At 35.4% G+C, this 949,675-nt stretch overlaps 62 protein-coding genes across 114 annotated transcripts; 32 read left to right on the top strand and 30 right to left on the bottom strand.

Moving 5' to 3' along the window:
- Positions 1-2,612: 2,612 nt before the first annotated feature.
- Positions 2,613-4,133, bottom strand: LOC106163215 (sarcoplasmic calcium-binding protein). Its single transcript, XM_087002402.1, has 2 exons — positions 3,972-4,133; positions 2,613-3,774 (listed from the first exon to the last, which is right to left on the bottom strand). Exon 2 carries the CDS (start codon positions 3,772-3,774, stop codon positions 3,235-3,237), a length of 540 nt encoding a protein of 179 aa, XP_086858528.1. The 5' UTR covers positions 3,972-4,133; the 3' UTR covers positions 2,613-3,234.
- Positions 4,134-13,037: 8,904 nt separating this feature from the next.
- Positions 13,038-23,252, bottom strand: LOC106163209 (protein henna). Its single transcript, XM_013540726.2, has 14 exons — positions 23,080-23,252; positions 22,021-22,140; positions 19,218-19,407; positions 18,039-18,127; positions 17,801-17,868; positions 17,491-17,541; positions 16,865-17,010; positions 16,323-16,458; positions 15,978-16,104; positions 15,614-15,709; positions 15,297-15,430; positions 14,619-14,734; positions 14,220-14,300; positions 13,038-14,176 (listed from the first exon to the last, which is right to left on the bottom strand). The coding sequence occupies exons 1-13, from the start codon at positions 23,134-23,136 to the stop codon at positions 14,257-14,259; spliced, it is 1,374 nt and encodes a 457-aa protein (XP_013396180.1). The 5' UTR covers positions 23,137-23,252; the 3' UTR covers positions 13,038-14,176; positions 14,220-14,256.
- Positions 23,253-24,380: 1,128 nt separating this feature from the next.
- LOC106163235 (F-box only protein 33) lies at positions 24,381-34,593 on the bottom strand. The gene is made up of 4 exons (XM_013540761.2): positions 34,179-34,593; positions 33,241-33,932; positions 32,809-32,981; positions 24,381-29,572 (listed from the first exon to the last, which is right to left on the bottom strand). The coding sequence occupies exons 1-4, from the start codon at positions 34,556-34,558 to the stop codon at positions 29,444-29,446; spliced, it is 1,374 nt and encodes a 457-aa protein (XP_013396215.2). The 5' UTR covers positions 34,559-34,593; the 3' UTR covers positions 24,381-29,443.
- A 234-nt stretch (positions 34,594-34,827) lies between these two features.
- On the top strand, positions 34,828-41,067 carry LOC106163241 (fructose-1,6-bisphosphatase isozyme 2). Of its 4 annotated transcripts, none has more exons than XM_013540776.2 (7): positions 34,828-35,143; positions 36,416-36,578; positions 36,783-36,875; positions 37,139-37,279; positions 37,512-37,649; positions 38,647-38,763; positions 39,880-41,067. In XM_013540776.2, the coding sequence occupies exons 1-7, from the start codon at positions 34,962-34,964 to the stop codon at positions 40,066-40,068; spliced, it is 1,023 nt and encodes a 340-aa protein (XP_013396230.2). In that variant the 5' UTR covers positions 34,828-34,961; the 3' UTR covers positions 40,069-41,067. The 4 variants fall into 4 exon arrangements, with proteins under 4 accessions (XP_013396230.2, XP_013396231.2, XP_013396232.2 ...); XM_013540777.2 differs by lacking the exon at positions 38,647-38,763 and adding an exon at positions 38,114-38,230; XM_013540778.2 differs by lacking the exon at positions 34,828-35,143 and adding an exon at positions 35,826-36,153.
- A 2,163-nt stretch (positions 41,068-43,230) lies between these two features.
- LOC106159787 (adhesion G protein-coupled receptor V1-like) lies at positions 43,231-170,664 on the bottom strand. 6 transcript variants are annotated; one of them, XM_086998849.1, is made up of 108 exons: positions 170,317-170,664; positions 162,193-162,391; positions 158,870-159,133; positions 154,184-154,285; positions 153,748-153,858; positions 152,415-152,543; positions 150,378-151,160; positions 149,868-149,979; positions 149,445-149,591; positions 148,997-149,145; positions 148,289-148,430; positions 147,624-147,838; positions 147,156-147,179; positions 145,633-145,821; positions 145,123-145,273; positions 144,655-144,848; positions 144,153-144,276; positions 143,407-143,442; positions 138,407-138,664; positions 137,826-137,955; positions 137,246-137,469; positions 136,735-136,949; positions 136,298-136,454; positions 135,613-135,818; positions 135,201-135,334; positions 134,956-135,084; positions 134,302-134,516; positions 133,810-134,048; positions 133,395-133,652; positions 132,936-133,073; positions 127,817-127,828; positions 118,898-119,170; positions 116,532-116,735; positions 115,939-116,062; positions 114,131-114,415; positions 113,469-113,641; positions 112,895-113,153; positions 112,028-112,156; positions 108,556-108,674; positions 108,137-108,315; positions 107,612-107,789; positions 107,156-107,305; positions 105,952-106,330; positions 105,011-105,136; positions 104,541-104,726; positions 104,081-104,220; positions 103,732-103,831; positions 102,241-102,420; positions 101,701-101,955; positions 101,290-101,374; positions 100,956-101,100; positions 100,437-100,578; positions 98,029-98,273; positions 97,023-97,207; positions 96,303-96,666; positions 95,848-95,994; positions 95,396-95,566; positions 94,960-95,069; positions 94,415-94,674; positions 93,848-94,082; positions 91,907-92,111; positions 91,311-91,469; positions 90,958-91,105; positions 90,278-90,446; positions 89,733-89,862; positions 89,324-89,503; positions 88,567-88,693; positions 87,257-87,369; positions 70,486-70,608; positions 69,236-69,403; positions 68,724-68,925; positions 68,183-68,367; positions 66,521-66,715; positions 65,896-66,131; positions 64,051-64,199; positions 63,357-63,599; positions 61,940-62,115; positions 61,415-61,690; positions 60,976-61,125; positions 60,462-60,682; positions 60,024-60,183; positions 59,490-59,522; positions 59,044-59,206; positions 57,995-58,108; positions 57,135-57,316; positions 56,811-56,999; positions 56,165-56,326; positions 55,658-55,928; positions 54,899-55,236; positions 54,517-54,669; positions 54,228-54,341; positions 53,833-53,987; positions 53,275-53,476; positions 52,879-52,982; positions 52,502-52,618; positions 52,142-52,255; positions 51,567-51,746; positions 51,245-51,334; positions 50,907-50,985; positions 50,036-50,220; positions 49,579-49,786; positions 49,158-49,262; positions 48,702-48,921; positions 48,352-48,466; positions 46,922-47,079; positions 46,587-46,708; positions 46,248-46,433; positions 43,231-45,422 (listed from the first exon to the last, which is right to left on the bottom strand). In XM_086998849.1, the coding sequence occupies exons 2-108, from the start codon at positions 162,379-162,381 to the stop codon at positions 45,117-45,119; spliced, it is 18,984 nt and encodes a 6,327-aa protein (XP_086854975.1). In that variant the 5' UTR covers positions 162,382-162,391; positions 170,317-170,664; the 3' UTR covers positions 43,231-45,116. The 6 variants fall into 6 exon arrangements, with proteins under 6 accessions (XP_086854975.1, XP_086854977.1, XP_086854979.1 ...); XM_086998851.1 differs by having other exon boundaries at positions 102,241-102,405; XM_086998853.1 differs by lacking the exon at positions 59,490-59,522.
- Positions 121,891-126,489, top strand: LOC106159784 (uncharacterized). Its single transcript, XM_013536186.2, has 2 exons — positions 121,891-123,138; positions 124,984-126,489. Exons 1-2 carry the CDS (start codon positions 122,511-122,513, stop codon positions 125,232-125,234), a joined length of 879 nt encoding a protein of 292 aa, XP_013391640.1. The 5' UTR covers positions 121,891-122,510; the 3' UTR covers positions 125,235-126,489.
- Positions 167,299-174,156, top strand: LOC106171392 (NAD-dependent protein deacylase sirtuin-6). 3 transcript variants are annotated; one of them, XM_013551729.3, is made up of 6 exons: positions 167,299-167,317; positions 171,409-171,634; positions 172,002-172,109; positions 172,261-172,388; positions 172,620-172,708; positions 172,997-174,156. In XM_013551729.3, exons 2-6 carry the CDS (start codon positions 171,430-171,432, stop codon positions 173,706-173,708), a joined length of 1,242 nt encoding a protein of 413 aa, XP_013407183.2. In that variant the 5' UTR covers positions 167,299-167,317; positions 171,409-171,429; the 3' UTR covers positions 173,709-174,156. The 3 variants fall into 3 exon arrangements, with proteins under 3 accessions (XP_013407183.2, XP_013407182.2, XP_013407181.2); XM_013551728.2 differs by lacking the exon at positions 167,299-167,317 and adding an exon at positions 170,680-170,989; XM_013551727.2 differs by lacking the exon at positions 167,299-167,317 and adding an exon at positions 170,681-170,989 and having other exon boundaries at positions 171,377-171,634.
- On the bottom strand, positions 173,812-193,552 carry LOC106171390 (superkiller complex protein 3). Of its 3 annotated transcripts, none has more exons than XM_013551722.2 (43): positions 193,427-193,552; positions 192,972-193,110; positions 192,544-192,687; positions 192,109-192,200; positions 191,767-191,839; positions 191,152-191,280; positions 190,896-190,994; positions 190,507-190,621; positions 190,140-190,283; positions 189,875-189,982; positions 186,791-186,927; positions 186,407-186,496; positions 186,085-186,182; positions 185,648-185,765; positions 185,404-185,480; positions 185,084-185,183; positions 184,622-184,782; positions 184,393-184,477; positions 184,244-184,275; positions 183,956-184,056; positions 183,642-183,744; positions 183,192-183,284; positions 182,513-182,602; positions 182,002-182,216; positions 181,601-181,662; positions 181,190-181,246; positions 180,833-180,901; positions 180,493-180,567; positions 180,216-180,357; positions 179,730-179,823; positions 179,389-179,466; positions 178,968-179,095; positions 178,438-178,561; positions 177,761-177,935; positions 177,117-177,287; positions 176,796-176,907; positions 176,482-176,598; positions 176,067-176,203; positions 175,678-175,797; positions 175,244-175,323; positions 174,766-174,957; positions 174,451-174,574; positions 173,812-174,127 (listed from the first exon to the last, which is right to left on the bottom strand). In XM_013551722.2, exons 2-43 carry the CDS (start codon positions 193,059-193,061, stop codon positions 174,065-174,067), a joined length of 4,614 nt encoding a protein of 1,537 aa, XP_013407176.2. In that variant the 5' UTR covers positions 193,062-193,110; positions 193,427-193,552; the 3' UTR covers positions 173,812-174,064. The 3 variants fall into 3 exon arrangements, with proteins under 3 accessions (XP_013407176.2, XP_013407175.2, XP_086854981.1); XM_013551721.2 differs by having other exon boundaries at positions 192,972-193,115; positions 193,427-193,547; XM_086998855.1 differs by having other exon boundaries at positions 192,972-193,062; positions 193,427-193,534.
- An 884-nt stretch (positions 193,553-194,436) lies between these two features.
- Positions 194,437-200,466, bottom strand: LOC106171368 (uncharacterized). Its single transcript, XM_013551680.2, has 7 exons — positions 199,707-200,466; positions 198,587-198,692; positions 197,728-197,893; positions 197,299-197,565; positions 196,427-196,567; positions 196,037-196,121; positions 194,437-195,815 (listed from the first exon to the last, which is right to left on the bottom strand). The coding sequence occupies exons 1-7, from the start codon at positions 200,135-200,137 to the stop codon at positions 195,074-195,076; spliced, it is 1,938 nt and encodes a 645-aa protein (XP_013407134.1). The 5' UTR covers positions 200,138-200,466; the 3' UTR covers positions 194,437-195,073.
- Positions 200,467-200,590: 124 nt separating this feature from the next.
- On the top strand, positions 200,591-204,552 carry LOC106171376 (uncharacterized). The gene is made up of 7 exons (XM_087002428.1): positions 200,591-201,057; positions 201,532-201,637; positions 201,810-201,975; positions 202,186-202,452; positions 202,698-202,844; positions 203,023-203,107; positions 203,328-204,552. The coding sequence occupies exons 1-7, from the start codon at positions 200,627-200,629 to the stop codon at positions 204,064-204,066; spliced, it is 1,941 nt and encodes a 646-aa protein (XP_086858554.1). The 5' UTR covers positions 200,591-200,626; the 3' UTR covers positions 204,067-204,552.
- Positions 204,553-204,726: 174 nt separating this feature from the next.
- On the top strand, positions 204,727-209,875 carry LOC106171369 (uncharacterized). 2 transcript variants are annotated; one of them, XM_087002425.1, is made up of 8 exons: positions 204,727-205,108; positions 205,407-205,875; positions 206,567-206,672; positions 206,875-207,040; positions 207,594-207,860; positions 208,432-208,581; positions 208,832-208,916; positions 209,054-209,875. In XM_087002425.1, the coding sequence occupies exons 2-8, from the start codon at positions 205,439-205,441 to the stop codon at positions 209,787-209,789; spliced, it is 1,947 nt and encodes a 648-aa protein (XP_086858551.1). In that variant the 5' UTR covers positions 204,727-205,108; positions 205,407-205,438; the 3' UTR covers positions 209,790-209,875. The 2 variants fall into 2 exon arrangements, with proteins under 2 accessions (XP_086858551.1, XP_086858553.1); XM_087002427.1 differs by lacking the exon at positions 204,727-205,108 and having other exon boundaries at positions 205,741-205,875; positions 206,616-206,672.
- A 2,223-nt stretch (positions 209,876-212,098) lies between these two features.
- LOC106171383 (uncharacterized) lies at positions 212,099-216,313 on the top strand. The gene is made up of 7 exons (XM_013551702.2): positions 212,099-212,644; positions 213,132-213,237; positions 213,385-213,550; positions 213,801-214,067; positions 214,197-214,343; positions 214,666-214,750; positions 214,976-216,313. The coding sequence occupies exons 1-7, from the start codon at positions 212,214-212,216 to the stop codon at positions 215,712-215,714; spliced, it is 1,941 nt and encodes a 646-aa protein (XP_013407156.1). The 5' UTR covers positions 212,099-212,213; the 3' UTR covers positions 215,715-216,313.
- LOC106171384 (eukaryotic translation initiation factor 2 subunit 3) lies at positions 216,213-222,511 on the bottom strand. Its single transcript, XM_013551703.2, has 13 exons — positions 222,335-222,511; positions 221,608-221,671; positions 221,194-221,255; positions 220,943-221,008; positions 220,442-220,563; positions 220,086-220,180; positions 219,645-219,803; positions 219,166-219,300; positions 218,787-218,881; positions 218,247-218,391; positions 217,655-217,824; positions 217,111-217,283; positions 216,213-216,806 (listed from the first exon to the last, which is right to left on the bottom strand). Exons 1-13 carry the CDS (start codon positions 222,398-222,400, stop codon positions 216,746-216,748), a joined length of 1,413 nt encoding a protein of 470 aa, XP_013407157.2. The 5' UTR covers positions 222,401-222,511; the 3' UTR covers positions 216,213-216,745.
- Positions 222,109-228,848, top strand: LOC106171385 (membrane-bound transcription factor site-2 protease). Of its 2 annotated transcripts, none has more exons than XM_013551705.2 (10): positions 222,109-222,274; positions 222,711-222,865; positions 223,348-223,617; positions 224,294-224,397; positions 224,812-225,058; positions 225,337-225,520; positions 225,831-225,925; positions 226,202-226,400; positions 226,787-226,862; positions 227,081-228,848. In XM_013551705.2, exons 2-10 carry the CDS (start codon positions 222,794-222,796, stop codon positions 227,301-227,303), a joined length of 1,470 nt encoding a protein of 489 aa, XP_013407159.1. In that variant the 5' UTR covers positions 222,109-222,274; positions 222,711-222,793; the 3' UTR covers positions 227,304-228,848. The 2 variants fall into 2 exon arrangements, with proteins under 2 accessions (XP_013407159.1, XP_086858555.1); XM_087002429.1 differs by lacking the exon at positions 222,109-222,274 and adding an exon at positions 222,457-222,595.
- A 597-nt stretch (positions 228,849-229,445) lies between these two features.
- Positions 229,446-258,430, bottom strand: LOC106171372 (uncharacterized). Its single transcript, XM_013551687.3, has 5 exons — positions 258,033-258,430; positions 239,164-239,435; positions 237,544-238,588; positions 236,040-236,178; positions 229,446-235,753 (listed from the first exon to the last, which is right to left on the bottom strand). Exons 1-5 carry the CDS (start codon positions 258,301-258,303, stop codon positions 230,467-230,469), a joined length of 7,014 nt encoding a protein of 2,337 aa, XP_013407141.3. The 5' UTR covers positions 258,304-258,430; the 3' UTR covers positions 229,446-230,466.
- A 2,636-nt stretch (positions 258,431-261,066) lies between these two features.
- On the bottom strand, positions 261,067-265,203 carry LOC112042393 (protein ANKUB1). The gene has a single exon (XM_024076877.2). It carries the CDS (start codon positions 264,274-264,276, stop codon positions 262,129-262,131), a length of 2,148 nt encoding a protein of 715 aa, XP_023932645.2. The 5' UTR covers positions 264,277-265,203; the 3' UTR covers positions 261,067-262,128.
- Positions 265,204-266,639: 1,436 nt separating this feature from the next.
- Positions 266,640-269,400, bottom strand: LOC106171388 (protein ANKUB1). Its single transcript, XM_013551719.2, has one exon. The coding sequence runs from the start codon at positions 268,909-268,911 to the stop codon at positions 267,079-267,081; it is 1,833 nt and encodes a 610-aa protein (XP_013407173.1). The 5' UTR covers positions 268,912-269,400; the 3' UTR covers positions 266,640-267,078.
- Positions 269,401-271,126: 1,726 nt separating this feature from the next.
- On the bottom strand, positions 271,127-274,240 carry LOC106171371 (protein ANKUB1-like). The gene has a single exon (XM_013551685.3). The coding sequence runs from the start codon at positions 273,369-273,371 to the stop codon at positions 271,545-271,547; it is 1,827 nt and encodes a 608-aa protein (XP_013407139.2). The 5' UTR covers positions 273,372-274,240; the 3' UTR covers positions 271,127-271,544.
- Positions 274,241-275,365: 1,125 nt separating this feature from the next.
- LOC106171387 (uncharacterized) lies at positions 275,366-279,402 on the top strand. The gene is made up of 4 exons (XM_013551718.3): positions 275,366-275,520; positions 276,509-277,712; positions 278,029-278,226; positions 278,504-279,402. Exons 2-4 carry the CDS (start codon positions 276,509-276,511, stop codon positions 278,911-278,913), a joined length of 1,812 nt encoding a protein of 603 aa, XP_013407172.3. The 5' UTR covers positions 275,366-275,520; the 3' UTR covers positions 278,914-279,402.
- A 210-nt stretch (positions 279,403-279,612) lies between these two features.
- On the bottom strand, positions 279,613-517,445 carry LOC106171370 (uncharacterized). Of its 4 annotated transcripts, none has more exons than XM_087002421.1 (21): positions 298,835-298,855; positions 294,278-294,378; positions 293,996-294,040; positions 293,722-293,808; positions 287,033-287,099; positions 286,726-286,865; positions 286,406-286,489; positions 285,744-285,900; positions 285,392-285,469; positions 285,135-285,229; positions 284,735-284,920; positions 284,304-284,372; positions 283,845-283,905; positions 283,503-283,577; positions 283,130-283,222; positions 282,795-282,855; positions 281,431-281,544; positions 281,191-281,248; positions 280,894-280,962; positions 280,389-280,524; positions 279,613-279,952 (listed from the first exon to the last, which is right to left on the bottom strand). In XM_087002421.1, exons 1-21 carry the CDS (start codon positions 298,835-298,837, stop codon positions 279,872-279,874), a joined length of 1,860 nt encoding a protein of 619 aa, XP_086858547.1. In that variant the 5' UTR covers positions 298,838-298,855; the 3' UTR covers positions 279,613-279,871. The 4 variants fall into 4 exon arrangements, with proteins under 4 accessions (XP_086858547.1, XP_086858545.1, XP_086858546.1 ...); XM_087002419.1 differs by lacking the exon at positions 298,835-298,855 and adding an exon at positions 295,612-295,774; XM_087002420.1 differs by lacking the exon at positions 298,835-298,855 and adding an exon at positions 294,641-294,777.
- On the top strand, positions 295,962-333,419 carry LOC106171386 (uncharacterized). 10 transcript variants are annotated; one of them, XM_087002413.1, is made up of 18 exons: positions 295,962-296,119; positions 297,039-297,199; positions 304,249-304,279; positions 305,392-305,471; positions 308,271-308,396; positions 308,688-308,771; positions 311,133-311,327; positions 318,673-318,726; positions 319,054-319,201; positions 319,672-319,868; positions 320,229-320,376; positions 320,798-320,929; positions 321,218-323,063; positions 323,238-323,287; positions 323,988-324,178; positions 324,743-324,848; positions 326,655-326,738; positions 331,310-333,419. In XM_087002413.1, exons 2-18 carry the CDS (start codon positions 297,179-297,181, stop codon positions 331,345-331,347), a joined length of 3,531 nt encoding a protein of 1,176 aa, XP_086858539.1. In that variant the 5' UTR covers positions 295,962-296,119; positions 297,039-297,178; the 3' UTR covers positions 331,348-333,419. The 10 variants fall into 10 exon arrangements, with proteins under 10 accessions (XP_086858539.1, XP_086858540.1, XP_086858543.1 ...); XM_087002414.1 differs by lacking the exon at positions 295,962-296,119 and adding an exon at positions 298,877-298,972; XM_087002417.1 differs by lacking the exons at positions 295,962-296,119; positions 297,039-297,199 and adding an exon at positions 299,599-299,679.
- On the bottom strand, positions 356,771-359,095 carry LOC106166884 (protein ABHD15-like). The gene has a single exon (XM_013545546.2). The coding sequence runs from the start codon at positions 358,618-358,620 to the stop codon at positions 357,430-357,432; it is 1,191 nt and encodes a 396-aa protein (XP_013401000.2). The 5' UTR covers positions 358,621-359,095; the 3' UTR covers positions 356,771-357,429.
- Positions 371,710-382,421, bottom strand: LOC106166880 (uncharacterized). The gene is made up of 2 exons (XM_013545543.2): positions 381,051-382,421; positions 371,710-374,495 (listed from the first exon to the last, which is right to left on the bottom strand). The coding sequence occupies exons 1-2, from the start codon at positions 382,213-382,215 to the stop codon at positions 372,391-372,393; spliced, it is 3,270 nt and encodes a 1,089-aa protein (XP_013400997.2). The 5' UTR covers positions 382,216-382,421; the 3' UTR covers positions 371,710-372,390.
- On the bottom strand, positions 388,976-394,164 carry LOC106166881 (uncharacterized). Its single transcript, XM_013545544.2, has one exon. The coding sequence runs from the start codon at positions 393,662-393,664 to the stop codon at positions 391,769-391,771; it is 1,896 nt and encodes a 631-aa protein (XP_013400998.1). The 5' UTR covers positions 393,665-394,164; the 3' UTR covers positions 388,976-391,768.
- Positions 407,042-415,795, bottom strand: LOC106166891 (uncharacterized). Of its 3 annotated transcripts, none has more exons than XM_087009826.1 (2): positions 415,580-415,795; positions 407,042-410,365 (listed from the first exon to the last, which is right to left on the bottom strand). In XM_087009826.1, exon 2 carries the CDS (start codon positions 409,977-409,979, stop codon positions 408,375-408,377), a length of 1,605 nt encoding a protein of 534 aa, XP_086865952.1. In that variant the 5' UTR covers positions 409,980-410,365; positions 415,580-415,795; the 3' UTR covers positions 407,042-408,374. The 3 variants fall into 3 exon arrangements, with proteins under 3 accessions (XP_086865952.1, XP_086865966.1, XP_086865958.1); XM_087009840.1 differs by lacking the exon at positions 415,580-415,795 and adding an exon at positions 413,206-413,228; XM_087009832.1 differs by lacking the exon at positions 415,580-415,795 and adding an exon at positions 410,612-411,606.
- Positions 424,409-436,833, bottom strand: LOC106166897 (uncharacterized). The gene is made up of 8 exons (XM_013545559.2): positions 436,708-436,833; positions 435,321-435,438; positions 433,863-433,940; positions 432,407-433,390; positions 431,700-432,134; positions 431,071-431,230; positions 429,631-429,723; positions 424,409-426,824 (listed from the first exon to the last, which is right to left on the bottom strand). The coding sequence occupies exons 1-8, from the start codon at positions 436,752-436,754 to the stop codon at positions 426,664-426,666; spliced, it is 2,076 nt and encodes a 691-aa protein (XP_013401013.2). The 5' UTR covers positions 436,755-436,833; the 3' UTR covers positions 424,409-426,663.
- LOC106166869 (SRR1-like protein) lies at positions 436,950-441,889 on the top strand. Its single transcript, XM_087009867.1, has 6 exons — positions 436,950-437,122; positions 437,932-438,130; positions 438,399-438,497; positions 438,931-439,082; positions 441,352-441,397; positions 441,610-441,889. Exons 1-6 carry the CDS (start codon positions 436,950-436,952, stop codon positions 441,808-441,810), a joined length of 870 nt encoding a protein of 289 aa, XP_086865993.1. The 3' UTR covers positions 441,811-441,889.
- LOC106166861 (uncharacterized) lies at positions 442,022-494,704 on the top strand. Of its 3 annotated transcripts, none has more exons than XM_087009860.1 (10): positions 442,022-442,526; positions 443,016-443,081; positions 443,268-443,340; positions 444,304-444,403; positions 444,709-444,868; positions 445,611-445,657; positions 486,426-486,617; positions 486,934-487,102; positions 487,818-487,906; positions 494,465-494,704. In XM_087009860.1, exons 2-10 carry the CDS (start codon positions 443,018-443,020, stop codon positions 494,609-494,611), a joined length of 1,041 nt encoding a protein of 346 aa, XP_086865986.1. In that variant the 5' UTR covers positions 442,022-442,526; positions 443,016-443,017; the 3' UTR covers positions 494,612-494,704. The 3 variants fall into 3 exon arrangements, with proteins under 3 accessions (XP_086865986.1, XP_086865988.1, XP_086865978.1); XM_087009852.1 differs by lacking the exons at positions 442,022-442,526; positions 443,016-443,081; positions 443,268-443,340; ... (1 more) ...; positions 444,709-444,868; positions 445,611-445,657 and adding exons at positions 483,632-483,668; positions 483,898-483,963; positions 484,148-484,220; ... (1 more) ...; positions 485,117-485,315; positions 486,139-486,185; XM_087009862.1 differs by lacking the exons at positions 442,022-442,526; positions 486,426-486,617; positions 486,934-487,102; positions 487,818-487,906; positions 494,465-494,704 and adding exons at positions 445,870-446,061; positions 446,351-446,575 and having other exon boundaries at positions 442,550-443,081.
- LOC106166856 (uncharacterized) lies at positions 449,128-455,425 on the top strand. The gene is made up of 13 exons (XM_087009848.1): positions 449,128-449,218; positions 449,451-449,516; positions 449,694-449,766; positions 450,205-450,304; positions 450,595-450,754; positions 451,471-451,517; positions 451,719-451,910; positions 452,263-452,431; positions 453,601-453,703; positions 453,932-454,031; positions 454,385-454,610; positions 454,891-455,063; positions 455,161-455,425. Exons 2-13 carry the CDS (start codon positions 449,453-449,455, stop codon positions 455,305-455,307), a joined length of 1,554 nt encoding a protein of 517 aa, XP_086865974.1. The 5' UTR covers positions 449,128-449,218; positions 449,451-449,452; the 3' UTR covers positions 455,308-455,425.
- On the top strand, positions 459,050-463,008 carry LOC106166857 (uncharacterized). Of its 2 annotated transcripts, none has more exons than XM_013545523.2 (8): positions 459,050-459,142; positions 459,330-459,436; positions 460,216-460,288; positions 460,764-460,863; positions 461,076-461,235; positions 461,884-461,930; positions 462,176-462,367; positions 462,711-463,008. In XM_013545523.2, exons 2-8 carry the CDS (start codon positions 459,373-459,375, stop codon positions 462,891-462,893), a joined length of 819 nt encoding a protein of 272 aa, XP_013400977.1. In that variant the 5' UTR covers positions 459,050-459,142; positions 459,330-459,372; the 3' UTR covers positions 462,894-463,008. The 2 variants fall into 2 exon arrangements, with proteins under 2 accessions (XP_013400977.1, XP_013400976.1); XM_013545522.2 differs by having other exon boundaries at positions 459,055-459,142; positions 459,371-459,436.
- Positions 476,036-477,614, top strand: LOC147764405 (uncharacterized). The gene is made up of 4 exons (XM_087000671.1): positions 476,036-476,047; positions 476,721-476,925; positions 477,194-477,366; positions 477,464-477,614. Exons 1-4 carry the CDS (start codon positions 476,036-476,038, stop codon positions 477,608-477,610), a joined length of 537 nt encoding a protein of 178 aa, XP_086856797.1. The 3' UTR covers positions 477,611-477,614.
- LOC147764404 (uncharacterized) lies at positions 490,434-494,422 on the bottom strand. The gene is made up of 2 exons (XM_087000862.1): positions 493,024-494,422; positions 490,434-491,362 (listed from the first exon to the last, which is right to left on the bottom strand). The coding sequence occupies exon 1, from the start codon at positions 494,139-494,141 to the stop codon at positions 493,026-493,028; it is 1,116 nt and encodes a 371-aa protein (XP_086856988.1). The 5' UTR covers positions 494,142-494,422; the 3' UTR covers positions 490,434-491,362; positions 493,024-493,025.
- LOC106174647 (uncharacterized) lies at positions 498,674-517,800 on the top strand. 2 transcript variants are annotated; one of them, XM_087002423.1, is made up of 13 exons: positions 498,674-498,775; positions 499,019-499,087; positions 499,454-499,526; positions 499,812-499,911; positions 500,137-500,284; positions 500,691-500,737; positions 510,597-510,788; positions 510,952-511,090; positions 512,360-512,453; positions 513,807-513,906; positions 514,323-514,548; positions 515,095-515,267; positions 517,553-517,800. In XM_087002423.1, the coding sequence occupies exons 2-13, from the start codon at positions 499,024-499,026 to the stop codon at positions 517,679-517,681; spliced, it is 1,485 nt and encodes a 494-aa protein (XP_086858549.1). In that variant the 5' UTR covers positions 498,674-498,775; positions 499,019-499,023; the 3' UTR covers positions 517,682-517,800. The 2 variants fall into 2 exon arrangements, with proteins under 2 accessions (XP_086858549.1, XP_086858550.1); XM_087002424.1 differs by lacking the exons at positions 510,597-510,788; positions 510,952-511,090; positions 512,360-512,453; ... (2 more) ...; positions 515,095-515,267; positions 517,553-517,800 and adding exons at positions 501,118-501,297; positions 501,495-501,639; positions 502,338-502,431; ... (2 more) ...; positions 503,995-504,167; positions 504,469-504,720 and having other exon boundaries at positions 498,685-498,775.
- Positions 507,976-510,200, top strand: LOC147764403 (uncharacterized). The gene is made up of 6 exons (XM_087000668.1): positions 507,976-508,071; positions 508,322-508,390; positions 508,602-508,674; positions 509,269-509,368; positions 509,597-509,744; positions 510,136-510,200. Exons 2-6 carry the CDS (start codon positions 508,327-508,329, stop codon positions 510,198-510,200), a joined length of 450 nt encoding a protein of 149 aa, XP_086856794.1. The 5' UTR covers positions 507,976-508,071; positions 508,322-508,326.
- Positions 517,704-524,281, bottom strand: LOC106159927 (low molecular weight phosphotyrosine protein phosphatase-like). Of its 3 annotated transcripts, XM_013536376.2 has the most exons (7): positions 524,142-524,281; positions 523,828-523,901; positions 520,572-520,685; positions 520,019-520,132; positions 519,629-519,690; positions 519,289-519,388; positions 517,704-518,981 (listed from the first exon to the last, which is right to left on the bottom strand). In XM_013536376.2, the coding sequence occupies exons 1-7, from the start codon at positions 524,179-524,181 to the stop codon at positions 518,898-518,900; spliced, it is 588 nt and encodes a 195-aa protein (XP_013391830.2). In that variant the 5' UTR covers positions 524,182-524,281; the 3' UTR covers positions 517,704-518,897. The 3 variants fall into 3 exon arrangements, with proteins under 3 accessions (XP_013391830.2, XP_013391832.2, XP_013391831.2); XM_013536378.2 differs by lacking the exon at positions 520,019-520,132; XM_013536377.2 differs by lacking the exon at positions 520,572-520,685 and having other exon boundaries at positions 524,142-524,280.
- A 273-nt stretch (positions 524,282-524,554) lies between these two features.
- Positions 524,555-530,764, top strand: LOC106159940 (LIX1-like protein). Its single transcript, XM_024075729.2, has 5 exons — positions 524,555-524,710; positions 526,314-526,510; positions 527,796-527,959; positions 528,226-528,366; positions 529,016-530,764. The coding sequence occupies exons 2-5, from the start codon at positions 526,333-526,335 to the stop codon at positions 529,427-529,429; spliced, it is 897 nt and encodes a 298-aa protein (XP_023931497.1). The 5' UTR covers positions 524,555-524,710; positions 526,314-526,332; the 3' UTR covers positions 529,430-530,764.
- A 574-nt stretch (positions 530,765-531,338) lies between these two features.
- Positions 531,339-541,869, top strand: LOC106159964 (bifunctional arginine demethylase and lysyl-hydroxylase JMJD6-like). The gene is made up of 9 exons (XM_013536449.2): positions 531,339-531,520; positions 532,620-532,834; positions 533,891-534,043; positions 534,269-534,369; positions 534,744-534,839; positions 535,272-535,419; positions 535,700-535,888; positions 536,228-536,406; positions 540,396-541,869. The coding sequence occupies exons 1-9, from the start codon at positions 531,466-531,468 to the stop codon at positions 540,538-540,540; spliced, it is 1,281 nt and encodes a 426-aa protein (XP_013391903.2). The 5' UTR covers positions 531,339-531,465; the 3' UTR covers positions 540,541-541,869.
- Positions 541,870-544,303: 2,434 nt separating this feature from the next.
- Positions 544,304-552,952, top strand: LOC106174655 (cysteine-rich venom protein latisemin). The gene is made up of 10 exons (XM_013556314.2): positions 544,304-544,803; positions 547,290-547,388; positions 547,812-547,909; positions 548,394-548,484; positions 548,682-548,821; positions 549,182-549,270; positions 549,515-549,600; positions 550,480-550,581; positions 550,682-550,807; positions 551,194-552,952. Exons 1-10 carry the CDS (start codon positions 544,758-544,760, stop codon positions 551,319-551,321), a joined length of 1,005 nt encoding a protein of 334 aa, XP_013411768.2. The 5' UTR covers positions 544,304-544,757; the 3' UTR covers positions 551,322-552,952.
- Positions 552,174-557,099, bottom strand: LOC106174662 (uncharacterized). Of its 6 annotated transcripts, none has more exons than XM_087001761.1 (7): positions 556,988-557,099; positions 556,741-556,870; positions 555,002-555,095; positions 554,558-554,705; positions 554,077-554,238; positions 553,670-553,795; positions 552,174-553,375 (listed from the first exon to the last, which is right to left on the bottom strand). In XM_087001761.1, the coding sequence occupies exons 2-7, from the start codon at positions 556,746-556,748 to the stop codon at positions 553,104-553,106; spliced, it is 810 nt and encodes a 269-aa protein (XP_086857887.1). In that variant the 5' UTR covers positions 556,749-556,870; positions 556,988-557,099; the 3' UTR covers positions 552,174-553,103. The 6 variants fall into 6 exon arrangements, with proteins under 6 accessions (XP_086857887.1, XP_086857888.1, XP_013411777.2 ...); XM_087001762.1 differs by having other exon boundaries at positions 554,558-554,691; positions 555,039-555,095; XM_013556323.2 differs by lacking the exon at positions 555,002-555,095.
- Positions 557,090-605,277, top strand: LOC106174661 (organic cation transporter-like protein). Of its 4 annotated transcripts, none has more exons than XM_013556319.2 (11): positions 557,090-557,221; positions 558,582-558,905; positions 559,359-559,589; positions 560,314-560,510; positions 561,464-561,904; positions 562,198-562,332; positions 562,964-563,049; positions 563,362-563,482; positions 563,832-563,904; positions 564,151-564,298; positions 604,366-605,277. In XM_013556319.2, the coding sequence occupies exons 2-11, from the start codon at positions 558,582-558,584 to the stop codon at positions 604,407-604,409; spliced, it is 1,800 nt and encodes a 599-aa protein (XP_013411773.2). In that variant the 5' UTR covers positions 557,090-557,221; the 3' UTR covers positions 604,410-605,277. The 4 variants fall into 4 exon arrangements, with proteins under 4 accessions (XP_013411773.2, XP_013411774.2, XP_013411776.2 ...); XM_013556320.2 differs by lacking the exon at positions 557,090-557,221 and adding an exon at positions 557,879-558,332; XM_013556322.2 differs by lacking the exon at positions 557,090-557,221 and adding an exon at positions 557,879-558,343.
- LOC106169551 (piggyBac transposable element-derived protein 4) lies at positions 585,185-587,685 on the bottom strand. Its single transcript, XM_013549041.3, has one exon. The coding sequence runs from the start codon at positions 587,440-587,442 to the stop codon at positions 585,697-585,699; it is 1,746 nt and encodes a 581-aa protein (XP_013404495.3). The 5' UTR covers positions 587,443-587,685; the 3' UTR covers positions 585,185-585,696.
- Positions 605,278-611,612: 6,335 nt separating the features above from the next.
- On the bottom strand, positions 611,613-629,938 carry LOC112042114 (uncharacterized). Its single transcript, XM_087001765.1, has 5 exons — positions 629,803-629,938; positions 614,672-614,822; positions 613,834-613,992; positions 612,954-613,079; positions 611,613-612,725 (listed from the first exon to the last, which is right to left on the bottom strand). Exons 1-5 carry the CDS (start codon positions 629,887-629,889, stop codon positions 612,436-612,438), a joined length of 813 nt encoding a protein of 270 aa, XP_086857891.1. The 5' UTR covers positions 629,890-629,938; the 3' UTR covers positions 611,613-612,435.
- Positions 615,473-620,697, top strand: LOC106174664 (riboflavin-binding protein-like). Of its 2 annotated transcripts, none has more exons than XR_015332061.1 (2): positions 615,473-616,422; positions 618,549-620,697. XR_015332061.1 is itself a non-coding variant. In XM_013556327.2 (2 exons), the coding sequence occupies exons 1-2, from the start codon at positions 618,404-618,406 to the stop codon at positions 619,113-619,115; spliced, it is 573 nt and encodes a 190-aa protein (XP_013411781.2). In that variant the 5' UTR covers positions 618,016-618,403; the 3' UTR covers positions 619,116-620,697. The 2 variants fall into 2 exon arrangements, 1 of the variants encoding a protein (XP_013411781.2); XM_013556327.2 differs by lacking the exon at positions 615,473-616,422 and adding an exon at positions 618,016-618,409.
- Positions 620,769-623,832, top strand: LOC106174642 (riboflavin-binding protein-like). Its single transcript, XM_013556297.2, has 2 exons — positions 620,769-620,942; positions 622,735-623,832. Exons 1-2 carry the CDS (start codon positions 620,769-620,771, stop codon positions 623,419-623,421), a joined length of 861 nt encoding a protein of 286 aa, XP_013411751.2. The 3' UTR covers positions 623,422-623,832.
- Positions 629,939-630,024: 86 nt separating the features above from the next.
- On the top strand, positions 630,025-733,243 carry LOC106165989 (twitchin). Of its 2 annotated transcripts, XM_087001752.1 has the most exons (108): positions 630,025-630,199; positions 632,496-632,842; positions 634,485-634,500; positions 650,511-650,659; positions 653,723-653,878; positions 657,980-658,291; positions 659,101-659,130; positions 660,379-660,406; positions 668,072-668,276; positions 668,489-668,579; positions 669,997-670,208; positions 670,483-670,574; positions 670,851-671,064; positions 671,398-671,485; positions 671,870-671,905; positions 672,691-672,735; positions 673,064-673,108; positions 673,312-673,359; positions 673,651-673,698; positions 673,904-673,951; positions 674,206-674,253; positions 674,666-674,749; positions 675,954-676,268; positions 676,723-677,604; positions 679,785-679,814; positions 680,725-680,910; positions 681,072-681,095; positions 681,689-681,721; positions 683,102-683,230; positions 686,230-686,505; positions 687,743-687,768; positions 688,145-688,268; positions 688,456-688,744; positions 688,959-689,017; positions 689,210-689,289; positions 689,541-689,735; positions 690,005-690,111; positions 690,477-690,640; positions 690,878-691,017; positions 691,954-691,977; positions 694,089-694,227; positions 694,461-694,733; positions 698,050-698,197; positions 698,562-698,692; positions 698,892-698,984; positions 699,515-699,709; positions 699,887-700,186; positions 700,456-700,604; positions 700,892-701,042; positions 701,404-701,537; positions 703,480-703,503; positions 705,061-705,217; positions 705,564-705,669; positions 706,059-706,255; positions 706,773-706,945; positions 707,612-707,741; positions 708,045-708,199; positions 708,447-708,582; positions 708,960-709,067; positions 709,433-709,627; positions 710,020-710,124; positions 710,465-710,659; positions 710,927-711,229; positions 711,695-711,855; positions 712,112-712,235; positions 712,565-712,876; positions 713,260-713,410; positions 713,744-713,895; positions 714,010-714,131; positions 714,455-714,620; positions 714,907-714,989; positions 715,249-715,468; positions 715,678-715,863; positions 716,127-716,240; positions 716,602-716,706; positions 717,745-717,942; positions 718,187-718,298; positions 718,628-718,803; positions 719,111-719,299; positions 719,580-719,669; positions 719,995-720,167; positions 720,638-720,767; positions 720,970-721,275; positions 721,516-721,627; positions 721,788-721,960; positions 722,449-722,736; positions 722,897-723,062; positions 723,396-723,541; positions 723,734-723,799; positions 724,050-724,143; positions 724,416-724,619; positions 724,914-725,055; positions 725,447-725,646; positions 725,994-726,146; positions 726,390-726,435; positions 726,635-726,712; positions 726,896-726,998; positions 727,468-727,585; positions 727,701-727,873; positions 728,116-728,164; positions 728,380-728,524; positions 728,831-729,011; positions 729,294-729,548; positions 729,858-729,995; positions 730,236-730,430; positions 730,997-731,116; positions 731,455-731,694; positions 732,094-733,243. In XM_087001752.1, the coding sequence occupies exons 2-108, from the start codon at positions 632,539-632,541 to the stop codon at positions 732,099-732,101; spliced, it is 15,942 nt and encodes a 5,313-aa protein (XP_086857878.1). In that variant the 5' UTR covers positions 630,025-630,199; positions 632,496-632,538; the 3' UTR covers positions 732,102-733,243. The 2 variants fall into 2 exon arrangements, with proteins under 2 accessions (XP_086857878.1, XP_086857879.1); XM_087001753.1 differs by lacking the exon at positions 691,954-691,977.
- On the bottom strand, positions 732,953-741,458 carry LOC106174658 (uncharacterized). Its single transcript, XM_013556317.2, has 10 exons — positions 741,152-741,458; positions 738,116-739,596; positions 737,610-737,754; positions 737,149-737,341; positions 736,649-736,742; positions 736,322-736,480; positions 735,941-736,041; positions 735,568-735,750; positions 735,006-735,243; positions 732,953-734,563 (listed from the first exon to the last, which is right to left on the bottom strand). Exons 1-10 carry the CDS (start codon positions 741,419-741,421, stop codon positions 734,332-734,334), a joined length of 3,096 nt encoding a protein of 1,031 aa, XP_013411771.2. The 5' UTR covers positions 741,422-741,458; the 3' UTR covers positions 732,953-734,331.
- A 384-nt stretch (positions 741,459-741,842) lies between these two features.
- On the bottom strand, positions 741,843-747,707 carry LOC106174673 (protein FAM199X-B). The gene is made up of 7 exons (XM_013556333.3): positions 747,480-747,707; positions 745,823-745,930; positions 745,185-745,405; positions 744,749-744,893; positions 744,020-744,171; positions 743,484-743,635; positions 741,843-742,901 (listed from the first exon to the last, which is right to left on the bottom strand). Exons 1-7 carry the CDS (start codon positions 747,509-747,511, stop codon positions 742,731-742,733), a joined length of 981 nt encoding a protein of 326 aa, XP_013411787.1. The 5' UTR covers positions 747,512-747,707; the 3' UTR covers positions 741,843-742,730.
- Positions 747,708-748,736: 1,029 nt separating this feature from the next.
- Positions 748,737-762,997, top strand: LOC106174668 (serine/threonine-protein kinase greatwall). Its single transcript, XM_087001759.1, has 14 exons — positions 748,737-748,941; positions 749,317-749,372; positions 749,732-749,832; positions 750,062-750,153; positions 756,419-756,558; positions 756,854-756,942; positions 757,229-757,344; positions 757,779-759,597; positions 759,931-760,127; positions 760,386-760,530; positions 760,803-760,916; positions 761,128-761,229; positions 761,682-761,792; positions 762,165-762,997. Exons 1-14 carry the CDS (start codon positions 748,858-748,860, stop codon positions 762,209-762,211), a joined length of 3,213 nt encoding a protein of 1,070 aa, XP_086857885.1. The 5' UTR covers positions 748,737-748,857; the 3' UTR covers positions 762,212-762,997.
- Positions 762,190-797,407, bottom strand: LOC106174654 (uncharacterized). Of its 5 annotated transcripts, none has more exons than XM_087001754.1 (24): positions 797,313-797,407; positions 785,367-785,638; positions 780,544-780,672; positions 779,156-779,344; positions 778,310-778,470; positions 777,792-777,907; positions 777,365-777,504; positions 776,736-777,008; positions 776,406-776,457; positions 775,927-776,032; positions 775,210-775,424; positions 774,826-774,925; positions 774,409-774,533; positions 773,874-774,041; positions 773,411-773,562; positions 768,328-773,151; positions 767,897-768,058; positions 767,522-767,647; positions 766,971-767,122; positions 765,910-766,089; positions 765,328-765,522; positions 765,107-765,154; positions 764,805-764,921; positions 762,190-764,492 (listed from the first exon to the last, which is right to left on the bottom strand). In XM_087001754.1, exons 2-24 carry the CDS (start codon positions 785,619-785,621, stop codon positions 764,423-764,425), a joined length of 8,055 nt encoding a protein of 2,684 aa, XP_086857880.1. In that variant the 5' UTR covers positions 785,622-785,638; positions 797,313-797,407; the 3' UTR covers positions 762,190-764,422. The 5 variants fall into 5 exon arrangements, with proteins under 5 accessions (XP_086857880.1, XP_086857881.1, XP_086857884.1 ...); XM_087001755.1 differs by lacking the exon at positions 797,313-797,407 and adding an exon at positions 790,374-790,453; XM_087001758.1 differs by lacking the exons at positions 785,367-785,638; positions 797,313-797,407 and adding exons at positions 781,564-782,770; positions 783,084-783,435.
- A 1,440-nt stretch (positions 797,408-798,847) lies between these two features.
- LOC106158882 (uncharacterized) lies at positions 798,848-815,426 on the top strand. Its single transcript, XM_013535001.2, has 20 exons — positions 798,848-799,076; positions 800,056-800,180; positions 802,411-802,789; positions 802,989-803,314; positions 803,507-803,934; positions 804,203-804,773; positions 805,016-805,188; positions 805,447-805,684; positions 805,939-806,191; positions 806,520-806,660; positions 806,877-807,010; positions 810,416-810,794; positions 811,176-811,501; positions 811,726-812,153; positions 812,412-812,982; positions 813,195-813,367; positions 813,550-813,787; positions 814,027-814,279; positions 814,747-814,887; positions 815,282-815,426. Exons 2-20 carry the CDS (start codon positions 800,102-800,104, stop codon positions 815,421-815,423), a joined length of 5,373 nt encoding a protein of 1,790 aa, XP_013390455.2. The 5' UTR covers positions 798,848-799,076; positions 800,056-800,101; the 3' UTR covers positions 815,424-815,426.
- Positions 815,427-826,567: 11,141 nt separating this feature from the next.
- Positions 826,568-832,214, top strand: LOC147764402 (uncharacterized). The gene is made up of 10 exons (XM_087011938.1): positions 826,568-826,655; positions 826,936-827,314; positions 827,674-827,999; positions 828,256-828,683; positions 828,939-829,509; positions 829,733-829,905; positions 830,098-830,335; positions 830,556-830,808; positions 831,633-831,773; positions 832,148-832,214. Exons 1-10 carry the CDS (start codon positions 826,568-826,570, stop codon positions 832,212-832,214), a joined length of 2,664 nt encoding a protein of 887 aa, XP_086868064.1.
- Positions 832,215-839,470: 7,256 nt separating this feature from the next.
- LOC106179560 (receptor-type tyrosine-protein phosphatase H-like) lies at positions 839,471-843,365 on the top strand. Its single transcript, XM_013563259.3, has 6 exons — positions 839,471-839,706; positions 840,422-840,551; positions 841,367-841,542; positions 841,716-841,870; positions 842,239-842,396; positions 842,626-843,365. The coding sequence occupies exons 1-5, from the start codon at positions 839,625-839,627 to the stop codon at positions 842,374-842,376; spliced, it is 681 nt and encodes a 226-aa protein (XP_013418713.2). The 5' UTR covers positions 839,471-839,624; the 3' UTR covers positions 842,377-842,396; positions 842,626-843,365.
- Positions 843,366-844,150: 785 nt separating this feature from the next.
- Positions 844,151-849,607, bottom strand: LOC106179571 (uncharacterized). 2 transcript variants are annotated; one of them, XM_013563272.2, is made up of 9 exons: positions 849,472-849,607; positions 848,874-848,942; positions 848,516-848,631; positions 848,172-848,326; positions 847,743-847,770; positions 847,147-847,258; positions 846,546-846,809; positions 845,967-846,116; positions 844,151-845,647 (listed from the first exon to the last, which is right to left on the bottom strand). In XM_013563272.2, exons 2-9 carry the CDS (start codon positions 848,914-848,916, stop codon positions 845,472-845,474), a joined length of 1,044 nt encoding a protein of 347 aa, XP_013418726.1. In that variant the 5' UTR covers positions 848,917-848,942; positions 849,472-849,607; the 3' UTR covers positions 844,151-845,471. The 2 variants fall into 2 exon arrangements, with proteins under 2 accessions (XP_013418726.1, XP_013418727.1); XM_013563273.2 differs by having other exon boundaries at positions 849,468-849,572.
- A 12-nt stretch (positions 849,608-849,619) lies between these two features.
- Positions 849,620-859,781, bottom strand: LOC106179572 (transcription elongation factor S-II). The gene is made up of 9 exons (XM_013563274.3): positions 859,586-859,781; positions 858,709-858,777; positions 858,389-858,497; positions 857,923-858,141; positions 857,617-857,670; positions 857,219-857,373; positions 856,575-856,721; positions 855,584-855,655; positions 849,620-851,016 (listed from the first exon to the last, which is right to left on the bottom strand). The coding sequence occupies exons 1-9, from the start codon at positions 859,652-859,654 to the stop codon at positions 851,008-851,010; spliced, it is 903 nt and encodes a 300-aa protein (XP_013418728.1). The 5' UTR covers positions 859,655-859,781; the 3' UTR covers positions 849,620-851,007.
- Positions 859,782-859,916: 135 nt separating this feature from the next.
- LOC106179578 (integrin beta-1-binding protein 1) lies at positions 859,917-867,049 on the top strand. The gene is made up of 5 exons (XM_013563283.2): positions 859,917-860,093; positions 861,416-861,601; positions 862,475-862,564; positions 864,614-864,757; positions 866,032-867,049. The coding sequence occupies exons 1-5, from the start codon at positions 860,016-860,018 to the stop codon at positions 866,095-866,097; spliced, it is 564 nt and encodes a 187-aa protein (XP_013418737.1). The 5' UTR covers positions 859,917-860,015; the 3' UTR covers positions 866,098-867,049.
- Positions 867,050-867,287: 238 nt separating this feature from the next.
- Positions 867,288-885,039, bottom strand: LOC106179566 (cerebral cavernous malformations protein 2 homolog). Of its 2 annotated transcripts, none has more exons than XM_013563266.3 (12): positions 884,866-885,039; positions 881,133-881,303; positions 877,864-877,947; positions 877,150-877,248; positions 874,882-874,969; positions 874,641-874,699; positions 872,311-872,452; positions 872,028-872,079; positions 871,635-871,779; positions 870,799-870,937; positions 870,226-870,331; positions 867,288-869,812 (listed from the first exon to the last, which is right to left on the bottom strand). In XM_013563266.3, the coding sequence occupies exons 1-12, from the start codon at positions 884,890-884,892 to the stop codon at positions 869,641-869,643; spliced, it is 1,284 nt and encodes a 427-aa protein (XP_013418720.1). In that variant the 5' UTR covers positions 884,893-885,039; the 3' UTR covers positions 867,288-869,640. The 2 variants fall into 2 exon arrangements, with proteins under 2 accessions (XP_013418720.1, XP_013418719.1); XM_013563265.3 differs by lacking the exon at positions 884,866-885,039 and adding an exon at positions 884,151-884,434.
- A 156-nt stretch (positions 885,040-885,195) lies between these two features.
- LOC106153226 (DGAT1/2-independent enzyme synthesizing storage lipids) lies at positions 885,196-889,918 on the top strand. Of its 2 annotated transcripts, none has more exons than XM_013527076.2 (9): positions 885,196-885,269; positions 885,777-886,347; positions 886,686-886,853; positions 887,135-887,233; positions 887,523-887,617; positions 887,893-887,956; positions 888,081-888,156; positions 888,457-888,520; positions 888,689-889,918. In XM_013527076.2, the coding sequence occupies exons 2-9, from the start codon at positions 886,041-886,043 to the stop codon at positions 888,800-888,802; spliced, it is 987 nt and encodes a 328-aa protein (XP_013382530.2). In that variant the 5' UTR covers positions 885,196-885,269; positions 885,777-886,040; the 3' UTR covers positions 888,803-889,918. The 2 variants fall into 2 exon arrangements, with proteins under 2 accessions (XP_013382530.2, XP_086850868.1); XM_086994742.1 differs by having other exon boundaries at positions 885,228-885,264.
- Positions 889,919-890,479: 561 nt separating this feature from the next.
- Positions 890,480-896,113, bottom strand: LOC106153242 (XK-related protein 6). The gene is made up of 3 exons (XM_013527093.3): positions 895,662-896,113; positions 894,075-894,280; positions 890,480-893,703 (listed from the first exon to the last, which is right to left on the bottom strand). Exons 1-3 carry the CDS (start codon positions 896,066-896,068, stop codon positions 892,850-892,852), a joined length of 1,467 nt encoding a protein of 488 aa, XP_013382547.2. The 5' UTR covers positions 896,069-896,113; the 3' UTR covers positions 890,480-892,849.
- A 163-nt stretch (positions 896,114-896,276) lies between these two features.
- Positions 896,277-905,861, top strand: LOC106153279 (L-threonine 3-dehydrogenase, mitochondrial). The gene is made up of 9 exons (XM_013527151.3): positions 896,277-896,428; positions 897,242-897,545; positions 898,602-898,644; positions 899,005-899,075; positions 902,591-902,806; positions 903,060-903,166; positions 903,326-903,416; positions 903,829-904,098; positions 904,510-905,861. Exons 2-9 carry the CDS (start codon positions 897,374-897,376, stop codon positions 904,644-904,646), a joined length of 1,107 nt encoding a protein of 368 aa, XP_013382605.1. The 5' UTR covers positions 896,277-896,428; positions 897,242-897,373; the 3' UTR covers positions 904,647-905,861.
- Positions 905,862-906,054: 193 nt separating this feature from the next.
- Positions 906,055-912,238, bottom strand: LOC106153280 (protein phosphatase 1G). 2 transcript variants are annotated; one of them, XM_013527153.2, is made up of 10 exons: positions 912,000-912,238; positions 911,044-911,119; positions 910,349-910,552; positions 909,469-910,046; positions 908,711-908,838; positions 908,419-908,503; positions 907,911-908,145; positions 907,545-907,674; positions 907,244-907,328; positions 906,055-907,019 (listed from the first exon to the last, which is right to left on the bottom strand). In XM_013527153.2, the coding sequence occupies exons 1-10, from the start codon at positions 912,108-912,110 to the stop codon at positions 906,753-906,755; spliced, it is 1,899 nt and encodes a 632-aa protein (XP_013382607.2). In that variant the 5' UTR covers positions 912,111-912,238; the 3' UTR covers positions 906,055-906,752. The 2 variants fall into 2 exon arrangements, with proteins under 2 accessions (XP_013382607.2, XP_086850843.1); XM_086994717.1 differs by lacking the exon at positions 912,000-912,238 and adding an exon at positions 911,382-911,417.
- A 249-nt stretch (positions 912,239-912,487) lies between these two features.
- On the top strand, positions 912,488-914,914 carry LOC147764401 (uncharacterized). The gene is made up of 4 exons (XM_087011860.1): positions 912,488-912,502; positions 913,161-913,363; positions 913,801-913,856; positions 914,353-914,914. The coding sequence occupies exons 1-4, from the start codon at positions 912,488-912,490 to the stop codon at positions 914,430-914,432; spliced, it is 354 nt and encodes a 117-aa protein (XP_086867986.1). The 3' UTR covers positions 914,433-914,914.
- Positions 914,915-921,673: 6,759 nt separating this feature from the next.
- On the top strand, positions 921,674-942,245 carry LOC106153269 (nuclear receptor-binding protein). Its single transcript, XM_013527136.3, has 14 exons — positions 921,674-921,945; positions 927,171-927,293; positions 927,628-927,729; positions 928,474-928,598; positions 928,801-928,895; positions 929,427-929,510; positions 933,936-933,994; positions 934,372-934,470; positions 934,729-934,861; positions 935,183-935,282; positions 936,344-936,400; positions 936,735-936,921; positions 937,302-937,424; positions 938,325-942,245. Exons 1-14 carry the CDS (start codon positions 921,817-921,819, stop codon positions 938,484-938,486), a joined length of 1,578 nt encoding a protein of 525 aa, XP_013382590.1. The 5' UTR covers positions 921,674-921,816; the 3' UTR covers positions 938,487-942,245.
- The last annotated feature ends 7,430 nt before the right edge of the window (positions 942,246-949,675 follow it).

The raw sequence follows: 949,675 nt of genomic DNA, 5'->3' as shown, positions 1-949,675 counted from the left end.
TTATTAATGATGAAGATAATGAACCACGTATGAATAGATCCAAATTGCAAATACCAGGGAGGGTTTGTTGCTGATTTACAATAGGGATCGTTCTTCCTCGATTTCTTAACAAATCCACAGCTGATTCATATTATTTAGAATCATGTAAGGATCTTTTGGGGTGTGGTGAGACGAGGGTTCAGACAAGAGGCTCTTGTAATTTTAATGAACACATATTTATTTGGGGCTCTAATGAGCGACTTCATCGAGTTGAATACAACAGTCTGAACCGTGAAGTGCATCTACATGTATTTGTAGCCTCGTGTGCAATGCAACTGGTTTATTTCGACAACCTATTTTCTGGATTGAGCTACCTAACGGCCCGTATTCAAATAGGCATAAAAATTCAGTGTAAATATGATGGAATAACACATATAGGCCTATGTACTAGTACTGTGTAACTGGGTGGGATTTAGCAGGTAATTTCAACAAGTTTCGTCATTGTGTCGCCTGTTGGCTTTGACAGGTGAATCAGTTTTATCTGCACCGCTGTTAAAATGATTTATCAAACAAACCGAATTTTCTCCTTCCCCATAGGGCCTACTGTTTTTCTGTCTTGCAGGGCGTCCATGAGATTTACTTTTTATTGTCCCGATCAATCATCTGGCTATTTTTGTCCATTATCGTAGAAATCTATTATGAAATGTACAATTAATCTCAGATGCCGTTCTTGCATGTACAATGCACAATATTCCAGGCACAGGCTCTTACGTCATTGTGAACAATCCAAGGCAGACAGTCTGAGACTTAAAATCGAATAGGCCTGCAAACTCATTTACTGTGTTCTGCCACATCGCGTGACGATTAACAGACTGTTGCTGCTACTATAATTTACGTTTTTTATTCTTATCTTTTTCATAGGCTGTAATTACTTAAAAACTAAGTGCACTTTCTAAACTGGTAGATTGTGAGCCAGGATTTACGGTGTTTAAGTGTGGCATATACGAGAAGGGAGGGGCACAGGGGTAGGAGATGAATTGTTTACACCTATCGCATATATATACCAATATAAATACTCCATATCTTAACGCACCATAAAATATCTTGGCACACACAGTTGCAACTTTTCTGTAGCTTCCTCATTTTGACTTTTACTAGTAGGCCTACTGTTCCAACACCGAAATAGGTTTATGCCACCGTTTACTCCAATCTCCACCAATTATCATGACTGGCAGACGTGAGAAACCTGTAAAAAGGTGAACAGTCGGTCTACTTGACTTTGGGAGCTGGGTCGTGGATATGTTCACGCGAACCAGGTACAGCTTGCTATCAAAATACAATTTTCTCCATAACTGCATTTCACTTTCAATCAGTGAAAGGCTTAGTGTGTAGAAGGACCTTCTGACAGAAAAGTGCCAAAGCAGGGGCCACGTAGGATTGGTCAGGAGACCAGACTTCTGCACACCTTTTAGGCTAGCAGTAAACAATCTCAATCAAACAGCTTTTCGCAATCTTCAATAAAGTTTGCATTTAGTTTGGGCTTAGGGTCTGCAGTCTTATTTATCTTTTGATTCTTTGCAAAATTTTAGGTTATAAAAGACACCAACAAGAAGATAAGTATAGCCATACTTCTTGGCAAGAGCAGTTGCGGACATGGATTAAATGACTGTAAAATATACCAGCTAAACAACTTGACCTTGAAGGACATATGATGCCCCTGTTCCCTTGTCTACCATTATAGAGATTTATATCGACATGGATCGATTGGCCTCTGCGCTCTGTGCTCAGACCGAGGTTTGCAACAGAAAAAAAGAAAACCCTATTAGGCCTACATTTGAAATTGGCATCCAACAGTTTGCATTCATGCTTTTATTTATTTATTTATTTATTTATTTATTTATTTATTTATTTGAAAGGATGAGACTCGGTCAAAATTATTAATATTCTCAGCAAGCAAAAAGAGCTGCTCCTGTACCTGAACATCACCTTTGAAATAAATGTTTTGCGGCGTATGTGACACAATCTGCACAGATTTATCAGAAACATGTCCTAATATTTATTTTTTTCTGCTGACAATTGAAGATCTATTTCAAATTTCTTAAGTCATTTAATTCTGTATAATGTTCTGGCTGTGTACCTGCTATTTTCAATTAATTTTAGTCCAGTTATCTTGTAAAGTATAGCGTTTACTTTAGTTATGAGAGAGAGAGACTTCAGTTTTTGAGTTTGAGCAAGGAACAGTCACCCTTATTGTGTCGGTAGCCTGAATTGTAATTCTTACTGCAGAAACATCGACTAATTTTTATCAAACAAAACTGTACGCCAGAAGTACAAAAAATCCAGTTTTTGGATAGATCTTCCCGCCGTTCGCATTGGCCGTCAAATATCTACGTAATTTACTAGGGTAAAATGTTACAATATTACTCCTCTCTCATGGTCAAGGGTAAGTAAAAGCGTGGGGACAGAATTTCCAATTCTAGTAAGTATTTAAAGGAAACAATCGCAGTGGGAGTCGTACATCGAGATTGCTCCTCACTTAATGTCGATACATTGCGATAAAGAAAAAACAGATTCAAAACGCCTTTGTTCTAGAAATAAAACGCTGCTTTATAAATAAATAGAAAACACATAAATTTACTTTGAATATAGTTTTATTCAAAAAGGGTAAAAAAAGTGTGTACATTGTATGTTGGTGGTCCGTATGAACATTACAATAATTGGCAGCTGCTTTTACATGCAATTCATCCTGTAAGCGTTGGATCATTGAAAGGTTGAAGCAAATAAGACTACCGCTGTATCATGCCCACAGTATCTTAATATAAGCCATATTTCCCTTAAAACACGCAAAATAAGAAAACAAACTGACTTGTATCCTTTACTTAAAATTATGTCCAATACTTGATGCTATTTTCGACTTAGATATTCGAAACTAAGACAACAACATTGAATTAATCACATAAAATCAGTTACAGGTTTTCAGTTGATCTTGAATCCTGAATCAAAATATACTGTTACTTAACCATGGTGGAAAGGGAGGTTTTGCCCCCGTTATCTATTCATAACATTCACAACATTCAACCATTCTATAGTTAAGTCATCCTACCAATTGTTCATTCCCATATAAAAAGAGAGATTCAATACATGGCGGAAGGATGGTTCATTCAAGCGTACAAGGTTGTCTTCAAATGGGTTCGATTCGGTTCCATGGTGATTTGAGCTTAGAGGTTAGGGTCATCTCTTGAGCATCGTTTTCATCTATGCCAAGAACGGTCCCCAAAACAATTTTGCAGGCGTGTCGTCGGTGTGCTGGAAAAAGTCTCTGCCGGCATTGACAAATTCCTCTCTACTGATCAGACCGTCGTGATTGGCATCTAGAGCTTCAAATGACGGGCAAACAGAGAGTGGATGGACTCCAAAACATTCGAGGAAAACGGCATATTCATCCATGGTTACCATACCGTCGCTGTTGGCATCCACGCCGTCAAAGCAAGCCGACAGCCACTTCTCGGTTTTTTCGTGGTAGTGGGGGTCTTGGAGATACTTTTGATGTGCTTTCACCATTTCGTTGATGTTTTCCTTTTCTTTCTGGGCACCACCGCAAAACATGTCCCATTCCTTATCCCAGAGATTGCAAAAGACTTCTGCCTTTTCCTTGCTCATGTATTTTTTCGCTCTTTCTTCGACCCAGTCTACAAAATCTGATTTGTTAACAACACAGTCGAGATCGCGATCGAAGATGATAAAAAAGGAACGCATTTTGCGCACCCAAAAGTCTGGAAGAGGTGCACAGCTCATCTGAAATTTTTTGAAAAATAAATTAATATTTAGCAAGAGAGAGAGAGAGTCACTTATTAGAATAAACCAGCAGTAAAAGAGATAATATTAAGTCAACTTTCAATAGAAATGAGTCTCAACGGCAGATCACGATATAGCAATAAGTAGTCAAATTTTATTACGACTCATTGCTTAGATACTACAATTGCAGTACATACCTTGGATCTTTTGAGTTTTGTCAAAGATTATGCCGAATTTTCCTAGTTAAAGGCAATGAGCTACCGATACGTTTGGTGGTTGATCGACAACTAAAGGAGAGAACTGAATATATCTTTGCCTCTCAGAAATGATAATCATGGGCGACCCTTAAAAGATGGAACCAGTTACCACTTCCAGATCGGGAGAAGATGGTGGAAAGAGACAAACATCTTTCTGAAAAATTGATTCAGTTTCCGCTAGCTCATTATTGTGAAATATGGACATCCAAAATGACTATCGAATAGAAACGTGTTGTGCTGGATATCTTGGAAAAATTCTTAATTCTATAAAGAGCTGATTTTAATGATACATTTCCATTATATCTCCCCCATGGACGAAAATGACACGCCAATTTCCTATCTCACCCTCCCATATAGAATTGAAAGGAAAATATCAATTTTTCATACCCTTAAGGAATTTTCTGAGATATTGCCAACAATCGTTTTCGAGAAAATAGAAAAATGTGCACAACTGACAGCGGGATTTCCAGGTCGATTATCTACATTGTATTTCCTCCACGTAATCCTATTTCATTACTCTATTACATAACCAGTGGACATAGATTCTGATTTTTATCTTCGGAGCAGAGATCCGATATGCATCAGGAGTACAGGTGGATAAGCTAAACATCACATTTCTCACAGATCAAGAGAAAGAAAAAAAACACGTACATGTTCCGTGCGCCGATTATATCTAGCAAATCTTTCTTACTACTTGTTGCCAGAAAAAAAAAGAAAAGAAAAAAGGAGGGAGAGAGAGAGAGATACGTTACATTATATCCCCGTTCCGTTTCTTTTTAGCATCAGGGGAATTCATTTTTTCTGTTCATGTACATGTGTTTGTCACGAGAAAATCAGAAAAATGAAAAGATCAGAAAATGAATGAATGTTAAAATGAAATTTCTGACATACATGTGATATTATAATCTAACTCTCCAATAAACTCCTATGTAGACGGTCAACAAAAAAGAACAAAAAAGCAACACGCTGCAACATGTTTGCGATTTCTTACGCATCTAATATACCTAACACGCGACTGCTGCTAGAATGCACTTATTTTTGTCTCAGTTTCCCGGAACACATGTTACCCAGTGTTTAACTACTTAAAAGAGGTATTATACCTAGCCGATTTCTCCCTACAGGTACAATCGATCACAGGTTGTGTCAGATATTACCTCAAATTCTTCTCCCTTGTTGAATTAATTTTCTTTTAATGTTGTAAGCGCCTAACCCGAGGCATCTAAGATAACTGCACCTAAACCTCTGCGGAAGTACTGGTATGGCTTAAGAAATCGTGGATTTGAGATTTGAATTCGTCTTTCAGGCAAAAAATATATAGATATATATAGAAAAAGAAGAAAGTAGTACATAAGGCCAAATTACGCTAGACGATTTAAAACATGATATGAAAATAAAATAAGTTAGGCTAACCAAGAGACAAACTCCTTGGGCAAACTTAGTTAGTTTTGTATAAAACAAAAAAAGTATTTCAATGAGGGACATTATATTATATGGAGTATACACAAAATCAACAACAGAAGAAATACAGGAGTAGAGACTAAATTTGATTTACAAAATTCAATAATGACCGAGCTAAAAGTCTAATTCTCGCCATGGGAAAGAACGTCTTTAAAAAGTTTAAGGAAACAACTAAGATCAGACCACTTTATGGGAGCGATGTGAATGATAACCTCGACAAGGGTTAAGATTTCAACTGATCCCTAAGAACTCTTGAGAATAGAAAAACAGATTAGACAGAAAAATGTAAGACAAAGTATATCGTGGATAATATAGGTGCAAAGAACGGATAAATGATCATGGACTAAATTAAGTTTGTCTACTGAGAATTTTAACACAAATAGACTTTTGAGTTTTCTGTAGAAGACCACTAGAAGTAGTTATCTTAAGTGCCGTACTGAAAGCAGAACTAAATTCTTTTGGGGCACAACTTGATCATCGTCAATGTTCGTTAAGAAAATAGGTGGCAAGCATCAGTTAAAACGTTATGACTTGGTAGAGAGCTGCGATGAATAAATAAGTAAATAAGCTAGCAAACAAACAAACAAACAATTGTCTGTTAAAACGGGACTAAACAGGTACGATGCCCAAGGCGTGTGGATAAATGATATAAGCCGTTTGTCTCACTTCAGGTGGTTTCGTGGCTCTTGGATATGCATGTCAGAAACGTAATTCTTTTTACAATATTTATTGATGCTTGTACAGCACTTAAGTGTTCAGGGTTTAACAGTGACCCTCTCTTTCTTCACTACCCCACCGGTCCAATATCCTTGTGTGTGTGTGTGTGTGTGATATTTCTGACAAGTTTCATTTACTGGTTTGCAAAATCACTTGGTAATGTTTTCCTCATACGCTGAACAATTCATTTATCCAATTTGAGAATTCAATGTTTTCAAATGTTTACTAGATGTGCATTATCTGTGTGATGACAATATTGATATTTGTTGCATTAATTCAACTATTGAGGTATAGATGCTATTGTTGTCTTAAGTGTGTGTAATAATAGTAGTGAGTCAAGAATCAAAGTTGAAAACAAAATAACAGATAACCTGTACATGTAACCAAATAGATGCTCTTTTCGAAAGTTCTATTCAGACGTTAAATTTTATGTCTTTTTTTCCTGATACTTTGGAACTGATCAAACCTATAACTATCAGGCATAGCTTTTTTAATTTTTTAATTTGCACCACAGACATACTCTGGCAAATGATTTTAAATTGGCTGCTGTGGGTGCAGGGCTGAAGGTTAGAATAAGACTTAAGCCGAAATACCAATAATTTCAGGCCTAATTTGTTTCAGGTTAGGTACCAGCAGGCAGTACATCCTCGAAAATTCTGGCAACTACACGCTGGGTAACTCATGGTATTAGGACAGCACTTTGTCTGCTTACATGTGAAAGGGGTTCACGCGAAGTCTTAAGGGACCGCTTCTAGAGGTCGAATATCAATGATTCCTGCTTTTAAGATTGTTTCAAATAAATATGTGGAGGTTCGTGCTGGTTACCCGGAATAGCTTCCATTGACATCTTGACCATATTGAGTGTATCCTGGGTCTATCCATACCAGCTGCCCAATTCCCAATACCCAAGTTGACAATTTGCCTTTCCTCAGTGTGTCCATTATGAAAAAAACCTAAATAATTCACGACGGAGAAGTGTAGCCATTGCACTCTTTAGACAATTACAGATCAATTTGGTTTGAGGTCGACTTGGCACGACATAGCACAACTTGGCCAACCATTGGCTTGGTCAATACTTCCTCACTTTTCTTTTTCGTCTGACAGGCTGGAAGGCCGGACGCGTCACTAAGCAACATCTCAAAATACCCCGACTCATATCCCTGTGACTTGTTTTGGTCCCAGATTAGACAGTTTTGTAATGCTTTCTAGTCCTTGACTGACCAAATATGGAAAACAACAATAGTTGCTGCATTTACATTTCACTCTACAGACCATTGTGGAAAAGCTCTAGTCTTTGAATTCAGTGCATAGTTTCACTGCATTCCCTCAAACTAAACGTTCATTAGGGAAAACGACTTGGGATATGATAAAAATACTGGTTTGAATCGCAACTGATAATATCCAGCAGGTTCAAGTGGTTAGACTTAAAAGTATGTAGTCGTGCTTGAGAAGTGGGGTACCTTTAATTTCTAGGGGGAAAAACGCCACAAATCATATATTTACTAACATGATAATTAGCAGGCAGCGTGGCGTTTTTTGTGGCTACGTGATTATTTAAAAGAATAACGTCAATCAGTCAACTGTGTGTCTGCTTCTTTTGTTGGGATGGCAAGTCTGCCATACAACGTAAATACAACTGGCATATCTAACTTCTTAACATTGGTCCATAGACCCCCAAAATGTTTCAAGATATCGGTGACATTTAACAGAAAATGTACGAAGTACTTTTTGGAATTTCCTGGGTACCTTTCCTGATGAGTTTTGCACTTCCTTCAGTACGTTGACCTTTATGTTAGAGTTGAAGAAACAACTGTTTGTAAATGTACTATAGATTGGTTGGTCAATGGGGAGATATCTATCTTCACCTGTCTAAAATAGACAGACTACGCGCGTAGCTGATTTTAGTTGACATCTTTCAAAGTTTTGTATTTCTTTTTATCGTAATTAACCTTGTGTGGTATAAATGCAATCCAAGAAGAACTCTTGCAGCATAGTCGGGGAAAATATGTACTCATGTTTCACACTGGTAAAATGTAGACTTGACAATTCAGTTTGGAATTGATTGCTTCTCTCCTTGAAGAGCAGATCCGTTGGCAATGAGGAGGGGGGGGGGGCAAAAATTTTGTCTGGCTCCGGTCTCTGTTAATCAAATCTTTGATCTAGATTCTATGAACATAGGTTTTGGGATAAAGAAATCCACTTTTTCAGAAAGAAAGCACACCCTTCCATCTTTTTAAATTGCTGGCTCTGGGATTGAAGATTTTTAGTGGCTATAGATTATGACCAAGATTCTAAGAAATGAGTTGTAATTTATGACAATAATAGTAAATAAAAGACTGGTTATGGCGAAGAAATTAAATAATGCTTGTTTGCAATGACGATCTAGAGATAATTTGCTACACATAAATGCCGAAGGAGCAACAGGCGTGTGATTTTGAAATTTCCGCGATACCTTTTTCAGCTTTACAAAATCTGGCTAAATAGTGTCAGATTTCCAGAAAACGTGGTGCCTTCCATGTAATAAAGTCAGATCGATTGGACAGTTGAGGTGTTATTAATCGACAGGATGTAATTTCTTTAGGACGATTTCCAAGCTCCGCATGAATCTAATGTAATTAGGCATGTATGTATTGAATTCAAATGACTTTTGGTGAAGAAGCCAGAAGATGTGCTTTGATTGTTGCCGTGGAATACCTTTTCTTAAAACACACGGTTTGGCACAACATTTCCTTCCAAATGAAAGCCTTAGCTATCTTGACAGGAATGATTGCCATATAATGACGGCGAATCCTTTCACAGTCTCAATAAAAAGCAGTCAGCCTTTTGCAATTAAATGTAGAAAGGATATTCCTTATGTAGAACAGTTATAATAAGGATTCAGTATTCTGCTCTTTTAAACAAATTATCAATGTGATGTGAAAATGAAAATGTATCGGTGAGCAAATTTTCTTTTAAGTGGTATTTTTCTGAAACTGTTACTGCTTCAACAAAAGTATCGACATCAAGTTGAGCAGTTCGTAGGATTCGCAAAGCAAAAACAACTTTTCATTAAGTTCGTGAGGTCTGCATCAACTTTCTACTATTTACCCTCGATAATCATTTCGGCCTGCTATACTAAGAACACTACCTAGAGATGTTTTAGTTCATTATTTCTTTGCTTACATATGTATCGTAAATTGTTCGCATTTCCCGTATTTCGAAGAAAACTTCTTTTCTAAATAAAAGGTGGACGAATAATTCCTTTATAATAATTTTGTTAGATTTTGGGACATTTGTTTTAGATATTTGAAACAAAAAAGTAAGAAATGGGATAATCACAATCTAATATAAACCTTAGCCTTAAAAAATTCTACCCAAGGCTATGTAGAGATTTCAATCTTTTTTATGTCTATCTCTATGGTTTTGTTTCAGATTTAAATTGTAAATGATCTTTAAAAAATAAAGGTTTAAATTAGATTTAAAAATGTAGATTAAATGTAAAATTTAACCTATTTATACACGTGTCAACACAGAAAACCTTAGACTCGCGCCTTTGATCAGTCACCTTTAAAACAGCGATTTGATTATCGCCTGTTTCTTATCAACATGACCTTAACTGTATCCTTAAAGATCAATGATCACACCGGTTTTTCAATCCAATATTTAAACAGTGCTGATCTTAGTCACGCCTTGCCAACTTAATGATCTTACGCAAACCCAGTAGCCCGTTTACTTTCATGGAGTTAACCAGAGGCAGTGTTGAATTGATACAAATGGCTTCACATTAATGCTCTTAAACATAAACATAGAATAAATCAAGATTCATGAGCAGTATTTATAAATCTTGAACTTGATTTTACTGAATTAACGTACCATAAGAGACGTTCAAACAGCAAGGCCTGTGTCCTTGCTTCCGCAGTAAAAGTAAACGCAACTGGCACCTCATTGAAACCTTTGCCATCGATTCAATTGATTTATGGTGACTATTTGCTGCTTCCTACAGACGCTTCAAAGAACCAGCCCTTCAGGTGACAAAATGTGATTTAGTGCAGTCAGTATGGGGAAATGAAGTCTAGCCATAGGTTTCGTAGGGCAGTACACTTTCTTTGCTTGGTACATGGGTGAACAATTTAAGTTGCGCCTTTCCCGAAAAGTGAATTGATGTAGGTGGGAAATAACCAGTATGCAGAATATGTTTCAATATACTTGACAACTGAAGGAAATAGATTTTGTACCCAAATTTAGCTGTAGAAAAAATTTTGACATTGGCTTGAACAAACATACAATAATAAATAAATAAAATAAAAAAATAACAACGGAGAATTAAAGATTTTTTTTAAAATCTGAACAATAAAAATATCCTGGGAAATCATTCATTGTCGACCTGTAATGCCAACAAAGCGTTCTTTGAATATTGCAGGGGAATATTCGATTATCTCTTGCCCCCTGAAGTCAGGTTCCAAAATCATGTTCTTTATTGCGCGCCAATGCTGCACTTCTGCAAAGATAACAGCAGAAATGTGGTAACAATTTTTTATCGTTTTAAGATTCCAGGTGTACTAGAAAAAATGAGGTGATTGATGTATTTTACCTGGAGCACATATAGGCTTCAAAGTCTATCCAGCTGTTTGCGAACATGAAAGATATGATAGAAAGCAACCTTCTTGCTTTATGACAGTCTGAAAGATGAGTTTCTTTGAAATATTTGTGAATTTCATGCAACGTTAAGTTTGGCTGCTGGTAGGCTTAGGGCAGTTTATATAAGTGGAGGTTAAGGGTTCCATACATCATGTTTATTGGTAAGAACATTTTAGTGAAGGATAGATATACCATTTCCATTGTTATAAACCCTTATTAAAGCATTTATTTTAAGCAATCTTAAGATATATTGAACAATTGAAAAACTGTCCAAAACATGTCCATTTTGAATAAAATCAGTTCCTAAAATTAGGGCCAGGGGTATGCATAATTAACAAGCCATATGAATGTCATTATCCATTTATATCATTTACCATTTTGAAATATTTTTTAAAAATGCAAATTAAAAAAACAATTAAACAAAGCAATCCCACCAAAAAGTCTTACTAGTCAATCAACATCGTGGCACCTGCACAGAAGTGTTTGTCTGTTATTGGTTCAGCATACTGACAAGAACATTCCGTTTTTGTGAGGGCTAGGTATACTCTGTCACTAGTCATTTATTTTTAAAATGTTATTTGTCTGAGGTAACACTCATAGTTACCAATTTTTAGGGAAAAAAAAACTCCTTGAAAAATGAACAATACAACTGAACCTAAGTGAGTGAGAGGGGCTTAGAAATTTAGGAACTCAGTTTTCACTTTTGTCATTTTAGCACTAACCATGTGATTTTGACTTTGTATACCACCTCATGTTATTGAACTTATCCATTTACACTGAAAAAAACTTAAACAAAATGGTATTCCCAACAAACAAGATGCTCCAGATGCTTTTCAGAGTTGTACTTTTTAAGTGCACCAAGAATGCTTAGTGAACTTAGGACTCATATAGACAAACTATTGTGCTTTCTTTATTATCTTTATGCATTATCTTTATGAAGACACATCCTGTTCACAATGTATTTCCAACTTGCAAGACAATCCAATGCTTTTCACTTTTTCAATTGTGTACCTATAAGTATCAGCATTAATTGCTTCATTCTTGATGCTTAATGAAGTAAATAGCTCTCAGGAACATGTTGCAATCTAGGCCATTGCTCCCTATTAGCTCTCCTGAGAACATGCATTCCTATAAATCAGCATTTACCTTTTTTAAAGTACAAATAACACTGGTCAGTCTGCAATCAATTTAAGGCCAATTACAAAGGTCAGACAGTTGATGCCGTTTGTGAAATCTTTATCGTAAATGCTGAATAGTCTGTGCAAAGGTCAAATACTATTAAGAATGGAGCCAAGTAACATATTCTTGATTATGAACAGTCTCATAAATTCTACGAAATCGCTGAATTTGTACCTGTTACATGATGAGTGAACGAAGAGGATAGTCATTTTGTCAAAATCTATTCAAATTAATTGTCATCAAGCTATTTACTTCACCTCTTAAATTATCATTATCTAGTATTTTTAACCTTTTAAGCTGATACCTGAGATGGAGGTAAAGAAGCAGAGAGTTCAGTTTTAAAATGCCATAGGCTCCAGAATAAACAGATTGTGCTTGGTTGTGACAACCAAGCTCTCTCTTTCAGTGGTATTGGTGCCATCTAGTAGCCTACTTACTGAATAAAAACAAACAGTATGCATTTGTTTTAAATATTTTATGATCAAAACCAACACCAAAATATACAGATGTAAATATAACAAAGTATATATATATATATATATATATATATATATATATATATATATAAAACTACTGATTATTGAATAACCTCATGCTTCTGCACATGCAATTGTATAACTTCAAAAAGATATTACTTCAATCTATTAACACTTATTATGCAGTCTGACAAAAGTTCTCAGAAAATAGAGGGTTGATGCTTAGTCTGAACTAATAATTCAGCACATATTGTTAAGGGTTCAAAATATTTAATTACATGTAATAATAATAATAATAATAATAATAATAATAATAATAATCCCAAAAAATATATAAAATGTACAATGATGGTAGACTGCTCCACAACATGTTTATTATTAGAGAACCTTTTAAGTTAAAAGTAGTATATAATGATTAATTGGCGCATATGCAAAATGTTGTTCACAATCAATCAGGAATAATTCTGGAACACCATGTACGCTAGCTGCCTTCAGGACACAATTATAAGATGAAAAAACCAATTAAAAATCTTTCAGTCAATACAATTTCTTACTTTCATTTTGTTTTTTTTTGTATTTTCATTTCTACAAGAAAACAGTAAAAGATCTGGGGCCGGCTTCACGAAGCAGTAGTTAGTTAGAACAACTAACTACTGAACTATCTCGCTAACGAGCAAACTTAGTGATTTTCGAGGGGTGTTTCAGGAAGCAGTAGTTAACTCATTCAGTCGTAAAGAACTAGCGACTGCTTCGTGAAATGGCACTCATAACTAGCGACAGGCTAACTACCGATCGCTAACTAACTACTGCTACGTGAAACGGGCCCCTGTGGCTCACAGAATCCTATATAATTTAATCCCCACATGATAAATGTATGTTTTATAATCACTCATATTTAAATTTATGTTCAAATAACCCAATGTATAGTTTACATTTGCTGTTTAGTTCTTGGATACTGAGACATCAATGTAAATAGGAACACTTAAAACACCCTGCAACACATATGTCATAAAAAACAACAACCCTTTAACCCTATGTATCAAAATATTACATAAAACATTTTGAATCAGTACACACGACCATTCTTTATCATGTACATTTCTCTCTCTCTCTCTGTTTGTGTGTGCTTGTCTCTGTGCATGTGCGTAATATTATATGTTTGTGCATCTAATTCAGGCATTTTGGCCTTTTTGTGTATTTTCTAATTTTTTATATGTATAATAACTACCTTATTTTACAAAATAGCCATTGTGTGTTACTTTTTGTGCAAATTAGAACACTAATGGTGTAAATACTCTATGTCTGACATTAGTTTTTTTTGCAAAATGTTTCATATATATATATATATATATATATATATATATATATATATATATATATATATATATATATATATATATATATATTCATTTTATAAATATCTGTTATTATATAAATCTGAGGATGAATGAGTTTTATGATATATAAAGAATATTAGCAAATCAGAGGGGATAAAATCTGTTTTCTATTAATAATACTGAAACTTGATAAGGTATGGCTACTCTAAAAATGTGATATACATGTAGGTAAGAATGTAATGGTATTATAGACTCAAAAACATATTTCATCGACGCAAGAGATGGTCTTACATTCATTATTTTCCATCAGAAATATCAGTTTTTTTCCTGTAAAATGCAAAACACAACTTTACATGAACTCATATATATATATATATATATATATATATATATATATATATATATATATATATATACTGGTCTTTGTTTGTAGTGGCTTGTTTATTTCAATTTGCTCAGTGCATCTTCTAAGATTCCCAAATCACCTGAAATTGGAAAAAAAGGGTGTCATATTCTTGCAATCCTAATATACAGGGACCATAATAGTAACCTCAATTATTTCTTTTTAATTTTTAGTTAGGCAACCTTAAAAAAATTATAATACTGCCTCAATCGCAAGTGATAATCTTTGTTCCAATCATTACTGTTATTTCTTCTGACAGTTCTCCACAAATCTAAATTTGAAGATTAATTTGAAAATTACAGAAAATAATTACAGGATTACATATTGAACTACGTATACGGATAACATACCACATTCCTATGTTAGAAAAAGGTGTAAAATTATTCAGAACACTCCTTACCTCTGATACTTCTTGTAAGGTTTGCCACCTGATGCTTGTTCTCCAGGACCTCCACACTCTGTGTGTAAGGATTGTAACGGACAGCAAAAGGTCTAGGAATGGAAGAAGCAAATTTCCTGGAAAAAATTCAGAGTAGAAAGTTACATGAATATGAGTGAAGAAGGAATCTTTGATTTTCTTATAACATACAGTATTGAATCCATCATTTCAATGAGAAAATTTTCAATCTTCCAGATACATAAATTATCAATCTTCCAGATCATAAAAAATTAACTTTCATATGGCATTTGTGGTGCTTTTACCATGTAGAACAGAGCTACCACTTAATGGGAATGTTCTAATTTTAAGAATGTATGACTAAAATAAAAAAAGAACTATCTGTAAAATTCACAGTCTTCCCCATTGAAAAGGTCCAGTCATTACCACATTTTCTTATGTTGGAATTACTACTCTATGAATATATAAATATGTCACTCTGTAATGGGAATCATCTGAAAAAGCCCAAAGTCTTATGCCTAAGTGTAAAATCAAGCAATATTTCACAGGTTTTGGCTAAGAGAGGGGTCAGAAATAATGGCAGACTTGTGAGTGTTGTGTGGCAATGAATAAAATGTGACAGAATATTCCAAAAGGAAATCAATGTAAAATACAAATACTAAATAAAAATCCTAAACTTACGCCATTTTCTCCTTAGCACTGATAAAACTATCAGCAACATAATAAACAGGCTGGTAGTTGGTGATGGGGTATTCTTGGATGCCTGTCTTCTCAGGATCAAATGAACGCTTCTCTGGTTTATCAGTCAAGCAGTACTACAGAAAGAAAAACAAATTGAGTGATGAGATAATTTAAAGAAAGTTACATAACAAAAAAAATAACACTTTCAAGAAGACGTACCATTTCATTTTGGCACAATGAGCTTTAATCTGTCAAGGGCAAAGTTCTAGGTATGAAATTCTTCATGAAAACAGATTATTTATCATGAAAGCACAAACCTGCAGTTCACCAAAAGATGACAGCAATCCTGCACCATAAGCCTTCACTTTTCCTTCCTGTCTGCACAAACCAAACTCCACTGTAAACCAGTAACACTGCAAGATATAAGGAAAGAAATAATCAGAAGTAACCATTTCTCCTGATTGTTTTATGACACCTTATTTTTGTATTTTTTCAGCAGTTTTCTACTTTAAGTTTGTTAAAATTGTTTGAAAAAAATTTATTAATAAATGCCAGGTGAATCTTATCATATATGTTGTAAAATTCATCTTGCTTGTAAGAAGTTGGAATGGCTAATGTAAAGATTTATACCATAATCTACTTTTTTCATTCATTTAACATTGCATTAATACTAGTACATACTGTAGCCAGTTTTTTGATGTAGTCGTCTGGAGCTCCCAAGCTGGCCAATCCAATCTCTTGTGAGAACTGGGCAAAGGCTGGGTCGGCAAACAATGGGACATGCCCAAGAATTTCATGGCAGAGATCACTGGAAATATATACATCTTGCATAAATATCTGTACTTAATAAAAAAGCTATTGCTGAAAAAAGTTTTATTTCTTAAAAGGATGCATTGTGCATTTGAAAAATCAGCAGAGTCATATGGTGTTTTATATGAGGCAAATTAGAAACAGCAAAAATACCATGAAATGTCCTTTTGAAGAGACTTCCTTGAGAGAGAGAGAGAGAGAGAGAGAGTGACTTACGGCTCTGGTGTGTACATCGGTCTAGAATGATGACGAATATACTGGGTAGAATGGAACACACGGAATGCTAGGCCTGCCAGAAAATCTCTTGATGACAACAGTCCAGCCACTGGTCTCAGTCTGAACCCAGTGCAGTCTAAAATACAGAAAGCAACAAAAATGTTGGTGGTTTAAAAAATAATACACAACAAAAATTCTGATATATTTTTTTAAATATGATACAACTGGTCTCCACATGAACATTTATGTCAGCTTTTACCTAGTGCAACATACTGGTATGTTGACAACATACATGCACATGAAGTGAAATAGAAAACCATTGTTAACATTTTAATATGTAAAACATATATAAATAATAAATCAATAAATTTTCATTAATTCATCTGATTCATACTTCTAAAATTAATGGTCTAATGCAAGCATGTTTTCATTTATCTATTATTTTTCATACATTGAAAAAGAAATACCTCTTTAAACTTTTTTAAAATGTGCATATAAACAGTAAAACTAAACACACTCCACATCATACATTGTGACCATACCTTTCAGGAAGTTAGAGATATCCTCCAGCTGTGGGATGTTATCCTTGCTGTAGCCACAGTTCTCAGCCAGCAGAGGGAACACATAGTTGAACTCATGACAGGCATGGGTGGGGTACAGCTTGGTCAGCTCACTGAAGATGGTGCCCCTGGAATGAGTTCCAAAGTTATGTCATATTTCAATATCTTTATCCAACCTTTCTAATATTTGTTATCTTCAGTAATCCAGAAAAAAAAACCTTCTGGAATGGAAAGAATTTACCTTTGAAAGATTTTGAATAATATATTTTACATATTATGAACAATATGTTCTTTTGAAAAATAGAACAAATTAATGCTGCTCAAATTTGAAGAGTAATTCTGAAAAACTTTTAGTGAGTTACTGTTTGTACCTGTATTGCTCTGTTCTCATTTGTCCCATGTTGGACGTTGAAAGAAGTAAGATTTTGAAACAATAATATCTACTTGAAACATACTATTAATCATTGTTACAGAAATTTCACTTTCACATGCACCAACATATTAATACACACCATTTGAATAGATATTTGCAAACATATTCGTCTAGTTCACTGAAAGTATCATGTAATAATGGAGTTGCTAGTTACATCATTTTTGTTTTGTCTTACCATGTCTCACGCTCTTGTTTTGTGTACTCCACACGAGGAATGGGCTGTCCACTGGAAAAGAAAAGAATGGTGATGATAATAAAATGGCAAAAAATTACACACCAGATTTTTGGCAGGCAGAATGAGCAGTATGTTGAAATATATCATTATATAAAAGCTAAAGTAACTCAAAGGGGCTTTAAAGCACTGGGTGGCTTTACACTAGGTCTACAGGAAGAAACAATCTTTTTCAAAATTTCTAATAATTTTTTTTGACAAACATTTAATAATGAAATATTCAGCATGTAAGGTTAAGAAATATATTACTTACTGTTTGTAATTAAATGCGATGTCAGCAAACTCCTTCCTTCTTGCCCTGTATACTGGATCTGTGAACCCCTACAAAGCAGTTATCATTTTAAAATTTGAAGCAAGATATTTTAAAAAGGATTTTATACATCATTTTTCAAAAATCAAATCTATGTGATTTTATGATTAACCTTTCTGTGCTCATTACAGTAAAAATATCCTTTTTTCACCTACGACCAGATGTTGGAAATTGTTCTTACAGGATGATCTGAATCCAGCTCAGATCCATAGCTCAGAATCTGGTGGGCAAAGCGATCCAAGTCAGAAATTTTCCTAGGAAACCAGGGCACTGGAAGAATAAGAGTTCATTCATAAGCCACCAGATTATGAACAGCCCACTTGCATGACATGACTCATTCAATATGTTACAAGAAAAAATTTTCAGACAAATTATTTCTGATTGTGTTCAGTTGAGTTAAGGTGCAACTAACACAATATGCTGAATAAAGTTCAGGAGAGAGTAAAATGTGAAAATACAAGTCTCATGCATTTCTGTTTGAAAGCATGCAATTGCACACTTAAAGATATATCACTGTTACATGCTTTAAATAATTTGTACCATCATCACTCCATATATTTGTTAAATTGTAAAAATACCTCAAATTTAGGAGAAGGCTACTGAAGGGAAAAAAAAACTTGCATGGTGCTAAATATTTCCATATGGAAAAGTCATAAAGTAGCTTTCTTTACTATTGACATTTTGACCCTTTAGACCTTTGTTTCAACAAGAATCTGACCTCGAAATCATAAAAAAACTTCATGAATATTAAGGTGTCTTTAAAGATGATAAAACACTAGCAGCCACTGTATACTGCCTCAAGATTCCACATACAGATATCCCTGTTTATGTTAACTGCTCCAGGGTGAGCTATGACATATCACACAATATACCAAAACTCATATTTCTGGACAAGGCATGCATTAACTAAGAGAGATTTCAATTCCATTAACAGCAAGCCACAGCCAATTCAAACTACCATATTTATAATGTCTTTTTATAGGGACAATTCAAGGCAATTGTGTTGACTAAAATCTTCTTACTTTCTATTATATAACCCGCACTTGTATATCAAAGGCATGCACATTAGAAAATTTTGAATGAACAATGAAATTGCTACCCTGAAAAAAGGGCTTTTTTTATATCAAACCAAAAATAACTAAAATGATAGAAATGTATGCTACAATTTCTTTGGTCAGGTCAAGTAAAATGAAAAGATATCCATGTGCTTTTTCCAATTTTAAACTCAACAGAGCACGCTACTTGTTTATAAAAACTGGGAAATGCTGATGCAATGAAAAAAAATTAAAAATAACTATTTTTAATTTTATGAGAAAACCCATGAGCAGTATCTTTAAAATGCAATGTTTTTAAATCTTACTTTCATTCTTCTCATGTTTCAGTCCTCTGGACAAGACCTGGAAGGACTTAGTAGATTTTTCAAGGTCTGAAATAGCTTCCTTTAAGCCTCCCTTCAAGTTGTCTGCTGCCACAAAAAACTCATACTCATGGCAATGAACATCTGATTTCTTCGGCCTTGATTCCAAGTGGATAAGATTAACCCCATGTACCTAAAAATATTTCAAAATTAGGTTAAAAAGAAGGAGGAGCTTCATGGTTTATTGATAATGAAGCTCACCTGGACAAATAACTACTTTCAACAAGCTTGAAATATTATTCACCAGCATCTTTGTATGAGAAAAAAGCATGTTTTGTGTTTTTAAAATTAGCAAGAAATGAATTTTAATATGTCAGGTTTACAAAATCTAAATCATATTTATTATTAAAAGATAGAAGCTCCAATAATTCAAAATAACACATGGGGACTCATATATATAATTGGTCATCTTTTCAAAAATTACAACTCCATAAAAATTAATGCACGGAAGTCTTCTGTAAAGATGTACCCAAAAAAAGGGGCCATGACTTCTACAGGTCAATAAGTAATGTTAGCCTCTAGCCAATGTTAACACGTGCAAATTCGTTATCCTGTATATCAACCATTGTAACATGAGAAATAGCAAGTACTTTTATAATGATATTATCAAGTTACAGGGACCACAAACTCATAATAAAGATGTCTTTCTTTTGGCACTAATGATACCATGGCATGCAAGCAATGTGGTTCACAGTGGTGTGATCCACTACTTGTTTTACCTTTCTAACTTCAACACTAATCAGCCATCAAACAGTACTAATTAGCCTAATACAGGTTCAAAATAATGTTTCTATTGCCTGTCCTTGGATATAAAGGCCATACCTAGGCATTAACCTATGTTGCATCAGAATTCTCAAGGCATATTATATGAGTTAAGTGGTATCATTATATTATCTAAGCAGTCATATAGAGTGAATTTTGCCATGTATGCCAAGCAGATCTGGCATCAAGAATTCATATATTTTCTTTGCAGTTAAAAAGTTGTTGCATCAGAAAAAGGTGACATTCTGAATTTATAGTTACATAGTAATGAAAACTCTAGTTTAATGCCCCCTTTTGCACTCATTTCCTGTCCAGTTATTTCATCATCCTGATTTTAATTTGTTTTTTAATCCAGTGAGGGTTTTCTTGAATGGCAATGTGATGCAAGTTCACACAGCTGAAGAAAGAGTAACAAAGTTTCTTGAGGAATAATCAACAACTTTCCAAAGTTTTCCAGAATTCACCTTACTGATTTGCAAAATAAATAATTAAATGGTTCTTGGGTCAGTTATATTAATTAAACATCTCTGCATTTCATACATATTACCTGTAACAAGGCATATGTTTAACTACTGGTTATTACTATTAATTATAATAAGAATTGGTTATAAAACAATTTATGTCAATGTTGGTCTAGACAGAATGACTTTCATACCTTGCCCTTGTGGACAGGAAAACAACTGACCCATGAATAAATAGTTGAAGAAACCAGGATTGTCTTAGATAAGATGCTGGTTCAGCTGGTGCATCTTTTCCATCATCAGAGTAAACATCTTTTATAGGTGGATCTTTTATTTTACTTTAAGGTAGAAATTTGGTCATTTTTTATTCCTGTAAATTCGTAATATCACATTTTTGCACAAAGTAGAGAAACTTTTAATTCAATAATGCACTTAATCATTATATATACAAAATTTATAGTAAGATGCACACATTTCATAACAAAGTTTCATAACCACAAAAATTCTGTCAAGTACATGTACAAATACAAGAACAAATATATGTATCTCCCTGACTCACATACAAAGTGTGTATACACTTGTATTGGGTCAGTCAACATCAATACCACAACGATTTTTGACTATGAAAAGCATCCTAAATAACCCTGAAAATGAAGTTTATATGTGAATAGATCTATTTACATTTTGTCAACAGATGAGTTGACACTGAAGGCAAAACCCTGAACCATGAGCACCTGCACAAAGTGCAGTGTGGTTATGTGAGCAAACAATCACACAAATAAATAGTTTTCTCTATGACGTAGAGAAGCACAACATACTTTATTGCTCTAAAGAGAATAGGAAGTGAGAATGCACATATATAATAGGCCAAATTCTCTTTACATTTCAACCCTGGATGTCTACCGTATATAAACACCTTTGGATCAATCAGTTAAAGCTATTAATGTGTTGTATTTGTGATCTTTTAGGTCCCACTGCAGAAAACGAAGTTAAAAATTCCCTTTAAAGCTTAAAAAAGAAATTGTATTTTTCCCCTGAAAGTTCCTCAAAAGAGTCTAGAAAAAAGTGTTTATGTACAACAATTGAATATTCTTGACCTAATAGAGTTAGTTCCTCATATAAAAATAGCCATAACGTAATCTTTTAAAGGAATATAATTTTTTAAAAATCAATTAAAAATAAAACAGTTTTTCAACCACCAGCCTTGCCTTAGTACAGTGACCTTACTTTTCAGCAATTGCAGAAGAAACATTGCTTTTTCTGTATCAAAACATTGGCATTTGTCCCTAGACTATATCTCATTGAAGAGGAATATGATTTGGTCTCTTGCCCTTTTACTTGCATAACAATCCCGTGCCAGAGTAAACACCAACACAGACCAAAGTTTTTATCATATTTTATACATAGTCTGTCCAATTTCAGAATAATGCAGAAGCCACATAACTTTTTAATTCATGGCATCAAAAATAAAATAAAATAAATAAATAATTTCATTTCTCATTAAAATATTGGCAAATACCTACTTCAAAGATTTTCAGGGCCTTAGCTAGAGCTCCAACTTCTTCTTTGACAGAGAACACAAGGCTTGTGCTTCCTTCAGTATCATCATAGTCAGGTTTGTAGCCTGGGTGGGTGGGGCTAGTCTGAAACAATAACAGGTCCAGTAATAACATAAAAAAGATAGGAAATTTTAATTACAGACTGTATATATTTTAAATTTGTTTCTGTCATAATTTACATTTTCTTGTTTTTTTTTTTTTTTTTAATTCCAATATTTTTAAACCAACACTGAAACAGCAGTGTAATAAAGTTCAATTTTTAAAGAATCACTGTGATTTAGTCTGGGCTTGTGAGACTTTCTTTTTATTTAGTTGTAGATCCAAGTGAAAACCGTTTGCCCAGTAATTGTCATTATACAGAACTATCAAAAACATCCCCTCTCACATTTTAACTAAAGATAAACCAATTTAATTGTTTAAACACAAAGTACCTCAATGGAACAAATGGGTTAAATTAGATTGCTTGCACTTTCCGTATGCTCGTTTGTGGACAGTTGTGTGTTACTTCTGATTAATTTCTTTTCAATTTTCTATTAGTATTCATATCTGAGCTAAAAACAGGTATATCAAAATTCCATCTTGCGCTTTTCATCCTTGGCAGTAACCTTGATATCACAGCGTAAACATTCATAACCTCATTATAAATGTGCTCATGTCATTGAGAATATAAAGGAGGCATAGTTCTGGAGATCGACATTCACCTCACGGCTCAAAAGAGGTCAATGCTATCGTATCTCTACTGACTGGCCTTTGAAATTGGTCTTCAAAATCAATACAAAATGGTGTAATTTTACTCAATCTCATTTTACTAGTACGCATTGGCAGAATGCTTTACAAGAACGAATAATACCAGTACAACGCATGTAAAAGCTCTAGAAAATCAATCCTCATACCTGACAAACAAAACAGCAGCATGCTAAAGAATTATCCGGGCCTGGGACCTTCTGTCGTGAAACGTTTTTAATTAGACAATTGTCTAGTAATTTTTGATACCTAACAACAGCTTAACAAATATGCACTCACATTTACAGAATCGTATCCATTCCTTTTTCTTTTCTTGGCTTGAATACCTGCGTCCATCGTGCGGTTTGTGTGAATGAAATGACCGACCTCTGTCAACTCTTGCCGTAAGCTTTTTCTGATGCTACACCAGCGTGCGCGATATGTTTATGTTCTGTCAACCAAACCTACTTAACGTTTATTGGCTGAAGGAGACACGCCTACGCGATTGCAGCGCCACCCAGGTTGAAGTGTGGTGATTTGAAACTAAGAGGACTTTGAATGCATCTGAACAGAAAATACATTTAACACAAGCCATACACTGCTTGTTATGTACTGTGACAATATTATGGATAGTTAAAAATGCTGTCCACATGTTGGAAACGTTTTGATAGGATAGACGTCTGTCTGATAAACCATACTGTTGATTTTTTGACTCAAATTGATTAAAATTTTTTAAAATTTATTTTTAATTAATTCTTTGTTACGACATTTCTGCAAGTAGGCACACTGTCTAATACTTTGTGTATTGGTTAACAATGACTTTTTTTCAAAATTGCTTATTACTGTTAAGTGAAAATGCCTGGAATGCACACAACCAGTTACATTGGCTTAGGCACAAATAAATAGTGATCTTAAGAAAGCAGTTTAAATCTGGAACTCAACATGGTCAGCAACAGGGAGTTGCTTAGGACTCTAGGAAAATATTGCTTGCATTCTTTGCCCAAAACCTTTCATAGCCCTTTCACTTTTAAATTTCAATCATGCCTTTAACCTTAAAGGTACATACAAAGCAAGGGTGGATTCTGAGTAATTATACATAACCACTTCCACAAGTTTCTTTTAAGACTGACATAAAATCAACATGCCAAATCATAAACCAAATTACTTCCTCTTTCTGCAAAAAATAGCTTCAAAACTGCATCTTCTTCAAATATTTGGTAGTAAATTGACTTATTTATCCATCCTTCCAGTGCCTAATTTAAGTTGTAGATGTATAAGTGACCTAGTACTGACAGCACATTGCACAACCATCACTCTCACTCCCATTTATAGCTGCACATAAAATTACATACTTATTCAACAGAGACTGCGGGAAGTTAAAACAAGCACAAAAAAAAAAAAAAAAAAAAAAAAAAAAATATCCCATAAAATGTAATTTTTTCAGGAAATATAAAATAATGCCCTTTGACATTTCTCCAAATTATACTGTTTGAAACAATGTGATGGCCTCTAGTCAGGTTTTGTGACAAAAATTTGACTTTAAATACATTTTAAAGTTTATTTAGTAAAAGTGAAACTGAAATATAGAAAGAACGCACCAGTGCTATTTTCATAACTTTATTTTCCATACATGATAAACAGCTTTAATTAATCTCCACTTAAAAATCAACTCCAATATGTAAAACACTACTTGACAGCAAGTCTACAAAGACAATGCTTTGTTACAAATGATGGATGCACTGTATTCATATTCATAAAACAGGGTTTCACCATATGACTTTGTTACTGCAATACAACCTATTACTTGGGCTATTATAAAGTACCTCCAAAAATATAAAGCAATGTGCTTTATGAGAAATGTTCTGCTTAATTTTGGTTTCAAATTTTAATCTGTTCTTGATGTAGATAATTATTTCTTATAGCTTACTACCCCCCCACCCCCGCCTTTCTCAGTATTCTTAACTTTGAAAAAATGATCGAAATTTTTCAATCAGCAAAAAAGTGACCACCACTACCCCCATAACCCCCCAAATTTTTGGTTCAAACTTTCAAAGTATAGACATAATGCAATCCAACAATTTGTCAACACATTATCAATTATCTAATAGGATCAAAAACTGAAAAATCAATTTCCACTTAGAACACAAACAATTACAATGCATTAGAAAGGAAATCCTAATCCTAAAAGAAACTAGAATTGATGAATGATTCTCTATTAAAACAGCTCGTGAAATATAAATTGTAAGTAGACAAACAGAAAGAGAATCGTCTAAATATTGGTTACTGGTGGATCATTCAGTGAAAAAATGAAAATAGAAGACAATTTTAGTACTTTAAGAGTACTTCATTAAGACATTTTGTTCACTTTCTCGCTCAGTTCAGAGGAAATACATATGGAGAATAGACTCTAAATATTTGAAATTGTGTGAAAAAGAACCAAAATTCATAGATACATGTTATTTTGCCATATTAATTTTCATACGGACATTAACTCTAGTATGTTGTTTAGCAGAAAATAACAAGAGTAATAGAAAAAACAAAAGAATTTAAAAAGCTTTCATACAACTGAACGAAAAGTGAAATTTTTCAAAAAGGATATTACATCAGAATTAATTAAAAAGAAAAAAAGTTCTTCCTCTTCCACACATTAACTTATTAGCTATTTCTGTCAAATGATCATATATCGCTATAATTTTCGGTCTATCCTTCAGTTGAACATATCCCTGACACAATGTGGAAACAGTATGTATTTCAAGTCTGCCCCTTTACCACAGATATACACACATAAATATTAGCACCACAACAATCAAGATTCTACCATCACAGTTACAGTCTTCCTTTAAAGCAGTTCCTTGGTGAAATTTCTTTGATAGGCTCTGAGCATGAAATCTTCAGTGATGGAATGGAAGATAGGTCTTTATTGTTTCTGCAAGCTAGCACTGGTCTTAAGGCAAAGGCTGAACGATTTACCATGATCATGTAAATAAAACAAACAACTCATACTAAAACATACTCAGGCACTTTCTTCAAAGTTGACAAAATTTCCATTTTACATTTGTATTAAAGTCGACAAAGATATAACACAGCACAGATCTGAAGTAATCAATTCAAACTAAATCGTCCCACTAAACAATACTGCATAACCATTCTAAAACAGTGAACTCCCAAAAATGTCACACTTAAAACAATTCCCAATCACTTTTTTCATCTTAAAGCCCCACCTCAGTATAGATATAATCACACCACAAAACATCAGACGTTACATAAAAGTAAACCAGCTAGGTGTACAGTGCCAGCTTTACTTTAACCCTGCTGCATTTGTATATGTACTCCAAGAAGTCCATAACACCATGTCATACAAAGCACTAAGCAGCTTTAAATTCAGATGTGTTGGGATTTATGAAGACGATGTACAACATTCTGTTCCATGTGCATATGACTAGACATGAATGGTTTGTAAGACACATGGTCCACCTAAAGCAAGGTCATGGGAGACAAGTTCATTATAACATTCACGTCTCTCATCCATGGCTTCTGTGGCACTGGGATTTTCAAACATTTGGCATCCATGGCAATGATGCTTGTTCTTCAGTTTGTACATGCTTTTGTTTGTTTGTTTGTTTTTACATCTATTTACAAGTCTTTTTTCCTTAGATGTTATCACAGTTGGGTTCTTCCTTGGACTTTGCAGTGGTAACCTCTGAACAATAAAACATATAAAAATAATATCTCCTGCGGTTAGGTGGAAGTTTCTCTATCTTTAACATATATATATATAAATGCCTTGCATGGTGCTTGATTATGAATCACATTTTTGCAGACTAGACTTCAAAGTTCTTAAGTCTAAAGCCAATGTCAATTTTTGTCCTTTTGATGATTGCAACATATTTCCTTTTGCTCTTTCTCTCTTTCTGCAAGGGCATATGTGATGGTAAATAAAGTGTTGGACCTGCCAGGACACTTTTTCTAACCTACAAAGCATAGAACCAGTTGTTATCCCAGTCTTGAAAAAGTGATCACATTTGAATTTCACCAATGCAATCTATTAAAACAACAGTGGCACTTGTAATTGGATGTAATGAATGAATACTTTTGATGGATCATTTTCCTTTGTTAAATGAATCACTCCTGACAGAGAGTTGACGGAAGCATCTCTTTTTGATTTAAATTATTAGATTAAGTCTCTTTGAGATTGTATTTCTAGAGCCATGTCAAATTAACCATTGCACCAGTATTTCTGAATCACTTGGCTTGCTGGATGCTTCTGCAGTAACCAGGTGGGAAGGACGATATAGCATTCAATAAATACTGAGAAACTGTTTCACTTTCTCCTGTAACAATGAGGCAGAAACATGGTACTGGATTTTATAAATAATGTGACTTCATCCTGAGGTTGTTGTAGCCAGTCTTTCAACAGAATACATGTCAACTGTGTTCTTTATATCATCCACAGGTTTACATGCACAATGTAAGTCTTTCTGTATGTATCTCCTGTATTTCAATCTAATTCACTTCCTGAGCATTGTGATCTTGGGAATTTGTGCATATATGTATATATGTATATGGGCATACACGCCATGTCCATCTTTTCACATTTCTCTTCAAGCCATTTGTCCTTTGTGTAAGATGTTTCAGTGTAAATTTTTACATGAGTACATGCTGAAGTACACACTAAGATATATATCTCTGAAACACACATAAACCTATAACAATATCAAATTTGATTGGAGTTAAAAACTACCTACTTAACAAATACCACATACATTTCAAACCTCAACCATCTAATCTAAACAGTGCTAAATGAAACATTTTTTCAAACAAGATTCAACTCCACTGTCATGTGAATTAGTATAACCAGAAACCTAGTTAGCAGTTTGAGCAAATTGTATATAGTGTATCTTTCACTGGTATGACTGGACTCCTAGCACCATAACTCAAAGGTACATAACTGCACTTAAAAAGGGATTTTATAGAGGTCGTTTACGATCTTGATTAACATTTGAGTAAGAAACTGCTGCTTCTACAGTACAGCAGAACTAATCTGTTATCTAATAAACATTATCATACTATATTTATCAAACATGCATATATTATATAACAACTTAGTATTATTACAAATATGACACCTATATCAACAACAACCATAAAAATGATGAAATACATAAAATAAGTAAACACTATAAATAGAATATTTAACCGTTCACCCAATATGGGCACTCTTAAGAACTGTGAAATGTTTTTACACCTGGCCATTTTGAGTTGTTTCCTTCTATCTATGCCTTATAGCTTTCGCACATCTTTGGTATACATGGCATTTTGTTTCTTATCTTGCTTGCCTCAAAAGATAAAAACAAATCAAATTTAAACTGCAGCACATTATCATAACACACTGTGTAATGAACATACTGGCACATTATGGCATTCAAACACACTGTATGGTTCTATCACAAATCACCACGTATCATATCACAAGTTTCTAATGTGCAGAGATAAAATGATAACGAAAACTTGCAGTATCAGTCTACACGTAGCTATTCAATGAGTCAATGAAGTACCTTTTTAAATTAAATTCAACATGACACAAAAATGCTTGGACCCTACATAGATGACTGACTCTGGGAATGTTATACTAATATGGTAACCAAACATTTTGCTAATCACAGATATTGAGCGAGACAAGCAAGATTGTGGATCCACATCATAATTCTTTACATTTTCTTGGCATATGATATATACATGGCTCATCACAGTTGTTGGTATGTTAAAAATCCAATTTAAATCAAGAAAGTTAAACTGGATACACATGCCCTTGTTCTGAAATCCAATATCGTGGAATTAACCATATCTTTCAAATAATAAAGAAATCAACCTAAGTGGCACTTGTTGTTTTGATGGTGACAAAATTTTGCTTACACAAGATTCAACTTCCTTTAAAACCACCTCATAAATTTTCTTAATTTGATGAAGTTCTTAATAACTTAGCTAGGTATAAAATATTCAGCTGCATTTGGTAAGATGCTGTGTGGATGTCATTCAGATTTCACATAAAAACATCATCTCACTTATTATCCTCTTCATTAGTGTACTGCTTGCTTATCTTTTGTGTGAGGCATCCATAAATAACCAAATCTCTTCCACTCAAGTTCAAGCTAGCTTTCATGTTCCAATTTCTCTACTCTCTGTGTTCCAAGATTTACATTTCCACTATATACATATCACACCTGTTTTAAGGGCAGTAAATGACTGTCCTCCTCTTTGGTGTAAGTGGCGATTAAAATGTAATATTACATAAAGTATTGGCACAGATGGAGGTCAGGTATTATCACAACCTTTTGATCTTGACTTCTTTACACCAGTGTCATGGTAATGTGTCTATGGCATGGCTTGGCTGATTAGCTACCACAATAATAATCACTACAATTGGAAATAATAACAGAAATAGGCAATCCTCAAGTTTGAGGTTGGCAGGGATGGCTTTGAGGAAAAAAAGATGGCTTCCAATGTTACTGTAAATATGTAAAAAACTTGAGATTTCCCCAAGTTGAGCTGGTTGGGATGTCATTGGAGGAATCTTTGTCTTCAGTTGGCTGATGGCAATCAAACATCTGCTACAGGGTCATTTCAGTTCTTTTGAAATATGTTCTAGTGGAAGAGGTGGTGGTAATTACCATTGCTGGTCCTGAAGCAAGAGGGGGAGATATGCTTGCTCAGCATCTGCCTCCTCATCAATAACTGCTGCAGGAACGTCACCATCTGACAGTGCTTTCCAGGGACGCTGGAGGTGGTGAGATACCTACAAAAAATAAATAAATAAATAAATAAATAAATAAATAAATCAAAAGAATTAAAGTATCAACTGTTTGATAATTTACGGTAAAGTCTTGAAAATTTCGTCGCTTAAAAATTAATTAATATTTTTAATTGTGTAAATCCGACTAATTTTTCAAAATTACCTCTCCCCGACTCCTGGGTATGACGAAATTTTCAAAAATCCGGCCTTTTGGCTTTTATCCTTAGCGTCTGTTATCTTTGACCCTCCTATATTGTGGGATATTTATTACTACTTCCTAAGTCGTTTTTTGGTGGTAAATAATAATCTATTTATTACTGCATCTCGATTAAGTTTAACTTACTGTACCAGAAAATATCTTCTCGGTAAGAAATATACCTTCTGATAGAGGAGAAGGATCAAGATAAGCCTAATTGCCTCCTTGCATCATAACCTGGACGCGACATATTTTAAAAAAAATACGCACTTGGCAACGTTTGTTGCATGCAGGGCTTTTCCCAGGATTGAGTGTCAGGCCTTCTAAAATTACCATCTGTAACTTCCTAAAAATTTACAGGGAGTTTAAATAATTGCTCCCGCTGACGATCTTCCGCAATTTAAGTTCCTTGAATTATAATGAAAACTGCATTTTATTATTGCTTACATCGCGAACGATCTCCCGATGATGATAAGAAAATTGCCTTTTCGTCTCGCTCGGATTGCGAACGATCTCCCTCTGATGATCTTACGCGAACAAAGTCCTGGCGATATTACGCAAACGATTCTTCGCCGATACATGTATGCCGTGAGCGGGGAAGGTGGGTTAAAAATAAACTTAAAAATATATATTATTTATAATATTCAACGGGGGAGGGTTAGAATTATGATCAGCCGCTGACGATCTTTTGCAAACTAAGTTCCTTGAACTAATATGAAAACTGCATTTTATTATTGCTTACATCACGAACAATCTCCCGACGATGATATGAAAATTGCCTTTACGTCAAGCTAGGATCCGCGAACAAAGTCCTGAGGATATTACGCGAACGATTCTCCGCCCAAGATATACCGTGAGCGAGGGAGGGCGGGCTGATTAAAGATAAAATGAAAATGAATTTTTTAAATCCCAAGTGTGTGTCACTGTGTGTGTGTGTGTGTGTGTGTATGTGTGTGTGTGTGGGGGGGGGGGAGGAGATCAATAATGATTTTCCGCTGACGATCTTCCGCGAACGAAGTTCCCTAAATCCATTGAACTAATATAAAAATTGCATTTCATTCTTGCATACATCGCAAAGGATCTCGCGCTGATGATCTTACGCGAACAATTATCCGCCGAAGATATGCCGTGAGCGGGGAAGGGGGGGTTAAAGATAAAATGAAAAATATATATTATTTATAAAATTCAAAGGGGGAGGGTTAGAATACTGGTCTCACGCTGACGATCTTTTGCAAACTAAGTTCCTTGAACTATTTTGAAAATTGCATTTCATTCTTGCTTATATCGCGAACAATCTCCCGATGATGACATGAAAATTGCCTTTTCGTCTCGCTCGGATCGCGAACGATCTCCCTCTGACGATCTTTCGCGGACGATTCTCTGCTGAAGATATGCCGTGAGCGGGAGCAGGGGGGTTGAAGATAAAATGAAAAATATGTTATTTACAAAATTCAAAGGGGGAGGGGGGTTAAAATAATGATCTCCTGCTGGCGATCTTCCACGAACGAAGTTCCATTGAACCTAAGATCTAATATACCATTAGATCTTAGATTGAACTAATATGAAAAGTGCATTTTATTCTCGCTTACATCGCGGACGATCTCCCAGTGAAGATATGAAGATTGCCTTATCGTCTCTCTCAAATCGCAAACGATCTCCCGCTGATGATCTTACGTGAACAGAGTCCGTTACAAATAAGAAAATTATCTTCTCGTCTCGTTTGGATTGCGAACGATCTCTTGATGATATTACGCGCAAGATTCTCCGCTGAAGATATGAAAATTGCCATCTTGTCCCATTCGCATTGCGAACGATCTCCATGTACGAGGCAGGCAATCGTTAAATGGTCCTAGATTGAACATGGACATGAATAGAAGTGACGGGTACATGTCCCTTCGAGATAATATCTTGATTTTTTCATTGTGTCTTCCTCATTTAGGACAGCCGCCGATAACAATAACGGCGTTACAAATGACAAAGCCGCGGCCTGTGCCTTCTACTGTATTTGCCGGCTTGATAACGCACCTTGAGCCAGGTAATAGTAATAAAACTATTTAGACAAAAGGCCGACGTTCCCGCAATTAAGAACGGGAATTCACATGTTAACCACCTATATTGTGAGCAACCGCTCGCAGGGGCGCACTATTGTTCCTATCTCCCATTGAGAGTGTTATCGGCAATGAGATCCTGATCGTATCATTGTCTTAAATCAACTGACGCATTACCTTCATATTTGAGCTGGACAACGCGGCCATATTTGGTGACGAACTTCTCAAAAATTATTGAGTACCTCATTTTCAAGGTCGACGAAGTTTTCAAAGGGAAAAAAATTACCTCGGCGGAAAATCGTCTGTCGACGAAATTTTCAAGAAGGACGAAATTTTCAAGACTTTACTGTATAATGATCTTACATATTAATAAGAAAAAACAGTGATTTCAAAGAAATCTGTAACTAATAATAACATATGAAACCAGAAAAGCACTCAGAGAGCGCAGACCTCCACCAAGGCAGCAAAGTCTCCATCCAATGCCGTTTCACCCCTAAATTTTCGATATTTTTGATTATTGATTGATTACTGATCTGGATCACCACCAAAAACTAATCATCAGTTCCTTGGCCCACTTCTGAAAGTTCCTGAAAATTTCATCAAAATCGGTCCATAACTTAATTTTTGATTATTGATTGATTATTATTTTATTTTATTATTATTTTGAGTTATGTTGATGACATACAAACAGAAAGACAGACAAGACAAACGGGGTGAAAACAACCTCCTTGGCGGAGGTAAAAAAGAAAAATGCATGTATAATAATAAAATCACAATCACAGGGAGTTTTAAGAAAGACAACCCCATGCATTTCATACAAGAAAAACTTAAATATTGTCTGGGTAAAGTTCATATATGTTGATCTCAAATTCATCTCACTCTATCTGCAAATTTTTGCTCACAATAACTTACACTAAGAACAAGACATCTGCATGACATTCAACAAATACTATAAATTTCACCTCAAATGCCATGCATAAAAATAGCACACTAACATCATGTGTTAATTCCTCCAAAGTGAGCACATCTTCCACCTCGATGTCCTCATCTTCAGCTGGTTCTACACGTGGCACTGTCCCAATGCATGATTCTGGAACCTGAAGGGTTTCCAGGCCTGGACCTCGCAGTCTTGCTATGCATGCCAGATCTTCACTCTCCACCAAGTATCCTGAAAGTAGGATTAAATCAGATTATATATCACTAAAGTGTTTCTTTTTTCAATAGAACGGTTCAACCAATGATAATGAAATGCTTAAAAAATCCAACAGAAGACGAATCAATATGACTGACCCATGCTTTTAAAGTATTAGGCAATATTGGAAAATGAATTCAGTAACAACAGATAAAATTGCATATACTGTCCTATAAATCATATCATCAAAACAAAAATCAAAAGGTGATGACAAAAGGATGATGAAAACACAAACCTATAAAGGTGATATTTTTCAACACTTTACACCTCCAGGCCAACATCACCAATATGTTCCCATCATCAATCTGATCCTCATAGGTATTAGGGTTTCCATCATCCAATCCCTCAACAACATACAAATTCTCAAAGGTCTCACAGTGATGTTTTGAAATGAAATCAATGGCATGGGCATTGATTGTTGTGCAAAAGAAAAGACGCAAAATGGCAAGGGGTATATCTGGTTTGAGAATATTCATGAGCTGCTCCACACCATCAGCTGAGTGGATGAGATTCAGTGTGACTCGTAACTTGGGACTGTGTTGAGTTAAACGCCACCATGTGTGATTTCTGACTTGTTCTTGAGCAGGATGGATCCCATGAACATTGACAATGAGCTTTTCTAGTTTGGCCTTATGATTGTCAATGAAGCCTTCAAGCAAAGAGTTACTGAGGTGATCAAAATCAATGCCCAGGACTTGAAGATTGTGCAACAGATTTAACTTAGTAAGGGGCAGCTCAATTAGACCATAATCATCTGGGTCTTCCTTTACACTCTCTAAATGAAGAGCTCTAAGTTTACTGGCTTCGTGCTGTGACAAAACAGCAATGAAAGTGTCGGCGTAGTCAGTCAGTTCTTGGATACAGCCTAACGAAAGATGTTCTAGCTTCCTAGCATGTTTTGTGACTGCAATCAGGGCATCAACAAAACTGGAAAAAGATAGGAAAAGTTATTTGCCGTAAATAACTGCAAAATACTGTACAAGCAATAATCTTAAAATATACATTTATCAGTTCAGACTTCACTCAACACAACGCTTAATGCTCAAAGACAGATGTACATACTGACATTTGCTTAAAATGTCTCTAGTCACATATATTACAAGCCGACTACAAAAAACGAAGAGAAAAATCTTTTCAACTGAATAAACAGGCAAAAAATCTGCTTCGACGTACTTGTCCTGCGTTTCCGACGTTTCTAACCATTCAACATAATTGCTCTTGGGTTGAATGGCTAATCGTCGGAGTCTCCTGTTTCTAGATAATCTCGAAAGCAGCCTTGTTGCATTGAGCACGTAATCTACAGTGCAAAAGCTAAGTTTGGCTCTAGCATATGTCACAAATGAGCTACATTTCTGCGTCAGAAATTTTGCGCCTTCTGCATTCCCATTTGTGAAGTCAAACGTGATGCTTTCCCATAACTGAGATTCAAAAAGGCAACTCCGCCACCGTCTACACGTTGCTGATGCTTTGAGCCTGTCTGACGGTGTCAAATATGCCAAAATCTGAACAATTATTATGCTAGGAAGGACGGCCCAAGAACTTTCTGCCGCCATCACCGTTTTGCGTAAATCTTTTGTTTTTCGTGATTTCACGAGAATTTACGAGAGTCAGAAATGTCAAAACAAAATATTATTTTTCTAGTCATCATAATTGAATTTACACTTTCAGATTTACTCTATAATTTATAGCGAAAAGTGATATACAGAGAAAGCATTTATGAACATCATGATATGTATGTTCAAAACAGTAAGCTGCAGTGATCTTGGAATTTGGAGGTGTGGCTTGTTATGGTATCACGTGATTAAAGATTATGACCTTGAATATTCTAGGTCATTAGGTCAAGGTTGAAAAATAGCTTATTTGTCGGTGAGGTTAGGTTAACTCTTGCATGTGGCTGTACTAACTTCGGAAATATCTATTTGTACGCAGTATTAGCAACTGAGGGAACCTTTCAAAATGTCTAGCTCAAAGAACGCACACGGGATTGACACAGACTGCCTGACTCTCACTCGCTATGTGCTGGCAGAACAGAGAAAGTTCCCCAAAGCTTCGGGTGACTTGACTCAGCTGCTGAGCGCAATGCTGACTGCCATCAAGGCAGTGTCCTCTGCTGTGAGAAAGGCAGGGATTGCTCAGCTGTAAGTGGTCCCAGTTATAAATAAATAAAAAATGGTCTGAAGGAAACGTACAATAATTGTTTTGTTGAAAATTGATTATTTAACATTATAAGAAAGTTAATTTTATTTTAGTGTTCATTTTGGAAAGTTTGAAAAAAAAAGAAGAAAAAAAAAACATTACTTTATTACCGGTGGCTATTTAGTGACAAATTGTATTAATTTTTTTATAGCATAATAAAAATTCATTTAAAAATTGTATAACCAGAAAAAAGAATTATTATCAAAAGAGAAATGTTATATATTAGATTACATGATGGGCTCTTGAATGAAATACAATAAGAAGTATTTCTGAATGATACATGTAGCAGTTTATTTAGGATATTTTGGAATTATATATAGACCTGCAGCTGGCAAGGGGCATTGGATGAATGTTAAATCTTGCAGTATGTTGCTGAACCAGCTGTTATGTCTGTCATTTGGGTGTTTTTACGGGTTTCGAGCTTATTTTTTTTCAACATGAGATAATTGGAAATATGTAGAGTATTTAGTACATTTACAAAGATTTACATACTGAACATGTGTATTGCATACAGTCATCTGTATAATTTTGGACACACCCCCAGCACAGGTACATGTAAGTGTTAAGGTATCCCTAGTATAGGTAGAGCATACTAGTATGTAGTACAGTATATACCAGTATGCTGAAGGTGCAGTATTCTGTAACCTTGATTTGCCCTTAACATTGCAGAGGCAAATAACTACACTGCACTTGTACTGTGTAGAAGAGTGTGAGTGTTGTTTTACTAATAGTGTTCATTGCCAGACTGGGTAAGGCCTGAACTAAGTCTTAAAATGAGTTCCAAAAATACCCATGGGATTGATACGGACTGTATGACACTGACGAGATTTGTATTACAAGAACAAAAGAAGCATCCTGAAGCTACAGGGGATCTTACACAGTTACTCAATGGACTTCTGACTGCGGTAAAAGCAGTTTCGTCTGCTGTTCGTAGGGCAGGGATGGCATCTTTGTAAGTGAAGTGGGTACATTTAATTATATTTTTCTTAGCTTTTTGTTTCTGAGGATAGCATGCTATCCATTCAGCCTGAGTTTCAGAGGACGTGGTCACTGGAAAAATCACATGGCTCTGCCATTTGTGGTTTACCATTTGTGCATACTGCTGGAGGCAGTGCTATGGAGTTGAAGATATGGTGAACATATTTACTTGACTATTGCTCTGATTCAATGCACAAGTCCTACTTGAACAGTAACTTACATGTGCTGTGTTACAGGTTTGGTATTGCTGGGGCTACCAATGTCCAGGGTGAGGAAGTGAAAAAACTGGATGTGATTGCAAATGAGGTGTTTATTAACATGCTCAAGTCTTCCTTCACCACCTGCTTGTTGGTATCTGAGGAAAACGAAAACGTCATTGAAGTAGAGATAGAGCGGCAGGTTAGTTTTTTCTTTTTTTCTTTTTTTGAAAAGAATATTAATATAATAAAAATGTGCATAATGACTACAAAAATAAGTAAACTTTTTTTCTGATAATTTCATTTTAATTTTTTTTCCATTCCAAGTGAGGGAATTTTATACAAAAATTCTTAACAAGAATTTTGCCTGTATCTTAGATGAAGTTAAATTTTTGTTTTACTGCAGGGCAAGTATATTGTGTGCTTTGACCCACTGGATGGCTCGTCCAATATTGATTGTCTTGTGTCCATTGGAACAATATTTGCCATTCTGAGAAAGGTAAGGCTCTATGCTGTAATTTGCAAAAAAAATCTTTAATAATAAAAAATATTGGACTAAAATGATTTTACTCTGTTAAGTTTGCTGTCAAATCAATATATAAAAAATGAACTGCTCATCAAATTATGGACTTGTACTTTAAAATGTTACCATCTATATAGTGAATTTCTGCGAACAACAATGCTCTTATTGAAACAAATCATTGACATAAATGGAAAAAAAGTATCTTTGAAACCCTTTTGTTACATTTTACACTGTTCTAGGACCATGAGGGACCACCCACCATCAAGGATGCCCTCCAGTCTGGCCGTAACATTGTAGCAGCAGGCTATGCATTGTATGGCAGTGCCACTGCAGTGGTGCTCTCCACAGGGGATGAGGTCAATTCCTTCATGCTGGACCCTGTGAGTGGAACCATTTGTCAGACGTTAAAGTTGACAGACAAGTATTTGCCAAGAATGAAGTTGCTTGCATGAAAAAGAAATGAACATTGTCCAGCAAACCAGGTGGCATATAATGATCCCAAACAAAAATATTATTTTTGCAGGGTAGATAGTTTCTAATTGTAGTTTTTTGATGCAGTTTTACTGATGTGCTTAGGAATGGTAGCATTAAATCTTTTTGTATGGTTTTTAGGCCATTGGAGAATTCATCCTGACCCAGCGTAATATTCAGATCAAGCCTAGAGGAAAAATCTTTTCAGTCAACGAAGGCTATGCCAAGTTTTGGGATCCTGCCATGAAGGAGTATGTAGAAAACAAGAAATATCCAAAGGTACTGTTACCCTTCACAAATTCTTGTGCTGAAACCAAAGAGCTTCAATATCTTGTATTGTTTTTATGTTTTTTAAAATTAATTCTATCTAAATATATTATATTTATATTAAAATATGTTAATTTGTTTATATTTGTCTTTTTGATGATTTGTTTGATTAATTTAAAATGTGGGTTTTTAAAAATGTGATTAAGATTAGTATTGTCATAGGCAACATAAATATGTAGATACAAATTTTTGCAAGGTATGTTTTACTGTGGTTTTACATTTCATGTGGAACTGTATAAAAAAATTGAACTATGTAATATGTTATAACAGCATTTTTAATAGTAGTTTCAGGTAAATGCTGACAGATACAGAAGCAGAATATGGGTGGTCTATTTATTTCAGTGATAGCACACGCAGATTATCAGTGCCCCTCTGTCACATACAGAACTTTATTGAAATATAACAAATTATTTTAGAGTGGGAAACCATACGGAGCAAGATATATTGGCTCCATGGTAGCAGATGTTCACAGGACTCTTATGTATGGGGGGATTTTCATGTATCCTGCCACCTCAGAATCTCCGAAAGGGAAGGTACAGATGAGACAACTGGCTGAATCTGTGGCTGTTTTTTGTATGATTGTTCCTTTTTGTTATAGTGTTGGTTTCGTATGTGCATGCATGATGATTTACCTTTGTCTTGACCAGTGACTTCCATTGATTGTTTGTTATTTCATGTGGGGGGTCTTATCATCATGATGCCCATAATCATTTTGATACAAAAAAGGTAATATACTATAAATTTTCATTATAATTTTTTTCTTTTGGAAAAAAAGCCTCAAATTAATTTTTGAAAACACCGTGAGCACGCAGGAACAAGCAATGAAGGACACCACTGGTCATTTCCACCTTTTTTTAAATTTCATGCATGAGTATGTTGTTTTAACCCTTTCAAAGCATATACAATAACCACTGAGCTAATGCTTATGACTGTATATACCATTCATCAGACTGGGAAACCATATGGTGCCCGCTATATAGGTTCCATGGTGGCTGATGTGCATAGAACACTGTTATATGGAGGGATTTTCATGTACCCAGCTACATCTGAGACACCTAAGGGAAAAGTAAGGTTTACACATGCTTAGCTCTAACAATGTGGTAGCTTTAGCTATGGATTTATAGCAGCCACTTGTTTACTAAATTGTTTTGTTACTTTAGAAATGTAAATGCTTTCGTAGGCTTTAATTAAAAAGAAGGGTTACTACCAGTATAGAGATACATGTATATGCAATACACTTATTAAGTTGACAATAAGAACTTTTCCATGGGGATTGCACATTATGTCTTTACCCTTTTTGCTTCATGACAATAAGGACTTTTCAATGGGGATTGCATGAAATCTTTACTTTCTTTGCTTCATGATCTGGCTATAGTGTTACTTTTGCATTTTCTTGAATGACATTCTGGGTTGACAACAGTTTTACAGTAAATACACTGTGCACTGTGTATGTGCTTCTGTTTGCAGTGATTTGTCTTGTTTGTATCTGAAGTATATACATTGCAGTTTAATAGTCTCTAGCAGGAACATACTGCTTGAATTCCCACTAAGTATTTTATTCAAAGGGTGGCTTGGTATAGGATTAGGATGTAAGATGTAAAGAAGTTTCAGTAGTAACTCTTTATCAGCAAAAGCAGCATTAGTGAGAATACGATTTGAGCTATTGCAGTGCATATATACGTAACTGAGTTAGTATATTTTGAGCATAACCACATCATTGAAGTCCATTTAAATTTAATATCAATGTTATAAAACTAAGGCTGTGTTCAGAATAGAAGCTATTGTACTAGCAGGATTGAGCTATCTCAGCGAGGTATCTTACTAAGGTGCAGTCAATGTAATCAACTTAATTGTCTGGCATGTCCCCTAGTAACTTAAAATAGTTGGGTACAGTCAGGAAAATTTTGTGATCCATGATGTTGTTCATGTTGGTTTGTGAGGGGGCATGCCAGACAAACTGATTACATTGTGCCTTAGCAAGAATCCCTGCTGAGATAAATCAATCCTGCAAGTACTATTCTGAACACGGCCTGTATAAAATATAACATTGCATGTTTAAAGCCACCTGCATACATGTACAGTACACACCAACACCAAGTGCACATATGCTTTTAGTGTGTATGTATATTAAAAAGTTGTTCCTTATCCTTGAACTAACAGCAATTTGTATATTTTTCCTCAGCTACGCCTGCTGTATGAATGCAACCCTATGGCATACATTATAGAGAAAGCAGGCGGACTTGCTTCCACTGGGACCATGCCTATCCTTGACATCGTCCCTGAATCCATCCATCAGCGAGCTCCCATCTTTCTGGGTTCCAAAGAAGATGTGGAGGATGTTATTGCACTCTACAAAAAGCACCAGCAGTAGAGGAAATGTTGGATGTGTGCAGCTCTTGGACCCAAGAGTGAAATATATAAGACAGCATCTGTCTTAAATTGTTTGGATTAATGCTACATTTGAACTGCTGAATGAGTTTTAGTTCCCAAATTTGAATGTGGTACTTATGAAATTGCTGCACAAAATGTTAAATTTTTTTTCATATCAATACATAGGTGGTATTTAACAATGGCTCTAAGAGTACAAAAGTTTTAGATGATCATGATGAACTTGGAACTGGAATATGTTTATATATCTTATTGATACTGGTTTTGTTGGGAAAATTGGTGGCAAAGGATTATGGCAGCATACCTGTTCTAATGTGATAGAAAGTATGAATTTGTCTTTGCAATGATTGCTTAATAAAGTTGCATTGTCATTTATGGCAAATATAATCTGCTACAATTTATGTAAGGAAGAATTGTCTAAAAACAGCATTTTTTTTCTGATCCTTGTCTCAGCTTACCTTTTGCTACCTAATTGTCTTTACAGCAGTTGAGTTTACAATATCAAACTATTTCACATATTTGTGGCCTCTATGCTTTATGTTTTCATCGGAGGTCTTTGTAGAATTCTTAGAACAAAATTTAGTTATTCAGTTTACAGAATAACAATTCTCTTTAAGAGTTTAAACATCAAAGCTTAAAGCAGATATATTTTCTTACCAAATCATTTAATTTACTTTGCAAAGCAATTAAATGAATGCAATAGGTATGGGCTTGTGTTGGGATATGAAACTTATAACCTTGGTCATAAAGGATAATGGCGTCATTGTTGTTTTAAAGTATTTTGTGTCATTGATATGGGTCAGGCTTCAATTGATGAAAAGGTTAAGATATATTGAAATAAAGCACAATGATTTATCATGATTATATTTGTATCAAGTTTATAAACTAATTAAGTTGGGTAAAATTTAATTGGTTTTCCCGTTTACTGGTTATCACTTGTTAGAAACTTGAAGGAAAATAAATATTGTTAAAGGTTCTTTAACATTCCTTGTTCTATGTTGCTGCAAGCCATTTCAGAATGAAATGGAATGAAGTATTTTTTATTTTTATGGTCAGACACAGATGTGTCTGTACATATTGCCATCATCTGCGTCTGTCGTCGCCGTCGTCCCCATCGTCGCCGTCGTCGCCGTCGTCGCCGTGCACTTTTACCGATAACACGATAAGTGGAAAACCATTTTACCTTTTGACTTGAAACTTGCAGAACTGATGAATATTCATAATACGCAGGTCAAGTTCGAAAATCAGCATGATCGGGTCACTTATAGGGAATTTATGCTGTTTTTTCACTTTTTTCAGCATATATGCAGCACCGATAACACGATAAGTGGAAAACCATTTTACCTTTTGCCTTGAAACTTACAGAACTGATGAATATTCATAATACGCAGGTCAAGTTCAAAAATCAGCATGATCGGGTCACTTTTAGGGAATTTATGCTGTTTTTTCACTTTTTTCAGCATATATGCAGCACCGATAACACGATAAGTGGAAAACCATTTTACCTTTTGACTTGAAACTTACAGAACTGATGAATATTCATAATACGCAGGTAAAGTTCGAAAATCAGCATGATTGGGCCAATTTTAGGGAATTTATGCTGTTTTTTCACTATTTTCAATATAAATACAACACTGATAACACAATATAAGAAAAACGGATTGGCCAATTGTAATCATACTCACAGAAGTGGTCAATCTTACTAAAACGCAGGTTGAGTTCGAAAATCAGCATAATCAGGCCATTATTTTAGAAGTTATACTGTTTTTCACATTTCCTCAGATTCAATTATTAGGCATGTTAACAGTCTCATTATTTAACTAATAAGATGCCTAAAAGTGTTTGTTTGATATTTCCTGCATCTTTACAACATTGTTAGTTGATTATGTAAAAAACATGGTAAACTTGTTATCATGTATTGTGTAATAAAGTGTCAAAAATGGAAATAAACTCATATCATTGCAGTTTGTCAGATTCAATCATCCACTATGTTCAGAATCTCAGAATGGAGGAAATTGGACATTTAACACTGTTCTATTGATACTTTTCCCATCTCATCAATTTTCTTAGTTGGTCATATAAAATAGCAGTAAAATGTTTATTTTGTTTTATGTTAAAAAAGTGTTAAAAATGGAAATAAACCCATTTCAGAACAGTGCTGTCTTGTTTACATTTTGGCATTTTCAAGGCGTGACTTTGAAGTTCCATGGGCCTGAAGACCTTTGCTAGTCACATTTTCTGAATATCTGTGAAACAAATATTTTATAATTAAAAATTGATGGTCATTAAGCTGTTAAACATTATGTAATATTGCATCAAAATTTGAAGAAACCCCTATTTTGGGCACTGCTTCCATGATGACCATTTAAGGAAAATCATGTCACTTACTGTTCTCAAACTTACAGGAAAGAAACATGGGACTAAAATACAGCTTCAGTAGGCAATGCAGTCTGTTTGGTATTTTTATTTATTTATTTATTTATTTTGGCAGTTAAACAGTTTTTTGTGAAAATTTAATTTTTCACATATTGGCATTTTCAAGGTGTGACTTTAAAGTTCCATGATCTTGAAGACTTTTGCTTGTCACATTTTCTGAATGTCCATGTTACTAATATTTTATTAATAACAGTTGATTGTCATTATGCTGTTAAACATTATGTAATTTTGCATCAAAATTTGAAGAAACCCCTATTTTGGGCACTGCTCCTATGATGACCATTTAAGGGAAATCATGTCACTTACTGTTCTCAAACTTACAGGAAAGAAACATGGGTCTAACATACAGCTTCAATAGGCAACGCAGTCTGTTTGGTAAATTTTTCTGGCAATTTAACAGTTTTTTGTGAAAATGTAATTTTTCACTTATTTGCATCTTTATTTTCTGTTCTTTGTCTGTACATTTGACAGCTTTGCTGCCTTGTTTTTGTTTATGTTTGCAGTCATCAGCTGTAATTTTTTTTTTGGAAAAGCTAAAACCTGTTGGACATTTTTTGGTGTCTTAATAACTAGCATCAAAATAGATGTGAAAGTTTTGCTGGAAAAGCTTGCAAGTACTGAATGATAACTGAAACTCTGGAGTGTAACTGGTGAAAAAGTTCTGGAGAACATGGTGGAGTGGAAAATGCATTAAACAAGACCATTACAGTTGATATTCCAATAATTTTATTGAGCATTGAAAACAATACCTCCTAAATAATATGTATAAAAATGGACAGAACTTGCAAGATATATGCACAATTGTGATGGGTTGGTAACATATGAAATGTTTCCAAACTGTAAGAATGTGCCAGGACGGAAATGCAGTGCAATAAATTTGTAAATAATATATCTTCACATGAATAATGCAAATAATCTCAATTACTTTCCAAAATTCAGCCAAGTTCTCTAAAATAAAAAAAAATTATCAATAGATCCGATGCCAATACGTATCCTAAAAAAACTGGCTTTAATTTGTCTACATGATATAAACAATCTCATAACAAAAAGAATTCTCAGCATATTGGCCACAACCTTAATTACCCTTTCATTAACATCTCATTTCTCCTTGTATGCAAGGCATTTAAGTGGACGGTAAAATAATACAAAACAATGGGCCCTGTATAAAACAAAACGACAAAAAATGTAACTAAAATGATGCCTCATGGAGCACAGAAAATGGTACAATCATAATGTTACATTTCTGGTGAGTGAATCAAGTAAGCAAGCAAATTTCACCTAAAAGACTGGAGTATAACAATATCATCAGCTATATATAGTGCATACATAACTGCTAATTAAGTGATAAAAAGGCGAATAAGAAATGGTTATAATATACAAGCCATAAACATTTATAATTAGTCGTTATTTTGATATACTGAACTGGAATGTAAATATATAAGTCCTGGATGGAATGTTTTGCATAGCAAAATGAAATTTATACCACAATATGAAAATGCAGCTTAAAATGAACTATTTAAGACAAGGAGGACTTGGTCAAAATATGAGATTAATGCCTCTCACAACACAATAAATGTCTCAGCAGCCAGTAAATGATTAAAAAAGCTAAAATGCAAAACTCCATAATATCATAAATACTAGTGCAGATCTACTGCATATTACTGCTAATATGTCACAAATAACTTCAGCTGCAAGGTTATAGTGCAATCAATAGCAACACAGACATTGGTGAATACCATATAAATACTTGGATTATTGCAAATTTGTTAATAAATATCTAATTTTGATTATTTCTATTAAAATGAGCAATTTCAATTGAAAATGGACCATGATCAACATATTTCTTTATACATAATTATCAGGCTCTGCTACAGTTCTTTTAAAAAGACATGCCTTTGTGATTTCATACTCTCAATTCTGGAAATTTTGTTCAATATATAAGACAGGTCCTGAACATACTACAGCTACTATGCTTCCTACTGGTTATTACTACATTTAACAGTGGAATGATCATGGTTAGATCTTATCAAACTGTAGTACTCTCCTTGCATCCAACCTTTACATTTTATGTCACAACTCCTGAAGGTTACACAGAAAGGTCTTTATAACCAGACCAGTAATCTCTTGGTGAATTTAACAAGCAGAATGTGCTGATAAATGACCATAAGAGCACTCTGTCCTAATATGAAAAGGGAATAAGATCCCGACTTCTACCCTTTTAAAGGATGTCTGATAGAGCTAGCAATATCAAAATTGAAGTTTAAGTTTAAGCACTGAATACAAGTACAGTAGCATGCAAAGCAATACAAAAGAATACACACATTTTGGGTATGTGAAAACTACACACCACATACATACATGGTCATTTAAAATACCAATTAATATAGAAAACTCTGGAATCTTCCAGGTCTTCAGACAAATAAACTGAGCACTTTGAAAACTTCTAACCACCAATTAGTTCAATCTTCATTTATCTGTGCTGAAGGGCCTTTTTGATCACTATTTAGACTTCAGGTAAAAAAAAAATGTGAGACCCTGGTCAATCTAAATGTCACTGATTACTTTCAGAGATTTGTCTCAAACTCCAGTACCCTGTCACAAATGAGTATCTGCTATTGAAATCCTTCTCATTTCATAACCTGGACTTCCTCCTGCTTGAATAGCAGGGAATGCGCCGTCTTGATCATGGCTGCTGGTTTCACTAGGAGCAATACCAGATCCTCCTGTTTTTAATGCAAAAATCAAATCATCAAATTCCTGAGAATCTACATCGTCATCTCCTCCCACATATGGACCTGTCTTTCCTCCTGGAGCGCTTACATAAATATTACCATTGCTTGCTGGTGTGCGTTTTACACGCATTTGGCCATTTGGAACACCAGTGGAATCACGCTCCCAGCTCTGCAATATGAAATAAAAAGATATCATTTTGAAAAGATGCAAAATTAAAAAAAAATTTAAACTAATATTTTAAGAAAAGAAAAAAATCAACATCTCACCTTCATAAAAAAAGGACAGTACATTGCTAATTAAAATCTGTGAACTAGATTTTTCTGCAAAAATGTTACATACTAGTATTTCACAGAACCAAGCAAAACAGTGTTAGCTAGGGTATCAAATTCTTAAAATCAGACAAATTCACAGCAGGGGTATAATTAAATCAATGGTGCTAATCAGGTTGTGTCTCAGCCTTATTTTAACCTAAATAAAGTCAACACATCATTGCAAGGAACTTGTTGCAGTGGTATTTGGAAATAAAATTGTGTAGGTCAAATATGATGATGCTACCCATCAGAGGGTGAAAGTGATTTTTATAGTGATAATAATAACCAATGGAATGTCTCAAATTTGACAAATGATTTTTCCTAAGTGTCAACTAGACTACACTTCACATCATGCTCTCAGTCAGTGCTCAAGTATGTGTACAAAACAAATTCCCTTACCAGCATCCCCTGATACAGACATTCAATGACAGTGACATTAGTTTAATGTGACCACGAATGAATATAAATTAATAAAGAAAAACTACCAAGTTGTAATAATTTACTGAGGAAGATTTCTCTTGACCAAGTAATGTTGGTACTATGTGTCAAATAATCTTTTACCAGTTTAACTACTAAATACCATTACAATCTACCATACATAGAACATGCAAGCAAAAATGATTCAGGTTGTCAATATATTGCATCAAGTCAAGTTGAAAGAGGGCAAATGCCATTCAATTACCTCATTAATAAGTGATGCTCTGGATCCCTTGAGGCTTCCTGTGACAGAAGGGGGTCTGGGGTGGTACTGCATGCCATCTGCAGATGAACCCCCAGTGATGTCCAAAGAATAGCTGGCTTTCTGGGGACGGAAACATGGCAGACAGGGGTTCCGCAGGGCACAGTACACAACTAGGGCAAACAGACCCTGGAATAAAACAGTGAAATATATAAGTCAATAATAGAGGACCATTGGAATGAATTGAATAATATATATCACCAGAACAAACAAAATATCAATTTGAATTTAACTAACAGAACTTCTCAATGTATCACACACGGTATTGCAAGGATTAATTACCAGAATGGTGTTGAAGATGCAGAAAAAAATGAGCATCCACAGTTCCCCATAGGCCATGTGTAGTCCTCCCCACAGCCAGGTAAGAATGATGGTGGCCCAGAAAAACAGGATTGTCCTCACCTCTGAAAAAAACAACACTGCAAATTAGGAAATTGTATCTATGTAACTACATTTTTTTTGCCGAATCAAATTCAATAAAACATTTTGACAAAACAAATAAATAGACATAGAAATAAATAAATTTACATTATATTCTTAGCTTACCTTACATATTGGAATTCTTTTGTGACATTAAAAATGTATTTTTTTCAGACATCATTATATTATTTCCATACCATTTATGTTATATCTCCCCCTGTACACATCATCATATGCCTGCCATTGTGGAGTGACTTGGAAGGCATGGATGAAGGCAATGCCAATAACAAACAGGCACACTAGGATAGGCCCTATCACTCCTCCCAAGGCAGCATATGGGTTCACTATGAAGCACCTGCCAAGATAGAACAGTTGATGAGGAATAAATAAAATATTCAAATATTTTTTTTAAAATAAATACAGATCTTTACGGAGCTTTGTTAGTATCATATTAACTTTTTTCTATTTTCATTTAAGTTTTATTTTATGGAATTTTCACTGCGGTGAAAATAATTTTCACCGCGGTGGAAAATAATTTACACCGTGGTGGAAAATAATTTACACCGTGGTGGAAAATAATTTTCACCGCGGTGGTAATTCCTGGCCATCTCGGCCCCGGTGAGGAATAGGTAATGAGAACCTTACATTTGCCAGATGCCGTCACGGTGCATGCTATTGTTACATACATACAAGTTTGGTGGATCTGTTCGTGGGGCCACTGCCGTTTATTTAAGTTTCCCATCTATATATTCCCATCTATATAATTAAAGTCCCGCTCGCAATTTTATGCAAAGGGAATCCCATTGTTATTACTAAATACTTAACGTTATTTTTGGACAATGTATTTTTAAATATTTGTGTGATGTGTCCATAGATCTTTTCTTAATAGATGTAAGCTCGGTTTCTTCGGAGAGGTTCCTTTCTACCAATATCTCCAATAATACGCAAGATATTATAAAGGGGAAAGCGACGTACAACATTTCGGTGGTTTTAAGCTATTCGAATACTGTCCGCTTCCTCCACATTCCTGGGATGATTGGCACATAGACCGGTTAAACCGCGTGCATGTGCATGTGCTTGTCTTTATCAACTTCCTTCCCTGACATCTGGTAAATTTTGGATTCGTATAACCTACATGTATGCATCACCCGGGCCGAGATGGCCAGGAATTACCACCGCGGTGAAAATTATTTTCCACCGCGGTGAAAATTAATTCCCACCGCGGTGTAAATTATTTTTCACTACAGTGAAAATTATTTTCACCGCGGTAGAAATAATTTTCACCACGGTGAAAATTCCATTAAATAAAACTTAAATGAAAATACAAAAAAGTTAATATGATACTAACAAAGCTCCGTAGATCTTATTAGTTGTTGGAAATAGGTTGGGTTATTTTCTTAACATGTTCAATTAACTTAACTGTTTGCTACACAAAGCATTTGGTCAGGAAAGCAAACAAGGTGTACATGAAGAGAAAAAACAGGGCCTAAATTAATTAACTGTCAATAAAATCTACCACAACATTAAAACATAAATTTATTCAACATCTCAATTTCAGTTCTGCATTATTCTGACAAATAATATAATGTTTTATACACAATAGCATTTTTTTTACACATAAACTTACATTTCTCCATAGAGATTCACGTCTCCATAGATGTAGTTTTCTGGCACATTGTACACAAACTTGTACAAGTTGTAAGTGATGACATAAAAGGCTGCCACAATAATGGCAGGAAGGCCTGAAACACAAAGGAAATGCCACCAACTCATGCAATAGAAAGTACACAGCTTCATTACAGTTATGTACAGAAATTTACAGTACTAGGTTTTTAAAAAAACATTCAGTATTGTTATCAATTCTGTAATGTTTATATATTTCTATCTATATAAAAATCATGTTTTATTTCAATCCTAAAGCTGAAGAAAAATATATGGCACTCTGCAAGCATTTAAATCAATGTCACTGCTTCTCACCCCATCCTGTAAGGAAGTAAAGGACATATTTTCTGTCTGTGTGTTCATCATTCAGCACTAAGATCTTCCAAAAGTTGATTGCCTGAGTGAACATCCATGTGAACTGTGCCAGGAAGAAGTAGTGTGTGAACAGCCCCAGTATAATGCACCTGGAGTTGTCATCTGCTGTGGGAGGTACCAGGATCTCTGGACTGATGTAGGCTGCCACCACATAGCAGATCTGGAGGTGGAAGTTGATATGTATGTTATACCATATTGCAGTGGGAGAGTTTAAACTTGAGTAAAATCCAGAGTTTAGTTTCCAGCCTGGTTGGCTAAAATTAACTTTTTGTTTAGCCAGTTTCTCCTTGAAAGTAATTAAAAGCTTAACTTTTATTATTCAAAAGTTCTACAGAATTCAAATTGAAAATGATAATGAAGAATATAGTTGTAAACAAACTGCATGTGATAGTTTACCTCAGTTGCCATGGTGGCAAAGCACATGTGCATCAGGAGGTTGGCAGCAAACATGGAGTATATGGAGCAGATATGGTGAGACAAGATGGCAAGGGCTAGGCCCGTCTGAAATGGAGGACATAGGATGCTGAGTAAATACTTTTATAAAAGATAGTAAAAGAACAAAATATTTAAATTAGTAGAGAATGGAAAGACACATGCAATCTATTAATAAGAAAGCATATTTTAATATCTTGGTAGGACAAAATGAATCGACACTTTATTCAAACCAAAAAAGTCTCCTTTAAAAATCCATTAAACCATCATATAGAATGCAAAACAAGTTTCTCAGTTCAATTTAAACTTAAGAAAAGAATAGTTTGTTTGCTAAGCCACAATTATATGGGTAAGGTATAAATCAATGATCTGGTAATTAACTCACCATAGCAATAAAGCAAGATATAAAGAACCAGATGGGGTACCAGACCAGGTTGGGGTCTGATGTCTGTGCCTGGACCGCATAGCTGGACAGGTGAGAGCACTCACAGTCCACAAAGCTATCTATGCCCAGGTCCAGGTTCAGGTCATTGGTGGCTCGACAAACACTGCCCGATGTCCAAGCTTGAGTGGACTCCTCAAAGTAGACACACCTGGAAGAGTTGAAATCCTCTGGTCATTGCTGAATTGTTTGATTCTTTTTCAGAAGAGAAATGATTTTTTCACTAGAATGTATTTTTTATCTAGTATATAGTATAAATATCAATGAATTTTTAACCAGATAAAAAGAAAATACAAAGAAATCATAAATGGAAAGTCTAAAATATCAAGTCAATTTACAAAATAAAAATACGAAAAGAAATGATAATAACTAAGATAATCTGTTTGTGTTGATCACTTACTGTGCTCTGCGTGCAGTGATCCTCCTGTTATCAGTGTTTACTCTGAACTTGACAGGACTGCTGATGGTCCCAAAAGTGCGTCCTCTGATGGAAAAAGTGAGGACCTTCTGGGCCAGGAGGAGGTTGTTGGCATTGGGATTGAACCATTGCTCACTGGAGTACTCTATGAAGTGGACATCTTGGCACTAAATAGAATAAGAAGGGGGGAACATTGAAAGGAAAATGCTTAAAGAAATATTGGTTTCAAGGATGTTTTGAAGCATTAAAGAAAGAATCATAATGCATCTTGCACCAAATGATATTAAAAATGGGATGTGATTAATCTCGAATTAAGTGACTTTAAATACAATTTATATTCTTATAATCTGCATTTAAACAAAATTTCTAAAAGAATAAGACCTATTTAATAATAAAGCAGCAGCCTTTGATTCATTTGTCTTCTTTTTAAGATGCATACAAAGTCAATTTTTTGTCACAGTAACCAAACAAATGCCAGCATATAGTTTCAAGTAGTAAAACTAAGAGAATTACCAAAAGGCATTGTTTAATTTTACCCGAAAATGATGTTTGAACAGATTTTTCTGCTGGCATTCTAAGCTGTATGTCAATGGGGCAGGAAAGTAGGTCACGAAAGTAGGTTAAATTTACAACCAAAAATTTAAAGAAAGGAGCAGTCTAAAGGTCTTTTATGGCTAATCGAGTGATCTATTCAGTTTATCCCTTGGCATGTCGAATTAATTTGAGTCATATAAGAATCTAGTAGAAGTGGTTTACATGTGTTACTGGGAATCCACGCTCCACCGATGCTCGGTTCGTATGTGCCTTTAATGTAATATATGCTTTGAAAGACACCCCTAAATATCATACTAACCGTTGGATTAGCAGAGTTTACACCACCCTCAGCAGTGGTATCCAATAACTGGATAGGAACATTGAAGTAGTCTTGTTTTCTGAAATAAAGTTGACCAAAAAAATAAATAGAATGTTTTGAAATCTAATTTGATTGTCTTCATTTATTAAAATATTTAAAAGTAACACAGAGCAAATGACAAAATGTTATAGCAAAGTCTTAGCCAAATAGTACTGTTATTGATAATTATTTTTTTATATTTGCAGATATAAATTGACAAAAATTGTTAACTTTTTTCTATCCGGGAATAAAATTAATGTAAAAATTCAGTAGTGGAACTGTAATCAGTGTATACTCACAGTCCCTTATATTCAAATCCATTGATATAGTCTGGATACCACCTGGCTACACCAAACCTCACATATGTACACTCATTGTCAAACATGAGCCTAGAAGGAAATATATTAACAATGTTTTACATTAGTAATTGCATTAACACCCTTCTACACTGGGTAAATATTTCATCATTATAACATGATGTACAAAAGATATCGCAGTACACAACTTGACTATTGCTTACACACCTTATGAAATCATTCTGAGAACATGGCAAAATCTACTGAATACAAAACATCAGACAATAAATATTGCATACTTGGTAAAAAGGGCTACATTACTCACAATTCTTTATTGTCATCTGTTGCTTCAGGGGTCTGACAGCTCTGATTGGTCAGGCAGATGAAAGTGAAGCGTTCAAACAACTTAATCAGTTCATACTGCCCCCTAGTGCTGTCTGTGCGGGTGGGATCTAGGAGCTCACAAAAGATGGATAATATCCCTTTCTTGGTTGCCAGGGGTAATCTAGAAAATAAAAGATTGTGCTTCATCAACTCCTATAAAAGTTGACTAAAAATACCATGTTTCATTATCTTTTGCTTCATAGGTCATTTTGGAAATCCCTTCTTCATATATGATTGGTGTGTGTGTGTGTGTGTGTGTGTGTGTGTGTGTGTGTGTGTGTGTGTGTGTGTGTGTGTGTGTGTGTGTGTGTGTGTGTGTGTGTGTGTGTGTTGAAACTTGAGAACTTAAATAAAAAGAAAATGATACTAATAAGATCCATTAATAATAAATTAAATGTAGTCATATTATGAGAGACAATGACCCAGGCAAACTATATTTTCATTAATTGACAGCAACATCTTAACACTTATCAACAGCTCCAAATTCTAAGCCATACTTAAATAACCAAAACTTACGGTCTTGTTTCTCCCTCTTGGATCATCAGGTCCAGTATATACTCGGTGACATGCAGTTCATTGTTACTGAGACTCCTATCATTGCCCACTGTGGTCTTCAAGTCATTTATCAGGCTGAACAACAACAACAGAATGTAGGTGAATCAAATGCATGTAACAGTGATGTCAAAGCAGTTACTGAACATATATGTGGCAAAAATATTAAGCAGGCTTCTTAATTCATTCTTGGAAATGACTATTGCTAGACAAAACCATATTCTTAACTTATCCTTTTCTAAGCAAGAATATTTTAATTAAACTATAAAATTAAATATAACTGGGAATATTGTGATCAAAGCCAACACCTAGTTTGACACTCACTTGTTGATGTTGTTATCAGTCATTTCTGGAAGGAGAGCCTCTGCCCTGATGTCCCAGAACTTCTGCTCATCAGTCTCTACTATGGTCACATTGGCCACAGACATCACCTTATTTAAACTAAAAAAGAACATTAGCAAATCAATATAGTTAGAATTTCATTAGACTGAAAAGTCAGTTTACAATGTTGAAGACCAATCGCTATCCCCATTTTTTTTGTTTAATTTCTATAAAAAAATGGCAAAGTGCAATGATATTTCACCATGCACATGTGTATTTTGCCATATTGCATTACTGTTATAATTCCTCTAAGACTCACAGAAATGTACTTCATCACATTGTTATATCTTATAATCCTCCTACTTAAGGTCAAGTCATACCTGGCTCCACTGGTGGGGTTACCTAGCACCACCTGGAACATCTTGGGGTAAGGGTTGTCTGAAGCTGTCACTGGACTCAGTGATATCACAAGATACTGGCTCTCCTGAGAATAAAATAAAAAGAATAAACATTGTACACACTTTCACTGCTACCTGATAATTAAACTCTATGCCACTGGCACGTAAGTGATTCTCATTATTGAAACATTCATTGATCAAAAGTCAAATTCTTTAGCAGAGAGTTTAAACAGTGATAACAAATATGAAAATATATGTAATATCATTTGAATATAATTCAGCTTGGTCAGTGATCTACAGCAAAATCCACATGTACACACTACTGCAGCAATATAATAACTACTTTGTTTTTAAATTTCAATCAAATCTTTTACATACCACATTTGCGTCAAAGAGGAGTTTTCCTGACACAGCACTGTAGTCTGCCTTGTCCAGTGCAGAGTAGACCCTAACACCAGCTATGGACTGAGGTGTGTCCACTGATTTGGTGGCATAGTCCACTTGGACAGTCTGACCTTTGCCCTTGATCCTCTGGACCTCCAGCCGGACACTCCTTTCATTCTTACCAACTGTCTTCAATCTAGATGAAAAATAGATTTGGAATTTATTTCATTTTGGTCATTATTTCCGATGACCCAGTCTGAGATTCAATTTTCAGACAAGTGTAAAATGTAACTTTGAATTATCTATTTTTTGCTATTAATAGTGGAGGATGTCAACTGATACATATATTAGACACAACATTTTGTTTAATAGAGATAAGAACAAGGACCTGAACACTGAAATTACAGAATGAAACCAATGTGACTGAACAAAATAAAATTTGTTGAGATGAAACATCATATTCTATTCTATTAAAATTTATGTTGAGATAAAACATATTCTGTTAATCATTTTATTATTTATCATGTTAACTACATTTAAGTTAACTCTTACAAAGATGTCTGGGCAAACTGCACCAGCCCATCAGGGTAATCACTGGGTAACATGGTAACATTGGCCACTTTGCTGGCATCATTGACTCTGTATCCAGCAGCAGAGTCTTCTGGAGCTGGTAACTGGACAAGGAAGCTTGAAGCATACTCTGGGATCTGTGAAAAGAGAGACAGATATTCCAATACAGCCATTGTAAGCACATACGTACATAGTCAAAGAAACATAGCTATCTGATGTTAAAAATGTCTTTATAACAATTATTCATTTCAAATTCTCAAAATTTCTATTGTAGGCATATGAAAGATAATAATTGTTATGGTGACTGAAAGAAGAAAAACGATGTTTATCAATAAGTAAATGCTTCTGTTTGGCTGGCAAGAGTGTGATTTCCTTACATCATCTTTTCTGAGGAGTACATTGAGAGGACATGTGGTTTGCCCCACAGCACACACAGCCTCTCCCTCCACATCTACCACCTGGTCGTCTGCTCCAACTACTTTCCATTTTATCTGAAAAAATAATTTTAAAAAATCAGAGTACCATTAGTACATATGTGAATAAAATCAAAACAGGCATTAACTACCAATTTTTTGCTTTTAAATTTTGGTAATAATAATAGGATAAATCATGACGATTAACAATTCATAATACCTACTTAGAAATACTAGCTTTGCTTTTTCTTACCCTTGCCTCTCCAAATGAACCATTCACTCTGATAAGAGTGAGTCTTGCCACAGCATCTCCATCTTCATCAGCTGTCACATAAAGAGAATCTCCTCTGAATCCAATGACTCCATTCCAGTTGTCATTCTTCCTTATAATAACCATGGCATAACCCTAAGATGGAAAAATCACCAGACATGCAAAAACTTTCATCAAGGACAAAAACAGGTATTAAAGTAAATTTGAATTACAAAACAATTTTTTAATCAGATTTTAAAGGTTTCCATCCAATCATTCTACTAAATAAAAGCTTTAAAAGTGTACTTTACATCCTACAACATATTTATGGAATTAATAAATAGCAGTTGGGAATGACCTTGCCATATATTTTGCTCAAACTTACCCTTTTTGTACCATCCAATTGTCCTTCAGCTATCCTAGCTCCCCCTGTAGGCTCAGTCAAATAAACAAACAAGGACTCATCAGGCTCTGGTCTAGTATCATCTAATATGTCCAGAGTAACTACTTTCTGGACCTCACCATCCAACATGGTCACTTCTGTGTCCAGCACCTGGTAATCACTATTTAGTGCAGCATGGCTGAATGGGTCTGGATTTCTATTGGCTAGTATTTGACCTATGGTGTCATTCCTATCTGATGGCTGCTGTACTATCAATCTGTCCCATGCTTCTCCACCACCAACTGTGCGAACCTTTACTGACACTGTGCCGAATGTACCTCCTAAAATATGAAAAACAAGAACATGCATGGGTTATTTCTTTGACTAAAAAAGTAATAAAGTTTATAGTTGGAAGTACAACTATTCTCAATAGATATTGGTTCTGACTTGGTCATGCAGCGACCTTTATTGTTGTCTTTGTACATTAGTTGGTAAACTGGTCTCAAAAGGGTTGATCAATTAGCTCATTATCAGCTATAGGTGCATGCTGCCCTGATTACCTAGGTAATTTCCATCTTTCAGAAAATACATATATCATAATATAGTTAAGAGTAATGAGCTTAAGAAGGATCTTAATGTCCCTATGATGGATCAGACCTGGTTTATGAAGCATTTCACCATTTTTGGCATAAAAAAGTCTAGAGTGATATATTTTTGTAAAACTTCTTTTAGTCTCTGATAGAAAACAAGACTCATCCTTACCTGAGCGGAAAACAGTCAACCGAACTGCAGATGGCAGAAGACACACAGGCGTTGTCACAGAGGAATTGCACTCTGGGGCAACAGCAGGACTTGCTGTGACACTGAGTACACCATATGGGTCACTGTTCCTGTTGATGGTTATCTTGGCTGAAGAGGCCATGGTGCTGAGGCGTGGAGATATTCCTTGTCTTGCATTGGTGGGCAGGCTTTCCACCATGGTCAAATTGACAAAAAAATGTTCTTCTGTCTCAGGTAGATTGTCTGGTTTGATCTGAATGTATAATTCAGAAAAAAATACTTTAAGTATCTTTATTCTACTTTTCACTGACTCAGAGGAATTGTCTTTCTTAAGTGTTGAAATGCTGAAATTTTTCCAGAAGAATTAAAAACATATAACTAAAAATGTTGTTCAAATCAAAAATGATAGCACAAATAACTCTCTGATGTTTGGTGACATTATCATGAAACCACCCATAAAATTATACCTTCTCTTATATCCATACTCACCTCTACTAGGACAGTGGCATTTGTCTGCATGCTGGTCATTCTAGTTGACCCATCTCGAAGTTCTGTGAAGTCAGCCCCAGCAGTGGCAGTTGCACCATTGGTAGCATATCTTATCACCACATTGCCATTAGAGCCATACACACGTCTTAGGTGGAGTCTCACCTGTATTACAAACAAATAAAAATGACTGAATAAAATGGTGATCATGAAATATTACAGTTGTGTGTTGGTGACAGGTATGACAGTGGTGCCATTTATCATCAAGATTCTCATTAAACTATCATACCATACTTTAACTAAAGTCAAGAACCTATTTGGCAAATTGATGACTCTCTTCTAAAAAAATAATTATGTTCGTTTTTTAATCTACGTAGCAAATTAATTGCTTGCACTAATCATTGTAATCATAAATGCCAAAAAATACAAAGGTTATAAAAGCAAACTAATGATGCAAAATACATGCAATTAAACATATTAAGTTAATCTTTAACAGTTGAGTTGAGCAACTGCTATGCATTACTGATCCTGCAATTCAACTTTACATAATTTACCAAACATATTCAATTTAAGAAAATTTACACAGGAAAGATGGCCTGAGTTATCTTGAAAAGACAATTCTGTTTGTAATGTGTATATACGATCGTACCTCGCCAGCATTTTCATCCACACTAATATCTCTAGAGTTAGGAGCGAACTCCATGACCCCAGACGGCTCTATCTCTACCAGTGTGAAGCCATTGTTGAGTCTGGCTCCACCAGCAACGGAGTCAGGCGTCCTGGGAGCGGCTGCTATGTGAGCAGCAAAAAGTTCTGGGAAGCCAAATACTGGGAATACCTACAAATGAAATCAAAAGTCAGTATCTATATGCCACACAAAAAGCATCAAAGTCAGTGCTTCAAGTCTTCCACTATTAGCTCGCCTGAGGGTGAACTTGTTTTAACTGCATGTATTATTTAAAACAAGGGTTACCTGCACATTAACAATTTTGAATGGAATTCCATGTTCTAGGATCACTGTGGCAGCATCTGGGGAAATAGTCCCTGAAGCAAAACCCTGGGGTGCCTGACCCTGGGGATACCCTGTTTGCCAATCCACCTCTACACGTCCATATGTCCCCCTGCGGCTCACTACCAGACTGGCTATGCCATTAGCTAGGTAGGTTGAAAAATAAATATGAAGATGTGCTTTGATATATGTACCAATAATTCATAATCTAAATCATCAAACTTTTTAATTATCATGATTCATTAGAAAAAAATTCATCAAACTTTTTAAATATTATGATTCATTTATATCACATGTCATCTCAGACTTGGAAATATGATAATATCAGGTAACCTAAGCCACATAACCAATAAATTAAGCAAACTTTAAGCATGTTAGTCCTATATATTGAAAAAGAAAAACTTTTTTTAGAAATTAAGAGCCTTGACAGTTTGTTATTTTATTAATGGTTTTGGAAAGGATATAATTGGTGATATAAGGAAATTACTTGAAATTTCCAGGAAAATTAAATTGCTAGATGAAGGTGTAACACTCATCAAGTGCCTCTAACAAATTGTGTCTCTCTAATTGCAGTAAAGTGAAATAACTCCAATAAAGTAAAGAGGAGTAATTGCAATAAGAGATAATTATATTTGCCTAATTCCAATGATTAATTAAGAAAATATTATTTCATTTCTGAACCCATAATGTAAATATCATTTCTCAGCAGATAATCAATATTAAATTATCAAAATAAACAGGTAATATCCTGTATGATATACTTATCATTGGCAATTCCAAGAAACATTTTAGGTTATTAATTTCTCTGAATGGATTATACTCACTATCATTGACATTCACAACTGTCTTGTCAAATCCAATGATGCTATTGGCTGCCTCTGGAGGAACGACTACCTTGACAACAGCCTGTCCTGCGGCAAGGCGTGGGGGTGTAGCCACTGAAAGGAACAGATCATCACAAGTCTTTTTTCAGTGCATTGATTAATTTTTCTTAATGCTTGCTTAGCTTTGGTAACAGAGCAATGGTTTCTTTGGTTTGTGTTATGAATCATTACATTTAGTCACTAACTGAAGACTTCAAAGGCTAAATCACAGACATCAAAGATTTCAGGTTTTGCAATATGTCCTACGCTTATCTTCAATTTCACGGCTTCATTTTCTATTTTTTTTTTTTTTTTGCAATGCTTTTGATACCTTTTCATGTTTATCTACTGTGGAAAATGTTTTTTCAACCATTTGATTCATGCATGTCAAATGCTCTAAATATTACATTCATTTCTTTTCAAATTTACATATTTTTCTCATCTCCTAGTTTATAACTGAATAACAAATGCCCTTATTTCCAATTAATTAGAGTAGCACTGATTCTTTTAACCCTTGTTTTTGCAATGCTTTTGATACTCTTTCATGTTTATCTACTGTGCAAGTTGCTTTTTCAACCCTTTGATTCATGCATCATGACAAATGCTCTAAATATTACATTCATTTTTTTTAAGATGCATATTTTTTCATATTCTACTTTACAATTGAATAACAAATGCCCTTATTTCCAATTAATTAGAGTAGCACTGATTCTTTTGACCTTATAGCTAGTTTTTGTATGGAAAACTTCAATATCTCTGATTGAGTCATTCCACAAAAGATATTAAGTTTATTCATGTAATGAGGAAATAAGGTATTTCCATGAACATAATTCTTTAAACAGCAAAAAAAAAAAAAAAAAAAAAATGTAACATATCATCTTATCATCTTATATACCATGAAAACTAATAAATCAAAAGGAAAAAAGCATGAAAAATCATGATCTGTTGCATTAATTTCATAATAAAAAATTGGCTTCTCATACTTCCAATATCTTACTTAGTAAACTCACCTGCAACTCCAATATAGTTGACATCTGTGAGAGTCAGTGTAAAGGTTGACCCTTCCTCTAAGAAAACATCATTAGCCGCCCTGAGTGTCTTGATGGCAAATGTCTGCCCTGGTTGGAAAGTGACCGAGTCTGTGCCAGGAACATATGTTATACCAGACTGGGCCTAAGACGTGTAGAGAACAATGCAGTGAGTGGTCAAATTATCTTTTACATCTGAATTGTATTTTTTATGGATATTTAATTAAATTAAAATATCAAATTATTTAAATCAAAAAGACTTAATCAGATTTGAATGCCAGGTTTTCACATATATATGTATATACCTTCATTGTTGAAACAAAAATACCGGTAGTTAGTACCAGTAGAAAAAATAATAAAAGAGCAAATAAAACTAATCAAGTGCAAATAAATAGTATAAAAAATAATAAAATTGTGAAAGGTCACACCTGTCTTTTTGTTCTGTTAGACTGAAGCTCAGGCTGCAATCAATGATAAAAGAAAATAGATGAAAACTCTAGTGCATAAGTACAGAATGTGAATGAAAATAAAAACTCAGAAAAGCAATAATCAAGATAATTGAAATGCAAGAACAACCAAGCAGCAAAAGCCGTCAAATGCACAGACCTATCCTGGCATTTAGACTAACTTCATCTATCAAAGTAAAAAACCTGACCTTGGGGTCCAACGTAAAAATTTACACACAAGTTTCAGATGGCTACCAATTAACAAAGTACTGCATCAAAAATTAAATGGAACATTTAACTTTGGTGAAAATCAGTAACTGTGCCAAGTCAACAAATGAAAATAAAAAATCAACAGGAAGAATAGAACAGTTAAAGGCATCAATCAAAGATATGTCATTTTCTTATGTGAGGCATCAACCAAAAATGCAATGTCACACACAAAGCATGCAGATCTATCTGAAAAATGACCAATTAACACCCTCCCCTCTCTAAAAGAAGAATTAAAAGAAATGTTACCTGATCATAAACAATGCCGTAGCTAATGCGCACAGTGCCCACACTGCCAGCAAACCTGGTGATGTTGATTCTAACATGGCGGCTGTAGTCTACTGTGTCCACTATGACAGTCTGATACTTGGACTCCACACCAAACACACCATGAGGGTCATCATTGTATCTGTTGGAAGTGATATTAAATGTTTAAATCATATTATTATTATTATTATTATTACTATTATTATTATTATTATTATTATTACAATGCAATTTACTGAAAACAAATATTAAATAGGCTGATGATTTTAAAATATGACAAAAATTTACTTCATCAATGAAATTCATAATATGCTACCCAAATTTTAAATTGTGTTTATTTTGACACATTAATAATTATCATTCTTCTGATACCATAGATCCATATGTAGCACTCATACGTTTTCTTTGTTAATTACTTACTGTATGGTAAAAGTTGAAGTGTTAAACTGGGTGTCAACCTCAGCTCCTCCTTCTACCCTTAGCAATTGTAATGTGAAGGTTTCATCAAGTTCAGGTTCATCGTCAGGCAGAATTCTCAGCAAAATCTCAGAATCCCTTTTTTCAGCAGCAATGGTAGTGTTTCCCTTCATTGGTTCAATGTCAGGCACCGATCCCTGGGGCCCTACAACCTGCCACTGGACCTGTATAGTAAGGGGGGAGAATACATTGTATATCTGTTACTAAATTGTGATCCTTTTTAAAAACAGGTCAAATTACGTATAATCACTATGATTCACTTGAAGTGCTTATACATAATCTAGAAAGTTGCTGTCTGTTATATTGCCTACTGTCCATCCTGTTCACAGTCCTACAAATAAAACATTTATCTATTTGTTCCACAAAAATACTTGAATACCTTTTTCTAATATTTTCCAGCAGCTTCTTATCATCAATTTATAAAGCAGCAAGCTGATCAGAGCTTTCGGTTTCTTACCACAATATTTCCAATAGTTCCTTCCCTTCTATAGAGAGGAAAGCTGAGGAGCCTCCCTCCTTCCACAGCTGAGGGCTCTACAGCAGTGCGGGGAGACTGGGCTACACCAGAGAAATGTACTATACCATTGGGGTCACCATGCTTCAATATCTGTACAATAAAACAACAGCATCATTTGAACTGGTTGAGACTTGATTTGAGTTTCACAACGCCAATCCATTAAATGTTTTAGAGAAACAAATACTGCAGGTTATATTAAAGGTTTTCACATCCATATCTTCTTTTATTCATTGGTTGAACATATTCGTATCAATGTATATTAATTCAAACCACCATAATTCTTTTTTTTTTTTCTCAAGCATATCAGTTGAGCATTAAAATTAACCCAGAATATGTGATGAAAAGTGAGCATACAAAAATGAATGCTTAAGAAACTTACAGTAAGGGTAACATTGCCTGCCAGAGGGTCCACCTCTCCGTTGGTTTCCCCAGGAGGCGAGGCCTGAATGTCCAATATCTCTATCACAAATATCTTCTGGATCTCCCATACAGTGTGAGGTTTGATGGTCAGTGTGAAGGTCTTGGCTCCACCTTCATTGTTCCCCCAGCTCAAGGTACCACTGGTCAACTCCCTGTTGTTCAACTGGTAGGCCACATCATTGGTCTCTTCAAGGACTAACTTGAAGTTGTTTGGCCCCAAGATTCTCCAGCGTAGCTAAAATGAAGATGGAAAAATGGGGAACATATATATATTTCTTTTTGTTTTAGAAAAAAAATCTAGGAAAGGCATTTATTTTAGTCATATAATACCAGAATGACAGTGTAAGTTCTTAAATACCTCACATAACTCAATGGTGCACAGAAGCATACCCAATATTAAACAGTAGTGCCCCATTTCACTCAATCCAATTTACTCAATAATTTAATATCAACAAAAAAGTTCATACTGGAAAGGTTCACTTACTGTTTGGAAGCCAACTTGGCCCTCAGTTCTGGCAATAGTAAAAGTGAGCTGCCTGGGTTGTGCAGGGTTTGGTATGATAATCTCAGTCTGGCCGAGGAAACTGAACTTGCCATTGGGATAGTCTGACTTGGCTATGGTCACCATGGAGGTTGTCTGAGCACCAAGTCTGGCACCTCCTAAATTGGGCAATGAAAAGTGAAAAGAAAAACTGATTACAAAGAATGAGAGATTGGCAGTATGTATGTTAATTTCTATATATTACTTTGTTGGTTGGTTAATTTGTATATATATATATTGCTTAATTTGTTGGTGAAGTATGACTTGGCAATGATCACTGCCTTGCCTTGTTTTCACATTGCCAGTTTATTTTATACTGGCTATTATCACAGAAATTAAGAATAATTCAACAGCTTAAAATTAGATTGGTTTCCTACATCAGTGCTGGCCTTATGATTACTGTATACTGCCCAACATTCACTTTTAATTTATCACACTACTTTCACCGTAAATTGTATTGTATTACTTGACTTAATTGAATTAACTTAGCATTATGATTTACAGCATGTCCCACAGCACTGAGCTAAGTAAATAATGGTTTCTTTACAAAAACAGCTGATATCCTGAGTATTCCTAGGTGTGTGTAGAATAGCAATATATTATATCATATTACACTGCATTAGTTTTTCATTCTTCACAGCATAAGTAGGAAATGTCATATATAGTTCCATTACTTGATATTAAATTATGTCTTATTAACTCAAATGACACAATCTATGCACTGTTATTTGTATGAACTGGGCTCCTGATTAACTGTATGGGCAGAATAACAATTCTATTATTCCATTACATTATCCCTTCCAGTCAAACTGAAAATGACAGTGTTGGTAAGTAAGTCAGACATTGCTTTAACGGGGCAGGTCTAGTCGGCTTCGATCTTCACCAAGTCAATTTAAAAAAATTCAATTATACAAATGTCTCTGAAGTTTCAGACCATCTTCTAAATCAACTTAAAGATCACCTCATTCCACCCTTGTGACCACATAAAATTATAAGACCTACTCATGGAAAATATTTCAAAACATAAGTAATTCTCAAAATGACTTAACAGCAATGTGTCAAGTTCAAACTGAATTTTAAAAAAAATCATGCTTGTTAAACAGTTATGAAAAAAATCCTGCCCTTGGGCATCTTTTAATCTAGTGCTCATCAAAATGAAGAGAAAATAATTCATGTATGCAAAAGAGATCTAGACAGTAAACCTTTGTAATGTACAGACAACATATAACTGCGAAGTGACAAACTGGTAATCAATGAACCATGCCAAAACTAAAACAAACAACAGATTTAAATGCTCAATGCTTTAAATAAATAAATAAATAACATTTCAAAAAGAACTGCCATAACAATATGTACTTACCAGAGACCCCAGTCAGTCTCAGGTCCAAAGTTTCAGCCATCTCCCTGTCGCTGTCATCTCTCACAGTAATATTTATGGTATTATACATCATTCCATCCCCAAACACAATCTCCCCATCCTGGAGAAGATAGTCCAGTCCCGCTGTGGCTGTTATACCACTTGATGAAAATGTGGCAGACACACGTCCATAGGAACCCAATTTGCGTATCACAGGTACCCTGGCTATGCCTCCTTCTTCTCTGGCTGGAATGTTTGTAATGTTTCTTTTAATCTTGATGTTTTTTAGAAAACATGTATAGGTAATATTGATGGCATTAAGGAAAATCATAGATATTTTCTATAATTAGTAAGTCAATCTATTCAGGTAAATAACCCAATGCGTTTATTGCTACCTTTAATTCCTCTGGATAATCAGAAGTGAAAATTAACAGAATGCCAAATAAATATCCTGATAAAATACAAAGAAAGAAATTATTGGTATATCACACACACAAACTCACACGCGCACACACACACACACACACACACACACACACACACACACACAATCAAGCACAAGAGCAAAGTAAGGCTACAATTTATGGTTAAACTCAGCCACAGCTCAGTGACAGATGGATGAGGGAACAGTGCGATCAATACTGATGACCTAACGGATTAAATCATATTTATCAAAGAGACCATAGTTCCTCCTCACCTATAAAGCTGATGGATTCTGGTGCAAACTCAATAACCCCCTCAGCATTGTCATTCTTGTCTATGACAATAATCTTGGTGGACAGGGGCCCTATTCCTGGAGGCATGTCCAGTTGAAGTCCATTGGGCAGTAATGTGTAGTTGTTGATGCTGGAATGGAAAGCGAAACGAGTAATAATTTTGTTGTAAAGTCACTGTTACAAACTGTTTTAAAAGGCAAGACTCTGTAAGGAGTGATATTGAATTTTATTATTTACCAGCATTGCAATTATGGAAAGTTCTTAATGAACTACTCTTAGGGAAAGCTTGCTGTATAATCTCCTAATAGACACTAAACAGATTCCCCGTGGGGATTACACAGTAAACTTTCAAGTAGGTTGGTCATATTTTATCCACAGATCTGTTAGACTGCTGATCATCTTTAGTCGTGCATGCCGCCTTACACTAAAAGCTGTATCAAAAAAATTAGGATTTTGACACAATGAATATCAATATATTTTCATGCACTGAAATTGAAATTAAATTATTTTAATACAGTAATTTAAACTGGGCATAAAGTAAGAATTTTTCAAAACTAACAACTTCCCTTCAAAGTACTTTAAAATTGTCTTCCTTAGAATGTTTTATTCTATCAACAAATTAACAATTTATAAGAAGACTATTTAACAGAATGTGCTGCACAAAAATTTGAAGTTTTCTAGATAATGTATGATGTCATTGAAAGAATACCCTCGTGCTCTTTATGTGCCATAATCTATTACCTCACTTTAATCTGCTATCATTTTATCTAGCATTTACTGCTTCCCTCAGAGTGTTCAAATTGTCTGAAAAAGTAATCTAAAATCTTTCGAAGATGGATTGGTTGACTTTTTTTAGGTAATGATCTAGGCACTTATTAGGAACGTGTATTAGGGACAATTCCTTCCATTAACACATGTTATTTTTAAAATAATAGGATAATTGGCAATGGAAATGGAAAGTTTCAAACCTTCACAACACATTTCCAGATCAGACATCAAAACTGTTGGTAATGACAGACAATTTAAAGAGAAGAATCAGCAAACAGGTAGTTATCTCAATGCATAAAAGAAAGTCCATGTAAAAATAAGGATTTCATCAAATAAAGGACTAACTCCAGCTGGAATTAGGATAAACTGTGACCCTTTATTATTCCCAGATTATATAAGGAACACAATCTTGCTAGAGATTTCTGTATTTAATTTGGTTATCATGGTTGTCTGATGATGTCAAAAATTGGTCGATTTCTTGTCAATGTTAATTCTGTTCATAAAACCATTCTATCAACAAAAAATCAGCTTAAAAAAGAAACTTTCAAATATAGTAGCTCTGCTATAGCATTAGTAATGCACAAAAAGCCAAACTATGTTCACTTTCACACATCAGTGCTGTTTTGTTTTTCAACCTACAAACTAAAAGATCAAATGATAATAATAAGCAGCATCATATAAGATTGAAAGTCATGAACATCATGCCCTTGATCTTTACAAAAGTGATCGCCCGTCATCCAAACACAGTCAGCTTTTTTATCTTCTGGTGTTCATTAGTCTTGGTGTTTAATCATAGCAGACATGATCAATTATCAGACACATTTTCATTGCTCTGGATTAGCAGTTAGGTCATCTGCTATGTTTGTTCTGCATTATTATATTTAGTTTCAGTGAAATAATGGAAACACCTGAATTTTAGATACTCTGCTACTCAGGGTATATTTGTGAGTTAAAACAGTACACACCACAGGGATTTTGGAAAATAAATTGCTTGATCTTGAATATGACATGGTGTGACAAACTTGATATATTAATCACATGCAAAACCCAACTCTCACCTTGGTGTTTGAAGTTCCACTTTTGTGATATTCACATAAAACTGCTCTGGTCCTTCTGGCACATCATCATCTCTGATTCTTATGATGACCGTCTGCCTTGTCTGACCCTCAGCAAAGGTCAGTGTTCCAGACTGGTCCACATAGTCTTGGCCTGCAGTGGCAGTACCAGGAGAAGTGGCAAAGGTGACCCTCACTTGGCCTGCGCTTCCTCCATTTCTGACGATGGAGACTGATACCTGTAGCAGATTGCGTACAAAAATATGCTTTAAAATAGAGTTTTGGGTTTCATCTAAACGCGTATTTGATTGTTCATTCAAACCATTCAATATAAAAAAATTGAGCATGAGGGGATATCGACGTTTATAACTACCAGAGGAAATTTATTTTCTCATGGGTACCACCAGAGGGAATTTCTCTTCACATGGGTATCAACCATGTAAGATACAATAATGAATCAAATCCACTTACAGATTTTGTAATACAATCTGTCAAAATCAGACTAAACCTGGCATATGTTTCAGCATGAAATAAAGAGATATTAGGGCTCATCTTTATCTTCAATGATCAAAAATGGCTTCCAATGATTTTATTGTAAAACCACTTGAACAGGGCAATTATCATTTACCTGTTTGTCAAATTCAATCTCAGTTATTTGAGCTGGTGGACTGAATTCAAATAACCCATGAGGATAGTCACTGGCTACCATAACAACTGTAGCCTCATTTGCCCCCGGCAGAGTGGAGATGGTAGCACCTCCCGTAGCTGAGGTGATTTTCAAGGTGAAGGTCATTCTGGCCTCAGGAATGTCATCATCTTCAGCCTAGAAAATTTACATTGAATAATTCTTTTTCTTTAATGCTTTAAGAGGCCATGTCCTTAACCAAAGGTTAAAAGGACTTTGATGCCTGTATCAGTTAGTAATTAAAACTTCACAGTGGGTTCAAGGCAAGCTGTGATTAATAATTTATATAAAAAAAATGTGGCATATCAAAGCTCTCATGTTTAACTTTTTTCCAGAAAATAAAACTCATTTACTCATTTGCCAGAAATACAAGTGCAGATGACTTATTCATGACCACGGCAAACTAACATATGTGAATTGAAACAGCCTACATAAGTTTAGAATAAAAAAACACAGACATATCTGGCAATTTGAGAGATGCACAAGTCTTAAAATGACTTTTGCATTGCATGTTCCATTTCCAAAGTTATACCACATATCGAAATTCTTAGGTCCAACCATCCAAGTCCAATAAACACTGCTTGGATAATGGCACTGTTAGTTTTATGTGACAGGAAAATCCTACTTTTTATTTCCTTTCAGGAGAAGTATACTTTGCTCTGCATGTATTTGCATTAAATTTTGCTTAGAAATTAAAAAACAATCAATAGGATCTACAGTAGGACTACAGAACTGCTTCTCCTGAGCTTGTAACCTCACTAGGTGAAGGGGGGGGGGGGGGGAGAAGAAAATCTTGAGATGAGCTGAGACACATTTTTCAATTATGGCACCTTCAAAATGTAGAATCAAACTTTTTTTTTCATATCTCAGCTTTAATTGATTTTGATGGAACTCATAACATTTTTATTTTCAAATATACAATTTTTAACAAAAAGATATCATGTATAACAATGTAGAAAGGCCAAAGAGGCCCAGATCATAACAGAGTATAGTCAAGTGGTTATTTGCAGGTGTCTGCAAACTTAAATTTACATCTGGTAATAATATCCATGTATATTTTCTGTCATTTTTCACCAATTATATGTAAATGTATATGAGTAATAATTCTACAACCTTTTTACTTTATAACTGATAACCAATGGACCCTCCCTCTACTCAGGCCTTACTGTCCTCGGTTCAAATTGAATACCTGGTGAGGATACAATATTCTTGCAAAAAATTTACTAATGGCTTTTTCCTGGGCACTGCTTAATAGAAATAAGTTTACAATGAGTCCCATGTGTCAGATTGAAATATGCTTCAATTAGTGGAGTAGGGTGTACTCTAAATTTGTACTAACATCAGCAATAAATTTGTGCACTTAAAACTTATTGGATGTCTAATCAGTTTACCAAATTCATTCTGGTGGTTCAGTTCTTCTCTTGGTATATCTTTGCAAAATAAATATTTTTCTTTTTGTGGCCAGAACAATAGGAAAATTACTTTTAAATATTTTTTCAAATGTTACTAATTCCATATGCAAAGGAATATGTAACATAACAGTAAGAGCAGTAGTTTAGCCTTATAAAGTTGTGACAAGTTGTTAAACAAATATATCATAATAACCTGTAAATTAATTTCTGTAAACTGTTGTCCATCAGCAAAAGTTGCTTCCCCTGTGGCCTGTGTGAATGCATTGACAGCCTGCGTGCTGGGGGTGATCTGCCAGCCGACCTTGACCTCTCCAAAATTACCAATACCTCGGCTGAGTCTGATCACTGCATGACCTGAGAATGAGCTGCTAGGTTCACCTATTGAAATAAAAAATAGGTGAAATTAAAGACATCTTTATGTTATATAAAATAATTGATCATACTTTCAAAAAAAAAAAAAAAAAAAAAAACTGTAAAAATAAAGATAAGATATATATTTTTGAACACAAATTTCAACTTTTGTCTCAAAACCCAGAATAAAATATTTTATAAAAAAATACACTGTTTCTTTTTCAACTGCCATTCATCCAGCATATCACTGAAACAAGCAGTTTCTTTTCTGACTCTGATCATCTGTTTTCTTTAAGTTTCACATCCCAGTGAGTTCATAGAAAGCTAATTGCTTAAAATCATTTTCCCATTTTCAATTTACAGACAAATGTTCTCATATCTACCTATAAAGATATGCTTGTAGTCATCCAATATTGAAATAATCCCTGTAGCACCAGCATCAGGAAGGATGACAATTGTAGCTTCACCACTGATGGGAGAGATTTCTCCAAGGTCTGTAGAGATCAGTGTTAGTCTGAACTGTTCCTCGCCTTCCAATATGGTGTCCCGACGGGTACGCAGAGTGATACTCTTACTTGTCTCACTCTGAAAAAAAAAAAAAAAACAGTAATGATTTGATATATTAACAATTCAAATTCAATTATAAATAACAAAAACATATTATGTCAATTGGCAACACATATACCCAATACTTCACTTAATGATTACAGAATATGTGCACAGAGCATAACCTCTAATATCAAATAGTTTTAATATCAATATACTATCTTTCATGTTCTCTTTTCCTTTTAGCATTAATTTTCAGAGTGCTGTGGCAGCCTGTAACCCATGGGAGTGACATAAAATAATGGCTTTTATTTCTTCACTATTCCCATGTCAGACTAATGGTACTCACAGGACCAAAAGTAACAGTTCCAGCCCACGGCGGCTGGAAATCATTCTGTGCCGCAGCCTCCAGTCTCCATCCCACTGTCACTGTGCCCTCTGATCCCTGAGTACGAACAATGTCAAAGGTCACCTGCCCATTGGCATCAGTTTCTGTCTTGGATTCTTGAACAGTTTTCTGAAAGACAATGTGATGACTAAAATTTTATTGTTTACAAGACTTTCCATGTTATATTCAATAAAGAATTTCAGCTTTGTCAGTGTACCAAATATAAGTAAACTTGCATTTCATTGTTAAAAAATGTCCTTCATAATACCCCTGCTATTAATGGCCAATACAGACTGATGATAATCTATAGCTAAAAACCCTTACACCAATGCATACACAAATAAAATACCATAGCACTCATTGTAAGTTACATCATGTGAGCATTTTCATTTACGTTTACAATGTGCATTCACAATTCAATATTTTATTGCCAAGGATAACAAAGTAAATGCTCCAATCACATTTACTTTATAAACCATAAATGGCAATCGGAAAAGACAGTTTTCTCTTGAGAAAGCTTATTTTGTACAATGGTCTAGTCAAACCTCTATACTTGAGTCAAGGGAAGAGACTAAATTACTGTACAATATCACATCAAATATCAGAGCATTCCTCAGAGAATCGTAAAACCAAATTCAAAAGGACAGAAAAATAAAAATAAATCCAAAATAAATCGACAGCATGAAAAATATCGGTTTTTCAGATGATAGACCACAGAGATAATGCCCCAGATTTGATTCATTTCTCAAAAGTGAGTGCCATTAACTCACCCCCATATGTGTGAACTTTGCACGTAGAGCAGAGAAATGTCTACCAAACAGATGCGATTATGACGAACTATCATGTTGTATCAAATATGGTAAGGGTTAATACACTGACGGGACCAATCAATATTGGCTAAGCGATCAAATAATGTCTGGTTTTTCTCCTTTCAGGATATGCAGTCTAGTAAATGTGCTAAAATCACTGGTATATTGCAGAACAGGATTGCTACATTTTACAAGAACATTTCACATTATAGATTTTGCCAAATCTTACATGAGGAAAACTGCTTTATTCTGATAGCTTTTCATTTTTCTGCAGAGGTACACAGTGGAGGTACCTGTTTAAAAAAAAGCATATCCAATTCAATGAAGACCAAATTTCATTGTACTTGCCTGCCTGATAAGCATTTGAATTTTATTTTTTAAGTCCTACCTGAGTAAACTTACCTGAGTGGTGGCAAACCCAAAGAGTCCATATGGTGAATCATTTTTCATAATGGCCACAGTGACACTGGTCTCTGCCCCCAGGACTGCCCCTCCAGTCACACCCAGCAACTGCACCTCAAATGTCTGGAAAAAATTTAATTCTGTTAATCATCCATCTTTTGTTTCTCTTCTATGCTGAAGAGGTATACTGTAACGTCTAACAGAATCTTGCTAGTCTAAAACAAAGTACAATTGAGATTTTTCAAATTTAAAACACTGGTTGTGTAATAAAATTTTAATTTTCAAAACATAATTTCAGCACAGTTATTCAATGTACTACCATATGCCTTATGATTCTGTTTAAAACTTTCAAATAATTGATAAACAAATTCTGAATCAGTATTAATGAGCAATGTGTGTGCACCAAGTCATGCATTATACATAACATCCTGGCAGATTAAAAATTTATTCTACATATTCAAAAATTAGTAGTTGTTGAGTATATTGGTTTTTCAGTAAGTGTTCAGCATCAAGTGATGTATGCCACAGTTCATCAAGAGACATAGACCACAGCTGACATAAGTGCATATTATATAAATTTTCACACAGTGTTATGTGTAGCTGAAAAGTAAGTTTATTAATAATTAATTATTTTTCCTTCATTATAGTAAATGACAGAGAATAAACAATGAGAAAATATCAAAATGAATGCGTTTAAATCTATCTTGATCTGTTTATAACAAAGTGGCAGTTATATGGGGTGATAAAATTTTGCATGAACTGTCCTTTTAGGATGTAATGAACAAGATTCACAGGAAGTGAGAGTGTCCATATTTTGATTGTAGTCGCCTGCTTATGGTTTGGGACACAAAAATAATGCTTTTAGAGATTTATGGCAATGGTCATTAATTGGTAATGCCGTCTCCTTGTGGTTCATAAAGGCTTCCTTAATTAAGCCAATGACTTTCACACATGACTTTATGCACATTAAACACGCCATCCAAGTGTATATTTTTATATTTCAACAAGTGTCACCCAGGACAACATTTCCCTAATTAAGGATGTGTCACCTAAATTGTTATTGTTATTTCGGACGAGTGTCAGCTTTCGAAGTGATAGCTTCCAATAAATAAGGGTCAGCCTCTACAGCTGATAGCTTTCACATTATGAGATTGTTAAAAATTCATAATATCACATTTAAGCCTATGTCAGCTGCTCAATAATAACCAACAACTAAGACATTTCCTATGATTATTGGGTGTCACCAATAATTGCTTTAAAATTGCACAAATATCACCTTGAACAAGTAGGAGGTTATTATGTTAGCTTTGAGAAGGTCATTACTCTTTGGCTTATATGCTGTGGTATCATTTGAGGCAACTTAAGAAATAAGGATTTCACAAAAACTCACTAGGGGGGAATTTTTTGGTTCCACCTTGACCAAACTCAGGTGTTATGTGCATTAATTACCAGTGGTTAGGAATTTAAATCTTACATGACAGAAATTGTCCTTAAAAGTCCTGGACTTCGGCATGGATTGATACCAAGACTTAATTGTAATCCAAAAGTTAAGATATGAGAAAATGTCTTTTTTACCAGATTTATATAGAATCAAGTTTACTATTGAGAAACTACAGGTGCGAATGTCAGAAAGTAAACATTCTGTAACAATGTAGCTATAAAACATTTAGCTTAAATGACTTTTCAAACTTTAAGGAGAGAGAAAAATAATCATTTCAGAAAAGCCTGAAGCTAGTATTGAAAACATGCAGGTGCTGGATGCATCAGAAAAAGATCAGAAGTACCAGTTAATGAAAGATTCACGGGAAATTAATGAAAGGTTCCGGGCAGTTAATGAAAAGTTCACAGAAAATGGCAAAATCGATTGGTTTTTGACTGTCTTTAAAGAAGATGGAAGACCAGATGTGAAGAACATTGTGTGTTTAAAGATATTACACCTGCAACGGCAGTTGGTTCTTTTATCTGGCTGGTCTACAATGAACATTATTACTTTAACCAGTAATAGAGCAATCTATATTGTCTGGTCCATAGGGTAAATCATGAATCCATCAACACATTAAATTAGATCATCAGTAAACTATACTCTAGTGGATTGAGATAAAGCCTAGACACTTATATGGACAAATTAATGTTTTGATCACCACCCCCTCTTCAATTAATAGACCAGTTTAGGCGTAACAATATTCTAAATTGCAAATTCTGATGTGCCTATAACATTCATTTTTATTACAAGGGAAAAAGGCAATATTCCATTTTTTATAGTTCTTGATATAGGGCACCATTAACTTCAAATTTCACATGCAGTCAATACTTTGACGAGGTTTCAGTATGACAAAGGTTTGCTATGACCAAAGTCCACTATGAAGAGGTTCTCTCCAATGCCAAAACTCCATAATGATGAAGGGGCTTTGAAGAAGATACACTTTATTTTTAATGTAAAATTAAAATAACGTATTAGTTAATTATGAAATAACATAAACATACTTGTTAAATTCATGTACACTTTATTAAATGTAAAATTAAAATGATGATAAAATCATATTAATTTTGTATTATGTAAAAGACAGTTTACATTTGGTGTGCACCTTTCGGTAATGGATGAATGAATGTGAAAACATTTTTTTTTTTTAATATTCATGAGGTGGTCTCATATTTGCATTTTGGCAATCTGCACAGATTTTGGACATGGGTAATTCCTTATGATGACAACTAAGAATTAAATATTATAATGCAATATAATATGTAACTAGCCTTCTTAAAAACTGTCTTAATCATATTCGAAGCCCAATGTGAATATCAACTGAACATTGTTTTGCAAAGAATGCTGTGACTTTTATGACATAAGTACCCACTGGCACTGAACACATTTCTTTTGACATGAAGGTCATGCTGGTCCTGGTTAACTTATGCATGAGCCCAGCTATAGAATAAATACACTTTTTCAGAATACCAAAACTCATAATAGTCAACCCTTGGAAATAATTAATCTTGTGCCTTCAGAATAGCATTCCTTTGTCAAAGCAATAGCCCCAGATTTTAGAAGTGAAAAAAAAAAACTTTGCATTTTTTGCAATTTTCAAATAGCAGACCTTCATCAAAGTGAACCTTCATTACATAGACATGACCCCAATACTTTGTCAAAACACTTTCTAGATCAACTTCAGAACTTCATTTGTCAGGCCAATATTCTTTGACATTTCTCATAATAATGTGTCTGTATGTGTGATCACAGTTTATTTTTTTCACATTCATTATGATTCTTCTAAGTAAACTGCATCAAGTTTGCATTTGCACACAAATAAAATGTCATATCCCATGAGGATTCTGCACTTACTGATCTGACAGCAGTAAAGATTTAATTTTTCATGTTACTACTAAAGAAATTCATTTATTTCTTTCGACCAGGTTAAAACATTACACTGGCTGGCAGTTGATATACACTGTCACTGCTTGATAAGGTTAACATAAGATATACACTATTAGTAAATTATTTAAACTAAGAAAGCAATAAGAATTATAATAAGCATTAATACAGAACAAATACTAGAAAATAACATTTTGTAAGTTAAATTATGGCATACAATATAGATACCTATAATACTGAAAATATATTATAAGATTTCTTGCATCTTGCCTTATCTTCTCCATCAGATCAACAAGATGATCATGCTCTCTAGTTCAACACTACAGATTACACCACATTTTGTGTGAAAGAGAAAATAATTACAATGAAAATCCATCGGGAAACCAATAAAACATGTTTGATCTAGAGGCATTTAGGTAAATAGATGGGAGCAGTGAAGTAGAATTTGAAAAAAATCCTCATTTGTCTAGAATGTAATTCAAGCTACTTCATGTATGAATAGTCATTCCTTTACAGGGAAATATCAGTTCAAACTCAATCTGCATCAGGGCAGAAAATCCACCATTACAAGATGGACACAAGCCCTGAACTAATCTTTCAGCCTGTTTGTATGAGTAACATACCTAGGGGAGAATAATTACATATCCCCAGGTAATGGAAAACACCAACTAATGCATTCCATTAAATTGCTTGCCTAAGTCTACATCAGGTTGTTCTCCCCCCTCCCATTCCAGTTCTTTTTTTTTTTTTTTACACATTGAGCAATCTAAAAGGTGTACCCTTTGAAGCGCTAACTTGAACTTTTGGGATATATCTTTATAGTGGGAAAATAATGAGTGCAAGAACATAAGGTCTTTTAAGTAAAATGTTGTGGCCTTATGATGTATACATGTACTGAAAGTACATATTTAGTTTTTTTTTGGGTGTGTTTGAGTGAGAATCCTAGTGTGAAGATATCTCTTTTCCTAATATATGTTTAACCATTTTAAGGATGGGATAACATTAAGACATAAATTAGGATAAGCTAACTTCTCCCTCTTAGATTCTTTCAAAAAGCATGTAATCCAGGTACGTGTTCATCTCACAAAGGGCTCAAGAGTTTTCAATCCCTACATATTTTAAATAAGTTTTTGTAACAGTGCAAGAAACAAAATGTGGGATATTGTAAAGCAAATGACCATTTATTTGATACCATCAAAAATTTATTACCTAGATAATACACCTTAATACCATTCATAGGTGTCATATTTTATGGAGTCTTAGCGAGAAATGTTTATATCACTAAGTAGTGGCAATAGCAAGTGCAGAACTAATTATCTTTTCTCAATCAACAAAACTGCCATAAAAAAGTTGCCTTAAAATCATACTGCACAAAACGTATGATGAAAATAAGTCACAGAAAATCCAGGTGCTCACCCCTCTGGAATTACAAGTAAAACAAAATGCCTATTAAAGAGTTTACTATAACTTAAATTAACTTGGCATTAGTTTATTTTATTTTATTATTTTTTTTTCTTTACAATGGAAAAAAATTTACTGCATCATCTCCAATATTTGTGAAAATGATAACAATTCAACAAAATACAAACCATTATCTCCACACTTTGTTTTTATTACAGGAAAGAAAAAAGAAAATACTTGACACCCGTGGCATTTTCCAGTAGCATACTTCTACAGGCGAGAAAGCAGTATAGCATACAGCTCATGGAATGATTTGATTAGTCCATAACCTACTCATCAATGGTTTCACAGCACTCCGCACACAAGGAAGGAGTGGTATTGTTTTCAGAGTGCTTTAATATCAATCTAATGTGCAGATCAATTGCACACATTGCCCTGAATCCCGGCACATGGCACAAACTGCGTAGCAAGCAAGCAAGCAAGCAGACAACTTGTCAGAGATGAAGCAGTTCCGATTACACTGAAAAGGATACTGGAAGACGCAACAACAGGATATCCAATCTAAATAACATGGGAGTCTGCAATAAGGACAGTGTATAACTCATATACTTTTAAAATATTAATACCCTCAACAGATGAGAAGAGACTGAAAAAAGAGAATTTACAGAGGAAAAACCACTCCAAGTGACAGAAACTAAGGCAAGGTATTTTTCTGTTTTTCCTGATTATGTAAAACTATAAGAGCATCACGCTATGTAATCTGAACACTTAGGAAAGATGGATGAAGGAAACAAAAGAGTGGATGAAAAGGCCATCTTACTGACATTTAAGGACTTGCTCACCTATACTTGCAAGAATAACCACAACCAGTCGTGAAATGGGGAGCGTTCTTAAAATCACCTACATAGCTTAAAAAAGATTTCCCTTGTCAGATTACATAATTGAGGTAACTGAGGAGTGGCGTGACAGTCTTCAGAGACAGGTAAACAGGGAAAGGCTATTATAGCAAAGAGTGGCTGATTCAGTTTGGAAAAAAATTGCTTTTTTCTTCTAAATCAAACAGTAAAGCAGTAAAAGAGACAGTAAAAAGAGCATATCATGTGTTCAGTATAAAAAAATGAATTTTTAATTTGCAGTTCTTGGTGACATAAGAAACTGTGGTTTGCTCATTTTTGATTATAAGTTTTTAGAATAGCATTATAATAACAAAGAACAGCACAGAGAGAGAAAGCCCTTGGGAAATTACAGAAACTGAGAAGAACAACTATCCTGAATGACAAATGCACGAGGGGAGAGTTTTTCACATCACAAACAAGGTGTTTCAATTTCAACTTAACAGCCTTTGAACAGAAATACTTATGCAGTTTAATAAGTGAGGGTTCTGAAGAACAGTACTACAGAGAAACTGGCTGACTAATTTATTTTGGATTATGGAAAGAGTTCTTAGTGCCAAACATTAAACAAGCAGCTTGAGAAGAAAAATCCCTTGTCAGATTAAAGAAATTGAGGTGAGGTGACATAAAAACAAGGCAATCAATTTTGTAAGTTTGCATGCATTTTGATTTGCCACTTGAGGCTACAGACTAAGCATGATCAACAGTTTATAAATCGACTGTCAGTTAGACTAGAGGACACTTTCTGATCTATCGTGATAACTCCGCAAGCATGATTTACTTTAATCAATCCACTATCTCACCAAGAGACAATAACAGCCTTGGTGGGGGTTATAAAGGACAAAATGCAAGCAGTGAAGAACAATACTTGGAAACACTGTTCACAAACTTTGTCACAGCAGGCACTGTTCTGGCTAGCATTGGAATTGTGGAAAATTTCATATCGCTTTTAGCATTATTAAACATGCCCCCTCCAAGGAGAGCATTTGGAATGTTGCTCATCAACCTAGCCGTGTGTGATCTTACAACCATGATTTTAGCCGCCATTCCAGGATTACGTTATCAATTTGACAAAGACGTATTAACCTACCCATGTCGAACTGTGGAAATAATGGAAATATCCTACGTATTTCTGCTCAATCCAGTTTTTGCAACACTAGGTTTAGTGATATGCCAGTATCTCTCAGTCACTAAACCAGTATATTTTGCGAGCAGGGCTGCTAAACGTCACACAAATATTTTCATTTGCCTTGCATGGATGGTCACTCCTATCATTGGATTTCTTGTCCATCTGATAAGTGACCCTTTGATTTTCATTGGACAGCACTCGCTGTGTTCAATGTATAACAACTCTCAGCAAGGGCATACAAGATACTATTTAGTCAAATCAGTCACATTTTCAACCATCTACGTAACAGTAGCCATTCTAGTTGGTTGGTTATATTACAACCTGTACTGGGCAGCCAAGCCATCTCTGGAATTAACCCTTGCTCACCAACCACACCATGAGAGGCAGCCAGAAAGATGTGTTCTGACCCAACACCAGCAACTTAAAAAGACCATCTCTTTCCTGGTGGGGACAATGTTGTTTTTTTGGTTGCCAGGGACTGCAGATCTCTACATGGTGTTATACATGCAGGACACTAATGAAGGGGAACCGTTGTGTAAAGCTTGTTATCAATTTCATCAAGCAGCAAACCTTCTCTTTTTAGCCAATGCATTGATAGATCCTTGGATATATGGGATTAGGCTACGGGATGTCCGGATGGGATATCAAAAACTTTTTTCCTGTTTCAGAAGAAGGAAATTGCGTACTCCGAATATGTTATTTGTCAATAATCATGAAGGGGAAATCCATTAGGTATCTGTACTATGTTCCTTGACTGGGGTTTCAAATTGATTGTTGTAATAAATAATCAGTATTTTCACATCCTACAAGTATTTAGTTGGATGCTTACAAGTAGTCTATATATATTGTTTTACTGAATTGAATATTGGTATATTATGCTTACTGATGATTATAGATTTTTTTTCAAATATAAACATACTGTGTTTCTGCTTGATGTCACATGAACTAAGTGAGTTAAATTACTATGAATTTCATGTTAAAGCTAGATCTTGACAACCCTTTAAACTATGGCAGTTCACCTGATTTTTATCATTTTCTTTTGTTGTAAAAAAAATTAAGTGTTTTATTGTCATTCTAAGTTTATATTTTCAAGTTGAATTATGGTCCAATAAAAGTCATTGGTTTTGTCACAATTAACAATGATTAGTCTCAATAGTTTTTATCCACAGTTCTAACATTTATATATTTAGTAATTTCCACCTGGCAATGCATGAAATATTCAAAACCATACATAAATCATTTATAAAATGAAATATTCTCTGATCCAAAATAATGTGTGATTAAAATATATGCGACATTAGCGGTCTCCTTAATGAATATCAGTAGTGCTATAAATTATGCCCACACCTGTTTGTTTATCCAACTTATCTTGAAATTACTTTGAAATGATATATTATGACTAAGTGTGGTAAGACCATACCACCCAAACACACACATAGAAATGTGATATATTCATTCATACAAGCACACAATGAAAAAGTTCAAATGGTTTTCTCTACATGTTCAAAAAGTTGTTGTTTACTATACATGTAGGCAGTTTTTGCCACAAAAAATCATGTGACCATATTAAAAAAATAATTTTTTTGGTCTTCATTGGAAAAATTAAAAAATCAGTCGGCTAAGATATGGCATGACACATTCATGACTAGGAAACAACAGAAACAATAGCCATTATGCAATTATAGTCTGAGCCCTCCAACAGAAATTAAGCATTATAGTGCAAACAATCATTTGTCTTATAGCTATGTTCATATATGTGTCATATGATGGAACCAATTAATATCACTGGTATCACTGGAAATAATAGACAACAGACATTATCACTTTATCAGTAGTGCGAAGTAGAGAAAATTGTTAAAATTCTACCTTTGTTTGCATATTTTCTCAAAATTAAAATCACAACTGGTCAAATTACAGACATTGTTTAAAATGATAAAGAACTTTAACTGGCTTTGACTGTGGCTAATTGTCTTGTTAAAATAGTGACTTATAACATTTCAATGGCATGAGGTTGCAATGTTAATTGAAATGAACTAATATACCTGTCTATATCCATTGATATAATAACAATATACCTGTCTTCTGATTGGTGTAATTGTTAATGAGGCTGTTGTTTGTGTCTGTCAGTCATAACCATGGCTCACACTAGGATTGAGTGGTTGACATTAACAGCCTTACACAAACAAGCATGCACACACACACACACACAACTCCCCCTCATGTTTACTCTAGCATAGGAATCTTTTTAATAATAGCATTCTGAAGAAAATACCACGCAATAATACCTCCCCCCTCCAACAAATAACAATTTCCTTCTCGGGTTCAAGACTGTCAAGCTTTAATGATGCAAGTTTTCTAATAAATTCTGGCACCAGGAGATATAATATCATCACTAATCATATTTCAGGGTTTCTAATGTGAGATAACACAGCATGCTATGGCATGCCAAAGGCTCTCTTTTGCAACAGTATTCAATTAGAATCTTATGAAATCTAACAGTTACAACACATACTATATAAGTGCCTCATTATTTGAGTCTATCATGTCCTTTGAATATCTGTCTTCTTTTATTTATTTTTCATCCAAATGAAAAGATAGCTGGGGTATCTAATTACTACAAATATTTCTCAAATTTTTTCTCCCCTTTCTTTTACAGACACCACACATCTTTTCATTATTTCTGTAGTTGTCTGTATTATTTCATTTCAGTTTTTTATCCAACAGGAAAGATTGTAGGGTATCTCATTACCAGATACATTTCTATAATGTTTTTTTCTGCTTTTTTCAACAAATATCACACAGCATGAATCCAGCAACGTATCTATCCTTTTGCCAATTTATCAATCACATCTTAGTTTTTATCAAAACATAAAGATATCACTCAACATCTCCTTTATCCCTCCCTTATTTTCAAGAAAGCTGTGATAAAATGTAAAATGTTTCTGTAATAGTAAGATCTTATAAGTATGGCAGATTAGACAGCAATGAAATAGTAATATATAGTGTTTCCAATGTATGAAGAATTTTACGGAAAGATATTTTTCATATAAAATCATTAAAAGTTAACAATCAGTCCAACTGCCAGTTAACAAAAGCATGAGAAAGCTCTATATTATTTAATTTGCAGTCTGTGTACTCAGGGGACATGGCCCACAAGGAGAGGAAAAAAGCATGCCTTCCTGTCCCCCACTGCCCAAGGAAACATAAAAAGACTCGCTATTTTTGTCACTCCTCTGTGCCGACAATGCAATATTGCAACAGTAATAGGTTTGTCTGTGATTTACTTTGTAATAACACATTCTTTTTTTTTAAGTGAAAGCATTATTTTATACATTAACAATATGTGGTATATTCCAACAATCTCCATAAGAACAATATGCACATTCTTAACAAGAAGTAAACTTCACTCTCAAGAACTTTTTTTTTTGACACTTATACAATCCAATGCCAAATTACTTTGTAAACTTAACAGCCAATCAAGCTTTATGATCCTCTCTTTTAACTGTCTGTCAACATCCTGGAAACTACATGATAGGAATTTCCAATTAAAACCTCTCTGGAAATGCGTGATTGTGTGGACAAGAAAGATGAACCAGAGTTAATCTAACTACCTACCACTAACAAAGAAAGCCAATAAATCATCTTGCAAGCTTTCCCCTGGGTACTGATGGGTCTAGTTTCAAGGACTTCAGGGACCCTGTTATCTTCATCTTTTCTTAAAATAAAGTAGTTATGAAATTTCTTCAATAACGTCCGTAAAAATCACACAAATGAATCAAACAAAATCAATGGATATAAACTTTTCCATTGCCTTTTAATACATTTTAGATTGGTAATAAGAACAGAGCTCTATTCCCCAGTTTCTTGTGTAATACAGACACATATAGCGTGTATCTGATTGTGTGGATGTGTGTACTATGTGTGTACATGCAGAATCATAGTTTTGTACAGAACCAAGAACCAATAACCAAGAGACATTCAACTAAAGCTATCACCTCGCATTCTGTTTATCATCATCTTATCCTGCCTAAGGCATATGCAATCAAATATGGTGGCATCAAACTAGAGCATGGATCATAACAAATTGTGTTGTTATGAATATAACATACTGGTAAGGGTTATATACAAATTCTAAAATGTGATACCTGTTCTAGTCTAGAAATTGGATGGTTTACCCCTGGGTCAACCATAATGAACAGACAACACATTTCTACCATCTACATTCAAAACTGTCTCTTTTTTATTAGAAGTGCACTCTCTTCTTTTTGTAAAAGAACATCTCATATTCACCACAAAACACTTGGACAATATAAAAGGTTTTGCATGAGTCTTTTAACTCTGCTCACTCCCCAGATGCTTTATTTTCAGAAAACATCTAGTTAAATGACCATGAGCCACTCTCATAATGGAGATGGGGACTGGTGAAATATTTTATTGTTTTTCACACAGTGTATTCCTTGGTGATTGAGATCAAGTAGTTGAAATAAGCAGGGAAATTATTTTTTTATTACATTATGGTCTAATGCTCACTGAAGTAATAAAATAGCATTAAAAGGATACCAACGGATGGTCAGTGTGTTTCTTGATATTCCTTTTTTACTCCCATATGCAGAATATATATACAAAGACAGATTAAGTTGTAGGAAAAAATTGAAATGGCACCTCAAACAGTAATACTGTGATAGACCAAAAAACAATGTAAAGCAAGCATGAGAGAAAACATGAGTACAAGAAACAAAGATGTTATGATGAAAAAGTACAACAAGGTGAGGTTTTTATTTTCATGATGTTGAAAATAAATCTTGCTTTTTAAGTCTTTAATGCTGATAACGCTTGCAATAGCACATACAATATGTCTAGTTGCCATTATACTTCACATACATATATTTGGTGTTCTACTAATGGGTAACTTTATTCATGTGCCTGTTTGCAACATCTGATTGCTAATGATATTCCAACAATAAGTTAATATATTGTGAAAAGGTAGCATAAGAGTTCTATGGAATTATGCAATGTACAAAGAAAACTGAAATTGTTAAATTTGAGGGAAAGATTCTGGTTTCATTCTAAGCTAACTGATCTGTCAATTAAATGTAAGCACATTAAACAAAAAGAAAAAAATACATGATGCTGATGGGTAGCTTAACCCCACTGATGTCTTTACAAATGTGTAATTTTACAATTTCCCTGAATCGGTTTAAGGTTTTTCCAAGAAATGATTTACAAGACTCCTTCTATAAATGACAATTCAATAATTCCCCCTCCCCCAATTATTCTTTTTTGTTGGACATAAAGAGGAAAATCAAAAACATTAATCAACAATAATTCTTTGATAAGTCATATCTTAATAAGAAGTATCTTAACCAGTGGGCAGATTCACACATGATCATTAATTAAGGAGAAAGTTTCAGTCCAAGAACACGCCTCTGTACATAATTTAATTATCCGGCTTAGAATTATCCCTACTAATCTTGCTTTTAATTTCTTACAATAATCTGTAACTGTAACATGTCCAGGTTTGACAAAGCATGAACAAGACATTTAGTCTTATCCAAACCTTTGTCAAGCTATTGGTAAACAGTTCCTTTACCAAATTATTTCCAAATTTAGCCCTGTCAAAGTAAATGTCTTTTATCAATTCATGGGGTCTTTTGGGCACATCTCCTCTTACCACCTTCATTGCTTACGACCTTATTGCAACTATCACAGTGGTCTCCACACCTTTGTCACTTGACCAAGTTCATCACCTCCTGACATTAATTCTCCCTCACTCTTCCAACTCCTTTCTGTTTCTTTCCTTGCTGGGGCATTTACCTACAGGGCCCTATGTACATTTCATACTGTATATGCGTGCAAATTTTTTTTTTTTTTTTTTTTTTTTTACCACGTGTTATGCTTGAAATTTTTCTTGCTAAGCCATCTTCCTCTGTCTTTGCAATTTCCCTTTCTCTATTTTCTTATTAACTTATTAGCGCAATTCATGTTGTACTGTACACATGCCTATATCAAAATATCTTATTTAGCTTCTCATAATGAATCTTTTAAACTGCCAGCCTGCCTGCCTATACTTTGCCCTCTTTTTCATCTCCTGTAAGTACTCACTGGCCAGAGAAGTAAAATGAAAATTTCACCGGTACAAAAATCAATAAAAAAATACTGAAACAAGTAACAAGAGCTCAGGTTGCGCCTCCATAACCCACCTTGTGTGATGGTTGTTACACATAACCATCAGCAGGATAGTAATTGTGCTAAGCATCAAAGATACTAATTAAAACAGATACCACCAGAAACGGCCATGAATCTCAATAAAATCCATCTAATATTAGGATTTTCATTTCATGTTGGACATTTCAGAAAATATACCAGCAGACAATAATGTGGGATGTAGCAGCTTGTATATTCAACTACCATGGATCCCATTGATTTTCTCTTGAGGCAAGAAAAATGGTCTTTTTATCCTGGTATTGGGGTTCATTAATTTTGATAGGAAAATAGAAAGTATATAAATTTAATCTCCATTTTTTCTAAAAAGCCTTCTTCAGACCAGGAAAAAATCACTAAGCAAATTGCTATGGTGTCAGTATGTTATCAGATCTGCCTATGAAATACAATATCTTCTCAGTTTAAATCAATCTTGGTCTGAACAGATCTTCTGAGTATTTTAAAAGTTAAAGTTTATCATAACATTAGGATTATTGTATAATTTTTAATCCATTCCTGGTTTTAAAATTGTAGAAAGGTTTTGAAAGTGGAAGAAATTTGACTTCCCATGACATTATTTTAGTAGTATTTTCTTGAAAAAATTTTGAAAAGTATGGAAGAATTTTGTTAATCAAAATGTTAAATTTGACTTAAAGCTAATTTCCTTTGGTTGATGAGATGCTTCCTTGTAGTTTTGAATCTTTGAGATTGATGATATATGAAATAAATCAATCTGAAATCTGGTGGTTGTTTCAATAAATGTCTAAAGTATTTTTTCAAATTTTCTCAATCTTTCATCATAAGAGAGGTGACAAGAGAAAACCATCATAAAAAAGATAAAAAAGCAAAAAGAAAAGGTCCACTGTCATAAATGTTCCTCTGAAACATGCAAAACTAGACACTTAGAGACAAAAAGTTGTCAATTGTAAGAAAATGCAAAAAAAAAAGTCATTTCTTTCACCGTTAATAATAACTGGATAAATGCTTAAACCCCAGAACAGAAGGCTCCATAAAACATGTCTTTCTGATTATGATACATATCCATTACAACAATATACTGCATCTGATACCAATGAATACATTGTTACCAATTCTTCACAAATTCAAATCTAAGCAGATAATTGATTAAATTCTGTCAGCATTCATGCTTAAACTACTCATATTAACAAGCAGGAAATCCAAAAGACAGCCTCAATACATCACAGAACAAATATACCTACAAGGTTTTCTTGTGTGAATAGCACAAAACTCGTTCACATAGAAAATTATGTAATGTGAATGACATCTGGAAATATGTTCGTGTTTTTCAGAATGATGTAGGATCCAAATAGAAAAAGAAAGTTGCTAAATAATAAAAAAGTTCTGTGGAAGCATTTTGGGAAATTAAGTCTTAGTGAAAAAAAAGGACAAAGAAGTAAGTATAGTAAATGTTGGTTCTTGTATACTGCACCCTGCATGCATCTTAGTATAGCTTACATAAGTTGGCAATATGCCTGAAGTTTTTTTGGACCTGATTTAGACTGAATGCAGATGATCCCATCTCCCTGGGGAAACCACAGGCCAGCTGCCTTATGAAGGGCTAAAAGCTAGCAAACCAACTATATTTTTCACTGCCAGAGCAGGAATCTGGGTAACTTGCTTATTGAAAATAACTTTCAAAATTAATGTGGACCTTCAGATGTCTCTTATACCCTATAACAAAGCATGATTCTTCACCCCAGGAAGTGCTCACTTGATTACAATCACCCCTATGTATCCTAGTAATTCCCGAGTTAATCAATCAACACAATCAGAGAGGAATTACTTTTGGTTCAACTCAACTTTGTACTTTATGAAATTAGATTTAAAATATGCTGGTTAAAACCATCCCTAATGAAGCCTTTTCTGCACGATATAAAATGACAAGTAAGGCAGCAAAGATTTGAGCTGAATCAGAAATAATCTTGTCTGAAAGAGAGGATGTTCATTTGTGTATCTCTATTTTAGGTGAAAATCAAAAGATACTGCTCTGGGAGCAAATGAAGCCACAGGAAGAAGAGACAACATTTACAGAAATGAAGCAAACATTCCAATTAAACAGACAAGCTGGGAAGCAGCTTGATGCCCTGGAAAAATTAATAACTTAACACCTTGTTCACAGCGAGATGTACATGAAAATGTCACACTCCTGTAGTGTCTGCCAGTCAAATGAGTTTTTTTGATCTAGTTATTTATGAATTGGCACCTGACTCTCAAAACATTCTTTGACTTCTCATTAGAAACAAACCCTCTAATGAGCTTAACAGTACATTTCTTCTATAGGATGCTATAATTAATACTGGAAAGGGAAAGCTTACGATCTTATATTGGTTGGGCTACATGTAGACTAAACGTCTTGAAAGGTCTTCTTTAGTCTGACAAAAACCTCCAAGTAAATACCACCATTTTTTTAAAATTACCACATAAAAGATATGATGATGTAAGTCACAGACACTCTACATATATACACTTGTGACTGATAATGTATCCATGTAAAACTTGATACTAACTGAATTAAAACACTTTCATAAATAAATGTAATATATAATGTAATAAATAAAGATGGGATGGATTTTAATCTCTGAACAAAAATGGACAGTCAGTATGTCCTTTCCCGAGATTATTTTTTCAGAGTGAACTTTTAAGGAAGTCATCTTACATCAATACAAGTAACGATGGAAAAGACAAAAATCTTGGGGGAAGAACCTAAGTTCCTGGTCACTTACAATAAACTTTTCTGAATTCCTCAGATATATATTTTTTACAGTCTGATAACATAGAAAAATATAAACAATAAAGAAAAAGGTCATAAGGGGGATTAATTAAGGGTTTCCTCGAATGGACAATGCCCATTTATGTGCTCACTTCATACGTTATAATCAATAAAAAACCCCATGAAGTGTGAAACAGTCCCCTTGGTGCTCATTAAAACCAAATATGCTCCATTACTGAAAGGAAACTTAAAACTAATGAGAGAGCATTTACCCTAGATTATCAATTTATTGAACTGAGGCATAAAGGTAAGTATTTAGTGTTTTTTTCTGGCTTTTACATTCTTTTACAGAATGAGCTTTAATTCCAGTAATCTATTCATATTATTAACTGTGTATGATCATTAGACAACACACAACTTTAAGACCAACTTTGTTTGACAAGTGCTTTTTTAACTGACTAGATCAATCTTTATCTGCTTTATCAAAAAGAATTTTTAGGTAAACTTAAAAGTCTGATCATTTTAAAATCTACAGTGAATGTGCAAAATCTAGGCTTTTTGTTTGGGGGGGGGGAATGTTTTTGCTGCTTTGTTTTTTTTTTTTTTTTTTTGAATGTCTTTATAACAAGATATTAGGTACTCTAACATAAAAAAGGTATCTGTAAAAATTTTCTTAAGACTTGGAGGAAATGTCCATTTTATCATCCCTTTTCACCAATACAAATCCACAAAGATATTTTATACCATATACATGTTCCACTTTCAGATACAATAATTCATTTTCCATGTGTTTGATTTGTGTTACACTTATACTTGTTTGTCTGAGCCTCTTTCTATCTCTGTGCCATATCAGTTTCTCTATAATTCACACTTATTGGTGTAGGTTTCTGCTGAACTATAAATGTCTCAATGCTTGCAGCCAAAACATCTAATCAAGCTTTTTATTCAAATTATTGTAAACTTCTCACTATTCATCTGGAAGTACACACTGGCTTAGGGGGTAATAAAAAGAACAAATGACTCATTGATTGGATCAGTGTATTTCCACTAACCTCTACATCTTCTGGTATTTGGTCATCCAGGATGGAGATGTTGAGATACGCAGTCTTCTGACCCTCAACAAAAGTGACTGTACCACTGGACGGAGTGAAATCATCAGTAGTTGCTAAAACAACAGATTTTATCCAATTAAAAATAAAATGTAAATAAAAAATGAATGTTTGATTAATGCCATTCTTAAGACATCATGCTACACTGATAAATGACACATACACTGATAGAGGCATCTTTTATTCAAGCATACAGGGGGCTTTTTAGTGCAATAATCAAACATTAAGATTAACAGCATCATGAAAAAACATGTTATATCTTGGTCAGCATGATAGTAGAAATTATCTTGCACACGCAAACATACATAGGCAAATGCATGCATGCCTGCACACAGAAATACACATGCACAAATATAAAGAAGAAAACCAAAGGATGTTTGCTTGAATGTGGTCTTTGCAGGAGATAATTTGGCTTTTGTAAAAGTCCTATTTTCAAAGCACCATTGCATTTGTCAGGCACTTGACTGATTTGATAAACTTGGAGGTCTCAAATTAGTTGCTAAGGTTTCTAGGGATCCCCAATGGTTCAGAGTTATTCCTGATTTAATTTACCAGAGAACAGGGTTCTGTTCAGTTGATAATAAGGAAATGGATAAATTTCCCGAAGTAATTGTTTAAGCTGGCAAAAATTAGTTTAAAATGTCAACTCTTGTAAGTTCATAGATTTCCCAGTTTTCCATCTCTGGCCGTTATCACCATTTTAAGCTTTCTATCCAAACAACTGATCAAAGTTACATTCATTTTGAACCAATGCAGATTTATCAAAGGAATGAACATTAATCAAAAGGTTCTTAAACTGCAGCATGCCAGGATGCCTGTTCAATGCTCTTTGACTAGTGCAAAGTAATTTTGTACATTGAATCCTCTTTCTTTCGAACCAGTCAAACTACTTATAATCTATCATTCTTACCCAACAAGGCATAACACAGACAGTGAACCATGAGAATTTCTTTCTTTCATTTAGCAATGAAGCAGTCTCTTGAATTGACAACTAACATAATTAGGTCTAGAGAAGAAAATTGATTTGTACGGATTCAGACATGTGTACAAAGTGAGATAAGACGGACTGCATACCTGGTCTTATGCAAGTTTTTTTCCCTCTGAATAGCAATCATTTCATTACAGTCAATTCAAAGAAAATCAATCCAATTTTTAATTTCACTTTCTTGGGTCATTCTAAAAGCTGGCTAGCTAATGGAAAATAAATGAGATATCAGTGAGGGACTGCATGCTTTTCTATCATGTTATCTTACCTGTCCTCGGTACAGCCTGCCATGTGACAGACACAGTGCCAAAGAAACCCACACTTCTACTGAGGGGAAGACTTAGTATATTGCTCTTGCCAGGCTCCTCATATGTATCAAGTCTCCCTTCAATATTCTGTAATAAAAAAAATTATATCAATAGCTGATTTGTTTAGTTATTTATTTTGCACATTACTATCAAATGAAATACTATTTTACTCATTATCCTTAGTATTTGTATGGAATTTGCTACCTTTTAGTATTTGTACTAAAACTGGTTCAAACAACACATTTTAAACAACTGTCAATAACAGTTGTTATTTCATGCACAGTACATTTGATGTACTTAATTTTCAATAATTAATGCCAAATTATCTTCATTCAATCTTTTATATTTTCACAAGGTCCAAATGAAATAAAGTGCCATTACAAGGAGTCATCCACAATCTTACATACTGCACATTTTTCTATTTTTATGACCACTGCATTTACAAATAGCAGACTTTAATCATAAAATGTTTTTGCCTATATCATAACCCAGGATAACAAAAAAACCTACATAACTGACACCTGTAAAATGCATGTTCTTTGTCACCATTTCTCTTCTCCCAAGAATAATTAAAGTCTAATGACTATTCTATGTTGATAACCAATGAATGTGAATGTGTATTGATGAAATAGATAAATTGAGTGCCTTACACTGCCCATCAAGTCTTTACGTAACAATTTTAATCAAAATTAAAACAGTCCTTTCTTTCAGAAGTACCTTGGTCACATTAAACTGGACAAATCCCCGAGCGTTGTCATTTTCTGCAATGGTAACAGTGACAATGTTCCCTGGTCTCTTGATACTGGGCTGGGCACCAATGGGCAGGTTACTCTGTCCTATCAGCTGGACACCTGTGATGTTGACAAGGAAGGTCTCGGCTGGCTCTGGGTCATCATCCTGAGATATGGTAAATAAAGAATAGAAATGTGAATGGTAGGGGCGGATTCAGAAGATCACAAGCAAGATGAAGTTTTCATTTGAATGAAATCTAATTTCTTAAAGTAAATGAGCCAATCAATTCTTTCTCTTGCTCTCTCTTTTCTTTGTCCTTGCTTGATAGGCACATACCACAGGCAGAAAATGCTATAATTTCAAAAACGATTTGAAATAAGACCATATTACTTACAGGCTTAATGGTGATCTGTACTTCAGCACTGGTCTCCCCTGCCTGCATGGTAACAGACCCCTGTTTTGACTGGTAGTCCCTGCCTGACACTGCCTGCTGGCTACTTGGGAGTGAGGTGTCACGCTCAGTGCTAAAACACAATGTGAAAAAATGGTATGTTATACTGAGTTTGTAATATTGTGTTGTTTGTGAAATCACTAAATTGGCTGTTAATCAAAATGTAATTTTGAAGTATTAAAGTTATTGCCCATAAACTTTTCACACCAAACAAGAGGAAAATAATCCATAGGACAAGCTTAGTCACTTTCAGGTCTGGTCTATTATTGTGCTTCTGTCACTTTTGCCTCAAATATAAGAACTGAAAAGTCACATAAAATTAAAAAAAAATTATGTGAGATAATCACAGATGAAAGCTTGTGATGATCAACCTACACACATAGGCACACACACACACACACACACACACACACACACACACACACACACACACACACACACACACAAGGGGAATAATCCCACAAATACATGAAATACATAAAGCTTACATGTAGGCAACTTGTATGGCCTCCTGTGCCCCCTGCTCTCTGATAATAACGAGAGACACAGTTGTATCCACTGTGGGCTCTACACTGGTGATACTAGTGTTCTGCCATGACACCACACCATATGGCGAATCATTTGCTATCACAGTCAGACGGGAGGTTTGTTTTGTTCCTACAATCATATAAAGAGGGATGTTGGATTCAGATATAAAAAGAAGGGTTTTAAATATGCACTCAGAACTTGCATAATCAGAAGGATGTAATTGTACCCTTGTTAATTCAGGTGCTCTTGTAAATTATAATCTCGCTTGGAGCAATCAAGACATTTGGTGATATACATGTACATGTAATCATTTGAAAATTTTTCATGCTGGCCAGCATATTTTATTCAAAAGTTCAGTCAAAAGTTACGTTGGGAAATAATGAAAGGTACATAATTTCATATGCTATCTGTGTGTGAAATGAACACTAAACAAATATTCATTGGATTTTCATGGAACACTATCTGACAATGTTCAATAATTTATTAATTATAATAATTTATTTAGTATTATAATAGAGGTTAAAAACAGTTCACTGTGTTTTCCAATCTGCAATTCAAAAACTCTGCCAACTAGTAAGAACTATAAAAAGCAAGAAGCAAGAATTTATCAAGTGTAATCTTTCAAACTGATAAGACTAACCAATAGTAGCTCCCTCTCCAGGGATTGCAGACCCAGAGTTCACTACTCTGTCCAATGTGATAAAAGTCAGCTCATCATTCTCAGGATCAGTGTCTTGTTTGATGGTCAGTGTGATAGTAGCCACAGACTGGCCTGGGGGGAACTCAACCTGAAACACATAACACAATAAAAATTTACTCAGACTAACCATCTGAACTAGGTCATGAAAATTCAATGATATCAGATATACAGGGACATGAATTTTGTTTCTTTTGGATGGAAAGTTTAGATATACTGATAATAGTCATTATATCCTATTTCAAAGTTCATGTATCATCTGATAGTATGTTAAGTTCATAGCTTAAAGTGCTTACAGTGCCCTCTAGTGGTGAGATGTCACTTTGTCCATTATGGTCACCACTTGCTGTCCAGTGCACAATGACCGATCCTACTGTCCCCCTGGTTCTGACTACATTGAGTTGAACTCTGTTGTCTCGGCCATCTAACTCTTCTACTCTCTTCACCAGAGAGTCCTGTAAAGAAAATGATATTTCCTATTAAAAGTAAATCAGTATATTCAAGTTGCAAATAAAATTTAAATTCTTCACAATCACATGTACAGTGAGGTTTTTATTAGCTATTATTATGGAATGTATGCATGGGTTAGTTTAATGTGACAGGCATTGGCTACTGCCAAAAACATAACTGATTTTTCAAAGTATGAATGTCTGCAGTAATAGATACTGTACCACCCCAAAATTCATTCTTTCTTTTTGAATATGAAACACCATTCTAATTTTATTTTATTGTATTATGGAAACTCTCAGAACTTTTATATTCCAAAAGTTGGAACTTTCTGATCTGTAAAGACTAAAATTATATTTTTATGGTTTAATACTTGATGAGCACATTCATCACTACTGAAAAGAATAAAACTTCATCTAATATCACCACAACCACAAAAACTTACATCAGCAAACTCGATGATCCCATAGGCATTATCATTAGCCAGGATATGAATGGCTGTCTCCCTGTGTGGTCCCAGCTCTGCCCCGCCTTGGGGATTCTGGAGGTAGACATAGAATGTTTCGGTGTCCTCTGGGAGTTCATCCTCCAGAACAGTGATTGCTGTCTCCAGCCTTCTTCTGCCAGGTTCAAATATCAATGTTGTGGTCCTAGTATCATATCAAAAATCAGTTATATCAGATAATCATGAAAGTACAGTAAAGTAAGAAACTGTGAATTGTCTGTAAGTAAAATAAGTTGATGTGTTCTATCTGTAAGAAGGACAGAACAAAAAACAATATAAATTCAGTCATTTAGAATCAAATAACGAGAGCAAAAACTTTTTTTAAGTAGTATGGTTTTTAAGTATGGTTAAGCTGCTTGTATCTTCAGGCCATAGTGTTAAATATAAAAATTAACCTGACGAGTAGTGTCCAAATTTCCCCTTTCTTTCTTTTTGCAGAATGCACTTTGATAAAAGCTGGGCATTTTTTTTCAAAAACTATAACAGTTATATTAAAACCATTGTAACCATTACACTAGTGCATATAAACACTGGATCAAATGCAAAAGTGCTGTTCTTGTAGTGAGGGTTATTCTGTGCAGGACAAGGTTTATATATCATATATAATGAAATGCATATATCAACATTTAAAGCAAACTATATGGCACATTCCAAATTAATTACTAATAATTTCATATTTCTCAAAGAAACATCAATATGCAGTCTTGCTAAAATTTAATCACAGCAAAATATCTGAAAACAAAGTTAGTTAAAATGAGCTAATAGAATGATTTATATTATTCTACTATATATATTCATAAATAAAGTGATATTATCATAATATACGTGTAAAAATGCAGAAAAAACATTATTATCTTGCTTTTCATAAACAAAACTAGCAATACCTAGAAAAGTGTAGTGACCAAAGAGGTCAAAAGCTCCTGCCAAGTGCTTGTAGACCTTAGATACTGCGTGGTTTCTTGTTCACAATGAAGGAGTTATATTTGCCAAATTTAGTGGTCACAGTTTCTCCTCTGGTCAAATTACTGTATATTTAAGGGTGAGGTGACCTTTTTGACCTTTTAAAGTTCAAGGTGACATATTCATACCCTCATCAAAAAGTATCATGAGAGTCTTGTAAATGCTGAGTTTTATGGTCCTTAATAATATAAGTAACCTCTTTTCAAGTTAGTGTCAACTAGAATGTGAAACGCCAATGAAAAGACAGTGTTGGGTCATTTCCATAGTTCATGCACCAAGTAGCAGGAGCTAAACAAATTAAAAATTGCAAACAAAATTGCTTTCTAAGCATATACATAATCATCATAAATATTAACATATCTGGATAAAATGCCACAGGTTAGGATGATTAATAACTATTCTAAAAAAAAAACTATCACAAATGTACAAGCAGTCTAACTACAGGATGACCTGCCTGGATTCTCCAAAGAACACAGGGCTGAATAAGGAAGGATTAAAGGAAGGGGTTGAAGACAAGATCACAACAAAGGCAGAGTATCACAACACTGTTTATATGCATGTGACATTCCTGCTCACAAATTTTCAAAATACTTCAAACGCATTCTTTTAAGCTTTACAATGCCGTTTGCTCTGGTTTGACCATATGTAAAATTAACAAACACAAAATTGTTCCTGAAATGTTTATGTTAACTAAATGTTTTCTAGTACATATGGGCTGGCAATTTATTTAATCAGTTTAAAAGAACAAAAACTTTTCTAATATACAATCAGGACGAGGCCTCACAAAGTACTGTAAACTATGTAATTATCAAAAAAATGACAAATAAATTGATATAGGAGGTACACAGTTATTCTTATTGTGTGATGTTATTATCTTTGAGACCATAAGAATGTATCAAAATTGACAAATAAATTGCATACCTTGGAACATAATCACTATCCCCAAGTAGAGAGGTCAGGTATATATGGGACTCTTTCAATGTAGTGCCTGCTGCTGCTTCTGCAATGAGTGTGTTTGGTCCTGATTCTTGCTCAATTCTGATTGGCTGAAGGTCCACTGCAGGGGGTCCAGTCCAGGTCACATCTAACTGGTTCCTGGCACCATTCCAGATCAGGATTTGTGAATTTCCTTCTGCATTTGCAACAGCTAATTGTCCTGAAATGACGAGAGTTGAAATTATGAAATATATATTATTCTAGAGTCAAATCAAATGTTTCAAAGTAGATAAATGTGTTCCTATTAAACATTTTCTGAATAAATGAGGGCATAAAATCCCAGTTAACAATCTCGACTGTAAATTAAAACAATCACATCTGATATGAGCACAAACAAGGAGTACAAAAATTCACATTATTTTTGCAAAACATACTAGAATTACTTTTCTCAAATCTTTTTGAAGTTTACCAGATGTCAACTAGTAGCTCCAAGCTGATGTGTGATGTGCCCAAAAAGAGTTCAGGAAAGCACTTTCAATATCAGTTACTTACGTATACCATTATTGGCTACATATGACTTAATACTCTGGACCCCATTGGTAGTGATATCTTGCTGCTTTACAAAGGCATTATTTTCCCATTTGTAAAGTGCTGACATCTGTTGGCTGTTTTGAGCATTATTCCTATTGTTTCCAATCATTAAATAGGTGGTGGCACCAACAGTAAAGGCTTCCACTGCAGTTGCACCCTTACTGGGAATTGACTGGTGAAGAGTGAAACGGTTGTCTGTTCCTAACTTGAAAATCACAGAACTGAAAAAAAGTTAAGGGAACTTTCATATTTCATAATATATGCTCATCACATTAGATTGCAAAATATTTATAGAGACTAATCCCAATGTAATCATCATGCACTTAATCATGAGATTTCATACAACCTTTTCTTCCACATCCATAGAACTAACTGATCTCAAAATACCAATACTAAACCACCACTTTCCACCGTTGTTACTTTGTACTTTTTTTCACACTGAAAATCTAACTCAAAGTAAAACTAATTTTTTTCTAAAAGTGTACATTCATAGTACTGTCGCTTACTCTATTTCATAATCTTGCTGCTGGGAATCATAGTGGTTAGCTACAGCCAGGTAGGTGACCCCTGATATTTCAAAGGTGGTCACAGATGAAGCTCCATGTGTGGACAACATCTGTAAATTAAAAAACACAAATAATATTTGTATGTATTTACTACAAATCCCAGATCATGTGTGCAAAAGGTCTTCACTTTCAAACTTTTAAGTTTATATTTTTCACATTTATAAATCTTTTTTGAATATATGAATCCATCAATCAAGTCCGACAGATGCAACAAAAAGTTAATTCTTCAAATTTTCCTGAACCAGCAAAATTGAGAAATCTTACATTCGAATTCTCTATGCTAAGTCCTCAACAAGGAGAAGATTGGAGACTTAAGTGCCAAAATATGTCTTATGTAATATACTGATCAATCACAGGTTTCCTTATCATATAATACCTGTACAGGTGTGTTTATAAACCTCCTGTTGTTCATATCCCACTGGTATACTGCACTGTCTATATTGGTGTTCATGTTATTATCTATATAGTTGGCTATCACCAGGTAATTCTGCCCCCCTGCTGTGAACACTGTAACATCCTTGGCACCTCTGGATGGAATGTCTTGAAGCTAGTGGAGGATATTAATAAAAGTAAAGGTTTTGGGGTACAAATTGACATCTTTGAAACATGGGACATGCACTGAAATTGCCCAAAGTACTTACCTAATATATCATTCAGTGCTCAGAGATATCTTATGTGGAGAGTAACCATGAACAGTTCTACACCACCACCCCCTTTCGAATTCTCTATACAAAGTCCTCAACAAGGAAAAGATTGGAGACTTAAGTGCCAAAATATGTCTTATAAAATATATATGCTTAAATCAACTTATAATAACTGTTTAACTACCACTTGTAAGGTCCCAGAATCCAGTACTGCATACACTCTTGTATAAGTCTCATATCTCCCCAGGCTGCCATGGTTAGCTATGATGATATATTCACGGCTTGTATATGTGAATGTGGTGGCTTTGGTACCACCATCTGTTTCAATAGTCTGAAAACAACAATCAATCAATGCATAAAATGAACAATACAAAATAAATAATTAGTACATCAATAAAAATTTAAAGACAACTTTTAACCATATGCCATATACATTGAAATGCACTAACAAAAACATAAAATCTAGGCTCATAAAAAAATATTGTTATTGTTGTTATTGTCATGAAAAAATATTGTTAAATCCAGTTTCAGACACATTATAATTGAGACAGCAGAAAAACGTAATCAGTTACAATACCAAACCGGCTAGCAAAGAAGCCCAAAGCAATACTGTCAAAGTGCACTCCTTCCATTAATTACCTGTATGGGCACATAGACTCCTTGCCATCTATAGATCACAGATGTACGTATATCATTGGCAGTCAAGAATCCTGCAGAACCATCACTCCCTATGGTTGTATTGAACCCTCTAGCATTATGACTATTCACCAACAAGGCATAACTCATGTCTGCCATCTTGAAACTGTGCCAACTGCTTGCTCCTGTGGATTTTATGGTTTGTGTTGAAGACAGGGTGAGGTTGACACCAAAAACAAGCTGGGATTGCTGAGCACTGTCAGACCTGGTGGCGACATCTACTGTTACACGACCAAGAAGGCCTTGAGATCGAATTATTTCAAAGTAAACTTGACCCACACTTTCTTCAACACTTATGCTGCTATTCCTGAAAAAATGGCATTAGAGGAGACTGATTAATATTGGATGTTCTCAAATAGGTCATCAATCTAGAACTTAATGGACTTGACCCATACTTATGCTACTATTTCTGAAAGAAATGGGACTAGAAGAGGCTGATTTTTACTGGATGTTCTCAAATAGGTTTTCAATCTAAAATTTAAAGGTAAATATCTTCATTATTAATTATTAAAAAAAAAACAATTAGTATATATCAAAAATTAATATCATCTTTTAAGAAACTAAAGAGTATGATTTGCACGTTCATCGACATTTGGCACTAAATCACCATCAACCTAGAAATAAACAGTGTTTTTTTATTTTTCAAAACATATATAAGCATACCTCATTCCCATAGGATATATCTGCATTAAACCATAAGGTGAATCATTTTCAGCAATAAAAATAGTTCTATGTCTGACATTGCCTAATGTGGCTCCCCCTTGAGGTGGTCCCAGAATCACAGTGAATGCCTCAAGTAATTCAGGAATGTTGTCTGCTACAGCTGAGATCTGAAGCACTCTGCTGCCCTACAAAAGTGAAAGAAGTATGTGTTAATAAATTCAGCTATTTAAACATTTTTGCACAGATCACCTAAATCAATTACTTTTCTGCTAAAGCAGTCCCATCTACTACAACAGACAAATGAAGTGAAATCTACGTTCTCCTTTTGACTGACCTTCTTTCCTTGGGTGAAGCTCCCTCATATATCAGCTCACAATAAGTTCTATTTCCAAGTAATAGATAGACCCCGAGTCAGCGAGGGTTATGTGGCATACACGAATGCAAAGCACAAGTAGATGTCACATAACCCTCGTTGATGAGGGATCTATCTTATTTAGAGCACGGGTCCATTAGCGGGTTATAACGCATTCATGCAAGAAGTGTGGTTATGCCAGTTACACCATGTCTGAGTCTTTTGTTCTTTACTTCCACCGTGGTCTAATCTCAGTTGAAATGATGAGGCAAAGATACTATATAGCATACATGTAGAGACAATAGTCCAGTCTTGACTGTCAGACTTCAGTTGTCACCCAGTTCACATATGCCCTAATGACTTCACAAGTTCACCTTTAACAATGACCAGGTGAATAGAAAGTCCTTCAGGGGTCAGTTGCTAAAGATTACAATCAGAAATGAACAAGTGTTCAATCCCTAAGTGGTTTACATACATGTACATTCTGCCAACTCATTCTCCTCATTCATCTAAATGATGAATGATGATGATGATGATGATTCTCCTCAAGGCAGGGTGACTGTAGAAACAGAATTCAAAACAAGTACTATGACTTTGATTTTTATTTAACATCTAAGATTAGTTTTGTATTCTTTTTGAATATCATCCACCCACCTCTCTATCTTGAAAAGTAACAAAGCCATCTACAGGTGTGACATCAGTGACATTTCCACCCTTGGAAGCCAGAACTAAAAATGGCACAACCACCACCCCAAACACCCCAGGGCCCCTAGTTAGCCTGAGTTCTGCCTTGCTTCCCAGGGTGTTGGCACCGGTGGGTTCCACCAGGGTGATGTTGGCATCAGAGTCAAAGTTGACAGTCCCCCCAGCTCCATCATTGGCTGTGATAGTAATGACAGCTGAAAACAACAGGCGAGACATTAAACTGAGTCACACATCAAGGTATAAAACAGTGTTTGCAACTACTTGTGCCACTATCATATTATGAGCCAGAGACAGATAACCCAAGACCTGCATGTATTCAGTTTTTCTTTGAATTATTAAAAAAAATATATGTCTTGTCATATAAACAGTTTTTAGCACACTGGTAGATGCAAACACTGTATGTATTGTAGTGTCTAGTGAGTGTGGTCACATGCATGCATGCACCAAGTATGTGTAGTCTTACAGGCAATTCTATGATTACTATAACATTCATAGTTTTAGATTTAAAATTGTTGTTTGTGCAGGGTAAAACAAGATTTTTTCCAAAAGCAATAACAGAGGCTATGTAATTATTTTTCAAAATCTGTGTCATGAAATAATTAATTGTTGATATATATATATATATATATATCATTGTTGCAATTCCAATTTTCAAAAGAAAAGGGATATGAAACAGTGCCTGTTGCACTTGTTACACTTTCAAAGTTATCAATATAAATAGAATTGTGCACGCTATTATAGCAGGCCTGAAAATGAAATAACATTATCAAAACAGTCATGAATGCATGAATAGAAGTTGCACATATGTGTGACAGAAAAGGGGGGAATGGAAATGTGACTACTACACATATACTAATGTGAAACAGATATTTTAGATAAGATGGACATGATGGTCTGAAACATTCAGGTAGTTTTAAATTGATCATGGGAAGAGGGGTTGAGGAGGCAAGAGAGAGCACAAGAATGACCACTGAATGACAAATAGAAACATCAATTCTAGTCTGAAACATTTAAGGCTGGTACTGCCATCTTTTATTTACACCTTTCTGCCATGGAAGATAAACATGATTACATCAAAAACAGAAAATTAGAAATATATGTTTAAAATATATCAAGCTATAAATTCCTAATTTATATAAATAAAATCATATCTCCTGATTTTTCATGGCAGAGAAGATTTTTCTGTGAGCCTTTCTACATCAGTCATTATTCCATGCATGAAGTAAATGTACATGTAGTGCAAGTGAGTATCATGTTTTCTGTAGTTTCCCTGTGCATGAAGTCTGAAATATTTCTACACCCATGCAAAATTTCCTTGAAAAAGATCAAAGACAAAGGTTCTTAGTGTTACAAAGAATATGAGTTTAGCTGTGGTGTACTGGAACATCCAACACTAACACATGCAAAAATATCTTCATTCTGTAGAAAATATTAAATAAGTATTTTCACTGTTCTCTAATGAAATATATAAGTTAAATTTAATTAATTGCCTTAAAAATATCTAATCTAATCACTTGTTAAATTTATGTTATTCATAGTAAAATTAGTAGAATTTTTGTACTTGTTGTTAAAGATCTGTTAGTAAAAGGAGTGGGGCTGGAACTGCTTGTAGTCTCAAATTGAACTGTAGCAGACGTCAGAGCGGTGGAAGTTGCAGCATCAGTAAAACTATCGAAACCATGCACATCTGACACTGTTGATGTTAGTTGTAAATAGTTAGTAGATGCTGATAACACTATAGTGGTATTTAGTAGTGTGAAATTAGAAGTAGTAGTAGTAGTAGTAGCAATGGCTGTTGTAGTAGTGGCAGTAGTAGTAGTAGTAGTAGTAGCACTAGCAGATAAGCTCACAGGAGTGGTGAGACTAAGACTTCCAAGGATGGTTATGAGAGCTATAGGAAGCAAAGGTAAAGTCAAGATTAGCACAGAGAGTTACAACAATCATGAAATGGCCTTATGATAACAAACACATGAAAAGTAGGAAAATTACACAAATTCAAATATGCACAATTCTGTGACCAAAATCTACCAGTGGTTTTATTTGTAAGACACCATAATTTTCCAACTATCTTTCAAACATAAGATATATTTAAAAGAAACATGTCAGAGAAAATACTTTTGTACATATAAAACAGACCATATCATCTTTAGTTCCATGAATTTGATTTTAAAATCAAAATGATATATTAATCTAGCAATGAAACTAGCACACTGTAATATGTCTCCATATCATACATCTGAAATATAACTAATCATATTTTGTTAAACATCATCAATTTAACTGTATCATACATTATATGATTCTTTCATCAACAAATATGACAGCAGAAAGAGATGAAAGTTAGCTGGTGCACCTACCTCTGTGTGGCTCTCCCAACAGTAAACCTTCCTTGGGGCTAGCTAATACCACTTCAAATTGTTCATCTGCCTCTGCTTCATTATCATCAAACACCTGAACCATAACCTGTTTGGTGGTTTCTCCATCAAGGAATACCACATCCTGTGAAGTATAAGGTGATCTCACTGTTACATGTAGTACTACTTATTTAAACAATTTCTATGTTAACTTTTTAAAATGGACCTATAGGTATCAAAATGACACAAAAGCATAAAAAAACAACTCTACAACATTAATAAATGTAAGGAAAATAAGTGATTCAGAATCAAATACAGGAACTATTTAATCAACAACAACTGAAAATAAAAATCTCAATTTGAGACCTTTCACAAGTTACTGACCAAACCTTGATGAGTACTTGATTCACTTATATTCCTCATTTACTACTACTACTACTACTGGAACTGGATGCATTCACTCATGATTTGTGTAATAATTGACTGTGACAAGATGATAAGTTATCACCTCCAGTTAATTACCTGTGTCTTCACAGAGTAGTCCTGTTCTGTCCTTGCTCCTTCCCCTAAGCTCCTGGCATATACAAACACAGACACATTGCCAAAGGTTCCGCGTCCTCGAACTATGGTCAGGGAGAAGTTTACATTGGTTTCATTGACTGTAATCCTGTAATAAGTCATCATTGGTTATAAAAATCATTGGCCATATCTATCAACCTCTCAATTACACTTCCTATGGCTTGCTGTGAAACTAAATGCAGAAATAGCCATAGAAACATGTTCCTTCATGTTAGATGAAACATGATTTTAAAAGGATTATGTTCCCTGCAAAAATATTCAGGAGGTTGAAGATTACCTGGCAGAATCAGCAGGAAAGTAAACCTCTCCTTTAGTGCCATCATTAGCGCTTATAAGGACTTCAGCAGTAATGTCAGCTGATGCTAAAAATAAATATGTAAACAATTTCAACATCAGATACTTGTAAAACATATCTGAAACCCAATCTAAGTTACAATTATCTTTTTATATGACAGGCTGCTATTGATATTGTATCTTATCTATTTCATCACTAGAAATAAAGCAAAAGCTATTGTTGACTTTGAATTAGATGTGCAGCAGAAAAATGTGTTCTTTATTTTCTAATCCCTTAAATAAGTTGCCTGCCTTTAAATTGATTTCCTAAGGCAATTATAAACTGATCATAATTAGACAAAGCACACTAAGATAGGCTGAACCAACCTGAATGGAAATATGGCTTAACACCTACCAAGTGATGGTTCAAATGTGCTGTTATCAGGGTTCACTTTCTCCACTCTGGTCAGACTAACAATGAACACTTCATCCACCTCTGGGGCCTCATCATCTACAATCTGGACCTCTATATTACCAGAGTTTGCTCCATCATGGATAACTATACTGCCAGTCTTGGGAACAAAATCTTGACCTGGTTCTGCCAATATTTTGTTCACATTCAGATTACTGACTGAACCTTTCTTGATTTCATAGTATACACGAATGTCCCCTGAAAAACAAGACAGGCATTATTTAATTCTGAAAAGTCAAACATATATTCTGATACTTCAATGTTCATTCATCACTGACCATTGCATGATACATTGGGTTACAGTTGCATTTTACCTTGAGCAACACTCGTTTACATTTTCAAATTTCATCTTCTTTATTTTTGCTCAAAAGATGTATTTAACTGTCTTATTATTTGAGAACTGTACCCCTGTAACTGGTCTATATTTTCTTCCATAAAACACTTGCCATATCCAAAAGCCACAATGTTACTATTTCAAGTTACCTATAGCTCCAAACTTTCTGTCCACCATGAGCTGCACTGTGGTATTGGCCTCTGGTGTGTGTACCAGCATGGAGCTGGAGGCAAACTGGAACACGCCATGGGGATCATTACTGCCCTGGATTGTAATACTGGCCACATAGCTCTGGGGATCCAAGATGGCTTCTCCTGTTTGTCGGACACCTGAAGCGATTGATGAATAATTTTGATTTTCTCATTTTTTTCATATTGAAATCTTTGTTAATCATGTCTCAAGTAATTTCTGTCTTTGCAACACAAGCTAAAAATGAGATGTTGTAGGAAATTAGAACATTGTTGAATGTACATTTCCTCCCCCCCTTTTTTTTCATCAAACCCATAACAAGTAGATTGTCTCAAAACACAAATGAGTCATAAGGAATTACTTCTAATTTTGCAAATTGTATATTTACATACATTATGATTAAATACCCTCCTAATAAAAATATAAATTTATATACAATCAACAAAGATATTGTATTTGTGAAAAGTTAGAATTTTCAATGTCTTAATCAGTATGTCCATAAAATACAACTGAAAACAAATCAAAGACTTCATTCCACTGATACAGAAGACTCTATTTCTTTTCTGTAGTCCTATCAATTTATCTTGGTCAAATGCATACACACACACACATCTAAGAAGTTGTGCTGAAACAATAGTAGAAAGTTAACAAAAATGAAAAACTTCCAATGAGAGAAAACATATTTCCCTTCCTGTAAAGCAAAAGAAAAGATATGTAAAACAAAACATAAAATAGCATGGAAAAGTCATGATCAGCCTGATCAAAGAAAAAAAAATCACAGATTGAAAAACAATTTCAAAAATGTTGGCATTAATTTTATGATCCTTTATGTTGTTGCTTGCCAGCTCATGCAATAGATGTCCTTCTCAAGAAACTATATATATATATATAGTGAAATAAGACAGGAGCAGATGAAAGGCCATCCTATTTTATCTAATCTAACCAATAAAATATTTTATTTTCATCCATAAGCAATAAAAATAAATGCCCAAAACAAAAATCTATAAGAAAAATTAACTGCTAATTTCAGCAACTAATCTAAAAGGAATATTGTCTACTAATATTCAGTTCTTGTCCAGATACATACCATAATAAAATCCATTCATTAGATTACAGACACATGGAACAATATAATACAGTTAAAATGATACTTTAAATTACAACTTCAGCTAAAAATAAGGACGGAATAATATGGGTTTTTGCTTTACCATTTGATAGATACTTACTCTTCCCATTTTTTAATGAAAAAAAATGTGACCAAACAAACAAACGTGAAAATCGTGACAAACAGGAGTTGTAAAACTGTGTTAGTCACAACATAAATTTTCCCAAAAAGTAGTATTCTTTGTATTTCATAAGTATAAAAAAAAAACCAAAGGTAAATCCTTGTTTATTTCTTATTTAACAATGAAAGTCATAAAGCATGCAATAATATCTTAGCAACAGCTTACCTGATGTAACAAGATTTTTGAGGAAAATGCGGTATTCTTCATTGACCTCTGGAGTGGCATCTTCCAGAATGTGTAATGATATGGTCTTTTCTAATTCACCCTGATTAACATAATTAGATCAATTAGGAACAAAACAATACATTAATATAAACAATCCATTTGGAATAAATAGGAGGCAACTTACAATAACAACTTACTATAATTACTGTCGTAAACAACAATCATACTTTTTTCAAAGCCTTCAATCACAATTAATTGATTTCTCAAAATAAACTACATAAGTTTGCTGCGCAAAAATATAATATCCCTCATATTATCAATAAAATAATGTAATATCACACAATTTTACCTCCTTAAAGACCAGTGAACCCTGGTACACCCTGAAGCCTAGAGCAGGGTTCAGTCCATTCAAACCCTTGATTTCCCAGTCCATGCTGGCGTTACCACGAGCTGGGCGACTCCTCTGAACAACCATTGTCAGGTTATCCCCTGGGAAGGGTATTATCATTTTAAATCATTTCCCAATTTTCTAACCACCAAGTAATTCTCAAAAACATTATAACAATTTGCAAATAGAGATCTTTTACAAAGAATGGCTGCCCTTGTTAAAATCAATAAAAATGAGATTGAATGAGAACAATATATTGTACTACATGCATATACATGAGAACATTACATCTTTAGTTTATACAAGAATATATAATGTATTCTGCAATTCCCCTTTCCCTAAAATAAACATAAGGAAATTAGTAAAATAGCAGGAAAAGTGCACACTGCAAAGAACTCTATCTAACTCATATTCTCCTTACCCTCCCTAGCCAGTACAGAGCTCTGAGCAAAACCAAGTGTTCCTCCTACGTTGTCATTGGCCATGATGATCACATTGACTGTATTGTTTGGACCTATTACAGCGCCACCTTGTGGGTTGGATAAAAAGATGAGAATGTTCTCATCATCTTCTGCTTCATCATCATCAATGATTCCAATGGTGAGAGCTAGAATGAAACATGAGATGTTATTTAATGTTGTCCCTATAAATTGACAATCAAATCAAAAAGTAAAGGAATTTCTAAAATATAACAGATAAAACCAACTGCAAAAAACTGCTTTTAAACAATTGCAATTCTCACACTAATGCATTGGGATGAAATATTAACAATTGGTATTTCAAACTAAACAATTTTTCCACCTTTCAAAGGTTGGCACACTTAAATGTCATGACTACTACTACATGAACTACTACTACTACTACTATTACAGTATTTCCAAAAACCTGTACCTCGTCTAGTTTCTCCTGGTCCAAATATAAGACTGGCCCCATCAGCAATAAAGTCTATACCCTTTGTAGCATTGCTCCTTGACTGATCAACTGACCACATTACATACACTTCACCAATACTACCACCTAGAATGATTATCATCTGTCTTAAATCACCTATTTACATGGATAAGATACACGTAATAACATAGAAAAGATGAAAAAAAGTTCTGTTCACTTCAGACTACTCTACATCTGTTCTGTATCAACCAAGAAACAGCTTAATTTTATTGCACTTGTCTTGATATAGCAGTTCACCAATACAAAAAAACTGTTAATCCTGAAGTCCCAATAACTTCAATGTATTGAACCAGCTCTAGATCAGCACTGATATAAAGAAGCCTGATGTGAACAGAGAAAAACACAGAAAAGCTGACAAATATAAAGATTAAAGTGTAAAAATGTATATGAGAGGAAGTCAGATCTACTTACGTGGATCAATGTACTCAACTAGATATACAGGATTGAAGAAATATAAGGTTAAAATTTGTAGGAGGATTCAGTTCAGTAAGAATACACACAAAGTGAAAATAGTATTATTACATCTTAACATACAAAAAGAGGAATGCAAAAGGTGAATAGTAATTCATTGTTCATAATGTCCACAGATAATTATCTATAATAAACACTTCTTTTGGAAATACTTCTAAAACCATTCACATTTTTATCAATTCTTGTTAATATTATGTTGTACATATTCTTCTTAAATTTTATCCATCAAAAAACAAAACAGCCCCATCCATAAAGATTTTTCTAATCATCCACAAAATTGATCACTCCCACATCGTAGTTTCATGTGTGTGTATTAATAATTACTCTTTGCCATTACTCAAAAACCTTTTTAAAGGTATATGAAGAAAGATTTACAGTATTCTGTTATGATGTTCGACACTTCAACCCACCTCCTCTTTCTACCACCAGATCTACAAACAGTTTCTCTCTCTCCTCCACTTCCACCACCCTTCCTCCATTCAAGGCACGCGGGTCATTACTGAAGATACTAAATATTCCATTGGCATCATCATTCTTATCAATGACCACAGTGGCCATTTGGATATTGCCCAGTCTGGGGTTGTTTCGTGGATTACTGGGTGGACCACTGACCAATTCTACGTTGGTCAGTCTGACCAAAAATCTTTCGTCCAGCTCGGGAAGACGGTCGGCAAGGATTTGGATTGGGATGGTGCCAGAGCTGGCTCCATCTTGAATGATAACAGAGGCACCTGTCACTGGGGTGTAGTCCTGACCTGATTCTGCCTGGATGTCATACAGGGTCATTGCCTGGTAAAAAAATTAAAACACTGATAAATAAACAGGCAAAACAAATGCCTTAATTTTTGTATGCTGGAGTGTTTATAAAATGGTCACAATTTTTGTTCATTTTTATTTCATGGGTTGAACTATGCTCAATTGAAGTTCATTTAATGTGATGGATTTGTTGCCATATGTTTTTATATTTATTTATTAAAGATTATTTTTTGAGAATAAAAACATATGGTAAATCTAAAATTTATTTTCTGTCTGGCCCTTGTGTATTTTTTTGATACAATGCTCTTAAATCTTAACGTTAAAGGTACATACGAACCGAGCATTGGTGGAGTGTGGATTCCCAGTAACACATCCAAACCACTTCTACTAGTTTCTTATACGACTCAAATAAATTTGACATGCCAAGGGATAAACTGAATAGATCACTTGATCAGCCATAAAAGAGCTTCAGACTGCTCCTTTCCTTAAATTTTTGGTCGGAAATTTAACCTACATTCGTGACCTACTTTTCTGCCCCATTGACATACAGCATAGAATGCTAGCAGAAAAATCCGTTCAAACATCACTTTCGGGAAAAATTAAACGGTGCCTTTTGGTAATTCTCTTAGATATACTACTTGAAACTATATGCTGGCATTTGGTCTGTTTTTGTGGCAAAATATTGGCTTTGTATGCATCTTTAACTACACTGGCAGACTCACTCAATACTTATAATAAAAATTTAACTGAAATATTGCCTGATAACACATATTTAAAACATCTGGTCTCACCATCCCGCACGATCATATCACAATAAATACAATTATAAAGCTTCCTTATCTCACATAATGCTCATACTTTGGTAACATTCTTCATATAATAGCGCACATCAGCAGCAGGCATGAAGCTGTCATTTCTTCCAGAGGTAAACCATGTACAGATTGCTGCAGTGGAGTTGTACTGGAAGACCAGGCAGGCTCTTGTAGACAGACAGGTTCTTGCACACATCTGGAAAAACAACAACACACAGCAATACAGAACAGCATGATGGCCATTCATATTACTTTAAAGAGTGGACGGAAATCAATACAGAAAAATGCGCATCAAAAATAATGGTCTTATCAAATTTTGCCATTCTGAAGTATCAATTGCAATTAAATCGGACCTTTAAAACCTATCAGTAATAAAACCCTGACTATGATGAAAAAGTGTCCAGATAACAAGTAGACAGTGTATCATTCTATCAATTTAGAGACTGCGTATTTCTGTGATTGAATATTGTAAAATGTTTTTCTACAATAAATCTTTTCCTACCTCCACTGGCTCTGGTGCCCCACTCACATCCACACTGAATCCATCCTGTGGTGTATTAGCCCCATAGACAGGCTGTGTGTAGTAGTCAAGTATGTCCTGTCCCTGGTTAGACACTATAGCCAGGATATCCACCTGCTCTGTACTATAGGATACTCTAAGTTGTCCAAAGGAACCACCACTGAATAGAGATTATGTAAGAATTAGCCATAAAAAGATTTGACTCAACATCTAAAATGTAATCAAGATAAAGTAGATTATTCTAACTTTTCAAAATTGAGTTAATTTAAGTAAATAACTTGATTTTATTTATGAAACCTGACGATATGCATTAATTTCATTAAAATATGCAATGAACAACATTTCTTCTATTTAATCAGGGTGCTTGTATTAGTAGGATCAACATGGACATTAACACCACTAATGGCCTCTGATTTCTAAGACAAAATATATATTTCAATAGTAAAAACAGAAAAAAAGACAAGAAAGGAGAGATATAAAAGTGATCTTAAGTTCAGTCTAACTTACCTCCTTGTTAGTTTGATGTGCTGGGTGTCATCAGCAGACAATTCCTTAAGGACAAACCTATCCTGCTCAAACTGGACAATACCATGTGGATCATCATTGGGCAGTATGGTAAGTCTGAACACATTCCTGCTGCCTACCCTACCTCCATTAGTGGCTGCAGTCAATGTTATCAAAATGTCCTGAAAAGAATGAAGTTTTAGATTTAACATTCCGAGGTCTAAATTTATAAATTTTTACAATGAGAGTTCTACTCACTTTTCACACAGGATTTAACATTTGCCAGCCGTCTATGGTTTTAATTTTTGTCTTTCAAAAAACAAATGTAAAAATTAACCTCTAACACAAAGAGTCATCATCCTAAATGATAATCATAAGAAGGATTGTTAAAAGAAATGGAATATTGCTTTATCTATTTGTACCTCCTGGTCCTCAGGTTCATCATCAGGCAGTACAGTAATGACTATCTTTTCACTGGCTTGGTTACTGGTAAAGTAGATGGTGCTCTGAGTTGGGGAGACGTCTGCTGTGGCAGGAACACCTGAAGTTATGAAAAGAGGGAAGAAATATAATAACAGGAAAAGACAAAATTTGGTCCTTAATGTGTGATAATTATTTTCCCCCTTATCCGGTTATACAATGACTAACTTTCTTTCTTTATGAAAATTATTTGATCTTAATGAGAGGGAACAGACTTAGAATTTAACTATTGGTTCTAATTTTGAAGATACATCCCCCCCTTTTTTTTAAATTTTTATTCAAACTTTTTGTCTTTCTTTTGATCAACTGCCTGAAATGATAACTTTGATTTTTGCAAATTTTTTCATTTTTTTGTCACTGATGATCTTCAATAAAAACCAAAACCTTTCAAGCCATGACAAATAACTTACACTAATTTCAACACAAAGTACCTCATCTACACCCTATAAATGTACATAACTCAATTTGTCTTGTCATCACCTACTATAAAATGCAAAATAAGAGGCAAACACATCTTTACCCAGGGTTTTTCATTGTTCTTTCCCAGAACTTCTCCAAATGTTCATTTCACAAATCATCCAAGGGATGTTAATAGCATTTTAGCTCTCCTCCAGGGCAGTGAAATGTTCTGATTCTTATTCCTATCCAGGCCTCATTTATTTCACTCTTTTTTGTAATCTGATCTCAAGTAATAAACATGGCACAAGATTGAACTTAAGGTAAATTTTTTATATAATCATATCAATGTCTAATGTAAAAGCCATGATGCATGGTTAGATGTCTACAAAAAATAAAAAAAGGTCAGACAAATGAAGTGGGATGAATAAAGGAGGAACTGCAGCAAAGTATTTTTCTGTTTGATTGAAAAGCTTTCAGCACATTTGCAAAATCAGCAAATTTCAGATCTAAATAATAAAGGCAAAAAAAAAAAAAAAAAACAATGGCATGAAACAAAAAGTCAAACCTAAAAACTAAGAAAAATAACTACACACAATCTGTTCTTGACAAGATGGTTTTTGACTAAGAAAAGGGATCTTATCCCCAGATGTTATAAGCCTGGAAACACTAAAATCAGGGAAATACTTATATCTTTTCCATGTTCACTTGAAACTAATTCCTCCCAGTAAGAGTGCCTTAAAGTCCATGTGTGAATGTTAAGCTGTTGTAAACTCTGGTTTAAGTTCAATGACCTCCAATTCCCCACCGTCTATTCCATTATCAGTCTATTCCATTGTCGTAGGATGTAGTGGTTAGTGGTTAGATGTAGTGGTTTTTATTACTTATTACTTAATGTCTTTTCAAGACATTTAATTATATTCTATCTACTTCTGACCATAGAGACTATGAAAGAAACAAATTGTTTACTCTTCCCTACACATCTGCAATCTACGAACATTGCTAAGAGAAGTTTCTTGTTCAATAATATAATTATCCTATTATTCTTGGACATGGTTGACAATGATTCATTAGAAATTCCTCCAAGTGTTCAAAGATATAATTCATAGATTCAAAAGATATTATACTCCTTTTTAATTTTCTGAAGGAATTTTTCTTTAACTAAGAGGCTTTCTTCTTTCTGGTTCAATAGGCAATTATCTAAATTTATTTCAGTGTGCACTGATTGACAAAGTTTCATAAATAAAAGCAGAAAACATCTTAAGACTCTAAATTATAGATTCCCAGGGCAATGACTTTTTAATTTTCTGAAAAGATTTAGATCTCATTCACCTGGAATTAAGCCAGCACTTACACAGTGCAGCATACCCTAAAGGGGTAAAGGTCCCTGTGAATGATTACAACATAATCGTAACTTCTTAACAAATTAAAGCAAAATGCCTTGCTACGTCATGATCTCTGTTTAATGTACCTACCATTGTCTTTTGTTAATTTTCAATGAATGGATAACATTGCTAATTTGACGTCAGAGTCATGAAAAATGCTTTTGTGAAATCTTTATTATTGGTTACAAGTGCTCAAAATACTTCATTCTCAGGTCAGTGTTTTTGCATTTTAGGTTGCTGGGTTATGGTTTTAATAGACAATGAATGGACCTATGAAATTGAACAGACAGAAACCAGCCAGAACTAGAGTGCTTAAATTGCCTGTGTTTACAATTACACTAGTAGTGCAGATTTAATAGAGTTATTACATGTGTTTACACTAAAAGTTTCTTTATAAAAAGGATTCAGATTTTCAACACGTGCACAGAAGGTGCCAATTTCTTTGCTACACAAGAATTAATTATATGAGTTCACCTCTCTCAGACAATGTTGCTTTGTCTCCGTAATGTAATAATGGCCAGTAACTTTTATTGAGTATCCAGGGTACCAAGGCTGGTAAAAACCACCTGGGAAATTCCCTCTATTAACTATTTCACACATGGATACTGCCAAATTCTTGAGTGCTTTCTAAATATTTGCCAAAGCACAACTGTTGCTGACTCCCAAAAGTTTTCTAAGAAAATCTAACCGCATTTAAAACAACACCCCTAGGTAAACAATTTATCAAGCTGTCTGTTAAAGTGATGAAACAAGTGTGACTTATTAAGCAAAAAAAGGTGGGGAAAATGCTGAATGTTAAGATCACATAATCTGACAGCCTTAGGTGTGAGAAACTACACTTTCCCATCATATGAACACATATTTACAATTATAAAGGTACAAAATATTATCATGAGTTGGAAACCTAAATGACCTGGTGATTTGACTTCAAATATGAAATATCATCTTAATGTATAAAGTCAACATTGGTAACAAACCAATTTCTTAACTTCTTATTGAATTACTGAGTACATCCTACTGATTAGCAAATTTTCAACTTTTTTTTGTTAGGACTTGCATTTTAGTGGACAGAAGACACACAGAACTTCAAATTTCAATTTCTCACAAACAAGATGATTATTAGATTTTCAATAAAGATTAGGTCATATCCCATATCACAAATTAGATTCATTTTCAGATAATAAGCTGTGTCTGAATTTATAAAGAAGGAAGACTGGATTTCTAACTGTTATCTAATGGACTATTTCATTTGAGCCTCCTCCAAAATATGTATAATGGTTGGAGTGTCACAGGCAAATGATTGAGCCATGCTTCAGAGGTTGGGCAAGATGTACATCTGAGACTGGAAATAGGATACAGAAGACTGATTGGGCTATAATATTTGTACTGAGTGCCACAGAGATGTTAAAAAGCTACTGAGTAAATCTTTTTTCTGCCAGAGGCAATACCATTTCTCGAATTAAATAAAAACTTATTGAATAATCATGGATATTTTATTGGGATGTATAAATCAGCAGAGCAGTGCATATTTCAATACATCCATTACTTGCATTTTTCATTTTATTTGAAACATATATCAGATGACAGGTGGTATCTGAAAAAACAAACTGGAAGTCAACAATGCCATACTAACCATTGAGAGTAGCTTCCCACTGGACAGCTACCACATCAAGAGTGCCGCCCATTCTGCTGACAGTGATTTCCACACTTTGTCCCGACTGTGACTCGGGTTCTTCTACACTACTGCCAGATGTGGAAAATTCTGAAAACAGAAAAAAAACTTGTCTGAAGACACAGACATCCAATTATGTACCTGAGACAATGTGCTATTTCTAGCTAACATTATGTCAACACATGTTCTGCTATAGCTCTTGCCTCAATGGGTGTATACTTTAACCTACAATTACTAAAATGAGCATTTTGACCTGACCCCGATTAATGTAATGAACAAGTTGTGTCGGATTCGACTTTTGACACCATTTTGCTTTGCCTATCTTAAATTTGGATACAATCCATTAAATAGGGTTGGGAAATCCCTTAAGTTACTTTCTTTTCTGCCAAAATGAATGTCAGACAGGCCCAACACAGCAAGAGATTCAAGAAAAGTCTGTATTAAGTGAGTAAGTGTGCCAGAAAAGACAGGATACAAGGGCAGGGTTATGTAACACTTGACTATTGATCTTTTCATGCAATTTTCCACCAAGCAGTTTTTCATTTATTCAATGCCAAAGGAGACATAAAATAGGGTGTCAAATCTTAAAAGTTGAGTCAAGCTACAGAACTTATGAATACATCTCAAGGCCAAAAATATCATAAGACAAAATTCTAAAGATTTATTTCACCAACAGTGAGTAAGACTAGCTCTTTCGACAATGTTGACTCTGAACATAAAAATAAGTAACAAAAACTGGTTCATCTCATAGGCATGTATGAGTATACTGGAAAATGAACCAGGTAATGTTTCCTGAAAAAGTAATAAATAAATAAGAAGAAAAATTACCAAAAGCTCCCTTGGGATCATCAGAGGACAAAATGGTGACCTGCGTGGATATCAGCCTTCCCAGCTGAGCACCTCCTGTAATCTGTGGCAATAGGCGGATAGTGAACGTTTCGTTTAACTCTGCGATCCTGTCATCATTGATCTCCACGGGAACTCTCTTCCTCCTTTCCCTGTCAGCCAGGATGACATCACTGGAGGTGACACTGTAGTCCACGGTGTTGACAGCTGTGCCTGATATCACCTCAAACTTCACACTCACCTATAACAATTATTAAAACAGGGCACTTTTAAAGTAAATCTTTAAAAATTTAAATTTAAGTCAAACATGATATGCGTGATTATGTTCTGAAGTTTTGGCAAAAAATGAAAAGTTAAAAGGTATTACACTAAGGCAGCAGTTCATAAAAGGACTTTTAATCAAATGACTATTACTATTATCACAATAATTTTAGTGCTGCAAGTGCAATTCTTCAAAGAATTCATCCAAATTTTGTACTTAGATATCTTTAAACATTTCAATGTTAAAACACCTGTTAAAGCAAAAGCAACAGAATAAGAGAACAGGAACACAAACCTCTCCAAAAGAGCCTTCTTTGCGTACAACATCAACTATGGAGCCAGTAAAGTTCTCTGACACAGCCACAGAGGCTGTTGACAGCTCCAGGATGCCATTTGCATTGTCATTCTGGTTGATGATAATCTGAGCATAGGTTTGTTGGTTTGGGCCAAGGCGAGGAGAAAAGGACACTAAAAACCAACAATAAAAATATTATAAATACAGAGATGGGAATTCAGACGCTCCATTCTCATAAGGACAGTAACCATGCATAAATGTTTATATGGCTCAGGAAATACAGGTATCACCTGGTGGCAATGCAGCCAAGGTGTTTTTCAGATCTGCTGGACCGGATTCTATTGAAGGCACAAGTGTCAATTAAATTGCATGATTTACACATGCAGTTCCTTTCACTGGCAATGACAATCAGCATGTAGAACTTGCAATGCTCAATAAATAATTATAGATAAATATATAGGAATTAATAATTTATAAGATTACAGGAAAATTTATATTGGCATTCATTTAATACTTATAGATCCTTTCCTTCTTCACATAACAGGAGGTAATCCTTCAATGGCGAAAAAAATTACATCTCTCAAGAAAGGCTGGTAGCTGAACACAGGGCTCATTCATATTATTAGAGGCACCCACGGTAAGCACCATTTTCACCTGCTTACCTGGTCTACTCTGTCCACCAGAGATCAACTCAACTGAAGTGAGACGGACAAACACGGATTCATCTCCTTCTGGAATCTGATCATCTCTGATATGGATGTCAAAGTCTTCTCGATTTTGGTTCAGTCCCAGCTGAACATAGCCGCTCACAGGAACAAAATCACTTTCATTGGCACGTGCAACTGACCCAGGAAGGAAGTTATAATATTCAGTTGCATCTAGTGTTGTGTAGTTGACTCGAACTAAACCCACAAAACCCTGTTGCCGCTGTACTGTTAATGTCACAACTGTTAAAAAATTAAATCAAAGAAGTTATTTTTCATGTTAGGCACAATTGCAAAGACCAGAAAAACAAAGATTTAATATCCTTTGTTGTTATTTAAAGAAGGCAGGGTAATATAAAACAACTCAACAGAAAATATTTAAAGATAGTTTCTGTAACCATTACCAAGGGAATTTAACCTTAAGTTAAATCAATATGAAGTTGTGGCTTACATGGATGGAAGACTATAGTAACTCATTTTTTCCCAGTATTTTCTGCATATTCGATATTTACTTCACTTCATTTATCATGGATTCTATACATGCACCATTGCGTTTTTTCCACCGCAGAACACTTTCCAATTTCAGTTTTAATTTAATTTTCAGCTAAAGTTGAGATAACGGTTATTCTCAGCCACTTCATTTTAATGCTTGTTGATAGATTCAGTGAAACAAGTGCTATCGAATAATTGCAGTAACTATAAATCTATCAAATCCTGCTTACTAGGTGCTTTTTTGACAGGAAATGGCTTGATAACTGTTTCAATGATTATTGAAAACTGGATCAAAATGTCATTGGTACAACTTGTACAGAAAACAAGGTACTTTTCAGTAGTAAAAAAAAGGTCAACTAGTACATTTCTTCGACTTTTTTCTATCACCCAAAGGTGAGCAAAAAAGAATATGAGATAACTAATTAAGATCCATTAAACAAAAAAAAAAAAACATTTTTCAATCCTTAAAAGCCAATTAACAGAAATCCCAAATGCTTTCCCAAATTTTCATTTTTAATCCTTTTTACAAAAAATCCACCAGCTATTCAAAAGTCCTGGTCAGCATATGGCTTTAGAGAAGTTTTAATTTTCAGTAAACAGGAACTGAGGTCAGGCAACCCATGTCTATTTTAAATTATGAGAAAAACCAACACAGCCTCAGTTTTGGGTTTCTTTGTCAAACAAACTGGCGAGACTTTTTGTGTGATCAAAGCGATCAAGGGCAAATCACTTTGTAGGCCCACACCTTAAATCTTACATTTCTGGTAAACAACTTCTATGGTGGTAACAGTTAACTTATTCATGTGCTGGTCCAACATTTTGATTTATTTTTGCCCTAAATGCATTTATCTAACACTGGATTCTCATTAAGGGCAGACAATGTCATCTGATATATATTTATCCCAGACAAAAACAATTTAAGTGCACTAAAATAAACTTTTTTTCCAATAACATATTTTAGGTAAAAACTTGATCTAGCAATTTAGTGAAGTGTATTTATCCTTATAATTGAACTTTACTTTTTTCTCATGATTTTAAGTATTACAAAAGCCATCAAATTGAAATATTTTACTTGACCCTTAATAATGTGCATGTCCAGCAACAGAAAGTCTAATATGCCTAAAATTTAAAATGTGATTATTCTAAATTAAATTTAAAATGTAATAAATTTTGAAAAAGTTTTTGAAGAAGATCACATTATATAAATCTTAACTAAAACATACATTTTATGGAATAAAAAGAGCATGAGACTAACAAATTCTTAATATCATTACCATGGTCTCCTTCCTCTGTTCTGATTGGCCTGTTGTTGTCAGTGATTGTGAATACTCCATATGGATCATCATTTGATAAAACAGTAAGGTTTGCCTGGAGTCTGAAGGAGTTCCCTAATTCTCCCTATTAAATATATGTGAATCATATTTATTTCATTCTTTTTTAAATAACATTGTTTTCAAAGAAGTTGATCATTCTTTGTCCATGGATAATACAATCTTGAATATGATCATTGTTTGAAAGGGATTCTGTCAATGGTTTCCTGCTGTTTCAGACATTTGGATGAGAATGAACTCTAATATTCTTGATTTGGACTAGGTAAACAAGAACATTCCAGCATCAAAAATACAATATGCACACAGAATTTACTATTATGATGAAATAAGTTTTGCAGAAACACCCATGAGTATAGACAGTCTGATAGTATCGCAAGACTTGACATTTCACTTAGTACTTCAAACAAGGTCAATAGCATACATATTTACTTTATGGACTAAAAACATCTCCCCCCTTTTATTTAAATGTTGATCTCAAGAAAATAACACAGAATGGAAGAACCATATTTTCATTTCAATGACAATAAGGTTGTTACCTTGTTGACACCAGTCAATTTTAGTACAAAGAATTCATCCAATTCTGGATAGGGATCACCTCTGACCTTGACCCCTATGACCTTTGTCTCTTCTCCTGACACAAAGGTCACCGAACCACTGTTTTCAACCAGGTCGTTCCCTACATCATTTTCTATCTGCCAGAAAACTGTTACTGAACCAATTTTACCACCAAGCCTCTCCACCTTAAAAAGACGTTACATGTGTGCAATTATATGATATGAGAACAATTTAAATGAGTGATACCTTAAAAAAATTTTATACATATACATTTGAATTAAATGGAAAAGAGCATGGCAGTCAGGAACAGTAAGATAAAAATTCAAAGAAAAGTCAAATTCAAGTTGCATCTCCCTAGAGGAATAAGTGGAAATTTAATCTTTAATATCCTGTTAGCAAAAATCTATTTTTACATTGCTGCAGAGATCGAATCATTTCATAGCAACATGACAATTAATTAATTTCTTATTTTCAAATTGATTGGTTCTATGTACATAACTACTAGGCATACGTGCATATGTTCCTTGGGAGAGGGGGAGGGGGTTAAGGGCACATGGGTTTGGATATAAATAGTATAATAATCATTTTAAGAATCATAAGCATTTTCTGGGGAACCAATCATAATTTTAACACTGAGAAGTACTGTGGCCCTTGTTTCAAATGAAACATTTAGAAACAACATCAATTATTAGACTGCAAGAAATCTGTGCCAGAGCAGAAATTCTGTGCCAATGATCAGAGTTTCTGTCCAAGTGTATATAGGGATTGAAACACAAATTTTCCTGTATTTCCAACTTTTTTACGAATAAACCATGTACTGCCAAATGTTTGTTTGGACAAATGTGAAACACAATTATACTTTTCATTGGTACTCTGCATCCAAATCAGTGCCCTTAACCTGGGCAGAATTCTGTCAAATAGAATTATCTTTATAACTCCACAAAGGCTATACATTTGTACTGTTTCACACCCTCAATCTTTAAAAAAACTTGTACCCATTCAACTCTATACACCTGACCTACAGTGAACATTTTTGAAAAGAAAATTTAGGCAAATCTCTTAACTTGAAACTAATAAACAAACGCCAGCTGACTACAGTATAAGGGCCAAGTACATCCAAATGTTGCTGCTAAATTCTTATCAACCTTTAAGTTAGTGATTGAAAACCTTGGTTTAATCGGCACTGAATTTAAAGCTGCTCCAAGAAAAAGTGAACATGAGATTTAACCTTTCTTGTGCTTTGTCAGAATACATATTCTCTGCTGAACTTGCTGCAGTCTACTTGTTCAACTTGTGCTGTCAAAGTGAAAACTGGTATAGACCTAGACAGCACCAGAACTGCTCCACTTGGTCCCGAGTAATCATGCCATTTGTCATTTCTCCCTCTGCACTTCAAGTTGGTTAAGTTAATTCCAACACTTAGGTTTTCTAAAATCTTACCCTCTAGGCAAAAAAACTACAATTGTAAACATCCTGTAATTCTTTTAAGTAACACAACTTTCCCTCCGGGAGGCCCTTTTTATTAGTCTGACCTTTGTAGAGTGGCGGGAACACTTTAAAAAAAAATAAAAACTTTTAAAACTGAAAAAGCTACAGTCACAATCACTTGGTGTAACAAAAAGTTGATTTATTTATCTAACCATACTAGTTACTCAAACAAAAATCCTGTCCTTGCTTGCTGAGCACTTAATTTAGACAAGACACATGCTTTTCATTCATATCCTTCACACCCATCCTTGATTCTTTACAAACAAAATGACTATGAAGATGTCCCAAGCCAAATTTAGCCTCAATCACAATTTTGAAGTAAAAAGCAAATGTTCTAGATATGTGTGCATGTATTTTTGAGATTTTTTTTTTGTTCTGGGAAATCAATAGAAGAAACATCAAAATGACATGTAAAGTGGAAAAGCAGTGCAAGGATATATAGTTCATAGCTTTACATGCAGCGTGGGCTGGTCTCTGAGCTTTAAATAGAACTACATAGGGGAGGTGGAAGTTACAAACCTGAAACACGTGCATATAGGCAGGGAGTCGCCCCTTGGGAAAATGTACCCCCACCCTCATTAACAATGAGTCATCTTAACACCTGCCATGGTTGTACTGTTTCTGTGAAATATTTTTCCCATCGATGTCCACCATACAACAATTTTTTTCAAGCTTAAATAGAATTAGCCAATCAGAGGACTCTTTACATGTACATGCTACAGTTTTGTTGACTGTTTTTCCAAATGCAATTAATATAGTAAAAATTGGGTACATAATATCTTTTTTATTTTCAATTCATGGAGAACGAAAAGATAAATAATCTTATTTCCAACATTTCTTAATAATACTTAATACTTACCTTAAAATTGACAACAGTGAATCCAGTATCACCAGTCTCATTTACGGTAGCAGTCAGGGAATCAGAAGTAAACTGGAATTTTCCATAGGCATCGTCAGAACTGGCAATAGTAATATTAATGGTAGATCCAAGACCTGTTTCTGCCCCTCCAGTTGGGTTAAGAAGTTTCACCAAAAAATATTTGTCATCTTCTGGGATGGCATTGTCTATGATGCTGATGTTTATATAGTCATATCGCTGACCAGGGCCAAAATTCAACCGGTTTACTCCAGCCTATTAAATTAAGTGACAAGATATAAAATATATAAATAAATAAATGATGTTGTTAACATAGTTCATGTTGACATGTGGATGGCATCAACTAGGGACTGGATGAGTGCCTCCAGCATGGAAGAAACACAAGAACAATTGTGCCAATATTCTTTCCCATTTATTAACAAATTCAATTTCTATAAAAATAGTGTTCACTAGTAATATGTTTTTACAACTGCCATGTGCATAAATTAAGTAGCTTAATTTCAGCATGAAAAATAATGCATTCTGGCAATAATCCAATTACAATTTTGCCAAAAGAAGAGAAAAATTCAGAGTGAAAATACAATACAACAGTAAATAATAATAATAATCATATGGCTCAGTTACCATGGTCAGATACAGTGTGAGATTCAATATTCTTTCTTTAAAGCAATTAGTTCAATAAATTCCATGACTTACTGGCCTGTCTTTTAAATGGTAAAGTTAAATCTTAAATCTTGATAAACACTGCATGATCTTTGATGCATATTACTATTCTTGATAAACCAGATAAACTCGATTTTTGGCAGTGCAACCACTGGCATTGGTTCTATGGATGTACTTGTGTCTTTTGTTGACAATATTGATAAGTTCACAGTTTGTCACATGATTATGCAAATTACTATTAGATTTTTGGGCCAGTGAGATTAAATTTTTCAATGATTTGGTGAGATTTTAAACATGTTAAAGCGTTCCTATGTGAAACTTGCATTTAAGCATATTTTATAAACAGCTGCATCTGGCAAGCTGACAAAACATTCAAACATGAGAAATAAATGCAATACGCAGCATTGTTTTTATGACATAAAATCTCTCATATTGGAACAGGTGTTACTGGAGTTCCACAGAAAGTTGTCTAACAGACAATGTTTTTCCTAATAACCCAAGACCCAAAGACTGCTGCCTAGGCACCAAAATTATCCAGACAAATTAGGCTAGTCCATGAATCATTTTTACAGTGCTTATGTATGCTAACTTCAGATATATGTGTTCAACACAATCTATTATGTGTGACAGTAATCATCATTTACAAATAAACTGTTTTTAGTTCCTAGAAAACATACTTCTGAAAATGATTAAGACACCATTTTTCATCATCTTTTTTCTCCCAACTTAAAATTTATTTCAATCAACAGCATTTGCACAATCCCACACCTCCACACATCCACAGATAAAAGAAAAAAAAGCTAAAAATCAACCCCCTTTAATCAAGAGCCAGAATCAAATGAAAGAGGCAAATAGTTTATTGATGGCGAAAATCAGAGAAAACCCCCTATCAACTGTTACACCCACATAGTGTATACCATCTCCTGTGATCTAGTTCAAAACAGAAGTGCAGCTTACTGAGATAAATAACCTCCCAGTACCCCCTCAAATACTGCTTTGTGGGAAGGTAAACACCAAACAGGGAAGATATTATCTTTAAGGCAATGTCTTGATCAAAACACCATTAAAACATGCACAGCACACCCACATATTATGGTCACCAACTGTGTTCTTTCCATGTGAATCATTTCACAAATTATCAAAAACATGAGAAATTTCATTACAATTCAGGAGTGGGGGTACAGCAGCCAATGGTTGACAGGAATTTTGTCTAGTCTGTGTGCACAAACTATCTTGAATGAAACATTATACAAACATGAAATTCTTACGTCAAAGCTGCGTCATCCATCTTTACATTATTTGCCTCATTTCATACCTAAACAATTGTTGATGAAAATAACTTAAAAGTTAAAAAAAATTTCACTTTCCAATTTTCAAAAGAAGCATATTGTCAAACCAAATAAATTCCTACCTTTCATGGAATGGAAAAAGAACAGAAAAAAATAATAATGTGATGTTAATTTTCCTTTTATCATGAGGTATCAAAATTGACTTCCAACTTTATAATCAAAAGATAAAATCAACTCGTTGACAAAAGACCTTTTGGTGAACAAAAACACTAAATCTATTAAATTGCAAAATTAAGTCTATTTTTATATGATTATATCCATTCCTTAGACCTACACTAAGAAATCTCCTTTCAGTTCCACGAAAACACACACAAAAACATTTACTTATGGAGTTATGATATTTCCTTTAATGTACCATTATATCTAAAAAAAAAAAAAAAATACAAGATCTGTAAGATAGAAGCACCACATGGTTACATGAACAAATATCAGCATCTCTTTGGGCCCATTCCCAACGATACCAGATACTAGATAGTAGAAAGATTGAACTATGTGGGAACTCTAGCTAGATGCAAACTGATACAAAAATTAACACACCTCCTCCTGGCACTGAGTAGAATACAAAAAAAGGGGTGTTTATACAAATTCCATTGGAAAAAAGAGAAAGTGTGTCATTAAGTTAATTAGATTGCATTCAGCAAGAGTGCCTCGAAGTTGGATCGATCTACCCAGAATGTTAGTTCCATTAGGAATGGGTCCTTACAATGTTTTTGCCTGTCCAAAAAATGGCAGCAGGGAACAAGACAATGCATAACTTCTAGTCATACAGCAAACACGTGCACATTTCTGTGGTTGTGCTTAACAGTGATTTGCAATTACTAAATCAAAGTTACACGAACACAAAATAAGGACATGTCTACATACATATTTTGTTTTGTCGGGGGCACACTGCATGAACAAAAAACATGTAATTTTGTGGTTTCTGTGGCTTTTTAGTCTGTTTAGTGAGTCTATATTCTATTTCAGACCTACAGCTTGTCTTATCGTCATAGTTGAACAATAGTGTAAAGTGCAGAGCAACACATGTAGCTTATATGCACCAATGGGATCTGTTTGATTTACCACTAATAAGCCCTCGCCACTTCAAAAAGAAACCTGCAGAGCTTGCCAAGATAAACATGGGAGTTTTTGACAGTTAACGCCTAGTTAAGAGAGAAAGAATGACAGCTCAGTTGAGTATATAAGAGCTGCAATTTGGACTCCCTCCGCAAATCAGTGTTTCAGTCTCCAAGGAGGTGGTTAGACTTTGTGGTAAGCCACAGACTTGTAACAGAATAGATCCAATAACTGTTCATAAACTTAAGTCATACTGAGAGACTTAACCTTTGGATTGGCTACCAGACTCGACATAATCTGTTAAAGATATTGTCATGCAATAGCTGCAACCAAAGGATCCAGTGCAAGATTTCGCAAACTTACAGAGGTTTTAACATTTTGCCACTGTAGACTTTGTGCATCATATTTATTGACTTCAATTGCCTTTTTTCTAACTGGTTTCCATACTTAACCCATATCTTGTGTACTTTTTGCATCAGAGTGCATCAATAACTTTCTCACAACTGCTGTTTGCTGTGTGCTTTCAAATGGCACTATTAACTGGTTTGATACTTCTTACATGCACAATCTTTGCCACTGAGGGCAGTGGAAGAAATGGCAGTGGCAATAGCAATGATGTTTCGACTTGCAGTTATGACTTAGTTTTACGAGGATGCAACCTTGGACAGAACCCTACAGATGCTCCTCAGTCCAACATAGATGACCATAGTGCCAGGCTATCTGTCACAGAGAGGCTTATCAACCAAATGTTACAGAGAACCAATAGCTCTGTTCCAAGGCATCTTCTACAAAAGATTATTCAGTCTCATTTATCTTCGTCTGTAGAGAGAAAATTGACCAAAATGATGGAGAGTTTTCAACACAAAGTAACCCGAATGCTTAGAAAAATGGAGTCACGCACATGCTGTGGAAATGTGCCAGAGAACGCAAGTAACTCCACTGGTGAGAGAAGTATTAAAACCAGTCAAAATACAGGGGTCTGCCCACAAGGTTTTGAAGGTTTCGAAAATTGGGTCTCCTGCTACAAGTTCTCCACGTTTAACACCACTTGGGCTAAAGCCATGGAATATTGTTCTGCTATGGGTGGCTCCTTGGTCAAAATCTGCACCACCAGAGAACACTTCATTCTCAGCTTTCTGCTGAACAATAACCAAGGTAAGGTACTTCATTTTTTACAACTTTTAATGCTATATTTTCAAAAACATGCAACTTAAATACAAATTTGAACCACTCATACAATCATGATTATTTTCAACTAGATGGACGATAATGAAAAAACTTGAAAATTTGTGCTTTTAAAATCAGTCCACTTCATTTCTTAGAAATGGACAGCTTTCATCCTTTATTTATACCAAAACTCCAAAAATTACACTATTCCTATTATTTTAGTCACTTTGTAACAAGTAAAATCCACTGCAATCCCAATAATTTGTCAAAAAGCCATCTACAAAACAACAAAGGTTTTTAAATCCTGCAATTTTTTCACTTGTTTTTTCTTACCAACATCGTTTTATGAAACAGAGCTCTTCAGTCAAAGTAAAACACCAGATCTCCACTATATCAGCCTTGTTTTTGTTAAAACCAATGAAAGAATCCATAGCAGATTAAGTAATACACTGACAATTCAGCAGTATTGTGGTGAAAATGCTTATTTATACCATAATATGCGACATTCAGGTGTTTTTGATTCATGTCTGCTTTGAACAAAAATAGCAAGGAAAATAAAAGGCAGATGACAATAAAAATTTGCTGTCTGTTAATCTATGCCAACATCCTATAAAATTATATTCAAATCCAGATTCTTCAAGTTTTGAGCAAGCTACACGTATGCATTTCTTTGCATGAAACTGCCATAAAATTTCATTAAAATCTCTCGGGGGGGGGGGGGGGGAATGTCATTAAAATCTCTTGGGGGGAGGGGGGAGGTTGTTGTGCATGTGTTGGTTACAATGTTTATGATAAAGAATATTTATGTCTTTCAATAGTACATTGATGCTTCAATGAATTAAAAACTGCATTCAAACACAAAGTGCCATGTGGCAAAAATTTAAACTGAGGCATGAATCAGAAGATTTTAGGTGAAAAAAAAACACTGGAGTAAACACAGGTCCTATTTATATGTCAGAATTACTTGAATGGTTGCCAAGTCTAACAACAGCTTAACTAAGTTAAAAGCATTTTGCAAAATTGGGTTAAATTGTTTCTACATTTTGACCTAGAAATGCAGTCTCAAATGGCCCATTAAAAAGAAAATAACAAAAATAATGATTACTAATAAATGTCAAGTCTTGGACAGATTGGGGATAAGCAGCACATTTATCTTATTTTTTATCTTTCAAAAAGAAAGTAAGAAGGAAATGACATTTCTAGCCAACTTGGTATATTTTCTGGTATAATTGTCATTATCAATAATTTTTAAGTAGGCAGCAAAGCTGTCAAATGTACCAGCCATATCAGCAACAGAACTTTAAATATCAGGAAGAATTAGGTAAAATATTGACAATTACCCTGTGAATTTAGGGAGATTGTATGCTGCATAAAATGAATGCAAAGGAGAATGGTTTTTTAAAGCCATTTTAACTTCCCTAGTATACAAATTTTGGAGTTAAAATTATATTTCAGGTTAAGCATTACTTTGGTGTTATAAATCACATCAATCTGATGAAAATAATTTATGTGACACTTGTATATACATTAAAAGCATTGAGAAAAATCTACAGTTAAAAAAAAGGTATGTATCATCTTGCAAATAATGCTGCAAAAATGAAAAAGGGATATTTTCAGCAAAAATTGGTATAAGAATGCTCCTATTTCAACTTAACAACCTGTATTTTGGTGGTATAATTTGCTCTAGTAATAAAGTGTGAGAATGATAAGTCATTTATTGCATTGACAGTGACATGGCAGTGGCAATGATGGCTGTAAGTACAGGCACAGCTTGTACCTAAAAATATTTCAAATAACTTGAAATTAACATTCTATAACTATTTTTTTTTTCAGAATTTGGTCATATTAACAGCTGGTGGACCAGTGGCCACTACTTTGTTGGCATTAAGGAATGGGCCTGGGCCAAAATGGTCAAGTATGAAACCTTCCGTTTCACAAACTGGCCCAACGGGGCCCCAATGCCCCGGGAAGAAAGCTGTATGTACCTAGATAAGACCAACGACTACCAATGGGGGAGTGCCCACTGCCATGAGCGAAAAAATTTCATCTGTGAGGTGCCATCTAAAATCTGGCTGAACACCTAAAAGAAAAGGTTTCATCCACCCTCTTAAAATGTGAAAGACTTAAACGGGTGACATTGACATTGATATTCAGACAGCTATTTGTTATAGGGCTACTGTTATAATGTTGGATATACTGATTTGAGCACAGTCAATGATATACCTCAGACTTATACTGTTGATGTAAGAGTGTGTTGATATAAGTATACTGGATATAACTATAAGTATCTATCTCATAATTTGTTTAACATTTGCTTAAAAAGTGATAATTTATGCTGCCAATGAGTCAGCGTCCATCATGTTCACTGTCAACATGTCAACTTTTATTTAACCATATGCCAGGCCATTATTAAGCAATCTTTTGATTTTCCATAACTTGCCAAGATTTTTTGGTTATTAATATTTTTTTCAATTTTATCAATATTTACTACCCTTTTGATTGATTGATAGATATCAATATTGTCAGCAATGTCTTGATTTCAGGGAGTATTATATGCATTTAAAATCAAGCACCAACTAGTTTCTTTCAAATCAATAGATCTCTCTAGATGATCAAAGCCATTTATTTAGCCATATACTTTGAATCTTTAAAACAGAGCAATTAAAAACAAATAATTTTGGAACTGCACATATTTCATATAAACTGTCTTGGAAAATGTCATGGATGCATCTTCTCAAATTTTCAAAACAATTCTAGCAATTATGCACTGAAAGCAAAAAGTTATGGTGTATTAAACCATGTGTTTTAAACATGATGCAATAGCAAAAAGAAAAAAATCACAACAGATTGTTCACAATCTTCCAAAATACTTTTAAATGTGGCCAAAGAAGTTGCAAATACAACAAGGATTATAAAAGTCTAGCTTGGCTACAGTATGATAAAACAGACTAATCTCTTTTACTTTTGTGAAAAAGATACATTTTGGAGTATTTAAAATAAAATATGGTGCATCTACACGGAGTCATTTGTTTTCATTTATTTTTCTAAATTTAATTTAACTTGTCACAGTCTTTTAACCAATTCTGTATTAGTAATTCATTTCAAATTTTACTGGACTAACTATATATGTAAACCCAATTCACTTTGTTTAGAAAATATGAAAAGAAAACAGTACTGTATAATAACTTGATATAGGTGTTCATGAATGGAGTCCATTAGAATGGCATTTCTAAATGCCATATCAATACTTCAAAAGTGATTTATCTGACCAAGCTACAACTAATGTCTGTAGCTCATAATTTCTTATTTCTCATGAAAATAAAAGACTCTATTATTTGACTTTGTGTTTTTAAGGAGATGCTCTTGTGCCTTGAGAAGAAAAAGAAAAATACACCTTTACTTTACATAACAATTGAAGGCACCATCCATAACCAGAAACATTTTGTCATAGAATTAATGTGCAAAGAAGTTGTGAATGCTAGAAACATTTTCATACAACCAAGTTTAGTTCAGTGAAATCACAACCACTTTTTACAGCTGATCACACTTTTGGATTACTTTTTTGTTTTGGAGTGTGTTCCAGCAATTGTGCACTAAAAATTAACCATCTGCTAACAATTTCATCTAACCACATTGTATCAGTCGTGTACTGAATGGAAATGATCTGGAACAAATATATCATGCAAATTCTAAGAAAAAAATTCATTATTGCTGAAACCACAAAGTCATGACTCCTTTTGCTTTTTTTTAGACTGTTGGCATTTTGTTACTGCCAGAAATGTCTGGCAAAACACCGTGCCCAACTTGATGTACCCATACTTTAGCAAGCAGGCAAGCGAGAGAGAAAGAGTGGGGGATGGAGGAGAGAAGAAACATCCAATTTACCAAAATCATTAATATCATAGCAACGTACAAAAAAAAATTAAATGTGACTGTAACTCACTCAAATAAATAAATAAATAAATAAATAAATAAATAAATAAATAAATAAAAATTTATTTGCCTCTACCACAGTTTATCTTTTTAAACTCTTCTGTCTGGTAGGGGAGGGGCTTGTACAAAAAATCTGGAAACAATACACACAGTGTACAAAGTGCATTCAGTTTCATCAAACCCACACGTGCACTATATGGCCTAGGAGCAAACCTTTCCACACATGCAAAAAGAACTGAGTGCACAACACATTGGTGCTCCACCTAACTCCTGATTAATTAAATAATTTCAAATTTATCTACTATACATGGCATGGCATAAGTCAAATTTTCCCCTATATAAATCCCAAGTGTGACAAAAGTTATACCAAGTTTCATACCATAGGCAACAAGGCCTCCAATTTTAAATAAAAAAAATGTGGAAAAAAACAATTTTTGAGCATTCTTAAAGTATTGAGAATTTAGAACATGTGACTCATTACCTTTTTTATTTACAAAAAAGTCAAATACACCAGTTTAAACCTACATGTACATATTTGTCTGGTGTTCACTTACTCATTATTCATTTATTTGTGGGGGGAAATAGTTGTGCAACTGCCAATAATACGCAGTTTGGGACACATTTCTCAAAGATTAAAAAAAGAATTAGTAGTATCACAATAATAAACCATTTTTGTATTTAATCCCGTTGCAATCAAATCTTCAAGCTGTGAAAAACCCATTTCAATACTTACATGTAAATCATTCTGTAAAATATGAGAGGAATACACAATTATTAATTAATAACAAAGAAACGGACTGCTATGGCAGTTTCTGAAATATACTAAATGACCCCAAATTTCATTTTGTACCTAAATGTAATTTTTAATTACTTATTTTCATTCACACCAGGACTTTCTAAGGTGAAACTCCATCTCCACTAGTTTAACTGCCAAAATGTAATATTTTGATTTAAATTTCTCACACGTCAACATCTACTGCTTAATTGCCTGACTGCAAGTAATAATGCACTAAAAAGTTTTTGCTGTTGACATATCCAATTACTTAGCATGCTCAGTATGACGTCAGAGAAAGAAAAGTTAAATTTTCAAAAACACATGGGTGGGGGTACAATAATAAACATTCTTTCTTCCACTATCTGTTCTCAACTGACCCAGTTCTGTGTTTTTATACTTAAGGTTACAGAAAACCTGTTTAGAAAGTCAGTTTCTCAGATCAAATTTCAAAACACAAATTTTCAGAAGGGTTTATGTCAATTTGTTTGCTATTTGTGGCAAGAACAGCCATCAATTGTTAAGTTTTCAGTTGTTTGTCAAAACTATTCCCTAAATTGTGTATTCTTTACTTCACACAGTGAAATAAAACAGGGCTGCAACATATTGAGAACAAATTATGTTTTTTTTTTAACCATGAAGCTATAAAAAGCCTGTGAAGTCTGCCACTTTTCTTTTAATAACAATAAATTGAACAAATGAACTAGGGAAAAAAACAAATTCTTTGAAAAAAGTAAAATCCACAGTTATCTTTACATGAATAATCCAAGTTATTTAAAATAAGCTAAATAAGTGTCATTTTAAATTCTGAGGACTATCCTCAAAGTTCTTTTTTTTACATATTCAATTCTATTAATTGCTGCCTGTCTGAACATAGGTATGCTCAATCTTGAAGCTTTTCTCAACTTCCTGGAGATCATATATTCTAAACTAAAAAATTAGATACACAAGTTTAAAAAGAACATTTAAGTCTGTAAATTCCATCACGTGTGTCTGTAAGTTATACAGTGGCCAGCAGAAACTAGACAGTTCAAAGGAAACAATGCTCTATTTTAAGTTGGTTGTCCAGGGTAGAAGTCTGGATCTATTTAACAACAGGGATCCAGAGTGTAAAAATAACACCTAGAGAGGACAGATGTTTTTCATTTTCAACTTAAAAATAGAGAAGTAGGCAAAACTTAATCTTTATTACTATTATATATTAATTTAACTCCACCTTTAATCTTTTTTTTACTATCTTATATAAAATGTATAATTGGTGATTGCAATTTTCATTTACATTTGTTAAAATATGATAACAATCCAACTGTGCTATTCTGATATTTTGCACTTGAAATTGGCATACCAGATACAAAAGACAAGGTTTGAATCACGATTATTTAAATCACAACTAAATTCAATTTAATTTTAGCCTAGACAGAAAATGTAACATATCTTTGGATTGGCTCATCAGCAAGTAACAATTCAATTTAAAGAAAACCTTTGCTGTCAACAATGAGATTGTTATGTAATCTTCAAATGTCTCCCAACACTTGCAGGACCTTGACCCAAATGTTACATACAAAACAAATTAGGATCCTACACGAAATCTGTACTTTTACTTGAAATTGTTACAAGTAATTTTTCACAGCTTGTTCAGTTTAGACAAGCAAAAACTTGTACCGACAAAAGCAAAACAAGATTTCTGCATTTTACTGGTGTGTGTGTGTGTGTGTGTGTGTGTGTGTGTGTGTGTGTGTGTGTGTGTGTGTGAGTGAGTAAGTGACACCATGAACAAAACAACCAAACTTTTGGAATCCTCAAAAAGAATATTGAACTAAACTAGAGGATCAGAGAGGCGATACCGCCTCCGAATATTGTACCACCAGCTGGAGCAAGCGCATTCGTATAGACCCCCACATACACAAAATAAGGGACACAGCCACCAGTTTTGTGCTTGACAAGCTGTAAAAATGCAATCAACAAGAATTTTTAAACTATTGCAAAAAATATATATGGTACAATCAAATTTAAGTTCTTTGTAAGATAGGTCAAGGGTCAATTTCAAGGTCACAGTAAATTGCCAGTATATGACTTCCTATTCAAGTTCAAGAGTAACTATGGACCTATCTCTGTCAAGTTTGAAGTTAAAAGAGAAAGAAATTAGCAGAGTTCACTTCATGATAAAAAGTAGGTCAAAGGTCAATTTCAAGGTCACACTTAGATTGCCAGTATATGACTTCCTATTCAAGTTTAATAGTAACTACGGACCTATCTCTGCCAGTTTTGGAGATAAAAGGGAAGAAAAATTTGCAAAGTTCAGTTCATGGTGAAAAGTAGGTCAAAGGTCAATTTTAAGGTCACATATAGATTGCCAGTATATGACTTCCTATTCAAGTTCAATAGTAACTACGGACCTATCTCTGCCAGTTTTGGAGATAAAAGGAAAGCAAAATTTGCAAAGTTCAGTTTATGGTGAAAAGTAGGTCAAAGGTCAATTTTAAGGTCACATTTAGATTGCCAGTATATGACTTTCTATTCAAGTTCAATAGTAACTACGGACCTATCTCAGCCAGTTTTGGAGATAAAAGGAAAGCAAAATTTGCAAAATTCAGTTCATGGTGTAAAGTAGGTCAAAGGTCAATTTTAAGGTCACATTTAGATTGCCAGTATATGACTTCCTATTCAAGTTCAATAGTAACTACGGACCTATCTCTGCCAGTTTTGGAGATAAAAGGGAAGAAAAATTTGCAAAGTTCAGTTCATGGTGAAAAGTAGGTCAAAGGTCAATTTTAAGGTCACATATAGATTGCCAGTATATGACTTTCTTATCAAGTTCAATAGTAACTACGGACCTATCTCTGCCAGTTTTGGAGATAAAAGGGAAGCAAAATTTGCAAAGTTCAATTCATGGTGAAAAGTAGGTCAAAGGTCAATTTCAAGGTCACATTTAGATTGCCAGTATATGACTTTCTATTCAAGTTCAATACTAACTATGGACCTATCTCAGCCAGTTTTGGTGTTAAAAGGGTAGCAAAATTTGCAAAGTTCAGTTCATGGTGAAAAGTAGGTCAAAGGTCAATTTTAAGGTCACATTTAGATTGCCAGTATATGACTTCCTATTCAAGTTCAATAGAAACTATGGACCTATCTCTGCCAGTTTTGGAGATAAAAGGGAAGCAAAATTTGCAAAGTTCAGTTCATGGTGAAAAGTAGGTCAAAGGTCAATTTCAAGGTCACAGTAAGATTGCCAGTATATGACTTCCTATTCAACTTCAATAGTAACTATGGACCTATCTCTGCCAGTTTTGGAGATATAAGGGACTAAATGTTATAATTTTGGAGTTACCATAATGTGCCTTAAATTTCGTACAGAAAAAATTAATTAAAATAAAGAAAATGTCATTTTGGTCAAAATTCTTGAAATAGGAGGTGCTCTGAAGTTTCAGAAGTTCAAATTTGATGAAATAATGTCATTTTTGAACACAAGTTGTCTGCTTTGCCAAGCCTTATGTTTTATTTTTCCAGAGTTCAAAATTTATTATCCATTACCGTACTGCACATTTTGCTTTTACCACCAATATGTACTTTTTGATACAGCGTAACTCGAAAACCGTATGGAATACAAAAAAACCGAGACCACCTCCAGTGTTGGGCTTTACATGCTCTACAAAATGCAAAAAAGAATGGGTCTCTAGCATTAACGGTTCCCGAATTAGAGACAGTTTTCAGTTTCGGTATCTTATGGCCGCTACTCCCGTGAAAATGCACCGATTGACCCCAAATTCGCGGAGATGAAAGATGACCTGAAGGGTAACACTTTCAAATAATATTATTGGTTAAGTCTGTGTAGTGTCTGAATAACAGGGCAAAAAAAATTTTTTTTGTAAAAAATTTCATTTTTTTGAAAATTTTGACCCATTTGACCTTGAAGTAAAGGTCAAAGGTCAAATCCAAGGGTATATTTGAAATCTACACATATGACTTTTGGAAAGCCGTCTATAGAAATTTTTCCCATAACTCCTTCCGTAGGGTAGATAATTAGCATTTAATTTTGCCATTTTTAGACAAGGGTGCATTGTAATGAGTGCCACACCCAGACCCCAATACCGACAAAGCCCAAATTTTACGTGGAACGAGTTGAGATTATAGGTGACCTAAATCCATGAGATGGGTACGGGGGCCCTTACCGTCTAGGAGGAGAAGCGGTAACGGTAGCCGTCCAGCGGAGCCGGCGGAATGATCCGGACGGGACCGAAACCATGTGTACCGCCAGCGCTAACGCTGGTGGTACAATTATGCCACATTCCCTTTTTTTCTTATTGGAAGTAACACATTGAAACAGTAATGGAATAATAAAAGGAAAAATGTTATAATGTTATCATACCGGTTTGTATAAGAATCAAGTTATTTTGTTTAAATTTACCAGTTTTCTTGAGCAACATTGCCAGTAAGATGTGCCAAAGTAAAATACATTCAAGTCACACAAGAGTTAAATTATTGGGGAATTGGCAAACAGTTGCCATTATTCTGTTTAATGTTTTTCTGTCCTTAAATAAAGTTGTAAGACAGAAGTCAAGCAACTTTTTCAACCAAATATTTTGCTGTGTTTTACAGAATTAATGATAAACAAAGCTCCAACATCTTTTTTGGTAATTTGTCCTGGGATAAATGCTGGCTCAGAAATTCTCATTAGCATTTATTTTTTAATACCATATATCACAGAGAAGTTTTGTTATTCTGGGATTGTTTACAAATATAATTTGTTTTTCTGGAAATCACCATTTCCAATTGAAATAACCATGTGTTTTTTAAATCAGAAATTGAGCACTTTATTTGTATACATGTATACAGCCATTAATTAAACTCAAAACAGAATCTTGTGTAAAATAACTAATTCACAAAACAAAATTCTGTCAATATTTCTATGAAAAAAAAAGAAAAAATTCCAACGAACATGATGATCAAGAGCTGAAGATGACTCTGGGCTTTTCTTCTAAGCAAAAAAAAAAAAAATGAGAAATTGAATATGAAAAAAAGAACATGTATTAAAATATGTAAATGACATTGTTACCTAAAATACAGAAGTTAATGAACATACCTGAAAATCAACTTGAGTCTTTCCTGAACTCTTGGCTGTTCCATCTATTGTTCTCCACTCCACTGCTACATCTCCTCGCAAGCCCTGTGCTCGCACAACCAGTAAATGAACAATGCCAATTTCCTCATTAATTCGTATCTAGATTAAGGGAAAAAAATCAAAAATTAAAAATTATCAAATCCATATAATATGGACAATGGAGAAAGCAGAAGCAAAAAAAGAAATTCTTCTCTGAATAAAAATTATCCAAAATATGTTTATGTAGGGTCAATAACGCAATGTTCGAAGAAATATCTTATATGTCAATAGTCATTTATGGTAAAAAAAGAAGGGACATTTTTTCTTTGGCTTGGAACCCCCTCACCCAAAAGCTGAACATGTAAATCCATACAAAAACACAACCACGCATGCCCACAAACAAACACATGATATCAGTCCACCCTTTATGCTATAACATACATGAGGCATCTGGCTAGCAGGCAGAATCATCTGATCTGACTGTGATGGTGGCGCCCCTGTTGAGAACTGAAGCAGTCCATATGGATAATCACTCTGATTCACAGAAATTCTGTTCATCTGAAGAGCAGGATCTATACTAGCTCCACTGGTGTTAGTGGTGCCAATAATTCCGTCATCTGACATTACTGATGTAAGTAACACATTAAAGTTTTCTATCAGCTCTGGGATATTGTCATTGGTGACAGTGAAGATGAGGTTCTGGAAGAAAAAAAGACCAAAAGAGTCCATTAATACAGTGTTCTTTGTCTGACTTGTTATTTTGAATAATTTTTGTTGGACAGTTTAAACTGTCTATTCACAAATGTTCCATCAAATGTCATCAAATGTCGTAAAAATGAAATAATTCTTTCTTTACCTTAACCCTGTCCCCAGGAATAAATGTCAGTTGTCCATTATAATGGGAGAAATCTGATGGTGCAGGAATGGTGGTGCCATTTCCTAGATCTTGCCTTATTTCCCAGTTGACATTGACAGTTCCAGCATCCCCTCTGTGACGCTCAATACGACAACGGACGCTGACACCTTCTCCAGCCCTTGACGGCATACAGGGACCAGCAAAACTGAACAGGCCATTTGCATTGTCACTCTTTAACACTAGGTGGAAAAAAACAATAAGAGTCAAGGGCCGATTTGTGAACTGTTCACCACTGGTCCAGGCATACTTGAAAAAATCTAGATTTGAGATATTACATATTCTAATATTTAACTCTGCAAAATTTGGAATATGTATTCAGTTTGAGATAACACAAGAACAACTGTCAGGAATCTTAGGGGGAAAACAAAAACAAATGACTATAGATATATAAATTGATATTCTTTTGATGTCCTGCATTTGCTGTCCACAAACCTGTGAGTTTTCCAGCAGCACCCTGATTGGAGATCCTGGCACCACCTTTAACTGAGATGAGTTTCACAGTGAAAACTTCATTGCTTTCCTCCTCAACATCCTGTTTTGAAGACACTTGAATGCTGCCCTCTTTTGTTCCTTGGTTAAAGACCAGATAGCCAGAAATGGGAGTCACATCTTTGTCAGATGGCGAGGTGTAAAGAGTTTGAATTTCACTGGAAAACATAATATACCAGTATATTTGGAATTTAATTTCATATATTTCTTGTAGGTATGAAACCAGTTTTGAAAAACACTTCGATTAAGTATTTTGCTTTGAACGCAAGATCTCACCAATCTTTTTCTTTATTACTTTAGAAAATCAAAAACTGTGGCTTTTCATGCTAATTCACATGCTCTTTTGAAACCTTTCCAGAATTTTTCTGCTTCAAATAACTACACTGATGACAAGTAGAGATCAAACTTTTAGAAGCAGCTCTTACTATATAATATATGAAAACACCTAAATAACATGTTGTAATCAAATTATTTTCACATAATCACCACTTCATTCGTACATTTGCTGATCAGTGAGTTTTTCTTGATCGCTAAAACATCATACTCCCAATATGATTTATATGATTAATACAGATATGTAGATTTTTGAAGATTTACCCAGGCAATAACTTTCTTGTGTAAATCCTGACATCCTGCATCAGCCCACCATACAGTGTGGATCCTGGTGGCAGAGCTCCCACTAATAAATTACCTGGGCCATCTTGGAGGTCATTGGTATTGATTGTTCTGAAATAACAATTTAAATTCATTTACTTAATAATGCATTCATTTGTTCAAACCATTCTTTATAATTTATGTAAATATTACTTATTCTTACATCCTAGGTTTTATCTTAATCTAACCTTGTTCCTTGAAGATTCCCATCTACATAGAACTGGACATTTCCATTGCCCACAGCCACTATCAGTAAATGCCACTGTCCATCCTGAGTGACCACCAAACTGGACACATGAGCCATCATGTTCTGGGCAGTGTTCTAAAAAAGTGATTTGCAAGACAGGTTCAATAATGGATAATAAATTATTGGACAATAAATTGGTTATTAAAGGGGAGCTTGTGTTAACATGAAACTCCAACTGCAAAAGACAAGAGACTACTTTGCAATCAATAAATCTATAATAAGTTTATACATAACATATCAAAGTAGAAATTGATATCATTCTTTGAGATACATCAATGAGCATGTACAGTGGCCATCACAGCAAAAAAAAACAAAAGCAAAATAAAACTTACAAAAGTCTTATTAATACTAACTGAGTAATGAAATTCAACTTGTGTAGCAGTTGCATTGGTGCTGACGGCCATGCCATAGAAACGCCTGTCGTTCAGTGTAGAGGAAGATTTACAGAGAATGAATCCTCTGTCATTGGCTGCAGGCTGGATCCAGGCACTGAGGGTGTATCCATCTTGCATGTCACTTATACTGGGTTGGTTCTCTGAGGGAATAGTGACATAGGCACCTGGAAAGATGATTGGGCATATTTTAATTAAATCATCTGTGTCAGCAATGCTTTGACCAGAAAATGAGATTAATGATAACAATACAGTTGCAGGATCATTGCATACAAGCCATGTTCAGTTTGGGACATAGGTTCTCCTCTTTGAAAAAGAAAATTATCACTCAAAAAACCATTCTTGCACATCCACATTACCATAATTTGCCTGATCCTATATTCCTCTGCACAATTTATATGAATTCAACATTTATTTGCCCCTTATTTCTACTTAATCAATGAATTTTAAGGAATCCAATTCCCTCCAAATTTAAGTTTCCTGCACTGTGAGCCATTGTATACAAATAGAAACTGTACAACAATAATCAACTGACATAGCCACAAAAATGTTGCAATCTGCATATATATACACATACTACAGCCAAATGTATACTGAGCAGATATCTCATAAAAACCATTAGTATCTGGGAGAACTTCATATCTACCAGAGTTCCCAGTGAACTGTAAGACCATGGTCTGGGTGCCAGGACGTCTCCTATCAGGAACCTCTGTGACACCAGGTCCCCGTGTCCCCAAGAACAGCAGGTCCTTCATCTCTGGCAGTGTCCCTGCTAGAGCATCAGAGAATATCTGCCACACAACCTGTTGACAAAAAGTTCAGTCATGTATTTTTGAAATTAATTTTTGGACATACCAGCACATACCAAAATTAAAGTAATATGTACTAGAAGGGTATATTTTAGTTTCTATCATATCTATGAGCATCACAACTAAATTAACTAAGCAGATGTGGTCAAATTGCACTTATAGGTCACTCTTGGTCTTGAACCAAAGATTTTAGGCCATCTGATTTTTTGTAATTTCTGTCACTCAAATGTGCAAAATCCCAACATGGCCATCAATGGCATCTACTGGTATTTACCTCCACAGCTCCAAACAGCCCCTGTGCTCTCTCCACTGTGAAAGTGGCTCTTGTTGTAGCTTCCTGGCCAGGGTAGAAATCTTCAGCAATGTCCTTCTCCCTGGATGCTGCAGAAAATCCCAGCACTCCATAGGGGTCATCATTGGCATCTATTTGAATGGCCACTTGCAGATTTTGACTGGCTAATAGGGGAACCTCGTCATTTGGACCACCACCTTAAAAATAATGGAGAAAAAAAATTAAGATACATTTAGCATGTTTCCTATTGTAATAATCTCAAAACAATCCTAATATAATAAAAAACTTGAATTCTGACCAATCTGTCAGTGCAATTTTTACCTGTACCAGGAGTTATACTAGCAATACAACCCTGTACATATATGTCCCTATGTTCTCAGTCAAACATTCCCCATATTCAAGAGTGTCCTCACAGAAAAAAAGTACATTTCTTGCTCCACACGCTTACAAGCAAAATATTACAACTGGCACACTCTTTTATCAAAGTCCTTACCAGTGACAGCAGTCAACCTCACAGCATATGTCTCCATATGCTCTGGTTCTCCATCAGCCAGAGCAGTGATCATGATATTCTTCCTCTCCTCCTGGTCATTGAAGGTGACCTGTCCATTGGTTGCCTGGAAGTCCTGGTTATCAGGTACTCTCTGCTGGGTAGAGCTGTCTATGATCTCCCACTGGACATTGACTTGGCCAAATAGACCTCTGGATCTTCTCACTCTGGCAATTGAAAAATGACATATTAGACAAATTAATGAAAAATTTAAAAATTAATATATATCTACATAATTAAGATTGGCAATCTTCTAAAACATTTTTAATAATCCTCCATTATTAATATGACTGAAACAGGAAAATTGAAGAAAATACAGTCTATTTAAATAAAATTTTTGGTGGAAAAAATACACAATTTAATAGAATCTAATTAAATTGAATAGAGCTTAATAATTTAATCACAATAAACTTAGGGGATGTTGAAATGTGTGCATACTTAAGTGTGTGCACAAGAGCTTGACTTCTACTTGTCTATTAAAAAACACAAGTCATAAAAATAAATACTGCACTTTACTACTTACTCAAAGGCTGCAGGCTCTCCTTCCTCAATGGTTCTAGTCAACGGTGGGCTGAAACTGAACACTCCATTGGCCTGGTCATTCGCCTTGATAGTGATGGTAGCCACATGATTAGAATACACCACAGCATCTCCTGGGGAGGGAGAACAAATCTTTATCTTGCTGTTCTCTTTAAAGTCTTTCTTTCTTTCTTTGTTAACAGACCAAATCTTTGTTACATTTTGCACCAAATGTACTTAAAAAATTTATTTTGGGTCACAGAATCAAATATAAAAAAACATGAACAATAAACTTCGGCAAAGTTCACTTATCTGAGTATGAGTGATGTATGGGTAAGAGTGAGCTTTCTGAATACAGGTCTTAGTCACACATGAAAATTAAGAATCAGTGGCGGATTTAAGCCGTCTTCTGGGTCTTCTGGAAGACTGTCAGATTTTCAAGTTTACATTGACGGGTATCTAATTTTTTCTGTTGGAAGACGGTCAAAATTGGAGGATGAATCAACAAAGATATTTGGAAGACTGTCAGTAAATAGCTCTGGACCTGCCCCTGAGAATGCTACATATTCTCAAATATAAAATTACCCTGCGGATCAAATAGTTCTACTTGGAAATACTCCTGTGTTTCTGGAACATCATCATCATTAATGAACACAGTGAAAGTAGTCCTATTCTGACCAGGGGCAAAGGTCAAAGTGTTCCCACTAATAGCATCGTAGTCACCCTCCCCCGCCTTAGCACTGCCATCTATAGTGCGGTACTTGACAGTGACTTGAGAGGTTGCAGGTCCATCTCTCACTACAGTAAGGGTTACTTCTCCACCTTGTACAAGTAGTGACGGATCTGGAAATGTGAGAAAAATGGTGCTTTCATCATAATAGACAGCCATTTTTAAATTATCTATCTATATGTCATTGTCACACTTGGGTCTTGTTAATTATTCCATTATTACAGGAAGACTAATGTTTACTTACTAATAGTGTCTTGTAAAATACATATTCAATGTTTTGTGTACTGACCCTTTTTTAAATTTATTATTATTATGTATTATCTTATTAGTTCACAGCAAACTGACAAATAATTGTCAATATTCAATCAAGTCTACTGGTTAACATATGCCCAAAGCAAACTTTATTACTTTGATTCAGCATCTTTTACTGAATTTAATGTAACCTAACATCTAACACTGCAATGATCAATTTTTTCAATCCTGGTTTAAGCTGAAAATTCTAATGCAGCCAAATGCTTGCAGCCTACAAGACATTTTTTTCATTTTGCATTATGTAAAGGTAAGTTAGCATATTTCCTATTCAAGCCCATAATTTAGGAAAAGAAAAAAGATAAAAATATTTTTCCGCCATTCACCTGAAAGAAAAGCACTCCATCAACTCTACCAAAATAAAGTGTGCTACAGTGAATTATGTGCAAAATTTTGTGCAGTTTCATTTTTTACATTTTCAGAATGTCTATTTTAAGATCACCATAAAAAATTAATAGATGTTAGAAATCAAAATACTGAACAACAGCTAAGATGTGCAGGTACTCAGGATTCAGGATTATCATATGATGGCCTGAGACAAGGACATCACAATCAGACAAATTAGATTCACTGTTAAAACAACTCCATCATATTACAATGTAGCCTTTTTACTAGCACCATATCAATTTCATCATTTAAAACATATATATAAACAAAAAAATTTTCATTAAAGATTCAGTGATTAACAAGGCAGCAAAGCTGTCAAATGTACAGACAAAAAACAGAAAGAAAAGGTCATTTTGTCAATTTGATGCAATAATAAATAATGCTTATTATAGAACTGTCAGTCAACACTGAATTTTAATCATGCACAACAGGTAACATGGTCAGTAACAGGAGCGGACCCTGAGATATTTTCTGACATTATTCCAAAGTATCTATGTTGATCCATCCTCCATTTTGATGGTCTTCCAACAGAAAAAAAGATACCAGTCAATATAAACATAATAACCTGACTGCCTTCTGGAAGACCCAGAAGATGGTCTCAATCCACCCCTTCAATAAGATTACAGTTTCAGGACCATGAGAGACCAAAGTCACATGATGAAAGTCTCAATATTTGAAAAATGATGACAGTGCATAAAATAATATTACATAAGTAACATAATGTTTAAAGACATAAAAAACAATACAACTGCTTATGTGGAAATACAGAAAATGTGCAGAGACTCAGGCGGATGAGAGTTAAAAATCACAAATGCAAGTGTTTGAGAAAAAATTATAAAGGAAAACATAACAAAACTAGAAAAGCATTTCGAGAGTGCAGACCTCTGCCAAGGCAGCAATTGTTGATTATTATTGATTATTGATTGATAATTGAGCCAGACCACCACCAAAAAACTAATTATTGGCCCACTTCTGACAGTTCCTGAAAATTTCAGAGAAATCGGTCCATAACTTTTTGAGTTATGTTGATGACAGACAAACAGGGGTGAAAATGTAACCTCCTTGGCAGAGCCTGAGGTAAATATAATTCCAATGATGCTGCTATTCAAACTTTTTATCTTCGTGTTTGATATATATATATATATATATATATATATATATATATATATATATATATATATATATATATATATATATATATATATATATATATAATTACCTGCATAATTTACCTCCATAATAATCACTGCTTCCTTATTATTAATCTAGCAGAGAGCTTAACCTTTGGGAGTTTACAGGGAGTTATCAACAAGTGTGCTTTATGTAATCTCATTTAATGGCCTATTAATAATTAATTAGGCAAATAATTTTATTACTCTAAAATTAGCTTAGTGATACCCAAGGGAAATTTACAGACTGACCCTCTCAAAGGCCTTTCAGGCCCATAAGTCACATCTTAAGAAAAGCACAAAACAATAATGCACAAAATAGGAGACTACTAATTCTGATGCAATAATACATGTTTAACTGCACAGTCAACATCAAATTTTAATTATGCACAACAGGTAACACCAACAAAAGTAAAAACATAAGCCTTCAGGCCCATCAGAGTTCAAGTTTATACTTAAAAAGTGTCAGAATGAGAAAAATGAAAATTTCACACAAAATTGCATAAATTCAATAATAAATGATTACCCAATTGACCTAGCTTTCTAATTTGAACTGCATGCCAATCCTAAAAATCATACTAGTAAGTTAAAAATAATAATAAATAACACAGTTTCCTTTTCATAATGTTTGCAGTAGCAGTGCAAAAAGATTGTCAATTTTGATGTCACATTACATAATAAATTATAGAATAATTATCACCAATTTTTGATTATTGACTATAAATAGCAATGTAGAAAATTTGATTACCATTCGGCTTCATGTCCATGGGAGCTCCGAGTCCCACAATGAATATGCCAAAAAGATAATGAATATTTCACTAAAATGTATAACTTCCAGAAAAAGAAGCCAATAAGACTGCTTTTCCAACTCAGGCTGCATTTTAGTCCAGTGTTTCTTTTTTTAAAGGTTTGACAGTCATAAGTAACACAGTTTTTCCATAATGGTCATCATGGCAGCAGCACCAAAAATTGTGTTTTCTTCTATTTTGATGCAACATTACATAATGACGATCAATTTATAATAATAGAATATTTGTATCATGGTCATTCATAAAACATGACAAGCAAAGGTCTTCAGGATCATGGAACTTCAAAGTCACACCTTGAAAATGCAAATAAGAAAAAAATTAAATTTTCACAAAAAACTGTTTAACTGCCAGTAAAAATTACCAAACAGACTGCATTGCCTACTGAAGCTGAATTTTAGTCCCATGTTTCTTTCCTGTAAGTTTGATAACAGTGAGTGACATGATTTTCTTTAAATGGTCATCATGGGAGCAGTGCCCAAAATAGGGGTTCCTTCAAATTTTGATGCAATATTACATAATGTTTAACAGCATAATGACCATCAATTTTTGATCATAAAATATTAATATCATGGATATTCAGAAAATGTGACTAGCAAAGGTCTGCAGGCTCATGGAACTTCAAAGTCACATCTTAAAAATGCCAAAATGTAAACAAGACAGCACTGTTCTGGAATGGGTTTATTTCCATTTTTAACACTTTTTTAACATAAAATAAACAGTTTACTGCCATTTTTATATGACCAACTAAGAAAATTGATGAGATGGGAAAAATATCAATAGAACAGTGTTAAACGTCCTATTTCCTCCATTCTGAGATTCTGAACATAGTTGATGATTGAATCTTACAAACTGCAATGATATGAGTTTATTTCCATTTTTGACACTTTATTACACAATACACGATAACAAGTTTACCATCATTTTTACATAATCAACTAACTATGTTGTAAAGATGCAGGAAATATCAAACAAACACTTTTACGTATCTTATTAGTTAAATAATGAGACTGTTAACATGCTTAAGAATTGAATCTGAGGAAATGTGAAAAAACAGCATAACTTCTAAAATAATGGCCCGATTATGCTGATTTACAAACTCAAGCTGCGTTTTAGTAAGATTGACCACTCATGTAAGTATAATGACAATTGGTCTATCTGTTTTTCTTATATTGTGTTATCAGTGTTGCATATATGTTGAAAAAAGTGAAAAAAACAGCGTAACTTCCCTAAAAATGACCCGATCAAGCTGATTTTTGAACTTGACCTGCGTATTATGAATATTCATCAGTACTGTAAGTTTCAAGCCAAAAGGTAAAACGGTTTTCCACTTATCGTGTTATCGGTGTTGCATATATGCTGAAAAAAGTGAAAAAACAGTGTAACTTCCCTAAAAATGGCCCGATCATGCTGATTTTCGAACTTGACCTGCGTATTATGAATATTCATCAGTTTTGTAAGTTTCAAGCCAAAAAGTAAAATCGTTTTCCACTCATCGTGTTATCGGTGCTGCATATATTCTGAAAAAAGTGAAAAAACAGCATAACTTCCCTAAAAATGGCCCGATCATGCTGATTTTCGAACTTGACCTGCATATTATGAATATTCATCAGTTCTGTAAGTTTCAAGCCAAAAGCAAAAACGGTTTTCCACTTATCGTGTTATCGGTAAAAGTGCACGACGGCGACGACGGCACCGACGGCGACGACGGCGATGACGACAGACGCAGATGATGGCTATATGTACAGACACATCTGTGTCTGTACATAAAAATAACTACATATATTTGTGCCTCATGGTGACATGCAAAAAGTGCATGAAACTGAAGCAAAGTTTAGTGAATTGATTTTCAACATATTCAATCATCGAATTTTTTTACTTAAAGTTATCTTGTTTATGGCAGCTTAAAATAAAACCAAGCTCAACCTTGTGGAAATTCTAAATTTACTCGCAGAGTATAAAACATCTCCACCATCTGTGTTAGAATTTTTGCAACATATGGTTAAATTAAGATATTAGTGTCTTTTAAAGAGAGTTCAAAAATAAATTGTTGAGCATGGCCCACATTCAAAAATAGACTTGTTACTACATTGAAAACATGCACTAATGGATAAAAACTGGTGCTCTTGTTAAAACTGCTCCCCTGTAAATACTGTAAAGCATGCACTCAAACAACCATGTTACCTGTTACTTCAGCCACTGAGATATTCATACTTTGTTCTGGTGATAAGAGAGGTAGTGTTATGGTACAGGGTATAAAAGGGTATAACTTGTGAGGGGAAGGGATAGATGGCAGATGCAGGATTGACACTTCTTGGAACTACCAAATTTGTTAATTGTGTAATTTGACACATTATGCTAGCTAAAGTTTTTAAAAGAAATCACCAAAATTCCATAAGAAAAAGCAAAATTTTGCTCGAAATACTCCTTCATTTGTTCACATTTCCTAAATCTGCCACTGATTCCTCTATTATGGATAGGCTATACTAAATATATTGCCTACCACATCATCATCAGTAATATAGCTACTGAGTTTCATTTTTGTGTGTCATAGGAAATGCTATGAGGTAGATTCAAGTTAAATTCTATTAAATTATGATAGATAGTTTTTGAGAAATCAATAATTCAGGCAATTTTTTCCCTACACCTGAAATAATACATTCTAGTCTACCATGCATTAAACTACCCCAATGTCAATGATCTAGATTGTGTATTAAAAGTTGCGGAGAAGAAATTTAATGACTTATTCCTCAAATCTCAGAAAAGGGAATATCTGATGACAACAACTTACTGACACAGAGGGAATGTGACAGTACACCATGTGTATCATTTCATTGACTATTTAGATAAAAAGATCTTTTCTTTTATCCAAACAGATAAAGATTTGGCCAACACAATAGATTTTTCAGTTTCATAAAGTCAATACAGACCTGTGAAGTAGATGGCATCATCATTCTTAATAATGTTTAGTGTTGCTGTTTTGTGTGTTCCCAGTCTTGCACCCCCAGTCGTACTCAGTAGCGTGATGGTGAATTGCTCCTGGGATTCTGGGATCTGAAATGAGAAATAACATCTTTAAACTATGTTTAAAAAAGCACAGTCTTTCTCACTCTATCAGAAGTAACTACTTGTACTTAACACTGCTCACTGAGCAATTGCCATTTCCTTTGGGGGATTGTCAGTGCACATTTGTAAATCTGAAATTAATTCTTTTAAAAATCCTCTTTTTCTACATATTTATAACATTCAATTTAATACTTTAACTTTTTAAAATATTTATAGCACCTCAGGTATGAAACATCCATTACCACATGACCATAAAGTTTTATTACAAAAAAAGTTTGATGATTGTACAGAAACATTTTTGTCAAGCAATCCAGATTGGTATTTTTACCATCATGATAGTGCATCAGAACATTGATAGTAACATACATTATCAGGTCTTGACTGGACAGTAATGACAGCATTGCTCTGCCCCTCTACCATCTCCACTGTTCCTGTGAGAGGTGCAACATCAGCATTATTCAATGGTTCCACACGCCACTGGATGCCAATCATTCCAAACAATCCTCGCTGTCTGGACAGTGGAAATTCGGCTGAGTAGATATTTGAGCCCTTGCTTTCATCTAAAATGGACATAGTAGATAGTGAAAATTTTTTCTGGTACATGTAAGTGTAATCTGCTGTCTCTGTAATGCACCTTTAGACTCAAAAGCACCTTCTTCAATTTTCATTTTAAATACTGGTGCTAAATGCAAGTTCTTTACACAAATATAGCACTGTTTTTTGACAAAATCCAATCTAAAATTTTTGTCTCCAAAACATCTAGCATCCTTTTAATCTTTTTTAAAAAGCACACAATTACCAATGTTCTTTTTAATGACCACACTCGTACTTTACCTATAGTTCTCTGTAAATTTGCCTGAGCAAAACTGACTACACCACGTGCATCATCATTTTCCAGCACTGTGATGTTTATCCTACTCCTGGGACCTATCACTGCACTGGAGCCTTTGTAATCTCTGATCCTGAGGGCAAAATTCTCTGACAACTGTAAAGCAAAGTGAAATAGGGTTGTAATTGTCTTTTGTGTAATGATGTTGAGAAGTTTCCAAAAAGACTGAATGTGGTATTTTGTGAGGATATATGAGATTTTTACATTTCCTTGTATGGCCTTCATCATGACTGGCTTGTTGTTCACATAGGTGAACAGCCATTGGAGAGTTTTAAAATATATTCTATTGTGTGCATTTTTGGTATGACTCCTTTCCATCCATATATTAACTTCAAAATCTAACAATCAGTTGCATATGGGCATGAAGAGAATAGATATTAGATAATCTACTTATTTTTAAGAGAAACTGGTGTCAATATAAAGTGATGTCAAAAAGAAAGAAAAAGAAAAAATACCTCTGGCACATTATCTCCTCTTGCAATTATTGTAAAATTTTGGGAATGAACTCCTGGTGGAAATTTCAGCACATTTGTTGCTCCATAGAATTCCTGATCTCCATTTGGCTCAATGTAATACTGCACCTCTCTCACAACCAAGTCACCCCCTGTGCGCACAACAGAGAATTCCACAGCTTGGCCTTCTTCCTATGAGGTTGGAAAGAAAACATTATAAACTGTTTTACAAGCCACAATTCAACTTTTAAAATCTTAAATCTCTCCAGTGCCATGGACTCTCATGTGCAAAATAACTCAGAAACTGTAACAAAGTCAGTGCACCTTATACAAACAATAGTGCTTAACCTGTGATATTATAACAAACTGAACATTGAAAAAAAAAATCTTCATAAATCTAACTTAAAACTGTGCACAAACTAAACATTTATGTGGAAAAACAATGATAAAATATCATAAACATTTCATAGACATAGACTAGCAATTTCAGTTATATAGGAAAAGCCATGAAGATCATCATATGAAAAAGTAATCACCTAGCATGCAGATCTAAGCATGTGTATATGCATGTAACTGCAGTGTTAAAACTGGGTATTCATACTCACTGATACAATCTTTTTTATTCTAAATTATTCACAAATCTTAAAACTGGTATACAATTAGGAGTGTGAAAAAATATATGTATACAATGTATATAATGAGGGCAATCACCATATCATATTTTCTTCATATATCACAATACAACAAGCAGCAACTGAGTTCATTTAACTAATAGTGTTTTTAGTAACATTAAGGTAGAAATGACCATACTCAATCAATATTTTTAGCAAGATGATGCATAGATGTGTGATGGTGAAATGCATGTTTATGTTCATGCACTACTACATATCTACACACATATTAAATAGTGAATGTCCCACCTTTATACTCTGTTCTTACAAAAGTTGCAGTATTGCATTACTAAATGCAGTATCTTGTCAATGTACAAGCAGAAATAAGAAGATGCAAGTTTTTACCCAATACCAACAACATGATAAGGAAAATGACAGAAACTACAGGTGTCACCAGGTATACAATGTTCTGCATTGCTCAGTCATTTGAAGTTGTATATTACGAAGAAAAACCTTCATGGATAGTGCTGACTTTTAAGTTGCAAGTGTAGCAAATATGTCATTAAGTGACTATAAAAAGTAAAATAACCATTACCTAGGACCAATATTAATTTTGAGTCCTACTCACTACTCTGTAGATAAAAAGCTATTAAAGAAATGTAAGAGCTATTTTCAGTAGCAATTCATTGATTACAGAGGAAAAATAAAATTCCATCAGGGAGACACTATATGCAGTAGGATAGGCATTCACTATGTAATACATCATTTAAGTTATAAGTACATGCACATTAAAGAAACAAGCACATGCCTGCCAGTAGTAAGATATTCAGCATTCCATGATAACATGAATGTAGTAAATGTAAATATTAAAGAGAACAGGGATATTACATAAAGATTTATATGATAGCAACCCACCATGAGAACATAGTCAGTGTCTTGCTGTTAGAGGGGAGGAAATATAATTAATGAATCATCATTAAAAACACTTGAAAGCACAGAGGGTTTTAACTGTTAAAACACACAAAGAAAATGACATACTTAAGAAAACATCATTAATTACCAAGACTGAGACATCACTAAGGCAGGTGGACACAAATACTTTTAATGTCTGACATCATAGTTATAAAATATATTGCCTAAAAATGGCATTTTGAAGAGATGTGAGGTAAATTATTCATACAAAAATGGGAAAAAGCCTCATGGAGATTTGTCCAGCTCACCAGTTGCTTCACTTATATTATTTTCAGAACTATACCCAAATTCTCTCATTTTTTTCTGCGTAAGTAGCTCATTTGTATCAAATAAATTATTTGATTACAATCATAAGAAGAAAATGCCAGACTTTTTACAACAACTTCCTACCCTAATCCATAATAATCTCACCTGCACTGCATAATAACTATTCATTGCCTCTGAAAACTCAAACACCCCTCCTGGGTTGTCATTCTCTGTGATAACTATCTTCAGTTCACTAGCCCCAGTGCGTAACTTTTGGGTGTTTGAAGGTTCCACTCGTGTTAAGGTCAAGGTCATTTCTTCGTCAATCTCTGGTATGATGTCTGGGTAAATATAGATGGTGATTGTTGCTTGTGATTGACCTGAAATGGATTATATCATGCATTAAGCTCATGCTTATATCTCTTATGTCAATTTGTAAAATCCTGACAACTGGGAAGAATTACTTCCCAAATAGACTTATTTACAGGCACAACAGAAGAAGCTGCATGACACATCAGAGATAGACATGATGTATGAGTCTTCAATTTTAGTATATATTTTTACTGCTAATTCTTAATTACCATTAGTTCAAAACAGTTAATTACATCAATTATCACAGAGCTAGATAATGAAACACATGTACTGATTGTGAGATCCTGTCATGCTGATAAACATTAACCCTCCATTGAAACTGGGTCCTCAAAAAAAACAAAACAAAAAAACAAGGAATTCAAAACACACAACATACAACCTTATAAAACTGTTTAACACCAAATATTCTGAACTTTTTTCAGCTAATATCTTTTGATCTGTCCATGTTTCTGTCTTACCTGAAGTCATCACCACTGTCCCACTGGTGGGCCCTGCATCCCCAGCTGTGACATATGATGCATTGTCACCAGATCCTGCCAGAGTCCAGTACACAGTGGCTGCTCCATTAGTGCCGTCTCTTATCAATGCTACCTCCAATTTCTATGAAAACAATAATTACAATACTAATACCTTCAAAATTATCAGTTCTTTGTATTATTATTATAATAATATCTTAATAATATCATAAAAAATCACCTTCAAGATAAAAAGACAATTCATCAATGTCCACAATCATTAAAAATCATGATCTTAAAAGAAGTCTTGTTCAAGGAAATTGTGTTAGATTGTGCCTGCATCTCAACAACCACAATCCATCTAATTTACACCAGGGCTCCCTAACTCTAAAGCATTGCGAATTGCGACCGAGCCCAAGCGTCTCTATTCCATAACTTGGGATTTACTCACTTCATATAATAGCTTCCAAATAAAAGGTGATATCACTATTCGCAATTCACGATGCTTTCGAGTTACGGAGACCAGGTTTGCTTGGGTCATTTAGGAAATCATTATCTTGTACCATCTGCATATCAATGACTACATTTTTTCTTTCTTTTATTTTACACTACATTCCTTAATCAAAATATTTTTTAAAAACCTGATAACAATCTGGCGCTGAAACAGAACATGTTAAAAGTATTCAGTGTAACCAAAAACATGGGTCCTACCTGTGAACTAGTAGCATTTGGCTCTGCTATTCTAACCACATCTGTAACAGCAAATCCAATCTCTCCATTGCCATCTGCCCCTGTTACTTGAAATGTGGAATTGTTCTGAGCTCCGATTCTTGGGCTGTTGAAGGGACCTACTGGCAAAGCTGAAATCAATAAATTGAAAGGAAATAATGTAAAATAACTAGGCTACATACTTCTTGTACTGACAATTGTATTGTTATGCCATTTATTTCTTAGATGCAAAGTTAAGCTTCTCCAATACTTTTCAAATAGAGTGGAATAACTACTTTCTTTTTATCATCACAAAATAAATTATTCTGACAGAAGAAAGGCTGAGAGGGGGACTGGAGCTGGCAGAAAAAAATTGCATAAAAACCATAAGTTATCAATCAATGTCCCTGTATAGGTGGAAAAAACAAAGTTCTAAATCAGTCACACTTACCCTTGGCCAAAGTAGCTCTAATCAACTGAATACTTATACTTCCTCCCACCTTCAGGAAGGCATTCTCTTTGATGGGCACCTCCACCGTCACACTCCCTGTGCCTTCTGACACTGTCACAGTTGATGGCATACTGATGTTGAATATGTCTTAAAGGATAAGGCAATTTTAAGTCATAATTCCCATTTCAAATATTTCGAAGGAACAAGATACATCCATGTTTGGCAATTGCTACAGCAGTGGAATTATTGACACAGTTAACAATATCAGAGGTAATGTAGCTGTTACATATGTAACATAATGTAGCTGTTACATATGTAACCTAAAAGGATAATGATCTTTGTTGGTTATAATTTTGTAAATATCTCCATATTGTAAAGTACTTACAGGTGTATATAATATTACAATTTTTTTACATAACTTACTGAGATCTGTTACTCCAACAGCACTATATTCAATGTTGTATGTAATAACCACCTCTCCAAGCTGCCCACCATTTCTCACAATGGTCATTCTCAGGCGTCTTGGGGCTGATGTCTAACAATACAATGTCTTTGATATAAATATCTTTAAGCAGTGTCAAAAAGGTAAAAAATCATCAAAATTATAAAATTGTAAAACTTGTAAGTTTCAACATTTAATTTTGAATTTCAATTTGAATTGTAAAAAAATATTGATACCTTAAGTTAAAGATATGTATAAAAATCAATGTGTAAAAGCACATATGCATGTGCACATTGAGAAGATGTATTAATCTAATGTATAATTGCCAGTTTTCAGTAAATAAAATTTAATATAAACCAATTGCTTTTAAATGCTTCTAAAAACTGGATAATTTAAATTCAGCAATATTTAAAATTATTTTTATGGCAAATGAATTTTCTTCTCCACTTTCTTTCTGTAATTACTAACAAGTAACATTAAGATGGACTTACTGTAACCAAACCCTGTAAGTTATCATCTCCAAGAATAAAGCTGCCATAAGCATCATCACTATCCTCAACAATCAATGACCCTTCCAATATTCCTTCTGCTCTCGCTCCTCCTGTTACAGTCGCTGGCAGAAGCCGCACAAAAAACATCTCCATGGGTTCTGGATTGGAGTCCTGAACAATAGACAGAACTATGGGCACTTCTCTCATGCCCTCACTCAACTGAACAGTTCCAGATACAGGGGTCACATCAGTGGCGGCAGAGTCTGGGTTGCTGTCATTGCGAGAAAGAATCCAGTCTACAGAGACAGTGCCGAATGCTCCACCACTCCTGATAACTGTGAAGAAAGTCAGCTGGGACGTGGTGTCTTCATTGACATAGGTCTGAGGGAAGGACGTAGCACTGGGTGATTTGAGGCTCAACACTCCGTGTGTTTCATCATTGGCTCCAATTATAACGCTAACATTATACGGATCACTTACAACAACATCAGAGCTAGGATTAAACAACACAATGTAGAATTCCTCTGCAATCTCAGCAGCATCATCTGGTAATATCTGTATGGTAAAACTTTTACTGGTCTCACCAGCTTGGAAAACCAAACTAGTATTAGAAGCACAAGAAAAATCCTGTCCTGCAGTGGCTGAGCCTGATATACAAGTTACATACACATACGCATCTTTAGTGATAGGCCCAATAAATGTCTGGCCGTCCTCAGTAAGGCCTCGTGTTATTGTGACAGAAAGATCTATGGACATTGCAGTTTCCTCTACCCTGTACTCACCCTGAAAAGATTATTTTAAATGATAGTTAACTTAGTCGCCATAAAAAAAGACTACAAATGAGAAAAATGAGAAAGATACTATTTATTTTCAAGAAGACATGACCACAACAACTGATGGATTCCAAGATAAAAATACATATTTTGTTTACTTTCTATTTAGGTAATTTTCTTTCTATAATTATTCCTCATTAAAATGTTGATCAAAACTATTTGAAATCTTGTTACTAGGAACTATGCAATATTTTTATTTCTCCAGTCATTTCTAAACCTCAAAGATTTTCTACAGTAACTTCAAAGTATATAACCAAGTAATTCCAATACAAATTCAACAAAAATTTTACAGTTGCTACAATTTGCTGCTGTGTTCAGTGCTAAACAGTACAAACAACTCTTATTACTAACATACCATGATAAATTTGTTTGAAATAAGCTGCACGAGCACTCAAAATAACAAGGCATTGCTTTAATTTCATACCAAAATATTTGAGGTGCAACACTCTCCAAGATTTACTCCCCTTTTTGATAAATAAATCAAACCCTGAAGATAATTAAATTTACGAGGCATTTCCTTTACTGGTCCCAACCAATCTTTCAAAGAGATTTCTAAAAACCATGTTAACTTTTTTACACTCTAGGGTGTTAATGAAGCAAATATGTGAGAAAAAATAGTCGTTTCCACATGTTCATTATCGTTGGGTAACCTTAACAGCTGAGAAGAATCCAACCAATGCATTAGTATTGCATCTTCTCTCTTTCCTGGTTAATAAACAAACCAAATATTTAGTTTTCAGACTCAATAAATGTTCTTGGGAGTCGGGTTGTTTTTGATGTTCACACAGTGATAATTAAACCCACTGCACTGCGTCTGTTTGAAGTCCTCCAGCTCTTTTGCTGCTAAATAACTTCCCCCTCCCTCCTCTCATACCAATATCATAGACAAATTTACTTTCAGTTGAGTCAAAGTCACATCCACATCCTGCTTTTCAGTTTTAAAATACATTTATACATTTTTATCAAAGAGGTTGTCTGTATTATAATTAAATTTGGGAAATTCAAATCATAATCTACAGTGTGTAGATATTATTAGTCCATTCAGATATACTTATCATCCTCATCCAAGTATGACATCACAGGCACTGTGTCAGGAATAAAGGATGAAGGTCTCATGGCTAAATCACCCCTGAATACATACTTTCTATATAATACCAACATTCCATAAGGAAAAATAATCATAAACATAATGACATTCACAAACCTGTGTAAATCGAACTGGTGCATCATTAGCAGGTATTACCAATTGCAGCCTGTCTTGAGTAAGATTTATGCTGGCTCCACCAGTGGCTGATGTGAGGGTGACAACAAAAGTTTCATCATTTTCAGGAATCTGAAAAAATATAGTGGTGGTTTTGAAATTGTTGTTTTGACTGACACAACATTTGCAAGGCAATATTATTGTTTCATTTCAAAATAAGGATTTGCCCTTAAGAAAAACAGTATTCAGCTGTTTTAACAATAATAACAATAACAATTTAAAAATAATTTTACAAATCAGTTCAAGATAATACATGTATTACACTTTGAAAAGACGGGAATTGTCAAAATAATTGCCTCCAATTATTATCTAAAACATAAAGGCAAGTGCATTTTTTAGAAAAGGCCATTACTGGCAACAAATGTTCAGTCTGAAACTCTATGCCTAATATAAAATATGATCACCCAACTAAAACTGACAACAGGGGGTAAACAATAAGTATCCATTAACATTACACTGTCTGAAAGTCACTTTTTCTGGAAATTTATTGCACGCAACAGAAGTTCAGACCTGCAACCGCTGCTTGAACCCATAAGATGAAAAGCACTGACATTTTACCAAGGCCATTACATAAGCCTCCAAGACAGAGAGAACACCATACCTGCATCTGTTAAAATAATTGAAACTGTCAATCAAGGATTGAAAAATGGGAAACAGGAAAAAATATTTGCAAAATCCAGACTGATTGCTAATTAAAATACAAATGTCACTTTCATCTTTATAAAAACCCAAAAAGTCAATATTTGTGTCTCATTTATTTTCCACTTTCTCCATCTCTAAAAGGCATTAATTGACCCCTAGAGCTGAATTGCAACCCAGTGAAAGAAAGGCATAAACATATGACTACCTGTGCCACTATCAGACATAAGAAGAAGTCTCACAGTTTTTTTCCTCTCATATATTTCACCCCCTTCCCCCTCCTATCCCTTGCAACCCAACTTCTGCGGTAGATAAATGGGAATCCTAATGCATGTGATATAGTTTGATTTTTCTCAGTGTGTGTTCCTCCTGTTACACTTAAGCTGAACTTTCTGGTACATGTGCAGACATGCAGAGAGAGAAGTAAAGATTGGGCATTACATCATGCAGATTTATGTTATACATGCTTATTACTTACACTATAAATAATTTCAACTTAAATTATTTCATAAAACTGCCAGAATCAGGTCTTTGCAGGACTAAGGAAGACAAATGTTCTTGGTATAGACATGAGGAAGTAAAGGTGAGGGATTATATCATTATGACATTTCACATAGTATAGATCCTTTTAACTTACATTATCTCCTAAAATTGTCAGTATGAGGTCTTTGCTGGATTCTCCTTCCAAAAAGAGTAGAGTTCCAGATACAGGAGTGATATCTTCAGATACTAAAGCACTGCCACTCAACTGAAAGAAAACGGATCTTAATGCATGATACAAATATAAAACAAATCCCAAAAGATTTGCTTTTCAGCATTGGGAATTGTGTACAAGTTTATGTATAATAAACCAAATTTTGTTTTAAAAAGAAGCAAAGCTAGGTGCAATAAAGAAGTACCACAAAATGTTAAAAATGTGAACTGCATCAAACTAGGCAAATTACATTATTCCATAATCTAATATCATGCTTACATGATTTTCAAGAATATATATTTATATACAGACTTTACAAAGCAAATGACAGAAATTTTGATGGATAGATATGTTTAAAAGACTAAGTCATAAAACTTACATCAAAATTGACAGAAATATTTCCAAATGTGCCTCTGTTTCTCTGTATAGTGAGTGGTACTTGGACACTGGATGGACCCTCACTGACCGTGTATGGGGAGGGCTGAAATATGTAATCGACATAAATCATAATTATATGAAATGTGGAAAACCAGAAGTGCAAAAACAGTTCAATTTCATCTTTTTCCAGCTTAGATATACAACACCGATTCAATTTTAAAAGATGTGAAATTTTGTCCATATTTTTTAAAATGTGCAATTTCAATTCTTTCGCACAGGCAGTCATCAAAAGACTGATATTTATTTCAAGTCAGCTGTTCTCAAATTAGATTACAAAGAAATTGCAATACTAAATCAAACAGCTCCATTTAATTTATTGGCAACAAACATGTAAAGGGTTTCATGGAGTTCATGCAGTACAGTAAGCAAGTTGAAGTTAAGGTTACCAGTGGTCACCTGGCACCATAGCTGCAGTGTTTTAGGAGCTTCTCTGTAAATCCGAACGAACCATACTTTCTAAAAGGTGGCAAATATTTCTTACTTTTGATCCTTTCTTGACCATGATCCATTAAAGAATTTAATAATTCAGTCTTGAGAGCTAAAAACCAGGTTGGTATGCAGCTTTATTTAAAAAAATCCTCTCCTGTCTTCCAAGATGATAATGTACCAGGCTTTGTGCAGACTTTTTGGAAGACAATGATTCTTTTACAGCATCACTATGTAACTTATTTTTCTAAATCATACTTTTTGTTACATTGGCATCTTTATTTAGTGTAAACAGAAAATTTTTTGATTGCTACTCCTGGGGGGGGGGGGGGGTGCTTCAGCTTGTTTAATCTTATAAACAAAGTCAAATGTACTTGTACTCTGGATCTTTATCTACAATATAAACTTTAAGAAATCATTTGCATATTTTTTCACTTCTTCTCCCATATATACTTTTGTTCCACCATCACTACCTTGAACCAAATAATTCAATATAATTGTAAAAGCAGCAGACACTCAATAATACAAAGACAAAGCAGAAACTACCACCCTCTCATTAATCACTGGTTAACCAGGCATAAACCCTGCACTGTACCATATAGAAATGAAAGTATCATATTGAAAACTACCTGTGTTAACCCCAAGGGGGCTTTCTAGCCCATTTTCAAGAAGTAATTCCCAGTAGCTGATTAAGGCATTAATTAATCACATGAGGTAAAGTAATTGATAACTGAAGTACAGGGTGGCACCCAGAGCCTCTTGTACAGAGGTTGGAGTATAATTCTTGATTTGTTTGTTTTGTTTTTTTTATGCAAAATATGAGTAGATTTTGGGAAAGAAAAGGTTCCAAGAGACGGGTACAATTGACACCCAAGGGATATTCAGATTCAGATGGTTCCAATCAAACCAACAAGATACTCTGCAATAATATTTTTCAACTTTCCACTCTGTGGAGCAGTAAAGACCATACAAGCCAGCATATCAAAAGACTATCTTCAGCCCATTCAGCTCATTATGTACAAGTAAAATGCTACCACACATTTACAAGCACCATATCTGGGTTAAACAGCAACATAGGTTGAAGTGAATGGTAAAAGAAACATAAAAAAAAAGAAGAGATTTATGCAGAACAGTGAAAAAACCGTTCAGGAGGGTAGATGGATACAAAACAAAATCAACCTGGCAACAATTGATTATTGATAGCAATTACTATGCCTGATTCTACCAGTAGCCTATTACACATGAATAAATTAAATCATAGTATAATTGTGTGTAATATATGTTTTACAGAATTGGGTATTGCTTAATATTATTATGAAATATAAAAGTTAAAATACGCATAAATATAAGTTTAAATTGAAAATACTAGTAGCTCATTTTCTTTTTTCCCTTTTTTTTTTTTTTAGCTCAATTCATCCCTTTTCTCTGTCGAGATAGATATAATTCCAATATATCATAAAGCTGTGGAGTTCAATGACTTGCTTATGTGGATACACATGATTTCTGAGCAAGGTTCTGTTGTATACAATCAGCTCATGGATAACTGAGAAAGAAAGTTTCACTCCTATTTCTTTTTACTATTTTAGTGTGACATACATGACATTGCTGCTTGTTTTACTCAAACAGCTTTAAACATAAAATTTCAAATTCAAAATGAATTCATTTTACTTGAATGATTTACATGATATCATCTCAATTCAAGTCACCTCCTTATATACTGAACGTTCTGATGTTCCATTTTGGTCAAGCAAAAATCTCATATTAAAGGTCATTTTTTAAACCCTGAGTTCCACAATGTTTTCTGACTTTCACTTCATTAATGGAACTAAACAGCCATCAAAAGGAATATTGCTATCAAATTAAAATTTAAAAATATCTGATGTAAAATAAACCAGTAATAAAGTGGACAACATCTCCTTATCTTATTTTTTCACCAAGAAGATTAACTGAACTCTAAGTCAAAGCAAAATGAGGGAAGCAAGTGAAATATCACTCAAGGTGACACTGGAACTCATTGAAATTGACAAGGTGTAACTCCAAGAACAACTATATTTTTTTCTAGGTGGCTCTCAAATGACCTTGAACACTATAAAAACATTTTAACTGCTAACATATTTAAATCCGATTCTCTGCTATTAAATCACTGATTTCTTAATTGTACAGTTTTTTTCTGAAACCCAGTGAGCACCAAAGTGGTATTTGTAACAGTGTCCACACATTCTTTACTAATATATAGAGTAGTTCACAGGAACATGTAGGAATTGATTATTACCTGTTAATTAGTTTTGTCTGGGTAAATTAGGGCAAATTCAAACCCTGGGTATGTTATTTCCTACAGATATATGCCACAGCACTACAAACAGTATACTTAATTGACATAAACCCAAGCTTTCACCAAAGCTCCAACTGGACATTGACAAAAATGTCCTTAATTTCAATCTAGGGGAGCAAGAACAGCATAATAGATTAATATTGCAGCAGTTTTTAGAAGGCTTTCCAGAAAATATTGCTGCATCAAACAGAGAGTGGCCTCCAGGTTGCTTCCGGGCCATGACATTGAAATCAAATCAATATTACACTTGGTCTGGGATTCAGGGTGCTGGAACACCATGACATTTGCAAGGGCTCCTATCAAAGTATCAGCTGAGCACTGCTGTGTCAATTCAACTGATGCAGCTTTACATGTGCTAGAAATCAGCAACTCCCTGAGATTTCAGTTCAGCTATTTCTATTATCCAGAACACGTTTTTTTAGACTGTTGGAGGAAGAATGAGAAGTATTTCTAAAAATAATGTATGGAGTTTCTTTGATGAGAGAGACACCAGCATACTTGTACAGGTGGTAATTTTAGATATTTTTCCACCCTACTGGTACTGGTTTTCCAAACCATCAAACCATTAGAAGAAACCTGTTTATTTTATATAATATCCAATCATTGGATCTTATATCATGATATATCTTAAAGACAAATATCAAACTGATGTCTTACAACTTTGATGTTTAATTGTCACGGCATTCCTGTATACTGGAACAAGTAAAGCAGATATCTGAGAAAAATGAGAATACTGTTAGACTATTGCAAGCTGAAGAAGTAAATGAAAGCAGCTTCCCTTCACAGCAATTTGCAGGAATAAATTTAAGTTGAGATTGGCTGTTAAATTCAAGATTAATTTACCAAAGTTTTCCGAAAACACTTAACTCACTGCTTAAAATGAACACATTGACATTTCAAGCTTCAGTAAATTCATGTACACCCAAAAACTCTTTCTTTCAAAATTTTGTCAATATTTGGTTATTCCCTCGGAAACTTTGTCTACCCTTTGTTTCCACAAATAGAAAAAATTCGTTGTTACAACCATTTCCTGTAATCATTTGAAAAAAAAAACTGTGATAAAGCCATTAAGTAATTTGAGATCTATATGTTGTAATAAATGTCGCCTACAAGCATTTCTCACTTAAATAAAAAACTGAACTGAAATTACAACAAAAAGAAAAGAAGCCATATCAATCTTGCCATGACGATCAAGGGTCAGATCAAGTCAAAAGAAATTTATGTTTTTGTGTGAAATTAGAGTTAAAACAATGGGCAAGATGGGAAAACACAGTGTTTTCTCTTGAAAGTCACAGTCAATTATCAAACACATACACAGTAGTTTTAAGTACCAAAATACTCATCACTATTACACAACAGCTGTTCGATGAATTATGTGTGGGGATTGCATTATCATATAAAACATAATGAGCATGGCTCACATGGTTGGTGGCACTCAAAACATATTCAGAAGTGTACAATTTTGGTTTGTGCACCCAAGCCTTATATCTAAACTGTGATAGTTCATAAGTGTCCCCCATATGTGATGGGGGTGCAAACCCCCTTATATATGCAAAGAAGAAGATGGAAAACCATTCTTTAGTTTGTAAACTGTAAGAAAATTTTTGTTTGCTCTCTGAATGAATTATCACTGTATAAGTGTACTTATTCCTTTTGTGTGGGTATATAACACTTTAAAACATATTACATATTCCAATAACACATTTTTCACAACTAATCGAATGCTTTCTGGCATCGACAAACTCATTTCAGCACTTGAGGTTTATGATTTTTAGAAAAAATAAAAAAGGTTTTTTGGAATACACAATTTCAGATTACCTTTTATAAATTTAACAGAAAGAAGTAAAATCTGGTCATTTTATTACTCACTTCAGCAAAGGCAAATATTCCAAATGCATCATCATTGGCCCGAACAGTAATGGTGGCCTCTGATGGATCCCCCTTCATAGCTTTTTCTGAAGAATTAGTGGACAGCAACAACTGCAGAGTGAATACCTCATCTCTTTCAGGAATGTCATCATCAAGGACAAAGAAACTGACAGACCGTGTGATGTTGTAACTGTTATTAGGAAAAGTCAGTGCCTGGCTGTTTCCCACAAAGTCATTGCTGCCATTTTGGTCAGAGAGCATCACCTGTAATAATTAAAAATGGTACCACAATTATTAATAATCATTAAATATTAACATGATCTTTGCCACTGCATATTGTTTAACATATATAACTCTTTTTATGAAATTACAATAACCAAGACAAAATGTATAAACAGTCTTCATTTAATCTCCAAAATCTGGGAGTTGCAAAGGTTAAAAACATCATCTGATGTGGACCAAAGAATTGCAAATTCATTTGGATAGGGGTGTATGCCATGTGATTTCTGACTATGTAGTCAAGCAGAGGTGATATAATGCTTTCCTTGGTCAGCCAATATAAAAAACATTTCTAATAGCAAAGACATTATAAAGTTCCAAATGTGTTACTGATCAAATAAGCACAATTCAAAACACCAAATGTGTTTCTGATAAAATAGTGGGGACCCTATTGGTGACCTTCTTCAGCTGGTTTCACTTTTATCTCACAAATGACATACCAGGTCTGGTTCTAATAAAATTGCAATGACCAACAGATCAAAACTCGCTGCAAGCCAAAAGAAATCAAAGACCATGTTCAAAACTTTAAAAATGGAGAAGTTTAAAGAATATCATAATACATTTGGGGTAAAAAAGAAATGCGCCACTCCACCCAGCCGACTCAGTCCTTTTCTGGACAGGTCTAACGAAAGGGTAGGTTTGCCCCCCCCCTCCCTCCTGCCCCCACAGTACCCCTTAAAGCAAAAGAGTAAACTTTCTGAAGCCTGCAAAAACACCAACTTAATTATCAAAATCTGTTTCTGATATACAGTGTAAGAGAGGAGTTGATCTGGCTTCTACTCAGTGGTCATCACTATCACCTGCTACAAAAAATTGTTTTGACTTGGCAAACACCATCTTAAATACCAAAATCTGGTTCTGATCACATTAAAATGACCAAAGAGACCCTTTTGCTGTTTTTCCCTGAGAAAGTGATTTGATGGGTGGTTAAATCTTGCATGGGTCACAAGCTGAAAGGCCCCATAACTGACTAAACTCATTGAATCTTATGTTCAGAAGAGAGCACCAACAGATATTTTTAGTCCAATAATACAACTTTGATCTGTTAAATTGTTGTTTTTCTTTCCAATATTTTTCTAACAAATTTCAACTGAAATTTGTTTTAATCAAATAACATAAATGTGCAAACTTGTTGAATTTATCGAGGTACCTGTTTTGGTCTTTAATGTATGGCTTTAAAATATCAAATGGTAACCACACATGATAGAAGAAACTATCAATCTCTCCATATTTCCTATCAACTCTGCTGACATTCTTTGTCATCAGTTTTATCACATTGTAATCCAACATAAAAGTCAATCAAGATTTTGTTTCTATTCTCTCTAGGTTAGCCTGAGTAGTGCAAATGCTGCCATTTAACTTCCTAGTGTTATGAACTATTTCACGCAGAGAGAGACTGAGAAAAGATTCAGAGTAACATTTTACTAACATTATTGCTATTCACAGCAGCAGATTTTATTTTTACTCAATTCATCATTCATTTTCAAGAAACCTTTCGTATAAAATAACAAATATAACTTTCCTTACCTAATTTGTAAAACTTGTTCTTTCAAATAAACTACATAAAAACCTAGACAAGAAGGCTAAGAACAAAATGCATAGCATATTTTCCAAAAATGAAAACATGACTGGCATTTCAGTTTAATTGTAAAATAATCAAAGCATGGGTTTTCCACATGAGTAGCTTATCTAGGGTGCAGAAACTGCTTGAAATTCTTCATTGGCTGAATGTGAGGTATTCTGATGAAAGAAAACTGGAGATCATGTACTACTATGCACTACTACTATACTGTAACCCTAAGTGAGCTGAAAAAACTGGAAAAGAAAGTTAACTGTATGAAACTAGGAGAAATGTGGGCCATTATAGGAATCAGTTTGTACAAATTACATCCTATGGCTTCTACCTTTTGGCTTTGTGAAACTTTTGCAAATGGATTACACAAATCTGCTTCTTGTAGGGCGTTTAACCAGTAAAAAATGTTCGTATTGGCCCCAATAAATAAATGTTTCATTGAATGTTGAAGTGCACAGCAAAAAATGCAATCAAGATAAAAGGACCTGCCTCCCTTCTTTTAAAATGTTTTAAATTCCGTTTTTATGGTGTGGCATTTGTTGACTGACCCTGGTTTTTGTATCTTAAACATGGAAGAATAATTGCACTTAGAAAAAATAAATGGATTCAACTTCTACTACTCTAAGGTAGTTGATTCTAATAGTTAAGCTCGTTAGATAGCTAATTAAAAATTAAGAACAGTTAATCCTTATCTGTTTAACCCTGCGAAACAACATCAACCATACATTGCATATGAGGAGTAAGAGAGAAATCTACAGAAGAATGGCCAATAAATTTACCATAAATCTCCACCCTTCATTAGTGTCTTTCATGTATACAGCAAAAATGCCAAAAAAATAAACAATTGCTTTTAAATACCTAAAACATTACACCCTTTTCTCATTATTCAGTCCTGATCTGGGGCAAATCTGACAAACATTTCTTATTTGGTTATCAATCAACAAGTAAAGTGCATTAAAAAAAGACTGCTGATAGTAATGTAATTCTGCTGAGCACTTCAGTTGACTTTATGATGGGGACTTCTTAAAATAAAGACTATGACATGAGCAAGATGAATTTTTTTTCAATCTACAATAATAACTTTTGATAAACAAAATAATTTTGTAGGAAATGTTGACACGTCCTGTCTCTTGATTAGTGATGACATTGTGTTTGACAGAAACAAGGAGTTAGTTTTGTTTTCTCAGTCAAAGTTGACAGCAATTTGACAGAAATTGGCTTGAAATTGGCATAGTGTTTTATTCTTGAATTAGGGCTGATAGGCTTTTGATAGACATTAGATGTTGATTGAGTATATCACTCAACAATTACAAAATTTATTAAGTCTGACCCAAATCCCCAAATTCCAAATCAACAATAAAATAGTGACTGGGTTAAGGAAATCTTTGCCTTTCAAACATACTAACAAAAAAGTATTGCACTCATTAAATTTAATTAATTTCAGTAAATCTAATAAATTTCATTCACGTACCACCATGACGACCACATTGAGTGGAGGTGCTGAAAATCCTGTCTTGGAGACTTCAATGGACACCTGTTGTCCCTCATCAACGACATAGGAAGTCTGGACAAACTTGATCACTGCCTTCTGCTGCTGACCCACAGATGGACAGAGCAGTGACAGCAACAAGACTGTCAACAAGCTTGGGTGTACTGTCATTGCTGCATTACTGAAAAATAAATTTAAAAAAAAATTAAAGAGAAGAAACAGTACACTTGTAACAAATATTCTAAGTGGGAAGATGAAAACTTGCACACACTGCTGTTGAACAAATATAGTATCATGACATGTTATGATTTGATAGAACAACATTATAGTGATGAAATGTTAAGTAACAGTAATGTGAAGATTTAGAAATCTGCTGACCCTTTTGCATGGCAGAGGTTAAACTGACAACCTGCCCTTCAGGATAAAGCTATGGAACAGTGAAAATTATACAAGGCTTGGGACCCAAACGTGCTTGTGACCACCTTTTTTTTAAAACTGGATAACATATGAGAGCATTCAGAACAGCAGACTAAGGGGCCATTCAGAATAGATGATCCAAGTACTAACTGATCTGCCGACTAAATATGGCTGGGCATACATCGAAAGCAATGCCGCTAATTCCATGATGGTCTCCCTGCCTCTACACGCACCGTCGCTGCAGGGGCCTAGCAATTAAACCTCGGTGCCGAGATTTAATCCATTTAATTGTGCGTGTGGAGGCGGGGAGACCATTGGGATTCAGCCGCATCACTTTTGAAGTTTGGTTGGCCATATTTAGTTGGCGGATCTGCGGATCAAATATGATCAACCAACTTGAATGATTGTGTAATCACCACAGGGAATCTATTTAGTGTCTAATCGGGAATTAAGTGGCAAGCTTTCTAGTGGGTCGCCATATTTGATGTGCGGATCTATTAGACTGTTGTTCTGAATGCGCTCTATATCAGACTGATGTACTGTAATAAAAAAACTCATCAAGAATCAGCATGCCTGCTGGGCCCTTTCTAGGACAAAAGAGGTCTTGACAAATTGCTTCTCACATAAAAAATGCTTGAAATATCTCTCACATATCTTAAAAACAAAGTGCACTACTGTGGCATAATAAAAATTATTTTGCACTACCCTGTACTAATCAGTCGTTGACATGTGACCATCATGCTTGCCTCATAAATCTTGCAATACAGTGCTTTTTGTATCTGAGTTTATTGCTTTAGTTCAGACAGGTGGACAGTACAGTTTGATACAGCTGACTTGGGCTGGAAACAGATTACCTGACACTAACAGACCATGACCAGTTCACTATTACATCAGATTTTCAATAATATCACTAGTTAGACCCATTTCACATCCAGTAGTATACATAAACACTGCAGTCTGTACCAGTTAACTTAAGAAGTTTGACAACTTAATAGCCTGGCTATTACGTAAGAGAGTCACCTGGCTTGTTAATTAAATCCCTGTGAGGGTCTCACTGACATACTGATTTAAATCTTGCAAACTGAAGCTAAAATTATACTTCTGGAAATTGCAAATACATGTACCAGTATATTTATAACGCATTTGTTACTACCACTGAGAGACCTTCACATATATCCTTAAGGGAATCTGAATTGGTGCAAAAACAAAATTCTATGGCATGAAGTCTATGTAGTGTCTCCGTGAACATGCATAGGTCTCTTCCTTCGAAACTTTAAGGCTACTGCTTTTACAAAGTTTTAATAACTATTTAATAAGAATGAAAAGCGAGTGCAGCCAGAATTACCAAATGAAAATCAACACAACTTTTGCCAGAGTTTCTAAAATAAAAGTGATTCACAAAGAAAGGGAGGCTGGATGTGTTGCAGTGGTGAAACTTGATTGATAGCAGTCTGAGACCAGGGTCAAGTACATTTCAAGCATCCAATGTATGAGAAAACAATTGCTGTTTTTTTAATAGTTGTCCTTACTTGATTCAATTAGGCAAGAAAACACTATTTATTCCAACTGATGGCAGCAGGGTAAAGGGGGCTAGGGGACAGTCAGTGACTGAGGTTGACCACAGGAGGAGTGGCAAAAAATCCCTAGTTTACTATGTTGACAGGTGTTACATTAATGTTTATAACACATATCTCATATGGCATATTTTACTTTCATGGAATGTCGTCTTGTATCCATTTGAGAAATGGAGTGGTTTTGTAAAACTTAAGGCTATTACTTTTAACTTATAAGTAAAACCAGGAATGATGATCTAAAACTTAATTGAAACAAAAATGCCTCACCCAAATACTATTCACTGAGTGTGTAAATAAATAATTCAATTTTTAATGTCATTACCACACTATCTTAACTGTATGTCACATAAACCTAGATTAATGGCCTTTGGTGCTGAATCTATACTTGATCAATGTCTGGCTTTGTTTTTCAACCCACATTCTTAAAACAATGTGGTTACCCAGTAGCTACATTGGAAGGGAATTTCAGTTTCTTGGTGCCAAAAAAGATTTGTTTAAGTTTACAAACACTTTAATTCAGCATGTTTATACTCGAAGCACTTTCCATCAGTACTAAGCTAAAATTTTCAAATTTCATCTTCAATCGCACTTATCACTTTTTGGAGTATTTTCATTCTATTTTCTTATTTCAAATTCTTTCAGGTACTTGGCCCAACTCCTAACATTATGCACAATAAATTAATTAAGTCTGCAGACATTTTCTAACCCATATCAAATTCTGTGTTGCATACTAAAATATCCATTGCAACAACTTCCAAAAATACACATACATGAGATATACATATATATATATATATATATATATAAATACTTACAAATTACATCAGTAGCAAATCACCTAAAATTACTTCTGTGAAGCAAATGCAATAACTCAAAGCCACACCTTGCTCCAAACCATTTGTACTCCAGGAAAGAAATCTGATACTTGGCTTTTACTTGTCACCAAAAGAGGTCTAGACCAATGAAATGCTACTGGTTATTAAAGGTGCTTAATTCCAATCTAAAGCATGCTGGGGAAGGCTGTCTGGCCTGTTAAATCACTTTCTGAAGATCAAACCCTGGTAGAGATGGATGGATAGATAGAATAACTTAATGAGGGATCAATGCTCTTAATTACATGCCCTAAAGAGAAAAATGTATAAAAGGTGCGAGTTGAAAGGGGTGGGGCATGGTGAAATGGTACCACGGAAACTATATAACATTTAGATAATGAGTTAGAGAGGAAATTAACCAAAGGACAGACAAGGAGACAGATGGTTCATCAGGCAGCCCAGACAGACAGACACAGGCAGGCCAGTAGACTGGATTGGATTGCAGGGGTGATCAAACATATTTTATGAAGAGAGATGATTAAAAAAATCTCCTCCTTTGTTCAGTAAATCACCCTTCTATAGCTCAAAAAAACTGCACTCAGCAGTCTATGTGGAAAAGCTCACCACCCAGACAGCAATCAAGCCACATCAATACCATACCTCAGTACACTGACCAGTGGAAGTGTTATTTCTCACAGTCCAGGATGGAAGGCATTTCTTTTCCTTTTTTCTTTCACACTTCCTTATCAATTAAATCTTTTCTTTTTTCTTTAAACTCTTTCTATTCTCATTTACTTTGATATTAGTGCCACATATGAAATCTATCCGGCACATCCATTCCAATCCAATTGCTCAATTTGTTATTTAGCCTGTTGGCTCTGTCCTACTGTAGATCAAAACACCTGACTCTTGTGTTTTAACATAGTGATACACAAAAAAACACTATATACTACTGCCTTTTACACAGGAAACACAAGTGGAAAAAGAACCACTAGTTTATTTCTCATTTCTGAAGCATTCATAACTAAAGTCAAATACTGAGATTAAGATTTTTTTTTTTAATTTTGGTACTTTCACTTTTATGTCCCACTGAATTTTGATGAATATGTGCAATACCGATAAAATCTTTTAAAATGTCATATCTTTTAAGAAAATAAAAATGTAACTCTTGGATTCTTATAATCTAATTGTGCTGATAATTCATTTCAACTGTTCACTTTTCCTTTTTTCTTCTGTTTTTTCTCTTTAATGTTATGCAAGCATACATTCAGCACAGAGAAGGCACTCACTTCCTTGGCTCACATAAACACATTTCTTAAGTAGCAAGTGCATTTTCCTGTGAACTGTGTAAAAGAGACTACCTGTAAGAGCCATTCCAACAAGGGTATGCCCCTTCCCATTCTATCAATGTATCTGTTCTTCCACCTGTTCAGCTCAATTCTATTAGATCTTCTTTTCTCCAAAGTTAATTATCTTCCACTTGTGTTCCCCACTCTGAAGTTCATAATATCTTGCTTGGTTCTTTGAGAAACTTATTCACCACCAATGATTTGTGTTCACTTTCACAGCTTCAGGTTACCTCATTAAGCTAACATAAACAATGCTGGGAAAAATATCCCCTCTTTTCTATTGAGACACAGACTTCAGTACCTTAAATAATGCAGACAAATTTCATCTCCACAAGATGGAGAGAATTCCTGAACTTTTCTACATTTTTCGTTCCTTTCCCTACACACTTACTGACTTTTGGCAATGTGGGAAATCAGACAAAGGTCTCTTAATTTTCTATTACAAAGAGATGGAGAATTTTCAACCCCCTTGGGTCATGTGCTTGAAATTCAAGGGAAATGCTTGCAATGGAATCATCTGAAATGAAATTAGATTCTAGAATTCCAAAACACTAGAAATATCTGATTAACAGGTTTGAAAAGACATGGTGGTATCCATCTGTTGTAACTTCACTGCCTTCAATTTGAATTTAAAAAAAAAAATATATATATATATATATATATATATATATATATATATATATATATATATATATATATATATATATATATATATATATATATTAAAAATATCACTGCTTTAATCTTTTTTGTTTTTTCCAGGCATGTACTTATAAAGGGGCTAAGAACTTTTTAGTAAGCAAAACATACTCCAGACACCTAAACTATTATTGAACATGACACTTTGTGTTATAAACATTTGTTTCAGGGTCACAGCACAGAAATCTGGACAATCATAAAAATGAAGACCCACTGGACACAGTCCACCACACAGGTGCCTTCAGCCATCAGTAAGGTAAACAGTAAAACTACTACTAATACACTCTTGTGGTTAAGTAAAAGGTTAGTTTTATTAATTCTATTGGTTGCCATAAATCCAAATAACAAATAATTAGGAAGGTAGGAACTGTGATTTCTACCTTGACGTAATTGGGAATTATGCTTACGGTACTATATATCTATTCCAAAACAGCGTTGCAATTGCTTTTTAATGTGTCTTTCATGCTCTACCCTACTAGGCTATACTAGCAAGTCTGTGCCAGACACCAAATATGTACTAGTAAGTATGTATTAATACATACAAATTAGTATATTTATAAGTATGATTAATTATACCATTTTATGATTTTGATACAGATGTAGAAAAGCAAGTAGGTGAACTGACTAAATGATTTTTTAATGACTTAAACCTAGTATTAACTAAAGTAACATGATGTAAATTTTTCTAATTAGCTACACTGCAAACATCAACCCACTGAGTATACAAAAAAATAAATAAAACAAATAAGCAACAGAGCAGTGTTAATTACCAGCTTCAAAGAACCACGCAGTTAGATGATACACTCAACAAGCCCTAAGAATTGTGCATTCTGACCTCAATAATATTGGATAATTCTTTAAGAAAACACAAAAGTCAACTGCTGTTTGGGCTGAAAAATTGCTTACAGCTGATTCAATACTAGGAGAAACATTATCATGCCAGTTTGGCTTGTTCTTGTACCTGAGCTTTCTTTTTAACCAACTGAGTAAACCCTCAAAAACCAACTCAACCTTTCTTCACCTAACTGGGTGCTTAGAAGTCCTAGTAATTACATTTTCACTAATTGAAAAACAATAAATTCTAAACAGTATGGTCTGTTTCCTTATATTAACGGTTTAAATGTAATGTGTCCAAAACATGTTTTGGTAACTTTACAGACTGCTGATTTATTACAAAGCTTTAGGCTTCTCAATCCATGAATGTGCAGATATAGACAGAGCCTGGAAATTGTGACTTTCACTAAGATAGTAATAGAGGCCAATTGTTCCACAATTGATTCCCTACCCTTACCTTTAAATGCCAAAACCAAAATAGTGTTTCCTCTTTTAAATGCAGTGAAACTGTCCCAAAACTCAAATGCACTTATCGCTGATTTATGCTGCAGAGACTGTCTACCACATGCTGTCTGTTGACAACTCTATAGAAATTTAGTGATAAGTGATTAGCTAACACTATCCCGAGTGAACTCTATCTGTTGTGGCTGCTAAGCTACAAAGAAGACTTGATATGAAGTTTTGCAGAGGTAACTAAGGTAACTAGAAATGATGGCATAGATCTCTCATTTAGGTTGTTAGTGTCAGAATCATAAAACAAATTTTTTTAAAAGTTGTATATATTTTCACAGAATTAATGGAATTAAGGGATGTCTAAAGTAAAATGTACATGACTTCTTCAGCTAAACTTCTCTACTGCTCAAGATATTAAATCCTTAATCTTAATTTATGTCATTACAGAGAACATTGCCAAAATGTACTATATGTGTACCTGAGGGTGTGTCATCTCCTTAATTACTACATCACACCTGTGTAGGAGAATAATAAGCACTGCCTACGGCTAACCACTTAATTTTCTTAATCAAAACGATGGTAATTAGCAGCTATCTTAATTAGATAATAAGACAAAATATCTGCCTCTAAATTTATGAATGATTACATATAATATGACTGAGAACATCAGATATATTCCACATCAATAGGTGTAAAAATATGACTCAAATTCAAATAACCATAGCATAAAGCTTGATAAATCTAAATTTTCTAAATGTTAATATAAGATTGGTACATTCATTCATTTGATAATAATCACAGCAAATACTGCAATAAAACAGATTAGTCCTTCAAACTGCAAAACTTAGGCCCAATGGGCAGAATTAATCATCAATGCAAATGTTTCATCTAAATATTGATTTCTTTATATGAAATGGGTGTTGTCTTGCTTGGTGTGCTGGTCTGGTAGACCAGTACAATAGAATTCCTACCTGGTCAATATTTGTTTATTATTTAGTTAAGCTGACACACTGACTCGAAGCAGTTCATTTGATACCCACACACTATGTATACAGTAAATATTCCACTAAAATGTAATTTAACATACTTTAAAAACAGAAATTTTATAATGAAATAAGTATATTTTTTTCTAATTTCCCACAGATAACTTATTTGATTTTCTTTTTTTAAATACTGCACAGATAATGATATAAGCTAAAACCAAGTGTTTAGACACTTGCCTTCCATAAACTATCCAAAACCATGTGAAAAAATTACATATTACAATGTTCTCAATAATATTTTACATATTTCTATATTTACAAAACCCTTAAGACGTGTTATAAATTTACATGCATGTTTAATTTTCTCTATTGGTGTTGTACATGCCAGCAGAAAATACTGAAAAGCTGACATTGCCAAGGTTTATATGGTATATGGAAGCTCTCTTTTGCTTTTGAATGAATGACCTGGCATGACCCCTGGAAGAACTTTTCAACCTGACTAGAAAATAAATAAATATATTCTTTTCATAAATGTGGCAATTACTGAATATATTTCAGACCCAAGCGATCAAACTACTTTCCATGATGACTATATAAATGAGGTCTAATTTTGTTGTTGACAAATACTTTAAAGCTATATTTAGCCTGGGACATTATTTTTTAGCCTTTGCTCTGTAAACGAATTCAGAAAGTTCAAGTTCAAAAACGTCAGGCACGATTCATTTTCTAAAAAAATGTATAAACTTTATAACAGTCTTGGTAGTAAACACACTAGCTGAACCAAACAATATGTGCCTCCTGTTGCATATCTAGGTTCTACGTGACTTCTTGCTCGAGATCTTAGCTGTTGCTGCATTAGTCTCACGTTCCATGCGTTTTGAATAACGTTACCTATCATGTAGATTTCAAACGGAAATCTACACCTCCCTACACATTAATTAACAGTACGTTAAAATACATCATGTATATAAAAGACATGTGTTACCTTGATTTCACTTTCAGATCCCTTTCTCCCAAGTCTGTTATAGTGCCACCCTATGCATGACTCTTACAAAGACCAATCAATAAACTAAATGCAGAGGTGTTCAATCACTTTCTAAAATGGCGGAATCTTCCTTGGAGAAACGACGCCGTTAAATGAAATTGGTGATAATTATATCAAATTCATCATGTAAACGTATTAAAAAGTCAAACAAGCCTTGATCTCAATATATGTAGCTGTACGACTGTACCAAACCCCGAGAAGTAGAAGGTACAGAAATAAATACACGAACAGGTTGCTGTTCTCACTCCACTGTGTACCGCGTGGGGGCGCACATTGTCATGTAAACTTTTAGTACCGCTTTTTGGCTTACTGCAAAATCACCTTTTCGGGGCAACTCTTTAACAAATTGTCAATAACATGATTTAGCACGGATGTGTGGACTAAATGAAACTTGATACTAAGATTTATATTCATAACAAGGTAGAAGAATGGGAAGATATATGTATTTTCTTTATACCTGAGCGACAAGGCACAAACCATCTCTGCAGGAACAACTTGGTCGAACTCTCTCGGCGGCTTTATTTTAAATCTAAGCTCTTTGAGCTAATTTTAACGCCGTGCTATAAGCATCGGCAAAATATATAATCCAGATACATTGCACGTTACAGGTTTGGTAAGTTCTTTCATGTTTCATAACTAAAAGCCACTGAGCACTGTTCATATTCAGCCGATACAGTGATCATGCAGACAAATCGGTCAAAAAAACAAGACTGCAGACCATTCTCTTTTTGCATAAAAGGCAAATAAATACATAGGGTGTACAGACAAGATCATGATATGTCAAGGCAATGTACATGTAGTTCAAATGTTTTCTTTATTTTAATTCCTGCAGTATTTGCAGTTACGATCACTTAAGTACAACTTACATGTTATAGTATTATGCACCATCTAAATTTTACACTCCATAACAGATAGATAAATTTGCAAAAAAAAAAAAAAAAAAAAAAATGCATTTAAGTTTTTTATCAATGCCATTTAAAGAAATTCATCACACTTTCAGGAAACTAAAGAAAGGGTGTAACTATATTTTAGTAAGACTTCTACACCTACAAGATGTCAGTCAACTATGCTACGGGCCTGTCAGAGTATGAACACAAGGGGAAATGTGGGCTGCCAGAGACATTTGATTCTCCTTCAGAGGTACATGGGAAAGTAGAGCAGTTGGCAGAGTGGATTCGTAGTAGTCGTCATGTAGTGGTACATACAGGGGCAGGCATCAGCACTGCAGCAGGAATTCCAGATTTTAGGGGACCTAATGGTATGAATGGCATTCTGGACTTGTAAACCAAATATGTGGTCTCAGTGCAAAATGTATTCAGTTGTCTCAGTGTTTAAGTGTATTCATCTCATTCTTGTATAAGAATTAAAGGATAGAAAGTGATGTGATTAGTATGATTATCTATGCATGTTTGCATTATTTGAGATGTGAGGATTTGGATTAAATATGCATTTTGAGCTATAACTGCTCATGAATGTACTGTAAGAATTATATTTTGCTTATTAGTTCTCATTTAGTCATGGATTTGATTCATAGGTTGAAGAAACGTCAGCAAAATGATTTTTGTCTTTCCTAAATTATTGAAGAAAAAAGATAAACTGATAGCCAGGCATTTTCTTTATAAAAGGGGTTTGGACATTGGAACAGAAGGGACAGGCACCAAAACTAAATGTGACATTTGATAGTGCCAGGCCAACCTTCACACACATGGCATTGGTGGCTTTAGAGAGGGCTGGTAAGTCTTACATGTTGGTTTGTTCTGCACTTATGCAGACTTTTTCTTGTTCAAAACAAAAATACTCTATCATATTGTGTCAGATCACATTACATACATTGTGTCAGATCACATTACACACAATCATCTACCTAAGTTCATAATTTTGCAGGGTTGGTGCATTATGTGATTACACAGAATGTTGATGGTCTACACATAAGGTCAGGCTTTCCTAGGAACAGGTTGTCCGAGCTTCATGGCGACATGTTTGTGGAAGAGTGCAACAAGTGTGGAGCACAGGTATGGTATGGTATGGTATGGTATGGTATGGTATGATATGGTATGGTATGGCAGGGCAGGGCAGGGCAGGGCAGAGATTTCTGGTTACATCAAGGCTTTGTTAACTGTCTGTAATGTGGGGAAAAAAGAAGCATTTTATACATAAGTTTTGCTACATTTATTTCTTGGTTCAACATTAAATTTAACACTGTGTAGTTATTGTCTACCATTTTAAAAATGTTTGTTTTGTAGTACATTAGAAGTCATGCTGTTCCAACAATGGCACTGAAACCAACTGGAAATTCATGCACATATACAAAAGCTAAAGGGATCAGGTGCAGGTAAGGCTCCAAGAAAGTTACAATTAACATTTCTATAGGAGCAACTTTAAAGCAATTATTTATTAAATTGAAACATGGTAGAAATAATGAGTAAAATTAAATTATGTGTTATTTAAAAAAGAATTAAATTAAATGCTACAGAAGGCCACATTTTCATCACCATCAAATTTATCTAATACAACACTTCACCAGGTTTGATGTTTCTTTTACCACACTGTTCACATTGGGAAGCAAACAGTACAAAAGTTCACTCATAATAAAATTATATTACATTACTTAACATTTCAGAGGGAAACTTTATGATACCATTCTTGATTGGGAGGATTCTCTCCCCGAGAGAGATTTAGACTTAGCTGATGAACATTCTAAGATGGCTGACTTGAGTCTCACTCTAGGGACCACCCTTCAAATTGTACCAAGTGGAAATCTGCCTCTTGCTGTCAAGAAGAATGGGGGGAAGTTAGCAGTTGTTAATCTTCAACCAACAAAACATGACAAAAAGTGCAATTTAAAAATAAATGCCTTTGTGGATGACGTTATGAAGAAATTGTGTTGCATACTTGGCGTGACTGTAATGGACTTTCAAAGGCCAGTTGTCTCCCTCCAATCTGTTCATACACAAAAGACTAAGAAAAAAGGACCAGTTATTTTAGTCGATTCGGAGCTTCGGGAAGATACAAATACTATGGATACTTCAAACGGATTAAGGCAGATAGGGCCAGTCAAGGAAGAGAATAAGTTGGATGACAATTCCTCAAAGAATGTTGAAAAAGACAGCAAAACTCAGGAAATTCTTTCAGAATCCATTAAACTTAACAACCTCAATACGGAATCTCTAGAATTGACAGAACAAGATGCAGAAAGGGATTTGAATTCAATGAAATCAGCAGGTTTTGTTGAAAGTTCAGAGTCCACCTGTGCACAGGCTGATGGCATTAACAAGGATAATGAACACTTGGAAGGACCAAAACCCAAACTTATAAAATTGGAACATATATAATTTAATAGATATCATTATTAGTTTCTTAAAATATTGTTTTTAGAATAGCAGAGGAATTACAATCTTAGTGCAACTCCTGAAATAGCTGGTGTACAGCAATACATATTTTTTTAATAATTTATTTTCGTTTTCATATTTTAGACAAATTTCAGAGCAGTCATGCTCATTAATCAAGGATCAAAATTACCACCATGATGGATTACATCAGTATTTGTACAATAAATATTTTGTCCAATATTCATACTATTAATAAAATTCTTTCAATTCGTCAGTACATTAAGGATTGCATCCCCACACAAAAAAGTTTGATCACTTTAAATAGGCATCCATATTAAACTGAGTCATGTCATTTTGCATCACTTGTTACATATCTTTAGAAATTCCATATCTTTTTCAAGATTTGCCTGGACCTTGAGTTCCTGCAATAAAAGAAAATCAAAAGAGGTAACATGGTTTCACTCATTATTATACACTTCTCTTTAATGTTCTAAGACCAAAACAACAATTAACATTAAACGGGCATTATTTTTACATTTATTTGTCAATGATTAGTGTGATTAATAATGTCATCCCATTTGACATCCCACATGCTTGACATAGTTTGGTACATTTTTAACCAGAATGAAGTCTGAATACATTCTGTAAAATGTTGAATTTTCAATTTCCTCAAACCTAAGAACAAGTTCCAAGAATAACTTTTTGTTTTCTGTTTTTGTTCTGAATAATAAAAATGAACCATTACCTCTAAATGTTCTGTATCATTCTTGGCTTTGTATATTGGCAGTAGCAGACGCCTGGCTATCCTGGAAGCCAGGTTGGTTACACTTGAAGCCTGCAGCACAGAATGAAAGTATCTCTTGGCTTGTCTGAAAAGAAAAGAAAAGAAATCTTTTCAAAAAAAAATCCATAATGTATTCTCCTTGATGGAAAATATTAACATTTATGAGTTGGTATCATTACAAGTTTACCATTGAGTTGACAAGATGACTAGAAGCAGCAGAATAAAGAATTCTAATATATATATATATATATATACAAGACCAAACCTAAACCTCACCTGGGATTCTTTCCCTTCATCAATAAAATCCCTTGCATAAGATTTGCAGGAATGCATTGTGGGTCCAACTTGAAGGCTTCACCAAGGGCATCTTGGCACAGTGACCCCCACTTGTCACTAGCGCCCTCTTTAAGTAACTGTGTAAACGACAAGTGGGCCAACTGGATGGCACAGTGAAGTTTGTGGCTGGAACTGAAGATTAGAATACTTAAGCAAAGCATCTACAGAAGATACCATTTGTTTGTTTGATCTAAAATGCTGTTCCTGATTGAACAGTTTGTAATACATGACCGTTTGCATAATACCCTCCTACTTCAAGTAGCAAACACGTGACCTGCATTTCTTTATTATTCCTAATTTTTTCAAACAATACAAACAATAACATTCTTTTGTGGTGACTAAAATAATGAATGTCTTACATACTTATATTGCATTGCTGGAAAATTGTATAGAGACAAAATATTTCCACACAACTTACTCTGACACTTCCAGAAACTGTTTGTAGATTATCTCCACATTCTCTATCAAACCTTGTGTTAGGTAGCTGGTGGTCAGTAGCTGGAGAGAAAAATATATACACATCATTCTGTTAAATCATGTTTAAAGCTTTAAAACTGTTCTAAAGGCTGAATCATAGTAAAAATAATGAGGGTTACAATTTTTTGCACCAGCTTTAAGCAAGAGTATTTGCATTTATATTCGACCACAAATGAAACGAGACTCATTTTAAACAATTATAAAATCGGAATCTGAAGTATAGTAAAACATGTATGCGCACACACACACACACACATACACAAACACACACACAAAAAAAACTTTTCCATGAAACAAACACACACAAACACACACACACACAAAAAAAAAAGGCATGTAAATCTTGAATTTGCCTCTAAATTCCCCTACTCATACCTGCCAGCCTAGCCAGTTATTTGGGGCCTGAAGCAAAGACTGTTGTAGTGCTGCCATGTTGTTGTCAGCATACAATGCCAGGGAGCCAAGCAAATCATCGGTTCCATACATTTCCAGGGCCTATGATAAAATGTGAGAGAAAATAAATTTGGTAATTATCAGTTAAGCCTTCACAATGTTACTGTAGCATCAAAATTATATTTCTAAACTGTACAGCATCATGCTGTAAGACTGCAAACAAAAAACCTTGATTCAAAGGTTACATGAAAAGCATACTTAAAACACTGACACATAAATTTTACAAGGCATTTTGTCAATTCCTGTGATGGATATCTTAATTTTTAAGTCTCTTTATGTTTTGCACCTTTTATGTCAACAAAACAACTAACCTTTTTTAGTATATCAATTGTGTCTTCTTTTCGTCCAAATAACAAAAGATTAAGAACATTTTGTTTAAAACACCATCTGTGAAGGACTGACATCTCCATCTCTTCACTGGTATTGTCTTCCTCTAACGCCTTTTCCACTATTATACAAAAGTAATAACATCAATACACAGCATAATATATTACATATTTTAGAGGGATACATGAAAAATAATAGCTAATGCTTTCTTAGATCCAAAACTGAAATTAGTATAATTTTTCTTTATCTTTACACATTCTTTCACAGTATGTTCAGAAAATATTCCTTACAATTATTGCTTTTTAATAAAAATAATTACAAAAACATGCATGAACATGTGCATGCATGCACACACGATAACACACTGCATTACTTTTTACCAGTACAATTATTACTCACCCCAACACAGTACAAACTCCCAGTAAGCTGAATGAAAGGACAGAGACTCTGGGTCTTGCCTGATCATCTTCTCAGCATACATAGCAGACAGCAGGACTATGTGATGCTCTAGTTTATCTGAAGTAAATGGTAAAATTGTGAATTTCTTTCTTTCTTTTTTTTTTTTGCCTTCATATATTTCCAAAATGTCTGAACTTAAAATTTAGTTGTAAAATGGAAATACTGATCTGGATGCTGATCTTGAAGAAAAACCCTGGACGGTCCAGCATATAACATCTGTTTTCATTAAATGACATCACTGCATATCTCATTACCTGGTTGGAGATGCAATGCTTTCTGTGCTACTTTCAAAGCATTCTTGTGACAGTCAACTCTTGAATGCAATCCTTTTGCCAAGCAGCCAAGGGCTCTGTACATTGGCAGCTTCTGAAATAACCAACAAAACACCAAATATAGTAGTACATCATTATGCTACAATAGGTAAAAGTTAGTAACCAGAGATAAATGAGAAATAATAAATTTTATGGTGTAAATTTTGAACAGATACTTTTTATCCACTAAATATAACTAAATTCAAGGTAGAATTTTTGTTCAGCTGAGTAGAACACACTGTTAATATTGGATCCTACACATACATTTTTCCCTGTCAGCTCATCATGGACCTCAGAGGCACAAGCAGTGGCGCCACCACAGGCAGATGGCAAAAACTGCAGAAGGTATTTGCTTGCCAGCTTCCACAACTCCTTTGATGTTGGGTTTTTATGGACAGCCTTCAGGATAAGGTTTCTCCCAGCCTTGGCTTTGCCCTGAAGTACAAAATATGATAATAAAATCAGACAAGGACAAAGAACTGGACAGGGGACAAACTTACCCCAACAGACAACCAGATCACAAAAAGATGTTTTGCAGCTCTTATGTCTTAAACCTCTGCTGCTTATAAACTATAACTCTTTCCTTTTGAACAATCTTTGAATCAATTCATTTACTATAATTCAATGGACTGAATTATGCTCACTCTATTAGGCAGTGACTCCAAAAAAACATATTTAATAAAATTATCTTTTTGGGGGGAATGACCAAAAGAAGAAGACTGGCAGCATATTGGTTATAACTCAATATAAACAAGTTCTTGATTTTAGACAGCAGAGAAACCTGTGTAATAACCCCCTTACACAATAAAGAGATAATTAAACAAGACATAAGAAATATAAAATATATAATCACTGTTTGACCCCACATACATTACCACAAGCTATCTACATTTACTTCTCAGCCTCACCTGTAGCAGAGCTAGAGCTGCTGTCAGCCAGGTGATATCAGTAAACATATCAGCATCCTCCTCCAGCTGTGGTATCTCCTGTAACACAGCAGCACTGAGAGTGACATCTCCCTCGATAAGACCTAGGCTACACAGAGCCTTCAGGCCAAGCTTTGAAGGAGGGCTGCACTGGGACCTGGTAGATTTTATGAATATTATACATCTTTTATTTTGTCAAATGTATGAAAACTAGACTTTGTAAAAGCCTTAAAGGTAAACTAAAAACTCCATTGGAGTCATCGCTGTTGCTTGGCTCCCAGACTAAAGGAAATTATTTAAGCATGGATACTGGCATAGGACATTTCTCAGGAATAACATTTCAGTCAATATCTGCAGCTGATATTAAACTAGGTATTTATAAAACCCTACCAATGTACATGCAGACTTTTTTCATGTGATCATTTCTACATTTTTACATCTTCAAAATCAAGCATATTCAAGCTTTGAAATTAATGAATTGAATTATGTCTCCACATTAATTATTCAATTATCCAATTTTTTGATTTCATAAAAATATACACTATCGGTCAGTTCTTTTGACTTAATTTGGATGCTAAATAAATTTATCACCTGTCATTCCTTGTCCCATTACACCCTGACGTTATCTGAGTACAAAGAATGAGAGAAGCTGTACTTACCCTTGGAATAGAACTGTCTTGGCAGTATCTAAGTCCTTGACCTTATATGCCACCATCCCCATGGCAGCAAACACATGCGACTTCTCTTCAGCATTGGGGGCCAAGTGCAATGCCTGGTCATAGGCTAGCAATAAAAACATGATACATAATGATGTAGACAAAAAACAAGCAAATCATATTTGAAGTGTTGCAGTACAGCTGGGAGCATCAGCTCTTAAAAAAATGTCTCAGTTGTTTTTCATCAATTGTTCTGACTGTTGGAACATCACAGGATGAGGCTTTCTAATACATCTGACATGCTTTTAAAAAATATGATATTCTTGTAGGAATGCAAGTCAGCTTGATGACAAATAACACCGTCTTAACTTGGTTGTATTCTGTTATTTGAATAATAATACTTGTACATTCTTGCCATTGAAGCGCTCTGTTGATAATAATTCTGTTAAAAAGAATTTGTGTTTGTTTTTGAAATCAACCTTTAATGAAATAAAAACAAACACTTTATTGCAATTGCATCACATGGGATCTACCTTGGTAGCTCTCTGTCAGTTGTCCACTTCTGTAGAGTGCCAAAGCCAGGCCACACACATCTTCATATCTATTCAATGGTTGTATTAGCTGATACTGGGCAACGGCTTCTGTAGCTTGATCCACATGACTGGAAACAATAGATTTCTTTGCCTTATCAGCCTTAAAAACGGAAAATATTCAACTCTTGCCCAATGGAGGGCAGACCCTTATATGTGGCATATTTCAATCTTTCTTATTTAACTTATTATTATTATTATATTGATGAAAACACCTACATCCTTTTAAAGTAGTGTTTATAAAGTTGTTTAACATACAACTATAAAATGTCTGATGTTAAACCTTTTTTATTGTCTTAGCATATTTTGTGAAATTTCAAATATGATTGCTGGAAATTATACCATATAATTGTTCACTACAAACCATAAAACCCTAGCATAGTTGCTGTGAATGACATTTCTTTTATCTTGATCCTGTACAAAGTCTATCAGTTTTACAGCACTGCAATAAAAAGGTTCATCATGGTCAAATAAATGCAATAAAAAGTTTGAATGTAGAAAGTTACAATCTAATTTTCAACTGGCTACCACCATATCAAACACATCTGTCAAACAAACTATACATTTTATATCATGTTCTTATATCTGACATTCAGGTTGACTGATAATCATGATTAAAACAAGACTTGTGCAAGCTTTCCTTAATTCAATGTGACACCAGAATAGAACTGTAATCATATTATATACATAGAAAATCACACCTACTTCCCCATTGCCTGAGCTGCCAGCTTATATAGCCCCTGTCTCTCCAACAGCAATCCATACATCATATAAGCTGCTGGATTGGTACGCACCAGATCTGAAAGTTTTAAGATGTAAGCAAGTTCACAAAACAGTCCCATCAGCTGATAAAATAACCAAGGTTTCAATTCTTTTCACACTATATTGGTCATGTAGTAGACTTATAATGCAAAATAGTTATATTGTTTTTTATTATTTAATATATCAGAGCGTAAGAAAATGAATGCCAAACAAATATTTATAAAATTTAATACCATTGACACCCTATAATATAACATATTATCTCAAGTTCAATATATACTGCTTTATCATGCAAACCCATGCACACCATATTATATTTATATTTATATTTTATAGCCACCTACAACAAGATGCAAGATTTAACAAAAACATCTAGCTCATTTGACAGTGTTTACCAACATGACTAATTTCCCAATATAAACTGCTAACCTGTGTATTTTGCCAAAGCATCACATGCTGCTGGAATGGCATCCATTTGCACAATTGAAAACTTGAACACCTCAGAATCTCTGTTACTCTTATCCTCCAGTGTGCGACACACCCAATTAGCATACCCAATACTTCCCTCAAGCTGAAAATACAATTATAAGGCAATACAATTATACATTGACAAAGACGTCGGTATTAGTATATTCAATAAAATATGAATAAAGCAGTCTACAAATTGTTCCACACATGAGAAGTCAACATCCAAACCCTCACTTACATGGTGTCCCAGTTCAGTTGTGTGTCTGTAGAGATCCATGGCATCTTCATGCCCCACTGTCTCTGCTATCATTGCCTGGACAGAAGAAGATTACCACTGCAGTAATGTATGTAGTACTTTTAAAATTCTACATTTTTGTTGTTTCAGTAGTAATATGGGCTTTACTAATTCCAAATGACTGAAACTGTATTTGAAGAATTTTTAATTTATTTATTCACAATTTATTCAAATTATATTTACATTTTCAAGTATGTTGTAAAGAAAATTATAATAATGATTAATTCAATTTTAATAAAAAAAACAATAAAAAATATAAATAACAAAAACAGTGTAAAAATACCTGTCCAATCCAGCATGCCACATAACCAGGGTCTAGAGACTGGGCAGACTTGAAGGCTTCATGGGCAAGCTGAAATATCATTGCATATGTAGGTCTCCTCTTCAGTCAACATCATTAGTGGAGTTTAGAGATGACTGACATATTACAAACCAGAAATATAATTGGAAGTAACATGTTCATCTTATCACCATTAATGGTTAATATTTAGCAATGCAATCAAAATTTTCTTTTTGAAACACCAAAATTCATTTTAACTTCGGTAAAACTTTGACTTTTGTATAGATCAAATTGATTTTTCTGGATATTATGAAATTTTAAGTAGTAACATGAATGAAGTGGTATTCAAGGACTGCCTACCTCTACTTGACCATTGTTGAAATACAATGTTCCAAGGTTTGTCCAAGCAACAACATTCTAGAAAACAAGTAAACATGACACTTGGAAAATTTATACACAGTTTAAAGAAACAGGGAATTAAATTAAATTAAATATGAAAACAAAACCCAATGCCTCTATTTAATACTATTATGTTACTTTCTACAGAAAAGACAAAAACAACAAATTACATATTAAATGAAAATTGCTTTGGGTATATCACTCATCCCATTACAATGATGGATTTCAATTAAACAGATGATCTCATTAAACTAATTCAGATATAAAATCATTCAGTTTACATACATTTCATGACTGGCTGACTTATACAAAAATCTGGTATCACCCAGACCTAACAGGTATTTTACCATCTGACAATATCTGTCAACTCACATTCTGTTCTGCCTTCAGAGACTGGATAAAGCAGTGCTGAGCCAGAGCAGAATCACCTACCACTAAAACAGACAAAATTAGGTAAGCAAAAAGCATTATTTTCTGACCATTCGTCAATATAAAGCAACATGCTGCTGTCAACTAAGGCATTTAGATTTTCTTTTTCAATTAAAAATGTTAACATGCATTTCAATATAACATATTTATTCAGCATAGATACAAGTCTAAATGCATGCAAGTGACTTGATTTCCAATGTAGTGTTTCAAACTAAAGATAATACATATGCCATAAACCCTTACCCTGCATAAAATAATAAATCATTCTACCTATCTATCTCAATCTATCTGTTAAATTAAACGTAAACACATCTCAGAAAGTTTTTGTAAACTTTTATATTTACCCATATCTGCTGCCACCACACCAAGTGATGTCCAGTGTTTGTGGTTTCTAGGGTCTAAACTGACAGCTCTCTTCAGTGCCTGGACTGCTTTGTCCATTGTTGCCTTTTTGACCTGGAGGTCAACTGTGGCCTGATTCTGTCTGTAGTAATTTAGTCCCAAGTCCTGCCACAAGGTGGAGCATTCTGGCAGCAGTTTCAGTGCCCGTCCATAACACCTAGAAATGTACCAATATAAGTAATATATACTGACAAACATGCATGTATATTAGATATGTCATTTAAAATTTGTAAAATACCACAGCAGATAAGAATTTACAGAAAATATAAAACATGATTACAATGAACAAAAACTGATCAGAAAAAAAGGGCACAAAGGGCACAAACAATACAACTGTATTTCTACAATATTATCTCATCCAACTGGCATAAGATGACTCACTGATGTTAATTCGTATCACAAAACAGAACAAATCCATCCATATTCTTCATTAATCCAAAAGTGTTTATTTACCTGGCACCTAGGGTAAGAACTTGTGCTTTACTCAAATGCTCTGATTCTGCACTCTTTCCTTTCTCCAACAACATGCCTGGGACTCTCATGCTTCAAAAGAAGTAATGCCATACCATTAAACAAAAAAACTTTATTTCAGTTAATCAAAAGCTCATTTTTTCAAATATTCACCACCTTTGTTCCAATATCTACAAAGATCAAGCACAGGCGTGATAAAAATCAACTTGAGAGTCACTATCAAGTGTGGTAGTTGTGAGTGGTAATGTGTGCTTATCTCTCTGATTTTTTATCCATTTATTTATAAACAACAAGTAAGAATTTAGGGAAAAGTGACATATTGTTTCATTGAATATAGTTGGCAGTCTACTGGGCAGACTAGGGCCACGTTCACACTGTAGTTCTGAATAAGACAGGTAAAGGTTTGTCTGTGTCATTTGAAAAATGGGTGTATTTCCAATTCATTATAGGTTAAAAACAAAGAGTATTTTTTCATGAGTGTACATATGAAAGCTGTGTGATCAAGTCAATTTTTAATCTCCAATTTTACATGGGATTTCTAATTTCAATTTGTAATATTGTGGATATCAATGACATCTGGTTGTAGTTCACTAGTAATGTACATGCTTTTTGCAATTTTTACATATCAATCCTGCAGTGTGATCACAGTACTTTCCATTACCTGACCCGCTCTGCTGCCACCACATGGATCAGAGTACAGGCATCTCCCATCAGTTTCCACACACATGACAGGTCTGGTCTGAATGAGGCAGCTCTTAAGAATAAAGTAAGACTTATTAAAATTGACCATTTTTAATTGAAATACAAGGACTTACAAAAATCTTCAGCATTTTCAATAAATTTTAATTTTATCAATTAAGTTGGGATCATGGGTAAAATTTAAGTACTTCAAATCATATACTTGGGTACTTTAAAGCATATACTTTTCTCAGTTATTGTACTAAATTAATACAACCTTACATAAATATCTTTTTCACAGATTAAAATGCTCTTGATGCACAGGTAAAATCTGCAGGCCCCACCTTCCACTACTTTTAGATATTCTACTTCCGTTACTCCACATGGGTATGAGTTTCAGCAAGGATTCAGTATCTGCTTACATATTATATACCTGGTCAAGTGGTGAATGGCCTCCTGACACTGGTCAACTGCCCGGCCAGAGAAAACCTGCTTCAGTGAGTCCCTTGCAAGATGGACATAAGCTTCACCTAGACCTTGGGTAAACAAAGAAAAAACATTCATATAAAATTAATTCCATATCTCATTTCTGTCCTTCTACTTTGGGTCAACATTTGAATCCTTTTTTCCACCAATAATGCAACCCAAAAATTTAAATATACCACAACTAGAGCACAGGCCTAATGGAATATTTAAATTTGTAATGGCTGACAGAATAAGTGACAACAGACACTATAGTACAACTACCTTTCAATGCAGGCACATAGTCTGGTGACTTGGTCAGGATAGCCCGGTACTCCAGAACAGCCTCTGCATATAGTCCCAGGGTCTGCTTGATAGAGGCAATCCTGTGAAGGCAACAAAAGAAAACTATTTTGGCATTGTGCTAAACCTAGTAAATAGGAAATATTTTTCACGTTTTTATTAAAATTTAAATATGACACCATGATTTCTATATTCAAATACCTGTGTTAATTTCCAACAATGTAAAAGAGGAACCTTCAAATGTCTTGCACAAGTAATGTGGATACTTACTGGTATAGACCGTACATGTTGTCCTCTGACATCTGAAACAAAATGAACATAATTGCAAGTAGTCAAATGAAAGAATCCAATGTCTTTGGGATCTGTTGAAATAGTTTATCATTTTCAAATATGTGCTAGTAGAATTTGGAATTGCATACCTCAGCAACCTTTGTGAATGCCTTTAGCGCTGCTGTATAGCTCCCTCTGGTGGCATAAGCCTCTGCAAGACACTCCCAACAATGTCTAAAAAGAAAATAAAAATCCATATATCCCAAAAGTTTTTTTCTTTTTTTTACATCACAGACCATACTTTTTATACATACATCTTTTCAAAGAATATACATAAAATTGTCTATATTGTCTGAAATCATGAACATATATCTTTACCTATCATTAGAATCTGCTCTGAGTGCACACTGAAATGAGGCTATGGCAGCTGTGGGTTCCATGTGTTTCAGTTGGTGCAAGCCTAATCTCATCCAGGCCCACTTTACACTGCCAGCACTGGCTGCTGCTGTCACTCTTGATAATACAGCCAGAGCACCATCCTGAAGCATTAAAAACAGAATCCTATTTAAAGAATATGTTAATCTTTCAGCTAAAACTCAATTTCCACACAGGTACAGGTTCAAAGTCACCTGCTTGAAACCCATCCTAGAACTTGATCTCTGCTGGAGTAATCTATCATGTTTTGTTTTAAAAACCTGCAGATAAAACTCTGGACAAGTAAACTATATTAAGTTTACAAAAGAGGTTCAAATAATTAATATTCTCACAATGATATTTTGATAGTTACATTCTATACTGAAAACATCAACTTTAAATCAATACATGTTCAACAGAGCCTACCTCTTCTCCAAGAGAATTCAAAATGTCAACAAAAGCAGCCCCAGCTTCGTCATTGTTGCTGTCAAGGTCAAATGATTTCTGATAGCAACGTCTGGCTTTTCTGCAAAATGAGTATATAATTAAATCTTCTATATAGCCAGTTACAGCCAGTTACAGTAAAGCAAACAAATATTACCAAATATTACTGACAAATTATTCAAAGATATATATACTGACAGCACTGAACTAAAATTTCATGAATATTTCACATGTAAATATTTTTTACTCCAGAAAGATAAGTATGTTGTTTCAAAGACTAGATAATGTAAACAATAACTAACACTTGATCTCCCGCCTGTGCATAGTGATGCCCTAGGTATAAAAATGGCTGACTGTAGTAAGGGTCTACTTTTGCTGCCTGGAAGGAAAATTCTGTAACTTAATCAAAATAGAATTTGTAAGATGGTAACCAGTAAATGGTACAAGACTTACCTTAAATTTAACTAACAAATTTTTAGTGATCTTAAATCAATGTTCAATATTATTATTATCATATTCAAATATGTAAGAAAAGGAGCATCTTGCCTTGAGGAAGTTAGTCAGTGCCTCCTTGTGGCAGGTCCCCTGCTTCCACTGGACTCTAGCCAGCTGGTACAGAATTTTGCCATCCTCCCCAGCTGAAAGTTCCACTGCTTTAGTCAATCTGAAATGTTTGAAGATATTGGTAGTTTTCTTTTTCATAAAAAAAGCTTATTGTTGAAACTCTGTTTCTTATCTCATTTCTATAGGAAACAATATGAAATAATGTGACAATAAATTGCCTTTAATTTCTAGGTTTCCAAAGATCATAAAAATAAAGAGAATATACCTTGGCAATTTGAAAACTGAAATCATTCTGTCTACAGACCACATCACAATATCAAAATTTATATTTCCAAACTAATCATAATTCAACATTTAAACATAACATCTTTCTAATGCTTGCCAATAGAAGACAGTGCACATGGATCTGCAATACTAACTTAGTATTGGCTTCCTCCAGCTGACCAGCAACAAACAGACACCATCCTTCTAGAGCCAACATGCAGGCACTGGAGGAATCAGAAAACCCCATACACAGCTGAAAAACAAAATTGGAAATGTAACAAATACTGCAGTAAAGACATCAGTTGACAACTTCTATCCTGCTAGTTATAATAACCTTGATCTTGATGATTAATTTATACCATTGCTGATGAATTATTAGAATGTAAAACTTTACTAAATTTTCCAAGTTTAAATATTGTTTTTTAATAGGAGAACAGATATGACATTTAAATCATTCATAATAATGATCACTTGTACCTTTTGTGCTTGATCCAAATCTCCCTCTGCCAGTACAATATAACAAAGGAGCTCCTTAGCTGTGGTACAGGTAGAATCTTTGGATATGACCTGGTCATGTAAAATGGTGACAATTTGATCAGCTTTATATATAGTTTTCAGGCAATCATAAAAACTTTAAGGTCCAAAACGCAGGAATTTTGAATAAGGTACTCGTATGTGTATCAGAAAATGCAATACCAAAAGATTATTTGCACAAAATCCCAGGAGTTAATCCAGTTCTGCAACTGGTCTTCTGTTAATTTTTTTAATGTTGTTAATATTACATGTATATAATATGTATGTCATAACAGTAGAATTTTTCAACAAACATCAAACAAGACAAATAAAATCTGATCCAAATACCTCTTGTACCAACTCCTTGGCCTGCACTAAATGAGTATCCTTGCCTAGTTCCAGTAATGCTGCTGCCTGGCAGAGTAAAATTTCTCTAATCAATGCAGCATGTTTATTTGTTGCTTCTTTTTTAAGAATTTTCTTGGCTGAAACAGATACAAGGCATTAACATTTGACAGCATGTTGAATGTTAATGGTGTCATGGGGAGTTGAGAGAAGTAGTATGTTGCAATGAACATAGAAAACATGTCATCCTTGGTACATACAGTAGGAGCAATTTTAGGGTTAGTATATTGACTTTCACTCAAAATCAACTGATAAAATTGTGTTCATTAAGAGAAAAAGATACTGTTTCTATAAAGAATCACAATGCAATAAGTACTGTGTAAAGAGAAAAGAAAACAAGGCAGCAAAGCTGTCAAATGTACAGACAAAAAACAGAAAATAAAGATGCAAAAAAGGTCATTTTGTCAATTTTGATGCAATAATAAATAATGCTTAAAATAGCACTGTCTGTCAACACTGAATTTTAATCATGCACAACAGGTAACATGGTCAATAACAGGAGCGGACCCTGAGATATTTTCTGACAGTATTCCAAAGTATCTATTTTGATCCATCCTCCATTTTGATGGTCTTCCAACAGAAAAAAATAGATACCAGTCAATATAAACTTAATAACCTGTCTTCCAGAAGACCCAGAAGATGGTCTCAATCCACCCCTTCAATAAGATTACAGTTTCAGGACCATGAGAGTTCAAATTCACATGATGAAAGTCTCAATATTTGTAAAATGATGACAGTGCATAAAATAATATTACATAAGTAACATAATGTTTAAAGACATAAAAAACAATACAACTGCTTATGTGGAAATAGACGAAGGTAAAAAGCATAAGGCTTCAGGCCCATCAAAGTTCAAGTTTATACTTAGAAAGTGCCAGAATGAGAAAAATAAAAATTTCACACAAAATTGCATAAAATTCAATAATAAATGATAACCCAATTGACCTGGCTTTCTAATTTGAACTGCCTGCCAATCCTAAAAATCATACTCATAAGTTAATAATAATAAAAAGTTTTCTTTTCATAATGTTTGCAGTAGCAGTGCAAAAAGATATTTGTCAATTTTGATGTAACATTTCATAAAAAATTACAGAATAATTTGCTTTTCCAACTCAGGCTGCATTTTAGTCCTGTGTTTGTTTTTTGAAAGTTTGACAGTAACATGGTTTTCCCATAATGGTCATCATGGCAGCAGCACCAAAAATTGTGTTTTCTTCTATTTTGATGCAATATTACATAATGCTTAACAGCATAATGACCATCAATTTTTTAATAATAAAATATATGTATCATGGATTTTCAGAAAATGTGACTAGCATGGGTCTTCAAGCCCATGGAGGTTCTAAGTCACACCTTGAAAATGCCAATAAGTGAAAAATAAAATTTTCACAAAAAAACAGTTTAATTGCCAGAAAAATTTACCAAACAGACTGCATTGCCTACAGAAGCTGTATTTTAGTTTCTTTCCTGTAAGTTTGAGAACAGTAAGTGACATGATTTTCCTTAAATGGTCATCATGGGAGCAGTGCCCAAAATAGGGGTTTCTTCAAATTTACAGCAATAAATGCAATATTACATAATGTTTAACAGCATAATGTCCATCAAATGTTATTAATATAATATTAGTAACATGGACATTCAGAAAATGTGACAAGCAAAGGTCTTCAGGATCATGGAACTTCAAAGTCACAACTTGAAAATGCCAAATGTGGAAAATTAAATTTTCACAAAAAACTGTTTAACTGCCAGAAAAAATACCAAACAGACTGCATTGCCTACTGAAGCTGTATTTTAGTCCCATGTTTCTTTCCTGTAAGTTTGAGAACAGTTAGTGACATGATTTTCCTTAAATGGTCATCATGGGAGCAGTGCCCAAAATAGGGGTTTCTTCAAATTTTGATGCAATATTACATAATGTTTAACAGCATAATGACCATCAATTTTTAATTATAAAATATTATTATCACAGATATTCAGAAAATGTGACTAGCAAAGGTCTTCAGGCCCATGGAACTTCAAAGTCACATCTTGAAAATGCCAAAATGTAAACAAGACAGCACTGTTCTGAAATGGGTTTATTTCCATTTTTAACACTTTTTTAACATAAAACAAAATAAACATTTTACTGCCATTTTTATATGACCAACTACTGTAAGAAAATTGATGAGATGGAAAAAGTATCAATAGAACAGTGTTAAATGTCCAATTTCCTCCATTCTGAGATTCTGAACATAGTGGATGATTGAATCTGACAAACTGCAATGATATGAGTTTATTTCCATTTTTAACACTTTATTACGCAATACATAATAACAAGTTTACCATCATTTTTACATAATCAACTAACAATGTTGTAAAGATGCAGGAAATATCACACAAACACTTTTACGTATCTTGTTAGTTCAATAATGAGACTGTTAACATGCCTAAGAAATGAATCTGAGGAAAAGTGAAAAAACAGTATAACTTCTAAAATAATGGCACGATTATGCTGATTTTCAAACTAAACCTGTGTTTTAGTAAGATTGACCACTCCTGTGAGTATAATGACAATTGGCCAATCTGTTTTTCTTCTATTGTGTTATCAGTGTTGCATATATGTTGAAAAAAGTGAAAAAACAGCATAACTTCCCTAAAAATGGCCCGATCATGCTGATTTTCGAACTTGACCTGCGTATTATGAATATTCATCAGTTTTGTAAGTTTCAAGCCAAAAGGTAAAATGCTTTTCCACTTATCGTGTTATCGGTGCTGCATATATGCTGAAAAAAGTGAAAAAACAGCATAAATTCCCTAAAAATGACCCAATCATGCTGATTTACGAACTTGACCTGCGTATTATGAACATTCATCACTTCTGTAAGTTTCAAGCCAAAAGGTGAAATGGTTTTCCACTTATCGTGTTATCGGTATAAGTGCACGCCAACGGCAACGGCAACGGCGACGACAGACGCAGGTGACGGCTATATGTACAGACACATCTGTGTCTGTACATAAAAACATGTACACAAATCTGGGTGTTGTTACCTCTCTCACTTGTTTCCACCACACCCATGTTATCATGCAGTTTTAGCTGGGACCTAGCTAACAGTAACCATGCCCCTGATGGGATACTCTGACTGCCCATACCTACACCTGAATAAGAGATTTACCATATCAATAGAACAGCATTATGTAATTTTGCCAGTTGTCATTCAAAACAAGATTATTAAACTCCAATAAATCTACAATTTGAAAACCAATCCTTCTTTTGAAATGACCTGCGCAAACAAACACAAAGAATTATACCTACCCTCCAGTAGAAGAGCCCTTGCTTCTTTAAAATCGCTGCTGTAATAAGAAGTCCATCCTCTTGCAAGGATTGCCATCGGTGTTGAACCTGACAGTTCCTCCAACTTCATGCTGATGTCACAAATGTCCTTCACATCAAATTCAGCTATAAATGTAATTGTGAATACAAGTTGAATCCTCTTACACTATTATGATATCATTAAAAATGAAAATTATAGTATACAGAGAATGACTTCACCTCTTTTTTCCAAGTGTACCTAATAAGTGTTGTTTGTACCATTCAAATTAAATATTTGGTACATGAAGCATATAGTGTCTTTATACAAAAAGATTACAGACACCACGCCTAATAAAAAGTCAACAAACACCTGAAAAGCTATTCATCATAATCTGGCACTGTACTTCTAAAGGAAATGCAGACTTTGGAAATAGTTTTGCCATGGCTTTGCACTTCTCTATCACAATTGCACTCTCTGAAGTTTTCTGAAACCAGATTCATATCAAAATAAATACAGTGCAAACCAAATAAATACAGTGCAAACCTTGCAGAGGAAGTCTAGGTGGATGTACTACATACGTAGTTACTGCGATCTATTTTCACTACATTAACAACAATCAAGTAGTTATTTCAAGTAGTTATTTCAATGTAAATTTTATTGAGAATACAAAATTATCTCAAAGTACATAGTATTACTTCCACAGGCTTATCTATTCATTCTGATTAGGAAATAGTATATATCACAATTCTTGCACATACTTGTATAAGCCCATTAATGTAGATTTTCCATATGGACTCCAAATCTTTCTCACTTCCATCTGGTGGTGAATGGACAATTTTTTCACAAGCAACATGCAGCTAAAATAGATCATGATATATATTACGTATTTGTTGTTTTTTATACATCACACCAATTATTCTTTACCAAAATTAAAAATATTTTCATGCACTATGACATCCATTGACAATTTTTCAAAAGGAAAAATTCCTTTAATTTTTTTTACATAATACTCACCAACTCAAACAAATCATCTGGCAAATTCTTCTTCAATTCTAAAATCTTGACCAGTTTTTTGTAGACATTAAGAGTTTTTCTACCGTCTTCCTGGCACCATTTCAATAGGCTCTGTCCTATTTCAACTGCCTGCAATAAATGTATCACAATCACATTAATTCACACCAAATTATAGATGAGGAGATATATTAATACTGGGCTTTTCTCACCCAGAAACCTGAGTTTCAGAGGTGTGTGGATATTTTTCATGGTCTTTGTATATAAGAAGACCACAGCAAAGGCATACTGATAGTAGAGAGAAGAGTTTCCAGGGAAATCTGAAACTACATACATTGAATGTAATGTTTAGACTTTAGGAATTAGACCAACATCATCACCCTACATGAAGCCTTGGAATGTCAGTAGAACAAAAGCAGTTCATTTTTCTTCTAAAATAAACAAAGATATTCAGTAATTTCCACAATAACACAAAATCATAAAATAAAAAGTGACTAAATGAGATCTAAACTTCTAACAGTACACAGTTAAACAGACAAAATTAGGTGTATCTACAATACCATAACTGTGCTAATATATATATATATATCAACATTATTTTATCTGAAAATCAATTACCTTGAGAAAGTCACCTCTCCCATCATACACATCACACAATTTGTATCCAGTTTCGAACTTCTTTTCAAAATCACTAAGTACAAAGAAAACAAACAGGATAAGTTGCAGTGTTGAATTAAGAATAGTAAAAGTAATGTCTCTTATTTGTGTTGCAGTGTTGAGGTTAGATAAACTGCTACCATATGACCCACTGATATATGATTATGACTTTCATGGCACATATCAATATTTTAATTTATAAATATCAATAATCCTATTTTAACACAAATACACAAAATTTAACTTTATTTGTATCAGAACATTAAGAAAACTTCTTTCATTCACTTTGTAAACAAACCATACCTCTCATATAAAGCCATTAATTTCTCATAAACTTGAAGCATATCATCTTTGTATTCTGCCTTGTCATTTTTTTCATAGAAATTACAAAGTCCCTGAAATATAATACATGTATACTGATTTCTTTCTGCATAGCTTGGCCTTTTTTTTTTTGACAGGATTGGGGACCTATGAAGACTTGAATTTGACTTTCACAATCAACATACATATTTCCAACAGTATTTTAATATTTTTCATCAGTTGAATAGAAGTTATTGTAAAAAATTGATGACTAAAGGGCAAACCATTCAAAGAGTAAAATAACTGTAAAAGACAATATCAGAATATAAGTGAAAAAAGGTGGTATTGCAGAAAGCCATCACAAGTGCATACTTTGCGTGTGGCAAAAACATGGGAGTGGCAAATTTAGATCTTAACAACAAGAACTGTCTTACTCACCTGCCATGCTAGGAGCTGATCCGGAGCACTATCTGTGGCCTTCTTATATGCAGACAGAGCTTGTTCTGGCTGCTCTAGTCCCTCTGCTGCCACCCCCACAAACACTAGGGCATTGTAATTGGTCTTGTCTACTTTCAGGATGGCCTATGTTGTGTACAAAGAGCAGTTTAACTTAATGCAATACAATTACCTACCGTAGATCAAATGAAGGCAGTTCTTCTTAAAAGAGTAGTCTTCCTCAGTAGGTCATGATGCATTTGTAACTTTTCAGTTTTCTTGTTTCTTACTGGTCTATCTCAAATATGTGAATAAAGAAAAGCCAGCTAGCATTTGCCTGCTTAACCAGTATTTTTAACCTTTTCCAATCAGTACATGTATTGGAAATTTTACTAAAAAAAGAAATAATAACTTTTAAAAACCAACTTCACCTTGCAATGTTTGAGGGCTTCTTTGTAGTCCTTGTTGCGGATAGCCTCTCTGGCATTTTTCAATGTTTGCTTGAGCTCCTTTGCATCCATGCTAGTGAGATGAAACTGTAGTTTTCCTAGTTTCCCTTCTGCTCTAGCACTGCACTTAAATATATGAGATCTTACATGTAATACGTACCACATCTTGAATGGCTAAGTTTGTCTTCATTTTTCAAAATGCAATACATGTGGGTTAGTCAATGCAAGCACTGTTATCATTCTACAAATTGAAGTCAATTTTATGCATGTAGATTATAGTACCTTTGTTGACAATCTATTAATTTTTATAAAGAAATATTAAGTAACAATAACGACGGGTCTTTAAAACAACTTTCGCTTTTAATGGTTTTGTGATGGACGGCATGCTTTCCTCTTTACAAGTAAAATCACCGAGTCAACCAAAATTTAGCTTTCACCTAAAGCACGGCCTGCCTGGGCGCTAAAACATCTAGAGGTACATCTGGAAGTAATTCTGGCGAAACACCGAAGTCAGTGCTCCGATACCTCCTTTCTTTACCTGTAAAATGGCAACATACTATGCATCGCTACTAAAGTCTAAGAACATTAACCAGGACAGGCGCTCCTCGCGGCGAACTTCAAAAGACTTTTATTATATACTTGCAAAACGGAAAACGTGAGCTAAAACACGTACTTTACAATGCAATTTTATTTTTTTACTCAATTTTCCAGTCTCTCTTTCCGAGTTCTTAATCATGCATGGAATTTTGAGTGCTCCGTCACACAAGGTCAAACAAATTAATAAAGTTAGTATAGGCTCCTATCATATACCCTGAGTGTCAGAGAAACGTAAAAGCTAGCTTGCTAAATATACCTCGTGGTGGAGTCGCTTTTACGTATTGTTGATATGGGTTATATATGAAATCAAGATCGAGCTGACAATACCGGAATCTAGAACCTAGGGTACTATCATAGCACATAAATGAAATTTATTATTATTATTATTATTATTATTATTATTATTATTATTATTATTATTATTATTATTATTATTATTGCTGTTGCTGCTGCTGCTACTACTACTACAACTACTACTACTAATATTCTTGAAATCAAACTTTCTTATTTTTATATATAATTATATTTTATAGGCCTATATAATTTTATTTTAAGCATTTATTTTATTCTTATTCGTTACTTTATTTTTCATTATCAGTCTTTATTTACTTTACAATTTTGCATTTTACCAGTCAAGAAGGCAATGATATATAGGCCTATACAAATATTGTGCCGACCCGTGTTGGGTTTGATATAGGAGGAATACGGTAATCAACTGCATTCAGTTACCTTATACATGTAAACGGCACGTTCCCAACATCATCAAAATATCCCTATATTATGCAATGCCCCCCCCCCCCCCCCAAAAAAAAAAAAAAAAAAAAAAAAAACGAATATTCGAGACTGTCAATCTGATTCATAAATTTTATTCTGATATTCGTGTCCTACATGCCCACATAAGTATAAGTATAGGAAATGCGACCTACATGTACAATTTCGATCCATATACAAGTTACAAAATCTAGAAGAGTAGGATCCTCACTTAATGAAAAGAGACATACCTCAGGCCAGAATTTAACAAAAACAGTTTACCCCTACACAATGTGTAGGGCTAGAAGATTAACGTATGAGCCAAAACTTGAGTTCCAGTGAATACGTGAAAGTTAGCACGTATTGGACCTGGAGTTAGAGGGAATTTGACAGTGCGTCCATTCCAAATCACATGTTTCTTTCTTACTTGAGACGTGTACTGATTATTGTCACTGCGTAAATTAGTGTTCACGTACAATGAGAGCGAGAGTGTGGCGGACACGCTGTGTGACTCTTTTGACAGTTAATTTCCTTGTGTTGACAATATATCATTGAGAGGAAGAGGGGGCTTTATTTCTCTTCCATTTCTGTCAAAATTTAGCAAAACGACAGTGCAAGTACAGGTAGGGATCAGAGGGATTGCAATAAAGTACATTTATTCAAGTAGTTCTTATTCTATTAACTGGTACCTTTTTGATAGGGAAAATTGAAACATTCAACACACTACAAATATCATTTTAATTTACATGAGGAAAGAGTTCTTCCATATCTTCCATATATGATGGATCACTGTCAACACCTATATAAAAAGCGTGTTTATTTAAGGAAATATGCAGCGGGTTAGTGGATTTAGGAACTACTGTAACGTTTCTATCCATTGCGTATCTTAATAAAACTGTGGCAGGGCTTGTACGGTATTTTCTAGCTGCTGTCTTGACCATTTCGATGTTGAAAAGGGGGCTTTCTCCTGAATACCCATCTTCGGTCAATTTGAAGCCGAGCACACTATGGGCCATAAATCGTATTTCATGTTTGTCGCAAAATTTCCGCAACTTTGTGTTTCTCTTCATTAAATCAAACCTGGCTTGAAGAACGGACAATGGGGCTTTGGCTTTTTTCAGTAGTTCTTTTATTTGAGATATTTTGAAATTACTGACGCCAATAGAACGGACAGTTCCAGTCCGGTTCAGTTCTTCTAATGCTTCCCACGACTCTTGCCACGTACCTCGATTCTCGTCTGCTTCACACTCGAACCCTCTCGTGTCACAAGATGGCGCTTTAATGAGAACCAGATCGATGTAGTCTGTCTTCAGTCTTTTCATTGATCTTTCGATTGACGACTTAGTGGCATATTTACCCAAATCTTTTGGATGAACTTTGACAATCACAAAAATCTCTTCGCGTTTGCGATAGGGATTTTGAGCTAAAATGGAGCCCAGAACCGCCTCGCTCTCACCTTCTGGATCTGTGTCAAATAACCTGTAAAATATAGTAAATAAAAATATAAAACATGATGTGTGATAATTGTTTGCATTATGTGTGTGTATAATGTACCATTAATTTACTTGCTTCAAATCTTTGGAATCGCTCTACAAGAAAAATACTTGGCTATTCCAGCACAGCACAGATCTTTTGTTTATATCTGTAATAAATGGAAACTTTGACATATATATGACGTATATATTTGCTTTTAAGCCTACCTGTACCCGATTTTAAGTGCGTGTCGTATAGCTCTGTCTGCATTCTCTTGCGACGTTCCACCGAGACCAAGGCCTAACATAGGCACTAAAATATTTTACAATAAAAAGTTATTAGTCAAATTAGCAGCGTTGTGTTGTCTGTTACCATTGGGGCGTATGCTCGAGGATTTTTATTTGAAGTCATTTTGTAGGCTAATAACGCCTTCTTTTATCGATAATCTGGCGTAAACAAACTAGTGAAGTGAGATATACAAATAAAATTAACTAAATTCTGCAATGGACTTACTTAATATTTTTACGCATGTATGTAGGCTACAGATTAAATGCAGTATGTTTTTAAGTACATGTACTCATATATAAGAGGATGTGAAATGATATAATAGAACATACTGTTATATCCACTCTTAAGAAGTACAGGTGTGAGCTCCTCTTTCTTGTTCCACTGCACCATACCGGGAGGTACGAGATAACTGTATTTGTCAAGCACCTCTCTCACTGTCAAATCTTCCATCCGAAAATTACACTCCAGTTCTTTCAAAGAAAAATGAATTAAAAAAAGTATTGATTAGTTGACAAGGTTTGTATTCATTTCTTTGGAGAAAAAACTTGGTCTTAAATAATTATTAAAAAAAGAGTTGATGTTACTTCCACCTACACTATGCTCACTAAAGTGTCATACAACAAGCGACTCAATAATGTTGAAGGATTAGAACGGTGCACGTTTCTCGTTAAAAAGCATATAATGCCACACTTGTTAATGAAATAGTACATGCGCCACTAACAGTGATACAGAAAATCTCCCCTTTATCTAAATATGAAAAAAAAAAAAAAACAATTGATACCACATATTGCTCATTTTGATTTCTCGGTGCATGCTGCAATATTTGTGTAAAGGCAGTGTAATATAAGTGTTCTCATAGGACACAACTCATCATACCTTATGACATATGTCATCTGCTAATGAAAAAGCTTGTGGACCTACAGTTGTAAAGTAATTTTGAGCTTGCCGACTTTGAAATTGAGATTGTCGGGATTCAGTAAATCCCCATATAGGATGTACACATTTGCCGTTCCACCTTAATAAAATTGCCAGACTAACTGCATTTGCTTTTATGTTACAATGAATCTCCAATTGTGACACGATCAAAAGTCAATATTAAAAAAAAAAATCCAGCCAAGCACTACTGCACTGTGTAATCGAATTTGACCAATTATAAGGGTCATTTTTAATATAGTATGGTATAATTTCCTTGAAAACAAACCTGTTGGTTTCTGTTCTCTGAGTTTAATGCAGTTTTCAACGTATTCAGCATCGTCTGAGTCTGGACACTCCCACATACACAACAAAAAATTGATAAACACGGCGATGGCAATATTTGGAGCCCCTCCTTTGGTTCTCGCTTGGTGAAACCAGCCCTCGGGTATGTATATAATATCACCAGCCTCCAGTGTGATATTGTAAATAACTATTTTGGAAACGTCGGGGAATTTTATCAGATCAACTGTTTCCTGGTTTACTGGGGAAATGCCTGGAAGATAGAAGTACGTCATTTAAGTTTTCGCTTAAAATTAGAAAGAAAGAGAGAGAGAATTACACGCTACCGCAATACGAGAGAGAGAGAGAGAGAGAGAGAGAGAGAGAGAGAGAGAGGGAGATTTAAAGATAAAAAGGATAGAATGCAAATATTAACCATTATGGGGCGCAAATTCATCTGTATATAGATATTTGCCGTCGCGTGGAGTGGTCAATATCCAATGACGACCACCGGTCACTTGGGCAAATATGGTCTCTGTGACGTCGAGATGAATGTCGGTACTTGACCAGCCCGAGTTGAAGAAAATGGCGACCTGCTTCAGCTGAAAGTATAATAATAATTCATTTAGCATTACAGTTATTACTAAAATGGTATAGTATACAATATTACGTATGGTAGATAGATAAAATCCCTCCTAATATATATTGGGTATTGTGAGGACAAAAATTGACAGCTATTATTTGTTTAGGGCTATGCGTTTTTTAATTACATTTTTTAACAAATTTAACTTCGGCTGTTAAGGAACTGACCTTCGTTTTTGCCAAAACTTTCTGTGGGTTAAAGGAACGTTTATATTTAAATGTATTTCAGGCTGATAAATATCTTTTCCAAATGCAATATATATTCAAAGTTTGTCATTTGCACTTCTGGGCAGCCCCTCTTTTTTTCTTTCTCTAGATCCTGGTAGTTGTGAAGTTCATTACCAGGTTTGTTGCCGTTTGAGCAATGTAGTCCTTAACATTATGCAAGGTTTTAATAAGCCTAAAACCAGTTATTCCCTTGCTGTTCACATACTTATCTAAAAACGTTACTGAGAATAAAAAAAGGTCCAAACGCTCGCCATGTTCATAGTTTTCATATTTTTGTTAGCAGGAAGAATCTGTGTTAACGTTAACCTCATAAGTGAATAAATTTTTATAGAAACTGGTGGGTAAATCATGTTAGCTCTTTATATTGAATTGAAAAAAATATGCAGCATACACCAAGGAGATCCAGCGCTTCATTCGCAACCTACCATTTTCAGCATCCCTTCACAAGCGACAAAACCTGGAAAGGTGAGGTCTTCCGCCATCTCTGGACTTACTGTGGAGTCCATGTAGATTTTTTCTTTCCTGTATGTACTATATAACGAAATCATGTAATATATAAAAAAAATTTATAGTCTCTCTCTCTCTCTCTCTCTCTCTCTCTCTCTCTCTCTCTCTCTGTGATGACATCCATTAAAATTAAGTATCATACTCAGACTTGGTCTTCCATTTGCAACACCAATCAGTGGCTAATTTAAGGGGGTGTCGGGAGAAAATCACACCCATGGCCCCCTCTTGAAATCAGAATTTTGACCAGCTGAATCATTGTTCTAAAAACGTACAAAATGGCACCGTTCGCCCTCTAAAATACCAAAAATTTTCGGGGCCCGATGGAGTGCCCCGAACCCATGACAAGGGGGAGGGGAGGGTCGGCTTCGCATCCGCCGACCCCCCCCCCCCCCCTTCAAATAAGCCTGGATCCGCCTCTGTGTGTGTGTGTGTGTGTGTGTGTGTGTGTGTGTGTGTGTGTGTGTGTGAGCGGACTGAAAGTGTCTTTATTTTTTTGGCACTTTTCTTATTTACATATATAGAATAGAATTAAAGTATAGTTTTATTTTTTTTATATTTCATGCATTTTATGAGTACATATGTCTCTAAGTGAGTAATCTTTTGGGGAATAAAAAAATGAAAACTCTATCCGTCCCCCAGTCAGGCTTTTCGGAGACAGCCTTCCTCTTCATTTCAAGAACTCATAAAAGAACAAGAGAGCCGGCTCACCGTGACTACCAATATTGACAACAGGACATAAAGCTTTATTATATCTACCACAAATCTATTTACAGCGCTGTGAATGGGCCACCTGCAAAACATGCTTTCAACGGGTGATACAAATGTATTAACCCAGGTACGTGTGTTGTTGGTCGTACCTGAATACATTCAGCCATGATCAGTACAGAGTTACTCTTCAATCTCACCAATTTTTGATTCACAAGTTCACTGTAAATGTCATTAAGTTATCAATAAAGGTTTTCAATGAAAGATAATTAACTCATCAACTAACTGCCATTTGATACAACGCTGTGACGAAAAAAGGGGGAGAGCTCTTACTCTAAAAAATCTTCCATGGTCATGTCAATGTAGGCTGGGTGGTGCTCATCCGAGACGTTTCTCCAATGGACATTAAAAAAATCTTCACCAAATTTCTCCCGTAAGTAGTCCTCGTTTTTCCATTTCTGAACAGCAGGCCAGTGTTTTAGGGCACCTTTCACCACCAGTGGCACAGACTTACGCACGTAGTCTCTGTAAAACACTTCTGGGTCGGGGAAATAGTCAAGAGTAATGAGATTTTCATATTTTTGGGCTTGCTCTCCGAACCGTTCCATGTGTCCCTTTAAATTGCTCGTGTCGTTTGGCACCTCATTTGTGAGACCCGTTGACATCGGCGGTAAATATTGACCAACATTTGGTCCCCAGATACTCCATGCTAACGCCAGGAAGACTGGAACGGCTCCTGCGTACAGTTTGGCCTTGTTCTCCATGTTTTCGCGATTGTTTTCGCCGGATACACTGTACAAGATTGCTGAGTGGGAACATGCACCAGTATAGTCTGATGTCCGTCTATGTCATCAAGAGTATCGCACGAATAAACGTAAAAGGATGTTCCGCATGGCGCGTTGAATTGTAAGAGCAAAGGTGCCCGTCGTATTACATCCTCAGTGTCAAGACAGCTGAAATGGATCGCTTTCTACTTTCATCACTTATGAATACTTGTGTTCAGCATGAATATGTTGGTTAGGTCTGAGTTGCTCCTCGTGTGAACAGGCGTTGTATCTAATCTAACGCCCCAATGAAGTTAAATGATATGAACCAATGTCCAGATGGTTCTTATGTTATACACATAATAGCTGTACCGATGCGAGAAACATTATGCAATTCCAAATAAATGAACTTCTCTTTATATATGTAACGCAATTAAAGGCAGCAGCATCTTCTCTGGTATTGTGACCAATAGAGCAACCTGCCACGTAATGGAGACCAAGGCAAAGTTCTACGCGGGTGCTGTGCCACTCATTTTAGCCATAGCGTGGGGTTTCTGGGGAACAAATGTCGGGGAATATTTCCCCGATTTATCAGCAAGTTTTGGTGGCGAAAATAAAGAAACAAATAGTAACCTGAAGGGCCATATGGAAAAGTTCGGTGAACAGGTCTATAAGCCGACAGAAATCCCGACGCTGGATCACTTTCCCGAACCTGAGGTATTTTATAGGGACTACATGCGGAAGTCTGTGCCTTTGGTAGTCAAAGGTGCACTAAAACACTGGCCTGCAGTAGAAAAATGGAAGAACGAAGACTATTTGAGGGAGAGATTCGGCCACAGTAATTTTCTATCTATGTGGAGAAACATCACCGATGCGTATCACCCGGCACATATGATGATGTCTATGGAAGATTTTCTGGAGTAAGGATTTGTATCTTATTTTAACAGCACGACCTAATCTTCTCAATGCTTCTTCACATTCTTCTCCTCATTTATGATGCATTTTTTCTTTGTCAACAACTGTATGAAAAAGATTTTTAAAAAGTTACAGTAACTTGTTTTAGGAGTCTAAATGCAAACTACTTTAGGGCGCAGGCCTGACACCAGTTTTTGCTTTCTCTGTGTTTCACTAAACATAAAGTTTTATATTGGTACCTCATTCAAAACTCTTTCCATTCTATACATACATACATGAAAACTTTAATAAGAATTTTTTTGTTGCATTTCATTGTGTTTGTAAATGCTTTTCTTTGAATCCGATGGAGAGACTGCATGATTACATTTGAAAGGTTATCCAACTGATGTTCAGTGGATAGCTATCCTGTCCAGTATTCTTTATAAGGGTCATTTTTAGAAAATCTGCATTATCACTCATATATTTAAATTTTTTTACAGTAATTACAGAGAGCACAAGATTTATATGGATTCCACTGTGTCTGAAGAAATGGCAGAAGACATCGCTTTCCCGGGTTTCATTGCATGTGATGAATACTTGAAAATTGTAAGTGAATCTAACGTTCTTGAATAGAAAAGTACATAGATATGTCACTCTGACTTCATTCATTTAAAAGTAGAAAACAGACGCAGGGGGCGGGATTTAATTTTGATTTAATTTAAAAATGGAATGCACGATGTCAGAGTCGTATTTTCTTTTTTCACACTAATCATTTCAGCTGAAACAGGTCGCCATTTTCTTCAACTCGGGCTGGTCAAGCACCGATATTCATCTCGACGTCACAGAGACCATCTTTGCCCAAGTGACCGGTGGGCGGCAGTGGATATTGACCACTCCTAGCGACGGAAAATACCTGTACTCGGATGAATTTGAACACCACGATGGCAAGATGCTTCATTATCTATACACTCTTTTCAACAACTTTAAAAACATGTTTTAAAGACAATACAAGATGACAAAATTTTTATGAAATAAGATTCCGTTACATCAAGTGGAAATGTTCAGTAGTGTTCTTTTAATTTCCGAAGAAATAGACCAGTTAATAGACCAGTTTGAAGATTGAAGATATTATTTAGTAAATACATATATTCCAGGCATGTCACCCGTCAATCAAGAAGCGGTTGACTTGCAAAAATACCCGGACGTGTCCAAAATCGCCATCTACAAGGCCATACTAGAACCCGGTGACATTATATACGTCCCCGAGGGTTGGTGGCACCAAGTGAGAACACACGGAGGACCGCCTAATATCGCCATAGCCATCTTCATTGACTTTCTTCTCTGTATGTTTAACACACCACCGTCTAACGACTCGGTTTATATTGACAACTGCATCAAGCTTCGAGAAGAGAAACCTGAAGGTGAGATACAATTTCTTTTGAATTTTTTCCTTAATTTTGTAGTTTGAGGAAGTTTACATCGAAAACCAAAATAAGAAATATACATGCTGTGTCCTGTGGATGGACAGAAACACCATGCAGTGTTTTTGACAACACGGGCGGACGAAACTGCATTCATGCATATTAAAATGTTTCCCATATCTTTTGATGAATATTGTCATACACATTTCTTCAGCTTTTATGCTTCATTACATTTTTCTCACCAGAGATAAAATGCAGTATTCGCATAGACGATATGCCTGTCAGGGAGGTTTTTTCCAAGTACAAATACCTTAAGCCACAGGCAATGGACATTGCGCAGGAAAGCACACCCGACAGAGAAGAAGAAATAATACTGAAGAGTGGATATTCTAGTACGTATATACTGTGTTTTTGGCTGAACTTATTGTGGGGGAGGTCAGCCTTGATTGACTAAATCAAAATGCAGTTTCAATTTTTTTGCTATAATGGATGGTTAAAAACGTTTGATTCTAACAAATTGGTTTGGGAATGGTAGAGCATGATTTATCTGTAAATTCATTTTTTAAATAGTGCCCGTGTTAGGCCTTGGTGTTGGAGGAATGACACCTGAGGAAGCTGAAAAAGGGATTCGACACGCGCTGAAGATTGGGTACAGGTAAATATCTAAATTAAAAGAGCTTTTTTCATCAATAAGCAAGTACTGTCTTCTGTATACCATTGTACAATGTACAAGAAAACGAATACGTCCAATCCGTTTTATGAAGATAAGATTCACAATAGCGAAATGAGATCTAGAAATAAATCATTCATGCGGTTACCCATGAATATACAAATACCTACGTGCCAAAGAACCTTTCCGCGATTTCTCTTGTCAGGCTCTTTGACACAGAACCAGAGGACGAGAGTGAGACTACTTTAGGTTCCATCCTCTCAGAAAACGAGTACTGTAAACGAGAAGATGTCTTCTTGATTGTTAAAGTCCATCCTAGGAATTTGGGCAAAGAAGCTACGAGAATGTCCATTGAGAGATCAATGAAAAGACTGAAGACAGACTATATTGATTTGGTTCTTATCAAAGCGCCATCTTGTGATACTAAGGGGTTCGAATGTGACGCAGACGAAAATCGAGGCACGTGGCAGGAATCGTGGAAGGTGATGGAAGAAATGAACAAAACGGGAAGCATTCGTTCTATTGGTGTCAGTAACTTTAAAATTTCTCAGCTAAAGGAGTTAATGGCAGAGGCCACAGTTCCCGTCTCAGTTCTCCAAGCAAGATTTGATTTAATGAAGAGAAATACGAAGTTGAGGAAATTTTGCAACGATAATGGTATTCGGTTCATGGCTCATAGCTTACTTGGGTTCGGGTGGGTGAAGGATGGTTCCACAACAAATAACCCAATTCTCAGTAGCAGTGCGGTAATGCTGGCAGCTAGAAAGTACCGCACAAGCCCGGCGTCCATTTTGATAAGATATGCTTTGGATCGAGATATCACGGTGGTACCTAGATCCTCAAACCAGCTGCATATCGCACTGAACAAGTTTTCTACCTCTCTAGATATTCAAGACAGCCCCGAAATATTGGAAGATTTGGAAAACATCCCACATGTACCATAAATATATTTTTGCCGAATAGCTTTAGAATCAAGTTGTTTGACAGTAGCCTTTTTTCTTTTTTGGGGTGCGTGGAGTAGGGGCTAGAGGGGCTGTCTAGTTTATCGTGTTGTCATAAAACAGTCAACACTTGCAGTGGTTTTATTCAGGATATGTTTAATTATTGTAAATCAACAGTTACACTGTAACTTCTACATACCTATAGTATACCTATCTTCTATTGCTCTCATATGTCTCGACTGTGTTAGTAATGTTTGAGAACTGCTTGTGAAGAAAACAACCGGTATACATGTAGCATTAAAACGTAATGGTATTGTATTCATTTTTGATATTCAGAATAATTCATATGGAATATGTACATGGATGTTTGTTTACAATTGAGTTCGAACGGTAGAATAATATAGTAAAATATTTCATTGAGTAACTGGACTGTTTCGGTCTCGTTAAAGTTTGAAACAATAAATACAACAACCCTTTTCACAAACTGAATTATTATGCAAAGTGATAGAGCAATGAACCAACACAGTCTACCTCATCTCAGTCCATATAAAGAAGTGGGTAGAAGTGAACTGCCCGACCACCCCAGAGGAATGGCGCGCCATATCAGCCAGATTCTCCCAAATAACAAGATTCTTTCTTTTACTCATAGGAAATAACATAGCATGGTCCGACTATAGAGCTCTTGGAAATGACAACTCGACTACTAGGTGGCTCACCCCCTCAACAGGTTGAATGTCCAACAAGCGTATAATGATAGTTTTAAATAATGGCTAACGAAAATCACAATGAATAGAAAAATCAAAGGCGGACATACTGAGTATACTAGAAATATACTGATCTTGCGGTTCTTCTTTGCCTTCTGTTGTTTGTTTTGGTGGCCATTTTTATTTTTAGTACCAGTTACATGCTAGGATGTAGTCAATTATCCTACTGTGTTCTTTCGACAGAAAATACATTCACTAGAGCCACAGATAAAGTGTATATGTCGACATTAGGCTGTTTTTCTATTTTCCCTCACAAATTGGCGGCTTCGGCTTTATGTCTCGTAAGTAGCAACCAAGCTTATTTTACTTCAATAGCCTTAAAAAGGGCATTTATGTAAAAAAAGCTTACAAGAAAGAGCATTGCAGGGTTCGACTATTGGGCCTATGGGAGTGGCATTACGACTTAGGTACCTCTTTTACACTAGGTGTGACAGCACCTTGGCCATGTATGCGTTACATTAAGCACATATGTGGGTCCAAAAATATACCCTTGGCAAGTGACAACTTAATGATAAACGGACAATGGAGGTCGCCCATTGCAGTGGCCAGGTATGCTAGGTCTATCGTTTGCCATTTCAGCTTGTTAGATATAGCAGGCGGTCAGAGACAATATGGAGACCATGACCCATTTTTATGCCGGAGTCTTTCCAGTTTTCCTAGCTCTAGCGTGTGTTTTCTGGGGCCCAAATATTGGAGAGTTTTTCCCCAGATTTTCCTCGTCTACGAAAGAAGATTCCACCCCTACAACTGCCAACAATATTTTAAAGGGCCATATGGAAAAATTTGGCAATCAAGCCGAGAAGATTTATGATATCATTACTCTTGACTATTTCCCCGACCCAGAAGTGTTTTACAGAGACTATGTGCGTAAGTCTGTGCCGCTGGTGGTGAAAGGTGCCCTAAAACACTGGCCTGCTGTTCAGAAATGGAAAAACGAGGACTACTTACGGGAGAGATTTGGTGATAGTGTATTTATGGTGAATATGAAAAACATCACAGATGCATATCACTCTTACACTATGCCGATGTCTATGACAGATTTTCTGGAGTGAGTATCAAATCTCCTCAATATTTGCGAAATAGTCGTAACGTTTATTCGACGAAACATATATTAGCTATAAACTTCATGGAAAATATATTTTAGAATTGATTGACATATTTGTAAATTTTGATGTTATTGTAAGAGTGTATACAAAACAAAACGCCGAACTTAATTTCTATGAAAATAAAGGGTCGTAATTTTTGTGCAATCAGTATTAAAGCAACAAAACATACACAGTTGTTTGGGTTGTTGCTTTGTTAAATTTTGGCGAAAATACAAGATACAAACATGGATTACTCCGCAATAACATTTGACTGTCGATTCAAAAAAAAAATAATAATAAATAAAATAAAAATAGACAGTCAAACGAGTACCACGGTGATTCCGTCACACTTTCGCTCTCATTGTCTGTGAACTGTAATTTACACAGCGTCATAAATCAGTACACGTCTCAAGTATGAAAGAAATATGTAATTTGGAATACACGGACTGTTAAATTACATTTAACTTTAGGTTCAGTGCGTACCAATTTCTCTTATTCAAATACCCACATCCATAAACAAAATTATGGGGACTACACTGAAATTAAACTGCTTTTTATGTACATCTCTGCTACTCTACACATATTTAGGTAAGTTCTGAATGTGTGAACTATTCTCGTTCAATTCTGTACTAAGGCATGTCTCTTTTCTTTAAGTGATTTTAAGAAAAGAAAGGTTTACATGGATTCTTTAATTTCTGAGAAGATGGCAGAAGACCTCACTCTCCCAGATTTTGTAGCTTGCGGCGAGTATATGGAAATGGTAAGTAGCGTTGTAGATCTATCGTTGTATAACTTTGCCGCATTCATACCTTTTTCTAAAATTCCTAATTCTTTTATCGATTGCTTACCTGGCTTTTTTCTTGAGATCCAAATTATACCTGAACAGTATACTTACAATATACTTAAACAATTGGTGACTTGTAAATCTAATGTTTAATTTTGTTGAATCATTTTATTTACAGTTAAAGATGATAGCCATATTTTTCAATTCTGGTTGGTCAAGAAGTGATATCCACTTTGATGTCTCAGAAACCATCTTTGCCCAAGTGACCGGGGGACGGCAATGGCTGCTGACCACTCCAACTGATGGAAAATACCTGTACTCGGATGAATTTCCAAACCATTCTGGTTATAGTTCTCTTTTTGTATTCTTAGTCCAATAACAAAATATTTTCATTTAAAAGAATGTGAACAACTTTTTACAGTAAGTATTTCATGGAAGTTCAAATTAATTCCGTCCTGGGGTATGGGATCCTTTAAAGCAAATGGACGAATTATTCGTATAAAAAAGTAAGTCGGGTTATTGTGCAGTTATGTATTACATGCTTTGAATATACTTTGCTTTAAAGCATTAAAATTGATGTAAAATCTGAATTTAAGATCCCGCCACGAGGTTCATAATGGCAAAAGATACATGGATTTCATACGAAGCAAATGATACTTTTTATGACTTAAATGCTAAGGCGAAAATTATAAATTTAAACAAGGGACTTTGCGCCAGTGTGGTGTCATAGGCAATCTTGAAATGTGTCAAAATGTAAAACGTAAAGACGGTCTTTTCTGATTACTTTTGTACTTTTTATGTTCATGATAAACCTTCCACACATTTTTTATTCTTAAAAGAACGTCACTAAGAAATGGTGAAACGCCTTTATTTTTCATAAGTACATATTTATTCCAGGAACTTCCCCGGTGAACTGGGAAGCAATAGATTTGGTTAAATACCCGGATGTGTCTAAAATCGCCATCTACAATGCCACACTGGACGTGGGTGATGTTATCTACGTCCCTGAGGGTTGGTGGCACCAAGCAAAGGTGACCGGTGGAATACCGAATATTGCCATTGCCGTTTTCATCGACTTTCTGCACTGTTTGAAAAATGCACCACCTTCTAACGATTCGGTTTTCATTGATAACTGTATCAAGCTTCGAGAAGACAAACCCAGAGGTGAAAGGCAGTTTCTTTAATTTTTTTTTTTTTTTTTTTTGAAAATTAAGTTATCTGAAGTAAACATTTCCAACTGATTTTTTTTTGTATTATAACACGCAGTATTGAATGGCAATAGAGTCGACGAGTAGAAAAATGGGAAGGGATTAACATCATTTTGCTATATCTATTGACAAACGAAAAACTATGATTGCCTTCTTTAGTGTATAGTTAATAAACTTGTTTAACACTTGAACATAATACATGTATAATGGGCCCAAAGTTAACACGAATGGCACTTGTTATTAATTCAGATTCAACATTATTGAAAGATAATACTTTTTAAAGTTTTGATGACGATTTAATATCAGTAAGCAGCACAATATCGTCTAAGCCCCACCACATAGATATTCATTTAAATATAATCAGTTTGTTTCTGTTCCTTACAGAGTAACAAATCATTGCCTTTGCTTACTCTCGACCAGAGGCTCTAGCTGTTCTAGCAGTTACCAAATCCGTCCTTTAACAGATTTTGTAACAGCTAAAAGGACCTCTGGTAGAGAGTAACTTTTGTATATATTCCTTACATCAGAGATGAAGTGTAACATGCCTTTGAATGGAATGACGGTCAAAGAGGTGTATGATAATTATAGTCATCTCAAACCACAAGCTATGAAATTCACAATTCCGGAATTTAGAAAAGACATATTTGAGTATCAACCGCTGAAAAGTGGATATTCAAGTAAGTAGAACCATATTACAAAATTAACGGTGGAACTGATGCATTGATTTTAACCTGAACATTTTGTAGCGAACTTGGCGCGTCATTTCGCCGTGCTCTAAAAGTTGCAAATCTGTCATTTTCAAAGGGAAGAAAATATGACATTTACGTTAATCTTGATATTGCCATTGTTTTAAAGCTGTGCATTGGTCGTTTTGTTCATTGTGTGTTTTCCTTGACATTTGTTATATTTCTTCAAATTCCATTCTAGTGCCTACGCTAGGTCTCGGTCTTGGCGGGATGTCACCAGAAGAGGCCAATAGAAGCATACGCCATGCAATGAGGCACGGCTACAGGTATGGATCATTTATATTCGTATAGAGTTATTTTCTGGGAACTTATGTTTTCCGTGACTAGATAAAAACAATTTTTGAAATCAAATTTCAAGTTTGAATGATATTTCGTGAATCATATTTTGTTAATATTTTGTCAGGTTCTTTGATACGGACTCAGAAGATGAAACCGAAGCAACACTGGGTTACATTATGGGTGACAATCCATACTGCAAGCGAGAGGACGTTTTTGTGATTGCCAAAGTTCATCCAAAGAACTTGGGCAGAAATGCCACGAAGAGTTCAGTGGAAAGGTCCATGAAAAGACTGAATACTGATTATATAGATTTAATTTTGATAAAAGCTCCATCGTGTGATAAGGAGATGATCGACTGCAAAGCAGCCGAGAATCCAGGCACATGGCAGGAATCGTGGCAGGCACTTGAAGATATGAGTAAAGCAGGGAGCATTCGTTCTCTCGGGGTCAGTAACTTTAATATCTTGCAAATGGAAGAACTGTTAACGATAACCACTGTTCCAGTCTCAGCTTTACAAGCAAGATTTGATTTGATGAAACGGAACACCAAGCTGAGGGAATTTTGCAACAAGAACGGTATCCGATTTATAGCTCATAGCTTACTTGGTTTTAAATGGGCGAAATCATCTTCAAAAACTAACCCAATATTACACAGCCAGATGGTTGGATTTGCAGCTAGATTTTATCGTACTGGTCCAGCTTCAGTTTTGATAAGATATGCTTTGGAAAAGAACATCACGGTGGTACCTAAGTCATCAAACCGCCTACACATTGTACTGAACAAAAATTCTCTGATAATGAACCTTCGTGAAAGTAAAGATGCATTTGACGCTTTGGACAATTTCCCACATATTCCATGACTTTTGGAACTTTAAAGTACATGCCGGCATTCTTTCGTGGCGGAAAGCTTTTTCTGTTTAAATAAAGTTATAGATTTGCTTAAATACGCTGTGGTTGAAACTACATTAATTGTAAATAAAACGAAATGAAATTAAAATTTTGAAATTCTGTTATGGCGATTAACAATAGGAAATTGTGATGGGGACAATAAGAATTCGAAAAATAAATTCCAAATATCCGCCATGAGAAGGTGACGTTAATTTGACAATGAGCTTCATAACTGGGAAAATATCGAAACGCAATCACAAAGCGTTGTAGTGTTTCACTCGCCTAAAGTTTGCCTTGCAGTGCGCTTTATTTTGAGTTGACATGTTAACAATATAAGCACAGCATGAAAAAGGACAAGAAACGTACTGTGTTTGTTTCCAGACACATTGCACGCTGCTTCCTAATTCTGGTTCACTTATTTTAAAATTGGATATAGGTCTTTGGAAGGACTATTTAAAATGAACTTTTCACTTCTTTGAAACTCATGCAATGGAATGCATTAATAAAATGAAAACAATCGCTTTTAAATAAAAGAAAGAAGAATAATAATGATAATTAATGATACAGCATACCCATCTTTAATGTCTTATGAAAAAAAATCACAGATCAGAACCGCCCGTGGCAGATTTTCAAGAGTTAGTGTCATAGCTTTTCCCCCACCGCATAGAATGGAGACTAAACAATTAGCTTTTGATGAAAAGCTTGACCTGTATTATTCATAACTAAAGAGTAATGATAATAAATTTAAATAACATTAATGGATGAAGGTAGCGGATGATTCATCACAGCTTAAGAAAATTTGAATATACATCAACGCGACATATATATATAAGAAGCTTAGGTGTATGTTTTTGTTACATGTTGAAATAATGTTGTGCAAGTGGCTTTATCACAGCACTAACAATAGATTAGTTGTAGCAAGGAATTAGACATTATAAGCATTATGTCCTGTTGTCAATGTGCCCGTCACGGTGAGCGGACTCTTTTGTCCTTTTATGATAGCTTTGTGTGAAAAGGAACATCATTTCGGAATAACACACCAAGGGGTCGTGTAGGGTTTTTATTTATTTTTCTCATTCTTCAAAGTATCAATGAGAAAATGTATATTTTGAATACATTAAATATATATACGATAAAACTACAAAAATAATAAAATTGTTAATTGTTTTAGCGAACCCATGAGTTTTTTTTTCTATAGCATTTATTTCTCACATCGTCTGATATCATATGTTGAAAACCAAACCAAAACAAGAGCAAAATGTTCATTAGCTTGCTATTTGAATATCAGTCTTACAGTTATTTTACAGAAGCTGTCATTTACAATAGGGTCCTGGCGCGCTACCACCTAGCTGTCAGCAAAGCCCCTTTTACACTAGACGGTATCCTTTCTTCGTCCGTAGTACGGCCCAGTTGTGTGCCGCCAACTGGCCGATCATTGAGCATTTATTTTGCAACCAAAGCGATGCTTGTGCCTCCTTTCAACGACCACAGCGATTCCAGCATCATGATCGTACTAAGGACGCAGAAAGGACGCCGTCCAGTGTAAAGCCTGTTTTAGTAACAGCATGTATTCAAGTCAGTCTCACGAAGGATTACGACCACAAGCTAACGTACGTTGAGGAATAATTTTCTGGCTTGTGTCAAATAAGTATATAATTTGTAAACTAAAATAATAAATATATAAACACGAATAATAAAAAATTAATTAAATAATAACTTAAAGTATTGCCGTTTATGTACAAATATTTCTGAAGTTCACTAATAAAAATGAACGATAAATATGAGTGGGCTTGTCTCAAAACTTGTAGCTCCCCCTCTCCCTGGTCTAGTGCGACTACTGCCTACCACTCTACAATCATTGACCCGTAAAATACAAGGATCGCTCGACTAAATGATCTCTAAACTAACAAAATCATAAAAAAGGGTTATCATAATACAATGCTTCAATTAAAAGAATGATAAAAATTAACTTATATTATGCCTTTTAGTATAGTATAACTATATCTATTTTTAGTGGACCGTTGACACTTGCCTTGAAAAAAATTGATATTTATGTATCCCCTTCCAAATTACTTGCACAGTTACTGGCAGTATGTAAATAAATATCAAAAAGAGATGGACATCCACAACCAACCACATAGCCCCATTAAAGCTGTTGCACCCACCTATACATCCAAATAAATTTAGTTCCCAAAACGGCCCCTTGAATATGCCCGAATGGTGTTTAGAATGCACTTCACTGCGGGCAAAGAATTTTCTGTCTTCACACATAAAAGCGGTATTGATGCGGAACCTTTTTGGGACCTCGACTGCACCGACTACATGAACTTACATTGCTCTACATATAACACTGCTGAAGACATCCTTTACATCGCATAAAGGCAGCCTTTCACAAAATGGAGACCAAGGCAAAGTTCTACGCGGGTGCTGTGCCACTTATTTTAGCCATAGCGTGGGGTTTCTGGGGAACAAATGTCGGGGAATATTTCCCAGATTTATCTGCAAGTTTTGGTGGCGAAAATAAAGACACAAATAGTAACCTGAAGGGCCATATGGAAAAGTTCGGTGAACAAGTCGATGAGCTGACGGAAATTCCAACACTGGACCACTTTCCCGAACCCGAGGTATTTTATAGGGACTACATGCGGAAGTCTGTGCCTTTGGTGGTCAAAGGTGCACTAAAACACTGGCCTGCAGTGGAAAAATGGAAGAACGAAGACTATTTGAGGGAGAGATTTGGTCACCGTACTTTTCTGTCTATGTGGAGAAACATCACCGATGCGTATCACCCGGCACATATGATGATGTCTATGGCTGATTTTTTGGAGTAAGCATCTGTCTGTTATCTTTCTCTCTCTCTGGATTTGATCACTCTTCTGCTAGAGGTTTAACAATTTGAGAAATTTGTCTTTCTTAAATGTATGAAGCTGTTTTTTGTTTGGTTCTTTTAACACATCAACTATGCATTGTCCAAAAAATGATGATTTACAGATTTATAATGAAACTTATTTCAAGAAGCCTGCTGCACGTGACCTCTGGTCATAGGTCACTGGGCACAGGTAAAACATATTTTTGAATTTATTTTGGTTCACCCAGCACCTAGATTTATATATGCTTTGTGAAATTTGTGGATACATTATTATTTTGTTACATTTCATTGTAATTCCTTGGCAGTTTGTTGGTTTAATCCTGTTAAGCACATTTTGGCAGTGTATCAAGAAAAGGGTTTATTGATTTATCTTTTATGAATATGGTAAGTCAGAATGTCTGTTTTTTTTAACTTATATATTTATTCATTCATATATTTGTTACAGTAATTACAGAGAGCATAAGATATATATGGATTCCACTGTGTGTGAAGAAATGGCAGAAGACCTCACTTTTCCAGGTTACATAGCATGTGATGAATACTTGAAAATTGTAAGTGAATCTTAGGTCAATTTAGTAAAATGTAGATAATGAACACCGGAAGGCAGGATTTAATTAAATAGATGGAATGCAAAATGTGGAAACTTCAGCTTTCTTCGGTGCATCGCGTGTTATTCTTCTTTTACTTTATCATTTTAGCTGAAACAGGTTGCCATTTTCTTCAACTCGGGCTGGTCAAGCACCGACATTCATCTCGACGTCACAGAGACCATCTTTGCCCAAGTGACCGGTGGGCGGCAGTGGATATTGACCACTCCTAGCGACGGAAAATACCTGTACTCGGATGAATTTGAACACCACGATGGTAAGATGCGTTATTATCTGTAAAGTCTTTTCAAAAACTTCAAAAACAAAGAAAGATTGAGAACAGATAAACTGTTATATGTTTAAAAGACATTACAAGGTGACAAAACTTTTTTTGAAAAAAGATACCGTTACTTTGAGGTATTAATGGGAATGTTCATTAGTGTTCTTTTAATTTTCGAAGGTAGTTTAATTTATAGACCATTAATTTTAAGTTTGAAGATATTCTCTAGTAAATACATATATTCCAGGCATGTCACCCGTTAATCAAGAAGCGGTTGACTTGCAAAAATACCCCGACGTGTCCAAAATCGCCATCTACAAGGCCATACTAGAACCCGGTGACATTATATACGTCCCCGAGGGTTGGTGGCACCAAGTGAGAACACACGGAGGACCGCCTAATATCGCCATAGCCATCTTCATTGACTTTCTTCTCTGTATGTTTAACACACCACCGTCTAACGACTCTGTTTATATTGACAACTGCATCAAGCTTCGAGAAGAGAAACCTGAAGGTGAGATACAGTTTCTTTTTAATTATTTTATAGAATACATATTGTGTTTTATCTTTTTTGTTGGTCAAGGGCAGTTAAATGTTAATGTATTCTAAATAAAAGGCGTTGAACAATATTTTTTCTCTCCAGAGATAAAATGTAACATTCGCATAGACGATATGCCCATCAGGGAGGTTTTTTCCAAGTACAAATACCTCAAGCCAGAAGCAATGGACATTGAGCAGGAAAGCAGAACCGACAGAGATGAAGAAATAATATTGAAGAGTGGATATTCTAGTACGTAAATATCATGGGGGTGGTGTGGGGATCACTCTGGGCGGTTAAAATCAGTAGTCAGCTTAAAAACTTTTGTTTTAAACAAATTTGTTTGATAATGACAATAAATAAGATATCTGTAAACCCATTTTAGTGCCCGTGTTAGGCCATGGTGAAGAAGAAGATATAATATTGAAGAGTGGATATTCTAGTACGTAAATATCATGGGGGTGGTGTGGGGATCACTCTGGGCGGTTTAAATCAGTGGGCAGCTTTAAACATTTGTTTTAGACAAATTTGTTTGATAATGAAAATAGATAAGATATCTGTAAACCCATTTTAGTGCCCGTGTTAGGCCTTGGTGTTGGAGGAATGACACCAGATGAAGCTGAAAGAGGTATTCGACACGCACTGAAGATTGGGAACAGGTAAATAGCTGTATAGACATTAAATAATTTTTCACCAGTATAGAAAGTCTCAAAATTCCTATACACAATAACGGAATATGAAATTTGCAATGATTATTTTCTTAACTTTAAGATTAAATACTTAATTCACAAAATCTAAAGTGAAACAATGTACTCGATTTCACTTATATACATACAAGGAAAATCTTAAGTAGGCCTAAGTATTTTCACGGTTTCTCTTGTCAGGCTCTTTGACACAGACCCAGAGGACGAGAGTGAGACTACTTTAGGCTCCATCCTCTCAGAAAACGAATACTGTAAACGAGAAGATGTTTTCGTGATTGTCAAAGTCCATCCTAAGAATTTGGGCAAAGAAGCAACGAGAATGTCCATTGAGAGATCAATGAAAAGACTGAAGACAGACTATATTGATTTGGTTCTTATCAAAGCGCCATCTTGTGATACTAAGGGGTTCGAATGTGACGCAGACGAAAATCGAGGCACGTGGCAGGAATCGTGGAAGGTGATGGAAGAAATGAACAAAACGGGAAGCATTCGTTCTATTGGTGTCAGTAACTTTAAAATTTCTCAGCTGAAGGAGCTAATGGCAGAGGCCACAGTTCCCGTCTCAGTTCTCCAAGCAAGATTTGATTTAATAAAGAGAAATACGAAGTTGAGGAAATTTTGCGACGCTAATGGTATTCGGTTCATGGCTCATAGCTTACTTGGGTTCGGGTGGGTGAAGGATGGTTCAACAACAAATAATCCAATTCTCAATAGCGATATGGTTATGCTGGCAGCTAGAAAGTACCGCACAAGTCCGGCGTCCATTTTGATAAGATATGCTTTGGATCGAGATATCACGGTGGTACCTAGATCTTCAAACCCGCTGCACATCTCACTGAACAAGCATTCTACCTCTCTAGATATTCAAGACAGTCCCGATATAATGGAAGATTTGGAAAACTTTCCACACGTACAGTAAATCTGCATTTTTATGAAAGAGCTAGATATAGATAAAATGTTTGACAAAGGTTATTTGGTATTAAGGTACCTGTTTGGAGCACGTCTGTTATGTTTGAGAACTGCTTTTGAAATTAGAAAATTATGGTTTTTATGTAGGCCTTATGCTATTAAAATTATAGACAATGACTAATACCTTATCCATCTTATGTCTGTTGTTTAAAAACTTTTTGATGACATTTTTCATAAGAATCAAAGTACATATCCTTTTAATGGAAAACTTTTAATGATGTAGGATTATACTTTTAATATTCAGAAGTTTATATAAAATTTATATATTCAGATTTTTGATGCAGTTCAAATAACAAATATTTTATTGAAATATTTAATATTAAGAGGTATTTTGGGTTAGGATTAAATAGTTTTTTTTCTAATTACATTTATTTTCTTCATTCTTTTTTATTACAAAACTCGTCCCTTGTAATTTGCAAATGTGGAAAGGAGCAATGCCATCAGCAGGCATTCTTAGTTATCATTATTCTGTCATAAACCTGATAACAATAAAAGTCAATTTATGTTATCATCACACAAATAAATAAAACCTGCATCTGATACATGTCAGAGGACACAATATTAATCCAAGTAAGGAGGTTGCAATCAAATGCCTAAGTCCTGGAGTAGGAAGTAGTCAAGTTTTTGATGATCTCTATGAACATGTCAGAAAACAATTCATCGTATAAAGTAAAACTTGACAGTTTTTTTCCCCAAAAGTGACAAACAATTATCTGAATCTGGGGTTTAAAGAGAAAACTACTTTGCAGTCAGTTATAAATTTGGATACTGGTAACAGGTGGTATTTGTTTCCACTGAATGGAAACCTGAGCTTCTGTCCTTAATGAAAATCAGCTTGCTGTATGAGGATCAACATAAAACATGGCAAGTGCCCTGTTAAATTGGTGCTGATATATCGATACCCATTATCTTCAGTCATCTTTCTTGTACTGTTTCTTTAACTTGAAGGCTACAAATTAGTCATTTATCTACAAAGTGTCCTCAGTCTTCATTCACTGGTTTGATAGTCACTCCTCTTCTAATCTGACCCCAGCCAATCAACCTAAAATACAAAATTTGTTGAAGAAACCTTCAGTCAAGAACCTGTGGTTTTCCTTTTTCAGAAAAAAAATTTTTTGTTGCCGATTGATTTTAGACAGATAAAAATGTGCAGTAAGGAAAGGTATTCAAACAAAAATATGTCTCTTAAAATATATTGACACGTGGGACATATGATATGCCACTTAGGTAGACTTGTGACAAATACCTTTGGTATTCAAAAGTTTCTTTTAACACATGCTGAAAATTTTGTGTAATATGCATATCACTGTCACAAGAAGTAAAAATCAATAAAGAGTACTACAAACCTCCAATGTTTGTCAACTCTCCTACTCAGAGCAATCTTCTCGCCTATCTCTGTACACACTGGATTAAAGAGACCAATCTTGGCCAAATCGGCCTTCACAGCCAAAACTCTGCCTCCACTGGAGAGTGAACCAATATTCACCATCAATACTTCATTCTTGGACAATTTCTGGACCTGTGGTACAAACAATGGAATTCAAATAAGATAATGGCATATTTTCAATTCTAACAAATACTGAAAAGGACTATGATACAACAGAGATGTAAATAGGTGCATTAAAAATATTTATCACACTACAATACTAAGAAACATTTATTTTGATTTTAATATTAAATAACTATGGCAATTAGATCAATTAGGTTCAGTTTGCTTTATCTTATAAGTCAAAATGCATTTCCATTCAGATCCCTTCAAAAAATCTTCTCAAGGTACATCACTGTGACAAATTTAAACATTTCAAATCAAACATATTCAGAAGTTTTTTTTCTTATATATTCCATTATATTATGTTCATCCATTAAAATCCATGAAAAAAGTTATTGTACCTTGGCAGCTTTTTTATCCCCTTCTGTCCTGACTCCAAGCAATCTTCTCAACAAGAAGAAAGAAATTTCAAGCTCTGTGTAAATTTCTGGCAGAGCTCCAACGGCACCCAGCACCTGACCCACCAGACGGTCAGCACGGCAGAGTGTAGGGTCAATCTTTGTACCAACACCTTGAAAAAGGAAGTGCATTCTTAATAATAAAGCCTTTACATTCATATTCTTGGGACATATGTAAACCTACAGCTTCAGACTTTAATTTTCTGTTTTAAACTCGTAGACAAATATTTCAAAAAGATTTGCAAGCATGAAGAATTATCAGTTATTTACCATGCTGAAAATTTTATATGTCAATGACCACCATAAAATCAAATGATATTTAATAAACAAAAAATTAATTAAAATGATTAACCAAAATAAAATAAATAAATAAATGAGCCGAAGAAACATAATTTGTACATTTTAAATCATTAAGAGCACGGATTGTGGGGATTAAAACTGATGTAATGAAAACAGTGTGCAAAGATTTAAATATACATCAGGAAGATGGCTTGTAGAGATTTAAATTCACACTAGTGGTATAAATAGAAATTACCTATCAGTCCTCCAGGGACAGCATACTGTAGATCATTCTGTTCAGCAAAAAGGGAAACAATTCTTGAGAAGATTGGCTTACACATCAGCTTCCCATCTTTGTCCTTAGAAACAATACCAGGTCGCACCTCAATCTCCTGGCCAACCTGAAAACAAAGCACAAAATTCAGAACCAACTGCTTCATATGTTACAGGCCAAATGGGTATAAAATTCCAAATTGACCCCAGATTCAAATTTTACACCACAATATACAAGAAAAATTACTGCTGGGAAACTGGATCTAAGTGCCTAAAACTCCAACCCCAAGGAGACACTTTACGCTACTGGAGCTGATTACTCCTTACCAACAACTTCAAAAGTAACTCTCCTAAATCAAGAAACAAATTTGTTCCAAAATCACCTTTTTCACTTCCTCTCAAAATCATTCATTTTCTGCCAGACCCTTAGTCTTATACAGTGGCACGAGCTAAGAACATCCTATATTGTTTTCAAATATTATATGCCGCACTACTTCGTGTGTCTTGTGTTTTTTTAACAAACCTTGAGAACTCCCCTTAGAATACTGCCTCCTGCCACACCTCCCTTCAGCTCATCCACCTCAGCCCCAGGTTTGTTTACATCAAAAGATCTGATTACTGAAATCAAGTCAATCAATAGCATCTAAGTTGTTAAATTTTATAAAACTGCAATAACTGTTTTCATATTTCATAGATTTTGAAATTAAAACCTATGGAGTTGTAAATGATCTATGTAGACAAAAATGAGAGAGCTAAAATAGTTATGTACTTTAGTATGCACACATACATTCATACAAGGGCACACTACAATGCAACATTTAAATGAAGAAAAGACTTAGTCTTAAAATTTACACCATTTTAAAAATGATTTAGAAAGTTTTTGAAACCAAATGGTTACATACCTATGAGCCTTGGTTCTGATGTGAAATCCCTTGGAGGGATTGGGATCTTCTTGGTAATATATTCACATACCACTTCAATATTGTACTTGAGCTGAGCAGAAATGGGAACAACAGGAGCACCTTCCGCAACAGTGCCTGAACAGAGAGTATTAGAATGAAGAAAAACGTTTAAACAATGAACAGCACCCAAATGCCAAAACCTATTTACAATAAACACAAACTATCTGAAAACTAATAAATTATAATAAATAAATAAATAATAATGTTTAAAAAGAAAAGAGTAATATATTCCCACTACTTAGCAAATCCATTACAGCGTATGTTCAAACTACTGATGTTCATCACGTACATCATAGTGCAACTAGCAATATTAGATAACCAGACATCTCAAAACCTGTTTACTGCCCAGACCCTCTTCATTTCATAATTGCACCAACTTTATGACACCAGAGAATATCCATATTCCCTGACCTGCCTACCTTGTACAAACTTGAGTATCTGATCATACTGCTCTCTAGCCTGACTTTCCTTCACCAAATCTATTTTGTTTTGCAGAATCAGAATGTGTTTCAGCTTCATGATTTCTATAGCAGCCAAGTGCTCTGATGTCTGGGGCTGAGGGCATGACTCATTTCCAGCTTAAAAAAATGGAACACTTTTATACAGATACACAAGGCCATAATTATTTTGGGGAAAATTAAAACAGAACAAGCAATATTATTTGTCATTTTTTCAAATGGGAATATGAAATAGATTACATTTGTTCAGATTATTATCCAACAACAAGGTGAAGACTCCAGACATTCCCTTATATCAGTAATTATCACAAGAGAACTCATATAAAGGAGACTCCTCTCAATATTTACTGATAAATCTGCACTGATAAACAGCATAGGCCACTTTACTAAATGAAAACATACCTATCAACAATAATGCTGCATCCATGACTGCTGCTCCATTCAACATGGTTGCCATAAGAATATCATGACCAGGACAGTCAACAAAAGATACATGTCTGAAAAATGATGTAAACTTAAAGGGAACATACACCAAAATTGTGCTCTTACTTCATAAGTGGCCATTTTCACAATTATATGATTTTTAGAGTAACATGAAAGGGATAATGATGTATACATGTTAGCAAGTGGATTGCTACATGTGATAAACTTACATTCAGTAAGTGTTAAATGAGATTTGTCCTAGGAAAATCATTCGATAATCAACCTTTTATAACAAGAAACTAGCTGGATGAAAAAAAAATCCGAATAATGGGTACCTTATTAGTCTAAACTTTCCCCCACAGCCAGGCCTGTCACAGGGGAAGACATCTTCTTTATTACTGCTGCAGGACCTGTAGCACGCTGGTCTGGGACAGCTGTTTGAGTCACATTTGTAGATCTGAAAACATCAGCAAGAAGATACCAAGTGTAATATTCATTCCCATTTGGTGTATGTCTTTTCTGTCAGCCAGACCACAAAAGACTTACCATGAAAAATATACCAGCAAGTTTAACACATGTGCACTCCAGTATATTTTGAAATTGACTCAAAACTGTTGGCCACATATCAACAACTTTTGGTAGGATTTCCAAGTTTTTGAAAAAATTCTTCTCAACAGCATGTCATATTTAAGTCCTTTGGCTTAAGCGAAGAAAGGCAGCAGCCCAAAATATTTTACTTTCTAAAGATTAATCTGGTAAGTTCCTTAATGACACGAAATGGATTTTACATTGGAAAACGCAGAGAACATAAAGATCAACATAAAAGATCAACCTACCTTTGTATTTGCATAGCCTAATTTGATAGTAATATTTCTAGCTTTTTCATTTTTAAATCTGACAGTCTGAAATGAACAAAAGAAATAAGAAGTGAAAGCCAGTAGTTTGCTTTAATAAAACAAAGACAAGATGCAAAAATAAAACCCTTGCAACTGATGCTTGATTTTAATAAAACCACTCTTTCAGACAATCATTAATATTAACAGTAGTATCCATTTTTTAAAAAAGGTTTTCTTCTGGTTTCAAATACCTGTACTCCTGAAATAGCTTTAACAACTGTGGACTTTCCATGGGCCACATGGCCAATTGTGCCTGAAATAATAAGGAAATATTGGATTCAGTGACTTCAGATCAACATTTATGTTCTTCAGTATATCAATACATTTACATATATAATAAGGACATGATACTAAGATTGCAAATCAGTTCAACTATATATATTAAGAAATTTAGATAAAAATTACCAATCCACTAAAGTACAGACCATCTGTTAACAAAGTATTGTGCTGGCAACCTGCTATCTCATTCTTTTAGCCGTACAAATGGATTTTTCAGCTTGTATAATGGAAACATACACTGTAAATAGTAACATTTCTTTTTTGTGAATTTTCTAGAGGCTAAAGAAAAACTTCTTGAATTTTTGTCCACCTCAGATTTCACTCACCTATATTGATTGTTGCTTGCCTGCTGATGACATCTGGTGTCAATGGGTCTAACTTTGTAATATCCTAAAATTGAACAAAAATGAAACAAATCAATGACTAGGCTTATAATATTTCAACCTGTCACTGTTGCCTTAAAAGGAAATTTGCTTGGCTAAGAAATAAATACTATGACCAGATACTAACAAAGAGCAAGAAGAGCTGTTTGAGATGAGCGTGGGATAAGCTCAACTGCTGGAATTATTGGGCTAAATAATCGGCTGAGAAGTCCAAAATTGGAGTGGGAGTGGAAAGTGATGACCATTTGTACCTGGTAGTGTTCGTTAGACGCTGATTATTCAACCTACCAGCCTACCAGGGCAGGAGCAAGCCCTCTATCAAACCAAAACTAGAAACAAACATAATCAACAGTCCATATTGATGGATTACTGCAGTCGCTATAAAGCTAGGTTAGGGTTTGGATCCCAATGAATTCCGAAGGACGTAAATATGCAAATTTCCCCAGGGGTTCAAGGGCTAGTTCATGCTTATTTACATAAAAGCTATGGTTAAATCGCAAGGTGTTTTCCCGAGGTCGAAACCAATCAAACCAATGAGTAAAACACACGTGTAACTCACAGCCGGCAAAATAAGGCCATCGACAGGACCTCCAGTAGACCAGTGATTTTGGTAAGTTTTACACTATTATAAAGAAAAATGTCTATAGAAACAAATACACCCAATACTTACTAATGTTTTGAGGTCCTGTTTGGATAAATGAGGTTGAAGATTTTTGATATCTTGGTTCCCAGCCATGGTGTTCTGATGCAAGGTTACCCACAGTCCTTTGAGTTTCCTGTTAACTTGTCCAATAAAAAGCTCAACTTCACGCTTGTCCGTTGCTAGTAATGACCTACTAAATTTGCTCGCTTTCAACATGTGGTTCGTGAAAGAAAAACATTAAGACTACACAGATTTTTGTCAGATTTTAACCACCCTTTTCGCAGTCAGGCAAGTATGAATATAACCACAATGTTATCTTGAAATTCAGAAGCCGCAAAAACCGAAAGAGATCAATCGTGATATGTGTATTTGATTGTATTTGAACGTCAATCCTTTGTTGCAGAAATAAAAACATGATATCTTGAAGTTGGAAGTAAGCAATGACTCACCCGAGAACGGGACAACCACTTTTATTTCAAAGAAATAATGCAACCTGCTGGGATTGCAGTGATCCTGGGGACCTGGTCATCTGTTTATCTTCTTGATGCATTCTTAAAGGTAACTACAAATGAATAGTTAAATTATTGTTAATGTATATTTTGGTGTGAGGCAGAGGTGCAGTGCATGTCTTGATTACAAACTAGAGTACCTACCAGTAAAAGGGACTGTCTAAAATGTAAAAGTAAAAACTTCATTTTTTCCCCAGATTGTGCAACATTCCCTGGTTATGAATTATGAAAAAATACATAGTACTTTGTATTGCATGCAGCCATGCCTATTCTTTTATTAATGATTTTATGCCAGTTCCTTGTGAATGATACCCAAATGCATGTATCACTCAGTTATATCAGGCAGTTTATTATAGGCCTATAACAGGTATACTTTATTTTCATAAAAACATTACATCAATGTATTTTCTTAAATAGATAAAATAGACTTTAGAAGTGATTTATACCACATCATACATTGGTTAATTAGCTTAAACTGTGAACTGTGGTCTTTTTTTGGTTTGTTTTGATAATTTGTATTATTTTTTCTAGTCAAACAAGTCAACAGCTAGACCATACATTGAGTTTTTAGAGAGGACAGGAATCTCATTATCAGTTGGACAAATAAGATGGTATACAAAATGTCTGAACCGAGTGTTTCTAAGGATGGGGCAGTGGAAACCAAGATATCTTCGGACTTGGTTTACTGCAGGAGTTGTCTTTGGAATGGTCGCCATGTTGCTGTCTGTATGCCTGTTGACACTCATGGTATACAATACCCTAACAAGACAACACATAGAGCAACAAGTGTTAACTCCTGTGGTAGGTTGAAGTAAAGAAAACAAAGATAATGCTTTCAGTTGTATTTTATAAGATGAAGCATTTGAAATGTTTTTGAATGTAATGTTTCATACTTGATTATGAAAAGCCAGTTATTATTATTATTAAAATATATTTATGTATATAGGAAAATGGTACAATTGTGCAATAAAGACAAACCATATGCTTAATTTTATTTAACCTTTGTGATAAAATATAATGGAAATGTATTAACTCGTTCAGTGTTGCAGATTTATTTGGTTTTGAATAACTTTGTGTGCATGACATTTGATTTTCAGATGTTAGGAATGAATATCCCATTAAGTCAAATGCTGTATTACTTACTCACTTTACTTCTGTGTGCTCTGTTCCATGAATTGGGGCATGCAGTTGCTGCAGAAAGGTGCAAAACAGAATTTGTAACCTTTTTTGTACAGATGTATGTTTTTGTGTAGTACTTATCAAAGCTTTATCTCTCTTGATGAAAGCAGTTATTGAGTGTATATAAGATCAAAACCCTGATGTAAAGAATCATTATCTAAAAAATAAAAAAAAATCAAAAGCTAACCATCAAGAAAGGAAAAGCTTGGTTTATAGAGCTTATTCATTTTCTCTATTATAAATTGTTTATATTTATTTGAATTTTGCTTCCTAACTAGTTGATATCATGTGTTAATAGATGCCTGGTGTGAATCTTCCTATGAACCAAATCTTCTACTATCTGCTGACTCTTCTTGTATGTGGAATTTTACATGAAGTAGGTCATGCAGTGGCTGCAGTCAGGTAGAGTATTTGTCTCTTGGTGTGCCCGCTGTGTTTATTTATTATTCAGTTTAACCATTTATTTGTAAGATAAATATGTAAGCAATTCTACTTTCTAGAGAATTAAGTGGCATTTTCGTTTTAATTACTATAAATGTTAACAATTTCTGTAAGTTGACATCTTTGTTCCTAATTCATGTTTTTAACATGATGGTCATTTTATTATTGTAGTACTTAATATATATAACCACATATGTAAGCAACAAAATGTAAAGGTATAAAACATTACCTGGAAGCTGCATCCTTATTGTGTTCTAAAACAAATAGCATCGAATTAACAACTGACAAACAATTAGTAAAATAACAATAATAAAGAAAGAAAGAAAGCTAATGCCTTATTATGTCTGTTCTTAACTTGCTGCTGTTCTTTTCAAGGGAGCAAGTGAGAGTAAATGGATTTGGGATATTCATACTGGCTGTATACCCAGGTGCATTTGTAGATCTGTATACAGAACATTTACAAGTGATCTCACCAATCAGACAGCTCAGAATATACTGTGCCGGAGTATGGCACAACTTCATTATTGTTATTGTTGCACTGCTAGTATGGTTCCTTTTACCCTGGATGCTGATGTTGTTTTACTCCTCTGGTACTGGAGTTGCTATAACATATGTATTACAGGTAAGGATTTGACTAAGGACAGATATGAATTGCTGTTAGCTGTGTGTTAATTTAGGTTTTGTTTTTAGTCTTTATAAGTACCTGTGAAATATGTTCTCTGTCATTAGTTTAACCTGTATCAAATGAATATTTTTATGCCACAATAAGCTTTTCATTTGACGCCTCTTCATATGGCACTTTAAATCATTAAATAAATAAATGAATTACTAAACACTTCAGATGACTGTATACCTGGTTTAGATAACATAAATGATTTTTTAAAATCATTTTTATTGAAGGGGTCAGCAGTGTCAGGTCCAAGGGGACTGGTCACTGGAGACCATGTAACCAGTATAAATCACTGTAGAGTGACCAATGTGGAGGACTGGATGCAGTGTATTGGGCAGAGTATGAAGGACCCATCCAGTGGCTACTGTATGCCAGTAGGAGAGATTGGAGTACAGGATGTGTCATATAACCAAAGTTGGTATCTTAATTCCTAAACAGTACTTATGAGTACCAAATATCTATGGGCTCACGACTGATATTTGTTTATTAGGACCACACATTTTATTTCAGAAATCTTTGATCTTTAATGTAAGTTATGCATCATTATTGGAACATTTCCAGTTAATTTATGAACATCAAGTTCAAAGTATGAAACATGTTGCCTTTTTTGGGGGCAAGATCTCTTTGAGCTTATTAATTTAAGAATACACAGTAAAGATTTCATTAAAAAAATACTACATTAGTATGATTTGTACCCAATATTCTATTCTTTTTACTGTTACAGATTATGTGACTGTCATGGGAAATATAGAGTGCTGTAACAGTACAAGCAGCACTCACCTTTGTTTCTTGTATCATACCAAAGCTAGTCCCAATAAGGTAATATTTTATAATATACTGTTTAACATTATCCAGGTGAGAGGTGTAATATCCTGTACAATGATGTCTTTTGTCCTGTGCATTTTGTTCAGTTCTAAAATGTCCTTGGTTAAAAAAAGTCTTTTTTATGCTCAAAGAATTATGAATCAAATGGGTTTCTGATTTTGTATTACCAACCAGCTTCTGTACATGCTAAATATTTTGCATGAATGCCTTTTTTATATTTAAATCATGATATGGTAAAGGCATAAAAATTCATGGTACTTAATATTTCAGTTAAAACATGCCTGCCTGCCTGCACGCAGTACATCTGATCGTCCTCCTTGCAGACTGCAGAGTGACTGCAGAAACCCCAAAGTCGAGACAGCATGTGTCTACCCCTCACTGGATAACAGCACCACATTCCTCAAAGTGTACAGATATGGAAAGGCACCTTTGCTTTTTCTGGGTCATCCACTGGACTTGCATTATTCAGGTTGGTGGATTGGGAATTCTTGTAGAGGGCCTTTCCAAAGTATTTTAAATCAAGTCTTTTCCTATTCGTAATTTTTCCCATCTTCATTTATGAAAATAGAAATCAGTTGTAAACTTCTATAACTTGGAAGTCTTTTAAACTAAAATGGTAGGAACAGAAGTGAAAAAATCCTGGAAGGTAACTTGTGGAAGAGGTAAAAATGTTGTGGAATGGACTGTTTGGATTTATTATTGTTTGCTTTAGTCCAGTTTTCTTAAATACATATTGTATCACCTCAAATGTGATCTAAAGTGATGAAACCTGGAGCATATCTGCATACTCTGTAAATACTTGCTTTATTTACCATATTATAAAAATTACAGTGTTTTTAAACTTATTCATTTCAGTTCATATCAGCAACTATGTTCCTGTGGGGGTCTTCATACCATTGAACATGCCATATGTGATTGAAACCTTTTGTCAGTATCCTTTGCTACAGATATTATCATTATGAAGCTCTTGCGAATATTATATTTCACCAGATCATAAAGCATCATGGTTTCAATCTGTTTTACAATCACAGTAAATGTTTTTGTATTGTTCATTAGTATATTGCTCTACATTTATTCCCCAAATTTGTATTTACTCATGCATTGATGATTTATTATCAACTTATAGTTTTTGCCTTTACTATAACCCAGATATTTAATATCATTATCCGGGGCTCTAGCAATATTGAATGTGGTTCCATGTTATGCGTTAGATGGACAGTGGATATTACTGGCATTTATTGAGTACACACTGAGGTCTACCATACCAGATAGTGACATACGTGGGCTAATCTACTCTGTGATAATTTTGTTTGGGACTCTGTTATTGACAGCTAACATTGTGATTGCAATGTGGACATTGTTTGCAACTTAGTTTTTGTAATCCTGAAATTTTTATAATAAATTTGTAATCATGGAAAAGCCAAAGTGGGAATTGCAATATGTGACACTGTTTTGGCTAAGTTCACATGAAAGAAAAAATAATTCAACAGATTTTCTTGAGTACAAACTCTCTCTGCTACAGTTTGGCTGATGAACCTTGGGTCAACGGCATGAATATATAGATGAAATTATTACAAGTCAATTGTGAGTGTTTTTCTCACAGGAAAAGAAGTTCATGACTAATTATACAAAGTGAGTTGAATAGAAAATTATATGATTGAAAAGTGGTACTTCTCTGCTGACTGACGTGCATTTTGTAAAATAATTTGTAATAAGTAAGCAATGCCATGTGTGTGTTACCACAGTAAGTGTTATAATTTCATTGCTTTTTAATTATTAACTAATCAGTCTGTTGAGCTGTTAATGTGACATTTATAACCTTTGAGTGTGGAAACTGCCTTCTGCCAATCAAATGGCATTTTAAGCATTTTTCAAACATTAACATTTCTCATTTCTTACTCATTTAAAAAGATTCTGTTTACCATGTAACATAAAGCCCGACTGCCTGTCATTATCAGCCTTCTAGTCTAGATTTAGCAGTTGTGGAGCATGAGGCTCCCACTGTGTAAAACTTGAAAACAACAGTACTGACTTGATGGCTGAGTGGAATTTTTTCACCGCAGTGTTGTTTCTAGCATTCTTTTTATGTACAAATGTGGATATGAACAATCATGTCAGCTGTTGGAACATTGTAATAGTTTTAGGAAATTATTGTTATGACCAGAATGCTTAAAATGGTGTATGTACATTTAAAGTAAGTTATGTTAAACTTTGGTGTCATAGAGGTGGCAGAATGAAGACATTAATCTTGAATGTTGTATATATATGGTTCTTAATTGCCTTTTCAAAATGAAGATTATTTTACATATGAAGTTGAAAGAACAAAGCAAGTGTAACATTTCAAATATTTCACAAATGCCAGGTGTATTTAAGTCAGGTTGAAGACATTCCAAATGTTCATAGTAAAAGTAGACCCAACATTATTTCTGGAGTATTTTGAAAGACGATTAATATTAGGCTACTCATCCTGGCAGCATACTGAGCATTATCCAAATAGCAGGCATGTGTGAATTGTTTTTAATTTTAAAAAAATACCAACAAGCTGGAACTTGGACTACCTGGCAGTCTAAATTACTTAAGTATATTAACTGTGTGAAACAGAGTCATGTATCTTACCTTCTCACAGGGATACTTAAAACAATTTTTAAATGGAAGATAGTGGACCAGCATATGTTTGCTCTACCCTCTTCAAAGGTTCTATCTTTAGTAAACTTATCTAAATTGCATGAAAGTATTGGAACTGGATCCCAGTCAGACATTTAAGGTTAATATTGTTTGACCTAATTTGTGCAACCATGTTAATGGGATATTGTGAAAATATGGGGACCATAATGGTGGCAATTATTCCTTGTAATAGAAGCACTTTTAAAGCTACAGTAACTTTTATAATTTGAATAAAAATGAATATGTTTTAGAATTTTTTCTTACGTTGCATAGTTCAAATTCATTTCCAGCAGTTTTCTAAATGACGGAGAGTTGTTTCAATGTACTGTGGAAAGATCAAGGTGAAGTGATCTTTTACTTGACTTGTAGGTTATCAGTTTCATGGTTTAGGAACTTTGCTTGACTAGGAATATGTTCCTAATATGGGAACTGCTCAAAATGCAAATTTTTTTACCATAATTTTAAAGTTCCAAATTCAGAAATATACTACACTTTGCTAGCACTCACTTGAGGGTTGTACTTTCTTTGTCTTTTTACTTTGCATTGTGCTAATGAAACTAATTGTAGCAATTTTATTCTCTATAAATATGTAAGAAAGGTCCCTTCAAGAAAAGCAATTGGCTAGGATTCTGAAGTAAAATGCAAAAGAGACAGTTTTCAAATTATCTAAATTAAAAATGACTACAGTTAGTTAATTTCCCTTGAAAGAAAAAAAATAAAATTTTTGACTTTGACTGGTACTAAATTGATAAGAATTTTTATAAACTTCATGTTGGTGGTAAATGTTTTTACCAACGTTATTACCATTCTAAAGAAAGTCTATGTAAATACTGAACAACATAAGATAATATGTGTGACAGTATTTTTCTTTATTGTTTGTGATCAGTGGTAATGTACAGTATCAGCATTCAGTAACAACTACCTTATTAAGGCTTTGTATATACAGAAAACTATTGTATGAAGTCCAGCAGTTCAAGGCACTAGAGTGGCATGCCTAAATGAACAAACAACCATGGTATATAAACACTACCTGTACATGTATACAAGGTCATTTTTATCTTGAGATAAAAACAGCTAACCACTAAAATCTTGTAAATTGTTATTCACACTGATTTTATAATAATATTAATTTGTCTAATTATAAATGTCTTACAGTTTAACCTTTGGTGACACAAAAGTGAGATCAGTTAAAGAGTGGTAGAGATATGTTTACATATATAGTACAAACATAAAATATTTACAAATAAAAAATGAAAGGTAATTTAATTCCTTATCCATGTGTTGTTATACAGGTAAATAAACAAATGAAAATGCTAAACAAAGCATGATAAAGCAAATATCAACACTTAAAAGTATGATCAGTAGTTAAATTATATATTTCCATTGGAAATATTTTCTCAGATAAAATACAGGTAAAATTAAAATTTTAAGCATGAGTCTGTTGAAAATTTCAACTGGTCTTGTCTAACAAGCACTTTGCAAATCACCATTTGTTTTAAAAAAAACCTAGCTCTATTGCACTCTAACAGCTTGCAACCATTTTATACAAATTTTACCTATAAAATGTATAACACTACTGTAAATGAAATACTGACAATGACTCTGAAATCTCTTAAAATATTAATTCACATAGTAACTACTTTTGGCTAAGAGTAATAAAATAACTTCAAAATAACTTAAAATTGATATGTGAAGTACATGTGTGCTTGGATCAAATTTTCAAGGTTATGAATGAGACAAAATGGTGTCCATCTTAGGCAAAACACTGCATAATTTTTTTTAATATGACACCAGCGACATTTTTTTTCTGTCAAATTGCTGGGGAGACAAATGCCATTAAAAAACTAACTTTTAAACATTATTTAGGAACTTCATACACAAGTGTGTATCACTCCTCTCTCATCTTGTGCAACCTCAATCCCATCTGTTCCAATTTTCAAGTTAATGTCATCAATAAGAGACAATACAGCCAGTTCATTCAGAGAGCCAGACGATTTGCGGAATTCACTGCGGGTTTCCATGGGAAGTCTCTCACTGCTCTTTGCCCAGGTTTGTCTCCTCATCTGCACCAACTGCCCACTCTGTTTGGCCATAAGTTTTGCAGCCCCCCTCAAGGGTACCCCAGCACTGCTGGTTTTCTGGGCCGTGTGTGACTGGATGACATCGGGATAGTGTAGCTTTTCCTTTGGTGACACTTTGGGTTGCTGTTTTTGCAGCTGATTTGATATTATAGTAGGAGGAGAGTTTTGTTCTGTAGGCTGAACATAACTTATCTGATTCCTCCTTGGACTCGGGGGTGCTTGCTTCACATGGTTATGAGCATCACCTTGACCTTGGGTTGGATGTGTCACCTGATTCTGAACATAGCCTTGACCTTGGAAATGAATTTGCATTTGACCATGATCTTTGGAGACATGTGTCAGATGATTTTGTACAGGACGTTGATTGCCAGAAACTTGTGTGGCATGTGTTGGTATGGATGCTGGCAAAGTAGCAGAAGAATAATTTGACTGCGGCCTTACAATTACTTGTGATGAATCCTTTACAAACCCCGCAGATTTTCTGTCCACACTTCCATAATGACTAGGGTGTGCAGGAGCTGCACCTTGCAGTCTGCTATCTTGTTGGCTCACAGATCTATTGAGCATAACATTTTGCTGTGGTCCATTCTGTGATTGATACTGCACAGAAGTAGAGGTAGGACCATTTAGTTGAGCTGGCCTTCCTACATGACTGGTATTTTGCCATGCACCATACTGTGAATTGTGGATAGTGGTAGGGCCATTGACTGAGTCAGGTCTTCCTATATTATTGGCATTCTGCTGTGATGGTTGCTGTGGGGACATTTGAGTTACATGTCCTGGGCCATTAAGTTGAGCTGGCTTCCCTACTGCCTGCCTAATCTCCTTGATGGACACCATGTGCCTTTGTGAAGAATTAGTAGAAACATGACTGCTGACACTGGATTCTCCATCAGACATGTCTTCTTGATGAACATGAAGAGCCTGGGCAGCAGAAATGTGACTACATCTCTGTAGCTGCTGAGACAACAACTGCTTAAAGCTTTCCACAGACTTTGAGTCTTGCTGTTCATACTGGGGAGTACTTGGCACAGAAGATGACCTGGTATTTTGTTGACTCTGATTTGAAGACCCAGATGGGCTAGGGGTTGCCCTCATTGGTGGAGGGGGTCTACTATAATGTTGGGATGGACTAGGGGTTGTTCTCACAGGGAAAGCTGGTTTATTGCTGCCAGATGGACTGGAGACACTTCTCATAGGTGGCGCTGGTTTTGACCGCCCCGGCATAACAAGACTAACTGGTCTCTGTGCTTTATTTTCTTCGCGTGGGAATGTGGAAGACTCTCCATGGAAACTGGCCCTAGCTCTGTTCTGAGATGCACTGGATACTCTCTGGTTTTGTGGCTCCTTTGGAGAAACATGTAAATTCCTAGTGTTATTTGGTAAAATTTGACCAGGTGCATGTGGAAAGTTTTGTCCAAGATTGTCTTTACTGGCTGTTATCTGATTTTGAGGACCATTATGAGAGGAAATCCTCTGTGATTGACCAGGATTGTCTGTCACTTTGGGAGACATCCTTGGCCAACTCTCAGTGCCACTCATATATTCATAATCAGGGTTGCTTCGCCTGACTGCAGTTGTGTTAATGGACTTAACAGGAACAACCCCACTAGCTACAATAGCATGCACACCAACAGGTTGCTGTGCGCGCCTGATGTTTGCATAGATTGGTTCCCTGATCAGTTTAATAGAGGAAGGGGCTGCAGTGCTTGGGGAAGTTCTACTGCTTGATTGTGCACCAGTAAAGTTGGCATATATAGGCTCCCTGATGGCAGTTGAAGAAGTGGGCAGAGTTGCATAGTTGGAGTTTCTTTGCATGTTGCCACTTTCAGCCACCTGTCCTGCATTGTTACTAGGGGCCTGGATCAGGCTTACCCTGGCTTGTTTTCTGTCTAAAGAATTAGTAGGGGTGCTGCCTGTACCAACATACTCATATCCATACCCTTCCCAACTTGATCTAGATCCTGTTCTACTGGATGCTCCATTTCCATCTCCTCTCACTCTTGGCTTCACTACAATTGTAGGCATGTACTTTGGCGGCAGAGGGGGTGGGACTTCTTCCCCAGGGGTGACAGAAGTGGTGGGTGTGTCACCTGGTGATCTCCCTGTAGAAGCAGTCCCATAGGCACTTGTCCGTGAACCTGTAGAATTTGACCTGGTGAGAGACCCAGAGGAACCTCCTGGGGAAACCAGTCTTCCAGCTGACACCCCTGGGCTGACCAGCCGGCCAGTGGAACCCCTTTGCGCAATGATCCTTCGGTCAAGAGAACCAGTTGGAGTGACCTGACCACTCCCCGTGGGTGTAGTAGCTGGGGACATGCTGTAAGAACTCAGTCCACTGGCAGGACGCCCCTCTCTTGTTAGAGTTCCATATGGGGTGCTTGGGTTACTATTACTGGGTGTGCTTAAAGGACTCATGGATCCACTGAACAAGCCACTGGAGTGGGAGCTAGCATTACTGGTATATGAATACCTTGACAATGACCCAGTGGATGAATATGTTGAGCTTCGATTGGATGAAACAACAGTTGGTGACATCACCACATAATTTGCTGATGGACTAGGCACTTGTCTTGCTGAGACTACAGAATCTGGGCTTTCAAAGGAATCCTGATATTGCTGCACTGGTGAAGCTGTGGGTGTTCTATCTGGTGATACTATTGTGGAATAGGAACCATTACTTGTGGTACGAATCTTAACTGGTGAACCTGTAGGGGTCTGATCAGGACTGACAACAACCTGTTTCTCAAAAGAGTTATAAACATGGTGATTCTCAATCACTGTAGCACTTCCTGCTGGTGACTCTTGATATGGAAGCTCTAAAGGCCATGGAAGACAATTTATATTACTGTTTCTGTTTCCCTCTTGAGGTAAGGGAGGCAAGGGCTTCTTGGTCCTGTCTGAATCATCATCAAAGGTGCTCCCTTGTTTCAAAAATGTCTTTGGTGGCCTTGGAGGGGCCTTATTTTTGTTGGGCGTAATTTGAATCTCGGCTTCATAAATGCTGGTTCCAGGAGCAAAGTTGATGACTTTCATAGGCTTTGGAGGCTGTTCAGCATTGCTAGTGCTGGTTGTTGGTGCTGTAGCTGTGGTCTTTGTCTGTTTCAGTATGCCCTGGATGCTGGGTTTCTCTGGTTCTGGAAATCTTCTTTCCCACACTGGTGATGGTGCTGTGGTGACAGAGAGCGGTGCTGTTTTAGCCACAGGTGGTGCTGTTGTGGCAGGTGTAGTCCCACTTGTGGTGTTTGGGAGCACAGTGACATCCAGGCTGTCACAGCTTGTGTCTGGTGTTGCTGGGACACGCTGAAGTACATGGACGCTGCTCTCTGGCTCAGTAACTACACTGTATTTCTCCTTAATACCAGCACTAGCAGAAACACCTCCATTAGCATTAACAGAAACTGAATTGAAAGGTCGAAAATCTGGCTGTGTGTGTGCCATGCTTATGTCAGGACTGTCTCCGTGTCCCATGGACTCATCGTCACTAGGAACTGGGGTGACAGAGCACCAGGATGGGTACAAGGATGAACTAAATGAGGTCTTGTTCACAAGTCTGTTGTAGGTAGAATCATTATCAATGTCTTCATTGAATGAGAAAGAGGACATGCTGGACACCTCACTCCAGTCTTGTTCTGTGACATCAAACTTGACATAAGTGTCCACCTCTCCTAGCTTCATGGATTTGTCGAAGTCCTGGACATCTGCAGGGTCACCCTCACTGGAGTCAGTCTCACTGTCTGCTGTCAATCTCATAGAGTTGATCATCTTGGCAGAAGTTTCCTTCTTATTACCACTGACAAGATCAGCAATTTTATCCTTGACCTCTCTCAGCTTTGCCTCCACACGACTTGTTGTGGTGGCGCCACTGGCATTGCTGGTAGTGCTCTGAAGGCTGGCTCGCCTCTTTTCAGAGTCTGTGTTATCCAAGGAAACTTGGCGCTGGACTGGTAATGCATTTGGATGGAGGTCAGGGTTGAGCATGACAGGTTCTGAGGCACTGTGTGGAATGTGTGACTTGGGTAGATAAGGAGGATCCATTTTATCTGGTTTCTGAGTCTGTAAAGTTGTGGTTCTTGTTGGCGGAGGTGGTGGCGTTTTCTTTTGCTGCTTAGGTTGCTGTTGTACAGGTTCTTTTCTATTTAGATCACCACCATCATCTTCAACAGGAGGGGTTGGAACTGGAGAAGCATGTGCCTTTTGCCACATGGCCACTTTTTCTATGGCTTCTTTTGTGCTAATGCTACCTTTCTTATCTGCTGATTCGATTTGTTTCTCAGCAGGAGGAGGTACATAAATCACACTGTCAATACTTCTAAAACTTGTGATACTCCAGTTGCTGTAAGTAGACAGTCTGTTCAATTCTTTCCTCTGTTTTTCAGAAAGGTCCTCTTCATCTATGAGAGATTCAAACTTTGAGTTGTTTAAGTAGGAACTGAGGCTTCTAGTGAGCCCACAGTCTGTGTGGAAAGACGTGTAAAAACCATCATCATCCATAGAGTGCACTGATCCCAACTCATCGTCGAAGTTTGTACCTAGGTTTTCTAGTACGTTGTCCAATGCATCGTGCATGTTAACATTTTCTCTAGTCAGCTGCGAAATACTGAGTCCCTCTGAGCTTACAGATGAGGAATCAGTGTAGGATAACCTCCTGGGGTCAGAGCTCAGTGAAGACCCAGTGCTGGCCTGAGACAGGCGGCGAAAGTCTGGCTGCATCAATCGACGATAGTCAGGATGTACATAACCCTTTTCATCTGGTTTTAGCTCAGCAGAGTCTGCTGCTGCTACTGTTGGTTTGAATGGAGAGTTTGGTTCACTTTTCATTTTGGATTTCTTTCTCTCCAGACTAGCAAGCCAAGCATCTGTGTCCATATAGGTGAAGTCTGAACCATCGTTTTCGTCCTCTGGTTTAACAATATTTTCCTCATTCTCATTGTTTTCATCAGTGCTTGGTTTAGGTATTTCCTCTGCTGGAGTAACAAGTACTTCAGGTGTATTGTCTGTTGTACACTGATTTGAGTTCTCTTCTTCTTGTTTTCGCTTTTCCTCTTTTTCTTCTTCCTCTGCTGCTTTTTCCTCTCTGTAAAAGAAAGCAAAACATCATTAAACCATTCAGTCCATAGTTTTTAAATACTAAATGCGACATCTTAAGTAGCTTAAAGACTTCTTGAAATTATTCATAAATAAATGAATTAATTAATGGTCATGAATAAATAAAATTAAAAACAAATAATATCCTTCTTATCTGATATTTTCTTCCCATTCAGTTTACCATTAGCTTATGTTAATGTGGTTACGTCTTTCAGGCAGACTTTATATAATCAAATACATGTAACAATGGTTTTTTTTCTGCTCTCACCACTCACCCGTCAGTTTCTTGTGCTGTGGGAAGATGGTCCACAGTCAGTGACACAGCGGAATCTCTCTCAGTACTGTGGTGGAAGGGCCTAGCATAGTCTGAGTCCAGGGAATGGCGGGCACTGTTACTGCTACCACTCCAGTTACCTAGAAATAAAAAAATTTGAAATGAGATATAAACTTACACAAGGTTTGGATGTATTCATGTACAAAAATAGTACTCATTCAATCAAATAATCACAGTACTATTTAGTTCAATAAAATTTGTCAAATCCAAAACTGGTACTGCAACAATTGACCTGTAACCAAGCCAGGGCAAGCACAACACACAAGCTCCCTCATACATTAATAAGCCCCAGTCATGGAACTATATTTCCCCAGAACCTAAAACATACTGAGCAAAACTGAGCAACTGCATCTAGTTAGATTTGTCACTGTCAAAATAAAATCACATAATGTCATTTGGCGAGAAGAGAGAAGACCATAAACTATGTGCACCATCTGTTAAAGGTCTGTTGTCATTCCTACTGCCTAATACAGGCAGTCATTAACTACCGCATGGCACACCTTTAAGTGTACATCTTCCAAACCAAAAGTGAACTTTCCTTATGTCACTCTAACTTAAAGTTGGTATCAGGAAACATTTGATTAGGTATATATATAAAATAGCTATCTTTTTTAAAGGAATTTTAAAATTTAGAAACAAATATTGTGCTTCACAGGATAATGTTGGGTCACAGCACTATTTCAGTGACAAGTAATTAGAAAGAAATCAAGCTTAACAGCCTATAGGTTACAACATGTTACAACTTTATGGCATTTGCACCTGGGTAAGTTACCAGACTGATCAGCCAAAACTACCATTAAAAGTTTGCATAATGCATCATCAATAACCAGTTAACAAACATTACTAGTTGTTAACACTGATCACATTGGACCTGATATTGAGGGCTGCAGGTCTTTGCCTTTAATAACATGTAAACAGCATTCTAAAGCAAAATAATAATTATACTAACATACCCTGTATTTATGGGAGATTTTCACTCAACTGTTTACGCTGACAACATTTTCATTATAGAACCTTAATGTCATTTCTGCCCATTGCAATGAAACATTGAAGTGGTTCAGGTATTGTCTGGTGGTCATAATTATCAGCTTAACTATGAGAGGCATTTTCAGCATTTAAGCTTACCATGTACAAATTTCATATAAAATCTGCTACAGCAGTAGTGACATACATAACAGTAATATGAATAATAAATCGTTCCACCTGCTAAGCAAACAATGTAATGACCAATATCCAATCCACTGAGAAATATTTATCTATGTATGTATGTATTGGGGATGATTGCATGGTAGTTCAACAGTTCTTTTTTGCTCTTCACTTCAACTTTAAGTTCAACTTATTAATGTAAAACTACTACTATGTTCTTAAGGGACTTAGCTGTATAACAGTATAAGTCCATGGTCAAAAACTTCCTGGTGCAGCTGTTACAGCTGACTGATACCCACCTGATGAAGACTGTCGGTCCTCTTTGTTCTTCTTATTTCTGTTCTCCCTAAGCTGCACAGATGCCAGGCTCTCTGCTGGGGGCATGGGGTAACCACGCCTACTGTACACTGCAGCCAAACTCTGCAAGGAGCACTTGAGATCTTCTGTTGATTTTGACCCAGATCCCACACTTGACATTGTCCTCATGTCAAGGTCACTTGGTTCTGGGCTACGAATAGGGTCAAGTTCATCCAGGACTTCTTCTGATTTGGGACGGACTCTTGAGGAAGCAAGCCATGCTTTTCCACGGCCTGCAAATGAGACAGACCTCGTGAGCGAGGAAAAACTGCTGTGTTCAGCTTTTGTCTTTTTAACGTTCAGTCTACTGTCAGACAGTGTTCGCACAAGTGGCATGGCAACCTTATATGGAGGTTTCTCCTCTGGAGCAACTGCCTTTTTCCTTGACATCCGAGGCAGAGAGTTGCAACGTCTTATAGAGGCATATAATGCATTATCATGTCTTCTCAACCTGAAACGCCGATCCACTGCACCAACAAATTCTGCAGTCTCAGCTTCAAGGAATATCCATGGGCTTTGGTGCAGATGACGATGAGTTTCAAAGTCAGTTGTCTTTGGTCTGTCACGAGCATTGTTCCTCAGTTTTTCATGATTCTTTGTTCTGAAGAGACTAAGTTCTTTGGCAATATGTCCTGGAATTCCCGTTAGAGTCTGTCTTCTCTTACGTTTCTGTTCCATAGGTTTGACATCAGGATCAAACTGTTCTACAGTTGCCTCTGTGTCAAGGCTCTCAAAGTCTATATGGTGCAGAGACTGCCTGAAAGCACACATGCGATTGAAGCTTGTCCCTGCAGTGTCAACTTCGACAATGCAGAGTGAAGGCTGTGACTTGCACATTCGCCTCAGCGCCTCTTCTGGAGTAGGGAGAGGGATTTCATCAGTGAGAGGCTGGTAGTCCAAAGCGTCCATAACTTCCATTGACTTGGGACGATTGTTGCGCAGCCGCAGTAACTTTCTGGTGACTTTGTGGAACTTGTGCTTAGGAGGCTAGAAACAGAGCAATACTACACTGGTTAACAAGTAGGGCAAAAAGTACAAGAAAGAATACATATACTGCTGTGCATAGCTAATAAACAAAATACTCTTCTGTTAGTTACTATTTACATTCTGTGTTAAAACTACATTCACTTTTTAACACTATGTACAGTTCTGAATTAAAACTACACTTTTAAGTAAGCACTGTGTGACAATATGTTCTTCAAGTCCTTTCAACTATCAAAACCAGAGTGTTACTTCTCTTGGGTAATACCTAACTAACATCAATTTCAAGAGCAGAAAATATAGAAACCACCCTAGTGAAGAAGTAGTCACTGTGTTGGAAAGTGTGTACCAGCCTTAAACCCTTTACCATTACAATATGACAGTAAATGAAACGTAGAGGTATAACAGGTTTTAAACCTGGTTGTGGTGCCAAAGCATTTGTTTGAGTGAATCAGGTGGAATAATACAATGTACCAGGTGTGATAATTCAAAGTGGGGTGTGTGATGATTCAATGTGGTGGGTGTGATAACAAAGTGTGTTGGGTGTAATAAACTCCATGTGCTGGGTATGATAGCTCTACCTTAAGTTCCTCCAAGTCAATATGAGGATCTCTCTGAGGGTAGTCCTCCTTGGTGAACACAGGAGAGAGGAAGAACAATCCTCGTGCAGTCTTCCCATCTTGACGCACATGGTCCAGCTTACGAATGGTGATCTCGGGGTTGAGGTTAGCACTATCATATAAGTTACGAATGCATGCTGGCCTTGTATCCCGGACAAATAGGTCACAGTCGTAGCCATTGTGGAGATGAAAATGTTCGATTATTCCATTCACCGTTTTCAAATCACTTTCAGCTAGAAATAAAAAAGATTATCTTTTAATACTTCATATTCTGCTCGGAGCTCAATAATTTGGTTATAAAAAAGTCAAGATTTCTCTTTTACTTAATTATGAAATCATGTGAAATTTAAAAAATATAACCAAATAAAAAAATTCATAAATAACATTATATATCAAAATGTACTTCAAAGTGTGTTTGATCTCATGATTGCATTCATGACTTTATTGATCAGCTTCAATGCCTAAAACATTAAATCGAAAAGCTAACCATCATTGCTTGTGCCATAATCCAGTGAAATACTACCTATGAATAGCATTTAGGTAATTAAAACTGAATTACTGGAGGCCATTAGAAGTATGCTAATAATGCCATAATGCACCATTAAAAAACAGAAATCTCAATAAAACGCACATGAGCCAGAGTGGCAAAGGCAATGATTGTCAACACTTGACATTTTGAAAAACATGTGCCTAAGAAACAATATGGGAATCTGAATATCAAGAAGGTTTATTTAATGCACAGTCTAAGGCATCAATTTTAGAATGCTTAAATTTAAACAGATATGTTTAGCCTTTTACTCGCATTGGAATTAACATGTATTTCTCACACCCAGATCTTAATTAAAGTCTCTTGCATGTTAATCGTGACATGCATGACATGAACACTGCACATGCGTCTTCATTTTCCTTTAATGGATGTCAATTACCACATACATTATTCTAAAACAGCCAATATCAGTGATAATGGGTGATATAATAGCTGCTCTTAGTGTCCAGATAATAAGAAATGCCCGCACGCAATATTCTAATACCAAGGCTGTGGATGCTTGACACACACTTAACACAGGGTTTAGAGATAATAAGAGATACACACTATCTTCTTAACAACCTCTGTCTGATACTGCTGCTAAGCAGACTAATGAGACTCATGAAAATAGTAGGTTCTGTTATCACGTATGATTATTTGACACATTAATTTTCTTTTGCTCAGTCAGGATTCATTTTCCTTGTGTAAAAGACACAAGAATATTGAAATTATTCTTAATTTAAGTCAGAAAATTAAATGCAATTTATTTAAATGAAAGAAAACAGTTATCCCCCATAATTAATATCACACATGGCTAAATGTAACCCATTTAAAATGTAGGGAAAAAAGATATATGTGACTCAGCAACCTTCAATTTCTAAATTCCTTCAATGTCAAGCTTCCTCTCTTTACTTGGCTCTGTAACACATTACAATACTTCAGTCTATCTATGAAGTTATTCCAATTCATTCATAAATCCCCAGACCAGACCAGACAGGGAGAGAAATGCTGACATAACCCCCTGGTTCCTATAGTAGAGTGTATGACTCAGGGCCCAGTAATTTAGGGCATCAAGATAACATTGATGGCACAAACTGAGTGGCAAATGTGACATAAAAAGGAATAAAATGTGAAGCTTAGAACATGGTGGAGAGCTTGCATGATGTGATACAATAAAGTGGAATAATAGAGAGATAGCACGGGCATGAGTGTTTGGTACTTGGGAGCACATGAATGAAAAGATCATTTTCTGCTCATATTTCAAAACAAGGAAAGAGATTTTTTTCATTCTCAATTTTCACAGTCAGCAAAAAGAATATTTTATTGCTATCTTTTACAGCATGAATGCAAGACGTGTTCTTCTCACTTTTCAAAGCATGGACTTTTTTTCAATTCTCATTTCTTACATACCGGAAATTACCTTCCTCATTTGTCAAAGCAAGAAAAAAGCTATATTTACCTTCTGGTAAACAAACTATTTTTCTTGTCAGTTTGTACAGCAGTGATAAAGAGATGTGTTTTCAACTAAGTGTTCCATTATTAGAGTACTAGAATGTTACAAATTTTTCTCCTTTTTCAGCACATGAAACTATTTCACTAGCTGGAGGCATCTTTTTAATCACAGCACATGAAAAAAATGTCCCCCCTTACATATTAGTTGCGTTCCAACAACAGCATGATCTCACTTTAAATCTAGGTGGATAAAGTCATCAAAAAGAGAAAACTGTCACTAACTCTCAATGACAGCAGAAAGATGTCACCTTGTTCTTCACAGTATGGTGGGTGACAGCATATGGACATCCCTTTTAAGTACCCTGACAGGACAATGCTGCCCTTGTCAACCTGTATAGGACCTGGCCAGCAACCCTCTAATTTCACGTCAATGTTAACTTCTTAATAATCCACAAATTACAACATGATTCCCCAGGCTTCACATTTTCATTATAGTCTACTGTCTGTGACAAGCTTAAACATCAATCCCTTTGCAGAGTGGATTTAAAGCAATTTGTTCTGAGACATCAGAAGAGTGCCAGCCTGAAATATGGAGACAGACCAGTAAGGCTGGATCCACCCTAAAGGTCTTCTTAAACTGGTCAGAGATCTCTTGAGAGACACTCTAAATAAAGTTAAAAAGGTGATTTCAATTTTTGAATCACTTTTAACTGTCAGCTAGCCCGGATGGAAGGCTGTATCTACCCTTGGCAGGCTAGTACTTGATAAAACTTACCCGTGTTGGTCTTTTATATGCTACAACTGCAGATTTACTAAATCTCTTAAGGCTCTATATTTCAAGGAATCTGATTTTTTGTGTAAGATTTTGAGAAATTTGGCAAATCAAAACCTTGCTGCATATTTTGCCTCCTATGTCTTTTAGTTTTTTCTTCTAATCTCACTGCTCACTGTCTCACATCTTTCTCCTAAATTACTAATTTTACTATTACAGGCCCACTTCTCCCACTGTTTTTTCATTTCATACAAACTCTGTCAAACCCTGCAGGTATCCCATTAATGAGGACATACATAGAGTGAGAACTCTCTCCTTGATGGTGATATATACAGCAGAATTACCAGAGAAGTGGGACCCACCCCCATAATACACAGAACTAGTGTATACAGGAGGCTTGGCACATAAACACTGTAAGATATATTAAACACTCCACACTTAAACTAGCACCATAACCCTTTGAAAATTCTGAGCTGACACTTAATTCGCACCTAGGGCTTTTGAAAAGTTTGAAAAAGTTATGGTCCAACATATACTGTATATAATATCAGAAATAAACAAGCAATCACATCTAAGTTTTAATCCCACCATCAGACAGTTAGGTGTTGGGTTGGCTTTGAGAGTGTTGACGTAACAACTAAAATCGATTAGACCCAAAGTTTACCTCTCACCCTTAGGAGACTATGGAAAAGGGAATGGTGTTGACTCATTTTTCTTTTAACATCTCAACATTTTGTTTACTTTCTTGAGAGATGGCAAACAGAATTCTTCTATTTCTGATCAATATCTCTTCAATGCTGCTAATTAACAGGCATTCTCCTCATATTTACATGGACAATATTCTACAGTGGACTCTGGATAAAAGCGGACTTTTACTGCTTAAACTTAAGGACCATTCTGAAGTGAGATAATAATGCCCAGATAACAAAGGGAAAATCAATGTGGGGAAGACTTTTGTTGTATCACTTTTCCTTGCAAAAAACAGACATCTTTTAGAAAAGCATTATACCAAATTGGCTCAATTTATAAACAAGGCAGCAAAGCTGTCAAATGTACAGACAAAAAACAGAAAATAAAGATGCAAAAAAGGTCATTTTGTCAATTTTGATGCAATAATAAATAATGCTTATAATAGCACTGTCAGTCAACACTGAATTTTAATCTTGCACAACAGGTAACATGGTCAATAACAGGAGCGGACCCAGAGATATTTTCTGACAGTATTACAAAGTATCTATGTTGATCCATCCTCCATTTTGATGGTCTTCCAACAGAAAAAAATAGATACCAGTCAATATAAACTTAATAACCTGACTGTCTTCCGGAAGACCCAGAAGATGGTCTCAATCCACCCCTTCAATAAGATTACAGTTTCAGGACCATGAGAGTTCAAATTCACATTATGAAAGTCTCAATATTTGAAAAATGATGACAGTGCATAAAATAATATTACATAATGTTTAAAGACATAAAAAACAACACAACTGCTTATGTAGAAATACAGAAAATGTGCAGAGCCCCAGGCAGATGAGAGTTAAAAGTCACAAATGCAAGTGTTTGAGAAAAAATTATAAAGGAAAACAACAAAACTAGAAAAGCACTTTGAGAGTGCAGACCTCTGCCAAGGCAGCAATTGTTGATTATTATTGATAATTGTTTGATTATTGATCTGGACCACCACCAAAAATTAATCATTGTCCTCTTTGGCCAACTTCCGACAGTTCCTGAAAATTCCTGCAAAATCGGTCCATAACTTTTTGTGTTATGTGGATGACAGACAAACAGGGGTGAAAATGTAACCTCCTTGGCAGAGCTTGAGGTAAATATTATTCCAATGAAGATGCTATTCAAACTTTTAATCTTCCAGTTTGATATATATATATATATTTATTTAAAACTTATTTGCAATATTAAACAAAATTTACCTGCATAATTATCACTGCTTCCTTATTATTAATCTAGCAGAGAGCTTTGCCTTTGGGAGTTTACAGGGAAATATCAACAAGTGTGCTTTACGTAATCTCATTTAATGGCCTATTAAGGCAAATGACTTTATAACTCTGAAATTAATCTAGTGATACCCAAGGGTAATTTACAGACTGACCCACTCAAAGGTCTTCAGGCCCATAAGTCACACCTTAAGAAAAGCACAAAACCATAATGCCCAAAATAGGAGACTACCAATCCTGATGCAATAATACATTATGTTTAACTGCACAGTCAACATCAACTAACAGGTAACACAGACGAAAGTAAAAGCATAAGGCTTCAGGCCCATCAGAGTTCAAGTTTATACTTAGAAAGTGCCAGAATGAGAAAAATGAAAATTTCACAAGAAATGCATAAATACAATAAAAATGATAATCCAATAGAGCTGGTTTTCTCATATGAGCTGAAGGCCAATCCTAAAAATCGTACTTGTAAGTTTAAATTATAATAATGAGGACAGTTTTCTTTTCATAATGTTTGCAGTAGCAGTTGTTGTCAATTTTGATGTAACATTACATAATAAATTAGAGAATAATTATCACCAATTTTTGTTTATTGACTATAAATAGGATGGACATGTAGAAAATATGATTACCATTTGGCTTCATGTCCATGAGAGCTCCGAGTCCCACATTGAATATGCTAAAAAGAAATGAATATTACACTAAAATGTATAACTTCCAGAAAAAGAAGCCAATTAGACTGCTTTTCTAACTCAGGCTGCATTTTAGTCCTGTGTTTCTTTTTTTAAAGTTTGACGGTCATAAGTAACACGGTTTTCCCATAATGGTCATCAAGGCAGCAGCACCAAAAATTGTGTTTTCTTCTATTTTGATGCAACATTACATAATGCTTAACAGCATAATGACCATCGATTTTAAATAATAAAATATAAGTGTCATGGATTTTCAGAAAATGTGACTAGCTTGGGCCTTCAAGCCCGTGGAGGTTCTAAGTCACACCTTGGAAATGCCAATATGTGAAAAATTAAATTTTCACAAAAAACTGTTTAACTACCAGAAAAATTTACCAAACAGACTGCATTGCCTACTAAAGCTGTATTTTAGTCCCATGTTTCTTTCCTGTAAGTTTGAGAACAGTAAGTGACATGATTTTCCTTAAATGGTCATCATGGGAGTAGTGCCCAAAATAGGGGTTTCTTCAAATTTTGATGCAATATTACATAATGTTTTACAGCATAATGACCATCAATTTTTAATTATAAAATATTCGTATCATGGTTATTCAGAAAATGTGACTAGCAAAAGTCTTCAGGCCCATGGAACTTCAAAGTCACATATTGAAAATGCCAAAATGTAAACAAGACAGCACTGTTCTGAAATGGGTTTATTTCCATTTTTAACACTTTTTAACATAAAACAAAATAAACAGTTTACTGCCATTTTTATATGAACAATGAAGAAAATTGATGAGATGGGAAAAGTATCAATAGAACAGTGTTAAATGTCCAACTTCCTCCATTCTGAGATTCTGAACATAGTGGATGAATGCATCTGACAAACTGCAATGATATGAGTTTATTTCCATTTTTGACACTTTATTACACAATACCAGATAACAAGTTTACCATCATTTTTACAAAATCAACTAACAATGTTGTAAAGATGCAGGAAATGCCAAACAAACACATTTACGTATCTTATTAGTTCAATAATGAGACTGTTAACATGCCTAAGAATTGAATGTGAGGAAATGTGAAAAAACAGTATAACTTCTAAAATAATGGACTGATTATGCTGATTTTCAAACTCAACCTGCGTTTTAGTAAGATTGGCTCCTCCTGTGAGTATAATGACAATTGGCCAATCTGTTTTTCTTATATTGTGTTATCAGTGTTGCATATATACTGAAAAAAGTGAAAAAACAGCATAATTACCCTATGAGTGACCCAATCGTGCTGATTTTCGAACTTGACCTGCGTATTATGAATATTCATCAGTTCTGTAAGTTTCAAGCCAAAGGGTAAAACGGTATTTCACTTATCGTGTTATCAGTGTTGCAAAAATGCTGAAAAAAGTGAAAAAACAGCATAAATTCCCTAAAAATGACCCGATCATGCTGATTTTCGAACTTGACCTGCGTATTATGAATATTCATCAGTTTCATAAGTTTCAAGCCAAAAGGTAAAACGTTTTTCCACTTATCGTGCTATCGGTGTTGCATATATGCTGAAAAAAGGGAAAAAACAGCGTAACTTCCCTAAAAATGACCCGATCATGCTGATTTTCGAACTTGACCTGCATATTATGAATATTCATCAGTTCTGTAAGTTTCAAGCCAAAAGCAAAAACGGTTTTCCACTTATCGTGTTATCGGTAAAAGTGCAGGACGGCGACGACGGCGACGACAGACGCAGATGATGGCTATATGTACAGACACATCTGTGTCTGTACATAAAAAAGCATATTGTCCGTTTTGATAAATTTCTACTCCAAATTGTCATAATTTCTAGAAAATACAACACTCAATCCTTTATGATAGGGTGTTTTAACCTCAAACTATCATATTTTCCTTTCAAACCATCCAATTTATGACTCATTGGCCTACTGATATAAATTAAAGATAATGATAGCATGGTGTTTTCATAAATCTCTACCTGAATAGAGGCAGTGTCAATTTTCATGCTTGACTTTATCAAGAAATCCGGCCTATTCTACTGTTATCTTCCTCATCAAAATTTCATATTTCAGGGATCAAGAAAACAGACAAATTGCATGAACTCTCCAACCCAAAGGGCACATACTTCACCCCTGGTTCATAGTTCAGTTATTATATGCACATTATTTGAACTTGTTGTGCCCTTTATTTTACAGCAGTTTTCACAGCTTACTGATCATGATCAACTATGTGTACCTGCTCAACTATATCTTGCACTTTCTAAACCCTTGAACTAGGTGTTATTTCATTTTAATTCTCAACCTCAGTCTATGTCAACAGTTTCTTGCTAAAGAGTGGTCAACAAATTTTATTTAACAGCTGGTTGTATAGTCTTAAGTAAATAATCAAGTGGAATTCTATAAAATATTTTAACCACTCTTCCAAATTTGCCTATGTTGCTCATATGTCTATCTGTAGCAAATAATTCATCACCAGCAACTTTATTACAAATTTTATGAACCAGATCATTTATTTCACCTGAACTATTCTATACAACAAATACAAAAAAGCACAAAAAATCTCCTTCAGGTGAAGATGGTTTTTATTATCCACACCAAACCTTACCCATTATCTCCTTACTATTGAGAAAGGGTAAAAAAATTGTGCACCTTTGGGCTAAGTCTCCCTGTAATTTAAGGTGCACACCTATAATCACTAAATTATGGTAATATTTACTATCATTCCTTACAAAAAAGAGGTTCTATTACCTAGGCTATATAACCATAGAAAAGTAACTTTGCTACAACTTGATCATATCAATGTCAACCACCCCCACCCCTCTCTCTCTCTTCTGAAGAATTTTCCATACCATAAATATTTAGACTTATCAGCCTAAATAAGCCTTTGCATTGATACTTCTTTAGCCTAAATTACACCATGAATTTTTAGTACAACAAAGTAACATAAAACAAATAGTGACAGACAAAGATAAATTGCATCACAACTTCATTTCTACATATTTAATGTAGCTGGTGGACATGTCTAAAATTATTTTTATTTATCTTTTCTTTCAAAATACTGCCACATGTTCATAATAATAGGTGGGTTATCTAATAAAAATGACACATTTTACAGCACATCAGTGAATGATTTCCATCCATCTATCTTGAAGCAGGTAACAGTTATTAACACCCCAGCTTCCTGGGTGGTTTTAAAGCTTCCCTTCACAATATATGTTTTCAATTTCTTGCAGGTTTTCATATATTAATTTCACAGCAGCACATTTCTTTCATTTGATATGACATTTTAGACATATCTTTAAAACTACCAAGTGCACTGCAACAGTTGCAGACTGCCTCGTAAATAATCTAGTTTTTTCTTCCTTTTCACATAGAATTATTCATATGCACACACCTATGTCTGCTGCCTTCATATTTCCAAGAACCAGCATATACTGTAAGCGGATGTCAACATAGATATAGTATGTATAATATACTATATGGGAATACCCGTAACTATAGATATAAAGATACAGCATGACAAAGTTAGATTTTTCTACTGATAACAATATTTTCATATCTTGTTGAGGAACTTTAAATCTTTTTATATGCATATCTTCCTACACACTTAAGGCAAAGTCTCTTTCAAAGACTTTTGGCATCCCCTTTTTTCACATTGCCAGGACTTAAATAGTCATTGTGTAATTAAGCACATATGTGGCTGTTTAAACAATCTTTCATAGCAGTTAATAAAATTCCACAGAAAAATAAATACATAATAATTCCAGTGCTAGATGGACACAATGTTGTATACACCACACAGTCCTTGTACTGAAGAGGTTACACCTGTCAACTAAAGTAAGCCCATTGGCAGGTCAAGCAGCAGAACCCAATAGGCAGGAAAAAGAAAACCCACCTTTATGTTAACATGTAACAAACACAAAATGCTCTATGAATATTGCAATACTGTACATTGGCTATGGAATATAAAGCAATGGTTGAAATGGATGAAAGCTGAGATGCCTAATCCCTCCCTACTAGCTGGGTTAATCTGGCCATGTCAACAGTGCTTGTGGGGGAACACTTTTGAAACTTTTGAATTAAGTTCCATTTGTGGATATAAATGAAGTCATACAGTCTGGTTGGTATGGTGGGGTCATGTGTGGGTGGGGTTATGTGTGAAAGGGTGGGGACCAGGTTGCTAATTGATTTTATTCTTTAATGTTCTTATTAGTACACTGTAGGTGAGGAATAACTATCAGAGGCAGAAAATATATCAATAAAATTGAAATATTGAACAGCAGCATGACCAAGATCAGCAGAATGGTCTTTATTCTGTTGTTTTTGTTGTTAGCTGCCTTGTCAAAGGGTGTGGGTGGTGAAAGATATAATAAGGGGCCCTTCTTTTTATTTCTAGAATTAATAATTGAAATTGAACAAACCACCGAAGTAACCACAAGTTTGTCTACCTAGTCAACAATTTCTTTCATGATTAGCATTAGCACTTCAGGTAAAAATCAACAGGTCAATACTAAATCAACAGTCACCGCAGACAGGGAAAAGACGAGAAAGGCCCACCTGTACTACTGGGCAAACTGTTAAAGTTGGGGTTTGATTCTTTGTTCCATATATGTCTGTCAAATCAATAACAGGAAGAGGTCCCCTCTCACTTGCTCATAATATGTATACAAAGCTAACATGCGATGTTCATTATCTTTTCTTTCCCTTTCATAGCCATTGTTGGTGTTCAGAACAGCTCCTGCTCATTGCAGAAACCAATGAATTTTACCCTTCCACACACTAGTAGAAATGACACTAAGCCCATTAAAACTGGACTGTTCAAACTGATGAATGTGTACATCAACAGGCAAGATTCAATATTTTTCTTTCTCTGCCCTAGACTTGTTATTGATATTACAAGCAAATAAAAGTAACCACACAAAATCCATCCTTTGAATTAATATGTGGCTAAATTAAAAAAGAGACTATTCATATTATTAAATAGTGGAATAAATATACAAATTATGGTGCAAATTTTACTACATTTACAAATCTTACTAGGTAATGTTTTCCATGAAGTTACTGAAATTTCAACTTTGTACTCCTAACCCTATCTTAATCCAGTTGAATATGGAATCAAGTCCATTCAGAGTATAGTATGCAAAGAAACTCATATAAAAAACAACAACAAAATTTATTGCTAATATTCTATAAAAGTTGTACCAAACAATTATGGGTCAACCACAAAAACCCTTTTATGTTCTTCAAAATAATCATGTTCAGCCAGTATATTAAAAAGTGGTCTGTTCAATTTTAAGATTTATGCGGCATCATGCCTTTCCCCACCTGCCACTGAATTTGTAGCTGCCACAACATTCTTGTCGTATCTGTTTATGCTTCCTGCTTCTACGAGGCAAGAACAGAATTTACTGAATGTAAAGAAGATGAAAAAGGGTCCACTTAATCACCATAAACATTTATACGCAGATGAATGTACCTATAAAAAGATCTAAAGCAGTATCTTTAACACATTATGATAAATATGGCTATAAAAGTCTTTTATCTAAAAAAAAGTTTATAAAACTTGAACCAAGTTTCTCACACAACTTATCCAGCTGAACGTCTTGATGGAATTAAATCCCACTTTTTCTTATCATTTTCGGATTACAATTTCAAACTATCACATCAAAATCTTTCGAATTATGAAACACTTTCACGCTACTTCATAAGTCTTTCCCAATTTAATTCTTTTCATGCTAACATCTTACTAAAACCTTTTTTTTTTAAACTATCCTCAGCACAATATGTCTTTTATACCCCAGCTTAACCTCCATCTTTTCTGACCAGCATTTAAACATGGTAACAAAACAAGATTACTATTTCTCATTGTAACTCAAGAAACTGTCTTCCAGTGTACAGTTATGAACATAAAAGTGGGAATTATCCCCAATATTGTCTCCTTGCTGAGCTCAGTGATCCATTAAGCCCTCGGATAGTATTATAGCTTACCTAGGCCTTTGTTCTTTCTCCCCCGCAGGGCCAGACCAAATTAGACACCTGACATACTGAAGAGGTGAAGCTTTCACCTTTAAGTTAGAGATCTTCAGGTATATAGCAGTTCTGAGGAGGGTGAAATGATAAACCGAAAAACTAAGGCTTGGAGGACATAAAACCTGTTTACCGTATAAATTGTTTAAAATGAGTATCATCTGATCTCAAACAAGCACATGTAATTATGACATGAAAAGTAATTCAACCTCAAATGAATAATTCTTTCTTTTGTCCACTGCCTTAAAAGATTGGGATATTTTACAATATATATCCCAGCATTTTAAAGAGATACCATTGCATGCATACTTCATGTCATCTTGATATCATGTATGACTTAAAATAAATGTTACTCCTACATACAAAACTGTCAGAAAAACATAACAGTATGGTGTGATTCAGACAGTTTTCAGTAATATCAACAGCAGTCTAGAAATACTTTTGTAGCGATGTAAAGGGGAATTCAACTCGAGACTTGATTTGGAAGAGTTTCGGTCTCAACTGTCTAAAAACTGAACACTAATTTTCCTTTAAATCTGACATTGGATTGCCAATTTTAAAGTGATCTTGGGGGGGGGGGGGGGGGGATAAAAAATGGCAGGGGAAGTTAAGTATTGAGTAATGTGCAGTATGTTAACTTAAGTCCACATTGTGCTCACCAAATGAGTACACTCAAATGTCCAAGAAATACAGCTATGCATTTAAACATCAACATAGACCATGTTGCAACAGAAAACATTGAAATGTTTCAGGTGTTTAGTTTCACAACTTTACACAACATGGGCAAGAGTCTAAGATAACATGCAAGTTCTTTTGATCTAGTTTGTTTAACTATTTAGCCATGGTGTATCCTTGTGTGTTAATGTTTTTACAGAATGGTCAGGCTGGTCACTTTTACATATGGCCAAAGGTCAGCGTACCTGTACCACCTGCCCTGGAGGTGATACAATGTCATCAGAGGGATTTGACAGGTGCTTGGGAATCCACAGTCAATAGAAGACTAAAAGAAAAAAATCTCTCTAGGGCTTCACCAGTCTACGGAGTCATTACTGCATGTTCAAGTTGCTTAATCTAGTCATATTCAAATACCCACCTTTTCTTTAAAAGATTACAAGAGGACACATAATATCCAGGAGATAAATTATTAATAAAACCTGTCATGATATCATCCCCTATCTGTCAGTACCAAGAATTCAGTAAAGCTGTAGTTTCAAGATATGTAAAGGTAAAAAACACACACAAATTCATCAGCACAGGTTGCAGTTTTAGTTTTTAAGCAACATCTTTTCCTTTTTTTCTTTTTTCCTTTTTTCCTAGCTAAAGAGGCAAAACAGCTGAAAAATGAAATCATTATGGAAATATGCATCACATTGTGGCCAAACTGCATTCTACAAGAATGTGGCATCCACATGTCTGACATCATGTGTTAGACCAATTAAATGAATTGTTTACTACTTCTTAAACACAGGTGTTGAGACCTACTATAATTAAGTAATTTGGTAGGTAATTATTCATTATTGTGTTGTGGGTCCTGGAGTGTAAAACAGATAGGTGAGATGTTCAGTAATCTATCATATTAAAAGGTGTTAAAATAGAGGTCGCACATGACAACTGAAATGAACTATCTCAAAACTGCAACATACTGCTCAGAATGCACTGGTCAGTTGTTTATTACATGCAATATCCAATACCACATCTCCTAGATCTTTAACGTGAAATTACAAAAACATAACATGCTATGAAAGTAGTGCAAACTTTATGAGTTTTATTTCAAGCAATGTGCAATGCCACATCTTCCAAATCTTTCTCGTAAAAATACAAAAACATAACATGATATAAAAGTAGTGCAAACTTTACGAGGTGATTTTCATTTAGTTTAGAAAACAGAATTCATTGTCTCTGTCCTGCCATGACTGAATGCATGCTGCAGTAAAAATTTTCAAAGCAAACAGTCTTTCTCCTCTAAAACACACATTAGCATAAAACACATCGGTTCTTCAAAAACAGTCACTTTTTGTCCGACTGCTTGCACCTTAATTGGACTCACTGAGGTGTTAAAGCAAAAAGCCTCTGGCTTCTGTTGCATTAAGCACCCATTCAACCTGCCTTTGTCAGTGGCAGAAAAGACCTGACTCAATAAGCAAGTTTTTAACCACTTGAAGAATGGCCCTGTAATTGACACTCTGCTGAAAAAAGGCACATTTCTGGAGCATTTAGTTTTAATATACAAATAGAGGAGTGTTTTTTTTACAATGAGACAAAACAGGAACATATTGCAGTTTAGTTCATTAGAAGTAATGCTCTCATCCCTAATGGAAAATGTCAAGCCAGTTTGGTCTAAGTACATATGTATATAACCCAAGGTCTTTCACAGAGGGTCTTGGGTATTGCTAGAAACTGCGTAACTGGTACTGAAGTAATTTTCTGTTATTATCGTTTCAAAACTCCCATAAGCTTCAAAAGACTGGCACACAGGCATCCATACACATGTCAGGCAAAAGTTGAATTCTCCCACTGGGCCATGGAGCGAAATTTTTCAAATAATTTCTGCAGTTGTCACAATTTTTGAAAGGCTCAGTCCTCCAGCAACATGTACTAGAGTGATGGTTGCTACTTGACATGAACACATTAAACTGGGTCTAAATCTTAATACTAGTATGTAAAATTTTTCTCAGTAAGATTCCAACTAATTCAAATATTTTTATGGACTTTTTTGGCATATATATCTCTGGCACTTATTTGAACTATTAAATCATATGCTTACTGGCAAAATTAAACTGAGACAGTGAAAAAAAGAGAGACATCTGCACTCCATTTACAGTAGATTTTGTGTGTATTCTTTTAAGGAACAGCATATATCAGATTACTTTGTTTTATAAACATGTATTTACATGTTGTTTCTGGTGACAGTAACTAAGAGCGCACTTTGTTCTAGAGCAATTCAAAGATTTCAACAACAGTTTTTGTGTTTCCTTGGTTTCTGAAACTTTCTCACACTATGAGAAATGTAATGAACCTTGTGAGTCAAATGAATCTGTGCATGTATTCATCTAACAAACATAGTAAAAAGTGTAAAACCCACAAGAACACCAACCACTGTCTGACCCACACCCATATGAACATCCATACACTGCCTGCCCCACACCAAAATCAACACCCATTACTGTTTGCCCCATGCCCACAAGAACCACCCAGGGCAAACCTTGGGCTCTCTGGAAAATTTACTTAGAATGACACTAAATCCTGACCCTATACTGATACCCCCACAAAAAGTGCCCCCCCCCCCTTTAACTCCCACAGGATTCCATATATTAATGGCATCTTCGGGCACTGCTTATATTAATAACACAGGTGATTGATTTATTATCCACTATTAGCCATGTCTGCAGGTAATGAAAGCAGCCTAATTACTCCATATCTGCTCACATTGAATCAACACAGCATGATCTGCTAGAACTGGTCGATAGTGTCAAAACAAGCCTGCTTGTTCTCAGTTCAAATGTCATACAATAAGCATGAATGGACATCTCTGTCACCTTGCTGGGGCAGTAGTAGAAAACAACTCATTAGGAGCTTTTAGTGCAAAAAAAGTTCATAATGTTATTCACTTTTAATGAATGAAAACCCCATAAACAAATAAAATGGATGACTGCTTTTATTTCTTATGAATGAACATAACCTTAGTACAGGGGGGGCAAGATATTTCAGTTCAAATGTCACTTCACTACTTATGAATGAACATCTTTATTTATGTGAGATCACCAACTGAAATCTTTATTAAGAACATTTAAGTAAAAATGAAACATGACCTTTATTAACAATTAGCTGTGCAATACGAGACAAATTCACAACTGATAAATAAAGGCTTAATGGTGCTTCCCTGAGTTCAAATCATAACTTTTAAGTAAAAACAACTGGCTTTTTTGTTTTTCAACTGTGGCAAAATAAAGACAATTTCCCCTTAAAGTCTTCAAGTGCTTTCTGAAGCTGAAAAAATGAGCAGATTGCACCTTCTCTAATTAATACTTTTCAGCAATTTTGCACTTAGTCAGGAGACTTCATGTCACATTGAGCTACTCCTCTGTCCAATCAAGCTGAATATAATTATGAAAAAATTCTATATCCCTGAGAAAGCCCTGACACCAACTCTGCCAGCTGGCACCAGATGCTCATTTTAAAGTAATGTCAAAGCATGAAGAGGAAACCTGTATTATAAGTGAAAAAACCTACACATCACAAATCCAAATGGTACAGATCTGATGCTGTGGGAGTATAACTCAAAATAATTAATGGCTTACAGACAAAACTTCAATTAAAAAAAGGGAAATCAGTGCAGCCTTTTTTTCTTTTTTTGTAGCTAGACAGTGCAATGTCCCCTTTAGAGACAGCCTCAATTTGTCAAGTGACAACAAAAGAGAAAAGACATGGTACCCCTTGGGATGTCATCTCTCCTCCCATCACCATATGCCCATATTGTACTGAGCTTATGTTTTGGTAGCCGGGGCCATGCTGGTGATCATCACAGCAGTTAAACCACATTAAGATTAATTGCTTTGGTAATAATCTGCCATTATTCTAATGAGGCAATGTAGATGGATTACATTTGATTTTCAACAGTATGGTCTGGGCAAGCAATAAAATGCAATGACAAAGAAAACAAATTGAATACCTTCATACACGACAGACACTATATTTATAGCAGAAAGAAGAACAAATTTTGTGATTAGGCATTATGTCTATGTGAATACAGAAAGTTAAGAACATTAAATGTAGCTCCTACAGAAACTTTTATGAGCAGGAAATTTTCATAATAAGATAGACAACAGATTACAAATGCTGTTAGATTTTTGGGTAGTAGGAAGTAACATCACAGTCCACATCCTTTATGCTATCTTTTCAACACCACCACTGATAACTACTACTACATCAACTCTATCACCTGTACAGGTACTCTGTGAAACTAAGCATTTACAATGCACGGGGATTTAAGTCTACACCACTATCGTGTGTTCATATCTACCAGAGATAAACAAAGGACAAGGCCCACTTCATAATACAAACTAGTCTTCCTATACAACTCAATGATGTAATCAAGGTATGCATTAGTGATAATCTGGGCTGATACCAGGGGCAAACATCAAAGAAAAATCACTGGGGTAATTAGGCATAATATTATGCATGCCTGATACACCAGTGGTTATTATCAGAGGCATCTTCTTTCATTTTCCACCTTAATAACTCTATTTACGGCCTTATAGCATAACAAGTACAACACAATTACCATCTGATTTTTAATTAATTGAATTTTTTGACATATATTGGATAAAAAATATGACAAAAGTATAAACAACCTAGCCAATCAGTCAAATTTGATTGTTAAAATTGATTTTTTTGTTTTATCTGATTGGTCAAAACAAAGTAAGGATAACGTTAGCTAGTGAATCCAAACTCGGGCAGTTTTACATAATGTCAGGTGCATGCAATAGCAACTTATCTAAGGCATCTTTGTTTTTGTAGGGTGGCTTGTGACAGAGTTATTTATGGCCTCTTAATAACCAGGAATTATAGGAAGTATACAGCTATGATCATAAGGTATTGTATCTTAAGTATGGAGGAGGAAGAAATTAACACCATTTCAGTAGCCCACAGCACAGCTACTGCTTTATTACTTTAGCAATACTTACATGATTTTATCTTAAATTCAGATAGAAAATGATTTAACTTGATGAATGTGAAACGAGTTTTATCAAGAACCTGCATTAATGTCCCAGACACACGTGTTTTAAATAAATCTATTTTTTGTCCTTACAAGTACCTTTGACTTATTTAAAACAACATCACCTTAATATAGAATTTGGCAAGTGGAATCTAATTTGATGTATGCAAACAACTCCTTTTATCAAAATAAATATAGCCTATGGGGAAAATCCTATCTGGTTAAAACTGAGAAGTTCAAAATTACCTGAAACCTCATTTCAAATAAAAGTAAATATAATATTTCATTCTTTGTCCCCACCCAAGTCTTTTTTAACAGCAGCTGGACATGGAAAAGTAAACCTAAAACAGCTGGTGCTGCCTTCAGACAGCTTGCTAAGTACATGCTAAATTCACAGCAATCCATACACATGTGTAATCAACCAATGTAAGCACACAATGTAAAAAAAATATGCGAGCGGAATTCCCTCTAAATTGAGACACATTGACTAAACTTCTCTTCCTTTTAAATAACCAAAATTCAGCTGAACAAACAGTCCCAACAAAATTGTTAATAGTAAAATATGGATCACTTTACCAATTTTGATATCAAATCTCCCAATTCAATAGAACATGTACACTTTATCTTGTAGAAATGATTGAGGAAGAAACCAGTTATATGCTTTTTCAAACCTCACAAGAACCGACAAAGGTACAAATCAATGAAAGACTGACGCTGATACTTTCTTTCTAAATCATTCGTTTTAATTCTCACTTAAATCCATAATTGGGTTATTTCCTTGACCCCCTACCTTTAAACTACACCCATTGCACACTTAGTCTTGCAGTACTTCTTTTGTCATAGGACCTCTACCTCTGTACCACTCCATGCGCAATTTTCCAAAATCAACAAATAATACTCAACAACAATGGGAAACAGCTACTGCAGGCATACCTATATTGTAAATACAAAAGCTGGCTTGGACAGGGTGAAGAAATGATGGCTTTGGTATATAGAAGAAAAGGAGAACAGAGAACCTTTGGGTAGTTAATTGAACAGACCAACTTGTCCATTTAATCTAAAAACAGAGAGGCTTGACATGTTAACTCATTTTCAACAGTGCTTGTTGTGGTCAATGGGAAGTCGGTGAATTAAATCTGCAAGATGTTAGATAAGGTGAAGAAATAAGTAAAATTTACAATAACAACTACATGTATATCCCATGATTTCCCTTCTCAAAAGAAACAACATGAAGACATCACCACATGTCACTGATTTAAAAATTTGCCCAGGTGTCGTCAAATGCTTTGCCATAGAAAAAAATAATGAGCTACATGTTTTAGTGGTCTGCAAAACATTCCTGCTAAAAAGTTGTTTTCAGTCTGGTCACTGTGATAGGTCATTTCAGTTACTAAAGAGGAGATATTTTTCATATTAAACTGCATGTCAGAACACCCCATTGATTGGAGTAGATTTGTTTACAAAACGTTGTTTGCGGGTCAAGTGCACCGATACCCTGATAACAACGTGTATCTGACCGAGTTCTGAATGATAACCTAACTTTGAAATACCACCCTAGAATGCTAAGAAACTACAATGCTCAATATGATCTCAAATTACATTGATACTTTCATAAATCAGGGAAACGACAGAACGGACCATTGCCACAGCCTCAGTTGGTGACATGTAGTAAGAAGTTGTAGTAGAGTTGTACTACGTTCTTTCACTTACGAACAATCGCAGTTTTGTGATCCAGAGCCTCGACCAACTCCTTCAGGTTGGATGTCCTCTGTGACAGCCTCTCGGTCCTCTTCCCTATCGCTTGGAACTCTAGTGCCACATCGGCAAAAATGTCGTTGGCATGTTTAACAAGACTCCCTAACTGTCGCAGAGCTTGCGACAAGGTCCAGTTCGAAACCGACAATAACTCCTCATTTTGATCATTTTCAGGTGATCGCCGGCTAAGATAGACCGGGTCAACGGCCCTTTTGATAAAAGGCATGTCTGCTATGCTGCTTCTACATTATTTCCAGTGGAAACCAATCCGGCTCCAAGGGCAGCTACCTGACAGTTTATACCAGTCGCCATACTGATATTCGTTTTGCCCTCCGCGTGCTAGACTAACAGTATCCGGTCCTCCCCCCTCTGAAGGTGACAATATTAGCGTGATGATTTTGTAAATAACAAGCCTTATTAAATATAATAAAAGCTACAGGCGGAAATACCAGTGAGAAAACCAAGAAGCATACGTAATAATTTGTTTCCTTCAGAACGACGAAAAAACATAAAAGTTATTTTACTGTAAATATCCATACGTTGTGGCGTGAAAGCGTTTGAGAGAACAGCCTGTCGCATTGGGTGGCCCGCAGCACAATCAGGTGTGCGACCGCATTCAGTTCACCTGAACGTCGCGTTTAATTTTTTTGAAAATGTGGGCATTTTGCTTTATTTCATTACGATAAACCTGCATGTGTTGGATTAAATTGTAGAGTTTTTTTTCACTAAAATAAAGTTACAGAATCAGAGCGGGAACGGATCCAAGTAAGCCTACTATGGTACATATGTACATGTACATGTACCCTACTTTTGTTTAATTCCTTGCATGAGGTCTACAGATTTGCTTTTTAATTCGAGACATAGAAAGGCAAGAGAGCACATAACAGGAGCAGATCCAGGATTTTTTAAACAGTGGCGGATTTAGAAGGGGGGGGGGGGTCAGGGGGTCCTGAACCCCTCTTCAGTTTCTGAAAATTATATCACACCAAAATTCCCTAAGGCTTAATTCGATTTTGTTACTATTACACCTCACAAGAGATCCTCTAAATGTCTTTGGAGGGACACAGTAGGAGTGGAGAAGAAGAGCAAATGGATTTATTCACAACAGTTGGCTGACAACGTTTGACTTTGGTCATTTGTAGATTCAATATGAAAATAAACCGCTAAAAGACGTGATGCAGCAACACAATTTGTTAACTTAAATAAAGCGAGCCATGTGAGCGAAGCTCACCACTCCTGTATTACATAGCACAATCAATATTTCTTCTCTAACACAATGACACAAGCCATTCTGTGACATGATAACAACAACAACAACAAATTAATGGAGTTTTAAAACCCCTGAAGATAAAAAAAGGGGTAATTTTTTGTGCAATAATAAATTATTCAGCGGTTGTTCCTTCTTTAAGAAATGTGATCTCACGTTGTTTACAATTTGCTCACATACAGGAACAAAACAGAATCTATAACATTTTCACATTTTAACGTCGAAATACATCATTTCAATGAGAAATGCATGTAGGCCTACACATATGAAAAGAGGGGGGCGGCGTGCAATAACAAATACCGTGCGGATTTCATCATTAAGAAGTTCTAACTTTGATCAATAATCTGTTCAAATTCAGGAACCCAGACTTAGTTATGAAACAAATTAGATGTATAATTTTCCATTGGGTTTTTTTACGGAAGTGTCCAGGTACAAATTCTAAATATGCTATCAATGATAAATGCCACATTACGCTTTTGGATGCGAGCACTCACAAATTCAGCAGGCCTATTATCTTCTAGTAAGGAGATTTCATTTTTATTTAACAATCTACTCCCCTTATTCGATTTTGTTACAATTCCACCTCACATGAGATCCTCTAAATTTCTTTAGGGTGACGCGGTAGGAGTGGAGAGGAGGAGGAAATGGATTTATTCACAACAGTTGGCTGACAACAATGTTCGACTATGGTCTTTTGTAGATCCAATATAGAAATAGACTGCGAAACGACGTGATGCAGCCATAACACAATTTGTTTACCCAAATAAAGCGAACAATGTAAGCGAAGCTCACCACGCCCCTGTTACATAGCACAATCAATATTTCTTCTCTAACACAGTGACACAAGCCATTCAATTTTGAGCTAACGGTGCAGCTGGTCACCCTGAGCTTCAGAGCTAACTTGACACTAACCTTTTCACTGTAGCCTATCTCCATCGTGTCAAGTAACCTCTGACGAAAATAGTTTGACCTAGTTTATATAAGCCAATCAAACCCATGTTTCAAATTTTTTCACCAAAGTTTGGTGAAAACGCTGATTGGTTGACCGTCAATCGGCAATCCTCGGCTGATTCCGCAAGCTCCATACTAACAACATAGTTATTGTCGAGTGCGGAGACATCCGAGTAGTTCCGAGTGTATTACCGTACACAAAGAAAGCAAGGCGAGTGACTACGAAAAAGAATGTGTTAAGTTATATCTTGATTCTTTGCAAAATATGAGTAAATCGGAATTGAAACCATAGGGTCTAGCAGTTTGAGGCCCTGCATCATTATCTATTGAGAGACGATGTTATTTGCGTGCTGCCCACAGGTTACGGCAAGTCCCTGATATTCAGCCTTATCTTTGATTGGTCCGGATTTGAACAAAGCGCGCTTTGACTCGTTCGCGTTCATTGGCTAGATCGTTTAATGAGTCATTGAGTGCGGGCTTTTAAATTTGATTGGCGGGCGGCGGAGGCAATCGAATCTGGTCAGAGGTTACTTGACACGATGGAGATAGGCTACAGTGAAAAGGTTAGTGTCAAGTTAGCTCTGAAGCTCAGGGTGCAGCTGGTACGCCAACTGGCTGTAAAAGATGCGTTGTTCAAACTGAACTTTTATTTAAAATTTATTTGAAATTTCATCAAACTTTTGATTTCTGTAGAATACGATTTTTAAAGAAAATACTGAGACTATTTACAGTGACTTATTGCTAGGCTACCGTAGCTGTATCAGATGGATTGGATGTTCAGAATGCCAGAAATACGATATTGTTCTATAAGATGAAATCATTTAGTCAATAATTTTTCTTACTGCCAAAGTAATCTTCATGCGATGACTAGAACAGTTATTCATTTGTGGAACAAATCATTATTGATGTAATATTTATTATGGCTATACAAACAGAAAAAAGAAAATTTCATTTTGAATATTATATGAACATTCGGACAATTTTGGGAAGAATGATTTAACCCACCCCATCCACATGATTGCTAAAGATTTTGTTTTAAACTAAAAAAAAAAAAGCATTCAAACCCATTAATAGTCAAATCAAATCCTGCAAATGTAGACACTCTCTCCCATGTGTTTACTTTTTAAATATTTAAGTTCCTCTCCCTTGTGTTTAACGGGCTTTGTTATGTGCTAGTAGTACTATTTGATAATATGACAGTTAAATAAAACATCTCTCTTTTTCTCCATGCTTCATTTATCATTTACTCTTTATTATTTGGCAATGTAAAAGTTGACTTAATGACAATTGATGGAATATCATATCAGTAAATAATCTAAACATTCTATTACGTGAGAGCTAGTGATGTGCATCGTTTGGCCTTCTCAGTCCAAGTGCGCTTTGTTCTTAAATTAATATCACAGACACGTTTTAGAGGCATAGAGGAGAATTTTCAAACCCCCTTACTCCATAAAAGATCATTTTATGGGCTTTCAGTGCTTTCCCTTAACCTCTCGTTCAAAACATCTTTCTGGTTCACTGAAAATACTGATTTAAAACGTTTTTTTATTTTAATTTTTGAATCTTCTGCAGTCCGTCGGAGATCTCGAGTTTCGACGTGTTATTTACGACTACCATGTGTCATATCTACCATATAATCTGTCTATTGGTAATCATTTCTAAACCAACTTTACTCTGATACATATCCCCTCTTGCCTTTTAAATACTATTTGATATATAACATCGCAGATATGCTTTGCATGAGCCTCAATTACCATTCAAGATGGGTAAACAATATGACGTATCACAGATGATCAAATAAACTTTTAGGAATAATTTTTTAAGTTGCGTTATTCAGACAGACCTAGATATATTGGACAAGTCTCTTTTACTATAAGCGCGCGGATTCCGTAGGTATCTTTTACTTCCACAGGTGGCAAGATTCATGGCTAACCTAACCTGATACAACCACGGTTTTTCCTTGAAAGTGTTGGCTGCAGCAAGACATTTGATGGCATAATCACGGCTCTTCATTCCTCGATATTTGTCTACCATTTCGAGGGTTGACAGACGAGGGTCAGATTCATTACTTGTGCAGTAGAAAAACGGACGCTGTCCACTCTCCAAACTGACCTCCGGAAGAGGAATCAAAGCGCCCTCGCTTTTGGCTTTAGCAAGTTTGAGGGCGGAGCGTGTGGATCTTTCTTTTCGTTTTGCGCGGGAGACTGGTTTGTCTGGTGAACTAGCGTTTGTGTACGCTGTCAATTTGGTGGCTTGTCTTGGTGGAGGATCCGGTGGCGAATCTGCTTGCGCAACGTTGAGTTCTGGAACTGCGGCTGGACTACTTACAGTCCGCATCCGTTTCTTACGTTTCGGTTTAGTTGCCAGTGGTTTGGCCGGCTGTGATTCGCTTTCTCTCGTTTTATGAATGTCGCTTATGTACATTTCCATGTGTTCTTTTTTACCAGCTTCTTGGTCGTGAATGTCAACATCCTCAGCGTGCTCGCGGACGTTCACGTGACCAGTGGCGATGAAGGCAGACCGGCTGCTGGCACGAGTATCAGGACGCGATTCGTACTCAAACTCCCTCCCCTGGCAAAGTTCGTAATGGGAGCTACTGCGAGTTAGAGGGCGTGTTCTGATAGGTGGCAGACGAAGCACGTCACTCGCTTCGCTGGCAGATTCACTTTTGTGCGCTTTTTCCTCATTTTCGTCAAAATAATGAACCCTTGATTTCACCCCAGCTCGAATACCGTGCCTGTGCTTTCCGTTGGTATGTCCTTTAATGCGCATCTCTCGTTGAACCAAATAACTGGGCTTTGGTATGTGTTTAATCTCGTCTACTTTTGATGTTTTCTGCTTTACTGTTGGTCTAGAGGACATAGGCGAGTCATTAAATCCGTCAACTGTTACTCCCTGGCCTACAAGAACACCTCGGTTGACGTACGCTCCGCGTTTCAACGTTGATTTATCTGCCCCGTGATAAAGAAACGATCGCTCTCTGCCTTTTTCGGCCCAGAATTTGATCTTGGCCCACAGTTTCAAAGAAAGATGTTTTCCAGTGTTTCCTATTTCAACTTTGGTGAATTGTTTCGATAGAAGGTACAAGGCGACAGCTTTGCGTTGGTTGCGTAATGCCAAATTCAGCGGCATCAGCTTATTGAAATCTTCAACGAAAATACAACATATGTTATTCTGTACGAAAATTCTGATGATGTCGACGCTTCCAAATTCGGCAGCCTCGTGAACTGGCGTCTTAAAACTGTCAACATGAGGTTCTATCTCAGAGCACCAGGATCGGCTGGGGTGATCCTCAACTGGCTCGTATGGACGTATTCCCTCTTTAATAAGCCGCATAGCTAGATCAACATGTCCAAAATGGGCAGCAATGTACATGGCGACTTTCATTTGAAACCTCGAGACGTGTTCATCGCTGGAAAGTTTGGACATTGCATGAGATGTAAAACCCATGACGGCAAGATTTAGAAAATCATTCCAACCGTCCCAAGTATCCATGCGAATTTCATCGGCGACTTTGATGTCGTAAGAATCTAAGTCATTTCCATCGAACATTTCCATTCCTTTTTTATTGACCAGCCGAAATACACCAACTGGAAGTCCTGTTTTTCTACTCACAATGGCTTTTAGTTCTGAGACTTTACTGTGCCTGATGCTGATTTTTTCTACTATCGGAATGATCTCTTCACTGTACGCTACATTGATGTAGAGATTGGGTAGGTATTCCTCCTTTATGACAGCTCGAACGGTAGACCCTGGGAAAACCCCAACGTCTGTCAAAACCCATTTATCGTCCAATTCAGAACCATTGTAGATGAGCCTGAGCGTCTTTTTCTCCCGGGTCATACCATCTTCTGCCTCAACATGAAGCTCAGCTTGGACATGGATTGTGCCCCGTAACATGAGTTTCAGTGCCTGAACCGTCGTTCCCTCTTGGACGAACAGGGACGTACGCTGCCCTTCGTATGACACGAAGATTTGCATTTTTTAAATTAAATTTGCCGTGAGGTGTTTATGAAAACTCGCTGACTTCAAAATGAGCCGTGTTCGTCATCTTAGCACTGCAAATAAGCAAAATTTGATTACATCCCGTCAGAAACGTTCCATATAATGTCATGCGCAGTGACGTCAGTTAATAATTGTTTGATTGCTGGAACAGGGCAACAGTTAAAATGCAATAAAACGGCTTCCTCCTTATCGGCGATTAAATGATGTAATGTAGCTCGCAATTTTAATACCTTCTTTAACACCTGGTATGCAATAGTGGTACATTTCTACGTGGGTGTTCAAGTATGGTTATTGTTCTTTTTAAAACGTACTGTATTTCAATGTACGCTCAGACACCTACGATGCAACTAATAATCACTTTAGTATAGGTGATTAAGTTAGGTCGATTCCCGCTAGTAAGTCCAAATTACTTCTCAGTGTCCACTCAATCACTTGACACCTACTATCCGCTTCCAAGCGATGGTTGTCAGGGGACCGCAGCGACTGGTCACAATGAAATGACCATTCAACTAATGTCCACTTCAGAGATGACCACTACTTGATCAAATAGCGCGTGTGCATGCCCACCTTGTCAAACTGCAAGTCCGGTAATTTAACCATGGCACGTCCAGCAAAAGAGTCACTTGAGATCGAATTGAGGAAGCCTCTCTGGCTTGTTCCTAGCCAGTTCCTAGGGGAAGGTGGTTCAGCACGTCTAGCCCCAGCTACATCATCAACGGCAACAAACAAAGAACGGAACCCGTAACAGCGCTTTCTACAATCTTTGACCAAATGTGTCACAAAAACTAGTTGTTGTGTCGAGCCGTTCGCCCTTTGCGTCTTAGAGACCCGCATGTGTTTGTATAGATTCCATTGAATTTTGCTGCACCTCGAATATAATGGCTATCGTGTTTATAATTTAGCATAATAATACTTGTAACAATGGGGAATAATAACAACACTATGTAGTTGTAGTTTCAGTGGAAAGGGTTCGATTGGAAAGCGTTCCCCATAAGAAAGGGAGAGAACCGGGAAATTTTGATAACAAGAGATTCCAGGAATTCACAGCAACTACATTTTCAGAGAGCAAACGCAGTGTGCCAATTTTATATATAATGACATTTTTTTAAATATATCTGTAAATTATTTTGTCAGTTTCCCTTTCGAGGGAAGCTATATGCGACGTAAGACCCAACAACCCCCTAAGGTAAACACGACGCTTCCCTAACATAGGTTACCATAATAATGCTTTAAATTTGATACAATTATTTACTTTCTATATCACATTACTTTCCCATTCACAAAGTTTGATTCTTACCAAAATTTCAATATTGAGTAGCAACAAATTTCGTGTTTTAAATATTTGTCTGTGACACGTGAACTGCAGCAGCATTATACTAGAGAAATGACTATATAGAAACCGGCTAAAACATTGTTAACCCGAGCCTTCGTGTGCAGGAAAATGCGAAACCAGTTGGTTAATAAAATGAAAAGGGCAAACAAAATTTAAGAATCAGGTCTACTTCATTCTGATTAGATGTTAGATACGATATGTTAAGAGTGCCTGCTTTAAAAAGGCAATTGTTAAAAGATAATGTTGAGCTCGATACGTATTGCGGACAAAATTTTGCAACTTGGCCAGCTGCACAATTATTGAATTAGTGACAATACCATTTGATAATGTCAGTTCTTATAATAAAATCATATCGAGTTGGTATCTTAGTATTACTTTTTCTACATATTTTTAATTTCAAGATTAACAATACAAAGAATTAAGAATTCAGCGATTCTCCAAAGAACCTAAGACATATTGACAGCATACATTGTGATTCCCCGACAAACTCCCCTTTACGAATGGTTCTCTGATTTTAAATGTGTTGATTGATTTTGCATTTTTGTAAGCTGAATGCCGTTTCCTTGATCGTGTCGTAGTCAGATACCCACTTCCACTCAGTGTTCCTTCTGAGACAAACGGCCATATGACAATGTCGAACAAAAGCCTGATCAATCTTTTCACTATCTTTAGAAATTCAACGAACTCTTGCGGAAAAATATTATAGATTTTTCTATGTTAATTTCATTATCGGTTTCGAGGTGTAATTACGTAAAAATATTTCCCTTTAATGCTTCATACATATTGAACGTATGTTTGAAAGTTTTAGTACATAATTTTTAGAATAAATGCGATATATAAAAAGAAAAATTATGAAAAAGACTTTTAAGTGATCAGGCACCGTACGCTTTTATACGTAGGCCTAATGCATACGACGGGTTTCCGTTTTCAGCCGATTTTGTATTGAAGGTTTCTGGAGTCAATGAGTCAATATATTAAACAAGTTTAAAAAACAATTTCGTTTTAGTGTATGAAATTCATATTTATTATATAAAACATTGTTGACAAATTCTTATCTTACAATCTAAAATTTCATACGTAAAACTGAACACAATTTTGGTATTATTCATATATTTTTTCCTATGCCTGCGTCAGTAAAATCCCACGATAATAGCACTAGTGTTGGCGTTTGGTTGAATCTAATGACTACAAAAAGTCAATAAGTGATCACAGCGTGACAACACAGTGTGAAAATAATATTGAGTCATGATAATGGCTTTTATGCTCAAATCTCTGAAGGTACAAATAAAACATTTTACATCAATTTAATGTGAATAGAGTGATCCTGTCACGTTACTAAATATGATAGATGTAAATGCACTAAAAGTATAAATCTTAGGTATTTTGATATGATAATTAATTCAATGTTACACTCTTACATCAAATTCAGTGTTACAGTAAGTTTTTCACCGTCCGTGCATTTTCCTTTGTTTTATTGGATCCAAGGCCGCGCGTTTTACGCCATATTCTGCGAACGTCATGGCCATGCGGACCTGTTTTAGCCACGGTTTTTCCTTGAACGTATTTGATATGGCTAAACATTTGATGGCATAGTCCCGGGCTTTCATGCCTCGATATTTTTCGTACAATTTCAAAGTCGTCATAGGATCCTCAGATTTTGATCTTGGGTGGAAATACGGTCTCATTTTGTTCTCTTTGCTTATCTGTGGCAAAGGGATCGGCGCGTCTATGGTTGCAGCTTTCTTTTTTCGTTTTTTAGAAGACGGGCGGCTTAGGGCTGGTTCTGATTTTGAGTCATCAAACACATTGTCTTTCGATCTATTAAAACCAGTCTGTATGAAAGTTGCCTTACTGTCTTTACTTTGAGTTCTGGCTAGATTGTCTGAGAACTCCACTTCTTTTCGCGGCATAGAGGAGTTGTTTTGATGCGTTGTGTTGTATTTTGATGATTCGTGGATGGCAGGAAGACGGACACGGGTTGTGCTGTCCCCGCTCCGTGCACGAGGAGACCTGAGTGACGCCCTGGGCTGCAAACTATCTGTGGATTCGTTTTTTGACAGCCTGCTCGTCCTGTTCATCCTCTGTATCAGCATCTCGCTAGTTATTTTGTGAAAATATGGTTCAGGGTCTGGGCCTTTGGGGACTGCGCTCTTCAGCCAGCCGGGCATTTCCTTTTTGATGAGAGTGTCTCTCTTGGGGAAACCATCAACGTTGACACCCTGCATACCGACTAGGACCCCCATGTCTATGAACGGCTTCTTTTTCAGGGACGACTTTTCAAAGCCCATTTTCCACCATACCATCTCCTTGGCTCGTTCAGCCCAGAATTTCATCTTTGCGCAGAGGGAAATGGGAATTGTTTTGGTATCAAACTCGATTCGACTCCACGATTTTGCTAGGAGATACCCGGCGCATTTCTTTTGCTTGTTGCGTAGGGACAGACTAAGGGGTAACGTGCCGTTACCGTCACGTGCCGTCACGGCGAACACGTTATCGAGAACGAACCTCCGAAGTACGGAAAGTTGCCCGAATTCTGCTGCCTCATGAACTGGCGTTCTTCTACAGTCAATATGCTCTTCATCTTTGCACCACTTTCTGTACGGGTGATCTCCTATCCACTCGTGCGCCTTCACCCCTTGTTGCAACAGGTACTCTGCCAGCTCGTCGTGGCCGAAGTGGGCGGCAATATACATGGCGCATTTCATCTGAAACCTAGCTACGGCCTCGTCCGAGGCTAGTTCATCTATGACACCGGCGTTGTACCCCAGTGTTGCGTACCTCAGAAATTTGTCCCAACCGTCCCAGGATTTCATGTTCACTTGCTCACCGCGCTTCAGACCGTAAACACCTAATTCGCAATTGTCAAAAAGTTCTTTGCCTTTTAATGTTTCTAGAAAAAACGCGCCGACGGGAATACCGGTTCGACGAGCTATTAACGCCCTAGACACAGAAACAGGGGAAGTTACTAAGTTTTCCTCGGTGAATATTTCTACTGTTTTCCCATTGTATGAGCACCACACTTTCAATGCTGGGAAAATTGTCTCCGTGATCACAGCGCGGATTGTGGCGCCAGGGTTGAGGACAATATCTGTGAAGATCCAGTCATCTTCCAACACGCCTCCTGCGTAGGAAAGCACCAGAGACTGTGAGTCGTCCGTGTAGTATGACGAATCCAGGTAAACATTGTCTTCGACGATTTTCTTGACCTCGGATATTGTTTTCCCTTGCGGGATATCTAATACAGTCCGCTCGTCGTTGTATAAAACGAACACCCTCATTTTAGACTATATTTTCCTTGCCTCTCAGTCAGCGGAAATGCGATTCCATTTTGATAAAGTTCGCCTTGAAATACAGTTTAAACCTCGACATACCAGTCATCGTGAATAAAACATGACGATCCATGACGACCAATCACGACTTCATTTAACACAACCGTTGTACTGAATCAGAATCATATCTTACATAACTGGACAGGATCATTTCATGGTAAATGCCAGACCAGACGCGGGCTCATCTCTGCATTGCTCGCAGGACAAGAAGCATCTTCTCACATGGTCAACATACGTGCTGTGTCCTTTTCGGCACGACGAGGACGATTAAATACAAGTGAAAATCGGGTTGCACCGCTGTTCACATGAACGTGACCGAGGCTATAAAATCACTTACTTATTGTTTATATTTTTACACGAGAGCAGGTAAGAGTTGGAAGGGCTTGTTTGGTAAATAGTAAATCCATTGTTGAATTGCAAGCGATATTCATAGATGAGAGCCCTCGAATGTAGAACTTAGCAACTACCGCGCTACGCCGTGTTCTCTGGTGGCCTTGCCTTTTGTATCTTTCTGGCAGTGTGGTTAGGGACCCTTTGTAAATGTAGCGTACAATTCTTGTCGGTTATTATTCTAGGGTATTATTTCTGCCCTCCTCTACTTTAAATAAAATGTTAGCCCTTTGTCTACAATGTTGAAATGTAGCAGGGGGGTGCGATACTCTTATATTGTATTTACCTTTACAGTGTATAGCTCGTGAAATTATTGGGTAATAAGATTTAAATCTTTTACGTTAAATAAACATGAAATATAAAAGATTAATAATAAACTTGGGTTTAATCAAACAAAAAAAATAATAATCTCCCATGCCACGAGATTTGTAAAACAAGGACGGCTGAGATTTTGGCACGCGACTATATTGCAGGAAAGAAATGTAGATGCATTGCGCTCCATCGCGTTCTATTCATGAATTATGTTGTTTTACTAACTGCAGGAGAACTTACAAGAATTGTTCGTGGGTTTTTTTTTTAAATCTTCCTATATTTTAATCAACCTAAACATTTGTCTCAAAATAACTTTAAAGGCAAAAAGAAGAAAAGAGGGTTTAAAGTTTTTGTTTATAGAGTAATATTAAATTTAGAACTGTAGTCGGTTTGTGGTAGGAAGCTTATGATTTCAGTCAGTAGAAATTCTCAGTCTGTTTATTTTTTTTAAAGCTCAATCCCACGAACTCTCTATATCAAGAACTCTAATTATGAAGTTCGTTTATGAAGTTATAGCCAGAAGTATAGTTGTAAATAAGATAAATCCGTATATTTCGACACTCCTTACAATAAATACTTAATGGAAAACACATAGTGCCATGATGCACATATTTCTTACTCAGAATTTTGATGTTTATGGTCAGAAATATCAGAAACAACGCTGGCTACACACTAAAGCCCATTTTATAGTGGCACATGACACGGAAGTATTCATGGCGGAATGTGAAGGTTATCTGCAACAATTTTTTTTGGTTAGAGTCTGTCTTCTCTACTGCAATCACAGCTGGTAATGGAGAGACCTCAGTTGTTTTATCCGTGTGCACATTCTGAGAGAGAGAGAGAGAGAGAGTTTTGCATTTGTCATACTAAATGATATCAATCACGTCGATTAATCCTTATTTTCAACACTTAAAAAATAACAACAAAAACGATGTATCATATCCATTCTCTTGCTGACTTTTACCTCATCTCGGATTTTCCTATCGATGGTCTATGAATTGACCTCTGTATAGCAGTCAGTACAATCCAATTATTTAGATTTATGTGATATACACTATCTAAGTGGTGACCACCCAAGAGTGTATCAATGCATTTAACGTAATCTAAACTAGCCACAAACAACTCCTTAAAGGGATAATAACTCTTCGTTTCGGCCCAAAAAAGAATTTTCCTGGAGTAAACAACAATTTTCCCATACTTACCAATGGTTAATGAATCCATTTTTACATTCAAAGTTAGGCCCTGTTTTTTTTCTAAAAAGTTTGGTTTTTTGTTAAAATCTCTTAAGAGATTTTTACAGAGTATAGCCATCATTGGAGGTCACGTGATCTAAAGACAAGCTCAGATATCAGAAAAAATAGCTATAACTGCCGTTTTTGTTGTAAAACAAAATATATCATATTTCTATGAGTTATTCACAATGTTTTTATAGTGAAATATAGATATCATGCGAAGAGTTATTATCCCTTTAATATTCAAAATTACTATCAATGCTAGATCTCCAAAAGACGAATTAAGCTGAGTGTACTCACATTGGTAATATTTATTTGATTTTAAAAAAATGAATACATACAATACTGAAAAATCATATTGAAAAGTAAAGTACTTCGATAGAGGTTATGCGTTTCATTGAAACTTGTTGATAATCTGCAGCGAATTAATAACCTTCGTAATTAAGTAATCGAATTAGGTGATCACGTTATCAAGGATAGCGTGGGCATGCTCTGCAAGATACCCCGTTGCTATTCAATGCATGTCTAGACATTGCTATCCCGTCAATGCTTAAGCAAAGATCTAGTCTTAATAGAAACTGTACCGTTTATAGTGTTCTTTTCTAGTTTAGAGTTAAAACACCACTTTTTTTAAAGGTGTGACAAATATTACGACTTATTTACCAAGGACGCCCGTTTTACATTGAAGTAGCTGAACTGCATGGCTATGCGCACTTGGGTCAGCCACGGTTTGGTAGTGAACCTGTTTGCTCGGCCAAGACATTTGATGGCGTAGTCGCGAGCAGGGAGACCGCGGTATTTCTCAAACACGTCTAAAGTGGAGTCTGGGTCTTCTGACTTAGAGCGTGCCCTAAAGAAGGGTTTCAGTTGGCTCTCCTTGCTCAGTTTGGGAAGAGACATTGGTGCATCTACAGTTGCAGCTTTCACGCGGCGTCGTCTACGAACCGGTTTTATGGGAGGAAGACGCAGTGGTTCGTTTTTAGCTTTGGAAGTTTCTGGATGCTTTGTTGCAATAATCTCTTCCTTATCACTGTTAGAATTTTTGACCGAGTCACTTTGTGTTTTGGTGTCAGTTATCAGGGAGTGAGATAGTCCGTCAACAAGGTCACGCTTCTGGCTCACTTTTTTGGCAACAAAGTCTAACAGTTGGTTTCGGTACTTGTTCTTAGCCAGGGGTTTTATGTTTGGAAAAGAAGTACTTTTCGGTTTATTTCCTATCGTTTCCTCAACTGACGCCTGCGTGATGAACACAGACTTAGGGGCCTTAGGTAAAACATCAACTAGAGATCGCAGACGCACAGTGGCGTTACGCAACATAACTTTGACGGCAGAATTTCTGAATCTTGCTTTTGGAGAAAGTTCATACATTGTATCAGTTTTTGCAAATCCGTCGACGTTAATCTTCTCCGATCCAACTAAAACACCAGGGTCAAAAAATGGTTTCTTTTTCAGGGAAGATTTCTCTGCACCATGTTTCCACCATACCCGCACACGTGCTTGCTCCGCCCATGCCATCAGACGAGCGCAAACTTGGATGGGCACGGTCTTGCCGTTAATGTCTAAACGGGTCCATGTTCGGGAGAGTAAAAATGCTGCACATTTCTTGTGTTTGTATCTCAGTGCCAAGGAAAACGGCATCACGTTATTGCCATCACGGGCAGTCACAGCATAAATGTCGTCTACGACGAAACGGCGCACGACGGATAAATGGCCGAATTCTGCGGCCTCGTGAATAGGTGAGCGTTTACAGTCAAGATGCATGTGAGATCCACCGGTCCAACGTCTGAACGGGTGCTCTCCGGTCCATTCACATGCACGAACGCCCTGTTCCACCGCGAAATCCGCCAGGGCTTCGTGGCCGTAGTGCGCAGCGATGTACATGGCAACCTTAATCTGGAATCGGGCTTCCTTCTCATCGTTGGATAACTCACCTTGGACCCCGTTTGTGTACCCGACGACAGCGTATCTCAGCAGCGTCTCCCATCCTTCCCACGTCTTCATGTAAACAGTCTGCCCGCGTCCCATGTCGTAAGTCCCTAGCGTGTTCTCATCGAACAACTCTCGGCCTCCGTCGTCAGAAATGAAGAATGCTCCCACGGGAATACCAGTTTTTCGAGCTATCATGGTCCGTATGTGTTTAATCTTCAAATCCCTAATTTTCCCTTCGTGATAGATTTCTACCAATTTACCGTTGTTAAGAAAGAAACATTTCACTTTGAGAGCAGGTATCACCGCCTCTTTCATATACAGCCGAATGGTGGCTCCGGGATAGAGAACGACGTCAGTAAATATCCAGTCATCCTCTAGCTCAGCACCACCGTACACAAGGGCGAGAAACTTGGGACTGCTTTCTCCGAAACATAACACATCCAGGTAGACATTCTTTTCAATGATTTTCTTTATCTCGAACACAGGTCTCCCCTCGGGTACGTCCAGAGTGGTACGCTCGTTCTCGTACACGATGAAAATCCTCATGGTTACGTTAACGTACAGCAGAGGTAATCTTTCAAACTTCCAACGACGTTATCAACGTCAGAGAAAATAATACTAGTAGTTGGTTGACTCTAGGGCACGTTTATGTTCCTGTGCTCGCTTTAGTTAACGCTGGCACTTGTCTTGTGAATTATGATAACGTGATACATAAGCAAAAATTGTAGTACAGAAGTCTCCGACACAATATCACGCGATAACAGTGCCACCGCCACCAAGTCACTAATCATCAGGTCATCGCTGTCCGGCACACTCTGACCATAACGGTGCTGGACATTCCTCCATCACCCAGTACAGGTCCTTGTCCATGTCACTTTATCATGAGGATCAGGACTATGTGGACCTCTTCTCATAACATCACTGATTAGGGGTATCTTTTAATAACATCAACGAACGCTCGCGTTATACGTATCCAAGGACGTTAATTAAGCACAACATCGTGGACAATACCCCCTACAGGCTGTAGTATGCACAAAATGTATTATTTATACCATTCATTGATTAAGCTTTATATCAATCATTCTTAAAGATTAAGCATTTAATTTCCCGATAATCAATGCAGGCCTCAAGACGCACGCACCATGTTAACATTGGCATTTTAAGTGTTATTGATCATTTAAGGTTCGGCTCGCTGGTGATGGGAAAACAAACGGACAGTTTACCTTTCAAAATGATATTTAGAAATGACTAGTATTTAACGCCATCTCAGTGAATGAGAAATTATATCTAAAGAAAAGCTCTGTTATTAATTAGGGATGATTGAAAAGTGTCTATACAAAGTACGGGACACAGGGGAAGACACTTGTTACACTTTGCCAGTAAGGTGCATCGAGGAAGCAAGAATTTGGATGAAAAAATGATCATTTCAATTGCAGTCCTATGTAATACCCTCTGATATCAGAAGATTCTGAAATAATATCCAAAATTTAAGTATCAGAGCGATGCAATAATTTTGTTGCAGACTACTAGCGCACTCTGTAGCTGTGTAATATAAGAAACTAAATGAAACGAAATAGATAAAGTTAAAAAAATTTGCTTCTGTAAAGTGTGAGTGAATCAGTAAGTAGAATGTTATATTGTATGCGGTTTAAAATCACCTAAAACAGAGCACAGACTCATGAATGGATAGTCTTGAAAAAGACGTATACAGATCGATATCACTTACTCTACCACTGTGCACCACACAAATGGTTGAAGTCAACCGGGTTTCAAAATTGACTATCAGATCTTAAATGTCGTGTTCGAAATCGGCATAGGAATATGGGGCCTACACGTGTGATTTGCACAAATCTGAAATATGGGCAATGTAAGCCAACACGTTAAATTGGGTATCACTTTACTAGTGAAAAGAAACTATATAATAATAATAATAATAATAATAATAATAATAATAATAATAATAATAGCTCCCTATTTTTATAGTTCCTGTACCGCACGAAAAAATGATTTACTAACCCCAGTTATTTCATAGTAACATGCTTTTACGCAAAGAGTAGAATTAAATCATTCTAGTGCATGACTCATCATGATGGGCGATTAACAAACTTATCGTCATAAAAACATTAGCATTACAGTAGGTATTGATCTGAAAATCGCAATGTCACTTGTGATACACGAATGATGGAAAAATTGCAAATTATCTGACATGAGAACACAATTGTTTCATCATCATAATACACCCGCGGGGCTGTAAATTAAACATTTTGTCGCAGGAATTTAATTATTAGAAAAAAGAAGGCTTGCACTTTTCAGTTTACATGTACACCTGGACTGAACTGTAATCCCTTATTGGAGTTTCTACTAAATAAATAAATAAATAAATAAATAGCAAGGGAAATTAACTGTACAATCGACGGCAATTCAATATGTGCTCGTCACGTATCACGGAATGAAACCATTCGTCATTTCAAGGTGACTTTGGTGGTGCCCTGAACATGGCTCAGCAAGAAAGTGCCATATATATATATAGTAGACCTAAGAACTGAATTCTCAGATGATCTCAGACTGCCCCGGAGACAATGGAACACAGGTGACCATATTGCCGATTCCCAGCTACGCGGGGCAGTTAAACCCGCCTATGAACATCGAATCAATGAATATCTGAGTCGGTTGATGTCGCCCTTGCTCTACCAAGGTAAGTTCACCAGCATTATATCTATTTTTTTCCAAAAGAAAACTCACCATTTATCAAGTTCATAATCAGTACCTGAATTACTTCATCAAATCGCATGAAATCTTTATAGAATGACAGAATACAAAATCTGTAAACATATGTATATACAGCAAGCTTGCACGCAGACAGACAATATTGCTCCAATACAGCCTACACTATAGTTCCTCGAAAGATTTGTTTTGTCTTGCCCAGAAACCGCGATGCTAATGGTATCAATGCTATTTAGCGTTCGATAATCTTCATGTAAATACGAACAGCAAAAGGAATGGACAGTTATCATAAAAATATTAGGAAGCTACATTCATATAACGTACGACAGCAAGCAATACAGCTGCTTGTCCTCACGTGAATGTCCAAAATATACATACCAGCAGAAAGGCATGAATATTTAATGGTATTGCATACGAATAATTAAACCACCTGAACTAGATCATTAAAGTCTTAATTTTTTTAAATTTTTCTTTATTTTTATTCGAATTAACACATTGTGAAACAAACGGGGATGTAAAAATCAATAATGGCAGGGGATTCCCCTTCTGCAGCTATCCAAACGACATTTAATCGATATGTCTGCGTAGTAATACAAGATCAATAACTCAGCCATTTTGCATAGAAAATATGCCATCATATCAGAGGCCTTGCTTAATACATTGCTTTTCATTGAGTAAATATGGGCCAATCTGTCTAATATTTCATATCTTTCAAAGCGATCTACGCATAAGAACATAGATATGGGCTAGCACGGGCTTTACCATAGTTCGTACAGTTTAAAACCCCGGTAGAGAGCATTCGTTATCTATCATGCCATAAGTCACCCGATAATTAAAAGTAGTTCGTTTTATTAAGTCAGGCAAAACGAAACGTATCTTTTCCATACGTAGATCAATTTGAGTTAACATGCAGTTTTGTATCTCTGTAAATTGGCATACGTAGTGATCTGTGTTTACAGATGGCAGAAGCACAACGCAGCAAAATCAATGACGAGAATGGCTGCGAGATTGCTTCATATTTGTCGGACACAAAAAAGAAAGACGACGACAAAATTAGAAAATACGAGCTGGTCATATACCATGATGAAGACGACAGTGCTCACGCAGACTTCATTGAAAAATCCTTGATGGCAGCCCTTCGAGGTAGTGGTGTAAAATCGTGGAAGTTTCAACCAGGGCTGAAAAAAGAAAAGACTGTTTTTATAGTCGACAGCAGAGGATGCATAGTTGACTCCACTACTTACGATGAACGCCTGTACCACCCTAAAGTCTTCGGTACGTCGAAACCAGTGCATGTCTTTCTGTTCTCAAGCAAGCATATGAGCAACAGAGAAAGTCACTTGTGCCGTTTGATGTTGGAGAAGTATGAGAAACATGCCAACAGGGTGATTGGAATTTTGGTGGATGACACCACTTTTACCACCAAACGTCGCAAATTACCTAGGATCAAATGGGTTGGTTTTCATGATCCGAACTTTTCGCAGACTTTTCGAGAGGCAATAGTTAGTCAGCCTTTCATACCGTTAGATCTATTTACGCCAAGGAACCTTTCGTTTAAAAATGCTCGGCGACATTCTAAAAGTTATCCCGGCGAAACAGTGGGCAAACCCATTGCTACAAACTTGAAGAGGTCAGCGTGTCAGTCTCCAGACATTCTTCAAATGTCCCAGAAACGAATGCTCAACGAAGGTGACCCATTTGGCAATGAGAACGATACACAAGAAAAAATTGTTAGTAAAAGGGTCGAAGATACAGGGGCAAGCGACGGGACGATCTCTTGTGACCACAATACCTCGTTTCGTGAGGCAATGCCAACAGAGACAAAACCTGCCGACACGGAAAATATCGACGCTATTCAAGTACGAAGTCTTCTGGGTTCTATAAGAGAGGTAATCCAAGCAAATGGCGTAAAACTTGATGAAATTCAACGTGCAAGTGATCAGCACGATAAAACTATCCGTCTTGTCAAGCATGAGCAGCGGCAGGTAAAGAATGTTGTAACCACCGTGCAACAACAGCTGACTAGTCTGGAAGCCGCGCAAGAACAGGTACTAAAGGAGGTACAGAACCTGAAGTCACCCGAGTACCAATCTAGTGAACCCGCAGCAGACATTGTGCCATCAGAATTACATGGTCTGTTTATGGAACTGAAAGATAAAATAGGTAAATGTTTTTTTTTAATAAAAAAAAAATCAAGTCAGAAATATGAAGTTGATGTGCTGGTTTAGAATTTTTTTTTGTGCTAATTTCCAAACTGAGTTACTCATGCCCTTTCATTACTTCTCATATTGAATATGCGTATAGATAATATAGATTGGATTCCATTCAACCTCATCAAACTACTTATCACTACGTCTTAAAAGATAATTAGCTTGGGCTCGTATAATATGTCCAAGTCTTAAGTTACAACATTCAGTGATTTCTATGATGAATCCATAGTGACTACAGTTTTATCTTTGATCTGATATTATTCTTTAAGGTGACCTTTGGATCTTAGTTGCCGTGTATCTAAGACTACCAAAGAAGATAATCGATGACATCCGTATTAAATATGAGCAGCATGGGAGAGAAGTACAGATCTACTTCATGCTGGAGACATGGGTGCGGTTGAAGGGGGCCGACTTGAACGCACTGAAAGCTGCTGTATCTGCCGTAGGACTACGGGCCGTTATGGAAGGTATTGAGAATGAAAGATTGCACAGTGATTTCATGATATGTATTAATATGAAGCTTACATACCACACTGATTATAATAAAAATTAAACTTTGTGGGTTTTCTAAAATTTGCGTTTGGTAGCTGTTTGACATGCCCTGACACAGTTGTCATGTTAACTTGTCATAAGCATTGTTTAAGCACTTCATGCCTGCCAGTCAAGCAAACAATTTATTAATAATTATATACATAAATGACTAAATGTAAACAAATTATTAAATACAAACCGACCGTTCTACAGGTCGATCTATGCCTCTTGAAAAGCTGTACATTCTGAGATGCAGCCGCGGCCAGATGGTGGACGATCTTCTTCTTGCACCACTCATCTGCGACTATCTGATGGAAGACGGGATCCTTACCATGACGGAGAGAAACGCGGTGTGTCTGGAGCCTACTAACCACAGGAAAGCTTCTAAACTTCTGGACATATTGGAATGCAAAGATGATGATGCTTTTTATAAGTTCGTCAATGCCTTATGGAGAACAGGACAGCGGCATTTAGCAGAGGCACTCTATGTTGGCGCTGACCGCAAGTCTTTAATACTTCAGGCTGATGCCTTTGGAAATTATGATAGTGAAACGTGTGCTAAACAGATATACTCTGACAACACGGACTTGAAATTGCCAACAATGTGTACGCAATCTTCTTAATGCATTTTAAGGGCACTTTTCAGGGACGTAAATAATATCATTCACTGTATAGTATACCTTTTTTGTGTCCAAGAGCCAACAGGGAAACTTGACTTCAGAGCATCAAAGTTCTGGGTTTAATAATAATATACATCTTCCGGCACACAAATTTCCTCGTTTCCTTAAGCCTTTGACTGTCCCCAAAACCATTGCTAGTCCATTTTAGAGCACTAGTCAACTGATATTCCTCAACAAAGATTTGCTGTATTCATTGTCTTGTTGGAAATTTTACTTAATTTCTTGCCATATAGTCTTTCTTTTAATTTTGTGGTATAAAACAGAAAACATAACTATGCATTTTAAAATTGTGCTCTGATTTTAGTTATATTAAATTTATCTGAATAAGTTGCTCAGTTTTGAGCTTTGGATACACTTAAAACGTTTGTGATAACCTTTTAATCAACAAACAAATGAAACGTAACAAACAAATAAAAATAAATGTGAATATACTTTTTTCATGTTTCTTTTCATTTTCTGTAAGACAAACTTCTTGCTTTACCACATCTTTTTTTTTATTGATTGATTCACTTTGTTATATTTTTATAAAAGTATAAGTGGCATATAATGGAAATGTATTTTTTTTCACTGATTACAATTGCCACTATACATGAATACCAATGTCATTTTTATATATTTCAATTAAATCAACTTAAGATTAGCTTCTCATGTGTGATGTTTTTCAGGATCAATTTAATACACAAAATAAATAAATAAATAAACAAATAAATAGTTTCCATCACTTTACAGACTACATGATTTAACTTCATCTTGTTATAAAAAACGTCAAGGGTATATATATATATATATCCTAATTATTTTAAAACAATGGATACTGTATTGTATGATAATTATAATTTGCACAGTCTGTTTACTATTAAAACACATGGATTATCTTGATACGGCAGTGCTGTCCAATTGGTCATGATAAAGATTCAGCAGGATGAGGTAGGATTTCGCATACAACAAAACCTTCAGTTTGGAATGCAGTTATCATGTCAGTCTAAAACAGATTATGAATAATTAAATAATTGAAGAACAACTAAGTAAACATTCAAAGAAAAAGTAGTTGACATGACTGTAAAGTAAAATTTAGACCCATTTTTGTAGAAATAAATATTTCACAATAAATATAAACTTTAAGACTGCATTCCAACAGATTTTAGATTGACCTATCCCCGTCGGGAGTCTCACTAGATTGCTGTAAGCTTAGCCGGCTTAAATGTCTGCCTGCCTACTAAAAGCTGTAAGGGTAATTAACTTTCGTGCACACTCGGCTGATAGCAATTTAGCATGAACCCCCAGGGAGTTAAGTCGATCCAGATGGATCGATCTAAATCTGTGGGAACCCAGTCTAAGTAACCCAAAGGCTCTTAGAAAATTCTTAAATAATTCTTTAATAATAATCTACTAAGAAATATCGATTTTCACAAACTTACCACTTTGTTTTTATCCAGGCACAGTCCTATGACAGCACCACCACTACCAGGAAATTTAACAGCAGAGCCAAACTGCCGAGCTATCTCCACCATTCTTAAATTAGCCTCACCAAGAGCAGCATCACCAAATATCTGTCTAATTATGAAAATGATTGATTGATAAAAATGGACTTTTTTTAAGGTGTAACATTTCTTTTCATTTTAAGGATTATGCATCATTGTTTATTAAGGTCTGAAATTCTGTCATATAGAACTAAAGGTGTACAAGCAGTCTCAGTGATAATTTCTAGTCTTTATGCTTGACTTTGTAAGTGATTTTTTTGCTCATAACTATACAGTAGATTTTAGGATGACAGGATAAACCATACATAAATAATAGTGAGCCTGCCTAACTGGTAAAAACTTAAAACTTTTTTTATAATGTCTAATTTGTATCTAAGATCTCTGTTTATTAGATCTTAGTTTGTATGTAATTAGTATTTTTTCTTCCTTAATCAAGTTGTACCTTCGAAGGTCGAAGTTCTCATCCATTAGTGCTGCCAGTCTCTCCCAGTCATGTTGCTCAATGCTCTCTCTAGCAGCATAAAATAGAATAATAAATATTAGAACAAAGCAAAAAAGTTCAAATCAAAAAGACTGTATATTAAATCAGTTCCCTCTCTCTCTATCTCTCTCTCTCTTTCTCTCATGATCAAGATCATAAGATCATTTCTTTTGGAAAGGAATGGGTGCCGTTTCTGCCCTTTCTGGGCCCCTTGAATCAGCCAATGCTTGGTGTGGTGTGTTTGTGTATTTGATTTACCTGGCACTGTCTGTAATCTGAGCAAATCTTTGCATAGCACCAATTACTTCAGAATCCCCTAAAAAGAAATGTTAGGCATTTTAACATGATTTAAAATTTCAAATCCAATCCAAAAAAGTAAAACCAATTAATTTACAAATTTTTACTTATTTTTAGATGTCCCAAATAGTGACATGAATTATCTTTACTCAATTGTTACTTAGCTTTATCTAAAATCTTTTTCTGAAAGTTATACACTACCTGCATTCCATCGCTCCTTAATATTACTATGTATTTTTCCAGAATCACTAGGATCTGCTATATAAGCCAGCCAAAATGAAGGAAGGGCATCTATATTCAAAGGAATGTAATTTCCTGAAAGATGATTGAATAACAGTCAATAAAACAACTAAGACATAATGGCAAAAAGATCTATAGCAAAAAAGATCTATCCTGTCCTCCCATTACCAACAAAACCTGTCTTATTTTGGCTTATATACACCAATGGCCTTAAAATCTTTTAATGATTTTTAAAAATACTTCAAAGATTTGACTTATAAAAACTTTATGATGAAAAGCCATTTATGCCATTCAAGCTGATGCAATAAACCACCATCTGTATATAATATTAAAGCATTAGAAGGCTGGTAATCTATACCGACACCTACTCTACATTAAATTGCATTTTATGCAACCATTACATATAAATTATGAGAATTCAAAGGACCCACATGCTAAAATATGCACTTTATAGTACTGTAGGAGTAAGTGGGTGGGAAATGCAACAACAGCTGACATACACATTTGATTTGTTCCACATAAGACTGTCAACTGTTGATTATGAATTACTGTACATTTAAACATTGGCCAAAAAACATCCCTAAGATGGACTGTCAAAGTCAGTGTGCAGAAAACAATGTCTCTCACCAAATTGGAAGTTGTCAACTCAAAGTCTGTTAAGTAGGCTAAGAGCGGATTCTCAACGAATTGAGCCAGGCTTTACAAAGCCGGTGACCTAAAAATGGCGGACGTACATGAAAGAAAAACCGCCTAATCTTTTAATAGTCTCTCCGCCTCCCCACACGTCGTCCCTGCGGGGTACAGTAATTAAATCTCGGCTCCAACCTCCAACTACATCTACTGGGGCTGGGTAGTTCTGTGAATATCTCTGGTGATATTATCTCCATAGATAGTCGATTCGTTGCTGCTCTACGGGCCAATTCATTCTTTTTTCGTCTCCGTTTTGACAGATAATAAAACAGAAGAGCTTTTTTCCTTCGAATGCCTTCAGCCGCCATGCTTTCCTCACCACGAGTTTAACTGATGAGCATGCGCACTTAATATTTCTCAGGTAGCTTCCGCATGGCGAACGGAGCCGAGATTTAATTACTGTATCCCGCAGGGATGACGTGTGGGGAGGCGGAGAGACTATTAAAAGATTAGGCGGTTTTCTTTCATGTACGTCCGCCATTTTTAGGTCACCGGCTTTGTAAAGCCTGGCTCAATTCGTTGAGAATCCGCTCTAAATCAACCAGAGATGGTGTGATTTAGTGAACCATCTGCTGATATTCTATATCACAAAATAAATGTTTCAATTCTTAGCATTTGATCATTTTTTCACTCACCATGTCCTTGGGACTGCATCAGTTCTTGACTGAAGTCCATGTAAACCAACCCTTCATAGGTCTACAAATATCAAATATTGGTTCTGAATTGGGAAATGGTCAGGGACAGTTTGTCTTGAGTATGACAGTTATGGTAGCTTTCAAAATATTGCAGTAACAAATTCAAACATAAATCTGAAATTTTAAAGAAAACTCAGGTGTGCTTTTTGTTTTTTTTCCAAACCAGACAGACAAACATCACATACTTAATGTATGAGTACTAATGCTATATAGATTATATCTATACCATACATTTATCACAACATGGGTATGGTAACAAAGGCAAGATATTCTACCTGGATAACTCTGTCCTGTAATCCTGCTGTAATATACAGTTCTTGAACTTCTACATCTAGAATGAACTGTGGCCGCAGAGGCTTTGGCATGTCCTACAAAGGTACACTAAACACTATCCGATCTAACTTACAAAATGTAAAACAAAACATAGCTGTGCAACTTCTTTCTTAAAAAAATAAGTAAATAAATAACTGAATAAAATAAAATAAGATAAAATAAAATAAAATAAAAATAAATAAATGTGATGTTGCTTTCAAACAAATATTGGAAACCAGTTTTAAGAATCATGCAATTAAATAATTTCACATTCATTGTAAAGGAGCACATCAAAATTTCTGACAAGAAAAGACACTTCAACTTGAAAAGACTTACAGCATCTGTAAGGTCAAAGAAGAACATCAGGCAGTCCAGAGTGGCTGTGACTATTGCACTACTACCAGCAAGCCCCTGCAATGAAGATTAAATACTAAAATAGTAAGAAGAGAAAATTACAGTATGAATATAAATATATTACATAATAAAACAACAGGTCAGATGCCATGGACACTGGGATCAGCTAACGTATTGCTTACAAGCAAAGGTTTACATTTTGAAATGCTGCATTCAACTGACTGAAGATTGAAAAATGGAGGGTTTTACCTGGATCAGTTTAGGTTGCTAGTTACAAGATGTTTTTAAAGAATTTGATTGTTGATATATAATATTACTTCTTACCACTTGCCGTGGAATGTTTGTGTCATACTTCAGAGTGAAGTTTCTCTTTGCCAGTGCAATCCTGAAAAAAAATTACACAATATTGCAAATGCATTCAATGTAATAACCATTTCAGCATGCCAATACATACCCTAAGGGGCTGGCAGGATTACTTATTATTTGATTTTCCAAAGGTTCTAATTCATTTGAAAGAATTTTTTCTGTATTGTTCCTGTTTGACTGGGCCTGACATGTCATTCCCGGGAAGGGGGGAAGGGGGGGGAAGGAGAGAGACCCCCTTTCACAAGCCCCAATGTAGCAACCTCAGCACAAGGACTATGTTGAGGTGACTCTCTTCTGTTACTGACAGTAATAACCAGGGTATTAAGTTGTCAAGCTTTCAAAATGGATTTGTACAAAACAAAAAATGTTCATCTCAATGTGAAAAAGGCCTCACAAAACTACAGAGAGAAATCTCACCCTCTTACTGAGCAATACTGGTAAAACTTCTTACATGTTGCCTGCAGCAGTCTGAGACCACCTAAGTACCTGAAGTTAAAAGAGATGTTTGTCTCGGATTACAAAATATCAAAATATGTTATCTCACAATCTTACATATTACAACATCATGATATGTTTGTGGTTGCTGATATTTTTATTTCTATAATGTTATTTGATCTAGCATTCCTTAGATAAATTGTGATAATGGTTTGATATGTAGCCTCCAGTATTGTTACGACACTGATAATTTTCTGTTACAAATTTTCTTTTACTAGCCATGTGCATTGCACATAAAATGAAATCTTGGAACAACTTCATTAAAATTATCACAAATTTTCTATTCATGTTGGCCAAAATATGCTGTTGACAAACATTTTAAGTCCCTCATGATCATTTAATTTAACACATACCCTTCTTTTCTACTTATCCCATAAAGATCTGCCAAACTACCAAACTCTGTAGGGTCATTCAAGGGGTGAGGTAATAGCACAAGATGGTCACTTTCCGTGATGGTCACCTCTGCCCAGAAGTTCTTAATAGACATTGAAATTGTCTTTCCATAATAGCCATCTGATGGGTTTCCAAACAAACCTACCCTGAGAAAGAAATGGCTTTGATTAAAAAATAAAAGATAAAAGGAAAATAGATTAAGCCACTGAGAAAAAAAAAACTGTGCAATGTCTTTTCACTTAAGAGAAAGAACTCAAAACAATTATTCAATTAACAAATATGATAAATATTTGGACGTTATTTTAATATCTGAATTAAGGTATAACCACACAGCTGACCTGAGAGCACACTTAGTTATACCTGGCATATGCCCGTTTGGTTGCTTCCTTCTTTTTCTTTTCAGCCGACTGCCTGTTTGCAAATACACCAAGCCAATCCTTGTAATCTTTTAATCCCTAGACAGATAAAAAATAACTCTCTGCACCATTATCAGCTCAATGTTTTCTGGCCTATTAAGGTTGAATGTTTTTTCCAGTACACAGGCTAATAAATTATCTCACATACAATTATCATAGTTTGAAATAAAGAAACAAAATGGAAACCTAGTTAACACTTACCACTTGACCAATCAGCTGAAAACCAGTGGGCAATTTCAGGCCATATACTTTTGTCTTCTTGCTGTCTATTATCCATTGCTGAAAAAATGTCACAGAATCAGAAATGAAATGGCAGAATTTACAAGTTGTGCCAAATTATGTTCTCTATAACCTCACACACAAATAATTTAATTTCTTCAGGATAAGATTTTATTTATAATCATTTTCAAAATCATTTTTCTTTTTTTAAATATGCCATGAAGCAGTCATTGCAATGGTTTCATAAAATAATAAAAGAATATTATCTTAGACTAAGAAATTCAAGAATGCCATAAAAAACTACACCATAAAGCCAAAAACACTCAGACTTTACCATGAAATGACCAAAATTTCTTTGCTCTACTTCTGGATATAAAACCAAATATTCCTGCACCAGGGGTAAGGTTTCCTTCCTGAGACAGTAGAAGACCACACTGGCACACCTGGACTCTGTTTCATGGGGCAGTGGCTTCTCAAGGAAACGTGTAATACTAAAGAATTAAAAATTTTGAATTGAGCTCATAAAAAAAATCAGCACCACAAACTGTTCAATCCATCTGAAAATGTAAACACTTTTTTAGTCATGGTTTGTGCTAACAATGATATATCTACCCTTACATACATCTAAAAATATAAGATACAGCACAGAATAACGAGTTCATGTTATATTCATCACCACTTTAAAACTTAACACCCATTAAATTAACAATTCTTAAATGTTCATAATTTCACCCCAACACAAAAATACATCTTTATAATACACAGTCTGTACCTAAAACATTTTAACATACTGGCCCCATGGACCAAAGGGTCCAATTATCTACTGGCCCAATGGAGATTAAGAGTCCAGTACCTGCTGAACAAATTTACTGGTCAGATATAATTTCTACTGGCATTTGGCATTTGCACTGGAGCAGCCACTGGCTGCTTAGTACTTTCTTACATTGTATTATGTTCTAAATCCAAAACAGAATGCACCTATTATAATACGCTCACCTGCTATCAGTTGGAGACACTTCTACAATACCTCTATTCAGTCTTTTTGGCACTTGGTCAACTTCACTATTTGTTACTGTGGATCTAAAAGATATAATTTAACTCTTATCATTTAAGCAAGTACATTGACTAATTTTCTCTTACTTTGTATGCATTCAAAGTATAACAATTTAACAATTACTCAATAAACAAAGAAATAAAAATCTGAGATACAGGGAGGTTATACCTCTTTTAATACAAAAAAGTGGTCAATAATACTGACAATATTTAACCCATAACAAATTAGTGTAACCCTTTCTCTGGAAGATATACAGTAGTACCCATCAGTTCCAGAAGCAGCCTCTTCTCTGCTTTCCATCTCATAATAAATAGCCAGCTCTCCATCCCTCTTCAGTTTGAAATAGTTAAGTACTTGAGCCACATCAAATTTGCTATCTTGAAAAAGCATATCCCCTGCAACCTAGTGAAGATAAAAATAAGTCTCCAACAATAAAAAATTTATGTGAAAATTCTTCCTAGACACCTAATTTTTTGTTTGTTTGTCCCTTTAAATCATTCACATTATTAAAACTAAATAACAATACTATGAATATTTATCATGGAAGAACTAGCAATTGAAAAACTTACCACCATGATGTCATCTTGTATTTTCTTGTTTCTTACTACTAAATCAAAGTTGGCCACAGCACCAAGTCTGCAATAATAATATTTAAACATCTTTGAATAATTATATTGGAACCATATCATGAAAAACCAGTGGGGCAACATCATGCAATAAGAGTGGAATATAATGCAACAACAACATTGACAAAAAAGAGGAAATACGGTTCTATAATACTGGAATAATACCAAGCATTAACAATCAGACAACAATATACAAGAAGAGTGGAACAAAATAACAAGGCAGCAAAGCTGTCAAATGTACAGACAAAAAACAGAAAATAAAGATGCAAAAAAGGTCATTTTGTCAATTTTGATGCAATAATAAATAATGCTTATAATAGCACTGTCAGTCAACACTTAATTTTAATCTTGCACAACAGGTAACATGGTCAATAACAGGAACGGACCCAGAGATATTTTCTGACAGTATTACAAAGTATCTATGTTGATCCATCCTCCATTTTGATGGTCTTCCAACAGAAAAAAATAGATACCAGTCAATATAAACTTAATAACCTGACTGTCTTCAGGAAGACCCAGAAGATGGTCCACCCCTTCAATAAAATTACAGTTTCAGGACCATGAGAGTTCAAATTCACATTATGAAACTCTCAATATTTGAAAAATGATGACAGTGCATAAAATAATATTACATAATGTTTAAAGACATAAAAAACAATACAACTGCTTATGTGGAAATACAGAAAATGTGCAGAGCCCCAGGCAGATGAGAGTTAAAAGTCACAAATGCAAGTGTTTGAGAAAAAATTATAAAGGAAAACATAACAAACCTAGAAAAGCACTTTGAGAGTGCAGACCTCTGCCAAGGCAGCAATTGTTGATTATTATTGATAATTGATTGATTATTGTTCCAGACCACCACCAAAAATTAATCATTGTCCTCTTTGGCCCACTTCCGACAGTTCCTGAAAATTTCTGCAAAATCAGTCCATAACTTTTTGTGTTATGTGGATGACAGACAAACGGGGGTGAAAATATGACCTCCTTGGCAGAGCTTGAGGTAAATATAATTCCAATGAAGATGCTATTCAAACTTTTAATCTTCCAGTTTGATATATATATATATATATATATATATATATATATATATATATATATATATATATATATATATATATATATATATATATATATATATATATAATTTAAAACTTATTTGCAATATTAAACAAAATGTACCTTCATAATTATCACTGCTTCCTTATTATTAATCTAGCAGAGAGCTTTACCTTTGGGAGTTTACAGGGAAATATCAACAAGTGTGCTTTATGTAATCTCATTTAATGGCCTATTAAGGCAAATGACTTTATAACTCTGAAATTAATTTAGTGATACCCAAGGGTAATTTACAGACTGACCCACTCAAAGGTCTTTAGGCCCATAAGTCACACTTTAAGAAAAGCACAAAACCATAATGCCCAAAATAGGAGACTACCAATCCTGATGCAATAATACATTATGTTTAACTGCACAGTCAACATCAACTTATGCACAACAGGTAACACAGACGAAATTAAAAGCATAAGGCTTCAGGCCCATCGGAGTTCAAGTTTATACTTAGAAAGTGCCAGAATGAGAAAAATGAAAATTTCACAAAAAAATGCATAAATTCAATAAAAATGATAATCCAATAGAGCTGGTTTTCTCATATGAGCTGAAGGCCAATCCTAAAAATCGTACTTGTAAGTTAAAAATGATAATAAGTAGCACAGTTTTCTTTTCATAATGTTTGCAGTAGCAGTGCAAAAAGATTGTTGTCAATTTTGATGTAACATTACATAATAAATTAGAGAATAATTATCACCAATTTTTGTTTATTGACTATAAATAGGATGGACATGTAGAAAATATGATTACCATTCGGCTTCATGTTCATGGGAGCTCTGAGTCCCACAATGAATATGCCAAAAAGATAATGAATATTACACTAAAATGTATAGCTTCCAGAAAAAGAAACCAATTAGACTGCTTTTCCAACTCAGGCTGCATTTAAGTCCTGTGTTTCTTTTTTGAAAGTTTGACAGTCATAAGTAACACAGTTTTCCCATAACGGTCATCAAGGCAGCAGCACCCAAAATTGTGTTTTCTTCTATTTTGATGCAACATTACATAATGCTTAACGGCATAATGACCATCGATTTTTAATAATAAAATATAAGTGTCATGAATTTTCAGAAAATGTGACTAGCATGGGTCTTCAAGCCCGTGGAGGTTCTAAGTCACACCTTGGAAATGCCAATATGTGAAAAATTACATTTTCACAAAAAACTGTTTAATTGCCAGAAAAATTTACCAAACAGACTGCATTGCCTACTGAAGCTGTATTTTAGACCCATGTTTCTTTCCTGTAAGTTTGAGAACAGTAATTGACACGATTTTTCTTAAATGGTCATCATGGGAGCAGTGCCCAAAACAGGGGTTTCTTCAAATTTTGATGCAACATTACATAATGTTTAACAGCATAATGACCATCAATTTTTAATTATAAAATATTAGTATAACGCATATTCAGAAAATGTGACAAGCAAAGGTCTTCAGGATCATGGAACTTCAAAGTCATACATTGAAAATGCCAATATGTGAAAAATTAAATTTTCACAAAAAAACTACTTAACTACCAGAAAAATTTACCAAACAGACTGCATTGCCTACTGAAGCTGTATTTTAGTCCCATGTTTCTTTCCTGTAAGTTTGAGAACAGTAAGTGACATGACTTTCCTTAAATGGTCATCATGGGAGCAGTGCCCAAAATAGGGGTTTCTTCAAATTTTGATGCAATATTACATAATGTTTTACAGCATAATGACCATCAATTTTTAATCATAAAATATTAGTATCATGGATATTCAGAAAATGTGACTAGCAAAGATCTGCAGGCTCATGGAACTTCAAAGTCACATCTTAAAAATGCCAAACTGTAAACAAGGCAGCAAAGCTGTCAAATGTACAGACAAAGAACAGAAAATAAAGATGCAAATAAGTGAAAAATTAAATTTTCACAAAAAACTGTTAAATTGCCAGAAAAATTTACCAAACAGACTGCATTGCCTATTGAAGCTGTATGTTAGACCCATGTTTCTTTCCTGTAAGTTTGAGAACAGTAAGTGACATGATTTCCCTTAAATGGTCATCATAGGAGCAGTGCCCAAAATAGGGGTTTCTTCAAATTTTGATGCAACATTACATAATGTTTAACAGCATAATGACAATCAAATGTTATTAATAAAATATTAGTAACATGGACATTCAGAAAATGTGACAAGCAAAAGTCTTCAAGATCATGGAACTTAAACGTCACACCTTGAAAATGCCAATATGTGAAAAATTAAATTTTCACAAAAAACTGCAAAAAAAAAAAAAAAAAAAAAAAAAAAAAAATACCAAACAGACTGCATTGCCTACTGAAGCTGTATTTTAGTCCCATGTTTCTTTCCTGTAAGTTTGAGAACAGTAAGTGACATGATTTTCCTTAAATGGTCATCATGGAAGCAGTGCCCAAAATAGGGGTTTCTTCAAATTTTGATGCAATATAACATAATGTTTAACAGCTTAATGACCATCAATTTTTAATTATAAAATATTTGTTTCACAGATATTCAGAAAATGTGACAAGCAAAGGTTTTCAGGCCCATGGAACTTCAAAGTCATGCCTTGAAAATGCCAAAATGTAAACAAGACAGCACTGTTCTGAAATGGGTTTATTTCCATTTTAAACACTTTTTTAACATAAAACAAAATAAACATTTTACTGCCATTTTATATGACCAACTAAGAAAATTGATGAGATGGGAAAAGTATCAATAGAACAGTGTTAAATGTCCAATTTCCTCCATTCTGAGATTCTGAACATAGTGGATGATTGAATCTGACAAACTGCAATGATATGAGTTTATTTCCATTTTTGACACTTTATTACACAATACATGATAACAAGTTTACCATGTTTTTTACATAATCAACTAACAATGTTGTAAAGATGCAGGAAATATCAAACAAACACTTTTAGGCATCTTATTAGTTAAATAATGAGACTGTTAACATGCCTAATAATTGAATCTGAGGAAATGTGAAAAACGGTATAACTTCTAAAATAATGGCCCGATTATGCTGATTTTCGAACTCAACCTGCGTTTTAGTAAGATTGACCACTCCTGTGAGTATAATTACAATTGGCCAATCCGTTTTTCTTATATTGTGTTATCAATGTTGTATTTATATTGAAAATAGTGAAAAAACAGCATAAATTCCCTAAAAATGGCCCAATCATGCTGATTTTCGAACTTGACCTGCGTATTATGAATATTCATCAGTTCTGTAAGTTTCAAGTCAAAAGGTAAAATGGTTTTCCACTTATCGTGTTATCGGTGCTGCATATATGCTGAAAAAAGTGAAAAAACAGCCTAAATTCCCTAAAAGTGACCCGATCATGCTGATTTTCGAACTTGACCTGCGTATTATGAATATTCATCAGTTCTGTAAGTTTCAAGTCAAAAGGTAAAATGGTTTTCCACTTATCGTGTTATCGGTGCTGCATATATGCTGAAAAAAGTGAAAAAACAGCATAAATTCCCTAAAAGTGACCCGATCATGCTGATTTTCGAACTTGACCTGCGTATTATGAATATTCATAAGTTCTGCAAGTTTCAAGTCAAAAGGTAAAATGGTTTTCCACTTATCGTGTTATCGGTAAAAGTGCACGGCGACGACGACGGCGACGACAGACGCAGATGATGGCTATATGTACAGACACATCTGTGTCTGTACATAAAAAGACAGCACTGTTCTGAAATGGGTTTATCTCCGTTTTAACACTTTTTAAACAAAACAAAATAAACAGTATACTTCCATTTTTATATGACCAACTAAGAAAATTGATGAGATGGGAAAAATATCAATAGAACAGTGTTAAATGTCCAATTTCCTCCATTCTGAGATTCTGAACATAGTTGATGATTGAATCTAACAAACTGCAATATGATATGATATGAGTTTATTTCCATTTTTGACACTTTATTACACAATACACGATATCAAGTTTACCATCATTTTTACATAATCAACTAACAATGTTGTAAAGATGCAGGAAATATCAAACAAACACTTTTACGTATCTTATTAGTTAAATAATGAGACTGTTAACATGCTTAAGAATTGAATCTGAGGAAATGTGAAAAAACAGCATAACTTCTAAAATAATGGCCAGATTATGCTGATTTTCCAACTCAACCTGCATTTTAGTAAGATTGACCACTCCTGTAAGTATAATGACAATTGGCCTATCTGTTTTTCTTATATAGTGTTATCAGTGTTGCATATATGTTGAAAAAAGTGAAAAAATAGCATAACTCCCCTAAAAATGGCTTGATCATGCTGATTTTTGAACTTGATCTGCGGATTATGAATCTTCATCAGTTTTGTAAGTTTGAAGCCAAAAAGTAAAGCTGTTTTCCACTTATCGTGTTATCGGTGCTGCATATATGCTGAAAAAAGTAAAAAAAAAAAAACAGCATAACTTCCCTACAAGTCACCCTATCATGCCGATTTTCGAACTTGACCTGCGTATTATAAATATTTATCAGTTCTCTAAGTTTCAAGCCAAAAGCCAAAATGGTTTTCCAGTTATCGTGTTATTGGTGCTGTATATATATGTTGAAAAAAGTGAAAAAATAGCATAACTCCCCTAAAAATGGCTTGATCATGCTGATTTTTGAACTTGATCTGCGGATTATGAATCTTCATCAGTTTTGTAAGTTTGAAGCCAAAAAGTAAAGCTGTTTTCCACTTATCGTGTTATCGGTGCTGCATATATGCTGAAAAAAGTAAAAAAAAAAACAGCATAACTTCCCTACAAGTCACCCTATCATGCTGATTTTCGAACTTGACCTGCGTATTATAAATATTTATCAGTTCTCTAAGTTTCAAGCCAAAAGCCAAAATGGTTTTCCAGTTATCGTGTTATTGGTGCTGTATATATATGCTGAAAAAAGAGAAAAAATAGCCTAAATTCACTAAAAAATGACCCAATCATGCCGATTTTCGAACTTGACCTGCGTATTATGAATATTTATCAGTTCTGTAAGTTTCAAGCCAAAAAGTAAAATGGTTTTCCACTTATCATGTTATCAGTGCTGCATTTATGCTGAAAAAAGAGAAAAAATAGCCTAAATTCATTAAAAATGACCCAATCACGCTGATTTTCGAACTTGACCTGCGTATTATGAATATTCATCAGTTCTGTAAGTTTCAAGCCAAAAAGTAAAACAGTTTTCCACTTATCGTGTTATCGGTGCTTCATTTATGCTGAAAAAAGTGAAAAAACAGCATAAATTCCCTATAAGTGACCCGATCATGCTGATTTTCGAACTTGACCTGCGTATTATGAATATTCATTAGTTCTGTAAGTTTCAAGCCAAAAGAAAAAACAGTTTTCCACTTATCGTGTTATCGGTAAAAGTGCACGGCGACGGCGACGACGGCGACGACAGACGCAGATGATGGCTATATGTACAGACACATCTGTGTCTGTACATAAAAAAGACTAACATTCCTACCACTAGCTGCTAGAGAAGTCCATTTGCATTAAAATATCGAATCTGAATATATTTCATCCATATCTTTGTAATATTATATACCTATTGGCATAAATTGTTGTTCCATCATTGATAATATTTTCAACTGGAAAATCTGAGGCTGTGGCCCATCTCTCGTAGTGCTTGTACCTAAAAGTAGCATAGATTTAGCACAGTTCTGTCAAGTTAAAGATAGGTAGACTAAGTATATTAATCATACAGCTGTTAGTTGTTACAGGAATTTTTAATATATCTAATAGCTTTTTGCACATTTGAATAAACAATATATCTGAAATATTACAAAAAAAAAAAAAAAAATTAATGCAAGCCTACTTACTTGTCTGCATTTGTTACCAGATAAACTTCACTGAACAGTTGTCTCCTGGAGAAAGCAAAACCAATTTAGTCAAAGCAATTTAACTCCGCACAAACTGTGTGAGAAAAGGTAAGCAAAATTTAAAAAAAGAATCTTTATACACATAACTAGTATGGAATATGAAAAACTAAAACAGAACACTCTACAGATAAATCTTAATACTTATCTAAATTGTAAAAAGATGCCTTTCTCTGATTATGCACTGTAGTATACCATATAACAGAACATACTACTAGTACTTACGCCTTGATGGCCTCCCACCAGTAATCCAGGATCTTCTTTCCCCCCACCCCAGGGAGCAGGGCCTTGGGGACACCTGACAGGTGACTGAAGTCTGGAGACACCTAAATACATAATACATGTGAATGAATTTAGGGTAAAGGGGAAATATGGACAAATCTAATGGGCAGATGTATTTACTATTTATTTTTCAAAAACTTGACAGAATAATCTTTATATTCTGATATATACATTGTAATCTTGAAAACTTTCACTAAACATCACATGTCCATAATGAAAGGTCAAGACTCAAATAATTTCCTTGAAATATTCAATATCATTTTCTATCCTAATCATTCTTTATACTTAACAGGGAAGCAGCCTCACCTCATCCAGTATAATACAGAGCAGCATCTTTAGAGACATAACCTAGATAACTCTGTACGTACACATTGCTGCATTCAACATCATTTCAAGTAAACTGTTTTTAAACTAACTCCAGGAAGTAGATGATCTGACAGCAATTATTATATGCCAAGAATATAAACTGGGAAGCCCATGCCATCTCTCATTTTGCTAGCTCACTCACTATATCCACCGCTTAACTCAGCAATTGCATAACCATTGTACTTCCTTCCCTTATGCTAAAGACAGAGTTGATCAAAACGGTGCTGGGAATAGCCAGAGATATTTAGCCAGGTCAACAGAGGTTTCTTGATAAGACAAGCTATGCAAACTATTCATGTACTGCAGCTTAAGTTTGGAGACTAACTAACATATACATACTAACATCCAGACAGTCAAGCAATATTTCATTTATAATGCAAAAAGATACTGGCATTCCAGTGCACTTCAATATGAACATTACATAAATTTTAAATGAATTATCTACCAGTTCAAAACTGTAATGAAAAAAAAAAAAAAAATAAATAAATAAATAAATAAATAAATAAATAAATAAATAAAGCAGTTGCTATATATTCAGTATTGGTTTGTGTACACTTCACTCTTCCTTTATGACTGCAACATGTAGCACAAGGTGATGATGTATTTTATTATTTTCAAATGACAGTTATTAGACACAGGACTTCTACGGTAGTACATCTCTATTTGAGAATTATTTTTATATTAACATTTGCACCATATCAAAGACAGTCAAAGAGAAAATCAAAATAACACAAAAAAAACACCTTTAGTATGATCAAAATATTATATATCTTTTAAAGGAGAAGAAGCAAAGAACACCCCCCCCCCTCTACCCACACACTGACGTCAACACACTTATTTACTATACCAGCACGTACATGTACAACACAGTCACATATCTTACTCAACACACTAGAGTCATCTTCTTATACCTTTATCTCGGTCCCAAGCAATGTCCCATGGCCTGCGACAAGAATTATGCAAATCATGTCACCTTACGTGCCCCCAGGAAAGCTGATTCAAGCAAGGGATTCTGGCGACCACCTTCGAACTCACTTGTGTTTACAAATGTGCGCGATATGAGTATAGCAAGAGAAAAGTTTATCTTTCATGCATATCAAATTAATATTTCCACCAAAACATCTAATTTTACAAATCTTTAAAACCTGAAAAAATCAAATATTATTAGATATGGAATAAAAAAGTCTACAACAGAGTTTCAAAATTCAAAATACAAAGTGGAATTTTGTTTCTCCTTCAAAAGTACACGCGTGTTCTGAAAAGTGTGAAAATTGTGGTAGTTGAGCTCAAGTTGAATTGCAAACGCAATGAAATTGAACATGGTTTGCTTAGAGACCAACACAGCAGGGAGTAAGCGAAGTGTCGTTTAGTTTAGCACCTGTGTGAAGTGTTGCTGGCGGGTACGGTAATGAAGAACAAGTGAGTTCTACAACTTCTGGCTATCCCAGGCTTGTTGTACAAACTTATAAATGTGCATCTAATCACTGACCTGAGAAGCTAACTGTAAAAAATAAATTATCGCGGTTTGTATATACTGTAGAGCACAAAAAGAGAGGGAAAAAGAAAGGTTTATGTGGGTGGGTGCTTTTTAAATTCTTTTTCAGTCGTTTTGCCTACATACACATGTATTACTGCGCAAATGTATGCAAATATTCCCTACTTTTAGTACTTAAGTTTATAGAGACATTCTGTTAATAATTGATACAATATCATATTTTTTGTTAAATATGTTAGCAGTATGATTTATAAATTTATGCATTCTTGTTCTTGTTCAGTAAATGTTACATGTAGTCTATTGCCTTGCACTTGTTTGTGTCTATAGGATGGATTGAAACTGTAGTGTATTTACACTGAACACTGAAAAAGTGTGACTCAGCAGCAGAATGCTCCAACATTATAATTAATGCTCCACCTACTCCTTTGAACTCTTGTAAATACAGTTAATGTCTATATTTGCTCATACTGATAAGCAGATTTGACACATGACCACTCACGTTAGCAGAGATTTAAAATTATCAAGGCCCATTTTGTGATAATTTGAGAGTTGATAGTAATTATATATTGTTAGGTATTTTATATGTATTTTTTTCTTTGTTAATAAAAATTTGAAAAAAATCACTCTTCTACTTGAGTTTTCCATGTTTTTATAATGAAGGACTGACTTTTGATGTTACACAATAGATCAAAAGACTTAATGTAGATTAATTTATGAATTACACCCTTTAAGAAATAGTAGATGTAGATGGCTGGATGTAATAATGTATTGATGGTATTTTACTATAGTGAGACAAAATAGGTGAAATAGACTTAGATGCATACACATATAATATTGTTTCAGGACAAGAAGTCTAAAAAGTGATGTTAAATCTGGATTGAAGTAAGGGCAGTATTTGACAAAGGAGACTTCACTTATAATCTGAATCCATAAGGAAGAGGCTGAGGCTGCAGGGCATTGAGAGATCCCCAGGAATTCCATAGATGGAGATTACAGGGTCTAAGGTACTAGTAACCCTCTGACTGAATAGTTACACACACACAGACATACACGCACACACGCACGCATGAACACATGCACACGCACGTGCCCATGTGTTCATGCACGTACATGCACACACATACATACTTGTACCATATATGGTAGTAACAGTAGCAAATCTCTTTATAACATGTATGCTGCATTATATCCCACATCTCTCCCAAAGGAATCAATATACCTGTGGTTGTAGATCCCCTCCCCCAAACACATTTACCTGCATGCCCTCTGTTTATCCTGTACAACGTACACTGCAAAAGTTTTATAGAAATAGACTTCTGTGTGAAATTTACACTAACCTGTAAGACATACATTACTAATGAATATCAGATCTGACTTATAAAATGATTTTGTTTAACTTATGTTATTTCAACTTTTTATTGGTAATTCCTATTTCTAATTTCCATCTGAAATGCTCTGACAGATGCATGTAACTTATCATTTGGAATATAAGCAATTACATGGACCTAATCATTTATCATATCATAGGCCCTGCCATGTTAACCTATTCAAATAAGATATCATGACTATAAAAGCTATTTTTTACTAGTGAAACTAATTTGAGCCTAGTAAAATTTAGCAGGACAAATATATATACTAATTTCTCACGAATTAGACAGATATAATATGATTCTTTGGGATCTTACCCCCAGGGAGACTCTCGCTGAATGCAATCAGATTGACAGATAAATATGCTTCTTGTTTCCAATGTAATTGTATAATCACCAGCTTTTTTGTGTTCTAGTCAATATGTCTATATCAAAATTAAGACCCCCCCCCCTCCCCCAAATATGCATAAATCCCCTGCTCTACATTATATCTCTAAACTGTGTGTATACACAGCTGTGGCTAAAGTCCATACCAGAAAACCACAAGTAGAGATCAATGTATTTTAATAACCTCCTCATAGATCAGGAGCTGGTTTTGTACTTAACTGGGGACCACGCCAGGATTTAATAGGAGAATCTGTCAATCATATTGAGTGAAAAGAGCATGTCAGATATAATTAATACAGCGTGAATGTATTTGAGATGGAGATTTGAAAAACTTTGATAGGCAGATGTTATATTCATTATGCCCATTTAATGTTAATTGTTGGATAGCATTTTCCTGAAATTGAAATCTTAGCTGACATGAGCATTTTTAAAATTCAATTAGTTCATTTCATTCATTTTGCCTGAAGTGACTGAAAGCTAAGGTCACATTAGAAAAATGTACCTTCACCTCTGTCTGAAAAAAAGTTTAGAATACTTCAAGTAAAGAAAATTTACAGAAAGTATTGCTTAATTTTTTATTTGTCTGAAAGTTTAATTACATTGGCTGGCATTTAAGTATTTGGTAAATTTAGCAGTTATTTATGACCAAAAGAAGCATGGTTAATTATTGCAAAAGATGTCCATATCAGATTTTTTATCAACAAATTTTCATTGGTTTTTTTTTTTTAATGTCTGATATCAGTGTTTGGATATTGTCCACTTCAATTGATACTGTATCATCTATTCACATGATTAATTATAATATATGTCTCAATACATAGTCCTTATCAGAGGGTCCAATGTCTACCTGTTAATTTTAGTTTCTGGTACCTTTATTGTACCTACCATACACCTATATCTTTAACTTGTTATGTGGGGATCTGCCAGTACAGGTAAAACAACTGAGAGGGAAGTGCACACCTGAACATCCAGAAGTTGATGAGTTATTCAGTTTGTTCATGGACAGCTGCCCTATATTAACAAGTAAGCTTTGCTATTTTTGTGGTGTAAAGGTATATATATTGCAACGCTTTCCATTTGCACATAGGTGTGTATAAGTGTGTGCATGTATTGATTCTCTGAAAAAAAAAACTTGATTAAAAAAATCTGCAAAATTTAGTTCTCAAGTGCAAAAAGTAGTGGCATATCTGTACAGCTAACTGACCAACATGTTGTACTAAACAAGGAAAATTTGGCAGTAGACATTCTTAGACTGTCTATGTGTGATCAGAACATGCACTGCACTAACACTCTTGTATGTCTCATGCTTTATATTACAATAAGAAATGTTGTTTTGTTTGAGAGCGCTTAGATCAATGGCACAACAGCACACATGCTTACCAAGACCCAGGCATTTACATCTACCCGGTCAAGCAATCAGTAATATATTGGCTGTTTGATCAGAGGTATTGTTATTAGAAAGGCTCACTTAGTGTTTGCTTTGTATTACCCTTGCCGCATGCTCAGGCCTCACACCATAAGTGTGGGGTAAACGGAACTGTGCTAGCTGTGTACGGCTGCTTAATTAATACTCCTCCTCCTTCAAGGCAGCAGTGGAGAAAGATTGTACAGGTACTCACTACTGGCACCTGCTCTTGTCTTCATAACTGCTGGTTGGTTTATCAGGTACTGTAGGGTGGAGACTTTGTTTACCTGTCAGTGAACAGTTTTAATAGGCATGGCTTAAAAAGGTATCTGTTATGGATAACTGGACCAGTTAGTATCTAAGATAAGTACAGGTGGTTTGTTTTGTAGAATTTGAAGTATTTGCTACCTTAAATGTTTACCTGACTTAATAATTAGGAACAAAATAGTCAAAGAATTATAGTGTAGGTGTCAGTAAAAGGTACCTATTTCAGGCTTAATAAGGTGTCTTTTAGTCAACCATTTATTGTGTTGGGGTCTGTGGAAAGTGGCCTATTTGTATGTACACAGAACTAAGGTGTGAAATACTATCTGACCTGTTAAGTTTCTTCAAACAAAAAACACTGATATGTATGATCACTTGTTGTATGGATATTAAGGTACCCGGACTAGGACTGTATGTTGGACAGACTGGGGTGTATGGATAGAATATAAGTTAAAGGATATAGCAAGTACATGTTGATTGATTGATTGAGAGAGAGAGAGAGAGAGAGAGAGAGAGAGAGAGAGAGCATGGAGGGGGTGGGGGGGGGGGGGGGAGAAGTGTAACAGTACCAGTAAATCGAAAGCTAAGAATCAATATTCAGTTGGGTGTTTTTTTCAGTTAGTATGTTATATGTACTTTATATCTTACATAGTGATTGTACCTGCAGTGCCACCATTTAGTTTTATCTAAAAAAGGAGGTATAAATACAGTGAAAATATACATGTTATCTATAAGGGGGTAGCAAGTGATATCATCAGCAGCTACTTGACTTGACTGAATGGCCAGCAAAAAGAACCCACAATGAGAAAAGCCGTATTTTTGTAATGATTTCTGTTTCTTTAGGAGAGTCGGTACAAATATACTATTCAGGTATATACTGGCAGTAGTTTAAACGTTATAATATTTGCTTTCTTTCAAAAGACTGTTTGCATTTATTGAAAAGAAAACAGTGGAGGATCTTTACCATTGAAAATATATTTTGTTTTTTTCATAGGCACTTGTATTTTTGTTTTATCTTGGAAAATGATTGTTATATTGGATGAAGCAAGATGATGGTTGACTCTTTGATGTCCTGTTGTTTTCAGTGTTCTTTTAATTTGTTGGTTAACTTTTAATTCTGTTCCCTTTAAGTAAATCAAATTTAGAATTATAATAAGTTATCATAGAAGGGTGGAGTAGATGACTGGTAAGATTTTTCCCAGCTTATACTAATTGTGTTGACCTGCTTCTAATATTGTTTACTTCTATTAGGCAAGATTAAAACAAATTATAAAAACATTATAGCTGCTGTTGATAGCTGAGCTAGTGGAAGTTTATATTGTGCAGGGCATGGAGAACCATTAAAATATTGATAGCAAGGAGAAAGTTTATATTTAGAGCAGCTTAGAAGTGCTTTTTACAAGGTTGAACTAGATCCTAGGCTCCATCTCAGGCTTGTGCATTATAGAAGGTTATGATGGATGTGCCAGAGTGTAGCTAGTATGCAGAGCCAAAGCTCTTGTACATGAGGTAAGTTTGCATATATAACATGTACGTATAAGCAGTTATCAGAGCTACGTATAATGCAATCTTGCAGAAGCACTGCCCAGCAGTTGCTGGGATAAGCTGTCCATAGATTTCATGCCTCTTTTAATCACTTGGTGCAGCAAAAAGTCTGACTGTATATGGAAATGACCAAGCAGGCATCATTGCTCTTTCTGAAACATAAAGGAAAAGCAAGCTCTGGAGAGCTAGATTGTCTGTTCTTCCTGGGAGATTCCATTTACTGCATGTTCATTCTGCAGCAGTGGTTATTTATGTCTATGTTTCCAGGTGGGCCCCCAAATACATGATAACTTGAGAGCTTTGCTGGCTTTGCTACATGTACCGGTATATGGGGGCTGCAATATGATTCAGAATCTAGATCATTGCCTTGAACTTTGAGGCATCTTGCTTGAACAGTGTATACACACATCCAGCAGGTAAAAGAACATGTCAAAATCTTTTTTTAATTGTTGATTTTGTTTGAAGAGTACAGGGTTTATGTTGAAAGAGGGAGCTTTTTATGTTTTTTTGCAGGTATGACTTGAACACTTGCTGGGTATGGCTGTAATAATCACAGTGAAATTTTGATTCATGCCTCTTAGAACCAAAAATTGGCATATTTCTGAAGAATCATATAGTTTTAGGCTTCGTTCACATGGAATGTCTATTTTTTAAAAATCTATTTTCTATTCGCGCTATCTTATGATCACGGTCTGTGCCCTGAATATCCCGCCGCGTAATTACTGGCAGCGCGAGCCAGTTACTTATAGTAACGTTATAGTTACTATAAGACATTGCATGTGAACGAAGCCTTAGTGTGTGTGCACATGTGTGCATATGTGTGCGTATGTGCATGTGCACATTCATGCACATTTGTGTTATCTGAAATGCATGATATTTGTAAACTTGCTGCTAAAAAGAGTCCATTTACCTGCAGATGATTTAATATTGGCATAAGGCAAGATGGATTTTAGATTACTTACTCTGTAGATGATTACCAAGAAAAATTACATATAGTAACCTGAATAAGCTAGGGTTGTGGTTAAATTACTGCTGGAGGAAGGGAGCAAATACTGTATTAATATAATTGAAATATAATTTAGATACAATTAAGAACCTTGACTAACTGAATGATTAAAAAAAAGTTCAAAAGGTGATAGGTTTATTGACAATTTGATCTGTCATCATAAGTAAAATGCATTTAGGTAATATTTTTAAGTTAGGATGTAAAAAAACAAACAAACAAAAACAAAAAAACAAAACAAAACAAAAAAAAAAAAAACAATCAATATAGAAAACCACTACAGAATTCTGACCCCCTTATTTCAAAGTCCTATAAATTTTGCTTGTTTACACTTTAGTAACCAGTTGTTTTACAGTGGGCTTATAGTTTGTGATATGGGCAGGTTTTCAACTTGCATGAAGGTATGCTGAACATTTTACTTTGGCATGAACCAGATCAGCCCTCAAAATATGTGTCAGAAAAGACATGCAAATTAAGAGATAAAATGATTTAATGTAGATCTGACAAGAAAATATATATGTGCAATCCTTCTCAGGCAGTTATTATTATTATTATTTTTTATTATTATTATTTATAAGAATTATTTGCATTCCCAAAAAGAAAGATTACATTTGATATAATTGATTTTATTATAAAAAGGAGACATGTCAAGTTGACTTTTCAGATTGACATGGAAAAAATTCAATCATGTATTATGTTTTAAATATTAGAAGTGATTTAACATCAGATCTTATACAAACATTGGATATTTCTGTCACATAATATTTATTAAAAAGAGTGCACTGTTAGAGCAATGGGAGGACCTGTAAGTCATAAGATAGCTGACCTCAATATGTTAAGCAACACTTTAACTGCACAGAACATAGATCATTTTGGTAAATGGCTTTGTAAATGCAATCAGGGTGATTTGTTGCAAGACAACACAAAGCAAATTGTTTTTATGAGACTCTATGGGATGTGTTGAAATAAATAATTTTGCATTGCTCTATATAAATCTTGAATCTAATGTTCATATGAGGTATACTCATAAACAAAAGTATTTTTAAAGCCTAAGGCATTGTACTCAGTCTTATGAAACAGGTATGGTATGAATTTGGGGATCATAGATATTGGAAAATGTTTTTAAAAGTTGCTTTTAGACTGAGGTTTGGTGTGAGTTTATGTATTTTTCTTGCAGATGTTTGAGCATTTGTATTTCACAAGGCAAAAACAAACAAACAAACAAACAAACAAACAAACAAACAAACAAACAGAATGTTTTGCAAAGCAGTTTTTCTTGTTTGCAAGATATTGTTTGCAAATAATATACAGGTTAAATAAGGCACAATACTAACACTGGGTTTGATACAGTATTGGTAGAAATATTACTTAGTATTTGTGAGGGTGGAAGAATGTGAGCCTGATATACATATGTTGTTGTGCAGGAAAGACATATAGGAGAATATGAAGATAGTTGCTGGGTTGCATGGGTTTTGGGCTGATAACAGATGGGATGTTACATTGACAATGACCACAAGTTAAGATATTTTTCTCATTTTTTGGCCAGGTGCAACATGAAAAAAGTATGTACTCATTGGCAACTTAATGTTCAGTGGCCTTGGATTTTATTGCCATTTTAAGTTATTTATTGGCAGTGAAATTAAGAAAGATGATAATAAGTACAAATAAATTAAGGTTCATAGATGCTTTGAATGGAATTAATATTATGGGAACTTAGGTTGTGGTTTTAATCTATTTTTAAATGGCCACTCTAGGAATGTTTTGAAAGGTATTGAAAATTGGGATTTAAAAGTGGTCAGCTAAATAACTAGTGTTTTAAAAACAAGATTTTGATCAGAAGGATTTGATGGTTGGTTTGAGTAAGAGTTAAAAGTACAAATCTTTTTTTACAATTCTGTTAAAAAGTATGCACTAAAGGTTTTTAAAGAATATGCTGTGCCAAATTAACCATAAAACAGCAAAAAATCCTTGCCTTTTTATTTTCCTCAAAAATCCGTAGCTGTTATAAATAATGATATGGTTAACCTGTATGTAACTGATCTTCAGTACAATAAATTATCATTTCTTTATCTTCTTTTTCAGAAACGTGAAAGGACACCTTCATTTAAATGTGGTAAGTGTTACATCCTTTGCCATTTCTTTAGTTACAAGGTTTTGTTTTTAAATAGTTATTATTTTTATTATTATTATTTTATTATAATTATTTTTATGTCATTTCCTTAGATGATTTGATAAGATGTGATGCGCTCAGTACAATCCAAAAGATAAACTGAAACATATCTAGATCCAAGATATATAATATATTTAAATGACAGGTACAGATTGGTTTTGCACTATGAATGCCCTTCTTAGATCTTCCAAGCCTTTTTAATCACCTAATAAAGATGTTTTATTTGAAAAAGAGGCAGTATGACAAGAATTTCTCTCTGAAAAAAAAATGCACGTATGGTTTTCAGATAGTATTTTGATTGGAACCTGTGAGAATAGTACCAAGTTTCGGAGATGGGGTGGGGGGCACTCAGTTGTTTTAATTATATACTTGAACCAATCCAGATTGAAACCAGTTCAGAACTGTGGCTTTGACTTCATCTTACATGATCTTAGCTGATCAAAGGCAGTGTCAGTTATGTGCTGTTGACACACTAGCTTGATTACAATAAACACTACCTTCATGTAGATAATTTTAACTGCTTTAGGTGTACGTTTGTATTTGAGACTTTCCCAGCCCTTGCTTAAATGTTCACTTTTGGCTCTGATATGACCTCTTTTCTGAAAAAAAAAAACTATAAACCAATTAATGCCAAGAGGCCAAGAGAGAAACTTTTGATGGAACATATGTATGCATGTTGTTGGGAGCAGCTTCAAATGTAGCTAACAAATTAACTGTTGCTGCAGTGATAAAGGGGATAAACATAATAGAAATGTAAATGGGTTTACCACATTTTCTAAAATTTTACCAAAAAGAAATATGTCATAGGGTAGAGTTTTGTTTTCTCAGTGGAATATTGATATTGATATCTTATCAAAAGACTGCCATTAGTTTAAGTTAAACATTCCAGTGAGTATTGATACGTATACATGTATATATATATCTTTCACAGATTTCTGCTGGTACCAGTAGGTTATTGAGTTTTGCTAACTTTGAACATACACAAAGACTTTGAGTTCAGTTTTGTTATTTCTCATTGAAGCATATGAAAAGAAAATGCCATTTTTAAATTGCAGATGTTCATGATCAAGAATCGTTGAAGTCAAGACGCACAGAGCCTGAGGACAATATGGAGGAGGAAGACGACTCCTTGAAGGTAACTATATCATTGTGGTAATTTCCAATTAAAGTAAATGGGAGATTTGTCTTCATGTACATTAAAATTAAACTAGAAAGAACATACACAAATTAGAAGACAAATAATAAAAAATTTATAGCACATGGCTAATGGACTACAAACTCATATTAAAGAAATTGTGTAAATTGACCCAGGCCCGTAGCCAGGGGGGGGGGGATTCGGGGGGGGGGGGGGGGGGGGTTCGAAAGAACCGCCCCTTTTGCTGGGAAAAGGTCCACTCTGGGTAAAATTTGATGTAAGTACATGAAGTTTTTATGGGAAAAGGTCCTTTTTTTCAAAAAAAAGAACCCCACTTTTGAAATTTCTGGCTACGGGCCTGTGACCATTAAAGAGGTAAGGTATAATTACATGTCTCCAACAACTACCGGTAGGTACAGTATGTTTTCTCGTGTAGCCCATACTAAGCCCTTTTTTCTTGAAATACCTTTATTACCCTGATGGCTACATTGGTCAAGGTGATGCCAGCAAGACTTTATAATCACTACAGACAGCCTGGAGCTAGGAGAGGCTAGTGCAGATTTCTATTTCAGTCTTATATTACCTGCCATGGTCTTGAGTACTCACCCTCTGATAAAAAGGTCATGGGTTCAAATGTTTGCTAGTTGGGTTATCCCAGAGTACTCAGTGCCACTCTCTTTATAGTTACTAATGGGGTAGTTTCATTCAAAATTACTGCTATATTGGATTGTAGATAGGATCTAATCAACAGTGCTTTAATCAAGTGTGGCTAGACTGATATCTCTATGATTGCAGCAGGTGAGATTTCCTTGCACAATCTGAAAATGCAAGTGTTCTCTGCAATTAGTAATGCGTTATTTCATATGTTTGTATTATGATTAATGTAAATAATGTTTTCACTCAGTGATGTCTGTTCAGACTGTGACAATGAAACTTAATATATATCATCAGTGAATTTGATTAGTCAATATTAAATATTGGAATCTTTCACTAATTGCTCTTATAAATGTCATTTTATTGGAAAGTTACAACATGGCCTTCAGTATGTTTATCTTTAATGAAATAAATAAAATTGCTTTACAATTAATGTAACAAATATAAAAAAACAATGACAATTTGATACTGAATTGTGGTATCATTTCTTCTTCTTCTTTTTTTTTTGGCTAACAAATGTCAAATTATATCATTCTTGTTCTTTAAGGGGAATTTTGTATAAACACACAGAAAGCTAAACTGAGTCACTTTCAGATATTTTCATGCATACATAAAACCAAAGGTACCCGTATCATAATGCTCTGGTCACCATGACAAAGACAGTGAATAATGAAAGTCAATGTGTCTCATTTGTTAAAGGCATGGAAGTTGCATTTTTGTATCAAGGAATGTTGATACATTTTGATCAGGATTTCATGAATTATTTGTCCAAACAATTCTCCACTATGCCTTTATTTAATGTAGCATGCATTCATCTCAAGGTTAAATATTTCATTATTTGAACATCAAGGCCAAAGGTAAATGATAAATATGAATAGGTATGATGATTAATTATAGCCCAACTGACTCCCAAGTACCCTACAGAGGTATGTACTGACCAGTACATTAATCTTTGAATGGACAGTTCATGATTTCACAGGTGTCTCATGATCCATCTTCAAGACACAGAAGGTCTGCTTGCTCATTTTGTGAAAAAATGGTACCATTTTGAATAGTCTCAGACTGTTGAAAGAATGTCAGGATTGGCTGTGGTAGACTGCTGTTAGATTACATGGTGCAGTTTTCATTTCACATTGCACACTTTGTCTTAAAATTTTCCAATACTTGACAAGTATTTTGGTGGCTTGATCTTGATATTGGATACATCTTTAACAGATGAGCATATCTTATATATAGATTCATGAAGATAATACATTAGATAAATTGATACAGTTTAACACTGCTTGCAGTTTTTTAAAAGACCACTGAGAAGAGAACTGTCTCACATCTGACAGTTTTCAAGTTCAAGTAGAGCCAGTCATATCTATTTTGCCTTTACTTGTTGTTTTTTTTTAACGATTTTCCGAGACAACAGCTTTTCTCATGTCCTACACATCTAAACATAAGAAAACTGACCTTTATTGAGATTCCAAAGTTCACGTGTCGTGCTCATTAATAAGACCATATTTGGAATTTTCTGACATTTCTATAGGCATTGAGCTACTAAAGATCTTAATCATGCAATGTATGAATTAAGGACTTGTACACAAAAATGTTGCATGCTAGAGTAAAAAGCATGTAGCATTTGCAAGAGGTTACAGGAAGACTGCAACTGGAGTTAACTTTATAGATATGAATTATGCTAAATAAGACAAAAATACAGCAGATGTTGCACATGAGCGAGATATAATAATTATTCATTTCATTTTAACTTTTGCTTTTAATATTTAATATATTCAAAGATCTATGCTCAGGAATGTAAAATGCAGTTTTGATTGGTATAACATAAGTTCATTAATTGAATCCAGTCAATTGTAAGAATGTCTTCCACTAATTGTATTTGCTGCAGCCTGCCTAGAAGTCATTTGAACAAGTATGTTTGTTTGTTTGTTTGTTTTTGCAATTCTAACATAATTGTTTCTCTTCACTTTGTTGGCTTAAGCATTCACAGTAATCACTGCATTCCTGCAGTCCTTAACCAATAATGTATTTTTAAATGGTAAACTGATCAGTGTAAATAAAAATTTGACATGATAAAATTCATCATATTTAGCATCATGTTACCTTGGGAAATTACATTTAAGTTGGTATTTATTTGTTTTGAAGAAGGATGGCATCTCTGGTATGGAGGCTGAAGAAGAGGAAGAAGAACATCATGAACAAACTGAACAACAGACAAATGAGCAACCCACTGAAACATCAGATGTAAACCCACTCAAACTCATTGACAAGGTAAAATGTAAAAAGGAAAAAATACCATTTTCTAGATTTACCTCAAATAAGATGATATGGGTTTAATTTAGAATTTCTCAAAAAATGATATTTATGCCCAGATTCTTTGAGTGTTGGCAGCCGGCTGGCTGCAAGTTTATCATTATTGTATTTCTCAGAATGCAAAATGCTATCTACTGCAGAGTAATAGAAATGGTAATATATGTATATTTTTTTAAAAACAGTATTAATTAAAGCGATAAAGTTACTGATGATAGATTCAACATGCTGTTTATTAAATGTTTTTGTCAGGAAGCAGACAAGTCCAGTGAAGATGGGCAGGAAGAACAAATTGAAGCTAAGATGGAGAAAAAGGAAGATTTTGAACAGCAATTGGTAAGGATTGCTACAAAAATGAAGAGAAGATATGTACCAAAAACATAAATAATATGAAATATTTAAAGAAAATGAATAAAATTATTATTTTTTATGACAGCTATTTGACCAATGGATGATCTATGATAGATAATTGAAATGCCAAGGAAAGGTTTGAAAAATCATTGCAAATGGGATGCAGGGCATAATATTGATAAAATAATTATCTGAGGTTAAGATTAATTTTACAAATGATACAAACTGATGTACCACATACAGTAAACACATCTAGACAATTTGGCAGAAAGTCAACATTAAATTTGGTTTTTGCCAAATCATTTTTGTATACCTATAGAGATTCTTACGACACTCAGAAAAGGGAAATTCAATCATAGCAAGGTGTTGCTGGTTCCAGATGGCCATAACTTAGGAGCTTGACAATCTTTTTTTTTTCGTCATCTCTCCACAAATGCATTTTTACAGGCCAAACTGTCACCTGACAGATGTTACAGTTAATTATTTGGTCATAATTCCTCCAAAGACTACCACGGAAAAGAGGTGATTGGACATCTACAGAGCAGACGTCATTTTATGTTTTGAACAGCAGTCTTGTGGCAGCGTGCTTTGTCTTAAGAAAAAGTAGGCTTGAGCAGGATTCCTGAAGCTAATGACAATATAAAGATAACCTGTAGTCAAGATAAGTGCAGATTAGATGTACTCCAGTGAGGATATTGTAGTTGAAAACTATGATTTTCTTGAATTATCCACAGTGGACATGGAGTTTGCTATTGAATGCTGAGTCATCATGTCTTACAATAAGGAAAGTTTTCCAAACCATCAAGGGAGGTATAATTACAGGGATCCCCCAAGACAGACCACAGTGCAGTGTGGCGGCTATCAGGTCCTCATACGTCCTTTTAGGCAGCGGAAAGCTGATGTGACCACTGTGACTGTGTCAGTGAAGTCACTGTGTCATGTTTTTGATCATGAGTCACAGGAACGGCACCATGACCAGCACCATGACCAGCACCACCCAGAAGAGCAAGAACAATGGCCCTCTACTTCCCATTCACAGGACAGCCATAGGGAAGAAAATGTTGGGGAGAGAACTGGGGATCATGAACTGAGCATCAGATTTGAAGAAAGACTTTTTCCACCACAAGGTAGGCACACATTACCAAGATCTCCTTCTCCAGGGAGGAAGGCTTATATTCAGCATGAGAACTTTGGTGTAAAGAAGACAGTTTCATTCAGTAAAGATAACTTGGAGACACATCATGTCTTTGATGGTGAGAAGCCCCTCATGGAAACACTACGGCCTCTATTGGAGAAAGCCAGCATCTTCTGCACCCTTCCTAGAGATAAGTACAAACCAATCAAATTAAAAAAGCCTTCAGGGTCAAGAAATTTAGATAAAGAATGGTTAGCTGGTGGCATTAGAGCCAAGGAAAAAGATCATTCTCTTTGTGAGGACTCCAGCAATAAAACAGCTGAAAATTGTCGCAGCCATTTCCCAAAAGAGAGTGTTATACAAGAAATGCCAGAGCGTGATGTTCCTGACTTTTATGGAAGCAATTCAACTAAAGACAAAAGAAGTTTCACCTGGCATGATAATAATACTGGCAAGTTACTTGATGATGCAATGGCACCAACAAACTTGATGAAAAAAACATCCCTTTTTCAATGTGCAGGACCTCAAAAGACACCTGCAGTAAATGTTGTGCAGAAAAAAACAGAGAAAGAAGATCAAATGGCATCCATGCCCATTAAGGTCCATCAGGTGGAAAGTGGAAGCGAGAACCAGGCAACAAAAAGGGCAGGAAGTCAGAGTTTTTCACTCCCAAATTCAGGTTACACAGGGAAAATGGTGAGGGATCACCCATCCCATTTCAGTTTCCACTGCCCTCGTAAGAACAGTGTCCAGCAGAGTCGGGTGTTTCTGCAGCCCATGGGAAGCAGTAGCACTGACAGACCCAGTAGCCCTGAGAGACCAAGAAGTTTAAGAAGACATCAAGACAAGGTTTGGCTTAACATCATGTTTAGCATTGGTGTCAGTATATCAAGTCTCCTGTTAAATTTAGGCAAAATAGTTTGACAGCATAGTGTCTTTTAGTAACCATTGCATTGGAATAACCCATTCTGTCCATTCATGACACATAAGCCATCAGTATGAGGCAATTGACTAGAAGATTGGATAGTGGGCATGAAAACAAATATTTCATAGTTGCTAGTCAAATTAAACTGTTGGGAATTTTACAGGTTGTTTTATATTAAATAATATTATCTTTAGAATTGATCTTTGGACCTGGTGTTGGGTACTATATATTACCTTGATTTTTTTCCTTGTCTTTCATTGATATGTAGTTGTTGTTTTACCTGTAGTTAGGGATGTCCTTTCGCAAACGCTACAACAGAGTAGTGCAAGAATACAAAGGCACCAGGCTTATAACAGTGAGGGATGACAATGAAGATGACATTGAATTTCTTTATGAACAAGATGAGATTGCTGGGGTCCCAGAAGGATACTGCAGTGGGCAATTTGATAGCTTGGATTTTGATGAGATTTTACATTTTCAGGTACAATTGCATAACTTCATGTTAAAATTTCATGACATAAGACCCTGAAACACCAAAGTCTGTACAGATGCACAGTGATTGTCTACAGGAAAAGGTATTCTGGTCTGTCAGGTTTTATTACCATTGAAATGAAATGAAATGATTTGTAGATAAGTTTGATAAAATCAGTTTAATAATATAAGTAAAAGAGAAATCACAATTCATAAATACAGTAATTGAATGATTTGGATAATTGATAATTGTTAAGGTTAATTCTGTGTCTAGGATCCTGATAAAGGGTGGTATTTCATGTGTTTGGATTGCATGATCTGTATCACTTTTATCCAATTTTAAGCTGTAGGCGTGCTGTCACAGTGTTGTAGCATATTGCAGGCTGGTATCATATGGTTAGGGAGTGGGATTTTTTATGTAATTCATGGGAATGAAGATCAATGATGGAAGGAATTTCATTTTATGACATAACTTTTTATGACATTTTTAATGAAAATGGTGTAAAATTTCTTGTCACAATAGCATATGATCATGGAGGGTTGGGAATTCTTTCTACTCTCAAAATAAGGTTGGTTGTTGTATAAAAGTAGATCAACACCAGAAAAATGTGAGGATCAGTTATGTCAAAAATCTCTAAAAATCTATGCAAATTAAAAGATTTGATATTTTTCACAAGCCACTGCAATCACAGCATTTATTCAGAATACACAAAATGAGCATTGGATTAGTATTTTTATGGGATTACTGTATATCTAATCTTAAATCTTGGTTATGGCCAGTTATCATTTCAATATGCACAGTAAAGTAAGAAACCAGCTAAGAAAAGTGTCAACAGAATTAATAAAATAGGGTTTCAAGAAAAAGACGAATTTTTTTGCAATTTAATGTCAGTGCCTATCAATAACTAACAGCTATAAAAATAATTATCATAATAAAAATGCTATCATAATCATAATAAAAATTCAATTTAAAACTTAGATTTTTATGTGTAAGAGAACAAGATATCTGGTTTAATAAGAAAGGTGACAAACTCTGAATAAAGTAAAAATTGCTTTATTGATGACAATGTCGCCCCTCTCCCCTCCCCATTCTCTTATCCTTTGGAAAGAAGGATTCCTTTTAAGACAATCCTAAGCAACAGATGTATGACATACCATAAGGATAATATTTATTGGTTCAAGCACAGCCTGGTTTATAGACTTCTGTGAAGGAAACGGAAGTGTTTTGTGTAAATGTTAATGTGTCTTATAAAGTATGCAATTCTGTGTGCCCTTGTGGCAGAAGAAGCCTTTGTGATTTTGTAATTTCTTCTGATTATCACACATTCCATGTTGAAAGGTAGCATTCTGTAAGTATTGGTTTGTGAGCTGATTGTGGTCATCCACTTATGCTTTGTACAGAACAGTAGGAGTAAAGAAAGCTTGGTATTGGCGTATGTCTTCAAGAGATTTGGAATTGTACAGGTGTAATTTGGTTTGGAATGAAATTTGATTAGTCTTTCCCTCTGAACTAAATGTCAGTTTAGAAGTAAAGCAATTTTTCTTGTGATTTATTGGTCAAATCCAAGCTGATCCATTATTATCATTTTCTTTTTACTAAAAACGTGTTCAATTTTTCATTTGAACATCTTTTCTTAAACTTGAGCTTATGTCCATTTTAGAAGACTGTTTGTATATCCAGGCACACTTTTTTCAACTGACTTAGAAAAAGAGGAAATTTGATATATTGTAGTGGTCTTAGGCATTCACAAGAAAAGCAAACAATGTACTTATTCAAAAGGACACTGTAAATAATATGAGTATAGCTGGACAAACACCTCAGTTTTGAGATGGTCATTTCCATGGGGTGTCAGATGATATCCCTGTGGTCTGTGCCTGATCACATGACGTATTTGAACCAATCAGTAAGCAATCCATGATCCCAGGGAGGGTGGTAAAAAGATATTATGACTGTCAACAAGAGGAGTATGTTTTGAAGTATTGAATGAATTGAAAGGCATAGAGTTGGATCATTTGATAAAGTATAGAAATATATAGTGGCTACCACTTTTGGCAGTGCATTGGTGTTTGGTGTCACTATCAGCACAAGGTATTTAAACACATAGGTGCAGCACTGAGTCCCAGCATAGAGTGATTAGCCTCCAAGGAGAGGTAGCCAAATTGCAAGCACTGGATTGATAACTGCATATAACCTTTTCCAGGTTAAATTAGCCTGTAGGGGTTTAGAAAAAATGGAAGGGCGAGAAAGGCCAAGTAATTAAGTTTTGCTTTATTAGTCTTAATATATGAACAGAATTTTCCAATATATAAAACAGTGCAGGAAGCAAGACAATGAAGCTGGCATGGCAGTGACTGGTGACAGTCTTCTATGGTGACAGATTAGGAGGATTAGCTTTAGCAAACTATTGATTTTTTCAGAACAGTAAAAAAATGGGAAATAAGAGAGGATATTTAAATGATGAAAATGAATTGCCATACATGCTAGTGTACTTGACAGAGTAGAGAAGACCGAAGGATTCATTTTCAGTTAGAAAACTGGAAGAGAACATGAGCAAACCTCTAAACAGGTGTAATTGACTGAGTGTAGAGGACCTGACCATTCTGGCTGCACTCCACGCTGCATGTTGTCTTTGTGGTTGTCAGAAAAGGATTTGGCCATCTTAACGTCCAGCATTGCATGACTGGTGAAGAGGCTATTGACAGGGCCAGCTCGGAGCCTTTCACTGGCAGGACACCAGTGTACTGGGAGGGATTAGCTTTAATTGGATTTAGGACATGCTGTCCCTGTGTGGTGAAATTTGGCAAGGCAGAGGAAGAATCGCTGAGCATGTTATATGAAGAGTTTGGATGTATGAAGAGTTGAAGATAGTATGACAGTATATTAAATCTACACATACACTGATGAGGAGGTACTCAACACTGGTCTTGAGTAATCTTGAATTATAAAGACAGCAGATCCTTTACACAAAATAGGCAATATAGCAGAGCTTTTTATGGAAATTGAATGAGGAGCTATGGTATATTATCCATCATACATGAAATGCAAAGTCTAGAACTTTGCCAGAATCAGACCCATGTTCACTGCAGTTTGGAGGGCACTTATAAACACAAGACAGCTGATGCAGAATACTGTTTAATATAGCAGAAAGCTTTGTGAAGCAGAAATATTGGAGAATGAGTTAAATTGTTCTACTTGTAATGACATAGTAAGAGAGAAATATCATGCACTTTATGAGACATGACTTATTTTCTAACTCATTGTATGTAGAATTATTGGCAAAAATCTCTCTCTTGTTCTAAATCACTGAAAGTGCAGGTTAACAAGAGAATACAGCATTCTTAGCTGACATAGCTTGCACATGTGCTGTAATACAACATGGCCAACAACTTGGAGCATTCATTGGATACATATTTCAGTGCATATGGCAGAGCTTACAGCAGAAGGAATTTAATCCCAGCATTTTTGAAGCACCAAACAATATATACACCTGAATTAATGAGCAGTGAGTCTATTTTATCACAACAGGTGTCATAAAGGTGACATGTAGGTGACACAAGGTTGTCATACTCATAACAGTCTTCTGATCACCAGCCAAAGATAATATAACTGCTGGTACTTAATTCTTAGAATTTTCTACGTACCAGGACAGTGATTACCTGAACCATCGAGCAGAAAGTCTACAGAAAGTGACTGTCGGTGATAAAATTGACAGCTACCGGGGTAGTTATGTTGACATTTTGGAATGGTCAGCAGAAGAGGTGACATTACATATTGAACATAGAAATATCAGAACTTCAACTTGGATTTGGTCTTCAAATGTCACAGAATGTTGCACTATAAATAGAGAGAGACCTGAAGCTAACATATGGAGATCTTCAGTTGCTGTTTTCTGTTTTAATACACACCCAATACTTAGACTAGTAAAGGAGGAATCAGCCTGTGCTAAATTCATATAAAAATCAATGTTGGTTTTTTTTCTACAGAATATGATCAGGAAATTCACACATATTTTCATGAGGAAATTGCTACTAAGTTCGACTCAATCAGTTTTTTTAGTCTCTAAGGTATAATTGAAATATCTGATTTCTTATTTAAATCAATAACTAAGAGGGCAGTGCCTTACAGGACTGAAATAACACTTGTTAGTAGTTTGTAATTAGCAATGACAATTACTTTCTGATTGACTGACATAACTTCCTTATATTAACAGGTGATGGTAACACTGTTTCATTTGAAGCCGTAAAGGATATTGCTCACTGCAGTTGCCAACATGCAATATTGATCTATAATTATTCTCTGCTCTAGGGGAATTATTCTTCTTTGTCATAAATAACTGATAATCTTCTGTGTTTTGTATTCTTAGTACATGTCATTACAATATACGTGCATTCACTTACAATACCGTGACAGCAAAAGTGATGGAGGCAGACAACAGCTATGTAAATAATCTGAAGAGAAAGTCATATCAGATGTATGGAGTAAGGATGCCAGGGAGATCTCAGAGTTTTAATGAATATGGAGGACAGAGAAGTGGCATTCAGAGAAGTGGTCATCGCAGTGGACACCTGACCACCCTAGGAGACCTACCAAGGCACCTGAGGCAGTCAGGGCCTTATGGGTCTTATCCCTGGGTTAGGAATGACCTTACTAATGTACATGTGGGCAAGGTGTCTGCTGCACATGAAGGGGACCACAGTGACAAGAAGACGGACAATGAAATTAGGTTGGATAATGTTTTTAGCAAAAGCAGATCTTTAGATGAAGCAAATCTAAGTCATTTGAGAAAACTACACAATTATCAAAATGGCAACACTGAACCAAACTGTAGAAGTAAATTTGCTTCAGACGTGCAGTCTTCTGGGCACAGGAATTCTTCAATTGAATGGAAGAGGAGTGGCAGCACCGAAATACCTCAAATATCCCAATCAAAGGAAGTCACACAAGAGAAACACATCACACCCATGGTGTACAGCAGTAAAGTAAACAGCTCGGCCATGTTTGCACAGACAGTGTTGCATGAAAATCATGAGCAGCAAGCAGAAGGAAGGGTGACTTCTGTTGAATGGCACAAGAATGGAGGGTCCTTCCTCAATGAACCCCGGCTTGACAGGGAGGCAAACAAATGTGACTGTATCAATTCTAGTTCATCGCCTCTTCAAGGATCAGGTGATGTGAATGGTGGTCACCTCTCAGTATTGTCCACTCCAAACAAAACAGGTGTCCGTCACTTGACAGATAATATCAAAACACAAATAAGTAAGACTATTGGCTCAGATGCCAAAACAACATATATTTATAAAAAGAGTGATTATTATCAGGCACAGAACGGATCTTCATCAAATGACAAGTATTATACAGCTGAGTTGCCTGTATCTCCTACTAGCATGGAAGGTGGAAAAAACTGGAATAAAATGCCCACTTTTCTTGGCGAATCTCAGGATTTTAATGGGAATACAAGAATCGGCAGACTTGAAAGTTATGACTTTGCATCCACAGGGCATTTTGATAATAAAAACTGTGAACAACTAGAGAAAATGCATATAAATGAGCCTTTTTACAAGGTGGAAGATCAGAGAAGTATTTATGATAATTCCAGATTACAACATATAACACCAGCTGGTGGAGATAAATTATTGGCCTGGGGACAGCCCGATGACACACTATCATACAGATCTGAGTGGTTTCATAAAACACCAAAAATATCTCGCATGCAAGGCACAGTTGGCCGTAGGCTTGAATTTGATGAGAGATTGCGTCAAAGCAAAAACAGAGAGGGGGATTTTCGACTGTCCTCCAAAGGTGACATGATTGATACAGGGTATGACAGACGGTGTCATAGTACTGCTAGCAACAACTCTGATTCTGATCAGTTTAGCTCCTTTAATATTGAAAAATGCACATTTAACAAAGGGAGATCGGAAAGCTGTTTTTACAGTACAGACAACACTAGATTTTACAATGGAAAGACCACACTTGATGATCATTATACAAGGCAGCTGCGAAATAAAGCTGGAATGCTTTTCACGGGGAACTACACAAAGTCTTCAGGGGAAATTTTGCTACAGAAACCCGAGAGGATGGTTTCAGCTTACCACACTTATCCCATGCAGAAAAATAATACCTCTAAGTCCTTGTTGAACAATAATGATAACAAGTTAAAGCATGCTGTTGGTGTAAAAGTAAGTTATATGTAGTTTGTTGAAATTTTTGGAATAGACTCTATGTTTGCTTTTACAATGACCTTAACAAAAAAGTATTATATCATTTATCATCTTTGAATGTTGACATATAATTAGCAGTCAAGCAGGAGATTTTTTTCTGGCTTTTGATTCAGAAATCATACTTTTTCTTTTTGACTAACTGCTTAAACTATAAATAGGTAGGTTTAAACTTGAATGTTTAGTAAATTTTAGTGAAGTGTCAAGATTATAAGGTAAATTGACATAGTTAAATTGACCATGTTGGGAACACACATGAGTAAACCCTAATGCTTCAACATTCCTCCAATCCTCCCGAGCATTTCATTTCTCAGATAAACTATCACAGAATAAAACAAAATGCATCTTTGATTGATTCATTTAATACCCTTCAGAGGTAGTATATCACAACCCCAACTTCTAACTTCAGCTTATGTTTAATTGTCCGTGAATAACTACATGTTCTGCCTAGATGACCCAGAGAGAATGTAAGATTTATGAACAGTGGAAGACTAGCCATTACATTTTTCTGATATGTCTTACCTGTACTTGATACATTTCATTGGTCAGGAGCTAAAGGAACTTAATTAAACATATTTTTGGTATTTTCATATTGCTCTCAAATGTGCCTTTATTACAATTTTATTGCATTTACTGATGTTTTAGTGATAGTAATCACTTACCTTAGAACAAAAAATAGTAGGGAAACAGCTAAGTTTTGCTCTTGTCACAACAGCAGTAGCATCAGTAAATGCAATTCCTTGGATCCAAGAACAATCTTTTTGATGAATTTTTATTGCAATTAGGTTATTAATGTGTTTCAAAAACTTTGGTCTTTTGGAATTCTGTGTTTGTTATACACAATAATTTAAAGGTTAGACATGCTTTAATATCACAGATATGATGTAATTCATTTGTTCATAAAGTTTGGTTCTTTATTAGTTGATGTAATGAGTGATTAATTCCTATCCACATTATAGTAAACAGAGCACTGTTTAAAATAACCTCAGATTATTAAAGATAAAGTTACACATTTTAAAACATTAGATACCTAGTAGGAGTTTATTCTCTTCCACATTGTAATGTGCTACGGGTGTACCCCAGTATACCAAGTCTGGTGTTTCTGTTAATGATGCTTTATCTTTCTCCAATTTCAGTCATCAGAAGATAACAGAATTGACAATGCTGGTCTGGATTTCTCTGTGATTGAGGTAAGATACACATCTCAGGGATATTCAGGAATTACATGCTATTAGAAATTTGTACTGTCTGTTTATGTTTGATACTGATTTACATTTTCTACATATGTTATTCAGCATGTTATTCAACATGTTGATTTTAAAAAATACTTTTGTGATTGAGGATGTTTACAGGATGATTTGTAATATTATACAGAGAGAATGAAAAAAAAGCACTGTTTATAGTTACTGAATTTCAGGTTTTTATTTACTTAATACCATATTACGTTTTTTTGAGTAACTAATGGTGCCGGCTGTGCTTAAACCATGGAGTTAGATAATTTTACTTATTTTCCACAGAGTACCCCCACCCTCGACCTGCATGCCAGTAAGGAGAAAAGTGTGTTACGTCACAAGGGCACCATGGGTAAGAGACGCAAGCCAACCAGAAGCAGCATACGCAGCAGCCTAGCAAGTGACACAGATTCAATGTTTGAAGACTCAACAGGTAAGCTATATGATTTAAGAGTTTTATTAAAAAGATATTTGCAATTCAGTCCCAAACTGTAAATATTATTCATTATTTTACCTATGTCCCACTACTAAATATATATATGTTATCTTACATTCAGAAGGTTGCTTTATGATTTCTGAATCTTAATGAAAGATTAAAACATTAATATTTTGTAGTTTGTTAAAGTGACTTCACAAAGACCTTTTTTCTTTTGAGAGGAACATTACTTTCATTGTGTTAGTTGAACTGATATGGATGTGTTGGTGATTGATAACACTTTACTCTGATATACATGAGAGGGTCTCAACCCAATATTGTGTTAGTTGAGTAGAACATCTAGATGCATTGACTACGGTTTGAATAAATATTTGTTAATTTAACTTTCATCATATAGTTACCACTTTAACTTTACTTCTTTGGCTGATTTTGTTTTATTATTTTTTTTTTCACCTTAAACATTACAGAGCCTAGGAAATCAAGAGCCTCTTCTGAAGAAGAAGAAGTTTTTAATGGAGAAGTGTCATGGTCGCCTTCTGGTGAACAGAGTCGTCATCAGAGTATAGAAGAGGAGGGCAGTAAGCCCCCTCCATTTCAAAGACCTGCATTGCCTGGAATGAAGCTCCCCATGGTCTTACCTAGTCTTCTTGAAGGCAAACCTAAGGTGATTTTTCTTTCAGGTCTTTCATTTTCTTTTATAGAAGATTTCGACAGCTTTGCCAGCTAACTCCTTCTGTTCTTGAATAATGCAAAGTATTGAATCAGATGTTGATGTTTTCCTGATTATGTGTTGCAGATAATTTTACTGATCACATATAAACAATCTCCCTGAGGTGTTTTACAATAATTCCAGTTTTACAACATGAAATCAAATTATATTCCACCTCTCTCTTTTATTTTACTTCCTTTCATATTCATTTTTAATTGATTTCGATTCAGTGATGTGTTTTTTTAAATATTTTCTTTATTGTCTTTTTCCCCCCAAAAAAAATTGACAGTTCAAAAATGTCTGATTATTTTTTAGCTTCGTAAGACAAATGTCTCCAAGCCAGATGGCGCAACAACCCCAGAGGCTGATGGGACTGTTGAGTCCCCGCCTGCCTGGTTGAGAGAAGCCAAGGTGAAAAGGACCAAGACATCACCACTACCTGCTAGGGAGGAGGTGCAAGCAGGTACACTGACTATTTCTCATATGTTAGACATCAGATGTTATACTTTGCTGGTATTAATCAGGGTATTAGTTCCAGGTTTTTGTTAGCATTAGTTGGAGGACATCAAATGAAGGGGAAGGTTGCTGGAAAGAAAGTTTTTTTAAAATATATGATGCAAATGAAGGAGAATTTTCCAACCACTTTTGCCTCCTTCCTCTCGCTTACAAACAGCTTGGACATGCCAGAGGTTTGAGGGGTCGGGTGCATTTTCAGGATATGGAATTTTTTATGTGGGTTAAGCATTATTGAATTATCCAGCAATCAGTAAGATTTTTCTTTTTGTCATATAGGATTTATGCAAAAACAGCCTGAATTTAAATATTTTGGTCCTTTTTTGTTATTTAAATTGTGTGGATTTGCTAAAAGGTCACATTTTTTTCAGCTTTATCCAGAAGGACTGCAGGTGATGAAAGAGAGAAGAGGGATGAAAGTCCTGAAAAGCCATCTTGGATGAAAGATGCCTTGGGAAAGCAAAAGAGAGCAGAAGAAAAAATGCAAGCCAAAGAAGCCAAAGGTAACATGCTCATCCATCTTGGTCAGAGTAATAATGTCAAGTAAAGGTGGGGACAAATTTGAAAGCTTACGTTGTATAATCTGAAAATAAGATGGTTTTCAGACACTTGAACAATAAAAAATAGATAGTTCTCATTATCTTTTCTGTAAAATCCATCTAAGATGAAAAAGTTAAGCACAGCTCAGATGCTCTTCACTGAAAAGATTTTAAAAATTATTAAACAATAAATGTCAACCATTTTAAATTATTTAATGAATAATTGAGACTGATGATACATTGCTATTGCAGAAAATGAAAATAAAGAAGAAAAGGCCTCTATGAATGAGAAAGATAGAGAATCAGCCACTGAAAATGCCCACGTAGCTCCATGGATGAAGGAATTAAGGAGAACAAGCAGAACATCTCCACTAAGAGCCTTGCCTCCAGAACAAACAAGATCAAGTACAGAGGATGATGCACCAGTCATTGGAAACAAGAATGAACTGCAGAACAGATTTGCTGCACTGCAGAGAAAGTCTGTCTCCCCAGACAAAAGTCTTTTACAGGATCGACCCAAATCACTTACTCCTGAGAAAGATGTGAAAAGTGTAAAACAAGATGCATCAAAGTCTTTTGCACCAAAGAGGGATGTAGAAAGTCCTAAAGATGCTGAGCTAAAGGGTTTTTCACCAGAGAAAGAATTGAGAAGTCCTCTGCATACAGGAACAAGGTCTCTGACACCAGAGAAAGAAATTCCCAGTGCAAAATCACTTTTGCCAGAAAGAGAATCAATAAGTTCTCCACTGGATAACTCAAAAGGTTTAACACCAGAAAAAGAACAGGTTGACTCCAAATTAATTTCACCGGTAAACTTTAGAAGTCCAGAACCCAAAGAGGACACTCCTTCATGGCTTAAAAAGGGTCTAGCTAAAGAAATAAGCAAGACACCACATGACACCAGCATGGCAGGACCTGAAAAAAGTCCACCAGTGCCATTGCAGTCTGCAACGAGACCCAATGACTTGGATTTATCTTCTTCTTTGGAGGATAAAAATGCTGGTAAGCCCCATCCTTCAAGGTTCCATCCCTCTCCAAATGCTCCCTATTCTGTGATTCTAAAGGACAAATCTTCTCCAAAAAGTGCCTCATTACTAACTTCACCCCGTCCTTATGCAAGGCCTGCTGGTAGTGATAGTGGTAGGGCAAGCCCAGGGACTGCCTCTCCTCCAAAGCCTGCTCCCAAACCTAGAGACTTTAGTGCACTGACTACCAAAACTGAGGAGAGCAAGCTAACTGAAGTACCATGGGGCAATGCCAAATCTCTGTTGTCTTCACCAAAATATGGCATGAAGTCTAGAGAATTAAAGCCCCTTGATTCAAAGACTAGTGATATGAAACCTACTGCATCTAATGACTTCAAGTCTACTGATTTGAAAACCAGTGAATCAAAACCTAGCATGTTAAAACCTAGTGAATTGAAGCATGATGGATTAAGACATAGTGAATTAAAACCATTAGAACCAAAGTCTAGTCCATTCAAACCTAGAGACTTAAAACCTAGCGAATTAAAATCAAGTGATTTAAAACCAAGTCATCTGAAACCTAGCCAATCAAGACAGGTCACTTCCCCATTGCTGTCTCCAAAAACTGATTCAGCAGAGGTTCCTTCACCAACCTCTCCTACATGGCTTTCCTCTCCAAGAAGAGCAGCTTCACCAAAACGTAGCCAAGTTGCCAAAGACCTCCCTGCTTCTCCGCCCATGATGCAACTTTCTTATGTGGCCCCATCTAGTTCAAAGACAAAGCCTCCCATAAAGGACATTTCCCACTTGGAGGTGGCAGGCAACAAGAAAGATACAATAAGGGATGACAAGGAAATTACAAAAATAGACCACAAGAAAATGGTTGACAAAAATCCTCCACAACCATCTGCTCCCATAATGGGACTGTCATATGGCATTTCCCCAAGGTCAAGGTCAAGAGGTTCTGGAATGATGACAGCAGCTGGTGATGGGAAGGTCACAGATGAAAATGTACCACCAAAAGAGGAAACTCAAAGAAAAGCCACCAGTAAACATGAAGGCTCTGAAAAGACTTCGTCCACAGGTTTTGGGAAACCAGCATATACACCAAAGACAATTCTGCCAAGTCTTGGGTAAGAGAACACTGTATTTTGTATGAGTCTCATACCTCAGTCATGAAACATCATAAAGGCTATTTATGTTAATATTAATAAAAATGCAATAATAATAGTATAAAACTCTTCGAAATTAGTGGTTAGTGATTCAGTTTTTCTTTTGTACATTGATTTACTTTATCCTCTTTATAGGCATCATCTTCCAGGATCATCTCCGCAGACCTCCCCCAGGGAACATCTGGGTAAGTGATCTCATGACCACATCATTAACCCATTTTTAGGTATATCAAGTTTAGATCAAATACAAATCCAATCCTAGAAGAATCAATTGTGCTTATATTTTTTCAAGAAGGAATGTTAATGCACGTGCAGATAAAACTGTTTAAGAGATATCTTTTTGGCTTCTCATGAAGGCCCTTAAATATATTTTTTTATATTGAAAATACTGACAAACATGCTCCCCTCTATTTGTTCCAAATTCTAGTTTATATTTGTAGCTTTTGTTGTTTTTGCAAATATCCTGTTTGTAAGGAGGCATATATGTAAAAAGCAATAAAAATCTTAGCTGAGGTATACTTTTGGGAACATTTTTGAAGGATTTACATGCAGTCTTTTTAAGACTGGCCTCTTCTACTCCCATACCCAGATATTAAAATGTTGGCTGTTTGCAGGAGTCCATGCATGATGTATTATGTTATATTTTTTATGATTTTTAAGCTATGATTTTTTTAGACATGAAAAGTTGATTATTGTTACCTAGTAAAGTAATGTAGATATGCATGCAGTGAATGTTATTTAGCTTGTTTTTTTGTGAAATAATTGGACTAAGTTGAAGGGACATAATTGACAGTTCCCACGTAGTTCACAGTGAGACTCTTAGAATGATTCAATTTGCAGACATTGGATTCCTTCTCACAGTTTCTCTATTTTTTTCTTGCCTAGATACCAAAGATTCATCAGTGCCTTCATGGAAACTGGAGGCTGATCGCAGACGGCAAACTGTGCCAGTGTCTTCACTCCGTAATACTTCCACCCTCAACCCCACCCCCAAGACTGCTGATAGCAATACCCCACCTTGGAAAACAAACCTGGCAGAGAAAAGCAAAACCAGAACCTCTTCTGATTCCAGCCGAGTATGAGGCTTTCATATCTTCTCTTTCTATATTTCTTTTTGTCACTTTCTCCTTCTCTCTTGCTGCTTATAAATGTATGTATCCATTTCTTACTCAGTCTGAACTTCCAGAACTCACTCTCTTATGCATAATTCATATTTGTGTCAAAAAAGGTACATGTAGCATGTTTCTATACCTATCACATTTCCTGCTTTGCAAGATCCTGTCTGAACTGCTTGGCATGCAACTCCAATCTCAATTCAAATAATATAAGCTGCATTTAGACAGTATGGTATCATAATGATTTGTTATCTTGTTGCATAGACTTGTTCTGTGTAATTTGTATTCCTACTGGTCTTGCTTGCATAATTTATCACTGTAGTATAGAAATATTTCCATGTTAAGTGTGAAACCTTTGCATTTCTTTTGATTTACAAGCTGTGCACTGAATAATATTTGGTATGTGTTGCAATAAGAATTAAAATAAGAATTGTTTAAAATTAGGATATTTTGCATTAAAATTGACAGCTTAGCTTCAGAACGTGCATGCCTTTATATAGCTTTATCATCCGCATTTTTCTGCAGACGTCCAACGAAGAGGACTCTCTGCATCGCCCCTCTTCCCCAGTAGATTCAACAATTCCCCCATGGAAACAGGAACTAGCTCTAAGGAAAAAGAGGAGTCCCAGAGGTATAAAGCAAACATAAAATAAGTTCTGAGATAAACTTAAAATGGAAATCCACATACCTATATACCAGTATGTTACTTTGGATATGCAAAATTCATGTATTGAATTCGATGATTGAATTGTGCTGTTTTATAAATTTTATTTTGGCGTCATGCAATTTATTGTCAAGTTTGTCACATCACAAATCTTCACCTCTGTGACAATGGTTTTTATAGTAAAGAAAGACTGCATCAATGTGCATGAAAAGGATTTGGCTACTTGTGCTGTGCTACTATTGCATATTAAATCCCTAACGAAAAAGTCCTATAGGATCCTATAAGATCCTATAGGATTCTATAGGAAATTGGCCCAATTTCCTATAGGATCCTATAGGACTTTTTCGTATGGGATAACCAAAAGGTTAATACACTCAGTTAAATGAAACAGAATTTTTACCTCAGTTATTCAACTGAAGTTAAGAATCATTTTAATAGTGCTGAGAATCACCCTTTTTTGTTAACTACAAATATAAATTTATTTTCAACTTTATCGTATCATTGAAATCTACTTCAGGTTTTGAAACTGCTGACACATTAAGATATCGATTCTCACAGATTAGATTTCACAAATAGAAATAAGAATTCTACACTAGCCTTGCTAATTGGCTCATCAATTATTCATATACAGTAACCTTTTGAGGTTAAAAGAAACATGTACCAATACATTTCCAAATCTTCTTAGTGCTTTTTTGGGCTTTTTTTTTTTTTTTGTTATTAAAATAAGAAATCAGTTGAACAACATAACTTTTGGTACTGACTCAGATGGTTACTTACCACTGCCTAGCCTCTCAAACAACATAGTCATTCTGATGAAAGAGGTGTCATTTCAATAGATTTTACAACCCATGGCTGGAGGGGGAGGGGAGTACTTTGCTTGTGATTTTTATCACATTTGTCACTTTATATCATTAATTTAAGTATTTTCACATGTGACAGTCAAAGATACCATCTCAAACACACATATATAGGATCAACATATACCTCCAGCACTAAAGAATAAATTTAGAATTTACTTTAATGGAAAAAAACACTCAAAATAAGAAGGGGTGAGAAATTATTTTATTTAAGCTCTTTGTCAGTCCAACCCCATGCAGTACATGTGGAAATGTATTCTGGCCACTTGCATACTGTTTGACAACATGATGCTCAACTTTAAAACCGCCATATCAGTTATTTTAGCAATATGAAAATATTATATTCCCTGTACAGTGTAGTTTTATTTGCCCATGCATGTTATTTTAAGTTTTCCTGTATATTGAAATGCATGGCAAAAATAGACTGACTTGATTTTGTAAAAGTCATCAATGGTTAATCCAACACACTGGTAAACAGTTATCACAAGGCACTTTTTGATCCAGACATTCATGCAGGTCTCTGATGCAAGCATTTTGACAGCATCATGACAGTTGTATCCAAGTGGGAAATTGTATATGTCATTCCACAGTTTTTCCCTTCTTTGTAACATCTCTGTATGACCTCTCTTTATCTGTTTTTTTTTATCTGTTAATTCCTCTAAGAAAAGAGAGAGGGGGGGGGGGAGAGACAGAGCGAGATCAATAAAAATTGGCTGAAAAGTGGCAAAAACTTTTACTGCTGATAAAATAAGTTATGATCTGAAAAAAAAAAAAAAAGCTGTGGAAAGTTCCATATTCAAATAAAAATAACATTTTAAAGTCATAAATCTCTATTCTGTGAAACAGTCTCCCAGTGTGTTGGGGGATGTGAGATATCCTGGCTAGGCATGTGATATTCTGTGCATGTTGTTTGCAGTGATAGACCCTCTCCCCAAGAAAGTGGAAGAGTTTGAGCCTGAGTGGAAGAAGCAAGCTGAACTAAAACGACTACGCTTACAACGTGAGTAGAGTATTGGTTTGTTTTGGCTTGTTTAACATGCATGAACATCAGAGAGGAAGGATGCTGCGTGTACTTGTAGAATAATTATGTTATCATATCCACACACGTGAACATTTTTGATAAAAAGAGAAAAACATTTCACTTTGGTAAACCCTTGTTTGCACCTGTCCTTTATTAGATAGAATATATTGTATCTTCAAGAATAAGGACAGGTACTGTCTGCCAAAATGTAAGGCATTTTTTCACTGTTACCAAACACAAATGACTGAAGAAAATTGATAATTAACACATACTAAATTGTTACATTTCTACTACATAAGATAGACACCTAAACGGAGCCTCCATGCTCAACAAAAAATTAACTAAATGGCAGGAAGTGAACTTGTGGAGAACTTCTAAAATGGAATAAAAACCCACATAATATTATTACATGTAAGGGCATCTCAGACTGTCAGGATGGCAGTGTCTAAGCACTGCATGGGTGTTCATTCTGCACTTGTCTTATAACTCTACTCTATTCTAGAAAGGAGTCTGCACAGTTCTTTCAGACAGGTATGCATGAATGGATTAAAGGAAACGATTGCATGCTAACTGCATATGTAATTGCTAGGGTGGGGGATGTTTTTTGCCACTTAAAAATAATAGATAATTGTCATGGGAATGGTAGGAGAAAAATCATCTTTTTTATGACCAATAGTGGTAAATAACAAGTAATCAAAACTGACATTTTTGGAATTAGAGAATCAGTTTGAATCCACATAGGAATATTGTCAAAAAAGCTTAATGTCTTTACGCAGCAGACAAATACATTAACCACTTTTTTTTTTATTCAAGAAGAGAAAATTAATCTATAAAATTTGATTTTATTGATTCTTGTCTTCAAAGTAGCCCAAGAAACAACTACATGAAAAAAGGCAATGGAAATGTGTTTGTCTATGGGGTATATGCTTGATTACAACTTGGTTTGCATTTATATGGGATTATACAGGCTGTTGGAGACTAAATGTCCATTTTAACCTTCTGAAAAATCCTTAAGGGTATTATAAAATCATATTGTGTGAATAAGCATGTCCAATGGAAATGAAGAACAGTCCTTAAGCAAAAAGATAAAGGTACACTGATGTCCAAAAACCAAGAACATATCATTTTGAAAACACTTTCTTCTACAGTTCAAAAACTCTTTTCGAAGCAGACTATTACCGTGTCTGTAAACTTTTTAGCCCTGCCTCTTGCTAAATCTGTGTTTAATTCACATTTTAGATAAATGATATGCAAGCAGACATCAACCGAATGAGCAAAAAATTGTGAAATTATGTATGGACCCTCCGACTCCCTTTCCCAGACAGTCCCTCCACAATATTTCTTTAATTTACACATTTGTATGATCATATACTGTACCAGTATTCCTGTCTTTTGAGAAGAAATATTATTATTTGTTAACTTTTCAAAACTTGAGTACTGAGAATGTCATTTGGTCAAAGCATTACCACAGTTCTGCACTGAGCTAGTTTTAAATGCTAGAAGGAGGGGGGGGAGGAGGCATGAAAAGTCAAAAAAGTTATTTTAAAAGTTATTCACTTTAACCATTATATATAGCACTATTTGATGAACACACACACACAGATTGCCATGCTGTGCTGACATGTGTCTATTTGAAACTTAAAAGATTCAATAATCCCTGTTTACATGCTGTACACATGTTATTCATTCTGTTAAGACTTGGAATCATTAGCCCAGTTTCTTGCTAACTTAGCTGGAAATGTTGTTAGATTGAAGATGGGCCAGCATGAGGTGAAAAAGGTTACATTAGGCCTCATTAATTGTAGTCTTATATCTGTTAGGTTAAAGGGATAACCACTCTTCGTATGGGATCCATATTTCACAATAAATATATTGTAAACAACTCATAAAAATAAAATAAATTCTATTTTACCACCAAAATGACGGTTATCGCAATTATTCTGGAATCTTTGCTTGCCATCAGAACATGTGACCTCCATAGATGGCCACCCTCTGAAAAAATCTCTTCATAGTTACAAAAAACCACACTTGTTAGAAAAAAAACATGGACTAACTTTAAATGTCTGAATGGATTCATTAAAAATCAATGGTAAGTAAGGAAAAATTGCCATTTACCCTAGGGAAATCCATTTTTTGGCCAAAGTGAACAGTTTTTATCCCTTAAAGTCCTGTTTAACCTGCTTAGAACTAGACTTCTGAAGTGAGGTACGGTTGGTGTACATTCCAGTAGTTTTGGTTTTGGGAACTGATTACAATCTGTAGAATATATACCCCCCAAAAATAAATGACAATTTTATCATAGATTTGATGTTAAATATATAAATAAATATAAGAAGTACAGGCTCTTTGGTGTACCATTTGCACACATGGCATTATCTCACATACACACTCACAGTCATGTGCGTGCATGCACACATTCATACACAAACGGATTTGCTGTACAGTGAAAACAGTCCATTCAGTTCATCCCAGATTAAACCCAATTAATACTGTTCCAGACTCTACCAGCCCAGTTTATCTTGATCCAGACTAATGAATGTATTACTCATTGTTTGGCTCCAGTATTTCCAAGAAAACAGCTTTTGGTGCCCCAGGAGTTATTAAAAGCAAGCAGTATATTATACAATTTTATTTGCTTTGCTTATGTTCACTCCATCTCATGCCTTCTTTTAACATTGTCAATGTGGACTCTGGACCAGCACATGTGAACATCCTCAATACCCTCTGAAACATTGCGTAGTAGTTTTGTTTAGTTTGATTGCAATCAATCACAAGTTGATTGCATTATCACATGTGGTGTCAGCTGATCCAAACAATCTTTTGTAAATGCTGTGCATAGAATATGTCTTGTATATAGATGAAGACAAGATTATGACAGATCAAGACCCTTTGCCTCAGCAGCACAAAACTTCTGGGACAATCAATCGTATGGAAAAACGCTACTGCTTTTCATGTAATCAGAGCTTGACAGTCCAGAGTTGTCCAGTCACAATTCTCATTGCCAATCTGAGAACATAATTATGTAAGTGTCTGCTGAATGTGTTGATGCCATGATGTAGTTTTAAATTGGGTTTTATCCAATTGGTAAGAGACAGCAAAATTGTGAGGTGGGTCTTTGATATGTGTGTACCTCCTGATGGCAAAATAAATAAACAAAGAACCAAAGGAAAATATTTTCCCTGACATTGCAAAGTTATGAAACTTGCATAATCCCGGAGTTGTGTTATTTATGACCCACATTTACAGTTAGACTGTCTGTCATCCTCAAGGTCACCTCCTGTGTGAGGTTTAGTGTGGTGACAAGTGCTTTTGATTCATTGTTCCAGAGTCTAATGTAATGGGAAAAAATGTAATTTAATTAAGAATAGCATGTTTGTTAATGCTTCCATTTTCATAATGAAAAGAAAATCTTTGAAATATGACTTCATTGGGAAAGCCATAGGAAATTCAAGGAACCTGAAACAAAATGTAAATAATTTCAATTTTTTATCATCTGCAATGTGGATTTACTAATGAGGATTGAGTTAAAGTGGAAAAGTTAAGGTACACATCCAAGAAAATGGACTTGAACAAGTTTTATCCCCTTGTAATGTAAATTACAACATTTGAACCATTAAAGGAGTTTGATTTTCAGCCAAAAGATAACATAAATTACAATGGTAAAAGAGACACAGAATGTGGTAAAAATGGGTATGGGATTGTTTGCCAGTATTTTCATTTCAAAAATTCACTAGCATCAAGAGCAGACTGAAATGCAGTTCAGAGCTAGCTAGCATGTTCATTTATATAAAATTTTCAATCTTTTTTATTAGTAACATGTTTGCAACATGAGTTCACTTATTTAAAGAAATTTCCTTTAAAGTAAGTGAACCCGATCTTCTCAAGACTACGGCCTCTCTCCCATCCTTATTAGAAGCTTTGTTCATTTTCTCAAGTAGTCCAAGTGTTTCAAGAGCAGTTAAATCCCTTTCCACCTAAAAACCCATTTCTTTATTAGGCACCATTTAGTTTTAAATTAGATTGTGATCCTTATGGTGCACTATCAAGAGATCTCAAAGGAGAAGCACAGCAGCCTGATCAAGTACTTCTGATTAGGTCTCATACATTATATATGTATATGTGATTCAGAACCACAAGGCATCCACAATTTGTACAGAAATATAAATAACTTAACTGGCCTTTTCCAGGCTTTACTGTTGAGACAACATCCAGAAAATTTTCCAATTTTAAAGGAAAATGTTTAGATAGGGTCTCTGGTATCAGCAAATCTGATTATTCCTGGCTTTTGATTATCAGAATTCCAATTGAAAAAGGGAAACCTTATTGTATTCTATACAGTTTGTTATTCTAATGAAGTTTTGTACTACTTAATTGATAGATTGTGTGGAGGTAAGAGTGGTGTTAATGCTGTTGTTTTATAAAGTAGATTATTTGATGATACATAAAATGAAGTGTGTGTGTGTGTGTGTGTGTGTGTGTGTGTGTGTGTGTGCTCTTCATGTGTATGTTGACATATTAGACCAAATTTGTTATGATATTTTTCTTTTCAGAATCGGGAATATTGAATGAAACCCAGCAGCAGACTTGAAGTGTGACAGATATGACCTACAGTTACAGAATTGGGGAAATTAGATCTGCTCATCCTCCTCAGTGCCAGGGTGCCACCTGGTAGCCAAGTCAAATCTAACTGAGATCACTAAATCTTCAGATAATTAAAGCAGGTTGGCCATCTGTGGAAGTCCTAAATTAATAAATGGGACAGTTGTGAAAAAAAAATTATGGAGTGGAAGCCAAGATTATACATTGAAATTAGATAGGAGAGGAATGACAGTGAATTTTAACCAGTGGCAGCCTGCTCAGGAGATGGCACAGATGTCGGAACCCATAACTTGAAGACAGTGTGTGTATAGCTTTGCTTGAATAATCATATATAGGTTTTATATATACCAGTACAATGGCTACAAAGTTACGGCTTCCTGACTTGTTCTTTTCTGTTTTTGTGATTGTAAACCAGTGGCATACAACTTCATATGACTATTGTACTACAGTTATACAAAAATCTTAAATACAAGTGCCACCCAACAAAGCAGAAAATATCTTACATATAGAAACAGACTATTTTGCTTTGTTGCTCGGGTATTGTTTATTTCAATTATTAAGATTGATGCAGGGTTACTAAGAAATTAGTGCCAATACCAGCAGCCAGTTCTGCTCTGGTGGCAGCATACAGTCATTTAGGGTACTGGTATTTCCATGTTTTGTGAGTTAAGCTTTGAAATTACAATAATTTGCTTGTAAGAAATGTTTCTTTTTATTCAAGCTGAAAGTTGTAGATATGGCAGTGTCAGGTCAGCACTGCTATTTCTCGTTTTATGAATTACCAAATTCCCATTGGGAACATCCAAATATTTTTTGTCTCTTGATGTTTCTGTCTATGACAATCTGTCAAATCAGGGATAAACAATGGAGTCCATATGCCAAAAGATCAGTGAGGATTACAGATGATATGTTAAGGGGGGGGGGGGGGAGCACAAGGTATTATGAATGATGCAATTGTCAGATTTTCAGCAAGTGCCTATGCCTATTTAATATCATTCTGCAGTCACACTGCATTGCCTTCAGGGTCAAAAAATCCCATGCTGCATTTTTTACAATTACAAGTTCTAATAACAATGATGTTAAACAGTTTTTTTGTTATAATTTTTGTAGAATAGAACTAAGATGCATGTAGTTTTCTTCAAACTGTTACAGTTAAAAATTTATTGTTTAAGAAAAATGTTTATTGAAGTAAGCTCACCCCTTTAAAACACCAAGGGTTACACAGTGGGTTCCTACATGTGACACCAAAATTATGCCTTTCAATTTTTTATGCAATTATGTGCCTTTTTGTAAAGGTTGTTGGGATGAGAAGACTGTACAGAACGTATGAAACTGATGACAGCGAGAAAGTATTATTTCCATATTGAAATATTTGGTGGTCAACTTTTTTGCTCAGGTCAGACCAACTCAGCGTTTTTAGTTATTCTGTTGAACACATTTGAATGGGTGAAACAGGAAGAAAAATAGACGGAGGGGTTTGAAGGGCCTAGGTGTTAATTTTCATACCTCACACTGTGCTATTTACAGGCAGTATTTAGGGACACCATTGTTGTAATTTTGTCAGGAACTAGCAGTTCAAAAATACTTGCCTGGATTTTCGGGTTTTTGAGACAACGCATCTGGGTTTTTTTTCTTTAGCACATAACTCAAGCATTGCAGGTGCACCTTAATTAGGTATGTGTGAAACTCTAGGAGTCTTAGAACACTAATCAAACTTACACCTTAAGAAAACTTACGCCACTCGATAATACAGGCTTATGGATCATAGGGATTTTATTCAAAAACAAGGACTAAGCGGATCAAGTGTGAAAAATAATACGCTACTCAAAGCCTTCTGAGACATGTCTCTTGTAAATGGCTACATTACATCTTAAGCAAACAAAACCATGGGAGATTTTGTGACTTTCATATAAATAAATTGATATCAACCGATTGGATGGGGAAAGAAAACCACATCACCAACTCGCTTTATAATGATGTGCCCATGAGCATGTCGTGGAGAGCTCTGTCAATGCTTATGGTTATATGATAACAGAATAAATGTGATTTAATTTTAACAAATCCTAGTCAAGCCCAAGACATGTATCGCCATATAAATGAAATGCATACAGGTATGGTGCGTTAGTAGCAGCAAAGCAAGATCGTGTTTTAGAATTATTGATGCTCAGCTATGAAAATCTAAACTGCATATTACATTCATTAAACGAACACCTTTATAAATGAACTAACGTTATTTTAAAATTGACATTAAGTGGACCTTGGGGGGGGGGGGGGCGGTTATGTGGTTTAATTGGTGTTAAAACAACATTTAATTAAATGCCTCCATTATTTTTCTTGTTTTCACAAGTTAAAATTTTGTAGCAAAATACATCATTGCTGTGGTGTTTCCGTACTATACCCACGCACTCATACACATATCAATCATAGCACACCCTACTGATAAAGGTTCTCAACTATATTCCCCATCCTACTGTACCATACTATCGTTCTTAAATATAAGCAAGAGGAGCTGTGTAGCGCTTTACCTATATAAATGGGTAATGGGGCGCTGAAGCAAAGATTTTATTACCTCTGCCAAGGAGGTTATGTTTTCACCCCTGTTTGTCTGTCTGTCTGTCATCAACATAACTCAAAAAGGTATGGACCGATTTTGATGAAATTTTCAGGAACTGTCAGAAGTGGTCCAAGGAACAGATGATTAGTTTGTGGTGGTGATCCGGATCAATAATAAAAAATATCGAAAATTTAGGGGTGAAACGGCACTGGATGGAGACTTTGCTGCCTTGGCGGAGGTCTGCGCTCTCTGAGTGCTTTTCTAGTTGATACATGTAAACCTATATACTTTTTAAAAACGAGAACACCATTTCTGCTTTGAAGGAATATTGGGTGTAAATACTCAGATTAATACTTACAAAGGCAAATTTGGAGTTAAACAGTTGACCATGTCTATCTAGGATCCACAGGCCCATACCCAAGACCCAACCATCAGAGGGGTACAAAGGGCATTTTGACACTTTCATTTGAAACTATAGATGCATGTCATTTGCACTGGTCTCAGGGGGTTTATTTTATACGGAAAATTGCATCAACAAAGAAATATACCAGTGATCATATTTTTTATATGTGACTTGTTGATAATGGTGCAATAGTGTAAATACCAGTAAATGTTTCACCGCCTCAAAGTTTTTATATGACAAAGTGCTTTGCAAAAAAAAAAAAAAAAAGTCACCAACACCGATAGTTCTACGGGGCCTATTACCTGTGAGATGAAGACATTGCAGTGAATATTGTCTCAAAAGGTTTCACAAGGTGTCCGTCATATCAGGAAGCCATATAGATGTCCTACAAATTTCCTGTTAGCGTGACTGATACAGTCACATTTGACGGACCCTAGGTTTCGGAATATTAAAGACGACAAACTGTACTATATTGCTGCTATCATCTGCCACTTACTTCTCAGATTCATCATAAATCCACGGGTGCTTTGCGTGTTGATTCCACGCGAAAAGGCCCGTCGTTCGCCATAACATGAAATAAAATGTGTTTTAGTAGCTTTTAAGTCGTAGGCATCAAGGATTGGACCAAAAGTCTAAAAAAGGTGAAGAAAATCTAATAGGCATGTTATAGTTGTGGATGATATATGCACTACATTTACATGCAGTTTCCTCACGCACTACCAAATTGCTCTGCAGTAAATGTAGAGAGATAATGGTGAAACCGGATTTGAATCAGCTGCACTTTGCGCATTCACAGTAATGTATTCATCATTGGCCTGCATCTTTAATGTTATTTCCACGCGAGCAACATTACACAACTCGTAATAGCTTCGACAAACAATAAAATTACAATGACATGCAGGTGTTTTTAAATTGAATATAATCATCAATGACTACACTTTCGCGTGCTCTTGTTTGAAGGACTGAAATATTCATAGGTTCAGCTTGGCTATGCACGTACGCAAATTACTACCTGGAATTTTCAAAACGATTTTAACTAGACTGCTCCTAGAGGACCGACCTCCTTCATGGAAAAAGGCAATAGAAAAATTGAATAAAATATTTCAGGACCCGGCTTCGGTTAAAACTGTAATCACCTTTTCCTCTCGAAAATAAGTTTCTAAGCTAAAAATTCCATCAAAATTTGGAAAGTACTTCTTGAGATTTGAGGTTATTTGACCAGTAAGAAACAGACACACCGACAAAACAACACCGTTAACGGAGACGACGAGTATATTGTAGGACAAAACCCTTTTCACTTCCGTTGTTTATCTTTTATTAACGAATACGATCATTTTTGCCGCCGACAAAGATGATGAAACGTGTATTCCGTTAAAAAAAAACACAGAGAAATCACTTTAAACATTTCCGCGGGAAAGGGCGTCATATTCATATTCCCAAAAGGTTTTATGACATTTGCGAACATAGCAGTAAAGTGGCAAACATATTGAGATTAATGAATTTATCCTTATAAGCTCCACCTTTCTATCAACTGGGAAAAAGCTGGATAGGTATACCATTTGGAACCTTAAAGGATCCAAATTGCCAAGTCGTCTTTTCCTTTTCCACACGTTTGTATCAAGCAGTATTAAAGTCCTTTTCCTCTGTGAAGACAGAGGGACAAAGAGGAAACGGAAGTGAGTGTCGAGGATTGGGCGGCTTTGCAAAATCCCCTGTACAAAGGACTGCGTCCTTTGTGTGACCATGAAACTGGCACCGCTGTGGTTGTAGAAAGGAGGCACAAACATTGCTTTGGTTGCAGAATGAGTGGTATATGAACAGCTAGTTGTCGGCACGTAAAGTATTACTTTTTTACTCTCAAACGGGGTCGTACTACGGGACGCGCAAAGGACGCCGTCCAGTGTAAAGGGGGCTTAAATGAATAACGTGTATTTATTACTACCCTGACCAATGTGTACTTACTAGAGAGGAAAAGGAAAACTAGAGGCAGATGGCAGTTTAAAATATTATGTAAAGTTGAATAAGATGTTTATTAACAGAACATTAATTACATTGATGGGCAAAATATATGAAATTACAAAGACATAGTGGCAAATATTTATTTAAAAAACAAGTGTAAGTATAACAAATTTAACTTTTGTGAAATAAGTTTGCACTCGTATACAATGTAAAATTGTAGGCAGATTTCCAAGGATATTTGTTTTTTTTTTCTACTCATATCAAATAAAAATTCTTGTCGTCAAACAGGACATAAATCTATTTAGCAGGTTAATCCTAGCGCTGCACAACATCACTACACAAGGCCTATAATCATTTCATACTTCCGACCAGTTGATACTGATGAAATGCGTTTATGCTCTAAATGTCTGAATTGTTTCTAGCTTGGATCGCCAAATTTAAAACTGTTTGATGGGTCTTGTTTCTGCCGAGCGTTTCACATCAGATTCACTTTGTACGTGGGTGAACAATCAAAGCGAATTACGGCACTTTGTAACTGTTTGATTGCCAGTTGTACAGGGAATCGACGGAAACGCTTAACAAGAAGTCAATGCATTGTATCAGAATGCACTTGACTGGTTTGCGAATTACTGAAGCCGAAAAAAAAAACGTTGCTACTGGAATGAATGGAAACATTCCAAGTTGAAGCCATTGTCCAAATGAGGTTTTATCTTTGGCTCTGATCCAGCTAATATTGTGCACCGTCACACGCCATAGAAGTATTTTCTTCAACTTTCATATCTCAAATTCATTTAATGGCATAATCAAATTTCATGAAGGATTTTGCTTCAAAATAAAACGTTATTTTATAGTTAAAATGGAAATGCATACAGTCTGTTTCGGTCGTCGTCTGCTTGGCTGAATGTTACCAAACACTGTTATACATGTACAGTATCTAGCTGTGTAATCCGTGATATAAGGTCATGGTTTGGTTTGTGATCACACCCAGAAAATGTTACTTATTGGCTTTTGATAACCTAATCCAAACTCTTTTAAGGAACCAGAAATGAGTGTATACATTGTAGTCAGTAGATATTGATCGAGCGGAGGAATATTACTTCGGTGCGCTCGCGCTAAAGTTGCGCCCAGCATCCTTTTTTATTTTCTCTGTTTTAAGTCTTTTGTAGTCTAATTTTATCGCCTTTGTTAAGGCACTTTTAATCAGTGTTTGTACTCACCCACCATTGACTTAAGTCACTACTCCTAATTGACCTTGACTGTTATAATCACGGTGGTGCACTCAAACAACGATCTCTTTCATTGCAGGTATGCCGCAGTTATTTCAAGTCCTTTATATTTTTTATTGATATCTTCCTGGAATACGACCCATGATGCATGAAACATTAGACAACAATTAGTTATGCACCTATTTTATGGAACTAATTTCTTGGAAGGGTTAGAGAAACCGTAATTGAGGAAGCAGTGACTAGCATTTCGTCCAACATATCTGTCAGCATTGCAGAGAGATGCGTGCCTCATTCCGCTAAAAAGTGCTTTCAAGATTTTCTGGTTTTTAACTCTTAGTCACGAATCACATGGAAACTGATTTGTTGTTGTTTATTGTAGGACTAAACCCTTTTCACTTTCGTTGTTTATCTTTTATTAACGAATACGATCATTTTTGCCGACGACAAAGATGATGAAACGTGTATTAAAAAAAAAAAGACAGAAATCACTTTAATATCACTTCATATTCCCAAAAGGTTTTATGACATTTGCGAACATAACAGTTAAGTGGCAAACATATTGAGATTAATGAATTTATCCTTATAAGCTCCACCTTTCTATCAACTGGGAAAAAGCTGGATATGTATACCATTTGGAACCTTAAAGGATCCAAATTGCTAAGTCGTCTTTTCCTTTAGATATCATTGACCGAAACAGTAAAGCAACCATGGTGAAATTGTTGAATTTAATCAACGATCATGAACAAAGGCCCGATGAGGATGGATGTAACCGGTACTGTTTGTGAGAACAGGCTGTGGTGAAATGCATACAACGATATTTAGAAATATGCCTTTTACATCTGTTTCCTCAAACACAGGAATAGATACAAGTGCACGTACCCTGCTTAATCTTAACGACTCTAACTGCAGCTCCCCGTAATATGCACACAGGCAAAAAACCCTCTTCCACTGATATTGTTGCACCCAGTATATATATATATATACCCAGTATATATATATATATATATATATATATATATATATATATATATATATATATATATAACATTAAAAGAAGCTAGATGATGCAAAGCCATGTGGATGTCGATGACCGAAAATATTGCTCAATTGCATTATTGCAAGACTTCCTTCTCGTCATTAACCGAAACTCATTTCAAAAGTCAAATCAATTCTCCGATGAAACGCGATTCCCTTGCCGCATGCTCTTCTCCAGAAAGCGAAATACAGCAGGGACAGATTTATAATAATAGCTGCCCTCTCCCAAATTGCGATTGACAGATCATCTTAAGTCTTAATTACATATAATAAACCATTGAATCCAATTCTTCATTATAATCTGCACCCTGTGAGCACACATACACATGCAGGCACATAAATTGTCACCCTACCTCTTTCTATCCCTCACACACAAATACACGCACGCATGCACTTGCGAAAAATAAGAATTTTAGCGTGGTTGTCATCAATTTAGCACGAAAAATAGAAAACAGAATCGAATACGTTCCAGGCATAGTCACTTTGGGGAAATGTTTAAGTTGATTTTTATGCTGCTAATGATTTGACATATGCCAATACCTACAACTCAGAACATGATCTAATTCATAATATAAATCCCTAAAGGTGTTTTGACAAACCATGAAAAGATTAATTTTGTATTACTTTGATTGCTGCCGGGGTACCTGCTTCACGTTATCTCGTTAAAGCTTTGTCAGTATAATGCTGTAAAGGTCCAAAAACAGGAGAACAGAAAAAATGTGATAGTGATAGGCTCACGTAAGATGTATTTGTGAGTAATAGTACATCTGTCTGCACAATAAACTGAGATCATAAACATGCCAGATCATTCGATGTCAATGAGTTTTAAAAATTAGGTATCAAAGAGAATACATTCAGTATGCAAGGATTCAAGTATGGGATTTATAACAACATCATTACCGCTTTTCAAGACAGGTCCATCAGCACGTGACAGTTGCTGGTCAGTGTCAGTTTGGTCACCGGTTAGTTTTGTTTGCATCTTGACCTGGGCGGCAAACTAGATGATTGGTTTACGTGTGAGCACAGACGTAAACTCCGGTTTGAAAAGGTTAATTGGACTTTTTTAAAACCTAAATTCCAGAAGGAAAACACTAAAGTACGACCAATGCAAAAACTTTCCAAGCTTAAATGAACACGGAGGCAATGAAATAAATGAAGGCAAGTTTGTGTGATTAAAAAAAAGTTATGAATCTGATGGGCAGGGCCAAAAATGAAAGACTTAATATCTCGATTTGAAATAGGTAGGAGTTACTGCAGTAGGACTGGACCCCTGAACCCCCTCATTGGATTAGGATAGATATCACCAGGCTATGGAAAACATTAAGAAGGGGCATGGATTGAAGCATATGTGCCGTAGACAGGGAAGCCTTTTCTTTAACCAAAGTTTCACTGAAAGTGAACACGGGAATAACTCAAGCATATCTACACTCCAATCTCTCTTTCTCTCTCTCTCTCTCTCTCTCTCTCTCTCTCTCTCTCTCTCTCAAAAATATAAAAACACTAGGCTTTGGATATTAGATAGAAATAAGATATTTTGTAAAACTTTAAAACCTTGGTATACATATCTGCAAATTTTTTGAGCATTTAAAACCAACTACCGTAACTTTTAAACCCAATTACCGGCTCAAATTTGAGATTTGTGCTGTGAAAATTTACATTCAACGTTTTGATTAATATCCTGTACATATTTAATCCGTGCATGCCAGTTACTTAACACAAAAATGTCATACATTTATTGTATCTTTCTTAAGCATTCCACTTTTCGTGCTTTTTTTCATACTTAATCAAAAAACTCGGTGACGCACATTCCATCAATCTTCATAAACTGTCGTCAAGTGCACTTCGATGATGAATTATAACGAAACCTCAAAGAGCCACCAATAATGCGGTAAAATGTGAACATTTTCAAAAAACTAATTCATACTAAACAGCAACACTTTTCAAAAGGTGAGCTCGAACCCGTAGGACCTATAATTAGTAGGTATATTGTGCATTGTGTATAAGCAAATGTGTTTCAAAGTGTCGTTTCAGTTCCAGTTACCGGTATATATATAACAGCGGCTGCAGACCAAAAAGCTTTTACGTTTTATAACGTCACAGATACTGAGCCCGTATATTGGGTCAGTACTAAGTCAATACATCAAGTCCCCACTTGATGAAAGACTTGGAGATACTGGCGGTGTAATCGCATTGTTAAAGCTTCCCTTGTAACCGTATTGGCAGCACTATTTATGTCGAACAGATTCGTGTACTTCCTCCACAGGGAATGATTGACCGAACTGGCGTGAACGTTGGTTAGCTGAACAGCGATCCACGGAGGCCCCTAAACAATGTGCTGGGAAATAAATCGATGCTAGACTGATGTTTAATGTTGCTTTTGCTTGAAACAAAACAGATGAAAAACAATGCTCTTAACCGAATCAAACCAGACAAGTGAAATGTATGGAGAAGACGGGGGGATTGGCCATTTTCTTGATCAAGTTTTTTTTATAAGAACTCAATTTTGTGCAAATGTTATTTTGAGCAAAATTGTAAATATTGAGCAAAAATTAGATCTATACATAAAGGAATAATATTGTTAAGATAGAAAATGTGAGTGTCATTTCCCTTTGCGGAGTAAAAAATATAACCAATGGTGCCAAAAACCATATACACTATAGTGCATGTGCCAGCGCTATGTTCTTGCAACGTCTCACTGGCTAGACTGGATTCGTGGTATCTATCGGTGCAACTAAAGAGCAAAGCACATTCCAAGCAGTTGATTTGATATCATCTGTAGTTGAAAATCTTACCCATCCGGTTTAACTGTCAATTTCCGTCACTTTGGATTTTGCACTTATTCACGTAAACAGGCGCAGGGCAACGAGTTCAAACTTTCAAGTCTTACACTAATTCAAGAGTTCAAATTCAATAACTCATTGAATTATTTGGGTTAACTTGCAGATAACAGAGCTTCATTTAGAGTGTTGTCTATGAAATCGAAAGATATCTTTTTCCCTTTTGACTGATAATGACAGGAACTTCGTTCAAATGTCTATTGAATTGAATTGAATGCCAACGGTATTGGGCAAACACCGTAAAGCAATCAGTGAATATAATCAGGGTAGCTCTCAATTGTCATTTAAGTTTCATTAAAAGTTTATAAAACAATGGGCCTTGTAAGACGCACTTTTCGATCGGAGTCTTTTTGATGGCAACTAGTCTAATTTAGCCAACTGAATTGGAACCTAACTACGGATAATTTCGTAAACGCATTGTTTGCAGTTTAAAATCAACCAATCAATAAAAACGTACACTTTCAATTCCAAAAATTCCAATTGATTATTGATGTGATTCGCATAGTTTATTGCAAAGCGATCGATTAATTTAATAACACATTTCTCTCCTATTAATCAGAAAAAATGTAAAATACTGCCGGGATCCTTTAAGTGACAATTACATCAAAGAAGAACTGAACAGCTTTGATGATTTGACTGCAAAGAGTCAATCAGTATTCAAATTAATACCCACCGTTATATGTCACCCAATTTTCATATAATCCCCGTGGGCTTGTTGTATTGAATAACCTTGCAGTCATTACGAAATTGAACTCATTCAAATGAGCTACCGGCGTAGATGATATAACTCGAAGAGAAAAACATACAAACCTAGGTACAAAAGACTTTTAAAAGTCAGTGGGCTAATGCACTAGGTTAAAAACAATTTGGGAAAAGATTGCCTAGTTTTTGTCTGACCTTGTTTGCTAAAACGAAAAAGAAAGGAAATGCTTTTATTCATACAAATGTGCTTTCTTACTAAAAGGATAAAACAGGCTTTTAAAAACCAAAACCCTGCTTACAAGGCCTATACCTGTAGGCTACCCTTCTTTACCTTAAGGGATTTATTACAAGGGGAGACTTCTCGGATTCTTTACACAGGCGACTTACTGGATTATTTGCACACGTGGCTTTAGAATTTCCGCTGCGGAATCATTCTAAGAGTTGCAAGGCTATAAAACAACAAAACAATCCAAAACAACCGATCAAGCAACTATGTAAGCCTAGGTGGGCCAAACGATATCGTCGCCTGTTGGAGTATCGAGTATTAATTGACTGCAAAATCTCATATAATTATCTTTATTGCCACCAATGACCTTTGTTCTGTTGTTTACCAGAACGGTCGCACCTTGTTTCAAAGTAGAAGAGCGGCTGCAGGATAGCAGAGAATAATGGGGACCACAATTCATTTACACGTGGATCCAAAATTGCCAACAGCATTTCAAATAACAATAGCAATAGAGACCCAATGAAAATAAAAGTGATAGTTAACTGAATAACAAGTTAGATCCCACATTGACCATTTATTAAACTAACTAGATAATTATGGGATCAGGCGTGATGCCTAATCATTAATTGACTAAGACAATTGCTTAAAGGTATTCTATGGGGGGTTACAGCACCAAATCTAATTTTCCTTGAAAATAAAGCAATTCCACCCTTGACAACTATTATTAATCGATCCGTCCCTGCACTTAGATCAGATGTTTGGTACCATTTCGCATTAAATGACTTAGTTCTAAACGAATTGCGATTCATTTAGACCATTACGTCTTCATGACATTTCAGAAGGAAGTTTCGACATCAGGCTCTTTTATTTGAGAGTTTTATCGTTTAAAGATCTGAATTAGGGAAGATAAATAGCTTTGCAGGATATTTAGACATGAAAATATGACTGGCAAGTAGGGGCATTTTCAATCGTGTATAGTATACATGTACCTTTAAAACTCCACTAAGACCGCAGTAAGGCTTCGGTACAGGGTTATTAAGTGAAATTGAGTGGATCACACGATGAAAAATACTAATTCAATTTCTCGGTTAATATGGTACACATAATTTTGGCCAACTTAGAAGTACATATCGATCATGAGCCCTGTTTGTTCAACCGCGTGATTGACCTTTATCTTACAGGAGGACATTTGTATGTCAGATTATTTCAGCCACGTTGTCGGCTGCGGTAAACAAAAATCGCTACAAGTCATACCGCCCTTGGTGCACTTCCCAATGTTTTTGTTGGTAGACATACACGGTTTTGCATTTAGATTGCCACTGTCACTACCACGATGATTGGGAAGATTTAGAAAGTTGGCTGGAATATCTCTGTATCTTCTCCCTTTGACGACCAGCGCAAATTGTGACAGCAGGTCAGGTTCAGTTCCATAAGACCTTATTTCTTAGATTTAAGTTTAAAAACTTCATTTCAGTCATAACTTATCAAAGAAATACTCAGCATGAAGGTCGTTTAGTGGATTAAATAGTTCATTCAAGCTAAAAATGTGTCCAAAGGCGTTACAGTTGACGTTACAGCAAGACAAACTGCCTGCAATGTGAAATAAAATAATCATATCGCAAATATAATAACGCCACTTTGCCTTTTGATAGTTCATCCAATTCTCTCAGATAAAAAACTTCTAATCTAATTACATCCAAGGATGCATGAAGACGTGATGTAGCCTCAAGTGCTCTAGTTAGAGCATTCCTCACGTCTTGCCTATCAGCATCTATTGGCTTTAATTTTACCCCGGTGAGAGGATACGCGTCAATCTCTGGCGTTCCTCGCTCGCTGGAGCAGGAACCTGTTCACCCCACACATACTTTAAATCAGTTCTAAACTCCGCTAGAGATGATTTATACGTCTGCAGTGAGTGCTCTGTGCTAACCGGAATACATGCGGTTTGAAGTAGGGTCCAGCAATCACCTTACTTTATCTTGGTTGATCAAAAATAAGTGTGTGAATCCTGATTTTTTTGTTGAATTTCGCTTATTTTTAACTGATTTAAGAACACAAGGCTGAAGCCTACACTTTAATCTATAATGTAAATGCATAAAACTGCTATTAGGCCGCTTCAATACAGATCAAAACATTTGTTGTATTTTTACAGAGTAGTGTAAGACCGGAAACTGTCTTTACTTTCGTCATCAGATGATTAGATTACAGATTTTTTTTTGAAATATGATCATCTAATAACGAAAGTTTGGCCGATTTTCGGTTTTAAATCATCTTGCCTGAATTCATCTTCTGGTATAGACGACAAAAGACGCCCTGCACTTTTAGAAAATGTTTCTAGGGCCTGTTTTACAAAAGGCCCTAAAACCTTGATTAGCCTAGTAATACTTAGCTAAGTTACGTTGCACAAATAATTTAAAAGTCCGCCTCCCTCGTTTTTATTTTTAGATCTTAAAACTGTGTCCCTTGAGTAAATTGTGATTGTCTAGAAGACGGCTTAACTCTCTGTGGTGAGAGTAGCCCATTTGTGTATGTCAAATGCATTTATTGTGGGCCAATCTTTCTCAAAAGCTCTTAGATCAATTACGCAAAGGTTGGTTGCGAGGTGAGCTATTTGATTTTATCTCTCTAATCTTAGACAGATAACTTATACGGATTTTTGTGAAACAGTCCCCAGGGTCAGTTTGGTCGTGTCTCTCTCTCTCTCTCTCTCTCTTTTAGCGCAATTTTATAAGCGAGTTATTTTGGCAGAAGCGTGGTTTTGTTGGGGTTGCAAAAATGCCACCTGTATGACCGGTTTAAGAATTCCGTTAACCCTGTCTTCGATCTTCACCTGAAACGTTCTGAGTATAACACAAACATTTTTAAGCAAAAGATTAATGAATTTCCTAGTTTTTCAGAGACGCACTTATAATGCAGCTAGAAAGTATAGGTATCCATGCTATATTTAAACGCAGCTTGTAATGGTGCAATTCATGTTTATCTACAGTTTATCTGTATCAATTCCGATGCTCTTTCATTGATAACTTCTTTGACAGCCCATTTCCTATGGCGGCCAGCCGTTTTAAGTGACTAATCCCTTGTTGTACACTTAATGTGTTAGCTACTTCTTCTGTGAAAATAAATTATTCATCGAAATAAGGGCGACTCACATTATTTCAGTCACGTGTTTTAAAGTATATTAGATGTCATAACACTGTAATGTACATGTACACGTACTGCCAGTTCAGCGCGGCATTTCAATAATTACATGGAATGAACTGCAATTATTGTAAAAGCGATTTTGATCGTGCATGTTTTATGGGCAAAGATGACTGTGAATCTACACATTTACTGTGACAATTTTCAAATAAAGGCGTTCAACAATGTTCATTTTGATAGGGAATACATAACTTACAATCCAGTCAAAGATTTCATAAGGATCGATTATTATATTTGCCATTTAATCACCAAAGTTATCACACATGTCAATGTTATCACAGAGTTTAATCTTTTCGTCATGATGCAAGGAAATCAAATATGAGAATATTCAACTTATGTCTTTCTGTAAAGTATACACAAAGAACCTTTTCCATTATTGGTATAGACCATTTAACGTTTGCATTCTCATGTTTTTTAATAAGCAGTTCAAATATTTTGTATAGATTTTGCACTTCAATAAGCAAGTACATGTATTTTCATAGTCTGAACAACATTCAAGGATATCTACAGATGATATTGAAGCGTGCTCACTTAAGGACCTAGTTTCTGGAAGCACTTAGTGCTTTTTATGCCTTATGTTTGTCTGCAATTATGCAAACGCCTTTGCTATCACAGGATTCGTCTACAGCAGGTAAGAGAAGTTGCAAAAAATTAACACAAATTTCGACATGCCCACTTTGACTTGTTTACAAATACGATTTAGCCCATTAAACGATTAGTGAGCAGGTGGTTTTTGTCTATACTACATAAAGCATCATCGTTATTTTCTGTGATTGAAATAAATTACACCTATTAAAAAATTAATATTCGCATTTTTTAAACACTGTGATTTGAAGAATTGCAAAAAGTAAAGTTAGCATTGATTGACAAAGGAAAAAGAAGGAAAATACAGTAAAAAAGTAAGAGGAGAGTATGTTTGCCTAATTTGCATTTTTTAAATCAGGGTATCTTTTTTATGGCTAAATCCAGTCCACTTTCATTACTTTACATTGGGTAGGTTTATTATCTTAATAAACTTTCATGCTTATGGAGTACCTTGCTCGACAAATAATCTGAATCATCTTTAGACACGTATACATGTATGATTCCAATGGTACCTTTGATAGTATGCATTACAATATTCTTTGCATGTCAAATGAGCAGCACTGTTACATGTGCAATTTCAAATTGCATTCACACAAGATCTAATGCAGGCCTATTTTGGGTTAAAAGCTAGGTTGTACATGTAGGCAAACAAATTGATAAATTATTGCTTTTATTGTCCTGGTCGGCCCTCAAAACACAGCGCCTTTAGAAGAGATTTATCAACAAGACAACTGAAACAACTGATCCATGCTATTGAACTTAAACCTTGTTATTTGTTCTTTTATAAAATTGCTTGTGTACCCAATCTAAAACCCGGAACACGTCCGCGTTAAACTTCCATTTCCCGTAAAAGAAACGACATTTTAGTAAGTATATTTTAGAAGAATTAACCTGCATTTGAAAGATGTAATAAACATAACAGAAAAAAACTTTCAGTTTCTAGGTAGCTATTTCTCATAGTACTTAACGCTGAGAGAAACGCAGAATCAGATCGAAAATCATGCAATACCACTCGCCATCTACACATTAAGAGCTTTTTTCATCATTAAAACACCTGTGAACTCTTAGAAAGTATACCTATCTAAATGTCGGTTATGAAAACTATCATGTAAATACAAGGCAAAAGACAAATATAACAAAAATCGTGACAAGTATATACATGTATATTGGCGTTCAAGATGTATCGAGAAGGGAATGCATCATCTCCTCTGGAAGCGTACTTGCATAGCTCATTTGAAGTGTTTCTCAGCACTGCATTGCTTGATACACGAGAGCATGCTGGACCAAACTTGCAATGATATTGTACTTAGTATCTAATCTATGAATAATCCTGGTAACTACTAACCGTGAAATGACACAGCTTAATAGAGCTGCCATGTACAACCAAACTAATGCAAAAGCAATCATGGAAAGCGCAATTTAGAATCCCGTAACTGGTCATTAGCAGTATTTACAAATGTGAATTCACAAGAAAAGGTTCTGTGCTTCATGCCGAGTATGATTACAAAAAAAAAAAAAAAAAAATGGAATTACAAAGGGGGGAATGTTTTTTTCAGACATATTCCAGAAAGGAGAAAAAGTCGTCCGCCAGTTCCTACCAAGTGATCCATGGTAATTTGAAAGCTTTTCATCGATCCCGTACCTGTAAGGTCACTAACGCCATGTCGCCTGTTTCCAGCAATTTCCTGTGATGTCTAACCCACTCAACCCGTGAAACAAGCCAAAGTCGTGCCGGATGCCTGACTGTCTTCGTAGATTTAAACTTTGTAGATTGGATCTCTCCCTCTCCTGTCTCGTTTTGATTATTTTTGGGAGTCAATGGTCACTGGGTTCCTGGGATTTTTTAATATTTCACCCCATCTTCGTATGATTATTCTTCATTTTACCACAAATATCTTTTATTGGTGGTTAGTGAGATTAGATGTCCCTAAGGTGTCAAACGAAATCGGTGATATTTGATGACATTTGAAGTAAATGGCAATGATCGGGTCGATTGCTGACCAAAATCAGATGAAAATGGATCATCAAAAAAGTGTAGCTCACAAAAATGCCAACGAGAAATCTCATCAGCCATTTAAGGATTATTTCTACAATTTTTCAACAATAGTGGTGGCCATTAGTTTTTTTTTAAAGAAAAACACGGAAACACTATCTTTTCTTCCTCTATACAACGAGAAAGATATATAATAGGACTGTTAAGGAATTTGGCTATTTCAAATTTGCCAATTCGTTTTCAATATAGAGACTAATTGACTTTACTCTCAAAACACCTCGGGTTCTTAGATGGCAATGAAAAGACAGGGAAATCGGTAATAAGTGAACGTGTCCTTTGCATGTCTAGTTGTTTTGAATATGTATATTGAAGTGATAGTCTTCTCATCAGGAAGGTGTTAGTGTTGAATCACATCTAGCTTGGAACCTTATTGAGTAGAAATAGTGTTTGGGTCAAAGGACAATCTTTCGTTGTGGCACCACATGCCATAAACGGCCATAGGAGCATGAGATGAAATGCTGAGAAGCAAAGTGACTGGAAAAGTTTGATTATCCTTTAAAATATATGACTATAAATTGCATGCATCTGCCATCGATTTTAACCGATATGTATAAGAATACGTGCTGCAGTTTTGCGATATTGATTAGTAAGACGTGTAATTATACTAGGCTACAACATTTTATCATGTGAAAACAGAAAAGGCATTTTTGTCTTCATTACACAGTGTAGAACATCCAATTGAACCCATGCAGTCAAACTCTCTTTGCTTTTGGGATGTAATTGTTATGTCATTAGACTGCCATCTGCACATTTTAAAAGCTCATTTTTCATAACAATCAATGGGAACGATAATCCAAAACCACCAACTTTCTAATGCGTTTGGAATATCAGGGAATTTTATGTCTTCAAAATTGGAAAAAAGATCATTTAGACATTCTAGCTAAATTATGCATCACTGAGAAAAAATGCCTACACTTAAGATGTGAAAATTGTGGCTTCCATCTTAAATCAATCGGTTATTCATGCTGGGAAAAGTCAAACACCACAAATCTTCGCAAAGTAACTGGCTAAGCAATCAAGGATGAAAGGTATACATAAAAACATCCCATGCAACTTTTAGATCAAGCTCAAAATAACCTGGCAGTAACAACTATTTTGGAGTTTAATCAGTTTTTCAATTGTGTCTACTTATCCAATATTTACTTCCTGAGCGTGAAAAGGAATATATTATCCTCTATCTAAAAGGCGTTTGGAGGTTTGGCTCCCAAGAAAGTTAAGTTTGTTTACTTGAACTTTGCACATATCAGACTCGAACCAGTTACATGAACATATGATTGCTAAATGCCTTGAACGAAAGCACCGCCAGAGATCGCCCATGGTGTAAACGATGGCAAAGATGAGATTGAGAACGTTGCAACCCAACTAAACAATGTAAAATTCACTGTGATCACGTCTTTGACACCAGTAGGACGTTATTTGACAATCCTTGGACTGTTGAAAGTACTACAGATGTCCCTCCATTTTTTGATATACACTGGTCGACAGTTCACTTGCATTTTTTCACTCTCAACTCATATCCAACAGATCAAATTTATGGCACTAACTTTGCACAATAATGTTTTACAACGTAGTGCTTCATCTCTAAACCGTCTTCTTTTTCTGAATCGTTCAAGCCATTTATTTTCAGATCATCTTCAAAGCGAAGCCCGTGGCATTAATTAATGTTTGCAAGCTCATGTAAGCATGGCGTGAAAGTGAGATACACTGGATACACTATTTGATAAGACATGTATGTACGGTCTAATCTTTTCTCACTTCGTTAATTATCGGGGCATATAAGGACACTGTTATGTTTTATAATAAGATAAGACATTTTGTTTTAGAAAATGAATGAGGTATATAAAATACATTAAAGGATAAAACTAAGTAAGTTAAAATAAGATTTAAATAAAATAAGGTGATACAGGAAATGAGCAAATTTAATCACAAGCAAATTTGTACATTTCGAATATGTACGAGTTCAGCAGCCATGCTGTTCTTACAGGAAATTTTCCTTTACTTGGTATAATTCAATTAACTTGGAGGTGTCAAGTGGCAAGGTCAGATGTTTTACAAGGGGCTTACAAGAGAGGAAAATATATAAAACTCAGCCCAGTGGTGTCCACTGGAATTGAATTTCAAATTAAAAATTGAGACGGGACTTAAGCATAGGCCTCATTGTTATTGTGATCATTCTGTATAAGATATGTACGGGAAACAGGCTGCGACTGCACGTCTACACTTACAGCTATGCAATGTAGGTCTACGGGCAGTGTAGCCTAACAAGTGTTTGCACTAGGCTTTACCAATATTGATGAATTACCAGAGTGCAGTGTACCCAGCTTCACGTGGGCAAGCCTCACGTGGGCAGCACTTGACTATATTGTATTGCTTTTCATTTTGCAAGAACCACAAAATTAGTTCCCAATGGGTAACGAAATTAAACCGGTTGACAATGAATCCCACTTTACGCTGTTCACATATTGAAAATGAGTATTTAATAATACAGCAATGTCGTCTGCAACACTAGTATCTCGCGAAAGCAGGAATAGCAAAATCGAATACCAGTTTGCAATCAAGGCAAAGGTAAAGTCAAGCTTTAAAGTCTGATTACAACAGCAATTAACGACGTGTTTTACATAATTGGTAACAAGTGGGAATAGCCGTTTCTTGATCGCGTGTGGCATTTCACAGGTGTGTGTTACTATAAAATTCGAAACAAAGCTCACTGTTCTTTTAGTATGGTATGGTTAAGTGTACGTGTCCTTTAAAAACGTTTTACGGAATAGTAGCAATTTTAAGCTGTTTAGTGGTTATTTAGATAACCCAATTGTGTTTAATAGGATGCAGTTGATGATCCTCACCATGAGATAATTTTCCAAACAAACGGGAAAGCCGGTAATTACACCAATGTTCAGCCAAGTGCGATTGGCATTTCCTGGTATCATTATAATGAGAAATCGTTTTCCAGCAATGATCTGAATTCGATCTGATATTGTACATGTATAGTTCATAACTCGATTTCAATGGCTGTGGCTCTAATTGTTGGAATCAGTCTCATCCGCACAGCACCATCACCCCTATGTCATGCTGGTTATAGATAAAAGACAGTCCGCCATTGTTGACAATAGTGATTTTACCTGGTTGTTTCTTAGAAGCATCAAGTGATCTTTTGTAGTTGTCAACCTTTATTGTTAAATGCACAACCTGCAAACCCGTGATAAATTAAATTGCAGTGACAAGACACTTCCACGCCGCGCCGTGCTAATGATGGCTCAATTTTAACCGATTGTTTAAATTGTTAAAAGACAAGTGAACAGGTGTTTGAACCTCTTAACCTTGTTATGCTCCACAAACACCTTTGTGAGAAGCATGTTGCTGCCCAATTTTTATCTATCGGCTGACTTTGTGCTTGCATTGTATTGTAAAAAAACCACTTAAACCCGTTACGACTTCTGCTCAAACATCTTAAGGATTGCCGGAGGTTTGTCTGTCGCCTTATCTACCCAAGGGAGGCAGCAGAGATATACTTATGTGTCTAAACACTCAAGGCAAATAATTTTATTGAAATCTATTGAATAGGGAATGTTATGTACTTTGTACTTTGAAAGGTCAAGCTTTCTTGTTTCAACGTCGGTTTTATTGTTTCTCAATGTAATCGGCATCGTTACGAATCACAGTCAGTTTAAAGCAGGGACTTGAGGGAATGGTCAGCGAAAGCCTGTTTTATCTATCTAGCTATTTCTCTTCCGTGTATATGAAGCTGGCGAGAACTTTGTTTTGTTTTACTATGGTAGTTATAAGGCCCGATGTCTCCCAAAATGCAAATGCGCCATTCGACACACTTCGACACATATCTACGCAATTCCACAATTTTTTTTCAAATCCGTGTTTCAAATATTTTGGACAATATTGTTTGACACCAGTTTGAAATTTCGTGCCTTTGGTATAGCTTAGAGTACATATTAGTACATATAAATTAATGATTGTCATTTTAAATTTTACTTTAATCAAATATCTTGAAATTCATGCTTTCAAAAAATTGTATCCTTTAAAATGTCTTATTAAACATCCCACAATTCTGTTGACTCCCAACATTTGAGTTCAAGTGATAATTAAGTAATAAAATTAAGCAAGGTAATTTTTACTTGCATTTTTACGTGTAATTCCCAATAAAGATTGCAAAAATAGGCTAACATACATGTAGGGGAGTCGCTCACATTACTCTACAAGATATTCAAGGAAATTCATATCCGTTTTGAAGTAATTAAATCCCTTGCTCAGTTGCACTTAGTTTAGATGCAGAGTCTGGTGTATTGAAAAAAACATGGACTTGGTACAGGGATAATTGTATTACCAGTTTTGTTTTATCTCTTGGATACTAAAGGCTAATGGTGCATCATATTTCCATCAATAATTCATTTATAATCTACATATCATTTCTTCTAAATCAAACAAGCAAGTGATGCTGACTCACTACGCAACCTTTCATTCATTATTTCCTTGAACGTTAAATTAAATCGTTATCACTTAGATGTTGTGGTAAATTAATATTATTAACCACGGTAAATGATCTTTTCCAGTATCGTGACAAATCTTAAAGCTTACACAACTACTGCCTCTATTCTGCCTTTTTTGTCGTGATGCTGTGGTGGCCCGATCATTCTGGTGGCGATCTTTCTCATCTCATCTCATCTCCGAAGATGTGAGATACATGTGCATTTTCAGGACAAAAAGAGAACTTCTTAAGCATAATTTTTTGTTTTCAATTACATATGAGATAGTGTACTAGTTGCTTATGCCCCTGTGAGACCTTGTTACGCCATAACGAGACCTCTCGTGATGGACACTGGTAGCAAGACTTTTGCTAGTGTTTTGAGGTTACATAATCTAAAACAATAAAACCCCCTTTACACTGGACGGCGTCCTTTCTGCGCCCTTTGTGCGACCATGAAACTGGCATTGCTGTGGTCGTGGAAAGGAGGCCCAATCATCGTTTTGGTCGCAAAATGAATGCTCAATGATTAGCCAGTTGTCGGCATGTTAAGTCATTTTTTTACTTTTACGGGACGCAGAAAGATCTTGATCACTTGGACAACACCTTACAACCAAATGTCGACTAATACCACTGTTACAAAAGTATGTCAACAAACATTCTCCTTGCGGTTTCAAACCTAGTATTTACGGGGTTTTAAATTATAAAGATTTGATGAAAGGTAATGTGAAAGATAATTTGAACGAAAATGTATAATCTTGAAGCGTTAATTCTCCAACTGGATAGCAAGTCATGTCCGAAGACAGTGTTACCCTATGCACCGTAGCCGCATTGATCGATATTACAAAGTGAGGTAAATTTTAATTAACAGAAAAACACAAATGACCTTATAAAATCATTTCCTTGGCTCGACAATAAAGTCTCAAGGGTGATGCCCTGCCTCTCGTACGTAAGGAAATAAGGGTCGCCAGTGCGCGTGCGCTTGTCACATTAGAAGACGCTTGTAAGTAAAATTACCTGCTATACGTATATAATCCTTTAAACCACAATCAATACCACGTTCAGCTGCTTTCGATATTTTGCCATCTTCACAAAGAACCAAAAAGGCAGGATTTTTAGAATGCAATTTGACGATTTCTACATTTCTGGAGGTCAGGACATTTTATGGACCATATTTTGTCTCTTGGCTCAAGCCTAGTGAGCTGTTCTACGTGTTCTTATATACTCTCCGTCATTTTAATTTTTTCCATTTATTTATTTTGCGTTTAATGCAGTTTTGAGCTGATTTTTGAGCTGAAATGTGTCATTGAATATTGGAAAAGGTTTTCTGAAAAGACACTATAAGGAAATGGCGATCTCCTATACAGCCAGCCTTAATTTATCGCGTTAGTCGATAGATTTTTAAACATAAATCGTTATCCGGAAAAAAAGAATTTATTATGGATTTGTGCACTGAATCGCAATGTCATTAAAATATTAAAGAAGTTTTCTGGGCATGCTTATTTCTTTACCATCTAAACGCGCTCTCTGGGCTAGGGATTTTTTTCTCGGCCCGCATGGTAATTTAGCCAACTTTACATAGAAAGGAGATTTGTTACTTGGAAATAGTCCACTAATATGCTTTATTTTAATATACAGACAACCGTTGTAGACAGGGGGTTGAGGTCAAGGATGAGTCCAGGCATATCATATAATCATATCATATAATCCTGGCATATATAATCTCCTTACCTGTATATTCCCAGTTACTCCTTTCAAGAACCCAGCATCTACCAGATCAAGGACAACCAACTCTCCGTGACCACACAGAACTGACCGTTTTGTTTTAAGTCTACAGAAAAAATGTTTCAGGGACAACTATATCTGAATCTTCCTCTTGCAGCGCCATTGCTAGAGCACCCAATCAAATATTTTTACAGTAAATTTTCTCCACAACATCGTGCTTTCACTGCAAGCTTTAATTATTTTCACACACTCAGCTTAGTTTATTTTCTCAAAAAAGCATAACTGAAAGCAATCCAGCACGTGTGATTTCACGAGGTGTTTCGCAATAGTTCTCTTGTAAATTAATGATAAAAGGAACCTCTTATTTATTTCCCAGATTTACGTTTCTCGCAATTCCTATTACTAGTGGCCTTAGTTAGGAAGGGCAATTCATCCATATCAGTTTACATTTTCCTCAAGTAGATGCCATTAAGCTTATCAAGTGTGACACGAGGTGCTTCTATATAAATGCATATATCGTGTGGAGCCTTAAACGACCGACGTCCCAATATGATCTGTAATTATTCAGCAATTTCCCAAGGATTTTTTTCTATCTTTTAGAAATGATTCCCTTATATCATCAGAAACCTATATTTGTAATCATTGGCTGCATTTAAGCAGTATTGTATGGTAACACATATTACATATTGTACATATTGTATACACGTCCTTGAACAACGTCAGCCCGTATTTATCTGACAAAACCTTATTTTTTATTGGACATATTGCAAACGTACCTTTTAACATTTGGGTTAAATGATAAAATAGAATGTTAACATTTAACCTGAAAAGACCCAAGGTTGTTAATGTATGATTTTTGTCCTCATAGCTCAATATTAAATCCCATTTATTAATGCCCTGGCCAGTATGTACTAGAGTTGGAATGGGGGGGGGGGGGGGGGGGGGGGGGTGAACAGTATAATAAGAATTACACAAATAAGTAAAAAAGAAAGACATAAAGGAAGAGATGGATTTACAAAATATGAAGAGCGATACATTTAGTTAACGAGGGCAAACCGAAGAATGAAAACAAGCAGATGTGAGAGACGAGAAGCAAAAAAAGTATATTATACATACCAGTGCCCTCGGAGGTTGCAACAAATAGCCTGAAATTTGAAGATATGTCTTTCTCCATCATTTCTATCATCAGGTTTTCATTTGTTTTATTTCGTTGATATCTTTAAAGCTGTTTTAATTATTTGGTTTTAGGCATCTTTAGTTGCAATATACTGCCGTCCACTCGAGAAAAAAGCCTTTCCCTTCAGCTTTGTGCAAATGATAAGCTGCGTTTTATTTGCACACTTCGAAAAATAATTCCATTATTGCTCAATGTGGTTCAAAAAGGCAAGTCTAAAACCTGATATGTTCCGGTAGTAAAAAAATATCAATAAATACTACCTAAGAAATTAATAATTTGCTGAAGTGATGAAATAGAAAACAGAATCATTTCACGAAAATTAAGACCTTTGAGAGGAAACTTGAATAACGCAATCATTACCTCAACATATTAGGACCACTCAGTTCTTATCGAGCATTCAATATAGGGGATTTAATGAAGATCATTTTACTTTAATTGGATCATTTATTTCATGGATTAGATAGTATTTTGAGCAATAGTAGCATAGAATATTTGAGACCTAAAGAATGCGTTGTCAAATCAACCGTAGGAATACACATTAAAAGTGCTTAAACTTAACTGAGAAAAGCTTAGCCATCCATTCCAGTTCTTAATGCACTCCTTTGGGTCAACAAAAATGACTATAGAATGAGTATCAATGTTTATGTCAATTCGACAAGACCACTGATGATCTTTTTAGTTTTCTTTTTTTTTTTTTTGTATCCTCGATGATTTTGTCTGAAAGTGTTTTGTCTGGACGTGGAATATTGATTACATCCATCTCTATTCATTCTGTACTTTTTCCTTAACAATCCCAGTGCATCTTGTCAAAAAGACCGAAAAGCGAACACACACATCAGTTGCTCCTATGGATATTGATAACGCTTGTCACAAACACTCTTCCGTCACCGATTTTTCTTACATTTAGCCAAAAATTTCCCGCGGATGTGACACGTCGTTATTTATACATGTACGACTCTATCCATTGCTTTTATTTTCTTTATGGATATTGACACATGAAAATCTAAAAGTTTGCTGACCATTTGCTCAATCGACCAGCTAATCTAGAGACAAATTGGTTCAGCTTTGTCTTGCAATAAAGTTCTTAGAAAAATATTTCAGAAAATAATATTGTGTAGCATTCATTTTCTTTATCTCAGACGCTATCACTCGCATTCGTGTGACTTGTTTTCAATATGTAATTGATAGAAAAATCCATTCGCACAAGTGTTCGCTAAATTACCAATGGACCGGCATTATTTCAAGACTAACCGTCAACTGTTATTATGTATATCACTGATTTTATTAGCCGGAAAGTTTGACATTCAAATAATCTTTTCTAAGAATCATTCACGTTAGGTTGTAATGAAAGCAATTTGAGACACAGTCAGGCCAGGATACCCGGTGCTTGTTAACACTATCATGTAGGAAATTTCAGTTATACGCCATGCATAGATTAAGAACTGTGTTACAATACCACTTAACGTTCTGGGATTTCATAACACACAAGGCATTAACAATTATAATACAGCCGGCATATATAATAACACATTTTCTCCATCGCCATTGAGATGAATGGCGTCAATATTTTGAGATTTTTGCGCGAATGAGATTTTGAAGTCTCTGTGAAAATAGTGCATACCTATTTGGTGAATGCAAGCGCAGCGCCAACCTTCCCAGGCCCGTAGCCAGGGGGGGTTCGGGGGGTTCGAAAGAACCCCCCTTCTTGCTGGAAAAAGGTCCACTCTGGGTAAAATTTGAGCTAGGTACATGGGGATTATATAGTAAAAGGTCCACTTTTTCAGAAAAAGAACCCCCCTTTTGAAATTGCTGACTACGGGCCTGCAAGTTCCTCTAGTGAAAGGTCTCATCCTCTTACTGAAATGACACCGTCTTACCCCTCCCCCCCCCTGTCCTATTAAACACAATATTCTGAAGTCATTCATCCTTTTCTCCATTCTTAATAAAATCAAGCACAGCAACAATAAAATCCAAAGCTACCATGTCCGCCCAGCAGTCCGCGCTCGCCCCCTCCAAAAATCCACAGTGGCCGCCATACTGAGTTAGTGCAAGTAGAAAATTTGGGCTGACTTCAAAAAGGTCCAGGGGTATGTGTTCGGGTCCACTTATGGGGTCATCTTTACTGTTTATACACAGCAATGGGATAGAGATATCATCGACGTCACGAATAGGGTTATTCTTATCCCAATATGTCTCTAAATTTTCCTGTCCGTTAAGCTTACAGTACACTAACTGCTCCAGTTCTTCCAGCGAATGCGCCCTGCACGCCGCCTCCAGATCAATAAGTTTAGCTAGAGGAGGAGTGTGTCTGCTTATGATCCGTTTAAGACCATACAGTATGAGTCCATTATAAGGCTCCCTAATACCTTGCCTGTACAATTCTTGTTGATCATACGCAGGTGAAATGCACACACACGTACTGAGGTAGGCCGATGAGCCGTATTCGCCAAGGTACGACATGAGCAAACCACAACCAGCGCTGTATGCGACCCCCGTTAATCTTGCTTGTGGAAAACGCCCCTTTATGTATTTAACCACTTGCCTGAAGTCCAGGGGATCACCGAAGCTCTGGAGCTTGGGCGTGGTTAGGGGACAACCCCCGTGTCCTCGCCTATTAAATACCACGGGCCGATATCCCCTCTTCCCTGCCTCTCTGATGATTGAATTTACACTGTAAGCATCGCCGCAAAATCCGGGAATAATGATCAGAATAGGGCTAGATTTTCGTAGTTTTTTATGCTCCCTAGCGCGACACCAGTCTATCGCAACGATCCCTTTGTCTTTCATTTGCAGGAACTCCCGATCTACTGACATCGTTTCTTTTGGGAGGATCGCTCCGATGAACGTTTGAGCGTGAGGATTGCGAGCCCAGAATGTTGGCATGAACGCTCTCGTGAGTCGAGGACAGCGTTTCAGTACAAATTTCGCCAATGCGGACTCCTTATAGTGCAAAGTCGGTGTCGAACCCTCTGAATCAAACAGCGATTTTAGTAATCCGTACAGCATAACGGCGCCAACACTAACAACGGTCAGTAAAAATAGAATTAAGAAAATCCCAACAGCTAATGTTACCATACCTGCACATACTAGACAGCTCGTCTCTATCATGAACGATCTCCAAGCCTGCAAGTAGAGCAAACGCGTTGTGTTGTGATACGAGTTAAGTTATAATTGCACAGCCTTGTTAATCTGTCGCTTGGAATAACTTCCGTTAAAGGATCCACATTACAGCAACCGTATGTGTTTAACTTTTCTGTCAATGTGCATCATGAATAGCAATAAAGGTGTTAATAAAAACGAAGAATCTTTGAAATATGCACGATCCAATGACACACTAGTAAATGCGCAGATCATCGTCATTTAACTACCCAGCGAATTTACGTCACTCGTTTGTTATGTTAATAATTCAAACTATCCGTGTTGGGTGAAATAGGTAATTGCCAAATTGCGTCCAGTGTGAAAACAGTCCGTGCGTGCCTGAGGTCCTCACACAGCGTATTGATTCCCCTTGCTGCTGGCTGCAGCTTTATTCATAAAGATACATGCACAGTTCAATTACGGAGCCTCTTTGACAGGCGTCGGCTATCGACATGAATGACTAAGTGAATGATACTGCCTTGTGTGTGTGTGTGTGTGTGTGTGTGCATGTGTGTGTGTGGAGGGGGGGGAGGTGGTGTGGTGTGAGAGAGAGTGAAGCAGACTGGTGGCGGAATACTGTAAGCTTACGAACGAAATGGGGTAGTCACGCTAGTGTATCACGCTATAAAGAAATATGTCAATCAAAACACAGAACGAAAGAAATAATTTGTGATACAGGTGATTCGCATGCAACTTTCCTACCACGTCAGTCGGACAACTGAAACAATCTGAAATACTACGGGCAGCAAGGAAGAGCAAGAGCGCACATGCACTGAATTAGGCCTGGGAAAGTGGTACTAAGTAAATTCAAATTTGTTATAGGTTAGTGCTTCCTTTAACTCTGTATATTGTAGGCCTCCTGCAAATACGACTCTAATTTCAATAAAAAAACTTCGTCAATAGTTAAAGGGTCGCACAGTGCTCTATATTGCTGTATGTTACTTTGGTGCCAGTTTACGTATAAAAAGTACTTATTACAGACACCGATGAATAAATAATTAAAGTGAACGCTAACGGTTTGGCTAATGTTCCTGAATATATAGGGGCTTACCTAGAATAAGTGAATAATTGTGTTTTTGATAGAATATCAAGCAAACCAGGAACATATATATATATATATATATATATATATATATATATATATATATATATATATATATATATTACCTAGCACCTTTGTAGGGCCAATTTGATTGTGGCACAGATTCTTATTATGCTGGTAAGGGAGATACCTCCAGGTATCCGCTTTCGATTATACACAGCACTGTAATGACACCAAGGCGATATCATTATTGAAGATAAGTGGTAGGAAAAATTAATATTGGATTTTGCTGTCGCATTTGAAATTGACACTTCAAGTATTTTGCAATTCAAGTCAGAGCTGATGTGAACATATACATGACCATATTGTATATGGCAACTACGCTGGTAGCGTCGATTGAATTTTATCGACATATGCTAGAATATCAAAAAGTCTCATAGTATTTTAATAGGTACGAGTCTAGCATGATCCAGGATCGTATATCGATGAGGCGATTTCTGCTCTGTGTTAACAGGGCCAGTCTAACATCAATAACACGGTGCGCTCTCTTTTAAGTTTCACCTTATACTGGTAGGTTAGAGTATTAAAAAGCCTGCTTATCAACAAGGTTTCATTTATTGTAGCATCCAAGTTAACTTTTTTCTATAATGTGCATTCAGGAAAAAGCAACGTTGCGTATATAGACTTACAATACTTGTTGCTCAAAGTGATCATTCACAATAGCTATGTTTGTCACTGGGGGGAACTATTGACATCTGTTTATCGCAAACATTAAAAAAAAGTAAAAAGACGAATTGGAGTACTACTCTTCCTATTAATGCCTAGAGTGAATCTTACCAACCTGTGCGACGACATTGATCAAGAACCTTAGTTTGATATCAAAGGCATACTACATGTACGGCTCATTCCACAAAAATGTAACTCAGTCACTTTGTGACGCACACATTTTATGTGATATTTGTACATAATTTTTAGATAGCTTTTTAATAACTGTTGATTTCTTTCCACATTGGAGGGCACTATAAAACAAAACAGCAAAAATAATCGGGCAAGTCAAAATTATACAAATAAAACACAAAACGCAAGCGTCACTGACGTGGCTCATTTTTGTCTAAATACACTGTACCTGGCACATTTCTCTACATACACTTGTACATGTATTTCCCAATTAACACCCTATAAAAAATAAACCCCCAAATACCCGTTGGCGATATATCATGTGGCATGTCAAGAAGACATGGAGGTCTGAATGAATTGTAATTCGTTTGGAACTAATTTATTTAATTAGATATGGCACAAAACATCCAAGTGCAGGGACGGTGGAAAGATGTGGTGCGAAAATCCTGTATAAAATACCTCTAATATAGTCGACCAACAGTTGATAAAATATGTAACAAATATTCATTTATTTTATTTCCTTTTGTATGCGTGCGTAACAACATTTGCTCAGTCAAAAGTTTGCTTACTATAAAAGTGACTTCAAGCACCTCATCCTCCCAGTTAAAAGTTGGCGTACTATTAAAGTTACTTTAAGCGCCTCGATCACCCCCCCCCCCCCCATCCCCAACTCGGCATTAATGAATTCTCTGCACGTAAATCAATTGTCGTATACATAACATTTTCCTCTTCAATAAGTATTATTTTTCCGTTTAAAAATTTTATTCATTAAAACACGGTCGCACTCGAGTCCTAAGGTCACAAGTATGCCTTTCCTGAAGCAGAATATATGACCAAGTGTTTCAGTACAGTTGCGCTTAAGTATACTGATGAGTCTTCTATTTCATATTGAATGATGCTGTTTTGGTTCATCTATAAAAGCTGCTATAAGCGCTTAATTAATATAAAAATTTAGTTTTGTCGTCAATCAGTAAGTCTTGAATGCATCATTCTGATGCATTCATCTCTGCTATAAAGTGACCAATGTTGGTTGTGCTAACTGCAAGAAGGTTTTAAATGTCACACATTAACATCTAAATCGCCAACAAGATCGCTATCAATATGAACCTATAGCTTAACCTCGTAGGGATTTTTCGAAACGGTCATAGATTTTATAGATTGTCCTAGAACAAACAGTCAGCATTTTATAGGCAGTCCATTGGGTGGAATGCAATTACGCGAACAAGATAGGGAGCGGGGCCTGTAGGTACCAGTATAATGCATATTAATAAATGAAAATTGTCCAACAAATAATCTTCAAACTGGAACTTTGCTTGTCATTGGGTCAGAAGTTCATATGCAGCAGTCACAGCAAAAAGCTGTGAAATAAGTATCACAAAACTTGCGTGACCACCCTTTGCACCTACAGCCATATGACGTCACCATCGGGGTAGTGACGTAGTCGTCTTGGCGTCTGTTATGCGGCAGCAATGGTACGGTATTCTTCTTTAGACCAACGCCAAGCCCATCGAGGCGATAGCTGCCACATACATGTACATGTAGTTTTAAGCAATAAAGTAGAGGGAATATCCAATGTCGGTAATCATTTACCCTCTTCAGCACAGGGTGAATAGAGTTGACATGTTACTAGGAAAGGAGAGATGGCTTTTGAGTGGAGATATAATTAAAACACTTGTTGCTTCGTCGACCGTTGCATTTACATGGTATTAATCTTACAAACAATTACAAAGTGAAGCGCTCAATGGGTTGGAGTCGGTATTAAGTTTTGTTAAGTTTGTATTTAGGCAAACTTTAAACAGCGAAGTGCTAACAGCAAGCATGATATTGGGGTTACCGTAGCAGTAATGCTGACTGGCGTTCATGAGATGTAATATTGCTTGGTGTCATCATTTGTCTTCATCTGGTTGTCAGTTCAATCGAGAGAACCAACGTGGCTAGACTGTAAATGATACCTATGGAATGACCAAACTGTCCGCCTCATTTATGCTTATATAACATAAGAAGCTGAAAATGTATTCACATGATTGTGTACACATATAAAAAGGTAGTCTACATCTTTTTTATTCATACTTATTAGATTTTATTATCCTGATTAACTTTTTTTTAAAACACCATTTTATTGGATTTTAATGTAAACTACACCAATTACGTCCACTACCCTGCGGATAAATCACAAAATATCTAATCTATATAGCCGTTCAACCATTTAAATCTTAAACGAATATCCTTAAAAAGGTCGTATAAGAAAAAGTAGTTAATTTTTTATCATTCATCAAGTCTGAATGCAGGTGGCCATAAATCTTTTATTATAAATGTAATGTTTGCAACCTTTTTTGCCTGGTTAAAAATGAGCGTCCTCCAAGTGTTGTTGCCATATATTTCAGTGTATCACATCAAATCAAATTATTTAAGCTTGTCTTACAAACATGTACATATGTTTCACGTACGCCAGCTCTGTGATAGAGTGTACCTGCAAGGGGCAAAAGGTTCAGCCTATTGATTTTTACGCAGTATTCCAAACTCTTAGTTGATTAGTTCGGTGTCAACAAGCAGGTCAAACCATTTAAGTCCTACAGGCTAATCATTTTGGAAGAACTGCATGGTTTCCACTTTTGAATAGAACCTGGTTGCCTTCTGTGTACTCTTAAACCAAAAGGGCGTTATCAATGAGTCGTTGGTTATGGTTCAGTAGACAAGTTGCTTTGATAGTTCTATCAATCGTCGCGGCGTTACATTATTAGACTTACATTCGATTTCATTTGGCTTAGTATCGAGTTTCTATCTGCAGGCAGTAGATCTGATTGAGAGGCGTTAAACAGTTCTCGACTTGATCGCTGAGTAATACAAAAAAGATGTCTCCCGCCTACACGTTTTGGTTTGCTTTTTCTAATTACACCATCAATAAGCGCCAGAAATTCACTACACTTTGTGTCATTGACGAGCTCCGCCGGGGGTTGATTAAACAAGTCTAATATGTTTCTCAATACACCCACACTTTATCATGTCACGATAACCAAATGTTGTGTCTAATAACATCGCTTGAATGTTGATATAAAAGATGTGTGGCTGTATCAATGACAGAACATGGGTGATTTATGGACCGGGGCACTAGATCATTGACGTGAAAATAAAGCGGAATTAAGTCCGACCTTGCATCCCGAGGTAAAAGTCCTGGTAAATGTTACGGAGGTCGAACCATTGAGAGAGCAATCGAAGAGAAGTTAAAGTTTTACATAACTGAATTACTTCAGCATTAAGTACCTGTGTGACAGGAATGCTACTCCTAGGAATGGAAGTCCGGTGTCCCCTACGACTAGTACAGGTTAGGGTTAGTTGGAGTATTGGGGTTGGAAAATGGGATGAATGTCACCTGTACAAAGTAATGGAGAACGGACTGCGGTTTCTAGCCTACAATTCCTGTCACACCGAAATGGTAAATTTAGGGAAAAGGTTAACACCAACCTCTAATATCTACTTACACATAGTCACACACAGGAAACTCGTATTTACAGAGATAATCAAATTGTCAACACAAATTCAGCATTTTAAAATATAACCACCCCCCCCCCCCCCGAGAAATGTCTATTATAAAAAGGGAGACAAATCTCTGCCTTTAGTCTCTTTCTCTTTCAAGCCATCTTTCTAGTTTTATCGATACCAGTGTGAGTTCATTTAATTGACTCATAAACTATCAAATCTAATAGCGGATGCTTTCATGTGGCTGGGTTTCCGAGGGTGTCAAATTAACAAACTCCATAAAGATTAATGGTATATAGTGCCCCTGAATTCAATCGCCTTTTAGGGAACGTCACTCAGTAGTCTCATTTGACATCTTAATTGTCGAATTTATCAATTTAACATGATCATTTTAATACCCAAACGTCCTCTTTTGGCAGGCCATCCACCAGATATCTTCAGGTGTAATTGATATTCTTCAGGGATAGATCGTATCGCGTGTCTTTGTTACATTCTAAACTTTTGCCAAGCTGCTTTCGGCAAGCTGGTGAAGATGTTACAAAGATTCTATTGCATTTCAAGATTTTTTTGGGTGATATCCCCAAGTGGCATCTTTCCAAGATATACTCATAATACGTACTAGTTACAACACGAATCGTCCACTGTATACGACATACAAGAGCGTAATTACATAGCACAGCCGAGATATAATTTGCTCAAGAAGTTATATTATAACTTCTTGATTTGCTCAAGTGTGTCGCATACAGTGGACGACGAGTACATGTAGTTGTACATGTAACTGACTTATACCACGACTGGCACTTCGAACAAGAGGATGAACGCACCGAGGCGTATGAAAATACAGCCAAGCCTGTATGCGAAATACAAGTGCAATTATCCTATTGTTCGAAGCGCCAGCCGTGGTATAAATAATACTGCCTGGAACACCCTGGGATAAAATAACCACACAATCTTCATTGATGATTTGATACTTATAAACCCGATAGGTGTCTTCATGGGAAGAAGGGCGTTCAATAAGTTGTTCCGCTACTTCCAAGTTGACAAAAGTATTGCACAAATGAAAAAACAAGTGACGGAAAACGCTGGGTAATATACAGCATGTCATCTAAAATAACTTGCTTTCTTTGTAGCATCCATGTGCTTTCTTTGTAGCATCTATGTTGAACTGCAAGGGTCAGTGTATTTGGATACGTAGTGTACATGTCAAAGTAATCTTCATTTATCATTTAAAGAAAACTGCATAAATGCAATGAAAACGTGCAGGTAGCTAGATCTTTCTTTTAACATAAAAAACGCTTTGCCCATCAGTGGGAATGTATATGATAATGGAATTGTGATTCTGTGTGTGTTTAATCCAGAATCTGCAGCTCACATAAATGTAATCAAATTTAATTGTTATAATTAATTTAATTTAATTGTTGAAATTAATTAATTTTGAATAAAACAGGAGATACCGTGCTGTGCTAGTATAAACTGCTACTTACACCATAGACTTATACCACAGACGCCGGGAATAGCTTAGACCACTCGTTAGGGGTAATGCTAAGCTTTTACCATTTTTCTTTATAAACTCAAAGTTTGACTTCTCTTGTACACACCATGTCAAATTATGTATTCAAACGGGTTATATTTGAGCGAATATGTACATGCAGTGGTTTAAGATCGCTTCCAGTGCGTTTCCAACGTGAAGTAATGCAGGCAAGTTTTGACGTATTGCCATTTGTTCTCACATATAACAAAGAAATATTACTTGTTTCAGGCAGTTTCAAACTGCCCGAATGCTCTCCTTATGTGGACCAGTTCAGATGTATGTTACGGGGTCTTGGTTTGAAGACAGAGCATCGAATTTAATCTTTTTTGCTGATATCTTTATCGATCAAGAGGTTTCTATATCCATTTTATTGAATTCCACAAATTAATGAGCGTATTAAAGTATTTGTGCTTTTTCCCTGCTGCGGGATCTGGTTTTACCTCGGGATGATACACTATGTAAAGATTAAATGGAATGCATCTCTTGGGCCTAGTCTATTAATAAGTATACCTTGGGAGGAGTATAAACAAAGAAACAGTCTAAAACAACTCGCGAAATAATCGAAGTCATATCCCTGTAGACAATCACCTTTGCGAGCCAAGGAGTTCTGTTTCTTTCAACATACTCCTCCCAATGTGTACTTTATTAATAGCCTAGTCCCTAGAGATGCATCCCATTTTATCTTTACATTGCGTATCATCCTGAAGTAAAACCATTTCCCAGAGCAGGCAATAGCACAAATGCTTTAAAGATTTACTAAAAACAAAAACGAGTCAACTGTAATGGTGTGAATGGTATACTTTGGCGTTAAATGGAAAAAATTGAACTTTCATGAAAGAATTCCTATAAAGGGATCTTGACTGATCTCTTTAGGCCACAAATTTAGTGTCAGGCCTTTATATAAAATTTTCCATGAAACTTCAACACTTTTTCCTTTATCATCAAGGTATACCATATCTAAAACCGTTCATATAATAACTGTCAATAAACTAGTTTTTGTTATTAAATTTTAGAAACTTTTTTAATGAAGATATTATACAAAATGGTGAATATCATTCGCGGCGACAGAAATTATAATTTTAGGACTCGAAAATAACTTGAAAGATCGTAATTTTCTCAACGGTTTTGAATAGTGGACTACAGGTTATACTTTGCTGTTAAGGCATCTATCTATCTATCTATCTATCCTTTACCTCGGGGTGATACGCAATGTAAAGATTAAATGGAATGCAGGCCTATCTAGAGGCACTAGTCTCTTAATAAAGTATGCCACGCCACAAGTTTGTTGATTTATTATGTCTAAAAATTTAAGAAAAAAAGACAAAACTTGGTTATTTGAATGATTGTAATTGGTACCCAAGGATTGCATCCCAAGGCCATGAAATCCATTTTGTACCGAATAACCAATCCAATGTGCCGAAATTCAAGACTGAACATTTCGGTACCACTTTTTTCCTGTTTTCTTTAACAAACTTTTAGAGGCCTGGGCCTGTTTTTTTTTTTTTAACTAAGTTAAGAAAAATTGTAGAAGGTCGACTTACTTAAATGTCATTGAAGCCCTTGAAACGATTAAGCTTTGACCCAAAATATACCCAACGTCTTTCAAGTTAAACGAATGAAACTACACTTTAATGATCATCCAAACGACCCTTTGGCGGCATTGGTGTCATAACGGAAATTACTTGGCTCTGTGACGTCATTCCCGTCAACCGAGGGCTTCACAAATACCCCGTAACAGCCAGTGGGATTAAAATCGGAGAGAGAGAGGCGCTATCAAATGTCATTTGTATCACTTGCATGTCTGCTACTGTGAGCAGTTAAAGGGATACCATGTTGCGTGATGATGTGATATATACAAAGACATCTCCTTAATGTGGGGACATTAAGAGATTGGCCCCTGCCATTTGATCCCAATAGTCAAATTACCAGAAGCTAGAGTCCCGCCTAACAAAAGTTGTATAATGGCTTTAAATATAGATTTGCCACTTTGCTAGTTTTGAGATAACTAAGGGGATAAGAATGAAAAATCCTATCCTTTAAGACAACTTTGCTATCTTCATATACTAATATTAACAAACTACATGTATCTGTATATACTTCTCATTGTTTTTGCCAGACTATCTACACGGAGGTGGGTGGGACAACACGTAGCCTAACGTGCATGGACAAGTTTCAGGGGATCAGATCGTCTGTACACTGTAAGCAAATAATTATAATTTCAATTATCAGACATTGCTCCTCTGCTTTGACCGCGCATCCATCCCACTTAAACCCCATATATCAGCGCCGTTAATTTATATTGTGTTCGCCATGCTCAACAACGCTGATATAGGCATTTTTCATTACTCTCCTTCACCTTATCACCAAAACTTCAAAATGCTGCAGTAAATTCAATCATCCTTGGTACCTTTTCAAGGACAATTGGCAATCGGACTTAATACAAAATAGAAATTAATTGTTGCGGATTTTCATTTCCTTCCTTTTTATCTGTCACGACGGGAAAATGCAATACAATGCAAACAAGGCGTCCGTATGCAACGCGGTGATCTGCTTATTGGCCATTTGCTGTGAAAACTAATGTGGATATGATAGCCCAAAAATGACTGATGCGGTTATTATCTGACCTGATATTTCCAATATAGACCTAATTAGAAAAATTAATCACGTCCTATATAACCTAATAGAAGGCAATGAAGGTCTATTCTAACATCATATAACACTCAATAACAGATCATTATCTTGGCACGACATGCTGCTTATGTACTATGACAACTGGAAAATTTGCACTAGATACGGGTTATTTTTTCTTTCCTCCAATTGCTATGACAACTTTTTTCACTTTCATCTGATCACATGAAAATTAAAACAGTATTTTATCTTTTTTAACCATCTCCCCAAATACATATTATTATTATTATTATTATTATTATTATTATTATTATTATTTTTAAGACGTGATTACGAAGAAAAAAACAAACCAAAGCTAAAAAAACAGTTCTCGCACTGGATTTTAACTCGATCATGTACATGTGTAAAGTTGCCTGTTCAAGGAAAGCAGCGTTCATCCAATTGTTCACGTACGTTCTATCAAAACAGACAACAGCTGTTATTAACATCGCAATTATTTATTTGATCATGGAATTCATAGATTATACTTAGATTAGCGCGGTCGCATACGAGAATTTCGTACGAGGTTGCTAGGACCCTAGATTTGAGCGAATTCAGCTGGAGTTGTTTGCAGTTATCTCTGCCTCCTTCCAGTTATTCACTTTACAATATCAAGTCCCGATCTCATTATTCATTAAATGGGACGTATCAGGGCCAGTTGGCCCTTTCCTTAGGCCATGGCGATTGCTTGGTTACATCAATTATTTGCATTTTCACTTGGCAATATTTTTGGCAGGTTATTTATTTCATAATTCTTTAAGTACGTCACATGCCCTTGGGATATGACGGCAATCTATCAAGAAAGATCATAAAAGGATTTATAACAACAAATATTTTAAGTGCTATCTCTTTTATAACTAAGACTGGTAAAAGAAACTTAAAGTGATTTGATATTACCGAAAAGTATGGACCAGCGTATTATTAAAATCCCCCAAACTTTATAGTTTTCCATTTTTTTTGTCCTATTTATACATATCATATACATATCATTTTTTCCGTGGTTTACTGAAATGTATGTAAAAATGCAAACTGAAAAGCATAGTGAATCTCATTCTTGTGTCTGATCCATATCTCTACAGGGTCGCTGTCATTTCAGGGTTCTAACACACAGATGCACAATGTGTTGCCACTTCAGTCCTATGGGACTTCTTCTGACCTTTTCTACGATCGCTGAATGTCAATCAACCCTTTTAAATGCTTTCATTGCGTCCCTCTAATATCCGTAGGAGGTCGAGAGGAAGGATTGAAGAAGACAGGCAAGCGGCATTAAGGTTAAATCAAATTAAGTTTCTGTGCACCATGGAAAATCACTTTGCGTGTTTCGCTCCCTCTTACTTGCAACGTTGTGGTAATTTATTAATTTTCTTTGGAAGCAAATTATAGTTAAATTACAGTTACATTACCTGTACTAAATACGATAAAGACGAATGTGAGTGTTTTTTTTTTCTTTCTTTTTTTGGCATATCTAATCGTTTAACTAACAAGTCATTAGATGCAGAACACACACACACACACGGATAGGATATGTCGCATTAAAATCAACATCCTAAATATTCATAGGGTACTGCCATGTTAAAAAAATGAATTATTAAATAGACCTAAAAATCAGAGAAAATTATTGTAGTTATAACAGTAAATGTATGGTTGTATTTATAAGTGTGTATTTATAAACCTCCTTTATAAAACGACATTACAAACTTCTTCATTGTACCATCCTTAAATTGGCTTTCATGAAATGCCTAAATCATCAGAAAGTACAGCAACTACGATATATCACATTATTCTTAATTTCTGTCCAAGCGTGCTTTGATGAATCATCTTAGATAGCTAAGGTCGCTTTAACCTCTGATATAAACAGTTGCTTTAAAACGGTAATTGTTAGGGATAGATATGTTCCCTAGTTTCACCTGCAGCATCTGAGAAATTTCTTTTGGCATATCGACGTAAATAAATCAAAATGCTTCACGTGCAAAGAGATTTCTAGTGCAAAACGTTTAGTGAACGGAAAAATGAAATGGGCAACCTGACTTTAACAAATGTCTGGCAATAGGGCGTACGATTGTGATAGTTGAAAAACGTATGATTGTGTGAGCTGTGAGGCAATGATAAACAAAACTAGTAAACAAACAAGCAAAAAGTGGAACCTGTGATAAAGAATCAAACGTGTGAAATAAAAACCTTAAAATAAAGCAATTCGTAACAACTTTTCATAAGAATAAAGACACACTAATTGCACTAGGATGATAAAACAGGACCGTAACATGGACCTGGCTTTTTATTCATTATAAGTTAGAGATGAGATCCATGAAATAATCCATAAGTACTAGGTCATTTTTTTAGAACCCCCCTTTAATAAACAGAATAACACTTAAGATGTTAGCTTTCGTATACATATTTTATTTATCACCATTTATTTTAATAATAATAATAAATAAATAAAGGCGTAATAATTTATGAAATATTGTTCTTTTTTCTCTCAAGACTTAACGAAGCCGATGCAAAAGTTCCAGATAAGTTTATACACTCGACAACAAAAAGTTCGGAAACATATAATGTATTTTAACCAAATAATGATGGATAATGCACTCACCATCCGTTACTTTTTTATATACACTTAATATTTCCCACTACATCAAGTTACATAGTTTTTTAATCATGGAAAAAACAATTTTTTGTTTCCGAACTTTTTAAAACTTTTTTGGTCGAGTGATGCAAGCGAATAGATTTAGAAGCGTGCACTTTGGGTCAACTGCGGTAGAGAAGAAGACAGCCACGCAGCTACCACAATGAGGTGCATTTTGCAACTGAACTCCTTTTGCAACCGGTTGCAAAATGCTGCTCTACAGCTTCGGAAATTATTTCGCTTTAACCTCTTATGTCTGACCAACAACATGAGCATTAAGAAAAAGGGAAATTGAATGAAGTCTTGCTTTATATAAGATTACCAATTTTGTTTTTCTGTTTTGTAAGGTTTGGTTGGAGTTGAGGGTGGGATGGTGGTGACGAGAATATTAAATACTTCGCAAGTTAAAATGATCAGCCAAGTTATCTGATTAACCTTGTTACACAAATAGCATGAAAGTTAATCTTTTCTGTGTTATAAGGTCAACAGATGTTACAATAGGCCTATATTTGACCAAAAAGATCTAAAATCGCCATAAACAGCACAGTTTGAGAATGTGACCTTTCGCAGTGGACATTTGTGCAGTCAGATTCTAAATGAGGTCACACGCCAAACCAAGCTTGTATATTCATACGTCAGACTGGGTGGATTGAGTGAGGCAGGAACAACTGCAATGCCGGCAACAGCTGGGCTATAGAGGTGCTGTACAAAATTTTGGAGACTCTATTGTTAGATCTTCTTATCACGTGCTAGTTGCAGTATTTAAAGTTATTTGACTTTTATAATGTGCATCAAATATAATTATCAAAGCAACAACATAAGTGCGGTGTTTTTGTTCTTTACTTTTAATAGAGCGTCACACAGCTTGGTGACTGTCAAACCTCAGTGAAATATACATTTTGATTGCAAAAGTACGGCACCCCGATACTGTGCACTACATCATATTTCCTTGTAAAATGTCTAAGGACACAATGACAGTCACTACAGAAATGGCATGAAAATAGTTTCATCTTTGACAACTTATACCTTATTCTTCAATGGATGCAGTATATGCATAATATTTGTCCTACTTAATGCAATGTAGCAATGATGGTCAAATTTTAAAGCCACATGTATCAATGTCAAGAATGGTTTAATAAGATAAATCTTAGGTTAAATCCCATTGTTAAATTACTGAATCATGTGTTCTTTTCTAAAAATGAAAGAAGCACATGCAAGGATACCCTACCAAAAGTAAATCCGTTTCCATATGCACCATTAATAATAGTGTATGCTTGGATGTAGAGAACAAAGTCGAGATGAAGAGCATGACTTAGAAACTACACCTAGTAGAGTATCTTTGCATGAGACTTTTCAATAAATGTCCTGTAAAAAGATTACAGTGCTGGCACCAAAAGTAAGCATGTCTGACTTTAAAAGCCTCTTTTCCACATTTTTAATTAATTGGATCAGTTCGAGGTTACAGTACTATTAAGATTGCACAGGTTTTTCGTAATAGCTACTTCATGGTAAATAGCCTAAAGAGCGCTCGAAATCTCCACTGGTCGCCATAGGTGTTGCAGGTTCATATTCAAAATGTAAATTTGATAAAGCAGAGGCAATTTCTGCATCTTTCTTTTGACTAAGCAAAAGTTTGTCACTCATGCTTGAATCCTGACTTTCTAAAACATGGCGGTGTGGTGTTTTTTCGTTACTTCCGGTTCCGTTATGTCTGTTATTACTTTGCCCAAATTTCCAGTTGTTTTCATGCATTCCTTTGATGTCACCTGACCTACTGCTCGGTCTACGATCAGACGAAATGAATTTTCCATTGAAAGAAAAACTTTCAGAATTACCGGATTTCTTTAAGTCGTCTATACCCGACGAGGGTTCCGATGGGAGTACCCGAACACCTTGCCGCAAATGGGGCGGTACTTTGGCAACAGGTCGGTCAGGTTTCTTATTTAACAGTTTTTTATTGGAATGCGACCCATCTGACGAGTTACGGTTTTTTGAATGTTCGGGAGAGAGGGGTATCGGGGACGTGGGACGACGGGCTTTGAAATCACGTGGTGACAATGGTCGGTTAATACCCCCTCTTCCTGCGGACGATTGGCCATGATTTGAAGACACCTCGTTCTGAGACCGCCCTGGCGGATGGTCTTGGTAAATTCTCTCAGCCTTTGACTTTCGGGGGAGGACATGGGACTGCTGTTGCTGCGCTGGAGTTGACTGTTCTTTGGAGGTGCTCTGCCCCATTGACGCCGAAACTCCTCTGAAGAAAAATCCAAACTGTCCAACGTTGCTTGTAGATGTATTATTATTATCCTTGTTGGCTTTCGATGGTTCTGACTTGGTTCTTTCGGCACTGGATTTTCTAGGTGGGTGATAATCTGTGGTGTCTGATGATATACGTTCTGAATGTGTCTTTGAACTATTCTTACCTCGGGTATAAGGCTGCTGTTGTTGGCGCTGGTGATGTTGTAGTTGATGTTCTAAGGAATGACTGATCGCTGTCCTAATGTCCTCTTTCCTTGTGTCCAGTCCCGCACCACTGTGACCAGCACTCCGCGTGGGAGCTGTACTTCTTTTATGTTTCTGTAATGTAAAGTCATCTAGGTTAATGTCAGATAGCGAATCCTGCCAGTTGCCGGTATTGTCCAATAATGATGCTGGGTCATTCCTCTGGTGATGATGCGAAAATTTGGTATTAATAGACTGTAATGGGCTTTGCTGTTGTTGACTATTCAGTCTTCTCAGGTGAGACTCTTCAGGCATGCCCTGCTGTTGCTGCTGATGTCCTGACAGCAGATGGTGCTGAGGGCGTGCCGTTGATATTGAATGCCTGACTTCAGGAGCGTAGAGCATCCTTTGGTCGCCAGCTGTGACTGCTGCGTGATGATGAGAGCCGGCAGAATGATGACGATTAACGTTGTGTGTGGGCCCATAGTTCTCTTCATTAGAGACTGGAGGCGGATAATCTGCAAAGCGAGTGTCTCTGACGGACTCGGAGTCGGGTTGAAGATCGAACGCAAGGTTTCGTGCATCATCCTCGTTGCTGCACAGGAAGGCGTGGCACTCCAAGGCCCGGAGACCTTTATTTCTTCGCATAACACACACTACCATAGGCGGATGGTGAAGCTGGGCCAAAAAATTGTGTTTTTTATCCACTGCTGTCATAAGTCTGTCTATGGTAACATACGACGAAGGGGCGACTGGACCGAAACAACCTTCAAGTTTCTTCCCCGTTTTGTCCTTTCTTAGAATGTAGCGTACCGCAGCACTGAAAGGGATGGAAGAAAATGGGTAGCGGATCTCACGCGCCTTGGGTCCGTCATTGAATAAGACGCTAATTCCTTCCGTATTCACCTTCACTGTTCTCTCCTGCGACGATGCTTTACCAGTGGCCATCCTGTACTGTATGTACACCTCCCGAAGGGCCTTCTGAACTGCACCCAGCCCTGTAGAGAAATGGGTCAGCGTAGAGTTTCCTAGGTAAACGACACGATATTCCCTGCCCTCCATACGTCTTCGGCGTAGTGCTGAGCTGGAAACTGATGTCTGTGACGGCGGGGACCCGGCGACGTTGGCGTTGTCGGGACGTTTACGGCGTCGCCGCGAGGTCCAAGCTGGAAAAGAAGAACATACACCCATATAGGCCTATCTATGTGTTCATAAACGACGTTAGGTTAGGTTATATTAACGACAGCTAATGCACCAGCATGCGTATAAGAGTTAACGTAAACTTCAAAATGCCTCAGTGATTCATACAGATCGCAGTTGGTGGTTCACCTCTCATGTATCACTAAAACGCAACCACTTAGCTCAGAGTTGTGGAAGGAGTCGACATCCTCCTTTATACTTATAATAATTTTGTACAGATCGCAAAACTAAAAGATCTCTATCGTTCATATAAGATATTATTTAGCAGCGAGTTGACCTTACTAATTGAAAACGGATCTAAACAATGTCAACAAGTAATTAAGATTTCGTCTCTACCCCAGATATTAGACGGACTGTAATAGGAAATTTATACTTTCCATTAGGGACTCCTTGTACATGTATTAGTAAGCTTTTACATTAGCCAGACTTATGTAGGAAGTTGGTATATCTGACTGAAATTTTAGGAAGGTGTCGCCCACTCTCACACGTTGGTATTTGTGGTAATCATGACGTCATCGGCAGTGCGGTTTGTGTAAACTTTCACTTCATTGCGTTTGTTTGTTTTATAATCTATTACTTAATCCCAAATATGTGCATAGAGTAGGTTACAAACCTGCAATGCTACCAAGAAATTTTGATACACATTCACAGTGTATGACTGAATTACCATGTATTGATTAATCGTTAAGAAACGTAGCATGACAGTGTAAGAACTTCACCACTTAAAAAGTTAATATACATGTGTTAGGATGTTAGTATTACTAGCAGTAATTGCATTCAATGTAAATGCAAAAAAGGGAAGAATCATTTTTCTATTCGCAATCCGTCAAGCAATTAACCGTTTGAGTTTAAAAAACAATTAATAAGAAAGTATTTTGTTGATAGGATTAAATCCAAATTGATGTACAGTATATAGTGCGAATAATGTTAACAAGATTAATTCTTATACCACCTAATGCAAACTGTTAGGCGGAGGATCTTTATCTTTGGTTAGAAATGATACAGTCAAAAATAACCTATGTTCCAAAAGACTGAGATGATGATGAAATGCACCTTTTCTTTGAAAACATAATAAAATGCCACGGAAATAATGATTTTTAAAACACAAACGTCAGTTTTGGACATCTGAAAGCTTACCTTTCAACCGCTCTAACATATTCAGTCCTATAACTCCTGTTTAGCTTTTTTAAATGAATTTCCCACGAGACAAATTCAAGTAACTACTTATCCAAATTCCCAGCGAAAAATAACTTAAACATCCTAAATGCGTATATTTATAGTTTTTCTGTTCCGTATAGTAGCCCTCTCGACTACCGATCCCATATGGGAAACCGGTCACCTTAAGCAAGGTAATGCCAATGAAACTTAAGGTCGCAGCTCAAGGGGGGTTTATCATCAACTGAAGTATTTGTTTACTGCGTCGAAAGATCGTGGTTTATTACCAGAAGCACGCAAATTTAAAGGCTACTTATTTTGCTGATAAATACACTTCTCTTGACGCCCGAGGTATATAATTTGATGGCAATGTTCAGTATCTCCATTGAGATATCCTGACGCATTTGTCGCGTGTTTTAAGCATTTTATTCCATGGAAAATGGAAGTTTTGTTTAAAATCTCGAGCAGCTACAAAGAGATCGTAAAAAACACTGCGGAATGTTAAAGTAGCAAATACACGTGTTTTTTCAGTGAAGATGATTTATCTTGTCACTGCGCATCTGACTCTCACACGCAACTGGTATGTAACAATACATAAAGTACTTTGTGGTTTTCGATGGGAATTTTATAAAAATGTAGACCACCAGTTTGATACTCGAAAAAAATGGCGACTAGCCGTTCTAAACACTAGTTTATGCCCAAATACTCGTAGTTAATCAACCCCTTTTTACAATCCCACGAGTAACGTGCATGTAACTTCACATTAAGTACGACATTTATCGACTTCAACCACCAATTTTATGGTCTTGTCAAAAACTTTATCTTAGTGAGTACATATATATATATATAATAAACTTGAACCGGAATTGGGGACAAGGCGCAATTTTAATGGGTTATGTATTTTCTTTGCATAATGCTGTTTTCTTTGACAATCCATAAAAAGCCGTAAAAAGAGAAAAAAAACTGTGTAAAACTGCTGCCTCTTTCGTACACAAAACTTGAATAACTTTGCCATAAACAACAATAACGACCTTGGCGAAAGTAGTAAATAACAGGGAAGGGATGGAGTGGGAGGAAGGCGGAGGGGGGGGGGAGGGGGGAGGGGGGGAGGGGAGGGGGGAGGAAGGGGGTAGCTGGAGTTAGCCCTTTATACATCTTGCTGTTTATAATTTATAATCAAAAGTATTATTAAAATAATAAAGCTTGAGCTTTTGTTCAAGTGACTTTTGAGTAAAATAATCAAATTAATGTCTGCAGAGTAGCTTACATTTATGTAAAAACTTCTCATTTATCATTTTATATATCTTACTAAGAACTTACTATCTGAAGCAAAATATTTGAAATCAATTACTCATTAAGAATATTTGATAATGATGATGATAACATACTTAACATATTTCGTCTTCATCATTTTAAAGTGAGAGATCAAGGGGAGCTGCCCGAATCGTGTGTGTGTGTGTGTGTGTGTGTGTGTGTGTGTACAATGTATGTGCGCGCGCGTGGGTATGTGCGCGCGCGTGTCGTTTCCTTTCGCTTAAGATCCTCACTTCTGCTAAAGTAATGGAAAGCCTAAAGCTGTAAAGAGTCCCCCTGATCTAGCGTGTCTGTGCGCTACTTATAAACTTGGTAAATATTATATACTTTTTGCATACTAGTAAGGGCAAAGTCTGTCAAGAGTGTCATAGTGTCATGGATATATCAATCACGTCCTTGTTTACCGAGTTTGTCACGTCACTGCAAGGTTTAACAAGTCTCTGCTTTGGGGGCTTGGTGCGGATGACTTTAATGTTTCTCGTGTTTCATCAACATTTGGAGCCTATGAATCTTCCAATAATTCAAAAAGCATGACTGGGATAGAAACAAGTGCGAGATATTTTAAAGGGATAACAATTCTTCATATGAGATTCTAAATTCCACAATAAGTACCTTGTAAACAACACATGGAAATATATTAAATTCCGTTTTACACCAAAACGGCATTTATCGGAATTATTCTGAAACCTGTCGTTGTCATCGGACCCCGTGGACCCTCCGAATTCATAGATTGGTACCCTCCGAAATAATATGTGAAGAGATTAACACAAAAACCACACATTTTTTTAAAAAAGCAATTGAGTAACTTTGAATGTCGGAACGGAGTCATTAACCATTGGAAGGTCTGGGGAAACTGTCGTTTACCCTAGGAAAATCCGTTTAATGGCACTTTTTCCGCCAATATGAAGAGTTGTCATCTCTAAAACGTATACATGTTTATACAGTTTTCGTAAATGATCTTTTGCAACAGGCAGTCCTGGTGTGTCAAAAAAAAAAATAATAATAAATAAATAAAATAAATAAATAATTAAATAAAAAATTCAAAACATGCACGCCTTCACAATTCCACAATTTGGCTGCCATTTTGATTATGATAACACTACATGGAATAAGTGACCAACTAAAAATAGGTCAAATGATCTGCGATGTGTTGCCTTTGCTCTTAATCTGCACAAATTACATTTACATACTCAAATAAGAATTGGTGCTTATAAGCCCACTTAAGGACAGGTTTTATACCGTCTTACTCTGTTATAGTTTTGTCACATATGAAAGCACGAACAACACGTTTTACTCCTGAATATTTAGTGCCCTTCTGGGAAAAAACGCGTGAGTTTTGCGGCCTGAGGTATTTTTAATCTATGCAGAATGAAAGGTTGACTATTTACCTAAGAAAAGGCTCGTTCATCGAGTTTCGAAAGAAAAGACATTTCTGTATTTGTGACAACCAGGTATGAGCAACTGACCCGGACAAACATTTAAACGATAAAACGATGCGGCAAAATTGAGCCCACATTATAACTCGGATTTATATACATCAGTCACGCATTCCAACAACGCTAATGCTGCGGTGCGGTAATTTAAACATACTTTATATTACATTGCAATGGACAGGGTCATTACTCAGGTAGCCGCGATGACAAAGTTAAGATCTATTGACATAGTCACGGTAAGCAAACTAGGCGCAGACATTTTGAGTGGGCGTGGCAACATTTAGGTATCAGACCCACCTTTGCTTGTCTACAGGTGGTTAAAAATAGACGGTGGATTGTATCACACGTTAACTATTATGAAAGATAAGAACACAATACGTAGATAAATACACGATTTGTCTTTTGACAAGTGGAATGATGACGCACTTTCCTAGAATGTGTTCCACTCAATCTCTACTTGATCAGGATTTTGTTCCACTTTTGGTTTTTCTTAAGTAATTGAATGACTTTGAATGCATAGGGTCTCCAGATGGAAGTTAGAAATTTGGTTATTTAGTAATATTTTTTTCCTTTGTGTCATCTGTGAAATTCCGATGACCCTTCTAAAGTTTGGTGTGCTGCACATGTATCTTCACGTTCACGAGATTTAAATAACTTTTGATCATTTTAATACCTGTATTTTCTCATGCAAGTGATTGTCTGTGATATTCCAAAAACACTGGTTTAAAGTGAAAAAACCCTGTGCTTAGAAGTGTCCTTTCACAAACACTGCAGTTCTAAAACCATGTATCCCTATTTTCACCCTCTTCTTTGCTCTCTTTTTTTCAGTAAAGTCAAGTGCCTGTGTTAAATCAGTAATAACATAATGTCATATTGCCATGACTATAAAGACTACAAATATAGCCCACTTTTTGGCAACACCTGTTATTTTCATTGAAGTGAGTGTCCGAAGTGTTTTTATAATACGGTGAATATTTGTGCTATTTTCTTCAGTGCAGCAGCTACTGGAAATTCATGTCTCCCTGACTACCTAGCACGATACCTATGCATGACTGAACATCCTTCCTTTAATCCCATACAATTGCTAATATTTCTGTAATCCACAAACTGCACGACTTCGTGTCTCAATTTCCCTTTTGAAAATTTTCGTTGACTGTGCTCAGTGAGCTTGAGAACACGTTTTCTAATATGATTTTTTCCAATAAGCACCTGTCATATTCATTTCATGTCTTTCCCTGTGTCTTACCTTTACAAGTACATGTAGATATGTCGCCTTGTCATCGTAAATTAAACGGGGTTTCGATCACTGTGTTAAACGTTTAGAAAGTGCGTTTTCCTTATTTGCACCTCTCTCTTCTTGTCCGCCTACCTACAGTTTGTTCATCAAATGAGTGATATTAGTTTGACTTAACTCTCGGTGGTATCAAATAACAGGGTGTCCAGGTGCGACAATCTGTCCATTAGCAACTTCTGTATTGGAATCAGTTAAGTTTCTCTCTATCCACCATCGACCGCTGTTGCTGTAGGATCTGAGTGATTTGTGATATGTATACAACGTAGCTTACGTAGGTACTGTTAATGTTTCGGAATAGTGTTACAGTTGCATTTAACTGAACGGGAAAAGCGAAATGTCATTTCACCAAACATTCCAATGGCCTTCGGAGAGAATATGAAGAGGTTGGAATAATATTAAAAATATGCTAACATGCTATTATATAAAAATATGTGTGAAGTCAAAACATACGTCTGGGTCTGTTTGTTCATCTCTCCGCGACAAAAATCAGCTAACCACTAATCGTAAATTTATGTAACATTAAACTGTTTCAGGGACGGTGATAAAAAACAGGCAAAGCTCAACGTGGTCATAAACATGATTTACTCGTGTGATCTGTCTAGCTCGTAATGTATAGTGTGTGCGTGCGTGCGTGTATGTGTGTGTGGGGAGAAAGATTTATACGACTAAATGTACCACAATAAATACTGGTATGTACAGTAGTATTCAGAAGATAAAAACGATGTTTACTGCCCGCTGAGGGCTAGTTAGGGTTAGACAGGAAATGATAGCAACCCCCCCCCCCCCCCCTTCACTAAGACCTCTCGCGTTTGCACCTGTTGCTCCATACGACATGGCAATCTATATTTTGCCTGATTGGATTTGCATTGCGGCCTAAATTACGATCTGATATATCGTCAATACATTAAGTTCCGATTAATCTACTTGCTGGATATCGATTTATCTTGAATCATTCCTTTGTGCAGGTATTGGGCCCATTATAGGTAATAGCCATTGAATAGGATGCCGTGAAAATACATGTTAATGACTAATTTTGTCAGGTACATTATTTTTCAATTAGTCTTAATTATGTGAACCTTTTAACAGTAGCTGGTCTGCATGGTTTTATCGAACATGTCATCCATTATAGGATAATGACAAATAGGATAAAAGCTACCTTACCCATGTGTCTCCGTTCAACCTTATACGTATGGTATGTCAGATTTACTAAGAAATGTAATAAAACAAATCATGATTTTACATTTTTAAAGGCATATTATATCGAATAGGGTAAGATAAAATGAATCCAGAACCGTATTTCAACATTAGTTTTCCGTTGTTCCTACCTTCTAATTCTTCACGTGAAATTTGCTGTCTTTTGTTTTTCTCTTCTGCTCGCAAATTTTCTCTCGGCTGCTGAATCACGGCGTCAGTTTTTTTCTGGTGTTTCCGGATGAATTCGCTTTTAGAGCTGTCACTGACCCTCTCTCCCCTCCTCAATCGAACATTTCTAGAATTGTCTTCAGAAGACTTCGGCTTAAATTCATTGGATTTCTTTATGTTTTCTGTGTTCTGTGATAACCCAGTAATTTTCTGAGGCCTTGAATGATCCCTGTATTCGATTTTCACAGAGGGTTGGTTAGGCTTGCCTGTATGCTTTGGTGTTATTGTCACCACAGTGACGTGTCCAGCACCGGGGTGGTCATATTTTTGTTGAGAGGAATCTGGAGTATTTTTATTTTCCGTGTGTTTTGGTTGTTCGTTTTTCTCAGGCTCTGTACATATTTTTGACGCTACCTCTCCTGGGGGCGTGTCCTCTTCTCTTTTCTTGTCATCTGCCTTCTCAGTCTCGTGGTAAAGTAACTCCTCGCTGAAGAAAAATGTCTTGTTTTTTTCTAAAGACGACGTAGATCGGTCTGTATCTGAATGCCAAAATGCAGGAGGCTTTCTCCAGAGCCTATTTCCATGGTAACTTTCCGGATCTCTTACGTCGGGAGCAGAACGCGGCCTGTCAAGCTTGAAAAACGCGTCGCGACCTCTATAATACCTACTCCCAGTTCCCAGAGATTTAGTACTTTCTAGGGTCTGATTACCATGGTTACGTCCTACTTTCTCATTTTGCTGGCGTGATCTAAACCGCCGCTGTTTTGACTTGATTGGTTTCTTCTGTTTCAATTCATCTGTGGCTTTGGTTTCCTTATTATTGCTGCTTCTAATGTCAGGAGTTGATCGACTGAGTTTATATGCGGAAGCTTTGGCAAAATGGAATCCTGGTACAGACGCTGGGATAGTGATACCCCCGTCTGCAGCTTTTAATGTACCAACCGTCTGCTTAGGGAGACCCCCAAGATCATCCTCATCCTCATTATCATTATCGTTAATCATGGTTGATAAGTATCTATATACCTTGAATTTTAATGTGTCTGATACACCAGTACTAGCTGTCACCAGGTCTGACGTCGATTGTGATCGCTTGGTCGACATATTGATCCTCCTGGCGTCTAGGTGCATGATGAAGAAAAACCGATCGATCAGAAGGCAGAATTAACTCGTGGTATATGGCTGTTCACAGGTAGCAGGAGATATAGTCGTGAAATTAAAGTGTAAATTTCTATTTTCTTCCTTTCTCTGCGTCGTTTCCCCCACGCGTCACCGACGCTCTTCAGCCAAACACTCATAACTATAGTTCCAGAACAGCTACCTATAGCTGGATTTAAAGATCATCTTATGTTTGTATAGGGCATTGAATTCGGATCAAATTCAAATTTTGTGACAACACAAAAACACATTCATAATAACCGTAACAATATGGTAACGGGGGTGACAATACGGCTTTTTCCATAATACAATAGTCAACGTTTGGCGTTTGTTTGCTTAATTCTGGAAATATGGCGTTTTGTAAATAAGAACGGTATGGCAGGTAGGTCGGGTCAAGCTTAATGATCCATCGGCAAAGTGTGGAATTGTTAGAAAATAGGAGGCACATCATATAGAGTTATGTTTGGCCAATCAAAGAATAAATCTGTTTCATGTCAAAGGTAAAACCAATGGTATAAATCAGAATATGTAAACTGATGACAGAACCTAACTCCTTAAAAATAATTGCATTTCTTTGATTCAGATGGAATGTAAAAACATACTTATGTAAATGTAATCTAAAATCAGAGAAAAAATAGAAAAACTCACTTGTTTGCTGGAAAAGAGTACGGCGTTGTGTGTTAACAACGGCATCCTTTCGATAACGAAAAAACGTTTCAAGGTAAAAATCAAAAGGATGACATATTCTACTTTCACTGGAAAGAAATATTCATTTGCTTTACATGAATAAACAAAAGGTAAAGTACTTTTAAATGCATTTGTGGGAAAACATTTCTGAAAAAGCACTTGACATAACTTGAAAAATGACGCCGAAGTTCTGCTTGTCTGCGTATCTTCGAAACTTAATGGTATTACTTAAACAGTAATAAATGCCTACATTGCGGTTGGTGAGATTCTATCGAGGTGTGTAATGGTACCTTTTATCCAATTAAACACCCATTTCTTGTTGCTAGTGACATTGACAATTACACATAACATCTTCATGTTTTTCGTTTGCATATATGCAAGATTGTGCCATTGAACGAGGAACGAGTCTAAACGCTCAATTAGAAACCCTTAGGAGGACAGAATGCAAATTTCTTGTGGGCTTTGATATCATTAATAAGTTAATTGTCTGCGAAAGGCTGTGTTTATAAGATACATTAAAGCGCTCGGTATGGGTATTATTAGATTATTTACGTGGCAAAAGTATTTCTTCATATTGAGCCAGAAATTACAATACAAAAACATTGGAAATATTTGCATCAATTCAGTGTTTATTGGCGAGGAAGGAGCTCATGCAATATTAAAAGCACCCATTCCTGCACAGGCCTTGACTGCTACCTATTTTTCCCAAAAAAATCGATTAAATTGTAATTTGTTAAATTTCAGTAGCTTGCGGTATGCATTAAGATGTCGTTATATCTGCCCGGAATGGTGCTGTAACTCGGGAGACCGACGTTATGTCTTTAGTCGTCTTATAGCTAATATGTCTATGGGAGGTGTCTGGAGGTGTTTACGTTTCCGCAATTATTTGTTGTATTCATGTAGACTACATAGAAACCAAACAATTTTCTTTTCTTTTCACGACTTTCGTGGCGCATCCGTTTCCGTTTACTGCTAATGTCGCTTTTAATGGCGAGAACTACCTACCATATTTGAAAGTTGTCTTCTCGCACTCATATCTTGGCACCCTTAAAAAACGTCGAAATAAGCGAAAACACGACACCCCATGAACCTCCAAGTAATTGCAAACTGCATTAATGTGTCGTTAATTCGTAAATGGTATATTAGCCATCAATGATTGATAAAGGTTCAGTGGAAAGGTGAAAGTAATTTTCTGCGGAAACGGCACAATCAACTAATGGAAAGCACGGAGAGCCTGAATTAGTTTGCCTTCACAGCCTGATACCAGCATCTTTTTTTTTCAGAAGTCATCAACTGAATTTGGTTGTGACAGCTGTTAGACCAAAATGATCATCACATCCACCATGGAAAGTTTTGAGCGTAATTTTACAAAATGATAATAATTATGATACATGTAACAGATCCATGCAGTCTGAAATATTGAATCACAAAGCGCCTATATACTTATATCATTATTATTCTGATTTTTTAATGCTATCATCATATGATGTATGTAATATGTAACTTATGACAACTAGTCTTCGACATTGTAATCGACTCCGTGACTGTCAGAAATTATCCCTAATTAGTGAGATAAATGTACGATGATATTTATACTTAAAAACGGGGTTTACTTCAAACTATTAGTAATAATAAGGTCCGATCTTATCTTGCTATGGTATTATAGTTATTCCCCATTGTAGATGTATCTGATGTATGGAATATATGGAAGTGTTTCCATCTTGTTAGTGTGAAACAATTAAGAAGAAGGCAAAAACGCTCTACAAAGGCGGAGACTTTACTTTTAACGAGCATTGCCTCGAGCCTATGTAAAAAATACGACGTTCTCTTGTGAAATGAGATATGCAAAAAATGCACATGAAAAACGACTTATAATCTTTATGACGCTTGTATAGGCTACAAGCCTTCAACACAATGAAATACTTGTGGATCGAAAATCAGAAAAAATGCTTTCCAAGAGACGGTCAATAGGGAATTATCCTGTCTGTATGAGTCACAGTACAACTCAATCATTGTGATATTTTTTCCTCTTTGTCTGTGCTGTGCTGCTAAACGCAATATTAAAATTTGATATCATATTGATACAGAATATATGTCACGCTACTTTTCAACCCGCATCCTCTCTTTTCTTCTTTGTTGTGATCTCAAATTGCATCAGTTAATTTAACTTGAGGCAAATGCACATGATACGTATATCAGAATATAACAAAGTTATAGAGATCATGAAAAGGGCAACGAATTCTTTTTAGCTTTACTAGTTTTGCACCTGATCCAAGCTAGTCTATGCAGAAATGTGGCTCCCTGGTTATTTTACTAGCAAGCAGATGATAGCTGAGCAAGCATCATTTAAACAGAAAGGAATGCACATGCACCTACCCCAAAGACGCGGCAAAAAGGCTAGCTGCTTCATCCCGTTGCTGGAGCGGCGTCTAGAGTCCCTCTCGTGCATCTCGGCACCGTTGCTTCCAGTTGGCGGACAGCACTGTGTCAGTTCAATGAGAAACCAAGCACAATTTCAGACGACAGAAATCAAAGTGTTGGAGATGCGCAGTGGCAATCTATCAACGGTGGAAGCCGCTGAAGGTTATGAATTATGCACGCACAACTGTTATCTCTAAGAGGAAGATAGCAAAGAGGCCCAAAGGGGGAGTATTTAAAATTCTGAGACTGGTGTGTTTTTTGACAACAACAACAGAAAAAATAATAAATAAATAAACAAAGAAAAAAATCAAAAGATCTATTTATTGAGGTGACAGTAACCTAGTCCTTGGAGTTTCTAAAATGTTATTGATATTTTTTGGCTATTTTACAATACAGTTCAATAAAGATGAAAAGTTGATGCGTGTGCACATTTATAAGGATTTTCATTCAACATGCGTCAAATAAAAGAAAAGAAAAGAAAAAACTCACGCCTTGTTCTTCACACAGATTAATTAGTATAACAGGTAATTATCAACTGCAGAAAGAAGTGTCTGAGATAATTAAACGCACGAACCAATTAAGCGTACTAGATCACGGAATCTCATGGTCAATTCCAAAAGACACAGATAATCAGCCGCTCACATAATATTGTCATGAAACTATCGACAAACTAAATTATGCAATATAATGCATCTTTTTAAAAACTAGACTTACGATATCATCCTTTATGAGGGGACCTCCGGGAGGCTGACAAGCACAAGAGGCAGGAAGTTTTCTACGAGATTTTTTCCGCGGCACGGATGATATAGCAAGCGTGGCGGATCACGACCGTGTGATTTATGCAAAAGCATCTCATTTCTTGATTTATTTTATTTTCAAAAGCTTTTACGCGTACAAAAATGCTATCTGATTATGTACCGTGAAGCAATATTATGCACATTTAACTTTTTATTGCAGTTCCCTAGGCTTAAGACGATGTCGTGGATTATGTTGGTCACGCCACAATCACCTTGAAGCTTACAGGTGAGGCTGAAATACAACTCGTACCTTGTCTACCTGTCTACAGTAACACCTGTGGTACATGCCAGGCTGGGAAGACGGCAGGAGAAAGAAAACACTGTCTGATTCTAATTCCACAAAAAAGAAAGAGAAAAGAAAAAGAAAGAAAAGAAAGAAAGAAGAAAAGAAAAGGAAGAAAAACTAACGAAACTGTAGTTGATCTCTCTCTCTCTCACTCTCTCTCTGAGCCTGTGCCAGCATGTTTATGCGTAAGGGTGTGTGTCTGTGTGCATGTCATTTGTATGAAAACGTGCGCTTCGCAGCTGCACTTTGTGTCTGCCGATGCCTGTGCAAGTTCAGGTTTGTCTTTTCTAATATATTCTAATGTTTGCATGCTTGCTTGACTGTGGCTGACTGTGTGTGCGGTAGAGAGGCGGAGAATGACTGTGAAATGGTATTTAGTTAAGCACGCTGTTTAAAAGATGGTTAATTAGCGTGACATCATTTCATAATATGCATGCTGTGAAATTCTTTTTCAAGTGATTTTAAAGGGAAAAAGTTTCCAGCGACAGCAAAGATGAGTAAAATATTTGGTAGTTCTTTTGAAGAACAAACTGACAATAATTGGTCATTTCTTGTAAGGATTAATTTTGCATGGTAATTTTTAGTGTGATTAGACAAACAGAATTACCTAAATATTGCATTTAAAGCAACTTGCTGTATATTTTTGAGTTCAAGGTGATTTATAAATGTCTCAAGTTGAAGCTAGTATCTTACTGTCCCTATGAACACTTTGTCAGATATACCAAGCAGGTTAGCCCCAATACGTCAAAACTAACCGCCTTCATTCGTCTACAGGCTTTAAGTTATTGGTCTGTGAACCTCCTCAAGTGTTTTATGCAAAAATTCTTGAGTTTTTGTCTGTGTGTGTTTTTGTGTTCCTTTTTTCCAAAATGAAAGAAAGCTCTTCGGGCCTCTTCGCTCCACTGAACTAAAAGATTCATTTGGCCGGGAGCTTTTTTACTCCACGTCTTCTACTATGTAAAATGATGCCGGGTCTCTCGGTTTCCTTTGACCTTACCAGGTTTTAAAGACATTTAGACAAAGCCTGTCCTGAAAAACTAGGTATTGTCGAAAATACATAACGAAATGCAACTACATGGAAAGCGACAGATATGTCAAAGTTGGGACACCATCATATGTGTTCAAGACTTTTAAAAGCTTAAAAGTACTTATTAGCATGCAAACATATAACACGGTTCCATTTCTATTGTTTTACAATACCTTATCCACTCTCAGTCGGCATAAAAATCAATGCTGATGTTTTTAAACAAATTTTAGTAACTTTATCACTCAGATATTCGTTTATGGACATGTCAACTTAGAGAAGAAGAAAGTGTAAACCGCGGCATCGAAGCACTCTACATGTAGGCTACATGTATAATCAGAAAAGTGATTACTAATTAGAAGTTATGTTTTATATGCGCAATGTGCATGCATGTTTATATGCCATCCCGAATAACCACAATTCATCAATAAGGGTAAGTAAACATTTACATTCAGTTTACAATCATTGTGTGTTTTCGGTATTGCTCTGAAGGAATGTCGCTTTGTTATACTGTGTTTTTATCGTGTACATTTTTGCTTTTGTTGAAACATGTATGTTTTCCTCAGGAAAATAAATAAAAAGACGTTTTATTGCACGGTTAAGTCGATTTCCAGTCCAGTAATATCTTTATACTTCATAAAGAGGTTGCTCGAATGCATGATTTATGTTACTGGTATGTTGGAATTTCACTTTCATTACTGGATTCATGATCTAGTGTTGTATTACTCCTCAATCTCACTATATTTGACTTTGCAGTATATCTGTCGATCAAAGCCGACTGGTCTTTTCATATTCACACACATTCGAAAGACAAAATAAATAATAAAAACGAGGCAGAAAAAAATGTGACGTTATTTTGCATAGACCACCATCCTTTCATGGAGTCAATAGTGAGTACAGTGCGATCAACGCGCCATCTACAATTTTCATATTTTGTGTTACATGTAGCCTTTGTGGAAGATGCGTGGGAAGTGAGAGAACGTCTGACAGCGCCATATCTATAGTTTTACTACCAAAAGGGCCTAACGTGCAATTGCGGACCCATTAAAAAATTTAAAAAATGAAAATATTTTTATGCAGTTGGTGACTAAACATTCTTCTTCGCCGCAACTTATTTTTCTCCGAGTGATAAGTTAACCCCACTCTACCAGCCGCCGGACGACTTAAGTTTGAGAATTAAGTTTAAATCAAGTCACATTCGAGAAATCGTTTTCGAGTACTCTCCAAAGATCATGTTCAGTACACCTTGGCTCATATCCATGCTGACAGTATTGCAGAGTCACGAACATAGGTTATAATCCTACACGTATTTACCCTCACTGTTTACTTACGACCATTGATTCTCTTTCTTTTAAATCCAAGATACATTTATGCAAGTTTCGTCAAATAAAGAGGTATACCTGGGGATTTTCAAATCTTTTAAGTAGTGTTACGAGAACATGCTCAGTTGAGATTTGAATTATTCCCAAACTATTATTTCTCTATTATTATCCTGTTTGATAAAAAAGAAAGACGTGGGATGTTAAATATCATTTATTAAATATCATTATTAATAGCCATTATGTCAAACTCTTTCAACAAACTTAACACCGATTAACAAAACTGTATTCCCCCTTGTTGTTATAGTAACCGTTGATGTTATTGATAATCTTTTAAAAAGAATAAAAGTAATGATTATGTTTCAGCATGTTTATAAAACACGTCAACTGCTAGTTATCAAGTTAACAAATTGCAATGGTAGTTTAAAAGTAAAAAAAATAGCATGTTATGTGTAGCAACAGCATTTGTTAGTTACCACTGAGTCTTAAAATAAACCCCTTACGACATGACAAATGTTCTAAGGGTATCTGCCTAACCTTACAAGTGAGTTGGACACGGATGCCGGCTTTTGTGACACAAGGTGTTTATAGTCTGCAGGTGCGACAGTATACATAGCCTTCCTTTATATCTCCATACCTGTCGTATTCAGCTCACGTACCACAGGCTACCTTGACTTGATTCATTTTTGCCTTAAGAAACTTTGAATAGAACTAGCGGTGTCATGATGGTGACAAAGGCACAAACAGACTGTCAAATGACAAAGAAAAAGAGTATATCTTTCGTTTTACAATGTACGTATAAAAAACGTTGTAATATCATCATGAAAGGGGAAAACATACGTCTTTGTTTAATATATTAGGATACAATGTTTCCTCGACGTGACATATTCAGTATAGACAAAGTGGCGGCATTGTAATAGAAATGATAACGGACAAATAAACCTATGGTATGGCAGACCATACACCATGGTCTTAAGGCTAACATAAATATATTCTCTCACTGATACGCTTCCCTTAAAAATAAAATAATACATTACGATGTTCATAAGATTAATATAATGGATATTCTAAGAGCATTTAATGAATTATAAATATGACCAAAAAAAAATCACCAAGTAACGCCCCTCAAAGTACTGCGAAATTAGTAAGCCAGAAACTCCTTTGTATATGAATAAGACGCTTGTGACTAATGGTCACCAAGTTGAGAAACACCTACTTTTGTGACGTTATCTTTTTAGTGTCTCACTGCCCATAGAGTTTTAGGAAAGCCAACACTTTAATTGTAATTAACCCACGACATTGTATTCGGGGGAGACGCCCATAATTCATCAAGATGTAAACTTAAGCATGAAAAATACGAACAGCATATGTGGAGCTTTTAATATCGAGTTTATCCCCTTCGACTAAACACATTTGCTGTTTCTGCTAAAAGTAACAATATAACAGAAATATAGAAAAATATGGAAAAAAAGTACTTCACCCCAAGTTTGGCAAATACTCAAGTATAACAATACAATACCCTAACCAATATAAATAAAATCACTGATATAATCTTACATATGGCTAGCTGATATTCATATTGGCAATAAGGGTCAGAGTCATATGTCAGTCGCTCTTCCCATCAGGAAATCTATCATTTATGCCTGTTGCACTCACTCTTAACATTACATAATTTCGGTCTAACGTGAGACTGGTTACCATAGCTATACAGCTTAGGTAAGGCAATAATCTGTCGACTCGCATTCCTCAAGTATCGGATTCTTTCTCCGATGCTAATTAACCGACCAGGCACTAGATGTAACATTCAATATAAATCGTGCTCTGTAAGCGATTTACAACAAAAAGGATATTGACCCGATTTTAAAAACAACAGCAAATTTCTCAACCGTGTTTTGCTAGACAGAATATTTCGTCAAATATATGAAAAAAATTGAGTTTGGTAATAATAATATTTGCTGATCTATATCGCACATGTAACAGAACTAAGGCGGGGTCAAGAGAGGGGTTATCTCAGCGATTGAACAAAGGATGTGGTTGCCGGTGCGCTTAACAGGGCAAACCTTCACTAAGGGCGGAGTAGGTTCTTCCAAACACGGTCTATACAATATGATTCATAGCATTTTTACTTTCTCCTCTTTCGTAAATACTTACAGAACACGAAGGGTTACCGCCTATAATATTTTGTGAGTTATATAAAAAACCACCAGTCACCAAACTAACTGAAATAAGGATTAACTCAAGTGATACTGTACAGTTTCAATGTTAAGAATACCCCTCCTCTTTGCACTGTAAACAATACCTGATGACGAACACTGCGGTCTTTTGATGATATGAAATCGGAGAATATCTCAATGCAAGGCGTGTCACATCTAAATGACTAATGATAAGTTGTCTGAGGTTTGGAATTCGGTTATTGTTTTTAGTGAGGCGTTTAAAATTATACAATACTTAAATGTATGCTAGTGCAAAATATTTTACAAGAGAAGAAGATCGGACTTTGTACATATAAGATCAATTACCCAACGATCTTTTACCCATATGAAAGGCCTCTTATCGATTCTTCACATGCTCCAATACTGTAAAATCTTATTGCGTTAATCAAATATATGTACTCTTTTAGTAAAGAGTGCATGTCACTTGGTACACAAACAAAAATTTGTGCCAATTTCAATAAAAGAAAATGAGAGGCAAATAAGCGAATATATGTACATGCTCAGATTAGATTTATAATATATATCTGCACAACCAAGGCCCTTTAAATTAAAAAATATTACCTTTACAATGTGAATTATAAGTTTCCAATTATGCATGTCTGCTGAGCTTTGTAACATTCATGTTCTAATGCTTATTTCAGTAAAATTGTCACGGTTTTTTATAAATTTCCGTTAGTGTTCATATAGCGATTTAGTTTATACTGTATTTACAACAATATGCAGCAGAGATATAGTTACCAGCACTGATCAGAACTTCCTTATAGTTATCAGCAGTATTTTCATGGGAAATATCCCAGAGTCCGTTCAAAATCGTCGAATGGGGGTCTGTTTTCACCGTCAGAACCATACCCTGCACTAAAGTCCGGGCCTGCTTCCCCATATAGGGGGTTGGTCGTTATTTCCCCGGGGTGGTGATCTAACTCATTGCGGTTCTCGAATCCCTGATTCATTTGGTACGCCGAGGGATGGTCGCGGCCGAGTTCCCCAAGCGCCATTTTGCTGATAGACCCACCAAAGGCACGCTCGTTCTGAAACTGTCTCTCTGGCTTCCTCCAGTCCCGGGGGAAGGATCGCAACTCCTCAGGTTCCCTCATGAACATTTCGGAATGCACCCCGTTACTTAGGGGGTCCTGGTCGCTGGAAGAACTTGCGCGGTGCTTGCTACGGCTCTGTTTCGACTTGCTGCGTTTGCCTTTTCTGCTTTTACCTTTCTTTTTGTATCTAGTCTGCGATTCGCTCCGGTGCATGGGTGGGGGGAGTGAGCGCGATCTCTGATTTGGGGGTATTGACGATCTGTACAACCCGCCTCGCTCTAACTGCTTTATATATCGGCGTTCACGAGGGGGGCTTGGGAGCCGTCCGTCACGGTCTGGATAAATGATATAGATGGGACCATCGTGGCCATGGCGATCATGCTTGTCTTTTCGGCTCATTCTCTTGGGGGTCCTAAATTGCACATAGTCATAGTCAGCTGGAGGAGTGTGACTGCGCCTGTGGGGAGACGGAGAGCGTGACGAGTGGCGATGGTGACGACGGTGATGTGAACGTCTGGGACTACCACCTCGGCTGCTGGATGATGACCGTTGCCGACGCTCGGGGGATTGGTGTCGATGTGCCTCACCATCACTGTGAGGTCGGCGACGTGGGGAGTGGGATTTCGCCCGCCTCTCTCTGGAACCAGAGGATGAAGATCCCGATTTGCGGCGGCGTTGCGAGGAGGAGCGACTGGGAATGCGCCTGGAGTATAGTTCGTGAATATCGCTTGCCGCGTACGCCCCACCCGGGCCAGGGATAGGTCTCAAAGGTAATCTGGGGGGCATAGCATATACGGGAATCAAGTGGGCCCCTGGGGGTGGAGGGGGCATGCGCATCCGGGGAGGGCCCATAAAAGGTCGCATCATTGGGGGTGGGGGTCGCATCATGGGATGACCAGGTGGGGGTGGGTAGGGGACCCGGTACATTGGAGGCCGCATAGGGGGTCTCATCATCGGTCTGCCGCCTGGCTCACTTATATGGAAGCCTCGGACGTGCGCTGCGCCCATGGCGTACGGATTGGGGCCATTTTGAGGAGCATGGCCATTTCTTTGCTCTGGGCTGTCTCCTGGAATTCCACGTAAGCTCCCATTACGAATCTCCTCTCCCAGGACAGAGGCAGGAGGTTCGGTGTTAGACCACCCTTCTTTATGCTCGTAGGCGTACGTGCACGATTTTACCAAGGCCAATGCGGCTTGGGTGCCCTTGCAGATAAATCCGTGGCATTCCAGTACTTTCACACCCGTAGATCGACGCATAACAAAAGAGAACAACGGCGGGTGACCATTGCTGGTGCTGGCTGCCGGAGTATCTAAGGACACGAATTTCGGAACCGTCTCGCCTGTTGCTGTGTTGGTCACCATCACACACTTCACCGCGGCACACACATACAGATTCTGCACAGGAAACCAGAAGACGTTACTGGGGTCCCCGACATACTGGAGGTGGACCCCGGTACTTAATACTGTCACCCAGGCATCGATTCCCTGCACAGGCGAGTTAACATCCACCGGGTACCTTTCCTGGAGTGGTTTCTGTATGGCATCTAATCCACGTGCTGTTTCAATGGGCACTGCACTGCCAAGGTACAACACCCGACACCGAGCAAGGGGTTTATGTTCAACTTTCGGCCCGATCACCATTTTCACGGGCTTGCAGCCGCCACTGACGTTAAAAACGTACTTTATATCTTCCTTGTTCGTATGCTATCAACAAGTCCTAGGAGACAAAATGGCTCCCGCGCACCGACTCGATAACTTACTCGATTGTTTTCACCATGGAATAGGGTGTTGGGTCAAAACTTCGAATCTCATGCCTAAATGGCTAGCACAGCATCTGAAGAATATTTCACTCTTGTCCCTGAAGGCGACTGAGTCTGGAATCTCATAAATTATTAATCCGTTTTCATATATCTAGTCCCCACACACCGCGCCAGGCGTCAACTCAGGTAAATGAACACACCCTAGTAATGGAGGAACAGTTTTCAACGCGCAGACTCGATAGTTAGTCAATACACTATAGCTCGGTGCTCATTTGAATAACTAAAGGGAACTCCACTCCCATTCTACTTGCACCTGACCCTCAAATTCCCATCACCCATATTTATATATTTAGACGAGGTCGCTGTATTGCAGTAAAAGGAATGTGCTGAAATATGAAACGTACTATTCTATCCCGTCGGTATATGTAAACCGGTTGACAAAAGAGAGGATAAGCAATTATGTTCTCTTAGCTTTTGTGTCGGTGAGTCTCGAATCAATGGCCCTATAGAAAAGACCTGTACCCAAACCCGCAAGGCCTAAACGCCTTGTTGTGGCTGAAATATGGATAGGCACTGAATGACGATATGTAAGATGCTTTTCAAACTTATTTTATTTCTTATAATGGATTTATTTTGTAAAATGCACTGGATATTGCAGCTGTATGTATATGTTGTTCTATTTGTACTATAATACTATTTATTTTATACAAAGCAAGGGGGCGCTACAAATATTAAATACACTTAGGTAAAAAGTCCAGGTGGGCGGTCACAATTACGTCATTGGTATTGAAATATGGCACAAAGAAAGTCATTAACTTGCTGGTACATGTACCCGGAACCGTATTTTGAATGCGATATATTTTTAACATTCACTAAATACTGTCTGTAATCTGATGAATGTAATCTGATGTATGATAATGGTACACCTTTCGTTATACTAAGTTTACTACAGGGCTCAAAGAGTGGATCTAATTCGGCCAAATATTATGGTCAATTATTTCCATGATTTAGGGTCGTGGAAAATGTGCCCCTCCCCCCTCTCCATCCATCTCTCTATGTCCTTCACTGTTAAATAATCTCATATAAGTTCCTTTTGTAAAAGGAATATTTGATAACAATCTTATCTAGCACCATACGTGCACTAACAAGAAAAGGAAAAAGAATTTAACTGATAAAGCAATTAAAAAGTCCATTATCAACCTCATACTGTCCACACAAGTCGCATTCATTTTCATTATACAATACATTCAATGTCTCTTTGGGCTTCCTGAAGAGCGCGACGTGAAACGAGATTCGTAGCCCCCTGAAGACGCATAGATGGGCGCTGTCTCAACAACACGCTGCTGGGGAGGAGGGGAGGGGTGTCCGTCGACGTAATAAACGACGTTACGTGAACTGGTTGGTGTACGTTGAACGTAGACTCTTTCGGCAGGGCGAGTGATTGTTGACGACGTGTGTCTAGTAACTTTATGCACCCTGTTGCCACTGTGACCGTAGTCGGGCTCGTCACGGTGAAAGTGGTAGCCGTACTCACTGGCGGCCTTCTTTGGCGTAAGCAGTGTAGGATGCGGTGGTGTGACCTCAATTCTCGGCGGTGACATTACGCGCTCACTATAATGACGTTCTGTAGTATGGTAATTGCTTCCTCCATATTGACTACCGCCGCCACCGTCACGTTTTAACGTAGAGCCCCCGTAGACAAGGTGGTTGGCGTACGGATCCCCGTCTGTGTGGATAACGTGGTCACCGTGACCGTTGGCACCTGCATACTGATAGGATGAAGTGCTTTGTACGCTGCGTGCGCTGGTCCCGTCATTTATAAGCCTGCCTTCACTATCAATAGCTGTAGCTCCCGACGCTGACACGACGCGCAAACCGGTTCCACTGCGGTCGGTGGTACCGTACGTGCTGCTGACGTAGCCGCTGCTTCCCGTTGTTCCACCGCCGTACATTGCATGGCTATAAGTCGAGCTTTCAGGGCTGAGTGAAACTGGGTTTCCTTCGCAGTCATAAGTAGGGCCACCAGTGCTGGAGACCAGTTTAAGAGATTTTCCTTTTACAGCGGCCCCTCCACTTCCACTGCTCACAATCTGTCCAGTATTCCCGCCTCCTGACGTTGACGTTTTTATCACCTTTGAGTAGGCTGACTTAGTAACACGCTGACCACCAGCTGCGGTGGCCTCGGCCAATGGCAACGGGGGAGGGGGGCGCGTGTCGTAGTTTCCGAAAGTTTCTATCTGGTTCATCTGACCATGGCGGTCTAAGGTGTGGTGTGTGACCATTAATTTATGATGATCATCAACATTACTTTTAGCCACCTCCATGCTTGACACTTCCTTAGCTTTGACCTGGGTTACTTCATCAGACGAGCTAGCAGACGAGTCCGTAGCAGACGACGTGTCTGATTTTTTATGGCGGCGGTGTTTACGTTTCTTTTCGCCATGGCGTTTAGAGCGGTTTTGATGGGAAGTGGAGGTGGTGGTCTCGATGACCGTCTGCTGGGGCTGGGTATTTCTCTGAAGAGAGGCAAATTTTAATTGTTCGACCTGTTCCTTTAAGTTCTCTACCTCATCGCGTAACTTGGCCTGCTCGGCCAGTGTCATTTTTTCCATTTGTTCCTGTTTACGCCTAGCCTGGTAATCCTCATCCGAGCTATCGTGCTTACTATGATACCGACGCACCTCCAACGTCTTTTCTACCACTTCTCCTCCCGTCTGAACCGGTTTCCGCACCATTTTGGGGCTATCTCGTGATGTAGAACTGGCGCTGCGTTCCACGACACGGTCAAAATGGTCAATTACCTGGCGGGCTTCATCGTCGCTGGAACTCGTCACTCTACCTGTTCTGTGAACGTGCTGTTGCTGGTGCTGTCTTGATTCTCGGTGGTGCTGGCTGTCGTTGTAATGGCGTGTGCTGGTGTGTTTACCCTGACGAGCGCCCATATTTTCACGCGTTCCCTCCACGTGCTCGACGCGGCTGTATATAGGACCTTGCTGTTGATGTTTTATCACCGGCACGGCGAGTCTCTCCCCAGCGTGCTGATTATTTGCATGGTTTTGTGTTACAATGCTCGAGGTTGACCTTTCTTCGCGAAAAATGTGACTTTGCTGGTTTCCTCCTCCTGCCGGGCTGTGCCCATCACCATACCGGTAATACGAGTCCTGGGGCCCGCTTTGTTCAGAATGGTGATGATAGCGTTCCTCGTAGTCAGGTATAACATCGACTGAACGGTTTTCCGGGGCACCGAGACGATGTTCTCTTACCTCCACGCGATAGTCTATATCCCCACCGGTAGTCCCACTTCGATGTCCCTGGTGACTGCTGGGGACCGTGCGAATCCCACTGTCGACAAGATTTCTGTAAACTGTCACCAGATCTTCGCAATCCTTCAGGTTATGACAACGGAATAGCAATATGCGTTGTTTTGTATGTGTCACCCGTGCCACGCAGACGATAATATAGAGGTGCTGGTCGCCAATATAAAAGTCATGAATATCCTCTAATTTCAAAACATCGCTCGAGCGGTTGAAAAAATTGGCTTTACTACCGAATGTTATCCCAGCTTCGGTAATTTTTAGTTTGTTTTTTGTTCCAGCTGTTGTGGAGGAAATTTGGTTCCTCCATACTTGGCAAGCGCTGTCGTCGTGTCCTGTGGAGTACCATTGGCCGAGAAAAGAAACCTTTTTCTCGATTAAAACATTCGACTGTTTCTGCTTTGCAGCTTTGTCCTCTGTCTGTTTTGTCCATTTGTTCATGTTTATCGTATCAGTAAAGTCCCTGGTACCTAAATTCCGTCTTTTTTCACTTGATGTTTAAAGCCTCTCTGTTCAACACCTTTTCTGTCAGTAAAGGCCGCTTTGTATCACCAGGAGATCTTTTTGTCTTATGAAGAATTTGCCGTGTGTATAAAATAAAATCCATTATGCATTTCAATAAGGTGAATAAACCGGTTCTCCACTGAGTGACTAAGGTTTTAAAGATAGTGACGGTGGCATTAATAGATCATGTCTCTTCTTGGATCTCTGTTAAGTTATGTCGGCATGTCAGTTCAGCCCGAACATTAATTGCCATCTTAACGACATCACATGTAGTACCGGTATATGCTTGGCTGAGTCGCAATCAGCCTGAATGGCAAAACACCCTGAGAGTCAGAATGTCATGAATGACAAAGAATGTTCCATTGCAAAATATATGTACCAGATTGCCTTAGCCGCCTCTTTTCAATTCTTTGAATATCTCGGTTGATAAGTGTGAGTCCCTGTATCTTTAGGTCCTACGTCATATATCGTAATAAGCAATGGTGTAATTTTTTTTATCTATTGACTTTATGAAATATCTTTACTGCCGATCGACCCTATCTATATGATCTTTTGAAAACGACTCCGAATTCAAATTCACCGCTTTATCACACTTATGTATTAGACATCGTTTCGAAATATGTAACGGAGAGGTCAGGATGAACATGTAATAGTGCGTTAGTATAATGTCTATTTCTGCTTGTTAAAATATCTTAAGAGATCACGTCCAGAAAAAAAATGCAGAGGCAGATTCTTCTCCAGATTTCTTGGCGACGTTCAGGGTAGCGTTGGACGGATGTGCGTGCTGGGACTAAGTGTAATCGTAGCGGTCATGTTTTTGTGTAAATCGCCTTTGGGTTGGAGCGTAACCTGTCAGAAAAAGGTGTCCAGAATATCTAACAACTTTGCAGTAGCCCTCTTCAGGATATGATGCTATGTTTGGTCTTGACCCAACGCCCAAGGTTAACCAGAGACTTAATTTCCCATCTTGCTGGTAGTATTTGAATATGCACATTTGTTTTGATGTCTTAGAGAGAGAGAGAGAGAGAGAGAGAGAGAGAGAGAGAGAGAGAGAGAGAGAGAGAGAGAGTATTTATCGAAGTGAATACAAAGTACATTTTAACAGATTTCATGGTGCAATTTATATGCACCGCAAGAAAGAGGTTATTTACGTTCCTTATCGCTTGTCCTTCTTTTCAAAAAAGTGTTGATAAATCAAACTATTGCCTGACCTCATCACCTGCAAATGAGCAATAGAAACGCATGTCTCGATTGTTGATGGTGCACAGTTCTGCATGAAAATGAACTTTCCAGTCGACCATGTGGTTTAGGTGTGCCCGCCATTACAACCTTTTAAGGAAAACATAAGAGACCAGACCTCATCTTTCATGCAAACAAGGGAGGAATGTGTTTTGCTCCTTGCACTAAAGGGCTAGGTAGATTCTGACGAAGTCTATGAATGATTCATTTATTTTGATTGGATTAGAATATATGAACTTATCAAAAATAGAATATAGGGTTGGTATAAGAACTATTAATTATTGTCCTAATGTTTCGGACATAAATATATTATCTGCTGACAAAAATATGTGTACAGTCACTTCTAGAATGAATGATTCATACATTAAATTGGGTAAGAATATGTGGTTAAATCAAAAAGAAGAATGTAGGGTTGGAATAAGAATCATTAATTATCATCCCCTATTATTCTGGTCTATTCGAACGTAAAATATGGTACATTTATGCTGACAAAAAAAAAAAAATATATATATATATATATATTTCTTATTATACCTTCTTTTTTGCTGTTTTGCCTAATTAGTGATTAGCGACTCAACAACAAGCGCCATACTGAAAATACGACTGATAGAGGCAATGAATTTTAACTATATTCAACACAAATCACTGGCAGAGCAATTAAATAGGTTTATATGGGGACAACGTTTGGGTCATGTACCAAGCTTTAAAGGACGTGAAATATTTTAACGCGGCTTGAAAATAAACGCAAGAGAAAGTTTGGCGAGTTTATTTGTTAATAAATAATTTTTAAAAACTTAGCTTGATGCCCTGAGTAATTTCACGTATTCATTACTAGATGATGTTGTCTGTCTAATCTGACCCTTACCAAGTGGAAAATAAGAGCACCTGTCATGTACTACATTTCATTTTTTTTATTTTTTTTGGTGATTGTCCTTGGTGATAGCGGTACACTGCCTGAATCAACAAGTGCCCCAGTAAAACCTCTCAACCGCCAAAAGTTAAAAACAAGTTATTTGCCCTGACGGCATTATTTTCAGGCTGTAATTATTATGTGAGAAGAATACCAAAAAGTCATATCATAATTCTATGTCAGTGAAGTAGCAATATTATTTATACAGGCATATTGCAAACATATTAAAGTGCACTGCAACCAAACACTAAAGGAAGATCAAGACATGAAATCAACTATACAGTTTTTAAAGAAATTATCAATATAATTTTTAATAAAAGCGTCGAAATGTTCAAAGAATCACAATGGTAAGCATTGCTTTAAGGCATGTTTTTGAGTAATTAGAAGCAGATTAGAGGAACATACTGTAACATGTATGCTTTCCATATATCCAAAATATCACATATTTACTGAGTGATTTATAATGAACGTAAAGATAAATACAATAAACACCAGTCGACCTCTGCTATAAGTGTAGGCTCTTGTGAAAAAAGAAAACGATTAAATGAAAAAAAAATGAAAGTAGCAAGGGCATCGAGGTCAAGAAAAGGCGGTACCACAGCTTTTGAGACAGTCGTTCATCTCCCCCTCTGACGCACGTGACCTTTGTCACGTCGTGCTCTGATCGAATACACATACTCGATCTGCTAAGGTCTCTGTTTCAAATGGTATTTGTATGATAATTCTACATTTTAAACCCTCGTTTCACGTCACCGCAGTAACTTATCTCTGTATAATGTGTTTGAGAGGAATGTCTTTCATGGATATTTACAGCTCAGCTTTTGTACTCCTCTTTTGAAGGATGACACAAAGGTGGGCCTTGTTCAAAATTGTGGGCCATGATAGTAGACTACATGTGTCTATGTGTATCTCCGGTGTACATTCAATATTGATGAATATTGTTTGAAGTGACAGTAGAATGCGCGAGCGTAAACAAAAGTATTGATTATGTGTCAATTAACCTACATATGTGCTCAGGATTACACGTTGTGTTTTTGTTCGTTTTTTCAAATACAAGTAGCTGTGACAAGAGTTGTGAGAAATTGCTATAAAAAGATATGATGAATTTATAGTATTATAAGTGAGCATGTTGAGATTTGCATAGCTTATGCCGGCCTTGTGTTATGTGCTTTAGGTAGCCTACATGTAACACCGTTCTGACACCGCACAATATCGTCCTATTTTTCATTGCAGACGGGTTAAATCAGTTGCAAAATCAAAAAGTGCTCGTGCCTCACAAACTTCAGAACATATAAAATTTTACTTTGCAATTAAGTTCAATGCAACAGGCATGCGGTAGGAATGCATAGAACTAAATGTACGCACCCAAACACATGCAGACAAGCACCGTGCACGCACACATTAGAAGGTATGCATATACAGTCATATTTCATGAAAAGATTTAGGAAAACCATTTTTAAATGTCAATGTACAACAGGCAAATCGATTTGATTAGGCAAAGGTCTAGCGAAATTAAAAACTAACACAATGAAACAACGCATTGCATGGGATGTTCCAGATACCTATTGCAGTAGATGCGCTTCTAAAAATGAACGGTATCTCTCATTTTGACCTAGAGAAAGATGCCATTGGTTGTGCACAAATAACTAGGTCAGAAGTTCGAATGGCCTCTCATAACACCTGCTGAGAAAGTTTTTCTATTCGCTTAGTTGACAATTAAGTATTCCTAATTAGAATGCTGAAGTTTAAGCTTTTAAAGATAATTAGATTTTTTAAATACGACTTCAAAACAACAACAACAACGAGGGATGCGATACTAGTACTACCCTGAAAAAATCATTGGTTGTTTGAATCCGCAGTTTGCATTATATGGCAAAAGCATCTTTTTAACTGATATATATCTGATTTTGTTCCTCAAGGCGCTCAATTTTGGTGCTGTGTTGTTCTCTTTTCTCGTAACGCACAAAACCACAGCAAGGGACATCAGTTCTGTTCTGTGACTTAAAAACATCTTTGTGATCAATTCGGAGGTTAATTTGTGATTAAAAAAAGTTTCTGTTTTCCTTTGAGTCGTGCACATATACAGTGTACGCCCGAGGTCTGGAAGAAATATGATTGTCAAAATTGAAAAAAGGTATCACCTACTTAGAGGGGTAGATACGAGTATCAACATTACGCTGTTTTCAGGTTTTACAGCTATGATTTAGTTAAGCACTGTCATAATGCAAAACATACTTAACACTGATTGCTCCCAGAATGCTATATGATTTCAAAAGCAAACTTTTCCTTATTGTCTAAGATGGTTGTTTTAATTAACTCTTTTGATTCAACATTTTCATAATCTAGCATTAAAGGCTAATTTAATAAAAAGGATTTGTTGCCCATGACATTTATCATTAAAATCATTAAAATTCACCATAAGCATGAAAAGCAATTCGGACTTTAACTTATTATTTCAGGGCCTAGGTCGCACTACATGCTATACATTCGATTTTTTGGAAGACCATATTTGATTTATTGATGTAGCAAACTGTGTGAGTCATATATTTGGCTGTGGCGTAACGTATAATTTATAAATCAAAAAGGGTATGAAAATTAATTTGCATCATCAAAAACTCAGTCGTAACCGGTCGCTACATGAAAGAGCCCGCAACAGACGGCAAGTCTCCAAAGAACTGATATAACAGTCTAGAAATAAAATATTGTTGAGAAACATTACATAAAATATGTAAAAAAATTGATTTTTCAATAATTGGTCAGTTAGAATTGAATAGCGTGTGAGGTTCACGAAGTGCGAGCGAAATATACTCCAACCGACCGACTTTTGGCAATACTGTTAAATGCATTAAGATTACTGGCAATTATTTGTAATCTGTATTTTCTTTCATAATTTACGTCAAAATGCATAGGTCACTTTAGGTTTGCTTAACAAAACAAGGAAACAAAGCGATAAATTGGGCTTGCAAGTAAGCATTGTTTGGCTCTAGGTTTTGCCAATGTCCAAGGCGGATCAACGTCACCTAGACTTGAACACATTTAACATGTTTCATCGATTTTGATTGAACCTTTTTTAAAAACTGAGTAGAGTATCCAGTATGTCAATAGGCCCAGGCTGGGCAACTCGTGCCTAAAGGTGGGAAGCCTTGGGGGTATAGAGTTTCATGCAGTACAACAAACTTGCCCCTTGAAGGTGCATTTTCTCTTTGACTGCTGATTTGTTACGTACTAATTGCACGTGGGAACGCGCAGGACTTCCAGTCCTCTGCTACTGTTACCGTGTTAAATAAATATTGGAGTAACCCGTCCTTGCGAAACAGGTGTTGGAAAACAATGTGGTGAACTGCAATATAATATTAGTTTTGTGGAAGATTTTTGTCGCCTGTTGCATAGATTGCTTATGGTCAAAACAGTCAAGTATATGTCTTGAAACATTCGTCGTAATGATGTCATCTTTCTGTCGAAATATTCTTTTGCGATAATTTAAAGAACAGTAATCCTGTATTTGGTTTGTTATCCTCATGTTTAGAATGATATTTTGAAATTTACATTTCATTTCAATGCAATGCGGAGATGTCATTCTCTAACATGCCAAAGTCAAATTGGCCTGGTAGAGCTGGTTATGTGAATAATTTGCGCAAGAGACAAATCTATGATATTAGATGACTTATTCACATATCATTTCATAGCCAACATATTATCTGCTTTAGCATGAAACGAGACAAATGGTTATCATGCAAACTCTGTCCATGTGTACACACATCTCAGACTCTGTCTCTGTATCGGAGAAGGGTTACAAGTTAACAAAAAAGAAATAATTTTATATGCCTGTTACACCAGATAATAAACTGGGTTGAGACAAAAACAGCCAAATTATTTGGCACAAGGCCATCTTGTTTTGGTTTGCTGCAAATCAACATGATATTAATTTTCAAGCAGACGACATAGGGCTTAAGATTATGTTACATCAGTGGAATGTTGGTCTATTGTAATAAATGATTCGACCGTCAGGTAATATCCCGCGCTGTACAATGAATAATAGGATTGCAGAAATTGAGCGTGGTCACAAATCCCACAGTGGACGCACACGTATTCTATCCCTGGTCAAGATTTTCGACGACAAGTTCAGGTGCGTTGACACGATGGGATGGGTTCTTGAGCTGAACTCATTTACGGTGTTTTAATTCTAAGAAAATAATGTGCGCTAAATTCGCCATATTCTCACAACGCAATGACATTATAAAACTTGAATCTGTCTCGGTGAGATGAAAAGACCGTATCGAATATTTGCGATTTTCTGGACGTTTTGTGTGTAAGCGCCACTACTTGATTCTCCAAGACGGTCTTTTAGCAAACACGGTCCGAATCCTTGAGTTCGGATGAGTGACCTTCGCTGCTCTCTCGTCTTCTTATACCTGGCAATGTTTTGTGGGTTTTACAAAAGAGAAATCTTGAAGAGGTCTTTAAGAGAGAAGATGTAAATGTAAACTATTACTTTAGACAATGGGGGAAAGAATCTGTCCAATGTTACGGTCTGATGTAGATGAAATGAGCAATGTGTAATACACCCTTGCGCAAACACAAACGTTGAAAGCAAGCCAAGAAAAGTTTGTGTGAACGATTGATTTGAGATCTATAAAACATGATGTGCATTAGTTTATGTTTTTATAGTAAGAATGAAACGTCTCCGTTTAGTTAATTAGTTCATTGATTTAAGGAATAACGATTCCCGGGACTTAAATATTGGATCCAAGCTTACACACATCAAACAGAAAGCTTCAACAAGGAAGCATTATCAACTAATTGAATGTGTCTTTGTATTTGTAAGGGTTTTTTCCATTTGTTGTGTAAGTAATAATAACGTAACCATTATAACAATATATGATAATGCGTCAATAACGTGTGACCTTTTAACCAACCCCCGAAAAGGTATTAATAATATTTGTATTAAGATTCAAAGCACATCCACGTCATAGAGGTTGCAGGAAATGAAAATGATTTAATGGCACATTGCGTCGTCATTTGTCCCATTTAGAGTTATATACTGTTACCATTCCCAACTTAATATGCATAGGCCTGCAAATGTATAAGTACAGGTACAGAAAACCGAGATAGAGTTAACTGGGGTGTCACTGCTCATTTCATGTAAATGGTCGTCTGCTACTTTTTATATATTGCAATATGGTCTGTTCTACTGTCTTTTCACTTCGAGCGCGGTATTCTTATGTCATATGACGATTACGCATATAAGATGTAAGAAGTTGAAGACATTTCACTATAAAAGATTTTGGTCTTTCATTTTTGAGATTTAGATAAAAAGGCAACTAAGAATAAAAAATAGTAGGCCTACTTGTTAATTGCAATAACGGTGCTAACATTTGCACTGGTGAACTCCGATGGATACTTTACTTCTACGCAAAACAGAGTTATAGCTCTGTTAGTTATAGCTCAATAGTGACGATCAAATTAATTGCTTTATATTCATGATATTTATTCACAATTTAACTAAGCTCTTCTATTAAATTTTATAAAGATACTCCTTTCCTGACTTTTGATATTGATGGTGTGATCAAATTGTCCTCGGGCAAAAAGGAGCGTCGTGACATACGGCCTATAATCACTCTATAATAATGGCGGGTGTGATGCCATACGTCTGGGGCACTCCAACATGACACCGCAGGGAGGGGCTATAAAACAAAACTATCATTACCTTCAAAAAAATAAACGTAAATTCCACGATTCCATTGTACAAAATGAAATCCCAACGTGTTCATTCCTAGCACCGTTTGAACTCAAAACCATAATTAGGGTAATCTACGTTCCAGGGCGTCATGGAAAACACGCCATCTTTTACCGTCTTGACAAAAAGAACAACCGGGGTCGACAAAACACTCAGTAGCTCGCATTGTTCCACCCCGGGTTGCCGTGGGCCTCGGTAACAGGGGGAAAGGTGGAGTCGTATTCTTTTGTATAAAATAGTTTTAAGGAAGTCACTTAGGATTAATATAAACGTGTGATTAAGTCAGCGGGTTTTTGAAAAATCGATAATACGTCCCACAATAACTTTAATTTGTGATGATTAGTGCGCGTCCGGTAAAATGCGGGTTTGAGAGAGGTGCTGTCTATTTTGGCTGGTTTTGTCAGGTGGAGTAAGCTTTATATCATAATTAATGATAATCCCCGCTTCTCTAAACTAACAGTAATATGCGTCTTTGAAAGCCTGTGTAAATCCCATTTGCAGACTTCCAATTTCAGCATGCAATTAAATGTGCGAAATGACTTAACAGGTTTTCGGCAATATGTGTTACATTTAAGACTTATCCAAAAGAAAAACAGGTAATGTGATGTAAAGGGCATTTAGAGCCAGCAAAGCTAAAAGTTTGCCCTACACTCATTGAACTCCACCACAAAATTCTTCACCACTCATCACCTTAGGATGTAAATTTGAGTCACAATCATTGATAATTAGTTATTGGTTATTGATGCTCTTTTAACATAATGGTTCTATATTCTTCCAAATATGAGAAATTACAATAGAGGTATATTCCAAAACCTTTATCCATTTCAACACATACGCCTATTTCCTGCATACCGTAAATACTTCCTTTTGTCCACCGCGGCTTGAACTTAACCCACTTTCAATACACGTCCAACAGAATAAGAAAACATGATTAAACTCGGCAAAACCCGTTTTCTATGCAAACTTAGATTACCAGAATATGGTCGCCATTTTGGGGAAGATAACATCAGTTTTCGTAAAACCCTTAAGAACATATCTGAATGAGAACTTTGGTCACGTTAGCACTTGCGTAACCGATCAGAACTTGTTAAGCAACTGCGGTACATTGCCTAACATAAATTTTTTAATTAAAATTGGCATTGCGGACACCCACGTATAAACATGGCCAGGAGAGCATGACTCCCTCTCTGGAATCAGTTTTACATCTCAACTACCACGTTCACACTTCGTATTCAAAATGTATTTAAAAAGACCAGTACTTGCATTTTGAACAAGTGAGTCACCATCTTTTGAAAAATCACAAGATCAAGGGTGTCACATATCCCGAACTTTTTCTACTTTCCTAAAGCGACAGGAATTCCTTTGCAAAGTGAAAGCATTCAGATACCAGTAATTTAACGAGTCCTCGCGCGACTTTGTCACTAGGGAAATTGACAGGGGTTCGAAAACAATAAATACCACTTAAACATGACATCAACCATGTACGAAATGAGTTCTTATCAGCCGCGGGGTGCTGTTAATAAAAATATAAATAACCCACAAATTACCACTGCATTGAGTTAGGAATATAGAATTTATTTTTGTTCGGGTTTAAATAATATAAGACAAAAATCAACAGAAGATAAACAATTTCATTAATATAACTGTCGTTTTGTATGATAAACATCTTGCCAACAAGCTGAGTTAAAGCCTTTTATCCAGTTGTTTCTGTCACATACTTTAAATATCATTTAACAAAAGGGGTCAATGTCAGAAAAAATTGGTCGCGTGTCGGGTTGTTTACAATATAATTTCAGTCGACACTGATAAATTTAAATGTCACCTAAAATGCAAACAAAATATTTAAGCCAATATAAACCCTAAATATCTCGTCAACTTCCCAATAAATACCTGTCGTTTTGTAAGACCACATAAGTTACAGCCTAATTGGTCAATTGTGATCTTGGTTTTTACACTGAAAACAAAGGTCGGGCATGTTGGTTTAAGGTAGACTACTTTTTTAATTGCCTAAAAATATCTGACAAAGTTGGTCGTACAAACTTTAGGGTCAGACATCCTCATTAGTGCCTTTTAAAAGTGGCCTGCGGTTAGAAGCAGTCGATATTCGTTAAGGGATCTGTAATTAATTAATTGTGTAACCTTACAAAATGGTCCCTATGATAAATAATCGTAGTCAGTCACGTCCTACAATAATCAGCCTATTGGAATATTGAAGTATTGATAGCACTCCTGTTTTATCATTCTACATAATTGATTAATTTTTGCATCAGAGACGCACTGTGAACAGAGCGCTGGAAGACAAGTCAAAGTGCTACCACATTCCTCAATATCAAGTTTAAGAAGATGCTAACACACCCCTCCTCTGTAACGATGGATAACAATATTTGAATAACATGTGTATCTTAAACTCAGTGTCTCGATAAAGACAAACAGTCCGTACTCATGAATGTTTACAATACACAATCTTGAAACTCCCTGTACCTTATCGAGTTCATAATCTTACATACATTTCTTTACATACATATGCATCTAATAAGTTAGTTATACAAAATATGGATTTCTTGTGGACAAATTATGCAACGTAGTGTATACCTCCGCACCTTCATACTTCATTGAATACAATACAGTTTGTCATTCAAGGATTAAATTGCACTCTTTCCACGAGTAGTTTTTCAGTAGAAACTGAGGGATGTCCAGTAATAAATAGGAAGGTTAGCTTTCTATGTACAGGTACCCAATGGGTCTCATCTGCTTTATATACAGTCATCGAAGATATGGCATATAAATTGGGAATAAATAAACAGCCTCACAGAATACATAGGTCTGAGTCTTAGGTGTTTCAAAAGACTGAATATTTATAAATTTATCTGAAAAGGATATCCAATTTTTAATTGTAATATCCTCTTGAATTCCTCGTCTCGACCGTTTGTGATCTCCGATGATTTTGAGGTGAGAACTCATGCCGGTAATGTCCTCCGCGGAAGTTTGACTCTGGCATCGTTCTCGCCAAAGGATCTTCAGGACTTGCCGATCGACCACGGGCAAATTTTAAGTCCTCCGATCCCGAATTTCTGAGTCCATGACTTTTTGTTGGTACACGATGGTGGTCATCATAGAAGGGAGCGGTGTCAGAGACGGTGTTGTAACCCTCATCCAAGGACTGACCGCGAACATGTTGAGGGGCCGCATGGACATAGCGAGGGCTTTCACCGCCCGAGTTTCTATCGTTAGGACCCCAAGAGTTCCCAGATGCGCTACGGCTAAGGGGACGGTGGTATCCGCCTATCATGTAGTTTCCAGGTTCCGTGGGAGTGTGGCCTCCAGATCCCGAGCTCCGGGTGGATACGTATGTCCCATACATGTAATCGTGACTCTGGTGGTACGGGCCGGGGGAGAGCGGTCGGCCTCCCTGGTCATATGAATCCCTACTTTCGTACGGGCCAGAATAGTCACTGTTGTAATTCGCCCTCTGGTCGAAGATTCTCTGTAGGCTAGCAGGGGCACCTTCGGAGTTTTGAGAAGCTCTTTTCCAGCTGGGAATAATGGGCCTTAAGACATCGTCGTCAAGACTGGAATCAAGATTGGGAAGAGAGTCCCCTGTGGGAGAATGTAAATCGCTTCCAAGGCCGCTGTCAACGCCGCCATCATTACTGTCCTTCCGCGGGGCGGCATCGCCGACGATATTATCCTGTTTGCTCCTTCTCAAGTCGATATCCAGGAGGTTTCCTCGGCGCCGACATACGGTATCGTAGTCCTTGGGTGGTAAAAGAAGAGGCGCCTCTTCTTTGGCATTCAATTTCTGGTGTAATTCAGCGGCTAAAGAGTCGTATGGGGTGATATCGTTTGCAATATCATTAGGCGGAGGACGTTTTCCTGAGCTACCCCTTTCTCTGGAGATTCCAATATTATCGCCACTCCCACTATACGGGGGGCTCCGGCTCCCCCCGGAACTACCAGAATGATGTGTCGGGGGGTCGTCAGATTCAATAAAACGCGACTGAATTTGTCCTTTTGCTGCCAAATCGGCTTCAATTTTCCTGATGCGATGTTGATGCGTCGGAATTTCTAATAATTGATTTACGTGGGCCACAAAGATGGCGGCTGTGTCTTCAGAGTCACATCGATAAACGTGAGTGTGGACTGCACATTTTGTGTACGGGTTGAACCCTAGGAATATACACGCCACTACATCCTTGTCCGGTGACAGTGCCTGACAGACGTATGTCACATCCTGGGCCGGGATGGGAGGGTACTTGATTTTTTCGATTTTCCCTTTTCGTTTGTCGACCTCCTGTGTGATTTTCAGTTCTTTTCTGCTCACCTGAATCGTAAGCCGAGGTAGGTTTTCCTGCTGCTTCCTTCTGTTGATCAACTCTCGAACGATGGGTTCTGTGTATTCCCTCCCCGCGATCCCTCTCGCCTCCTTCCAGCCGAGGTATTCCACATAGTATTGCTGTTTCTTTATAGAGTCTTTCCTATTAACTTTCGCCATAGCCGTTGCCTATGTACTGTGTTGCGAAAACGATGTGATATTTGTCAGTTGTACAATATATCTAGAAAGTTTGCTCACGGCAAAACTCGGGCAGTCAACTGATATTTTTCTTTCTCGCTGTCTCTCCTCTGCTATATGGTGATGCTGGTTATAAGACAGCCTCTATGCGCATCTCCGGTATATATCCCGCCTAGCCTTCGTTCAAAACTATTGTTCCGTGGCTATGCCTCACATAAGGGTGCGATCAGTGTGCGCCTCAAAATGCTCTGTAATTGTTCACGAAGAATGGCGGTAACTTTACCTGGCCGCATGCATGAACGACTTTGAAAACTCCTTCGCTCTATCTTGTTGTTGGTATTTCTGTGGGCTCACCTAAGCCTGGTCAGCTGCAATGAGAAAAGATGCGACAGTTTAAGGCATATACCTGGTTAAAATATAAACGCGGAAGGATGAACGCACAAACATATTCCTCTTAGCGACACGTTTTCTGCTCAGAGCACGCGCTGTTAATGCGCTGCGTTTCACAGCGACTCTGTCAGTTTTATCGTATTTTACCCCGCGTTTCCAATCCTTTCACAACGGAACAACCCTTAAGTACACATGACGGACAATGCCATATAAGACCATAATACCTTGCATTTCTACAGGGAATTGATCGCTTTTCTTTCCTTGTATTATATGGGCTCCTATTTGCACAAGGTCGGATCGGTAAAGCAACATGCACAAAGCCCTAGTTGAGAGAGTGTGTCTCGCAAAACAAGACGCACCATACCTATTATACAAATGAAACGTACTGGTGAAAGAGTCAAAGGCGCGAAGAATGACGGGGGTTTTGACAATTCATCCCATATTATACCCAATTCACCATTATAGCCGACTTGAAGACTGGGTGGTTTTGAATAAGCGTATTCTTGCGAAATTTGACTTCCTGAGGCGAAAACGAGGCCCTTAATGAATGAATCAAATGAATGATCATTCTTGACCAAAAACGTACAAATGTAAACTAAGGTGCGGGGCAGTGACAATAAACAACACTATGACTCGCCCAAATCGTGAGGTTCAAATACTACTGAAAAGAAAGGGACATTGATAACCACACCATTGTATTGATTCCGCATACCACGACCAAGTTCAGCGGTTTTGTATAAGTACACAAACAAGTTAACCACGGTGAATAATTAGTCTGATTTATTACGTCACCATGAAGGGTATGTATGCATGTTTCACCTGCGGCCACCCAACGTGACGTACGTCCATTGAAAACAACGAAAGGCGATGTCCGTGCTTTTGCTTGACCCCCCAAATAACTACCCTCTGCAAATTAAATAACCACACCTGCCACGACCCTTGGGCACTACTCAGTGGCAAAACTGAGCCAGGCCTTGACCAATAAACGATATCTAGGGTTTGATAACATAACAGTATTTGAAATGGTAGAATGATTATCATATTCTAATTTCTTCGATGGAATTTGTCATTATTCACAGGGCACGGAAAACTGATAACAATGTAATGACATGGGGGTTGATAATATGTAATCAAATATTAGGTGTAGTTAAATTGGAATTCGGGCGCCATGGCAATTGAAACCCTGTGTGTCTGAGTAAGTCAAAGAAACAATGCTGGACACTACCGGTGAACCAACCCGGATTTCACCCCCCTCCCCCCCCCCCCCCAAAAAAAAAAAGAATAATTATAAAATAATAATAATCTGACAATCATGTATTATTTATCGTGTTACACATTAGGTTATGACAATAAACAAGGACTAGAAATCTACAAAAAACAACTCCGATATATGTTTCGTAATTCTTAATGTATTCAGTTTTAACTTTGTTATTATTATTAAAATAGGATTCACACATCCGGGCATGCATACTTTGTATTCTTAAAAAGAATGATGCCGGTACAGGTGTGTTTTTTACGGCTTTTCAATAGGATAAAGGATATACATGGTGTTTTTCCTAAAATCAGAAGGTTTAACCACATATTTCACATTCCTAAAGAATATTGCTTATTGAATTTTTCTGCATCCTATTTTAAAGTTACATTCTTGGGTGTAATAACACCCCGCAGGGTGAAAATAATTTGCGGTTACAGTTAAGGCACGGTGTTTTATTCAGTAAAGGTGTGTTGCTTTTAAGGTGTACATGTTACAGGATATAATGTTTGTCCGGGAATTTACACGTAAAATCAATGGCCTATTATAAATACCATAAATATTTTACATTCCTTAAAAAATACTGATAAGCTATTTGTGTTCAGGCGTACTGTACCCGCATCACTTCAATAATATATATCCATGAACGACAACGTATTGTCTCATGCCTTGTCCATGAAAACGGTGGCATTTCACCACAAAAATACTTGTCTAGCTTGCGTCATCCCAACACCAGTATATCGTACACTAATGTAGCTTTAATTTACCCGTATAGACTGAAGGAGTTAATGATGATTGCCCACCTTACATTTCGGAGCTATGGTTAGAAACTTCCAAGCTAGGATCCAAGATATCTTGTATCGTAGTTCCAAGACGTGGAATGTTTGAATGTTGGTTAATATTGCAATGATATTAATCCACCGTTTAAGATAATAAAGTGAATATCCATCAAGAAGATTAACATCTAATCTACCAACCGGAGTGGTGCTAAGTACCACACGCTTAATCTTCATACTTGTATCATCTTGTATCTTAAATTGTGTGAGCAAACAATTAACGATGCATTAAGAAATTAATCGCTCTAGTTAACGAACATTACTCGCTCGGTAATTTAACTGACAGTGAGATAAGATTGGTCTGCAGGTGGGATGTATAACTGCGTTTCTCTATTGGAAAGGATTCACTTTCAAGGTATGCACTGCCTAGCAACGACGTTGTGGAACGTGAAACGGGGTTTCTTGATAAGGTGTAAAATAGTACTGTACGCATTCCTGAGATCTTCCTCTAATTTTTTTTTTTACGTATTAGTATTACAATTTTGAAAAACTACTTCAAACAAAGATGAGCTTCAAAGGAGTCACGAAGATCAACATAGGAAGAAAAAGCTGGAATACGAATATTTGGTCTTAGAGAACGAATGAAACCCTTAGATAACCAGAAACTACCTATCATAACCGCCATTTAACAGATTGGTCGTGTGCTTGACTCTGACATTTGTAAGCAAGCTGTAAATTCAACATTACATTCAAATACCCATTAATCAGACAAAATAAAGAGGACACCTGCCTGAAAACACGCAGCAAGGAATGATAGCTCAATCAGCTTTGCTTGCATGCCTCTTTCCATTCCAACAGCTACAAAGGCGAGTTTCAGCTAGGACCACGTTTATCCGTTGAATGATCTTATGGGTTAAGAATTTAACTAAGAGAAAGGGTCGACACTGTCCTCTATGTGACCAACACGTTTAATAATAGATTTGATTTGTACATGTGCACATGCACTTGACAGAGCAAATGATGGGCTTTTCGTGGCATAATTAATGGGTGGTCGATGCGGACCGACATTGGGAAACATACTTTCTTAAAATTAATGTTATTTACTCCCTAATCTACTGCTGAAATCTGTCTGAACTAAAGATATTAGCATAATTATGAAAAACATGAATTATAGACAGACATTTTAATTTCAGTATCAAACCGCGAACAGACATTCTCTCATTGTACTAGTGTCATTGACTAGATAAATATCCTTAAAGGCTCGTTCATGGGATTAATAAAGGCGCATAACTACATCTGTTTTTCTATCTGTGAAATAAATACATTTATTAACCATGTTTGAAAACTATTAGTTCAGATAAGCATACTTTCATGTGGGATTTACCTTATCAATACAACGTTCAGCACACGCTGACAAATGCTGGCAGGCATTGTCTGGGTGGACTTTTTTTTTTTTGTCAAACTGGGACTAGAACAGTCGCACCTCTGATAACATGCCACCGATACTAAATATAGCCTCCCCCAATAATGGGGCTCTGTTTCCCCGCCAGGGCAAGACATGGTATGAAATCTGGACGTAGACGTGAACGTGGACATGATCAAATCATCACACTATTCTTTCTTATCCTATTTCAAGTATGGTGTGGTGCCCTTTACCAGGGCCACACATTGATTTTTTTCACTAAATATTCGCAGATCTGTCTCTGGTTAATTCTTTACACTTTTCTCTATTGTGCCCAGAGAGAATTTTGTATGGAATTAATGTCATCACTCAACTTGCCTCTAGTATAGAGTAATGGTGTGGTATGGTGTAATCCTCACACCGGGAAACTGACAAACGGGTGCAGTTGCTGAACTTCTGTTATTTCTATCAATATGGGACTAGTTGTGCTTTAAACTAATGTTACGACTTAAAAATTATAACCCACAGCAGCAAGAAGTTATTTGCCTTAATTATCATCCTTAATCCCAGCATAAATAGACGGTTAGAAGTCTATTTACACGTACCTCATATGTTAAGCCTTTTGGATTAACTTCCTTGCAGGTTTTATGTTGGGTGAGGTTACAACATAGACTTCAGATTACGTATTTGCAAACATTTTTTTTTTCAAAAACAAGTGTCCAATTATTTTCTAAAGTTACCTAGGTCCTTTTGAAATGAAATTTCCATCCACTGTCTTAAATCATTCAACCCCAAAAGACAATACTTTGTGTATTTACAGGTACAGAATAATAACCCGAAAATCCCCATGACTTCAATGTAGTTGAATATATTGCAATTGCTTTCGGCTAAAACAACTGTCTCTATTAAACTAACAGCGACAATATGAAAACGACAGCTGCATATCAATAATTTAGAGAGACCAAACGGTGAATCATGTTCTAGTACCATTTATCTCTTGTATGCTTCAGAACGTACTGCTCTAAATCGACTCGTTTTTTGTCACATTTTTTATGTCTTATTGAAATGGTACTATACCTAAAATCAAGTAAGTCCGTCTACTAAACGGTATTGCATAGATACATCTATCCATTCATATTTCGTAGAATTAGATAACAAAAGCTGAATGACGTACGGCTATAAACTAGGAGACTGAATCGATAGCGAAACTACGCAGTAATGGACGAATAGTGTTCACATTACGAGGATTTAAGTAAAACCATAGCATATCTTACAAGTCACAAGTTTTACGACAGGTACTCAGTTACCGGGGCACATAAACAGTTCACTCTAGCCTCATTATGCGGTAGCAAAGAGTCATACCCCGGCAACTATCATAGAGTATTAGTACTTATATCATGTTGCCTACACTTAATAATAGTTGAAGTAAATAGACTCGTTTAACGTTACTTCATAAAACGAGCCAAGACGAGCCAATTGATATGTAAAGAGTTGTTGTTCTTGCTAGCATGAAAGGGGAATATTGTACTGAAGGTGTGTTTAATCACAAATACCACTTTTCCAATTGCAGTAATAGCATGTTACTGGTACGAATTCGAGTAATACATATGTAACAACAACGGTGAAGTCAACCGAGCTGTCACGGCAGCAATTTTAGTCTAACAGATAATTTTAAAGAACTCAAAAATAATAAAAGCCAATTGTACACGACGCAATTGCAACATTTTCAAATGACACGAAGAGAGAGTATGCGGCAACTCACCTTTTAAACGGGAACTAATGAGACGGTTTAAAAAACTGTCATTTCTTGCTCCTGTGATTGCGAAGCAAGGGAATTCACACAGACTAGATACGCGCAGACGAGAAACGTTCGTGCCCTTCCCCTTTCCTGCATACACTGCACACCCAGCGGAACATTCAACTGTTGTCACAGAGAATGCTCACCTGTGAATGTTAACCAGCTTACGCCACTAGCGCTACCGGAGAATATAAATAGCTTGTCATTCCACTGGCGAATCGAATACGCAGGTAGAGAGCCTCTCGCACGAGGTCAAATCTAAACGGGAGCAAAAATCCCGAGATAAAAACGTGTGTTCGATTCTGTGGTTTTTACTTATAAATGCGTTGATTTCATACTTTCACCTATTAAAATATTGGCTTTTGAGAAGTCGCAACTCACAGTTATGCCACTACTTTCAACGTCCAAAACAGAATAAATATGTGCAGAATACAACTTTGAGCTAACTACTCTGTTTTGTTTCTTCAAAATTCTTAGAAAGATAATAAAAACACTCTGGTCTTCTGCTTGACCTCCTTTCAGTGTACAATTTATCAAATTATTTGACCCAGTGTAAATGCAAAAACAAACAGTTGGTACCTAAAACAGTTGGTACACAAAATATCCTCGCTGTACAGATAGCAGATACACTAGCTTGATTCTTTGCGAACACTGACCCTGAAAAACGCCCCTTACACGAACCCAATCATCAAAATTCTACTATTTGACAAACCGGTCGTAATGGCCGAAAAGAAATGATGCAAATTAATTTTTTCTAAAGAAGAAGAAAAAAACAGGTCGAACACAACCCCCGGTTAATTTCATTGATTTTTTAACAACTTAAATATTGTTTCAACTACTGATCTGGAAGAAACCCCACTGCTTATATGGAATTTTCCAGGCATCACGCCAGAGAGAAATTTTGAGGAAAATAAATAACATGACTTGTTAGAGTCCGTACGGAATGAACCTCGGGATAGAGAGTATTGTTGCATAACGTTTATTTGGCTACTGAAAGGGAAGGAAGTTTGCTTCTACACAACTTCACGAGACAACAACTAACCCGGACTCCTTGAGAGGCTTTCATTGAATACCTGGAGACTAAACCAATGTTAAGAGTGTGGACCCAGTGCATTTATAGATACATAATAATAATTGCATAAAGTCTCTAAACTCTATGAATGGCACTAGGGATTTATTGCAGTTGGATTTGTGTCAATATGAAGGATGCATACAGACTGGGCTGACATCGGCTTGAGTCCGCATGTCGACAACATATAATATGATAGTTGTAGTGGATAGGACACAGTTTTTAAGTAAAACATTGTTTTATGGCCACCATATTTCTGCTTTTCCTATATAGGAGTAAGGGGGGGTACCAGAGCAGGGGAAACGTACCCCCCCCTCTTAGTTTCCTATGTGAACAGTGACCAACGCGGAGGGTTTTCTTTCTAATCCATCCAACTACTTGAATGTGAAGGAGCTGAGTGTGAATTCATTTTCACGTGAAAATACTTTGGTCCATTACCACCTGTAATTACAATTCTTCTCTTACTAGCGACATTGGTAATGGGGCGAGTAAATCCTATTAGCTTTGTTTCTCAGTTTTCCTGAATTACCTCACCGTTATTTGCTTTCAAAAAGTAGACAAAACGCAAATTATTCAGGCAGACGTGTCTCGCACCTTTTTTGGAATGAAGAATTCAGAGGGTGAAAATCACTGCGTTTTCTTTACAATATCACTTATTGAAAGAAAATTGCGTTAACAGTGCATTTCCGAAATGTAAGGACGGTTTTATGGTTGACATCCCAACTTATCAAAATACAAATTAAGTCAAAAATTTCTTTAGTGGCTCGATTGGTACCTAACAGAAGGCAGAAAAACTTAAATATCATAACATTCTTGAAGCAGCAAAACAGCGATAATTGCGCTCTCTATATTTGGTCGAATCACTATGTACTTTGAAATCTAATGAGCTACCTTTAATGCAAAGCAAATATTTAACGTCCAAACATATGCACAATTAAGCAATACAATAAGGATCGGTTTGCGTGGACTCTGACACAATGATGGAACGTTTGATTTTAGCTTATGTCAAGCATCTTAGCGTGGGGATAAACTGTAAGACACGGGTCCGATAACTTACTTGGACTATTTAAGTGACCTTGATTATTTGAGAAATAGGAAAGAGAGAAAGTGAGAGGGGGTAAGAGAAAAGACTTCCAATGTGACCACACTAAGGGAACAGTTCGAGATGCATCCATTCTCTGCAGTGTAAGCAGGTTTTGTGATTTTTTGTTTTTTAACGCTCATTTCAGCAGTATAACATGTCAATTTTATATACGATAGTTCAGAGAATCAATAAATTTTTGTTCAATGATTTTTAACTACAAACTCCCCCATTTCTATGTTATTCACTTCTTATGCGTTTTAGGTTGTTTCCCAAAAATACTAGTAACAGGTGTATTTTCTCATATCCATGAAAGTAGTAATGCGCTAGAATCTTTTTTCCATGAGTTATATGCCGTTTGCCCTAAAATGCACTAAGTATTGGATGTTCAGGTATAACGTGACATTGTGGGTGGGTGGAATTTATCAGGACAGATACGTGATTGCTATCACAATCTGGTAGGCAGATCTAACGGCATACCAATGATAAGGGAGTAAAAAAACTATCACAAATATCTATTTGTCACAAGCTCGATTAAAATAATCAAAACAAATTAATGTTCTATGTTCTATCCTTAAAAAATAAACAAATGAGAACATTATTAATTCTAAGCATTATGGTTGCATTGCTATATATATGACACTGAAAAATACGAGAAAAGTGAAAATCATAAATATATAACGTGTGCTGTGTTACCTTCGTATTTAGATGAAATTATACCTTCTTCATTCTTCGTCTGAAAGCAATGCTACGATGCAAGGTTATGTGAAAAGCTATGAAATGAATAGAAAATTAAAGACGCCGCGTGGCGTTTGAATTAGCGTTATTAATGCGATCTAACTCCCTGCAAAATCCGTCTGTCTCCTGCCTAAAATGTAATTTTGAACATAGGAACACTATTACAGTTTTGGAGGTTTAAATCGCCACGTGAGACATTTAACCCGATTTGATATAAAAAATGTTCAAGACTTAACTTTTTCCGTACAGGGCATCTGATAAAATATTCTCACCACGCAGATAAAAGGAGACTCGTCTGCCCTTATAAATGATAATTTTCCAGTTTTCAAACAATAACTCTTGTATACTTGTGATTTGCTTGTCTGCAAAATGTTCAGAGAGACCTCGGCTTGATAGTTATCCAGTGTATCTGTATAAAAAACCAGTCGTGATTAAGATTAAATAGAACCAATAACTCATTTTTATTGCTATTTTAATCACGTTTGAGGAACCGAGAGACGAAAGCACTGCATATGCAGTCACAAGATGTGCGACGTGTGGTTTTTTTCTAGTCATTAATTAAAATAATCTATCCATCCGAGCACCAGGACACAAGCACGCGCCCACGCACACACGAGCTCATGCCGCCGAAGATGAGACCCGACATGATTCATGACCCCCTCCCCTGTATCTTCGGGCCGCAGTTAAACCATCATATACTAGTATATTATTCTTTGGAAGCAACCTGTATAAAGACATCAGATGATTACATAAAGCGTTGTCATGTACCAGCACACACTTTAATACATTTTAGTTAAGAACGAGACAAACTGGTTATCAGGCAAGTTTAATTTATGGTCTTCTGTTCCGGACTTGATAGAGCTATCGTAGAGACGGTAGCTTATGCTACTTTTGCAACTGGAGGGGCCCGCGCCAGTCCGGAGGATTGTATTAAATCACACTATTTTGACGTCTGCGTTCTTTTAAAAATAAAAAAATATCATAAAAGCGTGTTGTAATGACTGAAAAAGGCACACCAATGGATCGCGACCTTAAGTTGACTGTTGTCTAATGATGTAAGTCCATATAGCGAAAAAATACAAAAGCTGAGCATGAGAAGCATTTTATATTGAACTTCTGCTTTTGTTCAATCGATTTTAGGGAATGTCATATTTTCACTTTCCCATAAAAACTGTGTCATCTGGGGGACTTTAACGGAACAATCGGTTCTATAAGCGTTTTTTAAAGAAAATAGCACCCGAAAAGAATATGCCGAATACACTTACTTGACACACACACACAGCAGAATGCTGAGAGTTCAGAAGTTAGGAAAACAGCAAAATAACTCGGTAAATATATACGTCAGTGAGACGGGGTGGTTATTTGATACAACAAGGTACATGAACAGATGTAGAAGAAACGCGTAGCTAATGCAGAGTATACTATTTGGTTTTGAAGAACCCCTCAAACAGATTTGCTTGACACCATATCGCGTTACCGTCTTTTTATTTGAACTGGGTAAAATGTATGAAGGAGATTTCTTCCTTTTTGAAAAAATTGTTTCCGTCGTGGGAGGCTTACTACCGAGCACATCGTTTACACAGTATACTTTTTCCAGGTCGCAGTTGACAATGTGGGTTAAATAAGAGAACAAACCAAATAGCAAAGGTTACTTACATTAAGTGGACAAATTTAGACTGAGTAAAAATTTGAATGGAGGCAGTAACTTACACACCAGTGTTCTATTAAATCATATTCCCTGCGATAATCATAATTAGATAATTGAAAAGGAAAACAAAATATTTGTTTTAATAAAAATTACGGGGGTGCTTGAAATTGTACACATTCTGGTGGACATTCTAATGTTTCAGTTAATTCACAAAATGTTGCTGCATGAAATAAAGGTTATTCACATCAAGAGGACGTGAATAGGTAAAATCCACCTTTGACCTAATAGGGACAATAGTTCATATAAGACAAATTCTAATCATACATGTAAAATGAAGATGGCATGACATTTTTCTTAACGGGGGCAACCTTTTTTGTGATAATTTATAAATATATTGGTTTTAAAAATTAATATTTGAGACCACCCAGGGCAACTGTGCACTTATTATTCCACTCAAACAAATGCCAAGCCTTGGCTGTTAGGCATGACAGTTACCTTTCCATCTCAATTCTTTCACAATACTCCAAGCATGTAATTGCACTATGGCAGGCAAATGTTTTCTGTATCTCCAATGTATCAATTCATATAACAATGGGTAAAATATGAATAAGGTAAAGTTGGAGAAGAGCATTTGATATATAAGTTCTCTTTCGGTCCATAGCTCAAACATGCAATTAATCTTCTGAGGCAAACCTGCAGGTATAATATTCACATATAAATGCATTTCATATTTTTAGAGGTTATTATTCCATCCATAATAAACAAATCCAGGTAGGTATATATATATATATATATATATATATATATATATATATTCATATATATGTTCATAAATAAATGGTTTTTACCTGCCCAGGTTACGTTTCGACACTCACATAGGGGAAAGGACAAGAGACAAAAAAAAGTCAATGTATCTTTGTATTAATTTTGGTGCCTTCTCTTATTGCAAAATACAATACAACCCTAAATGGTAAAACATAAATTATGTATGTTGAGTGATCATCTTTGCATAAATGAAATGATTAACAGGTAAACTCAGCTGTTTGACTAATGAATATGCAACTCTTTAATTTAAGATCCGTTTTCAACGACAATATACAGGTGTAAAGGGAAAATCATGATCATACATAGCACATCATTTTCCTCTGAGAAAAAAAAGAAAATACAGATATAACTGCTGTTCATTAATTTTCAAGAAAATGACTACAAAAACATTGTAAGTGCCATTTCATATAAAGCAAATTAAGAAGTAAGCTCTGCCATAAGTCTTCCCTTCTCCCTCATCAACATAATAAGTCCCCGTCATTCTCAACAGAACAGGGGATCAGATCACAGGAAGTGATAAGACAGCCGCAGAAAATGCATTGTCCAAAATCAATAAACATGCAAATATCAATTGTAAATGACCTGGACTCTGGGCACTTTATCCCCTCACCACTGGAATTCCGCTTAACTGGACACGCACTATACTCCTGTTTTCGCAGGGGCATGATAGCAGCATGCTTGTGGCTGGGTTTTATTGTGTGCCTCATGGCTTGGGATATATGATTATAACACTTCATTAGGCCATACATCCTGTGTTTGAACTGGCACTCTGTGCGATCCCATGTAATAAACTAGGGCACTGCCAGGTTGAAAGATATAGATGGGATGTATAGTGCTAGCACTATAATAAATATATTTTTGAAAAGATGAATAAGAGTGCACAGGACTGAATATTCAGACTCCTAAGATATATGCTTGTCAAAGCTTGGCTACTGTCAACAAAAAATTGCAATTAGCTCAAATCATTTTGGTTTTGGAAAATATTCTAGGCTTTTAAAAGCAAAACATGGCATCATTTGAACTATTGATTGGAAATATAGATGTGTAAACCTATGCCTTTGCAGACAATATTAGTTTTATGTATAGTACTACATGAAGTACATGCAGGGGCGGATCCAGAGATATTTTCTGATAGTCTTCCAAATTGTCTTTGTTGATCCATCCTCCATTTTTGACCGTCTTCTGACAGAAAAAAATAGATACCCTTCAATGTAAACTTGAAAATCTGACCGTCTTCAGGAAGACCCAGAAGACGGCCTGAATCCGCCCCTGTACATGTAGCTAATGGTATCCACTGGCAAAGATGGCAAGAATTCAAAAACTTGCAAATTAAAAATTTGATAATAAATTGCATAAATACTGGCAAAAGTCAAGACACCATTGTGTGCTTTCGGCCTTTTTATGTCATCTTCTAGTCACCGATGAAGTTAACACAATAGGAGTAAAGTCCACTGTCCTGTACCACTCAATACCTGACCGTGTTCTCTGTAGAGTGTAAAATGTTATTATTTACCTGCTTGGAGCTACTGAATTGGCAAATGTATACAACGGAAATAACACTTTGCATTTCTTCCTATCAGATCGAGCATCAAAGGAAACCCACAGCCAATATTGACTTCACTGGAAGTGACCAAACAGTTTTGTCAACCTAAAAGTTGGATAAGGCCTCAAGCTGTTTTCCTGTTAGCAGAACAAGGATGGGCATTTTATTTTTAATGTATTAGGTCAACTGCTAAAACTGATAGCTTTTGGCTCAATGAGTTTTCACCTTGTCTAACATTTACACTTGACAACAAACTGACCATTGTTGATGTTGGTCTGTCCATATTTCACTCTGTATACAGAGCAATAAAAAGAACCACTTCATGATAAAAACTGGTTATCATTGCACAAATCATTGTATCAGATATAAAGATATTCTAACAGATAAAACAGATTAGATAGGATTGGAAAAATATCAGTCTTCTATTTCAAGCTACATTTTTTAATGGAGAGGGGGATGTCTATAAAAACTGAATGCAGCGTGAGGTGTGCTTCATACACAGCAAATCAAAACTAGGATATTACAGGTGTTGCCAGCAACAAGATGATAATTAACTGGACTTCCCAGCATTGCACAGTGACATTTACATAATAACCCAGTGTCATATGTACAATGTAGCAAAACTTACCATTAGAATGTGCTTCGTAATTCGATAAGTTACTTTCATGGAAAAGGTGGCAATGCAGATACATGTAATAAGAAATTAACCTGGTGTCAAATTATATCTAGGTAGGTCCAAAAACATGACAGATATGACTTTCTGACAAAACAGGCACCAAATGTTACAGCATTAAAAGTCAGTAACTATCAAGCACATTTTTGTAAGAAACTGCTTTGCATAATGCTGACAATTTTTGTAGCAAACAGTCACAATAATTCTTAAATTAATTGGCAAAAAAACTCAAGAAATCAAAATCTCATCAAGCTTATGCACCAACATCTGCTATCCTCAAATCCTAATATCAAAGGCATCTATCCACACCATGCATAATGGGGCCTTTCCAACTGAATATCAATTCTAGGAACATTTTTTCTACACGATTTTAGATAAAAATGTACATAACACAATTAATTCACAAATAATTATTAATTAACTAGGTGTCGTTTTAGCAATGAGAAAGAGACAGAGTGAGACAAAGATGCCTGGTCTACAGATATTTAGGCTGTATTTCACTCTAAGAATCATTCTAATAAGTTTGAGAATAATAAATCATTAAGTAACACCATTTTCCTGTTCTGATGTTGACAATTATGGTACACGAAATGTTTTTGGAAATTTTGTAATAATGTAATATTACATAATGCTTCATAGCATAATCACCACCAATTCTAATTATGCACCTCTCATTTTGTGTACACTTTTAGAAAATGTATCTAGTGCTTCAGGTCAACGGTATTACGTACGGTAGTATTGGTAGCTCAAAGTCACAACTTGAATAGGCCATTGTGTGAAAACATTACTACAAAAAAATACTACATGTAGTTATCTAATCAAGCTTGTTTTTGAACTAGAGATGTATTTCAGTCCTAGGAATTATTCTTATAAGTTTGAAATATAAATTAAGACAGTTCTCCTGTATTGGTGTTAAGAATAAAAGTGCACAGTGATGTCAGATTATGACATACAGGTGTGAAGGTTAAGTGTCCACTGTCTGTCCATAAAAAGTTTCATTCAATTTTTTAAAATTTGACAACAGCTAAATAAAAGAACACATTTGGATTTAATGTGTTTTTCATGGGAACATAGCATTATCATAAAGAACATTACTGCAAATTTGGTGAATCAAAATGTGTAGGTTCAAAAGAAAGTGCTTATTACACCTTCATCTGAGGACGCAAGGAAAAATTTGCAACCTTAATCTAAAATAAAGTCAGCACAATAAAAGACAGAGGTTACATATGAAGTTTATTGAGACTTTCAACCGTATTCATTAAAACACTGACTACAACTGAGAAATCATTTGCAATCATTTTCCATACAAGGTTTCAGTGTTTCTTCACAACTTTAGAAACATAAGCACATTACATATCTAGCAATCATGCACTGGATTTTTAACTACCAATAAAGAGAAGCAACCTTTGATTACACTTTATGATAAATGTATATTTTTTTGACAATATAAACTATTTGCTAAATAACAAAATCAATAAGAAAAATTCTGAATGTTGAACCATGTATATTTTAAAATGATGGATATCCAACATTATTACATACTTATTAAAGAGATGAAACACACATTTGAACATTAACACCCATAAACAACATCAAATGCTATATTTATTTCTTCACGTGGATTTTTTCACCCATTACACAACACCCAACCACAATAACTGGACAAATATTGACGCTAATATTTGTTTTTCCCCAAATTATAAACAGGTGTTCTCTAAGGCATGGCAGGAAACGAGGCCTACTGTGGTAGTTAAAATATCCCTTAGGATATTTTCGTGTACACAATGAATGGTGCAGACTTGTAATACGATAGGAAGCTACATTTTGTACAAACTTTACCTTGTCATTATTCTTTCAAAATCTGACCAAAGTCAGTGACGTAAATACTTTTCGTAGCAGTTCACAAAGTTAGCTTGGAGAAACCCCTAGGCAGGTTTACTACTGGGGACAAAAACATGGTCCATTCCTAGTATGGATAAAGTGTAAACTAAGCAGTAAATACTACCATAGTTTTTTAAATAAAAATTTAATGCAGTGCCTTAAAGCTGATGCCATTATGAACTCTAAAATTGATGCGTCCAAAAGTAAAGGGAAATGGTTAATAGTGTAAGCAAAAGAAACTGCTGTATAATTTATTTGCCTAACTTAAAGACTTTACAATACATTATAAAGATGTTCCTATTTTCAGTACAAACATACAGTTGTACATTGTACATCTTTTAAACCAAATTGTGACTGTATATACATGACTATAAGAAAACAAACTAATTTGGTGCAGGGATGAACTAAGGTCAAACAACAGCCTTGTATAAACTCTCATCCAACTCAACATCATTATCAGCATCATTATCTGATCCCCTCCAGGCCTCCTATGCACACCTCATCTCACTGAGATTTCCAACTTTGACTCAACAGTCTCATCTGTCTTGATCTATCCTGTGATCAAGCACTGTTATCAGACACTTGAAACAGAATACAAGTTTCACAAACTGACTTTGGTTTCTATTCTGTGACACAGTAAGATGCGTGGTGTTCAAATGACACCTATTACACAGGAGGTTGTTGACGATCACTCCCTTACATTAGGGTCAACTGGTCATTCCAGTCATACAGTTAATAACACAAAATTCATGGACATATAACACCTAGACATAATTTTTAATGGACACTTACATAACTACTAGTATGATCAGCTTAATCTAAAAAGCAAACAATGATTTGGAATACCAGAAATTATTTGAGCAAGCAAAGCATACTAAAATTTATAAATAGCTTATTAACATCAATTTTATTATTAAAATATTAGACAATTTAAATTAAATCCTGTAGAGTGTAATCCTGTAATTTTTTTTTCATATCCATTAAACTCAAACTAAATAAATGCGCAATAGCTGGGCATCAAACACTCCCTGCTGACTGGTCATTCTTCGGTCACTTTCTGACACAAAAAGCCAGGTAAATACTTAGCTGGACATAACAAAAGATGTAACTGAGACACACGAAAACAACTTCACCATCAACTACACAATGTTTAACACTGACTTGAAAAGGGATATTTACTCCTCACACACAGAAAAAGTTGAACAATAGCACAGATAACCTAGACTGGGTGCTGTTTTTTTTTTTTTTTTTTTTTTTTTTTACAAAACTTCAAAAAGTTCATGGAAAAAACATCATCATAACTACTGATAGGCATAATCATCATTTAACTGTCAGAATCATTTCTGTAAAATAAAAAAGTAAAGATAACAAGAAATTATCATAAACAAGTAATTTTCATAATGGTGCTTTGATACAGAACAGGGTTGGGTTTTTGTCTTTTTTTTTTTGTTGCTTTTTTTCACTCGTTTTTTCTTTTATATTTTTGCAAAGATTTCTGTATCTCTTAATTGGGATTGAGAAAATTTAACTTTAAATCAAGTTGTTGAAAGAGACAGGCACACCTTATTTGCATCTGTTCACTTTAATGATTCAGTCTGAGTCTGAAGATCCCTCACTGTCAATAATTCCTTTCAGTCTGACAAACTTCTGCTTGGCAGGGGTATGTGGCTTTGTTGCAGGCTTATTTGTGGTACTGAAAGGTGAAGGCTCAGTGGCATAGCGACTATACACATTACGCCTCCGTGATCCACCTAAAAAGAAAATAAAGTTTTTTTTCTGATAAACAGACCTTTTTTTTATGATAGGATTTTTTTGCCATTTAAAAGAGGATGCAACAGATTAAAAAACAGAACAAAACAATCACATAAACACTTAGTCTAGTAATTTTTTAATATTCAGATGCCAATCATATGTTAGGAAAAAAATCAAAGTACTCTAATCAAAGCATCAAAAATCAACACAAACGTTGTGATTTCAACTGGAGGAATTACACAATATTTGCAGTTTCATGTTTAAAGAAATTCCAGTTAGACTGACTCATACACTTTTTTCCCATACAGCAAGTCTGACATTCAAAAAAGGGGGAAATACACCAGAAGAGCAATTCATGACACACAAAAGAGCAAGAAATACAGCCTAACAAGTTTTCTAAGCATCACTGACATGAACTTGAAGCAAATTACTTTTTTGAGTCCCTGCCAGGATTATATATTCAGTGTTGCTTCCTCCTTCTCGAAGCCAAAATAATAATAACAACAACAACGGTCTAATCAATTCAGAAATACCTTAAAAGAATCTTATTTCGTCCTACAATCATGTAGATTTTCGGGTCAGTAAACATACATAATACTCAAAGATAAATTAGTTAATACATTTATTCAAAATATTCTTGGGCTTCAGTCAGGCAGATCAAGCATCCTTTACATGTCATCCTTTCCCTTATCTTCCACAGTAAGTATTACAGAGAACCTTGCATCATTTTCATTGTGCTTTTTTAGCATGTGCTAAAAATGCATGTTGCTGAATTGATTATTTTGGATAAATTTACATTTATCTTCATATTCCTAAACCATTAATCATAGCTAACTCCAAATAAAATTAATGTATTTCTGCTTTTGCAAACCATGCATTCATAGCAATATTCTTGCGCAATGAGCCAAAGAATCACTCAATCTAACAAAGCAGTTTAAAAAACCATTCTACTCAAATATCTATGCCTTTTACAAGAAATACTGAAACCTCATTTTTGGACACAAAGTCTTTAGACAATCTAAAAATGCAGTTAAATTCCAGTTCACCTGGCTACACTCTGGATTGAATTTCTGAAAGAGGCAGCTTTTATCAAAAATCCGAAAATAAATTAAACATTAGGGTCATAAATTGATGTCAGTCTATCGTATAGATACTACTTAAAAGTCAAAGCTAATAAGCAACAACAAGTTAACCTGAAACCAATGATTACACTATCAAATGTCTGAGGTGAAACTTATGTGGCCATTGCAAGCATAAAGGTGGCAAGAAACTGTCTTAAAGCTGTTTTGAAGTTCAAGTGATTTGATGGTATATAGATAATATACATGTAGTCTGCACTGCAAAATCAATTTAGTTATTTTTAATAATTAACTCAACCTTACAGCAAAAACCTGTTAGGGCAAGTTTAAAAGAAACAGAAAATGACACTGAGAGATCACTGTACTCTCATCACTATGAATTATTTAGAATCTTAGTGGTTAAATGATATAAGCATGTTGGCTACAAAATTGGCTGCATCCTACAGAAAATGGCATCTAACAATATACATAGGAGATGACCCCCTCCTTTCCTCAAAAAAATCTATACTGGCATCTCTACGCCATTTCATAATAATGCCATTTCATAATAATTCCACCATGTACATATAGAAGGAAATTCTCCAAAAGGAAAACTCCAATTAATACCTGACATATACACAGTTACTTGTCAAAGGTTCACATAATCTGTGAAGCATAAAATAATGAACATGTGATGTTTCCACTTTTGAAAATGTGGTAAAGATGTTAAATTATGCATCAGTCTGTACTTGTATCATACAAGGACCATACTCAGTGTGACAGTCAAGAATGAGAAATGCATATTTCTGGTGTATCAAATGTCAAAAAAATAATGGGCTGGGTTGTGTCCTACAATAACAGAATATCACATAAAAGAGAGTAGGTCTATCATCAGGACTCACCCAGGCAGAACATGAAGTGTGGTGCAGCAATTTATGAACTATAAAATTTCTCGACTTTTTTTAAACTTTGTCATCAAACACCACATAAAATATACCGTCAACATGCTAAATGCAATCTGATGCTATTTTACCTTAATGCACAAACCACTAAATTCTTCTGCTACAGTGCTTAATTTAAATGTGTATTAACACTATTAATGATATTCCATCAGAAATTTTCTCTGTATCCTGCTGGTAGCACATTATTATTCCGCAGTACACTATATTATTATGATAATAGGGATTGCCAATGAAATTTGCTGACAGAATGCCACCAATATATTGGATTATTTCATTTAAAAAAATTTAATTTGGAGTTCAACCTTGGGCAAATGTGAACAAGCAATCTGCAATACAAATTGTCATCAAGCCCGACTTTTTTATGCCACTGGAAGTCCAGCGTTACACTTTTCCAAAAACATATGTTAATAACAAATCATACAGCACTTATTGCAACACACACACACACACACACACACATAAAATTATCTAAAATTACAAAATAAGTTACCAGACCTTCTAACACTTCACAACTACCATGTAGATTTAACCTTGACCATGTGATGATTCATATGTGTTACATATCTACTGTGAGGTGAATGTTTTACAATGCCCTCAATGGAAAATATATGAAGAATAGGTTACTGGTGACAATGTGTTTACACATGAAGTTATGTCTTACTGCATTACTGTGTGTGTGTGTGTGTGTGTGTGTGTGTGTGTGTGTGTGTGTGGTTGTGTGTGTGCGTGTGTATGTGTGTGAATATGTGAGCAATGTGCAGACAATTTCAAGAAAAAAGAGATACCTGTATCTTTGGTGATATTCTTGCTCTCTTTCTGCAGTTCTGCAATCTCTTTCTTCAGCTTCAATGCTTCTGCCTTTTGAAGACTTGGTGTCCCTAAAATTCAAGTAAACAGCAGGTATAGAAGATGCTTTTGACTCAACATACTAAACTGTTACTAGACTGAGATAGAGTAAAATTCTTCTGTTTGCACATAATAAACACATAAAAAATGACAAACCTCTCAAATCCATTACATGTATGTACATCTATGAAGTTTAATCTATCATTCATATCCTCACTCTTTTATTTCAATTCTCTATCAATTTAAGTTATAAAGTTTCATCCAAACTTTGATGTACAGTTCACAATAACCTTAAAACCACAACAACATTATGACCAAGTTTAAAGAACCGCAGAGAGTCTTTAACCCCTCAACCAGGGAAACTACATGTAGATGACAGGTGCTTGTTAATTCTTCGAAGGAAGTCTAATTAACAGGTCAGGTCCACTGCCCCCTCCAGCCCTGGGTGGACAAGAACAAGGGCCTTCAGGGGTACAGTGGTAAAGAACTGTTAATCTACAGCTAGGCAAGCAGCTACTATCTGGAATACTATTTCTACTCGTTGCTGATGTATTAGAAGTGCAAATTATACACCACAATCATATTCAGCTTTCACAGTGGTGGTGTGACAGAGGCATTGTGGTAGGTGTGACAAAGACATTGTGCCAGGTGTGGTAGCTATTCAGTGTTTTATACAACCAGGCATCTGCAACACAATCAGGCACATGAAAACAAGGCAAGAAAGATGTAGCAGCATGCTCAACATGTAACAACAGGGTTTTTCACAGCAATCCAAAGAAGAGCAACAGTAGCAAGGTCTGCAGTTTACATACACTGTGCCTCTTAACCCTTTATCTGATGAAACAAGGGCCAAAGGGTACAGTGGACAAAGACTGCAGAAAGAAAGGGTTAAAGCGCCTATGCTGGGTCTGAAGTAGTACTAAGAGTCTAAAATGAGCATAAAAAGTAGTTAAAAACAGGGAAACATTTAACATGAAAGACAATTGTGCAAAAGTCATTAACACCAGGAGAAGACCAATTTAATGGAAGGTATTACTAATATGTATAAAAATGTTAACATCTTTTTTTAAATGTAATAATGTTATTTTTCTTACAAAACGACAAGTTAAAATTTCATCTATCAAGAAATGGAAATACATTTGAATGCAGTTAATGATTGAAATCACAGACACTCCATGCAGGAAATGCTGCTAATACAAACTGTTTCATTTATATAATCTATTGCCTGCAGGGTTCCCCAAGGCCAGTAACGGAAGCAGAGGAAAAAGGCAATTAAGCTATGAAGATAAATTTTTGTACTAGTATGGAGTGGCGTGCATTAACTATATGGTGCAGAATATAGATATTAGACATACATATAGATCTACAGCAACACTTACCTTTCATTCCAGCGTCCTCTAATATTTTCTTGATTCTTACTATTCGATGCTTATTATTCTTTAACCCAGCTAGTTCCTGCCATATTTTGGGGGCCCCCAGTCCTGCTGTCCGCAAAATCCTCTTCAAGTTTGTATAGTGCTTTTCTCCAGGTTCAGCTTTCTGAACATCAAAGTAGAGCATTATCTTAATTCAACTAATTACTTAAAATGTCACTTCCAGATATTCAATGTTGAAGTACCATTTAAAATTGGTAAAGCATTTGTATATCTTTCTTTTCAGTGACTTCTCTTAAGTCTGGTCTTATAACTTAATTTCAAAATTATTGTTTACGCCTGTTCAATATTCATATACTACTGTAATTAATAACAAAAAAGTCTATTCTTAAACATTCCTTAAATTATAGACAGTCTATGTTTCAGCAGTAACTTTATCCACTTTAAACTGTATACACGCATGTTAGTTAAGCAGACAGCAAATTTGTTTGGCAGAGCAAGATTGGATAAAATAATAGATTTAATGCCAGAGGGGGTGTAATCAAGTTTGAGTATCTCAGTTAATGGTATTTTGTTCAAACTGTATTCAGCAAGGACCATGATACTGCTCATGTGGTCAGTTATATATAGCAAACCTTTTCCTTAGCAGACTTTGACATCTTTCTTGATCCACTGGACTTCTGGGATTCTTCCTCAGAATTGCCAGAATCAGCATTTTCTTTCGTTGCCCTTTTAGACACTGGCTTAGTATCACTTTCACTATCAGATGAAATAGTGACATCTTTTCTAAGATTTGCAGTCAATGAGTCAGTGTCAATAATTTTTTCCGTCAATTCTTTGACACCATTCTCAAATTCAGATTCATTTCCATTTTCTTTGACCATTAATGTTGATGAATCAGCATGACATTTGCTGTCTGAAGACATGCTGCCATTTTCCTTCTTTTCGTCCACTGACTCAGTGTAAGCTTTGGAAACAGAAGAATTCCTTTTTTCAGTCTTAGTCTTTTTAGCCACTGGTTCCGAGTCACTGTCAGCTGATTCACATTTCGATGGGTTTTTAAAAGGTCGCTGTAACAGAAAATAATCTTACTATTTTGTATACATGTAAGCATACTATTCATAAATATATTTGGAAAATATAAAGTCTCTTGATTCATGTATATGCATAAAATTGCCACTAAAAGAATTTGTTGGACAATTTATATGCTTAACACATTCAAACAATTAATTGTAAATTATATATTAGCATACTTAAGTGTCAAGGGTTTCAAAACGATGGACCTACCACTAAGTGGTGTCAGTAAGTGACTTAATATGTAAGTATTGTGCCTATAATTTACTTTTCTCTTTTTCTTCAGAGACTGCTGATGGGAACTTGCATTTTCTTTTTCATTTTCTGCAGAATCACTGGAGTTGACTGTGGTTTTCCTAGATCTTTTAGCCAATGGTTCAGAGTCAGTGTCTGAGTCATCTTCTTTAGACAAAACGCTCCTTTGCTTTTTACTTGATGGTTTGGAGTTTTTTTCATTTCTACGTTTCTTGTTGGCATGTTTGGGTTTATCAGTTACTCTATTTTTTTCTAAATGTTTCCCTTTTTCGCTTTTTTTCTTTGAAAGTGCTGGTTTTACCCTAACATGCGGTTCACTATCAGAAGAGTTTGAGTCATTACCAGAGAGATGAACTTCTTCTATTTCTGAATCTGATTTTTCAGACTCACTGGAAAGTACTTTGGCAACTTCATCTGCTTTAAGTCTCCTGTGATTGGTGGAATACTTTGCCACCTTTTTGTCATCAGATGGTCTATTTTGATTTGTTTTACTTGACACCTGCATTTTCTCTGGAATCTTTTCATTTTCAGACTCAGAGTCTGAAATGACAACTTTCCCTTCTTCACCATCTGAATCTAATTCTGCAAAGACAGGCTTTTTGTTTCGCTCCTTCTTTTGTGGATTTTCTTCTCCATCAGAGTCAGAATCTGAAGAAATACTTTTCGTCCTCTTCCTGGGTATATTTTTTGGACTTTCATCCATTTCTGAATCTGTTTCTGAAGGATCATCCTTATGGTTTGAACACTTCTTCTGAGGGGTTACTTCACTATCAGAATCTGTACTTGAAAACACTGTTTTAGTTTTGATTTGTTTAAGTTGTTGGCTATTATCAAAATCAGATTTCCTGTTTGCCGAAACTCCTTTCCTTTTCTTCACTTGCATGAACTTTTTAGGGGGAGTTTCTTCCAGATCAGAGTCAGGCTGAATGGTTTCATTACATTTCTTTCTTTGTTGCTTTTTCTCTGGAGTTTTCTCAGCCCCAACAGATTCTTCAACCTAGTAAATGATGAAAATGTTTTTAAAATAAACTTTCTGGACTACATTAATTCAATCTAAAGCTGTGCTTCAAAGAGCATGATTTTTTTTTGCAAATGGCTTTGAAACATTTTAAGTCTAAATAGGACTTATTAATCACTTTCAGTTAACAGGTTGATTGTGACAAATTATGGACTTGACCAAACATTATAAGTTGCTTGGTTGAGCAACAAAGTATGATCTCTTCTGAATTTGAGCTCGCTTACTGATTGAATTAATGATGCTTTAAAAAATTCAAGCAATCATGTACATTTTTATATCAATTAATTATCAATTTATGACTTCTTCACTATTTATTCCTTTTGCCTACACTCCCTTTCCCTGTAACTATTAATTCTTCTGAAAGTAATTTATTACAGATGCATTAAGCTGCACAAGAAAAACTGAAATTTTAACAAATTTAAAGCAATGGGGTAAAAAAGAATGTTATCACCTGTTTCTCTTCATTTTTCTCTTTGATTCCTTCATTCAGATCCTGGTTTTCACGTTCCTTGCAACCATTCCTGGATGCCTAAAAATAAAATAAAACATTTTCAGCATATCTAATTAATCATTTCCATGTCGCATTTTACAAAAACTGAAATTCTCATCCTGAAAAAAATAAGAATATTCTCATAAAGGATCATCCTTTTAAGATCAACTTTGCCATGTAACATACTTCCTGATATTTACTCATTTGTACCAGTTACAAATGTGATTCTTAACACAAATCTATACTGAAACAGTTAAAGTGTTTGGCTACCCTTGAAAGAGACCCATCTCTCTCATTCTCACCCAGGTTCACACCAAATGAACAGCAGGAAATGAGACTGAAGTTTTATGGCTGGAGTATCTGCCGGTACCACTGAGAGGGAGAAGCTCAGGGCCAATCGTGTGCCATTATATGCAAACTATCCCTTTGACATTTCAACTAATATTAAAACATAAAATATATGTCCTTCAGGGGGTAAGCTGGGTGTAATGGCTTATGGGCATAAAGAGAAAACATTTTGTATTGAAGTATTGATCTGACAAACAGAAACTAAGGATTATTTATACCAATTAATTAAACCAGTGGTAGTACATGTAGATAAAAAGGAATATTATGAAACTGAATTTATTCTTAACCATTCTAATAGAAATTCAGTCTGTGATCAGCTATTGATAAAGCTGTTAACTGTAATTCAGTCCTTGTAAAACTTGCTTAACATACACATTTTTTCTCTCCCAGTGTACCAGATTAAGCCTAAGATCAGCTATTGTTCAAACTGTTAATAAACACTAAAACACTTCAAGCCTACAAACAAATTCCATTCTCATCTTTGACATGCCTAAAAGATATTTGTGTGTAACAGTAACGAGAACACAATCTGCTCAACCACTGCAAACTGAACTCCCAAAATTATATTCAGATAATAGAAAATCTACAATGCCAAGAGCCTGAGGACATGTGCTTCAAGTAGGAAATGGCCATCAGGCACAGGATATGATTGTATTGGAATTCCTTGTGAAACAGTTTGCCACTCTAATAAATGTCGCCTCTGACACAGCCTGACCTGCGAAGGATTGTTATAGTTTGGTATACAGGAAGTCAAGAATAGTACTTTAACTTAATGAGCAGCATAAAATATATACAGCATAAGTAGCATTTTTGATCACGGTTTACACGTGAATACAGGTAAATATCTGTATTAAACAAAGCTGACATAAGTATGCAGCATTACTGATAAGTTTCAAAAATTCAGTACATTTTTGCACTTCCTGCTATTCTTCAACTTTTAAAGTAAGTTGTAAATTCCAACTGTAAAAGGTATGGCATGAGTTTATTACATTTTCTGAAAATTTAACTTTTTCCAACTGACAAAAAAAAACCCTCTCTCTCTCTCTCTCTCTGTGATGCACTGTTTCTTACAATTTCTGATAATGCTTTCATTATTGTTGCCTTCAGTTGGTCCTTCTCCTCTACTGACACCAGACCTCTGCCAATGTGAGCCTCATACTTCTCACGGACAATCCTTCTAGTCAATGACCTACAAATAAAGAAAATGATGTTTCTGTTCCTTAAAAATTCATTTAACCTCACTTATTACACATATAACATATAATTCATGTTTAATTGCTGTTTTTTCTTTCAACCTTAGCATAGAGCTTGTTACCGGTACACGTGCTTCTAGACACATGTATCTACTAATACCTGTACTTCCTTGGTTTGAAGCAGCTAAGTACAGCAGATCTTTCTGTAATGAATTCTCTTGAAAAAACAAAGTTTGTCACCAGTTTCTAATGTGTGCACATAAATTCCACATGCTCTCAGGGAAGGGAACTGACCTCCATTGCCATAGAATTCCCTTATAGTACAATGGCAAATCCAGTGACACTTTCTGACAGTCTTTCAAATTATCTAAGTTGATTCATCAATACTGAAAAATTCTGATCATCTTCTAGAAGACCCAGAAGACAGCTTCCATCCATCCCTGTAGTAGTGGATTTATAACCTTACTAATTTACTGTTTGTTTTTTTTTTTAAACACAAAGATGTAAATATTTGTCTCTAGCATATACTGGGGGTACTGAGGATGTACATGTACATGTACATATATGTACTGTGCACTCATATATTATATGATTGCTGAGAGCCAAGTTAAGTGTGTGTATATGTGTTCACTGTTGGCCTAAAAATTCATGAATTTTTGAACATAGGATAGGACTGCAAGAAAGAGAAACTGTGAACTAGAGACTGATGGGACTACAATGCATGGATCAAGCTGGTGGCTTGAAAAACAATGGGACTCAACGTACATTTACAGGGAAGGTACAATTGTAATTTTTTAGCCTAAAACTACAATGTATACAAATAACTATGAAGAGGTTACACATGTGATGATACAGTGTACTACTAACAGGAATGTATACATGGAATTTAGTGCTATATTGGTATACTAGTAAGACTTTGGTCCAAGCATACTAGTACATGTACTGGTACTAGTACATGTGGGTATCAGTATCTAGAGCTTTTCCTGGCGATATACACTTGTGTCAATTGTGACTAGTAACCTGTGACCGACCACTCTTAGGATCCCATCAAAGTTCTAAAAAGTTCAATATCAACGTTAACATTTACCACAAGAAATTTGTAACGTTTTATATCATTATCAGCAGTAAAACTTAAAAGGCGCGAAAAACAAAATTAAAGATAAGAGAAAAGAGGTACATCTATCTTACTGCAAACGTTCTAAACTTTCGTCACAATAAACCATGAAAATTGAAATACGACAATATAAAAAAGACTCCTAACATACCCTAGATTTTCGGTGTGTTGAAAAAGATTCGTGATGAATTTTTCCATTTTACTAAAGTTTGTCTTTGCGAAATTTTAAGAATCGCTATAAAAGAGCTTCGCACCCGTATACAAGACAAGCTACTTTAGTATCTGTTTGGTATTATTTTCCATTTTCATTCTTCAAGGTCAGCACATGTGTCATGTTGTTGTTGTTAGTAAACTATTATCCCAACTGTTCCCTGCTTTTTTGTCCAATTAAAAATGAGCGAAGACGGATTTCAACTTGTCGCTAGGAAGAAGAAGGGAAAGGGTACAGCAAATAAACGACCTTGCAAACGTCAGCAAGATCGGTGCAGTGTTGACAGAGACGATGATGGTGATGGTGGCAGTGATGAGAATTTGGATAGCTTGATAGAACGGATTCAGAACTGCAGGTAGAATGTGTGTTATATAATACGTCTGCCACCATAGATATCTTGGGTGTTTTTAAAAGCAAGAATAAAAAGCAGCAGATTTGAGTTTACATTCAGCAAAAATAAATAATAATTTATTATAATAACACATCGAAATTATATATAAATTAATTTAGAAATAAATGTAATGGGGAACTTTAGTAAAAAAACAAGGGGTGTGGTAAGAATGATTCAAATTTTACAGTACACTTACCAAATATGCACAATGCAGATACTAGTACCACATAGCCGTTTCCACAGTTGAAAATTTTTAACAGTATTCTACCTTTACATTTTCATGTAAATCACATATCACATATCTCTCAATCATATTTGTGTTTTGACTTTCAAAAAATTATATTTTTGTTTTTCCTTTCATAAATTATTTTGAAAAAAGTTTTATTTTATTTGGAAGTTATCAGCAGAAAACAAATTTGAGGCTTCCTGTTTTGGCTCATATTTATGCAGGACACGTGATCAGCAACACATTAATGACTGTTCCCTGTGTGCATTCCTTCTGCTTTATACTTGCATGCAGTGCCACAAATATGTAGCAGAGTAAACTAATGTAACAATCATGAAAAGGCCATTGTAATATATTTGTATGGATTCATTGCATTGAGTCTTGCCTATTTTAACAATTTACCAGCACATACTTGCATGGTACTCATACATGTATACTGTTACGTTATCCATATTATATGTATTTTTCTGCATTATAGTTGTTGTATAATCCTGAATCAAATTGTATGTTTTAATCTGAATCAATGGTCTTGTTTCTCTTATTTCAGTGTAGAACTGCTCTGCAGCCCATTTTACAAGAATTTATCTGATAATTTGAAGAAAACAATAGAATCAGTCAAAGACATCCACGATGCAGATCATCAAAAATGTGTGACAGTGGTTTGCTATGGGATAGGCAATTTTGCATCCTGTTTGATAGCAAGATACCAGCTAGGATTGTTGCTTTGTATAAGACAGGAATTTCAGGCAAGCTGTTCATTTTTTTTGTTCATGTTTACACAAAACTGGGATTTGATATGTTTAAGATTATTTTTTATTTGGTTGACTAAAAATATTTTATTGTTGGTAAAAGCTTAAATTGAATAATGAATCATTTCACAATAACCGTGTGTGTGTGTGTGTGTGTGTGTGTGCGTGTGCGTGCGTGCGTGCGTGCGTGCGTGCGTGTGTAGTGTAGTGTAGTGTAGTGTAGTGTAGTGTAGTGATTTTAAATATGGAATTATCTCTGTTTCAGATTCCCAGTGAAAGAATACACTTGTATGACCCTATGTTTTCCAAAACAGAGATAAGAGCATTAAATTCCTTGGGTTGTTCTCTAATCACAGTTAATGAGGTAAAATAAAGTGCAGCGCTGTCCACACAGCAGTGCTTACCATTGCTGGAATAACATGTCTTTTGTATTCTTAACAAATTCAGATACTGGTATTTGTTTGTTTTTTGTTTGTTTTGTTTATCCAACAATAAAATTGTCATGAAAAATAAATATTTTTATCAAACGAAAGGTAGATTCAAATATATGTCATTCATGAGAGGATGAAATGTTTTCTTCTGTTGTGTTTTTCATTTTCTTCAGGTAATGAAGGGTCTTAAATCTATATTTCACTTCCGCCAAGTTATTTTAGTTGTTCCATATTACAAGCAAGATCACAATTTGTATCAGTTGCTTATGCTGCTCGGTGGATGATTTCTAAACATTTGCTAAACATTTGTTGTTACTTTATCACACATAATACATGTACTACTGATTGACACCTGTTTATTTCTAGGAAGGGAAAAGACGAGCTGAAGGCTTGACCATATTCCTGATGCTCCACTGTGGTAAGCCAATGTACAACAATCTCCTGTGGGCAAACTGGAAAGCCAGGCTACTGCAGAATGTGATCATTGTTGGGAACAGCTTTAAGAATATGGAACTGAAGTGAGTGAAAAAAAAACATTATTTTACATTATTACTTTTTATTTGGAAGACCTCTGTTTTGATTTATGAGACTATTACAGTTACTAAATGCCATACATATTCATCTTGAAATTGACAGTGCGTCATTAATAGAGTGTTTTTTAAAGTCTTCTGCAGTACTGTTTTCTTTTTATGTACAGACACAGATGTGTCTGTACATATAGCCATCATCTGCGTCTGTCGTCGCCGTCGTCGCCGTCGTGCACTTTTACCGATAACACGATAAGTGGAAAACCATTTTACCTTTTGACTTGAAACTTGCAGAACTGATGAATATTCATAATACGCAGGTCAAGTTCGAAAATCAGCATGATCGGGTCACTTTTAGGGAATTTATGCTGTTTTTTCACTTTTTTCAGCATATATGCAGCACCGATAACACGATAAGTGGAAAACCATTTTACCTTTTGACTTGAAACTTACAGAACTGATGAATATTCATAATACGCAGGTCAAGTTCGAAAATCAGCATGATCGGGTCACTTTTAGGGAATTTATGCTGTTTTTTCACTTTTTTCAGCATATATGCAGCACCAATAACATGATAAGTGGAAAACCATTTTATCTTTTGACTTGAAACTTACAGAACTGATGAATATTCATAATACGCAGGTCAAGTTCGAAAATCAGCATGGTTGGGCCATTTTTAGGGAATTTATTCTGTTTTTTCACTATTTTCAATATAAATACAACACTGATAACACAATATAAGAAAAACGGATTGGCCAATTGTAATTATACTCACAGGAGTGGTCAATCTTACTAAAAAGCAGGTTGATTTCGAAAATCAGCATAATCGGGCCATTATTTTAGAAGTTATACTGTTTTTCACATTTCCTCAGATTCAATTATTAGGCATGTTAACAGTCTCATTATTTAACTAATAAGATGCCTAAAAGTGTTTGTTTGATATTTCCTGCATCTTTACAACATTGTTAGTTGATTATGTAAAAAACATGGTAAACTTGTTATCATGTATTGTGTAATAAAGTGTCAAAAATGGAAATAAACTCATATCATTGCAGTTTGTCAGATTCAATCATCCACTATGTTCAGAATCTCAGAATGGAGGAAATTGGACATTTAACACTGTTCTATTGATACTTTTCCCATCTCATCAATTTTCTTAGTTGGTCATATAAAATGGCAGTAAAATGTTTATTTTGTTTTATGTTAAAAAAGTGTTAAAAATGGAAATAAACCCATTTCAGAACAGTGCTGTCTTGTTTACATTTTGGCATTTTCAAGGAGTGACTTTGAAGTTCCATGGGCCTGAAGACCTTTGCTAGTCACATTTTCTGAATATCTGTGAAACAAATATTTTATAATTAAAAATTGATGGTCATTAAGCTGTTAAACATTATGTAATATTGCATCAAAATTTGAAGAAACCCCTATTTTGGGCACTGCTTCCATGATGACCATTTAAGGAAAATCATGTCACTTACTGTTCTCAAACTTACAGGAAAGAAACATGGGACTAAAATACAGCTTCAGTAGGCAATGCAGTCTGTTTGGTATTTTTATTTATTTATTTTTTTTTTTTGGCAGTTAAACAGTTTTTTTGTGAAAATTTGATTTTTCACATATTGGCATTTTCAAGGTGTGACTTTAAAGTTCCATGATCTTGAAGACTTTAGCTTGTCACATTTTCTGAATGTCCATGTTACTAATATTTTATTAATAACATTTGATTGTCATTATGCTGTTAAACATTATGTAATGTTGCATCAAAATTTGAAGAAACCCCTATTTTGGGCACTGCTCCTATGATGACCATTTAAGGGAAATCATGTCACTTACTGTTCTCAAACTTACAGGAAAGAAACATGGGTCTAACATACAGCTTCAATAGGCAAGGCAGTCTGTTTGGTAAATTTTTCTGCCAATTTAACATTTTTTTGTGAAAATTTAATTTTTCACTTATTTGCATCTTTATTTTCTGTTCTTTGTCTGTACATTTGACAGCTTTGCTGCCTTGTTACATATTAGCAATGTGCACTTAATAAACTTGAATAGTAAAGTGTGTTTCATCTGCACTAAACTGAAGCCAAGGGTTGCTTATAACAGGTCTGATTTATTTACTAAAGTACACAGTCCACTTATTTTCTAAGTTAGTCAAGTTGTAAACATGCTTGTTATCATAGTTTAGTGCACCTGCAATACTGCTGTGAAATGGACCGCTTATAATGTTTTTGCAAAAAAATTTTAATTGGAATCCTTGTTTCAGTATACCTCACAGAATAATGGAGGAAGAAGCTAGTTACATAATTAAAGTATCCTTTTTGACAACTGTTGCAAAATCACATTTTTCTCATCTTACATTTTATTTTAGTTAATTGTAGTAAATCATCATCAAACAAAGCCATTTTTATCTTCACAATAACAATTAAGTGTGCTGATCACAAGACTTTATATTCTCATCCTTTGTTAACAAAAATAATTATCAATAAGTTGAACAAAAAAAAAATCCTTGACTGTCACCAAGATTTTACCTTACGTCACAGAAGTTCCATTGAAAAACAACTTTGTTCATGATGACATTTTCAACAACACTTCTATTCACTGTTTCCCAGCATGCAATTTAGGGGAAGTTCAAAGAACTTTTTGGGAGTCAAGTCCTGAACCAATTTATGAGAAAGATGCTGAAATCATATTAAAGAAGGAAGCAACTTTAGAAACAATGTGATTGAAAAAGGATTTTCATACTATCTATTTCATCAATAGAGAAATTTGTTACTGTCAAAAAATAAAATATTTCATTAAAAGTTTGTTGTTTTACTTTACAATTGATAAAAGAGGCTACAGGATATTAACGTTGAAAAACAGAGCATGCATATACATTGCTAACTGCATGTTCATCTTCACTGTTGAATATATGATATCATGGAAGGGGGAGATACAAAAATAAATACCCTTTTTTTGTTTGGCATTCGTGTGTTGGCACATTAATATCCCTTATTTTTTTCTCTAGCGTGAGAATGTATGTTTGTACGTGGCCAAAGCAACCACATGACATTTACCTTTTTTTTTAAATTGAAAAAATATACATGGTTACCATTAAAGATCAGACGCAAAATTTACTGCATCCTTATGAGTGTACCAGGTTTTTTAAATGTTAGATTTAAACACTTACCGATGTTAATTTGTGATTGGGTAAATCTTACCTCTGTTAAATTTAGGGGGTGAATTATGATCATGTTTGACCATTTAACCCTACACGTCCAGTGATAGGTCATCCTCTGGGAGTGTGCGATGTGAACAAGAATCATGATGTCCTCTGCAAATCTTATGTAATTTTTGTGGACTTTACATGGTTTCTTGTGATATAACCACTAGTCCCGTCACTATTTAAGGGCAGGGTTCCACCGATCTTTCACTCTCGTCTAAATCGTACCAAGACAGGTGAGGTTATTGTAGCGAACGTACTCAATTACAATTAAAGGTTTAATTCAATTCTTAACGGTAGTCTTGCTCTTCACGTTTTTACCAGTTCAAAATATAAGTTGTGCGTTGTATCACCTTTAGTGTAAATTGTAGTTGAGCGTAAGTGACGGAAAACTTTGATAATCTAAAATAACGTAATAGGTTAAATGTCACGAAAAATGTACGACTTTGCTGTTGAGATATTCCATTAGATCTACTGTGTCGCTTTGATTTTAAAGGAGTGTTTAAGAGCCTTGCAATTATTATCCGTCAGTCAAACATACACTAGCTGTTTGCCGTTTCTGATTGAAAAAAAAAAAAAAAAAAAAAAAAAACGACGGAAAGTGCGCCGTTATGTCGGTTAGAGGATAGTTGCTGTCGCCACTTTGAATCTCTGGGAACGCACTTTATCTGGATCGACATAGATGTAAAATTTGCAGGTTGTAATTGAACGTTTTTCATTTCCAGACATGAAATTCCTCGCTTTTTTCCTCGTTGCCGCCTTTGTTGGTGCCCAGGCAGACTTCGTCCAGTGTAAGAACTTTCATAATACTGGTAAACGAATGGAATGCAATGTTTTTCGTTACTTCAACCTTCATGATCCAGTTTCCAAAATTGGATTCGTATATTTTAATCATATAAATTTACCTTACTGTTTTTTTAATCTGGGCGTTTTATTTTATTTAAATTTAGTGAAGCCGCATCTTGTTAATTTTCTAGTGAATCTGGACAATGAGATCTCTGCTATGGTCAATGAGATCCACTCTGCCCGCGAGGCGCGTGAGACCAACATGTAAGTAAATATCAAAAAGCGATTTTACGACGAATTAAAGTCACATTTTGTCTGGGAAAAAATAATTAAGGATGAATATATGTTGACTGTCAGTGGCTCACTATGTGACATGTTTTGAAACTGTCTACAACTAAAGCCTATTTCCACACGAAGATTTGTACATAACTACATGTAAACTTTCATTATAAGATCAAATCACAAAAATCTTTTAAAATTGCAAACATTACAGTGGAACTTAGACGTTATAGTCCCAAAATATATGACAAAAAGTTTATTACCATTCTTTCACATTAAACGTAAATCTTTTTTGAACATGACGGAAAGACACCCTAAAACATTTGAGTTATTTCATAATAAAAGCATGGCCCTAAATCCTTTTCACATGAAGTCACAACTAAACCCTCTGCACGCTTTTATTCAAAACTATACTTAGTGATTATATTTAACTCCGGCGGCATTGAACTTAATCCTCTCCAACTGTCCCTACTCTCACACCCCTTCACAAAATTGATCGTGTCATGTAGTATGCTGAGAGTTCAGTATCTGGGCAAGTTGCATTTGTGTGGGACGAACCCATTAGGAGCAAAAACTGGAACGTTACATATTTCGTGACCCGAAGATTATCATGTAAGATTATCTTAATTTCTGGTGTTCTTTGCCGTTGCACACTGATAAGTTCAAATCCAATGCGTCGCTGTTTTGGCATTATGCCACTTCAATCATGAAATACGCCTCAGTTAAGACAAAAATTGCCCCCTTTTTTAATTCATCTTTTTATCATTTGTTTATTTATTTCATTTAAATTTACACTTTAAATGTTACGTTCCATAAAACTTCCTTGATGAAGCTAATTAAATTACATTTGATGCATACTCTTATGCTCCATTTGGTAAATATAGAATAGCAATCTATTGTGTAACCTGGGCCAATAACCACAATACGTCTCGTTTTCTTCTTTTACAGTCTCGAGAGAGCTACCACCACCGCCCTGGGACAAACTCTGGAGGAGAAGTTGAAGAATGTTACCGACAAAATCAACAACCTGTTGTCCACTGGTCACTCTGTGAGAATATCAACGTTTATGAATTATAACTAAGAATTGGAATAATTACCGACAAGATATTTCTACCTTTTTAAATACATAATATTACATACAGAATATACAGAATATATAAACATGGGATAATGTTGTAAAGTATTAGAGGTATCAGATGAAGATTTACACATAAAAAACACTTCATCTTTGTTCATAACAACATTTTATTATTCATTATTATTCTTTGGTAAATCAAGCCACTTATTGTATGTAACGGCGTGCAGTGAGTTAATGTTATCTCATCAAGGCATAAAGATTTTCATTTTTTCTAGGTGGGAAAAGCTCTTCTGGAACAGGCCAAGACCCTGACCGCGCAACTGAAGGAAATGGGCGGCAAATATGTTACCGACGCCAAAGCCATCCTGGGCAGTCTCAAGGACCAATTCTCTGGCTTTTTCCAGGGTATCCTTGACTCTTTTGGCGGTCTGTTTGGTAAGCTGTGATCTTTGTAATGTAGAGTCCACCAACTTTATTGCGGTCACATTACATACAGACACTGTACGTGTCAGTATACATTCTGGTTGTTGTGTCTGTCTGTTGTCGTCCAACACATCCATTGTTCACCTGTTTACCTGAAATTTAGTTCGGTGGTTAGTTCAGTAGAAAGTCAGCTTCCTTTTGAAAATCGGCACGATCGGTTTAATTTCATTACTTTTACAAAATTTATTGTTTAGTTAAATGTGCCAATTAGTTAAAATTTAGTTATGGGATTTTGATGTTAATTTTCGATTTTTTTGCGAGCTTAGCTGTACCACCCTGAGCTTCAGAGATAACTTGACACTAACCTTTTCACTTTAGCCTATCTTCATCATGTCAAGTTAGATAGGCTATAGTGAAGAGGTTAGTGTCAAGTTATGTCTGAAGCTCAGGGTGAGCTGTACTGTCTAGTTAGTGTTCTTTTACATTTTGGCTTCAGTATGCAAATAAATGCTAAATGGGCAAGAAGGCTAGTGCAAACAAAATATCTTCTAGTATGGAGTAATTTTGATTACTCGGTACGGTTACCAGGGGAGGATCTAAGATTATTTGAAGGGGGGATGGGGATCTGCGCATGTAAAGCCTGTTACTGTGCCTGTCGCTTCATCAAGCAGTCAGGGCCCCTCTGACACCCCCCCCCTTAAATCCGCTACTGGGCTACAGTTATTAATGTGTTGTATATTTTATGCACTTTTAGGCAAACGTGATCTGTTCGAGAACTTTGAAGAGGAACTTTTGGATGAAGTAAAATTTTTCTCTTTTTTATTCTCCCTCTTTATGTACACTAACATTTGCATTTTCCATAAACCTTTAAAATATCATAGATAATATTGTCATATTTTCTAGCTTGAATAGTAAAATGCATTTAAGCCAAATAATGTTTGATTTTAAGTATCAAAGTGGCAGGTGTTCGATCGTCGTTTTTCATGTAAACTTCACATACCATTCTTATGCAGACTGTGGCACTGGTTCTGGCTGACCGTGGTGTAGCTGAATGGTGGCAGGGAGTGAAGGACACTTTGTCACAGGCTCTGGGAGGATTCACCTCCAAGTTCGCCGACCTCCAAGTCTTCATCAAGCAATACGCTGGAGATCTGTGGGGCAAAGTTAAGGGACACTTCGACAACGTCAAACTTATTGCCCAAGAGGTAAACTGATTTTTCTAAAATTTCAAAATTATTGTGTGGTATTGTTCAACCTAATGGAACTGGATAGAGATTGCACTGTTCTGTCATTTTCGTTTCGCACGTGTGTTTTGGAGATTGACCTGTAAGCATAATAATTTGACTTGCACTGTTCATGATTTTTTAAAATTTTAGACACATATAACAAACATTTCACAATGCAAGCCAATTGTTCCAATTGACCTGTAAAAACCATTATGTAATTGTTCAATTGTTGAAAGCAGGTTAATCAAATATTTCATTATACTTTTAGTACATCGGACATGCCCAGAACGCCAGCCTTGCCGCCACCAAGCAGCTGTTGGAGTTCTTGGAGCCATACAAACAGGATTTGGGAGATCTTTGGACCCAGGTTGTTCAGGCTGCCTACAACGCTAAACATATCGTCCTCACTGGTTCCACCCCTCCTCCAACCTTCTAAAATGTAATTTTGTTACGAAACTTCATGCAATAAAATTTGTATTGATTGTTTATTTCATTTATTGGTATTTATTTTATTTTTAACATATTAACGTGATTGCAGTCGATATTTGAGCATGATATTAGTATTAATTTTAATGGTAAACGTCTAACGACAAACAAAGCAATCACTTGTTGACAACATTATGCAAATAATTTTGACCTGTTGCAATTATTATGGAATTGTTTACAAACGGGTGGAACCTTGCATCTGTTCAAATTGCCACCTGTAGGATAACAAACGTATTAGTAAAGTATAGAGGGCAAAATAGGTTGTCCCAGCTGTAACAAATTAATGCACACACACACGCTTATGTACATCGACAAAACGAAAAAAATTGCCTCGGACCAGATATATATTTTTAATTAAAATTTTGTTTATCACTCCCTCATTGTAACGGACTTATTCAAATGCGCTTTAAAAAACATTAACTATTAAATGTATATAATTAGATATATCTTAGAATTTGTGGGGGGAGGGGGGAGATATGATGATTTTCATTTTCTCTAAAGTTTCACCTTAATTTTAGAAAAAAAAATTGCCTAACCACATAACCTTACAATTGTGTGGTGGAGTTTAAACGACACATCGCAAAAGTGATTGATGAAGGCGAAATGTACACATGCCATCTCAACAAACGCTACCTTGGATTTTTCCCAACTCTACATTTATATTTTGATAGCTATTATATGCCCAAAACATACATAGCGATATCGTAAGTTCCATTTGTTGCATTGTTAAATTGCGAAATACTTACAGAGAAAGCATTGTTAAAATTGCGAAATACTTACAGAGAAAGCTTGCAATGAAATTTTGCGTCGATAATTTACCCCTCTTTCTCAATATTTTCTTATTATAGTCATAGGATACATTTTCATTTTTGCTTTACTTGTGTATTTAATTCACCTTCCTTTGTGACTTTGCAATTTCACTTTATTTACTGGTGAAATTTGGTTTGCACTGCATATTAAAACATCTTATATGTCTTTCCATAATAAATATTGTAAACCGCCTGCCTGCCTGAGCACACACTAGCCAGGGAAGTAAGAAAAAAAGTTTCATTATGTTTGAATGTTACAGTCATCAGATTATTGTAATTTGTCCCATTGAAATCCTAGCATTTAATGGTTGCAGTGTCAATTCTCTACATGGATTTATCAGTAAGCATATATCAAATTGTATTATTAGGTGTCGAGCTATTTTTCCAAATGATGTAGCTGTAAGCGTATACGTATACAGTGAATACACACATTGTGCCTGTACATTATGAATGCCTATCGCACATTTATGAAATGCGTGTGTCTGCGTGTGTGTTGGTGGTGGTGGTGGTGGGTACGTACATGTAATTGGTAACCGTGTCTAGCCAGGTCATAAGATTAGTCCCATCCCCATGACCTGTGCGGCTTTGGTGATAGCTAACAGTGGTTTGATTTCCCACAAACACGTTTTGTAACGCTATTATGAAATTTTCAAATTTCAAAATATATTGCTATCTAACCTGGTCATTATAATTGTAAAGATATGGTCCATCGTGTGCATAAAACGTACTCTGTCTTGAATAATCTTTAAATGTAAAAAAACGAAATTGTCACAAAGTACTTCCTCAAACGAATTGTCAAAGCGATTTTGGTGCTATTTCTTTAATATACAACTTCAAAATCACCTTATTTATTCATAGCACTATTTAAATGCGATTTATTTATCTATTCATTCATTTCTGTTATTTTTGTCGTTCCTACAATATCCCATTGCCATAATGGGTCACTGATCTCAAATTCTCTATTTCAAGTGTTAGAAGATAACTTTCACGACCGGTTTTATTTTGATACAAAAATATTCAATTACTAGCTGTCCGAAAGTGCTCTGTAGATGCTACAGTATTGGGTTGGTTATTCGCATTAAATTAATTTTTTAGGGAACTATTCCTATGATGGTATCAAATATTTATATCTCGTAATAAATCATATTTGTTAAAAACTGGGGTCACCATTTACGCATTCATTAATAAAAGAGGAATTTGCTTGTAGCACCCAGAAATTCAGCAAGAAGAAAATACTATTTTTGTATTTATTGTTACTAACCAAATTTTTTTTACAAAATTATGAAAAATGGTCTCGCAACGAACTGTCTTAAATGCGTTGACTTTAAACCTCTCAGGGCGCCAAACGCACACAGACAATCTCATTTTTCTTCGTGCAGAGCATGTCCATGTCTATAAAATATCTTTGGCAGCCGAAACTTTACATTATATTTGTGCACTGCTGGCCCCCAACAATCATTTTCATTACAGTTTATGTCTAAAGGAATTTGAAATAATCTATGTGACATGTGACAGGTTGAGCATTAATAGCACCCAAGCAAGAGTCGCATGTCCCATTATATTTGTTAGAAGTTAGATCTCCAAATCAACGCAGAGGCTATCTCATGATGACGCCAGATAATACATGTATTTAAACATTCGTCATGACAACAACCGATTTCACCAATCAGTCATGCTCTTCAAATATGTCCAACGTGTGCCCTGTGCTTGGACCGTTTTCTAAGATCGCCTCACACCTTGTCACGTAAGATAAGAAGCAGACCGCACACTCCCATAAGCTAAGGCTATAAAAACCGACGTTGGATACCGTTCGTCCACATTAGCACCACAACAACTAGGAGGTGAGTTGGAACATAAGTTTTAAAATATCTTGCCATGTATGGTTATATATGAACGTCAATGAAACGTATATAAAAACGTGCAGATTGTTATCAAAGAAAGAACACCACAAATTTACAAGTAAATATAAAGCTATTAGTTGGTTAAGAGTAGTTACTTACAAATTTCTTTATTTTCGTGGCTGTGCGGAAACGTTTTAAGGTTTGGGGTCACGAGAAATTTTCCATATTTCAGACATGAAGTTTTTGGCCTTCGTACTCGTCGCCACCTTCATTGGTGCACAGGCTGATTTCGTCCGCCGTAAGTAAAATAGTTTTACATTATTTGCAAGTGTTTCGGTTAGATTCATTCAGCATTCTCTGACTTTACAACTTTTTCTCTATTTAAAGAAACAATGTTGGGTGTTAAACTCTGATATGTTAGTAACGATATTTGTCACAGTCAAAACAGATAGTTTTCGATTTATATCATTATTAGTGAATCTGGACAATGAGATTTCGGCTCTCGTGAACGAAGTCAATTCTCCACGCCATGTCCGCGAAGCCAACCCGTAAGTACCAGAAATTTAAGACAGATGCAGTTTTTATCAGGGCCATCGATCAATGTTAGTACCTTTGCGACCGGTCAGTACCGAGCCCGAAGCGCATAAAAGTATGCTGTCGCATTGATTTTTCGTGCTGGTACAGCAGGAGTTTGAAGTTCAACCTGCTCTTACGAGTTCTAGTGGTTGCTCAAATTTAAACAATAAATATTACGGACAAAAATTAAAAGAAATTAATGGAAGGTTAAATAATTGGGTATTTTAATTTGAATTTTACAGTATTTTGAATTAATCAATTTTCATAGCGGGGAAGTGCTTTTAGCTGCTAGTTGGTTGGATGTAAGTCTAATATTTTCATCATTTTAAAGCGCATTTAATTAAAAATCATAAAGCAAGGCAAATGCGTTTAATTGAATGTTTAATTTTAAGATTTGATACTTGTTATAGCCTCACAAGAGCCACCCAGACTGCCATTGGCCAGGTACTGGAGGAGAAACTGAAGAATATCACAGACAAAATCAACGGTCTTGTGGCAACCGGTCACGTGGTATGTGATTTTTTTTTTTTTTTTTTTTTTTTTTTTTTTTTTTTTTTTTTTGTACACTGTCAATGTACAGATCGAAGTGCAAGAATAAAGACATCGGATTTCATTTATAGTCCCTGAGCCAGACAATATTCATATTTTTTTAATCTAAATTCGATTAAAAAAATATCCAAAGACACTTTGCAATTGCTGCTCGTGACGTGTTATGAATTACCAAAGTTTGTTTGTACTTTTATGGTAAAGACTCGATAGAAATCAGAAACTTTTCATCTCAAATTGGCTCTTCTCTATAGGTCGGCAAGGGCCTGCTAGAGCAGGCTAAGCAGGTGGCAGACCAACTTAAAGAAATGGGCGGCAAATACTTGACCGACGCCAAGGCTATCCTAAGCACACTGAAGAGTCAATTTTCTGGCTGGTTCCAAGGCTTTTTGGACGCATTCGGTGGTCTTTTCGGTACGAATCAAATACACATTTACTGTATCTTATATGTTTTTCTATTATGAAATATATATTATCTGTAAAGTTTAATGCATCAGTAAATCGGTGTGTTTATGCTGTCTTAGCAAGCCCACATACAGTACGGTACCATATAGTAAGTCAAGCCAATTCTGTTAAGACCATTTGTGGCGGGTAACTTCTTAAAACGAAGGACATTCTGTGTGTGTGTGTGTATGTGTGTATGTGTCTGTGTTTGTATTCTGACTTGGCGTTTCTGAACTCCAATATATATATACATATGGGTGTGGTACAGAGTGCGCAACTGTCCGGAGCATTTACGCACAATTAAAATTAATAAATAAATTTAAAAAAAACACGAGATCTGAAAATAAACACTTCTTGACTATCGGGCATACCTTCTAGAATACCTTCGTAAAACTCAGAGTTGGGGTTGATACTTGGTCCGTGGGTCCGTGTAACAGTAAGTCCGCCCTCCATTTAGGTATAATGAACATCTGATCTATGTGGGTCAAAATCTTAGGCGAAGCTTACCTGTGCAAATGAATGGGAAGCGAACACCCTATCATGCGGAACTCTCTGTCACGTTACACCGGAATCAATAAAAAGTAGTCATATGAAGTGAAATTTCGTTAAATTACAGAGCTTTTTTAAAACTCAGTTGGCAAAGTTCAATGTGAATTTTTTTTTATTTCATCTTTGTTTATTTTCAGGCAAGCGTGATTTGTTTGAAAACTTCGAAGAAGAACTTTTGGATGAGGTAAGAACGTCAATTTGTCGGCAATAAATCAGTTCTATTTTTATTTTTAGGGTACCTCTACTAAGAAGGTTAAGTTTTATATACTTAAGTCTAACGATCAAAACACTCTCTAGATTAGTTGATATATTTTTTTGCCATGAAATATAGTTGGCTGAATTAGTTCCTTAATGCAGAATTGTATCTTTTTTAATATACCATCAGACCGTGGCACTGGTTTTGGCTGACCGTGGTGTAGCTGAATGGTGGCAGGGAGTGAAGGACACTTTGTCCCAGGTTCTGGGAGGATTCACCTCCAAGTTCGCTGATCTCCAAGTCTTCGTCAAACAGTACGCTGGAGATCTGTGGGGCAAAGTTAAGGGACACTTCGACAACGTCAAGCTCATCGCCCAAGAGGTAAAAAAAATATTTGAAAAATTCGAACACACTTTTCATCTGCGTAATGGTTTGAAAAAAAACACAGCTAATTTTTTCAGTGCCAGACATTTGGTGTACGTGTATTTCAGTACACGGTTTGTTTCGTGTTACAAAACTCTAGCTGCACAACTTGCAATGATGCAATGCCTATTTTTAGCCTCATAAACTAAGACTTTACAATTGCTTGTGATTTAGTTAAACCTTCGTTGCTTGTTGCGCTTTCAGAATTTCTTACAAGTACAGAATATTATGTCTTCAGCACATGCGCATGAAATATAGTAACTCTACAGCATAAGTAACCTTCAATCAATACAAAATCTGTCAATTTCAGTACCTTGCCCATGCCAAAGATGCTAGCCTTGCCGTCACCAAGGAACTTCTGGAGTTCTTGGAGCCTTACAAGCAGGATCTTGGAAGTCTGTGGACACAGGTGGTGCAGGCTGCCTACAACGCCAAGCACATTGTCTTGACCGGATCTACTCCACCCCCTGTGCCCCCAAGTACGCGTTTTTAATCTTGTTAATAAACACGGACAGTGCAAGTTTATTCGTGACAAATGAGCGAATTTTGAAAACAAGTTTTATGTAGATGGTGAGCAATTATTAGAAAAAAAAAACGTTTAAAGCGTTTATATTATGCATGAAAAACGCATAATTCGACATCACGGGCGTGAGCAAATGCCTTTGACTTAAATAAATCCAGACGCTAAAAAATAAATAAATAAATAAATAAAATTATCCATTATATAGAAATACGCAATGGCGCAATCTTCTGAAATAAACAGAAAGGGGAGACTAGTACGACCATACGCCAAAAGAAAAGTTTCGACGCAACGCGACGCGACGCGATCAGCATACTTTCTAATACAAAAATTTTGCCACTCATCCGCCCCGAGAGAAACTCTCCGATCCACAAAGAAATCATTGTGGTTTGGTATTTCGAAATAAGTCAAAGAATAATGAAATAACAATATAAATTGTTAAAAAAGATACGTTTTACGTTGTAATAAGAGTGAACCACCTCTGACTGCTTTCTGTTCATTCAATTCTTCACTCTTCACATTAATTTATTTGTGTGCTTAAGATGGAAATTTTTTCTAATCTAATTTATTTTTGATTCATAGAATATGTATTAAAAGTATTTACAGATTTTGATTTGCAAACTTAAACACTTAAACTGTATTGAATTTTGACATTGCGCACGGGGTCTCATGGTGGCGAGGATGACAATGGATTTAGTTCGAACTAGACGAATTAAAACTTGTAGCAAATGGATTTGGATAAAGTAAATGGTATTGACTTGTGCATCTAAAAATAGCTAAAAGTAATAAATACAAAATCAATCTACCTTCATCTTCTTCGTCAAAACACTCACCTCAACATGCTTATGTCACATATCTAACAGTAATCGCTGTTCGTTTTTTTCTCCAATCTTCCATAGATATAGTTTTATCTTTTTATTGATTTATTGTTCGCACCGTTTCAACTGCAGAGGACGATGTCCAGGTTGCCGTATGTGCTTTATATATTACATACAGTGCATATATAATAATCTTTCAGCTGCTGAGGTTGAAATCCGGACTGCAGTTCGTGTTTCAGCTGCTGAGGACGAGATCCAGACTACAGGTCGTGGTTTATATTACATATATATATATATCGTAATGTTTCAGCTGCTGCTGCTGTGGAGGACGAGATCCAGGCTGCCGTTCGTGCTTTCAGGTCTGTTTTTGATGAGGAGATCAGCAAGCGTGATTTGGACGAGGAGAAGAGAGCGTAAGTGACTATACTTATCGATTCCCAAATATGATAATCGTTTTGATCGTTTACACCTTCTACGCATGTTTTAAAGTCGCTGACTAGCGCTGACATGGTAAATATTCAGAAATATTCAAAAAGGCCAAAAAAATGTAGGAATATTATTATCGCTCATCTTAAGGTAAGCTATATTTGGAACGTCACACCGATTTATGCCTATTGCAAGGTGCTATTTTCTATTCCAAGTGTCCTCCGCGCTGTGCAGACCGAGTTCGGACAGGCTTTGGAGACCGCCCTCCAGCAGGCCGTAGAACAAGTTAACTCTGCCGTGGCCCATGGACAGAAGGTATGGGGAATATTGCCGTGAAGTTTTGTTATATTGGACAGAAAGTGACGAAGAGATGACACACGCAGAGTGTTTTTAGTTCTAATATTCTTTTTAGTATAAGTTTTTCTAACTTATCTTTAATTTCTGTGGTTGGACTCGATTGATCTCATTCATGTATCATATGGATAAGAGTTATCAATTTTTAAGTCGATTTGGCAAAGTGCATATCACAATGGATCATTTTCTTGCTTTTTTAAAAAGACATATGGACTCGGAACAATAATTATTGGTAAATAATGAAATGATAATTTGCTAATGATGAAATGGTGATTTTTGAATTTAATTGATTCTTTTTCTTATTTAAAATTTAGGTCACCAGTGAGATGCTGGCGAAGGTTGCCAACTACACCGAGCTGTTAAAGCAGCAGGGAGCCCAAACATACACCGACGCCAAGCAGATTCTAGGTGCCCTCACTGCCCAAGCCAAGCAAGCCATTGAAGACGGCCTTAAGTCCCTAAGTGGCCTGAAGGACAAGTTCACCGCTGCTTTCAAGGATCTTGCCGACAATTTCTTCAAGGGACTCCAGAGTCTTTTTGGTAAGTTTTCCAAGTCATTTGATATTCTAAAATGACGGTTTGTTTAGTTAAGAAAAGAAAAGAAACTGTACCTTTTTCGAACTTGACGTACAGGTACTTATCCTCTCTCCAGTTCGTAAAAATCCGCCAAATAACGTAATGTATGACGCATTACTGATGCACGTGCAATTTGTATAATTTTCTCGTAAAGCGGGAGATTTGATGCTAAAATTAATCCAATATGAATATTATTGTATTTATACGATTATATGCACATTCCATCTGCTATCATTTTTCAAAGGCAAGAGAGGACTTCGAGATTGGTGGGCGAAAGTAAAAGACACCTTAAATGACGTATTGAACAACCTCAAGGTGAAATATGCTGACCTTGTAGCATACGTGCAGGAGAAGCTTGGTGACGCTGTGAACCAGACCAAAGGACATCTTGAAAACATCAAACTTATGACCACAACCGTAAGTAAAGTTCTGTAATTTGGTTATATACTGATATAGAACGTTGTTCAAATTTCAATATATGTATATTTACAGCAAAGTTTATATCATATTTTAGGTCCTACAAAATGCTCAACAGGCCGGTCTTGACAAGCTCGAGGAACTTAAACAGGTTGTGGCTCCTTACAAGTCCGATCTGGGGGATTTGTGGCAACAACTTCTGGATGCCATTGCTCAGGCTAAGGCTGCTTTACCTGGATACTAAACAACTTCAACTTATACGTTTTAAAGGATCCAGTGTAACTTAATTTTGTAATAATGTCAATTTTTGACATTATTGTTATATTGAAACAGTTTCATGAGAAATAAAAAACTGAATTTGATGTTTCACGGTGTTGTTAAACAGGGGTAATTTTTATCCGTTATTTCCGAAAAGTATTCTCCAATGCGACATTGAGCTGATCTAATAGACAATATATGGACATCGGGCTGCTATTTTGTGAGTTCAAACTTAGAAAATTCCTTGTTCTTTGAAATACAATGTATAACTTAATGTATAATTTATTTTAAACATGTTTGATATCCAATTCAAAACAACACTAATATTTGGGAAATTTGATCGCCTTTAAAATTACTTCATGAAAACAATGAAGAATTGAAAAAATGTTTTAGATAAAATAGTTGGTCTTAAATCTTTATATTATTACACAATAATACTGATAAGAGGTGGGGAGTTTGTTGAAAGAAAAAATATGGAATTTGTCAAAATGCAGATCGGTCAATTGCCTTGTAAAATATCGCTTTACAATAAGACATAAGCACAAATGTGTAAAAATAATTTAAAAGGCGACAGAAAAGTTGAAAAGATTGATCAAATTTCCAGAGACCAAGCTGCATGCAAAGATTTCTTCAAGGTAAAATGCTGTTGAAAAATAGCACTGGCCTTTTAGAAGTATTAAAATGCAAACAGGCATTTGGGCAAATTAAAACGAGCAAAATATATACATCCGATACTAAGGTCTTTCTTTCTATTCAAGATTCTTCGATGAGTGTATTACCTTCTGATGCGATAGAAAATTACAACCGTATTTGCCAGGGATCTACCCTTTTTATTGGTTAAAAACTCAAAATGATGAAAAATTAAGTCTTCACACAAATATTCAATTTTAGTGTAATCTCACACTGAGGTATTAGAGGGATTTGGTGGATCTTGCAAACAACCAGTCTGCCTCTTGTTTTCCTTCTTTGTATTACTAGGGGCGAGCCAAATTACCAAATAATGTACACACACTGGACAATAGAAGTGTCACCCCCTAACTCAGAGTGATAAAAGTAGGCAGATCTTGGGTAGTTATAATGCCTGGTCGACTTATAATGTGACTAATGAGTATAAAACCGCTATACCATGGAATTGTATTGTTGGTCTTGTACATGTACAGCAAATGTTATTCCTGTCTTCCTCCAATATGGCAAGATACAGGCAATTATGTAACGGTTATAGCAAATGTTATTCCTGTCTTCCTCCAATATGGCAAGATACAGGCAATTATGTAACGGTTATAGGTGCAAGTTATTAACCTGAAGAGGCGGAATATAAGCAATGTCAGAATATCGATACAATTGAATTGTTCAGTCAGAACCGTGCAGAGGGTCTGGTCTCGGTATAGAAACACTGGATCAAGAGACAAATTGCGTCTGATGGGTCGTCCAAGAAAAACTACTGGCCGTGAAGACCGACGACTGAATTTGATGTCCAGGTTATCAACAAACGACACTGCTTGTCAGTTGACAACACAGTGGAACAATTTCACACATAAGAATGTGTCTGTGAAAATTGCTAGGCGTCGGTTACATGCTCATAGAGTGTACAGCTGGGTAGCAAGACTGAAACCTCTTATATCGTTACAAAACAGGCAACGTAGAGTGAACTAGGGTCAACAGGATCTGGAACTGGACAGTCCATGACAATTAGTCCTATATATTTTTTTCTGATGAGTGTCGCTTTGGTCTGACCTCTGATGACAGACGGGTACGATGCTGGCGAACTGCTGGTAAAGCATTTGAACCACATGCACTGAATTTTCGAACCCGGAGCAGCATATTCATCATGGTGTGGGGCTGCATCATCATCCATGGCGTGGGCGAATTGATAGTGGTTGATGGAAACATGAATCACTAGAAATATATCGATATTTTGGAGTAAGGCTTGTTACCATCTATCACTAACATGTTTGGTGACAGGAATTATCCATTTGTTCACCAGGATGACAATGCTCCTTGTCACAGGCCCAGAGCAGTTGATGATTGGTTTGACCAACAGGACATTGGCAGGGTGATGTGGCCTGCCCAGAGTCCGGATGCAAACATAATAGAAAATGTGTGGAATGATATGTCAAAACTTTTGACAAATACCCGTCTAACCAGCAGAGAAACTCTATTATATTCAGTGTTTCATGCTTGGGCCAGCATAAGCCCTGAACGCATCAGACAATTATATGAATCCTTGCCTCGTAGACTGGCACCTGTTATTAGGTCACGTGGCTATGCCACTAAGTACTAATTTTGGACTTGAAACTGCATATTTTAGTAGAATGTATATTTTGTTCTCATTTTGTGATTTTTTGTGAAATTTGATGTTAATAAAATGATACCAGGAGCATATCATTACACAGTCATTTATCTCCCCCATAGTATTGGTTCAGTAGGGGTGACACTTCTATTGTCCAGTGTGTGTAGCTGTAGTCGTATACATATACAGAATGAAGCTATGAATGACTATCACAAAAATTTTCAATGTGTGTGTTGCTGGTGGTGGTGGTGGGATACGTACATATATTTGATAACAATGTCTAGCCAAGCCATAAAGATACCTGTAAGTCCTAGCCTCATGACGAGGGTGGCTTTGGTGAAAGCTGACATTGGTTTGATTCCGCACAAATATGTCTTGTAATCATGTAATGAAAAGTCCAAATTTCAACAGATATTTCATCCTATCCAACCTGATTATTATGTTAGTAAAGGTATGCTCTATAGCGTGTATAAAATGCCTCTGTCTTCAATAATCTGTAAATGTAAAAAAGGAAATTGTCACAAAATACTTCCTCAAGTGGATTGTCAATGCGGTTTTGGTGCTATTTCCTTAATATGCAACTTCAAAACCACCCTATTAATTCTCAACACTATCTACCGTAAACACGTTTTCCAGATTCATTTATCTATACATTCATTTATTTTTTTGTCGTGGCGGCATTATGTCATTGCAATCTGTTGTCATTGTGGGTCACTGATCTCGATTCCTATTCCCTAGTGTTAGACCTTAAGTTTTGCAATTGGTTTTGTTTTGATACAAACTATTCAATCACTTCGCCTTTCCGAAAACGTTTTGCAAATGCTACATGACTGGGGTTATTATTCGTACAAAAATTAATGAAAAAAATCGGGGAATAAATCTTTTGTTGATTACAAATAGTTATTATTCCTAAAAATTCAGATTTGGTACAAGCTTGAGTTAGCTTTCCATCACACTTACAGAATAGATGAATTCACGAGTAGCAACCGGAATTTCGGTAATAAGGAGATAACATTTTCATTAATTGTTACTAATATTTAACCAAAGTTCTGAACAATGGTCTCACTTAAAACGTGTAAGGGCACATCGCGAGCAAAGGCAATCTTATTTTTCTTGGTCAGAACTTGTTCATGTAGATCCGTCTATATCTTTGGGGGCTGAAACTTCACCTCCGTTTTGTGCGTGCATTTTACTAGTCCTCTATATTTGTACAATAATTCTCCGTTACAAAATCTTTGTAAAGGAATTTACAAATATCCAAGCAGTCGGTAGATGTTGCACAAATGGGCAATAGCAATGTGGTTGACAGATCTCCAAAGAACGCATGTGATACCTAACTGATGAACATCGAGAACATTTAACATTAGTCGTGACAACAACTAATCTCATGCCATGTACTGGGACCGTTTTCTAGGATCGTCTCACACCTTGTCACGTAAGATAAGAAGCAGACTGCACACTCCCAAGCCAAGGCTATAAAAACTGATGTTGGTCACCGTTCGTTTAGATAAGCACCCCCAGCAACTAGGAGGTGAGTTGAAATATAAGTTTTAAAATATCTTGCCATGTATGGTAATATAGAAAGTCAAGGAAACGTATGAAAAACGTACAGAATGATATCAAAGAAAGAACACCACAAATTAACTAAACTTAAAGCTTTCAGTTGGTTAAGAGTTGAAATTTACAAATTAATTCACTTTCGTGGCTGCACGGAAAAGTTTTAAAGGTTTGCGGCCACGAGAAATTTTCCATATTTCAGATATGAAGTTTTTGGCCTTCGTACTCGTCGCCACCTTCGTTGTTGCACAGGCTGATTTTGTCCGCCGTAAGTAGATGAGTTTTACATTACTTGCAAGTATTAAGGTTACAATGTACAGGGTTACTACTTAATAGGGAATGTTTTTTATTTGAGCGCTGATTAATAATTTTTTTGGCTTGATTCATCAAAAAAGTATGTCACTGAGTGATAAAAAATATCCAGTCTTCTGTTGTGAGATATTTTTGTCAATAATATCAAATCTGACATAAGATGTCATTCAAAAGAAAAGAACACCCCCAGAAAACCATATCAACAGTTCGATGTCAGTATTAATTTTAAGCTAAGATATTAAAGAAAATGATAGCCTCCGGACAGTGATACGTTACACAGTCAACGAACTCATTACAGTAAATCATGAAAGTCATCAATAGCGGGTATGACCTCCAGCAGCCGCTCGCAGCGCCCTCATCCTACATGGCATACCCTGTGACAAGTTTTTTTAGAGTTTGGATGGGGATTCCATTCCACGCAGTGATATTTGCCTGTCGCAGTTCATCACTATTTACCGGTCGATGACCATAGCTATTAATTCTGTGAGTTACTTCCGCCCACAGATTTTAATTGGGCTCATATCTGGGGAGTTTGCAGGCCAGGGCAGTTATTCCATATTAAGTAGTAACCCTGTAGATTTGTTCAGCATTAGATGTATCTGATTAAACTACTTTTTCTCATCATTTTATACTTGTTAGCTTTTCCTCATTTTAATAAACAATTCTTTGGCAGTAAAGCACTGATGTGTTAGTAACACAATTGCAATTTAATTGGTTTTTGATTTATGTAATTAGTGAATCTGGACAATGAGATTGCGGCTCTCGTGAACGAAGTCAATTCTCCACGCCATGTCCGCGAAGCCAACCCGTAAGTACCAGAAATTTAAGACAGATGCATTATTATGAGGACCATCAATGTTAGTACCGTTGCGACCGTTCAGTGCCGAGCCCGTAACGCATAAAAACGTGCTGTCGCATTGATTTTTCGTGCTGGTACGGCAGAAGTTTGATATTCAACCTGCTCTTACGCGTTCTAGTGGTTGTAGCTAGATGCCATAAACATTCCATGCTCAAATATAAACGGTAGTCCGGATAAAAATAAAAAGAAATAAATGGAAAGTGAAATTAATGGAAAGTTGTTGGGTTTTAATTGTAGCTATTTTAATTTGGTGTTTACAGAATTTTGAATTAATTTTCATAGCGGGGAAGTGCTTTGAGCAGCTGTTTGGTTGGATATAAGTCTAATCTTTCAATTATTTTAAAGCGTATTTAATTGAAAATCATAAAACAAGGCCTGTGCGTTAAATTAAATGTTTAGTATTAAGAATTGATACTTGTTATAGCCTCACAACAGCCACCCAGACTGTCCTGGGTCAGGTACTGGAGGGGAAACTGAAGAATATCACAGATAAAATCAACAGTCTTGTGGCAACCGGTCACGTGGTATGAGATTTTTTTTACGTTATCAATGTTCAGAAGTACAAAAGTAAGGACATCTGATTTCATTTTAAGTCCATGAGCCAGACAATATTCATATTCTTTAAATCTAAGTTCGATAAAAAATATCTAAAGACACTATGCATTTGCTGCTTGTGACGTATTTTGAATTTTGACTGGATAGAAATGTTTCATCTCAAATTGGCCTTCTTTTCTAGGTCGGCAAGGGCCTGCTAGAGCAGGCTAAGCAGATTGCAGATCAACTTAAAGAAATGGGCGGCAAGTACCTGACCGACGCCAAGGCTATCCTTAGCACACTGAAGAGCCAATTTTCTGGCTGGTTCCAAGGCTTATTGGACATGTTCGGTGGTCTTTTCGGTACGAATCAAATACTTATTTACTGTATCTTAAATGTTTATTTATCGTTTGAAATATGCATTATCTGTAAAGTTGAGATCGAATGCATATAGCAAATCGGTGTGTTTATGCTGTCTTAGCAAGACCGCATACAATACGGCACCATAAGATGAGACAAGCAAATTCTATTAAGACCATTTGTGAAGTGCAAATTCTTAAAACAAAGAACATGCTGTTCGGTGGATCACATTTCATTTTAGTACAAGGCTCTTTATTGGTACTTGGCGTTTCTGAACTTCAATATATATATATATATATATATATATATATATATATATATTCCTATCATATTGCAGCTTTGTGACCATTATCAAAGCCATTGTGTCAAACGCGCCGGATGTAACGAAACTGAGGGTCCGTGTAACAGAAAGTCCGCCCTCCATTTAGTTATAATGGACATCTGACCTATGTGGGTCAAAATCTTAGGCGAGGCTTACCTGTGCAAATGAATGGGAAGCGGACACCCTATCATGGGGAACTTACACGTTACACCGGAATCAAAGCCTTTTAGTCATATGAAGTGAAATTTCGTTGAATTACAGAGCTTTTTGAAAACTCAGTTGGCAAAGTTCAATGTGCATTTTTTACTTCATCTTTGTTTATTTTCAGGCAAGCGTGATTTGTTCGAAAACTTCGAAGAAGAACTTTTGGATGAGGTAAGAACGTCAATTTGTCGGCATCAAATCAGCTCTGTTTTAAATTGTTAAGGTACTTTTACTAAGGGGGTTATAGAAGGTAAGACTTAGGTTTTACATTCTTAAGTCTAACGATCAAAACACTCTCTTGATTAGTTGATATTTACTTCTGCCATGGTATCACGTTGCCGGTTTAGGGTGCGTGCAATTTATTTGGCTGAATTGGTTCTTTACCGAAAACAGTATCGTTTTGTATATACCATCAGACTGTGGCACTGGTTCTGGCTGACCGTGGTGTAGCTGAATGGTGGCAGGGAGTGAAGGACACCTTTTCTCAGGTTCTGGGAGGTTTCAGCTCCAAGTTCGCTGACCTTCAAGTCTTCGTCAAACAGTTCGCTGGAGATCTGTGGGGCAAAGTTAAGGGACACTTCGACAACGTCAAGCTCATCGCCCAAGAGGTAATGAATAATTATTTGAAAAATTCGAACACACTTTTCGTCTGCGTAATAGTTTAAAAAAAAAAAGCTAATTTTTTCAGTGCCAGACATTTGGTGTATGTGTATTTCAGCATGGTTTGTTTCGTGTAACAAAACTCTAGTTGCACAACTTGCAATGATGTGCCTATTTTTAGCCTCTTTTAACTAAGACTTAAAATTGCTTGTAATTTAGTTTAACTTTTGTTGCTACGTTTTCGGAATTTCTTACAAGTGCAGAATATTATGTCTTCAGCACATGCGCATGAAATATAGTAACTCTACAGCATAAGTAACCTTCAATCAATACAAAATCTGTCACTTTCAGTACCTTGCCCACGCCAAGGATGCTAGCCTTGCCGCCACCAAGGAACTTCTGGAGTTCTTGGAGCCTTACAAGCAGGATCTCGGAAGTCTGTGGACCCAGGTGGTGCAGGCTGCCTACAACGTCAAGCACATTGTCTTGACCGGATCTACTCCACCCTCTGTACCCCCAACTACGCCTCTTTAATCTTATTGATAAACACGGACAGTGCAAGTTAATTTGTGACAAATGAGCGAATTTTGAAAACAAGAGTTATGTAGGTGGTGAGCAATTATAAGAAATAAAATGTTTAAAGCATTTATATTATGCATGAAAAACGAACGATTTGACATAACGCGCTAATGTCATTGACTTGAATAAATCCGGAAAAAAACATGAAAATTATCCATTATCTAGAAATACATTTTGGCGCAATCTTCTGAAATAAACAAAGAGGGGAAACTACAGTTGTACGACCGTCCGCCAAAAGAAAAGTTTCGATGCAACGTGACGCGGCGCAATCAGCATACTTTCTAATAGAAAATTTTGCCACTTATCCGCCCCGAAAGAAACACTCCGATCCACAAAGAAATCATTGTGGTTTGGTATTTCGAAATAAGGAAAAGAATAATGAAATAACAAATAAATTGTTAAAAAACATACGTTTTACGTTGTAATAAGAGTGAACCACCTCTGACTGCTTTCTGTCCATTCGATTCTTCACATTAATTTATTTGTGTGCTTAAAGCAAAGATGGCATTTTTTTTCTATAAAAAATAATATAATTTATTTTTGATTCATAGAATATGTATTTACAAATATCGATATGCAATGAATAAACACATAATCTGTATTGAATTTTGACACTGCGCACGAGGTCTCAAGGTGGCGAGGATGACAATGGATTTAGTTCGAACCAGACGAATTAAAAATTGTAGCAAATGGATTTGGATAAAGTAAATGGCATTGACTTGCGCATCTAAAAAAGAGCCAAAAGTAATAAACGCAAAATCAATCTATCTTCATCTTCTTCGTCAAAACACTCACCTCAACATGCTCATGTCACATATCTAACAGTAATCGCTGTTCGTTTTTTCTCCAATCTTCCATAGATATCGTTTTATCTTTTTATTGATTTATTATTCGCACCGTTTCAGCTGCTGAGGACGTGGTTTATATATTACGTATATATTTATATATATCACAATGTTTCAGCTGCTGCTATTGTTGAGGGCGAGATCCAGACTGCAGTTCGTGCTTTCAGGTCTGTTTTTGATGAGGAAATCAAGCGTGATTTGGACGAGGAGAAGAGAGCGTAAGTGACTACTTATCGATTCCCAGATATGATAATCGTTTTGATCGTTTACACGTTCTACGCATGTTTTTAAAGTCGCTGACTAGCGCTGACATGGTAAAAAAAAACTGTAGGAATATTATTATTGCTCATCTTAAGGTAAGCTATATTTGGAACGTCACACCGATTTATGCCTATTGCAAGGTGCTATTTTCTAATCCAAGTGTCCTCCGCGCTGCCCAGACTGAGTTTGGAAAGTCTTTGGAGGCCGTAGAACAGGTTAACTCTGCCGTGGCCCATGAACAGAAGGTATGGGGGATACTGCCGTGAAGTTTTGTTATATTGGACAAAAAGTGACGGGGAGATGACACACAGAGAGCCTTTTTAATTCTAATGTTCTTTTTACTATCAGTTTTTCTATTCAGTTTTTCTTACTTATCTTTGATTTCAGTGGGTGGATTCCATTGGTCTCATTCGTGTATCTTCAAATGGATAACATTTATCAATTTTATAAGTTGATTTGGCCAATTGCGTATCACAATGGATCATTTTCTTGCTTTTTTAAATGGAATATGGATTCGGAACATTAATTATTGGTAAATAATAAAATGATAATCTGCTAATTATGAAATGGTGATCATTGAATTTAATTGATTCTTTTTTTCTTATTTAAAATTTAGGTCACCAAGGTTGCCAACTACACGCGCTATTGCATAATTATTTAAATGGGGCTTGGCGAAAAAGACCGAGGGTTATATTTAGCACAGAAAAAAAAATACACGATCTGTTCAAATTTCAACTCGCTTTAAATGGATTTGTAAACATCTTTTTAAAATTTCAGTATAAGTAGGCCTATCTCAAAAAGCCGGTGATTTGATGGTAAAATGAATCCACTATGAATATCATTGTGGTTATAAAATAAGTTATCTGCTTAAGCGTTATACTATTGTATGTATAAATTTCATGTGCTATCATTTTTCAAAGGCAAGAGAGGACTTCTAGATTGGTGGGCGAAAGTAAAAGACACATTGGGTGATGTAATGAAAAGCTTCAAGGGGAAATATACTAACCTTGTAGCATACGTGAAGGGAAAGCTTGGTGAAGCCGTGAATCAGACCAGATTCTAGGTGCCCTCACTGCCCAAGCCAAGCAAGCCATTGAAGACGGCCTTAAGTCCCTAAGTGGCCTGAAGGACAAGTTCACCGCTGCTTTCAAGGATCTTGCCGACAATTTCTTCAAGGGACTCCAGAGTCTTTTTGGTAAGTTTTCCAAGTCATTTGATATTCTGAAATGACGGTTTGTTTAGTTAAGAAAAGAAAAGAAGCTGTACCTTTTTCGAACTTGACGTACAGGTACTTATCCTCTCTCCAGTTCGTAAAAATCCGCCAAATAACGTAATGTATGACGCATTACTGATACACGTGCAATTTGTATAATTTTCTCATAAAGCGGGAGATTTGATGCTAAAATTAATCCAATATGAATATTATTGTATTTATACGATTATATGCACATTCCATCCGCTATCGTTTTTAAAAGGCAAGAGAGGACTTCGAGATTGGTGGGCGAAAGTAAAAGACACCTTAAATGACGTATTGAACAACCTCAAGGTGAAACATGCTGACCTTGTAGCATACGTGCAGGAGAAGCTTGGTGACGCTGTGAACCAGACCAAAGGACATCTTGAAAACATCAAACTTATGACCACAACCGTAAGTAAAGTTCTGTAATTTGGTTATATACTGATATAGAACGTTGTTAAAATTTCAGTATATGTATATTTACAGCAAAGTTTATATCATATTCTAGGTCCTACAAAATGCTCAACAGGCCGGTCTTGACAAGCTCGAGGAACTTAAACAGGTTGTGGCTCCTTACAAGTCCGATCTGGGGGATTTGTGGCAACAGCTTCTGGATGCCATTGCTCAGACTAAGGCTGCTTTACCTGGATACTAAACAACTTCAACTTATACGTTTAAAAGGATCCAGTGTAACTTAATTTTGTAATAGTGACAATTTTCGACATTATTGTTATATTGAAACAGTTTCATGAGAAATAAAAAAACTGAATTTGATGTTTCACGGTGTTGTTAAACAGGGGTAATTTTTATCCATTATTTCCGAAAAGTATTCTCCAATGCGACATTGAGCTGTTCTAATAGACAATATATGGACTTCGGGCTGCTATTTTGTGAGTTCAAACTTAGAAAATTCCTTGTTCTTTGAAATACAATGTATAACTTAATGCATAATTTATTTTAAACATGTTTGATATTCAATTCAAAACAACACTAATATTTGGGAAATTTGATCGCCTTTAAAATTACTTCATGAAAACAATGAAGAATTGAAAAAATGTTTTAGATAAAATATTTGGTCTTAAATCTTTATATTATTACACAATAATACTGATAAGAGGTGGGGAGTTTGTTAAAAGAAAAAATATGGAATTTGTCAAAATGCAGATCGGTCAATTGCTTTGTAAAATATCGCTTTACAATAAGACATAAGCACAAATGTGTAAAAATAATTTAAAAGGAGACAGAAAAGTTGAAAATATTGATCAAATTTCCAGAGACCACGCTGCATGCAAAGATTTCTTCAAGGTAAAATGCTGTTGAAAAATAGCACTGGCCTTTTAGAAGTATTAAAATGCAAACAGGCATTTGGGGAAATTAAAACGAGCAAAATATATACATCCGATACTAAGGTCTTTCTTTCAATTCAAGATTCTTCGATGAGTCTATTACCTTCTGATGCGATAGAAAATTACAACCGTATTTGCCAGACAGGGATCTACCCTTTTTTATTGGTTAAAAACTCAAAATGATGAAAAATTAAGTCTTCACACAAATATTCAATTTTAGTGTAATCTCACACTGATGTATTAGAGGGATTTGGTGGAAATAGCAAACAACCAGTCCGCCTCTTGTTTTCCTTCTTTGTATTACTAGGGGCGAGCCAAATTTCCAAATAATGTAGCTGTAGTCGTATACATATACAGAATGAAGCTATGAATGACTATCACAAAAAATTTTCAATGTGTGTGTTGCTTGTGAGGCAGTGGTGGTGGTGGTGGGATACGTACATGTATTTGATAACAATGTCTAGCCAAGCCATAAAGATACCTGTAAGTCCTAGCCTCATGACGTGGGTGGCTTTGGTGAAAGCTGACATTGGTTTGATTCCGCACAAACATGTCTTGTAATCATGTAATGAAAAGTCCAAATTTCAAAAGATACACTGTAAAAACAGTGTTTAGCTCTGAGACACATTTCTAAGCGCCTGTTTTGTCTCATTTTTTCCACGCGTTTAGCACCTAAGCACGTTTAACCTATTAACATGTTACACGATTTGACGTGCTTGACGCCTAATAAATGTAGGGTGTATTTGTTTAACTTTAAGGTTGTAACGTTTTCAACTGTTTCAGTCACTCTCTCACACACATAACATTCACACACACACGCGCGCGCGCGCGAAGTCACAGTCACCTTTAACTGCTATAGCTATCTCTATCTATAACAGGCTACCGCGAACTGTCAACATAGTTGATTCACACCATCATCTTTACAGCGAGACTTATTCATCCTTGTGTTAGCTGACCTTGCGAGGAAGTTAATTGGAATATATTTCTGAAAAACAAGTTAGAAAAATTCACTAGTTTACTAAAGACACGAAACAACTACCACTTTTACTTTAAAACATTTTTTTTTTCATATTTTGATAAAATGCGTTAAGGTATTGATGTTCATTTATTTTTCCGGAAGTAATGAACAATAGAACATCAGGATGATTGTGGGGTATTCATTATAATGGTTTATTTAAGCTTTCATCACATGCTGGTTATTTTGGTAACGATAGTCCGAATATTTTTCAAATCGCACCGCTCTAGTCGGCGACTAACCCAAGCCCATTTTGAAATTAACCGCTAACAGTAGTTCATACAGCATAAGACGTGTTTTGGTGATTAATACAAAAAGTTTTCATAACATTAAATAATGTTTTTCCAGAATGTTATAAAACGCTTATAAAACTGCAAGGGCATCATTTTGCATGGAGTTAAAAACACCCATAACGTTACCATGACGTTATTCTATACCAACACCATCATGTAACCAGCTGATAACGTCGTGAAAACGTTATTTGTTATTTGGATTATTACTTAATAGGCCTATTTTAAATAATCACACGTTACTGCAAGGAAGGACACAAGGTGTTCGAGCAGGCTGCTTCTCGCCTCCAACAGCCCCATATGTTTACAAGGGGAAGTGTTAAGCAAAATTGTTGAGTCTTGAAATAAACTTGTTATGGGATCGTATATATGGGATTGTGAAGCATTTTTTTCGGTGACGAGCTTGAAAAGCTAAACATGTTGTTTAGCAGCTCCACGCGTTAAGGAATTCCACACCTATAGCAGCTCCATATGTTTAGCAGCCTCACGCGCTTAGCAGGGGAAGTGCTTAGCCAATGTGCTTAGCTTGTGATAGACTTGTTATAGAATCATATGCCGGTGAAGCTAAACACATAGCTAAACGTGTAACAATGCCAACGTGTCTAGCTTTTTCTTCTGTGAAACGTTTGAAAAGCTATACGCGTTTAGCATTTACACAGATTTCTAAATGCGTAGGCTATAGGTGCCTAACGTGTGTTGTATGTATTTAAATGCTAAACACTGTTTTTACAGTGTAATTCATCTTATCCAACCTGATTATTATGTTAGTAAAGGTATGCTCTATAGCGTGTATAAAATGCCTCTGTCTTCAATAATCTGTAAATGTAAACAAGGCAGCAAAGCTGTCAAATGTACAGACAAAAAACAGAAAATAAAGATGCAAAAAAAGGTCATTTTGTCAATTTTGATGCAATAATAAATAATGCTTATAATAGCACTGTCAGTCAACACTGAATTTTAATCATGCACAACAGGTAACATGGTCAATAACAGGAGCGGACCCTGAGATACTTTCTGACAGTATTCCAAAGTATCTATGTTGATCCATCCTCCATTTTGATGGTCTTCCAACAGAAAAAAATAGATACCAGTCAATATAAACTTAATAACCTGTCTTCAAGAAGACCCAGAAGATGGTCTCAATCCACCCCTTCAATAAGATTACAGTTTCAGGACCATGAGAGACTATAGTCACATGATGAAAGTCTCAATATTTGAAAAATGATGACAGTGCATAAAATAATTTTATATAATGTTTAAAGACATAAAAAACAATACAATTGCTTATGTGGAAATACAGAAAATGTGCAGAGCCTCGAGCGGATGAGAGTTAAAAGTCACAAATGCAAGTGTTTGAGAAAAAATTGTAAAGGAAAACCTAACAAAACTAGAAAACCACCGAGAGTGCAGACCTCTGCCAAGGCAGCAATTGTTGATTATTGTTTATTATTGAGCCAGACCACCACTAAAAACTAATCATTGTCCTCTTTGGCCCAATTCTGACAGTTCCTGAAAATTTCAGCAAAATCGGTCCATAACTTTTTGAGTTATGTTGATGACAGACAAACAGGGGTGAAAATATAACCTCCTAGGCAGAGCCTGAGGTAAATATAATTTCAATGAAGCTGCCATTCAAACTTTTAATCTTTGATTATATATATATATATATATATATATATATATATATATATATATATAATAACCTGCATAATTATCACTGCTTCCTTATTATTAATCTAGCAGAGAGCTTAACTTTTGGGAGTTTACAAGGAAATATCAACAAGTGTGCTTTATGTAATCTCCTTTAATGGCCTATCAATTAGGCAAATGACTTTATAACTCAGAAATTAGCTACGTGATACCCAAGGGATATTAACAGACTGACCCTCTCAAAGGTCTTTCAGGCCCATAAGTCACATCTTAAGAAAAGCACAAAACAATAATGCACAAAATAGGAGACTACAAATTCTGATGCAATAATACATTATGTTTTACTGCACAGTCAACATCAAATTTTAATTATGCACAACAGGTAACAACGCCGAAAGTAAAAGCATAAGGCTTCAGGCCCATCAGAGTTCAAGTTTATACTTAGAAAGTGCCAGAATGAGAAAAATTAAAATTTCACACAAAATTGCATAAAATCAATAATAAATGATAACCCAATTGACCTGGCTTTCTAATTTGAACTGCATGCCAATCCTAAAAATCATACTTGTAAGTTAAAAATAATAATAAGTAACACAGTTTTCTTTTCATAATGTTTGCAGTAGCAATGCAAAAATATTGTCAATTTTGATGTAACATTACATAATAAATTATAGAATAATTATCACCAATCTTTGATTATTGACAATAAATAGCATGGACATGTAGAAAATTTGATTACCATTCGGCTTCATGTCCATGGGAGCTCCAAGTCCCACAATGAATATGCCAAAAAGATAATGAATATTTCACTCAAATGTATAACTTCCAGAAAAAGAAGCCAATTAGACTGCTTTTCCAACTCATTCTGCATTTTAGTCCTGTGTTTCTTTTTTAAAGGTTTGACAGTCATAACACAGTTTTCCCATAATGCTCATCATAGCAGCAGCACCAAAAATTGTTTTTTCTTCTATTTTGATGCAATATTACATAATGCTTAACAGCATAATGACCATCAATTTTTAATAATAGAATATTAGTAACATGGACATTCAGAAAACGTGACAAGCAAAGGTCTTCAGGATCATGGAACTTCAAAGTCACACCTTGAAAATACCAATAAGTGAAAAATTAAATTTTCACAAAAAACTGTTTAACTGCCAGAAAAAATTACCAAACAGACTGCATTGCCAACTGAAGCTGTATTTTAGACCCATGTTTCTTTCCTGTAAGTTTGAGAACGGTAATTGACATGATTTTTGTTAAATGGTCATTATGAGAGCAGTGCCCAAAATAGGGGTTTCTTCAAATTTTGATGCAATATTACATAATGTTTAACAGCATAATGACCATCAATTTTTAATAATGGAATATTAGTCACATGAACATACAGAAAACGTGGCTAGCAAAGGTCTGCAGGCTCATGGAACTTCAAAGTCACACCTTGAAAATGCCAATATGTGAAAAATTAAATTTTCACAAAAAACTGTTTAACTGCCAGAAAAAAATTACCAAACAGACTGCATTGCCTACTGAAACTGTATTTTAGCCCTATGTTTCTTTCCTGTAAGTTTGAAAACAGTAAGTGACATGGTTTTTCTTAAATGGTCATCATGGGAGCAGTGCCCAAAATAGGGGTTTCTTCAAGTTTTGATGCAATATTACATAATGTTTAACAGCATAATGACCATCAATTTTTAATCATAAAATATTAGTATCATGAATATTCAGAAAATGTGATTAGCAAAGGTCTGCAGGCTCATGAAACTTCAAAGTCACATCTTAAAAATGCCAAAATGTAAACAAGACAGCACTGTTCTGAAATGGGTTTATTTCCATTTTTAACATATTTTAACATAAAACAAAATAAACAGTTTGTTGCCATTTTTATATGACCAACTAAGAAAATTGATGAGATGGGAAAAATATCAATAGAACAGTGTTTAATGTCCAATTTCCTCCATTCTGAGATTCTGAACATAGTGGATGATTGAATCTGACAAACTGCAATGATGAGTTTATTTCCATTTTTGACACTTTATTACACAATACACGATAACAAGTTTACCATCATTTTTACACAATCAATTAACAATGTTGTAAAGATGCAGGAAATATCAAACAAACACTTTTACGTATCTTATTAGTTAAATAATGAGACTGTTAACATGCCTAATAATTGAATCTGAGGAAATGTGAAAAAACAGCATAACTTCTAAAATAAAGGCCCGATCATGCTGATTTTCGAACTTGACCTGCGTATTATGAATATTCATCAGTTCTGTTAGTTTCAAGCCAAAAGGTAAAATGTTATTTCACTTATCGTGTTATCGGTGTTGCATATGTGCTGAGAAAAGTGAAAAAACAGCGTAACTTCCCTAAAAATGACCCGATCATGCTGATTTTCGAACTTGACCTGCGTATTATGAATATTCATCAGTTCTGTTAGTTTCAAGCCAAAAGGTAAAATGGTTTTCCACTTATCGTGTTATCGGTGCTGCATATATGCTGAAAAAAGTGAAAAAACAGCATAACTTCCCTAAAAATGGCCCGATCATGCTGATTTTCGAACTTGACCTGCGTATTAGGAATATTCACCAGTTCTGTAAGTTTCAAGCCAAAAGCAAAAACGGTGTTCCACTTATCGTGTTATCGGTAAAAGTGCACGACGGCGACGACGGCGACGACGGCGACGACAGACGCAGATGATGGCTATATGTACAGACACATCTGTGTCTGTACATAAAAAGGAAATTGTCACAAAATACTACCTCAAGTGGATTGTCAATGCGGTTTTGGTGCTTATTCCTTAATATGCAACTTCAAAACCACCCTATGAATTCTCAACACTATCTACTGTTAACGCGTTTTCCAGATTCATTTATCTATACATTCATTTATTTTTTTGTCGTGGCGGCATTATGTCATTGCAATCTGTTGCCATTGTGGGTCACTGATCTCGATTCCTATTCCCTAGTGTTAGACCTTAAGTTTTGCAATTGGTTTTGTTTTGATACAAACTATTCAATCACTTCGCCTTTCCGAAAACGTTTTGCAAATGCTACATGACTGGGGTTATTATTCGTACAAAAATTAATGAAAAAAATCAGGGAATAAATCTTTTGTTGATTACAAATTGTTATTATTCCTAAAAATTCATATTTGGTACAAGCTTGAGTTAGCTTTCCATCACACTTACAGAATAGATGAATTCACGAGTAGCAACCGGAATTTCGGTAATAAGGAGATAACATTTTCATTAATTGTTGCTAATATTTAACCAAAGTTCTGAACAATGGTCTCAAGACAACCTATTCAAACTGATTATAACCTTGATAAAGACACAAGGCAAAGGAGTTATGTAAACTAGCGTGTGAAAACACATTCTTTGTCACTGTTACAAGACAATGGAGGCGACCAAGTGGAGGAATTACAATATACCCTTGTACAGTCAAAGAGAAATTAGTTATGCCAGCTTACTTCGGGTCAGCCCTTAATTTGCTTGTTCGAAAGAAAGAGATAGATGTCGCAACGCGAATCCTTTTATTAACCCTTCATGGGTTTGTGTAAAAGTGTGAAAGACAGGCAACGATCTCGAGTCGCTGTTGATATTGTTCGCAATTAATATTGGAGTATACCGCCTACATGTAAACATCAGACAAGGCGCTGAGATCGATAAAAGTGGAGGTTTATCTGAAAAATTAGATGCCATTTTTGTGAAATGACTTATTAAATGATGCGCATGTACCTAACATGTTTAAATTCTTGATTCTTATTATTTGAAACATCTTCATACACGGCCTCATATTTATATTTCTCTCAGGCCATACTCATTTGCTTGTATAACATGGGACTCTAAAGCACAGGGCATTGTGAAAGTTAATTGGCTACAGAGACTTGTTATCCTTCATGTATTTATAGCGTGGATGAACTAGAAACAGGCTTTACTTAGCTTTACTTAATTTGACTTGATGTTAACCTAACACTGGTTTTAAAAGAAGAAATATAAATATGTTCGATGGATTAAATCACCGACACCGTTCTATTTTAACTTGGTCAAATACACAGTAACACAGATAATATTTATAAGTTGTCTGTCGTTCAGCACGCATTATAGGCGAGTAGCCAAACAGTGACGATGATCAATCCAAGTAAAATTTAGGCATGTATTGTTTACAAAATAGATCATAATGAAAAAAAACCTACGCTTTAATAAACAATCACCACACGGTTCTGTTTTTGTCACTTAAAAGCTTTCGTTTAAAGACGCAAAATGATATCAAAAATGATTCGACGCTGTAAAACTGGACCGGTTCAAGGGGCATTTTTTGTTTCAGCTAGGGGGATTTCAGGAAGAGGATTCAGTGTAGGTGTTTCCTCGGATGATAGCAGCATCACACCCTAGGTCTAAGCCAGTTGACTAGAAGCTTTTTGTCCAACCATCCTATTCCTACTACTAAACTTATAACTCTAAACCACAAAGGTTTATGCGGTAAAAATATTTAAACTAAATGAGGTGCATTGACAGAGGCACAAGTACAATCCAACGCCAACGTGCAACAGGGGAAAGTCTGTCAGTGTATTACATAATATATGAAAGTGCGGTCAATATTAACAGTGTAAGACATCAGTTAAAGAGGAGGGGGTCTTACTATCTTTTGTTAAACGCGACTGTTATTATCTCTCGAACAAGCTTAAACCATGTCTTATACAATTACTGTGTCTCCGGCTGTCGTGCAGAAACGGCATGTCGAACATATTTGCTACAGTTACAAACAGGGCAAACTAGCGACTTGTTCTAGATCGCTCTAGTAAGAAAGCATAAGTGCGGCGCCCGGGCAAAACAATCAACTACCCCGTATAACATTCATATCTTAGCGTTTACATATGACGCGCAAAGAGCTAAGTACATATGACGCGCAATGAGCTAAGCAATTAGCCTTATCAAAGTGGTCCGTTTTTAAAACAACAACGAGAAAAAAGAACGCCTTGTCATAGTTATGAGACAAATCGCTTGTAACGTGCAACAAGGGGGATGGCTGACAGTGTGGTCACACTACATGTTTATGTACGTTGAATTAACAGTCTTAGACATCGCTCAAAGAGGAAGGACTTACTATAGCCCTCAATCTGTTGTTAAACGCGATCATTATCTGTTCTCATGCAACCTTAAACAAAACCTAAACAATAAGATTGTTAAATCAGATAAGTGATGTAAAATCATATTGGAAATTTACGTTAACGACGGAGACTTTCATTCGCAAAGTTAATGAAACAAGACTGGTCCAAGTTAACTGCCCATATTGAATAAATCTTAGGCTGATAAACCTAAAGCCCTGCTTTACTTTGGTAATAGTTAATTAGTAAGCTAGGTTTATTCACATCACTTATGCTGCAAACAACCCATTTTGAACGCAATCGTCATCGCTCGAGAACAACCTGAAATCATGCGTATACAATATTAGGAGATGCACGTCGAGTAAAAGATTCAACACCTGGGTGCCCAGCACTATTATGAAAAGGAAAAATGACTTGATGTTTCATGCACAATCATCATCGAAAGCCTAATATCATTATGCTTCGTGCGCAGTCGTTTTTTATCAGAATAAAAAGTGTGTTTTATACAAGCAAAATCTAACTTTCCTTTATAACTGTTACTGAACAGCGAAGAGTTACATACACCCGGTTATAAATTTACATATGTAAATATGAGGCTAATTTCTCTAATGTGGAATGAAATATTTTGTTGGCTTTCAAATGATAGGACACTCACTTTAATCTTAAAAGAAATCAGTTTATATGCTCGTTCCCCTAACGCGCGTGCAAAAAAGTCCCATCAAATAAACAGATGCATATCTGTCTATACTGGCAACTAGTGAAAATCTATCTGTGGCCCTGATAATGGGTAGACTTCACAGCGATTTATTCATTTAATTATTAAATCAAAATTTATTTATGAAATTATTTAAAATAATTTATCTTTTATTTAATGATTTATACCATCTAATTTCTATCTATCTTTTTTATTTGATTCTTAATGTCATCTTATTATTTACTTTATTCTTTAAATAATTTATTTATTTATCAAGCCCGTAGCCAGCAGTTTCAAAGGGGGGGGTCCTTTTCTGACAAAGTGGACCTTTTACCGGAAAATCCCCATGTAATTATGTCAAATTTTTTTCAGAGTGGACCTTTTTTCAGCAAAAGGGGGGTCTTTCGAACCTCCCGAACTCCCCCTGGCTGCGGGCCTGTTTATTTATTTATTTATTTATTTATTTATTATTAAGACTTTCTATTATTATCCTTTTACGGATTCGCTCCATTATTTTATATAAAATGTAACTTAATGTAGTAATTGAGGCAACACGTCAGCTTGTAATTTGAATAAATTGTTTTAATAATGTTTCTTTCTTTGTTATTTCTAAACAGTACTCTATTTTTACACAGGTAGCGATGATGGAAATTTGTGTACGGAGCATCTTTAAACTTTTTGAGAAGGGGTGATTTGTTGATCGTGCTGATGTACGATGCTGATGCATGTCTATCAAGTTCATTTTTTGACCACAGAACACTTCATATTGAATTAAATAACTGATACTAAATTAAACTAGCAGTTTTCTTGCAACACTTAATTAAAACATGATCTGCTGCGCGTGCCAAGCTAGTGAACAAAAGGATAGGTGGCCACGGGAGTGGCACTCGTTAGCATGGGTTCTAGCATCTTAAAGCTATAATCCTATCGCCGCAACAAACAATAGGCACCTTCTGGCTGATGTATCCTGCTGTTAATTACACCTGGTCACAGCGGATTGTCGCGCTCGCGCTGGACCACAGAAACAGGCGTCATGGGGTTCACTCGCCTAAGGTATTGTGTGTTATTACGTCTAAACTATTGTGTTTTGGCGTTCGAATTTTGAAGGGATTAGACGGCTCTCCATTGTTTGTCCGCCCCCTTCTATTCATAGGATAGGGATTAAAACGTTTCTGACGTTTTTAAAACGTCGTACAACGGAAACTTAATTTTTATTACTACTGTATGGACTCGGAACAATAATTATTGGTTAATAAAGAAATGATAATTTGCTAATGATGAAATGGTGATCACTGAATTTAATTGATTTTTTTCTTATTTAAAATTTAGGTCACCAGTGAGATGCTGGAGAAGGTTGCCAACTACACCGAGTTGTTGAAGCAGCAGGGAGCCCAAACATACACCGACGTCAAGCAGATTCTGAGTGCCCTCACTGCCCAGGCCAAGGACGGCCTCAAGTCTCTTAGTGGCCTGAAGGACAAGTTCACCGCTGCTTTCAAGGATCTTGCCGACAATTTCTTCAAAGGACTCCAGAGTCTTTTTGCTAATTTTTCCAATAGCTTATCTATATGACACAAGCGATAACCTGTAGTATTTCTTCAGAGCAAAGATTTGACATGCCAAGTCGTTCAAATGCATCTTTAAAGATCTTTTTTTTTCTGATTTCGGTGTATGTTTCTCATAAAGCAGAATATTTGACGGTTAACTTACTCCAATGTGAATATCATTGTGGTAATGCAATAAGTTATCTACTTCACATTATATGATTATATGCATATTTCATCTGCTATCATTTTTCAAAGGCAAGAGAGGACTTCGAGATTGGTGGGCGAAAGTAAAAGACACCTTACAAGATGTATTGGACAACCTCAAGGTGAAATATGCTGACCTTGTAGCATACGTGACGGAGAAGGCTGGTGAGGCTCTGAACCAGACCAGAGGACATCTTGAAAACATCAAACTGATGACCACAACAGTGAGTAAATTTCTGTAATTTGGTTATATACTGATATAAAACATTGTTCGAATTGCAATATTAATATATTTACAATAACGTTTATATTATGTTCTAGGCCCTACAAAATGCTCAACAGGCCGGTCTTGACAAGCTCGAGGAACTTAAACAGGTTGTGGCTCCTTACAAGTCCGATCTGGGGGATTTGTGGCAACAGCTTCTGGATGCCATTGCTCAGGCTAAGGCTGCTTTACCTGGATACTAAACAAGTTCAATTCTTACGTTTTAAAGGATCCAACTAATTTTTGTTTAACATAATGGCAAATCTCGACGTTTATTGTAATATCCAAACAGTTTGGTGGGAAATAAAAAACTGAATTTGATGTTTCTCGGTGGTATATTGTTAAACAGGGGTACTTTTTATTCATTATTTCTGAAAAGCATTTTCCCATGCGACATTGAGCTGTTATAAAAGGCAATGTAAGAACTTCCAGGCTGCTATTTTGTGAGTTCAAACTTAGAAAATCCCTAAGTTCTTTGAAATACAATGCATAACAAAATTAATTTTACCCCTGTGAAAACATGTTTGGTAACCAATTCAAAACAACACTTATATTTGGGAAACTTGATGGCCTTTAAAATTACTACATGAAAACATTGAAGAATTGAAAAAGTATTTTAGATAAAATAGTTAGTCTTAACTTAAATCTTTATATTATTACACAATAATACTGATAAGAGGTGGGGAGTTTGTTGGTAGGAAAAAATATGGAATTTGTCAAAATGCAGATCGGTCAATTGCCTTGTAAAATATCGCTTTACAATAAGACATAAGCACAAATGTGTAAAAATATTTTAAAAGACGACAGAAAAGTTGAAAAGAGTGATCAAATTTCCAGAGACCAAGCTGCATCCAAAGATTTCTTCAAGGTAAAATGCTGTTGAAAAATAGCACTGGCCTTTTAGAAGTATTAAAATGCAAACAGGCATTTGGGGAAATTAAAACGAGCAAAATTTATACATCCAAAACGAAGGGTTCTTTTTTCAATTCAAGATTCTTCGATGAGTCTATTACCTTCTGATGCGATAGAATTACCACTTCATAGAATAAGAATTACTACTTCATGATAGAAGGCTACTTCATTGGTTAAAAAATAAGGACCCTTAGGAGACTTCATAGTATATTACCACTTCATGGGACATTGTATCCAAACATGTTTCAGTTCTGGTTGGATGTGGAAATTAGGCGTAAAGGTCGATATGTTGTTTCATTCTAGACCATGATTTCGAGAGTGACGCGTGTATTTGCAATGGGGCGTGTGTGTGTGTGTGGGGGGGGATTAACATTATTCACTCACATGATAGTGCGTATTTTATCTCGTTGGAGTTTAATGAAGCTGTTATTTTCAGATGTTCTTGAAGATACCCGTGAGATAAACGTATATAAATAATGTACTTTATTTCAAGAGCTCCGGTCCTGTGACGGAAAGCATAAAGCTTTTTTTTTTTTTTTTTTTTTACCCATTTTGTTTTGAGATTTTACAGATTTCAAGACGATTAAAAACTGGCAATATTTGGACGTTGAATCATGGCGGGTCTAAGGCAGTACATGTATAAGGCAAACGAAGTCTATAAATAAACACATGGACATAAAGCTGACCATGTGTGATTTGATTGACGGCGCAGGTTTATAGATGTGGCTAGTACACAGTAGCAAGAATGTATATCTTTCCATTGTAGGTAGAGAACTCTACTAGGCAGAGAGGTTTTAATTTTGCTCCACATTAGGTGTATATTATATCTTTAACAAACCGTCTATTCCATTATTCGTGTTTTAGAAGTATTTCTTTTGTAACTATGACAAAAATGTTATGACTTGCAATAACAAGCTGTCAAAATAAGCTTTTCTATTGATATGCAACATAATCTTTCGAAAATATATCGGTCGTTTAAAACTATAGACCCCCTGGCCTATATACTTAATGAAAACGTTTAAGGTCGGAAAGTCTGAAATCGGAATGATTTGAATGATATCTACCCTTAGACCAATAAACTTGGGAACGTAAGGCTTTGGGAATTGAAAAATCTGTCTTTGGGGATGTGTATGGGTCCTTCTGGGTTTTTGTGGCATTGGGTGTGGCAGTCCGTGGGGAGGTTGTTTTTAATTTTACATTGTTATTCGAGCTTCTACCCTTACGCCATTACAGTTAGGAACATGAAACCTTCCGGGCTGATAAGCTTACCATTGAGCATATGCATATATATACTGTATATAGGTTTACGGGAATGTTAGTATGATATTTCAGGTGTGGCTATCCCGGGGGTGGTTGATTCTATTTTTCACATCGTTATATCTGCCATCTATACCCTTAAATTTTAAGTAACATGAAAAGTTGGAGATTGATGAACCAGTCATTTTTAATGAATATGCATGGGTCCTTGAGAAATGTAGAGAACAGCAGAAGTACATACAGAACTAAATGGACTTCCAGCCATATGCATGAATATAGGTCAGGGAATCCAAACTAATTCATGACTCCACACACTCAGGAATCCTAGCGTTCAACTGCTGTAGCGTCTTAACAAAAAACAAAAATGTTTATTACCCAAGAGCAGTAATTAACATGTGTATTTTATGTTAAAGAACAACGGGACTTGAACCCTTGGATTCCTGAAAGTATGGGGTCTTGAATGGGTTTTAATTAACTTGACCTATATTCAAGAATACGACTGTAGGTCTGTTATTAGTACTTTCTGCTGCTTTCTCTGCATTTCCCCTTCCTTCCTAACTGGAAGACCGCCTTCAGATTCACACATCGTACTAGCTGGGTCGGTCCAACTCTGCAAGGAATCTGACTTAAGTGCAATCTATGGAATCAGCTTCATTGTCTGACAAACCACTAATCACCCCAGCCCCAAAGGACGGCCACACCCCAAGTCACACTAAAATTCCCATGTAGCCCACTCATGCACCAAAGACTCATATGTTCCTAATTCGAATGGTCTAGGAGGAGATAAAATAAATTACGGTAATATACTAGTCAACCATCCCAAGGGACAGCCACACCCCAGGTCAAAAATATATATGTGTGTGTGTGTGTGTGTGTGTGTGCGCCTATGCTCACCCCGACATTTTAGTTTCCTCAACTTAAAGACCTATTGGTATATGGCAGAAATACAATTCAAAGATAATAATCAACCACCCCTAGGGACGGCAACACCCATAGTCACCAAAAATCCGAAGGACACGTGCACATCCCTATTGGCAAGTTTAAATATCCCCAACGTCTCATGTTCCTCACTTTAATGGATAGAGGATAACAGTAACAATTAAAGATATAAAAAATATACCCCCCCAAAAGGACTGCAAAGTCACACTACTAAAGATCTACTGGTAGATAGCAAAAATTACGATGTAAAAATTACAATCAACTACCCTGTGATCCAAAACCACGCCCCGTACTTCAAACCGATGCTGGGACTTACAAAAAAATCCTGGTTGCAAAATGCATTTTAGTTGCAAAACTCGTTTTCACGATTTTCTTTGGGTGCAAAATGCGTTGCAGTTGCAAAATGCGTTCAGTTGCAAAATGCGGCTCTACAACTGTCATTATGATTGTGAATGGGTCCTTAAGTAATATGAAAAAGAAAAGGGCAGCACACAGCACTGGACAGCTGAGTGCTTGAATGTAGGTCAAGGAATCCATTAAAAAACTGATTGTTGTGTGCTTGGGGGAGTTGACAGAAATTGTGATATGTATAAAATATAAATCATCCACCCCGGGGGTAGGCACCAGATTCAGCCCATGGTGTCAAGGCAACCCCGTTCCCATCCCGATTCTATCTCTAAATTAATTTAAATAGTTCCAGTTACTTAAAAGAAATTGGTTGCTAAATGCGTTACAGTTGCAGATTGCGTTTTCACGTATTTCTTTGGTTGCAAAATGCGGCTTTACAACTATCTTAAGGAATGACTCCCCAGGCTGTAGTGTGCTGTAGTTATTTACGCTCTTATCTTTCACATTAAAAGCAAGTAACAGGGTATCAATTACAAGTGCTCGGGTAAGGTGTAAGCACAAAAGAAATAAACAATCATAAGCAATATACTTGAGACACAAGGTTACTTAGCAACTTAACTTTTTCAAATCATCAATTTATTCTGAATAAATATCAATCTACAAGCCTGTTGATCTCGCAGATCAACTATGTTAAATAGGCTGCTAAACAACAAGTAGGCCTACCCCCCCCCCCCCCCCTCCGAACGCCTTATTAACAGGTTTCCAAATGCAGACTGTGCCGCAGATAAAACTTTCGGGTCAAATCAAGCCAAGAGCACATTTCAGGAACACGTTTGATCAAACCATGATGGACATTCACAGGTGTAAGACCAGAACAGAGTCTCTCAGATACCAAGGGACAGACGTAAAGCATTACACCTGCTCGTCTTTCCTCATGGAAAAATTAGTCTTTTCAGAGTGGGACGCGACTTGATCAAGACGATTGTAGTGCACAATAATATACATGTACCTTCTCTGCTTCTTCTTTATTTATTTATTTCTAATAATTGATTCCTATTTGTTTATTTATCCATCTTATAATCCAGTAACCTACGCGTAAATTATGTTTTCATAGCCTGGTTTACCTGATCCAGTAGTTTTATGTATCAAGCGGATTTGGGAAGGGAGGGCCCAAGGGGTCTGCACCCCCTTTTCTTCAACGCTGACCATAATCTCCCATAATGTACTGATTTTTAGAAATACTGGATCCTCACCTACATATGCCTGTGTATTTTAAAATTGCTCAAAACATGCATCCAATACCACTAAAGAAACCCTATTCAGTCATTCAAGTAAATTAAAACGTACAGTTTACCTATTTTGGATAATATTTACAGTACAAAAACATAATATTTCAAAAAAGTTCTCTCTCATAACGTTGGACCAACAACAGGTACTTTTTCACCATTATCCCATGAATAGTCACAGGCAATATCTTATGTGGAGATGAAGTCGCATTTTATCCTATGAAGTCGATTTGACAGTAAAATCAGAGCATTTATCCCATGAAGTGGTAATATACCATGAAGTATCTTAACAACATTTGTCAGACAGGGATCTACCCTTTTTCATTGGTTAAAAACTCAAAATGATGCAAAATTATAAGTCTTCACACAAATTATCAATTTTAGTGTAATCTCACACTGAGGTATTAGAGGGATTTGGTGGATATTGCATACCACTAGTCTGTCTCTTGTTTTCCTTTTTTGTATTACTAAGGGCGAGCCAAATTTCCAAATAATGCAGCTGTAGTCGTATACAAATACACAATGAAGCTATGAATGACTATCACAAAAATTTTTAATGTGTCACGGTGTTGCTTGTGTGGCGGTGGTGGTGGTGGTGGTGGTGTTGGTGGGATACCTACATGTATTTGATAACAATGTCTAGCCAAGTTATAAAGATAAGTCCTACCCCCATGCTGTGGATTGCTTTGGTGATAGCTGACATTGGTTTGATTCCGCACAAACATGTTTTATAACCATATAATGAAAAGTCCAAATTTCAAAAGATATTTCATCCTATCGCCTTCCCGAAAACGTTTTGCAAATGCTACATGACCGGGGTTATTATTCGTACAAAAATTAATGAAAAAATCAGGGAATAAATCTTTTGTTGATTACAAATAGTTATTATTCCTAAAATTCATATTTGGTACAAGCTTGAGTTAGCTTTCCATCACACTTACAGAATAGATGAATTCACGAGTAGCGACCAGAATTTCGGTAATAAGGAGATAACATTTTCATTAATTGTTACTAACTTTTAACCAAAGTTATGAACAATGGTCTCACTTTAAACTTGTAAGGGCGCATCGTGAGCAAAGGCAATCTAATTTTTCTTAGTCAGAACTTGTTCATGTAGATATGGCTATATCATTGGGGCTAAACCTTCACCTCTGTCTTGTGCGAGCACTTTCCTAGGCCCTTACAAATATCCAAGTAGTCGGTAGATGTTGCGCAAATGGGCAATGGCCATGTGTCTCTTAATGGTTGATAAAAGTTAGCTCTCCAAAGAACGCATATGACACCTAATTGATGAACACCGAGAACATTTAAACATTAGTCATGACAACAACTAATCTCACCAATCAGTCATGCTCTTTAAATACGTCTAACGAGTGCCATGTGCTGGGACCGTTTTCTAGGATCGTCTCAGACCTTGTCACGTAAGATAAGGCGCAGATTGCACACTCCCATATACCAAGGCTATAAAAAACCGACGTTTAATACCGTTCGTCCACATAAGCACCCCAGCAACTAGGAGGTGAGTTGAAATATAAGTTTTAAAATACCCTGCCACATATAGTTGTATATGCAAGTCAAGAAAACGTATTTCAAACGAACAGAATGCTGACAGAGAGAGTACATCAGTTATGGGAATTTGTACAAGTAAACTTTAAGCTTTCAAGATTTAGAATTGGAATTTACAAATCGATTTATTTTGTGGAAACGTTTTAAAGGTTTGCGTTCATAAGAAATTTAAAATATTTCAGACATGAAATTTTTGGCCTTCGTATTTGTCGGCATCTTCATTGGAGCACAGGCTGATTTTGTCCGCCGTAAGTGGAATACTTTTACATTATTTGCAAGTATTTCGATTGGATTTGTTCAGCTTTATCTGAATACAGTTTGAACTTATCTTTTCTTCATTTTAACAAACAATTCTTTGGGCATAAAACACTGATGTGTTAGTATAAATATTAGTTACATAGAATTTTATTGGTTTTGGATTCATGCCATTAGTGAATCTGGACAATGAGATTGCATCTCTCGTGAACGAAGTCAATTCTCCACGCCATGTCCGCGAAACCAACCCGTAAGTACCAGAGATTTAAGACAGATACAGTTTTTAGAATAAAGTTTGCAGCTGGATGTCATCAACAGGGGCGGGTAACGTTGCACAAACACAATTGGCAGCGGTATTCCTTACAAAAATTTAACAACTGAAAATTATAGTTGTTAATAACGAATTTGAACTTATTGTATCTACAGTAAAAGTTAACTATTTTAACTTCAAAGCAGAGGTGATTTTCAGGAGAGCGTTGTATTTCAGTCTAATATTTTAAAAATAATTCAAGTGTTATTGATTGAAAACTTGAAGTAGGACAATTGTGTTAAATAAGTTGTTTAGTTTAATATTTGACACTTGTAAAAGCCTTACGAGAGCCACCCAGACTGTCCTGTCCCAGGTACTGGAGGAGAAACTGAAGAACGTCACAGACAAAATCAAAAATCTTGTGGCAACCGGCCGCACGGTCAGTGATTTCTTTTACATTATTAATATACTAAAGTACTAAATTAAGGATGGGGATTTCATTTTAAGTCCATGACGCAGATGATATTGATATGCTTTCAATGTGAATCATAGAAGTAGAATACGTAGAATAGAATATGTTTAAATTAAATTGAAATTGTCTTAGGATACTTTGCATTTGCTACTGGTGACGTTTTATGAAGGACTGATGTTTGTCGTACATGATACAGACTCATCAACCGCCCCAAATACAGCGGCAGAAGCAATTTGATATGACATTTTTGGAATGACATTGACGGTTAAATGTGAATTACCTTTCAACACTTTTTTTATCTGATTTAAATACTGTTTTTTTTTTGCAATAATCTTATTTAATAAAACTGGCGATGATAACACATCATAATCGAAATGTCTGAATATAAATCAGAAACTATTCATGTCTAATTCCCTTTCTTTAGGTCAGCAAGGCTCTGCTAGAGCAGTCAAATCAGTTGTTAGAGGCACTGAAACAATTGGGCGGCAAGCACTGGTTGGAAGCCCATCCTGCCCTTCTACGAAATTTGACCACCTTGGACCTACTTGTATCTCTTAAAAATCACCTTAATGAAATCAAAGCACAGTTAAAATACATTTTTGAAAAGAACGTGGGTGTTTTCGGTACGAAACAACTTCATGATTGTTGAATTAGTTTTTCGTCTTAAGCTAAAATGAGTCTAGGAACTTAAAAATACGATAAAAATCACTAGCTTTATCTATTCTCACATAAACAACATAAACATACTCAATTTTAAATCTTCCTTACAGTCACTTGCAGAACCATTTCTCTCCAGTCGATCTAGTTCATTTTTACTATAGAAGAAAATCTTCAACTTGTCAGGAAGCGAGTATGGTGTCTAATTTCATTACTTTCAGTTGCCTTATGTATTTTGTAACATTTAGCCGTTAATAAAATCTTCAATTTAGTTTTATTCATTATAAGTAAGAGAATATGGTGACGTGACGCAGTCACTTTAGATGTAACACGGCAAAGCTGCATTTTCGTAGAAAGTAATTTGCAAAACCTTCGATACAAGGCATTGAGTAAAAATTAACTTAAGGTTGAGGACAAAAAGTAAGTAAATATAAAGTAAATGTGCATCTCGTAATACCCCTATATTTTTGTTACTATTAATAACGTGTAAATATTATCCAAAAGGGTGGTTATTTTAAAACTTTCGTTACCAAAATAGGCTAAACCTTCGTCACTTCGTCCCAATACTACTACGGCATGATTTTTACAGTTATTAAAACATCCTAGATTTATCACTTTCTGTCATCAGAGATTTAGAAAAAGTAAAATATGCACTTTTCTGTTTTCTTCAATGGACCTATACATGTATACTGAGAATGAGTGAAAATGTGCATTTCTTTATGTCATCTTTGTGTAAGTCAGTTTGCAAAGTTCAATGTGCATTTCCTTATATCATCTTTTTTTTTTCAGGCAAGCGTGATTTGTTTGAAAACTTCGAAGAAGAACTTTTAAATGAGGTAAGACCGTCAATCTGTCGGCATCATATCAATTCAGTTTCATGTTATGAGGATACTTCCATTAACAAAAAGTCATAGAAGGCAAGACTTAGTTTTTATACTTAAGTATGACAATCAAAACTCTCCCTATATTAGTTGATATATTTTTTCTGGTACCATGTCGCCGCCTTAGGGTGCATGAAATAGTTGGATGAATTAGATTTTTTAACCTATATTTGTATCGTTTGTATTTATTATCAGACCGTGGCACTGGTTCTGGCTGACCGTGGTGTAGCTGAATGGTGGCAGGGAGTGAAGGACACTTTGTCACAGGCTCTGGGAGGATTCACCTCCAAGTTCGCTGATCTCCAAGTCTTCATCAAGCAGTACGCTGGAGATCTGTGGGGCAAAGTCAAGGGACACTTCGACAACGTCAAACTTATTGCCCAAGAGGTAATGAAAAATTATTTGAAAAAATTGAGCACACATTTCAACTGTGTAATGGTTGGTAAAAACACTGCTAATTTTTTTCAGTGTCAGACATTTGGTGTACGTGTATTTCATTATGGATTGTCTCGTGTAACAAAATTGTAGTTGCACAACTTATGCAATGATGTGTTGGTTATTTTAAGCTTCTTGAATTGCTTGTAAGTTAGCTTAACCTTCGTTGCTTGTTACGTTTTCGGGATTTCTTACAAGTACAAAATATTATGTCTTCAGCACATGTGCATGATACATAAAGTATACTCACAAAATATGTCACTTTCAGTACCTTGCCCACGCCAAGGATGCTAGCCTTGCCGTCACTAAGGAACTTCTGGAGTTCTTGGAGCCTTACAAGCAGGATCTTGGAAGTCTGTGGACCCAGGTGGTGCAGGCTGCCTACAACAGAAAGCACATTGTCTTGCCCAGATTTACCCCACCCCCTGTACTCCCAAGTACGCGCCTTTGAACACGGAGAGTACTAGTTAATTCGAGACAAATGAGAAAGTTTTGTAATCTAGAGTTATGTAGTTGACAAGCAATGACTAAAATGTACAAAGTCGACATTACGCGCAGAGGCTCGTTATGGAGATTAAGAAATCATTGTTGTCTGGCTTTTTCGAGATACGACAAAGAATACGACAAAGAATAACCTAACTATGTGTGCTTAAAGCAAAGATGGTAATTTTTTTCTATAAAAAATAACCTAATTTATTAATTGGGTCTCATGGGGGCGAAGATGACAATGGATTAAGTACAAACCACGTAAATCAAAAGCTGTAGCAAATGCATTTGGATTAAGTAAATGGCATTGACTTGTGCATCTAAAAATAACTAAAAGGTAAAAAAGTATGAAACGCAATATATCTTCATCTTCTTCGTTTACGCTCTTACCTTCACATAATTGTATCATATATCCAACAGCAATTGCTGGTCATTTTGTCTCCAATCTTCCATATATGTTGTTTAAACTTTTTATTGATTCATTGTTTGCACTACTGCTGAGGACAAGATCCAGGCTGCCGTTCGTGCTTTATGTTACATTTCTATATCATAGTGTTTCAGCTGCTGGGGAGATTCGTGCTGCTGTTTGTGCCATATATATATATATATATATATATATATATATATATATATATATATATATATATATATATATATATGTTTCAGCTGTTGACTTTAAAACATACGTGCAGGAGAAGCTTGCTGAGGCCCTGAATCAAGCACATCTTGAAAACATCAAACTTTTGATCACTACCGTAAGTAAATTCTGTAATTTGATTAACTGATATAAAACATTGCCCGAATTGCAGACTTGACATTTAATATGGGATGTTTTTTCCATATCATTTTTCATCAGTTTTTTTCCTGTTTTGCTGACTGAAAAATGAAAATAGGAATTCAATTCGTGTTTTAATAACTTTTAATAATCTCTTTGATGTCATTGTGACATCAGTTCATTAATTGAATTCGCCAATGAAGCAAACAAAAATGCATTGCCTATATTCTAAGTCGTACGACAACCATTAAAAGCGACATTTTGGATTTCCATATTTTCCAAATGGGGTGTAAAATGGTTACACGTCCCACAAATGACCCTCATGTCAATGTCTAGTCACAGCAACAGTAGCCGTTACGCCTGACCTCATCTGGCTGCTGCCAGGGCTCTAAAGCGGCAAGGCATTATTCGGGATAGGTTTTTGGAGTCTAATCTGGAATAACATTCCAGGCATAGGTCAAAATATCCAGTTTGGTTCAGTTTTGTTGTAGTACATGTAGGCCAGTTATTCGGCTAGTAATTACTACCCAAATATTGTCTGTGTGGTTCAAATATGGCGGATTTGATGACCAAGGTAGCTGCTCATTCCCTTGGTTCTGTAAGTTATCTTCTATTAAAAGTGCCCTTTGTGAACTGACATTGTGCAACTTAAAATTGTTTCTAAGGTGCCCCCTATCAAATGATAGTCAAGTGGTTCCGAGATATTCCTTTATTTGATCTGGTTCAGGTTTTCATCCATGACTACCGTTTGTGATTTGGCACCATTGTGGTATCCACTCCAAATACTGACGCTGTCTGTGACCCTAGTCACTTAAGGCGCGGCACACACTTCATCGTAGGCCTCTTCTGGCTGTCTGTAAAATCTGTTTTGACTAGTTGAACGTTACAGGTGAAATCTGACCATAATAGTTGAGCGGTATAGGTGAAATCTGACCTCATAAAGACAGCTACTCGGTTTCAGTGTTCTACCCAGAAACGGTCATGGTCCCCAATCCATTAGAGAAACAGACGATGATGTATTACTGTTTACAGTGGCTTCCGCTGACGTCGTCTGGTATTCTAACCTGCTAAAACCAGTTTGGTGTTCGCTTAGGGCCTTGAAAAAGCGTTCTGGTGGAAATTTGCCCCTCATTCTGAACGGACTGGGTGGTTTTTGTTTAGTTGCATCAGCATATCCGGAAGGACAGTGAGTCCTGTACCCTGGGGGTAAGATTTCGATACGTTGGGTTTGGCCTCCGTGTAGGTACATTAGTCTGGGCATAACTCTATAAAACTGTACGGAGTGTTCCGTTTAGCACAATAATCTGTCTGGCAATGCCTGTCTTTTTTGCGCCATTCTTCCATAGGTTAACAATTTTGTAAAACACTGCTTATCTCAATTTATGCACTGCAAAACCAACCTCTTGCATGCAAAATTTCAAATTCTTCTGTACAGTAGTTGCCGATATATGTATATTTTTTGACAGAACCATGCCTCGCCAAAGCCAAGCTTGCCCAGCCCAAAGGAGCACTACCCAAACAAATCACTGCATATAACACAATGCAGCAGTCAGTTAATTGGTAGCGACACATCTGACTACACATTTCTCCATTCACATTTCTTATATGACATCGGAGTTTTTTTTTTTAAAGAACGCATTTTACCTAGCATACCTTTGAAACTGAAATATTCAATATAAAATTTAAAATTAAACGAGACTTACCTTGGTTAAGTCGATGTTTGATTGTAATTCTGTGAGTGTAAAAATGAGGGAGGGCTTAAATGAGATATGCTTGCGCATGCGTACTCAGCCTTTAAAGCTTGATGTTTTCACATTTTTTTAAAGAACATTTTTATTTATTTATCTATTAGTAGTATTATGAAATATATATATATATATATATATATATATATATATATTTATATCTGTGAGCTGATTACATTGGAATTATATTACTGAGTAAGCTGGGTGGGGAGGGTGGCATTTAAGCCCTCCCTCATTTTTACACTCACAGAATTACAATCAAACATCGACTTAACCAAGGTAAGTCTCGTTTAATTTTAAATTCTATTTCGTATAAAAATATCGGTCAGTCTTAAATGAGACTTTAAAGTAAAATGTGACAAACATCAATAAACCAGTATTCAATGGCCTTTATTTCAGCTTAAAATATCGTTTAGAACAGTTTCAACAAATCATCAACAGATACTCATGTAAACGTATACATGCCAGTATATACTAGTATATGAATATGCTCATTACTTCCTTTTTAAAACTCCATATTCAAATGTGGTAGCTTTATCCTCGATTTGTTTCTCATAGAATTTTGCAAATGTTTTTTCAGTACTCCAACCAGCTTTGTTCAAAATATCTGTCACTGGCACAGAATTCATTTTTGCCTTTGAAACAGCAGCAGCTCTCACACTGTGAGCACCAAATAAAGTAGTGTCTATTCCCGATTTTGTCATTACAACTTTGATCCATCTAGAAATCGTATCTCTTTGAACAGGTTTATAAGGTTTCATATAACTTATAAGCAAATTTTTATCAACATTATGCCTACGCAATGTCTTTGTACGAGCTATATACTCTTTTAAAACAGTATAAACACACAACCTCCTATCTGGAGGGTAAGCTTTAAACACAATATGTGATGAATTACAACCTGGTCTACTTTGCTTCAGTAAACCACATAACTGAAACACAAACTCTGAACTCAACTTTTTCATATCAACAACAGAAATTAAATGCAATGTTTGTACACGTGTGGCATTAATTAATGCCATGAGCATTGTAAGTTTTAAAGTCAGATCCTTCAAAGTCAAGTGCTTTACTGGTGAAAGTTTCCTTAAGAAAACCAGAACTTTATTAACATCCCAAATTTGAGCATAACATTGTCTTGGTGGCCTCAAATTATAAATGCCTTTCATATATCTTATCACCAATGGATGACTCCCTGCTGAAACTCCATCAATTTGAATACCCATTGATGAAATAGCACCTCTTGCTGTATTTAAACTGTCATAAGCTAAGCCATCATTAAACTGTTTTGTAAGAAATTCTATCACCTCTTCCACATGTGGTGAAATTGAATTAATTTTCCTTTCACCACAGTATTTGAACCAGCGTTTAATGAACACGTTGTATTGTTTCTTTGTCCCTGTACGCCAAGATGACATAAGTATGTGGGTTGATTGCTCAGAAAGGCCTCGTTCTCTAAACTGTTCCCTGATACTTTGCATACAATGAGTTTCAACTTGTCCATAAGAGGATGTTCCACTGGGAGCTTGTTCCCTGGTAAAGTTAGCAGACCTTTTTTCTTTTGAATGACTATTGGGTTTTCCACAAGTAATTCCATCAACTTTGCAAACCATATCTGTGTTGGTCATACAGGAGCCACTATAATACCCCTGGCTTTGTCTTTGCGAATCTTCTGGATACAATGACCCAGCAAACTGAAAGGTGGAAACAGATAAACATAATTCAGTGTTCCCCAATCATAAGTAAATGCATTAATACCCCAAGCAAAGGGGTCTGCCTGCCATGAACAGTATCTTTCAAATTGCGCATTTAATCTAGAGGCAAAAAGATCAATAAATGGATTTCCAAATTTTTCACATATCTTTTGAAATACATTCTCATTCAACTTCCATTCTAAACGTTCATTAAACTTCCTAGAAGCATCATCAGCATCTACATTATCTTTCCCTGGCACATGGACACAGGTGAGCCAAACATTTTTCTCGATACACCAATGCCAAATCTTTTTTGCTATGTTATTGCAATCATAAGATTTAATTCCACCCATATTCTGAATATAGTCACATGCTGTAATATTATCACTCATGATCTTTACATGTTTATTTTCAAATCTAAATGTAAAAGACTGCAATGCATATAATATTGCTAGTAACTCTAAAGCATTTATATGAAGGTTAGCTTCTTCTGGAAACCATCTACCACCAATTTTTTGACCCTCCAAATGAGCACCCCAGCCTAATTTGGATGCATCAGTATACAATATAATGTCAACATTTCCTTTGTCAATTTTCCTTCTTTGCAAGTGGACATTTTCCATCCACCATTGTAATTCTTGCTTCATACTAATTGTCATGTGCATCATAGCATCATAATTTCCATTGTTGCTTTTTAAAGCACTTATCTTCTGCTTTTCAAGTTCTCTATAATGGAGTTTACCATATTCAACAGCTGAGAATGTTGAAACTATAATTCCAATCACTTTAGCTACTAGTCTTACTTTTGCTTCTGTTTTAATGATAAGCATTTTACACTGCTGTACAATGTGATCCATTTTATCTTTAGGTAAAGTCACTGTCATACTTTCAGAATCAATTATATTTCCCAAAAACAACAATGATTGTTGGGGAATAAGGACAGACTTTTCTGCATTGATTATAAAACCAAGTGTTTCCATTAGATGTTTTGTGCATCTTATATTTTCAACACACTCAAGGTAATTATCTGAACACAATAAACTGTCATCAATAAATCCTGAACTAGAATGGCCAAGACTTCTCAATTTTGCATATACAGGCTTTAATAATTTCGTAAATATTTTGGGCCCTTCAGAAATGCCATTTGCAAGGCATGTGTATTGATAGATATTTCCTTCCCAAACAAATCGAAAAAGAATTTGCTGTTCTTCTGCTATTTTCACACTTTAATATGCATGCTTTATATCAATTGATGCTAGGAAGCATCCTTTTGTCACTAAGGTCAATGCCTTTTCAAAAGTGTCCATTTTAAAATGTTCATAGGGAATGTGTTGATTCAGCTTCTTAAGATTTAATATCATTCTGTATTCTCCATTCTTTTTAGGGCGTACAAAAATAGGAGATAAAAACTGCCCCGGTACACTTTGAACTTTCTTAATAACACCAAGATCAAGTAGTTTAGAAATTTCTTTCCTGATTATAATTGTTTCTTCTGTGTTAAACCTATATTTCACCATATCATTTAAGTTTTGAAATCCAATGTTGGTATCAACATTTATATGACAATTTTGTACTATATCCAAGATATATGGGTCACTGGTCAATTTTCTCCATTCATCTACAAACAAATGCAATCTACCAGCTTGAAATTTATGTCTCACCTCTAGTATCTGTTCTGATCCCACTGGCTGCTTTGCCATGAGAAGTTTTTTGAATCTGCATGTGCACCCCTCTGGGAAGAACTTCCTCGGCCAGGATTGTACCTTCCTCTCATGCGTCCCCTGAATCGTGGGCCCCTTTGGTATGGGCGGTTTCTATAATCCAAGCCCATTCTACTCTGCATCATTTTATAACTCATTTTCGCAGAATCTTCCACTTCCCTTGCAGATTTGGTAATATCATCTCCAAAGAGAAAAGTTGTGCACGGAATGTTATGATTGCACAAAGGTTTGTACTCTGGCTTGAGGTTTGGTTTTAACAAATCCTTTCTAAAACAGTTAATCTGTGTATTGGCATGACCAAGCAAAGCAATACTGTCATTGAACATATCAATGAGTTTTCCAAGCCCTTCACTCGTATCATTTCCTGTTTCTAACTTAGCCAGTTTGTCTATTCCTTTAGTCATCAACGTAGCTGCTTTTACAACTGACATTTGAACATCCTGTAACTTCTTATCATTTGTTTTGGCATATTGAGGAATAATGTTCCATACCATTTTATTGGTTTTGACTATCACCAAACTTTCACAGTTTTTTGGCCGTGAGTTATTTTCATCTTTGGTAAGTTCTGTATACTTTGAATGATCTACTATCCCATTGGTGAACAAATCATTGACACTACTCGCCAACACACTGTCAACTTCCACGTCTGTATACTCTATTAATTTATATCTCTTCGTCATATCGTCAAATCTGTTTGTGCTACTAGTACCTGCCTCCGGGCATGTTTCATCCTCCAATCTTTCATCATACTGTTCATCAAAGTCATAATTCTCCTCACAATATTCATCGTGATACAGGTACTGTTTCTCTAAAGTATCTATGCGTCCCACGACGCTGTTAATGTTCGTTTCCTGTCTCTGCACAGTTCCTTGTATATTTTTCATTATAGTTAAATATTCATCACTGTTATGACTAGATTTTGCTTTGTCGTCTAGTTTCCCCTTTCCTGTTCTAGTTTTTACTTTCTTTGCTTTAACGTCCTCGCTATTCTTACATGTATCTATTGCGGGTTTTGAAAGGCCCGGTAAAACAGCACTACACGTGCTTTCGGCCGCCATATTGAAATTAAGTTTGGCACACAAATGATTCGTAGCCTACAATGTGTAACTACGTTACAGATCAATATATATGCCGCATAAAAGATTGCAACTCCGTTGCAAAAATGTTTCCAACTTAAGCAAACAAACTACGTTTGTTTTAGATTATAATTCTGATAGAAATAGATCGCATCTATTTTCAGGCTGACTACCCAGCCGCATGTCACAAGCTAACTGAGTACGCATGCGCAAGCATATCTCATTTAAGACTGACCGATATTTTTATACGAAATAGAATGTCAAGTCTGTATGTATATTTACAACAAAGTTAAATTATGTTGTAGGTCCTAGCTCATCCTCAACAGGTCGGTCTTGACAAGCTTATGGAACTTAAACAGGTTGCGGCTCCTTACAAGTCCGATCTGGGCGTTTTGTGGCAACAGCTTCTGGATGCCATTGCTCAGACTAAGGCTGCTTTAGCTGGAAACTAAACAAATGCAACTTTTACGTTTTAAAGGATCCAGAGTAACTAAGTTTTGTAATAATGACAAAATTTGACATTTATTGTTATATCCAAACACTTTCATGGGAAATAAAAATATGAATTTGATGTATCTCGGTGGTACATTGTTAAACATGGGTCATTTTTATGTATCATTTCAGAAAATCATTCCCCCATAGAGCTGTTGTAGAAGATTAAAAAAAAACTTCCAGGCTGCTATTTTGTTTGTTTAAACTTCGAAAATGTTTAAAAAGACATCAGAGGTATTGAAAAGAGTGATCAAATTCCCAGAGACCAAGCTGCATGCAAAGTAAAGTAAGATGCAGTTGATGGACAAAAGGAAATTGTCTTAGTGTCATGGACAAATGTATATTACGTACATTCTTTCTCGATCCAATGCATTTTGATCTGATCAACAAAAAAATGCCCATCATTGGCAAGATTTAATAACATCTAGATTAAGATGTCTTCCTGGGTCTGCTATGGAATCTTCTTTGACCCCACCAGTGGTTAAGGATGGTGACATACGGTAGGTGGGGGGGTGTAGATTGAGAAAAAATCTGTCCAGAGCATAAATTTTAATATTATAAGATATTTGCATTCTATAACAAGCGCCTGCTCATTCTTTTGCACATTTTTTTTCAATTGATGCATTCTGCGTAATCTTTAAAGTACTTGTTTTTATCGGAAGTTTGCAATTATCAGGTCGTTGATAATCTTGACAATCTGGATTTTTTTGTTTTTAAACAAATCAGTTCTCCCTCCTTAAAAATGAGACGCTCGTAAAATAAAAGCCACACTGGTGCTTGTTAACCTACAACAATAAATAAGAGATACCTTGTAATATAAGGGTAAGATGATGCGGCTACCTGTAATCTATTCTCCAGATGGAAACCCTTGTAGCGAACTATCGTTGCAGGTATATCATAGTGTGTGGTAATTGTAAAAATCAATACAAACTGAATCTCTACACAATTTTATTTATATTTTAAGTTACGTCATGTTCTGCAGTTTGAAAAAAAATCGATACTTTGAATTCAGCAGTTTGGTCCTGCGGCTCTCATATCAAAGAAATACACCTGTTCATTCCCGACATTTTAGAAAACAAGCAACGTGTTTGTCAAGATAATGGCCATCATAGTACTCTCATTGCCCCTTTTGCCAGTTTGTTAGTCGATATTATTTCTAAAGAATTATCACTGCGATTTCAATTCAAGGATAGAAGACAACAAAACGAAACTAAGCAGTGGAGCTTCACTGCATAATGGGATCGTTTTCAGCAGTTTTGCATTCTGTAATTTAGAACACAGACAAAACGATGATTGTAAATAGTAAGACTAAATTTAGCATACTGAAGAAAAAAATTATCAAGGACAGCAGTCCATTTTTAAAATCGAAGTGGCAAGTTCAAAAATAAAATTGACTATGTTAAAATGAAAATTAGTTTAGGAAACAAATATCATCTTATGCATTTAGTGAAATAAATTTTACACTTGATAATTTATGAAGCTTACACATGTCAATGAGTCAAAGAATGAAAGAGAAGAGAATCAAAGAGAATCAAAGAGTACAATTTTGTAGTAACAGATAGCAACAAGACAGATAAGTTTTCATTCTATCATAGTTAGTGGAAACTTTGCTTTGATAGAAGTTGGGCTCAAGTATAAAACCATTACCTATGTAATGAGGCAATTACAATATTTTTATTGAAAGTTAATAACGGAGAGTTGTGTAATTATGAATAATACTAATAACAGATATTACGTTAGAGCTTAAAAATCCCCGCCATAATGAAAATAAGGGAAAGCCTATGAACTGACGGCTAGATTAGAATGTTTGAAAGTTGTGAAAATTTGAAGGGTCTGTGCCATACATCCAAGTTAAAAAGGAGTGTTTTATGATTGTAAAAAAAGTATGCACGAAAAAATCTTTTGGGTAACAAAAGAATGTTCTGTATATTTTGCCTACTATATCAGAGTGGTAAAACAACAGAACCATAACTACACAAATATTTTTTTTGGAAATTAAAGATGCATACAAAGTCAATTTTTTGTCACAAAAACCAACCAAATGTCAGCATATAGTTTTAAGTAGTATAACTAAGAGAATTACCAAAAGGCATTGTTTAATTTTACCCGAAAATGATGTTTGAACGGATTTTTCTGCTGGCATTCTTAGCTGTATGTCAATGGGGCAGGAAAGTAGGTCACGAAAGTAGGTTAAATTTACAACCATAAATTTAAAGAAAGGGGCAGTCTAAAGTTCTTTTATGGCTGATCGAGTGATCTATTCAGTTTATCCCTTGGCATGTCGAATTTATTTGAGTCATATAAGAATCTAGTAGAAGTGGTTTACATGTGTTACTGAGAATCCACGCTCCACCGATGCTCGGTTCGTATGTACCTTTAACCAACATATAGTCAAAGCCTCTATAAACTGCCATTGCGTTCATTACGAAGTGATTAAAGTGACTTCAGAACTAAACACGAAATACTAAATATAGTCGCAATATGATTGAAAAATTATATACTATAATTGCCATGATGACAATTGCCATCACATACTTTGATTAATGCTTATAAGCTAAATAACGTACCTTGAGTCCTTTTAAATCTAGTAACTTTAAACAAAATGTCTTAAGTATTAATCACACATACTGTAGGCCTATAGTAAGGAATAACTGCATGTGGACAGTACCTACAACTAGAGCTGTGTGTGGGTATGTAGGAGACATTAAAAGGATTTGCACTTTTTCTCATACTTATTTTAAATAGACCTTAGTTCGAGCACCTAATCTTCTTTGACACTAGTAGATAAGCTCTGTCTGGTGACCCGCGTGGGTTATTGGCCTTGAGAGTCGTCTGGTTTCTCGTCCGGTCCCACATTCTTGTCTGTAGTCTCAAAGTTTAGGAGTAGGCCTACGCATTACTCAATTGAGTTGATACCAGAGAGAAATGCCTGAAAATAAAGATGTTTCAGGCTTAGTATGTGATCTTACTTACACTAACATAATCAAGTTATCCTTTACATTTGTAACACGTCATACATTTCCTTTACTGCAAAATGATATTCATATTTGCTAGATTGTTTTTAACTGGATAAATGGAAACAAACTTTCTTTTTCAAAGCGTGCATCTTTTATTTTTTAGTTTGATGAAACTCTAAATTAATCTTTAAGTGGAATATCTTAATTTCTCCTTTCCAATGATTGGACCGCAAAATGACCACAAAACATGCCGCCCTTGTTTCTTATTACAAAACATGGGCAATTCTATTCCTCATTTTTAATCACTTTGGACACGTTCTGTACACTGTGTATACTTTCTTACAACAGTTAAAAATTTAAATACAATCACAATAAGAACAAATGTATTTCTGAATTTAAGATGCTTAAATTAAGATGCGAAATAAAACAGGCACAATATGTTTGGACTATTTTAATCGTCGACTTTTATCCCATATCCTAATTAAGAAAAGTGCTATGCCCATAAGATTCATAATAGAATCAGCTGCTTACACCTGCTTACATGGCATAACAGTGAAAAAAAGAATAAAAGGAATTTGCTTGAAGATTTTAATACATTATAAGGGTTAAAGGGGGGAACTGAAGGTGAAAACATGTTTACTTTATGAAATATCCTGGATCTTCATCCACCATTACCAGATTGACTTACAATTTAAAAGATATTATGTTCTAACATAATTTTTTCTTGGTTTTCTAATCGCAATAAATATGAAGTACTTTGTCGTTTAAAGAGCATCAACTGGACCTGCTTAGCTGAAAATCAGAAGATAATAGATCACGGACTGTTCCTGACAAGAAACCAAAAAGCAGATGCAATATGTTAGAAGGACAAAGGAATTTGGACCACTGGCCACCTTTCAAAATCAAAGTGGTAATATATTTCTGAGTATGATAAGTACACTACAAGTAGGCGGAATATGTGTCCCAAAACGGTCATCGTAATTCTAAATACACACCTAATCACGCCTTGTGCTAAATGCGTGTTGAAAGGTGACGCGTAATGTCTCGTACTGCTTCCCACCTCGTCACGTAAGATAAGACACATACCACGCACTCTCACACTGTAATACTATAAAAACCGATGAGATTCTGTGGTGATTCACTCCATATATTCATACGGGCAGCAAGGTAAGCTGAGATCATAAAGTTTCCTAGTAAATTAAAATTTCCCGTCGTTTTATTGAGTTACCTGCTGTCAATCTGCAGTTTGGAATAGAATGCCTTGGGTTTCGGAAATCATAAATTATACTTATTGGGAACTTACAGCCTATTTGGGAACCCGTGTGACATGAAATATTTTCTCATGTAATCTGTCAAATATTTTGAATCTGTGAGTATCTCTGAGTCTATATGTTGGTTGTTTTATTTCAGCAATTATGAAGGTCTTGTTTCTTGTACTTGTTGCCGCCTTTGTTGGTGCCCATGCCGATTTCGTTCGCCGTAAGTGTTTATTAAGTTTTTTCTTTTCAGTTACATGTTCATGGTTACATATGTATTGGTATCTTGGACCTATTCTATTTGCAGCAAACAGCAATTCGTGGATGGTTCAAATTTTAAAAAACTATCCGTTTCTGTTTTTATGCATTTGGTACTTACCAAAACATCATTAATTTTAAATCATTAGGGTAAAACTTTTAGAATAAACTTTATTTATCTTACAGAGGACGTTATACTAAATAATAATATAATATAATATAATATAATATAATATAATATAATATAATAGATAGCATTCTCAAAGCCACGATCACGATGTGTCATTAGCTAAATGCCTTCTGACTATTCATTTTTTTTTTTTTTTTGCAGTGAATCTGGACAATGAGATTTCCTCTCTCGTGAGTGAAATCAACTCACCACGTCATATTCGTGATACTAACCCGTAAGTAACAGCTACTATTTCTAGAATCTAAATCACTACTTACCAACTTAATCACGTATCAGCCGTCATATAATTGTGACCAATATGTGTGATCTACATGTATCGCAGTTGCTTTGTAATTAATATTTAAGTTATTTTCTCTTTGGAAATAAGTTTTTGAATAGCTGTCGTTTATGTGGTCCATATCATCTCGGATATACGTAGTCATACTTTTGCTTATACTATTGAGATAATCCATTATTGATAATCTTGAAGAAGTAAGAAATTTGATCGTGTTGATTACAGAATTGCAAGGGCAACTCAGACTGTTCTTGGACAGCAGCTGGAGGAAAAACTGAAGAATGTCACCGATAAGATAAACTCAGCCCTAGAAAAAACGCACCACGTACGTTTGCGAATGTATACGTCCCATTAAAATGATTTTGAGAATTATCATTAAAAATAGATGAACAGAAGGTATTAACGTTGTATGTAGTAAATGATTTACGTTTATGTCTTTTTAAAGGTTGAATTGGTTTCAGAATTTTCAATCACCAAATAATACGCATAGGCTTACTTTACTAAGACGGCGATTTCCTCTAACAAATAATTAACATTACATTTATTCAAGGTCAGCAAGGCTCTCCTTGAACAGGCCCAAGAGCTGACTGAGCAGCTTAAGGCACTTGGTGGCAAGTACCTGGCCGATGCCAAGGCCATTTTGAGCAGTCTGAAAGATAAGCTCTCTGGTTTCACTGGCTGGGTGGCCGGGATTTTTGGTAAGTTTAATATTGTTCTTATCATTGCATTTCTACCTTAATCAAGATCTAATTTAAAGAGATAAAAGTCAATCTGGTGTTGAATGAATCGTTGGGTATTTCTTCAGCGTCCTATTATACTGATAGTGACGTTTTTATGTTTCTTTGCAATTTCAAAGAGGCATTAGGCATTAACTGTGCTCCTCACCACTTTCTTGGCTCATCCGTCTCTGCAATTTGTTTCTAAGAATTAAGCAAATATTTTTTTCTAAAAGAACTTATGAGGAATTGCTCTTCCTCTTTAGATCTAAGGTTAACGCAGCTTTAAGTTTTAAGTACACGTGGAATAAATGGAGTAATTGCATGTACATTTAATTTTCAACAATTGCGTAATCTCTAAATTTTATTCATTTACTTCACTTTACAGGCAAGCGTGATCTCTTTGAAAACTTCGAGCAAGAACTCCTCGATGAGGTAAGGGCAACTATGTGCAGCGCGATAAATACTTGAAACAAACATGTTGATGGCGTTTTGATACTTTTAGTTCAAGATGGTCATTGTCAATATTAGTAATCCATTTTTCAAAAACAGTATATCATTCGTATATACTATATCAATATTAAATCGTTTAATCCGAGTGAATATTTTAGCAGTCTTTCGTCTCTGTTCGTGATCTCAATTTTTATTATCAAGTAATGAATAATTAAATCTTTTCGTCGTTTTAGATGAACCTGCTATCCTTGTATCTCAAGGGCTGTACCCCATAGACATACACCACTAGCATATTCTTGATACATTTTCTCATTCGTATTTAATATTATTTGGCGAGAAACTTAGCCTTATTTATATTCTAGACCGTCGCCCTGGTTCTAGCTGACCGTGGTGTTCTTGACTGGTGGGCAAATTTGAAGGACTCTTTGTCTAAACTCCTAGGACGTTTCAGTGACCTTTCGGCTTTTGTTAAGCAGTACGCAGGAGATCTGTGGGGAAAAGTTCAGGGACACTTCGATAACGTCAAGCTTGTTGCACTAGAGGTATTTTTTAACGTGTTGCCATGGGTGTTAAAATGTACAAGACATATTTCCCACCAAAAAGACGTTCGTGTTTATATAAATTTAACTTGCTATAAATGCTTTATGGAGGTAAAATGTCTGTTTCACTTAAGGGATCATTTAAATTATATACGACCTATTAAAACATCAAACTGTTGAAATCCATCGATCACTTTCAGTACATTGAGCACGCTAAGAATGCTAGCCTGGCCGTCACCGAAGAGGTTGTCGAGTTCTTGAGACCCTACAAGCAGGATCTTGGAACCCTGTGGGGCCAAGTCGTGAATGCCGCCAAAAACGCCAAACAAATTGCTCTGACCGGATGTAAGTACTCCACCCCCTGAACCGGGAACGCGTTTTCTCTCAGAATGAGACAAAATGTTAGTTAAAATGTTAATTAAAGGTTCGCTCTTGAAACTTGGATACAGCATCTTGACGATTGAATTCAAAGTAAGTTTTTCAAAGACGAGTAAATTCTATGCAGTCTTATGCTCGATAGCCCTTTATAGATGCAAGGGAAGTTTGGTTACGTTAATATCATTAATCAACACTATTAATTGTTTATCACTTATCTGCTTCATTTCTTTTATTAGAGGGACCTTCAATAAATGCGGCCGTCATCGGCCATATTTCGAACACCATGCTTGAGTTTATTCCATTCTTTTAATACTCACGTCTTATTATTTAAGTCGGATTAGAGACATAAAGTTATGTTTCAAGTAGAATCTTTGTATATCGCATGTCGACCCTGCTTCTTTTTACCCTGCTTCTTTTTACTTTTATCTTCTTGTGCGTCTGTTTCAAAGGTGCATGCATTCACCTTTATACTCATTTTCGGCAGTTATACTTTTAATAAATGGGTATGTGATACACGCATACACCACTCGTGACTACATTCGATGTAGGCCTACACTACCCTGTATTACATATATCATAATGTTTCAGCTGCTGAGGATCCAGGCTGCCGTTCGTGGTTTATATTACATATATTTCACAAAAATATATATATCGTAATGTTTCAGCTGCTGAGGACGAGATCCAGGCTGCCGTTCGTGCTTTCAGATCCGTTTTTGATGAGGAGATCAGCAAGCGTGATTTGGACGAAGAGAAGAAAGCGTAAGTATTTTTCTTCTTCTTCTTTTATTATTTTATTTATTTATTTTGACATATGGAATTACGTGAATTTTTGGACATTACTCGAATTTGGTGGCGTGCATGACAAGGGCCAGACTTAATCATCTTTTTAATATGACCAGTGACTAGGGGTTGATTGGAGTTTATCGCCTCATAAAGTATTTTTAACTGTTTTTGTACATAATCAAATAGATAAGTTATTGGCGTATGAATATTAAAAGCGGTAAGTATTTTATCAGTTTTAAACATTTTGCTTTGCAGCGTCCTTCGTGCTGTTCAGACCGAGTGGGGAAAGGCTTTGGAGTCTGCTCTCCAGACGACTGTTAACCAAATAAACAACGCCGTTGAACAAGGAAAGAAGGTATCAAAGTGTTTGCCATGACACGCTGTGGGATTTAGTTTTTAAGACAAAATATGAACTAAACACATTCATATGCGACTTTTACATCTTAACACTTTCGACCTATTGACTTTCAGTTATCGAGGTATACTTTTTGTTAACGTTTTACATATTTTGTTGTTTTATGAGCTAAGGTATCTAGTTGTTTTTATAAGCATTTAAATTTATACTTCAACAGAAAAAAGTGAATTAACCGCATTTTACTGCGACTTATAAAACATTATGCTCTCCCTTTTTGACTGTTGATTATAAATCTATAAAATTTTCATATTCCTAAATTTATGTTTTCAGAACAGCTAACTATTAGTCTATAAAGAACAAATAAGGAACAACACATACTTTTAAGAAATGATCGCATCGATCGTCTAACATCGATCTTTCTTCAGGTTACTGACGACATGCTGCAGAATGTCGCTAACTACACCGAACTGTTGAAGGAAGAAGGCAAAGGAGCTTACAACGACGCCAAGAACATCCTTAGCAAACTCACAGCTGACGCCAAGAAAGCCATTGAAAGTACTCTTCAACAATTACAGGGCATCAGAGAGAACTTCTATAAAGCATTTAAATCTATGTTTGACAAGTTTTTCGGGTTTTTCAAGGGAATTTTCGGTATGTTTTGGTTTTTGTTTTGTAGATTTACTCGTGACAATGTATTTACTTGATTGGCATATCTTCAAGTTTTATTTCCATTTTAATAATCCGAAAAATTACAATATATTTCAGATTTTAAAACAATATAAACATGGCCGTTGTTTTAGCAATTGCACAAATAAATAAAAGACAACATTTACAAAAATAAATGTGAAGTTTAATATTTGCTCCATTCACATCTGTAAGGAAACTATCAATAATGCTCCTACCACAGCAGTTTTTTGAAAAAATGCCCAACTCTTGGTTTCTTAAAGCTTAAAAATGTCTCTAAACCTGAAACGCATAACCCTTGAACATCCACCATCCTCATCCCACGTGCACCTCACTAAAAATCCTACGCCCATCAACGGGTCTATCTAAACGCCCCCCCCCCCCCCCCAAAAAAAAAAAAATTTTTCATTACAAAATGGAAAACTGGTAACAAAGCAGCTTGTCTAAAACTGTGATTTTCCCCATTTCCTTTTTTTAATTGCATTTTTTTATATTTTCAGGAAAACGGGCAACTAGAGCCCTTTGGGCTAAATTCGTGGACAGCTTGCAGTCAGTATTTGCAAAGTTCAAGGGTAAATACGATGATCTTGCTAAATTTGTCAAAGACAAACTTGGGGCTAGAGTGGATGAAGCCAGAGGACATTTGGATAACATCAAGCTGATGACTGCGACCGTAAGTAAACTTTGTACTTGTTTGAATCATTCTGAAGACATGCACATGTATGCTTAGGTCTAGGACCCAATATAATGTAAGAATTGTTAGGTCCTAGCTTAGGTCTTTTAAGCATAGACTTTTTTATTTGTTATTATATTTAATTCATCATACTGCAGTCATGCCAGATTATAGTGTCCAAGAGGCATCCCACACCATTCCCCACTTAGCCATGCTAATTCTCGTAATATAACATCTTCTGGATAACTTTCCACGGCTTTTTTCAATATATTACATTTATATTCCCACGGTTTATTACCAGGTTCTTAACCATACTCAAGAAGCTGGTGAAGAGAAGTTGAAGGAGCTGAAGGAGGTGGTTGGCGCCTACCAGTCTGATCTGGGCGAATTGTGGACCCAACTTAATACTGCTATTAAGAACATAGGCTAAGAAGAAAAAACCAACAAGAACATTCCTGAATTTAGATGTTTTTTTTTTATATCTTGATGAGCATTATGCATTTAACATTTACAAAATGCAGTATGATATGAAATAAAACAGGATTTAACTTGATTTTTCTTTTAAAGTTTAGATTTATGTTCAATTCTATTATGGCCGTATGGCACTTATACTTGTCATTAACAATTATTCCTACCGGTACTATTGCAGAGGCTGCATTACTACCATAATAATTAATGAAATGAAAAGCGGTTGGACAAGCCTAAAAAGATGAACAAAACTGCCAACTTGACCACTCATTTGCCACTCAGAAATAATTGAAAAGGATCACACTGCAAAATATTTAAACCAGCTAGCAGGAAGCATTATTCAATATGATCGCTAGAATACTAGTTACACATTGGAGTATCTATATCTTGACTTTAGTTACAATAGTATGTATATATACAAGGTGAATGTGAAGGAGAAAATGTAACATGAAATAAATTAACAGGGCTAAGTCTAAGGGGTTTTGTCCAAATTTGAAAATGATTCAAAATAATTTCTTTATCAAAGCAAAACTTTATATTTCCCATCCAGACCTTAAAGATGACAAAATGTCTTAAATAAAAATTCAACTGAAGTGTGCCTAATATCCCTATTACCTTCTCAGCCAAGGAGGTAGCCATATATGACATCTTGCAATTTCAAGACAATTGTCTGTAGTTTAATTGTACATGTTGCGGATCCCACACCAAACAAACAAACGACGGGAAATGTTCACACTTTATTTCACGCACACTGACATGGATATGGTGAAACTAAAAATAACAAAATAATGAAAGATAAATACCAAACTAATTATACAAAATACACAAATATAACATAAATTGAATACAAATATAAAAAGAAATAATAAATTAATTATAAAAAAAAAAAACGGAAATGTTGTGCAAATGATTAACAATAGAATTGAATACAATACGTACAGAGAAATGTGGCTTTCCCGTCCAGTGTTGATCCACAAATTTTGCCTACTAAAACTTCAGTCTCGACGACCTGAGCCTTCGCTCGTCAGTACAACGTGGCCGCGCCCAGAACTGCTGCATACAGTATATATACAGAGTAAATGATTTGCATAATAATACAAAGCTGACTAGTGATACGATCGATTGTAAACGCAAATTGTTGTCATAAGCGACAACAGTACATGATACAAGGCCACACTACAAATCATAGTGCCATTTTATAGAGGTATGAAGTGGAAATGGCCGAAAGTGAATTGTTGATGTCATTACAGAAAATGTTAAACAAATGACTTAACCGGCCAGCCAATTTTAACTAAATTATTAAATTAAAATGGAATAAAACATCCAATCCAAGTACAGGGAAAGGTTGAGTAATGATATGTGAATAGGAGAAAAAATTCCCCTGAAAAATATTTGTTTTGGCAGACAAAATTTGCATAGATTACCTATAACTTTATCAAACAGTAAAATCAACAAGAAAGAAATGAAAAGGACAATGCACACGAAATATGTGATGTACAAATTTGATTAAACTATGTAAAGAATCGTTTTTCTTTAATATGAAAAATGTATAAAATCTTGTCCTTGATATTGTAATTACAGATACATATTGTACCCCAAAACCAAAGAAAATGTCTTCTTTTTTCTTTAAAGCAGAATTTCTTGGTTTTAGCTATTTCAAAATTGGAAGAAGCCTTTTCTGCGCTGTCAAAAGCCACGCATCACAGATGCTGATTCATGTGTATCATTTTTCTAGGCCACCATGGCCTCTTCCAGAAAAGCTTTACAAAATATAGACACCTGCTGAAATACTCTCTCAAAGCCATCTTACTCTCTTTAAAGAATAAATATAAACTGGTCTTACGTTCTCGACTGTAGCCTTTATTTTAGGAGAAAGCACCCCATAACTCAATTGATTTGATACTGCTTGCAGTAATTCTGGATCCATGTCATCCATAACTGCTAGAAACCTCTTGTTTTTTGCATTGTATAAAGCTTGTCAAGCGCCACACTGGGGGTGGTATCCGTTTTTTCCATACGGTTTGCAAGTTGCGCCATATCAAAATGTACAACGTCGCAATATTCATAAAAATATTAATGTGAAATAACCCCTTAATTAGCAGAGATACACCCATGGTCACTAGGAAGTCATATACTGACAATCTGTGACCTTGAAAATTGCCTTTGACCTACTTTTTACTATGAACTGAACTTTGCAACTTTTCCGTAGCAATGCTGTTAGCGGGTGACCTAACCCCTACTCCCTTTTTGTAACAAAGGAAGGGGGGCTCAGCTTTTCCCATATGCTGAAAACAGCTGGAAGAGTGAACTCTCTGTAACTGCCATACCACCATATCTTGCATCTTACTTGCAGATTAGTACAATAGTTAATTTTAAGTGGTTTTCGATGGAAGAGCAATTTCTTTCCGGTTTATAGTTAATAGCGGCAAGAATAAAACTTGAACAAAAAACATATTGTTATATTTCTGAGTTCAAATGATGTACAGATAGATCCACAAAGCTTGCTGGGGCGTATTATGAGTAAAGCATAAGTGGGTCTGAAAAATAAAGACAAAATTCTCATAAAACATGAAGACAGCGGATATGCGAGTTGGTTATTTGCAACTTTCCTATCACAACACGTGTGAAAGTGAATAATGATCGTGTAAGCATAACCGGGAATGGTTGCCCCCTTAAATTGTGAATGTCATACTGACAACTTTGAAATTGACTTTTGACCTACTTTTCACCATGAACTTTCCGTCCCTTATATCTCCAGAACTGGCGGAGATATGCCTTTAGATACTACTGAACTTGAATTGGAACTCACATATTGACCGTCTCCTAGGACCTTGAATTTGATCTTTGACCTAATTTTCGCTATGAACTGCAATTCACAAATTTGAATTTGACCTTTTACTTTTCCCCATGATTTTGTTATAAATTGTTATTTTCAACAAATTTTTTTTTCTTTGTTTTCCATACGAATGCGCTTACTCCAGCTGGTGGTACAATAGCCGGAGGCGGTATCGCCTTCCTGACCTCAATGAATATGAAGTATATTGTCGATTAAAGATCATGCACTGGGCCTACAAAGCTGAGTATGAGAATGTTCTTGACAAGAAAGCAATGAGCGAATACAATATGTAAGAAAGACAAAGGAATTTTGACTACCGGGCACATTTCTAAATCAAAATTGTAATAGACGTCTAAGTATGATAAGTACTTTATAAGAAGGGAGAATATGTGTCTCTTAACAGTCATCGTAATTCCAAATACACACCCCTAATCACGTCTTGTACTAAATGCGTGTTGAAAGGTGACGCCTCCTGTCCCGTACTGCCTCCCACCTCGTCACGTAAGATAAGACACATACCGTGCACTCTCACACTGTAAAACTATAAAAACCGATGTGGTTCTGTGGCAATTCACTCCATATATTCATTCGGGCAGCAAGGTAAGTTGAGGTCATAAAGTTACCTAGTAAATTAAAAATTATAAATTCTTGTCGTTTTATTGAGTTACCGGATGTCAATCTGCAGTTTGGAATAGAATGCATTGGGTTTTGGATATCATTAATTATTCTTATTGGGAACTTACAGCCTTTTTGGGAACCCGTGTGACATAAAAGATTTTCTGATGTAATCTGTCAAATATTTTGAATATGTGAGTATCTCTGAGTTTATATGTTGGTTGTTTTATTTCAGCAATTATGAAGGTCTTGTTACTTGTACTTGTTGCCGCCTTTGTTGGTGCCCAGGCCGATTTCGTTCGCCGTAAGTGTTTATTAAGTTTTTTTCTTTTCAGTTACATGTTTAAAGTTGCATATGCAATGGAGTCTTAGACCTATTCTGTTCCCAGCAAACAGCAATTCGTGGATTTAAAACTATCCGTTACTGTTTTTAAGCAAAAAATAAATAGCATTTATCACGATCACCATGTGTCGTTAGCTACGTGCCTTCTGACTATTCACAATTTCTTTTGCAGTGAATCTGGACAATGAGATTTCGGCTCTCGTGAGTGAAATCAACTCACCACGTCATATTCGTGATACAAACCCGTAAGTAACAGTTACTACTTCCAGAATCTTTACCAACTTAACCACGTTCTAGCCGCCATATATGTATATGATCGTGACCAATTTGTACAATCTACATGTATCGCGGCTGGTTTGTAATTTAAAGGGATAGCAACTGTTCGTAAGATATCCATAAATCACTATAAATACATTGCAAACAACTCACAGAAATAAATAAAGTCTATTTTACCACCAAAACCACAGTTAATGTATTTATTCTGGAGTTTGTGCTTGCCATCATATCACGTGATCTCCATAGATGGATATATTTTGTAATAATCTCTTAAGAGAATAACTTTTTAGAAAAAAAAAACAGGGACTAACTTTGAATGTGGGAATGGATTCATTAACCATTGGGAAGTATGTAAAATTTGTCCTTTACCCCAAGAAAATTCATATTTTGGCCAAAATGAATAGTTGTTATCCCTTTAAGTCATTTTCTCTTTGAAAAGTCATTGCAAAGTTGTTGCTTATGTCTTCCATATCATCTCGGATAAAAGTAGTCATTCTTTTGCTTTTACTATTGAGATAATCCATTATAAATAATCTTGAGGAAGTAAGAAATTTTGATTACAGAATTGCAAGGGCAACTCAGACTGCCCTTGGACAGACTCTGGAGGAAAAACTGAAGGATGTTACCGATAAGATAAACGAAGCCCTAGCAAAAACACACCACGTATGTTTGCGAATGTATATGTCCATTAAAATGAATTTGAGAATTATCATTAAAAACAATAAATGAACAGAAAATAAACTTGATATTAACGTTGTATGTAGTAAATGATTTGCTTTTATGTCTTCTTAAAGTTTTTATTGGTTTCAAAAATGTTCAATCACCAGATAATAAATATAATTTGCTAAGACCACCATTTCCTCTAACAACTTAACCTTAAATTTATACAAGGTCAGCAAGGCTCTCCTTGAACAGGCCCAAGAGCTGGCCGAGCAACTTAAGGTACTTGGTGGCAAGTACCTGGCCGATGCCAAGGCCATTATGAGTAGTCTGAAAGACCAGCTCTCTGGTTTCACTGACTGGGTGGCCGGGATTTTCGGTAAGCATACTGTTCTTATCGTTGCATTTTTTTCCTTAATCAAGATATAATTTAAAGAGATAAAAACCAATCTGGTGCTGAATTAACCGTTGGTAATTTCGTCAGTGTCCTATTATGCTGAAAGTGACGTTTTTATGTTTTTTGCAATTTCCAACGAGCCATTAACTATGCCTCTAGCTACTTTCTTGGCTCATTGGTCTATGCACTCTGTTTCTAAGAGTTCGGTTTTTTTTCTAAATTAACTTATGACATTTTACTCTTTCTCTTTAGGTCTAAGGCAAATTCAGCTTAAAGTTTATGTACACATGGGATAATTGTAGTGAATGCATGTACATTTAATTTTCAACAGCTCCGTGATCTCTCCATTTTCTTCATTAACTTCATTTTACAGGCAAGCGTGATCTCTTTGAAAACTTCGAGCAAGAACTCCTCAATGAGGTAAAGGCGACTATGTGAAGTAACAATCGCAGGAATTTAAGGCACAACGGCTTAATTTATCATTCGTATATCAGTACATCATTCGTATCAATATTGTAATGCGAGTGAAATTTTTAGCAATCTTTCGTCTCTGTACGTGATCTCATTTTTTTATCAAGTAATGAATAATTAGACTGGGTTCCCACAGATTTAGATCGATCCATTTGGATCGACCTAACTCCCTGGGGGTTCACGCAAAATTGCTGTCAGCCGAGCGCGCACGAAAGTTAATTACCCCCTTACAGCTTTTAGTAGGCGGGACAGACATTTAAGCCGGCTAATCTGACAGCAATCTAGTGAGACTCCCCGCGGAGATAGATAGATCGATCTAAATATCTATGGGAATGGGGTTTTTTATCATTATTTATATTCTAGACCGTCGCCCTGGTTCTAGCTGACCGTGGTGTTCTTGACTGGTGGGCGAATTTGAGGGAATCTTTGTCTAAACTCCTAGGAAGCTTGGGTGCCAAATTCAGTGACCTTTCAGCTTTTGTGAAGCAATACGCAGGAGACCTGTGGGGAAAAGTTCAGGGACGCTTCGATAACGTCAAACTTGTTGCACAAGAGGTATTTTTTCAACGTGTTGCCATAAGACAAATTTCCAAAAAAAAAAGCGTTTGTGTTTATATAAATCCAACTTGCTGAAAATACTTTATGGTGGTCTGAATCATTTGAATTATATACGACCTATTAAAACATTATAATGTTGAAATCCATCGATCCCTTTCAGTACATTGAGCACGCTAAGAATGCTAGCCTGGCCGTCACCGAAGAGGTTGTCGAGTTCTTGAGACCCTACAAGCAGGATCTTGGAAGCCTCTGGGGCCAAGTCGTGAATGCCGCCAAACAAATCACCGGATCTAAACGAGGTATTGATTTCTCTAATGAGACAAACATGTTAGTTAAAATGTTAATTAAAAGTTTACTCTTGAAACTTGGATACGGCACCTTGGCGACTGAATTCAAAGTAAGTTCTTTAAAGACAAGTAAATTCCGCTAGTATGTAGTCTTATAGTGAATACGCTCGACAGCTCCTTATGTATGTAAGTCATTATGGTTGGAGTACAATCTTTCTAATCGCGTGGCCAGCAGCCTCTTTTATCTCCAAATACTTCTTTTTCTAAGGAGGGTGCCTTTACTACTATACTCGTTTTTGGAAGTTATCCTTTTATGAAGGAATAGGCCCTATGTGGTACACGCAAGCACCACTCGTTGTGACTACATACGATGTACACTTTTTAATGCTTTATATTACATATAAACTAGCTGATACCCAGTATTACGAAACTGAGGGTCCACGTAACAGAAAGTCCTCCCTCCATATAGTTATAGTGGTTAGAGTTAACCTGACCTGAGAAGGTCAAAATCTAGGGCGAGTCTTACCTGTACAAATGAATGAGAAGCGGGCTCTCTGTCACGTTACATCGGCACAGCTAAATCTTTCAAACACGATATCGGATTAGTATGCACGATTCATAGAATCTCTTTATATACTACATTTTATGACTTTAACAAAAATGTCTTAAAGCGTTTGACAACAACAAATGCGGTTAACAGTATTTGGTGTGAATTATAAATGATGCAAAATATTTTATCATGGCAATTGTGATCTTTTATTTGTTTGTGGCACGCATCTTCAACCGAAATCTGGTCAAAAACAATAATAAAAAAACAGCTTCCCTACCCTGCCTTCAGGTGCAAAAAGAATTATCAACAATTATTTTATATTAATACAATTTTATATTAATACAATTTTATTATAATAATAATAATAATAATAATAATTTTAAAAAAAAGAAACGAGACTGAGTGTGAGTCGAATACACTTTTCCTTGTTTGGCAGCCGAGACGTTACCAATGGGCCACCGTATCCTGCTGTCTGATAAAGTGTTCTTGACAGTATATGATACATGTCACACATACCGAACCTTTACGGAAATTGCTGAAGTCTAGAAATGCCTTCAAATAGGGAATTTAGCAGTTATAATCAAATTCAAACGACGGCCACTATCTTCCCGATGCCCTAAGGTATTGCTAACAGCTCTCAGTTGTCAACAGCTCGTTGTAGTTTGGGAGAAAACGTGAAAAACTAGACTTCGGCTGATATGCTGTTACTATATAAGTCATTAATGTTTCAGCTGCTGAGGACGAGATCCAGGTTGCAATTCGTGCTTTCAAATCCGTTTTTGATGATGAGATCAGCAAGCGTGATTTGGACGAAGAGAAAAGAGCGTAAGTATTTTTCTGATTTTTTGACATACAGAATTACGAGAATTTAAGCCCGGACACTAAGTCCTGGGAATGCAAGTGCATTGCTAGGAATGGAAGTCCTAGGACATACATTACTAGGATTCAATGTCCGTAGGACTAAGGCTCCCAAGTTATGCAAGTCCTACGTGTAGTAATGCACGTCCTATATAGTTTACACCGAGAAATGACATGAATAAATAGATACAGAGATATACTAGATTTAAAGATATCTTAAACGTTTGCTTTATTTCATTTTATTTTAATATTTTACGATTTTTTTATTTTCCGATAGGCAGTTTAAATGCATATTAATGAAGTAACAAAAAAAACACGGTTCCCATAGCTTCTCTTCATTTGTTTTATTTTGTGTATTTTTCTTGTTGTAAACGCATATTTGTACACGTGTCATTGACCTTCTTAGGCCTTCAAATGAGGGGAAAATCACTTTACACAAAACACGAGATCTCCGTTCTTAGATTAATTTTTCGGTTTACAATCGCAGAAATTGAAAAATAACCCCAAACTCGATGGAATTTGCTCTTGGATAGAGGATTTAAGACAAGAATTTGAAATTATATATAATGTTCTGTAATATACCTTTGGTATTTTTGCGCTTTGAGATTAAAAACAAAACAAAAAACAGTTGCAAGTGTAATAATTTAGAATATTATACATTACAAACACCAACAAACAGTAAGCAACAAGAAATTATCCCAGGAGGGGGTGGGAGGTGAGGTCATGTCAAAAGCAGGTCTCGAACCCAAGCCTGTAATAGGGAATTCCATGAATACTTACCTGAAGGTCTTGCACGGTAACCACTACACAAACGAGCTGAAGTTGCGGACTCCCCATTTTTTGTTTTATATATGGCTCATCAGAAGGATTTTCATATAGTTTATAATTATAATCATTTAACTTTATTATTGCATAAGGATAGGACTTTCAAATGACCGGACTTACATTACTGTAACAGGAATAAAAGTCCGACAGTAATACAAGTCCTACCTACTATAATTATGGCCAGGAACGCAAGTCCCAGTAGGACTACTATTCCCAAGTAATGGTAGTCCTACGGACAACCATTACCAGGAACCGGGGTCCGTAGGACCTCGGTTCCTGGGGGACTTGGATTACTGTTACACCGGAACAAGAACTATAAATCCTTGTCCTCTTTTTAATATTATCTGTGACAGGGGGTGAGGGGTAAATGAGGTTTTGTCGCCTTATAAAATATTTTAACTATTTCTGAACATAATCAAATAGTTGTGAAGTTACTAGCGTATAAATATTAAAGGCTATAAGTGTTTTATCACTTTAAAACATTTTGCTTTGCAGCGTCCTTCGTGCTGTGCAGACCAAGCTTGGAAAGGATTTGGAGTCTGCTCTCCAGACAACTGTTAACCAAATAAACGAAGCCGTTGCACACGGAAAGCAGGTATCATGTGTGCAGTGTTTGCCATGACACGCTGTGGGATTTATGAACTAAACACATTTATATACGACTTTTGCATTTAATACTTTCGACTTATCATCAACATATTCTCTTTTTGACTTTCGGTTATCGAGGAATAGTTTTCGTTAACGTTTTACATATTTTGTTGTTTTAAGAGCTAAGGTATCTTAGTTGTTGTTATAAGCATTTAAAATTATACTTCAACAAAAAAAAGTGCTGCGACTTATGAAACATTATGCTCTTCCTTTTTGACTGTTGATTATAAATCTGTTATTTTTCATATTCCTTCATTTCTGTTTTCAGAACAGCTAACACTTAGTCTATAAAGAACAAATAAGAAACAATACATAGTTTTAAGAAATGATCGCATAGATCGCCTAACATCGATCTTTCTTCAGGTTACTGACGACATGCTGCAGAAGATCGCTAACTACACCGAAATGTTGAAGGAAGAAGGCAGAGGAGCTTACAACGACGCCGAAATCATCCTTAGCAAACTCACAGCTGACGCCAAGACTGCCATCGAAAACACTCTTCAACAATTACAGGGCATTAGAGAGAACTTCTATAAAGCATTTAAATCTATGTTTGACAACTTTTTCGGGTTTTTCAAGGGAATTTTCGGTATGTTTTGGTTTTTGTTGTATAGATTTACTACAATGTGTTTACTTGATTGGCATATCTTCTAGTTTTATTTCCATTTTATAAATCAGACAAAATTACAATATATTTAAGACTTTATAACAATATAAACATAGCCGTTGTTTTAGTAATTGCACAATGGTTTTGAAACTAATTTTAAAGGACAATGTTTGCAAAAATAAATGTAAAGTTTAATATTTGTCCCAATCACATAAGTAAGCAAACTACCAATAATACCCCTTCCACAGCAGAATTTTGTGAAAAGATGCCCAACTCTTGGTTTCTTTAAGCTTAAAAATGTCTCTAAACCTGAAACGCATAACCCTTGAACATCCGCCATCCCCATCCCACGTGCACCTCACTAAAAATCCTACGCCCATCAACGGGTCTATCTAAACGGCAACCAGAAAAAAAATTTTTTTTTTTCATTACAAAATGGAAAACTGGTAACAAAGCAGCTGTAGCATGTCCCTTACTGTGATTTTCCCCATTGTCATTTATTTTTAATTGCATTTTTTATAATTTCAGGAAAACGGGCAACTAGAGCCCTTTGGGCAAAATTCGTGGACAGCTTGCAGTCAGTATTTGCAAAGTTCAAGGGTAAATACGATGACCTTGCTGCCTTCGTCAAAGAAAAACTTGGGGCAGGAGTGGATGAAGCCAGAGGACACTTGGATAACATCAAGCTGATGACTGCGACAGTAAGTATACTTTGTGCTTGTTTGAATCATTTTTAAGACATGTAATCTTAGGTCTAGGACCCAATATAACATAGACTAAGTGTTATGTTTGGGCCTAGCTTAGGTATTAATTTTTGTAACATCTAAATATTCAAAACAGTAAAAAAAATCTGGTATTTGTATTTATCCTGTGATTAACATTTTATTTGGGTAAAATCTTATTTTAAGCATAGACTTTTTTGTTATTATATTTAATTCCATCATGCTGTCATGCCATATTATGTTGTCCCAGAGTCATCCCACACCTTACGGTAATATGCCAAACAATTCGACCAAGATTAATTAATTAATTTCATGGAAATGTCAGTTTTGTCGAATTGATTAAAATACAGCAAATGGAAACCTTTGATATTGTCGGATTGTTAGGGGCATCTGCCAAAACGTCCATCTTTCCGGAAGTATTGCATTTTACCGGAAGTGTTACGCAAGATAAGCCGCAATTTTCGCCTAACACGTGTTTCAGGCTTGTTTTATCCTCCTTTTAAAATCTTATTTTGCTGCGTACAATATGTGCTAACATTACTTAACATTAAAAAAGATGACAATTATAATTTCTAATTATATATTTCCCTCACCTACGATCATTTTCATGATGCGCTTCACGAGTGGGACGAGTATTTCCCCAGAGACAGGTGTTGTAAACAAAGGCCGGTCACTTATATTTGAAACCGGTAGCTTTAGTAGACTTAAACTAGTTATGTGATCTACGTACGCCTTATTTGAATTTTGATATGACAACTGAAATCAACCGAATTGAAATTTTTTACCAGTCTGAGATCAGTTGTTTTCAACCCGCAAGGCTTGCTCAGCGTCGAGGCGTAGACGTACTTCCAAAGAAAATTCAATCACCCGTATCAAAGAATACCAACTGGTACTCAAACGGAATTCAGTGTAACTTCAAATTACTTATAAGTATTTTATTTAAAAAGCATGTCATATTAAAACATATTGAGAAAAGGCAAAATACGGAGCCTACCTGTGCCGATAGACATACAGTAGGCCTATCTTGCTGGCACTCTTCCGATTTTCTTAATTATATACTCTCGCTGTGCACAAACCACGGTGCATATTGAAAACCCCACTGATACAACCCGAACGTAAAATAAGCATTTAATTGCCATAATTTTCACAAAACAAGTGCATTTATAGTTTGACGCGAGAATCATTGAGCACATGCAGAAATGAGACTGGTCTTATCTGGTCTGGTCTAGCATAGCGCAAACCACGTGTTAATGAAGACGGTCCCATTTTGGGGGAGGGGGGTCACAGGAATGGAGTTCTTCGTGGATTACGCTAAATATCATCAACATTTCATGCATCTGGGGAAATAAAAAGTGACTCACAGGTAACGTAAATATCCAGTGGAACTCTCTATGAAGCTCTCATGGAGTTAAGGAAGACGTCATTTTTATTGTTGACAAATCAGTTATCCATGTAGGTGAACAGCTACACGTGTTCGTCAGATTTTGACAGCGCGTGGTATTTGGCGCCAAGAAGTCTGGGCGGTCGATCCCGCTGATCTTTCGGTCGATTGTAGTAAATGTAAGATCTTGCGGTGTTGACTTCAAGAACGTTTCCCCATCTGCATATATATTTCAATCAAACTTGAAAATAAATTGCTTATTCTTCCCAAAGTTTTTATTGCTAGCAAACGCTATATATGGTCTATATGAAGGTGTTTACGACGTATTCTACCCACTGTCGATATTTGGTTTCATCAAGAATGGACCTTTTTTAACCCCCCCTTCCCCAGTTACGGGCGTGATGAATCAGTCAGCGAGAGCAAGTCTGCTTAATTAGCACAAATTGTATGTCTATAACACTATTTTGTCATCGGGGACAAAGAAAATGACAGGTAAGTCATGCTTCCAGATTAGATCTTCAATTAATAGTTTCTTCCTCATTGACGAGAGCTATTGAAGGGACAACAATTGACAAAGGGCCCGGCATGCAGCATCTATATGACTGGCTTGAAAATTTACCGAGTCTTGCCGACGATGTGGTCGAACAATCGGAACAAGAAAAAAATTCTGTCGCATGATTTTGACGTATGGACTAAATGTTTGAGCCCAGAAAAATTAATTTTATAATATAATTTTTTTGGTCGGATTGACTGGGCCGGTCGAAATGCTTGGCACATTACCGTAGCCATTCTAATTCTCAAAATATAACATCTTCTGCATTATCATACAGGGGCTTCTTTTTTCAATATATAGTACATTTATATTCCCATGGTTTATTACCAGGTTCTTAACCATACTCAAGAAGCTGGAGAAGAGAAGTTGAAGGAGCTGAAGGAGGTGGTTGAAGTCTACAAGTCTGATCTGGGGGATTTGTGGACCCAGCTGATTACTGCTATTAAGAACATAGGCTAAGAAGAAAAAACCAACAAGAACATTCCTGAATTTAGATGTTTTTAATATCTTGATGAGCATTATGCATTTAACATTGACAAAATGCAAGATGGCATGAATTAAAACAGAATTCAAATTGATTTTTCTTTTAAAGTTTAGTTTTATGTTCACTACAGTTATGGCCTCATGGCAGGTGCGGATTGAGGCTGTCTTCTGGGTTTCCATGTTTACATTGACGGGTATCTATCTTTTTTTTTTTTTTTTGGTCAAAAATGGAGAATGGATCAACAAAGATAATATGAAAGACTGTCAGGAAATAAATCTAGATCCGCCCCTGTTATGGCACCTATATTTGAACAATTATTCCTACCAGCACTAATGCAGGGGCTGCATTACTACCATAATGTATTGAATGCAGTTGCACAATGCTAAAAAGATTAATGAAACTGCCAACTTTGCCGCTCATTTACCACTTTAAAATAATTGAAAAAGGATCACACTGCAAGATATTTCAACCAGCTAGCAGGAAGCATTATTCAATATGAATGCTAGAATACAGATTGCACTTTAGAGTATCTATGCCTTGACTTTAGTTGCAAAAATATATATATGAACAAGGTTAATGTGAAGGAGAAAATATAAAATGAAATATATTAAAATGGTAAGGGTTTTTGCCCACATAATTTCTTTATCCTGCAAAACTTTTTATATCTTCCATCCAGACCTTAAAGATGAAAAACTCCTTAAATAAAAGTTAATTGAGCCATGATATGCAAGTAGGACAAAAAATTTTCTTTGAAGAATATTTGTTTTGGCGGGCAAAACTTGTAAATTATAACTTTATTAAACAGTAAAAGCAACAAGAAAGAAGCAAAAAGGACAATATGCAATGCACAAATTTGATTCAACTATATAAGAATCGTTCTTCTTTAATGTGAAACGGTACACCATTATTTAATATGCATGATCTTTATAATCTTGTCCTTGAACTTTTGCTCAATTACCTGAAAACCAAAGAAAATTTCTTCTTTTTCCTTTAAAAGCAGGAATTATTGGTTTCAGCTATACAGCATTGGATCAAGCTTTCTCTGAGCTACCACAAGCATCACAGTTGCTGATTCATGTGTATCACTCATCTAGGCTGCCATATGCCTTTTTTTTTAGAACAGCTTTATGACGTCTAGAAACCTGCTGATACAGTGTATACCCTCTTAAAGCCACCATGTGTATCTCTCTTCTAGGCTGCCATGGCCTCTTCTAGAAAAGCTTTACAACATCTCAACACCTGCTGATATACTCTCTCAAAGCCATCTTCCCCTCCCTAGAGAACACCAAAAAATTGACTCATCTAAATGAAAGACTGACACCGAATTCAGAACACACATGCACACAAACAATACACAACTAAAACAACTCTGATGTTCTTACTTTTCAACAAACTAATAAAAACTATAACATGAAACAAAAATATGAAATGTTAGACAGAATCTTTATGTTCAAGGTCTGCACAAATTTCATTTGAATGCACATAACTTTTGAGAATATATCATTGCAGAAAAATTTAATGACACTTTAACTAAAAATTTTAATACTTGTATAACTATATAAATATGAAAACACTGACTCACATAGTATGGGTCCACTATAATCAGCTGTTTTTCTGGGTCATATTCCCCTAAAAGTTTCACTGTTGCTGTGCTGTCCTTGGGCATTTTTTTCTTTATTTCTCTGCAAACATAAATTTCATTTTAAAAAGGAACAGAGGGAGTAACATGCAATTATGTATTTTTAATTTCAAAATATACAACCTTATTTTTTTCAATGAAAAAAGATGTTAATTTCGATTTTAAACTAAGCTGGATGAAAAGTTGCAAGTTTTATCAATAATGCTATAATTCTGAGAATAAAAGAATAAAATTAAATATATATTTAAGAATAAATAAAAGAATTCCCATGGGTGCAACAAACTTTATATTATTTTCGTCCATTCCTAGGATGTATTGGAATTTGCTGAAGTCTGCTTTCTCCAGCTGAAAAAACAAACTCCAATTTTAATAGTAATAGTATGTAATATTAAATAAAAAATTAATGGTTTTTCTTGTGGACAAAAAGCAAAATTATATTTTGCTTTAATTCCATTTAATACTTTTCACTAAATATTTTTCCTCCTCGTCAGTTGGTTATTTACAAGGAACAATTTGACATAAAAGGCCATACTTCTACAACTAAAAGAGTTATATTTGTCCTGTCTTCCAAAATAATGCATGCCAAATAAAAGTTGCATAACATCATGAATTCTGTTTAAAAAAAAAAGATATTTGAATAAACTAAATGACCGCAAGTAATTTTCTTTTATACCTGTCTACCACGATGGTAAGTCTCAAGTTTGTGTTGTTTTAAACACTCTCTTGCTCTCTTGTCTGGTTTCTCACCAATATGCCAATGTCCAATACCACAGCTGTCTATTAGCCACTAGAAGATTTTTAAAATAATTACCTGTGTAACAGTAATTATGTTACTATTTAACAGAACTTAGAATTGTTTTGCAATTATCACTTTACATGTATCATACCATATCTTTTATCACAACTTATATTTGATTTTTTATACATGTGTGCATTTTATGCATTTTTGCTGGCACATTCTGAAATGTTCTATTTCTAGTTTTTTTTCTGTTTAAAAAATGAAGTTAACTTGCATGGTAAAAAAATGAAAAAGACAAACTAGCCTAAGAGCCTTTTTTTTTTTAAATAAATATTTTAAAATATTATAATTAATCTAATAAACTTTGCAGAAGACTAACAAATAGAGGTTTAAGAGGATGGTATGATATAAATTTCATGATAATTGCAATTCAATCCAATACCTCATGCATGTTAGAATAATAAGCCTGTTAGAATAGAAGACTAACCTGCCTGGCTATGTGGTTAGAAGACTTGCCATAACGATGTAAGCAATCTATACCTCTGGAATCAGGGGAACTCCCAATATTCCAGTCAGATGTCCCAGCACTGTCTACCACCCACTGAAGTAAACAATACATGTACTGGTACAAAGCAAGGCAGGCTCAGTCGTTTGCTCACACATCAATAGATAATGTTGCTTGTTGCATTTGAATTGAGAGCATGTATAGCAGTTTTTTTCAAGCACATACACAATACTGAGTCAATAGCAAAAAAAATTAATTAATTAATAATAATAATAAATAAATAAATAAATAAATAAAATTTAAAAATAAAGCATCCATGAGATGATTGTAGTTAAACTCACAGCCTCAAAACCAAAGGAGGAAGTGCAACATTGTGCATTGTGTATGCTAAAAAATCTGAAAAACGCACATTTCTACATAAATGAGCAAAAATTGCTATTGTTGTACAAAGAAGAGAGTTCCTCTATATCATAAATACCAAGGAAGGTAGAAGAAAAATGTCAGACTGGTCTATAACCAACTGTACAAGCTGCCACAACATGAAATACAAGCTAACAGTTAATTTTCAACCAAAAAGACATTTATCTACTGGTAGATAAAACAAATTTGAATGAAAAACAAACATATACTTGTACATGCCCTAAACTGCATGCACTCACAAAGGAATTTACATATACACACTTGTCGCACAAAAAATGCTGGTAAAATACACTTATAGCATAAAACTGACCTCCCTACCCATGCAGTCAACCACCAACTGTTTGCATTCTTTGCCCTCAAATTTTTTATACTTCATAAGTTTGGCAACAGTAAAAAAATATTTTGAAATTTTAAGCATAATGACCGTTTATTGTGGAATCTTCTAGCTGACCTCTTATATTTTTCTCTGAATTTTGTTTAGAACTATGTATAAACAGATGAGCACCCTGTATGCAATCACTTAGGAGTACAGGTATTGTTTGTCTTAAACAATGGGTACTAGTATATTGCAATAAGAATGATGGGTGTCTAAAATTATTGCACAATGATTTAATTCGAGACACAATGACTGACAGTCGGGCTATTAGCAAGGCTCCAGAATCTTCACTAACAAATTGCACATAGGGTTTTTACATTTATTCATGTCCTAAACACACACATATATATAATAGTATATCATATTTTTAAAATAAAGATATGGGGCTATTTATGCCACAGGTCAAAATAGCACTGTTTCAAGATTAGAAAATAATCAGAATGCAAGCAGTTCAAATAAAAATTAACTGCCAAGTGAAGAAAAAGCATTGCTGAATATATTTCTCAGTTTGTAGTTTACTAGATTGGTGGCTGTTAAAACTGAGAATGCCATGAATTTTTAAACAAAATTCCATAAACAGTACAGGGGTATATACATTCCCTCTGAAACCAAAGTTGAAACCAACAGCATTATCCATTTTCAAAAATGCAAAAAAAAAAATAAATAAAATAAATAAATAATAATAATAAAATAATAATAATAATAATAAATAAATAAAATAATAAAAATAATAAACAAAAAGTGTCATCATATCTATGTGGCAAATTTGTTCATAGATTTGCTTCTGTAAAACAAAAGATAAAATCATATTATGTATATTTCTTCAGTGTACAAGCATGTTATCTGCATATCTATGTTTATCAATTTGATTTTGTCTGTACATAGCAATTAAAATAAAATGATGGTTCAAGTTACTGATGTCTAACATTAGGCCACACTTTTTTATTTTTATGGATGACATCCTGCGCGCGCACCGATTTTCGTCCGTTCTCCAAAAAAAAAAATCCCCCCCCCCCCCAAGGAAGTCGGTTGTCACAAACGTCGTTATTAAATTTGCCGGAAAATGCAATCGGCAATACTCGGCTAATTCCGCAAGCTCATAATGTCATTGTCGATTGCGGAGACATCCGAGTAGTTCCCAGTGCGGAAAATGAGCTTTCTGTGCATGAGTATTATCACCACGTGGAAATATGGCCTAGCATTAATTTCAACTCTAGCATTAATTTCAAAATACACGACAATTAAAGTCATAAAGAGAACGGGGGCCGTCGTTTTGGATTGGTTTGCCATTGATATTGGACATGGAGATATCACCGTTTTACAATTATACGAAAGGCTGGCCACGGCCAGCGATCAATGTCTGGAAAATTTCAGTGACATTCTGTCCAAAGCAGCACATACCAGGTTTTTTTGTAGCAAAAAAAGGGTCGACAAGAGCATCGTGGTATTTGGTGGACTGAAGGTCGGACAGGCCACCCGATAGTTGGCTGCTACGTGTGAATCGAAGTAGACAAAATGGCATCGACCGAAATTACCTTTTTTAGATTTGGTAGTAGGAAGCATAGGCCTATCTTTGCTTCATTTTTTAACAATTCTGTGAAGTGTTTACAATGCTTTATTTTAATTTTCTGAGAGTACAAATAAAGACACGCTGTTGATTTGATATTTGTTTTATTGATTGCTATACCAACAGAATGCATGAAATAACCTTAAAAAGATTTGGTAATATGCAGCATATATATTCATGACTTTTTACCTTTCTACGAAGTAGGCCCTATTCACAATGCTTCAATATTTTGAGAGCATGGATAAAGACATGTTGTTAGTTTGATACGTGTTTCTGTGGTAAATTAGTGCTTCCAGCTGTGTACTGAAAACATAACTTATCTTAAGCAGTTTTTTTTTTTTTTTTTGGACTGTTTTTTTTTTTTCACCCGCTCGCACCGATTTTGGGGTCCCCAGAGGATGTCATCCATAAAAATAAAAAAGTGTGGCCTTAGTTATAGGTGATAGCTGAACCAGGCCTTGAAGTGGAAGGGAGGCGGGCAGCTTTCTTTTGATCAGGAACATGTACAAGTATTCAGTGGTTCTACTATGTATAGAAACCTTTTTCAGTCTATATTAATTCTAAAACTTTTTTTTTCAAAAAGGGACCTTTTTTCAAGAAATTTTCTTATTCTTACTACCTTAAAGTGTCTTATTTAAGTTATTACATGTGGAAAGTGTTTTCAATGTTGAAAGTGTTTTCACTGAGTAAATTGTCCTAGCTTACTAATTTGAATATCAGAGATACTGTTCAAAGTCACCACGTAGCTGAATAAGGAAGACATTGAAAACCAAAGACCTTTAAGTTTGAGGGACATACGAGCACAATTTAAGTGTAAACAAATCGTAAGACCTAACCCCCCAAAATGACGCTTGAATCGACTTTGGTTCACTAACCTGGTCTTCCAATCCTTTGAACATTACTTCATCTCGGAAAACAGCTTCAGCTATTGGAGATCTACAGATATTCCCTAAATTACAAAAACAGATAATTACACACCGCTAACCAGTAAATGACGGGTAAACGCTGAACCGTACGGTCAACACAGATTTTCAGTAATGCGTAGGAAAACTAAAACTTTTTGAGCGAGATCTTGAACAAATAGTATTCTGATAGAGGTATCAAGTGTTTGGTATACGGTCGCGATGACTGTCATATCTTTTACATTAAAATAAACGTGTATACGACATTAAAATGCGAAAACACTCACCCAAGCAGACAAACAGCACTGACTTCTGCGGACCTGCCATCTTCTAATTTCTACATAGCACGAAAACAAACGACCAAGACATAGATTAAAAGTATGGTGCACCAGTGCACATATACAGATATAAAATATGTAAATAAATCAATGAGTAAAATTATGTATGGAAACGTAAAAAGTTGGCATGAACGTCAATTTTAATATTACGTTGAATTTTACAGGTATTGTTTTTATACGCGCATTTGCATGGAGTGCCTTGTTACGCTATTCTTCGTCGCTAACTAAATTAATCCCAAATTCCAATATAGTTTCTAGAAAATATTAAGATATAAAATCTCTTTCCAACTACCTAAAGTATTATATTATATATTTTGGACTAACACAGAGAATATAAAGACGCTTGAACCGTACTCTGATTTAATATTATAATGTGATATTATTCCGCGTCTACTTAATGCGACATCTTTGCTGACTGTTGTTGTGTTTAGGATTGTACACTCTCCTCTTTAATCTCTCTACTACAGCCATAAATTGTGCCGATGTAGGGCTACGCTGTTAAGCTGTATGGTCTTTTGGTGAGTTATGTATGGTTTATAAATGCGTTTTGGTTTTGTAGAATTTATGTACTATGAACCAGTTTAAATGATCCACAAGTAACTTTGTCAAGTTCTGGATGCCCACTATTATTACACAGTCCAAACACCAGTTGCTTTTGGGTGTTTTCTGTTATTAGTCAGTGACTGACAGGAATATTCAATAATGTCTTACTACCTCATTAATGTTAAACGTCATTTGTTCTTGGTTTGACGTATGTAAAACACTAAATTTGTGCGTAAGTAATATTTTCTGTATACTGCCAATAATTTGGTGGACCTCTCCCATGGATATTTGATTAGCTGTAAAGTGAGCGTTATCAAATTCAAGATGGTTGAATGGAAGAACCATGAGTGCACTTCTTATCTTTGCATTTAAAAAAAGGCAAGTGCCAGGATTCTCCTACTACCTGGGTGTACCTCTGTTCAACTTCCTTGAAATAAGTTGTGCATTGCAGGCTGCCAGTGAAAAATTTTTTTAATTCATTGTTTTAAAATTTTTTAAATTCAGTTTTCATTGATGTTCAGATTATATATATATATATATATATATATATATATATGATGGTTTAACATTTTCTCAGCAATAACTTCAACCCTTATCATGGACTCTACAGCCAGTAGAGGTTATGTTGTGTTTTTAGCTTTAATATTTTGCCCCTACATACTTTTCTGGGAAGTTATGTCAGCAAGTATACTCTCTGTTTTTGAAGTACATTTACTCGAGGGAAGTGTGTCAGGCACTTTTAACTATATGGCCTACTGACTACTCAGATTAATAGAGCTTGAAAGGTAGTCTTTAGAGGCAATACATACATATAAAAAATGCTGAACTAAGTATTTAGTTTCTGTTAGTCTATGTTTATATGTGGTTTATTATTATGCATTGTATTTTCATATAAAACTTGTCAGTCCAGAGGTCCTGCAATATGAAGCTAGGGCAATTTCCCCATGTTTAGCTAAGATGTTTTTTTCTATCAAGACACAAAATCTATTTGTTATTTGCCTTGGATCATTGTCATACTTTACAGACAGATTATCAGAAAAAGATTTCTAAATTGTTCTCCCACAACAAGGTTTTTTACTAAGCCAGTCTTTGTACAGTCTAAGAAGACTTAGACTGTAGCAAGTTTTAATTTAATTTGGATAAACATAATTTAATTTTTGTCTTTTCAGTGGCCATATTGTAGTGCCTGTTTTTCTATGCGATGGAAGCTTGTGAAATAACATTTCCTAAAATCAAAGGGATTAAGGCTATATTCCCAGAGCTTTTAGATCAATCTATCCCCGCGGGGAGTCTCACTCGATTACTGTCAGATAATCCAGTTTAAATGTTCGTTCCGCCTACTAGAAGCTGTAAGGGGGTAATTAACTTTTGTGTCCGCTCGGCTGACAGCTATTTAGCGTGAACCCCCAGGGAGTTAGGTCGGTCTAAAGTAGATCGATCTAATCTCTGGAAATGGGGTCTAAGTTCAGGCTTGACATGGGTAGTTGTCAGATGTGTTCTTGCCACAGGGCAGTTTAATTCAATGTGATGTTATGCAAAGTGTATATACACATAACACTTACTTTTACACTTTTCCAGACTTGACAAGCTCTTGATCATGTCATCATCACGTAATGTTCACCACTCCCACCTTAAGCCTTCCCAAGGCGGGAAGGCCATACTGGACCTGGATGACTTACAGGCCATGACTGACCATAAGGCTAAGACCGTCCTCAAGGAGGCAGTGGACGCAGTGGTCAACAGCTTCGCTAAGCACACACATGGCTATGGCAGAGGTAAGTTCAGATTAGAATCTTTTTTTCTTGCTATTTTCCCAGTATTTTTGTTCATAATTTAAGTATACATATTTGTCAGCATGTTCACTTAAAGAATGACTGATGCCTTCTTTTTTGAAAGATGTGATATCAAATGGTTGATTGTATCAAATGTTTAACACCTGTATTTGATGAATTTTAGAAAAAAATTATAATGATTTAAGTGCAAATTCTTGGTTAAAAGTGGCTTCTGTGTTATTGACAAGTTTAGGCCAGTGCAGTTTAAGTTGTGAAGCCATGACAGAAAAGGGTGCTTGAAAGAAATCAAATATTTGTTTCTGTTAGTGCTGTTGCTTGCCAGCATGTGGATAAATGTTAAAGGTCACTTTACTTTGCCAGTGTGCTTAATGATTTGAACCAATCATGCTGTTGGCATACCATTTCAACAATATGTTACAAAAAGTGCAGCATTTTAAACAGTACAAAGCTCAAACAATTTTAAAAACAATTTTTTTTGCCTCTTCAGCACTGAGTACGTGTTTGAAGACACATCACTAAAATGCCCTCTTGTTGACTGCAAATTCAGCCACATTTAATTCAAGTGACATGGAACTGACATAAATTTACTCAAGTCCATAGTAACCCTCTCTTCTCTAAAGCTTTATGGGACATTTTGGGAGAATTTATGGGATGTTGATGAAAGTTGGAATTTCAAACAAAAATGCATGTGGTAACTTAATTCCTCTTCCAGTTATAAGAACTATTCTTCACTTAAATGGCAAACAAAGAGTGCAGTTCCTCTGCTTTTGCTATCTTGTTGAAGTAACTTGTTCACCCGAAGAGGCATTTTAGAAGATAATGGTATCTGCTTTTATAGGCAAAGTGTGCAAACATGCTAAAGTGCAAGTGTTCTTGAGTGATAACCATATTTGCCACCCTGGTGTCAATCCGTAACAAAATAGTGTGTTTTAAGGATTTTAGTGTCTTATATTTCTTTCGCAGTTTTAATTAATTAAAATATTGGTTCTATGCAATAAGTTACATATTAAAAAAAAATTCTTAAAACTTTTTAAAAGAGTTTAATTGATTTTTGGTAATAACATTATAAATGAAGACAACTTTATTTAAACAACCCAGTCACCTTTAGGTAAAATTTGCTTTCCTTAATGTGAAAACTGTTCAGGTTTTTAGATCAGAGATTTGTCCAATTTCAAAAATCTTGGTTATCATATTATCAGTTTAAAATGAAAATAAATAAATAAATAAATGGTAGGTTGGATTAATACCTCCTTGTGTATCTTTTCAGTGAATGTAGTAGAAGCTCTGCAGGAGTTCTGGCAGATGAAGCAGGCCAGAGGAGCAGATCTGAAGAATGGGGCACTGGTGGTGTATGAATCTCAACCCTCTGCATCACAACCATACATATGTTTTGTTACATTACCTGGTGGGAGCTGCTTTGGGAGTTTTCAGGTAGGACCAAAATATTTTTTCGAAAACTAAAGGCAAGACAAAAATTATTTAATGCGTACTAGTATTTCTATAAAGAGAGTGTGAAGGATTTCTATAAAGTATTTAGAGGGAGTAGAAAATGAATTTGTACTGAAAACTGTCAAAAATGTGTCACATTGTGTGCCATTGGAACATAGCCTCACTGATACCAGCTTTTGCTAGCTATATAATATTTTAAGAAAGTTTCATTTTTCATTTGAGTCATGACTTTGGTATTTTCATTCTAGAACTGTCCTACTAAAGCTGAGGCTAGAAGGAGTGCAGCAAAGATTGCTTTGATGAATTCAGTATTCAATGAACATCCCTCTAGGAGAATTACAGATGACTTTGTTGAAAAGGCCATTGGGGAAGCCATGGCATCCTTTAAAGTGAGTTAAACCAGATATAATGGTATTGTGATAAAATGGTTGTACAATCCCTTACAGAGCAAAATATCTGAGTTATACCTGTAGAGATGGTCTCAGTTTCAGCTGTGTGCGTCACATAGCTGTAGGTCATCATCTGTGTGGTGGCGCTCTTTGCTCCTAAAGGGATCATACAACCATTTTATTACCTTATAATGGAGCACAGAAATATTTATTGTTTTACATATTGAAATGATGCATAGGCATGCAATATAAGTGCGTGATATGCATATTTATCTTATTTGTTTTGGAGTAGAATAGGGAAACTACTGTAAATGCTTTTCCTTAATCTTTTTGAAATATAAATCCATCAAAACTGGGAGGCTCTGATACAACATAAGTAATTATGTTCAGAACTACTAGGCATTATGTCTCCAGCCCAATTTAGAACACAATTTTCTTCTAGGTTTTTTTGGTGAGTGATTCTCCATGACCCAAGTTGTACCTATTTCTATAAGAAAAGCTTCGGAATTCCATAATTAATGAAAGGAGTGGGTCAGTGCCTGACATACAGTTGTGTTCATATAAATAATACGTGAAAACTTCTCATACTTCTGACTTATCAGTTATTATTATTATTTTTTTTATTGATTATTTATAATTTAATGAGTAGGGCAAGATGGATGAAGCAGACAACCCTGCTACAGGAATAGGTGCCTTTAGATTCATGCTAGAATCCAATAGAGGGCGTACCATGCTGGAGTTTCAAGAACTGATGACTGTATTCCAACTGCTGCACTGGAATGGCAGTCTAAAAGCCATGAGGGACAGAAATTGTTCCCGTCAAGAAGTTCTGGCTCATTACTCCCATAGGGCTCTTGATGATGATATGCGCTCACAGATGGCACTGGATTGGATCTCTCGAGAACAAGAGGAGCCTGGAATCATTTCTCACCAGCTGGAGTTGGCAGAAAGGGAGCTGGAGAGTGCTAGATTAGCTGGAAGGGAACTCAGGTTCCCCAAAGAGAAAAGAGACATCTTGTTGCTGGCTCTGAGTCAGATTGGGCCACAAGAAAGCATTGCTTAAGTCCATATGAGGAAAACGCCATTTACTGTTAAAAGGGATCATGATTCATAGGCTTTGCCTTGAAATACCAGATAAATTTTTAGAGGTGGGGATTTGATATTTATCCTCCAAATTACAAGTGTGAAATTTAAATTATGGCTTTTTCCTTTTATTTGATTTTAAAACAATACATTTCTCCAGGAAATCCCAAAATAAGTTATGGTGCCAAATTTAAATGGTCTTCTTTGTCAAAATACACCTGCTTTAATATTTTTAAGAATACGCAATACTCTTTATCCGATTATTTCCCTGGTTTTCTTTTATTCATTTATCTGTCTTACTAGTCTGCTCTATATTTTACTTTTCATATCTCAGTGGAAGATAAAGGCAATGCTTATGTACAGGGTGACAAGTTTGATTTATCATTTTGTATAATATATTGAACCTGTGTAAGATGGCACAAACCCAACACTTTATTTGCATGTGGTAAGCTTTACTTTCACTGACAATGGATGCGCATTTGAGAGATTATATTTGTATCTTATTATATTTTTAGTCTTTAAATTTGAAGCTTGAAATGTATCACATTCATCATGTGAAGAGGAAAACGGTATCATAGCTTTTATGATGATTGATATTTTCCCTCTCTGTGTATATGCAGTTTTGGCATAAGGATATGCTTTATAAAAAATACTTTACTTTAAATATCCAGATGTGGTTTTAATGAAGAGCTCTCACATAACGGCATTCTACTACAAGTGTTAGATTATACTATATTATGGTAAATTTTCTTTCAAGCTACATCTGAATATGGATATATTTAAATCATTCTTTACATTAGTTTTGTTCACATTACTGAACAGTTCGTTTATAAGTGTGAGTAAAGTGTCAATATCCTTTTTGTATAATAATATTAATATATCCATATATATCTGCTTGAATACATTTAATGCTTGAGGATGCCTTATTGCGAAGAATGATACAATTTTGTTTGGGTAGGTGGAAGATAAAATCACACATTGTAAAATGGAAAATTTTTCCACGTTTAGAATATATTTTAATGTCAAATGATTGTTAATGATCATTTATGCATATGATTAAAGATATTTTAAAGTTGTTCTTCAAAAATAATTTGAGTTTAAGGGCAAATTTTTTTTCTGATGTTGGATGTACATACTAGAAAAATAAAAACATTTATCACAATATATCATATATAAAAGTTGTAGAAAGCCTATAAGAACATTTCAGTTATCATGCTCATTCATATATTTTACGTCTTCATCTTATTTATAGCCTTCTAGATTACAACTCTATTTACTATGAAAGATAAAAGAATAAATATATTATTGAAAAATTGCTCAGTGTTGTGCATTCTTCACATCTAGACTTTTTTTTGGGGGGGGGGGTGTTCAAATAACAATTCAACGTGTCACTTGCCAAAGTATTTTCTCAGGTCGAGAATTGGTAGAAACTAGAACCTGGTATGAAGGCACCCCCCATTATATTTTTTGTAATACCAGAGTTTTTGCTATTATGTAGATAATTCATTACGACTCTGGGCTATCACAATTCTGCGAATTTCATTTATTATGCAAAATGACCCTTACTTTTTGACGACTTACTTTACGACGTAGATCTAATGACTTATTGTCAAAGATGTGAAACTCACTTGAGGCAAGTAAGATCTATCCGTGCTGTTGCAAAGAGCAAAGTGTGTTAGTTGTGTAATGTATACACAGGAAAATGTTACCAGTTGTGATTCTTGTTCCATCTACCATATTATTAAGTTTTATGTATATTCAAACAGTTATCTTTACCTGTCTCGTTCATACAAGCAAATAGCCCCCCATTCCGTAAAGTACTGAATTTTGCCTCCAATCTTTACTGTATCAAGATTTTCGCTTTACCTCAGCCAAGCATTTCAAAGAACCAATCGGAATCATTGCTCTTGAACAGCACGGAATGCATATACTTCCGCTTCACGTTTCCCCTTCTCAGGTTCGGACTGTCATAAAAATAGCTTCTTTTTCTTCTAGCGAAAAGGTGTTTGGTGATTTATGGACCACAGGAGTAAGAAAAGAGTATGTGAAGCCAAAGAAAAAGCTCGACCTGGTAAGATACCGATAATAAAACTGAAAGATGCCTTGTGGGATATACGTGCATTGCGGCACGGTACCTGTATATGAACTACTACTGCTAGTAGTACTTTGTTTATTTCAGTACTTGTTACGTTAGTGTTACTAATACTTACTTTGAGCCTTTCGGTTTTCTTATAACGTTAATATATCGTAACAAGTTCGCAGTGGTGTGTCAGTAAATATGGTTCTCTGCAGTTTTTGTGTATTAATGTTAGAATATACGATACAACATAGAAAATCTTCACTCTGACATGGTCTTGTTCAGGCAGTGAGATTGAAATCTTTTATTATGTAGGAAACATTGACTTAATAACATAATGTCAGAAATAGCAGAAAAGGTCCCAAAATCAAAACTTTTCATAATGACCAACAAGTGATTTGTAACAAGTTTGATTAAAGTTCAGTATTCTAATTCATTGTGAGAGAGATCACGTGCTAGCAACTTTCTTGTAAATAAGTTACTAGCTGTGCTGTATTTTTCCAAATGTTGTTACACAAATCATACTATAACCATGTTAAGTCTTGCTTGATGACTGGCCTGTAATTCATATATTCTCATTTCTATGGCATGTAAATGGCATTAGATAGGCTTCATTTAGAATGTCACATGTGAAAAACTGATGTTATTTATAATTTGTATTGATACACACAACATGAATAATCAAGCTGTCGGATCATTCTGGCAGAGTGACCTCAGTCAGTTTTACTGATGTCTGATCTTTATTATTATTATTATTTTCTTATTATTTTTTTTTATTCTTGCATTTTTCTTTTTTTTTTTTTTTTGGGGGGGGGGGGTATGTGTATAAGTCGATAAGTATACATATATATGTAGAGCATGGAATTTTAGATACCAAAAATCACCTCATCTTCCCATTCATTTTGATAGTTAAATATTCCAGGAATTTTGAACAATCACTATCCTGGAAAATGTACAAGTGCATCCATTGTCATTTTGAAAGATCAGAAAGGCAATAAGATTTCTCTCTCTGCTAAATTTATGGATATGTACTAACAAAATTCTGTTTATTTTGAGTGTTCATTTAGTTAATAAGGTAACTTTACTTTTTCAGAACTTAGTAAACCAGGAGCCTGGGAAGAGCTTAACTATTATCAGACATTTGATTTGGATCCAGACCCTGTGGCATTGAGAGACACTTTTGATAGGATTGATGGGCAGAAAATTTCTTTACAGGAGTTTAGGGAGAAATATGAAATTCCCTACAAACCTGTTGTTATTACTCACTTGACTGATGGCTGGAAAGCAACTGCAAAGTGGACTTATGAGGTAGAGAAAACAATTTTTTATAATATTTAATAGGTGATTAAGGCAGTGATATAAAAATACAGGTTTCGCTGAGGTTTGCATCATTTTTTATTTTTTATAGACAGAAATGTTGTCAAAAATGAAAGGAAAAAGACTGATTTTGTGTACTAGTAGTTGTTCCATTCATTTGTTTATTTATTGAAAAAACTTAACAGTTAAGAAAATGTTTAGGAAAATTTATGTCAGCATATTGAAATAGAAAACAGCTTTTGAAGCATAATGTCTTTTTTTCAGTGACCAATTTCCAGAAAATATTGAATAGATCAATTTTATGAAGATGACGTATGGAATCTGTATAATCTTCTGCTTGACAAAAGAAAAAAATTGACCAACTTTGTTATAATTCCAAAACATATGCTGCTTACATACAAAAGCCACATCATTTGTATTGAATAATTGATGAAAGATAGAGAGTCAATTACTATGGCCATGTTTAATCAATTGATTCATTTATTACATGTAAGGTGTCTTTTGTTATAATTTCAATAAGAGTAGCCTCCAGCTGAGTTCTATTTTTTTTTCTTTCTTTATACTTGAGGCCAAATTTGTTTTAGTTCTCAGGGCAAATATGTTTCTTTAAAACCATAGTTGTGTCAGTTATTTTATTCTCATAATTCTCATTTATTAATTTAGAATCATTTTGGAATCAGCCCATATGTCTTTGCTGCTAATTGATTTTCAGTTTACTTTATATTGTATATGCTATTGGTTATTTTTAGTTCTTTTAGTATAACAATTGAAATCTTTTTTAATTACAAATAATGTATTATGGACAACATAATTTTTTAAAAATTATTTTTTAAAATTAATTGTAGTACAATGTCAGTTTGTGCAATGTCATGACAAAATGTATGCACTGCTCAATTTATAACATGGGTGTAAAAGATGATTCAGTGAAATCTAATTCAAAATGTTTCTCATTGTAATTTTTAAAAGCATTCAAGAGAAACAATCAATCATTATCACAATTTTGTACCTTCAAGGATCACACAAACATGTTTTCATAATGATTTGCAGAGACTTGCAAAGAAGTACAGAAACCAAAAGTTTAAGTGTGGCGAGGATGATGAAGGTTACTCTGTCAAGATGAAGATGAAGTACTTTGTGGCTTATACCAAATGTAACAGAGATGACAGCCCACTCTATATATTTGACAGTAGCTTTGCAGAGGTTAGTAGAGCACAGAGCATTCCATATGCATATGATAATAAATCAAAATTTAGCAATATTAAAAATCACATTCACACTTTTGAAGTAATTATTACCCAGGCATTAAGCTTATTAAATGATCTTAAAATGTACAAATCATTTGACAGATTTAATTCATTCCTACGCCCTTGTCATTCAAAAATAAGGCTGTCATCATTTTTTTTTAATGCATTTTCTGTTTTTTAGCATCCCAAAAGGAAAAAGTTGCTTGAAGATTATGAAGTGCCAAAGTATTTTACTGAAGATTTGTTTAAATATTCAGGGGAATCAAAGAGGCCACCCTATAGGTAAGTTTTTGTTCAGAATCAGATACACATAGTTTAAGCATCTTATTTAATATGATTATTATATATTTTGTTTTTTGGGTAAAAAATGGAATTTTTCACAGGTATAGTTGAATTGTTTGCATATATGTTGACAAATATAAAAATGCATGAATTTTCATTTAGTCTGCATTTTAAAGAAAACAGTGCAGATCAAGACATTCATTTATTATATGATTCCTCTGACATTTTGATATGTCATGTGATAAATAAAATAAAAGTACTTCATTTGAATGGCTGCATTAAAAAGATTGGGAATATAATTTACAAAACAATGTGTAAATCAGAAATTCACTTATGTCCAGAATACAAGTGTTTCATGTTTGTATGTTGTCTAGGTGGTTTGTGATGGGTGGGGCCAGGTCAGGGACAGGGATTCACATAGACCCCCTGGGGACCAGTGCTTGGAACACCTTACTGCAGGGACATAAAAGGTAGTGGATTTGCTGACTGAAAATTAGGAAATGACCAGCAGTCTTACCTTTTAGATAGCTAATGATTTATGATTGTTTCTTCAGTGCTAAGTTGTTTATAGCAGAACTATATCTGATGGACATTAGTTATCTGATGAATTTTTAATAAATGTATTTTTGATAAATGTCCAGTTAAACGTTTTCGGTGATTTGGATTTAAGAAAAGTAACAATGTTACTAGAGAGAAATAACATTTTAATTATGAGTAATGTGATATGTTCCAAAGAGTTAATTGCCATGTAAATTATTGAGACTCAATTAATAGATATTACTTAAAATCATGTTCTTACATCGGAGAATTCTTTTTATTCCTATTTTACTTTATAAATCTCACCTAACACAATGGCTTGTTTATTTATAAATCTCACCTAACACAATGGCTTGTTTATTTAGGTGGTGCCTATTTCCCACCACCACTCCTAAAGAACTAATAAAGTTAAAGAGCGGGGAAGGTGGAAGACAAAAAGAGGAAGCTGTGACTTGGTTTAAATTTGTCTATCCACGCACACAGCAGCCAGATTGGCCCGAAGAATATAAAGCAGTAAATATGAGAAGTTTTATGGCCTTTTAATACTATGATCATTTTTTTAAAGAAATATCAAAATTTCAAAATGTGCTGGAAATGTTAGGCAGAACCATAATATAATTCTGTTAGCAAAAAATAAGTGCAAAATGTCAAATTGTGTGAAATGGTATGCTTCATAAAAAGTTAAGCCTAAGGAATAACACATTGGTAATTCAGTAAGAAACAACAATAATTTTGTAGAAATACTATTGTTATCTGTTTGAATGCTTCTTTAAAAATAACCATTAAATTCCAGTTGGAGATTCTCCAAAAACCAGGGGAGACTGTTTTTATTCCTGGTGGGTGGTGGCACGTGGTGCTAAACCTTGACAACACGATAGCAGTGACACAGAATTACTGCAGCAGTGTCAACTTCCCTGTGGTCTGGCATAAAACTGTGAGAGGAAGGCCAAAGCTCTCCAAAAAGTGGTACAGGGAGTTAAAGGTAATGGAAGTGGTAACTGACCAGTGAAAACAGCACTCAAACAATTTGAATATCAGGAATCTGATTAAATGTATATAATTTCCGTGTCAGAGATATGTATGTGTGGTTTTTACAGCTTAAAATCCTGAAGATAGCAAAATAGAGAGGCTAGTGATATTAAGAATATAAGTTATAACTTCCAATCCCATTTATCAGACCTTGTAGCACTTTTCATTATTGCTCTGAACTCTAGAAAATGCATCAGCCAATTTTGATTTGATAATTGATGATCAGGCATGGTAGATGTGTACAACTGGATATTGCCCTCATAACACATCTTGTCATTTACCTTAAAATCAGATCTACAGACCTGACCTGTCTTCGGTGGCTGACAAAGTGGACCTCAGCAAACCAACAGGTTTTAATTCAGACAGTTCCAGTTCTGATTCCTCCAGTTCAAGTTCCAGCAGTGATAGCAGCTCAGACAGTTCAGACTCTGAGGGAGACAGTGAAAGTGATGGACAGAGGAAAAGTAAAAGGTATTAATTCTTGTTAATGTGATTACAGTTTGCTGCCAGTAATGTGTTGTGTATGCATGTCCAGGCTAAGGCTAACATGACACATTTGTGCCTTAAAGAATTATTTTTACATACCAATTGAAAGCTATATATTTTCTTGCAAATTGAACTCAAGAAAATTAGGATGTGACAAAAACTGTGGCATAAATTTACATTTTACTGTAAAATTTGAGTTTGAAATGCCAGATCAATAAGTGTGAACAAATATTAGATCAAGTCTGGTTGTTGCACACTGTGACACTACTGTTATGTTTTTATATCTATGTGCATGCTTGTGTGTGTGTGTGTGTGTTTGACTGTGTGTGAGTATGTGATTAAACATCCATTTAAGAACATGTTGAGAAGTTGAAGAAATTTATATGCTTGATCAGCTTTATTTCAAAACATTTACAAACCATCACAATTTTGTGTGATTGTGAACATTGTTTCATTGGCCCGTCTAGCCAGTTTTGTTATTTTTACTGTACTGTATCTGTTGTTGCAAGTAACCATGCTGTACTAGTATATGCTCCAAAGTACAATATTTAAGCATTAACTGTGATAATGTGTGTCTTTGATATACATTTAAGAAGTGTAAGTCTGACTCATTTTGCAATGTGCATGTGATATTTCAGTTTACAAGCGTCCACAGCACATTTGTTTTAAATGTAATTACTCACTCAAGAATTAGCGCCAACACAAGGGGATTCCTATGAGATTGTAAAATTGTTTTTACTATTGGTTTTCTGTTAAAGCCATTAATTAAATGAACAATTCTAGGAAGAGCAATCATTATTGATTTTTTCATTATCTTTCAGCGTAGAAAGTGATGGTAAATAGGATTAAACTAGAAGCTTGCCTTTTCTTTCTTTGATTTATTTTATTTTTTCTCATTAAGAGCTGATGGATTTTCACCTCATTTAGGCAGAACCTATTCTTCTCCACTTTCATCTTTTGAAGCAACACGAATGTTTTAGAATGTGACTAGTTTGGTTGATATTGATAGCCTTCATTCCTGGTCAGTACTTTATCTAATGGACTAGAGCAGTCTTGCACTGTAATAACAGTATCAAATACAGGATTGGAACTTTGCCCAGTTAATATTACCTGGCTTTAAGACCAAAGTTTTATAAGAAATAGATATTTCAGGGGCGGATCCAGAGATATTTTCAGACAGTCTTCCAAGTTATCTTTTTGATCCATTCTCTATTTTTTACCTTCTTCCGACATTAAAAATTAGATACTCGTCCATGTTAATTTGAAAATCAGACTGTCTTCTGGAAGACCCCTGTTTTGTCAATTCCTGGCATATCATGTGTAAGATGTTAGTTAGTAAGCTAGGTTGCTATACCTAGATCAATATTTATAACAGCATTAATCCATCTCAGAGGGGTTGCTCGCTAAATTGCTTTCAGCTTAAGCAGCTTAGATGTCTGGCATGCCTACTGAAGCTGCTTAACAATAATTAATAATTACCCCCAAGCAGCTTCAGTAGGCATGACAGCTAAGCTGCTTAAGCTGAAAGCAATTTTGCAAGAAACCCCATGGAGATAGATCAATCCACAGTTAGTATGATAGGTTCTGGGAATGTTTGGTCACCTGAGGTCATGCAGCTACCATTAGATCAGCCTAAGTGACCTTCCACACTGAAAGAGATGATGAGAATTCATGAAAATGTGTTTCAATTTTAAGATTCCTTGAAACTAACATCTTATAAACAAAATTATATACTTATTAAGGACAGAAATTTAAAAGATCTTAGTTTAATTCTTCTTATTGGTACTGTTAAGTATTTTTAAAAGTGGTGTTTCTTAATATTAAGCATTTTGAGCCTCATCATTTTTGTTAGATTTATTTGTTCTTTGAAAGTTTACACACATTTGATTTTCAATGCATGTTTATAATAGACACTGTTGACAGAACATCACTGTTGACAGAACACCAGTGCTTGGAACACCTTACTGCAGGGACATAAAAGGTAGTGGATTTGCTGGATGCTTTGTTGTTTTCTATCTCGTTAGGAAAGTACCTTTCTAAAAGAACTCAGATATATGATATCATGTAAGTGTGATACTATACTGTGCCAATAACAGGAGATTAAAGTATTCACTGGGACAAATGTATTTTAGACTGCGTTACACATGAAAAACTACTAAATACGTAATGCAATTCTGCTTATCATCTGTGAAGGTAATGGTCATTAAGCAAATGGTGCTTCAATCCATTTGCAATATTATCCACTGCTTTGAATGCAGAGCCTTGCATTTTGACAGGGAAAATGGAAATTATTGCCTAGAGATGGTATTCTGATACTAGGACATACCCAGTCTATTCTGTCCTTCAACTGTTTCCATATTTTAGAGTTTATTGCATCACTTGATTAGATGAAAGCAGAAATCCTTGGTACTGGGTCTTTTGATGTACGGTAAAACTGTTGGCCATGGTGGTATTTGTACAACCAGTCATTAAAGCAGCCAAAGCTATTTCCATGGTTTAAAGAAATATATGTAATAGAATGGCGCTCAAATTGTAGCACATAATTTCTCCTTATATGAAAGGGATGTGAATATGCAATGAAATATCTAGTGATAGTCTTTTATTATAAAATTTTTTTTGTTTTTGATTATATGGCCCTTCAGATATTTTCAAGGCCTAAGCGTGTCTGTATTTGTACATCCTTTCTTTTATCCATTTTGATCTAATTATTTGGATATGATTTGTACAATTGGTCATTAAAGCAGCCAAAGCTATTTTCATGGTTTAAAAAAAATCTGTGTGATAATATGGTGCTAAAATTATAGCACGCAATTTATTACATCCTCATACATTTTAGTGCAACCCATGTCACATTGATTGCTTTGCTGCTTACTGTTGGCTTTTTGTGTTACTGCCAGTCCTTTTACTGTGATTTAAACCAGTGCCAATCCAGTTCAGAGTAGGTCTGCATTTTTAGATATTGTGAGGAATATATCTGAAAACAGTTTAACTTACTGTTCAGAAAAATATATCTGAAAACAGTTTAACTTACTGTTCAGAAAAATTGGCTGTTAAATACTATATGCTTCAGTTAATGAAGAAATTATTGAAAAAATAAACTTCTTTATCACTAGCCACAATCTCCTTATATGAAAGTGATATGAATATGCAATGAAATGTCCAGTGATAGTCTTTTATTATAAAATGTTGCTGTTTTTGATTATATGGCCCTTCATTTATTTTCAAGGCCTATCTGTATTTATACATCCTTTCTATTATCCATTTTGATCTCATCATTTGGATATGATTTGTACAATTTGTGAAGTATGTAGTGTGTTAAATGTTTTACTGACTTAACAAATTATTAGTTTTTTAACAACGTGCATGTTTTTGTCCTTCTGTTGTCTTTGTTTGTCTCAAGTTTAAGTTCCTGTTTTGTTGAAGTTGTTGAGATATCTGTTGTTGTTTGTAGATAAAATGTTTGTCACAAGGAAGTACTTGAATACCAGTGTGACTGAAAGTATTGATTTGTGCAATACTTAATCTGTGCTGGCTTTGTTAGAGCGTCTCATTTAGTCTCTATCAAATGCATTGGTCTTGGTATCTGGTGCTAAGATCTAGTATGTATGTTCCTGTTTAGACTGATATTTGCATTAATTTGTCAAAATACATTTGTCTTGGAGTGTTCATATTAATCAAGATGCATTGTTTTGCCAAAAATGATTTACATGAAAATAATGAGCACACTTGTGACTTTTAATAATTTTGAAGTTGATTTTTGTTTAATGAACATTACTGCCTTTAAGCAGACATCCTTTTTTCTTTTTTGTTTAAGTTATTATGATTAACTCTAAAAATTTGCTGAGTTTGCAGTAAATATGAATTAACACAAAGTGATCATTTCAATACAGTTGAAAATCACTGACCTAGGTTTTACAATCACCATATAATCCATGAAAGCATCAGTAACATGATTCTCTATACACTTCTTATAGGAGAAGAACCAGTAGATCCCTGACACCTAATGGCAGCAAATCCCGTCGCACTTCCAAGTCAAGATCAAAATCTAGTACCAGGTCTGACAGCAGTGATCAACATGAACGACGAAGCATCTCTACAACTCCTAAGAACTGTCGGTGACAGACATTTATGTAATGCTAAGATCTGTCATTGACTGGGACACGACTGCATCAACACATCATCATCAACAGCCAAGGCACGAGCCTGAATTAAGTTTATTCACTAGTCAGCGTGCCATGATTTTTTTTCCTGAGCAAGTCAAGAACAAGTTTTAGCCATTCTCACAGCTTACTAAGTTGATTGCTGTTGGTTGAACATGGTCTCTTGGTCATAAAGTTTTCTGTTTCTTTTTAATCTTTTTAATCTTTTCAGGATGAGTTTAGAAAGGGATGAGATAATAAATTGTGGAAATGTTATAAAAACTGTTGATGTCATGTAGCCAGGAAGAATTTTAGTGATGTCAACGTTTCTGACTGGATACTGTAATGAAAAACCATCATTGAATTGAGATGTATAATGGCATATAATCTTTGTTGGATTGAAGTCATGTTCTTGTTTTATTAATTGATATAAGATTTTTTACCTCTTTTTGTAGAAAAATTGCTTGCTGAAATACTACTGCATGGTTGCCCAATTTCATACTAGTAAATAAATATTGGAAAAGTAGTCTCCCATGAGCTGCACTTTTTTTTGTAGTGTACAGATTTTTATTTTGATGACATTTTCTGAATATAGCTTGATTGATTTTTGTGTCACGTATCTTCAGGTTTATGAAAAATCAATTGAAAAATTGCCTACTATTGACCAGTTGGCCAATTGTACTGTTGCATTTGACATATCATCTACTATTCCAAATTTCAGTACATGAATATTTAAGTAGATGGTTGTTTTGCTGCATTTGATTGGTTTAATAGATTTGAAAATGGCTTCTGGTCCCTGTTGTATTCCTTCAATATTACATTGATCTGAAGGCAGTAACAGGTCTATTATTATTATTTTTTTTTTTTTTTTTTTTTTTATTTTTTTTTTTCCAAGATTATATTGAATGAAAGGATGTTGATGATCACTTATACCATTGCATTTACTCTAGGAAGATGTGCGACTTTGCAAATGTTATCATTTGATAAAGACTAGTCATCCATAGATTCTTATACACTAGATGTAGAATGTCCAGTGAAATGTTATATCAACAATATTTCTAATAATTTAAAGTGTATTAAGTGCATATACTTCAAGAGATGGGAATTTGCTTAGAGATTTTGTTAGAAACAGCTTTTTGATTAATTGTCATACTAATCGGACAGAAATAAGAAATATTGGCAATGAAACTGTCACTTGTTATTGATGAGATGACGTGGAGTTCGTTACACAAAAAACGAACCTAGATACTGCTTGCCAAATCTTATAATAATTAAAACCATTGAAAATAAAGCGATTTTAGACAATGTGCATTGATTCCTGTCATTCATTAAGCCTGTGTGAAAACTGATAGCCTATTAGAGATAAGTGATCTTGTATAATCTTGGTACGTCATACCATTGTTTGAATGTACTGTTTTAAAGGACGTCAAGGGACTGAGAGGGGAACAAATTAATACCCCCGTCACACTAGAGGCGGAATGAGCTATAATGCCGTCGGAAAGACGATTCTTTGTGCGTTCCTGGATATTCCAAGAGCATTCTAAAAATTCCGAGTGCATTCCAAATATTTTACCCATTCTTGTGGCCGGCCCGAATGTTTTGCTCATGTTGAAAACTTTCAAAGTGCATTCCAAGTAGAAAATTATCGAATGGCATTTGACTAGTATTCTAACTGCATTATGACTGCATTCTAAATATTCTAACGGTATTCCGACAGCATTCGAAACATTCTAATCACATTCGAGGGAGAACCGAAATGGCAAGACACTTCATATCCTGCTAGAACGAGTCAGAATGCAACTCGATCCTATTTCAGCCAAAAATCGAACTACACTCGTGCGGCATTTGAAGGGTATTCTAAAAATTCTGACTGCATTCTGACAGCATTATTGATATTCCTAGTTTTCCAACTACATTCGAGCTGCATTTGAGAGCTAATACAGCCGAAATGTGCACGAATCATTCCAGGCGGATTCAAGCGCATTCTGAGTGTTCCAACGGCATTCTTGCAAGTATTTAGGTCAATTTGAAATTTCTTCCCGGATATAATACGAATTTTTAAATTTAGTCATTCCGGCTGGTTCTGCTTGATTCCTGCTGATTCCGAATAAGTGTGACGGGGCCTTAAAGGAATGGAGGTGAGGTCTTGGAAAAAATGATGATCGCAAACGTTGAATATGATAAATGCCAAATAAAATGGGGTTTGTTTTCAGATTTGAGGAAATAAGCGCGCGTCCAATCTGGTTTATATCTCCTCTTTCACGCCCAACAACAAATGCAAGGGTGTTTGGGACTAAAAGATGACTAATGATGTAGAGTAACGTTCAATACAGTCAGCTGCTACAGTATAACGTCCTACAACACAGGATGAAGGGCGGTAACGCTCTACAATTACATGTAGGCCTACACGTGTCTGTGTTGAGTAGGTGATCAAATATTTTACCGCTCAAATTAGATTGGAAATTATTTAAATTACCTGGACGATTTTGTTGCCAAAGCGTTGCCTGCTACATGTGTGCTCGAGTCATTGCAATATTACGTCGCAGTCCGTTTTGGCCGTAATACCCCCACCACCCCCAAACAGCGCATGCGTTCATTCTATACGCATGGCAAGTTAGTGCCCTCGCATGTGCGTACTTGTGTGCGCCTGAGTACGAACCGAGTACTTGCGCGCGTATAAGACCGAGTGTGTGTGTGTGTGCACACTTGAACCTATGCCCATGCCAGTTAAAAAAAAAACCCATCTTAGTATGATTAACTTCGGTGGCTTCAGCGTCAATGATTTATTTTTCCTGCCCTGTCTTCCATCCCATACCAATACAAAAATAAATTGAAATAATTCACATGGCAGTAGGTCTAATCTGCTGTATACATCTTCCTTACAGCCCCGATAAAACATTTACAAGAAAGAAAATGGCAATAAGATCGTAAAAAATGTGTTCTTCGCATATTTTCTTATCCTCCCCTTACATACCATTGTGTTTTGTTACATTAAGCTGCGAAGAAAATTGCCAGTTAGCCTGTCATCTGCAATCCGTTCAAAAAATACTGTCAAGTTCCAATTTTGCTTTTGACTCATTCATTTTTTATTTGTTGCAACGCCCTGTGCTACTTCCTCCTCTTCAGTGTACGGTATTTCAGCTTGGTGAACTTTTCAGATCATGTTTGCAGTCTTATCAAGAAAAGGGACATCTTACATAATCCCCTAGTTTTATCAATTACTGGAGTGTTACTAAACATAAGAAAAGAACAGCAAACAAAGGATATCTTGAAAAAGGTCCAAATTGCAGGTGTCAAACATTATATAGACAAAGATAGAGCACAGATATGAAACACGGACATATTACAATACAAAAAGTGTGGGGAAAATAATAATATAATTTGATTTAGTTGCATCGTGAGGAATAAATGACGAAAATAAAAGAATTTCAGGAGAACACGGGCCTCTATGAAATACGAATCTGTTAAATATGATTAATTTAATACCTGAACGTAAAGAAGATTCTTTGATTAAAATGTCAGTTTTATTCTAACGCCAAAGGCACTACCTGCTCTCCCTTTTACCAAAAGTACTTTTGTCTCTCTACTCTCTTTCCAGACATCCAATAAACCGAAAGATTTTGCAGATAAGAACACATCTAGTCCTGTGCCCGCCTACTCTAGCGTGAGGCTGATATGCCCAATTATAATACAACCTCATTTCATAATACACATTTTGCGTCAATTCATATAAGTCACAGGGTTGGGCCTCGGTGCCAGCTAAATCGCGTGAACGTGTCTTTAGTGCGTTTAGCTGCATCATTTGACGACGAGCACCACTTCACCAAATCGGGATTTGTTTTTGTTTTGAATCTTAGTGTCTTGGATATTATCATTTATTGTCGCACATTTGTCGGGTGCCCATTAACTCCAGTTGATGAAACTACGCGATCAACACAATTAGTCAGATTCCAATATTTTGCTAAATCCATTGAAATCGCTACACAATTAGGTAAGGCTAAATTAACAGCAATGTTGACATACCTAAATCGCCGGGCCATTTAATATTCAGTTAGCTATTATAATTGGAGCTCTTCTGTTATTACCTCCCGGGCCAGCTCACTCGAAGAACTCCAGGCAAAAACAAGCCCGGATCCTGTGGAGATTTGAGAGATTCTCCTGCAAAAAAATCAGTTTAGAAGGAAGATATATTTCATCATGGTAAGACCTACGCACCTGGCACTGGGAGCCTTATTTCTATGTGGTATGTAGGTCTTTATTTATTTCACAGAATATAAGAAAAATGTATCGGTTACATATAGGCTTGTTTCATTTGTACGTTACATATATTCCACTGTATCTGATATTAAATTTCATAAAATACTGAGTCAAAGCTTTGAACTGAGGACATAACAAGGATATCCCTATCTGTTCCATCTTAGAATTTTTTCAATGTGCAAAGAAATATACGAAGGCATAGATGTTAATGCATATAGATACGTATACATGCGTTCTTGAAATTTGATGAGGGAAGTACAGCATGCAAGTACGCGAGCGTCAGAACATGCCTGTTAATTTAGTTGTTTCAGGTTATCCGTTGCTATCAATACTACCGACCGCTTCCCCCTCCCCAGCCTCCTCAACGCCCTTTAGGGATTTATGACGAATTATTTTCATGATTTGAAGATAAAAGACTTTTAATGAAGATGTACGCAAGGATTCACAATCGACTTGATATCCCTAACTATCATTCTGTAAATTAATCAGTCGGTCTGCATAACTGCATTGCTATAATTCATCCTGCCCTACTCTGCCGATTAGGGACATTTACCTTTGGACAAAATCCATTATTGTGGGGAAATAAGATACGTTATCATTTTGAGACCCTCCAAAATTAACCTCAACACTTTGGAATCGATATTTCATGAATCGACGTTGCTTAGGTAGATTAAAAATGTTCCTGAAATAAAATAAGCCGTCTAGCAAAGGGAAACGTAATATCATGGTTCGTTTTTACAAGTACAACGCCGCGGGTGGGTATCTTTGGCTGTTATTTGGGGTGTTACCAATACATCATTCTCATATGATTCACCATATACGTTTTTTTTTTTTGTTTTTTTTTTTTGGGGGGGGGTCTAGTCACGGGTTAAAGGTATTATAACGGGTTTTTGTTTTGTACGTACTGTACGTCCACCGAAACTGAGCATGTTATTTGGAATTTGATCATTTTCATAACGTTGATAAATCTCTGTCGAGATGCGGCACATGTTGGTTCTCGTCTCAAAGACTTCCGATTTTGCACGCACTGCACCATTTACTGACTAATAGTTTCTAGGGGCGTTGTTAAGGATTTGACAATTTCATAATGCCAAAGTGTTTCAATTGTGGTATGGTTATTAACCTGATAAACCGAGAGTGATTAATCTTTGTTAATACGTTAGTATGGGGTACACGCGTAAACGATGAATAATTTTATTGCTTCAAAATAGTAACTAGCTAATCCAAATCTAGATAATCAGTTAATCAACGGCCATTCGTGTTCATCAAAAGCCATGGAATATAAACACGTTATCAGTTGTTAACCTATGCACAGGCGGTAATGATTAGCTTATTTTCCTGTAGATATTGAAAAATAGCGATTTATGCAAATAATATTAGTATTGTAAAATCATGGCAAGACTAAGTGTTACAACATAAGAAAGTAACATACCATGCATCATTGTAATTGCTAAACACAATTTAAATAATAAGCTATGGATGAGTGTGGGTACCAAAAGTGCTGTTCTATCATTACGCCCCCTATTGTATTAGTTCTTTTTTTTTTTCGTTTTCGCCTACCTTTTCTACAAAACTGTAATGAAAGGATTATTCCCAATTGTCTACGACATTGTCTACGCCATGGTTACTGTCTCCATTATTTCACGAGTTCCAAGGGATCGTGCACCTTCTTACTGTGATCTCGATAAGAAAGGATTCTAATATCAATATAGGCCTTATTAAGAAAAAAAAACGTGTCTCTTTTAAAGTGCAAATGATAAGGATTTAGATGGGTCGATGAAAGGACTGAGAGAAAAAACTTCCGTTACTTTCAAACAGAAATATACTGCCTTGCAATTATTTCTGATGCATAAATCCTAGACCATCACCAAATCCCGTCTTTCTATTCTATATATATGCGTGTATGTCGGTTCAGTGTGCATATGATAAGAAAACCTTTATTTTGCATGATCTTCCAATACTACTATATTGAATTTTTAAGACTCGAAATCCAATATCTATAATGGTCTACAAAATTTCCCAAATGAATTAGATGAAATTAAATGATCGATTAATAAATCTACTTAACGTAATGTAAGCCCACCTTGAGGTTCAGGGTGTTAACGGTAACTTTCTTCTGCCCATTGCCGTGCAGGAAAGCGGCAGACTTTTATTATCAAATAAGCACCTTTTATTTTAGAATGGTAGTGGCGACGTCATAAGAAACCGATTCGTAATTTCATTAGCTCATTTTTTATTTGAATCATTCAGTGGTCGCAAAAAATGTGCGGGGAAAATGAAATTGTAAAATAAAATCGGATATCCCCCCCCCCCCTAAAGGATTAAAAGGATTAAAAAGGATTAAAAATCAGTGTGTATACTGCGAAGAGCAAATAATGCGTCTCGATAATATTACCAACGATTAGAAAATAAGTCCCTTTCCTCCCATTTTCATCTCTCTGCAATAACAAGCCCGACTTTAATTTTTTTCAGTTTCTACAGCAGCAGCAGCAGAAAAATGTAAAGATAAATTTGCTGTGTGGCCAAGACACTCAGCGTGCCTACCAAAATCTATTAAATGGGAATCTGGGGGTAAGCTTTTGATATTTTAACCACAAGGACAAAAATTAACTTATATCGTGATAGTGTATTTAATCTTAGCCCGTTGGTGATTTGTTATGCATTTTAGATTGTGTTAATCTAGCTGTAAATCCAAGGCTAAGCATGGCAAATTAAATTTTAAGTCTTTCATCAATCACGAGATTTTAATGATGAAAGTTATCAGGAGGTCAGTATATAAATTAGTCAATCTGAATTTATTCTCAATAGTGGACTCAGGACATCTCTGAAATTTGTAGATTGTCGATTGATTTATTAAAGAAAAGATTATTTCTGATTTTTTTTTTCGTAATTGAAATGATTACGGTGTAGCTGGGAATTTTCTGACTGAAAAAAGTTGCATATAAATTATCGAAATTGAACAGTGTCTTATGGTCAGTGCTATGGATGCTTTAGGTGTGACTGAAAACGACATAGCAACCATTGTAAGCAAACACAATGAATTAAGAAAAGCAACGGCTGATGATCATGAAGCATCGAATATGATGAAAATGGTGAGTTCTATCGTGATGTGTAAATGAGCATCCACAGATTTAGAAAGAACACTTGATAAAATGCCTTTTTAAATTAATGACATTTTTCATTTGATAATTGATTTAATTCATATTTTAATGTAAGTTTTGACGCGTCTTTTTAAAATGTTGGCAGTTGATCAGTTAGTCTGAGGGAGTACCATATTAAATATAGATGCCTATTATAAATTATCCTATTGATGACTGCCACTCTTCACAAAGTCGATTTTTTTTCATAGTAACAGATATTTTGAATCAAGATCAGAGCAAAACAACTGAAATTGCCAAAAAAAATTTCAACTTTATTTTGTCAATGTAGTGAATTGAATACTCACTCATTCACTCATCTGTCCCCCCCTCTCTCTCTCTCTCTCTCTCTCTCTCTCTCTTTGTGTGCGTGTGTACGCGCGCGTGCGTGTGTTAGTTGTGATACTGATTTACAGCCATATCCATTTATTCGTCGCAGTATTGGGACGAAGAAATCGCAGAGGTTGCACAAGGCTGGGCCGACAACTGTCATTATGACCACGAGCCTGGTGAATTAAGGCGGGTGCCTGGTAAGAATAACTGACACGTTTTACAATATGTATAGCTAATGCACAAAACATTTGTCTTTTCATTAGAAAAGCGTTATTACTCTTTTAAAATTTACATTTTCAGAAGAAAAATTGATTACTCTCTATTTGCGGTTAAAAATAAAAAATAAAAATCCATAAATGGAATAAAATACCAAGCTTCGGTTGTTGTTACGTAGGAAAATATTCCGTCGGTCAGAACCTGGGAAAGGGCTACAAGTCGTGGGAAGCTGTAATACAGGCTTGGTATGATGAAATCAAGGACTTTATATATGGAGATGAAAATATGGACTTCGGTAAAGTGGGACATTATACTCAGGTAACTATTTCCGGGAGAACTAGCATACAAATGCGGAATGATGCCTTTTTTAATCTTATTTTATCTTATTTTGTTTCTTTCTATAGTTCTCATTTGAATTAATATTTTGACAGGTGCTATTTTAATATCATTTTTGAAGGGAGGTAGCAATAGCAACACGCTATATAGTCGGACCTTCCCCCTTATCAACATTGATTTCTGGTTCCAGCCCTATTCCCTTTTCAAAGGGGGAAAGTCATAAATGTGTTTTTAAGATACTTTCCAAATATCCTGACAATACTAAAACGATTGCGTGAGCATAGGACTGACAATTAACAGATATTATTCAAGGGTATAAATCAAATTGTCATTTACTTTCAGCTAGTGTGGGCCGCTAGCTCACGAATAGGCTGTGGCTTTGCTAATTGTGGTGAGGCAGGCAAAATATACGTGTGTGACTATGGACCTGCGTAAGTGAAAATACCAAACTCTATATTAAAAATCCTTGTCAATTTTTTTGTCTCTATTTCTGGCATATTTTTGATGCGGGATGGGTTATATTTTTTAAATTTATTTGTTAGAAACTTATCCCCAATTGTAGAGTAAAAATATTGATTCACATTTACATCCTTTGGTTCTTGTGGCTGTTGCGTTCAATCTTGCTTGTTTCTGCCAAAAAAATAAAATTTTATTACTGTATTATTTTACATCTAGTGGCAACGTGGGTGGATTCAGTAAGCCTTACAAGCAGGGGAAGGCGTGCTCTGCTTGCAGCAATCATTGTAGCAATTCTCTTTGTGGTAAGCTGTTTTCAAGTAATAGGTTTTATACAGTAAGACTGCCCTAGCTGTTTTATTTACTGTTTTGCGGGCCTACCCGTGTGGTTTTCCAAGAAAAGTTTATAATGACAACGAAATTCCACATAATTCCATTGCCGCCGAATTCGAATTTTCAAATAAATTGGCAAAAGTGTACATGTTTACTAAAAACGGATAACAAGTATCTGTTTCTTCCGTGCTTTCACTAACAGAAGTTGCATGTAACGGATCGCATAGGGCCAGTTTTATTGTATCACCTTTGAGATGGATACGTGGTTCAACCATTTTCGTTACCTCCGCCAAGGAGGTTATGTTTTCGCCGTTCGTCACCAGCGTAACGCAAAATGGATGGATTTTGATGAAACTTTCAGGATTGGTGATGGGCTAAAGTGGTTAGAGTTTGGTGATGCTCCATTAATTAATTAATTAATTAATTAATTAATTATTAGTCAACAATTTGTCTTGGTGGAGGTTTGCGCTCGTTAAGTGCTTTTCTACTTTATTTTAGTTTTTATATTCTCGATGCTCAAATCCGATTATTGCCGCCGGCACCACACGTTACGAAATAGAATGAGCCCATGAAAAAACATATATTGTTTTAATTTGAAATAGATTGTGGAGATGGTTGGCTTGCACAGATAATAGAGATGGTTGCCTTGATTAAGAAAAAAAAATTACAATTAATTTATAATATAACATACATAGGTCATAGGTGTTTGTATTGCAGTACAAGCAAAGTATTTAAATCTTAATAATCTAATATTTGAAGAAAGCGACTCAGAAGACATTTACTGGCAATTTCTTGATTGTTATTTCTTCGCTATTTCATCATTTACTAAAACTATTGTTTTACTTTTACAGACTGCGAAAACAAAGTGTGTCTGAATAGTGCGACAATGCATTACAATAACTGTAGCTGCGACTGCTTAACCAACAGTTATAAACCTTCAGACAACTGTGCATGTAAGTTGACCTTTCTTTTCTCTTTTTCCTTCCTTTCCGGGCTAGCCGAATATGAGAACTAAATTTACAATGTGCATTTCAACGGGCATTTTTATTGCAGTGAACTGCGATGAAGTGAAAGACGAGTACTACTGCGGTAAATCGGCAGGATACCTATCCATGGCAGACTGTAGGAAATATGCCGGTACAACAGTCTCTTGTCCTCACCAGTGCGATGTGTGTCCATGTAAGTGGCTGTGCATGGGTGCTAGATATCAGTCAGTGCAATGTTGTAAACTTCATCAAATATGAACTTTCAACTATTATTTTTTACACAAACGTGACTTTTAGTAGCTACCAAAAATTGTAAAAAACGCTGCTCTGGTGAGTCAGAAAATGTATTAATTAATTGACATCTAGCAATATTTACACTTTTCTATTTTTTCACGTTTTATGTGCAAGTGAACCAAAGGTGTTTATTTTTGATTAATCAGAATTTACGATTTAGCTCTTAAAACCGCGAGTTGAGTTTCTTTTTCTTTTTTATAAGATAAACACACATGCATCTTCATTTAATTTTTTTGTTTGTTTGTTTGTTTTAACAAGACACTTTACGTCCATATTTAATTTCAGGGGCTGGTTCCAATTACACAGAAGGCAGTGTTCCTATACCGGAGAGTTCCGCACAAAATCTAAATGTAACAAGCCATGTGCTGATCTTACTCTCTCTTGCCATAAAAGGAGCGCTTACGGTTTATTAGAGTAATAGGGGATAATAAATGACTGAAGACTAGTCTTACGTGGATTTTGGTTGCTAGTGAAAACAAGCCACCGTTACTTGAGGATCAGTTCTTAATTAGATTTTTTACAAAGCAGCAAGAGGACAAGGAAATGACGCTTATAATCGATTTCAATATCATTACGAGCCGAGTGGGTAAGACGAGGAAAGCATATACATTTGTAGTAAATTCTATTTTTTGCTTTCGTTTTTTGAAATTGCTTGTTCGATCGCACAAGTCATTGGAAAAGTGGAATTATTTGTAAATGATAAACGCATTTTGGTTTAACAATGTATGATTGCACGTGAGAATTTCGAACAATTTTTATATTTCTGCTTTACATGACGCTTTTTAAAGACATTCACAGCTTTGATTCCATACATATTGCAGTTCGAGTGCAGAAAACATTACTTTTTCTTAATGTTAAACATCCTAGGATTCTTAGACGTCATGGTCTTGCCAAAATTTTCTGTGATATAGGATTAGCCATTAACGTTTTAGTCCGTTTTACATAGTATTATTCTTTTTATATACGACGTTCACAAAATTTTTCTGTTATAGACACGATCTATAGACCCTTTTGGTGAGTTTTAAATTGAACGTAAGTTAAAATAGGATGTCTACAAGGCATTCTTTTCCTCCAAACTGCAAATAAATCGGTCTAAAAGTAGCCTACTAGTCCTTGTAGTCCGTATGTCAATAGAAAGGCATTCATAACAATAAATTTAATAGAGGAAAAGTACCTTGAACTGCAAAATACTAAAAAAAAAAAAAGAATGAAAAATTTTTGCATCGCCTAAAACCCAGGAATTAAAAAGTCTCAGGAACAAAATGCTGTTTTGAAGTATATACAAAACACTTTCCTTTATTTTCAAGCAATTTCAGGTTAGGTATAAAAATATTCAGAACACTGAGAAGAAATTTAACACACTGTCATTTATATAATTAAATGAGATTTTAACAAAATTAACAAAAACAAACCAAGAGCTTGGCTGGCCAAATGTAAAAAGAAAAAGTAAAAAGCAGTTGTGATCAATTGCCTCTCGAACCTTCAAAATATAATCACTAAAATGTGATAGAGGTTACTGCTTAAAAGGATGCATATACTATATTTTAAACAAGTATGGTATATAAGTTATATAACTTATCTTTTTAGAGAAATATCTTGTTGCCTAAACAGCAACTACTTGATATTTTGAAATTCTATTCAGAGATTACCAAAATATGTTACTATTTTTTGCAATTCTGATATTTAAACTGTATAAAAGATTCCATGAAAACTGATATTGATTACATTTTAAATGCCTTTTCTTTCAAGACCATGTTAACTTTACCTTAAATGTTTTAGGCACTGCATCTTAACACATTTCCAATATAACTTACATTTAATAATTACTATCTCTTGACATCATGGAGCTCCATGTGTGAGCTTGAATTTCGATGTATTTCAACAATTTAACAAAGTTCAAACAATTGACACATTTAAGTTGTGTAATGCACTATATCATTTTAAACAAAATACCCCCATGCCTTATGATGACCATGGGGAAGATCAATTATAGATATACTGTATTTTTACACTCATAAAATAAAGATTTAATAAATAAATAAATGCCTTTAAGCACCCTCCAGTTGACATTACCATCCTCAAACATGTAGAAATTCCTCACTTGCATTTATACATGTGAGTGATTATAGTGTAACATAAACTAGAATTTAACTGCACTTATATCATATGGCAAGCAAAAAAAATTAAAACTGCTTTCATACTTGAATTCTGTATTCTTTAAGTTCTTCATACAAAGGCATGTTTTCTTGTATGCTTTCCTGCACCTCTACTGGTAAATCATTCAGGTCAGGTGGTTTCTGAGATGATACCTCTTCAAGTTTCTTAAACCCTGTGCTTGTTGTCAGTTCCTCGTACCACCCAGGCCAACGGTGCCAGTGAGTGTCCTTGGTGGAGCCTGCTTCCCACTGTAACATACTGGGGCTGAATTCTATCCCTGTTAATGAGCAGTACCTTTTCACAATGCCAGCTAGAAAAGCAGAAGAAAAGATCTTAAGTAATATCTGAATAAATATTTCGGATTAAAGAGACTCATCTCAATCTGCTATTACAATCCACTATTAATGATGACTTGACTGACCTCATTAAAAAATTAAATAATGAATTAATATTAATTTGGAATTTCATCCAAATGCCAAATCAAATCATTTGGAAATTTAATCCTGTTTCTTTAAAATTCACATGCATTGACTATTCTTAAAAATGTCCTATGAAGCAGACCAAAAATACAACAAAATATCAGTTGTGAAGTTATGAAAATAACCTGGATCATTCAAAAGATCATCTGCATCTATCAACACTGGGGTCTGGCCAGTTTCTTTCTTGATCAAATGGAACAATTGATGTATGGGTTTATAGGTGGCTTCCAGTTTGTCAAAATGATCACACCCTTAAGACAAAATATATATATATATATATATATATATATATATATATATATATATATATATATATATATATATATATATATATATATACATCAGCACATAAGAAAACATTTTTCTACCTATGCAAGAAATAATACTTTGTTAAAATGTATTCTACACAACCTTAAAAATATTTTTAAAAACAAATAAGCAAAACACTTGAAAAATTATATGACATTTCAATTTCAATGAAAATATAACTCTTTAAATAGCAAAAAACAATAAAATACAATAGATTCAATACCATTTCTCTCTTTATCAGTTAGACACTTGTACAGATCTGGGGTTGCCTGTTTTGGGTTTCTTATCAGAAAGGTGTGTTGATAACCAGAAGGTATATAATCCATGGTGTCCAACTTGCCCATCAAATAAACAGCCATTTCTTTACCAAAAATTAAATCAAAACCTGAAAATAAAAATAAAAAAAACAACAACAATATAATTGCTTATCTGAAAATATTTTTCATGTCTGAGTTTAAATTTACATTATGCATCTCAAAACTAACTGCATATCAAATGGTTAAAAAAGTCCCAAACTTTGAATTTTATTTTTCAAAAACTATCCAAAACAATAACAACTTTACATATTTTTACACTACACTACACTACTTCATAATATTGCCTCCACTAGAAAATTTTGATTCAAAACATTAACAAGAACAGCATTTTGTGCGAAATACCAGTGCACAACTTAAAGTTCTAAAAGGCATTTTTGTCTCATTTACCTGGGTAGTCCTCCTCATACTCAGCTTTACTCTTTTTGAAGTTCCCAGTGGTGGATGAAAAATTGGATGTGTCAACTCCATCAGAATATCTGTTGCTAAGTCTTTCTTCTCCAAAGTAAAATGGCTTGAAATTCCTTTCTAGAAGAAGCTTCATATGTATTTTTAAATTAAAGGGTTATCTTACTTAATTACAATTTTGTGGATAACAAATGGTGTATATTATTTAATTGAAAGAAGTCACAGTGGCGATTTCTCATCCCCACTACTGGGTGGTATAAGTGACAATGTGTATTTTAAATAGGGTAAACATCACTCACCAACTATTCAACACGTTTTCATACTATTGCATTTCTACTATGGAGATTGTCTTGATAGACATCATTGTAAATTGTCAAAATATGAGAAGACTACAGAGAGACTTTAATAAGTGTTTGGTTAACTGACATCACTGGATAAAATTGTCCAATGAGTGTATGCCGACTTCTGAAATCTAGGGTTCCCTATTCCAACAGGTTTGCTATTCTGGAGGGTTGCTATTCTGAAAAGACATTATAATTATGTTTTAGAGTAGAATTAGTTGGAAGCCATGTCAAGCTTTTAGTGCTAAAATTCTGTCTGCAATACTGTGTAAATGCCTAGAACAACAACACTGCAATTTGAGAGGGTTATTCTGTTTATAACAATCTTTCACAAGGCTTATTGCCAAGTGATGATAAACATATAGACTTTATTTCATGAATATTTAAATTTTATATTCATCCATCAATCAGAGGTGAGCACCAAATTTAACATTTATAATTAAACATTTTCTTTACATTCAATTCAGATTTTTTGTGCTACTCTTGGGATGCATTACAGAATAGCAGACTTTTGAAATAGTGAATCCTTGGGAATAGCAAACCTTTGGAACATCAGACTGTCAGAATAATAAAACTCAGAACTGCTATCCCTCAGAACAGCAAATTATAGCCACTTTCCCCACAATACAGGAAGATTCTGATTGTACGTGAGGAAGCACTCCGTAACAGACATATGAGAACCGTAGAACACTGGAGCGAACACACTTGCTATTGGAGATCACGTTCGTATTCAGAATCAGACTGGTCCACATCCAAATAAATGGGACAAAACTGGCACTATTAATGAAGTTAAACAGTTTGACCAGTACCTGGTGAAAGTTGATGGATCTGGACGTGTGACACTATTCCATATGTGTCATCTCTACCTCGTCATTCTATCATTGATGACCTAAAGCACAGTTTTTACATACAACAGCCTACAGTAAACAATGACACACCTACATTCAGCAAATTACCAGAACCAGAATCTACCTTATTGAAAAATTGAGATGAATCAGTGGAGTTCGAAAAAACTGTCACCACAACTCTACCCATAGGTCCAAATGAAACTGATGGAAAGTGTAAAGAAACACGAAGCCTACCTTTCATGAAACACAACCATCTCATGAAACTCCTAAAGCACTTCCAAAACCACCACGGATATTAACAAGACTTTTACCACACAACAAACCCGGACTAAAGGAATCAAATGAAGGACTACGCAGATCTGTAAGACTAAATAAAAACTAACTTTAGCCGTCTTTAATGTTTAAAAGACTGGGGGGGGGGGGGGCATAGAGGATAATGAGCATACTGTAGTTTTCATTAAAAGGTAATTGCTTACCAAGAGTACTTAGTCAGATATTAGATGTAGCCAAAGGCTATGTTGCACCAGTACCCGGTACATTATAAAGCATCAGTACTTACCTGGAGAACATGTCATTCTCTCTATGCACACTGTGTATATAGTGAATCACTCAGACACTGGCCTTCACCCTGATAGGAGGTGTGCAGGACTTTTTATACCTGAGGTGACTTTCATTTATCTATATACCCGGTATATCAGTATTTCATAATCTAGTTCTTTGTTGTATATTTCATATTTTTCCATTTATTATATTATTGAGTTTACTAATAGTTTGTTTGTATGCATTTCAGCCTTCATTGTTTCCAGTTAATAAAGATTGGAAATCAAATAGTGTCCATCTTATCTACAGTATGTGTGTGGGCTGTTGAACCATTGCAAATATTTTAAAGAGTATTTCAAAATCCTCATATTATGACAACTGTGCATATATATATGTAGTGTTCGCCTTAAATGATATGAACACCAAGATCGGTTACCTTGACATTATCTTTGTTGTATATACATTTTGCGAGGACAGTGGAACAACTTCTTGGCACTGCCCACAGGATTACCCTCTTCTGTTCAGACGATGAAGTTGCCATATCACTTCCAAAGAGACATTTCATCCTAAAAGTGCATGTTTACTTTCTTCATTTCATTCTACTTATCTGATTATTTTAATTATATATTTAATGAAAAGTAAGACAGGCACCCAGACAGTGGTTTAAAACAAATAACACCCACCACGGCTTTCACAGGCAACTGTGGTCTTCACATTAAGCTTTTCTTTTGTAAAAGGAGACTAAAATTGAGCAAAGTGAAGGTCAAACTAATTGACCTCGTTTTCGAAAAACTCTTTGTTAAAGAGAAGCTGACCATTACGAGACTTATCACGGAGGTCAAGCTCACATGGAACAGTAGTAACCTTGCCTAGACGTTCACTTGTCACAAGCCCAGACTAGAGAAGTAAAGAAAAAGGTTGGTGAATCATTTGTTTGCACAAATTAATACTTCTTTTAAATTGTAAACAGTTGAGGACTTTCTGGAGAGCTCAGCGTATTAATAATATTGCTCGTCGCTGTGCGTAAAGCGTTTGCAAGTTTTTTTAACAGTTGCAAGTTTTATGCGCAAATAGATCTGCTATTTGCGTTTTCTCTAATGTGCTTTTTTCGCTGTGTGCAGAGATTGCAAACTTATGCATACAAGTCTTTTTTCGATGTTTATCTTAAAACGAGTATTTATGTTTATCGTGAAATGAGTATTTTGATGGCTCAAATATCTCTGACGCAATTTTTTATACACTTGCACAAGTGAACGCTGATGGAGGGCTTGAGGTCCAGCTAGAGCTACTGATCTGTGCAGTTGTACCTGTGAATTCAATACTGTTTAGCTGGGCTCTGTATCTAGAAAGCATCACCAATTGGGACCGCATGCATGCATAGTGATCAATTGCTATTTGCGATGGCGATTGCACCCACCTGCATACAGTATCTTGAAGCCTTAGCAAATGCAACACAATATTTTCATGTCTGAAAGTACAGTTATAGCCTTGATCATTACATCAGTTCCATTGCTGCATAAAGTGAAAATGTCAACATTTTTGTGTTTGAGTTTGTAAGTAACAAAGTAAGAGAATAATGTTTTTTTCCTGTTTGTATATTTACACTTGGACTACTTGGATACACATCAAAAAGACTACATCTGATAACACTTTATATTCGGGATGTTGCAGGAATTAGTCATAATTACATTGTGTTGGGAAATTGGGAGTTCTTGACAACTGATCTAAATAACAGCTGGGGGCACTGTGCCAACAGTGATCTTCACACTACATCTGATAACATTTAGAGATTGCAGTAATTAACAACTTGTCCAAACAATAGCTAGTGGACTGTGAGCAGCACTTTACCCATCTGGGATAATAATAGCTAGCACCTTCTCAAATAGAACAGGCAGAAGGTATTGTTACACTGTACTTGCAACAGGGATTCTCCCAGATATAATAGCAGTGAAACAATTGCAAGGAAAAATAGAAGCCTGCATCTGCTGTGTTTTTTCTGTCCTGCTGCTGTACAAATGAAATGTTGAGGTGAATTTAGGGTAAAAACTGTCTTACATCGCTAACAATTTTGAATTTTGAAAAACTTTTTCTAGTGAAGTGAAAGATGACAATGAAGCTAGCTAGTTTAGCAAACCCTTGGATGGCACCTCAATGCACAAGTCACATAAGGTGCATGAAACATTTTTTAGTTTAAAATGTGCGACTTTCTAGATATAAACTTCTCTGGCAAAGTGAATATCCATTCATCATATATGTTTTTTTTCTTTGCAATTTCAGATGAAGTTAGATGATGTATTGACACACATTGGTGGCTATGGCAGATTCCAAATTTTGATCTTTGTCCTGATTGGTCTAATCAACTTGCGAAGCAGTGGCTATCTTCTGGGGATAGTTTTCATTGGCTACAAACCAGGCCACCACTGCACTCTCCCCACAAATGCCACATTGAATGAGTCGGTGCCCTTAGAACTGGATAATGAAGGGAACTGGCAGTTGTCTCAGTGTAAGATGTATGCTGTGTCAGGGAGTAACAAGACCATTACATGTACAGATGGATGGGATTATGCAACAGAGAAAGGAGAAAAGACTATTGTAACAGAGGTATGTAAACTAAGGTGTGCATCGGCATTAAAAAGTTAATGAATGGAATAAAAAACATAGGCATTAAACAATTTTCTTTGGGTATCATTTATTCTTCAACATGTGCAGCATGTGTGTTGAAAACCTGCTTGAGAATACACATTCAAGTGAACAAGATGGTTGTGAATACAGTGTAAATGAATCTGTAGCATGGTACTTATTGCATTATCTTGCTTCATCTGTCCTCTTTTGCAACTCTTCTTGTACATGTTCTTTTTTAAATATGGTGGAGATCATGAAGACAGATTATATAGTTTTTATCTTCCAACGTAGCTTTTTAAATATGTATGTAAAAGATGTCTTTTATGTGTGATAAAATATGCTTTGTATTTCAAAATTACCAAGGTGTTTTTTTATTGATTTATTTTCATGTTGTTAACAGTTATGCCCATGATGATAATGATTTCATTATAGTGGGATTTAGTTTGTGGTCAAGACTGGTTAGTGGACATGTCCACTACAATCCACATGGCAGGCATAATGTGTGGATCTTTGTTCATCACCCCTTTATCAGACAGAGTGGGCAGAAAACATGTCCTCTTAGCCTGCCTGTGGATACAGACAGCTCTGGCCTTTGGACTGGCTTTCACCACCAGCTATCTGCAGTTTGTTATTCTAAGGTTTTTTATAGGGGCACTTAACAGGGTGAGTGGAAAATATATATATTAGCATGATGGGATTTGTTACAGATAATATCTATGTAGAAACTATGCTAAGGACAGTGAAAGTTTCATTGTTTTCCTGGCAGAAAACACCAAAGACAGTTCAGATAGAGAGATTATCTTTAACTATCCGGATAGTATATCTGCTTTTGTTTAATTGTTGAAGGCTAATTTAAAGTATGTTTAAAATACATAATGCATTATATTAGATATCTGAAGTATTATTTAGGATTTTGTTTTATGTATTCTGACTTAGTTAAAGTATTTATTGATTGTCTGTTGCATACATTTATAAATGTACATATAAACATTTAAGTTGCAATAAATAAAAGCATTTCTAATTTGTTATAAACTATACTATTGGTATATGTTTTGTCAGAACTTGTTTGAATGTTGTGACTGTGGCAGTTATAGCTGACAAGAATTAAGTCAGTGGCATTATTTTTTTAATTTATGGCATATGATTACATTTGCAGAAATCTGTCTGCATTTTTATTCAGGCTAACAGATAAATAAATTTTTATCAAATGCTTCAGGGGATTTACCTTACTTAAATGAAATATAAATATTTGCTTATTTTCTGTGAATTTTTTTTATTTAGCAAAATGATCATTTGATTAAAACACAGATGTGCTATCCCAACCCCAGCAATGGCTCAGTGAAAACATGATTTAGCAGAGTATCATAAACATTCCTGTGTCTTCCAGGGTATAGCAGTAATAAGTTATGTAATGATGACTGAAGTGTTCCCACCCTCTCACCGTACTCTGCCTGGGATAGTACAGCAAGTATTCTGGGCTGCTGGCCTCATGGGCCTGGCTTTTATTGCCTGGCTGGTCAAGGACTGGAGGCATCTGTCACTGGTCATCTCACTGCCCACTGTTCTCATGGTCTCATATTACTGGTAAGTTTAGTAGAATAGCCATGAGCTTTTTACAGTGCCACAAAGTACTTCAGGCATAAAGTAATCTAGGTTATTTTTATCCAAACTAATTTATTTTGAATACCTTTTCTGTCCATATTCCCCACAAAGGCTATGTTCATCACAAGTCCAGTATTAACCCTGATTACTCATTAATGACATTAGAGCTTCAAATGTCATTAATGACATTTGAAGCTGTAAAAAAAGGAAACAAGTTTTGTCACAGGCCACCTCCTTTTCATGCACACTGAATGGGTCAAGTAGATATACCTCCAGACAAAAAATAAGGAAACAATTTTTATTTCAAGTCCAAATTCCACATTATGTTCAATATATTGTGCAATATGAATATTAGATGATACAGGTCAAAGAAAAGAAAAACAATTGATAATAACACAAAAATGTTTGAAATAATGTAGAATTATAAGTCTTTTAATCAAGTCCTTAAATAAATGGCTAGAGAAAAACATCAGTTACATCAAACAAGTTACAAGTGACAACAAAAAGCAATAACATCATCTACAAGTGGGCACTTGTACTGCCCTGTACAGGTACTGTATTTACTGTACTCTGTACAGTTTACTCTGGGTTAATTGTCTGGCTGTGGCCATAAATGGATCGAAAAAGGCAAGACTGAAGCTAACTGTACACCAGGATTCAAAGGCGCAATGTGTATGGATGATTTACATAATTTATAGCTTGACATAAAACGCATAGAGAGCTCTAATATTTTTTATCATCCAGGTTTTATTAAGATCAAATTTTAAATTGAACATATGTAAATACACACAACATTGTGCATTGATAACCGAGTCTGATTTACCTACAAAATATAGATTCCAAGATCACAGACTGGAAAAAAAAATACCACTGGTGTGTAATTTTTTGTATCATTGTTTAACAAATTGACAGCAGGTGATGAATTCCTTTTTCAGGCTCCTCCCCGAGTCTATACGCTGGCTTATTGCAAAGGGCAAGATAAAAGAAGCAGAAGCAATTCTTCAAAAGGCTGCTAGAATTAATAAGGCATCTCTACCAGATAACTGTTTATCCTCTGAAGAAATGGACATGATGATGAATCAGAATATAAAACATGCTGACAACCCATCGACTCAAGAAATGCTTCAAGAAGAAGAAACAGTGGAGGAAGCTCAGCATGTGACTCAGTTAACTTATGACAAGGCTGAAAATATAGCTGGTGAAATGAAAGTAGAAAATTCTTCTGTCACTCCAAGCAACAAGTGTTCTGCAGAAAACAATGACCAGAATGATGAACATTGTAAAACAAAACATGGCTTTTTTGAACTACTGGACATGTTCAAGATATGCTGCATACCAAAAATGGCATTCTACACTATCACTGTATGTTACTTATGGTAAGAGATCAAGATACTATTAATTTATTTTGATGAATATAAGTGAAAGTGCTTTGGTTTCTTTTAAAATGCATTCTGTTCGATTGGTTACAATGTAAGTCAGTTAGAACTTATACATATTGAAGAATGCATTATGCTACTATACAAAAAGTAGCGAAAACATTCCCATTTGATATTTTAAAAAGTTGCAGTTTTGATATAAGTGCATACAGGTGCTATTTATGAACATTATATCAGATACGTGCATATATCTAGATAGTAATTAACCACAAGTGGTCTTCCTTTTTTTTAAGGATGGTGAACAGTCTAGCGTACTATGGTCTGACTCTGGGTTCAGGGACACTGCATGGAGATAGATATATCAACTTCTTTCTCAGTGGTGCTGTAGAGTTGCCTGCATATTTCATAGGTTCCTTTCTTCTGCAGAGGTATGGAATGTTGGATTTACATTATTGCCTTCAATGTCAAGTGCATTCAGTCAATGGCAAAAGTAAAAACTGGTTCAGGACTTGATTTTTCACCATACAAGAGACTGATTTGGTTTACGTGAGATTTAATTGCCTCATGGGAAAGGTGGGGCCTCAGACTTGAAATCCCTGATGAGTTTAGACAATTTTATGTCTCTTTACTTATATGAAACACTTGAATGCTGTTTAAGCTGTGTATCAGGCATGAGCTTTTTCTGCGGAAAAGCAGAATTCCATGTTTTGAAACTCATTTCTGATGGTTTCCGAGATTCGTGTTGGATCCCACCATAAAGGTTCAGAGGGTTTTTTTAACCCAAGGGCTCATGTCTGGTGTGTAGTATCAGTGGTATGTTGGTAGGCATGAGTTATATGAGTGATTAAGAATAAGATTGTCACACATTTTATGGCATTTTAAGATAAAACCAGTATAAGCTTTTTAATGATTATTTTCTGATAGTAAACTGTAATGCTCTAACAAAGATGTCAATATTTCAGAGAGGGGAAGGAGATGGAGGAGATATAATCAGCATTGGATTCTGTAGTTTTTATTACAGAAATCAGTTGATTATTATTTTACCATTTTACTCTTCAGATTTGGAAGAAGAAAACCTATTTGTATGTTTCAAATGTTGTGTGGTTTGTCTAATATTATGCTGGTGTTCATACCAAAAGAAACAGGTAAATCTTTTTTATTTTTATTGAGCTTTTATAATTTTATTCTCAAATGCATCCTATGTTACAGGCATTTTATTTCCATATCATTGTCATACTTATTACCTCCCATCTTTTTGTTTCAATAATTTAAAAATATATATATAATTTTTAATTAATTACTTTGTGTGTTTAAGAAGTTCATACCTTTATTTAGACTAGTGTTTTTTCCAGTTTCTAAAACTCAATGAGATTATATAAATTGTTTATTGAACATTTGAAGTAATGTGTAGAGGGTAAATACAGGAAATACATGAGTAAGACATTGCCTTCTTTCAGACAGTGGAGTGAACCTCCTCCCTCTTATCATCACCATCTCATTGCTGGGGAAGTTTGGGATCACTGCATCCTTCAGTAGTATATACCTGTATTCAGCAGAAATATTCCCAACGGTATTTAGGTAAATTTTATATTGTTTGAGCATTTTGTCTTCGTTTATCTACAGTGCATTTCTTTTGATGTTTATTATAAATGAATCTCCATTGCTGAAAATACCCATCTTACCTTGACAGTGGTGAGATTTTTCCAACCATTGGCAGATGTCTGACTTTTTGGAAGCCAAATATCATGTTTGAGATTGATGCAGATATGAAATAAAAACTGTGTGTATAGGTGGGAGGAGGTGGGGTAGGTCTGGACACCACGCCATATTTCCATTTTTTTCCACAAAATGGCAGTCTTGTCCTTGTCTAAATGCTTTTTTAAAAATGTGTAATATTTATTTGACATTATATGTTTTTTGATTTTAGGAACTCTGCATTTGGATTTGCAGCATTTTGGGACACTGTTGGTGGGATGGCAGCACCTTTTGTTCTATATAGTGTAAGTCTTTGCTTTATATGCTTGCAGGTATACTGGTACTTTTTGAGAAGAAACCAGGTGGAAGTAGGAATTGTCTCTTCTGCAAATAGATGAATTGCTGTTTTGAAGTTTACCATTTTATTTGGTTAGAACTTCTCATAGTGTTTAAGCATATGCTCCCTATTGAGGTTTTCTAAAAGCCCTTCTGTTTGAATTGCTTATAAGTGAAACATAACATTGAACTTCTTTTTTTGTCATTTCCTTTAGTCTAAAGCAATGTTGGAGCTGCCAAGAACAGTGTTTGGAGGGTTAACAATAGTTTCTGGACTGTTAACTCTCATCCTACCAGAGACCCACAACCATCCAGTGCCAGAGACAGTAGAAGATCTTGAGAAATGGAACACTCAGCTGATAAGTAAAAAGAAGCCGAGAGTCTGAAATTAGATTTACAATATTATGTTTTGTAGTGAACCTGTTAAAACCAAAGTATTTGATAAATATCCAAAAGAGGTTTCATGTGGTCTCTGGATCAGATAAAAACAAACACCATTCATATGATCAAGACTTATAGGTTGTGAAGACAAGATGAAATGTATGACTGTTTGTTATCTAATCGGGTCTAATCATTTCTACTGTGTTTAATGATTATTGTTAAGTTTAGTAGAAGTTAGAGGAGACTGGGGAAAAAACTGGACATGTTTAGTCTTTATGGAGGATCTGGGTAAAACAGTATAGTATTAAAATGTTCAGTCATTGGTTGTTTTTCTGGAGAATATGCTTCCAAGAGAATATTCATGATGTTGGGGGAAGTATAGTAGGTCAAGAGACAAAACCCCATTAGAAGCAGGGAGCAGAGCCTCTAAAGTTGATAAAAATATATTAAAATTTTTTTCTTTTCCTTCTGTCACCCTCTTGCATGCTTGATGTTTTATGAGGCACATGTACTCCTCTCCATCCCTCTGGGGGTGCATATTGCACTCATCTAGATATTCAAGGCATCCCTTTTGTCTGTATTCCAGATTGATAATAAGCTTCTTACAAACTGTCAAACATTAGATTACTATCTACTTTATGATTCTTTCCATGCAATCAGGTACAGTTTCCATGCATCACAAGCATTAAAAATGTAACTGTATTTGAGTCTGGAATAACCTCGAGTCTTTCTTATGCCTACAGGGTATAATTGGCCAAAGCCAAGACTTTCAAGAATCTATTAGATTATTTTCGTTATGGCCTCTGTGGGGTTTTCCAATCTGAAAGTGTACTTTCTACACACAGATCCTTGCATAGGCTTTGGCTGGCAGTGAAGGCTGCTCCGTCTCCTCCACTTCAGCTTCCTAGGTAGCAGGATGTGCAGCTGCCTGAAGGGAGTCACATATACATTTAAATGCAACCCTGGTTCATGACCCATAATATTCTGAATGTCCCTCCTCAAGCACTGGGCTAGCTTCCTCTAGCACTACATTCACTGAGGAGTCCAATTTGCCTTGTAATTTTCAGAATATTGAAATTACATTATCTGTTTGCTCTTATAATGTTTGTGCCAATTTTCTTGCGAGTTCGTTTCTGAGCTTTGAAAGTTTGTAGGCAATGAAATCTTTCAAATCCTGTTCCTGGGTGTGGCCTTGGTGGCTCATGAAGTGGTTTGATTGGTCAAGTAGTCATCCCCGCTCCCAAACAGACTGCTTTCCATCACCTCAGTCTTGCCACCGGCAGCACTGATTGGGCTAGTGACTAATCCCTGGCCTATCTTCTTGTGTACAGAGTGCCGGTAGCAAGCTACTGGAAGGAAAAAGTAATAATGCTTAATTATTTGTTTGTGGATGCCAGGTAGATGGGTCCGCAGACAAAGGACATATCATCGGTGACACCCCAAATCTTCCCATTTACTTGTCTTGTCAATTTTAATGGCTTACCTGTGTCTTGGGCGCTTGTATCCAGCAAGTTGCGGGGCATTTGCAGAGGGCGATTTCCTAGGATCTTGTCAAGCTCTTCGTAATACTTGCATGTTTTGTGCCCCCTACCACTACGACTGAAAAATATAAAGGAAGAAATACATGAAGATATAATAAACACATGGATATGGGTAATCAACAGTAACAGCGCCTGAGAGACGAATTATAAGGCCTATAGGCGCTATCTAGTAAGGTAAGTTATGAAAAATACGAAGGTGAATGAAGTCAGAAATCTGACAGTAGTTGATAATTGCAAAATTCAAAAGAAACTCACTTCTTGTTGTCTTTCACTTTCATACAGTTCTCTTTCAACTTTCTGATTTTATTGAGGCAAGCCTGGCCTGAACGATCAATACAGCAATCCTGTCTCAGCCGCTCAGCGATCTTTCGGAAAACTTGAACATTTGTGTAACGCACACTTGCAAACTGCGCTTGAATGTCTTCCTTCCCCCAGATATTGATGAGTGCGAGGGTATCTGCCTCTGTCCAGTTTTCCATTCCCTTTGCCTTTCCTCCCAAGTGGTTTGGCACTACTACTAGCCTGTCTTCTCTTATTGTGGCATGTACAGTGATTCATTCGATATGCCTTCTTCACTAGGTATGAGGAAAATAGTTTCAGCAATTTCTTTGTTCATTGCTGCTTCCCCCTCTAACTCTTCAGAAATGAAGAGGAAATCCCCATTGTTAGAGGAGGAAACAGCAATGTGTGTAATTTTTTTTCTTCATCCATGCTTGGTTGCATCTGGAATGAACAGAGAAGACATAACTAATTATAATTTGAAACAGTGAATTTGTTAAACATCATATAAAACATTTATTTGTAGTGAAATTACGGGACCAAGGACAGTGTTGACGTAGGTATAGTATTAGTATTCTTGTTTGTTGGGATGAAATCATGCATGTATGTTTTATATTCGAGTTTTAAGTATGGAAGTTTTAGAAAGGAAAGACGAGGATGAATGAAAACAGTGAGATGTGTTTGATAATTTTTTGCATCATTTTTGTTGGTCCTAACACTGAAAGTTGCTAAATTGCATGAAAATTGCAATTAAAGTTTCATGGAGGGCAATTTTAAGTGTGAAATGAACTGAATTTTGGTGTACTTGTGTACAACATTAATCCCTAGTAATGTGAAGTAGATATTGACATTTTTGCATGGTTTAATATGACATAATAATAATAATTATTAATAGATGGATATACAGTGATATGGAATTGTTTAATTGAAATAACTTCTTTAACATTTAGAGACTGTTTAGTATGGATTACAAAAAAAAAGAAAAAAAACAGTTGTTACCTCCACATCTTTGGAGTTGTTGATGTGGCACACTAACCTTTTTACAAAAGAGTTGAAACTTATTTGTCCCTTAAATTCTGCCGAACTTCCAACCTTGACAGGAGAACTAGAGGCATCTTGCCATAGATTTACAGCTATTGAGTCTGTTTCGTCTTGTACCATGAGGGTTATCTTTGTAGGTTGTCCCTTGACTATAAGGTCCTTGGTTGTTGCAATCTGTAAAGAAGTAAGAAGAGATTTCAACAAAAGAAACTGGCAATGAATAAAATGTTAGCCTGCAATATGATGCATTGGTTTTGAAACGTTATTGCAAAACAGTTAATTGGTTCCTTTTGGAGATCAATTGATAATCCTATGCAGATGAATGTTAAGCGCAAATATCGCAATATCACATCATGCTGGTGAAATAGCATCATTGACAAACTTTAGTTTAACAGTTGTTTTGGTTTTGTCCAAAACATTTGGGGCAGATACTATTATTTCTGAATATACATTCCCAATAAGACTTATTTTGTTTTCCTTTTTGTTTTCTTTCTTTCTTCCTTTCTTTTTTTTTTCTTAATAATGGAACTGTCTAGTTTGCTGGAATATATGAGATGCTTATACTTGTACTTTTGATAATCAGTCTGGGCAGGGGGCATGGCACATCAATAGGTTATCCTCTCCCAGATCTCCTTTCTTTGCTTGGCCCCTTAAAGAGCCATCTTCCTAGCTCCCGATTTGTCCTCCACACCGACTTCGGTCATGCCTTTCACCTGGCCTTTCTTGTCAGTATAGGATGTAGTTTCAGTGGTCGCTACAACTTTGACCCTCAACCTTGAAGCACGTGGATAGGCTGAAGTGTTGGCTGAAATCTGTTGCAAGGAAAGCATGTTGATGATGAGTAAGTCCTAGGACAGAGTAACTGTGTTTTCAGTTGCATCTTCTTTTTATTAGCTGTGGGAGACGACAGCCTTGGGGGGTTGACTGACCAATTGTTAGGAATAAGTTCTCTAATTGTTTGTAATTAATGTTTAAAGACAATCCACCTCTTTATACTGCATCTGCTGACTGTTCTCTCTGTCCGATGTCTCTGCTTACTCCATACCTTCTTGCTGCATATTATTTTTCTCCTCATGCTGCCTCTCATGTAGTGTAGCTAAGAAATCTCTTTGCATTTCATTCGCGATGCCAACAATGACGTAGTGCTCTCCTTTCCCCTCCAGGAAGTATCCAAGTGTAAGAGTAAACATAGTGCTGCTGTACTGCCCATCTGGTGAAACTAGTGTTGTAAAGTCTGGACCATCTGATGCGATGAGAAATTGGACGTTGGACGACAAGGCCATAAGTGTAACGTGGTCACTGTATGTTGTTTTCTTGAGCATATTATTAGTGTAGGTATTAAAATCACCAAAAATGAATTGCTCGTAATGTGCCTCATTGTCTCTAATGTGACAGATGGCTTCTACTCAAAGAGAAGCTGCGGTGCCGTGTATCCTAAAAACAGACAGCTGGTGACCAACCACCGGTTTCTCAGCATTCGTTAAGCACTTTAATGTTTCTTTGATTCAGATTGTTGACCTTGTCTTTATGTGATAGCACTATATAATATATCTTCTCGTGCTGTTGTTTTTTCCATTCTTCTGTTGGGCTTCTCTTGTTGGCTTTCTTTTCTTTGCTGGCTGTTGCCACTGTTAAATCAGTCACTGATACCCATTGGGTGTTGATGGTTCCATTGGGCCACTTAATCGTCACCAAATATTTATGCTTGAACAGATCACTATCAACTACAATTCCTTTACAGGCATACCGACATCTTGGAATTATCTGGCTGCCTCTGCCACTTGGAGGGTACCGAACAAACAACCTCTCACTCTCTCGGTAAATTGCTGTTTTCTTTGTGCCCTTTATGATCATGCGTGTACTGGCCTGCCTTGATTAATTCTTCACTTTTTTTGCGCATACCAACGTTTCTAGATCGGAAAAAACTTCTCTCGCTGTCATGATGCTAAGGACCTCTGTGGGAACGTTGTTAATGGCTTCTTGGATTTCATGGAGGCTCTTTGCCAAATTAAAGCCATTGTGTTGCTGGACTTTGAAGCTTTGTGGCTCAAGTTTAAGAGAAAGCGAAATTTGGATGGTATGTTACGTGCATGAAGTGTTAGAAATCATCAAATTTGATAAAGGCCTAGCTAGTCAAAAATTCGCTTTCCATACGAGTATTGGTTAGTTATGATTTTTTATCATTCATGGTCCCAAGAGAGTGAAACGTTGATACCAACTTATTCATGTCGGATGCTATAATAATCATATATTTTGCAATCTGTACATGAAAAATTTTAAGAGCATACCTGTAACCTTCTTTGCACCTCTACATTGGGTTTGGGTGATCAATGAAGTTAAAGCTTACATATTTTGTACGTATTGACAGATGAAATTAATATTTACCTGAAAATCCTTGAAGCGTTCGTGCACCTTATCACACCATCCCTAACAAAAAAGTGTTGTATTATACACCAAGCAAAATACCACCACAATTCAGTTAAAGCATTCATATTTTGTATTTATTGACAGATGAAATTAATATTTACCTGAAAATCTTTGTAGCATCCCTGCATCTTATCACACCATCCCTAACGAAAAAGTCTCGTATTATATACCGAGCAAATACCACAAGTCTTTGCTTGGCCCCTTAAAGAGTCATCTTCCTAGCTCCCAATTTGTCCGCCAGGCCAACTTCGGTCACGTCTTTCACCTTGCCTTTCTTGTCAGTATAGGATGTAGTTTCAGTGGTTGCTATAACTTTGACCCTCAACCTTGAAGCATATGGATGGGCTGAAGTGGTGGCTGAAATCTGTTGCAAGGAAAGCATGTTGATGATGAGTAGATCTGAATGTAAGTCCTAGGACAGAGTAACTGGGTTTTCAGTTGCATCTTTTTATTGGTTGACTGACCAATAGTTAGGAATAAGTCTCTAATATGTAATTAATGTTTAAAGACAATTTTTGGGAAAAGACAAACAGACTGGAAAGTGATCGCCAAAATAAGTAGGCAAAACTGTAATTTTCAGTTCTTCATGATCAAAGTTTGTACAAGATCTAATGCCGATTCATAAATGGTAGTTGGAGTTGTGACACAATGATTAAACTTAAAGTCAAGGCACATTTTTCTGAGAGCATTTCCATTGTTTTCATGGAGCCAGTTGACATTAAAGTCACATACAATAATGCATTTGTTTGTCTTGTCTATCTGCTGACCCAATCAATCTTTTCATCTGCAATTTTTTTGTCTTAAAAAATATGTTAACATACATAGAGGCTCTTCTGTCATTGTCTTAATTCAGACTTGCAGATGTCACAAAAATTCGTAAAAGCATGCCTCTCAACCCGACGTAACGAGGAGAATAACTAAAACGTAAAAGCATGCCTCTCAACCCGTCGTAGCGAGGAGAATACATAAATCGTAAAAGCATGCTGCTCGACCAAGGGGGGGGGGCAGACCCTGAAAAAGTTAACTTCCAGGTTGAATAGTGTATAGTCACTGAAACGAAAACAAAACTATTTGCTCCGGCAACATAATGAATATGAACGGCCTGCCTCTGAAAGATAATTAACACAGAGTAATTCTTAGCCGAGATGCCTTCCTGATAATAGCGCCTCGCAAGCTGCGGTAAAGTTTGTACTGCCCAACCTCAGACAGATGGACCCCGTCCGTTTTAATGTGTAGCCAGGACGGATTGCCTAGACCGACATTCTTCCAAAAAGAAATAAACAAATGTATCTGGGCGATGTCTGAAAGAAAATTATTAAGCTGATCAACTTGATCATTGAAGTCGGAATAGGGGAGACGGAGCCTGTGATGAACCTGATTCACCAATACATGAGAACTCGTGACAGCTCCGAGCGAGGCCCTCAATGCTCTTACCTAGATAGGTCATTCGACCCAATTACCAATATAACCAAGGCGGGGCGGACCCGGTGAAGGATACCCAAGTCATACCTGACTAGTTTTGGGAACGTACGGCCTCCCACACCGTGCCAGTGTACAACGTTGGGAAATCCAAAATCTTTCTCCGTATGCCCCTCCCGGCCTTGGTCAAGATATGAATGAAGCCTATGAACAAAGGAGTGACCAATGATAAGGACCGCCATGGCCAACTGTGATCAAAGATAACTTAAATGTAAAGAAAAGAAAATCTTACTTGTAAAATGAAAGGTCTGCTTCTCGTATGAGTCTCCTTCTAGGTTGGATCTGTGAGTCCCTCAAACAAAGCCGGATCAAGAGAAATACTGGCAGACACAAAGTGTAATGCAAACAAAGATGGTCAGCTAGGCAAAAATGAATAAATTCCAATGGTGAGTGTTCCTTTTCTCAATAAAGTCTATTCAAGCTTGGTTAGATCCAAGAGTCGCACAAACGGATTAGTAATAAGTAAAAGAAGTAAACAGTCACAGACCAAACGAAAATTTTTTTCCAGCGAGGCTCAACTGGTATAATCAATCTTGAATGCTATGCTTTCCGCAAAGAACTTGTAGCAAATGGAGGCCGAGCACTTGTGTTTACTGAATAATTGCGGCAGCGCGTAATTTAAAGAGAACCCCGGATTAAGTGCTGCAAATTTCAGCAAAAGTGACGCTTTAAAGCTTCCGGTTCTCCCCGATTGGACAGATAATTTTCAAGGAGCTTAATGCAGTGAATTCCAGATACCATTCCCTGTTTACACTCCTAACCTGGTAATACTAGATGCCGTTTCCCCATGCTAATGAAAGTTCGCAACGGCCCATGAAATCAATTAAGTTAACCGTCGCCATAAACATTGTTTGTCTACGCCAAACTTCCCTTTTTATTTCTATTTCGTGCATTGCCAAGAAATATTTCTGGAAAAGCCAGTTCTTCAGTGTTGATCTCTTAATATGCTGAGTGGTTGACCTTCTTGACCAGGTGCAAAAGAGTTAATTTTCTCTCTCTGTGTCTTTCAAGAAGTCTCTGCCTGTTAACATTGTATCTCTTATACCAGGTTTCATTTCTTTGTCATCAATTTCATGCCAATCTTCAGTATCATTTGACTGTGAGTATTTACCTCTATCTGAATTAGCCTGTGTCATCTTCTTTTGCAGCAAGTTCTTGCTTATGTTATTAGCAGGTAATGATAAGTCGCATACATTTTGCACTACATCATAGTGATCAGAATTAGTGTTTTGCAAGTAAATGGCTATTTCATGTGAATGATTGTTCTGATCAAGAAACTTAGCTGAATACTTCAACCATTTCCAAGAGCTGCCAGGCTTGCAGTATACATAGATGTCAGTTTGTAGTAAATGTGCCGCAGCAAGTATTTCTGTTTCAGTACCCCAAACATTTGCATTATTCATGCCTGTTCTTCTTACATAATTTCCTGATGTGATGTCATTATCACCTAACGTACTACTTGGAAAAGCATACTCAAGCTGCTTCATATGACTGATGATTCTGTTTCTAAGTAAACTGTGATCGTCATCATACAACGTGTCACAACCAGTAATGGCAAAAGACAAACTTCGGAAAAAACTATCCATTTCCAATAATTTTTTTTAACTGGCTAGGTTTTGTCAAGAGAAATTGTGTGGATGCTTTAATTGTAAATTTACTTTGTCAGTCATTTTCTCTTGCCTCAGGGCATCTACAGGCATAAAATAAAATAAAGTGATGTCAGTTTGTAGATGTTGTACCTCATTTTCAGATTCACAAAATTGAGGTAATAAATGTCATTGTTGGATGTATGATAACTCTTTCTGCAAGTGTGAAACAGATCTTACTCTGTGTGGAATTTTCTTAACAGTCCTGAAATATCTTGAATTCCATGTTTTACCTTGTTTTTTTCTTTTGAATAAGCCATAATAACTCAGTTTCAAATGCTTGTATTTTCTTAGTACATGGTGGTGCTTGTAAGCAATGAGTTTTTCAATTCCTACTCTACTAGAATCTCTGATTATATTTGGCTTCATGCGATATCTTGATCTGCCTCTGGTTTGTGATTTAGATGCAGGTACTTCCAAAACATGAGAGTGTTGTGAGAAAACATTAATTTTTTTTTTCACTTTGAATAGTAGCCACAAATTCGTCAACATTAACAGGTGGGTCATATCTATATGGCTTGTCTAAAATGACATAGAATTTATCTGCAAAATCACCATCCTGATCCGTAAGGTGTCCTTCTTCAGAAAATTGGATATTTCCACAATCAGAAAGGCACTCAACACAAACAAATTCTTTTAATAAGTTTTGTATTTGTTCCTCATTTAAGTTATTCACAGTTGTATACCCCTTTTCCGTTTGTTCAAATGTGCTAGAGCTGCAGGAATTATCTTCTTATTTCCATGATGAGTCTACAGTTATTCCCTTTTCTTGATACAATTTTCCATAAGTAGTTAACCAATTTGCTACTTCAAGTACTTTGTTAGGCCTTACATTCTGAGCATATGCATTTATCTTAAATTTCACATTTCTTTTTAGTTGAACTTTTATTGTTGAACTGTCAGTGCCAGTTCTTGGTAACTTTGTTACTGTAACAGTGGATGTTACATCTGCTGGTATATTTACAACATTCCCTTCTAATTTGTATTGCTTTCCAAGTGGAGCTTGATGAATCTTCATGAAAACTAATCTTGGGCTACTTAGTCTCCACTCTAAAGGTTTTTAATCCAAAATCTGTTTTTTTTTTTTTTTTTTTTTTTGTTTTTTTTTTGGAAACGACATCTTATTTACAATAGCACATGGAGGTATTTAGTTCTTTTTCAAATGAGAAGCGCATGTTATACACATCCAATTACTGTTAAATAACTCACCAGCTTATTTGCATTGATTAACTGCATTATTTTCTATATTCAAGATAGTCTCTCTATTTATGACAGAATGTCTGTATCCGAGTTGTTGACATATACAGCATGTATAAGTACAACCTTCAAGAGTACAACCTTGAAGAGTAGTATAGATTTTCTGTCTCTTATTAGGCTTAGCAACTGCATCTGAATTCATTTCACGTGTTCAGAAATTTGGATCAGATCTTCTTTTTTGGTTTTTCTCAGTAACTTTGTAATCAGGATCAGACCTTTTCAACTGCTTTTGCTTTAGAATATTGGACTTTACATAAGACTGAGAACACTTTAGTCTCTTGGCTTCTTGTTTGGTTTTTCTTGCACTGAGGATCAGACCTTTTCAGCTGCTTTTGCTTTAGAATATTGGACTTTACATCAGACTGAGAACGCTGAAGTCTCTTGGCTTTTTGTTTGGTTTTCCTGTACTGAAGATCAGACCTTTTCAACTGCTTTTGATTTAGAATATTGGACTTTACATCAGACTGAGAACGCTTTAGTCTCTGGGCTGCTTGTTTGGTTTTTCTTGCACTGAGGATCAGACCTTTTCAGCTGCTTTTGCTTTAGAATATTGGACTTACATCAGACTGAGAACGCTTTGTTCTCCGAGATTCTTGTTCGGTTTTCCTGATCAGATCTAAGAAGTCGCATTCTGATTTTATTCTTCTCTCTTTTCAAAACTTTTCTGTCAGTGCCACTGGTTTCCATTAATGAACTATCCAAGAGATTTTTATTCATTGTGTCAATTTTGCTTTGTTTTTTGTCTTCTGCTCATTTTAACTGCTTCTTCATTTCATCATGTTAAATTTTCATATGGGGTTTGTGCAAATTTGTTTTATCAAAAATGGAAGAGATGGAATCAGAAGTGATGGGATTACCTGTGTATTTTGTCAATGTTGCTTTTCTTTGCTGAAATGAATTGGCAACTTTGTCCTTTAAACCGCTCTTTGAATTTTTTCTAAATCTTTTAGCAAGTTTTCTGACATGAACATTATTTTCCAAAGGTTTCAGAGATGATGTTAAAGACAGTCTCAGTGGGTTAGATTAATGTATAGAAGCAGGTTCTATGTAAAGCTTTGATCAGATTTGTGTTTTGTGAGATTGTTTATTATTATATTAATAAGTCTGGGTCACAAAAGTCCTGTTAAGACAACTAGAATAAAGAATTAGAAAACGAAAACTATTTATCATGATTTCGGAGCACAGCCAGAAGTACTTCCGGCTCAAGGTCACGACCTCGATTTTCCCACGCTTACGACCAATCACAGCAGGCTTCAGTCAGAATGAGATAGACGTCACGACTACACAGCGAAACCTGTCAGACATGTAAGTGCCGCCTGTCCATCTTTTCGGTACATGTACCGATCAAAAATAGACAACGTAAAGCCCAAAACGCTCTTATACACGTAACCAACTTTGTATGAGCACAAATATTGTCATTTATTGTGAACAGGATAATATGATAATCAGACACACTTGAGACCTGTGAAGCGCATACTCGCGTGTCGAGGAGTAGTTTCGCCATTGCCTCGTATGTGAGTCCTAACTCAGCTTTAAGTGTCCTCCACCGCCCCACCTCCCTCCCAACATACACAGTCTGAGTGCTTCTTCGTCTGTCTCTAATTTTCTTTCGTATCTTTCGAACTGGAGTGGCTATTTTCTTTCGTCCCTTTTTGTCGCTCTCCTCTTCAGACTTGACGCGCGTCTGAGCCATGTTTGCTGTTTTGGCGCCAAATAGTAACATCCGGGTCTCAGCCGTAGTACTTCATTCATAGTAAACCGCGAGACTTAGCGAGAAATTGCGCGTTCTGAAGCCGTACTGTGAGGTGGTAGCTGAGTATTTAAGACGAGTCGTCTTTTATTATTTAATGGAACTTAAAAACGGTATTAGGTAGGTTCATTTTCTCAACGGTTTTGGATAGGATATACCTTGGTCATTATGGGGAAATTGGTGAGATTTCCAGGAAAATTCATTTTCGTGCTATTTTAAGGGTTTAACGCGCTGAGACTGTCTTTAATGTTACTATGTTAGGATCAATTTTTGGAAATTCTGAAGAAACTGATTGCTGTGATTTTTGTTTAATTTTTGGGGTACTGTTGAAAGCTTTGGGTTGACTGGCATCTTTGACTTTACAAGTAAGGCTGACATATCTGATGATGTATGATCTGAATATTTCATAGACTTACTTGAAGGATCTGCAGCATCAGTGGCACTCAAACTGACAGGCATTTCAGGAAAAGCTGTCAACTGTAGCATCATTCTCAACTGTAACAGCTGTATCAACTGTAGCATCTTTATGCACTGCATGAACAGTATCATCTGAATCAATTGTAATCTCAGTTGTCTCAGTAATCTCAGTTGTCTCAGTAAAAACACAGTTCCCACCGAGGTGGGCATGGCTACCGAGGTAGACAAGCAACTCAGTTCCCACCAAGGTGGGCGTGGTTACTGAAGTAGACACAAGCAACTCAGTTCCCACCAAGGTGGGCGTGGCTACTGAAGTAGACACAAGCAACACAGTTCCCACCGAGGTGGGCATGGCTACCGAGGTAGACAAGCAACTCAGTTCCCACCAAGGTGGGCGTGGTTACTGAAGTAGACACAAGCAACTCAGTTCCCACCAAGGTGGGCGTGGCTACTGAAGTAGACACAAGCAACACAGTTCCCACCGAGGTGGGCATGGCTACCGAGGTAGACAAGCAACTCGGTTCCCACCGAGGTGGGCATGGCTACCGAGGTAGACAAGCAACTCAGTTCCCACCAAGATGGGTGTGGTTACTGAAGTAGATACAAGCAACTCGGTGCCCGCCGACGTGGGCGTGGCTGCTGAAGCAGACACAGTAGGAGGCCTGTTTGCCCAACCACCCTCTGTCGAGTTTCTTTGTTTTTACTCTTCTGCAGTGCCCTTCTTGTAGCCAAACTATGTTTTTTCAAGCGAGGCATCTAGAAAAGAATAAAAATGTTATATTTATTGCCAAGAATATAACAAGCAGGTTATTATAAGGGATAAAATATAATGGAAAATGAAAGAGTGGTAAACAGTTTCTTTTGAGTGCAACTGTATCAGCCCTTTTCAAGTGTTTGTGTTTTTTGAATTATCCTTTTCACATGGACTGAGAACATGTTATTCTTTGAGCATTTTGTTCAGATTTCCTGTACTGTGGATCAGATTTAAGAAGTTGCATCCTGATTTTATTTTTCTCTCTTTTCAAAATATTTCTGCCAGTGCTACTGGTTCCTGTAAGTGAAGTATCCAAGAGAGTTTTACTCACTGTGTCAATTTTGCTTTGTTGTTTGTCTTCTGTCCAAACGACTGCCTCTTCATTTCATCATGTAGTCTTTTCAAATGGAGTTTGTGCAAATTTGTTTTATCAAAAATGGATGAAATAGAATCAGAGGTAATGGTATTACCAGTGTGTTTTGTTAATGGTACCTTCTTCATTGAACTCGTTTTTGAATATTGAACACTTTTTTCCAAAGGTTTTAAGGATGTTTTTAATATAACCATATTGTTTTTTTTTTTTTTTTTTTTTTTTTTTTTTTTTTTTTTTTTTTTTTTTTAAATCAGAAGGGACTGATTGTTGTGATTTTTTTCTTTAATTTGTGGGGTACAGTTGAGAGCTTTGGGTTGACTGGCATGCTTCATTTTGGTGGACACAGCAGTGTTTTCACTACAGCATGTCGATTCAACAAAGGTGGGCATGAGATCACAATGGCTGCACTCACACCACGCCATATTGTTCAGCCGGCTGACTGTAGAGAGTTCTCCTTCACTATCTTCCTGGTCCATTTTCCACTCTGCATCATCCACATCTTCCACAATATCCTCTGGTTCAAACAAATATCCTTCAATTTGTTCTCTGTTCATTTTGATAAAAATACTTATACAAAGCAAGTGAATGCAAGTAAGCGAATAGCTGAATCAAATTGAAGTAAATGGCTTCCTGAGCCTCTAGGCAAGTGTCATCACTCGCCTCAAAGTGCCACCACACGGGAGTATCGTAAACTACATTCACACCTGCATAAAATCGGCTTAAAAAAATTAATTCAACGTAAGAATTTTTTTTCATTACTCAAAAATTACTTTTGGGCACCTAAAGGATAGTTTTAACCCGTTTTTTCATCACAGTATATCTATAAGCTAATTAAGATAATGTTAGTGATATCACCAACAACAGCCAAGTGTGAAAGAAGTTTTTCATTGATGAAAAATGTAAAAAGCAGGCTTAGAGCAAGTCTGAATCAAGAAACCCTCTAGTGCCTTATGCACATCGCACAGGAAGGTCCAGAACTTGAGGACTTTCACCCAGAACAATCTGTAGAGCACTGGCTAAGTGCAGGTCCTGGAACTAGGCACGTGTTTGGCCACACTGTCCCAAATGCCCCTTAAGAAGGGCAGATACATACACAAGGGATTGTCAGTTTTGTAACTGTGACTGTATTCACAATCTGGACACAATCATGTATTAATAAGATAAAATAATGTTGTGGTAGCATATTCATCCTGAAGTGAGCCTGCGCTTTCAAGGTGAAGAACAAGAGGCATTAGTGACTTCTGTACAGCTTGCAGTGCCTTGAACTTGCTTGCAACCCATCTCACCTAAAAATGGAATATTTAATGTATTTTGTTAAATCTGTAAACAGTGCCATGGTGCACTTTGTAATGATACAAGTTGTTAACAGTGACACACACATTATATGACAGATTATTTGAATAAAAATGCAAAAAAAAAATAAAATAAATAAATGTTCACCTCACAACTACACATATTTAGTCTTCTTTACTTTTAATTTAGTCTTCTTTACTTAGTGGGAATCACAATAATCAGAATACTTCAAAAAATTGCCAGAGTTCACTACAAATTGACTTCATACAATTAACATATTTTGTGTTAACTTACTTGTTTGACTTATTAGCTTTCCGTTTTTTGGAACTCAGTAGACAGCAGTAAATAATGTATGTAGTTTCTACTTGACTTCAGATGGAAGTGATTCTTGTCTCAGTAAAGATTTGACCAGTTAGAAGGGTGTCCCTTCTAACTGGTCCTGGCTAATAGCACCACCCTTCAATGCACTGCAACGCAAGTGGCACGACGGTGCAGCACAAGATATAATAACGCTCAGTCTAAACTTTGAACACCCCACCAAGAAACTGTGGCCCTTTGAAATAAGGGGATAAGAGGTACAATCTCTGCAAATATCCGTAGTTTCCGTAGTTGTAAAGAGCCATGGGTCTTCAATGGTCCACGTGTGCTAAAAAACACGTTTTCCTTTCTTTTTTTATTTTTAGTATCTTTGGTCCTTCGTCAAGTCACTGCTGTGATGCATCAGTAGGTCCAGTTGGTAGCGACAGCAGCATCACGTACAATGGTTTCGACTTTAACAAAAAATCAAAATTTGAATAACGACGTCTGTACTTTCGCCTTCACATGGGGAGCTTTTGCAAAATTGGCAACCTTGCTGTGTTAAAAGTCTGCAATCTCCGCAAACTCTCGGAGAATGTTACCGACCGATACGAAAACGAGACCAAGTGCAACAAAAGTATTGATTGCCTACTTGAATGGGGAAAAAATCCTTTTCGACTAATCATAACAGACGTTACAACTGCTTTAGCAGTTGAAGAACAATGCGGAAGTAAACATCGTCGAAGTGTAGTGTGTGAGAACGATGATGTTTAGTTCGGGCAAGTTAGGGTACAGAACTGCATAATTTTAACATGCCCGTGAATAAATGGATGGCCCACGGGCATTCTGAAGGAAAATTTTACTTGCCACGCAGTGAAATTAGCGTGCCCGTGCCTCGGGCAATGGGATTTGAAAAGCCCTGATGACCTGGAACATCAGTGGCACTCAAACTGACATGATAGGCTGAGTCAACTGTAGCTTCTGTCTCATCTGAAGCATCTGTAACAGCTGTATCAACTGTAGCATCTGTATAAGCTGCATGAACAGTTACATCTCAAGCAATGGAAATCTCAGTAATCTTGTGTGTTCAGGAAATTTAGCGTTTTGAGTGTTTTCAGTAATTGCAGTATTTTCGCTGTTTTCTGTGATTTCAGTAATTTCACTATTTTTTTCAGTAATTTGTGTAATCTCAGTATTTTCAGTAATTTCACAGAGCCCACAAAGGTGGGCGTGCCTGCTGAAGCAGGCACAAAAGTAGACATGGCAGCCTCAGTCACTCTCTGTCGACTTTCCTGGATAATTTTCTTCTGAAGCGACCTTCTTTTGGTCAGACTTTTCAAGCCAGGCATCTAGAAGTATAAAAAAATATAATATTTATTGGCTAAAAGTTATACATATCCATCAAGATGGTTGAAAGGGGCAAACTATAATAGAGACTCCTCAGAAGGTCTTTTGCCATCATGCGACTGATAATCATGTGCATCCATATTCTCATCGGCGCCATGTTGGATGTCACCATTATCATTTTCAGCCTCAACACACTGACCAGAACCACCTTCTTCACCATAATAAAAGTGTTCCATTTTATACAACCTACATTTCAATTCAAGAGTATCTGTCTCGTTTCTTCTGACATTACCAATGTTCGTCAAACTAACACCAACATTTCTACCACTCGTCGCCAGTGACGAAGTAGCCATAGCTTCTGCACAAACTACATTTGCGCTTTTAGTTACATCCTGACACTCGGGCACTGAAATGTCTGACAACAGACTCGAAGTCGTTGACTTCTTCCATTTTCCTTTACCCTTGGTGCTAGACGCCATGCTCTGTATCACAGAGCACCAAAAAAACACATTTGACTGGTACGCATACAAACTCTACACTGACTGCGCGCATGCTCACTACTACTATCTCACATAAGACAGGAAGTGAGTATGATGAAATAGAATTTTCTTCTGAAGTGACCTTCTTTTGGTCACACTTTGTTTTTTCAAGCGAGGCATCTAGAAGTATAAATAAATATTATATTTATTGGCTAAAAGTTATACATATCCATCAAGATGGTTGAAAGGGGCAAACTATAATAGAGACTGATAGAGTTGTAAACAGTTTCTTTTGAGTGCAACTGCTTGATAAGAGGCCCTTAACAAACTACCAAGACTAACAAGTGCACTGAAAATAAAACATTATCAAACAAAAACAATATTTACTGATGTGTTGATTCTGTAATTAAAGGTACATATCAATGGAGTGTGAATCCCCAGTAACTCATGTATACAGTTTGAACACACTGTTACATACATTTTGTAAAATGATGCCATAAAAATAATTGTTAATGAGCAATACTTATCAAAAATTAATTTCGTACAATAATATACAATACAGACAAGAACAGATTTTTTATCTTCATAGCAATTACATTTCAAACATTAAAGGTATATTATCTAAGATTTTTGCAGCAGGTTTTAAGCCCACATAAAGTATGTAAATCACCTATTCGAGTTCCTGTTGAATGCATCTGAAGACAAACTGTGTTTCCCTAGATGTAAACTAAACCACTGAGTCAGACTCATGCAAGCTGGATGTGATATGCCATATTTACTAAAATTTTCAAATTTATGTGAAGTTGATTTTCAGAGAAGGAGGATAAAAGGTTAGTTAGTGGGAGAAAAATACATTTTACAACAAGAAAATCCATTTTCGCTGCATAATCCTAGTAAGCAGTACCTTTAATCATGTTTCTGGACTGCATACAATAAACAAATCAATACCTTTTTTCTCCAATATAAACTTTTGGAGTCGCCATAATCATACACAATTTCATCCCCTATGTTGATCTCTTTAAGAGCAAAAAGCACTTAAATGTGGAGCAGCTGGTCTTTTTTTTTTTTTTTTTTTGACAGTGTAATTTTACATACAACTGGGTGTGGTTTTGGGCTATCGTTAACCAGTCTTCCAGCTCTTGAATAAGTTTCTTTTGCATCAAGACTGAAAAAACAGCAAAAATAGCCTTGTACATAATAGAAAAGTGAGAAGACTGCATGATAATTCTTTCAACATATATATCTTAATCATTTTATTTCAAATATTTGGAAACATTATTGTTTTTTAACTTTGGCACAAACTTTGGAACATAGTGAATATTGCAGAAAAAAAATTTTATCTTTATGTGTCAAAAAAAAAAGATAAGTGTCGACTAGACTGTTGATACTTGAGTGATTCCTCTCTCCATTTAGCTTCCTTCTGAGAAATCAGTTCTCCACAATATTCTAACAGGGAGTCTCCTTGTTTAAATTTTCTTGTAGCAAAAATACCAGAACCTGGAATTAAAACAAGCTGTCATCTTCACCTAAAATGTTTATTTCTCAAAAATTTTTACAAAAACTGGTTTTTACATCTACTTACTGTACACACAAAATATATTATCCTTAAACAAACTCTGTTAGAGTCTAGATCAGTGCTGATTGGAATTCAGAAATATACACATAATAACAAGTGGAAGTATACTAGTATGTTAAAATCTAAATACAGGGGGTATTAATACAAAGGAAATCAAGAAGTAGAAGTTCAGATGGGCAGAAGTACCCGGTAGTTGCTTATTGGCTCTAAACACATTTTGCTCCACTATATCCAGTAGTACTTTTAACTGAATAACCATATAAGATTGGAGTGGCAATTCTTGTCCTACGTGGTGGAATCTTGGGCATCCTCAAAATTTGTTTCAAGATAAAATTATAAATAAAAAATTGTAAATAAATATTGACACACCCTACAAAATTCCATACAACTTTGCCACAAAATAATCTCTCAAATACAGCAAACATTTCTTTTTCAAGAAGAACTGATTAGTATTCTTGCTTGTTGGGATAAAATCATGCATGTATGTTTTATATTTAAGTATGGAGGTTTTAGAAAGGAAAGACAACAATGAATGAAAACAGTGAGATGTATATTTGATAATTTTTTGCATCATTTTTGTTGGTCCTAAAACTGAAAGTTGCTAAATTGCATGAAAATTGCAATTTAAGCTGCATGGAGGGCAATTATAGTGTGAAATGAACTGAATTTTGGTGTACTTGTGTACAACATTAATACCTAGTAATTTGAAGTAGATATTGACATTTTTGCATGGTTTAATATGATATAATAAAAATTATTAATGGATGGATGTGCAGTGATATGGAAGTGATTAATTGAAATAACTTCTTTCACATTTAAAGACGGTTTCGGATGGATTAGGAAAAAAAAAGAAAAAAAAAGCAGTTGTTACCTCGATGTCTTTGGATTTATTGACGTGGCATACCAATCTCTTTTCGAATGTGTTGTAACTGGTCTGGCCTTTAAACTCTGCCACACTGCCGACCTTTACAGGGGAACTGGATGCCTCCCGCCATAAATTCACAGGAATTGTGTCTGTTTCATCCTGAACGGTTACTGTCGTCATTTTCGTTGGTTGTCCTTTCACGTTGAGTTCTTTGGTAGTTTCAATCTGTAAAGAGGTAAGAAGAGATTTCAACAAAAGAAACTGGCAATGAATAAATGTTGCCTGCAATATGCTGCATTGGTTTTAAAACGTTATTGCAAAGTTAATTGGTTCCTTTTGGAGATCCATTGATAATCCTATGCAGATGAATGCTTAACTCAAATAACTCAATATCACATCATGCTGGTGAAATAGGATCATTGACAAATTTAAGTTTAACAATTGTTTTGGTTTTGTCAAAAAACATTTGGAACCCAGGGCATTGTTTCTATGCCTTTGGTCATTTTACTATTTGTGCCCTTGAATCGAAGGAAATATAATTTACGGGTCCTACTACTTACCGGAATCAACTGTACTCAACACCAAAAACAAAACTCACAACACCAACACCAAAAACAAAACTCACAACACCAAACAAAGAGCGCTTTAAACAAACCTGAGTATCATGTATACCATATCATGTCTGCACTAGATGACCACTCAAACTTGACCCACTTCAGTGGTGTTGTGAGTTTTGTTTTTGGTGTTGTGAGTTTTGTTTGGTGTTGTGACCCTTACAGGCTTCTATACCAGGTAAAGAAAAAGATGTTCATATTTTCAGTGACCATTTATCTTCTTCATGTGTTCTTTGGACAGCCATGATAAAATCCTGAAGGTATAAGCCTGGATGGTTTCGTCACCCTGATAATAAGGAGCCTTACAATGCTTGTTAAAATAGTCTTCTTCAAAGGATTTCTGGATGTAATCTCCCCTTAGTTTGCCCTGAGAAAAAAAGTATGTGACACCTTATCTTGCATATCTGCCACCACCTCCACCCCATCAGTTCCTATCACTGGAAATCTCAGAATTCATTTAGGCAAGAAATTAAAATCTCTTTTCACTAGCTTGATAAATTATATACGAAAAAAAGTTTGGCATTCAAAGTGCTATTTGTTTATACATGTGTCCAATTTGTTCCCTCTCTAGTGTCATAGGACACATCCCTGGATAGCACACATTTTTTGTACGTATATTATTTAAAAATAGAAAAGGAAAAAAATTGCTAATGGATCTGGTGACCTTGAAGTGAGAAAAACAATGTATGCTTTAAATGCCATCTCCATCACTCTTTAGATACCCAATTTACTGGACTTGAAGTGATGTGGAAGTTACAAATCTTGGTTACTCTAAATGTAATTGCTTTACACTAGTGTGTACCGTGAATTCTTTGGTGTCCACACATGTCCACACATAGTCATGATCATGTACTTAGCTTTATGTTGAAAAGACAGAATGAGAGAATATGCTTCATGAAAAAAAATCTTATTTGAAAAACAACAAGTGCACAAATTTAAATAGGATAGCTTTAAAGTCATGCACATTCGGATGCAAATAAATAAAACTGAAACTTTAAATAGCATCAAAAAAAAAAAAAAATTACAAGAATAAAAACGAGTATTTTAATCTGTTGTCAATCATTTTATTTCACTGAAGAATTGTGCAAAACTGTGCAGAACTGAAATCATATCTAATTATGCAGCAATTATATTTATAGATATTTTTACTCTATAAAGTAATAAAATGTCAACAACTGCACTTTTGAGAATCCTTACAAGAAAAAAAAAAGAACTCTTGGCTATGGACTGATATTCTCTACAAATATAACATAGCATCAATGCATAATTTCAGTTAGATGTGGAATGCTTTCACAAAATGCATCAAATGTCAGCCTGAATAGGCAAGACAAATATTGCAGCACTTAACCCTTTCGCCCTCATATTACCCAGGGTACACCGGTGCTGTATCCTTGCATTATTTGAGCAAAATTCACCAAAACAGACATAAAATGTTTGAAGCAACACCAAATCTCTATTTCTTGATCAAAGTTTACCAAATTTTCAGCAATTAGTAACAACTATATGAACTTCACAAATGTGATGTTTTTTTTGGCAATACCTTACCTTACAATCTATTAATTAACCATTTACAGGTGAGAACAGGTAAATTTTGCATAAATTGAACTTTATATTGAATTAAATTGTACATGTGAAACTGTTTATTACCTTCAATCAGTCAAATTACCTTCAGTCAGAGATAGTATCCACATATGTATCCTTTCCATAGATGAAAGTCAATCATATGATGAGTAATGAGTTATGACTAACGAGCCAGGTATAGTGTACGCAATATATTCACTTGTTATAAGATTGTGCAGTTTTCAAATAAAGTGCAGTTTTCAAATAAAGTACATAATATGATTAAATGTGTTGTTATTTATGCCTATGTACACAATTCATAATGTTCCTGGTTACATTTTAAGTTAATTGGAGATCCAGGTAAGCTCCACTAATTACAGGTGTGCTAAAGCATGTGTTCATGGTGAAATTCAGTGAAACAACCTGACTTGCAGAGTGCCACGCAACAGATTACACACTGGAAGGTTGTCTCCACCTTACGGCCACTTGGTGTCCTCCTCTGCCTAGCAGAACACTGTACACACACCTTTTTCCTGGTTTCAAGCTTAACGAGCCTGTGCGCACCTATGTTCCCTTCGGCTACAACCACATTTTCCACTGTGTTTTTTCGCTTCCGACCAGCTTTCTGTTTGCTGCTGTAACCAGCAATTAGAGTCCTGGCAACATTCAACCTGAACATGAGGTGGCTTTGTTTGGGTGGGCACTCATCATCATCATCCAATTGGCCAGGTAATGTTTCCTGGTATAGAATAAATGAGTTAATTACACAAAGGTCAACAATGAACCACAAGAGGTACTTCCACCACTTTTTCGATTCACGTCCTACTGGATAATAAGCCCTCATTTGGTCAGATAAGTCAACACCACCCATGAACTGGTTGTATTTCATAATTGCAATTGGCTTGGCTATTCCATGGAGTTGACCATCTCGTGCACGTCGACGTAAAACCTGAATGTCACCTGGATTTTGGCAGGTAGCCAAAAGCGCAACTTTTCTTTTGTCAAACCACACGACTGCAAGCATATTTCCTTTTTGCATTTTGATGCTCTCTCCTTGGATTTTGGGGTTGGCTTTTTTTATTTCTGGTGGGAGGCCTTTCCTGTTTAGCCTTACTGTGGAACAAGAGTAGGTGCCATTTTCCTCCAGGTGTTCTAGGAGCTTGACCGAACTGAAGAAATTGTCAAAATAGACATGGTGGAACTTATTCTGGAAGGGTATTGTGAGGAAATCTACAACCTTGTATCCTAGGTTCTGGCCTGCTCTGTTGTCATGGGCATCCTTGCCTGTATATACCTTCATATTTAGTACATACCCTGTGGCAGAATCTGCTAACTCCCACACCTTGATGCCCCATTTAGTGGGTTTTCCAGGCATATATTGTTTGAAGTTCAGACGTCCTTTGAAACCAATCATTGCTTCATCAACTGACAATTCTCTACTAGGTTCATATGATTTTTGAAAGTTTTCAACTGCCATGTCAAAGAGAGGTCTTATTTTGGCAATAGTATCATGACCATTCTCTCCATGGGGTGGGTTATTGGTGTCATCAGTGACATGAATGTACTGAGTCAGCTTTTCATACCTGGTTTTGGACATAATCTTTGAGATGACATCTACTCTCAGGTATTCATCTTCAGACCAGTAGCACCAGTATGCAGGTAATTGGTGAATGCCCATCAATATTTGAATGCCAAAATATGCCTTGATTTCTTCAACTGTGGCTGGGTACCATCGCGGATCTGGTCCCTTAGCAACTGCATACCTGTTCGTTTCGTTGGTAATGACATCAAAGAACTGGTTTTCAAACAACAGATAAAAGTAATCCAGTGGATTGTGGTCAAATTCTAAATCATGCACAGGCCCTACTGGCTGCCTAAATTCATGTAAATCAACATCACGCAGTCTATTACTCCATCTATTATCGTCATCTGACAGGTCACTGTCATTGCCAGGTGAGCTCCTACCTGTGTCACTTTCACTATCACTCCAACTGAAGTCACTCAGATCCGATGTATGCACCGAGCTTACATCAATGTCAGAATCATTTACACCACTTCTACTGCTTGTACTAGCTTCTGTACGTAACCTAGCAAAATATTCATCAGCCGTTTCCTCATCCGAGTCGCTCATTATCGCTCAATTCCACTCGCCGTGATTAACAGGTAAAAAAAGGTGAGAATCGATCGATAACACGTGGAATGTATGAAGGGAAGGAAGGCATTTTATTTATGAACAAGTCAGAACGAGGCTTCCCCAAAGTTGTGACGTTTTACGCATATTTACACGTTTAACCGCATGGATATGTATGGGGCGGTTTGGGCCGTTGTGAGGATATGCAATTACGGGCGGTTTCGGCTGGTATGAGGGCTAAAGGGTTAAGGTGAGAGGGGGACATCACAAAAAGAAAACTTGACCCCAAAAAAACAATTATATCACCTAATGTCTGTAACTGAAAAATGGTGAAATGTATCACATAGTACATCAGAGGTATATGCAAGATAAGAAGACAAATTGAAGCAAATACAATATTACAGGGTTTGCACTTTATTTGGGGGAAAACATTTACAAAAAAAAAATGCATTCATAAATGATCACCAAGTTATTCACCAATCATCTAAAATGGGAAAAGTATATAACTTACTACATAAGATACTAGCCTAAGATACAAGAATAGACATAAAGAATGGACAAAAATACTGCAGGCTTAGACATGGCACTTTAGTTGAAGAGAGAACATGGATACAGTAAGAAAATATGCTTTTCTATGGGCAGCCATACTCTCTTAATTTAATAGGTAACAGAAAAAATCAGTAAAATGGTTAAATATATCACAGTACATTTAATGTCAGACTGATATGCAAGGCAAGCAAAGACATATTGCAGCAAATACAATTATGAAGGGGAGACCACTTTACCAAAAGAAAAAAAACACATCATATATATATATATATATATATATATATATATATATATATATATATATATATATATAGCTATAGGCAGCCACACATTGAAACAAAACAATATCACTGAATTATGTCAGTAAAATGGAAAATGTTTCACATCATAAGATGTCAGACTGAATTTGCAAGTAAAGAATGGAAATTGCATCAAATAATGTACCAAACATTAAGATAATATCATCAAGTAAATTGGTTGTCATACATGTAAAAAAAAAAATGCTTCTCCTAGTACATCTAACAGAGGCCTGAATAGACAACAACTGAATAGAATACTCATTGCAAAAAAATTTTCAGGGGTTGATATACCTTTAACTAATAGGTAACCTAAACAAATCACTTGGCTAAGGATATTATTACCCACTAAAAATACTATAGTATCATATTGAACTAGAACAGCACTCGGTGAACGCAGACCTCGGCCAGGGCAGCTCAAATGTGAAAAAATATCAAAAATCCCAGTAATCAGAATAGGCCAACAGTGTTTATTTTCAATGTGGTTGTTCTTGTGGCCCGAGATTGCTTCCTTTGACAAGGTTTCTTTCCACGCAATAGAGCCTGGAGGATGAAGAGATTTTCAGAAGCAACCATGGGCTTTAGGATCTTGGGGGTGCTAAAGAATTTCTTGAAGTGCCGCTGTCTTTGTTGAGAAGATTTCCTTTCCCACTCGTTAAATTCCACATGGAAATCTTCATATTCTTCTGAGAGTATAAACTCACCCCTTTGAATGAATGCCCTTTCTAAATCCCCATAACAGTGGGAAACCAGTTTCTCCAGTGAATCAATTAATTTTGGAATTTCCTGCTGTCTCCAACCAGTTCTTAGGCTTCGTTCACATGGAATGTCTATTTTCTAAAAATCTATTTTCTATTCGCGCTATCTTATGATCATGGTCTGTGCCCTGAATATCCCGCCGGGTAATTACTGGCAACGCGAGCCAGTTACTTAAAGTAACTTATAGTAACTGGCCCGCGCTGCCAGTAATTACGCCGCGGGATATTCAGGGCACAGACCGTGATCTTAAGACATACCGTGAATAGAAAATAGAATTTGGAAAATAGACATTGCATGTGAATGAAGCCTTAGTTTCAGAATGTGATTAAGAGACTCACAGTTGTTATTGATTGGTCCATCCGTGTCCCACTCCAGGTCTGCTCATTATGGTGTCATGATTGTCCTTAAGGATGGGTAATATGTGTTCCTCAAAATAAATTCCAAAGCCTGGGACACTGTTTTGTATTAATTCAACCACTTCCTCCTTTCTTTTTTCAAACATTTGCCAGCTTAATGAATCAGTAAGTCCATCCTTACCAAATATTAAAGAAACAAGTTTACTTCTTTCATCCATAGAAACACCAAATTTGTCTCTGAGGTGCATGGTTACATTTTGTTTTAGATGCCATTGACAAGAAATAAGTTTGGATTCCAGAAAACTAAATTTTGCTGCCTTTCTAATAGCTCTTTCTTCGTCAGAACCTATGACTGGTTGTGACAGACCCCGTTTAGTTCCATAGCTATAGTTGAGAAAAAAGACGCAAAAGTTTGCCAATCAGAATTACCACGAATAATGATTGGGCCTAGGAATACTGGGTTGTTGTTAGTGCCATTTCTAATAACACTAAGGTTTTTAAATACCATAGTGGTCACATGGCACTGTCCTAAATTGTATGTCTTGTCGACCCCAAGCACCGTGGATTGTGCCACGGGACTTGTGCAGCAAAAGCGTTTCAAGACCAGAATTTGATTGTCAGTATAACAAATAATTGTTTGGAACTTAACTGTTCTCGTGGGTAATTTTCCTTACAAAATTGCTGTAATGAATCTGAGACTGAAGATAGTTGAAATTAGCTGCCAAGTTTGATCCACCACTGTTCACATCTTCTCTTCTTGTATTTGCCTTATGCAGTTTGTTTTGTACCTGTCATATATCTGAGGGCTTGTCCTGTTCTCTAGGTGCTTCGCGTATGATTTCTTCATAAATTGCCTTAGGGTTGCCAAGGGTGGCAAGTTGTTCAATTTTTTCAAGGACGTGTGGCTTTGTTCTTATGTAGTTTTGTTCTACTCACCAATCATAACTTGAATTGTTCATATATTCAGGTTCGATGTTTTAGCCCTATTTATTTTTATGGTTTAGTCATAAATGACTGACCCTTCTCTTGTAACGCCACGTTGTTATCGGCATCATTTACTTTTCCTGTATCAGAACTTTCTTCTTTTTAAATTTCGTTTTATTGTTATTAAGAATATTAATTTAATTAAATTTGAAATTTTATATTTTGAGGCCTTTTTTAATTTTATAACTCGGAATGTGTGGTCATACATTTGGATTAGTTGCCCAAAATACACAGTTCATCTAAACTGCCATCTACCTATGGCATGTCTGTTGGCCCGATTATGTAACATGTCATGTAGTACCGATTAATATGATCATAGATATAGACCGCCCTTTAAGACATTTCATTTTCTACATTTTTGTGGGGGGTCAACTTTAAGGCAGACTGGCTGCGGTCTGCTTAAAATTCTGGTCTGCGTAATGCTGGTGTCTATGTGCGAATGGTCTACCTATTGCTGAAAGCAGGGTTATATATACATATATATCAAATGTAAAATGTACTGTGTGAGTACATAGATCTAGAGAATATATATTGTTTTAATACATTTTTCCTATAGGGCTGCCAATAAAATTTCCTATAGGATTTTATGGGGATCCTGTAGTATCCTATAGGAAATTTTGGTAAGGGACTATTTCACACTCAGAAAAGGAATCACCTTGCAAAAATATCTAAATAGCCACTGTTAACATCACCCATTTGTCATTTTTCTTAAAATTAAAATTTATTCCCCATTTTCATCTTAAAATGTTTGTAATCAATAATGGAGTTATATTTTTTTAAATTAAAAATAAGTCTATACGGTAATTCTCCAATCTATATATTTTTTTAAATTAAAAATAAGTCTATACGGTAATTCTCCAATCTATACGAACGATTTAAATTAATTATTTTTGGAAGATAATCATTTTGTTCGTAAGGCTTGAAATACAATCATTTTGTTCGTAAGGCTTGAAATTCAGTCTGCTAAAAATTGCCACGCATTCGTATCCATTGAAATACGAATGGAATACGGCTGTACCGGAAGTTATCTCCACTTACCTACATCGCTAAGTGTAAGCATTACTTTCAACTTAAATCACTTTGATCAGCTTTTAGCACAAACAAATTATTCTTGCGATATTGCAATGAATTAAAACAAACTAAACAAAAGTCGGGAATTAAAGTTAAGAAACAATTTCTTCATACTAAAGAGGTACATTTCTCCCAAGACAAGACAACATCGTTTTTCCCTGTTCTGTTTTACCAAGACAGGACAACATCGTTTTTCCCAACTTCTGTCAAAAACAGACAAGAATATTTGGGTATCCAGTTGCATATTTTATTTATTGCGTGTTTACTTTTAATATGATTCCACCTATAGAAAATTTGCAATATGAATAATGTCACCCCCCCCCCCCCCCATTAGGCCTACATAAATTTCTTCCGCCAAAACAAAATACTTGAAACTCCTCACAGTAGATATCACTGACGTTAATAGAGATTATATTGATATAAAAAATAACATCAGCTCAATTCACGTCTAATTATGAAAGTCTTTAACAGCATATTAATTTGCACGCAATCAATGTAAACTTAATTAGAAAAAATACAGAAAACTGCAGGCAAATTTGTATAAAGTCATACGGCACCTTTATTTTTCACAATCACCAATATCAGTAAGGTTTACCTAATAGTTGTTCATGAGACAAGGTCTTTAACAAGGAAAAACAAACAAACAAACAAAAAAAGCATGAACTTTATCACAACTCATATTAGAAAAATAAATACAATACAAGACGGAACTCCTCTAAAAAATTTAATTTCCAAATGACTACCAAAAACAAATGAAAAACTTATCATTGACTTTGGATTTCTCATACTCTTCTGTTGTGCGTGGGTTTCACGTTTGTAGATTTTCCTGGAATCCAGATATCGGTGAAACACCGATGGTGGATGTTGATGATCCAGTCGGCCGGCAGAAGTTAAGAAATGATAATAAACAGTAAGTAATTTATGTGTACTGATGCTTTCAATAATTTCTAAATAACAATAGGGTTTTAAAACTGGTCTGCAGCTTCCGGCGGGCAGGTTGAGTCCTTCTATCGTCTCATTCAAAAACAGAACAAATAGGGCCTACATGATAACAATCTCTCCTGTCAAGTGGCAGTTCCTTTGTTTGGAATGGTGGTCTGAAAACTGGCTTTGACGAATCATGGGGCGAGTTTCACTTGGGCACACTTTCTTGCGTTCGGAAAATTTAAATTGTGCCCAAGGTGGGTTTAGCGATCGCTGTACAGAACGGAGACAAAAAATTCAGATTCAGAGAAAAAACGTTTCGTTCGTAATTATTGCGGCGTTCGTATAGATTGGAGAATTACCGTAACTTCCAGCAGAATTAGGTACCACAAATATAGGAGTTATGCATTCATTGGCTTCATGGCTGCAGACTGAAGTAACACCTAACTTGAGCAGCTTTCCAACTTCAGAATCAATAGCTTTATTTTTCTCTTCACTAAACCTATGAGCGTCTTCAATACTATAAAACACTGGATCATCATTAAAATCCAAATGATAATGTTCTATATACGATTAGTATTATTCGAAAGGTGCGATGTGCGCATGACTGGAATTGTGCACTGCAGGGGCCAAAATAGTACCGGAAGCATTGTTCACAGCGATAAGAACACACTGAACTTTACAAGGGTGAAAACATGCTTTCCCTGTAAGGGAAAATTTGAGTTTCCTCAATTCCTCCACATTCTCAATTCCTCTACATTCTTAACTTTCTTAGAAATATCCTTGCCAAACAGGAAGTTGAAGCCTTCCTCTTTGTGGACCATAAGATTTTGAGATACCTCCCCACTGAACTGCTTTTTAATGTCAACTCTTCTCTCACAAGAAACTTCTTATTAGCCTCCATGCCACTGGCAATCCCATCTAACAAGGTGTTTCTAGCTATCTTTTTAGATTTGGGTAAGGTATCTAAGGCAGGAAGTTGACAATTGATAGATGCTTGAAGTACCGATTGACAACCCTTTCATTGCATGTCAAGCTTCTTATTCAAGGCTGACACTTGCATGACTTTTGGCCCCGATTTTGTCGTGGCAAGTCGTGCCATTTTGGGGCACGAAGTTAGAGGCTCCCGCACTGTTCCCAACTAGTTCACACATAGTTCACGACAAGCTAACGAATCATTGGGGACCAGTGGCAGGAGGCTCCAGCTGTTCTCCAACTCGGTCCCACCGGCTATTCTTGGCTGCCACGTTGAGCCACTCCTGCTTCTTGTCATACAGCTGGGGGTTCTCTTTCAAAAGCTTGGCCAACCTCAACTCGGCCTCTTCTGTCCAGCAGTACTCAGGGATTTCTTTCTTGGACACCCGGACCCGCTTCTTCTGGTAGCCCATCCTCACTCGATGGTTTTCTCTGGCTTTCCAGTGGATCCTGCTGTGTCTCCGGGATAACATCAACACTTGATATGGATGACTGCGGTCTCTGCCTCTGGCCTGTCAGCTTCTGGCCTTCTCTGCTTTGCTCTTCCTCGTGTCTGATATGTTTTAGGCATATTATCTCTGTGATTTAAGTTGTCTCTTCGCTGGCGATCTCTGGAATGGTGAGCAGTGTCCAGGAAGGCCTATATATACACCTGCACTGACGCGAGCACCACTGTCATGCAGTAGTTGTGAACTGTTCATAAACTGCTCGTGGACTCGTGGTGAAATGCTTGTGTCATGCGCAAATTGTTCATGAAGTGGGTAAACTAGTCACGAACTGCTTGTGCCATCAATGCGTGAAGTACGTGTGACTGTGTCAGTGGGAAGGCACAACAATGTGGCAAAGGGCACCAATTTGTGAACATGTCATGAACTACTTGTGAATACGACGCGAGCTGTTCGTGAACTATTCGTGGCAGTTCGTAACAGTAGTGGCATGGGGTGCACTGGCACGCATCCTCCCACATCATCATGCCGAGTTCACAAACAGTTTGCGCATAGTTTAAGACCCGGTCACAAAATTTTGTTGTGACCAAAATTTTGAACATTTCAAAATGCTCTTCCCGACATGACATGCAGTCACAACGGGTTTATGCACACTTCACGCCAGTTTACGACTAGTTTGCGCACTGACAAAATGCAATATGATACTAAATTGCAAGATTGGGGATAGTAACAACATAAAATTAAATGATCACACACACACACTGTTGCCATGACCGTATCGTTGAAAAACTCTGATTTACTGATTTGGACATAAAACTATATGCTCTGGGGAGACCTGTGTTGCTGAACTGGACTGTTAGGGCTGGAGCTCAATTTTATCCTTGTGACACATCATGTGACACATGAACACATCTCCCTATGACCAACTACAGAACACTTATTACTGCACGTGTTGCAGTTACACACACATCTCCCATACAATAGAGCAAAAAGTTGGCAAAAACAATGGCCACAAGATCTGAGAGTAGTTCTGTGACGGCCAGATATGTCCTACAGACCAGATATGACCTACGACCAGAGAAAGCCAGATATGTCCGACAAAAAAGAGCCAGATGTGTCCGACAGGCCAGAAGTGTCCGACAAAAAAGAGCCAGATGTGTCGGACAGGCCAGATATGTCTGACAAAAAAGAGCCAGATGTGTCCGACAGGCCAGATGTGTCCGACAAAAAAGAGCCAGATGTGTCCGACAAAAAAGAGCCAGATGTGTCCGACAGGCCAGATGTGTCAGACAAAAAAGAGCCAGATGTGTCCGACAGGCCAGATGTGTCCGACAAAAAAGAGCCAGATGTGTCCGACAGGCCAGATATGTCTGACAGAAATATAAAGATGGGTAAGTACAGAAAGAGAGCTGTAGACCCCTGGATAAATCTTAACCTGTTTTGTAACAATGTTAGTGTCGAATTGTTACTGATTAACAGATTTAATATCAAGAGACAATGCTTCATTCATAGCAGTGTAACTGAGGCGGGTAGATACTTCCATTAATATTTTTAAAACATATTTATTTATCCTAGAGAGAATATTTAAATGGACATAAAAGGGTGACAATAGCAAGAGGATGAGAGGTAATATCAATGAGGAAGTTCACAGATTATTCAGTAAAACACCCTTTACACTGGGGCGGCGTCCTTTCTGCGTCCTTTGTGGGACCACAAAACTTTCATCACTGTGGTCGTAAAAAGGAGGCACAAGCATCTCTTTGGTTGAAAAAATGAATATTAGGTGATCGGCCAGGTGTCAGAAAGTAAAGTATTATAATTTTGTACTCTCAAACGAATCCGCACTACAGGACGCAGAAAGGACGCCCGTCCAGTGTAAAGGGGCCCTAAGGAAGATTGGCTTTTAACACAACAGATTGCCAATAATTTTTCTTGATTATCAATGTTAAATTAAGTGCTCTGCATGATTCTGTAGTTGAGGAGAATGAAGAACTTGTTAGCTTTGAAGTGGAGAGAGGTCAAATAAGGGAACAAATGAAAAGGAGTTTGAATGCATTTATAGAAACGCTGTGAACTGTATACATTGTACATAAAACTGCGATATTTTGCAACACCAGGGTATTTTGTGTTTGTGGTATTTTTGATTTTTTGAATAGATATTTATCATGTATTGTAATATTATAAGATAGAAATTAAGGTTCACAACTAATGTTTTACAGTTTCGTATATATTGCTTTATTATAGTTTTGTAATTTCTTATAATTTTTCATCCGAAACAACAATAAACCATTTAGAAACATTTATATTTTCTAGAGATTTATTGAAGAACCATGTAAAACGACGGGAACAATCAAACCCAGTGGGTCATACATACTGGCCACTACGCTCAGCATATTGCGTCTAGTAATCTCCTGACCTTTGTCAATTTTGAAAGTATAGTGAAAAACATCCAAATCAACTTCCCACATCATTCCCAACGCCTTTGCATGCACCCCATGAGTTAGCTCTTTCACCTCAACTGCCCGATCTTCATGGGCAATAACATCTAACAGCTCAGAATCATTGACTACAAATTTGGTAAGTTTGAAACCCCCATCACGAAGAGCCCTTTTCACATCGACAATTACCTCAAGGGCATCTTCTTTTGTCTTCACAGACTTCAACATGTCGTCAATGTAAAAATTCCGCTGAACCGTCCCACGCACCAAATCAGTGACGTCATGATCCTGCACAGTGCGCCTAAGCGCAAAACAACTAGCACTACCTGCCCACTTACCTCCAAACAGGTGAACGCGCATACGATAATGCACGAGTGAGTCATTATCCCACCATAAGAAGCGTAAAGCATTTCTGTCCTTTTCTGGGACTATGACTTGGTAGTACATACATTCAATATCCGCCATTATGGCATATCTAAATTGACAGAAACGCAAAAGTATGCCAATCAGCGTATTTGTCAAGTCGGGGCCCTGCAAACACTGGTCATTGAGACTGACTCCTTGACACTTACAGGCACAATCAAACACAATGCGCAGTTTGTCAGGTTTAGATGGGTTCGTGACACAATGGTGAGGGATATACCAAACAGATTCGTTGCGCCAATCAATTTCTTTTTCAGGGACCTTCTCAGCGTAACCCTCGCTGAGCAATTTCCTCATGTTCTCATCATACCTGTTGAACATGTCATCCCTTTTAAGTCTACGCTCCAACCCCTTTAGGCGATGGAGAGCAACCAAGTAATTGTCAGGGAAATTAGGCACACCTTCCGTCCAGGGAATAGGGAGGACGTAATGGTCGTTTTCCTTGGAAACTGTGTTTTCCCACAATGAAAGAACCTTACGGTCATCCTGTGAAATTGAAAAATCATCATTTCCCGCTTCCATTTTCCATAGATTTTCAACCTTTTCTTCAATAGACACAAAGTTGGCTGAAACGTCAGCGGTTTCTGACATAAGGAAGGAGGGACCGTTAAGACTCCATCCTAAAACACAACGCACCGCGTACATGTTTGATTTTCCAGTTTCGTCATGACGCACCTCCAACGGCATTATCAAGTGGGCATTATCCATGCCAATGACCAAATCCGCACTACTCTTATCTGAATAATCGCTAAAAGACAAATCCGCCAAATGAGAATAACGCTCTGTCGCAACAAACCGATTCGCCCGGACGCGTATGCTAGGCACAACTATCGCGTTGTAAATTGGATACACAACAGAATTGTCATCTTGAGATGACACATTGAACGAAACTATGGCTGAGTTGATTCCCTTCACATCGTCAATAGTACTTAATTGACATTTCACGTGCCCTGTGCTTCTCAAAGAAAGTTCTGATACCAGTTTCTCAGAAATGAAAGTGGATGGAGAGCCACTATCGAGCAGTGCTAAAGCCGATTTATCGCCATTTATCTTTACAGCCACAATTGGTAAATTCACGCTTCGCGACTCTGTCTGAGTACAGGTATGTGACGCAATGGGGGGAGTGAGATCTGTTTTCACAGAAACGTGTACAAATTTAGAATGTTTCATTCCACAACCCAGCACGCTGCATACAGACTTTTTTCTACACTGACTGGCAAAATGTCCCGCCCTCAAACAATTATAACACAACTTGTTGCGTCTAACAATATCCAAGCGCATCTGAGGCTCTTTACTCTTGAACATGTCACACTGAAACAACCCATGTGATTGTTTACACACTACACACGGAGGGACATCCATATCATCACTCGCACTCGGCCCAGTCATGCTTGCTAATGATACAGTAGGGTTGACTTTCACTCGCCCATACAATGAACATTCACCATACACAGGGTCACATGCATCAGCAGCATACTTCATCATGAAAACAGTAAATTCTTTAAAAGTTGGATATCTGTTATCATCGTTTTTGATTTGAGCATGCTTTCGCCACCTATCACCTACGTGTCCTTTACACCTCTTAACTATGCGTAATATAGAATTCTGATTGTCAATTTCATTACTCATTTTCAACTTTTCTAATGTTAACTGAGTCATCTGAAGTTCATCAGCTAGACTTTGGAGCTCCGTAGGCGAAGAAATGCTTCCACCACTTGTGAGATTCTCGATCAAATGTCTCGCCACCAAATGGTCATTTCCGAACCTATCTTTCAAAATGGCACGCGCTGCTTGGTATCCAGATTCACCGCCGATGATGATACAGTTTTTGATAGCTTTCTTAGCAGCTCCGCTGGTAAATTGTATCAATCTAGTTAATTTTACCTGACCGCTTTCAATTTTATTCCCAACTAGCTCATCAAAGAGCGTGCAAAAGTTATGATATTCCTTTGGATCACCGTTAAATAGCTCTAAGTCAGCTTTTGGGATAGATAAGTAATTAAACAGTTTTGTTTCAGTGTCAGTTGATAGTTTGTCTTCCTTAGGTACATTAGAAGTATTGTTTAAGAATGATTTCCCAAGTTTCATACCTTCGATATATCGTACCTCTACAGCTCGGAACCATTCTTCACTTTCATCTAACTGGTTATATTCCAATTCAGCATGGTATGCATCATGTGACGCTTCGAATTGTTGAAACGTGTCCTTAAGTCTGTTCAATGCAATTTCTACAGCCCTAGCGTCCTCACACGCGACTGCTCGTTCGATGTGTCCAATAGCCTTTGTGACCGCGCCCTTACGGGCACGACGCACATGTACTAACTCTTCTGATGCCATTGTTATTTCACTGTATACCTTGCTAGGATATCCTCTCCTAGCAACAAAACGGATGAAACTGTTAATAAATGAATCAGTCTCTAAACTGTCCAGAACTTCAATATGCACAGCCCTACCGTACCGTTTTGCCACCGCGCGGCCAACCTTAACTTTAAGGGGGCCAAACAAATCAACACCAACTACGTCAAAGGGGGGACCTCCACTTTGACATCTCACGTCTGGTAAATCTGCCATTTTCTGTATCATAGGTGATGAATACAATCGTTTGCAAACTACACACCTTTTCCCAACCTTTTTAACAATACTCCTGCAACCAACAATCCAGAATTTTCTGCGGATGTTGCTAAGAGTCCACTCGGTGCCCAAATGAGCGTCACCGTGAAATTCACGGACGATAAGATCAGAAACAACATGATCTTTTGGCAAAATCGGAGGTTGCTTGCATTCCATAAAAGAATGCACTAATCGACCGCCTACGACCAAAACGCCGTCACGCATGATTGGAGACAATTTGTAAATCGCGCTCGACTTAGAAACGCAGCCGGTCTTTAGCAAGTCTCTAATTTCACCGGAGTATGCAGTCTTCTGGACCACTTTAATTAGTTTGTTAAATCACACAATAGTTTCCTCACCGACCAATTGAATTCTAGGCCTTCCTGGATGATCAAATTCCCTTCGAGGGCCATTACTATCCGCTTGTCGATGTGGATATCGCCTTCAAGGACTCTTGATGCAACATCAATCCTTGCCACCTTATACTAAGTGGACACACAGCTCTAAGCAGACCAACGAACGGAAGTGTACTTACACAGCACTTCATAATAATAATCAATATTTCATCTGGCAGGCTTGATATATGTAACATACCTGAAGAAGTGGCAAGATTTTCATCAGCATCATTAACATCACCAAAAGCAACATTACTGTTATCACCAACATTACCACCATCAACAACATTACCAGAATCGCCAACAAAACCATCGTTGACGTCTCCAGAATTACCAGCAAAACGTGTGCCACCATCAACAATATCACCAGAATCACCAACATTACCATTATCAACATCTACAGAGTCACCAACATTACCATTATCAACATCTAAAGAATCACCAACATTGCCACCATCAACATCTAAAGAATCACCAACATTGCCATCAACATCTAAAGAATCACCAACATTGCTATCATCAACATCTAATGAATCACCAACATTACCATTATCAACATCTAAAGTATCACCAACATTGCCATCATCAACATCTAAAGAATCACCAACATTACCATCATCAACATCACCAGCATCAACAACATCAGCAATATCGTCATTTTTACCATGTGGAGTAGGGCCATCACCCTGACTTACATGTACATTGCATGCGTCTAACGGAACTAAATGTATGTAATGGAATTCAAACTGGTGTCCTAAATAAATCGTTTGCTGGCTTACAACGGCGGGATTAATATATGTTATCTCTTGTGTTTGGCTCGATATTACACCAATTTGCACGCCGAGTGCATTCGTGATAGCAATGAGAGCCAAATGGTCTCCCCATTCATTCCCTTCTATACCTTGAACATATTCATTCCGGGGAACATCTACAAAGTCCCTTAAATTTACACCATTGAACGTCGGGTTCGACCTCAGCCATTGCGCTGCTATTCGCCTAACTTGGGACATGTTCATGGAAATACTCTGTCCGACAGCATGAAACATACAACTTCCATCCTTGGGAGTAACCCCTTCTGGGATTAGCCCCTTTGCAAGGGAATTCGCAACCAGAGAATCGTACGTTTCAAAGTCACCTTCGTTTTTGGTGGTTGTTTCTAGCATTGCCACAAAATCCACCAAAGCCGCGATATCATTCTGTGGCTTAACAAAGTCATGAAGAGAGAGGGGTATCACTGCTTTCATGTGATTTTGAAAGCTACACTTTTCTCCAGAAATAACACAGCACTTTTTGCTCATATAATTTGAGCATTGAGAGTCAGCTTTTTTGCTACAACTGTCACTGTTGCACTGACACATTAACCGGGTGCGTCGACGGAAGTTGTAAGATTGACGTCTGTTTAAATCTTCTTGTCTTGTTCTCGCAGCAATGTTGCATATAGGATACCAATCAATGCCTTCTGAATGATGGATGAGATATCTATACTTTGCATAGTTTGTTTTTACCACTGTCCCCTGCACGACTTTGGGTTTTGTTTTGCCTTTTGTTATCTTCACTAATACCCTATCTCCCAATAAATAGCGTCCCAATTTTTTGGCCTATTTTTTACCTATTTTGAAAGCACTCTTGTCTGAGACCATCTTCGCCTTGGATTGTACTTTCTGGACAGTATCAAGCCATACACCAACAGGCCCGCTGGTGGTAATGTTCCTATCATCTTGTGCCGGTCTCCTTCCATGATAAACATGAAATGGGCTTGTGCCCAGACTTGAGTGCCATTGCCTATTATATATTTTTGCATATTCCTGCAGTCTGCTTACCCAATCGGTGAACCTGTGATTTGACTTTTTCAGGTAATAAAAAAATCTGCTCTTCCACCCTTTGTGGGAGGATTCAATTTTGCCCTGCGATTGGGGATGGTAAGGCGAACTGACGATCTTTTTTATGCCCCATGATTTGCAAAATTTTTCAACATTCTTCCGGAACTCGGTCCCCCTGTCACTCTGGATAAACTTAGGATGGCCCTCTGACGTATAGATATCCCTCAGGTGCCGTACCACTTCCTTGCTGGACTTCGTCTCCAACGGCCTCAGCCACATATACCTACTGAAACAGTCTAGTATGCTTAGTACATAACGGTACACTCTCTTGCCTTTTTTCACAGGGTACTTATTCATTACCACTAGGTCAATCTGATGGCGGTTTTGTACTTCGTGTGCTTTTATGGGTATTAGAGGCCATTTATTGTCAAACAAGGGTTGTGTCAATTGCTTTAATTTGAGATTTTTGAGGCCATTATTGGTTTTTTTTCTAGATATCCCCCATTTTTTCTCTTTTATTTCTCTTGTAATCTTCCTAGAACTGCCTCCTTTTGTTGAGTCAAATGTATTCTCTATGACCTTAGTAACTTCTCCCGTTTTTAGCAGGAGTTTTCCGTTGAGTAGGATTCTAGTTTCTGTTTTTCCCAAAATTGTGATTTCCTTTATTATGTACAGACACAGATGTGTCTGTACATATAGCCATCATCTGCGTCTGTCGTCGCCGTCGCTGTCGTCGCCGTCGTCGCCGTCGCCGTGCACTTTTACCGATAACACGATAAGTGGAAAACCATTTTACCTTTTGACTTGAAACTTGCAGAACTGATGAATATTCATAATACGCAGGTCAAGTTCGAAAATCAGCATGATCGGGTCACTTTTAGGGAATTTATGCTGATTTTTCACTTTTTTCAGCATATATGCAGCACCGATAACACGATAAGTGGAAAACCATTTTACCTTTTGACTTGAAACTTACAGAACTGATGAATATTCATAATACGCAGGTCAAGTTCGAAAATCCGCGTGATCGGGTTACTTTTAGGGAATTTATGCAGTTTTTTCACTTTTTTCAGCATGTATGCAGCACCGATAACACGATAAGTGGAAAGCCATTTTACTTTTTGACTTGAAACTTACAGAACTGATGAATATTCATAATACGCAGGTCAAGTTCGAAAATCAGCATGATCGGGTCACTTTTAGGGAATTTATGCTGTTTTTTCACTTTTTTCAGCATATATGCAGCACCGATAACACGATAAGTGGAAAACCATTTTACCTTTTGACTTGAAACTTACAAAACTGATGAATATTTATAATACGCAGGTCAAGTTCGAAAATCAGCATGATCGGGTTACTTTAAGGGAATTTATGCTGTTTTTTCACTTTTTTCAGCATGTATGCAGCACCGATAACACGATAAGTGGAAAACCATTTTACCTTTTGACTTGAAACTTACAGAACTGATGAATATTCATAATACGCAGGTCAAGTTCGAAAATCAGCATGATCGGGTCACTTTTAGGGAATTTATGCTGTTTTTTCACTTTTTTCAGCATATATGCAGCACCGATAACACAATATAAGAAAAACGGATTGGCCAATTGTAATTATACTCACAGGAGTGGTCAATCTTACTAAAACGCAGGTTGAGTTCGAAAATAAGCGTAATCGGGCCATTACTTAAGAAGTTATACTGTTTTTTCACATTTCCTCAGATTCAATTATTAGGCATGTTAACAGTCTCATTATTGAACTAATTAGATGCGTAAAAGTGTTTGTTTGATATTTCCTGCATCTTTACAACATTGTTAATTGATTATGTAAAAATGATGGTAAACTTGTTATTGTGTATTGTGTAATAAAGTGTCAAAAATGGAAATAAACTCATATCATTGCAGTTTGTCAGATTCAATCATCCACTATGTTCAGAATCTCAGAATGGAGGAAATTGGACATTTAACACTGTTCTATTCATACTTTTCCCATCTCATCAATTTTCTTAGTTGGACATATAAAAATGGCAGTAAAATGTTTATTTTGTTTTATGTTAAAAAAGTGTTAAAAATGGAAATAAACCCATTTCAGAACAGTGCTGTCTTGTTTACATTTTGGCATTATCAAGGCGTGACTTTGAAGTTCCATGGGCCTGAAGACCTTTGCTAGTCACATTTTCTGAATATCTGTGATACAAATATTTTATAATTAAAAATTGATGGTCATTAAGCTGTTAAACATTATGTAATATTGCATCAAAATTTGAAGAAACCCCCATTTTGGGCACTGCTTCCATGATGACCATTTAATGAAAATCATGTCACTTACTGTTTTCAAACTTACAGGATAGAAACATGGGACTAAAATACAGCTTCAGTAGGCTATGCAGTCTGTTTTTTTTTTTTTTTTTTTTTTTTTTTTTATTTTGCAGTTAAACAGTTTTTTGTGAAAATTTAATTTTTCACATATTGGCATTTTCAAGGTGTGACTTTAAAGTTCCATGATCTTGAAGACTTTTGCTTGTCACATTTTCTGAATGTCCATGTTACTAATATTTTATTAATAACATTTTATTGTCATTATGCTGTTAAACATTATGTAATGTTGCATCAAAATTTGAAGAAACCCCTATTTTGGGCACTGCTCCTATGATGACCATTTAAGGGAAATCATGTCACTTACTGTTCTCAAACTTACAGGAAAGAAACATGGGTCTAACATACAGCTTAAATAGGCAACGCAGTCTGTTTGGTAAATTTTTCTGGCAATTTAACAGTTTTTTGTGAAAATTTAATTTTTCACTTATTTGCATCTTTATTTTCTGTTCTTTGTCTGTACATTTGACAGCTTTGCTGCCTTGTCTTTATTTCATACTGGCAGCGCCATCGTCGGACCAATCGAAATGCAGCTCGATGCGCCTCTGAAGATCTTTCGTTGATGTTTCCTTCTAGAACATCTATTCAAAAGAAAAGAAAATATACATAATAGTATTTGAAATATGTGCATTTTCAGCGTTGACCTCATTATTTCATGCAATGTGCAGGTGAGTACAATTTTGTTGACAAAAAACACTGCTTGTCATGAAAGAAGATGACGTGCGTTAGACTGCTGTATTCTGGTAGGTTTAAAGCAATTGTGAACGATTGCGTTTGTTGCTCTTTTTGTTGTCTATGTCATTGTGCGCATTGCTTTAGTTGCGATTGCTTTCAGTGATAGATTGTTATGGGATACGAATTAAAGGGTTCCAAAGTAGTGTAAGTTTTTAGTTGTTTTACTGGTATTTGTAAACTCTATTTATTTTAAACTTTATTGTAAAGTTAGTTCAACCGTTAAGTTTGCCTTTGAGTAGTTTTGTTTTATTGTTTTCTTGCAGTTTTGACCCCTTCGCTTTGCAAGAATTGCTTCGCTTCAACGTCACATGTACAACCATGCAAGCCACAAGTCTGGCTTTAAAGAGCAAGAAATACAACAGAAGCACACTTACAAAAACTTTGGAACATTATTTGTTTTTATTTCAACAACAGCAATGTCTTGATTATATTTGCGTTGCTAGTCATTGGCTTTGATTTTTATGCTAACGATGGCTTCCAAAGTCTATTAAATTAAAGTTTTCCCACGATCTCAATAAAGCCTAGGCTACATGTAGGCCTACATCTGTATCACGTTTATCAAGAGATAATATAACGTGGAGAATCGAACTAATTAAGGTCGCAAGTAAGTCTCAAATAAATGTTTTTTCAACTAACCACTATTTCGTTAGCTCGCATTTAAAATAAATGCAATTATGGATCACGTTTTGGTCATGATCTATTTGCAAACGGAAGAGTAAGCTGAAAGAAACGACAGACTATTCATTTCGTGCTTAATATTAAAGCACTGGTCACTTTTTTCTCTTATTTTATTATTTCAAACATATTTCTACGCCTAAATAATCAAATGAATAAAATGCCCGTGTTATTTGTCTGATTCTTACACTAGGGCCTATACGTAGGCCTACTTGACCTACATTTGAACCCAGCGTCGGTGAAACATGGACTCCCAGTAACGCATATTAACCACCTTTAGTAGTTTCTTATTCGACTCAAATAAAGTCAATCTGCCACTAGATAAACCGAATAAATCACTCAATCAGCCATAAAAGCGCTTTGAACTGCACCTTCTTCATTTTTTTGGTCGTAAATTTGACCTCAACAGACTTCTCTTGCGTCACCAAATATAACACCCGGTGTAACAATATACATGTAGACCCCCCCCTACCCTCTACCAGGGTCTCAGTTATTATTGTCGACATTTTTTGCTGACTGAGAGACAAAATGACTGTCTATTTATCTATAGACATATCTGAGAAAATCTGTGGAAAATCGATCTATCGCCCTGGTAGATGGTACCCCCCCCCCCCCTCCAAGTAGAAACCGCTTTCCATTCATTTGTACTTGTACAGGAAACCTCGCCCTATGTTTTGACCCACTTAGGTAAGGCTAACCCTATCCATTATAATTTAAGGGAGGGCGGGTTCTCTCTTACACGAGCCCTCACTTTCGTTGCACCGGGTATCAGTTGTAGTGTATCATTTACGACTTGCGGGCTGTGGAAGCCGTGCTCCGGGGAGACGGAAGCTGGTAGGTTTAGATGAAGTCTTCAAAAACTTTTAAAAAGAACTCAAAAATGGATTTATGACTCTATATTTTCCCCATGGTTTTGAATAATGTATACATTGGTGATTATGGGAATTTTTTTTCGGCTACCGAGTCTAACGCACGTTGTTTGTCTTCATATTCAAGCAGCTACATGTGTGTGTGTGTATAATTAAAAATCAAAATGAAATTAGAATATAAACATGGTATTATGGATATTACGTCTTCTCTTGCACCCCTTGGGCATTTAAGAGAGAGATACTGTATAAACAACAAACATATAAAGTGCAATGTGACGTGTTAGAGTCGGTTTCACCTAGTTACTTGTGCATCGCCTTGTTGTTTTTGGCATTTCACTTTTGGCGACATAGAAACAAAGAGGTGACTGAAACAAGTTGAGCAAATGTAGATTTGAAGACATAAATTTTATATCCTTCACTTTTACGGAAGGATAAATATACGCAAAGGAACAGTAAAATAAAATGTCTTTTTAGGTACCTAAAATTAACCTGTGTTTTTCTTCGGAGACTGGTCGAGGACCGTAACTTGTATTTCCTAAGCATTGGCATGATGCACAAAGGTACAACAAAATCACCAGTAAACGTAACATCCTATCTGAAAGTAATATTTTGCAAATTACTTACAGGATCATTCATTGGCATGTTTGTTCTGTCAGTTACAATAGGGAACGTTAACGGGACACACAAGAGGATTTTGGACGCGTCTTAACAGCATGAATCGCTCTTTGTTGAACTTAGCCTACCTGAGGAGAATCAAAACTTTTAAAACATAAATTGTCAGATAGATGGCCTTAATCAATACCGCAAAAACTAATCATATTTAACGCCCCTTATTCAACCTCAGTAGTTAGCAGTCATGACAAACCCACGTTTAAGCACGTGTTTTGATTTTTCCCTTTTTTTCCAAAATTGTTGCAGAGTTATGGCGAGAGTCAGAAAAGGAGGATTAAAGGATAAAAAGTCAGGAGAAAATGCCCCTCATTCCAGGAAAATTTGTTAAAATAGGAGTTTTAGCGCCAAAATCCTATTTAGTGTACCTTTAAATATATCTTGTGTAAATGAATATATGAAATTTTTTAAGGTAGCAATATACAAAGTGAATATCTCCTTAAACAAACAAGTTGTCCCAAAATCCCATATATCTACAAAAAACTTATTTCAACAAACAAATACACTCCTTCCCGCATGATATTTTGACAAATCTGAAACAATATTTAGACCACAAATGGAAAATACTTTATTTAATGCAAATTTTTTGTTCCCTTTTATCTCCAAAACTGGCAGAGATAGGTCAATAGTTACTAATAAAGTTGAATAGGAAGTCATATACTGGCAATCTAAATGTGACCTTGAAATTGACTTTTGACCTACTTTTTACCATGAACTGAACTTTGCAAATTTTTGTTCCCTTTTATCTCCAAAACTGGCAAAGATATGTCCATAGTTGCTATTAAACTTGAATAGGAAGTCATATACTGGCAATCTAAGTGTGACCTTTAAATTGACCTTTGACCTACTTTTCATCATGAATTGAACTTTGTATAATTTGGTTTCCTTTTAACTCCAAAACTGGCAGAGATAGGTCCATAGTTACTATTGAACTTGAATAGGAAGTCATATACTGGCAATCTAAGTGTGACCTTGAAATTGACCTTTGACCTACTTTTCATCCTGATTTGAACTTTGCAAATTTTTGTTTCCTTATATCTCCAAAACTGGCAGAGATAGGTCAATAGTTACTATTAAAGTTGTATAGGAAGTCATATACTGGCAATCTAAGTGTGACCTTGAAGTTGACCTTTGACCTACTTTTTATCATGAACTGAACTAATTTATTTCCCTTCCAAACCTCCAAACCTGGCAAAGATGGGTACATAGTTACTATTGAAGTTGAATAGGAAGTTATATACTGGTAATCTTACTCTGACCTTGAAATTGACCTTTGACCTACTTTACACCTTAAACTGAAATTTGCTACTTTTTTAATGCTTACACTTTCAAAACTGGCAAAGATACACCCATAGTTACTATTGAATTTGAATAGAAAGTCATCAGAGGCAATTTACTGTGACCTTAAAATTGACCTTTGACCTACTTTTCACCATGAACTGAACTTTGCAAAATTTGGTTTCCTTTTATCTCCAAAACTGGCAGAGATAGGTCCATAGTTACGTTTGAACTATAATAGGAAGTCATATACTGGCAATCTAAGTGTGACCTTAAAATTGACCTTTGACCTACTTTTTATGATGAACTGAATTTTGATTATACCATTTTTGGTTATATATATATATATATATATATATATTTTTTTTTTTTTTTTTTTTTGCATATTTTGAGAATTCTTGTTGATTGCATTTTATAGAGCTTGTCAAGCATAAGACTGGTGGTGGTGTCTCTTTTTTTTTTTGGGGGGGGGGGTCCAAATGAATGCGCTTGCTCCAGCTGGTGGTACTATATCCGGAGGCGGTATCGCCTCTCTGATCCTCTAGTTTTCCACTTCTTTCGTGGTTAAAGCTTGGAAATTATATGCTTCTAAATATTTCCCAACCAATACAAAAAGTGCCAAATAAACGTGAGAGAGAGTGCCTTCTTAACTTCAATCACGTGGCTAAATGTTTCCAAGAACAACTTGCCTCGTTTTAGTTTTACTAAATACTTCAAATTATAGAATATGACAGCACTCTGAAAACGAGGCACTGCCAACAGAGATAGTGACTGCCAGTTATTTTTAGAACAGCTTTAGAACAGTTTGCGCATAGTTTAAGACCCGGTCACAAAATTTTGTTGTGACCAAAATTTTGAACATTTCAAAAGGCTCGTCCCGACATGACATGCAGTCACAACAGGTTTATGCACACTTCACGCCAGTTTGCGACTAGTTTGCGCACTGACAAAATGCAATATGATACTAAATAGCAAGATGGGGGAAAGTAACAACATAAAATTAAATGATCACACACACACACTGTTGCCATGACCGTATCGTTGAAAAACTCTTGATTTACTGATTTGGACATAGAACTATATGCTCCGGGGAGACCTTTGTTGCTGAACTGGACTGTTGGGGCTGGAGCTCAATTTTATCCTTGTGACACATCATGTGACACATGAACACATCTCCCTATGACCAACTACAGAACACTTATTACTGCACGTGTTGCAGTTACACACACATCTCCCATACAATAGAGCAAAAAGTTGGCAAAAACAATGGCCATAAGATCTGAGAGTAGTTCCCATCAGTGTAAATATCAGCTCTTGGCATGTTGCTAATCTTTCATAACTGTTCTTTTTGTCCCTCATGTTCTTTGCATTTCTCCTACCTTCTGTATCTTGTTCCGATTAAATTTCATGGAGCCTTTTCTGTGATCTTTTGATGATTTGACATGCAATAATTTTTGCTTTGTTTCTTTATTATTCTTCAAGGTGAATTAACCTTGGGTTTATCAGTTCTTGTTCTGTTTTTCTGTTAGATAGATCAGATTTAAGAAGGCTTCTTCAGTTTTTTTATTTCTTTATAATATAACTTTGTCATTGCATGTGTCTCCTAAGTTGTTTATTGAAGTAAACAGCAGTTTTACTGAATGAATGACTTGTGCTTTGGTGTTTGCCTTCTCTTTTATTTGCCTCCACTTTAATATGTATCCCCCAATTTGAAAATGTTTTGACCAGTCAGTGGCCTGTTCACCTGTATCTTGTGAACTGTGGGAAATGTCATTTGGGCAGGGGGGAAATTTATTATATTCTCTATAATGTCAGTTTTTACCCCCAGTCTCCACTTAATATATGCATTTATATAACTTTTTTTAACATTAGGTATAGTGGCTTAGTACAGTGTTTTATTTTTGCAATCAAGTCAGTTATTGTACTGAAGTGACCAAAAGCTTAATTTACCACCTAGAATAATAAAGATTACAGATCAGAGCACTCAGTGCTTATAATGTCATAGAAATGCTTTATTATATGTTAACTTAAGAAAATATTTATTGTGTTAGATATAATATGGTCTATGACAGGAATTGTATATGCAGCGCTTTAGTGTAGGAAATGTGGTAAGATTGCTTTTTTGGTCCTGTTTTTTTACATTTTATAATTAATTTCCCATGAAGGAACTTCTATATAGATGATGAAAGTTTCACATTACTTGTTGGAATATTTTACTTTAATGTGACTCCTGTCAAGACTTTTATCAAGTAATTTTTATATGTTGAGATAAGGTTTACTTATATTTATATTTGACTGTTGTTTAAATTCAGTAATTGTAGAAATGGAGTTGTTAAAGAATAGTTTGTGGAGAGTCATTCGGGAGTTTATATGGTGAAATGCTCTTTTTGTTGATATCATAAAGCTTATATCCCATGTACCAAAAATATACAACTTAAGTATTTATAATCTGTTTAAATCCTCTTAAAATAAAAATAAACTTTTCTTAGAAGACAGAATCTTGTTCCTGTAACTTAATTTTGGTTGAGCATATCTGGTGGTTTTTTGAGGACTCCTTTGTTTGTAGTGTAGTCATACAGTGTTTTAAGCCAATATTTATATGGTTGATGAGTAATTTCTGTCACATTTATTTTGGTGGTTTGATAACCATGGGATTTATAGATCACTTTTGAGGTGAATTTCTTATCCCATCTATCACATTTGGAAGCACTGTAATTTAGTGAATGTATGGTGTGAAACACAACTAGCATATTACCTGAGGATAAAAGGAATTAAGTATGGAGAAGATAGTTGGATGAAGGGGTGTATTGGTCTGTTTATGCAGACTTGTTTCTTGTAATTTTAAATTCATAAATGGGAACTGGATTTGAAATTAAAAGATTCTATCAGTACTCGAAATCGGATTTGGTGAACTATGACCACGTGTAGAATTCAGCAATTAAGAAAATTTGCCTATGAAAAAGGGGCACTTGATCAGCATGCAGAGAAGTGCCCTCATGTCATCATGGACTGAAGATGTATAACTAACTTTACCTGCATTTTGGGATGGACACATGCTTTTGGCATTTTTCTTGGATATATAAAAAATATAATCATGACATTGTTAACTTTGAGATAATTCAAGTTATGGACATGAACTTTAAAACAATAATCTTGCTTCTGTTTTCACATTTATGTACTTTTCTTTTCACATGCACATGAGTATTCAGTTCAAATTCATTTAATTCTATTATTAGTATTATTTTAAATTAAAAATTTTACTTCTATTAGACATTGAAAACATGACAGATTTCAGTGTGTCTTGTACATGTTTAAAAAAGCAGGGATGTTCACATATGAAATCAAGATTATTTTGTGAGTATATATGCTGGGGTTGAGTTGATTTGTAGCTGTACCAACTTCTTCAGGGCTTTGTCAGAGGTCCTTTGTTCACTTGCACTGGGGTAATTTGATACCATTGTTACTTTTGTTCTTGATGTGAATGCACTATTATTGCCAATTACGTAACAATGACATTAACAATGAGGACTTCTCAATTTCGGCAATCTTTTCTCATGTGTGGATACAGAATCCAAGTGAAAAATTCAAAATATGCACATCAAGTGTTATCATGAATGAAGTATGTAACCTTATACAGAGTATCTTTGTTGTGTCCCCTGTGTCTTTATCACTGCGATCAATGTCCCAAGCAAGATTATATTTTTACAAGCATCTACACTGTACACATGTCACCAATAATATGTAATATAGCCAAAGATTTTTTGTTATATTTTCCTTATTGTTGTGTTTGCAAAGTTACAAAAGTGCAAATAAATATTGAAGATTTTTTAAACTACAAAGTATTGACTATTATACTGTTTTCATGGCAAGTATGAGTCGTCCTGGATGATCTGATTTTAATGTGCAAATTTTAAACCAGTACCTAAGACCCCATTCCCAGAGATTAGGTCGATCCAACTAGATCGACCAAACTCCCTGGGGGTTCAGGCTAAATAGCTGTCAGCCGAGCAGGTACGAAAGTTAATTCCCCCTTACAGCATGTAGTAGGCAGGACAGACATTTAAGCCAGATTATCTGACAGTAATCTAGTGAGACTCCCCATGAGGATAGATCGATCCAAAATCTATGGGAATGCGCCCTAAGTGAACGGGAGTCAAAGCTGTACCATTCTAATATGATCAGCTTCATTCAATATCTAGCTAATGTTACCAATGGATTCACAAGTCCATTTTAATTATTTATGCAGAGAGTTATGCAGACATTTCTTGGCTTTCTCAGTTTCCAATGTGCCCATAAAATATGACCAGTGTTTTCCCAAAACCATTGGAAGGCTCACCACATGGACACTTTTATTCATCCGTATCATCATTCACCTCTGGCATAAGTCGGAATTTAAGTAGATGTTCATAATAAGGCATATTGGTTTCGATACATTTTTGTATGTCCTGTGGCAGTTCCTTTACCATGGTGTGGCCTATTTCTTCTTGTTTCTTAAACCCTGAGCTCTTCAGAAGGGTGTCATACCACCCTGGCCACCGATGCCAATGTGTTTTATCTGGCACAGCACCGGAGTCCCACTCTAGCATCTCTTTGTGAAAGGTTAATCCTGTTCTTCTGCAGTATTGTCGGATGATGGCATCTAAATAAAAAATTTAAGATCCTCCAGTTTTATTTCTTATTTGTTTTCATACAAACCCATTATATACTCTATTATTTCAAATTTCACTATCAAACAAATACCATAAAATACTTTTTGAGTATTGTTAATTTCATGACAATTAAACGGTTTTATAGGTGTTTATAGAAATTGTTAAATACCTTTGGTATCAAAAAATTACAAACTTAAATTTAAAAAAAGGCTACAAACCTGGATTTTGTAACAGATCATCTGCATCAATGAGTACTGGCACTCTGCCACTTTCCTCTCGAATAAGGTGAAAAAGTTGATGCAAAGGTTTATAGCTTGCTTCCAGTGTGTCGAATTCTTTAGTTGCTGTAAAAGATACATAGATAATTAACCCCCATTTACAAAGGCTCATAACTTGTTTCAAGTGTGTCAAACCGCATAACTCACTATTCCAGTCATATACATCAGCCCTCAAGTTTGAAGACAACAGATAAACTTACCTCGAATTGTGTTATCTGTATTGTATATATGCTTTAAGAAAGCTGCATAACTGTTGAAAAAGGTCCTATCAAACTTATTTTTGAACTCGAACTTTTATGGAGATTCACCAGTACTTTACTTTTTTAATGTTAATTTTTGACACATTGGCATTTTCAAGGTGTGACTTTGAACTACCATGGACCTACGATGTTACCTGCAGCGCATAATTAAAGATTGGTGGTGATTATGCTTCTGAGCATTATGTAATATTGCAACTAAGTTGAAGAAAGCCCTATTTTGGTCACTCACACCATAAGGCCAGTAAAGGGAATCCATGTCACTAATTATTCTCAAACTGCCGGGAAAAAATTTTCAAAATAGTTATTTTGTCAATTGTGATGCCTTTTGTCTGTACATTCGACAGCTTTGCTGCCTCATTCCTTATAAAATTTGATAGTCATTAAAGAATTTAGCAAAGAAAAACTGGTTTAAGTATTATCTCTTCATGCACTGATGATTCATCAAAATTAAGCATGCTGACAAATTTAGAACTGACAATACTGAATAACTAAAATTAGCGGTAAAAAACAGAAGATATCAATTATAAGATTCTAAATAAACCCTTGACTGCGTTTCTCACCATTCCGTTCATCCGTGAGACAGTTATATAAAGAAGGCACAGATTTGGCTGGGCTTCGAATGAGAAAGGTGTGCTGATAGCCCCTCGGGATGTAGTCAAGTGATTGGAGTCTGTCCACCAAATACACTGCCATCTCTTTCCCGAACACTAGTTCGGCTCCTGTAATATGAAATATGCATTTGAGGGAGTAGGCCCCACTGGCCAGGAAGCGCAACCTGTATTTTACAGTAATTTTGCCACGTTCCGAGAGAGGCCCGAGAGATTTATTGGTTTATTATAACAAAGTTTTCTGTTAACCATTATCAATACGGACTTTTGTCTGAAACATACTTTTATTACAATTATTATTCTAATAATAGTTTGGGTCTTAGACGTTCCAGTGGACACGACTGATCCGTGTTTCTTACAGTCATATGAAGTGCAAAGTCCAAATATGCTTAATCCTTGTGTTCCACTTTTGTTCGCCATTTTTATTATATTAAAACAAACAAACATGTTTTTCAGTCCAGACTCCGCCGATGTGGAATGCAAACTACAGGATATTGGTCTTTTTTCTCAATTTCAAAGAGACGTTTCACTCACAAACCTTAGTTACACTTTCACATGAGTGTTCCTTCCACATTAGAACTTTTAAAACACTTCGGTCTCAATTAAGTTTTATTTCTATAAACTAACAGTATTTAACGCACGCTCTCTGGTATTTCATGTCTCCTGACACGGCGTGTTTTAACACTTTACTATTAAAATAGTAAGATACGTAGAGGAAATCTGAATAGTCAGATGTAGTGTTGAGTATACGATGTAGAAATGATAGCCAGAATCAAGGCTGGGGCGTTACCTTCATATCTCTGCTCATAACATGATTTTGCTTCTTCATACGTCAGTCCCTGTCTTGTTTGGACGCTGAACTGGCCCCCTTTGCCATCATATCGGTCACTAACACGGTCCTTGCTGAAGTAGAAGCTCTTGAAAAATTTCTCGTTTAGAAACTGCAGTAGTTCGACATGAAAAAATGAAAGTAAAATCAAATAGAGACCTAAGGAATTTAACTAAGCAAAGGGAAACGGATTATAGACTCGTCTAATTAATCTAAACCAAATTTATATATAAATGAACAGATACGTGTTTATACAAGTTCAATGCTTCTTTTTATATAAAAGCTTAAAGTAAACTCTCCTGAGATCATTTACCATTAAATATAAGCTCAAAGCACCTGCTGCATGACTCGAGTAAATACACGTGTTTGCAACAATGTAACTAAATAGCACAGGGAAATGATAACAATTACATGTACATAATAAAGCGCTGACACAAAATCTGAGAAAAGGATAAACCAACAAAATTGGAGGCGATTAAGGGTTCATTTCCAGTGAAGCTATTGATCTACGTAGATCGATCCAACTCCGCAGGGAGGCTCACTGAATACAACCATATTTTAATATATGTTAAAACTGATTAACAAGCCTCCTCTTGTTTCCAACGTAGTCGTATAAACACCAGCTTTTTCTGTATTCTACTCTACGCTAGAAGTAACCGTAACAGGTGCGTTGATCTCTTAATCTGATTGCATTCAGCGAGAGTACCCGCGGAGTCCTTGGTCTACGTAGACCGATAGTTTCATTGGAAATGAGCCCTAACGTCAATTATCAGATTTAATACATATCAAATTTAAAGACAACTTTGACATGTAAACGCATTCTTGAATTGACTTCTTATCTCTCGAGGTGATCATGGTTCGTGTTTTATCACACAGCGTGGTAGTCAACATGTGAAATATGTATGTAAACCTTGGACCCAGCCTATATGGAGTATGATAATACTTTTTTAATGTTCATTTTTGACACATTGGCATTTTCAAGGTGTGACTTCGAACTTCCATGGTCCTAACGATGTTACCTGTAGCGCATAATTAAAGATTGGTGGTGATTATGCATCTAAGCATTATGTAATATTGCAACAAAATTGAAGAAAGCCCTATTTTGGTCACTGACACCATAAGACCAGTAAATCCTTGTCACTAATTATGAGTTAACAACTGTCCCTGTCAAAGGTTTATATCACTGAGGTCCATGAGTACGCAGTGACCGATCCGAAGATGGTCGTTTTTAAGGCTGTACGTGAGACTAGGGCTCTATTCCCATAGATTTTAGAGGATCTATCCCCGCGGGGAGTCTCACTAGATTACTTTCAGATAATCCGACTTAAATGTCCGTCCCGCCTACTACAAGCAGTAAGGGGGTAATTAACTTTCGTGTCCGCCCGGCTGACAGCTATTTAGCGTGAACCCCCAGGGAGTTAGGTCGATCTAAAGTAGGTCGATCTAATCTATGGAAATGGGGTGTAGATGCCGAAATAAGGATTCTGATCTGATGTCGAATATTGATTTTGGAGATAAGTAAATGGTCTTTACAATCCAGGTACAAGTTTTGTATTAGCCTGTATAACGTTTACGCCGCGAAGAACAAATACTGTATATCACCGTACTGAAGACACGTCATTTTACGGATACCCATTCAAGGTGACCGTTGACTACACTACTCAAATTGACAAGCTTTTTAAAACCACCGATATATCTACTACACGAACACTGTAAGTATAATTTAAAACATGCAAATACCTCAACTTTCCCCTTGTTCAAAATAGCCCGTGTAAAAGCTGAAGAGCAGCTTCTTGGCGTACACCACAGAATAACCCTTTTCTGTTGGTCCCGGTCCATAAAAGCTATCATATACAGAGAGTGACACTCCCGGACTTTGTACTCTGTACTACAGGCCAGCTGAGTGTTGATGTAACCAGTGTAACCCAGCGGCCATTTAAATTACGTTCTTTCAACGTTGAAACAGATGTTGGAAGAACGTCAGATAACAGCTTTCTTGCAATTAAATGGGATTAAAACGATAAGAATATTTATTAATTATGACAAAGATTTATTAGACTTCTTGGAAATTCTGGGCCTTCAACCATCTTCAATTGATCATTTGCGACACTTTTTTGCTTTGATATAAAAAACGAGCAAGCAACGAAGCTGGTCAACATTCCTACGTGCACTGAACTCGACTTCTTCCTACATCAATAAAATGACAATCAGTAGTAAACAATACTGCTGACGTACATATTTTCGACATTTGCATTGGTAGATAATTTTGATTTACAAATTTAATTGTTGAAAAGTGTTGCTGCCAATCACATGTACTATCAATAAAATGCAGATTCAGCAAACCGAAAGCTGCCATAATTTCCTTCCTGCCTTAAATATCGAGTTAAATATAACATTTGATCAAGGAAGTAGAATATGCACTTCTTTGGTTAAATCAGCGTCTTGATCTGATTAACGTTGAAATCAGGATAAAGCCTTGTACAACCTACATTTTACGTCCAATAAATCAGCGTCATTGTGCCGACTGGGAAGTGTTGTGCAAAATTCTCGCTGGACTCAGTGCAAGATGTGCATAACTAGTGAAAATCCGGAGAGATATCTGTGAAGATCTAGTTAGGTAAAGTCTCCCCACAATCCTGCTGGAGGGTTCTCTTTATTTGTCTGCTGACATTTGCTGTTGAAACTTATTTCAGTCCAATCAGGTTCTGAACAAACATGAAAAAATCATATTAATGAACCTTAGGACTGCTGAGACGCAGCATTCATGCTTTACCGCTCCCATTTTCGTTTTTGATACAATAATAATGTTTAATTGCATTAAAAAGATTGGGTTGTACAGCAAGTTATATTTATCAATGCAATCCTTAAATCCTTGCATTAAATAACAATAAATGAAATTAAAAGGCATTACTAGGCACTACTTGAGGTATTTTTCTGGGTCGATTGTCAGTTTTCCCACTCACCAAACCAATGTGCAATGCATTTTTACCATTGGATTTAAAAAACAGGAGCGAAAATAATTATTTCCTTTAAACCAAGCGCAGTCACGCTCGTTAACCTGCATCAGTTTTGCCCATTTAATGCATGAATTTCCATACTGGTCACTTCAATCTCAGGCACGGTGATAACTCAGTTTAAAAAAACGGATGGATCTAACCCCAATTCTGAGATCTCTCAACAGTGTAGCTAAATTTCAAGAAAGGTACCTGGAGAAGAAAGCAAGTAGGAAAATAAATGTATAAAAGGTACCATATTTTTTGTCAGACAGTCATAATTAGTAATAATGGGGATGTACATAATTAAATGTATATAATTATATACAAAGATGTATATTGGTTGAAATAACGAAGTCGTCATACACATACACGAAGTTAGGCACTTCGCCTACGTGTATGTCTGGGTCTCCAATAAATTCACGTTGATTGTGGCTGATACAAAAATCGGAGACAGGGCTTAAGGATATGAGGATTTCGGAATGGCAACAGCAATATAATAAGGTGACCTACTTGCTCATTTATGCAAGTTAAAAATGACTGCAAGTTAAGAAATGACAGCTTTATGATGATGATACATGTCATATGCCCCTTGAACCGCAAACCCGTGCAAATGGGTATTAGTTTTAAAGGAGATCTGCCTAGAAAAAACCTATATCAAGTGAAAATTTAGCGGGATATAGAGGAGGCGGGATAAGAAATGATGGTAAATGAAACTTGGGTGTTCACATCTGCTTATTTAAATCGAGGGAACAATATAAACTAAACACAAGGCATGTAACGTACTTACCGTGTATTCACCATGAAATTACATTTATAAAACCAAATAGCCTTTTTCTTTTCAGACAACTACGAACTGGCAGGTTCTCTATATTGCTTTGGTTTCGCTTGTCGTAGCTGACGAAAAATGCTTGGAAGGGCCATATCACAAAGATAAACCATCACCAGAGGGAAATGATTACGTTGAATGTTTGTCTTGGAAACGGTCATCTTGTTGTCTAGCCAACGTTACACAGCAAATTGCCACACACAAAGCCAAAAACCTTCACAACTACGAGTGGGATCGATGCGGCACTCTTTCCCAAGCCTGCGAGTTATTCATCAAGGACGAATTGTGCTTTTACCGATGTGAACCTGCCCTGGTACGTTTTCCGGCTGCAACGAAAGGTAACGTCAAGGGAATTCCCATTTGCGCCAAGTATTGTAACGACTGGTTTGAAGCCTGTAAGGACGACCGTACATGCGTTGCGGATTGGCTCGCTGACTTCGACTTCAGTAGAGGAGAGAATCACTGCCCAACAGGGTCACAATGTCGCACCTTCGCTGATGTGTACAAAAACGGCCAGGGACTTTGTGAAAGAATGTGGGGAGAAGCTTCCACCATGAAACATCCAATAACTGCATGGTTATGAAATTCGATCCGAACAAGCCCAATCCAAACGCTCAAGTTCAGCCCAAATCGAGCAAAGCCTCGTACATGCATTCTGCATGGTCTGCAATTGTTATTATCTCTCTTCTTCGCTGAATAGTGCACCTTCTAAATTTGAAGTGGTTTGGTTTAATACCACATGCATATTTTTCTGAAAAAAAAAATACGAACTTTAATACGGGTTTGATATTGACTCACTAACAACCACATTCTGCCGAGTTTTACCTACAAAGCCCTGGTTACAGGGATCCAGTGGTTTCATGTAAATATCATCTTACGTATTCGCGGTAGGTTTTGTTTTATAATCTTTAGCAAATGTTTATTAGTTGGTTTACAGGACTCAAACATGCATTTACATACTACATTTTCTGTAAAACAAACTTTAGCTTATCGTTTTTCTTAGGTTATGTGGATTTTTTAGTCATGAAGCCAAATACACATTTACGGTGTAGATAAAAGGGATATATGTTTTATGATAAGATCGGTCGTCGAAACGATATCGGCGCATACTGGGACCCTTCTTACTTTTCATTTTTGCTTTTCTTTGTTTTTCCTTTTCTTTTGCATTACTGCTCTATATGATTTTTGTTGTTGCTCACTAGATGTTTGCTGTCTGTACAGAATGACGAAAAACTTTAGGCTTACAATGTACAATACATGCAAGCAGGTAGCACTGCCGAATCCAACTATCTATAATAACAGTCAGTCAACGAAGCAAGTCAGACGAGTCTGTCGTGTTTTTACATTAAAAGCAATTTGCATTGAATTTAAATTGTATTGCTTTAGATGAGTTGCCTAACACGATCACTCTTGAGTTTTACAATACATTACATGCAAGTAATGTTAACTACCAGACACTTATTAGGCAAATAAATATTCGCGTAAATAAATTATTGTATTGCAAGAACGCCAAACATCATCAAATCGATAGTACTAGGAACTTTTTGGACACTTTTTTTGTAAATAGATAAGTTCTATCGTTAATATCTAAAATTTGGAGGGGTGGGATATTTTATTTAATCAAAAAAGTCATGAATTGGCCAGAGTCATATCTGTGATTTTCTAGTGAAAGGGTAACTAGGTATTGCGCAGAAGCGACAGCTGTTTGATGGATCCTAGTAAGGTAAACTTAGTTTTCCAACTCTTCTAATTCGAAATTGGAAAAGAAAGTTAGCCTTAACTAATCGACGTGTTTAGATGGGCCAAAGAGGAATGATGATTAACACTCCGAAGAGAAATCTCAAAACAGTCGATCCCGCTAATTCTCCATATTGCCATAATAGCTTCTGGCGTACACCACAGAATAACCTACATGTACCCTCAGATATCAGGACCCACTAAAATACTCTACAAACTACACACTCTGTGGTTGTCTTTTTACGTCTGCTGATTTGCTGTTGAAACTTTAAACCGATTAGACTCTGAACAAGCATGAAAGAAACTCCACAACAATAACCTTTTACTGTTGAGACGCACTCATGTGAAAACGCTCTACAAATATTCTTTAACCATCGTTTGCCATATAAAATATCAATAACACTCGAACTTGGGACTACTGACACACATATTTATCAAAGATGTAGCATAGAAACCCATGCTCTGGCACTCCTGTTCACATTTTAGGTCTCAGCTGTTTATGCTAACTCATGAAAAATTTAGGTGTAGATATACAGTTTTTAAAAAGATATGTCCAGTTTGTACGTCTGCTCCGATGCAGGGCTGCTCAACTCTTTTTCTTGCCTCTGGCTTTCTCAAGTCGCACTCTACAGAAAAACCAACTGATTTTGCAGTCGACAACGATCTGAATATGGTAAGATTCATCTGTCTACCAGTCATGTGTTTTTGTTTTTCAAACATAAGATGTTAAAAGAGAAAAGCAGCTAAATCCTAATATATATATATATATATATATATATATATATATATATATTTTTTTTTTTTTTTTTTTTTGTCGGATCACTTTAATAATTCTTTTTGTCTAGGGGCAGGGAATGTCATTTCCACAGTCTGGGCAATTTTTTAGCATAATTTCATCAGCGTTTATTTTTTTCTGGTCAATTGTCATTAATTTTTTCCACTCACCATTCCAATGCCTAATGCATATTTTTCATTTGAAAAAAATATGCAAATACTAAAATAGGCGCAAAAATCTGATTTCCCTAAAATTAGGGTCGGTCCCCCTAGTTAACTATAACTTATTTGACCTAACACGTGAATGTTCGTGCTTATCAAGGACAGTCACTGCAGGCTGAGTCACGCCGATTACTCAGTTTCTTGAAAACAACTTGTTTTGAAATTTCACTGAGATCTGTTTACGAAGCAGATATATTCCAACAGAGGTAGAAGGAGAAGATAGCATGTAGGTATAAATGAAAATATAAAAATTCTCATCAGACTGTCAGAATTTGTAATAGTGGGTAATGTACGGGATCATATATACAGTTGCGTTTGTTAAGAAAAAGAAGGAAAAATTTGCATCATATCGGTTATGCACATGTACACCTACGTCTTACTGAATTCTGGGGCACAAATAATATGACTTTCAATGAGACTAAGGACACATTCTGATTCACAGATCGCACTATATGTAGCTGCGTCGGTACAACTCCGTGGGGGATTCTTGCTAAGGTGCAATCAGTGGAATTAGAGTTGAACCGACAGCTAGTACGATGTGTGAATCTGAATGCAGTCTAGTTAAACATCTATAAATCGGAGAAAGGGCTACAGGATATGTTTTCGGGATGGTAACAGTGAAATTGGGTCACCCACTTCCTTATTCTTTCAAGATGAAAAAAAAATGACTGATGTATGTATAGATATATTATGCTGCGTTTACATACGGTATTATGTCTTAAACACAAGGTATTTTAAGGCCTGTACACTGGCGGTATTCATCAAGAAACCATATCGCTATGAACAAGAAGCGAGACCACAATAAAATCGCGTTGAATGTGACTTACATTAAAATCGGAGACGGGCTTCATATTTTCGGAATGGCAACGGCAAAATAAGGTGGCCTCCTTGCTTATGCTTGCAAGTTAAGACATAACTGAATTATGGAAAATATGTTTTGCTCAGTTTATGGGTCAGGTCATTTAGCCTGCCACAAGTAAAATGTAACCTCGCGCAACCTGCCGCATAATCCTGAATCTTGAGCAATCGGTCATCAAGCACTCATCAACCCGCACTGAACCAGCGTGGTTAGTTACAGTTCAACCCCATAACGACAACACGTAAAGCGTGGAGAAACCTGTGGAGGCCACACGCCAACAACTGGTATGACAGGCCGAGATGCTGATGATGATGATTTTACTACGTTTACACCCTGAAACCGTGCAAACGGATGTTAGTTTTAAAGGGAATCAGCCGAGAAAATCATAAATCGCGGGATTTAGAGGAGGCGGGATAAGAAATAATGGCAAATGAACCCTAATGGTTATTGTGCAGTATCCATCAGTCAGAATATAAAATTATATTTAGTTTTTTTTAGCTCTCTTTACCTAATGGAAGCAATAACATAAAACTAAACATCTTTTAACGTTTTCTCCATGTATTCACCATGAAACTATATTTATAAAACCAAATAACCTTTTTCTTTTCAGACAACCATGAACTGGCAGATTCTCTTCGTTGCTATGGTTGCGCTCGTCGTAGCTGACGAAAAATGCTTGGAAGGCCCGCACCACAAAGATAAACCATCACCAGAGGGAGATGGCTACGTTGAATGTTTGTCTTGGAAACAATCATCCTGTTGTCTAGCCAACGTAACGCAGGAGATCGCCACACACAAAGCTAAAAACCTCTACAACTATCACTGGGATCGTTGCGGCACCCTGTCCCAAGCCTGCGAGTTATACATCAAGGACGAAGAGTGTTTTTACCAGTGTGAACCTGCCCTGGTACGCTTTCCGGCTGCAAAGAAGGGCTACGTCAAAGGAATCCCCATTTGCGCCAAGTATTGTAACGACTGGTTTGAGGCCTGTAAGAATGACCTTACTTGCGTTGTGGACTGGCTCGCTGACTTCAACTACACCACAGGTGAGAATCACTGCCCAACAGGATCCCAATGTCGCACCTTCGCTGAGGTGTACAAAAATGGCCAGGGACTTTGTGAAAGAATGTGGGGGGAAGCTTTCACCTATGAAACTTCTAATAACTGCATGGTTATGAAATTCGATTCGACCAAGCCCAATCCAAACGCGCAAGTTCAGCCCAAATCGAGCAAAGCCTCGCGCTTGCATTTTGCATGGGCTGCAAATGTCTTTGTTATTTTCTCTCTTCTTCGTTAGATAGTGCACTTTCTTAATTTCAAGTGGTTTGGTTTAATGCCACATGCATTTTGGAAAAATAAGAGCTTTAATACAGGTTTGACATAGATATTAATATGACTCTCCTAACAATGACGTTGTCCAGTTTTATCGGCGAAGCCCTGGTTACAGGTGATCCAGTGGTTTTGTGTCAATCTCATTTTGTCTTCGTTGCAGGTAGCATTTTATTTGAAATCTCAAATGTTTTATTGTTTACCGGACTGCAAACGTGAATGCACGTTCTACTTTGTTTATTAGATAAATTCTACTATGTATTTAAACTTAACTTTGATTTATCATTTTTAAGGTTATGTGGATTTTATGCGTTTAGCTAACATGGTTTTATTCTTTCATTTTCTTTTGCATAATAAAGGAGAAGATATATGGAATGTGTTTAATATTTTAACATATTGTTCAATCGACATCGGTGTATACTGGTGGAATGTTTGTTTTGTTTTTATGTTGCGGCTTTGTTTGTTTGTTTTACACTAAATAATTTCTATTTTCTTTCGATTCTGCACAGTATAACGATATATACCCGATATATATATATATATATATATATATATATATATATATATATATATATGGTCGAGCGATAAAGGTCGTAGGCTGAAAAAATCCATGGATGAGAGGCATTTGTTAAGTTGAGGGCCAGTCATACCATCCATACATGCGCCCGCTTAAAGTCAACGAATCAAGCCAGACAGTGATAGGATCAGACATATATGTTTGATTTGATTTTTTTACATTAAAAAAAGCCAGTTTGAAACTGAATATGAATTTCCAATCGAAATTTTTAGAATCGGTGACAGTTTTAAAAAATGTGGTATACTACCGGTACATGATGGCCAATCGTGCTATAGTAATGTTGTGTTATTGCACTTTAGAGCATTTAACGAGTTGTCTGGTTCGATCACTTTTGATATATTTATACTACAGTTTATGCATCCCTTCAAAATATGTTGTCAAATTAGGTATGACTGACATCACAGCTGTTTATTTCACTGATAACTGGCAAAATAAAACGAAATGGGACCAAAAATAATTATTTGAAATTCAAAACACAAATTTGAGAGATATGGTAACTTTTCATTAACCAATTACTGTTGTTTGTACATTTTTTTCGAAGTTAATGTCTGCGATTCAGCATCTTTGGTCTGAATACTGGGTGTCAGATTTTTAGTAACATCGAAATTTATGCTTAAATTGAAAGTCAGAAAGCTCCCCAAATGCAGTCTGCTCTGCCTCGTGCACGCGGGGGTGGGGGGTGGGGGTACTGAATTTGGGTACAACTTTTATGAAGAATTTTTTGATTTTCTTCGTTTAAAAGGCACATAACCAATCGGATGAACTATCAATAAAACGCAGATTGATGAGCAAAAACAAACGTTGCTTTTCCTTCTTATCTTATGAACCATGGCAATCACAATACAACATTGTATCAAGGAAGTACAATAGATAATTTTGCTTCCTTTGTTGAATTGCCGTCTTGTTCTTATTTCTTCGCGTATTGGCGTTGCTCGATCGACTTCGATTGGACATTAAAATTAGGTTGTACATGTAAGATTCATCTGTCTACCAGCTGCATGTCTTTGATTTTCAAATATTTGATGTTTAACGGTCATAACAGCTAAGTTCGCTTTTTTTAGAATTTTTCTGTCTTATAATTTAAAATATTTTTGCAGAGTGTAAGGAAATGTCTTATCCACAAATTTTTGAGCAAAAAAAAAAAAAAAAAAAAAAAAAAAAAAAAAAAAAAAAAAAAAGCAGTCAATTTTCCCACTCACTATGCCAAATGCATTTTCTTTTCCCTTCAAAAATATAATGATAACAAAATAGTCACAAAAACTGATTTCCTTAAAATTCAAGTCTGTCGTCCTCATTAATCATCTTGTCAAATTGTTTGGCTTAACGTATCAAAGTTCGTGCTGGCCAAGGACAGTCACTGAAGTTTGGGTCACGCTGATCACTCAGTTACTTGAAAACGATTGGATTTGTTCCCAACCCAGAGACCTCTCTACAGTGCAGATATAGCAGAGGTAGCAGGAGAAGAAAACAAGTAAGTAAATAAATTTACAAAAAATTACACCAGTCTGTAATAACTTTACAATATGAAAAATACTCCGTTTTCACCTGAATGCGACCTCTCCCTTTACCCTCTGATATCAGGAGCTTCTAAAATAGTATGCAAAATTAAGGTATAGGTGATACAATAATTTTGTAACAGACTTCTAGCGGACTCTGTGGTCAGAGACTGAGTGTACCCTCCCCTCAAGGTGTCATTCCATATATAATATATATTTATATTGCAAGCCCCTGTACACGGGTGTTAATTTTAATGGGGAATATCCGAGATAGCCCCAAGTCTTACAACGAAATTTCGTCGGATTTGAAGGAGAGTGCGACAACGAAAAAAGGTTTACATTTATCCAGATATATATTTTTTGTTTGTTTTCTCCTAATTCACCATGTGTTCCATGTCATTTTTGAGTTGCTTTATACAGTTTTTACAGTTTGGTGCAGGTCCTTAGATACAAAATGTACATCTTAATGGCTTTTGTGAAATATCCGACTGCCAAGCACTCTTATCATTTGTTCACAACACCTTATCTAATCAAAGGAATTATAAACATGGCATATGGAGGCGTCTTTTAAATTTTATCGGCATCGGTGGGTAAATATGTAAACATAATTTATTATTGAAGTGAACTGTCTTGCGAAGAAATGCATATTCTCTGGCAGATAAGAAGTGGATGATGTTCTCCATACTACCCCGTGTCCACTCGCGTTGTCTCATCAGAAATTGCATAATGGCGTCTAGTCAGTTCTGGCCCACGGTCCAAACAATGGTTTTTGCATCCCATGTCACTCGTCTTCGTTAAACTGTATATTTACACCAGTACATGATGAAAATCGTTAATATATATATATATATATATATATATATATATATATATATATATATATATATATATATATATATATATATATATATCGTTTAGTATGGTGTCCGACGAATCCGTTAACTACATGAACATATAGGCCTACAATAATTCATCGCCAAGGACCTGAATGTCACGGTAAACTTTCAAAGGTTTAATTTACGATTTTACTTCAAAATAACCTCTTGCCGACATATACCGGTCTACGATCGGCAGTGCCACCAAACATTTCGCATTGCTGCACTGCTGGGTCCAATATACCACTCTCCTACACTCGCCTTCTGCGACGAAAAACAAAAAAATGGAGTAAATATTGCGCTAGGTTTCACGTGACGCACGCAGCAACGAGAAAAGTGTTTTTGGCCTAAACTAAGCTTAGTAAAATGTCTGAAACATAAGCCATACTAAGAGTTGTACATTGGTTGTATTCAACATAAAGCTTTATTGCTGTAACAAAAGAAAACTTTATATTTACAGGCAACTATGACCTGGCAGACTCTCTTTATTGCTATAGTTGTGCTCGTCGCAGCTGACGAAAAGTGCTTGGAGGGGCCCCATCACAAAGATAAACCATCACCAGAGGGAACTGACTACGTTGAATGTTTGTCTTGGAAACAGTCATCTTGTTGCTTTGCCAACTTGACGAAGGAGATCGCCACACACAAAGCCAAAAACCTCTGGAATTTTCACTGGGATCGATGCGGTAATCTGTCCCAAGCCTGCGAATCATATATCAAGGACGAAGAGTGTTTTTACCAGTGTGAACCTGCCCTGGTACGCTTTCCGGCTGCAACGAAAGGCGACGTCAAAGGAATTCCCATTTGCGCCAAGTATTGTAACGACTGGTTTGAGGCCTGTAAGAATGACCTTACTTGTGTTGTGGACTGGCTCGCTGACTTCGACTTCAGTAGAGGCGAAAATCACTGCCCAACATTGTCCCGATGTCGCACCTTCGCTGACATGTACAAAAATGGCCAGGGACTTTGTGAAAGAATGTGGGGTAAAGCTTTCACCTATGAAACTTCTAATAATTGCATGGTTATGAAATTCGATCCGACCAAGCCCAACCCAAACGCTCAAGTCCAGCCCCAGTCGAGCAAAGCCTCACACGTGCATTTTGCATGGGCTGCGATTGCCTTTGGTACTTTTTCTCTTTTTCGCTTAATGTCCTGAACCGCGCAAATTTAGTTATGGCTGAAATAGAAATAGGCTTGAAATGCAGACACCGTTGAAAAGTGTTTGGTAGATAACGCACTCAAAACTTCCCAAGATTAGTGGTAAAGTAATTTTTATGTAAGAATCGCTCTGAAGAAATTTAAGATAGACAACAATAGCCAGTTTCAATAGTGTTAGTGTTAATTCGTTGCCGGGTCGATTATATTATTTTGCTTATAAAAGGAGAAGATACAGTATATGGAATATGTGTTTCTTGTAAATTGTTTATATCGTCCAAGCGATATTGGTTTATTCTAGACCTCTGGCCAAGAAAGGTACGTCCTAGATGAGTTGTCCACTGATGACTCGCAATTAAAATGAAACTTCGTTTTAAATAATGTACAAAATGAGGCACCAAAATAATTAATTGAAATCCAAGTTTCGAAATGTATAATTGTGATGACATTTTATGTGGAGAGTAATCTTAAAATCATTCTCATGGCACCCCTCCTTTTTTTACTACCCCTTCAACTTTATAATTCATTTATAATGTATTACCTTAAAATGCATATGCTTTGGAATAAAACTTTGCCGAACAAATTCAAAATTTGTTACTTTTATTTTTTTTAAATTTGGACACTTTCTTCGAAAATAAATGTCCACCTTAACAAATTACTGGCATTACAATAATGAGAAGTTCCTTTATTTAATCAAGAGCCAGTATACCAAAGACCAAGTCCAGCCCCTATCGAACTAAGTCATGCATTTGCACAGATTGTGGTTGCCTCTGTCGTAAACTTTTCTTCTTCGTTAATTATAAATGATGTTTCTTGGATTTCAAGTTACTCTGAGATCATGATACCCTTTCTCTGTCAAGTTATAACAGAGATGTAACAGAGACAACATACCTGTTTACGAAATGATACAGATTCGTGAAGAACAAAATAACTAATATGTATGATATTGATATTTAAGGAATCTTCACCTCTTTTGAAAAAAAAAAACACAAGAGTTATACCCAACAAAGAGGTATAAACCCCCTTGGTCTGAGCAAGGTGGGCCTATAGACTATCAGGGCTATGCAGGCAGCCAATAAGGCCTGTATTTCATTTTATTAGCCATCTTATATTTTCATATAATCGGATCAACGTTTTATGCCACAGAACTCATTGAGACATCACCAACAGACGCAAAATACATATTTACTTTTTCCTTTGTTTGGCGCCTTTAAAAATAAGCTTAAATTTAGTGCTGTACGTAGGTCAAGTGGTTTCCCAAAGTTTATATATAATACTCTCTCGCCAGATCGTTTTCATGTAGTATTCAGAGGAGATACATAGAGTATATTTAGATGTTTTCACGCGGGATATGTCGGTGAGTATGAAGACTGATAAATGGAGTACATGCGTGCTTTATGCACACACACATACATACTCACACACATACGCGCGCGTGCGATTACTCTGTTGTTTTTTTTACCCATTGTTGTATTTATATATCGATGTTTTGTTTGTTAATTTGTGTTACATATGTTGTATATTATAGCTTTCAAATTCAAATTGAGAAAGAAACTGAACAGTTGGAATATTTTAGTAGAAGTAAACAAGTGTGTCGAAGCCCATTTTTTCCTGAACTTCGTATCATGGCAATCAGCATTTGATCATAGGTCACTTACGCAAAAATTATACTGTTATGAAGGTTATCCACTGGTGAGCTCATGTTCCCAGCCCAGAAGATATTTTTGTCGAAGTCTCTGATAACATTTATGTTCAGCTATCGCAATTAGCTTTTGTTATCTTGCCTCTGCAGGGTTCATCTAACGCACTTAACCAAACCGACACCCTGTTTATTCGAGATCCATATATATGTTTTAGGAGGTATTATTTTGTTGTTAGAAAAATATCGATTTACAGACCGGGCAAGGTTGAATGACAGTTGAAGTATGGTTACTCTAACATTTTTACAGTATTTAAACATAATTCAAAAGGGTTATGTCAGTTATAAAGTTTATAATCTCCAATGAAACTTTTCATTTTTGATACTGAAGTTTTTAGAAGTTTTGAACCTAGCTTCATGGCAAGTTTCAATTCTTAAACAGCCAATCTCGTCTTCCGCTTAAACTAATATACTTTTGCCTATATGGGCCCATTTTTACCATCCATTTAGCTTTTTATTTTCATTATATATTTCAAATTAGGCCCCCTTAAATTTATTAATTAGCCTCCCAGACTATTACGTGAGGCACATTTGGCGTTAGACCTACCAGATATTCCTGGCGTTTGAGGGAGGATGAATGTGACAAGCTAGAGCAACAGCTCTGAGAATCCTTTAGGCGGCAGAATCTAACCATTTCGCATGCTTCCTAGACACTTTCAGCCACTTCATCTGCAAATTCAGTAGGATCTTGGCATATTCGCACATAACTCACTGGAAACATATGAGCAATTTGAATAAATGGATTCTGACCGTAACTTCTGTGCGTTGGGTTTTTTGATTGGGTTTTGCTCGCAGGTGGAGGTGGAAAGTTCAGTTATCTTTAGCGCGTGTAACGGTTGTGTCATCTTCCATCCACTCGCCCTTTTCCAGCGAGACGAGGAGAGCACTGCCGTTGTGGAGACGACGACTGGGTGTCAGCCATTCTATATCATTGATTCGTGCAGGTAGAGAAAACTAGTGTTTATGTATAGTGTTTGGAATTGCTTGTACTTGCATGTATTCTGATGACGTCACTCCAAGGTGACGACTTGGAGTCTGTTTCATGTGGAGTCTTAATAGGCCCTCTCTAAATTTATCACAATTGCGTTTCATTACGACCACTTATTTTGTGTGTTAAATACGAAGTGAACTTAGTGTATAATCACAGACATGTTTCGTTCGGCCAAGCTGTATAAATATCATACTCTTTTCTGGGGCGTAGGGCTTACAGGTAATAGTTAAACAAGGTTGTGTTATTGTAATGAAAATCAGAAATGCTTATAAATGCCTTCTGATCTTTCCATGACTCTTGGATATACCTCTTCAAAAACAGTTTGTATTTCTAAGGAGAAAGTCCAAATATTGAATTGCAACACTGTACACGAAAAGGATCTGCTTTTAATTATAACTTTACATGATACGCCTTTGATTTTAGAGAGGCGCAATAGCTCAGAACGGTAAGAAACCAGCTGTTTCAAGGCGAGTGCCAGGTATACATATATTTCAGCTATAAAGCAGGTATTAAGGAAAAGCTTTCACCGTTGCAATTATTAGTGGGAGCTTACTGGTTCCTACTCACTAAATCACCCACCCGTCATACTACCTGGTCGCTCTTTATATGGTAGCTTTACGACATAGCTGTGTATTTTTAAGCAACCAAGTAGTAAAAAGAGCACCGTTACATATATGGTGAGGCCCCGGCTGATATTAAGTTACGCTTACGCTGTCAGGATTTTTAGCATACCGCCCAGCCAGCAGCGGTTTCCGCGATTTACATGGCCGCCAGTTGGGCTTAATCCTTAGGCTTACACCTGAACTTTTTGTTTGGAACTGGGTTTTGTAGGATCTTGTGTTGCATTAAAGGTAAGGGAGAATTTTAACTTCGCGATGAAAAATCAAGCCCTTGATTTTTTTCATCTGTCATAAAGACTCTTACACTATTATATATTCTTATACATACAAACCTGTATTTAATTAGGGTGTCTATTTGTTTCACTGCTCGACCCGGCACATTATGAGGTGCTGGTTATTGCCTAAGTGCTGCAACCAGGCAAGCGCCGTGGTGAGGCTTTGATGAGAGATGAGCCAGTCCGATGCGACCCGGTGCTAGAGCATGAAAACTTATTATAAGTACAGGACCCGACACCTTATACTGTGTTTATACGTCTCAGCCTGCTTAATGCATTCTAAAACTCGTTTGATTGCCAGAATAGCCCATCTGACATTATCATAAATTGACGCACTTTTGGGCTAAGTGGACTTTTTGGAACCCTCTCAACTTATGTTTTCTGATCTTTTACGACTAGATTGATCACCCTGCCCCATGCGATGTTTTATCTTATCTTTATTCCTCTTCTGGAGTGCATTTTGGTCAGTTCGGGTTGATTTATTTTGATAGTCCCTTAATTACTTTCATAGTCCACTTCAGCTTAAAATATTGAAATATGATATGCATTAAATTCGTGGGTCACCAGCTTCCAGATGTTATTACTGCCCCACACGTGTTTTAGAAAAATAGGTGGTTTCATTATTTAGATTGAAAAATGAATTTCCACATAGAGGGCGCACCTATTTTTTCCTGAATTAATGGCCGCCATGTTTGTAAACAAGCACACGTGACAAACATCGGTCGCTTTTTTATCTGTTATTAGAATATTTCTATATTAAATCAATTTAGTTCAGTTTAACTGTGTATTTTAATTAATCATTTAATTTAATTTTTGAGTGTGATTAACTTTGGTAAGAATGCTAGGACTGCATGTATATAGGTCTATGCAGTATTAGTCCTATGACTGATTTGATAGGCCTACTTTCCTCCCCCGTTTGTGAAATTAAAAATCCTTTCTGTACACCTTTAATCAGTGTATAGATTAAACATTGATGAAGCGTTTGATGAAGACGTACAAAACAGTAAAGCACAATATTTTAGCTTTACTTGAATCATTAATTTACCACATACTGTATCAAAATGTGATAGTTGATGTAAATATTGTCGTAGTTAATTGTCACATATCACCCTTTAATCGCCCGTTAAGGCATCACCGCACAATTTTGATTTTTTAAAAGTAAAATCTTGTTTCAAAGTCGAAATTTATAAAACAAGACAAAATTGTTAAAATCGCTCCAAAAACTGTGGAAACGCCGTTTAAGGGAAAGTTAAAACGCGCCTTACAAATCTCGAAAGTCTGTCCTCCATTAACCAACTCCTGGTACACATCACAAAAATAAATAACTTTTTAACAATGCTTATCTTCTTCGCAGAGGCGATGAACATCTAAGCAACAGCACGCACTAGACAACAACCATGGGAGATTTCGGACCACGGTTTACTCAGAAACCGCAACTTAAACAAGAAGACGGAGGAAAGAAGTTAATTTTTACCTGCGCCGTTGAAGCCAGTCCTCAGCCAGAGATATCATGGTTCCGGGGGACTGATGCCATTGTAGAAAGCAGCCGAATTAAGAGTAGATCGACGGCTGATGGTGAAAATAAATATACTCTATTTCTTGAGATCTTCGGAGTGACACAAGATGACGGAGGGACATACAAGGTCATTGCCAAGAATAAGATGGGGGAAGCCACGGCTTCGATTAATCTGAACTTTTCTGGTAAGTTTATTTACAACGTAAAAGCCTTTGTTGCATATTTATTCATTTATTTATTTATTATTGTTTTACGTGTTTTTCTTAAGATATGTAAACGGTGGTTACGATATCTAAATCACAGCAGGAAAGTGATTAGGAAAATAGTTTGGGTGGGTATTTATGCAGGTGGAGTGCATATTCCAAGTTTCTATCAGATTGGGGCGTAGATCAAAATGCCATCTCGCAAAATTTATCATAAAAAAACAATTTTAGTACCCATATATCTTAAAAGAAAATAGGAAGATAAAAAAAACCTGCGAACTTGTCATATCAAATGTTACTCCTTGACATCAATTCTCCCTCTCCCCCTCCTCAAAAAAAAAAAAAAAAAAAAAAAAAAAATATATATATATATATATATATATATATATATATATATAAGCAAGAAAAAAAGAGAAAAGAAAAGAAAAAAACGACACTTAAAAGCACTTTTCTCCATGTTTTGGTGCTCTATGGGTCTATTCTCGGCAGTTTTTGCATGCACGCCTATGTTGCTATATTCGTATTTGGCGTCTAATATAATGTGCCAGTGCACGGCAGCAGCTTTGCCAGCATTGAAAAAGCGTTGCATACTGGCACCTGATCCTAATCTGCTGATGGCTGAGTTCGTTAAATCTTGTTAAGTGATCCAGCCCAACGTGCAGTAGCCTGCGTCTTCGTGCCACCTACTCAGAAAAGTTGATGCTCTTCCCACGCGCGTGAATAGACTGGCGGGGACGATCAAAAACGCCTTTGCTATATAAGACAAAAACACATATCAGGCGTTGTCTTAACTGAGATGCTAAAGCGGCATTGTGGAGTCGGCATGATGTGTTTAAGAAACACTAGTTAGCGTCTAGACATCCACTCAAATTGTTAACTGCTGTTTGGTGTATCAATATATCAATTCATAGAGACCTGCTCGGTACAGAAACGAGGTTCTCTCACGGCGCGGTGCCCCTTAAAAGGGTGGAACTGAAAGTATATAATTTTCTTTCTCAAATTCAACGATGTCATACTTTAAAGTGCATCTTATAATGTTTGCCTTTAACGAGATGCACAAGCGTGGCATTGATTACCTATGCTCCTGTTACTGGACGCTGGCCGAACTTCCTGCAATTGACCTTTAAACGCCCCCGCGAACAAGTTGTAGATTTCTCCATAATTTGGGTCATCCTGACCTGTGAACAGCTTTCGAAAAACACAAAAATATACCTCAGGATCGCTTTTCGTTTATAAGTTTTTTTACGAAAATGACTTTGACTATTTCTGAGAAAACCTTAATTATTGAGAAATTTGCTGCCCTATAAAATTTGCACATAACAGACACCAACTCGGGTGGGGGGGTGGGGGGGGGGGAGGTAATCCTTGACAGTATTAGCTTTATCGATATTATGTATACACATATAGGCCTATTTATGTTTAAATGCGCATACATGTGTTCAACCACAGCTACTGAGTGGTTAACAATTTGAATTGAATTATTTTGCTTTTTTCATCTGTTTTCTATTCGCATTTCACCAAAATTTAAAGGTATATTTGTACCAATTCACATAGATCTGCAATTTCATTTACGTGAAATTATAAAATAAATCAATTGAATATTCTGTTCTATTTTTTATTTCAGCCGGCCAAGAAAAGAAGTGAGTATTTAAGTGTCAGCTTAATTGTGTCATATAAAGCTGTTAGTGAAGATTGCGAACGAAGGATGAATGGGTTCTGTTTTGGTTCATGTAGAAACACCACAAGAAAACCTTATTATACTATTATACTGCTATTATACTTCTAATCCCTATTATACTGCTATAAAATTGACATTATAAATACTTGTTTTTTATATTAGATTTTTATGTAAATCTAAATTTTTCCAAAAAAATTTAGATTTTTTAACAAAGTCAATTTTACCAGCAAGGTATATTTTTTCTGAAACCATTGAGAAAATTACAATCTATAAAAAGTTTTCAAATTCTAAATTTTTGTTGGAAGTAGCTTTCATAAATCTCTATCACTATAAGAAGATTGATCCATAAACTAAATTTTTAGAACTCAAAAGAAGGTTTAGGGATCGTAATTCTCTGAATGATTTTGGATGTGGAAAACCTTGGTGATATAGGGCAAGTGTTGAAACTACCAAGAATATAAGTTTTTGCTATGTAAAAATCCAATGCCTAATATGTGCAATTAAATTTCAATCCAGTACATGTTAAGCACCAGGCAACTACATATTTTGCTTTTCCCTCCACACTTGCTGACCTATCATGCTATGTCAGTTTACTATGTTCCTGTAAAAGAGATGCTTTCAGGCATTTCTGTTGGTAGGGCTTTCAGTGGAAACTAAGGTCGCATTCACAACAGCATACTAATGGATCGGCGGATCAAACATGGCTGACCCACTTGAACGCTTGTTGTGTAATCCCCGCGTGAATTCGATTCAGTGTATATTAGGGGATTATGTGGCAAGCTTTAAAGTGGGTCAGCCAAATTTGATCTGCTAGTCTGTTAGTCCGTGGACCAACTTGTTTCGAACGTAGCCTAAAACTCTTCAAATGCATTGTTTTTTTTTCAGCCATTTGTTAAAAGTGATTCATTTATTAGAAGGAAAGTATAATAGAAGTTGAATTTCTTTTCATCATGGCATCTTTGCATAGTTTCAAGCTTGATTTTGATGATTAAAAAACAGCAAGCTATTAGCCACTATCTTAACTGTGAAGACAAGATCAGCATATGTGGAGTTTCAACAGCCTGTATCCTGTCTTTCAGTTAGGTTGTTAGCAAAGTCCGATTGGCTAAGGTAAACTGTTTTGTAAGGCAAGGATGGATGAAGATGGGTATTTGGTGTAAAGTGTGTCTGGAACAAAACAAGGCTGATCCTAAGTAGGGTTTAAACTTGGGACAGCTATGAAATGATTTCTGCAAATTGTAGTTATTTTGCCATCCAAGAGAAATAATTTTTTTGGAAAAATTTATCTGTAAGGTGCCAAATAAATAGCTATAAATTAAATGTTTTGGCCACATGTTTGAAAATCTTCCACAGTCAAATTTATATCTTGCAAAGCTTCTAGTAATTCCCAATTCAGATGGTAAAACCCGTAAAATTAAAGTCTTCTGAAGCCTATCCAGTGTCCTTATTATTTTGTCAGCCTTTTAACCCCTTCAAATGTAGCTTGCAGTGTTTGTAATATACACATGTACATGGCACAGGGATATTTTCTTGTGTGAAAACGAGGCCATGCAGGGTGAAGACCATTGATGGTTTCGATTTTCTTGTTGACTGGCCAGTCATTAAAACCTAAATTATTAAATTAAAAATGTAAAATGACATTCAATCCAAGTGCGTAACAGGTCAGGCAACAATTAATGAGTAGGAAATTGCTCTTTACAACAGCAAAATAGGCCTATGTTAATGCTGAAGTTGATTAGTAGTTAAGTGAATTGGTTAATATACCAGTATTGGCAGTTTCCATATAGATATTAGGTAGTACATGTGTGCATTAACTTATTAACCTTTGTGGCATATGTCTAGAGCCACCTTACAAAGATGAAAGTAATTAAGAATATATGTATATATAAGACCCAACCTGACAAAAATCAAAATCAGAATTGACTTTTCAAACTGTTTACTGTATCATAAAAACTATGCTCTGCTCACATTTTCTCTATCAGTCTAAACAGTGCCAAGTGTTTAGTGCCTGGAAGCATTTATTTTGGTGTGTGTTGCAAATAACTGTATAACCTTATAGAAACAAGACCCTTACTGAGCGAGGCTGTTGGGTACTATCTTTCCACACAATGTTCTCCATTACTTTCATCATGATGTTGTCTGCAAATGGAAAAGTTCAACAGTTGCCACTGACTGTGTCATTCAAAGTCTTGATATGCTAGCAGTCCCTTACATCTCGGGCAAGCCCTTCTGGTTCTTCATGCAACTTATGGGGGATGTTTACCTTTCTATTACCATAAATTGTGAGTTGGGGTTTTTACACATCTTGTGTCTATAGTAATTTTTTTAACGTACACACGAAAAAAAAATTAGGGTGGCGTTTTGAAAAAATGATGATTATTAAGTATTTAGAAATATAAAAAATATGAATCACATTTAGTGTCAATAATTGTTGTTAGATGGATACAATTACATAATGAAATTATATTTTCACTGTGAATGACATAGAGGAAGCTAGTGTACACCTGGTAAATAGATATAATAAGAGAATCCTAATTATGCTGAGCCAACAACGTCACTACCTTTCTCATGAATATTAATGAGTGGTGGGAGTAACGGAAAGTCAGGCAGTACATTAATACAACAGTTTACATTGAGACACTGGAAAACACAGAATTTGTTTTGAGATATTTCTTCAAAATGATAGACGGAATTACTCATAGCCTATCTAAATGTGTTAGTTGGTCAGGGCTAGCTTCCTTTCCCAATTGCCAATTAGCACCTGGATAATTTACGTAAATATAGGATGGCTGGTTTACAAAGAGCAGTTAGTCCTATCTTTGTGCCAACTTTGTAGCAGTAATGAAGCAAAATAACATATCAAAATGCCAAGTTAAAATACCACAGGTTAAAAGCAGTGCTGTAAACAAACCAACAGAAAGAATCGAGAGGCCCAATTTCAACTTTAATTAATATATCACTCCTGTGTTAACTTATGAACAGCATCCTGGCCAGGACTAATATATATGATTTGCATTACTTCATCAGCTTTTTGTTATTTACTTATTTTTCAGCATTAGGAGGCATTCATTAACACATTTTTAATTATGTAAGACAAATTCCACAGCTAGTTTTCATTTGGTTCAAAGCCCATTTTGTGAATAAATGACACACAAGATTGGAAAAATATTAGGTATATCTCAATCACAACTGCTGTTTCAATGCAATACAAAGTGAATAAAATAGTTTCACGCCATCCCTACCTCTGAAAGGTGAAGAGCACCTCTGTCATTTGAGAAATCATCCTATTGAGCAAGCTTGATGGAACATACATGAACCTGTAGTTTTCACAAGGGGTGACAAGTGTCCAAAGAGATCTGCCGGTGACATGTCTGAGGTATAAGTTAAACATGATTGTTGATTGAATAACATCACCTTTTCTTGTAATACCAATTAATATATATATATATATATATTTTTATGAAAAATGTACCATATAATGGAGCTTATCATTTTAGGCACTTTGTTTCATGCTCTAAACTGCAATGGACGGCATGGTTGGTAATCATGTAGTTAAGAAATTTGCTTTTAACCATTAATAGTTCTCAATTACACACAAAAGTGAAAGGAAGTTTGCATAAAACACTCATAAAAGAAATTTATGTTTACTGCCTTACTTTGAACATAAAAGTGTACGACAGACTCACTTGCTTGCTGTCTAACTTGCTTTGCTAGGTGACTTAACAAGGATGCACTGTTTCTATGATTAGTTTTATTGCATAATGCTATAGCTATGCAGATAAGTAATGCTGATGAAACCCTTTTTAATTTAGGAAGTGTTCACAGTCAGTTTCAACCATAACTTGTTAGTGGTTTCTGATAAGTACAGTGGTTTGTTATGTAACAAGTTGAGAACAATGCAGCATTTAAGATATTTTATCAGACCTGTAGTTGCATAGTAAGCAGAAAAATGCAGGAGAAAAGCCTAGTTAGTGGTTAACGATGCAGCAGTTTGCTTACACTCAATAACTAGATCATAACACATTTTGCGGTGTGTACTGTGAGGAAAAGTTAACCCAGTGAAGGGAACCTTTATTAATATCTGGCCTTATATTTGGTATGTATAATTCCAGAAGAATATTCACCTGAAACTTGAGAACTGTTGTATGTAAAAAGTCAAGATGCCCTGCCTTAAAATAGAATAGAAATAAGTAAATGAAAAAATATTTCTATTTATCATCTTGTTCTTGGTCATGTTGTGAATTTATTTTGAGAATTTACATGGAAGATAATGATTAGACATGTTGAGCATTTTTTTTTTAATTTAATTTTTTTATTTGTTTCCATTAATCCATAGAAATGAATTTATGGACTTAAAAATATGAAGTGAGCATTTATTCTGGTAAGTTTTTCTCTTTTGCTTATCACAGATTATTAATCCATTTTCTCATTCTTGGAATAAAATTAATGAACTACATATTGGCTTAATGAGGCCAGTCAGCCAGCACCAGGTGTTTGATTACCAGGAAAGTTTTCAAGAAGGCATTCTGGTGTTCTATTCACATAGTAAAATTGCATTCACACTAGACTAGGATAGCCTGCAACTATGAAGACCCTTATGGATCTTGGGAACGGTTACTATAATCTTTGGAAACATAGCACTATGCTTCAGTTTCTTTCTTTTTTTTTCAAATTCACTAGAAATTATAGCTGGTTGTATAGCTGTGCATGTGCATGCACCTGTTATCTTACAACCTGGACTGCTCATGTGTTTAGATCGAAACAGGTTTGAACGTCTTAGCTTAATGTGAACAAATCCAAAACCACTAGATTGATAGAACTGGGAAACCAGTCATCTGCAGACTGATGGGGCTGGTGGAGCCATATATAGAGGTGTTGGTAGGAGCAAGGAGCATCAGCTTACATACTGTGTGTATGATGAGTTGGGTGCTTCCCTAGCTATCTTGTAGAGATTGCAGGGATGATAATGCTATTGCTTTCAAGTTATAACAGCTCTTTTATACAGCATTAAGGTTCTTTTTATGATACTGTAATGCCAAGGAAAGTGGATGAGCATGTATAAAACGACTTCAAGGGTAGTTCTGGGATTACTCACCTAATAATTGTGCCCTGAGAAAGCATAGCTACATGTAGGTGCCTCTCGGAATAAGAAAGAAGCTCATTTGGGCTTCAGGGAAGGAGCTGTATCTGCTAAAATAATACTCTAAATGTTTATTAGTTTATTAAATGAAAAAGAAACCATTTGTAGTCTTTATTAGATGAAACCCTCATCTTGACACCGTGAAAGGCCATTTAGTACATGAGAATGATTAAAGCAAAACACATCAAATAGTTTTATCTAAGCAAACAATATATCATCTAGTGCACATCTACTGATATCTACCCCTTAAGTTTTTACTAGCTTCCTGTAAAATAAGATTTGTGAGATTTAGTGAGCCCCCCTTTTTTTCTGATCATTGTATCTATTGTCTTTAGTACACTATTGAATTTTATTAGTTATAAAATCTGTTAGTTGAGGAAAAAATTATGATGTATCCTATGTTGTGACTAAGGTATCAGGGGGGGATCCAGAGATATTTTCTGACAGTCTTCCAAATTATCTTTGTTGATCCATCTTCCATTTTTGACCATCTTCCGACAGAAAACATTAGATGTCTGACAATGTTAAGTTGAATATCTGACCGTCTTCCAGAAGACCCAGAAGACGGCCTAAATCTGCCCCTGCATATTCAGTTTCTCCTCTGTTATAATTGTAATTGAATTGCAATCTTTCATCTTATTATTCACAGGTGAAATAACTGTCTTGTTTTGTAACCATTTGTTCATGCAGGAGTTATTACTTCAACACAATGTATAAATAAATACATAGGTAATAAAGGTTCTAGGGTTCTAGAAAATGAGGAAAAGAAATATGGGTGAGGGAGAAGTTCAAACTGCTGCACTATATATACAACCACATTAAAAAAAATTTAGTTGGCTCCCCTTCCTTCTGCACATCAAGACACTTTTTGTTAGTACATGTATTTAGAGATGTATGCCCAATCCTTGACTCTACATTATCAGTCAATTCAGTCTTCCCTTTATTATTTCTCCCAGGTTTTGGTGCTATTCTTGCCTTGTTGAGGAACTAAAGGGGGGTTTATTACCATCAGCTAACATACCTAACTCCTCCACTTCTAAGGAAATGCATATAATCTTATCTAAATTCAAGGTACAAGTAAGACTTTGGTTACGTAAATTCATGTATAGTGCCCCAACAGTGTTTATGAGTTTTTATATAGGATGTTTTACTTGATAAGATTTTATATATGAGAAAATTGGATAACTTTGGGTTGGATTTGTTACAGGATATCAGGTTGAATGGAGGTATTTCAAAGTTTGCTGCTGAAAAAGTATGTCCATCAACTATATTAGCAATACATCACATATAGATTATTGAAATGATAACAGATTTTTGCGAAGAAAAATTGCTGTCATGTGCTGCTTGTAAACCTGTCTTTTAACCCACTGCACTAATAGCAAGCTCGCTGGAAAGAAACAGTAAACTTAACTGTAAATTCATGATAGATGGAGAGTGAATACAGTTGCAGATAGTAATTACTGTGAAATGGTTAACTTTATGAGGGTACACGGACAGTAGCACCATTGTAACTGTGATGTATGAGGATGTCTGGAAAGACATGAACGTAGGGAGTGACTGATGAGGAAGGTGTTATACATTTAGATAATCTGGATGTTGAGGAATTAGTCCGTCCGTTTGGAAAATAAATGCCCATGCTTCATGTACTCATGTGTGAAATTATCTGGATAAAAGACTAACTGTACACAGTGTGCAATATGTCTACTGGTACCTTACAGCTTTTATAGTGCAAAATGCTTCTACATTGCATGAGTTTTCTGTGATAGGAAACATTTAATTTGAGAAATGAAATGATGATTTGTGACTTTTTTTTCTAAATTAATGAATAAATGGTTTTATCATGCTAATGTCAGTGTTACAAGAAGATTTCATTGTAAACTGGTATATGAATAAGGACTTAATTATGTATTATACTCGTTTCTATATTTTAAGGTGCTATTTCCCTTGGTTTCTTCCAATTCATCACATTTCATAATAAACTTATCAGATCAATTTGATTTACCTTAAACTAATCATTAGGTATATATTCTGTAATGTAACATGACATAGCAAATTATTTATGGCAGGGTAGTCAATTTGTAGAAATGTCATGGGATGAAAAATATTAGTGCTTACACATGACACATGTTCAGTTCTTCCCTGATGTATGAAAAATATGATGCATGTACATGAGCAATGATTTTTTTTTCAATTATGCACCTTGCATGCTTATGCACAATAACACACAGGAACAAACATGTACACTGAAATATGTACAATATTTGTTGGTTACAAGGGGTGGTTTATTTTGAACATTGTTACTGCATTTAGTAGAGAGGACAGATATATGGTATACCACTTCATCATAGGATGCCTGTCACAAATGTAATCTAGGCTTTAGTTAGCTCATTGGACTAACACCTGCTGATATTTAATGGTAACAGTTGATTTTCCTTCTCTACTCACCTGCTCACTTATAAAAGGCTTTTAAGTTGATGATTTAGTTTGAAGTACTGTTGGTATTCAAGTCCTTGGGCTACTCATTTAAACAGTATTGGATATCAGTGATGGACCAAGGATTTACCATTATTTTTCCAAGGGCTGGGTGGGTGGGTGGGTGGATGAGTGGGGGATTGGGGCAGATTATTTATTATTCATTGGGAATTAATTTAACAATTTTATTTTGTGCCATGTAATTAAGGTACAACATATCTAAAACTTGACAAAGTCATGATCTGTAATCTGGTTTTAAGTTATAACACCCTGTTCACACCAGACCCGTGACCACTTGTGGAATAAATTTAGGTCTACTGCCAGCCCCTCATGCCATCTGTAACAAGGAATTATCCTGGTGTTGCAGCATGTGGCTTATCTCTTAGACCCCATTCCCATACCTAGATTGATCTAGCAGGATCCACCCATCTCCAAGGGGTTTCTCGCTAAATTACATTCAGTTTAAGCTGCTCTGATGTCTGACATGCCTATTGAAGCTGTTAGGGGGTAATCAACTATCATTTAGCAGCTTCAGTAGGTGTGCCAGACATTTAAGCCACTTAAAGTGATAGTTATTTAGCGAGAATTCCCTCGGGGATGGGTCAATCCTGCTAGATCAATCTAGGCATGGGAATGGGATCTTACAGTCTATCAAGTCTTCTATCTTGATCCAAATCTTCAACGATTACCTGATTTGGTTTGCCACTGAATGGAACATTGCCTTTTAGTTTCCCAGTGTATGGAACTTGTCCCCAAAAATCTTTTGATTTTATGGTTTGGTTTATATGCAAACAGGTAACCAAAGTAGAAAATGCCAAAGACTTGGGCTATGATAATTACTGATATTTCTTGGTTGTGGAATGGTTGATACCTGGTGTAAATGTGAGCTTTGATTTTAATTATTGAGTCGCTCTCATGGACTGGTTTGTGAGGACTGGTGAATTTCACTTATAATAATGAAAATGGAATTTCTGTTATCAAAAGTGGATTTCTAATTTTCTTAAAAGTTAAAAAAAAAGTTTAAAATAGGACATATATATTGGAGATTAATAAAAATTGTTTAATATCATGGGAAATCATTATTTTTTTGCAAACCTTTTAATTATTGAACATTCTGCTGCCTTTATATTTCTTCAACAGAAATTTGTCAGCAAAGAGCACTCATATTATGGCTAAACATCATAGCCATTTTTTACTGAACATCCCTTTAAGTATCAGCACTCCTGGTACTTAAGTTTTTTGTTTGAAGATGAAAACCAAGACTAATTGGAAGTCATACTTGCTGGGACCCTGGTATGTGGGCAGCTGGCATGATACAGCATCTACATGGAAATAACTACTTTAGTGTGGAAGGTTGTGGTTGATTGCCTGTAAAACATTTTGTCCTTTTTACTTATGATGCAGTTAGACTCTGGTAGAGATTCCTGAGCTTGAGTGAGAAGAAAATAGTCAACATGAGACTGGCAAGAGCAAACCCCTCAAAAACAATTTTTGGAGGGAGGGATTGCAAATCTTATACAGAAATTAAGAGAAAACAACTGGAAACATGTGGACAGATAAATTCTCTCTCCACAGCAATTGCTAGTCTGAAATTTTCTAACCCTATATTCTGTCAAATCCCAAAAAATCTGACTTGATTTTATGCTAAGTTGTCAATCTCTGCTGATTACCATTAGAATTTGATCTAAGGACTTACCAGTTTTAACTCCCAAAGAATGAATATATGACATCCTTCTATAGTAGGTTCTTTCTGAAACAGCCTAGTTCATATTAGGAGGCTTATGATGTGAAAAAGAGGCTATTCCTGATTCTATGCAGTATGTATATGGCAAATTTCACGAGGGTGAATGTTTTACTAAATGATTGTTGAGTCATTTAAAACTAAATTATTTGATTAACAATTAATAAACGTTGAATCAACGTGCAGTGATTTTTGAGTTGAAGAAAATTGTTCTTTTTTACAACCGAAGGAAACTTTATTTTGGCAGGAAAATTTTGGATAGGATATCTTTAATTTGTGATAAAAATATGTTTAGGTTGGGAGGTGGCCCCTCTACCATTTGCTACTCAGAGCCATCAAAGACTGTCTCTCATTTAGATTACTAGCAGTCTTGACATGAAAACCACCATTGCTTTTTACTTACATTGATAAAAATGAATGAAATAATAATTGAATCAATAGAGATTGATACGGACATGGATACAATGATTTTTATGAAATTGTGAAATAGTTTTGGGATGGAGGGAAAACTATTTTGACTGCATACAAACTAAAATATGATGGTCTTGGTTTTAGATATTTTTAGATGTAGTGCCTTCAGAATAAATAATGAAAAAATAATATTGTTGAGCATTGGATGTGTGCATTTCAGCAGATTTGAGGTTACTTTCTTATGTTTTTTTATGGTAAGAAGCTGGATGTGTACCTTTCCCACAGTTAAAATGCAGAAGTTGTAAACTTTAACCCAGACACTGTTATAACTGCCTCACCTGGGAAGTTTTGCCTATGAAATGGGAAGGGTTGCTGTCTAGCTTACCACTTCAGTAGTTGGTATCACGTAACATAACTTTTGCAGGAAGCCAATCCTTGTTGCAAGGAACAATTTAGGCAAAGGAAAAGTAATGCTCAAAATAAGTTTTTGGTTGGTGTATCATTCAATAAGTTTTGTTTACTTTTATGTAAAAAGGGTTAATTAAAAACAAACTAAACATGAAAAATAGTTTGTACAATGTTACTTTTGATGGAAAAGAATTAGAGAGAACTTGCTTACATTAATGTGCTTAGTGCATCCCATCCCTCAAAAAAGGCCCTTTAAATTGGACTAAGGTAAAAGACATGGTATTTTCAAAACTATTATTTTAATGAGCTAAAATATAAATTAAGAGTGTCACAGAATAAAAATTTCATTTTAAAAATTAATTTTTAAAACATTTACTTTTTCCTGATTAGAACTTTTATATAAAATTATTAGTTCACTGGTGTGACATTACACAGACAAAACTTTCTTTTATGCAATATTCTTATTGTTATTCTTAATATACAGTTAATAAATGCAGGTGTATTCAGGCACTTACTAGTAGGTGTCTTATTTCAGTCCAGCCCACATTTAAGATTCTTTTTTAAACAACATTGTACAGTTATGAAATATTTTATCAAATTGCTGTTAAAATATTTAACTTTTCAAAGGTTCTGCTTCAACTAAAAAAATAATTAATGAACTTGTTAAGAATTATTGAAAATTTCTCAAAATAGTCAAGGAATATCTTCAGAACAGCTGGAGTAACACTAAAAGTAAAGGAAATAACATAGGAGGGGAAACTAAGTATTTTTGCCAGGTGGTCTAAGCAGCATGCATATTGCTTACCTGGTGGTGCGTGCACACGGAGGCAGCCACTGAATAGTATACCCATTGGTAGTGCCTGGTTTGAAATCCAGCCAGCCCGCCAGCCTGCCAACCTGCATTGCCTAATGATGATACCAAACTAATCTTAGAACCAGTGGCCGCTGTTGTACAGAATTGACTGGCTTACACATACACATTGGCTGGCCAGGGAAGGTTATTGGGTAGGCCGTGTTGGTGCAACTGGCAGGAGCTTTGTAATTCTTCCTTTTCGAATTAGGTTTAATACACAACACAGGAACAGTTAAGATTTTTACCAGTTAGTAGTCCATCATGGACTGGAGGTCTATGTTAAAGCCCACAGGGCCAAAAGCACCAAAAGCTGCAGAGGAAAAGTCTGGTTATAAACTTAAGCCTATTCCTCCAAAAGGCCCAAAAGAAGAGGAGGAAAAGACTGGTTATAAACTAAAGCCTATACCACCCAAAGGGCCAAAAGAGGGGGAGGAAAAGTCCGGGATTAATCTCAAGCCTGTACCGAAGTAAGTCAAACATTAAAAAAAGTTAATTAGAGTAAGATCAAGGGATTACATTTGGTACTGCTTTTGGGGTGTGGCATTTAAAAAGAAATTTGAAGTTTAGAGATTGCTACAAATTATCTTTATTTTCTATAGGTTAATTGTCCAGTTATATTAAAAAAATATGTCCCAGGGAAAAAAAATTAAAAGCTTCTTTGTAGAAAGTGAAAAATTGAAGAAAAAGGCTAACATTTTATATGTTCAGCTTTAAGACCAAAAGACAATATTAATCTTATCCCTAGTTCTTAACAAAAAGAGAAAAAAGGGAATTCTTAAAAATTTGTTAAAGAGCATTACCAGAAGTTTACATAGAGATATCATTTAAGTCATTAGGTTTCTACAACTGATATGTTTGGTGGGTCAATGCAGAAAAGGACTTCACAGAAATGTTCAGGGTGCTAAGAAAAACAAACACGTTAAAGTTAACTCGGCAGCGTCTGAAAATGAAAGAACATGTTTGAGAGGATTGAGTACATGAATCTCGGTGTCAGCTAGAATAGTTCAGTACTACACATTTTCTGCATCAAGTTAGACCAAGTCAAAAATGTTTAATAGAAAACGGAAGTAAAATTGAAATAGAAGATTGTTTAGGCATGTATTTAACTGCTGTTCTTAATTCATGCAGTGCAGCAGACAACCTCTCCTTATAATTACTTGATAAAACCACCTTTATGGTGTTCTACACAAGTTGACTCCCTTATTTGTGATATGCTAAAATGCTTTTTGCATAGCTTTTTTAAATGCTACTTCTTAAACTTTGCTCATGAAATAATTCAGTACTTATTTCATGCATTCAAAACAAACATTACGCCAACATAGCTTGAAATTAACCTGGAGGCTCTGCAGCTTGTTGTCCAGGCTCTAATCAGTTCAACATGACCACACTGTATGGATATTAAATCAGTCCTAGATATATCCAGAATTTATCCTCATGAATCCTAATGTGAACATTGGGTGTAGCACCTTGAGAGGTGGTGCTCCTAGTAAGGGCTGGTTGCATTTACAGCTGAGGTTCAGGGTGTTATGTCAACATACACAAGGTGTTTCACAGCCAAAGTCAAGGAGGCAGATGCTTGGAAGTGGGAGGAATGTTATGCTGAATTCAGTGTTTATTTGGTGCTATTATATAAGACTATACTAGAGAACAGTGTTTGATTCGGCATGGATTCACTTTGTGTTAAGACAGCAACAAATAAAGTTGAGTCCATTCTTTCATGCATAAATAATTTGAATAAAATTGTTAAAATGGTTTTATTTTTTATCTGCTAAAAGATGCATTCTGCCAGGTTTTGGTCTGATGCATATATCCAGTATATCGGACTTTCCTTCCAAGCAGCTATTAGCCAAGTTGTTTTGCGTAGCGCTTCTTTACATCAATTTGCCATGTATATCAGTTTGGCAACTGTTTACGAGATATCTGTGTACAGCATACAACCTCTATAACCATAAAAGTGGGAAACACTGGGAATATTAGCAGTTATGCAGCACTACATTTTTTATGGACAAACACTATGTGTCTGGACATTTATTTGGAAATAGAAACCATATTCTGAATTTGTTGGTCAATTTTTTCATCGTTAACCTTATCAGTATTGGGCCATGTTGAAATGTTGAATGGTTTTGCAGGCACTGTGCTGAAGTCTTGTCCTGCTGAGTGGGTAGACAGGTGGACTCGAAAATCTAATCTGGAAATACCTGGTAGTTGGGTAGGGATATCCCACTGAGTACCTTTATGAAAGAGTTACTGTGCTTGGAGTTCATGATGTGTGTAACTTGTGACCAAAATGAATCCAGGCTATTTTTGAAAATGGAATGCATTATGGCAACACTTGCTTGTTTTTGATCAGTAAATGTCTGCATATCAAATTTGATTTTGAAGTTGAAATTTACAGAAGAAATATTTCATCCCAACATATTTATCATTTTTCAATCATGTCAGGAGTATGAAATATTAGATAAAAATTAGAAATATTAGATAAAAATGTAATATTGGTTAGTTAAGAAAGGTGCCATGTGCCTCATCCAACTGCTTTCTGGACAGAAAGTTTCCAAACCTCAAAAATGTTGATGGGTAGTACCATTTATTAAGTCTGATATCATGGAACTGTTTATTTTATGAGTAATTGAAAAACACAGGAGACCATTAAAAGAATAGATATGCCAAATTCCAGCCTCTTTCTGAACATCCAACAGCGCCACAGACTATTTGGATATCCAGCACAGAATAATTTAGTACCTAGTAATACTTGTAATACTCCTTAGAACTGTTCCATGAACTTTTCTTATGTGTTTTACTTTTTGTTGTAGCCTTCACTTCACATATCATTAGAAACTTGGGTCTAACTGCTATTACCTAAAACTCACAAATACAGTTTGGCATATATAAGAAAAAAATGAATACAGTATGTCAGCTGAACTGCACTTTTACCTTACATGTATATTATGTCTGCTAATGGTCTTCTCACTCACTGGCTTGTTTTTAGTAGACTTTATTAGTTCATTGGTATTAGAAAATTTGATGTAATGGGTAGAAAAACCTTCTTTCTGTCTATGTTACGTAAACAAATCTACCTGGAATTTGGATATGTAGCTGTAGTTAAGGGATCCATATGTTTTCCACTTGTGGAACCATGAACTGGTGATCTTGTGCCATTATCATAATGCCAGACAGATTGAAAGCAATGCACATGGTTGCCTTACGAGCATTTCTTAGTGCATTTAGTGTGTGGGTTTGTGAAATATGTGCAAATATACTTGGGGAAAATGATAATATGTCTGGCTGTGATGGAAAATACTTGTATTGATTGATAAAGCAGAAGATGGTAACACCTAAAAAATACCCATAAATGATAATGCAAGGTATTGTTTTACCCTGAATTGTCCTTTGAGGAGCACTCAGGTATTTTGCAGACATTCTCCTCATTTTGATCATGCAATGAAGATCGATATAACAGGTTATATTCAGAAAAAGCTTATATAAAGTTGCAGTCTTTTCACTAAATGTTTTGTAACTGTGACTCCTATATTCATTTTGATGGGTGCATGTGTGAATAGAACACTGGATAGGTTACATGTTAATTATAACAACACATCTTGTTAAATGGAGTATATTGCTAATGGTGTGGACTACATCAATGTGCCATCCACTTAGTCTCGGTTCATTGGTCTAATGTGCATGTTTACTCTACCTGTATACATGTCTATTACATAGATCCTTGTGCCACAAACTTTGCCAAAACCCATTGGTCTTTCTACCTGTGTATCTTAATACCTATAACACATGGTTCCAGAACTCAAACTACCTACCTGTATTTTACCTGGAGTTACCCCAAACACCAAGAGTTACCAAACTAGGACTAGGAGCATATATCTGTATATTTTTAGCACTGGTGGCATACAGGTTGTGTTTATGATAGTGAAAAAAAAAATAAACAAAAATTGAAATAAGTAATTATTTTATAAAAAATAACAGCAAATATAGATGACTAATTGACAGCCTAAAAATACTCTAATTACTAAGCATGATCAATTAAAACTAAATGAAGTGAATGCAATGCAATATATAGCATTATGATACACTTGCCATTTATCTGTTTTTGTTCAAATGTTCTTGTACATTTCTGAAAATAGCAGTTATTCTGGGCCTTCTCAGGTAGGTATGATGTATAAATGAACTTCACTAATTGAACTGACTTGACATTTAGCATAATATGCCACTGATGTTTCAAAAAAAAAAAAATCAAAGGTTTCTTGGAAGCCTCTCAATGCCTCTTTGGTTACCTATATAAATTGGGTGCATGACAATAGTCTGAAGGTTTGTTGGTCCAAATGTTCACCATCGAACCTTCGGACCAACGAACCCTTTTATTAAAAAACTGATGAAAATGTGACAATTTTTTGGACCAATAAACCTCCAGATTATCAAGGTGCACACATGTCAATCTTCAGTTGGTATTCAGTCTTGTCAAAGCTTTTTTTTTTTCAAATCATAATCCAACACAATCCAAATGTTATTCAAGCCATTATCATTAATGAAATATAACAAATGATATGGGGAAAGCAGTTCTGCAGTTTATATGGGTTCGAATTTTGAATTGATGAGTGGAGTTTTATGACCTTGTGTACATTTTGTGTATGGCATCTAATATGTAATATACTGTATCTATTATCACAGATGTTAAATTATTGGTTTATATTGAATTATTTTAAGTAAATCATTTTAATTATATTCATAATTATTTTAATAACACTTACAATTTTAAACATTGGGATATTTTGTGAATATTAGTTGTTAAGTATTGTAATCATGTAGTATTTGCTGTAACATTAATGCCATCTCTCTTCCTGTTAGACTAGCATCATCAATGAACAATTCATTCATGTTTCATTTTGATGCCTGGAAATAGATACTCACATTTTACAATTTCCTTCTTTTTTTTGCCAGACAAGACGGAATAGCCCCACAGTTCACACAAAAACCATCCATCAAGCAGGAAGATGGTGGCAAAAAGCTTGTGTTTGAATGCCAGCTTAAGGCACAGCCAGCCCCCACCATCCGCTGGTTCAGAGACACTGTGGAACTCCATGATGAAGGTAAGGAAAAGTGAGAAAGAAATAGGCACATGACTGTAAGGGATCTTTCCCAGACCCTATTGTACTAACTGTGGATCGATATATCTACGAGGGGATTCTTGCTAAATTGCAATCAAATTAAGTGGCTTAGATGTCTGTCACGCCTACTGAAGCTGTAAGGGGGTAATTAATTATCATTTTGCAGCTTTAGTAGGTGTGCCAGACATCTATGCCACTTAGAGATGGATCGATCCTGTTAGATTGATCTAGTTATGGGAACCAGTCTTACTCATTGCAAAGCACCACTCCCACCATTTTGGACTAAAGAGATGTTTTTTTTATAGCACATGATAATATATACATACATTAGAGAGCATGTACACATAGAAGCAGACCAGACTGTTTCCTATTCCTATTGACTTGTCTCATAAACATTCCACCACTGTAAACTTTTTCTTATTTTCTACACATAAACATATTATGTACCTTTTATTGCCAAAATAAGCAGAAGGTGAATGATTACAGTTAAGCAGAAAATGTTGTGGGACAGAGCCACATAAATTGTTGGCATTGTTGCCAAGAAGGTATTGTAGGAAAGGTTCTTCAACATAGATTTTTGATTCTGGATAGATGCTGTATTCTGTTTAAAATTTTTGACTACCCTTTTGGAGCAAGGGCTGTAAAATACATAAATGATTAGTTTCTGGATATAATGGATCTTTGAAGTGCATAGAGAAAGAACAGTTGGCATATAGAGCACATGAGCACAAGATATTTCTTTATTCATAGTTATAATGAGAGATGTTGTATTCACATTTTCTTTAAAATGATAATAAACCTCAAATTTGAAGACTTCTTATACTGTACTCTTTTATTTCTTGCCTTTTTCCCATTTGAGTTTTGGCAGTTAATGGGGAAGTTTCAAAGATGGCTTTTTCAGCATGATTTGATGAAATTGATGTATATTTTGAACTCGACTGTCAGTACATTTAAACATACGCAGACAGTCTGGACTGCGGATTAAGCACTAGCTGGCTAATAAATCTCAGGAGCTAGATATGCCTGGAGCTAGCAAGGTAGGCATCCTCTCAGATAACCAGGTGGAAATGCTGAAATGTGAATCTTTAAATATAGATTTTAAGGAGCTGCAGCTTGGGTTCTGAATACCAGGGTAATAGCATATAGCTGGTTTAGGGGATAAGAAAGCAATATGATCAGCATGCAGAGAATAATTGCAAAAGGGGGGGGGGGGGTTAGGATTATTACAAAAAAATGAAGAAAATGGTTTCCCTGGGATTTAAGTGTAAATCTCAGTGTTTAAATGAAGGCAATAACATTCCATTTTGGCTAGAATTTTACCTGAGTTTTTTTTATTGGAGAAAGATGGAACTTAGGCTCCCCAAGGTGGGATTAAAGCATACAACACCTGTCTCTGATATACCAGTTATGGCATCGTGTGGTGACTTTACCACATATTAGCTTCTAATTGCTTGTTATAGCATATCACATTTTTCCATTGAAATTATCTCCCCACCTTCACGCTGCCTGCTTGCTTTCCTGACAGGTACTTGTAGAGATTTTAGTTAAAATCATTGAATCACTAGGGGACTGTTTGCATTTTTTTCATATTAATTGCACCAAATGGACCTTTCATTTATGCAAATGAAATTCCATGTAAAAAAGTGTATTGGAATGGATGATTAGTAGATGGGCAGCAGTATATATTTTTCTTTCTGATGGGCAAACACTCAAAGGGATGTCCTTTTTTTGCACATTTTCCAGTAAGCTGCACACATATGCCCTTTATCTGGACTGTAAGTGCTGCAGTATAACTAACGTTGGGACAACATTTGAAGAAAAACATAAAAAAAGTGTATTTTTTTTTAGCTCATCACTGTTCAAATTAAACTCCTAAGTAATAGCTATTATGAACCATGAGTGTATTTCACTGTCCATGTATTGTTAGCTAAACTTTAATTTTTGTCCTGTTATTCATCAGAACATCAGAGCAGAATTAATCAGGAGGAGGTTCTGACCTTTCGATGTGAGTGCTCTTGAGCTATCTTGAAAATTACAGCCATGCTATGAATGGGAGGGTAGCATAAAAAGTGTGGAATTGCAGCCCACCAGGGTGTAGGAATTGATCTTGTATACCTATTGCTTTCAATTGTGTGGTCCACTCATTGGTTAACCAGTCTTATAGGATATGAAGATATACATTTGTGTGCACTAGGCAGTTGCAAATAGAAACCAATGTGTGATAGAGTATATATAAAAAAATATTATAACTATTTTTTTCATTCTAACTGGTTGGATTGGTACTGAAGGCATCTTATAGAAAATATGAGGTTGTGCTGGAATTAAGATTATGAAATGTTATGTAAGTTGACAAGCACTCTTGTATACATGCACATTGGCACACACCCTTTGTATTGATTGAACAATCGAGGGAAGGATTGGTGTATATAGTGATTGAGGCAAGTCAGCGCAGATGTAGACGTCATGTTATATTCTGGAGCACAACATCATTTCGATCTTAATATCATGATTAAAATTCCACTCCTGTGGTAAGATTTATCATGCTAAGAAAAAATTGGGTACGTTTGGAACACCTGCTATCATGAGGTAGATTGACTTAGATGTTTTGACATATTTAGGTGCTAAAAAAGTTCATAGTTTACTGATGATGTATACAGGTGTGTCTAACTGTCAAAAACATACTTGTAGAAAATAAAGTTAATGATTATGACATAGCATATTTGCATTCATCTTCTTATTTTACCTACATTTTCCTTTGTTTGGGATACATAGTGACTAGTTGACATGTGTAACAAAATTGTATTTTTAAACTATACAATTACCACTCGATTGGTTTTAAAAAATGTATAGATTACCAATGTTAAGTATTCCAAGACGTTATGATTAATGCATAAAATATTTACACAGTACATTTGGCATATGAAGCTTGGATAAAAACAAAAGTATCAATAAATAAAATATTTTTAAAGGAATAACAAAGACTCTCAACTCATGCCACTTAGGGGTTAAAAATTGATATCTGAATTGAGATTTTTTCTATTGTAGGTCGTTACCAGATTTATGCTGACCCCAAAGGTGACAACCTGTTCCGTGTTGTACTGGAAATCAAGGGGGTGACTGCTGAGGATGCAGGAAACTATAAAGTTAATGCCAAGAATGAGAGGGGAGAGAGCAATGCCACAATCAGGCTCAACTTTGATAGTAAGTGATGAATCAAAATGATACCTATTAAGTTTTTCAGTGTTGGTGCCAAAAAAAGACAGGAAAAAGCAAATATAATGGTGTAATGGTACCCATCACTGATAGTAAGAAACCTAGATGGTTTGCACCTTCATAGTCCAAGAAATTGGTGCAGAAAAAAGGGTGAATTGTGCGTTTTTTACCTACAAGCATGAAGTTTGCCACAGTTGTAGATAATGGAATTCTAAGCTTTTTTGGATATATGGGCATGTCTGAAAATTCCAGTATGGCCGCCAAATCCAATATGGCTGCCACAAATACTCTTTTAAATTAAAACATCTAATATATAGTCCTAAAATGGTTTAGAATATCATTTTATAGCTGGAAAATATCATGCTATGAATGAATTATCAATATCCGCTTCTACAGGTGTATAGAATTCCAAAATGGCCTCCAAAAGTAAAATAAGCAGTTTACTTGCGCCAAATATGCAGCAGTTTTGTAAAATCATCAAGCACTTACAATTACAAGCATAAAAATTGGCACAGTTATGTAGAACATGATTCTAAGCAACGTTGGATATAGGGGCATGTCTGAAAATTCCAATATGGCAGCCAATTTTAATATTGCCCCCAAAATACCCTTTCAAGGTGAAAGTTATTTGTATAGTCTTTTATAAAAATATCATTTAATGGTTAGAAAATACCACTGTATGTATGAAGTATCAATATCTGCCACTTAAGGTTTTAAAATTCCAAAATGGCCTCCAAAAGTCAGCAGACCACAACTATTGAATTGTAATCACTCGGGAATAAGCATGTGGGCTTTGCAAACTACCTGTATAATCAGCATATTCCTACCTGTGCAGGAGCTATGCTACAGAGTTTTTAAAAAACCATCAAGCATGATACATTTATTATGTACTGAAAAAAGTCATTCTTTTGATAAACCAACATAAGTAGTTTGACTTTTTGCTCTGGATTCTCATTTAGATCAATTCCCAGTTAGCAATCTTCTTATATGGCACTCATGAGTGACTCCCCCTTTCTAAGAAAAAAAAAAGTATCGTGCAGAATCCATAAAATGTGAAAGAAACACCACAATAACTTAGCCTTAAAGAGGCAAATATAAAAAACTAGGGGTGTACCAATTTTGTCTGTTGGTTATGATTCTTCAGCTAGATCAGTGCATGGCGCTTCATCAAATGCTCATAAATATAACAAAAATGACAGCTAATCAAACATACAGGTCTCAACAATTTGGTGTTTTTCATTGGTAAAGTACTAAAAGCGGGGCACATTTGCACTCGATAATGTTATGATGTTATCTTGTGCTTCAAAAGTAAATTAGAAAAGCTTCTTATTTAAAAAATTGGCTTTAGCACATTCGCAGTAATGGCTACCGAGAATTTAGTGAAAATTTATGAGCAAAGAAATACCTGTACCCCAAACAGAGGGCAGGTGTTGATACGTGCTGTATCCAACACTTCGTGCACTAAAAAAGAAGCACTGATCTATAGGCGCCAAACTTTGGTTTTCATTTGATCATTTGGCAACTTGTTTAGTTACAAATTTATGCTTTCAAAAAACTGAACATGAAAATAAAAGAATTAAAATCCTCCAGACAGTTAATACATATAAAACTTCAAAAAACGATGTATTCTGAGGATTAAACCAAGAAATTAGTGCAATATGGACTTTGAAAGGTAAAAATTCATGAGATTTCCGGCATCATTGTCTCTGTGGGACAATCCAGAATGAAGCCATGAGGAGTATTCACTTACCCAGCTTACAAAATCTACCAGGTAGCTCCTACCACATCTGTTTGTAGTTATGTGTGCAGTTGCTAACTGTGGTGAGGGGAGTCAGAAGCATTGGAAGACTGGTGCTATAAGGGTTCACACTAGTAACCTACATCTACTAACATGCCCTTCCACACTTTCATGTTCCTATGGACCGTCATGCATGTAAACTGAGTCAGAAGCATTGGAAGACTGGTCCTATAAAGGTTCACACTAGTAACCTACATCTACTACTATGCCCTACCACACTTTCATATTCCTATTGACCCTCATGCATGTAAACTGATGCTTTCTGGTGTTAAAGACGACCAATGCCTCTTGGTATTTTGTTGGGGAAAGTGGATTACATGTAGAAGCTTTAGCTTTAAGGAAATACTGGGAAAGCTGAGGGAAACACAGCTACTAGTAAAGCTAGGCACACATTAATGAATGAAAATTATTTAACCAAATAAGTAGAAATTTCGGTGTAGCTAGCTGATATCCTCTGTTGAGATATTGTCCATTTACTAAAGTAAAAGGTTGACCGCCCATAAAATGTGCAACACTTACTTGATAAAATAACTTTCGTTAATTTGAAACTTATTTGTGAAAATACCTTGACATTTTCATATCCTTGACATTTATAGAATTGCTGCATGTGGTGTCACAACTAGACCAAAAGGAGTCCTGTTCCATTTTTTATGGTCATTTGGGTCTAAATGTAACTAAAGGAGCGAAAAACCAAAAAAGAGTAAAGACTGTTGTCAGTCAGATTATATAGTAGTCTTTTTTTACTTTAAAAGGGTTTTAGTGGCCATATTAGAATATTCAGACATGTCCCTATATAACAAATAGCTTAGAATCCTGTTCTGTACAATTGAGCCAATTTTCATGCTTGTAGTTTTAAGTGCATGATGAATTCACCATACTGCTGCTGTGAGTGGCCTGTTTTTCTTTTTTTGGAGGCCATTTTGGATTTCTATACACTTAAAGAATCAAATATTGATACTTCATGCATACCATAGTCTTGTCTAACCATAAAATGTTATCTTAAGTTATTATAGGATTATATATACTTGAAGTTTTAATTTGAACGGGCATTTGTGTCGGCTATATTGGATTTGGGGGCCATATGTTGAAATTTTTAGACATGCTCATACATCCAAAAGTGCTTGGAATCCTGTTTTACAACTGTACCAAATGCTATGCTTGTAGTTTTTGATGAATTAACCACTCTGCTGGATATCTTGGATTAGTAGAGTGCTTTTTACTATTGGCGGCCATTTTGGATTTAATACACCTAAAAAAGCAAATATTGATTCTGAATTCATACCGTGGTGTTTTTTAACCTTTGTATGATATTTACGCCCTTAAAAGACTATATACTTGAAGTTTTAATTAGAAGCCGTATTTTTGGAGGCCATCTTGGATTTGAAGGCCATTTTTAAATTTTCGGATATGCCCATACATCCAAACTTGCTCAGAATTTCATTTTCCACAAACCTGCCAAATTTTATGCTTGTAGTTTTAAGTGCTTGATGAATTCCCGATTCAAATGGAAATCTTGAATAAATGGTCTGCTTTTTTACTTTTGGCGGCCATTTTGGATTTAATACACCTGAAGGATTCATACCATGGTGTTTTCTAACCTTTATATGATAGTTTAAGTCATTAGAAGACTATGTACTTGAAGTTTTAATTTGAAAAGGTATTTTGGTGGCCATATTGGATTTGACGGCCATTTTGGAATTTTCAGACATGCCCATATATCCAAATTTGCTTAGAATTTTATTGTCCATAAGTGTGCCAAATTTCATGCTTGTAGGTAAAAAATGCACAATTTTTCACCAATTTCCTGGACTATCAGTTTGTGCCTGTATTCTAGACTGTTCATTATTAATTGTTTTAAGTGTCCGTGAGAGTATTACAAGCATACATGTGTGTAAAATGGCACTGGATAACATTCTCTAGGTGAAGTTAGTGTCTTTTTTAGAGTAATTAGAATTTCTGTGAATAAAAGCATGTATCTAACTTTCTTTTAGAAATCTGTTGTGGAGTTTTCTCTTATAAATTATTATTTGAAAAATTCTTTTTTCTTTTTGTACAATTTTAGCTGTTTTCTCTTTAGATACTAAGCTGGGCTGAGCTGGCATAATTTTCCTTAATTTTCGAAAACCTTTTTTGCCAAATGTGCAAACTTATTGAAGTATAACTACACATATCAAATTTTAATGACTCAAAGGGAATGGAACTGATCCATTGGTCAGCATTTGATATGCTAGCTTAAGCCCAGCTCGATTATTTTAGCTGTGCATGTTAGATTTCCTGCATTGGCGTTTCAGGCGAGGAGGCTCCTGGCAAACGTGGCCAGAGACCTTCTTTCACACAGAAACCTGTCATCAAGCAAGAGGGAGAAAATATTGTCTTTGAATGCAAACTTAGTGCAGATCCCAAGCCTACGATCACTTGGTTTTTTGGAGACAAAGTTGTCAAAGATGGTGGAAGATACAAGATCACAAGTGTCGCAGATGGGAATAACTACACCCTGCGCTATGTAATTTCAAATGTGAGCAAAGAGGATGGTGGAGAATATAAAGTCAGTGCCAAAAATGCCCTTGGGGAGTCAAATGCTACTTTGAGCCTCAACTTTGAAGGTACCTCTTGTGTTTCTTACATTTTTATTTTTACTTTGTGTCTTATGTGTAGGTAGCAAGGCATAATATATGTGGCATGTATTTGTTGGATGTTTTTTTTTATAGATAGACAACTAACCACCTGTCATCCCAGGATAATTGTTTGAGGATGAAAGCTTAATTTAAAAGTCATTGAAGAATAAAATTTCAAGTAGGGAATCAAACTCAAATGTGACATTTACATGTTTGGCATAAATTATAATAACCATAATTAATATAATGTTATTTATTTATTCAAACTTTCATGTTCATGAAATGTTTACAGTTTCATTTCTACTTGTTAGAAAGGCATGTCCTAACTCAGCTTGATTTAAAGAAAACATTCTGTGAAGTCTGCACAGGTGAAAGGTGACAGGTGGTTTGTGCTAGGTTGTTGTATAGGTTCAGTACACAGTCCATAGTTATGAATCTCTTTTTGTTATATATATATTTCAGTTGGTCCTGTAGGAAGCACAATTTAATCACTTATGCTGTTTTTGACACCCCATTTGGGACCCATTAATGGGTGTTTTCTGCATTGTAATTTTTAAGCAACAAAGTAGATTTAAAATTCAGCATAATGTGTTCAAGCTACACAGATGCTTTTGTCTTGTTTCATTATTTCAGTATCCTAGGGGCATTTTACAGCATTTCTCTGTACAACTAAATTGAACTTAGTGAAGCCTGAACACATACATGTACCCAACACAAGCAATTTTGTTTGGTTGTAGTCTTTATTATGTTTTGTGGCTATTTGTGTATGAAATATCTGTATTGAATTTTGTTTATAGTGCTAACTACCATGTTGATGAGGATACAAGGTAAGGGGTGTGAAAAGGTGCTTATGTCATATTACCCACCCATTATGCATGACAGAAAAGATAACTATATCCTTTCAGTACCTGGATTTTTAAACATATGTCAGTACTATTCTTTATCCTTTGTTGTGCAATTCTGTATCCTAAAATGATTCATACATCTATGTATATTTGTATATGTATATGTTGCAAAACCATATTTGTGTAGCTATCTGCTAACAGATGCTGTGATACCTAAAAGAATAATGCAACATTTACTCATGAGCCAAATGAAAGGAGGAAGTAGACAGATGAGCACACCTGTCACAATTGAAACATTGTGTTGTTTTAGTTGTGACAAGTGCTTTTACCAAAGAAAACTTGTAGCAAACAAACATTAAGATGAAAACTGTCATGAATGAAAGTGCATTTATTTAAAAAGTTAAGCATTTCTGATGCCCTTTGTTGAACTTGGTGCCTGACATGTTTACTTACAGTTTATGACTTGGTGTGCAAAAACACCCTTGTTTGATACCAACTGTTTTTGCACATGCTGCTCCATGTGTAGATGCTATTTAGACCTCTTTAGGACCAAGAAAAGGTCTCAAAAGATACTTTTCTGTTTTGAAAAAAACAACTTTGACCCCCTCAAAATTTGATTTACTTAAGGGGATAACCAGATCATGATGTTTACCTGGGTGTGTTGATTATCACCTTATGTTATTGTTCACAATTTCAACCAAGGAATGGTGTTTTCATTCATTCAGACCCAACTTCCTTTATCCCATGAATAAGTTGTCATGTTGTTCTGTATTAAAATAATCTGTGAAACCCTTCATCTTTTTCTTCCCAAAACTTATAAATCAGTTGAAAATCCACAGTTAACATCAATCCAAATGACCATTCCATTTTATAGTTACAGTCAGTTATTGACAATATCTCACTGTTGATTTTATTAATCAAAAATATTTAAATCCCTGTTTGTAATGGCATTTTCATCCCACCATCCCACCATGAGAAAAGTAACTCTTCTTTCACATAGGAATTTATTTATTTATTTATTTATTTATTTATTTATTTATTTATTTTGTAGGTAGTTAACTTTGGTTATTGTATATTGTTTTTATCAACAATGGGAATTTAACCTGATGGTATTGTAAATTTCAGGGTAAGAATGTCACAATAATTTGGAAGAAACTTGTTTCATTTCTGTATTAATACATCCAAAAAAGGAATACTGAAAATGCTGAATTTAGTTGTTGTATATTTCAGGTCAAGCTGAACAGCAGCAACCTAAACAGTGAGTACTATTTGTCTTCTCAACTTTTGTCATAGTTTTATATATACCATTATGACTGATATATCTGGTTTTGGTGTCTGCCCTCAAAGTTCCAGGGGAAAGTATATGCATGCACACACAGGCATGTGCACACACACACACACACACACACACACACACTCTTAATTAAACTGATACTGTGCGTATTCCTGGTGAAGTGAACTGGGTGCGCCAGTATACAATTACACATTAGTCCTAAACTTGGCTAGATATCTGAAGGTTGAGGTTTATCTTTCTCTGGGAAATTTTATATGGTGGCACAAAGGTCATTGAGCCAGCCAGGTAGTTAAATGCAGACATGCAGGGCTCTCATCCTTTCACAAATTAGCAACAAGTGCCCAAAGTATCTGGAAAGCTGCACCCAAGTATTTACCTTACTCAGATAAACAGTCCCTGCTGCTTGACTGAATCTGACTAAAATTGTTACTTAGCCTGACCACAAGGAAAAAATGGATATGAAAATGGTTGATCTGAAGATTTTTTAAAATCAGATATTAGATTGCAATTACCCTAATAACTATAATGTTCTCAAATTTTGCATTTGTTTTTGTACATAAGTGCTCAAAACATGTTATAGCTTCACCGTTTTGTAGAATTCAAATATCATATTTTGGGAATTACGAAATGATGTTTGGTCTTTCTCCAAGTTATACTATTTAAAAACTATATGGTGGCATTTGATTGAGTTTTAAGCAAAATTTTGACTTTAAATGCATCTTTAATGAAGAATGAATGCATAAAGTAGAAGTAATATATTAAATTTCTGATAAGCAATCAAAGTAAATAAATAAGTTCCTCGTTTTTCTTTGATATTGCAAGATAAACACCATCTGAATCGGGCCTACCCAACTACCACACAACACACACCTTGAAAATGGGTAGTGTGGTCTGATCTACCGGTGAAATCAGGATCATTTGGTGCCGAGTCTGGTAGTTGGGTAGGCCTGTGAATAATTGTATATTACGTGATATGTTTCAATGTAGGTAGATTACTGAACCACTCATAAAGTATGCTTTTAATTGTGTTTTAGTTTATTATATCCTCCTATGCAAAATAATTTCATAAGAATTTTTTGTAGAGAAGTAGATTAGTTCTTATACATGTGCTTTTTACCATCTTGTTTCTACTCAGGTCACATGCCATGAATATTCTGCAGGTCTAAGGATAGATCTGACCAAGCTGAATAGGATGAAAAAATATTTCACATATCGCTTTTTTGCCCTGTTTTCAACCCCTGTAAACAGATAAGTTTTTTCTAAACAACAAATTTGACAGTGGTTTATCATATGCTGAATTCTGGCATGTTTTTTTGCCATCTTGTTTTCTTTTCCTTGATAACAGGCCATTAGTTGGAGGCTTCAGAGGAAGAAGGATAGCTGGATAGTTAGATATTTATTTCCAATAAGAATAAGTAAATTTCATTTTGGACTGAAGCAGAGGGCAGATATGATAGTAAAACTGGAAATAGCTCTGTCAGTTGTAGAGTTTACATTTCTCCAAAAGCAATCAATTTAACGGCAGATATAAATCTTTCAGAGGCATTTTTCTCAGACTTTTTTATGTTTATAATGGTCATGGGAAATGAGCATTTTACTTAAGTCTGACATTCTAAGATAGGAAAGCTAGTGGAATATATGTTCAGCTTTATCATCAAATCTTCACCTAAGTGCATATACTTGAAAGGTCAAATTAATTTTCTCATGCCATTTTACTTGAAAAAAAAAGAGATCCAGATGTACACGCGTGCCTGCGTATACACACACATACACTCACACGTACATACATACACTGTTCCATAAGTTATTTGGTGCTTTATATACATCCACAATTCAAGTAAATTCACTGCTATTTTCAAAAAACTTAATGTTTTGTTAAAAATATTTTAAAAGTGTTAACTTCATGATCAGTATATGAAGATATCTTGCTGTGGATGAAGACCAATAATTCAGACTTATGTTATCACTAAGGGCCCATTTACACTGGACGGCGTCCTTTCTGCGTCCAGCAATATGGCCCCGTTTGAGAGTAAAAAAATGATAATACTTTACGTGCCAACAACTGGCCGATCATTGAGCATTCATTCTGATACCAAATCAATGCTCGTGCCTCCTTTTTACGACCACAGCGATGCCAATTTCATGGTCGCAGAAAGGACGCCGTCCAGTGTAAAGGGGGTATAAGCACCATCTCCTGATAACTGTCAGGCATTTTTCTGTAACGCTAGTTTTCATTACCATACTGTTCAAGTAAAGACTTCCTGCCAATAACTATGTTGTTTTTTAAAGAATTTTCACAGAAAAAGTCAGGGTTTTTTTATTCGAAGAATTAGAAAAGTTTCAATAGAAATAAGCCACTTTATTTAATATGGTTAAAGATGTCAGCACAGCTGTAATCTTATTTTACAAATATTTCTGGTTTTAGAGGTTTTTGTTTTATTATAGGTGCATTTTTTCCTATAGTTATGTAATCAATTAATGTAATGTTATCAGTTTTTCATTCACATTGGATGTGACATTGTTTATTTCAAAACTAACTGTTTTGTACATAAAGAACATCCATGTGGGATATAAATTACAACCTAACTTAGGGTGTGGTTTAGATAAGCCAGTCAGATTGATATCTTCCATCTAGGAGACATTCTATCAAATATATTTATATTTTAAATATCCCATTTGGCATTATAGAAGTGTGTTTTTGTAACAAGTGGACTGTCTTCCAGCTTACTTCACATACATAGAAAAGGGTTGTTGAAGGTTATAGCATGGCTAAAAGGGCAACAGGAAGGCTCTGATGTCTATTGAACCCAGCAAGGGGTCTATCAGGGGCAATTTGGATTGAACCCAAGTCATTAACTTTGAAGGTATCTTGTGAAGATGGAAGGCACTACACTATACCCTGCCTTCCTCCTGTCCAATCCTATAAAAATACTGAAAGTATTCAAACTACTTGCAGATAGTAAAGGGGAGATATGAAGATTTTAAAAGGGTTTTAAATTCACACCTCTAAGATGCATTTTTATATTTAAACAGAGATTACTTCAGATCTGATATCAATGGATATGATTTCTATCCAGATCCAATCATTCCTAGGGCTTTATCCAAATTTACTCCATTCCCAGGGTCCAACTACAGCTTCCACATAGATTCTTATTTTAGGTTTTGATCATCTATTGCTGAGAAATCAAGTTTCCACTTCAACTGTCCTGGTCGCAAGGAAACACTAAAGTATATATTATTATTTATTGTTCGAAATAGCTCGGTTATGCCAGGATCAGTTTATGTTAACTGTTACTGAATTGGAAGATAGGAGTCGTGAGCTGACCGTGCCTGAGCGTTTGTTTTTTGGTTTTAACATATTGACTTTTAAAAACTGTCTACCTGTACTTGGGTGCTATATTGCTTCTGATATCATTATTTTTAGTGGTGTATCTGCTCTGTTGTGATTTTTAAATGATGCCATTTCAAAAGGACTCTTGTAAATGCATTTTCTGAATGAGCATGGTTAACCTCTTCTACCAATTAATATTGTGTTGTTACTTAAAGACAGTCTCAGTGGGTTAGATTAATGTATAGAAGCAGGTTCTATGTAAAACTTTGATCAGATTTGTGTTTTGTGAGATTGTTTATTATTATATTAATAAGTCTGGGTCACAAAAGTCCTGTTAAGACAACTAGAATAAAGAATTAGAAAACGAAAACTATTTATCATGATTTCGGAGCACAGCCAGAAGTACTTCCGGCTCAAGGTCACGACCTCGATTTTCCCACGCTTACGACCAATCACAGCAGGCTTCAGTCAGAATGAGATAGACGTCACGACTACACAGCGAAACTTGTCAGACATGTAAGTGCCGCCTGTCCATCTTTTCGGTACATGTACCGATCAAAAACAGAAAACGAAAAGCCCAAAACGCTCTTATACACGTAATCAACTTTGTGTGAGCACAAATATTGTCATTTATTGTGAACAGGATAATATGATAATCAGACACACTTGAGACCTGTGAAGCGCATACTCACGTGTCGAGTAGTAGTTTCGCCATTGCCTCGTATGCGAGTCCTAACTCAGCTTTAAGTGTCCTCCACCGCCCCACCTCCCTCCCAACATACACAGTCTGAGTGCTTCTTCGTCTGTCTCTAATTTTCTTTCGTATCTTTCAAACTGGAGTGGCTATTTTCTTTCGTCCCCTCTGGTCGCTCTCCTCTTCAAACTTGACGCGCGTCTGAGCCATGTTTGCTGTTTTGGCGCCAAATAGTAACATCCGGGTCTCAGCCGTAGTACTTCATTCATAGTAAACCGCGAGACTTAGCGAGAAATTGCGCGTTCTGAAGCCGTACTGTGAGGTGGCAGCTGAGTATTTAAGACGAGTCGTCTTTTATTATTTAATGGAACTTAAAAACGGTATTAGGTAGCTTCATTTTCTGAACGGTTTTGGATAGGATATACCTTGGTCATTATGGGGAAATTGGTGAGATTTCCAGGAAAATTCATTTTCGTGCTATTTTAAGGGTTTAACGCGCTGAGACTGTCTTTAAACTTTTTTGTTGATGTGAACACCAAATTTATTGAGTAGTGGCAGATGAATATCGCTGGATTCCTTGGAACCACCCTCCTTTTTACACATGTAATTGAGGGCATCTTTCTGTCCATACATGACATTGCCACTGATCACGTTATTGCCCATGTGTTTTTTAAAGAAATATTAACACGCTGTACATACAAGTATGTTCAGAATCAATATATATATATATATGTAAATAAATAATGTGTAAATATACAAAGATCTATAGACAGATATTATCAAGTAGATTTTCACCTGGACCTCCTCGATAAAGCTTCAACATGTGTTACCCGTAGTAAATAGTAGTGTTGAATCTATGCTCACCTTTCTCACCATACTTGGTTTTGTTACCTGATATTGAAAGCCTCATCTAGCATGTTATTACACACAGTGGGGAGTAGAGGTGGTCATAATCTGTGTTTTTTTCTTTTTTCAAAGATTTAATTTTTTTATGAAGTTGGATCAATGCACAGTAAGACAGTTCAAGAAGACCTCTTAGTAGGTGGAGTGCATAAGGGTTTACAAGTCTAGATTTCTGCAGAGTTGGTTGTGTTCATTGTCTTATTATTTGATAGAATAGGTATTATTTCTGTCTGTTGGGAGATTCTCTGATGTTTTTGCACATGCATTCCTGTATATCTTGGAGCAGGTGTGGTACATAATAAGTCACAGGAGTTGTGAAGTTTGGGGGTTGTTTTCTTGATAGTAGAGGAATAGGCTGAAGTACTATTATTTTAACTGTTGAGGATATCTTATTTTTAATGATAGACTATGAATTTAAGGATTGGACCTTGATTATCCTTGGAATTTAGCAGGTGTATTGTAACAGAAAACACAGGAAGAGGCATGCTGAGACATTTGTCCAACAGTGGAACACTTAAGGCTATGAATGAATAACTGATATATTTGTTGGCCAGATAGCATGTTATTTTAGTTTTTTGTTGGTCTTTCCATTGTGAAATTCTGCACATCAGATCATTTTCTAGGCTTTCAGCATGTTCATCTCTCTGTCTCCCTTTTATTTATTTCTTTTTGAATAGGTGGGTGCAGAACATTGAACATACATTTGAAAAATGTCTTTCCTATTAGTGATTTCATTAAAAAATGACCAATTTAGAAATAATTTGATTGATATTTAAAAAATGTTTAACAGATTATTGTATGCTTCTAACCACTGGAAAGTCACATATTTGTTTTCCAACTTATTGCTTTTTTATCAGTATTTCACAAGTAAATTACTTTATGCCCTGCCGTGCCCATGGTGCAGCATTGGATATTCCTGCTGTTATTTTTAGAAACTGCAATGCCACTTAGATCAAAATAGAACATTTTCATAGGTACACATATATGCAGCAACCCAAAAGTTAAGGGAAGAGAAAAGTTTTGGTAGGCATGCTGCTATCTGTTCCTAAGAAATCTTGGAATCGATGGAAACAAAGTCAAATATTCCTTTGATTGATCACACCTAATATTTTTGGTGGAGTTGCATACTACCAGGTAAATCAGGCTGCAAATTGTCCGTAAAAACAAACCAGTGTGAGTTTAGTATTCCAACACAAAATCAACCTTTTTACGCAAATTGCTTCCTTAGGACAAAAAAGTGGGTGCATGCCCTGCCCTGACAGGTACACTGTTGCCTTCAGATATACATGGAATGTTCCTTATAACGTTGTTGTGCATAAGATTTGTTTCAGGTGAAGGCACGGGTAGCATACTTAGATATGAGACTCAGTGTAGTTTGAAAGCAAAACAAAACATTCCAAAACAAACTTAAATCTGTTGGTTAAAGTTGTTTTCTAGAATCTTGGGATAAAATAATGAATGCATGCTAAGCATTGACAGTAACATCTGTGCCTTAGGATACTCATGGAATGTTCCTCAGGTACTACTTCTAGGTGAAAATACAGATAAGGTGCTTAGATACCAAGTTAGGTGTTGCCAGTTATTTTTACCACAAGTGTTTGAATATTTGGCAGTCTGCTAACTAGAAGTGAACCACAACTTACACAGGCTGCATCACAAGGAAAAAATAAAATACTTGCTAAAAAATAACTAAAAATTTTATTAAGTGCTCTGAGATGTTAAGATAAGGAGTTTTGATACAATTCTAAACTGAGGTCAAATGTGTTGTTTTGTCGACCCCAAAAAAGGTGATGTCAACTGAGGTGTAGCCTAGATAGAAATCTCCCTTCTGAGGTTTGCAAAATAATGCATTAACTAAAGGCAAACTCTGCAATAGTTTTATTATATAATTCATTGTCTGAATGCCTATGTCCTCTAGGATAACATCACAAGTTGACAAATCGCTATCAATGACACTATTGTCATCTGTTTGATGTGTGGTACCTTTACTTTGATTGGAAAAAATCCACAGTACCATCAGCAGTCAATACTTAATTTGGTAATGGCATTGTCTGTCACCTTCACATTTGTCCAATTCACAAATGCATTAAAGAACATTATCTAAGCAATTATAATGCTTATAAACTAGATTGGAGTTGGAAAACGGAAAGATCCATTATGTACATGTAACTGTGTAAAGCAAAATACATTGATAACCTTTTCATTCTGCATTTGGCTAGGATGCTCTTGCCATAGAAGAGATATGCCTTACCATATACAAGAAACTTTTTTGCACTAATGCATGTTTCAAGACACTGTACTTTTGGCTAAAAATTGCTGAAAATGTTGAATGAGGGATTTTTAAACAAAATGTATCTATGACTATGGTAACAGATGTAGGAACACATTGAGGAAAAACACCATTGTATCAGTCATAATGACATGATGAATACAATACCAATATTGCAGCAGATAACCTTAACAGCTAGAAGACAACACTTTTATCAGATTTAGAATAATATTGGTAATGGCATAATGGTTAAATATGGAAAATACAACTGCTTCATATAGTTTGTGTTTTATTATATCATTATCCTTAATCATGACCATAACTTGATACGAAAGTAAGGCTTAAGAAAGACAGGGCTTCACACTTGCTTGGAAATTATAATTGTTTTTTTGTTTAAATTTATAAAGTGACACTATATTCTTGGTGTTCTAGGGAAGGCAAGGCTCCACAGTTCAAACAGAAACCCTCCATCAAGCAGGAGGGGAAAACGCTGATCATGAGTTGCCTGGTTGAGGCAGCACCAGCACCGGAAGTCCAATGGTTTCGGGGAACAACTGTCGTAACTTCCAGCGGCAGATACTCTGTCAGGATGGTAGAAGCTGAGGCCAATACCTATTGGTTGTATTTAGATATTAAGGTACAGATCTAGAACTCCTGTATTGCATGTGTGTATATTGTTGGAAATTTTGATGCATAAATGGGTAAACTATGATTGAATGAATTGATAAAAAAATTAATGACATTTCTGGCTCTTGTCTAGAAATCTGTTGATACTTTTGTCAGTTATAATAATTAGTGTATGGTATAACCAGTTGCACTCATGTGTATATACCTTGTCCATCTCTTCAGGAACCTAAAGCTGAGGATGGTGGCACTTACAAATGCAATGTAAAGAATGCTCTGGGTGAAAGCAATGCAAACATTACCCTTAATCTACAAGGTAAGCAACAAATAACTCAAAGGGTCCATATTCATTTGTCCATTTTTTGGTAAAATGATTTTTTTTTGTTTTGGTGTTTTGGAGTGATGATCATAGTTCTGTACTTGAATACTGTAGAATATTTTTTATTCAGTAGTGTGATTTTGTTGAATACTTGCTTTGTTTGAAGAGTTGCTAGTCAAGGTACTTAGAATTAATGTAGATTTTTTAAAAATATGTAGCACAGAAATGAATTAATGTATTTTATAGGGTAGCAGTAGATGTATAGGATTTTGATTGTATGTAAATGATGTTTTTTTTTCTTTTCCCTAATCTCTGTTACTCAACTTGTTAGTGTTTTGATCTTTCTTAAATCTTTATTTTCCAATTACGTGTTCTAGTGAAAGGTAGAGTACATTATTCCTTTCCCACCCATCTGTTATAAAAATCCCAGTTACCTGCTTCTCACTTGTTCTCCTTTTTTCCCTACCCTTTACCTTTTCAGTGGCAGTTAACCTCTTTATCTAAACAATACATGCTTTCCTTTTACCTTTTAATCTTATGTCTGAAAATGGAATTTTTAATTTATTGCTGATTGGTAGCTTTTGCTTAACCAAGGTTACATATAAAGAAAAAAATGCTTCAAATTGTGCCATTGAGCTCTGCTGTACACTACAGCTTTCACAACTACTACAATTTTGACTAATATAAATGTCTGCTTCACTGCTAAATCATACATGCCTGAGAAGAGCCAGTTAAGGAAGTTAATCAAGCTATTCAAGCACAGTTTACACACACACTTACACACACACACACACACACACACACACACACACACACACACACAGCATTCAGTGTGTGCTTCTTAAATCGGATCATTTCTTTTGGGTACATAATTTGTTTTTGCAGGCTGCGTAATATTTGCTTTAATCATGCTTTAATCAAAGTAAAAATAATCAAACTCCAGGCTTTTGAATTGTCAATTCTGCTTATTTTATTTTAAGTCATATTATTTGGCATTTGTGGAAAGTTTGCCTAGCTATATGTTTCATCCCAAAAAGAAAAAAAATAAGTGCTCCTGTTGTGTTTATGTCTGGCGAAATAGCTTTCTCCCATGTGTCAAACACATCAGAAGAGAAGTATCTTATGTCAAGTTAAACTGTCAAGCATACACCTTTTTGTCTACTGGCAGATGACCTTCACCCTCACTTCACCATTTCTGAATCTTCACTGGTATATTATAGATAAAGCTAATGCATAAATTTTTCAGGGAAACACTGTTATTGAAACAATATCATTGCTTTAATTATTTCTTAATTATATCTACTTTTAATCACCCTTGTATCATCTAAAGATATAGGTACACTTTTAATGAATACGTGTTTAACTCATTTTCTCTCTTCTATCATTCTAAGAGTATTTTATGATTCCCTTACAGGCCAAGAAAAGAAAGGTGGTGGCCCCTCCTTTAAAGAAAAGCCCAAAGTGAGTCAAGATGGCAAAAACCTAACCATAGAATGCCGCTGTACAGCTGACCCTCAGCCATCTATAACCTGGTATAAAGGCAGCACTATTATCAAAGAAGGAGTCAGACACAAGTTGAAGATTAGACAAGAGGGAGAAATCTGGATTATCACTCTGGATGTGGCTGTAAGATTTTAGACAACCTCATTTAATTGGACTTGTAGTTCTTGAAAATGTTTAAACAAACTAATGTTTGTCTTCAGTCCATTACCAGAAATAAGTAAGCAATAAAATACTTTTAGCTTTTACTAAGATGATTAATTAGACTTTTTTCTCTTTAAAAATCTTGGAAATTAGAAGCCTCTTCACATTATATTCTATCCCATTTGAACATATACTTAAAATTGTTAGTCTTTCAATTTATTTTATAATTTAAAGTCTTTTATTTACTTTATTTCAGAATTTCTCTGACCAAGATGGCGGCCAGTACAAAGTTGTGGCTAAGAATGATCATGGTGAGGGGAGCGCCAACATCAATCTAAACCTAGAGGGGTAAGGATATTGCTTAAACAGACAGATACCTACATGTAAATTCACATCCGCATTTATACTGGATGGTGGATTCTACTACTTAAACTCTGAAAGAGAATTTGTATACAAGTATTAAAAAACTGTTATTGTAATTATTGTCTATGAAATTTCCTGGTTCAGCACAAGATTACATTAACTACTGAGCATGATTTTTATTTGCAAAACACATGCAAACAACTGTGTAAATCTAAGTATTTCTGAACATTTAAATTTAAACAATTGTTTTATTTTTACCAGACCCAAAGAAGTGAAACCAGTAATTCCAGAAAAACCCAGCATTAAACTGGAAGACGGAGGCCGCCGTATGGTCATAGAGTTCAAGATCATGTCCACTAACAAGCCACAAGCTAACTGGTCTTTCAAAGGAAAGCCCATCAAAGATGGTGGCCGTTATTTCCTGGATATTGCTAGAGAAGGAGAGGGCTATGTTATTGTGATGGAAATTGATGATGTAAGAAAATGTGTAATGAACTGAAATAAGCTATGTGTTGGAAAGTAGTGAGGTTTTTGCATTCAAACTATTTGCATAATGTTGAAAGAATTAAAAACAATTTAAATCCAAAATACCTTTTTTGTCATTTCATAGCAATATGCTTTTGAAATTAAGGGATGATATGAGCCAATTTAATTGAAAGAGCTATTTAGTGCTTGCATGTGCTGCTGCTGAAAAAATCAATGTTATAAGTAATATTGCCTTGCACATAGTTGTAAACAAATATTATGTTATATTAGACATGTTGTAATTTGTTTTGAGTAATCATCTATTTTTGTTATCATCCTCTAGGTGTCCAATGCTGATTCAGGTGCCTATGTGTGCAAAGTGAAGAACACAGCTGGAGAAGCCACAGCCAATATCAACATTAACATTTCAGGTAATTTGATTCTTCATGGTTTCTGTTTACACCCCTCTATATAGTTAGGGTTGAGCATAATCAAAGTGCATTAATTATGTTTTAGGATTTGGGTATGAGAACTGTGTATCTATGCCTTTAAGTTTGATGAAAAAATTATAATGAAAGTTAGGTCCTGCATATCCTTCAATCTTTTATTTTAAAACAATGCTAAGTTTAATTGAGTCAACAAATATCCATTTCATTACGTGAAAAAGATTAAAACATTAATTATTTATTATTAGTCATTAAGATGGACATCATTGTTTGTGGTACTCATATTTTATTAGCAACAAATTTAATGAGCAAAATTTAGTATTTCTGTGACCCTGTCATCCTATAAATTCTATTTATTTGCCTTTCCAGAGCTCCTGTCAAAGCTGAAGGTTGGCAAGGATGAAGGTAAGTGCTGTTCTGGGTAAACTGATATATACATATTCCCTTTACTAATACATTTTCATTTGTTCTATATAGGATTTCAGAACCAGTGCTTTGCTTAGGGAGGAAAACCTTGGAAACAGGATATCAAATCAGTCAGAAATGATCCATTACTATGCACATTTCAGCTTTAAAATGTTTTTTTTTTGTAACCATTCTTTCTGTGATTTGTGGATAAGATACATGTTAAGGCCATGAAGGAAAATACAGTGAAGGAACAGATCTTAAACATTACATGAAGCTGAATGGGGCTTACAATCAGTTGAACACCACACCATGATAAATGTCACTATGGCACCTTCAGTACAGCAAATGGAAGATGACTGGAATAAAATGCTTTAGTCAAGGAGTCGAGAGAAATCTGACAACTACTTTGTACTGAAAAAAAGCAACCTCATATTTTATTTTGTATGGATGTGCAGAATTTCATTGTGCAATTATCATATTTGGTATTGCACATAAAAGTGTGTAGATCAAGGGGTCTTACATCTGTCTGATTGTTTGTCTAAATGAGTGCATGTGAATAATATCATTTACAAAAGGCATGTCTATACCTGGTGTTTTGTTTATGTTTTTAGTTATTTGAATATATTCAGTATTGTTTTTTATATTGTTTTAAGTTTATTGCTTTTATTTCTTTTATATTACTGAGTTAGGATTTCATTTTGGTAAATGATTACTTTGGTTTTTATAGTTTTAGTTTTTTAGTGTATTCTGCTACTTTTTCTTTCTTTTGCCACTTTCTGTAGAAGACAGCTCACAAATGAGTCAAATGCAGATACAGATGGGAGCAGGTGAGAGTCTGGGACTTCTTACTACATCAATACATTATGACACTAAAGTAACAACAAAGCTGAACAAATTTATAAAAAATACTTTGTTATTTTAATGAAAAGCAGAACAAAAAACACCAGCCAAAAGCAGTTTCAATGAATATACATGTATTCAACTAAGGAATGTCAACATACAAATGAGGTCATCATTTGAGTTAAATAGCTTATAATTAGTACAATATCTGTAATATCTGTAATAATTTAAAGGTAAATAATAGTGCTCCCTCTTTGGACATTATTTAATATCCCAGTTGAGTATTTAAAATGTAATTTTTGTCTTCTTGTACGGAAGATAGTTCTCAGATAAGTCAGATGCAGATAGGTGTTGGAACAGGTGAGCATCTGGGACAAGTTACTTTCATTTCACTACGCTATTATAAAATATGCAGATTTAGTAGCATAACAACATATGATATAGCATATATATATATATCACTCATTCATGTTGTGACAGTATGTTAAGTCAGACTAACAGGTTTTTCAGCTGAAACTACTGATAAACCATTTTGAATAGTTTCTGGTCAATCTTCTCTTTAGCTGAAGACAGCACTGTCACATCTCAGATGCAGATAGGGGTGGGCACAGGTGAGAAATTTATGATTGATTGGCCAAAAAATAAAATAAAGTTAAATTGGAAATGTGTAACAGATAGTTTGAAGTATTTTATAAACTATAAAAAAATCAAGTTACTTTTAAAAGATGAGTTTTGCAGGGTCATCCATCAAATGATGGGCAGGACCATCACCAAGCCTTAGATTTTGTATTATCATTTGGGTATCTGTTTCCAAAATCTGAAGCAAATGCCAGCATTACATTTTTTTTCCACCTGTAACGATCATAGTGTTTTTCAAAATTTCTGGTTCATCTTCTCTTTAGCTGAAGACAGCACTGTGACATCTCAGATGCAGATAGGGGTGGGCACAGGTGAGAATTTTATTATTAATTGGTTGAAAAGTGAAATAATGGTTCATATGTAGTTCAGAGTATCTTATAAAACTATAAAGAATCAAATTACATTTTAAAAGATGGGTCTTACAGAGATATACTTTGAATCGTGGACAGCAGATACTATCACAAAAGCAAATGCTACCATGGCATTTTTTTTATTTCTGGTTAATCCTCTCTCTAGCTGAAGACAGCTCTGTGACATCTCAGATGCAGATAGGGGTAGGCGCAGGTGAGAATATCATATGTTATGATTATGGTAGAAAAGCAAAGTAGGGTTATTAAAGCTGTTTCACAGGCAGTATTATATAAATAGATATAAAAATGAACAAGCTATATTTTCAAAAGATGCACCTCATGGAGTTAACCAACAAATAATCAGAAGTGCTATATCCCCTTAGACTTTTTATCAATATTTTGCCATGTATTTCCACATGTCATATAATTTTTCCTTAATACTAAAATTTCTGCCAATACTCTCTGTAGCTGAAGACAGTTCTGTGACAACTCAGATGCAGATAGGTGTAGGCAAAGGTGAGAAACAGTTTTCTACTCAATAGGCAGAAAAATACTATGGTTATATTTATTAGCAATCTTTCAAAGATATTACAAATTACTGGTATTCTGTAAACAATTCTAAATGTAAAACTATGGGAAATGTGACTTCAGGCATAATGTATGCAATTTTGTTAGAAAAATGTATTTTATATTAAGTGCATCAGAGACATTGCAAATTAACTGATGTAAATGTAAAACAAGGGGTAATTCAAAGGAATGAGCAAGCCAAAAGTGTTCAGTTTGAAACAAAAGTATTAGTTTTTGGTGCAATAAATGACCAGCAGCACAAACATATAACAATTAGTATTCATGCAATTCAAATAACAAACCAGGGAGCACAGGTACAAAGTCTTCTCAATTATGCACAATCCTTTCATTCCTTTCATAGCTGAGATAAGTACAACTCAGGTTGAGATGGGCAGTGCTGAGATTGGGGTTGCAAAAACTGAGGAACCCAAACCAGCAGAACCAGGTTAGAACCATTTTGTTGGTGGTTCTTTTGATATTGGCCTCCCATAACTGCTTAGGTTTTTCACTGATGTAACACCTTACATGTAGTATTGTAGCTGAGATAAGTACCATTTCAGTTGAGTTTGACAGTGCTGAGATTGGGGTTGCAAAAATCATGGAACCCAAACTGGCAGAACCCAGGTTAGAACCATTTTGTAGATGGTTCTTTTTGCTTCCCATTTGGCTTCCCATAACTGCTTAGGTTTTTGGATCAATGTTGCAATTTCAAATGGTAATTTGTGAAACTTGTTCATTGATGCAGTATTGTCAGTGTTGTAAAGTAAGCTACCAATCAGTAAATCAGACATAAATGGTATTGATAAATTTGTTTTAGCAACAAAGTGCCATATATGATACAATGTCAAATGGTCGTAGCTGTTATGTTTCAAATTGAAATTGCAGCAGTAGTCTTTAAATGGTGTGTTTCTAATAACAAGTGGCCATTATCCCTTCCTTGCTATATTTCAAATAATAAATTAGTTGTATATGATAATCTTAGTCAAAGATGGCTACAGACTTTTTACAAGTGATAACAAAGAAACAATTTCACTGAAAAAAAGAGGTATTTAGATTGATTTGAATTGTTGCTGGCCTTCTGCTGAAACCATGCCCTTTTTCCTAACTCTAAACTCCTTTCACTTGAACACATTAATAAATATAATAGTTCTTTTATTCACTGGCCCAACCCACTTTCTACTCCAACCTTTAAAGCAAACATGTCTGCATGTATATAAAATCTCTCATCCTGCTTAGACAGAGGTACCAGGTTTTGATGTGTTTCCCATCTTTTGAAATAATGATACATTTGGATACAATTCTCATTGAAACTTTCTGTTTTTATGTGTGGCTTGGTTTGTATTATTTTCTGTTTATTATTTGATATATTATTTTATTCTGTTTCCTCTTTTAAGTATGTATTGTGCTCCTAAATTGTTTCTGTTGTATATATATATATATATATATATATATATATATATATATATATATATATATATATATATATATATATATATCAAGACTTTTCAGTAAATATTTAACAGAAGGGATGTAAAGATTAGAATACTAGAGTTATTCAAAACTCAGTAATGATTAGATAATGTGTTAATAAGTTATAAGGACTATGGGATCTGTCTGAGGATTTAGAATTCTTTCCTTAAAAATATCAGCGTCCATGACTACCCAAATGACCTTTGAAAGCAGTACCACTGAAGCAGAAGTTTCAAAACTTCCGGAGCCTGCTCCAACATCACAAACAGCCACAACTCAAATGACATTTGAAACTAGTACTGCTGAAACAGAATTTCAGAAATCAGAGCCTGCTCCTACTGCACAAACAGCCATGGCTCAAATGACATTTGAAACAAGCACTGCTGAAACAGAATTTCAGAAATCGCAGGAAACTGCTGCTGCCAAGTTACAGATGACTGCTCAGATGACAGTTGATACTGCAGAAGCAGACATCCAAAAACTCCCAGCACCAGGTTAGGTAGTCTTCCCCCCCCCTTTTGCTGTGCAGTCTCCCTGACTTGCTACCAACTATTACTTAAGTCCATGTATCACCCATCCTTTTTATTGTCCTGCTGCACCTTCCCCTCTTTTCAAGAAGATTACTCCTTAATTTAATAGATATATACCCACTATTTGATGACTACCTATACCCCTTATATGTTTTTGTTGATTATTTTCAGATAAGTATGATCAAGAATTGAGTTTCTTTCCTTGGATAAATGATTAATGCATTAGTACTTAAACCCTTTACCCTTATCAAATTTTCCTTTCAGTCCAGCTTGTTCCTAGAGGTTCCTCCACCTGATCATCATACCTTTGGGATTATTTTCATTTTTCAAATTTTTTAAAATTATCAATATGTGCTTGGATCTGTTAAGATGCCCTTTATCCTAAAATGATAGTGTAAAAGTATACTCTTTTTCTCAGAACCCGAACCTGAGAAAAAGCCTGAGGAGGAAAAACCTGAAGAAAAGAAACCTGAGGAAAAGAAACCCGAGGAAAAGAAACCTGAAGAAAAGAAACCCGAGGAAAAGAAACCTGACGAAAAGAAACCAGAGGAAAAGAAACCTGAAGAAAAGAAACCTGAGGAAAAGAAACCTGAAGAAAAGAAACCGGAGGAAAAGAAACCTGAAGAAAAGAAACCTGAAGAAAAGAAACCAGAGGAAAAGAAACCAGAAGAGAAAAAGAAGCCAGAGGAAAAGAAACCTGAAGAAAAGAAACCAGAGGAAAAGAAGCCTGAAGAAAAGAAAAAACCTGAGGAAAAGAAACCTGAAGAAAAGAAACCAGAGGAAAAGAAGCCTGAAGAAAAGAAAAAACCTGAGGAAAAGAAACCTGAAGAAAAGAAACCAGAGGAAAAGAAGCCTGAAGAAAAGAAAAAACCTGAGGAAAAGAAACCAGAAGAGAAAAAGAAGCCCGAGGAAAAGAAACCAGAAGAGAAAAAGAAGCCCGAGGAAAAGAAACCTGAAGAGAAAAAGAAGCCCGAGGAAAAGAAACCTGAAGAGAAAAAGAAACCCGAGGAAAAGAAACCAGAAGAGAAAAAGAAACCTGAGGAAAAGAAACCAGAAGAGAAAAAGAAACCAGAAGAAAAGAAGCCAGAAGAGAAAAAGAAACCAGAAGAAAAGAAGCCAGAAGAGAAAAAGAAACCAGAAGAAAAGAAACCTGAAGAGAAAAAGAAACCAGAAGAAAAGAAACCTGAAGAGAAAAAGAAACCTTGGGAAAAGAAAGCTGAGGAAAAGAAACCAGAAGAAAAGAAACCAGAGGAGAAAAAGAAACCTTGGGAGAAGAAAAAACCAGAAGAGAAAAAGCCTGGTAAGGTTAAGACATTTCAAGGCAACAAACAGGATTGGCTTAGGTATTTGCATTGTCAGATTTTTCCTCTGCTTTAATGAAGACTGCACTTTCAGCATTAAATGTCACTGTGGGACAGTGCACATAACAGTTTTAACAGCCTCACTCTCAGTATTGCAAAACTTTTTTTTAACAAGTTGACATAGATAAGCATTGATGTCCGTTTTCAGAATGGTGTTCTGCAGTAGAATCTTTATAGATCAGTTTTCTATCCCCTTTTATCATATCACAAATCTCTTTATACATTACTTGTAAATTAAATTTTGAATTATTAGTAATGTTTGAAGAAATTTGTTACTGATGATTTAAACCTGGGATGTTTTTGTTTCTCTTAACTTTCATTTCTCTCTACACAGATTTGAATGCAGTGATTCTGAACTTTGACATTTACACCTTCCTGGACCCTGTTTCACAAAGTATTTGAGTCGATAAATGCTGCTGAACTCAAATGACCACATAAAGTCAAAGCAGTTTAAGACCATTTGATGAAAAATGTGTTCCAAGAGAAAGCTCTGCTACCATGAACAGGTCTGATTAATACCATGCCAGGTATTAGTCAGAAGATAAGACTATGCCAGTCAAGATTTGTATTGTCTTCAAATGATCTCCTGTAGTAGAGTTTTAAGACCAAAAAAATACTTAAGGTATTTCCATACTTTTAGATTCTCTAATTTAATTGTCTCCAAACTTTGCACCAATGAAGTACAGGTGAAACTGGTAATAAAAATGATTTTTTTTGATATGGTCACCGGTTTAGTTTCCTCACCACAGCCAACTGAAATATGGACTAAAATGCTAGAATTGGATATCGCAGCGCCTCTATATAAATAAGTTTTCAGGCCCAGTATATCACTCCTGAGGGGGATAATTACACCTGTTAAGATTTTAATGAAGAGAAAAGAGAATATTTTTACATTTTTTCATACATTTATTGTTGTTTCTATTTTTAGAACTGACCTCATCATGTTTCTACGCCACCTGGTGGCCAGTTTGGAAACCAACAATTTTACACAAAATTGGTCATTGTACCCAATCCCTGAATTTAATTTTCATGAAAATGAGCAAAAACACTCTCCTATGAGTACTTCATGACATGATGTTAAAAAAATAGTAGGTCATCAGGCTAAATATTGAAATATAGTCAATTGAAATTATCAAAAAAAGGCAAAAAATGCCGAAAAATGTAATGTCACCTCAGTTCAAGCCCCAAATATACATCACTTCAACTCTATAGCCCTCAAAGTAGCATTCATGGTATTTCTCACTATATTTAGTTGCTGAATATTTCATAATTGAGAATATAATGAAAGACAGGGGGGATCCAGGGATTCTTGGGAGGGGGTTCTATTTAGGTTCTGTTTGCCCTGTGAAATGAACTTGCCAGCCTTTCTGGGTGGAATATTACTCATCTTTAGGGATTTATAATTTCAAAACAACACAGCACATGGTAAATAAAAGCTGGTGACTAGAGGAAGTGCATGCTTATATTGTCCTCCAGTGCAGGAGAGCTTGATGCTGCAGTGGCTCCCTCTATACATGCAGTATGGAAATACCTTAAGCGGCCTCCAAAGACTTTTTTAAAAAGAACAAATAAGCTTGTTATCTTGACTTGAAAATTCTTTGTGAAACAGGTCCTGCTTTTTTCACAGCATTTTATTCCTCCCCCAGCCAATAAAAGGGATGTTGATAATCTATCTTGCACTCTTAAGTATGTTTAATATATAAAAATGATTGTTTTCAAAACACTTGATTAAAAAGTGTTCATCTTGAATTCATTTTGTAACTCTCTGTGTGTACTTCCTCAGCTTTTGACAAGCATACCTTTACTATTCCGTGCATGTTTCCTCTTTCATACCTGTTTACATGATAGATTCATTTCAAAATGAATACTCTAATACAAGCATTGATTCCATACATGCAAGGTAAAGCAAGGTAACATGTTTAGAATCAGCAGCAGAAGTCAATTTTGAAAGTCAAACAAACAAACATTTACTTAGCATTTGATGCCGACATAAAAATAAACAGTAATATTGTGTCTGCGATACCAAATTATCTGATAGTGTCAAGGAAGACACCATACTAATATACACATGTATATTTTAGTATACTGTGTTATTTTTTCCATGATGTTTCTATTTCAGCAGACAAGCCAGAGGAAAAGAAAGCACCAGGTACCTCAGCAGTTATTCACATTTCTTTTACTAATATGTAATGAAATATTTGATTTCTGTTGCATGTTTGTTTAATATGTTCATTTTATATTATGATTCAGCATCTCTTTACCCTGTTAATTTCAGTATTTGCCATTGACCACAATAAGAAAGCATGGATTTTGTAATGGAGAAAAATCTCATTCAATTTCATGGATCCCAAGCAATTTGTTGACATGTATTTATAAAAAAGGGTTTACTATTTGGTCTGTACTCTTATTATAACCCTAACTTATGTTTACATACTGTATTTTATATTGCTAATTGCTTACTAACTGTTCAGTGCTAAAACAGAGCAAGGCTTTTTACATATAATTTTGTTGCCAGTTGTCTTGCAGGAAGTGATGATACTAGTAAATGTTATTTTTTTGTCTTTTTTTGTCTATTGCTCACACTTAAGTATGGACATGGCTTCCCTTTTCTGCAAACATATTCATTACCAGGAGATGGAGAAACATTGCAATTATATGTTGTAACATTTTTGCATTGCACAATGTATTCAGATACTTGACCAAATATAAAATGCATATATGCATGAACAAAGAAATGCATTTTGTTTTCATAACATCCGGGCATTAAAGTGGACACTGTGTAACCATGTTTTTCATTCCACAGGATTTTTTTTTTTTTTTTTTTTTTTTTGGTGAATCATATTTGAGCTGTTGGATATTTCAGTTCCTTTTGAGATTGACACAATTTGAGTGAATGAAAAGTAGATCTAATACATGTATATGTCACATTTACATTGCTTAATTAATGAAATGTTAGAAAATAATGTAGGGTAGATAAAATTTAATTTTCATTGGGTTGGATTTAAATATGTGATAAGTTTGCTCTGATTTTTAACATAAATGTGCAATCTATATTAAAGAAAAGAAACCCGAAGAAAAGAAAAAGCCAGAGGAAAAGAAAAAGCCAGAAGAAAAGAAGCCTGAAGAAAAGAAAAAACCAGAAGAAAAGAAACCAGAGGAAAAAAAGAAGCCAGAGGAAAAAAAGAAGCCAGAAGAAAAGAAACCAGAGGATAAGAAGAAACCGGAAGAAAAGAAAAAGCCAGAAGGTGAATAAGTAACATAATGAGCACTTTGTGCAATGTAATACAATGAAGTTAAGAGGTTTAACTAAAGCAATAGCTTTTGATTTTTAGTTATTCAAAGTTTTATTTTGAGTAAAATTGAAAGTAAGCCATTTTCATCAATTTCAGTTTAATTATATTTTCAGAGAAGAAGCCAGAAGAAAAGAAAGGTAGGTTACTGATAATACAAAATGTATCAAATTAAGATAATTAATTCATGTTGTGGTAAAATTAAAACAGTTGAGTTATGTTAGACAGAGTTTGCTTTCATATAAAATAGCTTATAAAAGAGACAAAAAGTTCTGCATAAGACCAATATTTTTGAAAATTGATCAGAAAGTTATTTATTTATTTATTTATTTTTTAAAAAGGGGAAAAGTAGAATTTACTATTTATTAGTAAGGTAGATGTGATCCAAGTTCATTTTGTATAAGGACAGAAAAATATATTTGAAGCGGTTCAAAGAAATGAAACCTCATCTTATAATTGAAACTTACATCTTTGGGCTCTTGCTCCATAGCTGAAGACAATGAGGTGTTTAAGTTTCAAATTACTCATAAAAGATTCTCGAGAGGCTATATGCTTTGAAGAGCTATCGAATGAAATGTAGTCCTGTGTGATGCATTTGTTTATTTTATTTTTAGTTATATAAGTATAATTTGATTATTTTAAGTTTTTTTTATTTCAATTTTTTGCTATTTAATTTACAAAATTAAAGTGTGCATTATAATTTTTGTTTATTGTGGGCTTTTTTATAACACAGGCAAGCCAGGTGTTCCAACCATTGTAGAACCAGGTGGGTGATTATTTTGAGTTGCTTTTTTAAAACTTTCAATTTATTTTTGTTCACAAGTGTGTTGAGTGTGTTTAGTGTACAAAGTAGTTGGTGTGCAGTCAGAAGACAGACAAATATCTTTTGGATGAAGGCCCATACAGTGGACAGAAAGGTAATTAAATGGTATTTTACAGATCACTCCCCTCCACCTCCCTATTCTTCTAGCCTCTTTAGACTTGTTTTCTTGAAATCAGTCTATTTGAGAAATAGCACCTGCAACTCTGTAGCGTATTTGAACTCCCTGCCTTCTTATCCCTTTCCTGGTAATTTTTGGTACCATACCAAACATTATTTTGGCAATTCACAGGCACGGAAGTCTATGTTATTAGTAGCAAATAAAAACTTTAATGAAAATTGCACAGACCGTGCTTTGAGTGCATATGCCTACATAGCTGCCACTGTAACTGCTAAAGCTGTTAAAACTGTAGAAAAATGTTAAGCCCTGAAATGAAATTGAAAACCACACATAGCATTTCTAACATTTAGATGTTTTATCTAAAAGAACTAAATGAATATTTTTCTTTTAATGATTTTATCATCCATCTCCTGATTGACTTGCTGCCTTGTTTCATGTGATTTTGTCATGTTGTATGTTTGCACCAGATTATCATAAAATGGTAAATGATGCATGACCAAACAAATACTGAAATTTCCAGGAGTAATGGGAATGTATTTCAGTTGCACCATAGGCATTATTATAATTTTCTTTCTTCATATGGATAAAGAGTTCTTTGTACAATGATCTAGTGCCTGTACATCCATAGGCAGTTTCCTTTAAACAAAACAGTTGAATTTTAAATAAAATGGATTTCTTGAAAGCAGAACACACTGTGTGTTCCATTGTAGCACTTGTTTCCCTACTTGTTCACTTTGCTTAAGGTATTGCAGTAGTTTGACCCTTATCAGATAATTGTTATTTAGTTCCTTTAATTCCTATCCCTACATACTAAATCTGACTTTATATTTTAAAACAGAAGAACATAGGATGATCGAAACTGAACTCACTGACATTCTGTATTCTTTTGTTTTACCTGACAGTCTTGATACACTAGTGTTGTTACCATAGGCAATAAAACTATAATAAAACAAATAAGAAAAAAAAATCACTGGTTTACTTTTCTTATCAAAACAATTAAGCCAAAATATCCATTTTGGAATTACAGAAATGTTTATTATTTCAAAATTTATTCATTATTTCAAAATTATTCTTTGTTTGAAATTGTGATTTTTGTTCATCAAAAGACATCACAGTGTCTCATTTTTCCCCTTTCGTTCTTGCATGCCTCACCTCACTTCCTTTCACGACCTCTTTCTTTCCCTCACTCTCTTCAAAAATCACAGACGAGAAGAAACCAGGTAAAAAAGGTGAACCCAAGAAGGATGAGAAAAAACCAGAAGAGAAGAAACCAGAGGAGAAAAAAACAGCCCCAGGTAAAAAAGAAGAACCCAAAAAGGATGAGAAGAAACCAGGTAGGGTGAAGTTGTTTTTGTCTTGTTTGGTGATTTGTTTGTCCTGTTGATTTAGTTATTTGTGGTATTTATCAATACCTTTTTCAAGTTCACTAACAATTTTTTTTTACCTCAGTTTCAGGTAATTCAGAGGTTCAAGTCCAAGAAGGTAGCCACTGATATGCTTAAGGCTATATATCTAATTAAGTTTCATATTGCATGGTTTTAAATAATGAAGGTTGATTATTACAGGACATGCAAATCATGTGGAAGATTTGAATAATCACCTGAGAAAACATGTGGCTCATATGCCATTAGAGTCAACCATCATAGAGGAAGGTATAGTATATAAGAAAAGAGGACACAAGGACAAAACCATATTGGTTGTTGATTGCTTGGTGGTGGTGGAACTAGAGGGTGCTGTAGCAACTACAAGTAGAAGTCTGTTTCTTTGAGAAAGAAAGCAAAGCACCATTTGGGATTTTTTTCTTTTAGTGATGTGTCTTAATTTCCCTTGGTTTTAGAATTTTTAAGAGAGCTACCATTGTGAAAAATTGAACTGTCAAGTGTAATTTTAGTTGAGGGAGGGACTGAATATGAGCATAACCTGAAATGAAAGAAAGAAAGAATGCTTTGGCAGGACCAAACAGTTACGTTTAGAAGAAGCAGTTTTTATTCAGGAAGCTTCTTCTGAATAAAGAAAATTATATTGCACAATGTATTGGGTGCTCTAGCTCTTCTAAAAAATCCTCGAATTATTATTATTTTCCTTGCACTGATTCGTACATTATATTTAACTTTGACTGTATCTTATTTTGATGTACATATCCCTTATTATTATATTTGTAACAAATCTCCTCTTTGCTTTTGTCATAAAAATGAAATGAATGTTTTTAGTCATTATTAGCGTAATGTAAAATTAATATTCAATTAATTTAACCAAACCCTTCATATTTTGTGATAGTTCAGATCCCACTTGCAATGGTATTGTGTGATTTAGAATAGAATATCCTGTCACATGTGAGTGGGTAGATTAAACAACATGTTAGCACCACCAATTTACCTAGAAATACCTTAAACAGATATGTAACTAGACTATGAAGCAAAACTAGTAGGTTTAATTGCATGATATGGTATCTTTGTTTTTGTAGTAAGTACATGTATATTAAGCCAGTTTTAGTTGGAGCACAGTAAGTACACCAGAGTTGTTTAAAATAGTCACAATAAGAGAATAGCTGGGCACAAGGTGAGCAAAACAATACTTTTCTTCTTTTTTATCACATCTTCTCACCCTGCTTCCTCACACACACCCACTCATCATAACATTAAAGGGTATGAGCCAATATGAGATAACAGTATGTATTTAAATGGGACTTACCTGTATCTAGGTTTATTCTTGGTATATATATCATACCCGAATATAAACTAAATTAAACTGGACTGTTTTTTTTTTCTGTTTTTAAGACTAATTTTAGAGCACACACTTTTGGCAAATCTTTGTGTCTCTGATCATTTATGTACAATGTGTTGGTGTAAATTTTTGTCAAAAACATACTTAGCTCATGACTTTGGTGTTATGGTGTCGCTGGCATAATCTTATAATCTTGCTTTTTGCCTTTCCCAATGAAATTATATGTATATTGATTTCAAATTTGCTTTAGGCTTACAGTATTGCATTATCTTTTAATTCAAATTTGTCATATTTAATTGCAATGCTTCTAAACAAACAGACTCCATTACTTTGTGTAAGAACATTTACCCTTTTTGAGAAAAAATTCAGTTTCTGTTAGTATAATTTAAAAATATTTTTACAGTGCCATTTGTTGTATAGAAGCATTTCATATTCTCATGACAAATTTGTTGGATAATGATATTTGTGTATTTATTTTCCCTTCACACGCACATAGTGTGCTTGATCCAGTCACTGTTTAGACATGTTAAGATCCACACATTGCACAGCATGATGAGGAAACCCTCTTGTTTTCTGAGTAAAACCAAATTATTTTAATACCAAAACATCCGTTTCTCTTAATCTCTTTCTGAAACAACTGTTTGGTATTTGGTTGTGCATAATTAAAACTTTCTAAGAAACTGAATTTCATGGTATTATTTTTTAAAATGGCAGAAGTTTTCCTCATTGTGCTAATATGTACACATGCAGCATTACTTGTAGTGTGTTTAGATTCATTTCTGGTAGTATGTGTAGATTTCATTTTATAGCAAAACTAATAATAGCTATCCCTTGCTGCATTACACAAGCTGCCATTTACATTTTCAGCACCAGGAAGTGAAGATGAATATTTTACTTGCTCTGACCCATAACCCATTGAGCTATATTTCAGGCACTTTTTACCTCCATATTGCACATAATATAATATTTGAAACATACATTTTTAGCCCAATTGCTTTTAAAGAACCCTGTAAACACATACATTTTTATTTGAACCTGGGACCTATTAATATTTTTTTGTTTGCTGTATTTTTTTACACTATTATTTATTTGTTCTTAACAGGACTTGTAAAAAAATCACAAAAACCATCCTTATTCTCTAATTTATTATATAAATAGAAAGACCATATTTGATTCTCCATGATTCCCAGGTTTAAATAATAGTTTGCTTTAAAATGTAACTAAGTTTATCCTGCATTGCCTTCCTGCTTTTCCCCTGCCCAATAAGATCTACTTTGTGATCAGCTTGTGTGCAGGGAAATGTGTTTACACACAGCAAGTTTGACTTCTCTCTGCTGATCACCTTTATAAGTATATAAAAAAGAATTAACACTTTATGTATATTATATTGTATATGGTTTCTAAATCGTAATAAACTTTGAAAGTTATTGTAATGTAGTTTTCTTTTATAAGTACCAATATGTTACATTGAGAGCTTAATGAAGTGATAAAAAAAGGACACACCCAAATCACAAGTGAGAAGTCAAGCTTGTTTATTTACCTGGATTGTGCTTACTCATACCTTGATATTTATTTCTTGCACCTTTTTCTTTGTCCTCTCCCCATTAAGATGATGAGCACCCAGATATCTTGATTGATGAGCACCCAGATATCTTGATTGATGAGCACCCAGATAACTTGATTGATGCTGAGCACCCAGATAACTTGATTGATGATGAACACCCAGATTTTGATCACCCAGATATTTTGATTGACGATGACGATGATGATATGCCGGACGATTGGGTCCCCATGCCCCTGTCGCATGATGAGCAAAAGGATTATGCTCAAGATCTGGGGATTAGACCCTCAGCCCTTGGGGTAAAACCAGGTTTGAGAAGAAAAGGTACTTGGTGTAGTGGTCGTGGGTTTTTTTTTATTTTTAAATGTACAAATCTGTGCAGTGCTGAATGCATTATTTATTGTATAGTGAAGACTAGTTTTTTCCAAAATCATAGACTAGTTGTATTGTTTTTATCGTCTCAATGTGCCATTTCACATATAATACTTTGATAGAAAGTATTATCCAGTCTTTTTCACTAAGATTAATTAATTTTTATTTATCTTTTTTTTTTTTTGGCAAATATTGTTTTCTGCTTTTATCAACAATGATTTTTAGTTGCATAGATGGTGAAATACATCAGATGGCCATTTTGATAGTTTCTGGGTGTGGTTGAATTTGTTTCAATGGGGTTTCAGTTTGAGTTCACATGTGTTTTAAACAACAGCAATGTGAAAAAAAATAGAATATTTACATTTGCTCAATTGATTGAACAACCAAATTCAAACCATTAATGTTTTATAACATGTGTGAACTTCAAGAGATCACATTTTTATAATCTCACAAAAATGCTTTCTTTCTTTTAATTTTTCATATTTTCTTTTTCATCATAATAACTCTTATGATTATACTTTTCAGAGATCTAACAAACTGTGTGCAGTTATTTTTGTCTTTTGCCATGCCAACATACTCTATGAAAAAAGAATTTCTATTCATTTTATGACTTTGACCACCATATTTTTGTTGAGACAAACATTTCTTAGATAGAACAAATGTTAGATAAAATATTTAATTTGTCAAAATTGATATGGGTATGTTTTTCAAAATTTTTAGGAGATGATGGCATGACAATCTTTCTTCTCTTTTTATTTCTTTTATCTTTCCTTTCTTTATCTTAAGTTGTGTACACTTTTAACTTTTTGTTATCATAATTTGCTTTATTTTTTTCAGAAAAATCTCTTTCTTGGCTGTCACTTTTCAGTTTTACTGTTTTATACTTATGTGCTATCAGTCAGAATTATATTTCCTATATCTCTTCTCATCTGCTCTTTTGATAACTAAAAACAACAATGTGTTATAATAAGTAAACATATCAATAATGTTTGTAAAATGTATCAGTAGTGTTTATCGATCTCAAGAATTAGTTTTTAGTTGTTTGGTTAATTTCATGAGATCAAATCTTGATAATTTTTTATGTTGATTAATCCTTTAGTGAATAATTGCTTTGATTGTTTATATTAATTTTTTTGTTTCACTATTTTTAAATGGGTATGTTGTTCATTTTTCTCTCTAATTATTACAGTTGAACCCAGTTCTGAACAGAAAGCAGTAAGTTTATATTTTAATAGTTACATGAAAATAATGAAGAAATATATATTTACTGGTATTGAACAATTTTCCTTAAAATGTTGAACTATACCAATTTCAATTTTTATCATGCATGGCATTATATTAAACATCTGTATTTATTACTAGTAGGTAAAACAGTAAATTGCCTGACACAATAAATAGTATAAAAATATATAAAGAGGTAGTCTTGTAATTTAATTTTTTGATGCACAAAAATTTAGTATAATCAACTAGGTTATGCCCCAGTCAAAAAGATCTTTAAATTATCCATTGATTTAAATGCTATTTGATATCTTCATGATCACTAGTACATGTGTTGTTATCATCAAGATATGATGTTTTGTCTTTCATCAAGGCTGCTGCAGGAATATATGAGGAGGAGGGTCCAAAACGTAAGCCTAAACAAGAGAAGGCTCCAGAAGGCCCTGTTGAAGGACCTAAGATCAAGAACAAGCCGGCTAATTTGGTGATCCTTGAAGGTAAAGCACTGGGAAAATAGTGCATAACTTCCTACATATTATGTCAGATATTGCTTGCTTTTGAAGTTCAGTGCTTGGTTTTTAAAATTTATTTATTTGGTATATTGCTACTGTCGTGCTTCTGTCCTTTCTAAAAGGTTGGAATGCATTTCAGTGTAATGTGTTTCAAATGCTTCTAAATTTTCAGGTGATCCTATTACCTTGGAAATTGATGTTGATGGCAAGGAAATGCCGTTTGTGCGTTTCTTCAAAGGGAAGAGGCAGCTTAAGAATGATGCTCGCACAGTAATCAATATGGATGCCCCCAACAAACGCTGCACATTGCACATTAAGAAGTCCCGCTTTCCAGATGAGGGAAAATATGCTGTGTTCTTGGAAAATGCTAATGGACAAATGACTGATGAAGCCAAATTCACCATCTTTGTCAAAGATCCCAAGGATTCTAAATTAGACTTTAGGGATCTTCTAAAACAAAGGTGAGAAAGGCGTCATTGATATCACTTGAAACAGTAAGCTCTAAAAGCAATATCTATATCGTGTGAATAACATTAAATAATTTTAAGTATTAAACCTAAAAGTTGTGACTACTCCAATGTCCATTCAAAGAGTAAAAATTGGAAGATGATTTTCAATGTCTGCATGTGGTCTTTCCAATTGTACTAAGATGCATGTTCTTTGTTTATCTTGTAGCAATTACAAAAAGAACAAACAAGAGGATGAAGATCCAGATTGGGGAAAACTCAAGGAAGGTATGCATAATTATCAGAATTTGCAGTAAAATTTTATACTTGCTATCTTTAGATTTGACATGTAAAGGTAAGTAAGTGATGTAATTTATATGTATCTCTGTTTTTTTAATTATATATGTATATATTTCTTTTTTTTTTGTGTATGGTAATTTTTTTCAGTCCCACTATAATTTTTGTATAATAATATTTTAGTGGACAAAGGCAGGCGACCATCACAGATTGAGATGGCAAAGATCAATTTGAAGAAAACTGAAGGTGACAGTGAAACAGAGGTACTACATTTACTGCAAAATTTAAACCAAGTAACTTGAAAATAATATTGAGATAAATACATTTCAGGTATTAAGTTACATTTCTTCAATGTCATTCATGGTTACTTGCCAATAGCATTTTGACTGTCTGACACGTATAGTCATATATCAGTTAGATTTTTTTCATTTTTGTTTTTATTAAGGCACCATTTTTGGTATTGTTTTTGACATTAAGTGTCATGTTTCATTTTGTATTATTCTCCACAATTTAGGGAACCCCAGAGAGGCGCAGGTCCTCCACTGGTCGTCGGGACAGCATTGAGATACCCAAACTGAAGAAAGTTTCTCGCCAAGAAGATTCAGAGAAGTTGGCACCAGAGCGCAGAGGCTCCAAAGATCGCCGTGCCTCTCTGGCTGATGTTGTACCAGATTGGCCAACTCTGAAGCATACGGAGAAAAAGAAAGAGGTGCGTGTGTGTTGAAGGCTAATGGAGGAATGTAGGGCCAATTATGAATATAGCTTTTTGCTGTTAAACTGTAAACAGCATGCAGTCTATTTTTCTTACCTGATTTTAAATCTTTAGTTCTTTGGCTTAAATTAAAAATAGTGAATTTACTGTTACGCTTTGCTGAGGATACAGTGGAGTCTCATGGTACATGCAGCAAGAGAATGTGATGAACTTTAACAAAAATTCCTTTCATTTGAATAATTTTGATTTGTTTTGTTCAATTTCAGGAGCCAGACAAGTTTGTGAAGGAGCTTGAGGATCAGAAGGTGAAGGAGGAAGATGAGGTCAATGCTGTGTTTAGGTGTACATTCTGCAAGCCTAATGCTGTTGTCAGGTTAGTAATATCATAATCATTTACTTCGGAGGTTGTCATCTCCTGCATTGTTGGGACTGAGACCTAGTAGATTCCAGTCAATTTTATATTGTGCAGCATTGATGTGTTATCCTGGCCACTTCTCATTGGCTCAGAACATTGGACTGAAAGATTCACTCTGGTAGAAATGGATTTTTAATGTGTATCCATGTGAAGTTGGATGATTCTGCTTTGGTTGCCAAAATCAACATTTGTGTCTGATATTTTCAAAAGCCCCCCAAAAAATGTGTATTGCTTTTGCCAGCCACATATTATGCCAACATTTCATTCCAAAAAACATATGACTTGATGCATCAATGAATTGGTTTTGTTTGTTTTACCAACAGGTGGTACAAAAACAAGCTGGAGATTTTCCATGGAGAGAAGTATCACTTCCACAGTGATGGTCCTAACCACAAGTTGATTGTCAAAGAAGTCATTCTGGAAGACGGTGGCAAGTTCACCTGCCAGTGTAATGATGCCACAACATCTGCTTGGCTGTATGTAGAGGGTAGGTACAACAGTGGCTATGATCCAGATGAGGTCCAATATAATAAATATTTCAGTCCCTCCCCTATGTGCAAGTGATTAGATGGCTGGTTTTTCATTGAGAATTTTGGAAATTTATTTTAAAGGTGCTTCACATGCTTAATATAACCACCACTTCACACTGTGATGTACAAATACCTGTTATATACAGTAAACAATTCTGAATTTTGAAGGCTGTTACTATATCTCTGAATTTTAGAGAGGCCTAAGTTAGTGTATTTCACTACCCCACTGCCTAAGACCATGACTGTGCACAGGAAAAAGAATGCCATCCTGGAGTGTTTCATCTGTGATCCTCTCGCTGATGTGGAATGGTACAAGATGGGAGAACTCATTCAGGTAGGTCAAATACTTATCTGTGTTAGTTGATCTTGTAATAAAGCAGATCTAGGTTTCTTTCTAAGTGCGAATTTAGAAAAAATGCCTGTATTTAATTTGAAACTATTTTCTGTTTATTATTTAATATTTGAACATTTGGAAAGAATAACTGATTTTAACGGCTGGAAACTTCTTAAAACACAGCACCATTGATTTTGGAGCTATAGAATCTACCACCTATAATAAATAATACTTCGATTTGTCTTTTTTATAATTACATAAGATGTTCAAGAAAAATTTTTGAAATCCATTCTAGAATTTTTTTATGAGAAATGATTTAATCTTCAATTACTTATTCAGTGGCTTGTATCTGATTTTTAAATGTTTTAAAGAAATGTTTTTTGTCTGTTGTACTTATGTCTCATGTGGCATTTATTTTTGTTAGTTTGCAATTAAGTGTGAATATATTTTGATGTTATTCATTTCTTTTCTCTTCTTTGGTGTCTGAAGGCAGTAAGTTTCTTTCAAATTTATTTCCATTTCCCTCTTTAGCTGCTTTCTATATATCTGCTGTAATAAAGTTATGTTAATTTTGGCTTTTGTCCTATTTCTCTTCTTGGTCGCTGAAATTAATGAAAAAAATATTTTTATGTCAACATGCTGTTTTGTCTGGTAGTAGAAAAATAAAAATAAATATTTTTATGAAATTATCAGAAAATATATTGAAAAGATAAATCAGAGCAACTTTGTGTTCCAAGGAGAGAAACAAAGCTAGAACAAAAATTATACCCTCACCTCCTATAGTTAGTAAACAACAAATATAATTTTTGTTCAATATATACTAACTCAGTTTATTTCAGTTTGATTATATTAACTTTTTTTTTTAGATTTTACTTACTGTATTTTTTAAGTTTTTTGTCTATTAATTTAACAAATATTTATTTGATACACGCCCAGGACTGGCGCAAGACTGCAAGTGAGGTAAATAAATAAGGCCTTTGATCTGACCTCTCCCTTCTTTATAATGTGATATAAGGCCCTGGTTTAGTGAAAATTTATCCCTTTCTTAGTACTTGTGAGCAGTGTATTTCCTATTCTTTGTAGAAATCCACCTTTCCTATTTTTTTAGGAGTTAACTTTCTTCTTGTAGTGATTTACCCTCTGTATTTGTTGGTAGCCACAATTACTGTTTGTAGGAACCCAAATCCTCTTTTTGAAACTCATCTTGAAACTGTAGATTTTCTCTCTTTTCAATGATGATATAATCAAGCATGATGCAATACCATCAATAATGAATGTGATTATTAAAGCTTGGTGAAGGGGATTTTGCTCAATCAGAAGTAAAACTATTACCTAAATATATTACTGTTAGAATGCCTTTCCTTGAAAATGACAAAAACTAGCAGTCTTATTCATAGACTTCCAGCTTTCTGTGAAATGTACCAAAATGGCCAAATGTAGCAGACTTTTTAGATCTGTGGCTCTAATCTGTTTTCTTTGTTGCATCTTGTTCTTCTCACTTGAAGGGATGTGATACATTCAAGGCAACTTGATTTGACCCATTCACATCCCTGCATGTGATTAATTAGAGGACCCTAAGGTTTATTCTAAATAAATCTCACCCCTGTTTAGACATGTGATAGAAGCCCATTCCTTATCTGGGTTTTCTGCCTTCATTTGCAGTATTCCATCAGTTCTTCTTGCCTATAATTTCTTCATATTTCCATTCTAAATGTATATGTCTGACATCTTCCCATCACATTTGTCATTTTGTAATAGTCTTCAGTTGCTGCAAACTGAGAGATTTCATAAAAACAGCTATATTTTCACTTTGTATTTTTAAAACCTATTTGCAAATAGAATTCCTGATATGTGTGGAGGCTTTTCTAATTACCCCCCTCCCCCATCTATAACTATTTTACCCATATGAATCTGTACTTACACTGTCCTTAACTGGCTTTCTAAATTGATTTCTTTGATTTTATTGTTTATTTATGTGATTAATAAATCATATTTTTCATTGTTGTAAATTTTGTTTTTTATTATTTTTTTAGATTTAATTAATTGTTGATTAACACAATAGATATTATATATATTATTTTATGTTTTGTTCGTAATTATTTTGTTTTGTTGAATTATTCATCCTTGTTATTTTTGATTTGTTCGTAAATGGGACATGAGCTTCCAAGTGTCTTTGATTTAGTAGTGTGTAATGTTTTGTATCAATGTTGTTGGTTCAGGAAGAGTTGGCAGCAGCTAGGAAGGGAAATGTGGTAAGATTTGTACCATGAAGGATCCCACAAACACTTTATGCATTTCCTCTCTCACCTTGTAGGTCTTAGGCATATTGGGGTGGATATTTCTCCCACTCACCACTTCATTTGTTAGTTAAGTCATAACCTGAATTTATTCTCATCTTTCTCACCTGTAGTTAGTGATATTAGATCCTAATATATTGAATTAGGATTTTCCCATGGCCCTCATTTTAGTTTAAAGTGTAATCCAAATGATCCTTAAACAGTATCCTCCAATTTCAAAGGCATTTATCACATTGAAAAACCACTGCCTCTCTTCCCCTCACATCCGTTCACAAACCAGTCAACTGAACAGCAACCATTACCCCCCTCCCCCTCACAACTATATGAGTTATTTCAATATCATTCAGTATTATAAGAACGCAAATGATAGTGTCCTAGTTACTGATCGAAACAAGACCTGCTTTAAAGAAATCTGCTTTCATCACACTCCCACTAGTGATAGTATTATTTGCAGCAAGAGGCAGACAGATTTTAAAACATTTTTCTCACTGCATCCAACACTGACCCTCACTTATGTTAAGTATCAATTAAGCAGATATCATAGAGAAACTGCTTATATTCATAGCTAAAAAAAAAAAAAAAAAAAAAAAAGTGGCCCACATTGGAATAGGATAGATTGTTTTACAGATTCCAGCAAAGGCATTTTATCCCTGCCCACTCAGTCATTTGGTAATAGACCAAGGAGAAGAAAATTCAAAAGATTTGTTGAATCTTAGTAAATTTATAGATAAAGTATGTTCTGATCTAACTGTTCATTTATGTGTATCATTTTAGCCTGAAAAGGGCAAATATGAGATTGCACGCCGTGAGAACCGCTGTATCCTGCGTATCCTGAAAGTAGAAGACGATGATGAAGCCGAGTATACCTGCAAGTCTGCTGATGACTCAACCTTCTGTGATTTCTATGTGGATGGTAAGACAGTGATCATGCTCAATTTAAGTTTTCTGCCATACTTCTCTATAAATAGACAAATACAGATTTTTGACAGAATATTTTAATTAACATCTTCACCATAGTTGTCATCATTTTCCATATAATTTCAGACAGCTTGACATGAATTTCTTGTAGCATACTTCCACTTTTGGTGGGGTTCCAAATTTTGAATTCTACATTCCTAACATTTTCTGTATCTTTGTAATATACAGAACCAGAGTGGACATTTGTTCGTCTGCTGGTTGACCAGGATGCCATGGAAGAAGAGACTGCTACATTTGAATGTGAAGTCAACGATCCAGAAGCAGACGTAGACTGGTACAAAGGTGATGTCAAAATTGACCAACTTAATGTCAAGAAATATGCCATCGACAAGGAGGATTGTATTCGTAGACTCACCATCTTGGGCATCAAACAGACTGATGAAGGGGAATACTGTGCAAGAATGGGGTCTCAGAATTCCAGGGCAGAGCTTTTTGTTGAACGTAAGTTACAAATGATGTGGAATATGTATATAAATTACGAATGATAAATACAATGGAAAAAGATTTATAAATTTATAAATGTGGATAACAGGTTTATTAAATGCTATATATTTAGATAATATCATGTATGTGTGGGGATTTATTTTACCCCAGTGATAAAAATCAGCCACAGACAGTTGTAATTTATTTATATTCTTTAGTTCATGGATATACAGTATGAGGGAAGTATTTTAAGACAATATCAGATAAATTTTGATAATAAAGGTTGGCTTTGACATAGCACCAATATGTTGTTTAAGCTTAAAGGGATAATAACTATTCGTATGAGAGCTATATTTCACAATGAAGACATTGTGAATAACTCATAGAAATACAATATATTCTGTTTTACCAAAATACGGCAGTTAAAGCTATTATTCTGATATCTGAGCTTGTCATTAGACCACGTGACCTCCATTGATGGCTATACTCTGTTATAATCTCTTAAGAGATTTTAACAAAAAACCAAACTTTTCAGAAAAAAACCAGGGACTAACTTTGAATGTAAAAATGGATTCATTAACCATTGATAAGTATGGGAAAATTGTTGTTTACTCCAGGAAAATTCATTTTTGGCCGAAACGAAGAGTTATTATCCCTTTAACATATCCAAAAAAGAAAACTATCAGAAAGATAAAAACATCAATTGAAACTGATAATTTATTCCTTTAGGAAAGAAGGGTAAGTATGAAAATGGAGTGTTTGAAAGTGGGTTTAAATTTATGTTGTCCTTTTCAGGAGGTTGAGTCAGTGAGCTCCCAAGAAGCTCTGGGACTGAACCATTTCTTTTAGAGCACCTTTTTGTTCATATTTGCTTATTATTATTATGTATTATTATGTTTTTCAATAGAGCTATCACTGCAGCACAGACACTTAGGAATGGATATGAGATTGACATCTTAAGCACCTGTGTTTTTCACTGATTGCCTTTTTCATTTTTTTCACTTTGTTGCACTATTATAATTGCCCCATACCTTACCAGTAAATGAAGCTATAAACCCATGCGGTCACTTCTATCATGTTTATTGACATTTTTACTCAAAGATTCATTATTTTATATCACCACCCTTAAAATATTGTTATACCTTTTTTGTCAATATTTTTGTCGACATCCAGAAAAAATATATAATGATATACCTAGAAGTAGGTCTAATGTGTACTTTATTTAACTGTCCTAATTTTTACATCCTCTTTTTTTCTGCTGGCGTATCTAGTTTCTGAAGCCAAAACATTTTACAATCAATTTCTGAGAGAGAGAACCCAATTTTGATTGTGTAACCAAACCCATTGAATTTTGCACAGATTATACAACTTAACATCCATCCAAGTGAAGAGCATTGTTTTATCCCTTTCCATCACTCTCTCTACCTTGCAGTTGTTAAAAAAAGGAAAGAAAGAAAGAAAAGAAAAGAAGATCCATCCCCTCTCCCAGTAACTTTTCCTTTCACTGCACTGCTTATTCTGCACCCTGTATGCCAGTATCACACAGCAAATGTAGCAGTTTTATCATTGCACTATTCATATTTCAGCTCTTCTGTACTACCACATGCAATCGATGACTTTTGTATTTTTGTTTTAAAATTGACCACATATATTTGGGATGTTGCTTTTTTATCTTTTACATTTTTCCCTGAAATGAGTCTTTATCTCTTTCTTCATCATAAAATATCTTTTTTTTTCAAATGAATTATTTGTGAAAAGATTATTCAAAAGGAGAGTGGTCAGTTAAGGCAAATGTTTTTAAAGATGTTTTTGACTCACTGTATGTTGTATGTATGTGTCAGTGGTGGGATATGTGGAAAATCAATCCATCACATTTTGGAAAACAATATTTTGTCTTTTTATCTTTTATCCCTTTCCTTTTTTTTCCTCATTCACACATCAGTTACCTACACATCCTTCACATGAACTGAAATATGTTGGTTTGTATTGTTTTGTCTTCTTTTTTTCAGTTCTTGGCTGCATCCTGCATTTTCTACATATCCCTTCCTGCTTAAATATATATATATGCATTTATATATAAACATATGTGTTGGTGGAACACAGCTCATAGCATAGGCAGATCTTGGAGGAGGAAAGGGGTGGTTGCAAACCTTTATTAGTGCAAAATATGAGTTTTAGAAGGGGAAGGGTATATTAAGAGATAAATTGTATTTTTAAATGTTAATATTATTCTAAGTTAATAGTGCACCAACTCTAAGAGAGACTAAATCCAGTCTGTCAGATGGGGGAGGGGGAGTGAGTTGGGGATTTGGGGTGGAGTGGGGGGGGGTAGGGTGAAAATCACTCTGGATCTGCCTTTGCATATGTAATGTGGAATTTATATAGTACTGTTTCATTTGGATGGTATATTCAGATTTCAGTTGCTTACCGGGAGTTGTCTATATTTTGATTTAAACAAAATAGATGATGCAAAGATGTTTTAAACATCTCCAGTTAACAACTTTCGGTTGTTTAATGGACTATATTATCTGCTTTTAAAATGTTGCTTCGTAGAGGATAACAAAAGTAGTTACAATTCTAATTATTTTTTCACAAGCTACATGAATTTACCAGTAATTTATTGATTTCACATATATGTACCTTTCTATTATCACTTACAATTTTGAATATGCAGTAGAATAAATAGTAGATATAACTAGCTCTTTATCGACTAATTTAGGAGGCCAGTTTTATTTTATGATCTGTTTTAATTGTTATGGCTACTAAAAGCAAGCAACATATTATGTAGATTTAGTAAGGCCTACCACTAACATACTAGTACTCTGAACACATGCTTTTTTTGCAAAATTAATGGTAGAATATCACATTTTATTTAGACTTTTTCATTTCTTTGAAATACATAAGATGGATTTTACTTGGATTATGAAGACGTTACAGAAAAAATACCACGCTGTTAAGTCATTGTTTTTATGTTGTTTTCTTTTTTTTCAGCCTTAACCAGTCTGCCTGCAGTATTGATTAATATGATTCATATGATTGATTTTTTATTTTTTAGCCATCATTATTTTCACCACATATAAGATATAGACCATTACAGCCACTTACAGGCCTGTAGCCAGCAATTTAAAAAGGGGGGTTCTTTTTCTGAAAAAGTGGACCTTTTTCCATAAAAACTTCATGAACCTAGATCAAATTTTACCCAAAGTGGACCTTTTCACACCAAAAGGGGCGGTTCTTTCGAACCCCCGAACCCCCCCTGGCTACGGGCCTGACTTCAGTTATGATAATTTTGAGAGATAAAACTTACCCCTTTCTCGTTATCTTCATTTCATAGCTGAAATTAAGTTCTTAGAGCGTCTGAAGGACACCACTGTCACTGAGGAGCAGCCCCTAGAGCTGACCTGCCAGGCCACCAACCCTCATGGCAAGCCTGTCAAATGGTTCAAGGATGGAATCCTTATTGATCCACTGAAGGACCCTAGGTACACTATGAACATGATTTTTAAGAATTATAGATGTAGAATTGTCCTGTAACTGCTAATCATTAAAGACAAAAAGGATTATTTTAAGATGAATGATGATTTCAGTGAAAATTTATTTTGAAGAAGTAAAGTGAGAATATTTATGTACTATTTAAAGTATAATTAATCAATATTTAAAACTTTGAGGTAAATTTTTGCTTTAGAAGTATCCTGTATAGCTTGTCCCACTTAATGTCATCATCCACTACCACTACTGTCTTTTATATGGGTTTTCTTTTTGATGAAAAGCTTGTGACAGTTAAATTGAATTTCAAATTTTCAGATTTTCTTGTTAAGATTAAACTTCATAGTATTTATTTGACAGGCTAAGGATTAAAAAAGAAGCAGATGGTGTGAACAAGCTGGTTATTGAATCTTCTCAAATGGGAGATGCTGGTGTCTATGTCTGCCGTATTGGAGACAGGGAGACCAAAGCTGAAGTCCTTGTGGAAGAGAGTGAGTTCTTAGTTTAATGTTAGTTTTGAAAACTGAAATATTTTTTGTTTTGAATGTGCATGTGTGTGTGTATGTGCATGTGTGTGAGTGTGAATGAGTGAGAGAGAGAGCGGGGGGAGGGAAAGTAGATATTATTTTTGAAAGTAAGAATCAATATTTGCAATCAAATAAATCAGATACATTTGTTTTTTATTTCCAGAGGAGAGAGCTCCAGTGATTGACCCCTCTGCTTTACCCAAAGAGATTGTTGTCAAGGCTGGAGAGACCATTGATATCAAAGTACCATACACTGGTAAGATTTATATTATCATGGCACATATCAAGAACAAAAGACCCACATGTGTTGTATCTTACATACAGGCAAACCATGCACAATGATGTTTACTCGTAGTATAAAGTCCATACAACATTTGTCAGTATGGTATATGTGATATTCATATGTGCATCCCACTTGTACACATACACCTTGCTGACTCATATTGTATCTACAGGTTCACAGGTGTATATGTGATGTATCTATACACTGAAAACAAAGTGATATCTAATCTAGCTAATAAGTATAAAGTGCATATGGCTAAAGATTTGATTTCCGATTCTGTCATGAATTTGGCCAGAATATTTTCACAATTGAAACAGACATCTTTTGTAAGAGAGACTAAAAATTATGTTACAATTAAATCAAAAGTTAAGCCAACCTATGCAGTGTAGTGCAAGTCTTATATGATTTTGACTACTCCAACCTCCCTCCCTCTGAAAATGATCAGAATTGAAATCCAATAAATAAATGGAAATTAAAATCTTCATTTCTTCATCTGTATACAGCTCACCCAGTCCCGGAGGCTAAATGGGAGAAGGATGGCAAAGGCCTCCATCGTGAGGGAGCAGACTTAAAACACCGCCCAGATAACATTGAGCTGACTATCCCACATGCCACCAGGGATGACACAGGTGTATACAAACTGACTTTGTCCAACAGCACTGGCAAGACTGATATACCCATTAAAGTGAAAGTACTGGGTGAGTAGATGATATTAAAAGTTAAATTCAGCATGGTAAAATATGGTTATTCAAGTTAAAAGGAAGGCAATGTCAATGCCAAATCTGATAATACATAAATTTAATATCAAGTGAATGCATTTACAAGATTTAATTGATGGTATGTGCATAATTTACATATTATTTTCTTCTGTTTAGATCGCCCATCTCCACCTCAAGGCCCAGTAGACATTTACAGTGTATACAGAGACAGATGCACATTGAAATGGAAGCCACCAAAGGATGATGGCGGCTCACCAATCAAGCACTACATCATTGAGAAGATGGACACAAGCCGTGGAACATGGGCAGAGGTTGGCAAGATTAATGATCTCAAGTATGAGGTGACTGGTCTGACCCCTGGAAAGACCTATGCCTTCCGTATCCGTGCTGCCAATGATCAAGGTGTCAGTGAGCCTATTGGCACAGAGCATGATATTTTGGCCAAAGATCCATATGGTAAGTTTTGGGTTAAGAGGTGAAAAAGAATTTTTCAGATGCTGATATTAAAAGTGGAAATATAGACCTGAGGAGTAAGGATTAGTTTTGTTGTGCCATTGGTTTTTTTTATTTCAATTTCATGTTTCATTCAAATTTTTAATACCCTTCTCCCTTTCTTATTTTTAATGTAGTGATATTTGAAACAGAATCATATATTTAACATATGTCAGGTACTATACTGAACATTATGACACAGCTTAAAACATTTGTACATTTTATTCTCCCAGATGAGCCAGATGCTCCCACAGATCTTGAGGTGACAGATTGGGATGCAGACCATGTTGAGTTGGAGTGGAAGGCACCCAAAAATGATGGTGGCTCCCCCATTACAAACTACTTAGTGGAACAGAAGGATAAGTTCAGTGACTGGAGAAGGGTAAGGACTTTGGCATCATACTTGTCCTGACTTTATAAAAATTCAATACCTTTTAGGCTTTTCAGGCAAGCTTTATAATGATGGACTTTAGCATCCTATATGTGACATGATCAACTGCTGTGTCTAACATTTATTAAGAACAATTCATTATATTATTTGTTTTATTGGGCATTCTTTCATATTTTTTTTCTTTTTGGCAAGAATGAATGATGTCTGCATCTTGAGAAAGTAGATTTTTAAGTCCAATCAGTTAAAAGAACGCCATCTCATTTTTCTATCCCTTTCAGGTGAAAGATGTCTCTGCTAAAGACACCAAGGCCACAGTTGCTGGTTTGAAGGAAGGCACAGAATACACTTTCCGTGTGATGGCTGTCAACAAGGCTGGACCATCTAAGCCCAGTGAGGCATCCAGGCCTGTCATTGCCAAACCCAGGAGATGTGAGTGGAGTTGAATTAATGTGTGGAAGCTGTAAAGCATTATTATGAAAAGAATTATAGATTTAGACCTACAGTGGCATGTCACAAGATAAATTTTTGACTATCAGAAAGAGGTCTGTGATGCTGTTACAAATAATCATTATCATTATTTTCTTTATGAAGCAATGATAGATTGTATGAAACCACATCATCACATGTCTGAAACTGTGTTCAAAATAAATCTGACAAATATTTTGAAGTAAATGACATTTCAAAATTTGCAAATGTAAATAAACAAAAGATTTCTCTTGTATTCTTCTTTCTGTGTCTCATTCCAACACTGGATCTTTAGTTTCTACTTACTGTTAAAATTTCCTTCAAGTGCCACCAAGAATTGACAGAACTGCCCTCAGTGAGATCCGTATCAAGGTTGGCCAGGCTTTCATGTTCAATGTTCCCTTCACTGGTGAACCTCCTCCGACTCCTGTCTGGACCAGACTCACTCAGGATAAGAAGGTTAGATTTTTTGGTTCCGTTTCATAGTTTTTAGGTTAGAAAGGGGGTTGGCAGCCTATTGCCAGAATTGCCTACTTAAAAGCTAGAGTCCCATAGTGAAAAAGAGTGCATGGAATATGCTCAGATGTGTAGAATTGGCAGTGCTGTATCTCACCTCAGCCTTACATTATTTCCAAATGAAAAGAAACGTCTTTAATAATAAAACTCAGATTGCAGGTTAATAGAAATATTTGTTGTTTTAGTTAAGATGCTGTCAAAGGTTTATTAATCATACACATTGGTGATTTAGTTAGAGGTGTGACATAAGGATGTATTAAAGTTAAATGTCTCTGTATGTTTAAGATTATTTTTTGAGGAAATATCAATGGCATAAAATATGAAATGTTAACCTAAATATTTACACAATTCTACCTGTATTTTGGTAAATTCAGGAACAGGCGGTAAGTATGGGTCTCAGATAAAGTGTAGAAATCCTGAAACACATGTTGAAGTTCAATTCACTTTTTTGAAAATTTGAACACATCAACTCTAATCCATTAAAAAACTAATCGTCACATTGTTTTTTATTATTAATTATTGCAAGAATTGTCTTCTTTTACCTGTAATGAATGAGAAAAATTGTAATAATTCAATAATTTTGAGGCTTTTGAGAGATTAAAGATTGATGTGTTGAAAACTAGCTGTGCAATTGCACATGAACTGGTAATAACCACTGCAGCAGTCAAATGTACAAGATGTACTGATTAATATAATAATGATCACCCCTATACACTCCATTAAATTATTTAAAGGCATTTCTTTAGTTGCTATTTTAATATAAATTGTATTATCAACAATATTAAGTTTAAAAACCTCATATTGTTGATAATAAAATTTATATATTTTGTGATTGGAAAATTAAGTTTTTGTAATTTTAAAATTTAAAAATCCTTGCACTTAATGAAAGAATATTCCATACCCAAATTTACCTTATTCTTGAAACTTGCCCAGTACTGTGATCAATTTGATGTCAAGACTTCTTCCTTTTTACCACCCTGAACATTTTCTTGATTGCCCCCAAACTGTTTTGAACCTTTTCTATTCAATTTCCACCATCCAGGTGACTGATCTATTTGGTCAACCAATGATCCATAAGTTATGGGATCAACCAAACACTTCTGCAGTGGAACTTTACCTTATGCACTTTTTTCTCCCTCACCATTTGCCTTATGCACTTGTCCTCCCACAACAAATGCACTAACCTCCTTATCTCACCTTCATCCACTTCAATTCCCTTGTTTTTTCGTGTTTTTCATGCTGTGGGTGAGTGGTGTTTGAAAGATAGGAAATTTATACTTGTATGTTGCATTTTCATCTAAGCTATACAGCATTTTCTGTGACTTGGGAGGCTTTTTTCCTGATTCCAAAGTGTCATAAAGATGCTTTACCCAATGCACAGGCTGCAGTGGGGACTAGTAATAAACTAAGTGATGATGAAAAATTAAAGAATTCTTTGTACCTTTAAAAAAGGTATGACCATTTCTGGTAGCCTTTTAAGATTGAAACAAGTAAATTGCCACATGGTATTGAGATATTGTCGGTTTGTAATTCTAGATTAAAACAAAACTTGGTGTGTGTGTGCGTGTGTATGAATGTAGTTGAGGTAGAGAAGTGCTGTGCTTGTCACCCTGTTCCCATCACTACATACCCAATATTTGACTTATTTTAAGATATTGATAGAACCTAATAATAACTGTTAATTGAGAGTTTTATTTTAGAAAAATATTTCACAATCCTTATTATGGTTGTATACAAATTCAAGAATATTTTCATCTTTATGGTCAGCTTTCATGTGCACAGCTATATCTAATACAAAGGTTTAATTTTCAATTGAAAACCAAGTAAATGAAATCAATGCCACAACCAGAATAACAGGGTGCTATGTTTTAAATTTTTTCTGCAGGACATAGGTGACTTTACAGAGGAGGTATATATATTATGGTTATGTGTATGCCATGAAGTTTGATCCAGAGGTCATTTATTCTTTTACTAATTTTTATTTTTTGAAATTAAAGTATAATCATAGATTTGACAACATTTGTAAAAGAATATGATCTCTGATGGCCTTCTTGGCTCAATTATATTCTTCTTCTTCTTTTTCTTTTTTGAAGGATGTTCATAGATTATAATAATATGTAGATGGCTTAACATCCTTGCTTATTATATTTGAAAATTAGATTGCATAGATGCATTTTGCTACACTGTAGACTAGATATTTTATTCTTCAAGTTAATGAGAGGGAACAATTGCTCATTGTCAGTTCAAGCAAATTGGTATATTGTTTAAAAAAAACATCAATTATATCCCTGGTCAGTAACTTGAAAACATTTCACAGCTAGTATAATGCTTTAATGTTAGTTACAAGTTATAAATTTTATGCTATGCCATAATGATCAGCCTGCAACTTCTCTCTCTCTCTCTCACTCACTCCTTCCCATCCTACCTTCTTCATCTCTCCCCTCCCTTTCTCTTTTTCTTCTTCTTCTCTCTCCCTCTCTCTCTCTCTCACCTATATGCCATTTTCTTTTTTCATCACTCTTCATTCTCCTTCCCTGCCTTAAATTCTTTGGACTGGAACCCTCTTCAATATCTCCTTCTCTTTACTTTTACACAAATGCTTAAATGCTTTTTTCAAAAGTTCTTAGGTCTGGTATTGTAAGTAGTAACATTGTTTGTAACACTCAGACAGTTATTTTGATATACTCTTTAACTCCAATTTGTGATGCACTAACAGGGATCTTTATCAGGATATGAATTAAGTGTTCAGTGGTCAACACATGCTGTTTGGGGCAGTTGCCACAAAGTTGTCCAAGCAGTTGCAAATGTATGCTAATAAGTAGAGTTGTGTTGAATGTAGATCCACAGCTTTACACTATGATCACTGGTAGTGCATTATAGATTGGAATGAATTTTCAAAAATAAAGTCTGTGTTTTGTAAACCAATGTTATTTTATTGTTTATATGCTTATTATTTTATATATCTCTATTTATCTCTTTCTCTCTCAATGTTTTTCATTATTATTTATTTCGTATTTTTTACTAGTTTTGAAGTAGTTATACATAACAAAACTTTAAATTAATAATAAATTAATATCTAGAAATCTTTCTTAGTTGTGTCTTTTCTTTCAGTATACATTTCTTTTCAGAAATATAGTAAATTAGTATTAATCACATGTGTAAATTCAGTCAATTTTTCTGCATGTCACAAATGATTCCAGTTAATTTGCTATTATTTATTTATTTGGTACATTGTATATAATTGGAAAATGATTATGTTTCTATTTAAACCAAATAGTTGATTGGAACTCAATGAAACCTTTATACCTAAAGTAAGCCATTAAAACAACTACGTTTATCCCACATATGAATGGAAATTATATTTGTAATTTACTGTCATTACCAGTTAAGTGATAACCAATAGTGAGTGTAATATTTGATATATGATGATTAATGACTGTTTTGTCTTCCAACTCAACTTTTATAGCCACTAGAGGCAGGTGACAGGATAAAGATTGAGCATCAGGAGAAGTCTACCCTGCTGGAGATGAAAAACTGTGTCCGTGGGGACACTGGAGACTATACTCTCACTGTAACCAATGACTATGGCAAAGACACTGCAACTGTATCAGTGGTAGTTTTGGGTAGGTAATCAGTATTGAGATATAATTGTGGTAATATTCTGTTTAACATTCCTTATTACTTGATAAGATATCTAATTTGATAATACTTTTAAGTAATGTATCTGAAATAAACTGCTGCACTACTGCTTCAATCTGTGAGTTCAACCTGTTCATGTTTCTGCCAACATACAGTTATGACATTAAACAGGAATCGATGAAGTCCTGATTATTGTTTGTGTTCATCAGAATGTAAGATATACATTAAGTAGAGCATAATTAAAAGAAAAGTGTCTCCAACTGCCTATGCCAAATTGAAAAATAGATAAAATATTTACATTTGTATTATAGTTTTTCTTCGTGTTTGCAGGTAAACCCCTGGCACCAGAGGGTCCACTTGAAGTATCTGATGTGTATGCTGACCAGGTCACTCTGTCTTGGAAACCACCTAAAGATGACGGAGGCACTGAGATCACGTAAGTTATAGTTCCAGAGTTTGTAGCAAAATGATTTACAGGAAGTAGTGTCCAATATCCTCTCATATTTTGAAGGAGAAAGGTTGATTATGATAAAAAAAAAATTGTTATCACATTTGCTTTCAAAGAAACTTGAGAAGTGACAACTTGAATATGCTAAGGACCATCTTGTAATTTTTGTTTTACAATGGGAGACTGAAATTTGAAATGCACATGAAAGTCCAGTACTTGGACAGGGAGGTATGGTTTGTAATGTTCTGTGTTTTACATTCATTAATGCTTTACAGTGAATATTGAGCTTCATAAGAGAATGAAAGACATGTGAAGAAAATATATACTTATCCTTACATTCATTAATTCGTTTTGATGTTATTATATCTTTCTTATAGAGGCTATCAAGTAGAGAAGATGGATATGAAGAGGGGAACTTGGGAGAAAGTGAGCAACTTTGTCAAGGGCACAGAGTGTGTGGTTCCCAAACTGGTGGAGGGACATGATTACAAGTTCAGAGTGATGGCCGAGAATCTCCAGGGACTGTCTGAACCTCTGGAAACTGACAAAGCCACCAAGGCCAAGAATCCATATGGTCAGTTGAATTAGGGTGTTGTGAATGCAACCAGTTTGCTAACTTTCATACATGTTTTGTATTTACTTTAACTATTACTTCTTTACAAAAATAGATATGAAATAATATCACATTCAAATGGGATGGAATGCCATTTTTGATAAATATTTATTGGAAGTGGTCAGTTAGAATTTTGGTGATATTGATTTCACTGGCATGGTGTGTTTTTCTCTCATTGTAGTTTGTTGTTAGGCACAAAACTGATATAACTCTACTGAAAGGCTGTTCAATTTTGAGATCCTCCTTGACCTGATGACTGTTTTGTTTAGCTTTTCTGCTGACAAAATATCTGAATATCATCTAAGGCTCACGTGAATTTGATAGCGTAGTTACTGAGCTTGCATGGCTAAATTAAATGCAACAATTGTAACAGACACTGCTTTGTCATAGTGACAAAGACTACTGAAAACATGATGAATGTAGCTGGTGTTTATAAAAATGTAAAAAGAAAATATATAAATACCACTTTGGTTTCCAGATGTGCCTGGTTCCCCAGGGAAACCAAAGGCCACAGACACCAACCGTGACCATATCACCATTGCTTGGGATGAACCACGCTCAGATGGTGGCGCCCCCATCACTGGCTACATCGTGGAGAGGAAGGATCCTAAGTCAGACAGGTGGACCAAGGTCAACAGGGAACCAGTCAAGGTCAGTGCTGTGCTGAAAAATACACTTGTTTATTCATGGGGTATTTTTCTGTTTCAGAATGATTGGTCCCATCAAATGGAGACAATACATCAAATGGAGAAAAAATGGAGTGAAAATCAAATGCTTCATTTTTTTTGCTCTTGAGAAATTTAAAAGCTCCGCCATATAAATTTGACTTCCTATTACAAGCTACACTGTAGGAGACATGTGCATTTGCTGAATTAATCACACCTATAGGTTTAAACCAGAAAAAGATGTATAAAATTTAACAGGTAATATGCCATTGAACTACCTGAAAGAATCTGAGGGCTGGGTGTAAATTTTGGTGATACAGGTGACAATGGCTACCTGAGATGACTGGACCAGATAAAGTGATTACCTGACACCAGCCAGCAGTAATTTTACTGGTTTAACACAGAAGCTGCTCAATTGCTTTTATGCTCCATTGAAAACTGAAGTTGTTAAGAATCTTCACCACTTTGAGATCCATTTGACACATGACAATTAAGATTTTACTTTCAGTATTTCACTTTGAGCCTGTGATAGAGATTGTTGGTACTTGGCATTAGGTATAGTGGTCAGGTAAAACGGAAATACTAGGATTGCTCAGTTGCTTTGATTGTTTCACTTTTTAACAAAGTTTTACTGATTCTTCTTGGTCTTCAGGATTGTGAGTTCACTGATGATCGTGTCACAGCTGGAAGAGAATATGAATACAGAGTATCTGCTGTCAACAAGGGAGGCAACTCTGAGCCCAGCCAGACTTCTGGACCCATTGCAGCCAAGCCTATGAACGGTTTGTGCTTAACTGATATCATATTTTCCTTGTTTGTTTCTGTTGATCTAAAAGAATAGGGTCATAAAAATGGAAATGCATAACCTGTATTTACACTTTTCCTCACATTAATGCTTATGCCTTCAACTATTAGTATAAAAGTAGGCCTACTTATAAAACTTCTTTTGTGATTATTATTGACTGACATTATTTTGTGATTTTATTAAAATATCATAAAAGTATGAATATTGTACTGATAATAGACCCAGTACCACATGATAGATGGATAAATAGATAAATGTATCTCCTCTTCTCAAAATTTAGAGGCTCCTAAGATAAAGAAGGATGGTCTTAACTTCCCATCTGAGATCCGTGTGCGTGCTGGAGAGCCTCTGGACATCAAGGTGCCCATCTCTGGTGCTCCAACACCTACTGTTACTTGGGACAAGAATGGAAAAGGCATTTTGCCTGATAATAGGGTAGGTATAATACTGCTGGGAAGATTTTTCTTGATAATATAGTGTTTGATATCAAATACATGATTGAATGCATGGATGAATACACCATGGATTAAATAATTTGATGTGAAAACTTTTTAATTTCAAAGTGAGCTTGATTACACATTGGTAAGGAAATCAAAGAAATTATCATTTATTTCAGAGATATAATTATTGTCCACTTTTATTTTTAATTGATTAATTAATTAATTTTATTTTGCTTTCCTAGACTTCAATGGACAACAATGATGAGGAAGCCAATTTCCACATCCCTATCTCCAAGAGAGAAGACACTGGCAAATATACCATCACAGCCACCAATAAGAATGGCACTGATTCTGGAGATATCAATGTTATTGTGCTAGGTAGGTTGTTTGTAATTGGTGACTTTAAAGTTTTTAAGGCAGGGATTAACTGCGACAGTTTCTCTGATATTTTATTGGATAACAAATATATTCTCATAGTACCTGTATGCAAAAAAGGTGTTACTGTAAGAGATATAAATCTAGTTTGACTTTTTGAACTCGAGTAGTTCTAAAGTGATGTTCAGTGTGAATTAAAATTATTTGAAAGGAATACTTATTGTCCTACAAGAACAAAAATTCACAACTGTTAGTTTATGCCTAATTGTGTCCTTTAAGTTGAGTGACTCATCTGCTGTTACCCAGTCTTTGTTAGAATTAAAGAATTCATAGGATTCAAATTGTCAGCTGTAATTTAATGGTTAATACCATGATCTCAGATCGCCCTGGTGCCCCAGAAGGCCCGCTAGATGTCTCTGATGTGTTTGCCACCTCATGCACTCTGAAATGGAAACCACCTGAGGATGATGGTGGAGCTCCAATCACAGGTAGTATTATAACATTTCAATATTTGGTAAAATATAAATTTTTGTTCTTTGAAATTGTCTTTTTTTTTGTCTTTTTTAAACTTATAATTTTAGACTTCCTCATTTCATAACAGGCAACCCAATATTTAGAAGAAATTCTTACTGCAGAATTCAAAGTTTGGAAATGCATCAGTAGAAAGACAATATATATAATGAGCAATAAGCCCAATTTTGTCGAAGAAAATTATGCAGAAATTACCCATATGTACTAGCTGACATAAATAAAAAGGGAAATTTGGAGAGCTACAATATCATAAATGTACGAACAAAAGGATACAGGCACAATAAAAATGGGTGTAGTAAATGCTTAAATTTCTTTCCCCAAGGTTACATTGTGGAGCAGATGGAGGAAGGCACTGGCTTGTGGGAGAAGGTGCCTGGTATAGTACAGGGCACCAGTATGCCAGTGAAGGGCTTGACTGAGGGCAAGTCGTACAAGTTTAGAGTCAAGGCAGAGAACCCATATGGTGTCAGTGAGCCCCTTGAAACTACCAAATCTATTGTTGCTAAAAATCCATTTGGTAAGTGGTGGTTTAACATCAGTTATATGTTAATCTTGTTTTGATTGACCACCTTAAATATTGTAGAGCTCTACATCATTTTGTCTACTCAGAATTGATATTTTTGTTATGTAACTAGGCTAGTTTAGAAAATTTGTGAAGACATAATTATGTGATTCCCCCCCCCCAAAAAAAAAATTAATTCAGTTGTTTGATTGCATTCATGAGTACATAGTTTTACATTGAAGTGATAAAACTGATTTATTTTGCAAAGAGATGGATAGAAATCAAGAGTAGATTGGAAGGAATAAGATATTGCTCTTCAAGTCTGGAATGACAAAAAACAGACAAATGTCTGGTAAACTACATTACTTCAACTACTCTTACTTATCCGTTTACTTGTACTTTTCCAGATCGTCCAGATGCTCCCACTGGTTTGGAGATTGGAGACTATGACAGATTCTCTGTCAATCTCCACTGGAAAGAACCCAGGAGTGATGGCGGGAACCCCATTAAGGGTAAGCTACACCTAAAGATATTTTCTACAAAATATGATGTGTTTTTCATAACATTTGCATGCAAAAAGTCCTATTTAAAATGACAATATGCAACAGTTTGTATGTTGCCATATTGTTGTAATTTCGAGAAAAAAGAATGAACCATTAAATGGTTGATTATACTATCAAGCTAATGACATGTGATTCCCAAAAACTGTACATATGTTGTTTATAGATATTATCTAGTTATTATGAAGCATAATCCTCAGTATAAGTATACAATATCCATATTAAGAAAAGCGTTAAGTTTAGGAAAATGATCAATACAGGTCTTTCACTTAATCCATGTATCTATTATTAGGATATATCATTGAGAAGAAGAGGAGAGGAGGAGAATGGGAGAAGGCTAATGCCACCCCAGTACCTAAGAAGGAGTACACTGTGATGAACCTGACACCTGGCCAGGAGTACCAGTTCCGTGTCTGTGCTGTCAATGATGGCGGGCCTGGAGAATTCTGCAAGCCAACAGAATGGCATCTAGCTAGAGATATGATTTGTAAGTTTTAATTTTTTGGTTAATACGAAGATATTGAAATGGTGCTTTTGTATTACATTTATACTTATTGTCATGTATAACCCAGTTGTTTTTAGTTGCAAGAAATATATGCTATTTTTATTAGTTTTTGTGTGATTTTTTTTCAATGAATGTTATGTACACAGTAATATTTCTTTCAATAAAAACCTTGCACAGTAGGAACTGAATTATTATTATGTTAAAAATTTGAATCCAAACTTAAATATATGAGTCATATTTTGTCAACAGTTGCTCCCGACTCTCCTGGAGCTCTCAATGTAGACAAGATCACCCCAGACCACGTGGATCTCTCCTGGACCAAGCCAAGAAATGATGGTGGAGCGAAGATCACTGGCTATGTCATTGAAATGAAAGAACCTGGCAAAGACAAGTGGGTGCCAGCTGCCAAAGTACCTGCAGATAAAACCAATGGGACTGTGGGCAATTTGACACCAGGTGGGGAATATCAGTTCCGAGTCCGTGCTGAGAATGAGGCTGGTGTGGGTGAACCATCAAAGCCAACATCTGTTATCAAGGCTGAACACCAACCAGGTAGGTGATGTGTGTGTGTGTGTGTGTGTGTGTGTGTGTGTGTGTGTGTGTGTGTGTGTGTGTGTGTGTGTGTGTGTGTGTGTGTGTAAATGGATCTTTTAAAGATTTTGTAGGATTTCCATATATATATTTACTCTGCTTGTGCTTGCCTTTCTACCATGAGTTAAAGTGAATTAAAGAATATTCATCAAATTCACCTTATGTTTTAAAAAGAATTACTTTCAATTTTATTATGCTTGATTGGTTTTATTTTAATTGGATTTTGTAATTATTTTAAGTCATTATTAAACATGGTCATTTTCAAATAGAAATGCAGTATGCGTAATAAAGGACATTGCAAGTTACTTTCTTGAAGCCTATTGTAATTGTAACACTATTCAGATGATATTCTTACTTCAAAAATCTTTTCTTTTTTTTTTTTTGTTTTGTTTTGTTTATCATAAATTTTCCCCTTTCCTTGTGCAGAAAAGCCTACCATAGACATGAGTGGTATCAAGGATGTGACAGTGAAAGCTGGACAACCATTCAAGCTGGACTTCCCCTTCACTGGCTTCCCCAAACCTGTGGCCACTTGGGTGCACAATGATCAGGAAGTCGATCAAGACGACAGCAGAGTATACGCCAAGGTATCTTTAGAAATCTTATCAAATAATCATGTAAAAAGGAAAACTGGCTTGCTGTGATTACTGTATTACCTTTTTGTTAAAAGCATCTGTAAAAAATGTTTACATACTGAAATATGAAATTGGCATTTGGACTATACTGTATAAAATGAATCATCAAGTAATGATTATCTTTTTTTTTCAAACATCTTTAATATTCTAAGAATTTTGAAGTGGAATAGACATACTCAGTTCTTAGATCTTTTTATTTTTTCTTTAGGTGTCTGATACTGATGCAGTATTTGAGATCGGCAAAGCCAAACGTGAAGACACAGGATTGTACAAGTGTACCTTGAAGAATCCATCTGGCTCAGACACTGGCAGTGTCAGAGTGATTGTACTAGGTAGGTATAGATGGATGGATTGATTCAAGAAAAATTTTAAACTTAAAACTAAGCTCCTCTATGCTATATTTGTATTTGAAATATCATTCTGAGACAGGTACTTAAATTTCAAAGATATATTGATTTGGTTTTTTCATGTCATATTACTGATATTGATGATACACATGTCACCATACTTTTCAGATGCACTTGATTGTTGTAAAATTTAATATGTTGCATGAACTGAGTGATGAGATAACAGCAAGCCTGGAACCAAATATCATTCTGTGGTTATTATAATATAACTCTTTTTTTTAGACAACACCAATATCACCAATTTGTCTTTGTAGATACACCAGGCAAACCAGAGGGACCACTGACAGGAAGTAACATCCAGGCAGACTCCTTGGACCTTAACTGGAAGCCCCCACTGGATGATGGTGGCAAACCTATCACAAACTATGTCATTGAAAAGCGTCCAGTTGGGTCAGACAAATGGACCAAGGTGGCTAGCTCTGTCCCAAATTCAGCCACTAGCTGGCCAGTTAAGAACTTGGAAACTGGTGTGCCCTATGAGTTCCGTGTAATGGCAGAAAATGAAATGGGTCTCAGTGAGCCACTCTTGACAGATGAAGGTGGAATTACACCAAAGTTCCCATTCAGTAAGGGGCAAAATTTAATTTTGTTTATTTTGTTTTGCATATTCTGTTATCTTTATAACCTTTCAATTCCATAATTAAGTCTTGGCTATGTTGATCGCGCACAATTACTTTTATCAGTTTTGTATATTGTTTTTAATTAGGTACATGATTTATATTCTTTTTTTTTTCTAATTTTTTTTTATTTTGCATAAACTTTCAGCCTCTAGTTTATGAAATATTCTTTTTTATCTGCATCACTTAGTCAGTTTTTTCTATGTTCTTCAAATTTACTTCTTATTTTTTTGTAAAAATGTTCACCCTTTAGTTTGGTTGTTTGTTTTCTGTATACCCTCTTCTGTTTTCTTTATGTTCTTTGAATTTACCCCATTATCCTTACTTTGTAGATCGCCCAGATGCCCCAGGTACCCCCAAATGTACTGGTACTACTGAGGACTCCATCTCTCTGTCCTGGTCTCCACCTAGAAATGATGGTGGCAACCCTGTCAAAGGATATTTTGTAGAAAGAAAGGAGCCTGATAGTGACAAATGGGTGAAGTAAGTTACTTTTTGATGTAATTTTGATATATAGAAATATTTTTATGTTATGGTTAAATGCTGTATTTTGTGTTTACCAAAAATTATGAAATTAATGCTGAGGAAAACTCCTCATAGTTAGGTAAGACAGAAACCTTTCTTTGTTGATCTGTAATTTAAAAACTTTTCATACTAAGGGTACAGTCCCTGTAGAAGCTGCAGTTTTAAGTTTTTACACAAAATTTTAAAAATGATCCTACAGTTATGTAGACCTCCATATCATCACAGAAGAACAGTCATCAATATGCTTGTGTAACAATCTTTTTAAGTATCTAAAAATCACAATATTTCCAGGTGCAACATAAACGAATCTCCAGACACCTCCATGACAGTGCGTGGTCTGACCAATGGAAAGAAGTATGAGTTCAGAGTTTGCGCTGTTAACAAGGCAGGTCCATCACCCTGGACTGAGACAGCAGAGGCTATTGAGGCTAGACCACCACCTGGTGAGTTGTGACTGAATCACTGATATTTTTAAAGAATTTATTTTTGTAATAGTACCACTATTTTCATCTCTAAATGATAATGCTCTTCAATCAGTACTCTTTGTCTCCTTTCAGTGGCCCCCAAGATTGACCTGAACAGCATGGCCAAAGATGTGAAAGCTAAGCTTGGAGAGCCCTTCAAAATAGTCATTCCATTTACTGGTGGCTCTCCTATTCCAACCCCAACTGTCACTGCAGTATGTTAAATCTGTTATGTTCATTTCATATTATAAATGTTCACTGTGGTAGTTTCTGAATATTTTGAAATGATAAAAGTCTCTTTGTTTATGTTTGAATTAGCCAGTTTATCCTTTGAATATCTTCCATGTCATCTTTGTACCAGTTGAAAGACTTCAATTGTAATACAGGTTTTCTCAAACTACCAAATTATGAAATATTTCATAGTGTTTATAAGTTATAGGTATTGAAACTAAATATCTTTAACAGGAACACTGATATTACAGTCAGCATGTTGCTATATTACTTTTTAATTTTTATTTATTTCTATCTTTATTTGCAGGGTGGCAATAAGATAATCCCAGGGGATAGATGGAACTTTGTGAAAGAGCCAGATAGAATTATCCTGGAATGTAAAGAGGCAGAGAAGATTGATAATGCTAGATTCAACATTACTCTCACTAATGAAATGGGCAGCGACACTGCTTCATGCAATGTTACAGTTGTCTGTGAGTAGCATCTTAATATAATTAAATTACTAGTAACTTTGTTAGCTTTTGTTTGAGAACTATGTATCTATCTACAAGCTGCTGACAACCATGCAGAAAGCTGGAATTTTTGCTTTGTTATTGCTTCACAGACTGTTGATAGATTTCTATTAAGGTGAAGGTGAACCTTGGTGATTTTCAGTAAATACACAATATATTTATTAGAAATATTAGATGAAGAGGAAATAATTAAACTTGTATAAGTTGTATATTTTTTTTACTGGTAGCTGAACTGGTTAACTTTCAGCTCCACCTGGTGCACCAGAAGGTCCACTAGAGGTCTCTGATATCACCCCTGAGACATGTGTTCTCAAGTGGAATCCTCCCAAAGTAAGTGCAAACTGCATCCCCAGTATTTACATTTTTCTGCATATTTTCTTAGATTAGTGTAGTGAAAGAAAATATTGAATTCATTAAAAGAATTGGTTTGAAAAATAAGAGCAGTCAAAGAGAGTGGCTGAATTTTAGATAAGCCATATTTCATGATTTATTCTAAATATTATATGTCATCTATTTCTGTTAACACAATTCACAGGAAATTCATTTTAATTTTATACCAGTTGTTTAAAAGCAAACATCTGTATTTCAGGATGATGGTGGCAGTCCCATCACCAACTACATTGTGGAGAAGAAGGACTCCAAGTCTCCTGATTGGAAGAAAGTCAGCAAGTTTGTCCGTGGCACAGAACACGAGGTCATGGGCCTGGAGGAGGGGCATGAGTACATGTTCCGAGTCAGTGCCGAGAACGAATATGGAGTTAGCGTTCCTCTAGAAACAACCAAGCCTATAATTGCTCAACATCAGTACAGTGAGTTTATTTTTGCTGTTTTGTTGTAATTCAGTAATTTAAGTTAAGCAATGTAACAAAAAAATGCACTGAAGCTCATACAATGGCAGTTTTGCATTAAGGATTAAAGCAATTTTCTCTTCTTATCTATATCTATATATTTCATTTCTGCTATTTTCTTATGTGTCTCATTTAGTCAAAAATGAAAATGATCTTATCTGTTGTTGCAGCTGTCCCAGATGCCCCAGGTCGTCCCAAAGTGGATGATGTGGATGCAGACCGTGTGACACTCAGCTGGACTCGCCCACGTGATGATGGTGGTGACAAGATCCAGGGCTACATCATTGAGGCCAAGGAAAAAGGTGGCAAGTGGAAACCTGTCACTGACTACCCTGTCAAGGATCTTACACACACTGGTATGTTGAGAAGTCCTCAAAGTTAACTATTTTGTTAAGTGAGCAGTTATAGTATTACACATAAGCAGTCATATTTTACCTTTGAGATGATTTAGTTGTATTTAAGTGTATCTATTTTTTAACTTTTTTTATGTGTAAGTGTGTGAAGTTCAGAATTGATGATAAAACTGCACAACTAAAGCCGAATTGCAAGTCACAGTGGTTTTATTGTTATTTAAACATTTCCTTCTTCCAGTAGATTGCTTATATGTAACTTGTTTCAGTGACTGGTCTGCCTAAGGACAAAGAGTTTGACTTTAGAGTAAAAGCTAAGAACAAGGCTGGTCTCAGTGAGCCTAGTGATACCTCTGGCTTTGTTACCACCAAACCTAAGTGCCGTAAGTAGTTATATTCTGGGATTTAAATGTACAAAAAATGCAAACCAATGAATTATTTTTGGGAGGAAATGAATATTTTAAATCAAAATTTAATGTCCTCGTAGAAACAAAGCATACCTTTTAACAATTATAGTATCAGTTTATACTTGTAAAACTTTTTATATCCAGATGATGAAATGTCACAAGTATCATCACCTTGTCTTACATAGCTGTTAGTGCCAAATGTATGAGAATCATTCTTTGTGATATTTGCCCAGTCAAAATGTTTGATCACTGAATGCAGATGTAGTTTCTGTGCTTTCCATTGTAAGCTTATTGATGAAGGTGCAGTATTAATTGTGAATCTTCCATTATATTTCAGAGAAACCAGGTGCTCCTGGTGCCCCCAAGGTAGAAGATGTAGGCAGAACCTTTGTGGAACTCTCCTGGGAAAAACCAAAGCATGACGGAGGAGCTAAGATTAAGGGTATGTATTAATAAGAAGAATTTTAAAGTAAAAATGTTATATCAAATGTTGTGTTTTGAACACATTTTTACACGTGTTCACCATTGTTTGAATACAAAACAATAATGCTCTAAATGCAGTATATAAACAGCCATAAAGTTCTCTTGACCAGAAACATGTCACGTTGATCTTATTTATTTATATATTACTGAATTTGTTTTGTATGCATAATTCACATTATCTCTTGTAGGATTTTCTATGAAAATGACTACCTTAATTCTTGGTAAATAAAAGTTACTTTAAACCAATATAGACCTTCTATACAGTCTGCCATTATCCTTTCCCACAATTTTGATCCCAGACAGACAAACTGTGTCATCTTTACTTCAAATTTAGTTTGCACCAAAAAGTTTTGACTCTTTACAGACTTACCCCTTAAAACCCCCAAACAGCCTCAATCTATGATTACTACATTATAATACCAGATGCAGATTTTACCCCCAAAATGTGCCCAAAGATATACCTCTAATGTCTCAATTCTAGATCAATCAAAATCTAATCCTAGGTACTGTGAACATTATGATAGATCAAATTGGCATTTGCTCAGAGAGTGTGAGTGTGGCTGTACTGATACAGCATTTAAGGAGAACTGCAAACAAGTATTACCTCTTCATCTGAACTATTCTATGTGAGCCTACTTTGCCCCCATGATCAATCATAAGCATGATGCCATTCGGAATTCTGTATCTCAATCCAACTTGATAGCACAAACATGTTTATAACCACCCACCTACAAGCTCTTTTGGTGTATTCAGCCTACATTTTGTTAGTATCTCATTTGGATTATATGATGAAAGAGAAAAATTAAATAAATTTGGTCATATTTAGAAATTGGTTCCAGACATTTAATTTTTGATGGCTACTCATTCTATAATGCTTAATATGTTTAGGATTAATACTTCTAAGACTGTTAATTGGTCTTGGCTGCAGGTCAGAATTACACCTTTGTTTCATTTTTTATTGACAAAAAGCTGATGTGTTTTATTTGGAAATTTTCAGGCTACACTGTATATAAGAGAGCTTACCCTGAGGGTGACTGGGAGAAGGTGAATGACTACCCATGTGTAGATACCAGATACACTGTGCCTGACTTGCCTGAGAACTCAGAATATGAGTTTAGGGTGGCAGCTGTCAACCAAGCTGGCGAGGGAGAACCCAGTGTGCCCACTGAACCTACCAAGGTCAAGGAGAAAGTTGGTAAGGAGAAATGGAATAGGATGTATTTGCAAAAACATCTCATTGTTCACAAATCTTAGTTGCAGTTTCTACAGCACTGTGTTTTATTTATACATTTAATTCATTTTGTAAATCAAGAGGATGATGATCAGATGATTTTTTAGATTTTGTTTATTAATATTAGTGTTAAACTTACTGTACATATAGCTGATGAAAAGAAGCAATTTTGAGGTTCATTCCATTCCAATAATCTTGTCTGTTTCAGTTGGTATAAAGCCAGAGTTTGTAAAGAAAATCAGCAAGGTGGAAGCACCTGTGGGAGGAGAAGCCAAGTTTGTGGCTGAGATAGTTGGCAAACCAGCTGTAGAAGTGCAATGGTAAGTATTTTGTCCAGTGGTTCTTTGATGACATGACATGTTCTGTTATGTTGATTATCAGGTTTCAGTTTCATTGCTCCTACTTTAAAGCAACTTTGACAAACATAGTTGATCATATTTCTATTTTGCAAGTAAAAGTTGTCAACACCACTTCATTTAGGCATTTTAAAAAATTGATGAAATAATTAGACTTTAATTTTGTATTTAAATTTACATGATAGAATAAAGCTATGATCGAATCACATAATATCACATTCATTGAATTCAATTTGCAAGTTCTGTAATCTGGGAGGACCATAAAACACTGTTTGTATTGAAATTGAATTCAGGTTCAGAAATGGCATTCCTATCCGCCCTGGTGCTAAGAACCGTGTTGCTGAGGATGATGATGGTAACATCTCTCTCACCATCACAGATGTCGAACCTAGCGATGCAGGAGAGATAACCTGTACTCTCAGTAACAAACTGGGCAAAGACACCTGCTCTGCTCCTCTGGAAGTAATTGGTAAGAGTACTAATTCATTAATACAGAAACATCGTGTTCCTCTTTCAATGCCATCTATGTGTTTTATTTATTTACCTTAGTGCCTTCATTAATCTAGCTTGCTTGATTAATATATCTTGACCTGCTGAACCTGAAAGTACAACTTATCAATTAAATGATATTGAAATCAGCTTTTACAACATATATATATATATATATATATATATATATATATATATATATATATATATATATATATATATATATTTTAATTTGAACATCAGCTGAAGTTTAAACAACTTAAATACTGTGATATTTTTCATCACAGCCCCACCCAAGTGTGACAAAATGCCTGGTGACCAGAGTGTTGACAAGGGTGACACACTGAAGCTGAAGATCCCCATCTCAGGCAAAGGTCCTTTTGATGTGAAACTGAAGAAGGGCAATCAGCCTCTGACTGAAGGTGACAGACTGAAGATCACACCATTTGATGACTACATTGTTGTCCAACTCAAAGGTATTGGTTGCTTGTTAATCATGTATACCTTCATCTGACACATGGAACAAAGAAATAGATACTTAGTAATTTTTTACTTTTTATTTTCTTTTCTTTTATCATATTGTTTGCTTTCATAATTGGTAATAGTCTTTAAAACTACAGTGAGTGAGACTAGGTAAATTATAGGAAATAAAGAAATGTTATTTTTCCTTTATATTGTGAAACATGAAATATATTCAAATGGTATTATTTTTTTCTTACTTATAGGTAATATTTAATGTAAAATTGCCTTTTCCAGATGTAGACACTGATGACACTGGTCCGTACAAGCTGGATATCTCTAATGCCAGTGGAACTTGCACTGTGCCATTTAATCTGAAGGTGAAAGGTGAGCAAAGCAGAAAAGTTATTTTATAATTGATAGAAGTATACATTATGATATGTTATTTTATTTTTTTAATTTAAAATGTTTCTCATTTCACAAACAGCATTCATTCTGACTGCACTTACATTTTGATTTCAAGCTTGACAAGTATGCAAAGTGAAATGTATTAAAATGGATTTTTTTACTTTTAAAACATTCCATCCGTTTTTTCAAGTATCAAGAGGGTCAAATTATGTTGTGAATGTATTTCATATTATCAGCCCTTGTTCAGTCAAATTGATTGACTAATATGATTGATTGATTAAAACATTCTTTTCTTTTCTCCTAGCAACACCTGGTAAACCAACTGCGCCCCTTAATGTCTCAGACATCACCAAGAATGCCTGCCACTTGTCCTGGAAACCCCCCAAAGATGATGGTGGCAGCAGAGTGACCCACTATGTGGTAGAAAGGAAAGATATCTCCAAACCTTACTGGACCACTGTGGGTTCCTTTGTCAAGGTAAAATTATGACTTTAGAAACACTGCCTGTTCAGTTACCTGAAAGTATTTAATTTTGTGCCACCAGCTAGCAGTGCTATGGACCTGTTTCTGATTTCTGACAGGCTCTACATATTTGCCTAACTATATATAACATCATCTTAGCTATGAAATGATTTGAATAATTTTTTTTTTTTTTTTTTGCATTGCTAATCACAAATTGATGGATTATGAGCCAATTTATGTGATTATTTATTTTTGTTAACCCAGTTAGATTTTTTAAACAGTGTTTTACATTTATGATGAATAATGTGTTTTAAAAAGAATTTGATTGGAGTTCACATTGATGTACCATGGGCCTCTGTCCATACTAAGATTATGTGTGGTTTGCATCTCAGGTAACTTAGAGAAGCTGTTATAATACAACAACTCTGAAAGATATGTAGCCAATGTAAAATTCTTTACTTAGGCCAGCACATTTAATTTTGTAGGGAACTGAATTTGATGTACAAGGTCTGATTGAGAATAACCAGTATTTGTTCCGCGTTGCTGCAGCTAATGAGAATGGTACTGGTGAATTCCTGGAGGCACCAAACCCCATCACAGCCAAGATGCCATTTGGTAAGCCTTACACTTCTGATTTGCAGTAAAACTTAATTTGGTTGCTAAAAGACTATGAGTGGTAAGGAACCCTCTCAAATATTGATCTCTTTGAGAGGTAAAGGAGACCTCATAACCATTTTCCTATATTATGACTACCACTAAGACTTATTTTCATATGGTTCATTCTATTTATACATTGCAATGATTTCTCTCCCACTAGATCCCCCAGATGCACCTGGTGTCCCTGAAGTTACAGAAGTGGGTGGTGACTTCGTCAGCCTGTCTTGGGACAAACCAGCTTCTGACGGAGGCGGTAAAATCCTGGGCTACTTCATTGACAAGCGTGAGGCTGGTGGAGATGCATGGTTGAGAGCCAATCCAACCAATCCATGCATCACCAACATTTGGAACGTCCCCAATCTGATTGAGGATCGCGAGTACGAGTTCCGTGTCACTGCTGTCAATGAAGCTGGCGAAAGTAAGCCGTCCATGGCCTCTAGGAAGGTCAAGGTGAAGGATCCTTTAGGTAAGTTTTTGGTTTTATTAATATGTCCTAGTTTACCATCTTCAAAGGACCTATTTACAACTTTGCGAAACTTGGCAAGGTTTACAGGATTAACCATTAATTTCATAGTATACTTATAGTTAAGTTTGATTTTGATGTAAATAATAGTATTCATTTGATTTTTGAAGACATGTAATGTTTTTCGATCTGAGGAAAAAAGTTTTAACCAAGAGTATTAATGTGCCTATTGTTTTTGTCTAGCTGCTGTAATCCCAGAATTCACGTCACCTTTGAGAACAGTCCAAGCCACTGAGGGCAAAACGGCAGAGTTCCAGTGTACTATCACTGGCTCACCTAAGCCTGAGGTGACATGGTGAGTTACAATAATAATGAACAACTCAGGCTAACTAACATTTTCAACAAAGAATATGGGAAAATTATGACATTAAATGCATGAAGTTATGTATTATTGTGTTATGTATTCCATTTGGTCAGTTTCAAAGTGTTAACCAATTTTTGTTTCCATTGCTTAGGTTCAAGGGTACCCGTGAACTTTTCGACAGTCCCAAATATGAAATTTACAATGATGGTGATACCTACTACTTGGCTGTGAAGGATGTGTTTGGTGAGGATGCTGATGAGTATACTGTTAAAGCAACCAACAGAGGAGGCTCCAGACAGAGCAGGGCAGATCTCTTGATTAAATGTAGGTGACTTAATGTCAACTGTTACTAACTTAAGTATGAGAATTTTAGGAAGTTTTGTGCATAAAATATCATATTATTTTGATTATTTATTTAAAAATATTTGCTGGTAACAAAACAGGTAAAATAATTCATAAAGGTATAAAAGGTTTATCTTGTTGTGGATGTTCAATCACCCTGAGCTTCAGAGTCTACAGGTACCTCACCTCTGTTAGCAGCATACCTGAGCTTTTTCTTTTCAGTTGAAAGAAGACATATACTTGTCCCTGCGAAGATTGAATTTTTCACTTGATATTCACATATATGTCTCTAGCTAATTCCTGGCACTTTTCTCCACTTGTGTTGGAGAAAAGTTCACATGATTAATCTGTAGCCCTGGTAGGTGTATACATGGTAAAGGTAAGATACTGACAGCACTCTGTGCCTCAGGGCACTGCAAAAGATTTGTTAAATAAAAATAACACATTTAACTTGGTTTGCTCTATTTCAGCTGCACCAAGGATTAAAGTCCCTCCAAGATTCCAGCAGCCATCAGCATTTGAGAAAGGAGAGACTATAGTCATCAAACTGCCCTTCACTGGCTTCCCAAGACCCACAGACAAGTGGTCAAAGGACACAGAAGAGATTAAGGGTGGAAAGAACTATGATATTGAACTTAAGGAGAGACATGCTATCTTGACCATTAAGAATCCACAGAAGGAGCATGCTGGACCTTACAGGTTAACCTTGGAGAATGACCTTGGCCAGGATACCAAGGTGGTTGAGATTCAGATTAATGGTGAGTTTGTGGCAGATGTTGTGTGAGTTTTTCAATGCACATTCTTAGTTGGGTGCTACAATAGGAAATCTTTATCATAATTTCTCTCATAAGAGTTGCGATAGGTCATGACACTTGTATGCACATAAGACTAGTTACCTGTACAATTGTTTATTTTCAGATGCTCCTGATGCTCCCAGATTTGCTAAAGTAGACAGCCAGACAGACAAGAGTGTGTTGCTATCATGGCAGGCTCCACTCAACAATGGTGGCAGTATAATCAGCCAGTACATTATTGAAAAGCGAGAGTTGCCGAGTGAGTCTTGGACACGATGTGGTACATGCAGGTATGTGACAACCATTAGAAATGCATCTTTGAATTATATTTATATCAAAATGAAGACAGGTTGCCAGTATATTGAAATGAGAGATATCAAAACAATTTTTTTTGAGTTATGATGTTGTGATTTTTTTTAGGAAATCTATACAAAAAATAGATTTTAATGAGAAATTGTGGTAAATTTTAAGATGTATGTATCTGTGAATAGATCAGAAAAAGATTGCAGTCAACTTGATTATTTAACATGAAAATTAGAGATTATTGGCATTACTGTCATCTTCATTCTTTTTTTCGTGGTAAAATTATAGAATGTTGATGTTATAGTTGCTATTCGTTTCAGGTTCAACACATATACAGTAGAGAACTTGAGCCCAGACAAAGAATACCAGTTCCGTGTGATTGCTGAGAACTTCTATGGACGAAGTCCACCTAGTGAGCCTACAGAGAAGGCTGCCATTGAGAAGGTGAAGAAACTCAGCCCAGAAGGTGAGAAATGTTTTTTTTAATGGGTATTTTAGTCAGAAATGTGTTTAAAGGGGGGAATTTGGATATCTCTTTATATGTGTCACATCTTTTCAAGTACTAAATAGCATTTTGTTTATAATTTAGGTGTAAGATATACATGGAGGACTTATAAAATAGTTTGATCAGGTAAACATATCATATTTTTGTTTTCAGATGAATTCTTCAAGAAGAAGAGAGGACATTATGATGGTCCACCAATTGACAACTACGATAAGTTCTGTAAGTAGAATTTGTGTCTTGAACAGAATATGTATATCTTAAAACACATCAATGTTTTTATTGTTTTTTTACAATTATTATTAAAATGATTTAGTGCTTCAGAAGGATTTTACACGTTCACAGCAAGCTTTGCAATTCATTTCATGATGTATTTTCATATTTTTCACAACATCATATTATTTCTAGAGTATAAACTAAGAACCAGTGAATGAAAATATCAACTTTTCTGAAAACAACTGCTCTGTTTTAGACACTGATATCTGGGCCAAGCATATCCCCAAACCAGTAGACATCAAGACCGGCAGTGTGTATGACTACTATGATATCCTTGAGGAGCTGGGCAGGTAGGATGATTACAATAAGTGTGGAAGAACTTTATCTATTCAATATGAAGAGATAAATTGTATGTTAAGTTGACCTTACAGATTAAAACTTTCCTCTATGCTTGATAATTTTAGTGAGGGATTTTGAATTTGGGCTTCATTTATGAATTTGTTTTGATATTCAATAATAGGATACAACAAAAAAACTCAGCAAATTTTTATATAATAATATTGCGATCCATATCTAAAATATGGTATATTCAAATTAATCTATTGAGTTGATATATTTACAGTGGAGCTTTTGGTGTTGTCCATCGTTGCCGAGAGAAGGCCACAGGAAACACATTTGTGGCCAAATTCATCCACACCCCATATCCACTGGACAAACAGGTTGTCAGAAATGAGATAGCCATCATGAATAACCTCCAGCATCCTAAGTTAATCAACCTTCATGATGCTTTTGAGGACCAGAAGGAAATGGTGCTGATCATGGAGTTGTAAGTTTCTGTCGGAGGATTAGATATGCTTGGTGTTTTTAAAGAGAAAGTTAGTGTTGTGTACCCCGTGGTAGAATTAGTAAGTGTTTTAGAAAGATTATTTCTTGTCCACATATTTCTAAATTGATCAGAAGTTTTGCTCTGAAATATAGTTTCTTGTTCTTTAACTAACATTAATAAATTAAGTCTATTCCTTTGCATATCATGTATTTATAACTTTGCTGTAATTTATGTGAAATGAATTAATAATGTGTTTAGTGAGCAAGTACAGTGTGCTCTATTTTCCCATTGCAGCCTTGCTGGTGGTGAGCTGTTTGACAGAGTAGCTGCTGAAGACTACAAGATGTCTGAAGCAGAAGTGATCAACTACATGAGACAAGTGTTAACAGGAGTCAAACACATGCATGAGAAGAACATTGTGCATCTAGATATCAAGGTGAGTTGGCACTTGAAGAAGCTGAACTAAGTCGTGCCATCAATGTATGTCAAATGATTAGGACACAGGTCCCCAAAGGCAAAAAGGAAAAATATATCTTGTTTAACGGGTGCTACCTATAGCGATGTATAATATTTTAGTGATTGAGCTAATACTAGAGCATTGTGATAAATTTAAAAGGACTAAGCTTTAGTTTTTATTTTGATAAAGGGAATATTTTAGTTTTTATTTGTTTGTTTGAATAGAATAATGTATTCAGTTCTTAAAGGTATTTTGTGTATTAAAAAAATAATGTAAAATGTTGCAGCGTTATTTGAATAGAATTAATAATATTTGTTCCTTCAACATACATAAAATAGTAATTCATAGTTTAATCCTCATTTTACATCAGCCAGAGAATGTGATGTGTGCCACCAAAAAGAGCACTGATGTCAAATTGATTGACTTTGGCCTGGCAACTAAACTTAATCCACAAGAGGTTGTCAAGGTTACCACAGCAACTGCTGAGTTTGCTGCCCCTGAAATTGCAGAGAGAGAACCCGTGGGCTTTTACACTGACATGTGGTCTGTGGGTGTGCTAGCATATGTATTGTAAGTACCATCAACACTACATGATCTTTGACCTTTTATGTCAGAAATATGTGGTTTTGATGAGGTCTTAGATGCCAGAAGTTATGAGCTTTTTGAGAAAAATGAAAACCATTTATGACAGATTACAATTAAGCTGAAAGATTTGGTTTTTATATTTTTACACATGCTATCACTGCATTACCAGCTCATTTACAAGAAGAAAACTGAAATGTGTGCTTACATACTTTCTTGCACAAGCAAATGATCACAAACAACTCTTATTAGTCTTTTCATTAAATATAGTCACTAAATGTGACTTATTTTTACCAGTGTAACTTTGACATACAACATACTTGTTATGTTTTCAGGTTGAGTGGTCTGTCACCATTTGCTGGTGATGATGATCTCGAGACACTACAGAATGTGGCTAAATGTGACTGGGAATTTGATGAGGATGCCTTCAAGACTGTCTCAGCTGAAGGAAAAGATTTCATCAAGAAGCTGCTCCTCAGAAACCCAACGTAATTATAAGTTTATCATTGTTTTTCCTGTCATATAATTGTATGAAGTATTAATGATTTAAATTCCACCAGGCAGTGTTATTTATATACAGTGTGTTAGTAATTTTTTTAACAAATGTATATATTATTGCAGAAGAGTTTTTTACATCTTGAAGTACAAATTGCAATATTTGTATCAGGTGTATTGAATATGAATAATTTATTCATGATGTTATTTGAGCTGTATTTTTGCTGCTGTTTCAGGCATCGTATGACTGTCCATGAGGCTTTGGACCATCCATGGATTAATGTAAGTCTGAAATAGATTGAATGGTTCATGTTTGATTTTATAAACAGGAAAAAGGATAGATAACATGTAATTCCTTCTTCTTGTGTATTTACAGATTTGCTCAAAAGTTTTCAAGACTTGATGCTCATACATTCATGTTAATGCGTTATGAAATATGAAAAAATAAGTGCTTAACTGTAAATGTTTTACTTTCTTTCAGGGTGACCATTCTGATCTCACACACAGAATATCAAGTACACGTTATGATGCCTTCAGGAAGAAACTCCATGCTAAATATGTGAGTAAACTGCTATATGAATCTTAGAGTTGGGATGGTTACAACAAATACTTCAAATGGATATCAGTTATAGTTATCAGTTAGTTAAGTAAAAAAATTTTAAGTTAAAATGAATTGGTTGTCTGAAAAGTCAGTCTGTAAGTATGGGCGTCCATATTGCATGTATTGCAATGTTTTTTGCAGGGTGACTGGCCAGCGCCTAGGCCTGCTATTGGGCGTATTGCTAACTTCAGCTCTGTGATGAAAAACAGAGGTAAACAGTACCAGATCTATGAGACATCCTTTGGTAAGTATTTGTTATATGTTGTGGCAAGTGAATCAGATGCAGACCAAGAATTGTGATGGGTTTCAATTTGAATAATTCTTTCTTCAAGCTTACTTTTACTTTCTAACCAAAATAAAGCATTTTGATTTATATAATTCCATCATTTTAATACCAATTTTTTTACATATCTGAATTATAGTTTGAAGGACACTTATAAATGCACTTTTAATCACCAAGTTCTAATTTAAAATTATTTCAAGAGCAAATGTATTAAAGAAACAAAAGGTTGGAAGCACAAGCATCACTACCTCTAATTTTTTGCAAATTTATCCAGTTTCTTTTAAATGAAAAGGTATGCTAATGTAGTGTAGAAAGAACCTAGCCTGTTTTTGCTTGAGATTCTAGGTGAAATGTGAACATATTTCAAGCCTTCACGGTATGAGAAATAGGTTATTATAATAGTGCTGTATCTTTTCACATCAACTTTCAGATCGTCGTGAGGCTGCTCCACGCTTTATCCGCAAGCCTAGAGACCAGCTAGCAATTGAAGGCCAGTCAGCACAGTTTGACTGTAATGTCATCGCTGCTTCAGAGCCTACCATCTCATGGTGAGTAAAAGGGCAAAATTTGATCTTTAGAGGTGTTTCACAAAACTCCAATCAGCATTTAGATTGAGATAAATTTTCTTAAACATTAAATTGATAAAATGAATGTCTTTCCTAGGTACTTTGAAGGCAGTATGCTATCACAGAGTGTTAAGTACATGCAGAAATACTCTGGTCATCACTATGCACTGAAGGTCAGTAGGTGCAAGGATGAAGACAAAGGCTCTTACACAGTGAAGGCAGTCAACTCATATGGTTCTAAAGAGGCATCTGCCAAGCTTAGCGTGGAAGGTAAACTCAGACGGTCTATAATTTTCAACTAATGTGTAATATATATATATATATATGTAAGATGTTATGCCCCCTAAGATGTTATATTCCCTTTTTAATGTGCGTGATGAGTTAATTAAGATGAAGCTCAGATTTGCAACCAATATTATTTAACAAGATTTTTTCTTCATGCCCTTTATCTCAACTAAAATTAATTTGATAAATTTCAAAACATATATACCTTAATGCTTTCTTTTTATCAGCTATCAGCAGGACACTCCCAGAAGTAGGATCCAGAGAATCAGCCACATGGTAAACAAACTTGTATTGTCAGAATTTGAATTAGACTATGGGGACATTATGTAAAAAAAATGGTTGAGTTTACCAGTAAAAGATAAAATTTGAAAACTTCAGCACAAACAACATATGTTGTTCCATGAATTGCAGTTGTACCTAAATCTAAATATCTGTTTATCTTCTATTGTGCTGTCTTGATTAAGAGAAATATATTTGCACACACATTTCAGGAAAAAGCGTGAATTTAAGGTTAAAGAATTTGAGGCCCCTCCGGACAAATCCCCAGACTTTGTGTTCCAGCTGCGTCCCAGGTATATCATTGAAGGCAATGAGTTTAAACTCATTTGTTGTGTAGAGGCTACTCCAACACCTACAGTAAGTATATAGGTTGTTTTTTGCCTCTCTTTGTATTGATTCAGTTTTTTCCAAAGTAATACACCCATTTGTAAACCAAAAGTAACTGGTTACACAATTTATGTCTTATGTTGAAATTAGATTAAGTTGAAAGGCTTTCGAAAATGCAATGTTTTTTTAACGAAGGATCTACAACTCTTCTTTTGAATTCATAATATTTCACTACTTTGGTGCATTGGATAATTTTAGATAAGATAGATATTAGGGGTGTCCTGATTCTCCTACAAAGGAGTTCCATTGTATATGTACACCCTTACTTAAATTTAGGTTCAATGGTTCAAAGATGGGCGTGAAATCTTCAGTGATTCTCACTATGACATCTCATACAAATCTGGCGTCTGTGAGTTGCAAATATCCTCAACCAAAGTATCAGACACTGGCACTTTCTCCATCAGAGCAGAGAATTCAAAGGGCATCCAGGAATCCTCTTGTAAAGTTACAGTGGCTGGTGGGTATTATGATTCATTTTTTCTTCACATCTTATTTTTGCAAACCAAGACATGGACTTATTCCAATAAAATAAAAGGATACAAGATAGATATTGGAAATAAATTCAAGTTTTGAAATAAATTTCTATAACATTCAGAGAGTGAAATCAGAGATAAAAATCCATAGCATGCCATGATAGTCTTTATATAGAAGATAACCAATAATAATGTAAAAATATATTTGAATCACCTCAATTTCTGTTTTATGTATAGATAATGATTAATATTTGTATTGTTTCCAGAACGCCCAACTTACAAACCAAAGAGATCCTCTTTCTCAGGCTATAGTAGTGGCATCACTAAGCCATCCTCCTCCAGGTTGGGTCGTTTCCACAGCGAGGACAAGTTTGGCTCTGACAGCTACTCCAGGACATCAAAATACAGCACTCACACTGAAGATGTCCAGGATTTTGGTTCTTCAAGAATAAAAACATCTCGAACTGTCCATTCTGAAAGCTACTCTTCCTCTTCAGATAGTACAACCGGCAGATCTAGTAGTAAGTTGATTTAAGTTATTCATTTAAAACTGCTTGTTGTAGTAGAAATAGAAAAGAAACTAGTTTCACTGGCAAGATAAAATGTACAATTGTATTACAATTGCAACCATTTTTTGTTATGAAAATGTGAGATATGGTGCCGCAGTGCTAGTGTAAGTATCAGTGTATCTAAATTACATCCTATTTGGCATAGTATGATGGATACAAGATAACAAGTTGATTTAAAAAGAATTATTATGATTGAATGCAATAATGAGTTAGGTCAGGGCAGTAGTATGTTTTATCCTAAAACTGCTATATTTTTCTCAGGGAGATCTAAGCCAGACTCTAGCTATGAAGTGTCTAGCAGCAGCAGGAGTAGCGGAGGTGCACCTAACATTTTAGAAGAGCTGAAACCCATGACAGTTAAGGATGGAGATCCAGTCTCACTAGAATGTAGAATTTCAGGTAAGAGATCAAGTTTTTGAAGTGTAGAGAAGAAAAGCACTTCTGTGATAGTTTGTTATGATTTCAGGTGTGATATGGGAACATTTATAAAGATTATAAAATAATTATATGATTTTTGACAATTTACAGAGACACACGAACTCCTTTATTTAAGCTTGTCTTATGAAGAAATGCCCGCCAATCTGCTTATCATTAAAAAAAGTGTGAGGGGATTTTATTTTGCTATTCTCTGCATTGTAGGCTCTTCCCTGGAAATAACATGGAAGCACAACGGCAAAGTTATAAGAGAAACAGATGATTTTAAATATGTATCCATTGGTGACTCATACAGATTAAAGATAGCAGAATGCTTCCCAGAGGATGGTGGAAATTATAGTTGTGAAGCCAAAAATGATGCAGGAATGGTGTCAACAACATGTTCATTAAGGGTAAAAGGTAAAGTGCTTTATGACAAGAATTTAAGGTTTCGTTCACTTGGTGGAATGTTCTGGGCACATGAGCATTCTTCCATCTGTATACAATGGGATAAGTTTTGTCCTTGGAAATACATGTAATTGTATTGGATTTCAAATATTACATAAAACATTATTTGAAAACAATATCTAATATATTTTTAGTTTATGCAGGGCCTTTTGGATTCTTCACAGAAAGTTGATTGTGAAGCAGAGTGGTTGAGCATTATTGACTTGCAGCAGTATAGTGTGAACCAATTTATATTTGTCATCAGATTTGAAGTTTCATATGGTACTCATGTAGAATAACCTTTTACCTTAGGACATGTCTACAGAGTGTAATAAGTATATTGTTGTTTATACTGCATGGAGTGTATTGTTCAACCAAAAAAAGTCAATATTCTTCTTTAAAAACCTGTCTTGGAGTTATTGTCTCTACCTGTGACATGCCAAAGCTTTAACACTCAAAGGTCCCATCTCTTTGCTGTAGCTTTGATGTGCTTATTTGGTTGCTTTCTTTGTTTGCGCATGCTGTGTTTTGTGTTTCAGAGCCTGTTCAAGAGCATGCAGGCCCAGTTTTCTCCATTCTTCCTCACTCTCTCCAAATAGATGAAGGTCTTCCAGCCCACTTTTCTTGTTCTCTGCAGCATTCTGATACTCCACACAAAGGTAGGGTCGATTTGGTTAATAAGGAAACATAACAAAATAATATTACAAAATTAGGTTGGATAGGCGATCAGATTGTTGATGATATTTAAATATAACTGTAAATTGATACAAAGAGTACATTTTCAATTATTTTAATATGTAGCTCAAGTGAACATAAAAATGTAGCAGTACTTTTGGAGAGTAAATAATTTTGATGAGTACAACTCCCTTTCATCTTAGAGCACTGTGTATTTAGTTACTGCTGATGAAGTGAGTAGGTAAGTTTGAGATTTTTGAATGTCTCTCCCCTCTTTAACACCTCTCCTCATTGGCCCTACTGCTTTCCTCTGATTTTTCAGTCATTTGGATGAAAGATGGTTTGGAATTGCAAGATGTGGCTCGCTTCAAATTTAGCCAAAATAACAACAGCAGCTTTTCATTTGAAATCCCTGCTGCCCTGTCTATAGACAGTGGTCGGTATATGGTCAAGGTACAGGATAAGGATGGGGAGGTTGCACATGCCTTCAATCTTAATGTCAATGTTGGAGCTGACACTGATGGTGAGGTAGATGTTCAGGCTCTATTGAGACAGTTGTCCAGTAAGTAATTAAGTCATTTTCAAGAAAAAAAGTCCTGGTGAATTTTAGGACAAAAATGGAAGTAAAAGCCTTTTCACTAATTTTTTTTTTACATACTTTGACTAAATGTATGGCATCTTTTGAGTTCTGGTTCTGTGTTATTGTGTGTTTGTTCATTAGCCTCTGCTTCCTGCTAGACTGTTCCTTTGATATGTATGTTCTGTGTGTAATAGCCAATTTTCAACCAGTGCTTTCTCTGAGACTTAATATAATGTATAACATAAAAATGTCTATGAAGAGGAAGTACTATAAAATGGTCAGATATGCCAGCCACTCTGCTTTCAAATAAAAAAATCTAGGAAAAAAATTTTATTTTAGCTTACTTGAAATAAATGTTTATTATTCTTCTCCTCATTTCAGAAGAGTGACACTAACTAGTCTTGCGCCATGCTATCACCGAAATCGTCTCCATACGGCAATGTCAGTGCAGACATCGTCTCCCTGCACTCACAAACTAAGATACCTGCTCAACCAAGTGCCAAATGATAAGAGAATTATTGTCCATGGGATGTGTTATTTAACAGCAGTTGTAGCACAGATGAACAATATAGAAGAGTGTTGAAGAAAATGAACTGCAACCTTCCCTTTCTCCTCAACCCCTACAAGGTTGGCAAGATGTGCTGTGGCAGTAGTGGAATTATTAGTTAGTTGATGATGTATTTTATTATTGACTGCAGACTTGTTGTTGCCAATCAAGTTTCAGGTTGAAACCCCTTGTTTATACAGGCATCTAATCAAGTATTTAGACAAACTTTATATGTGCTGTTATAACCAATGGCTGAATCATGTAAGATTGTATCTTATAGAGGACTTTGTTTTGGAGTGTTTACACAGGTTTCATTTAAATGATATACATTTTATATATTATACATATTTTTGCCATACAGTTACTTTTCTGCATTCATGAATAAAATAAAATGCAGTAAAAAAAGGACAATCTCTCAAATGAGTAAGATGGACTGTCTTTTGTCCTGATCTTTCAGAATCTATCATTCCTCCCCTTTTCCTTGTAGTCTGATTTTGACAAGTTTTTCATCTTTATATATGTGCATTTTGTCTGGATACTGTTTCATGTTTTTGGTTTGTCATTCTCATCCTGCAAGGTTATATGGTAGCATCTTGAAGATCATTATTAAAGACTGCGCTGTCAATCATTTGTATTATAAAAATAACCTCTTTGTTGAAGGTTTGAAACATTATAAGTAACCCAAGTGGAGGGTTTTGTTTGATAAAAATGACTTGTGAACTCTTATTATTATTATTATTGTTTCATATTTATTGCAAAGAAAAGAAAAATGTAAAAAAACATTTTTTGTTGATGAATACACTAAGTTGAACGGTGATGATGGTTAGTTGTCTCTTAGCTTTCTGCTTAGTGAAATAATTTCAATTTTCATTTGGCAGATTGATGGCTGACTGCCATTACGTTCGCCAACCCTTCCTAACCACTATGGTGCTATTCTGAATAAAAGAACACATCCAATTTGGACAATAAAGTTGTTGTGCTTCACTTGGGACTTATGCGTTCTTTTTGCATTTAATCAGGCAGAAGAGTCATATTTTAATATAAAAATATTTGACCTACTACCACAATATATATTTCAAAAAAGGAACTTTGTTAAATTTCGCAAAAACATCTTTGTTATTAACACAAAGCATCTTCCTCCAAGAAAAAATCTGGGCAAAGGATTCAGCAAATAAAAATAAAATTTACGACTGACATAGTTAATCCATACTATTCAAAATTAAGTATGAATTACATAATCACATTCTATGAACATGAGCAGTAATTTGATGCTCATTTTATGTGTTAAAAGACTAACTTAAAAAAGTAAATGCCAGTTATTGTTAAAAGATGTTTTGTCTGTCTTTATCTGGTTACAAGAAAAATACTTTCTAAAAAGTACATGTAAATATCACTGGCAGCACCTCATCCTCTTTAACTACAAGTTTAACTAAACTGCTTTGCAGCTTAATGACTTCAAGTTTAATAAACTGCTTTGCAACTTAAAACTCTTATATTTCTGAACATCCCTCCATAGACAGATCTCACAATTGAATCTGTTCCTTCAGCATTGTCGAAGTTCACATCTACCCAATAAAGTGGAGCAGGAAAGGTGCAAGATAATATGTTGAAATCAACATCAGTTGTCAAGAAATGACTTGACTTGACATGCTCCAAATTTGTACATATGCAAGTTCTGTACTCTTGTATGTCCTTGAACTTACAAATAATAAACAACTATTTAAAAACGTTGAAACTAGGGTGTAGCTGACCCTAACAGCAGAAAGATGTAAAATTTAGAAATAGACACCAAAAACATGAGGAGATGTGGAATACTGTTCCACTAACATACTTGTCTAAGTTTCAAGTATATATTCATACTATTCATGAAAACCTCTGTAAAATAATTTTCATTGAACAGGTCAAGGTTAAAGAAAGTACACGATTTGTGGAAAGTTCCAATTTTGCCACTAAAAACATATCTTCATAGTTATAAACTTAATGTATCAGCAGCCTAGTTTTCTACCCAATGCAAAAGCACACCATTCACTGGAAAATAAATCACCATGTATGAGAATATCAACAGATGATTTTCAGGTAAACATTTTTTCCTCTTGGGGTTTTTTCACCCACGTACCAAATTTGTTTTTCTTAAATTTCTGATACATGATCTGCTTGGACTCCTGAAACTGTGCAGCCATTTGCTTGGCTTCATAATAAGAGCCAGCCTGTAGCAGGTCCGTGCGATTAAATTTGGCACATACATTCCTGTAACTCTTGTATAGTTCACCCTTGGAAAGCTGTGACACACTGATCTTCCCTCCCCTATTGCAAATGGTAATACATAAAGTTAAATAAGGCACTGTTTACAGATTGTTTCAAAGTCATATTGTCTAAGTACGAAAATTCCAAAAAAATTGGAACTTATAAATCAAGTGTTTCAGATTGTTACCAAAAACATTATTACAGTAACCACAGACACTGCAAATTCTTTGACACAGTATACTAAATTGGTGAAAACATGGCAAAAGCTGCTTAAACTTTCTAATTGCACATTCTTGTGTACAAAAATAACTTTTACAACAGTTAAAATAAAGCAGCTGAAATAAAGCAAAAGCAATTTTATCCAAAAATAGCAATAATTGTTTAAATTGGTGCATGTGAATGATCACACATGTACACATACACAAATAACTGTCTTCAAAGTGTAAGAAAATCACATCAAAAAGTCAATCATTCACATCCATTGTTCCCTGTATCTACTTACATTTCCACCATCCCCCTTGTCCCATCTGTTACTTCTGCCTTCCTATCAAAACAGCACCAATTGATGCTCACTGACTTTGTTTTCTGGGTCTCTCTGGGAGCCTCGTACATGGTCACTCGACCCAAATGGGGATGGTTAAGTCTGTAGCCTTCTGGAAGAACCTCTTTCAAGTCTGGTTCTCCTTTGGCAAGGCGACAACACATGGCTCTGGACAGGTGACCATGATCATACAGTAAACCTGAAACAGGCATGTAAAATATTCGCAGTCAAGACAGAAACTGGAAAGAATCATTACAAATCTAGGTCCAAAAAATTCCATTAATGTTCTTTTCATTAATTTGTGAATAGAAATAATATTTATGGGATAATGGAGTTTATCTAACTGACCCCCCCCCCCCCTTATATGACCATGGTAGAACTTCCATTGTCTTGAAATATAAAAAGACAAAGTTTTACATTTATTGTTAAAACCTTTAAAATGACACACAGATGTAAGGAACATTTAACCATAGAGTAAAATGGGTATGATAATACATATTACTTATTTAAACTCTTACAGTACCTAGTGTCAATGAACTTAAGTAGATGGGTTCAAGGAAGTTACTAAGCAGGGCCCCCTGCATTCCCAGTATGTTCCACCTGCAGAGTTTATCACTACATGACATAGTCCTCAGCCTCTCTCCTCTCATTACCCCATCCCAGGTCAGTCCTGTGAAACCTGGTTCTATGGGAATCGTGCCCTCTCCTGTACAGAAATGACTGATTAAGGTTAGTACAAATACATGGGGAGTTCATGTTTTACAGTTAAAAATAGGTACAATTTCAACAGCATTTCGGCTCTTCTCTTTTGGCATCAGTATTCATTTCTTTTAAAACTGTACTGTGCAAATAATTTTTTTAAAAATATGATCAAGTATTTACAATGTTTTACACACCGTCTTCTACTTTGGTCCTCAGCACTCCCTGAAGCTGATTGGTGAATGTAGGTGTATGTTCTTTTATATTGTCTTCCTCCTTAGCTTGGCCTGTGGCATCCCTTAAAAATAAAAAATAAATTATACTAACCATGAAAATTTAATAAATAAAATTTCAAATAAATGGAAGTTAAAATCCAAATTCTTGTCATTTGACAGCACATCCTGAAGAAAAAGCTGACTGATAATCACACCATGTTCAGTTTTATTCATAATCTGTAAACACAGCATAACAATTACTGTGTAGTGAAAATTTGGTATATCAATTATAGTTACCTAACTATCTAATAATTTATGAAAAGAAAAATCAGTACATGCTAAAGCCTGAGGTAAATGCATTACCTTGGAGAAAACAGAGCACCATCTCCACAAGGAGCAGTTGATATATACAAGTGGAAAGTGATACCATCTTTGATCTTCATTTTTCCAGACTCTTCACAAACTTCAAGTATGGTATCAGGGGAATTGGGTGAATAGTTTTCAAGATGCTTGTATAAAAACCTATGAGGAAAATGTTATTTTAATACAACATAAAGTAAAAAGCTGACTAGATACGACATTCTCTTTTTTAAGTAATATTTCCATCCAATGATTTAAATGTATTATATAGATCCTTATACAACCTTATACAATTGAAATATACCATTATATACCATAATATAATTTTACCTGAGAAAACCTCTCCTTGTTATGATTTCTGCATGAGAATCATTGACAGTGTCTCCAACCATACTAAGCATAGGGCCTGTAATACAACGGTTACCTGAAAGAAGAAACATGTGCATTGTAAAATACAAAGCTATTGGATGATCCTGAAAACAAAATTGTATGTTCAAAACTATATAACATATAATGAAGGCTTTCAATGTTTACAGAAATAGAAAATATTTGTTTTTATCCTTTACAAAATTGACAGCATGTTTTTATATCTCCCATCCTCTCCTTAAAAGTCAGGGGCAGATTCCAATCTTATTCCTTAATTTTCTGAAAGACAACCATAATGAAATATTTCTTGAAAACCACTTGAATAAAGCAAAACATATAATAAAATTTCAACATTGATTTTTAAAGTCAGTATACCTGTAGGGCATAATGTCTCTATCCATCCCTGAAAAGATTCCATTTGTTATATGCAATTAAACATAAAGGCTGAATCTGTTCATACTAACCCGTCCCAAGGCTAACAACTGTCCCTGTATCTGTAGGGTCTTTCTTCATGACTAGAGCTGCCAGCACTTTCTTCCCTGACATATTCTCTGTGACAGTGGCAGCAATAAGGTTAAAAGCCTGGTGAGACAAAGCTGCTATCTTGTCAAAATGTGTGGATGAGGTACTTGTTAACTGTCGGACTATGTCTACAGCCTAAAAAGTACAAAATATCACTGCAATTAAATTTCAATAATGCCCTACATAAGTAAAAACATTTTGATTACTATCTTGATTATTTTGTCAAAAAAAAGTAAAATCACTTTCCAAAAATTGACACCTTAAGAAAGAGTAGTTTGGCACTCTTTTGTGGTTATATCATTATGATATCATTGTATCATTATCATCATTATGTTGTTGCTGTGGTTGTTCTCTGCATTGATCAACTCTTTGGGAGGCCTGAAGCATAAGAATTCCAACTTACTGGTGTTGCACTGGCCACTTGATATGATCCCTCTGCCATCAGCTGCCTAAGAGCCAAGTCAGCAGCATCTTTTTTACCATCCTTTTTATTGGTGGCTATCACTGATGGAAACCGCCTTGTGCCTACAAAAGCAGCCATTTCAAACCTAGAAACAATGGGATCAGAAATTGTAACAATTTGAATAAATCAAGACAAAAAACACCATCAAAGATGGATGGCTGGGTTGGCAACTGTTGATAAAAAACAAATAGTTTTTTTATAAAAGTATTTTTGATTCAAAAGCAGTTTTAGCAAAATCAAGTTTGAAAATCATTTAGACAACTGTTGATTTATTTTAGCCATATTTTTAATAAAAGCTATGTAACATTATAGTAGCTGAAATACTTGAAATCAAACTGCTGAAAAATAAAAGATGATGTGATAAGAATAAATAACATTGACAGTTATTGTTATAAAAATGAATATTCAACTGCAATCTGGCATAAACCCCACCAAATCATACTCACTGAGGTTTGTGGGGTGGTCCTCTTTGTCCCAGCACCTCTATAGTGGCAGTGGTCTTTCTTGATTGTGCATACTCCATAAGGGCACTGACTGCATTCTTATTCAGTGCTGCAAACGAGTCACTATTTAGAGAAAGAAAACTACTTTGTGGCTGTTGCTCTGATAAAGCAAAGGCAGCAGGCCGTTCAACTGAAGATGGCCTTACATGCAATCCTGCTAACAACTTTGCTTGATTATCCAGGTTTATTGCATCGGGTGTTTTCACTGAGGTTGACGTGTTGGGTGTAAAAGTAGGGTTGGCACCTTTTCCCCAAGTGGTGGTCTGCCTGATTAGATCCATTGGAGAAAGAGGGGGCCCTGTTCCCTTCTCACTGCCAGGATACTTTGCTGTCATAGGTGCTGTAAGAATATTTGGTCTAGAGAAAAGTAGTGATTCTGGAGAAAATTTGGATGGTTTGAGAATCTGTGAGTGTGCAGGAGATGGTGTCAAGGATAATGGTGGTGTCACTTCTTTTCCAGTTGAACTGACTCCCCATTTAGGACATCCATATGCCTGGTCTACTTTTGTTATCAGCCCTTGTTTTTCCAATTGGTAGAGCATGGGATTGACATCCTTGGCAGTTGACAGTCCAATCCCCTTGGCAATGTCTAGTGCAATTACAGGAGCTTGTTGCCTTGTTACGTATTCCAGGATGTTTTTCTGAAGCTCTTGAGGCTGAATCTGTGGAGATGGATGCTTTGAAATTTCTCTCATAAAACTACTTTGTCCAGATGTTGGGTCAGTCACATAAGATACATTCAGGGTAGAGGGTGGTGGTGGTGCACCTGGTGCTGAGCTGGCACCAGAGACTGCTGCCATTCTGTACCTTGGGTCTCCAAAAGTGGCACCTTTCAGCAATTCAGCTGGTGACAGTGGGGGGCCCATTCTTGTGGTTGGCTTGGAGAGTGAAAAGTCACTGCCACCCGGAGGATTTGACTGCATCTCTAAATTGGCCTTGTTATTGGAATCTGGTGTAGTGTTTTGTTCTGCATCAGACATGTCAAAATTTGCAAGATCGGTCTGTGAGCCATGCTGAGCACTAGAGCTCTCTGGAACAGAAGAATCATCTGTATCCACTTCTAATGTGTCACTAATTTCATCTGGACCAGGTGGAGTTGTTTCACCCATTAGTTCATGTTGTGGATATGAAACTGAGTCAAGTTCAGGGTTGTTTTGAAAACTAGACATACCTGGGACAGAATGATGAGGCCTATGCTTAGAAGTGCCTTCATTCTCTCCACTTCTCAAGACCATCCAAGAAGGAGGCTGATCATTTGCTTTCTTTAAAAGTCCTTCCTTTTCCATCCTATACAATGTACTATTGACATCCTTAGCAGAATGTAATCCAACAGCTCTTGCAATGTCTATTGTTTTCATGGCTGATCCGTTTTTCTTCAGGACCTCAAAAATCTGATCAGTTAAATTTGGTCTTGAGTAAGGTTTCTGTAAAGAGAAAGGAATGTCACAAATTACTTAACTCTTATATCGCATATCCACATTGTGTAGAATACCTGTAAAAATTTGAGAATGTGAGGTCATCAAATTGTTTCTCAGACAGTTAGTTAATAAATCATGTACATATTTCAGAGATAAATATATCTACTATGGATGGATTTCTCACATGATCAATTTCCATCATAAAGCAAATGTCATACTACCAAGACAAGTATCATACATACAAGAATAATCATGCTAGAGCACTTTTACATAAAAAAATTATCTATTGACCCTTTTACTGCATAAATTAAAAAAATAGACTTTAGGTGTACTGTAGTTGATTACCTGTCAAATACATGTATTATATCTTTCATGTATTAGCATAACCAGTATACCAAAAAAGTAATTGGGTGATTATTCATGATTATTCCTACTACTGCGAGACACCCCAACATCATTGGCAACAGATGCCTTGATGACCGGTAAGAAAGGAATCGAAAGCCCTATTGACAAGCACAGATTTAAGTTTTACTACAATAACAGCCGTTTTAGTGGTAAAATACAATATAATAAAGGTATATCACAATCCACTAGGGGCGCTACAGTAGTAACTATCCAGGGGCAGTGAAGTGCAAAACCAATACCAGCCTGCAAACAGCTCCCCTATGACCACCCATTTTTTAAATCTCTCTTTTAGCGCCGTGTAAATAAACTAATACAAGTCATTTACTAAATAAGCTGTAAATCAAAGAGTAAATTCCAGTCACGTGATTTTTTGCAGTCTTAGAGAACTTTGATTTGAGGACATTTTGAAGTTTTGCCTCGACAAAATGTTTAAAATTTCAGATAAGTACTGCATGGAAGTTTTTGTAATTTATGCCATGTAAAGTTCATGAAATATGCAATATTATGGCCATTAATCATGAAAATTGAACCATGCGAAGCATAGTTTATTTGATGCGCAATATTTATCCCAGCCATGTGCTTGTGCAGTCGCCAAATTTGGGTTTGTTTCCGGGTCATTAGATTAACATAGAGCCCTAATTGCCCTAATTGGTAAAGCAATTTGAGCTGCAGCTAGTAGCTGAGTGATCATTGCTGGTCAGTGGTCACAGGTTTTTAGCTGAAAAGTGTGGACACTTTTGGTGAAATTTTGCAGTTAAAAAACTTCAATATCTTTGTTGCTTGTAGGAATATTTTAAAAATTCCAAATGAATTCATCTGTTTTTTTGCATTACCTTTCAGAAGATATACCAGTAAGTATTATAATTTTCTGATCAGTTTGAAAAATTTTCTGATATACCTATATAATATATTTTCATGCGTTGTTTACAATGTATTTCTTGTGGAATTTTGAATCTCAAAGGAAGAGTTATTATTGCTTAAAACAAAATTACCAGGCAATGTAAGCTAAGCCGTGCCAAACTACGTTATTTATTCGAACTTAGTCCGAAACTTAAACCTCCAGTATCATGAATACATTACTATCCTTATCATACCACTGGGATAATACCAATAATTTCATTTCAGAAAGTCTTATTAATTTTTTTCTTATACATACGTGGTCATGATGGCAATGGTAACGAACACTTTGCATGGGACCGCCAACATACGAATCGAAAGTGGAAGTATCTGGGTTTCCTCCCTCCATTCGCCACAGTGGAGGCTGATCTGACACTTTTTGCAAGACATTTCGACGCTTCATGCCGTATAAAACCTGGTTGACTTCCTTTCGAGTAATCTTCAGAGCCTTTGAAATATCTGTTGGACTTATATCCTGTCCTGCACGTTGTTGAAATAGGTTAAGAATTTGTCCGTCATTTGCCATCATTAAACAATCCAAGACAAGCTGCTTCCTTTTTTTTACCCAAGACAGGACACCTATCGACTGCCAACTGAAGACACTGCCCTCTAACGGCTGAGTCGTTGCTCACTCAGGAAAAGTGATGTTAAATTTATAATCTGCAGAAGCAACTAAAGAATAACTTGCTAGTTTTGATGATTATGTGAAAATGGTATGGCGTAAACAGGAGTCGTCTTATTCCAGCTGCAGTTTTGATGGTGCGAAAAACAATCATTAAAGGTGGGGAAAGTAAAGTATTTTAATCCAAACCTCTATTACACAAAAAAGAACATTCCAAGGCATCTCACTTGTTGAAGATCAACATCTAACTTTCTATTAATTTTTAATTTTTTTTGGTCTTCTTTTTATATATATATATATATATAAAACTAAGATGAAAAAGCACTGATTTGTTTTCATACTTTATTCTTTCTCTTAATGCCTGGATACAACAGATTTCACTGCATTCCTTTGCTATTAAGTTCCGACTTTCTCTTGTGAAAATGGCACTTCTTAAAATATTGTACACATTACATCTTAATTTTAATCTGGAAGAGACATTTACTGCATTCTGGAACTTTTTGGTGTTATTTGTACTGATCAAACTTCAGTAAACGTCTTTCATTACCAATTTAGCTGAACACAAAGTTTCTAGTAATATTATTCACATCATTTTAAAAAATTAAGAAAAACTAAGTTTTCAAATACAAAAGTAAAAATTGCGAGCATTTCAAAATATAAATTATGTCATTGGGAAACCATATGAATAGTACAAAGTTCTATTTAATTATCTTACCAATCTTTTATTTACAGAAGACTGCCACAAAAACCTTCCTTTTTCAATGTCTTAGTAAACCCAAAATGCAAAAATGTTTAACCTTCCCTGCAGATGTTTAATTTACTCATCAAAAACACAAGGTCAAAATTGAGAGGATTTTGCACAAAATAACAATTTTCAAATTCAAAATCTACTACTTGAGACTCGAGTTGGCTCCATTTTACTCCACAAAAGAAAATGATTCATGTAGATAATTAAATCATTGCAAAACCCAGCTTGGTTCTACTTTTACCACAAAGATCCATTTTCATGATACCCTGATGTCAAATGCCATTATCATTCTTCACCAGCAAAATTAAAGTCTAAATTGCCACATTTCTCAAAAATGAGTGATCAAAAGTAATCATAAACTTGGCTGACGGCCTGCTATGGACATAAATATTGCTATCCAAAATGATAAGTACTACTGTAACACTTTAACTCTCAATAAATTATATTTTCTTTATTTATTGAACAATGTTAAGTTAATATATCCACTTCTTCTTCCACTGGCTCAAAATTGGTCAGAGCAAGAACTTCTTCCTTGTGGAACAGACCACTTCGTCTCTCTCTCATCATTTGGCGATATTCCTTTCTTTGTCGCTGTCTCTCCAGTTTCAGTTGATTTCGCCTCTCTCTGTTCAGACCACGCTGAAAATAAAAAATAAGTGTTTTATCTTGTAACAGACCTAGTTTAAAGACAATAACTTTGTAAGGCTGGTTTACATGAGCAAATGAAGTCCATAAAAAGTTTTATAAAGTAGTCTTTTTATTTCATCTCTAAATAGGGTTAAGTATCCCTAGTGTTTGCAGGCATTAGATCCATTCACCTCTAAGTTCTAAGTGAATGGTAGTTATAACCTGTTGTTTAATCTGGCATTAGTAATATATCCCAAGCTGTCCACATGACAGGAAAGCAAGGTGTCTTTAATGCCTCACAGAAAATCAATCTAACATTCCATCAGGTTGTTAATTTGATGAAGATAAAATTTCAAACTATAATAAAATATCCAGCATTTCTTTTGCAAAAAACTCATGAGCATATTTCATGTCCTTTTTTCAAATTAAAAAAAAAAAATATATATATATATATATATATATATATATATATATTTCTTGGAACAAAGTCTGGTGAAAGGTTAGCACTGAAATCTTTCCATGACATTCCAATGATAACCATTTTTCAACTAAAACAAGATTTCTGGGGCTGTGAAATGACACCAGGATACTCACTTTTGCCTTTTTCTGCGGAGACTCTACATCACTGTGGTCTGACACACTGCTGCAGGAACTACAGTGGTCACCATTAATGCTACTGTTGCTGGAGTGCTGCTTTACATACTTTCTCAATCTCTGGAGCTTTTCATCATTCAACCAGTCCAGTTCTAAAATGATAAATTGTAAACAATGCCTTATCCAAGTTATCTGATTGACCTTGATTTTTGAAGGTTACGGCCATTTCCATAACAATTAACATAAATTAGGTTAGAAAAAGTTAGAAATTATTAATTTTCAGGGGCTCTTATCCACAATTTTTTTTACACTATTAAAGCATGAAGTTGCATAAAAGACCATAAGTGGTCAAAATAGCTGTGCTAGTCATTCACAAAACCAAGAGAGAAATTAGGCTTGGGTTCGCCTTTTAATCAAGAGAAAAAGCTCAAGCGCCTTTATAAAAACAAACTGACATTATCAATATAGGAAATAAGGAATGGTTATATTTTAGAAAAAAAAAATGGACCATCAATGAAGAAGAATAAAAAGCATACCAATAACAAACTCTGTATCTGTGGGTGAAACCTGGGCATTTGGACTAATAATTCGGATCACTTCAATCTGTTCTCTGAGACCCATTTCTTCACTAATGATCCTTGTGAGCTCTTCAATTGTGGAAATCTGTTCTTGACTTGTCATATTACTCCTGACAATGACAAAAATAGAAAAAATAATAAAGGCAAAGTTTAAGTGCTGTAAGTTAAACTGCTGCCCTTATTATTTTAAGTGAATTGTTTTAAGAGTTTTCACTAAAAAAACTGTTCAAATATGGACACAAAGTTCTCAATTTTTAAAACCATTTTGAATACTGTCTATCCAATTCTTGAACTCTAAAGTTCAGATAGACCAGGTTTATTCATGTGCATTGTAGTGAACCTATTCTCTGATGTTCATAAAATTGCAACAGCAGCAAACTTGGTCCACATATTGTCTTGCACTTCTACAAACTGTCAGCCAAGGAATATTGCTACCAGTCTACTTGAAGTGCCACCCCCCCCTTACAAACAATTCTTCAATAACCCAGTATTAGATTTCCTATATTAACATTTATTGTAATAAATAAAAATTCTATAAAAGACAATATACAATCTTAATCAAAAGAAATGTTACAAATCAAATTTACAGTTCACACCAATCAAACATTATTTAAATTGTAATAAATGTGTCAGTTATGTTGGACACTAGAATGTCTGGTTTTTCTCATATGCATACATATTCCCTACCATGGTTTATTATCTGTGAAACTCTCTGAATGTGTGCGTTTTCTGGGTGAAGGTGGGGAGATCGGCAACGTGGGAATTATGTCTGTCAGGACATCTGTTGTAATACCCAGTTCGTTGTCTGTCCATGGATGAGTCTCCAATGTATCTGCAGAAAATACAAAAGACTGCTGTTAAAATTTTGTACAAAAATCTAGTTTAAAACCATATGATTTACTCTATTTCAACTGTTCATATAATTTTTACAAAAACTTTGTACATAATAACTTCAGTGTAAATAAAGCAGTCCCCATTTCATAAAAACAACTTCAAAGAGCAAACTCTTATCAAAATCTCAACAAAAAAATAAGGAAATGATACTATCACTCTACTAATTATGTAAACTGTCAAAACAATGTACAAGGATAACCTGGATAAGCAACAAACATCAGTTATCTACCTTGTGAATTATTTTCTAGCACTTTAGAAAAAGATGTATCCAAGTCTTCATTTACATCTGACAAAGAGAAGAGGGTGAAATTTGTGTCATCAACCTCCTTCTCCAGATCCAGGAAGGTTTCCTCACTACATTCTGAGCTGGCTACACTTGTTCCACTGGAAGTGATGTTGTAATATGTCTGGAAGCTGGTTGACAGGGACTGTGACTTGTCATTTCTTACCCTGCAGAATGGAGGAAAATATGCTTTATATGCATAAAGTTATGAAATGTGCTTAACTCGCATAATTAGGGACTTTCTTTGGTATGCAGAAGTTTTCTTCACCTTAAAGGGGCAGATATAATAGCCAGAATTAATACTTTCATTAAATTTAAACATGAATGGATTTCAAAGACTTAATAGAACTATTAAGATGGAAGTTATGGAGATTTTTATAGTAATGACTGACAATCTACATATATACTACAGCAACTATCTAAATTGCATCTTATTTATCCATCTCATTAAATTGAAAACAACATTTCTTCATCTGTTTAGGAATTACATTTAGAAACACTGAAATCAAAATAAAATTGCAGACCAAAATATTTTCGTTAAATATTTTAAACAATTATCTTAATTCAAGAAATATATTGAGTACCTTTTCACTTCTGCTTCTAGTGTATTGAAGTCCATGTCAATCATACTGTCAATATCCAAAAAGACATTCTTATAGTCCTTGGTCAGTGGGCTTTCAGATTGCCAGGGACTGAAAAAAGAGAGAGAGAGAAAAGTTAAATATAAATATAAAAACTTTGAACAACAATAAGTAATGATGTTGTGTTTTGTTGATCGTCTGATTGCTAATCAAACAGGATTAATTTTCATTCGCTGTCCAAAGTTTCTATTTATGCCAGAGAAGCAGTGAACTGTGGCTATCTGTAACCTACTGAAGAGAAAATTCCTAAAATATATCTAATAAAGGAAACCCTGCACAACCATAAACTTCAGTATCTAGTATCTTCTAAGATGGCAAGGAAAACCTTAGAGTTTAACTTCATGCAGAGAAGTAGGTCCAGCAGGACTTAACCACATGATTTCTGCTTCCATATTTAGTGCACAGGTGCATATGGTTATGAAAGTATAAGGTCTAGATTTCAGTCCTATGCTCACTGGTTTAATTAGAACAAATGCCATGCTGCGATCTTATAGCCTCTTACGCTATTTATCAATTGCCACCCAGTAACTCCTTGACAACTGATCTTTTTGAAATAATAACTCATCCGTCTACTTATTTATCAAACTATATGTAACTCCCATTTATGGTGTGCATGTACATAAACTGCATGTTTAATTATATTCATTATTCTTAACTATGTTGTCATGCTAGCCAATTGCACATGGTCATTTATATGCATACACTGGTATACCAATGTGAATAGAACATTAGAAATCAAAATTCAGTTTTGAAATATGTACTGATGCCTCAAGCACCATGTGCAAAACATCAGGTTTTTGAGCAACACAAATTAATTATGCAAATTGTATGTTTTCTCTCATACTACACTATTTTCCCAACATCTGGAGGCAAGCATGCAATAAAGAGAGCATTAATTATATCTAACAATGCATCCACTTATTTAGTACCCTACAGATAGTTTATTGAGTGCTATTACATTACAAACATAACTTATATTTTTACCAGTCTGTACATGGCAAAACATCTTCATGAATTTAATTTGTGTTTGTTTGTGAAAAGAATAAGGACATTTTCACTACTTTCACAGTCAGAAACAGATAGACAGGGGATAATTCGAGCAAAACTAAGAAGAAAAGGAAGATGCCTTACATCTCACAATCCCATGCTGTACTGCCTACTAAGTCAGTACTTATGTACTTTTCTCTGGGGAGTTTTGGAAATCAAGTTTGTATTCAGCATTTGAGCAATATAGATTTTCAAATATTTCTAACAGTTTCTCACTCCTTCTCTTGACCTCTGAACAACAAATAATAACATATACATATTATGATATATGCACTATACCAAGGCGAGGGCGTGACTCACAAGACACCAAGATAAAAGATGCACATGTTACTAATGGAAGTGAACTACCAAATGAACGTACATCTAGCTTACGTTATTTCTGCAACAGTCCATCCTAATTAATTGAACATACTGTCCATAACTAACTTACACCACAGTACATCTATTCAATGACAGATGAAACAAACTCAGTTATAAATTACTTGGCATAAGCGAGTATAGTAGAGGAACAGTGTGTGGCCACGTTGCGGCTACGTCTTAAAACATATCGTACCTGCTGGTCAGGAGTGGGGTGTCTGCTATCATTCTTCTTTTCTTGCTTCACGAATTATTTCGAAAACTTCCAGAGAGACACTTCCAATTATCTTCCCTCAAAAGTAGAGAGAACCGGTTAAGGTTATTCAATACTTTCTCTTTGAACTATACTTCTTTCTTGAGTAATGCTCCAGCCGGTCTCCAACGTGTAACAAAGCTGAAGATTGCACATCCGGGTGCTCATATTGACCACTGATTGGCTAGACTACGACCTAGTTGTAAATTGGGTTATATGAGTAACATTTCCCGCGGTTTTTATCACTATGGTATTATATATTTATGTATATACATTTTAATGGTAATGTGAGCTATGATTTAATTTGATATAGAACACAAACTCACACAATTTTGATTTGGAATGCATTAGGTTAACATTACGACATGATATTTGTTTCGAAGTCTCGTGCAAAGGCCTCGTGACCTCGGTTATGTCCCAACAGGTGTAAACAGAAACTATGATACGGCATGAGAGCGTCGTCGTGGCCAGGTCGTCGCAACCTTCCGAGACTGCAACAGCCATTTGCTTATGTCGACGCAGTATCAGATCTTCACTATAATTTCAAAACTTCACCCCAAATGCTTTTGATAGGCTATTTTTAACGTTTTAAAATTATTTTAAAATACTAAGTTCAATTATATTCCACGTACACGTACAGCACCCAATTATTTTAGAGTTGCTGCAATGAATTAGATACGTAGAACTACCCTTATTAAAAAAGAAAGTGGAAATGAAAAAAAGAGGTAACAGAGGCCTAACAATTAGCTATGTGAAATGAAATGGAAGAGGAGAGGTCTCCCCTGCACTTTTTTAGGCATGCCTCTGATTTCAGAAATGGTAGTCATGCAGACATGTTCATTTAATTTGTGCATGCTGTTGTACATTGTAAGTTTTGTGACTAAATAAAATCTGTAACACACGTATCCTTTTCACTGTCAAACAATGAAAGGATGCAAAGTTGAGGATGTTGGATCATTTCCCTTCTAATTTCGATTTACAATCACTTGGACAATTTAATTCAGTGCATGTGCTGTGAGCGTGGTGTGTCTGCAACCCTGGAACCGTACTCTCGAAACTTTGTAAATTACAGCTATTTGTACATATCATAGAAGTAGAGATATTTACGTGAATTTGTAAGTTACAGCTGGTGAGAAAAGGTGAGAAACAAAATCGACTACGTAAGGTGTCGACCTCTGGTGGAAAATCGGATGTAAACGGGAACTCTTCTTTACAAAGAGATTCGACTAACATCATGGCGCTGATTTGAAAAGCGGAAAATGTCCTGGATATAATAACCTGAAGTAAACAGAAACATGCCAGAGTGGATCGTCTGAACATAATGGAACATAACAAAGAAAATGTTTCTCCAAAAGGTTTAAATGTTCAATATGGCGTTGGCGGTGATGGGTTTGCCATACCTAAGGTAAATATTAAACTCCTTGATTTAACCATAGAAGTAGTTTTCTCTACTTCTATGATTTACTAAATGGTACTCCATCATCCTTAGGCTTCACAGCCTAGCAATTAAACACGTATATAGTAGAATCTCTAATATTATTGGCCTGATTTGACTAACACTAAATCACTTGCTAAGCTTGGGTTGCATTTCAAACAGATTTCCTCTTTTTTTTTGGGGGGGGAGGGGGGGGGGATTTCCATAATGTAATAATTTATAAAAATAATTATTAAAATCTTTGAGACACTGTCATGTAATGTGGACCAAGCAGCGTCCATTCAATACCTGATTCACAAGGCACATGTTTATATAGTTTAATTTTAAACTGTTATCGCCTTTCAGGCTCCAAGCATCAATGATTTTACAATCCTCAAGCCAATCAGCAGAGGGGCTTTTGGGTACGTTTAAATATAATAACCATAAGTGTTCAAGTTATCTTGACAATTATTTATTTTGAATGTTTGTAATCTCAAGAAATTATTGGACTTGGTTATCTTTATTTCATTTTTTATAACTATTCAGTGAGGTGACCATCTTTCTAACTATTCGAAATCAAGATACTAGTATATATGATAAGATTATTAGAATTCTATGATCCTTCCTACTGTTACTGTTGCAACTATTGAGCATTAGTAATATTTTCATTTAATCAGAATTTATGTTGAACTGAATGTTAAATGTTGTTATTTAATAGTTGAACCAATGAAGAATTAGAAAAAAACAATAGATTCTTTTGTGATAAATGTGTTTATTACAGCAAAGTCTTTCTGGGATGCAAAAAGAACAACCACAAAAAATACTATGCAATTAAAGTGATGAAGAAAGCTGAGATGGTCAACAAAAATATGGTCAATCAAGGTATTTGTGTCTGTAGATACTGATTTTATTAAAAGTAGCTGACTGCTTAGGTTGTCCATTTTTAACAGAATAAATCTTATCTTTTTATCAGAATAATGCCAGTGTTTCATCTGCATACAAAGTAATATTTATAAGATTAATTTCAGGATTTCAGTTATCTAACTACTGCAAAATTAATTGTTTCTGTGTGAAAATACTGATAAAAAGCTATGTATTTTTTTTTTCTTAGTGATTGCAGAAAGAGATGCCTTGGCCTTGACGAAGAGTCCATTTGTAGTGAGGCTTTTCTATTCGTTACAGTCAAAGCAGAATATATATTTGGTAAAATTTGTTCATTTTGATTTTTTTACTATCAGTTTATTGTTTTTTCATTATTTTGCTTTCCACAACTATAACATAACCATCATCCTGAAAATCTTTTGGTTGTACTTCATCATTATTTTCTCAAAGTAGTTTGATTCAAAGTTAAATTTTCAGAGAGGGGAATCGTGTGCAGGCCTTAAAAACGGATTAGGCCTTTACTATCACTACCCGCAGATCTTTAGCACTAATGCCCATATTAACCACAAAACCCACAAATTAACCAACACACCGTAAAATTATTTAGCACCAACAAAGCGATACCTAGGCTAGCACTAACATTCATCCACTCTGGTAGCACTGCGGGTGGTACTAGAAAATGCCTGATAAGATAAGATCCTTGTACCTTAAATATATGAAATATTACTTCTTTCATTTCTTTGAATTCATTTTTATGTACAGACACAGATGTGTCTGTACATATTGCCATCACCTGCGTCTGTCGTCGCCGATGGCGATGGCGATGCCGATGCCGATGCCGATGCCGGCGCCGTGCACTTTCCTTGTAAACACGATAAGTGGAGGGCAGTTTTACTTTTTGGCTTTATATTTACAGAGCTGATGAATATTCATAAAACGCAGGTCAAGTTCGAAAATCAGCATGATCGGGCCATTATTGTAGAAGTTATGCTGTTTTTTCACTTTTCAGCATATTTTTCACATTTCCTCAGATTCAATTCTTAGGCATGTTAACAGTCTCATTATTAAACTAATAAGATACGTAAAAGTGTTTGTTTGACATTTCCTGCATCTTTGCAACATTGTTAGTTGATTTTGTAAAAATGATGGTAAACTTGTTATCGTGTATTGTGTAATAAAGTTTCAAAAATGGAAATAAACTCATATCATTGCAGTTTGTCAGATTCAATCATTCACTATGTTCAGAATCTCAGAATGGAAGAAATTGGACATTTAACACTGCTCTGTTGATATTTTTCCCATCTCATCAATTTTCTTAGTTGATAATATAAAAATGGCAGTAAACTGTTAATTTTGTTTTATGTTAAAAATTGTTAAAAATGGAAAAAAAAAAACATTTCAGAACAGTGCTGTCTTGTTTACATTTTGGCATTTTCAAGTTGTGACTTTGAAGTTCCATGGGCCTGAAGACCTTTGCTAGTCACATTTTCTGAATATCCATGATACTAATATTTTATTCTTAAAAATTGATGGTCATCATGCTGTTAAACATTATGTAATATTGCATCAAAATTTGAAAAAAACCTATTTTGGGCACTGCTCCCATGATGACCATTTAAGAAAAACCATGTCACTTACTGTTCTCAAACAGTACAGTAAATATATATAGATGTGTCTGTACATATTGCCATCACCTGCGTCTGTCGTCGCCGCCGCCGTCGTTGACGTGCACTTTCCTTGTAAACACGATAAGTGGAAGGCAGTTTCACTTTTTGGCTTTATATTTACAGAGCTGATGAATATTCATAAAACGCAGGTCAAGTTCGAAAATCAGCATGATCGGGCCATTATTGTAGAAGTTATGCTGTTTTTATGTACAGACACAGATGTGTCTGTACATATAGCCGTCACCTGCGTCTGTCGTCGCCGTTGCCGTTGGCGTGCACTTTTACCGTAAACACAATAAGTGGAAAACGGTTTTACATTTTGACTTGAAACTTACAGAACTGATGAATATTCATAATATTCAGGTCAAGTTCGAAAATCAGCATGATCGGACCATTTTTAGGGAAGTTATGCTGTTTTTTCACTTTTTTCAGCATATATGCAACACCGTAAACAGGATAAGTGGAAAACCGTTTTACCTTTTGGCTTGAAAGTTACAGAACTGATGAATATTTATAATATGCCGGTCAATTTCGAAAATCAGCATGATCGGGTCATTTTTAGGGAAGTTATGCTTTTTTTTCACTTTTTTCAGCATATATGCAACACCGTAAACACGATAAGTGGAAAACGGTTTTACATTTTGGTTTGAAACTTACAGAACTGATGAATATTTATAATACGCAGGTCAAGTTCGAAAATCAGCATGATCGGGTCATTATTAGGGAAGTTTTGTTTTTTTTTTCACTTTTTTCAGCATATATGCAACACCGTAAACACGATAAGTGGAAAACCGTTTTACCTTTTGGTTTGAAACTTACAGAACTGATGAATATTTATAATACGCAGGTCAAGTTCGAAAATCAGCATAATTAGGTCATTTTTAGGGAAGTTATGCTTTTTTTTCACATTTTCTCTGATTCAATTCTTAGGCATGTTAATAGTCTCATTATTGAACTAATAAGATATGTTAAAGTGTTTTTTTGACATTTCCTGCATCTTTACAACATTGTTAGTTGATTATTTAAAAATGATGGTAAACTTGTTATCGTGTATTGTGTAATGAAGTGTCAAAAATGGAAATAAACACATATCATTGCAGTTTGTCAGATTCAATCATCCACTATGTTCAGAATCTCAGAATGGAGGAAATTGGACATTTAATACTGTTCTATTGATATTTTTCCCATCTCATCAATTTTCTTAGTTGGTCATATAAAAATGGCAGTAAACTGTTAATTTTGTTTTATGTTAAAAAAGTGTTAAAAATGGAAATAAACCCATTTCAGAAAAGTGCTGTCTTGTTTACATTTTGGCATTTTCAAGATGTGACTTTGAAGTTCCATGGGCCTGAAGACCTTTGCTAGTCACATTTTCTGAATATCCATGATACTAATATTTTATTATTAAAAATTGATGGTCATTATGCTGTTAAACATTATGTAATATTGCATCAAAATTTGAAGAAACCCCTATTTTGGGCACTGCTCCCATGATGAGCACTTAAGGAAAATCATGTCACTTACTGTTCTCAAACTTACAGGAAAGAAACATGGGACTAAAATACAGCTTCAGTAGGCAATGCAGTCTGTTTGGTAATTTTTTCTGGCAGTTAAACAGTTTTTTGTGAAAATTTAATTTTTCACATATTGGCATTTTCAAGGTGTGACTTTGAAGTTCTGTGATCCTGAAGACCTTTGCTTGTCACATTTTCTGAATGTCCATGTTACTAATATTCTATTATTAAAAATTGATGGTCATTATGCTCTTAAACATTATGTAATGTTACATTAAAATTTGAAGAAACCCCTATTTTGGGCACTGCTCCCATGATGAGCACTTAAGGAAAATCATGTCACTTACTGTTCTCAAACTTACAGGAAAGAAACATGGGACTAAAATACAGCTTCAGTAGGAAATGTAGTCTGTTTGGTAAATTTTTCTGGCAGTTAAACAGTTTTTTGTGAAAATTTAATTTTACACATATTGGCATTTTCAAGGTGTGACTTAGAACTTCCACGGGCTTGAAGACCCATGCTAGTCACATTTTCTGAAAATCCATGATACGTATATATTATTATTAAAAATTGATGGTCATTATGCTGTTAAGCATTATGTAATGTTGCATCAAAATAGAAGAAAACACAATTTTTGGTGCTGCTTGCCATGATGACCATTATGGGAAAACCGTGTTACTTATGACTGTCAAACTTTCAAAAAAGAAACACAGGACTAAAATGCAGCCTGAGTTGGAAAAGCAGTCTAATTGGCTTCTTTTTCTGGAAGTTATACATTTTAGTGAAAAATATATATATCAAAAAAGATTAAAAGTTTGAATGGCAGCATCATTGGAATTATATTTACCTCTGCCAAAGAGGTTATGTTTTCACCCCTGTTTGTCTGTCATCAACATAACTCAAAAAGTTACGGACCGATTTTGATGAAATTTTCAGGAACTGTCAGAAGTGGGCAAGGAGGACAATGATTAGTTTTTGGTGGTGGTCCGGATCAATAATCAATCAATAATAATCAACAATTGCTGTCTTGGCAGAGGTTTGCGCTCTTGGAGTGCTTTTCTAGTTTTGTTTTCCTTTTTAATTTTTTCTCAAACAGTGGCATTTGTGACTTTTAACTCTCATCTGCCTGAGGCTCTGCACATTTTCTATATTTCCACATAAGCAGTTGTATTGTTTTTTATGTCTTTAAACATTATGTAATATTATTTTATGCACTGTCATCATTTTTCAAATATTGAGACTTTCATCATGAGAATTTGAACTCTCATGGTCCTGAAACTAATCTTACTGAAGGGGTGGATTGAGACCATCTTCAGGGTCTTCCGGAAGACGGTCAGGTTATTAAGTTTATATTGACTGGTATCTATTTTTTTCTGTTGGAAGACCATAAAAATGGAGGATGGATCAACATAGATACTTTGGAATACTGTCAGAAAATATCTCTGGGTTCGCTCCTGTTATTGACCATGGTACCTGTTGTGCATGATTAAAATTCAGTGTTGACTGACAGTGCTATTATAAGCATTATTTATTATTGCATCAAAATTGACAAAATGACCTATTTTGCATCTTTATTTTCTGTTTTTTGTCTGTACATTTGACAGCTTTGCTGCCTTGTTTCACTTTTCAGCTTATATGCAACCTTGTAAACACATTTTAAGGAAAACCGTTAGGCCTGTTGTTATGAAACTCACAGGAGTAATCAATCTTACTAAAACGCAGGTCAAGTTTGAAAATCAGCATGATCGGGCCACTATTTTAGTAGTTATGCGGTTTTTTCATTGTTCAGCATATATGCAACACTGTAAACACAATATAAGAAAAACAGAAAGCCCAATTGTCATAAAACTCACAGGAGTGGTCAATCCTGCTAAAACGCAGGTTAAGTTCAAAAATCAGCATAATCGGGCCATTATTTTAGAAGTTATGCTGTTTTTTACATTTCCTTAGATTCAATTATTAGTCATGTTAACAGTCTCATTATTAAACTAATAAGATACGTAAAAGTGTTTTTTTGACATTTCCTGCATCTTTACAACATTGTTAGTTGATTTTGTAAAAATGATGTTAAACTTGTTATTGTGTATTGTGTAATAAAGTTTCAAAAATGGAAATAAACTCATATCATTGCAGTTTGTCAGATTGAATCATTCACTATGTTCAGAATCTCAGAATGGAAGAAATTGGACATTTAACACTATTCTATTGATATTTTTCCCATCTCATCAATTTTCTTAGTTGATCATATAAAAATGGCAGTAAACTGTTAATTTTGTTTTATGTTAAAAATGGAAATAAACCCATTTCAGAACAGTGCTGTCTTGTTTACATTTTGGCATTTTCAAGTTGTGGCTTTGAAGTTCCATGGGCCTGAAGACCTTTGCTAGTCATATTTTCTGAATATCCATGATACTAATATTTTATTCTTAAAAATTGATGGTCATTATGCTGTTAAACATTATGTAATATTGCATCAAAATTTGAAAAAAACCTATTTTGGGCACTGCTCCCATGATGACCATTTAAGAAAAACCATGTCACTTACTGTTCTCAAACAGTACAGTAAATATGTACAGATGTGTCTGTACATATTGCCATCACCTGCGTCTGTCGTCGCTGTCATCGCCGTTGCCGACACCTTGCACTTTCATTGTAAACACGATAAGTGGAAGACAGTTGTACTTTTGGGCTTTATATTTAAAGAGCTGATGAATATTCATAAAACGCAGGTCAAGTTCGAAAATCAGGATGATCGGGCCATTATTGTAGAAGTTATGCTTTTTTCTTTCACTTTTAAACATATATGCAACACTGTAAACACATTTCAAGGAAAACCGATAGGCCTGTTGTCTTGAAACTCTCAGGAGTAATCGATCTTACTAAAACGGAGGTCAAGTTCAAAAATCGGCATGCAGCCTGAGTTGGAAAAGCAGTCTAATTGGCTTCTTTTTTCTGGAAGTTATACATTTTCAAAGTGTGAACTTGAACTCTCATGGGCCTGAAGCCTTATGCTTGTTACACATTTTACTTTCATTGGTATTACCTGTTGAGCATAATTAAAATTTGATGTTGAGTTTACAGTTTAACATAATGTACTTTTGCATCAGAATTGACAGTAGCCTATTTTGTGCATAGTTATTTCCTGCTTTTTGTCTGTACATTTGACAGCTTTGCTGCCTTGTTTTTTTTTTTTGCATGTTTTGAAATCGGTTTTTTAAATATAGTACATATCATATCAATTATGAAAAGATATGCTGTCCAGATTTTTTGTTATGCTGTCCTAGAATTTTACTGAAGATTGCAAAATTTTGCCACGATTTAACCATTCATGATTCTGTATCATTCAGTTTGATATGGGTTTTTTGATTTAGTTATTATTTTCACTATCAGCAGTATTATTTCAGGTGATGGAGTATCTGATTGGGGGTGATGTCAAGTCCCTGCTGGCTGTGTATGGCTACTTTGATGAAGACATGGCCACAATGTACACTGCTGAAGTAACATTGGCTCTGGAATATCTCCACAACCATGGCATCACACATAGGTACAGAAAAACATGTCATCACATCTGCATATGTACAAACAACTTTGACATATACGCTCGTTGCATTAAAATTTATGTAACTAGTTGATAATTATAATTTCCCTTTAATTATAGTCAAGATGTATCTTACATTGATATTTGCCTGAAGAATTAATCCCCTTTGAGAAATAGAGAGCCAGTTATCCTTAATTGCTTGTAAAGTGATGTCAAAGAATAAACAAAAATTTACTTCTGTGCTGCAAACACACAAAGTGCCCTTATACGAGGAAAAAAAAACTTATTTTCTATCAATTAGAGACCTCAAGCCGGATAACATGCTGATATCTAATGAAGGACACATCAAGCTGACTGATTTTGGTCTGTCGAATCTCTCCTTGAACAGACGTGAGTTAGCAAATTTAGTGTAATTGTAGACTGCTTTGAATCTAATCTCATTTTATATCTGCAGTCTTCTTATTTATTTACAAAGATCATTTTAACATCTGTGATGTGGTGCCTCTTCAGTCACATATATTGATTTTGAAAAATGGGTTTTTGATTATTAGCAAGACAAAATAAAACAAACCATCTTATTACTTTTTGGCTTGGAAATATCTTTCAGTTTCAGGAGCCAGTTTGGTGCATTCAAATGATTTGCAATTAAAGCAGTTCTTTTGTTACTTTGCTATAGAGATAAGCATCGGTGATGTACTGAATACTCCATCCTTTGCCAAGCACAGCACCAGAGGCAAGGACTTCTACAGGACACCAGGACAGGTGCTCTCATTAACCAGCTCCCTTGGATTTGTAAGTGATACATTGTGGATACAATGATTAATGGGCAGACAGACTAGACTTATGGTGATACCAGGCATGATAACTTGAAAAGAATTAGATTTACAATTTCAAGCTGTGTCAAATTTTACTAGACAATTCAATAAAGGGACGTTATCTAGGATTTTGGCTTCTTAAACTTTTTATTTTCAAATTATCCTAGGATCTTTTGAGAAGAGAGTTCTTCTTTCCTTACTTGAATATGATATTATAAATTATCTTTGGGCATTAATATGTACAGTCTCGGAGGAGAATGAAAAAAAATTAAGACCACTGTTATAATTTTTACTTAAACAGACTGAAATTATAGATTGATTGATTGATTGATTACACAAACACTTCTTAAACATCATTTGAAAGTAAATATATTAATAGAGAAATATGAAGAACATATATCTGTGTTGCAGACCACTCCAGATCCCAACAGAAGACACAGCCTCTCATATTCTGACAGTCCTCTTCTGCGCCCACGTGCATCTCGAATGAAAAGCTCTGTAGGGGGCAGTGGTGTTTTTGGGTCTGGTGCTCAATCCAGCATTTTTGCAACACCCACAGAGAGGAGGAACAGTATCCAACTAGCTCGAATGACACCACCAGTGCAGAGCCTGACGCCTACTATGAAGGAATCTCAAAATCGTAAAAATTCCATCACAAGTGAACATGGCCACATGACTGGCCACGGTAGGAGAAATTCACGTACCCCAGCCTTAACAGGATTTCGAGGTCGACTAGATTCCATTCTTGGTTCCCCGGATGTATCTCATCAAAGGACAAGCAGTGTAGCTTCTCATGTGAAAGGACCTGAACCTGCCTTAGCAACACCTCTATCAGCCTCACTTGGCATATCAGCCTCACTGGCCAGCGCTTCAGAAATGAACAGCACACCACAGCTGTTCAAGAGCAACTCGTCCATAAAAAATTCTTATTCTGCCAAGAATTTAAGGAGCATGAGGGATGGGTCTTTTGAAGAAGAGGAAAATGAAGATGACCCAGACTGTGACACTGCTGGTCATGCACAAGTGCATTCACCTATTTCTAACCTTGATGTTTTAGATGAAGTGTGTGATAACTCTCAAATTGCAGACGATGAATTTGTGACACCTCACGGACAAAATGAAGGAGAACAGGATCTCCACAAATCCCCAGATTCAAATTTACCAAAAATGCCAAGTGCTGTAGAGCAGCATACAGACAAAGCAAATGGACAACAGATATCTCCCACACATTCCCAGAATTCCCATTTAAACACCAAAACTCCCAATAAAGAAGCGTCTTCCTCCATGCTTCTACAAGTCCCTAGTGACAGAGACAAATTGGACATGATAAGTGGCCCAGGAGGAAGAAAAAGAAGCTTTGACTGTGTAGAAAAGAGCCCCTTATCAAAGGCAGACCTTTTGGTTCTGTATGCTGCCAACCACACAGGCCTCACAACAGAAATTCACACCATGGTCCTTCATGGGGATGAGCATAGGCTGAAAAGGTGCAATTCTCTGAAATTTGAGGACCATCATGAAAGCACTCCTATGGACACACACACTTCTCCCTTGCACGAGTCCAAGAGTGACGGTGTGCTTTATCAACACAGCAGTGACAGTGCTGAGTTGAGTTCATCTAATTACACTGCTGATTATGGACCTTCTGAAGCAAGTAGTAGTGTGTTTTTTATAGGATCCAGTCCAAGCTCTTGCTGGAAGCCAAAACTGTTAGCCAGTAGTGCAATAGGTTCAGCTACATCAGATTTCAGTGCAATAGAAACTGCCAGAGTTGGAAACTCAATAGAAAACAGCCGCTGTATTAGTGATTTTCAGGCTTCGTCAGTGCTCAGCAGCATAGCTACTGCAAGTGACTATAAATACAGTGCATCCCATTATACTACAGAGAGTAGTGTATTTGAGTCTATGTATTCTACACCTGACAAAGCTTTTCAGCTCAACACCCAAAGTGTAATACTCTGTGAAGAAACACAAGATCACAACAACAGTGTCTGTTCTGTATCTAGTCTTGAGCATGACGCCTCCATTGAAACTGCATCTTTAGCAGACACCAAATCTGTTGGTGTATTGAGCCCCCAGTCAATACCAGAAAGTATAGAACTTGAGGCACAGGAGGAGCACAATTTAGACTCCAGTCACGATCTAAGCCATAGTTTTCAAGAGTTGTCCACTGAGGAAAAGTTGACTGGAGAGACAAGTGGAGAGGATAAGGAGATTGAGGTGAAACCTGTAGGTGAGTACGCTGAATTGTGTACTCCAGTTGTTGGTCATTTAGTTTTAACAACTAGTATTGTATGAACAATTTAGTGAATTTTTAAAATTCAGTGTAAATTTTGGTGAAATGTTGGTTATTTAAGAGTTTTAGATGTACCTATTAAACTTACTGCTACAAAACTTTTCAAACCAGGTATGTTGTGAGTTAATCTAAGCTATTTGAATCTATCTTCAGTCTGAATAATTGTTACATATTTTATATTTTAGGGTTCTGTCATGTCACCAATACAAAGTAAGCAAATATTTGGGGAGCATATGTGCCTGTTTTTTATTTTATGTTTTACCATTTTAGAAGGACACCCTGCCAGGAAGAGATGTGAAAGTAACTCTGAGCCCTGCCCGCACACCTGTCCAATGACCGAAAAATCCACAAAGAAGAAGAATGCTCATTTTTTGGATGTGCCAGACTTCAGGAGTGATGATGATGATGGATTTGGCAAACACTCCACCATGATGTACACTCCCGGACCTAAACCAGCACTGAGAAGGGTAACCCTTGTATCCTCTCTCTTGACTTGAGAGGGTTAAAAAAAATCTGTGCAGGGATGTTTGTAATCAAGCTGCTTTAAGTTTTAGAACAACATTTAAAAAAATTTTGCATGGTGATATTAGAAATGTATGTCAAATGTCTATCTTCGCTAAGTAAACAACTTCAGAATGATATATTCAAACTTTGAAAGTGTATTAAAATTATGACAAAAATAGTATGACTGATCTTCAGTATGAATTTATGTTTGTATATTTTAGGGTTCTTTCATGACTCCAGGGCAGCCAGGTTTTCCACCTTTTCGCACTCCTAAAAGTGTTAGACGCGGCCCAGCACAAGAGAAGCAGAGAATTCTGGGAACTCCTGATTATCTTGCACCTGAACTTTTGCTGCAGAAAAAGCATGGTAAGTATAATGATAAGTGCATAAGTTTTCATAAATATCCAATGAAAATATAATTTGGAAATAAAGAGAAATAAGTTTTTTTAAGGGATAGATTAGAACTGAAACCTTACCAATAACTTATTGTATTGTTGCATTTCAAACAGCATCTCCCACTTAGTTTCATTTTTGCTTATAAAGTACTCATTGTCAAACGTTTCGTTATATATTTATTGGCTATTGGACCGATTTTCAGTGAATGTATAGAAACATTCTGTTTGCCATTATTTCTTCAGGTGTGGCTGTGGACTGGTGGGCTTTAGGTGTGTGTTTGTTTGAGTTCCTTACAGGTGTGCCTCCCTTCAATGACCAAACTCCTGACCTGGTGTTTGAAAATATCCTTAACAGAGGTAGGTGTTTTTATTAAATGTTTTAAAATTGCCGTTTATTATATAAAAAAAACATGCTCATCTTTAATATTAATTGCCAATTTTTTCTGTAGTATATTTCATAAATTTCATACTTTGGATGTCATAAATGGGCTTCTTCATATGTATTTATTGTGGAAACCACAAGTTACCATTCAGTGATATCTTTCAAACTGCAATCAAATTATTTCAGACATCCCATGGCCTGAGGAGGAAGAAGCTCTCTCAGAGAATGCACACACTGCCATTGATGCATTACTGAATACAGATCCTGATAAAAGACCAAAAGCAAATGGTTTGTAACTCTATATTAAATATAAAAAAAAGGATTTAAAGTCAGTGCAACACATAAGTTGATTTTTCCGTGAAACATTTTCATATCAATTTAACTTTATATAGAGAAAATCAGCAACTCTGAAAATAATTTGAAATATCTGTTTGACCTCTAAAGGTATAATCATAAAAGTATTTATAGAAAACTTAAGGCCATTATAATTTCAACCCAATAGATCATTTATAATATAGACAGTCAGAAAAGAGGCCTATACTGTAATTTAAAAAGGAGTACAATTTTCCAATTGTTTGTATTAAATTGGAAATCTACCCCATGTTGTAAAGAGACTGTCTCAAAGCTTTGTGTGCCTATTTTGGTTACTAATTAGCAGTTTATTGAGACCAGTGAAAGAACAAAGTTAAAAAACATAAATGGTTAATTGAAAACTGGCTTGTGTACCATGTTTATTTCAGAAGTGAAAGAGCACCCCTTGTTTGCTGGGATAGACTGGGAAAACTTGTTGCAGCAAGAACCTCCATTTGTACCAGCCCCAGATGATGAACAGGACACTACATACTTTGAAGGTACAGGCATACCCATTTATGAGGATTTGCTGTGTATATATTTATAATCTTTTTTTTTTTTTCTTTTTCTAATCTGTAGTGACCATTTATCCAGCTATTTTGATTTTGCAAAATTTAGACCACTGCTGGCTAATTCAGCATTTAAGACAAGTACTTGTAATGACTTGCTCTAATGAAAATCTCCATAACATTTTCATTTTTGTGTAATAAATATTTTGTAAATATTGAATTTTTATTGCTGTCACTTTTCTAGCCGATAGGCTTGAATCCGCAAAACAGCAAAACTTGATCAATTTTGTGAAGCTTTTTTTTATGTAAAGAAATGTTCATTGATGTTCATTGCTGCAGTTTCATGTATTGTATTTGTTTCAGCTCGTAACAACCTGCAGCATCTCCAAGTTTCTGGCATTGACCTGTAGATGGCTCTCTGCCAAGTGGTGACATTTTCTATTGGTAGCACAACATATTTTTGTATATTGTTGTACAAGAGATTTGAAACTTTATATTATACAGAATTGTCAGAAAATAACTGTATATTACAGCATTGGTTGTGGTGTATTTAAATTATTTCTTAGCATATTTTTGTTACTTAGTTGCCATAGATAGAACTGGTGGAGAAATTATAGAATTACCAACTTTAAAAAACCTAGCAATGCCAAGATACTGAAGTGCAAATTGATCTTCCCTTAATAAAAATAAGGTTGTGCAATATTTGATATTTCTGACAAATGTTATTAGAATGATGTCAGTATGTATTTCAATCAATTTTTGGGAAGTAATGTTTTTTAAGCAAACTTATTCTTTCTAATAAGATTTGTGTCAATTCACCAAAATACTGGGTTGAAAAAATTATGGTTGTTTGCTAAATATTGATCTGCATTCCAAGGGTCTTTTTATTTTTCAATGCCGAGGTTTATTTTGTATATCTACAGCAACAATTTTTGAAGATATAGCTGCTGCTTACTTAACTGATATTCTTTGTGATATTTGAGAAACCACTATGTCAGTACATTTTAGTTTGTCATATTACAATTTTCTTATAAATTATCTCTGCTGTCTTATTTATTAATACTTTTGGAAGTTTTTAATTCATTTGCATTGGTGCCATTTGAAATTACAAATCTATTAATTTCAGAGAAATATCATTATGGTGGTGGGTACATTATCATGAAAACTATAATAAAAATACTCATTTTAGTTTCACATTTCAGCTTTTTATTGTTTTTTATATGAAATGTGCATTTGTTTAATATACTTCACAGTAAAAAAACTACAAAACTTCAACCATGCACATCAGTACACTTCACCTCAAAATTCTTCTTGATATGGTACAGTTCATATAAATATTAATTGTCATCAGGAAGACCATTATTCTTAATTACAATGAAGCAAATGCATAAGGCAACATTTTTATGAAAAATTATTTCTTTCAAAAGTACAAGTGTGGCCTTTGCATTTTGATGTGATTGTCTCTTATAATTATCTACAGCAAATATTGCTCGAGTCTAGTTATAAGGCTTGTACAATTAAAAGGCAACTACTGGCCACATCTTAGTGATCAGGTTTGAAGTGCTTCTCAACTTCCCTTGAATGAGATTAAAATAACATTTCACATAATTAGTGCAAAAAAATTATAAGTCATTATTTACAGACCTTACCATTGTGCTGGAAGATGCACTTAAAAATAAATAATACTTTAAAATTAATAATAAAAAACAACACGTATAACTACATAAATACTGGCTGCCTGAAATTATAAAATAATATGATATCAAACCTATCTATCAACATATTTTTTTAAAGTCCAGCAAATAGGTTTTTTGTTGTCTTTTGCATATGGTGGAAAAGTAAATCATTTCTAAAGAGACTTGACAAGTGATAAATAAAGGGTGAGTAAAAATAATGTGAAGTCTCTTAAGGAACATTTTGCTTTTTTTCACCAGTTTTTTCAATTGCCCTACTTTTCTAAAGCTTTTTAGTAAACTATTAAAAGTTTTATTATTTTCTTTTTACAGCTGGCAAGCAATCTCACTGAGAAAAACTATTAAGTTCACAAAGTAATATAACATGCAAGATATTGTTTGGCCCAGCTAATAACCAATTTCCTTTTCACATTTGAAATACACCATTGTAAATAAGCACAACCTTCGTCACAACCATTATGGGACTACATGAAAAAAATTAATAATTTTACTAAATTAGTAAATGACTCTTTTCATATTAAATTTTGTTGATTTTACCCTTTTAACTTATGGCAAAACCTTGGTGTTTACTTGTGTTCTTTGTTTAATAACACAAATAACAATTAAATTGGGTATAATACTGTGGGGCGAATATGCTTTGTTTTTAAACACAATTAAATCCCTTCCTTATTTAATGCACTTGGTATAGTCCTGTATAAATCAATACAGATAAAACCTGTATAAATCAGTATATGGGTAGCTGTATATAGATCAGTTAATTCATATTTTCAAGTATATGTAAAAATCTACTTGAAAGACTTCAATATAAAATCATGAAAATGATCTAGTTTTCCAACATTGGTTTACTGGCATTGTCATTTATGTAACATGTTCAATAAGCTTAACTGCAGTTAAGCTGAAATAAATAATCTTTTGTCCATGATCAGTTTATTTCTTTTTCTTGGTGATGAAAATGTGTTGCAGCAGTGCTGATGCATCCCAACGAAGATCTTGATCTCTGGAAATTAATTTTTGTTGGGTATTTAGAAATATTATACAGTATTTATTGTTAATAGATTAAGTGTGGTTAAAATACATCTTAATCAAATCCAAATTACGTAGACTAATGGTGGGATCTAAATCTGTGTTATCAAAACACTTCAGTGGACACTAGTTGAGGTAAACCCTTCTCAGAAACCCACTCATAAAATCATTCTAAAGAATCTTGGTAAAGGAGTTTGACAAGCTTAAATGTAAAACAAGGAACAAATAAAATAAATGGAAAGGTGGGACAACAGACATAAGTATTGCTTGGTTAAAACAAATTTACCTTAACATGCACATTTTCACAAACTCTCTTGCTTCCTCACTAAATGTGGCAGGTAACTCGGGGACTGGCTTATCTGAGCCTATAGCAAATATGGCTGCCATGGGTGCCATCTCTGACCTGAAAACACCACCATGCATCAGTAAAACTATACCAAACCATGGACATTCTTCAGTCTAATTTCTTACTCAAAAAAATTATAATTCACAACAACATTTTTCTTTTATGAAATGGACATAAGTAATAGAATCAAATCTTTATTAGAGCATGGTCAGATGGCAGGTGATAGTGTCATCATTACTTACCATGGAGGTTTTCTGGTGGCCATCTCAAACACTGTACACCCAATACTCCTAAAATGGAATTTTGCTGTCAATGAAAGTAGCAGAGATACATAGAAAGTTAAAATACAAAAGCCTTATTTTCAAACAAATAACTAGGTGCTTAATCATTCTTTTTAAACTGCCAGATAAAGGTACCACAATCTACCAAATGGATTTAACCTTAAATTACACTAAATGTGTACCATATATCAGATTTCTTTCCATGTCCTGTCTCAGTGACCACCTCTGGAGCCATCCAATATGGTGTCCCCTTCATGGATTTGAGTATTTGTGTCTGACTCATGCTGAGATTGATACACAACCTCTTAGCACATCCAAAGTCTATAAGCTTGATGATACCATTAGGCATCAACATGATGTTTGCTCCCTTGATGTCCCTAAAATGGAAATCCATTCAACTTAATTTTTTTTAATTGTTTTAAGCTACATCATTTTCTGTTGAAGTAATAAGGTTGAAAAAGTCTAGTATATCACTGGTCTGCAACAGTGAAATTCTTTCTATAGGCACTTTTCCAGTCAAGTTACAATGTAATTGACCACACCCTCACAAAACATACGATAACAGCAGACCAGCAGACCAGTCTCATCCCTCTCTTGTTCAATGCACCACATAAAAGTCACATGTTTATAGACAAACTTTCTATGTTTATAAACTGTACAGGGATTGCAGTGATAGTCAATATGGAGCAACTTCACTTGAAAAGCACATTACATACTGAAAGAAAGTCAGTTGCTATGTATCTTGCACTGTCCAAACCACTGACCTGTGAATGACATTATTGGCATGAAGGTACTCCACCCCCTCCAGGATCTGCTTGGTGTACCTGCAGAAGACCACCTCTTCCAGGGCCCCAAAGCGTGCCAGAAGATTGGCCACGGAACCGCCAGGAACAAACTGCATGAAGATGTTCACTGTGTCATCCTCCAGACTGGTGCCTAGGTAACTGGAGAGGGAAGGAATGCATGTGTAATGACTTAGAGCGCATTCTCAGCGAATTAAGCCAGGCTTTACAAAGCCGGTGACCTAAAAATGGCGGACGTACATGAAAGAAAAACCGCCTAATCTTTTAATAGTCTCTCCGCCTCTCACACGCCTCCCCACACGTCGTCCCTGCGGTACAGTAATTAAATCTCGGCTCCGAACATTAATATTTCCGTGAATATCTCTGGTGATATTATCTCCTTAGATAGTCGATTCATTGCTGCTCTACGGGCCAAATTATTCCTTTTTCGTCTCTGTTTTCAAAGATAATAGAACAGAAGAGCTTTTTTCCTTCGATCGCCTTTAGCCGCCATGCCTTCTTCACCACGAGTTTAACTGATGAGCATGCGCACTTAATATTTCTCAGGTAGCTTCCGCATGGCGAACGGAGCCGAGATTTAATTACTGTACCCCGCAGGGACGACGTGTGGGGAGGCGGAGAGACTATTAAAAGATTAGGCGGTTTTTCTTTCATGTACGTCCGCCATTTTTAGGTCACCGGCTTTGTAAAGCCTGGCTTAATTCGTTGAGAATGCGCTCTTACTTAATTATACATGTAATGTTAACCACTTGTTCTGTTTACCATGTCAGCTAGGTCACTTCTGTACAGTAGCTACTACTATTGCAACATCCTTCTTGCTTTACGATAAATATATCTTAGTGGTATATACATGTCTTGTCTTATAAAATCATACATCCAGGGTATGTTTGATTGACTATATATATGATAAAATGCAAACAACCACTAAGGAATTATAGTAAATGAAAATCAAACTTATAAGGAAAAAAAACATCTGATATTTTGTACAGAGCATTTAAAGGCATCTTAATTTTTTCACTAACCCAACTATGTTTTTATGTTTTAAAGTCTTGAGCAAGTCCACTTCTTCCTGTATTTTCTCATACTCTTTTTCAGCTTTATCCATGTCATGAACATTCAGGTTTATCTGTTTGACGGCAATCAGTTCTCCAACATCTGTCAGCCCACACCAAACCTGGTAAAACATTTCATAAGTAAGATGATAATAATAAAAGGAATTTATGTCCTTTATGTATTTCATTCATACTGAAACAAAGACATCCATATACCACCTTCCTACCAAGATAAAATGTTGGTACTTGTTATCCAAAATGTGTAGACAGGATTAAGTGTATGAAATAATATGCACTGGCTACCATACAAAGAGCTAGAGCTACAGGTTCAACTAAATATGATTACAATATTTAATTTTTATAAGTTCTTTTGCCAGATATTTAACACTTCCCCCATTAAAAAATACATAGAATATGAATAGCCACTTATAAAACAGACATCACAGCTAGCTCAGATTACTTCTTTATTATGATCATGAAAAGTTGCAATATCAACTTGTATAAATACTCGTCAGACTCACAGTTCCAAATGCTCCTTTCCCAAGGACATTTCCCTTTTTCCATTGCAAAGTCTCTCCCTCAGACCTGGTACTACAAACACTCTCTGCCCTGGTGTTACTCCTGCGACCCAACCTACTTGTGTACGTCTGAAATAAGAAATGACAAAGTATACATGACAAGGGATGACACATGAGAAAAAAAAAAAAGAAATAATAATTCTTAAAAATTGGAATTGTATACATAATTATTATGTAATTACCACAGTTGTCCTTGCTTTAATGCCCATTTAATACCAAATCTGATTATTAGTTATCTTAGTACTTAAACAATTTAAGAATGCATAGACATAACAGTTAAGATTTGAAATATGTGTAAAATTCAACAGATGAACATACTCTGCTTTCAGGAGAATTGCATGTGACTTGTTCCACCTCCTTCATAACCTGTACCAGTGATTGGTTGACTGCTTCATCGTCTGCATCACTTCCTGTCACACTCAGCCATTCTGAACCAAGGTCAGAGTTTACACCAGAACATTCTGACATGGCATCAATATCCTGAAAATCAGTAGAAAAATATTAAAACAATTTCATCCACAACTGGCTTTCTTAATACTACTGTCTCAAAACTAAAAATTTGGTCAAACGAAAGCATCTTTGGCAGCTTGTCATTTTAACAAAAAATAATGTACAAATTCATTAAACAGATTACTTTAGTATTTTTACCGAATTTATTTTTCTCTCCACTTACATATTCTTGCTCAAATGTGCAAGTGCATACAGTAAAATGTCTGACTGATATTATGTAAAAAGTATGCTTTGCTAACCTTTTGAGTAAGTGTAGGAACCTCCCCCAGCACTTCACTCAGATCACTTCTGTGACTGGCAAACTCAGGTTTGTCTTTACTTGCCCTCTGCTTAAGCTCTGTCATTTTCTTTCTCCTCCCTGAGATGGGGCTTGATGAGGACACATGTGAAGATGTCTTCTGAACCTCCTTTGATCTACCAGATGGTGGCCTTTTAGTCACACTGTGAGAAGAGTTGGCTATTGGCATGGCTGGAGAATTTGATCTTCTAGGAGTTGGAGTGGTACCATCATCACACACTTGCAATTCCATTTTCTTAAAGTTATCCACCAGTTTCTCCAAGCCTTCCTCTCTCATAACCTCCTTAGAGTCTCTCCTATGAGGGTGGTGGTGTCTGACCTCATCACCGTGGTCCTCTACACTAGTGTTCTGACAATCAATATTACTGTTATATCCTGGAGAGGATGTGTTTGACTTTGGTTTCTTTTCCCTTGGTACAGGTGTAGCACTCAGGATTTCTTCAATGAGATCTTCAATGTTTTCATCCTTTTCTGCGTTTGCTATAGGCTTGTTTAATTGATCTGACCCAACATTATTGTCACTGGTTTGACCACAAGCCCGACTTAGACCCTGACTTTCATCACCAGCTTCGCTGACTCTCCCAGAACTTTGCCTCAGCTCCTCCATCTGTTTCAAGAAGCGTGAATTTGCAGAGTCATGGGACCCACTGTTGCTGGATTGTCTTGAGGACCCTGAACTTATGACCTTTGACCCACTGGATTGCCGTGAAGAAAAGTTGCTTTCAATGCCAGCACTAAACATACTTCCCTCATGTCTTGAATCAGGGAATGATCCATCAGTATCTGAATTGCTGCCTGGAGCCTCGTCCAGTATACTTTGAACAACTTTCGATGACTGCTTAAGAGAACTGTTCATATTTTCTAAAGCAGCATCTGCTTCTGGTTGGAATTTAGATGAAAAGTTTTCTCTTTTTTTCTCCCAAGAGCTTGACCACGTGTTCTGCCCAGAAGATTGACCTGAGCCAGACTCAGACCTTTGATGATCATCTGAAGAATCGTCCCTTACTGACTTAGCAAACTGTCTGATTGCATTGATGGTATTGGGAATCAAAGAATTCACAGGAGATTCTTGATCACTGGAACTGAGAGGGATGGACCTTTCCCTTATTTCTCTCTCCAAAACCTTCCTGATTTCATCTGGCCGAGGGGACCTTCTTGGTGATTTTCTCCTTGGTGACCTCACTGAGGTCTTGGATCTTGAGGATCTAGCAGTCCTTGGTGATTGGAATTCTGCAATGTTTATCAAAACCTGCATTGCCATTGAATCTAAGGTGATTGGAACTTCCAATGGCCTCATGGTTTTTTGAGGAGCTGCTTCTGTTTTTTCTGTAGAACACACATTTGCAACGCTACCCAAATCAATAGGTGGCACCTTGCCCTCTGTTGTTTCATTTGCTTGAGGCTCAACATGTTCTGCACCTTCTGTCTTGGCTATTCCAGGATTTAAGGTGCTTGGTCTTGGTGTCTCACTTTCTTCATCTGAAGAGTCTGTCTTTTCAGACACTTCTGCATGCTCTATTTTATCTGTAGCTATATGCCAACCAATACCAGAAATGAGAGCAGTTTTGGAAGGATCAATATTATCTAGCTCTGTTTTCCCAGCTTGTTTCTTCTTCTTTTTCTTCCCACTTTTCAACCTCTTTTTAACTTTTTGTCCATCAGTACCATCTTTCTTGCATTCTGTGTTGTTCTTATTACCCACTTTCTTTGTACCCTGCTGCCCAGTGGTTTTACTGGTTTGATTTTGAGATTTTACAACTACTGACTTTTTGGGCCTAGTCTTGGAAGGGGATCTGTTTTGTGCACTAAGTGAGGTATCCCTTGTTCTACCAGGAGGTTTTAGGGTGCTACTCTTTGTATCCAAGGCATTGTTAACTGCAGCAGAGGTCACTGAATGGGTTTCATATGGTTTGGGGAAGTTTTCAAAGGCATCTTCTATGACTGGCCCGGTGTGTTCAACAAAATTCACTCTGACTGCTTTTGGAAGATCTGGAGACTGATCTTTGCCTACAAACACCTCTAAACCTGGGGCTGGGATGGATTTTTCTTCCTCTGTTTCTGTTGTCTTTTTCTGGTCATCTTCCATCTGCAGAATATCTTGTCCCATCTTAGCTTTGTTATCTGTTTGTGGAGGTGCCTTTGTCTCAGATGGCTGTTTATTAGAAGCAGGAACTTTTGCATTATTGATAGCAGTTTTATCCATATTGGACTGTTTGCTTGGTTCCTTTGTAGAAACACTGAAATGCTTTTGATGCACTGTTACAGTATTTGCTTTTGTAATCCCGCCTTTAGGCACCACAGTGGAAGGTTTTGTAGGTTTTACAGTCTTCATAGGTGGCTTATTCACAGTGTTATTGGCTTTAGTTGGCCTAGCAGACATGGGTTTCTTGGATACGCCACCTTCCGGATACTTTGCAGAGGAAACTAGCACTAATTTTCTTTGCATATCTGAAGCAAGAGTTTCTCTTGTCTGATTCTGATTTTCTGTTTTTGCTTTTGCAGGTGTTACTGGTTTTCTTTCATTTATTTCCTCAATTTTGTCATTTATTTGATTTTGTGTCCTAGGTGACATTCCATCAACATTATTCTGTATAGAATCATTGATAGTGTTCTGTGTTCTTGGGGATATATCTTTTCCAGAAGTTGTTGCTTTAGACTCCAAACTATTCTGAACTTTTGATTCAACTTTGTTCTCATTTTTCATATCCGCTACATTATCTTCTTTTGTGCTCTCGTTTGTTGGAGTTGTTTTTGGACTATTATTTATAACTGTATTAATGACTTTCACTTGTGGATTTGTTTTAGTTGTCTGTATATTTTCACCATCTGAGGGCCTCTTTGCATTTGTGACATACACAGTCTCATTAGTGTTTTTTACTTTTGGCTTGGATACAACTCCAGCTGTTTGTGAAGCATCAACAGATTTAACAGCTTTTTCAATAGCTTTTGCATTGCTTACAGACTGAGATCTTTCAATGGAAGAAACATTCTTGCTTAAAGGAGCAGCAGTGACATTTGTAGATTTATTCCTGCTGGAAGCTCTTTCAACTGGGACTTTGTCAGAGTTAGAGGAAGCATTTTCTTCAACTTTGGCACTGGCACCCTCTTTATTGCTACTAGGTGCCCCTGGAACCTGAGGGACTTGCTGACTTGATGAATGAGGTTGATTTGTTTCAACATTAATTTGTTTACTATTTCCTGAATTACCTTGCAAAGTCTTTGGTCCCTTCTTTTCTTGTATTTTCTCAGTTGCAGGGTTGTTTGGATTTTTGGGTGAACTTGTTTTACTCTGTTTTGTAGATGATACAGTCAAGTCATTTCTGTTTACAGCCTGGACCACAGCTGGATTAGGATTCTTTTGGTTGCCTTGTAGAGCTGTGCTGGCTTTAGAATCTGTTTTTCTTGGACTTTTATCACTTTTACTGTCAGACCAGGCAACAACAGATTTTCCATTCTGTGTGTTATTTCTAGGAGAGTTATTGGGTTTAGTATCCATCTTCTTTTGACTCTGCACAGCATGATCAGAAATGATAACTGAGTTTACAACAGAAATCTGACTAGGTGTCCTGTTTAATACTTTTGACCTTGGTGAAGTAGCAGGGATATTACTGCTTAAACTACCAGTTGAGGTTTGCCTTGTCATACCTTTTAACTTTGGATCTGATTCACTTCTTTTTAACATTTTCTGCACAGGTTGAGAGTCTTGGACTGATGTGTTTTCCATTTTAACTTCAGTTACTTTGATATCAGTTTCAGATTTTGAGGAAAGAGGCACAACCTTTAAGGGTGATTCGCTATTGCCTTTTGCGCACTCCTTTTTTTCCTGCCCAGTGGCCATCATTGAAGTCGACTCATTTTTTAATGAGGTCTCAGTAATAAAGAAATGTTCCTCTGCTTTGCCCTCAATTAAAGTTGCATCTTTTTCTTGGTCAATTTTTTCCTCTTTGTGCTTTTCAGTCACAGGCACTTCAGGAAGATCAGCAGTTTCCTCCAAGATGTTTGAGTGCACTATTATTTTGTCTCTAAGTGGGCTGCTCTTCTTATTTGCTCCCATTGCAGAACTGACTGGGACTTTAACAGCTGAAGCTTGTTGGCTATTACTGCTTTGAACAGCAACACCCTTTTGAACATTTTTGACAGCAGGATTCTGGGCATTTTGTCTCGCCACTTCTCGAAGCCTTGCTCTACCTACTACTGCTGCTGCTGCCTTTGAGCCAGCTTTATTGTCTCCAGAAGTCACTGCTGTCTTACTGGTCTTTTTAGAACTCTCAGTCATAGAAATACTTGTTTTATTTGCAGCTGTGTTTTGAGCAACTTTATATGTTTTAGTTTCTTGATTCTTACTGGCAGGCATAGATTTGTGAGCACTGTCCCCTTCTCCCCTTTCTTTATCTTGAGGAGGTCTAGGCACATGTAAGGGCTTCTTGTTACCCTTATCTGTTACAGTGGAAGAAGCCCTGGCATTTACATTGGCATTAACTGTCACATTAGTCAATGTAGAACTAGAACTGTTTGTATCATAAGTATTGACAGTTCCAAACTCTTGAGATGTCTCTGGTGAGGGTGTGGTCATACTGCTAAAACTGCTGGAAGCCATACTCGACTTGGACTCACTCTCTGGGGAAGATCTATGCTCTACAGTTCTGCTCTCCTCAATATTGAAGACATTCCTCAGGATTGACTTGCTGCGCACAGGGTACTTAATGTCATGACTGCTACTGCAATCTGACCGCGGTGAGCTCTCTGTTGATCTCGGTGAGGACTCCTTAAAAAACCCAAACATCAAAAGGTCATTACAGGAATCAAACATGACCTACATACTTAAAGCTCCTTAACTTTTAAAATACAATAAATACAAGATAACTTGAAATGTGTATCAAGTGTAAGTATTTTCCAAAATAAACTGAATTTTAATAATTTACAAACACTTCTTTTTTAAAAATTACCCTGACAAAACTAATGTCTGTACAAAGAACAACTTAACTGTTTTTCTAACATACAGGTTTAGATCTAAAAATCCATACCTTTGAAGATGCAAAATCCTGTGAAGTCAGCCTCCCCTCTTCAAAACTGTACTGTTTCTGTTGCAATGGTGATGGTGGTAATATTTTCCTTGAAAGTGGGTAAAGATCCTGGAATACTGGTGAATCTGATGATGTCTTAATGCCCATTTGATCTTAAATAAAGATGATAGATTAAATCAATAGAAATATAATTTTTTTACTAAATAAACAATACAACATGTTTATATGCAAAAATTCACATACACACATGTCCACATGTGCAAACTACTTACTTAAGTTTCTTCATTTTTTGCTCAATATCAATTATAAATTGCTTTTTACTTAATCTTTAAATCTCTTCACAGGTGTTTCAAATATAACAGAAGTAAACATGAAGTGAAAACACAACAAAAACAGGATAAGAATTTTATAACAATCTTCAATAATCATTCATCATGCATGCAGTAGTTTCAGACATGCATACCTAGATCAAGAATCATAGCCCTAGTTTCCTTGTCTTCTTGTATAGTGTTTGGAATCTTCAGTCTGTTACGATCAGAACCAGAGGGAGTGCGAATTGGGGTCAGTCTGGGAGGGGGAGTGATGGTTTCAATGTCAAGGTCACCTACAGACACAACAGATGGGGATCGACCTGAACAGGAAGAATATTGGACAGTTTAGGAGTCTATAAGGCTACAATGAAAGCAAAATGTAAATACACAGAACAAAGCCAGTTTAACAACTGGCCTTTTTCTTCACAAAAATACCAGTTACGGTATATTTATATAACATCAGCATTTTTTCTTTATACTCACAACAAATACTGATTAATTATGTAAGCTTTATGTATGGGAATAACATGTATTACACAAAGGGAGTTATGTATGGAACTTATACCATTGTATTTTGCACACCATTTACTACCACTCTGGAAAAGATGCTTGGAGGTAAAAGTGCGTGATATATGCTTTCAGTGCATTGCTAGGCTGCATGCTTTACAATTGATACATCATATTTACCCTTGGAGAGCAAGTCATCGCAGATACCAGTCAGTTCAGCAATGTTAGGAGAAGGAGAGTGGTTACTGCCGTCTGACAGGCGACGCTGTCTTGCAAGGTTGGTCCCTTGGACTATCTTCTTTGATCTAAATCATTATCATTTTATCATACGAAGCTTCATTTTTTAAACAAATAAGAAGTTATTATAATTCTCTTATATGAAATTATCTTATCTTACATACAAGAAAAGTATATATTAAAGTATATTCAAATACTGCTACGGTATCAGATATTCTCATGGGTTACTTCTGAAATAATGTACCGATACAGATAAATGGAACACATCAAAAAATAAAGAATGAGACTAATGAACTTTCTGATAAAAAAAGAACATACTATAAGTAATAAGTATTTGACTCTTAAACTTTGACAAGTTACCTTAAATCATGAAGTGTCTCTGACAGGTCAGTAGCCCTTCCTTTGATAGATACAGCACTATCTGTGGGATTCAATGGAGAGAGCTTTCTTCCCGGATCAGCTGAAAAGCAAATATTACAAAGTCAATATAAAATATTCAATATAAAATGGCATGTATATTGAATATAAAATATTCAATATACATGCCATTTTATAATATTATTTATACAACAGATGCAACCCTATATTTCCCCTCACTCTATGGATACGCTCAAAAGAACATATGCAATACCATTAAAGAGTGGTACTGTACTAATTTTTAAGATGATCATATCATTTAATCTCATAACTTATCTATGAAATAAACAGAATAAGAATCTAAGAAAAAAAAAAGCTGTCTCTTACAATTTCTTTTCCCTAGTATAGGATGCCCACTTTCAAAATCATCAGCAGAAAACTCTCTGCTCAGTTTCCTGGCCTGACTCTGGGCTTCTCTCAATGGTGCCAAATGCCTCTCAGGGCTCTTGTGCAAGGGCGTCTTTTCTGGGCTGTGAGGCATTCTGGGCAGGGTGGAGGGTTTAGGTACTCCCCTTGGTGTTCCTAAGATTCTTGGGCCATCTCTGAAATATTGGATTCCAAATCTTTGATAAAAATGTCATCTGTTCTCAAAAACTGTAAACTTAGGGTGCATTCCCAGAGATTTAGATAGATCCAGAGATTAAGATTTAGATCGACCTAACTCCCTGGGGGTTCACGCTAAATTGCAGTCAGCCGAGCGCGCACCATAGTTAATTACCCCCTTACAGCTTTTAGTAGGCGAGACAGACACTTAAGACGGCTAAGCTGACAGTAATCTAGTGAGACTCCCCACAGGGATAGATAGATCTAAAATCTATGGAAATGGGGTCTTAATGTTCAGCAATGCTGCATTTTTAGGGGGGTGGTTCAGTAACTTGAAAATCAAGATCATTGTATTTTTTTTAATTATTAAACAAAATCTCAACTTACAGTTTTGATATACCATTATTGAATATACAGACATAAGGAAACAACATTCGGTAAACAATTCTAACATTGGTTCAAACATCACAGAATGTTGAAAGCAAGAGTCCATCCTCTCACCTTGTTGGAGAATATGAAAAAGTTCCAGTTTCCAGTTCCTTGAGCACCTGTTCCTCATGCTTCATAGCACTGTGGGCTTCTGACAGCTGTTGAAGTGTTAACTTCTCTACAAAATCAGAAAATAAAACAATATGTGGTGATTTTAAGATAAAAATTTTAAACCACATGAAAACATTCAAAGGAATAATTGTCATGAATCAAATGTGCCAGCCAAAACAGAATTATCATAAGAGCAACATAAGTACTTTGATTGTGTCATTTTCTAAAATACGAATTTGAAATAACCTCCATTCTACAATTCTGTATCCAAAGTATAAAATATGATTTACTGTTACCTGCATGTATCAGGGTATCTGTACTGGTAGCCCAATGGAAACTTTCAAATATAATGCCCATGTACTTCATTGTAAAATCTTTTTCAAATTACATGGTCTATATAGTATACTGGTGCAAACAGTACAAAATGCAGTCATACTTACTAGGTGGTGAAAACGACTTCTTGCATTGAAATGATGAAGTTATAGGTAAACCCTGAAATATGTAAACAGTGAATATTGTTTAAATTGTTTTTAATTGAACATATGTACTTAATGTCATTGATGATAAAGCAACTGATATGATATTTTGTCACACTGTAAGAATCAGACCAGAGGCAATCACAAGATGCTTCTTCTGTCTTATTACAAGAAATAATAATCAATAACACTTGATTATAAAATTATGAAAAATATAATGATAACACAGAACTTGTCTACTTTTAATCATAATGATTATTTCTATGACAGCAAAATAGTAAGATATACACTTACATCAAAAATGACCTCTCCTTTCCTCTTCTGAGCTTTAAATGTCCTTAACTCATCTTGTGAAAAATGAGAAGATTCCCTGCTAGGTGCACGGAGAGGACCTAACTGGGGCTCTGGTTTCTTCTGGGTAGCCTCAGCCCAGGCTTCCTTCAGGGTGGACCTGACACGTTTATTTTTGGCAACATCAACAGCAGTGAGACCTTTGTCATCCACTAATGTCACATCAGCACCATATTCTAGCAGAGTAGTTGCAGTGTCATTGTTTCCAGTTTGGGCCTGCAATTTATTTACTCGATAAGAACTCTAGTATATATTACATACCATTTATACACAGCATATTCAAAAGTTGTCAATATATCATCTGAGACCAATGAATAGAAATTATTTTCCTTGTACTATTCATATCTGACAGTTATATATACAGTATACTTGCAGAAATCAAGAAACAATACATCAACTCAAAAACTTGCTTCTTACTCAAATTTAAAATGATAACTTTCATGCAAATTACTTATAATCAAACATACTGGTACCTATATCCATGTATTTAACAACACCACCACCAACAACAACAACAAATAGACTAATTAACAGAAAATATGTCTTTTAAGGGCTTGCTGACATTTACTCACAGAAACGTGTAAAGGTGTGGCCCCAGCAAATCCTCTGACATTGACATCCATTCCTCCATCTATGAGAGCCAGCATCACATCAACATTGCCACTCCTGGAGGCACAGTGGATGGGGGTGTTACAGCGCCTGTCCTTAGCACCTAGGAAAAATAAAGGTTTATAATGGATCCTCTGCTAATTGTTTTAAATCTATTTACTCTGACATACCATAAAGACTGTTTCAAAAACTCTTCAATAATGCACATGTATGTATCACAAGTTTGCTAATATAATAGGACCAAAATTGAAGAGATCCATTTCTTATGTTCTTAAATATAGAATAACATCTGGAAACAAAGGGTATTCATGGCAAAAAAGTACATGATAACACACTGGTAAAGGAGAGGTATAAACAACACTGATATCCACTTCAAATTATCCAAATTACCTGATTCCACCCCTTCCTCCAGCATACAGGAGACCAGCCTGCCTGCCAGTGGAGTCTTACAAAGTGATGCATAGTGCAGAGGGTTCTTGCCTTCACTGTCAAACACATCTGGATCACTGTATATGAAGAAATTACAATTTTGAGTCCCAAGAGATTGGGAAAGGGAAAGGATTAAGTTATTCGTGATCAGCAACACTGTGTTGTCTTATTGAAAAAAAAAATATTCGGAATTGAAAGGTGTTGTGGTTAAAGTCATTCTTGAATAATATTTATAGTGTATATATTATGATGCCAGTTCACCGTGTGACAGATTTATTTTGCAGTATAAAGTCTTTAAGATGTATATTTTTGATAGCCTTATATTTTTAAGCTTTATGTTTCTGAAGTATATATGAAATTATGTTATTACAGAGAATGGAAAGCAGAGAGAAACAAAAGCGCGAAAAAATAAAACAGAGAGCCAGAGCAAGATTTTGTAGTGTACTTGCATACAATGGGTTACATTTCAAACTCCTTACCCACTGTGTGTCAGAAGTTCTGCTACAACCTCTAGGGGATTATATTCTTTATGCAGCTGTTTATTTAATTTCTCAAACAAATCCACATTCCTTGTGACTAGAAGAAGTGGTGTCAATCCATCTGCATTCTTGCAATTTACATCCAGAATCCTGCCCTCAGCCTAGAATTTTTAAAAATAATTGTAACACTGAATAATCCTTAATATAGGTGCTGAAAGTTAAATATTATGCATGGAATAACTTTCTTCCACATGTTAATGACATTTACTTTTAAAAAATAATTGAGAAATTTGGAATTTACTCTCTCTCTCTCTCTCTCTCTCTCTTTTCAACTAAGAGTCTATAATATCATTTTTGCAGTGAAAAATGCACAATATATCTTAATTAATCTGTTTCACCATAAAACTCCAAAAAGGTTTACAGAATTACTATAAAATAAAACAAATTTAGCAGTAAAACTAAAAGAACAAAGGAATATTCAAACCACTTTTCCACAATGGTGCACCAATGTCACATAAAGACTAACAGCTAGGTAATAGGTAATGAAGTTTATCACCTCTTTTAACAATCAATATCATGTTGCCAGCCTGGCTGCAGTTGATGTTTAAGTCAATGTCATTTCCTTGGAGTGTGCACTGAACATCATATTATGTAAGGTTTTCTCATTTGTGTTGAATTCTTTTAACCACAAACCTTTCTAGGGTATTTCTTGTTATTCAGTTAGAAATTGAATTCCCATAAAAAATGCCATTGTGTCAGTAAAGATTGTCTTTGATCAAAACTGATTCATTTCTTAAAACAAAATTTCCAATAACATCCTTTTTTTTTGTAGGCAAAACTACTTACTAGTAACTTCCTAACTACACTGATATTTCCTTGCCAAGCTGCTTGTAGAAAATGTCTGTGTGTTGTTCCATGTTCTACAGAATCTAGCAATATTTGTTTGATGGATGATGAAGCCACCTCAACTGACGTCTGACCTTCAAAGTTTTGTAGGGTAACATCTGCACCATTTTTCAGAAGAAGTTGGATAATCTGTAAAAATATCAAGATAAAATCTAAAACATAAGTGCATACATGTCAAAGACATCTGTCAAACAAAAAACACAGATTTAACACCTGTGGTCTTATTTCCATTTACCTTTAAGTCTGTTTATGTCTAATATCCATTTGATTGACAGAAAAAACAGGTAAAAGAACATGTAAGTATATATGTACAAGCGCTACAAATGAATAACATAATATGAATATGATTGATATGAAGAAATTACAATTGATATTTCTGGAATTTGCTGGATAAAAAAGTTATAGAAGAAGACCCTCAAATTGTACTCTGATATGAGCAGTGGTTCTTATTAGTCAGCATGACTCAGTTCCAAATTCAACAGTTGACATTTTATTGTGTTATTTATGTGTCTATCTGAAAGTCATGGCATGATTTCACATTTATAAACAGACAACAGACAGAGATGTTATCAAGAATTTTTTTAAATATCTGGAAAAATTGAAGGTTGTTTTTAAGCTTTTAATTAAAATATACACAATGCACAAATGGAACACTTTATATGTTGATTAAAATATAAATAAAAAAACCTAATATGGATTGGGGAAGTTATCGTGCCAAAGACACTGGGCCTTTTAATTGTATTACGTGTATCTTGTGCCTTTGTTCAGTAGTTTACAGTAGTATTAGAGGTGTAGGAATAAAGGTGACTTAAGCCCGAATGTGTGTTGTTTTAAGTGCCCATTTAAACTAAATGGTATTTAAAACTCACACAGGAGGGCTGCCTAGGACCTTTATCCCCGCATCCTCTTTGTTCTAACATTCAGTGGTCACGTGTAACTGACCAGTGGCCAGTCCAATCAAAACCAGCTGCCTCGTTTCGATATTTGGTCACGTGTAACTGCCCAACAGTCACTCACAGCTTTAAACTGCACAGCGGCAGCAGCAAGCCATCGGAGCTCATCGTAAGATTACATGAACAGTGCAATGTATTACCTGTATTATTTTTTTTTTCTTCTTTTCTCCCCCTCTTGAAGTTATTGTATCTTGTGCCTTTGTTCAGTAGTTTACAGTAGTATTAGAGGTGTAAGAATAAAGGTGACTTAAGCCCGAATGTGTGTTGTTTTAAAGTTCAATTTTAAATAATGAAACATCTCATCTGTACTACATTTACTGCAATTACTTTGGAACTTTATAATGCATCAATCATTTCCATTCACTTCATTCTTACCTTTGTATGTCCCCTCTTTGCAGCCCAAATAAGAGGTGTGTTCCCAGTATTTCTGTCTTTGACATCAACATTTATCAGATTTTCGCTGCGCCTCTGTATAAAATTCTGTACACGATCAAAGTCCCCATCCTAAAGTAGAATAAAATATTTACTTAAAGCAACAGAACTTATCAATTTAATAATAGCATCTTTGTTTTTATTTCAAAATTGTGTCATGGTTGATATCAATATTACTAAACTGGTTTCCGACAAAATCTTGCCCTTATTTTTCATGATAAATCAATATCATTGTCTTACGGTCCTCTTTGTACATTTCCACTTTTTCAGAGCTCATATAAATATTAGTCCATTGCTTTAATTTTATGGGGTTTCAGAAACAATTTCTTTTATTTATATATCCACTGTACAATTTACTGATTAGCCTACATAATTCTAAATTAATCAAATTCAAACCACACCTAAATATGTGTATGTATCAAAATGCTATACAATATCTGACATACTTTAACAAAACCACTTTAGTTTTATTAGAAATATGTAAAATAAATATGATCTAATGCCATTAATCTTTTTCAACTAGTTAGATATGATGTACTTCAATCCTATTAAACTATCACCAATGCCAGCTGCTGCAATTAAGTATTTGTGGTTGCTATTGATGAAACACCTGTCTGCATATAAAATACAATTTTGCTCTTTTAACTTTAACAGAATGATCATGTACCATAGGGGTAGATAACATCTATATCTTGCTTAGACTGAGAACCATACCTCTCTACCATTGTCTACGTGTAGCTACCCAGGACACATGTGAAGCATTCTATATCTCCTGGGAGATAGAATTTTTTCAGAATGCATTTTCAGCACTTATAAAATTATTACTCAGTAAATATTGGTATACATGTAGTGGGTTCTCCTTTTTGTAGAGAACATACTCAAGTAAATTGCTATACTGAGATTCCCACTCTTCATTCCAAATTTAAAAGCTCTTCAACATACAGGGTACTTCATTAGACTTACCAGACAAGCCACTTTGATAGCCAGTGCCAGAGCCTGGGGGCTGATCTTGCACAGTATCTTAGAAATTTGTAGCAGATCCTCCCCTAACTCAACCCCAGTGTCCTTCATTGTTTAAATATCCACTTTTTCCCAGTATGACACATACACAGTTAAAATTTACTTTCAACTGGACACTAATTTTAGTCCATACTTTTTTATCAGTAAAAAACACAGTTGACTTCATATATATAATAGAAATGAGTCTCTAATCCCTGAGTAGAAGTACATACTGAAAAGTATCCCCACTTTTATATGCTCTACAATTCTCTTCCTTTCAGGGTTCTTTTTATTTTTTAATTTGGTTATAAATAGCACTGTTTGTCTCTGTCACAGAGCAACTAAATGTGAAGTCAACCACAACTGGTCTTCTCACCCTCCTCTCCAGGTGAAAGTCAGTAAATTGGGAAGCAAGGGACATATCTAATAATCAGTGGTTTTGCTAGGCTAGTGTGCAGGTTTTCATTTTGTGCATGTGTTCAGATCATAAAACCACAGGAATCTTGTAGAAATGTCAACAGATTTTATGAATGAATAGCCATGCTGAACCCACAGACAATTCAGTAAAAACGTGCACTGCAAACTGATTTCATCACATCTTTTCTAAATTCCTAAAGAAATGTTCTGCGTAATGTCAACTGCCCTAAAGTTTAAAGGATGATACAGCCACACTGGTCATCTCTGGTACACTGAGTTGATTGAAATTTATCCAACTTATTTCAAGTGGACAGTAATGGTCATCATTATGATTGTACAGATAATTGACAATTAATATCTTCTGCCTGTTCTGTGTGCTCTGATAGACTGTCAACACCTTTGTCCCGCATGACACCATGTCTCTGCCTACAAATGCAAACATCTTCCCAGATGACAATAAAAGCACGATTTCTTCAGTTGTCCTCATGGTTATTGTAAAAAAAAAAATAAGGTAAACCATTGATAGTTTCAGAGTTCATTTCCATCACAGCATGCTCTAGCTTCCTTTCTGTAAATCATGTTTGTGGTAGATATACCGTAGTCTCCGTGTTTGAAACTCTAGTTACTTGAAACTCCTGTTTGTGACTCAGATGAACTAACCACAGATCTCCTCTCTTTGGTACACACAATGATATAGAAGTGGACATTTGAGGACAGTTAAAATTGGCAAGGCTTCCCTGGTGTGTCCTCTTTGCTGCAATATAATGAATGTCTCCAATGGATAACAAATACAGCTATCTTGGACAAATTTAGAAGAATGCTAAATGTTTTGCATCATGCAATTTGTAATGTGTCAATCTGCATGCATAAAGTGCAAAAACTGACAATTCCATAGAAACTTTATATGAGCCCAGGTTTCTTGATGACCCTTATTTGTTTTTGAGTAACCTTGTTGTTCCCTTTATTGTAAAAACAATAAATCCATCAGCCTGGTTCTTAATTGGTTAATGACCTGTCATCGTTTACATTTTCACAATACAATATCAATGATTTCAAAGTCATCTCACTTGTTTTTTGTAGTAGTCACCTTCTGGCAGGCAGCTACATGTAGACCTGAAGTTTGTTACTCTTGCTTCTGCATGGAAGCTTGTACGACAACTGCTGTATATTTCCCCATGTTGCACCTGCATCATCATCAGACATGTCTTTGTTCGAGGCGAAATTACCTTCTTAAGCTGCCCTCTTTGTCTCACTATCCATTGTCATTATATGCCAAAGCTCAGTAGGTGCCAAATTATACTTAATCAATCAGGGTTTAGACAGGCTACATTCTTCCTGTATTGTTGATCAGCTGTAGGGTTGAGCTAATTGATCCTAATGGCAGCAGACTACTTAATATCTATTTTGACGTATGATTAACTTTGGTCATATTTGAGCAATTTCTATCAGGCAATCTCTGACCACAAGTTTTAGAGTCTACTTGAATGTTGCCTTTATGCATGGCACTGGTTTTGCAAAGTAAGTTCCAAAAAGCTCTGGATAGGTAATTTATTTGCTTTGAGGCAAAGCAAAGACCCAGTCAGTTTACTGAGAACTTATGACAAGTCATTTCACAATTAGATATCCAACTCGAAGTCGATGTCAGTTTCCATGAGGTATATGCATATATGGCAATTACACACGCAAAGGTGAATGTTAAATGCTTATTAAACCTAATAACCACAGTTTACACCAATTTGTTTCTTAGTCAATTTAAATCTGCAAGTATCATAGACTCATGCATATGGTACATAAGTTTTATGGTTCCAAGATACCACAATAAGAAATTGGCAATAATAGCATGATTCAAAATGACAGTTCCATGGTAATATATTTACTAGTAGTACATCATTTCATTATAATTAAGCCTTACTGTTAAGTCATTCAGCCTTTTTAACAATTTTGGTTTCCATTCCACTGCTGATATTTGCCAATTTCCAACACAAAGAAATTAATAATAATAATAATAATAATAATAATAATAATAATAATAATATATTTTAATAATTATTATTGTACAATATATTGGAGCATGAAGCACTCTGTTGTCACACCTAATGCATTTTCTCCCTGGAGCCCTAATAGAATGTCCTACTAAATGTATCCTATCAGCAACAGTTATTATTTGGGATTTCATAATTTTGAAAAAAGTAATCAATAATTAGACTTTTCACTTATGGCATCATACCTGGTTGACTTAAGTAATGGCTAGATGCAATAATGTTGTTTAAAAATGACAACTGCCCCTACATTTTCTTGCTTTAAATATTTAAATCTTTGTATGTACTAGTAACAAATATTAAATTTCTTTATTGTCAAGAAATTTGATGTTAACCTCAAAACTGATAAAATTCTATAAAATAAATTATGATTAAACAATCCTAATAAAAATTACTAACTTTAGTATTCAACATTGTACTAAATTTGACTTGATCTTATTGTGCCCATGACACTAAAATTAAACTCCCTGTATACTTATCAAACATGTTACTGATAATGTAGCAAGCAAAAACCCTTATCTTTGTGTGCAGAGGAGAGATTATATGCTATAAATTATATGAATGTTTGCTTAACGTTGTACAAAAGTTTGCACTTTATTATCTTTGTATACAGCTACTGGCAAAAGCCAACGGAGGTAAATATGGTGCATCTTTTTGAGAAAGAACAACTAGGATTGAGTTTGAGACTAAGACCCCATTCCCATAGATTTTAGATCGATCTATCCCTGTGGGGAGTCTCACTAGATTACTGTCAGCTTAGCCAGCTTAAGCGTCTGTCCCACCTACTAAAAGAGGTATAAGGGGGTAATTAACTATGGTGCGCGCTCAGCTGACTGCAATTTAGCGTGAACCCCCAGGGAGTTAGGTCGATCTAAATCTAAATATCTGGATTGATCTAAATATCTGGGAATGCACTCTAAGTTTTTTAATATGAATGAGTATTTTGAATATGAGATTGGCTTTTAAGCCATATTAAATTTAAATAAATAAAATTAAAATTATTTATCTAACATAGCCCTGGCACAGAAAGTGCTACATTGCCCATTTCTGCCAATTTTTTAACTCAAAATCAACATTCCATCTAATTACCTCCTTAATAGGCTGAATGTTGCTTGGTCTTGACGTTTTACAAATCTTGAGGTGAATTTAAAAGTTGGACAAAACAAGTGACTATATGAATTTTAACATATCAACACATCTTACCTAATTATTTTTAAAATCCATCTAATACTGGCAGATTTTTATAAGAAATTAAAAACTAAAAACATAAATCATCTTCTCACCTACAGCAATGCACAAATACAAACTTACCTTGACAGCTGCAAGAAAGGCCTCATTGATGTCATGATTTCCACCTCCTCCAAACAGACTAGAAGCTATGTCATGGTATGGCTGTAGGATATTCTGATTACGTTGAAAACTGGAGGAGAAAGCTGGGTGTTCCCCAGACCCAGATGATGCTTTAATACTGCTGGCATTCACATGATGATTATTACTGTTGTTTATTTTGGGTCTGCTGTTGACTGTGTTTTGGGCGTGTTTTCCTCCATTACCATCTTCTGGCATTGCTCACATTGTCACATCTGAAAAATATTAAAGTCAAATTTGAGTCTTTAAACAAAACAAAACCTAGGAGGTTGATTCCAGGGAAGTTACTTTTACGTATTTTTATTTAACTATTTAAAAATAGTTAAACGTGAAATATATATACGACTGAAATTCAAACAAAGTGTTTTCATTATCATTATCTTAATCCAGAGCTTTGACTGGAACCAGTAGTTTCAGTCTGTGGATTGTCATCAACTTCTTATTTTTAATTAACACCCCTACAGAAGATCCATTATCATCAATATAGTGTTTAAAAACTGACTTCTCTCAATTAAAAATGTATTAAACTACATGTATGTGCACCACACGCATAAATATAAATCATACATTACTTGACTTTCTTGCAAAAGTTTGCAATGGCTAGTAAATACTCTGTCTCACCCCTCTCTCCAGCCATTAAGGCAACTGGTACTACTAGTGCCTAATTTCAATTTCCACAATTAATCTAAAGAGCTTAAAAGACCAAATATATTTCAAAGCTATTGCAAAAGTATTTTCTAAAACACAGGTTAAATAAGGAAGTTTAAAGGACATGGTCTGGGCACCAGCCTGGCAGACCCTATTGTCCAATGCAAAATGAATCTTTTGTTTAGCCCAGTGCCTGGTAGTCCATTCAATATTATGGGTGAGGTTGAGGACAATTTCCAGACTGCATAAACATGGCCTCATATGGCCTTAAAATCTTAAAAGCAATGGTTATTTTAGTATTATAATACCTCACACTAATTGTTGGTGAACATTGGTTGCCAACTTTGTGTCAAATGTCACTATATATACATGTAAGTCATACAGTAAAAAAAGTCAACTAAACCTGTATACCAAGAATTTAGGGTCAAAATTATGTTTCATCAGTAAGACTGAGTTTTCTGTAAACTTGATCTGAAATCTCCTAAAAATGAGGAAACTGGTTCCATTCACAAAAAAAAAAAAGAAAAAAATAGTAGAACTATTTATGTTTTATTCTGCATAAAAGCAGACTATATTTTTTGCTCTTGAAGTAAAGACCTATGATCGTTTGACTTACTAGTATTTCATTTTGTGTATATGTATGCATGAAAGTCCTAATACATGTAGCTAATGATTATATAAACAATGCAAAGCAAACAAGAATGTAGTTTAATAACAGTAAGCTACATTAGTTCAATTATATGATATCCCTTTGTTCCCACTTGCTAGGAGTATTGATCAAATGTGGATTGAATATGACAATGAAAAGAAACATGTCCAGCCTACTGCACCACCTACTAGTAAACCATTTCAATTTCACTGATAATTTAAGTGGTCAAATTTTAAAACATGAATTTTTGACTTGGAAGGAGATCGACCTAATATTTGATTATGACATCATTCTTTAAAATCTTAAAAAGATGTAGGTGCACACTCAATACAGAACTGGTTGAAAGTCACTTCAGGAAAAAGGGAAGCACTAGAGGGTATGCAAAAGGCATCTGCACATTCTAGTAGTAGCTCAGCAATGACCTACGTATACCAGAAGATGCCCAGCAGCTGTGTGACTAGATGTAGGTATAACTAGATATAAATGTGAATCATATAAAGGCATAAAAAGCAAAGTCACTTCAATAAACAACATCCATGAATTGAAAAAGGGTTTCAAAACAGCAGCACTAATTTTACAATGACTCTGCAGCTAATATCAGAGCTTCCAAATAACACCATTATCCATTATGGTGATAATTTATAAATGTAGACATGGCATTGTAATTCACTAGCTATCACAGTTTCTGCTGTATCAAGTCTTTGTTCCCCCCCTCCAAAACAAAAACTAATCACTTATTCAAAAAAAAAAAATTACCTGTTCTATTATTGAGTATCCTCTTTTTAGAACCTACTAGTACAAATCATAAAAAACTTAAAAAATTATATCTTTAATATGCTATATATTATGCACCACTTTAAAAAATCATAAAAGAATGGCACATCTGCAACTATTAATTGATAAGTTGGACTTCCTCAGTGACCTCTTAAAAACCTTAATAACACAAAACAAACTAAACAATTTTGAAATACATGTACCTACAAAAACAGAACCACCAATATTTTCTAAAAAAACCCATCTATTCAACTGTATACTACCCTTCGTGACATATTGTAATCAAATAACCTTACAACTTCAAAGGAAGACATCTGTAGCAATTAATATTTAATGACTTGGTTTTTCCCTGAAGATTTACAGTCTGTTTACTCTCTGAATATTTCATCAGATGTCAGTTTATTAATGGAATTTTACTCACCTGAGCTCAATACTTCTACACTGTAGTAGTATCAGCATACTTCAATATATTTGGCACTTTCTGGATTCATAGTTTTCCAGTGTCTCTCAGATATAGCTAATTTCCCTTTAATTATGTAGCAACAATTAATATCAGCATTGTATTGGACCAGGAAATAAGATTTATTTAATGGTAGGAGTACAACTTGTCATAAAAGCAGAATATCAAAGTTCAATATGGTACCACAAGTATATTGTCACATTGTTTAAAATGTATCATTAAACTAGAAACAGACTGACAAAATGTCAAAGACTGCTGTAATAAGGTAAGTTGTACTGACAAAAACAATAAATTATATTTGCACTACTAAAAATAACAAACTGATACACTACATTGAAGCCATTCACAGTAACCAGCAGACAAAGAAGAATGCAGCTGAATGTTTATCAGCATTACCCTCAAAGTCTAGACATTGATTAATTTTGATGCAAAAACCTATAACTGGATGTAAGGCTACTTGCATTATCGCATAACCTGATGAAAGGTCCACTGCAATTTCACAGTAAATCTAATACACTGTACCAATTAAGAGCATGTTACATTTATTGGTGTTTGTTAAAATGGCAATTCTTTATATTGTAAGCACCATTCCCTTTCCTATATTATGGCCATAGATGTCAGCAGTTGGTTGATGATATTTCTGTAGTTTTGGGAGATATTTCTACAAAACCATATGATAATTGCTCCCTGGAAACACCTAGGTCTGCACAATATGTTTGAGGCAGCTATTAAAGTGTTGGTTAAAGGGATAACAACTCACATGAGATTCAAAATTCCACAATAAATACACTGTAAACAACACATAGAAATATAATTAATTCCATTTTGCCAACAAAATGGTGGTTTTTGCAATAATTCTGAAATATGTGCTTGTCGTCGGACCATGTGGACCTTCATAGATGGCTACCTTCCGTAATAATTTCTTAAGAGATTATTGCAACATCCAAAAATTATTACAAAAACCACACTTAAAAAAAATAGACTAATTAAGCATTGTAAAGTATGGGAAAGTTGTCATTTACCCAGGAAAATCCATTTTATGGCACTAATCCCACCAAAATGAAGAGCTGTCATCCCTTTAAGCCGCAATCCTCTCAACAACACCACACATGCACATGGCACCTTGATCTTCATCTCCTGCTGCATTCATTTTACCAGAGGAACATTCTTGCACATTTTAATAATTTACTCTACCTTGCCAGTTTCCCAGTATGTGTATCCATAAAAAATAATTGTTTCCTTTTTTGCTTTTCTTTCACAAGTTGAGTTATCTTAAATTGACATATCCAAATAGCTTGTTGATACATTTATTTGCACTTATCTTTTTTTTCTAATCATCAGGTCAGATAATTCTGCATAAACGCCTTTAAAACTATTCTAGTTTCTGTACTTATCAGTAAAAATACTCACATGCTTGCCTTTCATTTCTTGTATATAACAATGCAACATTTGGAGACATGAAGGAGATTCCACAAATTTAAAAGTGCAGTCACTCCACTTCCCATGAACTGTCAAAGTATCTCAGTCTTGAACAGTCATAACAACTTGATTATTCTCAAAATTACCTGTCATAGAGCAAACAAGTGCTATAGTAGGTGAAAGTTTCCAGCATCTTTCCCAACAAGCAATTTTTTTTTCAAAATGTATGTTTTAAGAAATCATCCAGTACATGAGTGTTGAGCCAGGACTTGGGCAAATTGGACTTAAATTGTATTCACTTATGCAATTTGGCAGGCATGCTAGGTGGAGAAGAATAACATTCCTACTGAAAACATTTCACAAAAGAAACTTTCTCTGTCGAAATTTTGGGTAATTTATTTGGACAGTATGCATGACATTAAGTAACATGTATTACACATGCAGATCTATGTGATATGACTAAAAACATGCATGTGCATGTAGATCTAACCAATGGAAGTTGCTTCCAAGTTGACTGATGGAGGTGAACAAGTCCACATGTTACTGGTGTTACAAAAATACAAATTAAGTCTGCAAAGTATTAACATCACATTTTAACTTGGCATGGTGCGGAATTCAAAATATAAAATGCCAAAATAACAGGAATTGGGTCGCTAATTCTCTCTCACTCTCTCTCTATATACATACAGTATATATAAGCTTGTCTTATATCAATAACAAATTGTGATTGAATTCCCTAGTACTTTTCCACTTGGTGTTGAAAAGTTAAAATTGTTATATACAGTAAGCATTGGGGTGGGGGTGGGGGGTCTTCAAACATGTCTATATGCAAAAGTTCAGATAGTTCTATCAATCTAATCCCTACTTTTAGTTTATTCATGTTGGGATGAAATCATCAAATAATCAATCACAGCTACCCAGCCTAACTTTTGATAATTTACTCAAAGGGTGCTTACTACTCAAATTTGATCCCCACACAAAACATTACTGTAAGTTTTACCATTAAAAATTCCTAAATACCCTCTTCAATGGGTTACCCCTTGGACCCATCATACAACAAATGGGTGTATTACCTGGTGTATATTACTATCACATTTCACCTAAAGTAGAACAGTTGTAAGCATGAGGTTGGGTGCAGTGGTGCTGGAGTGACAGCTGTGAACTTTATTAGCTAGCTGTGAGTGCAATATTGTGTACCTGGGCAGTATGCCTGAAACAACAAGCAACCAGGGGAACCGAATCTTTAAATGGTTAAATTGGACATATTTTGAGTTTTTTCTCTTTTTTTATGGGTTTTAACACTCAGAAAATTATGAAGAATATATCTATTTACACAATGTTGAAATGTTTTGACACAGGGGTATCTTAACCCCCTCTCCTTCTATGTGTACTGCATATAAACATAAATATTTGATATACATAAATTTTTAGCCTGGCTCCAAAGACTGATCTTATCTTTTTCTTTACTCAATCATATATCTTCATTCTCTACAAACATGAACTAAATGCACTTCAGCACCTTAAGTTGAGAAAATTCCTCAATAATATATTTATTGTAACAGCATAAAAGACACATATTGTATTTCAACCTTTGCCACTTTCAAACCCAACAGCATATAAATTATACACAGTGTCTATAACAATTCTATATACCGAGTACCTATCTACTACAACAGTGTCCCATTGTTTATTCCTATGCATGAATGTCAAGGTGCAAAAGTGCACTAGTTACTCTATTTCAACACAAAAAGATGGTGGCAGTAATATTTTAGGAACTCTTTTTATTACATGTTTTCAACAGTTTCTTTATATTAACAGAACAGATTCTTTTATTTTTATGTTTTAAAGAAAAAAAAGCTCAGGTCATAGAATCTAAAATGACTCAGGCTTTAAAAGTCTGGGAAATGGTTTGTGGATTCCATTGATAATCCCCCATGCATGAACTGCAGTAATAGCATTATTTCTCTAGCCTGACAGAGATACATTTTAGCAAACCTTTTTATGAGAATAATTCAATATGTATTATAATTCCATCTGCTGGGCCCTTTGCTCCAGGCATTGGCCTGGACTATGAGTAGGAAATGGTACACTTCCATTATATGGTGGTGAGCATTGCTCATCCATATTTGGGGTTGGGTTGTCCAGACATGGTGTTCAAAAACAAGAATATATTAGACACTTATCTCTCAGGATTATGAATATTAATGTAATTTGAAGCCCTGGAAATGCGATGCATTATTTTTATCAGACAAAGAACTAAAGGCAAGGACACTTTTGAATTTCTAGGAGTCATTTCCTGGAAACACCAAAAAACAATGCATGCAGTCATGCTCTCAGGATGTGAGACTTGGAGCTATCTGCATATGAATTTATCAGTCAACTGTTACTACTTAAGTTATCAATTCAGGCACATGAAGCAGCATATTTTAGGAGATGAGGATCATGAGTAATCACCAAATAACCAATTCAATCTATCAATTTTCATGTCCAATCACAAAGACCGACTTATTTAAACACAGATCCAAAGGTATTCCACTCCAATTCCATGTGCTCTTAATGAAATTTCTAAACCTAACACTGCAACATTACATAGATATAATAGGCACCAGTCCAATATAACAATTTACGTTGTCTAAATTCACCCAGCGGTCAGCAGCTGATGTTGAAGACTATAGTGCTTAATGGATCCCTGAGATATAATTTCAGTATTATTTGTAGAGTTCTGAATTGCAGTTCTTCTTTTTACAAAGGGTGCATTTTGTTGCCACAGTGCATCTGATTACATTTACTCCTTATCTAAAAAAAAACACATGTACATTAAGCAATAGATGGAGAAAACATGCAATAATTCCTACAAACCATAGCATACTGCAGTATCCCACCAGTTTCTATTGCAACCAACCGTATTTTACACCTGGGCTGCTGGTATAACAAAACAAGGCCAAATTCAGTAGAGTCTCTATCAAAACATAGGCCAGTCCATGTCAGCTAGATGTATCTAATTTCCTTCAACTTCCTCACACCCATCTGGTCTACAGCTTTCACCTGTTTTTCTTTTTTTTTCCATATTGGGATAAAAGATGCTAATGGCATAAATTATATTTTTGAGCTAGGTACTTTAATTTGGAGTACTAGTATTTGTTTTCTCTGGTTACATTTTATATACACATGTATCCATGAACAAAAATACATGTACCTGTACTGTTTTTGTTTTTAGAAGGTACATGTAAGTTGTAACAAAGATGACATATATATAAATAAGAAGAAATTGTCCAATTTGCAGGGCAAAATTGATTTCAGGAGTTTAAAACATGCTATATTATATGTGCCAAAGTTATGCATTGGACAGCCTACTAGTATATTAATAAACAATAACAATATTAAAGATGTACAATTTACAATAATTACTTCTGATAAGTATTTTGGTCCAGTACATATGAGGTAAAACTTTGAACCTTCAAGGTGCCATCTCCATCCTTTTTGCTTTTTAACACTTATTAGTAAGCATATATCAGCATTAAAGCTATTCGATGCTACATGTATTATATGGCATGACCTACACTATATAACCTAGGACTAGTCCACACCATATTTCATGGTGTAGGAACAAAAACAGCATGAACGTCTATCTATGTAAATGCCTTCACTGAACATGAACATCTGAATTTCTTCTTTGATAACAGGTTATCTGAAATATTATTGCATGGTCCAGTTAAAAGAGTAGCTAAATGATATAAAGAAGATACCCAAGCCATCGCACAAAAGACACATGCTATACTCTGAATGTAACTGACACCAACCTAGCCTTACAAGTACCAAAGTAAAGGTCAAAATACGCACCTGTCTATGTGCCAAGCCAGCACAACAAGATCATGCAGACAAAGGGACAAGTGCATGCCATCTCTCTTTGTCTACTTCTTCATTAAACACAAGCTGCTACATGTGTCTTATTTCAATTAGTATTGATTGGGTATTGATAATGGTTTAGTAAAGTGAGTGCAAGAAGTGAATCCAAACATATGGCAATGTTAATCAATAAATGACTATTTGATCAGAAGTTTGTGTTGTGATTGTGGTGAAAGTTGACATAACATTGTGTATTACATGAACAGAAGCTCTTTCATTGTAGTGAAAATGCTACTGTGTCATAAGGCAAGGCATGAATGGGATGTGGGAATGTAATTCTGCACATTTTGATACAATTTCTTTTTTTATTTTGCCAATTTCAGTTGTACAGGGTAGTATACTGAGTTAAATGGAAAACTAATAATATTGAGGTAAAACTTCCCCTTAACATTTTCTTTTTTATGTTGGTAAAAAGTTGAAAGCGTAAAACACTTATATTTCTTAGGAAGAGACAGTTTAATTACTGTATGTTATCTTTCAATTATATTATGTAAAGTGTCTTTTATAAAAACCAATGTTGGAACACAATTGTAATAAAGATTTTAATTGCCAATAGTGAGATTTGCATATTTCACTAATTTTTCCTAAGATACTGTAATATCAAATTTCACATTAGTATGCACTCAAGGAAGTACCGTAACTTCACTCCTACCAGTTCTGCATTATACAATTCTCATCAATCAAGGTAATGCCACAAAAAAATTAATCAAACTGATAAGAAAGAAGAATAAGTATTACAAATCAAAGACAACACTTGATTTGTTTTAAGAGACCTACTAAGTATCTGTTCTTGCTGTCCCTACACATGCAGTGTCTTCAAATCCATTTCCAGTACACATTTACTATCTAATTTCTTATTTGGATGAGGTTATTGGACAATAATTCTGGAGTCCAGTTAATATTCAATGTAACAGACATTCTTAGGCACAGCTGTTACATGTATTGGACAACTGTAAAGGGAATGCATGATCAATATTTAAATAGAACAGTTTACTTAGGCTGCATGATAAATGTTAAATCTATATTCCCATGAATCCTACAGCTTGACTTGAAAGGCAAAAAAGGAAGTTATACAGAAAATTAATTGCATTCTTGCAGGATCAAATGGAAAAAAAGATCAGTCAAAATATTTCTGTTGATTGGTCTTTTGTTAAAGGTCATCCATGCAGTGAATCCCTCAATTCCAATTTAGAAAGATGTTTCCCTGTTTGAAGCTGTGCTCATATTTCAGAAATGCTTCAAGCACATTTCATAAAACTAACAATAAACTAAAAATATAAATTTCATAAATTAAAGGATAAACTAACTATATGATACTGGTAATTAAACTAGTAGTAATACTACATGTAATATAGTACTAAAGGTTTATTCAATTCAAATCTAAATCCTGAATTTCTAGCAAAACTATATATATCAATCCCTCACAGATACATTATCAGAACACTGACTTTGCCAGAACCCTATGTAAGTTCAGCTTCAAATTTGGAGTTAGTATACGCGAAGTTTTCTTGTTAATGCTGGCATAAACGTGACAAGGGTCAATTAACATTAAAAACTTTGAATAGAATTTACAAAAAAAAAAAAAAAATCACACTAACCATGTAAATATGATGTCATTATGTTGTGAGCTTACAAACCATGGCACAATAAATTTAGTTACGTACGCATTATACAGTAGCTACACTGGCACTTGTCTACAATTGCCAATAACATGATACTGTGACCGTATTCGCTTCGATCTGGCTAAGTAAAGAAATTTAGACTAAATTTCTAAGATAAAAGTCATTGGAAGTCTTCTTAGAATCTAAATAACACACAGGCATTAAAACACATTAAGACCCTGGACTGTTTCGAATCTAAATGTTTAACTTTAAAAGTGTCTTTGCCTTTACAACTTAATAGGGACAGTCGGGCTGACGTCACACGCCTTAGCAACCGGCATCTGGGGTAAAACAAATCGGGCAACATGGCGGATCGCATTGACTTCTATGTAAAAGTTGGCAGACTTTGTCCGAAGATATCATTCTTCACAGTGCTTGACCACTTGCGTCAGTGAGGATGAGTTATTTACCTGGTTGATTTCCTTTACAGGCTTTTGTAATTAGCCGCTGCACACCTGGTTAAGAGATAAAATCGTCCTTAATATAACTGCCGATCGTTATCTGTGATCGGGAATTTTACAGCAGAAGATATTTTGCAAAGGCAGTGCTTGACCTTTTGTGTCTGGCGCGTTGAATCATTTACCTGGACTATTGAGTTAGCAGGCCTTTGTAATAAGCTACTGTTTAACTTGTTACGGGATAAAATTGGTCTTAATTGCATACGCAAATGTCCACAATAAGTACCTGTACATGTACATGAGGTACTGGTAGTGAAATAGGAATGGCTTCTTAGAACGTGCATCGTAAGAAAGGCCTGGGAAATGTGCAACACTGAGATGTTATTAGAATAAGATTTCTACAAATTGTGATTTAATCACCTGCTGCTGCAATAGCCTGGGGAACGGGATAGGGGCAATGTCATCGGTCCCATGGCCTCTTTGGTCAGTATACAGTTCATATGTATATTAATGCAAGCCTGGAAGGACAGCATAAACAGTTGCTTGCCAACTTTTTGGAAGAGAAGACACGTTGTGTTACCTGTATTAATATTGGCAGCTACGCGTCATATGAGTGTTTACAATCTTATTGTGCACTTTTCGGGCGAAATATCATGGAAGAGAGAACGTTAAGTTTCAAAACGTACAAGATTAAAATTAAATTGAATAACAAACACGGCAATAAAGCTGTATGTTATTTTAACAGTTAAGGTCGCTTTATCTATAGCAACTTTTTAAAAATTTTAATTTGATAACTTAAAGATTTAGACATTACCTCACAGGTTTGTCAATACAGTATGTTGACGTACATATTTTTTCTTACCTTTATGACGCCATCAATAACTTACAACAAAAAAGTTTGACATTATAGCCCATTAATTTTAACTATACGAATTGATATACCGTACGTCACACATGCCAAAACAAGATGTAATCTCAATTTCTTGTAACTACTACATGTACTAATTAATTTCTGTAACAAATGAAAAACATAAATACCAAACAAGGTACAATGACTTTCTCCTTATCTATAATAAAATGAACTATACACACATACACAAATCTTGTAGTGCATGTATAGCTACGACCAAATCTTGTTTCGATCAACAATCTCGTCTTTAGTCACGTTTGCACGACCTATAGCCTACAACAGTCATTTACTTTTCCGTTGATCTTTGAAATTTAACAAATCCCATTAGATTTTATTAATGTGTTGGTAGTGTCACCTGGTACACAGCAAGCTTCCACCATTTAACTTTTGTACGTGCCTGAGAGTTAAAAAGTACCGGTTCACTTCAGTACACCTGCAAAATGTACCCGTCATATGTGTCAGCAATATGCAACGTCAACAGTTATTAGTACAATTGAAACCTTCCTTGATAATATCAGTTGCTTCCATATGGTTATCTTTTCAATGAGATGTGAATATTATGCTCATCCAGGTAAGCAAATGAGTCTTTGCAATCTACTACTGTAAGATTCCTGATCACAGATAACGATCGCGGCAGTTAAGGCCGATTTTATCTCTTAACCAGGTGTGCAGCAGCTAATTACAAAAGCCTGTAAAGGAAATCAACCAGGTAAATAACTCATCCTCACTGACACAAGTGGTCAGGTACTGTGAAGTATGATATCTTCGGATAAAGCCTGCCAACTTTTACATAGAAGTCAATGCGATCCGCCATGTTGCCCGATTTGTTTTACCCCAGATGCCGGTTACTAAGGTAAAGTGCCCGGATGACCGACTGTCCCTATTTTAACGTCTTTTTGGCCACTTTTTGGAAGGTGGGTTCAAGTTTTTCATATCAGTTCAAAATTATTAAACACAAACTATTTAAGGATGAATACGGTTACAAACGATCAAAATAAACAAGTATTTTATTCTGCGTTAGCAAAGGTTCTATCAGCATCCAATTTGCAATCAGAGTTACTCACCTTTTCGATGCTCATTCCTGCTGTTTACATGCTGTCAAGGAATCCTTCGCCATTTTGCAACTGACTTAGTCACGTGACACTGGCAAGTTGCACGTTTCAAGAGGTGATAGTATCATTTGAACTTTAGAAACCTTAGTCATGAAATACAGGATAAGTTTGAGTCATATTTATAATTTGAATTATATTCATAACAATTCCAAACCAAATGTGTCCTGAATCACAGGTTTTCATGAACTGTGAATGTTTTTAATCCTTTTTACGCTAGTGACCTCTAACGTCAAAGATTGAAAGTACTAACTATTAGGTAAAAAAAGTTGCTGAGGCCAAGTCCTGTCTCTCTCTCGACTTGTTCTTTTTTATGATAAAGTATGCATCTAAATACAAATATTCTGCCTAGAGAATTAATCATTGAAATTTCGAAATAGTGTTATGTTTTTAATTTGAATTTAATCAATTTCGTACTTTTTTATGATTATTTAATTTCATTTTTATTTGTTTATTTATATTATTTAATTACTTATCTATCTATAATTTTTATCATTTACTATTTTTCGATTTTTTATTTATTTTCATTATTAATTGTTCTGTCGCCATTTGACAATAAAAATGAAATGAGGTAGGCATACCCGGTATAATGATCTACTGGATAAATAATGGTACATGTATTCTCAGTCTCCTCAAGCTGTTAGGTCCTACATGTCTTTGCTGTCTTTTGTCAAATTTTGTAACAGCTATAGAGACCCCGGTAGAGGGTAGTATATAGGCCTATAGCCCTACAGAGTAAGAAAAACTGACACATTATAACCGCAAAACGGGTGGTTATGGCACATGATTCAAACTTATTTCCTAAATATTTCCTTGTTTTGTCGACGGCACAAGATTTACAGGTAAACTATAACCACATTTCTAGGGTCACAAAACAAGAGTTGTGATATATATAAAGAACAAAACAAATTTCGTACTAAGGACGTGAAAAAGCAATATTGAACTAAATACTAGTTTGCATGTAGGAATAAGGCTTATGTAGTCACCTAAAAAGATAATTTGCTAAAATGATTTAAACTGATCGGTAATAACGACTTAGAAATTCAAAATTACATTAGACATTAGATAGATTATTACATTGAAAAACCATAAATTTCTCTCCGGGCGAACGAAATACCGGCATTAAAACTGTGACATCAGAGGCTTTGGTGTGCCCAGAAAAAATAACGAACGAACATAACAGATTCTCGTTCACGACTCGTTTACTATTCCATTTTTGACGAGCAAAGGCAGACAATTTTCCCCTTGTGTCCTTAAGCAACATTCCGGATCAGGCCAATAGGATGTTATCATGTCTTTATTTAGGCCTACAATGTATACACAATGCAAGTCACGATGATGATCTCTGTACTTCACTGTGTCACTGTCGTTGGCTTGACTTCACCCGATAACAACATTGTAAGGCCAATTCATGTCACCGTGCTAAAAAACAAGTTGCCTTTCAAAAAAAAAAAAAAAAAAAAAAAAAAAGTGTCACATCCGCGTGGACTTATCGTGAGATTATGAGTAATCATAAGTCAGTATGATAGTCATTTATATCGCTATCAAATGATAAATGGAAACGAAGATATACCAGGGGCTATTTCCCACTGTGTAAAACGTTTTTAATGTTCATACCAATATACACTGTGCCAGTTCCAACAGGGGACGGCGAACAGACAGAAGGCAGTGTATAAGCAGAACGAAGGTAGAAACTACGTATCTAGGCCTATCTGTCAGGTAAAATAGAACATTCCTAGTTTTTATCCATTAATACACAACCTATTGAGTCACTATGTACAAAATATTTATGTTCCGATAAGTGATTGATCTGTTAATCTTGAATGGCATAAGTTTTCTTCATAGCGCGAGTATATATGCAGAGTATAGATATAGTGTCGGTCAGTGTGCATTGATGTAGATTTACAGGTTTTCGGAAAACATACTAGTTGTGCGTTTTGCAAGTTGTTAGTAGGCGAAATTGAAAGAATTGAAAAATTTTGGTGAAATGTCTTCGCCGTTCTTTATTCAAGAGTGTACCAAATACCGGTAAATTGTGGGTTCCACAGGGCATTGCATATATCAAGAAATAAAACTCATCAAACTTTGGTTAGCCATTTGTCTCATACAATAGGTTATACATCAAATTGCCTGACCCAACGCTGCTCTGTGAATTCCCAACGCAAGAATGTGGATCATTTCGGTCTCTTGTTGTTAATTTTTAGCCCAAGAGTGTTATGCATTCTTTCAATACGTACGATTCTGAGGAAGCACGATTTCTATATGCGTTATTTCATATTTTCATCCATTGTTTATCATTTCAGTAACCAATACAGGCATTACTATCGTTTTCATGATAATTGTAACTACCCTGGCGGACGTGAGCAAGGGGAAACTTTCTGGACCTCTTTCTATAATTTCGCTTCTTGCATTCTGCAATTAATCTTTTATTACATGTGTTTGCATTTTTGTACGCTTGGTTGTAAAGTGAACTGCACGGTCAACCCAAAACACAAATTCCGAGATTGGGATTTTGCGTTTTATTTAGTGACCTAATTCAAACGTACACAAAGTTTGTAACACACAGTGTATTAGTGTACACTGCTATTTAGCCATGCAGATCATGTTTGGAATACTTTTTGCCAACTAAAGTCCAAGAAGACAACGATACACTAGATATGCACCCTAGCAACAACTTAACCAAGACTTTCTACTTTAGCATTTAAAGGGGTCAGCATAGGAAACGAAAGGATCTTAACAGAAGGATGGCAAGACGCTGGAGAGAAACCACACACGGCTACGCTATACTGGCGTTGTTTTTACTTTGTGTATCAAGTAATACAGGTAAGATGAAAATACGTATAGGTTATCTAAAGAGACACCTCCGTACTTGAAATCGCACGTGTAGAAAGAGGACATAGCACTATTGTATTGTTTGAACTAGGACGTCCTTAGGATCCGTTCTTTCCGGTATTTGATTTATAAATTTGAAGTAAATCAGGGCCATCTGCTAATGTTTTTGTCTATTAAAATCCTAGCTAGAGATGAGACACTATGTAATAAACGTTTCTATTTAACTCAGATGTACTGTCAGGCCCTAGGCTTCTTTTTATGAGCTTCGGAATGTTTCTGTTTCGAATTCTCTTTGTACATCCACGGGCTGTTCTGTTTCATGATGTTTATTTAAAATAGCTTGGGAAAACAACCACAGTAGTGGGTTGTTTGATAGGATCTGGCTGACGAACACCAGTGCTTGTGACAGTTGTAGAAATTATGCAGTTCCGTATGGCTCATCCCACATTCTATTTGCCTAAATTTTGGTTATAACCATTCTTCACGATAGAGACATTGAAAAGTTAACATAAACTTCTATTTTTTCAGAATGCTTTACAGAAGACCTAATTATTTTTGCTCGCAAAAATATTCACTTTCTCTTTACCAAGTGCCGCGAGGAGGATTTTTCAACAAAGTGAATTTTGCAACCGTTTCGGCAAATAACACGATGCTCTTGCCCGTTTGTTCCAACTGATCCCCTGCCTCATTTCAGTGTAATTGATTTTTGATCTACTTTCTACATTAAAATGCTTTTTGTCGTGATTAAATAACTTATAGACACATGCAGTTTTAATGGATTATATGCATGTCTATAACATTTAATAAATTCATCATTGCTTTAAAAATAAGGCCAACAAAGGTAGATTTGAAGTATTGGGGTCGAATTATTTATAAAACAAATTTAGATAGCACTTGCGATACCATTCCACCAATGGCTTAAGTCAGCGCTAAGTTATTCATTCATTCAAACGTTCCATCCAAATCATTTATGTCTCCTTGATCTACGCCAAACTTCCCTTTACCAAACATTTAGAAAAAAAGGCTGTCTCCCAACAGTTATCGTAATCTTTTGTCATAGTATGTGTCCTTGTGCGTGATCTAGAATTAGATTTTTTTCGCGAAGTCGCAGGTCAAGTCATGCAGTAGTGATCAATTTTAAAAGAAGATTTATTTTGATTCAAATAAATGTCGAGGCTTAAAGTGATTGCTATCTACTCGTCACCCCATGCAGATTTCAATATCAAAAAGTAGAAATCTTATACACACGTATCGGGTGGGGGAAAGAAGCAAATACATGCCGTAGTATGTGAAGATTTCATTGAATTACACTAGATATTCTAACATTAAAAAAAATTAAAATTTCTCTTATTTTCTCATTATCATCATCATTAGTTCTATTATTATCATCATTGTTTGGTTTTCATACTTCCAATAGTTAACAATTTGTCCAGATCATTCACGGTTTTATATCATTACATTTTGTACCCTGCGGAAACCAAATATTTTATATTGGATTTATAAAAGTGTCAAGGGCTTAATGCTCTATCATTTTATGAGCACTTGTGGAACTAATTTGCCCTAGGCTTAAATATTTACAAAATATTTTTATTACCTTGGTTCAATAAAAACAGTTACAGTACGTATGAAATGGACCTTCTGAGTTTTTGCTATATTTCAGATTTCTTTTACATCAGAACACCATTATGAATTACATGAAAAGCAACAGTACTTTAAATGACCCGACTGTTGGGACATACAGTTTGTGGATCTCCATGCAGTGTTCGAAAATTCAAATTACATTTTTCGAATTCATGATTGTAAATTTCCGCTTTCCTGTGTTCTTTCTAGCAGATCGGTAATAAATGTTTGAATTTGATCATCTTAAAAACACATTCATTTTTTTATTAATGGTAAAGTCAAAGGTCATTTTGTTAACTGTGATAAAGAAGGGTGTATACCAAGGGGAAAATAAAATATTAGAGAGGCTCGGTGTCATTGTGATCTGGCAATGGCGATAACGACTATAATTATGCTCCATGATTACATTAAATATAGACAGTAATATTGTTTCCGTGACATGCTTAAGTTAACCTAATGCAGACTTAATTACGCATGTTAACGTTACGAAATACCAGTAAGTTCATCATGGTCTATAAAGTGCCATTTTGATTTATTCTATAATTTGGCAAATAGTAGGAACATTGATTAATTTACAGTATGATATCTACCTTCATTTCAGCATTAGGTCAGACGCAGCAAACATTAGATTACATGGGTGAAAACCTGGAAATCCGCTATGACGTTATAGACAACACCGTAGATACGTGGAAGACTTACGACGCGCAGATTTCACTGACAAATAAAGGTTTAGAAGCGATTGAGAAAGGCGATTGGGCCATATACTTTTGTCATATCAGACTAATAGAGCCAGAGAACTTGCCGTACCCAGATGGTCTAGCTTATAAAACAGCTGGAATGGAGATATACCATATTAAAGGTTGTCTTTTTAAGCTGCAGCCAGATGCTGGTTTTAAAACGTTATCAGGTGGCCAACGACTTGACATTAAGTTCAGAGGGCAGTATTGGACAATTGCTGTGACAGATATTATGCCAAACTGGTAAGCATTATAGGCCAAAAACCAATTAGTATATTTCTTTAAAGTAAGAACATAGAAATTATTTATACGAAAAGAAAATTGCTTTCTATGTATATTTCACATATGTCACGACAGATGAAGATAATTGAGAATGTAAAGAACCTGTTTTTTTTGTTTTTTTCAATTGTCCATTAAAATTTTGATTAAATCCTGGTTTCAGGTACGTAGCAAGTTTGAATCCATCTCTAAGTCCTCGGGTCATACAAAGTACTTCAGGTGAAAGCCTCAACTTTGTAGGCCCCCTGGATTCAGCCGCCAAATGGAAGCGATACAACTACGAAGATCTGAAGGATTATTACGACCCTTACACCCCTGAAAAACGATACAAACTAAACGACATATCAAACCTCGGGAAGAGTCCGCTGGAAGTGATTCCAAAACCCGTGGAGTTGATGGTTGACTCGAGTGTCATGTTGGATTTGGGAAGTGGGGACTGGATGTTGTTTGCTGACCCAAAGTTTATCAACGAGACATGGAGTTTGACGGGTATGAAGTAAATGTATGCAATTTTTACACATTATGCTGTCTGTGTGGATTTAAAGCATCGAATATTAAAACACTGACTCTTGTCCATTCATACTGTTAATTTACTGTCGATTGTCAATCGCACAGGTCTCAGAAAAAAAAACTTTCCAATAACGAATTTGTTATGTTTAATCCTCTATTTCTAACTTTTAGATTCTTTACCCCTGACTGTGGTGGACTCTGAACCAGGGCCCCAGCAAAAAGTCGTCATCTTAAGAGAAGGAAACGTGCAAGTAGATGGCTTGGGTTCCAGCACAGAGGCATACAGCATTGCTATAAGCGATAGCAATAAAAATGTAGAAATCCAATCAGCGTCCGCTCCCGGAATTTTCTATGGCATACAGACATTGCTGAGCTTGATAACACCGGACAATAAACTACCTAAAATAGCAGTAAAGGACGCCCCCAGGTATGCATTCCGAGGAATGCACGTGGATGTCGTAAGAAATTTTAGGACGAAGGAAGATATTTTGAAGCTGCTAAAAGTAATGGCGTTGTATAAATTGAATAAGTTCCATTTTCATCTATCAGACGACGAAGGATGGAGATTGGAAATACCTGGATTAGAGGAGTTGACATCAGTAAGTATTGTTTTATCTGTTCTAACTGGTTCAGACCAGACTCATGTAAGAACGCTTTTTTATTTGAAAAAGATTTGCGACGTTTATCTAATGCTTCACTGTCCGCGTTTCAAAATGTCTTTCTATTCCTAATTGGATTTGAGCAGCCTATAAATCGAAGAAGGTGCGCTGCGTTTTCAAATCAACCAAAATTGATGAGAAATTCAGCAGCAGTTACCATAATGGTATAACCGCCGTTTGGTGGCATCATGATATTCAATCGTTGCAGGTTGGTTCCAAACGATGTCATGATGTGACGGAAAAAACCTGTGTCGTATCCCAACTGGGATCATTGCCAAACGGAGAGGGGCTTGGAAGCGGATATTACACAGTCAATGATTATAAAGAAATACTCCACTTCGCAAACGACAGACACATAGAAGTCATTCCAGAGGTAGACACTCCTGGCCATTTACACGCAGCCATTATCGCCATGAAGGCAAGAAGTGCCAATCTCAAAGAAAAAGGGGAACCGGATTCAATAGCAGATCAGTACTTATTATCCGAACCAAATGATACTTCTACATATCTCTCAGTTCAATATTTTGATGACAATGCACTGAACCCCTGTCAAGAGTCTTCCTATAGATTTGTAGAACATGTTGTATCGGCGCTAATAGACATGCATCGGGATATTCAGCCATTGAAGTGGTTTCATTATGGCGGTGATGAAGTTCCAGATGGGATATGGATAAATTCTACGATTTGCCGAAATTACTTTCCGTCTGTCAATGCAACAGGCGCTAGTGTAAAAGAACACTTGATGGAACTGTTCTTGAAGAAAGTATCCAATATAACAGGTCAAAAACTTTTAGGATATACTATATCAAAGTGTCACCTTACAGAGTATTTGCTGTTCCCTTAATATCTTTATGTGTGAACAATTTATATAAATTATTGGTCTGTAAATTAACAACGATAAATAAGGTATGTCATAACTACGGGAATCCTAATAGACCTTGAACACCAAATAAGTAAATTGATTAAGTTTTTAAGACTTTAGTTAACGTTCTGGCAATATTGTCGTTTCTTCTTAATACAGAGAAGCTTGGCGTTGGCCTCGCTGCGTGGGAAGATGGGCTCTTAGGCGAAAAAGGCATTCCTTTCAACCGTTTTGAACTTGAAAGCAGCCAAATTTACAGTAATGCTTGGCAAAACGTCTGGGAATGGGGAGGCGCGAGACGTGCGTATGACCTGGCAAATGCGGGATATAAGGTAAGATACCGTTCAATGATGACTTCTTGTTTGTTGTATTTTCTTACCTTTGCTTTGTGAACATTGATATCATAGCTCTTAAAGTGCTTACGCTACTGTTGGACGCTATTAAATGACTGTACCAAAGTGCAATTGGACAATGACAGAAGAGAGAGAGAGAGAGAAATATATTTTTTTCTACCAGCTCAAACACAGCCAAGGGATTGTGGCAAGATCTCTTAGGTAAAACCCACTGCCATATTCGATTGTTGCTTGTAGGTAGTGATGTCCCAGGTCACACACTTGTATTTCGATCACCCTCAAGAACCAGATCCTTTGGAGAGGGGATATTACTGGGGGCCTAGGTTCACCGATACCAGAAAGACGTTTGGGTTCATGCCTGACAACCTCTTTGCCAATGTAGACTACAAACGGTCTGGCGAGCCTTTGACTGAAGAGGAGTTTTGTAAGGACTCAACGCAGTGCGTGCCTTTAGAGAAACCAGAAAATATAATAGGTAAATATAAATGCAAGCTAGCAATTCATCCATTTATAGGAAGACGAGTTTAAGCTACCTAAAAAGAGGAATTTTAATATTCAAAAAAAATTAGGTAACAGAATACACCATTTCAAATAATAATAATATAGAAAAGATAATAGGATAATTATACAGGCATATTTTCACCAGAAATATGCTATTTCTATTCTACATTTTTTATTTGAATAAAAAATATATGCAGCATTTTATATCGTATTTCATGTCGTTCACAGGTATACAAGGGCAACTATGGAGTGAAACAATGCGCAGTGGCGAACAATTCGATTTCAATGTCTACCCTCGGTTGTTGGCCCTAGCTGAAAGAGCGTGGCACAAGGCAAGCTGGGAGGATATTACAAACAAAGTGGAGAGGGAAAAACAGAGAAAGAAAGACTGGGAGAGATTTGCTAATCTTTTAGGCTATAAGGAACTGCCACGCCTAGACAAAATGGGCGTGTCTTATTACCTGCCGTGTCCCGGGGCCAAGTAAGCACAATGGTGTAGACAATTTACTTCAACAACAATAAAAATTGTTTTGCGGATATTTTCATTAAAACTGAAAATGTGCTGATTAATCTTATATGAAAACCTAACCCACTGTCTATAATCTTCCCATACAGCGTCCAAATCAATAAAAGAAACTCTGAGACTATTCTGAGGCATGAATGCTGTTGGTTAAGTGCATAATTTAATATAAATTCAGCAAGTGATTTATCATTTTACATATCTTAATTGTATCATGTCTTATTCCCTTCTTATAAATGTATTTTGCATCAATTTAAAAGTTATTTTTAATAATTGCCTTTTTTTATAGATATAATGGCAGCACTCTGCAAGCAAATGTTGCTTTTTCCGGGTTGACCGTGCAGATTTCTGACGACAGTGCGAAGACTTGGGCAGATTTAAGCACAGACGCTAAAAGCGACGCCAAACCTAAGGTCATGCTGAGAACAAAGTAAGTTAAGACAATGCTTTGAATCGTGAAATACAGATTACTGTAATTTTCTTGCTATTTCCTACAACTGTGTCGGCACACATGCGGAAAGCAAAACGTTCAATTCAATATTGCTACCATTTTACTTAAAACCCAGCTTTAACAGGTCCAGCCATCTCCTCCATCTCTCTTCGTTACTTTTTCACTTAATATGAGTCATTTTTCCAATCACTCCAGGTCTAGCAGTGGACGTACCAGCCGCCACATTAACATTTCTCGACCCGTTGTTGCTAGTGAAGGTTCAACATCGCCGATATCCATAATCACACTGGCGGCACTGCTTTTATTATCAGTATGTCGTGTCAGGGAATTATTTTAAGAACATTGTGATCATTGCCAATACAAACTGGATAACTCGTGTCGTTGCAGCTACGGTGGAAATGGATTTATGTTCAAAAATACCTGAGAATTTTACAGGGAATCTTTATAACACACCCATTAGGCAGACGGATCTGATGTCTGGCCTTTAGGCTTGCGTCTGATGCCATTCACCATCGACTGTGTTTTGCAGAGAACCAAGGAAGAGACTCATTTCCTTGATATGAGAAAATAAAGTTTTAAATGATAATTGTAGCGGAGCAACCAACACCTATTGACTGACGATGCCTTTGCTGCGATAGTTGGGATTCATACCAGAGGCAATTGGTGCCATATTTTTTATTTCGTAATTAAATCTGAGATTAAAATCTGAAAATTACTTTATTGAGTGAGTTGAATCACTATTACTGCTGCAATCATACTGTTGACAGACTTCCACCATTAACCTATAAGTAAGGAAAACCGAGTTGAAAAAAGAAGGTTTATCCTTTATTTTTTTAAATCACAACTAATTTATCTAATGGGTGCGACCATGGGTGTAATTTTTCATATTTCTTTCATTCTTTTGATTTTCTAAAAATAAGTAGATCAAATATTATCAATCATCAGAGAGGTGGTGTAAAAATAAACAATGTGGTCCAAGCGATAAACATTATCAAAACCTGATTCCGCATTTTTAAAGTGGTCCATTTAAAATGCTGTTCACATTGGTGAACACTATTATTTAATCATGTAAATCATATTAGCTATACTTTTTATCAGTAGGCCTATTAGTTAGCTAAGCAAACGATACACTATACTCGCACCCTGACAACAAGATAAGCAAGCTTCTTGACCTTATCATATAAATGAGGCGTCAGCACGGGAATCATAAACAGAAGAAACGATAGGGCCTTGGCAGAAAAATGGCAAGATCTTGGGGAGAAACGCCCTTAAGTTACGTCTTAGTGGCATTGTTTTTGGTCTGCATATTAAATAACACAGGTAAGACGAAAATACTCATGTATAGTTTACTAAAGAGACGTATCAAAAAACTTCCGCGTCGGAATACAAAGTGCGAAGCTGTGTTGTTTTACAAGAAATAGGACAAGCTAAGCATTCTTTCTTTAACGCTTTAAGACTTATAGATTTAAAATAAATTGGGGACGTCATTCGATACTCTGTCAATAAAAGTTTTTGCAAGAGGTAGACAAACTGCGATAAAGTCATTCAGCTATCCGAGGTAAAGGCCTTGATTTATCTGATATTAACGGAATGTTTCTGTTTTGGATTTTCCTTGAACTTCCACTGGCTGTTCAGTTTCATGGTGTTTGTTTAGATTAACTTTTGCATACAAAGGAAAACAATTTTCACTTCTTTTGCTCAAATGGGTGGTTGAATTGAAAAGTAAGGACATGGCAGGGCAAATGCACTGGTAGTTTTGGAGATTTTTAATATTCTCGTATGGTTCGTCTTAATCTCCACTGTCTTTTTGTTTGTTTGTTTGTTTTTTCAAGGTCATTTATCCTAATGATGAAACTATCAGTCTAAACAAAACTCATATTGGTAAGGTTTTCGCCTGTTATCTTCTGAATGCTTTTCTTCTACATTCTTCCAGTTCAGCGAAACATTCACTTTCATTATAATCGGTCACTACGGGAATGTAGATATAGGTCAAAACTTTTTTAAACCTCAATGTCAATAATATAAAACAAACAAACAAACAAATGATGAGGTATGCTCGTTTGGTCCAGTTAGTTTCATTCAGCATTAATAAAAATATACATATAAACCTGAGCATTGGTACTTAATTATTGGTCCAGACAAACAAAGGTTAGGGGCCTAATGGTCTGAGCGAGTTAAACCTATTGCCAGGACCTCACGTTTGTTGAACCAGATTTTTCGATGCCTTCACCCTTTTAATTAAAATGTCCAGGCTGACTTCAACTTATTCATTCATTCAAATCTCCTGTAACCCCTTTCTAACCCGTTTCTTTGAAATTTACATCTCTGTCCAGAAATTTCGAATTTACAACATGTGAGATTAAATGTTTTATGCGTAGAAAGTCTTCATTTTTTCCTGCAATTAGATTTGCTACAAAACTAAAGAAAAATGCCCCCCGTGTCTTCAAATGACTGACATGCTGATTTCATTATGAAAGTTTGAAAATCCCATATCTTAGAGTTAGCCCAATTATCTACCCGTTCAAACTGTCCAATTTCCAATAACCATTCTCGTTTTCTACTTTGTATATTACTCTGTATATTTTATTACTTTAATTTCCCTGCGTAGATTAAAAGTATCACCCATTAACCGTCATATCATTTTATGGGTACTTGTACACTTAATTTGCCAAGGCGTTATAAATATTGACGAGCACGCTTTTGAGACAGCGACAACATGATTAAATTCCTGCATGGAGTACGACCTTCTGAGTGGCAAATATTCAAAAGTCTTAATAAGGGGGAGGGGGTAAATTAAACAAGTAGAACACAGTCTCTTGTGTAATTCGAAGAATATAGCCCGGTGAGAGGATATAGGACCCGAGATCAATTGCGGAGAGCGAAAATTCTGATAGTAGCGCACTTAAATGTTAACTTTCAAAAATCTACAGGTATATATCATTTCAATATCATTCAATGACCACTGGAATGTTTAAGAAATAGGACTGTTTGTGAAATAAAGCAGGCCATGGACCCGCCTTTAAGATTAAATAGCAATTACAACTTAATCATATATCCAGGTCATGCAATTTATCTAAAGTTATTTGCCTTAATGCTGCTTAAAGTTCATTGTTTGTACCGCGTGTTAACCCTACGTGTCCAAAGCCACTAACGGCGTTGCTCTGATGCCACGCTAGCAAATAATTTCAATTCAGAAAAACAGAGCGGCGACTAAGCCGGTCTCCAAAGCTATAGTGTTATTGGGGGATAAATCTTCAGGACACTTTTTAATTAAGGAACATAGTGTACACAAACTTTCAAAGTATCTTGATAACACACGTGTACATACCTGGTCTCTTCTCGTACTCTGACTATATATTCGTAAGCATGATTGTGACAAACAAGGCTACGCAGATAAAAAAAATATATTAGAGAGATCTTACTATAAGAGAGTGTATCATTTGAAGCAGCGAGTACGTTAATGTCACCACTTCAGTAATCATTGTTATTGTGATCTGGTAATGGTAATAACGACAGCCATCGCAGATAACATTACACGGTTTATCTTAATACGGACGGTGATTTTATATCTCGTGAAACAATCAAGTAAATCAAAAGCAGACTTAATTCCCATTTAATCGTTAGAAAATACCGTTATGTTCATTAGTGTCCGTAAATGGCCGTTTTGCTTTATTCTATAATTTTGCAAATAGCAAGAAGTATTTATTAATTTGTCATTTCTTCTTTAAATCCAGTTTTAGGCCAGACGCAACAAACATTAGATTACATTGGTGAAAACCTGGAAATCCGCTATGACGTTATAGACAACACCGTAGATACGTGGAAGACTTACGACGCGCAGATTTTACTGACGAATAAAGGTTTAGAAGCGATTGAGAAAGGCGACTGGGCCATATACTTTTGTCACATTAGACTTATAGAGCCAGAGAACTTACCGTACCCAGATGGTCTAGCTTATAAAACAGCTGGAATAAGGATTTACCACATTAAGGGTTGTCTTTTCAAGTTGCAGCCAGATGACGGTTTTAAAACTTTATCAGGTGGACAACGACATGACATAAAGTTCAAGGGACAATACTGGACAGTTGCCGTGACAGATGTAATGCCAAACTGGTAAGGTAAAAAACAATGTGACAAAAGAAACTTTTGATGAAAAAGTTATTTTACACTACTTTTTATCGGGGAATATTTCTTAATGATTTCATACATATTTATCGAATGATATTTATCGAACAATATTTATCGAATAATATAATGACAGATGAAACATATGTGGATATAAATCGGTAGAAAGATTTTCGTATTCACTGGTCTCAATAAATGATATGCAATATCAGTAGAAACATTACCTTTCATTTGACTGTAAACAAACGTTTAAATGAAATGATCACAACTTTAAAATGTATTTCAATTCCCAGTTATACATGTACAACTGCGCAGACAAAGTACAATCTGAATACACCTTTGTGAATGTTGATTAAATGCCGGTTTCAGGTACGTAGCGAGTTCGAATTCATCTCTAAGTCCTCGGGTCATACAAAGTACTTCGGGTGAAAGCCTCAACTTTGTCAGCCCGTTGGATTCATCCGTGAAATGGAAGCGATATTACTACGAGGACCTGAAGGATTATTACGACCCTTACACCCCTGAAAAGCGATACAAACTGAACGACATATCAAACCTCGGGAAGAGTCCGATGGAAGTGATTCCAAAACCTGTGGAGATGACGGTTGACTCAAATACCATGTTGGATTTGGGAAGTGGGGACTGGATGTTGTATGCTGAGCCAAGGTTTATCAACGAGACATGGAGTTTGACTGGTATGACATTTTCTTTTTTAATATCTTAACTTTAATTTTTGCGTCGGCTGTGTATCAAATGAGAACCAACCCAAGCCATTTTATACATTATGAAGCCTATAAAGAAATGAAATATTGGGTATTGAAAAACGGGTTCAGTAATGTTTTGCTGTCAATTATCAAACTTGAGAAAATATTTCCAATAACGCATTTATTATATTTAACCTTCTTAATTCATTTTTAAGATTCTTTACCTCTGACTGTGGTGGACTCTGACCCAGGGCCGCAACAGAAAGCCATAATTTTAAGAGAAGGAAACGTGCAAGTAGATGGCTTGGGTTCCAGCACAGAGGCATACAGCATTGCTATAAGCGATAGCAATAAAAATGTAGAAATCCAATCAGCGTCCGCTCCCGGAATTTTCTATGGCATACAGACATTGCTAAGCTTGATAACACCGGACAATAAACTACCTAAAATAGCAGTGAAGGACGCCCCAAGATATGCATTCCGAGGAATGTACGTGGATGTTGCTAGGAATTTCAGGACGAAGGAAGATATTTTGAAGCTGCTAAAAGTAATGGCGTCGTATAAATTGAATAAGTTCCATTTTCATCTATCAGACGACGAAGGGTGGAGATTGGAAATACCTGGATTAGAGGAGTTGACATCAGTAAGTACTGCTAACACTTTTCCTACAGGTTCAGGCTGGGCTCGCTTAAACCCACGTTTAATTTGAAAAAAAAAATGCGACATTAAAAACGCTCTGATTGTGTGCGTTTCAAAATGCCTATCCATTCTTTGTTGGGGTGGAAAAGCGGTATCATATGAAAAAGATGTGCTGTGATTTCAAATCATACAATTGGTGAGAAGCAATTGCCATAAAGATATAACCACCTTCTTGTCGCATTATGATATTTAATCGTTACAGGTTGGTTCCAAGCGGTGTCATGATGTAACGGAAAAAACCTGTGTCGTATCCCAACTAGGATCATTGCCAAACGGAGTAGGACTTGGAAGCGGATACTTCACTGTCGATGATTATAAAGAAATACTTCGATTCGCAAACGACAGACACATAGAAGTCATTCCAGAGGTAGACACTCCTGGCCATTCACACGCAGCCATTATCGCCATGAAGGCAAGAAGCGCTAATCTCAAGGAAAAAGGAGAACCGGATTCAGTAGCAGATCAGTACTTATTATCCGAACCAAATGATACTTCTACATATCTCTCAGTTCAATATTTTGATGACAATGCTTTGAACCCCTGTCAAGAGTCGTCCTATAGATTTGTAGAACATGTTGTATCGGCGCTAATAGACATGCATCGGGACATTCAGCCATTGAAGTGGTTTCATTATGGCGGTGATGAAGTTCCAGATGGGATATGGATAAACTCTACGGTTTGCCGAAATTATTTTCCGTCTGTCAATGCCACAAGTGCTAGTATAAAGGAACACTTAATGGAACTGTTCTTGAAGAAAGTATCCAATATAACAGGTCAGAACTAATAACGTTATTAGGATGTAACGTTTGAAAGTATCATCACACAGTGCATTTATTATTCTTTATATATTCATTGCCAAAAGATTTATGTATCGGTATGTAAGTCATCATTGAAAAAGAAGACATATAATATCAAAACTTCAAGTCAAAAGAGTAAAAAAAGTCAGAAAGTAAAATAAGGTTTTTGCTTAACTGTTCTTTTTCAGAGACACTTGGCGTTGGCCTCGCTGCGTGGGAAGATGGGCTTTTAGGCGAAAAAGGCATTCCTTTCAACCGTACAGAACTAGAAAGTGATCAAATCTACGGCAATGCTTGGCAAAACGTCTGGGAATGGGGAACCGCGAGGCGTGCGTATGACCTGGCAAATGCGGGATATAAGGTAAGATACCGTTCAAAAATGAATGCTGTGGACAAATTTATATTGTCATGTAAAATGAGCGTACAAAAGTAGACAAGAGAGAGAGAGAGGCAAAATTTATTTGTTCCTCCAGTTCAAATACATCAACCGAATTGTGTCTGGAAAGTTCTCCAAAAGTAAATGCACATCTTTGTTGCTTGTAGGTAGTGATGTCCCAGGTCACACACTTGTATTTCGATCACCCTCAAGAACCAGATCCTTTGGAGAGGGGGTATTACTGGGGGCCTAGGTTCACCGATACCGGAAAGACGTTTGGGTTCATGCCGGACAACCTCTTTGCCAATGTAGACTACGAACGATCTGGCGAGCCTTTGACTGAAGAGGAGTTTTGTAAGGACTCAACGCGGTGCGTGCCTTTAGAGAAACCAGAAAATATCATAGGTAAATATAAATATATTTACTAAAAAATCATCCGTTTATAGTGAGTCGTAAGTCTAAGCTCTAAGAGAGGAACTAAATGGAAATAAAAGTATGCAAGAAGTAGAGTATATAATACATCATTATAAGAGATATTATAGAAAAAAAATAAAGTACACGTCAGCGTCGTGTTTTTCATTTATTTATTTACATTTTAAGATAAAGCAAACAGTATTTAATATGCGATTATATATCATTCACAGGTATACAAGGGCAACTGTGGAGTGAAACAATGCGCACTGGCGAACAATTTGATTTCAATGTCTATCCTCGGTTGTTGGCCGTAGCTGAAAGAGCGTGGCACAAGGCAAGCTGGGAGGATATTACAAACAAAGTGGAGAGGGAAAAACAGAGAAAGAAAGACTGGGAGAGATTTGCTAATCTTTTAGGCTATAAGGAACTGCCACGCCTAGACAAAATGGGCGTGTCTTATTACCTGCCGTGTCCCGGCGCCAAGTAAGTACAATGGTGTAGACAGTTAAATTGCTTTAAAATTATTCAAAATTATTCATAACGTATGTAAACTGAATTTACATTGAGCGTTGCACGAAAATGAAACGATCATTGACACCATCTGAAGATAAAGTGAAGAAATTTATCATATCATGAAGTATATCTTCGCCATATTTTATCGCATACATTTGGCCAAAGATTACAAACTGTCTTTCAATATATTTTACAACATAATGATCATATATCATTTTGGATATTTTACATCCAGTTCTCAAAGCTGGGGGAGAGGGCTCCGGGGTAACCGCCCATTTGGTCTGAAAATGCGCGGACTGAATCCACATTTGACCTACATTATTGTAGGTCCTATGAATACACGCAGGTCCACTTTTTCATACCCCCCCCCCTTTGAAACTGCTGCCTACAGGCCTGGCGTCTAATTAAAATTAATTATAATTATCTGACTTATTTAGATATAATGGCAACACTCTGCAAGCCAATGTTGCTTTCCCCGGGTTGACCGTGCAGTTTTCTGACAACAGTGGGAACACTTGGGCAGATTTAAACACAGACGGGGAAAGCGACGCCAAACCTAAAGCCATGCTGAGAACAAGGTTAGTTTAACAAGTTGACTAAAATGTAAATTGTCAATGTTAGCTAAATGATTAAATAGATAAACAAATGAATAGTTTTTCTATACGATGACACTTTTTGTAATTCAGACACCGCGTACGTTAAAAACTGTCAATGATGTGCAAAGTTGCAAGAGTTCTAAACTTAAAAACCCTCGAGAATACAGACAAACGTGAAAATTCCAACTCGTGTGAAAAGCTATATGTATGCGTTCCGTGGTTACTATCAAAAGTTGAAGATTAACAAATGTCTTTACCGCTCTACGTAGCTCGTGGCACTCACACTGTTCTTATTCCCCTGTCCACTTCTGAAAAATTTTCATGCAACATTGCAATATTTTATCAACTAACATAAGTTAATTTCTTTTCAATATAGGTCTAGCAATGGACGGACCAGCCGCCACATTAACATTTCCCGACCCGTTGTTGCTAGTGGAGGTTCAACATCGACGATACCCATTATCACACTGACTGCACTGCTTTTGTTATCAGTCAGATATATCGAGAGCTTCTTTTAAGTTTAATGTTGGAATGTTAAAGGAGGACATGCTAGTTAAATCCTCAGTGTAGCCTCTTTCATTCAAGAAGTTTTTTCACAGAATGGGAATAATACAGTGTATATATGTTAAGATACTTCATAGTGTATTACCACTTCATAGGATAAGAATTACTACTTCATGATAGAAGGCGATTTCATTGGTTAAAAAATAAGGACCCTTAGGAGACTTCATAGTATATTACCACTTCATGGGACATTGTATCCATACATGTTTCAGTTCTGGTTGGATGTGGAAATTAGGCGTAAAGGTCGATATGATGTTTCATTCTAGACAATGATTTTGAGTGACGCGTGTATTTGCAATGGGGTGGGGGTGGGGGTGGAGTAACATTACTCACTCACATGATAGAGCGTATTTGGAGTTTATTGAAGCTGTTATTTTCAGATGTTCTCGTAGATACCCGTGAGATTAAATTCTATAAATAGCATAAAGCTAGTTTTTTGTTTTACCCATTTAGTGTTTGCGATTTTTCAGATTTCAGGACGATTAAAAAATGACTATATTTGGACGATTAATCACGGCAGGTCTAAGGCACTATAAGACAAACAAAGTCTATCAATAAACACTTTGCCTACCTTTAAACTAGGACATAAGCTGACCATGTGTGATTTGATTGACGGCGCAGGTTTATAGTATTGGCTAGTACACAGTAGCAAGAATGTGTGTCTATCCATTGTAGGTAGAGAGCTCTACTAGGCAGAGATCGAGGTTTTAATTTTGCCCCACATTAGTTGTACATTAATATCTTTAACAAACCGTCTATTCCATTATTCTTGTTATAGAAGTATCTCTTATGTAACTATGACATGAATGTTATGACTTGAAATTTTTCTTTTAATATGCAACATAATATGTTGAGAATATCTCGCTCGTTTGAAAAGATAGACCCCCTGCCATATATACTTAATGAAAACGTTTAAGGTCGGAAAGTCTGAAATCTGAATGATTTGAAAGGTTCAATTGTCCAGATAGATGTTGGGGAGAATGAAATGCTGGGGATTCATAAAACTGGTGTACAGCCGCATTTTGCAACCGGTTGCAAAATGCGTTCAGTTGCAAAATGCGGCCATTTTCAGGCACTTTACATTATCAAACTTTAATTATTGTCCGTTAGTATGGCACTTTTGTGGTAAGGGAAATATGAAAAAATTAGAAAAGATACAGGAAAGGGATCTAAGATTTGTCTACGACAGCCACACAAGCAGTTACGACGAGCTTTTAAATATGTCAGGCCTCAGCACTCTGCACTTGAACAGGCTACGTATGCTTGCACTTGAGGTTTACAAAGCTATACATGGACTTGCACCTTCCTACATCTCCGACCTTTTCCAGGAAAGAATAACAAGTTACAACCTTAGAGGAGAAAAGACTCTAAATATACCCAGATTTAACGCAGTGACATACGGCAAAAAATCCTTGTCATATCTTGGGCCAAAAATATGGAATGATCTCTCAAATGACTTAAAGCAAAGCATCAATTCAAATGAGTTTAAATCACTTTTAAGGCTTTGGGAAGGACCCAAATGCAGATGTAGCCTGTGTAACCTATATGCTTTTAGTGAAACCAAGGAGTTATAACAGACTCTGTTATAACTCCTTGGTGAAACTGTGTAATAATTCGACATGTTTACATTATTTTTATATTTATATATCTGTATCAGTGAGCATTGTATGTAGAATTGTCTGTTTTTCACAATTGATTTTAGGTATAGCATTTTGCACATTTCCCATAAAAAAAACTTTTTTAAAATTTACTATCTTAATAGATTTCATGTGTGTTTGTATACTCTTTGTAGAAAGTTTTTCACGTGTTTCTGTATACTCTTTCGTAGAAAGATTTTCTTTTTACTCTCTTACTAGACTTCATGTGTCAATATTGCATTATTGTAGATATGTATTTTGTCCTTACCTAGTCGGCGAATAGCTTAACAGCTAATGTTTCCATTCAATTTAAAACCGACATGAAATAAAATTTATTGTATTGTATTGTATTGCAAAAAGAGACATTTTTGCAGATGAGGGACAATTATATACATGCATAATCTATTTCACATTGTTACTTCCTAGACCATCATAGTTAGGAACTTCATACGTCGGGGATTAATTAACTTATCATTAGGGATTTGCAAAATTTAATTGTGACTTGGGGTGTGGTCGACCCTGGCGGTGGACTATTCTTATTTTACATCGTATTTTATACTAGGAACATGAAATGTGGCATCATACCATTTTGGATGTGGAAGGGCACTTCGGATTTTTTCCTGGGGGGGGGGGTCCTGGGGGCGGTTGACTTTAATTGACATTGTAATTTCTGCAATCTACCCTTAGACCAATTAAGTTGGGAACGCAAGGCTATGGGGATTGAAAAACCTGTCTTTGGGGATGTGTATGGGTCCTTCTGGGTTTTTGTGACATTGGGTGTGGCCGTCCCTGGGGAGGTTAATTGATTTTAAATTTAACATCGTTATTTGTGCTTCTACCCTTACGCCATTACAGTTAGGAACATGAAAACTTCCGGGCTGATAAGCTTTTGAGGAAATGCATAGGTTTCCGAGAATGTTAGTATATGATATTTCAGGTGTGGCTATCTCGGGGGTAGTTGATTCTATTTTTCACATCGTTATTTCCGCCATCTACAGTATACCCTTAAATTTTAAGGAACATGAAATGTTGGAGTTTGATGAACCGGTCATTTTTAATGAGTGCATGGGTCCTTGAGAAATGTAGAGAACAGCAGAAGCATGTACAGAACTAAATGGACTTCCAGCCATATGCATGAATATATAGGTCAGGGAATCCAATTAAAAGCTAATTCAAGGCCACACACACTCAGGAATCCTAGCGTTCAACTGCCAAGAGCAGTGATTAACATGTGTGTTTTATGTTAAAGAACAACGGGACTTGGACCCTAGGATTCCTGAGAGTATGGGGTCTTGAATGGGTTTTAATTAACTTGACCTACATTCAAGAATACGACTGAAGGTCTGTTATTTTAAAGTACTGTATGCTTCTTTCTCTGCATTTAATTTCCCCTTCCTTCCTAACTCGAAGACCGCCTTCAGATTCACACATCGTACTATACAAGCTGGGTCGGTCCAGCTCTGCGGTGAATCTGACTCTAGTGCAATCTATGGAATCAGCTTCATTTTCTGACAATCTACTAATCACCCCACCCCCTAGGGACGGCCATACCCCAAGTCACAAAAAAGGTGTCTATGCACACCCCAACATTTTAGTTTCCTCAACCTTAAGACCTATGGGTAAACAGCAGAAAATACAATGTAAAGATAATAATCAACCATCCCTAGGGACGGCAACACATACCCATAGTCACTAAAAATCCTAAGGACACGCGCACTTGCCTAATGGCAAGTATAAATATCCCCAACGTCTTATGTTCCTCACTTTAATGGATAGGGGATAACAGTAACAACGATATTAAAAAAATATACCCCCCCCCCCCAAAAAAAAAAAAAAAAAAAAAAAAAAAATGACTGCAAAGTCACACTACTAAAGATCCTCGGGTAGATAGAAGAAATTACGATGTAAAAATTACAATCAACCACCCTATGGGACAACCACACCCCATAGGCCTACTTCAAACCGTTTCAGGAACTTACAAAAAAAATCCTAGTTGCAAAATGCATTGCAGTTGCAAAACGCGTTTTTCTTTGGTTGCAAAATGCGTTGCAGTTGCAAAATGCGGCTATACAACTGTCATTATGATTGTGAATGGGCCCTTAATTTGAAAAAGAAAAAGGCAGCACACAGCACTGGACAGCTGAGTGCTTGAATGTAGGTCAAGGAATCCAATTAAAAACTGATTGTTGTGTTCTTGGGGGAGATGACTAAAATTGTGATATGCATAAAATATAAATCATCCACCCCGGGGGCAGACACCAGATTCAGCCTATTGTGTTAGGGCAACCCCGTTCCCACCCCGACTCTATCTCTAAATTATTTCAAATTGTTCCAGTTACTTTAAAGAAATTGGTTGCTAAAAGCATTACACCTGCGAGTGTCTTTCCTCATGGAAAAATTAGTCTTTTCAGAGTGGGACGCGACTTGATCAAGACGATTGTAGTGCACAATTATATATATGTACCTTCTCTGCTTCTTTTTCAACACTATTATCTATTTATTTATGTTTAATACTTGATTCCTATTTGTTAATTTATCTTTCTTATAATCCAGTAACCTACGCGTAAATTATTTTTTCATAGCCTGGTTTACATGATCCAGTAATTTTATGTATCAAGTGGGTCTGGAAAGGTAGGGCCCAGGGGGTCTGGACCCCCTTTTTTCAACGCTGACCATAATTTCCCATAATGTACTGATTTTTCAGAAATCCTGGATCCTCACCTACATATGCCTGTGTATTTTAAAATTGGTCAAAACATAGGGCCTACACCCAATACACTAAAGAAACCTATTCAGTCATACAAGTAAATAAAAACGTACAGTTTACCTATGTTGGATAATATTTACAGTACAAAAACATTATATTTCAAAAACGTTAACTCTCATAACGTTGGGCCAATAACAAGTACTTTTTCACCATTATCCCATGAAGTCGCAGGAAATATCTTATGTGGAGATGAAGTCGCATTTTATCCTATGAAGTCGATTTGTCAGAAAAATCAGAGCATTTGTTCCATGAAGTGGTGATATACCATATTTTGAGAAATTCACACGAAGGATGCTCGAATAGTATGCACAAATATGTAGAGGAGTTTCACTGTACTTTATTGCAGTAGTAGAGCTTCACACCTGACGCAATGCATACCACTTTCTTATTGCCTCTCTCAAAATCTTCCGATGGACATACAATGTATTTACGTATGCTGAATAGAAATGCTATAACTTGATATGTTGTACAATAACCGTTTCGAGTGCAATCCTTTTTCGGTCATGTCATGAGGTTTTCAAAACAGAACTTTCCTCATCTTCCACCAAATTCCCAGGCACTTTGAGTTTCAAATGATTCATTGCTTTTCTTACAAATAACCAAGACTAGCTATGATATGTGAAAATGGTCTAAATAGGACAAGTGTTTAACCTGGATTAATAACTAGAATGTAAAGGTGCGTGTGTGGTTTCCGATTTAAATCACAAATACCTATCTGAAACACATTTTGTGAATAGTTTTAGATCAAAACGCTCCTCACAGTTAAAATATTACTATATTTTGTAACGACGGACGGCAAACACCAAGTGACACGAACATGAGGAACACAAGCTATTTTCCTTTTAGAAACCAAAGTTTAACAAGTACGAAGTTGTGCCTAGGACCCATAAAACACTACTGGCGCATGTTTTCATTTTTTTTATGAAAACCGTGGCAGAAATGACGAAGACGCACACTACATTGCAACATCAGTAAAAAAAATCTGCAACTACTCATAGGCCTCGGTCATAAGGCCTTCCAAATGTAGAACATTTTTGTCGACCTGGTATCACATTTTTGGTGACCTCTTTAAAATCAGAACACCAAACCACCCCAAAAAGTGTAAATGGAGTAGGCATCAAGCATTTTTGAGGGGGTGGGGGCTGATGCCTTTTGCCTGGCTCAAAATAGACACGACGTTCATAAGCGCTTAAAATAATATATAATAGTCCTTGAGTACCATCGATTCTTATTCAGGGCGACCAAATGCTTATGAAAAGATAAACATCAGTCAATTAGTCGGTACATGGGTTCTCCTGATCCAGTTCTTGGTTGATACTTGATTGAATGAAATTAAGAAAGTCTTCGATATCGGATTAGATTATCAGACATGCTATACTAAAAGGTTTCTTTTATTAATATAAAATGTCAAATATATTAAAACTTTTATCCTGTATCTCTATAGGCTACCGAAAGCCTTTAGCCGCTCTGGCAGCTTTGGCATTGAACCCAACGTCAAATATCTATTGAACATATTTTTTTTCTCAGTTACCTCATTAATCTGATATTGAAACATGAAACACGAAATTAGGGTTGATATAATAGATTACTTAAAATTACATAACAAAGTTTCTGTTTCCGATTGAACTAGGTTGCGAGTTTCTCCTTACGCGTTTTGGTTTCCGTATAGCACAACTCAGGAAGCAACAAAGAGTCAACGGAATATTCAACGAAATAACATTCAATGGAAATTGAACCAGGTCAGAAATGTATAGCTAAGCTATATAGGAGAACTGGTAATCATATGCACGGCCATTTATACAGGAAAGCATTAAGTAGAAGCGCATGTGCCCCGCCAAAATATGTAGGTTCCATAACAGATCCGCAGTACGTATCAGATGTGTATTCTACTGAAAACTACGAAATGAAAAACAAACTTCGTTCATTATCATTTTGAAATGGACATAATATATTTTAGAGATAAGATGACTAAGATGGTATCATTTTGATGAAATTTTTTTCAGTCTGGAACTGGCTGTTTGCACGACCGTGTATTTGGGGAGCGTAACATTTAAATGATTCTCATTCCACCCTCTAGTCTTTATTACCCCATTACGGCTATTTGTTAGTTCACTTATATCTCTTGAAATAAAACTTTGCTGAACAAAATTAAAATTTGCTGTTTTTAATTTTTGTTAATCGCTGACGCGCACATGTTGGCAGGCGTTGCAGCAGTGATAAAAATAAGAAGATCAAATATAATCAATTATCAGCAGGGTGGTATACAAATAAACAATGTGGTGTAAGCGATTAACGTTTATCAAAACGTGATTGCGCGTTTTTTAGTGGTCCAGGTAAAATGCTGTTCCCATTGGTGAACACTATAATTTAATTCTGCAAATCATTTTTGCTATACTTTTTATCAGTAGACCTGTTAGTTAGCTATGTCATTAATACACTGAACGCCTGACAACATGATAAGCAGGCTTCTTGACGTTAGCATATAAATGAGGCGTCAGCACGGAAATCATAAGCAGGAGAAACGATAGGCCATTGGCAGAAAAATGGCAAAATCTTGGGGAGAAACGCCGTTAAGTTACGTCTTATTGGCATTGTTTTTGGTCTGCATATCAAGTAATACAGGTAAGACGATCGGAATACAAGTTGCGGAACCGTGTTTTTTTTTACTAGAAATAGGACAAGCTTAGCATTCGTTCTTTAACGCTGTAAGACTTATAGATTTGGAATGATGATCTCAATAATCTATCAAGAAAAGTTTTTGCAAGGGGGTAGACAAACTGCGGTAAGGTCATTCAGCTATCCGAGGTAATAGTCCGGTTGCTTAGGGCAAAAAAATGGCCAAATCGTGACACAGCGGATAAAAGCACCAAATTTTGCATGTGGGTACCTTTTGACATACTAAATCAAATTAGAGCCGTAGCCCACGGAAAAAATTTACCGTTTGGCCAAAAAATCCAAAATGGCCGCCAATTTGTGAAATTTTGTAGAAATATATACATATCTATGTTGATTTTTATCAAATTAAGTATTTTCTCAATGTTTTCCACATCCTTATTACCCATATTATGCATATGTGTCAGATAACAAACTAGTGTCCTTGGACTTATTGAAAAATCCAAGATGGCCGCCATATGACATAGGAATACTAGAACATGTACAAGGTACAAGGGTTTTCAACTAACTAATGCCAACTAGGAAGATGCATTGCCCACTATCTAATTAGTTTTGTTTCTTATTACACAAATAATATATTTGTGGTGAGTAACTGACCTTTATTCACAGGAAATTCGAGAAAAATCCAAGATGGCCCCCATATCAAAGGAATACTAGTATACACATAGGGCTTCTTCTGCCATGGAGATATAATATTAATTGATAAATTAGGTTTCTTTCTGAGTATTTTCCACATCTTTTTAATTTACATAATACATATGTGATGAGAATGTTATGTGTATCCTTTTTGAAAACAAAACAAAACAAAATGGCTGCCATTAGCCATAGAAGGTGGGGTTCAGTTAATACCTGCTAGAGATAGGCTTACAAATAAAATGAAGCTGAATTCAGTTGTTATTCTGTTTTTTTTTTTAGTATTATTATCCCATGATACATATCTGCTAAGTAATTAATGTCCATATTTTATCATTTTGGGGAAATCCAAGATGGCCTTCTTTTCCCCATAGGAAAACTGGTGCATTAGATTTTATAGGCACTTCTAAGGCAAATGAGGGTAATCATGATGTTTTTTCAAAATACTGAAGGGTATACACTTGTTACCCACCAGATAGATATCTAAAAGTCCAAAAGGAACGTGGGAAATACCGAGAAACAAAATTCATTTTATATTGAACCCAATGTCTCTCTGGCAGTAGCTGAATGTACTATTCTTGGGTTTTCTCCGAATAATACTCAAGGATACATACACTTTCAAAACACACAGAGTCTTTCATAAGGATAAATAGGATATGAAAAACATTTAAAAACGACCCAAAGTTAACTACATTTAAATCGTACTCAGTGTATCTCTAGCATTATTTGATTATGTGTTCGAATATTCTAATGACAAAAGACAGACATCTTGAATTTTTTCAGAATACCCAAAGATACACACATGCTATACTACAGACCAGGTATACATCATAGGGGTAATAATAAATGGAATGAAAATCATGAATTATTTTTAAAACAAACCCATGGAAATGTAATTGTATAATGAACCATATGCCTCTCTAGCAGCAATTGAAACCCACCTAGTATTCCTATGTTAAATTGTAGGTATCTTTTTCTCAGAATATCCAAGAATGCACACTTTTTAAGGATGGGCAAAACTTGATAAGCAAACACAAATTCACCCTGGTAGTAGATGAAAAGCCATGGATGTGCAGTTGTAATTCCAGTAGTATTCCTATGGCCAGTGACGGCCATCTTGGGTTTTCTCAAAATGATCAAATATGCACATTTATTACCTGCTAGATATGTATCACAGTGTAATAATAATAATGTGTTAAACACTAAAAAAATAAACTGAATTTGATAGTGAATTAGTTGGCATTAGTTCCAACCCTTTGTAATACTAGAAGTATTCCTATTACATATGACGGCCATCTTGGATTTTCTTCAAATGCTCAAGAATACTGTTAGTTACTCACCACATACATATTGTGTGGGTAGAAAGGATGTGGAAAACACTCAGAAACCAGCTTAATTTGATAGTGAAAAACTAATCTTTCCAGTTGCCATTAGTTGAATCCCCCGTTTACTAGAACTCCTGTGGCACATGGCAGCCATCTTGGATTTTCCAAAATGCCCAAGAACATTTCGTAGTTACTCACCACAAACATATTATGTGGGTAACAAAGATCTGAGAAACAGACTTAATTTGATAGTGGACAACGTATCGTTCTAGCTGGTAATAGTTGTGCACTAGTATTCCTATGGCTGTTTCTATGGCAAATGACAGCCATCTTGGATTTTTTCAAAAAGTCCAAGGGAACTTGTTTGCTATCTGACATATATGAATAAAATGGTTAATAAGGGTGTGGAAAACTCTGAGAAAATAATTTATTTGATAAAAATCAACATAGGTATGTACATAATTCTAAAGATTTCAATAAATTGGCGGCCATTTTGGATTTTTTGGCCAAACGGTAAATTTTTTCCGTGGGCTACGGCTCTTATTTGATTTAGAATGTCAAAAGGTACCCACATGCAAAATTTGGTGCTTTTATCCGCCGTGTCACGATTTTTTCCTTAAGCCACCGGACTATAAAGCCCTTGACCTATCTGATATTAACTGAATGTTTCTGTTTTGGATTTTCCTTGAACTTCCTTAATGTCAAACATAACAAATAAACAAACAAATATTGAGGTTTGCCCGTTTGGATCAGCTTACACTATTCAGCATTAATAAAAATATACATATAAACCTGAACGTTGGTATTTTATTGTCCAGATTAAGAAAATTTAATGGTCTGAAACCTGCTTAAAATATGTAACCCATTGTCAAAACCTCATAGTTTTCGGACCAGATTTTTCGATGCCTTACCACTAATGCTCAGGCTGACTTCTTTTTATTCATTCATTCAAATCTCCTGTAACCCCTTTCTTATCCGTCTTTCTGAAATTTACATTTCTGTTCATAAATTCCGATTTTACGACATGTGAGATTAAATATTTTATGCATAGTAAATCTCCATTTTATTCTTATTCGTGCAAGTAGTTTTGGTACCTTCAAATGACTAAGATGCTAAATTTATTAGCAAAGTGTGAAATCCCATGTCTCACAGTTAGCCCAATTATCCAGCCTTTCGGACTATCCAGTTTCCAATAATCAGTCTCGTTCTCTTCTCTGTATATATTATGGAATTTTTATTACACTAATTTATCTGAGTAGACTAAAGTCCCATCCATTAATTGTCATATCATTTTATCGGTGTGTTATTTTATAGAACAACATGATTAAATATCTGCATGGAGTGCGACCTTCTGAGTGACAATTTCGTGCCGTATTTTTTTGACTCCCTTATTGTCAGAAACAGTACATTCACTTTTACTAACGTAAAATAAAAATCAGCAATATCTAAAAAGAAAAAATCCAAAAGCCTTAATTGTGAGGGCCTACATTAAACAAGTAGAGCACAGTATCTTGTGTATATCGAAGAGTACAGCCTGGTAATAGGACATACCAGAAAGACCCGAGATCGACTCGGAGAGGGAGATTTTGATAGTAGCGCACTTAATGCGAACTTTCAAAAAAAAAAAAAGTAATAAGACTGTTTGTGAAATAAAGCAGGCAATGGACCCACCTTAGAGATCAAATAGCAATTACAACTAAATCATGGATTCAGGTCACGTAATTTATCTAAGGTTATTTATGCTGCTTATGCTGCTTACAGTTCACTGTTTGTACCGCCTGTTAACCCTGTGTGTCCAAAGCCACTAACGGCGTTGCGCTGATGCCACGATAGCAAATAATTTCAATTTAGAAAAACAGAGCGGCGACTAAGCCAGTCCCTGATGCTATGGTGCAATTGGGGGGGGGGGGGGGGGGAGAGGACTGTTCAAGACACGTTTTAATTGAGAAACAAAGTGCACACAATTTTTCAAAGCGTCTTGAAAACAGACATGATTGCCAGCCACATAGCCTACATGTACACACCTGGATCTCTTGTTCTGCTCTGGGTATATATTCGTAAATATGGTTGACAAACAAGGAATAGAAAGAGAGAGAAAAACATGGAATAGACAGGCCTTACTACAGGAGAATGTATACTTTGACACAGTTAGTACGTTTATCTCACAACTTCAGTGATTGTTATTGTGATCCGGTAATAGTAATAACGACAACCATCGCAAATAATATTACACCATTTATCTTAATATGGACGGTAATTTTGTATCTCGTGCAACAACCAAGGGAACCTTAAAGCAGATTTATTACGCATATAATCGTTAGAAAACACCAATATGTTCATTACTGTGGATAAAATGCCCTTTCGATTTATCCCATAATTTGACAAATAGTAAAAGTTATTTATTGATTTGTCATTTCTTTCTTGATTTCAGTATTGGGCCAGACGCAGCAAACGTTGGATTACGTGGGTGATAACCTTGAAATCCGCTATGACATTATAGACAACACCGTAGATACGTGGAAGACTTACGACGCGCAGATTTCACTGACAAATAAAGGTTTAAAACCGATTGATAAAGGCGACTGGGCCATATACTTTTGTCACATAAGACTTATAGAGCCAGACAACCTGCCGTACCCAGATGGTCTAGCTTATAAAACAGCTGGAATAGAGATTTACCACATTAAGGGTTGCCTTTTCAAGTTGCAGCCAGATGACGGTTTTAAAACTTTATCAGGTGGACAACGACTTGACATTAAGTTCAAGGGAGAATACTGGTCAGTTGCCGTGACAGATATTATGCCAAATTGGTAAGGTTTAAAAACAAACTGGCCATAAATATATTTGATAAAAGAGTGATTATACAATGTACAATATTTTTGTCTGATTTCTTAATGATTTCATGCATATTTATCGAGTAATATTTCTCTAATAATGTTTATAATGACAAATGAAACCTTTGTGGGTGTTAATCGGTTACAATATTTTCGTAATTATTATTATGATAATTGCCATCCTATATCAACAGAAACATAACCTTTCATTTGACTGAAAACAAGCGTTTGGTTGAAATGACCATAACTTTAAATTGTATTTCAATCCCTTACTGCGCAGACAAAGTACAATCTGAATACACCTTTTTTGAATGTTGATTAAATGCCGGTTTCAGGTACGTAGCGAGTTCGAATTCATCTTTAAGTCCTCGGGTCATACAAAGTACTTCAGGTGAAAGCCTCAACTTTGTCAGCCCCCTGGATTCAGCCGTCAAATGGAAGCGATACAACTACGAAGATCTGAAGGATTATTACGACCCTTACACCCCTGAAAAGCGATACAAACTGAACGACATATCAAACCTCGGGAAGAGTCCACTGGGAGTGATTCCAAAACCTGTGCAGTTGACGGTTGACTCGAACGTCATGTTGGATTTGGGAAGTGGGGACTGGATGCTGTATGCTGACCCTAAGTTTTCCAACGAGACGTGGAGTTTGACGGGTATGAGGCATTTCTTCTTTTTAATATCTAAAATTTCATTTTTGTGTCGGCTGTGTATCAAATGAGAATCGAGCAGCAAGCCATTTTATACATTATGAAGCCTATGTAGAAATGAAACAATGAGTATTGAATCACAGGCCTATGTAGAAATGAAACTTTGAGTATTGAACCAAGGGTTCAGTATTGTTTCGCTGTCAATTATCAAAATTTCCAATAACTCATTTGTTATATTTAGCTTTTTAAATCAATTTTTTAGATGCTTTAACTCTGACTGTGGTGGACTCTGCCCCAGGGCCGCAACAGAAAGCTATCATTTTAAGAGAAGGGAACGTGAAAGTAGGTGGCTTGGGTTCCAGCACAGAGGCATACAGCATTGCTATAAGCGATAGCAATAAAAATGTAGAAATTCAATCAGCGTCCGCTCCCGGAATTTTCTATGGCATACAGACATTGCTGAGCTTGATAACACTGGACAATAAACTACCTAAAATAGCAGTAAGGGACGCCCCCAGGTATGCATTCCGTGGAATGTATGTGGATGTTGCTAGGAATTTTAGGACGAAGGAAGATATTTTGAAGCTGCTTAAAGTAATGGCGTCATATAAATTGAATAAGTTCCATCTTCATTTATCAGACGACGAAGGGTGGAGATTGGAAATACCTGGATTAGAAGAGTTGACATCAGTAAGTACTGCTAACACTTTTCCAACTGATTCAGGCTAGGCTCACTTAAACCTAAGTTTAATTTGAAAAAAAAAAAAAAACGCTCTGATTGTGTGCGTTTCAAAATGTCTATCCATTCTTTGTTGGGGTGGGAAAGCAGTATCATATAAAAAGATGTGATGTGATTTCAAATCATACATTGATGAGAAATTCCCCTGAAATTACCATAAAGATATAACCACCTTCTTGTCGCATTATGATATTTCATCGTTACAGGTTGGTTCCAAGCGGTGTCATGATGTTACAGAGAAAACCTGTGTCGTATCCCAACTGGGATCACTGCCAAACGGAGTAGGACTTGGAAGCGGATATTTCACTGTAGATGATTATAAAGAAATACTTCGATTCGCAAACGACAGGCACATAGAAGTCATACCAGAGGTAGACACTCCTGGCCATTCACACGCAGCCATTATCGCTATGAAGGCAAGAAGCGCCAAACTTAAAGAAAAAGGGGAACCGGATTCAGTAGCAGACCAATACTTATTATCCGAACCAAATGATACTTCTACATATCTTTCAATTCAATATTTTGATGACAATGCTTTGAACCCCTGTCAAGAGTCGTCCTATAGATTTGTAGAACATGTTGTATCGGCGCTAATAGACATGCATCGGGATATTCAGCCATTGAAGTGGTTTCATTATGGCGGTGATGAAGTTCCAGATGGGATATGGATAAATTCTACGATTTGCCGAAATTACTTTCCGTCTGTCAATGCCACAAGTGCTAGTATCAAGGAACACTTAATGGAAATGTTCTTGAAGAAAGTATCCAATATAACAGGTCGGAACTTTTTATGTTATTAGGGTGTAACGTATGAAATTATCACCATACAGTGAATTTATAAATTTATTGCCAAAAGATTTATATATCGGCATGTCAATCATCATTGAAAAGGAAGACATATAATATCAAAACTACTAGTCAAAAGAGTCAAAACAGTAAAATAAGGTTTTTGCTTTGAAAATTGGCAGTATACACCTAATCACTGTTCTTTTTATTACAGACACACATGGCCTTGGCCTCGCTGCCTGGGAAGATGGACTTTTAGGCGAAAAAGGGATTCCTTTTAACCGTACAGAACTAGAAAGTGGTCGAATTTATGGCAATGCTTGGCAAAACGTCTGGGAATGGGGAACCGCGAGGCGTGCGTATGACCTGGCAAATGCGGGATATAAAGTACGATGTCGCACAAAAATAAATTCTGTGGAGATATATATTCTTATATAAAATGACCGTAGAAAAGTAGACGAGAGAGAGAGAGAGAGAGAGAGAGAGAGAGAGAGAGAGAGAAATTTATTTGTTCCTCCAGTTCAAACACATCAACGGGATTGTGGAAAGTTCTTAATTGCACACCTTTGTTGCTTGTAGGTAGTGATGTCCCAGGTCACACACTTGTATTTTGATCACCCTCAAGAACCAGATCCTTTGGAGAGGGGGTATTACTGGGGGCCTAGGTTCACCGATACCAGAAAGACCTTTGGGTTCATGCCGGACAACCTCTTTGCCAATGTAGACTACAAACGATCTGGCGAGCCTTTGACTGAAGAGGAGTTTTGTAAGGACTCAACGCAGTGCGTGCCTTTAGAGAAACCAGAGAATATCATAGGTAAATATAAATATAAACTAACGTATCATCCGTTTGTAGTGAGCCGTGATTCTACGCTCTAGAAGAGGAGATTAAATAGACATTGATGTACGCAAGAAGTTGAAGGTGATAGAATACATAATTAAAAGAGATAATATAGAAAAAATGGCGTCGTATTTTTATGTATTTATTTTGAAAAAGTAAGTACAATATTCTAAATGCTATTGCATGCTTTTTACAGGCATGCAAGGACATCTATGGAGTGAAACAATGCGCACTGGCGAACAATTTGATTTCAATGTCTACCCTCGGTTGTTGGCCCTAGCTGAAAGAGCGTGGCACAAGGCAAGCTGGGAAGATATTACAAACAAAGTGGAGAGGGAAAAACAGAGGAAGAAAGACTGGGAAAGATTTGCTAATCTTTTAGGCTATAAGGAACAGCCACGCCTAGACAAAATGGGCGTGTCTTATTACCTGCCGTGTCCCGGCGCCAAGTAAGTACAATGGTGTGGCCAGTTAAATTACTTTAAAATTATACTTAACTATTCATAACTGATGTCGCGTTGAGCGTTGTAAAACAATGAATCAATCTTTGAAACTATCTTTAGGTAAAGTGAATAACTTGAAATATATCAACCCATGTTTCAATATTTCATTGCATACTAATTTTTTCAGTGCATAATGATCATCTTTTATTTAAGGCATTTTGTATCCATGCCTCAAGGTGTGGAGGAACCACCCCTTTGGTCGGAAACACCCGTTCTGAATCAAAATTTGATCTAGGTCTTATGAACTCACGTAGGCCCACTTTTTCATAACCCCCACCCCTACCCCCCTGAAATTGCTGGCTACAGGTCTGGCATCAAATTAAAATTAATAATTTTAATTTTAGGTAATGTACAATCAGAAAAACTTTTAGGTATATATTAACGAAAATCTTAACTGGAATGAAAAAAGAATTTACAATAAACCATCCCTAGTTGATTCCCTTCTATCCAAACTAAAACGCTATCTAACATTGGAAACAAGAAAACTATTTTATAATGCACATATACTACCTCATCTAGATTACTGCTCCATTATATGGGCAGCTGTGGAAAACTAGAAAACATATACAAACTTCAAAAATGTGGTGCAAGAATCATTCTCGATATCCCAGAAAAAGAAGCCAAGAAATATTCATCATTTGAAATCTTCAAGAAATTAAACTCGCAAATAATGAATAATGAATAGAATTTAAGAAAGCCACATTAGTCTTTAAATCGTTAAATATACCCTTATTATTATTATTATTATTATTATTATCTGACTTATTTAGATATAATGGCAACACTCTGCAAGCCAATGTTGCTTTCCCCGGGTTGACCGTGCAGATTTCTGACGACAGTGGGAAGACTTGGGCAGATTTAAACACAGACGCTAAAAGTGACGCCAAACCTAAAGCCATGCTGAGAACAAGGTTAGTTTAGCAAGTTGGCTGCATTTTTAAATATTATATAAATAGTTAAATAGATAAACAAATGGACAGTTTTCCCCATACGTCGCCTCTTTTTGTAATTCAGACACCGCACACATTGAAAAACGCTCAATAATGTGGAAAGTTGCAAGAATTCGAAATTAAAAACCCTCGAGAATACAGACTAATGTAAAAAATGTGAAACGTTATAAGAATACACTCATTGGTTACTATCAAAAGTTGAAGATCAACAGGGTACGTGTTTACCGCTCGCGACAATCACACCGTTCTTATTCCCCTGTCCTTTTCTGAATACTTTTTTATACAACATTGGCATAATTTTTCATCTAACGTAAATGAATTTCCCTTCAATCTAGGTCTAGCAATGGAAGAACCAGCCGCCACATTAACATTTCTCGACCCGATGTCGCTAGTAGAGGTTAAACAGTGACGATATCCATAACCACATTAACTGCACTGCTTTTGTTATCAGTCAGATGTATCGTGAACTTTTTAAAGTTTATTGTACTCGTTGGAATGTTGAAGCGGAAATACTGTGGTTAAATCCTCAGTGCAGCCTCTTTCATTCAAAAACGTTTTATAGGTTTTATTCACAGAGTAATACAGTGCATATATATATATATATATATATATATATATATATATATATATATATATATATATATATATATATATATGCAAGTCCACGATACTGGGTAACAACACTGGGACATGGGCAACATGGCGCTGATCTTGATAGCACGCTCTCCGCTTATAATATGCATCATATTTTGCTTTATATCCATAAATTTTGGAAAATGTAACATTAAACACATACAAAAATTATTAGGAAAGAGTGCACTTAAAGGGATAACAAGCGTTCATTTTGGCCAAAAAATGAATTTTCCTGGGGTAAAGGACAATTTTCCCATACTTACCAATGGTAAATGAATCCATTCCCACATTCAAAATTAGTCCCTGTTTTTTTTTTCTAAAAAGTTTGGCTTTTGTAATAATCTCTTGAGAAGTTATTACAGAGTGTAGCCATCTATGGAGGTCACGTGATGTGATGGCAAAGCACAAATTCCAAAATAATTGTGTTAACCGCCGTTTAAGGGTTAAATAGAATTTATTTTATTGAGTTATTTACAATGTATTTATTGTGAAGTATGAATATCTTACTAACGGTTGTTATCCCTTTAATTTTACAGAGTTGGGAAAGCATGCTTGTGTTTGATGTAGTTCATTACTGTGTGTGTTTTGTAGTTTACCAAAATAGACAGCATTCGTCAACTAAGCATGACAACATAGCAACCACAATCTATCGAACCATGGAATTCTACCGTAGTCTATTGCAGTAGTAGAGCTTCACACCTGATGCAATACATACCACTTTCTTATTGGGTCCCTCAAAATCTTCTGTAATCTGAACAATGATTTTTTCATTAAGTCGTTTTATCTTAACTTGTTCATTCAGCTTTAAAAAAGAGACTTTGTGACTCATCGTCTTATGGTAACTATCTAATGATGTCAAACAAAATCAAAAAGAAGAATCTTTATGGTAAATAAATAAACCACTGCTGTTGAAATTATGTGGGCCTGCTTTGCCAATAAATTAGGAATTGCTTTAACAACGGCTGTTGTTTCTGATATGAAAGCACGGATGGGCATATTTACGTATGCTGAATAAAACTTCATGTTCTATGGCTTGATATCTTGTACAATGACTGTTTCGAAAGTAATACTGTTTCGATCATGTTGGCCTAGATTTTCAAGACATAACTTTCCTCATCTTCTGCCAAATTCTCAGGCACTTTGAGTTTCAAATGATTCATTGCTTTTCTTACAAATAACCAACACAAGCTATGATATGTGAAAATGAAATCTAACAAAATGAAGAACCTCGAGACCGTGATCAAAATATAACAACAGTTTAACCCGATTTAGAAATGTAAAGGTGCGTGTGTGGTTTCCGATTTAAATCAATAATACCTATCTGAAACACATTTTGTAAATAGATTTAAATCAAAACGCTCCTCACACTTTAAATATTACTTTATTTTGTAACGACGAACAGCAAGCACAAGATGATAAAAGCATGAGGACCACAAACTATTTTCCTTTTAGAAACCAAAGTTTACCAAGTACAACGTTGTGCCTAGGACCCATAAAACACTACGGGCGCATGTTTTCGTTTTTTAAAACCGTGACAGAAATGATGAAGACGCACACTATAAAAAAATCTGCGCCTACTCATAGGCCTCGGTCATGAGGCCCTCCAGACGCCAATGTAGAAAATATTTGTCGACCTGGTATCACATTTGTGGTCCACCCACCTCCCTGAAATCAGAGCACCAGACCACCCCAAAAATTTGTAAATGGAGTAGGCAACAAGCTAGGACATCACACTTTTTCGAAGGGGCAGGGGCTGATGCCTTTTGACTAGCACACTTTTTTGAAGGGGGTAGGGGCTAATGCCTTTTGCCTAGCACAATATTTTGAGGGGGTGGGGGCTAATGCCTTTTGCCTGGCTCAATTTTTTGAGGGGGTGGGGGCTAATGCCTTTTGCCTGGCTCAAAACAGACAAGACGTGAATAAGCGCTGAGAGCGGGAAGTTGGCAGTGGCATATGCCAGAGAACGTATGTCATTATGGAATATGTAATCGTCCTTGAGTACCATGGATTCTGGGCGACCAAATGCTTTTGAAAAGTTGCATTTTAATCAATAGACATCAGTCAATTAATCGGTACATGGGTTCTCCTGTTCTGGTTCTCGGTTGTTACTGGATAGAATGAATTCAGAAAAGTCCTGGATATCAGATCAGATAATCAAACATGCTTACTAAAAAGTTTCTTTTTATTAAATATAATATCAAATATATTTTAATTTTTTTCCCGTATACCTCTATAGGCCTTTCAGTCGCTCTAGCGTCTTTGACATTGAACCCGACATCAAATATCTATTGAACATAAATTATTTTTCTGTTACCTCATTAATCTGATATTGAAGCAAGAAACAAGAAATTAGTGTTGATGCAATAGCTTACTGAGAATTACATAACAAAGTTTCTGTTTCCGATCGAACTATGAGCCGGCGCGGCGGAAAGGTTGCGAGTTTCTCCTTACGTTTTTTTATTTCCGTATAGCACAATTCAGGAAGCAACAAATAGTCAAAGCAACATTCAACGAAACAACATTCAATGGAAACTGAACTAGGTCAGATATGTAAACCTTAGCTGTAGAAGAGAACCGGTAATCACACGCACGGCCATTTGTATGTACGTGAAAGCATTTGGTGGAAGCGCATCTGTCCCGCCAATATATATCCCACCACGCAGTACGTGTCAGGTGTGAATCCTGCTGATAACTACCAAATAATAAAAAAAAAGAACATTGTTCATAATCAATTAAAAAATGGACATCAAATGATTATTTAAAGTTCAAAACAAAATTTAGAGATGAGATGACTACTCGTGTATTTGACCAGCAAATCATTAAACTCATTCTCATTCCACCCTTGCGTCTTTCACTACCCCACTACCCCATCACTTATGTCATTTAAATATATTTTGAAATAAACCTTTGCTTAACAAACTCAAAATTTGCTGTTTTTAATCCTTGACAATCGCCCGATGTACATGAGGTGCGGTTGACTCACTGAAGAAAACTGGAAACAGATAGTATAAAATGTTTTGACAGGCTGATTTTCCAATGACATTTGATATATACATTTGCCTCCAGTAACTTGTTTCATGATTTTTAGTAAGCCAGTGCATAGGTTGGACTCAGTACAATAGAACCAGGATATAAGGAGGATCTGGAGCGACCTGTTTTTACAGTTTCTGTCCCACTCGTCTCCTCCTTCTGCATTTCTTCTGTGCATTATTTCTTTATATCAGAGAACTTTCTGCTTTAGTTTTAGGTCAGAATTAGTGGCAACTTGTTCTACCAGAGAAAGCCTAAGTTCCATTCGCTGCTTTCATATAAAACAACGGTGTCATCGGCACACTGAAACATACACACACACACACCACCACCACCACCACCCAATAAGAGAATCAATAGTTCTTTTATCCTAATATTCAGTCCAAGCATGATTCAACATATTTCAGCAACTGAACAATTTACGTAGGATGAGTGGGGTTTCTTTTATTAAAGCCCCACCAAATTTGTTTTTTTTTATTATTATTCACTGCATGTGTATTACTCAAACCTAATGTCAGCAAAAGCAAACTTACGTTATCATTTTACATAACCCATCACAGACTTATATATATTCTAGTTTTACTGTCACATTTTGTTTTAGTTTTTGTTATTATTCCAATCCCCCTCCTTGCTTTATATAAACTTAACTTCCTCCATTTGAAAACGAAAAAGACATAAATAATATGTTAAATTTGGTTTCTACACGTGTTTTAGAATAGTTTCAAACAAAAACTTATCATAATATATCATTTACATTGTAGAATCTAGTCGCTGGACATTATGAAAATATTTTCATCATATTTTCATCATAATCTGTTCACAAGGACAAGGACATTGTATGGGCTTATTTGTCATGCGTTTATTTAAACATACATTACAGGTCTATGCACATTGGATGCAATCAAATGTTAATTTCATGAACAGAATATTATTAACTTTACCTATTATTGTGTACTAAGTGCTATAAATGGATGACAAAACAACTGATTTTACCCAAGTTATAAGGACAGTGAAAATATTTTTAAGTCATAACCTCCTCTCTCACCTTCCTCGGATTCCCCTTTTTCTTAACCTTTTAAATCAGCCGTTAATTAACTCGCTGAACATGTACAGAAATGTGCACTTTTAAATTATTTTGGCAGGAAAAAACCCTTAGAACGAATTCAACATCTATCCCTGTCAAAAACTGTCATTATTTTGGTGACAGGTTCCTAGATTTTACTACAAGCGCATCAGCGGAAATGATCCAGGCGAACTATAATTGAACATTCGCACCCAAATCCAAATCATAAACCTCTCTTTGGTTCAGGTTGACTGGAATAGATATAGGTTGGTCGTTTCCTTTTAAGCAGAAAAATTGTGATTTTCATAAACTTTGGGCTTATTTGTTATGCGCTTATTTAAACAGCACTAGCTGGTCCAAGACGACCTGGAACCCGCTAGCGACTGGGTTAAGTCGGTGCGCAGCGTCAGTCAGTACAAGTAATAGGGGTGAGATAACAAAGTTTTGCTTTCTTGGGCTATATGCGGTCGAGCGGTAATTATAATTAAGAATGCAAATGTGTTTTTAGTTTTGCTGAAAGATTAAAGCGGTATTTTCTACCTTTGCAGTATGCAAAAAAAAAAAAAAAAAAAAAAAAAAAAAAAATCAGAGTGCAGTTGAGTTTAAATGTGAAGTGTTGTAAAACGTTAGCTCCCTACTTCGTAAAACATCCCAGCCGTGCATGATGTAAGACTCAGGGCAACAATAACTATTTTCAATTGTTATGCATGCATTGGTGTTTACGAAGTAAGAGTGAGGCAATTGCAGTTTGCCTGAGCTTGAGGTCTGTTTCCACTGCATTCAATATCAAAGTCAGCGGGAGAAGATCTATGTTTTACCCAGGGAACATATCAAGCGAATTGCGCAATTTATAATGTGAGACTGGTAAACATTTTAAAACAAAAGCTTTAAAAACAATGCAATGGAGTTTGATGTAGTACCTAGAATACCCTGCTTTATACATGCTTTTAGCTGTTGATTAATTAATTTCTAGAAACTCCACACAAAAGTGTCTTAGGCATTACGATTACTGGAAATTGTCCCGCAATGTGGTTTTATTTCCATGATCTAACAATTTTTTAAAAACTCTGTGGGTATGAAAACTGGAAAAATTTGACCAAAAAGAAGAAAACATTTACCAGTAATTAAATGATTTTAGCTGCAAGCACGCACCCGTGGACATACCCTTGATGCTATAATTTTTCAAATAGGCAATTTAAGATTGTTACTTTTCTTGAAAATATGCGCTTACAATAAACAATGGATGATTTCACAGCAGTCCTTAACAATAAAATGCAGTTCAAATGTATTTTTTCGAAAAAAACACTCTTAAAATAATAATTAAGAAGCGATCGTAATAACAAAGAAAAGATACTTTTGTGCTAGGGTCTGAGAAATCCTATACCCAGAAGAGTGGCACCTCACCATAAAACCTATAAAATTTTCACGATGTTGTGCAAAAACTATATTTCTTGTGGTGTCAAAATCAGGTGTTTGCTTTCTTTGCCAGCCTGTTGACCACTTAAAACCAGGGCCCGTGTCTTTAAAGAGCTGTTTTCATGGAAATCTATGTGCAAGTGGGCGCATACAGGGGTCAACACGGGCATTCCTGTACCCCTTGGAAGAAGATAATGACCAAACCGAACCAAAATCAACACGATTAAAATAATTCCATTCAATTTTTTTCTTTCTGCAATTTAAAGAAAAGGGTGCGGTGTGCTACCATGGATGGGAGAAGGAAGAACCGCCAAGAATTTTGTTTTCCGCTTTCCTCTATGCGTAGCATGATAATAAAATACTCCGTCTCTCTCAATCTCCGTGCTTCTGCCTATTTAATTATGTACACACACGCACAATACATATGTAGTGAGTATAACCCACCTGATGGGCGTTGGTTGAAAAATGTATTATCCGGTTTAGGAAAAAGACATAAACGGTTCTTATAAAAAATGTCGCTTTGCAGCGTATATTTTTAGTCTGTATCCCTCTTAAATAATCAACATTTTCTAGAAAATGCTTATTCACCCAGGTGTACAATACCAGGTAGACCCTGACCCCATTCCAACATGGTGACATATGTTTTTGAGTGACGACAAGTGAATTGGTCGTCTATGGTACCTGCTTAACGGTCCGTGTAAGTAGTCACCTTTAATTGTGAAATATCTATACCGCTTGAATATCAACAGACACACAAGAAAGTTATGGAGTGAGTCAATTTATCATAACAAGACACAGTCTTCAAGCAATTGTAAGGGAACTTATAATTGGACAGTATCATTGGTTAATTCGATAATGGGAAACTGGGATAATATTTTTTAACAATTTTTTTGTCTTTAAAAAGGTGTGATGTAATATGATCGTCTCATTTGATCTTTAAAGTTCTTAGGCGGAATACGTTGATATTGCGAAACCAAACCATTAAAAACCATTAATTGTTTAATTGCTCAAATTTCGTGTTTATTTCGAAAGAACCCAAGTACGATTTCCATCTTCGTGAGCTCAACTCAACTTCGTGAGGTAAATATTGCCAAACATTTTCGGAATCGCTAAACATTTTCATTTTGGTGGTGTTCCATTTTTTGGTCTCCTTAAAATCTCCTATACATACTAGTACATGCAGATACATGTTCATCAGGGTCGAATTAGATACGATTTTAAATTTCAAAATCCTCGAAATTCTTCAAAACGTGCCACAAAACAGTTCACGTGAAATAATAATTTGTCACTTTACAATAGTATGTGATAAGTCTATATTAAAATATACTACATAAAGTTAGAGAGACGAGATCATAAGTATAGCGAAATCAACGCCTCATAAATTCTAAAAATAGAAATAACACGCTTTAAGAATGCGTCTCGGTAGCGGGTTAACATAAACATTTTATCCAAACAAAACGTGAGTGAGGCCCTCGAGTGCTTATGTCCACAACGCTTGTGACATCATTGTCACCCCGCCGTTTCTCAGGAACCGGAAATTAAGATGTCTATAAAAGAGACCTGCGAGCCAATAGTAGTCATAACCTACTCAAGAATATACAGAGGCAACTGATCAAGTTTTAGAAGACAGTTATTTGAAGTTCATCACTGAGAAAAGAATTGTTGTGAGAATGGAAAGCTTACGAATGAGGATGACAACCGTCTATCTGGCTATCTTGATTCCCTGTGCAGTGTTTGCAGCACCCATGGGAGGTACGTGTTAGTTTTTTTGATAAAATGATATACTTTGATGTATTTATCTTCGTAAAAAATGACTCTTAAATCTATTATCTATGATATTGATTTTGATAATTTCGGTACCAATTCAGAACTAAAGAAAGTACAAGGATGTAAATCGATTCGTAATTATTCAAAATGTTTTCGCCGCTGTTTTAATTTACACCTCTTTTCTGCGAAAGTTGTAATCTAATGCCTGTGTCGAATACATGCATGTATGAGGCAAATATGAACATTCACAATTAAATAATCTAACTGGATTTTGAGAAGTTAATCGAAGACTGGCACTTATGGACTTCCTTGATCAAACCACAAATTGTGGTGAAATACAATTCCGAAAATATTTCTAAGAGACGTAAAATTTAAACAAAGTAATCTAACCTCGCATTAACTTGATCAATGGCCTTCAGTCATGTTTACTTTTTGGGAATTGAAATGTTTTCTCCGCGTCCAATGGCTCACCCCAAAAGCAACAATAGGACTCCAATTTCACAAGAATGATTTCACATTTTTGTCTTGATAAGACTTAGCGCGAAATTGGTTTTGGGTCGGGTTTTTTTCGATGGTTAGCAATGGGTTTTGGTCGACCTGTGAAATGGGACCCTTGAAGTATTTGACCTGTATACCACTATAATGATTTTTTTCAGTAGGTTTATTTCGATGGTATTTATGAATGTTATGCTCTTTTCAGTCAAACCAAAAGTGGCAGACAACATTCGCTGCATATCTAATAACTTTGAAGACATGATATGTAGTTGGGAAGTGGTCGACAGCGCCCAAATTGCCCGGGACTCTAACTACACACTTCTTTGGACCGTTCAGTAAGTAGTGTGATAGTTTGTCATAAGCTTAGATGATATTGTTATAAAGGTTTTGCTGGATAAAAAGGGTAAGGGAAACTATTATGAGTAGCTTCCGTCATAAAGCACCCCCGCTTTTTAAGACGACAAACTAAATTATTTATCTTCAGGGAAGCGACATGTAGTTGAAAATTTAATACAAGGAAACTCAACAAACCAAACGAATGCCAAGTAGTAACTAGTGAATGCCCCAGACGCCTACTCACACCTGTAACATGTACATGTAGCAGGTGGCCGTTTAAATTTGAAAAAGAAATCGACCAGGGAAAAGAAACAGCTGGTGAAGTAGCTTAAGATAGCGAAACCCCTGGGTCAGGGTATCATGTGTGAGGTTCTCTTGAAATCATGCATGCCGTAAATTTTTTCACGTCGAAAAGAATCCTAGAGCGCTCTTGTTGCCCTTAATTTTCACCGAGTTTCGGATTTCTGAATAAAGTCACCACATGAGTTTTAAAAATTAGGTGGAGTTTGCACCAGGAAACGTTACAAGAACAATTGATCGCTAGTCTACATATTTTCCTACTCTTCAAACAAGATCTTAACACATTGCACAGAGATTTTATTTTATCAGGTGTTTTATAGACTACAATGAATCAGCCACAATCACGAATTCATTTTAGTGACGCCGAACGATCGTCATACGTTACCACATATACAGAATGTTTATATCCATCCAATCATAAACATGTACTTCTTGATTGGCACATTTTAACTAGATCATTATGCATTGATTTGAATTGAACTGAATTGAATTGAGTTGAAATTTATTATTTCAGTCCAGGGTCATTGAACCTGTGCCCACACACAAAAGGAAATACCTGCAGGTTTCAACAGGATGACGGCATAGACAGTTTCAAGGCGGGGTTCATCTATTATGTCATCGTCAGAGGCACCCATCCCGAACATGGAGAATCCTTTTCAAGCTACGAAATGGTCAACACGTATGAAATCGGTAGGAAGATCTTTCAAATACCGTTTTATAAGATATGACACTGATATGATATCTCAGGCGTCTGACGTACGCGCAAAGAGCATAAAGATATATTGCTACATGTAGGTCTCATGCACTCATGTAAAACTGCTAAAACAACTGAAACATTACAATAAAAAGAACTTTTTTTTCAGTGAAACCAAAACCAGTAAGAGAGTTGAAAACTTTGGACAAGGGCCAGTCGCATTTGCAGTTGTCGTGGACGCATCCCGAGAATCTAAGTTCAAATAGACTGTATTCTGGGCTTATGTACAATGTCTTATTGGAGAGCGAACACGGTACAATAAAGGTAAGGGGACATTTTATTACATTTTACTGTCTTAATCGAACGCTAGATTTGAGTAAAGCATCAGTACAACACTTTCAGTGTGGCGCATAGTGATAGTAGTGTTAGTCATGCAGGAACTTACTTTTAGTTGAAGGAATTGAGATCAATCCGGATGTGATCAAAGGGTAAAACAATTGAAATATCTGCTTTGCCTTGGACAAAAAAGAAAAAATAGAATCACAAAATGCATAGCAGTGTTCAAAACGGACCCACGTTGGGATGTGGTTGGGATATCCCACGTTACTGGTTTATGACTTACGACCTTTAAATGCTTGTGATAATTAATTACACATGAACCTTATAACGATACGCCTATGTATTTATTTCAGGAAATAGAAACGCGTCAAGAAGGAGCAAGAGTAGATGGTTTGATTCCCAACACACTGTATAAAGTATCTATTAAAGCAAAACCAGGTCGTGGGGGCTACTGGAGTGAGGCTGCACGTATAACAACGACCACGTCCTAAAATGGAAACCCAAGTTCTTGGTAAGTTGACATACGTATGAAACCGTTTTAACCACGCGGAGAGTTTTGGAAATTTTGCAGTGGTGATTTTTCCTATTTTGAGCAAATACTTGATTTACGGCAAGTTTTACTGGTCTTCTCTCTCCGAATAGGGAGTTGATATATGTCTATATTTCTGATATTTCTTCTAAAATATTAGATTGAGAAGCATATTATGTTTATATATTTATTAAGTTTCCATTTTTTGTAGGGCATTTCATCCGTCCAAGTTATCTGAACATTTGCTCAACTATGTCAAAACGTGGTGCAGTGTTTCATAGTCTAAGCAGACCCCCCTCGACGTGTGTGGATGAGGACAGAGCATTAGATGCAAAATTTCTAGATAGTTCTGTTTTGGGTCCAGCTTAACTAGATGGAGATGCGACAGTGAACTGTTGATAGCCTTTTGCAAACTGACATCACTTAAATGTGTGATATGAATATCTTTTATATAAAAAGAAAAATGTACGTCATTATACCCCTTCTTATAGGGAGGTTGTTGGCCATCATGTGAACGAGACGCTTTCATTTGCTGTAAAGATGTTAATTCGTAAGAAATCTAGACAGTATTAGTATATGGTCACTTTACAAATGAAAACCAAACGTAAATGTTATTCTGTGGAAAAGGTTAAGCCATAAGCAGAGTAACAACCATCAAGAATGAAAACAAATTAAACGTGCGTATGAGACACTTTTTTCGAAATGTCAATCTGGTTAAAATAATGACAGAAAGAAATTAAGACACTGTTTCTGGACACTTAAACATTACATCATGAACAGTTCATTCTATGAATGATAAAATATGACTTAAGTGAGGTGTTGAAATGAAAGTAGACCAGGATCAAAACATCTGCTTTCTTCAGAGTAATTTTCTGAATTTATATTCGTTGTACATAGTGTATATTCTTATATTTTGTTTGATGACGTTATGAAATAAAATAATTTCCATTATCGGTCTCGTCTTTTAATGAATTTGTATAATCCTACTTGTATATTGACAATCTGTTATGTTGAAAGAAAAAAAAAAACAAAAAAAAAAAAAAACAAAACAAAAAAAAAAAACGCCTATTGTTAACCAAATCCTACATTTCACCGAGGGGATCAAGGATGTTAGATAGGGGTGGGGCAGCTCACCACGTTGGGTGGACTCTGGAACCTTTTCAAGATTCCAATCCCTTTAAAACAATTTAGGATTCAGAGTAAGAATTACTTTAAGAAAATTGCAACCCATGTTTTCAGTTTATTCATTTAAAGTTTTGAAAAAAAAAAAGCCCCACTTCCTTCAATGTGTCTGCTTTTTAGCATAGTAAGCCTGAGCTGCAGTGGTAGACATTTATCAGATTAGTCAAAATGTATTGTTATTAAATAGTTGAAAAAAAAAAGAATGCAGTTTCCTACTTTTTGAGGGGTCAGATTGGGCTCTCTAAGGGCTCATTTGCAATGAAACTATGGTTCTATGTAGATTGATCTTACTCCCCGGGACTCTTGCTGAATGCAATCAGATTAACATGCCTCCTCTTGTTTCCAAAGTACTCGTATAAACATCAGCTTTCCTGCATTCTACTCAATGCCAAGAGGAAGCGTGTCAATCTGTTTATCTGATTGCATTCCCTGCAGAGTAAGATCAATCTACAGAGTTTTACTGAGAAAGAGCCCGAAGCATCTCCTAGTTTTTCAGAGGTTTGTTGGATGCTTGTCTTATAAGCAAATCTAGTAATTTCTCATAACAAAGAACATAAACCCGTAGATAAAACATTTACTCCAAAACTTAATGACTGATAATAATAATATAAAAACGGTTAAAAATGTTATCACTGTTTTTAACATTTCCTCCAACTATTCATACTTTTAAGAGCTTATGTAACTTCACAGACATTCTACTGGGTAGGTGTAAAACTAATTTCTTACAGTTATTCAGCCAACTTCACTTTTTTAATCAGTGCATGGCCATTTACATAATCTTGACTACACAAAACCCTTTATATAGCATTTTTATAATATATTATAGGTTAGATATATTTTCTCCAGAATAACACACACATATAATGACAATTATACACAAAGGGGAAGAACAAGAGACTAACTTCCCTGTTGTAAATAAAGTTTTCAAGCTTATGGACAAAAATCCAACACGAAGAGCAGAATAATATAATTTCAATATGAATGGAAAGCAGTGATACAGTAATGGCTCAATCATTTCAACCTGACTTTGAGATACTGTATTTTTTGTAAGAGATAAATTCTTGAAATGAGAACACTCCTATTGAGTGGTAGCAACACAGTGGAAAACCAGACTACCTTAAAGTTTCATTCTATACAGTATAAGCATAAAATTGCTACACAGAAATGAATTTTTTATTATTCTTAAATTAGGTATCTGAAAAATTGATTATTTTTCCCCCGGTTGAAATGATTAAGTCTTTACCGTGACATATATTTTTAAAGAACACATTTACACAAAATATATCAAAACAACATGCAAATGCAGTAAATTTACCATTTGAAAACGTGTACACCTGTAATATTCACAAAGACAGATCTTTGTATTCAGTCTCAAATAAATATTAAAGGTAAATGGAATCCTTGCCTAAAATATATTTACAATCATTTATATGAACTAAAGGACCTTAAAATTGCAGATTTAGTGAGAATATGCTGAATACAAAATATGTCATCATGCAGAAAAATTCAGTGACTTCACAAGAGAAAGGCATTCAACAAGAATATTTCTGCTAGACAATTTATGTCATTTCAGCAACAGGCTGTTGAACACAAAGTAGTTAAACAAATTCATTTTTATGACTCATAAATAAATTATCAGTTTTTTCACAAGTGTTGACACAAAAAATTAAGAAACACAACCCTTTGTGGAAATATTATTACATATATGGTGTTGAACTATTATTTTCTAGCCCATGGTTCTCTAAATAAAAAACATGGAGTATATCATCCTTAAAGCATACAGAATATTTATAGATTTTCAGCAATATATCTAACCTCAATCCATTTGTGTCTAAAATGGCATTCTGTGTAAAGAGAGTGAACAATACAGACTCTTTAATCCCCACCAAAACTTCCAAAGCTTCCACAACTTCCCCAGCTTCCTCCACTGCCCCAACTGTCCAGTGAACTCCAGCTGCCATGGTGACCCCAGCCACCCCCAAATCCCCAGCCCATGCCGTGACCCATCAGTTTACCCGCTCCGTATCCTAATGCTGCACCTCCTAAAAGACCTGGAACATAAGTGACATGGACTTTAAGAACTAGTCAAAATAATCAGGAAAAAAGTTTCAATATTTTCAAAAAGCCAGAATATTTATAATGGGTATCATTGGTTTTAATTTTTTATTTAATGAATTTCAACCTGGTCAGCTAGATTTGTTCCCAAGCTTTATGACAAATATTTTCTACATATAAACTAGGACTAATCCGTTAGTCCGAAGGGTCTATCAATATTTTTCAATTTCAAATGGAATGTTAATGTTTTCTTAAAAAGAAAACTACTTCCATGAATATTCTCCAGGAGACAATTCTCTCAAAAAAGCTATCTACCTGCACCAATCTTTGCAGCATTGCCCCCTAACATTCCCTTCTTCTTCTTTTTTCTATACACTTGTTGTTGACCAGCATATGCTCCCTGGGGGGCACCAGCATAGGCCTGCTGGGGGTAACCTGCAGGAGGTGGAGCATACCCAGAGGGACCTGTTGAATTAATATGCAGTTTTATTTACAGATGCCTTATTCCAAGACCAGATGCACGCAAGAAATGCAATCAGATAATGTACACTGGTCTCTTTGTACAGTAACATTTGTGTGCACTGTCATTTGGGTGATATCTGACTTCTGCAATTCAGAACTGCCTAAATAGTGAGCAATAAAAATTGAGGCGATGGCAGCCTGGACAAGAAACAAACTTGCAAAAATCTGATTTAAAACCAGCCATTCATATCTCACCTTGTGAAAAACCTTACATCAACACTTAAACTAAACATGATCTGCATATTGCTTTTTAATCTTTCAAAAGAAGGATATAGAGACAGATAGATCACAAAATACAGTTTGTTCATCTATCAAAATATGTGAAACATTAACTGTAGAAAATTATCAAAAGAAATGAGTTTCAGACAGTACCTGGCTGTCCTGGGTAAGGCTGTTGCTGTGGGTAATACTGCTGCTGAGGGTAACCTTGCTGCTGTGGATATGGTTGTTGTTGCCTTGGGTATGCTCCAGGGGGTTGTTGTGGGTATCCCCCAGGGGGCTGTTGTGGATATGCCCCAGGGGGTTGTTGAGGGTATCCCCCTGGAGGTTGTGCTGGGTATCCCCCTGGGGGTCCTGAGGGATATGGTTGTGATGGTTGTGGATATGGTGGGGGTGCTGAGCCTGCTGCTGCTGCCCCTGTAATGGAAAAAAAACAGTAAATTTGTAGCATATCCAAAAACAAGGATATGTTTAGAGGTAACGAGCAATTAAAATGTTACAGGTGCAAAATTACTGAAATAATATGGAAAAGGTATTTTAATGATTTTAATTTGCAAAAGATAAGACTGCAAACAGTTATAAACCATATTTGACCAATCCGTATTTTAGTTAAATTAAAATTCATATGTGCGCTATTACATCAAAAGACCATTCCATACTGAAAAAAAAATCATATTAATGGAGTAAAAAATATCTAACAATATAATGATATTTTAGATGTGTACCCTGAACTTCATCTAAACTAATCTTATACCTGCTACTGCTCCAAATCCTAGAGGAGCTGCTCCACTGGCTGGTGGCTGGCTAGCAGTAAATGGAGGTGCACTTGGAGCCGTTGCCTGCTGCTGTTGTGGTGGTGGTGGGAGCTGGAAATATGACACAAAGACATGTTTTAAAGCCTATGCTGTATAAATAAATGTAATTTAACCATTTGCCTGTGATCCTGCATCGATTTGACCTATACATTTTGCCATTTGTCAAGAACAATTTCTGTGCTGGTGTGAATCAAAGTATAAATATGGTATGGTTGTAATGACGGGTGACTGAAACAATGATGCACTACGGGCCTTTTTTCACCAGGGTTGTGATGAAAGCTGAGGTGTAATTTTTTTTCACAATAATGATAAGATACCTTATTATGAATATCACTCCAAAAACTAAAGAAAAATTGCACTTGTTTTAAATAAATGTGAAAGCAGCCTCAGTCTCATTAAATTGAAGAAAGTAGTAACATGAAATATTGAAAGCACCATAGGCACAATATCTGTCAAACCTGTATCAATAAAATTTTGTTCCCTAAAGATTGGTGATGTGAAGGTTTGAAAATTACACCTGTGTTGAAGTACTTACTGTTGATACAATTGCAGACATCCAATCACTGAAATAAAGTAGTTACAAAAATCATTAAATAAATGTAATCCACTATTCAACTTGTATATCATCAATTTTGGATATCATCATTTTTTTTATTCAAAACCTTTAGTTGTTTTATATTTGCAAGCTCTTAAAGTTGCACTCAGACAAGAACAATTTTAGACTGGGCAGATGTAACTTAAATCAACAGACTACATATGCCACATAAATGAAAAAGAATGGGATGATGCAATGTTAAGCTAATTTGCAGTCTTATGCAAATAGTCCCATCTTTAAGTTAGCAGACCTCACCTATACGAATTATAAGCCTTAGGTCTTCTTAACAAATGATATTAAACTAACTAGGTTACTACTGTAAATCTGCATAAATGTTTCACACTGGCTGTTGACACTGAAAAATCTTACTTTACTTCTTGTTGTGAATTACACAGAAACCAATTGATTTTAGCTGTTTTGCTTGGTTCTTGTGGTACTGCTATCAGGCATTCTACCTGTACCCCTGTTGGCCTGTCTGGTATGACACTGGTATAGTTACCAACAGCTAGGAAATTGCATACATTCTAAAATGATAAAAAACCCACATTGTGAAATAATTGAAACTAAATCTTGTTTCATGTAGTGTACTAGGTGCTTGCTAATGGCTTGAAAAATCCTTTCTTACTGGTAACAGATGATTTCTGGTAACTCTAAAAATGTTTATTTTCACTACAACAATTAATGTTCATGAAAAGTGACAAAAATGTACTTACATTTAAATAAACACTTCCCTTTGGTGTATGATCACCCTGGTTATTGTAAAATACTAAAGCACTGTCTTTATGTAGTACTACCCATACATTTTTCCATCCTCCACTAAATAAACTCCCTGGAATAAGAGAACCATACACACAATATTTGACATTTGTTAGAAGATATTATAAGAGAAAGGTATTGACTATTAATGATGAACTAATATATCACACTTGACTTTACTGATGTTTACTTACTTGTAAGAATTAATTATCGTTATCAATAAACTGAAGAAAAATTAAATCCAGCTGTGGCTTTATAAGACAAATAAATTTTCATAAACAAAATCTGCAAACTTCAACAAAATGTTGTACTTACGACTAAATCTCTTCAGCCATCCAGACTTGACTACTTGGGCCATAATTATAATTATTCCTTGGGCAGTTTCTTAAGAAAATACAATGACAGCGTTTACAGTAAAATATTAATTAAAAATAACAACAATATGCAGTAAATATGATTAATACAAGTTCTATCCTATAATCTTCATCTTATCCTATCTACACGACGTAGTATTAAAACACGGTACGGTAAAGTATGGTAAGGAATTCTTAGTGTTGTCCTTTATGATTATAATCTTTACATATTAGTTACGTATTTTGATCTGGATAATGTAACTAAGAACATGCAATCAAAGTAGATGAACATATCCAAAACCCATAGTATTCCAATAAGCGCGAAATGTTAAAAACAGGATCTTTATTAATTCAACAATGAACTATTTCCTTAAGACAAGTCTTGGGTGTATTCCTGGACTAATGACATAGATAGTAATGTAGGTGGACCGAGTAGGAGGCTCGAACATTAATCATTATCACGCAATAAAATCCACGGGAAACTTTCCATACGTTTCTGTAAGTAAAGACACTGATGATAACACGTAAGAAGCCTAAAATCAATACATCAACGTACTCACTATATTGTCGTGAATAGATGAACCAAATAAGTCATGATATCCGTTTATGGTCGATTTCTACAGCCTCACCCTGGTTTGTTTTTAAGCGTTTTCTCGCCTTTATTTACTGAAGAGCGCACTACCTGAAGGAATGCAGTGAACACAGATCTGTTTGATTATCTTTTATTCAATTAACATGATTGGCAGCATATGTTCATTTGGTGATATCAAAGCATATTGAACACTTTTCTTGGAATTTCCATGTCACAATCAGAATTTGTCATCAGACGTAAAGGGCCTCGTGGGCACAATCACAGAAAAAAAAAGTGCAGTACCATTCATCTTTGCAATTACAAATTGGAATGGAAAATATTACTCATCTTCATTTATACCATTTCTCTTCTCAAATTAGATCTTAAAGGGTAAGACTACTTTATAACCCTTTACTGATCCTTTACCAAAGCTTTTGCAGTGCAGATCTACTGAAAGCGAATGTCACTTGGAGAAATGGGGGCTCAGGGTACACTTGAATCTTAACACACCATGGTTATAATTTGTCATGAAACGAATTAAAAAAATCTTCTAGATCAATTATTTATTTATAAAACTATACAAATATGTATTTATACAACTAATCTTCTTTCACGTGTTTACATAACTACACTGGTGAAAAAAAGGGGCTTCACACAGAGATGCAGCAACTTGCTTTTCCTTTCACTGCCGCTTTTATAATCTATAAAACATTAAGGCCAGTTTCACATGTTGACTGGACTTACCTAAACCAAAATTAAGATTAAATCAGTGCTGAGAATATTCATCATTTTTTATATGTATGTCTAATTTTAAAACTCTTACACCTTTTTAACTCTCTAAATATGAAAATATTTGACAAATTGGCCACATTTTTGCAAAAAGCACTCCTGATCTGCATTTAAGGTTAAATCTAAAGAAGAGATTTTGGTCTGTATCTTAGAGGTGAAACTGTCCCAAAGCACCAAAATGTTTTACTCTGAGATTTCCTTAAACTGAAGTACAATAGCAATTTTATCCATGACATACCATTTTCTTAATCAGGAATAAAACAAGTTGCGACATACCAAGTTTGAGTCATACATCTAAAATTATTTTTTTTCCGACCCATCAAACTGAAACATTTGTGCAGTACCTTAGTTTAGCAGAACTCCACTTTGATTACCATCAGACTTGGACTTTTGAAATTTCATTGGCAAACTCTGATTGATGATAATTATATTTTTGTACTATACTTAGTAACATGTATCTTATTTGTGGAATAACTTCTTTGAACAACAATATTCAATTAGGTTAAAGTAGTTTCCTCTCAATAAGCAATTCTAAATAAGTTTTAAACTTCCATCTGTTTAATAAACAAGGCTATAGCATTTGCACTTGACAGTTGAAGATCTTCTCTTGAATATCATCTGATGTAAAGACAGAGTTGCTGCTCCAGAGTTTCTGCAGTCTTGGACAATGTTTTCCATGGAGTAATGTTGGTAGTTAATTCTACGGCTTGCACCATAAGAGATTTCTTCTGTTTACTCAACAGAACTGAAAATAAATAAAATCAGTCTCAAGCCTGAAGCTTTCATTCCACATATCTTTGAAAAGACGAAAAGTAAACAGGAGAATTATTAAGCACTACATGATCTACAAGAAGAGCTGTAGGATTTACTTTAATCTCACGAAAGTGCTCTCAAATTGGAAACTGTCTCAGCAATGGTGAATATTTTAATTTTACATTTTGAAATTCATTTAACAATATAATTACTGGAACTTTTTGAAATAGCTTACTTATAAGAAAACAAACAAGCTTCTATTTAAAAACAAGGCAGCAAAGCTGTCAAATGTACAGACAAAAAACAGAAAATAAAGATGCAAAATAGGTCATTTTGTCAATTTTGATGCAATAATAAATACTGCTTATAATAGCACTGTCAGTCAACACTGAATTCTAATCATGCACAACAGGTACCATGGTCAATAACAGGAGCGAACCCAGAGATATTTTCTGATAGTATTCCAAAGTATCTATGTTGATTCATCCCCCATTTTTATGGTCTTCCAACAGAAAAAAATAGATACCAGTCAATATAAACTTAATAACCTGACCGTCTTCCGGAAGACCCAGAAGATGGTCTCAATCCACCTCTTCAATAAGATTACAGTTTCAGGATCATGAGAGTTCAAATTCACATGATGAAAGTCTCAATTTTTGAAAAATGATGACAGTGCATAAAATAATATTACATAATGTTTAAAGACATAAAAAACAATACAACTGCTTACGTGGAAATAAAGACAAGACAGCACGGTTCTGAAATGTTTTTTTCCCCATTTTTAACAATTTTTTAACATAAAACAAAATTAACAGTTTACTGCCATTTTTATATGATCAACTAAGAAAATTGATGAGATGGGAAAAATATCAATAGAACAGTCTTAAATGTCCAATTTCCTCCATTCTGAGATTCTGAACATAGTGAATGATTAAATCTGACAAACTGCAATGATATGAGTTTATTTCCATTTTTGACACTTTTTTACACAATACATGATAACAAGTTTACCATCATTTTTACTAAATCAACTAACAATGTTGTAAAGATGCAGGAAATGTCAAACAAACGCTTTTACGTATCTTATTAGTTTAATAATGAGACTGTTAACATGCCTAAGAAATGAATCTGAGGAAATGCGAAAAAACAGAATACCTTCAAAAATATTGGCACGATTATGCTGGTTTACGAAATCAACATGAATTTTAGCAAAACTGACCACTCCTATGACTTTCATGACAATTGGCCCATCTGTTTTTCTTATATTGTGTTTACAGTGTTGCATATATGCTGAAAAGTGTAAAAAACAGCATAACTACTAAAATAAGAAGTTTACCATCATTTTTACATAATCAACTAACAATGTTGTAAAGATGCAGGAAATGTCAAACAAACACTTTTACGAATCTTATTAGTTAAATAATGAGACTGTTAACATGCCTAAGAATTGAATCTGAGGAAACGTGAAAAAACTGCACAACTTATAAAATAATGGCCCGATCATGCTTATTTTCGAACTTAACCTGCATTTTATGAATACTCATCAGCTCTGTAAATATAAAGCCAAAAAGTAAAACTATCTTCCACTTACGGTGTTAACGCTGAAAGTGCACAGCGACGGTGACGGCAACATGATTGGCGACGACAGACGCAGGTGGCCTCATAATAAAATATACGTATCGTGGATTTTCAGAAAATATGACTAGCATGGGTCTTCAAGCCCGTGGAGGTTCTAAGTCACACCTTGAAAATGCCAATATGTGAAAAATTAAATTTTCACAAAAAACTGATTAACTGCCAAAAAAATTTACCAAATAGACTGCATTGCCCACTGAAGCTTTATTTAAGTCCCTTGTTTCTTCCTGTAAGTTTGAGAACAGTAAGTGACATGGTTTTCCTTAAATGGTCATCATGGGAGCAGTGTCCAAAATAGGGGTGTCTTCAAATTTTGTTGCAATATTACATAATGTTTAACAGGATAATTACCATCAATTTTTAATAATAAAATATTAGTATCATGGATATTCAGAAAATGTTCCTAGCAAAGGTCTTCAGGCCCAAGGAACTTCAAAGTCACACCTTGAATATGCCAAAATGTAGACAAGACAGCACTGTCCTGAAATGTGTTTTTTTTCCATTTTTAACAATTTTTTAACATATAACAAAATTAACAATTTACTGCCATTTATATATGATCAACTAAGAAAATTGATGAGATGGGAAAAATATTAATAGAATAGTGTTAAATGTCCAATTTCTTCCATTCTGAGTTTCTAAACATACTGAATAATTGAATCTGACAAACTGCAATGATATGAGTTTAATTCCATTTTTGACACTTTATTACACAATACACCATAACAAGTTTACCATCATTTTTACGAAATCAACTAACAATGTTGTAAAGATGCAGAAAATGTCAAACAAACACTTTTACATTTCTTATTAATTAAATAATGAAACTGTTAACATGCCTTAGAACTGAATCTAAGGAAATGTGAAAAAACAGCATAACTTCTAAAATAATGGCCCAATTATGCTAATTTTCAAACTCAACCTGCATTTTAGTAAGATTAACCACTCCTGTGAGTTTAAATGACAATTGGCCTATCTGTTTTTCTTATATTGTGTTTACAGTGTTGCATATATGCTAAAAAGTGAAAAAACAGCATAACTACTAAAATAGTGGCCCGTTCGTGCCGATTTTCGAACTTGACCTGCGTTTTAGTAAGATTGATTGCTCCTGTGAGTTTCATGACAACAGGCCTATCGGTTTTCCTTGAAATGTGTTAACAGTGTTGTATATATGCTGAAAAGTGAAAAAACAGCATAACTTCTACAATAATGGCTCGATCATGCTGATTTTCGAACTTGACCTGGGTTTTATGAATATTCATCAGCTCTGTAAATATAAAGCCAAAAAGTAAAACTTTCTTCCACTTATCGTGTTAACGCTGAAAGTGCACAGCGACGGTGACGGCAACATGATTGGCGACGACAGACGCAGGTGGCCTCATAATAAAATATACGTATCGTGGATTTTCAGAAAATATGACTAGCATGGGTCTTCAAGCCCGTGGAGGTTCTAAGTCACACCTTGAAAATGCCAATATGTGAAAAATTAAATTTTCACAAAAAACTGATTAACTGCCAAAAAAATTTACCAAATAGACTGCATTGCCCACTGAAGCTTTATTTAAGTCCCTTGTTTCTTCCTGTAAGTTTGAGAACAGTAAGTGACATGGTTTTCCTTAAATGGTCATCATGGGAGCAGTGTCCAAAATAGGGGTGTCTTCAAATTTTGTTGCAATATTACATAATGTTTAACAGGATAATTACCATCAATTTTTAATAATAAAATATTAGTATCATGGATATTCAGAAAATGTTCCTAGCAAAGGTCTTCAGGCCCAAGGAACTTCAAAGTCACACCTTGAATATGCCAAAATGTAGACAAGACAGCACTGTCCTGAAATGTGTTTTTTTTCCATTTTTAACAATTTTTTAACATATAACAAAATTAACAATTTACTGCCATTTATATATGATCAACTAAGAAAATTGATGAGATGGGAAAAATATTAATAGAATAGTGTTAAATGTCCAATTTCTTCCATTCTGAGTTTCTAAACATACTGAATAATTGAATCTGACAAACTGCAATGATATGAGTTTAATTCCATTTTTGACACTTTATTACACAATACACCATAACAAGTTTACCATCATTTTTACGAAATCAACTAACAATGTTGTAAAGATGCAGAAAATGTCAAACAAACACTTTTACATTTCTTATTAATTAAATAATGAAACTGTTAACATGCCTTAGAACTGAATCTAAGGAAATGTGAAAAAACAGCATAACTTCTAAAATAATGGCCCAATTATGCTAATTTTCAAACTCAACCTGCATTTTAGTAAGATTAACCACTCCTGTGAGTTTAAATGACAATTGGCCTATCTGTTTTTCTTATATTGTGTTTACAGTGTTGCATATATGCTAAAAAGTGAAAAAACAGCATAACTACTAAAATAGTGGCCCGTTCGTGCCGATTTTCGAACTTGACCTGCGTTTTAGTAAGATTGATTGCTCCTGTGAGTTTCATGACAACAGGCCTATCGGTTTTCCTTGAAATGTGTTAACAGTGTTGTATATATGCTGAAAAGTGAAAAAACAGCATAACTTCTACAATAATGGCTCGATCATGCTGATTTTCGAACTTGACCTGGGTTTTATGAATATTCATCAGCTCTGTAAATATAAAGCCAAAAAGTAAAACTTTCTTCCACTTATCGTGTTAACGCTGAAAGTGCACGGCGCCGGCATCGGCGACGGCGACGACAGACGCAGGTGATGGCAATATGTACAGACACATCTGTGTCTGTACATAAAAAGCAAGACATTCCAGACTAGTGAAAGAAAGGTATAATATAAATTCTGGGGGAGGGGGGGGGGGGGGGGGGGGGGGGGGGGGGGAAAGGAATGACTTTCTTTAATTTTTTATAATTTTTACAATAGTAGCATAGTAGCTACAATAGTAGCATAGTATACTCACCTTCCACCTGTGACCACATTCATTGCAGAATACAAAAGTTGTCATAGGTTCATCTGCACTCCTAGTTTGTACCTACAAAGACAACATAAAAGGGCCATGAACAAGTGTGTTCCCTGATATACATAAAATGTTTTCAAATATCAGGTTCAATTTCAATGACATTGGTCTTGCAAACAGATATTGCATGAAAAAAAGTAACATATGTTACAATAGGTACATTTTAAAACTACCAGCTAGGGCATAATCATATTTAAGTTTGCTACAATGCCAAGAATTTTTAGTTGCATTTATGCATGAAAAACATGCAAGCTACAAATATGTGCATACAGGAGTACATTTTTTGGCATACAGTTAAAGAATTTATGTGACTAGTTACCTGTATACAACAAAATATGATATTTTGAAAACTTTGGACTTCACTGTTGGAAAGAAACACGAGATCAAACCAGGAAACTTAAAGGGATAATAACTCTTCATATGAGATCTATATTTCACCATAAAAACAAAGTACTCATAGAAATATGATGTATTCTGTTTTACCACAAAAACAGCAGTCATAGCTATTATTCTGATATCTGAGCTTGTCATAGATGGCTATGCTCTGTAATAATCTCTTAACAGATTATTACAAAAAAAAAAAAAAAAAAAAAAAAAAAAAAAAAAACAGGGACCAACTTTGAATGTAGAAATGGATTCATTAACCACTGGTAAGTATGGGAAAATTGTTATTTACTCCAGGAAAATTCATTTTTTGGCCAAAACGAACAGTTATTATCTCTTTAAAATGGTAAGAAATGATTTTTAAAAAATCATTTGGGACAATGGAAATTCTAGAATTGATCTGATATATATATCACTGACTATAACAAATTAAATAAATGAATAAGATGAAGTTGGCAATCAGCAAAATGGAACAACAACCACAAAATTCTAATACCTATTTCATGCAGCATTTCACCAATAATGTTTCATCCTCTGGCTTAATAAATACCTGGTTATAAGTGCAGTTCCTTTTTAGACACCGGCCACATTTTAGCAAATCTGTTTTTGTCCCACTTGTGGTTGCCATCTGATGGTCATTGATGGCTTCTTTAGTAAGCTTGGCTCTAAGTTTTTTCATGTCTTCACTGGCCATTTCCTAAATTAAAAAAAAAAAAAAATAGTCTTCACTGGCCATTTCCTAAATTAAAAAAAAAAATAATCTCCTCCAATCTTCAAATTGCATACTTTTACTTCACTTACTATTGAAAAATAATTCAATTTTAATCTGTCTGATGTTAAAAGATCTATAACAAACAGTCTTGTACGGAAAATGGTATTTTCACTGGATTTTAAAAACATTCACACGTATTTTGATTACATGACCTACACAAATTAACAAATGTAAAGATATTGAATTCATCTCAGCTGTAAAAAGTGTGTAATATAATAAGCAAACAATATCCTTTCATATCTAAAACAAGGCAACAAAATACAAAGCCCAATGTACTGGCCGTGATGACATCATCTCCATGAATGTATCCAGTCATCAGATATCAATTTTCAACAAGCTTGTTTCTCCAGTTAGATGCTCTTGAAAAATGATTTACATTTAAAAACATTCTACAGCCAAAAGCCTGGCTGTATCAGAATTACCTCTGCAGTCATTTTTGCCATTTTTTCTGGCAGTATGTATCCACATAAAACATTTTCCCTTAACTGTGGATTCTTTTTGTCCTTGAGATTAGCAATCCTACTTCGCACTCTTGATTTGTATTTCATTTCTGTGTTACCAAACTCGGCAAATATACCTGGATCCTCAGTTAAGGAACACAATGCATTAAGTTTATATCAAAATTACTAGTCTAATACAAACTTAAAGACATTTATATATTATTCAAATGAAGCACATTATAAAAAATATTGATACTCTGAAGGTTGAAAATAGAAATGTAAAAAATCAGCGGCTGTGAAATGAATCCCACACGGGACGAAGAGCATTGGTTGATTTGATTGATATTATATCCCATTCAAGTAATCTTTCCAAAAGATACAATCCTCAATTGCCACTGCAATTTCATCTGGATCACCAGCACCTTCTGGAGGATCTGAAATAGAAAAAAATTCAATCGCACAACTTAAGTGCTCAATACATAAAATACAAAGCATCATTTCTTAATATATGTAAAACTGTATATATTCAAAGAGGCTCACATTTAATACTGAATTCAAGTGATTTTTGTCACTGATGAATTGGTGTTGTTTGAGGAACAGCTTGAAATACATTAAAGGGGATAATTCAACCTAAACATCTGAGAAAACCAGAAGAAATAACATATGTGCAAATCCAGTAAACACACCTTCCACTTTGAGAGCATTCAGGAGAAGTTCTCTGCATTTCAATCTAACAGAATCAGTGGTGTCTGCAGCTTTCAACGGAAAAGAAGTTTGTTTAGGGGCAGCAGTAGGTGTGGAAGGTTCACTTGTGCTACTTTTCTCAGAGTTGGCTTTTTCTGCATGATCACCAGATCCATCTGTTGAAGGTTTGGAGCTGCTATTTTTGGCAGTGGACTGGTCAGCTAAAAAAAAGTTTTGGATAAAATAAACATGACATCATATTCCATATAAAGTAGGTCATCAAATACTTAATAACTTTTGGAAAAAGTTAATTTTTTCATTCTATCAACAGAAGGCATACTTTCTTCTTACAGGAAGACCTAATGATTTAACTATCCTTTGTAGAATTTCATTTAAATTGTGTGGCAATTTTACTTTTTCATTAAATAAAAAAAAAACAGTCACACATATCATTTACGTGAATTTTACCTGGCAGCAACTTTTTCCAACTCTTGATCAAACTTTTTGATAAGGTTATAACTTCATCATTGGTACTAGCTTTTCGAAAATTGTTTACTATCATTCCTATTCTGGTTTTCTGGAAGTAAAAAAAAAAAAAAGAAAAGAAAACTAAAATAAAAAAGATAAAAAAACAAAACAAAAACATTTGATACCTTCAAACATGAATATGGTATGTTACCAATTAAAGAACTTTGCACATAAAATACAAAAGCTGGTATTTTGGAGACACAGATAAATTAAAATCTAAAAAACCACCATAGCTGAAAACGGTAAGATGTAATTCATACCTGTAATACTTCTAGTCTCATTCGTTGTTCTTTTAATACTTTGAGGATATCAACAGCTGATGCATGATCCTATAAAATATATGTATGAGAAACATATCAAGTCCCTAAAAACATAACTGTAACTAGTTGCCAGTAAATACTTTTAAAAAATGGAATCGATGGTGTGTGCTTTGTCCACTTCCAACTTCAATGACAAGTGGTGGCTTTAATAAATGCACTCAATAAATGAGCAGTGTAAATATTTATGAAAACTTCAGAACATTACAGATGTTTCCTTTCTAAACTTATAGTCTAGGGTGCACATGAAAACGCATTGGTACCTTGGCTGGTCCAAGGGAGGTAAACATAAAAAAACAAATATGTTGAATGGACATGTGCCTTGACATTTTACCTTTTTCATATCAAAATTACACTCAAAATAATATGTGCACTTAGTAATCACATGTACATATCCTGGCTTTCTTTGTCCAAAACGTTCCCATACAATATGGCACAGTTGTTGAGCTACTGATTGCCCTGATTTTAGTGTATCAGAAGGGTCATCAAATTCATGCTAAAAGCAGGGCATTCAATAACTTAGAACAGCATCTAGGTCATATTGTAAAGCACATTATGATTTAGGATGCAATAAGGTATAATATACTTTGGAATTTACTATGTAAATATTATTTTAGCGTCTTGTGTATTAAAGAGGCAAAATGTAAGGACTCACAACTTCAATGTACTGTTGGCCTGGGAGTTTATCCAGCACTGTAATCTACAAGTGCAGCATGTACTTATTTTATCAAAGCAGAAAAGAACCTGGCTATGGCTATGTCAGTGACAGAATCGTACCGACTACCGACCACGAATCTCACGTCTAGCTGTTAATACTTACACATTCTTTTTTGTCAATCATCTTTTCTAATTTCTTTCCAATCCGCGTTACTTCTTCTTCGGCACTCATGTTTGCACCTTTGCAAAGGGCAACAAAGAAAGAAGGAAACAACCGCCAAATGAAATCAACAAAAGTCTACTCAGAACTTAGATCTCTTCCAACATGGCGGTCTATGGGAATGATGGGAAAAATACTTCGTTCAAAATTATTTTTACAACGAGTAAAATAAGGTAATGAAACACATTCTACGATAATTTAAGGATAATATGACGCGCCATGACTAAATATGAAACTATTTTTCAAACTGATTTGACATTTTACTATATTTTAGTCATGTGACTGAAGGGGTTGCATCAAAATGGAGGGGGTCTCGAAGGGGAAATGAGCTGCCGATGAATTGTGGCAGGTCAACAAAATGTAGTGCCAGGATATGTTTAGAAAAACCAAGTCTAAAACAAATGTCAATTTTGGAAGCAAGGAATCTCTTAATAGCAAAGAAGGTTCACAGGTAAGTGTTTTAATGTTTCTCAGCCGTGACACTGACAATGTGACATTGACACATTTCTGCTGTTAATTAAATTGTAGTGCTTGTAGTGAATAGTACGGTACATGTACAGTACTAGCAACACTGGCAGTAACAGTGAAGTAAGTTGCATCTATCGCTCTGAATTCGCACTGCCACTGGTGTGCTTCCTCTTTGGCACTACTCTCTGTTCCAAGCTACATGTAGCTGCCTTGTCAGTATTTATCATTTTCCTGGACTTACTGGTATGCTTATTTCTACCCCCCCCCCCCCTCCCTCCACACGCACACACACACATACAGAGAGAGAGAGAGAGAGAGAGAGAGAGTGAATGGCATATAGATGATTTAACCATCAAATTAGACCGAAAGTCCATAATATTTGGTTTCTATACCCAATCAATGCTAAATGTATATTTGATAAATGGTTTTATGCACAATTTAGTTTTGTAAGATATACAGTAATGACTATTTTTTATTGAGGAAAGTTATCAATCTTGCAGATATATAAATTTGGAATCATTCAAAGTGATATCTCTGTATTGCATTTGTGTTGTATAGAATAGAACAATAGGATAGTCTGCTTGTAATTTTGTTGCTACCACTTGATGGGAATATGTTCTAATTTAGAGAATTTAGGACTTAAAAAATTTCCAATTTGTAAAATTCACAATTATCCCCATTGAAAAGATCGAGTCATCACCATAAAAATAATTTTATGAAAGCACTTATGGCCTGATAAAGCCTGTATTTCAAAGGAAATAAGTTTGTGGGTAAAGTTTGAAGAATTGTTAATAGAGTTTGTTTCTCTCAATTTTATATGTCATTTGTTCTGAATATGACAATTTTATCAAGTTCATTTTGAACATTTTCGATTGTGATTTGATTGACTTTAAATATTTTGTTTATTTAGTCTGAGTTTTTTATATTAGCATCCAGAGACTTTTCTTAAACAAAGTTGTTGCCTTGAAAATTCTTACACGAATCAGTCAAAGTGTAACATTGCAAATATCACATAGGTTCCTCCACAGCATATGTTTTTCTCTGTTACATCATTTCCATACATCTATCAGTATCTTTTCTTCTCTGCATGTCTCACAGTAAAGAAAAACATTTTAAGAAGGACAGATCTTGTCTTAGATTCTTTGAACAATATTGTTGGGCACGCATAAATTGACTTTTACAGAAGTTGAAATATGTTACAAATTAGAAAGTACTGTGTATTGATACATACTGTAACATCCTAAGGCATACAGGTTCATTTTAGCAGATGACCACATGCTACATATCTGTGAAATTATCTTTCAGTCTCTAGGATCAAGTGAAAATCTATCTGGCAGCCGCGAGATGTTACTGGAGGCTGGGCCTAATATATTGAACAAAGCTGCACAGTACCATGTTCACTACCTGGGAAGTTTGCAAAGCTTTAGCAGTGTCACAGGGAGCAAAAAGATTGCATCTACCCAGTTAGTTGACAAAATAGAAGAAGCACAGGTGGGATTATAAGGTTGTAGATTCTGTTTGAAATAATAAATGCCACTGACCTGCTGGCAGAGTAAAAAACAACAGCAACAACATCAACACTTTTTCAAAAAAAAAGGAAATTATGTCTCCTTGTTCCTAGTTAATGCTGAGAATATATTTTTAGTTAGATTGGTGGAAAATTATCCTGCCCTCAAATTTCCATAAGAAATTTAATTTATTGCTATATTTGGCAATTAGGCAACTTTAATGTGGTAAATTGATTGGATTATTTCTTTTGCACTGTTCATTGCTCCACACCATCTTACAATTTTTTTAGGGAAATTATATCATGATGATGGCGCAGTGAAATCCTGTGTAGGGCTAATTTTAAGGACCACTACACAGGATTTCACTGCACCATGATAAATTTCTCCTCCATTGAGCATTTTCATACCCTTGTGTGAAAGAAGCACTTACTAGTAAAAGAGAAATGAAATGAGCAGTTTTTCTCATCTTAACTTGCTTAGAGTAAACAGGAAGAAATTGAATGGACAAAAGAGTTCTGTGGATGAATAAGTTTGAAAAGAAGGGGGGGGGGGGATTTAGCATGCAAAATAAAAACATTTGCAACTTATGACTGTATTTACCTAAGTGTAATTTTAAAAAAACTTTAAGCGCAGTACACTGTAATGATATTAAATGTTTTGCAAGGTTTTTGTTATGATTTTATCTTGCTCCAGTCCAACAAAAATTTTAACTAACTCCTGTCTGTAGCACTTTAAAAGTTGTAAAATTATTGAATGCTGTATTATAGTTTGCTTATTCAGCTGTGAGTGGTTTATTTGAGATCTGAAATAATTTGAAATCACAGTAGTAGAATAAAGTATCAAAATCTGATTTCAGATTCAGGGAAAGTTACCTTTTTTACCTAAGGAGGATGACATAGTTACCATTTTGATATCAAAACATGGCATAAGGCTGTCAAGGAGAGAGGTAAGGTTTTTTTTTTTTTTTTTTCTAAATTTTTTAATTTTTTAATTTTTTTTTGTTGTGCAGTTTATGTGAAAAAATGTTTTGTTATAATTCCATGCATGGGTGTTTCACTAAGGATGTTTATCAAAGTCAAAGTCTGTACAGTTCAAGTGATGTATGGAGTGTTATGGACAGCAGTAAAACAGCATGGTGTGATGTAAAATTTGAAGAGTTTTGATAGGGCACAGATGTCTGGGTTAATGTTGGTTAAAAATACTAAACGTGGGATGCCCCTCCTAGAATGTCCTCAGAACACAGTATTATAGAAGAAATGAAAAGTATAGTAAATTTATGAAAAAATGCATAGTTAGGTAGTACATAAGTAGGAAAATTAGTAGACACAAATGTATTACTGTTGAAGTACCTGCCCTGGATTAAAGGTAATTTATAAATTTGCATTTGCTGTGAAGGGTATGTTTCAATATTTCATAACCTTTACTTTAGATAACAGTTGTCACTTCTACTTCCTCATTGTAGCTGATAAAGTGCCTGCTGTATTTAGCGGTGTCAATTTATACTGTTGTTACTGACTTTGTAATCAGTCTGAAAGTTAATCATTCAAAACATTTCTGTAGGTGTAACCCAGATTTGATTGGCTGAGCTCTGAAACTAATATATACCAGGATTTCCAGTGGCAGAGTATTAAGTGTGGGGCTTTACTCTACAGAGAGAGCTAAAAGCAATCACCAATTTAGATTTTATTAACCTTTGCAATAACAGTTATGATCATTGTACTACACATACAAAATTTTATTATTAGTGTATTTAATATTGATATTCAGTTTATTTCCGTGACAACTTTTGAAAGATATTTTGAATTAAACAAATATTCAGAGTTTGTTTGAGGATTTTTTTCCAATTTGCAATCCAAAATCAGGAAATGAAATCTAAAAATTAATGAATAAATAATGATAAAGGTGAGACAAATTATATATATTGGACATTTTACATGCTGATTGCAGTGAAAGTTTGTGTAAAGTTTACGAAATTTTGGTTTCACCTGTATCTCCCCTATTGCAGTTGGAGCAGGGTTTTTTGTCAGACATTGGTGATTATAGTTAGTGTCAGGGTCTATGTAGATTTTGCAGCTCCACCTAAAATTTGACCTCAAAATTGTTGACAAACCATGTGAAATGTTCTGGACTTTTGGAGCAGTGCAATTTTCTCAAGCATGCACTTCACTTGGCTAGAAACTGAAATTGCAAAGGGCAATAAATTGGATTTGTGTTGATTCATCTTTTTGAAATAAAAATCTGCTATATGACTCCAAGTTTATTCTCATATTGATTTAAGTAAAAAATATCTTAGAAAAATGTCATGGAGATGAATGATGATATTAAGGAACAAACATGACACCTCTGGACCAGGACTAGTAAAAGTAGAAGCCAAGATGAATTCTTCACAATGTACATTGTGGGAATTTATTAAAAAGAAATTATTGATCAATATGGTTAAAAAAATCAAATGGGTCTTATAAAGTAGAAAAATGATTTTCTCTGCCTGGGAAATTATTTTGTATTGAAAATTATTTCATAAAAATATTTCATTGGTAAATGTAAGCATTTAAATGAAATTCTGGTAAAATAGGTCTGATTTTTTTGTATTTTAGGGAAAGTAAAAGAAATCATAATTTGAATGTCTCTGTAGTTATTTCTATAGAAAACTATTAATGTCAGGTGTCATATCCTTGCTCTTTGAGAAAGCTTTATTGTCCTCTGACTATGAATAGGTGCAAGGCTTTTCTTTGTAAGATTTAATGAAACTGAAATTTATATTTCTGTCCAAAGAAATGGGTGATACATTAAATGCTGATACAGATATGGTAGGATGATTTAGAAACTAAGCTAAATTGCTTTGGATTTAGTAGTTTCTTTTTGTGTCTAGTCAAAATATTTTTCTTTTACATTAGTCAAATAAAATAATCTTAAGGATTAGTTTTTTCTTGGCCTACGATGATACAGTAGAGGGGTACAAGCACTAGACTTTCTATTATGCATTGTATTATTTCAGGAAATAATTGAACGTCACCCCCTCCACACAGTGGCACAAATGATGGCCTTTAGTGATGGGGCAGGGAAACACAACATTGCAGTGAAGACGGGACAAGTTGGCAAGACCACGTACAGCTGCCACGTGTTCCAGTGTCAGAATGAAGTATGTGCACATGAGCAAGGAAAATTATTAAAATTACAGGCGAAACCTCTGTTTTCAACAAAATTCATATTTGCTACACATTTATGACATTTTTTGCAAAATGTTATCCAATATATATCTTTCATGAATTAAATTGAGAATTTTATGAAATATTTGCTAGAGCCTTAGCACTATGACCCCATTCCCACAGACACCATCTGTTTACATAGATCATTTCAACTCTGTGGGGACTCTGGCTGAGTGTGATCAGCTTAACTGAATGATACACTTCATCTTGAGTAGAATACAGAAAAGCTGGTGATTATATGAGTATTTTGAAAACAAGAAGAGGGGTGTCCTTCAATTAAGCTGATTGCACTTAGCAAGAATCCCTACAGAGTTGGTTCAATCTACATAGGCCAATGATGTCTATACAAATGGGGCCTATGTCTCTAGCAACTTGATTATCATCTTATACACTTACAATTTAAAACCGTTTGCCTTTCCAAAACGGTGTCTTAGGCTTCATTCACATGCAATGTCTATTTTCTAAATTCTATTTTCTATTCGCGCTATCTTATGATCACGGTCTGTGCCCTGAATATCCCGCCGCGTAATTACTGGCAGCGCGAGCCAGTTACTTATAGTAACTTATAGTAACTGGCTCGCACTGCCAGTAATTACGCCGCGGGATATTCAGGGCACAGACCGTGATCATAAGACATACCGCGAATAGAAAATAGAATTTAGAAAATAGACATTGCATGTGAATGAAGCCTTAGATAATTGATGGCTTGTTTCCTTAATTGTTTAATGTTGAAGTAGGCTTATATGCACCTCAGATATTGCACTATTTGGCATTTGTCTGAATGCTAGTCACCACCCAGAAATAATGTTCACTGCTTGGTGATTTGACATCTCTGACTGTGTGTGGCATTTTGGCATTTAGAACACTGTTGAAAGATGACCTGAAATGTTGAATGCGATTACTACAAGGCTGGTATTATGCAGCGATATCCTCATCATCTAAATAAAGAACTAGTGCTGTAATGCATGCAGTTACTATTAGGTCTGAAAATTAATGAATGCATGAATGAATTACCAAATGATTTTTCCTTGGCAAAAAGAAGGAAATGTTAAAGATGCATTTTCCGATTAAGAGAAAACATTGAATGACTTTCCCTTTGTTATTTACCGATGAGTCAAATCCTGAATGGTAAAACAAGTGGATCTTTTATTTCCTTTTAGTATCAAGATAAAGTGAAATGAATACATTTATATCATTTTTTCCATAGGAACAGTCCCAGAAGATCTGTCTGAGTTTGAGTAATATGTTCCAAGCATTAATGCAGAGATCATGAGGAAAAGATGCAAGGACAACTTACATGTACTAGAACATGGGAGGAATCCTAGGTGTGCCTGCAGACCTCTTGTATGGTTTGCCAAGTAACCTCAGGCACTATTCATTCCAGAAAACAATTTTTCTGTGTAAACTTACTGTAGAAGCTTTTTGCTGTGAGGTAATGTTTAGAAGTGGTACTTGAAGAGAGTTGTTTAGTGTTCACCCAGTGTTTGCGGTGATTTAGCCGACATGTCAAAAAGCATGTATTTGCAAATCAAAATTGAAAGGAAAGGGGAACTGAGCTTTATAACAGTGTGACAAATTATGCACACCTGTAAGATGGGACATATACTGTTTGAATGGTCAGTTAATATATTTATGTACAGGTGTATCTGCTTCCTATGCACCTCTGTGTATTTTTTCATACACATCATGTCTGTGTATAATTTCTAAACCCATGCTCCACTTGTTAATGTAAATCATGAATTTATGCGTTTTTAATTGTCAGCCCTGGGTGTGTCGAAGGTATCATTATGGGGTCAACAGGTGCACCCTTGCTGGAAGATGCCTAGAACTTAACTGCAGCAGTTAATGTACTTTACAGTGTGAGGTGGTAGAGGTGGACCGTTTCAAAGTTAAAATGTGTATATGACATTGAGGGTAAAATATTCAGAATAGGCATAAGGTGCGCTTCTTACTTTCATGGTCTTGTGGACATTCAGCTTTAGCTAATTGGGAGTATACAGTATTCAAAACAAAATTAGACTGAAACACAGTTATATCTGAAAGTCCCAAATGCTCCATAACATTTTGCCTTTGTATTGTGATTATCTTATACTCTTCAAAGCAATTTAAATTGGAGATACATTTAATGGTTTTGGTAGACGTAACAGTTTATATTGAACCAAACAGAAATGTAGAAATGGTTCTCTGGGTGCTCTTGCAAATAAATCAAAGCATTTCATCTGATATTTTATCGTTAGTATTTTTCAATATGAGACTTTATCACAAATCCCAAATTTTAACTTTCAGGATTACATTAAAACATTTGCACTGCAAATCACGCAATCTGAATCTGATGGTGATTGAAAGTCCTTTCTGTAAAGAATTTTGGGTACAATTTTATTTTTCATCTTCAGACAATTATGTCAGTAAACAATTTCTTGACTGAGCTAATTTTGAAATAAAAACTGAATGCCAACAAATTGAAAAAAAAAATCAAGCAATTTTATTCCATTCACAGGATGCTCAGTTGAATATTCTACAACATAATTCAATATTCTAAAAATGAAGGTGACATGAGCATTACCTAAAATAACACGATAAGCAATGATGTCAGTCAACTTGAATGCACACACTTTCACTTCAGACTGGAAGTGTTTGCTTTATATTTGCACAAAGTCAGGATTGTTTTACCCATTATTACATAGTAATACTGAGAAAGTGATGATCCCTCACAAATGAACACATCTTGATTAATTATTCAACCTTTTTACGTCACACCTCCCATATAAAACAAACCTATAATACAATTTTCCAACATATTGCAATAAACCTATGTACAATTTATTTACTAAAAATGTACAACAATAAATTACTTGAGTGAAACATCAGCAAATATCTTTATGCTGAAATTATCATATAATTCAAGAAAATAAATAAAAAAACACAACAGATACATTGAAACTGATGTGACTACGATATTTAAAAAAATCAGATCTCCTCCAGCAGTCCTTTTAAATAATAGTAGTTAAAATCCGTGCAATGACAAACATCCCCTAAAGCAGATATTATTATTATGACAGATGTATTGAAAATGAGACAATGCTGCAGTGACTTGGGACTAGAATACGCCCATTATATGCCTGATGGTAGGAAATGACAGTGCATGTGTTACCCTAGAGGATCCTTTCCTGACCCTGGTAAATTATTCCCCAATAGCGTAAATTAATTCATTTTGACAAAAAGCCAAAAGGTTTTGATTTTTCCCCAGTTCATGACCAGTTTTGTCCTCAATTTTTTTCTTTTAGCTTTACCAAAAATAAAAAGTTTGCAGGAACTCAATCACCATTTTAACCAGCTCATAGCATCTATGAGATGCCCCCTTCATGGGTTATTAACTTTCATTACTTAAGGCTGGGTCCCTTGCTTGTCACAATTAACTTGGGTGGACCCAGCAGTATCAATAACCTTAATTGAGTGAAAAGCCATCTCTGTTATTTCAGGGTAATTTCTTAGTTTTCAATTTTGATTACCGGCCTGTTGCCATTGCTGTTTGTTATCAATCACTTGAATGAAAAGCAAGGGCCATCATGACACCTGAGAATTTTTAAACACACCCATGCTTTGACCCCTTACAGAAAAGGTCCTAAAGTGCAGTGTAGCTTTTTTTACAGTGGCAAAACCATTTTCCTAATGGATCTCAGCAATTTGTAGTTCTACCTAGCACCAAAATACTGCTCAATCACTGAACTAAAAAATTACCGAGAGAGATCACATTGTGAAAGGCAAGTGGAACTATACCAGAAAACAAAACACACGAGTGATAAACATTTGCTACATAAATAGACATACACACCTGCACAATCAGACTATCATCATTAAATCCTGACAAAACATAGAGATTTTCTTCACAGACATTACTGAAAGTACCTGTACAATATCCCTCAGACTTACAGCAGTTATATTACAATGGTTTATGGTCCTCAAGTCGACTAATCCCAAAGTTCCCTTGTCCTCTTATATAAAACTAACCCTCTGAGGATTTAAAAAAAATCAAAATCCAACATTAAATCCTAAATTTCACTACATAAACATACCTAATATTTTAAAACAGGGTGATAACACCGTTTAAAAATCAATAATGCTGCTATTTCAGCAGCAGCATTGGGATTTTCTATCCAATGTATTTTGTTTGTTGTAATGGCTTGATATTTCTAAAATGATTCCCTATCACTTATATCATTTGTCTGGCAAATAAACAGCATCATATTCAAGCCATAAGAACCTTTACCTTATTTTCCAGCACAAGACACCTGACACCACTGTACAGATGCAAATTTTTAGTTCATGTTATCACAGTTTTTTAAACCTAAACCCACCCTTCACTGAGTAACACAATGTGGTATCTTGCCCTTTGTCCATCACATCCTATCAATTGTTGAATCAATGCCGAGTATCAATGTGGATGATGTTAAAAGGACGCTTAGTGCCAAACTGTGTGAAAGAGTTGCAGGGTCCTGTATATTTTCTTCGTGTTTCCATTTAATGGACTTTGTCACCTTGTGAAGCCCATGGTGTCAAGTGCACCCCACGAAAGTTCATATCCACAACTTTGTGTCCTATTATTGAGCTTTAAAATCCCAGGGTTTGTGAAATCCTCTACATCCAATCACCCTTTGACACTAAGGGTACAGTACTGCTAAACATATGTAGTCAAACAGGCTGATGTCACTAGCTGATGATGAACTAGCACCAGATCAGATCTTTACAACAACAAAGATGACACCATTGAGTCGGATCCTAAAGGTACACATTCAGCATGTGTCCCTCACAACATATATCACGTTTGCTGCATTCCAAGATATGAGCTGGGATTAATGTTCACACTTGTTTCCATATTGGCAATACTTGAGGTAATTATGTTCATGCTGCGATCAAACTCATCTGCAGCTAAAGATGTAGTGTCACTAGCACTTCCTGTTGTTAAACCAGATACATCGCTCGCTGTCCGTCTGGAAAAAAGTACAAGTCCAAATTTAATTTTCAATGAATTATAATAAAAATCATATTATTTTACCAACATTCACATGTGTAAACTTTACTATGATAGAAAAAAATCATTAATGCTTAGTAGTCATATAGATATCATGGAAGACATCCCACTTATTTTCATTAATTATTATCATGCTCATGCATGGAATACTGTTCTCATTTGCCCCTTTGTAGCACTGCACAAGCAGCCAAAAGACAGACCAGGAAACATGTTCAAATTTCACCACCCAGTTCTTTTCATTCCTCCTTTTAAGTATTCCCAATCTTTTTTACACAATTGATTTCAGCATGTTAAGTTATCCATTAAAGGTAACCTTATATTTTTCATTTGTCAATTCTTAAAATGAATGAGGTATCGAATGGTTTTGGGTACCTGTATCTTGATCTTTGACTTCCTCTTCCATTATTTACAATGCCTATACTTTTCAAGAATGACTCAAAAAATTCATAGTCTTTTTCAGGTATAAAATCCCTCATATCTGAAATGGTAAAAAAAAAAAACATACAAAAAATGATAATTTTACATAATAACTTTACATAATAACTTTAATATTGATTGCTCTCCTAGATGTATAAAGTATTTATCTCATACATCATGGTTCCGAGTCCACCATATAAATGATACATGTTATCCTGTTAATTTATACCACAGATATTTGACAGCTATTTAATAAGGGTGCTTTCCCAGAGATTTAGATAGATCTAAAGATTAAGTTTTAGATCGACCTAACTCCCTGGGGGTTCACACTAAATTGCAGTCAGCCGAGCGGGCACCATAGTTAATTACCCCCTTACAGCTTTTAGTAGGCGGGACAGACGCTTAAGCCGGCCAAGCTGACAGTAATCTAGTGAGACTCCCCACAGGGATAGATCGATCGAAAATTCTATGGAAATGGGGTGTAAGAAATAACGTAATTATGGAAGTAAAGTTTCGGAAAAGAATTACCTGCTAAAAGATATTTTCTCTCCTGTCCATAAAGCTCCAGCACCCTCTGGCAATATTCATTAAAAGGCATATTTTCTTGCCACATTTTACACAAAGAGGCAAACCTTTTTAATTCATCATCAGTTAAAACTCTCTGCATCTGGAACCAAAATAACAAGTATGATATATTTATTTTCTACCACTCTTTCATATTTCTCTTTTAACTTCATAAATTCTGTAAAAGAGCTAACATTATTCATAAAATCCTGCAAAAGTATTTTTAGGAAAAATTATCTATGGATATTGTGTACCTTTCTTGGATGATCCAACTACACAGCTCATGAATCTATTTACACTGTATATATTAAATATGTTTTCATGTATAAATCTTAACCAGTAAATACCCCTCAAATACTGGTTGATGACAAGCCACTCATAACCACAACTATTTAATGTCCCCAGTAAGGTTAATGGCAAGGATGTGTTCTGGCACACACCGCAAACTTTTTTAAATGCAATTCTTAACCAGTGACAAATTAGCAAGTCACCTGAAAGTGGGGATAAAGCAAACTCCCAATTTCACCTCAAATGACACCAAAACAAGCATTGCTACCACTTGAAGCAATTTACAAATAGTTGTCAATCTTAAAACATCACTAATTCCCATCTTATCAGTATTCTATCTATATAATCTTGCAAAAGCGATTGGCAATGATCATTTTGTTTTACACATTTTGAGAGAGAAGTGCAATACATTGAGTTTACCCTCATTTTGCCACTTCTGATTATCAAACAGAGAAAATTTGCTTTCTTTCATCATGACCAATCTCAACAAGTTATAAATGCATTAATTTTACCTTTCTAATATAATCATGCAACAGATCTGCTGCCGAGGTGCTAAGGTCACTGACGCTCTGCGTAGTGCTTCTTTTCCGCCTGTGAGCTGGTCTGTTTAATGTTGATGTCTGACTATGATCTAGGTGGAGTGCTGACTGAGACAAACTGAAAACATCACAAAACAAAAGTGAAAATATGTCTTATATATTCAATGAATTAAACCAGTGTGAGAAGTGCTCTTCAATTTTGTTCTGCAAGGGGACTAAGTTATTGAAAGCAGAGAGGCAAATTTTGACTTTGATTATGTCTTAAAGCAAACACTTAAAATTTCAGGGAATATTAAAAAGATCAATTTCAAGAATGGTTCTAAGCCTCCTTACATGAACATGTAATAAGTTAAATTAATAACTTACAATGAAGGATCCTGTAATTTGTCCAGGTTCTTAGGTGTAGATGTGGAATAATCTGAAAAAAATTATCACAGAAGTAGTGAGTGATGTATACACCTAAGCATCCTAAAAATGTTAAAAAATTTTCACATCTTTTAACACATTATTTAAAATTGTCGTCTAGAATCCCTGCATGCCAATTATATTATATTATATTATATTATATTATATTATATTATCAACAAAAATATTTCAAATTCCCAACAAACAATACAACTACAAACATACAATGCTTTATCTAACTCACCACTGCTTAGGGTAACAGAGGATGTACCAGACACCCCGCGTGCTCCTTCATTGACTTTCCTATCAAAGAACTGCATGGTGGCATCTGTGTACACCAACTGGAAACACTGTCCAACCAGTGAACACAACTCCTCAGAGGCAGACTGCAACAAAATATGTTTTAAATCTTTATGGCTTATATCATTTTGTCAAAGACAGCTTATAAAGTAGTACCATGGTCAACAAAAAAATTGAACATCATGATTGTATTAGTTTGCTTAAAATAATAATAATAATAATAATAATAATAATAATAATAATATTGTTTTTTGGTGTGGAGGGGGCAAAATGTCTTAAACCATATTTAAACATTTCTCTCAATTTCATTCATGGATCCCACCCACATTGAACCATAGGTTCTCCCTCATAAATCTATAAAATCTTCGTAACTTAATTCATGATGTAATGTTTCCGTTAACAGTTCCACATCATAAGAGATATTGTTCTGCTGTCATAAGTAATCAACTAATACAGGAAATTAACTAGGGTGGTGCATTACAGGGGCAAAGGACCAGAAAGAATTGAAATTGACATTGGACATTTGCGCATCAATCCCATGATGACATTAGGACTTTAATATACATTGCAAAGGTGTTCAAAGCATTTAAAAACCACCAGGAAAGCTTTTCTGCATACCCTAAACAAAACTTTTCAAAAGCTGAAACAGGAAGAAAATATGGCAAATCAAATAAATAAGTGTGCTTTGTATCCTCTGTTGCAAGTTTCCCCTTTCATGAAATTTCTTCTTCATTCATCTCTTGTAGCTGGTATGCACCTGCAAAAGTCAATACTGCTATTGCCCTAACATTGCCAAATTTTTTCCCCTTGATACACATCCCTAAACTTAAAATGAAATTCCTCATTCAAAGTAAAGCTCTATGTTTCAAATCCAATTTTCTTTTTATTATTCCTGTATGTCTTTTACAAACAGAAAATTTGGAACTATTTCCTATACATCCCCTATTTTTTATTTTATAAAACACAACTCCATCCAACACCAGGGATTTTCAATTATTGAACGTTGACCTTTTGAATGTTTTACCTCTTTAACTCCCCTCCCGTATTTATTTTTCTCTGTTTTTCCTTAAAAATAATATTCTGAAAATAAAGAGGGTACAGCTTGCTGCAGAGCTTAATTCTCTTTCAAATGCCATCCTCAGTATTTGTCTACAGGATTCAGGTCTTCCATCAAGTGTATTTGCTAGCAGCACCAAAGACCTTCACTTTCCCTTAATGACCTATTGACAAGAACACCCCTCCCTAATGTTGACCTTTGACCCTCAAATCATACTAAAAACAAGTTGACCACATTCCAGCAATGCCCTCATAAATCTCCCTGGTCCAAACAGCAATGCATCTTCACAATACCTATTTATCCAATAATTGTATGCAAAAGGAGGCAACACCCAACAGAAATGTCTGCTTCACTGTCAGCCCACCCATGTATTTAATGCACCAATCCTAGTAAATCCCTATTATATAGGCAGAATGAGGTAGATTTAATCTACAAGAGATAACATTAATAGCAACACTTAGATCACTGAGAACATCATAACTAAAATAGATCTTCTAAATTTTTTTATCAATGGTGATATGGTTTTTGCAGTATTGTCGTGGAGTTCTATAGAATGAATTTTTTTTTTTTTGCTTCTTCTTTTTCATTCACAGCACCTGAGTATGAATAAGCATGGATGTTCAGTGTGATGGATTTGTCCATTTTACTGGAGTAGAATTGTTATCCAGTTTCTGATTCATTTTTTTCATTCACACCTGAGGATGCATAATCAGAACAACTCCTACTGATAAAATGAAGCTGAATTCCCACCTTGAAATGCACTTCAGATCTGACTGTTGCACTTGCAGGGTCATGGCACATTTTGTGCAGTCATCAAGTTATTTCCGAAATAACCCATTTGTGCAGTCACAAGAACAAGTTTTGAACAATACAGAGAGCAATTTCATCTCTATGCTTGTACCCAACATTTCTGTCAAAACAATTAGATCCGTTTGCTTCGGAGTACTATGCAAACTCTAAGAAGACCATGAAATGTTTTACTCAAATCTTAAGTGTAGAAAGAACTACGGATGCTCATTCATTCACACAAAAAAGATATTTGAAAGTAAGTAATGATTCAAATTTGATAAAAAAAAAAAAGAAATTTTATGATTCAACAGAATCACTGAATGGTTCTTTACAAATTGTATAAATCATCAAGTTACGGAATCTACTGTATATCACGATATGATGATACTTGGTATTTAATATCAGACAGTGTCTAACATTTTACTTACTCTGCTATCACAAAGGAAAACTGCCAACTTGCACATTTCTCGACTCTCTTCAGGATTCCCTAATTGGATGATTAAAATATCCCATTATTGGAAAAAGATCATATCATCAATATACACATTTTTAGTACTCTTCCAAATGTTAATAACAACTTAATAGGAGTTAAAAGTTAATGAACTCTACTTAATATACAATTAATAATCTCTCTTATGCTCTTATGCAAATATAATTAAAGGCACTTACCAAATTTCAAAATTAAGATAAAAGATGCATCATCTTGTATGTAACAAATTGTAGCTATTTCATGAATGGGTACCCGTAACATCAGCTCCTAAAAATGATGAACAAAGTCTTACAGAAAGATCACAAAACAGCAGTTAGTGCAATAGTTCTTGAATCTGTGCTTGCCATCAGACCAAATGGACCTTCTTACATGTAGATAACCATACCTCTGTAATAATCTCTTAAAAGATATCTCTGAAGAGATTATTACAAAAAAACAAAACTTTTTAGAAAAAAAAAATGGACTAACTTTGAATGTCAGAATGGATTCATTAACCATTGGTTAGTATGGGAAAATCCTCGTTTACCCCTCGGAGGCTCCCCAGGAAAATATGTTTTTTGGCCAAAATGAACAGTTGTTATCCCTTGAAACACCCACTCCAATTAATAAAGTTGCTAGTTTTTCTCCCTTTACTATATCAAAATCTGGCCTGATAACATTTTTGGCATCCTAAGTATAAACACATATTATGGTGGATTTTTAATCATCAAAAATACTACAATTAAATGTTTAATCATTTTAAGAACACATTTAATACATATATTGGTAAACATGTAAAATATAAATTCTTAAACCTTAGTCAGAAGTATCTTTATCCAACTTAAAGTTGAAAATGACCATCCAAGACCTATTATTTGAAAAAAAAAAAAAAAAAAACATTGTTATTCTCACTTCAAAGTGTGTAGATTGGAAGAAAAAGGACACTGACATATCTCTCACTAATGTTTGTTTCATAAAACCAAAAACTCCCTCAAATGAGGAACATTTATGACTATTTCATCACACATGGGCCATTATATAGTCAAGATGGCATTATAATGACACGCTTTCTGCTTTGTCTTATCAATACATCTGAGAATATCTCAGTCTCGGACAGTTATTTTGCAAAGCTTTGTATCTGATCTGATTACTGGACATTTCTTTCATCATGAAACAACCCCGTCTAGTCAAGAAATAAAATAGTCTAGGCTCATTATAAAGTTATAAATCTAACAAATAAATCCTGTATGTAAAGCAACAAAGGCAAAAATAACAAAGAAGGCTGCAGTTTTCATTTCTAACAAATGTAAAAGTAAAATATGCAAATTTTGAATGTTTTCTATACAATGATTTTTTGACAGGTTGATAACCTAATATTCCTTTTGAGTGTTCCATCGCCACTGGCATGGGAGTTAAACATTGACTTTCTATCCTAAAGAACAAGAGGTCATGAATTGGAATAATAAAAGATGCAGGGAGAAAGAGACCTTAACCAACCTCATGAGAGGAGTAAACAACCCATCTAATTGTTCAACAAGACAGCTGAAACTGTACAATGTACAGACAACCTATCTCACTTTAAATATCAAGAAAATTGCTTCCCAGTTATTGCTGTAACAAGTACAACAAATGGGCATAACAAAGACACTCAGGTATTGTCAATATGTACAAACCCTATTGTGTTTCATTTTAGAATTTTATCAACAAGTTAATTGATTATACTGACATCTGTCAAAAAAAAAAGCGGTCACTTTTGACATTTTATGGCAATTTTGAAAGGAAGCTAGATTTAAAATACTCTTACAAGGAGAACTGACATTTAGCATATAGAAAAAAAAATACATAAATCCATTTTAATTAACCTACAAGATTTTTTTCCTTCTTTCTTTTTTTTTAATCACTCTAGACATAAATTGTCCATATCATATAAAGAGGAATAAATTGCATTAAAAGTGTGGGTGTCCTGTGTTGTTCCTACTGTTTTACATTATCTGGAGGGATGGGCAGTAAAACAGCAGCTGAAACATTTCTATTGCTTATCCAATTCAAGCCTGACATTTCTCAAGGGCATGTTTATCAGCATTACCAATTCAAAGAACTGTTGATAAACTTTAAAGTACCAATGCACCAAAATAATTCAAAATTTTTCAAGTACTAAACAAAATTTCTAACTGAGACCCTGTGGAGAAAAGTAAAGGAGGGGTGTTCTTGGGATTTAGCAAAACAGGAAATACTTCCTGATCATATGCCTTTTAAAAGGAAATTGTAAAGTCTGAATAAAGTGAAACGTGTTTTGAAATTTTAATGTTCGCTGCTAATTTTTTCATCATCAATCTCTATTATACTGTTTGTGCTCACTGGGCTTACTTGTTCATTTGCTGAAGACAGTTAACCTAACAACAAGACATACAGTTTATAAAGACCTATGATTGAATTTCAATAGAAAGTAGAGGTAAAGACAGACTTACTTCATTTCCATCTCTCCTTGAGATTTTGATATTGTTAACGCTTAAGCTAAAGATGGCATCTTGTTCGTAAGTTGTGTGCCAAGGGATTGTACCATCCTTCTGAAAATGTATCAACTAATTTAGAAAACAATTTCTTTGAAACTTAAGTTTTTTTTATCTTATAAACAACTGTAATTAACACAGTTCCTCTCCATTCTGCATTCTTACATTACAAATGACAAATAAGAATACTGCATGCTTATCAATCCTTAAGTTGCCAACTAAAAGATAAATATGTCAGTGTTCATTATTCACAAAGAACGGGAGCTCCCAGTTGTACATGTACTACGATAGTGAAATATTTATAATCACGAGCTTCTGTCTGATGGAGACTAATTAGGGTTAACATTTACTCCACCCCAAATGTCAAAGCCATTATTTTTCTGCACATGCAACTGAAGCATATGAATAAATGACAAGAAGAAACTGCAATGTAGACAGACTAACGTTTTTTTTTTTCATTATAAGATGATGAGCAGCGTATCAAATTCTATTCATAGCATCTTTTACTATTTAAATGTTATTCTTTCCGTATTTTTTTTATAATGATTGTACTCTTGGCTTCATGCATTGAGATTTAAAAACACTATGTGCATTACACACAGAGAAATTTTCATATCATACTTGAGAGTGATTGTATTTATAATTATTTACATGTATAAATATTAAAGTTACCTTTCCCCTATCTATCACTCTGAGGATATCTGTGCGGCTCGTAGAATCAAGATGTACTGGAACATTGGGTATAATACCAGCAAACTGCAATGAGAATTTGAAAAAAAAAATTATTCTGTTGTCACAGGAAATAGTTAAAGTTCTCATAAGAATCAATGACAAATGGTTGGGACAATCTTGTTGAAAAGTATCAACGAATGAAACATTTATACATGTAACAAGAAGAAAGCTTACAAAGGTGAAAACTTTCAAAAACATATTTTTCACCTGTCATCAAAGTCAATTTTAGACTACAGCTTGCATTCAATTTTAAATAAATTATGTTTCAATCTGATTTATATGCATCCATGAAACTAAGGAAGGTGGCTTCTGCACTTATATGTCATTCACTGTCTTTGCCCTGTGATGAGGTACATGTAGGTGCAAAACATGCACACATCTTTTTCACCTGGTGCTGATATTTTAAATGTTGTAAGTACATTTTGTCTATAGTATTCAATTCAGTCACATACAGCTAATCACATAACAAAAATAAGTAAAATAAAATCAACAAATTAATCCCCTGAAATAAAAAAAGTGCTCAAAATTTCTAGTGAAATATGTTGAGCAAAGAAGTGTGGCTGCTGGAGCAGCAAGTATGGGAGGGACCTGTTTTGACTTCAGAGGTAATAGTTTTGAGATACACTTTTTTTCAGAATTGCATTTTACACCCATACTACCTAGAAGCAGCAGTTTCTCTCCAAGCAGCTGCTGGTTTGTGTGCGTCACAGCTACAGCTACAAATTATACATGATGATAGGTTGAAGAAACCACCCTTCCCGTTTTAATAATATGCACTAAGATAGACAAAAAGATACTATACACACCATCAGCAGCGCCATTTATACTCTTGCCTTAGATATGCAATGAATGTTTGATATATCTTTTTTTATAAACAAACAACAAAAAATCCTTTTACATCTATGTTGAGATACAGGTGAACTATAGAAAGATAAACAGTAATGCAGAAGGAAAGTGACAAGTCTACAGTACACACTGGCATTAGTTAAAATCTGCAGAGAAAATTAGTCACCAAATCCAATTCATAAGGTGGACCAGGGAGGGAGGGGATGAAAGGAGGGGGGGGGGGGGGGGAGATGAGTGTAGCCCATAGTCCTGTTGAGTTTCTCAGTCACTACCTGGACATTATAACTTATAGCCTTGTTTACGGTGTCCACTTGGCCATTCATGGCTGCACAGTCAATGGGATTGAATATGTATTTTAAATCAGTAGTCCAGAGGTCTTGTGGTGATGCTCCACCCTAATGTTTTCAATGCCCCAGCTAGCTGCGCTGCCACTCTCCAGTTTTCCATAGTTGAAGCTGGTACAAGACTTATTTAGTGCTTCTAGCACCTGTGGCCTTCTGACCTCCAAAAACAAACCAACTCCCAAAATTCCTGAATCTGCAGAGTGAACAAAGTATTCAAGTTATTTTTGCTCTCCTTTTTGGCCCAAAACAAAAGATTCTGTCCATGTGAACCAATGGCATTAATATTTGCTCCTCAAAATAAAATAAAAAAACCTGTCTGTCTCTGTTGAGTCTGCAGCTTTCAGCTTCTCAGCAGACATTGTTTCAGGAGAGTTATCCAAGTAATTTCACTTATCAGCAAAATATTGCCTTTTAGGAGTAAGTTTGCAGTTACATTTTCCAGGACAAAAAAGTATGTAAGACTGTTTCCACCCAGAGATCACAGATTTAAATTGGGAACAGTTATCTCTCTAGTTAAGAGGGTATCACAATGCTCACCACTCTGTATCAATTTACAAACCAACTCAAAAAGTCTCTGAAGATTGTGACAATTTAAGTACTAGTATTTTATCCTAAGTAGTAAGAAAATGTTTGGCAAAAATCAAATCCCGCTGCATGTGTCAATAGCTGGGTTTCTGAATACACCAGTTAGATACTGTCCATTATCAAACAATTGTGACTCTCTTCCAAATTTCCTACAGGTCCTGTCCAATGACTTGGGTCTCCTTTTTCCTCAACAATTATAAAAGGCAACAAACATTTTTCACTTAGAAAACACATCTTAAAAGTACTCCCTGTGGCTGTGTCAGAGTGCTGCAGTTTCCCTTTCCCTGTGTGTCCACACAGTGCTGCTATGTTTACAAGCATTGGGTGGAGCTCGTATATTAAACCATATAGATGTGATAAGGTTACAAGTGCATCGTGCTTGCACAACAGCTCATTCACTAAGCTCTTCGACTAACCTACCGTCCCATTAATGCAAATTTGTCATTTAACTTTGATAAATTGAACTCACTTAAAGAGATATTAAACATGCAAACAACACTATCCAATGGTATTGAGATGTGACACTACACAAACCAAATCAAAATAATCTTTTTTTTTTTCAATTTCCTCTTACAAAAGATAACACCACTTTTATCAAACAGAGGATTATATCACCACATCTAGGGACTTTAAGTATAATTGAATTTAGTTCCAACTTGGGCCCAATCAAAATAGCCACACAAATTATACATGCATTTTCAATGCCTAATTCTGATTGTTTACACTATCATAAAAACAGAAAGGTAAACAATAAGAATTAACATTTTTTATTGTCTTAAACAGGAAGGGGGAAAAAAGGGACTAAGTGTGCATGATCTAGAAGTTACTGCATAACATTCAATGGATAGCAAAATGGAGAAAAAAATGCCACACAGATAAAATGATGTACCAGACATAATTACATTTGAAACAAAATACACCAACATCAAGGCAGCAAGGTTGTCAAATGTACACACAAAACACAGGAAAGAATGATGCACAAAATAGGTTATTTTGGCCATTTAGATGCATTTTTATTGTCATTATAGCAGCAGTGCCCAAAAAAGGTTTTCTTCAATTTTGATGCATTGGTACGTAATGCATAACAGCATTACATGATTACCACCAATTTTTTCTTATATAATAGAGGTATCATGGATATTCAGAAAATGTGATTAGAAAATCCACTGCAAAAGCTTTGTATGAATGCAGAATAATTAAAAAAATAAACAGCTTATTTTTTGGAAAAAAATGGTCTGATCAAGCTGATTTTCAAACTTTACTTGTGTTTTACTCATATTCACCAGTTCTGTAAGATTGACAACAAAATTTACTGTTTTCCACTTATCTTATTATCTTTGAAAGTGAAGGGCAATGCCAGTGCCGTCAAGAGATGCAAGTGATGGCTATATGTACAGACACAATGTGTCTGTACATAAAAAGCATCTAACTTACCCTTAAATCTTTTTCTACGTAGTCTTGTAGAAGCACCTGAGGGTCTATGAGATAGTCTGGAGGGCTTAGAGGATATGTGCGTAAGGGGCGACGCTGTTGGTTTCTTTCTAGCATTTCCTTACTTTTTGGTTTATCTGATGGACGTTTCTTTGGTGGTCCTCCAAATACACCCTGTAAAAGTGGATATTGTTTATGTTTATCATCCATTTTTAACTGAGACTGTTGTCAAGATTTTTTCTTTTTTTAATGGTAGATTTATTTAAATCTGATCAATTCTAGAAGCCTTTAACATCCTGCCATCATTCTTTCATCTTTTTTGTTTAAATACTGATACTGAATTTCACATCACCATTTCATTCCCAAATCATTTTTTTTTTTTGTATTGCAGGTTCTATCAATTTTCCATCACATTCATATGAAAAATTTCACAAAGATGTACATATTATTGCATTACACTTAATCAAAAATCTATGAATATATGGTACTTTCAGAAGTTTTCATAGTTATTCAGATACCATTTACCACAGTTTGTGCCAATGAGGAAACACAGCCATGCTTACTCTTTTATAAGTATCTGTCTGAGTTACATGTTAGTCAAGACTTACTCACAACATGTGCGCCCTTTTACCTGGTCATTCAAATGACCATCGGATATCTTTTTTTTATGGTCACTGACTTAACATATAATGCACCATACCTAAGCTGGGTATGGCCAAACAAAACTAATGACCATGGGATTAACATAAAGAAAAAAGTCAGAGCAGACCATCTGTCCAAATAAATCAAAATTACAATATACAAGAAGAGTGAAATAACTTAAATATATGGCATGCACTTCAGCTAAAAACAACCTGCTTCAATGTGGTGTGTGTTTACTGACGTTATCAATATTAACAGATATCAGTGATAACTGATTTTATGCAGCCTTTGGGTATGTTCTTGCTGCAGATACACATCTTACCGGCTACTCCTGGTAGATGACACATAGATAAATCTCTTTTTTTTTTTTTTAAATATTTGGACCTAGAATCATTAACAAACAAAGATAACTGGTGAGAATTTATAGATGAAGGAGTATATGCAGTAGACGAGCACTTGTGCACAGTAGATCAAATCTGGGCCACAGGTTAAACCACAAACTTCCCACGAAACTATTAAACCATTCTGACATGGTGCCTTTATTTTACACCACCCACTCACATGAAAATTTATGGAATATCTAATTTTTCCCAATAGCTGCAACATATGTAATATTATTCACTTGACAGTTTGCATCATCAGTTAAGTGGTTCACTGGCCTAATATCTTTTTTCTTACTTTAAATTTCACTTTTTTGTCAGATCTTAACAGCTTCTGACAATACCTCACATTATTTGTATTATCGATACTTTTTAATTTTTTTTTTTCACATTTTAAGATTTTTTAAAAAATAAATTTATCCCAATACCGAACATCTATATTTACTCAAGAAAATGTAACACCTATTTGTAACAATAGGAACATTTGAGAAACAGGCAGCTGTTTAACCTACGGCTAAGTACACAGGGCAAGGCAGTGAGAAAAGCTGTCGGATCAAGATTGGGGTAATGATTTACAATGGATACTATAAAATCAATCAATTTATCAAAGTGCTTTTCTAAAACATTCATATAACACTGCATAACTAGTTTTTCGGGCTTAAGCACTTAACTTTTCTCTGACCTGATTCAATTATTGTTACACCTTAGTCAGTAAACATTTATATTGAGTCAATAGATTTAAAACTGGTAAACTATACCCAGTGCACTATAATGCCAGATTTAACTTCATGACACATTTTATTTCAAGGTCCTACCCTGTCACTTTATTCATAAGAATAATTCATCCCCTGGACAAGCCTGTGTTAGAGGTATAGGGGTTACTATTTATTTTTATAAACAACTCAACAGATGTGTATTTGCTATGCTTTTGAAGTTATGTGTATTTGATCCTGTTGTCAAGCTGTCCAAAGTTAATCTATTTGGTTATGGCAGTATCAAGGAGACAATATTTCCATGCTTATGGACATTACATCCTTAACACCAGTTTTAATGCTAACATTGTTCTAGTGTTAAAATCAAATGTATATATTATTTTTTTCATCACTTAATAATAATCCATCAAATTATTAAAACAGATATAACCAGGACTGCCAGTTTTAATTAAAGGTAATAAATTTTGTAATTATCATAGCCACAACCACTGTTGAATCATACTATTTTTGTCAAATACAAAAACATACATCTGCTTCATATATTTAGCCTGCAATAAGTGAAATATAATTCATTCATAGGTGATGTGAAATAATCCACTGCCAGCTATGTAACAATGCCAAGGAATAGGATCTATATGGCAGTAATGAGGGTATGTGGACTTATAAGGAATTGTAAGAGAAATGCTGTTTTTTAACAATTTATCTTTCTTCATGTGGTTACATATTACTCATAACTTTCAAATTAACTTAAAATGCCTACTAAACAGGAGGTTTTTAATTAAATTTATTCATAAGTCCCAATTAATTACTTACTGAATTTTTAAAACAAAGTCACACATTCTAATACTTAATACTAATCACATAGAAACATGTTCAACAATATAACTTAACTCTTATTATAAAAGCTAAAGAATAAATAACCTTCTTTACAACAAGGATAAAAAACATTTAACCAACTTTTACCAAACAACTACCATATCAAAATTCCCAATAACAAGAAACTGATATATACCAGTATGCCAATTTAAAAGTTATGCACCTAGTAAAGCTTTAGTTCACTGGTTCTAGAATAATTTTGAACAAATACATTAAATGCACTTCCTAAATAGAAAAATACTACATAAACTGTAAAATAAAGCTGGTAAAATGGAAGTTGAGTTCTGTGTATGATGGGTACAAGGAAAATTTAATTATCTAAACACTGAAAATTAAACTCTCATTCAATTTTTATAACAGCATTTATATATTAATGCTTCAAGACATTATGCAATGTTCAACCATCTTACCTGACTGTTGTTCCCCTGAGGTGTGAAGTGTTTAGCAATCATGAGAATATTCTGTGTGGCATACCCTGACTGTTTCATTTTAGTCACAGTATACCAGTGGGTGTGTTTATAAAATATTGTGACAGAAGCATGTCCCCCAAAACACTGACTAAATACAGATTAGCAATCACTAAAAATGAACTTCCTTGTTTTGTCACTTGTATTTGTTGTATATATCAATCAGAAACTGTGTAATACACAACTACAAAGCTACAAAACCCAGCTGATCTTCAACCTGAATTTTTGCAAGGGTAGGGTCACATTGAAAGAGATATATCAGATTCATTGTGTACTATGTAAGACGAATTTTCTATTGGTGGTGATGTCTTTTGTCTAGGTGGTATAACACTGCATATTCCTTTTCAGCTGAACCTAATGGCATTGTTGTGATATCTATTCCTGTTATTTATACATCAGTAAGGGCCGCCTACTTTCTACTGAAGATAACTCGATATAAACAAAACGGATACACCCATGGCCTTCAAACCAAGTGCATTACGTCCTTCGTGACAGAAGCTAATTTATATTGAGTTTTATTAAAATTGTCAACCCCAGGGTCCCTGGGTATAAGCGACCACACCCAGACACCCTATTCCAGCATTCCGAGATCACGACCCTCGTGAACTCGTCGTAGTCGGCGACTCGATTCAAGAGTCAGTGATATTGCTCCACTTACCTTTTTCTTTCGTCCATCATCTTCCATCTCATAATGATCACTTGATTAAAGTATCCATGCACTCAGATTATTGCCAATCCACTGTTTCAAAGAAAAGAGAATTTGAAAGATTTCAACATTAGCTCCACTCACATTCTGACGACTGTGCTGCCATCTACGATCTAGCCAACATTGAGAAAATCACGCGAGAAAGGGTTTCCTCGTGCAACGAAAATATCATTAATAAAGATAATTCCTCAATTGAATTACCTGTTATATAACCAGAACTATCAAAAATAATTCTAAATTACGAGGGAAAGTAAAAAAGAATAAAAGATAATACTATTTCGCTTTCCAAGGTCAAGGTTAAAGACTTGAAGCATGAATACCTGTCAGTCACTCCCCTTTAAAAGTGTGGATGTAAGGTACAACATGTACTTTTAATTGTTATTTCTTTATATGTTTTGAATTTGATGAGTTTCATTATGTTGTAACTGAGCTAAAGCTCGCTTAGTGCTACTGCTTAGTGTCTGCCTGGTACCAGCTCGGTATCATTTCCACTAAAAGCAGAACTAAAAGCATTTATCTGCAGTGTTAGAATGGGGGTTGGTGGGGAATATGAATGGGGAATGTCATTTAAGCAGTTTTGTAAGAAACCCATGAAAAGGGGGGAAATTGGGGTAAATGGATACATTTATTCATAATACTTGTGCTGCATCATAGTTTGTTAAATGGGTTTATAAGAATTTGAATTTCCTTGCTCCTGACCAATATCCTGGGAAGTTTTATTGGTTTTATAATCTTAGTTAAGAAGGGTTCATTATGCCCCTTACAATGGAGTTGTAATGTAAAAGAATTTTTACCCGACAAAAATTGACTGGACATTCAGCTGGATGATAGCTGAAATAAGTTTTTTGTATTTTTAATTTCAGAAAACAGTTTGAAAGATGTGATGGTTGGAGCTTAAGGGCATAGAAATGTCACAAATCATGGGAATGGTATATTAAGTACCTTAGATTTGTTCCAAAGAAATGAAAGTCAAATGACAGTAGCGTTATATTTAAGTGGACTTTACAAACTATCCAAGACAATGATTATTTAAGGGAGAAGACTACCCTTATATACTAAAACAGGCCAGTTGTCTTCGGACAGCTTGTAAATGAAAGAGATAAAAGATTGGATCAAGGAGACCAGAAATGTCAACATTCTTCTCCAATCTGTACACAACAGCAGAAGTCTATGCCCTGTACCTTTGGGGGCTCTACAAACTGGATGTGTATTTTGACATTGATTACCTCCGTTGGCTGGCATGGCTGTGGTATCCGATCATCATCTCATTTCTCCTCCCCTTGATGATAATAGCATTTCTGTATGCATCGGCTTTATTCCTGCACATATACAGACTGAGACACCAATTAAAAGATGCCTATTCTCAAGATTTTTGGAATGGTGCACGGAAAACACTGGCAGCGTTATGGGATGCTCAGGGCTATATTTGGCATGGTGAAGACTGATTTCAGAACGTGTTATGCTCTTATTATTTAAATGCTAACCAAGTTTTTATTAAAGATATTTCTTAACTGCAGTTGATTTTGATTGCATCATATTAATTCCTTTGATGAAATAACAGCATTTATCTTAGAACTGAACAAATGGCATATATATATATATATATATATATATATATATATATATATATATATATATATATATATATATATATATATATATATCAGAAAAAATATGTTTTTCTCTGTAGAATTGGGTAAAAATTTGTTGACCACATTAAATCTTATTAATATCTGTACATATTTATAATCTCAGTGTAATTTAAAATTCAGGTTACGAAGTCATTGGTTTGGACAAGATTCCATCTGAGGGACCTGCACTCCTAGTTTATTATCATGGAGCTATTCCCATTGATATATATTACCTCATTGCCAAATGTATTCTACACAAAAACAGGCAGCTTCAGGCTGTTGGAGACCGGTTTCTTTTTCATATACCAGGTGACTTAAAGCAAATAATGTGCCTTTTCCTTCTTTTTTTACCTTACTTTTGTTTTTATTGTTTGTTTTCATATTTGCCTGGAAAATCTAGTTCTCATATTGAATAAAAATTTGTTACTTATGATATATTTCAAAATTTAGTACAAAGTTTTTGTACATTTATAGCAATTATTGAACAAAGGTAGATTTATTCATTTGTTTTTTGGCAATTTGATGTATTGACAAATTGATTGATATGTTAATTCATTCATACATTTATACCTTCATTTTTATCATTTCAGGTTGGAAGTTGTTAATGGAAGTATTTTGTGTTCAACCAGGGACAGTGCAGAGTGGCATAGATCTGATGAAACAAGGGCAGCTTTTAGCCATTGCACCAGGTATGGGTATTAGATTATTACTGAATCAGAGTATAAAGAGTATTTCTGTTACAGAAATATATAGCAAGAAAAGGCACGTTTTTATTTAAATGAGTCTATGAGGAACATGAAATTTTGATTTGAAAATTCGTTCACAAAAGTAGGTTATAAACTTGGTTAAAAACTTAATTTTAGAAATTTAGAAGTAAATTCTAAACATTTCTTTAACTAATATACACAGTGAGGATTGAATAAGTTTAAGGTGTTTAAAACTAAGTTGTGTAATTGGAAACGTCACGGTGTCCTATAGGTGGAGTACGTGAAGCATACTTTAGTGATGAATTCTATGGATTGCAGTGGGGGAAAAGAACAGGGTTTGCCAAAATTGCTGTACACGCACAAGTGGTTAGTAAAGACATTTTCGAAGCTTATTTCAAAATTAATATTGAAGTGAAAAATGATGACAAGGCTGATTGTTTACTGAAGTACTTAACAACATGATAATCTTACATAATTGTACCTCTTGTACAATTCTAGGCTTCTGATTAGTCAGACACAATGTCCTATTCAGTATATTGTGCTTGTGTGATACTGCCTTTTACTATTACCAAATTAGATATAAACAGTCTGTATAAATGCTATTGCAAACATTTGATATGTCTTTTGATATCTCATTTTAGCCAATTATTCCAATGTTTACTCAAAATTGCAGAGAAGCGTTCCGATCATTGGGACTTGGAAAAGGTGAGAAACCCTTATAATTTTACAAATGGTTAAAGAATCTCTTGAAGCACACTCTTCATGAAAATAATTTACACAGCTACCAGTACTTTTAAAGCATTGCCTAAGGAAATGAGCATCATTTCAGATTGGTTGAGGAGGATTTATGAAAGAACTAGGCTCCCACTGGTTCCAATTTATGGGGGATTTCCAGTCAAAATGAGGTTTGTGGCATAGTGACATTATATATTGCACAGATTAAGTATATTTTAAAATTTTATTTCTTAAATATTGTTATCTGGATCATTTTCTTGTCAGTTAAAAGATACATAATTTACCTTTCAAAATGAATTTTTCCTCAGGGTGGGTGGGGGGAGCAATATTCTCGTACTCCCAAATCCTTGCTCCACCCATACCTGTACTTGGGTTCAGTGTTTTATTTATTGATTTAGTTGTAAATGACCGGTTAGTCAGAAAAAAATATAACTTTAATATTACTAATGGAAACCTATTTTGAAATTCAGGACCATAATTGGAGATCCTATTCTTTATGATCCAAACCTTAGTGTGGAACAAGTTGCAAAAAAGGTAAAAAATCACAAGTTTCATGTGATATATTGAAATACTCAATAATTGAGCAAATTTTAAAAACAGTTAAATAAATAATAACAGTAAAAACTAAATATCACAATGCTATAGTGGATTAAAATTTGAAGGTAATCCTGTTATTGATAGATCTAAAAACTTTTATTTTAGGTACACACAAGTATAGAAAGTCTTATAGTTCAACATCAGAAGGTTCCAGGTAATATACTCAGGGCTTTATTGGAGAGGTTGTTCACTCCAAAAATTTATGCACAAGAAAGCTGATCATGCTTGGTCTCAATTTATGAATGTGGGAAGAAAATGTTATGATTAAAGTGTCCTCTATTGATTTAAACATTCTGTCAAGAAAAAAACATTACAGAAAGGAAATTTGTTAAAAACCTGCAACACTGATATAAAATGTGCAATTAACATTGCTTCGTAAAGATAAACACAATTGACACACATGTAGCTCTTAAAGTTAGTTGAAATAATCACTGTTTGTAATTACTTGTAAGTGCAATTGTAACTATCTTATAGATAGTTTTTTCACTACTTGTCACTTTTCAGATGACTTTGAAACTCTTCCTTTTGAAGAATTGTGTGTCAAATAATTGAATATATGTGAATGTGTAGGATAGGAATGTGTGACGATGCCTTTTGAATTTTGGCCTGTGCAATCTAATGATTCAAACACACTCATCCATGTTAACAGCCTGGATATTGAACACAATAAAATCAGAATTAAGGATTTGCTTAATGTAATGGGTTCCATAATCTATTATGCCAGTTTTTATTTTGATGCTCGTTTTTTTGACAGTTAAGGGACTGCATGGGCATTTACTTCTATTGGTCTTTTTAGATAGTTTTAAAATACTCTTACAGTTATAGTCATGCAATACTTTGAATGTTGTTAGTGGATTCCTATGGCTTATTTCCAATTAAACTATCGTTTGAGCCCTTATTTTACTATTAATGCAGTGGGTGCACATTAATGACGTAATAATGCTCTACCAATTCTGTAGAACAAATTGCATTGGTTTTACATTTCATTTGTAAATTGCAATTTGTCAGTCATTCCATTGTAATTATTTTCCATATTTTTGTTGCAGTGTTTTTGTTGAAGAATCAATCAGACATGATAGTCAATTGCTAAATGTTTTATTTTATTTTTTCAGTGAAAACTTGGCATTAGATTGTTGGTGCTATTTTTCTGTTCATAATTTTTACTTTTCTAGCCATACAAAACCATTTCCACAAGGAAATAGTATAAGTTCTATCAAAACAATTTAACATATTTTTGTTATGAATCAAATGTAATATAACTTAAATATAGGAAATGTTTTTGTTGCAATAAATGTTATCTTCTATCGTACTAATTTGTTGAATAAAAAATTACTACGTAGAAAAGTGAAGTTCTTTGTCAACAAATGATTTAATGTTCATTTAAAGTGATAGGGTGCCAATTTGAGGAAAACCCAAGGCACCAAAGCTGTCATAAGTACAGACAAAAAGCAGGAAATAATGCACAAAATGGGCCAATTTCTCAATTTTGATGCAATACTACATAGTGCTAAACAGCAAAATCATCACCAAATTTCAATTATGCACAACAGGTAACGTGGACAATAAGTTTGTTGAGGAAGAGGGCCATCATAGTTGTTGAAATGATATAAGAATGGTGTCTAAAATTATCAATCTTGAGTTATTCATCTTAAATAATCATCATCATTAGATTTGTATATTATTTGTCAAAACACAATTTCAACTTCATTTTTTTTTTTTTTTTGGTCCATTCTATGCATTCAGTTTTACGCTCTGCTGTCTTCAAGAAAGCTTTGTGTTTTAGCCTCTTAATTCAACAAAATATCAATTAGGCTAATAAATAGCCACTCGCATGAGAACTTATTATATCATATATTATTATTATTGAAGACTAAATAAAGCTGAGAAGTCTTTAGATATATGTCAAGGTATGATCTTTATTAAAAATATCAATTTTTACGAGATTACAAATTGTATCATAATTGTTTGGTACCATTGCCTTGTTTTTGAAAAATTACAACTGTCCTTCAAAACACAGACATTAAAATTTTTAAATTGGCCATTTTTGCCCATGAATTAGCATATCCTCACAGCATACCTGCAATTAACCTTCCTACAATTTTAAATGCATTTTGCATTTTTAATGCAGGTAAAATAAATGTTACTCTAAGCAAAGTCGGATGGATGTACCTTTTAATACATACAGCCAACAAAACATTTCTAATACACTTTCTCAAAATGAGACCAGGAAGCAAATTAAATCAAATCAACAAGATGGTAAACACAGGCAGGCTTTGTCAATTTCAACATTTGTTTATTTCAAACAGTGCAGTTTTTCGCACATGGGCAGTCATTTGAATCCTGTGCTATTGCATTGATAAATCACCATGAATCACAAACTCACCTTTTGCATCAAAACAGTTATCAAACATCGTTGTTAGTTCACTGAATAAGTTATCAAAGATTATGAGAAGTGTCTTTTAGTCTGTACAGTATCCAAATGTTTGTCGATCACATTGGAAGGTACAAACATCTGTGTCTGTACATAAATGAAGAACACTTATATATAATAGAGAGCAATCACCATGAACTAAGGTTTTTTGTATCATCCCTTTACATCCCTGCCCTATTACGTTTGCACTGTTACACCTCGCATCATTACTCCACTGGTAAAAAAATAGTATATTAAACATTATTTTCTATCTAAAAACCTCACTATAAATACGAAGACCTGAAAATTTTGAAATATAATTAAAAAAAAAAACATGAGGGTGTATCGATGCTTGGGGGAAGCCATATGGGTAATATATTTATGACAGGGGAGTTGCAATGAGCAAAAGTAATAATCAGGGGCGGATTGAGGCCGTCTTCTGGGTCTTCTGGAAGACGGTCAATTTTTGAAGTTTACATTGATGAATATCCATTTTTTTGTCGGAAGATGGTCGAGAATGGAGGATGGATCAACAAAGATAATTTGGAAGACTGTCAGAAAATATCTATGAATCTGCCCCTAAAAATGGCATAACTTAGAGATGACTCCAAAATTTTCAAGGTGGGAATGCATTTTGGTAAAACTAATAACATGGCTACAACACATCTGAAGTATACAAACTGCATAAATTATTCAAGGGCAATGAAAAGACGGGGGTGTCTTGATAGTCCGAAGGTTCATTGGTACGAAAACTGGTAACATTTTCATCGTTTTTTTAATCAAGGGTTCATTGATCTGAAGGTTCTATAGTGAACATTCAGGTCAATGACCCTATGGACTTTTGAGCCTTCAGACTATTGCTACAGCCCTGAAAAGGCACCATAGGCAGCATAGAAATAGAAATCTTTACAGATTAGATGGCAAAAAAAAATTTATCCACAATTCTATACTAGTACATAAAATTTCAGCTGCTAATCAAAATGTTTACAGCTTGAAATGATAAAGCTGTAACATATCTATTGTTAACTACATGAAAAAAATTTTTAAATGGTATTACCTAATGACTAAAATGGAAGAAGAAACTAAGTTTAGTATTCTCATAATCATTTCAACTTAAACAATATTCAGTATTAATAACCCTATTGGTTTTTAACTCAAACATTTACTTTGGCACACAGGAGCAAATAAGGTACTACATACCTTTACAATATTTCTGCATCGTATTAATATCACTAATATTTAACAACTTCCTAAAACAATGAGCAAAACCTGCAAAGTACTAGTACTCTATATGAGTTTCGGTCATATCCAAGATTTGAGCTTAAAAAATACATAATAATATTATTATCTTATTTTCCCAAAATCTTGAAAAGAAAATACAATAAAACTGTGAAGTCCACATTTCTCTGACACTTACAGGCAAGAAAATTCGTTCAGATTTAAGGAATATTCCAATTTTTAAAAATTTAAGCTAAAAAATTCTTAGAGATTTGTGATTAACAACAATTCATGTTATTAGGCGGATTATTACTGGCCTTCTACTGGCTGAGACGAGATGGTCACATGGTACCAGCTATTTATCACTTTATGTTTAGTTTGAGAAGTCCAGACTGATGACATATCTCCTTTGTAAAATTATTAAATTACCTAAATATATAAATGAAGAAAAGTAAATAACAACATCCTGGTAAAAGTACTGCAGTAAATTGTGCATCTTTACATTAAAGCAAAGTGAGAGCTACACATATCAGCAAAACAAAATACAATCAATAACATAAGTACAAAAATCTCAAGATAATCAGGCTGACTTAATGCTGTGATTGATGTAAAACATTCTTTTATTGGTCTCATTCTTTTTAAAGTGATGTTGTGTAAATACATTTATCATGTTGAAAGCTTTGGTTCTCCTCAGGCCCAATATCCTCCTCCTCGGGAGTATGTTGGGGTTTCAACTCCACTGTTGATGTATCTATATCTTCTCTTACGGTATGATGTAACTGTTCTCGGTGTTCCATACGGTGATGACTATTTGTTGAACCTGTCCTTTCAAGAACACTGCCATTTGACTCCTTGGTATAATTTTCCCTTATGTGAGTCACTTTGGCACAACATTCTTGGTTGGGGCATGGCAGACACCCCCTGTGTATGGCACCAGTGGGATGCAAGCGCAGGTAATACACTGTCATGAACACCAAAGCCATTGGATACAGCAACAACACAAATATAGGTGCTGGTAGGTGGTACCAAACACCTGTCTGTGCTGTCATGAAGTACCACAATAATATCAGCACTGCATTTTCTACATATTCCAATGTATATACAAATAGGTACCTGAACCGGGTGTGTCCTTCATAGATATTTATAAAACAAAATATATAGACTATTCCCATTAGTGCTTTGAACAGATACTCCTCTGGTAAATGTTTGCAAAATTCTGCTTTTGTAGCTGATGAGATTAAATAGGTTGTCATGATGATCCAATGTACCAGAGGAAAAATAATGCTATAAATTCCAAATGCTGCAATGAACAGAGCAAGTACAATTACTCGTGGTGCGATTATACAGCTACGCCATAAGAACATGAGAATGATTCCTGGAATTTCCATATTTTTCTTGTCATTGCGAGAGTAACGTAATGCTTTGTGGTAGGCTACGATGGACCAGCTCAGAGATATCCAGGATGTAAATACAGCACCAATCTGAAGAGTTACTGAATAAAAGAAAGATTATGATAAGTTCAATATGAAAGTGGAAATATTAAAAAGAAACAATGCACCTTAATCACTTTACTTTGTAATTGGGGGGTCTGAACATTACAATTCAATTTCATGTATTAAACTAATATTTTCAATAATGTTTAATAAATGCATTCTTCTAATGGGTATATACTATATCTGGAGCTGATAAGTTTTTCCTTAAAGTATGCATTACAATTATTATATTCAAAATATGAATTCGATAAAATAAACATCAACACTGACTGAACTTTCTACAGAACTATTAACCACTTATCTAAGATTGGTTATACTCATGACCACAATGTAAAATAATCTTATCAATATTTTACAGCACAAATCTCACCTCTCAGCCAATGTTCATCAGTCCCCTGGTTAATCATAATATACAACTGTAATACTAGTTGAGGTGCTGCCTCAGTAAAGCATTCAAATAACCTTAACATAGATGAATCAACATCTTCAAATAACATGAGGTAGTAGTACTTTTCCCTTTCCTTTCTGTCATGACATTTTCTGCTTTTGTAACCAAAGTATATTGATTCGATGTACCTGAAACAAAAACCTACATTTACAAAACATGATAATGTACAGTTTATTTTTTAAAAATTAAAAGGCAAGAACATTTAAACAAGAAGCTTTTAACTAGCTTATAACTGATCTGAGACACATCAATCCATGAGTTATCTAAGATCAATACTGTAATTACAAACAGATTTTCATGGAAATGGATCTTATTTCTTGAGACTGTATGAGCTAGATATACAAGATAGGGAAATCCCTTTCACTGCCTTAGAAGAGATATTAGTAGTAGTACTTTTGCTTTCCACTGGCATTCCAGATGCAGGGGCGGAATGGGGACCCGTCTTCTGGGTCTTCTGGAAGACGGTCAGATATTCAAGTTTACATTGACGGGTATCTAATTTTTTCTGTTGGAAGACGTTCAAAAATGGAGGATTGATCAAAAAGATGTTTTGGAAGACTGTCAGAAAATATCTCTGAATCCGCCCCTGAGATGGAATAGCAGTCAGCTGAATCCTGACTTGTACTCAGTGCAAAGATACTTGATAATATATAATATAATTTTTACTGTTATCTCTAATAAGTAACATACACAGATTTGAGAACTAGCTAGAGAATATATAACAAGGAGGTTAACTTAGTCTACTTAAAGAGACTAAAGTTCAACAGTCCAAATTGTCCCTGCATGAAGTAGGACAAAAGACATCGCTCATTTACAGCTGCAGGAAAAAAGATAAACATGACAGTGTATTCCACATATGTAATCAAAAGAAATAAAGTGTTAAGTTATGATTATAAAATAGTTGAAAATATATCACTCGTGCATTACTACTTTACTGGTCAAAACAACTGAATTTTAAAACTTCAATTTAAATACTTTTTTTGGGATCTCTCCAGAAAAATGTTTCCTTCAGCCAAACAGGTTACAAATTTGTTGAGGCAAATGAATAAATCAATTTAATATTTTTTACTGAAAAAGGAAATATTTTGCATTTTCTGTAGATCTAACCAAATTGAAAGATATTTAGCATTTATCTAAACTTGAACGCTCTCTATTTATTGGACCCAAATGTCTTACAGGCCCATTAAAGTTGTTTATAAACGTAAAATGATCAAACCGAAACAGTGTACTAGAGGTGGAAATAATGTTAAACTTCTCTTTTGATTGGGAAACAGAACACCCACTGTGTCTCCCATCTTCATATTCTGCACATTATTTATGGTAAGTGTATATATATATCCTAGTATCTCCAGCAACTATAGCTTTCAAGAAGCAAACGACAGAGAGTTCTAGATGTATCAAAAAACATGTTGACTGGATCAATTTGATCATTTCCACCTTATGTACACTGGTTCAATCGTACTCCAGCACAACGACAGGAATACTTGAGTAAATTCATAGGAAAAATACCTGATAACAGGCGCCAAATGCAACAACAAAAACACTGCTCTCAGCAGCCATCTTAAACAATGTTCAGGCGGAGCTTCACTGTGTTTCGCATCCAAAATATAAAATCTGATACTGCATACAGTTAGTATAATACTTGGTAATACAATTAATGCAGCTGTCCATCCAAAGAGCAGAAAATCTCTGTGATACCAATATTCTACAGCGAGTGCTATGTCAAAGCCTGTGTCAGCAATGTAACCGATAACGGAAGAGATTGTGAACAGGGCGTCCAAACAAGTGTAGGATAAGTGTTCCGGTGGATGGTCAACTGTATCAAACCCTGGTCCATCGACAACATCATAAAATGATTTTCGTTGTTGTTGTTTGGATCGTCTGCTCCAAGCGATTTTCTTCTGTGAGTTACCCATTAATATGCATGTTCACCCTAATGCACCGGAAGTAAATCACATTTTAGAAAGAGCTAGGGGACGTTGTTTCACTTAGTTTTGCAGTAGAAAAAAATGGAAAATGACAGCTTGTTTCTATAAAGTTTAAAAAAAGACCTAATATGAAAGTCACTTAAATAGAAAATGTTATCTGAACTTTAATCATATGATAATCAGCACTTTTAAGTTGCAAGTGAAAGTTGTATTATTGTACTTCTCACGCACTAACCGCTCCCCCAGTTCATTTTAAGTGCAGCTATGTGATTGGCTAGAAAAGGGGGCTTGCCTCAACTCAAGGTCACCGATGGCAAAATAAGCAGTAGAGTTTACCAGATTTAGCAAGTAAGTCTGATGATTTTAACGTATTTTACGGGGTAAATGGTGCTCAGTTACTTAAGAATGAGTAAAGTAGGTAACTATCGGTATGAAAATATAACTTTGGATAACTGTCACGTTTAAAATTTTGATTGCATCAAGGATCCGGCAACCTCGTGTTAGATCTACATGCTTTAGTTTACGCAATGCCACGACTCATAATAAAGTCATATTCCATTAAATTTCATATGAAATCGGTTAACAGTGAAGGTCTAATATGACATGATAATAAAAAAAAAACATGTATTACACCAGGCAGCTATGAGTTCATGAAAGGGTATCTCAAATTTGGTCTTTATGACAAAGCCGTGGCCGGCGTAGTTTATAATTTTTTAAATTTTATTTTATTTATTATTTTTTCAAAACAAATGTACACGTGTATCTAGTAAAGTACTGATAAATATATTTTATCGTACGTGTCATTGCCACATTGGCATTATACTATTGCTTTATAGTACTAGACATGATTATGAGTACATACAAGCTAGCTACTGGTAGCTGATGCATTCTGTACATGTACAATGCAGGCACATGTGTACTGTTAGGTCAATGCATGGACATCTTTTGGTTATTTAAAATTGTCATTTAAAATGTACTTTGTACACAAAATTATATACATTTAATGAATGTTTCACAATATGGCATTTTCTCTGTCATGTAGCTTGGTCAGCAATTATATAAAGATACAGTGCATGAATTAGGGCACAAGAAAGACAGCACACTACATGTATATTCAATGATTATTATAGTCATATAACAAGAAATACTTATAACTTTCAGGTTTGATCAGCATTTCTTCATCTTCATTCCACCTGAACCAGCATTCCAGTTAGAATCTTAGAATTCCATCTTATCAGTCATCACTTATTTTGAAAGCATTCTCATTAATTGTGATTAAGCAGCCTGTAAGAGATGTTACCAGTAAGAGCAACAAGAAAACTTGTTTCTTATGTTGTGAACCCAGTATGCAATGTTTCTATAAGGAATCTTAATGGAGCTACAGCATCAGAACCATGGCTGAAGGAAGAGGAAAAGGAGTACTACCCAAAACCTGAAGAGGATAAACCAAGAATTTTAATCACAGGTAAAACATTTTTTATGGAATATGGAAAGAGTTATACATACCATTATACACATTAATTTAGATTCTTAAAGTTTGTTATTAAAAATGTTTCTTTATCTTAAAACTTAAAGTTTAATGAGTTATAATAAGTAAACAAAAACAGGGCAGCACTATTTTCATAGCATATACACAAATGGACATTGTTATAGATACAAATGAGCCTGCCACATGCATTTAAGCCTGGCGAGGTAGACCAAATAATGCCACCATAAAACTCGGGCATAGAAGATAAACATCTGATGTGTTTTGAGCAACCAGTTCTATGCATTATTAAGTGCACTGAATAATGTTAACAGGTGCTGTTGAATTACTTTTGATGACTGAGAGTTTTTTTATTGGATATTATTATTATTGTTACTATTATTATTATTTTGGTAGGTGTTCTGTTGAATATGAATAAATTAAAACAATTCATATTTTTGTAATAAATCGTTTTGAAATATACAGAGACTGAAATCATGTTATTTGACCTAAAATTATAATTAAAAATCCAACCAACTGGAAGTCTTCTGCTTTGTCTAGCTTAAGGTTTCTAATTTTTAAAGTTGCATCATGGATTGAAGATGTGGGTCTTTTAGGTAATCACCATAAAAACAAATTGAAAGGTCTAAATAGTGGCACAGTTGAAAGCAGAAATATGTACTGTCTCAGGGTCTGTTCTTGTTCTTTTAAAGAACATTATTACGCTATCAAAATGTGGAGCAATTAATACAGGCACCAGGAGTGTTTATTTTCTAATGTCATTTGATGTCAAATATTAAAGGTCTTACTTTCAGTTATTTGTTTGAATTGTTCAGTTGTATTGAAATATATACCAGCAGAATCAGAATTTTCTAATGGCAAAAAGAAGGTTGGCATTATCATATGAAAAGATCCATTTTGCCAAATGATGGCAGTTCTAAAGTGTGTCTAGCTTGGTTTAAAACAAGGCTACTAGTAAGACATATGCAGTAATAGATAGTAGTAACTTCATACTTCTCTATGTCAAATTGTTGAGATTGTTTGTATCTATCTTAGGTAGTTTGGGGCAGCTTGGAACAGGGCTTGCTAAATTACTACGGTAATTATGTGCACTCTATATTCTAACATACCACAGCAATGCATATTAAATGATAATGTAAGCAGTACCTGTCTGACACAGATTTGATAAAGTTCAAGAGGACATTGTGCATTTCTATTGTTTTATATAATTACATATGACATGAAAAGCAGTTTGGATAGAAAATGTCACATTGTATATGAACAGTTAAAAGGCATTCTCTAAAGTATTAACATGTTTTTGCCTGTCTTTTGTAAGTAGACTTCTATTAACTTTTCAAAATAATTAGTAATTTTATGTTCATACTAATTTATGCTTCTTATCTTTTCATTGACTGAATGTTAAATATTTTTGTTACCAATATATGTTTTATTTTTTCAGGAATAAATTTGGCAAGGATAATGTTATCATGTCAGATATTATCCGGGCCCCAAAAAATGAATTTAACAGAGGTAAATATAAGCTGATCAAAGAGAATGCACATCATGTGACATTGCCTTCAGTTCACTTTTAGTGCTAGTATTTTAATGGTGCAAATTGGGGAATTTTGTCTACCAAACCTGGGCCCTGGTAGAGGGTAGGAGTATATTCAGTCTTAGAGTGCATTCCCATAGATTTAGATTGATCCATCTAGATCAACCTAACTCCCTGGGGGTTCACGCTAAATTGCTCTCAGCCGAGCGCGCACGGTAGTCAATTACCCCCTTACAGCTTTTAGTAGGCGGGGCAGACATTTAAGCCGGCTAAGCTGACAGTCATCTAGTGAGACTCCCCACAGGGATAGATCGATCTAAAATCTGTGGGAATGGGGTCTTAGATAATGAGACTTCCAGTAAGAAATAATTCATCCCTGTGGACATCATTGTCCTTCACTGGGTAAAGTGTGGTAAATACTTTTATTACTTTCCTGGCCAGTGTGCATTTACTATTATAAATGAACAGAGGGGAAAACTAGAGGCAAGTTAAACAGCTGTAATATTTTAATGCAAAGCTAATTGTACCACCAGCGTTAGCTCCGCCGGACGGCTACCGTTACCGCTTCTCCTCCTAGACGGTAAGGGCTCCCGTACCCATCTCATGGATTTAGGTCACCTATAATCTCAACTCGTTCCACGTAAAATTTGGGCTTTGTCGGTATTGGGGTCTGGGTGTGGCACTCATTACAATGCACCCTTGTCTAAAAATGGCAAAATTAAATGCTAATTATCTACCCTACGGAAGGAGTTATGGGAAAAATTTCTATGGACGGCTTTCCAAAAGTCATATGTGTAGATTTCAAATATACCCTTGGATTTGACCTTTGACCTTTACTTCAAGGTCAAATAGGCCAAAATTTTCAAAAAAATGAAATTTTTTACGAAAAAAATTTTTTTTGCCCTGTTATTCAGACACTACACAGACTTAACCAATAATATTATTGGAAAGTGTTACCCTTCAGGTCATCTTTCATCTCCATGAATTTGGGGTCAATTGGTGCATTTTCACGGGAGTAGCGGCCATAAGATACCGAAACTGAAAACTGTCTCTAATTCGGGAACCGTTAATGCTAGAGACCCATTCTTTTTTGCATTTTGTAGAGCATATAAAGCCCAACACTGGAGGTGGTCTCGGTTTTTTTGTATTCCATACGGTTTTCGAGTTACGCTGTATCAAAAAGTACATATTGGTGGTAAATGCAAAATGTGCAGTACGGTAATGGATAATAAATTTTGAACTCTGGAAAAATAAAACATAAGGCTTGGCAAAGCAGACAACTTGTGTTCAAAAATGACATTATTTCATTAAATTTGAACTTCTGAAACTTCAGAGCACCTCCTATTTCAAGAATTTTGACCAAAATGACATTTTCTTTATTTTAATTAATTTTTTCTGTACGAAATTTAAGGCACATTATGGTAACTCCAAAATTATAACATTTAGTCCCTTATATCTCCAAAACTGGCAGAGATAGGTCCATAGTTACTATTGAAGTTGAATAGGAAGTCATATACTGGCAATCTTACTGTGACCTTGAAATTGACCTTTGACCTACTTTTCACCATGAACTGAACTTTGCAAATTTTGCTTCCCTTTTATCTCCAAAACTGGCAGAGATAGGTCCATAGTTACTATTGAACTTGAATAGGAAGTCATATACTGGCAATCTAAATGTGACCTTGAAATTGACCTTTGACCTACTTTTCACCATGAATTGAACTTTGCAAATTTTGCTTTCCTTTTATCTCCAAAACTGGCAGAGATAGGTCCGTAGTTACTATTGAACTTGAATAGGAAGTCATATACTGGCAATCTTACTGTGACCTTGAAATTGACCTTTGACCTACTTTTCACCATGAACTGAACTTTGCAAATTTTGCTTCCCTTTTATCTCCAAAACTGGCTGATATAGGTCCATAGTTAGTAGTGAACTTGAATAGAAAGTCATATACTGGCAATCTAAATGTGACCTTGAAATTGACCTTTGACCTACTTTTCACCATGAATTGAACTTTGCAAATTTTGCTTTCCTTTTATCTCCAAAACTGGCAGAGAAAGGTCCGTAGTTACTATTGAACTTGAATAGGAAGTCATATACTGGCAATCTATATGTGACCTTAAAATTGACCTTTGACCTACTTTTCACCATGAATTGAACTTTGCAAATTTTGCTTTCCTTTTATCTCCAAAACTGGCAGAGATAGGTCCGTAGTTACTATTGAACTTGAATAGGAAGTCATATACTGGCAATCTATACGTGACCTTAAAATTGACCTTTGACCTACTTTTCACCATGAACTGAACTTTGCAAATTTTTCTTCCCTTTTATCTCCAAAACTGGCAGAGATAGGTCCATAGTTACTATTGAACTTGAATAGGAAGTCATATACTGGCAATCTAAATGTGACCTTAAAATTGACCTTTGACCTACTTTACACCATGAACTGAATTTTGCAAATTTTGTTTTTCTTTTATCTCCAAAACTGGCTGAGATAGGTCCGTAGTTACTATTGAACTTGAATAGAAAGTCATATACTGGCAATCTAAATGTGACCTTGAAATTGACCTTTGACCTACTTTTCACCATAAACTGAACTTTGCAAATTTTGCTTCCCTTTTATCTCCAAAACTGGCAGAGATAGGTCCGTAGTTACTATTGAACTTGAATAGGAAGTCATATACTGGCAATCTAAATGTGACCTTAAAATTGACCTTTGACCTACTTTTCACCATGAATTGAACTTTGCAAATTTTGCTTTCCTTTTATCTCCAAAACTGGCAGAGATAGGTCCGTAGTTACTATTGAACTTGAATAGGAAGTCATATACTGGCAATTTACTGTGACCTTGAAATTGACCCTTGACCTATCTTACGAAGAACTTAAATTTGATTGTACCATATATATTTTTTGCAAAAGTTTAAAAATTCTTGTTGATTGCATTTTTACAGCTTGTCAAGCACAAAACTGGTGGCTGTGTCCCTTATTTTGTGTATGTGGGGGTCTATACGAATGCGCTTGCTCCAGCTGGTGGTACAATATTCGGAGGCGGTATCGCCTCTCTGATCCTCTAGTTTTAATTAAAAGATGTTTTAACATAGACATAAAGTATGTTAGTATAAATACAACACTAATTACAGCAATAAACAAATAAAGTGAAAGCACAAAGACATAGAGGTAGGTAACTACTGTAAGTGTAACACAAATTGAAATTATATGCATATTTATATATTTAACTATATATGAAGTAACTGAGCACAGTGTGAAATAATCAATGAGCCTTAATGTAGGTAGATGCCACATGGGTTGTTAATTACTATTAACCAGTCATCCATGCACGCAACCCTGCTCCCTCTTACTATATGTCTTTCTTTGGGTAATGCGTGGTATATACTTTTATTAATGATTTTTTACACAATATTATAAATTGAATATTTGTGAAGGGGCTTTTTAATCTTTATAAAACCTATCAACTTTATTCCCTGTTTTCAGGACCATTTTTGTATGCTGATATTTTGGATTTCAAAAATCTCCAGGAAATCATAGTTAACCAGCGTGTGGACTGGTTGGTGCATTTCAGTGCCCTGTTGAGTGCTATAGGAGAGGCTAACATTCCTCTAGCAATGAGAGTAAACATAGAAGGGGTACACAATGTAATGGAACTGGCCAAGCAATACCATCTTAAGCTTTTCATACCCAGTACCATTGGTAAGATGTGCTATTAAATGTAGATGTTACTGTATATATTTTAAATGGCACTATAAATGTAGCCCATGGCTATAAGCTGTAATTTACTAGCTTAAAGAATATTTGCCAGGAGCTGGGGATGTAGTTTGCTGTAGAGTTAAAGAAAATATAAGAATGATAACTGTGAACATGTATTTTAATTATTGTGCTTGTGTATCATTTAATTTAAACACACAAAAACTTATGAAACTTTTTAAAATGCCTGTCACTCTAGGTGCATTTGGGCCATCCTCTCCCAGGAACCCTACCCCTGACCTGGCCATACAGAGACCACAAACTATTTATGGAGTCTCCAAGGTGCATGCAGAACTTTTAGGAGAGGTAGGGTGAAGTTACATCCAGAATATATCTTTATATTAATTTAATCAGGGATGCAATCAGTATTATTATTCTAACAGAATAACACTAATAAGCTTTATTTCTATTTTTTAAAATTAAAGTCAATAGCAATCAAGCGTAACAAACACTGTGCTATTTCAGTACTACAACTACAGATTTGGTTTGGACTTTCGATGTCTGCGTTTCCCAGGAGTGATCTCTGCTGACACTAATCCTGGTGGAGGGACAACAGGTAAAACTGAAATGTGGGCATTATTATCTAATACCAAAATTAAGGGGATAAATGCCATGACAAAAATCATTCTTGATAATTTTTGCTAAGCTACTTAAACTGCTTGAAAATTACACCTAATGGAGTTTTGGGGTACATTATAGATACATGACTACATGTACAAACAAACATTGGTGAATCAAAAAAGAGCCCTTTTCCTCCATTTTGATCATCAAATGTATTTCTCAACCTTAGATGTTTTTTTAACTATATGATAACTGCTGCTATACCCATTTCAATCTACAAGGTAGTACAGAAATTGCTTTCAGTGATCTGATAGCAAAGACTTAATTCATTGTCTCAGGCAGTGGGTTTGAATATACCTGTACTTGTTGTAGGTACGGATAAAAGTACCATTACTTAACAATTCTAGATTATGCTGTGAAAATTTTCCACGATGCCCTCAGAACTGGCCACCATGAGTGCTATCTTGAACCAGACACAAGACTCCCCATGATGTACATTGATGATTGCCTGCGCTCCTTGATGGAGGTAATGGAAACCCCAGCAGAAAATCTGAAGATGCGCACCTATAATGTGACAGCCATGAGTTTCACACCAGCAGAGCTTGCAGAGGAAGTAAAGAAATATGTGCCAAATTTCCGGATCACTTACAGGGTGGATCCTGTTAGACAACAAATTGGTATGTACATGAACTTACTCTCAGCTTACGTGAGACATCGTGTTTTGACAAATTTCTGTTTAATTTGTATCATGCTTTAAAATGTTGAAAATGCTACATATTCAAATTGTATATAAAGTAAAGAAACTTGACTTATAAAATGCTTTTATCATTCTAAATGAGACAAAAGATAAAATATGAAAACTGAATAATGATAAAGTGTGAAATGGTCTAGTGAGCTAGGTTAGAGCAGTACTTAAGTAAGAATAAATTATAATACAGATGATACAAGAGCATGTAGTAGTATATGTTACTTAAGAATCCATAACTTTTATCATCCTTTGTGAAGATGTTCATTTATCAACAATTCTTATACAGTTGTAGAGATATTTTTAATTTCACAATTGAAAATCTTTAATATAATACTTGCAGCTAACTCCTGGCCCCAAGTTTTTGATGACACAAATGCAAGAAACCACTGGGGCTGGCAGCATGAGCATGACATACATGGTCTGGCAAAGAAAATGTTTGATTATCTTATGCCTCTGTATGGAAAGACTTTTGGCTAGTAGAGAATGATAATTAATTATGCAGCAAACCTGTAAGGCAGCTAATTTGATGAATGTATGGGTTTGATAAAACAAGTAGACATGGAACAAATTTTCAAAAAGAAAATGTGTCAATTAACTTGGTATAACATGCATTATTACATGACAAGAAACAGAAACATTCCCATTTTGATCTGAATCCAGTGACTTGTAGGTTTATTTTTATTTATTTTTGTTCTCATTGGTGGTTTGATTTAAAGTTATGAAATATTTATAATTTAGGCTTCAACTTCAGTTTTTTTGATTGTTTGTTTTTTGCTTTTTCAAACAGATTTGTAAACTTTGGTATGTGTCACAAGTGTAAAAGCTAAATACTTTGCTCTTATATACCTTTTGAGACAATCTTTGAAACATGTTTTTGCCATAAAATTGTTATTAGTTTTGATCAAATTGCCAGCACTGGAAATGGCAGTTGTTTGGTATAAACCCGTAGGAATCTTAAAATTATAGCAAAAACAGATAGATGAAAAAAAAGAAAGTATATTTATAATTTTTGAGGTTGTTGAGACCAAATATACATTGTGTATTGTTATTTTTAATTTGGGTTGAGTGTTTACATTTTAGAATTTAAAATGTCATTACAGACTGCATTCTCTCTTTTTTTTTGCATTTAAGGATATAATTTATTTTCAGTGAAGTGGCAAATATTATCCGTTTGGAATGGTGAATCTCACTTTTATCTCTATGTAAGTTTGATTTTAAGAGGCCATAATACAATTCAACATCTTTTTGAATTTAACTTCTCATTCTAGTCTTGTTTTAAAATGAATCTCAGAGGAGCCAGCGATATCATTCCATATGTATTTTATTTCAAGCTTGTGTGACTTTATATATGTAACATTGCCAGTGTTTACTTTTTAAATGTTTGAGTTGATGTGTAGAGATTTAGTGGAGCATACCTATTCCAAGTATGCTCTTACCATTTCAGTCCTTTATGGCAGCTATTTGTAAAGGAGAAAAAGGTTTTAGTTATTGAATATATATTTATATATATACAAACATATACCAGCATAATATGTGCAGTTGTATTTGAACACGGCCATTAGGCACTTGTATAATGAGCTTTTGCTTGCAAATTATTTCATCATCAAGAATGAAGTTTTATGAGACCTACTGTCAAGTTTGTGTATTACTACACATATTCAATTTTTAATGAATAAAACATTTTGGCAGCAACTGTTTAGTTTACAAAATCACAACTTTAATTTCCTCCAATTCCAATATAAAAGCAGGATGTCTTTTATAACAAAAAATTTTTATGTACGAAATCAAAACTATAAACAAAATACCTTATTCAGTGCCTATAATATTCCCCATTTGGTAGAGAAATGTGCTCTACCCGAGTGCTCTTGAATTAACAATTTCCAACTTCGTTTCATGAAAAGTTGCACTTAAGGTTTATTTTTACTAATGCTCAGTTGATACATAAAAAGTACAGTAAAATAACATTTCGGTACAAAGAATAAAGCTGTCCACATGTACATGTATTTCCAATTTAATAAAGAATTGTTCTTAAGACAAAATCCTTCACATTATCAATGACAAATTTTCATTCATCCATTCTTTTTCAATATGTACATAATATTTTAAGTTCCTGGAACCATCTTTCAATTTTTTTCTTAAAATTGTAATCAAATTACACTTGAACATTTCACTATGTTTTAACAAACGTCAAAGACACATTTACATTGTCATGTATGCACTAGACTACACAACCAGTCATTCTGGTGTTAGTATTCACCAAGCTACGGATATCAACTTCCCACTTTGTGAAGAAGTTTCACTGTTTCATCTATCAGACAAGGTAACTAAATGAAAACGTGGAGCTGCTTACAACCCCAATGCAATGTGCATATAAGATGAAAAACATCAACATCCATTCCCTAGGTAAAGAGATACTTCAGCTTCTTTCTAGAACAGAGAAATTTTGGGAGGAAAATCTGCCTAGTCTTTGCAGTTACAACAAATGTTTTCACACACAGTTTAACGTACAAATTTACAAGCTCTGGTGTTGAAGATGTGGGAAGAACCGATTTCAACGATATCAAAATATAGACATTATGATGATTATACTGGTAAACTGGACTGATCACTGGATGTTGGCTTACTATCATCAGCAGCCCTTTGAGTACAGGCATCTGTAGGCTCACTACTAGTCTCAGTTTTGGCTTTCTTTTCTTTATTTTGTTCCTGATCTTCGGACAATATTTCCTGTATAGAACGTTTATTGCCGGCCACTTTTTCTACATCCTTAAAGGTGACAATTATAGCTGTCATATTATCACATCCTGTCCCATCGCCATATGTGTGTGGTGCTAAGCAGTGGTCAAATAACTGAAATGCGATCAGCAAAATATTTTAATCAAACACTCAATTGCTTCTGCTTTGAGACAGTGTGCAATTTCCATTAGCTTTATATATACCCATTAAAGTGCTCAATATCCTAAAAGTTATGTACAAAACTGGCACGAGTACAGAAACAAGAAATCATTCAAAAGATCGACCCTTAGGTTCGAAACTATTTTCATAATGGTAAAAGAAGGTTGTGAAATACAAACCTCTTCACAGATCTTGGAAATTTTCTCTTGTTTACCCAACCTATCTCTTACAAAATCTATGACATCTTGGCTAGTCATGAAATTCCTGGAAATAGTAAAATTAGTACATAAGATCAAACATCAGACTCATACCATTATCAATATTTAATAAGCTGGGTAACTTTTCATTACTTCATGCCACCTTATCTGAATATGATGTACAGAAAACACAACATATTTCCAAAATCACATTATTTATCCAAAATATTAATCAAACTTTTTTTAGTGTTTTTAAGTTCAAAAATTGTTTTCTGTCTCTTACCATATACCATCACATGCAATGACCATAAATTCATCTTTCTCATCCAGTACAACAGACTTGATGTCAGGCAATGCTGTGATCATCTGCTCTTTTGGTGGAAGATCTGTATTCCTCTTGTAACAGTGATCACCTGGAAGAGAGTTAATGTGAAAGCTTGAAAAACAAAGAAACACAATAAGTGTTTTTAATATTTTAAACTGTTCTGACCAAATTTTCAATAATGAAATTTTTCGATTTGGCAAGCGTTCCTTCTTTTGGAAACACTTGTTTATAAAGAACACCTAATGGCCTGTTCAGTTTAAAATCTCTTCTTAAAGCACTCTTTCAAATCCATTTGAAAACTGCAGAAAAACCCAATTTTAATACCTATTGCACGTGATAAATTGAGACCACCATTCACACGTCCATCTGCCGTAACTTTTCCACCAGCCTTCTCTATCCTAGATTTCTCAGGCTCATCCTCTGGCTTGTGATCAAATGACATGTCTACTGCTGACCCTTCCCTGGACACCACACATCTCGAATCTCCAGCATTGGCCACGTACAGCTCGTTACCACGCAACAACGCTACCACTGCCGTGCACCCACTGTCACTGCCAGGCTATAATAAGATGAATGATATTAATTAAAGACTGAATAGGCAAATCATTTAATTAAAGATTTTTGTTTATGATTCTTATATAATTATTTAAGCACACTAAATTAAAAACATTAATTGTGTGTGGGTGAGAGAAGGTTTCAAAAAAAAAATAATAATAATAATAATAAATAAATAAATAAATAAATAAATAAATAAATAAATAAATAAATAAGTTAACTGTTGAACCAGCTGATGTGACCTGTATGGAAAAGTCTTCAGATATGAGTATCTTACTTCTTCTTTTTCCATAAATATGGGTGCTCCTTCTATATCATCCTCATCTTTATCATCCTCATCTTCATCATCCTCGTCATCTTCACTGATATGCAAAGATTACAAGAATACATTGTTGTAGAAATAAGTCATATAGCTTTGTTAACAATCATATACAGTGTAATAAATTTAATCATTAAGTTGCATCAAAACAATTTTCCCAGCAATTCTTTTGTACTCCAGTGACAAAAAATTGATTAAATCAACTTGAACAAAAATGAATCAATCACTTAATGGCCAAATGTCCCCTAACCTGTCATCCTCCTCATCTTCAAAGTTCTCTTCTTCATCCTCATCATCCTCACTATCCTCCTCACTGTCATCCAGCACTGCTGGAAGACCACTGGAGCCAGAAGAACTGGCAGCTGTACTTGGACCAGACTGAAAAGAAATCAGGTAAAAAGTATTGTGTTAAAGCCTTTTAAAAATCTTCTACTGATTTTACTATCAATTATTCAACAACAAAACTTTTGTGATTTAAAGCCTTTGAAATTACTTGTAACTAAAATGAAAAGCAGGAAAAGGCATACTGACAACTGTGCTTCTCTTCTAAGAAGTGACAAATTACACATGTCATCAAACCTGCAATGCTTCCCATGGTAGCTACAATAAATATTATGCCCTTATTGTTAAGTAAATTAGAAATATTACGTCCCAACTGAGTTTAAGTATCAAACCAAAGCAACAACATTTTAGCTTTTGAATTATCTGGCAGCTGAGAAGGAGCTATGACAGCTAGCTCCAAATCAAGTTCAACTCTATTTCGCTCATGTTCTGGTAAGTTGCATAAGGTTCTTCTGGGAAGAATAGCTATGACAGCTAGCTCCAAATCAAGTTCAACTCTATTTCGCTCGTGTTCTGGTAAGTTGCATAAGGTTCTTCTGGGAAGAATAATACAGGTTAAACATTGTCAAGACTTAAACCCTGGCATTCTGAAAAATAAAGACAAATATAATTTCCATAAAAGATGATCCTAAAATACAATATTATAAATATTTCAAAATAACTTACTGAGCTTCCAGATCCAGATGGACCAGGTTCCTCTACTGCAGATGAAGATGATGATGGACCAGGTTTGTCCTCTGTGTCTGGACTTTTGTTAGAGGATCCTTCAACAGCACCATCCCCAGATCCTCCTGCAAAGCTCGAACTCCCAGAGTTGAAGGGGTGTGTGTCTTGGGCCAAGTTCTTATAATTTGAAGATGAAGGCTGTGATGTGTCAGATCTATTGGGTTGGGAAGTGGCTTCAGTCTGTAATGTCCTATTGTTCCTATCAATTTGCTCTTTTTCAATATTTTCATTGTTTTCATTTTCTGGGTGTCCATTAACCAGTTTGGCAAGTAAATTTTGTTTGGTCTCATCATTGGTGTCACTGATTCCTCCATTCAAGTTTTCTACATTGTCTGAATTGGATGTCAGATTGGGTTTTTTTCTTGGAACAGCGGGGGACTGAATACCTTCTTTTTTACACACTTTTCGAATATTGTTCAACATTTTATTTTCCTTCTCTTCTTTATCTTCATATTTCTTTAAGATTTCTTCCAATGGCATGGTTGCCTCTTTATACAGCAATGCAGTTTCTTCTTCAACTGAAATAAATGAAATAATTCTGAAGACATTTTGAGGTACATTAGAGAGTCTTGGCTACTTATCTGATCTAAACCTCCATCACCAGTCATATAATTGCTTTATTCCCCATAATATTGCATTCAGAATACTTCTCTGCAACTCTGCTGCTGCTGCATTTAATCTATCAGGATGTGGGTATTATTCAAATGGGTTATTTCACAGACAAAATGAACATTATTTTTTCCGTATTTCCAATACAATCTGTCACTGGTTGATTAACAGAAACTTAGCCAGTGTTACCCAAAACTAAGATTTTTCTTACCTGTATCTTCACCATCTATATCTTCTTGTTCATCAATGCCAGCAATCTGACGTAGCTCCTCAATAACATTTTCCTGGGTCAGTAAACCATCAAAACTGAGGAAGGCATCTTCTAGACATTGGCCAATACAGTTTTCTTTATAAGCTACCGTATTTTTTATGTGCTCTGGGAGGTGTAAAGAGCAATACTGTGCCACCTCAGCACCTAATAAAGAAAAACACATCAGAATTAGATATAATCAAATTCTTTGTTAAATATGCTCAAACTGCAAGGCTGTCAACATTATTTTCAAAATGCATAAAAATATATTTTATCATCAATAAAAGTATTCATGACCACTATTAGTGGAGAGGTCACAGTTTAAGTTGTAGGCAACTCTTCAAATTCAATTGAGTACCGAGTTTATTACCTACACTTTATACATGGTCACAGTTTTTTGTAACTTGTTTATTAATGAATTATCTCTGTAATTATGGTATTTACGAAAAAGATAATCCCAAATTGCTTAATTGTAAAAAACTGTAATTTGAAATCTGTTCCAATGCCTTTCATAAAAGGCAAGTCATACAGCCTTGCTTGTTTATTTCTATTATAATCAAAATGTGGATAATTTTTTTGTGTATGCGTGTAGGGTAAGCAACAAGCACTTTAATAACTACAAAAATAGCCTAGTAAAGAAATAACTGATCAATCACCTCCATGTCCATCATAAACAGCAAATAGACTGGTCTGGGATTCTGGATCAAAATCTAGGCAACAGTTGTGGGAATCCTGTAATAAATGAATACATACATATATATATATAGTAATCACACATACACACCTAGAGATTTTATGAGACCGTGGCAATATACATTTTGTTCAGTTTTAATGGTGTTTTTAGGTGAAATGGAAGTGCTTTCTCTTGCTTTGTATGTCAAATAATATACTGCCACCCTCTGCCTTGAACACAAGTTTCTTCCTGATATGTTCTGGCATGTATCTCTTAGGGTGACTGTGTTTTATCTAACACGTTCAATTTTGTCCCCCTTACCCTCCCTGGGACTGCTCTCATGTAGTTTTGACCTGCGTGTGGTCCTCCTATAATGCCAAACCAGAACATAACACTGTGACAGCAATATAACATAATCAATCACTTGTCAAACTCTGTGGTCAGCACTTCAGTTAGACTGAATATCTTGTGGTGTTTTAGTTGCACTATTAAGAACAATATTAACAATGAAACTTTGCAAAATAACTGTCATAGGTCATTAACATGATGCTTTCTTAAAGCTGTGGCTATAACTTGTATTCTGCCTAAGGACTGTGGCATTACAATCAATTGATGTTGACTTAACCTTTTAATATATTGTGCATTTCCAAAGTAATATTCAACAAAAGTTTTACTATAAAGGAAAACGACCGATATAATACTGGTAAACAGTGAGACACGGATTTCCAATCTTCCTTGTGTCTGAATCCTACTTCATCTTGTATTCAGTGTATTGTTAACTGTGAGAAACGTTTAAGACTCGACATATTTTAATAGCAGTTTTCGTCAGTAAATTATTGTACATATAATCAATGCAGTGCATTGGGGAGCAAACCTATCTATACGTGGAGGGAAATACTGCATTTCAGCTGAGTACACAGTCATATTATCCATACTCACTTCTTGAGAAATCCGCCAACCCTGCATGGATGACGCTCCATATTTCAATTTATCCTTGCCTCCATCGACAGATATCTTGTCAGTGACGGGTGCAGAAAGATATGCACCCATTATTCTAAGATTGGTGACTTTGCGTGACAGTTGATATATTTAGATAAGAGTTTTTCTTCCTTTATTGAATGAATCACCCACGTGTATCACAATGCACGGCCATGATGAAAATAACTCCTATGCAGGGGGGGACGACGCCTATGATATAATGTCGTTTATCTTTTTGGATAAAAAGATAAAGTTAGCTACTTGAATAAAACCTACGTGTCCAGAAAACATGGCTGATCGCTCCTTTTAATTTACAATCTTAATTTCAAAAGATATAAATGGCAATTGTCTGAAATATATTGCTGTTGAAAAGGTGGGAGGCAACCCACTTTGGTTACATTCAAAATAGCAACCTAAATCCGCACAGTGGAATGAAAAATTTTGATAAAATGAAGAAAGCGGCGGTATCTCCAGCCATGTATAGGAAACATAAACTTGGATAAAAAATCACTACATGCTTTTAAACATCAATATGAGTTAACGTTGCCAGGCTCCCACTTTTTCTTGTATTTTGCATCTTTGCATTAAAATATAGCCGTTTTGGGGATATTGCGAAAATATATAATTCAATTAAAAAAAAAACATTATAGGTATATGAAAGCAAAAAGCAACAGTTTAATTTTTTAAAAATGATTTTAATAATGCAGAAAGTTATTCTGTACACCAATACATTATATATTTTATCAATGCATATGAGGGCTGGATAAACACACACACACACACACACACACACACAGCAAATGAAGTTACATTATTTTTATCAGTGCATATGAGGGCCAGATAAACACACACAGCAAATGAAGTTTTCACAAACTATGGGATATTTTGCAATTCTCTTCCTAATTTAAGGAACATTATTTTGTGGTACTCAAAATAAATCTTTTTCCTGTTTTCTTTTCTTTCTTTCTTTTTTTTTCTTTTTCTTTTTTAATGATTGGTGGAAGAATTGTTTATGTATTAAAGGGACAAAAAATAGGATTAAAAACGCCTTTTTAGTGCATGGATTGCTTCTTTTTTAACTTATCTGAGAACAATTGCTATGGGTAAAGCATAAAATGGCAGGTAAATGGCCGTAATCAATATCCAAAAAAAGAATCATATTCACCGTCCACTTTCGAACCCCGGGCGTCAGCCATCTTGACACAGTTTGAAATAACGCGGCTTCTCGACTCAGATACGAGATGTAAACAATGCAGACAGCATGTCGTTTCGAAGGTGAGCGTGGACGTGAAGGAGAAGAGGAATTGCTCACCAAATCTTTGCAGGTAAGCGAGTTATATTTACCAAAAGTACTTTAAAATGGGAATATGGCAGTGGAAATCAAAATGTCTGGCAGAGGAAGTTAAAAAGCGTAGATAACTGCTAATAATTAACGTTTCCTCGGGTAACGCACTCGCAGCCAAATCACTCGCACTGGGTACGTACTACTAGTTATATGAAGCGAGATAGTGCACTTTACCCCTGAGGTGTATAGTTCTGTAAAGCAGGAGGAATACCCTTTTCTGCTCAATGTGGTCATCTACCAGTACTTACAGACTAACCTCACACCATATTCTCGCAGGGGAATCCCATGAGATATACAATGTAACTCGAGTACTAGTGGGGTTAGAGGGTGTTCTTTGTACGGCACGTAACTACGTTAGCTTATTTGTAAATTTAATAATATTGTCAATGAATATGATTATAAGGAATGATTTTTTAGCCTTTCAGAGGAGGAATTGGGTGATACACCCCTTCAAGCACGAGTGAAGAGATCAGGTATGTTAATAATTTTAGCAGTATAACATGGGCGGATCCAGGATTATTTGAAAGGGGGGGGGGGGGGTCCGCGGATGCAAAGCCGACCCCCCCTAGTTGGCGTGGGGTCCTGGGCCTGCTTAAAACTTTGGTATTTTAGAGGGTGAACAGTGCCATTTGGTACGGTTTAGCACTTTACTGTAGTAAATTAGCTAGTCAAAATTCTAATTCCAAGTGGGGAATATTAGTGTGATTTTTTTACATCAGTTCTTTGAAACCATGTGTGATTGTTATTTCTTCTTGTGGCCTTTATGATTTAATGCAGCTGCAGATATTTAAATTTAATTTTTTTTTTTTTTTTTTTGCCATAATCAGACTTGCTTCTTTATAATAAGCTGGTTATCATGTAGTGATCATGCCCTCTAACTTGTTGATTTTTGGTAAAGAATAGTGCTGTTATGATAATATCAATACATTTTTTTCTTTATAACCATTTTATGTAATTTTACTATTACAGTGCCTCAAGTTATGTCTGGAAAACTCATACCAGGAAGCACTCCAATCTTACAATACTGCATCACTTCAATGTCGGTGTGACAAATTGTGTAAAAGACTGCTACAAAAAATTTGCAGCGATGACCACATGATCCACCACCTTTTACCAAAACCGAGTGAACAGTTTTATATTATAATGCCCATGTATATGTATTTAAAGTGACAAGACTGAGATCAGCGAGAGCCTCAAGGCCTTTATTTTCTGTGCATTGTCAACTCTTCAATAATTTTATAATTTTGTCAAATACATCCAAAGATTCAATTCTAATGCAATACTTGAAAACTTTTTTAGAATATATTTTAATGTCGAACATGTTTTTCTAAGAACTAGCCCTTTAGTAAATTAACATGTACTATCCAACTGTTATTATTAATTAACATATTGTTATGTACAAAGCATAAGCTGCAGTATCAATGAAGCATTAACTGGGTAGAGATTATGAATGAAATAAAAGTTTAAATATTGAAACATCTTTTATTTATATTTGGCAAAAATACAAGAATAAACAAAGTTTGCTACATAAGTTTGGAATTTGGCCAAATCATCTTCATTATTACCTGTCACATGTAATGAATAAGACATACACAGATTCTGTAAGTAAGCTAGAATGCATAATTATTTTCATACTCATTAATGCCATCTTCATAAATAAGCCTTCTATTCAAGCATTCACAAACTTTCACATTGTGCAGTACACATTATAGTATGTCACTATGATAACATTTTTGAGAGAGACTTATTAATAGCCAGGCTATCATGTTAAGAGTCTGATGTACATGCAGACCCATGAGGATTGCAGATCAACAAATTATCCCCCTCTCTGTCAGTGTATTGACTCATGTGAGCTGTCTCCATGCAAAGGGATGTGTCATAAGAAAGGACCAACCCAACTTACACAAACATAAATTGTTTCATCAGTAAGATATTCACATATACTTTTCCAAGATGTGGAGGGAATAAATAGAAAGGTATAAATATTTCTTTAAAAATATACAGGCATAGCTTCCCTGCATGAATTCTAAATAATGGCTGAGTGGAGAATTGAATACAGGCACAAGTGTTCACTCAAACCATTTTTGTAGGTCTTAAAAGAAATGACATGCAGTCATTTGCCAAATACAGAATTTTATGCTGTAACAAAGTCACAAAACTGCAACTGGTGATCTTACAAAATCTAACAACACACTGGTTTAAAATCAAGTTGAAATCACAATATGCCACCAGTACCATATTCCATAATACATTTGATGTCATTTAGATTTAAGAAGTAAATGCTGGACCAAAATGGTTTATTCTCAATATCAGGCATATGACTTAGGTTTGGGAGGAAAGACCACCTTGATTTCCAATCTGTCTGCATTATAGCATACATGTAAGTGCTAGATGGTTTGAAGTCAGCAGATTATGCTTTGTCACATTGGCAAGATGAGTTCACTGAATATATCCTGTAAGCAGCACTCGAAAGTCAGGAAAAGTCTCTCACTATCCAACTCGTCCCCGCTTTGGACCCTCAAGAAAAGTTCATCTTTTTTTGGTGGAGAGCCATGGAGTTCCTCTTCCATGTAAAAAACTCTTCTTCAGGACATCATACTGGCAGTTGCTCATAACCTTTAGGTCTAAAAAAGCAAATCAAAATAATAATAATAATAATTTATTAAGATTGCAACCCAGTGGGTTGAAGTTGTACATAGTGTTAAGAAAATTATAATGAAAATAAAGTGAATATTTGCTTGAATAAAACTGAGTTAAAAGACTGCTAATTGAACTTTAAAATTATTGTACTTAGGATAAAAGACAACATAATACTATTGGAAATTTAAAAGTGCATACGGAATAAAAGAGCATCAGAATCTGTCGGTCTTAAATTGTGGCACTTTGTTACTATTGTTTGATCTTAAAAGACGATTGGATTGATCAATAAAGATGTGATTCAGTTTGTCAGAGGATTCAGTTATTTTGTAAAAGAAAGTTTTGCACAGATCTCTTCGTTTATCTAAAGTACACATATGCCAGGTTCAGGGTTTCATCATAGTATAGGTCAGGGAAAATAATCTTCAAAGCACGAGTTTGGTCAGTCTCTTAGAGTTTGCATTGCTCTATAGTTAGTCCTGGATGCCACACAGGGCAGGCATATTCTAGAATTGAGTGCACAATACTTTGGTAAAGCTTAGCTCGTTTCAGTTGACGGAGGAAATAGAGTCTTGCATTATGTTTACATTATGTGTCGCCAATTTGGAAAAAAAATTGATAAAAGAGAAATCATGCACCTATATGCCTAATATATGAGGAGTGAATATCAGCTTATTAAAATTCTGCTTACTCTAAAGACATGTTTTAGTCCCATGTTGGATCATTAGGATCCTTTAATTCCCTCTTCTTCAGCATCTTCCTCCTCTTCCATCTGCACTTCTTCCAGTTCAGGCATACCATAGGAAAAAGTTACCTTGATACTGCAACCAAAAAAAAAAAAGCAACAGTACATAAAATAAGATAATCGAGTTTGAGAAAAATTATGTAAAAACATAACTGAAATAAGTATAAAACTCAACTGAAATAAGTATAAATGCCATTTTTCTCAATATGATCACCTTAAATTATCTAGACTGTCATCTTCAACTGCACTAGTATTAACTACAACTTAATTTTGAAGTTTCTTGATCACTTCATATTGGTTTAATCTCCGAAATACTGGTTGGAAGTTAAAATTGTATGATCTAAATTATTACTCTGGACTATTTAATACATTAGAGAGATGTACCAAACATAAACATGCAATATCCCCTTTCTGATTTATTTATTTTTAATGTAAAAAGGAGACAAATTGTCTTTAAAATATAAAATCAAAATACTACTATTTATTTTCACTTATAGTTGACATGCCATTTAACATTGGGTTAAACTTAGATACAATAACAGCTTCTGCACATTCATTTTGGGATTTAGATGCCTAAAGAAATAGCATCTTTGTCATATGTCTTAATTACTGTGGTATGCCTAGATGTTAGAGGCACAAGAAATGTGCCCTCGGTAAGTCAAAAATTCGCCCTGGTCATTGTAATGTATATGTAATGAGACTAGTATCTCCCACCATGTCCGTTTTTATTTAAACTTTCTTTGCTCTATAAACTAACCCAAACCCTGTCAGAGTCGACATATGAGCAACACTTGCAATTTCTGTCATCGATACCACTCATATTAGTTACAATTTCATGGCATATTTTGACAGACGAGCCTGACAATCGTTAAGATATACAACGAACACACGTAAATAAACAAAAATCTCTGTGCTTAATAAATATTTTCACTGGTGTCTTATCTCAAAGATTATTGTAAATGGTACTCACAAATCCAGTAAATACTTCGCGGCCAGGCCATTCTTCGTATCCATGGCCACCCAAGCAGGTTTTCATCTGCCTTCTTCCTCGCCGGTGTTTATTGTTTGCCTGTCGTACACTGTTTTACGCATGTTTTTTGTAAAGGCTGTTTCTTTTTTCTTTTTGTTATCTGTCTTCGCTTCTTCGAAGGACTCCCAGCATAACTGAGCCTCCTGTTTCACGTTGTCCTTTCCCGGCAGCTTGAACTGGTTTTAACTAGGTCGCAATACGAGAATCTCGCGAGATCCGGAAGTCTAGAGAGCTCAATTATGAAAATGGAGGTGGTTGTTGGTAAACCTCCGCTTAAGCGGAGGTTTTCTTTTTATTGTATTTTCCAAAAATGTTACAGAGCGATGGCGAGTGCCGGGAATGATAGATTAAAGGTTGGTAAATCGCGGAAAAGTAGTGTTAACCTCGGGATAAATCAGGATAAATCAATTTTGGCGCGAAAATCCTCTTTTGTGTCCTTTTAACCGATTACAGTGACGTCATATTTGCTCCGTAACACTCGTCCAGCGGCCATTCTGGAGGGAAAGAACGACGGGGAATAGTAGCGTAAATATAGGTGAACCAAATAAAATGAAATAATCTTCATATCGTGATCAAGTACACCAAAAGGAAAATAGTATATACATGTGAAAACTTCAGCTGATCAGCGTGATCGACCCATATAAACTCAAGACAGTCCAAAGACGTGAAATCCTGACCTACCCCTGTATCCCAACATCGTGGAATGTTGTCAGAAGCTAGTTCAGTTATCTTGTACTTCATTTTTCTTGTTCATTGGGTAATAAAAGTTATAGCTTTAGAGAGTTTACTGTGTAATCATAAGTTCAACCTTTCATAGAAGCAACTTTGTACATAAAGGATAGATATAAGGAGAAATTTGAGCTGACTATCGGGATCAACCCTTACGGACTCAAAGAAGAGAGTATGCAGGGTTGTGACAAGAAATATTGCTGTCAGATATGATTTAACTGTACATCATGAAGCTGTCAGAAATTATTTCAGCATTCTTGTGCTTCATTTTGGTTCATTAGGAAGTATTTGTAACATGACTGTTGTTTGAGAGTTCAATATTTTACCATGAATTCAACCATTCACAGTAGCAACATTGTTAGCATTTTATTATTAGTCCAGACCTTCACAGAAGCAAAGTATTTTTCAAACTTATGACATTCAATGTAACATAACAACAAGTCAGCTCATGAATTGATCTTTATTTGATTGAAAATATAGGAAAATGCACATTTTGTATGGATAAAAGTAAACATGAAATGCAAAACATTGTTGCACAATTCAATGACAGATTATCAGGGTCCCTTTCCTTTTGGTTGATAACACTGACATGAAAAATATTTCCATACTTTTAATGATGCAATGCAACATGTACATGAGCATATTAAGTCGAATCAAGCCACCATAATTTGAGAAACCTGTTTAGTATATTTTTAATCTATGTCTAGAGAAATGCTTGATTGAAGACTCACAATTGATATGTGCTGTGTGGGTATGTACATATTAGGCCTTAGATGGTGTTACTAAGCAGTTTGTAATTTTATTTAGGAGAATTCCACAACTGGTGGTCACAATTTAAAAATGCACAACAGTGACAACCTACATGTACAACAGCCATCTGTTTCTGCATATCAGACCATCTGTGGGAGGTGCACCATACAAAATTTTATATTTCTTGCAAACTTTTCCATTTAGCCTTTAAACATATGAGAAAGAAAAAAGTGTTTTCATTTCTTCTTGTGCTTCTGCTCACAATTCTAAATAAATAGAAAACCTGTCCTTGTTGTATGCAAGCTATCAGGATAACAACTTTAAAACAACAAATGAACAATGAAATAAATAAACAAATCCAATTAAATAACTCCTGTCATGCACTGAATTTCACTCTCCTGATGTTCAGATCCTGTCTCCTCAGCTGGTCACAAAGATATAAGAATATTTTTTCGCTGCTTCTACCTTGTGTGCCATCTAGCTGCCTTTTGTACCTGTCACCTTTTTTTTTTTTTTTTTTTTTTTTTTTTTTTTTTTTTTTTTTTGGATAACCAAGATTTATTTGCACCCAATCATTCAGTGTGGCTTGGTGGGAAAATTTCAGATCAATTTCCTAAATGTAAATTAACAAAAAAGGTAACAATAGTTATTTTTATTCATATTGTAACTTGCATCATAATACAGTAGGAAAACACAGAATTCAACATTTTTCAAATTCATTTCATAAGTTCATTCAATTAAATGGTACCTGAGCTAGAATATATACTTACAAAACAGATTTACTCTTAACACTACACTAAATCTAAAATCAAGCCACTAACTTCCAAATACACATGACACAGGTAATTGATTTAATTGGCCCAGCTGAGCTGTGTACATTGTACTGTAGCCTTGACACTAATTGACAATAATGCTAACCAGGTATTAAAGAGGTAGATGACAGCAGATAAAATCCAAAGAGCACCATAACTGATAACAAATTACACCCAAGGCAATAAGTGAGTCTTCATAATGAAAGTCGAAACCCTGCCTGGGTATTTCCACACGTTTTTACAACACACTTTCCACCAAGACTTTTTGGGCACTACTAATATGCAGTGTACGTGCGCTCATATCTTATACACCTCGGTCATTGGTTTTCTACTTTTTTTTTCTTTTATGGTAAAGGCTGCACAGCTGGGTCTTCATTCTTTGCTGTAAAATAAATTAGTTTTATCCTTTACTTGTCCGATGAGTCTTGATTCAAAGCCACTCCTCAGTCTCTCCTCCGTTTACGGTTTTCGTCCCTACACCTTGGATTGTTACCACTGCAGGCAGTCTGTGAACGCTTGTTAAGTTATTTATCTTCTCTCTATCATATACCCTGCAGTAATTCATCATTTTACTCGGTTTAATATCAAAGAAAACACAGAAATTAAATGCTAAATTGTACATGTAGACATGATCATGCGCAGCAGACGATTCCGGTCTCCCTCCAGTATGGCTGCCGTTTGTTTTGATGACGAGGGCTACAATGGGTTAATAGGTTTTTGAGCAACAATGGTATAACTTTCAAATTGAGAATTTTCCATTTCCTTCACAAATGTTGTAAATGTCAAAAGTGTTTGTACTTAATGTCAGTGGAGTCTGAGTGGACAATCATACATTAAGTCAAATGTAACTGTAAATTTAGAATGATAGAAGGTCATAGATGCTTCAATAGTGGCCGAATTTGCAACAGCGAAAATTCACTCAAACCTTATTTTTCATCGAGCAAATTAAACTTTTTCTCACAGTGCCCAGCCCCCATTCCCTTGGTGAACTTTTAATACCGTTTATAGTTTCATTTGATTTACATTTTTTTGATTGAAAGATAACACATTGCCATTGAATTTTCAATTATCTGTCAGAACTTTTGATACATTTCAGTGGAGGATTTAGATGGGGTCGGGGGGGGGGGGGGGTCCTGACCCCCCTTCTACTGTATTTCTGAAAAAAAAATCACACTATAATGGTCTCCTCTTGAAATTAGAAATTGACTTGCTGAATCATAGTTCTAAACCGTACCAAATGACAGCATTCACCCTCTAAAATACCATTTTTTTCGGGGTCCTTAAGCGGGCCCCGAACCCACGCCGAGGGGGGGGGGGGCGGGGAGTTTCGGCTTCGCCCCCGCCCCCCCCCCCCCCCCCCCCCCCCCCTTCAAATAATTCTGGATCCACCCCTGCATTTCATTGATGTGCACATATTGACGTATTTCTTTAACTGTGACTTAAATCTTCAAAAAGAAATCTCCCTTATTTTCAGATATAAACGCTAGCTTGGGGAGTCACGTTGCGGCAGTGCCGCTATTATCTTGCCAAGTTCCTGCTATTAGCAGTAACCCTATAATTTGACCAATCAAAACCACATATTTCATCAGCCCGAACCTAACCCAGATATGCAGATGAGAAAGTGTGGAAAGGAACGACTGTCAGTAGTTATTTCAAATATTGTACGCACTATAGAGATCTAAGAAGAACAGATCAAAATTTACCGATTTTTCGGTAAGATTTTGATCGGAATGAGCAGTAAAGGTAGTGGTGAATCTGAGAAGCGTTCTCAGCATGACAGCGGGGATGAAACAGAAGAGGACGAAAGCGATGTTTTAGAAGAGAGTCCATGTGGCAGATGGCAAAAGAGAAGAGAGGAGGTAGGCATAAGTTTGGCATTTGTGTTAGGTGAGATTGTAGATCTGTGCAATTTCTTTTTCATGGAATAGAGTGGGTTTTGAGGGTCGGTCATATTTATCCGATTATAGTTACAATCATGCAACAAATTGAAATATTTTATGGGCAGATAAATCATAGCTCGCTTCACACCTCTTACTCTTGACTTTAAGTTGGGAATTTCTGATAAATTCGGCTCTCTATTTTAAATCTTTGTATTGCCACTCAGTTATAAGAGTGGTCGGTTTTATTTTTTAGAATAACACCTGGGACGTTTGCCTTATCATATGTTATTAATTTTCATACTTGTAAGTTTCAAAATATAGTTCGGTTATATCCTGTTTTAGCCAGTATTTTGGAAATATGTGTTCACATGAAGTAAAATTTGAAAACTTGACATTAAGTGAGGAAAACACCCACTGAAGCCTCACAGGTTTCACTTAGATGTACTGATTTTCCCGAGTTTGCCCTACTGCCCATTTTCTCTAACATCTTGATTAGATGTTTATCAGTCATAACATAGGTTGATCTGCATTTTGGACATCCTTGATTAAAGACTTGACTACCTCACTAATTTCCCCAAAGCTTAAAATATGTGTCAGTTTTCTCTTTTGTCATTTTAACATTTTTATGCAAATCAATTGTATTATAATATTTAGAAACAATCATTTCAGTTTTGTTTGACACAGTTTTGAATACAATTTTTGAATGGTAAATGAAAGATATATTATGATCTAAACCTTCTGTAGACAAGGGTGAACATTTGTAATCAGTATTTCTGTTCCACCAATATTAACAGAGTTTAATCATTAAAAGCCATAAACTGATAATGCCAGCATGTATAATCCACCTGTTAAGCATTTACTTGTTTAATATCTGATGTTGAGTGATGTCGAAATACATATGTTTAGGTGTCAGACAATGCTTGAATATTTTTTAATCCTGTCTGACAAACAATCATGATTGATTTTCTGTACTTTGAAAAAGATAGAATTGAAGAATAGATTTGCTTTATGAAAGTAAGTTGCCTGAGTTATTTCGGTTTATAATGTGAACCTGAGGTCATGTTTACTAAGCCAATCTTAGTAACATGTCTAGGCCTATATCTAGTATGTTAGGCCTTTGGTGCCTCTTTTCTTGGCCCAACTTTATTGTAGACATTGATTGTCAGAGGCACCAGTGATTATAAGTTCTCTTCTGTCAGATAGCCACAATATAAAATACATTTATGAATCATATACTAGTATATATCTATATGAATATCATATATTCCTAACATAATACCCTGTTCATATTGCTGTCTCTTCTTTCATTAGAATACAAACATAGAGCTAGAATTTTTTTTTTTAATTTGAAGTCATAAAAGAAAACCTTTTGAATAAGTGAAGTATAAAACTTTCTACATGAGGAATATCATAACACCAAGTGCAAGAGATTATAAACCTGGTTTGAAAGATATTATTATTAGCCTGCTGGAATGCAGCCCTCTTTAATCAGGCTATCAAGCTGGCATAGTGTGATTTTCTACATGCCTTGATGCATGTACTTTTGGTCACCTTTTGTCTAGTGTATATGATCATTTTGATACTAGGTCCATTTTCTTATACAATAATAATAATAGTAATCGCTATTTTTCACAACAAAAAAAAAAAAAATCAACCATTTTGATTTTTTAATTGAGTCAAATTTCACATGGTAGCTTCAGATAAGTTAAATTGAATACAGAGCTATATTTCTTACTAGGATTTAATTTAATGTGTAGTTGGTGTGAAATATGATTCAAGTAAAATCTTTTCGTGGTGGTATACATCCAATTTCTTGTAGCATGTTTTCCATTTACAGGAAAGGATGGAACAGCTCTGTAGATCTAACTGAATGTAGATTAAGTTTTATATACTGGTTTCATGTCCAGTTGTATGGTAATTACTGACCTGGGTTTTTGCCAAGATCAACATTGGCTTTGTTTTAGGCACTGAAATACCATAGTATTATTTACATCTATATTAATACAGTATGCACAGCCCTGTCTGCAGAGAAGAAACAGTTTCAAAGACCTGTGATAATATCCAGATGAATGTTAAGTAAAAACAAGAAAAATGTTTTGCTTATAAACAACACATTATTGTAATTTTGAAAGGCGGCTATGATATTTGCAGATTGATATATCTTGCTAAGCATTCTTGGGAGTTATTGGATTTTACCACTGAAGTAATAAACTTCTTCCAGTACACAGCCAATTGCTGATAACCTATTTTCATGTATATTTTTTTAGTGTCCTATCTTGTGCCATGTTGCTTGTATGTAAATAAAGATGATTTAACCTATCACAGAATTTTATGTGATGTAAGCTATTTTCTACAATACTTCAAAGTAGGTTTGGTTTCTCCTTAAATCAAACGTAAGAAATATAAAAAAAACTTTATAAATTGAAATGATTTCTGGCAGTATTTGGAGGGTATAAGTATAACAAAATATCATTACATATTACCTTTTAACTCTGTACTGTATGTTGTTGAAGTCCGAATTGTATCACCTGACAGATGGAAGATATTCCAACCTAAGATGACCAGAACTGGACTGTGAAATATGAATATTAAAGGACATATTTTTTATGTACAGACACAGATGTGTCTGTACATATAGCCATCATCTGCGTCTGTCGTCGTCGCCGTGCACTTTCACCGATAACACAATAAGTGAAGAACCGTTTTATCTTTTGGCTTGAAACCTGCAGAACTGATGAATATTCATAATACGCAGGTCGAGTTCGAAAATCAGCATGATTGGGTCATTTTTAGGGAAGTTATGCTGTTTTTTCACTTTTTTCAGCATATATGCAGCACCGTTAACATAAGTGGAAAACCATTTTACCTTTTGGCTTGAAACTTGCAGAACTGATGAATATTCATATTACGCAGGTTAAGTTCGAAAATCAGTATGATCGGGTAATTTTTAGAGAAGTAATGCTGTTTTTTCACTTTTTTCAGCATGTATGCAACACCTTTGTGCTATATGATGGTACTGTATGGATGGCAGTCTCGTCTATAAAATTGTCCCATGGGTGATCACTAATTAAATTAAGGTCTATAAAGTCACTTGCCTACTCATTAATTTTCAATTGGCCATTAAATGAGATTACATAAAACACTCGTTAAGATTTCCCTGTAAAGTCCCGTAGGTTTAGCTCTCTTAACTGTGTCACATTTAATTAGGATTTGGTGATAATTATGCAGATAAATGGTGTTTAATATTGCAAATAAATTTATAACAAAAAATGTGTTATGCCAACATGCTATAGATGAATAACAGTGCCTTATTTTTCTCAGACTTGGTGGGGTTATTCATATCAAGTTAATACAGCTAGATTAAAAGTTTGAATAGCAGCTTTATTGGAATTTTTTACATTTTATTTTAAAAAAATTTTTTAATTATTTTTCAAACACCAGCATCTTCAAAATGTGATTTTTAACTCCCATCCACCAGAAGTGCTGTGAATTTTCTTTGTTTCCACATGAGCAATTGTATTGGTTTTTTGTGTCTTTAAACATTATGTAATATTATTTTATACGCTGTTTTCATTTTTCACATATTGTGATTTCCATTATGTGAATTTGAACTCTTGTGGTCTTGAAACTGTAATCTTATTGCAGGGGCTGAATGAGACTGTCTTCTGGGCCTTCTGGGAGATGGTCAGATTTTAATGTTTACATTGACGGGTATCTATTTTTTCTGTTGGAATACCATCAAAAATGGAGGATGGATCAACAAAGATAATTTGGTATACTGTCAGAAAATATCTCTCCTGTTCACTCCTGTTATTGACCATGTTATCTGTTGTTCATGATTAAAATTCAGTGTTGATTGACAGTATTATTTATTATTGCATCAAAATTGACAAAATGACCTATTTTGTACATATTTATTCAAATATTGAGACTTTCATCATGTGAATTTGAACTTTCATGGTCCTGAAACTGTAATCTTATTGAAGGGGTGGATTGAGACCATCTTCTGGGTCTTCCGGAAGACAGTCAGGTTATTAAGTTTATATTGACTGGTATCTATTTTTTTCTGTTGGAAGACCATCAAAATGGAGGATTGATCAAAAAAGATACTTTCGAATACTGTCAGTAAATATCTCTGGGTTCGCTCCTGTTATTGACATGTTACCTGTTGTGCATGATTAAAATTCAGTGTTGACTGACAGTGCTATTATAAGCATTATTTATCATTGCATCAAAATTGAGAAAATTACCTTTTTTGCATCTTTATTTTCTGTTTTTTGTCTGTACATTTGACAGCTTTGCTGCCTTGTTCTAAGTTCTGGCTAGTTTTATCAAGGGTTATCTTGGCAGTGAAAAATATCTTTTTTGTCTGTCTTCACAAGAGGAAGCACATTGTCAGAACAACTCAGCAGAAAAAAATCACTGATACAATCTCCTGTATAGGTTTGACCAGCTCATAGGTATGCATCTCCAAACTGCACTTCTTGGGCTACTTGTTACACGGGCTGTTATGGACAGTGGTGAAGGTTCTTGTGAATAATAGCAACATGTGTGCTCATGATTTATTTGATCTTTGTAAGACAGTGCAAGTTATTGTTGTTTTGCCAGAAGCATATAAACATTTACAATTTTATGAACTGTTTGGTTTGTTGCACTCACAATCTGGAGAAAAGAATGTATTGCAGAATGCTCTGGACCAGTGCAAAATATAGCATTTTGAATTAAGTGCATCTGTATGCAATAGAGAAATCAATGGAATGTCTGGAAGTTAGGGTCTTTAAAAATAGATGTGATGCAAAAAGTTCAGAGGTACATTTCATATTTACAGGATTGTTTATTATTTTATTGTAAATTTGACATGACAGTGTGGAAAACAGTTAAGTTTCTTCACAGGAACTGCTGTTGTATTGTTTCATACGTAAAACAGTCCAGTTCTAAAAATCATTATCATATGGCCGCCTTTGTTCTTCATTATGGACACACTGACTATTTTGGCCAAGCAAATTTGAATTACTGGAACAACATTACAGAAAGTAATACTATTAGCTTTATATTATGAATTTGTTTTTTTTTTTTCTTGCATTGGTAATTTTGTGTTACATATCTTCACTAGAAATATTTTTGCAAGGTTTTCAAAGGCAAATAATAATGTAATACGTTTTGAAAGTTGATTAAATGGAAAACTCTTCTCCTTGAATTACCAGGTACAACAGAGAGATGTACCAGGCATTGATAATGCCTTTCTTGCCATGGATACAGAGGAGGGAGTGGAAGTTGTATGGAACGAAGTAGAATTCTCAGAAAAGAAAAACTTCAAAAATCAGCAGGTTTGTATATTGCTTTATAATAACTAAAATAGAAAGATATGTAATTGTTTAGATATGTTTTTGTAGCAGTCTCAAGCTTGAGCTAGCTTTCAGTAAATTTGTCGACTTTCTACAAAATTTTATTTTATGTTATTTGTTAATTTTTAACATATAGTAATACAAATTTAATGTGGATTATCTTTACTGTAGTGCCTTATTCTAAGATTATTTTGATCTAAAAAATATTGAAATTAACTTAATTTTAAAAGGTGTGCAGTTTAAATTGGGGAGAAATATCAGGAGTTTTTTTGCAACTGAAGAAGGTTATTTCATATTTAATTGCATTAATTTTTAGGAGAAGATCAAGCAAGTGTTTGACAACCTTATTCAACTTGAGCATGCAAATATTGTCAAGTTCCATAAATATTGGACTGACACAAAGACTGACAAACCAAGAGTATGTATATACTGGTATTGTCTCTGTTATGTCATAAGTTTTACTTTTTGTTTTATTTTTGTTTAATTTTTTTTGTCATATTTTGTCATATGATGCAATAAGTTTTCTTATTGTATGGATAAAGATGAACACATAAAATGAGATGCATTTGCTACAGTGGTAGTACACGTTATGAACTTGCAGCAGTAACCTAGAAATAGCTCTCAGACACGACTATCTGCAGGCATTAGTTCTTGTGGTGGTATGCTTCCACATTGCTAATGAAGCTGATAATTATGTGTTGTGTTGAGGTTTCTCTGCCACTTTATCCACAGTTATCACCCCTCTGCATAGAAACCATTGATCATTAAAATAGAGCAGGAAACTGAATTGTCTGTGATATGCAGAGATGGTATATTGGCACTGTAGTTTAATATTTGTATCTGTTATAAATAATAAGAAAAATGTCTAATGCATGTTCATATTCAGTTTTCAAGGATAATGATAAGTTAGATGTGGATGCTTAAATAATTTAAGTAGGCTGTCTAATGCTAGCACTCCAGTTGTCGTTCTTTACATAATTCAACCACCAGGTTTATAAATATGCTATCTGTTGGTAAAATGTCATGTAGTGACATATATATGGAGAGCAAGAAAATTCTTTAAGCTTGTTATCAAAATCCATAGAATACATTTGAATAGGAATTGATGCAAGTTTGATAGTAGTTATTCAGAGGGTAACATACTATAAATTTTTAATTTCAGGTCATATTCATAACAGAATATATGTCTTCTGGTTCCCTTAAACAGTTTCTTAAAAGAACAAAGAAAAATAACAGGACAATAAAAGCCTGGAAAAGATGGTGCACACAAATTTTGTCAGCATTAAGGTAAAGTTTGGGCAGGGTGTGTTTGTGTAAATATTGCTATTTCAGCAGGTAAACCTTAGTAGAACCGTAACGAAAAAAAATCGTGATTTATGTATCAAACATGTCATGGTTATGAAGTGACCAGCAATGTGATAGCAGAATATCAATATTCACTAAACTAGGCCATGTCTTTCCCTTTGATAGATTATTTTTTTATTTACAGCTACTTACACTCTTGTGACCCTCCAATCATTCATGGTAACCTGACCTGTGACACCATCTTTATTCAGCACAATGGCCTTATAAAGATTGGCTCAGGTAGGGGAAGAAACACCCTATCATGTTGAGAAAGTTGTTTTCCTTAAGTTGGTTGAATTTCCATTGAAGCTTGTAAAAAATCAATGAAAATTTCCAATAATAGCAACTGGAAAGAAATTAAACGCAAGTTGAAATTGACATAGTAATGATTGTGTGTTAAATTAAACACAGTGTTTTTTATTTTTAACAATTTGAAATTTGGTAAGAAAAATATTGCCTTAGAAATTTTTAGTTATTTCCTTTCTTAGTTACGTCTGTGAAAGTATATTAGTATGAAGTCATAGTCTGAGAATGCTATCAAGGAAACGGATGTATCTTCACACAGTACATGTGCAGTTTTAACATGGCAGGTGCACTGTCTTGGGAATATTTTTTAAAGCAAAGTTTCTGAAGAAAGTAAATAGATTGGGAGGGTTGTCAACACATGCCTTTAGAATTAAGCACTTTTTATTTGCCACTTTTTGTAAAAAAATAATGTTTAAACAAAATATTTATGATCATAATATTGACAAATGATGACATTTATTTTAGTTGCTCCTGATGCAATTCACAACCATGTGAAAACCTGTAGAGAAGAACAGAAAAACATGCATTATATTGCTCCAGAGTATGGAAGTAAGTTACAAAAATATCGAAATTTGGGAGTTTCCTTTCTTCAGTGTATACCATTTGGTATAAGAAGCATATTATTAATTACTTTTCACTTTTTTGAGATAATTGCAGATTAGTTTGATATTCATGCGGGCCAAGGGGAAATAATGACATTTAATCATTTGGTAACAAGCAGATGAGATGTGCTGGTTATCAGATAGTAACCCAAATAGTTTATGTACTTGGTGACCAGGGATTTTTTTAATATACTGCATAATGTATGACCTCATATTTTGATCTCCCGTATTTATGAGTCAGATTCACTCACAGGTGCATAATATCTATTGCAGTACACAATGTGCTTTACTGACATCTATATAACATCAAGCATAATAATGCTACGTTCATTAGAAGTGGTGTTAAGTATGTATATGTGCACATTTTTTCTTTGTTGGACATAAATGATTTTAAGAATCTAGTATTCAAGGCTCAAATTTAATTAGCACTTAAATATTGTGCAAATTATGACAAGCAGATGTTTGTTAAAAAGAGGTGTTATTAAGCCATGTCATAAGAAAAGTATCAACGTGAAGTGTGCGCAGTCTCTGTGATAAATTTAGTGCTAAGTGTCAAATTTGGTCCAGATGATAAATGGTATTATTGGTTTCCCTTTAATATAGAAAGATTAATGTACGTAGTGCATACACTTACCATAAACTATAATTCAGTCCAAATAATAACAAAAATACTATGTTTCATTTTAAAAAAGGGGTGAGTGTGTAGTTTAAATGATTCAGAATTATCAATGCACCTATGCAGGTACTTTTCCTCTGAAAACCTGTGTTGTAAGTAATACATTGAGTATTTAACCGAGCAAAAGAAACCCAAGTGCAAATGCTTTTCATATTTTTGAGAGAGGGGGGAGGGGTTACAATCCACAGAGACTTGTGGGACTGTGCTACTAGTTAAATGGTGTTAGGGAGAAGAAAACATATATTGATTTCTCCCAAGTCAGCCTTTGTCTGATAATAAAAGTTCCCTGTCTGTGTTTTGACTGGAATGATATCACCTGTTGCAGCAGACCTTACTTCCATGCATATTGTTGGTTGGAATGGCCTTTAATGTGTAGAATGATATTTATGTACAATTAGTTATACTTAGTTTTGAGCAGTTAGGGTATAAACGGTTATGTTGTTGTGGTGTGCAATCTATTGCTTTTGTTTTCCACTCTAAATAGCACAATGTTTTATGCAGCAAAAATTAAATTCTTAGGCTGAAATATAGACCATCTTTATTTTAAGAGAACATTTTGAGATTTTTTATAGTGGATATTGTTATCCAGAAAATAGTGCTCTCCAGTGTTGATGAAAGTTGACCCAGGAAAACATTATACCTGCCCTATTTATGTCTATTTTAAATGTTCACCTTCTCTCTGATGATGTTGGCCTAGCATAGTTTTTGTTTTATTTTTATGTACAGACACAGATGTGTCTGTACATATAGCCATCATCTGCGTCTGTCGTCGCCGTCGTCGCCGTCGCCGTGCACTTTTACCGATAACGCGATAAGTGGAAAACCATTTTACCTTTTGACTTGAAACTTGCAGAACTGATGAATATTTATAATACGCAGGTCAAGTTCGAAAATCAGCATGATCGGGTCACTTTTAGGGAATTTATGCTGTTTTTTCACTTTTTTCAGCATATATGCAGCACCGATAACACGATAAGTGGAAAACCATTTTACCTTTTGACTTGAAACTTACAGAACTGATGAATATTCATAATACGCAGGTCAAGTTCGAAAATTAGCATGATCGGGTCACTATTAGGGAATTTATGCTGTTTTTTCACTTTTTTCAGCATGTATGCAGCACCGATAACACGATAAGTGGAAAACCATTTTACCTTTTGACTTGAAACTTACAGAACTGATGAATATTCATAATACGCAGTTCAAGTTCAAAAATCAGCATGATCGGGTCACTTTTAGGGAATTTATGCTGTTTTTTCACTTTTTTCAGCATATATGCAGCACCGATAACACGATAAGTGGAAAACCATTTTACCTTTTGACTTGAAACTTACAGAACTGATGAATATTCATAATACGCAGGTCAAGTTCGAAAATCAGCATGATCGGGTCACTTTTAGGGAATTTATGCTGTTTTTTCACTTTTTTTCAGCATATATGCAGCACCGATAACACGATAAGTGGAAAACCATTTTACTTTTTGGCTTGAAACTTACAAAACTGATGAATATTTATAATCCGCAGGTCAAGTTCGAAAATCAGCGTGATTGGGTCATTTTTAGTGAATTTAGGCTGTTTTTTCACTTTTTTCAACATATATGCAACACTGATAACACAATATAAGAAAAACAGATAAGCCAATTGTCATTATACTCACAGGAGTAGTCAAACTAACTACAATGCAGGTTGAGTTCGAAAATCAGCATAATCGGGCCTTTATTTTAGAAGTTATGCTGTTTTTTCACATTTCCTCAGATTCAATTATTAGGCATGTTAACAGTCTCATTATTTAACTAATAAGATGCCTAAAAGTGTTTGTTTGATATTTCCTGCATCTTTACAACATTGTTAGTTGATTATGTAAAAAACATGGTAAACTTGTTATCATGTATTGTGTAATAAAGTGTCAAAAATGGAAATAAACTCATATCATTGCAGTTTGTCATATTCAATCATCCACTATGTTCAGAATCTCAGAATGGAGGAAATTGGACATTTAACACTGTTCTATTGATACTTTTCCCATCTCATCAATTTTCTTAGTTGGACATATAAAAATGGCAGTAAAATGTTTATTTTGTTTTATGTTAAAAAAGTGTTAAAAATGGAAATAAACCCATTTCAGAACAGTGCTGTCTTGTTTACATTTTGGCATTATCAAGGCGTGACTTTGAAGTTCCATGGGCCTGAAGACCTTTGCTAGTCACATTTTCTGAATATCTATGATACAAATATTTTATAATTAAAAATTGATGGTCATTAAGCTGTTAAACATTATGTAATATTGCATCAAAATTTGAAGAAACCCCCATTTTGGGCACTGCTTCCATGATGACCATTTAAGGAAAATCATGTCACTTACTGTTCTCAAACTTACAGGATAGAAACATGGGACTAAAATACAGCTTCAGTAGGCAATGCAGTCTGTTTGGTTTTTTTTTTTGGCAGTTAAACAGTTTTTTGTGAAAATTTAATTTTTCACATATTGGCATTTTCAAGGTGTGACTTTAAAGTTCCATGATCTTGAAGACTTTTGCTTGTCACATTTTCTGAATGTCCATGTTACTAATATTTTATTAATAACATTTGATTGTCATTATGCTGTTAAACATTATGTAATGTTGCATCAAAATTTGAAGAAACCCCTATTTTGGGCACTGCTCCTATGATGACCATTTAAGGGAAATCATGTCACTTACTGTTCTCAAACTTACAGGAAAGAAACATGGGTCTAACATACAGCTTCAATAGGCAAGCCAGTCTGTTTGGTAAATTTTTCTGGCAATTTAACAGTTTTTTGTGAAAATTTAATTTTTCACTTATTTGCATCTTTATTTTCTGTTCTTTGTCTGTACATTTGACAGCTTTGCTGCCTTGTTTATTCTTAATCCTTTTGTATTATTCACCCACATCTAAATTACCCAGGCATTAGTAATATTGTTACTTAGAGTGGTTAAAAAGCATATAAACTTTGGCAGACTTTGCATCTTGGTGCTCAAAGAGTGTGTGTATTTTTTATGACTTTTTTTGATAAAGCTATAAATTACTTACATGCATACAAATATCCTTTTTTTTTGCAAGTCACAATTTTATCCTTTAGGCAAAAAGTAAAAATGTATACTTAGAAAGAAATTTGAGTGAACATTTAGCTGTACAAGTAAATGGAAAAAGTGCACATATTGCAATATTTACTATCAAGTATTTACTGCAGCCTGCATGGTGACATTTTAGCTACAGGAATAATCAATGGAAAATGACCTAAATTATTGTTCTTTACCTTATAATATATATGATATGCTTTACCATAAATTTATGGTAATATGCATTTTATATCAGCGATCTACATGAAAAAAGTTAACACTACACATTTCTATTTTATGAAGAGGAAAGATACCAATAAATCTCTTTAAACTTTAGGTACAATAAAATAAAGTTGTACTATTTTTCTTTCTTCTTAGAACTGAACTGCTTTCTGTATAAGAATTGAAAATAAAAGCAACAGAATCAGTAAATTTCCTTAGGCAAATTTTGTACAATCTGGTATTAAAAGCATTTGTGCATAATATTTTTGAAATTGTAAGAAAGTGGTTAAACTTGGAGTTTTTGTTTTAAGTCCTGTAAAGTGTCTTAATAAAGTTGAAGATATTAAATCAGATTGTTTCGCATTTTTTAACAAGTATTATCTTGAATTTCCAGCTAATGCACCAGTGACAGCAGCAGTAGATATATATTCTTTCGGGATGTGTGCATTACAGGTAAACTGTCCTTAAGGCAAATAAAACGTTGCTTTTAGATAATTGAACATTCAGTGAGACAGTCAGTTTTATCTAAACTCACATAAGAATGGTTTTGCCATTATGAAATTGAAACAGCAGCCAATTTTTCTCTATATGATTAATGCAAACTTTAACATTTACTTTATGCATTTGTGTATATACTTGTGTGGTGTGCACCCGTTTTTGCTTTAGAATTTGATAGTCTATCTGCTTTCAGTACAAGGTCTCCATTTTAAGTGACAGAATGACACTCTTTATCTATAATATATAAAATTGTGATAAGGACTTTGAATTAATTAATTTGCATTAATTAATTTTCAATATGAACACTTCTTTATCACTCTATCCTTATTCAGATGGCAGCAGTTCCTATCCAAGGGAATGGAGACACAGCCAATTATTCCAGAGAAGCAATCCAAAAGACAATAGAATCTTTAGAAAACCCATTGCAAAGGGTAAGTCATGTCAAGATTTATGAATGGAAATCTCATGATGCATGAGTGGAATGAAGTAGAATGGAGGAGCCAAATGAGAAAAAAGGAACATGCTGTTTTGAAACAGCCACTTTATATAAACCATAATGTTGAATAATTGTTTTTATAATGCTAATATTATTATGTCCTTTTTCGATTTTCAGTAAATCAGTAGACATAGCAGGTCAACAGGAGCTGCAGGGTTGTTTCATTTATTCATTATATGTTCAACCATTTTAGGACTTTATATCAAAGTGCTTACTTGAAAACCCAAAAGACAGGCCAAGCACCAGAGACCTTCTCTTCCATCCAATACTGGTTGATGTTTATTCTTTGAAATTGCTTGCTGCTCACGTTTGTTGTGCAAATTCTAGTAAGTATTTAGAGTATAGTTTTAGCAGTTTTAGTCACTTATTATTATTATTTTTATTTTTGTTCTTGTTTGTAGTATCTGTAATGCTTCTGCATAAATATAAGATTTGATTGTTATGTAATTCAGCTAAAGCTTGTTTTGAAAGAAGATAAAAGGCCAATGGGGGGGGGGGGGTATTGCAAAAACAATGAAAGTGGGGTAAAAATTTGTGAAGGGCAAAGTTTTTAAAAGAAGAGATCTCATTGGAAAAATTGATGCTGTGCTTCCTGTGGGCTGTAGGCCAGTTCCATTTTGTTGACATAATCCCTATATTTCTCTTAGGAATACTGTCTGAAACATGGATGGATGGGTACCGACCTCAGTTGGAACCCAATCATGTGGTGGCAGAGATATTCACAAAGAAAGAGCCAGTAGCATGGAGGTAAGTTTGTCCGATTAAAATACTGTTTGGTATAATATATACTATTTACTATGAGCTAAACTGAAGTACTGTTACAGGTCATTAAGTACTTTTGATTTTTGATTGTGTTATGTGGATGAAAGGTACATGTAATAATAGTATTTCTAGTTTATTGTGAAAAATTAAGCAGAGTAATGTGAAAAATTGGGTTTCCAAGTTGTAATATTATGAGTCCTGTTTGCTAATTATTCCTGTTTATACTACAGCATGTGTGTTATGTATGCACATAGACAATGATTCATTCTCTATGAGAAAGAATTGTTTGCTTGTTGCAGTGTAGAAAATTTGATATGAGATATAAAGCATCAATCAAAATTCGCCAATGACACAATTTTGTAACTTTAGTAAATGTAAGAAAGTTGATCTATCCTGCCTCATTTTACCTACATATAATTTTGTGGCAGATTCTCAATGAAATGATTCCTGTATTAAAAGCATGAATTTATTCAAACATAAGAGATTTTAATTGATAATTAAGTATGCAGATTATGAGAAATATAATCACGTCATATCTAGATTATGTCGTCGATAAAGGTATCGAAATAAATTTATCAGTATTCCAATCTTTGTTGATTACCATTTAATGAAGGTAGTTTGTGTCAATTAAATAAATGACAATGGGAAAATGAGTTTTTTCATGTCTATGTCAATATCGTATGGACAAGCTGTCCTTTGAGCCATACTTTTATTGTAATTCCGTCATTGGCTCCCGAGTACAGCACATTGTTGGGGTGGTGTGCAAAGACGGTTGAGACCCATTGTGCTTTCAGTTTGAATATCACACATAACACAATACAAAATGGCACCACTTGAATGTTACAACTCTTAGTCATTGTACATTGCTATATTCCATTGTACTATTGTCTGTTTAAGTGGTACATTAGATTGAATGTTTTTGAACTTATCATCTTGACAGCGATTGGTGCAAAAAACAATTACACTAAATGTCTAACCTTGCTGGAATATTTGTTCAAGAGTGAACATAAAGGGCTGTATGATATTTAAAGATCTTTTTGTTTCAGTGTGTCGCAGCTTCCTAGTGAAGTAACAGAAATTGAGAAATTCCTCGAAGATGTCAGGTATGTTATTTCATGGGAGTATAACTTTCCTGATTTGTTTACTTAATATTATGTTTAGTCAACCCACTTTTTTTCTTTTTGGTAACTTTCACCTTTTCTTTAAGTTATTGTTATCTATATCTATAATAAGAACATTTATTGATGGTTTCCAATTTTTTTATTTATTTCATTTTAATTTTTAAGTTGAAGGATATCAGAAACCCCTACTCAATTTTATGAAATGCAGCAGCCTCTTATCTCAAGAGGCAGAGTAATGATCTATATACTAAATGTGTAAAACATATTTTTTCATGGGGAAAGTTGCAGTTATCTCTAAACTCATTTACTCTTACAGGAGTGGAATATATCCCTTGACAATTTTTGAAATGCAATACCCACCTATCTCAAGAGCCAGAGCAATATCTCCCGAGATGGCAGAGTCCGTCAAATCTGACACACCAGAGCCTGCTGATGTGGAGTCCCGTAAAGTGATCAGCATGTCTGCTGTGGTGAAAAAGATGGAGAATGGGGAAGGCCTGCATGTATGTTTAGTTAGTTAATAGAATGCTGAAAAGCTGCTATACAAGTGGTTCATTAAATATTATTAAATAATAAAGTCATGTGCAAACCTTATCTATCATTTAGATAAGGAAGGACTGTTGAAATACTAGTTTAATGAGATATTATGGATACATTAGAAAGAAGGGAATACATTTTGAAAATCCTTATTTTTAGTTGGTTATTTTGGTAAATATTCTGTTAGAGTTTCACCAGGAATAGTATTGTCATTACTCCTGACATTTTGTTTTGGTAAAGATCTGCTTTTAATGTCAACATAAGGTCATTGTAAAGTTGGTTGTGTAACTGGACTTTGAAAATCTGCCATATATAATAACTATTCTACCATTTTTTTTATTTCCAGTTGACACTGCAGCTCCGTATGGATGACAAAATGAACAGGCAGTTAAATTGTGAATTTACAGATGAAGAAGAGACTCCATTTATTTTGGCTGAAGAACTAGTGCATTATGGATTTATAAATGAGGTTAGTGTTGAAACCAGTAGTAACAATCATTCCTCTTTAAGTTAGTAAAATGAAAGCATGCAATTAAATTCTGTGACCATGCACTTGCCACTTAGGCTGTGTAACTATTTTTTCCCTGTCTTATGAGTGTTATCGTTTGGGTAACATGAGGCTTTAAAGAAGTAGTATTCATAACTTTACATTCAATAAAAGTCTATCATCATCCAATCATCTCATGTCAATATCAAATCATTCAACTGCATAATTATATCTTGACATCCAGCAAAATTCTTTAATGTCAAATTACACAATTAAGATATTATGATTATTTTTGTAAGAATTAAATGAAAATCATTGTGCTCTACATGTGCAAGATCATGCTCATCTTGAGTACATCTTAACACTTATCACACTCCACCAATCTAATTCATCTTATCTATAATGGTAAGTGAGTTGCAAACAAGGGGGCAGTGTGAAATGTCTTTCAATTATGAAGATCTTTTAGTTGGATATTTTGGAATTCTTAGGCATCATTGTGGAGATTGAATTTTGGCATGAGGTTAATGACAGATAACTAGTGTTACAAATGTGAAAGCTCTAATTGTTTTTAGCCAGATTAGGTGATAAAGGTTTGATCTGAGACGCGCATTTATCTTTATAGTATTTAGCCATAGAATAAAGAGATGAAATGTTAAATAAGTGATTACTTCCATCCAACAGCCAATTTAAAGGTTTTATACAACTATCAAATATACTGAATCATATACTTTGGTGAATGTTTGAGAATTTGCTGTGCTATAGTTTGTTGCTTATTTATATAATATAATGTATGCATGTAATTATATATCATTTAGTTAAAATTGCATTGTTTTTCTCTTGATATCTCCTTGAAATATATACAAATAAATTATCTGATAACAGGAAGATCGCCATAGGATAGCCACCTTGATAGGGAACAGTGTGAAGAACTGCCACTCCAGCAGCTCCCCCCAGCCTCTCATCCCAGTTCTCCAGAACATGGCCCAAGTGGACTCCTCCTCCCCCTCATCAGCACCCCAGGGACATGTGCCACCAGTCAGCTAGCAAGCTATGTGGAGTCTGCTAATTTTACAACAACCAGTATTCACTAGAGATGATGTCTAGGTGTAATCATTATTATCATTACATGATATTGTATTGTGTAACATTACCTGATGCAGGAATGTGGACCAACATGGCCATCAGATGATCAAAAAGATCGAATGTGGGGTGTCTGATTAAGTACAACTTTTGTTTTTTTGTTGGAATTGTGAATTCTGCATCAATGCTTTTAATCAGCTTTCTGATTGAGCACATTTTTTCTTCTATTTCAAATCAACTATCTGGTAAAGCACAGTTGACATATATATTCCAGCATATGGTAGGTATTCATAGGTGTATGAAGTGTTGTCTTTAGTCAAGATCAAGTTGAAGATAAGACCTTTGACATTGGGGCACTTCTCCATGTTGTCTGATTAACCTTAGATCACCAGTGGCAGCAAAGACAATCCTATTTATATCTCCACCTATGCCTTTCTCCATCACTGGGCACAGTAAACTCATTTACATACAAGGGATATATTGCATTTGCTGCCACGAGTAGCTGAAAATGGTCACACTACCTTTGCCTTTAGTGTCATTTTTAACATGACAGTGACACTTAAATGGCATGAAATAGAAATGAACTGTGGCCTATTATTGAGTGAAAATCATGTGAAATAACATAAATGCCCCTAGATGCTTTTTCATAGCATTGAATTACATGTCAATTTTGATTTTGCTTAATGTAATGATTGGTGCAAGAGGACAGCTTTAACAAAGGCAGTGCTTAACTAGGCATTTTACCATCTTAACTTTTGAATAATTTGACTCCTTGGCTATAAATGTTCCACAAATTTATTACTATTTGCTCAATTCATGTAAGTGTATATATTCATCATAACATCCTCATTATACTAGGAAATAAGTAGTTCAGTTTCCTTGCTACATGTGTAAAATAAGTTACTTTATTATTTTCTGTCAAATGCTGGTCTGAGGATCTGAACAGATTGGCAGGTTGATTTGTGCAGTCTTAAGTATAAAAAGTTGATTAATGTCTGAGAGAAATTTTCTGTAGTATTAAAAGAGTTTTTATGCTGTGTAATTTAAAGATGCAGAGTGATAATGGAAAGTCCATTGCATCCATCACCAAAACTGCCTTCTGCTATGGCCTAAAAAGATGAGGAACTGGTGTCATGACAGACCAGGTGTTTATTGTCTCTGAAGGTGTAATATTTAATTGCAATTTTGAAAGCAAAGGAAGTTTAAAGAATTTTTGGCTATATATTTAGCAAAACATTCTTAAGATAGCCTCATGTCATATGTCCTGTCCTATGACTTTAGTTTAATAGCAAGTGTGATAAGGCAAATCCCCATGCTTTTTGGAGACAAAGTCTGTATCTGTCATGGCATGGAGTGCATGTTTTCATGAGCTGTAATTAAGTGCATTGTGAGAGCTTTTGCAAAGATGGAATCTCCAGCTTTTTATCGAATTTTAAAATGTTTTATAAATTGTACTGTAGTTTTACTTAGTATTGAACTGTGTGAATAGCAGGAAAGCTGAAAGTGTGTTTGGTTGAAGTAGAATTGATATCAGATTCTACGGGACCAATGGATTAACAGAAACCTGTTTAAGTGATTTAAGTGTTGTTTTTGGCAGAAAAAACACATGCTGATAAATATAAAATAAATACTTGAGCTTTGTTTTGCCAGTACTGTGCAACTATTTTACTACAAATAAGTATGAATCTTTAAATTTGTGGTAGATTTTTCAGAATGAATCTGTCAGATTTGAAGAGGACATAATGGCTGAAAAGAAATCTAGTCATGTTTTTGTGCAATTGTTCAAAACTGATTTCATCCATTGCACTTCAACTTGTACTAAAAACCAACTGAAATTAAGTTGGCAAGTTCATTCTTTATTTATCTTGAAATTTGTGTTATTTTTCCTTGGTGAATTTAAAGCAGTGTGGTGATGCTCAATTCCTGCTGTGGATTTTGCAAAAACTTGTGCTGGATAGTTAAGATGATCTGGTCAATATTATAATAAGACAAAAGAAATTGTAAAAGGATAATTAATTTTGGTTTAGCATTGGTTGTCTGAAATTGTAGTGAAGATAATCATGTTATTTTTTATGTACACACACATTGCATTATTATTATTATTTTGTAATACTATGCTCTTGAGCCAATATCAGGAAATGACTGTTAGATTTCATTACATCTATGTGAAATAACTGTAACTGTTACCATCATAAGCTTTGGGGAAAAAAAGTAATTGAAGTATTTTCATCTATTATGGAATCTAACATTAAACATATTTTTTCCCAAAAAAGAATTTTTAGTGAAGAGTGTAAGATGATTCATTATGCTCAATTTACGATGATTAACCTCTTCATAGCTATTGAAAGGCATGTAACAGTTTGAATTCTGTAATCATCATTAGAAGTATGTTTAAGACATAAAAAATGCTGGGAAGCTTGAAATGCATGACTACAATTAAGTCACTTTTGTTTAATTAAATACATATATATTGTCTTCGAAATTCGAGCTACCAGCTTGGATAACTATACAGTACCTGATGTCACTCAGGATAGTAATATTAATTTGTAAATAATATTAATAATCTTCATAATGGTAGCCCTGTTTAACATTGCTATATATTATAGATATGTATTAGTCTAAGAATGATGGCTTATGTCGCCTAACAATGCAATTGTCTGACTTTGGAACAAAAGAGAATGGGTGTGTTATGCAAGGGTTTCAGATTAGAATATGTGTACAGATATAAGAAAGTAGTGATTGAAGAAAAATGAACCATTTAAGAGAAATAGATGATATACGCATTTGTGTTTGGTTGTAGATTTGTAATCTTTAACACTGACAGCTGTCTGCATCTGCGGAACTCTATCATTACGCAATTCTGAACACTTGTTACCATGGTCCATTTCAGTTATGGAGAACAACAAATTTGCTTAGATAAATCAAACTACAATGTTTGGTACTGAAAGTGCAATAATATTAGAAATGATTACCCTCTGGAACGGCTACTGCCAAGCTAACACTAGAAGCTTGATATAGTAACGTATGGGTGTGTATTATGACTACAAGCTAAGAAAGATTGATATTTATGACTTTGATAAGGTAAATCTATCAATTTTGGACCTCCTCCCCATCAATGTCCGACTCTGGGAGACAAAAATTGTCACACTTAGTGATCACTGTTACTTGATAAAATAGAAATCAGTTATTCATGTGGTGCATTTCAGAGCTATGTCATTTTAAAGTTAAGTGTGTAATATATGCTGACCATTATTACTGGCAATGCCTCTGTCTACTGATGGCATATTACCCTCATAGTCAAGATATTTTACTTGCAGATATACAAATATACAGCAGCAACGTTATAAACAAAGTTATTTTTAAGTTGAGTAATTATCAAAGCGAAAATTCGACTGTAAGCTAGACACTAGACGTTTTTTATTGAGTTCTTTAAACGCTGTTCCCTAATTTAAGAGACGACATGTCAAATATCCATTGCTCAAAGTTGGGACAGCACATGTCACTTCAACAATTTTGGCTCACTTACGTGAATTCTCAGCGTGTTTGGCCATGGTGCTGGCGATGGTCTCCAGTATTGGGTCGTACGAGTAGCTCAAAGTATACCTGATTTTGTGGCATTTTGCTTAGGTGATTTGTGTGAATGCAAGTCTCCTATTGTCTTACAAAAGAATTGATATACATGTACATTGCCAATGAAAAATAAAAATTGAAAATTCTTTTTAATATTTCGTTTTTTATGTACAGACACAGATGTGTCTGTACATATAGCCATCATCTGCGTCTGTCGTCGCCGTCGTCGCTGTCGTCGCCGTCGTCGCCGTCGCCGTGCACTTTTACCGATAACACGATAAGTGGAAAACCATTTTGCCTTTTGATTTGAAACTTGCAGAACTGATGAATATTCATAATACGCAGGTCAAGTTCGAAAATCAGCATGATCGGGTCACTCTTAGGGAATTTATGCTGTTTTTTCACTTTTTTCAGCATATATGCAGCACCGATAACACGATAAGTGAAAAACCATTTTACCTTTTGGCTTGAAAGTTACAGAACTGATTAATATTCATAATACACAGGTCAAGTTCGAAAATCAGCATGATCGGGTCATTTTTAGGGAATTTATGCTGTTTTTTCACTTTTCAATATAAATGCAACATTGATAACACATTATAAGAAAAACGGATTGGCCAATTGGCATTATATTCACAGGAGTGGTCAATCTTACTAAAACGCAGGTTGAGTTCGAAAATCAGCATAATCGGGCCTTTATTTTAGAAGTTATACTGTTTTTTCACATTTCCTCAGATTCAATTAATAGGCATGTTAACAGTCTCATTATTGAACTAATTAGATGCGTAAAAGTGTTTGTTTGATATTTCCTGCATCTTTACAACATTGTTAGTTGATTATGTAAAAAAACATGGTAAACTTGTTATCATGTATTGTGTAATAAAGTGTCAAAAATGGAAATAAACTCATATCATTGCAGTTTGTCAGATTCAATCATCCACTATGTTCAGAATCTCAGAATGGAGGAAATTGGACATTTAACACTGTTCTATTGATACTTTTCCCATCTCATCAATTTTCTTAGTTGGTCATATAAAAATGGCAGTAAAATGTTTATTTGGTTTTATGTTAAAAAAGTGTTAAAAATGGAAATAAACCCATTTCAGGACAGTGCTGTCTTGTTTACATTTTGGCATTTTTATGTACAGACACAGATGTGTCTGTACATATAGCCGTCATCTGCGTCTGTCGTCGTCGTCGCCGTCGTCGCCATGCACTTTTACCGATAACACGATAAATGGAAAACTGTTTTTTCTTTTGGTATGAAACTTACAGAACTGATGAATATTCATAATACGCAGGTCAAGTTCGAAAATTAGCATGATCGGGTCACTTTTAGGGAATTTATGCTGTTTTTTCACTTTTTTCAGCATATATGCAGCACTGATAACACAATAAGTGGAAAACCATTTTACTTTTGACTTGAAACTTACAGAACTGATGAATATTCATAATACGCAGGTCAAGATGAAAATCAGCATGATCGGGTTACTTTTAGGGAATTTATGCTGTTTTTTCACTTTTTTCAGCATATATGCAGCACCGATAACACGATTAGTGAAAAACCATTTTACCTTTTGGCTTGAAAGTTACAGAACTGATGAATATTCATAATATGCAGGTCAAGTTCAAAAATCAGCATGATCGGGTGACTTGTAGGGAATTTATGCTGTTTTTTCACTTTTTTCAGCATATATGCAGCACCGATAACACGATAAGTGAAAAACCATTTTACCTTTTGGCTTGAAAGTTACAGAACTGATGAATATTCATAATACGCAGGTCAAGTTCGAAAATCAGCATGATGGGGTCATTTTTAGGGAATTTATGCTGTTTTTTCACTTTTTTCAGCATATATGCAACCCCGATAACAGGATAAGTGGAAAACCATTCTACCTTTTGGCTTGAAACTTACAAAACTGATTAATATTCATAATACACAAGTCAAGTTCGAAAATCAGCATGATTGGGTCATTTTTAGGGAATTTATGCTGTTTTTTCACTTTTTTTCAGCATATATGCAGCACCGATAACACCATAAGTGGAAAACCAATTTACCTTTTGGCTTGAAACTTGCAGAACTGATAAATATTCATAATACGCAAGTCAAGTTCGAAAATCAGCATGATTCGATTATTGTTAGGGAATTTATGCTGTTTTTTCACTTTTTTCAGCATATATGCAGCACTGATAACACAATAAGTGGAAAACTGTTTTTTCATTTGGCTTGAAACTTACAGAACTAATGAATATTCATAATACGCAGGTCAAGTTTGAAAATCAGCAAGATCGGGCAATTTTTATGGAAGTTATCCTGTTTTTTTTTTGTTTTTTTTTTTTTTCAATTTTTTCAGCACTTTTATAACACCGATAACATGATAAGTGTAAAAATGTTTTTCCTTTCCTTGGATTGAAATTTACAGAACTGGTGAATATTTATAATACGCAGGTCAAGTTTGAAAATTGGCATGATTGGACTATTTTTACAAAAGTAATGCTGTTTTTTTCCCTTTATTCAGCATACATGCAACACTGATAACGCATTTTAAGGAAAACCAATCAGCCTTTTGTCTTGCAACTCACAGGAGTGATCAATCTGACCAGTATACAGATCAAGTTTGAAAATAAGCTTGATCAGTTAAGTTTTGATGAAGTTATTAGCCTTTTTGTATATAAGTGGTTTTTCTTCAGATTTAATTCTTAAGCATGTTAACAGTCTCATAACGGTACTAATTGGATATGTTAAAGTGTTGTTTTAACATTTTCTGCTTCTTAACAATATTGTTAGTTGATTATATAAAAATGACGGTAAACCTATTATCCTGCATTGTGTAATAAAGTATCAAAAATGGAAAGGAACTCACCATTGCAGTTCGTCAGATTCAATCATTCACTATGTTCAGAATCTCCAAATGGAGCTAATTGGACATTATAAATTGTTCTATTGATATTTTTCCTATGTCAACAATTTTCCTAGTTGATCATTTAAAAATGACAGTTAATTGATGATGGTTTTATGTAAAAAAGGTGTTGAAAATGGAAAGAAAATCATTTCAGTACAGTTATCTCTTGTTAACATTTTGGCATTTTGAAAGTGTGACCCTAACTTCCATGTCCTTGGAGACCTTTCCATATCACATTTTCTGAATATCCATGATATTTTTATTTTTTTATAAAAAATTTGATGGTCATTATGCTGTTAAGTATTATGTTATATTGCATGAAAGTTAAAGAAAACCCTATTTTGGACACTGCTGCCAGGATAGCGATTAAGGGAAAACCATGTTACTTATGATAATCAACCTTACTGAAAAGACTGAAGTGCAGCTTGTGTTGGAAAACCATCGTAATTGTTTTCTGTTTTGAAAGCAATGCAGTACAGTGCTAATTGGTGCAATAAATGTATATGGATAGTAGGCAGTTAATTCAGGGTTATAAAATAATTTGCTTAATTGATTTTCAAGTTATTTCAGGGTTATAAAATAATTTGCTTAATTAATTTTCAAGTGGGTATTAAATGAGATTACATAAACACACATTGAGATTTCATTGTAAAGTCCCATCGGTTTAGCTTTCTTTTTCTGTCACATAATTAGGAACCGATGATTATTATGCAGGTAAATGTTATTTAATATGGAAAATAAGTTTACAAAAAAATTTTGTGTAACGCTTACATTAATGCCAAAGATGAATAACAGTGCCTTATTATTCTCAAACTCAATAGGGTTATTCATATCATGTTAGTAATTGTACAGCTAGATTAAAAGTTTGAATAGCAGCTTTATTGGTATTTTTTGTTATGTTTTATTTTACATTTTCTTTTAATTTTTTATGCTGTTTTTTCACTTTTTTCAACATATATGTAACATTAATAACACAATATAAGAAAAACAGCTTAGCCAATTGTCATTATACTCACAGGAGTGGTCAATCTTACAAAAATGCAGGTTGAGTTCGAAAATCAGCGTTATCGGGCCATTATTTTAGAAGTTGTACTGTTTTTTCAAATTTCCTCAGATTCAATTCTTAGGCATGTTAACAGTCTCATTATTGAACTAATAAGATACATAAAAGTGTTTGTTTGATATTTCCTGCATCTTTACAACATTGTTAGTTGATTATGTAAAAATGATGGTAAACTAGTTATCATGTATTATGTAATCAAGTGTCCAAAACGGAAATAAACTCATATCATTGCAGTTTGTCAGATTCAATCATCCACATCTGCCATGATGACCATGATGGGAAAACCGTGTTACTTATGATTGTCAAACTTTCAAAAAAGAAACACAGGACTAAAATGCAGCCCAAGTTGGAAAAGCAGTCAAATGGGCTTCTTTTTCTGGAAGTTATACATTTTAGTGAAATATTCATTATCTTTTTGGCATATTCATTGTGGGACTCGGAGCTCCCATGGACATGAAGCCGGATGGTAATCAAATTTTCTACATGTTCATGCTATTTATAGTCAATAATCAAAAATTGGTGATAATTATTCTATAATTTATTATGTAATGTTACATCAAAATTGACAATAATCTTTTTGCACTGCTACTGCAAACATTATGAAAAGAAAACTGTGTTATTTATTATTATATTTAACTTACGAGTATGATTTTTAGGATTGGCATGCAGTTCAAATTAGAAAGCCAGGTCAATTGGGTTATCATTTATTATTGAATTTAATGCAATTTTGTGTGAAATTTCATTTTTCTCATTCTGGCACTTTCTAAGTATAAACTTTAACTCTGATGGGCCTGAAGCCTTATGCTTTTACTTTCGTCGGTGTTACCTGTTGTGCAAAATTAAAATTTGATGTTGACTGTGCAGTTAAACATAATGTATTATTGCATCAGAAGTGGTAGTCTCCTATTTTGTGCATTATTGTTTTGTGCTCTTCTTAAGTTGTGACTTATGGGCCTGAAAGAACTTTGAGAGGGTCAGTCTGTAAATTTCCCTTGGGTATCACTTCGCTAATTTCAGTTATAAAGTAATTTGCCTAATTGATAGGCTACATAAAGCACACTTGTGATTTGAGATTACATAAAGCACACTTGTTGATATTTCCCTGTAAACTCCCATAGGTTAAGCTCTCTGCTAGATTAATAATAAGGAAGCAGTGATAATTATGCAGGTAAATTTTGTTTAATATTGCAAATAAGTTTTATATATATATATATATATATATATATATATATATATATATATATATCAAACTGAAAGATTAAACGTTTGAATAGCAGCTTCATTGGAATTATATTTACCTCTGCCAAGGAGGTTATATTTTCACCCCTGTTTGTCATCAACATAACTCAAAAAGTTATGGACCGATTTTGCTGAAATTTTCAGGAACTGTCAGAAGTGGGCCAAAGAGGACAAAAATCAATAATAATCAACAATTGCTACCTTGGCAGAGGTCTGCACTCTCGGAGTGCTTTTCTAGTTTTGTTATGTTTTCCTTTATAATTTTTTCTCAAACACTTGCATTTGTGACTTTTAACTCTCATCCGCCTGAGACTCTGACATTTCTGTATTTCCACATAAGCAGTTGTATTGTTTTTTATGTCTTTAAACATTATGTTACTTATGTAATATTATTTTATGCACTGTCATCATTTTTCAAATATTGAGACTTACATCATGTGAATTTGAACTCTCATGGTCCTGAAACTGTAATCTTATTGAAAGGGTAGATTGAGACCATCTTCTGGGACTTCCGGAAGACAGTCAGGTTATTAAGTTTATATTGCCTGGTATCTATTTTTTCTTCTGTTGGAAGACCATCAAAATGGAGGATGGATCAAAATAGATACTTTGGAATACTGTCAGAGAATATCTCTGGGTCCGCTCATGTTATTGACCATTTTACCTGTTGTGCAAGATTATAAAATTCAGTGTTGACTGATAGTGCTATTATAAGCATTATTTATTATTGCATCAAAATTAACAAAATGACCTTTTTTGCATCTTTATTTTCTGTTTTTTGTCTGTACATTTGACAGCTTTGCTGCCTTGTTTTTTTGTGTGTTTGTTTGTGTATACTCACGTGGTCACGTACGTTACATAGTGGTTCTATTGTTTTAATTTAGATATTTTACGTTCAAAACTTTAAACCTTCAAAATTAAAATGGGGGGATTGAAGGGATAACTATTTTGGCGAGAAAAGTGCCAGAACTATTTTCCTGGGATAAACCAATGGCAAATTGATCCATCCCATTATTTTAAAAATAATTTCCCTAAGAGAGTGTAGCCATCTTTGAAAGCCCACGTGGTAAGCATAGTTTTCAGAATAATTGCGATAACCGCTGTTTTGGTGGTAAAATGGCATCTATTATATTTCTATATGCTGTTTATAAAATATTTATTGTGGAATTTTGAATCTCATATGAAGAGTTGTTATGCTTTTAAATATGCAGTGTGAATCTCATAAGAAGAGTTGTTATGCTTTTAAATATGCAGTGTGAATACTTGTCAAAATCCTGATTAATGTTTCTTTTGTGTTGGCCTCCGTCGCGTTGGAGTGATGTTTTGTACACTATGATGAAACTTTTTTATTTATTTATTTTTTTTATTTTTTTTTTTTTGGGGGGGGGGGGGGGAGGGGGATTCTTCTACTCCCCAGGGAGCGTGCAGTGCATGCAGCGGCAGTATGTGGTACTTCTAATTCTATCATCTGCATAAAGTTGAATTAAGTTGAATAAAGTTTTAAATAAAGTTTCATTGGTTATCTAATAAATAATTGAACGGGCCTTTTGAAAATTTTGGATTTCTTCTCCATGCTTGGTTTATTATTGCATTCTGTTACATCAGGTAGAGCCCTGCTTTTTGAAGTAAATAAATTTCAAGTTTCTGAGAAGAATTATTGTACTTTAAAATAAAGGTAGAATATTCTTTCGAAAAAAAAAAAGCTGGAGTGTTTTCCATCATGCTGTCTACCTGTATTTATGTATTTTCAATCGTTTTAAATAAATAGAGGAACTTATCTCGATTCTTGAGAACAATATTTGTTTTCTAATACTGAGAAAAAAGTGATAAGGTGATGTTCGTGACAAGCCACATGTGAAAGAATGGTAGTCCTAGGAATGGAAGTCCGGGCTCCCTTATGACTAGTACAGGCTAGGTTTAGTCGGAGTACAGGGGTTAGTAGCCTATACGGGCCGGATGTCACCTGTGCAAAGTTAAGGGGAACGGTCTACAGTTTCTAGCCGACGTCCATTCCTGTTACGTCGGGCTACATAAAACACACTTACAAAATGCGCCATGCTCTTATGTTTGTATTAAAACACGTCATTTTGCTTTTACATATGCAGTTCTACGCCTTACAATTACTTTCTCTATGCTTTATACCAAATAGTCTGTATTATGTCTAAACCGTCACCTGACGGAGGGCATCTGCTTGAAGAAAATAGCCAGCCTTGTCACTTATATATTTTGCTCCCTGACAAATTAAAGCACGTACAATGTAAAGGAAGCCACTTTCCCATCTTGGGACGAACACACTGGACTGCTCGCAGTATTTGGGGAAATAATGAAGGGAAGGGCAAGATTTAATTAAAGCATACTACTAATTGATTCACTTGTTC

The sequence above is a fragment of the Lingula anatina genome, chromosome 1 (assembly GCF_051362555.1).
Source record: "Lingula anatina isolate TDL-2025a chromosome 1, LinAna3.0, whole genome shotgun sequence".
Taxonomy (NCBI): domain Eukaryota; kingdom Metazoa; phylum Brachiopoda; class Lingulata; order Lingulida; family Lingulidae; genus Lingula; species Lingula anatina.
This window is presented reverse-complemented; position numbering and strand designations above follow the sequence as displayed.

What these genes read in the sequence shown, in the direction of transcription:
- LOC106171384 (XM_013551703.2), bottom strand. Translation starts at nt 222,400, where the DNA reads ATGGCTGGGAACCAAGATATCAAAAATCTTCAACCTCATTTATCCAAA. An exon ending in GCAAGCAACAATCAATATAG is followed by an intron (nt 221,256 to 221,607) that starts GTGAGTGAAATC and finishes TTATTATTTCAG; the next exon opens with GCACAATTGGCCATGTGGCC. An exon ending in GGAAAGTTTAGACTAATAAG is followed by an intron (nt 220,181 to 220,441) that starts GTACCCATTATT and finishes ATCATTTTTCAG; the next exon opens with ACATGTATCTTTTGTTGACT.
- LOC106179572 (XM_013563274.3), bottom strand. Translation starts at nt 859,654, where the DNA reads ATGAGTGCCGAAGAAGAAGTAACGCGGATTGGAAAGAAATTAGAAAAG. An exon ending in TTGGAAAAAGTTGCTGCCAG is followed by an intron (nt 858,142 to 858,388) that starts GTAAAATTCACG and finishes ACTTTTTTTTAG; the next exon opens with CTGACCAGTCCACTGCCAAA. An exon ending in GAATGCTCTCAAAGTGGAAG is followed by an intron (nt 857,671 to 857,922) that starts GTGTGTTTACTG and finishes TTTCTATTTCAG; the next exon opens with ATCCTCCAGAAGGTGCTGGT.
- LOC106159940 (XM_024075729.2), top strand. Translation starts at nt 526,333, where the DNA reads ATGTCATCATCACGTAATGTTCACCACTCCCACCTTAAGCCTTCCCAA. An exon ending in GCTGCTTTGGGAGTTTTCAG is followed by an intron (nt 527,960 to 528,225) that starts GTAGGACCAAAA and finishes TTTTCATTCTAG; the next exon opens with AACTGTCCTACTAAAGCTGA. An exon ending in AAGCCATGGCATCCTTTAAA is followed by an intron (nt 528,367 to 529,015) that starts GTGAGTTAAACC and finishes TTTAATGAGTAG; the next exon opens with GGCAAGATGGATGAAGCAGA.
- LOC106159787 (XM_086998849.1), bottom strand. Translation starts at nt 162,381, where the DNA reads ATGACAGTACACCCAAGCTTGTTGACAGTCTTGTTGCTGTCACTGCTC. An exon ending in AGAACTATTTGATCCGCAGG is followed by an intron (nt 137,956 to 138,406) that starts GTAATTTTATAT and finishes CTCCCTCCCCAG; the next exon opens with GAGATGCTGTGGTGTATTCT. An exon ending in CTGCTAGCCAGATGCCTCAT is followed by an intron (nt 133,074 to 133,394) that starts GTATGTTATAGC and finishes CCCTTAATCTAG; the next exon opens with ATACGAATTAATGAGGAAAT.
- LOC106165989 (XM_087001752.1), top strand. Translation starts at nt 632,539, where the DNA reads ATGGGAGATTTCGGACCACGGTTTACTCAGAAACCGCAACTTAAACAA. An exon ending in AGATGGGAGAACTCATTCAG is followed by an intron (nt 691,018 to 691,953) that starts GTAGGTCAAATA and finishes ATACACGCCCAG; the next exon opens with GACTGGCGCAAGACTGCAAG. An exon ending in TACACCAAAGTTCCCATTCA is followed by an intron (nt 712,877 to 713,259) that starts GTAAGGGGCAAA and finishes CTTACTTTGTAG; the next exon opens with ATCGCCCAGATGCCCCAGGT.
- LOC106171369 (XM_087002425.1), top strand. Translation starts at nt 205,439, where the DNA reads ATGGAGACCATGACCCATTTTTATGCCGGAGTCTTTCCAGTTTTCCTA. An exon ending in GCGGCGAGTATATGGAAATG is followed by an intron (nt 206,673 to 206,874) that starts GTAAGTAGCGTT and finishes TTTTATTTACAG; the next exon opens with TTAAAGATGATAGCCATATT. An exon ending in TGAATTTCCAAACCATTCTG is followed by an intron (nt 207,041 to 207,593) that starts GTTATAGTTCTC and finishes TATTTATTCCAG; the next exon opens with GAACTTCCCCGGTGAACTGG.
- LOC106166857 (XM_013545522.2), top strand. Translation starts at nt 459,097, where the DNA reads ATGTTGGTCACCGTTCGTTTAGATAAGCACCCCCAGCAACTAGGAG. An exon ending in TTGTGGCAACCGGTCACGTG is followed by an intron (nt 460,864 to 461,075) that starts GTATGAGATTTT and finishes CTTCTTTTCTAG; the next exon opens with GTCGGCAAGGGCCTGCTAGA. An exon ending in AAGAAGAACTTTTGGATGAG is followed by an intron (nt 461,931 to 462,175) that starts GTAAGAACGTCA and finishes ATATACCATCAG; the next exon opens with ACTGTGGCACTGGTTCTGGC.
- LOC106166880 (XM_013545543.2), bottom strand. Translation starts at nt 382,215, where the DNA reads ATGCACCTAGACGCCAGGAGGATCAATATGTCGACCAAGCGATCACAA. An exon ending in TTCACGTGAAGAATTAGAAG is followed by an intron (nt 374,496 to 381,050) that starts GTAGGAACAACG and finishes CTTCTTTTCCAG; the next exon opens with CTTGGACCTCGCGGCGACGC.
- LOC106171387 (XM_013551718.3), top strand. Translation starts at nt 276,509, where the DNA reads ATGGCAGAAGCACAACGCAGCAAAATCAATGACGAGAATGGCTGCGAG. An exon ending in GGAACTGAAAGATAAAATAG is followed by an intron (nt 277,713 to 278,028) that starts GTAAATGTTTTT and finishes TTATTCTTTAAG; the next exon opens with GTGACCTTTGGATCTTAGTT. An exon ending in ACTACGGGCCGTTATGGAAG is followed by an intron (nt 278,227 to 278,503) that starts GTATTGAGAATG and finishes ACCGTTCTACAG; the next exon opens with GTCGATCTATGCCTCTTGAA.
- LOC106171371 (XM_013551685.3), bottom strand. Translation starts at nt 273,371, where the DNA reads ATGAGGATTTTCATCGTGTACGAGAACGAGCGTACCACTCTGGACGTA.
- LOC106174647 (XM_087002423.1), top strand. Translation starts at nt 499,024, where the DNA reads ATGAAGGTCTTGTTTCTTGTACTTGTTGCCGCCTTTGTTGGTGCCCAT. An exon ending in CCATGCCGATTTCGTTCGCC is followed by an intron (nt 499,088 to 499,453) that starts GTAAGTGTTTAT and finishes TTTTTTTTGCAG; the next exon opens with TGAATCTGGACAATGAGATT. An exon ending in CATATTCGTGATACTAACCC is followed by an intron (nt 499,527 to 499,811) that starts GTAAGTAACAGC and finishes TGTTGATTACAG; the next exon opens with AATTGCAAGGGCAACTCAGA.
- LOC106174662 (XM_013556323.2), bottom strand. Translation starts at nt 556,869, where the DNA reads ATGAAATGTCTCTTTGGAAGTGATATGGCAACTTCATCGTCTGAACAG. An exon ending in ACAACAAAGATAATGTCAAG is followed by an intron (nt 554,706 to 556,740) that starts GTAACCGATCTT and finishes ATACATATGAAG; the next exon opens with CTTCTTCTAGAAAGGAATTT. An exon ending in AACTGATAAAGAGAGAAATG is followed by an intron (nt 553,796 to 554,076) that starts GTATTGAATCTA and finishes TTTTGTCTTAAG; the next exon opens with GGTGTGATCATTTTGACAAA.
- LOC106179566 (XM_013563265.3), bottom strand. Translation starts at nt 884,228, where the DNA reads ATGAAACAGTCAGGGTATGCCACACAGAATATTCTCATGATTGCTAAA. An exon ending in AAATTACAGGATCCTTCATT is followed by an intron (nt 871,780 to 872,027) that starts GTAAGTTATTAA and finishes TGATGTTTTCAG; the next exon opens with TTTGTCTCAGTCAGCACTCC. An exon ending in GAGAAAATATCTTTTAGCAG is followed by an intron (nt 870,332 to 870,798) that starts GTAATTCTTTTC and finishes TTACCATTTCAG; the next exon opens with ATATGAGGGATTTTATACCT.
- LOC106171388 (XM_013551719.2), bottom strand. Translation starts at nt 268,911, where the DNA reads ATGAGGGTGTTCGTTTTATACAACGACGAGCGGACTGTATTAGATATC.
- LOC106166869 (XM_087009867.1), top strand. Translation starts at nt 436,950, where the DNA reads ATGAGCGAAGACGGATTTCAACTTGTCGCTAGGAAGAAGAAGGGAAAG. An exon ending in CTCTAATCACAGTTAATGAG is followed by an intron (nt 438,498 to 438,930) that starts GTAAAATAAAGT and finishes GTTTATTTCTAG; the next exon opens with GAAGGGAAAAGACGAGCTGA. An exon ending in TTTAAGAATATGGAACTGAA is followed by an intron (nt 439,083 to 441,351) that starts GTGAGTGAAAAA and finishes TCCTTGTTTCAG; the next exon opens with TATACCTCACAGAATAATGG.
- LOC147764401 (XM_087011860.1), top strand. An exon ending in TGCTCACCAAATCTTTGCAG is followed by an intron (nt 913,364 to 913,800) that starts GTAAGCGAGTTA and finishes ATGATTTTTTAG; the next exon opens with CCTTTCAGAGGAGGAATTGG. An exon ending in AGCACGAGTGAAGAGATCAG is followed by an intron (nt 913,857 to 914,352) that starts GTATGTTAATAA and finishes TTACTATTACAG; the next exon opens with TGCCTCAAGTTATGTCTGGA.
- LOC106163241 (XM_013540776.2), top strand. Translation starts at nt 34,962, where the DNA reads ATGTCTAGCTCAAAGAACGCACACGGGATTGACACAGACTGCCTGACT. An exon ending in AAGGCAGGGATTGCTCAGCT is followed by an intron (nt 35,144 to 36,415) that starts GTAAGTGGTCCC and finishes GCTGTGTTACAG; the next exon opens with GTTTGGTATTGCTGGGGCTA. An exon ending in TATTTGCCATTCTGAGAAAG is followed by an intron (nt 36,876 to 37,138) that starts GTAAGGCTCTAT and finishes ACACTGTTCTAG; the next exon opens with GACCATGAGGGACCACCCAC.
- LOC112042114 (XM_087001765.1), bottom strand. Translation starts at nt 629,889, where the DNA reads ATGGTTAGATTCTGCCGCCTAAAGGATTCTCAGAGCTGTTGCTCTAGC. An exon ending in TCTCACGGATGAACGGAATG is followed by an intron (nt 613,080 to 613,833) that starts GTGAGAAACGCA and finishes TATCTTTTACAG; the next exon opens with CAACTAAAGAATTCGACACA. An exon ending in TGATCTGTTACAAAATCCAG is followed by an intron (nt 612,726 to 612,953) that starts GTTTGTAGCCTT and finishes TTTTTTATTTAG; the next exon opens with ATGCCATCATCCGACAATAC.
- LOC106174661 (XM_087001760.1), top strand. An exon ending in TTATAGGGGCACTTAACAGG is followed by an intron (nt 559,590 to 560,313) that starts GTGAGTGGAAAA and finishes TGTGTCTTCCAG; the next exon opens with GGTATAGCAGTAATAAGTTA. An exon ending in ATATTCCCAACGGTATTTAG is followed by an intron (nt 563,483 to 563,831) that starts GTAAATTTTATA and finishes TTTTGATTTTAG; the next exon opens with GAACTCTGCATTTGGATTTG.
- LOC106166884 (XM_013545546.2), bottom strand. Translation starts at nt 358,620, where the DNA reads ATGATAGAGACGAGCTGTCTAGTATGTGCAGGTATGGTAACATTAGCT.
- LOC106174655 (XM_013556314.2), top strand. Translation starts at nt 544,758, where the DNA reads ATGGTAAGACCTACGCACCTGGCACTGGGAGCCTTATTTCTATGTG. An exon ending in TATTAAATGGGAATCTGGGG is followed by an intron (nt 547,389 to 547,811) that starts GTAAGCTTTTGA and finishes TGGATGCTTTAG; the next exon opens with GTGTGACTGAAAACGACATA. An exon ending in TGAATTAAGGCGGGTGCCTG is followed by an intron (nt 548,485 to 548,681) that starts GTAAGAATAACT and finishes GTTGTTACGTAG; the next exon opens with GAAAATATTCCGTCGGTCAG.
- LOC106171376 (XM_087002428.1), top strand. Translation starts at nt 200,627, where the DNA reads ATGGAGACCAAGGCAAAGTTCTACGCGGGTGCTGTGCCACTCATTTTA. An exon ending in GTGATGAATACTTGAAAATT is followed by an intron (nt 201,638 to 201,809) that starts GTAAGTGAATCT and finishes TAATCATTTCAG; the next exon opens with CTGAAACAGGTCGCCATTTT. An exon ending in TCGAGAAGAGAAACCTGAAG is followed by an intron (nt 202,453 to 202,697) that starts GTGAGATACAAT and finishes TTTTCTCACCAG; the next exon opens with AGATAAAATGCAGTATTCGC.
- LOC106179560 (XM_013563259.3), top strand. Translation starts at nt 839,625, where the DNA reads ATGGAAAGCTTACGAATGAGGATGACAACCGTCTATCTGGCTATCTTG. An exon ending in ACACTTCTTTGGACCGTTCA is followed by an intron (nt 840,552 to 841,366) that starts GTAAGTAGTGTG and finishes TTATTATTTCAG; the next exon opens with TCCAGGGTCATTGAACCTGT. An exon ending in GGTCAACACGTATGAAATCG is followed by an intron (nt 841,543 to 841,715) that starts GTAGGAAGATCT and finishes CTTTTTTTTCAG; the next exon opens with TGAAACCAAAACCAGTAAGA.
- LOC106166891 (XM_087009826.1), bottom strand. Translation starts at nt 409,979, where the DNA reads ATGGCGAAAGTTAATAGGAAAGACTCTATAAAGAAACAGCAATACTAT.
- LOC106159927 (XM_013536376.2), bottom strand. Translation starts at nt 524,181, where the DNA reads ATGGCAGGTCCGCAGAAGTCAGTGCTGTTTGTCTGCTTGG. An exon ending in CTAACCACATAGCCAGGCAG is followed by an intron (nt 520,133 to 520,571) that starts GTTAGTCTTCTA and finishes AAAATCTTCTAG; the next exon opens with TGGCTAATAGACAGCTGTGG. An exon ending in TTATAGTGGACCCATACTAT is followed by an intron (nt 518,982 to 519,288) that starts GTGAGTCAGTGT and finishes GGTGTTCTCTAG; the next exon opens with GGAGGGGAAGATGGCTTTGA.
- LOC147764405 (XM_087000671.1), top strand. An exon ending in TTTCTTCAAAGGACTCCAGA is followed by an intron (nt 476,926 to 477,193) that starts GTCTTTTTGCTA and finishes CATTTTTCAAAG; the next exon opens with GCAAGAGAGGACTTCGAGAT. An exon ending in TCAAACTGATGACCACAACA is followed by an intron (nt 477,367 to 477,463) that starts GTGAGTAAATTT and finishes ATTATGTTCTAG; the next exon opens with GCCCTACAAAATGCTCAACA.
- LOC106163215 (XM_087002402.1), bottom strand. Translation starts at nt 3,774, where the DNA reads ATGAGCTGTGCACCTCTTCCAGACTTTTGGGTGCGCAAAATGCGTTCC.
- LOC106174654 (XM_087001754.1), bottom strand. Translation starts at nt 785,621, where the DNA reads ATGCCAGAAGATGGTAATGGAGGAAAACACGCCCAAAACACAGTCAAC. An exon ending in CCTTTCTTGCAGCTGTCAAG is followed by an intron (nt 780,673 to 785,366) that starts GTAAGTTTGTAT and finishes ATTCTACTTTAG; the next exon opens with GATGGGGACTTTGATCGTGT. An exon ending in CAAAGAGGGGACATACAAAG is followed by an intron (nt 779,345 to 780,543) that starts GTAAGAATGAAG and finishes ATATTTTTACAG; the next exon opens with ATTATCCAACTTCTTCTGAA.
- LOC106171370 (XM_087002419.1), bottom strand. Translation starts at nt 295,668, where the DNA reads ATGATTTGCATAATTCTTGTCGCAGGCCATGGGACATTGCTTGGGACC. An exon ending in TACAAGATGACATCATGGTG is followed by an intron (nt 286,866 to 287,032) that starts GTAAGTTTTTCA and finishes TATCTTCACTAG; the next exon opens with GTTGCAGGGGATATGCTTTT. An exon ending in GCTGCTTCTGGAACTGATGG is followed by an intron (nt 286,490 to 286,725) that starts GTACTACTGTAT and finishes TATATCTTTTAG; the next exon opens with ATCCACAGTAACAAATAGTG.
- LOC147764402 (XM_087011938.1), top strand. Translation starts at nt 826,568, where the DNA reads ATGGTTGACAAACAAGGAATAGAAAGAGAGAGAAAAACATGGAATAGA. An exon ending in CGAGACGTGGAGTTTGACGG is followed by an intron (nt 828,000 to 828,255) that starts GTATGAGGCATT and finishes TCAATTTTTTAG; the next exon opens with ATGCTTTAACTCTGACTGTG. An exon ending in TGGCAAATGCGGGATATAAA is followed by an intron (nt 829,906 to 830,097) that starts GTACGATGTCGC and finishes TGTTGCTTGTAG; the next exon opens with GTAGTGATGTCCCAGGTCAC.
- LOC106174668 (XM_087001759.1), top strand. Translation starts at nt 748,858, where the DNA reads ATGGAACATAACAAAGAAAATGTTTCTCCAAAAGGTTTAAATGTTCAA. An exon ending in CAAAGCAGAATATATATTTG is followed by an intron (nt 750,154 to 756,418) that starts GTAAAATTTGTT and finishes GTATTATTTCAG; the next exon opens with GTGATGGAGTATCTGATTGG. An exon ending in GAATCTCTCCTTGAACAGAC is followed by an intron (nt 756,943 to 757,228) that starts GTGAGTTAGCAA and finishes ACTTTGCTATAG; the next exon opens with AGATAAGCATCGGTGATGTA.
- LOC147764403 (XM_087000668.1), top strand. Translation starts at nt 508,327, where the DNA reads ATGAAGGTCTTGTTACTTGTACTTGTTGCCGCCTTTGTTGGTGCCCAG. An exon ending in CCAGGCCGATTTCGTTCGCC is followed by an intron (nt 508,391 to 508,601) that starts GTAAGTGTTTAT and finishes TTTCTTTTGCAG; the next exon opens with TGAATCTGGACAATGAGATT. An exon ending in CCCTAGCAAAAACACACCAC is followed by an intron (nt 509,369 to 509,596) that starts GTATGTTTGCGA and finishes AATTTATACAAG; the next exon opens with GTCAGCAAGGCTCTCCTTGA.
- LOC106174673 (XM_013556333.3), bottom strand. Translation starts at nt 747,511, where the DNA reads ATGATAGCAGACACCCCACTCCTGACCAGCAG. An exon ending in CTAGAAGCAGAAGTGAAAAG is followed by an intron (nt 745,406 to 745,822) that starts GTACTCAATATA and finishes TCCATTCTGCAG; the next exon opens with GGTAAGAAATGACAAGTCAC. An exon ending in TTCACAGATAATAAACCATG is followed by an intron (nt 744,172 to 744,748) that starts GTAGGGAATATG and finishes TGTCATTGTCAG; the next exon opens with GAGTAATATGACAAGTCAAG.
- LOC106163235 (XM_013540761.2), bottom strand. Translation starts at nt 34,558, where the DNA reads ATGGCGGCAGAAAGTTCTTGGGCCGTCCTTCCTAGCATAATAATTGTT. An exon ending in GAAAAATATCACCTTTATAG is followed by an intron (nt 32,982 to 33,240) that starts GTTTGTGTTTTC and finishes TCCTACTTTCAG; the next exon opens with GATACTTGGTGGAGAGTGAA. An exon ending in TGGAGGAATTAACACATGAT is followed by an intron (nt 29,573 to 32,808) that starts GTTAGTGTGCTA and finishes TATTTTTTGTAG; the next exon opens with GTATCTCACCACCTCCAGCG.
- LOC106159784 (XM_013536186.2), top strand. Translation starts at nt 122,511, where the DNA reads ATGGCACTATTAACTGGTTTGATACTTCTTACATGCACAATCTTTGCC. An exon ending in TCTGCTGAACAATAACCAAG is followed by an intron (nt 123,139 to 124,983) that starts GTAAGGTACTTC and finishes TTTTTTTTTCAG; the next exon opens with AATTTGGTCATATTAACAGC.
- LOC106171368 (XM_013551680.2), bottom strand. Translation starts at nt 200,137, where the DNA reads ATGGAGAACAAGGCCAAACTGTACGCAGGAGCCGTTCCAGTCTTCCTG. An exon ending in CAGAGAACAGAAACCAACAG is followed by an intron (nt 196,568 to 197,298) that starts GTTTGTTTTCAA and finishes TTTCTTTGAAAG; the next exon opens with AACTGGAGTGTAATTTTCGG. An exon ending in TCTTAAGAGTGGATATAACA is followed by an intron (nt 196,122 to 196,426) that starts GTATGTTCTATT and finishes AAAATATTTTAG; the next exon opens with TGCCTATGTTAGGCCTTGGT.
- LOC106171392 (XM_013551729.3), top strand. Translation starts at nt 171,430, where the DNA reads ATGTCAGTCAACTATGCTACGGGCCTGTCAGAGTATGAACACAAGGGG. An exon ending in AGATTTTAGGGGACCTAATG is followed by an intron (nt 171,635 to 172,001) that starts GTATGAATGGCA and finishes TCTTTATAAAAG; the next exon opens with GGGTTTGGACATTGGAACAG. An exon ending in GCTAAAGGGATCAGGTGCAG is followed by an intron (nt 172,709 to 172,996) that starts GTAAGGCTCCAA and finishes TTAACATTTCAG; the next exon opens with AGGGAAACTTTATGATACCA.
- LOC106166897 (XM_013545559.2), bottom strand. Translation starts at nt 436,754, where the DNA reads ATGGAAAAATTCATCACGAATCTTTTTCAACACACCGAAAATCTAGG. An exon ending in TGAAAGCATTATCAGAAATT is followed by an intron (nt 433,941 to 435,320) that starts GTAAGAAACAGT and finishes TTTTATTTTTAG; the next exon opens with GCATCCAGGAATGGTTGCAA. An exon ending in CAAAGTCTGCTAAGGAAAAG is followed by an intron (nt 431,231 to 431,699) that starts GTTTGCTATATA and finishes TTTGATGTTCAG; the next exon opens with AAAGCTGAACCTGGAGAAAA.
- LOC147764404 (XM_087000862.1), bottom strand. Translation starts at nt 494,141, where the DNA reads ATGGCGGCCGAAAGCACGTGTAGTGCTGTTTTACCGGGCCTTTCAAAA.
- LOC106166856 (XM_087009848.1), top strand. Translation starts at nt 449,453, where the DNA reads ATGAAGTTTTTGGCCTTCGTACTCGTCGCCACCTTCATTGGTGCACAG. An exon ending in TCAAGCTCATCGCCCAAGAG is followed by an intron (nt 451,911 to 452,262) that starts GTAAAAAAAATA and finishes TGTCAATTTCAG; the next exon opens with TACCTTGCCCATGCCAAAGA. An exon ending in GGGACTCCAGAGTCTTTTTG is followed by an intron (nt 454,611 to 454,890) that starts GTAAGTTTTCCA and finishes CATTTTTCAAAG; the next exon opens with GCAAGAGAGGACTTCGAGAT.
- LOC106171385 (XM_013551705.2), top strand. Translation starts at nt 222,794, where the DNA reads ATGCAACCTGCTGGGATTGCAGTGATCCTGGGGACCTGGTCATCTGTT. An exon ending in CTATAACATATGTATTACAG is followed by an intron (nt 225,059 to 225,336) that starts GTAAGGATTTGA and finishes TTTTTATTGAAG; the next exon opens with GGGTCAGCAGTGTCAGGTCC. An exon ending in CCAAAGCTAGTCCCAATAAG is followed by an intron (nt 225,926 to 226,201) that starts GTAATATTTTAT and finishes TTAATATTTCAG; the next exon opens with TTAAAACATGCCTGCCTGCC.
- LOC106171383 (XM_013551702.2), top strand. Translation starts at nt 212,214, where the DNA reads ATGGAGACCAAGGCAAAGTTCTACGCGGGTGCTGTGCCACTTATTTTA. An exon ending in TCTATGGCTGATTTTTTGGA is followed by an intron (nt 212,645 to 213,131) that starts GTAAGCATCTGT and finishes TATTTGTTACAG; the next exon opens with TAATTACAGAGAGCATAAGA. An exon ending in GTGATGAATACTTGAAAATT is followed by an intron (nt 213,238 to 213,384) that starts GTAAGTGAATCT and finishes TTATCATTTTAG; the next exon opens with CTGAAACAGGTTGCCATTTT.
- LOC106171390 (XM_013551722.2), bottom strand. Translation starts at nt 193,061, where the DNA reads ATGGATGCAAAGGAGCTCAAGCAAACATTGAAAAATGCCAGAGAGGCT. An exon ending in CAGATGATTTGTTTGAGTTG is followed by an intron (nt 190,995 to 191,151) that starts GTGAGTATTATG and finishes GATCTATTTTAG; the next exon opens with CTGCATGTTGCTTGTGAAAA. An exon ending in CTCTGAAGGCAGAACAGAAT is followed by an intron (nt 181,247 to 181,600) that starts GTGAGTTGACAG and finishes CTTGTTTTCTAG; the next exon opens with AATGTTGTTGCTTGGACAAA.
- LOC106179571 (XM_013563272.2), bottom strand. Translation starts at nt 848,916, where the DNA reads ATGGCCCAAGTAGTCAAGTCTGGATGGCTGAAGAGATTTAGTC. An exon ending in AATTCACAACAAGAAGTAAA is followed by an intron (nt 847,771 to 848,171) that starts GTAAGATTTTTC and finishes ACTTTATTTCAG; the next exon opens with TGATTGGATGTCTGCAATTG. An exon ending in GCCTTACCCAGGACAGCCAG is followed by an intron (nt 846,117 to 846,545) that starts GTACTGTCTGAA and finishes TTAATTCAACAG; the next exon opens with GTCCCTCTGGGTATGCTCCA.
- LOC106171372 (XM_013551687.3), bottom strand. Translation starts at nt 258,303, where the DNA reads ATGCCTTTTATCAAAAGGGCCGTTGACCCGGTCTATCTTAGCCGGCGA. An exon ending in TCACAAAACTGCGATTGTTC is followed by an intron (nt 239,436 to 258,032) that starts GTAAGTGAAAGA and finishes TTTTATTTCTAG; the next exon opens with CTGAAAGTGATTTGAAAACG. An exon ending in GGACCGACAGTCTTCATCAG is followed by an intron (nt 236,179 to 237,543) that starts GTGGGTATCAGT and finishes TTTTATTTCTAG; the next exon opens with GTAACTGGAGTGGTAGCAGT.
- LOC106174642 (XM_013556297.2), top strand. Translation starts at nt 620,769, where the DNA reads ATGCTAACTCATGAAAAATTTAGGTGTAGATATACAGTTTTTAAAAAG. An exon ending in TCGACAACGATCTGAATATG is followed by an intron (nt 620,943 to 622,734) that starts GTAAGATTCATC and finishes TTTTCTTTTCAG; the next exon opens with ACAACCATGAACTGGCAGAT.
- LOC106166861 (XM_087009852.1), top strand. Translation starts at nt 483,900, where the DNA reads ATGAAATTTTTGGCCTTCGTATTTGTCGGCATCTTCATTGGAGCACAG. An exon ending in AAGAAGAACTTTTAAATGAG is followed by an intron (nt 486,186 to 486,425) that starts GTAAGACCGTCA and finishes ATTTATTATCAG; the next exon opens with ACCGTGGCACTGGTTCTGGC. An exon ending in TCAAACTTTTGATCACTACC is followed by an intron (nt 487,907 to 494,464) that starts GTAAGTAAATTC and finishes ATTATGTTGTAG; the next exon opens with GTCCTAGCTCATCCTCAACA.
- LOC106153269 (XM_013527136.3), top strand. Translation starts at nt 921,817, where the DNA reads ATGAGCAGTAAAGGTAGTGGTGAATCTGAGAAGCGTTCTCAGCATGAC. An exon ending in GGCAAAAGAGAAGAGAGGAG is followed by an intron (nt 921,946 to 927,170) that starts GTAGGCATAAGT and finishes TTGAATTACCAG; the next exon opens with GTACAACAGAGAGATGTACC. An exon ending in CGTTTGTTGTGCAAATTCTA is followed by an intron (nt 934,862 to 935,182) that starts GTAAGTATTTAG and finishes TATTTCTCTTAG; the next exon opens with GAATACTGTCTGAAACATGG.
- LOC106153280 (XM_013527153.2), bottom strand. Translation starts at nt 912,110, where the DNA reads ATGGGTGCATATCTTTCTGCACCCGTCACTGACAAGATATCTGTCGAT. An exon ending in GTTGGCGGATTTCTCAAGAA is followed by an intron (nt 911,120 to 911,999) that starts GTGAGTATGGAT and finishes CATTTATTACAG; the next exon opens with GATTCCCACAACTGTTGCCT. An exon ending in TGTTTATGATGGACATGGAG is followed by an intron (nt 910,553 to 911,043) that starts GTGATTGATCAG and finishes TTTCTTTATTAG; the next exon opens with GTGCTGAGGTGGCACAGTAT.
- LOC106171386 (XM_013551707.2), top strand. Translation starts at nt 315,737, where the DNA reads ATGGAGGCAGACAACAGCTATGTAAATAATCTGAAGAGAAAGTCATAT. An exon ending in CCTCTTCTGATTCCAGCCGA is followed by an intron (nt 324,179 to 324,742) that starts GTATGAGGCTTT and finishes ATTTTTCTGCAG; the next exon opens with ACGTCCAACGAAGAGGACTC. An exon ending in AAAACGACTACGCTTACAAC is followed by an intron (nt 326,739 to 331,309) that starts GTGAGTAGAGTA and finishes TTTTCTTTTCAG; the next exon opens with AATCGGGAATATTGAATGAA.
- LOC106166881 (XM_013545544.2), bottom strand. Translation starts at nt 393,664, where the DNA reads ATGGTGATCGGGCCGAAAGTTGAACATAAACCCCTTGCTCGGTGTCGG.
- LOC106153226 (XM_013527076.2), top strand. Translation starts at nt 886,041, where the DNA reads ATGTCAACATTCTTCTCCAATCTGTACACAACAGCAGAAGTCTATGCC. An exon ending in GCTTTTAGCCATTGCACCAG is followed by an intron (nt 887,234 to 887,522) that starts GTATGGGTATTA and finishes GGTGTCCTATAG; the next exon opens with GTGGAGTACGTGAAGCATAC. An exon ending in ATCATTGGGACTTGGAAAAG is followed by an intron (nt 887,957 to 888,080) that starts GTGAGAAACCCT and finishes GCATCATTTCAG; the next exon opens with ATTGGTTGAGGAGGATTTAT.
- LOC106153279 (XM_013527151.3), top strand. Translation starts at nt 897,374, where the DNA reads ATGTTACCAGTAAGAGCAACAAGAAAACTTGTTTCTTATGTTGTGAAC. An exon ending in ATGCAGAACTTTTAGGAGAG is followed by an intron (nt 903,167 to 903,325) that starts GTAGGGTGAAGT and finishes GTGCTATTTCAG; the next exon opens with TACTACAACTACAGATTTGG. An exon ending in TCCTGTTAGACAACAAATTG is followed by an intron (nt 904,099 to 904,509) that starts GTATGTACATGA and finishes TAATACTTGCAG; the next exon opens with CTAACTCCTGGCCCCAAGTT.
- LOC106169551 (XM_013549041.3), bottom strand. Translation starts at nt 587,442, where the DNA reads ATGAGCGACTCGGATGAGGAAACGGCTGATGAATATTTTGCTAGGTTA.
- LOC106163209 (XM_013540726.2), bottom strand. Translation starts at nt 23,136, where the DNA reads ATGGACGCAGGTATTCAAGCCAAGAAAAGAAAAAGGAATGGATACGAT. An exon ending in ATGGATACGATTCTGTAAAT is followed by an intron (nt 22,141 to 23,079) that starts GTGAGTGCATAT and finishes TTATTGTTTCAG; the next exon opens with ACTAGCCCCACCCACCCAGG. An exon ending in AAACAAGAGCGTGAGACATG is followed by an intron (nt 17,011 to 17,490) that starts GTAAGACAAAAC and finishes AACTCATTCCAG; the next exon opens with GGGCACCATCTTCAGTGAGC.
- LOC106158882 (XM_013535001.2), top strand. Translation starts at nt 800,102, where the DNA reads ATGGCAAGACGCTGGAGAGAAACCACACACGGCTACGCTATACTGGCG. An exon ending in TTGTGTATCAAGTAATACAG is followed by an intron (nt 800,181 to 802,410) that starts GTAAGATGAAAA and finishes CCTTCATTTCAG; the next exon opens with CATTAGGTCAGACGCAGCAA. An exon ending in CGAGACATGGAGTTTGACGG is followed by an intron (nt 803,315 to 803,506) that starts GTATGAAGTAAA and finishes TCTAACTTTTAG; the next exon opens with ATTCTTTACCCCTGACTGTG.
- LOC106159964 (XM_013536449.2), top strand. Translation starts at nt 531,466, where the DNA reads ATGGACCACAGGAGTAAGAAAAGAGTATGTGAAGCCAAAGAAAAAGCT. An exon ending in TCAAAGAGGCCACCCTATAG is followed by an intron (nt 534,370 to 534,743) that starts GTAAGTTTTTGT and finishes TATGTTGTCTAG; the next exon opens with GTGGTTTGTGATGGGTGGGG. An exon ending in TTACTGCAGGGACATAAAAG is followed by an intron (nt 534,840 to 535,271) that starts GTAGTGGATTTG and finishes TTGTTTATTTAG; the next exon opens with GTGGTGCCTATTTCCCACCA.
- LOC106153242 (XM_013527093.3), bottom strand. Translation starts at nt 896,068, where the DNA reads ATGGGTAACTCACAGAAGAAAATCGCTTGGAGCAGACGATCCAAACAA. An exon ending in CATTTGGCGCCTGTTATCAG is followed by an intron (nt 894,281 to 895,661) that starts GTATTTTTCCTA and finishes TTTTTGTTTCAG; the next exon opens with GTACATCGAATCAATATACT. An exon ending in TGATGAACATTGGCTGAGAG is followed by an intron (nt 893,704 to 894,074) that starts GTGAGATTTGTG and finishes TCTTTTATTCAG; the next exon opens with TAACTCTTCAGATTGGTGCT.
- LOC112042393 (XM_024076877.2), bottom strand. Translation starts at nt 264,276, where the DNA reads ATGCAAATCTTCGTGTCATACGAAGGGCAGCGTACGTCCCTGTTCGTC.
- LOC106179578 (XM_013563283.2), top strand. Translation starts at nt 860,016, where the DNA reads ATGTTTAGAAAAACCAAGTCTAAAACAAATGTCAATTTTGGAAGCAAG. An exon ending in ATAGCAAAGAAGGTTCACAG is followed by an intron (nt 860,094 to 861,415) that starts GTAAGTGTTTTA and finishes ATTATCTTTCAG; the next exon opens with TCTCTAGGATCAAGTGAAAA. An exon ending in TGTTCCAGTGTCAGAATGAA is followed by an intron (nt 864,758 to 866,031) that starts GTATGTGCACAT and finishes TTTTTTCCATAG; the next exon opens with GAACAGTCCCAGAAGATCTG.
- LOC106174658 (XM_013556317.2), bottom strand. Translation starts at nt 741,421, where the DNA reads ATGATGGCAAATGACGGACAAATTCTTAACCTATTTCAACAACGTGCA. An exon ending in ACCATTGCCATCATGACCAC is followed by an intron (nt 739,597 to 741,151) that starts GTATGTATAAGA and finishes TTCTCTTTACAG; the next exon opens with AAACCTTACTCAAGACCAAA. An exon ending in ACAAGGGGGATGGTGGAAAT is followed by an intron (nt 734,564 to 735,005) that starts GTAAGTAGATAC and finishes CATTTGCAATAG; the next exon opens with GGGAGGGAAGATCAGTGTGT.